The following is a 1,153,433-nucleotide window of genomic DNA, read 5'->3' on the forward strand; positions in this document are numbered from 1 at the left end:
AAACTACAACACCACGCCGGATCTAGCTAGACCGGAAACAAACAGGCACACTGCACACACTTGTTTGTGCGGATCTTTTTTATGCCAGCAGAGGGCGTCAAACACAAGCTTCATGGCGCCCCGGGCGGCTGCCCGGTCGGCCGTGCCTAAAACCGCCCCTGTGTTTACATTTTATAAGACAGCCAGGCTTTCATAATTTCTGTGTATGCAGGGTTCTAAGGCAGAGGCCTTTTTTTATTTGTTTGCTAAGTACAAACACATTCAGAAATAAGTACTGATGAATCCCAGTGTGTTAAATGTTCATACACGTTTGAAACATAGATTTGTGCATATGCACTGTTTGTGAATTATACTGTTTGTGAATGACTTTTCGAGTTTCAGTCAAGTTATTTCAGTCAAGACACTCGGTTATTGATTTAACCCTTTATTGCAATGAAAATGTATTTGGTTTATCTTTGGCGGTATGGTTCTATCCAACATGCTTCCAACATACTGAATTCTAACGGCCCCTCGGCCATGACCACAGTCCAGTATACCATAGATCAGTGCAAGCGTGGAAATGGATGTCATCCTTGCCTCTTTATTTAAAAAAACTATGCAGTATGAAAGTACCATCACTAAGAAACAATCCAACACTTTTACCAAATAGGCACTTCTAACTCTAGTAGGGTCTCGACTCTTGAGATGTGACAGGATGGAACATTCAGGATGGAACTACTTAACTAGCCATAAGAAGGAGATACATTTGTTTTTGTCCTTGAAAGTGCAGTGCTACTTTTGTATATTCTCAATAACAGCATTAGGATTTTGAGTTAAACTGTCTTGAGTTAATAACCAACTGTGTCACTCTGATAGGTGCCTGTAAGTTCTGCTAGCTTCTGCTAGGGAGTCACAAGCCAATAACAATTAATCAGTTATGGTGTTGAGAATCCAGGGATTATTAAATCTAAGATACCATTTTGGAAATATATAGATGCTTGAACTAAAGTATTTTTTTAATGATTGTGATAGATTTTTTTATATGACCTTAGTTACAGTTTTTCACAATTGCTAAAACACATTTCTTGAAACAGTCACCCATTTTCTCAAAACTGTAAACACAAAACCTCATCTTCAAGCACTATTTACAAAACTGCTGAATCCTCTTGCAAAATGAAACTTTCGCCTCAAAACAGATTTACTTGTGCTCAAAATCAAACACTGCTCTCAAATCATATACAAAGTGATCAAAATTATATACACTATCAAGCAGTCAGTAAACAATACACCAAAAAATTGAAAACACATTGTTCAAAACTTATAGTTCTCAGGGAGAAGTACATTTTTACGTAATATCAAAACAAATTTCATATGTATCCGTCATTGTCTTTTGATGAACAAAAACATGTTCTATCATAGTAGTTCAAAATTGATCAGAAATTACTACTCTGCTTTGCCTTTTGCAATTGTTTTGTTTTTTGTCCTCCTTGTACCCCTATACAGTACTGTACCCTGCATCTCACTACTCACAACTCACTCTTGTTCTTTGTTGATATGAACCTGCAACCAGTCAAAATCTATTGAGCAGTCAGTACTGTTACTGTAACAAATGGAAAGCACAATATTCAGGGCCATACAATGTGTTCATTGTACAGTATACAGCCTACAATGCACTGTACTACAGTATACAATACTGAAAGGGACAAAAATCAAAGGAGTAAATACGTGATCAATGTGCTTCTTCTTGTCTTTGGGCTGGGTTAGGCCAGAGCACTTTGTCAACATCACAAGCAATATTTCCCACCTTCAACAACCTGTTTGCTCTCTGAACTGGCTTATATTGGTTGTGTCACATCATTTGAAACAAGTGAAATCAATTTTGAGTGGTTGTGTTTAGTCAATGACATGTTTTCTCTATTTGTATTTGATTGTTGCCATTTGTGTTTACCAGTATGGATGATATGTGCATTAGAGTGCAGAATGGTTTTTAAAAATGAGAATGTGTTTAGAGTTTTGCTGAACAGTCTAAGTGAGATCTGTGAATTGTGTTTTACCATGTGAAATGGTTTAAGGTATTGACAACAGACAGGCACAATTAGCTAAATGAGTTCAGGCAACTGAGAACTTTGTTCAGCCAATGGGTGATAGTGTTTTAGCAATTGAGAAAAACTGTAACTGCACCACGCTTTGGCAATGGCCTTATAGGGCATTTTGAAGCATCTATTGACGATGGCACACAACAGTAGTATAGCTTAATTGGAAAGGTTGTTACGAATTTGAAAGGCTAAACCAACAGCAACATGTCATATGTTTAAAGGTTTTGTACTGAATTAAGATGATCATGCGTTAGAGTAACTAAGTTAAATTGGTTCAACTCACTCCTTAATGTAAATACCTTCCACCCACACCATTTTAAAGGTGGTCAGTCGTGTGCGCAAGTCAGAGGACCCGAGATTGAACCACGGAGTGGGGCAATTGAGGGAGGAATCACTACTGACTAGCGCCATGATGAAGGGATAGGATACTGTCCTATGTATCAGATTGATTAGCTACATGACCAAACTGCACCTTTATACTAAAAGCAGTAGGTTTTATTTAAGCTGAGTCTAGTCATATCGACAGTATAACCTTCATGCACCATTGCCATTTTTCTCATTCAAGATGGGAAAATGAGCCTACCAAATCGACCAAGATGAGTAAGGCAAGTGACTGATGATGGCTTGGTTTGAGCCTGTGAGATAGTCAGGGCAAGGAGAGGGCCTTGGCCAGTCGAACCCAGAACCAGGCCTGAGTGCAGGGCCGGGTGTAGTCACACACAGTCAAGAATCGCAAAATGCTGGGAAACGGTTTCTTCATAGACTTGTATACCACAGGGATAAGTCGTTTGCTCCGAGCACCTATGAAGACATTTATTGGAAGGGTATAAACTACAATTAGAGATGCAGAAGATGCATGTGTTTTTGTACTCAAGTGTGCATTCTGTAATCTGGGGTGCAAGTGACAGTGTGATAAAGTCCTTACCAGGACAGAGGCTGAGGGCAAACTTGGTCTGGAAGTCACAGGCATCACTGTCCAGGTAGTTATCTGAGATCACAACCACCATCCTCTTACACCTACATTTCTCCAAAGTGACAAAACAGAAATTTAACCAACCAAGCTCAACCTAATTAGAGACTCCTCCCACCATGGCCTTATCTCACATCCCACCTCTTCTCAATCAGTTCACTGGTGATGGTCCATACACAGCTTCCAGGGAGGACATCTCGGTCGAACACACACAGTTTCAGTTTGTGCTCAGTCTGCTCAAGCTGCTGAATCATCTCATTTACAAATGTGAAGTCGCTTTGACAGTAGCAGATGAAGGCATCAAATAACTCGGGCATTCCTCCTGCAGCAGGGAACAGTGAGCCAGTCAGAAAACTCAAAAAATGTTGGGGAAAAACCACACTAACTGGATGATTCTTCAGTTTAATAAACATTTTGTAATTCATTTTACCTACACATTACATTACAAATACTTTAAAATAGTTTATTATTGGTCCTGTTGTAGGAGGACAACAATATCGTCACTGTTTCTCATGATCTCTACCCTTTTGTCTATTGAATTAATTAAATGGCACACACTGACCGTCAGGGTCATCTTCCAGGGTGATTCTTGATCGCTCTGGGGTCCGTGGGACACAGCTATCCACCTCAGGCACTTGAAGTGGGGGCTCCTTCCGCCAGTTAAGGTATTTTCTGCAGTCCTCCTCTGCACACAACAGTAGCAGACACATTTAGTCATTTTATCTATACTGATGCATACGCGGGGAGAACATTTTATTTGCGTTTTCAAAGTAAAAAAAATAAAATAAATGTTATCAATAAATTTCACACTGCTTTCTGCCGTGGATATGGTTGGGGCAATGCTGGGGGAAAAGGCAAAAAAAAAAAACCTGTACAGACAATGCCTTCATCAAACAACACTGTTTCACAGCGTATCAGTGACATGGCAGAGGACGTTTCAAAACAGCTACTGTGGTGATTATTTCTGGCTGAACTCCGCTCCGGCCATGCCCCCCTTTTCAAATTCAACGCACACACTTCTGCACACTTTAGTTTATTTATGTCCTGATAGTTAAACATTGTTTGTGTTCTTCCGGCGTTTGACGCTGAGTATCTTGGTTTTCATCTGTTTTGCCTTGTTTGAGTTAAATAGTTATTCCCGTTAAACCCCTGAGTGAGTTAGTTCGACCTTCTTATTTGTTTCTCATGTCCCTTTACCTGGTTGTCTTGCTAATAAAACTCAGTTTGATCTAAACTTCCATCCGAGTCCTGAAATCCCTGACAATTTCACAGCTTCAAGTGTTATAGTCCGCAAGGGGGTTACAAACATAGAAAAAAACGGGGGGGGGGGGTACATAGATGGAGATTAAATGTCTGAAGGGGTACGGGACTGCACAAAGTTTGGGAACCACTGCTATAATGCAAGGAATCTGTGTGTGTGTGCAAGTTTTATAATGGCTTTTTAGAGGAATGATTAGCTCGAGAACCAACCACTGTGCAAAGTTGTAATTTTGCAATTATCCATCTCAGGGCCCAAGGACATGCAGTGCCGTGGTTGACATTGTTTGGATGAGCGCTTCAAGATGGCTAAAGAATTATTCACTGCCATGTTTCGCGATGGATCCCTTTCAGCGATGTTATGGATCTCACAAGAAATAACTAGAGAAGGAAAAATTTGTGGGGTGTGCTTGCATCGGTTGCAGCTTGGGCAGTTTTTTCTTTTTTCACTATATCAGCTCCAAACCTATTGTTTAAACTAATATCAAACATACAAACATTTTGAGAATTTAATGGGTGTAGCAATTTTTGTTAACTTTTTAAACTTTAAATAAGTATACATACTATTTAATACTATTGCATATATTTAAAAGCATACAACATACATTTGTTGCTGCACATTTACTCTTCAAAGTACTAAGAGTGAAAGTGTAGAATGAAACTCTATCTTCCCATTTCCATATGCCATATTCCATACTACAGACCGGTATCACTGTTACCCTTCCTTTCAAAAACAATTGAATTGTGCTGTATCTAACCAACTGTCTAACTTTCTCTCTCAGAACAACCTGCTTGACCCCAACCAATCGGGCTTCAAGACTGGCCACTCCACAGAGACTGCCCTCCTTTCAGTCACCACTGCCCTCCAGTCTGCCAGAGCGGCTTCCAGGTCATCCGTCATCATTCTGCTGGACCTTTCTGCAGCGTTTGATACGGTTAACCACCAGATCCTGCTCGCCAGACTTTCTGAGATGGGCATCACTGGCACTGCACTCCAGTGGATCTCATCCTACCTGTCGGGAAGATCCTACCAGGTTTCCTGGGAAGGCAAACTGTCAGGCCCTCGCCAGCTCTCCACTGGTGTTCCACAGGGCTCCGTCCTTGGACCCCTCCTCTTCTCTCTGTACACCACCTCACTTGGACCAATCATCACCTCCCATGGCTTCTCCTACCACTGCTACGCTGACGACACGCAGCTGTACCTGTCGTTCCCCCCGACCGATCCGGGGATCTCAGCTAGGATTGAGGCCTGCCTCACAGACATCTCCGCCTGGATGACCGAGCACCACCTCCAGCTGAACCTCGCCAAAACAGAACTTCTCATCATCCCGGCTAAACCCTCCATCTCCCACGATCTCTCAATCACCCTGGGATCTGCGACGGTGACCCCTTCATCCTCTGCCAGGAACCTTGGGGTTACCATGGACGACGAGCTCTCCCTCATGGCCCACATTGCTGCGGTCTCCCGGTCGTGTAGATTCACCCTCTACAACATCCGGAAGATCAGGAGATACCTGTCTGAGCAGTCCACCCAGCTGCTAGTCCAAGCACTTGTCCTCTCCAAGTTGGACAAGTTGGCAACTCGCTGGTCTCCCAGCATGTGCAACCCGCCCTCTTCAGAGGATTCAGAACGCAGCGGCCCGCCTGGTCTACAATCTACCCAGACGCTCCCATGTTACCCCGCTCCTCATCTCTCTCCACTGGCTACCTATCATGGCCCGTATCAGATTCAAGACCCTGGTATTGACCTTCCGAGCAGTGAACGGGACTGCACCCGTCTACATCAAGTCTCTCCTGTAGCCTTACACCCCCACCCGTCACCTACGGTCTTCTTCAGACAACCGCCTGGTGGTCCCACCGCTCAAGACCGCCCGGTCCCAACACAAGCTCTTCTCCTGTCTGGCCCCCCAGTGGTGGAATCAACTCCCCACCTCCATCAGAGACACTGACTGTCTCTCCACCTTCAAGAAAAGGCTCAAGACGCACTTGTTCCGGGAGTACAACGGTACTTAGGAATGGTTTGCTTGACCCGATGTTAGTTTCCTCAAGGATCACAATGACTCTTGCTTAGAGACTTGTTGCTCTTGTGGTTAGTGGTAACTGACTTAAATTTTTGTACTCGCTGTGATATATTGTTTTTATTATTGTTGCTTGCTTTTTCCACAGGTACACTTATAGCAGTTCATGTTGTTTAATTGTAACTTGTTTAACTACATGCTCTTATGGTTCTTCCCTTTGGCACTTACTTTGGTTGTTCACAATGTGTGCTTCATGTTTTGGCTACTCACAATGTTTTGTGGCTATCTCGTTGTTATGATCAGTGACCTATGCACTTTGTAAAGCTCTCTCTTGGAAGTCGCTTTGGATAAAAGCGTCTGCTAAATGAATACATGTAAATGTATATGCGCAAGAGGTATGCCTAATGATTATATGTGGCAGACACCGACACCTTGTTACGAACGCGCGTGTGACATCATAACGTTTCAGACTGTGGCTAGCTAGTTAGCTACAGTTAGCTGCACTTTTCGCCACAAAAACTTAGATTCTGACTAAACAGTGCAACAGAAACTTTGCAGAGATACAAGCAACGCAATCGGGATCAAGACGAATATTTTGACACAGACACCGTCTATGTAGTGCAAAAATTGAGGGAAAATAATCCACAATATTTCAATTATTGCTTTTCATTTTCCAATGCGGTACAGCGCCTTCAACAATGAGTAAGAGCTATTCCATATGTCCAGTAGGCCATCAAACATTTGTGGCCAGGGGTCTGTAACTTGATGATTTAGGCCTGCTCCTCTGTCGGTTGTCGGTGTCAAAACAAGCCGCAACGGGTATAGGTCAAGAAAACAATTCCTACCACTTTAGCCTCTTTGGTCGGTTTCTTGAGGCATGGATATAGAGCCGCAAACCTTGTCGTTTGTCAGTGTCTAATGTATAGAAATGTGGGTAACACTTTAGAATAATGGTCCGTTGTTAACGAGTAGTTATGCAGGAAGTAATAGGTAGTACTACATTAACACCGAATTTAATACTATTAACTAATATGGAACCAAGGTTAACTAAGCAGTAAGTAATAGCTAATTTACTACAAAGGTAGTTCCTTGGTAGGTATTTGGTTATTACTAAATACATATATCCTCATTGAGAACTGCGTGTGAACTATGACCAATTAAGAAAGAATAACCAATTAATTACTAATCACAAAAGTAACTTGTCTAAAAAGTGAACAATTCGTTTTTTTTTACTCTGAACATGGTCATAACTTTTCAGAAGCTTGTGCCTCAAATGGGTTCTTTGTGGAAACCAGTTCATGAATATTATATCCCCCCAAACACGTTAGCTACAGGTTGAGATTGTGACTACTCTTACCAAAGGATGGACGTATGTTCTCTGTTTATTTCAAACTTAAACATGGTATAATACAAATAATGATAATTTGTTTAACATTTTTAATAATTATGAAGTGATGCTGACACGCTCATGATTGGATTAGTTCACTATTATGAGCTCTTGAGTGTCAGTTCAATATGTCTCAGACTCCAAAGACCTACCTTTATGTTACAGTAACCGCCTGAAGAGGACTTCTCTTTAGGATATGAATATAAACATTGATGTTCTCTTGTCAAAAACAATTTGCATCCTTTATTTATGTTGCGATAAGCGCAAAACCACATCTTCCAGATTACAATGCTTGTTAGAATATCACTAGTGCCTCACAGAAATGTATGCCTGTACCGTATGTGTATAAATATAAAATTAGACTTATATTACTTATGAAAACCAGTATAACTCCTCACTAATTACTCAAGTATTACCTTGTCATCCTGCAGGAACTACTTGTGATGTGGACCATTATTTTAAAGTGAAAAACATGTTAACTCCTCACTAATTACTCAAGCATTACGTTGTCATCCTGCAGGAACTACTTGTGATGTGGACCATTATTTTAAAGTGAAAAACATGTTAACTCATCATTAATTACTCAAGCGTTACCTTGTCATCCTGCAGGAACTACTTGTGATGTGGACCATTATTTTAAAGTGAAAAACATGTTAACTCCTCACTAATTACTCATGCATTACCTTGTCATCCTGCAGGAACTACTTGTGATGTGGACCATTATTTTAAAGTGACAAACATGTTAACTCATCACTAATTACTCAAGTATTACCTTGTCATCCTGCAGGAACTACTTGTGATGTGGACCATTATTTTAAAGTGAAAAACATGTTAACTCCTCACTAATTACTCAAGCATTACCTTGTCATCCTGCAGGAACTACTTGTGATGTGGACCATTATTTTAAAGTGACAAACATGTTAACTCCTCACTAATTACTCAAGCGTTACCTTGTCATCCCGCAGTAACTGTAATCTGGACCATTATTTCAAAGTGAAAAACATGTTACCTCGCAAGATCTACAACATAAAACAACTGCAGATTGGGTAACATTTTTTTTAAATTATATGCACTGGAAGATTTCCATGAAATCGTAAAAGAAAATCCTACATAATGCAAAAATGCACATGGGCATGCAAGATTAAAGCACTTTGTAAAATATGTCTGAAAGAAACATTCTTTGTTTGGCACAATGATGAAACCTAGAATTTAAACAAAAATTCTGTATTTTGGAATGAAACATTCAACACATTCAACAAACTGATGAAAAACTGAGTCAAACATAATGCCTAAGTAAGTATTAAGTAAGTAACGCTACATGGCTAACCGTAACCCAAACCAACGTATAGGCCACTACTCACTCTATGAGTCTAGCATTGGCCACTACTACGAAATAGAACAGCAACGCAATTCCAAAGGGATGAAAATGATGAAGGAAGAAATAACAAATGGCCCAATTCAGAGAACAGGAACATGGCCCAAAAAGCTAGCTACAGTTGTTGCTAGCTGTAAAGCCAGGCTAGCTGTCGACTAGCTTGTAAAAAGTCCCATTCATACAAACTGTATATTATTGCAATAGAAATTTGCACTAATTCCACAATTCGAAATTCGCACTAATTGGGTGTGCTTTGCCTTCGGCAAGGGCACAACCTTTGTTCTCTCACATATATATTATTGGGTGTGCTTTGCCTTCGTCAAGGGCACAACCTTTGTTCTCTCACACATATATATTATTGGGTGTGCTTTGCCTTCGGCAAGGGCACAACCTTTGTTCTCTCACATATATATTATTTATTATTGTTTATTTTCGCCCCCCTAAGGATCAGTCAATATTTGGACTACATACACAACGGCGGTGTCAAAAGGTTCGTCTTGTTAGCGATTGCGTTGGTTGGCTTCCATCGCGATTCCATCTTCTACTGCCGGTAACGTCGTAGAATAATCTTCAAAGGGGGTTCTTTATTAATGAATGAATGCAATATGAGTAGGCTAAATGCCTGAAAATATCACGAGAAGGGAAAACTTAAAAGGACGTTTAAGTCATAGAGATTAGGTCAATTTTTACACCGGTCTGCCAAATTTATTCGTTGATTCAGCTATGAGGCTGCCTCTTGTAGGGGAAACGAAAAGACATCATATTTCATTCTACACTTCACTCGTATTTTGAGTTGTAAATAAGCAGCAAAAAAAAGATGCTTTTAAATCTATAATCTTTATAAATAATAAGTAGGCCCTACGCATTTTTATATAAAATATACAGAAATATTAGTTGTAAAAATGTCATTAAAAAAACGGACCCCTGTGCAACCGACGCAAGCAAGCATACCCTACAATTTCCCCAGAAATTGTACCCTCTCTAGTTGGGTGTGCTTTGCCTTCGGCAAGGGCACAACCTTTGTTCTCTCACATATATATTTATTTATTATTGCTTATTTTCGCCCCCCTAAGGATCAGTCAATATTTGGACTACATACACAACAGCGGTGTCAAAAGGTTCGTCTTGTTAGCGATTGCATTGGTTGTATTTTTATTTACGTTCCGTTGCATGGTTTAAGTAGAAATTGCGTTTTTGTGGTGAAAAGTGAAGCTAACGGTGGCTAATTTGCTAGCCACAGTCACTGACGTTACTAACGTCACTACGTCACTAACGTCACGAAAACACGCGTGACTACCTGTAGCAGAACATTCGTTTCGCATCTGTTAACTTGGGGGACAGCTAGGCTAACTATAGCTTTACTGCACGGCAGCTGCAGAAACGCCACAAGCAAAGAGGCCAGGGTGATAACTATTTACTCATTTTACTTTGTGATGTGAAACACAATTATGAAATGTAATGTACAATATTAGCTGATATTATTAAGGAAGTAGGCCCACATCTACTTTTGGAAACGGTAGTCTACTATTTCACTGAAGCATTAGCATCATGACATTAGCCTCTGTTGCCCGGGCAACACATACTACAGTGGTCTATGATGCATCTGTTTTCAATCTTTAAAATAAACATTCCTCACAAATGCATTTTCGTTGTAGGATTTGTTATGACATTACATTACAAGTAAACGATTTGTGGGTGAAATTATCATTACCTGTGGTTTCAAACCAGTGTTGCTCACTGCAACGCTGTAGCTTACGCGAGACACACTACAAAAAAATATACAGTACACATCTGTTTAGGAAGTCAAACGGCGACAGAACATGTTCGGCACTCCCCTTACTTAAATCAAAAGTCTATCTAACTACTAATCTGAACTTCATTGCCACAGCCTAAACGTTATCAATCTGTTCATGAAAATAATTAATTTCAGCCTAAACCGTACAACGGAACGTTAAATCCAATTCAACCAACGCAATTGCTACCAAGACGAACACAGCAGTAGTCTACTGTACTGTACTGTAGTAGTACAATTTACCGGGGCAGCTTCTCCACACAGGGCTATATCGCATTTTGCGTTGTTACTGACAATGATCGCTACCAGTGAGCTTTTTATGAATGAGCGATTTTCCACTAAATAAATGTCAAGCTTATTTACTTTTTGGGGGGCATATTTTCAGTTAGCAGATGGTACTGTTTGAATCGCGATTCCATCTTCTACTGCAGGGTAACGTCGTAGAATAATCTTCAAAGGGGGTTCTTTATTAATGAATGAATGAATGCAATGAGTAGGCTAAATGCCTGAAAATATCATGAGAACGGAAAAACTTAAAATGACGTTTAAATCATAGAGATTAGGTCAATTTTTACACCTGTCTGCCAAATTTATTCGTTTTGATTCAACGATGAGTCAGGTGGCTGAGCGGTGAGGGAATAGGGCTAGTAATCCGAAGGTTGCCAGTTCTATTCCCGGTCATGCCAACTGACGTTGTGTCCTTGGGCAAGGCACTTCACCCTACTTGCTTCGGGGAATGTCCCTGTACTTACTGTAAGTCGCTCTGGATAAGAGCGTCTGCTAAATGACTAAATGTAAATGTAATAATACATATATTAGTGATGCTTTGAAATCTAAATATTTTTTTGATAACAGAGGATTGTGTAGGTTCCGAATATGGTTGCATTGTCCATAAAAAAAAACTAACATTTTAAATTCATTAAATGGCCCATTTCCCCAAAAGTCAAAGAGACTCACTTTAAAATAATTTATAAAATATATCCGGTCGCTGACTTTCTTAGAAAAATATTCAAATTTGGTGGAGAACCTTCTTTATTTTGTGAGGTGGTTGATGAGACTCTGGAACCATGCTTCAGTCCGATGTAATCCAATTTTGCATTGAGGCTCGATTGCTCTGCGAGCAATTTTATCGTTCATCTGCTCTGCTATGCGCCCTCTGCTGACATCCTGAATGTGACTGTCAAGCTCGTGGGAGCAACTTTGGGGTCACAATACAAAAATCTACGCAAAATTGAGAAAGAAGATTTCCACAATATTTTAATTCCCGATTTCCATGTTTAAGCACATCAAAGAAAATCAGATAACGGGTCATTTTTTGTTTTCCGTTTTCTATTATCAAAACTGAAAATGGAAAATGGGTCGTTTTCCGTTTTCCTATTTCCATTTCCTTGGCGAGACGCAAACACAACATTTCAGGAGAGTGTGGGGTCCGTGTACTTTGCGGCCAATGGATTTTCGTTTTGAACTTTTTTCTAAATGGTAGTCGGGAAACAAGCTGTTTCCCGACTACCATTTAGAAAAATTTTTGGTTTTCTTATTTCAAAACGAAAATCCATTGGCCGCAAAGCTGTTTCCCGACTACCATTTAGAAAAAATTTTGGTTTTCTTATTTCAAAACGAAAATCCATTGGCCGCAAAGTACACGGACCCCACACTCTCCTGAAATGTTGTGTTTGCGTCTCGCCAAGCTTGCGCGTGTGTCACGGGAAAGGCTGAGTGTGTGAGAATGTGGAGCGCGCTCGCTAAGGAGCAAAGGGAGACTTTTCATTGGAAATATCCCTAGCAATTAGCCAAGCATGCATGTTTCAAATATTCACAATAAATCTATTTTTCATCTTACAGTCAACTTTTTCTGAGATTGGTGTACTAAACATTCTCAAGAGTCTTCATGAACTTGTGATTGTATCAGAGTATCAGTTTTGCACCGGCGAATGTGTAAAGCATTATTTTAGCGTTTTTGAAGATATTAATTTGCCTTCTCACATGGGAACATGATGTAGTGTCTTCCACGTGACACACCAGTTCAATAACAGGAACCAGTTTGGTGTTGATATTTCAAAGATGTGCTCCAACTTCCTGTTTGGTTGCTTTGTTGACGATTTTGATTGGCTGTACCGGACAAACGGTTTTGAAATTCAAAAATCTGTTGAAGAATTCAGTGAGGGTTGCTCTGACGATGATACCTGCTAATTCTGGGGAAGATTGGACAAAAATTGTAGGACAAGTAGCAAAAAAACATGTTTCGTAAATATTTATTGTACAAAAAATCCAATATGGCGGCTGTTATAGGTTTTTGAGGCTTTTTTGTTCCTCATGAGAAATAAGGCATATCAAATGAATTTTAGAATTTTGGGACAAATGGGATGCAAATGGAATCACTTTGTAAATGGACAATTGGGGCGTGGCCGTAGCGCCACCTATGGATAATGGTGCCTCATTTGTGGTGTGGTAGTTACTCCTGGCCTATACTATCAATGTTTCAGGATTTTGATAACTTTTACTAAAATGCATTACCATCAAGATCCACAAGGGCCTTCACTTCAAGCCAAGGAATGAGTGGGGTCTTGGTCAGCCCACAATTGCCTGAAATGTTGTGTATGCGTCTCGCCAAGCTTGCGCGTGTGTCAAGGGAAAGGCTGAGTGTGTGAGAATGTGGAGCGCGCGCGCTGAGGAGCAGAGGGAGACATTACATTGGAAATTTCCTTAGCATATAGCCAAGCATGCATGTTTCAAATATTCACCAAAAATCTACTTTTCATCTCACAGTCAACTTTTTCTCAGATTTGTGTACTAAACATTCTCAAGAGTCTTCATATGAACTTGTGATTGAATCAGAGTATCAGTTTTTGACTGGCGGATGTGTAAAGCATTATTTTAGCGTTAGCGATAAATTCGATTTGCTTTATATCAATCATTTTTGGAGATATGAAGTTGCCTTTTCACATGGTAACATGTTGTAGTGTCTAACACCGATATACCAAGTTTAGTATTGATATCTCAAAGATTTGCTGAGATTTGACCCAAATTCCTGTTGGGTTGCTTTGTTGCCAATTTTGATTGGTTGTACCGGACAAACGGTTTTGAAAATCAAAAACCTTTTGATAACTTCTGTGAGGGTTGCTCTGACGATGATGGTTGCCAATTCTAAAAGATTGGGGGGGAAGATTGGGAAAAGATTGTCGGCGGAGTAGGCTTTCCGTCATAGGGTGCATTGAACTCGTCTTGATCCAGGGAATCCAATGGTACCTCATTTTTGAAAATCAGTCATACGGTTCAAAAGTCCAACTTTGACCCATTGGTGGCGCTAGAGTGGTCTAATGGGATACATGAAACTTGGTGTAGGTATAGAAGGAACTGTCCTTAACGAGTGTGCCAAATTTCACAAAAGGTTATCGAAGGGTTCTAGGGGCTGCCATTGACTCCCATGGAACTATAATAATAATAAAACTAACAATAACAATAGGTTTCCTCCTTACGGAGGAATCCTAATAAGTAACGCGTTAAGTTACTTTTTATGTAACAAAAGTAGTATGACTACTGTAACGCGTGTGTTCACACTGATCATAGATGTAATCTATGTTCTTGGTACTTATATTTTATGTTATGACAGGTTGCTTGCATTGTCTTGTCCCAAGAATTTCAGTGCCCAGTCTGACCTTGTATTGTTCTGTGCACCTGACAATAAAAACCTTGAACTTGAATCTTGCCGAATGTGCTCGTATGTTTATCTAGTATTTTGTGGAGGGGGGTGGGAAACATGGTCCATATTTGACAGAAGTTTTGCCTGCATTCTGTCTGTAACCACCTCTTCCACAGAGGAAAGCTTAGCACCGACAGACTCAGCATTTTTTATACGTTTGTTTAGTCTCTTATCGTCCTTTGCTTTGATGCCGGTGTTGTGTCCCTACTGGTTCCCGAACTAACTGGTTTCCCAGCTGTGCGTGCACCTATCAGTCTGCCTCTATCACCAGTGCTCACTACATTTGTTCAGAATATAAAATTATGAAATGAATTGATTTCAAAAGATATAGCGAAGAAAAACTCAGCCATAGGCTACACGAAATCGCATAGGAAACAAATGTTTCCATGTTGTGTTACGCGTATTTTGATCGTACTGTCTGGGTTAGCAACGACGTTCTTAGTATGAATTTTTAATATGTGATGTCAGAAGGAGCTGTGATGTCATGGAAAATACGGCTATTGCCTCGAAACAACCCCAAATACGTGATTAGTAGACTCAATTCGGGTAGTGTCTATGGGAACCAGTTGATTCAGAAGAAGCCAAATCAAGATGTTACCTGAAGGCCAACGTAGTTAATAAATACGTAGGTAACTTTTCAGAGCTGGTATAGCTCGCAGTGTAAATCAATGGGCAAATGTTTTATTTTGTCTCCATTTATTTTGTCGTGAATGGTAATGTAGCGCGGACGTAGCTTGTACTTTCATATTCGCCGCAGCAAATATGACATCCGACTTGAAAATAGCCAGTAATATGTTTGTGAATTTGTGACGATTCTGGTGATAGAGGCAGACTGATAGGTACACGCACAGCTGGGAAACCAGTTAATTCTGGAACCAGTAGGGACACAACACCGGCACCCAGTGTGCGAATTATACAATGACAATCGGGGGTCAGTACACCCCCCCCCCAACCCCCCCGGGACGAAGTTCACCCCTGCCGCCGCCCCAACCAAGTAAACGGCACGACAACGCACTACTAAAACTACAAACACTATTGTTTGTAGTCATTTCTTTCTGAAATAATCTTGATCTTTACAAAATTAGCAGAGTAACATATCTGACTGTTCATCACAAAATAAGGTTGTTGGAAATCTCTCCAGATTCTGACAAGCAATGAGACAGACAAATGAAGCTATCTTGCTTGATATAGATAGCGATAGCTATCTTTTAAGTTGGTGTTTAACCATGTTTTATCATTAACATTCTTGTGAATATTCTACAGCTAATTGCCATTACAAATACATTCGTGACAGATTGTTGTGGTATTAGATAGCAAACTTGCCTTTCTTTCACTTTATCACGACGCAGAACGCACCGCTACACTGAGGTGATTCAACAAGCTTCTGTATTGCACACTGCCTGGTCACTCGCGCGCGGTGTTTCTTGAGTTTTATTGGGCACTGGTCACTCGTGTTTATTGAGTGACTTTTGACTATGGCAGTCAGTGTAATAGTGTGTGATATTCCCTGCCATAAAGTCAACATTTCTGTGTATCGCCAACCTGTTATTGAATGAATATGGTAACTATATTGTGATATTTACGATTACAGGTAAGAACGATATATAAATGTATCGACCCCCTCGACCTGTGGTTTTTACCTCTTTTGGGGGGGTCCGAGCCTTAATCGGGGGGGTCAGACCCCCCCAAACCCCCCCGTAATTCGCACACTGCCGACACCCCAACACCATCCATCCCCATCTTCCGGGGGTCGGGTCGCGGGGGCAGCAACCTAAGCAGGGAGGCCCAGAATTCCCTCTCCCCGGCCACTTCCACCAGCTCTTCCTGGGGGACCCCGAGGCGTTCCCAGGCCAGCCGAGAGACATAGTCCCTCCAGCGTGTCCTGGGTCTTCCCCGGGGCCTCTTCCCAGTGGGACGTGCCCAGAACACCTCACCAGGGAGGCGTCCAGGAGGCATCCTTATCAGATTCCGAGCCACCTCAACTGGCCCCTCTCGACGCGGAGGAGCAGCGGTTCTACTCTGAGCCCCTCCCGGATGACCGAGCTTCTCACCCTATCTCTAAGGGAAAGCCCGGACACCCTGCGAAGAAAACTCATTTCGACGGCTTGTATTCGCGATTTCGTTCTTTTGGTCACTACCCACAGTTCGTGACCATAGGTGAGGGTAGGAACGTAGATCGACTGGTAAATAGAGAGCTTCGCCTTTCGACTCAGCTCCTTCTTCACCACGACGGAACGATGAAGAGCCCACATCACTGCGGACGCCGCACTGATCCGCCTGTTGATCTCACGCTGCATCCTTCCCTCACTCGTGAACAAGACACCGAGATACTTGAACTCCTCCGCTTGGGACAAGATCTCCTCCCCGACCCGGAGATTGCACTCCACCCTTTTCCGGTCGATAACCATGGCCTCAGATTTGGAGGTGCTGATTCCCATCCCAGCCGCTTCGCATTCGGTTGCGAACCGCTCCAGTGAGAGCTGAAGGTCACGGCTCGATGAAGCCAACAGGACCACATCATCCGCAAAAAGCAGCGACCCGATCCTGAGGTCACCAAACCGGACCCCCTCAACGCCCTGGCTGTGCCTAGAAATTCTGTCCATATACAGTTAGGTCCATAAATATTTGGACATTGACACAATTTTCATCATTTTGGCTCTGTATACCACCACAATGGATTTGAAATGAAACAATCAAGATGTGCTTTAAGTGCAGACTTTCAGCTTTAATTTCAGGGTATTTACATCCAAATCAGGTGAACGGTGTAGGAATTACAAGACATTTTATATGTGGCCCCCCCCTTTTTAAGGGACCAAAAGTAATTGGACAATTGGCTGCTCAGCTGTTCCATGGCCAGGTGTATGTTATTCCCTCATGGGAGTTCGTTATTTCATTGACAAGGAGCAGATAAAAGGTCTAGAGTTCATTTCAAGTATGGTATTTGTGTTTGGAATCTGTTGCTGTCAACTCTCAATATGAAGTCCAAAGAGCTGTCACCATCAGTGAAGCAAGCCATCGTTAGGCTGAAAAATCAAAACAAACCTATCAGAGAGATAGCAAAAACATTAGGTGTGGCCAAATCAACTGTTTGGTACATTCTTAAAAAGAAAGAACGCACTGGTGAGCTCAGCAACACCAAAAGACCCGGAAGACCACGGAAAACAACTGTGGTGGATGACTGAAGAATTCTTTCCCTGGTGAAGAAAAACCCCTTCACAACAGTTGGCCAGATCAAGAACACTCTCCAGGAGGTAGGCGTATCTGTGTCAAAGTCAAAAATTAAGAGAAGACTTCACCAGAGTAAATACAGAGGGTTCACCACAAGATGTAAACCATTGGTGAGTCTCAAAAACAGGAAGACCAGATTAGAGTTTGCCAAAAAACATCTAAAAGACCCTGTACAGTTCTGGAACAACATCCTATGGACAGATGAGACCAAGATCAACTTGTACCAGAATGATGGGAAGAGAAGAGTATGGAGAAGGGAAGGAACTGCTCATGATCCAAAGCATACCACCTCATCAGTGAAGCATGGTGGAGGTAGTGTTATGGCGTGGGCATGTATGGCTGCCAATGGAACTGGTTCCCTTGTATTTATCGATGATGTGACTGCTGACAAAAGCAGTAGGATGAATTCTGAAGTGTTTCTGGCAATATTATCTGCTCAGATTAAGCCAAATGCTTCAGAACTCATAGGACGGCGCTTCACAGTGCAGATGGACAATGACCCGAAGCATACTGCGAAAGCAACCAAAGAGTTTTTTTAAGGCAAAGAAGTGGAATGTTCTGCAATGGCCAAGTCAATCACCTGACCTAAATCCAATTGAGCATGCATTTCACTTGCTAAAGACAGAACTGAAGGGAAAATGCCCCAAGAACAAGCAGGAACTGAAGACAGTTGCAGTAGAGGCCTGGCAGAGCATCACCAGGGACGAAACCCAGCGTCTGGTGATGTCTATGGGTTCCAGACTTCAGGCTGTCATTGACTGCAAAGGATTTGCAACCAAGTATTAAAAGTGACAATTAGATTTATGATTATGTTAGTTTGTCCAATTATTTTTGGTCCCTTAAAAAGGGGGGGGCCACATATAAAATGTGTTGTAATTCCTACACCGTTCACCTGATTTGGATGTAAATACCCTGAAATTAAAGCTGAAAGTCTGCACTTAAAGCACATCTTGATTGTTTCATTTCAAATCCATTGTGGTGGTATACAGAGCCAAAATGATGAAAATTGTGTCAATGTCCAAATATTTATGGACCTAACTGTAAGTTATGAACAGAATCGGTGACAAAGGGCAGCCCTGGCGGAGTCCAACCCTCACCGGGAATAAGTTTGACTTACTACCGGCAATGAGGACCAAACTCTGGCACCGGTCATACAGGGACCGAACGGCCCCGATCAGGGAGTCCGGTACCCCGTACTCCCGGAGCACCCCCCACATGAGCCCCTGAGGGACACGGTCGAACTCCTTTTCCAAATCCACGAAACATGTGTAGACTGGTTGGGCGAACGCCCATGCACCCTCCAGAACCCTGCCGAGGGTATAGAGCTGGTTCCACGGCCAGGACGAAAACCACATTGCTCCGCTTGAATCCGAAGTTCGACAATCCGATGGACCCTCCTCTCCAGAACCCCTGAATAGACTTTCCCAGGGAGGCTGAGGAGTGTGATCCCCCTAAAGTTGGAGCACACCCTCCGGTCCCCCTTTTTAAAAAGGGGAACCACCACCCCGGTCTTCCAGTCCAGAGGTACTGTCCCCGATGTCCACGCGGTGTTGCAGAGTCGTGTCAACCAAGACAGCCCTACAACATCCAGAGCCTTAAGGAACTCCGGGCGGACCTCATCCACCCCAGGGGCCCTGCCACCTCAGAGCTTTTCAACCACCTCGGCGACCTCAGCCCCAGAGATAGAAGGGCCCCCCCCAATGTCCCCAGACTCTGCCTCCACGTCGGAACGCGTGTTGGTGGGATTAAGGAGGTCTTCAAAGTATTCCTTCCACCGATCCAGGACGTCCCCCATCGAGGTCAGCAGCGCACCATCCCCACCATATACAGCGTTGACAGTGCACTGCTTCCCCCTCCTGAGTCGCCGGATGGTGGTCCAGAACCTTTTCGAAGCCGTTCGGAAGTCATTCTCCATGGCCTCGCCGAACTCCTCCCACTCCCGTGTTTTTGCCTCCGCGACCGCCAAAGCCGCATTCCGCTTGGCCTGCCGGTACACATCAGCTGCCTCTGGAGTCCTACCAGCCAACAAAGTCCGATAGGCCTCCTTCTTCAGCTTGACGGCTTCCCTCACCTCCGGCATCCACCACCGGGTCCGAGGGTTATGATACGCAGATTTTCGATACATGTGTGAAGTTGTCTCTTGCTGTGGTCAAGAGGTCACGGAGCAGGCCTTGGACAATACACATATAGATCAAGGAATGTGCTCTGGTCAACTTAGGTTAAGTGCAAGATGCAGAGAATAGTACAAGCAATGATTTATGACCGCATCACCTGTGTGTTGTTTCTTCTGTGCATCAAGTTGTGGGATGTGTACCGTTTAAGGAGATGTTGTGGGGGTAACTATATTTGTACAGTCCAGCCATATATAAAGGACTTCTGAGAGACATGTTTTCTCACTCATGCTAGCCACTCTGTTGTGGATTGGTGGCATGATCCGACGTCAAGCTAATAAAACCGAGTCGACCCTTTTTATAATTGTCGTGACTCTTTCCGGCCGGCCTGCTGAGAGATCTCATCCTTACAGGTTACCACCGCGACATGCACCGACCGCCTTGCGTCCGCAGCTCCGGTCAGCCGCCTCAACAATGGAGGCCCCGAACATGGCCCATTCGGACTCAATGTCCCTGGCCTCCCCCGAGACATGATCGAAGCTCTCCCGGAGGTGGGAGTTGAAGCTCCTTCTGACAGGGGATTCTGCCAGCCGTTCCCAGCAAACCCTCTCATTACGTTTGGGCCTGCCAGGCCTGACCGGCGTCTTCCCCCACCATCGTAGCCAACTCACCACCAGGTGGTGATCAGTTGACAGCTCCGCCCCTCTCCTCACCCGAGTGTCCAAGACATTCGGCCTCAGATCCGACGACATGACTGCACCCCAACACACCACAGCAAAAAAGACGGTGCTCACAGACTAATAAAACATCTGGAGCATCTTGTTGCAAACATTGAGGGTCTCCTCAAGAAGTAAAGCCGGCTCAGGCCCTTCTTGTAGACAGCAATGTTTGTGGACCACACTTTTTGTGTAGTTGTATGCTAAAATACTATGGTGATCGGTTTAGCTTTTCCTTTTGTAAACCCAACCTGCATACTAAAATAGGGACACTGGCTATATGAAAGAAAGATTGCCTGACACATACAAATTCAAATTGACCATCAACGGTAGGCTACTCTGTGGCTGCAGTCGGCCAAATGTGAGGCCTTTGCAAGACAAGAATATTTTGGGCCTCTGCACGAACAAACTCTAGGCTTTAAAACCTGTAAATATACATTTGACAACACTGAAAATATAACTAGAATGTGATACATAAGAAATAAATACATATCAAACGGCATGATAAGTTGCTTAAAACTATAGAACTATAAACACAGTTTTTAATGGTAATCAAGGCCGTAATCATAATATCCCCTCCATATTCAAATTGGTCAAAATGTCCCCCTCCCAATATATTGATATAAAAATATAAATGTGCTACGCTACGACAGGCAACCACGCACGCTGTCCGAAATTTTCATAACAAATTTAATTCGTCCCCCCCAATGTTGACTCCATGGCTACGGCCTTGATGGTAATTATTGAGTCTTCCTCACCTTCCGGTGTCACTGTCATTTACATTACAGTCCTTTTGGTGCAAATGAACGACTGTCTCAGACTACTGTCTGGGTGAAAATTCAGTGACAGAACGTTCAGGTCTCTGCCAATACAGCCCAACACTACCCAGCTGAAATAGCCAATCTGATGATGTCCTTTCATTATTTCCCCCATTGATAACTAGCCAGCCACTTGCAGTTTCCGACTTGAGACCGGTTATAGCTAACATACCACAAGAAGACGTAGCGACGTAGCGGTGGCAGTGATTGTCTGCTTTGCAGCCATAGCGACATACCGGTGGCATTGATTGTCTGCTTTGCAGGGTAGCAACGTAGCAGTGGCAGTGATTGTTTGCTTTACAGGCATAGTAACGTAGCGGTTGCAGTGATTGTCTACTTTGCAGACGGTTTACACGTCACACAAGCTAATGCAATGTTTACCAAGGTAACGTCGCCGCTACCTCGCCGCTATCAAAGTGACCACATGTGCAAAGTCGCCGTCGTCACCCCCATTGCGAACCAATGATAAAAAGGCAGCGAAGACACAGACATTGTGTGCAAAGCTTGTCTACATTGTGTGCTTTTCGGACGTGCAAGGGCACCCCCCATGGGCATAGGCTAATACTTCTCAATCAAGTATTGCCAGGCAATACAACTTTTTCTCACACCGAATGGCATTTATTTCATTTCAAAGACCAAAGTAAACTGTAATGAAAACCAAATTTTATGTCGCCGATAAATTAAACTCGACATTTGAATGCGCTAGATGGCAGCGGCACATATAAGTCCAGGTGTCGGCAAGCAAGTCAGAATTGAGGTAGGCTAAGAAAACATTAAACTAAAGAAAGTTTCAAAGTAATAGGCTTACCGAAAATATTTAGACTCAAACATAATAACAACATGAGTCCAAAATATTATATCAGGCCTACAAAGAATGAAGCTCAAAAAACAGTATTTGGCTGAATCATTGAAAAAACATTTGTCTCGCATGCTGCCGCGCACTCGCATTAACTATGGATGTACATGCCAAGGTAGCCAAATTTGGGTCCATTAACTGCATGTATAGTGGATTAAGCAAGGGTACTTTTGTATAGGGCATTGTGTTGTACACTTCTTCTCTGCAAGCAAGCTTGGCAGAAAAAAAGTGATGAGTAATGAGTGGCCAGCTGTGCCCCATTAGAGCTTTATGTTTAGCAACGCCCCTGTTACATTGCATGAATATGATCCAGAATTACAGACAGCATACAATAAACAGTAGTAGTAGTATCCACCACATTGTCTGACGATAAAGTTTGGCAATACTTTTAGAGTGGTGATGGCACCTCTGTGTGTGTGTGTTTCTGTGTGTGTGTGTTTGAAATGGATCACGTCCCAATTTAGCCTGTTACTTATTACTTCCTGATTTCCTTATAACACAATTTCTTTCTAAACCGTGATTTTCTAAATTATGACAAATAACAAATGACAATAAGTAGGCCAAATTTAACCTACCGATTAAATCTCGAAGATCTTCAACCACATCTTTTCTGTCGGCTTCCTCAAGAATCGAAAGTAATTTTCCGACTTTTGCATCTGGACACCTTGCTTGCCAATCTTCCAATATTTTTCTTGTCGGGTTCTGGGAGTCCTCATAATTTTTTATCTCTAAATAAGAAAAACCCATGATCTCCGCGATCGACATCCAATCCGCTGCGACAGTGTTTCTCGGATTTAAAAACAACCCTAATTTCTTTCTCACGTTGACATTCAGTGCTATCAACGGAATATTCGACAGGTCGAAACTTAACTCCGTAACAGATGACATATTTGGAGAATTATGTTTATAATAAAACAAAAAGTAACCACCAAGTGTTCTATCTTCGGTCAAATCAATTAAAAGTAGGCTATAGGCCTATCACGTATTAAGAATAATGCAACTGGCTGATTTCACTCATAAAATAAGGTCTACGCAGTCAAACCTTGGCAATCAGGAAATAGGAGTTTTCCACCAAATTGCGTCACATTGGCTACGTCTCATTTGATGAAATACCTCTCCTTTTCTCGACAACTACAACTCGATGCCTGCATAAAAATGTAGGCTATATGCATGAAGGCCTTTCTGCATTTAATAGTGATTGCGGTCAGAATACCGCAAAACGTGAGTGAAAGAACCTTCAAACCGTTAACAAATATCACAACAAAGAGAGCGAATAGAACGCGAAAGAGAGGAAGTATTTTATTTTCAAAAGCCGCACCCTCAAGCATAACTCAAGATCCAGTTAAAAATAATAATGCGAATATATTTCTCAAGGGAGTAATTAAATGTAGTCTATTGATGCACCCATGTGTATCCTTATGAATATCTTTAAAATGTATATAATTCCAAATTAGTCAAATTAAATTAGGCCAGCCTATATTTCTTTTTTGAACATACAGTTAGGTCCATAAATATTTGGACATTGACACAATTTTCATCATTTTGGCTCTGTATACCACCACAATGGATTTGAAATGAAACAATCAAGATGTGCTTTAAGTGCAGACTTTCAGCTTTAATTTCAGGGTATTTACATCCAAATCAGGTGAACGGTGTAGGAATTACAACACATTTTATATGTGGCCCCCCCCCCCTTTTTAAGGGACCAAAAATAATTGGACAAACTAACATAATCATAAATCTAATTGTCACTTTTAATACTTGGTTGCAAATCCTTTGCAGTCAATGACAGCCTGAAGTCTGGAACCCATAGACATCACCAGACGCTGGGTTTCGTCCCTGGTGATGCTCTGCCAGGCCTCTACTGCAACTGTCTTCAGTTCCTGCTTGTTCTTGCGGCATTTTCCCTTCAGTTCTGTCTTTAGCAAGTGAAATGCATGCTCAATTGGATTTAGGTCAGGTGATTGACTTGGCCATTGCAGAACATTCCACTTCTTTGCCTTAAAAAACTCTTTGGTTGTTTTCGCAGTATGCTTCGGGTCATTGTCCATCTGCACTGTGAAGCGCCGTCCTATGAGTTCTGAAGCATTTGGCTTAATCTGAGCAGATAATATTGCCAGAAACACTTCAGAATTCATCCTACTGCTTTTGTCAGCAGTCACATCATCGATAAATACAAGGGAACCAGTTCCATTGGCAGCCATACATGCCCACGCCATAACACTACCTCCACCATGCTTCACTGATGAGGTGGTATGCTTTGGATCATGAGCAGTTCCTTCCCTTCTCCATACTCTTCTCTTCCCATCATTCTGGTACAAGTTGATCTCGGTCTCATCTGTCCATAGGATGTTGTTCCAGAACTGTACAGGGTCTTTTAGATGTTTTTTGGCAAACTCTAATCTGGTCTTCCTGTTTTTGAGACTCACCAATGGTTTACATCTTGTGGTGAACCCTCTGTATTTACTCTGGTGAAGTCTTCTCTTAATTTTTGACTTTGACACAGATACGCCTACCTCCTGGAGAGTGTTCTTGATCTGGCCAACTGTTGTGAAGGGGTTTTTCTTCACCAGGGAAAGAATTCTTCTGTCATCCACCACAGTTGTTTTCCGTGGTCTTCCGGGTCTTTTGGTGTTGCTGAGCTCACCAGTGCGTTCTTTCTTTTTAAGAATGTACCAAACAGTTGATTTGACCACACCTAATGTTTTTGCTATCTCTCTGATAGGTTTGTTTTGATTTTTCAGCCTAACGATGGCTTGCTTCACTGATGGTGACAGCTCTTTGGACTTCCTATTGAGAGTTGACAGCAACAGATTCCAAACACAAATACCATACTTGAAATGAACTCTAGACCTTTTATCTGCTCCTTGTCAATGAAATAACGAACTCCCATGAGGGAATAACATACACCTGGCCATGGAACAGCTGAGCAGCCAATTGTCCAATTACTTTTGGTCCCTTAAAAAGGGGGGGGGCCACATATAAAATGTATTGAAATTCCTACACCGTTCACCTGATTTGGATGTAAATACCCTGAAATTAAAGCTGAAAGTCTGCACTTAAAGCACATCTTGATTGTTTCATTTCAAATCCATTGTGGTGGTATACAGAGCCAAAATGATGAAAATTGTGTCAATGTCCAAATATTTATGGACCTAACTGTACATCTCAGTCTTTGGTGTCAAGTGTTGCTTCTCTTCTACCAGGGACGTTGTTAGACATAAAGCTCTACTGGGGCACAGTCCTTGCTTAACCCACTATACAACAGTTGAGGGACGCAAGTTTCAGCTTTGGCAGGGACATCAATAGTTAATGCAAGCGCACACATTTTCTTCGCATTAATTTGAGTGCAAATAGTTTTTTTGATCTTCATGTAATATTGTTTTTATGTGTTAGTCAAAATAAGATGATCGGTAGGCCTATCATTTTGAAACTTTATTTAGTTTTGTAAGGTTTTCTTAGCCTACCTCAATTCTGACTTGTGTGCCGAGTCCAACACCTGGACTTCTGTGTGCGTGCTGCAGTGGCTATTTGGCAAGCTCAGAAAAGCGCACTAACATGGAATTCTGCGTGCATCGGTTTTTGTTTTCGGTTAAACTGCTTAGATTTTACAAGCGTTGATTTGGATACTGCGTTTATTTTTTCCGTGATTATCAATCTAAATGAATACACTGACTAATAAAGTAAATTGTTAAAACTCAAACTTTAGATATTACTGGGGCACAGCAGATTTTTTCTGGGCCAGTAAAAAGGGTCTAACAACGCCCCTGTCTTCTACCATGCCAAAGTTGAGAACATCCTGCTGTGTGGAATTTCACCTGGTTTGGTAATCCTCAGACAGGCCCAAAAATTGTTTTGGAGCCCAGCCATGCCCTTCCTTGAGGACCAGCTTCTTACCTCATGCTTTTGAGTCCCCCTGTCCACCAAAGCCCTAAATGGCAAGTCAGCCAGATGCTAATCCCAGTAACGTGGTTGTGTTTACCCCATAACTGTACACATACAGTTTTTGATGATTTTATGTTGATGCTGAATTACTCCTGCCGCACATATTATGTACACCAATATGATGAATACAGGTGTGTCATGGGCAGTGTGCAATTGATTGGTTGATGGCAGTCTGTGCATATATTGTAGGTATTTACTTCTCACAGGCAGGTAATGGGTGGGAATATCTAGTTAACTGCAGCAAGGAGAGCCACTCTACTGCGCAAGACCGGACAAACTGGTAGTTTAATGGCGCTGACCATAACTCGGTTTTGTGAGCGTGTTGCCTCTGAGCGCTTACAATAAAAATGGGAAGCCATCTTTAACAATCTTTAATGCTTGGTCTAGGCTACTTAATAATAGGTATATGATACAAACTAACATGTCATAACAAGTCTACTTTACAAATTATGAGTATTAAGTCATCCTAAAAATTTTGTTTATTATATTGAGTAACTTCTTCAACACCGGGTCATCAGGTCACCAGATCCAGCAATGCAGTCACACTGCTCATCTGGCCGTATCAGCAATGTAATAGCGATATGAAAATTAGTTTCAAAGTGACAGAAAATTGTTTTTGATTGCAAATTGAAATGTTGTCCAGCAAGTAAGTCCTCAATTGATGTCTTGTAAAGCAATGGGAATCAAATCCCTGTGGTATAGGACTAAACTGAAGGCTACTAAACAAAGGGAGCATGAGTGGTTGTCCCCCTTCATAATATGTCCCCCTTCATAATACTGTGAAGTGATTTGCCAAATGAAAAACTAATTGACAACAGGTTCAGGTGTCATATTGGTAAAAAAAAAAAAGGGTTTTCGGAGGATAATCGAGCCACAGACTCATACAGATGCCTCAAATTCTAGATAGATTGAACACATTTTGTTCTTGCCAGAAAAGTAAAATACTTGATGCATGGATATGTTGCGATTATCATCAAATTTGGAGACACACATATTATATTCCTAAAGTTAATACATTATTATTAAGGATCTGGATATAAGGAAAGAAATTACATTCAACAAATTTAGGCACTGAGTAGTCACCAAGCCCCAAAAATACAGAAAATGCACTATATGCGATCCTCTTGTTTCAAACATAGGCATAATAAATACCACTAAGCTACCAGTCTGCAGTGGCAAACTGTGAACTATTGGATGTGTCTAACAAAAAAATAAAATAGGCTAATAATAACCTGAATTTGCCCACCCAGATGATACCCTGGTTGAATTTCGGGGTCTTGGCTCATGGACTAATTGTGGTATGGGGGTGACAGCCTGTATACACTGTTTGTATGCTCTGTTATTTGATACTATAGATACTATATGTTCCAAATTTCCTTCAGGATAGAAAAGTCTGGTCTCTTACAACTGGTAGTTCCAACCTCAAAATGTGATTGGCTGACATCCATAGTAAAATGAATGTATCGTAAGTAAAACCTCTTCACACTTCTATTAGGTGTAGGGGGTTAAATATTGGCCAAACAACCAAAACGAATTCCCCCATGGTTTAAAGGAAGATGGGAAACTGAACAGTGTATTAGCATGAACCAAATAATTCCAATACAAATAGAATTAAGCTTATTTGACTATGGGTTAAATCAGAGCAAGAATGGTCAAAGTACGGTTAAAAGAAATACGCATTTAATGACATTGCAAATGAATGAAATCAATTACAAGGCAAACATGTTACAATATGAAAGCTTTAAATCTTACCTACTCTACCATGATCATTGTAAATCAGAGAGAAAGCAAGAGGTGAGCAAGGAGTAGGACAGTAGGACAAGGGAGAACTGAGGAGAAAGTCTCAGGAGATGAAGAATCCACAGAACAATGCATTACAATTCCCTTTATACACAAGACCAACCAATCAGACCAAATCTTGAATGGGGTGTGAGGGCCATCAAGTTGAGACCGTCCAGAAACTCCAGACTTTAGCATATGAGAGGTGGGGGCAGGTTTGACACCCAGCCTTACATAGGTTATCCCTCTGAAAGGTTGGCAGTTTTGCAGGTTGGCAGGCAAAAGGTTTGAGAAGCACTTTTTGTCATATTTGCTAAATAAACTAGTAGTTTTGTAGGAGTGTTGTAGGATGTAATATTGTAGGATATTTTGTTTTGAATCGTGTCAAACAAAAGCTAAATTAGCTAGCTTCGCAAAACTTGCCTAACCCAGCTTTAATCATGAGTGCACTAGATCCGCCTTCCTTACCTGTGGGACGGCCCCGTAGCTTCCGTCTTTTTTGTTACACCTCCCCATGTGTTTTATGTAAGAGTGAATGTTAGTGGCCACTGTCTGAGCTTCACTCAGGTGGTTTTAAATACCAAAGGTATTCAATAAAAGTGATTGTTATTGTATGATACCATATATTTTGTTCACTTTGTGTTGCAGTATAATGGCAAAGACAAGCTTCTGATCAGTATAAGACTTGTTTATTTACTTTTATTTAACAATGCACTTTCAACCAACATAGTCAGAAGTGTCACTCATGAACCTAAAGGTCTTCTATAATTGTACGTGCCTCAAACAAAACAAAAGTAAGCTGTATTGTTTCAGTGGAACCTTAACTTATTTTCAACCAGTACTATTTGCATTGAGCTCTGTCACAAGGGCTTATTCTTGGGGAAATAGAAATCCATGCCCCTGTTCCGATGTTGTTTAGGAGCTTGAGATGGCCCTCTTTTGCCTCTGGACGAAGGTCCTGCTTCAGTCTAAAAAATACAATATTAAGAAATCAAACAAAAAACAGCCTGAAACCAAAATAAAACCTACATGAAGATAAAAATTTGATTAGGCTGAAAATCAATTAATATTAATTAATTAATTATATTAACTTAATTAACTGGTACCATTACACAGTATAAACGGCATGCTTATCACTTTCTCTTTCTAGAAAAACTTTTAACACCTAGCATTTAATCTCTAAAAAAAGTTTAACACCTACCATTTTTTTGCTGATATGCCTGCACCACTCTGGTGCAATGACAATGGGGTGTGGGTAAGTCTCGTTGAGGGACACATGTGCAGATAACAGGGTGTCACTGCTGAGGACCCAGAGTGTGTGGACGTCTCCATTCTTGATACCTTGAAGCTCTGGAACCCACAGTCTTACATAATCTCCCTAAGGATACAGACACATTATTGGGTGTGCTTTGCCTTCGGCAAGGGCACAACCTTTGTTCTCTCACATATATATTATTGGGTGTGCTTTGCCTTCGGCAAAGGCAGAACCTTTGTTCTCTCACATATATATTATTATTATTTCTTTTTGCCCCCCTAAAACTCAGTCAATATTTGGCCTACATAGACAACGTAGGTGTCAAAAGTTTCGTCTTGGTAGCGATTGAGTTGCATGTATTGGAATTTACGTTCCGTTGCATGGTTTAGGCTGAAGTTAAGTTTTTGTGGCGAAAAGTGAAGATAACGGTGGCTAATTTGCTAGCCACAGTCACTGACGTTACTAACGTCACTAACGTCACGAAAACACGCGTGACTACCTTTGGCAGAACATTCGTTTCGCATCTGTTAATTTGGGGGATAGCTAGGCTAACTATAGCTTTACTGCAAGGCAGCTGCAGAAACGCCACAAGCAAAGAGGCCAGGGTGATAACTATTTACTCATTTTACTTTGTGATATGACACACAATTGTGATGTGTAATGTACAATATAAGCTGATATTATTAAGGAAGTACATCTACTTTCGGAAACAGTAGTCTACTATTTCACTGAAGTATTAGCATCATGACGTTAGCCTGTGTTGCCCGGGCAACACATACTACAGTGGTCTATGATGTATCTGTTTTCAATCGTTAAAATAAACATTCCTCACATATAAATTTTCGTTGTAGGATTTATTATGACATTAGATTACAAGTAAACGATTTGTGGGAGAAATTATCATTACCTGTGGTTTCAATCCAGTGTATCACTGCAACGCTGTAGCCTACGCGAGACACTACAAAAACATCTACACAGCTGTAGGAAGTCAAACGGCGACAGAACATGTTCGGCACTCCCCTTACTTAAATCAAAAGTCTATCTAACTACTAACCTGAACTTCATTGCCACAGCCTAAACTTTGTCAATCTGTTCATGAAAATAATTAATTTCAGCCTAAACCGTACAACGGAACGTTAAATCCAATTCAACCAACACAATCGCTACCGAGACGAACACAGCAGTAGTCTAGTACTGTACCGTAGTAGTACAATTTACCGGGGCAGCTTCTCCACACAGGGCTATATCGCATTTTGCGTTGTTACTGACATTGATCGCTACCAGTGAGCTTTTTATGAATGAGCGATTTTCCACTAAATAAATGTCAAGCTTCCATTCCATTTCATTCTACACTTCACTCGTATTTTCAGTTGTAAATGAGCAGCAAAAAAAATTGCTTTTAAATCTATGTAATCTTTATAAATAATAAGTATGCATTTTTATATAAAATACAGAAATATCAGTTGTAAAAATGTCATTAAAAAACGGACCCCTGTGCAACCGACGCAAGCAAGCATACCCTACAATTTCCCCAGAAATTGTACCCTCTCTAGTTTTAGCTATTATTTGATGAAAGTATAATTATAAGAAATATATAATAATTTAGTGCTGTACTGTCAATTTAGGACTGTCTATTTAGGATGGAAAAAGGCCAGAATTAAACATAAATTTGTAATATGTTGGTCTGGAGCTATGATGACATTTACAGTTTTTTTTTCCACTTTAGCTGTGTATCAGATGATTGGGAGGAAGGACTGTTTTCCTCAAGAAGGCCTGCTCTACATTTCCCTTTTATCCTATACCCAGTCCGAGCTGATAAGAAACACCCCCTTGTCATCCCACCACCATACTCTGGAATAGGAATGGTGTTCTTCTTGTCAGTTATACCTTACTGATACTTGCAGTATGACATGCTTAATTTATGTGTCGTATAATATGTGTATTGTATTGGTAGATACATTGCAGAGTAATGTCTGGACACCACCAAACGTACATAAGGGTCATAATCAAGCCCTTGTTTAATCATGTTGAATTTCCTGTTCTCTCGTGGATCATTTCCTATCCCAGCACTGTACAGCCAGTTGCCATAGTTGCTACACACGTCATGGTCCACCTGAAAAACACAATTCAAAAAGTATGTCAGAGAACCTCATCTTGACCACTACATTAAGTCTCTCCACTGTGGTGGTTGTACAATACACCATACACAGACAAATAATATTTACTACATCTGGATAAAATACACCCCAAGATTCCTTTGAATTGAGGTATTTGACCCTAGTCTGACACTTACCAAGAGGTATTCAAACCACTCAGCCCCCATCCTCCAGTCCAGACCCAGGTCTTTAGTGAGGAAGCTGGCTACATTCTGACGTCCTCTATTGGACATAAACCCCGTCATGGCAAGCTCCCTCATGTTGGCATCCACAAAAGGCACACCCGTGCAGCCCTCTGTGGTGTCAAAGAACACAATTTCTCATTCATACAGAAACACTATAGTGGTAACACTACTTTACCATCTATCCACAATAAATGTAAAATGTTTTAACATACTTGGTCATAAAAACATTATTTTCAGTTATTTGTCTTGAGTCTAAATTTTGACATCATAATGAGCAAATATTTGCGTGAAAGCTACAACCTTTCCATGCATTGAACAACTTCATATCCTTCTTCCAAGGGACAGACTTCTCTTGAAGGCCTGGACATATAAATTATGAAGTTATAAATTACACATTCATATTCATTTGAAGAAAAGAAAGAAAGATTTCTTGCCTTTAACATCAAACAGTCTGCATCCATATTTGGCTCCAACAAACTTGAAATAGTCTCTCCAGAGCAGTTCAAAGATCACCCTGTGTTAAAAAACTGGTAATTTAGATAACATTCCATATAACCATGTGAAAGGTGGCTTGAATGATTTAATTCATTATTGAAAAACACCATTCATTCATCATTCACAATTCAGAAACACCATTATGGAACCATGTCTGTCATTGATGTCTGTACTGTGCATGCTGTGTTATTTATTATTTAATGTATGGTGATGTATGTTTTAACCATCCTGTGAATTTCCACATTTATGGACAATAAGTTTAATTGAGAAGTGTTGAAATATACTTAATACAATTTAATTAAATTTGTTTGTCTTAAAAAGTTATAATATTATCAAAAGGAGGGTTGATTTTTAGAATGGGCAGCAAGTTTCCAACGATTATCTCGAGAACCAGGCAAAGTTTATATTTTGCAGGTGTCGTTTTTATAATCCAACGGAATGCAGTTCCGCGATTGACGTTGTTTGGATAAGCATTTCGACATTTCCTAAAAATAATTCCCTGACAGTTTATCTTGCTTTGCTCTAAACTCTAGGCCATGTTGAGTTCACTGAGTTTTCGCAAGCCAAAACAATATGGATATAGCGAGCCAAAAACAGGCATAGGAATAATATTATTTGTCAGTGCGATACAGAAAATCCAAGACTATAATACAGATGAAATACTGGCTAGCTAACTAAGAAAAACACAATATTTAAAGTGGATGGGTTATTTCAGTAGTTATAGCTGGAAGGTTATAAGCCACAATTAGTTTGCCGTGCTGACTGCCAGCATAACATTGAATCAGCTGCTTTAAAAGGGTTTATTTATGGTTGAAATGCTGGCTAGCTAACAGAATGACAATATAAAGTGGAATATAAAGCCTCCTTGGTCAGTTTCTTAAGGCATGGATATAGCAATCCACAAACAAGCATACTACAAGAACAATGTTTGTACGAATTTAGTCTCCTTGGTAGGGCTGGGCGCTATATTTTTTAATCGATTTATCGAAGTAATGACTTCCCTCAATAAAAATATCGTAACATTAATTAATTTTCAATAATAGCGATAATGTCGATAGAGAATAATTAGGAACAACAGTCCATTTAATTTCTGTGATGCAGCAGGAAGTTGCAGAGAAATGGTAGCCTACGCTCACTAAAATATACTGAGCACCTCAAGTGGAGTAGCTAATGTTAATCGCGGAAAATTAGTCTTATTGCCGAAAACCGTGACAGCGATAGCCATGGCGAGGAAGCAACTCTCAATGAAGAAATTATTGATAAAAAGGGTTCGTCTTCTGCAGTTATTGGATGTGCTACCGTACAACGGAACATTGAATCCAATTCAACCAACGCAATCGCTACCAAGACGAACACAGCAGTAGTCTACTGTACTGAAGTAGTACAATTTACCGGGGCAGCTTCTCCACACAGGGCTATATCGCACGTTGCATTGTTACTGACGCTAATGATCGCTACCAGTGAGCTTTTTATGAAAGCGATTTTCCACTAAATAAATGTCAAGCTTATTTAAGTTTTTGGGGGCATATTTTCAGTTAGCAGATGGTACTGTTTGAATCGCGATTCCATCTTCTACTGTCGGTAACGTCGTAGAATAATCTTCAAAGGGGGTTCTTTATTAATGAATGAATACAATATGAGTAGGCTAAATGCCTGAAAATATCACGAGAAGGGAAAAACTTAAAAGGACGTTTAAGTCATAGAGATTAGGTCAATTTTTACACCGGTCTGCCAACTTGATTTGTTTTGATTCAACTATGAGGCTGCCTCTTGCAGGGGAAATGAGAAGACATCTATTTAATTCTACACTTCACTCGTATTTTGAGTTGTAAATGAGCATAAAAAAAAAAAATGCTTTTAAATCTATGTAATCTTTATAAATAATAAGTATGCATTTTTATATAAAATATACAGAAATATCAGTTGTAAAAATGTCATTAAAAACGGACCCCCCTGTGCAACCGACGCAAGCAAGCACACCCTACAATTTCCCCAGAAATTGTACCCTCTCTAGTTTGGAAGTGGTTTGGCTTTTTGAAATCCGACAAAGAGTAGAGCAATGTTCGGTGCCATGTTGTAAACAAACAGGTGGCTACCAAGTCTGGTAATACAACAAACCTTTTTTACCACCTGAAGCAAAATCACTCGTTGGAACATGCATAAAGTGTGAGTTTGCACCAAGGTGATAAAAGCAAGGTTTTAAAAAGCTTAAGTTACTTGACCCCAGGTACGTGCTCCCTGGCCGCAAACATTTCTCTCACACCACACTGCCTAAACTTTATGCCGAGTGTAGGGAAAAAGTTGAGGAAGAGACTTATTTTGCTACTACTACAGATCTGTGGTCTATCGACTTAATTATCGTTATCGAATGGAAATATCTATATCTATATATTTTTTACCCATATCGCCCAGCCCTACTCCTCGGTCAGTTGTCGTGTCTTATTTATGAGAATGTGATACAGAAAATACAAAATACAAGACTAATTTACAGCATTGCATAGCAGAAAGGATAAAATACAGATGTTAATTTAAACACAGCAAATACCCCTTAGGCTACATAATCATTTGCATGAATGTACCAGAGCATTGGTAATTTGTTTAAAATAATGAGAAATTGCTTTTATGATGTGCATAAAATAGATGATGTGGAGGTTGAACAACTACTTTAGAGATGACAGAGAATTTCAATTGTGATCTGAGAAATATAGGTACCAAAGCCCCTGAGAAGAACTGTAATCACCAGCTCCATCACAGCCACTGCACTATCTATAATTAAAGAAATTATTTTTTACCTCAGACGAGCCCATGGGTCTCCCAAAGTACACCCACCAGTGTTCTGAAATCCTCAAATTCTACTATGCTAGTTTGGAATTTGGGTGAACTCACCAGTAAGTACTCTGATTGTTGGTCCGCTCAATCTCATATTTTTTTATTTGTTCGTAAATGTATCTGGAGGAAATGCAGCCAAGAGCCAGCCTGTAGAAAGAAGCAACACTGTTAGAAACCTATCTGTTCATAGGTAATTCACACAGTTACCAAATTGACTCTTGTCAAATGGTTACTCTGCCTTGTTTTGCAAATGAGTTCTAAATTCACATTTCAATAAATGAAGGTTAAGTATGAATGGAATGCTTAGGTTAATTAATGCTGTCTGTGTCCTATGGCTTTTCTGATAGTATAGGCCCATTTAGGCAGGTAAGGTGTAAGGCAGAGTTTCTGAGTACATGTACAGCTTGTGTCTCTGTAAGGTCAAGAGGTCATACAGCGAGGCCCCTGAGCAGAATATAGCATGGAGTCCAGACAGTGGGGAGACAGTGAGGAAAATCATGTACAAATAGGGCTTATGTGATTAACGACCACTTCACCTGCTGAACGTTCTAGTGTATCAGTGTACTGACCACTGAAGACCCGTTAAGGAAGCGATTCTGTGCATTCTATGTATGTCCAGATACTGTATTTAAGCACTCTTGTAAGAGAGAGTCTTCACTCATACTAGCCACTCTGTTGTGGATTGGTGGCATGATCCGACGTCGAGATAATAAAACCGAGTCAACCCTCTTTATAATTGCCGTGACTCCTTCCGGCCTGCCTTCTCCAGAATTTACATCTTATCATAAGGTATATAAGGGCTATTGGTAATCCAATATTTTCCAATAACTTTTCATGTGTTTTGTAATGTATATCTCTCTAATAATTACAGGAATATCTGTGTGCAGTAGGCTACTGTGATTGAACTAATGCGATGAATAAAGGCATTCGCAATGAAATGAAAGCGTAGTAAATAAAATACGTTATTTAGAAGTGAATTTGCTTTTACAACCGATAATAATCCGCTTTCAATGGGGCTGGCAATGAACAGAAAGACAATATAAAGTGGATATAATTTTTGTATAGATCAGTGGATTTTGTTACATAAATTAATGTGTTTACTGATGTAAAAACTTCCAGTACATTGCAAATGTACAAGAGCTGTATGGTGAATTATGCATACAATTATGACAACTGGCTCAACCATTGTGCATGTAATGACTTCTGTTATAAATTAAATGTTTAGATATGTGTGGTGGTAAGACAATTTAACAGAGAACCATATAGTACATTTTATCAACATAACATAAGCAATTTATAACGTAGGAAACAGCAGACAAATGAAGGCTACATAATCATTTGCATGAAGGTAGGCTACCACTGCATTGGCAATTTGACAAAAATAGATGTGGAGGTTGGACTTCAGAGATGACAGAGAATTTCAATTGTGATCTGAGAAATATAGGTACCAAAACCAATGAGATCATCAACAGCTGCATCACGGGTACTGCACTATCTATAATTCCAGAAATCTGTGTGTGTCACTGACATCATCACGGGCACTGTGCCCTATCTATAATTCTAGGAATCTGGGCAGGGGCGGAGCTAGACTCTCAGTACAGTGGGGGCGGAGCTTCATCACGGGGCCCTCTGCTACCAAGTCATTTTAAAATTAAAACCGAAAAAAAAAAAAACGGTTAAATATCTGATGAATGCACATGTTATAACTTGTCACTTGTTGAGCCAAGTAAGCCTGTATGTCAAATAAAACACGAAGAAAAGCCACATTTTGACAAATTTGTATTTACGAACACAGAAAACAGTTTGCCAGTCAAGGAAAAATGTTTCAACACCACAGACAATGACAGATGATTGACAGCGATGGTGCTGAACAGGCCAAGTGCGCTCAATCAGATCTTACTATTCTCTTAAGTGCCATATCTATGGCGCTGCCACTGTCTAACTGTACTCCCTGGATAAATATTGTCTAATTTCTGGAAAAAAAACGAAAAAGCTATTTGAGAAAGAAGCAGACAGAAGGGTTGCATTATGCATTTGAAGGTTAAACTGTCAAAATGTAAGTAAGTGATGCAAGATCAGTGGTGTTTGAGGGGCCCCTTATTGGCACGGGGCCCTGGGGCGGCCGCACCCAAGCACCCACGCTATCTCCGCTACTGAATCTGGGTGTGTGTGCCACCAATTTTATCACGGGCACTATGCACTATCTATAGTTCAGGGAATCTGTATTTGTGTTTTTCACTGACATCTTAATCACCGACTGCATCACGGGCACAGTGCACTAGTAATCTTAATGCACATATATTCGCCTACCATTCAGGGTGAAATGTTTTATTTATTCATTTTTTGTGTAACTTATCATGTTTCTTATGATGTGGTATTCAGTTGTGCTTTGTAATATGTTGGCACTTCACATTCTGCAGGAGAGTGTTCAATTGTCTCATTTCAGAGAGGTCAGTAAATCATTTTTAAAGTTCTCCTATATTGGCCCAAATGAGTAAAGTGATATTTTGCTTCACGCTGGAAGATTAGTGTCAAACGTGTTTGTATCCCCCCCTTCTTCCCATCTGTGAAGTGAATAGTTTTGCCTCCTGGTATGAAATGCGCTGTATAAATAAAGATGGATTGATTAGTTGGTTACACTCACCAAGGACTAAACTTAGTGGAATAGTCCACACCAATCAATCCATTTCGAGTCTCCTTGTAGGTGGCTACAGCATCCTAAAACAAGAGATCAACATTTATTACCAAAAACTATGCAGACCACCGTGAAGCCAACTACATTTCTCCAAGGAGTATTATGGAATAATCTGGAACTGCTTCTTTGCAGAGAGCATATTACCGTATCCCAGAAATAATGCTTTAGTCGGGCTAAGGCCTTTGTCTCCCCCCCCATACAGGGAAAGGCAGAACGGGGGTCAGCTACAGGCTCTGAAAACAATAGAAATAGGAAATGTGCAAGCTTCATATACACAGATAAAAATATTTTATTAAACTTTCCTTGAGACATAAATAATACCAAATGATCACTGTTTCATTGTGTGGGGGAGTGTATTTAAAATGATCTGTATAAACAAGTAACATCCTGATACACAATGTGTTAAGCTCTCACCTGTTTGCTCCAGATCCTCAGGACTAGGGATAGGTCCTTCCTCTAGGCCAGATGGGACAGGGTGCAGCTGGTCTGGGGTTGAAAGCACTGGTCTCACCCTGACCTGGGTCTCTACTGCCTTCCTGAACTGTGTGTACACATCGGGCAGCCTAAAAGAAAGAGAAGGAAAGATAGCATACAGAATCAAAATTGTAGGGCTGAATTGGAAGAGACCTAGGGCCTCATTTATAAAGCGTGCGTAAGCACAAAAACCATGCATACGCAGATATTTTACATACAAGCAGGGTTCTAAATGAACACCCGCCAACCCGCCAAATGCGGGTTAAAATTCATTTTGGCGGGTGTTAATAAAAATTCACTAGCCAGTTTGGCCGGTGATACATGAGGCATTAGATGAATGATACATAAGGCTCTGTTCTCGACATGGTTCTCGGTCATTTATCCCCCTGGCAGTACTTCCTAAGTTTCCCATGAACACTGTGCCGTAATGCTACGTGATTACGTTTTATACGCCCATTGGCTGCGCACAAGGAAGAAGTAAAACGAAGCATAGCGGATCATAGGAGGTAATAAGAGCTAGCTAGAGTAGTAAAGAGTTAACTTAATGCGGCGGTGGTTAGGACAAACTTCTGGGGGCGAGAAGAGGAACGTGGCAGGGGATGAGGATATTGATAGCACTAGAGAAACGAAGAAAATAAAATGTAATGCCAAATGGCTGACGGGTCAGGAATGGCTTGTGTTTGACAATGAAAATGTTGTCATGTTTTGTAAGGATTGCCGCATGTAGTCTACGCATAAGAAAAGTTATGTTGCTTACTGACACAGTCTATTGTAATGTAAATACACTGTTCTTAATAAAGAGTATATTAGGTCAGTTTAATTAATGCCTGCTTAGGACAAAACGTTACTGTAAATGCATGGGCAGGAGTCAATCTCATGACGCAAATGGACGTTTTAGCCATTTACAATAAATCGTGTCCTTACTTGTTGTTGATTTCACATACCCTTGCATCATACTTCTGTGCTTCATTTTACTTCATTTTCTGTGTTTTTCATGCCAACAATGTTAATAAAATGATCAAATGCATTCAGTGAAACTCATAATTGTTCTTATTTTCACCGGAAAGAATTTGGCTAGTGGAAATTCTGATTGGCTGGTAATGGCTGGTGATCAAAAAAGTTAATTTAGAACCCTGCATACAAGTAATTATTTATGAAAACAGAACATGGTGAGACCAGGCACCACTCTAGACCATGCCTATGCACATTCTGATGATGTTTGTGAATGAATGGAACCATCTGGCCAGATAAAAAAAAAAACGAATATATTTCTTCAGAGCACACATGCACCTTGTATTACTGCATACATTTTTCTTCAAATTCTGACCACACAATTTAATTAATTTGAAGTTCTCTAAACACTATTATAGCACATCCACCATTAATTAAACTTAGATGTATGTTAGTACTGTGAAAGAACAAGGTATAATACGCATTGCTTTAGTGTATTTGCACTACACGTATCAATACCTGTTGTGAAGTAGGTACCGTATTTCTTAAAATAAACGCTGCACCAAAAATGAACGTTGTGTAATAAACGCTGCACTTGAATAAACGCAGCACCAAAAAAATCTGAAAACGTTTATTTAATTGATTAAATTCAACCCCAGTATTTATTACACATGTAGGCTTATATAACTTTCTGCACAGCTTTCTGTTTGAAAGTTAACGTGTATTAACGTTTCGGCATGCTGCTTCAGATTTCTACACAATGTAGAACACTTGTATTTGAGACAGTTGTACTACCAACGCACACCTAATTGATAGCCAATGAGAAAGGGAGTTGCCGCACTCATAGACAAACAAAGAATAGACAAGGAGGTCAGCGGTAGTAAATGAAACCTGCGTTTTTAGCTGCATGATTCATTTGTCACAATTCCAGCAACGAAGCAGGGTTTTTCCTGCATAGAGAAAATGTAGGCGGGCGCCCAAGGCGGTTTCCCGAGTGCCTATGACAAATCCCGAGCCCTAAAGGCCGATTTATACTTCTGCGTTTTTACGGAGACGGAGACAGGGAACGCCCTCTCCGTCAAGGAACACCCTCTCCGTGCCCTCTCCGAGCCCCTCGCAGAGCTCTACGTGCACCTCCTGATTTTCCTGACTATCCGTCCGTCCGTCATTTTACGGATACCCCTTGGCTGTGATTGGTCCGTATTAAGAACCGCTTGCGTCAGGGGCGGGGGCGGGGTTGCAGTGACCAACAAGAGAACAAAATCCTTTGACCGCCATTGTTGTAAGTTTTTACAATTCATATTTCAGGCAACAGTACATGTAAATCAGCATCTGAATTAAAATGTGACGAGAAAAGGGCAGTGTAGTTGCTGAAAATGTGCTTATTTTATTGATGAAACGGCTAATTTGTAAATTTGCTATAACTTTTCGATAACCTAGTTAGCATCGCAGTGCAGCGCCAACTGCTCTTCTGGCAGTGAATTGTTTTCAGCACCCACAGCCTAACGGAGTCGGAGAAGTATAATTCGGCCTTAAGGCTTATATATGCTTCTGCGTTTTTCGAAAAACGGACACATGGGAACGCCCTCTTCTCCGAGGAACGCCCTCTACGAGCTCTCCGTCAGCCCTCGGAGAGCCCCGGAGAGCTCGACGTGCACCTCCTGAATTTTCTAACTATCCGTCGTGAGCGACGGAGAGCTACGGAGACCCCCTTGGCTGTGATTGGTCAGTATTAAGAATCGCTTGCGTCAGGGGCGGGGTTGCCGGGATAAACAGGATGAACAGAATCCTTTGACCACCATTGCTGTAAGTTTTCACAATTCATATTTCAGCTAAACAGTACATGTAAATCAGCATCTGAATTAAAATGTGACGAGAAATGGGCAGTGTAGTTGCTGAAAATTTGCGTATTTTATTGATGAAACGGCTAGTTTGTAAATTTGCTCCGACTTCTCGATAACCTAGGTAAATAAACACTCCACGACGATTTACAAAAAAACGTTGCGCCACTTCTGGCGGTGAATTGTTTTCAGCACCCACAGCCTTAGAAGAACCATAAACGCAGTCTATCCGTCCGTATCCGTGCGCCCGCCCATCCGTAAACGGAGACGCAGAAGCATATTGCGGCCTTAAGGCAAAAAAAAAAGCGGGAAATGCATGTCAGCGAATATGTTCTCAATAGTAGGCCTATGTTTCAAGTAGGTTACAGCCGAACCCTCGTTCTGTTTTGATCAATCGAGTTGATAAGCCTGTCTTGTCTGATCAATATGCAACTGTGAGGTGCGCGAATGGACAGAGTGGCCAGTAAACTGTCGTTCCGCTGAGAGGGCCAGCCCGACGTGCATGAATACAACTGTACTTATGCTGTATTTTTATATTGTAATTTACGGCAACTTATATTTTATTTTATATTTAATTCTATTCTAATCCCACTTAGTACTGCTAGTTTATGTACCCTTAGTATAGATAGTCCACATATTTAAATTTTAGGTCCCTATATGTTTATTGTATGCACCTTCCTGCCAAAGCAAATTCCTTGTCTGTGCAAACTTTCATGGCGAATAAATCCCATTCTGATTCTGATTCAGAGGGTACAATTTCTGGGGAAATTGTAGGGTGTGCTTGCTTGCAGATGGGTCCGTTTATTAACTGCTATTTTTACAACTGATATTTCTGTATATTTTATATAAAAATGCCTACTTATTATGTATGAAGATCGCATAGATTTAAAAGCATAGCCTATATTTGTTGCTGCTCAAGTACAATTCAAAATACAAAAAGTGAAGTGAAGCATGTCCCTGTACTTACTGTAAGTCACTCTGGATACGGGTGTCTGCTAAAATGACTAAATGTACTGTAACAGTGCGTTCACAATGCAGCGACGCGATGCGAGCGACAACATGTTTTCCATTTATTTTCAATGGAGCCAGGCGAATCGCCTGCGTGGTGCAGGCGATTCGCCTGGCTCCATTGAAATTGTGGGTAGCGACGCGACCGAGTTGAGATTCTCAACTTTATGCAAATGAGGAGCGATTTTCGCTAGCGATGTGTCGGAGTGTTTTCTTGTTTGTCGTAGTAATGTAGCAACCATGGTGAACATTTCTAGCTTTCTAGGTTTCAAGGTGGAGGAGAAACTAATCGTTTGTGTGGCTGCTTACCCAGTCCTGTACGATACATAGCTGTATTCGTACAGAGATGTTAATTTAAAAAAACGATGCATGGCGCAAGGTTGCCGAAGTTGTTGGTGCTTGTACTTTCAAATTCAGTCTAGTCACATTACGTAACTTCGTTCTGTGGTAACTAGCTAGCTAGCCCGGCTGGAACTCCCTATCTTATCGACAGATTAGCAGAGACTTTGAGTAATATAATAAAACGTTTTTTACACATGTCAACGTGTATGTCTATTAAACAGTTTTGTATTTTGTATACAAGTTCTATTTTGATCGATGTTGCGAGTACGTAAACCCAAGTCTGCACACTTGGCCATGACAACTACAACAGTGACTTTAGAGAACTATATTCTACATTAATCTGTTTGAAACTCCCCCGAGCTTCGTGAACTGTGGGAAGGCGAGCGATGGCAAGCGATTCGCGTCGCTGCAGTGTGAACGCACTGTAAATGTAGAATGTACTTAACCTATATGACTAAAACGTCACCTTAAGTTTTTCCCTTCTACAGTAGTGATATTTCAAGCATTTAACCCACTCATATTGCATTCATTCATGAAGAACCACCTTTGAAAGCTGAACCCCCTTGAAACAAGCTTTTCTAAGTAACAACGTTCTCACCGGCAGTATTATTAGCTAAATGGAATAGCAATTGAAACAGTACCATCTGCTAACTGAAAATATGCCTCAAAAAAACGTAAATAAGCTTGACATTTATTTAGGCGCAAATGGATAATTCAAAATAAGTTTGCTGGAAGCGATCACTGTCAGTAACAATGCCAAATACGACCATTTGATCTTAGACTAGAGCCCTGCACGGTGAAGCTGACCTCAGTAAATTGTGTTATGAGCAAGGTAGCCTAGCTGCTGTTACTAGCCAAACTTAAAGGGGTGATTGACTGTTTTTTGGGGGTATTTCACACTGTTCCTAAGGTCTCCGAATAGGGTATGTAACATTGGTTGGGCTGAAAATGGCCCGGGTGCTGTTCTATGCCCCATGATACGTCCTCTGAAATTTTCCCGGGAAAAAACGCTAGGTTTTCTCCTTTTATGGTATGCTCATGAATATATAGATCAGCTGCGTGCTGATTGGTTGGTTTACAACGAGTGAAGCTGTGGAGCAAAGACGCAACACGGCCAACACACTCACTGAAACAACGAAGGTAGAGACTTGAAATAAAAACGTACAAATAAATCTATTGTGTCTACACAACACTGTTTTCAACAGATTGACTGGATATAATTTGAAATGATTACGTTAGTTGTTTCCACTGTTGTCGAAGCAAACTGGATCAACTTAGGTGGGTAGAACGTTACAGCTTAGCAACTAAAGTATATCGTGAATCAACTCAGCTTCAGTTAGCTAGATAAAAAATAACCTGCCAAAGATCTGGACAAACATGCATCGTGAATTGTAGATTTACATGTACAGGTTATTTATTCGAATGAAACACAGGAACATGAAATAACGCGTTAGCCCCATTGCCAATTAACTAAATCATCACACGTTACCTATGTTCTTGCGTTAGCAAGCTAAACTAGTTTACATGCCTACTCTAGGTGCTTTCGCTATCTAGCTGTTCTTGTATTCCTTGCAAATCAGCGTTAATAAAAAGCAGATGAGCTAGAGTAGCTAACATTGACTCGACGGGCATGGCTGATGTTTGTCTATACCGTAGCTCTAGCGTAGAAGATCCCTGTGCAAGCAAACAAGATCGACTTAGGTGGCTAACGTTAGCACTAGCTACAGCTTAGCAAACAAACTATCGTGATTCAACTCAGCTTTAGTTAGCTCTAGCTATCTTGCTGAAATATAGATCTGGACAAACATGCATCTTGAATTGTAGATTTACATGACAACATGGGTTATTTATTTGAATGAAACACAGTCAGGAACAAGAAATAACGTTAGCCCCATTGCCAATAAACTAAATTATCACACATTCTACCGATGCTATATACAGGCAGGATACATTAGCATTCCTAATAACTAGCGACAACATCATACAGCTTGCGGTTGTGATGAACATAAGGTCGGAACAGCACCTCTTTTCAGCAACAGCTTCATAGCAAATCCTGCTTTACATTGTCCCAGGTTTTCAAAACTCTCCTGGGTGAAATGGTTCGAGCAAATTAATACTTAAGCGTCGTAGCCTACTTAATAGGGATATTCCCATAGATAAACATCAGCCATGCCTGTCTAGTGTCTTGTTCTTGGGGAAGATAGTGAAAAGTGTCAGGATTCCCGGTACAGCCTGGAACACTACATTTACGGCGCTCCATTTTCAATATCTTGAAAACTTATGAACTTTCTTATTTGTAATTCCTGTGGAAGTACCGAGCAGCGCACAGTTAGCTAAAAAAGTGTCTACGCGACCTCCGTTTATGTTCCTGCACCAGAAAACCAGAGGGCAGGTAAATGTAAATTTTGGGGTGGGACAATGCTGCAAGTTGTGACGTCACAACTTGCACTGTTTCAAAAGCTAGCGTTTGCAAGTTGCAGTTTCAAAAAGTGAAATTTTGATAGGAAAGAGGTTTCAATGGACTTTGAGGTTCACTGTATGTCTATTTTACACACCAACTGTCATTTTTAAACTATGACAAGGTAAAATCGGTTTTGCGATCAATCGCCCCTTTAAGGGGATTGTTTGACTGCGTCGGAAATGAAAAACGTTTCTTTTGACATCAAGTTTAGGCTGTGGAATTGAAGACAGCGACGCACCACACAAGCTTGAGTTTAAATACATTATTTAATGTGACATTACTTACTGTACATGCATGTCTTGATTTGCTTAAATGTAACCAGAGAATGTCTAATATAAACCAACATACCAAAATAAACACAAGTTTAACAATAGAAACTTAAACAATGCTTCCGTCAACAAAATTAACCCCCCAACTGAGTCCCCTTCTGTCCTACCACAAGCCATGCTGAAAACCAAGAGCGCAGTTGTGACCCTACATGAACATCGGTGCGAATACAACATAAAAACTCAATTTCGCATTAATGAGTAGTTTGAACCCATCCTCCACAGAGGACCTCATTTGGATCAGTACAGAGGCACCCTCCCTGGAAATGTTTGATGCCTCTAAATGTGCTGAAAACTGTCAATATCAAGACTCCCATGCTACAAAGCTTGGCCAAGCCAGTCAGTTTGAAACAATGTTACAATGAATACAAAAAAGTAATGAATTAATATATAATGAATAAATAAGTAACCAATCCTGTTTCTGGTCAATTTTGTGTAATTCATTCAATAGTCTAATAATGATGCAATGTTTAAAGTTTTTTAAAGATTCCACCCAGCTGCTAGTCCAAGCACTTGTCCTCTCAAAGTTGGACTACTGCAACTCGCTGCTCGCCGGTCTCCCAGCATGCGCAACCCGCCCTCTCCAGAGGATTCAGAACGCAGCGGCTCGTCTGGTCTTCAATCTACCCAGACGCTCCCATGTTACCCCGCTCCTCATCTCCCTCCACTGGCTTCCTATCACGGCCCGTATCAGATTCAAGACTCTGGTACTGACCTTCCGAGCGGTGAACGGGACTGCACCCGACTACATCAAGTCTCTCCTCCAGCCTTACACCCCCCCCCCCCCCCCGCCACCTACGGTCTTCTTCTGACAACCGTCTGGTGGTCCCACTGCTCAAGAGCGCCCGGTCCCAACACAAGCTCTTCTCCTGTCTGGCCCCCCAATGGTGGAATCAACTCCCCACCTCCATCAGGGACACTGACTGTCTCCCCACCTTCAAGAAAAGGCTCAAGACGCACTTGTTCCGGGAGTACAACGGCACTTAGGAATGCTTGGCTGGACCTGATGTTAGTTTCCTCCAGGATCACAATGACTCGTATTGAGAGACTTGTTGCTCTTGTTGGTTAGTTGTAACAGTTTAAAATTCTTGTACTCGATGTGAAATATTTTACTGTTGATAGTTTTTTCTACAGGTACACTCTTGCACTCTTGTGGGGAGTTTCATGTTGTTCAATTGTAACTTGTTTAAACTGCATGCTCTTATGGTTCTTCCCTTTGGCACTTATTTGGTTTTCCACAATGTATGCTTCATGTTTTGGCTGCTCGCAATGTTTGGGGCTATCTCGTTGTTATGATCAGTGACCTATGCTCTTTTGTAAAGCTCTCTCTTGGAAGTCGCTTTGGATAAAAGCGTCTGCTAAATGCATAAATGTAAAACAGAAACTGACTGTGCCCCTACATTTTTGTCTGTGCCCCTAAAGTTTTTCACTTGGGGGCACATGTGCTCCAGCAAAAAAAAGTTAGCGTAGAGCCCTGTCCAGTATTTTTGATAACCTTCAGGGTTTAAACTTTAAATATTCAACGTGCACTTAAACACTTTGTTGTTTATAAATTTGCTGCATATATTTGATGGGAAGTATTATTCTGTAGTTCCCAGTGTTAATTGGTTTAATTCAGTGTTTTACATGATGATAACGAGCTCTGGGAAAATGTGATTAATCACAGAATATTGTGCAATTAATGAGTAATTTTTTTTTAATCGATTCCCAACCCTATAATAATTCAGTACTCGACTAGTAGTTTGATCTCCATATTACCTATTATAAGGGTTTGCAATAACGTTATTTGATCAGTGCGGCATTGTAACGCTAGACTGTAACGCTATCCTCCCGTGTGCAATCCATTAGAAGACGAAACAACATGGTACTTAGAGAGAATGTCGGGCGCAAACACAGTCAAACTAGCAGAGCTTTGCTATGCATACATGCAGGGCGGAACATGTCTTTCATGGGAGCACAACGTGCATGTTGGAGCATTTAAAGGGGCAACATCCCGGCACGAGAGGACACATACAACTAGCACAAGTACTTGTTCAACCTCGTAAATAGTTACTTTCACATCATAAAAGCAATTTCTCATTATTTTAAACAAATTGCCAGTGCTCTGGTACATTCATGCAAATTGTTATTATAATAGCATACAATATTAAATTGTATGCTATTTCCTACATTATCAGTTGTTTATGTCACGTTGATCAAAAAGCATTATATTGGTTCTCTGTTTAATTGTCTTCCCACCACAAACATCTGAACAATTAGTTCATAACAGAAGTCATTATATGCACAATGGTTGAGCCAATTTTCATAATTGTAGGCATAATTCACCATACAGCGCTGCCTGTACAGTTAAAGGGTGTTTCCTGTGTTTACATTAACATTTGCATTTTTATCTTTTGTGCTATGCAGTGCTGTAAAATAGTCTTGTATTATCCAGTTTCCCCTACCATTATATTAGCTACTAACTAGCGCGTTTAACTAGCTATTAATTAGCGTGTTTTTATCAACTGGTGTCGCTATGTGTCCTCTCGTATTTCACGCATAATATGTCACATATAGGTTTACTAACACCGTAGCAACATGTCCACAGACAGCGGTTAGACAAGAGTGCACAACCATTTTAATTACACTAGGAAATTCCGACTTCCGAGTAGGCGTACAACTTGAACGCATCTCGTGTTAAATCTTATTTGTGAATGCAAATACGAAAAAATAAGAAAATACATTCATGCAGTGATGTGATAGTTTGGTTTGCATTCACTAAAATTATCTGTTTCTTGGCAATTAGTCAATTAATCTTTTGAATAATCGTTATATTAGTTGACTATCAAAATAATCGTTTGTTGCTGCCCTACTCTAGAACATGTATAAATCTAAACCACATGAACAAGTAGTAACCCGTGGCACTTTAATATACAGTATATGTACTATGAAAATATACCTTATGGATATAAAGAAGGATACTGATAGACAATGTCCAGCTAGAGGCAGCCTGACAATTTCCAGGGAAGCGTCACCTCTCTCACATTGATATGTGGTGGAAGGGAAGGTCCTCTCTGTGGTATAGCGTGGAGCCCCAGCATGTGTACACTTTGACATTCCTTTGGGCACAGACATCTCTCACTCCCTTCTCCACTGTCTGGTCTTCGGGTGCTACCTGTAGTACAAGATAGATCATAAGAGTATGAGGCTGAGATGAGTGAGGTTTGGAATAACGTAATAAGAATGGTTAAAAACTAAGAAAGATGCAACTTGACCAACCTCCTCATGAAACGCCACAGCGCTGACGGAACCCAATTGTCTGATTAGGTCTCCAACCACTTCTTCTGGCTTTCCACATCTCACAAAGAGGGTACTGTCAGGGACACACAGTTGTAAAGAAAAAACCTTTTCTCAACTACACTAAATGGTTGGAATACTGTATGTGGCTCCTTTTCATACGTCAGTCTTTTCAACATAGCTCACCTGCCTTTCTTGATCAAGGAGGCTCTAAGGTCCTTAACACTATCTAATATGAATCGCAGGCGGAAGGGCCCTGTTTTAGGAAGGTTGTAGTGGACAGTTTCTCCATAATGTCGAGGGTCAAAGCAATAGAGTGGGACAATATATTCAGCATTCTTCTGGGCCCAGTGGAAGACCTGGGTGTATGGGAGAAAGAACATTAAGATAATACAATATTAAATTAATTTAAATTCGATTACTGCTGCTATAGACCCTTTTAATCCCAACGTCACAATTACGTCACAGCATTAGCTAGAGGCAAAACTGGAGGCGGCATGATTCTTTTTTATTAATCGTTGTATGCTCCACGGACAAAACTTGCATCATCATCCTTCTGCAACAAAGTGTCGCCGTGTCTTCCTGTATCGGCTCTACTGCTGTATGTTTCATTCCATCAACACATTGAATCCTACTAAGAAAGCCGAGTAAACGCACTCAATGGTAGGCTACATCTGCTACTGCTATTACTATCCCAACTATAATTTCAGCTGTTAAAACGATAATATTCTTGTTCCGACTAGCTAGCCTACTTCTTCTGTTTAACAGTTCAGCTTTCAGCTTCTCCCGCATTGTAGGCTATTTTAGCTCTTAGCTTTGTTAAGATGATGCAGATGATGCAGTTCAGCTTCCACACTGCCTCTTTTGTGTGACTCACACATTTTTGAAATTCATTTCAGCTTGCGGGTATTTTCTAATTTCTCACTTTTATACTTTTTAACCCTCGTGCTGCCTTCGGGTCACATGACCCAAAGGTTCATAACGAACCATCGTTGTGTTTACCCGATTTTACCCAATACAAAAACAAATTAAAATTATTTTCTTTTAACCTTTGCAATGTGGGGGGTCTGAGACAGCCCAACGGTTAAAAGAATATGCTTCACTTTGTCTTTGTATGCGGTAAATCTGTCGCAATACGAAGGTGGGTCACAATGACTGATGGGTCAGAATGACCCGAAGATAACACAAGGGTTAAAATATAAAGGTTTTTGTGCAAATTATTCTCCCTTTAAAAGTAATGGTAAATCCTTTCAAATCATTGTTGGAATGCTGCTCCAGCCCCTTTCAAAAATACCTTTCGGTTGCTTTGAAGCTTCAGCTTATAACTTTCTACTAAATTTTCACTATTTTCAGCTTTTTTAGCATGGTCAGCTATCCCCATTCAGGTTTTCAGCATTCTCACTGCTGTTTCGCAGGAACAGCCTTTTCTAGTTGTGAGAATGCTGTTAAGCATTCTCACTATTGTTTTCCTGTTTCTCTTTATTATTATATCAACTTCTTAGTTCTTCCGCCGTTTTTTGGCCTTTAACTCGTTCTGCATACTTTCACCGATTCCTACAATTTAGGTATCAAAACGTTCAGCTCCTTCAGGAGATGATGGCTATGACTTTTGGTATTTCTCACTTTTATACTTTTTAAGACATTAAGGTTTTTGTGCAAATTATTCTCCCATTAAAAGTAATGGTAAATCCTTTCAAATCATTAAAAAGCTTCCTCCTCTTTCAAACGTAACTACTTCAGCTTACTTTCAGCTAGAGACACCATTCAACCTTTAAAATGTTCACAAGACATTCAGCTATTCCCAAATGATTCAGCTTTTTCAAATGTTCAGCCAATTTTGAATTATGACAGTTTGAAATACATTAAAATGTTTGCTCCTTCTTGATTTTTATGAATGAGCAGCAAGCAGAGTGACACACTCTGCTTGCTGCTCTTTTTCTGATATTCAACTAATTTTGTCAAACAAATTCCTCTAACGTTCATACACAGCAAATTAAGCAGAGTTAAAAGTCTGGTGTTGATTAAGATATAGTCAATCAAACTCTATTTGGAATTGATCTAAATCTTTATGTTGTTAAATCTGTTGGATTTCACACTGCACCACAAAAGAGTTGGGGTCAAAATGGAGTGTTATAATTGTTATTGTGAAACCAACTCTCGGAGTTGTCAGTCTCACAGCTAGGGTGTAACCAGAACATTCTCTGGTGTAACTACCCTCTAGCCTGATGGGAACAATAATCTCGCGAGAGCAACCATATGGCGGGAGTCAAGTAATTTACCTCAGTCGCTGCACAACGCAACTGGAACGCACATCAGTTTTTTTTTGTTCGAAGTCAGTTGAAGAAATCTTGTTGCATTGTGTCGGTAAGTAACAGTTAATTAGATTACCTAATGAGTGATATACAGATGGAAATATGTATTTAGACATTGGTAGAGCTATGATATTTATAGCTAGCTAACTGTTAGGCTGCCGTTTTTACTCCAGCCAGGGCTAATGTCAGTTACTAGTAGCTAGCAACCGTAACGTTAGCCCAGAGCGGACAAACTAAGTCTTCGCCTACTATACAGTAACTGGCAAGCTAACGTTAGCAAGCGTTTGTTTCTTCTACTGTCACACGTTTTCTGATTACTGGTCTATTAAGTCTAACTGTGAGCTAAATGGAATTACTGTTGAGTTTCTAAAGTTTGGCAATGTAAGTTGTGACGTTACTTCAGTTATGCCAACATTCTTTTGAATAAAAAAAATGTCTAGTTAGCAAACCTAGGTAGTCTAGCTAAGAGCTCCCACGTGTAAGCCGCGTGGAAGCAAATATTCTGATATGAGGACTGTGTATATGTATATCTAAATAACATTTTGATTATCAGACGTGTAGATAGTTAATTTGAAGTTACAATAGTACAGTTAATTTGAAGGATTCCTTTCTAAAAGAAGCTTTTTTTTTTGCATATCGTTCACTCAGCGCCACGAGTTACATCGCGTAACGCTCTTCACAATCGAATGGAATTATTTCATGCAACATATGCGCAAACTTTGAAGTGCATAACAACTCCAGTTTGACTACCTTTAGGCAGAATGCCATGTTAAAGCTCTGCTTAGGGCTGAGGTTAGCTAAGCTCTTCGACTTTTCTGCTGGTATCTAATGATGATGCTTAAAACAGGTGCACGTGGGTATTTATTTCCTACCGACTGACTCAGCCTGGCTAGAAATGGCTGCTGGACAAGTGGAAATTCAATAGGCTTTGATAAAAGACTATTAGCACTGTGCTAATTCATGTTGTTTTCATGTGCTAATAACTCTTGTTTTAGATAGGCATGACTCTGGCTCCTATTTGGACCTTATTAGTCTGGCTTGAATAACATGTTTATTCTATATAATTTTACAGGAAATGTTGGCGAAAGTGGAGATTGGAGGAGTCCTAAAATATGTGAAAATTCCAGAGACTGATGAAGTATTTCAATTTGATAAGTTCCTTCAAGAAGGTTTGTAGTTTATGGCTATATGTTTTGCATTTAATACTGTTCTCACTGTAGTTGAACATTCAATGTTAACCATTCTCTTAATAAAGAGGTCAAAAGTACGAGTGTTATTAGAATCTTAATGACAGTTGTCTCCAAACATGAAAAAATAATCTCCATGACTAATTTATATTGTTATTGCTGTGTACTATACTTTTTATTCTTCTAGTGAAAGATAAGTTTAGTCTGCAGCCAGACAGCTTCAGTGAGGGCCAGATCACCATCACAGATATGTCAGGAACAGGGGTGGATGGAGATATCTTTGATGAGCTTGTCAAGTCAGGTGTCTTGACCTTCAAGATTCCTTTACCAGTAATGGGTAAGGATGTGGAGGCAGGGATTTGATGAGGTATCACAGGCAGCGCCAAGTAGAAGGCACAGTTTTTTGTCGAAATATATTTTTGAGGGACCTCAAACTATGCAATAATTTGATATACTATTGATCATTATCTTAAATACATATGATATATACATGGGTAGTAATTAAAGAAGAATATATTATGCTTAGAACTTTTTACATTTGTATTAAGATCGTTTTGTTACTGATGGGTACATTTAAATTGTCTTTGTTCTGCCATTTTGTAGATCTGGATGTTGAGCTGGTCGCAGATCAAGCATCCTCCTCTGTACTTACTTCACTGTCCCCAACTTCATCCCATTCATCCTTGGTAGTGACAGAGACTGCACTATCCCCAGCTTTATCCCATTCTTCAGATTCTACACTTATTCTTGAATCCACAAGAAAGAGGAGGAACCCAACAGGGTTAATGGATCAGAATGAAGCAAGACAAGTAAGCTTTGAATACATCCATTTCAAATCCTCAATTAATTAGTTTTTTTTGTACAAGTGTTTTGTAAATATATTCTCAGTAAAGTAATTCCATTAGAATAATGTAATTATTCTAATGGCATTACTTTTTAATTATTAGAAAGTTGATGGTGTTCTAAGGGCGAATCCAAAGGGTGAAGAAGTCTTCAACGAGTATGATAAGACTAAAACACTAACAGATGCAACACGTAAACAAATGGTGAACATCCTGGTTGCAGACATGATGGAGCTACATGGGTAAGAATTGCATGTCACTTTGTTATTGGAACAGTCATGTGTCGTAGCTAAATAATGCTGTTCTGTGTTAGTGGTAAAGGTGTATTTATTCTTACAAAACATACATGCTTAAAAGTAAACTATGACTTATTTTGAAAGGAGGATTCCACCGTCAAGCGTGAGAACAAATTATGCACTGGGAATTGTGACTCTTTTTCCATACCTCCAAGATCCATTCTCCAAACATGGATATGTAAGTTCTTGGTTTCTATCTGAAAACCAAATCAGTGTGATTTCAATATTTTATTCAGTTTTCTAGTTTGTACTCTTGTTTCAGATGAGTTTTTATAGGTTGCTCACCCTTGCATTTTCCACCTGTTTTTGTAATATGTTTTGCAGTATATTCACTGTCTACAATTATTGTGTTGAGTAACTTATTCTTAAAGTAAAGCACGAGATGCCTCTGTTTGGGTCTTTCTTTAAAAAGGAACACTACTATGATCCTGAGGGTAATACTGGCTTCATTTCATGGAGGATCAAGATGGTTCAACACAACACCTTTGCTGGTTCACGGGCTCGTTCCAAGACTGTTCTTCAGGATGGTCCGAAAACCAGACGAGAATCACTGTTAACCTGTCAACAGCTATTTGGTGAGGATTGCAGGGAGGCGATATCTACAATAAGACATTCCAGCGATGAATCTGTGGTTAAAGAGAAGATGAGAGCGACTTTCCAGTATCGACAGAAGATGGTTGGTGATGATGCATCATCTTCAGTCCTGGATGTGTTCCCTCGTTTCCTTGATGTACCTGGATTGGTAAGAAAAATCTTTTGCTTTGGTAGTAGTAGTCCTGTCCAGTATAGAACAGTAATATAGTACAGTGCAGGACAATAAAATAGTCTACTGCACTATACTATAATGTCTTTAATTTTCTTTCAATCTTCCATTTCAGTATTTGACCTTTTATCAATTTTGTCAGGTATGCTTAAACCTTTATATTACAATATTGTTTTCTTTGTTTGTAGATCGACCAGGATTTCTCGATGATGTTTGGTGACGAAGTTTCTCAGAAGTTCCTGTCAAAGTGGTCAACTTTCTTCAAGCCAAATATCATCGCAGACTGCAAGTCTTTAAAGAATATAGATGAGTTGCTGTCAGCAACTGAACCCGAACCTGAAGACAACAACGGTCAGTATAAAAAGTTTTGCTAAAATATATATTTCAATGTTAAACTAATTATACTAAATAAATACATATATTTTTAATGCCTTTAGGATGGGACAGCGATATGTCCTCAATCCTTTTGCTGCTGCATCTGCTCCCTCCAACTTCAAGGGGCCAGAAAAAAACTGCCAAGATCAGTTCAGCTCAAGCAACCAGCCATCTTGTTAGATATCTTAAGGTATGCAAAAGTTCCTTTTTAAACATTATAGATCTGAATCTACACCAAGAATCTCGGAATGGATCATGGTATTCTGAGACAATTGTCATTTTGCTCTATATCTGCAGAAAGAGATGTGATAGTAATTTATGTCCCTTTACTTACCTACAGGAAGGAGCCAGTATGACTACCTTCCTTCAGAGTGCCGATGCAAGACAACCGTTCCTCCTTTGCATGGGTGAGGAAAAGAAAGATATCCAAAGGTTCTACCTTATTATCGATGGAAAACCAATCCCATGCAAGGCACACACATCAGTGGCAGCTTTTGATGAACTGTTCAAAGCTCACTACGTCTTCAGTCTCTCATATGACGAAGCTCTCTGTAATTTCTACACATTTATCCAAACTACTATTTATAACATCGATGTCGGAAGAGCAAAGGAAAGCCCCCGTGTTAAAGAAGTTCGAGCACGACTGCTGCAGCGTGATGCTGTAACCGATAAACAGCCTTGAAGATGTTGACATGTTTTGTATGTAAAACTAACCACAAAACCTGTGTGGTTCTTTGTCAACATTTAAAATTCCAACATGGTTTATATCCTGGTAAAAAGTTGCGTTTAAAATGTGGAGAGCTACGTTGCCCATTATCATTTTGTACTTATAGTGGCTTCCGAAAGCACCTCAACAAGGTGCATAGTCAGATTGATCAAGAGATTGACATTGTTCATGATGTTTCTACTTCTTCTACTTGTGAGGTGGAATGTTCAAATGATCGCCCAGCTTTTGTTGCCACTTTGCAAAACTCACAAAGCTCTGTTGATACAAGTCAACTATTGTCAATGTGTGGATCAATTGTTGCGCATTTGCAAGCATCGGGTATCTCTGAAAGTGCTGTACAAACAATTGTTTGTTCAATGGAAGAAGTTGTCAATGATGTTAAGAGTCAGGCACAAAATGCAGTTCTTAAGACATTGTTTTCAGAAAGTACAGACACTACAGGATCCAGAATAGATGATTGTTTTGATCAATTAGGTAATCCTTTTTCAGAATTAAACACAGAGTCAAAAAGGCGTAAATATTATGAGGAAAAATGGGAAATAAATGAACCTAAAGAATGTGTCCTCGAGGTGAGACTGGATTTGCGCAGAGATAGAATAACAAGGGTATACAGTCAGGTTCCTCTAACAGACAAGTGCATGTATGTACCCATTCTGGGTACACTTAAATCCATATTCAAAAATGATCAAGTAAGAGAAAGCTTTCTACAGGACAAACACAGTGAAAATGGCATTTACAAAGACATCAATGATGGGTCATATTGCCAAAACCATGCCCTATTCTCACAGCAAAAGCATGCTTTACAGATTCTACTATATTATGATGACTTTGAAACGGCTAACCCTCTTGGTTCCAAAAAGGGGATCCACAAACTAGGTTGTGTCTACTTTACTTTAAAAAATCTTCCACCCAAGTGTAACTCAGTTCTGATGAATGTACATCTTGCAGTTCTGTTTCACTCTGAAGATCTGAAAAAATACAGTTTTGATGTGATACTAAAGCCTCTTATTGATGACCTGAAGCTTTTAGAAACTGAAGGCCTAAAGCTTCCTTGTTTTGAACAACCATTGTTTGGCTCAGTCATTCAAGTAACGGGAGATAATTTGGCTTTAAATGGCTTGTTGGGCTTTGTAGAATCATTCAGCGCAACCCATTTCTGTAGATTTTGTTTAATCAGTAAGCAAGACATTCAATCTATATTTACTGAAGATCATCCTGGGTTAATTTTCCGTTCCAAAGAGCTTTATACTGAACATTGTAAGGCACTAAATGAAAATCCTGAACTGCGGTCAATATATGGTGTTAAAAAGTCATGTGTACTCAACTCCTTACAGTATTTCCATAGCACTGACAACTATGCTGTTGACATCATGCACGATCTGCTGGAGGGTGTGGTACAGTACGAACTTAAGCTGGTTTTTGAATACCTTGTTAAACAGGACTATATCTCTTTGAAAACATTGTCAGACAGGATACAGAGCTTTAATTATGGTTACACAGAGCGTAAAAACAAACCAAGTGGGGTCAAAATGGATGATAAGAGCAAACACCTGGGTTTGAATGCCATCCAGTCATGGTGTCTCCTGCGTAACACTCCACTAATATTTGGTGATGTCATTGAAAAGAATAACAGTCACTGGAACTTTCTGCTGCTTCTGATTCAGATTGTCAATATAGTGTTCTCCTACACCATAACTGATGGAATGATATGTTACTTGAAACATCTGATCTGTGATCACCACACTCTGTTTAAAGCTTTGTTTCCTGACAAGAAGTTGATTCCCAAGCACCACTTGATGGTACACTATCCCAGATGCATTAAAAAAATTGGCCCTCTTATCCACATCTGGTGCATGCGATTTGAAGCTAAACACAATTTTTTTTTTAAGATGTGGCAAAAATTTTAAGAATCTCACCAAATCATTAGTAAAACAACATCAGCGTCAATTGGCATTTAACTGAAAATTATTGCTTTAGAAGGTTTGAATTTGGTCCTACATCATCCAAAGAAATCTGCAACTTGCAAGGTGGGGAAGAAATTAGTGAGACATTACATTTAGAAGCCTGTTCAAATGTTACAAGTACAAGGTGGGTCAGATATTACGGTACTGAGTACCAGGATGGGTTGTACATATGCACTGGATGTACCGATGATCTCCCTGTGTTCAAAAAGATCTGTGATATTATAATACATGAACAGCGTGCTTTCATAATATCCTGTAATGTAGAAACAATGTACTATGATGACCACTTAAATGCATACTGTATTGAAGACCAAATGAATGAGTTTTCTGTCATCTCTGTGAAAGAACTGACTTATTTTAGACCATTTGACAAGCAGTGCTCTAATGAGAATAGTCGAAGAGCGTACATAGTGCCTTATTGTTACATTTAGATAAATTGACAGTAATGAAAAAATATTAAGTAATGTTGATGCATTTGAAAAAATAAAACTGTTAAAGTAATCAACTTGTCATTCATATTTTTTATTGACCAAGATTTTTCATTATTGACATTTATATTAAATATTTTTTTTTGGGGGGGGAGTAACAGCAATAACACTTTATAGTGTTAATGAGGCAACTCCTTTATAGTATACAAATCACACTTTAAGAGTTAATTAATTACTCCTGTGAGTGTTAATTTCTAACACTACCCACTGGTGTTGAGAAACTAACGCTTGAGTAGTGTTAAATTTCAACTATAAAAGAGTTAAAATTAACTATATAACAGTGTTAAAATGGCAACACTTTAAAAAGTGTTACATTGACACTGTGGAGTGTGGACCCCATGGGACACTTTAAAAGTGTTAAAATTAACTCCAATAGTGTTAATTTGAGTCTGTCGATTTTGCTGTGTATAGTTTAACTTACAGAAACAAGTTATACCTTAAAATGTAGGAAAAATTGTCCTCTTTCAGCCAATGTAACTACTAAAGAGCTCACATTTACAGATTTTCAGCTATGAGCCTTGAAGCGAGAGCAGCCTTTCAAATTCTCTCACTAACTTCAATGGAGAGGTGAGTAAAATCAGTCAGAGAAAGCAAGAAGGAACAAGATTTTGAAACTGCCGATAGAGTCGTATTTCTGACCGCACAGACATATAAAGGACATCTCTGGTTTCGGCAGAGTCTTGGGTCTCGGAAAATATCCTTATATTTTGGATTGGACGTATAGTTTTGCGTCTAGGTCAACTTGTTTGAGGTGTGGATGCTAGGTAAATGTTCGTTTTTCTCTCTGCCTAGCTCGTTAGCTATCACAGCTGCGCCATCACCGTGGCAACCAAACAAACAAGCACCAGGAAAGCAAAAGGAACACGTTTTTGAAACTGCAGGTAGAGTCGTATTTCTGACTGCACAGACATATAAAGAATATCTCTGGTTTCGGCAGAGTCTTGGGACTCGGAAGATATCCTTATATTTTGGATTGGACGTACAGTTTTGCGTCTAGGTTATCTTGTTTGAGGTGTGGATTCTAGCTACATTTCTCTTATTCTCTGCCCTCAGCGCGTTAGCAATCATAGCTGCACCATCACCGTAACGACAGACACGCACCACTCAGTCTCTCACACAGGTGATTGGTACGTTTACTTGACCATGAGAAACACGATTACTAGCAATTGTCGGTTAATGCCAATAATACGATTACTCCGTTTACATGTGTAATTAGTTATGCGATTACTCAATAAACGCGTCTACATGATTCTTTTTTATTAATCGTTGTATGCTCCACGGACAAAACTTGCACCATCATCCTTCTGCAACAAAGTGTCGCCGTGTCTTCCTGTATCGGCTCTACTGCTGTATGTTTCATTCCATCAACACATTGAATCCTACTAAGAAAGCCGAGTAAACGCACTCAATGGTAGGCTACATCTGCTACTGCTATTACTATCCCAACTATAATTTCAGCTGTTAAAACGATAATATTCTTGTTCCAACTAGCTAGCCTACTTCTGTTTAACAGTTCAGCTTTCAGCTTCTCCCGCATTGTAGGCTATTTTAGCTCTTAGCTTTGTTAAGATGATGCAGATGATGCAGTTCAGCTTCCACACTGCCTCTTTTGTGTCACTCACACATTTTTGAAATTCATTTCAGCTTGCGGGTATTTTCTCATTTCTCACTTTTATACTTTTTAAAATATAAAGGTTTTTGTGCAAATTATTCTCCCTTTAAAAGTAATGGTAAATCCTTTCAAATCATTGTTGGAATGCTGCTCCAGCCCCTTTCAAAAATACCTTTCGGTTGCTTTGAAGCTTCAGCTTATAACTTTCTACTAAATTTTCACTATTTTCAGCTTTTTTAGCATGGTCAGCTATCCCCATTCAGGTTTTCAGCATTCTCACTGCTGTTTCGCAGGAACAGCCGTTTCTAGTTATATCAACTTCTTAGTTCTTCCGCCGTTTTTTGGCCTTTAACTCGTTCTGCATACTTTAACCGATTCCTACAACTTTTGTATCAAAACGTTCAGCTCCTTCAGGAGATGATGGCTATGACTTTTGGTATTTCTCACTTTTATACTTTTTAAGACATTAAGGTTTTTGTGCAAATTATTCTCCCATTAAAAGTAATGGTAAATCCTTTCAAATCATTAAAAAGCTTCCTCCTCTTTCAAACGTAACTACTTCAGCTTGCTTTCAGCTAGAGACACCATTCAACCTTTAAAATGTTCACAAGACATTCAGCTATTCCCAAATGATTCAGCTTTTTCAAATGTTCAGCCAATTTTGAATTATGACAGTTTGAAATACATTAAAATGTTTGCTCCTTCTTGATTTTTATGAATGAGCAGCAAGCAGAGTGGCACACTGCTGGCTGCTCTTTTTCTGATATTCAACTAATTTGTCAAACAAATTCCTCTAACGTTCATATAGTTTAACTTACAGAAACAAGTTATACCTTAAAATGTAGGAAAAATTGTCCTCTTTCAGCCAATGTAACTACTAAAGAGCTCACATTTACAGATTTTCAGCTATGAGCCTTGAAGCGAGAGCAGCCTTTCAAATTCTCTCACTAACTTCAATGGAGAGGTGAGTAAAATCAGTCAGAGAAAGCAAGAAGGAACAAGATTTTGAAACTGCCGATAGAGTCGTATTTCTGACCGCACAGACATATAAAGGACATCTCTGGTTTCGGCAGAGTCTTGGGTCTCGGAAAATATCCTTATATTTTGGATTGGACGTATAGTTTTGCGTCTAGGTCAACTTGTTTGAGGTGTGGATGCTAGGTAAATGTTCGTTTTTCTCTCTGCCTAGCTCGTTAGCTATCACAGCTGCGCCATCACCGTGGCAACCAAACAAACAAGCACCAGGAAAGCAAAAGGAACACGTTTTTGAAACTGCAGGTAGAGTCGTATTTCTGACTGCACAGACATATAAAGAATATCTCTGGTTTCGGCAGAGTCTTGGGTCTCGGAAAATATCCTTATATTTTGGATTGGACGTACAGTTTTGCGTCTAGGTTATCTTGTTTGAGGTGTGGATTCTAGCTACATTTCTCTTATTCTCTGCCCTCAGCGCATTAGCAATCATAGCTGCACCATCACCGTAACGACAGACACGCACCACTCAGTCTCTCACACAGGTGATTGGTACGTTTACTTGACCATGAGAAACACGATTACTAGCAATTGTCGGTTTATGCCAATAATACGATTACTCCGTTTACATGTGTAATTAGTTATGCGATTACTCAATAAACGCGTCTACATGATTCTTTTTTATTAATCGTTGTATGCTCCACGGACAAAACTTGCACCATCATCCTTCTGCAACATAGTGTCGCCTTGTCTTCCTGTATCGGCTCTACTGCTGTATGTTTCATTCCATCAACACATTGAATCCTACTAAGAAAGCCGAGTAAACGCCCTTAATGGTAGGCTACATCTGCTACTGCTATTACTATCCCAACTATAATTTAATCTGTTAAAACGATAATATTCTTGTTACGACTAGCTAGCCTACTTCTTCTGTTTAACAGTTCAGCTTTCAGCTTCTCCCACATTGTAGGCTATTTTAGCTCTTAGCTTTAAGATGATGCAGTTCAGCTTCCACACTGCCTCTTTTGTGTGACTCACACATTTTTGAAATTCATTTCAGCTTGCGGGTATTTTCTCATTTCTCACTTTCATACTTTTTAAAATATTAAGGTTTTTGTGCAAATTATTCTCCCTTTAAAAGTAATGGTAAATCCTTTCAAATCATTGTTGGAATGCTGCTCCAGTCCCTTTCAAAAATACCTTTCGGTTGCTTTGAAGCTTCAGCTTATAACTTTCTACTAAATTTTCACTATTTTCAGCTTTTTTAGCATGGTCAGCTATCCCCATTCAGGTTTTCAGCATTCTCACTGCTGTTTCGCAGGAACAGCCGTTTCTAGTTATTATTATTCTTTTTGCCCCCCTAAAACTCAGTCAATATTTGGCCTACATAGACAAAGTAGGTGTCAAAAGTTTCGTCTTGGTAGCGATTGAGTTGCTTCTATTGGAATTTACGTTCCGTTGCATGGTTTAGGCTGAAGTTAAGTTTTTGTGGCAAAAAGTGAAGCTAACTGTGGCTAATTTGCTAGCCACAGTCACTGACGTTACTAACGTCACTACGTCACTAACGTCACAAAAACACGCGTGACTACCTTTGGCAGAACATTCGTTTCGCATCTGTTAACTTGGGGGATAGCTAGGCTAACTATAGCTTTACTGCAAGGCAGCTGCAGAAACGCCACAAGCAAAGAGGCCAGGGTGATAACTATTTACTCATTTTACTTTGTGATATGACACACAATTGTCATGTGTAATGTACAGTATAAGCTGATATTATTAAGGAAGTACATCTACTTTCGGAAACAGTAGTCTACTATTTCACTGAAGTATTAGCATCATGACATTAGCCTGTGTTGCCCGGGCAACACATACTACAGTGGTCTATGATGTAGCGTTATCTGTTTTCAATCGTTAAAATAAACATTCCTCACATATACATTTTCGTTGTAGGGTTTATTCTGACATTAGTAAACGATTTGTTGGTGAAATTACCATTACCTGTGGTTTCAAACCAGTGAAGCTCACTGCAACGCTGTAGCTTACGTGAGACACACTACAAAAACATCTACACTACACAGCTGTTTAGGAAGTCAAACGGCGACAGAACATGTTCGGCACTCCCCTTACTTAAATCAAAAGTCTATCTAACTACTAACCTGAACTTCATTGCCACAGCCTAAACGTTGTCAATCTGTTCATGAAAATAATTAATTTCATCTTAAACCGTACAACGGAACGTTAAATCCAATTCAACCAACGCAATCGCTACCAAGACGAACACAGCAGTAGTCTAGTACTGTACCGTAGTAGTACAATTTACCGGGGCAGCTTCTCCACACAGGGCTATATCGCATTTTGCGTTGTTACTGACAATGAGCGCTACCAGTGAGCTTTTTATGAATGAGCGATTTTCCACTAAATAAATGTCAAGCTTATTTACGTTTTGGGGGGCATATTTTCAGTTAGCAGATGGTACTGTTTGAATCCTGATTCTACTGCCGGGTAACGTCGTAGAATAATCTTCAAAGGGGGTTCTTTATTAATGAATGAATGCAATGAGTAGGCTAAATGCCTGAAAATATCATGAGAAGGGAAAAACTTAAAATGACGTTTAAATCATAGAGATTAGGTCAATTTTTACACCGGTCTGCCCAATTTATTCGTTTTGTTTCAACGATGAGGCTGCCTCTTGCAGGGGAAATGAGAAGACATCTATTTCATTCTACACTTCACTCGTATTTTCAGTTGTAAATGAGCAGCAAAAAAAAAATGCTTTTAAATCTATGTCATCTTTATAAATAATAAGTATGCATTTTTATATAAAATATACAGAAATATCAATATTGTAAAAATGTCATTCAAAAACGGACCCCTGTGCAACCGACGCAAGCAAGCACACCCTACAATTTCCCCAGAAATTGTACCCTCTCTAGTTATGAAATGTTATGTTCTACTAGCCATTTGCCTACTTTAGCAAGTCACTGTATTACCAAGCCCTGATAGTGTAACTGAGACAACACAGTAGTAATAATTCCTCTTTCAAGTAATAAGCCCCAGTTCAAGTGTTGAGCATTAAATTAGCTGCACGGTCAGTAGACATCTTGAGACAAAGTCACTTTTTTGTTCTAAAACCAGTTTATAAACTGCTTCGAAATATAAACCGCACAAGCACAAGAAAACTGTAAAATCGGAGTACAAGCCTACTGACTGTCTCAGTTTGTCTGTTATTGGAGTCGAAGTTCTAACATTAACTTACACAGCTACTGTAGGCTAATCAATAGTGATGGTCCGCTCGGTACTGCGGTGTCGATACTGTACCGACACATTCAATACTCACTGCATCGGAACAACGTTTCGAGACGGGTTTTGAACACACTTACGGTCACGTGTCAACGTGTTTCGAAACGTTTTGTGACGTGATCTTGAACGAAACCTGTCTCATACTTTCCAAAAGACTCTGACGTGTCGGGATATAAAATGAGGCGACAAAGCCAAGGTTTTGAATGCGTGAGACCTTGGTTGAGAGATTTTAGAGAGTTTGAGACAGTTAGAGACAGTTAGAGAACGTCAGAGACAGTTAGAGAAAGTTAGTTACTTGTGTGCCATTACCGAAATCTTGTTTGTTTATTTGTCTGTTTGTGTGCTGTTGTGTGTATATAAAAAATAAATATAAATATATATATATATATGAATATGTAACAACTTTATACTGAGTTTATTGGCTCATACAGTTCGAAAATCATACTTGGACTTAATTGTATTGTTAGATGATAGCCATCGCCCCCGAATTCGATACCATGCCATGTGCATTGCAGGACGGCAGGCCCGTAAAGATTACCCCCGCAGCCCCCGCACCGCGGGGGGGCCTCGCAGGGATGGGGGGCCTCGCATGGCAGGCCCCTCGTTTTATTTTTATTTTTATTTTTTATCCAATTTGAATTACATGGGATGTCTTATTGTCTTGTCTGTGTTTCCAGAGTTGATATAAAAATAAAGAAAAGTATATTTAATTGTGCTTTCTTTGTTAGCGAGGTAAGTGACATGACGAAGTAGGTCAGATGGTCAAACAGACCGGCGAGCCCGCTGCAAATAGGTAGCGTAGTAGGAAAAATAAACGCACATTAAAAACCGGTGCCCAAAAGCGGCATTCAAAACAGAACATTTCTAAATTAAATGCCAAACTTCCCAAAATTACAAGTCTTTTTCAACCAGCCGGTGAAGGATGCACTCATCTGCAAGAGACAGGTATTGTACTGTTTGCTATAGCTAACATTACTCTACCAGTAGCTAACGTTATACTTTGACAGCTGTACTGCTCTGTGTTGTGCTTCCTAACGTTAACAGCGAGCCTCCTTTCCAAGAGCCAGGAAAATTAGCCTTGCTCCTTTATTGACTTCCTATCAAGCTGACAACATTGAAATGGAGTGAAACTACAAAAAAAGAGAAAGTAGAAAAAGTGCTTAATTATAAAATATATTACATAACTGACATTGGCCGGGTTTCCCAGATTCGTTAACAAGCTCTTAACGCTAAGAGCTTCTTAACGAATCTGGGAAACCCGGCCATTATTAGCAAACATGATAACGTATGCGTATTTAAACATACAAAAAACATCAAAGTTACAATAAGTCATTGTATTTCAGTTATATATTATGATCGTGTAAAACGTACAGTCATTGCTTTCTACAAGATTCACACCATCATCAAATTATTTCTGACAATACCCGTGACTGTCGCAAGCGCTCAAAGGTCATTTTCCAAGCTGAAAATGATCAAAACATATCTCAGATGCTCCATGTCACAAGAGAGGCCAGAGGTCAGGTCTGGCCATCCTTAGCATAGAAAATGAACGTGCGCGCAGTTTAGATGTAAAGAGTGTGGTAAAAGACTTTGCACACAGATTTGCTAAAAGACGCGCACATGTGTCGGCTCACCTGCAAACCTGTAGAAAGTATCAACTATATGTAGGCGGCCTATTTGTTATGTTGTTGTAACATATGCTCTGTTTGAGTGTTTTTTTCTTATTGAATACATTTCCCTCACAAGACAAGCTTGAGTTTTGATATCTTGCATTTATTACATGGCTCTTCAGAATGTTCCAAAAAGTTCAGTTGATCGCATCGGGGTCCTGTTCGTCCCGTCGGTATTTGTATTACATTATCCGTTACATATATGGTGGGGGGGGGGGGGGGGGGGGCCTCTCAGGCTTATTCTGCGGGGGAGCCTCATGTGTTTCCGTTACGGGCCTGCAGGACGGCAATAATTCCGTTCAACCATAAGGATCCTTAAAGATCCTGTAAAGTAAATTCCATGTTTTACTTCTAAGTACATTATATACGTGTGAAATGAGTTCCTGAAAGCATGTGCAAAGCGCTAAAACTTTGTCACTGAAATGTGGAGTTAGACCGAAGAACAGTTTCAAGCCCGTCAGATCAGGTTTTAATGGGCGGAGCCAAAAAATGCCATATCTACGTCATTTCGCCCCATCTACGTCAGATCACTGAATGGCTGCTCCTGCTGTACTGTTATTGTAGCTTACATCGGCTAGCTAGCTTCAGGATGTCTCCCACCACCCGCAACTGCATCTTCCCTGGATGCAAGAACTCCAGCTGCGCTGCAACACCATAAGTTCCCTGTTGATAATGAAAGGAAAAATAGGTGGATAGATTTTGTGAAGAGCCACGCTCATGGAAAGCTTAGGTTAAACTCCAACAGCCGCCTCTGCGCCACTGACCATTTCACGGCGGACAGTTTTAATATGGACCAGAGACAGACGGGGTTCAGGGACACACAGCTTCTCTTGCAGCACGGAGCTGTACCGAGCATCGCCCCCCCGGCCGTTCATCCTCCGGTCGCACCTGGACCATCCACCACCGCCAGCAGTTCATCACTCAGTTCTGTGTGCTTGTTATAATTACAGTTAGGTCCATAAATATTTGGACATTGACACAATTTTCATCATTTTGGCTCTGTATACCACCACAATGGATTTGAAATGAAACAATCAAGATGTGCTTTAAGTGCAGACTTTCAGCTTTAATTTCAGGGTATTTACATCCAAATCAGGTGAACGGTGTAGGAATTACAATACATTTTATATGTGGCCCCCCCCTTTTTAAGGGACCAAAAGTAATTGGACAATTGGCTGCTCAGCTGTTCCATGGCCAGGTGTATGTTATTCCCTCATGGGAGTTCGTTATTTCATTGACAAGGAGCAGATAAAAGGTCTAGAGTTCATTTCAAGTATGGTATTTGTGTTTGGAATCTGTTGCTGTCAACTCTCAATATGAAGTCCAAAGAGCTGTCACCATCAGTGAAGCAAGCCATCGTTAGGCTGAAAAATCAAAACAAACCTATCAGAGAGATAGCAAAAACATTAGGTGTGGCCAAATCAACTGTTTGGTACATTCTTAAAAAGAAAGAACGCACTGGTGAGCTCAGCAACACCAAAAGACCCGGAAGACCACGGAAAACAACTGTGGTGGATGACAGAAGAATTCTTTCCCTGGTGAAGAAAAACCCCTTCACAACAGTTGGCCAGATCAAGAACACTCTCCAGGAGGTAGGCGTATGTGTCAAAGTCAAAAATTAAGAGAAGACTTCACCAGAGTAAATACAGAGGGTTCACCACAAGATGTAAACCATTGGTGAGTCTCAAAAACAGGAAGACCAGATTAGAGTTTGCCAAAAAACATCTAAAAGACCCTGTACAGTTCTGGAACAACATCCTATGGACAGATGAGACCAAGATCAACTTGTACCTGAATGATGGGAAGAGAAGAGTATGGAGAAGGGAAAGAACTGCTCATGATCCAAAGCATGCCACCTCATCAGTGAAGCATGGTGGAGGTAGTGTTATGGCGTGGGCATGTATGGCTGCCAATGGAACTGGTTCCCTTGTATTTATCGATGATGTGACTGCTGACAAAAGCAGTAGGATGAATTCTGAAGTGTTTCGGGCAATATTATCTGCTCAGATTCAGCCAAATGCTTCAGAACTCATAGGACGGCGCTTCACAGTGCAGATGGACAATGACCCGAAGCATACTGCGAAAGAAACCAAAGAGTTTTTTAAGGCAAAGAAGTGGAATGTTCTGCAATGGCCAAGTCAATCACCTGACCTAAATCCAATTGAGCATGCATTTCACTTGCTAAAGACAAAACTGAAGGGAAAATGCCCCAAGAACAAGCAGGAACTGAAGACAGTTGCAGTAGAGGCCTGGCAGAGCATCACCAGGGACGAAACCCAGCGTCTGGTGATGTCTATGGGTTCCAGACTTCAGGCTGTCATTGACTGCAAAGGATTTGCAACCAAGTATTAAAAGTGACAATTAGATTTATGTTTATGTTAGTTTGTCCAATTATTTTTGGTCCCTTAAAAAGGGGGGGGCCACATATAAAATGTGTTGTAATTCCTACACCGTTCACCTGATTTGGATGTAAATACCCTGAAATTAAAGCTGAAAGTCTGCACTTAAAGCACATCTTGATTGTTTCATTTCAAATCCATTGTGGTGGTATACAGAGCCAAAATGATGAAAATTGTGTCAATGTCCAAATATTTATGGACCTAACTGTATACTAGATAACTTTTCCAGAGGTATCTCTGCTATGAGTTAGTGCAAACCGCTAAATTGATATTAGGCTACTCGGTGTAGAATGATGGTATTTTGGTGAAATGGTAGCTAATGTGTGAGAAGTAGCCTAGTTTGAGAGCTCACTGTCTGCTGTCTCTGGTGTCCATTTTTACTGTTACAGCTCAGGGGAACATTTCATTTATATGCATCTGTATGTTTCACTCATTGAACAAAAATTCAAATTCTATACGGTTTTGTTCGGCTTGACATAGCGTCCATTATATGGGTCGGAGGTAGGCACTAGGCAGCGAGGGGCGGAGCTTCAACTCCTTCAGGCGACATGCCCCCCCAGTCTCAAGAAGAGAAGACTGCTGATTTTTTCACGATTTCAAAGCCTAATTTAACATACTTGTCGTGTTATTTTTTCATTCGAATTTGGATGGGTAGTTAATAACACATTATTCTGTGGTGTGGCGAACTTAACTCGTTTCCAGGTCCACTTTACAGGATCTTTAAGATTTCAATGTGGAATAAGACTGTTAGTTTTGATATACTCGTAGCTGCCAGCAGATGTCGCTGCTGACTAAAGGTTTCGAGCGTTTCAAAGGCCCCGACTCTAATGTTTCAATTGTATCGGTGTTTCGAAAAGCCTCGATTTGCCCATCACTACTAATCAACATTCGTAAAAAATGTTCAGGAAACCTAAACCCAACCCATGCAAACCTTAAAACGTACTTCAAATATTATGCCTTTTTCAATCACGAAAAGAGCTTGTGGAGCTGTGGAAATATTCTCTATTCTGCTGTCTGTTCTTCTTATTCTTCTGTATCTTGCAACAAACGTCTCTCTTCGATTTGAATAATGCAACGCAGCAAAATAATTGCTTCAACAAGAGGTCAAATGAGATGTCAATCATCATCAAATTTCCAGTAGCGAATTAAATTCTGGTGTGGCACCTGGGGTGGCCAATCAGATGTCAGGGGTGTCCAGTGCCACCCCGGACACCGCTCTGGCTCCGCTACTGGGTGGCACATGATCACCGTTAAAACCTCTCTGTGCTGGCTGTGCTTGTTTTCCTATGGAAAGAGCAGTGGCGCACAACTATGCGGACTATCCTTGGTGTGGCACAAATTTTGCCATTGAGTAATGAAGCATAGCGCAAGTTCAGTCAGGCAAGACCTCTCCCTGCGCTCAGGCAACTTCAACAATGTTTCACTACTAACTCCCCCCACTAAGAACGCTCTTCTTCCCTCTTTCCTATATCGGGCTGTCATATGGTTCGGTTTGTTCATCGATCTCGTCTATCAACGCTGTCAAAGAATCACATGATAGTGCCTTTAAATAAGATTCTCTCCCCGTGTAGTTCCTCCAGGCTATCAAGTGCGCGACCCTCCACCTCCCCGTCGCCACCCAGTTCCTGTCTCCGTCTTCGACTCGTTGGTCGTCGGCCGCCGCCACCAGTGTCTGGACTCCGTGGGGGATTCTTCTCGGGTTGTCGGGCAGGCGCCCTCTGAGCTATGATTCCCCTCGGGGTCTAAGCTCCAAAACATTGTTGTACATTCACCATTCTGTAATAAACATCACTCTCCTCGTACCTGGTCTCTCCTGATTGAACTGTGCTCAGATCTTATCCAAACTTTGACCTTAGTTGCAGATGACCTTTCAAATGTAACCAATGAGTTACAGCTGTGACCTATGTGATGTAACCAAAAGCGACTCATGCAATGGAGGAAAAACTAATAGTATGCTTTAACTACTCAGTATTTCAGAGTTCTGCAAACTGTATAGCTCTACACTAAAAGTAGCAGTTAAAAAGTAGCAAATCATGTTACTTACAGGCAACTTTGTCACAGGGCTCGCAAGTCGCACGCATTCGCCGTGAGACTCATGCATTTCAACCATTTCTCACGGTGAGAAGTAAGGGATAACTTGTCCCGCTATTTACAATTAATGTGTAGAAAAAACAATGGCATTCATCTCATATTTATGTTCCAAGTTATAAAAAAATATGCTTTAACATGATGTAAATGTACATGTGATACAGATAATACAGTGTTTCCCCTAGGTTTACAGCTTGGGGGGGGGGGAATGCCTCGGGGGGAATGTCCCTGTACTTACTCTAAGTCGCTCTGGATAAGAGCGTCTGCTAAATGACTAAATGTAAATGACACGCCGTCGTGTAAATAAGATAAATAACATAAGGCCATTTAGTTTGTTTAATAAAAGAGCAAGCTATAGACCTGTTTTATAGGAAAGGTAACCTTAAATTACTTATTTTGTGATCGGGCGATATATATATTAATAAATAAATAAAAACTATTAAAAAAAACAAAACAAAAAATGATTTTCTTATTTTTATTAATAACTTGACCTTCCAGGGGGGGGGGGGCGCCCCCCTAATATAATGTTAGGGGAAACACTGGATAATACAAGACTATTTTACAGCACTGCATAGCACAAAGTATAAAAATGCAAATGTTAATGTAAACACAGCAAACACCCCTTAACTGTACAGGCAGCGCTGTATGGTGAATTATGCCTACAATTATGAAAATTGGCTCAACCATTATGCATATAATGACTTCTGTTATGAACTAATTGTTCAGATGTTTGTGGTGGGAAGACCATTTAACAGAGAAACAATATAATGCTTTTTGATCAACATGACATAAGCAACTGATAATGTAGGAAATATGCTATTATAATAATAATTTGCACGAATGTACCAGAGCACTGGCAATTTGTTTAAAATAATGAGAAATTGCTTTTATGATGTGAAAGTAACTATTTACGTGGTTGAACAAGTACTTGTGACCTTTTCATTTCTGTTTTGAGAAATGTAGGTAGGCTACCAAAGCCATGGAGAACTGGCATCACCGACTGCATCACAGGCACTGTGCTACAATTCCAGGAATCTGTGTCGCCTACTTCATCATGGGCACTGTGCACTATCTATAATTCCAGGAGTTTGTGTGTCTCACCGATATCTTAATCCCCGACTGCATCACGAGCACTGTGCACTAGTTAATTGAGTACAAAGACAAGAGCGTTTGCATATTTCTTGACTCTTGCTCGAACAGGGATGAACAGCGAATAGAATATTGCCTACAATCCAGATCTCCAACAGTATTTATATATAAAACTCTAGTTTCTATGTGTTCTTATACAATATCAGACCAGGTATAGCTGACTGACCTGTCCAAATCATGTGAACATGAATGTCTAAACCTATACCGCATATGCTGACCACAGGATTTACATTACTTTTTAACCCTTGTGCTGCCTTCGGGTCACATGACCCAAAGGTTCATAACGAACCATCGTTGTGTTTACCCAATTTTACCCAATACAAAAACAAATAAAAATTATTTTGTTTTAACCTTCGCAATGTGGGGGGTCTGAGACAGCCCAACGGTTAAAAGAAAATGCTTCACTTTGTTTTTGTATGCGGTAAAGTTGTCGCAATACGACGGTGGGTCACAATGACTGATGGGTCAGAATGACCCGAAAATAACACAAGGGTTAAATCACTCATTATTGAGGTTTCTCTAGCAATGCTTTCAAACCGCTGTTAGTCTACTTTACAAAAAAACTGGAACTTATGTTCTTTGAGACCAGAGGGGTGTTGCATCAACGTCGCAAACGCAAGTCGCACTTACACAAATAAGTCTCACTTGGGTAAACGTCAACTTAGACTTAAGTCTCAAGCCATTCCACTAACCATTTAGCTCACTGTTGTGATGCCACGAGAGGCTACACAGCCCTCAGCGGGACAGCTCAAAATAGTGCGAGGACACCAGGGTCGAACAAAACAAGGGGTTTATTAAAGATCCTCAGAATTAACAAAAAAACTTCAAAATCTTACATAGGATTCCAAAAACCATAAACGGCGCCTCTTCTAGGCGCAGGACTCCTTCTCTTCACCAAACCCCACTCTGCCCACCTAACTGTGGCTCTCCCTCTTTAACCCAACCCTTTAGGTCATCAGGGTCTGATCAGTTTCAGGTGTGCGGGAATTCCCCGTTTTTAGGGAGGGATGGAGCTCCCGGCTCCCCCAGCAGAGGGAGCCACAGCTGCTCAGGGCTGCAGCCACCTCCGGGGAATGTAGCACCCCTCCAGGACCCAGCCTCTCGTGACGTCACACTGTCATTTAGGGGCAGCATAAGGGCACTTCATAACAGCACCCTTTTCCATTGGAAGTAAGGGCATGGGAACAGTCAAATTTAGACCATTGTAAGGGCACCTTATAGGGTACTGCATCACATTTTCTCTACTATAAAGGAACTCATTAAGACATGTTTTTAAATTTATAGAGGGCACACTATCATTTATTGCGTTAAGGGGCACCTGGGCACTCAAGCATATTTCACAATGTGAATGGCAGACAGTAGGGCACTTGGTCTCATTTTTGTCACTCTAGAGAGCATTTTAGAAACGCTTTTTCAACCCTGTGGGCATCAGGCAGTCACCCCCTGAGTCTTCCAATGGGCCTGGATACACCCACAGGGACAGTATATTGCAACTATACCATTGGGGAAGCCAGAAGGAGAGGATGAAGTAATATAGAAGCTTGTCAACATATAGGCTACTTTAAACAAAAAAAGTCAAGATGATCTGGAAAACTGATAATATTCAGGTACTCCTTTGGAGCAAGGTAGGCTATACCATTCATATTTCCTGGCATAGTTGCCTTTGCTAAACCTTTTTAAGTCACCAACCCTGTTCAAGAATGTCCCACATGCAAAGACACACAGAGATGCACAGACTGAACAGTGGTCAAGGCTTGGATACAGTGAGTTTGCTTCCTTGTGTGTGATTCCAGCAGACTACATAGTCTAGGCCTACCTACATAGACTGCAGTCTACTACCCTCATTTCTACTATTATAGTGTACTACTCCCCTTTCTACTACTTTCTACAAAGGATGGTAGGCTGCTTTTATGTGTTCATTGCCACCCTTAAGAGTTGCATAAGTAAAAAGAACTCTTCCTCCCATTCACTGTGAAAATTATAGTTTCTTTTTTATTTTTTCTGACATGTTTTTGTGGTAAGAAACTGCATTCAGCTCCTCATCTTCGCTGCGCCCGCCGGCTCTCTCCAAGAAAGCTGAAGTTTTGTCATGCGCACAATAGGCCTACTGGTTTTTACTATTATAATTTTTTTTCAGATATTGTCATTTTCAAATCTATAAATGCAAGTCTGTTTACAGTTTTTCTCAATTGCTAAAACACTACAACCCATTGGCTGAACAGAGTTCTCAGTTGCCTGAACTCATGTAGCTAATTGTGCCTGTCTGCTGTCAATACCTTAAACCATTTCACATGGTAAAACACAATTTGCAGATGTCACTTAGAATTTTCAGCAAAACTCTAAACACAATCTCATTTTTAAAACGCATTCTGCACTCTAATGCACATGTCATCCATACTGGTAAACACAAATGGCAACAATCAAATACAAATAGAGAAAACATGTCATTGACTAAACACAACCACTCAAAATTGATTTCACTTGTTTCAAATGATGTGACACAACCAATGCCAGTTCAGAGAGTAAACAGGTTGTTGAAGGTGGGTATACTGTACAATGAACAAATTGTATGGCCCTGAATATTGTGCTTTCCATTTGTTACAGTAACAGTACTGACTGCTCAATAGATTTTGACTGGTTGCAGGTTCATATCAACAAAGAACAAGAGTGAGTTGTGAGTAGTGAGATGCAGGGTACAGTACTGTATAAAAGGTACAAGGAGGAGAAAGAACAAAAAAATTGCAAAGAGCAAAGCAGAGTAGTAATTTCTGATAAAGTTTGAGCTACTATGATAAAACATGTTTTTGTTCATCAAATGACAATGACGGATAAATATTAAATTTGTTTTGAGATTACGTAAATATGTACTTCTCCCTGAGAACTATATGTTTTTAACAATGTGTTTTCTATTTTTTGGTGTATTGTTTACTGACTGTTTGATAGTGTATATAATTTAGATCACTTTGTTTATGATTTGAGAGCAGTGTTTGATTTTGAGCACAGGTAAATCTGTTTTGAGGCGAAAGTTTAATTTTGCAAGAGGATTCAGAGGTTTTCACTTGTTACCGGGGTAGATCGCCATGGTAACACATGCTGAACGCCTAACCTGGTCGGGAGCAGGTTAAGTTGGAGATCAGAGATCAACCGGTATAAAAGCCCCGCCCACTAACTCATTCTTGAGGATAATGCCGTCACCGTTCATAGAAGATCCTGTGGAGCTTGGTGCGCGGATAGTGAGAGGTGCGCTCAGAAGAGCCAGAACATTTAGAGACCGACAAAACCCTTTCGCATTCCCTCATGAGTATCTTTATGAAAGATATCGATTCTCAACATAGGGAATTACGTATCTTTGCCATCTTCTTGAGCCGTATGTTGCTAATGCGACACATCGAAGCCGTGCGCTCACAGTCCCACAGACTATATACCGTTTTGTTATTTTGCTACCTACTTTTATAGTGTGGGTAATGCAGAGAACCTGAGCAAGAACACGGTCTGCCGACAAAGTACCGACAAACAGGGCCGGGGTGAGGAATCTGGAGAGTTCCCGGTGGGCCGCTTCACTTTTGGGCCGGTCGAGGATTTAGTTGTTGTTGACATTTGTCACGTTAGTCTATCTTCTCTTAAAGTAGGCTACACACGTTCCGCATTCTGACACCTCAGCCTCAGCATGGGTTGCAAAACCCACATGTGAAAGCCACTCACTGCTTTTTACATAGGGAGGCACTGGTAGCAAAGACGCTCCCGAAGGAACTCTGATGTACTGGACAGAGCAGTAGATATAGGCCTAGTTAATTTCATCAAGGCACGCCCACTGAAGAGCCGTCTATTTTCGATTTTATGCAAGGAAATGGGAGCGGAACATTGTTAACATTATGTAATAACATTGTTATTACATACGGCCGTTCGGTGGCTATCACGCAGCAAGGTTTTGGCACGACTCTACGAACTGAGGGAAGAGTTAAAAACGTTCCTCAATCAGGAGAATTCAGATACAGGGCCGGAGTGGGGCCACTTTTCAGCCCGGGAGTTTCAGGCCCAAGACCGGCCCTTTTTTTGTATACCAAACAGTGCCGGATGCAGCCTGGGGGTTCAGTGAACATTTCTGGGGGGTATCATGATTACAGAAAGGGATCGTATAATTTTTTATATTGATACCATTTTTGAGACTGCTTAACGATCCAAGTGTTAATCAGGCACGGAGCCAGACGTTGTAAACATTAGGAGCTTTACCCCAACCTAGGGCGTATGGGTTTGATGTGATGCAAGATAGGGACTTCTACAGTTAATGCGAGCGCGCACAGCGCGCAAGCGAAATCTTTTGTCCATTATTTGACCGCAAAAGTTTTTTGAGCTTTATGTAAAATAAACTGACGTTTTTCAATTGGTAAAACCTTGTCTAGCGATGCCATCACTCCGGCCCTGCTCCCATCCATCCTCCCTGACGCGTATCGTTACGGTAGGGCCGCCCGTCCTAGCTATTGGTAGCCGATATGGGAAAACTTTTTGGAAAAGACGGGCTATGGACCCAACCAACTCTATTTGGGAGGGGAGAACTCCCTCACATGGTACAACCCATGCTGAGGCTGAGGTGTCAGAATGCGGAATGTGTGTAGCCTACTTTAAGAGAAGATAGACTAACGTGACAAATGTCAACAACAACAAAATCCTCAACCAGCCCAAAAGTGAAGCGGCCCAACGGGAACTCTCCCGATTACCCACCCCGGCCCTGTTCGGATATGTAGAGTGAAGTCCTTTTCATTCTTTTTTTTTGGGGAGGGGGGGGGGGGTGCCATGACTGAAAAAAGGTTGGGAAACACTGGTGCTCGCCTACTGTCACAACGGTTTCAGACAGCTCATCAAATTACGCTAATTATCAGTAGGCCTAAATGCAAATATATATATATGTTAAGTAGATTTGGTAGGTCTACAATTGACGCATTTTAACAGTCGTAATGGTTTGACAAGTTGTCTCCCTTGCCATGTTAATTGCGGCAACATTGCCTTTTTTGGGGACAACTCCAAAAAAAATCAATTTACGCTGCTGAAACAACAACACTGCTGGTTTGCGCTTTGCTTTTTGCAACATAACTCCTCTTTTCTACGATTGCCTGATCTGGGCTGCACAGTCTAAGCTTATTAGCCTGGCTCTGCCCACCTACGTACTTCCGCTCAATTTAGATTTTGCTTCTGTACTAGGTCTGGCCGTGAGGTACGTAAGTCAGATGTCTCCGGTTAATTTTCTACAGGCCAATCAGCGAACAGAGGGAGTGGCTGAGAACGATGACGTTGATGTTGTGCACTAGTTTGTGTTGTAGTTCCGTAATGGCGGCGGACAAAGATGCGAGCGAAGCCATTCGGCCCGTTGTAGCAACACTGCCGAATATCCATAAGCTAAAGCCGGAGCAAGAACAAGTTTTGCTGAGTTTTGTTGGTGGCCATGATGTTGTGGCCCTCCTCCCCACGGGGTTCTGGAACAGTTTGATTTTCCAGCTACAGCAGCTAGCTTTGTTACAGTAGTGGTGAAGGAATTGGATAAGGCGAACGCTAGCGATTGGTTATGGTAGATCAGAGTGGCTCTGGGCAGATCCAATAGTTTTAAACTTCAACAGAGTACCCGCCTACAAGGAAGTCAACGCTTGTCATATGGAGCGAGGCCAGACTCTCTGTACAAATGAAATGTACGAGAGTCTGGTTAGGACCAGGCTGTAAGGTTATTGAGGTCTAGCTTGAATTAGCGTTGCCTGTTAGTGGAACTAACGGAACGTTAGTGGAACGGCTTGAGGCTTAAGTCTGAGGAAGAACGTATGCTAGTAACTTTAGATGCGACTGGCGCAGCATCACTGGCAGGGTGTCCTAGCGCGAAGGAGGACTCAAGATTAGCCCCACCGGTTTCACCTTTGCAGCATGGTGGGAGTGGGACTCCTCAGACGTTAGTGATCGGTGACTCCATCACTCGTAACATTATATTGGAGCAATCAGCGACAGTTTACTGTGTACCTGGGGCCAGAGCTACCAACATAGAAGCTAATCTTAGGGTGCTGTCTAGCACTAGGGCTAAGGCAAAGGCCCAAGCTAAGGCACATGGGGCACGCACTGATGATAGGTATGAGAATATTGTCATTCATGTCGGCACCAATGATCTTAGGCTGAGGCAGTCAGAGGTCACTAAGGTTAATATAGCTCGGGCATGTGACCTTGCTCAAAAGATGTGTCGGCATCGAGTAATAGTCTCTGGCCCACTACCTGTTAGGGGGACTGACGAGATCTACAGCAGACTTGTCTCTCTTAACTGTTGGTTGGCTCGCTTCTGCTCAGAACAAGGTTTAGGATTTGTAGATAATTGGTCTCGTTTCTGGGCCAAACCTGGCTTGTTGAAAAGTGACGGGCTCCATCCGAGCTGGAGGTGCTTTTCTATTGTCTAGGAATATTGAAGCTATTTTAGAGCACTGGATAAGAGCGTCTGCTAAATGACTAAATGTCAAAGAGCAGGCCTGACACTCACTAGAACAAGCCGGGCCACAGTCTCTTAGAGAGTCTGATAGGTTTGTTGATGGGTATGTTGTGAGCTGTTGGGGGCCCAATAGCCTAGCTTGTAGTGTAGCCAGTGTGATTGCTGATGTCGTTTTTCCCATTGAGACGGTGTCGGTCCCCCGCCCTTTTTCTAAATTTCGGCCTTCAATTATTAGGAATTATACCAATTTAATATGTATTCAGCCTTGCTCCCCCGTTGCTCTTCCTACTAAGTTTTCTGATGACAGTGCCGCCTTTTCAGAAGAATTATCTACGTATAAAGCTGCCAAAAACCCATACTGGAATGTTGGGCTCCTAAACATCAGATCTCTATCCACAAAGGCCGTTTTGATTAATGATCTGATGTCCGAATGCAGCCTGGACTTGATTAGACTCACCGAAACCTGGTTAAAACCTGACGAATATTCCCCCCTGAATGAAGCATCGCCTCCGGATTTTGCGTACTCACACATCCCTCGTGTTTCAAAGAAAGGTGGTGGTGTTGCTATGATATATGAAGCTAGCTTCAACCTCAGCCTAAAATCTGTAAACACCTTTAAATCATTTGAAATAATTTGCATGAAACCACCAACTACTTTAAAAAGGAATAATGCTACTACTCCTGCCCCCCCCTCCCTCATTTTGTATAGTTACTCTATACCTGCCCCCCGGCCCGTATTCCCTCTTCCTGGAGGAATTTGCTGATCTTGTGACATATACTGATAACATCTTAATAATGGATGATTTTAACATTCATGTGGATGACCCAAAGGATCCTTTAAGTAAGGCATTTACTGCTCTAATGTATTCCACAGGTCTCACTCAGGTGGTTTCCAAACCTACCCATCTTCACTCGCATACATTGGATCTAGTTCTCACGATTAGTGACGTGATTGTCCACCCCCACAATCCTATATTATCAGACCACTGCCTGGTTACCTTCAAAATGGACCTCTGCCAGAGCCTTTGGAGGCACTCAGAATATTTATACTAGACGCGCTGCATAACCCCAAACACAGCTCTGGAACTGGCTAATATTCTACCCGCTCCACTAGAAGCACTTGACGACCCAAATAAATCATTAAATGCTAAAACGAGGGATCTGAATTTGGTTCTTCAGCTATCCCTAGACTCTGTTGCCCCACTCAAACCAAGAAAAAGACAAGAAATTGGCTCCATGGTATTCAGAGGAAACCCACACTCTCATGAGGTCCACTAGAAAACTAGAACATATGTGGCATACCACTAAATTGGAGGTTTTCCGCCTGGCCTGGAAGGACAGCCAAATGGAGTACAAGAAAGTCCTCATCAGGTCCAGATCAGAATATTTCTCTAAGTTGATTAGTAAGAACAAGCACAACACTAAGTTCCTATTTGATACTGTTGCGAAACTCACTAAGAAAACTACACTCTGTGTTAGTTCAGATCTCTCTCCCAATGATTTCTTAGACTTCTTTTGACCCAAAAAAAAATGAAAAATGAATTTTTTTTGACACAACAGCTCACTGAGCACCTCTCCTCAAATCATCTTTATGAACCTCTCCAGCCTGGATTTCGTCTCCACCACAGCACTGAAACTGCATTAGCCAAGGTAGTCAATGATCTATTATTAGCCTCTGACGCGGGCTCTATCTCTGTCCTGGTTCTTCTAGACCTAAGTGCAGCTTTTGACACTGAGGATCATGAGATTCTCCTGGAACGTATGGAGAACTATGTTGGGATTTCTGGTACGTCACTTAAGTGGTTTAGATCGTATCTATCTGACAGATCACAATATGTCCACTATGATGGCTGCTCATCCAGGAGCTCCACTGTAAAATACGGAGTACCGCAGGGTTCAGTTCTAGGCCCTCTGTTATTTTCACTCTATATGTTGCCTTTAGGAAACATAATTAGAAGCTCTGGGGTACATTTTCACTGTTACGCAGATGATCCTCAGCTATATATGTCTATAAAGTCTGGAGAATTTCCACATGCTATGGAAAAATGTGTTTCTGGGTTAAGAACTTGGATGACTGCAAATTTCCTTCTTCTTAATTCGGATAAAACCGAGGTTCAAATTTTCGGTCCTAAAAAATACAGAAATAATTTATCCAATCTGACCTTAGACCTAGACGGCGTCAAAGTCTCTCAAAGCCAGCTGGTAAAAAATTTAGGAGTCACAATATGGACTCAGACCTTTCGTTTGAGTACCATATTAAGCAAACTACCAGAACTGCATTTTTCCATCTACGTAATATTGCCAAAATACGAAAATTCCTCTCAAAGGATCAGACCCTCCAGGAATTTGCGATGTTGCGATCGCACCAATTCACGCGAATTCAGCGCGACATTGCAATTTTAACCAATCACCGCAATTTTCCCGCAACTTTGACCAATCTTCGTTGTCTCCCACAACTCTCTCCAGTAGGGGTTACATCCAGTGTTGCGCCTGAACGCGTTCATTGAACGAAAGTTCAACTCTCATAATTTTGGTGAACGTAAACTGAACGTAGGCTATTGTATTACTGCCTGATGAACGATACTGTGAACGCGTTCATTCTGGTGTCTGAACTCTTTCACTCTTTTTAATTTCCTTCAATAAGGTGCCAGATTTCTAGAGACTTCCAGGCGAAAAACACTCCGTTAACAGTCCTGTATCCAGGGTTGCCCAACCAGTCAATCGCTGCGTGTGCTTTCTTCTTCCATCTTTGCCTGGCAAGCGTGAGAGCGCCAAGTTGCGTAGAGGCCGAGAGCGGTATTGCAGACAGATAGAGATCTTTTTTGTTAAAAAAAGGGAGATTCCTCCCTTCAATGCGAATGTAAATCCTGATTGGATAAGGATTAAAAATTGGATATGATGAAAATTGGCATTTTGGTAAGGTTATTTAGGGGACCATTTTGTTAATGGTTTTATTCTTTGATGAATGTTTGTTAATTACTTAATTTTCAACCAATAACTCAATTAAAATTACAAAGAGGGAAATTTGCATCTTTTTATCGCAACTTTCACTTGTTCCCGCAATTTCATCGCAACAAACACCTAAAAAACACTGCAACTTTCATCGCAACTTTTGGGAAAAGCTCCCGCGAAATCAGGAATTTTAGCCCGCAACTATCACAAAAAAGGCCCGCGAAATCCTGGGGGGACTGAAGGATGATGCGGAAAAACGAATACATGCATTTGTTACGTCCCGATTGGACTACTGCAATGTGTTGTTCTCTGGCCTCCCAATTACCTACCTAAAAAATGTACAGCGGGTGCAAAATGCTGCTGCTAGACTATTGACTAGAACTACTCTTGTCTCTTTACACTGGCTCCCTATTCAAAGTTCTACTACTAACCTACAAATCTCTGCATGGATTGGCTCCACTGTACCTCTCCGGTCACCTTGCACCCTATTGCCCCGCAATGTGTGTATTGTGTGTATTTATGTGTGTATTTACTTTTATGTAAATCTGGGGTGTGTGTTTGTGTATCACGTAACTTTTAAATTGTAATAATAGCTTATATGTTCACATTGCCCCATCTGAATGTTACATCTAGATGTTACAAATAAAGTAAATCTGTTACTGTATATTGTCACTGTTATAGTTTCGGTTGCTGTATATTGTTACTGTTATTGTTTCTGTTACTAGTTGGAGGCAACGGGGGACGGGTTGTTTTCATCCTTATTCTATAAGTGTAACTTATTTTAGAGTTATTTCCCCTGGAACAGATTTCATGTTCCAACCGAGGGGGGCTGTCGCTGTCTTGATGTGTGGGGCAGCATCAAATACCCCTTTTTTGCTCTGTTAAATTGCTGCACCAGTCCACACTTGACCGGTGGGGATCTCATTCTATTATGACTGTAACTGTTAGCTGCTCCTGGCATTCTCTAATCCCTGCTCTCCTCTCTCTGTGTCCCCCCCCCCACACACATCCCTTGTGGTGTGGGAGGTTTGAGCTGTCAGCACCTGCCTGGTCGTCGGTCGGCCAACGCTGGACCTGGTCGAGAGTCTCCCGGTCCTGTCCTACATCTTTAAAGTTAAACAATGGATTTTGGTGTTTCTAGAGATGCTCCGATCAGGTTTTTTGGTGCCGATCACTGAAATCAGTATCTGCCGATCCGATAATACCGATCACGGTGTCGATTGAAGCATTCTATTTATTGTGTAGCATTATTTATTAAATTAATTATTCTTAACTATATTGTATTGTATTTTAAGTATTTATATTACAAGACGAGAGAGTATCATGAATTGACAACCATCCGTTCTATTGCAGGGAACGTGCAACATTCCAGTGTAGAAGCTCTCTCGCTTACTATAAAATGTGTAAATAATATTAAAATAATAATACAAATATAAATCTTTAAATAAAAATCACAACAATAGAATCACATGTGCAACATTCCTCTCTCTATAGGCTGTCAAGAGAACTTGGAGCTTATACAGTACCTTTCCTGTGGAAAAATAATACAAACTTAACTGCAACATAAACAGGCTATAGCCAAATATCCAATATGTTTCAAGTCAATTTGTCTGCATTTAGGAGGAGATAACAGACAGAATAAAGATAAAAGGTGCACAGGAAGTCAGCAATTAAACAAAAAAACAAAACATGTATATCTATCTGTATAGTGTCTCACTCACTCACTCTCACATCCTTTACTCACTCTCTCACTTCACGCACGCACTCACTCACTCACTCACTCAGAGAGGGGGCATACTAGAGTATTCAAACCTTACTTCTGATTAAGCAGCATCACTGGAAGATTTGCCTTGATAAATATAAGCATATCAGCATTTTTAGGAGTCAACCTGTTCCTTTTCTCATCTAAAATATGTCCTGCTGTGCTGAAAAGTCGCTCGCTATCTACACTTGTACAAGGTGCGGAAAGGAAGACTTGTGCTGCTTGTGCGAGAGCAGGAAAGAGGTCTTTATTGGCCTTCCAAAAAGCAGTGGCTGTCCGTGACTGTTTTCGTTCGAATGCGGGTCTCAGAGTAACATCGCACATGTGCGATTCTGAAAATTCCAACCGATTATTTTCTGATAGGCAAAAACGATGACAAACGCTATAGTATGGCTTAAAAATGTACAATTAGAGGCTAACAAGTAACACTAGCAGGTAGTAGCATTGCTACGAGTATTATGCTAGGTTGCTAGGTAACGGAAGCTAACTAAAGCTAGCTAGCTTCGCCTTTTGGAAAACAAACTCTGGTGGAAGCGTCGGAAATATTTAGAACTCACGCATCTAAAGGTTAAAGAATTGCCATTGGCGGCCTGAAATGCCTATCTAACGTTTTATTGAAACGTCTCTGATAGTAGTTCTCGCAGATTTTATGTCATCTGATCGGCCATGTTTGATCGGCTGTTTTGAGAACGCCGATCAAAACCGATAATGGGAATATCGGCCAATATGGATCGGCGCCGATCAGATCGGAGCATCCCTAGGTGTTTCAAAACCCATTGCCACTGTATGACTATGTTTAGCCTGTGTTCTGCTCCTCTCTCTCACCAACCGTCTCTGGAGGAGGGGATCCCAAGGTTTCTTCCATTTTTTCTCCTGTTGGAAGTTTTTCTGGGAGTTTTTCCTTGTCTTCCTTGAGGGTTTAGGTTGGTTGAGGGGCAGTTCTGTGGGCGTATGTGAAGCCCTCTGTGACATGCTTGCGTGTAAAAGGGGCTATACAAATACATTTGATTTGAAGTCTAAGTTGACGTTTACCCAAGTGAAACTTATTCGTGTTAGCGCGACTTGCGTTAGCGACGTTGATGGAACACCCCCCAGGGTATTGCGCAATAGCCAAGAAAACACGCATCTCAACCTCGCGTTCTTCGGATTGATAAACAGCCTTTAGAAGGGCTCTGCTTTGTGTTTGGCGCTGCCGCTCTAGCGTTGCTGGGAAAGATGAGACGTATACAGTAACGTAGTGACGTGGCTCTGTGGTGGCTCTCTAGCCCGTGGAAAAGCAAACCGGTTCTTAGAAGGCTCCGTTCTTGAACCAGCACCGAACTGGCTCTAGCACCAGCTCCGCTTTTTTTTATCACGGCCATTGTGCACTAGTTGTGAATAATTTCCACAAATGTTTTGCATTAGCCTACACTACGACTCACAACACCAAGTATGTATCTTATGATGTCAATACATTTGGACGTATTATTGTACAATCTGTGGGCTAAAATAAAACAATACAATGCTTTAGTGGAAAATACGTTCCATCGCAACGTTTTGCGATGGAAACGTTAGGCGTTGACGAAACGTAGTTTTTTACCTGCTTCAACTGCTTGATCAAAGCAAATGCGTCAAGTAGCACTTACCTCATTGTCGTGAAGACGCAAATCATTTCTTATTAAACATATCGCTATACGTGCCATACTGTCTAGGTTACCAGTAAATTCTGACAAAAGTTATTGAGAATTCCCACGGCTCGAACGAATTGTGTATGGGCTGGTTTTCTTGTAGCATAGCTCATGGCTTACGTATGTGCTATGGAACGCCGAAAGGGTCACAATGCAAACTTTTTAAAGGGGTCATTCAATGCAAAACCGAGTTTACCTTGTCAATAGGGCATTCCGGCTCTTTTTCGTGAGCCGGCTCGTTTGGCTCAGCTCACTGAAAAGAGACGGCTCTTTTGGCTCCAGAACGGCTCTTTAAAAAATTAATGTTTTAGCTATGAATTTGACTATGATAGTTCTGAAAATAATTTGAACTAGAGGGTACAATTTCTGGGGAAATTGTAGGGGGTGCTTGCTTGCGTCGGTTGCAGAGCGGTCCGTTTTTTGATGACATTTTTACAACTGATATGTCTGTATATTTTATATAAAAATGCATACTTATTATTTATAAAGATTACATAGATTTAAAAGCGTAATTTTTCTGCTGCTCATTTACAACTCAAAATACTAAGAGGGAAGTGTAAAGAATATATTGTGCTTATTAAAGTTCTGTCTTATGATCTGAGAAGTGTGCTCAGGCTTAAACATGGTGTCTCACACAGGGTGTGGGAAGCAGGCTGTTCTTTGTGTCTCTATCTCTTCATTTTCAGAAACAACCTTGAAACCGGGTGGAGACGGCACCCGAGCAGGTGGGACGCGTAGGCAAGAACAACTCCCTGATGCACGAGAGAACAAGCTCAACCCTCTCAACTTTCTGTTTTAATTGCACTGTATAAATATATGCTGGGGAGGGACAGATAGCCAGTTGGACTTCGTGAACCATCCAAACTCTGTTGCGGGTAGGGAAACATAGACAACCCCAGAGCTCTGTACTTGTTGATTTCCAACTGCTGCATTAAAGCTGATATTATGGGACCTCTGTGACTCCAGACCACTCTTTCTATAACACAGATTTGTGTCATTGAATACCATCATTACATATTGGAATAAACACAAAATATTTCAGTCCTTCAAATGGTGACCCCGACGCTGAAAAGAGGGAGTCCAGAGGGTTCCGGCCCGACCGACAGATCGGGAGAGAGACCCATACACCGGTACGAGGAGGCAGACGTAATCGTCGGGCGCGCCTCAATATAAAAAAGGTAAGCAGAGACCTGTTAAAAAAGTACTGCTATTCGGAACTGAGAACCAAATTTAGACGATTACTATGTTTTATCGTACCTAGTCAGACCGAGGTGGTGGAAACAGTGGTGGGAAATCAACTATTTTATGTAACTAAGGGTTTTGAGTCCTTGAGGTGAAAGTCCTCAAAAAGGGTTAGAGTCCCACTGTTTTATGTGTCTCAAGGGTTAGAGTCCCTGAACGTGTTTTGTCTTTGTCAAGGGGAGTTTAGAGTCCTCTCCAAGGGTTAGAGTCCCTGAACACTTTGTCTTTGTCAAGGGGAGGTTAGAGTCCTTTCCGAGGGTTAGAGTCCCTGAACGTGTAATATTTTTGTGGAGTCAGATTGAGTTGAATAAAAATAGAGAGGAGTGTGGTGTGTTTTTTCCTTTGACCAAGAAGTGAAAGAAATCCTGAGGAGAGATGGAGTAAGGTGGGGGCTAAAAGAGCCCTGTTACGTTGAGATCTTACAAAGGTGATCCCAGAGGGTATACCCCTGGTTTAAGAGGAATCTATGAATATACTTTGAAGGTTAATGGGATAACATTTAAGTCAAAATAGTCAAATCTAGGGTTTTTAAGAGTTTTGATAAAGGTATTAGATGTAATTTGGTTGAATAATGAGAAAGAGAAAATAAAAAAATGTATTTTTAATTGTAATTTGGTTTTAAGTTTTATTTGAGAGTTTTATCAGAGCCTGGCATACTGTTTGGGATAAACAGTTAGGCTGTTGTATTAATAAATGGTATTAGTGCATGAAGAGGGTTATTATAACATTCAGTTCTGAAATAATTTGGGAAGACTCATCAAGTCTGATAAATTGTGGTTATGATGGTTTGAGCTAATTGGGTCGTTTTGAACTGCAGCAAAACGAGTTATGAAGTTCTACCTATCTGACCTTTATAGAAAATATAGTTGGGAAAAATGTTTGGTTAATAGCTACATTAAGATAATATAATACATACATCATTTTAACATAATATTATTTGGTCTATATTTCATTTTAGAAGCATACGGATTCTGGTTTGACATAATGAAAATTGCTTTTATCATGTCTTTGATAAAAAGAGGTGATTTGGTAAAATTGAGAATCTAAAACAATATAGGTCTTAAACTTAATTGTTTTAAAAGACAGAAAAGGTTTTTTGGAGTGAAAGAAATTAGACTAACAGTTGATTTTCTAAAGAAGGGAACAAAGAAACAGATTGTCATTTCTAGGCATGACTAATAGGAGTTGAATATCAAATGATGACGTATTGTCTTATTAAATGCTATTAAATGTGTTTGCTCAACAATAAGAAAACTGAAGGGAAAATACTGCCTGGTAATTATAGATACAGTATGTTTACTATGTGAATTGAAGTCTTTCCCAGTCCTATACCAGATGCATAACACTATTTGAATTTATTTATTGGAGATCATATGTAATACCACAACTTAAACCTTTCACACGAAGAGGCGAGTCAAATGGTTAACGGATTTTATAAAAAATGCTAACTGGAAAAGAGATGTCTTGTGCTAAATTCTGTTCCAGGTGAAGCAGTAAACCAAAGAGTGGAGGAGTCAAACGAGGAGATTGGGTATTGATTAAAGTTATCAATGAAAGGAGGGATCTTATGAAAACTTTAAAATATCCTGTCTAATTTCTGGTTTTTCTATTTGTTTCGAATTTAGTTTATTTTATTACAATTCTAAAAAGCTTGGCTAAGGTTGTATGTATGTGGTGAAGGGGGCCTGTGAGTATTTCCAGGTCTGCCGTGGATACATGGATGTCGAATGTCCACTCTGCGGAGGGACGGTGGGTTTTCCCCTATAACAGCATTAGGGTTTTCCCACTGTGTCCAGTGTGTCCACACCACTTGGCCATAACGCTGCATAGTCTCATCATTATTGTTGATTTGTATATCAACATTGTGTAATCAGTAATGGGATATTTTTGAATTTGTGTTTGTTGTCGCACCCTAAAAGGGTGTGAAATTAGGGTTTTATTTGAACTTTAAAAATATTCACTTTAAATCCTCAAATGGGTTCTTGATTTCAATATCTGTGTTTAATCATTGGTGTTTGACTGTTCGCATCTCATTTGACTCAGTTACTGCTTGATCATGGGAGATAAGGTGATGCTGGGACTGTAACTCTTTTCTGCTTCAGGACGAGTCAGACTACGGGTCTGACTACCTTTGGATATACAACCCCTGTTCTAAGGCCCCATTCCCTTGGAATGGGGCCCTGTTCCCCCCTTTTCTCACTGGATGATCTACCCCTTCCCCTTGGAGACCCTGCCCCACCTGCCCCAATACATCATCAGATGTTCGGGGAAGCCTGTTGTACATTTATGGATAGGACCATTCAAGGTAATCAAGAGAACCTCGCACGCCCTAAGGGTGCTGGGGAAAGGAAGTATGTGGTACAACTGGAGCATGTGTTGTGTTGCTCCAGAATCCAGTCATACGTTGCAGGAGATGGTGGAAAAGGGCAAGGAGGGCCAGTGAACCGTTTGCTATTGCTATGAATGTGAGAGTCCGGAAAAGAGGGTCACGACTAGGTCAAGCAGTCTTGACCTAGTCGTAACCCTCTTTTCCGGACTCACATTCGCAAACAGCAAAACAAGTCTGTGTTCTAGAAAGAGTGGTCTGGAGTTGCAGAGGTCCCATAATATCAGCTTTAATGCAGCAGTTGGAAACAAGTACAGAGCTCTGGGGTTGTCTACGTTTTCCTACCTGCAACAGAGTTTGGGTTGGTTCACGAAGTCCAACTGGCTATCTGTCCCTGCCCCAGCATATATTATACAGTGCAGTAAAACAAAAACACAAGAAGAGGGTTGAGCTTGTTCTCCTGTGCAGCAGGGAGTTGTTCTTGCCTACGCGTCCCACCTGCTCGGGTGCCGTCTCCACCCGGTTTCAAGGTTGTTTCTGAAAATGAAGAGATAGAGACACAAAACACAGCCTTTTTCCCACACTCTGTGGTAAAAACTCGTCTGGATTGTTCCTCTTTCTCCGCCCGCACCCATGACTCCCCCCGCCCTGTGTGAGACACAATGTTTAAGCCTGAGCACACTTCTAAGTTCATAAGACAGAACTTTAATAAGCACAATGCATAACTTTAATAAACACAATACATTCTTTACTAGCTCTATATCTCCCAGAGGTTAACGAGCTGCTAAACTAATGTTCCGCTACAGGTAGTCACGCGTGTTTAGGTAGTCACGCGTGTTTTCGTGACGTTAGTGACTGTGGCTAGCCACCGTTAGCTTCACTTTAGCCACAAAAACTGAACTGAAACCTAAACCGTGCAACGGAACGTAAATCCCAATAGAAGCAACGCAGTCGTGACTAATTTTGACACCAACGTTGTCTATGTAGTCCAAATATTCAGGGATCCTTAGGGGTGGGAAAATAATAATAATAACATATGTGAGAGAACAAAGGTTGTGCCCTTGCCGAACGCAAAGCACACCCAATTAAGTTATTAAATGAAATCATACTCTACCTTAACCACAATGTCTTTAAAAATGCATTGATTTGTTATGGCTCTCCTCCGAGTTTCGACTACTCGTCTACTGAGTGTATGAGTTGGCTTGGCCCTCCCTCATGCAGTATAGTTGGTTGACACCACGTGTATGGCGTGAAATTAGTGCCAGGAGAGCGAGCTCTGTAAAAACGATTTGTAACTTGCAAAAAAGATTTGTGTCTCTGTAGAAAATGATTTGTGTACTTGCAAAAAAAAGTTTTGTGTCTCCGTAGAAGAAGGCAAGATTTGTGTACTTGCATAAAAGATTTGTAACTTGTAACTTGCAAAAAAGATTTGTGTACTTGTAAAAAAAAGTTTTGTGTCTCCGTAGAAGAAAAAGATTTGTGTACTTGTAAAAAAAAGTTTTGTGTCTCCGTAGAAGAAAAAGATTTGTGTATTTGTAAAAAAAAGTTTTGTGTCTCCGTAGAAGAAGGCGGGAACAATGCTCCCAAAACCATCTAAGCCAATCAAATATAGCCATTTCTGTGTCTAGTATCATTGGACATTTTCGTCTGTCTATCACACAAAGAACGTCAGCGAATAAGAACAAAACTAGAATGCTGATGATTTCAATGACGAGTCATTTGGTAAGTAGTTCAAAATATCCATGGGCATGTACCTTTAATGCAACATTTAAAGATTATTCGGTTAGCACAGAAATGGCTATATTTGATTGGCTTAGATGGTTTTGGGAGCATTGTTCCCGCCTTCTTCTACGGAGACCCCAAACTTTTTTTTACAAGTACACAAATCTTTTTCTTCTACGGAGACACAACACTTTTTTTTACAAGTAGGCTACACAAATCTTTTTCTTTTACGGAGACACAAAACTTTTTTTTACAAGTACACAAATCTTTTTCTTCTACGGAGACACCAAACTTTTTTTTACAAGTACACAAATCTTGCCTTCTTCTACGGAGACACAACTTTTTTTGCAAGCACACGAATCATTTTCTACAGAGACACAAATCTTTTTTGCAAGTTACAAATCGTTTTTACAGAGCTTGCTCTCCTGGCACTAATTTCACGCCATACACGTGTATGATTGACAGGAACAGATATGAGCCGGCTCATTCGCGAACGACCCATCACTACTTGTCATAGTTGAATAACGACAGTTCGGTGGTTAAAATGGACATACAGTGAATCTCAAAGTCCATTGACACTTCTTTCTTATGCAAATCTCACAATTTGAAACTGCTGCTGTAAAACGGTCGGTTAAAAAAAAAAAAACATCCACCTTTTTTGTCTCTGGTCTGTACCTTTGTCACACCCGAAAATTTGCTTCGCGCTGCTCTGTGTACTTCCACGGAATTACAAAGAAGAACGTTTTTCAAGGATATTGAAAATGGACTACGGTCGTAAATGCAGTATTCCAGGCTGTACAGTATGCTTTTGTCGCTAACAGTTATTAGCAATGCAAACATATCCCGCCTGTATCAAGCATAGGTAGATATGTGATTTAGTTTATTGGCAATGGGGCGTTATTTCATTTAAGGTTAAACATTATTTCATGTTCCTAACTGTGTTTCATTCGAATAAATAACCTGTGTTGTCATGTAAATCTACAATTCACGATGCATGTTTGTCCAGATCTTTGTCAGGTTATTTTCTATTCTATTTTTCAGCAAGATAGCTAGAGCTAACTGAAGCTGAGTTGAATCATGATAGTTTGGTTGCTAAGCTGTAACGTTACCCACCTAAGTCAAAGCAACCCATCTGTTGCTTTGACAACAGAATTTGAAACAGCTAATGTTATTATTGGGTGTGCTCAAGCCTTCGGCGAGAGCACAACCTTTGTTCTCTCACATATATATTATTATTCTTTTTGCCCCCCTAAAACTCGATTAAGTAGCGATTGAGTTGCTTCTATTGGGATTTACGTTCCGTTGCATGGTTTAGGCTCAAGTTACGTTTTTGTGGCGAAAAGTGAAGCTAACGGTGGCTAATTTGCTAGCCACAGTCACTGACGTTACTAACGTCACTACGTCACTAACGTCACGAAAACACGCGTGACTACCTGTAGCAGAACATTCGTTTCGCATCTGTTAACTTGGGGGATAGCTAGGCTAACTATAGCTTTACTGCAAGGCAGCTGCAGAAACGCCACAAGCAAAGAGGCCAGGGTGTAAAATAAACATTCCTCAGAAATACATTTTCGTTGTAGGATTTATTATGACATTACATTACAAGTAAACGATTTGTTGGTGAAATTATCATTACCAGTGGTTTCAAACCAGTGTTGCTCACTGCAACGCTGTAGCCTACGCGAGACACACTACAAAACATCTAGCTACACAGCTGTTTAGGAAGTCAAACGGCGACAGAACATGTTCGGCACTCCCCTTAATTAAATCAAATGTCTTTGAATAGGTGAAACTATCTGACTACTAACCTGAACTTCATTGCCACAGCCTAAACTTTGTCAATCTGTTCATGAAAATAATTAATTTCAGCCTAAACCATACAACGGAACGTTAAATCCAATTCAACCAACGCAATCGCTAAGACGAACACAGCAGTAGTCTAATATTGTACTGTATGTAGTAGTAGAATTTACCGGGGCAGCTTCTCCCCACAGGGCTATATCGCATTTTGCGTTGTTACCGACAATGATCGCTACCAGTGAGCTTTTTATGAATGAGCGATTTTCCACTAAATAAATGTCAAGCTTATTTACGTTTTTGGGGGCATATTTTCAGTTAGCAGATGGTACTGTTTGAATCTATCTTCTATAGAATCTATCTTCTACTGCCGGTAACGTCGTACAATAATCTTCAAAGGGGGTTCTTTATTAATGAATGAATGCAATATGAGTAGGCTAAATGCCTGAAAATATCACGAGAAGGGAACACTTGAAAGGACGTTTAAGTCATAGAGATTAGGTCAATTTTTACACCGGTCTGCCAAATGTATTCGTTTTGATTCCTTGCCATTGCCTCTTGCAGGGGAAATGAGAAGACATCATATTTCATTCTACACTTCACTCGTATTTTGAGTTGTAAATGAGCAGCAAAAAAAAGATGCTTTTAAATCTATGTAATATTTATACATAATACGTAGGCCCTATGCATTTTATATAAAATATACAGGAATATCAGTTGTAAAAATGGCATTAAAATCCCTGTACAACCGACGCAAGCAAGCACACCCTACAATTTCCCCAGAAATTGTACCCTCTCTAGTTTTCTTTTAGTGATCGCATTTCTATATCCATTGCATCCTTCCATTTTCTTGATTTGGTTGATGTTATAGCATCCTGGTAGGTGTGCGGTATATCACATACTGCTTTACAACAAAAGTCCACCTTCGATTGCAGTTTGTCCTCCATATTTCCAAATCCTGAAGATGAACTGGCTTCCTCTTGGTTCTTCATGGGTTTCTTCTGTTTGCATTCTCAGTAGCTTTTTCTGACTCAGTGGATCCAGTTTCTTCAGGCAAAGTATCGGAAACACCACTTTAGTACCATGGTGTTGTACATCTTTCACATTGTCATTAACATTTCTTTCCCTGCTAATGATCTCAGGATTTGTATCCCCGTATTCTGTGTGTGACTCAGATGTTTGTGTTTCTCTTTCTTTGGTTGTCCTAGTTGTAAACTTCACTAACCTATGTTTTTGGACCTTTTCTGTTTCAGGATAGTACACTAGATAAGCTGGACTACTTTTGTCATAACCAATGAAAACACCCTGTTCGCATCTAGAGTCCAATTTGCCTTTCTCTTGTTTGTAAGCAAAACATATGGATCCAAATGTCTGCATTTTGGACACATCTGGCTTTCTGCCAACTCGTATGGTGTTTTCTTTGTACGTCTACTGTAGCACCTGTTTCTCACGTACGCTGATGTTTGCATAGCGTAGTTCCACAACTCATCTGGTAATTTACTTTCTATCAGTAAGCATCTGCTCATGTCATAGTGTTCTCCAACCTCTCTCTGCTGTGCCGTTTTGGTTAGGTGAATAAGGTGCAGATGTTTCATGTCTAAGCTTATTCTTTGTTAACAGTGCCTGAAAGATTTTACTCGTAAATTCAGTGCCGTTATATGAACTTGACTTCCTCATAAGATGCTATGTCTGCTCTTCCTCATAAGATGCTATGTCTGCTAAGAACTTTTCTGTGGCTTGTACTGTGTCGCCCTTTGTCTTCAGCAAATACACTAACATAGTACCCGAGTAGTCATCCGTAAAAGACTGTGCATACTTGTATCCTTCTTTGCTTTGTGTTGACATTGGACCTGCCAAATCAGTGTATTAGTTCTAAGGGTTTCTTTGCCTTTCTGTCTGGCTCCCTGTTTCTTGTCTCAGTGAACTTTCCCTGTGTACACACTTCACATAACTGATGTTGTCTAACTGAGCTTCCTTTTATCTGCATGCCTCTAACTACATCTTGTAACTTCTGTACATCTTCAAAGTTACAATGTCCCGAAATCTTGTGCCAAGTTTGTAGATCATGGCACACTTTGCACTTGTCAACATTCTCTCCAATAGTTGGCAAATAATACAAATTTCCACTTTCATGGATGTCAATCCTGCTACCGTCTTTGGTAACCATGTGACTGTTTCCTCTCTTGAAGGTGATTGTTGCCCCTCCAATTGTTGCCCTTGCTACTGAGAAAATGTCATGTGGGTACGAAGGCATGTATAGTGCGTCCCGTAACTGTGCTCTGTGCTGTCTTCCAGTGCCATCTAAGAAATACATCACTGCTGTTCCTCTTTGTTGTGCCATTCCGCTGCACTTTGTCCCATCGGCTAATTCCACTGAATGAGTCTCAGGTTGAAAAGAGCTGTCAAAACTTTGGAACTTCTTAATGTCACTCACAATGTGTGATGTCGCTCCAGCGTCGACCATAATGCCTTTGATCTTTACATTGTTTGGCGGTCTTTTACCTTATGAATGTTCCGTTTTGAAGAGATGGTCTTGGTCACTGTCTTGTTCATCTGCAACCTTTCTAGCGCCATCTTGTTCTCCCTTCTTCTTGCACAGGAATTCTGCATGTGTATTATTTTTACAAATACTGCACCACACCTTTTTGTAGCATTTTCTTGCTATTTGTCCTTTTATTCCACATTTGTAACATGTCACTTCTTCATCTTTTCTGTCTTTAGTGTGTGATTTGGAAGGGCCACGTCCTTGTCTTGTGTGTGCTTTCATTACATTATCTGCGGTTTCTGTTCCTTTCATTTTCTCCGCCTCCTCGTAAATCCGTAGTCGCCTTTTAAAGTCTGTGAACGTGACGTTGTCTTCATTTTGCGTTATGTGGACTGCTAGCAGTTTGAAAAAGTTTGGTAGTCTGCGGAGAATCATTGCTATTGTCAGCCCATCACTCATGGTTTTTCCTGCATCTCTCAGGGCTGTAATTGTTCTGTCGTGGTAATCGTAATAAGACCAGGTAGAGTCAGAGTTGGATTCATTGTCTCTTTACTTCACTCGCTTGCATACAACACAGTATACATACATCTCCATGGGAGTGGGTTGCCTTTCCAATAATGGAGTAACAGAGTACCCCTGTGACCCTCCCTTAATGGTCAGTATGTGAACTCTCCGATCATCTGAGCTGCTACTATCTCCAGATGAGTCATTCTGGTAACCCACATTATACACCCCTTTCTTCTCCCAAACCCGTTTTGGTGGCTGAGGCTCTCTTTTACTGTTGGTGACCCTTCTACTCTGGCAAGCACGTTCGATGTGACCCTTCTTCCCGCACTTCCTACAATCTAGGTCCTTGCTCCAGCATTCAGATACTACATGTCCCATCTTATCACACCTGTAGCATTTGATGTGCTTTTCATAAGTGTCACTTGCAATCTTATGCAGTGTGGTACTTGAACTCAGCTGATGGGCCTCTTTAGCTGCCATCTCCATGGACACGCTTATTTCCACGGCTCTGTCTAGTGTCAATGCCTTTTCCGTAAGCAATCTCTTCTGTATGGCTTCACTCCTGAGACCACACACCAGTCTGTCTCTTATTACTTCGCTTAGTGACTCTTTAAATTCACAATGCTCAGCTAACCTTTTCATGGTAGCAACAAACATATTCACGGACTCCCCCTCCTCCTGATTCCTCTTATGGAAACGGAAACATTCCGCTATGGTCAATGGTTGTGGCGAGAAGTGCCTTGCCAATGTTTGCACAATCACATCATACGTCTTGACACCGGGTTTATCCGGCTGTATCAAAGAGCGCAACAGATTAAACGTCTTAGCTCCCATCACGCTAAGAAACGTGGGTACTGTCTTCTCCTCGCCAATGCTATTTGCAGCTACAAAGTATCCAAAATGTTCAGTGTACGCGGCCCATGGTTCAACCAGTTCATCAAAAGCACCAATGCTCCCGATTATCCCCGCCATGTCTTCAAACTTTCACTTTCTCCAATACCGGTTTACGCAGAATGCACTGGTCTCTTTTACAGTCACGTATCCCCGCAGTCGCTGCACTCACAATTCCTTCCCTTACCGCTCCTCTTGTAGACTCGGTTCGGTAGCTTGCCAGCAACGGTATCCACGAAAAGTTAGTATCCCGGTCGATTCCAGTTGTCCAAGCGCTAAACACGTCTTCCTAGCCCCACAAACACGCATGCATCCGCCATCCTCGTCGCCAGTTGTTCTGTCGTGGTAATCGTAATAAGACCAGGTAGAGTCAGAGTTGGATTCATTGTCTCTTTACTTCACTCGCTTGCATACAACACAGTATACATACATTTCCCCTGATGCAATGCGGGGGTTGTCCTACGGATGTCAGCGAGGAACATAATACATAACAGTAATGATCCGGACTACCCATATCAGGTAGTCGGTAACACTCTCGTTGTCCGCCATGTGTGGCTGGGTTAACGACGTGTACATATTTATTATCCGTGGCTTGCTTTTTCCTGAATAATACTCTTTCAGTATTCTCAGGGCTTTCCTGTCATCATCAGCAGCTTCATGTCTAATCAGTGATAATCTTTTATCATCTTCCATTCTCCCTATTTCAGCATAGCAGTCAGCATTCTTCCGTCTGTCTTCGGCTAGCTGTTCTGCGGTAGCACCCGTGGGTTCATGCAAAATAGTCTAATAGGTCATATAGGTTCAATCCACAATAATAACTTACATCTTACATTTATGCATTTTTTAGCAGACGCTTTTATCCAAAGCGACTTCCAAGAGAGAGCTTTACAAAAGAGCATAGGTCACTGATCATAACAACGAGATAGCCCAAAACATTGCGAGCAGCCAAAACATGAAGCATACATTGTGGAAAAACAAATAAGTACCAAAGGGAAGAACCATAAGAGCATGCAGTTAAACAAGTTACAATTGAACAACATGAAACTCCCCACAAGAGTGCAAGAGTGTACCTGTAGAAAAAACAATCAACAGTAAAAATATTTCACAGCGAGTACAAGAATTTGAAACCGTTACAACTAACCAACAAGAGCAACAAGTCTCTCAATACGAGTCATTGTGATCCTTGAGGAAACTAACATCTTGTTTCCCATAGATCATACTTATCTTCGGATCCGTCAAACAAAATCTGCGGTGCCAGGGTTCCTGTCGATCTGTTCACCATGCTTCCAAGATGGACGACTTCTTCTGTTTTTCTTGTTTAGCTATATCATTAGCTTTTCGGGATATCGCGTAATACGTCGCGTATAACTTACAAACAATTCTTGCTTGTTTCCGTCTCTGGGCCCATAACCTGTTGAAGTCAGGGATGCAGTTCACCGTCACTCACGTAGTTGGAAACAAGCAGAAACGTTGCTCAGAGTTTATTCTTTTCTCTTTTATATATTTATTCAACTGAATGATTTCCAACAAGCACCTACATGAACTTACTACCACGTGGAGAGACAGTTACATCACAGCGTAAAGTCATTACCCCAGAACAGTATTACCTCGGTCTGGTGCAGTGTGAGACGGGCGGCGGCCGAAGGCGGGGGCCTTGGCGGTCCGATCCTCGGCTGCAGAAGTTAGCTCTAGGGACGTGGAACGTCACCTCGCTGGCGGGAAAGGAGCCTGAGCTGGTGCGCGAGGTAGAGAGGTTCCGGCTAGATATAGTTGGCCTCGCCTCAACGCACAGCATTGGCTCCGGAACCAGTCTCCTTGAGAGGGGCTGGACTCTCTTCCACTCTGGAGTTGCCCTCGGTGAGAGGCATCGAGCTGGGGTGGGAATACTTGTTTCCCTTCGGTTCGGCACCTGTACATTGGGGTTCACCCCGGTGGACGAGAGGGTAGCCTCCCTCCGCCTTCGGGTGAGGGGACGGGTCCTCACTGTTGTTTGTGCTTACGCACCAAATGGCAGCGCAGAGTACCAACCCTTTTTGGAGTCTCTGGGGGGGGTGCTGGAAAGTGCTCCTCCCGGAGATGCCCTCGTCCTCCTGGGGGACTTCAATGCTCATGTGGGCAATGACAGTGAGACCTGGAGGGGTGTGATTGGGAGGAACGGCCCCCCCGATCTGAACCCGAGCGGTGTTTTGTTGTTGGACTTCTGTGCTAGACACGGCTTGTCCATAACAAACACCATGTTCAAGCATAAGGGTGTCCATATGTGCACTTGGCACCAGGACACCCGAGGTCTCAGTTCGATGATAGACTTTGTAGTTGTGTCGTCGGATCTGAGGCAGAATGTCTTGGACACTCGGGTGAGGAGAGGGGCGGAGCTGTCAACTGATCACCACCTGGTGGTGAGTTGGCTTCGATGGTGGGGGAAGACGCCGGTCAGGCCTGGCAGGCCCAAACGTAATGTGAGGGTCTGCTGGGAGCGGCTGGCAGAATCCCCTGTCAGAAAGAGCTTCAACTCCCACCTCCGGGAGAACTTCGATCATGTCTCGGGGGGTACAAGCTGTTCCAATTAGCGCTCCCCTTAGAGGCCTGGATCACTTCCATTGTGTAATCTGGATGCAGCGTTTTTCTGTTTGCATTTGTTTTCGGGGTTTGCATGCTTTCCTTGCTTGTGTTTTGTTAATTTGGATGTGTTTTCTTAAAGGAGACATGACATGCTGTTTTTCGATGCTTTTATATAGGCCTTAGTGGTCCCCTAATACTGTATCAGAAGTCTCTTTCCCGAAATTCAGCCGTGGTACAGAATTACAGCCACCACTAGCAGTCCCACAAGGAGCTTTCCTCAGAACGCGCTGTTTTGGTGTCTGTAGCTTTAAATGCTAATGAGGAGCGGAGGGCGCGCCATAACACCAACAGCAGAACTGTTATCCAAATAACAAAGAAGTGTACAACACTCACGTTACAGCATGTGTATTCACACACATACTTGATGCTATCTACCTTTCCATTACCGACAGTAACTCAGCTGTTAGCTGCAGGGCTAATGTTACAGCCACATTGTAAGGGTAGCAAGCTAGGTAACCATATGCAGTAAAGCTACAAAATGATGTAGCGTTAGTTAACTACTTGTCCGAGGTTAGTAGCTGGACGAAGGAGAGTTAGTACTGATCCAGAATTTAATTTCAGCAAGGCCAGTTCTGTATTAGCTCAAGTTGAGGAAACAGTCGTGGCTGAAGTATTTGGCGCAGACATACAAAACAAATGCGCCTACAACCGAAGTTGTGTAGGCGCATTTCCAGAGAAAATAAAATTAAGATACTGGGTCTTCAGAGGCTCGGATGAAGGAACTGTAAGAAGATTTTTGTTTTCCTTTGTACATCCAAACTGAGCAAATGTAATGCTTTGTTCGTTTGCAAGCCATGATGTCTCTCGAGGATAAAAACACTTGCACGGTCTTAGCTCAGTTTCTTATGGGCGGGCCAGATTCTCTGGGCGGGCAAAGCAGAGAGAGGGGAGGTAACCTTCCTCCTTGTGACGTAACAAAGAGGAGATTTTCAAACAGAGCAATTGAGCTTTCAATTTCTGAAAGGCGGAGAAGAACACCCAGGGCTTGGTTTACACCGATCGACAATTCTAGCCACTGGGGGACCAAAGGCAGGCTAGGGGAACTCATATTAATGTTAAATAACCTCCTATAGTGAAGTTTTCATGTCATGTCACCTTTAAGTTGCAGGGCGTTTGCACATGTCGGCCACCGTATATTTGGTATTGTGACGTACTCTGTGTTTGTTTTAGGCAAAGCAGACAGGAAACATTGTAAGTTCCGGCCAGACCCCGGTATCCCAGAATCCTTCACTGCTCATAATGATGACTACTTGGGCAGCGGATGGTCCAGAGGTCACATGGCTCCAGCTGGAGACAACAAGGCCTCCTTGGTAGGAGCAACCACACACAGAACCACACACACACACACACACAGAATCACGCACACACAGAACCACACATACAGAACCCCACACACAGAGCAATGCACACAGCCCCACGTAGTATCCAATTAACATGATTGCAGGGCTGGACTGGACAGACAGTCCTTAAAATATGGGTGCATTCTATAATATGAGTTGCCTAGTGTTCTGCGTTCATGTGATTGTTTTTGAACCTTCAAGGAGGGTCTCAAGACTTATCTGTCGATCTTACACTTAAATAATTAATTAATTCTTAGAGTTATGATTTGTATATGGTATAAAAATATACATATTTATATTTGATATTGTATTGTGATTATTACTATTTTGCTTAATATTGGCTTAGCCACTTTTAAAACTGTTTACTGTTAATTTAAATTAATGTAAGATTCATATTTTGTGGCTTTGGACAAAAGTGTCCAATACAGTGTCCAGTACAATACAGAAACACACACACAGCCTCCCTTCATGAGTCCCTGTTAATTTGCCTACTCCTTACCACGTTGTCAACTACTCTTTCTTCCATCTTTTCCTCACTCACTCCCATGGCCCTGTCATGGTCACTCTCCTCCTCCTGGGCTTCTTCCCTGACTGTCAATCGCCTGTGTTGGCCTCTCTGAGACAGCCACCTCTCCTCCTTCCTCTACAGGTAATGCTGATGTTGAAGCAGCTAAAGCAAGGTCGTAGGTTTGGTCTCAGCTTTGGTAGGGACACTGCCTGCCCCCCCCCCCCCCCCCCCCCCCGCCGCCATGTAAAAACAAAAACTACCTGAAGCCCTGATGGTCCAGCTGCTGCTTCCTCAGCCTGCACTATACTGGATTTCTGAGTTTCCTGAATGCATTTTAAAATAATTCCTTTTTTTATGTAGGTAATTGGTTCAGGTTTTATGGAGCTGTACTAGGCCTACATTATCTGTACTGGACTTCTGAGCAATGAAATAATAACCTACAAGTATATGTGTGAATGATAACATTCATGGATAACATTGTCTAAACATCCCTTAAAAAACAGCAATTTAATGCAATCTTTACCAAAATGGACAATTCATCTTCTCACCTGAACCCCTGATGTTGATTCATCACCAACATGCTCTACATCTTTAGCTTCAGGGTGCTGTTTTTCCTGCACAGTAATTCATCAATTAAATACAGACACTAGCCATGCTTAGTTGACTGCTGACATTGGTCGAGATTACAGGGATAGCCATATTACTATCCAAGGGATCATATAAGCCTACTTATTACCAGTTAATATCACTTCTGAATTGCTAGCCTGCTGGTACTAGGCTAAACTAGCACAGTCCCATTATGTGGGTATGTTAGCAGCTTTATCCTTCTGGCTTCAACAAGGCCAGCTGCTGCTAACACACTGGTCGAAAGTTGCAGACGCTAGGGAAAGATTTAATACAAGCAAAAGTTACATGCTCTACTACACAAACAACTTTCAAAACATGTTTCCATTGTAGAATGGGTGGCGATGTAAGGCTAGCAGTTAACAACGACCTTCTTGATAGTTAGATAACTTACTTACTCTCTGGGTGGGGAAAAAACTTCTTATATCCCTCTTTTTTTTGGGTGGCATTTTGATTTTCCTTTCTACAAAGCACAAAAGGGTCAAACATATCAATGCTGAGACCAAACGAAATACTAATATGATGCTTTATTATTTCCCGGCGTATTTAATAGCTTACCGTGTCAGACTACTGCCCTCTTTCTGCAAGTCACGATTCACGAAGTTTCAGCCAATTAAATTACATAATCTTGTCTTGCAGGCTCGAGGCGCATTGGTTAACTTGGAAATGTATTTTTCACTTTTCTGGGCAACGAACTTAGTATAGATAATAATACGAATGAGTTTTGCAAATATATTGTGCAAAATATTTTTGTCGAAAATTAACAAAATATTGGTACAATTGTGTCTTTCCCAAACTTGAGCGTGACTAGTCCCTATCGACCCTATGCAAACCTAAAGCCCCCCAAAACATGTTCGAATTTGTGCACATTTTGTGGCATTCACCTGTAGATTTTTAATCTTTTTCTCCCTTAACTTTTCTGCGCCTCCCTTGCGCTTTGGTGGTCGTTTCTCCATTTTAGCGATGCTAAACTTTAACGATGCTAAACCAGCATACGCATTAGCCAACAGCTCGTGTGGCCTGCGGGAGGCGATATTATGATTCAGGGGAAGGGGGTTCCTGGATTTGATTGGGTCAGGCCAGTGTCAATAAAGAAAATGAACCAATGGGCCGCTGTCAGTTCTTTATGGACCGGCCCGAAAAAAAGCCTATAAATTATATTGGCGATTCGGCCCAAAAATGCGTCGGCCCACCGGGAAAATGACTGGTATGCCAGATGACCAGTCGAGCCCTGTGTATACCCCTTCGTCTTAGCCCTACCCGTAGCTCAAAAAGAGTATTGGGACACCACTATCTCTCACGTGAACGCGCAAAGTAAGGGCTAGGGGTAAGGGGAAGGGGTAAGGGGGAGTGTTGGGATTGGCCCTAAGTCTATGGCTCATTCAGCTCCAGGTAAATCGGCAATCGGCCAATGTGAACTTTTGTGCTTGTGCACTGTTCGTATCCGCGAGCACATTTGCAGGCAACTTTTATTGACGTAAGCAAATAAATGGGGTGCTAGTTTACCCATTTCGGATTGGTTTCAAACTTAGCAAAAATCAGGAAAAATTATTCGATGAAAAAGCTAGTGGTATGAGCCAGGTTCGAGAATCCCCCCAAAATATTGGGGGAGATAGTTTAGTAAATGTTGACTGGAGTTAATAGAATAAAAACAACCGGAAGAGCCGGAAGAAATGCAATACCACCTACATCCACCGGGGCCGTTGCTTCAAGCCGAGGGGCGAGGGCTTGAATACCACCTACATCCACCAGGGCCGTTGCTCGAGCTGAATGAGCCATATTGAATGAGCACAGGGAGAAATGGCTTGAGTTGCCTGCCCTATTGTAGCAAGTTTAGCAAATGGTTGTCACACATACATGAAATGTTGTTAATATAGTTTATTCCCGTTATTTTAAAACAGATTTGACATTCGGGTTCAAATATGTTTTCGTTAGATCGTTCATTCATTCATGCATTCATACAGTAGGCTAGGCTAGTGTCGTAAGGGGTGAACTAGCCAGTGAACTGAAAATGTATATGATGTAGGCCGAAAATGAGCTTCCCCTGTTTGAAAGACCAGCAGCCGCCACTGGATGGCAAATATTACATTATGTTAAGCGTGAGCATAGATTGTTGACATGTCTATCTGGAGCAAAGACGAAGATTAATACTTGAACTGATAACCACAATAAGAAATGATAGAAATATGATTAGTCTTGCCTTCAGAGGCTTTTGTTAAACACACCCATTATTCTCTTTTTTAATCGTGTCATCAAGCCAGACTGCTTTTGTGGGACAATGAAGGTCCTTAGTGACTGTTTCACCCCCACTTATATATGATGGAAACGTATTGTATATAGGCTTAGTTCTGTTAATATGCCCCTTTCAAAGGCAAATGTTAAATGAAGTATATTTTAGACACACTTCTCAAGCTTTTATTTATTACATTATTTCCAAGTCTTGTTAGATCACGTTATATCCATTAATAGGCGTTTGGTTTTGTAGAACATATAAAACACAGGCCACAGTTCTACACTGATATGTAAATTGAAGGCAGTGTGAATTTCGTGGCATTTCGTTTGAAAATACAGTTGACAGTAAGCTATGGTAAGTCTGCATTATGGAAGATTTCTGTTACCAAAATAACTATTGAGCTTTCTTTGCCTGGCGAGAACAACGACGGAGCTAGGTGTTCATGTTAACAGTTTATTTAATCCAATACAATGCGTTGGAAATCATACTCAAATCACAAGAAAAAAAGCAACATATGGGATGAGTTCCGTCTAGAATAGCCCTATATTTAGCCCTATAGCCTATTTCTAACAACCAAGTGAAAGGAATACTATACAATGACAGCATACATTTACGTAAAGTTTGCATCATATCTCTGATTCTTATCGGACTTGTACCCCATTCTGCCACTGCAATGCCTTTGCTCACACGCTCGCAACCATATAAATCTATGCTCGCCACTGGCTGTTGCAAAGTATGACGTGTACACTGTACAGCTAGTTGCAAGCGTGCACGACGTCTCGGAGCTAGGGAAAAAAAGAGCCACTGTTTAAAGCTAGACTGGAAGAGTCGGAAGTGGAAAGATGGCGCGGTCCAGTTTCGCACTCTCGCTTGCCTCACTGCGCCATCTTGGAAGACAAAAGTTGCTTCCTCTAGTTATATTAACTACTTTGCGACAGCCAGTGGCGAGCATAGATTTATATGGTTGCGAGCGTGTGAGCTAAGGCATAACAGAAATCTTCCATAATGCAGACTTACCATAGCTTACTGTCAACTGTATTTTCAAACGAAATGCCACGAAATTCACACTGCCTTCAATTTACATATCAGTGTAGAACTGTGGCCTGTGTTTTATATGTTCTACAAAACCAAACGCGTATTAATGGATATAACGTGATCTAACAAGACTTGGAAATAATGTAATAAATAAAAGCTTGAGAAGTGTGTCTAAAATATACTTTATTTAACATTTTATTAACAGAACTAGGCCTATATACAAGACATTTCCATCAGATATAAGTGGGGGTGAAACAGTCACTAAGGACCTTCATTGTCCCACAAAAGCAGTCTGGCTTGATGACACGATTAAAAAAGAGAATAATGGGTGTGTTTAACAAAAGCTTCTGAAGGCAAGACTAATCATATTTCTATCATTTCTTATTGTGGTTATCAGTTCAAGTATTAATCTTCGTCGTTGCTCCAGATAGACATGTCAACAATCTATGCTCACGCTTAACATAATGTAATATTTGCCATCCAGTGGCGGCTGCTGGTCTTTCAAACAGGGGAAGCTCATTTTCGGCCTACATCATATACATTTTCAGTTCACTGGCTACCCAGGTAGCCAGCCGAATCGGGCCGATTGCGGGTAATTGTCGGCGCACTCGGCTGTGGTCTGGCATCGGATCGCCTAAATTGAGCCGGCTCTGGCCCAGAATAGGTTGCCAGATTTGGCTAGGTTTTGGATGTGCGGACATGGGCCGATTGCGGCCGAGAACTGGCATATTTCGACCAAATTATGGAGTTATCTGGACCAGTTTATTTGAGTGTTGGGAGTTGTGGGTTGGGCTTGTTCTGTTCTGTAGGGCCTATTTCAATAATAAAAAATAAGGATAATTTTTGTGTGTATCGTATTCTTGATATACTTATGTATCATATGTTGCACAAAATTTGAAAAACAACACAATTTGAATTGGCCGCGGGAATATAGGCTACTCGCGCACCCATCCAGCGCCTGTGTGTGAGAGGCGCTCACATTTTTCAACTGTCATTCTGTTAACGGTCATTAGAGGGAGCAGTTCGTTGTCAGGTAAGGCCATTTAAATAGAAAAATACACTATATGATACTTTTCGGGATATTTAATATTACAATAATAATGTGTTGCTAAGTCTATCTTACGTTTGATAATGTTTATGATATTTAGCTTACTAGTAATAGTAACTTAGCTAGCCTAGTCTAATGATGTGTTGCAGCTAGCTAGCTACAATGTGTCAGGTTTGGATGGACTTGTTACAGTAGCCTACCACCATCCTCTAATAGAGAGACATCAATAATTGTATTCATTATACAGTTTGAAACGTTCTTACTTTGCTTCATTTTGAGATGCAGCTTTTTAGTCGATCTATGTCTAACATGTTACAGAAGCGGGTGAAAACTCGATAGCCACTTGTACACTTTAACACAAGAAACGTTCAATACTCATTCAAGTAAGCGGATCGTCCGCTTATTTGACTGAGTATTGAAGAAAGCAGCTGAAAACGATCTGTATTCGTTGTATAATGTGTTGGTAGCCATAATCGCCTCTGACTTGATGCTGGTTACAAAACTGCTCGAGAACGTCCTCTCGAGCAGGAGATTCGCGCTCAAGTCAGAGGCGCCCACTTTAAAAGGTAATGTATGTTCACATCAGAAGGAGTAGCCTATGGAAGATTATTCCTGTCAAAATTCAAACAATAAATGACATTCTCAAATGATAAATGAAATGCTTAAACGTGTTACTAATTGTCTATGTGTTTAACTTCTAGGCCCAACACAATTGACCACAGAAACAGCCTCAGGAATCGAAGGGAGCAGTCGTTTTTGTTGTAAGTCAACTGAATTAGAAAAATATCAGCTCATTTAGCAATATTTAATTCTAAAGGGTATTTTGGTCAATTAATTTCTTCATGTTACTAATTGTGTATGTGTTTAACTCCTAGGACCAACACAATTGACCACAGAACCAGCCTCAGGAATCAGAGGGAGCAGTCGTTTTTGTTGTAAGTCAACAGAAGTAGAAAAATATCAGCTCATTTAGCAATATTTAATTCTAAAGTGTATTTTGGTCAATCCATTTCTTCATGTTACTAATTGTGTATGTGTTTAACTCCTAGGACCAACACAATTGACCACAGAACCAGCCTCAGGAATCAGAGGGAGCAGTCGTTTTTGTTGTAAGTCAACAAAAGTAGAAAAATATCAGATCATTTAGCAATATTTAATTCTAAAGTGTATTTTGGTCAATCCATTTCTTCATGTTACTAATTATGTATGTTTAACTCCTAGGACCAACACAATTGACCACAGAACCAACCTCAGGAATCAGAGGGAGCAGTCGTTCTTGTTGTAAGTAAACAGAAGTAGAAAAATATCAGCTCATTTAGCAATATTTAATTCTAAAGTGTATTTTGGTCAATCCATTTATTTTCTTAATGTGTTTAACCCCTAGGCCCAACGCAATCGGCAAAGGAACCTTGTAGGCTACTGTAAGTTAATAATTTTTATGTTTTTTTAATGTTTTGCCCAAGACTGGTGCTCTGAAATTCATCTGCACATCTGGACTTCTTAGTTGTCACAAATTTAATCTCCTTTACCATCTGTAGTCTACCCTTTGGCCATAATGACTGAGCGTTATTCTGAATACGTTAAGTCATCAAATCTGCGAAGAAAGTCAACAGCCACAGTCAAGACACGTTTAGAATCATACTTTACCGATAGTCTTACATCTGTAGATGAAGTTAATGATCCTGTTGAAAGTGCTTATCCTGATTGTGTTGAACAAGTTGCTGAGTGTGATGAAGTGGAAAATGATGATCATAGTGGTCAGAATTTGGAGGAGATGGTCACTGAGTGCACAGCAGAGGCCTATCCTGAGACAGTGGGTGACTTTGAAAATGTGGTTGAGAGCGATGATGAAATTCAACAGCCAACTCTAATTTCTAGCTTGATGAACTGGGCTGTGGAGTACAGTATCACTTTAGTTGCATTGACTGCCTTGTTGTCAGTGTTAAGGCATCACCACCCATCACTACCTAAGGATGCAAAAACACTCCTCCATACTAATAGAAATTACTTAATCAAACAAGTTGCAGGTGGTGCATACTTTTACTTTGGGATTGTGAATGCTCTGTCACGTTTCTTGAATAATACTTTTTTGAAAATTCCAGATCGGCACACAATCAAACTACAATTAAATTTTGATGGGCTGCCTCTTTACAAGAGTTCATGTATCCAGTTGTGGCCAATTTTGGGGTTAGTGCAAGGATTAAAAAAACCTTGCTTGATTGCTTTGTTTGGTGGCAAATCAAAACCTCTTCCTCTGGGAGAATACTTGAGAGATCTAGTGACAGAGATACAAATCTTAGCAGCTGGCTTTACGTTTAAAGGAAAAACACTGTTTATAAAAATAACATCAGTGATGTGTGATGCTCCTGCACGAGCATACATAAAAGCCATAAAATATCACACTGGATATGCAGGCTGTGATAAGTGCACATTACATGGGGTTCATGTAGATGGTAGAATGACTTTTCCAGACAGCACAAGCCCTGTTAGAACTGATGAAAGTTTCAGACTTCAAATGGATGAGGAACATCACAGAGACATCTCCCCTCTTACTGAAACTGGAATTGGAATGGTTTCTATGTTTCCCCATGATTACATGCACCTTGTCTGCCTTGGAGTCACAAGGAAGCTCCTAGAGCTGTGGGCAGGAAGCAACGGCCGTCTTAAGTGCCGCTTGCCATCAAAAAAAGTGAGTCAGTTGTCAGAAACACTTTTGTCATTCAAATGTCACATGCCTACAGAATTTGCCAGAAAGCCCAGATCTGTTGAAGAGAGACATAGATGGAAGGCAACTGAATATAGACAATTTTTATTGTATACTGGGCCGGTTGCACTAGTTGATGTTGTTAGCGCACCAGTTTACAACAACTTCATGCTGCTCTATGTTGTCATATCCATATTGGCATGTCCAAAACTGTGTGTGGAGTTCTGCGATTTTGCAAAAACTTTGCTTGTATCTTTTGTACAACACTTTGGACAGCTTTATGGCAGGGAGAATCTTGTGTACAATGTGCACGGCCTTATTCATCTCAGTGATGACGTTAAAGAACATGGCCAGTGTTTGGACAACATTTCTGGGTTTCCCTTTGAGAACTACCTTGGTCAAATAAAGAAAATGATTCGCAGCCCTCAGTTTCCAGTTGCGCAAGTTGTAAGGTGCATGTCAGAGTTTGAAAATGCAGATTGTAGTGCAGATACACCAAATGAAACCAAACTCAGAAAGCCACACAGTGAGGGTCCTCTGCCATTACACATCACATATCCAGTCCTGCAGTACAAAGAAATACATCTTTCGCACCTTTGTGTCAAGGTGTTCACAGGAGATAACTGTATATGTTATAATGGTATGGTAGGCATTGTCCAGAATATCATTGTGGTTGATGGGGATCCATATTTGGTGTATAATGAGTTTAATAATTGTTCAAGTTTCTTTGACTACCCGATAAATTCATGCCAGTTGGGAGTGTTCCTTCTCAAAGACTTAGTCCCAGGAACTAAAATGCATTAGGATGGATGAGACTGTGACCAAGTATGTACTACTTCCATTCAGGAACACATTTGTAGGCATGCCATTGCTCCATTTGTCATGAATGGGAGCTGAGTGTTGTGTTGTGTTGGGGCTGAGTATAAAACCTGAATTATTTTTGTGCTGAACAAAATGTCTAGCATAGAGTATCAAAAGATGTTGTACATAAAGTTAGCATAGGTAAAAGTTTATACTTTTTCTGAAACTTTTCTACAATCATATATGTTAGTTGTTTTTTAATCATTTGGCATGTAAAACAAAATTTGTGTTAACTGTTTAATGTTATTTGCACCTGCATTTAACCAATGAAAATAAATTGTTATACCATGGTCTAGGTCAGGGGTGGGCAATTAATCTTTACAAGGGGCCACATGAGAAACCTGAAATGTGTTGGAGGGCTGCATCAACGATAACTTGAACTTAATTCTGCTTTTCATTCATTTTCTCAGTGAAGTATATATTTTCATTAGCTGCTACTGGTTATCAGAAGAATAAGGATATTCTGTAAATATTTAAATAAATATATGAAATTGTGGTGTAGGTCAAATAGGAAAAGACTATAGATGTAATACACAGTAAAAACAAAAACAATCATTACATCAGTGTTTAATTTGATTTCTAACAAGTTAATCTACACAAACACTGAAAAGTTGTTTTGCAGTAGGCTATGTTAAAGATATGCAATTGATAAACTTTATACAAAAAGCAATACATGCTTTTTTCAGTTAATTTTGTTCAGTGAAAGAAATTCAGTGGGCTTGAACAAGTGCATCGAAATCTGGCTGAATGTCTGAGGTGGATATGCGAAGGACAGCTGACAGGTGATCATAAGGGTCTGCAGCTTAACTAGCAAACCATCAGTGGCCCGCACCCACTGAATCAGTCAAGTTCTTGTATTTGTCTGCGTGTTTAGTCCCTTAGTGCCGATTCAAATTGTAATCCTACAACACAGCGACCTGTTCTCCACAAACTAAGAACACAGCTTTGCCTTTGACTTCAGTAAACAGATACTTTGAAGTAATTAACACTTACTTGATCCACAAATACGTTTAGCTGTAGTAGGACCTTATTCTGTAGACTAATTCCTTTTCTGTTCATAGACAATGTACCATATTGTTGACTTTTTGGACACGGGAGACACAGAAGTTGTTCCAGCCTCTTGGGTGGAAAATGGAAGAAGCTACTGGCCTCCCTACAAAGCCAGGGAGCGATGCAACAGGGCCATAATGGGAGCAGACCCACCTGAAGAATCGTGGGCAAATCATAACATCAGGATCCGGGCAACTAAAAGTATAATTTAATTCATTATGATTAAAGTGTTAGCAACCACAATTGACATTAGATTTATTTAAGCATTTAATTGCATTAATTTAATTTAATTAATTGTTTCCATTTTAATGCAGATACATTTAGTGAGGCACGGCTGCTGCTACCAAGGGCACTGCTGACATCAGATCTTCAAACTGAAGATGAGGAGGACCAACGTCCAGCTTATAGGAGAAGGAAGAGAAGGTAAGACAGAGTTTTCTCTCTTCATAATTATAAATGAGGTAGTAACCAATGCAGATCATCCCTAAAACACAACTTATTTTGTTCAATAGAGGCACAAACAGAATTTGGGACTCAGAGAGCGAAGATGACAGCACACATCTTCAACCCAGAGGGGTAAACACCAGGGCACCTTTAGGTTTACCCCCAGCACCAGTTATTGCTCCTCCAACTCCCACCAGACCAGCCATTGCTACAAGTGTCCCCAGACAAAACTTGAGCATGGCAACCCCTGACCGGCCCAGGGTAAACAACCAGCCCACCAGACCAGCCATTGCCACAAGTGTCCCCAGACAAAACTTTAGCATGGCAACCCCTGACCGGCCCAGGGTAAACAACCAGGCCATGTGTGATCGTAAGTGTTAAACAGCAATTATTACAAAAAAACGTATTCATTTCTCAAAAAGGTTGTATGGGGCTTAATTTGTAATGGGCTTAATTTGTATTTGAATATACTTTTAAAAACATGTCTGACTGCTTGTGTCTTAACCTGTTGCCCTTAGTATATGCCCAGGTATTAACTTGGTGGGTGTTTTTGTTGTATTTGTCAGCAATTCTCCGTGACATTTTGACAACAATGGAGACTATCAAGCATCAACAGCAAATGATTTTGCTACATTTGCAAACAACTCGTCAACCAATGGAGGTGCCAGATGTTTCTGGCATTCCATTAACATCGCTGGATGAACTGATCAAGCTTGAGGACAGCATTGCTTCACAGGTGGAATACAAACGAAAATTGGTATGTGAATGTTCATGTATTTGTTGAATTGATATTTGCTGAGACTTTTGACCTATGGTTCTTTTTAAAGAAAAAAATTAAGATATGTGATATTATAGATTCAGTGCCTATAAAAATTATTATAAGCTAATGGGGGCAATTCTTTTCCTCTTTCAGGTCACCTTTTTTGGGCTGGCCTGGGGGTTGACAATAAAGGAGACAGTGTGGAGAATAATGGCCAAACTAATGACAAATAAACTAGCAAAGCAAATCAACTGGCGAGGGTTAAATGGCAAGTATGGCTTTGAGCCACTTGCCATTAAAGATGTTGTCCTCAGTAAGTTTTATTTTAGTATTATAAGGCAGAAATAAGAAACACCATAAAGTAACAAACATTTTGCCTAGTATGCTTATTCACTTTCCTGTCTTGTGAATGGCCTTAACCTGCCTGTTCCATTACGTTTTTTTGTTTGTTTCTTAAGAATCTGTGCGATGCAATGCAAGTACTGCATCTGCATCCGATGGAGATGTAGAAAAGTTTATTAAAAGGTGGCTGCAGCTTGCATCGGACCGAGATGGAGGAAGACGAGAGCGGGCAATGAGACAAGCTAATTCTTAGTAAGATGTGTTCCAAATGTTGTTTCAAATCTGTCTATATATACCGTGTATGTGTGTGTATATTATTGGTATATATCCTTCTAGCATCTGGCTGTCTATATATCTATCTGACTGTGTAAGTAACCATGTTTATCTGCCCCTTCCCTCCTCTCCTTTTCTCTCTCTATATTCATCTTATAGAGTACATCTCAAGCTTCAAAGGGGCATGCTTGAGGAGGCTGCGGTCATTACACACACATACACAAACTGTATTTATTCAAATAAATTCTTAAAAATGCATATGCATGGTGTAATATTTGGGGTAATGCAGGAGGGATTGCCACAATATTATCATAATTTGTGTTAACTCTAAATATCAAAAGATAATCATTACAACTAGAGTTTCAGTGTTACAATGAACACATTTCTTTTTTTATTTTGTGCTCTGTGTAGGCCCTAAGTGTCAATTTCTTTTTTTTAAAGCTAATATTGCATTGGTAAAAGGAAGAGCCCGTTTTTATTCATGCAGTCTCCAGGACCTGCTTCAAGCAAGTTGGCAACGTAATATATGTGGTTTTGAAATATTCTGGCATTGATCCGTCATGACTTTTTACAGGCTGTCAACTGGCTAACATATGGGCTAGTTCTGGCAGTTTTGTCGGGGTGATTCCGGCCCAATGTTGGAAATACTGGTTCAGTTTCGGCTGCCGGACCCGGGCCAGTGTACTTGGGCCGCTTCTGGGGCGTCATTCAAACCAGATAATTTATTCTGGCCTGCCGTATCTGGGCCACGATCGGGCCAAACCATTTTGGCTACCTGGGTAGTTCACCCCTACGACACTAGCCTAGCCTACTGTATGAATGAATGAATGAATGAACGATCTAACGAAAACATATTTAAACCCGAAGGAAATGTGGGAATTAGGTTAAACTGAAACAAGGAATGTGATGTATAATTGTATGAAATGTATGATGAAAACTGGCTCACTGGCTAGCAATTTCGCCAAGCAAATACCAAGAAATAGGTTGCAGCAGTTTGTCTTTCAACTACAGTTGCAAAATCCGCGATGGGACTCAGCTTGAATAGCTTTGGCGACTTTTTATAGTACAAAATCGCTGTCAATCAAAAGGAGATGCAGTCTTTCGACAGACCCTCCAATCATCACGCGGAAGCCCAGCGTCCAGGCCAGCCCACTCCTCCATTCAACCCCAGAGACGCTGAGCGTCCAGGGCGGGACATAATCGCAGCATTTATCCAATGACCGTATAGTTTCGAAGCACTGAAAACTGTTCAACGCAGCCCCATTGAAGTCCATGGAAGCTGAGCTTCAACAGGGAAATGCACTGTGGCGCTACGGGATGTATGAGAAGGAAATCAGCCAGTCGACCTGCTAATATATGTAGCTGATTCTGAACAAACTAGTCTTCGATATGAACGTGTTCTAGCGCATTTAAAATGTTAACACAATAGTAAATATTTGACCATTAATGTTTTGAAATGTTAGGGGAAGCTGAGCTTCCCTTGCAGTCTTAAAGAAATCGCCACTGTTGCCATCATGTCATGAACGTAAACGTTCTTGACAGATAAATCAAATCTGTTTTAAAATAACGGGAATAAACTATATTAACAGCATTTCATGTATGTGTGACAACCATTTGCTAAACTTGCTACAACAGGGCAGGCAACTCAAGCCATTTCTCCCTGTGCTCATTCAACATAGCTCATTCAGCTCCAGGTAAATCGGCTATCGGCCAATGTGAACTTTGGTGCTCGTGCCCTGTTAGTATCCGCAAGCACATTTGCAGGCAACTTTTATTGACGTAAGCAAATACATGGGGTGCTAGTTTACCCATTTCGGATTGGTTTCAAATTTAGCAAAAATCAGGAAAAATTATTTTATTAAAAAGCTAGTAGTATGATCCAGGTTCAAGAATCGAACAAAAATTATTGGGGGAGATAGTTTTGTAAATGTTGACTGGAGTTAATAGAATAAAAACGACCGGAAGACTAAGTCTAACAAGAAATGCAATACCACCTACATCCACCGGGGCCGTTGCTTCAAGCCGAGGGGCGAGAGGTGGGGGCTTGGTGGGGGCTTGGGTCTGGGCCATCATCAAAAACAAACCTGTTCCTAACTGATTTGCCCGAGGAAGAAAAAATGTAATGAGGTGAACGGGCTTTGAAAAAAACAGAGCGTATCCATGGTTACAACAAATACACAACTATGGCTGACTAAAGCGTTTTTCCATCTGGAAGGCTTGCCTGAACAGTGGTGCTTTATTTTCACGCTAGTACGACATTAGGTAGCGAGCTGTATTTGTGAATTTACAAACTCTATTTAGAGTTATTCAAATGCAGACTCAAGTAACGTTCTAGACGTCGACATTTTGGGCATACAAAGACCCGTCTGCAACCGTCATACTGGAGTCCCTAGAAGCACTTGGGTTTGATCCGTCTATGAACCGCCATAGACCTGCATCAGAAAAAACACAGGTCAGAAAGTAAAACTTATCGACATTGTCATCTTCCTGTTAGATCAAAGACAGTCATTTCACTTGCTACATCTCACCAATGTAGCATGCTCTACTGTACGCAAGTGTTATTTTTTATTTTATTTTTTATAAAGAAACTAGACTAGCCTACTAGTTATTAGTACAGTAGCTCTACTTTATACGAGCAAACTGTCCAAGGTTGATTTGAAAAGTGACACAAGGGAAGTGGATTCTGTCAAATTGCTTACTAGTAGCTAAAACCTTTCCTTCTGTGTTGTCCCAAAAGGACATTTCTCATCTATTAGCAAGCATATTTGAGGATGTTTACATTACGGAGATTATTGGGAAAGACACAGTTGCCAATCTCACCAAGACAAGAAGGGGAGGCAACACACACCATGACAAATATGTGGAAGATCTTCAACAGGTACAGTACGGATATTCAAATGATCAACTTTTGCTAAATTACCTTTAACCTTGTACAGTATATGGGCACCTTTGTCAAATCATAAACGTAACTGAAAAGGGTGTTTAAACCATAGACATAATATTTTGGTTGCACAGCCTTTGGCCTACACTAGTGCCTGTCTCTCCCATTCCGGGAGAGGGTTACTAACTGGCGGACCGCTGTCCGGGTCCGGACCCAGGCGGTTCCCTATCCGCACCCGGACCTATAACCGATATATTAATATGGAATTAATTCATTTTGATGGAACGTTTCCATTTTAACCGGCACATCTTTTTGTTCCTACTAGATTTGTGGTTTCTATCAGAGCCTGTATTAGACATATTCTCTGTTTCTATCTTCCGCGTCCAGTCCAAAGGTCCAATCAGGAGCTGTAATACTGTAATCTCCATGACAACTCACTCAACGTTGGCCGTAACCTGTGGGTCACGCAGGTTGAGTGTGTCCTTCGCAACAACGCAGGCTAATCGATTTGCTAACGGTACCTGTTTCTTCCTTATCGAAAGATATGGCATGCTTGTAACCTGACAAAAAGCGAAAAGTTGATTTCAAAAATCACTAATTTCAGACAAGTATGCATTTGTGCTGCCGGTGGGGAGCACAAAACCGATGTGTTTAATCTGCGGTTGCCCGCCTTGTCAATAGTGGTAATGTGAAACGTCACCATGAGTGCACATGAACATGAGAAACCTGCTTACTAGTAATTGTCGGTTTGCCAAAAATACGATTAATCCGTTTACATGTGTAATTAGTTATGCGATTACTCAATAAACGCGTCTACATGATTCTTTTTATTAAATACCCTGTAAAGTGGAATTGAACGAGTTTTAAGTTCACCACACCACAGAAAAATGCGTTATTTACCCATCCAAATTCTAATGATTAAAAAAACACCGACAAGTATGTTAAATTAGGCTTTGAAATCGTGAGAAAATCAGCAGTCTTCTCTGCTTGAGACTGGGGGGCGTGTCGCCTGAAGGAGCTGAAGCTCGGCCCCTCGCTGAATAGCGCAGCCTCTCTCAAGTACCTACGACCCAGATAATGGACGCTACGTCAAGCCGAACAGAAGCCGAAGCTAGCTTTAGGATGTCTCCCTCCACCCGCAACTGCATTTTACCTGGTTGCAAGAACTTCAGCTGCGCTGCAATGCTATTTTATTTCCATAGTGATGAGGAAAGGAAAAATAGGTGGATTGATTTTGTAAAGAGCCACGCTGATGGAAAGCTTCGCATTAACTCCAACAGCCGCCTCTGCAGTGACCGTTTCACGGCGGATAGTTTTAACATGGACCAGAGACGGACGGGGTTCATCACCAGCAGTTTATCACTGTATCAATCATCAGTTCTGTGTGCTTGATATAATTATACTAGATAACCTTTCCAGAGTGAAGGATTCATGAATCTATGTGTCTATTCTAATATGTAATGATAGTATTCAATGACACAAATCTGTGTTCTAGAAAGAGTGGTCTGGAGTCGCAGAGGTCCCATAATATCAGCTTTAATGCAGCAGTTGGAAATCAACAAGTACAGAGCTCTGGGGTTGTCTACGTTTCCCTACCCGCAACAGAGTTTGGGCTGGTTCACGAAGTCCAACTGGCTATCTTTCCCTGCCCCAGCATATTATATACAATGCAATTGAAAACACAAGTATCAAAAAAGGGTTGAGCTTGTTCTCTCGTGCGTCAGGGAGTTGTTCTTGCCTACGCGCGTCCCACCTGCTCGGGTGCCATCTCCACCCAGTTTCAAGGTTGTTTCTGAAAATGAAGAGATAGAGACACAAAGAACAGCCTGCTTCCCACACTCAGTGTGAGACCCAATGTTTAACCCTTGTGTTATCTTCGGGTCATTCTGACCCATCAGTCATTGTGACCCACCGTCGTATTGCGACAACTTTACCGCATACAAAAACAAAGTGAAGCATTTTCTTTTAACCGTTGGGCTGTCTCAGACCACCCACATTGCGAAGGTTAAAAGAAAATTATTTTTATTTGTTTTTGTATTGGGTAAAATTGGGTAAACACAACGATGGTTCGTTATGAACCTTTGGGTCATGTGACCCGAAGGCAGCACGAGGGTTAAGCCTGAGCGCACTTCTAAGTTCATAACTTTAATAAGCACAATGCATAACTTTAATAAGCACAATATATTCTTTAAGAGGCATCTCTGCTATGAGTTAGTGCAAACCGCTAACTTGATATTACTCGGTGTAGAATGATGGTATTTTGGTGAAATGGTAGCTATGTGCTAGAAGTAGCCTAGTTGGAGAGCTCACTGTCTGCTGTCTCTGGTGTCCATTTTTACTTCTGTGTTACAGCTCAGGGGAACAAGCTTCATTTATATGCATCTGCAGGGCTCAACATAAAAAAAAAAATTGGCACTGGCCCCATTGGGCCAGTGGGTTTGAAACTTACTGGCCCCAAGACACTTTTTACTGGCCCCCCCTCCAAAAGTTGTAATTTATCATTGTTACAACAAAACCAAAGACTTTTAAGTTGTGTTATTCTGTTAACATGTTTAACCATTTATTAAACACATCCTGGATATAAAAAGAACAAAAATGAGTGATAAAAATAGTGATAAAAAATTTAAAGGTAATAGTCAGCAAAACAATTGACTTTTAACCTCAAACATGACGTGCTCTCTTCCCTGCTGACAGCCATCTCTGCACAACTCTGTCTGGCTGAAACTGAAACCTCTGGTCCCTCAATGCTAATATATAAAAGCTTCCATAGCATTTCATCAGTATGATACTAAGTACCCAAGTCGACACCATTCTTCTGCTGCAGTTCAATAGCCTGGGGGAACGAGACGAACGGCTGGCCCGTCTTAATTAAGTGCTATGCCGTTGTTCTAAGTCGTGCAATAACACGATGGGCATCTACATTTAAATTCCTGACCAGCATGGTCAACGGCCTCGAAGATGGATTGTCAACCATCCGCTTAAATGTCACGCAAACCATGTGCTGTCTGCTAGCATGGCTGGTCAGGTATTGTTTTCGAAAATTGTCGGTGCCTCTGTAAAAATATCCACTTTTGTCTGCTTTAGACGGGAACATACGACCGACGACACAGTGCATCTTCGTTCCATAAAAAAAGTTGCTTCTGTTTGAGCTCGTAGCTCTACTTTGCTGCCATCTTCACTTTATTGTCTCACGCCAGTTGTTAAAAAATGTATCGAGATTAGAGAATTACAATTTGACAACCAGTCGTCACTCCCTACTCAAGTCTTGATTTTCCAACTGTGCGCCCCACGAGCTGCAAAGTTATTTATTCATTTAGCAGATAGCAAAACATATGAAGGATGTTAACTTTTACAATGCACATTTTTTTTTCAATCAATAATTTGCAGCGGCCCGATCGGGCCAGTGAGTTGCTAGTTTAACTGTCCCGACGTTACTTTTTACTGGCATCGGGCCATCGTTATTGTCGAGCCCTGCTGGATATAAAAATAACAAAAATGAAATCACATTTCTAGTGATAAAAAATGTAAAGGTAATAGTCAGCAAAACAATTGACTTTTAACCTCAAACATGACGTGCTCTCTTCCTGGCATCTCTTCCTGCCATCTTCACTTTATTGTCTCGCGCCAGTCTCGCGCCAGTTGTTAAAAAATGTTTTGAGATTAGAGAATTACAATTTGACAACCAGTCGTCACTCACTACTCAACTCTTGATTTGCCAACTGTGCGCCCCACGAGCTGCAAAGTTATTTATGGATTTAGCAGATAGCAAAACATATGAAGGATGTTAACTTTTACAATGCACATTTTTTTTTCAATCAATAATTTGCAGTGGCCCGATCGGGCCAGTGAGTTGCTAGTTTAACTGTCCCGACGTTACTTTTTACTGGCATCGGGCCATCGTTATTGTCGAGCCCTGCTGGATATAAAAATAACAAAAATGAAATCACATTTCTAGTGATAAAAAATGTAAAGGTAATAGTCAGCAAAACAATTGACTTTTAACCTCAAACATGACGTGCTCTCTTCCTGGCATCTCTTCCTGCCATCTTCACTTTATTGTCTCGCGCCAGTCTCGCGCCAGTTGTTAAAAAATGTATTGAGATTAGAGAATTACAATTTGACAACCAGTCGTCACTCACTACTCAACTCTTGATTTGCCAACTGTGCGCCCCACGAGCTGCAAAGTTATTTATGGATTTAGCAGATAGCAAAACATATGAAGGATGCAGGGCTGGACTGGGACAAAAAATCGGCCCTGGCATTTTTGGCCCAGGCGGCCCACACCCACCGTGACTGGTCAGACACATTCCCTGCAGACAGTCCTTAAAATATGGGTGCATTCTATAATATGAGTTGCCTAGTGTTCTGCGTTCATGTGATAGTTTTTGAACCTTCAAGGAGGGTCTCAAGACTTATCTGTCAATCTTACACTTAAATAATTAATTAATTCTTAGAGTTATGATTTGTATATGGTATAAAAAAAATATATACATATTGATATTTGATATTGTATTGTGATTATTACTATTTTGCTTAAAGTTGACATGACATGCTGTTTTTGGATGCTTTTATATAGGCCTTTGTGGTCCCCTAATACTGTATCAGACATCTCTTTCCCAAAATTCAGCCTTGGTGCAGAATTACAGCCACTACTAGCAGTCCCACAAGGAGCTTTCCTCAGAACGCGCTGTTTTGGTGTCTGTAGCTTTAAATGCTAATGAGGAGCGGAGGGGCGGCACCATGCGCTAATGTTTACAATGGATGTATCGCAATGGCTGTAACCCCGTTGCTGTAAGATGCCTCGAATTTGCCCATTCTCATCTGATAACCCTGGTTTGCAGAGGTACACACTCAGTCATTTCAATGAGGAGAAAGGTGGATATCGCACGCGCCATAACACCAACAGCAGAACGGTTATCCAAATAACAAAGAAGTTTACAACACTCATGTTACAGCATGTGTATTCACATACATACTTGATGCTATCTACCTTTCCATTAGCGATAGTAACTCAGCTGTTTTTGTGATAGTTGTGGGCTAAAATTCCTGATTTCGCGGGAGCTTTTTCAAAAAGTTGCGATGAAAGTTGCGGTGTTTTTTAGGTATTTGTTGTGATGAAATTGCGGGAGCAAGTAAAAGTTGCGATAAAAAGTTGCGAATTTCCCTCTTTGTAATTTTAATTGAGTTATTGGTTGAAAATTAAGTAATTAACAAACATTCATCAAAGAATAAAACCATTGAGAAATGGTCCCCTAAATAACCTTACCAACATGCCAATTTTCATCATATCCCATTTTTAATCCTTATCCAACCAGGATTTACATTCGCATTGAAGGGAGGAATCTCCCTTTTTTTTAACAAAAAAGATTGAAATCTCTATCTGTCTGCAATACCGCTCTCGGCCTCTACGCAACTCGGCGCTCTCACGCTGGCCAGGCATAGACAGTAGAAGAAAGCACACGCAGCAATTGACTGGTTGGGCAACCCTGGATACAGGACTCTTAACGGTGTGTTTTTCGCCTGGCAGTCTCTAGAAATCTGGCACCTTATTGAACGAAATTAAAAAGAGTGAACGAGTTCACAGACACCAGAATGAACACGTTCACAGTATCGTTCATCAGGCAGTAATACAGTACGTTCACGTTCACCAAAATTATCAACGAGTTCATGAACTTTCGTTCAATGAACGCGTTCAGGCGCAACACTGGATTTAAGCCCTACTGGAGAGAGTTGTGGGAGACGACAATGATTGGTCAAAGTTGCGGTAAAATTGCGGTGAGTGGTTAAAATTGCAACGTCGCGCTGAATTCGCGGGGAATCGTTGAATTTGTGTGAATTGGTGCGATCGCAACATCGCAAATTTCTGGAGGGTCTGGTTAGCTGCAGAGCTAATGTTACAGCCACATTCTAAGGGTAGCAAGCTAGGTAACCATATACAGTAAATCTACAAAATGATATAGCGTTAGTTAACTTACTTGTCCGAGGTTAGTAGCTGGACGAAGGAGAGTTAGTACTGATCCAGAATTTAATTTCAGCAAGGCCAGTTTTGTATTAGCTCAAGTTGAGGAAACAGTCGTGGCTGAAGTGTTTGGCGCAGACATACAAAACAAATACAACAAAACAACATGCGCCTACAACAGAAGTTGCGTAGGCGCATTTCCAGAGAAAATAAAATTAAGACACTGGGTCTTCAGAGGCTCGGATGAAGGAACTGTAAAATGATTTTTGTTTTCCTTTGAACATCCAAACTGAGCAAATGTAATGCTTCGTTCGTTTGCAAGCCATGATGTCTCTCGAGGATAAAAACACTTGCATGGTTGTAGCTCAGTTTCTTATGGGCAGGCCAGATTCTCTGGGCGGGCAAAGCAGAGAGAGGGGAGGTAACCTTTTGCTCTGTTTGAAAATCTCCGGAGATTTTCAAACAGAGCAATTGAGCCTTCATTTTCTCAAAGGCGGAGAAGAACACCCAGGCCTTGGTTTACACTTATCGAAAATTCTAGCCACTGGGGGACCAAAGGCAGGCTAGGGGAACTAACCTCCTAAAGTGAAGTTTTCATGTCATGTCACCTTTAATATTGGCTTAGCAACTTTTAAAACAGTTTACTGTTAATTTAAATTAATGTAAGATTCATATTTTGTGGCTTTGGACAAAAGTGTCTGCTAAATACAATACAGAAACACACACACAGCCTCCCTCCCTTCATGAGTCCCTGTTAATTTGCCTACTCCTTACCACGTTGTCAACTACTCTTTCTTCCATCTTTTCCTCACTCGCTCCCATGGCCCTGTCATGGTCACTCTCCTCCTCCTGGGCTTCTTCCCTGACTGTCAATCGCCTATGTTTCGGCCTCTCTGAGACAGCCACCTCTCCTCCTTCCTCTACAGGTAATGCTGATGTTGAAGCAGCTAAAGCAAGGGTGTAGGTTTGGTCTCAGCTTTGGTAGGGACACTGCCTGCCCCCCCCCCCCTCTCCCCGCCACCATATAAAAACAAAAACTACCTGAAGCCCTGATGGTCCAGCTGCTGCTTCCTCAGCCTGCACTATACTGGATTTCTGAGTTTCCTGAATGCATTTTAAAATAATTCCTTTTTTTAATGTAGGTAATTGGTTCAGGTTTTATGGAGCTGTACTAGGCCTACATTATCTGTACTGGACTTCTGAGCAATTAAATAATGTATTAATGAATTATATGATGCATACATTTGGGCATCCCAATTTATAGCACCTTTTTACTACCAACAAGTATATGTGTGAATGATAACATTCATGGATAACATTGTCTAAAAATCCCTTAAAAAACAGCAATTTAATGCAATCTTTACCAAAATGGACAATTCATCTTCTCACCTGAACCCCTGATGTTGATTCATCACCAACCTGCTCTACATCTTTAACTTCAGGGTGCTGTTTTTCCTGCACAGTAATTCGTCAATTTAATACAGACACTAACCATGCTTAGTTGACTGCTGACATTGGTCGAGATTACAGGGATAGCCATATTACTATCCAAGGGATCATATAGGCCTACTTATTACCAGTTAATATCACTTTTGAGTTGCTAGCCTGCTGGTACTAGGCTAAACTAGCACGGTCCCATTATGTGGGTAGGTTAGCAGCTTTATCCTTCTGGCTTCAACAAGGCCAGCTGCTGCTAACACACTGGTCGAAAGATTGCAGACGCTAGGGAAAGCAAATTTAATACAAGCAAAAGTTACATGCTCTACTACACTAACAACTTTCAAAATATGTTTCCATTGTAGAATGGGTGGCGATGTAAGGCTAGCAGTTAACAACGACCTTCTTGATAGTTAGCTAACTTACTTACTCTCTGGGTGAGGAAAAAACTTGCTCCCCCCAAAACTTTTTTGGGTGGCATTTTGATTTTACTTTCTACAAAGCACAAAAGGGTCAAAAATATCAATGCTGAGACCAAACGAAATACTAATATGAGGCTTTTTTATATCCTGGCGTATTTAATAGCTTACCGTGTCAGACTACTGCCCTCTTTCTGCAAGTCACGATTCACGAAGTTTCAGCCAATTAAATGACATCATCTTGTCTTGCAGGCTCGGGGCGCATTGGTTGGCGACGAACATAGTATAGATAATAATATATTTTGCACAAATATATTGTGCAAAATATTTTTGTCGAAAATGAACAAAATATTGGTGGGGACAATTGTGTCTTTCCCAAACTTGATCGTGACTAGTCCCTATCGACCCTATGCAAACCTAAAGCCCCCCCAAACATGTTCGAATTTGTGCACATTTTGTGGCATTCAACTGTAGATTTTTAATCTTTTTCTCCCTTAACTTTTCTGCGCCTCCCTTGCGCTTTGGTGGTCGTTTCTCCATTTTAGCGATGCTAAACTTTAACAATGCTAAACCAGCATACGCATTAGCCAACAGCTCGTGTGGCCTGCGGGAGGCGATATTATGATTCAGGGGAAGGGGGTTCCTGGATTTGATTGGGTCAGGCCAGTGTCAATAAAGAAAATTAACCAATGGGCCGCTGTCAGTTTTCTATGGGCCGGCCCGACCAAAACAATTTTTACCAATGGCCCGCTGTCAGTTCATTATGGACCGGCCTGAAAAAAAAGCCTATAAGTTATATTGAAGATTCGGCCCAAAAATGCGGCGGCCCACCGGGCAAATGCCCGGTATGCCGGATGACCAGTCCAGCCCTGGAAGGATGTTAAGCTTTACAATGCGAAAAAAAAATTCAATCAATAATTTGCAGTGGCCCGATCAGGCCAGTGAGTTGCTAGTTTAACTGTCCCAACGTTATTTTTTACTGGCCCCGGGCCATCGGGCCATCGTTATTGTTGAGCCCTGCCTCTCTCTCTTAACCTTTTAAGGAGTGAGTTCTAAATATTACCGACGCTTCCACCACAGTGAGTTATTTTTCCAAAACGGAAGCTAGCTAGTTTTAGTTAGCTTCCGTTACCTAGCAACCTAGCATAATACTCGTAGCAATGCCACTACCTGCTAGTGTTACTTGTTAGCCTCCTAATTGTAAATTTTGAATACTATAGCGTTTGTCATATAGTTTTTGTCTATCGGAAAATAGTCGATTGGAATCTTCAGAATCACACGTGACGGTACTCTGTGGGGCCCGCTTTCGAACGATCACATATGTGTGACGCTACTCCTTAACGGGTTAAACAACAGCTAACTATTCAAACGGAAAGTCAACTTTTCCTTTAATCTTTACCTATTACAACCTCAATTCCAAAAAAGTTGGGATGCTGTGAAAAACTTAAATAAAAACGAAGGATCAAACGAGTGAAAAACAGTCTTAACACAAGCCTCACACTTTGTCTTTGTTTTACATTCAGTTGAATATCGGTGTAAAGGGATTTCCAAATCATTTAATTCCAAATGCATTTTGAGTTTAGTTGCGTCTAACACAACAACCCAACTATTTAGCTGATGTCGTTGAATTAATAATCTAAGTCTTTAACCAATATTAAAGTTTTAAAACAGCACATAAGCAGCAGCAAAGTATGATGCAAAGTGTTTATTCGAATCTAACACAAAGGATTGATTCCAACAAACATGAGTAGACCCCAGAGTCTGACTGGAATTTTTCTCCGGACATTCACTTATATATTTATTCTCCATTATTTTGTGATATTTTGTCATTGGTGCATTGTAGTTGGTCACAGATGCATTTATGTATTCACACCCAGACACAGAATTTGAATTGCCAATACTTTTCCTATGTTCTCCCCCTTCCAGGGCCTTCTTGAGGCCTGAAACACAGCTGCACAGGGCTACTGAGTTTAAGGTCATAAATCTGTCCCGTGATATCTGGGCCTTGTAGTTCTTGATATCTGGGCCTTGTAGTTTTTCATGGGAGAAGCCTACACACATACCTTTCTCTCGCACTCAAACCCTATTTATTCAGACTTCCACATTTTGGCCTTTATATCGTCTACGTTTTAGTGGTAATACTAATCAGTCAACTGCTTTGCATCTGGTTTTCAGTAATATAGCATATAAAAGTAATAAAGGTGATTAAGAGGTTCATTTTCAATCATATAATCCATAATCATTTCTCCATCTTCATAATTACAGCAGTGTGATGTTTTTTCCACAACACTAACTAGCTAACTTTAACTTACTACGACCACTGCAGTTGGTCGCCTAGATACACAACAAACTATGTCAAACCGATTACATAAAGATGTGTTTTATGGCAAAAAATACCATAATTAATAAACCGGTATATTCTTGTGTTTAACTTTACTTGAGCTTGATGAAGTGTTATCTGCAAATACGTGTATATTTGGACGGCTGGCATTGTTTGCCCTCCCCGGAGACAGGTATCGTGAGGTTTAATGGCACAAATCCACAATCTCCTGGGGGGTATTCGTCGTAGCTCGCTAAGCGGTTTAGCGAGCTAATTTTCAGGCTAAGATAAAAAACGCCCCTCTTTTTGGTTCGTGGAAGCAACTTTCGATAAATCACCATAGTAACATATCAATTAGCACTAACCTGCTCCAGAGCAGGCTAACGTTAGTGTAGCTGGATAAGCTTGCCACACCCCCGTAAAATAACATGGCAGCTCCCTTTTTGAGAGACCCAGACCAAGGAGCTATATTTTAGTTCGATTACCTTTCCATACCAATAGAGTTCTTCGCGATTGCCAAGATCCTTTGTTTCACACGGATGAGTTCTTGTTTGAGCGATATCGATTCAGCCGACAAGGACTCATTTATTTGCAAGACCTTCTCGGGCCGTACATTGCAAATATCACACGCCGCAGCAAGCTTTATGCTTTATTATGAGCTTATGCTGCTGTATGTGAATATGTAACGCTATGTTTTAGGAAATGTCTTATCTGTTTTGCCTGTGCTTTTTATGTTTCACTGTGGGAGAGTGGGAAACGTCATATCGATTCCTTTTTATGTCTTGACATGTGAAGAAATTGACAATAAAGCTACTTGAAACTTTAACTGTGCTTCAGACTCTGCATAGCCTTGAGTTTTTTTGCGTCAGGTGTAGGCTACATTTTTATACAGTATAGGCGATGCAGAAAACATTGGCAAAGCCGCAGCATGCGTTGCTGTAAGAAAAGTGTACTTGGCGCTTAACCAGCTGATGAATCAATTCATCATATTCCCATGTCCCAGTCAATAAAATCAGAGGGATTTACACATAGGCCTACATGCATATACACATATATAGTACATGATATAAGCTCAGTAGCCTACATATATCCTCGTAAGTGTCTATGAATTCGTATCAATTAGATACTCTTTGGCCTTGTTTTTATCTAGCCTACTTATTCTGAAAGAGTTGAGATCATTATTTTCGCTTGCAAGATCTCATTCGATTATTAATTTCCATTAAGCCTACTGCCAGCAGGCACATTTAAAGAAATGTGATCTGATTGATTGGGGTAATGAGGCACTTAAGATGAGCTTATACATTTCCCCAAAACTTTCGCATTTAGCTTATCGGCAATTTTTTGCCAAGCTGCTTGTCTTGCTCTGGCAGCGGTGGCGGTGTTTGACTTAGCCATGATAATATGCTTATTGTCTTCGTAGAGACTCATTATAATAGTTTGCTCGGATGGCGAGATAGCCTATCACCGCTCTCTCTTTCGTCTTTTCCGCCATCATACCGTTAGAAAATCACGGTTTTGGTTATCGACCTTTCCTGCCTTTTGAAGTAGGACGTGCACGTGCAATTTCCCTGATAAATTTAGCCTGATTGAAATTAACCACATGATTTGGATGCGGATCAGCCGTTGACGAACGATATTTGCTGTTCTCACTCATCTCGCTAATGTTAACGGGCTAAAGGGACAATTGATTAACTTAGCTTGAACCCTTACGACGAACGGGGCCCTGCTCTCTGGGTTTTCTTTATCGGACGAAATTCTAAAGAAACACAGCCCAGGCTTGTTTCCTCTTCGATTACTGCATCCGATAGAACTATCCGGCATTTTGGCAACACAAAAGCAACAGACTCAAAGCATCAAAGCAAATGTATGACTTTATAATGGGTGGCGGGCAGCGGAAAGTCTTTTTTGCCCTCCAAGGGAGCGTGCCCCTTGGAACGTGATGTCACGTGAAAACTATGAATAGGCCTATTGGTTAAGTGAAAATACGAAGCGAGTTGAGTGATACCAAACATAAACAGTAGCCTACAACTCACCTGAGTAGGGTGGGGGCGTTGTAGCTGTCCCCTGCTCGTCCTGTGCTGGGTTCAGCTCATCAAGACCGATGTCTACTCCCGTTGCAACTATATTTGCCATTGGACGGCTAGCCAACAAATCGCTCAACTCATCATAAAAACAACATGTCGCATGATCACTTCCACTAGTGTTATTGTTGTATTTGTTTTAGTATGCCTGCATTAAACTCTTCCACCGGCATCGAATTTGCTCAATCGAACAAATAAAGCCAGCATCCTTCATTTTTTGTCCACCAGTTTGTACAATTCTGCATTACGATTTTTCCGTCCGTCTATGAATTTGAGTATATATAACTCTTTTAGCTGAACTAACATATGGCTCATTCTTATGAAGTCCTGGTTTCATAGATTTCAAATATGAACATTTTCAAAAGCCATAAATAAGGTAATTTTCTTTTGAAACATAAAAAACAAGGTTTTAGGTAATTGAGACTATTAATCTCAAAACATATATTGACAATATATCACATTTATATCACATTTTACCAAACAGGTCCTAAGAAAATCTCATTACCGCAACTATCCATAATACCAAAAACATTCGAAAAACACATTATTATTTGTATTTTTGGAATTGAATTATTTACAGGCCGGTACTGAGTTACATGAAACTTTGGTAAAAATATTTTTTTACATAAATGTATTTATTTCATTTGACTGATTTTTCTCATTACTGCAACACTTCCTATGATCTACAATCTGTTTTTTGTAATATTTCAGGGAAACCTGACATATTTCAAGTTCTGCTGCAAAATTGACATAACAAAACGGATATATAGTTAAAACTCAATTGAAAAGCTAAATATGATTTGTTAATTAATTAATTAACCTCTCAATTATCAATTGTTTCGGTAATGATATACATGTTTCGGAAATGAGGTTGATGATTGCGGCAATGAGAATTAGTCAAATTGATTTTTTAAATTCCAGCATTAATAAGATAATTGAACTATTTCAATAGCAAGGAGCTCTGCAAAGAAACACCTTAACTCACAAACATTTGAAATTGAAAAAAACAACATTTGAGCTCAGCTCATGACTTTATTCTGGTTGAAAACAGGTTGGTTGCAATATACAGCACAATAACAAAATACAAAAATGTTTAGTAAAACATTTTACAAACATAGTATTTTCACCAGAATTGAACTTAATACATTATTTAAATATTAATTTTGCTTAAAAGAAATTGTGAAAGTGAAAGAAAATACAATTTAAGAAATGAATTAATAAAAAACTCTATTACAAATGTTATTAAATAGGCCTGATGAAGCAAATATTAAACTGTGTGCTTAGATCTACTGCCCCTGCATTTCAATTGCAAATCATTTCAATTCATATAGTTATTCTGGTCAAAAACAGGTAGGCCTATACACAATTCATCATACATAATAACATACATACATAATAACAGAACACAAACAATCATGACGAAATGTGAAACAAGGATAGACTTATAGAACCCCCACCTCCACACATACGTTTTAGACATGTTTCTTTGTGTGTTTATCCCAGATCTCAGCCGCAACACTGAAATGATGTGCAGAGGATGTGGCAGGTAGTGGCTCCGGGATGATACATTTGATGTCATCAAAGTAGTACCACACTTTCTCTCCATCGTATCTCATAGACGGAATGTAGAACTTATTCTCTCCAGCACAATTCATAGTGTCCACCTCGTACTGATCACCCACAATCTGTAGAGGAAATAGGTCAAATAAAAAGGTACAGAATAGTACTCGGGATTTATCATTAACATGGAGTGTCCATGCCTCCAACTATAGCTCTACCTTTGTGATGGTGCCAGGGAAAAGTTCTGCATCATATTCTACAAGGACCCACTTTCCCACTTCTAAAACTGGTTCTGGCTCTACATTCTCCTTCTCTGTCTCCACATTTTCTCCTTCTCTGAAAGTGAACTCTTTTGGGAAAAAGCAGCCACATGCACAGCCACAAAAGCAGGACACTTCTCGGGTCTGGATAACCCCTGGTTTTGTCGATGTCAGCTAATGATAAGCAGAAAAGAAAGTGTTTTGGGGTGAGATTCACCTCAGAGATTGAACTTAGTGACACATCATCAATAATTAGATTTGATAACATATCTTCAATGTACATGCAGAGTAGTTAAGCAAACTAATGACAATTAAACTTGCTTACGTTTTTATCATGTGAACCTACCTGATGTATCTTCATGATCCCGGGCACCGTTTTCAGTGATGGAGGAATCAGTTCAAGGCCTGAGTTAATCTCATCTGCCGTCACCATGAACAGCCTCACTGATGAATGCACTGCAAGCTGTGTATACAGAGTGTTTGCATCTGGGATGTTAGTTCCATATGCAACAATCCTGTCTGTCAGGTTCTTGAGGGCCCCTCCCACCCCATCAGTGGCTCCCTTGCCATGCGACGCCTCTGTGAAATTCCAGCTGACATATTGAAACCCCCTCATGAAAGGCACTGTTGAGGCCAGGTAGAACGCCGTTTTGTTGCGGTACTGGGAGGTGGGTCCATCTGAAATGAAATGAATATTCCTGACTGCTGGATGCTCCTCTCGGATGGCCTTTAGCACAGGATCAAGATGAGCCCATGTTGCAACGGCATGATGCTTCAGGCACGCTGACAGGGAGGCAAAAGACTCCACGCATCCATCCTCAGGTATTTGACCCCAGTATGAAGCGTAACCTGCTGGTTTCCCCCACCAAAGTGGGTGTCTTTCACTTCCCTACTGTACTTGCAACTGTAGTTTTCACTGTAGTCAATGTGCACAACCACATCCTTCTCGGTCAGGCTCTCCCGGAGTGACTTAAGTCTCTGAAATTGGTGCTGGATGTTAAACAGATGGATGGTGAATTTGTTAACATGCTCTTGAGCAAGGTCAGCAAGTTTTTCTTGCTGACCTTGTGTACTTCTTTTCGAGTATGGCATTTTTGACTTCAATCTCTTCCAGTGCACCATTGCTGCCTTTGTTTGTCACTGGAACGGTACGGGTGACCCACTCATCCCAGGAAATGATGTTTCCTTTGATAGACTGATCGATGGCTGTAGGGAAGGTCTGTTCTTTACATTGCATGCACCTTCTGTACATGCATTCCATGTTTTTTGTACTGCAGACACACGACTCAATGATCTGCTGTACATTAGGGGTTGCAATGATGCCCAGTTGGTGAAGTTTCCTGATCTTAAAATTGATGTTCTCATGGCTTTTACACACACGTTTCTCTTTGTGAGATATTTGGCTTGATAATCCAGAAGGGCTTTAGTCTGCAGAATTGAGCCCTGGACAGTTTATTTTGTGGATACTGACATATGAACTTTGAATGGAGTCTCTCCAATGTATTATTTAAGGCCCTCTTCCGGTATACTTGACCTTTCTTGCGGGCCTCACCAGTTTTGCCATTAATTATGGTAGAGTTGTCATCCTGGTGCAAGAAACGACTGACAAGATGTCCCATCAGCCGTCTCTGGCTGTTGTTGGGCAGGGTCTTGAGGTCTCTCCGGTGGGTAGCTTTTTTGTGACTAGTGGTTTGGGCTGGACCTCTTTTTTTTCTTGGAGCCTTCTAAGCTGTTTCTTTAAATTACTAATTGTTCTGGCCTTGATTTCCAGCTTATCTTTGCTCTCCCTCAACTTCGACCTCAGTGAGGTTATGGTCGCCTTCCTTTTTCTTCCCGCTTTGGGGGTGGAGGTCTGCACTGGAGTCGAGCAGTTGAACAGCATTTGGGGGGACTTGGTGCTACCTGTACATCATGTACCTGTACAGCATCTGGCTCATTGATGGAGGGAGGGGTCAAATTCAACATTGCATTCAGGGATTTCTTTTTAGCATAATACTTTGCCGAATTCTTTCTCCATTGTTTGTTTTTTTCATGTTGTTTGTTGGTAAGATGTTCCGTTTTTTTAATTATTCCATTTTGTTTTCTTCTCTGATACCTGAAAGTGCAATATTTGTTATCTGATTTGTTAAGTTTCCCTCTACAGTAGAGCTATTGTAGTTCTACAATAAAATGCCATTTGACTAATTGCTTTATATAATACCACAACAAATGTTGAGTGAGTGAGGGAATGAGTGAATGAATGGGTGAATGAGTGAGTGATCAGTGTATAACAACCAATGGGACTCACTACAACTAAATAAACATGCAATAACAGCTACACATGACAAGCCCTGCTTAATGACATTTCTGACTCTTGACCTTTCTCTTTCCTTCCTCCTGTACTCCTCCAGGAGTTCTGGGTTGCTGTATATCTTCTCTCTATGCTTTTTTAATCTAGCACTTGCTGCAGCTTTATTTTTTACACTAGCTTTAACCCTGCAATAAAAATCAGCAAAAATCTCATGTTAATATGCTAATCAATTCAAAGATAGACTTGTAGTTGGCGCTACAGGCACTACAATGCCCAACTAAAATGGCACTATCAGATTTAATTTAATTTATTTATATATATTTATATTATAATGTATACATTGGGGGCCTACTATATTTCAGATGTAATCATAGACCTGTAGGTGGCACTATATGCTTTTACAATACCTATATAAAATAAATATTTACATAACTCACTTAAACAACAAAAATTAATAAAAAAATTGATGAATTATCACTACCGCAACAACAATTCTCATTACCGCAACAGGCATCACAGTGTTGCGGTAAATGAGATGTGTGTTGCGGAGGATGAGAGGAGCTAGCATATTTCGCTAACAATGGAGAAGCCATTATGACTAAGCAAAAAACAAAATCATGGTTCATTTTAGGAACTTATCTACCTTGATATTGATCAAATATATTCCACTTTCTAACAAGTAATATTTCATGTTGCGGTAATGAGAATCAATTATGTCGTGTACAGGGGTTAAAGAGGGAAGTTTTCATTTTAAAGTATGAAAAATTGAAGAGACTTATATTACCTGGTATCCATCTCTCTTCTTTGTGATGCATCTTGGGAAATTAAAACTTTATTTAAAAAATACTTGTAGTCTTTACAGGAACAAGAACAATGTTGCGGAGGATGAGAACTGCACCCACGGACACCGTGTTTTTCCATGCAATTTTTTGGGGGGAAAGTAAAACTGTATTACGCAGCCTATTTTATATTACTACAATACATAATAAAGAATATACATATTTTTTATACGTAATTTACAATATAAAATACAAATATAAAAAAAAATACAAATGGTACAGATACAATTTTGTAATGTAGTGCAAAATGCAGACATGAAGCCATTAAAGTGAGTGTGAACCCTTGGCCTTGTTGAAGAGGCCAACAGCGGAAGGAAACGATTAAGGAAACCTTAACTCTGACTTTAAGGAAAATCTTAACTTAAGGTGTTTTGTGCAACTGGCCCCTGTTCTTGTGGCGTGAGGTTTTGGTCCTGATGGACCGCAGCCTTCTGCCGGAGGGGAGTGACTGAAACAGAGACTTGTATTCCCAGCTCAACGCACTGCTTCCTGTCAGACAGGAAGTCTGTGATCCACCTGCAGGTGGAATCAGGCACGTTCAGCTGGGAGAGCTTGTCCTGAAGCAGGGCGGGGATGATGGTATTGAAGGCAGAGCTGAAGTCCACAAACAGGATCCTGGCGTAGGTTGCTGGGGAGTCCAGGAGCTGTAGGGTGAAGTGGAGGGCCATGTTAACTGCATCGTCCACAGACCTGTTGGCTCTGTAGGCAAACTGCAGAGGGTCCGTAGAGGGTCTGTGGATTTAAGGTGTGCCAGCACCAGGCGCTCGAAAGACTTCATTACCACAGAGGTCAGGGCGACGGGTCTGTAGTCATTAAGTCCTGTTGGCCTTGGCTTTTTGGGCACAGGGATGAAGGTGGAGGACTTGAGACAGGCTGGCACATGGCATGTCTCAAAGGTGTTAAAGATGTAGGTAAACACCGGAGACAGCTGGTCAGCGCAGTTCTTGAGGGTGGCTGGAGAGACAGAGTCCGGCCCAGCTGCTTTGCGGGGGTTCTGTCTCTTGAACAGTTTGTTCACTTCTCTCTCCTGAATGGAGAGAGTCGTCACTGTAGAGGGGGGGAGGGGGGAGGCCTCATGGGTGGAAAGGGGTAGTTCAGAACTGTCCAGTTGTCTTTCAAATCTGCAGTAGAACTCATTCAGGTCGTTGGCCAGGCGGGAGTCGTTAGTGGAGTGGGGGGCTCTGGGCTTGTAGTTGGTAATCTGCCTGAGCCCTCTCCAGACAGAAGCAGAGTCGTTTGCAGAGAATTGGTGTTCTAGTCTCTCTGAGTACAGTCATTTAGCCTCCCTGACCGCCTTGCTAAACCTGTTCTTCGACTCCTTGAATCTGTCCCTGTCCCCACTCCTACACGCGGACTCTTTCTCTGACCTCAACCTTCTGAGTTTAGCTTTGGTTTGTCCAGATCTATTTTTCAGCAAGATAGCTAGAGCTAACTGAAGCTGAGTTGAATCACGATAGTTTGTTTGCTAAGCTGTAGTGCTAACGTTACTCACCTAAGTCGATCCTGTTTGCTTTGACAACAGAAGTGGATACAACTAACGTAATCATTTCAAATGATATCTTGTCAATCTGTGAAAACAGTGTTGCGTCTTTGTTCCGCAGCTTTACTCGTTGTAAACCAATCTATTCATGAGCATACCATAAAAGGAGACAACCTAGTGTTTTTTCCCGGGAAAAATTCACAAGAAGCATCAGCATTTAGTGCAGGGGGTAATAAACATTTAAACTGTTATCCATTGTATTTGATGTTGTTGGGTGTCACAAAACGGAATATAATATGAAAAAGTAGCTACTTTTTGCAATGATTCTTCTTTCCCCCACAATGCATTGCATGACGTCACGTTGGGGAGACGACAGACCAAAGCCCGCTTTGAGACCATTGAAATCGATTATAAATAAACACTAGGCTAGTACCAGAGAATGTCTAATATGGGCTCTGCTAGTACCATCAAAACGTGGGACATCTAATCGGAAATGTGTTTACAATGTCGGGGGAAATATTTAATTAGGGATGATCTTGGGGGGATTTTACAGGTGGGACTGGCAAGTTTGCCCATAGCTAGCCCGTAGCTAGCATGATGTCTTCTATTTCTAGATCTAGATAAGTTTACCGGTAATACTAGTCTACTTATCTGAACTACAGCTAACGACATGATTGTCCGGGACAAGTGGATTTTCTTGTATGGCAAGTGGAAGAGAAATGTTTAAGTTTAAACTCAAACAAAAATATAGCTGCAAGCAGCGATGCGGGTTCCGCAAAATGGCAAAATATTATAAAAATGTACATTGTAGAAGGTCAAGAGTTGGACAACAAGAGAGCAAAACTACTTCATGTTTGGCCAACAACAATAGGTTGAATGGGGATTTGAACTCATGAGCATAAGGTTACAAGTCAGTCTCTCTATTCTCTCTGCTACACAACAACTGTTGATATTTTATGAATAGAAAGGACAGAGTGTTAGCTTTGGGACAAAGGTCAGGGCTCAACACTAACATTTTTTGGCACTGGGCCAGTGGGTTTGAAACTTACTGACCCCAAGACAATTTTTACTGGCCCCCCATCCAAAAGTTGTAATTTATCATTGTTACAACAAAACCAAAGACTTATAAGTTGTGTTATTCTGTTAACATGTTTAACCATTTATTAAACACATCCTGGATATAAAAAGAACAAAAATGAAATCACATTTCTAGTGATAAAAAATATAAAGGTAATAGTCAGCAAAACAATTGACTTTTAACCTCAAACATGACGTGCTCTCTTCCCTGCTGACAGCCATCTCTTCACAACTCTGTCTAGCTGAAACCGAAACCTCTGGTCCCTCAATGCTAATATATAAAAGCTTCCATAGCACTTCATCAGTATGATACTAAGTACCAGGGCTCTACGCTAATGTTTTCACCAAGGAGTACATGTGCTCCTAAATGAAAACATTTAGGAGCACACAAAGAAATTTAGGAGCACAGTGTTTTTTTATTGTATTTGTTTATTAAACATAACTTAACACAGGGGCGTCGTTAGACCCTTTTTACAGGGGCACGTGCCCAGTATAAATCTGCTGCGCCCCAGTAAATCTTGAAGTTTGAGTAAAAAAATTTTTTTACGCAATATCTCAATCAGCGCTTGTAAAATCAAAGCAGTTTAACCGTAAACACAAACCAATGCATGTCAGCGCGCTCTTCTGAGCTTGCCAAATAGCCACTGCAGCACGCACACAGAAGTCCAGGTGTCGGACTCGGCACGCAAGTCAGATTTGAGGTAGGCTAAGAAAACTACAGAAAACAAAACTAAAGAAAGTTTCTAAATGATATTCCTACCGAACATCTTATTTTTACTAAAACATAAAAACAATAATACATGAAGCTAAAAACAATTGTAGCTTGCATTAACTATAGGTGTCCCTGCCAAAGCTGATATCAAACTTGTGTCCCTGAACTGTTACATAGTGGGTTAAGCAAGGGGAGTTTCTATAGCCTAGTAGTGCATTGTGCGCAACACGCTTGGAAGAAGGGATATGAATAGGGGCCTGTGCCCCAGTACAGTTTTACGTCTAACAACGTCACTGACTTAACAGTTAATGCTGTTAGACAACTATAGACTTTCACTCTGATAGAACTAGAACAAATACTTTATGAAACATGAATATAGTTTATAATATTTTCTTAAAACACTGGGACATTATAGACTATGTAAGCACGCCACGGATTAAAAGGCTTGGTAGTCAAAGCTAGGTAGACCCAGAGCCATATAAAAAGAGAGTTGCGACACTTCCATAGACATCCATTGTAATCGAAGAAGGCGACAGTAAAGCGTGTCATTTGCGACCTATAGTCCCAAACATTGTATTTTCCAACGTTCAACCCCATTCATGTTCAGTGTTCCGAAGCAAGTTAGCTGGTAAATTGATCAAATTACTGCATTATTGATAATATTTTCAAAACTTGTAAGGGCGTAATAGTTTGTGAAAGACCCAGAGAAACACAAATATCCGACGAGGCAAAATCCCGGACAATTTTGGAATCCCTGCTGGACGTATTGTTTAGGTCTCGAAAAGAGGACATGTCCGGGTAAAAGAGGACGTCTGGTCACCCACATTTTATATAGCCAGCTTTACTTGAAGTGTATTGTAAGATATAGCTTGTTAGATTATAAATGCAGTTAGAGCTAGACTGTAGGTCTAGTATCTAACGTAAGCAACACTTTTACTGTAGCTAGCTAGAGAGCACGAGTATCATAACCAGAAGGTCGTTGGTTTATAGTCTGTCAAATTAGTTCTAGTTATTGCTGTTCATTGGCATACAAAGTTAGTCTTCTCTTATTAGCATAGTTAGTAGATCTAATTAGAGCTAGCAAGTGATCACGTGTCGGCGAGATCAGAGTGTCGTAACTCTCTTTTTATATGGCTCTGGCCCATTGGTTGCGAATCGTCGCTCACGCGTCATCATGCCATGTTCACATCGTGCAGTTGCGACTCAGTCACTTGCTTTCCATGTGAAATCGATGGTATACTTGAATACTTCACTTCATCGTGCTGTTGTTCCGTGTATTGACAACAGCCCATCACTCGCGCACTGTGCTCGTAAATTATTTTTCAAGTTCGCACATACCTATTTTTAGGCACAAATGCGAGTGAAATACTCGCACTGTAGAGCCCTGAGTACCCAAGTCGACACCATTCTTCTGCTGCAGTTCAATAGCCTGGGGGAACGAGTCGAACGCCTGGCCCGTCTTAATTACGTGATATACCGTTGTTATAAGTCGTGCAATAACACGATGGGCATCTACATTTAAATTCCTGACCAGCATGGTCAACGGCCTGGAAGATGGATTGTCAACCATCCGCTTAGCTGTCACGCAAACCAGGTGGCTGGTCAGGTATTGTTTTCGAAAATTGTCGGTGCCTCTGTAAAAATATCCACTTTTGTCTGCTTTTGACGGGAACATACGACAGAGTAACACTGTTATCAAACTTTTTCATCGATAGCTTGAAAACCGTGGATATTGACTATTCTTGAGTAGATATCTTTCCAGAATCTCAGTCAATCCACAATCTAGAATAGCCTAGTAGGCAACTGGGCTAGGGCACAGCCCACGTCCAGCTCCTTGCAAGTATAGTCTGTGAGGGTAATGTGGCCGACTCTCTGTTCCCATTAAACTACACAACATGCACACTCAGGGTGACCAACAAGATTATATTAACTAAAAAACAATAACAATACAAACATCTAACTGAACAAACACAACAACTGAAATCCCTCGCATGGCTGTTGTAACCAAACTATTACCCGGGTCTCTTCCCAGTGGGACGTGCCCAGAACACCTCACCAGGGATGCATCCAGGAGGCATCCTTATCAGATGCCCGAGCCACCTCAACTGGCTCCTCTCGACGCGGAGGAGAAGCGGTTCTACTCTGAGCCCCTCCCTGATGACCGAGCTTCTCACCCTATCTCTAAGGGAAAGCCCGGACACCCTGCGGAGAAAACTCATTTTGGCCGCTTGTATTCGCAATCTCGTTCTTTCGGTCACTACCCACAGTTCGTGACCATAGGTGAGGGTAGGAACGTAGATCGACTGGTAAATAGAGAGCTTCGCCTTTCCACGGACCGATGCAGAGCCCGCATCACTGCGGACGCCGCACCGATCCGTCTATCGATCTTGCGTTCCATTCTTCCCTCACTCGTGAACAAGACCCCAAGATACTTGAACTCCTCCGCTTGCGTCAAGATCTCCAAACCCCACCCGGAGATTGCACTCCACCCTTTTCCGGTCAATAACCATGGCCTCAGATTTGGAGGTGCTGATTCCCATCCCAGCCGCTTCGCATTCGGTTGCGAACCGCTCCAGTGAGAGCTGAAGGTCACGGCCCGATGAAGCCAACAGGACCACATCATCTGCAAAAAGCAGCGACCTGATCCTAAGGTCACCAAACAGAACGCCCTGGCTGTGCCTAGAAATTCTGTCCATATAAGTTATGAACAGGAACTCCTTTCGAACCTTGGATTAGCAAGATAATGTTTTGTTAGCGATTGAATGGTAATGCAAGCTAGCTAAAAACAATTGAGTTAACCCTTGTGCTGCCTTCGGGTCACATAACCAAAAGGTTCATAACGAACCTCTGTTGTGTTTACCCAATACAAAAACAAATAATTTTCTTTTAACCTTTGCAATGTGGGGGGTCTGAGACAGCCCAACAGAAAATGCTTCACTTTGTTTTTGTATGCGGTAAAGTTGTCGCAATACGACGGTGGGTCACAATGACTGATGGGTCAGAACGACCTGAAGATAACACAAAGGTTAAACAACTTGCTAAATGAATTAAATGTCTGTTAAATGTCAAATCCAACTATAAATGTATAAAAGAGAGTTCCAATCAAATCTGATTTTTTTTTTTTTTACCTAGATGTTTAAAAGGCTACCTTTGCCTAAACTGACATGCACCAACTCAGAGCACTGAGTTTCAACATCCATTTACACATTTAGTCTCTATTTGTTACTCTACTCTTAAGGCATGTTTAACTTAATGTCTGCACCTCTCTGTCACCAACTGTCTCTGGAGTGGGGGGTGGGGGCTTCACAGGGTGTCTACAGGTATAAACAAGTTAAATGTAAGACTTTTTAAGACCATTTAATACCACTTCCAAATGAAATTAAAGACCAAACTTACGATGGAAATACAAATCAAAAGTGGAAATATACAGTAATCTTACCAAGTAAACACTGATGTCTGTTCAATATAAACTGTTTGGTAAAATGACAATAATCGGTTGAGTTTAAGAACATTGACTAAATGTGTGTAATGCGAAAGGATAACACACATTTAATAATTGCAGTCCTAAACTAGAGAGGGTACAATTTCTGGGGAAATTGTAGGGTGTGCTTGCTTGCGTCGGTTGCACAGGGGTCCGTTTTTGAATGACATTTTTACAACTGATATTTCTGTATATTTTATATAAAAATGCATACTTATTATTTATAAAGATAACATAGATTTAAAAGAATTTTTTTTGCTGCTCATTTACAACTGAAAATACGAGTGAAGTGTAGAATGAAATAGATGTCTTCTCATTTCCCCTGCAAGAGGCAGCCTCATCGTTGAAACAAAACGAATAAATTGGGCAGACCGGTGTAAAAATTGACCTAATCTCTATGACTTAAACGTCATTTTAAGTTTTTCCCTTCTCATGATATTTTCAGGCATTTAGCCTACTCATTGCATTCATTCATTAATAAAGAACCCCCTTTGAAGATTATTCTACGACGTTGCCCGGCAGTAGAAGATGGAATCGCGATTCAAACAGTACCATCTGCTAACGGAAAATATGCCCCCCAAAACGTAAATAAGCTTGACATTTATTTAGTGGAAAATCGCTCATTCATAAAAAGCTCACTGGTAGCGATCATTGTCAGTAACAACGCAAAATGCGATATAGCCCTGTGTGGAGAAGCTGCCCCGGTAAATTGTACTACTACGGCACAGTACTAGACTACTGCTGTGTTCGTCTTGGTAGCGATTGCGTTGGTTGAATTGGATTTAACGTTCCGTTGTACGGTTTAGGCTGAAATTAATTATTTTCATGAACAGATTGACAACGTTTAGACTGTGGCAATGAAGTTCAGGTTAGTAGTTAGATAGACTTTTGATTTAAGTAAGGGGAGTGCCGAACATGTTCTGTCGCCGTTTGATTTCCTAAACAGCTGTGTAGTGTAGATGTTTTTGTAGTGCGTCTCACGTAAGCTACAGCGTTGCAGTGAGCTACACTGGTTTGAAACCACAGGTAATGGTAATTTCACCAACAAATCGTTTACTAATGTCAGAATAAACCCTACAACGAAAATGTATATGTGAGGAATGTTTATTTTAACGATTGAAAACAGATAACGCTACATCATAGACCACTGTAGTATGTGTTGCCCGGGCAACACAGGCTAATGTCATGATGCTAATATTTCAGTGAAATAGTAGACTACTGTTTCCGAAAGTAGATGTACTTCCTTAATAATATCAGCTTATATTGTACATTACACATCACAATTGTGTGTCATATCACAAAGTAAAATGAGTAAATAGTTATCACCCTGGCCTCTTTGCTTGTGGCGTTTCTGCAGCTGCCTTGCAGTAAAGCTATAGTTAGCCTAGCTATCCCCCAAGTTAACAGATGCGAAACGAATGTTCTGCCAAAGGTAGTCACGCGTGTTTTCATGACGTAGTGACGTTAGTAACGTCAGTGACTGTGGCTAGCAAATTAGCCACCGTTAGCTTCACTTTTCGCCACAAAAACTTAACTTAAGCCCAAACCATGCAACGGAACGTAAATTCCAATACAAGCAACTCAATCGCTACCAAGACAAAACTTTTGACACCTACGTTGTCTATGTAGGCCAAATATTGACTGAGTTTTAGGGGGGCAAAAAGAATAATAATAATAATAATAATATATATGTGAGAGAACAAAGGTTGTGCCCTTGCCGAAGGCAAAGCACACCCAATTATATTATTTTATAGATAGAACAGAATACAGTTAGGTCCATAAATATTTGGACATTGACACAATTTTCATCATTTTGGCTCTGTATACCACCACAATGGATTTGAAATGAAACAATCAAGATGTGCTTTAAGTGCAGACTTTCAGCTTTAATTTCAGGGTATTTACATCCAAATCAGGTGAACGGTGTAGGAATTACAATACATTTTATATGTGGCCCCCCCCTTTTTAAGGGACCAAAAGTAATTGGACAATTGGCTGCTCAGCTGTTCCATGGCCAGGTGTATGTTATTCCCTCATGGGAGTTCGTTATTTCATTGACAAGGAGCAGATAAAAGGTCTAGAGTTCATTTCAAGTATGGTATTTGTGTTTGGAATCTGTTGCTGTCAACTCTCAATATGAAGTCCAAAGAGCTGTCACCATCAGTGAAGCAAGCCATCGTTAGGCTGAAAAATCAAAACAAACCTATCAGAGAGATAGCAAAAACATTAGGTGTGGCTCAATCAACTGTTTGGTACATTCTTAAAAAGAAAGAACGCACTGGTGAGCTCAGCAACACCAAAAGACCCGGAAGACCACGGAAAACAACTGTGGTGGATGACAGAAGAATTCTTTCCCTGGTGAAGAAAAACCCCTTCACAACAGTTGGCCAGATCAAGAACACTCTCCAGGAGGTAGGCGTATCTGTGTCAAAGTAAAAAATTAAGAGAAGACTTCACCAGAGTAAATACAGAGGGTTCACCACAAGATGTAAACCATTGGTGAGTCTCAAAAACAGGAAGACCAGATTAGAGTTTGCCAAAAAACATCTAAAAGAGCCTGTACAGTTCTGGAACAACATCCTATGGACAGATGAGACCAAGATCAACTTGTACCAGAATGATGGGAAGAGAAGAGTATGGAGAAGGGAAGGAACTGCTCATGATCCAAAGCATACCACCTCATCAGTGAAGCATGGTGGAGGTAGTGTTATGGCGTGGGCATGTATGGCTGCCAATGGAACTGGTTCCCTTGTATTTATCGATGATGTGACTGCTGACAAAAGCAGTAGGATGAATTCTGAAGTGTTTCTGGCAATATTATCTGCTCAGTTTCAGCCAAATGCTTCAGAACTCATAGGACGGCGCTTCACAGTGCAGATGGACAATGACCCGAAGCATACTGCGAAAGCAACCAAAGAGTTTTTTAAGGCAAAGAAGTGGAATGTTCTGCAATGGCCAAGTCAATCACCCGACCTAAATCCAATTGAGCATGCATTTCACTTGCTAAAGACAAAACTGAAGGGAAAATGCCCCAAGAACAAGCAGGAACTGAAGACAGTTGCAGTAGAGGCCTGGCAGAGCATCACCAGGGACGAAACCCAGCGTCTGGTGATGTCTATGGGTTCCAGACTTCAGGCTGTCATTGACTGCAAAGGATTTGCAACCAAGTATTAAAAGTGACAATTAGATTTATGATTATGTTAGTTTGTCCAATTATTTTTGGTCCCTTAAAAAGGGGGGGGGCACATATAAAATGTGTTGTAATTCCTACACCGTTCACCTGATTTGGATGTAAATACCCTGAAATTAAAGCTGAAAGTCTGCACTTAAAGCACATCTTGATTGTTTCATTTCAAATCCATTGTGGTGGTATACAGAGCCAAAATGATGAAAATTGTGTCAATGTCCAAATATTTATGGACCTAACTGTATATATTATTACACTATGGTGTAAATAGTGGAGCAGAAACTAGCAATCCCATGGAAACAAAGGCACATGTGTGAGATGTACTGATGTGGAGCACAAATCATCCAAGAAGCAGTACTTCTCTTGAGTGGTTTTTATTCATATGAATAATCATTGGATTCAGGTCAAAAGTCTATCACTTGAACTGGTTTCATCACTTAAAACACTCAAAGTCTGCCTGGCATACTGGGACATGGAAAGGATTACACATTTAGACTTTCATCAAAGTAAAAAATGCTGGTTTGTCCTTTTTCATCAATGTCCTCAAAAAAGCAGTCTGCAGAGCTACTGTGTCTGTGGGGTGACTGTCTCTGGAGGGCTGGCAGGCAGGGGCAAGCAGGGCCTGCAGGCAGGCAGGCAGGCAGGCAGGGCAAGCCAGCTGGATGAAGCTGTCCTGGGGTCAGGACTGAAGAGAAGCTGTCCAGCTAGAGAGGGGTAGTCCAGCAAGGGGTCTATGTTGCTCTCAGCCATCCTCTGTTGCATCCTCTGTTACGCTCAGCATCCTCTGTTGTTGCTCTCAGCATCCTCTGTTGAACTCTGTTGAGCAGGCCTCTGCATGACCCTCCAGACCTGTAAAAGTGAAGAGTCCATGTCAGTTGTGAAAAATGAAGCTTTTTCAATCTACACTTGATATAAACTACAGTTGACTGTGAAATGCAGTGGCATTACTTGAACTTGAATCCAAATGTGTTGACCTGATGGAGACTCATGCAAAGTCACTCAAAACACAGGTTCGATTCCAGGCTCTGGCAAGAGTATTTAGCTCTAAACTGGTCAATATATACACATCTGACCAAAGACCAGCTCGACCTTTGCCTGTAAACAGTGATTCTGACTGTCACAGACCTTTAAATAGCCTGACTTACTGAAATTGGCAAAACTAGCCTGGCTAACTTAGGTCGCTTTCTCAGGGCATATGACGAATTAAACAGGCTCGCCTTGAAAAATCAGATATACTGGCTATCTTAAGCAGGCTCTTGTCTACAAAAAGCAGTTCTCCCTGACGTTTTTGGAGTAGAAATACAAAATTGTTTACACACTGCCAGTGGCCGAGCCGAGTCTGACTCTGAGGCTAACGTCACAAAACAATGTACCCCCGGGACGCAGTCTCACTCCAATTGCAAGTCCACAAAACACAAAAATAATCGGAGCATCTGGCTAAAAGCACAATTCCCACATCCCTTGAAGGCTGCCCTGCTCGACTTGGTGGTTGGTGTAGAATTGACCGAACTGTAAAATTGTGAACTTATGAACTATGCGGTCTCCCTGGCGCATAGGCTTATTACAAAGACTTTCACGACACAAATCAAATTTCTGAGCCGACAGGTCTGTGGGGAATCGCTTTTTCCCCTAAAGGCTGCCCTCCACTAGCCTGGCTCTGCCCTCCTATGTACTTCCGCTGAATTTTGATTTTGCTTCTGTACTAGGTCTGGCCATGAGGTAAGTAAGTCAGATGTCTCCGGTAAATTTTCTACCGGCCAATCAGCGAACAGAGGGAGTGGCTGTCGTGCGCTAGTTTTTGTTGTAGTTCCGTAATGGCGGCGGAGAAAGATGCGAGCGAAGCCATTCGGTCCGTTGTGGCAACGCTGCCGAATATCCATAAGCTAAAGCCAGAGCAAGAACAAGTTTTGCTGAGTTTTGTTGGTGGCCTTGATGTTGTGGCCCTCTTCCCCACTGGGTTCGGGAACAGTTTGATTGTCCAGCTACGGCAGCTAGCTCTGTTACAGTAGTGGTGAAGGAATTGGCTAAGGCGAACGCTAGCGACTGGTTATGGCAGATCAGAGTGGCTCTGGGCAGATCCAATAGTTTTAAACTTCAACAGAGTACCCGCCTACAAGGAAGTCAACGCTTGTCAATGGAGCGAGGCCAGACTCTCTGTACAAATGAAATGTACGAGAGTCTGGTTAGGACCAGGCTAGCCCTCCACAACCTTTTTGAAGAATTTGCCGAGATGCAAAAGGATTCACTAATTATAAACACAGAGGAAAAAAGCTAGCAACTTTTCGATTTCGGTTTTCCATCACTTCAGACGGAAGTGACGGAAGTAAAGGTCTAAAAGTGCTCAAACCTTGAGTTAAACAACTTGCTAAACCACCATAATTCAAGAGTAGTGTACTTTCACGAAGCCAATCATTGATTCTAGCTTAAAATGTGTAAAAATTGGTGACATGACTTACCGAACGTGGCTGCCTCCAACACCGCTATCATTCGATTCCAGGTCAAAACAATAATGGCCGCTGAAAAAGAATTTAGATCGCGAGCTACGATTGGAAGAGAAATGGAACAGGAGCTAAAAACCGAGGGTGCATGTGTGTGTGTCTCGCCAAGCTTGCGCTTGTGTCAAGTAGGGTGACCATCTGTCCCGTTTTGCACTGTATCGCACAGCATTTTCAATATGTGACGTGCGGGACAAGGGGTGAAAATGCTGTGCGACACAACGCAAAGCCGGACAGGTGGTCACCTTAGTGTCATGGGGCAGGATGAGTCTGAGAATTTGGAGCGCGCGCGCGTCAATATATGATTGAATTCAATTGAATTCAATCATATATTGACATACCAAGGTGAAATTGTTTATGGTACTTCAGAGTAACGTCATCTTGAACCCTGCTATGTTTGCAAAACCATCAGTCAAAATTATATTTGATTTATTGACACAAGATATTGAGGCAATGTGGACATTTCTTATTCCATGGCACCCTATTGATTTGATTCACATGACGTCACTGTAGCTTTGCGCCGCCATCTTACCTACCTACTCGGCCTTAGAAATGCCTGCAATATGCCTGCTTTTTCCCTCTGTTTCGGTGAAGTTCATCTCGGTGAATTCTGCTCAGGTCGAGGAGGACAGCCTTTAAGAGAGAACGCGATTCCCCATTGATCTGTCGCATCAGAATTTTGATTTGGGTCACGAAAGTCTTGCAATTTGAGTGAGAATGCGTCGCCCGCATAGAAGTAGGCGGCAGCCATGCCTTGGTCCCCCGGTTTTGACGTTAGCCTCAGAGTCAGACTGAGGTGCTCAATGGCAGTGTTCACAATGTTGTATTTCACTCCATTCTACACCACAAACGTCAGGGAGGACTGCTTTTGGTAGATACGAGCCTACCGAAGATAGCCAGAATATTGGATTTTTTTAACCGAGCCTGTTTCATTCGTCATTTGCCTGAGAAAGCGACCTCCGTTAGCCAGGCTAGTTTTGACCGTTTCACTAGGTCAGGCTATTTAAAGGTTTCGGACAAATTACTTTTGTGCATAGAACGTAAGTGCCTCAAAATTTCAAGCCCTGCATCTGACATTAAAGAACATTGTCAAGATTAATGACAGCTAGCCGTGGCACTAAGATGAGTGCTAGCTAGCTCTTAGCCACTTAGCTAACAACTCGCTACCTAGTCAGAGTAAACTACGACCAAAAACATACATTTGATTTATTTCAAATAATAAATAACTTTCCCATGATTAAATAGAAGTCCTTGGTGGCCATGTGCCGCACTTTCACGTCATTCACCCATCCAGCCACAGCATACTGATAGACATCCGTACTCTTGAAAGCCTTCAAGCAATCCCCACTGTATGGGGAGGGTTATGTACAAGGTAAGTGTTTATAGCTAGCTCTGTCATGGAAAGCCAATTGGGACAAGCCTGGGGCAGATAATAAGGAACCAAAGAAAACTGCGGGTAACAAATAGGCTAAGGATCGGAGCTTCAAATTGATTTTTTTCCGACATATCTCTGTCTCACTTTCTCATTGAAATCGGCAGTGTGGGCGGCCATACTGGGCGAGATCGGTAGTGCATATGGCGGCGGTCTGTTTGGAAGTGACGTAAGTGGCATATATGAATATAAAGACATGCATTCTACACATCTATTACAAATTTCGATTGGATCTATGGTTCATGAGGAGAAGGGTTTTGAAGGTTGTACCAAATTTGGACAGTACAGCAAAAACTATCATGGCGGACCTTATGGGTTCTTGAGGCTTTTTTGTTCCCCATTGTTTTATAGCGCCGTCTGGTAGTAATGAGTGACATGGATCATTGGGCCAAATTGGAAAAAATCGGGTCTAGGACTTTTTGAGTTATTGGGCCATTTAGCAGAGAAAAATAATAAGAATACTAACAAAAACAATAGGTTTCCTCCTACCGGAGGAACCCTAATAAAATGTCATGTTACTTGCACTGGCCAGCTTGTAAATAATGAGGATAGCCTACGGAAGTTGAGTTTGCCAATATAGTTAGCGATGCTAGCTAACGTTAGTTTGCTAGCTGTATGCAAGACCCAGTGAAGTGTTATACATAACACTTCACGTCAGTCTTGCAGCCGTTTGATTGACTGAAATTATTATGAAATGTTATGTTCTACTAGCCATTTGCCTACTTAAGCAGGTCACAGTATTTCAAAGCCCTGATAGTGTAACTGAGACGACACAGTAATTAATTCCTCTTTCAACTAATAAGACTCCCTGTTCAAGTGTTGAGCATTAAATTAGCTGCACAGTCTGTAGATATCTTGGGACGAAGCTGCAATACAGTACATAACAGAAAGTGTTTCATTCTGCAGAAATCATTTGTATAATATTACAGCTCATCTTCGTTGGTCAAAGGCACAATCTTTACCCGGACGTGACTTTAGTGCATGGAAAAGTGAAACGTAAATGTAGGCTACTTGTCCAAAGGACAAGTGCCTCAAAAAGTTAATGTCAGGCCCTGAATGATCACTGTTACTAGTGTTACGGTCGTGGTTGTCTAGGGGGAATATTAGTCGACTGTCCCCAATGCTAGGGCTAACAGCGGCGGGCCCCGACAGGTGAAAACTGGGAACGAGAAACTGTAACACTCACCCCAGCCAGGTAGACTCCCACCCCGGTCTCTGGGACAGCCCAAGCCGCCGTTCAGTTCGGCGAACAGCTCGTTCACGGTTGTTAGTTGATCGGTTGGTATATAGATATCGGTACATTAAGCACGACGCTTACACAAAGAAAGAGGGATAGGCAGCAGATGGGAAACAGAAAACCCTGAAGACAACCGGTCGACATCGATGGTTACATCTGTGCTCAAACCGACTCTGAAGCTCTCCCATCCTTCCGCTATCCGGGAGTTCAAAAGGCTAAACCCCTCCCCTTGATGACCTGGGCCCCAATCAGGACACCACCACCACCGGCCTTGCACCACCATGTGCAAGGCCGCCGGGCCACTAAAGTGTCATATTTAAAAGTTACTCCCGAGAAAGGAATATGAACCTCCCTCTAACACCCTGCCACTAGGCGTGCACGTAACACTAGATATAAAGAAAACGTTGACTTTCACTCGGTGCTATTCACTGACAGTAAAAAAATATGGGCCGTTCTTGTATGCACTGCTATTCGTAGACTAGTTACAGCACTCGTTGCTGCATTGCTAAATGATAGCAACTCACCAGGACACTTCACAAACTCTCAACTCATTCTTCTTGGACCATGCATTTAATTGGCTTTGACGGCCATCAGGTCTCGGCAACTCCTCATTCGCCCTCTCACGTCTAACAGGTTTGAAATTATACGGCTGCAGGCCATCATACATATTGTAGTTCTTGCCACCTCTTCATCATCCCAGTCAGTCGCCATAGTTCTAGTACTAGGCTGAGGCTACTCTCCTCCACGACTCCCCAACGTGATGTCATCATGGAATTGTGCTAATATGCTAATGGTAACAACAAAAACTTCAAAAACTGGTCTTTAAAACCATTAGGAGACACCATTTGGAGATATGTTAAATGATATACATATCTTAAGTGCTTCATGTACCCATTAATCAACAGTGGTGTTTAACCTGCCATATGGCCTTTAAACAGCGGTGGAATAGTTGTTCTTACCAGTGTCTCGCATACAGCGTTGCAATGTCATAATAAATCCTAAAACAAACATTTATTTGTGAGGAATGTTTATTTTAACGATTGAAAACGGATGTATCACAGACCGCTGTCGTATGTGTCGGGCAGCAACTCGATGACTATTGATCAAAACAGAACGAGCGTTCGGCTGTAGCCTACTTGAAACATACTATTGAGAACATATTCGCTGACATGCATTGCACGCGTGATGAACACAGTTTTTTTTTTTTTTCATCACAGACTTTTTCTTGCCTTTGGCGCTCGGGAAAACGGCTTTGGCGCACGCCAACATTTTCTCTATGCAGGAAAAACCCTGCTATGGGAATAAGAGTGAATGCAATTAGGAAGATGTTGAAACTCAATGCTCTGAGTTGGTGCATGTCAGTTTAGGCAGAGGTAGCCTTTTAAACATCTAGGTAAAAAAAAAAATCTGATTTGATTGGAACACTCTCTTTTATACATTTATAGTTGGATTTTACATTTAACAGACATTCATTTAGCAAGTTGTTTAACTCAAACAACCATAACACAGTACATATGGTATACAAAACTGAGACTCAGATTTGAATAAATTGCTAGCTTGGGTGTTATCTTTACATATAGATGGGGTCTTGTTTTTACAAACAATGAGGATGCACCATAGAGTTAATATAACCAGAGGAAGCAACTTTTGTCTTCCAAGATGGCGTCCCCATTCATTTCTATGAAAAGTGCTCAGTGGCGCAGTGAGGCAAGCGAGAGCGCGAAACTGGACCGCGCCATCTTTCCACTTCCGACTCTTCCGGTCTAGCTTTAAACAGTGGCTCTTTTTTTCCCAAGCTCCGAGACGTCGTGCACGCTTGCAACTAGCTGTACACGTCATACTTTGCGACAGCCAGTGGTGAGCATAGATTTATATGGTTGCGAGCGTGTAAACTAAGGCATTGCAGTGGCAGAATGGGGTACAAGTCAGATAAGAATCAGAGACATGATGCAAACTTAAATGTATGCTGTCATTGTATAGTATTCCTTTCACTTGGTTGTTAGAAATAGGCTATAGGGCTAAATATAGGGCTATTCTAGACGGAACTCATCACATATGTTGCTTTTTTTCTTGTGATTTGAGTATGATTTCCAACGCATTGTATCGGATTAAATAAACTGTTAACATAAACACCTAGCTCCGTCGTTGTTCTCGCCAGGCAAAGAAAGCTCAATAGTTATTTTGGTAACAGAAATCTTCCATAATGCAGACTTACCATAGCTTACTGTCAACTGTATTTTCAAACGAAATGCCACGAAATTCACACTGCCTTCAATTTACATATCAGTGTAGAAATGTGGCCTATGTTTTATATGTTCTACAAAACAAAACGCCTATTAATGGATATAACGTGATCTAACAAGACTTGGAAATAATGTAATAAATAAAAGCTTGAGAAGTGTGTCTAAAATATACTTTATTTAACATTTGACTTTGAAAGGGGCATATTAACAGAACTAGGCCTATATACAAGACATTTCCATCAGATATAAGTGGGGGTGAAACAGTCACTGAGGACCTTCATTGTCCCACAAAAGCAGTCTGGCTTGATGACACGATTAAAACAAATAATAATGGGTGTGTTTAACAAAAGCTTCTGAAGGCAAGACTAATCATATTTCTATCATTTCTTATTGTGGTTATCAGTTCAAGTATTAATCTTCGTCTTTGTTTCAGATAGACATGTCAACAATCTATGCTCACGCTTAACATAATGTAATATTTGCCATCATGTCATGAACGTAAAAACCCAGCATGCAGTGTGGCATGCCAAAAAACGAAAAGAGTTGTGGAAAATAGTTTGGTTACATAAGCCGTGGAAGGGATTTCAGTTGTTGTGTTCGTTCAGTTAAATAATGTTATTGTTTGTTAGTTAAGATAATCCTGTTGGTCACCCTGATTGTGCACGTTGTGTAGTTTAATTGGACCAGAGTCTCACCTTGACAATGTATAGTAAGCCTGCTGTACCTGCACAAGTCACTCTCACAAGCAGCTGTTCATGGGCTCTGCCCTAGCCCAGTTGCCCACATGACTCTTTGTCAACAGTGCACTGACTGATATTCTAGAAAGAGATCCACTCAGGAAGAGTTCCTATATTCCTGGTTTTCAAACCAGTTTCGGGGAACTTTAAAAACAGGTTCAAATGTATTGATCACGTGTGGCATGTTTTTGGGCTACTTCTAAACCTCATGCGGCCGCCGCATTTCTGCCTTGGTGTGACCTGTGCTGGGAGAGAGGGAAACAGCATGGATGGGGAAAGTGTGTGGCTAGAGTAGTGGTTCATAACCTACACACTTCCTTTAGTAAAGTGTATCCTCACTTTCATAAAGTTAATGTTGCTCCGTGTCTCTGTTTGGTGGTGATAGGATGCTGCATTAAATAATTTGTTGTTTACCAATGAAACGTGAGGATAGCAGAAAACAAGGAAAATATAAATCCACCAGTCATTTTTACATTTTAACTATGGAGGCATCTATTGGATAAATGTGGTAACTCCTCCGTTGTACACCCAAAAAATATTGGGCTAGTTGTCAGCCATTTTGTGCTGGTTTTGAGCACTCGTTGGGCTGGAAATTTTTGCCGAACTTGGCAACCCTGAACTCAGGTGTGATGTCATTCCCAGTCCTGAGTCAAAGCTTTTAAAGAATGGATCTCTGCATGATGGGCCTGACCAAAGCACATGTGGCCTTACAGAACACGCTTCAAAGTTGTCACTTTCAAAAGGGTGCCATTGTCACCCAGTCAGGCCAAGATGTCTGAAAGTTGGTACGCATGCCTTATTGCTCATGGGGAACAAAAAAGTCTCAAGAACCCATAATGTCGGCAGCATGGATTTTTCTCTACAGTGACAATTTGTGAAGAATTTCCAAAAATGACTTAAATCATCCATTGCTCCAATTGTCTTGAAATGTTGTGTACATGTATGAAATACATGTCTGTATCATGTCAATTTTGAAATAGTTTGCAATGTTGAGGAGGAACCCGCCATTGCTGCCTGCTATATTTATTATTATTATTTGTATTTTTTACATTGTGTTTCACTGCAATCAACCTAACCAATATTTTCATTAGGGGTGCACGATATATCGACTCAATATCGTTTTTGCAATATCACGTTGTGCAATATCAATATCGAAAATGTCCCGAAAAGTATGCAATATTCTGTTTATTTTGTGGAGAGATGCGCCGGGGGCTGCATTTTGTGATCAATTCAGGGCACGCGTATTTCATTGGTCAGTTGCCCTGTCACAAATGCACACGTCGACAGCGTGAGTGAAGAGGGACATAGACAGCGAAATAAGCGAGAAGCGAAAGGACAGAAAGAGAGAGTGCGAACTGCAAATCGAAGAAACTGAAAAGTAAGAAGATGAGTGTGGCTCAGGGAGACGACGAAATTGTAGCGATTGAAGAGGAAACATTAGTTTCCAAAAATAATGCCTCCTCGCCAGCGTGGAAGTTCTTTGGCTTTAAGCCAACAGATGTGGCTCAGGCTAATGCACTATGTAGAACATGCCGTGTGGTGGTACAGCGCATAAGAGGCAATACAACAAACCTGTTTTCTCACATCAAAAACCACCACAAGATACTGTACGATAAGTGCACAGTAATATCACATAAAAAATCGGCCACAGTTAATAAGCCAGATGTAGCAAAGCAAACATCGCTAGCGAGTGCTTTTGCTAGTGGTACGAAGTACGACACAAACTCCAATAGACATAACACAATCACAAATGCAGTAACATTCTATTTGGCCAAAGACATGATGCCTATTTATACAATAGAAACTTTGTGAGACTCTCTTGTAGTCTCTTCCCTTCCCCCCTCCCACAGACACCTGTGGATTGCGGCCTCTGTCTGGGTCACGACCAAGGATGTCTCCATGGCAATACAATCTGCGAACTGTGAATCTGACTGATTATGGCCTAGGCGAAGGCGTCAGCCCAGGCCTACTCATACACTAACTTTCACCTACTACAGATATGCATGTCATGAGTTCTGTAATGTTGTACAATGTATGTGCCTATGTGCTGAGGTGTTTTTTCCTGTTCCCACACTGTACTCCTCTAGGAGCATAGTCTGGGGGTTGACTTTTTCTCTCCTCTCCTCATGTTTCTGCTGAAATTTCAAGGGGGCGCCGATAATGGCTGCCTCAGTCGGTATCTTTCGGCCAAAGTAAATTCCTTGTCTGTGCAAACTTTCATGGCAAATAAAAACCCATTCTGATTCTGAAAAAGGATTCAAGAAGCTTTTGAATGAACTGGACAAAAGATACAAAATCCTATCCCGCACTTATTTCACACAGGTAGCTATCCCGCAGCTATACGAACAGTGCAGAAAGGCGGCGCAGGCACAGTTTCAAACCGGACAAATTGAATATTTTTCCTCAACGACGGACCTGTGGTCCAGCCGTACAACAGAGCCCTACATAAGTCTCACTGCATTATATAACGCCCGAATATGAACTTGTCAGCAAATGCCTGCAGACTTCCTACTTCCCAGAGGACCGCACGGGACAAAACATCTCCGACCTAATCGATGCCCTGGATTCATGGGGGTTGCATCCGCAGCATCAGGTGGCTATAACGACTGACAACGGGAGCAATGTGAAGAAGGCTACGGAACTCAAGAAATGGCAGAGGTTACAATGCTTCGGGTACCTGTTGCACAATGCTGTTGAAAATGCAATGAAAGATGATAAGCACATTGACAAGGCTACAAAGTTATGCAAAAAGTTAGTGGGCCACTTTTCTCACAGCTGGAAGAAGAGGAGAGCTTTGACAGAAGCACAGAAGGAGCTCAACCTTCCAGAGCATGCACTTGTCACAGAATGCCAAACCAGATGGGGGTCTAAGCAGCACATGATTGAAAGGGTGCTGGAGCAGCAGAAGGCGGTGGCTCATATTCTCTCCACCGACAAGAACAACAGGCACTTGGTGCCGACATGGCATGACATTGACGTCCTTGAATCCATCAACAAGGCCCTATCTCCACTGAAGGACTTCACCGATGCCCTTTCGGGAGAGAGCTACGTCAGTGTATCTTCTGTAAAGCCAGTCCTTCATCTTCTGAACACTCAAATTCTGATTCGAGATGAAGAGGACACCAAGCTTACCCAATCCATCAAATCGAAGGTTCTCCAGTACCTGAATGCCAAATGGGATCAGTTCACAGAAGACCTGCTGGACATGGCATCGTTCGTGGATCCAAGGTTCAAAACCAGATACTCCAGTGAGGAGAGCATCCCCCATCTCACGGCCAGGATACAGACAGAGATGAATAAAATGTCAAGAAAGAACAGTGCCACAGAGCCCCAGGATCAGACAGTCCCAGCCCCACCTCCAAAAAGGCCAAGAGGTCATTGGGGAGTTTGCTGAAGAGCAGCAGCACCACCACACCAGCTGTACACCCCCTCCATTGACAGCGAGGATGATCCCCTGGCCTGGTGGAAGTGTCACCAAGTGAGCTACCCCACTCTGAGCAAGCTAGCAAGAAAATATCTTTGTACCCCTGCAACCAGTTCACCCTCAGAAAGAATATTTAGTACAGGGGGAAACATAGTGAACGGCTCACCGTTCACGGCTCAAACCAGCTATGGTTGACATGCTAGTTTTTCTTAAATCATAATCTGTAGCCTCTACCAGTGAGTGCCCCTTGCCTTCTAAAGGCTAGATTTGTGTTGGGCTCTGTTTCTGATACATTTTTCACGTTTGTTATACTGTATCACCAGCAAAACATGTCCTGTTTTGTATACATGGCGTTTATTTATTTATTCAAGTTGTAATGTCAGTTTAAATAAACCCTTGTGTTGTACGAAAACTTGTTGTTTTGATATTCTATTTATCTATTTTGATGTGTTTTCCCATAACTTTTGTGTTTTTATATATGTTTAGGAATATCTAAATGAATATCGATATCGCAATATTCATGCTCAATATCGCAATATCACATTTTGTCAATATCGTGCAACCCTAATTTTCATCCACATCTATGTCATCCTCAAACACTTACTGGTTTAACTATTTCACCCTGAACCTAATGATGCGATTCTGTTTTTTACCTAAGGTGCACTCAGAACATAGGAAGCGTATGAGAGATGCTGATATGCTAGAGAACCACATCATCCAGGCAAGGGTCCAGGCCACAGCCACAGAGAGCCAGGTGCATGATACGGTGGTGGAGGAAATGGGAGTGGCTTACCACCATCTTGGCCTCCCTGCAGGTAAGCTAGAGGCCCCCATCATAGAGCAGTATAAGACTAAATTACTTCCATATGGATAAACCCTATATCAAGAGCATTCAGATAATGACATTTGCAGGGCACTACACTGCGACCAAAATTGTTGCATTTGTGACCTTTTGAAATGCCATTGCGATTGAAATTTTTTATGGGTCGCAAATGTATCACTGATTATTTTTGTGCTTAACTTAGGTTTTAGGCAATATGCTATGATTTATTATGAGCATTTGTTAAAACAGTAATGTGCAGTGTTTCCCCTACCATTATATTAGGGGGCACCCCCCGCCCCCCCTGGAAGGTCAAGTAAATTTTAGCGCCAGATCACAAAATAAGTCATTTAAGGTTAACTTTCCTATTAAACAGCTATAGCTTGCTCTTTTATTAAACAAACTAAATGCCCTTATGTTATTTCTTATTTACACAACGGCATTTACAACAAAAACAACAGTATCATTTAGCCATTTGAAATCTATTGTAATGACCTGACTACAGAATATTTCCTGCATAGAGAATATTTTGGCGTGCGCCAAAGCCGTTTTCCCGAGCGCCAATGACAAATCCCGGGTGCCAAAGGCAAAAAAAAAGTCTGCGATAATAATAATAAAAAAAAAGCTGTGTACAACACGCGTGCAATGCATGTCAGCGAATATGTTCTCATTAGTATGTTTCAAATAGGTGTAAGGCAGAGTTTCTGGGTACATGTCCAGCGTGTGTCTCTGTAAGGTCAAGAGGTCATGTAGCAAGGCTCCCTCTGAGCAGAATATAGCATGCAGTCCAGACAGTGGGGAGACAGTGAGGAAAATCATGTACAAATAAGGCTTATGTGATTAACGACCACTTCACCTGTTGAACGTTCTAGTGTATCAGTGTACTGACCACTGAAGACCCGTTAAGGAAGCGATTCTGTGCATTCTATGTTTGAACATGTCCAGATACTGTATTTAAGCACTCTTGTAAGAGAGAGTCTTCACTCATGCTAGCCACTCTGTTGTGGATTGGTGGCATGATCCGACGTCAAGCTAATAAAACCGAGTCAACCCTCTTTATAATTGTCGTGACTCCTTCCGGCCTGCCTTCTCCAGAATTGACATCTTATCAGTAGGCTACAGCCGAACCCTCGTTCTGTTTTGATCAATAGTAATCGAGTTGATAAGCGTGTCTTCTTGTCTGATCAATACGCAACTTTGAGGTGCGCGAATGGACAGAGCGGCCAGTAAACTGTCGTTCCGCTGCGAGGGCCTGACGTGCACGAATACACCTGTACAAATGCAAATGAAATTTCCACTGAAAATGCTGACAAAAGTTTTATTTATGATTTCCAACGCAGCCTCCATTGGTATTCTTAACCTGGAATGATAATATATAGTGCAGTGTTTCCTCTATGGCTACATTTCTGCTGCCATGGTATTAGAAATCAGGCTGTACAACATTTTAGGCCGTCTATCAGCAGTGATTGTTAGAGTGCATGTCGGAGAATTGCACGGATACGCGCTTCACACCGCAGTTGAGATTGCGTGTGTGCGTCCTTGAGAACTGTAAGTCGTATAACTTATGTTGTCAGTTCATTTAAGCCTGTTATTGTATAAGTCTATAGTTCTTGCAAATTTAAATCAAGTTAACTGGTGATTTTCGTTATTTGTATTCTTCCCCTGCTAGCTATATATATTGTCTGTTGATTCGATAGCGATTGCTGCCCTTCCTCAGGTTTGTATTTTAGGTGCATTATTATGCTGAAGTAGTTTTAATTAATAAAAAGTGGGTTTATTGTTATTATTTGCTACAAAATGCTTAGCCTATTAAGATCAAATGAAGCAGGCAGTGTACATGCTTCAGAGTGGCTTACCTTAATCGATAGGCTAGGCTACTGACCATTTACAATAAGTTGTTACGTCAATTATTAATTGGCAGCATTTATGCCATTTAGAGCATACTTTGAGTGTAAGGTGTCTTTAAGTAGCGTAACTTTATTGCTTTAGGGGAAATAGTATGAAAATATGTGCAATATTACATTAGCTATTAGACTATTACAGGGAGGGGGGGAGATGCAAAACACCTGGGAATAAATACATTGATTAGAAAAAAGAAGAAAAAAAAGAATACGTAAATTATTTTTTTTGGAGCACCGAAGACCCATTTTGACCCAGGAAAAACCCTGGCATGTAATGACTTCTGTTATGAACTAAATGTCTTGATGTTTGTGGTGGTAAGACAATTGAACAGAGAACCAATATAATACATTTCGATCAACATAACATAAGCGAATGATAACGTACGTACGTACATTGAATAGAAAAAGAAAAAAAAGAATACATATATGTATTTTTTTTGGAGCACTGAAGACCCATTTTGACCCAGGAAAAACCCTGGACTAGGTCAGGAAGGAATAATCGTCCAGGCATAAGATGAAGTTCCCGAATTGACGTTTATTAACCACACGATACACAGGCTACTAGTAAGCCAAACAGCTGTTTGGCCCTATCCCACGCTAAATATAAGAAAGGTAGCCCACAAAATAATAGTGACCGTCTCTTGTAAAACCCAGATGTAACAGAAAGAACAGACGCTAAACCTGAAACTAAAGCTAAAACTTTGAATGCTCCACCCCCCCCTGCCCAACCCCCCTCCATGCCCCTTCGCCAACCACCAGGCTGCTCGGCATCCGAACATTCCCGTGATTGGCAGACAGCAGGTTGATTGGCATGTCGGACCCTGCGAACAATATTGGTAAACAACCAACTAACAGCCTAACATATAGCTGAACACACGTCTTTCTGTGTGGGTCGCTACACAACATTTACATTTAGTCATTTAGCAAACGCTCTTATCCAGAGCGACTTACAGTAAGTACAGGAACATTCCCCCGAGGCAAGTAGGGTGAAGTTCCTTGCCCAAGGACACAACGTCATTTGGCACGGCCGGAAATCTAACTGGCAACCTTCAGATCACTAGCCCGATTCCCTAACCGCTCAGCCACCTGACTCCCTGACACTATTATTGTACTTTAACTGCTAAGATTCCTTGATGAGATGCCTTATCAATCATCCCTGTGCCCAAAAAGCCAAGGCCAACAGGACTCAATGACTACAGACCCGTCGCCCTGACCTCTGTGGTAATGAAGTCTTTTGAGCGCCTTGTGCTGGCACACCTCAAAGCCATCACAGACCCTTTCCTGGACCCACTGCAGTTTGCCTACAGAGCCAACAGATCTGTGGATGACGCCGTTAACATGGCCCTCCACTTCACCCTACAGCACCTGGACTCCCCAGCATCCTATGCCAGGATCCTGTTTGTGGACTTCAGCTCTGCCTTCAACACCATCATCCCTGCCCTGCTTCAGGACAAGCTCTCCCAGCTGAACGTGCCTGACACCACCTGCAGATGGATCACAGACTTCCTGTCTGACAGGAAGCAGTGCGTTAAGCTGGGAACACAAGTCTCTGACTCCCGGTCCATCAGCACCGGATCTCCTCAGGGCTGCGTCTTTTCCCCTCTGCTCTTCTCCCTGTACACCAACAGCTGCACCTCCAGTCATCCGTCTGTCAAACTTCTGAAGTTTGCGGACGACACCACCCTCATTGGACTCATCTCTGACGGGGATGAGTTTGACTATAGGTGGGAAGCTGACAACCTGGTGACCTGGTGTAGCCAGAACAACTTAGAGCTCAATGGTCTTAAGACAGTGGAGATGGTTGTGGACTTCAGGAAGAATACAGCCCCACTCACCCCCATCACCCTGTGCGACTCCTCAGTCAACACTGTGGAGTCCTTCCGCTTCCTGGGCACCATCCTCTCCCAGGACCTCAAGTGGGAACTGAACATCAGCTCCCTCACCAAAAAAGCACAACAGAGGATGTACTTCCTACGGCAGCTGAAGAAATTCAACCTGCCAAAGACAATGATGGTGCACTTCTACACAGCCATCATTGAGTCCATCCTCACCTCTTCCATCACCATCTGGTACGCTGCTGCCACTGTCAAGGACAAGAGCAGACCGCAGCTTATCATCCGCACTGCTGAGAAGGTGATCCGCTGCAATCTGCCTACCCTCGAAGACCTGCACACCTCGAGGACCCTGAGGCGTGCGAGGAAGATTGTGGCCGACCCCTCCCACCCTGGTCACTCCCTGTTCCAGCTACTCCCCTCTGGCAGAAGGCTGCGGTCCATCAGGACCAAAACCTCACGCCATAAGAACAGTTTCTTTCCATCTGCTACTGGCCTCTTCAACAAGCCCAAGGACTCCCATTGACATTCATTCACTTATTAGTATATACTTATAAGTATTATAAGTCCATCTAATGGCAATTCAGTATGCATAAGCCACTTTATCTCAGTATCCGATTGCACTATGTTGACCATTCACGCTGCTCATTCTATTCTTATTTTTATATATATTTTATTTTATATTTAAATTGTTGTATTCTTAGATTGTTTAGTTCTTAGAAATAGTTAAACTTTTGTACTTTTACTTAATTTAAGATCTGTATATTTTTAGTGTTTTGCACCTCCCTGCCACAGTAAATTCCGTGTTTGTATAACATACATGGCAAATAAACCGAATTCTGATTCTGATTAACATTACAAAAGATGAACACTGCAGTCAGATAGCTACCCTGTTTGCTATTGTATAATGCCTGTTTGAAATACGTATTTCAGAGTAGGGCTAGCCATGATCTAGTAACTTAAAGGCTGGTAGTTGATTAAAGATAATAATGGGGATATGTTTAAGGTTGAGATTGGACTCAAATGTGGGTAATTGGATGTGTAGGCCTACATGTTATTTTTGCTTAGGGTTCACTTCAAACATTAAAAGAAGGGGTGACATAGCAGACTTCTTCAAAAAGCTGAGCAAACAGGATCAGGTGGAAATAGACCCCAGTCCTTGCACCACCCCAAGACCTCAGAGCAGCTCCCTCCCCAAGGCTACAGGCACCAGTTCAGAGCATACTAGGCAGTCAGTCACATGCCAAGTTTAGCTTGTGTTTGTAGGCCACACATGTAAGCCTACACAAAAGTTTTTTTCCGATTAAGCCTCACTTTAAAATGTTGGTTGTTGATTCATGAGTGTTCTTGTTTTGATGTCTGCGGCATGTTTTGTGTGAGTATACACTAATAGTTATGTTTTAATGTAAAAGATTCATCAAAGGATCTAACCTGGTTATACCCAGATTATGTATTCATGAAAACAGAGTGAACAAAGTCTCTCCAGTTTGTGAGTATAGTACAGTGTGTGTAAGAAAGAAATGAGTTGCAATTCAGATGTAGAGACACAGTCTATTCATAGTAAATGTAGAATTTGATTAAAGTAAGTGGACCATACTAGGCCACACTGAAGAACTCAGGCTTAAGTGAATTGGAATTTCTATTTCGCATCAGCAATCATATGAATAACTTGCACTGCTTATAGCCAGGCTAAGGTTATACACACATTTTCAGTCTTGGTCTGTGGACCCCCTGAAGTAGCCCTGGCCACCCCATATATAAAAGTCTGGTTCTGCCACTGATAAGTAGTATTGACAAACTTTTTCACCAGCGCAAGGCGCAACGTATAGCCTATTGAAAAGTCAAATGTTTTCTTATTGCTTCAGATTCCTCACTACATAAAATGTGGTTGTCATTACAGTTTACTTAAGTTTTCTAAATTAAATAAACCTCATAAGGTCTGCGAAAAAATAGTATTTCCAGGCAAATGAGGCAATACTTTTTTCAAAAATAGTATTGCCATGGCAATACTGGCAACACTGGTGGCGGCAATGGTTAGAGCTAAAGGTACTTGTCCACTAGAGCGTTTTTTAACGCTCCGCACCGCTTGTCTTCCCACAGTACCCCACGCTCGGGGGCGTGTTAGACAGGTTAATACAGAGTTGTAGTTCTCTAAGGTCACTGTTATAGTCATGGCCAAGCGTGCAGACTTGGGTTCATGTACTCACAATATAGATCAAAATACCACTTTTACACAACATTTGTGTAAAAATACAGAATTTTCACTCAACCAGTCATTTGTAAGCTGGGCTAGCCAGCTAGCAGTGGCACAGAACAGTCACGTAATGTGACGAGACTGAATTTAAAAGTATAAAAATACACTAGGGACACTGACAACATTGGCAACCCTGCACCATGCATTATTAGTTTAATGTAATCTTTAAATGTTGATCATGACCAACGGTTGCTACGTTACAAGAAACAAGAAACCAATCCGATTGGCCAACACTAGCGTTTAACACTTTTCATTTACATAAAGTTGAGAAAATCCAACTTGCAACGCTCCGCTACGCTCGCCTTCTCACAATGCCCTACGCGAGCGTCAACGCCCGGTTTAATTGAAAATGAATCGGAAGCCGATGCCACGTGCCGCCCGCTCCGCTGTAGTGGACACGTACCGTAAGGTACCAAGACGGATCAATGCACTGTGTGTTCTGTAAATTCTGTGGGCTTTCAATTGCAAGACTGTCCACATTTGTAACAGCAAAACAATTCAAACACGAAACATTGAAGCTTCACAATGACGGTATGAAGCACGCGATGTGTAGAGACAGGTTGGGCCTACATATCCCGTAACGCAGCAGCACCCTCGACTGCATTTCGGCGTTATTTTTACTTAAGAGTTCAGGAGTCTGCCCATCTGTGCCCCAACCGTAACATGTTGAAATCTAAAATAAATTCATTTGGCACTTCATAATGTAGGCCTACTGTATTTTCTATTGCAGTAAATCTATTCCAATTAATGTTAAAGAAAACAAAAAGGCATTTGGTTTAAAATATTGCAAGTAATTAAAGGTCCCATGGCATGCTGTTTTTGGATGCTTTTTTATAGGCCTTAGTGGTTCCATAATACTGTATCTGAAGTCTCATTCCCAAAATTCAGCCTTGGTGCAGAATTAAAGCCACTACGAGCAGTCCCACAATGAGCTTTCCTTAGGACGACGATGAAGAGGAGAGAGACGGGGCTAACTTCCATTGCAAGCCATGATGTCTCTCGAGGAAAAAACGATATCGCGCACGCACGGTCGTAGCTCATTTTCTCATTGGGGGGCCAAATTCTCTGTGCAGGGAAAGCAGAGAAAGGGGAGGTAACCTTTCCCCTTATGACAACATACGGGGAAGATTTTCAGATCAAAGCATTTAAGCTTACATTTTCTCAAGGCGAAGAAAAATACCCAGGGCTTGGTTTACACCTATCAAAATGTATAGCCACTGGGGGACCAAAGGCAGGCTAGGGGAACTCTAGTATTTTATTAATGTTAAATAACCTCAAAGTGACATTTTCATGCCATGGGACCTTTAAAGTGCACATCTGTATGCAATACAGGTTCATTATTGTTCATTATTATCCAGAGCGGTTTACTATAAATAAATTGTGCGCAAGTGCCACCAGTGGAAAAGGTTAGTGTACAGCCCTGCTAATCTTGAAAAAGATTAGCTGGAACACCAGTTACAGGATGGTACATGGTCACAGGTGAATCATGTTAATTGTAGGAACAATAGCCGATAAAAATACTCATTGTTGGATTTCTATTTGGAGGCAATGAAGAAGACCAAATACAATTTCAATTATTTGTCTTTATTTCAGTGCCAAAAAGCATTTGGTCGGTTCTGAGTGCATGTCCACGGTGTGTAACATTTGCGAGTGTGACGGGAAACGGTAACGTTAACTTAGGTATTCATCAGGGAATTAAAGCACATCGAATCGCAGTCTTAAAATCCTCTCGAATTAATTTTTGGGGGAGATCAGTCGGCTCAACCAGGAAAGGACATCACATGTCTGCCAACTGTATCAGGCTCAGAAAGTGGGAGGGGACAAACGCAGAGTTTGTAATGGAAAACCTGCTAGTGAGCGGGTTGGATCACAGAGTAAGTTACCATGGACACTGACCAAAAGTTTCCATTACCTCTCTTTCTGGAACGGAAGTATGCCTCTTTTCTGGGTTAACCAACTAAAAGTTTTCACTAAACCCGCTTTCTGGAATTGCCCCCAGGACTCTTCCTAGAGTTGGCCGCCAGGCCAAACTGAGAAGGGCCTTAGTCAGGCAGGTGACCAAGAACACAATGGTCACTCTGACAGAGCTCCAGCGTTTTTCTGTGAAGAGAGGAAACCTTCCAGAAGGACAACCATCTCTGCAGCACTTCACCAATCAGGCCTGTATGGAAGAGTGGCCAGACGGAAGCCACTTCTCAGTAAAGTGCACATGCCAGCCCGTCTGGAGTTTGCCAAAAAGCACCTGAAGGACTCTCAGACCATGGGAAACTAAATTCTCTGGTCTTATGAAACAAAGATTGAACTCTTTGGCCTGATTGCCAAGCCTCATGTCTGGAGCAAAGGTTCATCCTCCAACAGGACAAAGACCCAAAGCACACAGCCAAGATAACAAAGGAGTGGCTTCGGGAATGTGAATTATCTGTGAATGTCCTTGAGTGGGCCAGCCAGAACCTAGACTTGAACCCGCTCCCCATCCAACCTGATGGACCTTGAGAGGTCCTGCAGAGAAGAATGGAAGAAACTGTCCAAAAATAGAATAGGAAAAACTTCCCCAAAAAAGACTTGAGGTTGTAATTGCTGCCAAAGGTGCTTCAACAAAGTATTGAGCAAAGGCTGTGAATACTTATGTACATGTTATGTTTTTGTACTAAATTTCTGCAAATCTATAAAAAATATGAAACAAACTTTTGTCACTTTGTCATTATGGGGTATTGTGTGTTGAATTTAGAGGGAAAATGCATTTATTTTGCACATTTATTTTCACATTTTAATTTATTTTCACATTGACAAAATGTGGAAAAAGTAAAGCGCTGTGAATGCTCGCGGGCACTGTGCCCTATCTATAATTCCGGGAGTCTGTGTATGTGTGTGTTTGTGTGCAACCGACTGCATCACGGGCACTGTGCACTACTTTTTTCTCAATAGAACGTGAAGATTTCTATGCGTTCTTATGGGATTTTCAACAACATTTCTTCAACTAGTAAAACTACTAAAGATACCTTGTTTTGAAGAAAACATACCATTTTCATTTACAATATGTCTCCTTGTTGGGCTGACCTTTTATGCAAGGTAGCAAAAGCCGCAAAACTAGGTTATTAACAGTATATTCATAAACTTTCTCAATGTATTGCAGACATCATTTGATAGAATTAAGGGGTAAGTGTCTACATGCAAACAGTTATTTTTCTAATTATTTTTTTATTTTACACTAATAGTCGCTAGTTTTTAAGCAAAGAAAAGGAGGTGGACCTGAAAATTCCGATGCTAGTAAGGCGGCATTCTATATTCATGTTAACTTAGGCTTGCTGAATGTTCAAATCAGTACGTTTGCTACCGGCGTTCCACAAAGTCTGGAATTATTTGGCAGTTGGTTAGCCTTGGCCAAAATCTTTGCTTTCTATCCACCCTACATCCAGTGCACATTTGAGAATGGTGTTCTGCTTCTGCTTGTTCTGCTCCGTTTGCAAGCTGACATTTTAGCTCTTGCGCTACAGCGATCTGTCGACAACAGAAATATTTATTGACAATTTTTTTATTGTCGACGTTGTCGATAATGTCAACTAATCGTTGCAGCCCTAAACTTAATGTCACCTCTGGCCCGTTTGTCATTGCCTGAGGCAAGGAGAAAATACTTTGTAATATTCACGCTGTTTATTTGGCTATCATAACTTCATGAGGGATCGACATCCTGTCAATTTCATCTTCCAAGTGTAGAGAGAAGACCATTTATTCGGAAGACCATTCATTCAGACAACTCTGCACAGTCTGTATTTGTGGGCTGACACATTTCTGATGTCCTGTTAATGTCATAATCTATTTCTAAGTATGTCTTGAGGAAAAGAGTGTTCATTTCTTTTTACAGTCAAATCCACATTCATGTGGTGTGTGAACAATGGAGTCCTTGCAAGCAACAACCTGATCTGTCCACAGGACTACATAGTAGAACAAGCCCCACTGGGAAAAGCACCAAGAGGTGATTTTCAACACCAAAACATATCATTCATATATAATGAAAACTGGATCCATGGCTAATATGGTACAGACAGAACAATAAATTATTTATATTTAATTGCACCCTAACTTTTAATAAATACTAAACCCAACTCTCTCCCACCCTAGCCAAGTCCACACGTGGTTTTACTAACCCAACCACGGTCTACAACAAGCATGTATGCAACCGGCCCAAGAATGATGACTTCACAGTGATCCTGTCTACAGATAGAACTGTCCGGGGTCTGCTGGAAGAGTCAGAGACTACCCTGACCCGAACTTCCAGCCCTGTCAGCTTCTTTGCCAAGTGCAAAACAAAGGAGGTGAGAAACAGAAAAGGAAGTCTTATTGAATTATGATAATATAATTTTGTTCAATTTTTTGTGCCTTAGGCATACCAGATACTCAAAGCATTAGATAATTTAATGACTGAATGGGTTTATCACTTGTTGCAGATGTGGCTAAATAGCAGAATAACTTTTATACCATGGCCTTGGTGAATACTTGATTCTGATTGGCTGGAGTGCATTGAAATAATTGTCTCTTACACAGATTCATTAAGGGTACTTGATGTGTGTAGTGTGGTCACCTGTTCCAAACAATCATAGATTCTTTGGAAACAACCCTCCAGGGGGTGTTCCATCAACGTCGCTAACGCAAGTCGGGCTAACACGAATAAGTCTCACTTGGATAAATGTCAACTTAGACTTAAGCCTCAAGCCGTTCCACGAATGTTCCGTTCCACTAACAGGCAACGCTAATTCAAGCTAGACCTCAATAAGTTTAGACTGTGCAGCCCAGATCAGGCGATCGTCGAAAAGAGGAGTTATGTTGCAAAAAGCAAAGCGTAAACCAGCAGAGTGGTGTTGTTTCAGCAGCGTCAATTGAGGTTTTTTGGAGTTGTCCCCGAAAAGGACAATGTTGCTGCAATTAACATGGCAAGGGAGACAACTTGTCAAACCATTACGACTGTTAAAATGCGTCAATTGTAGACCTACCAAATCTACTTAACATAAATATATGCATTTAGGCCTACTGATAATTAGCGTAATTTGATGAGCTGTCTGAAACCGTTCTGACAGTAGGCTAGCCTATGGCCGATATTCTCAACAGGAGATTGAGAATAATAGCCCAAAAAAGAATGTGGCAGCAATTGAAAATTGTAGGATAAAATTCAAAACACTGAAGAAGGCCATGGTTAATTGCACTTGATGTGGGCTAATAATGTTTTTGTCTTCACATCTTGAACAAAATTAATAAATTACTTCAAAATAACTTTGCCACACGCATTTATTAACTGATAAACTCTGCCTCCACAGATCCAGAGGGGGGTTGAACAGTGACAGACTGTGACTGTGCCAAGGGTTGTCACAGCCTCAAAGCATGCCCTAGTGGGAACATTAGGGGAGATTGTTGGGCACAGCATCTAATCGTCTTCTTTGGAAAGGGCAACATTTGGGACACTGTCATGTAGGGGCAGCATAAAGGGCACTTCATAACAGCACCCTTTTCCATTGGAAGTAAGGGCATGGGAACAGTCCAATTTAGACCATTGTAAGGGCACCTTATAGGGTACTGCGTCACATTTTCTCTACTATAAAGGAACTCATGAAGACATGTTTTTACATTTATAGAAGGCACACTGTCATTTATTGCATGGGGCATCCTGTGCACTCAAGCATATTTTACAATGTGAATGGCAGACAGTAGGGCACTTGGTCTAATTGGCACTTGGTCTAACCTCACGCCAGGTCTAATTGGCGTGAGGTTTTGGTCCTGATGGACCGCAGCCTTCTGCCAGAGGAGAGTAGCTGGAACAGGGAGTGACCAGGGTGGGAGGGGTCGGCCACAATCTTCCTCGCACGCCTCAGGGTCCTCGAGGTGTGCAGGTCTTCGAGGGTAGGCAGATTGCAGCCAATCACCTTCTCAGCAGTGTGGATGATACGCTGCAGCCTGCTCTTGTCCTTGGCAGTGGCAGCAGCGTACCAGACGGTGATGGAGGAGGTGAGGATGGACTCAATGATGGCTGAGTAGAAGTGCACCATCATTGTCTTTGGCAGGTTGAACTTCTTCAGCTGCCGAAGGAAGTACATCCTCTGTTGTGCTTTCTTGATGAGGGAGCTGATGTTCAGTTCCCACTTGAGGTCCTGGGAGAGGATAGTGCCCAGGAAGCGGAAGGACTCCACAGTGTTGACTGGGGAGTCGCACAGTGTGATGGGGGTGAGTGGGGCTGTGTTCTTCCTGAAGTCCACAACCATCTCCACTGTCTTAAGAGCATTGAGCTCTAAGTTGTTCTGGCTGCACCAGGTCACCAGGTTGGCCGCTTCCCACCTATAATCAGACTCGTCTCCACCAGAGATGAGCCCAATAAGGATGGTGTCGTCCGCAAACTTCAGGAGTTTGACGGACGGATGACTGGAGGTGCAGCTGTTGGTGTACAGGGAGAAGAGCAGAGGAGAAAGGACGCAACCCTGAGGTGATCCGGTGCTGATGGACCGGGAGTCAGAGACTTGTGTTCCCAGCTTAACACACTGCTTCCTGTCAGACAGGAAGTCTTGTGATCCACCTGCAGGTGGAATCAGGCACGTTCAGCTGGGAGAGCTTGTCCTGAAGCAGGGCGGGGATGATGGTATTGAAGGCAGAGCTGAAGTCCACAAACAGGATCCTGGCATAGGATGCTGGGGAGTCCAGGTGCTGTAGGGTGAAGTGGAGGGCCATGTTAACTGCATCGTCCACAGACCTGTTGGCTCTGTAGGCAAACTGCAGGGGGTCCAGTAGAGGGTCAGTGATGGATTTAAGGTGTGCCAGCACCAGGCGCTCGAAAGACTTCATTACCACAGAGGTCAGGGCGACGGGTCTGTAGTCATTGAGTCCTGTTGGCCTTGGCTTTTTGGGCATTTGGGATTTTCATGCTCCACACTCAGTATCTGGCTGGCGAGCACACGTTGAGCCTCGTTGACGCTAGCCTGCGGAGGCATGTAGACGCCAACCAGAATGAATGATGCAAATGCTCGTGGCGAGTAAAAAGATCTACAGTTAATAAAAAAATATTCCAGATCAGGAGAACAGTGCTGCAGAATCACTGTCACATCTTCACACCAGCCACTGTTAATGTAAAAACAAATACCACCGCCTTTCGTTTTGCCAGAGAGCACAGGGTCACGATCCGCTCTCAGCAGTTTGAAACCTGCTAGCTGTAGCGCAGAGTCTGGGATCAGTTCACTCAGCCATGTCTCCGTAAAGCACAAAACGGAAGATGAATGAAAGCCACCAGTAGCTGAAGTTCATCCAGTTTGTTGCTCAGTGAACGCACGTTGGAGAGAAATATCCCCGGTAACACTGTGCGTGCCCCACACCGACGGAGTCGCACCAGAGCACCGGCTCGTTTGCCTCTCCTACGACGCTTCGCTGCTAGGACAAAGCCGAGGGTGGCTTTGACTATAATTCCTACTAATTCTGCCGCTGGAAGCAGAAAAGTAGGAAATAAATCCACAGGAGTTGTAGTCCTGATGTTTAGAAGTACTTCTCTTGTTAGAGAACCCCGGAAATCTTGGCAGAACACTGAATTAACAGACAAAACAAGACAGAAAAGAGCGCACCTAACGACCGAGGCAGCCTTCATCGGCGCCATCTTGGATTATTGGGTGTGCTTTGCCTTCGGCAAGGGCACAACCTTTGTTATCTCACATATATATTATTATTATTCTTTTTATTATTTTTGCCCCCCTAAAACTCAGTCAATATTTGGACTACATAGACAACGTATGTGTCAAAAGTTTCGTCTTGGTAGCGATTGAGTTGCTTCTATTGGGATTTACGTTCCGTTGTATGGTTTAAGTGGAAATTACGTTTTTGTGGCGAAAAGTGAAGCTAACGGTGGCTAACTTGCTAGCCACAGTCAATGACGCTACTTACGTCACTAACGTCACGAAAACTCGCGTGACTATCTCTAGCAGAACATTAGTTTAGCAGCTCGTTAACTTCTGGGAGATAGCTAAGCTAACTGCTTTACTGCAAGGCAGCTGCAGAAACGCCACAAGCAAAGAGGCCAGGGTGATAACTATTTACTAATTTTACTTTGTGATATGACACACAATTGTGACATGTAATTTACAATATAAGCTGATTTTATTAAGGAAGTACATCTACTTTCGGAAGTATTAGCATCATGACATTAGCCTCTGTTGCCCGGGCAACACATACTACAGTGGTCTATGATGCATCTGTTTTCAATCGTTAAAATAAACATTCCTCACAAATACATTTTCGTTGTAGGATTTATTATGACATTACATTACAAGTAAACGATTTGTGGGTGAAATTATCATTACCTGTGGTTTCAAACCAGTGTTGCTCACTGCAACGCTGTAGCCTACGCGAGACACTACAAAAACATCTACACAGCTGTAGGAAGTCAAACGGCGACAGAACATGTTCGGCACTCCCCTTACTTAAACCAAAAGTCTATGTAACTACTAACCTTAACTTCATTGCCACAGCCTAAACTTGATCTGTTCATGAAAATAATTAATTTCAGCCTAAACCGTACAACGGAACGTTGAATCCAATTCAACCAACGCAATCGCTACCAAGACGAACGAACACAGCAGTAGCTGTAGTCTAGTACTGTACCGTAGTAGTACAATTTACCGGGGAAGCTTCTCCACACAGGGCTATATCGCACTTGGCGTTGTTACTGGCAATGATCGCTACCAGTGAGCTTTTTATGAAAGCGATTTTCCACTAAATAAATGTCAAGCTTATTTACGTTTTTGGGGGCATATTTTCAGTTAGCAGATGGTACTGTTTGAATCACGATTCCATCTTCTACTGCCGGTAACGTCGTAGAATAATCTTCAAAGGGGGTTCTTTATTCATGAATGAATGCAATATGAATAGGCTAAATGCCTGAAAATATCACGAGAAGGGAAAAACTTAAAAGGACGTTTAAATCATAGAGATTAGGTCAATTTTTTTACACCGGTCTACCAAATGTATTCGTTTTGATTCAGCTATGAGGCTGCCTCTTGCAGGGGAAATGAGAAGACATCTATTTCATTCTACACTTCACTCGTATTTTGAGTTGTAAATGAGCAGCAAAAAAAAAATGCTTTTAAATCTATTTAATCTTTATAATTAATAAGTATGTATTTTTATATAAAATATACAGAAATATCAGATCAATTTCATCCAAAAACGGACCCCTGTGCAACCGACGCAAGCAAGCACACCCTACAATTTTCCCAGAAATTGTACCCTCTCTAGTTAATATTGGGGAAGCCAGAAGGAGAGGTAATATAGAGGCTTGTCAACATATAGGCTACTTTAAACAATGAAAATACTTTATACAATTGAATAAAAAGTCTCCATTCTTTGTGTTTCAAGATGACCTGGAAAATTGATGATAATATTCAGGTACTGCTTTGGAGAAAGGTATTTCCTTTCCATGTCCCACATGCAAAGACACACAGAGATGCAGACAGACTGAACAGTGTCAAGGCTTGGCTACAGTGATTTTTCTTCCTTGTGTGTGATTCCAGCAGACTACATAGTCTAGGCCTACCTACATAGACTGCAGTCTACTACCCTCCTTTCTACTATTATAGTTTACTACTCTCCTTTCTATTTCTTTCTACAAAGGATGGTAGGCTGCTCGTATGTGTTCATTGCAATCCTTAAGAGTTGCTAAAGTGTTATTTCATATATATATATATATTTATGTTTTTTTTTTTAAAGAATGACAATTAAATCTATCTAGATAAACTATGCTGGGCCTGCTGAACCTATACTTCTTCCACAGATACTGGTCAGGGAAGCATTACTTCTGTCTCTGAAGACCCTTAAGGGCTGGTGGGATAAACGCTCTTTGTATAATCTGAGCACCGTCATCCACCACAGGGTTGTCAAAGAACGGATACGCCACAATTGATTGTAACTTGTCTAGACGCTCTGCTTAGTTTCTAAGGCTTTATTTTATGTCAATTAACCAATGGCTTTTGAAAACAGTTAAAGTGACATTATTTCTTGTTTGTTTAAATTAATATATATTTTTTAGAGATGAAGTAAAGACGTAAATCATTCATGTCTGCACTTTGTCTGAATTTACTTTTCCGAACACAGACTAAAGTGCTTTGCACGCAGGAATTTACTAGACGGAACTGTCTTTTGAGATTCTGTTTCCGCCTGTTTGAAATTATTTGCAACTAGTGATGGGAAGTTCGGATCATTTTACTGATTCTGTTCTTTGAATCTCGTTCAGTCAAATGATCATTTTTTTTGACTCATCCGTTCATTTCAACGGGGGGGAGGGGGGGGGTGCTATCCGTCCACTGCAAACACGTATGCATGATATGTGCACCAGCAGATGCTATTTTAAAAGAAATTCCTGCATTAAAATAATGTATCATGACAGTTTGTATGATTTGGTCATTTATTATCACACTAGCATTTAATTATCACGGCAAACAATTACACTGCACTAAACAGTAAGTGTAAATGTAAAGTGAAAATAACAAAACCAGTCAGTATGATGACTGGAGCGAATATCATTCACGTCTTACTAAAACAGCGGCCACGCCAAAGGGAATGAGGAAACGGTTTCCTACTAAAAAATACAATGCGGGTCACGTGAAAAAAGGATCCAAAGACTCGTAGAAAGACCGAGTCGGGAAATGAACGAATCGTTCGTTTCCTCCAGTACAGAGCCTATGCAGGTCACGTGAAAAATGATCCAAAGACTCGTAGAAAGACCGAGTCGGGAAATGAACGAATCGTTCGTTTCCTCTAGCTACCACTACAGAGCCTATGCAGGTCACGTGAAAAATGATCCAAAGACTCGTAGAAAGACCGAGTCGGGAAATGAACGAATCGTTCGTTTCCTCTAGCTACCACTACAGAGCCTATGCAGGTCACGTGAAAAATGATCCAAATACTCGTACCCGAAGGCCGAGTCGGGAAATTAACGAATTATTTGGACGAGCCTATGCAACAGTCCCGATGCGCGGCCACGAGAAAATGAATGAATCACTCTTTGAGAGGACTCATTACTCCCGAGTCCTTGTAAGGATTCGTTCAAAATGAACGAATCGTTCACGAACGACACATCACTATTTGCAACACATTTTAGTTTAGCTTGACTTTTAGCCTGATACGGATCAGGCTAGTTCCGAAGTACAAGTTACCTTGGTTACGTAGCTATAACTAAAATAAGCCACCTTAATGGAATGGAACTCTCGCTAAAGTAAGTGAGACTTGGCGAAATAAGTTTTTCTTTTCCTTAATCGACACCCCCCAGGGCCTTGTGCTCTGCATCAACTTGACGTGCAATAGCCATAAGCAGTGTTTTTCCTGAGCAAAACCACATAAAACATGTTGACATGTCTTACTCTTAGCATGTCAGGCTTAACTAGAAAGGCATTTCCTGCAGAAAATGCGTTGGAATGCTGAAAGATGAAATTATTATTTTTTTAATTGCAGAAAATACAGAAATGAGAAAATACCCGCAAGCTGAAATTAATTTCAAAAATGTGTGAGTCACACAAAAGAGGCAGTGTGGAAACTGAACTGCATCATCTAACAATGCTAAGAGCTGAAATACAATGCGGGAGAAGCTGAAAGCTGAAATGTTAAACAGAAGAAGTAGGCCTAGGCTAGCTAGTCATAAAAATAATATTATAGTCTTAACGGCTGAAATTATAGTTGGGATAGTAATAGCAGTAGCAGATGTAGCCTATCATTGAGTGCGTTTACTCGGCTTTCTTAGTAGGATTCCATGTGTTGATTGAATGAAACATACAGCAGTAGGGCCGATACAGGAAGACACGGCGACATTTTGTTGCAGAAGGATGATGGTGCAAGTTTTGTCCGTGGAGCATACAACGATTAATACAAATAATCATGTAGATGCGTTTATTGAGTAATCGCATAACTAATTACACATGTAAACGGAGTAATCGTATTATTCGCATAAACCGACAATTGCTAGTAATCGGGTTTCTCATGGTCAAGTAAACGCACTCAGTGGCGTAAATAATAGAATAAAACAGTTCCATTAGCAATAGTAGTAAAAGAGATATTAGCAGCACTTTGCAGAGTCACCTCTTGTAAATTGTATTAGTTTGAAATACTATCAAACTCTGAGTGGTGCGTGTCTGTCGTTGCCACGGTGACGGTGCAGCTATGATTGCTAACAGTGCGTTTACACTGCAGCGACGCGAATCGCTTGCCATCGCTCGCCTTCCCACAGGGGGCGTATCAAACAGATTAATGTAGAATTGTAGTTCTCTAAAGTCACTGTTGTAGTTGTCATGGCCAAGTGTGCAGACTTGGGTTTACATACTCGCAACATCGATCAAAATACAACTTGTATACAAAATACAAAACTGTTTAATAGACATACACGTTGACATGTGTAAAAACGTTTTATTATAGTACTCAAAGTCTCTGCTAATCTGTCGATACGACCAGGGAGTAACTTTGTTCGAGAGTACAAAGTACAAAAAAACCACCAGGAGCACCGACAACGTCGGCAAACCTGTGCCTGGCCTCATTCTTTTTATTAATGTCTTTGTACAAATACAGAGACGTATCGTACAGGACTGGATATGCAGCCACACAGGCGATTAGTTTCTCCTCCATCTTAAAAACTGAAAGCTAGAAATGTTTACCATGGTTGCTACGTTACAAGAAACAAGAAAACACTGCCATTGGCCATCGCTAGCGAAAATCGCTCCTCATTTGCATAAAGTTGAGAAAATCTCAACGCGATCGCGTCGCGTCGCTACCCACAATGCACCACGCAAGCGATTCGCCTGGCTCCATTGAAAATGAATGGAAAACATGTTGTCGCTCGCATCGCGTCGCTGCAGTGTAAACGCACCGTAACGCGCTGAGGGCAGAGAATAACAGAAATGTAGCTAGAATCCACACCTCAAACAAGTTAACCTAGACGCAAAACTATACGTCCAATCCAAAAAATAAGGATATTTTCCGAGACCCAAGACTCTGCCGAAACCAGAGATGTGCTTTATATGTGCTTTATATGTCTGTGCGGTCAGAAATACGACTCTACCGGCAGTTTCAAAATCTTGTTCTTTTTGCTTTCTCTGACGATTTTGTCACCAGATTTGCATTGGTCTCTATGGGGCGAGAGTTGGACTTTGTCTCGCTTTCGTGGGGCTCTGAACAAATGTGTACGTCTGTTGGATTCAACAGACAACTGTCTATGACCAGCACAAAATTAGATCTATTGATCCAAAAACGAAGCATGAAGAGCGAAAATTGTGGCAAGCGTTTCAGTCTGCACTCTAGGCTTTCACGTACACACCCATGTAAATCTCAGAAACGGTTTGAAAAAGTCATGAAACATGATCAGGGATATTGAAAAAAGTTGAATAGGTATCAAAAAGCTGAATTATTTAAAAATAGTTTAGGGTTTTGTCAACATTTTAAAGTTTAAATGGTGGCTCTAGCTGAAAGATTGAGGAAGAAGAAAGATTTGGAAGTTGAAGAAGTTTAAAGAAGTTTGAGAGGATTTGAAAGAGAACTCCATTGGAAACCCATGTTAAAAATATTATGAATATTGATTTATATTAATTCAAGCATAACAGGTACAAAGCTGAAAAGTCATAGCACCCATGGCCTGAAACTGCTGAATATTTTGATAGCTGAACGGTTTTAATAGCTGAAGATTTGAAGGCGCTGAAAGGTGCCACGGAAGAAATAGAAGAAAAATAATAAGTTGATTAAATATTCAAAGAACAATACTTGGAATGCTGCTTCAGCATTCCAACAATAACTAGAGAGGGTACCATTTCTGGGGAAACTGTAGGGTGTGCTTGTTTGCGTCGGCTGCACAGGGGGGTCCTTTTTTTAATGACATTTTTACAACTGATATTTCTGTATATTTTATATAAAATTGCATACTTAATATTTATAAAGATTACATAGATTTAAAAGCATATTTTTTTGCTGCTCATTTACAACTCAAAATACGAGTGAAGTGCAAGAGGCAGCCTTTTATACCCCCTTTCCACCAAAGTGAACCGGGAGCTAGTTCGGAGCTGGTGCTAGAGCCAGTTCGGAGCTGGTTCAAGAATGGAGCCTACTAAGAACCGGTTTGCTTTTCCATGGGCTAAAGACCCACCACAGAGCCACGTCATTACGTCACTGTATACGTCTCATCGTTCCTAGCAACGCTAGCGCGGCAGCGCCAAACACAAAGCAGAGCCCGTCTAAAGGCTGTTTATTAATCCGAAGAACGTGTTTTCTTGGCTATTGCGCAATACCCTGGACTCGCAGCAGTATGACAACACTGGCATTATCAGCGCAACATTTTATTAACTTTTGCTGTATAGTGCTTGTGTATTACATTTGTGTTAAATATAGGCTCAATAGCTCATAACATTTGTGTTTGTCATTTCACTCATTTGATAGGATTATGATAAAACGCAGCAACTAGTGTCTGCACTGCACTGCGATGCTAGCTAGGTTATCGAAAAGTCGGAGCAAATTTACAAATGAGCAGTTTCATCAATAAAATAAGCACATTTTCAGCAACTACACTGCCCACTTCTCGTTACATTTCAATTCAGATGCTGATTTACAAGTACCGTTTAGCTGAAATATGAATTGTAAAAACTTAGAGCAATGGCGGTCAAAGGATTCTGTTTGTCTTGTTGGTCACGGTAACCCCGCCCCTGACGCAAGCGGTTCTTTTTTGGTTCACAATCTAGCCCAGCTCCGAAGTGGTGCTTTTTGCGAACCACGTACGAACCATTTACAAACCACATTTCCGGTTCTCAGTCTGTCGAAGAACTGGTTCGCAATTAAGCACCGGCTCCTAACCGGCCCCCATAATACGTTGGTGGAAAAGGGGTAATAGTTGAATCAAAACGAATAAATTTGGCAGACCGGTGTAAAAATTGACCTAATCTCTATGACTTAAACGTCCTTTTAAGTTTTTCCCTTCTCATGATATTTTCAGGCATTTAGCCTACTCATATTGCATTCATTCATTAATAAAGAACCCCCTTTGAAGATTATTCTACAACATTACCGGCAGTAGAAGATGGAATCACGATTCAAACAGTACCATCTGCTAACTGAAAATATGCCCCCAAAAACATAAATAAGCTTGACATTTATTTAGTGGAAAATCGCTCATTCATAAAAAGCTCACTGGTAGCGATAGTCATTAACAACGCAAAATGCGATATAGCCCTGTGTGGAGAAGCTGCCCTGGTAAATTCTACTACTACAGACAGTACAGTACTAGACTACTGCTCGTCTTGGTAGCGATTGCGTTGGTTGAATTTGATTTAACGTTCCGTTGTACGGTTTAGGCTGAAATTTATTAATTGCATGAACAGATTGACAAAGTTTAGGCTGTGGCAATGAAGTTCAGGTTAGTAGTCAGATAGTTTCACCTATTCAAAGACTTTTGATTTAAGTAAGGGGAGTGCCGAACATGTTCTGTCGCCGTTTGACTTCCTAAACAGCTGTGTAGATGTTTTTTGTAGTGTGTCTCGCGTAGGCTACAGCGTTGCAGTGAGCAACACTGGTTTGAAACCACAGGTAATGATAATTTCACCAACAAATCGTTTACTTGTAATGTCATAATAAATCCTACAACGAAAATGTATTTGTGAGGAATGTTTATTTTAACGATTGAAAACAGATGCATCATAGACCACTGTTGTATGTGTTGCCCGGGCAACAGAGGCTAACGTCATGCTAATGCTTCAGTGAAATAGAAGACTACCGTTTCCAAAAGTAGATGTGGGCCTACTTCCTTAATAATATCAGCTAATATTTTACATTACATTTCACAATTGTGTTTCACATCACAATGTAAAATGAGTAAATAGTTATCACCCTGGCCTCTTTGCTTGTGGCGTTTCTGCAGCTGCCTTGCAGTAAAGCTATAGTTAGCCTAGCTATCCCCCAAGTTAACAGATGCGAAACGAATGTTCTGCTACAGGTAGTCACGCGTGTGTTCGTGACGTAGTGACGTTAGTAACGTCAGTAACTGTGGCTAGCAAATTAGCCACCGTTAGCTTCACTTTTAGCCACAAAAACTTAACTTGAGCCTAAACCATGCAACGGAACGTAAATAAAAATACAAGCAACTCAATCGCTACCAAGACGAAACTTTTGACACCTAGGTTGTCTATGTCCATCCATCCATCATCTTCCGCTTGTCCGGGGGTCGGGTCGCGGGGGCAGCAACCTAAGCAGGGAGGCCCAGACTTTCCTCTCCCCGGCCACTTCCACCAGCTCTTCCTGGGGGACCCCGAGGCGTTCCCAGGCCAGCCGAGAGACATAGTCCCTCCAGCGTGTCCTGGGTCTTCCCCGGGGCCTCTTCCCAGTGGGACGTGCCCAGAACACCTCACCAGGGAGGCGTCCAGGAGGCATCCTTATCAGATGCCCGAGCCACCTCAACTGGCCCCTCTCGACGCGGAGGAGCAGCGGTTTTCTACTCTGAGTCCCTCCCGGATGACCGAGCTTCTCACCCTATCTCTAAGGGAGAGCCCGGACACCCTGCGGAGAAAACTCATTTCGGCCGCTTGTATTCGCGATCTCGTTCTTTCGGTCACTACCCACAGTTCGTGACCATAGGTGAGGGTAGGAACGTAGATCGACTGGTAAATAGAGAGCTTCGCCTTTCGACTCAGCTCCTTCTTCACCACAACGGACCGATGCAGAGCCCGCATCACTGCGGACGCCGCACCGATCCGCCTGTCGATCTCGCGCTCCATCCTTCCCTCACTCGTGAACAAGACCCCGAGATACTTGAACTCCTCCGCTTGGGACAAGATCTCCTCCCCGACCCGGAGATTGCACTCCACCTTTTTCCGGTCGATAACCATGGCCTCAGATTTGGAGGTGCTGATTCCCATCCCAGCCGCTTCGCATTCGGTTGCGAACCGCTCCAGTGAGAGCTGGCGGTCACGGCCCGATGAAGCCAACAGGACCACATCATCCGCAAAAAGCAGCGACCCGATCCTGAGGTCCCCAAACCGGACCCCCTCAACGCCCTGGCTGCGCCTAGAAATTCTGTCCATATAAGTTATGAACAGAATCGGTGACAAAGGGCAGCCCTGGCGGAGTGCAACCCTCACCGGGAACAAGTTCGACTTACTACCGGCAATGCGGACCAAACTCTGGCACCGGTCGTACAGGGACCGAACAGCCCCGATCAGGGAGTCCGGTACCCCGTACTCCCGGAGCACCCCCCACATGAGCCCCCGAGGGACACGGTCGAACACGGTCGCCTTTTCCAAATCCACAAAACATGTGTAGACTGGTTGGGCGAACTCCCATGCACCCTCCAGAACCCTGCCGAGGGTATAGAGCTGGTCCACAGTTCCACGGCCAGGACGAAAACCACATTGCTCCTCCTGAATCCAAGGTTCGACAATCCGACGGACCCTCCTCTCCAGCACCCCTGAATAGGCTTTCCCAGGGAGGCTGAGGAGTGTGATCCCCCTAAAGTTGGAGCACACCCTCCGGTCCCCCTTTTTAAAGAGGGGAACCACCACCCCGGTCTGCCAGTCCAGAGGCACTGTCCCTGATGTCCACGCGATGTTGCAGAGTCGTGCCAACCAAGACAGCCCTACAACATCCAGAGCCTTAAGGAACTCCGGGCGGACCTCATCCACCCCAGGGGCCTTGCCACCGCGGAGCTTTTCAACCACCTCAGCGACCTCAGCCCCAGAGATAGAAGGGCCCCCCCCAATGTCCCCAGACTCTGCCTCCACGTCGGAACGCGTGTTGGTGGGATTAAGGAGGTCTTCAAAGTATTCCTTCCACCGATCCAGGACGTCCCCCATCGAGGTCAGCAGCGCACCATCCCCACCATATACAGCGTTGACAGTGCACTGCTTCCCCCTCCTGAGTCGCCAGATGGTGGTCCAGAACCTTTTCGAAGCCGTTCGGACGTCATTCTCCATGGCCTCGCCGAACTCCTCCCACGCCCGGGTTTTTGCCTCCGCGACCGCCAAAGCCGCATTCCGCTTGGCCTGCCGGTACACATCAGCTGCCTCTGGAGTCCTACCAGCCAACAAAGTCCGATAGGCCTCCTTCTTCAGCTTGACGGCTTCCCTCACCTCCGGCGTCCACCACCGAGTCCGAGGGTTACCGCCGCGACATGCACCGACCGCCTTGCGTCCGCAGCTCCGGTCAGCCGCCTCAACAATGGAGGCCCGGAACATGGCCCATTCGGACTCAATGTCCCCGGCCTCCCCTGAGACATGGTCGAAGCTCTCCCGGAGGTGGGAGTTGAAGCTCCTTCTGACAGGGGATTCTGCCAGCCGTTCCCAGCAGACCCTCACATTACGTTTGGGCCTGCCAGGCCTGACCGGCGTCTTCCCCCACCATCGTAGCCAACTCACCACCAGGTGGTGATCAGTTGACAGCTCCGCCCCTCTCCTCACCCGAGTGTCCAAGACATTCGGCCTCAGATCCGACGACACGACTACAAAGTCTATCATCGAACTGAGACCTCGGGTGTCCTGGTGCCAAGTGCACATATGAACACCCTTATGCTTGAACATGGTGTTCGTTATGGACAAGCCGTGTCTAGCACAGAAGTCCAACAACAAAACACCGCTCGGGTTCAGATTGGGGGGGCCGTTCCTCCCAATCACGCCCCTCCAGGTCTCACTGTCATTGCCCACATGAGCATTGAAGTCCCCCAGGAGGACAAGGGAATCTCCGGGAGGAGCGCTTTCCAGCACCCCTCCCAGAGACTCCAAAAAGGGTGGGTACTCTGCACTGCCATTTGGTGCATAAGCACAAACAACTGTGAGGACCCGTCCCCCCACCCGAAGGCGGAGGGAGGCTACCCTCTCGTCCACCGGGGTGAACCCCAACGTACAGCCGCCGAACCGAGGGGAAACAAGTATTCCCACCCCAGCTCGACGCCTCTCACCGAGGGCAACTCCAGAGTGGAAGAGAGTCCAGCCCCTCTCAAGGAGACTGGTTCCGGAGCCGATGCTGTGCGTCGAGGCGAGGCCGACTATATCTAGCCGGAACTTCTCTACCTCGCGCACCAGCTCCGGCTCCTTTCCCGCCAGCGAGGTGACGTTCCACGTCCCTAGAGCTAGCTTCTGCAGCCGAGGATCGGACCGCCAAGGCCCCCGCCTTCGGCCGCCGCCCGTCTCGCACTGCACCCGACCCCCATGACCCCTCCTGCGGATGGTGAGCCCACTGGAAGGGGGTCCCACGTTGTCTCTTCGGGCTGTGCCCGACCGGGCCCCATGGGAAAAGGCCCGGCCACCAGGCGCTCGCCATCGAGCCCCACCCCCGGGCCTGGCTCCAGGGGGGGGCCCCGGTGACCCGCTTCCGGGCAGGGGCAACTGAGAACCATTGTTCGTTTTCTTCATGGTTGTTTTTGAGCCACGCTTTGTCTGATCCTTCGCCTGGAACCTGTTTGCCTTGGGTGACCCTACCAGGGGCATAAAGCCCCCGACAACATAGCTTCCAGGATCATTAGGACACGCAAACCCCTCCACCGCGGTAAGGTGGTGACTCAGGGAGTGGTTGTCTATGTAGTCCAAATATTGACGAAGACTTAGGGGTGTGAAGAGAAACAATAATAATAATATATATGTGAGAGAACAAAGGTTGTGCCCTTGCCGAAAGGCAAAGCACACCCAATAATAAAACTAACAATAACAATAGGTTTCCTCCTTACTGAGGAATCCTAATAAAACTAACAATAACAATAGGTTTCCTCCTTACGGAAGAATCCTAATAATAATACTAACAAATACAATAGGTTCCTCGCAGCTTCGCTGCTTGGCCCCTAAAAAGGTAGAAACACTTAAGTGGCTTCGCTGCTTCGCGTTTTGGCCACCAATAAAACTAACAATAACAATAGGTTTCCTCCTCACGGAGGAATCCTAATAATACTACCAACTAGAGAGGATACAATTTCTTGGGAAATTGTAGGGTGTGCTTGCTTGCGTCGGTTGCAGATGGGTCCATTTAATAAACAAGCTGAACCCCCTTTGAAACAAGCTATTCTAACCACGTTGTCACCGGCAGTATTTTTCAGATGGAATCGCGATTCAAACAGTACTAGTACAATCTGATGACTGAAAATATGCCCCCAAACACGTAAATAAGCTTGATATTTATTTAGGGGCAATGCTAATTCAAAAAAAGTTTGCTGGAATCGATCATTGTCAGTAACAAAGCCAAAAGCGACTTTTTGGTCTCAGTCTAGAGCCCTGCCTGGAGAAGCTGAATTGTGCTACGAGCAAGCTACTGTAGCCTAGTGCTAGCTGCTGTTGCTAGCCAAACTACACTGAGGGGATTGTTTGAATGCGACAGAAATTAAAAACTTTCTTTTGACATAAAGTTTAGGCTGTGGCATTGAAGACAGCGACGCACCACACAAGCTTGAGTTTAAATACATTCTTTAATGTGACATTACTTACTGTACATGCAAGTCTTGAATTGCTTAATCGCTACCAAGACGAAACTTTTGACACCTACGCTGTCTATGTAGTCCAAATATTGACTGAGGCTTTAAGAAAGAATAAGAATATATATGTGAGAGAACAAAGGTTGTGCCCTTGCCGAAGGCAAAGCACACCCAATAATAAGAAAAGGTAGAAACACTTAAGTGGCTTTGCCGCTTCGCGGCTTGGCCACCAATAAAATATAAGGATAAAAATGTCTAACTTTACCTAGACTATGTATTTTTATTTGTTACAAGGCTCTACGCTTTTTTCCCTCCAAGGAGTATCTAGTGTGTGTGGGATGTAAATTAAAACATTTAGGACCACACAAAGAAATTTAGGAGTACAGTTCAAATTTCAAGTGACACGTCAACCCGTTAAGGAGTTGCGTCACATATGTGAGTGTTCGAAAGTGGGCGCTACAGCGAAACGTCGCAAATATTGATCCGGGGATCAATCAGCTAGGATCGAGGCCTGCCTCACAGACATCTCTGCCTGGATGACCGAGCACCACCTCCAGTTGAACCTCGCCAAAACAGAACTCCTCATCATCCCGGCCTCCCACGATCTCTCAATCACCCTGGGATCTGCGAAGGTGACCCCTTCATCCTCTGCCAGGAACCTCGGGGTGACCATGGATGACGAGCTCTCCCTCACAGCCCACATTGCTGCGGTCTCCCGGTCGTGAAGATTCACCCTCTACAACATCTGGAAGATCAGGAGATACCTGTCTGAGCATTCCACCCAGCTGCTAGTCCAAGCACTTGTCCTCTCAAAGTTGGACTACTGCAACTCGCTGCTCACCGGTCTCCCAGCATGCGCAACCTGCCCTCTCCAGAGGATTCAGAACGCGGCAGCCCGTCTGGTCTTCAATCTACCCAGACGCTCCCATGTTACCCCGCTCCTCATCTCCCTCCACTGGCTTCCCATCACGGCCCCTATCAGATTCAAGACCCTGGTACTGACCTTCCGAGTGGTGAACGGTACTGCACCCGACTACATCAAGTCTCTCTTCCAGCCTTACACCCCCACCCGCCACCTACGGTCTTCTTCTGACAACCGTCTGGGGGTCCCACCGCTCAAGAGCGCCCGGTCCCAACACAACCTGTCTGGCCCCCCGATGGTGGAATCAACTCCCCACCTCCATCAGAGACACTGACTGTCTCCCCAACTTCAAGAATAGGCTCAAGACGCACTTGTTCCGGGAGTACAACGGCACTTAGGAATGATTGGCTGGACCTGATGTTTCAGGATCACAATGACTCTTATTGAGAGTCTTGTTGCTCTTGTTGGTTAGTTGTAACTGACTTAAAATTATTGTACTTGCTTTGTAATATATTTTTTTTGCTTTTTGAGGTTCATGTTTTAAATTGTTTAATTGTAACTTGTTCAACTACATGCTGTTATGGTTCTTCCCTTTGGGACTTATTTCGTTTTCACAATGTATGCTTCATGTTTTGGCTACCCGCAATGTTTGGGGCTATCTCGTTGTTATGATCAGTGACCTATGCACTTTTGTAAAACTCTCTTGGAAGTCGCTTTGGATAAAAGCATCTGCTAAATGCATAAATGTAAATGTAAATATGTTATTCGAACATTTCCAATTAAATATTTTGTGAATAGTGACAAACGCTTTCGTTTGGCTTCAGAATGTATGAGAAGGCTAGCAAGTAACATAAGCATCAAGAACAATCACATATTTATACAATCTTATGGTGGCTAATTGATTCATTTAGTATTATTGTTGTTGTGGCTGTTTGCAGCTTACTGAATGGCATTGATCAACGCATCTTTCTCTCTGGCTCTGAAAGGTAGCGTTACCATTAGGTTGGTCTTCATCTTTCACGGCTATAATATAGCGCCGCAGACTGGTGGGATGCACGAATTGCAGCAATATATTTATGGATTTTTTTGGGTTGTGCAATTTTTCTTAGAAGGCTTTGTGAGAACTGCCTAAGGCGCGGACAAAGAGTTGAGGTCTAGTCAACATTCTATACAGCAAATTAGCACAGTGTGAAGCCATGCAAACACCAATAAACAACCAGGATGTGGGTGTGACCATAATGTTAACACCTTCTGCTTCATTACCACTTGCTTTTAGTACTGAGTGCAATGGAAAAGTCATGCACCTGAAAACATACAGACTTCACCTCCAAAATCCTGAAACTAGCCATCAGACATTTAATTTGATGGTAATACTGTAGTTAAGTTTAGCTTATGATGTGGGATAATCAATAGGCCTACACGTCTGTGTTTTTAAACTCTTTTAAAAACACAGATGTGATCTTTTTTTTCTTTTAAACTTTTATTGTCGTAATGTACTGGCTAGCTTATTTAGGTGAATTAGCATCGCCAATGTAATGTCAATGTATGTACATAATGTAATGTAAAATGTGAATATTTCAATCTGGGTGAGACCAAATTGATTTCCAAATGAATGTGCCCACAAGCAAATTATTTGTCTAGGCAACATCATCCAGATGCATCATGTGTAGTTAGAAGTCACCGTAGCACCTTGTATCTATGGATCGTCTTTTCAAGAGAAGGAAATGTTGCGAATCCTTTCTATTAGAAATTCCATCACAAATACATGTTAACTATCTATCTATTTGATCATGTCTAGCAACCTGATAACAATTAAAGGGAGTAGTTGCCCAACAAGCAAAATTTGTAAAAAAAAAAAAAAAAAATAGGTGGAGTTGAATAAAATAATGCACTTAATGGCTAGGGGTGCATAGTGCTTCGCCTCATGGGGGTACATACAGTTCTGGAAAAAAAAATTGAGAAAAGGTGCAGAAAAGGTGCAGTGGTCTCAATTTTTTTTTACAAAGCTGTATATATTTTAAGATAGGCCGATACGACAGATGTTCTTAAAAACATTTTTTTTTAATGATTGTCTTAGGCGTTGTTCACACTTGAAGTATTGTTTTTTAGAGTAAAGCGCTGCGAACACGGCCTTAAGTTTTCAAAAGCCACTTAAAATGTTTACCCTTCATTTTACAGGAGGCCAGCACTAAGAGCCAGACAGAGGAGAGGATCACACTGCAAAAACTGAAGGATCGCTGCAATTTGTGCGACCCTAGATACCTTTCTCCCCATGCGCAGAAAGGCAGCAAATCCCTTGTCCTGCCAAGGAAGGTGGACAAGATGTTACAGGGGGAAAAACATGTGGCGGCAGAAAGGTATGTTGGTGTTTTTTGGTATTGTCTCATATATTCTGTAAACCACATATCTCAGTAAAAATAAATAATTCTAGAACTATGGAGACTCAATTAGTTTTTTTAACTGGGCCTTTACGACAAGCAATAACCAACAAAACAATACAAAGACATGCTACTTACACCGTGTCCTAACTGAATACGAGCGTCCGACTATCGCTTCGCATTGGACGTTCTCTGTCAACAATGAATCTGTCATATTCACTTCTGTTAAGTCTATCCACGTTACTATGACAGCATGTGCTACATAGCTTTCAAAGTGAGCGACTAAAATTAAATAGAAACAGGGCGTCCAACAAAAAGTTTGACAAAAACTTTGCACTGCGTCGCGCTACTCGCATCCAGTTAGGACACGGTGTTAGTGTAAATTATGTGAGTAAGTTGTTATTGTAGCAGTACTGCTACAGTGTCTTCATATTGTCATTGTTTAAACACTAGAGGTGCCGAGACAGTGTTCCCTACTTATAGCCAGGGTGGCCGCGGGTCCTTAAAAAGTCTTAAATCACTTTTCCTAAAAATAAGGCCTTAAAAAGTATTAAATTGTCTTAAATTCAGATTGGATGGGTCTTAATTTTTTTTTTTGTCATGTCACTGTGAAAATGCAGGCAATCTCTTCTGCCATGTCGAATGTTTTTTTCCGGTAGGCTATGCGCTGCGTTGTCTATGGTTAGGTCAGAGCGTAGCCGACTGCGCAGCTTTTGATGACGTAAATCATCGGCAATACAGGTAATACAGGTTGATAGCCACTCAACTTAGAAACATGGGGAAATGCAAGTTCAATTACAAATGGTTTGAAAATAACAAGTATTCTTGGTTAAAGATCCTGTAAAGTGGAATTAAAAATGAGTTTCAAGTTAACCACACCACAGAATAATGTGTTATTAACTACCCATCCAAATTTGAATGAAAAAAAACACAGACAAGTATATTAAATTAGGCTTTGAAATCGTAAGAAAATCAGCAGTCTTCTCTGTTTGAGACTGGGGGGGCGTGTCGCCTGAAGGAGCTGAAGCTCGGCCCCCTCGCTGGAAGGCGCCGCCTCTCTCAAGTAAGGTACCTATGACCCATATAATGGACGCTACGTCAAGCCGAACAAAACAGTATAGAATTAGAATGTATTTGTTCAATGAGTGAAACATACAGATGCATATAAATGAAATATTCCCCTGAGCTGTAACACAGGAGTAAACATTTACAGCAGAGACAGCAGACAGTGAGCTCTCCAACTACTAAGCACATTAGCTACCATTTCACCAAAATACCATCATTCTACACAGAGTAGCCTAATATCAAGTTAGCGGTTTGCACTAATTATAGCAGAGATACCTCTGGAAAAGTTATCTAGTATAATTATAACAAGCACACAGAACTGAGTGATGAACTGCTGGCGGCGGTGGATGGTCCAGGTGCGACCGGAGGATGAACGGCCGGGGGGGGCGATGCTCGGTACGGCTCCGCGCTGAAAGAGAAGCCGTGTGTTGGTGAACCCCGTCTGTCTCTGGTCCATGTTAAAACTGTCCGTCATGAAATGGTCAGTGGCCCAGAGGCGGCTTTTGGAGTTTATCCGAAGCTTTCCATGAGCGTGGCTCTTCACAAGATCGATCCACCTATTTTTCCTTACATTATCAACAGGGAACTTAAATGGCGTTGCAGCGCAGCTGGAGTTCTTGCACCCAGGGAAGATGCAGTTGCGGGTGGTGGGAGACATCCTGAAGCTAGCTAGCTAGCTGATGTAAGCTACAAGCTTCGGTCTAACTCCACATTTCAGTGTGACAACGTTTTAGCGCTTTGCACATGCTTTCAGGAACTCATTTCACACGTATATAATGTACTTAGAAGCAAAACATGGAATTTACTTTACGATCTTTAAGGTTGGTGCCAGGAAATGCTTATGAAGCAAACTGCACTATGTGTCGGACGAATTTCAAACTTTGGACAATGGGGATCAGAGCGGTGGAATCGCACGTGCAGAGCAAAAAACACAGAGACTAGCCTACGTAAAGGCACGCCAGCAGCCTGCAATTGCTAGTTTCTGCTCCACCATTTCCACCGCTAGCAAGGATGTTAACGCTAAAATTATCTACAGTTAACTATCTATATTATTGTCATTTTACCATACTGTTAATTTTGAACAGACATCAGTGTGTTTACTTGGAAAGATTAAAGTATATTTCCACTCTTGATTTGTATTTCCATCGTAAGTTTGGTCTTAAATTTAATTTAAAAGTGGTATTAAAAGGTCTTAAAGTCTTAAATTGAACTTGTTTATACCTGCAGACACCCTGATAGCCAGGGGCGTCTTAATAGCACTTGAGGCCCCTGGGCTATGGACTTTTTTTTTTCATTTTTTGAGGCCCCCAGCCCACTAATCGCACGAGTTGCTTGTATTTTTATTTACATCCCCTTGTACGGTTTAGGCTGAGATTCAGTTTTTGAGGCAAAAAGTGCCTTGTGTCAACGAAGGGAACTCAGTGCTAGCCTACGTCACAACGTTAGCAACGACGCATGGATACAACGTGCATTGCTGTTGCACAACAAGTATCGTATCTTGCCATGGTGTACTAGCAGCATCGTAATGTATTTAAACTCAAGCTTATGTGGTGTGTTGCTGTCTTCACTGCCTAAACTTTATGTCAAAAGAAACGTTTTTAATTTCCGGCGCATTCAAACAATCCCCTCAGTGTAGTTTGGCTAGCAACAGCAGCTAGGCTAGCTTGCTCGTAGCACAATTCAGCTTCTCCACGCAGGGCTCTAGACTGAGACCAAAAAGTCGCGTTTGGGGGCATATTTTCAGTTAGCAGATGGTACCGTTTGAATCGCTATTCCATCTGAAAAATACTGCCGGTGACAACGTTAGAATAGCTTGTCTCAAGGGGGTTCAGCTTGTTTCATATTAAATGGACCCATCTGCAACCGACGCAAGCAAGCACACCCTACAAATGTGCCCTCTCTTTTTTTTGTTACAGTTTGTTACATTTTGTTTAGATAAGGGGGAGGGGGGGGCCTCCCTCCACATACACCACCAGATGCCACTGTAGAGCAGAGTAATGACACCGCGAATACAGATGTTTATCATCATTATTATTTTGTATTATTATTAAGAGGCCCCTGATTGGTCGAGGCCCCGGGCTTAAGCCCAGTTATAATACGGGTGGTTGAAATCAAGCATTCTGATTGGTTGAGAGTGAGTCACGGGGTGTGCTTTATTGAGCATAAAGTACTGTACGGTGTACAGGTGTTTACAGTACGCCTGTTTACATTTGCCTTAAAATGGAGCGTTCCATATTAGTGCGCACTCAAAATAACGGTTACATTTTTGCTTGTCATTGGTAATTTTCGTTGTCACTTGGTTGTCACTCATTTTGTTGTAATTTCAAGATTAACAGTAAGCAAACATGTTTCATGTTCACTTTGATCTTTTTGGGGGAAGAACTTTTGATGAGTGGTTAGCCGAAGATGATTATTCAGGTGGGCGTCATGCTATTATCGATAATAAAGAAATTGAGGTCTTTGAAATGTTGCGGAACGAAAAAAACACTGTCAGCCAAACTGAGTGGGCAATTAACTGCTTCACCAACTGGTGCCAAGAGATAGGGAAAACCGTAGACCTGAAGACCATAAGCAGGGAAGAAATGAATGAAATACTGCGGGATTTCTACGGCACTGTGCGCAATGGAAAGGGTGACCACTATGGGATCAGCAGTTACGTCTGCCTGCGTTCGGGCCTGAACCGACACATTAATGATCCACCATTGAGTCGGTGCTGGTGTTTAATGAAAGAAAGCGCTTTCAAGTCCGCAAACAATGTTTTTCTTGGCGTTGTGAAAACCCGTAGACGACAGGGGCACGACCAAACGAAACATCATGGATCCATACCAGCCTGTGATCTAACATCAATAAAGGCCTCACTGGATCCAACCACACCAGAGGGCCTAGTTAGAAAGGTCTGGTTCGACATACAACTGCACTTTGGACGCAGAGGGAAGGAGGGTAACCGCCAGCTAACCAAAGGGTCGTTCGCAGTTTTTGCTGATGAGAATGGACAAAAGTATGCCAGCATGACATTTAATGAGGAGACCAAGAACCATAAAGATCCTCAGGAGCGCAAGAAGGACAGTCGCCGTGGATACATGTATGCTCTTCCAGGAAACCTCTGCTGTCCTGTCGCCTCCTTGGAGAAGTACCTCTCACTCCTACCCCCCAACGCACCTGCTTTCTACATGCACCCAAACTCTTCAGATGACATTTGGTAGGTATTGGCTTTAGTAGGCTACTCTTTAGCGCTTTAGCCAACCCTAACATGCATTAATAATAATGATTACAAAAATGATCTGCCGCAGGTACAGAATGGAGCCAATGGGCGTCAATTATCTTGCAACAATGTTGCCCAGTATATGCAAGGCAGCTGGCACAACAGTCTACACCAATCACTGCCTGCGCAGCACCTTGGTGCAAACGCTCTCTAATGCTGGGTTGGAAGCAAGAGAAATCATGTCAGTGAGTGGACATAAATCCGAAAGCTCCCTTCAAAGCTACTGGGCACCAAATTTCAATGAAAGACAGCGTTGGAGTAATATCCTTGCTGGAGAAGGCACTTCCAACACCGAGCCACCGGCAAAGAGAGCAAGAGTGGTCGAAAGCGATGTCATCAGAGACGAAGGGGACATGAGAAACGTTTTCCATGGATGCACAATTAGTGGAAATATCCAAATCAATATAAGCAAACCGTAACATGTTTAGACCTAATGTTTAAAATAAATATTATTTTATTGAAAGTGTCCCATTGTCATTGTTGTTATTTTAAAGGCAGCTTTTATGAAATGAGCAAAGTCAATTGCGAGATCTAGCTAGCTAGCTAGGCTAACAAACGTGAAGTTCACAATGCTGTTTGTCCGTTGCATAGCAACAGCCACTGTTTACACTATTTTCTCTCGGCTACTGAAATGCGATACACAATGTTTGTTGTCTATAACTATTTTGTGCTGAAAGGCAGCTTACTATTTATTTACTATTTATAATTTCGCTGGCAACCGTATTATAAAAGCAATAAGGTACTCGAGGCAGTACTTTATCGCCAATAAAGTACGTGTTCCAGGGTTTGCCTAACAACACCCTTGAACACGTACTTTATTGGCGATAAAGTACTGCCTCTCGTACCTTATTGCTTAAGTAAGCCCGTGCATTAAGGCGCCACTGCTAATAGCGCTGCTGGGGGTCAGAAGCTAATTTAGGGTGATTCTCATGAAACAGTGTTCCTGTTAGAAAACACACAGTTAAAGAAACAAAAACAAAATCTTAACATCAAATATCATCTAAAGTTACTATTGACGTTAATGTTCATAATTTAGAACAACAATTTAATATATTTATTTGACAATTTCTGACACCCTTTTCATCTTTTCATTACCGTAACAAATAGAAAAGCAGCTCCAGCAAGGGGCCCCAAACTTCCCTATCCCAAGCCACATTAACCAGCTCCAACTGGGGGACCCCGAGGTGTTCCCAGGCCAGTGTGGAGACATAATCTCTCCACCTAGTCCTCAGTCTTCCCTGAGGCCTCCTCCCAGCTGGATGTGCTCTTTTCGTGACAACGGTCCGATAGAGCGAATGCAATACTGCCCCCGTTGCCCCGATTCTCCGGCCAACCTCCCACTCTATTCTCCCCTCACACCCACGAACAAGATTCCAAGGTACTTGAACTCCTTCACTTGGGGGACAAAATATTTGGGTGTGCTCAAGCTTTCGGCGAATACAACCATTTTTCTCTCTCATATATACCATATTTTTCGGACTATAAGTCGCTCCGGAGTATAAGTCGCATCAGTCAACCCTGGTATCTGTGAGGTCCCTCTTCCGATAGATTCCACATTTTCTTGCTTCCCCCATCTTTTCCATTGATTATGGTTGTAATGTCATCCCTGTGAAGGTATGCTTCAACAAGGTCTCCCATTCTCTTCCTTTTGTTGGTCACGGTCAGGACCACATTCTTCCTCCTCTTTTGGGCCTGGTTTCCTCTGCTTCGGTTTTCCTCCAGTCTTTATATTCTCTTTCTCATACATTTAAGTATCCTGTCTTTTCCCTTGAGTTTCTTGATAGTGTTTTATGTGTTCTTTAGTTTTCATTACCAATATTATAACCGTATTTTCCGTTCATTTGTGAGCCTACCTCTCTCTTTCTTGCCTCTCATCTCTTCAAGAAGCTCAGGATTGCTGTAAAGCCATTCTCTATGTCTCTGCACGCTAGCTCTTCTCGCAGCCGCCTTCTCTTCCAAAATGGTATCTTAATAACAAAAGTGATTGTAGATTACTGGTCTAAAATAATAATAATGTCTAAAACAATAGTAAATTATTCTTAAATTGATCACTATAATGGCATAAGTAATCGTCGTAACAGATCAACCATATGACACGGTAATGAAAGATGAGAGTTACGGTAATGAATGCTCTTGAGCTCAACTGGCATAAAAAGGCAAGAAACACAATGACTTCTTACTCCATCACAATGTTTCCACAACACTCTATTGTGATGTTTATCGGTAATATTTGCTTAAAATATTTTAAATACTACATTGTAACGGTAATGTTCACCCATGGTGGGGTAGGAGGGAAAAACTTAAGCTTTCTATAGATAACGGATATTCTCCTTGTAGCCATCTTGAATGCCCTCTTCTCTGTGAAATGTTTTGGGTCAATAAACCTTTATTGACAAATGTACAGTAGTTTTGACAGGCGGGTTAACAAATGTTACGGTGATGAAATCTGTGTACACGGACACACAGTTTTAGCCTGTGAGGCTTGATATGAAGATAATCTCTGCCAAATTTGGTGAAGATTGGACAACAATTGTAGGAGAAGTAGAGAAAAAAAATGAATTTTCAGTAATTCGAAATGGCAGCCGCATCAATTCGGCTGTTATCACAAGTTATCATGTGTCACATACGGGATGTCCCAAGATATCATGAGACAAAGGAATCACTTAATAAAGGCAAACAAATCAACAGTTATTGGCCAAAACGCATGAACATCCTCAGAGGAGGGTTCCGAGTCTATATACCTAGTTTGGTGTTGATATCTCAAAGATTTGCTGAGATATGAGCCAACTTCCTGTTTGGTTGCTTTGTTGCCGATTTAGATTGTCTGTACCTGATAAACGGTTTTGAAAATCAAAAATCCTTTCGAAATTTTGAGTGAGGGTTGCTCTGACAATGATCTGTGCCAATTCTGGGGAAGATTAGACAACAATTTAAAGAGGAGAAGCGAAAAAACATGTTTTCTTAAAATTCAAAATGGCGGGAAATCTATATAACCGGAAATGTACGTCATAGGGTGTGAACTTGTCGTGATCCAGGGAATCCAACAGTACCTCATTTTTGAAAATCTGTTATACGGTTCAAAAGTTACGTGTGTAAACACAAGTCCAGCTTTGACCCGTTGGTGGCGCTAGAGTGCTCCAATGGGAGACATGAAACTTGGTATAAATAAAGAAGGGACTGTCCTTAATGTGTGCCAAATTTCACAACTTTTTACCATATGGTTCTAGGGGCTGCCATAGACTCCAATGACGGAAGAATGTGTAATAATGATAATAGTAATAGTAAGAAAAGGTAGAAACACTTAAAGATCCTGTAAAGTGGAATTGAAAACGAGTTTTAAGTTCATCACACCACAGAAGAATGTGTTGTTAACTACCCATCCAAATTCGAATGAAAAAAAACACAGACAAGTATGTTAAATTAGGCTTTGAAATCGTGAGAAAATCAGCAGTCTTCTCTGCTTGAGACTGGGGGGGCGTGTCACCTGAAGGAGCAGAAGCTCCGCCCCCTCCCTGGAAGTGAAACATGTGAAACATACAGATGCATATAAATGAAGCTTGTTACCCTGAGCTGTAACACAGGAGTAAAAATGGACATCAGAGACAGCAGACAGTGAGCTCTCCAACTAGGCTACTTCTAGCATATAGCTACTAGTGTTTCCCACAGATCCAACCTCAATGTGTGGGGGCTGACCCACACCCTATACTATTTTTTGTTACAGCCTACTTGCGCAAAGTCTGCAAGTTTTGTCAGAGCAATGGATTTTGCGGGGCTTGCTAAAAAAAGATTCTAATGCCCTATTATAAGGGAAGGCCTCAGGAGATGGTCCATTGATGGAGATCATCAGGCAAGCTGCCAGATGTTCTCCTTGAAGTTGGTTCCTGAGGTCTGTTTTCACCTGAAGATAAAGCAAAATGCTAATTATTATCAACACAAAATGCACCAATATAAAGACATTGGGAATTTCAATGTATTGCTATTACCCTGTTCATTGTTGAGAAATCCCGTTCGCAGTTTACAGAGGAAACAGGGATAACCAGAGCAATGCTTGCAAGAAGGCTCCGGCAGGGGTAGAGGTTGGCCCACTCATCAAACTCACTTGCCAGTAAACTCAAGAGCTCCTCCTGGTTCTTGTTCTTAAAAGATAAGGGTTTGTCATTGCATTAGTGTGTGTGTGTGTTGTGAACAGTCAGGTCAATTCACTCACCTTGAATATCCCAGTAAGGACATGGTTCTTGAACGAGAGCCACTCCTGAATGACTTCCTTCTAATGTTGAGGGCAACATTTCCTGGAAAGAGTCTGCAGATGAGAGATGTTAATTGTGTCGTCTGTTAGAGCAGCTGATTGTGGCCCCAAGACATGGAAGGCTCCAAGGATGTCCAGATTATGGAATCTCTTCTCCAGATTTGTTTCCAGGCCAGTTATGTAAGGGTGAATGACCTACAATGACAAGATCGGCATCTTTTTAGGAAGAGCCTACACTCAGTTTTGATAATAGGCATCAATGGCCAAACCAGAGAGTATGTTCAGGACTACTACTTATCTTTTAAAAAGTTTTCAAATGTGCCATTTAGGCCTGCACTAATCATTTTTTAATCTTGTCACGTGAAGACAGTGAAGCTCACCTAACAAGAGTGCTGTACTTCTCATGCACTAAGCAAATTATCATTTACCTCTCGCTGGAATCTGTCCCATTGCCCCACCCTTGACTCATCTTGGACCTCTCGCCCTCTCCTATCCCTCTCCTCCTCGTGCTGTATGTTGTAGGCTCCAAGTCCTTGGGGATCATCAAGGTCCTGATGGAGGCGAGACAAGAAGGATCCAGGGAGTGGAGTTTGTCCAGCCTCTTTGATATTTCTAAGAGTCTGGATTGTCACAGGAACCTAAATTTAAAAAAACATTTCCTGCCATTTAGTACATGCAAACAATAATTTCAATGCATCACATCAAGGAGATTTGAATTAGATTGTGCACATTTATCATACCTGCTCTTTGATATGTAATTTTTTTTACATGTGCTTTTTGGAGGACTTTAGACAGGCAGGCGAGGTGAGGCAAAACATCGGCCTAGAGGTACACGGCAGCCACAAATCTGTATGTAGCACAGAATGTATAGAGTCCCTTTGCCCCAGGACATTTGCGCACCTCTGCCTCCTCTGCCAAGGCTCCAAGGACGGCACTCAGGTTCCTCTGTAGGGTCTCAATGGCCTTGTGCTGTGAGAGCCAGCGTGTGTCCTTCACTTCCTGTAGATGTCATATGCAATAATGATTAGTTATGAATAGACAGAAGATAACTATTAGTATCAGAATAATATTACCTTTAGCTTTAAGTCACTGACACCCAGGGTGATAGATGCAGCCTTGAGAGTGGCAGATTGACGATTTGCACTATTTCTGAAATACAAGTAGAGGTCCTGCAGGTGGTTCCTGAAGGTGGCCATGTATTTCACATTATTTGATGAGTCTTTGCAGGCAAGGGCCAGTCTGTGGGCAGCACAGGGCACAGGCACAAGTTTAGGGAAGCTGTCTGTTAGCTGCTTTGCAACCCCATTTCCACACCCTAGATTTAAAAAACAACATTTAGTCACAATATTTAAGGATTCAACCGCCAAGATACTCTCACATGGTTTTAAATAATTACCTGTCATTACGGCTGCCCCATAAGTCCCGAGCCCATACAGCCTCTCTGTTGGGATACCTTTGTCTAATAGCGCTTTTTTAACAGCTGACACAATGGTGTCACTTTTCCATCCGGAACAGTGACAAGATCCAGAAATTTATTAAATACCTTTCCCTGTGTATCCATGTATCTGTGAGAAAAGCATTTAGTATCGACAGTTCTTCAACAGTGACCAACATGTAAATCTGACAAATAAAATAAATGCATACCTGACATGCAGATCAAGCTGCCTGGACACAGACACATCTGTGCTTTCGTCTATTTCCAGGCTAATTGCTTGTGATGCTCTTATGGCCATCAGAATAGGCTCCTCAATTTCATGAGATAAAATCTCAAGCATCTCATCAATTATTCGATGAGATCTGTAATTATTCCTCTGGTCAATCTAGAAATTGGGAAAGGGAAAAAATGTACTTTATAACTTGTTAAAAATGTACAGTCAATAAAGTAAAGATTAAATAATAGGTGACATTTAGCTTAAGGTGTGTTACCTTTAACTTCTTAAAATAATCACACCCCAAAAGCTCTGCCAGGCTCAGAAGCTTTGAGCAGTTGGTGTGGTGGGCCTTTTCATTTTTTACAAGCCAGTAGAGGCACTTGAAGCCACCAATGATGGCCTCATGCTCTAGCACAATAGTAGGCTCAAAAGAGTCCATTACAGAGACACCTGTAAATGCCAAAATTGTTAGAAAATAATTTGGGCGTATACTAAATTAAGTTATATTATTATTATATATAATCTGCTATTGTACTCAGAAATTACCACATGCAAGAGATGCCTGGCATCTGATGCTCTCCTGGTGGTGCTCTGTGGTGATGTGCCGCTCCAAATAGTCTTTTCTGTAGGTAATGGCCCGACCTCAACAAAAGCCCTCTTTGTGGCACCTTTCTTAGGCACAGGCTTGTGCTGCCTTCACAGTCTACAAAACATCCCTTTAAAAGTACATTGATAATTAATCAAATTAGCTAAATAGCCAGACATTCCACAGTCACGCTTTGTGTTTGTTTTTTTTTCATATAAAAAGAAGAATCAATAAAAAAATATTTCAGATTATTTGTAAAGGATAGCATATTATGCAGCCATTAAGTTTACCATGATTTGTGTCGTACAACCATGGCTTGAACTGAAGCATGTTCAACCACTCAGGGTTGAATTCACTGCCCCTGTGTTTGGTGCTTTTGGATGTTGCCAAAGTCCTGTCTGCCAGAAACAGAAGAATATAAATTAGTTCCCTTGTCCTGAAACCTACTTTCTTACCTGCCTGTTTCTACATCTTGTTTGTCCACCTCACCTGTTTCTTCAGCTGGCTCTCTCACAGCAGCATGGATGCTGTCATCCTCTCCTACTCTTTCTTCAAGGCCTAAAAAATCTATTTCTTTATCTCCTTGACCCTGTCTTTTTGCTTGAGCAGCACTGCTTGAAGCCTGAAAGTATTGTAAAGAAATTAATAACTACACTGGTCGGACTGTTCAGCTGTTTCAGACTGATACCTCCGGTTCTGGCTGGTCCTCATCCTCAATACGTGCCTTTTTCGGAAAGTACTTTTCTATAATCATCTGGATTGAAGCAGCAAACATTCAGTGTTAGAGTAAAAAAATTATATAACATTATTTATAATAAGTTTATTGGATTCACAGCTGCTACATATAGCCTAATGTTCTTACCTCGACAACCCAACTGAATTTTACCGAAAACATGCGACTAGCTAATTTTCTAAAGAAGGCGCAATCGCTTGTTTGCTAAGGGTCGGGTCGGGACTCCAACGTTAACACACTGACAACATTGTATTGAAAATATCATATTTTTTATTGTGTAAAGGTGTTCACGAGATACCAACCTTTCGTGAACTTCCAGGCATGATCTCGTTTTCATGACACACGAGGCAGACTCGTGTGCACGAAGGGGAGGGGCTGTGTGTGTGTGTATGTGAGACGTGTGAGTGACAGAGACGGAGGCAGAGCTGGGAAAGGAAATGCAGCTGAACAAATACGCTGTGCCTTTTCATTAGCGTAAAAAATAATAATAATAAATACGAAACTCAATGTGTGACGGCCGGTGTTGAATCTGTGGCAATACCACCATTCTACACCGAGTAATATCAACTTTGCGGTTTGTACTAACTCATAGCAGAGATACCTCTGGAAAAGTTATCTAGTATAATTATAACAAGCACACAGAACTGAGTGATGAACTGCTGGCTGCGGTGGATGGTCGAGGTGCGACTGGAGGAGGATCGGCCGGGAGGGCGATGCTCGGTATGGCTCCTCGCTGCAAGAGAAGCCGTGTGTCCGTGAACCCCGTCCGTCTCTGGTCCATGTTAAAACTATCCGCCGTGAAATGGTCACTGCAGAGGCGGCTGTTGGAGTTGATGCGAAGCTTTCCATCAGCGTGGCTTTTCACAAAATCAATCTACCTATTTTTCCTTTCCTCATCACTATGGAAATTAAATATCGTTGCAGCACAGCTGCAGGTAAGATGCAGTTGCGAGTGGAGGGAGACATTGTGAAGCTAGCTAGCTATCTGATGTAGGCTACAATAACAATACAGCAGGAGTCGTAACTGAAGTGGAGTTGGAAGACCTCTACCCTTTCATCGGGTGAGAGGAGGAGCCATGCAGTGGTCTGGCGTAGATCGGTCAAAGTGACGTAGATCGGTCATTTTATGGCTCCGCCTTACAAAACCTGAGCTGAAAACGGAAGAGAAACTGTTCTACGGTCTAACTCCACATTACAGTGCGACAAAGTTTTTGCGCTTTGCACATGCTTTCAGGAACTCATTTCACACGTATATAATGTACTGAGAAGCAAATCATGGAATTTACTTTACAGGATCTTTAAGTGGCTCTGCAGCTTCGCTGCTTGGCCACCAATTATCTGTCAGGCTAGTTGTAGTATAGAGGCCACCTATTTGATTCATCAAATGCAACTTTCGTTTTACACAAAGTGATACTGCTCTTGCTTAACCCACCATCCACACTTGGATCCCAATGAGTCCCAATGTTACAGTAGGCTTATAGCTTACATAAAACCACAATAGACATTCTCAACCACATGATATTATCCACTGTTCATACAAGTAAAAGTAAATGTGAAAAAATGTGTTTGATAATAAATGTTTGGGAGGAATGTGAATAGCTTTGAAACACGCTTTACCAGCTGGCAAATAATGCTTTTACTAAACTGGCAATAATGTTCACACTGTAGAGTCATTACCAAGCCTTCCCTCAGGTCAGATGTGTTTTTTGGTTAGCTAGGTGTGGAGTGCAGTGCACTTTAAGATGATTATCCCATTAGACTAATGTCTTTGCCCTTTGGTATTACAGTCACTATGCATAGCCTACAAAATGTAAACTTCTACCAAATAAAACCTCTCTGTGGTGTTTACACAATCAGGGAGATTATGTAGCTAGCACTACTGTCGACATCAAATCTATTTGCATTATTTTATTATGCAGTTGTTTTTTGCAGTTTAAAGTTACAAGCAACAATGTACATTATTGTGAGACTGCACACCATAATCTCACAATAAACCTACCACTACATCCAAGATCTCCAGAGAGCCATTTTGGAAATAAGGTTTACAGCTGTTAAGGGAATGCCAAAGAGTGGAACCGTGAGGCCTGATACTCCTAACCTTAGGATCTTGGCTTGTTTTGCTGCCGGATGTCCCACCCCACAGTCATTTTCATATTTGTTATGGAAGTGACGACCAAACTATACCTGCTTCAATAATTGATCTGTTGCTGTCCATATTTCTGTTTGTCAGTATTTCTAAATATGCTTTCTGCAGTTCAAATCTTACATTTGTATTTTCCAGAACTTTACTCTATAACTTTACTTACGGTGAACAATTACAAACAATGGCTCTTTTACCTGTTGTCATGCCCATAGCTCCACAGATCAGCCTGTCCCAGTTTTCCTTGCCAGTCCACCTCTTGTGTTCTTCACAGACTACAGAGTGGGACATGTGTATGAGGTACACTCACACCACACCGAGGTCAAACATAACGACATTCAGCTATTTAAACCATTTGCATCAGTTGATATAGGTACAGCACTTGTCATAACTTGACTTACATATCCCTTCCATAGACGACAGTGGAGCTGAGAAACCTGACCACTACTAGCCGCTACGTCAGAGTGCTTCCACCTACCACTACCCACTTCTCCATTAGCCTGGGTGAGTCTTTTGAATATTAATGGATTAGTAAACATAATTGTACTAACTGAATGAGGAAAATATAAAATATATATAAAAATAAGAATATGAATGGGCAATAGTGAAAATAAGGTGGCTTGGGCGTAGTGCAGTAGGTGTCGGATGGACTTATAATATATAATAGCGAAATGTCAGGGGGAGTCCTTGGCCTTGTTGAAGAGGCCAGTAGCAGATGGAAAGAAACAGGAGCCGGTTGCACAAAACACCTTAATTTTTTTCCTTAATTATGACACTTAAGGGTAAATTTCTAGCCTGGCTGCCAGCCCAACTTCGTCCCGCCCACAAAAAAAATTGGTCGGGAAGTTGGGTCTGGAGGGTCTCGTATTGGGGACAACTACAGAAAACCAGAATCTGGGCGGACCAATTAAATTGCCAGGGCGGGCTTTATACGATGATGGACAGATGATCAACAGTAACGTAATCACCCACGTCACAAAAGAGCGCTTAAGTTGAATTCGTTTTGAACAAACATGGCTACCGCTGGAGATCTGGGATGTTATGATTCTGCCATCTAGTCTGTTTTAGAAGACATCGACAGCGCATTAATTTTGAAAGAGGAACAGAGAAACGCAATCAAGGCATTTGTCGATGGAAAATATGTTCTTGCCGTCCTTCCTACGGGATTCGGTCAAAGTTAACATACTACGTTGCTCTGATTGGTTGTAGATCTATCCAATTGAGCGAAGAGGCATTTGTTTTCCAGGTTCGTTTGAAACACGCCCCATAGTCACAGCCCAACGGAGAGTTCTCAGACTCATATTCTGACTAGAATTATGAGTATGACAACGTCAGGCTAGTAAATTTCTCCTTAGCTAAGGGATTTACTTAAGGGGGTTGCACAGAATCCCTTAAATGGTTTCCTTAGCTAAGGTGAAATGTTAAGGGATTTAATACATTTAACGTGATTTCACAGCAGTAAAATTTGACCGTTTCCACGGACACCGCGTTTGTTCAGTTATATCGCTAGTGCATCACCTTAGTAGCTTGAGCTAGTTGGCTCTAGCTTAGATCTAGCTAGCTTACAAATGTATGAAAAACAGGCAAGAAAACCAAATTGTCAGAGTAGGAAAATATTGTCCTTTTACAGGGATACAAAAAAAGAAAGCACGTACAAAAACGTAAATTTGATCCACAAATAACTGTAAACAAAAAACAACGAATGTAGGACGAAATTGCATAAAAAATAAACTCAAGAAGTTTGGTGAAGCGGTCAATTCAAGAAATAAAAAATATATCAATATGATAACTTGACTGTTATTTCCAAAAAAGAGAACCAATTTCAAGTCCAATAAAACTGGTGATATCACATTTACATTTAGTCATTTAGCAGATCTTATCCAGAGCGACTTATAGTAAGTACAGGGACATTCCCCCCAAGGCCAGTAGAGTGAAGTGCCTTGCCCAAGGACACAACGTCATTTGGCACGGCCTGGAATTGAACTGGCAACCTTCAGATTACTAGCCCGATTCCCTAACCGCTCATCCACCTGACTCCCATATCAACTTTGCTTGTAGGTCTTGTTGGTACATAGTAACGTCAAAGTGAGAGCTAGCTTACTTCTTAGGTAGATCAAAATGTTAATTTATCTCCATAAACTCAGTCATGATGCGGTAAAGAATAAGTCAGAGGTACCTTAAGTTAGTAAGTCTTTCATGCAACGCTTTAACGAACTTTAAGGGAAACCTTAAGTATACGACCAAGATAAGGAGAAAACCTTAAATACTTAAGGGAACAATTAAGGAAACCTTAAGGAGAAGACTTAAGGGTGCTTTGTGCAACCAATTATATTTTAAGGAAACCTTAACTCTGACTTTATGGAAAATCTTAACTTAAGGTGTTTTGTGCAACCGGCCCCTGTTCTTGTGACGTGAGGTTTTGGTCCTGATGGACCGCAGCCTTCTGCCGGAGGGGAGTAGCTGGAACAGAAAGTGTCCTGGGTGGGAGGAGTTGGCCACAATCTTCCTCGCTCGCCTTAGGGTCCTCGAGGTGTGCAAGGTCCTCGAGGGTAGGCAGATTGCAGCCAATTTCTTAAGCTCCCGTAGGAAGTACATCCTCTGTTGTGCTTTCTTGGTGAGGGAGCTGATGTTCAGTTCCCACTTGAGGTCCTGGGAGAGGATAGTGCCCAGGAAGCGGAAGGACTCCACAGTGTTGACTGGGGAGTCGTACAGGGTGATGGGGGTGAGTGGGGCTGTATTCTTCCTGAAGTTCACAACCATCTCCACTGGCTTAAGAGCAATGGGCCTCATTCACCAAATGTTCTTAAGAACAAATCTGTTCTTGAATCCCACTTACGCAGTTTTCACGAAGATTCTGGCATTCACCAATGTTTTCTTATTTGGGATTTGTTCTTAGGTAAGAACAGAATTTACACACACCCACGCACCCACGCACTCTTACACACAATTGAGAGCTGCTTTCGCAAAATAAGTAGTTTTCGCCTGTTATAATTTAAAATTGAATATTTGGTGGCCAAGCCGCCAAGCCGCGAAGCCAACTAAAGTGTTTCTACGTATTATTATTATTAGGGGCACCTATTGTTTTTGTTAGTTTTATTAGGATTCCTCCGTAAGGAGGAAACCTATTGTTATTGTTAGTTTTATTATTATTATTATTCTAGTTCCATGGGAGTCAATGGCAGCCCCTAGAACCCTTTGATAACTTTTTGTGACATTTGGCACACTCATTAAGGACAGTTCCTTCTATACCTACACCAAGTTTCATGTATCCCATTAGACCACTCTAGCGCCACCAATGGGTCAAAGTTTGACTTGTGTTTACACACGCAACTTTTGAAACGTATGACTGATTTTCAAAAATGAGGTACCATTGGATTCCCTGGATCAAGACGAGTTCAACGCACCGCACCCTATGACGTCAATTTCCGGTTATATAGATTTTCTGCCATTTCCGGTTTTATCAAAAACCTTTGAAAGCCTACTCCTCCTTCAATTTCTTTCCAATCTACCCTAGCATTGGCACACATCATCGTCAGAGCAACCCTCACTCAAAAATGATTTATATGTTTGATTTTCAAAACCGTTACACAAATCTGACAAAAAGTTGACTGTAAGATGAAAAGTAGATTTTTTGTGAATATTTGAAACATGCGTGCTTGGCTAATTGCTAGGGGAATTTCCAATGAAATGTCTCCCCTGCTCCTCAGCGCGCGCGCTCCACATTCTCACACACTCAGCCTTTTCCCTTGACACACGCACAAGCTTGGCGAGACGCATACACAACATTTCAGGCAATTGTAGGCTGACCAAGCCCCCACTCATTCCTTGGCTTGAAGTGAAGGCCCTTGTGGATCTTGATGCTAATGCATTTTAGAAAAAGTTATCAAAATCCTGAAATATTGATAGTATAGGCCAGGAGTAACTACCACACCACAAATGACACACCATTATCCATAGGTGGCGCTACGGCCATGCCCCAATTGTCCATTTACAAAGTGATTCCATTTGCATCCCATTTTCCCAAAATTCTGAAAATCATTAGATATACCTTATTTCTCATGAGGAACAAAAAAGCATCAAGAACCTATAACAGCTGCCATATTGGATTTTTTTGTACAATAAAGATTTAGGAAACACGTTTTTTCGCTACTTCTCCTACAATTTCTGTCAAAATCGTCAACAAAGCAACCAAACAGGAAGTTTGATCAAATCTCAGCAAATCTTTGAAATATCAACACCAAACTTGGTGTGTCACGTGGAAGACACTACATCATGTTCCCATGTGAGAAGGCAAATTAATATCTTCAAAAATGATTGAAATAAAGGAAATCTAATTTATTTCTAACGCTAAAATAATGCTTTACACATTTGCCGGTGCAAAACTGATACTAAGTTCATGAAGACTCTTGAGAATTTTTAGTACACAAATCTCAGAAAAAGTTGACTGTAAGATGAAAAATAGATTTATTGTGAATATTTGAAACATGCATACTTGGCTAATTGCTAGGGATATTTCCAATGAAAAGTCTCCCTTTGCTCCTCAGCACGCGCGCTCCACATTCTCACACACTCAGCCTTTCCCTTGACACACGCGCAAGCTTGGCGAGACGCAAACACAACATTTCAGGAGAGTGTGGGCTGACCAAGCCCCCACTCATTGCTTGGTCTTTAGCAAAGGCCCATGTGGATCTTGATGGTATTGCATTTCCGATTTTGTGTGCAATGGTAAAAAGTTCTCAAAATCCTGAAACATTGATAGTATAGGCCAAGAGGCCCAATATCACCCATAGGTGACGCTACAGGCCACGCCCTGATACACAAATATCCAAGGCTTTCTGGAATGGGTAGGCTCACCAAGCCCTCTCCCTTCACTCCTTGGCTTGAAATAAAAGCCCTTGTGGATCTTGATGGTATTGCATTTCAGATTTGGTATCCCATTGGTAAATCTACAGCATGGATTTTTCTATACAGTGACAATTTGTGAAGAATATACATTTTTCAATGGTTCGCAATGTTAGGAGGAATCCGCCATTGCTGCTTGCAGCAATGGCGGATTGGCGGACCCTTGTCTCCTGACTATTTATCACCAAGTTTCATGTCGATCCATGAAGCACTATAGCGCCACCAAAGTGTCAAAGTTGGAGGTGCGTTTACGCCCATAACTTTTGAACCATGAGACCGTTTTTCTTAACTGAGGGTTCATCGGATTCCTTAGACGCAGACGATTCGACTGAATCATTGTCGTCCCGAAGGTTTTTCCGTCATTTGTATTTTAAGAAATGCCAACTTTTTCAAACTCCTCCTAGGCCGTTGCTCCGATTTTCATAAAAATTGTAAGAGATCATCTTCAGACCATGCAGACAAAAAGTTATCAAAATGGTAGCGATAAGTCAAACGCAAGTTTGAGTTACACGCAAACAATTTTGACAAAGAGCACGCCATAGTGGAAGTGAGGCCTCGTCTCTGCGACGGTTTACTGTATGGAGACAAAACTTTGGAAATGTCATCGCGAGCATGTCATCTAATCATCTTCCTCCCACAATCACCTTGATATGTCAAAATATGACTGAATTACAGCTGTTTATACTTGGGTCAAATCTGACAACGCTCGCCACGGGAGAAACGGCTTCCTTTTTTTTATAAAGTAACCGAACACAGCATTTTCCAGCAGCGAGAATAGCTCACTGGGACAAGACGGGCTCCTTTGTAACGCAAGGTCGTAGGATCGAATCCAGTCACATGCATCAAGCAAGTCTTGATACCGGATTATCTGTTTAGCGAAGCAAGGTACACCACAGTAGCTGTCTAGCAGTTTAATCATAATGGTAACGATAACGTTTCATTGTCAGGGGATTTATGGTCAAGAAGAAGCAGATTTATTGTGCTTTGTAGATATAACGCTGCTACATCTTGCCAGCGCATTTGGTCTCAAAATGACATATTTACCAAATGCATCGGCTTATCGTTACAGAACTCGGTATACGTCTTTTGCGTATACCGCTAAATATACAGCTATATTTAGGATTCCTCCGTAAGGAGGAAACCTATTGGTATTGTTAGTTTTATTATTGGGTGTGCTTTGCCTTCGGCAAGGGCACAACCTTTGTTCTCTCACATATATATTATTATTATTTATATTTGCCCCCCTAAATCTTCGTCAATATTTGGCCTACATAGACAACCTAGGTGTCAAAAGTTTTGTCTTGGTAGCGATTGAGTTGCTTGTATTTTTATTTACGTTCCGTTGTATGGTTTAGGCTCAAGTTAAGTTTTTGTGGCGAAAAGTGAAGCTAACAGTGGCTAATTTGCTAGCCACAGTCACTGACATTACTAACGTCACTACGCCACTAACGTCACGCAAACCCCCGTGACTACCTGTAGCAGAACATTCGTTTTGCATCTGTTAACTTGGGGGATAGCTAGGCTAACTAGAGACCAGGGTGATAACTATTGACTCATTTTATTGTGATGTGAAACACAATTGTGAAATGTAATGTACAATATTAGCTGATATTATTAAGGAAGTAGGCCCACATCTACTTTCGTAAACGGTAGTCTACTATTACTATTATTATAATCTACTATAGTCACTGAAGCATTAGCATCATGACATTAGCCTCTGTTGCCCGGGCAACACATACTACAGTTGTCTATGGTGCATCTGTTTTCAATCGTTAAAATAAACATTCCTCACAAATACATTTTCGTTGTAGGATCTATTATGACATTACATTACAAGTAAACGATTTGTGGGTGAAATGATCATTACTTGTGGTTTCAAACCAGTGTTGCTCACTGCAACGCTGTAGCCTACGTGAACCACTGCAAAAACATCTACACAGCTGTAGGAAGTCAAACGGCGACAGAACATGTTTGGCACTCCCCTTACTTAAATCAAAAGTCTATCTAACTACTAACCTTAACTTCATTGCCACAGCCTAAACTTTGTAAATCTGTTCAAGAAAATAATTAATTTCAGCCTAAACCGTACAACGGAACGTTAAATCCAATTCAACCAACGCAATTGCTACCAAGACGAACACAGCAGTAGTCTACTGTACTGTAGTAGTACAATTTACCGGGGCAGCTTCTCCACACAGGGCTATATCGCACTTTGCGTTGTTACTGACAATGATCGCTACCAGTGAGTTTTTTATGAAAGCAATTTTCCACTAAATAAATGTCAAGCTTATGTACTTTTTTGGGGGCATATTTTCAGTTAGCAGATGGTACTGTTTGAATCGCGATTCCATCTTCTACTGCCGGTAACGTCGTAGAATAATCTTCAAAGGCGGTTCTTTATTAATGAATGAATGCAATATGAGTGGGCTAAATGCCAGAAAATATCACGAGAAGAGAAAAACTTAAAAGGACGTTTAAGTCATAGAGATTAGGTCAATTTTTACACCGGTCTGCCAAATGTATTCGTTTTGATTCAACTATGAGGCTGCCTCTTGCAGGGGAAATGAGAAGACATCTATTTCATTCTACACTTCACTCGTATTTTGAGTTGTAAATGATCAGCAAAAAAAACATGCTTTTAAATCTATGTAATCTTTATAAATAATAAGTATGCATTTTTATATAAAATATACAGAAATATCAGTTGTAAAAATGTAATAAAAAAATTTACCCCCCTGTGCAACCGATGCAAGTAAGCACACCCTAAAATTTCCCCAGAAATTGTACCCTCTCTAGTTATTATTATTGGGTGTGTTCAAGTCTTCGGCGAGAGCACAACCGTTGTTCTCTCACATATATATTTATTATTATTTATTTTTGCCCCCCTAAGCCTCAGTCAATATTTGGACTACATAGACAACCTAGGTGTCAAAAGTTTCATCTTGGTAGCGATTGAGTTGCTTGTATTTTTATTTACATTCCGTTGCACAATTTAGGAGGTTACAACGTTTTTGTGGCAAAAAGTGTCTTCTGTCAACGAAGGGTATCAGTGCTAGCCTACGTCACTACGTCAGCACACGTTAGCAACGACGCATGGATACAACGTGATAGAGACGTTCTAGCACGCAAATTGGAGCTTGGATTATGAGTGAAAAATGCCAACTACCAAAATTACCAACCATTGGGTTTTGTTGAGAAAGCAATTTCGAGTGGAACTGCCATCTCGGATTTTTTATTTAGGTCGTGAAAGTCTTTGTAATTTGAGCGAGTGCGCGTCGCCCATGAGACTGCCTAGGCGGCAGCCATGCAAGCGTCATAGTAGTTTAGTATTTTCGTAATTTTATAGTTCGGTCAATTCTACACCAAAAAACAGAAGGAGGGCAATGTTATGACGATATGACTATTGTGAAGACAGCCAGGTGGTGAGATTTTAATGTAGGTTGCTGTAAAAACTTTGGTTTGCTACGTGAGAGCCCCGTCAGCCTCCGTTGACGATTGCGTCAGCTGTTGTCGATCTCTGATGAGTATTTTCTTAATTTCGTACCAGGGTCAATTCTACATCAAAAATCAGAAGGAGGGCAGTGTTTTAAAGATATGGCGATTGTGATTTGTGTAAAACTTGGAATTTGAGTGACACCGCGGCTTGTTTTGACATTAGCCTCAGTCAGACTTGGCTTGCCCACTGGCAGTGTGTCGTACTGTCTTCAAAGCCATAACTAAACTTTATGTCCAAAAAAACGTTCTCATTTCCAGTGCTTTCAAACAATCAGTGAAATATGGAGCAACAGCAGCTAGCTTGCCTCTAGCAAACTTATTTTGAATTAGCCATTTCCCCCTACATTAATGTCAAACTTATTTATGTTTTGGGGGGCATATTTTCAGTTAGCAGACGGTACTGTTTGAATCGCGATTCCACACTGCTAGAGTGACAACGTTGTTACAGTAGCTTGTTTCAAAGGGGGTTCGCAGCTGTTTCAAAGGGTGTTCTTAATGAAATATGCAATACGCAATATGAGTAGGCTAAATGCTTGAAAATATTACTAGAAAGGAAAAACTTAGAGGACGGACCCACCTGCAACCGACGCAAGCATGCACACCCTACAATTTCCCCAGAAATTGTACCCTCTCTAGTTATACATCTTCTTCTGCCATGGGAGTCTATGGTAGCCCCTAGAACCGTATTGTCAGAAGTTGTGAAATTTGGCACACTCTTTGGGGCCAGTCCCCTCATCAATTTCACCAAGTTCCATTTCAAACCCTCTAGCGCCACCAATGGGTCAAAGTTGAAGGTGTGTTTACACACTTTACTTTTGAACCACGTCTCATTTTTGAAAATGAGGTATCGTTGTATTCCCTGGATCAAGACGAGTCCAACACACTCTATGACGTCATACCCAGTTATATAGATTCTATAGATTCCATTTTGAATGTTTGAATGTTGGAAAAGCGTTTTTTCGTAACTCCTCCTACAATTTTTGTCGAATCTTCTTCAAAATTGCCACAGATGATCTTCAGACCAAGCCTCACAAAAGTTATCAGATGGATTTTTAATTTTCGAAATCGTTTGTACGTTACAGCCAATCAAATTGATGTGGCCGAATTTATGTGGCCACCATTTTGAATATAACGTTTTTTCGCTAACTCTCCTATAAAGTTTGTCCAATCTTCACCAAATTTGGCACAGATCATCTTCAGACCAAGCCTCACAAAAGACATCAAATGTTTTTTTGATTTTCTAAACCTTTTGACTGGAACAGCCAATCAAAGTCGTCAACCAAGCCACCATAAAATAAGTGAGGTCATATCAGCACCTCTTTACTAGCCTGGCTGCCAGCCCAACTTCTCCCCGCCCACAAAACAATTTGGTCGGGAAGTTGGGTCTGGAGGGTCTCGTATTGGGAACAACTACATAAAACCAGGATCTGGGCGGACCAATGAAATTGCCAGGGCGGGCTTTATACGATGATGGACAGATGATCAACAGTAACGTAATCAACAAAGTCACGAAAGAGCACTTGGGTTGAATTCGTTTTCAACAAACAACATATTACGTTGCTCTGATTGGTTGTAGGTCTATCCAATTGAGCAAAGAGGCATTTGTTTTACGAGTTCGGTTGAAACACGCCCCGTAGTCACAGCCCAACGGAGAGTTTTCAGACTCATATTCTGACTAGAATTATGAGTATGACAACGTCAGGCTACCTCTTTACTGCATTGACACGAAACTTGGTATAAGGACTAGGGACCCTGTTCTAAAGAGGTCCAATATGTCGTGCCATTTAACCTCGAGGTGGCGCTGCAATAAGCAAAAAATTGGCACCAATTATCTTCAGATCGAGCTTCACAAACGTTTTCACATGGTTTTTGATTTTCAAAACAGTTTTTCCGGTAAAGCTGATCAAAGTCGGCGATGAAGCCGCCAAAACAGGAAGTGAGATCATATCTCAGGAAATATTTGCTGAATTGACATCAAACTTGGTACAGGTGCTCGGGATCCTGTTCCAAAGAGGTCCACAAAAGGTTGTGTCATATAACCGCTAGGGGGCGATCCCGTGGCTGACACATGTTAACCCTTTCCTGCCAGACCATTCAAATATGGGAAATAAAATGTCCATGGTTCCCGCCTTAATATCTTTTCCGTCCAATCACCGACTTTACTTCTGTGTTAGATTTACAGCTTCCAATTGAAATCTGAGATGATATTATGAGTAAAGACAAGTTCCTTAATGTGTTGTCAATATTGTCAATTAAAAGTCTAAACTTTTTACTTACGAAGAATTTGTTTGTGGGAGTGACGCAAGTTTTTCAGGAAAGAATTACGTGTCCGGCTTGACCGTTCGGCACAGGCAGCTATGACGGTAGTAGCACTGTTTAGCCTCGATTTGAGTAGATTTCTAAAAAACTTGGAAAAACAACATTAACTAGCTGGATTATGTACACTGTAAGATAAATGTACATGCCTTGTTTTGCCAATTCGGTCGATTGTGGAAGAAACTCGAACGTTTTTTCGTTATCGAGAGGAGTATCCAGCCATAGCGCTAGCTACTTTTGGGGGAGGAGAATTCCGGTTTCCCCTATGTCTCCACTAGTCACTAGAATGGTCATAACTTTTAATCAAAATATGATATTTCTAATCTGTCTTCTGTTCTATATTGCCCATAGATTTGTGGATATTCCATCTACTCAAAGTATTTCTCCATCTTGTAATTAAAGTGGTTAAAAATTAAGTTGTCTGATTAGGTATGGTGGATGGATAAGTTTTTGTAAAAAATGGCTTCCTGAAATCACCTTGATAAAATATGATTTGCCTTAAGTAATCATATATTTATTCACATCATAAAAATCCCCTAGTTCTCCTCTTCAATATGGTATGAACAGTTAAGGTGTATGATTTAATATGAAAATTTATAAAATATGAATATTAATATGAATATAATATTTCAACAGCATATGGAATGTTCAAAATTTTGGCTTAGGCAGTAAAGGGGCTTGAAATACCAGATGAATTGATGCAGCCGCCATTTTGAATGAATGCATAAAACGTTTTTGGTGAATATCAAATATTTACCAAATTTGACACAGATTATCTTCAAACCACAATCACCTTGACATATCAAAATATGACTGAATTACAGCTGTTTAAATTTGGGCCAAATCTGACAACCGCTTGTCACAGGAAAAACTGCTTATATTTTCACACAGTAACTGAACACAGTAATTTCCAGCACTGAGAATAATTCAATAGCATAAATTGGTGTCCTGGCAAGGGCAACGTAGCCAAAGAAACTGCCATGTCACAGGTGTTCTGTCTAGCACACAAACTTATCAAAATTATTTTAGATTTTCGAAACGGTTTGATCGGTACAGCCAATCAAAATCTGCGGCAAAGCCGGCAAACAGGAAGTTGGGTCGTATCTCAGCAAATCTTTGATGGATTCAAAGCTGCATTTACTCAGAACCCTGTTCTGAGGATGTCTAAAATGTTTTTCGTTCATTTTACCTGCTTTACCGGCTTGGCCACCTCATTGCTGCTTGCAGCTATATTTCCTTTATAATTTTGCAACTATACAATACGAAACACACACACAGCCTCCCTTCATGAGTCCCTGTTAATTTGCCTACTCCTTACCACGTTGTCAACTACTCTTTCTTCCATCTTTTCCTCACTCGCTCCCATGGCCCTGTCATGGTCACTCTCCTCCTCCTGGGCTTCTTCCCTGACTGTCAATCGCCTATGTTTCGGCCTCTCTGAGACAGCCACCTCTCCTCCTTCCTCTACAGGTAATGCTGATGTTGAAGCAGCTAAAGCAAGGGCGTAGGTTTGGTCTCAGCTTTGGTAGGGACACTGCCTGCCGCCACCATATAAAAACAAAAACTACCTGAAGCCCTGATGGTCCAGCTGCTGCTTCCTCAGCCTGCACTATTCTGGATTTCTGAGTTTCCTGAATGCATTTTAAAATAATTCCTTTTTTAATGTAGGTAATTGGTTCAGGTTTTATGGAGCTGTACCAGGCCTACATTATCTGTACTGGACTTCTGAGCAATGCAATAATGTATTAATGAATCATATGATGCATACATTTGGGCATCCCAATTTATAGCACCTTTTTACTACCGACAAGTATATGTGTGAAAGATAACATTCATGGATAACATTGTCTAAACATCCCTTAAAAAACAGCAATTTAATGCAATCTTTACCAAAATGGACAATTCATCTTCTCACCTGAACCCCTGATGTTGATTCATCACCAACCTGCTCTACATCTTTAGCTTCAGGGTGCTGTTTTTCCTGCACAGTAATTCATCAATTTAATACAGACACTAACCATGCTCAATTGGTCGAGATTACAGGGATAGCCATATTACTATCCAAGGGATCATATAGGCCTACTTATTACCAGTTATTATCACTTTTGAGTTGCTAGCCTGCTGGTACTAGGCTAAACTAGCACAGTCCCATTATGTGGGTAGGTTAGCAGCTTTATCCTTCTGGCTTCAACAAGGCCAGCTGCTGCTAACACACTGGTCGAAAGATTGCAGACGCGAGGGAAAGACTTAATACAAGCAAAAGTTACATGCTCTACTACACTAACAACTTTCAAAACATGTTTCCATTGTAGAATGGGTGGCGATGTAAGGATAGCAGTTAACAACGACCTTCTTGATAGTTAGCTAACTTACTTACTCTCTGGGTGGGGAAAAAACATCTTATATCCCTCTTTTTTTTGGGTGGCATTTTGATTTTCCTTTCTACAAAGCACAAAATGGTCAAAAATATCAATGCTGAGACCAAACGAAATACTAATATGAGGCTTTATTATTTCCTGGCGTATTTAATAGCTTACCGTGTCAGACTACTGCCTTCTTTCTGCAAGTCATGATTCACGAAGTTTCAGCCAATTAAATGACATCATCTTACATTTACATTTAGTCATTTAGCAGACGCTCTTATCCAGAGTGACTTACAGTAAGTACAGGGACATTCCCCCGAGGCAAGTAGGGTGAAGTGCCTTGCCCAAGGACACAACGTCAGTTGGCATGACCGGGAACCGAACTGGCAACCTTCGGATTACTAGCCCGATTCCCTCACCGCTCAGCCACCTGACTTCCTTCCATCTTGTCTTGCTGGCTCGAGGCGCATTGGTTAACTTGGAAATGTATTTTTCACTTTTCTGGGCGACGAACATAGTATAGATAATAATACGAATGAGTTTTGCAAATATATTGTGCAAAATATTTTTGTGGAAAATTAACAAAATATTGGTGGGGACCATTGTGTCTTTCCCAAACTTGATCGTGACTAGTCCCTATCGACCTTATGCAAACCTACGCCCTTGAGCTAAAGCCCCCCCAAACATGTTCGAATTTTTGCACATTTTGTGGCTTTCACCTGTAGATTTTTTATCTTTTTCTCCCTTAACTTTTCTGCGCCTCCCTTGCGCTTTGGTGGTCGTTTCTCCATTTTAGCGATGCTAAACTTTAACGATGCTAAACCAGCATACGCATTAGCCAACAGATCGTGTGGCCTGCGGGAGGCAATATTATGATTCAGGGGAAGGGGGTTCCTGGATTTGATTGGGTCAGGCCAGTGTCAATAAAGAAAATTAACCAATGGGCCGCTGTCAGTTCTCTATGGGCCGGCCCGACCAAAACAATTTTTACCAATGGGCCGTCAGTTCTTTATGGACCATCCCGAAAAAAAAGCCTATAAATTATATCGGCGATTTGGCCCAAAAATGCGTCGGTCCACTGGGAAAATGCCCGGTATGCCAGATGACCAGTCCAGCCTTGTTGTCAGCTTCCCACCTGTAATCAGGGGGAGGGGTGGGGTTTGGACAGACCTTCCCTCACTTTTTTTTTTTTATCCCAGAGGAAACACTGATGGCTGGAAAGACCGGCCCAGCTGCTTTGTGGGGGTTCTGCCTCTTGAATAGTCTGTTAACATCTCTCTTCTGAATGGAGAGAGTCATCTATGTGGTGGGGGGGAGGCGTCTTGGGTGGGGAGGTCCAGTTCAGGACAAAGGCCCTCGTCAGAATAGTCTTGACAGAAATCAGACAGAGAGTTCTGCCCAGTCCAATTCTACCTGACCTGTGCAGGGCACACAGGTCTTGTACCCCTCCTGAGAGGGAGGTGTTTGTCAGGTGATTGGTCAAGAGGCAATGGGGAGGGGATGTCCTCATCCTATTAGGTCTCAAAAGGAGTTTGTGGGCAGTCAAGGTGGGCAGTCAAAGGTCTGATGATGTCCATATGCAAAAGGATACATTCTCCATGGTCTAATGAATCTCCTTCTTGTCTCCTGGTGTTGACTCTAAACTCTCAAGAGTTGTGAGGCCCATTGTACCCTCTTATTGTCCTATGGTGTGGCCATCTCGCCTCCCCTATCCGGTATCTCTCACCGGCCTTGACGTCCACATTCTCTGCAGCAAGTCATATCACTCCGTGCACCCCTCTCTGCCAGTAGGCTGACTTATTGCATTCCTCTTTTCACTAAAGTATACATTCTCCTGAGCATGGCCCTCTTCTCACTTTCACAGACACAGTCATATTCTGGTGCATAATCATACATTTAGAATGTAAGTTCATCATTATTGAAAGCATTGATTATATTTGGATTGTATGTTCAGCATTGTCATTACACATTTTGTATATCTGAGTTATTGATTGTCTTTTATTCAACAGAGACATAGAATATATGAAAAAGCAGCATTGAATTAGCAGCATAGATTTCATTCCTCCACATGAGCCACACCTGAGCTTGTTGTCTCCCTTGGGAGTGGCACCCCATACATGCCTCAAATCACCTGACCCCGGGCGTGCCTGTGACGTGGTCTATGGTGCTGCACTCTTGGGTTGCAAAATACAAACACTGCCTAAATTTGAAACATTACAGCTATTAGGATATAGGCTTCTATGGGAACTGTGCTAGAAAGATAGCTGAATGGAGTTGGGAAATAGGGGTATAGTTTGCTTCTGTTATAACATAATGTTCACTGTATTAATTTGTATTATTTTCCCACCCCCATATTTAAAAATATTTTTTAAATATTTGCACTACATAGACAACGTCATTGTCAAAATGTTCGTCTTGGTCCAGATTGAGTTTCTTGTATTCACGCGAACGTTCCGTTTGATGATTTAAGCTTGAATTACGTTTTTGTGGCAAAAAGTGCCTTGTGTCGCACAAGGGAACTCAGTGCTAGCCTAACGTCACAACGTCAGAACATGTTAGCAACGACGCATACATACGACATTCTAGTACAGGGGTACTCAATTAGAAACCCAAAAGGTCCACTAACCAAATTTCCATTCAGTCCAGGGTCCAGAACAATTATGGTTTATTTTTCTGGCCCTTAATGTTGCGGGGCGGTAGGGATGGACTGGGAGTAAAATAGGTCATGCACATTCTGTTTGATGTGATGCTAGTTTGTGAGAACGCTAGGATACTTAATGCGAGCGCGCGTAGCACAGAAGACCACCACTTTTTTTGCCTTTATTTGAGCACAAAATAGTTTTGGAAGCTTTATGTAAAATGAACATAGGTATTGGTAAAACCTTGTCTAGTGAAGGTGATGTCTTTTTGTCTCTTAATGTTTCAGCCCCACCCTTACGTTTCTTAGCCTGGTTTTCCATTGTTATTCTTCTCCCGGTGCTCCCGATGGCCAGTCCGCTACTGCGGGGCTGGGCTGTGCCGCGGTGGTGAATTTTCAAGTCATATCATTGGAAATTCTCGTGCTGTCAGGGGATGCTACAGCACTCCTAGTTCCCACGGCCATGATAGTGACGTTTCACATTAGCTACCACTATTGACAAGGGAAACCGTCTCATTAAACACATTGGTTTTGTGCGCCCCACCGGCAGCACAAATGAATACTTGTCTGAAATTAGGTATTTTTGGATTTGGATTTTCGCCGGGTTTAGAGCATGCCATGTTTTTCGCTAAGGAAGAAACAGGTACTGTTAGCAAATCGATTAGCCTGCGTTGTTGCAAATGACACACACAACCTGACCCACAGAGGTTGCAACCAACTTTCATTGAGTTGTCATGGTGATTACAGTTATTAAAGCTCCTGATTGGACCTTTGTATTGGACAAGTAAGATAGAAACCACATTTAGTTGGAACAAAAAGATGTGCCGGTTAAAATGGAAACGTTCCGTCAAAATGAATTAATTCCATAATAATATATCGGTTATAGGTCCGGGTCCGGATAGGGAACCGCCTGGGTCCGGATCCGGACCGCCGTCCGCCAATTAGTGACCCCTGTTCTAGTAAGACAGACAGCGATATCAGCGAGCCCTCAGCATTAGTACCATAGCTAAAAGTCGAGGACAGTTGAGGCTACTTTTCGCTAGGTACCTACAAACATGTTTTAATCTGCTAGACAAGTGGGTTCCCCTTCGTTCTTTTGGTGAGCAGTCTCACAAGCCCTACTTACCCGGCGTCATAGATCTGACCAGCTAAATACTTATTTAGCACCAGCGTTGCTACCTGCATATATCTACAGCTGGCAGCTGTCCTCCGTTTTGCTCCTAGATTCAGACCTAGCCCCGGTAAATTGTAGAGCTAGCTAACTACTACACTTCTGCTGTGTGGGAATCGCAGGAGCTAACCAGTCGAAGGGCGTACAAAAATACAGGAGCACACCCCACAATTTCCCCAGAAATTGTACCCTCTCTAGTTTCTCATTATCTCGCACCAATTATCTATCAATTTCACAATTCAAAAAAACAACTGCTACTTGAATCAACTATTTAACGATGCAGCAAATCAGTATTTCTTTTGTACAGTAGGTCGCTTACTGTATAAGGGGAGTAGGATTTCAGCAACCCCCCCATATCTTGGCACTGTAAGATCTGACACTCCAAAATGATTTTGGTGGCTCCTCATTCTCTCTTAAGTGTGCTGTAAAAGGCTTTTGATAATAGTCACTAAAATGTGATGTACATTTAAGCAAGCTCATATGTCATAATTAATAAGGAATTATTAACTTATTTCTAGTGCTGTCAGTTAAACGCGTTATTAACGGCGTTAACGCAAACCCATTTTAAAATTAGTTTTTTTCACATGCTGTTGCAACAACTACTGATGTTAGAAAAACTACAATACCACACTGGATTTAGCTAGACCGGAAACAAAACAACAGGCACGCCGCACACACTTTTTTGGGCTTGCGAGCCAGCTAAAGAGTAGTAGGCTAACGTCACGAGTGGATGGTGAGCGCGAGACGCCGAAATGGATGCCAATAAGATTCTGAATGGAAAGTTTACTTTTACAAAGTTGACCAAAGTGATCTGTGTGTTTTGTCATTGTGAACTGAGCTATCATCGCAGCACGTCCAGTCTGAAATACCACTTGATGGCCAAGCACCCACCTAATGCGAATTCTCCGCCCCCTCGTCAAAGCCAGGCGATTGCAATGTTGTTTTCAATTAAAAAAAAACATTTGCACTAAGCAAACCGATCCACTTTTCCATGTTGACAAGAGCATTAAAATTAGAAAAAAATATGGGACAAAAAGAAATCAAGGGACATTTAGAATAGATACATGTGCGATTAATTGCGATTAATCGCGAGTTAACTATGACATTAATGCGATTAATCGCGATTAAATATTTTAATCGTTTGACAGCACTACTTATTTCTAATCAATTAGGTTTTCTTGACTCTCAGCAGGGGGGTCCTAATGGGATAAATTATTTTAGAATAGCAGATCATAACATTAATTGAGTTGCCGATAAATGGTGCAATTAAATTTTTCTTTTCCTGTGGAGCTTGGTGCGCGGATAGTGACGGGTGCGCTCAGAAGAGCCAGAACATTTAGAGACTCACAAAACCCTTTCGCATTCCCTCATGAGTATCTTTATGAAAGATATAGATTCTCAGCAGAGGGAATTACGTATCTTTGCCAGCTTCTTGAGCCGTATGTTGCCAATGCGACACATCGAAGCCGTGCGCTCACAGTCCCACAGACTATATATACCGTTTTGTTATTTCGCTACCTACTTTTATAGTGTGGGTGATGCGGAGAACCTGAGCAAGAACACGGTCTGCCGCGCAATTTGCAAATGATTTTCTTCAATGGCTGTTGCCACCATATTCTGATTAATGGAGTGATGAAAACGAGATATCCAAAGTGCCCTTTGTAAAAACTTTGGACTCTAATATGTTGACAAAATGAAACAAGGATTTTCATTCTGTCTTCATGCAATATTCTGATTTCCGTTCTGGAAATGTATGCACATTATATCATATTTTACAACTTAATGCATCATTTGCTCATTTAAACATACATTTACAGGAAACTAGTAATGAAAACAATATTTGACCTAATATTAGTTATCAACTGGGGAGGTTTCATGTTGATATGTTATTCACTGGGGTGTCTCCCCTTAACCCATTCTGTTGTCCTTGGGTTGCTTTGTGCCTTTTTCTAATCATTTCCATATCAGAAATGTGTGTTTCTTTCAACCAAAACATTTCAAACCAAAAAGAACAATGTGTATGCTACCATACAATGCTCTTCACAAGTTAAATAAATGATCATTTCACTACTTTCATTGAATTTGGATGTTTCATTCACTTTTATAGCATTTTTCAAAAAGAATAAATAGGACATTGAAAGAAAGAAATGGTGAAAACCCCCACAAAAAAATCAAAATGCACAACAAAAAAGCCACAAAAAGGTATAAAAAGACGAAAAATGTTTAACAAATACATCCGTATGTGTTCTCCCTTCCCTAGGAACACAGAAAAGCCAGCCTTGTTTTTTTTAATTAAAAGCCTCTTATACTCTATATCGAGCTCCAGGGTTCTTTTATACAGGGCCCTCACATTGTCTGCTCCAACCTGAAACAAATAAAGAACATTGTCCCTTTGCAAGTCACACTTGGAGAAAGTTGAAGGTGTCCATTTGACTACTGTGTTTCAAGGTTCATTACTTATAATTAGTGTCTTTGTCTTGGCCTTGAAGTAGAGGCCCTAGGCTCAGGGGTAGGAATACGTTCCTCTTCCTGCTGAGTTTAACACCATAGCAATTTAATCAATTGAGTCATATTTGAAATGAGCACTGTAAGGACTTGTGTCTCTTGTTCAGACCACCACCATTAGCAAGTCATTACAGACACTTCAATCACAGCCACACGTTCACACACTCTCACCATCTGTGTTGCAAGTGGTAAATAAAACTCAAAAGTGTACCCCCAAAATGCTCTCTGAGCTGGCAGACACAGTTTCCTGATCATCTGGACCTCCACTTGAGAAAGTAAATGGCATATTTGATCAATAGTCAGCAACCACATATGGCATACTGGCGTATGACTATTAGTTTCACTGTTACCTCTGTATGGCACAGTGGGACAACAGTGGGTGGTGGCAGCAACACCACTGTTGGCTGTCACTGCAGAGAACAGTAATACATTTCACTCCTACAATATCCATAAATAATTGTTGAATGAACATGGTCAGATAGATTACTTGAAACATACATATGCTTGGGTTTCCGAGCTGCTGCCACCAGGGTCTGAAGAAATGCCCCCTTCCACTGCTTCCATCATGGGGCGACCCTGATAGCTGGAGAGGGCCAGCTCCTCAGCAGGAGTGAAGTCCTGTGGAGAAGGGCCCCCCCAGTTTTCTTTGCCTTATTTTTCTTCCTGTTGGCTGCAAGCAATTTCATTGTTCTATAGGCCCTTTGTAGCTATACCAATATCCTACAAAAGGGACTGACTCAGGCAATTCAGCCTTGTACTTGTTGGCCTAAAATATGTGTAATATAAGTATTGCCTACTGCTACTTACCGTTTTGAATTATCGTTTTATATTGATTTTTTATTTGCTCTCGCAGCCCTGGCAGTGGCTTTCGTTTGCCACTGCCAGGGTTGCAACTAAAATAATACAGCAACAAAAGTTTAACGTTATGGAATGCACACGTGTAATTATGGTCACATCTTGTGCCTGGGGCACAAGATATCAATAAGTCATGTAGCTTACGCATTTACAGCGTCTGCTATTTTCTGCCAGCTTGGCAGCAGCGACTTTGTTGATTTTTGTCTGTATTATATGTCTGTATTCCTGATATGTTTGTATTACAATATTTCACGCAGGAGGAGTAGACAAAGTTTGGAAGATTATTGTCGGCTACTCCTGCGTGAAATATGCGGCTCTTGTTTTGTCCATGTTTGAGATTGGACATACGGTGCAAACACCGCCCCTTTATATGAACGCGTACGTCTCTAGATTGGAAAGATCTGGGTTGAGTTAGAGTTGATAACCGCCGTCGTGATACCACTTATCGTGATTGCGATCGTTACGCTTCGCGTAGCCGGGTAACTGAAAGTGATCCGGAGCATGTTGATCTTGATTCGTAGTACAGGCCCCTGGTTTTACCTTCTAGCCACTTCCAGGGAGTTTGGCTACAATGCCATAGGTCTGAAACTTACTAGTAACTATTATGTTTGTCATATAATATAATGATACACTAGTGATTAACTTAGTGACACAAGAACGCAGGTAGAGACATGGGTAGCTTCTATCCTAGTGCAATAAGGCTTCTCAACAGCTTACCCAAAACCACCCACCTCCCACCCGGCCCGCCCCACCCCCATGGACTGCACTCTTAACACTCTATCCTGCAACTATTGATGCAACTCAATGTATATTTATTTATCTATTTATTAATTGTTATTTATTATTATTTAGCTGTGGCAGTTAATGTCCACAGCAACTTAAGTTTTTAGCTGTCGCTGCCTCTACTGTCTCGTTGTTTTGTGTGACAATGACAAATAAAGTACTTACTGGGTAGCCATTTTAACTCTGCTTTTTACTAGCCAGTAGAACAACAGTAACAATGCCATGGACCGGTGCAGTAGAGCGCCACCTAATACATTGGAATCACAAAGCATGCAATTGACACTATCAATTGCATACAAAACAGTAACAATGAAACATGTATTGAAAACAGGAAAATTGTGCATGCTTGGCTGCATTCTTGTGTCCGTCTCACCTCAGATGATGATTCATGTTTCCTACTGTAGCTTTTAACTCACACTCACAGTGACACAAAACAGGAGAATGACTTATTTTCTATATTTAGACTGATTGAATGTGTTTTTATATCCCAGGCACCTGTAGCTCATTAGCTGTGCAAATATTACAATATTGACTGGGTCATTAAAAACATTCTGGGCCTCATGTACGTACATTTGCAAACGTAGCGTTATTAACGCCATGGCCAACTCGCAGATTGCGCACGCTGTGATACTTAAGTTTACGTCGTATTTACGAAACCTGCAGTTCATCGGGTAATCAGCGCCTTTCTCCGCCCACTATACCGTAAATTGCGAGCATTTAAACGCGCAATTTAATGGCCTCGATCTCTCTCTATCATGGATCAGCCACCAAAGTCAAAACAGCGAAAACAAAGATTTAGTGATAACGAAAGTGATGTGCTTGTTCATGAGGTAACACCGAATTTAAATATTATACAAGGCCGGAATTCCACACCAAAAAAAAAAATGCAATCTGGCCCGAAATGACAAATTCCAGTAACTGCAATATTGCATGGCTGCTTAATCTGTAACGCATAATGATTTCGTGTTCAGGGAAATCCTCCTAGCGGTTAGGGAGTCGGGCTAGTAATCTGAAGGTTACTGGTTCGATTCCCGGCTGTGCCAAATGACGTGTCATTGGGCAAGGCACTTCACCCTACTTGCCTCGGGGGGAATGTCCCTGTACTTACTGTAAGTCGCTCTGGATAAGAGCGTCTGCTAAATGACTAAATGTAAATGTGTTCATTCAACTGAAAAAGTGTGATCCTTGAGGCAAAAATCCTTTAAGATCGTCTCCTTGGTCTATGTCTTCGTCTTGCTCGGATTACTGCTGTCATTTCACCGGGAGGCATATGCGAGGGAACCCGCGTGCATCCAGGTTTACACCTGCTTTTAAGAGGTGCAGAATTTTCACCGCAAAATAGAGGCGCACTTTCGCGGGCGGTTTTTGTACATACCGCGGAATACATAATTAGGCGCACTTTAAGCATCCCCTCCCATCTCTTTATGGGAAACTCCCACTTTCCCCTTGACCCTAAAGCGCAATTTGCCATTTTCAGTTCCCGTGACAGGCAGTCTGCGCTTTTACCTCAGTGCGGCATGTTTGTACATACCTCGCCTTTTACGTGCAAATTGTGAAACAAATATGCCTGAAGTGGGCGCAAAAGCGTTAGTACATGAGGCCCTCTGTCTGGAATGAAATTTGAATGAGATTCATTACAGTTGTATTGTTCTTTCTGCATTAAAAAAATCCAATACTATAGGACACTAAACATTATTTTTTTGTTTTTTATGTTTAGTAAGTTATGCATATTTGAGTAATCTATGAAAATATGTTTTATTATTAATGATCTGCCCTCAGGAAGGTTTCCTGGTGAGGGGGGTATTGTTGCCCCTGGCATGAGCTGCCAGTACACAGTGCGCTTTGCTCCAGACTCATTGGCAGACTTTGAAGACTTCCTGGTGGTGGAGACTCAAGCGCAGTACCCACTCCTGGTGCCTATAGTGGCTCGCAGGCCTCCACCTGTACTCACATGTGAGTGTCACTACACACACCTGATCTATAATGTTTCTGTAATATAACTAAATGTAAGTGTACTCAATATCCATTGCATTTAAGGCACATAATCATGACAGAGCATAATGGGAAAATATTTTATATTGGTCTGTAATTTGCTGAATCAGGCACATTTTTTGTGTAAAGGAAATACAAGAAGTAACCATATTAATGCAGCATTTTCAGTACTATAGTGGATTTGCCAGTTAAAGGAAAGAGTGAGGGCTTGTGTCCACATTGTGCTTTTTTCTGGCCGAAAATATTTGGTGGGACACTGGGGAGCTCTTCATCCTTGTGTTTTATCAAAAAAGCACTCCCAGCGCATGACAACAATATCTTAACAACGTATTCCACTCACGAGTGAGACACTTAAAAGAGTTGAGCGTGCATTCTCAACGTTTTGAGTAAATATCTTCTGTATGGTTGGAGGCACTTCTAGCATTGCTCCTTCAGTGTGTCCTTCCATGTGGCCATATTTCACAGAGGATGGATAGAAAACTACCTATTGCTATGTAAATATGTTTGCTACCTTGGTTTGCCAGCTAGCTCTGTCCAACATGATTGGTTAACTGAAAAAAAAAGTCCACCAGTGCCTTTCTGAAAAGTTCAGTTTTCGACTCAAAGCACACACAAAAAAATACTGGCATGCTATATAGACACATGCCTTGGAGTATTATCAGTGGCAGAAGTACCATTTATACCATGGTGTGGGTGAATACTCGATTCTGATTGGCTGCAGGGGTGTCTGTTATCATGTGATAATGTACACCTACTAAGTAGTTCTATATCGACTAGACTACCAAAAACTCTAGCCTATGATTTCCATTGGTGCCAATCTGTGGAGTGCAATTAATTCACATGTTTCTTTGCAATAAAAACATGCCATATTAAAAAGATCCTGTTAATCAGCTACATTGTTGCAATACTACATCTAGTCTGGGCTACAAGCATTGGCATCAGCTGGCTGCGGACACCACATTAGAATGAAAAAGCTGCAAGAAGTAGGCTACACTGCCCCTCTAAACTTACTTATACTTTGTGTCACAGCGATCATCTCACATCCCATTTGCAATAAATCACTACTTCAGGCTGCGGCCGACAGTTGGCTATGGACGATAATTTGTTAGTGAAAATCTTGATATTGATTTGGGGACAGTGACATGACATGGTTGATTAGGTAGCTAGTCTTCTTGTCAAACATAGTATCAAATTATATTTACTAATTGTCAATCGTACACAATGGTATTTCCTTCTAATCTTGCTAGCATAACGGACTACAAATATCAGAGTTGGCTAATGTTGAAAAACGCATGAAAACATAAATTAATGTTTGTAAAAAAGAAAAAATGTCCATGGTGTAAGTGGGATAATGCCCTTTGAGGTGTACAATATCATACAATAATGTACTCCGTGGACACCTCCTCCATTTTTGTATGATATTGTACACCTCGTCGGGCATTATCCCTTACATAAATGTACTTTCTTATGCATATTGATAACTCCTGCTGGTTTGTGTGTGTGACTAGTGCCCAGTGTCCTGGAATGTGGCTATTGTCTGGTGGGAGGTGTGAAGTTTGTTGAGTTTCTGTGCTGCAACGAGGGCCTCAGTGCTGGAACCTTCTGCATAATGCCCAAGAGCCAATGGCCAACCTCTAACCTCCGGGTAAATGTTTTGCCATAATATGTTCTTACCGTTGTATAATAATGTATCAAATCTACTTAGTCATGGCATACTGTACATTGAAAAGTATGCTTTCATTCTGTATTATACCGTATAAGTATACAGTAAGACCAAAATTATACTGTACAAATGTAATTAAGGGCACAACAGGAGCTATACATATGTTGTCAATGTATTACATATGAAATTATACACTATAGAATTTCTTTGTGTTTCTTACACTTTTCTTAATTCAGTCGGTAGTAAAAACCAGCTTTGCTGAGCAGCCCCCTTTTGGAGTGACCCCCTCTCTCTTTGAACTGCAGCCTGGTCAAACTGCAGTGGTGGAGGTGAGGCTGGACTGTTTATCACGGTGGTGACCACCAGTTAGAGATGGTTGTTGTATTTTTGTGTGCCGAGACTAGTGTCTGATCACTCAAATACTGGTTTGTCATGTCACAGGTGGTTTTCTTTCCCACCACTGCGGAGAGCTGCTCCCAAGTGTTCACCATTGTGTGTGACAACTGTCAGGTCAAAGACATCACCATCCAAGGTGAACTGCATCTTTTCTATTGCTTTTAACTCTTGTTGTGTGCATTGTCAATCATTATTGTATTCCATGTGTCAGTGCTGGTTATTGACTCTGTGTGTGTCCCAGGTGAGGGTCAGCTGGTTCTCCTGGAGCTGGTGTCTGTGCTGGGTGAGGAGGAGTGTCCTGCTCAAGGGGAGCTGTGTGATCTCACTGCTGAGCACCATGTTCGCTTCGGTCCCGTCAACCCTCACTCTGTCCAGCAGAAGAAGCTTGTCATTAAGAACAACACGTAAACGAGATGCACTGTAGTAGAGTTCTGTATAAATAGGATGCTTGCCTTTTATTTACTGGTATGCTCATTTAAATACAGAGTCAGGTTTAAATAAAGCGTTGTTCTCTTGTTTGGCTCTCTCCCCTCCCTCTCGGTCTCTGTCTTCTAGTTGTCTAGAGCTGCCGTTTTACTGGCAGATAATGAAGCCTAATCTGCAGTCTTTGCTTCCTGGGGAGAACCCTGACACATCCCACATCCACTACCACCTGGCCATAGATCTGGGGTTTTATGTCAGCCCCACAACAGGTATTCTGGCCCCTCTCCAAGAGCATGAGTTCCTGCTAACCTACAACCCTCAAGAGGTAGACAACACCAAATAAATAAACGCCATATAAATATTTGATAAAACAGATCCATACGAATATTGACTCTAAAGTCAAATCATATGTACTTTCCTTGTTAATTCTCAAACAAGCAGCGATTTTATCTTAATGTGTGAGGTTTCCAACTCTGTCACGACTGTCACGACCACTGTACTTTTCCCAGTTGAAGGACTACAATAGTGTGTGCCACCTGGTCTTGAAAGACATCCCAGATCCGCCCAAGGAGCCCAGTAATGATTGGTAAAGACCAAAACACAGGACTCTCTTTAATGCAAACAATTATAATCATTTTTAGCTGTAGAAATATTGTGCCAGCGTTTGCTTGTCTTATATACACATGTATTTTGAGGAAATCTTGTTTTATAGGGCCCCACACACTCTAAATACAGCAGCTGAAACGAAAGATGTCATTGTGATGGCGATAGATGTCAAAGGGACAACAGAACCATATCAAATCCTTTTGGAGCCATATTCAATTCACATCCCAGGAGAGCTCTTCATTGGTACTACCATCAACAGAAAGTTTAAGGTAGCCAAACGCTGTCTGTACCAAAGTCCATTTTGGGGTTAATTTGCATGCACGTGTGTGTGCTGGATTAAATCATTAAGAGAAAAATTGCCTTTAGAAATGAGAAATGTATCCTTATAAAAAAAGAAATGACAGTGAGGACATGACAATTTGACTTTGTTGTCTAATATATTTTATCCTGCTATTACTTTTATGTGTTAGATGTGGAACAACAGCAAATCTTTGATCAGCTTTAAATGGGAGAGGAAGAATGATTATCACATTATGGAAGTAATGCCTCCTAGTGGAGAAATTGGTATGATGCATAATATCAGGAACAATTGTGTCTCTTTCCATCACATAATATTATTAGGTTGTAATACTTTTTTATTTCGTCATGGGGTGAGATTTTTAACATCTTAACGTCTTAATAGGTTTTACCATCTCATCTCTTGTAATGTCTCTTTTTGTGGTCCAGAGGCATATGAGTGTTTTGACCTGGAACTGGTTCTTACTGGAGGGAGAGCAGGTAAAGTTGCGGCCAGCTTGCAGTGTCAAATTAAGAACCACAACAAGTCTGTCACTCTCAACATAACAGCCACTTTCAAGGTAACAAATGTGACATTCTTCAAAACATACACGATAGCACACGTTGTCAAAGACTAATACACTGGTCTTGTTTTTATTTATACATCAAGCAACTGTGGTGTTACTGTTGTGTTGATGTACACCAGGGCCCTCACCTGTCTCTAAGTGTTCCCAGTGTGGATCTGGGCCTGTTGAGGCTGGGGGATCAGGCCCAGTCCAAGGTGACCATACTCAACCCCAGCCAGCTGGAGGCCTGCTGGACCTTAAGAGAACTGGCCAACAACCTTTCAGACAAAGATACACAGGTACTTTAAATTCTTACGTTTTCTGTTATTTAAAAGACTGTGTACTGTTTTCCATACATTTGCCTTTATAAATAACTATTTTACCTTACATGGTTGTTGAAATGCCCATAATTACGCTGGTTCACAAATGTACGTCCTGATACCCCCAGTTATTCATTGTCAGTCAGTCAATTTGATTTATAAAGCACATTTAAAAATAACAGCTGTCAGCCAAAGTGCTGTACAATAGTGGATAATTAAAAACACACAATAAGACACAAAACACAATCACAGACAATGCACAAACATTTTACCACTGCACCTTCCTATGGCCATATGCAACAATAAATAAATGAGTTTTAAGAAGAGATTTAAAACCATCATAATGCAGTTTTTATAATGAGTGGCAAATTATTCCAGAGTTGTGGAGCAGCCAATGAGAAGGCTGTGTCCTTGGAACAGTCAACCATAGACTACTGGTTGATCACTGTTTGTTTAGCACTAGAGCTAACTTTAGCTAGCTAGATAAAGCTAACAGCTACAGGAACGTCTTTAGCTAACGAGTCAACGTGGGAGTGAGAGATGCTTTGCAAGGGCGCAAAACACAACAGAGATATTTTATGTTATTATAAGTTGTGTAAAAAACTAAACATGTACGCTAAATTACAAAACTGGGGCAGGCTGCCACTATGTCCTAATGAGAAACATTGGGTTGAGGTCGATTAAGAGGTTTCCTTACATTGGTTGATAAGGTCTTTTGTGTAACAGTTTTAAGAGATTCCTTAAGACCAAGATAAGGAGAAAATTTTACCTAAAACCTTTATGAGAAGACTTAAGGATGTTTTGTGCCACCAATTTATTTAAAGAAAACCATAACTCAGATTCTCAGTAAAATATAAACTTAAAGGTGTCATTAACTGATTTAATAGGATATTTGACACTTTTCCTTAAGGTCTCCGAATAGGGTATGTAACATTGGTTGGTCTGAAAATGGCCCGGGTGCTGTTCTATGTGCCCTAATGCACCCTGTGAAATAGCCCTGGAATAAAACGAGAGGTTTTCTCCCCCATTTATGGTATGCTCATCAGAATCAGGTTTATTCGCCATATATGTTATACAAACACGGAATTTACTGTGGCAGGGAGGTGCAAAACATATACGAATCTAAAATTAACTAAGTACAAAAGTTTGAAAAAAACTATTTCTAAGAAAGAATACAACAATTTAAATATAAAATAAAATATATATAAAAATAAGAATAGAATGAGCAGCGTGAGTGATCAACATAGTGCAATCAGATACTGAGATAAGGTGGCTTATGCATACTGAATTGCCATGAGATGGACTTATAATAGTTAAATAAGTGAATATATAGATGAGCTGCGCGCTGATTGGTTGGTTTACAATGAGTGAAGTGACAGAGCAAAGACGCAACACGGCCAACAGCACTCAGTGAAACATCGAAGGTGGAGACTTGAAATAAAAACGTACAAATAAATTTATTGTGTCTACACAACACTGTTTTCAACAGATAGATATCATTTGAATAACGTTAGTTGTTTCCACTTCTGTTGTCGAAGCAAACGGGATCGACTTAGGTGGGTAACGTTACAGCTTGGCAACCAAACTATCGTGATTCAACTCAGCTTCAGTTAGCTATCTTGCTAACTAATAAAAAATAACTTGACAAAGATCTGGACAAACATGCATCATGAATTGTAGATTTACATGACAACACAGGTTATTTATTCGAATGAAACACAGTCAGGAACATGAAATAACGTTAGCCCCATTGCCAATAAACAAAATCATCACACCTTCTACCTATGCTAGATGCATGTTAGCGACAAAATCATACTACAGCACCTCTTTTCAGCATCAGCTTCATAGCAAATCCTGCTTTACATTGTCCCAGGTTCTCAAAACTGTCCTCGGTGAAATGGTTCGAGCAAATGTGTAATTGAGGGTTGAACTGCACAGGGATCTTCTCATTGACAAACATCACAGCCCGTCGAGTGTTTGGTTCCTTGGGAAGACTCTGAAAAGTGTCAGCATTCCCTGTACAGCATGGAACACTGCATTTACGACCGTAGTCCATTTTCAATATCTTTGAAAAACGTTCTTCTTTGTAATTCTGGGGAAGTACACAGAGCAGCGCGCAGCAAATTTTCAGGCGTGACAAAGGTACAGACCACAGCCAAAAAGGTGGAGCCACATCGTTTTACAGCAGCAGTTAAAAATTGTGAGATTTAGATAGGCAAGAGGTGTCAATGGACTTTGAGATTCACTGTATGTCTATTTTACCCACTGAACTGTCGTTATTCAACTATGACAAGGCAAACTTGGTTTTGCAGTCAATGACCCCTTTAAGGTGTTTTGTGCAACCAGCCCCAGGATATTTTTTGTATAACCATCCTTCTTTTTATGCCAAACCCACCCTTGGAGAAAAAAAGCCTTTCCCATCATCTCACCACAAACGAAAGCACCTGCTGTTTGCTAGACACTTTGACCTGAACAGTGTTCTATGGTCAGATGAAAAAAAATCGTGGATTTTGGCAACAAACAAAATGGCTGAAATGGGTTTCCTCTGGAGGGTGGCTGGCTTCTCCCTTAGAGATAGGGTGAGGAGATCAGTCATCCGTGAGGAGCTCAGAGTAGAGCCGCTGCTCCTTTGCATCAAAATGAGCCAGTTGAGGTGGTTTGGGCACCTGGTAAGGGAAGCACCCTGGGCGCCTCCCTAGGGAGGTGTCCCAGGCACGTCCAGCTGGGAGGAGGCCTCGGGGAAGACCCAGGACTAGGTGGAGAGATTATATCTCCACACTGGCAAAAGGTTATGTCTGATTACTAGCCCGATTCCCCAACCACTCAGCCACCTGACTCCTCACTCTTATACATTTGAAACTGGGATTTGTGTAGAAACTGCCGTACAAATGTTTGGAGGTCATTTAAGGCATACATGCCCTTATATATTTGACCCTTGTACTCTGTGTGTGTGGGTGTGTGTAGATCACAGTGGAGCCATACAGGGGTGTGCTGCCTCCCCTAGCATCCCACAGTATTCATGTGCTCTTCAGACCAAAGGCCTGTCAACACTTTGAGACAATACTGGAACTGGTTGTGGAACATGGTACTGGATGGTAAGGTGAATGTTTTTTTAAATTATTGATCACGCTGTAATAAAACTACAAAATGAAACCAACATGGAACCAATAACCAATTTTGCAAACTCCAGCCTGGTCAGAATTTATCGTAGCAGTGTGCGATATTGTGCCACAATGTGGTGTGTGGGCGAACATGGCGCCTCCTATTATATTTCATGTAATATGAGTACATTTACATCTAGTCATTTAGCAGACGCTCTTATCCAGAGAGACTTACAGTAAGTACAGGGATATTCCCCCGAGGCAAGTAGGGTTAAGTGCCTTGTCCAAGGACACAACGTCATTTTTCTCAGCCAGGGAATCGAACCGGCAACCTTCAGTAAGTGCAAGTTCAACAAGATCTGGCTCGAGAACAGTGCATTTGTACTTGGTTGAAACCTGTTGAAAATAACGATTTTGAAGCACACTGCACCGTGTGGAAGAAAACGCTCAAATTAGGAACTTTTGTTTGTAAAGGAGTCTCATGGGAAGTCCAAAAAACATAAAGCCACTGTATCTGATGCCTGTCATCACCCAATTTTGTTCTGTATTCAGATCGGAAGCATGACCAAAGTCCGGTAAAGACCAGAGCCAAAAAAGATGGAGCCACCGTCACAACGGTGGCTTTTTGGAAACCAACCATTTTACAGCAGCAGTTTCAAATTGTGAGATTTGCACAGGAAAGAGGTGTGAATGGACTTTGAGGTTCACTGTATGTCCATTTTACCCACCGAACTGTCGATATTCAACTATGACAAGGTAAACTCGGTTTTTAAGTCAATGACCCCTTTAATTTATTTAGTTTTTCATTTGGTGAAACAATCTGACTCCTAACCTGAACTTCAGTGCCACAGCCTAAATTATATGTCAATCTGTTCACGAAGGTCTCCTCTACAGGGCTGTGAAAACAGCTAACATTTTTCCAGTTTGGACTTGGACTAAAGATATTTGAGCTTATGTAAGACGAGTGTCCCTTTTTAAGAGCTACATTTAGAGCGTTGACAAACTGCCCTTTGCTCTATCTAGCTAGTTAGCTTGCCACAAGCATTTCTCTCCCGGCTGCACAAAAACAAAATATGGACAGATGAGGGAAATTTAAGCCTCGTTTTCGTTCATTTGATCCGATCGACCTCATTATCCGTTTCCATAGAGTGGAAATGCGGCGCATTCAAACAATCCCCTCAGTGAAGGTTGGCTAGCAAGTGACAGCAGCAGTGACTGCTCCGGTAAGCGACCTCCAGACTGCGTTTGGAACTATAACAACATTAAAAGCGGAGGTGCTCTTAACACACGGTAGAAAAACATCAGGCATCAAGCAATGACTAGGTGAGCTCTTTCAAACCATGCATCCTGATTCTCGCATTGCTCAAACAAATTTGGGGGTTTAAAATAATTCTGGGCAGGGGCCTAGACAGACATTGTTAACATTTGGAGTTCAGCCCAAACCTAACATTGGACCTTGAGTATGTTTAATTACACCTCAGCTTGAGGCCTAATTATAAAATCAAAAATGTTTTTCAGACTTATGTAATATTAACATTACTTTAGACGCATTGTTATCATGACTGTGCCAAATCCGATTATATCATAAATCAACAGGGAATTTCAAAAGTTTCTTTATAAGATAGATTCTTATCTTCACTCCTCTTTTGGAAAAATCTAAAAATATTTGCCATTTCTCCTGTCACTGACTGTCTATAGACGTTCACTGACATGCTAGAGACACTACATTTATTCTGACAGACTGTTACAGCATGTTACGAAAACTCACACATCACACACATTGTTTGTTTTTTGGCCAAGATATAAAAAATTACATTTGGGACTACAATCAAAAGAATCAGGTCTGCAGCCCCGGAAAAAATGGCTGGCGACGCCCCTGATTCGCCCTGACAGTGCCTGTGATGCAGTCAGTGATAAGATGTCGGTGAGACACACACACACAGATTTTTGGAAGTATACTGTAAGTACACAGTGCACAGTGCCTGTGATGAAGTTGGTGACACACACACACAGGTTCCTGGAATTATGAATAGGGCAGTGCCCATAAATCAGTCAGTGAGTAAGATGTTTGTGACACACATTTTTAGAATTATAGTTTTTTTTTGTGGCTTCCCTAACCATTTCTCAAATTACAATTGAAGTTCTCTGGATTATTTCTCTGGATAAGAGCATCTGCTAAATGACTAAATGTTCTCAAAAGTACTTGTTCAACCTCCACATCGTCTTTTCACTTATACACATCGTGTGAAAGCAATTTACCATTCTTTTCAGCGAATTGGTAATGCTCTGGTACATTTATACAAATGATTGTAGCCTACAATTGTTTGCTGTTTCATACATTATCATTTGCGTATGTCATGTTGATCAAAATGTTTTATATTGGTTCTCTGTTAAATAGTCTTACTCCCATTAACATCTAGACATTTAGTTAATTACAGGAGTCATTACATGCACAATGGTTGAGCCAGTTGTCATAATTGTAGGCCTAATTCACCATACAGTGCTGCATCTACAGTTCTGCCTAACGGGACATTTGCTATGTTTATGTTAACATATTTTTTCCTTTGTGCTATGCAGTGCTGAAAAATACAGTAGTCTTGTTTTTTATATACATAAATAAGACACTGAAAACCGACTGAGGAGGAAAAATGCGTGAGAACATTGTTCCTGTCATATGCCCTTTTGTGGCTCGCATGCATGCTTCAAAAAAAGGAATAAGGAGGCTGTGCACATTTGCAATGTCCAGGCAGAGTTTTTGCATCAGTTAACTATTTAATTGATGTAACAAAATTCTCTGATGTATACTGAAATAAAATATCCACTTTATAGTCCATTAGCAACAATGCATGATATCCCCCCTAAATTAAATTACATTAGTCCTTGATGCAAATCTCTAAACTAGATGGCATTGATGGCTCAAGGCTGCATGCACCTGGGATTAATAGACTTAAGTTTTCTGTGCTGCATTATCTGAGACTCCTTCGAGTCATTTGTCTTTGTCATTTGTCATTGTGTCATTTGTCAATGTGTGAACATGACATTGTTTGATCTTTCCAGAAATATGAACAACAGATGTTTAAATAATTAATCTAACCCTAATAAATGTTAAGAAATGTATTGGGTAACAGAATATCTATGTTATATCTTTTAGATGCAAATGAAAATATCTAGTTGTCACTTGTTGTCTTGCCTCCACGCAGCCACCTCTTGGTGCAGGCTGATGTCCAATCCCCCCAAGTGTGTCTGCTGAGCTGTGAGCTGATCTTCTTAGAGCTCTATGTGGAGGTCCCTGCCAAGACAACTGTGACCATGTTTAACCAAACCTTGCTTCCTGCACAGTTCACCTGGATAGAGGTCAGTTACTATCAATATCATCATGCAGAGCATTTTGCTCTGAACAGTAAACTCTCATGTACGCAATGTACATCAGAAACGTAGTGGCTACAATTCAATAGCATTGTCTCTGGTCACCTCTCCGGGAACCATCCCCATACCGTGGTGGAGAGGTTTGTGTGTCCTCATGAATCTGAGGGCTGTGTTGTCTGGAGCCTGGTGCTCCTGGTAGAGTCTCCCTGGCAAAGTGGTCTCAGGTGAAGAGCCAGACTAAGAATTGTTCAAGAAGACTTACATGGAAATAAATCTTAGAGGAGTTACCCTGCCCGGAGGAATCCCAACGTTCCCATCTGGAGCCAGGCCCAGCAGGAGGGCTCACCGGCGAGCGCCTGGTGGCCGGGTTGGCCACGGAGCCCACCACCCATGGGAGAAACCGTGGGAGTCGGGTGTGCTGCTACATGGGTGGCAGTGAAGGCCAGGGGCCTCGACGGATCAGACCGGGGCGGCAGAGGCTGGCTCTGGGGATGTGGAACGTCACCTTGCTGGGGGGGAAGGAGCCAGAACTGGTGCAGGAGGTGGAACGCTACCAGTTGGATCTGGTGGGGCTTACCTATACGCACAGTCTTGGCTCAGGCTCCATACGCCTGGATAGGGAATGGACTCTATTCTTCTCTGGAGTTGACCAGGGTGTGAGGCGACGGGCGGGTGTGGGGATACTCACAAGCCCCCGGCTGAGTGCCGCTATGTTGGAGTTTACACCGGTGGACGAGAGGGTCGCCTCCCGACGCCTACGGGTTGTTTTCTGTCTCAATGTGTTTGTTACATCTGAGTCATTGTGATGTTTAAAAAATATATATTTGAATGCTAGATTTATGTATTGTTTTTAGGTATATTTTAGGTTCACTTATAGTAAAGTCACATAGAAGTCTGGTATATCTTTCTTTTTAGAACCCTTGTTCTATTTTATATATCTACTTAATAAAGGTATCAGAACATGTAGCATAAGAAGGTGCTTGTTTATGTTTCAGTTGGTTTGTCCACCTTTTTGTAATTGTTTTTATTGACATAATTATTTCAGATGTTTTCAGTCTTGATGAGAATTTTTATATTTTTCACACTGTGCCTTTTGTACATATTTTTTCAACATAAGAAAAGCTACTGTTTTTCTATTGTTTCATGTTTGTTTCCTAGTCTCCACTCCATGGTAGACAGGCATCTCTATGCTCTGCCACTTTCAACCCCTCAACTGGCACTCTGGGCCCAAATGCCAAGATGGAGATTACAGTGACCTTCACAGCTCACACAGAAGTACGTACAGTTTTATCTGTGCATGACATAGTGATACTCATAGTGATAAGTATGTACAATGACATGCTAGAATTTAAAGTTAAAGCGTTAAATGACAAGTTAAGTGACATTAAATCACAAGAGGGTAAATACACAATTAATGATGTTGTGGTAACAGTTTTTTTTTTTTTTATAAAGAATATTTCAGTAGAATTTTTGGGGGTTGACTTAACTCAACTTTACCCAAAAATTGCAAATCACTTTGCAATTGTAAAGTTCACATGGTAGCCAGCATATTGTTGCCAAAAACCGTTGAACTCAGTGAGTGAGTGTTTGTTTTTTTTGCAGTCGTCCTAGTTTTAAGAACAAGTCAAAGATATAGATGGTCATAGTCCCTCATTTAGTTCTGCAGTTTGTTTTGTTTATTGCGCGCACACACAGTAAGAAAAGCCAGAGATGCATCATGCACTTTGCTTATGTTCAGAATGTTATTGGTTGAAACATTGGTTGCTAGGAATGGGCTGACACATATTTTGTGGGCTGCTGCTGGCTGATTGAAAGTTTAGATTCCGTATTGGTGATCACATGGACGGAAAGCTATGGTACCTTATGTGAAGCAAAGTACTTATTCAAATATAACTGTTTAGAGGATTATCAAATCCCATTGTCAGGTATGAATTAGCTGTTGAATGAATGCAAATAAACCTTACCCAAAACCTATATACACTAACATATTCCACAAAACCATTAATAAAACTGTACATTGCAATTGGTTTTGTATTTATACTATATATTTCATAGTTCCATTCTTTATGTTGATGTGTGTTTGCAGTTGGAGCTGACTGAGGTAGCAGCAGTCTGTGAGGTTAAGGGGATGAAAGAGCTTTTGATTCTGGGCTTCTTATCTAAAGCCAAGAAACTCTACGTGTCGCACTCTCTACCCGGAGATTGGTGAATCCTCTTTTTATCCTGTTCTCTTATTTCTGTGGGGTTTTAAAAAGAATAACATTGTTCAGTTACCTTTTTACTACTTGAACATTAACTACTGTAAATGTTAAATATCCTGTAAAGTGGACCTGGAAACGAGTTTTAAGTTCGCCAAACCACAGAATAATCTGTTATTAACTACCCATCCAAATTCGAATGAAAAAATAACACCGACAAGTATGTTAAATTAGGCTTTGAAATCGTGAAAAAATCATCAGTCTTCTCTGCTTGAGACTGGGGGGGCGTGTCACCTGAAGGAGTTGAAGCTCCGCCCCTCGCTGCCTAGTGCCTACCTCCGACCCAGATAATGGACGCTATGTCAAGCCGAACAAAACCGTATAGAATTAGAATTTATTTGTTCAATGAGTGAAACATACAGATGCATATAAATGAAATGTTTCCCTGAGCTGTAACAGTAAAAATGGACACCAGAGACAGCAGACAGTGAGCTCTCCAACTAGGCTACTTCTAACACATTAGCTACCATTTCACCAAAATACCATCATTCTACACCGAGTAGCCTAATATCAAGTTAGTGGTTTGCACTAACTCATAGCAGAGATACCTCTGGAAAAGTTATCTAGTATAATTATAACAATCACACAGAACTGAGTGATGAACTGCTGGCGGCGGTGGATGGTCCAGGTGCGACCGGAGGATGAACGGCCGGAGGGGCGATGCTCGGTACGGCTCCGCGCTGCAAGAGAAGCCTTGTGTTGTTGAACCCCGTCTGTCTCTGGTCCATGTTAAAACTATCCCCCGTGAAATGGTCAGTGCAGAGGCGGCTGTTGGAGTTTATCCGAAGCTTTCCATGAGCGTGGCTCTTCACAAAATCTATCCACCTATTTTTCCTTTCATTATCAATAGGGAACTTAAATGGCGTTGCAGCGCAGCTGGAGTTCTTGCATCCAGGGAAGATGCAGTTGCGGGTGGGGTGGGAGACATCCTGAAGCTAGCTAGCTAGCTGATGTAGGCTACAATAACAGTACAGCAGGAGGAGCCATTCAGTGATCTGATGTAGATAGGGTAAAATGACGTAGATAGGGCATTTTTTGGCTCCGCCCATTAAAACCTGATCTGAAAACGGAAGAGAAACTGTTCTTCGGTTTAACACACATTTCAGTGTGACAACGTTTTAGCGCTTTGCACATGCTTTCAGGAACTCATTTCACACGTATATAATGTACTTAGAAGCAAAACATGGAATTTACTTTACAGGATCTTTAACAAAAATAGTGTTGAAAATTACTTGAAAAATGTAAAAGTAATTCCTCTTCAGATGTATTTATTGGATGTTATTGAACTTTTCAGCTCGATGTCTGATGATATGGTCACTTCTCCCTTGGTGCTTGACTTTGGAGATGTTATCTTGAGAAGAGCAGTCACCAAGCAATTGATCATAACCAATCACACGGCTATACCTGCTCCATTCAATGTGGAGGTTGAATACTTTACAGGATACAACCCCTCAAAATTAGCTGGTCAATCACATAAGAGGTAATGTCTCTCTGAGACTTGAATATTTCTGTAATTTTACGAATCGTATACATTTTTGTCCTGCATGTTGACTAAATTGTGAATTTATTTGCATCCATTTCGTACTTCAGAGCTTCACACATGAGGAGACCACTACACTCCATTGTAAAAACCATGAAGGTTGAGGAGAAAGAACATGAGAGTAAGTCAAACTATTTCATTTCACTTAACACTTAACATAATTTGTACATTGTTGAACCAGGTTTTGTATTGCCTTAGAGTCCGTTATTCAGTGCTAATTTTAGTATTTTAATTGTGTTGCAGAATTTGTGAGCAGGCTCCTTGCTGATGGGAAAGGTTTGGCATTTTTTGTCCAGCCTGACTCTGGGATGCTGGGGTCCTTTGAGACCAAGACAATAGACATCACTGCCTTTACCAACATGTGGGGGGAATATCAAGATCAGCTCATTAGCAAAGTAAGGTTTTTGTAGCCTTGAAATTCATAGGTATCCCAGCCTTGAGGTACAGCTCCATATACGAGATTCAAGAGTGGGTTTTCTTCCTGTTTTCTCTCCTCTATCCTAGGTTGGTGACCTCCCTGCTAAGCCTATTTCTATGCAGATAACAGTGAGGGGGTGTCCTCTCTATTTCCAGATGATAGGGCCACAGCCAGAAAACCAAAATAAAGGGCCAATCATACGGTGAGTTTGACTTGGCACAATATTGGAACTAGAGTTCATGCTCTCTGTATTTGTCAAACAAGGACTATGATTAGGGTGAAATAATATGTTGTATTGGTCTTGTTCCTTTCTGCCTGTTAATCAATAGGTTTGGCAACCATGTATCTGGAGGAGACACAGTGTCTCGCTCCCTTCGGCTCATCAACACCAGTCCATTTGGTAAGCCCCTTTGCACCTGAATGTGTTAACACAAAATTAGTAAAGAGACACAGCCCTTGTTTAATAACTCTGAAGCACCTGGCACTGGGCACCAGGCAATTACTTATATTGGTTAAATATTCAATCAATCAATCAAACTTTATTTATATAGTGCACTTCATACCAGAAGGCAACACAATGTGCTTCACAGAGGAGAAAAAGGGGAGGGGGGGAATACAAACAGCAAATGTTTACTCCTCGACAAGGTCTGCCTTTGTAAACCGAGATTTGTTAAAACGTTTGTTAACCGAGAGCGTAGGTCTGCACAATTAATACATTCAACAGCTAATTTGTGGGAATATATGTGCATTATTCTACCTCAATGCCTTTAAATTTGAACAACAACAAATGCTCAATCACCTTTGGTAAGGTGTGTAGAATGGTTTGTATTAGGTAGTTTGTTTAGTTGGATGTTATTCTCAGAAACCATTATATTACATTTTACATGTTAATATTTTAGAAGATGCTTTTTTCGTGCGTATAGAACATACGGCAGATAATCAAGGATCAAAAAAATTATTGTCTCAAAGTGGAACAGTAAAATAATAGACTATTGGTCAATAAACTTTCTTTGTGACTGGAGAGAACATAAAATATGGCCAACACCTGCTTGTTTAAATTCTTACGAACCGCTCAAACAAACAATGTTGCACACAACACTGGACGTCCGTGGGTCCTGAGCAATAGACCTGGGGCCAGTTGCATAAACTTAGTTTAAAGGAGTCATTGATTGCAGAACCGAATTTACCTTGTCACAGTTGAATAATGACAGTTCAGTGGGTAAAATGGTTAATGATGTGTCGTTCGTGAACGATTCGTTCATTTTGAATGAATCATTAGTATGACTCGGGAGTAACGAGTAGTCTCAGTGAGCGATTCGTTCATTTTCTCGTGGTCGAGAAAAAAAAAAGTTAAAATAACAAAAACTATAATTATCACTTGTGAAAAAATATAATTACCGTCTTGCTAAACCTAGTCACGCGAAAGTGAATGAAGTAAACAAATACTTTCTGTTTCCTCTTCTGAGCCTATGCAAATCACGTGAAAAATTATCCAGACTCATACCTGGCAGATTTTCACGTGACCTGTATAGGCTCAGGAGAGGAAACAGAAAGGATTTGTTTACCTCGTACTAGTGGTGTTTTGCTATCGGACTTCTGTGCTAGACACGGCTTGTCCATAACGAACACCATGTTCAAGCATAAGGGTGTCCATATGTGCACCTGGCACCAGGACACCCGAGGTCTCAGTTCGATGATCGACTTTGTAGTCGTGTCGTCGGGCTTGGGGCCGAATGTCTTGGACACTCGGGTGAGGAGAGGGGCGGAGCTGTCAACTGATCACCACCTGGTGGTGAGTTGGCTACGATGGTGGGGGAGGACGCCGGTCAGGCCTGGCAGGCCCAAACGTAATGTGAGGGTCTGCTGGGAACGGCTGGCAGAACCCCCTGTCAGAAGGAGCTTCAACTCCCACCTCCGGGAGAGCTTTGATCATGTCTCGGGGGGGGCCGGGGACATTGAGTCCGAATGGGCCATGTTCCGGGCCTCCATTGTTGAAGCGGCAGACCGGAGCTGCGGCCGCAAGGCGGTCGGTGCATGTCGCGGCGGTAACCCTCGCACCCGGTGGTGGACTCCAGAGGTGAGGCATGCCGTCAAGCTGAAGAAGGAGGCCTATCGGACTTTATTGGCTGGTAGGACTCCAGAGGCAGCTGATGTGTACCGGCAGGCCAAGCGGAACGCGGCTTTGGCGGTCACGGAGGCAAAAACCCGGGCATGGGAGGAGTTCGGCGAGGCCATGGAGAATGACTTCCGAATGATTTCGAATAGGTTCTGGACCACCATCCGGCGACTCAGGAGGGGGAAGCAGTGCACTGTCAACACTGTATATGGTGGGGATGGTGCGCTGCTGACCTCGATGGGGAACGTCCTGGATCGGTGGAAGGAATACTTTGAAGACCTCCTTAATTCCACCAACACTCTTTCCGACGTGCAGGCAGAGTCTGGGGACATCGGGGGGGCCCTTCTATCTCTGGGGCTGAGGTTGCAGAGGTGGTTGAAAAGCTCCGCGGTGGCAGGGCCCCTGGGATGGATGAGGTCCGCCCGGAGTTCCTTAAGGCTCTGGATGTTGTAGGGCTGTCTTGGTTGACACGACTCTGCAACATCGCGTGGACATCGGGGACAGTGCCTCTGGACTGGCAGACCGGGGTGGTGGTTCCCCTCTTTAAAAAGGGGGACCAGAGGGTGTGCTCCAACTTTAGGGGGATCACACTCCTCAGCCTCCCTGGGAAAGTCTATTCAGGGGTCCTGGAGAGGAGGGTCCATCGGATTGTCGAACCTCAGATTCAGGAGGAGCAATGTTGTTTTCGTCCTGGCCGTGGACCAGCTCTATACCCTCGGCAGAGTCCTGGAGGGTACATGGGAGTTCGCCCAACCAGTATACACATGTTTTGTGGATTTGGAAAAGGCGTTCGAACGTGTCCCTCGGGGGCTCATGTGGGGGGTGCTCTGAGAGTACGGGGTACCGATTTCCCTGATCGGGGATGTCCGGTCCCTGTACGACCGGTGCCAGAGTTTGGACCGCATTGCCGGTAGTAAGTCGAACTTGTTCCCGGTGAGGGTTGGACTCCGCCAGGGCTGCCCTTTGTCACCGATTCTGTTCATAACTTATATGGACAGAATTTCTATGCGCAGCCAGGGCGTTGAGGGGTCCGGTTTGGTGACCTCAGGATTGGGTCGCTGCTTTTTGCAGATGATGTGGTCCTGTTGGCTTCATCGGGCCACAACCTTCAGCTCTCACTGGAGCTGTTCGCAACCGAATGCGAAGCGGCTGGGATGCGAATCAGCACCTCAAAATCTGAGGCCATGGTTGTCGACCGGAAAAGGGTGGAGTGCAATCTCCGGGTCGGGGAGCAGATCTTGACCCAAGCGGAGGAGTTCAAGTATCTCGGGGTCTTGTTCACGAGTGAGGGAAGAATGTAGCGCGAGATCGACATCGACAGGCTCGCGAATACAAGCGGCCGAAATGAGCTTTCTCCGCAGGGTGTCCGGGCTCTCCCTTAGAGATAGGTTGAGAAGCTCGGTCATCCGGGAGGGGCTCAGAGTAGAACCGCTGCTCCTCCGCGTTGAGAGGAGCCAGCTGAGGTGGCTCGGGCATCTGATCAGGATGCCTCCTGGACGCCCCCTGGTGAGGTGTTCTGGGCACGTCCCACTGGGAAGAGGCCCCGGGGAAGACCCAGGACACACTGGAGGGACTATGTCTCTCGGCTGGCCTGGGAACGCCTCGGGGTCCCCGAGGAAGAGCTGGTGGAAGTGGCCGGGGAGAGGGAAGTCTGGGCCTCCCTGCTTAGGTTGCTGCCCCCGCGACCCGACCCCCGGACAAGCGACAGATAACGAACAAACGAACGTCCTAGTGATGGGAAGTTCGGATAATTTTACTGATTCGGTTCTTTGAATCTCGTTCAGTAAAATGAACAAATCTTTTTTCGAGTCATTCGTCCATTTCAACGGGGGGGGGGGGGCTATCCGTCCACTGCAAACACGTATCATATTCTCATGTAGTTTAGTGCATGACATGTGCACCAGCAGATACTATTTTAAAAGAAATTCCTGCATCAAAATAATGTATCATGACAGTTTGTATGATTTGTTCATTTATTATCACACTAGCATTTAATTATCACGGCAAACAATTACACTGCACTAAACTGTGTGTAAATGTAAAGTGAAAATAACAAAACCAGTCAGTATGATGACTTGGGCGAATATCATTCACGTCTTACTAAAACAGCAGCCACGCGAAAGGGAATAAGAGTCAGGTGGCTGAGCGGTTAGGGAGTCGGGCTAGTAATCTGAAGGTTACCGATTCGATTCCCGGCTGTGCCAAATGACGTTGTGTCCTTGGGCAAGGCACTTCACCCTACTTGCCTCGGGGGGAATGTCCCTGTACGCGCTGGATAAGAGCATCTGCTAAATGACTAAATGTAAATGTAACTTGTTGTTGTTTTTTGACATGCAGGATACCTGAATAGGCTTCAAGAAACCTGCTCAGGCATGTAGAACAGTCCTGCAACAATCTTGTGTCTAATAGGAACACAGTGTTATACTGTAACTACAGTGGGGACCATATTTGTCAGCAGAGTGATATGAATTAACATTCTGTAAGCAGGATGTTTAAGACAGATCCCCCTGTGCAACCGACGCAAGCATGCACACCCTACAATTTCACCAGAAATTGTACCCTCTCTAGTTGGGTGTGCTTTGCCTTCGGCAAGGGCGCAACCTTTGTTCTCTCACATATATATTTATTATTGTGAGAATGCTGTTAAGCATTCTCACTATTGTTTTCCTGTTTTTTTTTATTGTTGGAATGCTGCTTCAGCATTCCAAGTATTGTTCTTTGAATCTTTATTCAATTTCTTCATATTTTTCCTGTTTCTCTTTATTATTGGTGGCCAAGCCTCGAAGCGGCCAAGCCACTTAAGTGTACCTTTTCTTATTATTATTACACTTCTCCCATTGGAGTCTATGGCAGCCCCTAGAACCATATGATAAAAAGTCGTGAAATTTGGCACACTCATTAAGCACAGTCCCCTCTTTATTTTCATGTCTCCCATTCGAGCACTATAGCGCCACCAACGGGTCAAAGTTGGACTTGTGTTTACACACGTAACTTTTGAAACGTATTACCGATTTTCAAAAATTAGGTACCGTTGGATTCCCTGGATCAAGACGAGTTCAACACACCCTATGACGTCAATTTCCGGTTATATAGATTTTCCGCCATTTTGAATTTTAAGGAAAAAGTTTTTTTCACTTCTCCTCCTTCAATTTTTATCAAATCTTCCCCAGAATTGGCACACATCATCGTCACAGCAACTCTCACAAAAAAAAATCGAAAGGATTTTTTATTTTCAAAACCGTTTGTCCGGTACAGCCAATCAAAATCGGCAGCAAAGACATCAAACAGGAAGTTGGGTCATATCTCAACCAATCCTTGAGAAATCAACACCAAACTTGGTATGATGACTCGGAACCCTCATCTGAGGATGTCCAAACTATTTGGTGTCATGTGATCACTGGGCGTGGCCGCAGGATGCAAAAATGTGTTTTGGCCAATAACTGTTGATTTGTTTGCCTTTATGAAGTGATTCCGTTGTCTCATGATATCTTGGGACATCCCGTGTGTGACACATGATAACTTGTGATAACAGCCGAATTGATGTGGCCGCCATTTTGAATTACTGAAAAAACGTTTTTTCTGTACTCCTCCTACAAATGTTTTCCAATCTTCACCAAATTTGGCAGAGATCATCTTCAGACCAAGCCTCACAAAAGCCATCATATGTTTTTTGGATTTTCAAAACCGTTTGCCAATCAAAATGTGCTGTTAAGCCAGCAAACAGGAAGTTGGGTCGTATCTCAGCAAATCTTTGATGGATTCACACCAAACTTGTTGCGTGTACTCGTAACCCTCTTCTGAGGATGTCTAACATGTTTTATGGGTCATTCGACTGCTTGGCCACCTCATTGCTGCTTGCAGCTATATTTATTATTGTTGGAATGCTGCTTCAGCATTCCAAGTATTGTTCTTTGAATCTTTATTCAACTTATTTTTATTATTATTATGTATCTTCTATTTCTTCTGTGGCATCTTTCAGCGCCTTCAAATCTTCAGCTATTAAAACCGTTCAGCTATCAAAAAATTCAGCAGTTTCAGGCCATGGGTGCTATGACTTTCAGCTTTGTACCTCTTATGCTTGAATTAATATAAATCAATATTCATAATATTTTTAACATGGGTTTCCAATGGAGTTTTCTTTCAAATCCTCTCAAACTTCTTTAAACTTCTTCAACTTCCAAATCCTTCTTCTTCCTCAATCTTTCAGCTAGAGCCACCATTTAAACTTTAAAATGTTGACAAAACCCTAAACTATTTTTAAATAATTCAGCTTTTTGATATCTATTCAACTTTTTAAAATATCACTGATTATGTTTCATGACTTTTTCAAGACGTTTCTGAGATTTACATGGGTGTGTACGTGAAACCCTAGAGTGCAGACTGAAACGCTTAGAGTGGAGGGCAGCTTCGGATGTCGTTGAAAAAATATTTCTAGTTTGCCAGCATTGCCACAATGTTTGCTCTTCATGCTTCATTTTTGGATCAATAGATAGCTAATTTTGTGCTGGTCGTAGACAGTTGTCTGTTGAATCCAACAGACGTACACATTTGTTCAGAGCCCCACGAAAGCTAGACAAAGTCCAACTCTTGCCCCATAGAGACCAATGCAAATCTGGTGACAAAATCGTCAGAGAAAGCAAAAAGAACTAGAGAGGGTACAATTTCTGGGGAAATTGTAGGGTGTGCTTGCTTGGGTCGGTTGCACAGGGGTCCGTTTTTGAATGACATTTTTACAACTGATTTCTGTATATTTTATATGAAAATGCATAGTTATTATTTATAAAGATTAAATAGATTTAAAAGCATTTTTTTTGCTGCTCATTTACAACTGAAAATACGAGTGAAGTGTAGAATGAAATAGATGTCTTCTCATTTCCCCTGCAAGAGGTAGCCTCATCGTTGAATCAAAACAAATAAATTTGGCAGACCGGTGTAAAAATTGACCTAATCAATATGACTTAAACGTCATTTTAAGTTTTTCCCTTCTCGTGATATTTTCAGGCATGTAGCCTACTCATTGCATTCATTCATTAATAAAGAACCCCCTTTGAAGATTATTCTACGACGTTACCCGGCAGTAGAAGATGGAATCGCGATTCAAACAGTACCATCTGCTAACTGAAAATATGCCCCCAAAAACGTAAATAAGCTTGACATTTATTTAGTGGAAAATCGCTCATTCATAAAAAGCTCACTGGTAGCGATCATTGTCAGTAACAACGCAAAATGCGATATAGCCCTGTGTGGAGAAGCTGCCCCGGTAAATTGTACTACTACGGTACAGTACTAGTAGACTACTGCTGTGTTCGTCTTGGTAGCGATTGCGTTGGTTGAATTGGATTCAACGTTCCGTTGTACGGTTTAGGCTGAAATTAATTATTTTCATGAACAGATTGACAACGTTTAGGCTGTGGCAATGAAGTTCAGGTTAGTAGTTAGATAGACTTTTGATTTAAGTAAGGGGAGTGCCGAACATTTTCTGTCGCCGTTTGACTTCCTAAACAGCTGTGTACTGTAGATGTTTTTGTAGTGTGTCTCGCGTAAGCTACAGCGTTGCAGTGAGCTACACTGGTTTGAAACCACAGGTAATGGTAATTCCACCAACAAATCGTTTACTAATGTCAGAATAAATCCTACAACAAAAATGTATATGTGAGGAATGTGTATTTTAACGATTGAAAACAGATACATCATAGACCACTGTAGTATGTGTTGCCCGGGCAACACAGGCTATAATGTCATGATGCTAATACTTCAGTGACATAGTAGACTACTGTTTCCGAAAGTAGATGTACTTCCTTAATAATATCATCTTATATTGTACATTACACATCACAATTGTGTGTCCTATCACAAAGTAAAATGAGTAAATAGTTATCACCCTGGCCTCTTTGCTTGTGGCGTTTCTGCAGCTGCCTTGCAGTAAAGCTATAGTTAGCCTAGCTATCCCCCAAGTTAACAGATGCGAAACAAATGTTCTGCCAAAGGTAGTCACGCGTGTTTTTGTGACGTTAGTGACGTAGTGACGTTAGTAACGTCAGTGACTGTGGCTAGCAAATTAGCCACCGTTAGCTTCACTTTTCGCCACAAAAACTTAACTTGAGCCTAAACCATGCAACGGAACGTAAATTCCAATAGAAGCAACTCAATCGCTACCAAGACGAAACTTTTGACACCTACGTTGTCTATGTAGGCTAAATATTGACTGAGTTTTAGGGGGGCAAAAGGAAATAAAAAAAATAATAATAATATATATGTGAGAGAACAAAGGTTGTGCCCTTGCCGAATGCAAAGCACACCCAATAATATATATGTGAGAGAACAAAGGTTGTGCCCTTGTGCCACACCCAACAAGATTTTGAAACTGCCGGTAGAGTCGTATTTCTGGCACAGAAATATAAAGGACATCTCTGGTTTCGGCAGAGTCTTGGGTCTCGGAAAATATCCTTATTTTTTGGATTGGACGTATAGTTTTGCGTCTAGGTTAACTTGTTTGAGGTGTGGATTCTAGCTACATTTCTGTTATTCTCTGCCCTCAGCGCGTTAGCAATCATAGCTGCACCATCACCGTGGCAACGACAGACACGCACCACTCAGTCTCACGCAGGTGAATGGTATTAGCTGATTAGTGGAGTCACAAGACAGAGTTTGATAGTATTTCAACCTAATACAATTTACAAGAGGTGACTCTGCAGGTGCTGCTAATATATCTTTTACTACTATTGCTAATGGAACTGTTTTTATTCTACTACGCCACTGAGTGTGTTTACTTGACCATGAGAAACCCGATTACTAGCAATTGTCGGTTTATGCCATACAATTACTCAGTTTACATGTGTAATTAGTTATGCGATTACTCAATAAGCGCGTCTACATGATTCTTTTTATTAATCGTTGTATGCTCCACGGACAAAACTTGCACCATCATCCTTCAGCAACAAAGTGTCACCGTGTCTTCCTGTATCGGCCCCAGTGGCGCCTTAATGCACGGGCTTACCTGGGCGTAAGCCCGGGGCCTCGACCAATCAGGGGCCTCTTAACCCTTGTGCTGCCTTCGGGTCACATGACCCAAAGGTTCATAACGAACCATCGTTGTGTTTACCCAATTTTACCCAATACAAAAACAAATAAAAATAATTTTATTTTAACCTTTGCAATGTGGGGGGTCTGAGAAAGACCAACGGTTAAAAGATAATGCTTCACTTTGTTTTTGTATGCGGTAAAGTTGTCGCAATATGACGGTGGGTCACAATGACTGATGGGTCTGAATGACCCGAAGATAACACAAGGGTTAATAATAATACAAAATAATAATGATGATAAACATCTGTATTCGCGGTGTAATTACTCTGCTCTACAGTGGCATCTGGTGTCTGGTGTATGTGGAGGGAGGCCCCCCCCTCCCCCTTATCTAAACAAAATGTAACAAACTGTAACAGAAAATAGAGAAGGCACAATTTGTAGGGTGTGCTTGCTTGCGTCGGTTGCAGATGGGTCCATTTAATATGAAACAAGCTGAACCCCCTTGAGACAAGCTATTCTTACGTTGTCACCGGCAGTATTTTTCAGATGGAATAGCGATTCAAACGGTACCATCTGCTAACTGAAAATATGCCCCCAAACGCGACTTTTTGGTCTCAGTCTAGAGCCCTGCGTGGAGAAGCTGAATTGTGCTACGAGCAAGCTAGCCTGTTGCTAGCCAAACTACACTGAGGGGATTGTTTGAATGCGCCGGAAATTAAAAACGTTTCTTTTGACATAAAGTTTAGGCAGTGAAGACAGCAACACACCACACAAGCTTGAGTTTAAATACATTACAATGCTGCTAGTACACCATGGCAAGATATGATACTTGCTGTGCAACAGCAATGCACGTTGTATCAATGCGTCATTGCTAACGTTGTGACGTAGGCTAGTACTGAGTTCCCTTCGTTGACACAAGGCACTTTTTGCCTCAAAAACTGAATTTCAGCCTAAACCGCGCAAGGGAATGTAAATAAAAATACAAGCAACTCGTGCGATTGTGCGATTAGCGGGCTGGGGGCCTCAAACAAAGAAAAGAAAAAAGTCCATAGCCCAGGGGCTTCAAGTGCTATTAAGACGCCCCTGATCGGCCCTACTGCTGTATGTTTCATTCAATCAACACATTGAATCCTACTAAGAAAGCCGAGTAAACGCACTCAATGCACACATCTGCTACTGCTATTACTATCCCAACTATAATCTCAGCTGTTAAGACTATAATATTCTTTTTATGACTAGCTAGCCTAGGCCTACTTCTTGTGTTTAACAGTTCAGCTTTCAGCTTTTCCCACATTGTATTTCAGCTCTTAGCGTTGTTAGATGATGCAGTTCAGTTTCCACACTGTCTCTTTTGTGTGACGCACACATTTTTAACATTCATTTCAGCTTGCGGGTATTTTCTCATTTCTGTATTTTCTGCAATTTAAGAAAAATAATTTCATCTTTCAGCATTCCAACGCATTTTCAGCAGGAAATGCCTTTCGAGTTATTCTTTTTGCCCCCCTAAAACTCAGTCAATATTTGGCCTACATAGACAACCTAGGTGTCAAAAGTTTCGTCTTGGTAGCGATTGAGTTGTTTCTATTGGGATTTACGTTCCATTGCACGGTTCAAGTAGAAATTAAGTTTTTGTGGCGGAAAGTGAAGCTAACGGTGGCTAACTTGCTAGCCACAGTCAATGACGCCACTTACGTCACTAACATCACGAAAACTCGTGTGACTACCTCTAACAGAACATTAGTTTAGCAGCTCGTTAAAGATCCTGTAAAGTGGACCTGGAAACGAGTTTTAAGTTCGCCACACCACAGAATAATGTGTTATTAACTACCCATCCAAATTCGAATGAAAAAATAACACCGACAAGTATGTTAAATTAGGCTTTGAAATCGTGAAAAAATCAGCAGTCTTCTCTGCTTGAGACTGGGGGGGGCGTGTCGCCTGAAGGAGCTGAAGCTCCGCCCCTCGCTGCCTAGTGCCTACCTCCGACCCAGATAATGGACGCTATGTCAAGCCGAACAAAACCGTATAGAATTAGAATGTATTTGTTCAATGAGTGAAACATACAGATGCATATAAATGAAATGTTTCCCTGAGCTGTAACAGTAAAAATGGACACCAGAGACAGCAGACAGTGAGCTCTCCAACTAGGCTACTTCTAACACATTAGCTACCATTTCACCAAAATACCTTTATTCTACACCGAGTAGCCTAATATCAATTTAGCAGTTTGCACTAACTCATAGCAGAGATACCTCTGGAAAAGTTATCTAGTATAATTATAACAAGCACACAGAACTGAGTGATGAACTGCTGGCGGTGGTGGATGGTCCAGGTGCGACCGGAGGATGAACGGCCGGAGGGGCGATGCTCGGTACGGCTCCGCGCTGCAAGAGAAGCCGTGTGTTGGTGAACCCCGTCTGTCTCTGGTCCATGTTAAAACTGTTCGCCGTGAAATGGTCAGTGCAGAGGCTGTTGGAGTTTATCCGAAGCTTTCCATGAGCGTGGCTCTTCACAAAATCTATCCACCTATTTTTCCTTTCATTATCAATAGGGAACTTAAATGGCGTTGCAGCGCAGCTGGATTTCTTGCATCCAGGGAAGATGCAGTTGTGGGTGGTGGGAGACATCCTGAAGCTAGCTAGCTAGCTGATGTAGGCTACAATAACAGTACAGCAGGAGGAGCCATTCAGTGATCTGGCGTAGATAGGGCGAAATGACGTAGATAAGGCATTTTTTGGCTCCGCCCATTAAAACCTGATCTGAAAACGAAGAGAAACTGTTCTTCGGTTTAACTCCACATTTCAGTGTGAAGTTTTAGCGCTTTGCACATGCTTTCAGGAACTCATTTCACACGTATATAATGTACTTAGAAGCAAAACATGGAATTTACTTTACATAATCTTTAACTTCTGGGAGATAGCTAAGCTAACTGCTTTACTGCAGGGCAGCTGCAGAAACGCCACAAGCGAAGAGTCCAGGGTGATAACTATTTACAAATTTTACTTTGTGATATGACACACAATTGTGATGTGTAATGTACAATATAAGCTGATATTATTAAGGAAGTACATCTACTTTCAGAAACAGTAGTCTACTATTTCACTGAAGTATTAGCATCACGACATTAGCCTCTGTTGCCATCATAGACCACATACTACAGTGGTCTATGATGCATCTGTTTTCAATCGTTAAAATAAACATTCCTCACAAATACATATTCGTTGTAGGATTTATTATGACATTAGATTAAAAGTAAACAATTTGTGGGTGAAATTATCATTACCTGTGGTTTCAAACCAATGTAGCTGACTGCAACGCTGTAGCCTACGCGAGACACTACAAAAACATCTACACAGCTGTAGGAAGTCAAACGGCGACAGAACATGTTCGGCACTCCCCTTACTTAAATCAAAAGTCTATCTAACTACTAACCTGAACTTCATTGCCACAGCCTAAACTTTGTCAATCTGTTCATGAAAATAATTAATTTAATCCTAAACCGTACAACGAAACGTTAAATCGAATTCAACCAACGCAATCGCTACCAAGACGAACACAGCAGTAGTCTAGTACTGTACTGTAGTAGTACAATTTACCGGGGAAGCTTCTCCACACAGGGCTATATCGCATTTTGCGTTGTTACTGACAATGATCGCTACCAGTGAGCTTTAATGAATGAGCGATTTTCCACTAAATAAATGTCAAGCTTATTTACGTTTTTGGGGGCATATTTTCAGTTAGCAGATGGTTCTGTTTGAATCGCGATTCCATCTTCTACACTCTTAAAACAGATGTGTTAATATCAACACAAGTTGTGTCAATTCCCAACACACTAATGTGTCTATATAGGGACCACACATGTTGTGTTACTTTTAACACACCTACTGTGTTAAAAACACTCACACATGATATGTGTTAAGATTTTCACACAGTAATTGTGTCAAATCTAACACAATATGTGTGGTCCCTATATAGACACATTAGTGTGTTAATAAATGTGTTAATAAATGTTCATAATAATGATACACCCAATACACCAAATGTAGCAACATGTTAATTTATTTTACAATTATGGTAATAAATAAATTTCCATATAATCAATCAATACTTTTTATGAATATAAGAATATATTCATTTAAACTTACACAATCTTATACCTGGACTTTAAGTAAACCATATCTCCCCTGAAAATTGACATCAATGGTCTGACATCTGCGAGGTCATTAATGCTAACCACTTCAAACACATCTGTGAGTGTGTTTGGAGATTTTGTTTGAATTAGTAATTTGAGTGCCTCCAATCCACTGTCATCCAGCCTGTCATGGGCAGGTAGAGATTGGGCAGGTAGAGATTGTGTCTGTCTTGGCAGGGGAGCAGGCTGGAGTAAAACACAAGCAAAAGCAAAAATGTATGAGCCATCGGTGCAGTTTAAAATCCCCAAACAAACTTTTAAAACACAATATTATCAACAGGACTGCACAATTACTTGAAAAATTAGGAACAACTACTTGCATTAATTCTCACAGCCTTACCGGACATATCAGTTAAATTTCTGCATCCGCTAGCTCAGAACCCGACCGGAAAATTAACAGGAATTTATCCAGTTCTTTGATGTCTGTGTTGCGATCTGTATCAATAAACTCATTGAAGTCTGCATTATACTTGAGAAATCGATCTAAATCTACTGCAGAAGGTAAGCCATCTTGAGATTTGCTTTCATCGATTAATTCCCTAGCATTGTTTAGGTGGTAAACTTTCTTGCAGATCTCTCTGCCATCTAGGTAGATCGATGCCAGTATTTTTTTTAAGTTAGCCTCCATTTGCTGATAAAGAAAAGATAAAAAGGTTTTAGTCATTATTCACTACAGTAAAATAACACAAAACCACTCCTACCACTTACCATTTGTTTTGCTAACTAATCAAACCATATAGCACGGGTCAAAATGTAAGATTATATTTATAGATAGTGCCGTATTTGAGTAATGAAACTTACCTTTCAAGGCCCATCACTCTCTTGTAGCACTGAACAGAAAAATAAAATTATACAGGTGAGGAACAGACAATACAATGACCAATTACAGTATTCCTATGCATTCAAGTTCACATGCGATTGCTCTGTCCCGATTCCATTGTGCCTTATCTGTGGGGGAAAAAACTCTCTAAAATAGCTCAACTTAAAAGGCACTACACAACAAAACAACTCAATACACAGAAATAAAATGTCATGCTGGTTTGCTGTGAGATTTTTTCCTATAATACATAGCCTATATTGTGCTGCAAGAGAAAAAGGATGGGGGAAAAACTGATTTACACCACTAGCGTTGCACTTGCTCTATGGTAATACGAAAGGGCGCAAACTAGCCAACACCACATGCAAAATTAAGCTATGACAAAAGAGTAAGTGCTTAAAATAGACTTCATCGTTAGAAAACGCAAGCTGTTACTATCCAGGTCTTCACTTTCTCTCACTCTCCATGTTTCAATAGCGAATACAAAATGCTAACCAATTTTACATATTAAATTATCCAGGTTGACTAGCTAGCTAACTTGAATCGTTAACATTAGCTACCTTAGCTAGCTAGTTACTAGCAAGTAGCTTACATTAGCTAACGACGTTAGCTACCAACTGAAGGTTGTCAGTGCAAGCTAGTAAATATTAGCCAGAGCCTCATTATGGCTCTGATGTTAGCTACACTCACATAACGGTTCCCATTCAGCACACCAGCATGACAGTCACAACCTATAGACAACGAGCCTCTCATCGTCAAGTAAAAATCCCAGGGTATTTACTTTTTTATATTTGCGAACTCAAGTACAGGGTTTTTCCTGCATAGAGAACATTTTGGCGCGCGCCAAAGCCGTTTTCCCGAGCGCCAATGACAAATCCCGAGCGCCAAAGGCAAAAAAAAAGTCTGCGATGAAAAACAAAAAACAAAGCTGTGTTCATCACGCGTGCAATGCATGTCAGCGAATATGTTCTCAATAGTATGTTTCCAGTACATTACATTTACATTTAGTCATTTAGCAGACGCTCTTATCCAGAGCGACTTACAGTAAGTACAGGGACATTCCCCCCAAGGCAAGTAGGGTGAAGTGCCTTGCCCAAGGACACAACGTCAGTTGGCATGACCGGGAATCGAACTGGCAACCTAGGCTACAGCCGAACCCTCGTTCTGTTTTGATAAATAGTAATTGAGTTGATAAGCATGTCTTCTTGTCTGATCAATACGCAACTGTGAGGTGCTCAAATGGACAGAGCGGCCAGTAAACTGTCATTCCGCTGCGAGGGCAGCCCGACGTGCACGAATACACCTGTAAAAATGCAAATGAAATTTCCACTCAAAATGCTGACAAAAGATTGATTTACGATTTCCAACGCAGCCTCCATTGGTATTCTTAACCTGGAATGATAATATATAGTGCAGTGTTTCCTCTATGGCTACATTTCTTCCGCCACGGTATCAGAAATCAGGCTGTACAAAATTTTAGGAAGTCTATCAGCAGTGATTGTTAGAGTGCATGTCGGAGAATTGCACGGACACGCGCTTCACACCGCAGTTGAGATTGTGTGTGCGTCCTTGAGAACTGTAAGTCGTATAACTTATGTTGTCAGTTCATTTAAGCCTGTTATTGTATAAGTCTATAGTTCTTGCAAATGTAAATCAAGTTAACTGGTGATTTTCGTTGTTTGTATTCTTCCCCTGCTAGCTAAATTGTCTGTTGATTCGATAGCGATTGATGCCCTTGCTCAGGTTTATATTTTAGGTGCATTATTATGCTGAAATAGTTTTAATTAATAAAAAGTGGGTTTATTGTTATTATTTGCTACAGAATACTTATCTATATCAAATGAAGCAGGCAGTGTACATGCTTCAGAGTGGCCTACCTTAATCGATAGGCTAGGCTACTGACCATTTACAAGAAGTTGTTACGTCAATTATTAATTGGCAGCATTTATGCCATTTAGAGCATACTTTGAGTGTAATGTGTCTTTAAGTAGCCAAACTTTATTGCTTTAGGGGAAATAGGACGAAAATATGTGCAATATTACATTAGACTATTACATTAAATGCAAAACACCTGGGAATAAATACATTGATTAGAAAGAAGAAAAAAAAGAATATATATATACCCTTTTTTTTCTTTTGGAGCACTGAAGACCCATTTTGACCCAGGAAAAACCCTGAAGTAAAGTAAAAAAGACATTTACCTTTAGTCTTCTGCTGTCGTGTCAACTCCGTGGTTACCAGTGCTTCTTTCAAAAAGGAATTTTCTTTTTGTTATTGTTAGTTTTATTAGGATTCCTCCGTAAGGAGGAAACCTATTGTTATTGTTAGTTTTATTAATAGGATTCCTCCGTAAGGAGGAATCCTATTTGTTAGTTTTATTGGGATGTGCTCAACCTTTGTTCTCTCACATATATATTAATTATTATTATTTATTTTTGCCCCCCTGAATCTTTGTCAATATTTGGCCTACATAGACAAACTAGGTGTCAAAAGTTTCGTCTTGGTAGCGATTGAGTTGCTTGTATTTTTATTTACGTTCCGTTGCATGGTTTAGGCTCAAGTTAAGTTTTTGTGGCGAAAAGTGAAGCTAACGGTGGCTAATTTGCTAGCCACAGTCACTGACGTTACTAACGTCACTATGTCACTAACGTCACGAAAACACGCGTGACTACCTGTAGCAGAACATTTGTTTCGCATCTGTTAACTTGGGGGATAGCTAGGCTAACTATAGCTTTACTGCAAGGCAGCTGCAGAAACGCCACAAGCAAAGAGGCCAGGGTGATAACTATTCACTCATTTTACTTTGTGATGTGAAACACAATTGTGAAATGTAATGTACAATATTAGCTGATATTATTAAGGAAGTAGGCCCACATCTACTTTCGGAAACGGTAGTCTACTATTTCACTGAAGCATTAGCATGACATTAGCCTCTGTTGCCCGGGCAACACATACTACAGTGGTCTATGATGCATCTGTTTTCAATCTTAAAATAAACATTCCTCACAAATACATTTTCGTTGTAGGATTTATTATGACATTACAAGTAAACGATTTGTTGGTGAAATTATCATTACCTGTGGTTTCAAACCAGTGTTGCTCACTGCAACGCTGTAGCTTATGTGAGACACACTACAAAAACATCTACAGTACACAGCTGTTTAGGAAGTCAAACGGCGACAGAACATGTTCGGCACTCCCCTTACTTAAATCAAAAGTCTTTCAATAGGTGAAACTATCTGACTACTAACCTGAATCTGTTCATGAAAATAATTAATGTCAGCCTAAACCGTACAACGGAACGTTCAATCGAATTCAACCAACGCAATCACTACCAAGACGAACACAGCAGTAGTCTAGTACTGTACTGTAGTAGAATTTACCGGGGCAGCTTCTCCACACAGGGCTATATCGCATTTGGCGTTGTTACTGACAATGATCGCTACCAGTGAGCTTTTTATGAATGAGCGATTTTCCACTAAATAAATGTCAAGCTTATTTACGTTTTTGGGGGCATTTTTTCAGTTAGCAGATGGTAATGTTTGAATCGCGATTCCATCTTCTACTGCCGGTAACGTCGTAGAATAATCTTCAAAGGGGGTTCTTTATTCATGAATGAATGCAATATGAGTAGGCTAAATGCCTGAAAATATCACGAGAAGGGAAAACTTAAAAGGACGTTTAAGTCATAGAGATTAGGTCAATTTTTACACCGGTCTGCCAAATGTATTCGTTGATTCAGCTATGAGGCTGCCTCTTGCATGGGGAAATGAGAAGACATCATATTTCATTCTACACTTAACTCGTATTTTGAGTTGTAAATGAGCAGCAAAAAAAAGATGCTTTTAAATCTCTGTAATCTTTATAAATAATGAGTAGGCCCTATGCATGTAAAAATGTAATTAAAAAACGGACCCCTGTGCAACCGACGCAAGCAAGCACACCCTACAATTTCCCCAGAAATTGTACCCTCTCTAGTTATTATAATTCTAGTTCCATGGGAGTCAATTTCCAGTTGTATCAAAAACCTTTGAAAGCCTACTCCTCCTACAATTTTTGTCATATCTTCTTCAAAATGACCAGAGATGATCTTCAGACCAGGCCTCACAAAATTTATCCCATGGCGCTTTGATTTTCTAAACCGTTTGTCCGGCACAGCCAATCAAAATCAGCAAAAAAGCAACCAAACAGGAAGTTGGGTCAAATCTCAGCAAATCTTTGAGATATCAACACGTAACTTGGTATGTCACAAGGAAAATACTACAACATGTTACCATGTGCAAAGGCTATTTCATATCTCCAAAAATGGTTGATATAAAGCAAATCGAATTTATTGCTAACGCTAAAATAATGCTTTACACATCCGCCGGTCAAAAACTGATACTTTGATTCAATCACAAGTTCATATGAAGACTCTTGAGAATGTTTAGTACACAAATCTGAGGAAAAGTTGACTGTAACATGAAAAGTCGATTTGTGGTGAATATTTGAAACATGCATGCTTGGCTAATTGCTAACGAAATTTCCAATGAAATGTCTCCCCTGCTCTTCAGCGCGCGCGTGCTCCACATTCTCACACACTCAGCCTTTCCCTTGACACACGCGCGGGCTTGGCGAGACACATACACAACATTTCAGGCAATTGTGGGCTGACCAAGCCCCCACTCATTCCTTGGTTTGAAGTGAAGGCCCTTGTGGATCTTGATGCTAATGCATTTTAAATGACGCACCATTATCCATAGGTGGCGCTACGGCCAAGCCCCAATTGTCCATTTACAAAGTGATGCCATTTGCATCCCATTTGTCCCAAAATTCTGAAATTCATTAGATATGCCTTATTTCTCATGAGGAACAAAAAAGCCTCAACAACCTATAACGGCCGCCATATTGGATTTTTTTGTACAATAAAGATTTAGGAAACACGTTTTTTCGCTACTTCTCCTACAATTTTTGTCCAATCTTCCCCAGAATTGACAGGTATCATCGTCAGAGCAACCCTCACTGAATTCTTCAACAGATTTTTGAATTTCAAAACCGTTTGTCCGGTACAGCCAATCAAAATCGTCAACAAAGCAACCAAACAGGAAGTTGGATCAAATCTCAGCACATCTTTGAAATATCAACACCAAACTTGGTGTGTCACGTGAAAGACACTACATCATGTTCCCATGTGAGAAGGCAAATTAATATCTTAAAAAATGATTGAAATAAAGGAAATCTAATTTATTTCTAATGCTAAAATAATGCTTTACACAAAGTTGACTGTAAGATGAAAAGTTGAATTTTGGTGAATATTTGAAAAATGCATGCTTGCCTAATTGTTAAGGAAATTTCCAATGAAATGTCTCCCCTGCTCCTCAGCGCGCGCGCTCCACATTCTCACACACTCAGCCTGTCCCTTGACACACACGCAAGCTTGGCGAGACGCATACACAACATTTCAGCCAATTGTGGGCTGACCAAGCCCCCACTCATTGCTTGGTCTTTAGAAAAGGCCCATGTGGATCTTGATGGTATTGCATTTCCGATTTTGTATGCAATGGTAAAAAGTTCTCAAAATCCTGAAACATTGATAGTATAGGCCAAGAGTAACTACCACACCACAAATGGCCCAATATCACCCATAAGTGATGCTACAGGCCACGCCCTGATACACAAAGATACAGGCTTTCTGGAATGGGTAGGCTCACCAAGCCCCCTCCCTTCACTCCTTGGCTTGAAATAAAAGCCCTTGTGGATCTTGATGGTATTGCATTTCAGATTTGGTATCCCATTGGTAAGTCTACAGCATGGATGTTTCTATACAGTGACAATTTGTGAAGAATATACATTTTTCAATGGTTCGCAATGTAAGGAGGAATCCGCCATTGCTGCTTGCAGCTATATTTATTATTATTATTACACATCTTCTTCTGCCATGGGAGTCTGAGGCAACCCCTAGAACCGTATTGTCAGAAGTTGTGAAACTTGGCACACTCTTTGGGACCAGTCCCCTCATCAATTTCAGTAAGTTTCATGTCTCCCATTCGAACCATCTAGCGCCACCAATGGGTCAAAGTTGAAGGTGTGTTTACACACGTTACTTTTGAACCATTTGCCGCATTTTCCAAAATGAGGTATCATTGGATTCCCTGGATCAAGACAAGTTCAATTCACTCTATGACGTCATACCCAGTCATATAGATTCTCCAACATTTTGAATGTTCAGGAGAAACGTTTTTTTGCTACTCCTCCTACAATTCTTGTATAATTTTCTTCAAAATTGCCACAGATGATCTTCAGACCAAGCTTCACAAAAGTTATCCCCTGGAGCTTTGATTTTCGCAACCGTTTGTTAGTTACAGCCAATCAAATTCAGCAACTGATCTGGAAAAAGGGAATGGAGGTCATATCTTAGTGAATCTTTGATGCATTGACTCCAAACTTGGTGTATGGATTCATGACCCTGTTATTAAGAGGTCCGAAAAAGGTAGGGTCATTTGAGTTCTAGGGGGCGCTACAATAGGCAATTGTGTTTTGACCAATAACTGTTGATTTGTTTGTCGTATTTAAGTGATTCCTATGTCTCGTGATATCTTAGGAGATCCCGTGTCTGACGCATGTTAACGCATGATACCAGACGAATTGATGAGGCCGCCATTTTGAATGAATGAATTAAACCTTTTTCCCTACTCCTACACAATGTATCCAATATTCACCAGATTTGGCACAGATTATCTTCAGACCACAATCACCTTGACATGTCAAAATAGGACTGAATTACAGCTGTTTAAACTTGGGCCAAATCTGACCACGCGTGCCACAGGAGAAACGGCGTACTTTTTGTATACAGTAACTGTACACAGCAATTCCCAGCGCTGAAAATGGCTCACTGGGATAAGATGCTCCTTTGAAGTGCAAGGTCGTAGGTTTGAATCCAGCCAAAGTCTCAAGCATGTCATGATACTGGTTTATCTGTTTAGTGAAGCCAGGTATGCGACAGTAGCTGTCGAGCAGTATAATCATAATGGTCACGATAATGTTTCATTCCCAGGGGATTTATACTCATGAAGAGTCAGATTTATTGTGCTTTGTAGATATAGTGATGCTACATCTAGCCAGCGCATCGGATTTCTTGCATCATAACTTCTGAACAGATTTCAATCAGGAGAGACCAGGTACGAGGAGAGTGATGTTTATTACAGAATGGTGAATGTACAACAATGTTTTGGAGCTTAGACCCCGAGGGGAATCATAGCTCAGAGGGCGCCTGCCCGACAACCCGAGAAGAATCCCCCACGGAGTCCAGACACTGGTGGCGGCGGCCGACGACCAACGAGTCGAAGACGGAGACAGGAACTGGGTGGCGACGGGGAGGTGGAGGGTCGCGCACTTGATAGCCTGGAGGAACTACACGGGGAGAGAATCTTATTTAAAGGCACGATCATGTGATTCTTTGACAGCGTTGATTGATAGACGAGAGCGATGATCAAACCGATATAGGAAAGAGGGAAGAAGAGCGTTCTTAGTGGGGGGAGGTTGGTAGTGAAACATTGTTGAAGTTGCCCGAGCGCAGGGAGAGGTCTTGCCTGACTGAACTTGCGCTATGCTTCATTTGTCATAAATCACAAGTTTGGTCTCTTCTGATTCTACGTGGCATACTAAGTCAAAATATATTACACTGTCCCGTGTCCGCCATTTTGGGCGTCGGCCATTTGGAATTTTCATAAAAACAAACTCCTCGTTCGCCGTTGCTCCTATTTTCATGGACATGTAATCAAATCATTTTCAGACCACAATCACCTTGACATGTCAAAATAGGACGGAATTACAGCTTTTTATACTTGGGTCAAATCTGACAACGCTTCCCACAGGAGAAACTGCTTACTTTTTTTATACAGTATTTTTTTATACAGTATACCAGTAGCTAACAGTATAATGGTAATGATAATGTTTCATTCTCAGGGGATCTATACTCAAGAAGAGTCAGATTTATTGTGCTTTGTAGATATGTGTCCTCTAACCTCTAGGGGGGCGATCCCGTGTCTGACACATGTTAACTTGTGATACCAGCCGAATTGATGCCACCATTTTGAATGAATTAATAAAACGTTTTTGTCCTAATCCTCCTACAAAATGTATCAAATATTCACCAAATTTGGGACAGATTATCTTCAGACCACAATAACCTTGACATGTCAAAATAGGACTGAATTACAGCTGTTTAAATTTGGGCCAAATCGGACAACCGCTTGCCACAGGAAAAACTGCTTATATTTTTACCCAGTAACTGAACTGTGATTTGCAGCACTGAGAATCGCTAACTAGGATAAGTTGGTGTCCTGGCAACGGCAACGTCAGAGGTTCGAATCCAGCCAAAGCCGACGAGCTTGTCATGTCTCTGGTTCTCTGTTTAGCGAGACCAGGTACACCGCAGTCGCTAGCTACCTGTAGTCAAGCTACAAGCTATAGTCAATGCAATCCTCAGACAAACTATCAAAATTATTTCAGATTTTCGAAACCGTTTGTCCGGTACAGCCAATTGAAATCGGCAGCAGAGCCGCCAAACAGAAAGTTGTGTTGTATCTCAGCAAATCTTTGATGGATTCACGCCAAACTTGCTGCGTGTACTCGGAACACTCCTCTGAGGATGTCGAAAGTTTCTTCTGGGTCATCTGACCTGCTTGGCCACCCCATTGCTGCTTGCAGCTATATTTCCAAATGCATTTTGAGTTTAGTTGTGTCTAACACAACAACCCAACTTTTTAGCTAACTAGCTAACCTTAACTCACTACGACCACTGCAGTTGGTCGCCTCAATACACAACAGGGTTAGCTTTTGTAGTTGTAACCCTAACTATGTCAAACCGATTACATAAAGATGTGTTTTATGGCAAAAAATACCATAATTAATATACCTGTATATTCTTGTGTTTAACTTTACTTGAGCTTGACAAAGTGTTAGCTGCAAATATGTGTATATTTGGATGGCTGGCATTGTTTGGCCTCCCCGGAGACAGAGGTAACATTAGGTTTAATGGTACAAATCCACAATATCCTCCTCTCTGGGTTTTCTTTATCGGACAAAATTCTAAAGAAACACAGGCCAGGCTTGTTTCCTCTTCGATTACTGCATCCAATAGAACAACAACTATCCGGCATTTTGTCAACACAAAAGCAACAGACTCAAAGAAAATGTATGACTTTATAATGGGTGGCGGGCAGCGGAAAGTCTTTTTTGCCCTCCAAGGGGGCGTGCCATTTGGAACGTGACTTCATGTGAAAACTATGAATAACAAAGCCCACCCATTTAGAGGGAAGATATGATTGGTCAATTTGACTGTCATGTAAATTCATAGCTGGACCACCATCACAGAGTAAAGGGGATTTTTTCATTTAACTCTTCACATTCCAACACAAACAGAATAGGCAGGATTGAAGGGTTTATTTCAGAAACATTGTCTTTAGATTGTCAAATTATGAATTGATAAAATAAAATTAGAACAGATTACTTTTAAAATATATATTTTATATAATATATTTTAAAAATATATATAGGGCCAACACAATTTACGTCTGTCTTTTTGATGACTGCACTTTAGTCACTGTTCCTATTGAAACATTACTAAGTTGAGCAAAATCAAGGTCAACTGGACCTGTTCAGCATTTCTATACATTCCATGCGACATGATGTTAATTGCTTCATGTAGCTAATCATGTAGCTAATACTCCTCTTGAATCATCTATATGGAATCATCTGCATTTGTTATGTTTCTCCACTAATTTATTCAGGTTGTTTCTTTAATTTGTCACCTATGTGTGCTTGTTAGATATCCTCATGGACTGGGAGAGCTACAATCTGATGCAGGGGGACATGAAGCTGCTTGACGTGGTGGTGGCTTGTGGGGATGCATTTCCTCTGAAGGATGCTGATGGTAATGAAGTGGTGGACAGGACTGATTCCCCACCCACTTGGAATTGCAGCCACACTCCCAGCTCTGATGGAAAAAGCTCATCTCTTAGCAGCCAGTTTGTAAGTGCTTGAAAAAGGAACACATACACATGGTACAAAGTTTTATTACCAATAAGATGCATGATCATGTGTTCGTTTAACATGCAATCACTAATTCATATAATTTATGGGACCTACAGAGAGAGGAAATAATTACAAGTGATGAAGATGAGACTGTCGATGTGAAAGGGACACTTTATCCAACGGCTGAAAACAAAAAACTGTTCTCTGTCTTCATTATACCACATGAGGGCAACGCTGCAGACTATCCATACTGCATCACACCACAGCAAATAGTAAGAACCTTCATCTCCAACTAGAGGGATGCAAGTCAATGGGGATCCCACTAGTATCACATGTCCAACGTATTTTATTCAGAGCTAATTTCAAAGTATTAATTTAACACCAAGAATGTTCCTTTTACTCGTTGAGTATTTATGTAGGACTATTGTCATGGGACGTTTTCTGAATATTTTTTCATTTATTATCACACTGATATGTCATAATCACAACAAACAATTGCAATGTATTGAACTGTAAGAAGTAGTGAAAAATTGCCTGACAAAAGACCAGTAATTATAATTTGGCGCTGTTTCAGTGGCTGCCTGTTGCAGCAGCTCACGGTGTTCGTTTTAGTTTTTAAGATTTTATCACTTTTCTTTCTTCTGAAGTTGTTTTTGTTTCGTTTTTTTGTTAAGAGACGGCCAAGCAATGGACCGTTACCTTTTTTCCTCTTTTTTTTGTGTCTTTTCTGTTATTTTTTTCCCTTCTTGTAACGGAGAGCCAAGCACAGTGGACTGGCGCCTTTATTTACTTGCGCGATCAGCTGATTGCGCTGAGTAAACCTTTACTACTGCCCAGAGCGAGGCCTGAAATCCCCCAAGAAATTCGGAGAAGACGTCGGGTTGCAGAGCTGGAGCTAAGCTGAAGGCGAAGAGGAGGAAACACAAACCATCGGTACCGGCGATTTTAATGGGGAACGTGAGGTCTTTGGCCAATAAGACGGATGAGCTTGTCGCGCTGGTAAAGACTCAGAGGGAGTACCGGGAGAGCAGTGTTATGTGTTTCACTGCTTTAGGATTTTTCGGCAGACAGGGACGTCATACAGAGCGGTAAGAAGAAAGGTGGAGGCCACACTGTCTATGTGAACGAGAGGTGGTGCAATTCCGACCATGTGTGTGTGAAGGAACGTTTCTGTAGCCCGGACATTTAACTTCTTGCCGTGGGGATGCGTCCGTATTACTTGCTGAGGGAATTCTCGTCCGCCATTGTGATCGCTGTGTACGTTCCTCCATCAGCTGACGCTGAGGCAGCAGTGGACACCATCCACTCCATTGTGTCCAAACTGCAGACTCAGCATCCCGGTGCATTTTTGGCAGTTACTGGAGACTTTAACCACACCACTCTGGATGAAGTACTGCCAACTCTACACCAGTATGTGAACTGCCCCACACGGAACAATAAAACCCTGGATCTCCTGTATGCCAATGTCACGGATGTATACAGTGCTACTGCCCTTCCCCTCCTTAGTAGGTGGGATCACAACCTGCTCCTGCTGACTCCCAAGTATGTTCCTCTGGTGCAGAGGCAGCCTGTGATCACCAGGACGGTGAGGAGGTGGACCCAGGATGATAATGATGCACTGCAGGACTGCTTTAAATCCATGGACTGGTATGCGCTGTGTGGACCATATGAGGAGGACATCAACAGCATGATGGACTGTATCACAGAATACATTAAATTCTATAATGTAATAACAGTTATTAGCAATGCTAACGTATCCTGTATCTAGCACCTGCCTTTCTCCAGTTCTTTCAAATAGATAATCTAGACAGGCGTTAGCAATAGGCTAGACTGCTATTCATTTTCTGGCTATTTTTTCGGAAGCTTCCCTTCTAATGCCGACTACAGCTAGTCTAGCTAGAGTCATTTGCTAAGTAAGGTATGTTGATGTGTTTAGAAACGTATTTAGCATTCTACCTATGCTAGATACAGGAGATGTTAGCATTGCTAATAGGCTAACTGTTAGCGACAAAATTATACTTACAGCTTGCGTTGTGATGAGCATACGGTCAGAACAGCACGTCTTTTCAGCAACAGTGGCTTAGCAAATCCTTCTTTAAATTGTCCAAGATTATCATTCAAAACTGTCTTTGGTGAAATGGTTCGAGCAAATGAATAGTTGAGTGTCGAACTTCACAGGGATCTTCTCATAGAAAAACATCAGCCATGTCCGTCGAGTGTCTGGTTCCTTGGTAAGATTATGAAAATTGTCAGCATTGCCAGTACAGCCTGGAACACTGCATTTACGAGGGTCCATTTTCAATATACTTTAAAAACTTTCAAACTTTCTCCTTTGATGTTCGCGTGGAAGTACACAGAGCAGCGCGTAGCTAAACTAGTGTCTGAGATCCAGGGCCAGAACTCCAGAGAGCTGGGGTCTAATTTATAAAGCTTGCGTTCGCACAAAACAGGGCTGAAAATGTGCGTACGCCACTTTCCACGCAAAGGTTGTGATTTATAAAAAACAAACTTGACGGGAGAATGATCGGTCCTCCACGCAAACTCTGACCCTCCCGTAGGCCTACGCACATTTTGGAAGCAGTTGGAATTGGCGATGCAGATGACCGTACTGTAGTCAGACTGCAGAAAGTGAATGTGGGAAGAACATTACTCGTAATATTTATATATTTTGTTTTCCTTACACACGTTTTTTTCACTCTATTTCATAATTATCATGAAGATTAAATCCAGCACTGTTATTTGCGCTTGTACTGACTGATAATTGTTCCATAAACACCTTCTACAATCCAACTCAAATTTTAAATCAAAACTCAGCGCTGTATATCTCACCATCAGATTGTCCACTACGGGATGTAGGAGGGGGAGATGCCCGAGCCCGACTGCATGGAATACAGGATAACATCACATATCCTACCTTTAGATAACTGCAGAACACATTGTATAACTAAATATATTTCTTTAATACTGTGCATATATCATCATATGTCAAAAACTGGAAATACAGTCGTTAAGATCCCGCGCAATCGCTACACTCTACGTCCTCGTTATCAGTCCAGACTTCAATAGACTACTTGTTCATAACAAAACACTTTTGTTTTCAAATTGTATCTCGATTTGCGGTATCACTGGCACAGTTGACGCCACTCGCACTGTTTTTTTTTTTATTGGTGATCCAACGGCCACCAAATAATGTGGTTTTCGGGCCTCCACCAATAGGTTAACAGTGTCTGAGAAGTTGTCATGCGCCATGATTCACGTGAAGAACAATCGCATGCCAGGGTCATTAATATACTGGATTAGCATTCATGAGGTGCTTTGCATTGACCATTTATAGTAAAAAATGGGCGTGTTCAGGGCAGGGTAAAATGCAGATTCACGTACGCACACTTGTGGGTAGTCTGTGATTTATAAAGGGAACATTGCTTACAGGTGTGCGTACGCACGGTTTTATAAATCTGAATTTTTTTTGGCGTACGCCATTTTAGGCTTTTGGGCATACGTACACTTTTAGTAAGAATCCTACGCAGTTTTATAAATGAGACCCCAGGTCTGTATAAATGTTGGGGCGTGACAAAGGTGATGCTATATTTGTGACGTCACAAATACAGCTTTTTCAAAACCGATCGTTTTACAGCTGCAGTTTCAAGTTGTGACATTTAGATAGGAAAGAGGTGTCAATGGACTTTGAGGTTCACTGTATGTCCATTTTACCCACCGAACTGTAGTTATTCAACTATGACAAGGTAAAATCGGTTTTGCAATCAATGACCCCTTTAACCACAAGGATTTTCTAGTCACTCGCACTTGTTTCGAGCCATGCACAAATGTCAATATTTCAGATATTTTCAATCACTTACCTAAAGATTTTTAGAATTCTATATATGCCCCACAACTCGGGACCCAAGAAAATAATTAAACATTGGTGTGGTATATCTTACAATCCACTAGGGGCGCTACGCTAGGTTAATGAGATACCTGAGGAAATGTATGGAGTATGATTGATGAAGAAGTGAAGTAAAGTTGAGTTCTACACTACGTCTGCTCCGTTGCTTGCTTTCACCTTAATATACAACATATTGGCGACGAGGATATGGCACTACTCAGCCTGACATAACCTCTACCGTTCCTACTACCGTTCCTACAATCGCCAGGTGAACCTACAATTACTATTGATACCTGGCTGAGAACTTTGGAGACGTACTTGACTGCACTGTCCGAGTAGGAATTAGCGGACAAAAGAAAGCGCGCACTCTTGACTCACTGCATTGGTGTGGAATGCCCAAAGTTAACGTTGTGGTTGAAAGGAACAAGTTCCGTATACACAGCCAAAACGTTTGGGAGTCTGTTGTTCACTATATTGCTGCCCTGCGCAAGCTCGCCTCTACCTGCGAGTTTGGGGAGGTGACAGATGACATGATTAGAGACCAACTAGTCGAGAAAACCAACAGTTCCAAGAATACGAGAACGTTTGCTATTAAAATCTGCACTGACTTTACAAAAATCTGTCACGCTTGCTAGCCAGATAGAAACTGTGCTTGCCGAGGCAAATGCGATGGCTGAGAAAGATGATGGAGTTGTTGGGGCCGTCCAGGGAACTACTTTTCGTGGCGGAGGAAAACGAATGACCCCGCAGCATCATCGCAACGATTCCCGTTTCGCGCCCAAGCAAAATGAAACTGCAAATCCCTCAACGGGAAAGAAGTGCTACCGTTGTGGATCAGCCAGTCACTTGGCAAACAGTTCCTCATGCCCTGCCAAGTCAGTTACCTGTAACAAGTGCCACAAGACAGGACATTACGGTAAAGTTTGCAAAAGCATGCCTGCATCCGCCGTAAAAGAAGTTTCAGATGTCACTGTGTTAAGTATTGAGAATAAAAACGATTTCCAGACAAATAAACTGTGGTGCAATGTGTCACTTCAAGCATCAGGTGACACTAGTATAAATACAAAATTACTAATTGACACAGGATCTGCTGTTTCCATTATACCTCAGTGCTTTTATGAATAAAACTTCAAAGACTTTTCGCTAACAAGCCCTACTCTGCGTCTGATGACATACACAAAGACCCCAATACCTGTGCTTGGCTGTCTAGCTCTGAATGTGACTTGCAATATCAAATCTGCCAATGCAAATCTTTACGTTGTTCCAGGGGGAACACCAATTTTAGGCATGGATCTTTTTACTGCTTTGAGATTGGACATTTCAAGTGACTGTATGCATAGTAGTGCAGTGCAGCACACTACTGCTGTTGCAGAGTTGGGAGAGGTCGTCAACTTTGTACAAGGTAAAGGTGCGTCCAGAGATCACTCCTGTCCAACAAAAGCTACGCCGCTTACCATTCTCCATCCGTGAGGGAGAATGGTATCCTTTAATCCTTTAAGTCCTCAAAAGGTATTTGACTACCACCAAACTCAGATATATTTCAAATATCTCAGTTCTGGTCGGTCAGGCCGTAACTAGTTCTGCTTCCCGGATCTCCCGGCGCCATTTCTTAGCAAAACATACTATACATACAAAATACGTCTATTTACTTCACCGATCTTTCTGCTCCCGCATAGGTTTTCAACACTGATACGTCACTGATCACGGGTCTCAGTAAATATGACGCCCTATATTCGCTGCACTGGGTTCTCACCAGGTCTTAGCTGATAGGGACCAGAGTGCATCTTTAACAACCCCACTGTGGATTTTTTCTCAATTTGGAACACAAAAGTCGAGTATATATATATATATATATATATATATACACAATTTTATTCTTACCTTGTCCACCGAAAGCTGTGCCTCATAGCTAGTCCAGAATTCCGTCACCTTTCCACCATCCCCCAGAAGAAGAAAAAACTGGCCTCTTTTTAAACAGCCATATTTTCTGTGAGGTTCTCCATCGTCGTGCACGTCTGCACGATTTCAGTTCTTGGTTCTGGATGATGGAAAGGATGTTGAAATACGGCGCGAAGGACCATTATGTCAGAAATATTAATCTGTATTATTATTATTATAATATTAATAATAAGCATTGCACAGTCAGTCGGTGAACAAGTTAAGAAAGCTTTATTGCTTGCGGCTGCAAGGAGAGAAAACATCACATGCCATTGTGCTACAAAGTTTGTCCGCTAGCATGTTGTGCTAGCAACCTATTTAAACAGACCCGCTCTTGACAGTGATTAGTTAAAACAAAGGCATGCAAATGTCCCATGGCTCTTCCTTCATTGGCTCCCTTGCATAGACCTGGCGCGTGTGTGTGCGTGCGTGTTTGCATGTGAGTGTGTATTCAGGACATCAACCCTGATTAAAACAAAACAGAATCCCCGGTCCTGATTTTGTAAAAGCTCCTTCACATAGGTGTCAAGCAAATGGTCACCAGACCTCGCGTCACCATCTAGCCCTTGTCAAACAGTATCGCTTTAAAACAAACAAACCCCCTTCTTCCTAGTCCTCAGCCCCAAGATAAGGGTCTTGTATGTTTACCTAGAGTTCAGATTTGGGGGTAGGCCTCTCTGCACACAATGCTAAACACAGTACCATTTTATACAGAATAAAAGTGTTACATCTTCAATTTTTCCAACACCTCTCCACCACCTACTGCAGGGACAGCGGAGCACGTTCTCCAATAGACTCCTTCAGCTCCGCTGTCACAAGGACAGATACAGTAGATCATTTCTGCTCACTGCAATAAGACTTTACAATAAATCACCTCTGGCCAAATAACTCATAACAATAACACCCCTGTACTGCTGTTTGTATGTATGTTGTTTTTGTCCCAATTCATTGCGCTGTTGTTTAGGTTTAGCTTAGTTTTTGTTTAGTTTAGTTTATTTAATTAATCTTATCTAATGTATAGAATGTGCATCTTTTAAATTATATTTAATACTTTGTATCCATGTATGCTGCTGTGACATAACAATTACCCTCTGAGGGATCAATAAAGTATATCTAATCTAATTTGTGAAAGGACCATTAACGTCTTAAATTGCTAAAGCTTAGCAGTCACGTAAAAAATTAACAAAAGACTCATACCCGAAGACGCAGTCGAGTGGTGAACTAGTAATTTCTCTTTCCTATAGTTTAAGTCAATTTTTGAACGTCGACTTTAACCTGTAGGAGGGGAAGTAAAAAAAAAGTGAAATCACCAGCTCTAATCCTCAACATTCCATCCGTACATTTCTATGGGCCATATTTCACCACAATAACTTGAATATTTCATAAATCTTGCCCCCTACCGTCTGGCCCCAGACAGACTTTAAATTGTACACTGGGCTAAAATTATAAACAATAAACAGTAATTGCTGTCATGGAGTAACAATCATCATCAACATTCATTTCAACAATTCAACTATATTATATATTTTCTAAATATCTCACTGACATTGGTGACGCGTCTGTGACGGAACAAGATGTGTCACCGATGTCAGTGAGATTTTTAGAATGTTAAATATCTGGACCAGTCTGCAATCCCAAATCGCACTCACGCGTATGGTTCGGTATCGTTTGGATTTTTACGATTCCGATGCCGAACTGGTACTTTTAAAACAATTCCGATTCCTAAACCGATTCTTGAAAAACTGAAAAATGACTTAAAAGAAAGGCTCTTTATATAGGTTTTTTTTAAATTGAAAATTATTGAAATTTAACAATATATTAACGTTTTATAGTACTTAAATATACAGTATTGTAGGGGCCAGGAATTATTTCTTTGTATTAATGTTTACTGTTGTGTGGTTGCGGTGTGATGGAGTCACGTGGGTATGGGCGGTGTCACTCAATTATCAATTAGTGTTAAAGCTCCTGTATACCTGTGCACTTGCGGGCTTGTATGGAGGAAGAGGGGGTGAATGGGTCGCCTTACTTTTTGTTGACCGCAAACTTTTTTGATCACAATTTTTCCAGATTGCTGTAATTACTTTTGATTATGATTTCTGAACATTCAACTACTTCAATAGTTTTCAGCAATAAAAGTCACGTCAACGCATTTCTTGGATCTCTGGGAATATTTTCTTTTTACTAGCGCATCAGCCTATGAAGCAACCCAACCTCAGCCTCTCAGCGACTTTTAGTTTGTCCCATGTAGTCGCTTCATTTTGTCAACAAAAAAAACGGCATTCGGAAGAAACATCACCAGAAGGTGCACGGGATCACGGATGAAGGAATAAGCGACGATCGGAGGTGAATCACAAAGGTAGGAGCTGTTTGTTGCTGGAAGGAATGCGGCTTGCATGTGCACTGCTGTTCACCCATTGGGGACGATTGCCTGATGGATTGAGAGTTGAAACGCTCCTTCCCGACGCTGATCTACCTCCGTGCTGTCAGATCGAAATTCTCCGCTTCGCCTCAGGGTAATGGTCGTCACTATGTGTCGAATGAGTTGGACTGAATAAACTAAGTTCGAAAAGAAAACAACGGAGGAATCATGGAGGAACGGAGGAAAAGAGAAACTAAACTCACCGCCGAGGCCATGGTGAATAGAATTGAGAAGATTCAGCAGGAACGCAAACTCTTTGTGAATAAAATCAAAGGGCTCATACCAGAGATGAAATCGCTTATGAACAGAAAGAAAAACATCTCACAAGTGCAAACCCATTTGGAGACTTTATTTCAGCTTTGCGACAATGCCTACATGACACATAACATGTTGATTCCTTTACTCCCAGAGGATGAACTACGTACACAAAATGAATGGTTTGCCAGCATTGTGGCATACAGCAACACATTTAAGGACGTTGTTGAACAATGGCTGAGTGAACCTGAGGAATTGCTCCATAAGGCTCCGTTTGCAAACACTGAAGGGGGGCTTTACATTCCATTAGTGGATGATCCTCAACCACCAACGCAGGCTGTGTCCATTACAGAGCAGAAAGTGGCATCTGCATATATGGAAAGGGCTGTTTCATGGCCTCCCATCAAAACGGAAGATGTTAAAGCCCTTCAAGACTACGTGTCTTCCTCAGAGGCTGTTCTATCACATGGAAGAGGTGGATATTAGCATGAGCTAAACATGCCAGAAAATCTGCAGACCATCATAAAGAAGTTGCCTTACAAAATAAGGGACAAATGGAGAACCATAGCCTGTGAGCTGCAGGAGAGGAGCAGTCAGAAGGCTACATTCATTGACATTTACAACTTCATTGAGACAAGTGAAAATCTTAACTGATCCAGTGTTTGGAAATATACAGGATGCTCCCTCAGTGACAGTGCCAACGAATTCAAATCACAGACTCACCCTGGAATAAAACTAGCTTTGCTACCACGGTAGCCCCTGTGAAAAGCAAAACTCAACTTGGAGCCAAAGTAAAGGAACATATTCCAACCACAAGAAGGACGTGTATTTGTTGTGGAGGAGGACACACATTGGATTTGTGTCCCCAGTTAGAGAAGATAACTCACAAAGAGAAGATGGGCTTCTTGAGAGGAAAAGGTGTCTGTTTTGGCTGTTTGTAAGTAAGTAAGACTTTATTTATATAGCACATTTCATACAAGAATTGTAGCTCAAGGTACTTTACATAAAATCAATAAAAACAATAATACAAGTGATAAAAGTAATAATTAAAATAGCAAATTATAAAAACAATAATATAACTAATAAAAGTAGTAAAACCCTTCTGAGATAAAATTACTTAAATGCTTCTGTAAAAAGGTAGGTTTTAAGCTCTCTCTTAAAACTGTCTAGCGTATTTGCTTCCCTAATATTTATGGGTAATTTGTTCCATAGTTTTGGGGCGTAATTGACAAAGGCTGAATCACCAATCTTCTTATGACTGCTTCTGGTGACCTCTAATAGGCCTGCATTTGATGATCGCAGTGTATAGCTGGTGTGTAGTTTATAAGGGAGTTAGCAATGTAGCTAGGTCCTTGTCCGTGTAGAGCTTTATATGTGAGGAAAAGGACCTTAAAGTCAATTCTGAAGGTAACGGGGAGCCAGTGTAAAGTAGCTAGGACAGGACTAATGTGTTCTCTCCTTTTAGTTTTGGTTAATAATCTAGCTGCAGAATTTTGAATGAGCTGTAGTCTTTCAGTGGTTTTCTTGGGAAGACCAGTGAAAAGTGCGCTACAGTAGTCCAGCCGGCTGGATATAAAAGCATGAATTAACTTCTCTGCATCATTTTGGTTTATGAATAGTCGTACCTTTGCTATATTGCTCAGGTGAAAGAAAGCTGTTTGTCACTTTATTAATGTGAGAGTTGAAATTCAAATCTGGATTGAGCTGGAGTCCAGGATTACACCGAGACTCGTATTGTGTATTGGACACGTCAGCAAGGATTGCAGAAAAAGGATTTCCTGTGAAAAATGTGGTCTCAAACATCCACGCATACTCCACATTCATCCAAAAGAATGGGGAATAGACTCTGAACAAGCAATGAGGAAATCAGAGGTAGCAGTGGACAGCGCTATGGTGTCAGGTAGTCTTACCGGGGCTGGAGATCATGCTTGTAAACTTCACATAGTCCCTGTGCAAATTAAATCAAAGAAGGGCAGCAAGAAAATCATCACCTATGCTTTCTTGGACCAAGGAAGTACAGCGGTGTTCTGTACAGATGGTTTGATGCACAAGCTTGGCCTCACAGGAAAAAAGTCACACATTCTCTTGCGGACCATGGGTCAAGAGAAAGTGGTGAGAAGCCATATCATGTCAGGACTGGAGGTGGCTGGTTTAGAACAGGACAACTTCTGCGAATTACCCAAAACTTACACACAGGAAAGCTTGCCTGTCCACATGGGAAACATTCCAAAACAAAGTGATTTTCAGGGATGGCCTCATTTGAAACAGGTCCATTTGCCTGAGATTGATGCAGGGATTGAGCTGCTAATAGGAACAAATGTCCCTAATGCTTTGGAACTATTGCAAGTGATTAGCAGTGTTAATGGTGGACCCTACGCAATCAGGACAATGTTGGGCTGGACTGTGAATGGACCACAAAAGGAGACAGTGGGAACGAAAGGACTTACGAGCAGCCAGAGTTTTCAGTAAACAGTGTCAATTGTGAACTTGGAGGAACTCTGGCAGCAGCAGTTTAAGACAGATTTCCCTGAATGCCGTGTGGATGAGCAACCTGGAATGTCAAGAGAAGATCACAAGTTCATGGAGTTAGTCACAAACTCAGCAAGACACGTGAATGGTCACTACCAGATCAGTTTGCCATTGAGGAAAAAAGAGCTTAGCATGCCAATTAACAAGAGAAGTATTGGGCAGCGTGCTTTGCAACTGAAAAGGAGGCTTCAGAAGGATTCAGCATTTCATGCAGAATATATTGCCTTCATGAATGATCTTGTTGCTAAAGGTTATGCAGAAAGAGTGCCTGAAGGTGAAGTGGAACGCAGGGATGGAAAGGTGTGGTACATCCCGCACCACGGGGTTTACCATCCTACAAAAGGAACCCTCAGAGTCGTCTTTGACTGTGGGGCGAGTTTCCAGGGAACATCTCTCAACGCACAGCTCCTACAGGGACCGGACCTTACAAGTTCATTGATTGGAGTGGTGACCAGATTCAGGAAAGAACCAGTGGTGATCATGGCAGATGTTGAAGCCATGTTTCACCAGGTGAGGGTACCAGCTGACGATGCTGATCTGTTGAGGTTTCTCTTGTGGCCCGATGGGGATTTAAAACAAGACCTCTTTGACTTCAGGATGATGGTGCATCTCTTTGGGGCAACATCGTCTCCCAGCTGTGCCAATTTTGCCCTCAGAAAATGCTCAGAGGACAATAAAGAACAGTTCAGCCGGGAAGCAGTGGATAAAGTTCTACATTGCTTTTACGTTGATGATTGCCTGGTGTCAGTGGCTTCAGAAGATGAAGCGGTATATCTTCATCATAACCTTGTCTCCATCTGTGCTAAAGGTGGATTTCAGCTTACAAAATGGGTAAGCAACAGACGGGGCGTTCTGGCTGCCATACCTGAACGACAGAGAGCTAAGGACATGAAAAGGTTGGACTTGGACCAGGATGTGCTGCCTGTGGAGAGGGTGCTTGGTGTGCAATGGTGCATTCAGTCAGATACCTTGAGGTTCAAGATCGTGATCAAGAACAGACCACTTACCAGAAGAGGAATTCTCTCAACAGTTAGCTCCATATATGATCCTCTTGGTATCCTGAGTCCTGTTGTGTTGTCTATCTCCTGCACAAATCTTAAGGGATCTGTGCAGGAGATCACTCAGCTGGGATGAAACCATACCTGAGTCAGTTGCTAAGAAATGGATGAGTTGGCTGCAGGAACTTTGCTTTTTAACCCTTGTGTTATCTTCGGGTCATTCTGACCCATCAGTCATTGTGACCCACCGTCGTATTGCGACAACTTTACCGCATACCAAAACAAAGTGAATCATTTTCTTTTAACCGTTGGGCTGTCTCAGACCCCCCACATTGCGATGGTTAAAAGAAAATTATTTGTATTTGTTTTTGTATTGGGTAAAATTGGGTAAACACAACGATGGTTCGTTATGAACCTTTGGGTCATGTGACCCGAAGGCAGCACGAGGGTTAAGGGACCAAAAATAATTGGACAAACTAACATAATCATAAATCTAATTGTCACTTTTAATACTTGGTTGCAAATCCTTTGCAGTCAATGACAGCCTGAAGTCTGGAACCCATAGACATCACCAGACGCTGGGTTTCGTCCCTGGTGATGCTCTGCCAGGCCTCTACTGCAACTGTCTTCAGTTCCTGCTTGTTCTTGGGGCATTTTCCCTTCAGTTTTGTCTTTAGCAAGTGAAATGCATGCTCAATTGGATTTAGGTCAGGTGATTGACTTGGCCATTGCAGAACATTCCACTTCTTTGCCTTAAAAAACTCTTTGGTTGCTTTCGCAGTATGCTTCGGGTCATTGTCGATCTGCACTGTGAAGCGCCGTCCTATGAGTTCTGAAGCATTTGTCTGAATCTGAGCAGATAATATTGCCCGAAACACTTCAGAATTCATCCTACTGCTTTTGTCAGCAGTCACATCATCGATAAATACAAGGGAACCAGTTCCATTGGCAGCCATACATGCCCACGCCATAACACTACCTCCACCATGCTTCACTGATGAGGTGGTATGCTTTGGATCATGAGCAGTTCCTTCCCTTCTCCATACTCTTCTCTTCCCATCATTCTGGTACAAGTTGATCTTGGTCTCATCTGTCCATAGGATGTTGTTCCAGAACTGTACAGGCTCTTTTAGATGTTTTTTGGCAAACTCTATCTGGTCTTCCTGTTTTTGAGACTCACCTATGGTTTACATCTTGTGGTGAACCCTCTGTATTTACTCTGGTGAAGTCTTCTCTTAATTGTTGACTTTGACACAGATACGCCTACCTCCTGGAGAGTGTTCTTGATCTGGCCAACTGTTGTGAAGGGGTTTTTCTTCACCAGGGAAAGAATTCTTCTGTCATCCACCACAGTTGTTTTCCGTGGTCTTCCGGGTCTTTTGGTGTTGCTGAGCTCACCAGTGCGTTCTTTCTTTTTAAGAATGTACCAAACAGTTGATTTGGCCACACCTAATGTTTTTGCTATCTCTCTGATAGGTTTGTTTTGATTTTTCAGCCTAACGATGGCTTGCTTCACTGATGGTGACAGCTCTTTGGACTTTAATTGAGAGTTGACAGCAACAGATTCCAAACACAAATACCATACTTGAAATGAACTGTAGACCTTTTATCTGCTCCTTGTCAATGAAATAACGAACTCCCTTTATGAGGGAATAACATACACCTGGCCATGGAACAGCTGAGCAGCCAATTGTCCAATTACTTTTGGTCCCTTAAAAAGGGGGGGCACATATCAAATGTGTTGTAATTCCTACACCGTTAACCTGATTTGGATGTAAATACCCTGAAATTAAAGCTGAAAGTCTGCACTTAAAGCACATATTGATTGTTTCATTTCAAATCCATTGTGGTGGTATACAGAGCCAAAATGATGAAAATTGTGTCAATGTCCAAATATTTATGGACCTAACTGTATATCTGATGAAAACGTATTGTATATAGTTCTGTTAATATGCTCCTTTCAAAGACAAATGTTCAATAAAATATATTTTAGACACACTTCTGTAGCTTTTATTTATTACATTATTACCAAGTCTTGTTAGATCACGTTATATCCATTAATTGGTGTTTGGTTTTGTAGGTTGAACATATAAAACACAGGCCACATTTGTACACTGATTTTAAATTGAAGGCAGTGTGAATTTCGTGGCCTTTCGTTTGAATATAAAGTTGACAGTAAGCTATGGTAAGTCTGCATTATGGAAGATTTCTGTTACCAAAATAACTATTAAGCTTTCTTTGCCTGGCGAGAACAACGACGGAGCTAGGTGTTCAGGTTAACAGTTTATTTAATCCGATACAATGCGTTGGAAATCATACTCAAATCACAAAGAAAAAAAACAACGTGATGAGTTCCATCTAGAATAGCCCTATATTTAGCCCTATAGCCGATTTCTTAAAACCAAGTGAAAGGAATACTATACAGTGACAGCATACATTTCCATAAAGTTTGCATCATGTCTCTGATTCTTATCGGACTTGTACCCCATTCTGCCACTGCAATGCCTTAGCTCACACGCTCGCGACCATATAAGCAGAGCCTGTTTAAGGAGAGCCTGCCCACTCCCTATTGAGCCCCATTGTACCGAATTTTGTTGCAGTTCTACCAGAGTTCCACTGGATGTGATCGCGGTCAAGTGCAAAATGAATGGGAGCCTATGGAGCTAAACGGCTAAATGTCTCTTTCACCTGATGTTTGTTGAGAAATCTCAGATTTGATTGTAGTTTTTGCATGTTCAACATGAATTATAGGTCAAAATTTGAATGAATGAGTACTTATGCCCTTTCGATTTCTTACAGGGTGAGTCGTTGTTGCCCATAACACGCTAGCATTCTGCTAATGAAAGTTGATTGGTTAGTGAAGGACTGACTACAACCAGAGATCCCGCTTGATGGCATCCGAAGTGAGATCAGAATGTCAGAGCATTAGCAACATTAACAACAACATTAGCAAGCCAAAACTCTTTCTAGCATGTGTATTGACAGGGAGAGCCTAACCTGTCAGCTGTGTTGTCGATGCCTCGAGAGAAAAAAGGAAGTGACCAGAGCTTGCCGTAATGCGGTATCTCTGGCCGTACAATGTGTATGACGTCATTGACATTTTAAAAGGCTTTGTAGAACAATAGGCAACTTTTAAAAAATCTAAAACCCAGCAGTGTGTATTTTTTTTACCTCCCCTTTTGAATTCAACATTCAAATTACTAGACAAAGAATTATATCCTGAGAAAAGTGGATTTTGAGGGGTATAGCTCCATTTATTCTGTACTCGACCGTTAGCGCCCTCATATGGAACTAGAGTGGAGCTGCAGAACCCGGAAGTTTCCCGAGAGTGGGAGTTCTCCCCATATGAGACATTCTCTGATATAAGTCTATGCTCGCGACTGGTTGTCGCAAAGTATGACGTGTACAGCTAGTTGCAATGGCGCACAAGTCTCGGAGCTAGGAAAAAAGCGAGCCACTGTTTAACGCTGGACCGGAAGAGCCGGAACTGGAAAGATGGAGCGGTCCATTTTGCGCTCTGGCTTGCCTCACTGCGCCACTGAGCACTTTTCATAGAAATGAATGGGGATGCCATCTTGGAAGACAGAAGTAGCTGTGTCTATTAATATATAAGTCTATGATCTTTACACACGGTAAACGCTCAAGTGGATGTAAGTGTTTGGTTGTTGGAGCTTAATTGGACACATTTACATTTAGTCATTTAGCCGACGCTCTTATCCAGAGCGACTTACAGTAAGTACAGGGACATTCCCCCAAGGCAAGTAGGGTGAAGTGCCTTGCCCAAGGACACAACGTCATTTTGCACGGGCAGGAATCGAACTGTTAATTTCAGATTACTAGCCCGATTACCTAACCGCTCAGCCAGTGTGAGTGAGAAGAGAGCGCGTCAGCTATTTTACTAGCAATAGACTGTTTGTTTTTAAGTCCAGATAGCAGCCCCTCAGTGGCTTTAAAGTTATAGACTTAGCCATTATACAAAAAATAGACCAAAATTTGCTAAAACACAACAAAAGTCACAGAGAGTAAACCATTAGACAGCATGAGGGCAACTGCAACCTTTAAAGTTGTTTATGTTTTTGTATGAAATATAATTATTTGTAATTGGTATGCATATTGTTTTAATCTTGATAATTGTTATATTTTATTGCAACTTTTTTTCTTTCTTTTTTTGCGTCAAAACTTTTTACCCGTGTTGGTCTCTGAATAATACATTTATTTTTAAATGCAAAACGTTATGTTTAAATGTATATATTTTGCATTTTAAACTTTAAAAGCATCTTCTGTTTGAAATTGAGCAAATCTTTTCTGTTTCTGTTTGCAAAGAAAATAGTTGTCTGACAAAAAAACTATCTTGCTGCAAACAAACTGACACTGTTCTAATTGTTGTTCTAGGTGGTTCCAGCAGGGGGTTCCAGCACTATTCATGTGTCCTTCACTCCTCTGACTATTACAGGAATGCATAGCAACCCAGATTGTGTGGGCTTTGCTCTGGGATTTATGAGTCTGGACTTCAAGGTACCTTTAAAGGCCTGCTTGTCTTTTAGGTTGATACTTGGATTAATACCAATTCTATGAATGAAAACCTTACATATGGCCAAAATGTATTTAACATGTTAAAAAGTTCACACAATGCCAACATTCCCTAAGTCATAAGTCAGTGTCTCACACAATGTAATCATTTCTTTAGATAACGTTTTGATATTGTATCATGTTTTTGTGGTAGACTATTTGAGGCCCTATGACTAGAAAAATACAAAATGTCAACCAATAAGCTTACTTTTGCTATATTCTGACATACCTCAGGTGGCTTCCTGTGTCTCAGGAAAAGTTCAGCGAGCACAGGGCCGGGATCTGAAACCTCTGAGACTGAATCTTCAAGCCTCTGTCAGACCTGCAGTGTAAGTCAATGCATTCAGTCATACTATCAACTGATCGTGTTGAAAAGCTGCAACATGATTCATTCTTTCAACACTGAGCTAACCAACTCAGCTAACAGCTGTTGCCTATCACCTGAGGCTAATAGTTTGTTCATCTGTCATTTTCAAGTCTTGCCAAACAATATAGATAGGCACAGTTCAAGAGGCATTACACAAGTGGTTCCATTCAGTCATGCAGTGTATGATGGCTTTCTCATCATAGGCTGTCAGTGCAGATGGAAAAGGGTGAGGAGACAATGGAATTCTATGCTGTAGCCAGTGATTTACTGCTGGAGGACACAGGCACTGAGGTGGGTAGGTTATTTCTGCCTTGTAGGATTATAATCATATAGTTAACAGAACTATATTTTTATGAACTATATATTTATGTTTGTCTTGGAGTATTAACTATTTTGGGACTACCTAATGGACTTGCTACACTTTCAAGCTCACATTCTGTTTTACTTTGTAGTGAGGTGTGTGTAAATCACCCTTTTTTTACTATTGCATATTGTAGTGACAAATTTTCCTTTTTCTAAGCAATTGTTTTTTCCAAAGCTCTGACATTGCTGAATGGTTAGAACTTTTGATGTTTTGACATGTTTTACTTATCATGGGTTTGCACAATTCTGAATTGCCATCCTTGAACAAACAGCTAGCAGGCTACTCTCAGAAGCCCGCTGTTAACTCCTAAAATCGTGTTCAATACAAGTAGCAGTTCAAACAAAATGGTCAAAGTAATCCTTTTCTTTTTTGAAGACAAGTATACTCCAGTAGAATAGCTGTTTCACTAACAATACACAGAATTACAACCAAACGATTGTCAAAATGCTTCCACACTATATAGCATCCTTCAACTCTTAACTGTTCATCACTCATGTGTCGTAATAATAATGCACATGCTCACTAACCAATTGAATATACTTCTAGAAAACTAAAACATATGTAGGATAAGCCTTTACCTTAACCCTTGTGCTGCCTTCGGGTCACATTACCCAAAGGTTCATAACGAACCATCGTTGTGTTTACCCAATTTTACCCAATACAAAAACAAATAAAAATAATTCTCTTTTAACCTTTGCAATGTGGGGGGTCTGAGACAACCCGACGGTTAAAAGAAAATGCTTCACTTTGTTTTTGTATGCGGTAAAGTTGTCGCAATACGACGGTGGGTCACAATGACTGATGGGTCAGAATGACCCGAAGATAACACAAGGGTTAAATACTAAATGATTACTGAACTAGAGGGTACAATTTCTGGGGACATTTTTAAGTGGGCTTGCGGTTGCCCCGGCTGGGGTAGTTTGTTTAACTATATCATATCCAAATATTTGGAGAAAGACTCGTTTTCATGGGTATACATTTTACAACTGTTATTCCTGTATCTTTTAAATAAATATGTATACTTATTTAAGAAAATTGCATAAATTAAAAAGCATACAACATACATTTGTGGCTTCTTGTTTACACTTCAAAGTACTGAGAGTGAAAGTATAGAATTAAACCGGGTTCTCTTTTAATCTTCCTGAGTGCAAGAGGTTGAGGCAATTTGTGGTTCACATAGTTGATAGTTGCATCAAATTTAAAATTGGGCATAATAAATTATGACTCAAACTTGCCCAGAAAATGTTCCTCTTCTACTGATGTTTGAAAGCATTCAGTCATATTGCATTTAATTAGAGTTCAGTCAAGACACTCACGTGATTGATTTCACCATTTATTCATACACATGACAAATGGTTTAACATTGGCGGAATGGATGTACATGGGGAAGCACTCCCTGCCTTCACTGCAGCATGCATGACACGAGGCAGGAAGCAACAAGTTAAATCCCCCACGAGACAGACAACACAGGGGAGAAGGGGATGGTGGTGGGTGGCAGCAGCGCAGAACACAAGGTAATCGAGGACGCGTGTGCGTGCGGCTTTATAGCGCACGCACACGCGTGTTATGGGCAACAACGACTCACCCTGTAAGAAATCGAAAGGACATAAGTACTCGTTCATTCAAATTTTGACCTATAATCCATGTTGAACATGCAAAAACTACAATCAAATCTGAGATTTCTCAACAAACATCAGGTGAAGGAGACAAATTTAGCCGTTTAGCTCCATAGACTCCCATTCATTTTGCACTTGACCGCGATCACATCCAGTGGAACTCTGGTAGAACTGCAACAAAATTCGGTAGCATGCATGAAATGAGGCAGGGAGCAACAAGTTAAATCCCCAAAACACAGACACTCCGCCAGTCTATACTATGTGTAGAGCGGGGCGTCGCTCCTCCTGAGCCTCAGGAGGACCACATGACATCCCACTGTTACTAGCGACAAAACAAGGCGTTTCCAGATACCCAGGTCATGCCATTATTACAATGACTACGGCTATGTGTGAGACAAATGTGTCAGCGGTGCATCCGCTGTTCCCAGGGCATCTAAACGGACGTCTCCATGTAGACACTGGATTCTGATAGCGACGTAGTGCATCAGAGGACGTCTGCGGATCACCACGGCTGCATGGAGATCCGAAGAGACATACTAACATTGCATTGTATAAAGCCACCCAACCACAGGACACATGCGGACCACATTGGTCACCGGAGGTCTCAGACCCGCTCGGCTTCCTGAGCGCCCGCTCGGCTTCTTTTAAAAGGGGGAGTGTTAGGAAGACGTTTGTCTGCTTTCAGCCCACTGCTTCCGTGCACCGCTCATTGCAAGATGGATAGACGGGCTCCCCAGAAGGCTGCATGATGAAGGATCCACAGAGCGAACGTACTGGACACCTGCCACCAATGCTTTGATGGACACGGTTGCAGCTTGCGGGACTCGAAACGGTGCACCCTGCAAAGGGCACAGCACAGACATGTTTACAGGCAGAGGGCTCACAGAGAACGCATCATGGTATGTATAAGAATATTGAAGCTAGGCAGGGGTTGACGGTATTCACTTGCCCTTTGACAAGGTCACAGATCGGGGAAGCGTCCCTGCAGGCTACCTGCAGCATGCAGATACCTATTGCAATCAGTATAGCTGGATTCATGCAGACCGTCTCACAAGCTTCTCGGTTCATCATTATCGTTACTCATTTTCTGACGCATTGATTACATCAGACACGTGTTCAGCATTGTCAGTACACATTGGTATATCTAAAGGTGTAACCGGGCCAGGGTATTCTTCTCTGCCTTGAGAAAATGAAGCTCAATGCGCCAATTGAAAATGTTCCTCTTATGATGTCATAAGACAACATGCGTGCAAATGACCGTAGACCAGATAGGCTACAATATTAGGTGACCACTAAGGCCTGTATAAGCATCCAAAACAGGTCATGGGACCTTAAGCTGCGTCTCTAATAAGTAAGAGACATAACTAGTAGTATATGAAATAGCAGCAGGATTAGCATCATAGATTAATTCCTTTACAGGACACATCCTATTAAACTATTACTGCTATTAACCAACAACGTTTGCAGTCTCCATTGTTAGGCTACTTAAAATGTCACTAGGACGATGTACTCCAGTGCTTCCGCTGTAGTCATCATACCGCTGCTCGGAATTGAATGAACGTCATCAAACACGAGCGAGTAGATTGGATCTGCTCCACAATTCTAACAACCAATTTAAACGGCGCGAATACAGCTAGCACTTCCGCTGGGCTCGGTCAAGCAGTGCCAAACAGGGCAGCTTAGTAACAGTAACACTACTAATGGCTAGTAGCTACCTAGCGAACTCTGGCTGCTTCTTCGAATGCGGGCTTGTGCAGCAAAGCATTAATGCTCCCATTATTGTAGACTGAAAAGCGTGCACATTGCATTGTCCTTGCACCTTGATATATCCAACCCTACACCCCGCAATCGATCTGACACCTGTCCAACAGGTCAGTGCACCTGAGAAAACCTGAACGTGATTCACTACAGTACCTGCAAATGTCGCTCCTCGGATATGCCAGACATGCCGCGAGTGCTCGTGGTCGGCTCCTGAACGCGAGCCCCCTTTGGACAGCACAACAGCAAAACGGGAATCGGAGCCGCCCTTCGCCGGAGCCTTCCCCGGGCAGCATGCAGGGGAGCGGATGGAACGGCCTCGACGCACTCGAGGAACAAACAGCTCCTAGTGGCCGAACCCCATGTTGTACAACGGACAGTCCTTTTTGTTGTCCGACAAGGCCAAACGGGAACTGCGCCTGACTCGGCGCCCCGAGTTTCCACCGACCCCATCGGTGCAGGGCTCCTCGGATGGAGAATCATCGAAACCTTCGTTCAGATCCCCAAAACACGCACACACCGTCCAGGACCGAAGAGACGGACAGGGAAACACGAACGACAGACAGGCTAACACAACACAGAGAATGGGGAGCGACCAGCAATGGCAGCAGCGCAGAACACAAGGTAATCGAGGACGCGTGTGCGTGCGGCTTTATAGCGCCGCCTATCAAGCTAAGCCTATGGGCTGAGAACACGGCTATGGGTGATATGGCGCGTGCTGCACGAGTGCCATGCCTGAACTAGCTTCGCTCATGAAGAGCAGGTCATGTTGTTGAGAAGCATTTTTTTTACATATTCGCAAAAATAAATTTCACATTATTATAGCAGCCAATAAATCTAAAGGTTTGACAGTAAAATATAATAAGTTCGATATGAAGGCGTCACAGGAATAATAAAAACGAGCAATCATTAAGGTCGGACCAGCACTAATGATTGTACGGCATTCAGACTGCATGAAATGATTAAACAGGTTACTTGTTTGTCTGCTTCCCGTCAGTAGTCAGGCAGCATGTTTATGTGTTTTGGAAGAGTGACTTTAAAGGGAGGGGGTGGGACATTTTGGTTTGAATCCTTTCAATCTCGATATATAATTGCTATGTTTGCAAAACTTGCCTTTAATAAAGAAACCCCTTCGAAACAAGATGATTTAAACAACTACGCAAACGTTGTCACTCTATGGCCTTATCTTAGCTGGAATTGAGATATCTCTACAAACATTAGCATCTCCTTACCCTCTTATGCCCTCAAAAAAATTACATAAGCTTGTAATGTATTTTAGGAAAACAGGCTGATATGACAAGTTTGCTGTAAAAACTGTTTGAAACACAAACATACTAAAGGAGGTTTTTGGATATATATATATATATAGCTGAAAAGAAACAGAGAATATTTTTGTTGTACCTTTATGCATAATAAATGCACTTTTGGACCTCTATCCCTGGATCTCCGCGACTGCTTTATCTTGGATTATGACTCATTAATCCCACTACTGTTTAGGCAGTGGCTATTTGAATGGAATACTTTTGTTACTTTGTTATCATCTTGAGAAAGTCTAAGATTATAATGACCTGGAGGCCTCTGGTTCCCAGAGCTAATAGTATTGGTGAAGGAGAGGCCATAGAAATCCGGTATCCAGACAGACACACAGACAAACCGTCGCCCAATTAAAGTAGAAAGATTATAGTAGAACGATTAGAGTCACTTCACAACAGTTCCAACCAAGCATGTCAGACTATAAGTGCCATTTAGTCATTTAGAGTAGCAAGAATGAGTTGTTTGTTAATTTGATCATTTTTTGGTGTCAAACAACACATAAAACGCCTAAAATGTCCTGCAGCGTGTAGCACCAAACATTGCAGGCCAGCTACTTTGTATCATGTACATTTATCTGTTTTGTTTCCATTTATTGTGTAGTCAGTTAAATGTGTTTTCAATCTAAAATAGATAATGATTGTTAATTTAATTAAGGGTTATTATAATACTGCAAAGCGAAGGGATACATGTATAGTTAAAAGTCCCAGTGCTATTATACTCTGTATTAGTACTCATGTTTTAGTACTCATACTCTTGCAACTTCTTGTGGAGCTGTCCAGGCTCTTCTGTACGGAGCCCCTGAAGGGACCTGTGAAAAGAAAAAAAAGGAAACGTTCTCGTCCGGACGCGTTACAGTTTCTGGTGTGTGGATAGCATAAGCTATTGCCTAGATATTGTTATTGCCTTCATTCAAGACACTTGTATCGTTTACATGTCGGCTACTGTTTTATTATTGACTTGTAGCCTATTTATACAAATATTATAAGCCTAACACTAGGCGATAATATAGGCCATAGTAAAACAGGCCTATATATATAGTAATATAGGCCCTAGTAAAGCAGAGAGTCTATCGTTTCACTTAAATGTAGGGTACATTTAGACCTAACTGTTTTGGTAAACGGGACTTGTTAAACATGCTGGCATTCTTTTATTTATACACAAACATCATAATTTGCAACGTTGACAACACATATTTAATAAAGGGTTATGTAGAGGAGCAGTAGCCATATATGTAAATATAAATGGAAAGTAAACTTGAAACTATCTAATATATTTTGTGCAAATAACTTGTTATTTTCAAATTATTTTCTCGTCTGAACGAGAAAGTGGTTTAGTTTTTTTCCACAGGTCCCTTCAGGGGCTTCGTACTTCTGAAGTGTCTATCCTTCAGTCTTGATTATTTTTTTCATAAGTTCAGATTCAGTAAAATTGCTTAGTTGGAACTAACTGTTTTGACTGTAATCCGTCTACAATGATTGAGAGACGGTTTGTCTATGTCTCTGTCTGGATTCCGGATTTGCAACTCGGCAAATTGCGTTGCCAAGCGCAAGAGGAAGGGCGGTCACGGTGAAGCTGGAGGAGCTGAAATGCATGAAAGACCCTTTGTTACGGTTTTTCAAATCAAAAGAAGAAAACAACAGATTTTAAGGGATTTTGGAGAAAGAAGACAAGAAATAAAGAATACATCAAATGTGGCCAAGAAAGGATTCATGTCAGGAGGATCAAATAAAAGAAACAATCAGACTGAATAAAATACATTATTACTATAATACAAAATAAATGCAGTAAATTATCTGGGTGCTAAGGTGTGCACTGTTAAAGAAATGGTGCAACTTTGGCTGAAGGCCAAAAAGGACATTGCAGCACATCAGGCCAGTGTTATGACCAGAATCAGAATTGTGTTTCTTATATACTAGTGTAATAATTGGACCAATACGCTGTTCCTATTGGTCCAGAAGATGTTCTCAAAAGTTAATAAATCAGTTTATATACCTCCTGAAAGCTCGCAGAGGTAAATAAACGTTTTTACGGACCTAGCAACAAGCGGTTGCCTTGGAGATGTAGCCATTGACCTTAACAACGTGGCATCTGCTCGGCAACAAAGTAGCCTAAATTGCCAAAAAAACAAACTAAAACAACCAAATATGTTTTTTGCACAGGTCCGCAAACACCCCACAATCGCTTCCCGTTTTAAAGAAGTGTCTGAAGCAGACAGAAGACGAATTGATGTTGTTGATATGTTGCCTTGGAGATATAGTTACGTCACCAGTGCAAGTGCAGCTGATTGCTCTGACAACATGGCGTCTGCTCCAGATTCGACGTGTTTGATTTGGGATCTTCCCACGTATTGTTGTAGTATATAAGAAACCAAATGTTTACTCCTCGACAGGTCAGCAAACGCTTTGTCGCCTCGATTTGTTAAAACGATTTGTTCGACCTACGGTCTCGGTTAACAAACGTTTTAACAAATCTCGGTTTACAAAGGCGTTTGCAGACATGTTGAGGAGTAAACATTTGCTGTTTATTTGCCAAGTAAGTGTTCACAAACAAGGAATTTGCTGTGTTGGGCAGGTGCATATATATATTTTTTATTGTATATACAAATGCTGACAGAACTATACAATATTAAATACAACTAACAATTTGAGAGTGAAGTATGTGATAAGTGACAGAGTGTCAGTGTCAGTTGGGGGCCTTGTTTATAAGGCTAGTAGCGGAAGGGAAGGAACTGTTCTTATGGCATAAGGTTTTGGTTCTGTAGGACCGCAGCCTCCTGCGGTCCGCCTGTGACTGAAACAGAGTGTCCAGGGTGGGAGTAGTTGGCCACAATCTTCTTCACTGGCCTCATTGTCCTTGAGATGTACAGGTCCTCAAGGGAACTCAGATTTCAGCCGATCACCTTCTCAGCAGTGCGGATGATGCGCTGTAGTCTGTTCTTGTCCTTGGCAGTGGCAGCAGCGTACCAGATAGTGATGAATGAGGTGAGGATGGACTCAATGATGGCTGAGTTGAAGTGCACCATCATTGTCTTTGGCAGGTTGAACTTATTCAGCTGCCTGCAGGAAGTAAATCCTCTGTTGTGCTTTCTTGGTGAGGGAGCTGATGTTCAGTTCCCCACTTGAGGTCCTGGGAGAGGATGGTGCCCAGAAAGCGGAAGGACTTCACGGTGATAACGGGAGTTGCACAGGGTGATGGGGGTGAGTGGGGCTGTTTTCTTCCTAAAGTCCACAACCATCTCCACTGTCTCCAGAGCAATGAGATCCAAGTTGTTCTGGCTGCACCAGGTTGTCAGCTTCCCACCTATAGTCAGACTCATCCCAACCAGAGATGAGCCCAATTAGGGTGGTGTCGTCTGCAAACTTCAGGAGTTTGACGGGCTCATGACTGGAGGTGCAGCTGTTGGTGTACAGGGAGAAGAGTAGAGGAGAAAGGACGCAGCCCTGAGGAGATCCGGTGCTGATTGACCGGGGAGTCAGAGACGTGTGTTCCCAGCTTAACACACTGCTTCCTGTCAGACAGGAAGTCTGTAATCCACCTGCAGGTGGAGTCAGGCACGTTCAGCTGGGAGAGCTTGTCCTGAAGCAGAGCCAGGATGATGGTATTGAAGGCAGAGCTGAAGTCCACAAACAGGATCCTGGCGTAGGATGGGGGGTCCAGGAGCCGAGTGCACCAGCTGGGCGTACGCCTGGGCATAACGCTACGTCCGACGTAGAACTGAAAGTTACGACCAACTTCAACTTACGACTAGTGCACCAGTTAGAGAGAGTCGTCCGTGATTGCACAAATCCACTGTTAATTTTTTTGGTGATCGATTTCCAAGCTGATTGTTTCTGTTTGTTTGTGTTGATATTTTTAAATTTTCCCGTGAGCACGCTTCTATTGTGAGTATACAACTCTATAAGTTTTCTAATTTTTCTATCAGCAGGGCTGGACTGGGACAAAAAATCGGCCCTGGCATTTTTGGCCCAGGCGGCCCACACCTACCGTGACTAGTCAGACACATTCCCTGCAGACAGTCCTTAAAATATGGATGCATTCTATAATATGAGTTGCCTAGTGTTCTGCGTTCATGTGTTTTTGAACCTTCAAGGAGGGTCTCAAGACTTATCTGTCGATCTTACACTTAAATAATTAATTCATTCTTAGAGTATGATTTGTATATGGTATAAAAAAATATATACATATTGATATTTGATATTGTATTGTGATTATTACTATTTTGCTTAATATTGGCTTAACAACTTTTAAAACTGTTTACTGTTAATTTAAATTAATGTAAGATTCATATTTTGTGGCTTTGGACAAAAGTGTCTGCTAAATACAATACAGAAACACACACACAGCCTCCCTCCCTTCATCAGTCCCTGTTAATTTGCCTACTCTTTACCACGTCGTCAACTACTCTTTCTTCCATCTTTTCCTCACTTGCTCCCATGGCCCTGTCATGGTCACTCTCCTCCTCCTGGGCTTCTTCCCTGACTGTCAATGTTTCGGCCTCTCTGAGACAGCCACCTCTCCTCCTTCCTCTACAGGTAATGCTGATGTGGAAGCAGCTAAAGCAAGGGCGTAGGTTTGGTCCCAGCTTTGGTAGGGACACTGCCTGCCTGCCTGCCAGTGACAGTGGGGATGGTGTGTTCAGGGTGATGAGCTGTGTTGCTTTTACGCCAAACATAACGTTTTGCATTGTTGCCAAAAAGTTCGATTTTGGATTCATCTGACCAGAGCACCTTCTTCCACATGTTTGGTGTGTCTCCCAGGTGGCTTGTGGCAAACTTTAAACGACACTTTTTATGGATATCTTTAAGAAATGTCTTTCTTCTTGCCACTCTTCCATAAAGGCCAGATTTGTGCAGTATACGACTGATTGTTGTCCTATGGACAGAGTCTCCCACCTCTGCTGTAGATCTCTGCAGTTCATCCAGAGTGATCATGGGCCTCTTGGCTGCATCTCTGATCAGTCTTTTCCTTGTATGAGCTGAAAGTTTAGAGGGACGGCCGGGTCTTGGTAGATTTGCAGTGGTCTGATACTCCTTCCATTTCAATATTATCGCTTGCACAGTGCTCCTTGGGATGTTTAAAGCTTGGGAAATCTTTTTGTATCCAAATCCGGCTTTAAACTTCTCCACAACAGTATCTCGGACCTGCCTGGTGTGTTCCTTGTTCTTCATGATGCTCTCTGCGCTTTAAACGGACCTCTGACACTATCACAGAGCAGGTGCATTTATACAGAGACTTGATTACACACAGGTGGATTATATTTATCATCATTAGTCATTTAGGTCAACATTGGATCATTCAGAGATCCTCACTGAACTTCTGGAGAGTGTTTGCTGCACTGAAAGTAAAGGGGCTGAATACTTTTGCACGCCACATTTTTCAGTTTTTGATTTGTTAAAAAAGTTTGAAATATCCAATAAATTTCGTTCCACTTCATGATTGTGTCCCACTTGTTGTTGATTTTTCATAAAAAAAATACATTTTTATATCTTTATGTTTGAAGCCTGAAATGAGGCAAAAGGTCGAAAAATTCAAGGGGGCCGAATACTTTTGCAAGGCACTGTATGTGTGAATGGTAACATTCATGGATAACATTGCCTAAACATCCCTTAAAAAACAGCAATTTAATGCAATCTTTACCAAAATGGACAATTCATCTTCTCACCTGAACCCCTGATGTTGATTCATCACCAACCTGCTTTACATCTTTAGCTTCAGGGTGCTGTTTTTCCTGCACAGTAAGTCATCAATTTAATACAGACACTAAGTTGACTGCTGACATTGGTTGAGATTACAGGGATAGCCATATTACAATCCAAGGGATCATATAGGCCTACTTATTACCAGTTAATATCACTTTTGAGTTGCTAGCCTGCTAGTACTAGGCTAAACTAGCACAGTCCCATTATGTGGGTAGGTTAGCAGCTTTATCCTTCTGGTTCAACAAGGCCAGCTGCTGCTAACACACTGGTCGAAAGATTGCAGACGCGAGGGAAAGATTTAATACAAGCAAAAGTTACATGATCTACTACACTAACAATTTTCAAAACATGTTTCCATTGTAGAATGGGTGGCGATGTAAGGCTAGCAGTTAACAACGACCTTCTTGATAGTTAGCTAACTTAGTTACTCTCTGGGTGGGGAAAAAACTTCTTATATCCCTCTTTTTTTGGGTGGCATTTTGAGTTTACTTTCTACATAGCACAAAAGGGTCAAAAATATCAATGCTGAGACCAAACGAAATACTAATATGAGGCTTTATTATTTCCTGGTGTATTTAATAGCTTACCATGTCAAACTACTGCCCTCTTTCTGCAAGTCACGATTCACGAAGTTTCAGCCAATTAAATGACATCATCTTGTCTTGCAGGCTCGAGGCGCATTGGTTAACTTGGAAATGTATTTTTCACTTTTCTGGGCGACGAACATAGTATAGATAATAATACGAATGAGTTTTGCAAATATATTGTGCAAAATATTTTTGTCAAAAATTAACAAAATATTGGTGGGGACAATTGTGTCTTTCCCAAACTTGATCGTGACTAGTCCCTATCGACCCTATGTAAACCTACGCCCTTGAGCTAAAGACCCCCCAAACATGTTTGAATTTTTGCACATTTTGTGGCATTCACCTGTAGATTTTTTATCTTTTTCTCCCTTAACTTTTCTGCGCTTCCCTTGCGCTTTGGTGGTGCTTTCTCCATTTTAGCGATGCTAAACTTTAACAATGCTAAACCAGCATACGCATTAGCCAACAGCTTGTGTGGCCTGCGGGAGGCGATATTATGATTCAGGGGAAGGGGGTTCCTGGATTTGATTGGGTCAGGCCAGTGTCAATACAGAAAATTAACCAATGGGCCGGTGTCAGTTCTCTATGGGCCGGCCCGACCAAAACAATTTTTACCAATGGGCCGTCAGTTCTTTATGGACCGTCCCGAAAAAAAGCCTATAAATTATATCGGCGATTCGGCCCAAAAGTGCGTCGGCCCACCGGGCAAATGCCCGGTATGCCAGATGACCAGTCCAGCCCTGTCTATCAGTAAAATGTATTTTCCTTTTCTTTTGGTTTTCTTTATCCATGGCTTGTTTTGAAGGGAGCTAGGCTAGAGTGTGCTCTTAAATGTGTTGCTTGGCAACCATCGACGCTTTCGCATTTTCACAAGGACGCGAATCTTAATTTTGAGCAGACATCAGTGTGTTTACTTGGAAAGATTACTGTATATTTACACTTTTGATTTGTATTTCCATCGTAAGTTTGGTCTTAAATTTCATTTAGAAGTGGCATTAAAAGGTCTTAAAAAGTCTTACATTGAACTTCTTTATACCTGTAGACACCCTGAGTCACTAAGTCCTGTTGGTCTTGGCTTTTTGGGTACAGGGATGATGGTGGAGGACTTGAGACAGGCTGGCACATGCGCTGCACGTCAGACGGTTCACGCCTCCGCATTACTCCGTTATTGTATGATATTGTACACCTTGTTGGGCATTATCCCTTACATAATGGACACCCCTGCAGCCAATCAGAATTGAGTAGTCACCCAGACCATGGTAGACCACTTATTGTCCAAATTAGCACAGCCTTTTTCAAACTCCAGAAATAAATAGGCCTAAGCTATTAGCGTGTATCATTTGCTTCATTCATACATGAAACAAGTACCATTATAGAAGGTCTGTGTACTTTTGCATACATTCCTTTTTCTTTTTTCAACCCATAAATTAAAAACGACAAATTCCTTTTTCAACCATGACCAAAAGATAATAATACGAACGGTTGTTGTATTTTATTTTTTTTGCAGATCAAGTTACAGTCTCAACTTGGTGTCGGGCGAGGTTGTTGAGAATCCAAAAACAAAATCGAGTTTGAGACAGTACTGCAACACATGAAGAAGTCAATAACTTCCAAGTCACAAAAACATTTCCAAATCAAGTTAGTTTCTGGATATCGTTTTTCATTTTCCAATTTTGATTTCTCAATTGAATAATGAAAGAACGAATGATACACTGATTCAAGTAAACTGTCATTAAAAATACATGCACTCTCTATCTTTGTTGTTTGGCCACAGTGTCACCATCACAGCGACCAAAAACATTGCATCTCAACTTTGCAGAGCTATTGTAAGCTGATTCTGGGGGAAAGTATTTTTTTTATACATCTGAAAAACAGTTCAGTGCGTGTTTCAGAGTACTTTCATTTTATAATCTGGAGGCTATCCATTTGGAAGTCAAGATATAATTTGCAAAATCTTTGTGGAAGCTTCGCATTCCTGCAGGCATTGTTAAATATGTTGTCTTAAAACAAGCAGAACAATACCGAATATGCCATTAATCTGTAAAACTTGTTTGGGGTGGCTTTACCCCCTGGGATCTTATTTCTGATGGTATGCAAATGAAACAAGGACACTAGATCACAGACAACAGGTAAATTGTTAGCCTGACGTTGTCATACTCATAATTCTAGTCAGAATATGAGTCTGAAAACTTTCCATTGGGCTGTGACTACGGGGTGTGTTTCAACCGAACTCGTAAAACAAATGCCTCTTCGCTCAATTGGATAGACCTACAAACAATCAGAGCAACGTAATATGTTGTTTGTTGAAAACGAATTCAACCCAAGGGCTCTTTCGTGACGTTGTTGATTACGTTACTGTTGATCATCTGTCCATCATCGTATAAAGCCCGCCCTGGCAATTTCATTGGTCCGCCCAGATCCTGGTTTTATGTAGTTGTTCCCAATACGAGACCCTCCAGACCCAACTTCCCGACCAAATTGTTTTGTGGGCGGGGAGAAGTTGGGCTGGCAGCCAGGCTAGTAAATTGTGTGAAAGTGTTGAGTTTCTAGATCTAGATGTGAAGAACCAATATCCAGTACATCTTCCTGTTTCACAGATGGCTGTGCAAAAGGACTGTGCCATTGCAAAATATTTCACAATCAAGAACACAACAGAGATGCCCCTGGGTTTCAGGCTGAGTACCCAGGCTCCTTTCACCGTGCTCCTGGTCAAGTCCCATGCTCAGACAGAGTCCCACTCCAGCACCCAGGACAGGACAGCTAGCATCCCAACAGGGGACGACCAGTTCCTGGTGCTCCAGCCTCAACACAACATGCAGGTCTGATAAATGGAGATAAAATAGTCATTTAATTGGACTTGTAAATGACACATTGAAGTATGTCATACAGTATACTTGGCCAAAACTGTATTTTATCTATGTACTTGGAGGGTGTAAATGTTTGACACATTGTGGCTCAAATTTTGTGAAGTAATCAGGTTAAATTGATAACTTCATTGAGTGGTGGATGTTGATGATCATGATGATTGATGATGGGCCACCTAATTGAAAGAGATTGTCTTGTGGCACAAGGCGTACAGTATGGTTTTCAGAGGTGTTAGTTAAAATCTTAAAAAAAAAATATGTATATGACTAATTAAAATACTTTCAGTACACAGTATTATTAATAATATGTATTATTATTTGAGTACACAACCCTAAACTAAAGCTTAACTTTGGGTCCTATTTTTCAATGTCATTTTGCATAGTTTTCAAATTGTGTACCGACAAATAATTTACAATGATTCGAAACCAAAACCAAAAAGATAAGCAGGGTAGCACTATCATTGCAAAATCATATGATCTTGCATTGGATTAGCAAGATCATAGCCACGTAAAAATGTATCTAGGAGCAGGGTAGTACATGACCATTATGAACATTGTTTGATTGAAGATTTGGTATTCTTCATTTTGGTATTATTTTTCAAATTTGCATCATACGCTCCATGTATCCACTTGAGATTACCATCTTCTACCATCTATGTTTTTTGGAGTCATATGTTGAGATACAGCAAACATGGATTGCTTTTTAGAGAACCACTTGTAAATACAGTACAGTAAATTGGGTGGAGATCTACTATTTTCAGCATTGGGGAGTATGGCAGACATGTTCTCATAGTTTCAATGGCCTTGCTTACTTTAGTGCCATTAAAAGGTATTTTGGCTCAATATTTCTTCAGATGTTGCTTGGTGATCGTCTGGACATGCATACCAAAGGTGCCTGTACTGCTCAGGGGCTGGTCAGAAGGAGATGTATTACAATTCTAAGATGAACGAAAACACTTTTCTGCTAGGACCCCTTATAAATAGCTTAAAATGATATATCAATCAGGCAAGCATCTCATGCATCTTGTGATTCCCATCCGAGTCCTCATAATCTCTGTCCTCCTCCCATGATTGGCAGGTGAAGGTGGCCTTCCACTGCTCCCTGTCTTTGCTGGCCTATCTGAGACAACCTACAGAGGAAGCCCCTTCTTCTGTGACACTAATGCGCAGTGACAACGGGGAAAGGAAGTTAAGATTCCATCAGAACCTCAAAGTGCATTACCGCAACAATAGCCTGCAGGTGAAAGACCTCTCATTCAATGATACACAGACTACTAAATAAGTAAATCTTGGTAAAACTACAAAGTATACTCTTTATTTTTTGAGTTGTTTATAGTAGTAATATATTTTAGATCTATAGTTTTAAAACATCAACAAATTATGAAATAGCACTAGCCATTATTGTAACATAGAAATAGACAGATTTGTTTCCAGTTTTTTCACACAATATTTCCCAGTATAAACAATTGAATGCCCTGTCCTCGTCCAGAATGTGCCTCTCTGTGCCACCCTGGTTCTGCCCACGGTTCATCTGTCCTGCCCCAGCATTGACTTCGGCACCTGCTACGTGGGGCAGGCCAAACTCAAGGAGGTGTACCTGCATAATCATGGGATTTCCTACAGCTACTGGAGAGCAACAATAGGTTAGAATAAAAGGCAAACTATGTATTCAGACACCCAACAATGTTTTTGTATTGCTGAATTGCAAATGAGACATTGAAATGTTGTTCTGTTTGACATTTTATTTTTAAACACTGCAACTCAAAATACATTTTTGAAAGGTGACATTGGTTTTATGTTGGAAAAAATGTATATCTGGGCTGCATAAGTATTCAACTCCCACACGTTAATACTTTGTTGAGCCACCATTTGCTGTAATAATAGGTGCGTTCGACATGGACTGACTTCATGCAGCGCTGCAGCCGGCTGCAGGCGGCTAACTTGAAACAGTGAATTCTGGTTAGAATTTTTGTCCGACTTGAGACGGCGCCGAGGCTATAGGTGTGTTCGACCTGGACTGCGGCTGCATGAAACGACCGGCGAGAGTAGCCTCTTGCAGTCGGGGATGGGTTAAAAACGCCTACTTAAAGTCGGACATTCCTGCTTCTCGTGGTTTGCTGCGTTGACGTCAGTCATGGCCGATCAAGCCCTGTTTGCTTACTTTACTTTATTTATAATTAAACTTAGTCTTTCCGTTAGTGAAGAGGCGGACTAAAACCCTTTCTTCAACTATTTTTTAATTCAATTAAACTGTTTGGTCAGGATTTGAGCGTTGGCGAAACTGAAGGTGTCAGAATAATTACAAAACACGCGTAAAAGTTGTCGTGTGTGAGTCTGATCAATCATGAAATAGCTGTGTCGTCATTAGAACCCGTGCAGTTGCTCTTGAGAAAATGCGCTCGGCTACACAGCCGGCAGTTCTCGAATTGATCTCACGGTACTTTGATGGCTACGTCACAGTGACCTAGCCTTGGCGCCGTCTCAAGTCGGACAAAAAGTCTAACCAGAATTAATTGTTTCAAGTCAGCCGCCTGCAGCCGGCTGCAGCGCTGCATGAAGTCATTCCATGTCGAACGCACCTTATGTCACTAGGTGCGTTCGACATGGACTGCGGCTGCATGAAACGTCCGGCAAGAGTAGCCGCTTGCAGTCGGGGAGGAGTTGAAAACGGCTCTGTGAAGTCGGACATTCCAGCATCTCGTGGTTTGCTGCGTTGACGTCAGTCATGGCCGATCAAGCGCTGTTTGCTTACTTTACTTTATTTATAATTAAACTTAGTCTTTCCGTTAGTGAAGAGGCGGACTAAAACCCTTTCTTCCACACATTTTTAATTCAATTAAACTGTTTGGTCAGGATTTGAGCGTTGGCGAAACTGAAGGTGTCAGAATAATTACAAAACACGCGTCAAAGTTGTTGTGTGTGAGTCTGACCAATCATGAAATAGCTGTGTCGTCATTAGAACCCGTGCAGTTGCTCTTGAGAAAATGCGCTCGGCTACACAGCTGGCAGTTCTCGAATCGATCTCACGGTACTTTCATGGCTCTGAGCATTCAACACATCAAGTTGGCTTTAGCCCCGCAACCTCCCGGAAATTGCATAGTCAGCAGATGTCACAAGGGTTCCCTTGCACAAGTCTGTCATTCAGATAAAGGTTATACAGCGTAAATAAGATATGTCTAGCAAAATATGTATCACTTATATATAGTCTATAATTATGTGCAAAATTATGAATTAAGTGCATTAGCTTCACATCGGCGTTGTGTGTTGTGTTGGCTGGTAAGTGCATTTTTTATGTCATGACATAGCGGGACAATAAATGTATAATTATAATAAGGTAGGCCTAATAAAAGGAGATGACGGCATGGGAGGGGGCTGTTATGATCATTGGATTCACAATAGTGTAACCGATCGTTCTTGAAGACTTATACTTTATAATAACAGGGCTCCTTGACTGATTCTGCCGGCCACACTTTGTCTCCACTCGCGACTTCCTCCTTCACAATCAAAGTCCCCCTTTTCTAATTCCTGCCTAACATTATAACAGCCCACTCAATAAAATAGCTTACAATAGCATTTCGGAAATATCAACAGGTACAAATTAGTAAATGAGCATTTTACAACTTCTTACATCTGGCTGCAATGAATGTCCATACTTTGTACAAAGATTATTATTATAATGAGCTCAATATTTGTGGTGGCACGCACCAAAAGAAAATAGACCGCAACAAATGTATATATTTTTTGTTTTGTTTTTACTGTTTAACATCGCAAAAAATAATACTAATTCACAAACTTCTTGCCCCGTTCGCTTTCTCTCTCTCACTACAACTGACCCGTCTGTGAACAGCTCCCTCTCTCCGTGCACGCTCTGAATTAATGCGCAGGACAGACGGCTTTTTCCTTCAGAAAAGACGGACGGAGAATCAATCCAGAGTTTACGAATGGTTTAGCCCAATCCCAATGTCCAATGCCCAATCTCACAGACTCTTGGACTTTGAGGTTCGTTCTCACCAAGTCTGTGAGGGTTTAGGGCTGTTCCACAGTCAAATCGTCAAGTGCGCGAGGGCTCGTTCACAGACATTTTGAGCCCTTTGTGTTAATCCGCATTTTTGCAGATTAACAAAAAGGACTTTAGCTAAGGGAATTGCCTACAATTGCCACAGCGTTGTGATGTGAAAGATGAGGGTACCAGGGGAAGCCCGGAAGCAAGAAAAAAATCACTTACTAAGTGACATCAAGTAAGTTTATCAGGGTTTAACCCTTGTGTTATCTTTGGGTCTTTCTGACCCATCAGTCATTGTGACCCACCGTCGTATTGCGACAAATTTACCGCATACAAAGACAAAGTGAAGCATTTTCTTTTAACAGCTAGGCTGTCTCAGACCCCCCACATTGCGATGGTTAAAAGAACATTATTTTAATTTGTTTTTGTATTGGGTAAAATTGGGTAAACACAACGATGGTTCGTTATGAACCTTTGGGTCATGTGACCCGAAGGCAGCACGAGGGTTAAGGGGGACATTGGGATTGTGCCTTAGTATCATAATTCTCTTCACAAATTTATCCAAACTGATACATGACATACATGTTCAGTAATCAGAAGGTTGCCGGTTCGATTCCTCGCCTTACACAATGACGTTGTGTCCTTGGGAAAGGCACTTCACCCTACTTGCCTCGGGGGAATGTCCCTGTACTTACTGTAAGTTGCTCTGGATAAGAGCGTCTGCTAAATGACTAAATGTAAATGTAAATACATACATATAATAATACTCATAGTTAAATACATTTGGCAAATATAAGAACACGAGTCCAACGTAACGTTGAATTACATAAAGCTCAAAAACCTTTTGAGCAAATTAGCTCAATTATCTCAAAAGTTAATTTGAGCAAAAAAATCTCAAATTAATGCTAAACCTTTTTTGTCCGTACGTTCTGCGTGCTCGCATTACTTGTTGGGTGTGCTTTGCCTTCGGCAAGGGCACAACCTTTGTTCTCTCACATATATATTTATTTATTGTTGTTTATTTTCGCCGCCCTAAGGATTAGTCAATATTTGGACTACATACACAACGGCGGTGTCAAAAGGTTCGTCTTGGTAGCAATTGCGTTGGTTGTATTTTTATTTACGTTCCGTTGTATGGTTTAAGTAGAAATTGCGTTTTTGTGGTGAAAAGTGAAGCTAACGGTGGCTAATTTGCTAGCCACAGTCACTGACGTTACTAACGTCACTACGTCACTAACGTCACGAAAACACGCGTGACTACCTTTGGCAGAACATTCGTTTCGCATCTGTTAACTTGGGGGATAGCTAGGCTAACTATAGCTTTACTGCAAGGCAGCTGCAGAAACGCCACAAGCAAAGAGGCCAGGGTGATAACTAACCCCTGTGCAACCGACGGAAGCAAGCACACCCTACAATTTCCCCAGAAATTGTACCCTCTCTAGTTGAGTTCTGTATTTACACTCACATCAAAACGATACTAGGACCTAGGTTTGGACTAGGCCCCTAATGTTTACAATGTCTTGCTCCGCCCCTGCCTACCACCACAAATGTAATCAAATTATGTGGGAAACACTGAAGCTAATTTAAATGTATTCTTGAGCTGTAAGTAGACTTATGAGAAAGGAATGCTTGGAATGTTGGGTAACTGGATTTGAGTAAGCTAGACAACTTTGGAAGGAACTTCAGAACTTCAGTGACATCTTCAACCTCTCCCTCAGCATGTCTGTACTCCCCACCTGCTTCAAGAGGACCACCATTGTCCCTGTGCCCAAGAACACCAGGTCACCTGCATGAACAACTATCGCCCGATAGCACTGACCTCTGTCATCATGAAGTGGTTCAAGCGTCAAGTCAAATAATTAATTTGCTCCTCACTGCCTCCCACCCGGGACCCTATGCAGTTTGCACACCGGTCCAACAGGTCTACAGACCATGCCATCGCTCTGACAATGCACACCGCTCTCTCCCACCTGGACAAAGGGAATACGTATGTGAGGATGCTGTTCATTGACTACAGCTCATCATTCAATACCATCATGCCCTCCAGACTTGTCTCCAACCTTGTGGACCTGGGACTAAGCACCTCCCTAAGCAAGTGGATCTTCAACTTCCTGACGGGGAGGCCACAGGTGGTGAGAATTGGTGACCGCACCTCATCCACAGTGATCATCAACACAGGCGATTTTACAGTTTTCTTGTGGTTGTACGGCTTATATTTCGAAGGGGCATATAGCCCGGTTTTAGAACAAAAAACTGGCATTGCTAACGACATTGGCTAATTCAACTTCGGTAGGCTATCCTCAGGATTTGCAAGCTAGCTTATACTATATCTAAAATAATTTTGTAGACATAACAATGGATTTTGCCACTATAGCCTACTCGTGCATTGCTTAGTATCATTGTTCCCGTATCAAGTGCGGCATATATTCCAGTGCAGGTTATAATCCGATTTACAAACACTAAACTCCCATTCTGGTGGGGTGCGGGTTATAGAAAATGCGGCTTGTTTTCCGAAAAATACGGTATGTATACGGAGAGGATCATAACGCCCCTCTACCACACGTCCTCTGATGATGCCACAGTACTTATATGTCATGTTATGCCAGGTTGCTTTGCGTTGTTGTGTCTTGTGTGAATTTCATTCCCCAGTCTGACTCTGTGTTGTTCTGTGCATTTGACAATAAGAGACTTGAACTTGAGGAACTGTTAAGACCAAATCAAATGTTTTCACTATGCGATCGATCATTAGAAAGGGGGATGGGATATCGCACCTTTCAAACAGACTGGAAGATGTAGGGTGAGTTTAGGTAACGTGGGCCATCAGGTAAAGTGGGACAGTTATGCATTTTGATGATTTAATATGTGCAAAACCGACATCCAATCACCAGAGCTGATCTTGACTCGTAAATACAACTCTTCTAGTCACTATGCAGTGGTTTTTATTTGTCTGACATCATCTGAGTATGCGTGATCTGGCTTGAAAGTGGGTTTGTACAGAAAAAACGCATCGGAAGTTCAGCGGCATATGACATTCTATTTCTCAATGATAAGACTGGCAAAGGAATTGGTGGCCAAGCCGTGAAGCGGCGAAGCCACCTTAAGGGTTTCTACGTATTCTTATTAGGGGCCAAGCTGCTGTGGCACCTATTGTTTTTGTTCGTTTTATTAGGGGCCAAGCAGCAGCGAAGCTGCTGTGGCACCTATTGTTTTTGTTAGTTTATCATTATTAGGTTCCTCCGGTAGGAGGGAACCTATTGTTATTGTTGGTATTCTTATTATTATTTTTCTTCTCCTTGCGCCCCAATATCTCAAAAAGTCCCTTGTCATAAATTTTCTAATTTGGCACATTGATACTACATCCAAGTGGGTACCCCCACACCAAATATGGGCCACATCGGACCATAGGGGGCGCCACAGGCCACGCCCAAAAGTCCGATTTTCAAAGTGATGGCATTTCCACCCCATTGCTCCAATTCTTCTGAAACTTGGTGTGCATGCCTCATTTTTCATGAGGAACAAAAAAGCCTCAAGGACCCATAAGGTCCGCCATGATGGATTTTCCTGTACTTTGATAATTTGGGAAAACCTTCAAAATTCCTCTTCTCTTGAACCAAAGGTGACATTGACTTGACATTTGGTACAGATATGTATCATTGACGTATTTAAAAACGTTACTTAAGGCAATTGAATCAAGTACAAAATGGCTGAAATGGGTGTATTTATGTAAATGTCCACATTGCCTCAATATGTTTGTGTCACTAAATCAAATGTATTTTTGAAGGATGGTTCAAACTTAATAGGCTTTAAGGTGACATGCCCCTGAAGTACCATGCAAAGTTTCACCTTGATATGTCGAAATATGACTGAATTACAGCTGTTTGAACTTCGACCAAATCTGACAATGCTCGCCATTGGAGAAACAGCTTTTTTTATTATCCAGTTTTGTGTAATCCATGTCTGGGAATGGCTCAATTGGCTGAGATGTGCTGGTAAGCAAAGGGTTGTAGGTTCAAAACCAGTCAGAGGCATTGTTTTCAATCGATCAATCCTCCGGTTGTAAATTGATTTAAAATTCCCTTCCATGACAAGTTATGGCACTCCAAACAACCTTTTTTTAAAAACGATGAGAAAGTTATTCTATACAGCAGCAACCCAGTTTGATTTCTTGTTTAGTTAAACAGGCAGACATCATTCTGAAATACCATGCACAATTTCATGCAATTTCACCTTGAAATGTCAACCATTTCTTAACCTTTGTCCCAAAGCTGACCAAAAACTAATACTCATATCACGCAGTCGGAGCACAGCTAGATAATCAGCGTCAGCACCCTTGGGTACCCAGCATGCAGTGCGGCGTGTCAAAAAACACAAAGACTTGTGGAAAATAGTTTGGTTACAACAGCCGTGCGAGGGATTTCAGTTGTTGTGTTCGTTCAGTTAGATGTTTGTAGTGTTATTGTTGGTTAGTTAATATAATGTTGTTGGTCACCCTGATTGTCAAGAAGAGTATGAATATAAGGGAGTCAGGTGGCTGAGCGGTTAGGGAGTTGGGCTAGTAATCTGAAGGTTACCGGTTCGATTCCCGGCTGTGCAAAATTATGTTGTGTCCTTGGGCAAGGCACTTCACCCTACTTGCCTCCGGGGGAATGTCCCTGTACTTACCGTAAGTCGCTCTGGATAAGAGCGTCTGCTAAATGACTAAATGTAAATATCCTATACAAAGTTAATACTCAGCCCTTACTAATCATTAAATCTCAGCAGTTGGTGTCTAGCAGAGAGGCTAGAGAGACTGACTTGTAACCTTATGCTCATGAGTTCAAATCCCCATTCAGCCTATTGTTGTTGGCCAAACATGAAGTAGGTTTGCTCTCTTGTTGTCCAAGTCTTGATCTTCTACAGTGTACATGTTTATAATATTTTTCCATTTTGCGGAGGAACCCGCATCGCTGCTTGCAGCTATATTTATTTTTCTTCTCCTTGCGCCCCAATATCTCAAAAAGTCCCTGGTCATAAATTTTCTAATTTGGCACATTGATACTACATCCAAGTGGGTACCACCACACCAAATATGGGCCACATCGGACCATAGGGGGCGCCACAGGCCACGCCCAAAAGTCCGATTTTCAAAGTGATGGCATTTCCACCCCATTGCTCCAATTCTTCTGAAACTTGGTGTGCATGCCTCATTTTTCATGAGGAACAAAAAAGCCTCAAGGACCCATAAGGTTCGCCATGATGGATTTTCCTGTACTGTGATAATTTGGGAAAACCTTCAAAATTCCTCTTCTCTTGAACCAAAGGTGAAATTGACTTGAAATTTGGTACAGATATGTATCATTGACGTATTTAAAAACGTTACTTAAGGCAATTGAATCAAGTACAAAATGGCTGAAATGGGTGTATTAATGCAAACGTACACATTGCCTCAATATGTTTGTGTCACTAAATCAAATGTATTTTTGAAGGATGGTTCAAACTTAATAGGCTTTATTGTGAGATGCCCCTGAAGTACCATGCAAAGTTTCACTTTGATATGTCGAAATATGATTGAATTAGAGCTGTTTCAACCTTGGCTGAATCTAACAACGCTTACCACAGGAGAAACAGCTTACTTTTTCATACAGTAACTGAACATGACAATATTTAACACTGTGAATAGCTCAATGGGCTGGGACGGTGACCTGCAAAGTATAAGGTCGTAGGTTTGAATCCAGCCACAGTGTTTGATCCTGTCTTAAATTTAAATATCTGTTTAGTTAAACAGGATGACATCGTTCTGAAGTACCATGCGCAATTTCACCTTGATATGTCAAAAGATCATTGAATTACAGCTGTTTAAACTTTGGCCAAATCGAACAATCCGTGCTTCAGGAGAAACGGATTCCTTTTTTTGTACAGTAACTGACCACGTATACTCAGCCTTGAGGGTAGCTCAATGGGTTGAAACGGTGTCCTACAAAGTGCAAGGTCACAGGTTCGTATCCAGGCACAGTCTATTGGCCTGTCATAATTTTGATTACTTGTTTAGTTAAACAGGCAGACATCATTCTGAAATACCATGCGCAATTTCACCTTGAAATGTCAACCGTTTCTTAACCTTTGTCCCAAAGATGACCAAAAACTAATACTCATATCACGCAGTCGGAGCACAGCTAGATAATCAGCGTCAGCACCCTTGGGTACCCAGCATGCAGTGCGGCATATCAAAAAATGCAAAGACTTGTGGAAAATAGTTGGTTACAACAGCCGTGCAAGGGATTTCAGTTGTTGTGTTTGTTCAGTTAGATATTTGTAATGTTATTGTTTGTTAGTTAATATAATCTTGTTGGTCACCCTGATTGTGCATGTTGTGTAGTTTAATGGGACCAGAGAGTCGGCTGCTGTACTGTCCCAGGCTATTCTTCCAAGGAGCTGAATATGAGCGCTGCCCTAGCCCAGTTGCCCACATGACTATTGTTTGTTGTGCATTGACTAAGAGTCTGGAAAGAGATCAACTCAAGAAGAGTTTCAGTATCCTATAAAAAGTTAATACTCAGCCCTTACTAATCATAAAATCTCAGCAGTTGGTGTGTAGCAGAGAGGCTAGAGAGACTGACTAGTAACCTTATGCTCATGAGTTCAAATCCCCGTTCAGCCATGTTTTGTTGGCCAAACATGAAGTAGTTTTGCTCTCTTGTTGTCCAAGTCTTGATCTTCTACAGTGTACATGTTTATAATATTTTGCCATTTTGCGGAGGAACCCGCATCGCTGCTTGCAGCTATATTTATAATTATTATTACACATCTGTCATGGGAGTCTATGGCAGCCCCAACCACATGGTCAGAAGTTGTGAAATTTGGCACACTCTTTGGGACCAGTACTCTCATCAATTTCACCAAGTCTTCATGTCTCCATTTCAAACCCTCTAGCGCCACCAATGGGTCAAAGTTGAAGGTGTGTTTACACACGTTACTTTTGAACCAAATGCCGCATTTTCCAAAATGAGATATCATTGGATTCCCTGGATCAAGACAAGTTCAATGCACTCTATGAAGTCATACCCAGTCATATAGATTCTCCGCCATTTTGAATGTTAAGGAGAAACGTTTTTTCGCTACTCCTACAATTCTTGTCGAATCTTCTTCAAAATTGCCACAGATGATCTTCAGACCAAGCCTCACAAAAGTAGTTGGGGAATTGTAAGACAGGTTGTCTGATAGGGAACACTCTGTTAAACCATCTGATGTACGCAGACGATTTGGCTATTATTTCCCCCAGTACTGTTGGGTTCCAGCAGCTGTTGGATATATGCTCCGAGTATGGGGTCGAGTTTGACGTACAGTACAATGCAAAAAAGAGTATTGTATTGATATGTAGGACCAAGGAAGATCAGAAGCTACACTTTACAATGTTTTACCTGTCAGGGCAATCCCTCTGTGTATCCAACTGTACGAAATATCTTGGGCACATCATCACTGACAAGATGGAAGATGATACTGACATGTACAGGCAGAGACGAATGTTGTATGTCCAGGCAAACATGTTGGTCAGGAAGTTCCACTATTGTTCTGATGATGTGAAAGTGAGCTTGTTTCGTGCTTATTGCACCCCCATGTATGCAGCCCCATTATGGGGCAGCTACAAAAAGGAAACCCTGCGCAAACTTCAGGTAGCATACAATGACTGTCTGAGGATACTGCTGAAAAAGCCCAGGTGTAGCAGTGCTAGTAAGCTCTTTGTTGACTCAGGGCTAAGCACTTTACAGGCTCTATTGAGGAACCTGATGTTTAAGTTTATGTCTCGACTTGATGAGTCACAAAACTGTATTATAATGATGCTCACGAGTCCCAGGTGCAGCTCGGTCAGATATCAATCATATCTGTGGAAACATTGGTATGGGTGCCTTTTAAGACTCTCATGAATAAGAGTATGTTTGTATGTGTTTATGTATCTGTTTTTTTTCTTTATGGTGTATGTCTTGCTATTGGGTCTAGAGCCTGTAATAAAGTTTAATAATAAATTACCTGATCATGTCAGGTAATGTGGGACAGCATTCTTCAGGTAAAGTGGGACATCTAGTAATGCTTTGTTTATGCTATAAAAGTAATTTAATTCGACAGTTCTCACATTTTTAATACCAATGCATCACACTGCAATTAAGTTCCCAGCTAAATAACAACTTTCACTGTCATCGAACCAGCGCTTTCAGACTTGTAAGCGTGAGCCACTAACGCTAGTCCAACAGAATGCTATTCCATCGTGACTAGCTAGCTAGCACATAGACTGCAGATCACTAAGGTTTACATCAGTTAGACGTTATGCCTATTGTATAAGTCAAACCCCACAACTACATGAATCTTGCCACACCCTTGCACTGTTGCATTGTTGTATATAAACTAATTATTATTAATATTAGCGATAGGCTGACAGACGATGACTGTCCCACTTTACCACACAAGTTGTCCCACATTACCTGAAAATGCTGAGTGAGAGAGGGGATCATGTTATGATTGAAAGTGTGTAGCTCCTAAAATACTGTGTATTCCCAATTCATTCCAACATTAAAATGTTCCTAACAGTTTTTTTGTAAGTCTACTGGAGCCTCTACCAAAAAGTGTCCCATGCACATTACTTGAAATCACCCTATTCACGGTTTACCAGCTCAAAAAAAAGAAGAAATACTGTCCACAATGCAATATCCAAGATTAGCCTATTTATTCTAATTAGACCATAGATGTAAAGGGAAAAAAATTATATTCTAAATTAGGTCAGGCTAGTTGTAGTAGATACACATGTGGACAATATTGTTGGTACCCTTCGGTCAATGAAAGAAAAATTCACAATGGTCACAGAAAAAACTTTAATCTGACAAAAGTAATAATAAATAAAAATTCTATGAATGTTAACCAATGAAAGTCAGACATTGCTTTTCAGCCATGCTTCAACTGAATTATTTTTAAAAATAAACTCATGGAACAGGCCTAGACAAAAATGATGGTACCCCTAGAAAAGACTGAAAATAATGTGACCAAAGGGACATGTTAATTCAAGGTGTGTCCACTAATTAGCATCACAGGTGTCTACAATCTTGTAATCAGTCAGTGGGCCTATATATAGGGCTCCAGGTAGTCACTGTGCTGTCTGGTGACATGGTGTGTACCACACTCAACATGGACCAGAGGAAGCGAAGGAAAGAGTTGTCTCAGGAGATTACAAAGAAAATTATAGACAAGCATGATAAAGGTAAAGGCTATAAGACCATCTCCAAGCAGATAGATGTTCCTGTGACTACAGTTCCACATATTATTCAGAAATGTAAGATCCATGGGACTGTAGCCAACCTCCCTGGACGTGGCCGCAGGTGGAAAATTGATGACAAATCAAAGATACGTATAATCCGAATGGTAACAAAAGAGCCCAGTAAGACTTCTAAATAGATCCAAGGTGAACTTCATGCTCAAGGAACATCAGTCAGATCGCACCATCCGTCGTTGTTTGAGCCAAAGTGGACTACATGAGAGACGACCAAGGAGGACACCATTGTTGAAAACAAATCATTAAAAAGCTAGACTGGAATATGCCAAACTACATGTTGACAAGCCACAAAGCTTCTGGGAGAATGTCCTATGGACAGATGAGACAAAAATTGAACTTTTTGCCAAGGCACATCAGCTCTATGTTCACAGACGGAAAAATTAAGCATCTCAAGAAAAGAACACTGTCCCTGCTGTGAAACATGGAGGAGGATCTGTTATGTTCTGGGGCTGCTTTGCTGCATCTGGCACAGGGTGTCTTGAATCTGTGCAGGGTACAATGAAATCTGAAGACTATCAAGGGATTCTAGAGAGAAATGTGCTGGCCAGTGTCAGAAAGCTTGGTCTCAGTCGCAGGTCATGGGTCTTGCAACAGGACAATGACCCAAAACACACAGCTAAAAACACCCAAGAATGGCTAAGAGGAAAACATTGGACTATTGTAAAGTGGCCTTCTATGAGCCCTGACCTCAATCCTATTGAGCATCTTTGGAAGGAGCTGAAACATGCCGTCTGTAAAAGACACCCTTCAAACCGGAAACAACTGGAGCAGTTTGCTCATGAGGAGTGGGCCAAAATACCTGCTGAGAGGTGCAGAAGTCTCATTGACAGTTATAGGAATCGTCTGATTGCAGTGATTGCCTCAAAAGGTTGTGCAACAAAATATTAACCCTTGTGCTGCCTTTGGGTCACATGACCCAAAGGTTCATAACGAACCATTGTTGTGTTTACCCAATTTTACCCAATACAAAAACAAATAAAAATAATTTTCTTTTAACCTTCGCAATGTAGGGGGTCTGAGACAGCCCAACGGTTAAAAGAAAATGCTTCACTTTGTTTTTGTATGCGGTAAAGTTGTCGCAATACGATGGTGGGTCACAATGACTGGTGGGTCAGAATGACCCGAAGATAACACATGGATTAAGTTAGGGGTACCATCATTTTTGTCTAGGCCTGTTCCATTAGTTTATTTTTTTTATATAATTCCGTTGAAGCATGGTTGAAAAGCAATTTCTGACTTTCATTGGTTAACATTCATAGAATCTTTTATTTAGTATTACTTTTGTAAGATTAAAGTTTTTTCTGTGACCATTGTGAGTTTTTCTTTCATTGACCGAGGGGTACCAACAATTTTGTCCACGTGTGTAGCTAGGCCGCCTATACTTGATTGATCAAATGCAACTTTCGTATTAGATGCTACTGTCCTTGCGTATCCCGCCATCCACACTCAAACTGGAGTCCCGATGTTACAGTAATAGCCTACATAAAACCTTAATACCATATTTTTAGGAAAATAAGCAGCATTTTCTATAAACTGCACCCCACCAGAATGGGAGCTTTGCGTGTAAATCGGAGTATAAACCGCACTGCAATATATGCCGCACTTGATACCAAGTTGCCAAGCAATGCACGAGTAGCCTATAGGCGATCTTAACCCTTGTGTTATCTTCGGGTCATTCTGACCCATCAGTCATTGTGACCCACCGTCGTATTGCGACAAATTTACCTCATACAAAAACAAAGTGAAGCATTTTCTTTTAACCGTCGGGCTGTCTCAGACCCCCCACATTGGAATGGTTAAAAGAAAATTATTTTTATTTGTTTTTGTATTGGGTAAAATTGGGTAAACACAACAATGGTTCGTTATGAACCTTTGGGTCATGTGACCCGAAGGCAGCACGAGGGTTAAAGCATTGTGTAACTCACTTTGGTTGTGGATAGTATGTCCAGAAATAAAGCCAAGTCACTCATTTAGTGTCAAAATCCATTGTTATGGCTACAAAATTACTTTAGATATAGTATACGTTCAGCAAGCTTGCAAATCCTGAGGATAGCCTACCGAAGTTTAATTAGCCAATGTCGTTAGCTTGCTAGCTGTATATAACATTTCACTGGGTCTTGCAGCTGTTTGATTTACTAAAATTATTATGAAATGTTATGTTCTACTAGCCATTTGCCTACTCAGCAAGTCACTGTATTTACAAACCCTGATAGTGTAACTGAGACGACACAGTAAATAATTCCTCTTTCAAGTAATAAGCCCCCATTCAAGTGTTCAGCATTAAATTATCTGCACAGTCTGTAGAGATCTTGGGACAAAGCCACTTTTTTTGTTCTAAAACCGGGCTATTATGGAATGCTGAGTTAGTAACAATTAAACAAACAAATAGATCGGTAAATAAATAGATAAATACATAAATAAATAAATATGGCTATGAAATAAACCCTGAAATTAAAAAAGATGGCAATAAATATAGCATCATATAATTATATAGCTGAATCCATCCATCCATCCATCATCTTCCGCTTGTCCGGGGGTCGGGTCGCGGGGGCAGCAACCTAAGCAGGGAGGCCCAGACTTTCCTCTCCCCGGCCACTTCCACCAGCTCTTCCTGGGGGACCCCGAGGCGTTCCCAGGCCAGCCGAGAGACATAGTCCCTCCAGCGTGTCCTGGGTCTTCCCCGGGGCCTCTTCCCAGTGGGACGTGCCCAGAACACCTCACCAGGGAGGCGTCCAGGAGGCATCCTTATCAGATGCCCGAGCCACCTCAACTGGCCCCTCTCGACGCGGAGGAGCAGCGGTTCTACTCTGAGCCCCTCCCGGATGACCGAGCTTCTCACCCTATCTCTAAGGGAGAGCCCGGACACCCTGCGGAGAAAACTCATTTCGTCCGCTTGTATTCGCGATCTCGTTCTTTCGGTCACTACCCACAGTTCGTGACCATAGGTGAGCTGAATCAATTTACAAAATTACGTTTTTGAAAAAACTATTTATTTCATGAGACTTTTATTTCCTAATGCCACATTTATTTATTTATTGAGACTTTTACATATATACGCCACATACATTTCCGAGCACCACATTTATTTCTGTACTGTATTTATTTCCAGTCTCACATGCAAAAGAGAGGGGCGTGGTTATCTTCAGACCAACGCAGCTGCACAAGATCGAAGGCAGATAGGGGCACCTAGATTCGGTAGATGATGGAAGACATTAGTTGTGTCAGAGATTGCGTGCTGGCCTTATAGATCAAATCGATCAGCATGGCTTGTCAGGATATATTATTTTGGCACACATTGTAGATGTTGTAGAGGTTGGGTGGATAAGTGCTCTACAGAACATAGACATTGACCACGAAGTCTTAAAGGTGACATGACATGAAAACTTCACTTTAGGAGGTTATTTAACATTAATATGAGTTCCCCTAGCCTGCCTTTGGTCCCCCAGTGGCTAGAATTTTGATAGGTGTAAACCAAGCCCTGGGTGTTCTTCTCTGCCTTTGCGAAAATGAAGGCTCAATTGCTCTGTTTGAAAATCTCCTTGTGACGTCACAAGGAGGAAGGTTACCTCCCCTTTTCCCTGCTTTGCCCGCCCAGAATATCTGGCCCCCCCATAAGAAACTGAGCTACGACCGTGCAAGTGTTTTTATCCTCGAGAGACATCATGGCTTGCAAACGAAGTATTACATTTTCTCAGTTTGGATGTACAAAGGAAAACAAAAATCTTTTTACAGTTCCTTCATCCGAGCCTCTGAAGACCCAGTGTCTTAATTTTATTTTCTCTGGAAATGCGCCTACATAACTTCTGTTGTAGGTGCATTTGTTTTGTATGTCTGCGCCAAACACTTCAGCCACGACTGTTTCTTCAATTTGAGCTAATACAAAACTGGCCTTGCTGAAATTAAATTCTGGATCAGTACTAACTCTCCTTCGTGCAAGTGTTTTTATCCTCGAGAGACATCATGGCTTGCAAACGAAGTATTACATTTTCTCAGTTTGGATGTACAAAGGAAAACAAAAATCTTTTTACAGTTCCTTCATCCGAGCCTCTGAAGACCCAGTGTCTTAATTTTATTTTCTCTGGAAATGCGCCTACATAACTTCTGTTGTAGGTGCATTTGTTTTGTATGTCTGCGCCAAACACTTCAGCCACGACTGTTTCTTCAATTTGAGCTAATACAAAACTGGCCTTGCTGAAATTAAATTCTGGATCAGTACTAACTCTCCTTCGTCCAGATATTAACCTCGGACAAGTAAGTTAACTAACGCTATATCATTTTGTAGCTTTACTGTATATGGTTATCTAGCTTGCTACCCTTAGAATGTGGCTGTAACATTAGCTCTGCAGCTAACAGCTGAGTTACTGTCGCTAATGGAAAGGTAGATAGCATCAAGTATGTGTGTGAATACACATGCTGTAACGTGAGTGTTGTACACTTCTTTGTTATTTGGATAGCCGTTCTGCTGTTGGTGTTATGACGCGCGCGATATCCGCCTTTCCCCTCATTGAAATGACTGAGTGTGTACCTCTGCAAACCAGGGTTATCAGATGAGAATGGGCAAATTCGAGTCATCTTACAGCAACGGGGCTACAGCTATTGCGATACATCCATTGTAAACATTTGCGCATGGTGCCGCCCCTCCGCTCCTCATTAGCATTTAAAGCTACAGACACCAAAACAGCGCGTTCTGAGGAAATCTCCTTGTGGGACAGCTAGTAGTGGCTGTAATTCTGCACCAAGGCTGAATTTCGGGAAAGAGACTTCTGATACAGTATTACGGGACCACTAAGGCCTATATGAAAGCATCCAAAAACAGCATGTCATGTCACCTTTAAATAGTTTGAGACTTATTGAGCACCGTGTTCGTTGGCAAGACGGCAAGTGTAGAAAGCTAACAAGAATCTTCCTTTAGGGTTAAGGGTTAAGCGTATTTTGATCGTAACCTATTGTCTGGGTTCACAGTGACGATTTAAGTAATCCATAAGGTGTAGTTTCATAAGGGGCTGTGGTATCGTTGGAAATGTGGCTATTCCCTCAAGACAACCCCAAATACGCGATTAGCCTACACATTCGGGTATTTTCTCGTGTGCCCACGATAATCTGTTGTTTTCGATGAACCCAGGCCATACTAAATGTTGCCTAAATGGCAGTAAATTCATGACTAAAAGCTCCTTTCATCCATGAGCCTGAATAGCTCGCATTGAATAGCAATGGACCAACAATCACGTGTGTTTGCTCTAGTGCGATCAAATGCCACTTCATGCCAGCTTGAAACTGTTTTATTTTCTCAGCCTACGGCAGCAAATATGAGATGCGACTTGAAAATCACCAATAATGTTGAATGTTGAGTGAATTTCTGACGAATCTGGTGATAGAGGCCAACGGCAGCTGCTGCTGTTGAACGCACAGCTCGCATGCTTACGGAAACCAGGGCGCCTGGAAACCAGGGCGTCTGGAAACCAGGGCGTCTGGAAACCAGGGCGATAACACCGGGTGTCCAGAACCTGTGCTAAGGGGATAGCTGTAGAGCTAGAGCTACCTGTATGGGGGCTGACAAGTGCCATCGCACTGCCGAAAAGCATACAACCCTTACAAAAAAGAAGTTTATTAAAGTATACTATAAGTATACTAAAATATGGATAGTACACTTTTAGTTCACTTGATATACTTTTAAGAAGTATGCTTAGAAAATAGTTCACTAGAGATATACTTTTAAGTATGCTTTGAAAATAGTTCACTTTTGATATACTTTTAAGAAGTATGCTTAGAAACAGAAAATGGTATACATTTCTTCTGGAGTAGGATGTTTTCTATTATTATACAGCGAAAACTGTCAAAATACTTTTAAAGTACGTTACAGGTTAATTTTTTTAGATCCATCTTATATATTCTAATTATTCATGTCCAGGAAAATCTATAATGCATTGCACATTGAATCTTTTTTTGGTACTGAAGCTGTAACCTTAATTACTGCCAAAACATTTTGAAGCCCTTATATTAATAATTATAAATTGGAGTATTAATGGAAAAAACAACAAAGTTACTTGAGAAAGAAGCCGACAGAAGGTTGCATTATGCATTTGAAGGTTATACTGTCAAACTGACTGAAGAACGAAATAACTACGTGAAAAAATGAAGATAGCGTGGCTCATTGGCTGGTCAATTCCCAGGATGCAAGGTGGTAAATAGTGTTAAAAGTTGCTGATAAGTTTGCTGTTTGTTCGAAATACAAATGTAACTTCATGAATTTCGTTTTTAAATGTGTCTGCTTAGAATGTAGTGTTTTGGTGCGTGGTAATTGTCATTGTTGTGCTGGTTTACCATTGTAACCATGAGTTAAATGACTGTTACATTTGATAAGAAGAGCTGGATTCTTACAACGTTAATGCATACGCAGTAAATAGCTTCTTTTAGTTAAGAATCTGCAGTGTCACTTGGCGAGGGGCCCCATTCTCGTCAAGTGACGCAAGATCAGCGGTGTTTGAGGGGCCCCTAAACAATTAAATATTAGTAAATCATAGTAAATGGACATTTACTATAAGTTTACTTCTTGAAGTACTTACATTAATTGAAAGTGCACTTGAAAGTATTGAAAAGTATACTTTGAGGTACTTTAGGAAGTATACTTCATGAAATAAAAGTGCACTACACAGGTTACTTAAGAGTATTCCAAGGTATACTTTGAAGTACTTTAGGAAGTATACTTCATGAACTGAAAGTGCACTACACAGGTTACTTTGGAATATTCCAAAGTATACTTTGAAGTACTTTAGGAAGTATACTTCATAAACTAAAAGTGCACTACACAGGCTACTTTACAGAATTCAGTTTACTTACATTAACATTTTACATTTTAGTCATTTAACAGACGCTCTTATCCAGAGCGACTTACAGTAAGTACAGGGACTTTCTCCCCGAAGCAAGTAGGGTGAAGTGCCTTGCCCAAGGACACAACGTCATTTGGCACGGCTGGGAATCGAACTGGCAACCTTCAGATTACTAGCCCGACTCCCTCACCGCTCAGCCACCTGACTACTTAGTACAAAAATAGTATATAAATAAGTACACTGCTAGTATACTTTAAGTACCATGATAATAGTATTCTTTTTTATACTAAGTATACTTACAAAATAAACTTGAAGTATACCTATTTTTTGTAAGGGAATGTAGACAAGCTTTGCCCACAATGTCTGTGTCGTCTCTGCCTATTTATCATTGGTTCCCAATGGGAGTGATAGCAGTGACCTAGTACGTGTGGGGACTTGGTCTTTGATAGCTGCGACGTAGCGCTGAAGTTACCTTTGTGAACATTGCTTTAGCTCGTGTGACGTGTAACTCATCTGCAAAGCTAACAATCACTAAAACCACTACGTCTTCCTAGGTGGTATGTTGGCTATCACCGGTCTCAAGTCGGCAACTGTAGGCTAAGTGGCCGGCTAGCTAGCTGGAAAAATTATAAAAGGACGACATCAGTGTGGCCATTTCAGCTAGATAGTGTTGTGCTGTATCGGCACAGACGTGAACAGCCAAACCCGTTTTGTCACTGACTGGTCATTAAAACGAGTCTAGTGGTAGTGGTTTGATTTAATATTGAATAATTACATACATTATAATATCTGGGTTTGGGTATTGTGTACCGTGTTGAATGGGTCTTGGTCTGGACACGTCTTGGTTAGTTGCAACTTGTCATTGCCAATATTGACAACGCGTTGACTTCAATATGAAGCAGTAGCCTACTGTAAATCCAAAGTTATGGGTAACCCTCACAAAAAAATAAGTATACTTCAAGTTTATTTTGTAAGTATACATAGTATAAAAAGTATACTATTATCATGTTACTTAAAGTATACTAGCAGTGTACTTATTTATATACTATTTTTGTACTAAGTAAACTGAATTGGCCCACTTTTTAGGTCACTTAGTACACTTTAAAGTACACTTATAGTGTATTTCAAGGTTTACTTTTGAATACTGTAATGTAGCATGTGTAGTGCACTTTCAGTTAATCAAGTATACTTCCTAAAGTACTTCAAAGTATACTTTGGAATACTCTAAAGTAGCCTGTGTAGTGCACTTTCAGTTCATAAAGTATACTTCCCAAAGTACTTAAAAGTACACATTGGAATACTCTAAAGTAGCCTGTGTAGTGCACTTTCAGTTCATAAAGTATACTTCCCAAAGTACTTAAAAGTACACATTGGAATACTCTAAAGTAACCTGTGTAGTGCACTTTCAGTTCATGAAGTATACTTCCTAAAGAGCCTAAAAGTATACTTTGCAATACTTTTAAGTGCACTTTCAATTAATGTAAGTACTTGAAGAAGTAAACTTAATAAATTTAATTTTACTATTCCTTACTAATATATTATAATGTTTAGGATCCCCTCAAACGCCTCAGATTATAAGTCACTTAGCGAAAACGGGGGCCCTTGAAGATACTATTTACTGCGCAAGCATTGACGTTTGAAGAATCCAGCTCTTCTTATGAAACGTAACAGTAATTTAACTCATGGTTACAATGGTAAACCACCACAACAATGGCCATGCAACAAAACACTACATTCTAAGCAGACACATTTAAAAAACTAAATTCATGAAGTTAAATTTTTATTTCGAACAAACGGCAAACTTATCAACAAATGTTAACACTATTTACCGCCTTGCATCATGGGAATTGACCAGCCAATGAGCCACGCTATCTTCATTTTTTCACGTCGTTATTTCGTTCTTTCCATTAATACTCCAATTGATAATTATTAGTATAAGATTATAGGGCTTCAGAATGTTTGGCTGTAATTAAGGTTACAGCTTCAGTACCAAAAAAGATTCAATGTGCAATGCATAATAGATTTTCATAGACATGAATAATTAGAATGAGTTGGATCTAAAAAATTTAACCTGTAATGTACTTTAAAATTATTTTGACTGTTTTTGCTGTATAATAATAGAAAATGTACATCCTACTCCAGAAGAAATGTATACCATTTTCTGTTTCTAAGCATACTTCTTAAAATTATATCAAAAGTGAACTATTTTCAAAGCATACTTAAAAGTATATAAAAAGTGAACTATTTTCTAAGTATACTTCTTACAAAAGTGAACTATTTTCAAAGCATACTTAAAAGTATATCAAAAGTGAACTATTTGGTGGCCAAGCCGCGAAGCGACGAAGCCACCTTAAGTGTTTCTACGTATTCTTCTTATTATTATTACACTCTTTGGGGCCAGTCCCCTCATCAATTTTACCAAGTTTCATGTTTCCATTTTAAACCCTCTAGCGCCACCAATGGGTCAAAGTGTTTACACACTTTACTTTTGAACCACGTCTCATTTTTGAAAATGAGGTATCGTTGTATTCCCAGGATCAAGACGAGTCCAACGCACTATGACGTTATCGTATGGATTTTTTATTTTCGAAATCGTTTGTTAGTTACATCAAATTGATGTGGCCGCCATTTTGAATATAACGTTTTTTCGCTAACTCTCCTATAAAGTTTGTCCAATCTTCACCAAGTTTGGCACAGATCATCTTCAGACCAAGCCTCACAAAAGACATCACATGTTTTTTTGATTTTCTAAACCTTGTGACTGGAACAGCCAATCAAAGTCGTCAACCAAGCCACCATAAAAGAAGTGAGGTCATATCAGCACCTCTTTACTGCATTGACACCAAACTTGGTATAAGGACTAGGGACCCTGTTCTAAATAGGTCCAATAGGTCATGCCATTTCACCTCTAGGTGGCACTGCAATAAGAACAAATTTGGCACCAATTATCTTCAGATCAAGCTTCACAAACGTTTTCACATGGTTTTTGATTTTCAAAATAGTTTTTCCGGAAAACAATCAAAGTCGGCGATGAAGCCGCCAAAACAGGAAGTGAGATCATATCTCAGGAAATATTTGCTGAATTGACATCAAACTTGGTACAGGTGCTCGGAACCCTGTTCCAAAGAGGTCAACAAAAAGTTGTGTCATCTAACCGCTAGGGGGCGATCCTGTGTCTGACACATGTTAACTTGTGATACCAGCTGAATTGATGCGGCCGCCAATTGTACGTTTTATAAAAAGTTTTTTCCCTATTCCTCCAACAAAATGTGTCCAATATTCACCAAATTTGGCACAGATTATCTTCAGAACACAATCACCTTGACATGTCAAAATAGGACTGAATTACAGCTTTTTAAACTTGGTACAAACCGCTTGCCAGTTGAAAAACTGCTTATATTTTTACACAGTAACTGAACACAGTAATTTCCAGCACTGAGAATAATTCACTAGGATAAATTGGTGTCCTGGCAAGGGCAACATAGCCAAAGCCAACGAGCCTGCCATGTCACTGGTTTTCTGTCTAGCACACAAACCATCAAAATTATTTTAGATTTTCAAAACGGTTTGATTGGTACAGCCAATCAAAATCTGCGGCAAAGCCGGCAAACAGGAAGTTGGGTCGTATCTCAGCAAATCTTTGATGGATTCAAAGCTGCATTTACTCAGAACCCTGTTCTGAGAATGTCTAAAATGTTTTTCGTTCATTTTACCTGCTTTACCGGCTTGGCCACCTCATTGCTGCTTGAAGCTATATTTTCTAAGTATACTTCTTACAAAAGTGAACTATTTTCAAAGCATACTTAAAAGTATATCAAAAGTGAAATATTTTCTAAGTATACTCCGTAAAAGTATATCAAAAGTGAACTATTTTCTAAGTATACTTAAAAGTATATCAAAAGTGAACTATTTTTAAGCATACTTCTTAAAAGTAGATCAAAAGTGTACAATCCATATTTTAGTATACTTATAGTATACTGTAATATACTTCTTTTTTGTAAGGGAATGTCTTGAATGGTGTGTCTTCACTTCAGGTATAGATAATGGTGAGGCTAACGTTAGATAGTTATAGGTGCCTTATCGACCTAGCTATTCACATAATGGCAGAGCGACGTAGTGGTCGTAGTGATTGTCTTCTTTGTTAGGCGTAGTGACGGTTGCTAGCTTTGTTAGCTAACATTACCTGGCACTAATCACCCCCCCACTACCTGTACATCTTGCACATGAACACAGTGCTCGATAAGTCTGAAACTATTTAAGACTTCAATGTCTATGTTCTGTAGAGCACTTATCTGCCCAAGATCTACAATGTGTGCCAAATTAATATATCCTGAAAAGCCATGCTGATCATTTTACATTACATTTACATTTAGTCATTTAGCAGACGCTCTTATCCAGAGCGACTTACAGTAAGTACAGGGACATTCCCCCGAGGCAAGTAGGGTGAAGTGCCTTGCCCAAGGACACAACGTCAGTTGGCATGACCAGGAATCGAACTGGCAATCTTCGGATTACTAGCCCGATTCCCTCACCGCTCAGCCACCTGACTCCTGATCAATGTGATCTATAAGGCCAGCATGCAATCTCTGGACACGACTGATGTCTTCCATCATCTACCGAATCTAGGTGTCCCGGTGTCCCTATCTGCCTTCGATCTTGTGCAGCTGCTTTGGTCTGAAGATAACCACGCCCCTCTCGTTTGCATGTGAGACTGGAAACAAATACAGCACAGAAATAAATGTGGTGCTAGGAAATATGTGGCGTATATATGTAAAAGTCTAAAAAAATAAATAAATGTGGCATTAGGAAATAAAAGTCCCATGAAATAAATAAATGTATTTATTTATTGATGTAGGTAAATTGATTCAGCTATATGATGCTGTATTTATATATTTATTGCCATCTTTTTTAATTTCAGGGTTTATTTCATAGCCATATTTATTGATGTATTTATCTATTTATTTACCGATTTATTTATTTGTGACTGACTCTGCATTCCATAGGCTATAAGCCGCTTCTAAATATAAGCCGTAGGCAGAACCACAAGAAAACTGTAAAATCAGGGTACAAGCCGCGGTTTTATTTCCGAAAAATATGGTATACAATACAGTATACTAGACCTCTAATACACATAATAACCTATACTAACCTTATAACTAGGGCTGAACGATTTTGGAAAATAAGATAATCGGGATTAATTTGCAATTGCGATTTAATATGCGATTATTATGATGTATATTAGATATTGATGTATTAATATAGATATATACTAGCCTACTGATCTCCAGTCAGCAACATAACACACAAAGTTCAGAAAAACTAAGGAGAACATACCGCCTGTAGCCTACCTCATCGAAAATATATTGGTAAATCAAAGCTAAACTAGAAACATAAGCTTTAGTTGCACTTTCTTAACCCTCGTGCTGCCTTCGGGTCACATGACCCAAAGGTTCATAACGAACCATCGTTGTGTTTACCCAATTTTACCCAATACAAAAACAAATAAAAATAATTTTCTTTTAACCTTCGCATTGTGGGGGGTCTGAGACAGCCCAACGGTTAAAAGAAAATGCTTCACTTTGTTTTTGTATGCGGTAAAGTTGTTGCAATACGACGGTGGGTCACAATGACTGATGGGTCAGAACGACCCGAAGATAACACAAGGGTTAACTAAAGCTAGCTAGCTAGCTACCGTTTCTGAAAAATAACTTGCGCTGTGGAGACAGTCGGAAATATTTAGAACTCACACATCTAAAGGTTAAATCTTAAAAGAAAAAGAGACACTGTCTGAACATTTATGATCCAGTCAACAGAAACAGTATGGCACCGTCAGCCATAGTGATCCTACTGTATGTGTATCACCGAGGGGTATCATATATTTCATGATGAACGCTTACTGCTTGAGTAATTTTGTAGTAGGCTACACTGAGTTAGGCTTTGAAACATTTCGATCAGTGATCCTGTCGGGTGTTATTTGGCTTATTTGACACATTGGTGTTCAGAATTTTAGCTATGCATCGTACATGGCTTGTGGTGTTTTTTTAGGGCCGAATTAGGTTGATACCCCGTGAGGTATCAACGTTAGCCAGGCAGGTTTTGCACAATACTTGACACTGCGCAGCATCTTTTTTTTAAAGGCAAAATTGGCAAAGTGATTGTAGTCTCAGGTTCTGTTGAGCCTGAGGCCATGATCGTACAGGTCAAGGTACAGTGTAGCGTGCAAGTTGATCCTTTGTCTGTAAACTGCGTTACTCACGCGTGTCACGTGACCAAAGTAAAATCGCAGCCTTTGCGATTACAAAATTGCGTTCTGTCTCATTGCGATATTAATCGCAAACGCAATTAATCGTTCAGCCCTACTTATAACCTATACTAACCTAAAGACAAGTAGGGTACAATTAGTGCAATGTCCATATCTATGTCTATTCAAAAATCTTGGAAAGAAACTGTAGTACGGTGTTCATTTTAGGACATCCTCAGATCTCAGACTCAATTCTCATTCTCAAACGAAAAGGCGTCAGGTCTCAGACCAAAAGTCGTCAGACTCAGGCGAAACGGCTTCAGTCTCAGAAAAACCTTTGTCATTCTCAGACAAAACCCCGTCAACCAAACGGCGTCAGAAAAACCCTTGTCATTCTCAGACAAAACGGCGTCAAACCAAACAGCGTCAAAAAAACCTTTGTCATTCTCAGACAAACGCTGTCAAACCAATCAAGCACATAATGTGACAACAAGAAAAATTAATTATGACCTGCAAACTCACTTTATTAGAAGGCCGCACACTCAGTAGAAAGTTTGGTAGGCAGTATGTGTCGCATCATGATGACGTAGCCTACATTCGTCACACAATTTTTGATGCTGTTTGGTTTGACGCCGTTTGGTTTGACGTCGTTTTGTCTGAGTTTGAGATCTGAGGATGTCCTAAAATAAACACCGTACTGTAGTCCAGTCTTCGTGTGAGAGACCGGATGCTTCAGTATCGCCTGCCAGAAGGTAACAGAGTAAAAAGACTGAAGGATCAGCAGCAGACCATATTATATTATCCACTGCCTATTAAAGGATACAGTCCCTGTCTTGTCGTTCCGAAAGTTGTTAAATTGAATAGGCTGAGCATCAACAGGCTAACATCTAGTAAACCTAAAGCCTAGAATTTCCAAACAAATTACGGCGCATTTTTTGCAATACTTGGACCATGTTCTGACAATAAATGAAGAACATTACATGTTTTGCCAGTATAACTGGATCTAATTAGACCATTGAATGTTTATGATGGCCTTGTACTTTTGACTGGGGACAACAAAGCGATCTTGTCAGCCGACTCTAAACGGTTGATAATGTCGGGCTACTATTGACCAACTGCAGTCTTACCCGCAACGTGTTTGACATCCTTTAGCCAGTAAATTTAGCTGAATGATTGAAGAGCTAGACAACAAACGCTCTTATTAATTAATCACCGACTAATTACACGGAAATAAATGACAGATTGACTAAGGCACGTTCATTTTCCGACCGTGCCTTTGCTCCATGCAAGAAGCGCCATTTAGCACCATTACGTGTCAGTAACAATGTCCCTGTCTGAAGACTCAGGTCATTTCAACACCACCTGATAGCTGATAGTGGACTATAGGAGGAAAAAACTGACATCCAGCCCCTGTGCGTTGGCGGGGACTGTGTGGAGAGGGGGGCTGCCTTCGAATTTCTGGGCATCACCATCAAAGAGGACCTGACCTGGAGCGCTAACACCACTGCTCTGGTAAAGAAAGCCCAGCACAGAATGTATTTCCTGAGACTCCTCAAAAAAGAATAACCTGAGCCTTTTACCGCTGCTCCACAGAGAGCATACTGTGCCTGTGCTTGGTTTGCCAGCTGTACAGTGCAGGACAGAAAAGGTCACCACGTCAGTCCAGAAGATCGCCACCTTCTCCCATCTCTTGAAGAACTGTACAGTTCCCGCTGCCTCAAAAAAGCAAAAAAACATTTACAGGACTCATCACACCCGGGACATATTCTGTTTGAACTGCTGCCTTCGGACTACGATACAGAACAATAAAAACACGGACCAACAGATTAAAAAACTGTTTTTATCCCAGAGCCGTGGTCACCCTAAATGCTGCTTGTACATACAAGCTGTGCAATATTCTAACTATCTATGTGCAATTTTAGGGAGCTGTGCAATAGTGGAATGTGATGGATGTGTGTGTGTTTTAACTAATAGTCTTAATCTTTGTAAATTTGTATCTTATTTATAAACTTGTGTATTTATTCAGTGCACCTGAGGAGGATTGCCTCCAATTTCGTTGTACAGTGTACAATGACAAAGATATTCTATTCGATTCTATTTGACCCCTTAGTAGTTTCTAGGTGGGTGCCATCATTTTGGGTTTGGATACAGTGTGGTATCTTATCATGACTACCTCTTTGGTTTTTGTAGACCCAAGTGACGAAAAGTCCGATGTGTTCAGAGTGACACCAGACTGCGGGGTCCTAAAGCCCCAGGAATTCCCCGTCTCCACCTGCAGACAGGTCCTACAAGTCAGCTTTACAGCCAGGTACCATACCTTGTCCTGTGTTCAATTATTATTATTATTATCATCATCATCATGTACTGTATTTCTTATTCAGTTAAAAAGACAAGTGTCATAATCAAAACACCATATTCAACAATATTGTGTTGAAAACAAACAATATACAACATTTTATAATACAAAACATTGCATTGGCGAAAAGTATGTCTGAAATGCATCCTTGGGGAGGGGATTTAGAGGGGCTGCAAGCCGTTCTGTATATCACAACTCCAAAATTGATAACATTGTAATTCAAACTATGTTGAGTGCATGAAATAGGTTTGAAAATATTTCACATGAGCAAAATGGCACCCTATGTTGGCACAACTGAGTGATCTATGTGTGTGCTGTAGTGACAAGATGCAGTTCCAAGCCACAGTCACAATCCAGGGGGTCCTTGGAGAGCCCAACCTTACTCTGCAGCTGCAAGGAATGGGCTCCTACGACGAGAGACACACGTCTCCTCCATCTCACTCTTAGCACCTCTTCCTTTTTTTGTCTTTACACATTTTAAGATGCATCATCCGTTTCCTCTCCTTGGAGTTATATTGGTATATGTATCAATAGAAGTCTTACACGTGGTTTAAAATATAACCTTCATTTGTTTTCAATATGAAAGACCTTTCCAATTCCTCAAAATTCTAACAGTGAGAATATTTTTGTTCTATACTATTCCATCAAAAATGTAATATGTCGGAAATGAGAACTTGATTTATGAAAAGTACAGCTAGTGTGTTTATTTCTGAAATTCAATTGCTACTCAATAAAAAAAAAATACTGTCAAATGTTACACCATATTTCTGATGCTACTATGTTATTTGTTCAAAAACACTATGTAAAGTGATAACTCTTCCAGTAAACAATCACCAATGGACTTGTACAACAATCAACTGTTTGTACTGAAATCTGAAGCATTGAGACCCATTTTTCACACAAGAATGCAATTTCTGATGATTTATTCATCCAAGTATATTGGCATATCCAGCTTTTGAAACAAAATAAATTGCTCTGTTTCCATAAGCAAGTTATTTCATTTACGGCCCAGGGTACTCGAATACTGCAGCAGTTCCCATTCCTGTTCCAATGCACATGGATACCACACCGTAGGCTCTGGGAAAATACAAGATGTTGCATTCACAGCATGACATGCTCAAAATCTATAATTTTTTCCTTCTGTAAAATATGTGTAATCATTAAGTTTATTTATCCATAATTACATACATAATAAGCATATACTATAATGCAAGGAATCTGTGTGTGTGTCTGTGTGTTTTAAAGTTTTGGTAAAACGGTCAGCTTGAGAACTGGGCACAGTGCAAAGTTGTACTTTTGCTGGTGTCCATCTCAGGACCCAATGTCGGAAGGAATTTTGTAATTATTTTTTCACATTTGAAAAAAATACATAGGTTTATAAATGTGACTGCATAGCACCAAGGGATATAGCCATGGAGCTTGCGAACTGCTCACCCAGTCAGACTCCTCTTTGGTGTCAGTTCCCAAATTACATTAGAAAAGGCTGCTGTGAACACGGAAATAGCTCATCTTTGCGCAAACCAGTCATCCAGACATTCACATGCTGTGTGAAGTTGAAATGCTGTGGATGTATTGCTCTGATGAGTGTTTTATGAAAATTATATAGTCCTATATAGTCCAGAGCTTTCTAAGACAAACTCATTAAAGACAAGCAGACTGCGAAAGATTGCGAAAACTACAACAGGCCAGCGGTGTCCACACCGCCCGAATCAAATTAGCAACAGTGAGTTCAAATCAACAATTATTTGTATAGCCCTTTTTACACGCAAGCATGTTACAGAGGGCTTCACATACACCCATAGAACTGCCCCTCAACCAACCTAAACCCTCAGGGAAGACAAGGAAAAACTCGGGACCGGAAACTCGCTGTTGCCCGTCATGGAGACTGGTTTCCGGTTGGCGACCAGGTCCAGTGTTGGCAGACCGACGACCAGGCAGGTGCTGACAGCTCAAACCCCCCACACCACAGGGGATGTGTGGAGGGGGGACAGAGAGGGGAGAGCAGGGATTAGAGAATGCGATCTTTAGAATGAGATCCCCACCGGTCACGTGTGGACTAGTGCAGCAATTTAGCACAGCAAAAAAGGGTATTTGATGCAGCCCTAGACACTAAGACAGCGCCAGCCCCCCTCGGTTGGAACATCAACTCTGTTCCAGGGGAGATAACTCTAAAATAAGTTATATTTATATAATAAGGGTGAGAAAGCCCCGTCCCCCGTTGTCACCAACTAGTAACGGAAACTATAACAATAGCAATATACAGTAACAGGTTTACTTTTTGTAAAATCTAGATGTTACATGTAAAAGTTACATGTGATACACACAGACAAACACACACCCCAGGTTTACATAGAAAGTACATACACACACTTACATTTAACAGAACCAAAACGTTTTTAACCTAATTTTGAATGTCGAAACAGTATCAGCCTCCTTAATTGAGACAGGTAATTTGTTCCAGAGAAAAGGTGCTCTTTATGAGAACACCCTGCCTCCAGCAGTTTTTTTCTTAATTTTGGGAACCACCAGATAGCCGGCATCTAAGTGTCCTTGCGGGGCGATAGGGTGCAAGGAGACCAGAGAGGTAAGGTGGTGCCAATCCATGCAGAGATTTGTAGGTTAGTAATAGAACTTTGAAATCAGCTCTGGCTTGGATAGGGAGCCAGTGTAGAGAGACGGGAGTTATGTTATGTTATGTGATCGAACTTTATGGTTCTAGTCAATAGTCTAGCAGCAGCATTTTGCACCCGCTGTAAAAAAAATTAAGTAGGTAATCGGGAGGCCAGAGAACAACACATTGCAGTAGTCCAGTCGGGATGTAACAAATGCATGTATTTGTTTTTCAGCATCATCCTTTGAGAGGAATTTTTGTATTTTGGCTATGTTACGTAGATGGAAAAATGCAGTTCTGGTAATTTGCTTAATATGGTACTCAAACGAAAGGTCTGGGTCCATTGTACCTCCTAGATTTTTTACCAGCTGGCTTTGAGAGACTTTGACGCCATCTAAGTCTAAGGTCAGATTGGATAAATTATTTCTGTATTTTTTTGTACCGAAAATTTGAATCTCTGTTTTATCCGAATTGAGAAGAAGGAAATTTGCTGTCATCCAAGTTCTTAACCCAGAAACACATTTTCCCATAGCGTGTGGTAATTCTCCAGGCTTTATAGACATATATAGCTGAGTATCATCTGCATAACAGTGAAAATGTACCCCAGAGCTTCTAATTATGTTTCCTAAAGGCAGCATATAAAGCGAGAATAACAGAGGGCCTAGAACTGAACCCTGTGGTACTCCGTATTTTACAGTGGAACTCCTGGATGAGCAGCATTCATAGTGGACAAATTGTGATCTGTCAGATAGATACAATCTTAACCACTGAAGTGAAGCACCAGAAATCCCAACATAGTTCTCCATACGTTCCAGGAGAATCTCATGATCCACAGTGTCAAAAGCTGCACTTAGGTCTAGGAGAACCAGGACAGAGATAGAGCCCACGTCAGATGCTAATAGTAGATCATTGACTACGTTGGCTAATGCAGTTTCAGTACTGTGGTGAAGACGAAATCCAGACTGGAGAAGTTCATAAAGATGATTTAAGGAGAGGTGCTCAGTGAGCTGTTGTACCACAGCTTTTTCAAAAACTTTTGAAAAACATGAAAAACTTTTGAAAAACTCAACATGCAGCATGCTTGGTATAGAGGAAAATTCAGTGTCAATGGCTATTCCTCCAGGGCTAGCCTGTAGTTTGTCCCTTATTGCATAGATTTTTTGGTCAAAAAATTCTAGGAAGTCATTGGGAGAGAGATCTGTACTAACACCATGTGTACTTTTCTTAGTGAGTTTTGCAACGGTATCAAATAGGAACTTAGTGTTGTGCTGGTTCTTACTAATCAACTTAGAGAAGTAGTCTAATATGGACCTGGTGAGGACTTGCTTATACTCCATTAGGCTATCCTTCCAGGCCAGGCGGAAAACCTCCAATTTAGTGGTACGCCACTTACGTTCTAATTTTCTAGTGGACTTTTTGAGAGTACGGGTTTCCTCTGAATACCACGGAGCCAATTTCTTATCTTTTCTTTTCCTTGGTTTGAGTGGGGCAACATAGTCTAGTGATAGCTAAAGAACCAAATTCAGATCCCTAGTTTTATCATTTCATGATTTATTTGGAACGTTAAGTGCTTTTAGTGCAGCGGGTAGAATACTAGTACTTTTGGTCCCTTAAAAAGGGGGGGGGCACATATTAAATGTGTTGTAATTCCTACACCGTTCACCTGATTTGGATGTAAATACCCTGAAATTAAAGGTGAAAGTCTGCACTTAAAGCACATCTTCATTGTTTCATTTCAAATCCATTGTGGTGGTATACAGAGCCAAAATGATGAAAATTGTGTCAATGTCCAAATATTTATGGACCTAACTGTACTTCTCTCCAAACCTGCAGTTCTCCAGTAGTTTCCCCATTTGTCATTGTTTTCCATTCCCCACAGTTAAATGTTATTAATTTGAATCCAGCCTCACCATTGGGCTAAGCCAATGGAGAATTCAGATGTTACGTTTTATGCTGGACAAACCTAATGCTGACGTACATATTTTTTTTTAATCATTTCATTGTGTTTTTAGTGTATTTTTTATATATAGAGCTTTTTCTATTTATTGGAGTTAACCTGTTGAGTACTCACAAAACAAATCACACAATAAAACAAACCTCATAAAATAAATGCAACATGTTTTCTGTTTTGTCCTAATCAAATAGTTAAAACATTTCTTTTTACTGATTACAACCCTCTCTGTGTCTCTCTCTCTACACACGCATAACAACTAAATAACCAGCCCTCTACAGTTATTGAAATATTACGAGGCCACAGACCCAGCTTTCTTCCCTAGAAATGTATTTAGGGCTTGAGATAGACTTTGAAATAGAAATAAGGAAGTGTTTTCCAAAAATTATCAGTGGTTTCCTTCATTCAGTGTCAGTGAGACTAGAACAGTAAAGGAATTATTTCTACATCATTCTTCTTGATCCTAGTTTAAACAAATCCCTACCATTATTATTACTATCTACTATCACATATTTTAAAGTAAATAAAACGCAAACAATAATAACATGTAGTGAAGAATTATTCTCTTACTAAGTAGAACTGATAAAATGTTTCCTTACAGGAACTGTTTCTTATCAACTGAGTGAAATATGTAGAAAAAAAAAGACAAATGCATACATTGCTGCGCGTGTCATAAAAATATATCATGTATCCGTCACATTTTTACTTTATCCATACTGATAAAATCCATAGTCACGGTGCAACACGTTTAATTGATCTGTGACGTCTGTCAGTTGTTGATAGTATGGATAGACTATGTACTCAAACATATCCCAATGTGAATCAATAGATGATAATAGCTGCCTTGTCATCACCTTAATTAGAGCCTAGTCAGCCAAGAGAACATCCTGTAGCTCAGAAGCTGTTGCCCTTTTCTTGAAAATGTGTGCAGGATGTACCCACAGCAATGTGGAAGTGCCACCAATGGTTATAAGGAAATGCCCTGACTTGTGCAAACATCATTTGCAGACACTTTCACATGATCCTCAAATGCTTAAACTGGCAGTATTATTGAAATATTGAAATTGGGTGTACATTTGTGTACACTGTATAAACTGTATAAATTTTAGTGTACTACTGCAATTGTTTTGTGTACTCTCGCTAACCATACATTGACAAGTTCAAGACGAGTCTGAACAGCAGTGTTAATATCTATGTACTTAGCTTTTTGTACTAACCTATGATGATTTTTAAAGAATGTAATATTGATTTGATGACGTTTCTAAAAAGAGGACCAATTGTAGTCTCCTTGGTGGTTATAAGGCATTGCCCTGTCATTTGAAGATGAAAGTGATGTGGGGGTGGGTGTGTAGTGTGCCAGGGAGCAAAGCGATTGGATGGCCAGTATCTTCCAGGGAATGGCTCACCCCCCTTTCTTTTAATCTCCCTTGTCACTCATCATTAACCCCTTCAGCTTCTGATTAATGACCTTCTACTCACTTTCCATCATATCATGAGGGGATGTCGTGCACACTACCTCCAAATGGTGGAAGTTGAAATAGCTACAGAGAAGGGCCTTATTGTGGTCAATCCTTTCTCAAGATCACCTAGAGTCATCATTGATCAATGTTTGTCTTCACTGAGAGACCTGCTCTTTAATTTGTGCATCACCCATTGTTGCTGAAATATTCAAGTCAGTCTTTTAAATTTTGTCATCTGCTGCACCAAATCAACATGTCGGATGTGGTGAAATGCCTGTTTCTGTGGACGGTGTCCATTTATATATGGTCCTTTCCCACAACAGATTTATGATGTCCAACAAATTGTCTCAGATCATTTTTATGGGTCATTGGTAAGCAAGCAATACTATTATGACAGTCGATATCAAATTGTAGAAATAATTGACAAACAGTCTCTGGGAGACTGGTTTCCAAGAAAACCAAATTAGCTAATTACCTAATTTGTCTTATGTCCTACCTAGAGTCCTACCTTAAGTCCTAGCGAAAAACAGGAACATCTGCCTGTCTCACAGTCACTTTTGCAGCCACAGTGTATCACATGCAAAACACTGTCAGGGGGCGAATTTCTGGTCATCCAGGTGACGTGCAAGGTCCCATCCTCTATTTGCCAACCATATCCATCCATGTGGACAAAAAGCAGCTACCTTATTGGTGTAGAACGATCATGTGTCGAACCGTGCCACCAAAATCCTATTACGCTCTGAGGAAACTAGTTCTGCATAAAACATAGACGATCCATAAACATCGACAATCGACTGGAATATTAGCGACAAACTTTTTTTTGGTAGCTAAGCACGACTCGTTCTTTTTTATGAGCTAAATATTGTGTAGATGCCAGACTGTGGAGCAGGATGAAACGATAATAGGGTTCACCTTACGGCCTATTAATATCTTTTCCGTCCAATCACCGATTTTATTTCTGAAAACTGCCAGATACAGATCTCCGGTGTTTACCTACATCTTTAACACCTCCCTTGAGACATGCCATGTGCCAGCCTGTCTCAAGTCCTCCACCATCATCCCTGTGCCCAAAAAGCCAAGGCCAACAGGACATAATGACTACAGACCCGTCGCCCTGACCTGTGGTAATGAAGTCTTTCGAGCGCCTGATGCTGGCACAACTTAAATCCATCACAGACCCTCTACTGGACCCCCTCAAGTTTGCCTACAGAGCCAACAGGTCTGTGGACGATGCAGTTAACATGGCCCTCCACTTCACCCTACAGCACCTGGACTCCCCAGCATCCTATGCCAGGATCCTGTTTGTGGACTTCAGCTCTGCCTTCAATACCATCATCCCCGCCCTGCTTCAGGACAAGCTCTCCCAGCCGAACGTACCTGATTCCACCTGCAGGTGGATCACAGACTTCCTGTCTGACAGGAAGTCAGCGTTAAGCTGGGAACACAAGTCTCTGACTCCCGGTCCATCAGCACTGGATCACCCCAGGGCTGCGTCCTTTCTCCTCTGCTCTTCTCCCTGTATACCAACAGCTGCACCTCTAGTCATCCGTCCGTCAAACTCCTGAAGTTTGCGGACGACACCACCCTCATTGGGCTCATCTCTGGTGGAGACGAGTCTGATTATAGGTGGGAAGCGGCCAACCTGGTGACCTGGTGCAGCCAGAACAACCTAGAGCTCAATGCTCTTAAGACAGTGGAGATGGTTGTGGACTTCAGGAAGAATACAGCCCCACTCAGTCATTTCAGTCATTCCCCTCCGGCAGAAGGCTTCAGTCCATCAGAACCAATACCACACGCCACAAAAACAGTTTCTTCCCTTCCGCTGTTGGCCTCTTCAACAAGGCCAAAGGTTCACACTGACTTCATGACTCAATGCCCTTAACCCTCGTGCTGCCTTCGGGTCACATGACCCAAAGGTTCATAACGAACCATCGTTGTGTTTACCCAATTTTACCCAATACAAAAACAAATAAAAATAATTTTCTTTTAACCTTCGCAATGTGGGGGGTCTGAGACAGCCCAACGGTTAAAAGAAAATGCTTCACTTTGTTTTTGTATGCGGTAAGTTGTCGCAATACGACGGTGGGTCACAATGACTGATGGGTCAGAATGACCCGAAGATAACACAAGGGTTAAAACACATTGCTTTTTGCACTGCACAATACAATCTTGTACCATTTGTATTTTTTGTAATATTTGTATTTTTTGTATTTTTATATTGTAAATTACTGCAACTTATATTTTATTGTATAGTTTATTTTAATCTAATTCCACTTAGTATTGCTAGTTATGTACCCTTAGTATAGTTAGTCCTCATTTAAATTTTAGATTCCTATATGTTTAATGTTTGCACCTTCCTGCCAAAGCAAATTCCTTGTCTGTGCAAACTTTCATGGCAAATAAAACCCATTCTGATTCTGATGATACTTGTGACAACATAAGATAAAGGCACATCTAATTGGTTAAGGGGTTACTAGGCGTGAATAATAAATGTATAATCCTAATTGTCATCCATCTTTTGCCGAAGCGGAGCCAGAGAGGATACCATGGGAGATTTTCTACAGTGTTCCGCTTCAAATTTAAAACTGAGGCGATATTTCAAGTATTTCAAGAGACAAGTTTCTTAACGTGTTTTCAATATTGTCGATTAAAAGTCAAAACCTTTTATTTATGAAGCATTTGTTTATTGGAGTAACGTACAACAGCGTATTAGGGCCATTGTCGGTTGAAAAACAATTGGCCAAAGGCAAGCACACTCAAATATATTTGAGTATCGGTTGTGCCTTGCGAGGGGAAAGCACCCCCAATTAGCTAGCTCATTGCTAAAACTGCATACAACTAGCTGCAGTCAGAACAAACACCACAGCCACAGACTAGGATGAAAATGTTGCATATGTTATACGTTATGGAAATGTGATATTAATTTAAACAATTGGTTTCAAGGTGATATATTGTGAAACAAACTGCCCCAGCTGGAACACCTTTTGTTGATATCTGACCATTTTTATACTTTGATTTTGATTAATACACACATGGTAGAGGGACTGCAGAGTCACTGTCTGATCCCCCTCCCCCTGTCTCAGTAACCAAGTCGCATAAATCTGCTCTTGTTGTGTTTGGGTGGCTGGAGTAAGAACTCTGAGCAGCCATTGTATTGTCCCACTGGCTTCACCTGGAAAACACAATGCTCTCGTTTCTTCTGAGTGCCAGAGCAAGCTACTTCGGGGGCTACAGGTGACCAGCTGTTGGTTTGTGTTCTTCTCTTCCGGGACAGCTGGAGCCGTTGATCTGCCCCCCAGCCACTGCACTCTCAGATTTCTGTGTGCATCAGACAGACTATTCATGACCACAACACAGTCTGTCCATCTGAACCTTCTCGATTCAGCTCTGCATGACCAGTTTTACACATGTTAGTGTTGTCTTTGAACTGTGAGCTGTACAGTTGCTTTTCGTAACAAAAGACAACACGTGTTTATTATCTGAGTCCCATTTATAATATTTTCTGTGATATTTCTTTAATTTCATATCAGTGTTATATCAGTTAATAGTGCCCAGTCTTCACAGTAGGACAGGTTTTATGAGGCCTGGAAGACCATAAATTGATACACTGTCAATCCACTCCACACAGCATGTGCAATGCCCCCACTTGTCTGCAATCTGGGGCCAGTTGCACAAAACACCTTAGGTTTTTTCCTTAATTATGACACTTTAGTGTACATTTCTCCTTAGCTAAGGGATTTACTTGAGGGTGTTGCACATAGGGGCGCCATATAGGGGGGAAAAGTTAGGACGATTCTAAGGGCCCCTGCCTGACAGGGGCCCCAAAAAATAGGCAAAAAGTAATATAAAATTATATTATATAAACCATTATAGAGTATATAATACATTTAAAATATAATAATACAATGAATGATCTCTTTGTTTTTACTTGTGTTTGGCAATAAAGGTTAAATATCCCTATTGACCAAAAAGTAAACATCCATATTGACCAACCATCCCCCTCTATCTGCATGAAATGGTTTGATCCTGCCTTAGCGCACTTATCGGTGACGGTGTTTAGTTGCAGTCAGTAGATGCGCTAGTCGCTAGAATGTCGGGCCGTAAACACAAAACACACCAAAAAAAACACAAAGCCGTAAAAACACAACAAAAAAAAACACACAAAGTAACCCGTTGTTTTACCAAGAAAGGTGGGTAGCCAATCTGTGAGTGGTATTAACCTGTTGGTTTAATGTCCATATAAGCTATCTAGCTACCCAGCTAACAAGGGACGTCCTGGGGACGTCATTTTGTTAGCTGGGTACAGTGTTAGCCTACATTTCATTAACATTTAATCAGTGCAGGGAAACATTTAGCAAGATATTAAGATTAAATCATTGTCCCGACTCCCTGCCCCTTTTAACAGACTTAACAACAGATGAGTCAGCAGCACCCCAGTCTCCCCATTACTATCGAACTCCAAGAAGCAATCCATTAGTTAACCCTCCCGCACTACCAGCAGAGGGCGCCAACCGCGACACGTCATATGTCCGATTTGCGCAGCGGGGGTGGGGGGGGGCCACTTTGAATTTTTGCCATGGGGCCCGAAATTCCTGGTGGCGCCCCTGGTTGCACAGAATCCCTTAAATGGTTTCCTTAGCTAAGGTGAAACGTTAAGAGATTTACTACATTGAACGTGATTTCACAGCAGTAAAATTCGACCGTTTCCATGGAGACCACGTTTGTTACGTTGTATCGCTAGTGCATCACCTTACAAGAGCTAGTTAGCTCTAGCTTAGCTCTAGTTAGCTCTATCTAAAAAGGCAAGAAAACCAAATTGGTCAGAGGAGAAAAATATTGTGCTTCTACAGGAATACAGCAATATAAAGCACATACTAAAAAGTAAATTTGATCTACAAATAACTGCAAACAAAAAACAACGAATGTTGGACGAAATTGCAACAAAAAGAATCTTAAGAAGTTTGGTGAAGCGGTCAATTCAAGAAATAAAAAAAATATATGATAACTTGACTTATGTCCAAAAAATAGATAACCAATTAAAGGAGGGAGTCGAATAAAACTGGTGATATCAACTTTACTTGTAGGTCTTGTTGCTACACAGTAACATTTAAAAGTGAGAGCTACTTCTTCTAACTGTGTAGATCAAAAAGTGATCAACAGTTACTCTGCATTTCTAGCTACTTACAGCGGTAGCCGACGCATAAATAGCCTTCATGTTTAGACGTGAGGTGTGGGATGGGTTCATTTATCTCCATAAACTCGGCCATGTTGCGGTAAAGAATAAGTCAGAGGTACCTTAAGTTTTCTTCCTTACTTTGTTTTCTAAGGGCTTACGTGCAACGCTTTAACGAACTTTAAGGGAATCCTTAAGTAGGTATAAGACCAAGATAAGGAGAAAACCTTAAATACTTAAGGGAACATTTAAGTAAACCTTAAGGAAAAGACTTAAGGGTGCTTTGTGCAACCGATTATATTTTAAGGAAACGTTAACTCTGACTTTAAGGAAAATCTTAACTTAAGGTGTTTTGTGCAACTGGCCCCTGGCATTTACTTTAGCAACACCCATACTTAACACAAGACGCAATGATTTATCTTTTTTACTTAGAGCTTTCCTTTCAATAATAATGTGTATACTGTTAATTGGTAAAATCATAGATGTCCAACTACATTACTAGGTACAGGTATTTGGATTGTGCATATTGTATATTGTATATCAAGGCCGTAGCCATGGAGTCAACATTGGGGGGGACGGATTACATTTATTGATAATTTCGGACAGTGTACGTGGTTGCCTGTCGTAGCGTAGCACATTTATATTAATATATTGGGGGGGGACGGGACATTTTGACCAGATTTGAATATTGGGGGGGATGTGTCCTAGCCTGGCTCTGCCCTCCTATGTACTTCCGCTCAATTTTGCTTTTGCTTCTGTACTAGGTCTGGGTCTCCGGTTAATTTTCTACCTGTCCAATTAGCGAACAGAGGGAGTGGCTGAGAACGATGACGTTGATGTCGTGCGCTAGTTCCTGTTGTAGTTCGGTAATGGCGGCGGAGAAAGATGCGAGCGAAGCCATTCGGTCCGTTTGATTTTCCAGCTAGCTCCGTTAGTCGTGAAGGAGTTGGCTAAGGCGAACGCTAGCGATTGGTTATGGCAGATCCAGACTGGCTCTGGGCAGATTCAATAGTTTTAAACTTCAACAGAGTTTCAAGGAAGTTAACGCTTGTCAATGGAGCAAGCCAAGACTCTCTGTACAAATGAAATGTAAGAGAGTCTGGTTAGGACCAGGCTAGATGTGTCCCCCCCAATATGTATTATGATTACGGCCTTGTTGTATATGTATTTGATTGTGTGCATTGTATATTGTATACTTAGTTTGTATATAGTCTATGATGGGTATTTTATACTGCTAATCTTGCACAGATATTCCATGTGTGTGCATGTGTTTGTTAGTGTACGTACAGTGTGTACCTCTGTGTTCTAAACAAACCCTCATTTGCAATAACAACTATTTAACCCTTGTGTTATCTTCGGGTCATTCTGACCCATCAGTCATTGTGACCCACCGTCGTATTGCGACAAATGTACCTCCTACAAAAACAAAGTGAAGCATTGTATTTTAACTGTCGGGCTGTCTCAGACCCCCCACATTGCAATGGTTAAAAGAAAATATTTTTTATTTATTTTTGTATTGGGTAAAATTGGGTAAACACAACGGTGGTTCGTTATGAACCTTTGGGTCATGTGACCCGAAGGCAGCACAAGGGTTAAAGAACACTTTCTTTTTCAGTTGTTTTTGTGTGTTGGTGGTTGATTGAGTTAACTTTCTGTGTTAACCCTCGTGCTGCCTTCGGGTCACATGACCCAAAGGTTCATAACGAACCATCGTTGTGTTTACCCAATTTTACCCAATACAAAAACAAATAAAAATAATTTTATTTTAACCTTCGCAATGTGGGGGGTCTGAGACAGCCCAACGGTTAAAAGAAAATGCTTCACTTTGTTTTTGTATGCGGTAAAGTTGTCGCAATACGACGGTGGGTCACACGGCTGATGGGTCAGAACGACCCGAAGATAACACAAGGGTTAAGTGTGTGTGGCATCAGAGTAGCTAATCAAGTGGTCAGACTGACCTTATACATGCTCACAAAACAAACAGAACGTAAATTCACTTACATACACATCCCAACACAAACACACTCTCACTCTCATATACTTCTACCTGCACAATCACTCCATTACAACACTCACTGTCTCATTAGACACACTCCACAAACTAGATTCCAATCTTAAAATGAAGGAAATTGTGGAAGTACTATTACTCCATGACAATAATCACGATGAGGGTGTGTATGTGTGTTTGTACTGTGTGTTTGATGAGCCCCTTCTTTTTTAACCCCACCTTACACACTTTCTCACTTCACGCTCATATCTGCAGACATACTACACAGTTTTATTTCATAACAAACCTATTGGCAGTCAAAAAAAACTGTACACTCAGAGGCTCCAATACAATCATATGGGTGTGCTTGGATAGCTCTCAAGGGAATGCTCCAAATTGGGCACTAAGGACCAACCAACCAGCGAGAAAATGGCCCTCAATTACCAAAGGCCAATCATCATAGGCCTATGTACACAGCTTTATAACCCCCTTCTCCACTGCCACCTGTCCCAAGTGGGACAACTGTATTGACATTGGCAAGACACTTGACATGGATTCAGTCCCAACTGAAATATGAAAGCAAAGCATCTTAGGACATGTCCTTGCTGTGTGCTGTAAATATCGCCAGGAGTCTGGCGTGGGAGGAAGGGTGAGTCACTTATTGTTTCCTATACAATCCAGGTCCGAGGCCAAAAAGCCTCCAAAACAAAAGAGGTATGTTTTGTTGGTTAGTATTTGTTGGTCACGCCTGAGATGCCTCGGAAAACATGGAGGTGCTAAAGGCTTTCACTACTGCATCAAATGAACAAAAATACAACGGAAAAAATACCGGACACACATTACATTTACTTGCAATGTAGGACTTATTAAGAGGTAAATGTTTTACACTCACAGACAAAAGTGCGCAAATAAACTAATAATAACACATTAAATAGCATTGGACTATAACAAGATGGATACAGGAAAGCATACGATAGTTTTTGTATTCATACAAACAATAGGATGCTACATAGAATAAAAAAGGTTCGGCATACAAAGCTAAAGTAGCCTACTTAGCAAAATAATTTTTAATCCCTGTCTGGTTCTTAATAAAGTGAAAGGGATTCTTAAAAAAAAAATACATTCATGCATTTAGCAGACATTTACATTTATGCATTTAGCAGACGCTTTTATCCAAAGCGACTTCCAAGAGAGAGCTTTACAAAACAGCATAGGTCACTGATCATAACAACGAGATACGAGAACCAAATAAGTGCCAAAGGGAAGAACCATAAGAGCATGCAGTTAAACAAGTTACAATTGAACAACATGAAACTCCCCACAAGAGTGCAATAGTGTACCTGTAGAAAAAACAATCAACAGTAAAAATATTTCACAGCGAGTACAAGAATTTGAAACCGTTACAACTAACCAATAAGAGCAACAAGTCTCTCAATACGAGTCATTGTGAGCCTGGAGGAAACTAGTAAACAAGTAAAGTAAGTAAAGTTAAACAAGGAAAAAAAATTCAGATGTGTAAATTTGTTACAAATGTATACCAAGTTTTCAATGTAGCCAACTTGAGACACATGAATATTGCACAATATGAATTGACTCATCAATTCACAATAAACTGAGTCAGACTTTTGTCTTTACTGGAAGTTAAGACACCCTTAACATCTTTACACCCTTTCTTTCGAAAACAACTCACAATTCATAAGAAAACACAAACTTAAAGTAGCTTATGTGTATTGTAAATTCCCATTTTTTACAAAAATATTTTTTAGCAATATTGATGATAATAGGCCAACCATTTATTTCAATCCATGAACACGGAGTACTTACTCGTAAATGAGTAACATCTTAAACCCTAAAAATAAGTATTTATATTATCTTTACTGCGTAAACTATCCATCTCCGTAAGCTAAAAATACAGTAGCCTAAATTGTATTCAGGATGCTGGCTTGCCGGGGTTGGCGCTAGCTCGGAAGGCAGGATGCAGCGTTGGCAGTCTCCCCTTGTGTCACCGTCTGCGTCAGACGCCGGGAGGGAGTTTTCCACTGACAAATAAGGCTGAGCTACTGAGCATTCTGCAACAGACAAGGGAAACGCTTTGGCTTGTACGGTGCTCGTGGGCTACAAGAGCCAAACAAAAGCGAGCGGGTCTGTAGCCTACAGAACAATTGAATCGTTTGAATTAGAGTTGATCTGCTGATATCACTAATGCTGATCGGATACGTAAATTCTTGGTGAGTAGCCTAGTGTGTTATCGGTGATTGGGAACCTGTTACAAATTTGTGTTCTTAGACCTCAGGAGGGGGAAGAGAAGCCAAATAGTTTGAATGTTCTTGTCTTTATGTCACTACAATGTTTTTTTTTTTGTTAACGGGCTGCAATGATTTGTTATCTTTGGCTACGTTGTCTTGGTGTGTCGAGTAAAATACGTAGCGCTTCTATCGTTGTCCATTTTATTTGAATAACTGTTAATTCCAATTTTTGATGATGATCATTTTAACTTGCCTTTTTTAGCCTAGTTCAATTCATTTGTTACGAGTACAGGCTATCTTGACCCACACTGTTTGTGGTTTGTGTTGCGTTGACTGAGGTCAGATTAGTTTAAAACAATGCATTTATTTATCTAAGAATAATGGTGTATCAAGTCTATTTGTCGGGTTATAGATTTATGATACAGGGTTTTATTGTCGATAGGCTATTTACGTGCGCGTAATAGCTTCCACAGTGCAGCGTCTTAGTTGGGCAACTCCTGAAGGCACAGCTGATAGTGTTGTCATTGTTATTAGTAGTAGGGTGATCAAGAGGAATGATCTGGTCAACACGAGGAAGACTATATTATACGTTATGCGCGATTGAATGACTGGCTAAATTATTGATATGCTTGTTAATGTAAAATGTAGCAATATTTGCAAATGCATAATTTATATTTTATTTATAATTAAGAATGACCACAATAGCCTAATCGCAAATAAATAGGCCTCTGATAGATTTTGTGATTCAAGGAATGTGAAGGATTGCTTACCTCTATATTTTAGGCTACCAATCTATATTACATTTACATTTTTAGTCATTTAGCAGACGCTCTTATCCAGAGCGACTTACAGTAAGTACAGGGACATTCCCCCGAGGCAAGTAGGGTGAAGTGCCTTGCCCAAGGACACAACGTCATTTGGCACGGCCGGGAATCGAACCAGCGACCTTCTGATTACTAGCCCGATTCCCTAACCGCTCAGCCACCTGACTCCCAACTCCACTTTTACTGGATGTACACCAGTCTTACACTATAAATGTTGTCTTGGTATGTTTTTGGTGACGTGATAGATGGGCTGTGGTTTATGCTAGTGATTTGTCAGTGGTTTGATATTTCACTGTTTACTGCTCCTTTTACAACACTAGAGAATGGCCTCATATTTGCCTCTACAGTATTTGTTCTCGAGTTCCCAGTGCACCAGTTTCAGCTCATGCAGTTCTTTTATTTGTGTATGTTTAACTTGTGCTTGAAAAAGTTAACTTGATTGGAGCAGATGAGATGCCTGTCAGGACCCAAGCTATCTGTGAGGGCTATGTCCTTCTTTTCTCTCATGGCAAGGTTCATTATCCTTTCTGTCTTGCCTACAGGCCTTAGGTAGATTATTCTGAAAACTTGTCTTTAAGTATGCAAGATCCACGTGTGTACAAGTTAAGCTCCCTCCTAGTCAGGTGTGTGCATGCATGTCTCTCCCTGCACCATGGGAGTTGTAGTTCCGAGGCCGAGAAGCGGGGAAACGCATCTGGATTAGATAGTAGCTGTGTTTTCTGCACTTTACAAATATGAGTATTTCCTGCCGGAAGGGAATTCCTGTGGGTATGAGTAAAAAAACATAGACATTATTTGTCTGGCTGCCTCCCACTAGCTCGTTTCCTTCTAGGAGTAATTGTGTGTGTGTGTGCTTGTGGTATGGGCCGAGGCACAGGAACAGAATGTTTCCCTAACATGGTCGGTCCCACAACTGCCCTCCAAAGGTCGGTCAGTAGTTAATTATTCTGGGCCAGCAGGTGGCATTGTTCTCTGTTGGGCCTGCCCCCAGGAAATAAACTTCCCTCTATTGTGCTACATCTGAAATGATCCCAGCTCTTTGTGGGCAGGGATTTCTGCTGTAGTTATAGCTGACAGTATGTGTGAGGTGCATTTTGTGTCACCCTTTGGCGGGCAGACTGCATATCCAGACGTGCAACCGCATGGACCAGTACAATCCCAAATTTCTCATGATCACATTTAGAGCAGGTTCTTTAGAGCAGGTTCTTTATCAGGACAGCTAGGGAGGGAGAGCACAGAGGGGGCAAAGTCAACTGTGACATGCCCTGCTGTCTAAGTGGCTTCAGCATGCAGACTAGGGCAGTTTGGTCAGGTTGAGTGGAAGGTCAGAGTTGTATGTGTACGCTCCGTGTATGAGTCAGTTTTGAACTTGTCAAAATCAGAACTGGAAGCTGGTCCACCTTGAAACCTTACCCATATGCTCTTTAGGAATACTAACCCTAAAAGGTGAGTTAGAGAGTGAGATGCCCTTTTTTACAACTGGTGTTTCTTTGTTTCAATCCCTGATGTGTAGCACTACTGTAGGTATTACCACGTAGCCATTGTGAAAGGTAGATTTTTGTCTCTGTTAGTTTTTTTTTTGTTATTTGCCAGGTAAATGTTTTCACTGCCAAGTAGGGTTTGGTATAGTTCCAATTTATCGATTCCAATTCTGGTTTTAGAATCCGGTTCTTTTCGAACCTTGGTTTCGATTCCAATAATTTCTTAGATATAAAAAAAAATACGAATATAATGATCTGTTCTAGCTCTAATTCTGATGTGCAAATAGACAAAGGAGAATACCAAGGATAACCTTCTGTAGGCTATTTATTCAACAACATTTGTAGGCCTATTATTTTATCCTCTACTATAGGCTAACTACAAAAACCATCCAAAGTTGATGTCAAATTATGAGATGGAAATAAATACGAATGAGGGGTAGCCTAACCTACAATTTCTATTTCTGTAAAAATTATTAATGTTTGCGGGAAGTCACGTGGGACCACTGATGGAGATGGTTGCCTAGAACTTGCCTTCCGATTGAATATATTTTAAGTTACAACGACGTGTAAAGTGTAGTATTACAAGTGTCCGCGCCTTCTCCCTCCCCTCATGGTGAATACGTTGAAGAGTAGAACAGCTAAACAAGAAATAAACTATGCTAGCATGGCTAGTGGCGCTACATCCAAGACAGGGTCCGATGCCGCCAGTGTTCCCAGTCTTGCAACAGATGCTATAGCCGGACTTCGGGCTACTTTGGAGAAAACAAGGCATGAGATGGCTCAGGTTAGTGTATACTTAAAAAGCTACAAGAGGACGTTTCCCAAGTTAAGAGAGTACAGGCTAAAACTAGCATGGACATTACGACCATATATGAAAGACTGGATGAGGCAGACGGTCGAATTATGGACTGGGAAACTGAAAATACCAGGCTAGCCACTGAATTACAGAAAGGAGCAAAGCACTGTGAGGAGCTGGAGAGAGCCATGCAAAATGCAGAAAAAAGGATAGACAATTGAATTTGCGGCTGGTTGGATTGAGGGAACATGAGGGGGAACATTTCAGGGAGCTAACTCGTCAGCTCATTGATGTCGTGCTGGGAGTGAAGCTAGCTGACATTGAGCTACAGCGGGTGTATCGACCAGGGCCATTTCGGACGGATGAGGAGTCCCCTCCGCGACCGGTCATTATGAGATTTCATTTTCTACTAGAGAGGGATCGAGTGATGGCCGCCGCTAAGGGGAAATACAAGAGCAAGACTATGCTAAAATGGGAGGAGGCCAAGATCTCAATCTTTCCGGACGCGACAAAAGCTGTGGCTGAGAAGAGGAGGAAATTCACTAACTTTCGGAAGAAACTTTACGCGATGGACATTCGATTTACACTCGCCTACCCAGCTACACTCTTCTTTACTTGGTAGGGGAAGAAAATTTATTTTGCAGACCACAAGAAAGCACTATTCCTTCACAAGGAGACAGAAGGCCCGGAGTGACTGCGGATAGGCTTGTTTTCTTAATGCAAACGGGCAGGGATGGAAATTAGCACCCGCCACCAGCCAAATGCGGGTGATTTTGTGTTGTGGCGGGTAAACTCGTTTCACCTACCGGCCACCGTGGCGGGTAAATAAAATTATTACACGGCTGTTCTTAATGCTGTAGAATGCCCCATTCACTTGAATGGGGCGTCCCAATGTTCTGCAGTCAATTATTTTTCGATAACAGACCGTTGCTATGTATAACTGACCGCTGTCAAGAGAAGTGGCCTTTTTGCCTCGGATTCACGTCTTTCGTAGCACTCCGTAAGTAGTCCGGTAACTTTTCAACTCCAGCGTACTCCGTTGCTTAGCGACGTCAGCTGATTTGAAGCCTAAAGAATGTTCAACGTCTATGAAGTTCAACTAGCCTGGCTGCCAGCCCAACTTCGTCCCGCCCACAAAAAAATTTGGTCGGGAAGTTGGGTCTGGAGGGTCTCGTATTGGGGACAACTACAGAACCAGAATCTGGGCGGACCAATGAAATTGCCAGGGCGGGCTTTATACGATGATGGACAGATGATCAACAGTAACGTAAATCACCCACGTCACAAAAGAGCGCTTAAGTTTAATTCGTTTTGAACAAACATGGCTACCGCTGGAGATCTGGGATGTTATGATTCTGCCATCGAGTCTGTTTTAGAAGACATCGACAGCGCATTAATTTTGAAAGACGAACAGAGAAACGCAATCAAGGCATTTTTCGATGGAAAATATGTTCTTGCCGTCCTTCCTATGGGATTCGGTCAAAGTTAACATACTACGTTGCTCTGATTGGTTGTAGATCTATCCAATTGAGCGAAGAGGCATTTGTTTTCCAGGTTCGTTTGAAACACTCCCCATAGTCACAGCCCAACGGAGAGTTCTCAGACTCATATTCTGACTAGAATTATGAGTATGACAACGTCAGGCTAAAGTTCAACGTCTTTGGCGAACTATTTCTCTGCTGATCAACACTACGAATGGTAACATATAAATTGTAATAAGACACTGTGTTAAGTTTTTTTTTTTTTGGCAAGTAGCCGTGTAATAAGCAGATAATGTATAGAACGCCGCTTCAGAGCGAAGCTACACCCCTCCGCTTCGCGTCGGGGTGCTGTTCGCCCTGTTGTGGAAGAAGAACGCTCAGGAAAGCACCTCTGAAACTTCAGAATCTGATTCTGATGAGCAAGAGTAAACTGTACTGGGATTGGGGAGGATGGGTGGAGGAATGTTAGTTTGTTGTTTAATCTGCCCTACTCATTTAATGAAATGTATATCAGTTCGTGGTTTGTGTATGTATAAAAGAGAAAGTGTCAGTGTTTCATTGAGACTGAGATTAAATAAACTGCTTAAGTATTGTAGATCTTGTAGTATTAATGTTCACATGCAGTTACACATTGTCGGTTAAAAACAAGAAAGTGGCTGGTAAAAACATTGAGTGGCTGGTAGATTTTGAAATCCACCAGCCACAGTGGCCGGTGGACAAAAAATTTAATTTCCATCCCTGCAAACGGGCAGTCGCTGGATGACAGGTGTCGCAATAGTCTAGAGCTATCATGATTGCATAAGTGCTAGTTGGTCAGTGCTATTGGCTTGGAATTAACCCCTTTTTTCTGTTTTTCGTTTTTATCGAATGCAAGCCACTTTCAAAATACTTTTCATAGATCTGCTGCTATTATCATTGGTAATTACTTAGTAGCTAACAAGAATATGACCGCAGATTGATTTTGGAAGTGACTCTGGTTTTGCTTTACATGTGTGGACCATTTCTGTTGATATAGGCTAGGGCTTACACATTTGGGTTTGGAGGCTTGAAAGGTAGCAATTGGATAAGCACCTCATGGACCAGATCAAGGGAGGGGTTTCCCCCATGGAGCTGGATGGACAGATTCCAAGGGGGACTATGGGCAAAGATAGGGTAGTAGTGTTATTTACCCTAGGTTCAAGTGCATGTTCATGTTGGAGTGTGTTGTTGTTTGACTTTGACAGTTTATCGGCTTTTGTTTTTGAAGATCGCACAGGGTGATGAGGGTGAGTGGGGCTGTATTCTTCCTGAAGTCTACAACCAGCTCCACTGTCTTAAGAGCATTGAGCTCTAAGTTGTTCTGGCTGCACCAGGTCACCAGGTTGTCAGCTTCCCACCTATAGTCAGACTCATCCCCGCCAGAGATGAGCCAAATGAGGGTGGTGTCGTCCGCAAACTTCAGAAGTTTGATAGACGGATGACTGGAGGTGCAGCTGTTGGTGTACAGGGAGAAGAGCAGAGGGGAAAGGACGCAGCCCTGAGGAGTTCCGGTGCTGATGGACCGGGAGTCAGAGAGTTGTGTTCCCATCTTAACGCACTGCTTCCTGTCAGACAGGAAGTCTGTGATCCACCTGCAGGTGGAGTCGGGCACGTTCAGCTGGGAGAGCTTGTCCTGAAGCAGGGCGGGGATGATGGTGTTGAAGGCAGAGCTGAAGTCCACAAACAGGATCCTGGCGTAGGATGCTGGGGAGTCCAGGTGCTGTAGGGTGAAGTGGAGGGCCATGTTAACTGCGTCGTCTACAGACCTGTTGGCTCTGTAGGCAAACTGCAGGGGGTCCAGGAAAGGGTCTGTGATGGCTTTGAGGTAGCACCAGGCGCTCAAAATACTTCATTACCACAGAGGTCAGGGCGACAGGTCTGTAGTCATTAAGTCCCGTTGGCCTTGGCTTTTTGGGCACAGGGATGATGGTGGAGGACTTGAGACAGGCTGGCACATGGCATGTCTCCAGGGAGGTGTTGAAGATGTTGGTTAACACCGGAGACTGCTGGTCAGCGCAGTGCTTGAGGGTGGCTGGAGAGACGGAGTCCAGAAGTGTGTTAACTTCACCCTAATGAATGGAGAGAGTTGTCACTGTATGCAGTGTCTTGGGATTCGTCTTACTCCAACTATCGATGACATGGTACAGGCTAATTTTTTCCATTGCTTCAGCTTATAAAGGATAACCTGGACAAGTGGAAACTGACCAAACTTAGTTTATGAGGAAAAGTAAACACTATTAAAATGATAGTTGCTCCACAGGTGAATTACATATCCATGATGGTGCCATTGACTGTCCCAGAATCCATTTCTAAGCAGTACGATAAAATGATTAGAGACTTCCTGTGGAACGGCAAGAAGTCCTGTATAAAGCTTGAAAAGTTATAGACAACCAGAAACAAGGGAGGGTTGGCTTTGCCTAGTGTGGAGCTATACAGAACAGCTTTCGAAGTATTCAAAATGGATAAGCACTGGGGTGGTGAGAGTTCAGCTCGGAGTTGGTTGGATATAGAGAGGGAACTGGTGTCTCCATTTGGGACTATTGAGGCTTTGTCACAAGTTGTTAAGAAGAAGAAGCATCCAAACCCAATCCTGCAGTATTCTAGGGAGACTTGGGCAAAAGTTCATAAGCAACTGCATATATCCCAATATAAGCAAATGTATTCATCCATATGGAATAACCCCCTCAAAGTAGGAAATGAACCTTTTGTATTGGCCATCTGGCTGAATAAACGCATTAGTAGGATTAGTGACTTGTATGTTGATGGCCTGTTCCTGACGTTTGAAGAACTCAAACAAAAGTTCTATTTGACGGATAAAGCAGACTTCTGGAAATATTTACAGCTCAGGAGCAGTGTACTAGTCTTAACATCTCACTTGATAATGACACAAACAAGCTTCTCTGCTATTTGAAGTTGCCTGAGCTTGTCCGTAATGCAGATAGTTTCTATGGTCATTCTAACCACTTGAGGATAATTTGGGAGAGGGACTTGAACTTAAACATTGAGGAACAGGCATGGGAAAAGGTGGTTTCCAATGCAGGGTGGCCGGTGAGGGATGCAATTTCACACATTATAAGGTTATTCACGGGTATTATTATACACCGGTCAAAACTTCATAAAATTGGATTAATAAAGGACAATCTGTGTTGGAAGTGTATGAACGTCACAGGCTCCTACCTCCATCTTTTGTGGGATTGCCCCCTGGTCTTTACTTTTTGGAAACAAATCATTAAAACTATTGCAGATTGGTTAGCCACACCACTGCCAGAGTCTCCCCAGCTGTGTCTAAAGCGGAGTCCGCTCTGACACTAGCTGGGTTTATCACTGCAGTACGAATCATTCTTAGACACTGGAAAAGCCAGGTAAGGCCTAGTTTTGCAGAATGGCTGAAGTCAGACACAGCCTCATTTGAAGATCTTATTGCAAGACTGAATGATGGTAGGGGTAAATTCAATACAAAGTCTGGTCTCATTTCCTGCATTTTATTCAATTTGAACTGACTAGTGCCCCATAATTAATATTATTATCAAGCCTAAATCGAAATCAGCCAACACCCCCCCTTCCTATTTTACTTATTATTAATGGTGTTACGGTTGTCGTTGTCTAAGGGGATATTAGTTGGCTGAAACCGATGCTAGGGCTAACAGCGGCGGGCCCCGACAGGTGAAACTGAGGAGAAGCAGGAAAACTCAGCCCAGCCAGGTAGACTCCCACCCCGGTCTCCGGGACAGCTCAAGCCGCCGTTCTGTTCGGCGAACAGCGCGTTCGCGGTTGGTAGTTGATCAGTTTGTATATAGATATCGGTACATTAAGCACGGCACTTACACAAAGAAAGGGTGGATAGGCAGCAGTTGGGAAACAACGCAGAGGGGAAACAGAAACCTAGGAGACAACCGGTCGGCACTGATGATTACTTCCACTCACGACAATCTTTCCGCCATCCGGGAGTTCAAAAAGGCTAAACCCCTTCCCTTGATTACCTGGGCCCCAATCAGGACACAGGGCGTAGTCCCACTCCCCTCTCCATCACCACCATGTGCAAGGCTGCCGCGCCACTAAAGTGTTATATTTAAAAGACACTCCCGAGAAAGGAATATGAACATTTCTCTAACACCCTGCCACTAGGTGTGCATGTAACAATGGGTATGTGTTTTAATTGTGAGTTTTTGTTGTTGTTTTTCTATCTTTCTTGCCCAGATTGTGTTTGTTGCTGATACATGTTGTTAAATGGTGTGTGTTTCTCACATGGAAAACAATAAAAACGTTGATTATATATATTATATACAAGTTATACTTGTGGGCCGACGTGTCCGTGCTGCTATCAACTACCAAATTAACGTGAACACTGCTGATACAGTTCTGCAGCTACCTAAATAACCTTCTATCGGAACACACACAGCTAGATAACTTCTACGTTCATCAAGACTCAATAGTTTTCTGGCATCTCAGAAGTTGAAAGCTGGTTTCGCCAGATGATTGTCTGTGGCGACAGCTACGCTCTAATCCTTAAAATCCATCCAATCATTTATATTGGCCATATTGCGCCAAAGAATATTAGGAACTGACGAATTAGTTTAAGCAATTTTAGAAGCTGAATTTTAGAATTTGTAGAAGCTGAGTGGGGAACGGTGCAACAGAGAAAGATTTTGTTGTTTTGGCCAGAGAAGATAATGTCATTCGATTTGGATGTGATTCTTATAATAGGCATATTCAATTTTCAACCCAGCGCGTTACCATGAGCGAAGTAGGGCTAGGCCAACTTACGTTTTTCAGGTGGTAGGCTACATCATATTCAAAGTCGAACTATGAAAAATAAACCGTTGATGGCAGAGTTTGCGTTCAACGTTTTTCGAGTCACCCGGTACTTTGTAAATGTAAATGGACTTTAATGAAATGCTGCCATACCACAGATTTCTTTGCCATTTTGACTAATAACACCGACAAGGAAGGCTATGGCACAGTTTGTAGTTCGGCAGCCAATTGTGCTCGTGCCGTGTGCAAAATACCAAACCAAAACAAAGCGCAGATTAACGAAAGGGAAAACAGTAACACCTTTTCTTTTAAATTATATATTTTTAGAGTTGCTTTATTTGTCTTAAATAATATAATCTACAATTTCTGTAGAACATTTCTTTAATTCAGCAATGATGACACAAGCGGGAATCAGATTTCACAGTGCCATACGGCAGCTCGACTAAAAAAATATTAGTCGACTAAGAGCATATCGACCAGAAAATCGACTAGTCGACTGAGTGGGGACAGCCCTATTTGTCACCCACTTTGCCTGTTGCATTTTGTTAAGCGATCATTTAAAGGCAGGGTAGGCAATGTTGTTGAGAATCACTTTTTGTCATATTTGCATCTTGATGGCAACCAATACATATAAAGATTTGACAGTAATATGAAATTAATCCTACATCTGTGGGCGTTGCAAGACTGTAATAAACACAACCAATCATTAATCCGTACCCTGACTAATGTTTGGACGGGCTGTCTGTCTGTCTACCTACCTACCTGCGCACACTCTTCCCCTTCACTCAATGAGCGTTACAACATTTTGTGGGAGTGGCTTTGAAGGGAGGGGGTGAGATATTTTGGTTTGAATGTGTCAAACCGAAGATAAAATAGCTAGCTTTGCATAACTTGCCTACACAATCTTTAATGGAGATGCAGTAGGTTAGAAACGTTTTGGCTTCATATTTGAGCTGTAAAGTCAACCAATCAGCCTGTGAAAGCAGGGTTCCCGCGGGGTCTTAAAAAGTAAAAAATTCTGAACTTTTTAAATTTAAAGCCTTAAAACGTCTTAAAAAGACACAGATTTTCATCCGAGGTCTTAAATTTAATTTAGTAAGGTCTAACAAAAGGTTTTACCCTCGTTCATTTCCAGAATGCTGGCCGCAGGAAGTTATTACAAAATAGCAAAAAAAGCAGCCATTCCTGCCGTCATCCTCCTCAATGCCTGGTCCATCTGGTCTCCAGCGCAATATCATCGCAGGTCCGTCGAACGACCTTCGTGGTACTTTTGTATCAACTGACACGTCGAAAGCCAAAGTGCTTTGGATACTACACACGATGACTAAACATCACTCATTTAAAAAATGTATTGAAAAGGTCTTAAATTTTACTTACTGAAACCTGCGAGAACCCTGTGAAAGTCCAAAGGCTCAAAGAGTATTAGAAGACAAGAGGCGAGGCTCTGGTGTGTTTTTGACAATCGCTATTAGATGGCGCAAAGGTAGCGATGCCGCCATGTTGGACTGAGGTACAGTCAAAGAGTATAGAAGCACTTGCTGCTTCTATAAGAATGTAAGATGTTTAAGATGATGATTAAGAATGTAAGATCAACTTACCGGGCTCGGATAGCTTTCTTTTACCAGACATTTCCTCAGAAATGTATTTCTGCAATCTCTATCTGTAAAAAGTATGTAGTTTATCCAAGGCTCATAGGATTTGCTGTGTATTTAATGTATTCTCTTATTAGTCTAATAATTAGTATGTTATAAATCTTTTGGGGAGGGAGGGAGAGAGCACTCACAGAAATATTTAAGACTTGTTTTTAGATTTATGTAATTTAATTGCATATAGAATTTCCATTCATTTACATTACAGAATTAGAATTAAACAAAACATATAAACTTAATATGATTTGTATATGTCAATATAATAAAACGTATTAGTTTGAAATGCATAAAAGCAGGTTCATGTTAATAAAGACTGTTTGAAATGCATTATAGGCAGGTTAACCTAATACATTTTATTTATTCAAAATAGATAATATGTATGTACTTTTTATTAATACCCAAAGGATTTTAAACATATGTTTAAATGTTTCTATCCACCCACAATAACTATAGAAAAATAAATCAGACACTTGTTGACTTGATCAATTTATTGCCATCAATGAGTAACAGATTACCAGATATGTGCATCTTTAGTTCGAATTACACAATTTTCCAAAATTATATAGACATTATGTCGATAAATCCTGTCTGGACATGGTGTCCACAAATGAAAACATATCAAAAACAAATATCGTTAAGTATTTCACTTCCCAGTTATTTAGTCTACGGAGCCCTTAAAGGGACATGGGTGAAAGAATTAGAGGTGGGAAGATTTCTCATTTTTCAAAAACCTTTTCTTTGACTGCTACAAATAGTTCTAATTAAACAATTTTCCAAAATTATATTGATATGTCAATAAATCCTCTCTGGTCATACAGTGTACACTAATGAAAACATCATATCAAAAACAGATATCGTAAAGTATTTCACTTCCCAGTTATTTAGTCTATGGAGCCCCTTAAGGGACATGGGTGAAAAAAATTCGAGGTGGCAAGATTTCTCATTTATTTAGCAACTGGTGTGCTGTTTAAACCAACAAAAATAAATCAGCCACAAAAGAGAAAAAAAAGTTGTATTTTGTTATGAACTGTTTTTATCACTTAAGCAACTTAACTTTAAGTCCTTGGACTTTTGGTGACAGCTTTGTTGGGTCCAGTTCCATAATGATTTTCTGATAAAATTCAAATGTGGACTTCAGGAGCCGAGTGCACCAGCTGGGCGTAAAAAAGTTGTTCTTAACTCTTACGTCTGTCTTAGCTACGTCCGACTTTGTGATTTGAATTTACACCAAGTGCACCAAGCTTGACAGACCACTGTCGTAGCTACGCCTGGTCTTAAGATGCGCGTCCTTGTGAAAATGCGAAAGCGTCGAAAACCAAAAGAAAAATACATTTTACTGATAGAGAAATTAGGAAACTTATAGAGTTGTATACTCATAATAGAAGCATGCTCACAGGAACATTTTATAATATCAACACAAACAAACAGAAACATTCAGCTTGGAAATCGATCACACAAAAAATTAACAGTGGATTTGTGCGATTAATGCCCTTATGTTGCCTATAAACAAGACGCGCTGCATGTGCGATAAAACTGTTGTACATTATAATTACCATGGATATTAGTCCGATTTTCCAATTTACGCCTGCTCCACACTAGGCGTAAAATGTACACCCAGGTGCAACAGATAAAGGGCTTAAGTCTAACTGGTGCACTAGTCGTAAATTGAAGTTGGTCGTAACTTTCAGTTCTACGTTGGACGTAGCGTTATGCCCAGGCGTACACCCAGCTGGTGCACTCGGCCCCAGGTCCTTGGGGTAGCTCAAGTTAAAGCTGTAGATAAGTCCAAAAAGCATGACACATCCCATGGTGACACTTCGGAGGTTAGGAATAACTGTCACACCTTCAAGAACCACACCAGCAAAACACCCATTTCCTGGACTGGCACTCTGAACAGTGTAGATGCCCATGGTCATCTGCGCCAACTCTGCCTCACTGGAATCGATGTCCTGCAGGACAAACAGAAAAGAGCTGTCAGTCACCTTGACCTTTGACCTCAAATCTAATCAGCTCATTTTTCAGGCGAGCGTTCATTTGAATAAATTCCCATAAGGTGTTCCAGAGATATTACATTCACAAGAATGGAATGGACATGGTCATAGTGACTTCAAACTTTATCCTTTGACCAACTCCAAAAAGCCTGAAAAAAAAACTAAAAAAGTTACCATCTCTGCACAACTGGAAGTAGAAAATTGACAACTGAAGGTAGAAGGCTAACTCCTACCTCAGACCAGAGCTCAGGCTGCCAATAACTAAGTTTAGTGAGATTTTTTTACATGTGTGCATCAAACTTAAGCCAGGCAGTGCAGTCAGTCAATTACATGATCATAGTTCCCCACTCCTTGGAGTTCAGGGGGAAGCGTGAGGGTCTCTCCATGGAGACGCAAGGACTTGCGAGGAGGCAGCACATCTCTCACAGCAGCCTTTGACCTGCTAAAATGACAGTGTTTTTTCAGTATATATTTATCTATAAAACTTTTTGCACACTAATGTGGGACCCAACATTGTTGTTCCCCATGACTGTTAATACATTAACTTATTAAAACTACATATTTTATTCAATAAATCCATTTATCATGTACATTTTATCATAATAAATATAATCATGTACAATTGTGTACTTTTACCATATCAATGTACTTTTTACATACTAATGAGCCAAATATTTATCTCCCATATAAACTGCATTTAAGCTTCTACAAACATACCTACCTCATGAGACCCCGCTGAGATAGCTTGGGTCGTACTGACTGTTTCAGATCCTCAGCAGCCTAACGACAGAAAAGCAATAATTACCCCCCATTGTATCTATTTATGAACAGCAATGCTTAAGACACAGGCACCATGGAGGACTAAGAGGTGGATGGCATCGTCTTTGTTAATACTTGGAGGAAAGTGAGGATTAAGCCTAAACTATTTACCCTGAATTGCACAAACCAGATTTCCCTGGATTTGTGGAAAAATAAATCCCATGCTTAATGTCTACCTACTTGCAATAACTTTAGGGAAGACAGGAAGTCGTCTTTCTGTCTAATGTTCTCCATGCGCTTCAGTTAATAGGCAGACAGTCCTCCATATCCATTTTAGTAAAAGCCAAAACAAGATTCATAACTTGAAACTTAATTGACATGTACACTATATTTTCCAATGCCTATGCTTTGACAGACAGGTTTCTACAAAATTCTGAAATGTAATTTTCAGAATTTTGGCTCAGGCTGGAAAGGTTTAAATGGCAATGACAAACTATGCAAGGTTGTAAAGCTTACGGATGTATGCTCCACATCACTTTTCATCAGAGGAGACCTCCTGGTGTCCCAGTATCTAAACAAATATTAAAAACAAATGTAAATTTCGTAATACCTACTGCTTTGATGTGAACTACAGTTAGTTTTTTTCCTCCTCACCTTACTGTTCATGGAAGACTTTTCATCATAGGTGAGGCATTTAAGTGCCACTACCCGGCAGACCCTCCTTATCCCAGGTTCCTCAGGCCCAGGGGGGTTTACTTCCTACAAGGTACAACACTTGCACTTGTCTTGAAGGAATTTCTTATTTGGGTCAAACGGCCACTTGGACTTTGGAATTTGGTAGTCAAAGGTAAAGGTCACTGTGACCTCATGTCCATCCCACTCAGGAACGCAATCCCAGGAACGCCTGAAGGGAATTTCATCACACCTGGCACAAAGGAGGAGTAAAGGAATGTACACTTAACATGTATTCTTTGACGAGCTTCTCCATGTCTTCATAGAGGTAGACGCTAAGGCTCCTCAGAACACAGTCACGCTTGATGTTTGTCTTCATTCTGAAGTGAGCATATCAAGATAGTTATCTATATTAATATTTTTTTAGTCGAGCTGCCGTATGGCAGTGTGAGATCTGATTCCCGCTTGTGTCATCATTGCTGAATTAACTAAATGTTCTACAGAAATTGTAGATTATATTATTTAAGACAAATAAAGCAACTCTAAAAATATATAATTTAAAAGAAAAGGTGTTACTGTTTTCCCTTTCGTTAATCTGCGTTTTGGTTTGGTATTTTGCAGACGGCACGAGCACAATTGGCTGCCGAACTACAAACTCTGCCATAGCCTTCCTTGTCGGTGTTATTAGTCAAAATGGCAAAGAAATCTGTGGTATGGCAGCATTTCATTAAAGTCCATTTACATTTACAAAGTACCGGGTGACTCGAAAAACATTGAACGCAAACTCTGCCAACAACGGTTGATTTTTCATAGTTCGACGTTGAATATGATGTAGCCTACCGCCCGAAAAACGTAAGTTGGCCTAGCCCTGCTTCGCTCATGCTAAAGCGCTGGGTTGAAAAATGAATATGCCTATTATAAGAATCACATCTAAATCGAATGACATTATCTTCTCCGGCCAAGACAACAAAAGCTTTCTCTGTTGCACCGTTCCCCACTCAGCTTCTACGTAAGTTCGCATGGTGCAAGTTTTCAGGCAGTGATAAGCGCGCTCTGATGATTTGCATGTTAAACAAACAATATTTAGGTAAAGGAATACGGTAATGTAGGTAACGTAACAGATTTTCATGGCAAAAACGGCTTTTGCGTATCTTACGTGCACTACTACGCCATTACGCCTCTTGTCTTGAGCGCGCAAATTTCAAAAATGCTTATAATTACGTTTTGCTAGATATCGGACGAGACATCAAATAAGAAAAGAATGAGTAAAAGAAAACATGCAAGCGGTGCTCTGAAGCGCAGCAGTAAACTGTTGTCAGAAAAAGCTCGAGATAAACACCCGAAAATCACACAATTATTTAGACCAGCCAAAGAGGAAGCTATTGGCATCTCCACAGACGAAACACTTCAGCAGCAGGTAGCTAGTAGCAGCACCAGCACGTCTTCACCAGTAACCAGCCTTTCCAACGCAACGTCATCACTGGCACTGCCTGAGAACAGCAGTCATAGCCTTTCTTCTAATCTTTCTTCTCCCGAGCACAGAGACGTACATAGTTCATTTAGCACCAGTTCTCTTCCACCCTGTCCAGCCCATACAGAAGATGACAACCAGAGCAGCCGAGACTACCCCTCTTCCAAGTGATAGCTCCAGCGCCGAGTTCCCTACTGACAGGGCTCTTTTCCCTGTAGACATTGATGATGACAGCATCAAGAGATATGTAATAAATAAAGGGTTGTGTCAGCCAAAGGGACCATATCCTAGAGACAGTAAGGACAGGTGCTTTTCAGACGAACAGTACATCAAAAAAACTAAACATGGAAACAAGATTCCGCATAGATGGATATGTTATTCACCAAAGATAGACCGTGTTTACTGCAAGCCTTGTTGGCTTTTCGTCAACAGACAGTGCAGATCACACCAGGTGGCATGGGCTGTGGAAATTAATGACTGGCAGGGTCTCTCAAGGAAAATCAAAGACCACGAATACAGTCGTTCTCATTTGGCTGCATGTGTCGCTTATGATACATGGAAAACGGACCACACCATTGATAAAGAGTTAGACTCCAATCTAAAAAAACAAGAAAACTTTTGGTCAGAGGTACTGACGAGAATAACAGACGTAACATTGACTCTGGCACTCTTGTAATTTGGCATTCAGGGGGCATCGGGAGAAAATAGGTGAAATAAATAATGGTAATTTCTTGTCTGTTATTGAGCTTCTTGCGCGATATGACCCTGTACTGAAAGATTTACTTGAGAGGAAAATTAAATTGAACTAGAGAGGGTACAATTTCTGGGGAAATTGTAGGGTGTGCTTGCTTGCGTCGGTTGCACAGGGGTCCGTGTTAAAAATTGACCTAATCTCTATGACTTAAACGTCCTTTTAAGTTTTTCCCTTCTCGTGATATTTTCAGGCATTTAGCCTACTCATATTGCATTCATTCATGAATAAAGAACCCCCTTTGAAGATTATTCTACGACGTTACCGGCAGTAGAAGATGGAATCGCGATTCAAACAGTACCATCTGCTAACTGAAAATATGCCCCCAAAAACGTAAATAAACTTGACATTTATTTAGTGCAAAATCGCTCATTCATAAAAAGCTCACTGGTAGCAATCATTGTCAGTAACAACGCAAAATGCGATATAGCCCTGTGTGGAGAAGCTTCCCCGGTAATTTGTACTACTACAGCACAGTACTGTAGACTACGGCTGTGTTCGTCTTGGTAGCGATTGCGTTGGTTGAATTGGATTTAACGTTCCGTTGTGCTGAAATTAATTATTTTCATGAACAGATTGACAAAGTTTAGGCTGTGGCAATGAAGTTCAGGTTAGTAGTCAGATAGTTTCAACTATTGAAAGACTTTTGATTTAAGTAAGGGGAGTGCCGAACATGTTCTGTCGCCGTTTGACTTCCTAAACAGCTGTGTAGATGTTTTTGTAGTGTGTCTCGCGTAGGCTACAGCGTTGCAATGAGCAACACTGGTTTGAAACCACAGGTAATGATAATTTCACCAACAAATCGTTTACTTGTAATGTAATGTCATAATAAATCCTACAACAAAAATGTATTTGTGAGGAATGTTTATTTTAACGATTGAAAACAGATGCATCATAGACCACTGTAGTATGTGTTGCCCGGGCAACAGAGGCTAATGTCATGATGCTAATGATTCAGTGAAATAGTAGACTACTGTTTCCGAAAGTAGATGTACTTCCTTAATAATATCATCTTATATTGTACATTACACATCACAATTGTGTTTCATATCACAAAGTAAAATGAGCAAATAGTTATCACCCAGGCCTCTTTGCTTGTGGCGTTTCTGCAGCTGCCTTGCAGTAAAGCAGTTAGCCTAGCTATCTCCCAGAAGTTAACGAGCTGCTAAACTAATGTTTTGCTAGAGATAGTCACGGGAGTTTTTGTGACGTTAGTGACGTAGTAGCGTTAGTGACTGTGGCTAGCAAGTTAGCCACCGTTAGCTTCACTTTCGACACAAAAACGTAATTTCTATTTAAACCATGCAACGGAACGTAAATACAAATACAAGCAACTCAATCGCTACCAAGATGCAACTTTTGACACCTATGTTGTCTATGTAGTCCACATATTGACTGAGGCTTAGGTGGGAAAAAATAAATAATAACTAGAAAAGGCTGTTCCTGCGAAACAGCAGTGAGAATGCTTTAAACCTGAATGGGGATAGCTGACAATGCTAAAAAAGTAAAACATTTCAAAATTTCAAAAAAGTGAAAATTTAGTAGAAAGTTATAAGCTGAAGCTTCAAAGCAACCGAAAGGTATTTTTGAAAGGGGCTGGAGCAGCATTCCAACAATGATTTGAAAGGATTTACCATTACTTTTAAAGGGAGAATAATTTGCACAATAACCTTAATATTTTAAAAAGTATAAAAATGAGAAAATACCCGCAAGCTGAAAGCTGAAATGAATTACAAAAATGTGTGAGTCACACAAAAGAGGCAGTGTGGAAGCTGAACTGCATCATCTAACAAAGCTAAGAGCTAAAATAGCCTACAATGCGGGAGAAGCTGAAAGCTGAACTGTTAAACAGAAGAAGAAGTAGGCTAGCTAGTCGTAACAAGAATATTATCGTTTTAACAGCTGAAATTATAGTTGGGATAGTAATAGCAGTAGCAGATGTAGCCTACCATTGAGTGCGTTTACTCGGCTTTCTAAGTAGGATTCAATGTTTTGATGGAATGAAACATACAGCAGTAGGGCCGATACAGGAAGACACTGCGACACTTTGTTGCAGAAGGATGATGTTGCAAGTTTTGTCCGTGGCAACGATTAATAAAAAAGAATCATGTAGACTCGTTTATTGAGTAATCGCATAACTAATTCCACATGTAAACGGAGTAATCGTATAATTGGCATAAATCGACAATTGCTAGTAATCGGGTTTCTCATGGTCAAGTAAACGCACCAATCACCTGTGTGAGAGACTGAGTGGTGCGTGTCTGTCGTTGCCACAGTGATGGTGCAGCTATGATTGCTAACGCGCTGAGGGCAGAGAATAACAGAAATGTAGCTAGAATCCACACCTCAAACAAGTTAACCTAGACGCAAAACTGTACGTCCAATCCAAAAAATAAGGATATTTTCCGAGACCCAAGACTCTGCCGAAACCAGACATATTCTTTATATGTCTGTGCAGTCAGAAATACGACTCTACCTGCAGTTTCAAAAACGTGTTCCTTCTGCGTGTTTGTTTGGTTGCCACGGCGATGGAGCAGCTGTGATCGCTAACGAGCTGGGCAGAGAGAATAACTAATGTAGCTAGAATCCACACCTCAAACAAGTTAACCTAGACGCAAAACTATACGTCCAATCCAAAAAATAAGGATATTTTCCGAGACCCAAGACTCCAGACTGTGTCCAATCCCGACCGGTTTTTAGCTAACATTCTGATAAAATGCCACTTCAAATATTGATAAAAATAATCGTATCACGTTTTCAGCTGATTTACTGATTTCACGTTAAGCTTTAACTTCTTACCTTTCAAGCTAAATATTGTTTAAAAATTTAGAGTTAGCTTAGCCTTCACTAGAGCCGATCAAAAGACGCTGGTGCCGGTAAATTAGCTGTGCGCTACCCTTGTCCAAACCCAACCGCACTTCTAAACACTGGCCGCTGCTGTTTTTCTGGGGATATTAACTTGATCCAGGGTCACCAAACTGACCATCAATGCTGTCAACATATCCGGGGACGTAGTTATGTCCTCCACAATAAGATGTCACGCTTCAACATCTCCAAACTATGCAATAAAATCTCAATTTGACTGTATACCACCACCTGCTGGATGTTTTGTTGAACTCTTCTCAAAGTTTGCTAGCCCCCATCCCTTCCTCCCCTCGACTACAGATCACGTCACACATGATCGTGTATTTTCATTGGCAAGACAAAGTAGTGTTAAGCTAGCATTGAAATACACTCATATGCTAACCCATAGTAGCAGTACGATGACAACACAGACACACTTGTCAGAGTAAAGATCGTCGCCCGAGTGTCGCCGAGTGGTCTTTCGGCCAAAGTAACTTTCCTATATTATTTAGACATGTAAACGTCCATATATGTTCATGAAATTTGACACGTAGATTGTTTGGTATGCCTAAAATAATACTACTTACACTTTGCTGGCAATCGCAAAAGAAAATGCTGGCAAAAAGACCGGAAACTGAGTGTCCAAACCCCGTTCGGGTTTGGACAATAGGAGTTTACGGCGGTCGGGATTGGACACAGTGTACTTGACTATCCATTCCTGCACAAAAACAGCATTTGCATGCACGCTGACCCACAGCAGAGTTAATGGTTAATCCTAAATTTGGAACAGGGAAAAACCTGCAAATTTGTATATATAATTTATGTATATAATTGTATATAACAGCACTCGCTAGAAATATTTTACTGTTGGCAATATACTCTATATGTTCCTATTTCACTGACACCAGCCGCAAATTAGCCACCCTAGCTGATGGTTCTAGCATCAACCATGTGATGCTAGACGGATTTACTGGATTTGATTGCTAATATATTTATATCAGTGTGATAGGCATTAACTGCACTAGTAAAAACATAAGTATGCAGACAGATTACTAGCAGAAAAGTTGGATGGCTTCAGATAGCTTACCGTTACGAAACAAAAGTCACGATCCTCCTGGCAGACAGCGCTGAGGTGAAATGGTGGAAAGGAGAAACGGTCGGGAAAGAGCGAAATCTGAGGTCATTTCCACCTCAAAACGATTTAACTTCCTGAAAATTGCATGTAAACCAATCTCATACGTTTTAACCAATTGAATCTTGCTTGTTTCACAGCTAGCCCTATTTAAAACATGTTAGTATGTTTTAATTGATTAAGAGTAATATATTTCAGAATAGATTTATGCTCATTCTAAGACATTTTTATAAATACATTTTGAGAAAATAACTATTTAAATAAATAGACTGCCATAAGAGACAATGACCCACTTATGACTCCATGGACCTCACTCCCTCCTCACTCTCTCTCTACCCCCTGCCTTTCCGAAACCCCATCAAGCTGTAGCTTTTAATTAAAAATACTTTGCTTAGCTGGTGCTCTACATTGCCCTTGGGGATGTTATAAAGCTTTGTTTTCATTTTTGTGAAAAGGGCTGGGCCATGGGGAAATGTAATGTGAGCCCATGTGTCCCCTCTTCTGTGTGTGGACAGACTTGCGTGTGTGTGTAGCTTTCGCGACAACGGCCCCATCAGGTGAGCAGACCAGATGATCAACATATGCTGATCCCAGGTGTTTTGTGATGCAGCACAATGCAAATGGGACCAATTGGTGATGTGAGGAGGCGTCGTGAGAAGAGAGACATGACACACAATTCCCAGTCAAATTATTCCATGAATTGCATCACTATTACTTTATTCCTTCTATTAGAAGATGTTCTGGGAACTGGACTGGAGAGGTCAACCAAGCCTTTCAAGTCATCCCCCTTAGTGGTCCGGGCCAATAGTGTTTTCTCACTAACAGCAAGGTGATCCATTCATCCTGACCCCATCTACCTCCTACAAACCCTACTGCTACACTACACTGCATGCCAGCACAGAGGGACCTAACCTCTTGACCAAGACCTTTTCAGCAAGCAAGTCAAACAGAGTCTTTGTGCTGCATAAAGAGGAGGCCACTGTTTGCAGTGCTGATGACTGTATAAACTTGTCTAATAATGCAAGTTGCAAGTGAACTGAAGTTCCCTTTAAGACATTGGATAATGAGAAAGGTAAGCTGGGTTAGAGAATCCTGGTGTTTGCCACTTTTTCCCGGCCGCCAAGGGAAGTATTAGGCTATGGTTTAGTTTGTTGGCACACCACTGTGTGTGTGTATGTATCACTGCCTGCGTGTGTTTTGTCACCTGTTCGTTTGTCCTTGTCTTATCTTTGCCACTTTCTGTCTGTGCTTGTCTTTGAGTATCTGACACATTTACAATCAGGAACAAATGTTTACAAGATGGATGCTGTATGGGGGACAGGATGGATCCTACTTTTCCAAGGGAGAATGTATACTGTACCTCCTACCAGTAAAGTTTGCCAGTGTTCTGCTAAACTGTAGAAGGTTTAAAGTGTTATTTTAGGTAAAACCCAAAATACTCAGAGTACCAGTTTGTGTACCAAGCCTGCTTGAGGCCTCGCAGAAAAGGTTTCACTGGAAAGCACACAGCATCTGGTGGTATTAGCTAGACGTGGTGACAAATCCAGTCTCAACAGGTAGATGTAGACTTACTTGTTTCTGAGTGAACCTTACTTCCTGTACATCTGTCTGCTGGAGTCCAGCCCAGCCCTTTTTCTGGCTACTCCCTTCTTCAAGTCCTCCTTCCTCTCTCCTGTCCTGCTCTGGCGTTCGTGATGTAGCTACAGCCAGGACACAAATTTATGATGACTTGACTCTTCTGGTAATCATGATAGCAACTCACTTCCCAGAAGTAATGAAGATGGTGTATGATTGTGTGCATACATGAGAAGTCCTAGCCACAAAACCTGAAAAAGCTTTAGAAGGATGTTTTACCTCAATTAGTGGAAAGAACTTCATACAAATAACTTAATCGTATTAAGGTCACACATGTTCCCAAGCATATACTTCTTACCTTTAGATCGAAGATAGGTTTACTTGGTCAGTCTTCAGAGAAGGGATATTCTGGCAGTTTCACACCTCTGTTTTTGATGGGTTGTGTATTCAACAGTTTCTGAACTTCATTTAACACAATTATTACTGCAAGAACACAAGGAAACAGGGGTGTTGTCTCGATGACAAAGGGGGATAGACAGGCAGCCACAACTCAGCAGTGTGTTTAAAGAGGGAATGAGGCAGCAGCATTTCTCAAGTTTTGAGAGGCTAACAGAGTGGTGATTGGTGTCTGGCCAGCGTTTCCCTTTCTGCAAGTCTCTGTCTCCCCCTCTCTGTCTGTCTCTCTCTCTTACACCCCACTGTCCTCTCAAAGGATTGATTGTTTTTATTGCTGAATCAGTAGCCTCTCTACAGGACCACCTAAAAAAATGTGTGTTGGAGTTGCAAGTGAGCTGTACACGTGTTTACTATGAGGGCTTTGTAAACTTAAATGGGCAAGTTTATGATAGTATTTTGATATCTCAACTACTTAAGATCTTACAATCCACCACAAGGTGGCAGACCTACTGCTCCCCCTTCTGTCTCTCTTTCTCTCGTTAGTCCTGTGTTCTCTTCATTCTCTGCTTTTTCTCTTCAGCGATCAATGTATTTGCTGACCTGATGGGATTTGGAAGTGGGTGAAGGATCCAGTAATTGTTGAGTTGTGGGGGAAGGGATTGATTAAATACTTCCTGTGTGTCTCTCTTTCCTCCTCTCTCTTCTTTCTCCCTCTCCCTCGGCTCTCAGGAGTGCATAAACTTGTTACCTTGTGCATAGACCTAAATATGTTGCAAGCAGCCCTCGGGTCCCAGGAATCCAATGCCACAGCTTACTCACAAGAACAGCAATAGAAAATCTAATCATTTATAGAAATTGTTTATAATTTACCTATGGATTAGATTACAGGTAATTGTCTGTATATATTTGACTTGGACCGAGACACACTGCTAACATACCTCCTGCCTTTTGTGTCCCCACAGATCGTTCCCCAATGCTAGCGGCCATGAGTGGGCTCATTCTCAAGAGGAAGTACGAGGAGGTGGAGGAGGACCCATGCTACTCCTCGTCATCCTCACTCTCCTCTTCGGCCTACTCCGGCTCGGACTCGGAGAGCGAGAGCTGCTACTCTGACACACTGGACTCCACCCCCAGCAACCCCAGCTCCCCAGCCACACATTTCCACAGTGAGTGTTGGAACACGCAGAGGCCTGTCTGAGTAGTGGGCATGCACCCAGCACAGGTGTGGAGAGAGACTGAGAGAAAGTGATAAAGGGAGAGGTAGAGAGGAAGGCATGTAGGAACATGGGAGGGAAAGGATCATTAGACTTCAGATTTTTTTAAACAGACAGATTTGTTGCATAAGACAGTGTGGGTGCTGAGAGAAGAGCAGTGTTTGGCTGTCAGATTAAGCGGCAGTGGTGAGGCAGTCATTTATCTCCACAGATGTCACAAGCATGAATGTCAAACTGCTGCAGGCTGTATAGATTTCTTGCAATGACACACATACACACACTCCATGGTGTAAATATCAAGCTGTGTGTGTGTGTGTGTGTGTGTGTGTATGTGTATCCAGTAACTCCCAAAGTTTTATGTTTTTATGGTGGATAATTTGGTGTGTGTAACTACAATTTCTCAGAATAATGTTGATCATACAACTGCAGCCACTCACATGCTGTACAGTGACTGAAGTGTTTGCAGGTCCAGTTTCCTACATTGTGGGAAGTGCGTAAAGCAGCTGTGATTCAGCAATATTTCTGTGCATCCAAGATAAGCTTATAAATAATGAAATACAAATAATGCATGTGGAATGTATTATAAAATTCAGGATAATCCGTCAGTCTCATCCCTTCCCCAAGTATGGCTCCACTTTGATTCACATGTGGTTTTCTTTGAGGGGGGTGGGGGGATTCTGTCCACTTGTGTTGGCTAGCTCTCACTGAAAGCATTGATTTGCTAAAGTTCGTGATCCTAATGTAGTTTACAAAAGAGGAGTTGTTGTTTGGGATATAAAATAAACGGTTTAGGAGTAGGGAGATTTCTTAAGTACTTTATTGAAGGTACAATAGGTAATGGCACAAAGACTTGTGTGCAAGGATGTGTCTCTAAAGTTTGTTCAGCAGACCTTATACAGAAGTTAAGATAATTCATGTTCCACCTAGTGGTATTAAAGGAGAAAGCAACTACTGAGAAGTTGAGGAAGCTTTAATAATTGCAGAGGGGAAATAGGCGGTGTTTATATTCCCCAAAACGGATGTGAGTGTTTTCCTATATTTGTTCTTAGTTGTCCGTATCTTAACCCTGGTTCTCCCCTCTATCTGTCCATCAGCCACATCCATCTTGAAGAAGGCAAAGCGGGTGCGGCGGGAGCGCGGGACCAACGTGACCTTTGACCAGGTGACTGTGTTCTTCTTCCAGCACTGCCAGGGCTTCATCAGCGTGCCCAGCCGGGGGGGCTGCTCACTGGGCATGGTGCAGCGTCACAGCGCCCTGCGCACCTACACGCTGGCAGAGTTTGCTGCAGAGCAGATTGTACTACGCCGCAAGAAGCTCCTGGACCGCCTAAGGGAGGAGAAGCTGGAGGCGCTGAAGCTGAAGGTGAGCTTGGTTGTGCAGATCTCTGGCCAGTTACACTGTCTGATTGTTTGGATGGAGAAGAATAGATCTCAAAGCCTTGTCAATAATCCCTCATCCCTTTACAGCTGACCAAGAACGGCACGCAGGAGAGTGAGGAGGCAGAGCACCTGACCGTAGACGACATCCCAGAGGAGGAGCTGGACCTGGGCACCGCCGGCACCTGCCTGGACGATGGCTCCTTCCTGCACCCGTACTCGTCCAAGCGACGCCATATGCTCCTCAAAGCTGCCGGCGTCAAGAAGATTGACAAGGAAGAGAAGAGGCAGTTGCACGAGCTGCGTGTGTCACGTGAAGACTGCGGCTGCAACTGTCAGGGCTTTTGCGAGCCCGAGACCTGCGGTTGCAGCCTGGCTGGTATCAAATGTCAGGTGAGAAACGCCGTTCATTCACCTTTTTTTGAGTAGGCTTAAATTCTATGAATCAAATGGTTGAGGGGAAAGAGTTTAAACCTACAGTATTGACTCAATAAAAATGCTATGATTAAACATGCCTTTCGGTTGCAGTGTTCCAAACTTAAAACAGCTTCAGTAGTTGAAAGTGCCTTTGGACTCTCTCTCTCTCTCTCTCTCTCTCTCTCTCTCTCTCTCTCTCTCTCTCTCTCTCTCTCTCTCTCTCTCTCTCTCTCTCTCTCTCTCTCTCTCTCTCTCTCTCTCTCTCTCTCTCTCTCTCTCTCGCGCTCGCTCTCTCTCTCTCAGATGGACCACTCGTCTTTCCCTTGTGGCTGCACTAAGGATGGCTGCGGAAACACGGAAGGCCGCATACAGTTTAACTCCAGCCGCGTGCAGACCCACTACATCCACACCATCATGAAACTGGAACTGGAGAAACGTCTGGAGGAGCACTCTGGACCAGAGGAAGAGGAGGTGGAAGGGAAGCTTGAGGTCAATGGCTTCCAGTTAGACTGCTCTAACCACGGTTACGGCCACAGCTGCAAGCCCCTGGGGCTCCCACCTCAAGCGGATCATTCCTGCCAAACAGTTTCTCTCCCCACCGGAACCTCTTTCCACTTCTGCACAGAGCTGGCGGCGGGTGGGGAGAACAGCTGCAGCAGCGACATGACGGACTCGTCCTCGGGCTCCTCTGCCCACGAGGACTCTGAGGCAGGGGAGCGTAGCCCAGGTGAGGAATGCTTCCCGCTGGGTGTGGATGAGAGCAGCCTAAGCCGCATCCTGAGGTTCAGCAACGCTGACAATGAAGACTGTACCATCAACTGCAGGGGTGTGACAAACTGCCTCAACAACAACTGCCATGAGAAGCAGCAAGCTCTGCAGCAGTCGACCACATCCTTGTTCGGAGGCTTCAGCTCGGCAGAGTTCCCTGATGAGAATGAAAACATTGATGCCGCCCTGTTAGACTCTATAGATGATCACATGAGCAGTCGGGCAGCAACAATATCGGAACTGTTGGACGAGAACGCCAACCAGGGCAATGGTCTCTTCCACAGTGGCAGTGTTCAACGCACTCCCTCACCGTCCTTTGACCAGTCAGTCAGCTATGGCATGGACCTGAGCTTGTCCTCCGAGTCAGACCTGGAGTTTTTTGATGGCTTTCCCTGTCTGGGGACGAGCTCGCTCTACAACTCCCTTAAAAAATACGAACACAACAATTTCTTTCAGTTCCAGATGCCTAGTTACCCCAGCCTCCTTCAGGCCAGTGATCCGGGGACCTGCCTTCTGGAGTCTCTGATTGGCCTGTCAGAATCTGTCCCAGAATCCCCTGCTACTTTTACAGACAATCAGTTGTTAGAGGAAGCCTTCAAGCTTTCTGTTATGGAATCTGTGAAAGGGTAACACAACATAATGTTCATAGGATTTGAAAATAGGAAATGAAAAGGGGGGTGGGGGCTGTCAGTGCACAAACTTGTCACTTGATGTCAAGTAATGTCAAACTTGTCATAAACTTGTTTTTGATGTTCACGGTTCAAAGCTGTGATCTCCCTCTAGCTTATAATTTTCACGATTCCATACTTGTCTTCCAAATGTGAGCAAAGCAGTGTTGGGACTAATGAGATACAAAATGACATTTCAGTTAAGAGTCTGTGTAAGAAATACAAGCTCAATTTGGTTGTTTTGAAATTATCTTAAGAGTGATACTGCCTGTCAAATCCTTTTTCAACCAAACTTAAAACTCCATCCAAAAGGTGTTGTGCATAAGCCTTGTTGGTGTCATGAAAGGGAATCTTTGTTGAATGTGCACCTCAGGGACTTTTTGTAGCTTTTATAGTATGTATTGTGACTGATGCTGTGTTTAGGAGTGGGCCTACCTTGAAACTGACACGGTCATGATGTTGACCCCTACATGGGTGTATGGCTCTGTCACAGTTGACTTGAGTAGATGGGGGTCAACTCTGTTATTGATTCTAAAGGGGAGTCATTATCCTCAAAATTTCTTTTGATTCTCTCGGATGGATTCAACAGTTGAGAGGATGGGGTTATTATTTATGAGATTGTTAAACTACAAAATGATTTCAGTTGAAAGTGATGTTCAAAACAGAAGCTGAAATATCTCATGTTTATTTTTTATTTATTTAATTCATAATGTTATTGTATTTATTTCATATGATGACCTATATCATTCATATTGAAGGGGCACTTTGGTTTGACATTTTTACCCGGAAGTACTATCTCCTTATCAATTCCCCTCCCCCCCTTTTCTTTAGGCCTACAGAGAAGCATCAGGGAAACAGGACAAGTCTTTAATATATGTTATATATGTTATTAATTTAAATATAATGCATTGGTGAATTATTTTGTTTATTATTTCACTAGTTCTTATAATATGAGACATTTTATTTGAAGGCAATAAAATGGGTGGTTTACCGCTTGCCTGTTGGTCATTAAGCTGACATTTACTCATTGTGCCTGGCTACCGTGTTTGCCAGTGTGAGCAAGCAGTGCTTACATTTCAGTCGTGGGACTGAAAACTGTGGACCTATTTAATTACTGAATCATGAGAAGTATGGGTCTATTGTTGTTGCTGTCTTTGAAACTATAGAAAATAACACTAATTTTGTAACTAATTCAATGAATGAAATCTAATCTGTATCTCTGACAAATTATTTTATTTAGAAAATTGTTGCATAATGCATACTTCTCAATTGTGGAAACCTTTGTAAAATATGAATCATAGAGAAATGTATACTTATGAAGACTATTGCTGTCCAGCTTTTTGAAATATTTTTCATAGGCTCATCCGTTACAGATTTTTTATAAGAATGCCATTAAAACTAAATTGGTGATTGTACCCATCTTGGTGTGGATGTGGTCAATGTTGTTATATTGTTAATGATCAATGTAAAGATTTTTGTATACATAAACTGCATATATTATGCAATTTCTATCACAATATGCAAAAAGCCTCAACATTGTATGTCTGTATGTGTTGCCTCAATGGGTCCTTGTTTAAGATATTTTCAATATGGAGATTCTTTTAACCCTTGTTTTATCTTCGGGTCATTCTGACCCATCAGTCGTTGTGACCCACCGTCGTATTGCGACAACTTTACCGCATACAAAAACAAAGTGAAGCATTTTCTTTTAACCGTTGGGCTGTCTCAGACCCCCCACATTGCAAAGGTTAAAATAAAATTATTTTTATTTGTTTTTGTATTGGGTAAAATTGGGTAAACACAACAATGGTTAATTATTAACCTTTGGGTCATGTGACCCGAAGGCAGCACATAGGTTAAAAAGAGTATGCGTTTGGACAGATGAGGGACACTGGAACCAATGGGCCTCATTCACCAAATGTTCTTAAGAACTCATTTGTTCTTAAATCCCACTTACGCAGTTTTCACGAAGATTCTGGCATTCATCAATGTTTTCGTATTTGGGATTTGTTCTTAGGTAAGAACAGAATTTACGCACACCCAAGAGCACTCTTGCACACAATTGAGAGCTGACATGTTTGCGCAAAATAAGTGGGTATACAATTTTCGTCTGTTCTAATTTAAAATTGAATATTTCTCTCCTTTATAATTTTGCAACAAATAATTATTTTACACATAATTATATGTTTGTTTGTTTTAATAAATACGCACTACACTTACACTTCGGCTCATTTGTAAAGCACTTTGAATTGCCATTGTGTATGAATTGTGCTAGGCCTATATAAATAAACTAGCTTTGCTTTGCCTTCAATTCACATCTATTATGTTAACGGGGAACCTTGCCATCCAATAATAAGTGACTTATCACGGTATTTACATTTATGCATTTAGCAGTAAGTAAGACTTTATTTATATAGTAAGACTTTATTTATATAGCACATTTCATAAAAGAATTGTAGCTCAAGGTGCTTTACATAAAATCAATAAAAACAATAATACAAGTGATAAACAATTCAAACAAAAATAAAAATCCCAATAAGATCTCTGTTCAAGAGAGAAAACAACTTTAAACATGCATCTTAAAAGTAACATATACATTTGGTTCACCCCTGGTCTGTATATATAAAACCATACACTCTGTTAACAGATCCTTTCCCCAGGTCAAGAGTATGGGCCGTATTCTCTGTTAACAGATCCTTTGCCTCAGATCAAGAATACAGATTGTTTTACATATTTGTTTAAATACTTCACGCGACCAGAGTTCTTGTACGCTATCAGAGTCAAATAATGACCCAAATTTACTAGCAGACGATTTTATCCAAAGCGACTTCCAAGAGAGAGCTTTACAAAAGAGCATAGGTCACTGATCATAACAACGAGATAGCCCCAAACATTGCGAGCAGCCAAAACATGAAGCATACATTGTGGAAAACCAAATAAGTGCAAAAGGGAAGAACCATAAGAGCATGCAGTTAAACAAGTTACAATTGAACAACATGAAACTCCCACCCAAGATTGCAAGAGTGTACCTGTAGAAAAAATAATCAACAGTAAAATATTTCACAGCGAGTACAAGAATTTGAAACCGTTACAACTAACCAACAAGAGCAACAAGTCTCTCAATACGAGTCATTGTGATCCTGGAGGAAACTAACATCAGGTCCAGCCAAGCATTCCTAAGTGCCGTTGTACTCCCGGAACAAGTGCGTCTTGAGCCTTTTCTTGAAGGAATTTATTAGCCTGACGTTGTCATACTCATAATTCTAGTCAGAATATGAGTCTGAAACTGCTCCGTTGGGCTGTGAGTATGGGGCGTGTTTCAACCGAACCCTGAAAAAAAATGCCTCTTCGCTCAATTGGATAGACTTACAACCAATCAGAGCAACGTAGTATGTTAACTTTGACCGAATCCCATAGGAAGGACGGAAAAAACATATTTTCCATCGACAAATGCCTTGATCGCGTTTCTGTGTCCCTCTTTCAAAATTAATGCGCTGTCGATGTCTTCTAAAACAGACTCGAAGGCAGAAAACAAATTCAACCCAAGCGCTCTTTGGTGACGTGGTTGATTACGTTACTATTGATCATCTGTCCATCATCGTATAAAGCCCACCCTGACAATTTGATTGGTCCGAACAGCTCCAGTTTGGACATACTTTTTCCCCAACCGAGCGATCCCAGACCCAACTTCCCGACCAAATTGTTTTGTGGGCGGGGCTAAGTTGGGCTGGCAGCCAGGCTAGGTATTTATAGGCCCAAAGTAGGCTTATTCCGCACACTAGAACAACATCACACAATAGCGTATTTATTGCTGCTGCAAAATTTTGCAGATCGTGCTCTGAGGAGAGAACGCATCTTCCGTGACCATACCGATTTATTTGCAGAGAGTGATGAGTAGGCTACTTGATGGGATGCTTTAGGCTACCAAGAGCAGTCCTCATGGATATTTGTAACAGTCAACTGTCTTCTAGGCTATGTTTTGAAAAAAAAATTTGCTTCAGAATTAAGATTAAAGTTAAACCATTTCTTTTTCACTTCATCAGTTTTGCGCCCTTCTCCAGATACAGCGTTCACTGCATGAGTAATTGCATTCCATGCATCTGTTTTATTTACTGCTTGGTATCCAACGCTGACGCTATTAAATATGATGTGTCGTTTGTCGCTAACTTCTTGCAGCTATACCTCCACCTCAGAATTACAAAAGTTTTTCTTTCTTTTGTCGAGGCCTCCACCGTCTTTACCACGTCTTTTTTACATTTCTCTGAGTGTGCACACGGCCTTTAGCCTGGCTGTGCCCTCCTACGTACTTCCGCTCAATTTTGATTTTGCTTCTGTACTAGGTCTGGCCATGAGGTACGCAAGTCAGATGTCTCCGGTTAATTTTCTACCGGCCAATCAGCGAACAGAGGGAGTGGCTGAGAACGATGACGTTGATGTTGTGCGCTAGTTTGTGTTGTAGTTCCGTAATGGCGGCGGAGAAAGATGCGAGCAAAGCTATTCGGTCCGTTGTGGCAACGCTGCCGAATATCCATAAGCTAAAGCCAGAGCAAGAACAAGTTTTGCTGAGTTTTGTTGGTGGCCATGATGTTGTGGCCCTCCTCCCCACGGGGTTCGGGAACAGTTTGATTTTCCAGCTACGGCAGCTAGCTCTGTTACAGTAGTGGTGAAAGAATTGGCTAAGGCGAACGCTAGTGATTGGTTATGGCAGATCAGAGTGGCTCTGGGCAGATCCAATAGTTTTAAACTTCAACGGAGTACCCGCCTACAAGGAAGTCAACGCTTGTCAATGGAGCGAGGCCAGACTCTCTGTACAAATGAAATGTACAAGAGTCTGGTTAGGACCAGGCTAGTGCAAAACACTAAACATATACGAATCTTAAATTAAGTAAAAGTACAAAAGTTTACTATTTCTAAGAACTAAAAAATCTAAGAATAAAACAATTTAAATGTACAATAAAATATATATAAGAATAAGAATGAGCAGCATGAGTGGTCAACATAGTGCAACCAGATACTGATATAAGGGGGCTTATGCATAGTGTAATTGCCATTAGATGGACTTATAATAGTTAAATAAATGAATGAATGTCAGTGGGAGTCCTTGGCCTTGTTGAAGAGGCCAGTAGCAGATGGAAAGAAACTGTTCTTATGGTGTGAGGTTTTGGTCCTCATGAACCGCAACCTTCTGAGAGAGAAGAACAATATACAGTAACAGGTTTACTTTATTTGCAAATTCAAGTCGGGCCTCCAGGGACATATAGAAGCTTTATTTGTAATTTAAAAGTTATATATGATACATATACAGACAAGCACACACTTCGGGTTTACATTAAAAGTACACACACTTCAGCAGTCGTAGAACTGACCAAACAACAACAAAAATGAACCTAACTTTGAATGTCAAATTAAAGCCCTGTAGAGAGTGAGAATTGCACACCAAATGTGTGCCTGACTGGGAAGACTCATATTGCCATGCTGCTGGCCAGTTTCTTAATGAGAATCCCATGCTTGCTGTAATGTTCATGATTTATAACATGTGATGTTAGAATTGTTAGAATATCTCCACATGTGATGTGTCTCAGTTTGTAAGGAGACATTGTTTTATTTCGTCCACAAGAGGGCGTTTAAGTTTGGTTTGTGGTGTTGAGACTGCAGAAGCAGCGGGAGAGAAAAAGAATAGATATGGCGGTATTAGCATGAGACGCAAACTATTGTAACCGAGACATATACATTTACTAAAGTATATAAAAGCAATGTTACCGTGCCTGAGATTTATTGAAACATTACACTGGCGACGAGGATCAACTTTTCAACCATGGCTACTGCACTACCGTCGTTCCCTGCTTTTGATGTCAACTAGGATCAAACCTCATCCATCCGCTGGAAGAAGTGGTTACAGCGATTTGAAAACTTCATAGTTGCTCTAGATATAAAAGATTATACGAGGAAACGTGCGATGCTTTTGCATTATGCTGGAGATGGTGTACAAGACATTTTTGACACACTTCCGGACACCGGAGAAGCAAAAGACTATAAATGCGCAAGAGACAAGCTAAGTGAATACTTTTCCCCTAAAATCAAGACTTACAAATTCAGGCAAGCTCAACAACTGGCAGGGGAAACACTCGATTCTTACCACGTAAGACTACGGCACTTGTCAGTAACTTGTGATTTTCCAGATGTCGAAAGAGAGATCAAAACGATGATCATCCAAACGTGCACGTGCAACAAATTGCGGCGTCAGGCTCTACAGAAACCAGAGATGACGTTGACGGAGCTCCTGTCACTCGGCAGAACCATGACGCTTGCCGAGACTCAAGCATCAGGTATGGAACAAACACGACAGGGTGCAGCACAAGGAAATTCACGGGAGGACGTTATGGCTGTTGAAATGGACAGAGGGGCGAGAAAGAAAAGATGCTACAACTGCTCCGGTACTTTCCCCCACCGTGAGGGAATGGTGTGTCCGGCACGGGGGAAAACATGCAATGCTTGTGGAAGACAAGGACATTTTGCCAAATGTTGTCTCTCTAAACGGCCACAAAACAGCATCAGAGACAGACATGAAGTGCGTTACGTACACACCAGTGGAAGCAGCAGCAATACACCCCAGGCAGCAGGTACAGTTGACACAGAGTCTTCTGAAGAATATGTGTACACAGTTAATCGACAAAAAACGAATCTCCCACATGCAAAGATAAAGGTCAGTGACTGTAACATACAAGTGATGCTTGATTCTGGGGCAACTGTAAACATAATTGATGAAGCAACGTATCTGAGACTGAGACATAAGCCCTCACTCACTAAATGCACAGTTCCCATCTTTCCTTATGGTTCAAGCACCCCACTGCCTACCGTAGGAAAATTCACCTCCCTGGTGGAATCCAAATCAAGACTCGCAAACTCAACTTTCCAAGTACTTCAAGGCAGCAACGGCAGCTTACTTGGTTATGACACTGCTAGTCAATTGGGATTAATCAAAGTGGCTAACACGCTTCACACATCTCCAGAGCGACCGGTGCAGCCTATGACTACCTCAAACCAAACGGAGATGAATGCAACGGGTGATCTCCTCACTGAATATGCTGACCTCAAGCTGCACATAAAGAAAGACGTTCCTCCAGTCATGCAACCTCACAGAAGAGTACCGTTTCATGTAAGGAAGCGAATTGAAGCTGAACTACAACGTTTAGAGGAACTTGACATCATAGAGAAGGTGGACGGGCCCACTCCATGGGTCTCTCCAATTGTTCCTGTTCCAAAGCCAAAAGACCCAGAAGCAGTGCGTATCTGTGTGGATATGAGGATACCAAATCAAGCCATTGAGCGAGAAAGACATCTCACACCAACAGTAGATGATATAATACAGGCGCTCAATGGAGCCAGATTCTTCTCGAAACTAGATTTAAACTGTGGATATCATCAGCTGGAACTGGAGCCATCATCACGATATATCACAACATTCTCCACTCATGTAGGACTGCGACGCTACAAAAGACTGAGTTTTGGAGTTTCCTCGGCAGCAGAGGTATTTCAAAATACCATTCAGCAAGCCCTGGATGGTATCCCAGGAGTCATCAACCTGAGTGATGACATTCTGGTGTTTGGCAGAACGAAGGTTAGCCATGATCATACTTTAAGGGCCACATTTCAGCGACTTAAGGAGAAGAACCTGACTCTTAACAAGGCCAAATGCTCCTACGCACAAACCACTCTGGACTTCTTCGGTTATACATTCTCAGATGGTGGTTTCTCTCCTGATTCCAAGAAGGTTCAAGCGCTGCATGAGGCTGCTGCCCCAACTAATGCCAGCGAGGTCCGCAGTCTTCTCGGCATGGCAAATTACAGCGCTCGCTTCATCAAAGATTTTGCCACTATGACTCAACCTTTGAGGGAACTTACAAAAAAAAATGTTCACTGGACTTGGACAGAGGAACACCAGACGTCCCTTGACAAAATGAAACGAAGTCTGACAAGTGATGCTGTCATGACCTACTTTGACCCATACAAACTCACTGAACTGGTGGTTGATGCAAGTCCTGTGGGTCTTGGGGCCGTGTTGGCACAGAGAAGTGGCCCACATGAACCAGCCAGAGTGATAAGCTATGCAAGCAGAGCCTTGTCTCCCATCGAACAAAAATACTCGCAAATGGAACGTGAGGCTCTCGCCATTGTGTGGGGCTGCGAAAATTTTCACATGTATCTTTATGGGGCACCATTTACCCTTATCAGTGACCACAAACCCTTGGAATGGATTTTCAATAACCCCAAATCCAAGCCGCCTGCTCGCATAGAACGCTGGAGTCTACGCCTTCAGCCTTACAACTACAGAGTCCGTTACAAGGCTGGCAAGGACAACCCAGCGGACTACATGTCACGGCACCCCGCACATGTTTCACATATCTTTCAGGAGATTTCAAACGTCGAACAACAAGCGGAAGACTATGTGAACTTTGTTACTGCAAACGCCGTCCCTAAGGCTATGACACTAACAGACATTCAGAATGCAACCACCGCGGACCCCGCTCTCTGCAAAGTCATTCAACTCATCAAAGGAGGCACATGGGGGTCGCTGTCTGAGAAACAGGACTTTGCTGATGGAGTTGATGTTGCTGCGCTAAAATCATTCCATAGAATCGAAAATGAACTGACGATAACCGCCACTGATGACACTGTACTACGAGGCACGAAGATTGTTGTCCCCCATTCTTTGCAAGTCAGAGCAATATCACTTGCACACGAAGGCCACCAGGGGCTGGTCAAAACAAAGAAACTGATTAAGGAAAAAGTCTGGTTCCCTGGCATTGACCGACAGGTGGAGACCATGATAGCTGGCTGTATCCCATGTCAGGCTGTTGTGCCTGATCACAAGCAAGAACCTCTCTGCATGTCTGAGCTACTATCATCACCATGGGAAAAAGTCGGTGTAGACTTCTGTGGTCCATTCCCCTCTGGTGATTACCTCTTGGTAGTCGTTGATGAATACTCCAGATATCCAGAGGTGGAGATTCTACAGTCCACGTCAGCCAGAGCCACAATTCCCAAACTTGATAAAATATTCTCGACACTGGGGATTCCGCTGGAGGTCAAAACAGATAATGGCCCACCCTTTCAAAGCTCAGAATTTTCAGATTTCGCAACATATCTGGGTTTCAGACATAGGAAGATTACTCCACTCTGGCCTCAGGCCAATGCTGAGGCTGAACGTTTTATGCGCACCCTGGGGAAAGCTATACGTGCTGCACATGTTGAAGGACACCCATGGAAACAGACTCTGTACGCCTTCCTCCGCAACTACCGTGCCACGCCTCACTGCTCAACTGGAATGGCTCCTGCTGATGTGCTGTTTGGGAGGCCCCTTCGGATCAAGCTGCCTGGATCTCCTCTTTCCTTCCAGTCTCTGACTGATGCGCCGCTACGACAGGCAGATGCCCTGGCAAAGAACAGGATGAAACAAAATGCTGACCGGATGCATCGAGTTGCTCCTTCGGCTCTGAAAGTGAGCGACATAGTCCTGTGTCGTCAAAAGAAGGAAGGCAAGCTATGCTCTGCCTACAACCCCCACCCATACAAGGTTGTTGCTGTCAAAGGTTCCATGGTGACAGCCAAACGCAACAACCATGTCATCACCAGAAACTCATCTCACTTCAAGACCATACCATCATATAAACATCACCCATCTCAGTCATGTGAGTTGAAAGGCATGCGTGGTGGACAAGATGTCATGAACTGGACTGAAATTCTTCCCGAACAAACCCCAGAACACCTAGCCCCCGACCCCCCCTGGGTCACAGTCGCCTGTTCGCAGATACCCAGTCAGGATCAACAGAGGACCCCCATCATACCTCACTGACTTTGAATAATGTGGACAGTAAAAAAATAAAATAAAAAAAAGAGTAAAAATAAGGAGGGTTGTAATGTTCATGATTTATAACATGTGATGTTAGAATTGTTAGAATATCTCCACATGTGATGTGTCTCAGTTTGTAAGGAGACATTGTTTTATTTCGTCCACAAGAGGGCGTTTAAGTTTGGTTTGTGGTGTTGAGACTGCAGAAGCAGCGGGAGAGAAAAAGAATAGATATGGCGGTATTAGCATGAGACGCAAACTATTGTAACCGAGACATATACATTTACTAAAGTATATAAAAGCAATTTTACCGTGCCTGAGATTTATTGAAACATTACACTTGCCAAGCACAGGCTTGAGGTTTACGATTTTCTCCTTGGCAACCAAAAAAACAACAACTAAATTGTTGTTTATAGAGGGGATTATTATTATTATGTCTTCCGCTTAAAATATGTCATACTTCTCTTCATCTTACAGTAACTGTTTGAAAAGATGTAAATTCTGGAGAAGGCAGGCCGGAAGGAGTCACGACAAAGGAAAGGAGTTGACTTTGGTTTATTAGTCGAGCGGCCCGGATCAAACAATCAGTTCAAGACGAGCTGATGGCATAAGTGAAGACTCTGTCTCTCAATCGTGCTTAAATACATGAGTTGGACTGTACAGATATAGATTGCACAGAATTGCTTCCTTAACGGGTCTTCAGTGGTCAGTGTATTGACACACTAGAACGTTCAACAGGTGAAGTAGTCGTTAATCACATAAGCCTTATTTGTACATGATTTTCCTCACTGTCTCCCCACTGTCTGGACTGCATGCTATATTCTGCTCAGAGGGGGCCTCGCTTCATGACCTCTTGACCTTACCGAGACACAAGCTGTACATGTACCCAGAAACTCTGCCTTACACTGTTAAATTGAGGTTTTTATATACTGTTCTAGATGATTAGTAATGGTGAGTCTTCTAGAATATATCTGTTGGCTCTTAACTTTTGTTGGGTGCTTTGGATTTAAGTGTGCTGCATTTAAGATTGCAAAATGTATGAAATATTCAGACGTGGACACTTTCCATCAGGAATTAACATTTCTTAAATAGGAATTTTAACATACTGTAATGTATTTTCCATGTCACATGCAGACATAGCCTAAATAATTTGTAGTGGTTTGATTAAATAGATTTGACATTTTAGTATATAACTAGAAAGATACAAACTAGATGTGTAGGCTTTTTTATCATTTTAGTGTTTGCTAGTTATTGCTTACTAAACGTAGAACCCTATACATTTTCACCAATAAAATTATCATTGCTATAATATTATGTAACAGAACACATTGTTGTCATAGACCACAAACCAAAGTGTGTTGGTTTGATAGTCGACTCTTCACTTTCTGTGAAGGTGGCAAATTCTTCCGTTGGCCTTTCATTTACACGAAAACTGAGGTTTTATCACGGAAAACGATCATTTCTAAAAAATAAGTGGAGATTTCTGAAAACTCTGTTTTTGTGTTTGCGTGTGCACTTGGTTAAACAGAGTTTTAGGTTCTCAAACGTCACAGTATGCGACAAAAAATGCATCACGTCATGTGAGCGTCCTATGTTTACAGTTAGTTTGCTTACTTATCATGGATGCTGTTACGGTAGTGCTCATTTATGCGTTAATGCAAACCCTTTTGGCCTGTTTGTATTTACAAACACAACTGATTTTTATATTGACGAGCAGAGGCGAATATTTTGAGAATTCTGATTGGTTTGCATGGCTTTATCCTTCTCGTTACACTGCCGCCTACAGGTTTGGCATAGTTATGATGGCGCTCGGGGGCGTATTTATGCGGGTTCATGTAAACAGAAACATTTTTGAAAACGATCTTGTGTGTATGATGTTATTTTTGAAAACGGAGGGTCAGAAATATTAATTTCTGTAAATACCCGGCTATGTGTAAACGTGGCCTTAAGGCCGATTTATACTACTCCGTATTCACGGACACAGGTAACGCCCTCTCCGACGTGAAACGCCCTCTCCGAGCCCGTCGGAGAGCTCTACGTGCACCTCCTGATTTTCCTGATTATCCATCTGTCCGTCATTTTACGGATACCTCTTGGCTGTGATTGGTCCATATTAACCCTTGTGCTGCCTTCGGGTCACATCACCCAAAGGTTCATAACGAACCATCGTTGTGTTTACCCAATTTTACCCAATACAAAAACAAATTAAAATAATTTTCTTTTAACCTTTGCAATGTGGGGGGTCTGAGACAGCCTAGCTGTTAAAAGAAAATGCTTCACTTTGTCTTTGTATGCGGTAAATTTGTCGCAATACGACGGTGGGTCACAATGACTGATGGGTCAGAATGACCCGAAGATAACACAAGGGTTAAGAAACGCTTGCGTCGGGGGCGGGGGCGGGGTTGCCGTGACCAACAAGACGAACAGAATCCTTTGACCGCCATTGCTGTAAGTTTACAATTCATATTTCAGCTAAACAGTACATGTAAATCAGCATCTGAATTAAAATGTGACGAGAAATGGGCAGTGTAGTTGCTGAAAATGTGCTTATTTTATTGATGAAACGGCTAATTTGTAAATTTGCTCCGACTTTTCGATAACCTAGCTAGCATCGCAGTGCAGCGCCACCTACTCTTCTGGCAGCGAAGGCTGTGGGTGCTGAAAACAATTCAAACAATCCGTCCGACTCCGTCTGTCCGTAACGGAGTCGGAGAAGTATAATTCGGCCTTTACGTCTGTTGTAGCATCGTAGGTATGTATTAATGGTTTGACAATACTTACTGTTACTTACTGAGCTTTATTTGTAATGATGTTACGTTGTTACGTTTGTTGTTATAAGTCTGTCACTTACTATCTGCTTTTACGATCTACGTTGCTAGTGATGGTGTTATGTGCTAACGCATGTTTGGTTCTAGACGCGGGATCAGTGCTAATTGTGCATCCTTGTATGTTTCAGTTTCACTCTTTCCTTGCAACTTCAATAAACCTGTGGACAAGGAGTTAACTGTCTTCAGAGTCTTGATGTTAGGAAGAGTTTATCTGGCTGTCAAGCTATATACTGGACATGTACCGAGGACAGCTCAGAAAGAGAAAATGAAAGAGCAAATAACAAATACATGAGCTACTCACCAGAGTATTTGAATTGTCATAAAAATGAAGTTGATGAGCTAGTACCAACCAATGGATCAATAACTCACCACTTGTGTTTTTCTTGAGGAAAGAGTGTGTTGCTCAAAAAGTGTTGAGCCAGAGCCAGAATGTGATGAGCTAATGGTCATAGCCAGTGCTCGAAGTGGGCCGGTACTCACCGGTACGCAGTACCGGCACCTCTACAGTTTACTCTTAAGCGTACCGGCACCTTTTCTTGCGTACCGGCACCTTTTCTTGCGTGCCGGTACGCTAGATTCGAAAAAGTTATCTAGACAGCATCAGCTGATGCCTGAGTAAAACAGATTTTTCACTGCTGCTTTCAAACCTAGAAACTAAACGACTTTCGTTTGTAAGTAATTATGTTAGCCTGTCTTCAGAAAGGCACTAAAAGAACGTGTGTGCCAGAGCCAGACACGTCAACAGAGGTCCAAGTCCAACCAGAAACATCGGGTAGGCCACGAATCATGAGCTTCAAACTTGTTTAAATAAATACATACATTTATGTATGGCTGCGGGAACTAGGGGTGCTGCAGCACCCCCTGATAGCACGAGAATTTAAAATAATATTACTTTAAAATCCACCACCGCAGAATAGCCCCGCAGTAGCGGACTGGCCATCGGGAACACCGGGAGAAGAATAACGATGGAAAACCAGGATAAGAAACGTAAGGGTGGGGGTGAAAAATAAAGAGAAAAAAAGACATAACTTTCACTAGACAAGTTTTTACCAATTCAAAAAAATGCTATTTTTATGTTACACAAAGCTCAAAAAACTATTTTGCGCTCAAATAAAGGCCAAAAAAGTTGGCCTTTAAGTATCGAACTCCCGAACTAGCATCACATCAAACAGACTATGCATGCATTACAGGCAGCTGTGGTGGCGTATACGGGGGCCGGTTCTGGTGGGCTGGTCTGGATAAAAGTCCAGGGCCTATTTTTACTCCCAGTCCGTCCCTGCCGCCCCAGAACATTAAGCCACCCCCCTAATAAAATATGTTCCCGAGGCTATGCATTTATGTTGTTAATAAATAGGCTAACAATAATTTGTTGTTGTACCAGCAATATCTCCAAGTTTTGTTTTTCACTGTAGAAATCTCAAATTTCATAATAATTTGCCAATGCAAGAGAGTACCGAGTACCGGCACCTTTTTTTCTCCACTTCAACAACATCATGACCACCAACAAAACTCAGCAAGGATTGTTCTTGCTCCGGCTTTAACTTATGGATATTCGGCTGCGTTGCCACAACCGCAGAATAGCTTCGCTTGCATCTTTCTCCACCACCATTACTGAACTACAACTCAAACTAATGCACGACATCAACGTCATCGTTCTCAGCCACTCCCTCTGTTCGCTGATTGGACCTACAAAAAAATTGTTTCTGAAAACCGACTGATGCATTGAAATCCCAGACCTAGTACAGAAGCAAAATCCGAATATACCCGGTCAGGGTATATTGTGGCCAATTGTTTTTCCATCACATTTCGCTATTGGCAAGCTATATATTTGAGCCCTGCCCTACCAATTGACGCTTGGTAATTTGCGAGACACACCTACAAGTGTTTTCGTTCCCCAATTCCCATCACAAAATTGGCAAAGGGGAGACAGATTATACGTGAGGGGGGGTGAAAGGAGGGGCCACTATTAAACATATTTCAAAGTAAGAGCTGTAGCCTAAAGATTGGCTTAGTGCGCTACACGTTTGCGCCAGACTGTAAAACACTGGACGGTAGCTCTGAAAAGTGAGGCCAAAAAATATTGATCGCCCCGTAATGGCTGGCTGCAGTATAGGTCATAAGTCCCGCCCCCTCCATGTTAGCGGATGGGACATGAGCCAAACAAAAGGTAGTTCTTATCCCGCTGATGTGTGTTCAACTGCTCATTTTTCTCATCATTTTGTTTTCAATTCGTTATTTGACGATATAAAAATGGGTTATTGTGTGCTTGCAATTTGGGCGAGTGTATGGGTGGGACCTCGATACAGCGGCTCCAACACCCGATCACTACTGCGCAGATGGATCTTTGGACCTCACTTTGTGCATAAGAGCACAATCAAGCCAAAACAGGAAAGGGCCATCCCCAAAATGTTCCTACAAAGTTAGAAGCACAGAATTGTCTATATAGTAACATTTTATACTCAAGCTAAATTAATTCATCAGTAGAACTAAGGTTCCAGCCTAAAACAAGGAAAACGCCTCCATTCAATTTGGCTTGATTTTAACCCAATGAACAAAGCGGAAATCCATACAGATTGCGAGCCAGGCCCTCTCATCTAACATCAATGTCTGACATCACAAATGCTCATACTTTTGGCTAGGTATACTTGAGGAGTGAGTTTAGCCATTTCACACATCGGCTGCACGTTGTATACAACACAATAGACCCCTGGTAGAGAATGTTGTATTCCAACTTTGTCTCATATAAGGACTGTCAACTTTCAGTCTTTGCAACACTTACTAGCCCAAGATGAGCCCTGTCTGCCGCCTTTAACTCTGGGGACCCTGATCAGTAGAGGAAGGCCAGATACAACCTTTGAAGGCCATCAAAGAAGCGTAAAGGGGTTACAGAACCAAGGTGGAGTCCAGCTACCATGGCTCTGACCCCAGGCACATGTGGAGTGGACTTAGAGCCATCACAGACTACAAAGGGAGAGGCTACAGTGAGACCCAGTCCTCTGTCCTGCTACCAGACGAGCTGAATGCCTTCTACGCTCGCTTTGAGAGGGACAGTGACCAGGGTTCTAAATTAACACCCGCCAACCCACCAAATGCGGGTTAAAATTCATTTTGGCGGGTGTTAATAAAAACTCACTAGCCAGTTTGGCCGGTGATACATGAGGCATTACATGAATGATACATAAGGCTCTGTTCTCGGCATGGTTCTCGGTAATTTATCCCCCTGGCCTGGCAGTACTTCCTAAGTTTCCCATGAACACTGTGCCGTAATGCTACGTGATAATGTTTTATACGCCCATTGGCTGCGTGTAGTTGAAGTGAAACCGGCGCGAGAAACCGTGGAAACGAACTGAGCGTCCACCAGAAAACACAAGGAAGAAGTAAAACGAAGTATAGCGGATCATAGAAGGTAATAAGAGCTAGCTAGAGTAGTAAAGTAAAGTAAAAAGCTAACTTAATGCGGCGGTGGTTAGGACAAACTTCTGGGGGCGAGAAGAGGAACGAGGCAGGGGATGAGGATATTGATAGCACTAGAGAAACGAAGAAAAGAAAATGTAATGCCAAATGGCTGATGAGTCGGGAATGGCTTGTGTTTGACAATGAAAATGTTGTCATGTTTTGTAAGGATTGCTGCATGTAGTCTACGCCGTCTTCTGTAATGTAAATACACTGTTCTTAATAAAGAGTATATTAGGTCAGTTTAATTAATGCCTGCTTAGGACAAAACGTTACTGTAAATGCATGGGCAGGAGTCAATCTCATGACGCGAATGGACGTTTTAGCCATTTACAATAAATCGTGTCCTTACTTAGTCACGTGTTGGTGATTTCACATACCCTTGCATCATACTTCTGTGCTTCATTTTACTTAATTTTCTGTGTTTTTCATGCCAACAATGTTAATAAAATGATCAAATGCATTCAGTGAAACTCATAATTGTTCTTATTTTCACCGGAAAGAATTTGGCTAGTGGAAATTCTGATTGGCTGGTAACTTTCTAAAGTTACCAGCCACATTGGCTGGTGATCAAAAAAGTTAATTTAGAACCCTGACAGTGACCCCCCTGCAGTGGAGTTACCTTAAGGCCAAGCCAGTGGTGTGCCTACATTAAGTGTAGCTGAGGTGAGGCTTTGCTTCCAAAAGAACAACCCTCGCAAGGCACCTGGCCCAGATGGTATATCAGGGCCCTACCTGATATACCCTATGATGCCCTAGGGGCACCTCACAACAAGAGGTGTTCTTGGGCACAGGTCCCTGTGCCCAAGAACACCAAGTTGGACTACTGCAACTCGCTGCTCGCCGGTCTCCCAGCATGCGCAACCCACCCTCTCCAGAGGATTCAGAACGCGGCGGCCCGCCTGGTCTACAATCTACCCAGACGCTGCCATGTTACCCCGCTCCTCATCTCCCTCCACTGGCTACCCATCACGGCCCGCATCATATTCAAGACCCTGGTACTGACCTTCCGAGCGGTGAACGGGACTGCACCCGACTACATCAAGTCCTGCAGCCTTACACCCCCACCCGCCACCTACGGTCTTCTTCAGACAACCGCCTGGTGGTCCCACCGCTCAAGAGCGCCCGGTCCCAACACAAGCTCTTCTCCTGTCTGGCCCCTCAGTGGTGGAACCAACTCCCCACATCCATCAGAGACACTGACTGTCTCCCCACCTTCAAGAAAAGGCTCAAGACACACTTGTTCCGGGAGTACAACGGTACTTAGGAATGGTTTGCTGGACCCCATGTTAGTTTCCTCAAGGATCACAATGACTCTTGCTTAGAGCCTTGCTGCTCTTGTTGGTTAGTGGTAACTGATTTAAATTGTTGAAATATGTTTTACTGTTGCTTGCTTTTCTACAGGTACACTTGCACTTTCATTCATGTTGTTTAACCCTCGTGCTGCCTTCGGGTCACATGACCCAAAGGTTCATAACGAACCATCGTTGTGTTTACCCAATTTTACCCAATACAAAAACAAATTAAAATAATTTTCTTTTAACCTTTGCAATGTGGGGGGTCTGAGACAGCCTAGCTGTTAAAAGAAAATGCTTCACTTTGTCTTTGTATGCGGTAAATCTATCGCAATACGACGGTGGGTCACAATGACTGATGGGTCAGAATGACCCGAAGATAACACAAGGGTTAATTGTAACATGTTTAACTACATGCTCTTGTGGTTCTTCCCTTTGGCACTTATTTTGGTTGTTCACAATATGTGCTTCATATTTTGGCTACCCGCAATGTTTTTGGGGCTATCTTGTTGTTATCAGTGACCTATGCACTTTTTAAAGCTCTCTCTTGGAAGTCTCTTTGGATAAAAGCGTCTGCTAAATGAATAAATGTAAATGTAAATGCAAGGTCACCTACATGAATGACTATCGCCCGATAACACTGACTTCTGTCATCATGAAGTGCTTCGAGCGGCTAGTCAAATCATTCATTTGCTCCTTACTGCCTCCCACCCTGGACCCTATGCAGTTTGCATACCGGTCCAACAGGTCTACAGACGATGCCATCGCCCTGACTATGCACATTAGGCGACCTTATAGTGGGCCTAGCCTATTCAGAACCAACTCAAGTAAGTAAGTAAGACTTACTTACTTACTTTCATACAAGAATTGTAGCTCAAGGTGCTTTACATAAAATCAATAAAAACAATAATACAAGTGATAAAAGTAATCATTAAAATAGCAAATTATAAAAACAATAATATAACTAATAAAAATAGTAAAACCCTTCTGAGATAAAATTACTTAAATGCTTCGGTAAAAAGGTAGGTTTTAAGCTGTCTTTTAAAAATGTCTAGCGTATTTGCTTCCCTAATATTTATGGGTAATTTGTTCCATAGTTTTGGGGCGTAATTGACAAAGGCCGAATCACCAATCTTCTTATGACTGCTTCTGGTGACCTCTAATAGGCCTGCATTTGATGATCGCAGTGTTCTAGCTGGTGTGTAGTTTATAAGGGAGTTAGCAATGTAGCTAGGTCCTTGTCCGTGTAGAGCTTTGTATGTGAGGAAAAGGACCTTAAAGTCAATTCTGAAGGTAATGGGGAGCCAGTGTAAAGTAGCTAGGACAGGACTAATGTGTTCTCTCCTTTTAGTTTTGGTTAATAATCTAGCTGCAGAATTTTGAATGAGTTGTAGTCTTTCAGTGTTTTCTTGGGAAGACCAGTGAAAAGTGCATTACAGTAGTCCAGCCGGCTGGATATAAAAGCATGAATTAACTTCTCTGCATCATTTTGGTTTATGAATGGTCGTACCTTTGCTATATTCCTCAGGTGAAAGAACTAACCAGCAAACCAGATTCCACATCAATATCCCATACTAGGCAGTGATGTGGACCACGACTTGCCTAGCATCGCGCACGCCTACTGCCAAGCCCCCGGCTCCTCCAATGGGTGACAAGAGTTCCGGAATTGCTTCTCCAATGGACAATTGACGCCAATGAAGGACAAGCCCCTTAAAAGGGGCACGTGGGCATTTGTACTGGGAAGAGCTGGGCGAACAGCGTGACGAATAATGTGGACTGGTGAAGTTGCGATCCTTGTTCTTATTTGTATCTTTTAACTTTTGTATTGTTGGTTTTAACCGTGGATGTACGATCGGTGTCCTAAGCAGTGTTGTACCTAAAGCTAGCTATACGTAGACCTCTTAATTGCCGTGAAACCTCTCACTGCCGTTTGAAGTGCGTGTGCCTGTGTTGTGTGCGCTTGCTCACCTAGTGTATCGTGTTAACACTGATGTGTGTAATTGCAGTGCTTATTTCACCGTGGTGTATGTGAACTGGTTTATGGAGCGTATGCTGTATTGGGGTACCAGACCTACGATCTGCTGTTGTTTTAGATGTACATAATAAATTCATGGTACTTAATATTGTAGAGTCTACCGGTTGTCACTGAAGCCCCATTCCAGATCCCTAGTTTTAGAGCTTAAGAAGCGAACCATTAAGGCCATTGCACACTGAGTCCGAAATTCGTATCCGAAATGTTCGCACGTTAAAAAATAAATACAAACTCACGTTATGTCAATCGCGCTTACACACTGCCTCCGACTTTCGTCCGTCAAAAAAAAGTTTGGTTGCCAAAAGTTTTTGGCAATTCAGAGCCACAATGTTGAGGCTGACGATTGCGAAAAAACGCATACGAAAATTTCGCACTCAGTGTGGAAGGGCCTTTACACCTAATATTTTGCAACAGCCTACATAGAGTTAAACAAATGCGTTCTGTTACAGTAAGCATATCTACAGGGGAGCATGTTGTTGGTTATCATGATTACAAAACCTTGTCACCATGCATGTGTGTGTGTAATGTACACAAAAATGGCATTTAAAAGATTTCACCAATCCATCTTCTAATAGGCTAAAGGATATAAATATATGATATCATAGTGTTATTGTTGTTTAGTGTATATACATGTAGCCCAGGGTCAGACTGGTCGTCGGGAGATTTCCTGAACGGCCGGTCAAACGGCCGCGGCATAATGCAAAAAATATATAATAATAAACGGTCGTAGGCCAGTCTGCGTTTCAAAGTCCCGGGCCGTTTTTCAGTCCCAGTCCACCCCTGTAAGCTTATGTATTTTTGTAAAAATATTTGTGTTTTGCTCTGATAACTTAAAAGCTATATTTAAAACCTATATTTTTTTTTACGATCTGGTAACTGAAAATATATATATATATATATTCCGGCTAGATATAGTCGGCCTCGCCTCGACGCACAGCATCGGCTCCGGAACCAGTCTCCTTGAGAGGGGCTGGACTCTCTTCCACTCTGGAGTTGCCCTCGGTGAGAGGCGTCGAGCTGGGGTGGGAATACTTGTTTCCCCTCGGTTCGGCGCCTGTACGTTGGGGTTCACCCCGGTGGACGAGAGGGTAGCCTCCCTCCGCCTTCGTGTGGGGGGACGGGTCCTCACTGTTGTTTGTGCTTATGCTCCAAATGGCAGTGCAGAGTACCCACCCTTTTTGGAGTCTCTGGGAGGGGTGCTGGAAAGCGCTCCTCCCGGAGATTCCCTCGTCCTCCTGGGGGACTTCAATGCTCATGTGGGCAATGACAGTGAGACCTGGAGGGGCGTGATTGGGAGGAACGGCCCCCCCAATCTGAACCCGAGCGGTGTTTTGTTGTTGGACTTCTGTGCTAGACACGGCTTGTCCATAACGAACACCATGTTCAAGCATAAGGGTGTTCATATGTGCACTTGACACCAGGACACCCGAGGTCTCAGTTCGATGATAGACTTTGTAGTTGTGTCGTCGGATCTGAGGCCGAATGTCTTGGACACTCGGGTGAGGAGAGGGGCGGAGCTGTCAACTGATCACCACCTGGTGGTGAGTTGGCTACGATGGTGGGGGAAGACGCCGGTCAGGCCTGGCAGGCCCAAACGTAATGTGAGGGTCTGCTGGGAACGGCTGGCAGAATCCCCTGTCAGAAGGAGCTTCAACTCCCACCTCCGGGAGAGCTTCGACCATGTCTCGGGGGAGGCCGGGGACATTGAGTCCGAATGGGCCATGTTCCGGGCCTCCATTGTTGAGGCGGCTGACCGGAGCTGCGGACACAAGGCGGTCGGTGCATGTCGCGGCGGTAACCCTCGGACTCGGTGGTGGACGCCGGAGGTGAGGGAAGCCGTCAAGCTGAAGAAGGAGGCCTATCGGACTTTGTTGGCTGGTAGGACTCCAGAGGCAGCTGATGTGTACCGGCAGGCCAAGCGGAATGCGGCTTTGGCGGTCGCGGAGGCAAAAACCCGGGCGTGGGAGGAGTTCGGCGAGGCCATGGAGAATGACTTCCGAACGGCTTCGAAAAGGTTCTGGACCACCATCCGGCGACTCAGGAGGGGGAAGCAGTGCACTGTCAACGCTGTATATGGTGGGGATGGTGCGCTGCTGACCTCGATGGGGGACGTCCTGGATCGGTGGAAGGAGTACTTTGAAGACCTCCTTAATCCCACCAACACGCGTTCCGACGTGGAGGCAGAGTCTGGGGACATTGGGGGGGGCCCTTCTATCTCTGGGGCTGAGGTCGCCGAGGTGGTTGAAAAGCTCCGCGGTGGCAAGGCCCCTGGGGTGGATGAGGTCCGCCCGGAGTTCCTTAAGGCTCTGGATGTTGTAGGGCTGTCTTGGTTGGCACGACTCTGCAACATCGCGTGGACATCAGGGACAGTGCCTCTGGACTGGCAGACCGGGGTGGTGGTTCCCCTCTTTAAAAAGGGGGACCGGAGGGTGTGCTCCAACTTTAGGGGGATCACACTCCTCAGCCTCCCTGGGAAAGTCTATTCAGGGGTGCTGGAGAGGAGGGTCCGTCGGATTGTCGAACCTTGGATTCAGGAGGAGCAATGTGGTTTTCGTCCTGGCCGTGGAACTGTGGACCAGCTCTATACCCTCGGCAGGGTTCTGGAGGGTGCATGGGAGTTCGCCCAACCAGTCTACACATGTTTTGTGGATTTGGAAAAGGCGTTCGACCGTGTCCCTCGGGGGCTCATGTGGGGGGTGCTCCGGGAGTACGGGGTACCGGACTCCCTGATCGGGGCTGTTCGGTCCCTGTACGACCGGTGCCAGAGTTTGGTCCGCATTGCCGGTAGTAAGTCGAACTTGTTCCCGGTGAGGGTTGGACTCCGCCAGGGCTGCCCTTTGTCACCGATTCTGTTCATAACTTATATGGACAGAATTTCTAGGCGCAGCCAGGGCGTTGAGGGGGTCCGGTTTGGGGACCTCAGGATCGGGTCGCTGCTTTTTGCGGATGATGTGGTCCTGTTGGCTTCATCGGGCCGTGACCTCCAGCTCTCACTGGAGCGGTTCGCAACCGAATGCGAAGCGGCTGGGATGGGAATCAGCACCTCCAAATCTGAGGCCATGGTTATCGACCGGAAAAAGGTGGAGTGCAATCTCCGGGTCGGGGAGGAGATCTTGTCCCAAGCGGAGGAGTTCAAGTATCTCGGGGTCTTGTTCACGAGTGAGGGAAGGATGGAGCGCGAGATCGACAGGCGGATCGGTGCGGCGTCCGCAGTGATGCGGGCTCTGCATCGGTCCGTTGTGGTGAAGAAGGAGCTGAGTCGAAAGGCGAAGCTCTCTATTTACCAGTCGATCTACGTTCCTACCCTCACCTATGGTCACGAACTGTGGGTAGTGACCGAAAGAACGAGATCGCGAATACAAGCGGCCGAAATGAGTTTTCTCCGCAGGGTGTCCGGGCTCTCCCTTAGAGATAGGGTGAGAAGCTCGGTCATCCGGGAGGGGCTCAGAGTAGAACCGCTGCTCCTCCGCGTCGAGAGGGGCCAGTTGAGGTGGCTCGGGCATCTGATAAGGATGCCTCCTGGATGCCTCCCTGGTGAGGTGTTCTGGGCACGTCCCACTGGGAAGAGGCCCCGGGGAAGACCCAGGACACGCTGGAGGGACTATGTCTCTCGGCTGGCCTGGGAACGCCTCGGGGTCCCCCAGGAAGAGCTGGTGGAAGTGGCCGGGGAGAGGAAAGTCTGGGCCTCCCTGCTTAGGTTGCTGCCCCCGCGACCCGACCCCCGGACAAGCGGAAGATGATGGATGGATGGTAACTGAAAATTAAAAATATATCTGACACCTAGGCTACAGCTCTTACTTTGAAATATGTTTAATGGTGGCCACTCCTTTCACCCCCCTCACGTATCATCTGTCTCTCCTTTGCCAATTTTGTGATGGGAATTGGGGAACGAAAACACTTGTAGGTGTGTCTTGCGAATTGCCAAGCGTCCATTGGTAGCGCAGGGCTCAAATATTTGCTTTGCCGATTGTAAAATGTGATGGAAAAACGATTGGCCACAATATACCCTGACCGATGACGTTGATGTTGTGCGCTAGTTTCTGTTGTAGTTCCTTAATGGCGGCGGAGAAAGATGCGAGCGAAGCCATTCGGTCCGTTGTGGCAACACTGCCGAATATCTATAAACTAGTGATGGGGGGAAACAAAGCTTTCTGAAGCAACAAGCTATTTGACACAATTGTGTCGAAAAAGTATCGCTTTTTCGAAGCGTTAGATACACCTTCTCCATAGGGACATCTGCTGGTCGAATTATGGTATGGCGACTGTATCGAGCGATGGAAGGAATCAAGTGACGTCAAGTCCTCGAGACGTCAGTCTCACAATCGTCATTAGGTGAGTTTGACTTCATGCAGCGCGGGCGTCGCCTGCAGCCCCGCTGACTTGAAGCAACCAATGGCATTCTCAGCTTCAAGGCAGCCGGCTGCAGCCGGCTGTCGGCGCCGCCGGTGCTGCATGAAGTCGAACACACCTAATGACAACTTGATAAATAAAGGTTATATGACAAATGTGTCGATTTGTTAGTGTCAAAAATATGTTAGCATATATCTTGCTGTATTATAAACAACGTAATGTCTTTGCTATTTTACATTCATAATATTTTTGTTCCGGTTCTTATAGCAATATTCTCTAGTATAGTTATGTTCCGTATGGCCTCGTGGTAAGAGCTCTGCCTTATAGACTGATCTTGCGAGTTTGAGTCTCGGGGACCTCGTTTTAGAGGAAGTATATGCTAAATGAATAACTTATTGTTTGATAATGTAGACTATCGGCTCAGGTTTTGGAACATGCTTTTGCAACTGGGAAAGGCCACATTTGAAGGTAAAACTAGAGAAAGATGTATGTGCTTGTGTACACCTACTCTCTCACATCTTTATCTATCTCTGTGTCTATCTAGCTCTGGCAATCTATCTGTATCTCTGGCTCTGTCAATGAATATATCCTATAGCGTCCGTAAATAGGCCTATGTCTCCTCTCTATAACCAGGTGCGCAACTACCCAGTGTCGGAGGGGTATGCAGCAACAATTTTGGCGCCCCCCCCCCCAAATAAATAAATACATAAGTGTGCCGGAAATCATCATGTATGGGCTTTAAATAATAAAGGTTTATTTTCAAGTGTATCAGCCACTGTAGGCCTACCATAATGATACATAATTGTATGGTATTATTAACAATGTTAACAAATAATAAACAGTTGCAAATTGACAAACATTAACATTATCATTATAACCTATATAACATATAACCAATGCAACATAATGCCTTAAAATGCAAAAGTAAGCCTACAAACAAAGATCCTTTAGAACCCTCCTATAATGTAGCTTATGTAACAGTGTTGCTACCAAAGATTCTAGAGCGCTCTTTAGTTCCTACTAAATTGTAACATGGCGTGCCTTTGCACTTGCCCATTTATCTAGTATTGCATCAAATGAAATACTTCGTGCCACACTGTTTTCTATTGAAATGACTGCTAATTGGGTTAAGCGATCATTACTCATGTTGGAACGAAGGTATGTCTTTATCAGGTTTAGCTTGCTGAACGATCTCTCCGCAGAGGCAACTGTCATAGGCATTGTTAGGAAAACTCTCAGGGCTACCGTTAGATTTGGAAAAAACAAATCAAGGTTCTCCTGTAGGAGGACATTTAATTTATCCAGAGCCTTTTCATGACCCCTAAGTAGACGGCTTGCTGGGTAAATTTCCTGAATGATATCCCTTGAAACATCATTGGTAGCCAGGGCATATCTTGTCACTGATTCCTCCAACTCAGCTTTTGTCATGTGTTCCATTTTAAAGATGAACTTAAACTTTTCGGACATTAGCTGAAGATTGCTAAATCTGTCAGACAACTCCTGAATTACTGTGTCAACAATTACATTGAAAACCATGCACCTAAAATGGGTCTCAGGTTCCTGCTCATAATGGCCAGTGCTGGAATCATCACCATGAAATCTCTTTTGCTTTCTGAAATGTCTCTCTCTAAACTCAGGGGAAGCATCCATCTCAATGGCTATTTGGCGTGCAATGTCAAGGGATTTTTGAAAGCCCTCCACTCTATACTTAAGCAAGAATTCTTTAAGAGAATCTATCATTCTAATGGCAGTGTCCATTGAGATGTTCACTGCTTGCATTGCCTTGCTGACATAGGTGATCTCTGACAATAGATCATACCAAACCAAGAGGCACATGAGAAACTCCATGCTGACAATCTCGCCAGACAGTGACTTTGCTTCTGAGACAGTTTTGCCATCTTTTTCCACTTCCTCAAGCTTTTCCAAAGCATCAAGAATCCCCCCTAACTGGAAACGTACAGCTTTGACAGAGTCTAGTTTTGCCTCCCACCTGGTATCACTCAGAGGCTTCAGTGTAATGTCCACAAATTCTTTTAAAATATCCCACCTCTTCACTGAAGCCGAAAACATGGTGTACAGTCTTTGGAGAGTGCCAAAAAAGGTTAGACACACTCTGTTTGATGACGCAGCATCGCATAACAGGAGGTTCAGACTGTGGCTACAGCAGGGGATGAATAGTGCCTCTGGACACTTCTGCTGCACCAATGCTTGCACACCCTTGTGTATACCCCTCATATTTGAGCCATTGTCATAGCTCTGCCCCCTACAGTTAGCCAACTCCAAACCCAGATTATCCAGCACCCCAGTCAGTGTTTCTGTGAGGCCTTTACCAGTTGTGTCCGACTGTGAAGCCAACAAAAGACTCATTGATGGTGGCATTCTTGTTGTCGTCTGTATGAACATACCGGATTATTACTGAGGCCTGCTCCTGCTTTGAAATGTCAGGTGTGCAATCCAACTCCACTGCAAAGTACTTGGAGGCTTTGACCTGGGCACAAATTTTAACAAGTACACACGCTGAAATTGAATCTAAAAATTCATTTGGAATGCACCAGGAAAGATATCCTGTGGTTTCTTCAGAGGCTACCTTTCTGAGATGCTCTGCTAGTGTGACATCATATTGTGCTATGACCTCAAGGACACCCATTTTTAGGATCTCCTAACTTAGCATTCTTCCCCCTCAGTGGCAAGTTCCTTTCTGCAAGGAAGAGTATGCAGTCGATCACTCTCATTAACACACTTCTCCAGTGTGCCTTTTCAGCATCTATGGCTCTTTGCAATGTTCTGTCAATGGTTTTACCAAGGCGTAAGCGGGATGCTAATTCGTTCCACAACAGATAAGCATTTATGTGATAACCACTGGTTTCATGGTGCTGCAGCGTTTTTGAAAGACACTGCCAGTTATTGTACCCCACCACAAAGCGTGTGTCAACAACTCTAGCTCCACCAAAAAGCTTACATACAAAACAATAAACTTTATTCGTACTTTTGGAGTACAGTAACCAATCCCGCTGCACTTTTTCTCCATTGGACATTGAACGAAAACAGTATGCTTTGGAAAAACACCTTCTGCTCTTGTCTGATCTTGGATACGGCCCATCAGGACATTTCTGTGGGCCATTCTCAACCATACACTGCCTAAACGAGTCCTCAATCTGGTGTGGTGGTGGCCAGTCAGATGGATCTTCTGAGTAAGGCCTTGTCTCAGCCCTCTCCTCTTCACCTCTCTGTTCCACATTCTCTTCCACCTCATCTTCACCTATCTGTTCCACATTCACTTCCACCTCATCTTCACCTCTCTGTTCCACATTCTCTTACACCTCATCTTCACCTATCTGTTCCACATTCTCCCCCAATTCCTCCTCAGTGGTGAGTGGCTTTCCATCTCTGTCTGCACAATTTTACCCCCAAAAGGGACACAGTGAATAGGTTGGTCAACAGAACTTCAAACCATACTGGACATTTAGAACTCCTACCTGATGTCATCACTGGCCTCATCTCTACTTGCCATCGCCGACATCATGTCTGTCTCATTCACTTGCCTGTGTTCTTCTCCACTAACACACATTGTCAAAAAAACATTATGTAATAGATTTTCCATATGAGTTTTTCCATATTAATAATATTAAGAAATTAATCTGTTGGTATCAAGTGGCTCCCCCTACACTTCCACCTAATGTTAGACCTACCTGTTGTCCTCCCCTGTCTTTCCTGATCCACCATCCTCACACCTGAATGAAATGAACTCACTGTTAAATATAGCAGCCTACATTCATTTCTTAAATCAGCCTAGTGATAGCATCAGATAAGACAACTATTATGCAGTAAGGTTGTGCTGCTGTTTTAAAAAGTACAAATATGGAGAGCAACTTAGCACAGACAGAAAGAGATATGTGACCCTGTAATTACAGCTTCCATGTCACCCAACAGATGTAACTAACGCTATAGCCTGTATGTCTGACAGCACAGATAATATGAACAGCTAATGGTAAAACTGAATATATTATTGATTCCATGGTAAACCAGAGTTTTTGCACAAGTTATGTTTTCCAGCTTCTTGTCATTTATTGTGCAGGCTACCTTATATTTACCAGTTGTTATTTTATCTTAATAAAATTGAGATATGTTATGCATGGGATTGGTACCATAGGGTTTAACCAAAATCTAAATCTTGCTATCATAAACATTGGTTTGCATTAAGATAGCCGTAAACCCCACTTCAGCTGCTAGTGTTAGAAAACACTAGCGTTAGCTAATCTGAGAACAGTCTGTTAACATGAATATTTGCAAGCCTCCATGCATCAAGCTAGATACCAATTGGTATCTAGCTTGATGCATGATGGTAAACCAGAGTTATTGCATTAGTTATGTTTTCCAGATTCTTGTCATTTATTGTACACGATGCTACTTTTTATTTTCCAGTTTTCAGCTCAGCAACCTCGTTTTTGCATATTCTAAACTAGCCTTAAACCCCAATTTGGCTGCTACATTCCCAGTGTTAGCAAACGCTAGCTGTTAACATGAATATTTGCAAGCCTTCAAGCACAGACGTGACACTTAAAATCCTACCTTTTGGCTTTCACCATCCACGTATTCAATTGCTGTTGCATCCCTCAACATGTCATCTCCCTTTCCCTCTTTCTTTTTCTATTTTTCTCCCCCAACAGCTTTTTTGCTTTATCCATCTTCGCTCAGCGCTCACGGCGCCCCCTCTCCCTCTTCTATTTCAAAATTCTATGACGGAGTCTTATGAGATAGGGCGCCTACTCTAGCCTGTTAGTACTCTAAAATGTTATATAACATTGAGGAAATGCAGAAACGCACAACAGAAGCTAAATATTGAAACATTTTTTTTTATTTTTTTTTTACATTTATTATTTTTCACCATCGCTTTGGCGCCCCCATGGAGCTGCGCCCCTATGCGCCGCATATAGCGCATACCCACTTTTTGCGCCCCTGTCTATTTACATTTAGTCATTTAGCAGACGATCTTATCCAGAGCGACTTACAGTAAGTACAGGGACATTCCCCCGAGGCAAGTAGGGTGAAGTGCCTTGCCCAAGGACACATCGTCATCTGGCACGGCCGGGAATCGAACTGGCAACCTTCTGATTACAAGCCCGCTTCCCTAACCGCTCAGCCACCTGACTCCCACGTCTATAACCTACGAATATTAGTGATTTCTGATGTATTTTTAAGCGTTTGAATAAAACGCCGTTTGTCTCAGCTGCTCGTGTGACTTCGACCTTCGACAGGTGATCACTTGGTTTTTGCCCATTTGAAGCCACGCTCGACACGTTTGTGTCGGTACAAATTGTTTTGAAAGATTGAGCACATTCTGAGATTGAAAACACCTTTATTGTTTGTACTCCTTCTGAAATTCATAGTTAGTTACAAATATTTGGCACATTGTAACCGTTGATATCATGTCAGGTGCAGGGGCAGAGAGTGAGGGTAGAGAGAAGGTGAGGGGGACTACACCCCCTCTTTAGTAAAGGTTCTTCTGCACGTAGGAAGTGATGTACTTGACAGCCAGCATGGTCTCCTCACAGGTGGGAGTAATCTGAGACACAGGTAGCAGGAAGCCGTAACGGCCAGTGTCACGCAGCTCAAAGGTAAAGGAATACTTCACTCCCAGGTCATAGGCCCAGTCATCTGAACCTCCAGCAGCAGGATCTTCGAACAGAGACAGTAGGGCATGGCATTTCAGAAAATACTGTCAGACTCAGACTTATTCAAATGATTGTGCCAGAACAGGTCTGCAGGACTACACAGACTCTTTATGGAAATGTTTTGCTCTTACTATAATGTTTATAGGAATGTTTAGTTCACATTGGATTGAAAGTTATTTATTTGCGCTACGAAAGGAACAGGACCAAGAATATATTGTAGCCTACCCATTCTTGTACTTGTTACAAACTTGACACTTGAACATATTTCATATCATGAACTTCACGTAACATTGCATACTATATACTGTATAATGACTCAAAAATAGTGTTGCTGCTTACAGCATACAGTACTATCTACTCTGTTAAAGGATTCATGATGTGCTTGTAAACTGTCTGAATCCAGGGTAGAAAACGTTGACACTCACAGATGGTGGCAGCACCAGGGCCACTGGTGTAGCGGGTACCATGTAAACTACGCAGGGCCTCGGAGGCTCCCTCAGCCACGCTCATCTGGAGGGGGAGAGAGAGAGAGAGAGAGAGGTTTGGAAATGACTCATAAGTGAAAGAGATTTTTGACTAAGGAGTAACCACATAATTTAAAAAGAGTTTTCATTCTGTTTAGAAAAAGTGAAACATATATTATAATCGACAGATGGGGACCATTTGCACCAATAAAATAAGCATATTGTGTCCAAGAGCACAAAGGGTATGCTGAATGGGTGTTACGATCATGGTGGGGTCCTTGGAAAATGTTCACCTCTGTAAGGGGTCCCTGGCCCCAAAAAGTTTAAGAACCCCTGCTCTAGGGTTTCTTAGATTTCTTCAAAATATGTCACAGTTCTTTTAAATACCATTAGCATTAGCAACAATAGACAGTGTACGAGGTGCCTTTAAATGTCAACAAACATTTACAGTATAGTCACATTGTTAGTTTGACTACAGGAAGTCAGATGTTACATTTGTCTACGGGCAAGAGGGAAATTGTAACTGTATGTGGGGGCTACTGAGTACCTATACTATCTACTATTACTACCTAAACTATAGCTGTACTCATTGTTTCATCAGCCAGTTTGTTGTTTTGTATTCTGATGGTCATGCATGATAAGCATATGCCAGAATTTATATGTGTGCCTTTACATCAATTATATTTAATTGTTTATTAAGAAAAAATAAATCTACATGACGCTCTTATCCAGAGCGACTTACAGTAAGTACAGGGACATTCCCCCTGAGTCAAGTAGGGTGAAGTGCCTTGCCCAAGGACACAACGTCATTTGACACAGCCAGGAATCAAACCAGAGACCTTCTGATTACTAGCCCGATTCTCTAACCGCTCAGCCACCTGACTCCCTGAATCTAGAAATAAAAGGCCTTCGTCTTTCGAACCTGCATTCATAAATATGTCTCAGAATGTAGATCATTAAAAGGAATGCACATATCCTTATCAAGGTAGAGGGAGCACTTCAATTAGAATATGTTGAGGATCGGTGAACTTTCTTTCCTGTGTGTTTTATGATTGTATGTATGGTTACGTTTGCCCTCTGTTACTTTGCCTCCCCAGTTTCCCTCAAAGTTCATGACGCGAGGTTACTGACCAGCTCGCTGTGGTGCTCGGCCAGCTGGAAGGTGTAGGAGTATGGGAAGAGCAGCAGTTGAGAGTAGGAGTGGATGGTGAGATAGGCCTTGATGATGGACTTGTTTTTGCGGATGAAATCAGCTACGTTCTTGACCTCAATCTCAGACTCGGGCTTGGAGCCGCAGAAGGTATCGCTGCAGGGGTTGCTGGACGCTCCAGTAGCTAATTTGACATTTTATGTGAGACCTTAAATTAAAGATCTTGGGTAATCTAAAAAGGTGATCTGAGCATAATCCATAAAATATGGAAAAACAAAATTATTGGACTGATTTAAAGAAAAACATAATTTTTGTTGTCAGGAGTCATTGGTTCATGTTACATGCTTTGACAGTTATTTGTAAAGTACCTACTTTTGTGTCTTAGACATAGAGTTTTGACGAATGAGTTTTTTCTCTCTACTTACTACACCAGCCAGCGTTCCAGTTCCTGTTGGGGTCAGCGCCATAACAGCTGGATCCAGATGACCTGGAGCGGGTCTTCCTCCACATCCTGTCCTGTTGGTTCAAACACACACATCTTCTCAATAAAAACTAACAACAAAGATGAGTCATTTTGCCGTTTTAGTATGAGTCATTTCCCCACGTAATTAGTAAAAAATTTGGACTCCAGGTTTTCAGCTATTCTATAAAATCAAACATTGGGACAGTTTCTGTTCAGAAACTACCACTTTCTGAACAGACAGACTGCAGTCTGTCTCTACCTTCTCAACACTCCACTTACAGGAAAATGTAGATAATGTAATAGAAACATACTCTCTTGTGAGTGTAGTCATATCCATCAATGTTGAATACGGGAAGAACAAAGACATCCATCTGGTTGAGCAGGCTCGTCATTTGAGTGTCACTGCCATAGGTGGACAAAGCCTGCAAATCACAGGAAAATTTGAATACTTACCTGCCACTTTGTTCAACTGTTAAAATCATTTAATCTATAGTTTGTATTATACTCGTACAAATCTCACCTCCTTAACAAACCATTGGCAGAAAGCAGGGGAAATCCACTCCCTCGCGTGGATACCACAGTCAAGGAAGATAGAGGGCTTGCTGGAGCTGGACTTTTTACCAATCTGGTTTGGGGGAGATTCATTGTTTGTTGATTGTTGTTGGTGCATCCAATATTATATATTCTTTTATTTTATCTCACTAGATAAAAGATTCATTGAACTCCACACAATATAGTTTTTGTTTCCTTTGTGAGCATGTTTTTTTGCAGTCTCAAAAATTCAATCAATTTGAATAAATGCAGAATGCTGAAACCTGAGCAACTTGTAATGGTTACCTTAAGGAGGGTCATGGGACGTCCCTCGTAGCTGTTTCCGATCACCTGCTTACTAACCAGGTCAGGATTGGAAGAGGAGATGGAGGAAATCCAAGCCTCAACCTGAATAACCAAGCAAGGAGAATTACATATCAAAAAGGGACAGTGGATGTTAGAGAGAAAGCAATGAGAAATAGCATGGCATGTGGTTGTGTTTCTTACATCGTCCAAGGTATTATATTTGGTGTAACTATGGCTCCTGGGAGAAATGTCCTTATTATCCATCTGGGCATCAATGGTGGCCTGCAGATCCTCAATCATGACCCTGAGAGCACGCATGGGGCATCCCGATCACTTTAGTGTGACTGAACTATTATAACATCATTATTTGTTATTTCCTTGAGAATTACAATACTAATGTAGTTGATGAATAGTTAAAAGAAGAGATCATTGTATAAAATGTTCACATGACAAAGTCATGTGAGTTCTTCATTAAATGGGAAGTATGTTTATATTATTATCAAGATATATGTAAGTAAATGAATAAGCCATACTCGTGCTCCATGCCACTCTGCTGCAGCATGGTGAACACCATGTCAGTGTGAGCAGCAGGGACATGGATGTCCACATTGATGTCAATGGTCACCAACTCAACACTTTCGGGCCTCCAGAAATCAACCTGCAGATGGCGCCACACACAAAGACTTAAACAGCAAAACTGTTTTCAAACATTAATTATCAGCTACTGGTAGTGAAATACATATCTGAGGGAAACTTCAAATTAGTGTACGTTTTTGACAGTAAAAAAAGTAAAAAAATTAGCGGATGAAGCTTTTCAGTCAGAGACCCTTATTACATTTTTGTGAATCGGGTAACACATGGCTTGGGAAGAGGTGCCACCTGATGGCACACTTACACAGACACGGGTGAATATGGAACAAATTACTATAATGACCAGGGAAAGCCAGTCCAATTCCATCACCTTTAATGAACAATTTGAAGTCCTGTAGAGGTTGAGAATTGCACCTCTGAGCTAAGCGCAGACTGAATAGACAAGGTCTCATACCTCTATACTGCTGGCCAGCTCCTTAATGAGAATCACATGTTCGTCAAGCACAGGCTTCAGACGGAAGACTTTTTCCCTGGTGAGGGAAAAACAAAGACAAAATCTCCCTAATTTCGTATTGCTGTATTATCAGTATTAGAATATGTAGAATATTTTAGATAAGACAAAATCACCAATTTAACATTAACCAACCATTTAACATGATTTTTCATTATATATGTTTTGGATATAATGTGTCAAGTTGAAGCTACTTATTAAGTAAGGACTAATTGAAGCAAAGATTATTTTCTTACCCATAGAAGCGAGTCACGTCAGCCAAGGCAACGGCCACCAAGCCTAAAAGCAGAAGGACGTTCATGGTGTCTGTGTGACAGACCTTACCAATGGACTGCTCTTATAATCCTTTGACTCTCTCCTTCTCCACCAATCCAATGATTGTGGTCTACATGTTACGTTTAGCAGTGTTATCAGTGTCCCAAGTGATATCTACACCTGCTAAATTTAGGTGTTTCACAACTTTTGTTGTTTTTTATTTGTGTAGCTTTTAATAATAATTTACATTAATATAGTGCTTGGGTGTATCTTCAGTCTTAGTCACAGGTCTCTGGGTCTAATCTTACACTCACTACCTCTGACAATAAGTTAGTCAGATTCTCTGTGACCCAATGATGCAGGAAATGGATGATAAGCAAACACATGATACACAGTAATGACATTACTAAACTAAGCATATGTATTTTGGTATTTTATATTTTTATTTATTTATGCTCATATTTTATTTCAAACATTAACTGTACATGTAATAGGAATAGGTTTTAAAACACCATATTGACAAACGGACACAGAAAATTGTGTTTGCGTTATATGCTGTCTAGGCCTTGAACCTATCTTTATGCCGGTTCAAATATTTACAGTGTTCCATATATCAAACTAGGGAAAAGTATGTGCACCCTCATATAATTAGCAGTATTTTCAATCACACTTTGTTACCATTTGTTTAATTACTATGGAACAAAAATCAATACCTGCAACAATGTATGAATTACATAGTTATGTAACTCTGTTGCTATAAAGCTGAGCTCCACAAGTTATGTGGGGGTATGTGTAAGCAAAAAGTCAAAAAGTAAGTTGCCCTTTTGCCACATTTCCACCCATACCTTGTAACACCTTTCAAATCAACTTTTTACTCATAATAACCTTTACAGCTGTAATTAGATACATTTTATCATAATTAAATGTCATGAAATTCACTGCCCTTCAGTTCATTAGTAAATACGATTTATTTAAGGTCAACTCTGACCATTTTTTCTAATTAATTACAAAGACATTTTCCACAATGCAATAATGATATCACAAGCAGCAAAACATATAGACAGTTGGTGTTGGGACAATCAAACTTCATTTGTCATTGGGATTATGCGGAGTGCATTATTTTCACAGACACAACACAGAAAAATGTGCCTTTACATACATCACACTTATACAGAAGACAAGTCAAACAAGGTATCCTCTAACAAGTTGGTTTGGTAGGTAAAATAAGCCATAATAATCATCTAAATATTTGAGTATCCTTAAAATAACTCAAATATTGAATATTTCTCCCAGGCAGTATGTTCCAGGTTGTTTACATGCAAGTTCCAGGTTGTTTATAAATACAGACAGAAATGACATTGAACTGTATTGAGTCAAGTACTATAATGTCATGTAGGACGTCTGGACTGAGACTGCCAAAGTTATGTATTTCCGTCAATTACTTTCTGTTAAAACATAAACTCAAGAAATGTACAGCTAGTTTCTTCCAGTGCTTGGTCATACATTTGGGGCTTTAAAAACGACAGTGTCTCCTCTCTATGATTCTCTGAAAACAAACGTAGATGAGCAGAATGAAAAAGGACAGCTGACACTCTCCCTGAACTTTCTTATTTCACATTTGCCATATTGGTCTTGGCTGTGAGGTTTAGTGTCTCAGAAGCATGGTAAGAGAGGACACTCATCTTGGACGTGATGCTAGGGTGGGCTCCGGTGGTGGGTGCGGTGCAGCGCAGCAAACGTAACAAACTCTTCCGGAAGTTGTTCCCCACAAAGCTGTAGAGGATGGGGTTGACGCAGCTGTTCAAGTAGGCTACACAGATGGTGAAGGGCATGGCTGTGTCGATGATGTCTAGTGTGGTGCAGTTCTCCAGCACCTTCAGCTGGGCCAGGACATCCATAAAGTGGAACACTTGATGGGGAGCCCAGCACAGGAAGAAAGCTAGCACCGCCGCCGCTAGCATCCGCAACACTTCGTCATCTCGTGAGCGCTTGCTCCTCTGGATGCTCCTTGCCCCACGCAGTGCTCGTCCAATCAGGCAGTAGCAGGTAATGATGATCATGAAGGGGATAAGGAAGCCCAGCAGGCTCTTCATCAGGCTGATGGCCAATAGGAGGTGGCTGAGTCCTTGTGAGGCAGTGGGGCCGTTTGGGAGACGCCGGCCACACGCCGTAGTGTTGGAGATCTGAATGATGTCACGGGTCAAAGCCGTGGGAACACTGAGCAGGAAGGCAAAGAGCCAGATCAGCACACAGGTAATACGGGCATAGACTACTGTACGGTGTTGACGAGAGCCCACTGGGTGTACGATGGCGAGGTAGCGGTCAATACTGAGGGCAGTGAGGAAGAAAATACTAGTGTAGAGATTAAATATGACCAAGCCAGCACTAGCCTGACACAGGAAGCCTCCGAAGGGCCAGTGGTAGCCTGTGGCAGTAAAGGTGGCCCACATAGGCAGTGTCATGAGGAAAGTGAGGTCAGATATTGCCAGGTTGAGTACAAAAACATTAGCAACAGTCTTCAACTTCATGTAGCGGTAGATAACTGCCACCACCATGCTGTTTCCCACAACGCCAATGACGAAGTTACAGCCGTAGACAACAGGGATGAGGGTGAAGATAAAATTATGCCTCCCGGACATGCTGCAGTTCAACTGAATGTCTTCCATCGCTCCCCATGTTATGTTCTCCATTTTCCCTTTTTGTTTTTTACTGGTCTTGGGATGCTCAAATGGGTTGGTGGGCCCCGTCAAAAGGATGCGTCTAGGTGTCTATTACTGGGCCTTGGAGCGAGGGGGCCTCTGTGGCAACTCCTATAAAAGATACACACAAAAAAGTGTCACAGACAGTCTAGTGGAAGGGCAGTCATTACCACAGACATGGCCCATAAACGCTAATCTACATGAGCGGCCATGAAAGCGCTCTACCCTACACCAGCTCATTAAAGACCTGCACATTAAGCTCGTCCCAAAGCTTTATGTTTTTTCAATAAAACAAGAAGCCATCAAAAAACAGATGTTGTATGTTATTCAATATTCCATAAACGCTCCTTTTGAAACATCATTACACAGACAGTCTGGATTTTAAGATGTCTCTTGGCTAATGAAAGGCAACAGTTAAAGTGTACAATGTTCATCGAATGGCCCGTCCATCTGGAAGGACAATCGGTACCCGGAAGGAGTGTATTTATGTTGTGTGTTACAACCTGTGTTAATGAAGACTGCATGCCAAAGTGTGTGCTCTGGATAACAACTCCATTAAACACCGAGATACCATGGTCGGGGATGTAATGTAGAGAGAAGGAGGGAGGGTAGAAAAAAAGATAGAGAGAGCTAGAGTTGCTTGAGTTACTGTGAAGACATGTCACGTTTCAAAGCACACTCTGTGCCGAAATACCCAGCATGGGAATATCTAATCAGCACACACCTAAACAAACAGGACAGCAGGTTACCAGCTCTGTGGAAACTTCTCTGTGACAAAGTCAAACCTGTGCTCTGTGGAAAATTTGCCAGAGGCTTTGTTATTAAGTTCAGAACGTAAAATGGAGATAAAAATGAATTCAATCCCTTCCTTGAAAGTGTTTATTTTTAATGGCAGAGCTTGAAATGTGCATCATTAGCGTGTGATGATGTAGTAATGAGTAAAAGCTTGAGGAATGCTATAACTCTGCTACTAAAAGGTCTAAACCACTTATATTTGAATGAAAGTATCTTACTTAACTGAGAAGAAATAGAAAATGCTGACTTTTTTTATGATAGGGCGTGATTTAATATTTGAAAACAACATTAAAACAAATCCTCAAATGCCTTAGATTTCTAAACATTGTATGCAATACAGCTGTATTGTGTGAACTATTGAGACACCATTGAGATGATGTCTACAGTACATGCCACAAAATCACATTGTAAACTTATTTTTATAATTCTATTTTCTTTCTCTGAAATACATACATATTGACAACTAAGTTGAAGGTTAATAAGTTATAACTTCATATAGAAAGTAAAATTCACAAGTAGTGACATACATTTGGGGTTTTCAACTTTTCTTTTTGCCATTTTATTTGTATATGTAATTAAAGCTCCTTTAAATATATTATCTATACATCAAGCTTCTTACATTTTCTCTTGCTTTACGGTGGTTGCAATCTTTAGAAAACAGTCCTGCATAAAAGCAAGAAACAATATCAGTTACAGATGTGGGTTTTGTTGTGAACAGAGGATGTCAGAGTGCCAAGGGCAACAGAATAATAAAATATCTGTGAGAGCCCTATACAGACCCAGCGTGATAAAGCACAGACACAGATGTCACCACTTTTCAGAACGTTTTCATTCGTTAATGATTAATTAATGGTTAATGAACAGTAAATGACTGTAGGTGCATGACAGTGCATTCATGCATTTCAGTTTCATATTAAGTATGATAACTGTTAAAATAATACAATATTAAAAAATGATATTCAAAATCTTTAAATTCTGCACTCATTCTAGAGTAAAGTACTTAGAAATTCACAGGTTGTAAAACATTCAGAAAAGTCAACACAGGAACTGGCTGTGGTCACATCCACTGTATTTCCATGAGCAACAAATGACAAAACATTTGATGCAGGACTGATCTTATGTTCCCTAAAGTAGTTGGTTTTTATACTGTATAGATACAAGAAACAGTGGCTATCCTACTATATGCTAGGGAAAGCTGGTAATAAACGCAGCTGACCAAAGACAGGAAGCCACTCAAAAGCAGCAGATGACTTTGTGTCACCCTTGCCCAATGAGCCGAGGTTGGGAAGGCACATTACAGAACGGTGGTCGTAAAGCCTAGGTGACCGCAGACAGGAAGGCAAACAACCACTTGACAGTGCTTGTCAGCCCTCCCACACAGCCTTACCATAAGGGAGTATTAGGAGCAAGAGAGAAACAAGGATAGAAAGAGTAAATTATACAAAAAGGACATAAGTCCCTAACTCCCCAAAAGCCTCAACAAGACTATCAACTTGTCTTCTGAAATCCCATTCTCAAAATATATTGAAGGTCTTTACTAAGCTAAACTAACAGGTTCCCATCAGCAAAACTAGTCTTCCCAGAGCTTCTGAAGTGTCTGCCATTAGCACCACCCTCTGGTAGACTGTAGAGTAGAGCAGCTAAATTGTGCACCTAATGAAGTGAATGATTCATATCCCATTGTATACATTTCATCTTGCTTAAACACTGACAAAGTACATCAGCAGTGTCCCTCTGTAAACCTACAACCATTATGCTTTCCCTTTTTCTCAAATGTTCCCCTACTTTTGAACATCGACAATATTGATGACTTATAGCTCAATTGGATAGCTCATTTGTCTGAGAGAAACTCTGCCAGAATTATATTGGTATGACAATATGTATTTCTGTTTAGAGAACAAAGCTTATGTAACTTGTGACAAAAATGTTTTCGCCTAGAAAGTGCACTGTTATTTCCGGCTCGGTAAAACCAGACAGGCATTATCATTATGATGACATGGATCAATTTCACATTTTCCAATAGTACAATGTCTGTTATGAAGGTAATTTCATCACACTTTACCCTATGCATGTCCCATACCACACCCCAACATGTTAGATACACAGAAAAAAATCTGTGGGCTAAGAAAAAGTCCTTTTTTAATTCACATAAGTTTTTTTTTAAGTTTGTAAAATAACATAAAAAAAATAGTTTTTAGACTTACTTTCTCAATGTGAGAATGTACAATGAAATGAATGGGTGTTAAATTGGTAAATAAATAATGGTGACTGAAAAGTGAGCATAAAAATCCTGACTGTGGAATGCAAAAGCATCCCACACTCTGAAGACTGTGACCAATCACTGTCAGCAACCTCTAATTGTCTCAATATACCTCCCCGAACCCTCCACCTCCCACATCCCTCCACCTATTATTCCCTTTTTCCTATCCCCCATGGCTTCTGTGTCTTTACATCTACATACTTGTATCTACATCACTTAGAGAGTTGAAGGACAGACCACCTTACATTAATCTATCAGCATTAGCAGCATGTTGGCTATTTGTCTTTATATTTATATGAAATTATCTGTATCACCATTACCAAACCGTAATCTTCATACTCCCCCCCACTGTCCCTTAACCCTTGTGTTATCTTCGGGTCATTCTGACCCATCAGTCATTGTGACCCACTGTCGTATTGTGACAAATTTACCGCATACAAAAACAAAGTGAAGCATTTTCTTTTAACCGTTGGGCTGTCTCAGACCCCCCACATTGCAAAGGTTAAAAGAAAAGTATTTTTATTTGTTTTTGTATTGGGTAAAATTGGGTAAACACAACGATGGTTCGTTATGAACCTTTGGGTCGTGTGACCCGAAGGCAGCACAAGGGTTAAGGGGATTAATTTATTCATGAGGGAAGATTGTCAAGAAATGCATGAGTTCACCAAGAAGTGAACCCTTGTCATTTTGGAGATCTGGGATTCTGCCATGTCTTCTTCCATGTATGTAACTGTATACAATTCTTTCCCCCTGGTAATATAGTTCACATACTGCAGGATGTTCCCATTCACAGACACACAGCAGGATTATTTCTCCAGGAAACACCCTCCCTGACCATGCAAGACATTCACATGACCTCCATACCAACAGGTGGCGTAAAAGAAACAAAACAAAGAAAACAAATATGCTAGTTTTTTTTACATGAAACATATGCAGGAAATTCTGCCATGAATTTATTTAACTTAAGATGATCTGACCTGTTATTACTTGAGTACAAGTGACAGCTTAGAATTTTTGTTTAAAGCTAAACACAGTACATCTAAACTTCAAGAACAAAAAAGCATGTACATAAAAATTATTTCATTCATGAAGCCAAATACAATATCAACAATATCATATAGTAGCGCATAGAATACTTCAACAAAAGTCAGTTCTTACCTGGGGTTATGATTCAGAAGGCAGAAACTATGTTGGAATAGGAGGGAGTGAGAGGACAGAGACCACCTCAGTGTGCCAGTGATGACTGCCCCTGATACGGCTGTGCTGGGAGAGTAAGATGAGCAGTGATACTTGCTGACACACAAACCCAGCACTCACCCACAAAAACAAACAAACACACACACACACACACACAATAGAAACAGTTGTAAACAGACGCATACACAGGAAATGCGTCTGACCGCCCCCCTGCCAACCCCCATCCCATACTGGTCAAACAACCAGCCCTCCCCTCTATCATTCTCTATTCCTCAACCCCCCCCCCCCTTCTCTCTCTGGTAGTGGACTGGGGTGTGGTAACTTCCTTGTCCTAAACCTTCCTCTTGACTGTGAGAAAAATAACCAGGCTCATATTCAAACAAGCTGAAACACTTTTTATAGCTATGCCTTTGTCATGTTCTTGGCTTGGATGGGGCTGACAGTGGAAGCTGAAGGGGATTTATTACATATGTGCGCTTGCCACCTCTTCCCAACACTAAACTTCTCACAGTGTTCAATTTTACCAACTAGTACTTACTGATAATAAGTTTTAATATTATTTAAACAGAAGTGTTAACACAGGAAACACAACATTTTCATTAAAATGCACACGAGGGAGGCTAGTGTCAGATAATTTTCAGTGGAAATATTATTCTTCCATGAGCCACAATTAAGTCAAGAAGAATTCAGTCAATGCTGTAATTCAATCAGACCAGTATGATTAAAGTTATTGGATCTAAAAAAGAAAGGAACCAAAATCAATTCAATCTGACCGTGCTTGATAAAAAATGTAATTGTCCTCATTGCTAACGCTAAACTATCTATTTAATCTTGATAGGGACAGATTACAACAGAAAATCTTCAGACTAACACTGCTTATCTGATCCACCTTTGAGTTAGATGATGACAGATGAGACTGACAGACTGTCGTCCCTTGAACTCCGTTCGCTTTCAGTGTCCACAATGTCCACAGCCAAGAGAGATCCGTCACCTGACACCCAAAGCAAGTGAGAAAAGAAAAAGAAAAAATAACCAGAGCACTAAGTGGACAGCCAAGTTTGTTAGGTTTTGCCCCAGTTGGGTGTGATGTTTCATTGAAGGACTGTCACTTTTTACAAAGCCCTGGTCACATCCACCTAGCTTGGAGACTGCAGAGGTCAACCCAGGTTGTATATCACTGGTGCTGAGTCACTATCTTGGTTCCAACATGTACATTCCTTTCCATGTCCTCCCTAACGCATACCCCCTTTTGATCATCACCAAAAGGAGAGTGCAGAGAAAGGAGGGCATCAGATACAAAAAGGGATTGTAACAAGGATGCCATTCACACCTCTGGACAGAGTTCTTGACATGGTTTACTAAATACTTCAGTTACCTTAAAAAGATTGTTTGGACCAGCCTACTAAGGTGCTTGCCCCTCTCAATGTTCAAAGAAAATTTTACCCATCAATAACTGAGACAATCTTTTTAACTTCACCAACAATACATACCGACAAATACCAAAATATAAAATACCAATGGAGGCAAAAAAAACTCAATCTGCATCAGATCTAACCGTTTCCTTAAAAACAAACCTCATAATGGATACAGGATGTTATTTCCATACCCAATACAAAGACGTTGATTTATTCTGGAGCTTTCCACAAACATGGAACCAAAACAAATGTCCTGGTTTCCAATCGAGTGCTGTGAGAAAGAAATGTTTTGGGATAAAATGTTGTCCTGTGATAATCACATTTTGATGACCCTCTAAGCCAGGGCCAGCACATTGCATTAATGCACTAGCTTACTTGTCACTAAAACGTCATCCGTTGCCGGTTGCACATTGCATTAATGCACTAGCTTACTAGTCACTAAAACATCATCCGTTGCCGGTTTGATTCCCGGCCGTGCCAAATGACGTTGTGTCCTTGGGCAAGGCACTTCACCCTACTTGCCTCGGGGAGAATATCCCTGTACTTACTTTAAGTCGCTCTGGATAAGAGCGTCTGCTAAATGACTAAATGTAAATCCATCCAGGAAGAAATGAATCACAGATGGTTGATCCTATCTCAGCTAATGATGCTACCATTTGTAGCATTAGACTTGGTAAATGATTACTGTGTAAGCTTTTCATTAAATGGGCTTGATAGCTTTATGGCATAAACGTTAGTGTTGGTTCCATGCTATCCAACATGGTGACTACTAGGTTTAGACAGGTGTGGTTCACTCTCAAGTTGTTAGAGATTCACCCTAAACAACAGTACAACACTTGCATTCTGTTTTCATATGTATTCAGGTGACATCTCTTTTGTAATTCTGCATTTTAACTTAACCCTCGTGCTGCCTTCGGGTCACATGACCCAAAGGTTCATAACAAACCATCGTTGTGTTTACCCAATTTTACCCAATACAAAAACAAATTAAAATAATTTTCTTTTAACCTTTGCAATGTGGGGGGTCTGAGACAGCCTAGCTGTTAAAAGAAAATGCTTCACTTTGTCTTTGTATGCGGTAAATTTGTCGCAATACGACGGTGGGTCACAATGACTGATGGGTCAGAATGACCCGAAGATAACACAAGGGTTAAAGGCAGGGCGGGTAATGTTGTTGAGAAGCCTTTTTGTCATATTTTCTGAAATAGACTCACATCCTGATAGCAACCACTACATCTAAAGGTTAGACAGTAAAATTAAATCAATCCGGTATCTGTGGGCATTGCAGGATTGTAATAAACATGACCAATCATCAAGGTCGGACCGGCATTAATGATTGGATGGCATTTGGACCAAATGCAATGATTGGACAGGCTACTTGTCTGTCTGTCTACCTTCCTACCGGCAATAGTCAGGCAACGCGTTCATGTGTTTTGGAGGAGTGGCTTTTAAGGGAGGGGGTGGGATATTTTGTATGAATCCTTCCAAATGTTAGCTAAATTTGCTAGGTTCGCAAAACTTACCTATCCTGCCTTTAATTATGCTTTTTTTATCAGGACTTTCTCACCCCTTGAAAATGGTGAGCAGAGCCACCACAAACAAACTCACTCTTATACATAGTCCTGTATTAGCACTAGCACAACAAGATGATCATACTTAATAATGTCCATCACAATAGAGCACTTCGTAGAAAAGCTGAGAGGTACTGTAGAGCTAATAGCACTAACTTTACATACAGACTTAAAATGTTAGCAAAACCATCCACCTGGGCCCCGTTCGTCGTAAGGGTTGAAGCTAAGTTAATCAATTGTCCCTTTAGCCCGTTAACATTAGCGAGATGAGTGAGAACAGCAAATATCGGTTTGTCAACGGCTGATCCGCATCCAAATCATGTGGTTAATTTCAATCAGGCTAAACTTATCAGGGAAATTGCACGTGCACGTCCTACTTCAAAAGGCAGTAAAGGTCGATCACCAAAACCATTTTCTAACGGTATGATGGCGGAAAAGACGAAAGAGAGAGCGGTGATAGGCTATTCTCGCCATCCGAGCAAACTATTATAATGAGTCTCTACGAAGACAATAAGCATATTATCATGGCTAAGTCAAACACCGCCACCGCTGCCAGAGCAAGACAAGCAGCTTGGCAAAAGAATTGCCAATAAGCTAAATGCGAAAGTTTTGGGGAAATGTATAAGTGCCTCATTACCCCAATCAATCAGATCACATTTCTTTAAATGTGCCTGCTGGTATAGGCTTAATGGAAATTAATAATCGAATGAGATCTTGCTAGCGAAAATAATGATCTCAACTCTTTCAGAATAAGTAGGCTAGATAAAAACAAGGCCAAAGAGTATCTAATTAATATGAATTCATAGACAATTATGAGGATATATGTAGGCTACTGCGCTTATATCATGTAGTATATATGTGTATATGAATGTAGGCCTATGTGTAAATCCCTCTTTGATTTCATTGACTGGGACATGGCCAGGGAATATGATGAATTGAGTCATCAGCTGGTTAGCGCCAAGTACACTTTTCTTACAGCAACGCATGCTGCGGCTTTGACAATGTTTTCTGCATCGCCTACTGTATAAAAATGTAGCCTATAGCCTACCTGACGCAAAAAAACGCAAGGCTATGCAGTCTGAAGCACAGTTAAAGTTTCAAGTATTAGTGTGCTTTATTGTCAATTTCTTCACATGTCAAGACATAAAAAGGAATCGATATGACGTTTCCCACAGTGAAACATATAAAAAGCACAGGCACAACAGATAAGACAAGACATTTCGTAAAACATAGCGTTACATATTCACATACAGCAGCATAAGCTCATAATAAATCATAAAGCTTGCTGCAGCGTGTGATATTTGCAATGTACAGCCCGAGAAGGTCTTGCAAATAAATGAGTCCTTGTCGGCTGAATCGATATCGCTCAAACAAGAACTCATCCGTGTGAAATAAAGGATCTTGGCAATCGCGAAGAACTCTATTGGTATGGAAAGGTAATCGAACTAAAATATAGCTCCTTGGACAACTTGGTTTCTCAAAAATGGAGCTGCCATGTTATTTTCCGGGGGTGTGGCAAGCTTATCCAGCTACACTTACGTTAGCCTGCTCTGGAGCAGGTTAGTGCTAATTGATATGTTACTATGGTGATTTTTCGAAAGTTGCTTCCACGAACCAAAAAGAGGGGCGTTTTTTATCTTAGCCTGAAAATTAGCTCGCTAAACCGCTTAGCGAGCTACGACGAATACCCCCCTGGTTGGTAAAGATGATACTGTTAGGCTTGGGGAGGGATTAGCAGTGCTGGGTTTATTCGTAAGTAGAGAAAAGGGAAAGAGGGGTATGTTGAACACCTATCTTGTAATATTTGATAGCACATTTATAAATCCAAGCCTGTTTCAGTGTTTGAATCTGTCATGATCAAAACAAATGATCATTAACAAAGGACAGTTTTGCTGTAACCCAATTACCCAGACATATAGTTAATTCTATAATACACCAGAAGGACCTTTAACTTCTGAACTAGAGGCATATCTGAATCTAGAATATTCATGCTTTATTATTAATTAAATGAACATCAATAATCAACTATCTTACGCGAAGTCATAGAAGAAAGCTTTTCACTCTCCTCTCATTTGTATCAACATATCTACCTACACAGTTCCCTCACCAATTGTAAAAGTCTTAACCTTATAGAACATCATATATCAGCCTGATAATGGTCCATGGGGGAGTCCTGTACTATGACTTTGACTGGGCTTTTATTTTCTCTGTGTGCTGGTAAGTGTCAAGGACATCAGGACATCATCCCTCTGGCGTAATCAAGGCTCTGAAAATATTTCTTGCATCCCTCACACACAGAATGAGAGACAATGTTTGTTGCATAACTGTTGTTGCATTAGGGACTCAAGTTTTGCAAGGCTTTTGTAAAAAAAACTATTTTTTTGAAGGGAACATGTTGATCCATTGGTAGATAACATTCTAATAATCATGGATCAAATGGTTTTCATCCCATTTCACAGGCTTTACCATGCTAAGAGTTTTCAAAGATTCTCTATTCTTTGATCATGGTGTATATTAGAACTGCAATAACTTACAGTAAAGTGAGGCTATGGGGCAATATGTTGGCAGAGCAAAGTAGGAAGTGAGCAGGAAGAGGCGGGGGAGAGGAAAGGGGTTTGACCTTTCCTAATGGACCATACTCTTGAACGTCAAGGAAACCGTTGACCTCAAGGGCATAGAACTTTGCAACCACCACACTCCCGTTAATCAGGGTGAATGAACTGATATGTCTAAGTCAACAAATCTTTTACACAAAGAGGAAATGCTGCCCGGTTTTAGAGATAAGCGCTGGGAAGGACACAAGCAACCTCTGAGTGTCACATTGTTTAGGTTTGGGCTCCCCCAAGGTTGGACCTAAGATTCACATAAAAGGAGGGATGGAAACAAATTTGAATGGCTGTGAGGGATGTAGGTTATATGTTCCCTAGTGTAATCTGAGGTCTCAGTGTTGGATTTGTGTAACGTATCAGGTTTTTAACATTAACAGTATTTGATACTGAAATAATGAAATGAGACTGCTTCATAAAATATTGAAATATTTAATAAACTAGATCACTTCTAGATTAGAGTAGTTTTCTGAAACATAAAAAGTCTGCAAACACATTTTCTGGGCTTCTCTACTCTTTCATTATGCCCAGGGAACAACTTAAAGAACAGATAAAATTTGATGATGGGTTAAAGTTAATGTTGCCCGCAAGGCACAGGCCATGATGTTTTTTTTTCAAGGGTGTCTGTTGTTTTTAAGTGTGCTTAATAACATTTTTCCGTTATTGGTAAACAAACCTTTAAAGAGGTAAATCTGATCAAAGCTTTCAGAACCAGAGTAATTTGTTTTTGCTTTATGTATTGAATATTATATTGTTATTAGTTATTGTGAAATCCATCACACTCTGTGAGTGTGTGTTTGTGTTGGATTATCAGACAGGCCTGGAACCTGTTCTTCTCTTGGTCCCTGCCAGACTCTACCTGTGTAAACAGCATATGGAAAGCATTGAGCTTTCTCTCTGACCCATTACCATCTCACTTTTAAAGACAATCCAATCACCTCCCAAACATTCTTAACAGCAGCAGATATTAGTACATTGTTTTTAAGGGAATTTAATAACTATTTAATAAAGAAAGAAAAACAGGTCGACAGACTGACAGACACACGCACACACAAACATGCGTGAATACACGCATAACCCTTGTCTCAACCCCTTTGTATTGGTTCCTTAGGGAATTCTGACTCAACAGCCCAGGGCCTCCTTCTCCAGAACCATCTAAACACACTGCGCCATATTCTCGAAGGAAAAAAGTTGAGTCGTGCCATGCTTCCGTTGTTTTGTAATTTCCTCTGTGATAACAAACAAATCGGTGTCTCTTTCACAGATATTTTTAAGTGTCGATGGGGCTGGCTACCTGCTGGGTCTCTCTGGTCGCAAATAAACAAGAGTTCATGCTGCTATGAGTTTTGAAAATGAACTGTTGAGCCAATAAATGCATCAAAAATAGCGACATTATTTGCTCTGGTTTCACATACGATCAGACAACAGAGATCAACAGTGTTGAATGCTCCCTACACGTGTTATCACCGCTTGATAAATAAACATTTCTTCTTCAAATAAACTTTAACAAGAGCATTGATTTGGCATAAGGGGATCAAGTATCTTCACACTTCTCAGAAAGAAGTCACAACTATGAAAATACATTGAATATAATGTCTGGGTAGACACTAAGAATGATTGTCTTAGTCAGATAAAGATAGTTCAATGCACACTATAGTTTAGTGTAGGCCTATATGGGAACACTGAAACAATATGAACAGCGTCTATTTGGTCCCTTTGGATACATTTCCTTCAAACAACAACACAATACTGTCAATTTTCAACATATTTTTTTCTGGGTTGTTCGAGTCTACTTAACCCTTGTGCTGCCTTCGGGTCACATGACCCAAAGGTTCATAACGAACCATCGTTGTGTTTATCCAATTTTACCCAATACAAAAACAAATGAAAACTAGAGAGGGTACAATTTCTGGGGAAATTGTAGGGTGTGCTTGCTTGCGTCCGTTGCACAGGGGTCCGTTTTTTAATGAAATTTTTACAACTGATACTTCAGTTTATTTTATATAAAAATGCATACTTATTATTTATAAAGATTACATAGATTTTTGCTGCTCATTTACAATTGAAAATACGAGTGAAGTGTAGAATGAAATAGATTTCTTCTCATTTCCCCTGCAAGAGGCAGCCTCATCGTTGAATCAAAACAAATAAATTTGGCAGACCGGTGTTAAAATTGACCTAATCTCTATGACTTAAACGTCCTTTTAAGTTTTTCCCTTCTCGTGATATTTTCAGGCATTTAGCCTACTCATTGCATTCATTCATTAATAAAGAACCCCCTTTGAAGATTATTCTACGACGTTACCCGGCAGTAGAAGATGGAATCGCGATTCAAACAGTACCATCTGCTAACTGAAAATATGCCCCCCAAAACGTAAATAAATTTGACATTTATTTAGTGGAAAATCGCTCATTCATAAAAAGCTCACTGGTAGCGATCATTGTCAGTAACAACGCAAAATGCGATATAGCCCTGTGTGGAGAAGCTGCCCCGGTAAATTGTACTACTACGGTACAGTACTAGACTACTGTTCGTCTTGGTAGCGATTGCGTTGGTTGAATTGGATTTAACGTTCCGTTGTACGGTTTAAGATGAAATTAATTATTTTCATGAACAGATTGACAACGTTTAGGCTGTGGCAATGAAGTTCAGGTTAGTAGTTAGATAGACTTTTGATTTAAGTAAGGGAGTGCCGAACATGTTCTGTCGCCGTTTGACTTCCTAAACAGCTGTGTACTGTAGATGTTTTTGTAGTGTGTCTCGCGTAAGCTACAGCGTTGCAGTAAGCTAGTACACTGGTTTGAAACCACAGGTAATGGTAATTTCACCAACAAATCGTTTACTAATGTCAGAATAAATCCTACAACGAAAATGTATATGTGAGGAATGTTTATGGTAACGATTGAAAACAGATAACGCTAGTTACATCATAGACCACTGTAGTATGTGTTGCCCGGGCAACACATACTTTTGAAACCTAGGTTGTCTATGTAGGCCAAATATTGACAAAGATTTAGGGGGGCAAAAATAAATAATAATAATAAATATATATGTGAGAGAACAAAGGTTGTGCTCTCGCCGAAGGCTTGAGCACACCCAACTAGAGAAGGTACAATTTCTGGGGAAATTGTAGGGTGTGCTTGCTTGCGTCGGTTGCACAGGGGTCTGTATATTTTATATAAAAATGCATAGGGACTACTTATTATTTATAAAGATTACATAGATTTAAAGAGTTTCACCTATTGAAAGACTTTTGATTTAAGTAAGGGGAGTGCCGAACATGTTCTGTCGCCGTTTGACTTCCTAAACAGCTGTGTACTGTAGATGTTTTTGTAGTGTCTCGCGTAAGCTACAGCGTTGCAGTGAGCAACACTGGTTTGAAACCACAGGTAATGATAATTTCACCAACAAATCGTTTACTTGTAATGTAATGTCATAATAAATCCTACAACGAAAATGTATTTGTGAGGAATGTTTATTTTAACGATTGAAAACAGATGCATCATAGACCACTGTAGTATGTGTTGCCCGGGCAACACAGGCTAATGTCATGATGCTAATACTTCAGTGAAATAGTAGACTACTGTTTCCGAAAGTAGATGTACTTCCTTAATAATACCAGCTTATACTGTACATTACACATCACAATTGTGTGTCATATCACAAAGTAAAATGAGTAAATAGTTATCACCCTGGCCTCTTTGCTTGTGGCGTTTCTGCAGCTGCCTTGCAGTAAAGCTATAGTTAGCCTAGCTATCCCCCAAGTTAACAGATGCGAAACGAATGTTCTGCTACAGGTAGTCACGCGTGTTTTCGTGACGTTAGTAACGTCAGTGACTGTGGTTAGCAAATTAGCCACCGTTAGCTTCACTTTTCGCCACAAAAACTTAACTTCAGCCTAAACCATGCAACGGAACGTAAATAAAAATACAAGTAACTCAATCGCTACCAAGACGAAACTTTTGACACCTACGTTGTCTATGTAGGCCAAATATTGACTGAGTTTTAGGGGGGCAAAAATAAATAAAAAATAAAAATAACTAGAGAGGGTACAATTTCTGGGGAAATTGTAGGGTGTGCTTGCTTGCGTCGGTTGCACAGGGGTCCGTTTTTGAATGACATTTTTACAACTGATATTTCTGTATATTTTATATAAAAATGCATAGGGCCTACTTATTATTTATAGAGATTACATAGATTTTGCTGCTCAGTTACAACTCAAAACACGAGTAAAGTGTAGAATGAAATATGATGTCTTGTCATTTCCCCTGCAAGAGGCAGCCTCATAGCTGAATCAAAACGAATAAATTTGGCAGACCGGTCTAAAAATTGACATAATCTCTATGCCTTAAAACGTCCTTTTAAGTTTTCCCTTCTCGTGATATTTTCAGGCATTTAGCCTACCGCATTCATTCATAATAAAGAACCCCCTTTGAAGATTATTCTACGACGTTACCGGCAGTAGAAGATGGAATCGCGATTCAAACAGTACTATCTTCTAACTGAAAATATGCCCCCAAAAACGTAAATAAGCTTGACATTTATTTAGTGGAAAATCGCTCATTCATAAAAAGCTCACTGGTAGCGATCATTGTCAGTAACAACGCAAAATGCGATATAGCCCTGTGTGGAGAAGCTGCCCCGGTAAATTATACTACAGTACACTAGACTACTGCTGTGTTCGTCTTGGTAGCGATTGCGCTGGTTGAATCGATTGAACGTTCCGTTGTACGGTTTAGGCTGAAATTAATTATTTTCATGAACAGATTGACAAAGTTTAGGCTGTGGCAATGAAGTTCAGGTTAGTAGTCAGATAGTTTTACCTATTGAAAGACTTTTGATTTAAGTAAGGGGAGTGCCGAACATGTTCTGTCGCCGTTTGACTTCCTAAACAGCTGTGTACTGTAGATTTTTTTGTAGTGTCTCGCGTAAGCTACAGCGTTGCAGTGAGCAACACTGGTTTGAAACCACAGGTAATGATAATTTCACCAACAAATCGTTTACTTGTAATGTAATGTCAAAATAAATCCTACAACGAAAATGTATTTGTGAGGAATGTTTATTTTAACGATTGAAAACAGATGCATCATAGACCACTGTAGTATGTGTTGCCCGGGCAACAGAGGCTAATGTCATGCTAATGCTTCAGTGAAATAGTAGACTACCGTTTCCGAAAGTAGATGTGGGCCTACTTCCTTAATAATATCAGCTAATATTGTACATTACATTTCACAATTGTGTTTCACATCACAAAGTAAAATGAGTAAATAGTTATCACCCTGGCCTCTTTGCTTGTGGCGTTTCTGCAGCTGCCTTGCAGTAAAGCTATAGTTAGCCTAGCTATCCCCCAAGTTAACAGATGCGAAACGAATGTTCTGCTACAGGTAGTCACGCGTGTTTTCGTGACGTTAGTGACGTTAGTAACGTCAGTGACTGTGGTTAGAAAATTAGCCACTGTTAGCTTCACTTTTCGCCACAAAAACTTAACTTCAGCCTAAACCATGCAACGGAACGTAAATAAAAATACAAGCAACTCAATCGCTACCCAGACGAAACTTTTGACACCTACGTTGTCTATGTAGGCCAAATATTGACTGAGTTTTAGGGGGGCAAAAATAAATAAAAACTAGAAACGGCTGTTCCTGCGAAACAGCAGTGAGAATGCTGAAAACCTGAATGGGGATAGCTGACCATGCTAAAAAAGCTGAAAATAGTGAAAATTTAGTAGAAAGTTATAAGCTGAAGCTTCAAAGCAACCGAAAGGTATTTTTGAAAGGGACTGGAGCAGCATTCCAACAATGATTTGAAAGGATTTACCATTACTTTTAAAGGGAGAATAATTTGCACAAAAACCTTCATATTTTAAAAAGTATAAAAGTGAGAAATGAGAAAATACCCGCAAGCTGAAATGAATTTAAAAAATGTGTGAGTCACACAAAAGAGGCAGTGTGGAAGCTGAACTGCATCATCTTAACAAAGCTAAGAGCTAAAATAGCCTACAATGTGGGAGAAGCTGAAAGCTGAACTGTTAAACAGAAGAAGTAGGCTAGCTAGTCGTAACAAGAATATTATCGTTTTAACAGATTAAATTATAGTTGGGATAGTATTAGCAGTAGCAGATGTAGCCTATGCGTTTACTCGGCTTTCTTAGTTGGATTCAATGTGTTGATGGAATGAAACATACAGCAGTAGGGCCGATACAGGAAGACACGGCGACACTTTGTTGCAGAAGGATGATGGTGCAAGTTTTGTCCGTGGAGCATACAACGATTAATAAAAAAGAATCATGTAGACGTGTTTATTGAGTAATCGCATAACTAATTACACATGTAAACGGAGTAATCGTATTATTGGCATAAACCGACAATTGCTAGTAATCGTGTTTCTCATGGTCAAGTAAACGTACCAATCACCTGTGTGAGAGACTGAGTGGTGCGTGTCTGTCGTTACGGTGATGGTGCAGCTATGATTGCTAATGCGCTGAGGGCAGAGAATAAGAGAAATGTAGCTAGAATCCACACCTCAAACAAGATAACCTAGACACAAAACTGTACGTCCAATCCAAAATATAAGGATATTTTCCGAGACCCAAGACTCTGCCGAAACCAGAGATATTCTTTATATATCTGTGCAGTCAGAAATACGACTCTACCTGCAGTTTCAAAAACGTGTTCCTTTTGCTTTCCTGGTGCTTGTTTGTTTGGTTGCCACGGTGATGGCGCAGCTGTGATAGCTAACGAGCTAGGCAGAGAGAAAAACGAACATTTACCTAGCATCCACACCTCAAACAAGTTGACCTAGACGCAAAACTATACGTCCAATCCAAAATATAAGGATATTTTCCGAGACCCAAGACTCTGCCGAAACCAGAGATGTCCTTTATATGTCTGTGCGGTCAGAAATACGACTCTATCGGCAGTTTCAAAATCTTGTTCCTTCTTGCTTTCTCTGACTGATTTTACTCACCTCTCCATTGAAGTTAGTGAGAGAATTTGAAAGGCTGCTCTCGCTTCAAGGCTCATAGCTGAAAATCTGTAAATGTGAGCTCTTTAGTAGTTACATTGGCTGAAAGAGGACAATTTTTCCTACATTTTAAGGTATAACTTGTTTCTGTAAGTTAAACTATATGAACGTTAGAGGAATTTGTTTGACAAATTAGTTGAATATCAGAATCAAGAAGGAGCAAACATTTTAATGTATTTCAAACTGTCATAATTCAAAATTGGCTGAACATTTGAAAAAGCTGAATCATTTGGGAATAGCTGAATGTCTTGTGAACATTTTAAAGGTTGAATGGTGTCTCAAGCTGAAAGTATGCTGAAGTAGTTACGTTTGAAAGAGGAGGAAGCTTTTTAATGATTTGAAAGGATTTACCATTACTTTTAATGGGAGAATAATTTGCACAAAAACCTTAATGTCTTAAAAAGTATAAAAGTGAGAAATACCAAAAGTCATAGCCATCATCTCCTGAAGGAGCTGAACGTTTTGATACAAAAGTTGTAGGAATCGGTTAAAGTATGCAGAACGAGTTAAAGGCCAAAAAACGGCGGAAGAACTAAGAAGTTGAAAAACAATAGTGAGAATGCTGAACAGCATTCTCACAACTAGAAAAGGCATTTCCTGCTGAAAATGCGTTGGAATGCTGAAATCTGAAATTATTTTTTTTAACCCTCGTGCTGCCTTCGGGTCACATGACCCAAAGGTTCATAACGAACCATTGTTGTGTTTACCCAATTTTACCCAATACAAAAACAAATAAAAATAATTTTCTTTTAACCATTCCAATGTGGGGGGTCTGAGACAGCCCGACAGTTAAAAGAAAATGCTTCACTTTGTTTTTGTATGAGGTAAATTTGTCGCAATACGACGGTGGGTCACAATGACTGATGGGTCAGAATGACCCGAAGATAACACAAGGGTTAAATGGCTGAAAATACAGAAATGAGAAAATACCCGCAAGCTGAAATGAATGTCAAGAAATGTGTGAGTCACACAAAAGAGGCAGTGTGGAAACTGAACTGCATCATCTAACAACGCTAAGAGCTTAAATACAATGCGGGAGAAGCTGAAAGATGAACTGTTAAACAGAAGAAGAAGTAGGCCTAGGCTAGCTAGTCATAAAAAGAATATTATTGTCTTATCAGCTGAAATTATAGTTGGGATAGTAATAGCAGTAGCAGATGTGTGCATAGAGTGCGTTTACTCGGCTTTCTTAGTAGGATTCAATGTGTTGATGGAATGAAACATACAGCAGTAGGGCCGATACAGGAAGACACGGCGACACTTTGTTGCAGAAGGATGATGGTGCAAGTTTTGTCCGTGGAGCATACAACGATTAATAAAAAAGAATCATGTAGACGTGTTTATTGAGTAATTGCATAACTAATTACACATGTAAACGGAGTAATCGTATTATTGGCATTGCTAGTAATCGTGTTTCTCATGGTCAAGTAAACGTACCAATCACCTGTGTGAGAGACTGAGTGGTGCGTGTCTGTCGTTACGGTGATGGTGCAGCTATGATTGCTAACGCGCTGAGGGCAGAGAATAAGAGAAATGTAGCTAGAATCCACACCTCAAACAAGATAACCTAGACGCAAAACTGTACGTCCAATCCAAAATATAAGGATATTTTCCGAGACCCAAGACTCTGCCGAAACCAGAGATATTCTTTATATGTCTGTGCAGTCAGAAATACGACTCTACCTGCAGTTTCAAAAACGTGTTCCTTTTGCTTTCCTGGTGCTTGTTTGTTTGGTTGCCACGGTGATGGCGCAGCTGTGATAGCTAACGAGCTAGGCAGAGAGAAAAACGAACATTTACCTAGCATCCACACCTCAAACAAGTTGACCTAGACGCAAAACTATACGTGTAATCCAAAATATAAGGATATTTTCCGAGACCCAAGACTCTGCCGAAACCAGAGATGTCCTTTATATGTCTGTGCGGTCAGAAATACGACTCTATCGGCAGTTTCAAAATCTTGTTCCTTCTTGCTTTCTCTGACTGATTTTACTCACCTCTCCATTGAAGTTAGTGAGAGAATTTGAAAGGCTGCTCTCGCTTCAAGGCTCATAGCTGAAAATCTGTAAATGTGAGCTCTTTAGTAGTTACATTGGCTGAAAGAGGACAATTTTTCCTACATTTTAAGGTATAACTTGTTTCTGTAAGTTAAACTATATGAACGTTAGAGGAATTTGTTTGACAAATTAGTTGAATATCAGAAAAAGAGCAGCAAGCACTCTGCTTGCTGCTCATTCATAAAAATCAAGAAGGAGCAAACATTTTAATGTATTTCAAACTGTCATAATTCAAAATTGGCTGAACATTTGAAAAAGCTGAATCATTTGGGAATAGCTGAATTTCTTGTGAACAATTTAAAGGTTGAATGGTGTCTCTAGCTGAAAGTAAGCTGAAGTAGTTACGTTTGAAAGAGGAGGAATTATTCTCACAATAATAATAATAAAGAGAAACAGGAAAACAATAGTGAGAATGCTTAACAGCATTCTCACAATAATAATAATAAAGAGAAACAGGAAAACAATTGTGAGAATGCTGTTAAGCATTCTCACAAATAAAATAAAAATAACTAGAGAGGGTACAATTTCTGGGGAAATTGTAGGGTGTGCTTGCTTGCGTCGGTTGCACAGGGGTCCGTTTTTGAATGACATTTTTGTGAGAATGCTGTTAAGCATTCTCACTATTGTTTTCCTGTTTCTCTTTATTATTGTGAGAATGCTGTTAAGCATTCTCACTATTGTTTTCCTGTTTCTCTTTATTGTGAGAATGCTGTTCAGCATTCTCACTATTGTTTTTCAACTTCTTAGTTCTTCCGCCGTTTTTTGGCCTTTAACTCGTTCTGCATACTTTAACTGATTCCTACAACTTTTGTATCAAAACGTTCAGCTCCTTCAGGAGATGATGGCTATGACTTTTGGTATTTCTCACTTTTATACTTTTTAAGACATTAAGGTTTTTGTGCAAATTATTCTCCCATTAAAAGTAATGGTAAATCCTTTCAAATCATTAAAAAGCTTCCTCCTCTTTCAAACGTAACTACTTCAGCTTACTTTCAGCTAGAGACACCATTCAACCTTTAAAATGTTCACAAGACATTCAGCTATTCCCAAATGATTCAGCTTTTTCAAATGTTCAGCCAATTTTGAATTATGACAGTTTGAAATACATTAAAATGTTTGCTCCTTCTTGATTTTTATGAATGAGCAGCCAGCAGAGTGGCACACTCTGCTGGCTGCTCTTTTTCTGATATTCAACTAATTTGTCAAACAAATTCCTCTAACGTTCATATAGTTTAACTTACAGAGACAAGTTATACCTTAAAATGTAGGAAAAATTGTCCTCTTTCAGCCAATGTAACTACTAAAGAGCTCACATTTACAGACTTTCAGCTATGAGCCTTGAAGCGAGAGCAGCCTTTCAAATTCTCTCACTAACTTCAATGGAGAGGTGAGTAAAATCAGTCAGAGAAAGCAAGAAGGAACAAGATTTCGAAACTGCCGGTAGAGACGTATTTCTGACCGCACAGACATATAAAGGACATCTCTGGTTTCGGCAGAGTCTTGGGTCTCGGAAAATATCCTTATATTTTGTATTGGACGTATAGTTTTGCGTCTAGGTCAACTTGTTTGAGGTGTGGATTCTAGGTAAATGTTCGTTTATCTCTCTGCCTAGCTCGTTAGCTATCACAGCTGCGCCATCACCGTGGCAACCAAACAAACAAGCACCAGGAAAGCAAAAGGAACACGTTTTTGAAACTGCAGGTAGAGTCGTATTTCTGACTGCACATACATATAAAGAATATCTCTGGTTTCGGCAGAGTCTTGGGTCTCGGAAAATATCATTAGATTTTGGATTGGACGTACAGTTTTGCGTCTAGGTTAACTTGTTTGAGGTGTGGATTCTAGCTACATTAGTTATTCTCTCTGCCCAGCTCGTTAGCGATCACAGCTGCTCCATCGCCGTGGCAACCAAACAAACACGCACCAGGAAAGCAGAAGGAACACGTTTTTGAAACTGCAGGTAGAGTCGTATTTCTGAGTACACATACATATAAAGAATATCTCTGGTTTCGGCAGAGTCTTGGGTCTCGGAAAATATCCTTATATTTTGGATTGGACGTACAGTTTTGCGTCTAGGTTATCTTGTTTGAGGTGTGGATTCTAGCTACATTTCTCTTATTCTGTGCCCTCACCGCGTTAGCAATCATAGCTGCACCACCACCGTAACCACAGACACGCACCACTCAGTCTCTCACACAGGTGATTGGTACGTTTACTTGACCATGAGAAACACGATTACTAGCAATTGTCGGTTTATGCCAATAATACGATTACTACGTTTACATGTGTAATTAGTTATGCGATTACTCAATAAACGCGTCTTCTTTTTTATTAATCATTGTATGCTCCACGGCCAAAACTTGCACCATCATCCTTCTGCAACAAAGTGTCGCCGTGTCTTCCTGTATCGGCTCTACTGCTGTATGTTCCATTCCATCAACACATTGAATCCTACTAAGAAAGCCGAGTAAACACACTCAATGGTCATCCTTTAAAAACTGCATAGAACACAGTAGCTTCAGTAGAACAGCAGACTTGGGACAAAAGTTGTTCAGTAAAAGCTTGCAGTCTTTTTTTGAGAGTAAACAAACACTTGACGAAAACGTTAGTCAACATTTTGTTTGCTTGCACTACATTAACCCTCGTGCTGCCTTCGGGTCACATGACCCAAAGGTTCATAACGAACCATCGTTGTGTTTACCCAATTTTACCCAATACAAAAACAAATTAAAATAATTTTCTTTTAACCTTTGCAATGTGGGGGGTCTGAGACAGCCCAACGGTTAAAAGAAAATGCTTCACTTTGTCTTTGTATGCGGTAAATCTGTCGCAATACGACGGTGGGTCACAATGACTGATGGGTCAGAATGACCCGAAGATAACACAAGGGTTAAAAAAGACTGCAAGTTTTCAGTTTGTTACAGCGCCTACTTTTGCCCTTACATTTACACATTTAACTTTACCTTCTACTGTGTCAATTGGAAAGCATATAGATGGAGCCAAGTCAAGACGGTGACAGCTAGCTCTAAGCCATCAGCTATCCCAGATAGCACACATACGTCTTGCCGATGTCGGCCCGATGTTTAGAACATACGTCGGCAAGATGTCATGGATTTTTTATTTTTTTTATTTGGCAAGACGTCGCTGAGACGTCGGCATTTGATCGAATTCTATGTTCTAATTCTAATTCTATTCTAATTCTATATCTACATGATTCTTTTTTATTAATCGTTGTATGCTCCACGGACAAAACTTGCACCATCATCCTTCTGCAACAAAGTGTCGCCGTGTCTTCCTGTATCGGCTCTACTGCTGTATGTTTCATTCCATCAACACATTGAATCCTACTAAGAAAGCCGAGTAAACGCACTCAATGGTAGGCTACATCTGCTACTGCTATTACTATCCCAACTATAATTTCAGCTGTTAAAACGATAATATTCTTGTTCCGACTAGCTAGCCTACTTCTTCTGTTTAACAGTTCAGCTTTCAGCTTCTCCCGCATTGTAGGCTATTTTAGCTCTTAGCTTTGTTAAGATGATGCAGATGATGCAGTTCAGCTTCCACACTGCCTCTTTTGTGTGACTCACACATTTTTGAAATTCATTTCAGCTTGCGGGTATTTTCTCATTTCTCACTTTTATACTTTTTAAAATATAAAGGTTTTTGTGCAAATTATTCTCCCTTTAAAAGTAATGGTAAATCCTTTCAAATCATTGTTGGAATGCTGCTCCAGCCCCTTTCAAAAATACCTTTCGGTTGCTTTGAAGCTTCAGCTTATAACTTTCTACTAAATTTTCACTATTTTCAGCTTTTTTAGCATGGTCAGCTATCCCCATTCAGGTTTTCAGCATTCTCACTGCTGTTTCGCAGGAACAGCCGTTTCTAGTTATTGTGAGAATGCTGTTAAGCATTCTCACTATTGTTTTCCTGTTTCTCTTTATTGTGAGAATGCTGTTAAGCATTCTCACTATTGCTTTTCAACTTCTCAGTTCTTCCGCCGTTTTTTGGCCTTTAACTCGTTCTGCATACTTTAACCGATTCCTACAACTTTTGTATCAAAACGTTCAGCTCCTTCAGGAGATGATGGCTATGACTTTTGGTATTTCTCACTTTTATACTTTTTAAGACGTTAAGGTTTTTGTGCAAATTATTCTCCCATTAAAAGTAATGGTAAATCCTTTCAAATCATTAAAAAGCTTCCTCCTCTTTCAAACGTAACTACTTCAGCTTACTTTCAGCTAGAGACACCATTCAACCTTTAAAATGTTCACAAGACATTCAGCTATTCCCAAATGGTTCAGCTTTTTCAAATGTTCAGCCAATTTTGAATTATGACAGTTTGAAATACATTAAAATGTTTGCTCCTTCTTCATTTTTATGAATGAGCAGCAAGCAGAGTGTGCCACTCTGCTTGCCGCTCTTTTTCTGATATTCAACTAATTTGTCAAACAAATTCCTCTAACGTTCATATAGTTTAACTTACAGAAACAAGTTATACCTTAAAATGTAGGAAAAATTGTCCTCTTTCAGTCAATGTAACTACTAAAGAGCTCACATTTACAGATTTTCAGCTATGAGCCTTGAAGCGAGAGCAGCCTTTCAAATTCTCTCACTAACTTCAATGGAGAGGTGAGTAAAATCAGTCAGAGAAAGCAAGAAGGAACAAGATTTTGAAACTGCCGATAGCGTCGTATTTCTGACCGCACAGACATATAAAGGACATCTCTGGTTTCGGCAGAGTCTTGGGTCTCGGAAAATATCCTTATATTTTGGATTGGACGTATAGTTTTGCGTCTAGGTCAACTTGTTTGAGGTGTGGATTCTAGGTAAATGTTCGTTTTTCTCTCTGCCTAGCTCGTTAGCTATCACAGCTGCGCCATCACCGTGGCAACCAAACAAACAAGCACCAGGAAAGCAAAAGGAACACGTTTTTGAAACTGCAGGTAGAGTCGTATTTCTGACTGCACAGACATATAAAGAATATCTCTGGTTTCGGCAGAGTCTTGGGTCTCGGAAAATATCCTTATATTTTGGATTGGACGTACAGTTTTGCGTCTAGGTTATCTTGTTTGAGGTGTGGATTCTAGCTAAATTTCTCTTATTCTCTGCCCTCAGCGCGTTAGCAATCATAGCTGCACCATCACCGTAACGACAGACACGCACCACTCAGTCTCTCACACAGGTGATTGGTACGTTTACTTGACCATGAGAAACACGATTACTAGCAATTGTCGGTTTATGCCAATAATACGATTACTCCGTTTACATGTGTAATTAGTTATGCGATTACTCAATAAACACGTCTACATGATTCTTTTTTATTAATCGTTGTATGGTCCACTGACAAAACTTGCACCATCATCCTTCTGCAACAAAGTGTCGCCGTGTCTTCCTGTATCGGCCCTACTGCTGTATGTTTCATTCCATCAACACATTGAATCCAACTAAGAAAGCCGAGTAAACGCACTCAATGGTAGGCTACATCTGCTACTGCTATTACTATCCCAACTATAATTTAATCTGTTAAAACGATAATATTCTTGTTACGACTAGCTAGCCTACTTCTTCTTCTGTTTAACAGTTCAGCTTTCAGCTTCTCCCACATTGTAGGCTATTTTAGCTCTTAGCTTTGTTAAGATGATGCAGTTCAGCTTCCACACTGCCTCTTTTGTGTGACTCACACATTTTTGAAATTCATTTCAGCTTGCGGGTATTTTCTCATTTCTCACTTTTATACTTTTTAAAATATTAAGGTTTTTGTGCAAATTATTCTCCCTTTAAAAGTAATGGTAAATCCTTTCAAATCATTGTTGGAATGCTGCTCCAGTCCCTTTCAAAAATACCTTTCGGTTGCTTTGAAGCTTCAGCTTATAACTTTCTACTAAATTTTCACTATTTTCAGCTTTTTTAGCATGGTCAGCAATCCCCATTCAGGTTTTCAGCATTCTCACTGCTGTTTCGCAGGAACAGCCGTTTCTAGTTATTATTATTATTATATCAACTTCTTAGTTCTTCCGCCGTTTTTTGGCCTTTAACTCGTTCTGCATACTTTAACCGATTCCTACAACTTTTGTATCAAAACGTTCAGCTCCTTCAGGAGATGATGGCTATGACTTTTGGTATTTCTCACTTTTATACTTTTTAAGACATTAAGGTTTTTGTGCAAATTATTCTCCCATTAAAAGTAATGGTAAATCCTTTCAAATCATTAAAAAGCTTCCTCCTCTTTCAAACGTAACTACTTCAGCATACTTTCAGCTAGAGACACCATTCAACCTTTAAAATGTTCACAAGACATTCAGCTATTCCCAAATGATTCAGCTTTTTCAAATGTTCAGCCAATTTTGAATTATGACAGTTTGAAATACATTAAAATGTTTGCTCCTTCTTGATTTTTATGAATGAGCAGCAAGCAGAGTGCTTGCTGCTCTTTTTCTGATATTCAACTAATTTGTCAAACAAATTCCTCTAACGTTCATATAGTTTAACTTACAGAAACAAGTTATACCTTAAAATGTAGGAAAAAATGTCCTCTTTCAGCCAATGTAGCTACTAAAGAGCTCACATTTACAGATTTTCAGCTATGAGCCTTGAAGCGAGAGCAGCCTTTCAAATTCTCTCACTAACTTCAATGGAGAGGTGAGTAAAATCAGTCAGAGAAAGCAAGAAGGAACAAGATTTTGAAACTGCCGATAGAGTCGTATTTCTGACCGCACAGACATATAAAGGACATCTCTGGTTTCGGCAGAGTCTTGGCTCTCGGAAAATATCCTTATATTTTGTATTGGACGTATAGTTTTGCGTCTAGGTCAACTTGTTTGAGGTGTGGATGCTAGGTAAATGTTCGTTTTTCTCTCTGCCTAGCTCGTTAGCTATCACAGCTGCGCCATCACCGTGGCAACCAAACAAACAAGCACCAGGAAAGCAAAAGGAACACGTTTTTGAAACTGCAGGTAGAGTCGTATTTCTGACTGCACAGACATATAAAGAATATCTCTGGTTTCGGCAGAGTCTTGGGTCTCGGAAAATATCCTTATATTTTGGATTGGACGTACAGTTTTGCGTCTAGGTTATCTTGTTTGAGGTGTGGATTCTAGCTACATTTCTCTTATTCTCTGCCCTCAGCGCGTTAGCAATCATAGCTGCTCCATCGCCGTGGCAACCAAACAAACACGCACCAGGAAAGCAGAAGGAACACGTTTTTGAAACTGCAGGTAGAGTCGTATTTCTGACTACACATACATATAAAGAATATCTCTGGTTTCGGCAGAGTCTTGGGTCTCGGAAAATATCATTAGATTTTGGATTGGACGTACAGTTTTGCGTCTAGGTTATCTTGTTTGAGGTGTGGATTCTAGCTACATTTCTCTTATTCTGTGCCCTCACCGCGTTAGCAATCATAGCTGCACCATCACCCTAACGACAGACACGCACCACTCAGTCTCTCACACAGGTGATTGGTACATTTACTTGACCATGAGAAACACGATTACTAGCAATTGTCGGTTTATACCAATAATACGATTACTCCGTTTACATGTGTAATTAGTTATGCGATTACTCAATAAACGCGTCTACATGATTCTTTTTTATTAATCGTTGTATGCTCCACGGACAAAACTTGCACCATCATCCTTCTGCAACAAAGTGTCGCCGTGTCTTCCTGTATCGGCTCTACTGCTGTATGTTTCATTCCATCAACACATTGAATCCTACTAAGAAAGCCGAGTAAACGCACTCAATGGTAGGCCACATCTGCTACTGCTATTACTATCCCAACTATAATTTAATCTGTTAAAACGATAATATTCTTGTTACGACTAGCTAGCCTACTTCTTCTTCTGTTTAACAGTTCAGCTTCTCCCACATTGTAGGCTATATTAGCTCTTAGCTTTGTTAAGATGATGCAGTTCAGCTTCCACACTGCCTCTTTTGTGTGACTCACACATTTTTGAAATTCATTTCAGCTTGCGGGTATTTTCTCATTTCTCACTTTTATACTTTTTAAAATATTAAGGTTTTTGTGCAAATTATTCTCCCTTTAAAAGTAATGGTAAATCCTTTCAAATCATTGTTGGAATGCTGCTCCAGTCCCTTTCAAAAATACCTTTCGGTTGCTTTGAAGCTTCAGCTTATAACTTTCTACTAAATTTTCACTATTTTCAGCTTTTTTAGCATGGTCAGCTATCCCCATTCAGGTTTTCAGCATTCTCACTGCTGTTTCGCAGGAACAGCCGTTTCTAGTTGTGAAAAACTATTGTTTTTCAACTTCTTAGTTCTTCCGCCGTTTTTTGGCCTTTAACTCGTTCTGCATACTTTAACCGATTCCTACAACTTTTGTATCAAAACGTTCAGCTCCTTCAGGAGATGATGGCTATGACTTTTGGTATTTCTCACTTTTATACTTTTTAAGACATTAAGGTTTTTGTGCAAATTATTCTCCCATTAAAAGTAATGGTAAATCCTTTCAAATCATTAAAAAGCTTCCTCCTCTTTCAAACGTAACTACTTCAGCTTACTTTCAGCTAGAGACACCATTCAACCTTTAAAATGTTCACAAGACATTCAGCTATTCCCAAATGATTCAGCTTTTTCAAATGTTCAGCCAATTTTGAATTATGACAGTTTGAAATACATTAAAATGTTTGCTCCTTCTTGATTTTTATGAATGAGCAGCAAGCAGAGTGCTTGCTGCTCTTTTTCTGATATTCAACTAATTTGTCAAACAAATTCCTCTAACGTTCATATAGTTTAACTTACAGAAACAAGTTATACCTTAAAATGTAGGAAAAATTGTCCTCTTTCAGCCAATGTAACTACTAAAGAGCTCACATTTACAGATGTTCAGCTATGAGCCTTGAAGCGAGAGCAGCCTTTCAAATTCTCTCACTAACTTCAATGGAGAGGTGAGTAAAATCAGTCAGAGAAAGCAAGAAGGAACAAGATTTTGAAACTGCCGATAGTCGTATTTCTGACCGCACAGACATATAAAGGACATCTCTGGTTTCGGCAGTCTTGGGTCTCGGAAAATATCCTTATATTTTGGATTGGACGTATAGTTTTGCGTCTAGGTCAACTTGTTTGAGGTGTGGATGCTAGGTAAATGTTCGTTTTTCTCTCTGCCTAGCTCGTTAGCTATCACAGCTGCGCCATCACCGTGGCAACCAAACAAACAAGCACCAGGAAAGCAAAAGGAACACGTTTTTGAAACTGCAGGTAGAGTCGTATTTCTGACTGCACAGACATATAAAGAATATCTCTGGTTTCGGCAGAGTCTTGGGTCTCGGAAAATATCCTTATATTTTGGATTGGACGTACAGTTTTGCGTCTAGGTTATCTTGTTTGAGGTGTGGATTCTAGCTACATTTCTCTTATTCTCTGCCCTCAGCGCGTTAGCAATCATAGCTGCTCCATCGCCGTGGCAACCAAACAAACACGCACCAGGAAAGCAGAAGGAACACGTTTTTGAAACTGCAGGTAGAGTCGTATTTCTGACTACACATACATATAAAGAATATCTCTGGTTTCGGCAGAGTCTTGGGTCTCGGAAAATATCCTTATATTTTGGATTGGACGTACAGTTTTGCGTCTAGGTTATCTTGTTTGAGGTGTGGATTCTAGCTACATTTCTTTTATTCTCTGCCCTCAGCGCATTAGCAATCATAGCTGCACCATCACCGTAACGACAGACACGCACCACTCAGTCTCTCACACAGGTGATTGGTACGTTTACTTGACCATGAGAAACACGATTACTAGCAATTGTCGGTTTATGCCAATAATACGATTACTCCGTTTACATGTGTAATTAGTTATGCGATTACTCAATAAACACGTCTACATGATTCTTTTTTATTAATCGTTGTATGCTCCACGGACAAAACTTGCACCATCATCCTTCTGCAACAAAGTGTCGCCGTGTCTTCCTGTATCGGCCCTACTGCTGTATGTTTCATTCCATCAACACATTGAATCCAACTAAGAAAGCCGAGTAAACGCATAGGCTACATCTGCTACTGCTAATACTATCCCAACTATAATTTAATCTGTTAAAACGATAATATTCTTGTTACGGCTAGGTAGCCTACTTCTTCTTCTGTTTAACAGTTCAGCTTTCAGCTTCTCCCACATTGTAGGCTATTTTAGCTCTTAGCTTTGTTAAGATGATGCAGTTCAGCTTCCACACTGCCTCTTTTGTGTGACTCACACATTTTTGAAATTCATTTCAGCTTGCGGGTATGTTCTCATTTCTCACTGTTATACTTTTTAAAATATGAAGGTTTTTGTGCAAATTATTCTCCCTTTAAAAGTAATGGTAAATCCTGTCAAATAATTGTTGGAATGCTGCTCCAGCCCCTTTCAAAAATACCTTTCGGTTGCTTTGAAGCTTCAGCTTATAACTTTCTACAAAATTTTCACTATTTTCAGCTTTTTTAGCATGGTCAGCTATCCCCATTCAGGTTTTCAGCATTCTCACTGCTGTTTCGCAGGAACAGCCTTTTCTAGTTATTGTTTATTTTCGCCCCCCTAAGGATCAGTCAATATTTGGACTACATACACAACGGCGGTGTCAAAAGGTTCGTCTTGGTAGCGATTGCGTTGGTTGTATTTTTATTTACGTTCCGTTGCATGGTTTAAGTAGAAATTGCGTTTTTGTGGTAAAAAGTGAAGCTAATTTGCTAGCCACAGTCACTGACGTTACTACGTCACGAAAACACGCGTGACACAGTCACTGACGTTACTACGTCACGAAAACACGCGTGACTACCTGTAGCAGAACATTCGTGTCACATCTGTTAACTTGGGGGATAGCTAGGCTAACTATAGCTTTACTGCAAGGCAGCTGCAGAAACGCCACAAGCAAAGAGGCCAGGGTGATAACTATTTACTCATTTTACTTTGTGATGTGAAACACAATTATGAAATGTAATGTACAATATTAGCTGATATTATTAAGGAAGTAGGCCCACATCTACTTTTGGAAACGGTAGTCTACTATTTCACTGAAGCATTAGCATCATGACATTAGCCTCTGTTGCCCGGGCAACACACACTACAGTGGTCGATGATGCATCTGTTTTCAATCTTTAAAATAAACATTCCTCACAAATACATTTTCGTTGTAGGATTTATTATGACATTACATTACAAGTAAACGATTTGTGGGTGAAATTATCATTACCTGTGGTTTCAAAACCAGTGTTGCTCACTGCAACGCTGTAGCCTACGCGAGACACTACAAAAACATCTAGTACACAGCTGTTTAGGAAGTCAAACGGCGACAGAAAATGTTCGGCACTCCCCTTACTTAAATCAAAAGTCTATCTAACTGCTAACCTTAACTTCATTGCCACAGCCTAAACTTTGTCAATCTGTTCATGAAAATAATTAATTTCAGCCTAAACCGTACAACGGAACGTTAAATCCAATTCAACCAACGCAATCGCTACCAAGACGAACAGCAGTAGTCTAGTACTGTACCGTAGTAGTACAATTTACCGGAGCAGCTTCTCCACACAGGGCTATATCGCACTTTGCGTTGTTACTGACAATGATCGCTACCAGTGAGCTTTTTATGAAAGCGATTTTCCACTTAATAAATGTCAAGCTTATTTACGTTTTTGGGGGCATATTTTCAGTTAGAAGATGGTACTGTTTGAATCGCGATTCCATCTTCTAATGCCGGGTAACGTCGTAGAATAATCTTCAAAGGGGGTTCTTTATTAATGAATGAATGCAATGAGTAGGCTAAATGCCTGAAAATATCATGAGAAGGGAAAAACTTAAAATGACGTTGAAGTCATAGAGATTAGGTCAATTTTTACACCGGTCTGCCAAATTTATTCGTTTTGATTCAGCTATGAGGCTGCCTCTTGCAGGGGAAATGACAAGACATCATATTTCATTCTACACTTTACTCGTGTTTTGAGTTGTAACTGAGCAGCAAAATCTATGTAATCTCTATAAATAATAAGTAGGCCCTATGCATTTTTATATAAAATATACAGAAATATCAGTTGTAAAAATGTCATTCAAAAATGGACCCCTGTGCAACCGACGCAAGCAAGCACACCCTACAATTTCCCCAGAAATTGTACCCTCTCTAGTTATTTTTATTTTATTTTTTATTTATTTTTGCCCCCCTAAAACTCAGTCAATATTTGGCCTACATAGACAACGTAGGTGTCAAAAGTTTCGTCTTGGTAGCGATTGAGTTACTTGTATTTTTATTTACGTTCCGTTGCATGGTTTAGGCTGAAGTTAAGTTTTTGTGGCGAAAAGTGAAGCTAACGGTGGCTAATTTGCTAACCACAGTCACTGACGTTACTAACGTCACGAAAACACGCGTGACTACCTGTAGCAGAACATTCGTTTCGCATCTGTTAACTTGGGGGATAGCTAGGCTAACTATAGCTTTACTGCAAGGCAGCTGCAGAAACGCCACAAGCAAAGAGGCCAGGGTGATAACTATTTACTAATTTTACTTTGTGATGTGAAACACAATTGTGAAATGTACAATATTAGGTGATATTATTAAGGAAGTAGGCCCACATCTACTTTCGGAAACGGTAGTCTACTATTTCACTGAAGCATTAGCATGACATTAGCCTCTGTTGCCCGGGCAACACACACTACAGTGGTCTATGATGCATCTGTTTTCAATCGTTAAAATAAACATTTCTCACAAATACATTTTCGTTGTAGTATTTATTATGACATTACATTACAAGTAAACGATTTGTTGGTGAAATGATCATTACCTGTGGTTTCAAACCAGTGTTGCTCACTGCAACGCTGTAGCCTACGCGAGACACTACAAAAACATCTACACAGCTGTAGGAAGTCAAACGGCGACAGAACATGTTCGGCACTCCCCTTACTTAAATCAAAAGTCTTTCAATAGGTAAAACTATCTGACTACTAACTTGAACTTCATTGCCACAGCCTAAACTTTGTCAATCTGTTCATGAAAATAATTAATTTCAGCCTAAACCGTACAACGGAACGTTAAATCGAATTCAACCAACGCAATCGCTACCAAGACGAACACAGCAGTAGTCTAGTACTGTACTGTACAGTAGTAGTAGAATTTACCGGGGCAGCTTCTCCACACAGGGCTATATCGCATTTTTCGTTGTTACTGACAATGATCGCTACCAGTGAGCTTTTTATGAATGAGCGATTTTCCACTAAATAAATGTCAAGCTTATTTACGTTTTTGGGGGCATATTTTCAGTTAGAAGATGGTACTGTTTGAATCGCGATTCCATCTTCTACTGCCGGTAACGTCGTAGAATAATCTTCAAAGGGGGTTCTTTATTATGAATGAATGCGGTAGGCTAAATGCCTGAAAATATCACGAGAAGGGAAAACTTAAAAGGACGTTTTAAGGCATAGAGATTATGTCAATTTTTAGACCGGTCTGCCAAATTTATTCGTTTTGATTCAGCTATGAGGCTGCCTCTTGCAGGGGAAATGACAAGACATCATATTTCATTCTACACTTTACTCGTGTTTTGAGTTGTAACTGAGCAGCAAAATCTATGTAATCTCTATAAATAATAAGTAGGCCCTATGCATTTTTATATAAAATATACAGAAATATCAGTTGTAACTAGAAACGGCTGTTCCTGCGAAACAGCAGTGAGAATGCTGAAAACCTGAATGGGGATAGTTGACCATGCTAAAAAAGCTGAAAATAGTGAAAATTTAGTAGAAAGTTATAAGCTGAAGCTTCAAAGCAACCGAAAGGTATTTTTGAAAGGGGCTGGAGCAGCATTCCAACAATGATTTGAAAGGATTTACCATTACTTTTAAAGGGAGAATAATTTGAGCAAAAACCTTAATATTTTAAAAAGTATAAAAGTGAGAAATGAGAAAATACCCGCAAGCTGAAATGAATTTCAAAAATGTGTGAGTCACACAAAAGAGGCAGTGTGGAAGCTGAACTGCATCATCTTAACAAAGCTATGAGCTAAAATAGCCTACAATGTGGGAGAAGCTGAAAGCTGAACTGTTAAACAGAAGAAGAAGTAGGCTAGCTAGTCGTAACAAGAATATTATCGTTTTAACAGATGAAATTATAGTTGGGATAGTAATAGCAGTAGCAGATGTAGCCTACCATTGAGTGTGTTTACTCGGCTTTCTTAGTAGGATTCAATGTGTTGATGGAATGGAACATACAGCAGTAGAGCCGATACAGGAAGAGACGGCGACACTTTGTTGCAGAAGGATGATGGTGCAAGTTTTGGCCGTGGAGCATACAACGATTAATAAAAAAGAAGACGCGTTTATTGAGTAATCGCATAACTAATTACACATGTAAACGGAGTAATCGTATTATTGGCATAAACCGACAATTGCTAGTAATCGTGTTTCTCATGGTCAAGTAAACGTACCAATCACCTGTGTGAGAGACTGAGTGGTGCGTGTCTGTCGTTACGGTGATGGTGCAGCTATGATTGCTAACGCGCTGAGGGCAGAGAATAAGAGAAATGTAGCTAGAATCCACACCTCAAACAAGATAACCTAGACGCAAAACTGTACGTCCAATCCAAAATATAAGGATATTTTCCGAGACCCAAGACTCTGCCGAAACCAGAGATGTCCTTTATATGTCTGTGCGGTCAGAAATACGACTCTATCGGCAGTTTCAAAATCTTGTTCCTTCTTGCTTTCTCTGACTGATTTTACTCACCTCTCCATTGAAGTTAGTGAGAGAATTTGAAAGGCTGCTCTCGCTTCAGGCTCATAGCTGAAAATCTGTAAATGTGAGCTCTTTAGTAGTTACATTGGCTGAAAGAGGACAATTTTTCCTACATTTTAAGGTATAACTTGTTTCTGTAAGTTAAACTATATGAACGTTAGAGGAATTTGTTTGACAAATTAGTTGAATATCAGAAAAAGAGCAGCCAGCAGAGTGTGCCACTCTGCTGGCTGCTCATTCATAAAAATCAAGAAGGAGCAAACATTTTAATGTATTTCAAACTGTCATAATTCAAAATTGGCTGAACATTTGAAAAAGCTGAATCATTTGGGAATAGCTGAATGTCTTGTGAACATTTTAAAGGTTGAATGGTGTCTCTAGCTGAAAGTAAGCTGAAGTAGTTACGTTTGAAAGAGGAGGAAGCTTTTGAATGATTTGAAAGGATTTACCATTACTTTTAATGGGAGAATAATTTGCACAAAAACCTTAATGTCTTAAAAAGTATAAAAGTGAGAAATACCAAAAGTCATAGCCATCATCTCCTGAAGGAGCTGAACGTTTTGATACAAAAGTTGTAGGAATCGGTTAAAGTATGCAGAACGAGTTAAAGGCCAAAAAACGGCGGAAGAACTAAGAAGTTGAAAAACAATAGTGAGAATGCTGAACAGCATTCTCACAACTAGAAACGGCTGTTCCTGCGAAACAGCAGTGAGAATGCTGAAAACCTGAATGGGGATAGCTGACCATGCTAAAAAAGCGGAAAATTGTGAAAATTTAGTAGAAAGTTAGCTTCCTCCTCTTTCAAACGTAACTACTCATCAAAGCAACCGAAAGGTATTTTTGAAAGGGGCTGGAGCAGCATTCCAACAATGATTTGAAAGGATTTACCATTACTTTTAAAGGGAGAATAATTTGCACAAAAACCTTAATATTTTAAAAAGTATAAAAGTGAGAAATTAGAAAATACCCGCAAGCTGAAAGCTGAAATTAATTTCAAAAATGTGTGAGTCACACAAAAGAGGCAGTGTGGAAGCTGAACTGCATCATCTTAACAAAGCTAAGAGCTTAAATAGCCTACAATGCGGGAGAAGCTGAAAGCTGAACTGTTAAACAGAAGAAGTAGGCTAGCTAGTCGTAACAAGAATATTATTGTTTTAACAGATTAAATTATAGTTGGGATAGTATTAGCAGTAGCAGATGTAGCCTATGCGTTTACTCGGCTTTCTTAGTTGGATTCAATGTGTTGATGGAATGAAACATACAGCAGTAGGGCCGATACAGGAAGACACGGCGACACTTTGTTGCAGAAGGATGATGGTGCAAGTTTTGTCCGTGGAGCATACAACGATTAATAAAAAAGAATCATGTAGACGTGTTTATTGAGTAATCGCATAACTAATTACACATGTAAACGGAGTAATCGTATTATTGGCATAAACCGACAATTGCTAGTAATCGTGTTTCTCATGGTCAAGTAAACGTACCAATCACCTGTGTGAGAGACTGAGTGGTGCGTGTCTGTCGTTACGGTGATGGTGCAGCTATGATTGCTAACGCGCTGAGGGCAGAGAATAAGAGAAATGTAGCTAGAATCCACACCTCAAACAAGATAACCTAGACGCAAAACTGTACGTCCAATCCAAAATATAAGGATATTTTCCGAGACCCAAGACTCTGCCGAAACCAGAGATATTCTTTATATGTCTGTGCAGTCAGAAATACGACTCTACCTGCAGTTTCAAAAACGTGTTCCTTTTGCTTTCCTGGTGCTTGTTTGTTTGGTTGCCACGGTGATGGCGCAGCTGTGATAGCTAACGAGCTAGGCAGAGAGAAAAACGAACATTTACCTAGGATCCACACCTCAAACAAGTTGACCTAGACGCAAAACTATACGTCCAATACAAAATATAAGGATATTTTCCGAGACCCAAGACTCTGCCGAAACCAGAGATGTCCTTTATATGTCTGTGCGGTCAGAAATACGACTCTATCGGCAGTTTCAAAATCTTGTTCCTTCTTGCTTTCTCTGACTGATTTTACTCACCTCTCCATTGAAGTTAGTGAGAGAATTTGAAAGGCTGCTCTCGCTTCAAGGCTCATAGCTGAAAATCTGTAAATGTGAGCTCTTTAGTAGTTACATTGGCTGAAAGAGGACAGTTTTTCCTACATTTTAAGGTATAACTTGTTTCTGTAAGTTAAACTATATGAACGTTAGAGGAATTTGTTTGACAAATTAGTTGAATATCAGAAAAAGAGCAGCCAGCAGAGTGTTGCTGCTCATTCATAAAAATCAAGAAGGAGCAAACATTTTAATGTATTTCAAACTGTCATAATTCAAAATTGGCTGAACATTTGAAAAAGCTGAATCATTTGGGAATAGCTGAATGTCTTGTGAACATTTTAAAGGTTGAATGGTGTCTCTAGCTGAAAGTAAGCTGAAGTAGTTACGTTTGAAAGAGGAGGAAGCTTTTTAATGATTTGAAAGGATTTACCATTACTTTTAATGGGAGAATAATTTGCACAAAAACCTTAATGTCTTAAAAAGTATAAAAGTGAGAAATACCAAAAGTCATAGCCAACATCTCCTGAAGGAGCTGAACGTTTTGATACATACATTGTAGGAATCGGTGATTGTGAGAATGCTGTTAAGCATTCTCACAAAACAGGAAAATCAGTCAGAGAAACAGGAAAACAATAGTGAGAATGCTTAACCCTTGTGTTATCTTCGGGTCATTCTGACCCATCAGTCATTGTGACCCACCGTCGTATTGCGACAAATTTACCTCCTACAAAAACAAAGTGAAGCATTTTCTTTTAACTGTCGGGCTGTCTCAGACCCCCCACATTGCAATGGTTAAAAGAAAATAATTGTTATTTGTTTTTGTATTGGGTAAAATTGGGTAAACACAACGGTGGTTCGTTATGAACCTTTGGGTCATGTGACCCGAAGGCAGCATAAGGGTTAACAGCATTCTCACAATAAATAATAAATATATATGTGAGAGAACAAAGGTTGTTCCCTTGCCGAAGGCAAAGCACACCCAACTAGAGAGGGTACAATTTCTGGGGAAATTGTAGGGTGTGCTTGCTTGCGTCGGTTGCACAGGGGTCCGTTTTTGGATGACATTTTTACAACTGATATTTCTGTATATTTTATATAAAAATGCATACTTATTATTTATAAAGATTACATAGATTTAAAATATTTTTTTTTGCTGCTCATTTACAACTGAAAATACGAGTGAAGTGTAGAATGAAATAGATGTCTTCTCGTTTCCCCTGCAAGAGGCAGCCTCATCGTTGAATCAAAACGAATAAATTTGGCAGACCGGTGTAAAAATTGACCTAATCTCTATGACTTAAACGTCCTTTTAAGTTTTTCCCTTCTCGTGATATTTTAAGGCATTTAGCCTACTCATATTACATCCATTCATTAATAAAGAACACCCTTTGAAGATTATTCTAAGACGTTACCGGCAGTAGAAGATGGAATCGCGATTCAAACAGTACCATCTGCTAACTGAAAATATGCCCCCAAAAACGTAAATAAGCTTGACATTTATTTAGTGGAAAATCGCTTTCATAAAAAGCTCACTGGTAGCGATCATTGTCAGTAACAATGCCAAGTGCGATATAGCCCTGTGTGGAGAAGCTGCCCCGGTAAATTGAACAGTACAGTAGACTACTGCTGTGTTCTTCTTGGTAGCGATTGTGTTGGTTGAATTTGATTTAACGTTCCGTTGTACGGTTTAGCCTGAAATTAATTATTTTCATGAACAGATTGACAAAGTTTAGGCTGTGGCAATGAAGTTAAGGTTAGTAGTTAGATAGACTTTTGATTTAAGTAAGGGGAGTGCCGAACATGTTCTGTCGCCGTTTGACTTCCTAAACAGCTGTGTAGATGTTTTTGTAGTGTCTCGCGTAAGCTACAGCCTTGCAGTGAGCAACACTGGTTTGAAACCACAGGTAATGATAATTTCACCCACAAATCGTTTACTTGCAATGTAATGTCATAATAAATCCTACAACGAAAATGTATTTGTGAGGAATGTTTATTTTAACGATTGAAAACAGATGCATCATAGACCACTGTAGTATGTGTTGCCCGGGCAACAGAGGCTAATGTCATGATGCTAATACTTCAGTTACATAGTAGACTGTTTCCGAAAGTAGATGTACTTCCTTAATAAAATCAGCTTATATTGTACATTACACGTCACAATTGTGTGTCATATCACAAAGTAAAATTAGTAAATAGTTATCACCCTGGCCTCTTTGCTTGTGGCGTTTCTGCAGCTGCCTTGCAGTAAAGCAGTTAGCTTAGCTATCTCCCAGAAGTTAACGAGCTGCTAAACTAATGTTCTGCTAGAGGTAGTCACGCGAGTTTTCGTGACGTTAGTGACAGTCAATGACGTTAGCGTCATTGACTGTGGCTAGCAAGTTAGCCACCGTTAGCTTCACATTTCCACTTAAACCATGCAACGGAACGTAAATCCCAATAGAAGCAACTCAATCGCTACCAAGACGAAACTTTTGACACCTAGGTTGTCTATGTAGGCCAAATATTGACTGAGTTTTAGGGGGGCAAAAAGAATAATAAAAACAATAATATATATGTGAGAGAACAAAGGTTGTGCCCTTGCCGAAGGCAAAGCACACCCAATAATATATATGTGAGAGAACAAAGGTTGTGCCCTTGCCGAAGGCAAAGCACACCCAATAATATATATGTGAGAGAACAAAGGTTGTGCCCTTGCCGAAGGCAAAGCACACCCAATAATATATATGTGAGAGAACAAAGGTTGTGCCCTTGCCGAAGGCAAAGCACACCCAATAATTTTCTTTTAACCTTCCCAATGTGGAGGGTCTGAGACAGCCCGTCGGTTAAAAGAAAATGCTTCACTTTGTTTTTGTATGCAGTAAAGTTGTCGCAATACGACGGTGGGTAACAATGACTGATGGGTCAGAATGACCCGAAGAGAACACATGGGTTAACTTAGTACTGAAGTGTTCATGGGAACGTTGGCGCTTATGCCTTTTGTTATTGTTTAGCAATGTTTTCCTTTGAAATCTAATCTCCTGTGGATTATTGAGAACACAACTCAATGTATTTGAAAACTATGAGGTCTGGGAGGAGAATGGTGCGCTTGTCTAAACCTTGGGCCTCTCAAAGACTTAGTGCAAACAGTAAGTTTCCATAAACCTGAAAACCAAAGCCACTTTATCTTCCCTCACTTTTGTTACTGACATCCGTTGCCTCGTCATGATGTTCCCTAGTTCTTTCCTCCTGTTCAAGGGCTATGAGTTCATCTCATCCCTGCAGGCCGTCAGGCTACTTTCCAAATCTCTTAAAAAGCATAGTTTCCTTCTTCTTTTTTTTCAACATTTCCAAATAAGTTATATTCAGACAGTATAAACATACTTTATACTGCAACAGTCCGCAATCAGTGCTAAGTTAAATTTGAATTGACAGGACTAAACAACTCGACATTACACTAGCATAGAATAGGTACTACAAACTACACTATTGTACAATACAGAACTGCACTGAACTCAACACTGCATATAATTTGCATTATTAATTCATATAATTATTTATTTATTAAATAGGATAGTGTTGTGTAGTGAAATCCTTTCAATCCTTTCCAGTTGATACTGAGCTTAGGGGATAGTGGAAAGTTAACATTCGAAGAGGGAAGTTAACCGTCATAAATTGGTCCAGGGTGTGTGGCGGGCATGACCTATGGAAGATTTGATCGAAACTCTGAGTGGATTTCATTGTCTAGGAGGCCTTGCCTGTCTGGTTCGAGTTAAATAAAAAGCTTTCGCAAACGGCATGGCAGTCATCAATTTGTCAAAAAGTTATTTTGAGTGTAATGCAGGATTCTAACTCATAGTTTATTAAAATGTTGTCTATATGAAAATATAATAGCCTAAGTATCAGTTTAAATTAATAATTAGCCAATGATTTGTGAATGTATCATTATGTTATTACTTTACCTGGTGAGAAAAATGACTATTAACAAATGATTAAGTACCGTCTCTGAGGTTATGGTTATTGGGTATAGAGAATGCGAAGTTGACGTCATGCTGGAGGTCAACGGACATACAACATACATCAGTGGCGTCTTGATCAGCACATTTAGAGGCATCAAACATTTCCAGGGAGGGCCCCTCTGTACTGATCCGAATGAGGTCATCGGTGGTGGATTGGTTCAAACCTTGTTTTTACAGTCAATGGTTCAAACTAATCGTTAATGGAAAATTTAGTTTTTATGTTGTATTCGCAACGGTCGGCGCTCTTGGTTTTCAGCATGCCCTGCGGCAGACAGAAGGGGACTTAGTTGGGGGTTTAATTTTGTTCACAGAAGCAATGTTTAAGTTTCTATTGTTGAACTCTTGTGTTTATTTTGATATGTGTAGTGTTGGATGTTAGTTTGCTTAGTTCGATTGTTCACACTGAGGGTGAAGGTTAGCTAGCTAGATCGCTAGTCAATGTATTGTTAATGAATTAATAAATGTATCGTTATCCATCTTTTGCATAAGCAAAAGATGGCTCAGAATCAGAATGGGTTTTATTCGCCATGAAAGTTTGCACAGACATGGAATTTGCTTTGGCAGGAAGGTGCATACATTAAACATATAGGAATCTTAAATTTAAATATGAGGACTAACTATACTAAGGGTGCATAACTAGCAATACTAAGTGGAATTAGAATTAAAGTAAAATATACAATAGAATATCAAATAAAATATCAGTTGCCATAATTTACAATATTAAAAAAAATATATATACAAAAAATACAAATATTTACAAAAAATACAAATGGTACAAGATACATTTATTAATTCACGCCCATTAACCCCTTAACCAAATTAGATGTGCTTAAAGCTTATGTTGTCATGAGTATCTGGCAGTTTTCAGCAGTGGCGGTCCTAGCACATTTGGCGCCCCGGGCAAGTTTTTTCCTTCCTTCCCGCCCGCCGCCCCTACCAAGTACACGGAACGAATGGCACGAACACAATCACAATACCTTTCTTATGCCAGCAGAGGGCGCCAAACACAAGAATTGCGGAAAAGGCCGCCCCTCTCTTCATGGCGCCCTGGGCGGCTGCCCGGTCTGCCCGTGCCTAAAACCGCCCCAGGTTTTCAGATATAAAATTGGTGATTGGATGGGGGAGATATTAAGGCAAGAGCCATGGGAATTTAAGTTCCCATATTTGGAATGGCCGGCTGGAAAAGGCGTGTACCTGCAAAGATGTCGGCGACTTCCAAACATGCAACACGGCGTGATGTATCGTTAACCTACAGTGACGTAACTTCGCATTCTCTATTGATTCTTGACAGGCCACACACAATCCACACTTTAGTTCTGTGGAACAGTTCCAAAGTGACTACTAAGTCAGAGAGCAGATAAAAGAGGGGTAAATTGTGCTGCACGCAAACATCAGAGAACAAAAATCGGAATGACAGGCAGCCGAAATAGCGTTATCTGTCCGCTTGTTCTCAGTGTTCCCTTTCAACGCTGTAGTTCCCAGACAGTTCATCTGGCAGTCCTACAGTGTATTGTGGTAATTGGGTGATTCTCATGAAACCAACTGAAGACAATCACAGCAAATGTAAACAAATACATTTTAATATTTAAGCAACTGTCAAACTTTCTCTCTCAGAACAACCTGCTTGACCCCAACCAATCGGGCTTCAAGACTGGCCACTCCACAGAAACTGCCCTCCTCTCAGTCACCACTGCCCTCCAGTCTTACAGTCTACACCCTCTACAACATCCGGAAGATCAGGAGATGCCTGTCTGAGCATTCCACCCAGCTGCTAGTCCAAGAACTTATCCTCTCAAAGTTGGACTACTGCAACTCGCTGCTCGCCGGTCTCCCAGCATGCGCAACCAGAGGATTCAAAACGCAGCGGCCCGCCTGGTCTTCAACCTACCCAGACGCTCCCATGTTACCCCGCTCCTCATCTCCCTTCACTGGCTACCCATCACGGCCCGTATCAGAATCAAGACACTGGTACTGACCTTCCGAGCGGTGAACAGGACTGCACCCGACTACATCAAGTCTCTCCTCCAGCCTTACACCCCCACCCTCCACCTACGGTCTTCTTCTGACAACCGTCTGGTGGTCCCACCGCTCAAGAGCGCCTGGTCTCAAAAAGTGCAAGAGTGTACCTGTAGAAAAAACTATCAACAGTAAAATATTTCACAGTGAGTACAAGAATTTGAAACTGTTACAACTAACCAACAAGAGCAACAAGTCTCTCAATCCGAGTCATTGTGATCCTGGAGGAAACTAACATCAGGTCCAGCCAAGCATTCCTAAGTGCCGTTGTACTCCCGGAACAAGTGCGTCTTGAGCCTTTTCTTGAAGGTGGGGAGACAGTCAGTGTCCCTGATGGAGGTGGGGAGTTGATTCCACCATTGGGGGGCCAGACAGGAGAAGAGCTTGTGTTGGGACCGGGCGCTCTTGAGCGGTGGGACCACCAGGCGGTTGACAGAAGAAGACCGTAGGTGGCGGGGGGTGGTGTAAGGCTGGAGGAGAACTTGTTCAACTACATGCTCTTATGGTTCTTCCCTTTGGCACTTGTTTGTTTTTTTCACAATGTATGCTCATGTTTTGGCTACCCGCAATGATAGGGGCTATCTCGTTGTTATGATCAGTGACCTATGAACTTTTGTAAAGCTCTCTCTTGGAAGTTGCTTTGGATAAAAGCGTCTGCTAAATGAATAAATGTAAATCCACAGTTTTTACTACACGACTCACTTAGTCATAATTTAAAAAAATATTATTTTAAATATTTATTTGAACACGTCAGGACAAACAAATTGCATTTCGCTTTCTTAAACAAAATAAATATTCTATAAATACGTATAAAAACATTTACAGTCTATAGTAGAATATATATAGAATCAGATATTAGCATCCAATAATAATTTATATGAATTATATAGTTATATTATTTATATTACAGGCCAAAACTGTGTGTCCGTGTACACAGATTTCATCACCGTAACGTTTGTCAATAAAGTTTTGATTACCCCAAAAGTAGGGATGCACCAATACAATTTTTTAAGGACTGAGTACGAGTACCGATATCTTTGGTATCGGGGGTATTTTTACGAATACAAGTATTTGAGCTTGGTATCCATCGGTGCATCCCTACCCAAAGGTTCCACAGGGAGGACATTCAAGACGGCTACAAGGTAAGAATATGCATCATCTATATTTACATTTACATTTAGTAGACGCTCTTATCCAAAGCGAAGTACAGGGACATTCCCCCAGAGGGAAGTAGGGTGAAGTGCCTTGCCCAAGGACACAACGTCATTTGGCACAGCCGGGAATTGAACTGGCAGCCTTCAGATTACTAGCCCGATTCCCTAGCCCTTCCCGCTCAGCCGGGAAGTGTACAATACAATGGAAGTGTAACAGCAGGCAGAGTTCTAGCCCACATTAGTAGGGGGGGCAATTAAACTTTTTGGAGGGGGGGGGGGATACATGTTAGTAGGGGGGTCTGAGGGAGGATGCCCCCAAACCCCCCTCCTAACATTTATGTTTTTAAAATTTAAGCATTTTAAAAATTTAAATTTAGTGAAGTAAAGTACAAACAGAAATATACGTTAATACACAACCCTGTGGTAACATTTAAATGAGTGTAGAACTCATTTACTTGTAACTGGGAATACATGAGATTGCATTACATTTCACAGTTCCACATGCAGAATTCACCTAACATTAAATGAACATCTCACTGTATTGACTACTGCATCCATGCTCTGTTCAACAGGAAATCGTTTTTTTATATTCATTATTCTCATAATGTCAGTGTAACTGACAATTCCACACAAGCCTGTAAATAAAAGTACATGGGGAGAGAACTACCAGTAGCTACAATACATAATTCTCTGCATCCATTTCTGCGGCAGCAGTCAATGTCGCTTCGCAGGGGCGCAAAAAGTGGGTATGCGCTATATGCGGCGCATAGGGGCGCAGCTCCATGGGGGCGCCAAAGCGATGGTGAAAAATAATAAATGTAAACAAAAAAAAATTAAAAAATGTTTCAATATTTAGCTTCTGTTGTGCGTTTCTGCATTTCCTCAATGTTATATAACATTTTAGAGTACTAACAGGCTAGAGTAGGCGCCCTATCTCATAAGACTCCGTCATAGAATTTTGAAATAGAAGAGGGAGAGGGGGCGCCGTGAGCGCTGAGCGAAGATGGATAAAGCAAAAAAGCTGTCGGGGGCGAAAAATAGAAAAAGAAAGAGGGAAAGGGAGATGACATGTCGAGGGATGCAACATCAATTGAATACGTGGATGGTGAAAGCCAAAAGGTAGGATTTTAAGTGTCACGTCTGTGCTTGAAGGCTTGCAAATATTCATGTTAACAGCTAGCGTTTGCTAACACTGGGAATGTAGCAGCCAAATTGGGGTTTAAGGCTAGTTTAGAATGTGCAAAAACGAGGTTGCCGAGCTGAAAACTGGAAAATAAAAAGTAGCATCGTGTACAATAAATGACAAGAATCTGGAAAACATAACTAATGCAATAACTCTGGTTTACCATCATGCATCAAGCTAGATACCAAACTTGGAGGCTTGCAAATATTCATGTTAACAGACTGTTCTCAGATTAGCTAACGCTAGTGTTTTCTAACACTAGCAGCTGAAGTGGGGTTTACGGCTATCTTAATGCAAACCAATGTTTATGATAGCAAGTGAAGGATTCAAAGTCTTTGTGTCTATTCCAATATGTAATGATGGTAGCCAATGACACAAATCTGTGTTCTAGAAAGAGTGGTCTGGAGTCGCAGAGGTCCGATAATATCAGCTTTAATGCAGCAGTTGGAAATCAACAAGTACAGAGCTCTGGGGTTGTCTACGTTTCCCTACCCGCAACAGAGTTTGGGCTGGTTCACGAAGTCCAACTGGCTATCTGTCCCTCCCCAGCATATATTTATACAGTGCAATTGAAACACACAAGTATTAAAAAAGGGTTGAGCTTGTTCTCTCGTGCATCAGGGAGTTGTTCTTGCCTACGCGTCCCACCTGCTCGGGTGCCGTCTCCACCCGGTTTCAAGGTTGTTTCTGAAAATGAACAGATAGAGACACAAAGAACAGCCTGCTTCCCACACCCAGTGTGAGACCCAATGTTTAAGCCTGAGCACACTTCTAAGTTCATAACTTTAATAAGCACGATGCATAACTTTAATAAGCACAACATATTCTTTAATCCCTCTTTTGATCTCTGAAAACACCAGAGATCAATCAACATAGCCCGGACCAACCACCGCCTCCTCGTCCTGGTCAGCCAGCCCCAGCAAAAGCATTTGGAACCCCTTCGTCGGGTTCTCCTCAGCCGAGACAATGATCCTGTTACACAGGGACCTGATACATGGGATACAGCAACAATCATGTTGATATAGCACACTCTTAAGTAAAATAGCGGAAACCTTCTTAGTCCAGTACAATTCTAGTGTGGTCAAGCAGTATCACTCTTGGCCTAGTCGTAACCCTCTTTTCTGGACTCTCACATTCGTAGCAATAGCAAAAGGTTCACTGGCCCTTCTCCACCAACTCCTGCAACGTACGACTGGATTCTGGAGCAGCACAACACATGCTCCAGTGGTACTGTGATGGCATTTTTTGATATAGTTACTAAGAATGTATTTTTAATAGACTGAGGTTGTGTTTAAACAAATGGATGTTGCAGTTGGTCTTAAGGTATTTATGGTGTTGGGTTATGATGCCTGATTGAGAAGCTAGGGGCACGGAGGTTGGGGGATGTTTGAGTTCTGTGGCCTAAAGGGAGATGGGTCAGTTGATCTAGCAGCCCTGACCTTTTGGCCGAGGAGATTGTGTCCTGTGTCCTGTTTGTGTTTCATTAAGGGTATCTTTACTGTCCTCATTTAGAGAAAGAGCCGTGACATCAAAAGACTTTGGTCACTTGACCTGGGGGGTTATATTGTCTTAACTGTCACTGAGCAGTGCTGACCAATCACAGAGTTCAGAAAAACTATTTGATCTAAAGTTTATATAAGGCAGGGTTTTAGGGTTGTTCTGGATCACTCTGGCGAACGACCTGTGGCTAGCACCTCCTTCGTTATGACTGATCACAAAGTACTTTGTTAAATCATGATCTGTATAAGCAAAATAAATTGTAATAAACCCACATCTCTTGACTGCTCAGATCTACACAGTGCCGCTTGAATTTCCACCATTACACTTGGTGGCCAGTAGGACACACACAGAGGTAGTGTTGTTGACGAACAAACACATAGAGGGAGATAAATTCACATGTTATATCGTGTTATGTGTCTTTTTGAGACCCTAAGGATTAGAATATGTTGGGTTAGTGATAGTTTGAGAAATTGTATTGGCATTGGTGCAGTTCTTATTTATTAACGGCCTAAACGTGATTCTAAGTTCCGAGAGAAAAGTATACTTGTGAGGAAATCAGCTGTGTGAGTGAGTGTTTACAAAGGGTTTGAGTCCCTGAAGGTGGAGAACAAAAAAGATAGGATGTATCCTGAGGGATTTTCAAAACAAAGGTTTGAGTTTTTTACACACGTGTTCATTTTTGTTTTATATGTTTTTTGAGGTTAAAAGAAGTATGAGTAACTAATGGTGTCTATTATTCAAGCTATATACAAATTACAAAAATCAAAATTTTAATTACTTTTCGAAATTTTAATTATTTTTTCGGTTTGAATATTTGTAATTTAAGATTGTGCAGTTATTTTCATTGAAAGTTGGGAAGTCGGAATTTAATTGTTTTTAGAAACGAAAAGGAGTAATTGTGTCTTTATTTTCCGTCGTTGGTTATCGTTTATGGATTGTAATTCTGCAAATGAATGGTCTGGAGGCAGAATTGACCTGTCCAAACATCGATTACATGAAGCAAAAGTATGGTAACGATAGTTTATTGCAAATGCAAATATGGATTGATAAATGTGGATTTTCGAGTGTGGAGTCGTTTTGTTTTAAGGACCTTATTGTATTGCGAAATGGGTTCGTGGAGAGAAATAGATACACGATTTTTTTTGAAGTGGAGAAAAGAATAGATTTTAGCCTGATTGGAGAGCTTTTTTTCTGATTGGATGGAGATAGGTAGAGGGATAAAGAAATATTAGGACAGAATAGTGTGGGGAATTTTTCATCTATTTCCCCACAGATTCACGATTGAGATTTTCTGGCTGTTCCGCAAACAAATTTCGCCTCATCCGCAGCCAGGGGTGTTGCGGCAGGATGCGCGGGCGCATGAGGGTTTGCGGGAATGCGAGAACAGAATACGAAGAGGTCAGACATTTGCCATTTCTTCTGACAGCCGGTTATATCTAGGAAAAGTCAAGAAAGTAGGATCCTGGAATGTTTTTTATAGATTTGCTTTGGATTCCCGCAAAGATTGAAGCTTGTGCCTTGACTTGCAATTGCCATTGTGTTTCCAAGAAGGAAAGGTTAAAGTCCTCTCCGGAACAAAGGGTTTGAGTCCCTGTTGTGTTGGGAATAAGCGTGTTGTGGGCTATGGTCAAAGCTGATGCAGAGCGTGTTGACATGCTGTTGAAAACATGTAGGCCAACACGAATTGCTAGGTATGGTCAATCCAAAATGCGTGCTTTAACTGTGGGAATTTGAGCAAAATGTACGTGAATGTCCGGAGATGTGTCATCACTGTTGAAAGTTTTTTTTGGAAATTGTGAGCGAACTCTCAAATCAGAGGGGTTCGTGACCGGAAGTTGAGTTCCGAACTGGTGACGTACAATGTTTATCGGTTATGACACTGTTGGTAGAGGAGAGACGATTGACTTGTTATATTGTTTTACAACTCTGTGTTAACCGTTATATATTTGATGTTAGACTTTACATCGGTCTGATTACCGCCAGAAGGCATTTGTTTTTGAAGACGGAGACATTCTGTTTTGAAAATGCTAATGTTAATTCTTTGACTGAATTCTCCACTTGAAAAGAGGCGCATGCGCTTGAGCCTAGCGGAAGTTGATTCTTTCAGTGAAGCTCATTCTGCGTGCAGTGCCCACACATGAGTGAAAAAAAAAAAAAAAAAAAAAAAAAAAAAAAAAACACTCATTTTATTGAGCATTTGACGTTGAATTGAGAAGTATATTGGTTGGGAAAACAGATGTGTGTTTTTGTTTCTTTGTCGAACTTAAGAAAATATTGTGAGTTGCCATACTCTTGATTTGGAAATTATGTACAGACCGATTTTCTATATTATGAGCTTGATTCGTTATTGAATAACGCGCTGGAAATTTAGTGTTTGGGTAGGATAATTGGTAAAAGGCCAGTTTTGGCAATAAAAGCGGTATTCATTTTAAGAATTACAATCCCGGGGTTATTGAAACTTTTATAGAAAGTTATGTGTTCAAACGGAAATGTTATGTTGTTTAAGGAATATTTTTGTTTATGTCTGGAAATGTTCAATGGTTTTATTTTTAATTTTGTGGGAGTTCACAGATGTTACTGTTGTTTAAAGAAATATGTAAAGGGTTATGAAGAAGTGATTAGAAAGATTGAGCCAGTCCGAGGGACTGAAGTGTATACAAGGGGAACTAGTTCGAGAGACCGAATTGCGTTTGTTGTTAAGGGCAAAGGTGCTACATATGTGTGTTTATTGCTGCTGAGATGATTTGTTGAAATGTGTTGGGTTTGGTGGTATTCATATTTACCTATTTAAATGGACTTGAAGTTGAAGCTTTGTCCAACCAGAATGCTAATACATGGGTAAACTGTCGTCCTCTGACGAGTGATATTAGGTGCATATGTAGATTTCGGAGCCTAATATTTATGTTGAAATTAAAATAGTACTAATGGTTGATAGACTTGAAAAGAAAATCCAGGCTGTGACTGTTGGTTAATGGCTAATGGTGAAAACGTGGAGGAAGTGCATTTTGTTCTGTCCCGAGACAAAGGAGAGTCCAGGAAGTTGAATTTGCAACTATGGCAACGACATTGGCTAACAAACTAACAGACCGACAGGCGGGTACAGGCTAGTAAAGGAATTGCAGCTTGATATTTGAGATCCAGGATGAGTAACCGCATGACGCATGCGCAGATGGAAGTTGAGAAATTTACAAAGACGCAAATTTAGAGAAATAGATACATTTGGAGCGAATTTTACATATTAATTTGGTTACTTTTGAAATATGTTACGTGATGAGTATTTTGAAACATTTGCTAACAAGGTTTTTGTTTGTTTGAGGACATTTTAAATGAGTTTCAGAAATTCCGAGGAAAGGTGGGGGCTAAAAAAAAAAGTACCGTTACGTTGAGTTTTACTGAGGTGATCCCAGAGGGTGTAATTCTGCATAATTATGTGAGTATTAATGGTGAAAGATGTGTCCGTTTAGATGAATTCGAAGTTTGGTGGTTTACGAATGTATGATTTAACATTTGTTCTAAATCCTAGCCAAACAGGGAGGTAGAAGCCTTTCAGACCAGGACTTGTATTTACGAGCGGAGCATCTGTGGTGTGTGATGGTATCCATAAAAATGCCAAAAAAAAATTGACCCTGGTTCATAAATTAGTTCTAATTGGATTGGAAAAGTTATACTTTAGCAAAATTAAGTGAATAGCTGGTAAACGCCAACCATCTGTGTTGTTTAAAAGAAATGATAAAAGGTTGAGAGTTTTTGCTTTGTTCCAGAGCGCGCTGTTTGATGCGAGTTTGAAATGCGCGATTGTTTATTTGAGTTGATTCACTAACAAAGAGTAATTGAGATAGCTGGTAAATATAGGAATATTCAAAGGTGTCTACATTACATGCTTTGATAAAACTTTTGAGGAGTTAAAGAATAAGGTTTTGTTTTACGGGTTTATGTTAAATTGTGAATTTAAAGGTTTAAAAGAAAAAGGGAGAGTTTATATTTTCTTTTGTCTTAAGGGCATGGTACAATGTTTTGGGATAAACAGTTAGGCTGTGATGAGGTTGTATCATTATGGTATTGGTTCATAAAGAGGGTTATGATAACTTGGTTTTGAAATAATTTGGGAAGACTCATTAAGTCTGATAAATTGTGGTGTGATGGTTGTGCTAAGTAGCTTGTTCTGGACTGCAGCCAAAGCAAGTTATGAAGTTCTACCTATCTAACCTATATAGAAATATAGATGGGGTATATGTTTGGCTAATGGTTACATTAAGAACATTTTATGGTCTGTTTTATTTTGGAATCATACAGATTAAATTCTGGTTTAGGGTAGTGATGCTGGTTTTCTACATGTCTTGGAAAAAGAGAGATTTGATTTGGTGAATTTAAATACAGAAAAAAATTAAAAGAGAATCTGAAATTTAAAGGTATTCATTTGAACTGTTCCTAAAGGTTTTTGAAGAAAAGATAATAAGAGACTAAAAGTTGAGGTTATTCGTAATTTGGCTGTTTTCTAAAAATAGTTTTATTTTATACAAATTGGTTCAAAGGTTGGTTGCTTCAGTGTAAGCTTGTTAATTCATGAAAGGGAAAAGAGTTAAAATATGTACTGATAGTTAAATACATCATTGGTGTTACATATGATTTTGGGAAAGGTATGGAAACAGGAAGTTTCTTAGTTTGATCTGGGACACAACTTGCTGTATGCAAATGTGGAATTCACTCTAACAATTATGATTATTCCACAGGGAAAATGCTAGTGCTGATACTAGCTGGAGCAGTTTCTAGATTGCCTGAATGCATTGATGAACTAACTAGAATATGTTTTTGATGTTGATATGTTTACAGGAAGTGATGAGATGATGTTGCTATGTCCGGATGAGCCTAACTTGACAAATTTGGGCTTACAGGACTCTTTTGAGGAAAATTGTTGTGTGACCTTGATACAACATTTGTTACAGGTTCTTTAAGGGAAGCGCAGGCTTCTTAGAGAGGAAGAGATGACGTTTAGGAATTTATGACTGACTGATGACTGACTGATCCAAACAGAGAGTGACTATGGGGGTTTTATGGTTTTATGAATTTAGCTTCAGTAGTTTGGATTTGTGATAGGATTGTGAGGGTTTGATATGATATTGCTGAGTTGAAAATATTGGACTGTATTTAACCCAGAGTGAGAATTTTGTTTTTGAGTATATTTGATAAGAATTACAGAATACAGCGGACAGATGGAGAAAGGAATGGTGGAATGGAGATTCGAACTTGGACAAATCCACAAGAAAATGTGTTTTGGAAAAAGGAAGGATATGATAATAAAAAATGGAGGTTGTATGGTCTGCATAAAACATTTATCTTGAGATTTTGCTAAGTTAACACATGGAAAGATCATGCCTCTACAGTTTGTGTGATATCAAGAAGAATGCATTATTTTAGCATACAAGAGGATTTGTAATGGATGCATAGTCATTTTGTTAATACTTCATATGTGGGACAAGTATTATGAGAAAAGGAATTTAAACACGATAAGCTTCACAGTTAAGGTTAGAGAAACCATTTGGGTATTGATAGATGGATTTTGTAGAGTTCAATTTTTGGAGAAGTGATACTGTTTAATGATTGTTGATGGGGAGAAGTTTTAGACTTCTCAGGGGCTCAGTGATCAAGCTTTTGTTAATTTAGATTATTCTTCGATGGGATTTTTCTTTGAGGTTATGTAATGATAATGGGTCACACTTGTTTATGGAAGTTATTTTGGTGTTGATAGGATTCAACATTGTGTTAATCACTTCAGTTGAATGAGAGAACAGAACTTTGAAGACTAAGTCAGACGACAAGAAGTCAGTTACCTTTAATTGACCTCTGTGAGAATGTGCTTTTTTATCACTGTGCAACCTTTTTGGAGTCTATTTTGTGTGAGATTCACAGGCAGGTGAAGGAGGCTATTCCTATGACTGGACCGCTGCATGATTTGATACCAGATGACTGGATCGTGGTAAAGGACCTGAAACGCCTGGAGGAACCCAAGGTGGACGGGGCCATACCAGATTCTCCTGACGACCAATTCGGCGGTTAAGATCGAGGGGAGAGCAACGTGGATACACGCTAACCATTGCAAGCGTGCACCTTGTCTGGAGACGGAAGCATTGGATACGCGTTCTGCGTAGTACCAAGGAAATTGCAGTGTCGTTGAAAGTTGCCCTGAGCAATTTGATCGTCGTTTGCAATCGATTCGACTAGACTACACCGCCTGACAGAAGTTTGCCTACATTCAACTGAAGATGGCCACTACGGATGCACGACCATGGCATCAGTTCCGACAACCTGGACTTTGTGGTATATGGGGTGCAGTGGGTTTTGTCTTGGGAATGGCATTTCTTATTGCTCTTATTGTATTTTCGCTTTTGTATTTTAATAAAAGTATGCATAATTCTGATGATACTATGACAATAGATCCAATGACTTCAACTGTTTCACCTGCAACGTTCCAGATGTTGAAAAGTGATGAGAGAGAGGTTGTAGATGAAATGGAATCGGAGATGGAGTTTAATTCTTGGTATAAGTTAGCAACATATTCAGTAAAACAAGTTTTAGGCGAAGAACACCCACCATGTGTGTATTGCCAGCCACTTAAGGATGTTTCACTGATTATGCCAGCACCATTTAATTCAACTAGTTGTTATGATTTTAATTACCATCGAATTATTTCAGGTGACATAGATAAAACGAGATGTGTGGACAGTAGTCATCTGGTTTTGTTCAGGAATTGTCCAGTCTGTCCCACTAACTGCTATCATTACCAGAGTTCTAGTGCTTGGTATTTAAATTCCAATCTAGGATGTGCAGCAGTACGTCCTATGCTTACTGGACCAATTGAGAACGAGGGAACTGATAAGGAAAAATTCTAGTGGCACTGTGTAGATTTGAATAGTCAAGAGATGGCGGTTACAATAAATTTATTTTGCTTGTACAAATCAAGATTGAACAAAGTACTTTGTGATCAGTCTAACGAAGGAGGTGCTAGCCACAGGTCGTTCGCCAGAGTGATAAAGAACAATCATAAAGCTTGTGCTTTTATACACTTAAAACAGATCCCCTAATAAATGTTCAATTCATCAATGTAGTGGTCTCTGTGATTGGTTAACACTGGTCAGTGACAGTTAAGACAATATAACCCCCCAGGTCAAGTGACCAAAGTCTTTTGATGTCACGGCTCTTTCTCTAAATGAGGACAGTAAAGATACCCTTAATGAAACACAAACAGGACACAGGACACAATCTCCTTGGCCAAAAGGTCAGGGCTGCTAGATCAACTGAATCCATCTATCCATCTCCCTTTAGGCCACAGAACTCAAACATCCCCCAACCTCTGTGCCCCTAGCTTCTCAATCAGGCATCATAAACCAATACCATAAATACCTTAAGACCAACTGCAACATCCATTTGTTTAAACACAACCTCAGTCTATTAAAAATACATTCTTAGTAACTATATAAAAAAATGCCATTACATTCCTTACTTTTTTTTTTTAAACAACAAAGGCATACAAAAGCATAAGCATACAAAAATATAAAACATCCATACAGATATGGAGGCAAGTAAATAAAGTAACCCCCTTTAATCAAAACATAACCCCAAAAATAACAAGAGAATTACATATCACTCACAGTAGCCTCTTCATCCTTAAATGGTGGAACCCAGTCAGAATCCTCTAAGGGACTATAGTTCATCATTTGAACAGCAAATGATTTAGCCATTGTCTTTTCCACAATCTTCCTTACACAGGGAAACAGACAACAAGCCAAAAACAATAGTATCAACAAAATGACACCTATTCCACACAAAACAGACAGAAGAACTGCCTTCCATTTACCAAACATTTCCCAAGAACCGTCAATCCATGACCAAACTCCTTTTGAATCATCAAATCCAGAATGTTCAGACAATTCTAATCTCAAAGTACGCATGCTTGATAATGCTTTAGTGACTGACCCATCACTCGCTGTATTATTGGGAATGTACGTACAACATGTATTATTGAAAAGTACACAAACACCCCCTTTTTCAGCCAACAACATGTCTAGAGCAATCCTGTTTTGCCATGCCATCTCTGAAGTCTTAGCCAATTGTTCTGATAATCCAGAAATCGCATCAACAGTGTAATTAATAAAACGTTGCTGATTATAATATATATAATTAATCCAATCCACATTTTTGTTAACCGTACAATGTACGCAAAAGAATGATTCTAGTCCTGCAGCTACCTGATTTCTAGCTTTAAACTCAGTAGGCACCCCTCTTGGTACTCCAATATCATCTATGTAAATTCCACTATCAAAAGAACCAACAGGAGCAGCTCGTCTCTGTCTGCCTGAATCAACCGTCACATTTCCTAAAGGCTTAATCAACGTCTTACTAACTAACATCACCTTAGCACACACTCCCACCCATCCTTTTGGTAAACGTGATCTAATTCTACCCCCACAATACCAAAATATATCAGCTATATCGCGTCCTGGATATACCAATGGGCCAGAAGGTGGTGGAGTATGATGTTTTCCCTCACTATCCACACGAACAGAGCTTCTATACTTGTAACAAGGGTGTAAAGTCCCATTAACATCTCTAAACTGCATCGCCTCACAGTATGGATTCAAGACCCAAGTATGTCCACAAGTTCCAATCTTTACTTTCCCTTCACTAAAGTTCCCCACGAATACTGTTTTAACAATATCGGAACTTTTCTCGAAACACTCAAACTTTTGCCCTGGAACTATAACAAAATCAATCAGAACATCTTCCGTTCCCTCGTTCTCAATTGGTCCAGTAAGCATAGGACGTACTGCTGCACATCCTAGATTGGAATTTAAATACCAAGCACTAGAACTCTGGTAATGATAGCAGTTAGTGGGACAGACTGGACAATTCCTGAACAAAACCAGATGACTACTGTCCACACATCTCGTTTTATCAATGTCACCTGAAATAATTCGATGGTAATTAAAATCATAACAACTAGTTGAATTAAATGGTGCTGGCATAATCAGTGGAACATCCTTAAGTGGCTGGCAATACACACATGGTGGGTGTTCTTCGCCTAAAACTTGTTTTACTGAATATGTTGCTAACTTATACCAAGAATTAAACTCCATCTCCGATTCCATTTCATCTACAACCTCTCTCTCATCACTTTTCAACATCTGGAACGTTGCAGGTGAAACAGTTGAAGTCATTGGACCTATTGTCATAGTATCATCAGAATTATACATACTTTTATTAAAATACAAAAGCGAAAATACAATAAGAGCAATAAGTAATGCCATTCCCAAGACAAAACCCACTGCACCCCGTATACCACAAAGTCCAGTTTGTCGGAACTGATGCCATGGTCGTGCATCCGTAGTGGCCATCTTCAGTTGAATGTAGGCAAACTTCTGTCAGGCGGTGTAGTCTAGTCGAATCGATTGCAAACGACGATCAAATTGCTCAGGGCAACTTTCAACGACACTGCACTTTGCGCACAGCTCGGAAATTTCCTTGGTACTACGCAGAACGCGTATCCAATGCTTCCGTCTCCAGACAAGGTGCACGCTTACAATGGCTAGCGTGTATCCACGTTGCTCTCCCCTCGATCTTAACCGCCGAATTGGTCGTCAGGAGAATCTGGTATGGCCCCGTCCACCTTGGGTTTCTCCAGGACTTGCGTTTCAGGTCCTTCACCACGATCCAGTCTCCCGGTATTAAATCATGCAGCGGTCCAACCACCGGATGAGGAATAGCCTCCTTCACCTGTCTGTGGATATCACATAAAGCAGACGACAAGGTTGCACAGTAATTAAGAATTACATCCTCACATTGGTCAGTCGTAGGCAACTGACCTCTTGTTGGCCCAATCCCTGTATTCGGCGGCCTGCCGAACAGGATTTCAAATGGACTCAATCCATATTTGGGTCTAACTCTAGCCCTCATCTGCAATAACACGATTGGGAGGGCCTTTGTCCATGCCAATCCAGTGTCCTTACAACATTTCATCAACTTATTTTTCAAAGTCCCGTTTTCTCGCTCAACTGCACCCCCGCTCTCTGGATGATAAGCACAGTGTTGTCTCAAATCAATACCAAAATAACTGCCTAGCTTACGAATAGCATCATTAACAAAGTGTGAACCATTATCACTACTTATTCTCGAAGGAATACCCCATCTTGGTATTATCTCAGTTATCAAAGCTTTCACAACTGCACCTGAATCAGCCTTTGAGCTTGGAAAAACTTAAACCCACTTAGAAAACATATCAACAATCACTAAGCAATATTTCTTTCCCTCGCTAGGATTCAATTCAATAAAATCCATCTGCAAATACTCAAATGGCTTCTCTGGTCTTGGCTGTGAAGACTGTCGTGTTTGAATTCCTCTGCCTATGTTACTTGTAACACAAATGAGACACTTCTGACAAAATGACTGTGCATACATAGCAAATCCTCTTGTATGCCAAAATTGACGCATGCTTGATATCATACCACCTTTAGAGGCATGATCTTTCCCATGTGTCAACTGAGCAAAATATCGAAACAGATGTTTAGGTAAACATGGTTTAAGCACGCGACCCTCATCTGGACCATACCAAACTCCATCTCTATTCACACATCCGTCCTTTTTCCAAAGGGCTTTTTCTGGTGGTTTGGCCCAAGTCTGAATGTCCTGTAAACTTAAAGCTGTTAAATTAGGGTTATCTGGACCTGGCAATGCCATCTCCCCATCTCTCACGTCCTGTAAACACAGACCAACATCAAAACGAATACAAGTCATCACATCATCACATACAGGTAATCTAGAAGCTGCTTTAGCCGCAGCGTCTGCTCTGGCGTTTCCCTGTGAAATGTAATCCGTATTGTTAGTGTGAGCCTCACATTTGCATACAGCAATCTGTTCTGGTAATTGCAAAGCATCCAACAGCTCCGACACATATCGGTAATGTGCCACTGGCTTTCCCGAGGAAGTAAGAAACTTCCTATGCTTCCATATCATGCCAAAGTCATGTGTAACACCAAATGCATATCGACTGTCAGTAAATATGTTAACAACCTTTCCCTTAGCTAACTTGCAAGCCTCAATCAGCGCAATTAATTCCGCAACCTGGGCAGATAAATTCGCTGGTAATGAGTTTGATTTCACAGTGGCATGCAAAGTGACCACTGCATACCCAACTTGATTCCTCCCTGTATCTGGATTTCTAGACGCCGAACCATCAACAAAATATTCATATTCAGCGTTAGGAATAGGTGTATCCCTTAAATCCACTCTTGGTGAACAAACTTCATTAACTGTAGCCACACAGTCATGTTGTTCCCCATCTCCTTCAATCGGCAAGAGAGTAGCTGGATTAAGCACATTACAACGTTTAACCGTAATGTTTGGCATATCCAACAAACACGTATTATACCTCAGCCATCTCGCAGCCGACAAGTGGCAGGTCTTTTGTTCCAACAACAACATAGCCACAGCATGTGGGACCATCAAAGTCAAATCAGAATATCCAACATACTCGCGTGAAGCGTGCACAGCTTTTTCCGCTGCTGCCACGGCTCTCAAACAAATAGGCAATCCTGCTGCTACAGGATCCAACTTTGCTGAAAAGTATGCAACTGGTCTCAGCTTTCCACCATGGCTCTGTAACAAAACTGAAACCATAAAGCCATTTTTCACATCAACCATCTGTGTGAAAGGTTTTTCTTGATCAGGTAACCCCAAAGTAGGGCTTGTTTGCAATGCTAATTTCAACTCCCTGAAGGCATTCTCCGCCTCAGGAGTCCACGTGATTTTATCATGCGCCCCCAGCCCAATACCATGAGCCAAAGCACTCAGTGGGGACTCGAGCACAGAATAGTTTACTATAAACGTCCTACAATAAGACGTCATCCCCAGAAAACTTTTCATCTGCTTAACAGTAATAGGTTTCGGAATCGATTGCACAGCAGCAATCCTCTTTTGAGAGAGAGTCTTTCCCTCTTTCGTCAATTCGTGACCCAAGAAAATCACCTTTTCTCGTACAAACTGTAATTTTGAAGCGCTAACTTTGTGGCCACATTTTTCCAAATGACACAACAGTTGTACCGTGTCCTTTTCGCATTGCTCTTTAGTAGGACTTGTCAATAATATATCATCAACATATTGTAATATCACTGTGCCCTCTGTAAGTTTCAACAAATCAAGATCATTTTTCAACGCCTCGTGAAAATACGTAGGACTGTCCACAAAGCCTTGTGGCATTCGAGTCCATGTATAAGTTTTACCGTTGAATGAAAAGGCAAACCAAAATTGGCTATCGGTATGAACAGGCACACTGAAAAATGCATTGCTTAAATCTACAACAGTAAACCAACCACAATTATCTGGAACTTGATTTAAAATTGTATAAGGGTTTGCAACATTTGAAGCTCTTGGAAACACTGCATTATTTACTGCTTTTAAATCTTGAACAAATCTCCATTCAGTAGGCTGCCCCTCATCTCTAATTTTCTTTACAGGAAATATTGGTGTTTGAACTGTAGAACCCCTGCAAGGTACAATCACCCCTGCTTTCAAAAGTGACTCGAAAACTAGCGTTATGCCATCAATTGCTTCCTGTTTCAAAGGATATTGGTGCACGCGAGGCCTAAAATCTGATTTAGGCATAATCGCAATAGGTTCCATGCTTTTAATTAAACCTACATCATATTTACCCTGAGCCCAGAGCGTTTTTGGTATATCCCGTAATGCAGGTATCAAAGTAACATCACATTGTGGGTCAACATGCGCAAACTGAAGTGTTTGCTCTTCTAACAAAACAGACCTCACTGTCTGTACCACTGAACATAAAACCTTTTTGTAAACATTTAACACTGGGTTGTAGGTCACGCAAGAATCCTGTGTTTGTTGCCAAAATTGCTGTCCCTCACATTGCTTAACCCATAAACCCAAATCTGACCATGCATCATGTCTGTCTTTGACAAGAGCGACATGAGGAAACGAATCAACCTCGCAATATGGGAAATTTGTCTGGATATCTTTTCCAAAACGAGAGTATGACAACTTACAATTTGTTCTAATATTTGACAAAGAAACAGAAACAGCGCATCTGTTCTCTGACCAAAACATATTTTTCAACGTCAATTTTTCATTCAAATGATCTTGTCTAAACCATTTTTCTTCAAAAACCTCATCTCTGCCCTCACTGGTACGAGCTACCACGTGCAGTTCCTTCACATCATAACAATCGACATCCATTGAACTGACACGCATGCGCGCTTCGTCAACAAGTTGAGAATTCAGTGAACACACAGCCAACAGACTCAATTTCCAATTGTAAACATATTCTGGTGTACCCATGCCATATTTCACAAAAGAATGGTTTAACATATTCAATTCAACCTCATTTTTCCTCAACAAAGTAATCCCTTCCGGCGTAGAAATCAAACAAATACCGAGTTTGCACATCAAATCTCGTCCTAACAAATTCATCGGACAACAAGTGGAAAACAAAAAAGAATGTTTCACAATCCCTTCTACAGAATCTTTACAAGTCAACGGCACTGTATACCATTCTTTAGTCAAAGTACCTGAAGCCGCTATCGACTCAGTACTCCTCCCACTCAATTTAGGAGGAACAGAAAAACTATCTTCTGTTAACACAGATACAGTGGCTCCCGAATCAACTAAAAATTCAATCCTTTGTCCTTGTACCCACAATGTTATAACCGGCAAACATCTAAAAGGTTCTGAAGAATATTTAACATAAGTTCCCTCTAACGGAACCTCACTTTCTTCAATTCGTCTAATAGTGTTTACAATTTGTGTGTGTAAATCGGGATCTGTTACGTCACCAGTTTGAAGTTCTCCGTCTGTCTCAGTCCGCAACTCACTCTCCTCTCGGCGGCCCACACCTAGTCAATTCCCAGCCTCCCGACCGTTGTCAGCCTCCGGGCAATTTGGACTCCAGTGTCCCTTCTGACCACAGATAAAGCAGGCATCCCAACTCGCCATTGTCGAGGTGCTTGACCTCTCTGGTCCCCTCTCTGGTTCCCTCTGCCACGGCCTCCTCGACCACCACGACCACGTCCTCTTATTTGGTTCTGGTTCTGGCTCTGGCTCTGATTCTGGAACATGGTGATAGTAGCCATTTGCAAGTCCTGTTCTCGTTTATCCATTTTTGCCTTTCTCGCCTCTTTCAAGCGTTTTTCTGCGTGATTAACATGAGCCACAATCACGTTCAGCTTCGCACTGTCCCATGTGACACAAATGTCCTTAACTTTTTCGGAGATTTCTGCATCCATTCCATTCAGGAAACAGTTTCTCAAATGGGCCTCCCACACAGTAACCTCTGGTAGATTAATATCAGCTGGTACCTCTATTCCTGAGTGAGCATTGTGCAGCTCTGTTAAACGTATCAGATACTCATGACAAAGTTCTCCATCTTTCTGTCTACATCCGTTGATTTTTGTCATGTCCAATCTCAAAGGAAAAGCAACACGAACTCGATCGCACACACCAGTTATTGCTAACCGGTATGCGTCATTGTCATTATGGTCCCAATTTGGATTCGAAAGTTTCAAGTCATCAACCGGCCATCCAGCATTAATCCGAGAAAACTGTGGCCCAATCTTTGTCATTAAAAGACGTCTCAACTCGTGAGTAGTTGGTTTAAAGTCTCTGCAGAAGGTTACCAATTCAGCCCCCATTCTATTGCCGCCCACTTCTCCGGGCAGCGGCAAATGAACCATTGCTTCTTTGATCTCAGATAAAGTCCATGGCCTTTGAACGAGCACAGTTCCTCCGTTCGCTCCGGGCGCTTCTACCATAGCTAACAGGAAATCCGGAGATTCAACATTCCCCACAAAAGCACGCTGGTACTTTTTCCCAGATCTCGTGTGATAGGGAGACTGTCTACCATCTTCTTCCGGTCCCTCTAAGTAACGTTCCGGTAGGGAAGGATAAAGTGGTTGATATTCTGGTGGTGGGCTAACCGTAGGTGTGCTACCTGCAGCCGCATCTCGCATCTCTGGAATCAGCGCTGGCGTTGCTAGCGGTTGTGGTTGGTATCGCTGCTGCAGTTGTTGCAGGGCCTGTAGATAATCGATCTGCTGCTGCAGATCGGGCTGTCCGCCCTGGACAACGGTGGCAGGATCACCCAATAAATCCTGGTCAGCTGGCTGTTGAGGCGGTGGCGGTGCTGGTACCGGGACTGGTCCTAGAGCTTGTGCTGTTTGTGCTGGAGGTGCTGGAAGTGCCGGAGGTGCTCGCAGTGGGCCAACCAGAAGATCTGAGTCGCGAACTTTGAAACATTGAGAAATAGGTGAATTTGTCCCTATCCTACTCTGTTCTCGTAATAAACCTTCCTGGTTCCATTCACCGAAAGCTTTCCAATCTGCCTGAAATCTATTTCGTATTAAAAAACAATCTTTAGTTTCTTCCTCTTTCCGGGTAAGATTGAATTTCAATGTTCTAAGTTGTTTAAGAGAAAAAGACCCTTCCTCTGTGAACCCACAATCATTTATCCAAACAGAAATTTGTGATAAACTACTGTTGCCATAATTTCGTTTCATGTAATTGATATTTGGACAGGATAAATCTATCCCCAGACCATCATTCTTGCTTGAACCACAACCCATGTTTTACCTCTTGAAAGAAACAAACAAAGTAAAATCAAATAATTATCCCCTTCTCTCTTTTTTTTTTCCAACAGTTATATTTACCAATAACACAACTTTTCAATGAAAATATACCCCTACTAATCGCAAATTACAAATAATCAAACAAAAGAAAAATAATTAAAATTTTATGTTTGTAATTTGTATGTAGCGTTTAGTCTAACACATTAGTTACTCTCACTCCTTTTAACCTAAAAAAAACCATATAAAACAAAAATGAACACGCGCGCGTTACTAACTTTGAGATTTCATAATTCAGGCCTTTCTTCACTTTTTCCCTTTTCTTTTCTTTACTTTTTTTTTTTTTTTTTAAACACTCAGCTGATTACCAATTTACTCTTTACCAATTTAATCTTTACCAATCCTCTGAAGTATACCTTTCTCTCGGGACTTAGAATCACGTTTAGGTCGGAAATAAATAAGAACTGTTATGACCACCAAAGCCAATACAATTTCTCAAACTATCACTAACCCAACATATTCTAATCCTAGGGTCTCAACAGACACATAACACGATATAACATGTGAATTTATCACCCTTTTGTGCGCTCGTCAGCACACTTTCCCTGCATGCTTTTTTTACGACTTTCACGTAAAGGATAAGTTCTCCGGCCTTATCCGATTAATTTGTACGACTTGCACGTACAGGACGAAAGATCTTCTCCGATCACCGCCCTATTAATTTCGTACGACTTGCACGTACAGGACAAAGCTCTTCTCCAGTCTCCGCCCTATAACTAACTAAACCGAATTATTGACCATAGTCTAAACAACACACATTTAGACAACTCAAATTACACAGAAGCCACAAAAGAATATTTACCGGTTCTTTCAGGATCCCGCGTCAGTCAAAGTGCAACCAGTCAAGCACCCCCTCGAATCGGCCCCGCTTTCTCTGAAAATTTTGGATAGAGGTAAAGGCGGCTATGCCGGATTGATCAGATCACCTTTTCTAAGGGAGTCCTTGTCCGTGATACGCCGAGCAGGCGAGGATCCCCTTACGGGCCACCAAGTGATAAGGAAAAATTCTAGTGGCACTGTGTAGATTTGAATAGTCAAGAGATGGCGGTTACAATAAATTTATTTTGCTTGTACAAATCAAGATTGAACAAAGTACTTTGTGATCAGTCTAACGAAGGAGGTGCTAGCCACAGGTCGTTCGCCAGAGTGATAAAGAACAATCATAAAGCTTGTGCTTTTATACACTTAAAACAGATCCCCTAATAAATGTTCAATTCATCAATGTAGTGGTCTCTGTGATTGGTTAACACTGGTCAGTGACAGTTAAGACAATATAACCCCCCAGGTCAAGTGACCAAAGTCTTTTGATGTCACGGCTCTTTCTCTAAATGAGGACAGTAAAGATACCCTTAATGAAACACAAACAGGACACAGGACACAATCTCCTTGGCCAAAAGTTCAGGGCTGCTAGATCAACTGAATCCATCTATCCATCTCCCTTTAGGCCACAGAACTCAAACATCCCCCAACCTCTGTGCCCCTAGCTTCTCAATCAGGCATCATAAACCAATACCATAAATACCTTAAGACCAACTGCAACATCCATTTGTTTAAACACAACCTCAGTCTATTAAAAATACATTCTTAGTAACTATATCAAAAAATGCCATTACAGAACGGAAGATGTTCTGATTGATTTTGTTATAGTTCCAGGGCAAAAGTTTGAGTGTTTCGAGAAAAGTTCCGATATTGTTAAAACAGTATTCGTGGGGAACTTTAGTGAAGGGAAAGTAAAGATTGGAACTTGTGGACATACTTGGGTGGTAAATCCATACTGTGAGGCGATGCAGTTTAGAGATGTTAATGGGACTTTACACCCTTGTTACAAGTATAGAAGCTCTGTTCGTGTGGATAGTGAGGGAAAACATCATACTCCACCACCTTCTGGCCCATTGGTATATCCAGGACGCGATATAGCTGATACATTTTGGTATTGTGGGGGTAGAATTAGATCACGTTTACCAAAGGGATGGGTGGGAGTGTGTGCTAAGGTGATGTTAGTTAGTAAGACGTTGATTAAGCCTTTAGGAAATGTGACGGTTGATTCAGGCAGACAGAGACGAGCTGCTCCTGTTGGATCTTTTGATAGTGGAATTTACATAGATGATATTGGAGTACCAAGAGGGGTGCCTACTGAGTTTAAAGCTAGAAATCAGGTAGCTGCAGGATTAGAATCATTCTTTTGCGTACATTGTACGGTTAACAAAAATGTGGATTGGATTAATTATATATATTATAATCAGCAACGTTTTATTAATTACACTGTTGATGCGATTTCTGGATTATCAGAACAATTGGCTAAGACTTCAGAGATGGCATGGCAAAACAGGATTGCTCTAGACATGTTGTTGGCTGAAAAAGGGGGTGTTTGTGTACTTTTCAATAATACATGTTGTACGTACATTCCCAATAATACAGCGAGTGATGGGTCAGTCACTAAAGCATTATCAAGCATGCGTACTTTGAGATTAGAATTGTCTGAACATTCTGGATTTGATGATTCAAAAGGAGTTTGGTCATGGATTGACGGTTCTTGGGAAATGTTTGGTAAATGGAAGGCAGTTCTTCTGTCTGTTTTGTGTGGAATAGGTGTCATTTTGTTGATACTATTGTTTTTGGCTTGTTGTCTGTTTCCCTGTGTAAGGAAGATTGTGGAAAAGACAATGGCTAAATCATTTGCTGTTCAAATGATGAACTATAGTCCCTTAGAGGATTCTGACTGGGTTCCACCATTTAAGGATGAAGAGGCTACTGTGAGTGATATGTAATTCTCTTGTTATTTTTGGGGTTATGTTTTGATTAAAGGGGGTTACTTTATTTTCTTGCCTCCATATCTGTATGGATGTTTTATATTTTTGTATGTTTATGCTTTTGTATGCCTTTGTTTAAAAAGAAAAAGTAAGGAATGTGATGGAATTTTTTGATATAGTTACTAAGAATGTATTTTTAATAGACTGAGGTTGTGTTTAAACAAATGGATGTTGCAGTTGGTCTTAAGGTATTTATGGTGTTGGGTTATGATGCCTGATTGAGAAGCTAGGGGCACGGAGGTTGGGGGATGTTTGAGTTCTGTGGCCTAAAGGGAGATGGGTCAGTTGATCTAGCAGCCCTGACCTTTTGGCCGAGGAGATTGTGTCCTGTGTCCTGTTTGTGTTTCATTAAGGGTATCTTTACTGTCCTCATTTAGTATAGTTTAGGGACTCTAACCCCTGGAGAGGACTCAAACCTCCCCTTGGACAAGGACAACGAGTTTAGGGACTCTAACCCCTGGAGAGGACTCTAACCTCCCCTTGGACAAGGACAACGAGTTTAGGGACTCTAACCCCTGGAGAGGACTCTAACCTCCCCTTGGACAAGGACAACGAGTTTAGGGACTCTAACCCCTGGAGAGGACTCTAACCTCCCCTTGGACAAAGACAACGAGTTTAGGGACTCTAACCCCTGGAGAGGACTCTAACCTCCCCTTGGACAAAGACAACGAGTTTAGGGACTCTAACCCCTGGAGAGGACTCTAACCTCCCCTTGGACAAAGACAACGAGTTTAGGGACTATAACCGCTGGAGAGGACTCTAACCTCCCCTTGGACAAAGACAACGAGTTTAGGGACTATAACCCCTGGAGAGGACTCTAACCTACCCTTGGACAAAGACAACGAGTTTAGGGACTCTAACCCCTGGAGAGGACTCTAACCTCCCCTTGGACAAGGACAACGAGTTTAGGGACTCTAACCCCTGGAGAGGACTCTAACCTCCCCTTGGACAAGGACAACGAGTTTAGGGACTCTAACCCCTGGAGAGGACTCTAACCTCCCCTTGGACAAGGACAACGAGTTTAGGGACTCTAACCCCTGGAGAGGACTCTAACCTCCCCTTGGACAAAGACAACGAGTTTAGGGACTCTAACCCCTGGAGAGGACTCTAACCTCCCCTTGGACAAGGACAACGAGTTTAGGGACTCTAACCCCAGGAGAGGACTCTAACCTCCCCTTGGACAAGGACAATACACAAAAACGGTTGATTTCCCACCACTGTTGGTTTGACTAGGTACGATGAAACATAGTAATCGTCTAAATTTGGTTCTCAGTTCCGAATAGCAGTACTTTGAATTAACAGGTGTCTGCTTACCTTTTTTTTTAATGTTGAGGCGCCTCTGACGATTACGTCTGCCTCCTCGTACCGGTGTATGGGTCTCTCTCCCGATCTGTCGGTCGGCCTCTGGACTCCCTCTTTTCAGCGTCGGGGTCACCATTTGAAGGATTCAAAGTCTTTGTGTCTATTCCAATATGTAATGATGGTATCCAATGACACAAATCTGTGTTCTAGAAAGAGTGGTCTGGAGTCGCAGAGGTCCGATAATATCAGCTTTAATGCAGCAGTTGGAAATCAACAAGTACAGAGCTCTGGGGTTGTCTAAGTTTCCCTACCCGCAACAGAGTTTGGGCTGGTTCACGAAGTCCAACTGGCTATCTGTCCCTCCCCAGCATATATTTATACAATGCAATTGAAACACACAAGTATTAAAAAAGGGTTGAGCTTGTTCTCTCGTGCATCAGGGAGTTGTTCTTGCCTACGCGTCCCACCTGCTCGGGTGCCGTCTCCACCCGGTTTCAAGGTTGTTTCTGAAAATGAAGAGATAGAAACACAAAGAACAGCCTGCTTCCCACAGCAAAGTCACTGTCTGGCGAGATTGTCAGCATGGAGTTTCTCATGTGCCTCTTGGTTTGGTATGATCTATTGTCAGAGATCACCTTTGTCAGCAAGGCAATGCAAGCAGTGAACATCTCAATGGACACTGCCATTAGAATGATAGATTCTCTTAAAGAATTCTTGCTTAAGTATAGAGTGGAGGGCTTTCAAAAATCCCTTGACATTGCACGCCAAATAGCCATTGAGATGGATGCTTCCCCTGAGTTTAGAGAGAGACATTTCAGAAAGCAAAAGAGATTTCATGGTGATGATTCCAGCACTGGCCATTATGAGCAGGAACCTGAGACCCATTTTAGGTGCATGGTTTTCAATGTAATTGTTGACACAGTAATTCAGGAGTTGTCTGACAGATTTAGCAATCTTCAGCTAATGTCCGAAAAGTTTAAGTTCATCTTTAAAATGGAACACATGACAAAAGCTGAGTTGGAGGAATCAGTGACAAGATATGCCCTGGCTACCAATGATGTTTCAAGGGATATCATTCAGGAAATTTACCCAGCAAGCCGTCTACTTAGGGGTCATGAAAAGGCTCTGGATAAATTAAATGTCCTCCTACAGGAGAACCTTGATTTGTTTTTTCCAAATCTAACGGTAGCCCTGAGAGTTTTCCTAACAATGCCTATGACAGTTGCCTCTGCGGAGAGATCGTTCAGCAAGCTAAACCTGATAAAGACATACCTTCGTTCCAACATGAGTAATGATCGCTTAACCCAATTAGCAGTCATTTCAATAGAAAACAGTGTGGCACGAAGTATTTCATTTGATGCAATACTAGATAAATGGGCAAGTGCAAAGGCATGCCATGTTACAATTTAGTAGGAACTAAAGAGCGCTCTAGAATCTTTGGTAGCAACACTGTTACATAAGCTACATTATAGGAGGGTTCTAAAGGATCTTTGTTTGTAGGCTTACTTTTGCATTTTAAGGCATTATGTTGCATTGGTTATATGTTATATAGGTTATAATGATAATGTTAATGTTTGTCAATTTGCAACTGTTTATTATTTGTTAACATTGTTAATAATACCATACAATTATGTATCATTATGGTAGGCCTACAGTGGCTGATACACTTGAAAATAAACCTTTATTATTTACTTCTCAGATCATAAGACAGAACTTTAAAGATAAAAATAAGCACAATGCATAACTTTACTAAGCACAATATATTCTTTAACTGCGTGGGTGCAATATGTAAAAAAAAAAAAAAACACTGCAACCATAATTTTTACAAGCAGCAATTATCCAGCTAGGCTAGCTACACACAAAAGAGTGGGTATAGTGGCTAGCGCTAACATGGCTACGATGTTGCAGCTAACATACAATGGACACGATATTCAGCAATGTTGGTAAATAATAAGCAAAGATAACCGTTTTGGCCTTATGTTCACATTAGTTGTGTTGTGTTAGTTGTGTTGTTTAAAAGAACCTACTGTACCAGCTAACGGTAGTTATTAGGGCTGTCCCTGAGTAAGATTTTCTTTGGTCGACCAAGACTCGACTAAAACGTCTGAAAATCGACTAATCGAAATTTGAAACGCTTTTTTTTTCCCCAAAAAAAAACGTACAAACATTTTCCCGATCTGACTCAATGGCTGCTGGACATGGCAGATTCAGCCCCTAATAGCCTACTAATAATAAGACTCGTATCACCAGTCCTGTTGTAACCGAATGCCAATGGTATTTAGGATCTCTTACAATGTACTACAAATTAAAAATATGCTTTGTTTAACATGCAAATCATCAGAGCGTGCTTATCACTGCCTGAACTTGCAGCATGCGAACTTACGTAGAAGCTGAGTGGGGAACGGTGCAACAGAGATAGATTTTGTTGTCTTGGCCGGAGAAGATAATGTCATTCGATTTGGATGTGATTCTTATAATAGGCATTTTCATTTTTCAACCCAGCGCGTTAACATGAGCAAAGTAGGGCTAGGCCAACTTACGTTTTTCAGGTGTAGGCTGCAAGGTGAACCACGAAAAGTCTTTTAGAAAATGATTCCCGCTCCACAGTCTGGCATCTACACAATCTTTAGCTCATAAAAAAGAACGATTCGTGCTAAACTACCAAAAAAAGTTTGTAGCTGAAATTCCAGTCGATTATCGTTGCGTCTATGTTTTATGCAGAACTAGTTTCTTCAGAGCGTAATAGGATTTTGGTGGCACGGTTCGACACGTGATCGTTCTACACCAATAAGGTAGCTGCTTTTTGTCAACATGGATGGATATGTTTGGGAAATAGAGGATGGGACCTTGCACGTAACAGAAATTCGGCCCCTGACAGTGTTTTCCATGTGATACACTGCGGCTGCAAAAGTGCGTGTGAGACAGGCAGATGTTCATGTTTTTCTGCAGGACTGTGTTGCACAGACTTATGTCGTTGTTGTAATTGTGCCAACACAAAAGAAACTGAGGAACTGGAAGATAACTGTCCTGACCGTGAGGACTGAGTGTCCTTAATCTGTTATTCCTTATTCTGTTTTGTACAGTTTTATATAATCATATTTCATATTTTTCATTACGATTGTTTTTATGGTTGATCAGTGTTTTCATTTGTGGAAGAATGAATGAATGTTACAACAACGACATAAGTCTGTCTACCCCCCCCCAGGTTAATGTAATAGCCTAGTTTAATAACTACTGTAATATTGCACATATTTTCGTACTATTTCCCCTAAAGCAATAAGGTTAGGCTACTTAGAGACCTTCCACTCATAAAGTATGTTCTAAATGGCATAAATGCTGCCAATTATTAATTGACGTATTAATTGACGTTGGTCAGTAGCCTAGCCTATCGATTAAGGTACTCGAAAGCATGTACACTGTCTGCTTCATTTTAGCTTGATAGGCTAAGCATTCTGTAGCAAATAATAACAATAAACCCACTATTTATTAATTAAAACTACTTCTGCATAGTAATGCACCGAAAATACAAACGTAAGCAAAGGCAGCAATCGCTATCGAATCAACAGACATGTGCAATTTAGCTAGCAGGGGAATAATACAGAGCACCAGTTAACTTAATTTAAATTAGCAAGAATATAGACTAATACAATAACAGGCTTAAATTAACTGACAAGTTAGCTATACGACTTCTCAAAGACGCACAATCTCAACTGCGGTGTGAAGCGCGTATCCATGCTATTCTCCGACATGCACTCTAACAATCACATAGACGTACAAAAATTTTGTACAGCCCTATTTCTGATACAGCAGCAGAAATTTAGTCGTGGCGGTCCGCCACTGCAAAATAAACATAGGAAACACTGTAACGTGCAAGGTCCCATCCTCTACTTGACAACCATATCCATCCATGTTGACAAAAAGCAGCTACCTTATTGGTGTAGAAGGATCACGTGTTGAACCGTGCCACCAAAATCCTATTACGCCTTGAAGACACTAGTTCTGCATAAAACATAGACGCATCGACAATCGACTGGAATTTCAGCGACAAACTTTTTTTGGTAGCTTAACAGGACTCATTCTTTTTTATGATCTAAATATTGTGTAGATGCCAGACTGTGGAGCGGATTGAAACGATAACAGGGTTCACCTTACGGCCTAGTACTTTGTAAATGTACTTTAATGAAATGCTGCCATACCACAGATTTCTTTGCCATTTTGACTAATAACACCGACAAAGTAGGCTACGGCAGAGTTTGTAGTTCGGCAGCCAATTGTGCTCGTCCCGTGTGCAAAATACCACACCAAAACAAAGTGTAGATTAACGAAAGGGAAAACAGTAACACCTTTTCTTTGAAATTATATATTTTTAGAGTTGCTTTATTTGTCTTAAATAATATAATCTACAATTTTTGTAGAACATTTAGTTAATTCAGCAATGATGACACAAGCGGGAATCAGATCTCACACTGCCATACGGCAGCTCGACCGAAAAAATCTTAGTCGACCAAGAGCATATTGACAAGAAAATCGACTAGTCGACTGCGTGGGGACAGCCCTAGTAGCTATGCTACTAGCTTGTCTAGCACGTACGTCTGAGGTTGTCAGAATAATGTGGTGTAAACTAAGTTTGTAAACTTTTATGTTTAATATAAATATTTAACAGACTAACATGACATCAACACCAGTTTACTTTTACATTTTTACTTAGGCCTACTAATAATGCACTTACCAACAATCACAACAATCACAAAGACGGTGCAGCCTGCGGTCTTCCACTCTACAGTCAGATAGAGTGGCAGTGCCGGATCAGCGCCGCAACCGCCGGACGGAATGTCACAGCCAGAATTGCTATAGAGGTCTGGCACAAATTTGGTGCAGATCTGCATAGTGAGTGCGACTGCTGCGCGAATCTGCTGATTCGAAAACGGATCTGGCACAGATGTAAATGCTGTCTGGGCCGATACCTTTAAATAGCCTGACCAAGTGATCGAGCAAAACTAGCCTGGCTAACGGAGGTCACTTTCTCAGGAAAATGACGAATGAAACAGGCTCGGTTAAAGATATACGAGATGCTTGCTATCTTCGGCAGGCTCGTATCTACAAAAGGCAGTCCTCCCTGACGTTTTTGGTGTAGAATGGAGTGAACGGGCAAAACTAGGCTGGCTCGGGCAAAACTAGCCTGGCTAAAGGAGGTTGCTTTCTCGGGCAAATGATGAATGAAACAGGCTCGGTTAAAAATATCCAAGATGCTGGCTATCTTCAGCATGCTTGTATCTACAAAAGGCAGTCCTCCCTGACGTTTCTGGTGTAGAATGGAGTGAAATACAACATTGTGCACACTGCAAGTGAGCGACCCGAGTCTGACTGAGGCTAACTTCAAAACAGTGTAATGGGGACGCAGTCTCACTCAGATTGCCAGTTTACACAAATCACAAAAATAATCGGACCAGCTGGCTAAAAGAAGAATTCTCATATCTCTTGAAAGCTGCCCTGCTCGACTTTTTAGGTGTAGAATTGACTGTAAAACTGTAAAATTATGAACTTTGTGACATGACGTGAAGACATGGCTGCCGCCTAAGACCTAAGACTATGCGGTCTACCGGGCGACATTCTCACAAATTTCAAGACTTTCGTGACCCAAATCAAAATTCTGATGTGACAGATGAATGGGGAATCGCTTTCTCTCTCAATGGCTGTCCTCTTCGACCTTTTTGGTCTTTTTAAATCGAACTATTTGTATAATCCGTGTACTTCTCTAGCCATTATAAAGGCTATCCCTTCCCGGTTTTCTGCCACCACATTGCGCGCACATCCCGAATGTTTACAAACAAAAAATTGGTCTATTAAATCAACCAAAAAAAACACTGGATGAGACAAACACTCCATCATGTGACCCATGCCATGTAAACAGCAACAGGCTACTTGTGGGACGATTTTTGCTTGTTCCCAGATAGCACACATACGTCTTGCCGAAGTCGGCCCGACGTATACAACCAGTGTTGGGTAAGTTTCTTCAAAAAATTACTCTGTCTGAAAAGTAATTTAATTACTTCTTACAATCCCTATAAACCTTGACCGGATAGACAACAGAAAGGAAATAATTAAATACAAGTCAAACTTGGAATAGTTTAGCCTTTTAGCTTTTTAAAACATCTTCTTAAACACCTTCTTTACACTTTAGTTACCAAACAATATGTGCATAACACAAAAGCTTAACTTTAAGTTAAACATGACATCAAGCTGTAAACATGAAACTTACTTTCAAAGCAATGAGTACCATATATCATACATTATGTAGATATTTGTAATTCACTGTAACCTTTAGTTAATGAACACATTCCTCTGAAAAATATCTGAATAACAAAAAAATGACTCTGCAAAATTCATGAATAAATGTAAGTACTCTGCAAAATATACGAATAACAAAAAATATAATTACTCTGTAAAATATCAAGCTGTAAATTTTACATTTTTCAAAGCAATGAGCACCATATTTTATACATTTACATTGTTTTTTGATACATCATACTGTAGTCATTTTAGACTTTTTTTAAAATCATACATACTGTATGATAACATGTTTTTCAGCCAAATAAACTATTTCCACTTTTTCTACTAAATTCATTTCTACTGCTCAGCTGACTGCCCTGCCTCATTTTTGAAAAAGTGGTTGTATCTCATTAATGTAAGACTCTCAAAACGTTTGCTTGACAGTCTGTTCCTTCTGGGGGTGAGCACAAGATTGCCCAGACTGAAAAGCCTTTCCACTGGTGCGCTTGATGGTGTGGCTGTGTTGTACCTCAGTGAAATGACCTTAATCCTGGGAAACTGTCTAAGAACACCCAGCTCAGACCCTGCAGATTTCAAATATTCCATGACCTCTGTTTCAGCAGAGTAGGCACAATCCTACTCCTCAAATGAAAAAAAGTAATCAGTGGAGTCAACAGGCTTATTGTCATGTTGAGCATTATGCTGTTGGTCTTCAAGGGGCAACCCACGGCACTCTGTTGTAAGCATTGCCCTAACAGTGTCTTTTTTCTCTTCTTCTCTGATCCAGCGTAACTTAAATTTGGGTAAAGTGACTGCAGCCAGGAGAGCTTCTTTATTGTCCATCATAGAGGAAAAGCGTACCTTGATTGCCTATGAGGGGAAAAAAATACATCAGACACTTCACATTATACAGGAGTATGAAAGATAATATAGGAATATATTTAAGCCATGGGTAAACCAAGAATTTAGCAATCTATATAAATCTCAGATTACCTGAACAATGACATCAGGGAGAGATCCTGTCATCCTAACCTCGTCCCGCAATGCCAGCGTCCTGGACATTAGAATCTCCAGAGTTGGAAGAAGGGTTCCAAAATAGCAGTTATCTTCTCCTTGCAGTATGTCTAGGGCTACAGTGAGTGGCTTCAACACAATACAATATTCCTTTAGGAACAGATACTCCCTATCAGAGAAGCTGTCATGTCCCCGGCCTAGGCCAGACCGGGTGTTAGTCCGTTTCTTCCAGGTCCAGTCATCCATTCCGCTTCTTCACTCCCTCCCGGTACTCACCTCACCTGCGGCTCATTCCCTCATCACCACCACAGCTCTTAAACCCCGGATTGTCACCCACTACTCGCCAGTTTGTTGAATCACCGACCCCCACGTCTGTATTCCTGGCTTTCCGTGTTTTGGACCAGTCTATGCCTGTTTTTGTGCTGACCTTGATTATGTGATCATTCCCTTCATTGATCACAAGTTCAACCTGTAGTGCTCTTGAGTTGACTGGGAGGGTGTGTTTCCTCTATGCTGTTGTCTCACTGTCACCCTCTTCTTCACGGGGACAACTTCAATGGAGTTAGCTAGTTCTTTTGATTGTTCATATATTGAACTGAAGCTCTTCTCATTTCGTAGGCTGGCGATGCACTGAGTCACCTCTTTTGCCTCTTGGTGGGCATTCATTAAGTCCATTTTGGGAGACTGGAGTTGCTTTGTCAATTGCTGTAAGTATCCAAGGACTTTGTTTGTCATCACTGAGGTGACAATTGTGTCAAATGACTCGATGCTGTGCCGCAGCCTGCTGGCTTTTTCAGAACTCTGTGATGTTCCTGACTCTATTTCTTTCAATGCAGAGTGGACAACACCAAGATTCTCAACAAATGCACCAACTGTCTTGCCTCTTGACCCCCATCTAGTGTCTGACATTTGTGGGATGCTTCTTGTTTTTTCCTCCATGTTGTCTCCGTCAGACACCTTACTTCCTTCTGCAGACACAGCTTGGATTTGCAGCATGTTTTTCCTGATCGCCGACGTTGAAAAGAAAACGGCAACCTTCTCAATAGTGCCCATTGTATTCCTCACCAAAGGGATATCTGAGCACCCATGGACAACTACAAGATTCAGGGCGTGGCTCCTGCAATGTGTGAACAGTGCCTTTGGATAAAGCTCTGTTATTCTCTGTTGGACTCCACTTACATGCCCGCTCATTGTGGCTGCTCCATCAAAGCCTTGGCCACGAAGAAATGTAGCTTGGAGACCCCACTTCTCCAACTCCAACCCCGCTTCTTAACCCTTGTGCTGCCTTCAGGTCACATGACCCAAAGGTTCATAACGAACCATCGTTGTGTTTACCCAATTTTACCCAATACAAAAACAAATAATAATTTTTTTCTAACCTTCGCAATGTGGGGGGTCTGAAACAGCCCAATGGTTAAAAGAAAATGCTTCACTTTGTTTTTGTATGCGGTAAAGTTGTTGAAATACGACGGCGGGTCACAATGACTGATGGGTCAGAATGACCCGAAGATAAGGGTTTCATATGGAAAGACCGCACACACTATGTAAGAAAATGTGTCATTATGAATATATATGACTGTGGTGGCCTAAACTTCTTAGGTTTCTCCACTTTGAACAATGTTTTTAAAATGAATTGGGCCAAACATGTCTTAAAAAATCCAACTTCAATATGGAACTTTATACCTCATTTTATATTTTCCCGTTTTGGAGGCTTCAACTTTGTACTACTCTATAACTCAACTATAATGTTGATAAGATCCCTTCAAAATTGTCTGCTTTCCATAGTCAAGTTCTGTTAAACTTTTCACCACATAAATACTTTATTTCGAACAATAAGAATATACTATATAGAAACAAATCTTTATTTATTGAAAAATTGTTCACACTGACTTCATGACACAAAGCCCTTAAAACCCACTGCTTTTTGCACTGCACAATGCAATCTTGTACCATTTGTATTTTTTTTTTAAGTTGTATTTTTTTGTATTTTTATACTGTAAATTACTGCAACTTATATTTTATTGTATAGTTTATTTTAATCTAATTCCACTTAGTATTGCTAGTTATGTACCCCTAGTATAGTTAGTCCTCATATTTAAATTCCTATATGTTTAACCCTTGTGTTATCTTCGGGTCATTCTGACCCATCAGTCATTGTGACCCACCTTCGTATTGCGACAGATTTACCGCATACAAAGACAAAGTGAAGCATATTCTTTTAACCGTTGGGCTGTCTCAGACCCCCCACATTGCAAAGGTTAAAAGAAAATTATTTTAATTTGTTTTTGTATTGGGTAAAATCGGGTAAACACAACGATGGTTCGTTATGAACCTTTGGGTCATGTGACCCGAAGGCAGCAAGAGGGTTAATGTTTGCACCTTCCTGCCAAAGCAAATTCCTTGTCTGTGCAAACTTTCATGGCGAATAAAACCCATTCTGATTCTAATGTTGTTTAAAGGTATACCTAGGCCTCTTCTTCATGAGTTGCCCTCTCTCAATCCTATTAATTCACCTGTTGGTAAGATTTCTCTTTACTCCCCAAAAATAATAATTTACATTTAGTCATTTAGCAGACGCTCTTATCCAGAGCGACTTACAGTAAGTACAGGGACATTCCCCCGAGGCAAGTAGGGTGAAGTGCCTTGCCCAAGGACACAACGTCAGTTGGCATGACCGGGAATCGAACTGGCAACCTTCGGATTACTAGCCCGATTCCCTCACCGCTCAGCCAACTGACTCCACGTCTATACGTGCCCTATTTTAAAAGAATGTTGTTTCTATACCATATGTTCATACCTACTGGAATATGTTTGTTTATAACGTGTGTTGGCGGAAGGTTTGGGTCTTACCTCATAAATACCTATTAGTTAACAAGATCAGAGAGGTGTCCTACAAACTGATCCACACATTTTACCCTGCAAGTCATTATTTGAAGAAATATAAAAAGGACATTGATTCCAACTGTAGCTTCTGTGGTGAGCATCCAGAAACTGTCTCACATTTGTTTTGGTACTGCTCAAGTGTAAAGAAATGTTGGCAAGATACTTGCAGATTTGTAGTAGACCATATTCTTGCTGATTTTGTATTGTTATGGGAGAATGTACTGTTTGGTTTTCATGGTTGTGATAGAAATAAGGAAAAACAATTTTATCTTATTAATTTTGTGTTATTGATAACCAAATATCACATTCATCGATGCAAATTTACTAATAGAAAACCTCTCTTTTTGATCTTTTACAAAGAATTAGAATTATACATTCAAACTATATTGTATTCCTTTAATGAGAAAGCTGTCAAAACAATTGATGTCTGTACTTTCTGTGGCGGGGTGCTTCTGACTACGCCACTCTCACAAATGGGGTGAGAGACCCTCAGTCGAGAATACTGTGACTTACGGCTAGGTTCCCTACACACGTCCTGTCCAATCAAATGAACCGTAACAGAGGTGGTGGTATCAAAAATATACAAAGTTTTATTTTACACACAATAGTAAAATAAAACGGTATTCATGACAGACATTGTAAAAATAATTCACGGCAAGCCAACACGACCAAAGCACACGAGGTAAGCACATCAAACCACTCCTCAAACAAAACAACTTGAAAACAAAACATAAACCAAAATGTAGGAAAAACAGTGGCAGGCACTAAACACCTGTAGTAGAAGATACAGGTATTAGTAATACAATAGCAGCAGTATTTAGAAATTAATAATTTACGATCAAAACATACCGACTGCTGTTGCGTTTAGACCCCGCAACTCACTTGATCACCGTCAATATCCCGCTGAATCCTTGGAACTGATGCCTAAAGCATTAGGTTACCCAAACAGTTAACAATTGCCTCCAGTACTACTCCTACTTAAACTATCGCGGGCCTCATTAAGGAATGAGCGCCAGCTGTGAGTTACCTAGCTCCTGGGTCCTAGAGCTACCCGGTTACATTTCTATAAGGTCTTCGTATGATTTTTGCTGTGTTGTACCCCCTTGCATTCTTGTATGTGTTTGCATACTCTGTAATTGATTGTATTTATGCATTTATGCAAAAACAATTTTATGTAAAAAAAAGTTTCGGACCTAGGAACAAGCTTCTGCGCAAGACTGGACGAGCCGGTCTGGAAAGATGGCGCGGTCCATTTCGCGCTCTCGCTTGCTTCACTTCGCCACTGAGCACTTTTCATAGAAATGAATGGGGACGCCATCTTGAAAGAATAATCTAGCTGTGTCTATTAATATACAAGTCTATGGTTCCGACCGTACGTTCTTCACAACCGCAATCTGTAGTATGATTTTGTCGGTAACAGTTATTAGCAATGCTAACGTATCCTGTATCTAGCACCTGCCTTTCTCCAGTTCTTTCAAATAGGTAATCTAGACAGGCGTTAGCAATAGGCTAGACTGCTATTCGTTTTCTGGCTATTTTTTCGAAAGCTTCCCTTCTAATGCCGACTACATCTAGTCTAGCTAGTCATTTGCTAAGTAAGGTAGAGCTATGTTGATCATGTGTTTAGAAACTTATTTCACATTCTACCTATGCTAGATACAGGAGACCGATCGTTTTACAGCCGACCGATCATTTTACAGCTGCAGTTTCAAGTTGTGAGATTTCAATAGGAAAGAGGTGTCAATGGACTTTGAGGTTCACTGTATGTCCATTTTACCCACCGAACTGTCTTATTCAACTATGACAAGGTACAATCGGTTTCCCAATCAATGACCCCTTTAAAGAAATCGCCACTGATAGGTTATGCATCTAAGGATCAAAGCAGTTTTGATCAATTTCTGCCTAACCTTGTGCACATGTCAAAGCTAAAGCAAAAACTTCAGCAATTCATTTGGCTGAGCAAAGGACTTTCAAACATTCTATAGATTGTATAGGGAAATGCATAGTTCATGTAACAATGTACAGTTAGGGAAGACAATACTTTCCTCATGTTTGGTTGTCATGACTAAGAGTGTGTTGTTCGAGACATTATTTGGTCATGGTGCCCAACCTGTTCCCCAACCTGTTCACATCTTTCTCAGCTGTTAAAACCTCACTAAAGGTGTTTTATTTGGCTCCTGGTCAACAGAGTCAATAATGAGGTTGCAAGGTGATAGAAAAGAACAGATAGACAGCACTTTCCAAATCTTACATATAGTTGCACTGAGCATTGTAAATTCTATGACAATCAACTTCAAATGAACATATGCTTTCTAGAACAATCAACTCAAAATTTCCCAAATCCTTAAAACATTTGTACTGGATGTGTTATTCTAATACTGCACACACGTGAACTTTGTTATTATTATATGGCAGACATTCTCCAATCCTTCAGTATTGCATTAGAAAATGAATGCATGCACAAAAGGTAATCTTGCATTTGATTGAGGCACACAATGTTAACAATTGTTCCATGGCTCCATTGGAGCTCATGTGAAGTATTTATGATGTGAAGGGAGCTGTGTTAATCCCTGCAGAGACTGATGGGAGAAAGAAGAGGAAAAGATGGAGAGTGTGGAAGGGATGGAGGAGGTGTGGTAAGAGAGAAGAGGTGGAGGTAACTGGGGGGGGGAAAAAGAAGGAGGTGGAATAATGAGGTGCCAATGGATAATGAATAATGAATAATAGGTCCCCTGCCAATCAACAACGCAGTGAAGTGTGAGATAATAACCAAAACAGCCGTGCTTGCTGACTGACTCTCCAGGTCTGTGTGTATGCCTGTGATGTCCCTTTAACCTTGGGGAGAAGAAACCATAGACTGTAAAAAGGATGGACGGTACAACAGCTCTGAAAAGTGAAGCCCCCTGGTCGCTGGCTGCAGTATAGGTCATAAGTCCCGCCCTCTCCATGTTAGCGGATGGGACATGAGCCAAACTAACAAGTGCACGTCAAATAATTTATTTCCAAAGATGGTTTCTGTCATTTTAGGTAGTTCCAATCATGCTGATGTGTGTTCAATTGCTCATTCTTCTGATCAGTTTGTTTTTAACTCGTTATTTGATTATATAAAAAGGGGTTTATTAATATGTGCTTGCGATTGGGTCGGGCGAGTGTATGGGTGGGACCTTGATACTGATACTGGGGCTCCATCACACATCACTACTGTGCAGACTCTGTCTTCAAATGACATCACCAGGTGGCAGCACCAAATATTTTGGCTTCATTTTGTACAGTGGGAGGAAGCGGAGACCATTCGTCCATCTTTTTACAGTCTATTGAAGAAACAGTATGGCTAGTGTGATCTTTTAAATATTTGATAAGAAAAAGGGTTTTGATTTTGCTACAGGGTATTCATTTTGTCTTTTTTTTTTTTTTTTTTGCAGACGCTCTTTTTTTAGCAGACGCTCTTATCCAGAGAGTATTCCTATCCACACATTACAGTATATTGTTTCTCACAGTTTGAAGTTACCTTTACAACAAGGTTCTGCTTTAACCCTTGTGTTATCTTCGGGTCATTCTGACCCATCAGTTATTGTGACCCACCGTCGTATTGCGTCAACTTTACCGCATACAAAAACAAAGTGAAGCATTTTCTTTTAACCGTTGGGCTGTCTCAGACCCCCCACATTGCGAAGGTTAAAAGAAAATTATTTTTATTTGTTTTTGTATTGGGTAAAATTGGGTAAACACAACGATGGTTCGTTATGAACCTTTGGGTCATGTGACCCGAAGGCAGCACGAGGGTTAAGAAGAGTAGTCTACTAAGGTCATGTGGTTTCATTTCTTAACCCTTGTGTTATCTTCGGGTCATTCTGACCCATCAGTCATTGTGACCCACCGTCGTATTGTGCCAACTTTACCGCATACAAAAACAAAGTGAAGCATTTTCTTTTAACCGTTGGGCTGTCTCAGACCCCCCACATTGCAAAGGTTAAAAGAAAATTATTTTTATTTGTTTTTGTATTGGGTAAAATTGGGTAAACACAACGATGGTTCGTTATGAACCTTTGGGTCATGTGACCCGAAGGCAGCACAAGGGTTAAATATGTATTCATATGCTGGTTAAGTAGGCTATTGAACAAAAGAACATCAAGTGTAGGCTATTTATATCGTAGCATGTAATAGTATGGAATGTTTCATCATGTTTATAATGACCTTGTATGACTGTTGATTTTACATGTTCGTCATTACAGTCAATACATGTCTGGATAGAAGTGGTCAAGTGTGAGACCCCTCCCATGCTGTGTTGCCATGGCATTGGAGTAGTGAAGCATGGTTTATGCTTCTGCGGATCTGCGTTCTTAATTTCATGTGCGGGTGTGCGGAGACGTGCTCAGCATTTACAGTTTTGCGGCCTTGTTGTGTAGATAGACATTGCATTTGTTTTGCACTAAGCGGCACAATCGCGTAAAATTGTGGTTTGTTCGCTTGTAGCGCAGGAAAACCTCACAGAATAAGTTGCTGTGGATTGATAAACAAAACAATATTTTTTGCGTCTTCCCCAATATAGTTAGGTAGCTATCTATCTACTATATCGGGGAAGACTCAAAAAACTTTCTGGAATGACGCGTTTGAGAGAACCAGTGAAACTGTATGAGGAGGAGATGGACGATGAGTTGGAAGAACGTATTTGCTTAGAAACAGAGACAGAAGACGCAACAAGGCTTTTGAATATGTCTCAAGCAGGTAAGGGAGAATACAGTGTGCTTGTTAGGCAGATGAGAACATGGACGAAGAGATGCGTTTCAAATTTTGCCGGCTACCCCGACTCTGTAATTACTCCTTCCGCCATCCAACCAATCATTGTTTGTGCGGCTCTACGGTCTGCCCACGTGTAGCTACACGCTTCGAGATTTTTGAGTTGGTGCACGTAGCATGTGTGGCCTTGCTGTGCGGCTCTCTGCGGCGTCCGTGGACCATTCTTCTCACCCTACGCAAACGCGTTTGACATTGAAGCATAAACCAGGCTTGACCTCATGAGTTCGACTCACAATGATATCCTTTCCTTGGAACTCTGTAAAAATGTTCATCCTCTCCCTGACTCTCTCTTCCTTTTTTCCTCTCTCCCATCCCCTTCCTTTCACTCCCTCCTTCTTATTGACCGACTTTCTCAAATGAATAATTGTTGGAATGCATGCTGCTTCAGCATTCCAAGTATTGTTCTTTGAATCTTTATTCAACTTCTTCATATTCTTGTTCTATTTCTTCCGTGACACCTTTCAGCGCCTTCAAATCTTCAGCTATTAAAACCGTTCAGCTATCAAAAAATTCAGCAGTTTCAGGCCATGACAGCTAAGACTTTTCAGCTTTCTACCTCTTATATTTGAATTAATATAAATCAATATTCATAATATTTTTAACACGGTTTTCCAATTGAGTTTTTTTTTCAAATCCTCTCAAACTTCTTAAAACTTCTTCAACTTCCAAATCCTTCTTCTTCCTCAATATTTCAGCTAGAGCCACCATTTAAACTTTAAAATGTTGACAAAACCCTAAACTATTTTTTTAAAATAATCAGCTTTTTAATATCTATTCAACTTTTTTCAATATCACTGATTATGTTTCATTACTTTTTCAAGCCGTTTCTGAGATTTACATGGGTTTGTATGTGAGAGCCTAGAGTGCTGACTGAAACGCTTATAGTGGAGGGGAGCTTCGAAATCTGTTTCAAAAAGTATTTCTAGTTTGCCAGCATTTTCACTCTTCATGCTTCATTTTTGGATCAATAGATAGCTAATTTTGTGCTGGTCATAGACAGTTGTCTGTGGAATCTAACAGACTTACACATTTGTTCAGAGCCCCACGAAAGCGAGAAAGTCCAACTCTCGCCCCATAGAGACCAATGCAGATCTAGTCACACATCTCTCAGAGAAAGCAGAAGGAACACATTTTTGAAACTGCCGGTAGAGTCGTATTTCTGACCGCACAGACATATTAAGGACATTTATGGTTTCGGCAGAGTCTTGGGTCTCTGAAAATATCCTTGTTTTTCGGACTGGACGTATAGTTTTGCGTCTAGGTTAACTTGTTTGAGCTGTGGATGCTAGGTTAATGTATGTTATTCTCTCTGCCTAGCTCGTTAGCAATCACAGCTGCGCCATCACCGTAGCAACCAAACAGACACGCGCCACTCAGTCTTTTACACAGGTGATTGGTATTAGCTGATTAGTGAGTCCCAAGACAGAGCTATTCAGTCAACTCGTCTCATTAAAAGACTCGGTGCGTTTACAGTGCGTTTACAGTGCGTTCACACTGCAGCGACGCGAATCGCTTGCCATCGCTCACCTTCCCACAGTTCACCACGCCCGGGGGCGTTTCAAACAAATTAATGTAGAATGTAGTTCTCTAAATAGGCCGCAAGGTGAAGCACGAAAAGTCTTTTAGAAAATGATTCCTGCTCCACAGTCTGGCATCTACACAATCTTTAGCTCATAAAAAAGAACGAGTCGTGCTAAGCTACCCAAAAAAACATCTGCCTGTCTCACAGGCACTTTTGCAGCCGCAGTGTATCACATGCAAAACACTGTCAGGGGCCGAATTTCTGTTACGCGCAACCATATCCATCCATGTTGACAAAAAGCAGCTACCTTATTGGTGTAGAACGATCACGTGTCGAACCGTGCCACCAAAATCCTATTACGCTCTGAAGAAACTAGTTCTGCATAAAACATAGACGCATCGACAATCGACTGGAATTTCAGCGACAAACTTTTTTTGGGTAGCTTAGCACGACTCGTTCTTTTTTATGAGCTAAAGATTGTGTAGATGCCAGACTGTGGAGCGGGTTGAAACGATAACAGGGTTCACCTTACGGCCTAAAAGTCTCTGTTTTAGTTGTCATATATGTCTATGGTTGTCATGGCCAAGTGTGCAGACTTGGGTTTACGTACTCGCAACATCGATCAAAATACAACTTGTATACAAAATACAAAACTGTTTAATAGACATACACAAAACGTTTTATTATATTATTCAAAATCTCTGCTAATCTGTCGATACGATAGGGAGTTCCAGCCGGGATAGCTAGCTAGTTACCACAGAACGAAGTTACGTAATGTGACTACACTGAATTTGAAAGTACAAGCACCAACAACTTCGGCAACCTTGCGCCATGAATCATTTTTTTTTTAATTAACATCTCTGTACGAATACAGCTATGTATCGTACAGGGTAAGCAGCCACACAAACGATTAGTTTCTCCTCCACCTTGAAACCTAGAAAGCTAGAAATGTTCACCATGGTTGCTACGTTACGAGAAACAAGAAAACACTCCGATTGGCCATCGCTAGCGAAAATCGCTCCTCATTTGCATAAAGTTGAGAAAATCTCAACTCGGTTGCGTCGGGTCGCTACCCACAATGCACCACGCAAGCGATTCCATGACTTGCCATCGCTCGCCTTCCCACAGTTCACCACTCGCGGGGGCGTATCAAACAGATTAATGTAGAATTGTAGTTCTCTAAAGTCACTGTTGTAGTTGTCATGGCCAAGTGTGCTGACTTGGGTTTACGTACTTGCAACATCGATCAAAATACATCTTGTATACAAAATACAAAACAGTTTAATCAGGGGCGCAACTACCCAGTGTCGGAGGGGTATGCAGCAACAATTTTGGCGCCCCCCCCCCCCAAATAAATAAATAAGTGTGCCGGAAATCATCATGTATGGGCTTTAAATAATAAAGGTTTATTTTCAAGTGTATCAGCCACTGTAGGCCTACCATAATGATACATAATTGTATGGTATTATTAACAATGTTAACAAATAATAAACAGTTGCAAATTGACAAACATTAACATTATCATTATAACCTATATAACATATAACCAATGCAACATAATGCCTTAAAATGCAAAAGTAAGCCTACAAACAAAGATCCTTTAGAACCCTCCTATAATGTAGCTTATGTAACAGTGTTGCTACCAAAGATTCTAGAGCGCTCTTTAGTTCCTACTAAATTGTAACATGGCATGCCTTTGCACTTGCCCATTTATCTAGTATTGCATCAAATGAAATACTTCGTGCCACACTGTTTTCTATTGAAATGACTGCTAATTGGGTTAAGCGATCATTACTCATGTTGGAACGAAGGTATGTCTTTATCAGGTTTAGCTTGCTGAACGATCTCTCCGCAGAGGCAACTGTCATAGGCATTGTTAGGAATACTCTCAGGGCTACCGTTAGATTTGGAAAAAACAAATCAAGGTTCTCCTGTAGGAGGACATTTAATTTATCCAGAGCCTTTTCATGACCCCTAAGTAGACGGCTTGCTGGGTAAATTTCCTGAATGATATCCCTTGAAACATCATTGGTAGCCAGGGCATATCTTGTCACTGATTCCTCCAACTCAGCTTTTGTCATGTGTTCCATTTTAAAGATGAACTTAAACTTTTCGGACATTAGCTGAAGATTGCTAAATCTGTCAGACAACTCCTGAATTACTGTGTCAACAATTACATTGAAAACCATGCACCTAAAATGGGTCTCAGGTTCCTGCTCATAATGGCCAGTGCTGGAATCATCACCATGAAATCTCTTTTGCTTTCTGAAATGTCTCTCTCTAAACTCAGGGGAAGCATCCATCTCAATGGCTATTTGGCGTGCAATGTCAAGGGATTTTTGAAAGCCCTCCACTCTATACTTAAGCAAGAATTCTTTAAGAGAATCTATCATTCTAATGGCAGTGTCCATTGAGATGTTCACTGCTTGCATTGCCTTGCTGACATAGGTGATCTCTGACAATAGATCATACCAAACCAAGAGGCACATGAGAAACTCCATGCTGACAATCTCGCCAGACAGTGACTTTGCTTCTGAGACAGTTTTGCCATCTTTTTCCACTTCCTCAAGCTTTTCCAAAGCATCAAGAATCCCCCCTAACTGGAAACGTACAGCTTTGACAGAGTCTAGTTTTGCCTCCCACCTGGTATCACTCAGAGGCTTCAGTGTAATGTCCACAAATTCTTTTAAAATATCCCACCTCTTCACTGAAGCCGAAAACATGGTGTACAGTCTTTGGAGAGTGCCAAAAAAGGTTAGACACACTCTGTTTGATGACGCAGCATCGCATAACAGGAGGTTCAGACTGTGGCTACAGCAGGGGATGAATAGTGCCTCTGGACACTTCTGCTGCACCAATGCTTGCACACCCTTGTGTATACCCCTCATATTTGAGCCATTGTCATAGCTCTGCCCCCTACAGTTAGCCAACTCCAAACCCAGATTATCCAGCACCCCAGTCAGTGTTTCTGTGAGGCCTTTACCAGTTGTGTCCGACTGTGAAGCCAACAAAAGACTCATTGATGGTGGCATTCTTGTTGTCGTCTGTATGAACATACCGGATTATTACTGAGGCCTGCTCCTGCTTTGAAATGTCAGGTGTGCAATCCAACTCCACTGCAAAGTACTTGGAGGCTTTGACCTGGGCACACATTTTAACAAGTACACACGCTGAAATTGAATCTAAAAATTCATTTGGAATGCACCAGGAAAGATATCCTGTGGTTTCTTCAGAGGCTACCTTTCTGAGATGCTCTGCTAGTGTGACATCATATTGTGCTATGACCTCAAGGACACCCAGGAAATTTCCATTTTTAGGATCTCCTAACTTAGCATTCTTCCCCCTCAGTGGCAAGTTCCTTTCTGCAAGGAAGAGTATGCAGTCGATCACTCTCATTAACACACTTCTCCAGTGTGCCTTTTCAGCATCTATGGCTCTTTGCAATGTTCTGTCAATGGTTTTACCAAGGCGTAAGCGGGATGCTAATTCGTTCCACAACAGATAAGCATTTATGTGATAACCACTGGTTTCATGGTGCTGCAGCGTTTTTGAAAGACACTGCCAATTATTGTACCCCACCACAAAGCGTGTGTCAACAACTCTAGCTCCACCAAAAAGCTTACATACAAAACAATAAACTTTATTCGTACTTTTGGAGTACAGTAACCAATCCCGCTGCACTTTTTCTCCATTGGACATTGAACGAAAACAGTATGCTTTGGAAAAACACCTTCTGCTCTTGTCTGATCTTGGATACGGCCCATCAGGACATTTCTGTGGGCCATTCTCAACCATACACTGCCTAAACGAGTCCTCAATCTGGTGTGGTGGTGGCCAGTCAGATGGATCTTCTGAGTAAGGCCTCGTCTCAGCCCTCTCCTCTTCACCTCTCTGTTCCACATTCTCTTCCACCTCATCTTCACCTATCTGTTCCACATTCTCTTCCACCTCATCTTCACCTCTCTGTTCCACATTCTCTTCCACCTCATCTTCACCTATCTGTTCCACATTCTCCCCCAATTCCTCCTCAGTGGTGAGTGGCTTTCCATCTCTGTCTGCACTATTTTACCCCCAAAAGGGACACAGTGAATAGGTTGGTCAACAGAACTTCAAACCATACTGGACATTTAGTTTTGTGTGGTCTAACTAACAGAACTCCTACCTGATGTCATCACTGGCCTCATCTCTACTTGCCATCGCCGACATCATGTCTGTCTCATTCACTTGCCTGTGTTCTTCTCCACTAACACACATTGTCAAAAAAACATTATGTAATAGATTTTCCATATGAGTTTTTCCATATTAATAATATTAAGAAATTAATCTGTTGGTATCAACTGGCTCCCCCTACACTTCCACCTAATGTTAGACCTACCTGTTGCCCTCCCCTGTCTTTCCTGATCCACCATCCTCACACCTGAATGAAATGAACTCACTGTTAAATATAGCAGCCTACATTCATTTCTTAAATCAGCCTAGTGATAGCATCAGATAAGACAACTATTATGCAGTAAGGTTGTGCTGCTGTTTTAAAAAGTACAAATATGGAGAGCCACTTAGCACAGACAGAAAGAGATATGTGACCCTGTAATTACAGCTTCCATGTCACCCAACAGATGTAACTAACGCTATAGCCTGTATGTCTGACAGCACAGCTAATATGAACAGCTAATGGTAAAACTGAATATATTATTGATTCCATGGTAAACCAGAGTTTTTGCACAAGTTATGTTTTCCAGCTTCTTGTCATTTATTGTGCAGGCTACCTTATATTTACCAGTTGTTATTTTATCTTAATAAAATTGAGATATGTCATGCATGGGATTGGTACCATAGGGTTTAACCAAAATCTAAATCTTGCTATCATAAACATTGGTTTGCATTAAGATAGCCGTAAACCCCACTTCAGCTGCTAGTGTTAGAAAACACTAGCGTTAGCTAATCTGAGAACAGTCTGTTAAGATGAATATTTGCAAGCCTCCAAGTTTTGTATCTACCTTGTTGCATGATGGTAAACCAGAGTTATTGCATTAGTTATGTTTTCCAGATTCTTGTCATTTATTGTACACAATGCTACTTTTTATTTTCCAGTTTTCAGCTCAGCAACCTCGTTTTTTCATATTCTAAACTAGCCTTAAACCCCAATTTGGCTGCTACATTCCCAGTGTTAGCAAACGCTAGCTGTTAACATGAATATTTGCAAGCCTTCAAGCACAGACGTGACACTTAAAATCCTACCTTTTGGCTTTCACCATCCACGTATTCAATTGCTGTTGCATCCCTCGACATGTCATCTCCCTTTCCCTCTTTCTTTTTCTATTTTTCGCCCCCGACAGCTTTTTTTGCTTTATCCATCTTCGCTCAGCGCTCACGGCGCCCCCTCTCCCTCTTCTATTTCAAAATTCTATGACGGAGTCTTATGAGATAGGGCGCCTACTCTAGCCTGTTAGTACTCTAAAATGTTATATAACATTGAGGAAATGCAGAAACGCACAACAGAAGCTAAATATTGAAAATATTTTTTATTTTTGCTATTTTTTTTGTTTACATTTATTATTTTTCACCATCGCTTTGGCGCCCCCATGGAGCTGCGCCCCTATGCGCCGCATATAGCGCATACCCACTTTTTGCGCCCCTGAGTTTAATAGACATACACGTTGACGTGTAAAAACCTTTTATTATATTACTCAAAGTCTCTGCTAATCTGTCGATACGACCGGGGAGTTCCAGCCGGGCTACTACTGTAACTAGCTAGTTACCAGAACAAAGTTACGTAACTAATGTGACGAGAGACTGAATTTGAAAGTACAAAAAACCCACCAGGAGCACAGACAACGTCGGCAAACCTGCGCCTGGCCTCATTCTTTTTATTAATGTCTTTGTACAAATACAGAGACGTATCGTACAGGACTGGATCGGTCATCGCTAGCGAAAATCGCTCCTCATTTGCATAAAGTTGAGAAAATCTCAACTCGATCGCGTCGCGTCACTACCCACAATGCACCACGCAAGCGATTCGCCTGGCTCCATTGAAAATGAATGGAAAACATGTTGTCGCTCAGCGACGCAAGATTTTCTCAACTTTATGCAAATGAGGAGCGATTTTCGCTAGCGATGGCCAATCGCAGTGTTTTCTTGTTTCTCGTAACGTAGCAACCATGGTAAACATTTCTAGCTTTCAGTTTTTAAGATGGAGGAGAAACTAATCGCCTGTGTGGCTGCATATCCAGTCCTGTATGATACGTCTCTGTATTTGTACAAAGACATTAATAAAAAGAATGAGGCCAGGCGCAGGTTTGCCGATGTTGTCGTTGCTCCTGGTGGGTTTTTTGTACTTTCAAATTCAGTCTCTCATCACATTAGTTACATTTACATTTAGTAATTTAGCAGACGCTCTTATCCAGAGCGACTTACAGTAAGTACAGGGACATTCCCCCCGAGGCAAGTAGGGTGAAGTGCCTTGCCCAAGGACACAACGTCATTTGGCACGGCTGGGAATCGAACTGACAACCTTCAGATTACTAGCTCGACTCCCTCACCGCTCAGCCATCTGACTCCCTAGTTGCATAACTTTGTTCTGGTAACTACCTAGGTACAGTAGTAGCCCGGCTGGAACTCCCTGGTCGTATCGACAGATTAGCAGAGACTTTGAGTAATATAATAAAAGTTTTTACACATGTCAACGTGTATGTCTATTAAACGGTTTTGTATTTTGTATACAAGTTGTATTTTGATCGATGTTGCGAGTACGTAAACCCAAGTCTGCACAATTGGCCATGACAACTACAACAGTGACTTTAGAGAACTACAATTCTACATTAATCTGTTTGATACGCCCCCGCGCGTGGTGAACTGTGGGAAGGCGAGCGATGGCAAGCGATTCGCGTCGCTGCAGTGTAAACGCACTGTAGAGCACTACTACACAACTACTACCACTACTAGTGCTGCTATTACTACTGCACCTGCTACTAATAATAATAATAATACATTTTATTTAAAGGCGCCTTTCTCAACACTCAAGGACACCGTACAAATTACATTTAAAAACAGCAAAAATAAAGAATGCAACAACATTAAAAACAGCAGAAATAGGCAGAGTAATTGACATTTAAGTGGAATATGCAGTTTTAAACAGATGGGTTTTGAGTTCCGATTTGAAATGGGGGAATGTGTCAATATTTCTGAGTTGGGGTGGTAGTGCATTCCAGAGACGGTGAGCAGAGCGGCTGAATGCTCTACTCCCCATGGTAGTGAGGCGGGCAGAGGGGACAGACAGATGTATGGAAGAAGAGGATCTGAGGGAGCGGGAGGTAGTGGGACCCTGGAGGAGATTAGACAAGTACAGGGGGGCGAGGTTGTGGATGGCCTTGAATGTGAACAGGAGGATTTTGAATTGTATACGGAACTGAACCGGGAGCCAGTGGAGCTGTAGCAAGACAGGAGTGATGTGGTGGATAGAGGGGGTGCGAGTTATAATGCGGGCAGCTGAATTCTGGACCAGTTGTCCAGCTATATCTTATGACTAGCCTGGGTGCCAGCCGAACTTAACCCGCCAATAATTTTTCAACAAACATGGCTGCTGCTGGAGAGCTGTGATGTGTAGAGTCTGTCATCGAGTCTGTTTTAGAAGACATCGACAGCGCATTCATTTTGAAAGAGGAACAGAGAAACGCGATCAAGGCATTTGTCGATCGAAAATATGTTTTTGCCGTCCTTCCTATGGGATTCGTCACATACTACGTTGCTCTGATTGGTTGTAGGTCTATCCAATTGAGCGAAGAGGCATTTTTTGTCCGGGTTCGGTTGAAACACGCCCCATACTCACAGACCAACGGAGCGGTATCAGACTCATATTCTGACTAGAATTATGAGTATGACAACGTCAGGCTATCTTATGCCACTACTACAACTACTAATTCTGCAGATGCTGCTAATATCTCTTTTACTACTATTGCTAATGGGACTGTTTTATTCTAGTATGCCACTGATACTGTATCTGCTACTGCTATTACTATCCCAGCTATAATTTCAGCTACTAAAACATAATTATATGACGTAATATAATATGTTTACTGCTTCTTCAAGTACTTCTACAGTTTAACAGTGCAGCTTTTGGCTTCTTTTGCATTGTATTTCAGCTCTTAGCTTTGTAAAATGCTGCAGTTCATCTTCCACACTGCCAGTTTCATGTTTTCCTGCTGTGCTGGTCTTGACTTTTTGGCATTAACACTTTTTCAGCACAGCCATTGGAATATTCAATATTTTCAGCAATTTAACTTAATTTCATCTTTGCGCTTGCTGGTACATTTTCGGATTTCTGTATTTTCAGCAATTTTTGAAATTATTTTCGTCTTTTCTCATTTCTGTATTTTTAGCATTTAAAAAAATATATTTTCAGCTAATTATTTCTGTATTTTCAGAAATTTTCAGCTTTCAGGTTTTAGCTTTCCAACGCATTTTCAGCAGGAAATGCATTTTCTAGTTTAGAAATGGACACAGGAGTATGTGCTGTTGGGAAACATCAATATCAACACCTGCAATGACTTAGGCTGCTGACAGTACAAACCACCAGTTGTCCGAAAAACACACTAGAGACTATTTACTTTAGCTTGGCAAGGCTACATTCGGTTGTTATGAAGTAAAGAGGAAATTAAAGGCAGGGTAGGCAATGTTGTTGGGAAGCACTGTTTTGTCATATTAGCCTTAATTAACTTGGCACTCAATGCGTGTTACTGTAGTTTTGTGGGAGGGGGTGGGATATTTTAGTTTGAATCGTGTCCCCAGCTTTAATTGGTTAAGACTAGAAAAACCGTCTCTGGAGGAGTTGATCCCTCACTGAATTGCTCCTCCCAAGATCTCTTCCATTTTTTCACCTCTTGTGAGTTTTTCCTTGTCTTTTTAGAGGGTTTAGGTTGGTTGAGGGGCAGTTCTATGGGTTTATGTGAAGCCCTCAGTGACATTGCTTGTCAAAAGGGCTATACAAATACATTTTGATTTGATTTAGAAGGTCTGACTGGAAAAATGAGGCTTGTTACGTTATATCCAGCTTTGTTACTGAAGGTCAAGTACATAAAGTAATCATAAAGATCCCATGACATGCTGTTTTTGGATGCTTTTATATGGTCCCCTAATACTGTATCTGAAGTTTCTTTCCCGAAATTCAGCCTTGGTGCAGAATTACAGCCACTACGAGCAGTCCCACAATGAGCTTTCCTCAGGATGTGCCGTTTCTGTGTCTGTAGCTTTAAATGCTATGAGAAAGAAAGAGGCAGGGCTAACTGCCATTGCAAGCCATGATGTCTCGAGGAAAAAACAATATCACGCTCGCACGGTCGTAGCTCATTTTCTCATTGGTGGGCCAAATTAACCTTCCCTATTGTGACATCACAATAGGAACATTTTCAAAACCGAGCATTTCAGCTTTCATTTTTGTCAAAGGCGGAAAAGAATACCCAGGGCTTGGTTTACACCTATCAAAAATTCTAGTCACTGGGGGACCAAAGGCAGGCTAGGGGAACTCATATTAATGTTAAATAACCTCCTAAAGTGAACATTTCATGTCATGGGACCTTTAAGATAATACAGAATATTAATCCAACCCAGTCTCATCCCAACTCGTCAAATATTGACGCTTGGGCAGAGCCCTTTGGCGTCACTATACCGACGCCGGGGGACGCCTTTTTCGTCGTTTTTTGACGCCTAGGGACGCACATTGACTTCCACGTTAATATGTTCGGCTTTTCCCGTAGAAAATTGTGAAATATGGCGTCGTATTTTGACGCATTAGGTCTCCCATAGATTTTGATGAGTGGCTTTCGGATTTTTACGAAACGTCACCAAAATAAGTCGGGTGATTTCGTAAAAATCCGGCCGATGTGCTTTCAACATGATTTTTTGTTATATCCAAGACATAAACGTTATAAATGACATAAACCTTATTTAAGGACATAAAGGTTATTTATAAAATGTACTGATACAAAATAAACCGATCTAAAAACATAGGCTATATGCATAAAAAAAAAAAGAAATAAAAATACGGCTGGGGAGGAATATCCTTTTATTTTAATCATAATTTTAAGCCCATGGAAGCAAGCATGTCAAATGCACTGACAGCAAAACCTATAAATTATCCAACATTATTGTAATTTTATTATTACACACAAGTCGCTGAAAAGTTTGACGCTCAAGATCTGGCTGGAACTACTTCTTGTCAACTAAACCTCCGCTCTCTCGTTCTGAAAAGGTAAGCTATTATCGATGAGGTAAACGTATATTTAAGATACTATCCTATACAGTTTTTTAAAATTGTTTTTTAGGTTGGTTTAATGTTATTATGTTTGACGTACATTGCCCGGTGCTTTGCATCACCAATATAAATTAATAAACTGCAAAAATAGGCTAATACACTGTGCTAGCTAGCTAGCTAGTCTAACGTTATGTCACGCAAGGTCATGAACCGGTGCATTCATTGGACTCAGACCAATGTTTATCTTTGCTGGCGTGGTCCTTTTTACATCTCATAGCTTGCTAGGTATGACATTTATTGTATTGTATTTTTTATCTTTTCTTACTTGCAGCTCAAGTCACGCATTTTCTGGAATATCCTTATTACCTCACCATATCCTTGCCTTACAGTAGCCTATTTCATAATTTATCAGGACGTACCTGTGTATACCTGTGTCCACCTATCTCTGTCACCTGTATTACGCCCTCCACAGGCTCTGCCTGTCTTTCTGTTTCTGTCTTTCTGTTTGTCTGTGTTTGTGTGCATCTCCAGGCTCCAGTGATCCAGTCCATCCTACCTGCACAAGATCCACACCTGCGGTCCAGTTTCCCAATAACTTGCGGTGACATACCCTGGTTTGCCCTCCACTCACCGCCAGATCGTTGTTTTTACAACCTGGTTGCTACGTTCAAGGCCGCCTTGTACTTCCAAGTCTATTATCTACTATTTGTATTCAAAGTGTTCTAATATTGCACTTTCTTGTGTCCCAAAGAAACATCCCACTCGCCATCTGCCCATTTGTCTGTCTGCTCTTTCAACTCAATGATGAGTGATTTGCAGTTGATGGAATTGGAGGATGAGCTCAGGAGTGCAGATACATTTATTGAACATCTCAAGACAGAAGAGGTAAAGTAGCTTCTGTTTTGTCTATAGTTAACAGTATTCCTTCTTACCAGTCCATATAAGATACATGGAGGCGTATTTAAAAGACATGAATCAGAAGGGTTACACTACTTTAACTGCTTTTTCTGTCAGTAGTCCGAAGGCATTTCCCATATTGGTAAACCTTTCTTAAACCATGTTGTAATTCTAGACAGAGAAGAACAGACAGAAAACTAGGACTGCATCACCAAAACCTGTTCATTGGAAGAAGAGGGACCACAATGGGGACATTGTTCACCAGCGCCCACGAGCCCTTAGAAAGCAGTCAACATCAAGACCAGACGAAGGAGGACATGTTTCTTCTTCACAGCCATTAGACCATGGCCAACACCTAGACCATGGTGATTAATCTTTTGTTCCAAATGCTGTATTTCAACAGTGTGTTGTGGCAATGTTGAAGTTATGATATTATTCTTTTTTCTCCTCCCTTTTGAAGATTTTAATATGCAGCAGCTTGAGGACCTTCTACAGGACTCAGAGAACATTGAATCGCAAGATTTTGTTCAGCAGCCACCATTGTCCAGTTGGAGTCAAAGGCAAAAAGAGGTCCAACAATGTTGGCAACAGGCGAGGCCACAGAACCTTGACAATTTACTTTCTGCTGAGAACATCGTCCAGATGACATGCAATCACTGTCACGTGAAAGAAGCTGTCATCCGTTGTGGGGAATGTATGCCCTCAGAGTGGTTTTGTGCTGAGTGTGATGGCTTGGTACATAAACACCACACTCTACACAACAGGCAAACCATCATGGATGGATTTTTCAAATACATCCCGCCAACAGAGTCTGTGACACTCCATGATGGAAAATACATCATTTGTGAACAAGGTTGGCGTTTCTTTTTAAATTGATTGACAATTTTCTTAACAGATCATTCTTATCTGAAATTGAAATGTGTTATTTAAGTCATTACTCACAACCCAAACATTCTTAATTGTATACCTTATGGTTCTTTGCCTTGCAGATTGTGTTCTGCCAACAGCTCTACCTCAAAGGATATGCTCCTGTGACACCGCTGATGCAGCAGTCTCTGTTGGTAGATCCATCATACTGGTTTGCATAAATGGTAGGATCTTGTTAAACTGTTGAATTTTTTTATATAACACATTACTTTGGTTTCATGTTATTGATTTGCCTTTCATGTGCTCTCAGGCCGTTATGATCTTCACGTTCCGGTGCTAACATGCAAACATTGCAACCAGAAATGGGCTCCAGAAGTCAGTGACTTTGTAAAGAGTGGTTACTGGCCCGCTACCATGCAGGCACAGACACTGTTCCACCAAGATCTCTTCCATTCCTTTGAGGCTATGAAGACAGCAGCTCCAGGAATGTCCAGACAAGCCTTTACAGCAATGTTGGACCAGAGAACAAAGCAATATGGAAGAGTAAGTAAAAAGCAGTTCAGGGTCCACAAGTGGCTGTAGTAGGTAGAACATATTTCAGATAATAGACTGAAGACCTTACCACACAAAAGTCATTTGCATCCTTATGGATTTGAAAAGTTGCATACAAAACATACAAAGGCAAAGATGTAGTTTATCGTTCTTGAAAGCTGTATTATATTCTTTCCTTTAGACTGGCAAAGTGAATGCAGATGCATTTCAGAGAAGTTTTCTGCAATTTGTGTACTGCAACTATGAAGAGAACCAACTTCTTGGAAAGGAGCCATTGGTCTGTCCAGCCTGTAGCCCTGAAATGGTGGCTGTTTCTGTGGATGGCAACAGAAAGTTGTACAGGTTCCAGAAAACAAACCAGTGAGTTCTGTGCACACATTATAAACAGCCAATGTAGTTAATATACAGTATGTCCAGCTGTTAATGTCACTGTTAATGTCAATGTTTTTGCTACATATATAAAAGGTCCTATTACAAAGGTAGTCCATAATACATTGTCTTAAAGGAGTGAAGAGCCAGGGTTCTTCAATGGAGTGTTTTTAGCCCGAGACTCTGAAGTGTCCAGTTTTGTTGAGGAGGTCCGGGGAACTGTCAAGAGTGTAAGTTTTACATTATTCTGAACAACATTTATTGGGAATATTTTGTAACTAATTAAAGTTAAAGTAGAAAACACGATTGCCTTTGGAGAAGGGAGTCTATGATCAGGTGGGGATACAGCACTAGATTCTTATCCAGGGGGCACAGTACATTCATACTGCATATTGCTTTATCCTTCAAATGTAAGATAGGTCAGGCCAAGTGTGGAAGAAATTGTGATTTCCTGTGTGCTTACATTATTCACTAATCAATAGAACTAGTCATTGGATACTAGTTAGTATGTTCTCATGTAAGCTTGCTATTAATAAGAGTAGATTGTGTCTGTGTGTCAGGGTTAATAGATGTTCGGGATCAGGAGAAAGTACTGGGTAAACGTCCGTTGTCATGACTACAAGGAGAGCGCCAACTATGATCTCTCTAGTCTGAGTGGTCATGTGTTGGGAGCTGTGAATCTCTTTCTCTGAGACTGTTGTAACGTCATTACTGCCTGACTGTCACTATCTATGTTTACATTCCTGTGCCCTATAAAAGATGGTCCTCCGGCCTTCAGAGCCGGGAGAGACATGATTGAGACCTAAGCCTGGTGTTGTGTTGTCATTTAGTGTCAAAACACTTTCTTCATCAAAAGACAGAATCTTGACAGTTAATGTTTGCGTGAACAGTCCTGCAATCTAGTGTACTTTAATTAACTATTGTCATGTTCAAATGATTTACTTTGGTAGACTGCAGGGAAAGCGATGTGTGGTGACTCCCAATGGAATGCAGCAAGAGAGACTTCAAAGCGGGCCAACAAGTTGGATGAAGAAGGTGTGGAAATTGCTGTGTGTAGTAGACATGGATTTCTTCTCAAAGGTTGGTATGGGTCTGATTAAGTAGTAGTAAAAAGATAAATAATATATATTTATATTATGATATAATGCCTCTTTCATGTGCATTGTGCTTTTTTGTAAAGGTCTGAATATGTATAGAGGAGAAATCTTTGCATATCCAATGTTTCTCCAAAAAGAGTTCCAGAGTGCTAAATTTTTGGCCATGGATGTGACCTGCCGATATGTGCCATACTTGACAAAAGTGTCAGAGGCCCTGACTCATCTTCAACCCCTTCAGGAAATGAGGCATTGCTTGTCTGTGATGCATGCCAAAGCCCACAATACAAAATGCGAGGTGATGCTTTTAGCTACTTGACCTTTACATTTTAGAGTATGATGTGGCAAACTGAGTGTAAAATGCCATAATAAATGACAATAGCCATACCACAGTGGTCTGGACTGACCCATACAATAACCTAGGAGTGCGTTTAAAGTTTTTCTGTAGCCCCTAAGTGCTGCCCTCTAAAGTTGGTAATCTCAGGATATGCTTTAATATCGTGTGTCCACACCGCTTTACACATTATCTTCTTCCTGTAGATTCTGTGGACTGCAAGGAACCAGGAGGGTGCCGGCACCACTCTCAGTGAAGAAGTTGAGCAAGTGAATAGTTTTCTCTCCAGATGTGCCCTTACCACCAAGTATATGGCCAAGTCAGGTTTGTAAGCTTATTTCCCCCTGCCAGCCTGCAAATGTACATGTTTTACAAAATTGTATTTTGATTTTGTTTTGTTTTTCACAGTAAGAACTGACATGCTGACTGTCCATGCTATGGGGTGGAATGAACGGAAAGAGAATGGCCTCCATATAGCCTTGTCTTCCAGATTCAAGAAGGTATGTTCACGTACTGAAGATGATTAACTATTTAAAGCAGTTACATTTAAACGTAACTTTTACTTATTATACCCAAAATGCATCACGTTGTTATAGTACCCCCTAGTAGACATTGTAGTGGTACAGGACCTCTGGTATTTTAAAAGACTGCCTTCTGTATTGCTGTTTTCAGACAGTAGAGAAGACTGTGGATGTAGCTGAGAGCCTGAAGACAATGCAGGAGCAGTTGCATTGCTGTGATGACATGCTGAAACAATGGGTTGTTGATGTCAAGCAGTGGGCCAGTAGCAGTAAGAAAAATACTTAATATATAAACACTCTCAGTCACTTGGTTGTAATGCATATCTGTAGCTTAAATGTTAAAAGTTTATTTATGTTATCTTTAATCAAGGAAGTGCAGCACCTGGTCCTGTTGATGCTCAAAGTTTGCAGATCACAATCAAAGCACTCTTTGTGAGCATTTGTCAGAAAAAGCACTACCTTTACAGACAGAATGGTATGTATAGTGTAAACATAACTAATGCAGATAAATCTTAGGCTATACTGATATCTTCATTACCATGGCAGCTCTTTTTACGTACTATTGTTTTTACTGTATTTGCAGATCGCAACAAAAGGCGACAGAAAATAACTAAAAAGATAGCCCAGGAAAAGAAACGGTTGCTGGAAGACATCCAGAGATACAACCAACAGCCTGATGGTGACCTTGTGGACACAGACTTAGTTGTGCAGAAACTCTCTAACAAAGCTGCAGAGAGCATGATCTGGCCTTGGCAGGAACAGAACACAGGTGTTGCATCAAGATTTAACTTTAAGTATGCATATAAACTGTCAATTAATAGTAATTTGTTTATTAATGTCAAATGTTTTTATTCCTTTACAGACGGTGTGGACATCCTCACAAAGAAGAAGCTCTTTGACCACGTAATGCTTGCCTCACGACTAAAAGAGGAAAAGCAGATCCTTGTGAAGGAGATGCTGCAGCACTGCCAGTACCTCAAGGACTCAGTGGCAAAGGTCCAGACACTGATGGGCACTGTTTTAGTGAGCACACAGACAGGAAGTAAGTGTAAATCAAATTATCTGGCTACATGCACTTTCAAATTTATAGGTCAAATTATTTAAGTGGAAACCAATCCTGCTAGTATAGTCTTCGGTAAATTAATTTCAACATCAATTAACAACATTTCCAGGCTTGCCAAATGGATTAACCGAGGAGGGGTCCAAGGGCCTCATCAGTGCACTAAAGAGAAGACTGCAAGACCTGAGACTCCAACAGCAGACCATAGCAGGCACCTACAGATGCACTCTCAAACCAAGTAACAGACTGGTGGAAGAGGAGGACAGGGAAATGGAGGAAGACATGGACTGGCAACGTGGCAACAGCTCGGATGATGATGATAGTGATGAGGAGGAGGATGCAGAGAATTGAACTCAAGTCACTTGGATTTGAATCACTCAGTCACAGCTGTAATCGCCTGAGACCTAACTTGATATACTGTGATGTATACTATGTGTTCTCTCCCTTTGATCTCTACCTGTAATGGCCCAGGCGAGTCAATTGCAACAGAGGCTGCCTACAGAGCATGACTGCAGCAGAGCACAGAGCATTATTTGTAAATGAGTGGTAGAACATAACACTTAACTTATAACTTATAAAAAGTAGTCAAAAGGTATACCGCGGTTGAAACGGTATAGCCAAATCTCTCCCGATAGACACATTTCTTCCGTCGCACGGTATATACCGTCATACCGCCCGGCCCTAATAGACAGATACAATCTGTCTATTAAGTACTTAACTTATAACATGGGTGAGTTGGTGACCTAGCTAACGTTTTCGGGTTTTTGTTTTAGATTCACTGTTAGGTAAGGGAGTGCGCTGGCTCCGCCTTCCCATTGCGGGGAGGGCCAGCGGCTACCAGGTTTTGGTTTTATTTTCACTAACTCAGTCTTGTTTTTCTGTTCAATAAACTTTGGTATTATTTTTTACATACATTGACATGCGTGGTTGGACTCACCTTATGTTGGCTGGCAGATTGGGCAATTGGGAAATTATGGGGATAAATTATTCATTTATTCATCATATATTTATTCATCATATATTTAAATTATCCAGATTGTTTTTGAAAAATTCAGATTTAACTCAGAGACAACTATCATCTCAATATTTAGGCTACCACACACGTTAATATTGATTAGTGACCATTAGTGAAAATCCGAGTCTGGATGAGGATCAAGTTCTGTGTGTAATATATGGTGCGTTCGACTTCAGGCAGCGCCGGCGTCGCCTGCAGCCCGGCTGACTTGAAGCAGCCAATGGTATTCTCAGATTCAAGGCAGCCGGCTGTCGGCGCTGCCGGCGCTGCATGAAGTCGAAAACACCTAAAGTCTCATGGGTAGGCTAATCCCTCGATGCGTCATTTCATTTAGAATACTACTCCATTGCCAACTAGGGCATTTAATGCTAATATTGATTACCTCTTCAACACCTCCATTATATTATAATCTATTCATACATACTTTGTATGTGATATATTTACATTTAGTTATTTAGCAGACGCTCTTACGTTTTTATTTCAAGTCTCCACCTTCGATGTTTCAGTGAGTGCTGTTGGCCGTGTTGCGTCTTTACATTTACATTTACCTTTAGTAGACGCTCTTATCCAGAGCGACTTACAGTAAGTACAGGGACATTCCCCCCGAGGCAAGTAGGGTGAAGTGCCTTGCCCAAGGACACAACGACAGTTGTCATGACCGGGAATCGAACTGGCAACCTTCGGATTACTAGCCCGATTCCCTCACCGCTCAGCCACCTGACTCCCCCACCTGACACCTGACTCTATATAAATCGTTAAGATGTTTTCAAACCCTAAACTTGTAAACTTTGAAACATGTAGTTGAACTACAAATATTGCATCGTTCAACATCTCGATTTAGTGTTTAATGGAATACGTTTGTAGTTCTTTTAGTAATTTGTGTTTTACACCAATATCATCTCAAATTTTATATCAGATTGATCAGAAATTTACATTTAAAATGTACATGTATTATAGATCAATAAGCATTATATATAATCAGCACTACAAAAGTAAACTTTGGCATGTATTTTTTTCATACTTTTTATTTTATATTATATTCAAGTTTTGAATGTTTTTGTCACACTCTGCATGGAATGTCTCAATGGAGCAACATGCACATTTTCAGCCCGGTAGCAGCATACATTGGAGTACAAGACACATTTTAGATTTGGAAAATGAACATTTCAAGGTGGCGCTGATGAGCCTCTATCTGGCTTAGAGGTAAGGCCATATGAAAAAAAGTATTTACTAGTCCAAAATATTCGTCAAGGCAAGCCACGAACATGTACCACCAAGGACAACAAACCCCTAACCCTAGCGCGGTCTGTTTAGACCATGTCTTACGCAGAGCAACTAATCATCTTTTAAGTTTGGGGATAAACAAATGCACAAGTGGGTCTGTACCCTGATATTGTTTGTGCTAAACCAGGACTATGTGCCACCGAAACATAATTTGACTTTGACCACTGATGGTAGTCTATTTAGATTATGAATGGTCTTGGAATCTATACTTGGAAAGATACCTCACTGCAATGGCAGATTTGGATTTTAAAAAGACTTTGTCGTATAACAAAATCAAACCCATTTTTGGAAAGGTCTTAGCTTGCAGGTTCATTTATGTAAGTTTGACACATTCCTGTAAACCCTTATCTGATATATTGACCTTTGAACCCTTGCCAGGGGTCACCTTAAAGCCCTATATTTAGTAACCCTAATTAGGGTAATTAGGGTTAGGGTTCCTTTCATGGCACACAGTTCTGGCTAGGTACAGTGAATAACTGGGGTTAGATAAATTGTGTCTTTCAGTTTCATAACCCTAGCCCCTACAGGGGATCAACAGCGCCACCTAGAAAAGGTAATTTCCTAAAATTCAATTTATTTTTTCAGCTGAGGCTAGGATCAGCCTGGGATTTTGTATTTAGACCAATATTGACCCTCTTCAAATCATACTGGAACCATGTTTGAAGATTATGATGTAAAATAATGTTAAGTAAAGGTTACATATAAAGACATTTAAATGTTGACTTTTCGAGTACTGATACATTTTGTCTTTCATAAAAGACCAATGAATGTATATTTGTCATATTAAGTGATTTAAATGTAACTGAGGACAAAGATCTTCTCAAAAAATTAGTTTTTAAATTGAAAGTAAAAAGAACTACATTTCCCAGAACCCCGCCAATGTTTTAACGCTAATATGCGCCATATTTGTAGTCCATGTAAGTTCACTATGGTTATAATTTTTGTTAAGTGTATCGCACATTATATATAGACCTATTCAATTACTTTAAAAACTTGTATAAGTCTTACCACGTGTTCATCACGCTAAAAATGAGAATATATAATTTATAATTCATATAGCCTACCTTCATGCCATAACCTTTGTAAAGGCATGGATTATTCTGAATGCGACGTCATCGCGCCACACTCCCAGTACAGATTATTCATATTCAGCCACAAGGAATCCATCATTTAACATTGTATGCAATGTGGTGTTAATAGGGTAACACATTTACATCTGCTTGTAATGGCCTAACTTTTAATCGAAGTCTTCTCTTCATATGTAGTCTACTCTTACCTCCACCAAGCAAAGGATCAGACGGTTGCTTGTAGGCTTACATAAGTGAGTCCAACCATGCAAGTCAATGTTTATAAAAATAATACCAAAGTTTATTGAACAGAAAAACAAGACTGAGTTAGTGAAAATAAAACCAAAACCTGGTAGCCGCTGGCCCTCCCCGCAATGGGAAGGCGGAGCCAGCGCACTCCCTTACCTAACAGTGAATCTAAAACAAAAACCCGAAAACGTTAGCTAGGTCACCAACTCACCCATGTTATAAGTTAAGTACTTAATAGACAGATTGTATCTGTCTATTAGGGCCGGGCGGTATGACGGTATATACCGTGCGACGGAAGAAATGTGTCTATCGGGAGAGATTTGGCTATACCGTTTCAACCGCGGTATACCTTTTGACTACTTTTTAATTTTTTTTAGGTTGGGCAAAAAGGGCTTGCATCCAAAGTCTTTACAAATTTGTGATATTTTTGTATTTCACATGAGGTCATGCCGGGAAATATCAAACTGAGGCTTTAACTTATCGACCAAGCTTTAACGAGGTTGATACGCCGACACCGAAGTTAGATATGGATAGTAAAACTCAAGACTGATTGCTTTCGCTCATTTTGAAATTTTCGTCGGAGGGCATTACGGATCCTTATTGAGCTGTGAGTACGTCACCATGCGGATGGCATGACTGCGCATTAGCCAATCGGAACGCTCGTACTGTCGTTGCCTTTAAATAATAAAATAATAATAAAAGCCAGTAACGTCTTGTAGTACATACAATACCGTTTTTTCCACCACACGAGTGGTACCATTTCTTAATTGAATTTACAGAATAATTACTATACCGTGATATATACCGTAACCGTGATATAAAATTACTCATACCGTGATAGAAGATTTTGGCCATATCGCCCAACCCTACTGTCTATCACTCTCTGTCTAAGGCCTGTAGCTGCCAGGAGTTCCTCTGTAGGATGATAATTCGTTTGGCAGCAAGTGCATAACTTCAGACGGCCTAAGGTCAGGTGGCTGAACGGTTAGGGAATCGGGCTATTAATCAGAAGGTTGTCGGTTCGACTCCCGGCTGTGCTAAATTATGTTGTGTCCTTGGGCAAGACACCTCACCCTACTTGCCTCGGAGGGAATGTCCCTGTACTTGCTGTAAGTCGCTCTGGATAAGAGCGTCTGCTAAATGACTAAATGTAATGTAAATGTAACTTGAAGCCTGGCAAGATGGATTCATGCACAAGCTAACTCAAATTAAGCCCCCACTAAAAATAATTTAAATAAAACACAATTGCATGCATCTGAGCTTACCTGCTTTGAACGTCCCTCTTTTTAAACAGGAAATTGCAGCCTGAAAATATATAAACAGAGGAATAACAAATAAGATGATTTGCCTGATTTTTTGGGGTCATTACAACAAATGATTGTTCATGATGCATAAGCCTATGACCCTTACATAAGACAATCTTTACGTTAATTTCTTTTTCCCGGGTACTGAATTTTGGGAAGACCTTTTTGAGGAGAAGAGATGAGGGAAGGAGTAGAAAGTGGGTAACATAGAGAGAGGGTTGGTGAAGGAGGTAAAGAGAGCGAGGGACTGGGGAAAGGAGGTGCGGAGAAAGAATGGGAGGGAAGAGCAGGAGAAGAAAAAGAGTGGGAGGGAAGAGGAGGTGAAGAGAGAGAGGGAGTCATAGGATGTGAAGAGAGAGAGGGAGTAGGAAGAGTAGATGAAGAGAGAGAGGGAGTCATAGGAGGTGTGTGGGGGACCGGCACAAGGTTAAGGGTGAAGGTTTGATCCTGAGTGGAGGCAGGGGATGTTGCTTCTGGTGTTTCTTCTGGTGTTTCTTCACCAGCTGTGGCAAGAAGGCTATTGTGGTCTGAGAGATAAAGACAAATAAGTAAATGTAGACGTAACATTATTTGAATCTAAGTATAACAGCCCCACAAATGAGGTTAATTTAAACAGAAATAGGGTCTAATCTGTGAATATTTACTCATCAACAATATTCTATTAGTATATTCTATGTTACAAAAAGTATTTAGAAACTAAATGTAAATGCAAAGTTATAAAAAAGCATGTCCCAATGCAAAATATGTGTTCTTACATTTAAGATAGTATTCATAAAGGGTGGTCATTTTTTTAATGATCTCCCTCACAGGCCCCTCTGGTATGAAGCCTATGCCTGCAATGACCTCTGCTGTAACCCCCCCCCCCCTCTCTTCTCTTTCCCCATGAAGAGCAGGGGCTTTAAGTCCAGTTCATGCAGCTTATTGACCTAAAAACCAGACATTAACAAGTTATCAGGCTTTGTCCTCTGTATCAGCTCTCTTGCCATCTGATCAACTACTTTTGAAATGGTATCATACTTCCTCCTTCTTTTCTTCGTATCTACTATACTTCTTTTCAAATTAACAAAGCTAGGGGTCCTGACAGGAAGACTATAAGATGTGATGCTATTGATGCTATTTATTGATTAAATGATATGGCCTGATGCCAATGAAAACTGGCATTTATATCAAGTTCTGACCAGTATAGTATGGATCTGAATGGAACAGTAACCTAAGACCTCTACATTCTCACTCACAGATATGCGGGCTGAATCTATCACTCTGCCTGCGTTGCGGTGCTTCTTTACATTCTCCCCCCAGTCCCCAACATGCAAACTCTCCTCCTTGGACTTAATCCTCTCTTTTGTTGAGAGGCTTGCAAAACATGAAAGGCATGTTTTGCGGTTGGCAGTATTCATGACCTGGCAGTAAGGGCAAGGCCTGCTTTTGGGTTTGGTCATTTTCTGCAAACATAAACACATTGACATGTTATAAGCATTACAAGTAGGAATATGAGTAACACACATTAAATAATTCTTAATCTTACATTTCATTCCTATGGCTTATGGGTATTGTAGTAAAGCATAAACTTCGGCACAATGGAAAGAAGTAATATATATATTTGTCTCACAAACACCGAGAGGCAGGTAGCAAGCAGAGCGGGTAGGCAGGCAGATGGAGAGTTGGGGTGAGTGGGATGTTTCTTTGGGACACAAGAAAGTGCAATATTAGAACACTTTGAATACAAATAGTAGATAATAGACTTGGAAGTACAAGGCGGCCTTGAACGTAGCTACCAGGTTGTAAAAACAACGATCTGGCGGTGAGTGGAGGGCAAACCAGGGTATGTCACCGCAAGTTATTGGGAAACTGGACCGCAGGTGTGGATCTTGTGCAGGTAGGATGGACTGGATCACTGGAGCCTGGAGATGCACACAAACACAGACAAACAGAAAGACAGAAACAGAAAGACAGGCAGAGCCTGTGGAGGGCGTAATACAGGTGACAGAGATAGGTGGACACAGGTATACACAGGTACGTCCTGATAAATTATGAAATAGGCTACTGTAAGGCAAGGATATGGTGAGGTAATAAGGATATTCCAGAAAATGCGTGACTTGAGCTGCAAGTAAGAAAAGATAAAAAATACAATACAATAAATGTCATACCTAGCAAGCTATGAGATGTAAAAAGGACCACGCCAGCAAAGATAAACATTGGTCTGAGTCCAATGAATGTGCACCGGTTCATGACCTTGCATGACATAACGTTAGACTAGCTAGCTAGCTAGCACAGTGTATTAGCCTATTTTTGCAGTTTATTAATTTATATTGGTGATGCAAAGCACCGGGCAATGTACGTCAAACATAATAACATTAAACCAACCTAAAAAACAATTTTAAAAAACTGTATAGGATAGTATGTTAAATATACGTTTACCTCATCGATAATAGCTTACCTTTTCAGAACGAGAGAGCGGAGGTTTGGTTGACAAGAAGTAGTTCCAGCCAGATCTTGAGCGTCAAACTTTTCAGCGACTTGTGTGTAATAATAAAATTACAATAATGTTGGATAATTTATAGGTTTTGCTGTCAGTGCATTTGACATGCTTGCTTCCATGGGCTTAAAATTATGATTAAAATATTAGATATTCCTCCCCCGCCGGATTTTTATTTCTTTTTTTTTTATGCATATAGCCTATGTTTTTAGATCGGTTTATTTTGTATCAGTACATTTTATAAATAACCTTTATGTCCTTAAATAAGGTTTATGTCATTTATAACGTTTATGTCTTGGATATAACAAAAAAAAATCATGTTGAAAGCACATCGGCCGGATTTTTACGAAATCACCCGACTTATTTTGGTGACGTTTCGTAAAAATCTGAAAGCCACTCATCAAAATCTATGGGAGACCTAATGCGTCAAAATACGACGCCATATTTCACAATTTTCTACGGGAAAAGCCGAACATATTAACGTGGAAGTCAATGTGCGTCCCTAGGCGTCAAAAAACGACGAAAATGGCGTCCCCCGGCGTCGGTATAGTGACGCCAAAGGGCTCTGCCCAAGCGTCAATATTTGACGAGTTGGGATGAGACTGGGTTGATTAATCATGTGAGCCAGTGGGAAAGAGGAGGTCAAGAAACACTCATCACTATTTGTCCACTCTAACATTTGCTCTCTGTCTATCTAGACTGGTATATGATCTGGGAAAATGACTAGAAGTAGTTTCTCTGAAATTATCTCACTTTTGACATAAAACTTTACAAATAAAATAACTTTATACTGAGTTTCTGCAACAATAGATTTCGGCATATAGATTTGGACATGATGCACAGTGGTTCATTAAAACGAACTACATCTGCCTCAGTGTTGGGTGATGCAGGACAGAGATTTCTGGTGTCTGCCCAGATGAGGTCTTGTCTGACATTTTGTGCCTCGTTGTCTTAGCGCACGTACCAATCATTAGGCTAATGTTCCAGTCCTTTCTTAATCACATCATCAAAAGAAGAAAGACGGTTCTAATGTTAACCTTTTATATGACTCTGTCCCATTTAAAAGGCAAATGAAACCAGTCCAAGTCCTCGATTACTGTGTAAATCTTGACATTTTGTTGCTGTACACTCTCTTCTTTATTGCCTAAATCCACAATGTATTTACCTGTTCAATTCTAAGCAACAAGTCTAAAAAATACATATATCAAGTGATAACAATGTGAGTTAGACCCAGGTACTTCCATCATTAGGAGTAAGAAAACCTTTCTTTTGCCTGGAGGTGGGTGGGTGGGTGGGGATGGGGGGAGGAGACATTATGAAATTAAATGTAATCTAACCTTGGAAAAAGATGATGATTACAGCACATCCTCTGATAATAAGTTATCTTTTCATCATTGATCTGGACAATTATTTCTACACCATACATGCAAAACATAATTGTATTTGCAATGGAACAATATCACTATGGTACCAACACACACAAACATGTCTGGAAACTGGACTGAACCTCACAGTTAAAAGTTCTCTAATGCTATACACATTATAGGTTTGCACTGTTTTAATAGCAGCATGTCCATTAGTCTGTTTTTGTGTATTCGTTGGTCAAACTGTAATGAAGTCATCCGTAAGCAGATTGTCATCTTGGTCTATATTAATGTGTGCGCGTGTAAGTGCCAATGTATATGTACATGTAAATGTGCTGGAGCATATATGGAAGACATGCTGAGAACTCTTTGGTTGTTGACTTCCGTGTGACAAAGAGTTTTTAGACCAACCAATGACGTACTGACCAAATACAGTGATTGTAAAATGTTATTATGCATACAACGATTGCGTAAAGCACTGGTACTCTTCCACAGTGTTTTGTCCCCTCTTTGTGACATCAATATAAACCAGTAACTTCTGTTTCACTATTTATTACTATTAAGCCTGCCCTCCTCAAATCCAACGAAAGATTATTATATTTATCGTATAAAAAATGTGGCCTAGTTTTCAGTTGTGCCCTGCTGTTTCAACTCTGCCACCTAGTGTACAATTGATGAGGTGGACCAACCAAAACAGCAACAGCGCTTCAGCAATGTTGTTTATTCATAGTTTCTGAATCTGTCTTCTATTTTCTCAGTATTTCCATCTCAGCTCTAATGGTTCTTATCTTGGAGGATCTCCGACAGTAAGCCTGGAAAGAAGACAACCACATCATAATCATCACCATTATCATTATCTTCTTTGTTATCATAAAGTGCACGTTTGTGACAAACAAATAATTACTAGTCACAGTAATTTTGTTTCAATGTGTGAGTTATATGGAAGAATTGTTATTCAGGTTGAAACTTTGTTCTGCAAAAGAGGGACTTTATTTAATCATACGTAAAAATAGGTAAGGACAATGCCTATGGAAGTAGTTAGTGCCATCTTATGGATTCAAAAGGAAATTGCATGTAGATACACTCAACTTTGCACAGGGGGCGTAAAAGTGGGTGTGACTGCCCAGGGCCCCAATGGTCGGTGGATGAAACAAATGAAAATGTGTTGAATAAAAAGCTTATAAAAAAACTGACATAACCAAAATGGGGAGGGAGGGGGGCAACATTTCTTGTGGTGTCCCTGCCTCTGTAGTCAGCTGCAAATATGGATTGACCCCCAAAAAATGTTAACAAAAGGTTTCTCAGTGGTTTAGTATCAGATGTACTTAAAAACATCCTAAAAGTTTACGAAAGTTTGACTCCAAGAAAGGCCCCATTTTCTAAATGGCGGCCGCCAGGTCCTTAAAATGACCATTACTCCTTTGTATTCCTCCTAAACCAGGAATACTGGTGCCTGATACATGTTTTGTCCATGTTATATTCTAATGAGCATATTTGCATGAAAGATAAGTGATTACAAGTACAATTATATATTAAAGCAATTGGTTACAAGCATATTTATGCGAAAGTACAATTTCCCTTAAGTAATTGCATATTTACATTTAGTCATTTAGCAGACGCTCTTTCTCAGACGATATTTCTCCTTTCTCATATCGTTTTGCCTAGTGTTGGTGGTTTCTGTGGTTCATAACCATTCTTTTGATTCCAATAAAGAATAAATTCATTAGAACTGTGTGGTACTGTAAAATTAGTCAAAACAGGGGTGCCACCTTTCCAATCCACACCATGATCTGCAAGTAAACTCTTTGGCAGTGGTATTTGGTTGAGGACTCAGTTGGAGGCAGATGTTCTGGGGTAACAAATTATTTGGCGGTAACGATTTTCTTGCTAAAAAGGTTGTAGCGCAAAGAGGCAAGTGAATCGGTACTCTTTCCGCCAAACAACACTGCCATTGCCTTGGTCCCATGGTCGTCTATGACATTCCTTGCTTGATGTGTGAGCAGAAATACATTTGCACGCACAGGTTGATTCACCATTCACAAGTTTCTGGAATGCTGTCTGTTTGCCAACACAGAATATGCGTGAAGTTGTATCAGGCGTGAATAAACAGCAACTGGGAACACAAGTCACTACCCAGGACATGTTTCATCTCACTGATGTTGTACACTGCAGTAGCTTTGTAGAGGTAGTAGAGGAGGGGAGAGGAGAAGAATAAGTCTGTATCCTCCCCTCTCAAGGTTGTGGGCTGATGTTCTGAGGCCTTGACTGCAGCTTTGACAATGTCCACGTCAGCATCACCTGATGCATTGATAACAGTGCAGCCCTTCTTCTCCAGCTCCTCAGTCATAAGATTGATAAGTCCTTGTTTTTTGCAAGATCTGGAAAGGAAATCATCCTTTCTTCCCACAAACTCAGTCTCTGCATTGAAGTTAACGATGGAGTGAGTGTTTTCACTACGTCTCTGATGCGTATTGTCTTTGATGGAAGGACCTTTGCTATAACTTCAAAAACAACTGTTGCTTTACTATAATAGTGTATGGTAAAGTCTATATGACTGTGCAATGGCACCGTAACTGTCACCCTTTTTCCATGCCAAGCGATGAACCAGGGAGCCACCGTCAAGGACATTGGACTCAGTTGGTGGGATGGAATCCAGGACAGTCTTGTTAGATTTCTTGCTTGAGAACTCAGTGACTGCCTGCGCTAGTTGGGGCTTGTTGGCTATACGGAAGATTCCCTTTCCTTCGAACAGGGCTGCAGGAAATGAGCTCATAGCTCATTACATCTTCCAGTGAAAACTGTTTTCGACATGATCAGGAACCGTTGGAACAGCAAAGCAGGTTCAATGATTCGGTCTTGGGCAACTTTGATGGTGGAGCCCCTCCTGTTGCAAGACTGCGGGAAAATGACTGTTCCCAGGGAGGAGGGGTGGGTGGTTTACGTAGTCAAGGATGCATTTTGTTTGAGCAAAATGGTGTACACTGTGCTGCCAACAACATTTCAATGAGGCAAGCAATATCAAATGTCAGTATACTCTTCCACCATCTTCTGAATTGCTGAAATTGTGAATTTAGTTTTGTTGGGTTTAGTATAATGTCACCTATATACTCAAAAACATCTAGGATGCATTACATATGTATTACCTTATTCAAATTGAAATTAGTGACCATTTTAGAGGGTTCACACACAGGCCTCTGTTCGGGCTAATTCAGAATGAACTTTTACATTGAATGTCAAGTCTATGTTTTAGCAAAAAAAAGGGTATGTGTCCAAAAACACGTACTGAGTAGGAGTTACAGGACATAGGCTACAGTATATATATTTAAACAAAGATAAAGCCTTACCGTAATCTCACAAAATCCTGTATTCCATAAGTATGTAATAATGTCAGTGCAATTTAGAAAACATGGGGTTAGACACCAAAATTACTCGGCTAGGTCAAATAATTAAGGAGTTAGGATATTTTAAGGGCTTTCAGCCCATCTTGGACGCTATCTTGAAAATTACACCTTTGTAGTGTTCAAACTTTTGTAAACTTTTAGTATGTTATTAAGGACACCTAATACTACAAAAAACAGCTGAGAAACCTTTTGTTAGAATTTCTTTAGGGTTAGGTGTTGTTCGAGGCATCTTACAGCAACGGGGCTACAGCCATTACGATACATCCATTGTAAACTTTAGCGCATGGTGCCGCCCCTCCGCTCCTCATTAGCATTTAAAGCTACAGACACCAAAACAGCGCGTTCTGAGGAAAGCTCCTTGTGGGACTGCTAGTAGTGGCTGTAATTCTGCACCAAGGCTGATTTCGGGAAAGAGACTTCTGATACAGTATTAGGGGACCACTAAGGCCTATATAAAAGCATCCAAAAACAGCATGTCATGTCTCCTTTAAGCAAACCTTGTGTTTTCTTTGTCTAACTTTGTTGTGCTTGAAATTATAAAGCAGCACATAGCTAGTGTGTGTAATGACACATACAAACTTAAAATGTAGTACTGAAGCTCTTTATTGTTAGCCTACTTTTTGGACCAACCAAATTGTCAAGGCCAAGTGTAAAGTTAATCAACATTTGCATAGATTTTTGCATTGTGCTTGTAAAAGACCCAGTCAGTGTTTAGTAACACATCTGACGACACCACTGGAGTTCAGTGTTACATGCTGTATTTTGCCACACGCTAGCTGCTGAGTGTTTGTAAGTGCCTGGGCGGGAGGTTGTGGTGCTAACACCGACTGCATGCTAAGCTCATCATCACCCTGCTTGCCTTGGGCTAAGGAAGCAAGTACTTGAGTACATGAGTCAGTTTGCATTTATAATGTCAGAGCAAAATAGTTGCCCGGCGGTAACACTCAACGCTTTATTTTTTGCCCCCATTCTAATCTCCTGTTCCTGAATTAATTACTCAATTAGCATAGTGAATTAGGCAAACGATTATGATGCATGGAAAACTTCCAGCGACATCCTCGCAAACACACACACATACACGGCTTGGGAGTGAACTGAGTGAAATAGGAGGACAGGAAAAAGAACATACAGAGAAGCTGGGAGGCTGAAAACCAGTGAATTAGAAAGCTTGCAATGAAATAAAGCATATTACAAACAATGTTGCCAGAGCAAGAGGGATACAGTTTCCTCAGTGTGAGATGTAATCAAATCTGCAGTGGTAATTTATTAGCTTTGTTTAATTGTAGCAGTAAATTCATTCCTATTTTTTATAATGTTGCATGGAGTACAGAGAGAGTTGAAAAGGTAATACAAACTTGCTAATACAAACTTGCACACACAAACATACAAAACACAAACAATACTGTCCCCCTTTCTTGCATGCATGAAAGGGCACTTTGGCCTTTTTGAGGGGTGGGAGATAGTTTGAGATATTTAGATTTGGACATTCTACTTCCTTGAAAAGTAGTCCTGGGAACTCAAAGTTCCAAGAACGTGAACTTGGAAACTGTTTTATACTGATTGCATTTGTATATTGCTTATTTTTTATTGCTAACACGTTTTTTATTTCCTAATCCTAATTCCTCTTCTTACCTGCTGCAATGCCACAATTTCCCATTGGGGATCAATAAAGTACGTACCACTACCATTGCTACTACCATCAGCATTTTTGAAGATGATTTGTAGTACACTACAACTTTATTATTTGACTCCTAATTTTAATTCTAAATGGACTGGCCGAATTAGAATTTGGACTGTGGATACATACTATATGATGTATTTTGCATTTGAAGTATGTATTGATGGCTTTGCAGCATTTCCTCCCTTCATCTTAGTTTCCCTTTTTGTTTTTCAAGGTCAACTGAAATATGTTCTGCCTCTTCATGAAGATAACAGCTGCCACAAGAATGAAGTAAATTAAAATGAAGGCATCCCACTGACAGTCTGGCAGTAGAGTGGCTAGAATGTTTTTGATACACCAACATTACTATTTGCTCTCTATAACTTTGAAATGGGCAACTTGGGATCCCAGCCCATGGCGGATGTGACTGAGGGAAAAATATAAAACTACAACATTTGACATTAGTGAGGCTGAAAGACAAATCCTTGCTGGTGTTGGTGAATTGAATTCTAAGGTTATTTTGAAATAATGTTATTAGAGGGTGTTGTGGATTCTCCTTGTGTCACCATAAGTGGATGTCGAATCAGTCAAAGATAACTTGAGTGAGAATGAAGTGTTAGATTATAGTGTTTCTGCCAAGTTATATAATGAAATAACAGTAATGGAATATTATTCCAAATGACTATGACAACGTAATATATTAAATAGCTAAAATGGAGAGAGAAAAAAAAACACTATCAAGAGCAGTAAAAGCAATCTTCTTGCTGTCATGCCGTGCCGAAAATGGACAGTCTGTTTTGTTTTAATTTAAAAACCCATCTATCTTGGTAAACGGTGTTTTCCACTCCTAATTGCAAATGTATTGCTTATCTTTTTTTTCTGGGAGGGGGGTGTAGAGAAAAAGTTAGATGTAGGAGCGTTGACATTCTTTGCCTGTCAAGGCTGTCACAGCTTGACTCCATTTCTGAGTTGATTAAAATAGAAGAGTCCATATCTAATTAAAATGCTTCTCTCTTTTAATATCAGAGCGTTAAGTAAAGGAGAGACAGGGGATATAAACAGCCTCCTGACAGATCGCTCATTTACTGCAACTACAGACTCCCTGTTGACTCGATGGAGAGCGTGTAAGGAGAGTGTTGATTTGGAATGGGTGCGCAAGGTCAAGGGTCACAATCCGAGAGTCCCCTAATTATTCATTAAAAGAGTGCCCATTCCCGGTATGAATGGTTCAGGCAGGAGGACTCAGTAGTAGTGATTACTTGATACTTTATTCAGACTGTCACGCCTACGTCCTCAGGTGTCGTCAATTATGTTTTTTTGTTTTTAAGGTGTGGGTTTGTCATTTGTTGGGTATTGTCACGTTTTTATGTTCATACTATGTCAGAACATGTCGGGCATCAGTATTGTCTCTTTTGAGCTCCGCTGGATTCCAGCGTGATTTTTTGTTTCTGTTTATTGTTTTGTTACTAAGAACACCTAAGTTTGTTTGCTGTTCTTGTTTTGCCGATGGACATCCATTAAAAACTACAACCTCCTGCATTCATAGAAGCCATCGTCCTCTGGTCTTCCAGAACATCAGTAAAATTCAGTCTAATGCCAACTGAGGCACTGACTCGACATCCCAACTGAGGCACTGACTCGACATCCCCAACTGAGGCACGGCCTCGACATCCCCAACTGAGGCACGGCCTCGACATCCCCAACTGAGGCACGACCTCGACACCCCCGACTGAGGCACGGCCTTGACACCCCCAACTTAGGCACAGCCTCGACATCCCAACTGAGGCACAGCCTCGACATCCCGACTGAGGCACGGCCTTGACATCCCACGCTGACGGTGACTGCGTCACCTGACGCTCCACGTGCTGCTGTAATCCGCGCCCAGCCAGCCACCTGACGAAACATGAATTAGTGAATATCAAGCATGCAATACATGAAACATGAAAGAGTGAATGTTAGGTTATTAGGAGGTAGGGAAGGTAGAAGCCATCCTCCTCTGGCCTTCCAGAACATCACTGGCCTTCGGTCAGATGACCAACGTCCCAACATTTTCAGCGTTGTTTAGGGTCCAGACGACAGCGCCGGCACAGGATTCCGAGCCTCCCGATGAACCAGTATCTAGTCATGGCTTTCCCGGAATCGGTGACAACAGGGGCTCACTCATTGCAGTCGATGAAGGGCATGCAGCGGAGGTTTTGCACCATGGAAGAGAGTGGACAGAAAGCTGAGTTAATCTGCCATGTAATGTTTAAGTACCCCCAGGTACGTGTGTCTATGGTTAAGTCGCCCAGGGTGAGATTGTGCAAAGGTTGGAATGTGCTTGACCGACACGTGTATTTGTCGCACAGCAGAAACCCATAAAAGCCATCAGACACACAGCTTTTACCATTACCACCGTGTGTGTATTAGCGCATCCTGCCCGCAAAACCGACACCAAGAGTTTAATATAGGAAGGGTAATAGGGAGTTGCCTGTCATTGCCTTGTGGTCACTCATCCCGCAGGCCGTTGAATAGCATGCAAACTGACGGATTCCCCACTAGGGTCTTCACATACGGGTCCAGACACCGAAGATGAACTGATCCTGCTATAGCTTCCTTGATTGTCGATGGCTGGAGCTCCGGGAAGTGAATGATGTTTGCGCACGACAGGCACGTTCACTGATGATGGGCGTACGGAGCCGTGCGGCAGACAGAACAATAATACACCTAAGCACAATCATAGGATTTTAATGTAGCTCTGCCCATGCCTGCTCACTTGTATTGAGCGACGACCTTAATGTAGCCCTCAAGCGTCCCGTTTAATCTAACAGTCTCCTGAAGGGCTGGGCAAACCAAGCTGTCCGGCCGCACTTCCGGACACAAGGCTCGGAGTCCTGGAATTTGAACGGGATAAAGCATCAGCTATGTTGTTAAACTACCAGGGAATAAATGCGACCCGCAAACGGTTGCCCGTGATGCACGTCCAGGTCAGACGTCTCACTACTTGTTAATCAATGCCACAGAGGATCTACCATTGTTGATTATATTCACTGTGGCCTCATTATGACAAGACACAACAATCCTCTTCCTGCACCAATATTTACCCCAAGACAAACAGGCTACAATGATAGGATACAGTTCGAACATTTGCGTCGCACTACCCCTTCATTTGCGTTTACGTAAACCCCCAAACCCAATGTACAAAGCCAGGGAGCAAAAGTTTCCACCTCGTCATTATAGAACACGACAAACCGTTCCAACACTCATAGAGCACGGCTCAGAAACCATGAACGAGATTGTGCAGCGCTGGAACCGATTTAGCCACGTCCAACAGATGGGAACGAGGACCGACTGTGAGGAATAAAGCGCATGCAAAATTAAATGCCCGAGCAACGACAAAAGATCACGTTTCGTCAACGCAGCGCCCGACACAGCCGCCGAAGAGAGGACAGCACCCAAATGCCAAAACGTCGCCTTCAACTGAAATGCACCGAGCCGGTGGCTAGGACGGGAAATTGATCATTGATACAAATCGTCCAGCAGGTGCAGCACAAATGGCAACCTGCACCTTTTCAGCAGAACCCAACATAGAGACTCGGACAGAGTGTCTAAAATGCGCAGACTGATACGACAGCTGAAGCCAGACGAGCATAGATATACATCCGCGATCACCATTTAATTCTGAACAGGTGCCACTGCGACTGGTGAAGGGGCATCACTTTGATGCGTCAGTGAGAACAGCCTTCCCGAGCCAGGCGCCCATGCCTACCCGTCGATTGACTGAATAGCGTGATCGATATTGCATAAAACTGAGAATAAGGTTCGGGCGGAATCAGGCTATTACAGTTTTTCAAATGCTTACACACATTTTTTTTTACTTGTCCTCTTTTTTTTCAAAACTTCACAAATCCAACAACTGCACACACAAAATGCAAAATGCCTTGCTTCTCTTGCAAAATGAAGCACTGCATTCAAAATATCACAGACACGTCTCAAAAGCACACATTTGTCTCATGTTGCAAACACTTTTGCCATTATATTACATTTTTGTATATATCATATACACACAGTTATTCAAAACCTAAAGCTCTTCTTTCATGAGCTCCTTTGTACATTTCTGTACAAGATTGAAAGTAAATGGCAGAGATGATGAAAAATTCATGGTAAACACGAAAACAAGATTGAAACCAAAATGTTTACTAAGCATTTGTGGTTGTGAATACAGTATTACACAGTACAAAAGAAAGAGTGTAGTAGGACAGAAACCAAACCTAATTTTGAAAAAGGTGATTACGGTATGGTGTGTCTGTGTGTGCCATGAACTGTAGCATACAGTAATATATACTATTTTCGACAATATTGTCAGAATGTCTTCTTACAGTCACTGTACTATTGCACGGTATGATACAGTAATCCACCAGACTGTGACCAATCATGCAGTGCACTGCAGTCAATGGATGCATGGGTGCTAAAATATATGTTTGTGTGTAGTATACCGTGTGTTGTGCTGAAACAGCCATTATGTGTACATTAGAACATGTGTATATTACAGTATATTGTTACATACCTGTTATCTTTTCTACAGTAAAGGTTCAAATTATACCCATCACTGTAAAGCAACTCAAATTAGGCTATTTATAGGCCTATTCTAAAGCCATGATTGGTTGGTGTTGAGTAAAGCAATGAGTGTTTGCACATGTGAGGAGTTAGTGTAAGGCACTGATGAATTAGTGTATCATTTTGATTGGTTGTGTTTTAAAAAGGAAATCAAGATGCTTCCTGTTAGAAATGTTTGTGTTACGTGGAGAATTGTGTGTTGTGTTTTGCAAAAAGTGTTTTATGAAATTGAAAACGGCCCCAAAGGCCCAAAATGTGCGTATGGTTTTGCAGATTTGAGGTGTGGTTATGGTGTTTGAGTGTCAGGTTTCAGAAATTGTGTGAAAAGTAAGGAATTTGTGTGTAAGCATTTGAAAAAAACTGTAATGCTAGGGACCCGAGGGCGACAGGTCCACGATCAATCGTTCTCCCCAGAATGTTTACGGGTAGCCACGCCAACGAGACTAACAGGAAACACGGGAAATGGCGACTAATCAAACGGCCCCAACAGATACCCCTTGCCGGATTCCTTGGCGAGTACTCGTCAACACGTTGGGCTCCTGAGAGCAGATTGCAAGTTAGACACACATAAGTGACAGTGGGCAGACAATTCTCCTAGCCATAAATTATGGCCAGATACGTGTCCAGTTCGACACGCCTCTCGGGGAAACATTCGTAACGGCGCCACGAAAACCCCCAAATGCCACCACAAATTCAGCCACGTCAGAGTGTCGGTCAGCCTGGGATCGATGTCCCGTAAAATCATGGCCACATCCCCACAATGACCAAGCGGTTCTCAAAAGATTCAGGCACACACAGAACAATTTTTACTTTTTGCTCACTGCCACCTCGGAACCAAATCGATCGGACACAATGATTGACACAGCAGATTAATGAGAGAGCATCCTGTGTCGCACTAGCAATGCAGAGTGCAGCGATATCCTGTTTAAATAGCCCGCCCTGTTAAGATGTGCACTGACTGTGTGATATGACGAGTTGCTAGTGACGCGCTAGGTCTCTGAGTCTCCTGCATGAACCAGCTCCGCCTGATTATTTAGCTATTTTACTTTGTTTTACATTCTACTCTTTGAATGCTTTGTTCCATGCAAAGAAAATATGTCAGAATAGTTTTTTCTCTTCTCCGCATGCTTTCTCATCAAGTCTTCAGCTTGATATCTGTGTTTATTTTATGAGCAGCGCAGAACCCTCCCCCACCTCACGTCCTGCTGATCTCACCCTGGGGGTAGGGATGGTGGGGGGGAGCGGTTGAAAAAGGGAGTTGTTCTTGGACCTTGGCCCTCTAGAGTTTGAGGAAACACATAGCTGCAACTGCTGTATGTTACAGTTCATCTGGACTCAAATGTAAAATGGTCCATAGACCTTTCTCTATGTCTGTATGTTGTCTGTCTTTCTCTATTTAAAATAGAGATGCTATCAAAAGTGGCCAAAGATGGGAAGTTCCAACACAAGGCTTGCCAACTTTCAAAACCACTAACTTTTACAGTTTTTTCCAATTGCTTAAGCACAACTTTGAAAACAGGGCTCACTTTGTCAAAACACAACACACGATTCACACAAATGAAGCTTGCGCAAGTTCAGTCAGGCAAGACCGATCTTTGCACTCGGGCTTAATCGTAGTGTGCACTACTCACTCCCCCCGCTAAGAACGCCCTACCTTCCCCCGTTCCCTGGTCGGGCGGTCACTAGGGTTCAGGTCGATTAGCGCTCCCGCTATCAATTAATGGTGTCACATGATCCGTGCCTTTAAATATGATTCTCTCCCTGTGTAGTTTGTCCATGCTATCAAGTGCGCGACCCTCCACCACCCCGTCGCCGCCCGGTTCCTGTCTCAGTTCTTCGGCTCGATTGGTCGTCGGCTGCCGCCACCGCCACCAGTGTCTGGACTCCGTGGGGGATTCTTATTCGGGCGTTGGGCAGGCGCCCGTTGATCTATATAATTCCCCGTGGGGTTCAAGCTCCAAACACCATAGTACATTTATTAGTCTGTAATAAACATCTTTCACTCATCCCAGGTCTCTCCTGATTGAACTAGACACACAAGTAGCAGAACACCTCCAATCTTTTTAAAATGAAACACTTCGTTCAAAACTATACAATCATGTATAAAAACCCATTTCTGTCACCGTATGCCACACACATGGTTCATAAAATTGGACTCTGTTTGAATCAGTTACACACTAGTGAAAAATGTAAAACACTTTTACACAAACTATTCTTTTCTAATGATATAACCTGCTTGATTTTTTCAGAGATATTGTTCCAGTAGAGTACGTACAAGTACATGAATATGTTGACCAAACACAACCAACAAGACCAGTACGGCACACTGCTGAAAATATTTACAGTATTTTTCCACATTGTCTACTTAAAGGTTGCATTTTGTGCAGAAAATCTGAACATATTTCAAATCAAATACTGTAGTAGGCTACATAGTAGTCTGTAAACACACCAAATACATTTGTGGAGACAAAAGAAAGAATACAGCAAATGAAATACAGTACATTATTTCAATCATGGACTGCAGTGAATATGTACAAAAAAAGTACTGATGTAGTGCATATAGCTGTAGCTACATGTAGCTACATTTTACTGTACTGTACTGTAGACAGTACAGAATAGTAGTTTTCACCTGTGCTCTTGTCGAAATGTCCAAATTACTGTTGCAACAGTATATCTGCTGAGGTTGGGCTGAACTCTCTGTCCAGCCTCTCTCAATGTTGCCCCATGGTTCACAACATGGTCAACCAATGTTCAATGTTGTTTGAATTTCATTAGATACTGTAAATTTGTCCCTATTCTTCCACGGCTTCCAGGTCTACCTCTCCCTCTCCCTACCTTCCTCCACGGGCCCCCCCTCTCATCCTACCTCTACCTGCAACATTGCCTTCCATTTTTGATGAGGACAGGTACACTGACCTGTTGCCTTTTTATAGTGCTTACACCTGATTGGTATGTTTACAGTTTAGCACTTTAGTGCTTGTACACCTGACGCCCGTGTTTGATCCATCTGTTCACATGTGTGGCATTTTAAAAGGCAGTGTCTAAAAAAGGCAATGAAGTGACGTCATCTTACAGTTTTTCTCAATTGTTTACACACAAATACTGGTACTTGAGACACAATGACCACAACATGTAACTCATGCACCAACCCCATGAACCAATTCTGCTAAACTACAAGCACAATTCCTGCTTTACACTCAAATTGCAGTTCTAAAACACACTCTTTTCAAAACACTACACACAATTCTCTGCATTTGGCACAATTTTCATGAAGAAAATCTTTTGTTTTCACAAGGAACACACTGCCATTCAAATACGCACACTGACTCGCATGGACAAACACCTGTCACACAGTTTTACAATTAGCAATCAGAGCTTTAGCATAACAGGTGACCTCTTCTGTTTTTGAGCAATGGATGCCAACATTGGAAACAGGCAGATGAGTGAGAGTAAGAGGAGGAGGACGGGGAGGACGAGGATGAGGAAGGCCAAGGACCGTAATCTCTGATGAGATCCGAGCCGCTTTGGTTGACCATGCAGTCAACCATGGTCTAACAATGAGGGAGGCTGGGCAAAGAGTACAGCCAAATTTGAGCAGCTACACTGTAGCGTCCATCATCCGGACTTTCCGAAATGAGAATAGGTAAGAAATCTACTCTCACTACAAAATTGCAGTAGGCCTACTGCATATCAATACAGTACTCAATGAGTACAGTAGTACAGTATTGCCTGTGGACTGTTCTGTAGGACTGTAAAAATAAAGTATGTTTCAAGTATTTGGGAAATGTATTCCTACTTTGTATTCCTACACAGTATTTACAGTATTTTACTATTTGTTTGGCAGAACTGAAAGATTACCAACACAAGGTGGTCGGGAACATCTTCTGTCTCCTGAACAGGAAACTGAAATCATGAACATGGTCCTGGAAAATAACGCCATAACATAACGGCAAATACAAAGAAAAATAATAATAATGTAACTGTGTACACTATACAGTAAATTATTCTGTTGTTTTGTATGTAGACCACTGTATGTGCAACTTTGTGTTGGTTGGGATGTACATTGTGTACATGGTTTTTCTGGGAAAAATACGTAAAATATATTTGTTACCGTGTATTTCTGTGTTCTGAGTATAAAAACAATATTCTCAAATATTTTACAACACACTTATGTACTGTCTGTAGTAAGTGTAACACTGAACAAAAAAAGGCCTAACTCACTATGATGAATGAAGAAGACGTGTTTTCCATTCATCATAGTGTTTTTCATTGAGCACATCAGTGTTCAAATGGTTCTTATAAATGTCTATTCATATGGTGGTTTCCCTGAGTCACCACCTTACCGCGGTGGAGGGGTTTGCGTGATCCTGGAAGCTATGTTGTCGGGGGCTTTATGCCCCTGGTAGGGTCACCCAAGGCAAACAGGTTCCAGGCGAAGGATCAGACAAAGCGTGGCTCAAAAACTACCATGAAGAAAAATAACAATGGTTCTCAGTTGCCCCTCCCCGGAAGCGGGTCACCGGGGCCCCCCCCTGGAGCCAGGCCCGGGGGTGGGGCTCGATGGCGAGCGCCTGGTGGCCGGGCCTTTTCCCATGGGGCCCGGTCGGGCACAGTCCGAAGAGACAACGTGGGACCCCCTTCCAGTGGGCTCACCATCCGCAGGAGGGGTCATGGGGGTCGGGTGCAGTGCGAGACGGGCGGCGGCCGAAGGCGGGGGCCTTGGCGGTCCGATCCTCGGCTGCAGAAGCTAGCTCTAGGGACGTGGAACGTCACTTCGCTGGCGGGAAAGGAGCCGGAGCTGGTGCGCGAGGTAGAGAAGTTCCGGCTAGATATAGTCGGCCTCGCCTCGACGCACAGCATCGGCTCCGGAACCAGTCTCCTTGAGAGGGGCTGGACTCTCTTCCACTCTGGAGTTGCCCTCGGTGAGAGGCGTCGAGCTGGGGTGGGAATACTTGTTTCCTCTCGGTTCGGCGCCTGTACGTTGGGGTTCACCCCGGTGGACGAGAGGGTAGCCTCCCTCCGCCTTCGGGTGGGGGGACGGGTCCTCACTGTTGTTTGTGCTTATGCACCAAATGGCAGTGCAGAGTACCCACCCTTTTTGGAGTCTCTGGGAGGGGTGCTGGAAAGCGCTCCTCCCGGAGATTCCCTCGTCCTCCTGGGGGACTTCAATGCTCATGTGGGCAATGACAGTGAGACCTGGAGGGGCGTGATTGGGAGGAACGGCCCCCCCAATCTGAACCCGAGCGGTGTTTTGTTGTTGGACTTCTGTGCTAGACACGGCTTGTCCATAACGAACACCATGTTCAAGCATAAGGGTGTTCATATGTGCACTTGGCACCAGGACACCCGAGGTCTCAATTCGATGATAGACTTTGTAGTTGTGTCGTTGGATCTGAGGCCGAATGTCTTGGACACTCGGGTGAGGAGAGGGGCGGAGCTGTCAACTGATCACCACCTGGTGGTGAGTTGGCTACGATGGTGGGGGAAGACGCCGGTCAGGACTGGCAGGCCCAAACGTAATGTGAGGGTCTGCTGGGAACGGCTGGCAGAATCCCCTGTCAGAAGGAGCTTCAACTCCCACCTCCGGGAGAGCTTCGACCATGTCTCGGGGGAGGCCGGGGACATTGAGTCCGAATGGGCCATGTTCCGGGCCTCCATTGTTGAGGCGGCTGACCGGAGCTGCGGACGCAAGGCGGTCGGTGAATGTCGCGGCGGTAACCCTCGGACTCGGTGGTGGACGCCGGAGGTGAGGGAAGCCGTCAAGCTGAAGAAGGAGGCCTATCGGACTTTGTTGGCTGGTAGGACTCCAGAGGCAGCTGATGTGTACCGGCAGGCCAAGCGGAATGCGGCTTTGGCGGTCGCGGAGGCAAAAACCCGGGCGTGGGAGGAGTTCGGCGAGGCCATGGAGAATGACTTCCGAACGGCTTCGAAAAGGTTCTGGACCACCATCCGGCGACTCAGGAGGGGGAAGCAGTGCACTGTCAACGCTGTATATGGTGGGGATGGTGCGCTGCTGACCTCGATGGGGGACGTCCTGGATCGGTGGAAGGAATACTTTGAAGACCTCCTTAATCCCACCAACACGCGTTCCGACGTGGAGGCAGAGTCTGGGGACATTGGGGGGGGCCCTTCTATCTCTGGGGCTGAGGTCGCCGAGGTGGTTGAAAAGCTCCGCGGTGGCAAGGCCCCTGGGGTGGATGAGGTCCGCCCGGAGTTCCTTAAGGCTCTGGATGTTGTAGGGCTGTCTTGGTTGGCACGACTCTGCAACATCGCGTGGACATCAGGGACAGTGCCTCTGGACTGGCAGACCGGGGTGGTGGTTCCCCTCTTTAAAAAGGGGGACCGGAGGGTGTGCTCCAACTTTAGGGGGATCACACTCCTCAGCCTCCCTGGGAAAGTCTATTCAGGGGTGCTGGAGAGGAGGGTCCGTCGGATTGTCGAACCTTGGATTCAGGAGGAGCCATGTGATGTGTGCACGGGATAAATGACTTCGCGCCTGGCGCAAATCTAAAATGGGTTGGTCTGAAGTAGCTACATTTCTAATGGGTGTGGTTTGGACGTAACGTGCAATAAACCTATCAGAGCGTCATCTCACATTCCCTTTAAGAGCAGGCGCGCTTGTTCCATGGCGGATTGCTATTATAACGGCGGATTTGCCAGGCGCACGCCAGGAGCGGTTCATCGACGTTCTCGTCAGGGCCGTAAAAGATAGAGAAGTGACATTTTATGGGAAAGGCAGAGCAGTTTTCTCATTGCACTAAGTTGCCCACTCATGCTGCTCATTCAAATTCTTAGTCTTATTTTATATATATTTTATTTTTTAAATTGTTATATTTTTAAATGGTTTACTTCTTAGAATTAGTTTAACCATTGTACTTTTTTACTTAATTAAGACCCGTATATGTTTATTGTTTACACCTTCCTGCCACAGTAAATTCCGTGTTTGTGTAACATAGCTACATGGCGAATAAACCGAATTCTGATTCTGATTGGGATGGGAGAAGAAACCCACCCAAATTAGCTTCGGTTAAACAGGCGTGGGAGGAAATTGTCACAATTCTTACAAATCAAGTTCACATACATAGAGATTTCTCATAAAAATCTTTTTAATCATTGACATGAAAGAAATGTAACACAGCCATACAATAAATCACAACAATGTAACGTAGCTTCGCAGGAAGAAGACCCTGGCCTCGCCAGCAGTGCGAAAGGGCCAAGCATGTGCCCTTAAAATAGCATCGGAATAACGCGCCATTGACTTTAGACTACGTTTTTCCTGGTCTGTGGCGGAATTGTTTTTCTGAAACTGCAAAATAGCACCAGGGAACGTTTGCGGCAGAACACGCCTCCTTTTTTCACTGAACCGCCCCCGGGAGCGCAAGGTCATTCCCTAATTTACCGACGTGCGTCTGTGGAGGGAAAAGTCCGCTTTGCGTCTAGTGCAAACTAGGAATGATACCTGCATCATTGACGAAGTCAATTGCGCTGGGTGCAAGATAGGGCCCACTGTCTTTCCTGAAAACAGTGAACGTGGTCTATGACTTAATGGCTATTTGCCATGTAACCTCTCTGTCATCAATGACTGGTGGAACTGGTCATTACTTGCTATGGGGTGAATGTTGTTGAGGCACTCATTTTCTCCATGAGATACTCTTACTCAAGACCTCATCTTTGCACAGTATCCATCTCCTAATGATGGACCAGGATATGAAAATAACCATTAATTTTAGTTCTGCCATGTACTTGACAGTGACATAAAGGAAAATAAACCTTTGGAATCAACCTCCATAATAAAAAAATACTGGTCACTTTATTATTCTCTTGTTCATTTGATATTAGTTTGAAAAAGAATACCATTAATTTGTAGGATTATGTATTTAGAGTATTATGACTGAAAAACCAAACAACAACGTGTTACAAACAAACAACACAGGGATATCATATGACTTACTTGATGATGTCTTAACCAATAGCAGGGAGTCATGGAATTAGACTGGAATTCTACCAGTGGTCCCAAAAAAAGAAAGAAAACACTGCACAAAAAAATATCCAAAACATGCTCATGTAACATTACTCATTCACTCTCAAAACAGAGAGAATATTTTGAGGACGATATCCCTTAAATCCATGGTGCATAAACAAAGCTGGCCTTACAAAACAGTGGCCCCTTGGAGTTAATGAGAGCTTTGTGTGGTCATCGAGTTTTATGATCTTAATTCTTTCGCATATATTGCCAACATAAATATGGCTCTTCACTGCGGGGCGCTCCATGGAGTGTCGTTAAGGCAGGCCTGAGCGGCAACAGGTTCGGATACACACATTTTTACTGCAATTCATATGAATTTTCTCAGGCTGTGTTTTGTGTGTTTGTGGGGTTGGAGGTGGGGGGATGGTGGTGGTGCTGGGGGGGCGACAAGCAAGGAGAGGATGCTTACTGTGAATGTGTTTAGAAACATAGAGTCCTGTGGTCACTCCACCATGATTTACATTCTCAAAAGTGGACTTTGTCTGAATGCACCGCCCTACAATCTGACCATACCCAAAGACCAGTGACACTCCTGTCTGTAGGGGCCTATGTCTGTCTATAAGCCTATGGTTCTACTGATAAAGGTTTTCATAGACCTAGCTGTGTAACTCACACCATCAGAGCAGATGTTTACAACAACCTTGGACTGGCCCATTTTCTCTATTGTCCAGAACCCTAGAACCAGACTCCTAAGCATGGAATTCAGGGCGCATACTACTATCAGAAAATCGATTAATTTAGATTTTGATAGGTGATCTGGACTTCCCTGAAATGTTCGAAATAGCCACAAATGCTAAGATATAAGAGTCGCAATTACAGATGTCTGATGACTGATGGTCTAAGATTCATCGTCATGCACGAGCATTCTCGCTAACAACAGCACATTGCAGTCATTGTGGGATCCAGGGAGTGTCCGTCAGTCAATAAGTTACCAGCTGAACCATTTGAGTGAGATCATATCTTATGTTCTTCAAATAAAAATAGGCATTCTGGCTGTAACTTAGTTACGACTACTCCGGTAATGCTGTTGATACTATCAAAATAGAATAATACAATTACCATATCATGGAAATTGTAAATATGCAAAATGTTGAAAACTTTTGTGGGTGTCAACGTAACCTTTTTCACGGTTTCAACCGAACAGTTGATAAGACAAAATTCCACAGTTGACACTGGCTAGAGTACAAGAGACATGTAGTCCAATCACTTGTCTATGTAATCATAAACCCTGGCAACAACAGCAGTGTGGAGGGAATCTATAACCCCCCACCACCACCCCACGTCATGCCAAGGGCCAAGTTTTGGAGACTTAAACACCCCACCAAGGCTTGATAGATCTGGCTTGAAAAATCTAATTTGTGGTTGAATTAGGCATCTGCAACAATATTTATCTTCTTTTCCTGTCCAAGGGTAATGGCTTAGAGAGGATGGATGAGGAGGCAGCCATTTTTGCCTTCAGGTGCTGAGTTCTCACCAAGGAAGATCAGTTGACTGTTTATGGCAAAGCAAAAGGAAACACTTCGACTCCCAAAGTCAACATATCACTGCAGTTGATATGCATTGAGCATTAGCATGATTAGTCTGTATTATCTTAGCCTTTATTTGTGTGTGCCTACATGTGCCTACATCAGTTGCCAGTTCGATTCCCGGTCATGCCAACTGACGTTGTGTCCTTGGGTACTTCACCCTACTTGCCTCGGGGGAATGTCCCTGTACTTACTGTAAGTCGCTCTGGATAAGAGCGTCTGCTAAATGACTAAATGTAAATGTAAATGTGTTGGGGGTTGTTTTGTTGTTGTTCTGCAGCAATTAAACCTATCAAATTTCAGGAAGAACAAACAGATTTGGGTGGCTGGGGAAAGCTTGGGGGGAGAAACCGTGAGGAAAAAAGTCCTCAGTTGCACCAACTTTTGCCTGATGATGTTTGCTAAATAGGCCGCCAAGTGTTTCCTGGGAAAACATACAAGAAACACAAAAGTAATAGGCAAGAGCCTCTGCCTGAAGCTTATCAAGAAACAGGCAGGCGAAACCCTATCTAGAGATGGCCTTTTTACATATTTTACCTCATAGAGAAAGAGAGAGAGAGGGAAAACTGGATAGAAAAAGAAAGAGACAATAAAGATTCAGACGTCCAATCTCCAATGAGGAACCCTGTCTCAGATGTAATTAACCTTTTGATACGGAATGCTCTGTCTCATCAATAAGCTGGCAATTAGTTTATTTGGCTATCATGTGATTGTAATGACTCTCCTTAAGACGGCATGACCCTCTCTAATCAGTGAGTTCCCAGACACTTGATTCACCCTCTCGTCTGGCCTAGCAGACCGCTCTTTCAGACCCACCCACCTCTGATATGTTTTCTCTGATAGCACTCACAACACTGAAGGCTTACACAAGGGTCTCCCATGGATGTTGCTTCTGTGTAGTTAGCCCAGCTTCTCCTTCCTGTCCCTCTCTCAATTGCACATTCTCTCCCTCTTTGTCTGGGATTGACTTTGTCGGGGATTGGTCTTATCTGAGGAGAGAGGGGTGTCAAGATTTGACTAAATCTTTCACAGGCAATCTTAAAAGCCAAGGAAAATGAGGGCTGCGTGTGCATTATCAAATGCTCTGCAATGGCTTTGTAAATCCTTTCAGAGATATCAGTCATTCTATTAAACAACTGGATTGTGGATAAGTGAACAGCAAATCTCTTGTTCTTGCCAAGGATGCAAGTACACAATCTCCTCCTGTAACAGTTACACACATTTCCCCCCACTTTTGTGAGTGTGTGTGTGTTGAGGGGGGGAAGTTATAAAGTATATTTGGGAAAAAGTTGGACGGATAACAGTCAAAAACTGTAGAGAGATGTCTTTTCACACAGTTAGGTCTGAATGAGAGTTAACGAGGCAGCATACACGAAATGTGAGGAACATGGGCCCTAAGACTGCCAGGAAACCACAGGGTAGTAAGATGTGCAAAATGGTCATCTCTGGGCTACCTCCGCTCAGTGAGGGCCACAGATGTAAAAATATGGTCTGATTTTACACCACACTGACTTCAAGGGGGAATTTCTGACAAAAAAAAAATCAGACTTGGACAAAAGCATTCAACAAAACCCTGTCATCGTCATACAATCTGTTATTTCTGTGAGGAAAACAATACCAACATTTTCATACCATACATTTAGTGAATTTCTTTAAAACCACTCTATATTACAGACTGTGTATTTTTCGGGAATAAGTTAAACTACAACTCTGCTAACCTAATAAAATTTGCAATAGATGAATAGGCTGGTTGCTAAGTAAATGATTATGTAGTTTTATAATACAGGCAGTAGTAACATTGTATACCCATTTGACAACAATGCGGCCTGTGTAACTGCAATATATAAAAGTCATGCAGTGGAAAAATCTATTGCTGTCTACGATATATCATTGAATGCTTTGGGGTGACAAGCTGCAATTAACCGTGGCGAGACTCTACATTTATAAGAATTTCATATCTCATTAAATACATTTATTTATTTTCCAAAAAAGGTTGTTCTCTGAAAATGCCTTTTAAAACAGAGTGAAATCCCAAAGCTTAATGATGAAGTCAAATGTAACATAGGTTTCAAAGGTCAGGTTCAACGCTTTTGAAAAAGAAAAACAGAAACACACAAGAAAGTCACCTTTTAGATTCATATGAATGATTATCTAAATTATGCAGTTCAGTGTGTGAGTTTGTTCTGGTAAGGTGACAGAAGTGTGGAAAAATTAATCTTTGCAGAATTCCTTGCAGACATGCAGAGAACTTTGACAGTATTCCTTTGAGACTCTGGAGTCTCAAATGACCTACGAAATGGTTCTTCAGATACAGTGAAACGATATGTCCCAGAATTCCTTAGAGGTGCCAAACACAAACAATAAAATAAGTAAATTCCTGGGAGACACTCAGGCAGCGAAATAAACCGTAAAAGGCTCCAAGGTGCCAGCTAACACTCTGGGGAACCAGCTAAGGCACTGGTGCATATTCTAATGCTAGCAAAATTTAAATAATTTGGTATCTTGCTCACGTAATTACTCCAGAAGTTGGTGAGTTCGGCTCCAACATGTGGGTGGAATAATTGCATGATTGAGTGGATGGCTGGTGCCTATAAACAATTAAGTGCCTGATTGTACAACATGTGGTTGTGCTGAAAGAAGTGAGTGACTTGGATTTTTAGACAACCTAACTTCACGAGGCTGAGATGGAAGTTCACCTACGTAGAGATTAAAAAAAAGTTTATGAAGAATCTTATGGAACATCCTCCACAAATGTTACATCTTGAACCGCATGCAAGGATTTAACAGTGGCTGTCAGTACAATTTAGTCTTGGGTCTCAAGCACACCTGAGCAATGCAAAGCCAGGTTCAATTACCTCAGAAGGAGTTTAGAGGGATAGTCAGGAACGTCTAGTACTGTGCGCACAACATATATCCCACATTATACTTCTGTCAAAGTGAAACCTTCAGTCATATGGAAACATTTTATATATCTTCAACTGATCAGATGTATAATGTATGTATCTGCCTAAAAAATGTATACAATTCAAGTCTAACTAAAATGACTTATTACTCAATGTCACGTTTTGTAGGCTTTATGATCTCATAATTCTGTCAGCAGAGACAGTGCTGCACTGGTGAGCCTCCATCACATGGTACCGAAATCTCATCTGAGGCATTCATAAGGGCTGACAAATTTAATTTTAAGATTATGTTATTGTGTTAATAATATCATTATTCACCTACTTGGTAAGTGAATGCCCATTGAAATTGTCAGTAATAACTTTAATGCTTTTCTGATGATGACTTCAATGAGCATTCACTTACCAAGTGGAAACAACATTTCAACCAAATGGTCCCAACCTGTGCTGTGGATGCAGTTCCCTTGTTTTGCTCATTTAGCTCTCAATGACATTGCCTACTGCCCTGCATTGACTCATTTCAATGTGACATTAATTACGCATGGCAATACTGTGACAAAAAACATTCCACAATTGATGATCGTATATTAGTGCTCGGGAATTGGAAAGGCATTTTCAGGCTCCCAAATATTGTAGTCAAACTCGAGACATCGACAGCATTGGTTACATATTATCTTAAAGGGGGACTATGTACAGTATGGCGTGATGAGCCAGGTCTTTAATAGATAATTAGTGTCTCCTTACAATTACCTGTCCAGCGCTTCACGCTGGTTAGTTACACATTTTGTAAAATAATAATATGCTGAGCCATGGTAATTGTGTACAGTAAGCATGAGTGACTCAACCTCTAACGCCCAAGAAGAACATCTTTGCATTAAAACCATTGCGATTTAAACAACATTTAGATAGCATTTTTCTCAATAAATTAATGTGCCCTGTTGATTTACATTCTATTGGAATTGTGGTTTTTGCATAGAAATGTTCTGATGAATAGGCCATTTGGGAGGAGGAGCAGCATGGCTCTAATGCGCCTCCTCAACACATCCTCTCGACACACCCATAGCTTGCTACTCCTGTGGGGGTCAGATGGCTGAGTGGTTAGGGAATCGGGCTATCAATCAGAAGGTAGCCGGATCGATTCCGGGCTGTGCCAAATGAAGTTGTGTCCTTGGGCAAGGCACTTCACCCTACTTGCCTCAGGGAGAATGTCCCTGTACTTACTGTAAGTCGCTCTGGATAAGAGCGTCTGCTAAATGTCTGCTAAAATGACTAAATGTACTCCTCCTACAAATTTTGCATCTCCGGCTTGCATGATATTCAATTGAATGATGTGACAATGTAGGTTGCAAAGTGGTTTGACCCCGTGACCCGGAAGTGGTGGGTGGATCCCTTATTTACCAATGGAGATTCTTGGTTGGGGGGCATACCTTTGAACAGATAAACCTTGTGGCACAATCAATGAAAATGGCTGGAAAACATTTGTGAACTTTTAGAGAACTTGAACGAACTAAGTTGGACACAGCGAATGCCAGCTAGCAACTGCTTCCAGGACTAAGATAAGCTGGGCCCTGAAGCTTACTGCAGATGCGTTAGGGTAATGTCACTCATACATTTCTTTGTACAATTAAGCAAGCCATGAGTGTTCTGAGATGCTTGCCACACTGTGTGGTTATATCAGAGAGATCTTAATGCCCCTCTTGATGACAAAGCCTTCCCAATGTACTTTGCTTGCTATCTCTCTGCCCAGTGTATCAAGACAGTATGCGTACACTCAGGGCCTCATGTACTAACGCTTTTGCGCCCACTTCAGGCGTATTTGTTTCGTAATGTGCGCATAAAAGCATGGCGAGGTATGTACAAACATGCCGCACTGAGGTAAAAGCGCAGACTGCCTGTCGTGGGAACTGAAAATGGCAAATTGCGCTTTGCAAATGTACGTACATGAGGGCCTCAATGCCTAAGGAGATGTGCACAAATAATACACCAAACGAACACAGGATAGGTGTGGCAGTCATCCTGCAAATGCGTACATACCTACCTACTTATCGTGAAGTATATAGCCTTTAGCTGGCATGGAAGATATTGAATGCCTGTTTGATAGCTGCCTTAGACAAGAGAGGGAGAATTGTTGTGCCATCTGACAGCAATGTTTTTTTTTAGATATACCTGTTTTTGATCTCAGCTTGAAAACTCCTACGTGTAATGTTCCAAAAATGTTTCAACATTACCCAAAAAGAGTAGCTAAATGTGAGGAGAGCGGTCATATCTGGGCAAGTTTAACTTTTTTGACTCCTGTTGTCCCTCCTCTGTGAGGACAGGTTTCACACAGACAGGAAAAATATAGCCTTTGCTTATACCTAAGGTAGCCAATTCTTTTCTGTGGTTTCCCAAGACAAATACGATACCATGCCAGAATTATTGGATGCATTTACATTTTTGGTGTAACCAGATCTTAAGCAATTGTATTGAATCATGTCCTTAACATACAATTCAGACAAAAAGTGGTATTGAAATATGGCAGAAGTTGTTGTTTGCACTATGGACTAACTCTAAGCAACACAACACAATTTTTCCTGAAACATAAACACTCAGCTAAGGTGCTTAGGAGCATCTTGTACCCGTTAACAGTGTCAGAACTCAGTCCATCTAATAAAACAACTAAAGAAGCAGCTGATGGAATCGTTTGGTCCAAAGACGAAACGGTGCAGTGTTACTTGAAATTATCCTTGTCCGAGGAATGTTTTTGTTGGCTTCCAAACTTGGTGTCCATTAAGCGAGACCATCTCTGAACATCAAAGACCAAAAGGCCTTTATACTACCACTCTCTGAGATGTTTATCTGGGCCCCAAATCTGGAATCTATACAACAAGGTGGAACAATACAGCCTTCTCTTCATCCCACTGTCCTCTCATACATGCTCACTTCCTGCTCACACGGTCAATATCCAAGAGGTCATTACCACTGCAGCCATTAAACCGGCTCTGAGAAAGTGAGAATGGCAGCTTAGTAGCAGGGACAAAACTTTAAAGCTTCACTTCCATAAACGCTTTGAAAGAAGAGAAAATAAAATGTCCTTGTGTTTTGGCTCCAACTATGTTTCCAGATGTGCCCGGTGTCATAGGTCAAAGATAAAAGTACCAGGATGTGGTGCACCCCTAACTAGTAACCAGTTTCCAGTGTGTGCATTCCTCTCCAGAGGGGGCCGGCGAGCCCAAGTGCCTGGCTTTTTCTTCTCCTCTGCCTCTCCCAGCAAGCAGCCTCATTTTGTGGTGGTGAATTATGACAGCACAACTTCATACATTGGTCCTTCGACAATGTTTACCAATGGCTCACTGGTGAAATGTCAAGACTGTTAACCATAGCGTGTGGAAAAAAACAAGTGTGTGAGGGGGGTGGTGTTTTGGAGGTTGGGGTTCTTACTGTGGGGTCTTGAGGTTTGCACGATGACCCTCCTCACAGGGAGCCAAAAGCGGCCTTAAAATCTTCCACATCTCTTCAGAGCCCTATACCCTCTGCTTTCATTAACTCTATTAGCTAGCCCAGTCTTTGATTAGTAAGTAAAAAAGGAAAGTGGGACGCTGGCCTGTAGGACTGGAGAATAAGTGGCAAGTGGTTTTATGATTGACTGCTAACTCTGACTGAGGACAGGGCTGTCCACCCCCTGCCTGGCGCAGAGCAGCAACAGAGACATCTCAAGTTCTGTGTGAGGAGAGGAGTCTATTACTTATATTACGTTGATTCGAAGGTCTCTTCCTCAAAATCTGGCCTAACTTAACCCCCCAAAAATGGCTAATACGATTATTTGAAGTGTGTCAGAAGGCTTAATAAGTGTGGAAATTGGCTTGTCATTTAAGACCTTTGAGTGGTGGTAAATTGTGTGATTACGGGCACAAAGCCTTGGCCTCACTCATTGTTTCTTTACATCCTGTAATCTGCTAAATGAAAAAAGGCTCGGGCGTGTTCATTAGAATTCTAAAAAGTAGAGAAAATTATGTCAGAGACAACTTTATTGCGGTATTATGATCGTAATGAGCTTTAAAGGATGTGCAAAGATTACATGTCCCAGGAGATAGCCCTCTTTCATTTTCTATATGTCAGGGTTTCCCTCCAAAAAATGTTCCCTCCTTTCCTCCCTCGACCGGGAACTAGCTGACAGTAAGGAAATGCTGGTTCAACCAAACAAATGTAATTGTAAGATATAAATAGTGGAGAAGAACAATGTATGCGTAGTTATCTTTGACCATTGTTTTTAAAACTGAATGCATGAGTTGCACGTGTAACTGTGTGAAGTGAGTAGGCCGGTATTGACTGGTTAGTGTGCGTGCTGAAAGGAGCCAGAGAGACCACTAGATGGAGGTAGATCCCACAGAAGAGAATTCTAGAATATTTTATAGAGCCTGACAACAACACTGGTGGATCACCACAGGACCTGTACAACATGACCCACAGAGCACCATGGTCACACCGAACATATTGTACTAAATGCGTAGATTATTAGTCAGCAACTAATATACTGTAATATACACATATAGTTAAACAATATCTTCAGGAACGATTTTTAAATACTTAAAATACATATTTAATTGTTTTGTAAATCAAACTAGATATTCTTAGTTGACATATGACAGCATACAAAACATATCTCCTTATTATTAAATAAATACATTCATACCACATTCATGTTGAGGTTGGATCAGAGGCGTAGCCACGGTTAAACAAATTGGGTAGGCCTGTGCCTACACAGGCCTACCCAATTTGTTTTAAGGCCTACCCAAAAACGAAAATATCCCCGAAGAATTATGCACCGGGTGAACATCGCAAAGTAAATAAGTAAAAAAACTGAAAAGATGCCTATCCATATTTTTCTAAGCCTACCCAAAAAGATTATTCTGGCTACGCCCCTTGGTTGGATGAACTAATGTTTGAGTTCTACTGCATGATACGTCTGTATGTGAATTATAGCCAGTAGTAATGAAGAACAGATTAACAAAATTCATGAAGAAAATAACATTTTGAACACCAAAAAGTGTATAACTACAAATGTTAAGAACAAATGTGATAAACAAAGAAAAGTAATCAAATAATTTATGAAATGGCTTGACTTGCCTTAATGTGGAATATGATAATACTGTAGGCCACCATGTACCACTCTAATGGTGAGAAAATTATACAGCTGATTCACGGATTGTGGAAAAGTGACATGCCATTCTTTTCTTCTCTGCCTTGACTCAAAATGCTACGCTTTGGTGTTAATGGTGGCTAAAAGCACACATTTTAGAAAGATTATTGTAGTTGGAGAATATTACATGTGCAGTTTAACATTCATTCAAACCCTTTCTTCCATTACACCCACTCACCCACCCCCACACATCCTCCCCTCCCTCCCTACCACATAGACAATGAGAAATACTGCACAAGCTTTAAATCTCTATACATTGTAATTTCTTATCAGTACACAATTTTACGAACTGAAGGAGAATCAATTTTACCAGGGATCCCATTTGACAAAGCTTTCCCATTGACAGTAGTTTTCCTTTTTAACATGATACAGTATAATGCAGAAGTTTAACAAGGGAAAATGGAAATGATGATCTCCAATGGACTGAAAATGAAATGTATGTCAACAGATGTTTAGTGTTATGAAAGAAAGCTAAGTCTCAAGCATTTCTCTTGATAGAGATCTCTCAAGCGAATTGAATCATTTAGCATCTATTCATAGTGACAGGTAATTTACTTCAGCATCAGACTAGGCAGAATATTGGTGTCATATAAAATAATGCTTTGTTTCAGTGGCTTCCATTTCCCCGTTATGAATATTCATAATGTTCATAGTTAACTACGTTTTTTAAAGACACTAAACAAGACCTAAACATGTCAGGTTGTTTCTCTTCCCCTAACAAGATCAATCCTAGTCGTGGGTGTCAGAACGACTTTTTAAACAGAGTGAGAACAAATGTAATCCCTAATCCTCTGTTCCCCACAAAACAGGTCCAGCATGTTGTGGTGTTTTTTTCAGTTCCTTTCAGATGTCTGTACGAGACAAACCAAGTCGCCAGATGTTGATGACACATCAACACACTTTATTAATTAATCTTTGTTGTTGGAAAATCTCATTTGCTTCCACACTCCAATTCTCTTTAAATACTGAAATATTGATGCTCGAATATGTCTCCTGTCCGAGAGTTTGTCAAGTGAAAGCAAAAGAGCATCCTATGGGATCGTAGAGATTGGGAACCTCTTTGGGTTTGAGAGGTTGTGTTTTAGTTTTTGTGATATGCATGTCATTACATTGTGTCCCTAACTTGATTTTTGTAAGCAGCTGCCTATCTGGATCTTTAGTTTTGTCCTTCATGGGCTTCATTTAACAAATTACCCAACATCCCTGTGTCTGTCTGAGCTTAGACAGCTGAGCTGATTAAGAAGTTGGCTTTTGAACAATAATTTATTCTGCTCCACCATTTCGTCACATGCAATTGTTTCATTTAAAGTTTTTTCAACCCTCTATTTCCCTCATGGAAGTCACGCTAATTCCAATTCCCTTTTTAGAGAAGCTTTTTAGTCTCGCAAAATATGATGAATCTGATTAGTCATTCAGACTGGCCGCTTCTTTTATGGTTACATTAACTAACACAAAGAGCCCCCCTACAGGTTAAAGTTTAAATGTGGATTAGCAGATAAAGCCCATCCTGATTAGGTTACTGTGGAGCCCTGAAGAAGAAGAGAGCGTGAAAAAAAGAGATTTGCTCTACACATTATTTCACAAACATCTTTACTCTTTCTTTATTCCTTCCTTTATTTCAATCTTCATTTTCTTGTTTCATCCTCTCATACACCCTGGGTGGATATCAATTTTAAAGGAAAAATCTTTGTACAATTATGCAAATAGGGGCTATACACAATACAATATGGAAATGGCTGGAAGATGGAAAAAAGGACTCATTAAGGACAGATGGTGGAAGTACTAAAAAACATTTGTTATGGACAGAGGAAGACATTTAAGACAATGTCAAAACTGATGAGACATCTGATATGTTTTTCACACAAAAACATTGTTGTGGTGGTGTAGTTCTTGATTATTTCAGTGTGGGTGTTGTTTCACAAAATGAGGTACTTTAGGCAGACTGAGAAGTAAGGACACTACATGCTTGCTTTGAAGATTTTTTTTTCGAGGTTCAAGGTACATTCTTGTCTTGATTGTTATGTTGATATGGGTTAATGCATCATTTGCTATTACAACCATTACAACAGTCAAAACAACAAGGCCTTGAAGAGCTCTAACAGAGCTGCATACAAATACGTAGGATTTGTTCTCCGTTATTATCCAACATCAGTGAGACCAATATGAATAGAATTTTAAGGCCAGACATTATCAGAGCTAGTGCATGAGTTCTCTGGTGATATGGCTTACATGTCAATTTGTCTCTGTTCATCATACAACACGCACTGATGTACATTTCTAGTGGAGTTCAAAGGATGTGTCTATAGAGGTCAGACTTTCCATAAGTTCAAACACCCTTTGAGATGGCATTGCTTGGAGACACATACAAAGTGAGCAGTGGGGCTCTCACAATTAATAACTGAAGCTTTTCCTGTGCATGGTATCCTTCCCTCGTGTGTCCTATGTGGATAAGATGGTGGTTTATCACCAAGGCCAGTGCTAACCAAGGGAGGGGAAGAAAAGTATTTGCTCAACGGATTACATTTGAAAATCGTACCATTCGGAATACAGACAGTATGTAAACTCAACCTTGCAATAGTTCTGTGGGGGTGTGGGTGATGTAGACTTTCCTTGGCCAGCGTTTGTTTAGTCTTGGTTGCCCACTGTGGATGGTTAGTTCAACAACACTGTCTGGGTCCCTTTGATGTCCCCTAGGTTTTTGTCAACTATTCCTTGTCATCCATCTCGACGCTCATCTGAGCATCACATGATGACCTCTGTCACGGACATAAAGTGAGGGAAGGAGGGAGAGAAATAATCTAAATGTGATGAATGTTGCCTAAAAAAGTCCAAAGGTATCTAACCTTGTCAGCGGTCTAAGTGGAAAAGTATACGGTTTTACGCTATTTTGTTAAACTTCCATCACAAATGTATAAAAACCATCACATGCAAAACATTGGTATAAATATATGGAGTGCCATTATCTCTTTATAGTGCACAATGTTCATTAGCACTGACTCCTAGATTAAAAGTTGTTAAGAATAGTCAACTGAATTTCAGCAAAGGACATAAAGTTTTATAAACTAAATGGCCATTATAACTTTACCGCAACGTGTTTTTGTGTTTGATAATAAATAAATAAAATTCACCTGGTAGAAGGTGTCAAGAAAGATATTTCAAGTAATCCCCAATTTTTTTTCATTTTTCAAAATGTCTATTACCATATTCATGACAGATTTGTAATTGTCCCACTACCAAAGTAACCAAGCTAGAAATCCAAACATTTTGAACACAAAGTGTGTCAAAAACACAAAACAGTGCAGAGCAAACAAATGAAGAGGGTGCAAGACTTTCATCTTCAAGGCCTCCTCTTTGTTGTATTCAAGTCACTTTTTGTCAGTTCTCCAGCCATTGTGGCAGGACACGGAGGCTTCTAAAGGGTCTGGATTCTTATTAAATTATTTCTGGGTGAAATAGACACAGGCTGAATGGAATCATTAAACTTCACCAGTTATAGGAATGCACTCAAGACACTGCCGTCTGCTACCGAGGTGAAAAGTGATGCATTTTCATGCTCCTCCAAAACCTTTAATATGCCATGAAAAGATATGACATCAATCCCGGCAAAAACACAAGGGAGAAATGAATGATACCATTGTAGACTCTAAGACATCAATCATGCTCAATACTTTCAAAAAACAATGCAGTTTTGTTTGCGTTTCAGCAGTGACAAACAACACTTGTGACTGGCTTAACATTGTCCATTTCCATTACTCAAGACATGAAGCAAATCAGAATTAAACTATGGCCCCGTTGCTAGGCAGCTGAGTTCTCTTGACATGGTGGTTAGTTTTTCTTTCATCGCTTGACAAGAGCGAATTGAAAGGAGTCTTGAAAAAGTTGCTTAAGGCGCTCAGGGGAGGGGGATAATTGAAGCTTCTGAATTGTGTGGCGAGCCCTTGTGTGGGGAAACTTTGGGAGCGCGTAGAGAGAGTCCATCACTACAACATTTTTACTCTTGTACACAAACTTGACCCCAGGACTTTCAGGGCGCAGGGTATTCACAGTTGATTTGCGTATGAGCACACTACTTGGTGTGACTTTGGGTGCCAACACAACAGAGGATATAGAGACAGGTGAGTGTGTAGTGATGAAGAGGACGCCACGTGTACAAGAGTAGAAGTCCTTCACCTCACTATAGGCACAATGGCTGTTTAAAGAGATCCAAGAGGAAACAGAAAAATCTATGACTGAAGTTAAATTGATTAAATCATGCTTGATGGTGCATGCTGCCTGCCATTTAGATTTTATTCTCAGACAAGTAACAGCTAATACAAGGTCACCCATTGTTGATTTTTTTGTTAATCTTTCCCTAAATATAGAGGGACCTTGTTAAGTAAACAGTGGAAAAGGAAAGGCTATCCCTTTAATGACCTGCCGAGGAGGCAGTCCTGTGAAAGTACACACCCAGTTTAAGAGGGAACCAATTACTGCAGGATTAACATTCATGGTTATTTACAGTTGCTTTTGTGCTTGCTCCTACGCTCTGACTTCCACCGTGGAAAAAAGAGAGCGAAATAGAGAGTACAAGAAAGAGTACGAGAGAGAGTGCGAGAACAAGACAGACAGAATAAGGAGTGGGGACGCAGGAGGGGTTGTGTGTGTTGGGGGGGGGGGGGGGTGCTAGATTCACAACCGAGGAAGCTGGGGTGGGAGAATTGGGGTGGTAGGGCACAGGGGTGGGGGGCGGGGTAAGGGGGGGTTGTTTGGACGCGAGAGGTACAGCGAGGTGGCTGGGTCCATTGTGAAGACACCACCTCTCTCATTATGCCCTCTCAATCAACACTCCTGCTCACAGGAAGCCCCTGTAAAGCCCATCTGCCATAGCTAATCTACAGGCAGCCCCGCGCCTGCGTCTGGGCCCGCTACCCTCAGCCGCATTATTCCCAGATCCAAGGCTTTGCTAGGGATCAGCCAAAGCCCATTAAAGTAAATAATAGCCAGAAATGACAGGCTTAGCGCGGATTGGGGAGGAAGTTGAAGACCAGTTTGAGCCATGAGCTCTGATTAATAGAGGAAAGCATTTGGGAGGAGAGAGAGAGAGAGAGAGAGAGAGAGAGAGAGAGAGAGAGAGAGAGAGAGAGAGAGAGAGAGAGAGAGAGAGAGAGAGAGAGAGAGAGAGAGAGAGAGAGAGAGAGAGAGAGAGAGAGAGAGAGAGAGAGAGAGAGAGAGAGAGAGAGAGAGAGAGAGAGAGAGAGAGAGAGAGAGAGAGAGAGAGAGAGAGAGAGAGAGAGAGAGAGAGAGAGAGAGAGAGAGAGAGAGAGAAATGCGGGACATTGGAGAGTAAAAAAACCTGAACCTGCTACCAAGAATTCCTCAACCTCTGGGTTGTTAGGGCTAGCTCTACCGTCTGAGGCATTATCAAACGTTGAGCTACTTAAAACATTATGGGGGTGTGGGTCGGGGGGTAGGAATGATTCACTGAAGTGGGATGAGGGTCCAGTTGAATAGTGAGAGGTGCCTCAAGACTTCAGCTGGAATATCGTCAAGAGTCAACCTCGATGGGAGAAACCGTTGTTTTGTGGATGAAGGAGTGTGTGTGGAGGGGGGAGGGTTGGATTAATTGTGAAACATTAAGCATACATGCCTCAATTAAAATAGGAAATTACTCTCACCCAATCAATGCTGTGAAAGGCATGATGCACAAAAAGCCTGTGAGATTACAAGATAAAGTTGTGGACATTTTACAAAAAAAATGTGAGTCAACCCAAGATTCAATAGTAATATCCTCTCAAAAAGATAGTCAACAACAACACCATCTTAGTCCTCTCAGTCCATGATGACTCAACAATTACAGACAGAAAGCCATAGTGTCTTTAATCTTGTGATGACAGACCATTCTCAGCTCTGGTCCCTGGGGACTGGCCTCACACCATAACACCCAGCTCTATGTTACTAATGGATTCAAGCATAAGAGCACAAACCTCTCCGTCAACATATCTAGTCTATCCTGTCAGGACTTCAGTAAATGGGAAAGCAGTGATAAAGTAATATTAAGTTTTATATAAGATAGAAAATGTGAATAAATATAATAGGTAAAGCATTGTTAAAGTTACAGTAGTGCTGGTTTTCACCATGCATGTTTAACATCAAAAAGAGATTCCTCCAGTGTATGCTTGATTTAACATGACCTGTCATTGGGCTGAGAGTCTGCTTGAGATTATGTCCAGCACTTCCACCTCTGCCTAGCTACTGTTAAAATTGCTTTTAATATGTTTGTGAAGGAATTAGAATGCGCACAAGAAAGCACTAATCATGCAAGCTTGCAGTTAGTGGTCATTGGTTAACCTGGAAGTATCTGATTGGCTACTTGCCCTTGCCCTGGCTACTTACCCTGCCTTATGTGTAGACGTGCCAGTTTCAGGTCTGCATGGAAATGTGCATGTGTTCCTTTTACAGTGTGCGCTATTGATCTATCGGTTACAAGACATTTTCAAAATGCTTTTCAGTGGTCTATGGCAAAAATACATGCTTGTGGTACCTTGGATTCAAAGATGTAATGAAGTATTAAAGATCTTCTGGATGTTTTACTGACAACTCTGTGAAATATATAAAACAAAAGATTTTGGCCAGGCCCCAGGAGAACTACTTGTGCTCGTTTTTTTCCCCAGGAGTGTTTAATGGTATCGATTTTTATTGTTAAGTTAACTGTGTGAAGCCTTTGACAGATATATTGAATGGATACTATTCTCTGAAACCTGTTGTGAAAACCAACTGATTTAGACGCATGCTCTTAAAAACACAATTTTTTTATGCCTGAAAGAGGATTGTCAAAAGGATTTTAATGAGCTTCCTAACCTCTCTGTTGAAATTTGCTGTTGGATTTCCCATGTTGCGTTTATTCTTATTTTCCTGTCTCCTTTCTTCCAAATCCCCTTCTGCAGCCTTCACACCAGAAGCCAAGCTGGCTGCAGGGGCTCTGATGGAGTTTAGAGGCACCTTATTCCCCACTGATGCGACAGATGTGAGTACTTTGTTGGCCAGTAGAGGCCTCCCATGTCTTGTATAACTTCCAGAACAGTCTCTTGATACATGTTGCAGACATGCATGAGCACAGGCCAAAGACATTTATTGGGAGAAGGGATGGGTGGCTTTTAATATATAATGTGTTTTAACACGGTTTTTATGCATGAAATGTCATTTAAAGCTCTCCATCTTGTCCCAAAACAGCACAGGCAATCTAACTTAAGCCAAAATAGAGACATGAAAGATAAATCTGAAAATGAGCTAGACATGCACATGCAGAAGACCTTTCCATTTTTGACAGACTTGTTGACTCCCCTGGGAACAAACAAGTCAGTCACCTGTTCCTCCCTACCTCCTCTCTCTAGTGGATTCTATGGTGTGAGCCACATCATTGCTTTTTGACCATGGACTCTTTCTCTTCTCTCCTCTCCTCTGTGTCCTGGCTGATCCGTCCTCTTCAGTAAACTGAATACACATCCTTGACCAGGCTCGCCTAAATGAAGCCCATCGCCCTTCATGCGCCACAAAAGTGCTACTGTGTGTCACCCAGGGCTTTCTTCCCAGGAGTCAGCGGGATTTCTATATCCGTCGTCATGGCAACGCAGCGACAAGGGAGGAAAAATTGAACGCTAACCTCTGGCTTCTGCCGGCTCCCAGGCCACATTGAGAGGACTGCTGAGTTCATTAGAGAACACCAAAAAAATACCCCCTTTTGTTTAACTTTGTCGTTTAATTATGAAAGCCCTCTCTGAAAAGTCCTGACCACAACCTTGCAATGTCATCTGTCAAGTACAGTAATAATTGTTGGGATAACAGAACATACAATAAAGAACACTCCCCTACTCATAATTTACATTTTAGGCAAATTGTGTGCAATGAGAATGTAGAGGTCAACTTGTATCAACACAAAGTCTGCATCATTGAAAAATGGGCATTACTGAAGTTTCTACTTCAGTCAGTTTCAAAATTCTGATTTCAGAGTGTTTAGCTCGTTGGTACAATATAAACGAGAAAAGCATTTCTCTGGACCTGCAGAGTACAAATAGATTTTGGCATTTTTTAGTAGATTATATTGCTGAAAGCTAAATTTGTTCAAGGCATACAACAAACACAATACCATCTTCTACATTTCAATAACAAGAATATTCCTCTGCACACTTCTGCCATGCACACCTGATCCCCCTTGAGCAGTGCATGAAGAGAAAATGGAGAGGTGTTTTCTGATGATCCCTCAATGGTAAAGGCCTAGCTACATTAACTTCCCAGATGTCATGGAAGGAAGTAGGCCGCCCCGAGGAACGGAGTGGAGGAGTATTGAAGACTTTGGCGTTATTAAAATCAAATCTGGACGGGCTCACATGCCCCCCTCCCTTTAAATGACGATGGCAGTCAGAGACATTCGTGGCTATCGGAGGGAAAGGGAACACCATTTTCTATTCATTTGGCACCATGCCCAGATCTCATTCAAAAAAAAAGAAAAAAAAAACTCTTCCTGTGGCAAACTTTGTCCCAGCCAATTAAAAGATGACGCTGGCCCTCCTCCTTCCTCGTTCTTTAAAATGTGAATAGCTCGCAACTGCTTGATTACCAAGCAAGAATGGGTTTGTTTTTCACATGAGAGCGTATTGGTGTGCTCATACGAATACTGTGTGATTTCTCCACTCCAACAATATCAAACAATAAGAATACATAACAGCCTAGCATATGGAACCATATTCACTTTCTGGTCTGTTTACCAATCATGTGCTTCAATGCAATACCAAACATTAAATGAAATTGATCAGTGGTAGAATGAATATTTGTTGATATAAATGGCGTGTTCTGTATTGTTTCCTTTGCTCCCAGAGAGAATGTGTAAAATGTAATAAAGGGATTCCCGAAGGGTCGACTTTGATCAGAGATTCTCAACACAAGCTGATGACCCTATGGGAAAAGAAGATCTATACACTTCAACATGCGCTCCAACCCAGTCTTTACATCTCAATTTTTCTGTTTTGCCAAGAGAGTATGGCATTGGAAACAGCTGCACTATTTTCTATTTCACCCCAAGGCAACATTCTCTTCTTAAAGGAGTGTTGAGCTGTGCCTTATGTGGAAATATCTTCCTGCGTTCTTTTCATACAAAAATCTCCCTCTGAAATACACAATCCCGAGAAAAACAGAAACAGACAGCTAAGTTTGTTATTTCTGGTAACAGTAATGTACCTGTATCTTCCTGATGATTATAACATATGTTCAAGAATCCTATTAGCAGATCAAACAAATAAATAATACTAAGTGTAAATGCTGTTCATATTTGCAAAGTGCTATCCAGTAACTTATTGCCCCCTCTAACTTTATTTTTGCAGATAACATTGTTTTAAATAAACCTAAGTTAAATATGCAGCTCAATGATTTCGCAAATATGCAGGTAAATGAATACAACGCGACGCTTGAACTTGCCACTGTGTAGGGCTGTATTGGCAGAGACCTGAATGATACAGCCCCTTTGTCACTGGTCACTCAGACACTCGTCTGGGACAGTCGTTGATTTGCAAAAAAGGGACTGTAATGGTAAAATGACCATCACACCTCTGGAGAGGTGGTCTCAACAGTTGAAGAGGAAGGTGAACCGAGGACTGAAATTATCATTAAAAGTTGTGTTCATGTAAATATAGTTCTTAACAGCTTTTAATGTCATGTTTGATATGATTTTGTTTCTTATTTTATGTATTACATTAGTAACATCTAGTAATACTTTTAATGTTGTAACATGTATATTTACAGGGTTTACAGAGTTTGTGCATACAGTAGTCCAACATGTGTTTACATATTCCCTTGTCTTGCAAAGGCATCACACTTGGTCTACTGCAGCCTTGAGTTGATGGTCCAATTTGAATTTGTATGTGTTAGACAACTTTTCTTTCATATGGCCGGTGTCCCTATTTTAGTATTCAGGGTTGGGTGTATATCTGAGATAGAAGATTTACCAATCACTTTGAGTTTTGTTTACTATACGAGCTCCGGTGCGTTAGGCGCCTAGTTTCATTGTGATTACCTTCGTTAATGATTGCTCCAAAGGTATGTTTTGTATTTGATTATGTTTCATTATTATTGTATTGATTATCTTACTATTTAGATAATAAACTATCATTTTCCATTTTAAGTTACTGGTTCTCCTTGTATGTATCTATTACACTAAGGCGGTGAAAACCTTGATCTAGTTGGGTTGATATGGCTAACACTGGTTATTGACATACACTTTTGAAGTAGGTTTTAACTTTAGGCCTCTGAGTCACTTACAGTAGGCTTTCCATGCTAAGAAAGCTAATACCGTAGTCTCTGGGGGTCAGTTTGCATGCTGTGTTGGTGGTTAAATCCATATCCATAGTCGAGACAAACGGCTGATTTGTGAGTATGCATACTTTAAGGTCAGTGCCCTGATAAAGCAGACGATTTTTACCTACGTCCGAGTTTCATGTCATTAACTGTTTAGCGCTTGAGGTTACAGGTAACGTACTTGAGCATTTCTAAATTGGAGTCAGATATTACAAAACAATCTCTCTGCCATCTAACCAAATCGTTTCACAGCTGGGGACAAACACAAGCGTCTCTGGCCTTACAATTGCCTACATGTCCTAGGATACTGTGACATTCACTGCCTTATCATGTTCTAGGTGGCAGGGTGGTCAAATCTGATATATTTTCCCTTTGCCCATGCCATGAGTCAGCATTGGTTATATCTGTACAATAATGGTGGCCTACGTCTAGATCAGGGGTGGGGAACCTTTTTTCTGCCAAGGGCCATTTGGATATTTATAAAATCATTCGGGGGCCGTACAGAATTATCAACTTAAAAATGTGCCTGCTATATTTGGTCAAACATTTAATAAACTCACCCCTAACATGATGGCTGGAACTGCTTCTCTTTGGTGAGGTTTGTGATGTTAGCTGGCACGGATGCAGCCTGCTTTGACTAGGAGTGCATCGAACATTTCTTGGGGGGTATCATGATTACGGAAAGGGATCGTATTATTTTATATATTGCTATTTTTGAGACTGCTTATCGACCTGAGTGTTAATCAGGCGCGTAGCCATACGTTGTAAACATTCGGGGCTTAGCCCAAACCAACAACGTATTCTGGGTTTGATTTGCTAGAAAGGGATTCCACACTTATTGCAGAGCGCGCGAACGAAATTTTTGGTACATTGGTACGCAACGCTGCGCGCCTCCACGGTCCTCTTCCACATAGTGCTGCTGCCAACAAATAATGCACCTAATAATATGGTTCCTGCAGTGCCATGGCTGGCCGGACCAAATGATTTCGGCCGGACGTTCCCCACCCCTGGTCTAGATGGTCATCTGCCCTGGAGAGATGCCGACTCAGGAGCAAGACTGGGGGGAATGGTGGTGGCAAACGACTGTGAAAAACAAGGACAAAGAAACTGAAAACAATAAAGCTATGCCACAGAAAGAGTTAGTGGTGAGAAAGGGGTATAAGGACAGGATGATACAGCAGAGGTGTGATATGATGGTATGGTGATATGGTGGATCAGTGTGAAGGCCGCAATATGCTTCTGCGTCTCCGTTTACGGATGGGCGGGCGCACGGATACGCACGGATACGGACGGATAGACTGCGTTTATGGTTCTCCGTAGGCTGTGGGTGCTGAAAACAATTCACCGCCAGAAGAGTAGGTGGCGCAACGGTTTTTTGTAAATCGTCGTGGAGTGTTTATTTACCTAGGTTATCGAGAAGTCGGAGCAAATTTACAAATTAGCCGTTTCATCAATAAAATACGCACATTTTCAGCAACTACACTGCCCATTTCTCGTCACATTTTAATTCAGATGCTGATTTACATGTACTGTTTAGCTGAAATATGAATTGTGAAAACTTACAGCTATGGCGGTCAAAGGATTCGTTCGTCCTGTTTATCCCGGCAACCCCGCCCCTGACGCAAGCGATTCTTAATACTGACCAATCACAGCCAAGGGTGTCTCCGTAGCTCTCCGTCGCTCACGACGGATAGTTAGCAGGAGATGCACGTCGAGCTCTCCGGGGCTCTCCGAGGGCTGACGGAGAGCTCGTAGAGGGCGTTCCTCGGAGAAGAGGGCGTTCCCATGTGTCAGTTTTTCGAAAAACGCAGAAGCATATATAATCCTTTAGCTACGACTTTCTTCATATTCCTGAGGGTCATTCCGAAAGTGGAAGGCGAGCCACACTGAGCCACAAACCATAACAGCCCCCACCATCACCACCACAGACACACGCACATGCGTACCCGTCATCTAGTCCACAAACCTTCCCCAGCTTTCCTCCCAAATCAACTGTATTTTGTTATTAGTTTTTTGTAATAACCAGCAATGGCAGGAATAGCAAAGGAACCAAAAGAGACCTTGTCACCAAAGATACAATTTCTGTTCAATACCTGTGTAGCCTTTCTCGACTTTGACAAGGTGAACACACTTAACTAACAACTTCCTTCACATTGGATGCACTTTGACAAACGGCCTCCCCTTCTCAGAGCTAACAACATGTGTCTGAGCAAGACAAGACCCTACGGAATGGTTGGCTGGACAGCTGCTTGACGGATGGATCTATTTGAAACTTGCTTCGTGGTACCTACTTCTGTCCTGGGCATGGGTTCTACCCTGTACTGAATGCTGACAGAGCACTGTTGGGCTGAAGGAAGGCCGAGGAGGAAGGCGACAGCACTTAACATGAATAACATTAAGTGAGTAACAAGGTAACATGTCCATGAACGCAAGCAAATGCATGCAACAGAACAAAGCCCATTCATAAATACTCATGCACATACGCAAACACGCACACACACACACACACATACACACACACACACACACACACACACACACACACACACACACACACACACACACACACACACAGGAGGAAGCCCCAGAAAGGAGTCAGCCAAGCATCACCTTTTGTACTTGCTAGGAACAATGGCTTGACTACACAAGTACAACACCCAGCTGATCTGCTTTTCCTTCAAATCCGTCTCTCTTTGGTTGCTTGTTCCTGAGACCACCATGAAACACGAAGGCCGCTGAAAGGCTGGCTCTCGATAATCAGCTCTGAAGGGGGTGTAAAACACAATTCATATCTCCCCTCTACTTGGAAAAGCGACCACTGGAGCAGGAAATGACACTGGATGTTTTAATCTTCAAACGATGGGCACCATAGTCCCTCAGGCTAAATGGCAGTTTGCTCAGATGTGACTGAGCAGTCTGCTTGCTCTGAGAGCGTGCACACTAGTTTAAGCTTTCAAAAAACTATAATTTATTTTGGGGGGGAAAAGTGTACATTGACATTCATATTTTACACTGTCATATTTGTTTGGCTTCAAATACACTATTCCATGTCTGCCTCGGCTTAATTTTTTGTATTTTTGGCATTAAAGGTCTCAGGCAGTGTTTGAATTGAAATGCTATGACTTGCAGGTCTCAGGGTTGAACCGGGGCACTTTGGGAAGACAGGCAGACGGCAGAGTCTCTGAAGGCCCAAGCTGTAGCCTCCTGCCTTGGCCACACTATAAACACCTACCCCCCTGGCACTTGTCATCCACGGATGCCTGCTTCCCTCCAACAGGACTCACAGGGATTTAGCGAAGGGAGAAATGACATGAGAAACAATTATACCCCCACCACCCCTATTTATATCCATGCCCTTTCAGATTATTTGTTCCTATCAAGACTGACACATCGCCCTAGTCCTGGAGACGATTTGGACAGCAGGGATTTCATGTTTACAGGCAAGCATGTCTTCCGGAAAGAGAGGAAAAAAAGAAAAGTCAGAGAAAAAAAGTGATTATTAGCTTGTGAGTATTAGCTCAATTTATCAACGTCAATAACAGTGGCGAAAGCAAGGCAAAGAGACATCCATATTCATAGAAAATAATCAGATTAAGTCACTGCAGTTTGACACTTTGTGAGATCGGCACTTTATCATTGGAGACAGACATGTAAGATTGCTTATGTACACTGCAGACCGTCTAATCTGAGAACACTGCTTAATTGCGTGTTATCACCCTCTGATTGCCATGGCATTATATTAAATGGTATGGTAATTACTCCACAGATTGTGGTGTAAATAGCCTTGGGCTACTGCTCCCATAAGAAAGGAGGTGGAGTGAGGGCAGAAAGCTGAGCATCTGGGTAGAGTTGCATAACACTCCACAGTCTTGATGCAAGTTATTAGGTATGTCATATAGACGCCATCTCAGCTGCATTTCCGGAAGTGCATTTCATACTTAACTTTGAGGCCTTTTTCGAAAGAAGTAAGCCCAATTTTCCAGAAAAGTAGTTATCATAGCAAAATCTTTTGCCAAATTTACTTGATGTCGGTTTCAATGTTATTTGAAGTTAAACATGAAAAGAAAGAGGGATTTGAGAGCCCTCATGGTGTCACTCTCACCCAGCTCGCTTAACAGATGCATTGTGGGCCAGCTGGCGGCCTCCTCCTTCATCATCGACCCCCCCAGCCTCAGAGGAAGCGAGACTTTGAGAGCTGCCATCAAATGTTTTCCACGTTTGTACAACATCAGATAAATGTAATGTACTGTATGAGGGGCTTTGTGTGTGGGGGGTGAACGGGGGTCTTCTGTGATTGCTGGTAATAACTGACTAATAGAATAAAGCAATAATGCACAGCCCCGGGCAAGAGTTCTGTACCGACAATTTCATACTGCAGATTTATCATGGTGGGAAAATTAGCATTTCAGTCTGTTCACTTTCCCATTTGAAGTAGGTCTATCATGAGCTAGTGAGAGAAAAGCGTGTCATACTCAGGTCTATAACGGCAAGATAACTCCATAACTCCAATCCAAAGCCCCACTGAGACAGAGAATACAATCTTATACTGACAGGGGACAATAATGATGCTGATTTGCAGCAATGTTTTCATATGCAGTTCATAAACAACAGTGCTATTAAAATACAATTTCAGAAGCTTTAATTTTGGCAAGTATTGCTATAATGCTGTTTGTCAAAGTGAAACTGCTATTATAATTAGTTCTGACGGCTGTCATGTAAGTTAAGCAAAGAATGTATACGCTGTTAAAGTAATCTAATCAAATTCCTGCTTTTTTACTTTTGATGTGCTTTTTTGTTGAAGATTGAGAGCAGGAGAGAGAGAGAGACAATCTGCTGACTAAAAGACATAGAAAAATGTAACAAATGTTTGTCTACAAGTCAGTCTATGCTTCTCTTTACTTATTTTCTACTGAGTTCCTATTTCTTTCTTACTGAGTCAATGAGAGGACTGAATCTAAGCAAATGGTACTCAGAGGATAATTTTGCTTACAATGTTCCCGCGGTGTATGATTGGAATATTAATTAGGCCCATCTATGACCGTCAGATAATAACAATGTCAATGGGCTGAATGGAATCTGTGACCTGTAAAAAGCCTATTCACAATCTCCAGTCTGCCATAGTTCATTCTTTTGGTAGCAGACAGAAGACTTTTTCACACTCTTCCTAAATGTCCACATTGTCCTTTTGCGAGGAATTGTGGTGTGAGTCTGTAAAGAAAAAACACATACGTTTTTATGGGCAGTGAAAGTTAACATTCACAGCTCATTTGGGACATTTTTCTTGAATGAGCCAATTTAGATACCTCACTTGTGAAGGTTTCAATTGGGGGGTCACAATAAACGTATATCTTCCCGGGTCTTGGAAAGTACTTCCTGTGTTTGGGTTTTAATGACATGCCACGGATCAGAACACCAAAGCAGGGGAGACATTTTACCCCACCCATTGGCTCTGTTCACTTTGGCCTCTGTCCCTCAGCATTTGCAAAACTAACACTTCATTTTAAACCTCTTTTCTTCTTTTTGTGTCAATATTTTTTTTTTACAAATATAGGATTTAATTCATTCTTATACCATCCACCAATCCACCTACATTCCCATTTGAATGGCATATCTTTCACCTCTCAAATTGATCGTGAGGCACGCGAATTGTAGGACAAATGATTAAGTGACTATCACATTGGCCTGTATTAGCAGCAGAGAACATTCTCTTTAGAAATTAAACCCATTACAGCACACAGTTGAACCAGAACACGGTTGGATCTTGAATTAATAGTCTCGGCTTGGGTTTGCCCTATTAATGGGAGAACATTACTCACTGTATGTCTCATGGGACATTCTGACGAAGACTGGATGCTTCCCTTCACAAGGCAGCGCAATGAACTGGCTGTTTCATTTACCAAAATCCAAACACTTAAGAAACACAGTAAATAAGTCACTACAAGCAACATACTGACTAGGAATCCTAAAAGGTTTTGATGGTCATAAGGTTCATCGTGGACACATTTCCCAAGTAAATAATGGATACATTTTTGATCTGTTCTCTTCAGGTAGTTATATTTCTGCTCTACAGAGGGTTCTTCTTTTTGATAAGACTATTTTATAAAAATTATGTATTGCTTTGTTCTTGAACAGGCAAAATAGTTGGAGACTCACAGAACAGCATGTTTTGAGGATTTGTAGAAAACATGCTTGAGTGGGAGGCTTGGAATTAGAATCAGGACCAATAAAAAAAAAAGAAATAATTTTCATTTTTTAGCTGAGGCTTGCTGGGGTTGCAATACCGTCACGTTACCCAAAAACCAATGGCACCCCTGCCGTTTTAGGAGGCTTCTACATTTGCCTTACAATTATGTTCAGGATCAACATGGCTGTTCCCTCTGAGCTAGCTTACAGCTATAAAGTTGTTCCAGACATTTGAATTAAGCATGCTGATTCCTCGGCTGAATCTCAGCATCTAAACACCTCCCACACCTCTTACTGATGCATTACTCCCTAAATAGATCCGCCAAGGTAGATCCAAACACCACTTGAGGTATACTAAAGAAAACCAGCCCTCGCTTTACAAACACAACATGCATACTTATGAATTAATATACAATTTAAAAAAATCTTCAAAAATGCTTTGAGCAAAATTTCATCGGGATTAACTCCCCGGGAAGCACAGGGCGTAAAATTCATCCCATCATCCCAAGAAATTTAATTTCTGTGAATCCAGTAAAAGAGGCATGCTGTCATCTCATTTCATGAGCACTCAGCATTGCTGCAGAGTTATCGAGTTGACAGGCTGGTTGAGTAGTGGCAGTGGACTGTGGTGAATGAGTTAAATCAAGCCCTTAAGAACTCAACCCGATGTCGTCACAAGAGGAACAAGGCCAACAACTCACGCAACGAAGGGTAATCCAACAGTGAGCCAGTATGGCAGTGGAGATTCCTGCTGTTCACAGAAAGGCTCGAATAACTCCTAGGAGCACCCAAGGAGAGCAGAGGACAGACAGTGTCATACATCAGTACAGAGAGAGAGAGGGAAGTGGAGGTTAAGAAAGAGATATTTATCCAGGGATATGTTAGAAAGATGTTCCATATTGCAAATTCCAGACCGTTAGTTTTGAAGCCATCAATTCTGTCAATGGTTGGATTTATAGACTGTTGTTCTGATGGTTCTGTATCTGGCTAGCTGTCATGAAGATGGGTTGAGTCTCCGGGTTGTCAGCTGTGTACCCATCTGTATCCACTTGCTACATCAAAGAGTCTGGCTTCACAGAGCTAGGGTCTTGTTCCAATAAATGTGGTAGATGTTTCAAAGCCACAATGCAAACTTTGAACATCTTCACATAGTTTTGTGTAGCTGAGAGGTAAATAAACAACCATGAAAAAATTTGTATTTATAGTTCACATTTGGAAGTTCCCCACCCACCACCCCCACCCACTTCAGGACCTGGGTGGAGGGGGTGACAGCTCTGACCACCACCTGTTTTGCTTGTTCACGCTGTCACTGGTGCCTTGTTTTGGGCGTGCAGAGTCTTTAAGAGTTTATATATGTCTTTGAAACTCTGTTCGATTTTAAGAATATGCATAGGATCAATGAGGAGCAAAGACTTCAAAGCTCTGGAGGGCTTTCACCTGCTGTTGGTCACTCTTTCAGAAGTCTTTCCAATCCCTCACAGAGACTAAACACTGTAAGGAGAGGCAGGCGTCAGACTGCCTTTATGATCAATGGGGCCTAATTCTACACATAGTCCCACATAAAAAAATTACCTGGCTAAAGGCCTGCAAGGATATTAATTACAAAAAAGCCAATTACCTGGCAGAGTAAGTGTTGCAATATCACAACAATGATATCAGTAAGGGCAATATGGAAACTAATTAGCTTTATAAAAAAAATACTCTGGCTTTTTATGACATTTCTTCCTTTAATTTAATAACCCTTAAAGGAAATAAGGAACCATTTCAGTTTGGTCAGGTTAAAGTCTATCACATTATATTATGAGGGCCATATGGACCATCTAATTCCATTGCCCTAAAAAATATATACATAAATATCAAGGCTTCCATTTTCAACTCCTTCATAAGCACTTCAAAAAGCCAGAGATTAATGCATAATATACTTCATGAAATGTAACATTGTTAATAACTCAGATGTCTTTAATAAGTCACTCATTCTCAACTCTAACATTTATAATGTTACCTTTTTCCACAAAGCAAGCAACCTAAGAGGAAGAAAAGTTCAAAGAAGCAGATAGTAATGCATGTTAAGGAAATAAACCAAAGGACGATTATCCTTTAAATCTCACGCTACCCTAACACCCTCCTCAAATTGGCTGTCACAATGAAATGACTATCCTTTATTACATTTTCTCATAATCCTCCACAATTTATTAGAGGGGTGGGCCTCAGTACAACAATGACAAAACTCATTTCTATGTGAGCCCCCTCTGCATGGTGTCTGTGATGGGAGAATAACAAATGATTTCCTATGCAGAAGGCTTTTTAGAAAGAGGATGGGGGACAACTGATGCCATTATTGTTAATGACTTCAGTGTTTTGTTTTGGAGGGGGGAGGGAGGGAGCTAAGGGCCAGCATGACTTCTGCTTTCTCACCTTAATCAGTCAATGCAGGTGCATGTGTAACTGCAGGTTTGTCACTGGCTAGCCTACTCTCTCGACACACACTCACACGCTCACTAACTCACACACTCACACACACAAGTACACATTTGGAATCTGTATAGACGTTCGCTAGGTATAGAGAGAATATACCAGCAAGTGCCTAATTTGCATATGTCTTTTCAAACCTTTTGTAAGACAATAGAGAAATACTGAAGGGGGCTTTCAGACATACTATCCCGTGCAGGTGACAATGATGTGGGGATGGTAACAAAAAGCTGCCAGAGCCCACCACACAAAGGAACATTTAGTCAGTTACTGTTTTCTGCAGGAACTAAAGATTGAAGGGTGTAAGAATTGTATGTGTATTACAGTACAGGATTAGACCTTGTAAAACATGTTCTGTATGAGCTTAACTAAGTGAACAATGACAATGCAGCTCATTATTTATGTTGTTGTTCTGATGTTATTTATGGACAATTACCCGGAAATTACATTTTATCCTTTAAAAGCACAAACTGTGCCCACTCTATATTTCCCCAGATTTTACAATGCATGATTTAGCACTAAACAAGCCTTTTTCTCCTTCAGCCCTCCATAGTTCAATTATGCTCTTAACAAATTCTTATGTGACAGACCATCGAAAAGACGTATAAAAAAAGCTCACTCCAGATCCTAAATGAGAGTAAATTACTCATCAAGTGATTATGAAACTGTTAGTATTTTAGAAATCAGAGGGACAGAATAGAATAAGGAGGAGGTGGGGGAGATTTGGGGGCAATTTGCAACCAAGGGACAAGAAGAGGTGGCAAGTTGAAATCCCCAATGTGAAGGGGGCTTCTTGCAAAAGCTAATTCCAGTTAATGGAGCGGTGAACAAGCCTCCTTGCTTCTGCCACCATGGCTAACATCTTGACTCATAGGTAATCAGACTGACATTAGCGATGGGTCCAAAAGTGACATCTCGTCATCAAGAATTTCCCTCATTGGCACAGAAAATGCCAGGCTCCTCACCTCTGACTGCGTGGCCCCCACATCTATTAACCTTATTGATTTGGAGTCCTGCTGGGCCCCTCCAGAGCTCCCGCCCCCCTGCTGCTGGAATGAAGTGGATCAATCCTATGCCGGGGGCCACAACTCGATAACAACCCGCTGTACCGAGACCACTGTTTACAACCTGAAATTAATACTCACATTCTGTAGGTTCTTTTCACGCTCAACTAATGCTATTTAACCCTTTTTTGTCATAAAGCTAGCCAAAGTTCATCTTATCTTCTCTTTGTTGATGTGTTTACAGTATGTTACCGTATGTTGTATGTTTCATTGGTGTCATGCAGATTCTGGAAGAATATGAGTATTCTGATGCAATACACACTAGCTTGCGTTAATGAAAAATTATCCAATTGTTTAGTTTTAATTATATGCAACATTGAGTTAATTTATACGTACCTGTTTGTGTGTTGTACATAAAGTATCTAGAGTATCACATCATTTATGTGAAGAAACTCTTCAGATCATACATTTATCAAAACAGTGAATTTGCACTAACAAAGTACACTTCACACAAAGTATGCACTCTTCTCGTAATCAACATATCCTGCCTTCCAATTTTAAATTCAAAGTTTAATCAATGCAAATGCAATGCAACAAAGTCTACTGTTTCTACAATATAGACTATATTGGCATTATAACATCTTATAATCTCCTTCAAGCACTGGATTCTGTTGATTGTAATCAATTATTTACATAATGAAAGAACTAATCAGATGCGTGATTATGTTTAGTTTTGTAAAAACAATAGATTGCATGGTCATCGTGTTAATGCAAGCCACAGTGGAGTAAATCATCAATAATGGATCAGACAGCACATGCACTGTGGGATACATACGTGTGTAAGTTCACACAATCAGCGTGGACATCGAGGAACTGCTCTTGAAAAAAACTGGGAGGGTTTCCACATAAAAACATGAGTGTACCTATTTATGTCAATTTATCTAGTCATTAATGTTTAAATTAAAATAATCTGTTGTGAAAATAATGTTCAATGACTTATTCATGTCTGATAGAATCCTATACTATGCTATATGTTGTTTATTTCTTAGCAATTGTTTAGGGGTTTGGTTAATTTATGTCAATATGTCATGACAGTCCTTCATGAACAGGTACAGAACAATAAGGGGATCATATAGCTAAAGGTTTAACAGTCTCAACCTCTTACGTAATCCCAGAACAGTCCAATTACTAACATATTTACTTCCTGTTCTATTCCTTGAACAGAACAAATATAGCATCAATCACACCATTAATGATATGTTTGAGAGGAAAATATATTTTCAGCTGATTTTCATTGAATCACATACACAGCCAAAGCTGCGGTCTGCAACGAGTGAAATTCCATTTCTTTTTGAAGTGGACCCTTTAGCAAAAGGCATCTGTGAAAACAATCCACTGTGTCTTTAAACTTTCAAACACATTCTTTGAACAGACCAGCTGTAACAACTAATTCTTAATAACAACACTTACATGGGTTCACTGATATGTACTGTAACAGTCATATGGGTTTAATGACGTCTTTGGACTGTCAACATCAAACTACATAAACAAATACTTTTAAAAAGATGTGTTAGGTAATGATAATGTCTTGTTTATCTCATGATTTACAACCTCTGATCACTAGTGCTTTTGAAAGTACACAGAATGGCTTAACCACTGAAAATACAACTGTGTTGAATAAAAAAATAACAAACGATATTTTATGTTATATGAATAATATATTGCGATGTTTTTAGGGTGGCAGTTCTACTCAAAGCAGTTCTAGTCAACAGTGCTGTTGCCTTAGCAGCATTTCTGCTGGACTTACTCTGTTTCATATGTAGCGTACAGTACCATGCTACTGGGTACTAAGAAGAGCCCATACTGTAAACTCAATTTGATAGAAGCATAAGCATCAGTGTCTGCAGTAGCTGGCCTCGTCTGGGACTCATCATCAACCCGTGTCACCGAGGCCCAGCAGGGGTAAAAACGTACACCCAGGGCAAATCTGTAAACACCAATTTAATCTGCATGGAGAAAGTTACTGTCATCAGCGATGACAGCAAAAGCCTCTGGGCCATGCTGACATGCAAAGAGTCACTTCGCAACCCCCCCCCCCCCCCCAATATTGCTGTCAAATCCCGACATTAAGCCATTATGGACGTCAGAAATCTGCCATTGAGAAGTTATTTTCTCCCTGCAAGTCAAGACGGCAGAATGGATTTCCACAGTGCATGGTGGGATGCTTGTGATAAAAAGGCAGACATTTTCATCTTTACATTAATTGCGAACAATTTGCCGTTGACCTTTGGTGAGAATAACTGTGAGGCTTTGCAATTCTTCCTCACATAATTATTGATATTTTTTTACATTTGAGAACTCTTGTAAGAGCAATTATGAAGCAGCTTGTATTTTGTGAGGGGAATCATGGAAAATCTGCACATCTACTTCAATTTGGCTTATTTTATGAATCCTCTCAAAGATGAAAAAATAGTCACTTTGTAGCAAAAACATTTAAATGAATGATGCACATTGGTGTGCACCTTTTGCTGTCTTTTTGGCTCGGCTCTTGACAAACCGAGGAAAGTCAACACCAGGGACGAACATTTAACAATAATGACAATTACTAGCGGCCCCTCCCCTGTTTTTCAAACCCTAACATCCTGATTTCATGGGTGACACTTAGGGACCCCCCTGGCTCTCTAATGGGCGCCTTGGGGGCTAGGCTATAGTCATAGCCAAGGCTTTTCATCACTGGTAACTGCTGCAGTACAAGAGCACTGCAGGGAGAAGCTGATACAACTATATGGTCCTCTGTATAAGGCATAAGTACATATCCAGCACGAAAATGTATTTTTCAAACTTTAAAATGTTTCAAGGTTTAATTTAAACTAATGAACTATTGAGGTGGGTCTTTCTTCAAGTTATTTTAGCCAACCCTTGTTATAATGTCTTATTCTCTGTTGCAGCATCTCTGATTTGGGCATGGCTCCATTCATGCCAGAAGTGTCACCACCAGTAAGAAACTGATGTTGGTAGACTGGTAGCCTCTGTGTCCATGGTTTGCGATCTGTCAATCCTTGTTTGGGGTCATCCAGCCCTGCAATGGCAGGGACTTACACGGTTCAGCTGGCTTGGCCCAGAGAGGGGGTCTGTAGCGGGCGGGTTTGGAGGGGTGGGGGGTGGGATCAGGCAGAGCGGGGTTGGGGGGGATCAGGCAGAGCGGGGTTCCCCGTTGCACCCCTGGGGCTCTCAGTGACAGACTAGGGGCTTCAGGACAGATTTGGGAAAGTGATATCAACGGGGGAGCATGGGGTTGTGTCCAGCACTGGAGAGAGCAGCCTAGCAGCAGGGGTCTTCCCAGAATGCATTACTAACAGCTAATTTACAAACCAGGAAAGCCTTGGCGACTGGAAAGGATTGGACTCCTCTGAAACCAACGATTAGCTTGCTATGCTATGTCTCTATAAAGCACCTCTCAATCTTAGTTTTCTTTGGCTGGCTCAAGATAAAGAAAAGCATTTGATACTTCCTTGTGGGACGTGGGGCAAATACAGGGATCACCTACTTCTTCACCGCAGGTCTGTGTGCTTTGGCTGCTTCTCAAGAACACTGGTGGAGCACATAGAGAAAAACGACTACACAGTTATGCACTGTCTGACCTTTCAAGGTTCTGTCTGCCTAAAATTACAGCAGTGATTTGATTTATTTCACATAGCCTATCTTTGCAAGCAAATCTAAAGGTGACCCCATGGATCCATGATTTACTTGGTGGAGTCACCTCTCCGGGAGAGCAAAATATTGCACCACCCCTGCTGTTTAACCCATTTACCTTATATCACAAGAGAGTCCATCGCGGGAGCCAGTTTTGCTTGACGCCGGCTAAAATAATTAGATGACGCCTCCAATTGTCTTGTCATCCCCTTTAACCGAGTCATTCACAGTCTCTAATTGAATGAGCTGAAAGGGGAAGGAAAACCTCGACAATTCCATCATGTCGTAAATCTTCCATAAATGTTATTTGTTTTAAAAGTGCGGTGAATCTCATGCTGTTAAATTCCAAGGGCCTGCTGTTGTCGATTAAAAGGACAGTCAGCTGGACACCCCCTTCCTACTGTGTAATGGTCAGTGGCCAGCCCAGCTACCCCTGCTGCTTTAGGCAAATTAACACTGGGCAGGACCCCCTTTACTGTTGTTTGTAAATCACTATACAAATACATGGACAACAGCTCAGGAGGCCTATGTCAACATGTAGAAAGGACCTGATCAGGAATTTCAATTTTGCAAACCTTCCCTCTGTACTGCAATGTATACTGTAAAGTGAGGCATAGAAGCAAATAAGTCAAAGATTTCATGCCTTTATTATTTACATTTACATTTAGTCATTTAGCAGACGCTCTTATCCAGAGCGACTTACAGTAAGTACAGGGACATTCTCCCCGAGGCAAGTAGGGTGAAGTGCCTTGCCCAAGGACACAAGGTCATTTGGGACGGCCGGGAATCGAACTGGCAACCTTCTGATTACTAGCCCGCTTCCCTAACCGCTCAGCCACCTGACTCCCCATTATTGAGTACAGTGTTGTTGTACTAAATGACCACTGCAAGCCACACCTTTTATTCAATGCTCTATCATTAAAAGGAACACACAAACAAAAGATGATCTTAAACATGTAAATAGACCAAGCTAGCTTCCATGCTAGAAGGCTACATGAAAATTGAATTACACGGGGATAAAGTATAATTAGATACCATTTAAAAGTGGATATAGTCTAATTATCGGTGAAGAAGCTTAAGTTGCTTTGGTCCTTAATTGAAGTTCATCATGAATAGAATGTGAATCTGTCCTGGCATGTTCCAACCAAATCTAAATCTTAATTAAATGTTGTACTAAGAAAGTGAATAGACGAGCTCTAATACATTTAAGGGAGGATGGTGAAGGGTTATTAGGGACGCTAATTCGTTAATCAGAACTTTGTACGGGTTTCCTCGATTATTTCTCAAGTGAACTATATTTGAACCATCCCACAGGGGGTGTATACAAACAGCCAACAACTATTGAAGATGCACATTTAGACCAGGAAATTGGAAAAGGGATTGACAGGACTAAAATAAGATGCTCATATTCTCTTTTCATCAATTTTTTTCTTATTTACCATCTTTTTGTCCCACTCCTCTACTGATGTTTCTCATTGGGAAAATCTTGTGTGGGATGATTAGGATCATCCCACACAAGTACCTCAAACAGGTAAGCCAAGAGTGGTCATCTCCACAAAGACTCCCCAGGGGTCAAGTTCCTCAGTATAGCCTTGCTAATGACATCGTCATGGACAAAAGGCCAATGGCCTGACTACAACCTAAACTTCAAAGTAGGAAAGAACTAAGAAACAGAGAAAGAGAGATAGAAAAGAAGCTTATAAGATGAGAAGGCCACTATTAGGACAGGTTTCCTAATAGGAAGGCCATCAACACTGATGACACAGCAAGCCTCTTGGATTTCAATCAGCCAGAAGGCAACACAAATATATGCACAGAAATGCACAACAAAGCACATTGCTTTTAAGCCAGCAATTGAGTTTCCTAATACAGCTCCTGAAGGCAAAATGTGCTATTCACGATGCTTACCGGCAGAAAAAGAAAAGTTGAGGACACATCCTTGACTAAATCCTCTTTTCAGGCATAATCCACCTAGCAATCTTTATTGCAGGACTCGAGTGAGTAACATCTGATCTGATCCCAGAGGATTATTCACTAGTGTGTACCTCTGACTTGATTATTTTCCTGTTCCAGAGGACCTTTTCATCCCTTAGTGCTTTTTCATCACACCTGGGATAATAAAAGGGATTTAACCAGGTCTGAATAGGTTAACCAGGTGTTGAAACAAATAATGGTTTAACATTGTAATTAAAATGGCTTGAATAGAGCATAACTCTCTGGGTAAAGGTCTCTCCTGTTGAATGACTTTTGGTATGCAAAGGAACAAAAAGCTGAAAGGGTTCTCTCTTTGTTGTGGAAGAGAATACGGAACTAATGGGGAATTAAGATCTTTAGAGACCGTGCTTATATGGCTTTTCCCTTTTTTAAGTAATGCCACATCTTATAATGTAAACCAGCAAATAAGCTGTACACCCCTGACATTCAAATACTTCAGCCATGGAGTATGAGCAAAAGTGAAAGATTCATGTCTTCGGGACAGGTGACAAGTCTCATCCAAGATGGATCTGAAAATCAGTTATTTTAGGTTTGATACTATGAAAGAATAAATGTACTAAAGCAAGTGTGTCCGTGACATTTGATACTGAGGTGCTTGTACTAAGATAACTCATAACCATTGCACAACAATAGAAGGACTGCTTGGCCATTCAAATATTAATTCCTATCTGTTAATATTACATTCTCTTGTATCTGATTGTACTGTTTGCTTGATTGCATAGATACAGCTCAATCCACTATGTCACATTAGCCATTGGCAATGAGCACTGGGTGTGAGGTGTTCTAAATTAAACAGAGAGAACTTTAAGAACCACACACCTTCACAATTAAAGAGATTCTCACCACCAATAGCTCCAGCTGTAAGATAGAGTATGTCGATCTGTGAAAGCTTTGGTTTGAACTTTGACAATCCAGGGAAAGATAGAGAGCACTTTACAATGGCAGGGTGAGAGGAAGATGTTTTAAATGGCGCTCAGCTGTGAGCAAGTCAAAGCCAAAGGGGTCACGCTCTGTAAAGTTTCCAAACAGCAGACGTAAGAACTTCCACACGGGTCTTCATTTCCTCTGAGTGTTTTGAAGCCCCCCGTGGTGATGGTCCTAATCTTGACACGTCAAGCAATGAGCAAAGAGAAAAAAGGCTGATTGCCTGTGATTGACAGTCCATGCAGTTACCACAGTAACCCATTTTTGGCTTTCTTAAGAAATCCAATTCATCATCAAAATGAGACGGTTCTAGAAAGGCCCATTATGACAAGGGTTGAAATGTGAGGGGCGCAATCGACAACCTGTGGATCAATGAGCATGTCTGAGTCAGAAGCTTGATACGTGTGTTAAAATTGATGCCTAAGCAGAAAGAATGCTGCATATTGAGGTTACAGTACTATTGCAACTGTAGGGCTTCTTACATTTATTGATGTATGTCTCAACATTGAGGGGAAATTGTGGGAAACTATTTCAAGTTGAATTTTTATTCTTAAATCACAGAAACAAATACTGCATAAGGTTTAAACTAAGATTGAGGTATTAAGTGTCAATGCGAGGGATGATTGTAGGAGTCACTGACTTCTTCACACTTCACATGCCAGTTTTTGTACCAACCAGCATACAGGGGTATTTATTATGTGAAAGAAGCAAAATTATGCTTATGATGTCACATAAAGCAAACTGTCTCCCTGTTGCTAGAGAACAATGAGTAAAGACACACAAATACAGTATGCTGCCTACTGTACAGACATACAAACACACACAGCTAGTGCACCATCCCTTTTGCAATGATGCAAGGTTTGAATAAAAAGGTCATCCTCACTATGATGAAAGAAGGTTATCTTTATCTGTTTGAGCATGATGAAAGGATCCCTCTCCACCTCAGCTTATTAACCTTTGGTGACTGCTTCCAATTGTCTTTATGATGCTCTTCAAACATATACAGTACAAACACAATCATGAGCAAATACACAATGCACACTAATCCACATTTGCACGTTTACAAACCTAAATGAAAATACCCTCATTCCATGTTTGCATGTGTGAGTAATTCCGTGCTCCTGGACCCAGTGTCAGCATGCTTGTATGTGTGTGCATCTGCATGGTCCAAAAGCAGGGCAGGCGTCCTTTCCCGGCGTCAGGCCAACGTAGCATCAGTGTGTCAGAGAGGCAGCGGGGGCTGTGGCACACATGCAGGCTTCCCATCAGCACAAGCAGAGCGCTGAGTCAGGCAGACAGCACCAGGGCACACTCCAAACTTACTTAACGTAATTAAAGTTGAGAAAGGTTAAAGTTTGACACTGAGATGAGGTGAAGGGCTGTTCTCCCGGGCTAGGGGAAAGACTAGGGCACCTCGTCAAAGCAGCTAACCGGTGGGGACCCTCGACCCTCCCGATAAGTATGGGAGACATGGTGGAAAGCACAGACGCGCAACCAGCGCCATGATTAGGTGTAAGGAGTTGAAACGAGGGGACAATGGCATGCACATGCAATTAGATTGCTCAACCTTATGTGACATTCGCCTTTTTCACTGATCTGGGCACATCTATATGGAAAGAAAAATTAATAAACTCTGAGACATGTCTGGAAAGCTGCCTTGTACACGTCAGAGTAAAATCTACAGAGTAAACAAAAGAAATATGATGTCAACTTCCGTGAAGCTTGTGAGGTAGGAATGGGAATTCATAAATAAATACAGCTGATACCTCGTCAGCCCCTTAGAGGCTGTTCGGATTGCTGTGAGGAAAGCTACCATAGGTTTTAGTCAGGTCAGTGGAAATCTTAATGGTTATTCAAATTAATTTAGTTAATTTTAAATTAATTACAAGGCTGTGTGTATGTATACTGTATATATGTATCATATCATAATTTTCTTTTTCATGGTGATATGACACAGACTTTCATGTGGAAAGCTGAGTGAGTGCAGACTCATGCAGACTCACACTCAACACTCACACACTTACCTTCCACACACATTCTCTCTCACACGCACAAACAAATACACACACACATGCACACATACAAAGAAAGAGTGAGAACAGAGAAGTACTTAGAACAATCCCCTCTACAAAGGCCAGGGGCAGAGGCTTTTCAGGTTGAAGAGATGGAACACATGTCTGGGGCCTTGTGGATGTCAGTAATTGATACAGTCCCATACAGGAAGACCACCGGGTTTTGTTGACGTGTCAGTTGCACCCTCTCTCTTTTGGCCCTGGTGAAACACCACACTCTGGAGATGATAGTTCCTCTTTGTCCACCTTCACAAGGACTCCTTTTACCCTCAATTGCGTTCACGAACAAGCGTGGCCAGCTGTCATGCAAAAATTACTGAATTTCATTACAAATTAATTTATAGGATCTGTATGCAATTACTTTTTTTTCAGTCCCTGCCCCCTCTCTGCCACCAACCCCAGTCATAATTATTTAAGGCTCCAGGCAACAATTTACATCAAACAGACAAAAATACAAAAAACAATTGGTTCCTGCAGATAATTTGTATAAGTGAGTTAAGATACCATACTTTATCATTAATATCTTGCATTTTATGCAAACTTTTTATGTAGATAGTTATACCTGTCCAAATGTGAGATATGCAAAAGGACTCTCTTGATTACCTGTCATTATGTGATGTATTGCATTTTGATTACTGTAGGGATTAGATATCTACCAGCCTTAGGTGGACCGCATATTGATACTTGAGGTTTTTGTTATTTGCTTTACCATGCTGTGAATCTTTACCATGAGCTCTGGAGCGTTTCTATGGAACCCATGATGACACTGATAGCACTAGTCAACTATGCTTAAACTGGCAAATACGTTATATATTAATACGTTAATATGCGAAAAGTTACATTCCTGGTCTCAGTACAAAACATTATATTGATTGTCAAGTTACATGTCCATTGGAAAAATTATGAAGAAGTGTATGGGTTAATTGCTTAGCATTTCCTATCAGGTACTGTACATGCTAGGCTGATTTGTCGCCTCATTCCTTTAAAACGAAGTGGGTGTGGAAAGCATTTTTGTATGTATTTTACTTTCAACCTTGTCTTGGTAACTAATCCGGTCCAGATTAAAAAACACTCCTGTTTTGATGAGGGAATAGTGCAGCAATGTAAAGCTGCTAAATCTCTGGTTCACAACCGCACCAAATCCTATTAAGATCACCTTCCGTTTAACACGTGCATTGTTCTGAAATGCAAAACACGCAGATTCACTGGTAGACATTTAATTGAGGGTAAGGTGCTCCCTGTAAGACGGATACAGCGCTTTATGCATAACACAGGCAAGTCATTTTGAGGACGTCTGTCACGAAGAACCTTAGAACCAACGAGTCTCAAACGGGGAGGTGTGTGTGTGTATGGGGGGGGTCGCTCCCTTAGGGTTGAACTGGGCTAGTATTGGTGGAGTTGTCATAGGGCTCCTTCACAAGAGGTGTCACCTTGGGATAACTTGACTGATTAGGAAATATTCCTGCATGTTCTCGTGTAAGCAACATTCACAAGGACCATTTCCATGCGTCGATCCCCCTGCAGTTCTCCTCCTCCACGTCACTCTTTTTCTCTCCACCACCAACTTCCATCTCTTAACGCGGCGATTTGATGCTAAAAGAGCCTCCTGCAACAACAACCTTGATGGCTGTGGCAGGCATCAGCTTTCCAGCGCAAAGCCACTTACCCAAAAGGGCGCCCCCCTGGTGAATACGGTGACGCTTAAATTGCCCTCAACTCCACCATAGCAACCACAAGGAGGCAATGGGGAATAGTTTTGTCTTCTAAAGAGGTGCGCTGTCATTCATCGTCATAACACCCTGTCCCACAAAAGTGACCTCAGAAAAGTGTCCTCTTGTCCTGTAATAAGAGGTTGCTAAGCTGTTGATGTTGAATGGTAGGTTGATGTTGGCGAGTTTAAAAGAAAAAGGTCATTTCCGAAGAAACCAGCGATTATAATGAAAATGTGTAGTAGTAAATAAGAGTGCTCCGATGTACTGCACCATAATGATTAGGACTGTGAAATGGATATGAATGAATGGAATGGAGATTCAATTATATCAAGTTCATCACACAATGGTTTTATGAGGCTTTTATGCTAATGTTGTCTACTTGGGCAACTGGATATTGATTGGGTACAACTAATTTGTCTTTCTTGACCAATTATATAGCAAGACAATCTGAAATGACACCAGTCAGAAGAGGTTGACTGTGTAAAAAGGTAATGAAATTTTAAAACATAAATGACCACTTCAGAGAACATAAAAGAGCATGCCAATTCACTCACGTGGCTTTGATGACTTCTGACATCCTTTTGATGTAGCTTTCTAGCAAAGCCTTCTCGTCTCCTCATACAAATATGGATTGAAAGATTAAACATACCCATTCATTTTAAAATCCCCCCGGCCCATTTCACTCCCAAGACACAGTTTTATTTCTGTAAAATTACACACTTCATCACATATGCAATGCAAAAACCAAGCCAACTAATGTCAAAATGATATAATATCTGGTACTGTTAAACATAAATGGAAAATCTCAGGGGATTTGAAAACCAATGAGCTTGTGTAATTGAACAATAATCACATTAGTAGATTATCTGCACTGTATTTTGGTGAGGTGTGGAAAATTCTGAGGAAAAGGGGATGGTAAAAAGAGAAACGTAGACATGGATATTATGATGAAAAGCCTAGGGTGCAGTCTGTGAGACATAAAAGCTCTGTAAGCATACATAAGGATCAGCTCTTTCTTTGTACAATTTGTGATTCATGGGTTTCAAGAGATGCTAAAAGCTGATCCTGGATCACCCTTTTTAAAACGAGCATGTGTTGACACAAACAGCACAGTGGTCAGCCATCTGTTTTAAAGATAACGTGATCAAAGGGCATAGCCAAACGTATAAGGGCCTTTTTTCTCTCGACCTCTTCTTCTCTCTCTCTCTTTTTTTTGAAGGAAAGAGTGTAAAGAATGCGGAGCGGTTTCCAGGGGATACGAATGAAAAGCTTTCGGAAATGCAGGGAGGAATTGAGCTGAAGGGGGCAGGTTCTGAGAGAAATTCCCCTGTAGCTTTGGGACCCATGCAAGGAATCACCAGGGTTCGTCTTATCACACAAAAGAAGGAAGAGACATGGCAATATTCAGCCAAAGGGTACTCCCAGCCTTCCCTTAATGAGTGTTGTTTATTAATAAAAACCGACAGACACACACTGGCGCCTTTGGAAGACCTTTGAGCCCCACATGGTCTCTCCAAAAATGCCACAGAGATGATTGTGCTGTTTCACACCTAAAAGGTTTTAACACAGGTTTTATTAGCACCCCTTACAAATGAAATATGAAAAATAAACTTTGAAAAATGGCTTATTGATTTCCAACCCCCTTTGAAGCTAGCAACTTGCCATTGTTGTGCAACCCATTTCTGGGTACAAGTTCAAAAATGTCTGGTCTTTTAGACAGAGAAAGGGAAATCTACTAATAGAAGGCTGTGGAATACTACTGAAATGCCCACTTTAATGTTACTTGTAACGGCCGAAAATAAGTTAGGATGTAAGAAGCGTAATAAGAACAATATTTTAAAGAAATCCATGAAGCTGCGAATCTTTGTGAGTTTACTGTGTGTTTCTCTGTAAACAGAAAAAGGTGTGTTGTTATATTTTAGACACGAACAAACATATTTTTGCGATTTTTGTTTCATTTCCATTTGAAATGTTCCTGTACAAAAAAGGTTTGACAACATGTTTTGATTATGCTATTGATGAACTATATATATATATATATTAGTGCTGTCAAACGATTAAATATTTAATCGCGATTAATCGCATTAATGTCATAGTTAACTCGCGATTAATCGCACATTTTTATCTATTCTAAATGTCCCTTGATTTCTTTTTGTCCCGTTATTTTTTCTCATTTTTATGCTCTTATCAATATGGGAAAGTGGATCGGATTGCTTTGTGCAAAAAAATTTTTAATTGAAAACAACATTGCAATCGCCTGGCTTTGACGAGGGGGCGGAGAATTCGCATCAGCTGTGTGCTTGGCCATCAAGTGATATTTCAGACTGGACGTGCTGCGATGATAGCTCAGTTCACAACGACAAAACACACAGATCACTTTGGTCTTGTCAATGGAACCATTTGGCAACTTTTTAAAAGTAAATTTTCCATTCAGAATCTTATTGGCATCCATTTCGGCGTCTCGCGCTCGCCATCCACTCAAAACGTAAAGTTAGCCTACTACTCTTTAGCCGGCTCGCAAGCCCAAACAAGTGTGTGTGGCGTGCCTGTTGTTTTGTTTCCGGTCTAGCTAGATCCGGTGTGGTGTTGTAGTTTTTCTAATGTCAGTAGTTATTGCAACAGCATGTGAAAAAAACTACAAAGTTTGCTAGGCCAAAAAGAACGTTAATCGTGCGATAAAAAAATTTACGCCGTTAATTTGGGTTTGCGTTAACGCCGTTAATAACGCGTTTAACTGACAGCACTAATATATATATATATTGCAGCAAGGGCATAGCAAAGGCCAGTGCCTGCTGGTTTCAATGAGTAGAACATACGACTGGACAGAGGCTGGTTCCCTAGCAGATAGTCTGTGGCAGGCTCTCCTCTCCTCTTCTCACTCCACCCAGCCACGACAGCAGGAGTCTGCCTGCCTCTTGACCTTCTCATACACAAAGGATTAGAGAATAGAGAGCCGTCTCACAGAATACACTCCAGCCTGAAGGCCAACCTCTTTTCCACACACCTTTTCTTGCTTTAAATCATCCCCTCCCCCACAACCTCATTCTTTCTCTCTCTATCTCACACTCACACACTTATTCATTCTAACCTCAATCATTTTAACATCAATTAGTACAGAATTCTGATGATTGGTTGCTTGGATTTTGTAGGTGTTGGATGTTAGGGTTGAAGTTGGGCAGACAGGTAAGGCATACAAAAGCCAATTATTTTCATGTATCATCCTGCCCAAGGTATCTCACATCTTACTTGCAGGCTTTAATGCATCTCACTGGTGGACACATGACTGGAGTCAGCCCTTGAAAGGTTGGCTTTCTTAACTAGTGTTATAGTTATGTTGTTTTTTTATTTCTTTTTTTTCCCACTTGACCTCGCTTTGGTGAAATGGCAAGCCCATTATAGATTGAGTAGCCAGTAAGGTTGAGATTGTTCTATAGCGCTGTGATTGCGTGAGATGACCTGAGAGAGAGCTCATGGTAACCTTAGCGACCGCTCTAACCTTGTTCCGACTCATTTCACTTAGGCAGCAAGGCTGATACTAGGGGTGAAAGCATAAATGTTTACAACATATCTCAAGCCCCCCCCTTCCCCCCCATCCCAAAATAAAAAAATCCCGGAACCATATAATTAAACACAGGAAGTAATTGGCAGCTTGTGACACCCTCATTATTGGTATGTTGATCAATCTTCCCTGGTTTCCCATATTTAATCCGACAAGTCACGCAGCGATTAAAAATCGGAATGCTGCAACAACAGTGTAAGCATTAGGATCAGTGACTGCCTTAACTCCCAGTGACAAGGAAAGCCTGGCCAACGACTCCTCTCTAGTCAGTGGGGAATCTTCAGCCTGGTTGCTTTCTGCCGATTCAAAGCGACAGCTCCTGAAAGTGTAAGAGAGAGGGAGAGAGAGGCCGCAGGTCCGGCAAGAGCCTGCCAAGGCGAGGTGTTTTTTTTCCACTTCTTGCGTCTATTATTATCCAGAATTAATCAGTTAAAGCCAAGAAATAAAGAAGAGAAGGTTCTTTGGCAACCTAACCTCACAGAAAACCTACTGCTCAATTCTGTCCACCAATCTTGAGATGGAAACAAGGATGCTAACGCCATTTGCTGTTTTCTCAATCTGTGCATTAACAAATATTTACGTTGACAATCGGAAACATTCAGAGCCAGGTTTAGTGCACAGCCTTATAGCTGCAAGTCTACATATGTGGCTATGAGAAGACTGAAAGTAATTTGGCTTATCAATTGCCAAGGAGAAGGATTCAAATCAATCATCTCTGAACATAACTTTGCAGTCAAGGATGGACTTCAGTTTGAATGCCTTTGATCCCTGCTAAATTCTAATCAACACCAGGTGATAAAACGATTCACAGCATCTACTAACCCCAATATATTTGAGATACATATAAACAGAACCTTCTCACAATCAAAGTTGACCATGTTAGCCCATTTATTGACAAAGGCAAAAATAGTATAGATTTAAGTCAGTGTGGGTTCACTGAGATCTTGATGGGTGGTTCTGATTCTGATTCTTCGGCCCGGGCTACGGGTCTTAGAGGAAAAGCTAATGGTTGAGATCCCATATGGACTGGTGGAGATGGCAGGAGGCAACAGGGTGATGGCACAACCCGAGCCAGTCATGCTTTGGCCTCTCAACAGGCTCTATCACCACCCTTGCCTGCTGGGCACTGGGAACTACTGAGGAGCCACAGCCAAGAATAGAAACTCAGAGACAGACCTTTGTTAGCAGTTGTTAGCAATTTTCAAAGCTAGTCATAGATCATGTGCTAAGTCATTTTTTTATTGCGAGCTTAACATTATAAGGTTTAATTTTAAATACTTCAAATATCAACCGAAATATTGATCCACTTTTCAACCAAGAAACAGGTTAGCAAGGATTCATTGTATAAGTATAGTTTTGAAAGACATGCTTGTAAATCACCCATTTGACCTCTCCAAACCACTCAAATTGAAAAAAAGTAAATCATTTAGGCAAAATATAGACCTAATGCTAGTTTAAGACATGCACACATGCCATTTTAAAAACATATCTTTTTGTACAACAAATTCACACTTGGATTATTTTAAATCATTTAAATGTGGTCTGAACTGCAATTTTAGTTTATTTACAATTCTTTATTGTCTGCTGAGCGAGACAGTAGGGACAACCTTTTTACTGTGCATGGAGATTTCATTCCATAACTGGAAGATTTTTGAATGTATCTATAAAATATACATCGAATAAAGAAACCAATGACCATGGATGAGGCACATTAGAATACTCATATTTCATAATCCGAAGCGTCAGTCATTCTGGGCTGAATGCCTTCATCCAATCAGACTAAATCATGGTTTAGTGGTCCAGTAATAAAGACCTTCTTGACACTGAAAGGAAGCGACCACAAAAAATGGCACTCAGACATGTAGAGGCAATGTGAGTTGAATGAAAGATGTGGACTTTCAACTGCATGACGAGATCAGGCATAGATCAGAAATATACATGTAATTGAAGGCTGACATAAGAGATCTTCATACAAACCAAATACTTCATAGATTCATCAATCATAGTCTGTCCAAACAGGTCCTGCCAACAGCTATATACCAATAACTTCACAGTAAGTATTTAACCAACAAATATTTTGAGTGGCATGAGTTTGACTGGATCATCTTAACGTTTAAGAGTGACACTTTGCATTCTTACCATTCTCCATGTCAAAGTTCTTAATTATATTTTGGCAGGGCTTATGATATCATTAAATTTATGAGTTTTATTTGGGTGCTTGAAAGACAGCTCAGTGTCACTCATTCGTCTTTTGATGGATATAATACATTTTATGCCTTCTAATCCCCGTGATTTTATATTCATTTTCTGCCCCAACACTCAAATCACACATATCCCTCAGAAATGTGAAATAGGGAATGTGACTGCAAAGGGGCAAGTTGGGCTACCCCATTTTAACAAACAAATATATATATATTTGTTATATTTCAAGTTATTTAATATTAGTAGAATTTTCATGAAAGAAAAGGACCAATCATGTTGATGGACTTAGTTTAAAGTTATAGACACAGTTGACTATTATTTAATCCAGTTATGTAGGCCATTCTAGGGAAAGTAAACAAAGGAAATACTTGTAGATTGCAATTAAAAGAATAAACCTGATCCCCCAACATCTGTCTGATCATATTAGAGCATTTTCAGAGGTTTTAAAGTGGGGGACTGGATGAGATTAAAGGATTGAAACCACTGGGCCAAACTGAGTTATATGAATGAGCACATTCAACAGTAAATTAGGCCACCTGATATTGACACTGACCATTGATTTTATACTCACTAGTCTGACTTTAAACTGTATGATTTCTTTTATTTTGCTTTGAATCCTTAGAAGTCAATGTTTTAACAGCTACTACAAGAGAGATCTGTATATGCTTTGTTGGCATATAAACCTGTAATGCAGGGACAAGGGTTAGTCAAACTAGAATGCATTGCACTTGGCTGGTTTAGAACCTGGAACATAAGGATTATAATGTGATTTCTGGTCTAAGGTACAGTCAGTGTATGTGTCCCTAGAACTCTGAAATTAATTGTTTCATTTTCAGTGAATGAATTTCCCTGTTGTGCAAAAACGTGACATGTGGGTTCATTTGGCTGTGTGGATCTTGTTCTCAACATGGAAACGACTGCTAGGCATTGTACACAACTGTCCATACTCTATCTGTTCACAAATATTACATGTTCACGGGAATATACTTTTTCCAAACCTACTTTCTTTTTTTCCTGGGGAAATGTACAAAAGTACCACATGCAGTATAAGCCTGCTGAGTGCATCTATGATATTCAGCTTCAATATAATCCCTCGTTTGAAGAAGATTCCTGTGCCTATTTAACAATTCTAGTATGGGCCTAGTATCCAGTATGGAAAACAGTTGCCTGCTGTTTTGGAGTTATGGACGAATCCCATTTCTACAAGAGCATCCCTCTTGCCTGGTACTAAAGACAACCTTTATAATCCTATAAACAGAACAGAAAGCACACAAAGAGGGACCGAGGAACACGTAAATGGTTTTTTTCTTCCATCCACCCACATTAATGAAATTCATTCGTAACAGTTAGCTTTAATCCACCCAAATTGAAATATGGAATCTGCATAAGCAGCTGAATATAAGTAAAATGACAACTTCATTAGCATAAGCATAACTGCATCATAAAAATCATATTAAAAATTGCTCCACAAATTGCCATATTAGTTTCTTTATGAAGTAGTTTCTGCATGCAGTAATAGAATATTTTATTTACCCTCCAGTGCATATTAAACTCACTTATCTTCTTGTGTAAAGTCTCTTGCAGTCACTTTCAGTTCATGGAGAAAATGGCAAAATGCCATTTTGTCCTATGTGAGATATGTCTATAACCTCCACATTCTACTTCTTTGGCTGAGTTAACATATCTCAAACTCAAATACATGCAGCGTAGAATTGGATACTTGACCTAAACCATCAACAGATTATGACAAGCCATCATGTTTATTTGGAGTATCCAACTTAGAATGTCATTCTCTGATACATTGCAACCAGGGTTCTAAATTAACACCCGCCAACCCGCCAAATGCGGGTTAAAATTCATTTTGGCGGGTGTTAATAAAAACTCACTAGCCAGTTTGGCCGGTGATACATGAGGCATTACATGAATGATACATAAGGCTCTGTTCTCGGAATGGTTCTCGGTCATTTATCCCCCTGGCCTGGCAGTACTTCCTAAGTTTCCCATGAACACTGTGCCGTAATACTACGTGATAACGTTTTATACGCCCATTGGCTGCGCGCAGTTGAAGTGAAACCGGCGCGAGAAACCGTGGAAACGAACTGAGCGTCCACCAGAAAACACAAGGAAGAAGTAAAACGAAGTATAGCGGATCATAGGAGGTAATAAGAGCTAGCTAGAGTAGTAAAGTAAAGTAAAAAGTTAACTTAATGCGGCGGTGTTTAGGACAAACTTCTGATATTGATAGCACTAGAGAAACGAAGAAAAGAAAATGTAATGCCAAATGGCTGATGAGTCGGGAATGGCTTGTGTTTGACAATGAAAATTTTGTCATGTTTTGTAAGGATTGCCGCATGTAGTCTACGCCGTCTTCTGTAATGTAAATACACTGTTCTTAATAAAGAGTATATTAGGTCAGTTTAATTAATGCCTGCTTAGGACAAAACGTTACTGTAAATGCATGGGCAGGAGTCAATCTCATGACGCGAATGGACGTTTTAGCCATTTACAATAAATCGTGTCCTTACTTAGTCACGTGTTGGTGATTTCACATACCCTTGCATCATACTTCTGTGCTTCATTTTACGTAATTTTCTGTGTTTTTCATGCCAACAATGTTAATAAAATGATCAAATGCATTCAGTGAAACTCATAATTGTTCTTATTTTCACCAGAAAGAATTTGGCTAGTGGAAATTCTGATTGGCTGGTAAAGTTACCAGCCACATTGGCTGGTGATCAAAAAAGTTAATTTAGAACCCTGATTGCAACAAATCACACACTGAAGACATGTTAAGCATAATTGCATCTAACTCTATCTGAATCTTTAAATGTAATCTGAAACAGTTCTTAGTGTGCAAAGCCAAAACCTGTGAAATACAACATTACCACTGGTTTAAGAAGTAACTTGTCCATGCACAAAGAATGTGAGGGATAGAGGTTAAAGAGGGCGTATTACACAACATTCTGGCTTAACGGGTAGGTCAGGCTTGGATGGATGGACTGGGGCACCTTCAGAACGCCAATAAGTGAGTGATAAATGTTTTAACCCTGATTAGAAATATTGCTATTTTTCACTCCTGTCAGTGGAATAAAGGAATCAGCAACACTGGACTAGTTACTGCCTTTTTCATAATTGAGAGTAGAGCTCCTAGCTGTGCCCCACAGCTTATCATTAATCAAGCTGAATGAAGCAGAGGCAATGTGACAGCCTCGGACAGCATAGGATGAGAAAAGTGCTTTTCAGGTAGCCAGGCAAAGCTTTTAAGTCATTTATCCACAACTCAAGTACTTAATTGTTTTTTTTTCTTCCTATCATTATTTAATTATTTCTAACCTTTTTTCCCCTTTGTGTAGTGTATGACAGTATAGAGTACTGTTGCCTGTGTCTCTCTCGAAACTACACCCATTTTGGTGTTTGTGTCATGTGAAGGTAGTGGAATACTGAGCGTCTACTGAAGTATAATTTATTTGTCCCTGTGAGGAAATTTGTTTGCAGCACAATCACATGGCATTTTGACACAACTTCGCAACATAACCAATAGACATACCCATACCTCATACCATGCAATAGATTTGGCTGGCCCGATCAGATGGACATCCTGCTTATTATTTTATGCATCACCTGTTTAAAAACGTAATGGTCTTTAAAACAAATGCCAATTTAAATCTACTGTTTACATATATCTAATCGACTTTATTCGAACTATTCACAGATCTCCATAATAGCTCCAGTACCACTACTGTTGGACAGGTTTATGGTGTTTCAAACTACCACCTTCTGTGTTTCTCTGTGGTACCATCTGCATCACCCATCAAATCCCTGTGACTACACCAACAAGACAGTTAAGCTCTTGCAACATTTTCCTTCATTCTTCAAAACACGTCATTTACTTTTTTTCTACAATGACTGCCCTTTTAAAATAAGAACCCAATCAACCAATTAAAATGTACAATGTGTTCACAATTTGATTACCAAAGCTAACTTGCAGACATGTATAAAGAAACAAACTATCAATGAAAACTCTTTCTCTTGTCAGAAGATGTATCTCAAATGGCTTGTCATTAAAAATGAATGGGACCATGGAATGGCAGAATGGCAAAGCCCATTATTAGTGAGCGAAAAGTTCATCAATTATGTCTCCTAATTGGATTTAGGCAGGTTCAGGCTGAACATCTAAGTCACAGTGGTCACTAGGATAGAAAGGCTTGAGTACATACTCTTTCCTTTTCTATTATGAACCAGCATGTCCCCTGTCACCTGGAATTACAATGCTCTTTATTGATTAATGGCCCTAATTTGTTAGAGACAAGAGAGCTGTACGTGAAGTTGAATGTTCAATTAATCAACTTTGCCATCAAATTAGGAAGATCTGCAAGTGTGCTGCCACAGGAAACGTGTGGAGACAGAGTGTGTTTTTCCATAGCTCTATGACAGGGAAGTCTATAGGGTGCTGCCCTTAACAGGAGTTAAGAGTCTTTCATTGCCTCTAATACTTCCTGTCCCGTCTGACAAATGCCTTCCCAAGAAATTGAATATAATTCCAATTGATGGAGTGACCACCATGTTCCTGCCATAGTTCTCAGTCAAGTCAGCTAGAATAATGAAACACCAGTTCACACCCTTGAAAACCATCTATTCATCTCAAAATAAGAGAAGAGTGCCTAGAGCTCCTAATACATCATGGTTAAATCAACAATATTATATTAAGCTGAAAACAGATGATGGGTTAAAGAACTCGAGGCAAGGCGACGATGAATTTCGAGTCTCTGAAGACCTGTTCAAGACTATTATTTCCCACATGAACCAAGACATCTATGACACTTTAAATCCAGCTTTAGAAAAGCTGTAATTGATCATAAAGGCTGAATACAGTAGCCTACATCTTACAACTAGATCTTTCGACAAATGGATTCGAACATGCCAAAAGAAAGTCGCAAACCTTTTATTATACTCTTTCCTTTACTTTGTTAAGTAGGCTACTTTGTTCTGAGTTTTGAGAGTAATGGTAGCATTGAAGAGAGTGGCACAACTTTTCTTATTTCACTTTACTCCACTAAATGTTCAGTTATTGAATTTTCTTGAATGAGCCTCACCTAAAGGATATCATTTACAATAATCTGCTGAAAATATAATTTCTCACTTACAAGGCATTCAGATCACATGTGAATTACAACCTTTTAGTTCTTCACATTTTTATAGAATCATTATGTGGGAGTCAGGTGGCTGAGCGGTTAACGTTGCCGGTTCGATTCCTGGCCGTGCAAAATGACATTGTGTCCTTGGGCACGGCACTTTACCATACTTGCCTCGTGGAGATGTCCCTGTACTTACTGTAAGTCGCTCTGGATAAGAGTGTCTGCTAAATGTAAATGTAAATTATGCAAAGCCTCGTGGACAGTATTTCGGACTGACCTGACACTGAAATTGGACTGCATAAGGCAACATCAACACAAAAGTCAACTGAGACCCCATAGCCTCTGACTGTCTCACTGGAAACAATTACATCCTAGAGTTGGGGTTAGAGGTGAATCTAAACATGCTGTTATCCTTAGTGGAGTTCCAAGGGGACTCGTCCCCCAGGACAATCCCTGTTAATAAACACTGAACTGGGAACAGACGCACTGAAGCACCAAGGACCACCAGTGGAAATCTGGTCTAAATCTGTCCCAATAATGGTTCACTGTATCATGGGACATTTATGTGGCCCTTCTTTTGTTGATCATGATCTGTATGTTGACAATCTAATTTCTCACAACCTCATTTGTCATGTTTACAATGCTTCCTTGCATGGCGCTTTATAGGTATGAGGATTTTCCATGTTAAATATTTTGAGGACACAAATCCTGCTTCAAACTGAACCTTTAAAAAAGGTCAGTTATGATTTTCACACACGGTCATGTTCACATTCAAAATGGCAGCAGGTGTGTTTGGCCTCAGGGACAGTTTTATGCATGGCTGGGCTACGAAGAAGAGAAGGGAAAAAAGAAGCATTGTCCCGTGATGATCAGGGACAATCGTCCGGTTTGTCAGAACCTGGCAGAATCTCCCGACTCCAGCAATAGCACCTTGTTAGATGGAGGTGCTCAATCAGGGGAGTGCTGGAGTGCCAGGGCCGGAGTAGAGAGTGGTGATTACTGGGGCATGGGCGTCCAGAGCGGGTGAAACGCTCTACCTCACCACAGGAGGCCCTCTGACATTCAAGCCTGCATTTTCTGAATCAGTCTTGAGTGATTAGGGCAGCGACAGGCAAAAGGACAGATCAAACAATTATTTCTTCTCTCTTCCCTCTTCTCTCCCTCACTCTCCCACCTTTTTGACATGGCACAAGGCACAAATAGGAACAGGTTTTAGGATACGTTTTTCTCTGTGTGTTTGTTTCACCAATGTTGCTTTTTTTCGCATTTTCAATTCAAATCAATGACAGGTTTTTATTTAATTAGGAAGCCACCCACACCTGTTTTCTTAGTGAAAAGTCACTACTTTCAGTGAAAAATGAATAAGACAGTGGAAAAAAGATCATTCAGAGAGTAACTGACGTGGGAACAAGGCAGTTGTTTTTAATGTTACACTATCCATCATTAATTTTAATGTGAAACTAAACACTTTGTACAACTTGTCTAAATAAGATGGTTATCATTGGCATTTCATCTTTAGCAAAGGATACAGTCAAACGGTAGCGTAAGCCTCAACCAATGTCGACCTGTTACAAGAACAGCAGCAATGTTGAGTCATTAAACGTTTTTATATTATATTCAGAAATGTAACATTGGAAAGACATGACACAAATATATAATTATATATTGCTTAATATTGAAATACAAACACTGACAAATGTACTACATTGCCCACATCTCTAACATAAAGGTACTGGATCTAGGGAAGCAAATAAGAATGAAAGCTTACAAAACCAAAGCACAAGAGCTAAAGACACGGTAGAGAGCGGTAGACTTCTATAATGTACAGTATATATCAGAGCACAAGAGGGCAGTGTAAAATCCCTTTGACAGTTCTCCCTTCAAACTGGCTTCCCACCTGAAATAATAGCCATAAAAACCTGATGCCAATCTCTGACAGCCATCTCTCGTCTTCTTCCATACAGAGCCTAGAAACCTGGATGTTCTCCTCTCTCTCTCTCTCTCTCTCTCTCTCTCTCTCTCTCTCTCTCTCTCTCTCTCTCTCTAATGCACATACACTCTTTCTGTTCGGGTCTCATCCCTTGCTTTAAAACAAGGGTTCCGGTTTCAGAGTGGGCCAAAGTCAGCCAAATGAGAGGAAGGCGTGTCACTCTTGTATAACAGTGCAGCCTGGACTCTCTTTTGATACAGGGTGAAAGACAACTTTCCATCTCTGTGTATGTATTGGACAGGGTAAGACTCTTTTTTGAATAATTACACATCGTGCTTCTCCAATAATCAAAAAAGGTTAGAATACTCATGTGTCATATTGACTTTGTCAATATATCCATGAAGAGATGATTGTGTAATCAAGTCAGTCAGCACTGCGTTTTTATCTAAAAAAACGAAATGGCTCCCCAATTCCAATTTTTCAATGGGGCATACAACTGTTTGGTAAATGTGTACAGTGTCAATAAGATATACCATTACCATGTATCTTAATGTAATAAAATAGCTATTGATACTTTGAATATCTTAATTCAAAGCTTGGAAATATGCAGAGAGCCAAATGCTAATGATGTGCAAAGCAAAAGTATCTTGGGGCACTAATCCTGGGATAAAATTATATATGGGTTTAATCACCTCGGAAAAGAAGCATCTTTTGAGACAGTAATCCATAGAGTTTCAGCTAAGCAGCCAAACATGTCATACAGTGATCATCATCACCAATGCAAACACACTAAATCACAGTCCTAAAAGCCCAAGATGGGGGAGGTGAAGGAAAATGAAAAAGAAGAGGGGTGGTATCTTTCTTTATCTTTCAGTGAAAGTCAAAGTGTGCGTTTGTGGGGGTGGGGGGCATGTGTGTGCCCATGTTTTTATCCGTGTACGTGTGCGTGTGTTCGTGTGTGTGTTTGGGTTGTGTACTGTTAATAAAAGTGTAGCCTTGATAACTGGCCTAGTGCTTCAAAGGAAGAGGGATTAGAGTTTCTATCCCATAATTAATATGGCTGAGGAGAGAGTGACAGCACCTGAGGACTGGACTGAGTGGCCAGGATCCTGCTGGGGGCACAGAGAGCTCTACTACCCACAATGCAACACAGGCCAAGCCCATCAAACATATAATGCCACGCTCTCGGTATGTCTCCATTGACTGGTCTTTGGCTGTATCTCTTTATTTTTCTTTCCTTTTGAGCTTTATAAAAATGTAAATATCTGATCAAAAAGGGGCAAAAATAAAACGGCGTATTTCTTTCACTGACTCACCCACGCTTGAAATGTATCCTGGGAAATTCTTGACATGTTTTTTGCCCTTTAACCTTTCCAGGTCATTTTCATTTCCCACCAACTGTTAGGCAAACTAGACGGCTCCTCTGAAGGCCGCTTGTATACCTCATCTCCATCTGAGAGTTTAGGCTCCTTACTGGATCCTTCTCTGGGGTCTGAGTCACATTATAAAGATATTGTTGGTGTCATTGTTACATAACATTCAGTATCAGAGATTTCAAAACATACAGGATTGAAATCAAATGCCTTTAAATCCTCAGACAATCACAAGAGCTAGGCAATTTTTATTTATGTTTTACCTCTGGCTACACTGATTTAAATAAAGTAAATTGTATGGTAAGTTTCTTCTACCCAAACAAATATTTTAAAGTAGCAGTTCCAATAAAAGGGAAGGCTCATGAAATTGTTGGCAGTTGTTAAGCAGAATTCCCTGGTTGCTTTGAAGTTTGCACCCCACTGAGTGTCCCAACTCTGACAGAGGGGCACGGACGGGCTATTTATACCTTTTGTGGGAGAATGAGTGTTCCCCCTTTCTTTTCTTGTAAAGCAACATTTCTCCTAACTTAGTAGGGATTTCCCTGCAATTTTATCAAAATAATTATGGAGCGCACTGCACTGCAGGCAGTGTGGTTAGCAATGTCCACAATTCGTTCAATTGGGGCACATTAAACTATTTCTATATTCAAAGAATGTGCCTTTCTTCATTTGGATTATATGAAAATGAAACATGACATTTTTGGGGACTTCTGATTAATCTGTTTTACTAGAGACGCCGTCTGTATTATGTTTATGTGTAATTGTACAGTTTCTATCATTCCCTAGAGATTTTATATATACAGTTACTGGTAATTGTCCTTCCTTCTCATGATGGCAGAACACAGGTCACAGAGTCAGAGAGTCCAAACCAATACATCTCTTACGACTCTCACAGTCTATTTATTGATTCTCACTCCAAAATTTATGTTCTTTTTCAGCAGGACCCCCTACTGAGGTCCTCACGGTTTCTCTCACAGGAGGATCACCACCACACAAGAGTGTTGGGCCAGATGCCCGAGTGATTATTGCCGACACACCTCTCTGCCTCCAAAGCCACATCCATTGCTCTCAGGACAATTGAACAGACCTCATTCAAACGACACACAACCAGACCTGAGTCGTCATCGCTGTCCCCTTTGCTGTTTTCTCAGGTTTTCAATACCAACAAGGCCAAGTGTAAATCTTTCATTCTGGTCCCATGCTTAGGGGTAGAACAGTGTGGTGTGGGGATTGACTGAGAGGGGAGGATGAGAAGAAAAGCACAAAAAGCGAACAAAACAGCCCAGCTGGTCCACCTTTGCTTCTTGATGCCAGTTGAAGTCACTCAGTGTTTTTGTGAGGCTTCACATGAACAAAACACTCTTTGATGTTGGTTTACAGTACATAGTGTTGCATCACTACGGCCACTACTGAGCCCTCGCAAAAATGTGCTGAGGGATTATAGAAAATACTGTAGAATTCAGTCATAAATCAACTAAATTTTAATGCAAACAGATTTTTCCAGTGGAGCATTTAAGTAGCGAGTGAATAGCAACATCAATGAAAGACACATCGGAACTTGAAAGAGACATCGTTGACATTACACAGTCCAAAAGCATATAGAATCTTGAAGGTCATACACTGAAAAATAACAAAACACACAGAGACATAGACATACATACGCGTACAATTGAAAGACGGAGCAAGACTGGGGAGTCATTAAGGCTTTTATCTCCTGGCTGAAGGAGAAAGATCCACCCGACATCCCAGAGGGCACTGATCAATCACAGGCTGACTGACTCAAACTGTTTGTGCTGGATTCCACATCTATCACTATCCCAATGGTGCAGCGTGTCCAACTACAATGCTGGAAAAAAGAGATCACTTTCAATTAGGGTCTGGTAAAATAGACTCACACAGCTTGATTTATAGTGCACAACTAATTACTCTAGCCATTTGCCTAATGAAATCGAAGCCGAGACTTATTTTCTGACTTAAGGAGTCTATTGTCTTGTCTTAAATGGTGGTGAAACATACGAGGCCAGAGAGGATTATATGTATTTTAGAGGGCTTTTGATGATGACAAGAGGGAGACAAACTGAGGTTCCCTGGTTTGTTAAAATATTTTGGAAATGTCATCCCTCTATGAATAATATTAATAATAAAGCATTCATTTAGCAGATGTTTTCATCCAAAGCAACGTACAGGGGGGATTATTCTAGGTAGATAGGTGAACCAAGTTAGGGACAACACTCAATGGGTTTGTAAAATTCCCTCTCCTCTGGCGCGGGTGGGGACAAGCTAATACAGGTATGTGTCTAACCCAGGTCTTGATAAACTGGACTGCACAAGTCTATGGTCTGGAAGACCCACACACATCATTATACAGTACTGTGAAGGTCCTGTCTTGGACCACTTAAACTTATAATAACCTGTTGTCATTCCTATCCTTTCTTGTTGCATGCTTTGGCACTTCTTTGCATACATTTCCCAATGGGGGGTTTCCGATGTATAAAAGCACCCGGCAATAGGAAAGCATTCATCTATGTGTTGCAATAGGTCATATGATTATTAACTTAATGCTTAGTGGTTGTGGTTAGAGTTCAAGAATCGAGAATCATTGCATCTGACTGGATTCAAACTTGGAACCTATTGTTTACAAGTTTATGACTTCCAACATATTCTATGTACTATTGTCACATGCATTGTTTTGTAATGCACAACAATGTTTTGTAAGCATGTGACACATTAACTTGTTTTGAAACATGTTGACAAATTATGGTAAACCTAATTTTATGTAAGACTATTTCAATTCAGTCAATAGCATCATGGTATAGCAAACTGGAAGACCTAACTGTAGCTACTGAATTTGTGGTCATTGGGGGTAGCAATCGGTTTTCATTATGTTCAGGTTTACTAAACCTGTATCCATGAATGCTTTCATGTTTAATGATGGCTCTGATAAACTGTACTCAAGGGTAGATTAATCAATTTCCTTAGCTGTTGCCCCAGATCACAGAAGGAGATAGGAAGCTTAACAATAGCCACAACACACTGTCTTGGCTTTGGGGGACATTGAACCTCATGAATATCATTAACTGTAAGATGAATTTGTATTACTTTGGGATTACACATACCCCTCCCTGTAATACAGTATGATTGTGATTGCCAATGGGAAAAATGTAATAAAATAATCATATGTAAAGTAAATGTAAAAATACAAATCACATTGTAGCATGACATCTGTCCCAGTTTGAGGTTTCCCAGAGAAAAGGTAAGGAATAGAGAGAAGAGCGTGCAAGGTTTTCGTTCAATAAAGCAAAAACAGTATATACTCTTTCATTCAAATGTAAAGAAAAGTGGCCATTGAAAGTCTAAATTGAAATTGTAAGTACATTACATTTACATTTAGTCATTTAGCAGACGCTCTTATCCAGAGCGACTTACAGTAAGTACAGGGACATTCACCCCCGAGGCAAGTAGGGTGAAGTGCCTTGCCCAAGGACACAACGTCATTTGGCACTGCCGGGAATCGAACTGGTAATCTTCAGATTACTAGCCCGCTTCCCTAACCACTCAGCCATCTGACTCCCATTAGCAGGTCTCATTTTTTATTTACCAAAGTGCTGAAACACAAAGCTTCAAACTAAAAAGCCAGACTTTACCGTAAATGCTAGATCCACCGGACACATATTTCCTCACACAACATGTATTGCCTTCAGACAATCTCAGCCCACCAACTTACAGCATTTAATTCTCTTGCTCAGTCCTCCATTCAGTCCTCCTCTGTTCTCAGAATATTACAAGCCAGATGGTATTTACTATTTTATTTATCTATTAGGCACAGACAACTACCAAACTCCACCTACAACATTTACACACTTGTTTTTAACACACAATCAACATATTAGAGGCCGAGTTGATTCAAGTATTTTTGTCCAAGTTCCAAACCTGAAAACAACAACTTAATTAGGATGGTGTTTGTTTTATTCTAGAGTAGTTACTAGGAGGCTAGTTTGTTAATTTGTGACATCCCTTTCACACAAAGAGATGGGATCTTGGTATTGCAGAGGTGGTGAAGGAAAGTGAGTTGGGAGGGAAATATTATTGTCGTTTAAACCTATAGGGAGTTTACCCTCTCACATTTTCCACCTTCCAATCTAGGTGCTATATCTAAAGTGTGATAAACTAAGTGAGGGTGTAGCAGATTGTCAGTTTAAAACCTACCCAATAACAAATTCCTCAGCTAGTTTACATAATTTCTTCTTAACCTTTTGGCAACACTTACACTAACACTAAATTTACATTGAAAACGATGTAACTAAGAAGTAATATACACCACTAATATACACTCAGTTCAAGGGCAGCAGGCACATAGTTGTCACTTCAGAGCTTAACCAGTAGTTAAAAAAAACAGGAAGCACTGGTGTCGTGGTATATATGATCGACCAATCCCCCCAAAACCTGGGCTGACAACAGAGGATCTACTCAGGTAAGCGGCATCTTTGGTTTTCAAAGTGTGTCGCATCGGGTATCATCTTAAAAGGGTTGATTTCAAAGTCACTTCCTGTCTAGAGCTCGACAGATTTCCTGCCCACGTGGGTGTGCATGGACGTCTCCAAGCATATTTCCTATTAGGGCCTTAATCACCACGCTGGTTCTGCTTGTCCCTCTCAATGTCACATATCCGGATGAATGTGGTAAATATCAGTTCACGGTTGTGAAAGAATGCAGTTTTATCTGGTTTTGTCAGACCAAGGTCTTGGTCATGTGAATTGGGTGAAAGATGAAAGGTGTGTAGCTATCATGTCTGCATGTTCAAAGTCAGTGTATAATCACTAGGTTAATACTATTTGGATGGTGCAAGTTTGAAACTGTTGGATTAAAAAATAAAGCTGAAATGAAAAAGGAATATTTTTGCATGCAAGATGTTGACGTAAGGTTGTGTTTGGGGACAAAAACGCTATGAGGCTAATTATCATGCGTCACACCTGCCGATGAGCTGAGCAGACAGGTGCAGATGCAATCAGTGGACGCGGAGGGGCTGTCCACAATACAGACTGATATTGTGTTCTCTGATACAGGCCACCAGAAGTGCAGAGTGGCAAGCAATGTTATATACCCAAAAATGTTAACAGTGAAAAAAAATTGTATAATTTCCTGTTAATTTTCTCTTGCTCTTTCTTCTGAAAAATGTTATGAAAGGGAAATCAATGACCAGAATCTATAACCCCCCCCTCTACGTGCACACACACACACTCAAATCAATGCTATGTAAAAAGGACTTGGCAGGAATCCCCTCTTCCTAACACCCCCATATGCCCACTCTGCCATGGCCAGCTAGCCATCACTGTGTCACCATTTCACCCTGCCTCTTGATGCCATCCCATGTCATGTATCAAATGCAAAATGTCTACGTATTATGCTCACGTAACAGACGTGGACGTTCCCATGTCGGAGGTACACTATGTCGACGTTCGCCCGCAACCGGGGTCGAACCCGTCACCTCCGACATCTAAAGCGCGACCACTACCAGTTACGCCAACAAAAAGATAGTGATTTGCTGGCGCGGGTGGCCTGTATAATACCTGAGGAGGGAGTTACAGTTTTTTTCAAATGCTTACACACATTTTTTTTACTTGTCCTCTTTTTTTCAAAACTTATGGTAACACACAAAGCCAACAACTGCACACACAAAATGCAAAATGCCTCGCTTCTCTTGCAAAATGAAGCACTGCAATCAAAATATCACAAACACGTCTCAAAAGCACACATTTGTCTCATGTTGCAAACACTTTTGGCATTATATTACATTTTTGGGTGTATCATATACACACAGTTATTCAAAACCTAAAGCTCTTCTTTCATGAGCTCCTATGTACATTTCTGTACAAGATTGAAATGGCAGAGATGCTGAAAAATTGGTAAACACAAAAACAAGATTGAAACCAAACTAGTTTTTTTACTGTAAGCATTTGTGGTTGTGAATACAGTATTACACAGTACGAAAGAAAGAGTGTAGTAGGACAGAAACCAAACCTAATTTTGAAAAAGGTGATTACGGAATGGTGTGTGTGTGTGTGCCATGAACTGTAGCTTACAGTACTATTTTCGACAATATTGTCAGAATGTCTTCTTACAGTCACTGTACTGTTGCACAGTATGATACAGTAATCCACCAGACTGACCAATCATGCAGTGCACTGCAGTCAATGGATGCATGGGTGCTAAAATATATGTTTGTGTATAGTATACCGTGTGTTGTGCTGAAACAGCTGTTATGTGTACATTAGAACATGTGTACATTACAGTAGATTGTTACATACCTGCTATTTCTAAGGTTCAAAATTATACCCACCACTCAACCAATCGACTCATATTAGGCTATTTATAGGCCTATTCTAAAGCCATGATTGGTTGGTGTTGAGTAAAGCAATGAGTGTTTGCACATGTGAGGAGTTAGTGTAAGGCACTGATGAATTAGTGTGGCATTTTGATTGGTTGTGTTTTAAAAAGGAAATCAAGATGCTTCCCGTTAGAATTTTGTTTGTTACCTGGAGAATTGTGTGTTGTGTTTTGCAAAAAGTGTTTTATGAAATTGAAAACTGAGTCAAAGGCCCAAAATGTGCGTTTGGTTTTGCAGATTTGAGGTGTGGTTCTGGTGTTTGAGTGTCAGGTTTCAGAAATTGTGTGAAAGGTAAGGAATTTGTGTGTAAGCATTTGAAAAAAACTGTAATACAGTGATGCTCGGCTGCAGTCTAATCTTACGTAAGATGAACAAACTCTAAAGGCCATTGGCAGACACTGAGACGTATGTTGTTCAAGGCATCCCCCCCCCCCCATCACCACCACCCAACCATTACTCCACAACCCTCCACCCCACACACACACACACTGTTTTTTATCCCACCCCCACCCCACACACACACACAAACACAGCCCATCCCCCCTTCTCATGGCTTCCCATGCAAACCTGAAGCATGAGGAGGAGACAGGTTCCACCGAGGATGGGTCAGGAACGTGTGCAGCATGAAAGAGAGCACAACAAGCAATGTTTCTGAAGTGCTTCTGATGAATTTATAGACCTTGGGCCCGGTTTCCCAATAAAGATGGGCATACAATGCACTTATAGCTACATTGTGACTTTCTAATGATGGAGTTACATGTGCTTCTTGGGAAGAACGTGCATCAATCGTTGGAAACTGCATCGTAACTCTGTCAGAGGATGGCTGTCCAAGGTGTTGAATGGAATCTTCTTTAACCATCCATAGCCAAATACCGCATTTGCACATGTACCTTCAAATACACAGTTTGTCTGCCAGAGTAAGCTTGCTAATGTGGTAAAATCAAATGTATGTATCAAGTCCAGTTGTTTTCAAATGCTTACACACAAATTCCTTACTTTTCACACAATTTCTGAAACCTGACACCCAAATACCAGAACCACACCTCAAATCTGCAAAACCATATGCACATTTTGGGCCTTTGACTCAATTTTCTATTTCATAAAACACTTTTTGCAAAACACAACACACAATTCTCCACCTAACACACAAAATTCTAACAGGAAGCATCTTGATTTCCTTTTTCAAACACAACCAATCAAATGCCACACTAATTCATCAGTGCCTTACACTAACTCCTTACATGTGCAAACACTCATTGCTTTACTCAACACCAACCAATCATGGCTTTAGAATAGGCCTATACAGTTTTTTTCAAATGCTTACACACAAATTCCTTATCTTTCACACAATTTCTGAAACCTGACACTCAAACACCAGAACCACACCTCAAATCTGCAAAACCAAACGCACATTTTGGGCCTTTGACTCAGTTTTCAATTTCATAAAACACTTTTTGCAAAACACAACACACAATTCTCCAGGTAACAAACACAATTCTAACGGGAAGCATCTTGATTTCCTTTTTAAAACACAACCAATCAAAATGCCACACTAATTCATCAGTGCCTTACACTAACTCCTCACATGTGCAAACACTCATTGCTTTACTCAACACCAACCAATCATGGCTTTAGAATAGGCCTATAAATAGCCTAATTTGAGTCAATTTACAGTGGTGGGTATAATTTGAACCTTTACTGTAGAAAAGATAACAGGTATGTAACAATCTACTGTAATATACACATGTTCTAATGTACACACAATAGCTGTTTCAGCACAACACACGGTATACTATACACAAACATATATTTTAGCACCCATGCATCCTTTGACTGCAGTGCACTGCATGATTGGTCACAGTCTGGTGGATTACTGTATCATACCGTGCAACAGTACAGTGACTGTAAGAAGACATTCTGACAATATTGTCGAAAATAGTATATATTACTGTATGCTACAGTTCATAGCACACACAGACACACCATTCCGTAATCACCTTTTTCAAAATTAGGTTTGGTTTCTGTCCTCCTACACTCTTTATTTTATACTGTGTAATACTGTATTCACAACCACAAATGCTTATAGTAAAAAAATAAGTTTGGTTTCAATCTTTTTTTTGTGTTTACCATGAATTTTTCATCATCTCTGCCATTTACTTTCAATCTTGTACAGAAATGTACAAAGGAGCTCATGAAAGAAGAGCTTTAGGTTTTGAATAACTGTGTGTACATGATATATCCAAAAATATAATATAATGGCAAAAGTGTTTGCAACATGAGACGAATGTGTGCTTTTGAGACGTGTTTGTGTTATTTTGAATGCAGTGCTTCTTTTGCAAGAGAAGCAAGGCATTTGCATTTTGTGTGTGCAGTTGTTGGATTTGTGTGTTAAGTTTTGAAAAAAAGAGGACAAGTAAAAAATATATATACATACATACTGCTAATGAGGTTAAAGGCACAGTCACACGATCTTCAAAATATCTTCAAGGTGAAAGTTGAACCACCTTATCCACGTCACATCCAGAAAAGCGCTGTGTAGGATCCATGTAATCAAACCCTGAATTGCTATCACGAAAAATTTGACACCTCACTTCATCTGATGTAATTACAGTAATATTTGCTGAAAATTACAACCAAAATTAAACTAAAAGATTCAGGGCTTTTGAGAAAACATTCAGGGCTCAAGCCCCAGAAGCCACCCCCTCTCCTCTTCTCCCTTCCCCCCTCAGAACTTGGAACTAACGATGATCTGTTTCGGAAAACCGTGCCTAGAAGACAGTCAGAGAGAAAGAGACGGAGCAGCGAGGAACAGAGACAATAGGAACACGGTGACACTGAGTAGCCTAACAGAAAGAATGGGAACAAGTTGACAAATGTTTACAGTAATGTTGCCTTCCGTTGAAATTGCCTTCCGTTAGATTTACTTTGTATTTATTGTAGAGACAAACTGATACATGATCCTGTTAGTTTTTAAAGTTTTCCATTCAGTATTACAGTAATAAACCAGCTTAGAAATCAATAGATCACTAACAATAAAATAGGCATGTAGATATTTACATAAAACAAGCACAATCAGCAATTAATTCTCAATTGGAGTAGTTAATAAATGTCAGTCAATCTCCATTTTAAGTATCACATTTTTTCACTGAATGCAAAGAGAGGTAGAAGTACAGGAAAATACATATTTTATAAAACTTGATGAATAAGTCTTAAAGCATCCATCCATCTTTTTTAATGTATAAGTGCTTCTTCATTGTCCTACTCTCGCATTCTGAATTATCTTATAATTCACACTACTCATATAAAGTAGTATAATCCAGTGACAACTAGCGATAGTAAATAAATGTGGAATCCTATGGAGGATGTCTTTGAGGGACAAACATTAAAACAAATACTATCTTTTAAACAATGTGCCATCCTCTATTCATGACCTACCTCTTGTTTTGAGATGGCCTTTCACACAGTCACAAAGACAAGCAGATTCTGCTGTTTTTGTCAATCTTAACAAATAACAATCATACAAAGCAGTACTTCCACTGAATTTAAAATGGAATGTTAAAACGCCAATGAAGCCCCTACAATAGTTCACTACGCATCACAACAGGCATTGCAATGCAGGACAGGCTCAATATTTACATTTGCTTTTTGACATTTGGCAAAAGGTTTTCTTTAACCCGCTGAGGGACGAATAATAATTGGTGGATAAGAGATGTAAAGGTTAAGGGGACACTGAGGAAACAGAGAGAGAAAGGCAAATCCCAGCCCCGGGCCCTGATGTTAAAACACAATGGCAGTCAAGGCAGTAAAGCAGTCAACTTGTTCCCTCCCTCTCCTTTTGCCACCTGCATCACAATTAACCTCATGGCAACCTTGAGGTCCCTGATTAGTGATGGCCTATTGTCTTGTCCCATTAGCGCTCAGCCTCCACTCTGCCCATAACACACATTACATCAACAAATCAAACCCCAGTCTTCGGCAGCACCCTGTACTCCAAAGAACTGCCCATCAAAACAGAGGCAATGGCTGCACAAGCATTGGAGCCTGTTTTGATAGATCCACAGAAGCTTAGTTTAGGAACCTGGCTTACACAGTAGCCTAACAAGCAACAGAAGTCCTTCTATGGCTCCATGAACTGTCAAACATATATCAGCACACAGAGATGTATGGGGGAGGGGTCATACTTTAAAGCATTTGGTGGTCATTGTTTTGAGTTTGAGCACCTCTGAGATAAATAGCTTTCTATTGGACTCCAAACTCTGTCAAAACAAAACATGAACACCAAAAATAGTAATGGTAAATGTTATGTTGACTGCCATCAAGGTTTTGAATGAGAAACTAAGTGCAAAGAGTTTGGTTTACCTGATCCATCTGATTAACGGTGATAGAAGAATGTTGATGAGTGTTCGATGTCTTCCCTAAATAATCTGTCATATCGTAATCTATCTTTAAAGTGAGGCCCTCGAGAAAATAAGAGACAGGAGAATTGAAACAGACACCAGATGTGGGAAAGCCCTTGAGGGATAAACTCACACATTAGACATAAAATCACCTCCTACACTGGAGTGCAACCACTGCAGCTCCCTAGGGAGCTGTTACTGGTGTTGTACAATTTAAGCTCCAGAAATAGGAAATGAACACAGAAGAGGATACAACACTCTAATAAGGAAAACCAGAAAGACCTGTACTGTCAGAAAAACTGTCACTGATTGCCTTTACCTTAACATAATTCCCAGAAGAACACAGAATTTTTCAATAATGATCTTGCTAATGGAGTGAAATATTTAATTCAATAACATTTGAGGGTGCAACTCTAAGCTCACACTTCTGCCTGTTATCAATGTTTGAAAAGTCTGGGTTCATGGACAGCAGTAAATTTACTGCTGCAACTTGCTCATTTGTAGTAAAGGCCCATTAAGCATTTAATCCTACTAGGCCCAGGTGCATCTCCCTGCCCACCTAAGCATTACTGCACAGTTACGCAGTTTATGGACTGTCCAGGGTGCAGGTGGATGAGATGCTTCTAGTACACACCTGCCAGCTTGGGGGTGGGGGCTTGGGGGTGGGGGTCTACATAGTGCAAATTAGAGTAAGAGTGACCATTGTAACAGTCCCCAGTGGAAGCACGTTCACCACGCAGGTGGACAGATCGGAAACACATGGTCCACGGATGATGGACTGCTATGGATTTGTTAGTTGCTGGTGCCCCCCCCCCCACACACACACAAATAAATAAACACTCTCTGCATCTCTGAATGATAAATTAGCTTTACGTTTCCAGTTTCCTACCAGGTTTCCTTATTTCTACAGATGATAGCAGCCAACTTTGACATATTTCTAACTATATAGCTAAGATTTTAAACAATCCTTTGCATTTTCAACAAACCTCGCTGTTTACGAAATCCATAGTATGTCAACAAAAACAAGAAGTTATCATAGTCTTATGTCACATGGATATCATATGTCCAAAAATGCATGGGGAGGACTGTGCAAATTACAACGGTATACATAATCAATTAGCACATATTATAATTTAATATAGAGAATTAAAGTAATGACACAGACATGAAACAAATGCTACCTACACAGACATGAAACAAATGCTACCTAAACCTGTTGATAAGCCTTAAATAGCTTGCAGGGGAATTAATCAGTGGATGGGAATTTTCTTGTCCATTCTCTTTTATTCAACATAGCCGTAAGCACAGAAAGTGAATTTACTTGTATCACTATAGACTCACCCTTGTCAAAAGGATTTAAATCCCTAAGATTATGGATGATAAATAAAATGTTAATGTGTTAAGTTGCACATTTACTGTTTCTTGGGTATATCCATTACAAGTTGTAATGTTTTTTTATACCATCACATACAGTGTTTTACTATTCATTACACAGTTGTTTACAATACCTTGTTTAATAATATAATCACTGGGTGAAAGATTATCATATGGGAAAAGAAAAGGAGTACACAATCAACTTATTCTAATCACTTACAACATGGTATATTTGAAAGAACCTCGCCATCTTCACACATTCCACATGAAAATGTCATCTTTAATTCACTCTTAAAAACCACGGGGGCTGCAGAAAACATATCAACTCCCTGCACCATACAATGCTATTCAATATGAAATGTTTAATTCATTGTATTGTCATACATTCATACATTCATGATGGCAGATCTAACATAATACAATTATGGTTAAATTCCCTGTTAATTTCCCCCTACCTCTTTACATAATAGATGATAGATGAACTGGTTAGGAGATCATACAGTACAGAGGTACAGGATCTATGTTGGTTTGAGGAGCATACCTTCGATAAAGGGAGTAAACTGTTGGGAGAAGTTGAATATGTACCAGGGAACACATGCCTTTGTAAACTGAAGGCTAATACCACCCGTGCTGTTGGCCTTCCCCACAGTTCTAATGCAGAGCCAAAGCTCCCTGTGAAACAAAACCCCCATCCATCCTGCAGCCATGTAGCTAGCCGGTTAATGCAAAAAGCTGGCCACATCCACCCACCAAGCTGCACACACCCAGCCACATTCAGACCGCATTGCTGCAGTCCGGGTACAGATCTTGAAACCAAACACAACCCTCCTTAACCTTCCCATGGCAACGAAACACAAGCTGAAACTTGAAACTTAAAGGGAAATTGAACTATTAAGTAAACTATATCATGTTCACATCTCTGGGTTTTTTGTTACAGATGCATGTACAATCTATTATAACTTTTTCACCTAGCACCTTTTAATTATGCTATCTAATACTTTACAATCTTGACCTTCAGTATTTTACTCGAATCTTGCGCATCTACTTTTTATATGTTGATATATAAGCATTTGTTTTAAAATATTACTTCAAAATAGTAGAAATTGTAGAATGGTACATTTCTTATTTAATTGTTGTGAAGGTCTATCATTTCATGTTATTATTGCATAAAAAACAACAAGATGAAAAGTGGAGACTGTAATATCTTGCTGCATAACCATACTCATTCATCATGCCTATAAATTAATTCAACATGCTTTATATGCACATACAATTTTTAGAGAAGTTCCATTGGAAGAAGTTTGCACTGAATGCTTAGGGAAGCATTGTATTTTGCATAATATTCATCAATGTTGGCGAATATTGCCCAGACCCCCCCTTGTTTCAATTCCTTATCGTTGTCATTTTGGTAAACTGTGTTATTTAGTTAAGAAGGCATAATTCTATTTCCCCCATGCAACTTGTGAACCAGCAGGGCAAGCACAAGCAGGACACACACATACACACTCTATCAAAGTGATTTTGTGCATATGGCAGCTCAGTGTGTTTAACTTATAGATTAATAAAACGCCAATGAAATGTCCCGCTTGATCTTACACAAGAGAAGATTAATGTTGGGGTTCACTGGGAATATAATTCAGACTACTGATGTTCTATCTCTGGATGTATGCTTTAGAAGATTGGGTATTCCCCATATGGTTTACCATTCTCCTAATATGTGCATTGTTATAATAGCAATGAGTAGTTGATTTACGGTTGGTGAGATTACAGTAGGCCTACATTCATTTATCGTCTTTCCTTAAAGTATGATCCTTTTTAATCCTTCAAAATAGCATTGTGTTTAAAACAACATCAGGCAGTTGATTCAAAGACGTTACCCTGTTGAATTTGGTGGGAAAATACAAAGGAACTGATAAATGGAAACGGCAATTTCCAAAAATATTTTCTCTAATGCTTCATCACAGCTGTATGTCCAGCTGTATTATTGGGTATTGTGCATTTTGACCTCATAGCAGTTCTGAATTGAATATTTATCCAAGAGTTGGCAGATAAAACATGATTATCATTATCCTACATTGCAAGGAAAGCACTTTTCTTGGGGTAAAATGTAATAGCAGGTGAGGCTGTGTCCTGACTGGTCTCCATTTTCTGGTGCACTAATTTGCTAAAGAAAGTCCCAGCACAGCAGCAGGACAATTATATCCAGGTGCAAGAATTTGATTCAACAAATTCTACGTGGATCCTTCCAGCTTGCTCCGCAGCAGGCCCCTCCTTCTACCGTCTCTCTTCTGGGCAGACATGAAGCAGATGCCCTTGAAAAATCGAAGGCCCCACATGTGACTGAGGACCTTGACAAAAAGCTGAAGCTCTTCCAGAAACTTGAAAGTCATCAACCACGTTGTCTTTTACAATAATTGGAATGGCAGCAACTGGAAAGATTCCCTGAATATTCCAGAGGATAATAGGACATGCTAATGAGTGTGGACTCAAGCCAATCAAAAGATGAGGGAACATAGGAGAAGTGTTGGCTGGAAGCAGTCAAAAAATATGTGGTAGTGTGGAGGGGAGGCCGTGTGTGACGTCTGCAATGTCTACATGGAGCAGCATTATCTGTTGAGTTTAGAGTAGTACACTCCCTCTCCTGTCACTGCTGTTGAGTCAGGAGAGGACAGGGGGTATGATTTGAGACCTAGCGTCTGGCAGACTGGGGTATTTCATGCTAGACGGTAGTGCCAAAGCACTCCAGCTATGCCATGCTGAACTGAGAGCCTGTAGCTCTGCTGGCCCCACAGAAAATATGACAGATGTGGACATAAATACCCCCCCCCCCCCCCCCCCTTTGCTGACCTGATAGTACAGGGTCCTCCACCGTCAAATGTTTCTTATCAAATCTGAAACAGTTGGCTGACACGTCACATTGTGAAGGGTTTTACTGCCTGAGTTATAACCAATAATCACAGACCAATGGAAGTTATTTGAAATCAAATTCAAGGAAATCAAATGTTGAAAAATGGGAAATGTGAAATCAAAGAAGTGGAGGAGTAAAGAGAATCTCCCAATTTCAGAATGAGTGAACAAAGGGCAAGACGGCTAAGGGTGCTTCTTTTTCCACTACAAAGGGGCTGTCACTGCTGTGTGCAGAATCAGGTTGGCTCTTGCGTGAGCAAATGAAATATGTAAAATGTAAAAGCATGCTGGTAAACATGACAGAGTTATCCATAATTGCTTGACTGTTTACAGATGCACAAATTACTCAGGCATAATTAGCTTTTTCAAGATAATTATTACTTTGGCAAGACCTTAAAGGGAGATGTATTATTGAAATATACTGGAATTCATTTTAGCTGTGGAGCAAGCTGTCATCTATGACACCCTATATCTCCATCTTTTGGACAACTGATTGGATTTGTTCTCAAGAAAGAGTCCCATGCTGTAAGCATACATTTACTTCAGCCTTTGTTTGGAGATTTAAAAAATGGGTGTCCACTTTCACTATACTAGTTCTCTCTGCTGGCCCGAATACTATCCATGTGTTTTTAAGTTGGTCTAAGTGTTTGAGCATTGTGAACATGTTATATACAAAGCTTGGGCCAAGGGAGAGTCTATAGATCCACATGGAGCAAACATGCTGCCAACTTGTTTTATGGCTTTGGATGTCTTTTTATTTCACAGACTTTGATGCAAATAAAAGTAACTATTCTCATGAATGATCACCATGCAGTTTGCCATTATTCTATTCTAGGAAATTCTAGGAACTCTGATCAACATATTCCAAAGAAGCGTCAACTATAAATAAAATTCAACTAGGTTGTTCTGAGGGTTTTACATGAGTTACTGCCAGATGCAGACAAAACAAAAGGGTTCCTGCAAAGTTTGATACACCATGCTCTGAAAAGAAGTTTGTTCATACACTTGTTAACACGTGAGCTGTATATCAACTAACAAATATATCATCACACCCTCAAGTTACATTCCATAGTTAAGAAACTGCTATCCATGATACCTCTAGGATTTTCACCCATGCAAACCTGGCTACACAAATTAGATTGTTCTTTTATACACATAATAATTGTATAAATGTATAAAAATGCAGATAGTGTGACTGGAAAGCATGACATGCACTACTGGCGTGGGATCTCCAAGTCTATCAGTATAGGCACGTCAGTGATCCAAAATGTTCCTCAAGTGACATTCACACCCTTCCTATTCCTTGACATTGATGTCTTTATTTTGCAACTGTATGTCGAACACTGGTGGTTAATAAGAAATAGGCCCATTTCAAATAAAAATACTTTCTCGATGCGTTACTTTAACTTGAGTTTTTTTTTTACAACATTGTTATTGACTCTTTAAATCAACATTCAAAGGCAACCCTTTTCACTGCATCAAATCTAACATACATATCTGAGCTACCTCTGAAAATTTGTCTCTCGTGTACTTAGAATACCTAAGTTAAAGCTGTCAAGGCACTAAGTAAGTGATGCACATGAATGGCCCCTACCCTTTAAACTTATATATGAAAAAACATGTTCACAATCAAACTCTGTGTTCCAACTTTGTTTAACAAGGGAAAGGATCAAACTACAAATCCCTCCATTCCCTTGTGGTTATATTTAACAGTGCTTGACGCTCGTGCTATTTTTAAAGACTTGTTTCTATGGATCAAATAGTGGCTCTTGTTCCTTGTTTTGACTTGCAGAAAGTGATGTAATTGCCACAAAATCCCTTTGATAAAGACATTGGGACTGGATTTACATAAGCTAATATTTGGGCATCATGTGCTGACCAACGTTACAATGAAGTCAAAGCACCCTGCACGGTGGAATTATAAGGGCATGTTAAAGTGAATAGTCTTGTTACCCCTAGTTGACACTCACAGTTTGGTCAGAAGCAAAACAAGAGTAATTGGAGGAGCTTCATGAAGTCTAGTTAACATTTAGTGCGTAGTAACTGGGGGAGGAGGGGGCAGTGTTTTGGGCCCGCGGGTGGGCCTGGACGAAAAACAGGTTAATCATCTGGTAGCATTCAAAGAGATTAATATGGAATTCTAGAAGATATCCATTTTGTATTGTTAATCCAATGGCAAACTGAAGCAGAGACACATAAATTTGTATTCACTGTTATTTGCTGTTACAAATGAGTTTGCTGTTTTAAGTGAGCATTGCACAACTAGGAAAACAGCTGTGTCAGCATTATGTATTGCTTGACATGTTGTCATACGATTGCATAGTAATTAATTGACAAATGACTTACCTTGTGAGAAGGTTAATTGTTTCAAGTAAAATTGGACTCTGTTCCATTTACCTCAATACTAACACTTTTTCACATTGAAGTTTTGACAAAAGGTGGGTTGAGTGAGTCTTTAAAGTGGTGATCAGTAAATAAGTCAATAGATTTTAAAGAACAATTATTTGGTACAGCAAAGATTTCAGTTGAGCCAAGACTTTAGTGAGGACCAACACTATGATTAGACGTAAATAATTTTGCTCCAGGCTTTATATCAAAATATAGTTAAGTGTGGATAGAGTGTATGAGTGGAGGAATATACACAGTCCCCCCCAAAAATTGTTGAATTGTTGAATTGGCAAACAGAAGTCAAGAGTGTAGTCATGTGACCACAGTGTCCTTTACAGCTGCAGGGGGGACCACTTGCTGACTCAAACCCTTGCCTATTGAGAGTGTGCTCCCAAAAGAAAAATAGTCTTTAAATGTTCATATAGCTGCCATAGTAGTATGTTCACAAGAATGTGCAATGTGCAGAATTTAGAGCTGTCTGGGAGTTGACTTTATAATCTGGTTGGGGAAATACAGATACAAATTCAAGGTGTCAGTACAGCTGGTTTTAACATGTTTAAAAAGAAATGTTTTCAACATATTTTGAATGTCATACAAAGATTCAAAATATTTCCTAAGCATCAAGTTCAGATAATCAATAACAGTATATTGTAAAGTATATCCTGAATATACGCATTGTGTAAACTAATCATTGAGTTTGCATAATATGTTCATCTATCTCACTCTAGCTCATGTTTATTTTCATTGCATGCTCTATGTTCCATTTTAAAACTGGTCTAAATTGCCATTGCAGGTGGAAACACAAATTAGTGATTAATTAAGAGGAGTAAGGGACACTAATAAATGGTAACCACCTGGACCGGGAAATACATTTGGGAAGATTATTATCAATCAAACGGAGGTATTGTGAATAACAGTGTTACAGGCTTACTGATTAAAAGAATCAAATGCAAGCTGACTGGGACATGATGGGAAAGGCATCATAGGCAAACATGAGTTATGTAAAAATTATGGATGGATTTTGTTCACAATGTGTCAAGGTATATTTGCTATACCTTGTTTTTCCCTGTAACCTTGTTTTTCCCTGTCTTCTCCTTTGTAGCAATGCTGTTGAACACAAAAAGGTTTAAAGGCTAATATAGTTTAAAACCTTCCTAATGCTAGAAACAAATTCTTTTCAGTCTAAAGTCATTTTAATCTGTTTAGATATGTGTACAGTACAGCTTTCAAAACTGTTTACCCCATTCTCAACAGGCTTTCTGTCATTAGGGTATCACTGAGGTCACTGGGGATTTCTGATCACTGGTGTACTGAAATGTGCAATACTGCTTCAAAGGCATGTTCAAACATTCACATTAAAATCCATACTGAAGTAGTGATGAGTTTCAATCAGTAAACTGGAACAAGAAGCATAATTGTGAATTAGGATTCTTAAAGAGCTTCAGTTCACATTATTTGCATACATGGAATGACCTTCCTTTGGTAGTTTGGAACACAGAAGAGAAATGAACAGTAATTTCGTATTACTGGTAAAATAATAGATCTATGACTGCTTGCAAAATAGTATTGTGGTTTCTGTCCACACCCACACCCTGTCATGTTAAAAAATTACGTCATTCTTAACTCTTCCTCTGCGTACACAAAAGGGAGAAACCAGATTAGTCTTAACATTTTAATTTGGGGATTCAGATACGTTGAACGCAAGACAATCATTTTGAGTTGTTTTAGTTAGGGTTAAGGTAGTTAGTACAAAACCTCAGCCCCCTTGTGTCAAGGAAAATAGTTAGAGAATGGATTCCTTACACTACAAGACAACTAGTCTATCTGTGCTTTACCTGTATAACCCCTTGTGCAGACTTTCTCTTTAAGAAGCACCACACTGGATGTGCTCACTCCTCTCTACACATCGGACCTCAATTGAATTAATTTCTTACCATCCTGTTTTTTGGTGAGATAAGATGGGTGCAAGGTTAGGGTTAGTGGAAGAAAATGCATCAGGCATTAGGTAGAAGGTTAGGGTAGAACAAAATGTTTTCACTTTGCTAGTTTCGGAACTGGGAGGCAAGGGGAACACAAGCCAAATCCTCAACCCTTCTATTGTGTTAAGAAATACTAACACCTTTTACCTTTGGGTGACCTGGGGTTCAGTTTATCTTATAACTCAACTAACCCTTTAATTCAAATTTGACATTTGGCACAATGGTATGGTTATAAGTTCAGAATACAACCAAGTAGTCTTAAACAACAGCTGTTTTTTGTTGTTGTTTTGTAACTATCTGGCATCTATGTAAAGTTATAAATGTATAACTACTGATGAGACAGACTACAGACATATTCCAACTAAATCAAGAGAATGTTGTGGTTTTGTAATATTACTAAGAACACATAAACTGCCCTTGTAATTATTTAATTGTTTACTTCAGCCAGGAGAAGTTAATTTCAAGAATAATGAGAACATCCATTTATTTAAAAAAATCCCAATTCAAATGAATGATGAACAAAAAAGAGCTGGTCTTAGTCTAATCTCTCACCTTTGACCTTCCTGATATGGTTGGACCTCTCAGGGACTGGTACAGCCTTATCAGTTTTATCTAACCTGACTTGCCAGATGGTTTGTTAAACATATACATCTGGGAAGTTGTCCTTGGAAACTGTTTGGAATAGGGCAGGCACTTAAAAAACTCGACAAGTGATTGGATGAACCATCTATCTATCACCGTCTATCAAGGGGTTATGTTCAACCACGTCTGTAGCTGGCAATAGCTCCACATAGGACGCTGGTTGTCTGAACCACTGGGGTTCAGTCACAAACTGTTGAAGTTTGGCAAGATGGACTTTCAGATGGTCGAGACAATCGGTGGTACTTTTTTGTGGCAGTTACGTTGAAAATATATGTATTTAAACCTCTAAATGTTTATTTTTTTTTTTACATTTTAGGAAGCTACATTGGAGGAAATGTACTTAGATTAATATTTTATATCATTTTACACACAATATGCATATGGTTAGGGATTGATATTGCACTAGGGATTGGTTAGGGTTAGGTATTAAATATAGGGATGTTAACATGTTAGGCAAAGCTTTCTGCTATCGGAAAACAACAATAGTTTGAGAAAATAGCTTCACATTGGTGAAGTAAATGTAATGAAGTAAACTTTCCTTTTTTGGTTCAAAGCACAATATTAATGAGGTCAGTTGTTTTCTTCTTCTTTATTTTGATTGTTGGAATTGAACAGAAAACTCCCCTAGGGATGAATTTACAGTCAGTCAAGATCTCCTCAGTGTAGATAAACTCTAATAATGTTTAGTAGGTTAATAATTTGCCAATCTTCTTTGTGTGGATCTGAGAAGTATCCTAACTTCAATCCAAAATGATAATAAATCACACAGGCCATCTATCACTTTCCATGAATCGTAATATATGCACATTTCTGCCATAGTTGTTTATGAGTAATTCTGGGCAAAAACACATTCGATAGTTAGCATAATGAATCAACCATGGGGCAGTATTTTAATTGCAATTTAACTTTGACATGAAATAATGCATCTTCAATGTATATTTCCTCTAAATTGTTTTTCTAATGGATCTTCAACCTTTGGTTGTGCGTATGCTCACGTGTCATTATCTTAGTGTTCCAAGCTGCTGCTTCACCTCCAGATATGATCATGATTATTCTGATGAGATGCAATTAAATAAGCAGATGTCCACAAGCTGCTTTCAAGACATGTTGATAAAGTATGTCCCAATCCAACCACTAGTGCATTTAGATATTGTAAAACCTTGATTGCCTGCCCTTGATTACATAACATACAAATGCTTTTCATTAAATAAATTATTAATACTGGAAGTTATATAAATTAAAAATTATAGCTAATATCACCAGTAGCCTAATTCACATAGCAGAAAAAAATAGCGCATATGAAATACGATTTGTGATTTTATTATGTGCAATTATAAATTATTATTTAACTCATACATATAATTACTGTATGAGGTCAAATTGAAACACAATCCTCCATGTAAGGATATAGGAAGGTGATACCCTTCCTTTTGTCATGAAGAAATGTTGCCAGGCTCTGTTGAATAGGTGTGAATCCTGTCTACATTTACTTAATTAAAATTATCAAATAAAAGTAATTACAAACAGTTTACAGTTTCTTGTTGAAAGTGCAAAGAGCAGTTGTGAAGCAATTGTTTGTAAATGAGTAACATTTATTAAAAGTGTCCAAGATAATAATAAATGCCTGCCATTTGATAACGTGGTTAACGTCAAAAATGTCCTGCAGGAGATGGATTATCTCTCTTCTTGTACAATTTTTTTCAACATCCCAGGAAGAAGTCAGGCCTTGTCACAAATTTGTCAAAAACTAATTGAAAGGACCTCATTTAGCAACACGTCAGGGAAGGGCAAAATCATAGGTCTAGACAATGTCAGCACCTCTGCAAATCTTCTGAGGCCGTCTTCTGACTCGCACTATATAAAGATTATTTTTCTGTGTAGGACAGCCTGTTAGCCTGTTAGCCAAAAATTATGGCAATGTAACATCAGGCGCCAAACGACAGGACCAACGCGCCCACGCGTGCGTGTCTGGTGTGTGTATGTGTGTGTGTGTTTGTGTGTGTGTGTGTGTGGGGGGGGTACAATAGTAAATGAGCACACATCAACAAAAAATATAGGCAATGGCATGCATTGGGCTTTGTGCCCTCAGTGACACTTGAACACAGACCAACGTTTGAGAAAGGCTGCTACAAAGGAAAGATTTACAAATTCTACACTTTTACAATTTCATATAGTGTAGGTTACCTATAATGCTACCCATTGAGAGAAGCGGCACAGTGTATCGTTGACGTTCCTCTTTAGACATCAGCTGAACAGCAACTTGATAATCTGATTATGGTGTGGATCTTCTTCACTGTCCAATGTAATGCTATGTAGCCCTTGCTTGTAACCCTTGTTAAAAGGCCAGAAATCTTTATCCCTGCAAACAGACCTAGGTCTCCAAATGGGCAAAACCTATTGTGCCTGTGTGTAAACAGGTTTATGCTTATACCAGATTCTCTTTACATGTTATTGCCTTCAGACAGAAAAGTGAAATCCTTGAATTAATGTTCAGAGATCCGAAGTGTTTTTTGCATTTGCTAATAATTCATGTAGGCTATGCAATAGGCTAAGTCTTTATTTGTATGGTCTTGATTGATAGTATGGAAAGTTAAAGTGAAACAACACACGTAGCCCCGGCCTAGCCTCATATATTTGCCAACTTTAATTTTCAATGGATATCACAAGAACGTTTTTAAATTCACGAAATATTTATATTGCGAAAAATATTTCGATTAGTTTAATCTGTGTGTACAATGGAAATGTATAGCCGACATTGTGTAGGCATTTCATGTAGTCCACTGTCATTACATTGGCCTCTGATCTGATCGTTCTGACTTAACACTCAAGGCGAAGGTCAACTCCAAGAGTAAATGTTTCACTTATTAATTTAGTTAACACTGTGCACAACAGATGGACATAGGGATCATGGGTCTGGGAGACATGGGCACCCCATTCATCAAGTGGCACATTAAAGCTTCCCCCTATACTCTCGAGTTACACGCGTCAGTCACCTCCATATTTTGGGGTCGATGCTTGAATGAACTACTGGGCTGACCCCATTTTTAAGGTCTTGATTTAAATAATTTAGACAGTTGCAACAACAACAAGAACTCCTCTTTAACAAGTACAGTTAGATTACGCTATCAAGTCCTTTAGAATAGAAAGAGAAATAATCATTAGGCTTCCTGTTCGGTTTACAATTGTAGCGTTAATGACTTTAAGATCATTAAAGTAATTTTTCCACCTAGAGTATCAAAATAAACCTGGATTTTCTTCATAGTAATCAACACAAACAAATTGGGACCGGTTTACTGGCTGCAAGTGCACGTATAAATATTCATAGATAAGTGTTGGCGCCTGCGCCCTTAGCTTTATTTGCAGCTTGTTTTCTCTCACATGTAGTGTATCAAAGTAGGCAACTATAATGCAGTGCATCAAATATTCTTAGTATTTTTTGTATTGTTAAATTTCTCAAAATAAAAAACTACTATCAAAATGCATTTGTTTAATGTGAGATTTCGAGCTTTGATGTATAGGCTAACTTAAGACTGTCCTCCAAGAAGTGAACAAAAACGGGTGTCGATTGTTTTTTTCTGTATTTCTGTAGGATGTTTCTAGTTGATTAATCTGCTGGCTAAGATTTGACTTGACACTGCCAATGTACTTGATCGCACACACCGTAATTCTTTGCAAATTGTTTGAAATATTAAGTGCTTGTCTATATTGTCATTCAAAGCTCTAAGCCCTATTTAACAAATCCAATATGTGAGCACGATGGTGAAAAACCCAACATACCCCTGCAGCAGGCGTATTTGTTAACAGCAAGTTAAACTTGCATATGCCTTTTGATGTTGTTCCACACGTTCCATTGGAGTCGGATTCCATTTCAGAAATGGGTACATGAGGTTGTCCTGACGCCCTAAACAAGTTTCTATAAAGAATACTTTTCATTGCATGGATCGATACCTAACACTTTCTATTGCTGATCTAGTGGTGCATGCATTGAGATGTATCAGCACTATAACCTAAATAGAGTGTTAAATAGAGTCGAAAAGTCATTTTATTACAATCCTTAATTTATCTCAAAAGTTAATAGCCCATGAAAAGAAAACATGAATACATTTCAATACATTTCATCGAATCACCCCAGATATCGTGCATTGTTGGGAACTTTCTCTCGCAAACACACACACACGCATGCAGACGCACGCACACAAACATACACACAGGTACACGGGTTGTCATGAAACAAAAACATTACGGCTACAGTTGAACTACTGGACGTGTAGAGTTGGGGTAATTTTTGTGATTTTATTTAGGCCTATGTTTTAACCTCAAAACAACTGAACTATCGTGGTTTAATAGTTGTGCTTGAAATTATTCGACTACACACTTTCACAAACACACACCTACAGCCTACACTACGAATATTCAGCAAAAATGTCCAAATGGCAATTTAGTAGTGAACTGAGAGATTGTGAATTAGATTATTGGGTTTTGCGCACTGGCATTGTTAACCACGCTCATGATCATTGGAGTCTGTTGATGTGATTTCTGCCTAATGGGGCGGTCAAGGAAGCTGATACAAGGAACAAAAGACCAACAGTGACTCCACAACACTTCCTAAAACTATGAAATCCGACACAGGGAAAATAAATTAGATTCGAGAATAATTAAGCAACATAAACTATCCAGTTTACACTGATGAGTATCCGTCACGATTAATCGTTTTAATTCGCACATTACTTTAGGGCAACGTCTGGCATGTTAATTTTGGATAAACAGAAGACACGAGACAGAGCCAAAATCAAATTACTTCACATAAATGACCTATTATACGATTAGACTAGTTGTTCACTGATGTAAGGGTGACCATGATGTGATTTAAAACCTGTGTATCAATAAGCGTATCTAAATTGTTACACTTGTCCATCACATTTCAAATAGCCTGTATATGTTACCATTTTGTTACATTGAAATGGGTGGACGTATCGACGTTCAGCGATCTAGTGGCACAGCCATGAACATTTTCTTATTTGGTGAAAACATACATATAGGCCTAGTTCTCATATTCTATTCAAAGTTATATCCTTTCTAGGGCTGTTGGGTTGTATACAACAAGCAGTATTCACTCTGCTATCCAGTCATGCCTAAAAATGCTACGGGAACAAAGATTTTGAAGGCAATCGGTGATTGTATTTTTAATCCTTTAATATAGTACGAAATGTAACCAAACATTATTGTAAACTAAATTTTACATACGAGCGTATTTCTCCATAAATACCGATCATTTCTAACATGTGTTACCGGTCCTTTACATGCGGATAAATATGGAAAATTGATCTATTTACAGGTAATAATTCCTTGCAATTGTCAAGGCATGGACAGAGAGTTTTATATTTATCACGTACATAAACAGATTGACACGGAGTTTCAGGCTTTCACTACACGATTTATCGACATGACATTAAATAACAACAATGATACTGTGCTACTCAAACTGGACCTTGGACGAAATGTTGCACTGAATACAAAAGCACATTAATACTAATAGTCGGTTAGGTTGACGTGTAGACTGTAGTAATACTGAGTAATTCACATTTGGTACACATAACTATAACATTCTGTTCAATCAAGTCTACTCATCGCAATATTCTTAAACCATCTCATTTCCATATATCTAGGGACCACATTTTCACAAATTCCCTTAAACTGTGATATAACTATTTACAAAATAAAATATTACATTTTGAACTAAGTGAATCTTTATGTACAAAAATCAGGGCACTACCCGCAGATAGCATGCATTTCGAGATTTCCCACTTCAGTCTTTTGATATAAAGAAAATGTAAAACTTGGTAGCTGGCCTTGCACCTTGTCCATGCATTGTTCTCTTTCTTTGCTAAAAAGCCGTTAACCAACCATTTTGGCCTCCTTGTTTTATTTTTCTCTCGGTCCACGCGTTAATGGCTGACTTGTTAGTCTTTGATTCCAAAGCAGTCTTAATTCTGCAGTCTTTTCAGAAATATTTACACGTACCATTCATTGAAATTTGATGACAGCGTGCTGTGACTTGTGTGATGAACTGTCGATACTGCTGGTGATATGGAACTGCTGCTCTGGTTCTCTGTAGACGGTGACACAATAGTTGGTGGCGTGGATGACTCGTACCCTGAACTTGCCGCTGGCGATGGTTGGGATCCTTGAGTGGTCGACTCGTGAACCTGCAAAATAAACATGTAGAAAAGTGTATTAAATTTCAATGAACACTGCTGAACTCAAAACAGCATGAAATGCATAATTAAATGTAAAGTATGACATTTCATTGTCACTTTTAATCTATTAATTTACTTGAGAAAGGTAGGTTATAGGCTATGTGTTCACTGTTCAGATAATGTAATTCCCACAGCACGCATGATAGGCTACTATAAATTAGTTCACATATTCTCTTCAAGCCTACATTGAATTCAAAGGTAGGCTTTCTGAATGTGCAATGAATGTATGTATCTGTTTCCTGGTATTAGCAAATTACTCACATTAATTTACGGGAATGTAATAATGTATCAATAAGAAAACCATAATCAATAAAAACATGTAGGCTTATCGTATTTTATCTATAACGTAAGAATGTATTCACGTTTAACACAGTACTATACCTTCATGTGTTTCCGGAGAGAGCTGGGGTGTGTGTATGACTTGTCGCACATTTTGCAAAGATAGGGCTTGTCGGACGTGTGGACATGCATGTGTTTCTTGCGATCGCTGCTGTTTGCAAACCGTCTGTCGCAGCCCTCAAACTCACACTTGAAAGGTTTTTCGCCTAAAAAGTACAAATATAAACATTTTATCTCTCATAACTGTTATAAATATTGAAAAGCATAATGAAAGGAACATCTGCATAGTCAATAAGAAATATACAATGTTAAATTAATTAAATTATGCCTAATAAATTGCAACAAATGTTACTTATTTTATATATAGTCTGTGCATTGAACCCGTTTATACACTAAATAGTACTTCTATGTCCTACAACCACAAAACCAATTAATTTTACCTCATATCCTTAAGTCTGCCACACTAAATGTATTGCATTTTTCCTTCTTTTTATTAATTTATAGGCTCAATACAATCTGTTATATATCGACGTATTATAAAGCATTCATGTTAGTCAATTGAATAACGCTGTATAATTGTAGCCTACTAGTATTGACAGACTAGACTATTTGCCATTCTATATTTTTACGTCTTAAAAATGTCTGATATCAAATCTTACCAGTGTGAGTCCTTTTGTGAATCTTTAGATTTTCCGATCGAGCAAATACTTTGCCACAACCGGGAAATGGACATGGAAATGGTTTCTCTCCGGTGTGCACTCTGATGTGGTTCACAAGTTTGTATTTGGCTTTGAATGGTTTTCCTTCTCGGGCACACTCTTCCCAGAAGCAAATGTGGTTCGACTGCTCCGGTCCTCCCACATGCTCCACCGTCAGATGGGTGACGAGCTCGTGCATTGTGCTAAAAGTTTTGTTGCACGACTTTTTCGGGTTCGTTAGTTGCTCCGGTTCGATCCACTTGCAGATCAGCTCTTGTTTTATCGGCTGCCTCATGTAACGGAAGAAGGCCCCTGCTCCATGATGCGCGGCCATATTCATGTTCATAGGGCCATAGCCATGCAACTGGGTCGAAGCATAGTGGTCGGACCGCGGGCTTGTAACATGGCCATACTGGTCGGCCCTGCCGTACATGTCCCCCGAAAAGCCCAATCGCATCTGACTATTAACAACATTTGAGGAAGCATGGCTCGCGGCTTGTTCGTGAAGTCCTGGGAAGAGCAGGTGTCCCGCTGCATCTGAGTGTCCATGTGGGGCTGCAAAACTTCCCGCTGCGGAGGCGAAGAGACTATGCTGAGCGGTGGTAGCGTCTCCGAAGCCTCGATTTCTGAAGAGAAAATCCCGGGTGGAATTGAAAGCCGCCGTAGAGTAAGAACTGACATGAGTCGGGTGGTGGTGATGTCCCAGTGCAGCGGCTGCGTAGCCGGGCGCTTGGGAGGAAAATGCAGTTTGCCCGGAGCCAAGATCATGCGAACTGTGGTTGATTTTGAAAGCACCCATCCCGTCTGCGAACGGATTTATCCCCAAAGCCACTTCTCTTTCTGTGACTTCGCCTGTTGAGTGATGCCGCGAGGAGCCGAAAGTAGTCACTCCTATGGTAGGATACTGTGGTCCTGCGTCCAAGAGCATCTTCAGTCTGGACTCGCTGAGACGACTGAGTGCAGAAATCAAAAATCACGCACAAATATTCTCAGTCCCTACCTCTGCCTGCAAAAATGATCAGACCTCGCTGAACTGAGCAAACTCCAATCCACCGATTTTCTATTTACTTTCAGAGGACAGGAATTTTCCCCACTACCTCTCTTCCGATGAACACGCAAATCATGTACGATATTGTCTTTTGCGGTTTATCTTCCTGTGGCGAAACTTTCACCTCCTCAGTCAGGCAGTGAGCTCTAGACTGATAGTCGCAATCATTCCTGCAGATAAATGAATTGAAAAGACAACACAGTCCACCCCTGATGAATGGAAAAGGAGGGGGATGGTCATGTGACAATATTCTTGGTCTCTCATTGGAGCATCCTTTCTCCCCCCCGAGTAACATCCACTCACCAAATAACAATCCGTGGTGCTGTGCCCACACTCCCATTGGTCCGTTTACATCATCAATCCTAAGTATTGTGAGATTGCTGACTGAGGATTTGGTTAAAAGGCTGAATAACAACACAAAAAAGTTTTCAAATGTAAAGAAACAAAGGGCTATGTGAGAAAATGTATTCACATTTGCTTGTAGGTGTTTATTTATTTATTTACTGCTGAAGCAAAATATATACATATTTTGTTTATCTAAATGTGTTTTATCCACAATATATAAAATGCATATGAAATAAGCATTTGCCTATTACAGTCCACACTTGGCCGCAGGGAAGTCAACAAAAATGCGCACACCTCGACAACCTCCCTTCCTCACGAAAAAACATTTTGGCAGAAAATGCAATGCATTCACCACATCTTATTGATTTGATATTCCAGAGCACATGGGGCCTGACCCCATGCAGATTTCAAGGTAAAAGTTCACATTTATTGCAGGAGTACTGGTCAACCTTCACTAGCAAGCTATATCTAACCTCGACATTGGTCAATCAACATATTGTGACTAAAAAGATGTACCTGTGAGAGTCTACATACCCAAGCTATGTTGCATATAAAGCCTAAACAACTGCGTCATGTAACCAGCACCGTTTATGATGCTGCTGTCAGCTTGTCACACTTCAATGGACACCATTTTCATAAACTATATTATTGCAGACGTTTAAGATAGAGCTGCACGTGAGCTACGTTTGCAGCGCTCTATCTTGCCCTTTTTCTGAATAACCTGTCCCCCCATGTAGCCCACCTGCCAAAGAGATAACATCAGCAGTTTGGGTCCTCGCATCACATTCCTGAACCATGTTTTTACGTAAAGGTTTCCCCAAACTGTTTTTCGAAGTCATTATCTTCCAGTTGATGTGTTATACAGAAACATGCACATTGACAATGTGAGATCTTTTTTTTGTCTGTATTGTCATGCTTAACCATTGCATGTGTAGAACGTTGTGGGTTGCCGAAGTTATGAAGTGGGATTTGCGGCGCTCTCTGCAGGAACCTCTGCTGCTAGAGTTCAAAGCTGCGCGCACAGACGTGCCATGCAAACCATTAAAATATCATCTTGACTGCTAGTTTTTGTTCGTCAGTGCCAAACACATACTAGCGAGACGGAGGGAAGAGACGGCTTTAAGGTTAAGAGTTAAGGTTTAAAAGTTCTTATACCCAACAATACATTTCGAAGGAACCTTCAACAGGTGGAAAACGGTAAGAATGGCACGTGTACGGAAGTGACTTTGAAAATAGAAAAGACAGAACATGGCCCTGTTTCTGCGGGCGTCAGAAGGTGTCAGGTTTTGAAGAGTTTTTACTTACAGCCCTACTTGGTTGAGCTGTAACTTTGGGCGTGCATTTTTCTATATTCCGTATTGCATGTATAGACTGTGGTTATATGATATAAATGCTTACAAACTATCTTGCCTGACCTATGGATAATTGTCCCAAAAGGTCGGACAGGTCTACTGGACATTTTTGATTGAGATGTAATAATTGATGGTCTTATTGACACAGATATTTCCAGAGCATGTAAACATATAAACAATAGATATAAATAGAAATATAGTGAGGGTAATTTGACTATAGCTGACATAATTAAAGAAACTATATGTTTTGTTCTGTCACCGACCCTTCATTGGTGTCTATTTGTGAGCGAAGCACTTCAAAGTAAGCTATGTGTTACAGAGATTCCTCAGAAGACAAGGCTACAGCTGCGACCCTTAGCCTATACCAGTCTGTGAGCAAAGGCCATTACATAAGTTACTTTAGGATCAATCATAGTTTTCATAATATTTGCTTCATTATGACTTGCTGGACATGGCGTTGTCATCAAAGGCTTTTTACATTTACATTCTTAAGAGATGTCCAGATTCTTAAGTTTCTTAAGATGTCCGTTTAATTTGACTGTATTTTTTTTTTTAATTACTGAAAAGTCACATATCAAAGTTTGACTAGGTTAAAAACAGATTATTGCCTCTGAGGTAAAAAGAAGAAGAAAAAAGCGATGGTAATTAACTTTTCGTCTGACATTTGCGGTTTTTGTTGAAAATATTTAACTTACCTACTTCGCTACCAAGTTGACTTAAAATGAACTGTCCTCACTTGACTACAAAAGCTCCATAGTCATCTTTTGGAAACTGAAATGAATTAATTTACCATTTTTCGCAGGCCTACATTTTAGAAGTTGGACTCCAAATATCGCGTTAACTTATGAACTTGTTTCATCATGTGTGGAATTCCGTTTCTTAAACTACTGAAACATAGGCTACTTCAATTACAAGCAATGGGCAAATATTGGCTTGACACACTGTCAAAATAAATTAAGATTTTACTGCCTTTGAATCACCCATCGTTCTTAATATCTGTGATTGATTTTAAAATGTGATAGCCTACTTGACATGAATTTAATCGTAACTAACCTTTTAGGGTGGTCAGCTCACATTACAATACATTTTTGTTATGATTATTAAGAAAAAGACTCCAAGCTTTGTCTAAAGTAAGACTCCTGTGATCAATAACTTTTATTGTTAGATAATCTTCTTTTATACAGGCTTTATACATTATTGAAAAAATGCCACGCAGATGACAATTCCATATGCACCTATCGATATTACCCAATGAAAACATGATCTTAAAATGTTAAATAGAGACAATGTATAATTTATTTCGGCCCGTCTTAAAATAGCAGACCAGTGGCTGGTAGTAGGAACTTAAAATGTTCAGGTGTCATAATGCAATGGTCATCTGAAGCTATTTTTTTACCAGTCTGTTGGGGTGGCTATAGTCTATCTGGCGGTCACTCACTTCTAAGCACTAGTTTAGAAACTTTAATACAATAGGCTACTGGTCCATTCGCCTACGAAAGAGGCCTACGTGGGAAAATAATGTTTTTTGGTCTCACACCCTGTATTTAATTCTTAACATGGTTTTATACTTTAGACTATCGTACATTTCACGTGTGGACCTGTTATGATACCATGGGCAAAGAGTAGCCTAGGCCTAAATTAGTTAGGTTATGGCTTATTTTAGCGAGTTCTTTTTTGTCCCTAACACTTTGCCTTGCTGCGTGTTCTTGCTGTACCACCTCCTGCGCCCCTGATCCACTCCAGTTCTGGGTCTCAATCAGACAGAGCTAGAGAGCGAAATCACACCGGTTCACGACAACAGGTCCGCTCTATAACTTCTTTTTTCGGGACAATAGACGTCGCTCACTCTATTCACAAATAAAGAGAAACCGATCCCGACGTGCTGGAAGCAACAAATGCGCGAGGAGGGGTTGTAACTTGCGGGTGGGAGGACATGTAAATATGTTTCTTTACCTTCTTTTTTTACAATGTGTGTTAAAACGCCCACTGTGAAACATTTCTTTTGTCAGAATACGTCTTTGATGCAAGCATTTCAGAACGCGACGATATTTTTCATCGTTGCGTTTGTCGAATGACATCGTTGATCGTTTATATAACGGAAATAAGATATTTCTGAATTATTTATGATCCGTATAACCTTAATAGTAAAGAAACCACTCTTGCATACTCAAGCACGTTTCCTTAGTCAAAATCTTGTAAATCAGTATTAGGTCTATAAAGTTCCGTGTTGCATGTGGATTCAACACGGAAAACTCGCGTTTACAGTTCTGAAGCAAAGATTTAACTTTTAGGAAGGAGTTTTAAGTACAACAACCTTTGCATAACAACTACTTTTTCCCATGTGTAGCCTGAGGCACGGCGCAGGCGCTCTTGTTCCTTGCTGTCACTAAAACATTTTTCTTCGCATTGGAAACTGTCACAAGTGACGTCAATCACTGAGCTCTGACCAATTAGAACGCGGGGTGATTGTTTAGCTCCACGGGCTGCAGCGCCTACCATGAATCTCTATTCAGTATATCAAAGCTTCCTGCTGCTGCCTCTCAAGCGAATGGGATTCCATGTAGGCACTGAGATAGAATCTCAACTTTAAAAACTTTTTTTCTTCTATTTTTCATTGCGATTAAAATATATTTGTCATCATCATTATTATTTTGCCTGCTGTCAAGTCATTCTAAAATTAGGAGTAATGAGCGTGGATGCTTTGGGAAGCTCTGTGATGGACCCTACGTTTTCCAAACGGAACACGGCGCTGAGATTAGTTGACTTGGCAGGGGCTCACCACCATCACCATCATCACCACCATACCCCTCAGAGCGTGACAGGCTTCCCGGGGTTCAGCAGCCATCCACACTCAATGGCTCACGCGCACCCTGGGGAGATTACTGCGGAACCCCGCCTGGGGCCGAGTCCATTCGGGCCAGAACACATGGGGCACTCCGCGGCCCTCAAAATCAGCCCAGCCCATCATTATCCCCACCACCATCACCACCACAATCATCATATGGCAGGCCACAGTGAAGTGGTCTCCAGTCAAACGGGAGCTTTTGGCCCGGTGCAGGCAACGACGGTACCCTATTCTATGTCTCACACGGCCCAGGCGTTATCCGCAGGTAGGGATTTCCTCATTCGAAGAGATCTGACAGCTCAAGCCATGCCAGTGCTGACCGACCAGGCTCCTGGTTCAACCTCTCACCACGGAATGTTTGTCTCAACAACAGGTAGCTATCCAGGACACTATGGTCATCACCCCGACGCAGGAAACCATACCCTCTTCTCTGGACTCCACGATCAGCCATCTAACGGAGCACCAGGTGGCCAAGCCTTGAATGGTCAAATAAGGTTAGGAATACCTGGAGAAATGTACGTTAGGTCTGATCACTTGAGTCAAGTGGCAAGCTCAAGGGCTGATCCGTTCTCCGCCTCGCCTTTACATGGCTACGGTGGTCTGAATCTGAACATGAATCTCAGCGCTCATCACCACGGAGCCGGTGCCTTTTTCCGTTACATGAGGCAGCCGATAAAGCAAGAACTCATTTGCAAGTGGCTGGAACCGGAGCACTCGCCGAAGAAACTTTGCTCCAAAACTTACAGCACTATGCACGAGCTGGTAACGCATGTGACAGTGGAGCATGTCGGAGGACCCGAACAGGCAAACCATATATGCTTTTGGGAAGAGTGTCCAAGGGAAGGAAAACCATTTAAAGCCAAGTACAAACTTGTAAATCATATCCGCGTGCACACCGGAGAGAAACCGTTTCCTTGTCCATTCCCTGGATGTGGAAAAGTATTCGCAAGATCTGAAAACCTTAAGATTCACAAAAGAACACATACAGGTCAGTGACTTAATTTATATTTAGCTTCGCCTTTCAAAAAACATATAGTACAAGTATTACATTGAATTTATGATCGACTATCATCAATAGGCTACAATCTCTATGCAATATTGCTTCACAGTGATTTAGCTTAAATATTACGCAATTGAATTCTTAACACTAGCCACTAGTGGGCTATATCTTCAGTAAACAAACCTATACTGGTTTTATTAAAGCCATACCTCAAAGAGAGAATTAAAAACAGAGTAGTGTTTGGTCAATTGCATTTTACGTGCTATTTGAACAAATCAACGTCTATATAAGCATATTAACTTTCTGTGGATGCAGCAGCACAGCGTGTTTGAGGCTGAACCTAATTTCCAAGTGTTTGTTGTTAGTTGCATCAGTGGTCAAAAGTTGTAGAAGGATTTTGCTTGGGGATTCTGGTACAGCTCACTCAAGCGTTTGACGTGTGAACTGACATGTTTATGCCAAAATAGATCGAAGATTCAGGCCTACCACAAGTCTATCCGAGCACTGCCACATATGGAAAAGTAGCACACAACTGGTCAAAAGATACGTATTGTACTTAGAATAATAAAATGAAAGTTGGCTGTTGGAGGATGGAGGAAATTATGGTTCGTTGGATTGTCAATGCTTTTCAGTCTTGTTTTTAAAAGACTTGTTGCTGAATCCCTATGTGCATAGTCTGTCTCTGTAGTCTATAGGTAAGGCATCATCTGACTTGTATCCATTTTAAGGTAATCTTGCATTAATGCCAAAACATGTTGAACAGGATACAGGATAGTTTAGATATATTATGTCAAAATATATTATTCTCAGTTTACTTCTAACATCAGTATGAATGATAATCTAAAACTTTTAATTCTAAGACTTTATTTGACTATAATATATACAGCACTAGTATAATATGACTAGTATTTACATTATTGTTTATATTAGGACTTACTTAATTATAAATATTATTAGTTGTATTTGTTAAGATTATTAGTGGTAGGATTTTACTGGTTAAATATGTTATGTTGAAGGATGTATTCAACAGAAGCATCAGCACAAACTCCAATGCTAAAAGACCAAATGCAATAAACCTATACAAGGAATATTGTAGTTGCTTACAAAGCAGGGAAATTCTTTGGGTAATACTCATCCTTACAAAAGCAACAAGTCGATAGAAAGAAGCGCCTAGAAAAAGGAGGGGCCACAGCAATGTAACAGGTAGTCTATACCAACCATGTTTTACATGCTGCCCTCTGGGTTACATTATTTGGTGGGACTGGTAATGTATTGTAAAAACATTCTGTCTTTGTGATACATTTGAGAAGAATTATCAACGAACACATATGCTTCCTGAAAACATAATATCTGGGACACGCAGTTACATTCAGATACATAGTTTCGAAAGAGAAGAACATACACTTTTGGGCCCAATCCCATCATACTCTGCATGGAGTGTGTGTAATACAATAATGATAACAAATTTGCCTCCCCAGCCGTATTCAGCACAGTAAATGCATAATTCAAACCATTTGCTAACAGTACAAATCTGTTAAATTATTTCAGTGTGTGTTGACTCCCAAGGGCCCTGGTCCTTGGTATAATGTTTAAAACTGAAACTGTGGTTATGGCTCAAACTTCCCTTGGGGTCTGCTCCTCAATGCTTCCTTGTAAAACACTAATATCCTTGATTGGCTCTCTCAGCTCAACAGCTGAAGGTCAAATTGATATTCAACACGCAAGTATAATTAGACAGTAGCAATTACACATGAGTAGCTTGGCGCATAAGAGAAATCAGCGTTTGATGATTCTAGTGTAATTTATTCAGATTGTCTTTTTGCCTGGTCATGTTGTTGGCCTTTATGAACTGTCATGGTTGCAGGTGAACAGCAACAACCAAATGTTGCTCCTGTGCTAAGTAAGGCCTTCGACTTCATGAATATTCAGTTTGGTTGACAACATTGTGCCACTTTAGGTGAGCGTTGTTTCTCCACCAGCATTGCTTATATATCGGGACCTTCACTTATAGGTAAAAGTTCCCGATTGCTTTTGCAAGTCGAGTATCGCCTAAACTATGTTATTTCATTGCAGGTGAAAAGCCCTTTAAATGTGAGTTTGACGGATGTGACAGACGTTTCGCCAATAGCAGTGACCGGAAAAAGCACTCCCACGTGCACACCAGCGATAAGCCTTACAACTGCAAAGTAAGAGGTTGTGACAAATCTTACACACACCCGAGCTCACTAAGAAAACACATGAAGGTGCACTGTAAGTCTCCACCACCAAGTTCAGGCTACGAATCTTCAACTCCATCATTAGTGTCCCCCTCATCGGACATAGGCCGCGAGCCAGGGGCTTCATCGCTCTCAGAACCCGTCGCGTCGTCACAGCCCGCCAATCTTAGTGAGTGGTACGTTTGTCACAGTTCTGGAGCCAGTGGCACTCATACACCACCCAGCGGTTCCTCCACACCTGACCCCTCAGATGAACCACTTTACAGGAACCCTCAGTCAAGGGACGCCTTCTAACAGATTCCGTTTTGAAAATGCAGCAAACATAAATATATTTTCTATTGGACTTCAATCCAGAAGGTATATTTTCAAATGTTTTGATTCAATACACTGGCGTATGGCATATTCCTATGAAAACGGTATTTTCTCCGCATAAAGAAAATATGAAATTCTGTTTGTACATTTCTGATATATGGTACTGATTTAATGTAGCCTACGCATGTTGCATTATTTTGTAAATTCAGTTTAGACTTCAATATCTTTTTAATTTATTTTTTAATCTGAGATTAACCTTTTTGTATTATCGAACCAAAGTGTTTCAATATGAAATGTACATTTGTAAATTGCTCATTTTTGATGTGTTAATGTTAACAGTAGCCACATTTTTTGTAAGCTTCTGTCTTTAAGCAATTTTGTTTGCTAAAATTGTTTGTATACATGTTTTATGTTTCATACAGAAATATTTTCATTTGTAATGAAAGTCAACTATTGAAATGTTTTCATATGGTCTATTTGATATTACCTACAAAGTCATAAATGTTTATTCAACGTGGGCATTTGGTGGGTATTTTGTATTGTCACAATTTGTCAGCAATGCCTTTTTATTATGTGTTCTCATCCGGTGTACACTTGAAATGTGTACCATATTGCCCTGTAATTTTGTCAGTATTTGGAATAAATGGTGTACGATAAAACGTTTTCTGGCTTTTGTGACATATTCATGTCACACATTTCTGTTCATTGTTCCCGTTCAGGAAAAATCCACTGACATAGGCTAAGGATAAAACCAGGATGAAACAAAGATGAAACAACATTTTTGGATCAAGAAAATTTGTTGTGGTCTGAATTGTGAGACAATACTTGAGGCAAAACATTTGCCTTGCAGTCGAATTAATGAACAGGTGTCAAGCACGTTGGGCACCTATTTTCTACACGTGCTTCATAACTTAAGATACGATTTGCGGCAGTTTTGATTGGGCAACGATAATGTGTCCTCAGGCCATCATTTCTAATTTCGAATGCCTTCCTTGAACGCATACTTTTCTTGTCAGTGTAACTTCAAGCAGAGCCTACGATAATCTCTATTTTTGAATACATTAAATAACAACTAAAGCTCGAGCAATTGTTAAAATGCAATTTTCAACACCATATTTAATGTCTAGAGACATAACTTTCGTTGCATGTCTTTCTGGTGTGAGCACCATATCTCCATACATATACGATGGTTTTGGACTAGGGTTAAGGCCCGCGTTTGATGAAAACCTATATTCTAATCTAGACTTCAAAGAACTTCTGGTACAAAGAGCCATTTCTTCACAACGATGAATCCTCATGCTGAATTAAGATTTCTATACCAATAGCCGAGTCAAACTCGAATGATATGGGGCCAAGTCCGTGGACTTCAAAGCCTGTTCAAAGAATGTCATATTTACTTCCCATGGGGTATGAAACGGTAATCTATTTCCTTCATACCATGTTAAAAGCAAATATAATTTTGCTTTTTTCAAAAGAAGAGCCGATATAATAAGTTGTTTCTCACAATGCTGGGCTGCTTCATGACGTAAACAATTAAGCCAGTTATCTTATTCTTTTTAGTCTTCTCCTTATTATTTTTGAGGACAAGGACTGTTTACAAAATCGGTCAAGGGCAATCAACTTTAAAACAACATAGTTAAGGTTCGGTAAGAAAAGTAGGCTAGCAACTAGGCCTACTCATATTTTGATTCCCTAAGCGTAACACAATTTACCACCGGCCTATGGTTAGTTCAGTAAAACAAATTAGTTCGCACGCCCAAGACAAATGCACTGAGCCAAAATAGTTTTGATTAAGAAACTGCTTTCAAAAATTATAATAAAGAGCATGGAATTGGCATTCAATGGCACGAGTTAGGCTTGAGCTAGCAAGTGGTTACACCATTCTAGCATCTGATATGTTAAGAGTTAGTCCTTTGGTGCTTGTATTGCCGTTTACTCTGTCAAAGTACCACACTGAAAAGAGAAGGAGAATAAACACCAAACAAGATGATACTTCCATGCACCAGCTCTTGTGGATAAATGGGGGAAAGGATAGTCCGTTCTCAATTGAAACGAGATCGCTTTGAAGTGGGAGTTAATATCAGAAGGATTCCTCCATGTTGTCTAAACGACGTTGATGACACGGAAAGCTTCTTTTGTCACCGATTTGGTCGCCTCTTCTCTGTTGAGCCGTCCAAAGCTTTTAGTTCCAGTCGTCAAAAGGAACAAGGGGTGTGTAAAACTATTTCTATTTAAAACGAAAACCCATAGATGCAACAGTTATAAAGGTACACACACTTACGCGCACACACACACACACACACACACACACACACACACACTCCTTTTCTCTCTTTTAACCACATACACACAAACACATATTCAGAAACATTGCAGGCACAGAGAATCATACAGGAAAAATGTATACATGCAAATACGTTTTACTACATATAAAAAGAGAGAGAACACTATGTTAATTTAATTTAAAAAGTAATCTATAGATATCCCATCATTACCTTCCCTAACTTGATGATGATGTAATAGACTGTAGTTAAGACAATACAAAAAGAGGAAGTTTCCTTGGGCCGCCTGTTGAGTGTTGGTGTAGACTACATTACTGTAAAATACCTTCATATTGACTAGCCTCTCCTTCTCAACTTGGACAAAGATGTTGGTTTGGAGTCATCCCCTGTTGATTGCTGTCATCAACCACATCACCAATACTTCAGGGCATTAATTAAAGTCCAGCCTCTAATGAACCCCTGACAATAGAGTAAAGAACAAACACCCTGAAACTACATGTATGCTTACCTGTGTCTATTCATGCATATACATACATGTGTGTATGTTTATGTTGAAGATTAATTTAATCTTTTACCTGCATAAGGTAGTTCTGATTTGTAAACAAACTTGTAATCTCAAGTATCAGATGGCAATAATTGAAATCTGATGATATATGATCATGTAAGGTAGAAGATAAAGTGTTTGATGCTGTTATACTGTCCTTTCATGAAAACCAATGTAGCTTGTAGCAGAGCTGATTCAGAGCCACTATTTAGTGATGTTGCATGACTGAATTCTGTCCTTAGATTCCCTTGTGGTCTACTGGTAGACATTGTTATTGGTGTGCAGAAGCAGGCTTCATCCCTGTGTGTGTGTGTGTGGTGAGAGAGAGAGGTGGTGTGTGTGTGAAGGGGGGGGGTCCAATTCTTTCCGCTTGTTCTTTTATAAGGCTTAACAGCATGAACAGACAGTACAGCAATAGAGCACCTGTCCTTAAATTGAGAATTCAGACAGCAAGTCCAACACCTAAAATGTTTAAAACATTCACAACTGAGACTTAGTAAAAATATATTCACTTAATAATCCTTGCTACTTTGTATGTACTGCTGACATTTGATCAAATAAAAATAATTTGGGCCTAATACAGATATGATTTCTCATAAAGAAAACACAAGATTTGTTCATATGGAAACATGCAGGCCATGAAGGATTTGTGTATCAATTGTACTAGGCAGGACACAGAAGCTCTGTAATCCAATGACAGCACGGTTGTTTCACTTAAAATGCATATTCATCACATTAATTACCGATTATGTCAAGAAAAGATTATTGGACTTGTGCTACAAATGAAACTGAATCCATTTAATTTCTTGTCCTTGGTCCTCTCAGCACTTCTATGGCGTCCTAAGACTCGTTTGAGTGTGAAATATCATTTCTTTGCAAAATAATGGAGGCGGTAATCCTACTTCCGGAAACTGTCCTGCGTTATTGAACAAAGCCCTTTTAATAGGGGATTAGCAGTCTGCGAGTAAAAAGCATTTCTGCCCCCTATTCAATGTTCCATTTCATGTCATAATTACAAGACATGAAGTGGCCGGAATTCGCAGGCAAAATCACCAGACAGGTGCAATACCAAACAAGTAAATACACCCAGGAAACGTCATTCTAAAAACGGAGAGAAGTGAAGATTTAAACTAACCTATCCATTCACAAATCGTTTCCAATATTTTAAATGATACAAATGCAATGCATGTGATACAGAAACATTAAGCGTTAAGATATCGATTCCAATCTTATTTTCACGTGATTTTATTTTTAATATGATCTTTTTCTTTATTTTTATCTCCGCCACATATCTGAGGCAGTTCTGGCATGACTTGCTTTAAGGGGGCAATTGAAGGGTGAGAAGTAGCTTGCCTTACAAAACCTATTTGAAGCCTATCTGAAGACATACTATGGGTAAAATGCATTGTTTTTGTTGTTGTTGCTATTTCGATTATCTTTCTTAGCATGCTACCTTTGCCGGCTTTTCTTTGTATGTGAAAGTAGGCCTAAACAACTATTGCTTGACTCATTGAAAATGACCCTTGTGAGTTTGAAAAGTCGGAGACAAGTTTGTCGATTTCATAACGTGGCTTGTTTGAATCTCCACCAAAATGTTGGGATTTCCACAGTCCGAGGATTTCGGCGCAACGTTGAGAGTGGACTCCCTTGAACGCAAATCAGCCCCATAGTTAGTGCGTCGAACATGGATCTCTAACAACTTTGACAATGTGCCAGAGTGTGCAACAGTTCCTCGCACCTGCATTTTGAATAGAAACTCCCATTCAATGTAAGATACGCTTGTTGGCCTTGAGTCTCAATGCAGCTGTGTGAATGAGTCGAACGACCCGTGCTTATTCCGTTCTCTTTGATCTTCGATTTCTCTTTTCAATTGGCCCTGTCTTCCACAAGGAATATCTTTTCATCATAAGGTTATAGCATGCAAATATATATGAAATTAGTTTGCACGTGTGCTTAAATTGAGGAAGCACCTTCCTTCGCAAACAGTGCTCTATTTAGATTTTAATACACATTTTGTCGTACAAACCACCCTAACTCTGTGTTTGTGTGAGACAGAGATAGAGCTTCGTGTTCGTGCAGTAGTGTAAATTAATGTACAACTGTTAAAAACAGAGAGATGGCTCCCACACCACCCCAAAACACAAATGTATTCTGCCTACAGTACAACCAATAGTTACGATGGAATACACCAATTTTAAACTGATATCCACATTTCAATTAGATACATCATCAACGAGGGAAGGCCGATTAAAGACTGATTGGCTGCCAAGGCGCTCAACTTCAACACCACAAGCAAGTGGCGATTGTAATTAATTATCAGCATCAATGGTAGTCTAGGGACATCTTTTTGATATCGTAATTTTTTTTTCTCACACAAACTTTTTAGTAGGCCACATATTGAAGCTAGGCTTTCAGTGTCACGTGGTTTCGTCCATCTCACGCACTCATGGTTTGTGCAACAAAATATAGTTATGGCAGTAATGAGCACAATGGAATGATAATGTACTCATACTAAACTGATCAAATTCCTAACAGTGGCGCATACATCATCTAGAACACATAATTATACATTTGAGAACGTGCCCTTTGGCGATTAGGAGCATATCAACGACATAATTCATCTTCACTTGTGTCATCCTCTACTGTTGTTACAGTTGGCTTGGAAGGTTTGTGTGCGTGGATGTCTGTGTGTGTTTGTGTTTGAGCGAACGTGATAAAGAAGAGCAAAACGCAGAATAACGTCATGGTTTTGTAATTCAACACCTCACCCCCCCCCCCCCCCCCCACACAGAAAACGCCTATATATTTTTTTCAATAAAATTGTAAACTGTAACAGTGTACTAAGAGTCTGAGTGATTGTTTAACCATTTCCCTTTCAAAGTATAATCCAAAGAATCCACTTCAAGGTCCGAGGGCGAACTTCAGTCGTATACATTTTTAGATCATAGTTTCATTCATTTATTTTGCAAAACGAGGGTTTGTATTGTCTTATGTTTTCCTTGGTTGCCTATACCCATAAACATAGATGGGTGCCGGGTATAACATCATTATCAGTGTTAGAAATAGGATATGCTCAACACTTAAGGACCGTGGGCACTGATTGATGCAGGCTGCCTTGCTTGGCTTTTTTCAAGCATGCTTCAAGCTTGTAAAACTGATCTCAGGTAGGCTACACACATATGCAAGCTATGTCGTTAACAGCCTTTTTTCGTTTTAGATTTGTACATACAGAGCCGCACCGAAATCATAGAATAAACTAATTTAAATAGTTATTTACAAATATATAAATAAGTATTTGTTGTTGTTATTGGTACCGTGATAATAATACAAGCCTAATAATATATGTATTATGATTGACTGGTTGTTTCTAAACCACTAGGGGAAAAAAAATCTGAACCATCCAGAAATGTACCCTTTTAGTTCTAGGGACCCTCCCACTGGTGCAATTTACAGTGATGCAAAAGTGAGGTTACACAATTCAGAAAGGAGACAGTAGGCCTATCATCATGAATCAAAGTAATGTGTAGAATATTGTGTATGTGCAAATGCAAATGCGAAACATTATGAATCAATGGTTTATCTGCACTATTTCACACGTCAGCCGAGAAATATGTCGCAAATAGTGGGAGCACAGTTTGAGAAAAGATATGATTCTCGTGATCACTGTACCAGCATCAAAGACTTTGGGTCATTTCTCCATCTCCCGCCGAAAAGACATTACGCCTCTGATATTTACATATTCGGATATTTGTCGAACGTTTATAAATTACAAATTAATGAAATGTTTGGCGGTCCTTGGAGATCATGCTAATGAAGACATAGCCATGCTCTTTCTTTCTGACATTTCTTTGTTAAGTTTGTTACCCTTCCTCTATCACGCACAATTAACCATTATTGCATTTATGTCACTTCACTGTCATAATGATACAATCACGTAGTAAAGGTGGACTCCCAATGCGAAATAAATTACCCAAAGGTTGTATGTTTGAAGGTTTTTGGCATTATGCGGAGCCATAGCTTAATGGTGTATGTTTGACGTCAATTGCTTAAATTCAAGTGGAGGATGTAGCCTACAAGTGCAGCACACACTTTAAATAACCAAACAGAACATCAGACTCGTGTTGGATTGTTGGAGATAAGGCCTCGACGATGTCAACAGCCACTTGTTCGACATTAATGCCAGATTTAAGGGAAATGGAGGAAAGAAAAAGTTGGACGATTATGGGCGGGGGTAAGGGGAGGGGTCAGTCTTAATCATCATTGAGTAAAGTGTCCTTGAACTACAGTTCATTCCGCTCACGCGTTCTTCCCTTTCTTCTGGACAGACGTGTCGTGCCTACACACGTCTTTAACTATAAAGTTCCCCATCAGCACTAATACTTGGAAAGTCTCAAATACCTTTTTTTTGTTTTGATTAGAAATGTGTGTATATGTATCTATGTGTATCTAAATAATATGTAGGCTATTTGGACCACAGACGCAGTAAATTGTTATTTGAGTAAATTCCTAACATCTTCTTTGGATGTTCAGAAACGTCACCAACGCAATCGATCCTTGGAGACTCTTTATTTGACAGTTCAAATCCCAAATGTGCCATGGTTGTCATATTCTCCTCGATGGCACAATGAAAATACTCCATAATCAGATAGAGCAGCATGTAGCGTTTATTACTTTGTCAATCATTTTGATTTGACTGTAGTGAAACAAAGCAGTTCATAAATTCAACATCTGTTAATAGATTCCAAGTTACCTTTTCAACTGTCTCAATCATTGTATTCATAACCCATTTGCTACTGATGTTTGAGCACTCGGGACATTTCTAACCTTATTTATTTGCCTTAGACACCTTGATAAGACATGTTTTAAAGACACAGTTCTTAATTTTTCTTAAAAACGTAATTGAAAATATATAGAAACAAAGTATTAGTATCAGCCTACTCACAATCATAAAATGTATGGAAACATTAAGCGTCAATTTGCACTCAATATTGATTCCCATAAGCTATTATTAAACTGCTATGGACTGAAGTACTCTATTTCACTGTAATATAACAATTAAAACAAAACCTCAAATATAGATAACAATTTTGTACTGATGCAACGTAAAGATGTCTCAATAATTATAGTTATTGAAAAATAAAATGTTTTTATTTTCAGGCTTATCCTTTATGTTCAGGAGTTAATTCAGCAAAAGAAACGTCATTTTTTTTCTAAGTATAAAGAAAGATTTCAGTAAGAAACCGACCACTGTGACATTCTTTGGGCTGAGGCTATTTTCATAATACTCTTTGTGTAGCCAAGAAAACTACTCAGACAAGAATGAAGGAATAATCAGGGATTTTGTCCTTTATTTCCCTCGGAATAGTGTTAAGGCAGGATAAAATGCGAAGATAGTTTCCGATGAATCTTGAAGCCTATAGCGTAGAAAAAAACGTTTGAAATGTGTCAGAAACTTTGAAGACACGAGGCAAGGTAAGTAATGTTTTACCTTCACTTATTTGACAACACATGAGCATAAACCGTATTAAAACATTCATGCAGTCTTGACATGTGAGAGCATGAGACCTGTCAGGAAATCATGCTGCGATAACCTCCAAGTCCTTATCTAGCGTGAGCCTGTCTAATTTCTAGGCATAATTAACTTTATGCTTAAAATCAATTGTTTCCCGTGCCCAGCTAGGGTCCAGGACTGCAAGCAGTGAAAGGCCTATTTTTTGCACGTGTGAAAGCAGGAAGCAGCCCTACCTGCCACTCATTAGGCCCACAAAAACTCAATAGAAAGAGGGGGAAGCAAGATTAGACCTGCTCGTTATACCTGGCGCGCAATTAACACTACTTGTTCGTCTAATCCTTATGTGTTCTTGACATAATTGACTTTATAGGAATAAAGGACAAACGTAGCTATAGCCTAAAGTTAAAATGACATAGGCCTAGATAGTGATAGTTATAGTTTTATGACACTGCAAGTTTCATTTAATGTATGGGGTTGATGTTGCTGTGGAAGGGAATGCCTGTAAGCGCCCTATGTAAAAAAAAAAAAAAGTCTAATGTTAATTTGTCGAACATTTCTATTGAAGGGGATTCCACGGGAAGCACAATGCCGTGGTGGCTGTCTTGTATTTGTAAGAACCTTTCACGTAAAGTATGTGTCTATACTGCATATTTTAGTACAGCAGGACCATGTGGAAATGAAGCCCATGCTACATAAACACTAAAGATGCTTCTTGTCTCCCCAATACGCCCGTACTCCTCAAAATAGGGAGGCGTAACGAGCTGCCCCATTGACTTGTAGGTAAATCAGCGCACACTTGAACTGAAAGAGGACTTGACCTTTGCCTTTATGTTTTCCCCAATGTTTGTCTAAATCACAATCGTCTTTTGTAAGGGACGTGCGCTGCCGTGAAACTTCTCATTCAGCAGATGGATGTTCGCAGTGAGACAAGAGTGCCGATGATTTGAATAGCTCATAGGTGTTTGTAAATGTGTCTTGACTTGTCACAGTTTTCTATAAACAGAGAAGAAAGGGTGCCTTGAAATTACTTTGTGACTTGAAAAACTACATTTGGATGATTCAAATGAGATAATGTTACCGCCATACATTTGTCCCCCATGTATGTATATGTAGTTCCAACAGTTTTTGCATTATAAGAGTGACCAAAGATGATTCAGTTTCCTTAGAGAAAATACAACTTACATTATTGTGTTGTATATGTTATCAATTTATCGATAAAACTAAACGTGAATTTAGTTGGCTTCATGATAGTGTGTAATGTATTGAATTACAATTGCAATATCTTACACATATGTAGACTTCAGGAATACACCAAATATAAACTGTAGGCTGAACTGTATCAAACTTCCAGTTATACAGAGGGATTTTCAATGGCATAAACCCAAAAGATTGAGTACTTGCTTTCGGTATCTAAAGAAGGCCATGTCAACATGTGCGAAACAATGACGCCAATATCCTGCAAATCAATTAAAATAAAACAGACAGAAATAAGAATCCTGTTGTGATAAAACAGCACCTGGTATTGAGAATAATTTAAGGTTGTTAATTTGATCTTTATGTGGAAAATCTGAAGAGATATACGACAGAGAGGATGGGGTAGAAGCAAGTAGGGGGAGAGAAACCTGATGATTGCGCCAGTATTTCAAACAGAGAGTCATGAAAGTTGACACCAGGCACTTGTGAGCAGGATCTTAGAATTAATGTTTAGGTCAGAGTACTATATAATCCAGGTCATGAGGGGATTAAAGAATGTGTGGAATTTCATATTCATTTGGGCAGTTGTGAATGTAATGTCATTCATATTTAAGAAATTGCAATGTTTGCAATGGATTACTATCTTGTGTATAATCCAAAATGCTATTTAATGCTCAAGTCTATATTCAAAAACCAATTCAGCAGGCAATAAACGCTTCAAGCAAACCTTACGCATGGGAATATCAGAGACATTCCCCAGATGATATGATTCATCAATTATCTGGTGTTCCACAATGTTGACTGATAAAGAAAAAGAAAATAAAGTTCTACACAATAGCTGACTTCTCTACATAACTTTGTTCTTTTCAGTCAGCAGATCAAAGGCCTCCCAAATTGGTGTCCCAAAGATGTACATTGTTGAGATGACAAGATGACAATGCAGAGAGAAAGTCTGGTCTATCAGACATGTCAGCGTGGCAAAGAGGAGGGGATGCTGAAAACAGTCTTGGTGTCGATTTAATACCCTGTCTATATGAATTTCCCCAAATGTTTCGTGGGGTAAATGTTGGAAAATGCCCAGAGTGAAATAAGTCGCACATCTGAATAAAATGAAGACTTGACAGGTGCATTAAAATATAATATAGGCATATCTAAACAAACACACACCCAGAGAAAATGAGAGAGAGAGATAAAGAGAGAAAGAGAAAGAGAGAGCGTTAGTGAGAGGGAGTGAGAGACAGACACAGAATGAATGAGAGAGACAGAACAAAGTGTATGTGTGTGCTTGTGTGTGTGTGTGTGTGTGTGTGAGAGATACTCTTTACAGCCCTCACTATAGTCTCTGGTCGAGCACACTACAGTAAAACGCCATGGTGGTGCAACCTGCTGCTTCAACAAAGAGTTTAATCGTTGAAAAGCTACTGAAATGACTGGAGCGCGGACATCAACAGAATAAACAATATTTGCATTCATTTGAGAAATGGAGAGCTTGAAGATCAAGACAAAACCAAACAAAGACGAAAAAACAACCATGAATACAGGCATTGTGCATGGCTTTTAAATTCTGATTCACCATATCATCACCCCTGGGAGGAAGAAAACATCAATATCCCAACGGAAAGGACACGTTTCTATGGAAAAGCAAAGAATTTTAGTGCATAACAGATCCTGCGTTGAAAAAGAAAATAATTCAAAGAGATCAAAGACCGGCTCTTGGGAGCTATATGTGAAATAAAGATAGACGATGTTGACTTTTAAGTAGGCCTACTTGGAAAGACTTTGCACTCTGTAGGAAATGGCATGCACAAAGCAAAGCTAAAGGTCTAGAAAGCGCAATCTAAGAATAAAATAATGAAATAGTTTTTTATGAATGCTGAGTTGTTGCACGTTCACGTTTCCAAAGAATATATCTGAAATGATTTTTTCTTTCAAATAATGTGACAATCATTTTTTTTTAAATTTAGGTTGCCTTTTATTCAAAATATATAATGATATACATGATATATTTAAAATATATGGAAATCTTACAAGCTACATGCCCCAAACCCAAAATAAGCCTGTTTGAGTATATCAACCCTCAACTACAAAACTTTAGACATCCTTAATATAATATTAAACGCAATACAATCTGATGGTTGAAATAACTCAATTATATGTGCATTTAACCTTACGTCCATTGAGTTAGATTGACAAGCATGTGCATAAGACATACGTTTCCTCAGAAACAAAACTAAGCAAACAGGACAAATAGAAGACTACGCCTTTTGTTGGCCCAAAGGCAGCTGCCCAACCCTCTATTATATTTGAGTAGACTGACCACATCCTCCCCGCTGCCACCTTGTCAACCCACTGCACAAAAAGAGAGGGATGTTCTGCTTGCATGGGTAACACTGTCGTTCCAGCCCTTACCCCTCTTCTTACCTCCCATTGAAAGGAGTGGGAGTAGTGGACACAGTTAGGTCTGGCAAACACAAAGCCTCTGCACCCGGTTCAATGCAGTGAAAGGATTGGAAATGCTGAAAGAATGTGACTAGGTCTTAAGATTTAGAGAGGGAGCGGAAGTTTTCTTCTTGTGGTTCAATTTCGCTGCCAAATGAAGTGACTGGAAGGCTTTAAAACATTTCACAATGTTATTTGTTGTATGTTATTATTAATGCAACACATTGCTGCTCGGCTTCTTTGCCCGCATACTAACATATTTTCAGACAATTAATTTACCCTATTTGTCTGAACATGGTTGGCTAGATGTACTGTTACTTACATTTTTTGAATTAAGAAGAATCAAATGTTACTTCAGTTGCGTTAAAAACACAAATTATTTCTAAATTTACTAGTTGATAACATTTAAGAGGTTCTTTTCTCATTCTCATCTCTCATCTTATTCTCATCTCAATTTTCTGTGCACACAAATTAGGTCATTGATATTCTGTTGAATGCATATTGATCTCATCCCAACAGAAAGCCACATCCCCTCATTTTCCTCATGCTTCTGTTTGAAGTTTGGATTGTCCTCTTTTCTTTATCAATGCCAGATCAATAGAAGAAATTTGGATAAGATCTCACTGCACACAGTGTCAAAACTACAAAGATGTGTAATGTAATCCCATTCTGTATTTATTGAAATGAAAATGGATGTGCCCTCAGTGTGGGTATCCAGTAATGCCCAAGGGTAGCCCCATGCCGGGTGTATGTGGGTAGGCACTCAAGAGGGGCAGAATTTGACCCTGTTGTTTCAGAACAACCTCTTGATTTATGCCCATCAGGCTTTTAAAGGGCTTGTCAAACCAGCTGACATGTAGGTGTTGACAGCCATACTTGACTACTTCTCGCCCATACTGTTCTGGTATTGTGTCAGTGTTTGTGTTATGACACATCCCTGGTGCTGGTGTTGACCAGGTCTGATCCTTTGGGGGTCTAACAAGAGCATCCTTTATAGGTTACCTACATAAAATGGTGGTGTACCTTTACGGTTATCCATTTGGGACATGTCTAGGGCATCAGCACTGTGAAAGTTGTCACAAGATTGACATTTTGTGAGACCTTGTCCCCATTGCTCTGGTGAAAGGGGATATTGGACTTATTTATAAAATGATTTGTGTGACCATGTAATGAGAACCTCAAATCAACATTGACTGAATTAAATCAAAATAACAATCAGTAAAATCCTTTTTTAAGGCTGAACACTCTCCTCAATGCAGAACACTGAAGGGTGTAGGATTTGATTTAAAAAAAGACTGAAAACAGCATAGTGGGTAGGGGACTGGAGTCCTCTGAGAAATGTACTCGTCCCAAGAATTCTCTTTGACGGTACATTCCATAGGTCACAGTGCTGACACTAGACAGTGAGACTGTTTCATCCCTGTCAACATTTGTCTGAGCCATGCAGTCACCCAAAGGCCACTACTAGCAATACATGCTTGGTTTCTCAATCTATACTTAGCAAAGGCCAATCTGTCTGCAGTCAAGAAACTGTGCAGCATAAAGACACAGATTATGCTGTTTGATTTGGTTCTAATGTAGGTCAAAAAACAACTGTCAAGAAGATTGTTTGTACTTGCATAGACTTTTAATCATACCTGATTTTTTTCATGATAGAATTGTGTGTTGTTTGTTCTCAACACTTTGGAGCTATTGAACTGCTGTTTGTATTAAAACAATTGACTGCACTCCCTTCTGAATGTAACTCAGACAACAACATTGTCAAACCTATATCTGGCTTTATATCAGTTTACTTTGCTTGACATTTACACAACCATGACAAGTACTGTACATGTGGAATAGATTGTTCCTGTGTTACTTTGAGCTGCTGTTCTGTCAAATAAATAGTTTCACATGAAAACATTAGTTTTGTAGCGTACAGTAAATACTGGGAGAAAAGGATTAGTGAATGACGTGTGCCAAGAAAATGCAATGCTTTGGTGATAGCTAATTCAATTAAATTGAGTTACTATACTCATTGTTGGAGGGCAGCATGGAATACCAGTATCCAAAATGCCATAAAGCAATATCTGGTCAATTAAATACATACAACTGAATCTTTGGAAAGTTGGAAGAAACAAAAAAAATAAAGGTTTGAGTGAGTGGAGGGATGCACACATGGTAGGTCAGTGGGAGCTGTCAGTTTGAAAAGCAATACCCAGTTCTTGCCCCTGTCTCTTTCCCACCATAGGGGCCTTAACCATTGGGAATGGTCAGGCTCCATGCATGGTCGCTATCCACCGGGTCTTACACATGTAGGTAAACAATCCAGTCTTGTCTGCCGAAAAAAGGGGCTTGCGTTTATACATGGGCGAGAACATGTGTTGTGTCCAGAGTTGCATCAAAGGTCACTCAGCTATGCTTTGAACACTTCAAAGACCCAGGGGGATGAGACTGTAGCTTTTAAGTTTTATGGCAGGTGTAAGCAGGGGTTGCTGACCAGCCCAGGGTGGTCTTGCTCCCTGGTCTCAGGGTTGAGGTTGTGAAGTGGTGGTGGTGGACGGCGATGGTTGTCTTGTTGGGGGTGTAGGTGGGGGGAGGACCGCCCAGGCCTGACCAGGCTGTGTCCGAAATGTTTGTGTCTGACAGGGGCCACATTTGGTGTTCCTCATAGCTGAAAGCAGTTTCCAGGGGAGGGATGGAGGGTGGTGGTGGTGGAGGCTGACACAAGCAGACGTCCACTTCAAGGGGCTCTGATTTCAGAGGTCCCCAGCAGGGTATGACTAAGGCCTGTGGTCAGACTCCCTTTGGAAACAGATACATTGGTTGAGCAGAGCAAGGTCTGCTGACCATACCTCAGACTGACCACAACACTCAACTCTTCTCTCATGAGCAGAAACATAGCTGTCAAAAATTCAAAAAGTCCAAAGGGTGCTTGCAAAAATGAATCCAAAAGAGGTAATTCTTTATTTAGAATTGAGTTTATTCCTGTTTCATTCAAACAGTTGTTTTAAGTTTGTATCTAAATTGAGATTAGTCAAACAGTCAATTAATATATAGTGTATGGTGCAACTATATTGGTACGGTTATGTTGTGATGGGAAAGTTAAATATTCATATATTGTTTTTCTCAGTATGAGCAGTGAGCAGTAAAGCCTTCAAACAAAGCTACTGAATCTGCCTGTCCTCTCTACCAAATTACCGGCATTAAACTCAACACATAAAAGTGATTTCATAACCCTTCTGGTGTCTCTTCCAAGACAGTAAACTGATCGTTTTTGAACGTTTTACCATATCCATAATTATGCGAACAGAGTAGAAAGAAGGTACTTTGCGTCTGTTAGATGATGTTAGAATGACAGTTCTGTAACAGCCCTGATCTCCTGGAGCTATGACAGACCCCCATGCACATAGAGAAAAGCCATTACAAGCTCAGGGTGAAGCAGGTGTGTTTGGAGTAGTTCACAGATGGCGCTGTATTGGCGATACTTAATGAGACAGAGGTAAACACGAGAAAACTTTTTTACTTTGAAGGGGGAAGGAGCTTCAACAAGAGCACATATCCAACTTGCGCAAGTAATGATTATTGTGAATATCAAAGCAAATCAAATTGTGTTGGGTCTATAAAGAAAAGTGTATCTAGAGCCTGTACTTCTGAATGCTCTTTTACCATGTAATGTTTTTTTTTCTTTGACAATTTATGATTAGCAGAGGTTGTTTGAAACTAAATCAAAATTAAGTAGAGATGACCTCTGATAATGTCCAAAGCCATACTCATACTGTATTTGGATGATTTTACCAATGCAAAATGTTCTTTACATGCATCTGTGTACTGTATGTCATTAGAGCACAGTATCATGCCATTAATTGTGCCCTATTAAAACTAAAGAATGTTTGCAACACCCAGAGAAACATTACCCTCCCAGACTGAGATGCCTCTTCTTTATTTTGCTGTTATGTTATGAGACGGCTAATGCTACAGCAAGATGATTAAAAGTGCATTACCTGGGCCAAGCGATTCCCTGAATGAGCTTTGCTAAATTGGTTGTTTTCTGTGTTGTGATTAATTGAACTTCCTGGGCCACATTTCAACATGCTTTGTTTTTCTGTCCCCAGTCATCTCCTATTATTGAAGATAAATTCTCAATATCTCTCTTGGAGTCCAATTAAGGATTTGCATTGTGACTGTATTTTTCACTTTAATTACCGTACATAAGGCAAGGTTTGACGTATTTCCTTATTTATCAAACAACAGAAAGGAAGAAGAATTCATCAAGGAAACAGATAGCTGTAGCCATAATTGTAGCTTCCTTTTATCTATAAAATGGATATAGGAACAATACAATTCCTTTACAGATATGAAAGTATTGTGTAATTTTGCCATTCAAGAAAAGCTGACACATCCAGTAAAACATTAGGAGGAAAATGTACAAATATTTTTGTATGTACCTGGCTTCCTAGCTTGAAATTGTTAAGTTCAGTGAGAGCAACTGCATTGCAGGCACATTTTCACAGATATTGAAGATGGATCGAGCAAAAATATCAAATCTGGGACCTGAAATTAATTAATTTCTCCCAGATAGTAACTCATCTTTGCACATTACCATATACTACTGCACAGAGCAATAAAAAATGCAAAGGCCCATGGGAATTTCCAGCAAATGCACAGTCAATGTTATTAATTCCATTATCCGCCACATTGGGAAAACAGTTGGAATCACTTAATACCAATAGCAAACTTGTAAAATAGGTATGTGTAGGTGGTTGCCAAAGTGAAGAGTCAAAATGTGGTTTACAAAACCTTGTGCTGTGTGGTGCATGGACTAGGACACACAGACACGGAGACTAAGCAGTTAGTAACTCTGGGGCCTTAAAGTTCTTAGACTATAGAAACAGTGCAATGTTGTTACATTTGAGTTCTCCTTCTTTAGAGCCACTGCAAGTTCCCTAAAATGTATATTTCACCAATTTCCTTGGGCTGCAGGGCAAGGCAAATAGTACAACTCCTCAGTTGCAAATGTAGATTGTCTGTGAATAATCATCTCATTGTTGTAAGAAAGTCATTGCTGTCTTATTCCAGTGACTGTTCCCTGGAAGCATGGCCTGAAGTATTTAGTGGCTTCAAAATGGTATCCTGCTGAATGCTCAATTTTCACTCAACATCCCACACCACCTCCTTAGTGTGACCCTACAAATATCCTCTGGGCTTTTCATTAGTCTGTGGGGCCTGTGTGGATAGCTAGACTCTACAGCTAATTTGGCCCTGCAGGATTTTACTCTCAGCCAGAGCAATGGCTGGAGAAAAGAAATAAGACAATGGCTTGCCTCTGTTGCTTGTCAGAAATAAACCTTCATATGATCAAATATTTAATGACTTACTCTTGTAAACCTTTCTCTTCTTCCATTTTAAATAATGCATAGGGCAAATATGCTTTACAGGGCAAAGGTTTGTTTATGACAGACATTGTGCCAGGATGATGTCATGAGCTGTTGATGCTGGGGTGACGGCGGATCGCAGTTGCAACAGATTTTTTTTTGTGTCGTTTGGCCCGGCCACTTGCTGGTGAAATTGACCCGAGTGTGGTGCTGATGGCCAATATGGCTAATCCTTGGAGAGCCAGTGTCAAGGGGACCCATGCGAGAGAGTGAGAGAGAGAGAGAATGTGTGTGTGTGTGAGAGAAAGAGAGAGGGATAGGTGGTCTTGGTCCATGATTTCCTTTTTTCTTTTTTTCCCCCATCTCCCTTGCTCTTTTCTCTCTTTCTTTTCCATGCCCCTTTGTTTCTTAATTCCTGTACTTCTCTTTTAGTCTTTACGCCCCCTTTGTCTGTTTCTCTTCCCCTCTCATTTCTGGCAAGCAAAGCTGAGTATATTTAGCAGAGGTGGAGTGTTGGTGGTGAGGGTGGTAAACAGGTAGGTATGGGGGGGCCAGATTTATGTTATTTTTGGTTGGCCTGGGTCTCTTAGCAAGGGTTTGGCATGACGTGCCTGGCTGTGACATGTGCTGCCATCCTGACAGTGCAGCTATGGCACCGCCAGATGAGAGGTGTCTGCTTGTACTATTGAAGATCCAGGCCCTTGCTGAGAGCATGATCTCGACTTGGCATTGGTCGTGGCACCGATCAGTGGGTTGACTTGACATGTCACTCTCAGTGGAAATCGAAGAAGATTATTATTAGGTTATTCAAAACAAAACCTAATCGGTGGGAATCCTATGACCCAGAACCAAACCCAGATCCAGTCCTACACCCAGATCAGACCCAACCCAGAACTAGAACCAGAACTTAATTTAACAATGTACTGTTAAAATATATTTCTAAGACAAGGGGTGTCTGTGTTATTCACTATTAAAGATGTATTGGTTGCTTTGTTACCCGGCTGTGCAATATAGATTAAGAGAGAGAGGAACTGGTTTCAATAACAGACAAACTTTCACCATGGGGCATTTGGAAACATGTCTTCCTTTGCTACAGGGTTACGGGGTGGCATATGGAAGACATTAAGTTTTCCTAACATAGAATAAGGATGGGACAATAAATGTCTGGAATTTCAATGGCTGGACCAAATCAAATACAATGAGACTGCATAGTGTACCTCTGCATCCAGTGTCAAATCTGTTGAGGGGAACATTAATTTCCCACCACACCTGCCTTGTATTTAGTAGAGACCATCAATAATTTCTGTGATGGCAGTGGCAAACAAAACAAAACATTTAAGGAAAGAAAAAGAGATACATAAAAAGTGGAAATCACTAAAGTGCAACACATACCAGGTAAAAGTGTTAGAAACATCTGTAAAACAGTAATGAAACACATTCCACATTGCATATTAACCCTTTACGCTCAAACTGGAGATTGGATGATTGGGTTTCAGTGTTGGTGTGACTGTTTAAAATAACTGTTTGGAAAAACAAGATGGATGGCAAGATACGTTTTGAAGCATTGTAAAAGTATCAGGTGACTTTGTCACACATACATAAAAAGTAAGCTGATGGGATTTGATGTGTCAGCTCTAATTTGAGGGCTTTTGGTTTGACTTGGCTGGGACTTGGGCTGCAGACGGTACACTCTATTTTTACTGGATGACTTCCAAGTCTGTTCTTTCCCTGGAAAGCTTACAAGGATGTGGGAGTGTGCCCAGACACCCTTGGGAAGGCGATCTATGCCACAGCACTTTGAGAGCTGTGCCACTTGGATTGGTTGATCAGGGGGAATGCTCTGGCTTTGGTTGATTTAGTCAGTATTTGATGGTACAGGAATAAATATCTGGATGGAAGTGTTAGTTTTGTATTTTGCATTAGTCTTCAGTAACAGATTAAAGATGAGTGCTTTGGAAACAATATGAAGGATTAAATATATAAAGATAAAGCTATGATTTTTTTATATACCGTATATAGATAGATAAATATATACTTTTTCAAAGTCCTATGCTATACTGTATCATCCAGGATGCGCAAAATGCATGCACATACGTAAATGCACATGGTGTTTTGTAACTTGTGCAGTTGCTTGAATCGCTTGATCAGCTCTGTGTAGCCTCTGCCTTAGAAAACACAGGTAATAACGAGGGTGTTTTCCATCTCCATAGGTTTAGCCTAGGCTTCATTAAGCATTCAGGCACTTAGACATAATGACCCTTGCAGGCCCCAGGTTGGGCTTACAGTACATCATCATGCTTCTTTTTTATGTTGTGACCTTTCTGTTGTGTCTCGAAAACAAGTATTCTACGAGTCTACCTAAAACTACAAAAATAAATTAACAAAATCTTTGTACTAGTAAAGTCAATTTTGGACTAACTATTTGGATAAAAAAGTAATTCAGTACTTTTAGAGTGACCATTTTTCTCTCCATCCCCTTCATTCAGAAACATATGGGGGGTATCATCGTCAGAGTGAAATCATAGGTCTACAGATGTTTTCAAGATGTTTTTCTGTCAGTAGCAGATTATCCCCTGTAGCAAAATCTCATTAAAGTGCAATTTACAGAGCTGCACTGATGTTGCCATCAACCAAAATTAAAGGCATTAATTTTTCAAAGAAGTTCACTAAAGTCCTTACAATAAATGATGTAGCACTTTGGAAGAATGATTTGCCAAAGCATTATTTGTGGGTGAAATTAACTGGCATTAACAGAGCTAGGGGATTGGACGAAAGTGGCGAAGGAGATGTGCAAATGTGGCCATTTAGTGTGAGCGTGGCGGTGATGTGCATATTAAGGCTCCCATGCTGGGACAGATGAGGGAAGAGGAAATATGACACCCTGATGGAGGTTATAACACAGACACACTGAGACATACACACACACCAAAGAAGTAGCGCGCCCTCCCTCTAGTATTGACTGGACTGACTTGGTGTATATAACATATAAGAGTAACATGTTATATATATATTGCTTTAATTTCGAAAAAATATGTTTGTGTTTATTTAACACAAAGTGCTGTGAACAAGATTAGGATGTTGCTTTGTATGTTGCTCTGGCTTTCTGACAGATCAACTATACATTGACATTATACCTTAGCTTTGGGCCTTCCGTTGACTGACCATATAAACCATTATTTCGAGACAGTTTCATACAAACATTTCAGATACAGAAATGAGAATAGCATACCTTTCCCATACACATGTTTTTTTCCTATCAGACATTTTAGGGACTTAGAGATACACCCAGGACATAAGTTCTGAGTTACAATTTAGAACTGCATTGCGCAATCATTACAATATTTGTTTCTTATAAAGCTAGACAAAGTCAAGACAATAACTAATGGCTAAATAAAGTTAGCAAATGTCTTACAGCCCCTTACTGTACGTACTTTTAGATTTCCATACCCCCCTGCTGTATGACAAATCTTTTAATAGCATTTATTATTATAAAATGCCATACACATTCCCATCATATTTTAAAGAAGGGAGACACAGAAAAACTAAAGCTAAAAAAACTATTTATATATATTTGCCTGAAGCCAGAGCTGGAAGGACAACCCAACACTGGACTAGTCGTCCCTAGTGTGAATCAACTTTGTCCATCACCATTAATACATTTGACAAACTGACAGCAAGACATAGGCCATTAGTTCATTTTTGCAAATGATCTTTTAGTTATCAAATTAAATGGTAAAGCTTCCAAGCACCATTTTGATTTTCTGAGTGTATAGTTCTAGAATTTAGCTTGATACCTTTTCTAAATGCTGTTGTGGACTTCTTATAATGATAATTTGGGAATACATTTTAAGTCCTTGACTGACTGGTGAAAGTCATGTAATTTAGTTGGACATTATGTTGATACTTGTCAAAGTGATTATTGACACCTTGCTTCACTTACATTCATCAAAGTTCACACGCTGTTCAACATGTTCGTTCAATATTTTGACTGCTTGTCAAATCATGCTTGTAACTCTATGACAGTTAATGTTAATAACGTAACTCCTAATGATAATCTAATTTCAACTGAAAGCAATTACAGCATCAACAACAATACGACGAAAAAAAACTAATAATAAGATAGGCTATACGATTTCCCCCCTATGACTATTGTTATTATTATGATGTTTAAAACATGTGCAGTCTGGTAAATACAAATACATTGACACAATCTTCTCGAACTACACCTATAAAAATATAATGACATGAAAAAAGTTGCCAAAATAGGCCTGTGTAATAAATCCAAAGCAAATTTTGATTAACATACAAAAATGTGAGTTTACTCTGAAAGTTTTAATCTTTTATATACGTTAAAAGTAATACCATTAAACGGTCGCTAAAAAGAAGCAGGGATGACTGTGGAAAATCCACGGGTACCCAATCTTCGCAACAGTGCAGGAAGCTCAAGGGAAGTATGCAGATGATTTATAGTGATGGGGAGCTACTGCAGACCACGTAGGGGGACATAAAAGTACAGGCATAATATTGTTGTATAGAGTAGTGATTTATGTTAGTATTTATGTTTCGGAAATAGTGCAATTAACATTCATAGACTCATGGAATAAATGCACTCTTGCACTTTGGCAGACATACATTCCCTCCGTTATATGATAGCTTATCTTTGTAAATTATAGCCTATCTAAAATAGACTATCTTATCTAATTAAGAAAATGGCTAGCGGAACAAGTGAGTTTGACTAAAATTAACAAGGCTAGTCTCAGCCCTATATAGCGCCTGAACAGAAAAAGCGAAATTATTTATTTTGTTAATATCAGTAAGAATACAATGATTCTTGTTGTTGTTCTTTTAATAATAATATGATTGTTATTATCATTATAATTGTTGTTGATATTGTAGGGATCGACAAAAGCTACACATCTTTATTTACTTTAAAGGCCCATTGATATATGTTTCTTCGAGACTGCAATGGGGTGGAGTATACTGACAGTGATGAACAAACCTTCCATCTGTATGATGAAAGTCAAATTGGCCGAGTAGAGTCCCTCTACGAAAACAGTCCTCGGCGGAGTGCCTATATGTTTAATTAAGTTAACTCTTGAAAAAGATGGCACAGCATGTCGCAGCCAGCTTGCCCGCTGCACATAATGTAGGCTAAAGAGCAAATGCAAGCTTCTCAAACCGAGTGTTCACTATGGTACTCTGTCCTCCATCCGCACCGTTGGGGCAAAGTGCCAGACTCAATCAACTAAATATCAAAGATGCGGAGTGTAGATTCTTTCCACTCTGCATTTTTACCTTATTTCATTTCTCCCACCTGCTGGCGCGGGTTAAGTTATTTAAATGCAGCTTCTGTTGGGAGGTTGCACACACGCACACTCCCGCGCTCACGCTGGAAATGGTATTGTCTTGTTTTGTTTCATGTTAAAAACGGAAATCATTTGCAAGGAAATTACAGGCCTCGCGAGGGCAGGTTCTTTGCATACTAATTTTGTTAGACTTACCTCCCGTGGACCGTTCATGTGACCATTAGAAAGAACACTAGAATTTATTCGTTTGATAAAACATGTGACAAAATAAGTGACAGAGGCGTCTTATCATGACAGTATTTTCTATATGGAAACTATTTAAAGAACTTTGCACAGTAGCTAGTGCCAACAGCTTGAGAGTTTAAAACTGCTGTTTTAGTTTAGCTACTTAAGCAGTTTGTTGGAGGCCAGTACAGTCAAACTACAATGCACTGTAGAGATGGCGAGAACCAAACCGAAGTTTAAAGCCTATTTAGAGGCTCCTCTTTTACGATTAATTATTTCGATACTATTTAAAAGAAAACACTTGAGCTTTGTCTAGGCTGAGGGCCCCCTGCGTGGTTTTATCAGTCAGGGTAGCCTACCGATGCCACATCAACCAGTGAGTCACTGACTGTCTGCTCCTCAGCAACATGGGGTTCCGGCAGATGTTTAGGCTACTGGTGAAAGTCTCTTGGAGATATTAAATTACATTGTTATTTGAAAGCGGAGGTTGTCCTCATTTCGATAATTTACATATGTCATTTCCAATAGGCATATATATTTTTCTTTTAATGTAGCTATTCATCGCACAATTGAGGAAAAACAATAGGCCTACTGACCCGAATTCCATTCAGTCATTCAATTAATGTATTCATTGCAAAATAAGTATAGGCTACTGTTGTTTATGAAAAAAGGCTATGCAGAGAGGACACATTTTGTCTGCTTCTTGCGATGGGGGCTGGTGAGTTGAACAGCAGAAAAGAGGAGGGACGAAGCTTCAAAAGAAGCTAACCAGCAGGTGGCGGCAACATAACGTTTGAGCAGCCCCACCCCTTCAGTCTTCGACAGGGGTTGAAGATACCCAATGTGATGGGTATTTCATCCTCGGTCATAGAAACGAATTGGATGTCAAGCGAATTGGATGCTCATACAATATATCAGTGTGTTTATGTTGAGAAGATCTTTTATGTGATTTTCATTTATCTTTATTGAACTCATCAATGAATTGATGACATTATAGAGCTATTGTCTTTTTGTCTATTTTACATGTAGTCAGTCATGGCATACTTCTCTTTAGGGTTTTTGTCAGAACAGTACAGTACAGTACAGCTCATATATAAAAAAAACCCAGCATGTTGCAATTATAAGGAGTTATTATACAATACATCTAACTTGATGCTTCTCCTAATCATACTCCTCGATCTGAATTACATGACATCAGTACAACATTTTCGAATGCGATGGCACATTGCATTGCCTCCACAATAAGTTGCAATGTAAAGGAAGAATGTTTACCTTGGCTTATAGTGTATCATGAACTGGGTGATATGCCCTCAAACTGTCTGCTGTCATAGTCATCAAGGTCCTTAGTGATGACCTATCCCCAGTGACCGTCCCTATGTAGTGACACTTATCATGCAGAAGATGAATCACACCATGCAGTTTTAATTTCCACAGCGTGGGCTCCTGTCCAGGACTCAGGTCAGGTGGAAATGGATGCTGGACAGGCCAAAAACAGGATGAGACTGAGAATGAGGCACTGCAGCACTTAAGACATGATATACGACGGTCATTACCGAAGCCAGGTCAGGAGGGAGTCCAGGTCACTCCACCCTACTAAAGAGGAACAGGCACATGAGACAAAAATGGCTACCTGGTTGATATAGAACCATATCTCTGTCAAAGCTGTCTCACATAAACCCACAAAGCAACATGTTGGTGTGGGGTGGGGTTCTATAGACATACAGATATCATTTTCAGTCCTCACCTTTGCTCTTTGTTCTTGTACAGTGTTGAGGCCAGCCCAGTATTTCTCTCTCCAGCTTGTCTCTTTGCATCACAAATAATGAATTGACATATGTGCCACTTATCAACACGTCTGTCGACAAGTTGCTGAATCGCACCATCTATTTTAGTCTGAGGTCGGCTGATTAGTACCTCTGATATGGGATTGAGCATATGTGTCATTTGCACTCGTCTTGCATCGGCATGGTGTAACTCCTTCGTGGAAAGCTCACGGTAATTATCGGGAGTGCCATAACGAGTTCTGGAGACTTCTGAAGGCCTCTTGTTTTTTGCACCTTCCATCAGAAGGTCAACCATGGCCTTTTGTTTTGGTGTGTTTTAGCACCCCTGCTCTGCCCAACTTTGTAGAGTGGCTGCTGCTGGCGTCTCAGAGGGAAGTAATGTGAGGACTCACTATAGCGCTTTATGTCACAATATTTGGGGTATCGGAGGAAGCAAGTTTATGAGAGTAAAAAAAGGTGTGAGTGTAAATGGCTAGCTCCCCATGTATTCTGGTTGTGGGATTTTATACCATTGTTATTATGAGAAAAGGGTTATTCAAAATTAAACAAAGGCACCCGACAAGTGGAAAGTTAATTGCATTCAAAGCCAGTTCAATCCCAGCATCCCTGATGCAAAGAGAGGACAGCGTGTCAAGAAGATTAAAAAGCAAATCAAGCGAGGAGAGAAAAAAAGGAGTGAAAAAATAAAAAAAGGAAATAACCAAAATGTAATAATGTGCCGGACCACCTCTTGAGCAAGTACAAGGATGGCATCTGTGTCAGATGTTGTTAATTAACGTCAGTATGTTCCTTGCTGGCACTTGGCTTCCTGTCCTCCATGCAGGGCAGATCCCACAGTCCACACACTCAAGGGGAAGTATGTGTGTGTGTTTCTGTGTGCATGTGTGTGTGTGTGTGTGTGGTGTATGTGTGTTATAGTGTGAATATGAATTTCTGAGTGTGTGTGTCTGCATGTGTATGTACATGTGTGTGTGTGTGTGTACATGTGTGTTTTAGTGTGAATAAGGATTTCTATGTGTGTGCGTGTGTATGCATGTGTGTGTGTCTGTGGTAGAAGCAGTGGTTGGGGGGTGTTAAATCCCACTCATTATAATTCCAGCCTGTGACTCGTCTTGGGAGAGGGACTGTGGGGGCCCACCACAGCATCTTATCAATATGTATTTCCCCCTTTTCACCTCTCTGAGTGGGGCTACTGACTGGCTGTCAGCCTCTCTGTGTCTGCCTGACTGTGTGTGTACATGTGTGTATGGCTCTGAATCCTGACTGCTAAAGATAATAACATGGGCATAGTAGGTTCACTGTCGCTAGGCAAATTCAACTATGATCAATTTAAAAAATATCCCCTGCAGATGATGGTGGTTCAACCTCACAAATGTAAATTATGAAGGCCTAGTCCATAAATGAGGAAATACACTACATATTACATTCTGTATTATTGTTTTGTGCATAACATGCAAATGCTGTGAACTGTAGCTGCATTATCCTTATTTGCTTCTTGCTTTCATGTTTCTTTATATCTCTAAAATATGTTCATATTTGTCCTTTAAGAGTTGTTTTTAAGAGGTATATGGTTCAATCCATAGATTGATGTTGTCCAGGTGATTGCCATTTTCAATCCATGTGTGAATGTGATCCTACACAAATTGTACACAATGTTTTAACAATGCCGTTTTCTTTTTCACATTTTTACATTACAGGTTCTACATGAAGCAAATTCAACACAGGAAGCCAGAAACAAAATGTTACAATTGGTTACATGCACAATTGTGTATCTTTGGGGAGTTCAAAGATGGTAAATTATTGTCAATGCTCACAAAAATAATAGGTCATTTTCTAAACGATGTACCATGCTGGTGCCCGTGATCATAAGGATGCCAGTCATGCCTCCCTGTTGATCGGCTAATTTGAGACCCCAGCGCACCTGGTGTGTCTTATTGCTTGCACAAGCGCAGAGAAACAACATTCCTTTTAGCCCTGGTTATGTTAGAGCGCATGGCAGAAAAAGGAGGTATTGACGATGTTAGCATTAACAGGCTATTATGAAGGAAAAAGGATGAAGTCATCGCCAACAGGGGGTCCTGCCACAAAAATGAGAGACACGAGGCGACATGATTTGAATACTCTGCATTTGCAGCTCTCCTCTTTCCGTTGAGGAATCCCAGATCTAAAACATCTAGATCATTTTTTATAGAGGACTAGACTGTCACCTACACGACCAATATGTAGATAAGGGAAAAGAGACAACTGAAATTTAGAAAGAGAGATTTATTCAAACAGAGACTAAAAAGTATGGTACAAGGTGAAACAGGGGACTGAGAGATAGAATAAAGGAAAGCAAGAAAACAAGAAAGAAAGAAAGCAAGCAAGAAAATAAGAAAGAAAGAAAGAAAAGAGAGATTTAGAGGAAGTGGCGTATAACATGGCCACAATGCTCCTGTAATGACCAGCCCATAGGGCCTTTATAAGAAGGGCCACAGATTAATGTGGACGAGACCGTGACGGCACCACTCTGAATGGACTACCGCAGGGAATCCACTGGGGCCCGTTCCACGTCTGATGATAAAACTGAAATGGCTGAGGCCGGCAGATGGTAGAAGTATCTGCAAGTGATCCGAACCAGGAGAAAAATCCCCAAAGCCTATAAAAGGACAGTGGTTGAGCGACAGCTTTCTCTCAATTTCTCTTTCTCTTTATCGCTTTCACCTGCTCGTCTCGGAGCACCGGCAAGTCTCACCCAGCCACCGCTTCCAGGGGTGTGGCAGGGGCTTATCTTTTCAACAGGTTATTTTTTTTGGTGGTCGGAAATGGCTTTGCTTCGGACATCCAATCAGCTGACTATTGGAGATGTGGTGAAGTAGAGATGAGGAGGGGAAGAAAACGGTGCCCAGTTTGGGGTGGCTCCACACCTCAGCACTAATTTCAGGGTAGCCGTGTAGAGGCCACAGTGTGAGCTGGGGGCGTTGCCATGGCAACAGTCTGTCGCTAAAGGCTGTGTCCACAAGAACAGCCTAGTCTAGTCTACTAGTAACTCTAAAATGAGATACAAGCATTTAACGCCAGCTATTCTATATCTAAAATGATTGTAGGGGAATAAAACTGTCCGTTTCTGTCAGTCTGAGTCAGTGTTGCTAATGTTACCGATATCAGTAAGACCTGGCTGATTTGTGATATTCACACCCTATTTTCTTTTAAAAATCATCTGATTCTGGAAACTGCAAGTCTTCCAAATGTACCTGTATTGTCCCTTTGAGTGACCTCTTGACGTCTTCCGATCTGTTAAAAAGCTTTTTATTTAGCATTCACACAGTTTGTGTGGTAATAACGCAGGGAAGATAGCTTCGCCCATTTGTCTTTTCTCACCCATTTGACTCTGCTCTGTCTATTATAAAAACACCATTAGACGCAAAGCATTCCCAACCAGGCGAGCATATTCCCTCATCTCCATCTCTGTATTTGATGTTAGAATAAATATGATTTCTTGAGTAAAAAACGAAACAAGATATGAGTAGGAATAAAAAAGAATGAAGTAAGCGAGAGTAGATGGTGAGGGGAATGTAGAGAGGATAGGAAAGGGGGATTGATACTCAGAGGCAAAAGCGACCAACATATTTTCCATCAGGGAACAAAGTCAATTTGTCAACGGAGAGATGGGGTGAGAGGGAGATGATATAAGATTCCAGACTGAGGAAAGCTTGCTAGCTCGTCACGTCTCCTCTTTACGTGGGAGAACAATGGCCTCAATATAAAAATTTTAAATGATGCTTGAAATACCAGTCACTTGACTTTGATGTCACAGGCAATTAAATCCGACCTTGCCCCCCCCCTCCACACACACACACACACACACACACACACACACACACACACACACACACACACACACACACACACACACACACACACACACACACACAACCACCTACCCACCCCCTTTCCGACTGCTAATAACAGCAATCTCGCTGAGTCCTAGTACCTAATTAATAGGCCTATGTGCTATTTGTCACTTTGACTTGACACATGTATATCAAAGCGGGGGTTGGAGTGGAGTTGGAGAGGGAAGGTGGGGGAAAGCAGTGGTGTTAGAGGGGCAAGGCCTGTCATTAGGTGTGCAAGGTGCTGCTTCTCCTTCCTCTCTCCTTCTCCCCCTCCGTCCTTATCTCCTGTCTGTCTTGGACTGACAGAGCTGGATTTGATTCTATATAGGGATGTGATGTAGCTAGCAATTCACCTCAGGAGGAAATCTGTTTTAAGGCTTTCTTAAAAGTAATTACACACCAGGACAACAACTACTATGCTTTGCACATAACTTCCTCAGAAAAATTACTAAAAGCCGGAATAGGCTACCTCTATCATCCATTCAGTGAAGAATGAAAACAATGAAAAGGAACCACAAACCGTTTGGAAAGGATTGTATTTGGTGCATGTAACTTGTCCTACACAAGCTGATTAAACAATCCTTGATTAACTGAATTATTTAACGAGATGAGGGATGAATTATGATTTGTAAATTGTATTTATCTACTCATGGTTTGTTTGTCTACTGATGGCAGTAACAGACAAACCATGGATGGTTTCATTCAACCATTTGATCTGTGTACACAATTCTGAAAGTAGTTATCCTGTTGACAAACTGACCAACATTAATTTAAAAGAACAAGGCACTACTTAAAAATACTCACTTTATGAGCCTTTTCTGTAATGGAAGGATAATTTGGTCCTACAGTCATGTCTTTATATCATTGTAACTTAAGGCATAAGTCACCTCTCATCATACTCCAAATCCATGATGACAAAGCTGAGTGCCACTATAATTAGGGCTTACTGTGAGTTTTTGTGTATGAGTGTGTGTCTTTTGCCCACTCAGTGGGAGGCTCGGGTTTGTTGTAGACAAATCAACCTTTTGATGTGACCAATGAGTTAATTCAGACCTTTATCTGAAACTGAAGACATTACATGTGGGCAACCAGCGAAGGTATATTAGGAAGTGCCACTGTGGCATGACATTTAGCATCATACTTCGTATGCCAATCTCATACAGGCACACACAAACACACACGCCACCAACCCTACACAATTCACATCTCAAACTTTCTGCCAAATGTACTCACAGCCCTCACATAAGTGCTGAAAATGAATCGTCTACCAGAACCCTGAGAGACAAAGATTCACTTGTAAAGAATGCAGTTTTATTGGATGAACAGACTAATGTACCATGCCGTGTAGTTGCACTAGCCTTTTATGCCACATTGAAAGTGCCAAATTAATTTGCATAATTCAGACAAGCACTCGCCACGACTTAAAAGGGATAGGCGCCTCGCCTAGTCGTGTCTGCTCTGCCATTTCTGATAGATTAATCATTTTTGCTGTTCAATTAATTACTTTTATGACAAACTCAACCTTCGTCCCACCCATGGGCCCAGCAATTTTACCGTGCTGCTTTTGATATCAGTGTTCCCGCCCCTTCCAGTCGCCCCCCCCACTTCCCCTTACCCCTACCCTCTTCCCAGCTAAACCCTTGTGATTTAGCAAACACCTTAACAGAGCACCCATGCCTAAGGCAGAATAAAATTCATATTTTGTTTCCCATCTGGTATCAGTAAAATTAATGAGGGAAGGAGGCCCGTAGCAACGCACAATCTCAGGATCAATCTGCCTCTCTCTCTCTCTCTCTCTCTCTCTCTCTCTCTCTCCCTCTCTCTCTCTCTCTCTCTCTCTCTCTCTCTCTCTCTCTCTCTCTCTCTCTCTCTCTCTCTGACAATTGCTGCTTTTTGCTGCAAATTTGATAGGGAGAGAGAGAGCGAGCGAGGGAGGGAGGGGATGACACAGTGGCGTGGGCGTCCGTCACCCTGAATCCGCCACTGTGATCACTACTGTAAATGAGTGATTACGGCGTGCCAGTCACTCGGCGCGGGCCTGACAGGCAGCACTGTTGTTCCCCACACTCACCCCACTGATTAATATTCAATTGTGGCTGCCTGTCTGTCTGTCGTCGCCTTTGTCTCTTGTTTACAGGCACTAATTGAAAAGCAAATGTCATGGAGTTAGAGAGTAACCCTGCCAGTAACTAAATGGGACAGTGGTGAAGAAAGATTTTATATAGCACGTAGACAGATACTGTGCATGTAAAGACTATAAACTTCATTTTTGAAGACTTGTGACTTGTTAACAGCTGAATGTTTCCTGTCAATACAAAAGTTGGGAGTTTAGGTTTTGCTTAAAAAAAACAAAAAAAATTGATGTCCTCATTTCAAATAGATACCACATTATCATAAATTGCATTAAAATAACTTTTCTCATAAATCACACCAATAAAATTATGATAAATACAAATAAAATAGTAGCATCATAACTCAAGCATTTAGTAGTGTTTGTTAACCTTTTACTCATCCATTCTTCCTAGTGTATATTTCCTTAAAGAAATTAGTCCCGCCTTGCATATTGGGATTTCTGAAAACAATGGGGAGCATTTTGAATCATGAGATAGTTAAACGCCCTTAGAGGAGCAAATGATGTATTGATGCATTACACTGACCTTGGAAACCTCTCTTGTCAGAAGTAATAATTATCCCTGAATGGTGATAAATGGTTTTGAAAGCATCAAATGAATACAAAATTGCACTCCTTATTTAGAATGGGAGCTCCTATTTTGCATCAATAAAATACTGTCTATCATTTTCCATCACGTTCAGGTCTAACTGAGGTTTTTAAGGTTTCAGAGGTGAATTTAACACCTCTGAGCACAGTTTGGCGAATCAAAGGGATCCCGCGGCCCTGCACATTCGCCATCTACATGACTCGACATCTTCAATGATAGTTTTGATGAGTTCTGACGGCAAGAAAACTTGGAAAATAGGCGTCATTACACATACGTTCGCCATTATCCAACGTCGCTGCCTCCCACTCTGAGGCGAAGTGGCTTTGACTGCACACGTCCCGTGATGCACACGCCTCTGACAGAGGAGAAAGGGAGAAAATGCATCACATTAGTAGATCATTCTGTTTATTCATTTGTGGCTCGGATGCACCCTAATGTGGCATTTGAGTCACCCATTTACCAGAAAGAGAGAGGGTAAAAAAGAGAGGGAAAGACAGATAGAGAGAGAGAGCAGCTGGAAGAGAGAATAAGCATCCAATCTGGGTGTCCCATTACCCTCTTCTTCTGCCCTGTGTCGAGTGTATGTGTGTCCTGACCATCCCACCCCCCACCCTCTCTCTCTCCTCTCTCTCTCTCTCTCTTGCTCCATGCGGTGATGGGCTGCCCAGAGAAGGTGGTGGTCGTCTCTTTGAAGTATCACTTCAATTACCGGCTTTAACCCCACAGGTCAGCCCTTGATTATTTACACAAAGCTGGTGTAATTTTGTTGGAAAGCCCTGCCTTTGCCATGAATACAAAGATGGGCTCTTCTCTAGTGGAGTGAATTTCACATCAGCGCTCGTCCGTTTTTGACCTGCGTCTGATAGGGTTAGACTGTATTTGAAAAGGGCCCCTCAATCCACCTGCCTGCCTGCCTCCCTCTCTCTCTTTCTCTATCTCTCTCTCTCAAACACACACACAATCTTATATTCAGTTGGCAGATGAAGATGTTTAATGCTTTAATGTGTTGGGTATCAAAGGACTTCATTAATCCCCTTGAGTAAGCCCTTACAAAAGGTAAAGGCATAAAAGTGTCTACTTGTGGCCCCTTTTGTTGAAGATGTTTAAAATGTGTCCCCTTGATCATCAGGATTCAGTTTTGTTTAAGCATTTGTTTGCAGTCGGGTAGATGATAGCAATAAAAAAAAGACAGATTAAATTTAATACTAAGTAAACTGCACAATTGAAAAAGAGAACAACACCAATGTTTATTTTTTTACTACACTCTCCAATGCAGTATTTGTGTTCTCTCTTGCTTGATAAATTGGGGTCCACTTTAAAATTGATCTAGCGAACAAAATGGCATTGAATAATAGATTGTTCTGTTGACCAGGTTGATGTTTACTTACCCTTTAAAATCCTGCTTCCGTCTCTTCTCAGCTGGTGGCCACCTATCAGCTTGTTTTTATTTTTTCATGATGTGAGGTGGGAACAACAAGCGCTATCGCTCCCTCTTAAATAATGTAAACAAGAAAGAAAACGACAAACCTAGAATCATCTCCCCTGTTACTTCATTTCAGGCTGGAGGACCTCTCGTTCACCAGAGCATGATGCGTGAGATAAGAAATATGAAGGGTTTCTCTCCTCTCCTCGCCTTTTCCTTGGCCCTGTTTGTGTGTGTGTGTGGGGGGGTCTGCGCAAGAGAATGTGTGCATTTCGTGTCCATAAAAGTTGCAGCTGCCAGCTCAGGTGGAAAAATGTTTTCAGAGTAAAAAGATGTATTCAATAAATAGTAAGGGCCAGCATGGGGTCTTGGGAAAGTGTGTTTGAGACTGAGGGTTGGGAGTGTCGAATAATGGAACTGAAGGTAGATGGGGCATGAGTTTACGTTTAACAGCCGTACTAGATGCAGGCAAGAGAAAGCATACCGTGGGGAATATAACCCTTAACTAGCGTCATATTCTTTCAATTGAGGGAACGACCACCGCTGTCATCAGCATGGCTCTTCTATTTAACTTTGTTTAGATGTTGGGCTGTGAATATCTCAGGTTATGGAGATGGAGTGATGATGTGTGTGTCAGTTACTATGGGTTTAAATGACAGGATTTCTCTAATCGGGGCCGTGATGACACTCAGTCTTCATCGGCCAGGTCTGTAACGTCTTGAAGGGTGTCATCTCTAATTGCGTTGCAACATAATTTTAGCAATGCAGATCGGTCATGCATACTGATTGCCTGAATGACTGCTGATACATTGACTGTCAGTTCATACTTTGTGACCTTTTAGTTGGGCCATTTGAATCCTCAAAGGAAAATGTACTTGAAAGGCAACCAATTCTGTCTGCATCAAGACCCCAGGATGAGTGCTCTTGACAATGACTATCCTATGTCTTTCATTTTAAAATTGGATACAGGGTTTTTTTCATGAAAATTCTAAATAGTGAGAAATTCTGAGGAAACAGCAGTATTGCATATTGTACTGGGTTAAATCACATAAGCAGGAGGTTGGATCTCTGTTTGGTCTTGTCCACTTCCTTTGTCCTCCACCGTGTTTGTTAATGTGTCCAACCTGCTTCGAATTTGAATAACACAAAAAGCCAGTACCCCCAGACACAAAAGCCATCCAGTCAGAAGCACAGATTCAGAGATCCCAGCATCTTTGAGGAGCCTCTCTCTTTGTCACTCAAGTGCATTTACTACACCTCCTTCGGCTCAATTCAGCAAGGGCGTCAATTTGAGGACATAAGTGAGGTATCACTGTGCAGAAAATGTTACCTTTTTCCCTGTCAACGTTTCCAACGTTCCTATTTACAAGGCCCAGATGAAAGAAGTGGTCTCGGCACGCATCCCTGGCATCTTGCCATTCCCCATGGAGACATTTGAGTGTGAGATGAGCCTCCTTCCATGCTGCGTATCTAGGGAGAAAAAGGAATAGGGTACCCTTGCACACATACTTATGACAAATAGCAAGTTTTTCGACCCAGTGGAAGCGAGTGAAACTATTCAATTTACAGCATCTGCTTCCTTTAAATAATTCATAGCATTGTCCGGCTTTTAATGTTTTATAAGTACATTGTGTATTCTTTTGGAGCATGGGAGTGACATTCTATTTTGCGTTTGTTGTCAGGCCTACTACACTTTTGTCTATAGGTGGAGTGATGGTGTTTAGGCTATCTACCCTTTGTGCTTTAGTTGTTTGTCTGTACTTTTGAATATTGGGTGATATTAGGAAACAAGCTTTTCTGCTCATTTTGCCCTTAATTTGATGGTAGAAGCAAAGTGTTCTGCTTTGCCTCGATGCAACAACTGTTTCATTTACAATGACGAGCTAACGACAAACTATTTTAGCTATTATCGTTGATAGACGGCAATGGTTTGTCTGATCAGATCAACAAGACAACAGCGATTTAGGCCGCCTTCTAGCTTTGCCAACACCCTCCTATCTCCGATATCATCAAAAAACAATCACCAACTAAAAAAGTGAGCAGCATCGCCAACTTCGAGCCCCTCGATCTTTAGAAACGCGGCCATCATCCGCCGCTTTTTCCTTCCTTTCGCTCGTCCCTGTGACTGATTATCATTACCTTTTCTTGCAAATACCACGCTCATTATGTTAGTGTACAGCCAAAACATTAGCGGAGGGAGCACATCCCTCTCCCTCACATGAAGGGAGAAGCGGATAGAGAAGAGATATGGAAGCAGATTTTTTCCTTGCCTCAGCAGCTAAGCCCGGGCGAGCTTGGCTATTAACCACAATGAACATAGGCTTTGTTATTAACATCTGTTCATCAGGGATCGTGGCCCGGCCTAATCACCGAGCACACCTTCTGTTTCTCCAGGAGAAGAGAGGCAATCAAGGGCATCATTTGGCAGCTGGCTGAGACTACTAATGCCTTTCTCCTTCTCTGTACCCCGTCTCTCCTCTTTTTTTTCATCTTTTCGTCATAATTTTTTTTTTCTAATTCTCTCCCGTCACCCACAAAATCTGTATTTTATTTTACTCTCACTTTGCAGAAACAGACCTATGCATGTTCTTGATGGTACAAATGAGATTATTTTACCGCAATGAGCAACGTAAATTTCCTGAGTAATAGTTATATTCTATGACAACACATACACACATGCTCACACACCCGCAAACAGTTGGTATGTAATTGAGTCTTTTTGACAGTAGTAAGCTGATAGAATTACTGATAGCCATAGCAGTCCTGCGCCATGGGTGGTTCACAGGAACTCATCCTCTCTATGTTCTTCTCTGCCTGGTTAGGCAGTATCATGGTTATCTACACTGTATCAGAGGCAGTATCATAGTTTTCTGTCCTGTATTGGAGGCAGTATCAGATCATGGTTATCTACACTGTATCAGAGGTAGTATCATAGTTTTCTGTCCTGTATTGGAGGCAGTATCATGGTTTTCTGCACTATCAGAGGCAGATGCTCTCCCAGACAGATTCCCAACAAAACCACAGACAGAGAGAGAGAGAGAGAGAGAGAGAGAGAGAGAGAGAGAGAGAGAGAGAGAGGGAGTAAATGTGTGTGAAAGAGTTAGAGACAGACAGAGACAGGAAGACAGATGGTCAGAGACAGAGAGACAGAGCGAAGGGAAGAGCAAAGAAGGAAAGAGGGGATGAAAGAAAATAAATTAAAAGAAGATTGAAGATAGAGAGATTAGAGGTTCCAAGTGAGGCAGACATATCAATAAAAGATGACAAGCATGTTGATTCACTGTCTTCTTTCATCGCCACACCAAATAGAGTGGTTGAAGAGTGTCAGTCTTTAAAAAAAAAAGTATTTCCCCTTGTAGGCTGAGGCCTTATCGCAGCGGCCTAGGATCAAATCCGGTCATGGCACTTTGCTGCATGTCTTCATCACTTAAAATCGATCTATTAAAGCATTAAATATGCCAAACAATACAGATCTGAAAAAAAGTTGTTTTCAATTGGTGATAAGGTTGGGCTTGAGATGTCTTGGAGGAGAGGACACATGTACACTTTTTTGTTATGTTATACTGTTGAGTTGTTGTTTTCATGTGGTATAAACTCCTGAGTATATGACTCTGTGTGTTTGTGTGTGTGCCTTGCTGTGATTCTTGCGGACCATATGATATGTGTTTTCTGCTTGAGATCCTGCCAGCGATGGCAGCATTTGTTGTCGTCGGATTTCTTCCTTTGTCAGCTCCGGCCTCTTGAACACGTTGTGTCTCCTTCTGTTCCTCACAGGAAGAGAGGACTGGGGCATCTGTGTTTGGGTTGGTTATGTCTAAATCAGCACTCCTCGTCTTGACAGAGCAAAGGAAACACATACACACGACCACACACACCCAAACACACAAACAAGACACACATATACAGTATAAACACACATACTGACACACGGACACAAACAGACACACACAGATAAAGACAGATAGATAGAGAGACAGACCGACACACATACACACACACAAACAGGGCCAAGGAAAAGGCGAGGAGAGGAGCGAAACCCTTCATATTTCTTATCTCAAGTACTTACTGTATGTGCACCAGGGGCTGTAGGTTTGTTTTAAGAAGGTTTTAAGGTCTGTTTTCAAAGTGGGTATAATGAAACCTACTCCCCTGATGTGTACACACACTCATGCTCTTTTTATGTGGATAGAGGAAAATGTTGTCTTCTGTCTGATTGTTTTGGTGGAAGATCTCCTCATACACACAGTCTCAGCACAATTGTTTTCCATGTGGAGATGGGATGCAAGGACAGCTCTTGAAGCCTAGACAAACTCAGTCAGTTTTACTTGATGTCACGAATAGATGGCATGTTACAGTAACATGTATATTTTTGTTTGTGTTCTAGCATGTAGTATTTCAGATGGGCCGTCTGTGCTAGAATTACGTGGTTGATGCTCTTTTGCGGTTGTTGTTGTCAACAATTGGGCGATTGAGTGCATGGAGATTGAAGAAACACATTTCTATTCATAAAATGTAAGTGTTTTGAGTGCAAATAAGAGCACAACTTGATAGCATAACCAGGTGTGTGTGTGTGTGTGTGTGACATATGCCCCCATGATATTCAATGCCCCTTTCTGTTGCACACCTTATTGACCTCAAACAGCAGCAATGGAAATATTTTCCTGGTGTAAAAAAGCTTTCTCACTGCAATTAACCCCACACAAACGTGATGAAATCTCTTCTGTACCCCATACCATGCATACTAACCCAATGTGTGAGTTCTAATTAAAGTCGTTTGCTGGATCGGTTGGGGCATTACTTTTAATGAGAAATCAGATCTTCAAGGTCGTTTCCATTCTACACAGCTTGTGTTTGTGTGTGTGTGAGTGTGTGTGTGTACATGTGTATCTACATGCAAGCATATGTGTTTTCTTCCCCACGCTTTGTTTGTGTTCCCAGTTTTTTTCCTATTTAATTGAAAAATGTCAACTCAGGTTGTCTCCATCTGTGAATCTGTGAATTGAAGAGAGGGATTACCGCAAATAATTGTGACCTTTGCAGTCTGCCACCAGACTATGCTGCCATGTGGACAGCTTCCAAATATAACCAACCATGGTTTTACTGTACACTTCCTTTGTAAAATCTAAAATGTCACTCTTTGAAAGAATTCTTTCAAATTCTATGAAACACATATGGGTAAAGTCAGGAGTTTAAATACTATCATTAAAATGTCTGCAGTATGTGAAAAACTCTTGAGTTCATTTGACTTTCCTTGACTTGGAAGTCATATCTGTATCGATAATTCGGTTTCTCAGAGTGGTTTCCTTTTTCTTTTTTTCTCATGCCACCATGGGTCAATGATAAAGAGTACATTTTCTACATTAGCCAACATGATCTTTTTGGTCATGGCTCGCAAGCCCTGTGTATTACCTCCGCTGGTAAAGGGTAGTCAATTTTATTGTTTAAAAGTAATTCTGCCTAAACTTGATTGACTCCATTTTCGTTCATTTCTTGACCTAACTGCCCGTTCATCGCTCCATCTCCCTTTCCATCTCTCCATTGCGTCCGTGGATGTATTCACAACGCATGGCCTGTGAGAGAATGCTTTTCTCATTTCCAACATTTGCTTCCACTGTCATCTCGCTCTGAATGGGCAGTTCTATGTCTTTAATGGCCCACAGTCAACCCTCATTGCTCTATCATATAGTATGTGTCTGCCTCAAACATATACAAATACGCACACTGCGCTATTCACCTCAGTGTCACCTAAAATTTAAAATGTTGTCTGGTTTGTGTAAGACGAAAACACCCCCTGAAATCAATCGTACACACACAAACACACACACAGAAAACCAACCATACATATACTTTTTATGAACTCCTACCTCTCCCAAACCAAACACAACACAACCAATACATATAAAAACCCCACACACAGCTGCTACATCTGTGTCATTCAGAGCCCTGCAGAAAAATTCCAAAACAAGGGTCCAGGGCACAGCAGCTGATGGTGGTCTTTGGCTCACCTAAGGCTCGGAACCAGTCCTACACACAGCCGAGGAAATGTGAAAGTCTCTTTTCCCTCTCTCCTCTGTCAGACTAGAAACAGTGAGGTGCTAAACACCCTCCATACCAGCACTCACAGGGGGCTTGGAGAGTCATTAGACAGATGGACAGAGTGTGGCCAGAGACATTACGGATTGACGAGGACTCAGACCTTGTGGGGATACTCTGAGCCAAGTCATGCCTAGGGGAAAACACAAGCCACAGTACACTGCACTGACAGGACAGAGGAGGGAATGGGAGGAGGAAAGGTGGAGGGTAAGTGGCAGGAGGAGAGAAAGAGATTGACAGATGGAGGGAAACAGGAAGATAAAAAGCGAAGTGAGGAGAAGCATGGTGAATGTAGGAGAAAGGGAGTAGCAGGGAGGAGAATAATAATAAATATGGAGGGATAAAAGACAAAAATAGCCAGTTAGGCACAAGTCTGTGTGTCTGTATGGATGTGTGGGCTTTCTAACCCAATCCTAATACCAAGGGTAATCCTCTACATTTTAATGTACAGCTAGCAGGATAAACCTCAGTGGACTTTGAAAGGAAAGACTACATTTAAGCACTAAACGCACATCACACCCTGCACTTGCAACACAACTACTTGCACAGTAAATTTGTTGATTCATGGAACTGTACATAAACTAACAAACAACTAGTTGCAATACATGCTGATTTGCTGATTGTAGAAGCCACATCCACATATTTCATATAGGCTAAAAGCCTGGATTAACAATATAAATATTGTTAATAATAAATGCTGCAATAGCATTACGACTTGAGGAGTTGACATATACATACTTGTTCTTGTGATATAACAAAAACAGTCTGCCTAGGACAGAAACGCATAGTGTAACATAATGACTCGTAATTTACGTAAAGAAGAGGTAGAGTTCAAATACATAGCTAAAGTATTTGAAAGTATTCAAAGTTTTCACTTTTGACTTAGTTACCATGGTTAAAGATCTCGTAAGTAATGGATAGTAGTTTGAAATAATAGTTGGCTAGGGTAGTAGTAGGGTTTTTACTAATACATCAGTAAGATTCTGTTATCTCTATCCTTGTACAAGACCTGTCTAGAATCTCCCCAAGCACTGCTGTCTTCAAAGGCGTCCATCTAAAACAAGTAGGGCAAACACTCCATCCATGGTCTTGACCACATGGGCTGCTGGGATGGAGGCTCCTCTCTTCATGGTCTTGGCTTGGAGGTCACCCTCAAAGCCCAGTACAAAGAGAAGTCTGATCCCGCCGTGTTGACTTTAACATACTGCCACGGCTCCCTCTCAAGTGTTCCATGAGGCCTGAACAATGTATCTAAGTGAAGTCCTCCCAGCAGGTGGAGGTTGGAGCTGGCCCCTACCCCAGCTCAGAGGCACCCAGGGAGGGCTAGCCAGGGATCGGATAGCTGGCCTCAGGCCTGGCCCCTGGTTGACCTGTACTAAAAAGCCAGGCCTGTTCCACACCATTGCTGCCCCCCACTAAAACAACACCAGGGTGTGAGAGTGTGTGAGTGTGTAGGTGTGTGTTCGTTGGAGTGTTAGGTTTGTGTTAAGTTGTGTGTGTGTGAATGTGTTTGAAATTATGTGTGGAAATCTGTGGGCTGTGTCTGTGTGAAAGAATGAATGTGTTTGTACTGTAGGTGTGTGTGTGCTTGGATTTGTGTGTGATACATGTTAGTCCATGAGACAACAAAGGTGTGTGTCTGTGTGCACTTCTCAAACTCCTCCAAGTTCTGGCAAACTCACAAAAACTCATTTAACAAGTTGCCCTCTGAACATCTTGACATGCAGCTGGATGTGTCAGAACCCACATATGGTCAGTGTGTATGTTTGAGATGATGAAGTGACAAATGTGTGTTTATTTACATGGGCCTATATGGGAGAATGATGGATATGTTGCTCCACCTTTTCTATTCTTGAACCAGAGCAAGTCATTTCGAAGTTAAAGTATATGCAAAACATTGACTCTGAAGATTTTAATTGAGATTATGTAATAAAAATATGAAGCCCAAAACCATTATTTACGTAAATTGTTTTAGTAAAATGTCTACACATCAAATCAAATCAAATGTATTTGTATAGCCCTTTTTACACGCAAGCATGTCACAGAGGGCTTCACATATGCCCATAGAACTGCCCCTCAACCAACCTAAACCCTCAAGGAAGACAAGGAAAAACTCCCAAAAAACTCTCAACAGGAGAAAAAAAATGGAAGAAACCTTGGGAGGAGCAATTCAGAGAGGGATCCCCTCCTCCAGAGACGGTTGGTGGGAGAGAGGAGCAGAACACAGGCTAAACATAGTCATACAGTGTCGATGGGTTTTTAAAACACCAAAATCCATTATTCAACTTTATAGATGTAGGACAGGACCGGGAGACTCGCGACCAGGTCCAGCGTTGGCTGACCGACGACCAGGCAGGTGCTGACAACTCAAACCCCCCACACCACAAGGGATGTGTGTGGGGGGGGGACAGAGAGAAGAGAGCAGGGATTAGAGAATGCCAGGAGCAGCTAACAGTTACAGTCATAATAGAATGAGATCCCAACCGGTCAAGTGTGGACTGGTGCAGCAATTTAACAGAGCAAAAAAGGGGAATTTGATGCAACCCCACACACCAAGACAGCGACAGCCCCCCTCATTTGGAACATGAAATCTGTTCCAGGGGAAGAGAACTCTAAAATAAGTTATACTTAAAGAATAAGGATGGAAACAACCCGTCCCCCGTTGCCTCCAACTAGTAACATACTTACCTTTAACAGTCGTAAAATTGACTAAACAATAACGTTTTTAACCTAATTTTAAACGTCGAAACAGTATCAGACTCCCTAATTGAGACGGGTAGTTTATTCCAGAGAAGAGGCGCTCTATATGAGATCGCCCTACCTCCAGCTGTTTTTTTCTTAATTTTGGGAACCACCAGATAGCCGGCATCTTGAGATCTAAGTGTCCTTGCGGGGCAATAGGGTGCAAGGAGACCGGAGAGGTACAGTGGTGCCAATCCATGCAGAGATTTGTAGGTTAGTAGTAGAACTTTGAAGTCAGCTCTGGCTTGGATAGGGAGCCAGTGTAGAGAGACAAGAGTAGATGCTACACATTCATTGCTCGACTCTGTAAAAGCATCCCTAAAAGCATCCTAACTACAATTCAAAGAAAATTTGAAATGTATTAGGTTTAATTACATAGAAAATAATTTGTTTAATTTAGATAAAAAGTAATTAGTCTTAAAATAGGTTTACACACAAGAAGAGATGTGTTAGACACATTCTGCAGAGCAGGAAAGCCAAACTGGCCTGGTTGGCCTCCTGGAAATTGATGAGAAAATGTGTGTGTGTGTGGATGTGTGTGCATGTGAAGTGGAAATTAAAAAAAGGGAGGGGTGATGGGGTTATCCGGACTGGAGACTTGCATGAGAGGGAATGTGACACAGCCTTGTCTGCCTAGTTTTGGTCACGCTCCACCAGTATCAAAGGAGACTTTAGGAATGTCTGACAAGCCTTTCCCATGTTTCTAGCAGAGATCAGAGAGAAGAGCAGACACATCCCTTCTGCTGACCAGCTGACCGACTGACCAGCCAGCAGGTGTCCTGCCACTCCTGTCTCAGCACACTAACTGAGTCACTAACTCATGAACTGTACAGCACAATAAAGTCACAATATCACTTTACTATTTGCTAATTCTGTGAAACAGATGGGTAAATTCAAGAGTTTAAAGAAAAAAAGAACTTATTCCGCTTAGTTTAAATGAACGAATGAATAAGCGCAAATAATTGGGGTCTGAGCCAATATTCCTGGAGCTCAGAAGATCCCAAGAAGTTGCCTGGATTAGGACAAACAGGCGTGTGAGCAGGGAGGAGGAAGTGGGGAAGGGGTGGAACCCAATACTAGAAACACACCAGTGACAGGATGATTGTGTTGTTATAGGTGTATTTTAGAAGATGGGAATCAGGTGTATGATATGATTGCGTTGGTGGGCATTAGGTGCAGGTGGGCATTAGGTGTGATTGGGTAAGATGTGAGTTGAGGGGGAGTCTTCTCTTGAAACTAATGCTGGGTACACACCACAAGATAATCAGGCTGATTTTGAGCCGATTTCCCCCTTCTGACAATCCTAGGTAATGTCCCGACGATCCTAGGTAATTTCCCGATTATCTACAGATTATTTTATCAGACTTTCCCTTGGTGTGAGGTGTGACTTGGTGTGACTTGCTCAGAAGAACGTCGGAGCCACCCCGATCGCGAATCTTAAATATTGTGAATATCATCAGAAATCCTGATGTGTGGGGGGAACCCCGAGGACAAACACCACACACTATAGGAGCAAAACGGTTAAATCTAGGATTTTTTTGTCCTCATGTTTGTGGTGTCTCACATTTTGAAAATCTTAAAAGATAAAAAAAATATCCAGCATAAGTTAGATTGTATTTTGTTTACCTGGCACACTGGAACCAATGGAAAGTACACTCTTGTTAAAAATCTAAACTACTTTCAAGTCCAGAAGTTATATACTAGTAGACATTATGTTGGAGTAGGATTTAGGAATGTAAGTGCCTTAATTTTTTTGTATACAAGGTCACAATGTCGCCAAAGGTACCAAGGGGCAGTTTTTTTGAGAGTGTTGTGTGTGTGCCTGTAAGGACTTCTGTTTTTAGGTTGAGGCCATCAAAAGGAGTTCATCAAGAGTTCAGCTAGTAACACAAGTCTGGCTTGTTAACAGACAAGCTAGTCAGCACAAACCTATTACTGCAACATGACCGCAGTGGCGAAAATCTGCTATCAACTTTGGGGGGGACAATGATATTACATTTTCTCAAGAGCAATTCCTGAGGGGGACACCAAAATTACTGCTGTAACACATAGCACATTAAAAACGCGCCATTGTGTCCATAATCAGCAAAGCGCTTTCATTGCGTATTATTAATATGATTGAAATTACATATTTATGTTTACCGTGATTTATGTCCCGGGAGGGACAAATCATATTTTTCCCAGGATGGGGGGGTTGTCCCCCCCCCGGGATTTCCGCCTGTGTATGACTGACCTCTGTCACTGTAATTTAAAGGATTGATGTGTAAGTATGACAGGTAAGCTCTCTAATAAACAAAGTCATTGATCAAATGTATGTTAAGTGTACATGTTTCTGTCTACTATTGCGGACATGCCATTTCCCTTTAAGAAATCACTACGTAACTCCTGAATAAGCAGATTGGAAGTGATTAGTTATTTCATTAAGATCCCAGTTTTTGAGAACTAAATACCACTTTTAGATATAGTGGGTTCATAAATGCATGATATGCAATGAAAAATGATACTGACACTGTAAGACAAAATTTGTTTTTGCCATGTGACCTGGAAGTAGTGGGGGAATCCCTTATCAACACCTCGGGATTCTCAAGGGGGGGATACATCACATGGTAGACATACCACGCAACAACTTAGGAAGGCCAAAGAACATCTGTGAACATTGTAGAAGGAGAACTTGAAAGAACTCTTTTTTGGGGGGATTTTTGAAAGGCCGCTATCTTTTCCCTCAGCGAGCAAAGATGGCGTGGCTTAAAGTGTCCTGCCACTGGGTTGGGGTGATGTCCCTCATCTCTTTACTGTACAATCAAGCAATCTGTGAGTATTCATTGTTGCACGCCACACTGAGTAAGTAGATCACAGAGATCCTCATGTCCCCATTGGACAACAAAGCCTGACCAAGAGACCGTGGCTTGCTAACTCTTTGCCCGGTGTGCCCTGAACAGATCTAAGGCTCTAAGTTTCTGGACGGCATACAAGGTTGGTGGTAGCACCAACGCGATTTGTCACATGGTAAGAAGCACATGTGGCCTACCCACAAGCAATCTGACTGTTGGGCGCAGTCTAGATTGGTGTCAAATAAAACCAAATATTATGATAATGTCTCTTCCTTGGTCAGACCATGTCTCAGGGCAGATGCAGTTGTTGTGTGGTACTTTCCGGGCTTTGGGCAAAGCTGCACTGAGCACAGACTTAAACAAAAAAACACACCTCTTTTGTGTATGTTGTATTAGACTATTTCATGAATATTGAACCAATGACTACTGTCCTTGACAAAAAAGTACTGGCCACCAGCCAGAGACCGATTTGCCACGTGAACTTATGCTCTATGCTTCCGCTTGCGTCTTTACCTGGAAACGAGAGTCGTTTGTGTTGTGCATGTACCCAGTACCCACCAAAATATGACAGTGCTTATGTAATTGATTATGTCCTTCACTTTGCCTTAATTGAACTAAATAAAAGGCAAACACACTGTCCTCAAACCACCTACCTCCAGGGCACCACAAATCTGAATCCCCACAAAGCCTGCAAACACTTTGTGTGTTTTGTCTGTGTGACACTCCTCTACAGTTTGAGACTCCAAAAACACATTCTTATGTTATCACACATAAAGACACCTATCAGAGCCAGTTGTTACTGATCCCATTATCACAAAAATGTCTTGAAGACTGAAACATGAGCATTAAAAATTATTTTCTCCCTAATTCAGTAAGGCTGAAAAACACTTGCCTATTCTGCAGGAAGCACTGACTGTCTTTCTCCCCTGAAAGACTGAGAAGGAGAGATCCATTTGTAAGTGTACTGTGTATCAAAGAAAGTGAGCTGATTCTTTCATCAAAGAAACAGGACAAAGGAGATCACAGGATAGAGCTCTGGCTGTGATTCTCTGTTTCATCAACACAGCGCTTACTGTGAAGGAAGGACACACACACACACAGGCACAAATGCACAGTATGCATACAAATGCATACAGCACATACACACCACATACGCACACACACCCAAACATACACTTCATATCTCTTCTGAAGACTCATACATAAATTCCTTTATGGGGGGAATTGCACAAAAGAGAAAGATGGGGTGAGGGAGGAGGTAGGGCAAGATGTCTGCAAAAAAGACGTTGATTGTAATTGACAAGAAACCCATTAAAGAGGCTGGGAGGGTGGAGGGGGGAACTCTGATTTGCCGTTGATTAACCAGTGATTTCAATGGGGGGGTGCAATATGAACTTAAAACGGTTTCTATGAGGGTGTCGGTGATTTCTTCCTTTTAGAGAGAAGATTGGGAAGCAGAGAAGAGGAGGCTTTCCATTCAGTTCACTCACTAATGCCAAAAATAAAAAGGTCTTAAAAAATATCTCTCAACCTGCCTCACCGAATGTCTTCAGGTCCGTAGTGAACCAGCACGTTTGAAGGACATACAGGATGGTGGAGCTCAAACGATCTGACTGGTGATTACAGGCTGATCCGCGGTCGGTTGATCCGCGGTCTAATCCGGCTCTAACAGAGTCACTGGGCCGTCTTAGGAAGTCATTCCGGCTCCTGATGTCCCCCCCCCCAGTTTCCTGCCGCTGATGGGAAGCTCAATTGATCAAATTGCAGCTCTGTCTGACGGTGACCTGCTTGCAAGCTGACATAAGGAAGTTTCCTGAGGCTTAGAGGTCACTGTGCCGCAACAAATTTCTCTTTCTTTCTATCTCTCTCTTTCTTTCTATTTCTCTCTCTCTGACATGCTTGTTCTCTATCAAGGTCTGGCAGAGGGGAAAATGGCAGAGAAAATAATGTGACCCTGATGAATGTTACAGGCAGTATCAAGGGGGGATTGCAGCAAGTTAGACCCGTGTCGAAGTGGACGGGTCTCTGGGTTGTCATGCTTGAGAAACAAGATGAGGAAATGATGGTGCGCGCAGGTGGTCAAATATCTCTTTTTGTTGCTCAGTGGAAGACTGGTGGTTCTTTTGTTGCGTTCCGTCGCTTGTGAAGGAGGACACATGGTGGGTGTTTATGGTTCCATGCTTCCATGGTTCTGCGGTTCCGTCATCCAAGTGGCAAGAAGCTGAGCTGAAGGTTTTGATGATGGCAGAGGAAGTGGTGACATGGAACAACCGATGATGCATGGAATATCTCACTAATGTTCTATACCTTGATAGTGGACAAAACTCCTCCTTGCTACTGTATAGTGGGACAACCTTGGTCCGACCCTAGAGCAAATACAAATTGATTTAGTTTACCCATTATAATGAAATCCACGTAACATAAATTTGACACTGCATCTACATTTTATTAGAGTAGACGCTTTCATACAGTGCATGTAGAAAGTACAGTGTTCAAAGTGCATGGTTCTACAGTGTTTTAGTGGTCCGAGTCGAGGAACAGTCTATATTTACTAGCCGCAGTTTTCACTGATGTTGACTGTGATATTTGTTGCAGGTGTTCTCCACAATAAGAGTTTGAAGGGCGCATTTTATACACTACATCACAAATAATGAAAGGGAAATCCACTCATTGTGGTATGCCATCATATACAGTGTTACCCTGCCAAGGAAGTCATATTGTGCATACATAGCTGAACATATTGTCTGAAGTCAGTACACCACAATTAATACTTACATAAATAGATGTAAAAATCAACAGAACGACATAACCCTCGCTGGCACCCATAAATTGCAGAGATATACTATCTCAAGATAGAAGGCATATGGTCATGGTAGGACACTGCTCTCTCTAATTGAACAGCAGAGCAAGCAGTCCATAAAGATGCCAAGACATAGTTAAATATTTATGTAGATGAATGGAGTAATAAATAAAGGGTTAAATGAGTAATGGGTCGGCTAACGCGATCTCAACGGATGAGTCATGATTAATTCAGGCAATCCAATACGGTGCACTTCAAATAGTCCAGGCCAAGAATGAATTTAACCTCTATTTATTTGGGTTAGCCTCATTGAGATTAGATGCCTTTTACAAGAATGGATGGTTTATCAGTCTACACATGAGTATTCATGTATATGTATCAGGCGTCAACATTCCTCCTTCTTTACCCTTTCCATAAAAAACCTGTTTATCCACTATACATACATACCTAGTGTCTCTCTAATGTCATGTTTGACCGTGGTGTTAATATTGTGCTCAAAATTTGTTTTTTCTTTCGGTGAGAGATGCTGTGTTTCCATGTGGTTGTCTCCAGCGAAGATAAAGCAGGCCTGAAAGCTTCCTGCTGGGCTTGACCACATTGCTGTTCTAGCGCGCTCTCTATTGGTCAATGCTGGAACTGAACACCACCGGCACAATCGCAAAGCCAGGGACTCTGCAATTAGTTACATGTAAACACCAGAGAATGAAGGGTTAAAATATTGATAGAATACACAGAAATGTGATTGATGACTGATGTATGTAGAGTATGATATATCAAATTGTAATGCAAATTCGAAACTCTCAAAGTACTACCTACACATCCAGATGATTGAATCCGACGTCATTTTCTAAATTTCAACATTGTTGTCATTAGACCCAGTTGGCGCCTCCTCTCAGCCTCCCGCTACAATATGTATGGTGACAGTGGCCCAACCGTTACCAGCGCTGCCTTTCACTGTTGACATACAGGCACGAAGCAGCATGACAAAACACAGAGACAAGCAGAGAGAATAACTGTAGCGGGCATGGCCCCATTGAGTCCAACTGTGAAGTCCGAGACCACATTAGGCATGAAGCTGTCTACAGCATGCCAGGAGGAACTCGGTCATTGTCCTTCAGATGCTCCTCTCGTCACTGAGGACTGGTATGTGTCAGGGCTCCAACTTGCACACATATGACATCCACTGCAATAAAGGGGAACGGTGCGACAATGACATTACGTCTTTTCAGATTTGTTGTTCAAACCTAGATTCACTGCACACATTCACATGTTTCCAGCTAAAAAGTGTATTTATTTATGTACTTCCAACAAAGTTCCCATTGCTATGCAGGATGAAGATAATTGAACAATTGAAAATGCAAATAAAAATGCATATTTTGGACATGAGTTAGTGAGTCTGTGAGTGAGCAAGACTGCAGCTTGTGTGTGTGTGTGTGTGTGTGTGTGTGTCTGTGTGCGAATTTGTATCTGTGTGTGCATCTCTGTATGTCTGTGTGCATGCATGTGTGAGTGTGTAACCGTGTGCATTTGGTCTTTGATGTTCTGTGTCAGGGCTGCTTTGGCCCCCATTCTTCCCGGGCCCTCGCCTTCCTTCCCCTCTGTGTCTTTATTCGGAGGACAGCTGAGACACTGTCTGTCTGTCTGGGACGCTCGGTCCAGTTCTGCCACACAGACACCAGCTGCATCAAACGTCACACAACCCTCCCTCCAACCTTTGATGTTCCTCCTGCACCCCTACCACTGATCGCATCCAGACACACACACAGACTGACACACGCAGACACCAAAAAAAAGGCTAGAGAGAAGGAAAGACAACCGAGTCATATTTACATGTTTTTTTATTATGTACATGGGAAGAGAGAGTTGTTTGATATCCATGGCAGAGAACAAGCTGGTGGAGCTGGAGCTCTCTGGGGTGTCTGACTGATTGACTACATGGGCAAAGTTCCCAGGGTCGCTTCTTTGTGTCCAACTGCTTTTGAAACAGCTCCAGGCTGGAAAGAGTTGTGCCTTAGGCCCCGAAAAATGATAAATTAGAATTAACCCCCCCACAAACCCCCAGCCCATTTAAAATCAGTGTTAATACACAACCTTGGTTTGACTAGTAAAGCTGTGGAATGAAATAGAATACAATTTTCTTGTCTGGTATCAAAGTACAATGATATTGGCATTAATATGTTGCTCTTTTGAAGGGCAATCATGGGAACCTGAGAAATGACACATTGAGTCTCTTGCTGCCTCTGATTAAGTCTTTGACAAGCTGTTTATGTTATGTCTCCAGTCTCTTGTTATTATGAGCAAACATTTCCCCTGTCTTCCATTTTTTCAATTATAGCTCACAGATAGTGCACACTGCATTGGTAAACACAGTTATCTTCATTAAAATGTTATACCGATATCTACCCTCAACCCAGTCCTGAACCCAATGTATTATCTATAATTCCACCGGAGAAAGGCTTTAAAACACAGTTTAAAGCACAGTTAAAACAGTAAAAATATTACTTTTAAAGTAACAACAGTGTGAATTTGTTTCTCAAACTAATTGTATTTCTTATAGATTAAAAATAAGTAATTTGTCATTTGTGGCCTTACAGCCTTTGCAAATAGCATTTGAGGCATGTTGCATGTTGAGTGTTGACATGTGTATGTGCAAGTGAAACAACAGGTCCTGAAAGGCCCAGTCACCTTGTCCTGTGCAGTTAGTTACTTTTAGAAAGTCCTCCAGTGGCACAGCAAGGTGAGTCCTGGGCTGTTTGGAATCTTTGGAACTACACCTACCGTCATTCAGCTCTCTCAAAAGAACAGAAAAGTGCAATGCAGCAAGCCATCTACTATGTGTGTGAGATGAGAGAGTAAGAGAAAGAGAGAGCGAGACAGAGACCGAGTTAGAGAAAAAGAGAGAGAAGAATCCATCATGTCACCAATTTTGTATCCATTTATATGATGATTCTTGTTGAGATGCAGCTTCATCATCACTTCAACACCCAACAGGACACGAGCCACCACTGGTTCCTGTGTCGCAGAATTATGACACAGACAACCAGGTAAAATATTGAATCATGACTCAGCTTTGTTATTACCCTCCAACCCCTTGTGCAAGCAGCTCACAAGCAATCCTAATGGACTTTGTCATAAATATCAGCCTGGGAAAGGTTACGGTGAGATGGATGTGTCCTTGTGTCCTATTTAGTCTTGGACATGTATGTTGTTGTCTTCTCTACAGAAACACTTTGATAGAGGAGGCTTAAGAGTATACAGTATAGACTGTAGCAAGCAGGTTACTCTAAGGGTAATCTTAAAGCACATGAAATATTGCCTCCAACGTAAAGGTTATAACAATATAACTTGGTCCTCTACAACGATTGTCTTGTGAATGTGTCTTCCCAGCCTAGCTAGATTAAGCATGAGCATTGAACTTTACAAAGCACATTTAACCTATCTATCTGTGTTCTCCATTGGTGTTACAGTTTTGAACCTCCTCCAGCCAAAACTTGTTCTGAAGATTCTTTTTAGGTTTAAAATGATGACTTGTGATATTCATCTATTTGCAATGATTACATAAAAAATGATATGTTGTATTAAGTATAATTTCCTACATAGTTTGCATCCGTTAAAACAAAATAAATCTGCAGGCAACAAGAACTTCATTAAAGATACCTGTCCCTGGCTAATAACAACTTAATCTCTTTAAAATGACAATAGACCAACATAACCCAGTGGCCGTAGTTGGCCATCAGAGTCAAGTGATGAGAAATCTCATCAGAAATCATCATTGTCCTTAGCACACAGAAAACCACCACCAGGTTAGCTCCTATCTCCACCCTCCGTTTGGGGTCCCCAGGTCCTTATTAGCGAGATCTCAAGAGGACGCGGTATATCTCACAAAGTGACCTTTATTTTTCAAGGAGCAAATGGGTAATTTGATGTGACACTCATGAATAAGGCTGATTAAGACCCTGCCAGTGACCGTTGGTCTCCGGGTGTCCCACAGCGTGACACCGGACTCCCTGAAAGGTCTGTCCGAATTAGGAGTGAATGACGAAAGCAACCAAGTGACCTTTTTAGACGGCACAGAAAATGACTTTACAAGCCGTGCGGTCACAGGAAAGGCCTGATGCTAAGGCATGCTGAGTTGCGCTATTTTCCTTCTGACACGATGAGGAATGTCTGTTTTCATAGCCTGAACTTGAGTTTCGACAAACAGGATCCCCCCTCAAGGTTTAACTAGCTTGGTACGATTCTTGAAATTGCTGTTATGCACATTGTGAAGATGTTGAGAGGTTAGCTTTTTTACCTCACATTGTTGCATGTAATCCATCCTGTTTTGCAAAACAATGGGCCATTTGTACATTTGTGTTTTTGTGTTTATTTCTGTATGAAAGTTTGTGCTTGTTGTACAAACCTTTGTGTATTTATGCCTGTACAGTATGAATGTATGTATATGTATAAATACAGAATGTGGGTGTGTTTGTGGGTGTGTGTGAATGTGTCTGTGTGTGTAGGCCTGTCGGTCAGGAGAATACACTAAGACAGGTGATGTGGGTGAGTAATCCATTAGATACAGAATCCCTTCCTCAGCGGCTCACAGTTGGAGCGTGCTCAGTAAGACCTTGACGGGCCCCAGAGCCAAGGCCTGTCAAGCCAGGAGCTGGAGTGATGGAGAGCCCTCACCATGGTGCACCGGACCCTGGCTCTCACCCACGAACTGCCACTGGGGCCGCACACTCAGGGGGCTGTTGGTCACCTCAACACAATCCAGATGTACATTGTGTGTGTGTTTGTGTGTACGTACATACTTGCGTGCTCTAAGGGCATGGGAGTGTGCCAGTTTTCACCACAGGGTCGGCACAGGGGCCGAAAGCAGATTATGATATTTCCCACAGTCCCCTGTCTGTTTGTCTCTAGGGCCTGTGATATTTCCATTATGGCACCGAAACTCGCTTAAATCCTTTAACCTTGTCAGGCAGCAACATGCTTCAGCCCCTTACTAGGGAAAGCGATCCCGGTGGAGTTGTGCTTCGGCCACGGAGCTCTGAGGAACATTAAGGAACAAGCAGCCAAGTCCCAGCAGAAATACCACCATTAATGTAGTAGACAATGGCTCTGGGAGTCTCGTACCCAGTAAATAAACAAAGTTGGACAAACCATTAAGTTTGAGTTGCTGAGTTGCTAGTCTTGTCTTGTCTTATATGGACATCTTGGCTGAGGGAGTCAGTCGTACTTTTTTATGGAGGGTTCGTACCAGAGGATCAGCACTTCAGAACAGAAACATCCTCTTAATCCTCTAACCTCCTGAACTGGCGATAAACAAGGCTGAAGCAAAGCACTGCTAGCCAGCATCTCCTATTTTGTTTTTACGTTGACCAGCAGTCCTGACAGTAAACCAGTGCTCTTCAACCTGTCAGCATTATAGCCTTGAAATTTAGCTTTAATGATTTCATATTGACGGCTATTGTTTGTTTGCGTGTGTCTTGTGGGGGGGGGGGGGGGGGTCTTCTGACTGTTCAGAAGTGATTTCAAATCAGCCCTAAGCCACACCACTGTGAGGCAACAACTCTTCACTTCCAAAGGAAAGTGGTCTCTTGGGACTTGTAGTTGACGAAAACAAAACAAAAAAACTTTGGCAACTGACACAAAATTATTACACTTCTTTAATGATTTCATAAACAAGCCAGTAAGAGACAATTTCATCTGATTTGGATGAATAAAGACACTTTGGAGTCATTTAAAACATAATTGAAGCCAATTAATAATGCACTGCTGTGTTTTTATTAGAGGACTCTAGGGGAGACTGATGTGTTTCTAAATGGTGGTTGCTTAAAGTGTGCATATTTCCACAAGGAAACTCTATCATTATAACCTTTGAAATACTATCCATACATTCTATAGTATTAATTAGGCGGTGCAATAACATCAAACAACGTTATACTTCTACCATTGTTGGTAAACACGATTTTAATTATAGCAATTACTTTCAAACACCAGGGTTAAACTGTTCTGATGTTTAAGATATGAAACTCCCCTCGTGGCAGAGTGATTAAGGCCTGGGCCTCACCAATTCTGCATGTGTTACGTGTCAATTTATGCCACAAAGCGTTTTGGAGAGTAGTCAGGTCTGGGACATGAAAGCACTTTCCCATTTCCTCTCTGTGATCCCAGGAAGAGGGATTATATGATTTGCCCGCTGATGGTAGATATAAGATATCATTATCACAGTCACACACTTGCGATCCATGTACACACACACTTAAACTCAAACACCCACACATTTACTATATGTCATTTGTGTGATATATGTGAACCCGCAACAGACAAACATACACTGTTTGTATGTCTGAGCTGGTTGATGTGTAGTAATTTCTGATGTGATGTAACATGTGTGACTTTGACGTATGGTAAACAAACGTTGTTGGATTTAACCAATTGAAAGAACCCTTCCAGTCTGCAAATCAGTTTGGACTGTGAAATCACTGTCAGCGCCCTGGGCTTCTCCAGATCTGATGGGAAAGTAACAAAAGCCTATAACATGGAACGGTCACATTCCTTTACCGTACATTAATGTTCCCAGAAATATTTGTTTTCTCTGGTTTCAGACTGGAGCCGAATACCAACCCCCACCCCCTCCCAAAGAATCCCTGTGCTGATTTATTTACTTTCATAGTGGTGTGAGGGTGTTTGTTTTTCTCTTGTCATTATGTCAGTTATTCATTACATTACATTTACATTTAGTCATTTAGCAGACGCTCTTATCCAGAGCGACTTACAGTAAGTACGGGGACATTCCCCGAGGCAAGTAGGGTGAAGTGCCTTGCCCAAGGACACAACGTCAGTTGGCATGACCGGGAATCGAACTGGCAACCTTCGGATTACTAGCCCGATTCCCTCACCGCTCAGCCACCTGACTCCCGTTCATTTAGGGTTCATCTTAGCAAATGGAACACTGCGGATGTCTCTGTGTGTGTTTCGGCCCCTTGGCGTCAGGGCATTGGAGTCAGTTATGTAAAGGAGGGCATGGGTTTGTGTCTTTAGTTTAGGGCAGATTTTTTCCAAGTGCTTGTGTGTTTAAGATAGAAAGATGGAAAAAGAGAAACTGTGTCCGTCCAAGCACCGTTGAGTGTATCTTTGTGTCCTGTGTGTGTTTTTGGATGGTTCGCTACCCAGCGGGCATGTTGGCGATCCGGCTGGGTGGGTAATGATATCAGATGCCACGCTCCACAACAACAGGTGCCTTGGCATGGCTGCCCTCCACCTCCACGCTGCGTCAATGACATCAGCACACACCCCCGGTTAATTATAGACCAGCAGTCCCCAGTGCTATACACTCTGCTCCTCCGTCATGTTAACCTGAGACCAGAACGGAACAAGTATTTACAGCTTTCTGTAAATACATTTGAACACACTCCACCATAGATTTTGTTGGATTGCAAATGGTGCATGTGGCTTTATTTTAGAATGATTCTGTCTATGGAGATTTACAGTATGTAACCCTCAGGAATTATGTGCACAATGCAGTCATTTAGATATAGCGTATTTGTATTTAATAAGTGATCTATAGGACTTTATATGCACTATACTTTTTATATGCACTTGTACTTTCTATATGCACTATTCATCTGTCGCTTTGGATAAAAGTGTCTGTCAAATTAATAAAATGTAGAATGGAATGCAATGTAAAGAGTACCCTTGGTCAGTCATCCATGGCTGAGACATGGTGATTATGTGTGTGTGTGTGTGTGTGTGTGTGGGGGGGTGCACATATGTGTGCCTACATCAGTGTATTGTGTGTGTGGATGTTTTTGTATACATCTGCATGTGTGTACGTGTGTACCCTCCAATATGCCATGGAGTTCTAGACAGAGCTCAGGGCTGTAGCAAGGCCGATAATTATCTCTGCACTCTCCATTATCGGTCCCGTGCAGAATGGGAGCCCTGCCAGCAGTTACAGTGTCTAGTCCACCTTAACATGCAAGCCCCCACAGAATGGGATGGAGAACACAACTCAGTCCTCAGAGCAAAATGTACACCCTTTATAAAACAATAATACAAATAACTATTGATGAAAGGGGTCCTACAACTGTAGCATAAAACTGTAATATAATAAACATAACACATTTTGAATCTAGAGTGTTTGAAAATATCAATAATGCAATCCACCCATTTCATTCAGGCTTTTAGTGATCACATTTCCGACTGGCTCAACACGATTCTAGCACCGATCCTCCATCAGTAGGTGTGAAAAGCGTGCGGCTAATTCCCTGGAAGTGGATCTCCGGGGTGGAGATTGGGTAGCAGATTTAGGTGGAGCATTTGGGATGACCATATGGAACTCTTTGTGGCGCCAAGAGACCACGCAGCTCGGAAACCCGATCACCATCTCCCTGGTGACAGCTGGAGCCTTCGCACCATCAGAACATTTGTAGACTTCTAATTTGTCATAACCACCTCCTGTGGCAGAGAAATATGCCGTAGAAATGAGGTAAAACGGACTCAAAAATTCTGAGCGGAAAGAGAGTGAGGATGATACAATGAGAGCAAGAAAGAGAGTGGAAGAAAGAAAGATAGAAAGAAAGAAAGAAAGAAAGAGGGAAAGAGACAATAAGGGGGGAGATGGTGTGAAATTATAGTCTCTCCCCTGCAGTTCCCAGTATTATTTTATATGGCAGCTCAGGGAAAATAATAACATGACCCATATGACATGGTATTAATTGCTGGGCTGTTTTTCACAAGTGGTAGAGCCAGTATGGATAAATATTAAGGCATTAAATTCGCACAGACCCATCTTTGAGATTTACTCATGTGACGTGATTGGATTACTCAAAGAAAAGCCTTCCTTGTATTGTCTTTTGGTGATATCAGCTTCAGTAATGGTTTGGGTTGTCCTCTTCATAGACTATGCAGAAATCCACTTGTGTGGCTGTGCATGTGTGCGTTCATGTGTATGTGTGTACATGTGTGGGTGTATGTTTGTGCAGCTACTGCCTGTCTGTCAAGCGCATGCTCTATCTAATCTCCCATAAGAGTGTTAGTACACAGTTGCTTGTCAGTAAATATCCCATTAATATTTCATACAATGGTTCTTTGTCAGGCTTTCTCTTCCTGTAACATCTTGTTTTCCCTCCATTTGTCTGAATGGGCCTTGTACCTCAAGTTCATCAACCAGAAACTATCCTCTAACCAAACATTTTTTACCCATAAAAGATTTTCTACCTGAGAGCACAATCCTTTTTTCATAGTTTGGAACAAGAACCCTTACACAATACACAATTGTGTTTGTCCTACCTCAATTTGTATAAATAATTTGGACAATATAATTAGGAAAAATTATTTTTCTCCCTGTACTTTGTTACTTATATGAAATGTTTGGTCTAGACCCATTTGTTTATTTATTTAATCTATTATGCCTTGTTTAAATCAGCAAAGTCAGATTTCCATACACAAATTAACAAATCTACAACTCAATAACATCTCTATTTCTACTCAGCAGAAGGCTTAATTTGTGCCCTCAGTACTTTACCAAAACATTAATGACAAACCAACAGAACCTCACAGAAACAAAACAGTAATTGCTTCAGCATGTCTTGCTTACCAAGGTGGTTATATTGCTGTTGAGGGCCTTTAATGTTACACATTTACACAGTTAACCAAGTCCCAGTCTCTATTGTGCACTTAAGAGAGCATCAGGAAAGGGCCTTGTAGAATCTGTGTTTTCTGCAGGGAAATAGCTTGAGTGTTTTCTATCTTTTGCAGCGTTGTAATGCTCTCTAATGCTGATGGCTGACTCTCCACAGGCAGTCCCACAATTCCCAGGAAGGTCCCTCTCTAAGGTACGAGATGAATTAAGTGGCTGCGTCCTCTGAGGTTTTCAAAGTGCGTCACTGCGACTAGGCTCCCAGTGTAGCATGACAATACTTGCTTATAAGTGTTCTTTAGCCGATTGCAACGTGCTTCTGCGAGTGTTTCTGACAAAGGAGAAATGGGCCATCTAAACCAGCGCGCATCAGTGGTTTTTTGGCACCCAAAGTAGGACGGATTGTGCTGTCGGTGCTCTGAAGAAAGCCAGCGGCTGGGAGAAGTACAGAGGGACATGTTCAACTAGGGTTCTGGGAGGGTTTAAAAAGCAATTGAGGGGTGACGCAACATCAGCGCTTAGTTTAGATTGGAAGATATATATAAAGATTCTCCCCTTTTTCTTTAGAAGTCTGTGGAAGTAATCCCATTTTGTTTGACCTAAAGCCTCCAGTTCCCCCAAAAAATCTAAGTGCATTCACAGCACCCTCTATTTATCACTTTAAAAAGTAATTTCGATGTACAGGAGGGCTCACGTGGACCACATAGATAGGACAGAACTGTTTGTTACGTTTAACAGTTTGTTATTGGATGCATAAGACAACAAGTTTGTGAATCTGCTACCCACCTTGCAATGATTTTACGCTCCAGTCTTGCGCTTAAAGTTCACATCAATTTAATTGGCAACACTTTACATTAATATTACCTACCTTGGAGATACATATCAATACCTATAGTAACAACATTGTAGTTACACAGGAATTGCTATGTTGTTACACTTCATTACAGTCAAGTGGTACTTAGTTAAATGTTTTAGTAATGCGTTTGGACGCTTTATTATCTCGTTCAGACAACTTATCCAGTTCGAACAAGATAATAAATCCTTCTAACGACTTAGTCAATTAATTGAAAATGACCAAAGAAATTCACCTGTGGATCTAGTATTCAAACGTTCGTGTCAAATGATCAAACAGAGCTCTTCAATACTTTTCAAATTTGCCTCACTCGCTCCAGTTCATTTGTTTCAGCACGGGGGTTGACAGCCCATGTGTGAGCAGAACAAAGAAGTCATAGCACATTTTAGGATATGAAAGCAACACCAACTGCTCCAGTTCAGTTTGCACCTATGCAACTGATGAAGAAAGTGCTTTGTCCGTCTCTTCATAAACGGAGTGACTAAGTTCAGTTGAGTTTGGGATTTTATTAGGTATTTATCAATCTGCAGATTGAGAGAGAAAACCAGACCTCTGACAACAAATGACAACACAACACCAGGCTTAGGTCTCAATCATGTCTGTCTCAGCTGTGGAGGCCGGAGGACCATCTTTTATAGGGCACAGGAATGTAAACATAGATAGTGACAGTCAGGCAGTAATGACGTCACAACAGTTTCAGAGAAAGAGATTCACAGCTCCCAACACATGACCACTCAGACTAGAGAGATCATAGTTGGCGCTCTCCTTGTAGTCATGACAAAGGACGTTTACCCAGTACTTTCTCCTGATCCCAAACATCTATTAACCCTGACACAGACACAATCTACTCTTATTAATAGCAAGCTTACATGAGAACATACTAACTAGTATCCAATTCTATTGATTAGTGAATAATGTAAGCACACAGGAAATCGCAATTTCTTCAACACACCCAGTCTCTCCTGTGTAGACTGATGTAACCTTGAAATCATTTCAGTGTTAACTACGTGATCAATTGGCATGGTCAAATCCATGTCTTGCAGTCTAATCTTTTTAAGAAGACAGGCAGAGTAGGGAGGAGCTGTTCCAGCATCAGTCCAGATAGAGAGGGACTGATGGTTTAGGCATGCCCCCCTTGGACTACTCCCCAGCCCCTGTGAGAAGTGGGTTCGGCAGGCCTCAGTGCTCTCTCTGCCTGGCCCTGCACATTTTTAAACGTTGAATTAGATTAACCATATGGCAAAACATTATTATTTTGTTGTATTATTGTTGCATTGCTAACCCAAACCAAAACATTTATTTGAGGCATTAGTTGCTTACATTTGAAAACCATCTTGCAGAGGTGAAAATTGATTATTTATTAGAACGACTTATTATTTGGTTCAAACATGATAGTAAGTCACTTTATTTTGCTCTTACTTTTATTCTGCTTTTCCTTCAGGGCTTTCTAATACTATTAAATTAAAGGATTTCCAATGTCTACGTCATTTCTTATGTACCTTTAGTTATCGCCATGTAGTTACATGGTAATCAATGTAAACTGAATGTAAAGTGTCACCATTTAACGGCATCTGTTAATATGTATGGCCTTCCTTCCTGGACAAAAAACTAACTCACACTAAATGCTCCACATTAACTGCATGCTATGGAAAAAGAAGGCGAGAAAGAGAAGAAAAGAATAAATAAAAATAAATGGGTGTAAAATGGTTGGCACCAGGGCAAGTGGGACTTGACTGTAACTTAGATATGTCGCTTGGGGGAGAGAAAAACAAGGATGTAGACAGAGAGGAGAGACAGAGAGAGAGACAGAGAGAGAGAGAGAGAGAGAGAGAGAGAGAGAGAGAGAGAGAGAGAGAGAGAGAGCGAGAGCGAGTGATAGACAGAGAGGCTATGGATTTTAATCCATCAGTCAATAAAGGTCAGTGCTCCGAAAAGGCTTTATTCCACATGGCCAGAAAAAAAGTGTAAATCCTCTGATTGCCGGCCCTGAATGAAGAGGCAACAAGGCTCCATTTGTGGTCTGTTTCTATGACTCAGTGTGTGTAAGACCCCGCGTGCGAAAAGTCACAATACCAGGAGAAGGGGTGGGGGGAGGGTTCTAACAAGGGCTCCCTAGATCAATGGGCCGGCTGACCTTTGCATTGTGCAGCCGACTCGGCCCGTGATGTCATGCCATCTATCTGGTGCTCTACTAAAAGGGGGCGAGAGGGAAGGTGACATCGAGTCTCACACCATCTCCCGACTGAGCCTGCAGAAAGGACGGTGTGTAGAAAAATCGGCGTCTGCCAAAGCACCTACCTGGAACAAGGGATTTAATCCCGTCTGTTTCCACCCTTTTGCAAAATGTCTATATCCTCACTGTGTAAATGAGTAGGTGTGTGTGTGATATGATGGGAGACACAACCTCCGATAAACACATTTGTTGACCAGTGTTGCTTGGTGTAACAAAACTCTTGTTCCCCCCGATTTCAAATGGCTCATCTCTTCTGAAGTGAAGTGTTGATCCACGGCTATTGAAACTGAATATGGTGGAGCAAGGCTCTTAAGGAAAAGAAAGAAGCCCTCTCATTGTTCCCCAGTGAAAGGTCCTCTTTATAGCGAAGAGCGACGATGGCAGCTGGTAGGTTCTTCTCTCTATAGAAGATAGAGCACTTTCACCAGAGTTTGCAGAGTGTATCTGAATGGAAATCTAAAGAGGTAGGCGTGAACCATTTGTTTTGCCATGTTTGTGTTTGCTGTCAACATGTCTGTCTGTGTCACAGGGGCGTCCCCCCTCTTTTAACTGCCATGCCCCCCTTTTCCCCCCTTTTCTTTGAACCCCAACTCCACCCCATCTTCCTCCAGGACCTCCGGACCTCCAGGGCGGGGGGGGGGGGGGTGATGCACGGCGGGCAGAAGAAGAGCAGCGCCTGAAGTGGAGGAGGAGCGCGCCTCAGCCATCTTTGTTTGGGCCAGGCTTTTGTCATGGGGACAGATGTTGTAATTGGCCACTGATGGATCCCTTGTCAAGCAGGTCATTAGGACCGTAGTTACAGCAGTCTTTCGTCGGAGAAGGAGTATAGGGATAGAACAGAGCAGAGCAAGTAGAAAAACCTTGGCCAGGATTGATAGCCTATTCTCTCACTCGGTGATGAGGGTGACTGTCAAAGAGGGAATAACACAGTCAGTACAAACTTCTCTTTTGCTCAGACATTCCCTGAGAATAGGCAAATACTCTAATCCCAACACTAAACCTGACCCTAATCCAACCGTATTATTAATAGGTTTTGTTTTATTTTTGCAATTAATTTGATAACTACAATTTTAAAACTAATTTAAATCTCAATTTCCTTCAATGCAATGTTGTGTAGTTTGTTTCTGCATCCTTCTAGGCTGAATATAAGACTGAACAGGTGCAGGGTCAAGTAGGGGATGAGAGGGCCATTGGGAAGCCGGCGTAACAAGAAGATAGACTACTCTCTCATAATCACCCCACGTTGTAAAGGATGAATAGATTTCTGTTCTCCAGACCGCCCCCCTCCTCTTCCCCAAACAAAAAAACACAAAAGGGTATGGTCCGTCACATCTCAGCTTTAGGAACACTTCCCCCCTTCAGAAAGATTGAGAAAAAAGAGAGAGAGACTGTGGCTATTCTCTGGTGAGATATTGAAGGTCATGTATAGCTTCAGAGCTTGTGTCTACCCCAATCGTCCACCGATTGTGGCAGTCTACACACTCCCAAAATTAGCTGTCCGTTTGTTTACTGGCTCAGTGCTTGTAGTATTAATTTCAGACTGTGACTGGTTGCAGTCACAGTCTGAGTTGCTGGTTCTTCAATCTAAACAGATATAATGTGCTTTCTCTTGAACATTTCCCTATTTCCAATCAAATAACATTTAGCTGAATAACCTTGTCAGTTAGCCATTACTACAGTTAGCTGTCTAAACAACTCAGTAGTCATGTGGTTAGCAAGCTAGCTAGCTAACGTGAGCTTCTGAAAGCCAGACTATAATGTAGCTATGTAGCTAACACTATGTGGTAATAGATATACAGTTGCACATCCTTGAATCCTGAGCAAGAAACCTGGCAACATATAACTTCATAGAATTCCCAACTCAATTGGAGGATGTGCCGGCATGAAAGGGGCGCGTTTTTGGTGCTGTAATGCAACACATGTACATTTTAAGTTCTATTTACTTTTCGCAAACACAAGGAGCTCTTCCAAGCAATGTCACACGTGGCTCTGCACATCCTTGGGTCCTGAGCAAGACACCAGACGACTTGTAACTTCGTACAATGCTCTTCATACAGTGCTCCCGAGATAACTGCGACACGCAGGACACAAAGACACACAGGTGCCTGAAATTATAGTTAAATATTAGAGATTTTGGAGCATCATGCAAGGCTGCCTCCCACCCAGCTGAACACACACTTTACACACTTAGACACATAAACACTATCACACACACACACACATACCAGAAGCTTTCCCCTGAGGTCAATTAGGAAAAGATGAAACAGTCACCAACGAAACAGAACAGTCACAGGCTCACCCGTAGCTGAGGGTGCCATGTAATTAACTGTTAAAATGTACTTTCACCTCTGTTAATTGAATTAGGTAATCCTATTGTCAGCAATCGTTGGTTGTAGAGGTCATTACTCGGGCTCCTCTCTTGAACTGTCACACCTTTTTAGTCTCTTCTTTCTGTCTTTGTGGCATGTGTGTGTTGGGGGGGCTTATGATATTAATTGCTGGATTTTTGAAGAGTTGAAGACAGGAGAAATGAAAAGGTGTTAGAATTTCCTGACCTACTATCCATATATATATTTTTTTGGGGTTTGTTTACCAGAAAGGCTACAGCACAGTTTTTATAGTGATTCTTTTTGGTTTTGTTTTCAAGCATGTACATTGCTGTTGAATTTGGGTAAAATTAGAAACAAGGAGGCTTTACAGAGAGATGCTGGGTTTGCAAGCATAACACCAACCATTGCACTTGCATTGTACGTAAAATGATGTCAAACAAATATAGCCAAGGCCTTTGCCATAATCCTTGGTCCCTCTTCTCAACTGCATCCTCCTTCTTTCCTTTATCTATTCCTCTTTTTTTGGTTCTTTTGGTCCCATATTGCTTCTCACCCCTAGAAAGAAATTATTTAAATAAGCTAAGATCACCGACACTTCCATTTTAGAGCTCCACTTCACGCGTCAAGGAGTAACGAGTGCATGAAATTCTGTGTGATGTTCCACGCAGACGATTCTTCCTCTTCCTTTTCAGGTGGAGAACCTCAGAACATCAAATGTGTGTTTTTTAATTCTTTGATAATCAGCGTCCCCCCTCGACGGCCACCCATGAAGAACACACACACACATACACACACACACACCAGGTACAGAGGGGAGCCACCAGACAGATGGCCTCCGGGGCCTTCCTCGTCTGACAGCCCTCACACGTGCATTTAACTCGCACCCGAGGATGGAAGAACAGGGGTGTTTCAACTTCAGATTTAGACCCCAAATATGCATAGAAAATGGCACGGACAGGCTTGGTGGGCTCCCTCCACTATCTCCCATTCCCAAATTAAAGAGGTACATAGCACCCTGCTGCTAGCTACAAGTCTGAGCGTCACAGATTCTTACACCATTACAGATGTGTGCGCTGGGTCTCGGCTAAGGTTGATAGCTATGTAAATATTTTGGCACACAATTTCTGACACATTTGCTTTCACCATAGCACATTTTGTTGTCAACGAAACACAACATAAGCAGTGAATTAGCAAGTGTTTGATGAACAGTAAAGCGCATACATTACAATTTCCCATGTCTGACAATACAAGTTGAAACTATGTTGTAGCTACAAGAAGCATACACATTAGTAATTTCAATGATATTCAACACATGGATAAAGATAGATATGCTGTCACACTCAATGCAGGTTGGGTACGTCCTTTTTTTTGGTCCAGTTGTGAAAATCTTGAATCCAGCCTAACAGTTATTCTGTATACAGACTTATGTCTGTGCATACAGACATGCACTAAATCTACACAGAGATTTTTTTTAAATGGTTGTAAAATTATTGTAAGAGTTTGCAATCAAACAAAGACAACCTTGCTCCTCATCTGACCAGATGGCTGATTGTTTATTTGTTAGAGAGAGTGAAGAGAAAGGGAGAGTGAGAGAGCGGTAAAGAGAGAGGGAGAGAGAGTGTATTTCTGATTACATCGCAATCACTCTCGTCCCGAATGGGTTCATTAAACACTGATGTAAATCACGACGATGCCAAGCAGACACCTGTTACTATGTTTACCGCGTTCATCTAAACCACATACCATATGCGTCTTTCCAGCACATCAAAACGAGTCTGTGCCCCTTGCGTCGTCCTACTGCTCTCGAATTAGACCATGCTTAATTAAATGCACCTGCAGTTGAACCCACTCTCTCACGTATGTCCTTGATTTAACAAAAAATAGTTTCCTGTCTGTTTGACTCCTACCGTCTTTAAACCCTCCACATGTTTACGTATATCCCCTTCAAAGTTACATATTTTAGTTGAAATGGAAGGCATCAAGAAGTGATGTTGCCATGCTCCATATTCTCCATAAGTTACTAAATATTGAACCAAAGATAACACTGTGGGCCTACAGCTCTTTGAATCCAAGGAAATATGCATGCAAAAAGGATTCACGCAGGCCATGTAACTTTAGGCCATGCCTTCACCACAATAAGTTTGCAAACCCCCTCATCTGTGGAAATAGATTGCTCCCTCACAGTTTTTGGCCCTCTTTGATGGGGATTTGTGCCCAAATGAAAATGCATCCGAAATGAGCAGCCCTCCGTGGCCCCCACAGCGTGCAAAGATGGCATACAGCAAGAGTCTTAAAAAATGTAATTAAACACAGATAAGATTAATACAATCGGGGAGGGATGATTGAAAGATGCTGTTGTTGCGGAAGAGGGTGGTGGGGGCCCCTAGGCCCCAGGACGGGGAGATGAGCAGTGGGGAAGGAGGGGCCCCTCGCGCTGGGATTAGCTTAGCCAGGTGGGGGAGCCTCGTGGTTGGAGGGTTTAAATTAGCGGTGAGATGACAACCCCCATTAGGAGGGATTAGGGGCCCGCTGGCAGGCAGAACTGCACTGGCACTGGCAGGGGCATCCGTCACACAGGACCCAAGGCGATGTGGCACAAGTCAGTCACTCTGTTGCCTCTTTTGTCTTCCTGCTCATCACAGTCACTCAACTAAGGTGTCACTTTTACTATGATGTCATCTATTTATCTATCCTGTTCTACAAAATCTACATACTCTCCAAATTTACAGACAATGGTTGGAGAAAATATAAAATCCTGCGGTCTTTACATATCCTTTTGTAGAGGTTACAGTCAACATTCAAGATTCTTTTTCATCTCAGTGCCAGCACTGACACTGAACGAGAGGTGGGGGTCTGTGACACACTGATTGGCTTTAGAAAAGTCCCTCCTTTGGGCTCATTCAAAAACACAGGGTCCCGGTTTGGGGGCCTCCACTGCACGGAGGGGCCAGTCGCCACGGAGGTCCCTGCAGCGCCTCTGTCTGCCTGCAGGATTGTGCGAACGTCAAAAAGCCGTGCGAGGAATTACTGGCTTATTGCCGCCTGACAACAGTACTTTTTGTTTGCCGACGCATTCCCGAGTTCTAAAGGCAAAGGAAAACAGAAACCAGCAATCCGATTAAAACAATCTCCTTGTGTCCTGATTAACATACATTAACATAAGAATAGCCCAGGGTGTATAAACAGCGGTAGGTGAGTCCAGCTCTCTATGTGGTGCTCTGGGCCCTCAGAGGGAGGCCCCCACCAAGCCCTGAGCCGGTGTGCCACAAGCTCTGTCGACTCTTTCTTGCCTGGCCTGTCTGGATCCAGCCTGCTTGGCCGGCACTGATCATCGTAAATGTGTCATCTCTCCCACGGTAGCTTACAAACAAGAAGTTTTAAAGCCCCACCACCTGCTGAAGTGAGGTCTAGGATCAGTGTGGGATGAGAGGGTCATATCTCCACACAAACCACCAGCCGATGACAGGCTCCATATAGGCACCAGAATAGTACAGGGTATAAACTAGAACCCCGACCAGGGCCGGTTCCCCTGTCTGTACAAACCTGCAGTGTATGACGTCAGGATTTATGACTTAGTGTTCCACGGCCTCTACCCAACAATTGGAGTCATGACTTACTCTTATTTGTGCATTATCAGTACATAAGGTCATCGTTGGCTAAGTGATCACCACCACTGACTAAACACTGGTAGTCACAGCAACTGTGTGTTTTTCAATTATTGGAGTAAAACATATTGTGAAAAAAAGAAAGAAAGAAAAAAAGAAAGAGAATGATGCAGCTTTAGTGAGATAACACTTTGGTATTTTTCACAAAGCTCCAGAGAGGAGCTAGCCTCGAGCTATAGTGACGTTTGAGACAAATGAAGGGGAGGCAAGCGCACTAGCTCCTCTGCCAACCTGGGCCTTCTTTTGGGCTTCTCTCTCTCGCTCCCCCCATGCCTGGCTCTCCAGTGGCAACAGGAAATCAAACAATTAGCAGGAGGGATATAAAAGGTCTTGTTTCGCCCTCTGGCACTTGTAAACATGGCAACAGTTTGGAAAATGCTGCCGTTGTCATGCCCAAGTTCCGTTTCCTGCTGTATCTGGCACTGTTAACAACAGCAGTATTCTCACTAAACAAACAAAGGCAAAACAAAGACACACTATTAAAACAATAAAGAACAACAAAACAGCAACAGATACAAAGCAATGAAGCACCTCAGGGGAATAGTCCCATACCGTACAACTTCTATAGAGATATTGTTGGAATATGTTGACCAATACAAAATGCATTTAGGAAGTGTTGGATGTTCTAGCAAACATTCTATTTGATTATTTTACTATGTTTACCATTAGACAGTAGTGGTAGTGGTCTGTTATACTTTTACATTACACTGGTCCTTTCATGAATCTGGGACTGTGCATTTTAAGGTAACATACCAACATAAATCAACAACTGAGTAGTGCATTGATTATTCAAGCACACGTGCAGGGATATTAGACAGAATGTGTTTCTGTAAGACAAATAAGAACTTCTTCAACTTAAAATACACTCATAAATGAATAGCAGAGTACACAACAAACATCGTCTTGACAAGGGCAACAAATATGTATGCAGCATATGCCTTGCCAACAGGGTATTGAGGCAACATGGAGTAGCTCTAAAGTGCAGAGTACATCAGTCTCCCATGTTCTGGTGTACTGTAGCTCAGCTACGTGCACTTTAAGTGGAATTCTTAACTATGGGACCCCTTCACAGCAAGGCGTTTCTGTGTACATAAAAGAGCAGGCCTTGGTCTGGGACTTTGCACCCGGGACCAGGGCATCCCAGTTCACTGTTGAAATGGCGAGTCAAAAAAACATAGACGCACGCTAATGCAAAAGCAAAGATATACAGGAACATGCATTGCTCTCTGGCATGAAAGTTTGCACGCTGGTTTGTAATAGGGAGGAGCAGAGATGTCTGACAGTAGTTTGCGAGGGTGGAGGTGTGTTGGGTTTGTAACAGGGAGGAGCAGAGACATCTGACAGTAGTTTGAGAGGGTGGAGATGTGTTGGGTCTAGTATCTTTAAAGGTCTAGTTTTTGCCCTCTCTTATTGCATGCTCGTCTGTTTTATTCCCTGTTGCTTTGATTGTACATGTTTCACATATTCTCACACAGTTTTAAGATGTGAAGAGAGGGTATACATTTCTTATTTTGTAATGCAATATATTTTTACGTAAAATAATGTATCCACGTGCACAAATATATACACAAATATAATGTACGTACAAAAAAACATGCATACATACATACCTGTATTATCTTGCAAAGCAATATATGCAGTTGAACTGATAGTCGTAACAAATCAACAATATTTACATTTATGTAGATACATTCCCAAATTTTAACAAATGTATTTTGTTAAATTAATATCGATTTTTGGTTCATTGATCGATATATCAATATGCCTAATTTATGGCATCTAGTATTGCAATTATTTGGGTATCAATATTTGGACACAGATAGAATTGTCTTTCCAAACTTTAACATATAACAAAACCATAACAGACAAAACTAATCAATGTCACTTCAGTCTTTCACTTTCCCAGTAACCTTCACAAAGCCAGTGTGCAATTGAAAAGAATGATCAGACGTCAAATTACACTTTGAAGAAGAGTCAAAGTTCTCATTCCATCTCTGTGCTCCATTCTTAGAACTTGATTTGCCTAGAAGATTATATTCAACCTGGGAGAAAAAATAAGATGGGCAGCAGTACGTCTCAGCCATGATATATTCGACTGGGGATAAAATGGGGTTTAAGGCTTGTTTAAAATTATGATAGATTATTGTCCCAATGTACATGAAGGGATCTATAGAATCAGTAAAAAATGGGTCTGGTGAAAATTGGAACTATATTCTTCTATTGTATTAAACCATTATTTAGGGCCAGTATGTCCAAACGGAAAAGTGTGTATTAATAGTGCTTTTAATGTTTTTCATTAACACGTCTCATTTAATTGCTAAGCTCAACTTGATTAAGATATTTTATTATTTTACTTAAATGCTATGGCACAAAGAAGTACAAAGAATGCAAAAACCTTATACAGATTTTATATTCCTGCAATAACACAAAGAACATGTCTTTCATTGTGATTTATGTTAAACTGCTAGAGATCAATGTTTGATATAAGACTTTTCCAGATAGAGAAGGATAATGCAGTTCACTGAAACATAATTAATCCATTCCATGAATATGGAACTCTCTTTTTATCTACAGAAAATCATATTCAAATTTTTGATTATCAGAATGTAATCCAATTTAAGTTTATTACATTTCTGCAAAATTTCAACTTAATTTGGCCATAATGTAGTTACCCATTCCTCAGTGTATGAAAATGATGCATTAGGGCTGAAGCATTACATCATATTTTCTGTACATGTATTAAAATCATACTCATGTTCAATCAATTTACTCAGAGCACTGTATTTTCCAAAAAACATCTCCTTTGGATTGTATGTTTGTTTGTCAAGCATATTTATCCTATACTGTATAAATGCCTCTTGATTTTCACTATTGAAACAGTCCATGTGTCCCTAATCATGTCAGCTAACTATCCATGTTTTACACTTATCAAACATACCACAGCTTACCCACTCACAACCATCAATGGAGTCCAGTCTTGGCCAAAACCTCAGGGCCAGACCCCGTAGCCTGACCTGTCCACAGCTTCCCCAGTACTCGGAACATCCCTCTAAGTAGTGCTCTACTCTGGGGGAGCCTGGAAGGGTTGGTAGGGTTGGAGCTGAAGGGAGTCAGCTGGAGATGAATGTTCTGTGTTCTACTGCCCTCCGATGGCGACTGCCACGAACGCAGCGCCGTTCCACTCCCTGTCAGTGCAGAGCTGTTGAGCACACAGCACCGAGTCAACTGGAGGGTGGAGAGTGGACTGACCAGAGCAGGGCCAAAAGGAGAAAAGGTCTCCACACGGGAGCACTCATTAGACCAGATGATGCCATGCAGGAGATGCATGTGGCGGAGGTCTGGAACAGATGTAGAGATGTGCACCAGCATGCTAAACTCTCCCAACACATCGCTCACACTCCAACACCCCTCCGTGGACAACTAGATCTGGACAGACACACACAGGTAGGGAACATTTTAAACACTGTGTGTGTCACTTGCAGTTTGAAACGCGCACACACAAGGTCACCTTTGATGACAACAAGGTCACCAGCTGACTTTATAAACACATTTTACAGTCACACATAAACCGTCAAAACACAAAAGGGCACACAAACACACGACAAAAACACATACACACACACACTCATATAGAACATAGAGATAAATGTAGACAGTGTGCTGAGGCCCAGATGGCCCAGTCACAATGGCAGTGCAGGGCAGCCTTTGATGGGTGTGAGTGATTGATTTCAGGCTTGACTGCCTCTGATAGAGTCACCTCAGGAGGTGCCTGGCAACCACGGGCCCACGCCAGAGCTTTTCGGAGAGGAACAAGATGGGGGCTGAAATTCAGTGGATGCCCAGCAGCTTCATTGGCGTCCCCATAGAAGTCCAAAACACTCTGGGTACTTACAACCACTGGAATTGGATAGATTTTGCCATTGGCTTCAGTTTTCAATGGCAAAAAGGGTTTACTGTAGAGTAATTGGTCATTCAATAAGGCACAGCATGTCACTCTCAACACAAAACATCTCAACACAAGATGTCTATTTTCAATAGATTTTTCTTTCACACTTGAACTTGTCTTTGCAAAGACCAAGATGTTGCCTCATATATAACATTAATAACAAGCCATATGAATTAAGGAAGACATTCGCTTTCCGGAGTAAACATGCTTTCAGAGCAACATTTTATATTCTAGAGGCAATATTTGCCTTAGTGTTCTACGACCGACTGAAACGTACAGTAATTTGCACGGCATGACAATATCGAGTGCTTTCTGAAATGAAATACGTTTGTCAACTCGGGGTGGCATTTTCTGCGCCACCACTATGCCACTGCCGACGTCGCCAGGCTTGTCGGACGAGAGGGCGCCGTGTTCCTTGAGTCACATTTGCCCTGGAGTCATCCTTGCAAACACACCGCGCAGCTGACATTATCTGACAGCCCTACACGATTCGACAATCAATTAACCCTCTTTCACCAAACAAGACCTCCTGATCCCAAAGTCCCTACGCGACCCAAGTCAGCTCTAAAACGTCATAACCCGAGGTTAAACTGTTACCGACACCCCTGTAACATGTCACTTTAAAATATGATCAGTCCGTGACTTATTGTTGCGGTTATTACAAGTCTACAGGTCTTAGAACTGCAATTATGTTTAGCATTTCTAATCACACGATTAAGTAGCAGGCCGCATTCACCATGGCGATCACATTACAATGGTAGCTAGCCTACTACAATATTTATCACGGTAAGGACATCAAGAATCGGGCAAGTACAGCTTGCAAATTCAAAGAAAAATAAGCTCAATTGAATAATCAACATTTTAAATATCACTGCTGTTTCTTCTCCTCCTGTTCCCTTTCTTCTATCTTCCGTTACCGCATTTAATTGCGAGTTTATTTATGAAGCATAGTCGAGGCCATGCATAATTGACCGGTTCGTTCTACGAGCGTTTATGAAATTGTCTAATCAGATAACAAATGTTATTTATTTAGGTGTAAATTTGAATGCGTCTTGCCAGTGCTCCGAGACTGTTTGAGGAAATTGATTTGCCTAACTGTGTTCCCCCAGATATTGAGCGGGAATGGAATTCAGTGAGGGCAGAGGACACTGAGTTGTAGCTGCCACTCTTACGTTCACACCGACGCCGATGTTAACACAGTACTAGAGAAGTCTCAGTAATGAGCTTGCCGAACAACAATGATTGACCCCAGCCTGCAGTTCATGCTGGTTAAATAAGAGAAATAAACCAATCAAGGAAATATAAAGAACTCGGTTCTGGATGTGGAAATGGTATGTATTTTGCATGGTTTGTATTGGATCAATCAAATAGAATAGAATAGTTGTCTCTTTCACGAAATAATTTCATTGTTGCCAAGATACTGTTGAATAGTAAAATAAATTTGAAGTATGTTTTGGATCATAGGTCAGCAGTCATGACCCAGATAATGAGAGAGTGACAGAGGGCAGCGACAGAGACAGAAAGAGTATCATCAGAGCAGAAGCAGGACAGACCCAAACCCTCATATATCTCAGTGGAGACAGTGGGGCGGGTAGCGAGGTGAGCGAGAGGGCAGGGCAGTTCTGCCCGCCTGGGGAGTTTGGCATGTGCCCTCCCTGGGCCTCCTGTGGACCTGGGGTCAAAGTAAATAAAGGGGCGAAGTCGACCGCTCCCCCACCCCGCTCCATAGACTCTAAAGCCCAGTCACGGGGCTCATCCTGTCTGTAGCCAAGTGGCCACGCCCTCACGCCCCATCCACTTTACGCCATTCCTAGTTTGTCCTGGCCCATGTCCAGACATGAGGTGTCAGTTCCCTCCCTCACAACTTTATAACTGAAAATGAACACAAAATGAGTGATGTACTGTGTGACGTCCATACAGGAGATGCAGTTTGTTCGCTAGTTAGGGGAGTAGATCTCCAAATGCACAAATACGTTTGTGCAGGCTTGAGCCCACACAAATAATTTGGAGGAAAAAAACACACATTCACAAACACACACAGTGGTAATGAAAGCCAGAGCTGTATTTCACTGAAGACATGGGCAGGGCAGAAATGTATAAGCTGTTATGAAATAACGAGTTGTCCTGGACAAAGGTGCTCAAATTTCCCCTCTGGTTTGGAAGGTGGCAAAAATGTTACGGACAATAAAAACACAATGGGTAGCAATGGACCTTGCTGGGCTCAGAACAAGAACCACATGATTTGCAAGGTGATGAGAGAGACAAGCAACATAATAAAAAAAATGTTTAACTCTCCCCTCCAGACTAAGCTCGTTTCAGGGCTTACAATGTGTTCCACCAACAATCTCCGAATGGTTCCAGTTCGTCAGTGGTCTGCCACGTTGACCAAATAGCAACTGGGGTGTACTCTACACCTCCAATGATCCTCCCACCCCCTGCTTTTTTGTTGTTGCCCAAATTCATTTTCACCAGTTTACAGCAAATATCAATTAACCCATTGCGGTCAACCAACACAACGGTGTTGTCTGGAAAATGAACAGCATGTTGGCGCAGGGCTACTCTGCACTAATGGCAGACCGCGTGGACACATGGAGCCCCTCTCCCCCCTCTCCCTCCTCCTCCATCTCTCCATCGCTCCATCCCTCCCGCTGTAGGAATTCCCAACCCTCTCTGCAGGTAGTCGGCCAGCCCAGACCAGCAGAACATGTGTTTTTCCTCCCCTGGTTGGGTCAGAGTGGGGTCGTTCATTCATTCCCAGTGATATAGTGGCTCAGCTTGGCTGCAGCCTGCTTATCGGGAGGCTGCCCCCTCGCAACAGATGATGAATTCCACCCAGCCGATAGATAGGGGAAGTTTGCGTGTGTGTTTCTGTGTCTGTTTGTGTGTGTTAGAGATAAAGAGAGAGTGGGAACGAGAGAGACGTTGACAGAGAGGGATACCGAGACCCCCTCCAATGCTTCCAGACGCATCTCATCTCAAGTCGCTTTGCAACTCAATCGGTGACATGTGTGATTTTAAGAGAGGTTCTAGTGTTTTTTTCTTTCTTTCCCATCCAAAGATATTCTCAGGGATGGCTTTGAACTTTGTCCACAAAGTTATGAATTTCCTTCGAAACACAGAGGAACTCGGGATGGGGTTAGGGTTAGTGTCTGTCGGTACACACCGCATATCCTGGTCTCAAGGTGTTTTTTTTGTATTGAGGAGAGATACTTTTAACCCCGCTGTTTCCAGTAGTTGTTTTCTTTGTTACAGAGAACACATCAAGATAATATTGGCACAATGTATTAACAGAGAACTTTCCTAAACATGAAGTAGTATTGGTGTAACTTACATGAACATAGCGCTACCGTTCATTTCTACTTCAGTTTAAAATTATTGCAGAATTTAAAAAAAACACAGTACTGATTAACATTATACCAGAGTTAAAATAACTTTAAAAAGTCATGTTGACATGGAGTTAACAGTGGTTCATGGAAGTCAAAGATAGTTGAATGGAATAATTTGACTATGAGACTGAGAAGGTTGCACACATATTCTTGCCTAATATCTAACTTGATTTTAAACTTCAAGTACCATTCAAATACGAGAGATTAATTTCCCTAAAAGCTCCGTGAGTAGAATAGAGAATAAAAGAGAGAATAAAATGGTAAATGGACTACAATTTAAATTGCGCTTTTTTGTTCCTTAGCGGCACCCAAAGCATTTTACATATTTGCCTCTTATTCACCCATTCACACACACTGATGGCGACAAAGCTGGCCTGCCCATCAACTTGGGGTTCAGTGTCTTGCTAAGGGGCACTTCGACACATGGACAGTAGGAGTTGCGGATTGAACCACCAACCTTGCGATTATTGGATGACCCTCTCTACCCACTACCCTTTCTTAATTAAAAAAGAGCATCAAACTGATTTTTCCGTATGTCCTTTTTCCTATTCCTTAAATCCTCTTACATTCCCTGACCATACAGTATCATAAAAAGGTATCTCGAGGTATCTGTTTGTCTCTGAGGAGAGCAGCATTAGAAAATTAGAAACCTCCATAAGCTCTCTCATTGATCTGATAAGGTGGGCTGTGCATAGTAGACTCCCACCCCATCCTTGCAAAAGCGATAAGGCTAAGCAGCAATGGGAGATGCCTACCTTGCTCAATATGTTCAGTATGATAAACAGCAGTAGGCATGTGTCGGGACCGTGTTCAGTGTGTTGACTGTGGGCAGAGATGCAAGGGAACCTAGACACCTAGGGGCCCAAAGGGGTTTGCAGCTGAAACCTCAACACATAAATATCTCCACTCTTCACTCCACCTTAACAGCTCTAGTGCTGAGGAGACTTTGTGTAGACACAGTACAAGGCCAACCACTGGCCCAAGTCTCCATTATCAGTTGTCCAACAATGGCATTTTACACCGAGACAGAGTCTGAAGCACTTTAAGCTGAGATGGGTGTATGAGAAAGAGAGGGAGAGAAAAAAACCTGCCTTTCCTGTGACAGTCTCTACTTAGTGTTTATCAGGCGCTACGGTGGCCATGACACCGGCGCTGAGTAAGAATCCCCGCGGGGGGTATCCTCTTGGCCCCTACTGCCAGCGTGTGGGCACTGGCGGGAGCTGAAAAGGCGAGACGAGAGATTAAGGAGGCAAGAAGCCCCCGCGCGTCTGCATGCCCCCTTCCCACAGCCCCCCCCCATCTTCCCACCCCACCCCCATCCCTCCACCCCACCAACCCCCACCACCCCAATTTTTCCTTATTACTACGAGTGAGCATGGAAAAGAGACATACAAAATAAAAAAATAACATAGTGGTACATACTAATGGACTGAACCAACCACCCCTCTTCCCCTCCTCATCTTCCTTTCCATCCTCATCACAAAGCCCAGTAAAAAAAAGAAAGCACTCACCAAAAATCTGCTCCCTGGCGCACTACTCAGGGGCAATAGTGTACGGTCAATGATATGGTGTCCTTTATGATAGGGACGAGGGCTTTTTGGGGGGAGTTTGGGGGACATCTTCCCAGACATGGTTGAAATGTGAGATAATAGTCGCAAGGGCAGGTTTTTGTGCATTGGTAAAGGCTGGTGGAGAGGGTTTGATAAAGAGCAGCGCAGTGCCTTATGGGGACTCAGTGTATCCGGCACCACACTGGGAAAAGTGTATTTATCTACTTAATAGCAGGTGTCTGATTGAACATGACTATGATTACAGTAAGATTACAGTAAGTTGTTCCTTCTCTTTCCTCCCCTCCTCTTCCTCCTCCTCCTCTCTTTGTCCTCCTCTTCCTCCTCACCATCCCCATCAACCCTACTGCTATTTGCGAGTCTTTTATTAGAACTTAGGAGCCATTTTTTTGTATTCTGATTTAGCAGACGTCTGATAATGGTAGATGAATATGTCAGATAAATGCCTGTAAATGCTATCTATGTAATCTATGCAAATCATTGCAATTATGTCATACTGCAGGACAGATTTGTGACTGTGTTGAGGGTGGGAGAGGTGTTAATGTATTATACATGCTTTCCAATTGACTAACTTTACCAATGTAGGGTTGGTGCAACTCTAACTCTAACAACTTCCTGACATAAAAATATTATAACTCTTAGCTGACCATAAACATCTTTTGAATTTACAATTAAATTGTAGGAAATGCAAGGAAAGAAGAAGGGACTGCAGATAAGGCAGCAAGGCCCTTCAGGTGTCTCCTGCTCCACTGCTGTGTAAATGAGCTCCAATTAAACAGGCGGCCCCTGGCTCCGGGTCTCCCCCCAGCCCCCCCTCAGCCTCCCCCCTTCCTCCCCAAGCCCCGCAGCGTCCGTCCCCAGCCCCCTCATCCCCCTCAACCCCTCGCTGCTCACCGTAAGGCCCGCCCCATGGCTCCTGCAGCTGCTCGCTCAGGCTCCCACTCTCCGTTTTTCACTCACACTGCGTGACCTGCAGGCCTGCTTAACACTGCTGTGTGTGACTGTGTGTTTGCGTGTGTGTATGTGTGTGTGTGCATCCCTGCAGCAGCTCAGCTTACTGTCAACTCAGTAGATAAGTGACAGCGTGGTGGAAATGCTGCAACCTAGAGTCTGGTTGATTTGTGTATATTGGAATAATTGCTCTCAAGTTGAGATTTCATTTCACAGTGAAATTCTTGATTTCTTCACAGTTGAGGGCTGGTACTTTAGGGCTATATCATACAGGTCGGATTTAAATGTCCATTCCCAAGATGCTAGTGTGTTTTCCGTTTATATTGTAACGCTCAATGTCAGAACCATTTGAAAACATTGAGGAAACACAACATTGGCAGTTTGCAAACATCGTCTGAATGCTGCAAGGCTTTTGCCCATGCATCAGCTGGGGTCCGTAACCAGCGGGTGATTCAGCCAATTAGACGAGACGATGATTTAGGTGTCCAGATTGGGAGAGCCACCATTGGCTGCAGGCCAGGACACTGGGGTTACCACCCCTGAACCTCTGCAAGCCTTGCCATGGGATCGTTAATGACCACAGAGAGAGAGAGACAGAGAGGAGAGAGGGGTTCTTCACAGTATCTCTTGCCCATTTTGATAAGTCAGCTTGCACACAGCGTGGATATGAAATGTGTGTATTCACTGTGGATTTTCTTTGATTTCCAATAGTTGTACAGTTGGAACAAAACTTTCAGTTCCATTCAGTGTTATGTAGTGCTATAGTTTATGTTTCAGTCATGCCACTTGAGTCATTAACATGAATCATGTGGCACGAACTGTCAGTCCAGTTTGTGCCACACTCGACTTGGGCCAAGACTACCTATTTTTCGGAAAATAAGCCGCGGTTTCTATAAGCCGTACCCCACCAGAATGGGAGCTTTGTGTTTGTAAATCTGAGTATAAACCGCACTGGAATATATGCCGCACTTGATGCGGGAACAATGATACCAAGCAATGGACGAGTAAAGGCGATTTTACAGCATGTCATTGTGTAACACACTTCAAAAACGAAAGTAAGTGCGTAATGTATGTTTTCTATTGCCCGGGAATTGACTAATATTTAAATAGCATTCACGAAAAAAGTGTTTCTACTGTTGTTTTGTTATAAAAACGTGTTATAAGCTGCATCGAAATATAAGCTGCACCACCACAAGAACTATTTTAAATTGGGGTATAAACCACGGCTTTATTTCCCAAAAATACGGTAGGCTTGCCTGTCAAGCATTAAAAGTGGAAAATTTAGCTTTTTTTTTTTCCTCTTTTGTAAAAGGAACCACAAAGTAGTTGGCGCCATTGTTTAGAAGGAAGTCAGTCTACGTGGATCTCTGCTTGGTGTCAGAAATCTTGCTCGGAGAGCCACCAATTGTTTCGACCCTCCAATGAGGAAAGCACAATTACCTTTTCTTGTCGAAGCACTCTAGTTCCTGTCAGCAACCTCTCATGCATAATACATACCTGACATTCTGTTACCGTTACCTGACGCTTGTAACCAGTCACACTGTAAAAGGTGTTTGTCTGCACCCCTGCCACTCTAAATGTTAGATATTAAAAATTAATGGCCATGATTAAGATACTTTAAAAACGGCAAATGGTATATTTAAATATTAAGTCACATGTAATTAAGCAGGGAGAAATATTCATCCCTGTAGTTAGGGGCAATTATAACAATTTCCATCAAGGGATTTCTCAGCTTGACTTTTGTTCCGAGCTATAGTGATTAACATTATAGTTAATTGAAGTCATTTCCCTGAGTCTTGGGGTAGATCTCTTTGGTCATAGGCTAAGTCTTGAGTGAGTCTTGAATCCTAATGGCTGTTTTTCTCCTTTGGATTCTCCCAGTGACTGTATTTAATTGTCTGTGCTGGTGTTTCCCCCAGGTGTCTGAGGACTGGGTCTCAGTGCCTTGCTAGAGTCAGGGGGCCAGTGGACAGTCAGGAGACAGCAACATGGTGGGGGGTATGGGTAGGGTGCAGAACATAGGTTAGCATCCACTTCCTCGAGTCACACAGAGAAAGAGAGAATGTCCAGACACTGGCTTCAGGGTTGGCTGATTTCCAGTTGTTATCTCGTTTAATCTCCACATGCCTTCTTTTTTTCTTCCTCCGTATTCATCAGTAACCAACTGTCCCTTGTAGGTAGGCTATTAAAAAGCCAGTGTTGACCAAGCCATAATATGTAAAGATACGACAATTATCCTGTGCCAGTGATTGTAATATAATTGCAGTTTTTGGCTTTAATGCTTCTTAGTGTGCTTCATTTTAAAGAAAGGAATTGTTAAACAAAACAAAATTTCAGGTCTTTAGGCAAGAACATGACAAGCGCACAGGGCAGCATATTGAAATCAATTTCACAGGAACTTTGGTATGTGACTCTCATCAGATTGTAATTGTGAACTGCCAGTATTTCAGTCGAATTTGGTTAGAAATTAGATTCTGAGAGAGTGGAAAACGTGTTTACTGTAGGTAACTGCAGTGACAGAGTTTTTTTGTTTAAATGACAAAATGTTGGTGCATTTCTGAGTCTTTTTGGACCTTAACCCTGCTTACCTTAACCATGCTGAGCCTCTAGTCTATCTCGAGTTGCATGTTCTCAGGTCACCCCCCCTCAATACTGCACTACAGTGTCAGACTGACAGAGAGTGTATTACCAGGACATAACCACCCCTCCCCCGCATAAGACTTCGAGCCCTGTAACATTCCTTAAGCGTTGAGATGCTTGGGCTACAGACTAGCACTAAAACAGTGAATGTTTTGGGATGACAACATGTTGCAACTTCAAAACAAATTAAGATTGCGCAACACTTTCAAAGTGTTATGCTAAATTGTATGGGCACTGTATAATCCTTTCTCATGTCAACCAGCAATGAAAGAACGTCAACGTATGCTGTCAATTTGTTACACTAATACGTGCATTACTGTACACAGCAACAGGGACCCTCATGGACTGTGGCCCTACATGTACACAAGTCTTACTAAATTGGTTTAGTCAGACCCAAATCTGTCTCAGTGTAACTAATATGCCTGCATTCTGTTACGAGTGACATGGGTTCTTATGGAGAGCGCCATGACCCGTTTGAAAGATGGACGCCAAGCCGCAAGTCTGAACCCAGCAGTTGTCCTCTCGCTGAATGTTATTACAGAGGGAGGCAAGGTCAGATTGCAAAGACGATGATACATGGGAGGCGATTTTTGAAAATAAGTAAGTTCTCTTTTTTTCGGTGCCGCGTCGCATATTGACCTTGGCATTTCTGACAATGGCATCCATCACGCACATGAAACGTTTCCAACGGGCTGGAGCGGTCCAACACCGCAGCCAAGCGAATCAGATTAAGGAATAACAGCGGTTAGATGGATGTCTGACGTCAAGCGGCAGAGGGATCAACCTCCTCTCCTCCGTCGTTCTTCCTGCGTTCTGCTTCCTCCTCCCTCCCTCCACTGCTTGATGAGTTCATGTTTCGCCTCTCCGAATGGCTCCTGGATTATTCGTGTTTTGGGGTCGATAGCACAGCGTTAACGTAGCTAATGCACCGGAGCATTGAGAGTGTGTCGATTGAATCAAACTTCACTCTTACTAATGGACTGTCCATCAAAGTTTGGCCGGGGTCCAAAATAGAGTTGTGTTTGTATAGACAACTTTTGTTTCTCTGACTGGTACATCATATAGCCTAGTTTTCCAATCAACTTTTAAAAAAGGGATTCGATTTGTTGAACTCATTTCAAATGTCTTTGTTGTATTTTTACAGCCATTCCTGGTTTGTCATCCTAATCCAATGTGAACAACAACTTATTGCACCATAAAGATAATAAAGGGGAATCTGCCAGATCAGCTTGAGAGCTCCACTAAAGGCTTTGTACCAGGCGCCAGAGTGGAAAAAGACATTAACACTACACCCTCTGTGTGTAGTGTGTGGTGTGTGTGTGTGTGTGTGTGTTTAGGAGAAGAAGTGCTCTGAAGTACTCAGTTGGGAGCATCCAGTCAGTGACCCCTGTCTTTCCAACTGTGTGGAGAGGAGTCTTCAGTGTGTGTGAGAGGGAAGCACAACACACAGCGAACAGAGGAGCATTGTGCCAGACCCAGCTTTCTCTCTCTGTCTGTCAGTGCCCCAGGTCCACACTCGGAGCACAGTGGAGACATGCTCTTGCTCACGTAGCATGCCCTGAGGGGAAGCCCCAAACCGCACCGGCCTTTGCTCCGACACAGAAACACACAGGGCAAGGTTGTAGCCTCACTGTGGCTGTCCTACCACTCAGAGTTCAACATATCTACCACAGAGCTATGGGCCAGTGGAGAGCACAAGCATGAGATTTGGCCTGTAGTTAAAGTTACCTTGCTAATTCCTCATCAAAGATAAACAATAATTCATTTTAAGAGTAAGTATTTTTTTTCTACAATTCTTTGTAGTTTTTTTCCCTCAAATATTTAATGTTCTATGTCTATTTTGTGTTGACAAAACAACACAAAGAAACAACACAAATAAATAATGAAAACACTAAATTAGAGGACCAATCAATTTTGTTTGAAATAAAATGTATATAAAATGTAAACATATATAAAATCCATGTTTTGACCAAGCAAGCTAAGGATATTTTTTGAATAATAAAATGATTTAGAAACACATTTATTTTGCTTAATTTTGTATACAAACTGTACTCAATGGTAAAATAATTAGAAACAAAAAGTATTGTGTTTTTCTCTGTCTAATTTTGTAAACTTTTCTATTCCTTTTCCAATTGTTAAATTGTTCCCATTTTTTCATTTTACAATAAAACATTTCTTCAATGTTTTTAAATCTATAATAATAAACCCACATAACTGCATAATGTCATTGCACACAAACAAAAACCTATCCATGAATTATCTGAATTTATGTTGCAAACTTTTACATATTTCTGTGAAATCTCAAAAAACTAAATCGTCATTACACATTTCAGAATTCCAATCTATTTTCTTTAGCCTGGAGAAGACACCAACACACAAAAAACACAATTCAGCAAAATTAGAATTTTATTCAAAATAAATGAATACAGTACATTCTGTACAGCTAGAGAAATTGTGGAAGGAAATAACAAAACCACTCAAATTCTAGTAAATGTGTGTTCATGTGTTATTTAGATAAACTATAATGCAATCAGTAAATAATGTATGTGCACAGTACAGTTTCGAAATATGAACGCAAATCCAAAATGCACATTAATTTCTAAAGTAAAATTATGAAGCTTTTTTATTGTTGCTGAAATACTCTTTTTATTTTTCAACCAATTCCCCCATAATCACTCTATAATCATGTAAAACCACATTGTGAAAAGTCATATTTTATCTTCTTTTGTCTTTTCTTTTATCAGTCTCAGCATGTTAGTGTTTTCCACAATCAAGTTTTATGGTGGAGCGACGGGACACCGAGTCCAGCGGGACGCTCTGGAGAGAGGTGAGCCCCAGGTGCTGTAGACCCCTCATGCTATTATCGCCCCGCCGTTGAGGTTTTAAAGTTCTATTTTACCCCTTGCACACACATGCTCATCTTAAAGACCCGCCGTCGAGTGGCACGGTAACAGCTTCATCTTACGATGTGCATGTGCCGCAGATTGTTTCACACAAACGTGTTTCCCAGGCTTCATCCTTACTATCAATGTGGAGACTGCCTCCTCCTCGTGCACCACAAAACATGGAGGAGTCATTTTGTGTTGCGGCAGCTATAGCCAAGCCCTCTCTCTGGCGCAGAGGCCTCAAACTAAAATGGAGAAGGGATTTCATTTTTGGGCAGAAGGAGGAGGGGAAGGGTAAGGAGTAGGGCTGTGAGCAGAATTGACTTTCTCCTCAAACATGAGCTTGCAGCACCCTCTACCTGCCAGAGGGTGAACTGTATGTCGGCCTCCCTACCCCCCACCCCTCCTCTTCTCTGTGATCATCTGGGAGCCAGGCCTTGCCCAAGCCCTCCAGAATGTTTTACAGAAGCCATGAAAGGGAAGGCTTCTTTAAAGGCTTCATCAACTGTGACCAACCACCGTCAGCAGTAACCCATGTTATACAGGCCACAGTTATGACACCCTCAAAGGGTTGCCCCACGAGGAGGCAGGCGACTGGGAGGGGGTGGGGGCTGGGGGGTAAGGGGGTAAGAGGGGATGGGGGTGGACTCAGGCCTTCAGAAGTTCCCACCTTCCCTTGAACCACGTCCGTGCACCCTCGGCGGGAGGTGGACAGGGCCAGCTTTGAAAAATAACACCTTTGTGATTCCCCCAGTGTTTGGGGATGGAGTGTGGTCTGCAGATGGCTCATCCGGACACTCTCTCTTTCTCTCTCTTTAGATGGCAAGGAGGCAGTCCCTTGCTAAAAACACATGGAGAGAGAAAAGTCTAGGACGAGTGAGAGCGAGAGAAAAGGGACTTAATAATGCTTTGGATCATCCTCCATCATTGTCCTGTAGGTTCAAACTTGCTGCTGTTTTATGTCAAGTGATATATAAAAAATTCTGATTGTGTTTGATTAGGCTACAGTTCAGCAAAGGTGTACATAGCCTGCTTGTACAGGGGTGGTACATTTTTACCATTCAACATTCACAAAAACATGTGTTTTCATCACAAGATACAAACATCCATATCGGAGATAATGGCCCAACAGTATTGCAGAATTCCTCTTAAACCAATGGACCCAGCAAAAAAGTAAGATTTATCTTACCTAATTTATTTCTTGCTAATGCAATATCTCAAGTCAGACACAGAATGTCAAACAAGTACAATATGCAGAGTTCCTTACAAACCAGACAGACTACATTATCCAATTATCCACCTCACTGTACATTAAAACCAACACTCAATCAGTTTGAATCGACTATTTTACATAAGAGGCAGAGTTATATTCAAAACCACCACCCTTTATAACGATCACATGTGCCTTGCATGTAGCCTAACTAATGGTCATGAGGGAAAACCAAGATGCAGACTAAGAAATGAATAGCCAGAGAGCCTACATTGGGTTTGTACAAGGGAGAGAATAAATCATTACTGGCCCAGCGATGGTGACAGAGTTTTTCCTCTTCGTCTGGAAGAAGAAAACAGTGCTGAACTTCTAACCCCGGATTCTGAAAATCATTTTTAGCTGCAGTTGACAGTTGGTAACCGGCGCTTGACAGCAAACTCCTGATGCCTGGTGACACCTTCCTGTGGCACTGCGGGGTATCCCCCCACCCCCCACCCCCAATAATTCAGCCCACTCTGCGAAGGTGATCGGCTGTTGTCCTCTTTCTTTACCCCTCTCTTCCCTTTTTATCTTCATACTACCCCCCACAAACTATTTGGCAGTTGCTGAGAAGTTTGAAGGGAATTTTGATATTTTCCACCTCATTTACTGCTGCCCCCTCCTTTTTTTCGGGTTGTCTGCATGCTATCAAGCTGAACCGGTCTGGCTTCTGCCATATGGTACTGGTAATGTATGGTCCTAGTCTTCATGAGTTTATTGACGTACCCGCTAATCTGGTAAATGGTTGCGGTAGTGAAGGAGAATCAAGATTATAAAAAATTTACCACCTAACATAATTTTACCTTATTTACAATTCTGATGGTCATTCTCCAAATGAACAACTTAAGATCACAAACTACACTCAATTAAAAAATTATTTAAAAAAATACCTGGTTAGCAGTTTTTGCAATGACTACTGCTGTACTCAGAAACAGCTGAAACATTTTCAGCTTGGCTCCGGGAGAACAAAATATGGTGACTCGTGGAAGGCTTGTCTCGCTTCCCAAAACAGCTGTGGTAGACCTTTTGTGTTTTTCCAAGGGCCTGTTGGCCCCTGGTCTATTCAGGGCTTTCTCATCACATCTCACTCACTTCTCACTCCCAGTGTTCCTTCTCACAGGCCATAAATTAACCGGAGGTGATTAGGGGGGGGGGGGGTATTAAAGGGGGTGGGGGTTGGCGAGAGAAAAACATCACTCAGGACCTAATTTTCAGCCTGCATTAACACATATTTCGCTATGACAATGCTAGGAGAGGAGACTGGGGCGCGTTGCAGGCGGGCGGAGCGAAGGAACCAAACTAGAGTTGTACCAAGGTGACGTTTTACAATGAAGCGTTCACAGGCTTATTCACTGGGGGGCTCGAGGTGGCTGTTGATACTATATATGTTATTTTAATGAGTGTCACTGCCAACAGTGGTTAATGTGGCACTGCTCCGGGCTTAAGGTGTGTGCGTGTGTGTGTGGAGGGGTGTGTGTGGGGGGGTGGCTGTGTGTGTGTGTGTGTGTGGGGGGGGGTGGGCGTGGAGTAGGTGATGACAATATAGCTGTTCCAGCTGCACTTGGACGTCTCATCCGCACCCTTGGTACTGTAAACTTGTCAAAAGCAAAGACTGCTCCACTTAATGGAAACAAGTACAGGAGTACCCTGTATATGATGGGTTTCCATGTGATTAGATAACCAGGAACATTCTCATGTCATGCACCATCAATTTCTTTTCCCCCTGTGTTTAGATATCAGCCAGACTGATATCTCATTCGTATTCTCCTATTCAGTCATCAAAAATCATATTGTGATGGACACAAGGCAATTCAGTAGGGCTCCCATCCCGGACACAGCAGCACGTACTGTGACAATGACTTAATGACATGAATAGAGAAGAATAATGTGCAGTTCAAAGGCTTGCAAAGAGTGTATTCCACATCGTTATCCCTTTGTGATATATAGAAAGATCAAATAAATGAAATATTACCCATCACATACGGTATCTATTCAGCGATATTACAAAACTTGCATTGAAAATGGTTAAATGGACTCTTTGCATGCGCCTGTGTATGGAACCATATGGATGTATCTCAGTCTCCTCATTGCATACATGTTTCTCTTGACATCAATAATGCCTCGGTATCCAGTGGCGTTTGGACGACATCCAAAACAATTATAAAGTTGCCGTGGAAACGGAAATCTGAGGCCCGGTGCCAGGGTGAGGCATACTGTCTCCGCTCAGATAACCGCATGGAAAGTCACACCAAACAAAGCGCATGACAGGGGAGCCAAATTACAGAAAGAGAGCAAGAAAAAAATTGAGACAGAGAAAAATTGCGGAAAGAAGAAAGAGAGAAAAGAAAGAGATGAAACCAGAGAGAAAGAAAGAGATCACAACTTCACACTGCATATGTGTTTAAAAAGCAAGGCCTGTAATATTTTCTCAGGCAAACAACATCTACACTATAAATACACTACTGTAGGGATGTCTATTTCTGGCTACAGTAAGTGTGAGTTAGGGTCAGTGTGTGAGGAAGCTTTTGTGTGTGTGTGTATGTGCACGCTCATCTCATGAACATTAGATTGGATAGGTAACACCCAAGCCCTCAGAGAAGGGCAAGAGCAATGTTGGACGGAGTAATGTATTGTAAGCCTATGCTAAGCTAATGAACAGGAAGGTGAAAGCAGGGTAATGGAGGCATTTTTACATTTATCTTTGAGCTCCTCATTATGTGCCGGGCATGACAACCTCGTTAGGAGTGCACAAAAGATTACCCATGCGGGTAAAGAGCAGTACCTTCATGTAAAACACACATACACAGACAAACTCATGTACAAGTACAGTAGTATAGTCATACCGTGCATACAAAAACACAAAAATGCTCACAAAAATGTTACAGTACAGTGTCTGTGTAAGTGCATATTACAAACACTGTGCATACACACACACACACATAAGACAAGACAAGAAAGACAATCTGAAGGGGTTTATTAGCCATTTGTAACAAGTACAATCACAGTACATTGGCGTTTTTGGTCCTCAGTAATTTTTACAAGCGCCTTTACATGGTTCTAAATCTTAATCTAAAGCTATATAATTGCTTCAAACATTTTCTTAACAAATATTATTATTAACAATATATCATAAATAAATAACATTACATGATCCTCTAAAACCTATATGAAATCTGACATATGCCTGAAAATGTCCTTACTTGAGGAGTAAGTAGATCTGTGTCGATTAGTGTTTTATTTCAATACATCAAGTTTCTTTTCACACACACACTGACAGTGATATGGCTATACTTATATATGAAGGTTAAGGAATATTAAAGTAAGATATTGAAGAGAAAGAGAAGTAGTGAGAAAGTATGTGTGATTGTCTGCTCATATCTCTGTCTATTTATACATTCATGTGCCCAATTCTGTGTCTTAGTCAAGGACTTATTAAGAAATTGTTTGCTGAAATATTGAACTATTGAGTCCTGAATTGGTCCTTTACTAAAATATAGCTCAACACTGCACCCTTGTTGTAAAACTGTTGAACTGCATGGTAAAAAATACTTGGAAAATAGGTGCCCTTTCCTCGAACAGTTACATCCATCCAAGTCAATTATATAGATTTTAAAGGATTTGGCCTCTGTATTGCACTGATCAGTGTAAACCTGTTACCTGCTATTGAATGCTAAAGAAAGCCAAATCTATTAGAGTCAGACTGTTATACACAACTTAGTACAAAACAATGTCTAGTATTTGTCTAAATGACAATGTGCTCCTAATAGTGTACAGTATCATGCAGTGTATGCAAAATAACATGTTAAGATCTACTTACATTTATTCATTTAGCAGACGCTTTTATCCAAAGCGACTTACAAGAAAGTATTTGGAAATAGAACACACTATATATAGCCTACATATGCAATAACAACACAAACACTTAATTCACTACCACTTAAGGGATTGCACTGTTTAAAACATGTGCATTCTATACAGTCTGCACTCTGTGGCTTTTACACACTGTCTTCTGCTTCCTGCAATTATCTGGTGATGGTCTCGGACCTGAAGCTCAACAATAAACTGTAGGCTTTAAAATGAAATATGTTTCTATATTGGCCTTTCTAATTGCGTTGAGTTTGGGTTATATTTGGGTACTGGACAATAAAATTGCAATTAGAATGCAATCGATGTCTACCAGATCACTCATTTAGCTGTTCACATTCTCATTAGTTTTCACTTCTGTGTTGTCCCACCTCAGCTATTTAAGGCAAGCGGATCTGGATTCAGGGAATGGAGATACTATAAAGTAGGACGTTCCCCAAGTTTTACCAAACAATGGGCAAAGGAACAAAGTGTATTCTTTGAATGGGATTTATGGGATTCCAGCAAAACATTTCGCAGTCAAGAGGGTGGAGAGCACGGTCACACGACTCAAATATAGTCACCTTCTACGGTAGTACAGAGCATGCGCTGTAATGTAAAGACAAGTACTTCCTGATATTCATAGCCTAGCTTAGCCACTGGCTGAGAGAGGTGGGAAACACAACGTCGACCAATGAAATTGAAGATTCATTACAGAGCTCTCGAGGTGGACCGCTATATTTTACACGCGGATACAGTATATTGGTGAGTTATCGACTCGATCAATATTAGCTGCGTATTAGGCCTAAATTAAGTATTTCTGTGATGCACTGGTTCATGAAGTTAAAATGTTATTCATGTTATAAACAACTCCTATTGCAGACGCATCAGTCATTGCTTGAGACTAAGACAAACTGAGAACTCCAGAATTAATTGAGTCATAATAAAAATGACAGAAGCAGTGGTACTTCATGATTGTGTAACGCTCCAATAGTGCCATCCTAAAACGTGGAAAACTATCTTGTGCTATATAGTTCCTTGACATAAGCCATACCATGGGCCTTTGTGGTTGGGAAATAATGCTGGCGCCCTAAGAGGATTGCGATTTGTTGTTTGCTTCCATTTGAAGCTCAGTACCTCCGTTCTAACAAAGTAGGACTTAGCTACATGAAGTGAGATAGAATTTGTATTTGCTATAGCTAACGCTGCATAGCTTTCCTTTCAAATGTAGCCTGAATAGCCTATTGAACGTAGTTAAATTATATTTAGAAATATACATGGAAAATAACCACCGAGTGACCTTCATAAGAGAGCAGATATAGGCTACTCTTTAGCTCGTTCATATTGATTTATTTATTTCTTTTTGAGAGTAATTGGGTCAAGTTAGCAGAAGATGGCGCTGAATCACTCTTTACGATTTTTTGGGTCAATTATAATGATGCTGTAATGAATCATTGACCTAAGGTAACGTCACACTCTCAGAGGAATAATGAATATGTACGAAGTGTCCAACCACAGCATGCCAAACTGTCCGCCAGGATTGGAATATCTCACACAAGTATGTACAGTTTTATCATTTGATCATATTCTTACTATCAATTACAAGACAAAAACTCTTTTTATTTTGTAATGTTCTCTGTTCTCTTTTCATGTATTATCTAGGTCGACCAGCTACTCATAAAACAGAAAGTGGAAATTATTGAAGGTGAGTTCTTCATTTAGTTGTTAAAAAATCCACCAGCCCTGGTGGATTTGCTGGTGCTTCTGATTGGCTGGTAGGTGTCATTTAACGAGACAGCTCTCAACTCTGCAGAAAACTTCCCTCCACATGCCTGCACATCGTCCATAAATGGTATATAGCGGGACAAATGATCCCTTACTTCTCACTGTATGAAATTCAAGGTGTGACATGTGAGCGTGTGAACTGGTTGAAATGCGTGTCTCACGGTGAATGCGTGAGACTTGAGAGCCCTGTGTATATGTGTGTACTTGCACTGCCCACCTGCTTATCCATGTATGGCTGATGTGTTCAACGTGTGTTTATCTACACAGCCCTAGTCGGCTTCGAGAGCAACAACAAGTACGAGGTCCGTAACGCCATGGGCCAGAACGTGTTCTACGCCGTTGAGGAAAACGACTGTCTGAGTCGCCAGTGCTGCGGACCCCTGCGCTCCTTTACCATCCGTGTCCTCGACAACTTTGGAGAAGAAATCATCACGGTCAGCAGGCCCCTCAAGTGCATGTCTTGCTTTTTCCCCTGCTGTCTACAAGAGGTGAGCTGGGAATACAAAAATGGAGTACTGAGATCACACCAAGGTTTTCTTGCCATCTTTTCTCCTCTTGATATGATACTTACAGTGCTTCAAATATTTTTCCCAGTTTATATTGTTTCCATTTATGGAAGACACCCTAAACACAAGTCCAGACCTAAGAAGCACTATAATGGAGATTTAAATCTTCATTAGACCAAGGCTATGCATCATGGGTTTACAGAAAACCGACCCACATTTATTTACAAGACTTCACACTATACAATAGCTCAGTCATTGGGCTGATATTACCCTATAACCCAAGTTTTGTCTATATTCTATCCTGTCTTTGTTTATTTCTAATAGTTTATTTTACAACTTTTTTCCTCACTTATTTATTTCTACACCCAAACCCCACTAACGCCACTGTCACCATAAACCAACCCCCCAATCCCACTCTCAGTTGGAGGTGCAGGCTCCACCAGGAAACACAGTGGGCTACATCCTCCAACAGTGGCATCCCTTCTCTCCCAAGTTCATTGTGGAGAATGAACACAGAGAGCCCGTACTGAAGATCCATGGGCCTTTCTGTGGCTGGAGCTGCCTCCCAGATGTTGACTTTGAGGTAAACTCTATCCAAACATGGCAAACCCCTAATGATATTTGTGAAAACAAAGTATGTTAGGTTTCTACGATCCGGCCCTCTGGATATTTTTACAAGGTAGGACCCTCCCAGTTCTCATTTTGGAAAAGGAAATATGCTCCACATTTAAGGGGATGGTGGCTATACTGTTTGAAAGGTCATCCTTTGGGGTATGTGTCTGTGTGGTACACTGTGCATCGTTCATCAGTTTTTATTGAGTTCGCTATGAAGGTTGGTTGGGTCAGGGATACAGGGCCCCACTAACTGAGGTAGGTGGACAGCTGAAACAGTATATGACAGTAGTAAACTCCTCCCAAGTAGCTTTGACAGGTGAAGCTTTGATTTGCATTTATTGTTACTACATTTACATTACATTTATGCATTTAGCAGACACTTTTATCCAAAGCGACTTCCAAGAGAGAGCTTTACAAAAGTGCATAGGTCACTGAACATAACAACGAGATAGCCCCTATCATTGTGGGTAACCAAACATGAAGCATACATTGTGAAAACCAAATAAGTCCCAAAGGGAAGACAATTAAACAGCATAAACCTCGAAAGCGCAAGAGTGTACCTGTGGAAAAAGCAAGCAACACTAATATATTTCACAGCGAGTACAATCATTTAAAGTCCCGTACTGTACTCCCGGAACAAGTGCGTCTTGAGCCTTTTCTTGAAGGTGGGGAGACAGTCAGTGTCTCTGATGGAGGTGGGGAGTTGATTCCACCATTGGGGGGCCAGACAGGAGAAGAGCTTGTTTTGGGACCGGGCGCTCTTGAGCGGCGGGACCACCAGACGGTTGTCAGAAGAAGACCGTAGGTGGCGGGTGGGGGTGTAAGACATAAGAAGTCAGAACATACTCACCTGTTATCATATATCCAATCAAGATTGTGATTTTGTGGATCATGAAAGAAAAAAATTGTAGTTATATCTCCAATTTAATATATTTTAAATTGTAGTTGTACCTTTTGCCTTATTCTACTATTTTCTATGAAGTTTGGTTTATTTCTTGCAGATTTTGACCATGGATGAGGTCAGTAAGATTGGGAAGATCAGTAAACAGTGGACAGGTCTTCTCCGTGAGATGTTTACTGACACTGATAACTTTGGAATCCAGTTTCCCATGGACCTGGACGTGAAGATGAAGGCTGTGATGATCGGAGCCTGTTTCCTTATCGTAAGTATTTTACATTCAATCAAATTAGTGCAACCCTTTTTACATGCAATGTCACAAAGAGGTTTACAGATGACCATAAATAAGACTACCCTATACTAACGAAGACAAACACAACTTTACTTCGCATTTCATTAATTTCACTCATTGTCATCCATTGACATTTCTTAGCTCATGAAAATCTGTGTTTGTGAATCATCATAATCCAGGCCTTTGTCTTTTTTGTGGTAAATTTCACAAGCTTGGATTGCAAAATAGCTGTTGGGCTACAATATATTTTTTTTTCAATAATGATTTTTTGTTCACAACTTGTCTCTAGGATTTCATGTTCTTTGAAAGCTCTAACAACAACTAGGGGCATTTGAAGATCCACAGCCACCGTATCAACACTACCAGAAGTCACACCATCCGATTGATCAGCACCAGGACATAGGATTCTCTGTGACGTGACATGAACATTTTTAATTATACGTACCTCAGACGGAGTATGTATTGTAACTTTAAGAGAGCACAGCTGAATGTAACTTCTAGTTAACTAATAATAGTGATAGCATCTCAGGTTGGATCACACAATATGAGTTCAAGAGTGGGGGTACACAATGAGGGGATCTAGATGCGGAATGTGTGGTTATCTTTGCGTGAGTGTGTGTTGGGGGGGGTGGGGGGGTATGCCCACGTTTGTATGTGTTTATATGTGCGTGTATATTGTGGTTGTGTTGCCTCTTAGAACCAAGAGCCCTCAGTCCTATAAAAGGTTCAATTGTACCAACCCTATACCGCATAATGTGTCAAAACTGCCTCCCATAAACAAAACTGGAAAGGTAAACAGAAATGGGTGTGGTGAGGATTTTTACTACCAAAATTATATGTAAAGTTAAGAAACAAACATGATATATTTTTTGTTGAGAAAATAGATGTTTACAGTAACTTTATTTTTTGTTGGTATTAAAAATCATTTGTATGGTGTTTCGTTGAACAATTTGGTTTCTAGGCTTGATGTTGTTTATTTTTTTTATTTTTTTTTTCATATTTAATAAACTGACCAAACTGTTTTAATATTAAGGTTAATATGGGATGATTTTTTTTCTTTTACCTGAAAAGTCTTTATGTTATTTATATTCAAATAGGAGCATGTTTTATAACAGTGTGTAATTTTGTCAATGTTTCTTTTACCTTACACAAGAGGGCATGAGCTAGCCATCTTGTATCGTGCTATCTATATTTCTATCCCATTTGCTAAATTGTAGGCTAAATGAACACACAGTACATATGATGACATCTCAATATCAGTGTCTCTGTTGTGTATTTGGTCATAGACTCAGGTTTCCCTGTAAATGCTTTAGAAACATGCCATTTCAACCTCAAAACACTGTAGTCCAAGCCTGTTGCAATTGATGATACACTAATTGTAGGGATGCACTGTTTGATAATGATTTGTTATGTATTAAAACACATTTTCATCAGAATATTTAATGCAATGTGCTGACACGTCATGTCAGCTTGAGGAAAAATGACTCACAAGTTTTACAAATTCAATAAATTATCCTTTAGCTGGCTTGCGCTCTGAGAACATAATTGGGAATATCACTTTTTTTCCATGGCAACAGGATATGGATTCCTGTAACAACAACATTCTCTTATCAAAGCCAACTTGAGTGTTTATCACATTACTATTTCAAGAATGGGAAAAGGAAGTAGGCTTGTTCTCTCGGAAATAACATTGACTTCAAGATATATACAGGTCTGAGGGAAGATGTCTGCCGAGATTGTAGTTGATGATAGTTGTTTTGAGTTGTACAGAGTTACAGTAATGCTAATCAAAATCATCAGTAGGTGTATACCCCCTCCGTCGACTGGTATGGTAATCTCACGCCAAACTTTTGATAAAACTTGAGAGCCCTGTTTATAGGAAACTAAAATTACGCAAACGGTCTCCCTGTGTTTGTTCTAGTGCATTAGTTCATCACACTGTAATTTTGACTTTGTGCCGCTAGAAGGCAATCTGGCTATCACTGGTGAGGGACAGCATGAATTTGAAGTGTAATAATTATTCAGGCAAATCCAATACATCTAATCAGTTAAGACTTTATACACAATTATTGGTGGTTTTGCATATAAGTTTCACATCAACAGATGTTTTGAAATATAGGAAATTAATAGTGCATATAGTACACAGCTGAGGAACTAGATGTTCCTGCCTCTATCCCTCCAAGGTCATTGGAGGTCATTGACCTGGCTTTGCATTGCACTGGTGTTCTTGAGACTCCAGACCAACATACACTGACAGCAGCCGTTGCTAAATTCTCGCACGCTGTTCTAGACGTAGTGATTTCTGGGAGAGGTTGAGTTTCTCCATGAATCTTTTATTTGTTCTGCCTATATCACATTTACATTTATGCATTTAGCAGACGCTTTTATCCAAAGCGACTTCCAAAAGAGAGTTTTACAAAAGTGCATAGGTCACTGATCATAACAACGAGATACCCCCAACATCGCGGGTCGCCAAAACATGAAGCATACATTGTGAAAACGAAATAAGTTCCAAAGGGAAGAACCATAAGAGCATGTAGTTGAACAAGTTACAATTAAACAATTTAACAACATGAACCTCAAACATGCAAGGGTGTACCTGTGAAAAAAAAAAAAAGCAAGCAGCAAAAATATGACACAGCAAAGTACAATAGTTTTAAGTCAGTTACAACTAACCAACAAGAGCAACAAGACTCTCAATAAGAGTCATTGTGATCCTGAAACATCAGGTCCAGCCAATCATTCCTAAGTGCCGTTGTACTCCCGGAACAAGTGCGTCTTGAGCCTATTCTTGAAGGTGGGGAGACAGTCAGTGTCTCTGACGGAGGTGAGGAGTTGATTCCACCATTGGGGGGCCAGACAGGAGAAGAACTTCTCAATGAACTTCTATCTCAGCCTCATGAAGTTAATGAGCCTCATGTCTTAATCTCTGCAACATTAACCACTTATTTTCAACTGGCATCTGAGTGGTTGTAGGCAAGATGGTTACGACTTACTTGTAATCATCCCATATTTCAGTGTCTGTTGCACACAAACTGTTTAAATGATTGACTAATTTGCTATGTTCGAGTTATGAATGTGTTTATTTGTTTACTCAAATAAAGTGGTCTAACTTAGTTACAATGGAGTTGACCTTTAAGATCAGTTAAGGGTTAATGTTTCATTGGCCAAGGCTTTTGACCTTTAATGCTCTTTGACCCTGGATGTGCTCTCTTGATTTTTGTGTGCTCAAGTCCTTTCAGACGGTTTCTTGTATCCGATTTCAAATTTTCATTAGAATGTTCCAAAGAGTATGGTTGGGAAATTGGGAGACATAACTGCAGTTTGGGTAGAGCGATTGGAGCAATACTACCACACCAACATTTCTAGCACAACCCTCGGCACAGAGATAAACAAAGCAGACCTAGCACAGACACAGTGCACATTTTGTCTTTAAAATCTTATGAATGTGGGGTTTGTGTAAAACAACCACATCTATAGACTTTCCTTGTAATCAAGCATTCTCAAAAGCTGAACAACTCGTAAACAGCCTAAGATCTTTTTGTTTGCCACCTAAGACAGCAGGGTCTCCATAGAAATGCGTGTGACTGAAGGGTCAAGGGGTGACAAGTGACAAGCTAAAGTTTTTATGTGCTTTGCCTCACAAACTTTCTGAAGCAGCCGTGTAAGTGCAGAAACCCAACAACGCCTGTTATGCGATGTGTTTACATTACAGATGTAATGCATGCTGGAGCTTCCGAACTGCACATTACATGGGAATTAAAGCAGCATTGCTGCATTGAACCTATTGGAGTATTTCAGGAGCCAGTGGGTTTGGAAAACATACCTCACTATTGAATCTGATAAAGGTAACGTTATAGCTGTTTCCTCAAGACTACATTAAAGATCCTGTAAAGTAAATTCCATGTTTTGCTTCTAAGTACATTATATACGTGTGAAATTAGTTCCTGAAAGCATGTGCAAAGCGCTAAAACTTTGTCACACTGAAATGTGGAGTTAAACCGAAGAACAGTTTCTCTTCCGTTTTCAGATCAGGTTTTAATGGGCGGAGCCAAAAAATGCCCTATCTACGTCATTTCGCCCTATCTACGTCAGATCACTGAATGGCTCCTCCTGTTGTACTGTTACTGTAGCCTACATCAGCTAGCTAGCTAGCTTCAGGATGTCTCCCACCACCCGCAACTGCATCTTCCCTGGATGCAAGAACTCCAGCTGCGCTGCAACGCCATTTAAGTTCCCTATTGATAATGAAAGGAAAAATAGGTGGATAGATTTTGTGAAGAGCCACGCTCATGGAAAGCTTCGGATAAACTCCAACAGCCGCCTCTGCACTGACCATTTCACGGCGGACAGTTTTAACATGGACCAGAGACAGACGGGGTTCACCAACACACGGCTTCTCTTGCAGCGCGGAGCCGTACCGAGCATCGTCCCTCTGGCCGTTCATCCTCCGGTCGCACCTGGACCATCCACCACCGCCGGCAGTTCATCACTCAGTTCTGTGTGCTTGTTATAATTATACTAGATAACTTTTCCAGAGGTATCTATGCTATGAGTTAATGCAAACCGCTAAATTGATATTAGGCTACTCGGTGTAGAATGATGGTATTTTGGTGAAATGTTAGCTAATGTGTTAGAAGTAACCTTATTTTTTCATTCGAATTTGGATGGGTAGTTAATAACACATTATTCTGTGGTGTGGCGAACTTAAAACTTGTTTCCATGTCCACTTTACAGGATCTTTAACTAATAAAGCAGAAACAAGGGTTACACTATTTACATCTGATGTTGAATTACTGCAAGATCCAACTTTCAACTTCACAAGCTGTGCCAAAATTAGAACATGCAATGTGATTTGTTAGAGGGGGGATTGCAATGGTTCCAACCAGGACATCTGGAATTTCCTGTGTCTGTGTTAAGTCCACATCTTTAAACAAAAGGCCTAACCGACATCTGTACAAACGCAGCCTAAGAAAACACTGTGGGTCCACAATGAAAGTGGAAAGGGCAGTTTCAGGCTCTAAAGGGGGCTGCACATTTGACAATCGCACTTCGTGTTACTTCAATGTATATCCAACATTATCAACTTTCAGATTTGAAAGCTGCTGCATGAAAAAAGGCAATTTTGTCTGTTGTTTATTCCTCCCATTCTGGCACATCTTTGGAATGCAAAACCCACTGAATATTAGTATCCTGCTTACAATGCACATTCCCCCTGGGTGGATGATGGGCAGTACAAAAGGGGGACGTAGGTATAAATAGATTTGTTTTTCTCAAGTCTCTGGTTTTAGCACAATCTACCTAATGATAACTTTTGGCATTACGCAAATGAAAGGACATTCTAAAAGCTCATCCTGTGTAATTTAGGGCTGAGGGATACTCCCATGTCCCTCTTAGACTGTCCAGTAAACTCTCAACCCCAAATCACTGGGTCCAGCATGGCGATCAATCTTAATATCTTTAATTTGCTCAGAAGTTGGATTTTTACCAGGCTGTGACAAATGGAACCTCCCATTAAAGTGACCTACACATCTTTCAATACAATATTACGACACAACTCTTGATTACTCTTGATAACAGAATAAAAAAGACACCTGGTCAAAGTTGCAAATGTTGATCTTTTAATATTCAAGGACAAACTGCAGGGTGACATGAAAAGGGTACTTCTTCTTTAAGTGCGCTATGATCAACTCTGCTCGATCATACGAGGCCTATATTTCTCCGGATCCCGGTATTCCCAACCAAAACACCCCAGGCTACACCCTTAACTAATGGCTGGCCTGTGGCCTCATAAGAGGGGACCCACGTTGACAAAGCTTGGTCAGATGATGGCAAGATGAACTGACAGGATTCTGGAAGGCAGGCTGACTGCAGGAAAGGAGTGATTTGCTTTCCATTGACCTGAACTAGTAATTAAACTCATAGTAGGCTGATCAAAGTAACAAAATCAAATCCTTCTTATGGAGCCATAAGGTAATTATGGTTAAGTCTCAGTTAGGGTTTGGGGATTCCAGTGTCTAGGTTAGATTACTCACCATTGTAATTGAGAAATCAACTACTTATATCTTTGAGAGGCACCAATCCAGATATAGAGAGTAGCCAGAGTACAGGGGAGACATTGGTGTGCCAATACGGCTCAACATCTTATTTTGTCATTTGACTTGTAACCATAGGAGTTCACAGTCTGGTTGTAGCAAGTAAATGAGTGGGTCATGGTTTTTCCTTTGACCAAAATCTTACCAAGTGATAAATGCTTAAATGGAATACATATGGTCTTTCAAATCTATTTAATTTTGTTCTGTTCCCAAAGTATTCTCATCAAATCACAATTTTGAATATATATATATTTTGTATTCTATTACTGTCATTTATGTTTTATTATCTATTATTTTGTAGCTTGGAGGGACTCAGGATTCAGATCAACTTTGGTCTATTGTATTCAACTCAGCTCAGAATTTTTCCCAGTGAGGCCATCATTACTGTGTCTGATCTTTAAACAATCTCGAGCCTCATGTCTGATAATGATGTTTTATTTCAGGGCATGTGCTTATTCTAAAGTTTAATACATGACTAATTAACTCTTTGTCATGAAGGATTTACGTAGATTCATCACGACAACCAAGCCCTCAGCTTCATTAAACTTCAATCGGGAGCTTTAAAAGTCTTCATAAAACCAATGTCGCCACAACAGTCCTGGAAATAGAGTCTGTTTCTTACATTACAGGAGCTAACTGGACACATTTTGGATCTCAGTCTCCATAAGGCTTGCTTGCATAAAAGTGGCATAAAGAGGACTATTTTTCACCCACACACAATGAACTTGGCTAATGTGTGAACTTGATTCAGAAATACTGAAAATCAAAAACAGGGCACGTAATGTGCTTACCCTATATGCAGTAGAGTTATTTAACTCACTGTTTAATGTTGCATTAAAGTGTTGCTTAAGTGTTTCACTTACATTTGAGGTGTTTTTTGTTGCACTGTACTATATAATAGAGCAGTATGGCTGGTAAATATAGACCATTCCTTGACTGACCACCTACATTTTTTGGGAACTTTGCCGTTCTACTGTACTGTACCCTTCTGGGGCACAAATGTTGTTAAACACTTTCACATAATCCCATTGCAGGCCATTTGCAGCACATTTTTTTAATTATGTTTGATTTCAGTTCACTCAGATACCAAAAACGTACTGGCATATGAGTTCTATTAGAGTCTTTATTCTCTTATTTTTGTTGTTACATACCTTGTCAAAACGTTAATAGTTCTCCAGGGTACGATACACTCCAATAATGAGTTCTGAACACACTAAATACATGACTCATACATGTGAAAGTGTGTGTGTGTGAGTCTGCCTATCTGAAACACAACGTTTACTTTAGCTTATCCAGCCATGACAAGTTATTTATATCTTTGACTTTTGATTGGGAAAGCACAATGCCTGCTCGTAATAGACTTACAAGACATTCAAATGTTTACAATAAAGCGCATAAAATGTTGGTCACAGTCCAAGTCAAACATATGGATTTCATGGTATTACACTGTTCTCCGGTTTTAACAGATACCTCTGCAACTAAATCATTTCACTCTAAAATGTAACAAAATGAGAGGCACAAATGAGAGAAAGCACAAATGGGAAAGTTTGACTTAGAGAGCCATGGAGATAAATAGGGAAGAATGATGTTGCCTTTTCTCCCAAAACTAACTCTGCTGGTCTTTTTCCCAAAATGCACTGTCTGTATTTTCACCAAGCTCATCACCCCCTGACACTCTCCAGAACCCCCATGTGTCTGGGAAGTCAGGGTGCTGAGGTGAAGGTTATGACTGATATTGACATATTTTCCTACACTTAAGACGGCTGAAGACTCCCTTTAGGGCAGATAAAAAACTGGTCAAGAAAAAAAAGAAAAAGGTAATTAAAAAATAAAATTATGTCTTAGTCTTAATAGGATGTACCAAAATCACCAGTATGTGATTTATTGTGCAGTAAACATATACACATACAACTTTTATTGTAAGATGACGAGAACTCAATAAATGTGATAGCTCAAAAATGGTGCCATGTATAAAGAAACAGATCACTACCACTGAAGTGGTAGACAATCTTTTCTTTCAACGGAAAACGTACACCCATTGAGTCCATTGAAACGAATTTCGAAAAGTGATGTTTACCACACATGCACACTTCGCATATGGGGAGGGGACCAGGGTGGGGTACCTTGCGGACGGTAGGGGGTTTGTCAAACACAGCTGTACTTGTTCAATCACACTTTCGAGCCAGGCGTCGAAACCAAGTGTGCACAGCGATTGCATCGCCATCTCACTCCCTGTGCTGGAAGCAGCAAGTGACTACAGTTGCAATTAAGGAACCACGCCTTTCGCTCTCGGTTCCTTCTGAATTACAGTATTTATACCATGCCCCAGGGCAAATAAGCGGCTGAAAAACTTACTCTCACAGGGACTGTGACGGTATTTGTCTCTATTCATTATTTCATTATCGCGAGAGCCGCCGACCTCCAGGGTAGGGGTCTTGACCACTAGAGCGGACAGAAGCAAATGGTCCAGTGGTCCTCAGCTGAGAGAAGGAACACGGGACTGTCCTCTCCAAAACCATAAGGCTACAGAAATGGAGTATAGCGAGTTCATGGTCTCATTTTTATGCTGGATACAGTTAGGTACTTATGTCGAGTCCTCTGAAACAAAACAGGAGCCTATTTCATCAGGTAAGCAGTTTATTGTAAAACTTTTGGTCGAATATCCGCGTGAAGCACATGCATTGTTTTGTGTACGTATGGAATTACCTGTGATATTTAACGAAAGTTAATTAATTTCACATAGGCTACTGTGCACCAAATAACTGAACTTTCAACAAATTATGTCTTTGGTTATTCGGCTGCTACATGATGTTTCAGGGGGAGCACAGGTTCATCCTCCCTGCGGTACACACAGTGTGGGAAAATGTTGTCCTCTGAGTTGTCGGACGGACATAGTGATGGCAAATGTACAAAACTGCGCTAAACTAAGGCTCAGAGTAGGGGGAATACGAATGTTTAAGAATACAATCTGCAGTTCATTTGACGACGCACATTTGCTTAGCTACACAGATGTATCCCCTAAAACAAGAACCAAATCTAAGATTTAAGGTTTACTTCTGACTGACTACAGCAAACTTTTAAGGTACACTATGTTTAACTTGCTTACATGTAACGTACGTTACAAAAGATAATAATAATAATAAAAGATAATAATAATAATAAAAGATAATAATAATAATAATAAAAGATAATAATCCGAGGACTGCAGCCGATGCACTCCATGTATTTTAATTAGGGCATGTCCAATACAACATCAACGGCATATTAATAGGTAGAAATACTGTAGCTATTGGTCAAATAAAAACTATCAGGTTATAACCTCCTATTACCTATAGGCTCTAACATGAAAAAATGTTAGAGCAATAGCGTCCCCCCCCCCCCCCCCCCCCCCCGGGACGTGCACAGACATTTGGAGGGGCTATTGCTCTAACGTGACTTTCTTTCTCATACAAGCTCAAAAAAACGATCGACATTATATCCATTACTTCAAAAAGTCAAGTGAATGTGGAAGGGTTTTCCCTCTCCTTCACTAGCACTGCACCGGCGTGAGAATACAAACAATGTCATGTGATTGGGGGCAGAGGGCAACGCTGACGTTATGGTGGCAAAATAAATTAACACAGTACTGGATTATATCGCAATTTAATTTAATTTAACTTTACTAATGATGGGCTTATCGTATTGATGCAGCAAAAAAAAAAAGAAAGAAAAAAAAGGTTATTTTGTCTCTTTCTCCAGAGGGGCAGATCAGCCAATCAGGGCAAGCGGGCTGTTGCCCAGCCAACAATAGCCCGCACCTGTGCACGTCCCTGGATAGGCCTATGTTTCAGCTTAGAACAAAGGGTCTGTGTCAAACCTGTAGCCCTATGTTTATCCATATACATTGTTTAAGTATCTTGACCGTGATGTTGTCAAAACTTGTGGCTGGGACTGGGAAACATGGGCGTGGGCGGCACAGGGCGACCACACACACACAAAAAAAATCTGATTGCTCGATCAGTCTCTATCGCTCATTTGCAGGTCACGTAAATGATAGCCTATATAATGTCACCATGCGGGACTATTCACCTTGACAGAGTGGGCGTCCTGATTCTAGTTTGTGAGCTGGGCAGACTACTGCCTGGGCTGGTCTCCCACTCAGAAGCACGAGATGGGGAGGGGGACGGGGTGAAAATTGAATCAGGTCTCCCCACTGGAAGCCCGAGGAGGGAGCGGGAGAATCTATCAAATAGAATGGGTATCATTTTCCGCATATATAACAATATGAGTCTGACGTAATGTTTATAGTAGCCTACATTAAGCTCAAAAAACTATTCTTATGCTCTAAAAAGTTGCTAATCAAAAAAGATTTTTGATTAGATCCAGTTCTTCGATCCTTTATTTCTCTGCAAGACGTACACATTAAACAACCCATGCTTTTTACAGACAAATATGCCTGTTCTTTGATCTCAAAGAAACACTACAGCAGTCTAATTCAAACTTTATAAAGTCTTCACACTATTAGAAGTACAGCATTGGTCACACTCTTCTGATTCATATCATTGTGACAGATTGATTTTCTCATGAATTAAAACTTTATAGACATTGTCAGCTAAATTGGTCATCATTACTCATCATTTGACTTTTCATCCAAAATGTTGTGCATATTATTGGATAAATCGAAATCCAGCTGTTCTCAATGTTCTTTGGCATAATATTTAGTAGGTTATTTCACGGCAAGTAAAATGTCCCACTAAACTAGTGAACCATAGACATTGAACCAGTGCCTACCCTCCAACCTTTCATCTGTCCTTGAAGATTACATTATTGGATTGGGTGTAGAAAGTGAAGAGAGTAAGTACAGCCTTTTTGTGTACTTACTTCAGTCATCCTCTTTTGCGGGTCTTTTGAAATACAATTATGATCGTGTTTTTTTCTATCCTAAATACATCTATTAGCTCTGCAGATTATGGTGAGCTGTATACAGTTAAATGAATGAATTATACAAATGAATGCAAATGAATGAGTGGTACAAAACATACCCAAGACTGTAAAATCTACAATGGAGCTGTAAAATGAAAAGAATAACAAAAGAATTATGTACTGCATTACATCAACAGGATGTGAAGTGGATTGTTAGAAAGCAGTTCTAGCATTCCAGGCAACGGTTGGAACTGTTGAACATGTAGATGCCGTTGGGAAGTTGGGATGGAAACTATCCTCCTATAATCTGGGTATCCTCACCAGTCACACCGACAGGCTGTGTTATTGTTAGGTCAAGCACAGTTTCTCAGGGTCACATTATAGTTGCTCGCAGGAAAAATTCACACTCTGAAAAGGAAACTCCACCTAAAATTCCTCATGCACTCTATACTCTATAATGACTGGACTCTGTAATCCTGTCTTCAGTGCAAACAAACCTAGCTGGCAGGCCCAACCTACCATTGGCCTTTTGGAACATTGTCACATATCACCGCAACTTCGATTCAATGTCTTCTTTTCAGTAAACATGTGTGTTGGCCTTCTGCTTTTGTTTGGTGTTTGTTGTGCTTGTGGCATTTGCTGTCAGCCATCACAAAGATAGCAATTGGCACAGTAACAACAGAGCCGTTCCCATACTAATGCCAAGAGTTGCAAACAACACGTTTCAGTGATGCTGTCATAGCTTGGTGCTTTAAAATACTTCTTGTCCATCCCTTCATCCTCAGTTTCAGTCCTTTCATAAAAAAGGAAACGGTTGAACAGTTGTTCAGTTTTTTGGCAGTAGAGATGATCATGGTTTATTTGACTTGTTCTGCATGTGTGTTCCTTTCTTTTCAGACTTATGGCTTGGCCCACCTGAGTGTCTCTGATAGCCAAATTAATATATCAGCAATTAATGACAACTATTACTCTGATTTTGAGTGGTTTCTCTGTGATTTGCTGTGACATCTCAATGGACAGCCAATAAAATTCACGAGCCAATCACTCTCATGGATGTGTAAATGTGTTGCTAGGAAGGTTTGGGGCTGGAAGCCTCAATAGAGAAATTCCTTATCAAATCACTACGAAAAATTACATAAAATGTACTATCTTAACATCGTAGATTTACTCGGATCATAGCAAGTTTAAACGTTGTTCTGGTTGCTGGAGGGTCAATCGTCTGATTTATGTTGAGAAATGAACACAATGTGTGCGTCTTAGGTATTTCAGTGAACTGTTAATGACCATCACTATGGCAATACAAGTCTTTGACTGACACAGGAAATGAGCATAATTGAACTCATCATTACCCTCAAGACCTCATGATATATATACCAGTTGGATGTTAGCTGGTCTTTTCCACCTCGTAATTGTTTTTCCGTTTGGGGAATAATAAAATAAATAAGAGCAAACTATTTTTTTCCGTTGTTGGTTGTTTTACATGGGAGGAGTTATAGCCCGGGCAGATGCTGATGATGTCATTCGGCATTCTAGGGTTTGAGGTCTCTATGGGCACAGTTTAGGGATGTGTAATCGAGAACACAGCCTCTTAGTCAGATTCACAACATGCTGCTGGATTATGTGCGCTGGTGTGTTTTACAGATCCTAGACCACTCCAAGGCCCACAAGAAAAGTTCTATTTTTGTTGGGGACAGCTGAAATAATGTCTGACTAATGATCACCCGGCAACCCTGCTTCCCCTGTCTATTCACTACCTGGCTCACAAATTAAGTTACCAGGGCTTAGTAAAAACATATAAGCAGTCGCTTCAGCAGAGACTAGAGGGTTTGTTAGGGGAAAAGGAATGTCTGCATGTCTCCCGGTTCTTGGCTTCAAGGTACCATAACTGTTGCTTGTGTGTTGAAAGCTGCCTGTGGCTGCATTACAATTTTGTAATGTAATTGGAAAGCTGTGAGACTTTCTGAATGTAATGCTAGGGTGGGCAGCGGTCTGGTGTGAGTCTGTATGTGTGTGTCCGTGCTTACCATGCCTGTGTGAGGGGTAGATCTAGAGGTTGACTGGGACTGTGTGCATGTAAGTGTGTGTGTCTGTGTACTGTGTGTGAGATAGAGTAGGAGAAAGAGCAAGTCTGGGTATGTGTGGCTGTGGTGTACACTAAGGAGTAGTGCAGACATGTAGGCGGACAGATCTCAAATTTGGCTGGATTTGCTAGTCTACAAAAAGGAAAAAATAAAATACATTAAAAACAAAGAGTTTCCCCACACTTCACGTCACACAAATCAGCTTGGAGTGGACATTTCTCTTCCACTGTAAGGCTGTATCACCTCATGCCATGCCCCACAGACTGATTTCTATTGGACCTAGCCTATGTTATCTCAGTCCAGCAGATGGAAGACCTGAGAACTGTCAGATAGACGTTGAAGGAGCTGCCGCTTACTGTTTCCCTTGGCCAATTTGAGAGGGGTTTGGAGGTTCGATAGATTATCGTGTTTACATGATAGATGCTAGAAAACCAGGAGTACAAGAGTTTGCCTAGAATACTTAATCAAATAGTAAATAATACTGTTATCTTTACTCCTTGTCTGGTGAGGATTGCATTCCCTGAGAAAGAGACAAGGTCACTACATTTTCCCCCCGGTATGCTTACATTAGGAAGAGACTTAGCCAGTGAGCTACAGCACTTGCTCATTGAAGTGTGAAAGTTTACCTAGACAGCCCTTGGCCCACGGTGTTCTGGGAGAAGAAAAAAAGCTGTCCAAGCTTTTCTTTGTGGTGGGGGGTGAGAAGGCCAGGGATTCGGGGGCAGTGGAGTTATAGCAGTATATGTCTGAGCTACATTCCTGTCCTTCTGTGGACTGCTTGTTCTGTAGAAGAGCGTGAACTGTATCCTTCGATTTTGGCTCCGACTAGACAGTCATCTTCCAAAATTGCAGCTGTCTGAAAAAAACACCTCTTTCTTCCTTTCGTGTGTTGCCATTTGTCTCCTAGCTACGGCTTGTCACTGGCATGATTATGACCTTCATACACATGAAAAGGAAAACACTGTTAAAGTAGCTATAAAATTAGAAACAAAAAATGCATGCTGGGAAAATGGTTGTGGCGTACCGTGTACGAGTTTGTGGAATTGCCCATAGTGCTTCATATTACCGTTTTGGAAATGTTCTTGCCATTCTAACTAGTCTACTTGTCTAAAACATTCGCATTCCACCTGTCTGAATAAGGTCCAAGGAATGAACTGAAATACATACAACACATAACATACTCACAGTGTTTATGAAATAAGGAGATAAGCATAAGGATAACGCAATCTTCCATCTGTGTAGTAGGTAGACAGATGCACAAATTCATTCATGTCTGGCCATTGGGGAAGCTCTTCACCATAGTCTGTATTGTGGGTTTTTGATCCTACAACTGCGAGTTACATGTCTGGAATTCACCCTGCTGTGCCACTTTAGTCCAAAAAACGATCTTTGTTACCCACTTCCTCCATACTGCCCTTCCCCCATCCTCCCAGATCCCCACCTCCTTACTCCTTGACACACACAGTTGTCCTCAGAGGTGGCAGATGACATAGCCTGAGGTTCCTGTTGTGGTAATTCAGAGACACTGCTGTGCTGAATGTTTACAAGTCCGGCAAAACATGGCACCAAGATGAGGTAAAACAATTTAGCAGATGTAAATCACACTTGTGTGGTGCAGGCAACAAAATGGTGTGTCTGCTCTCTTGAAGCAAGGTGGTTTTGTGTGGGGGTTATATTTATCTGGCAACTTTGAATGTCAGGGATGCACTCTGCGGCTTCCTTGTTTGTAGTTTATGGTGAGGGAAAAATGCAGGATTATGGGGAGGTCAGACTAAGGTCGAAAGTGAAAAAGATGTATTTGACTCTCGAACACAGAGAAGTGTCTGACTGCACCTCTGTGACCCATTTCCACCCCATACTGTCCTTAACTGCCCACTGCTCCCCCCCCTCTCAGCCCCACCCCAATACTTCTCAACACACACATTCACAAACACACACACTCCACTCAGTCCCTCCAGGCCATTGTGTTAAGAGTGCAGGAATGTCCTAATCTGACCAAGGATTCCTCCGGCACAGGGACACAATGTAATTTTACTGCCAAGCACCCTTGATCAGTCTTCCTTTTGTACAGTACTGCTTATGAGAGCTGGCAATGTACAAACATAACACATTCCCATGACTAAGGCACGAATAGACTACCACATTTTTGGGGGTATGATTTATGACTTCACGTGTGGAAGGGGTCGTAGGTCATTAAAACCATGCTGGCTGGAGAGTAAATAACAGACAGCATGGTTGTGATGCAGACACCCCATTATAGACCTGCGTGTGCCAAAGCGAAGCTGGAATAGCCATCTGAACAATGACACGCCCGCTAGGCTAGACTAGTATGAGAGAATGGCTACAGTAAAGCAGACAGACAGGATATGCTGGGAATCATGGCAAATGATGATAGCTGGAAACGTGCGTGATTGTGTGAGCGCGTGCATGTGTGTAATACTGTAAGTGTTGGGTCTTCAAAACATATGCTTTAAGCTTGATAAAATGCGCAAAAAAGGATATGTGGTATGCTTTTTGAGATTTCGTAGAGCCCAAATATGGGAAAATACTAAATCAAGTTGAAAATGGAAGATCAGAGGCTCTTACTCAATTTTGTTTTTGAGTTTACTTTCTGCAAGCCTAATGAGAGAATACTTGTTTGGGAAGTGGGAAGGGTATGTTGTTTCCTCTGAGCTAATGGCCACACAAAAAAGCCTGTTTGAGGTAAACTTTTGTAAATAACCTTTTTTAGAGGTTCAAAAGGTTATTTTTATTATTGCGTGGCACAAGATCTGTTAGAGATTATGAATCAAAGTTAAATTATTAAATCTATGAAAGTTTTTCTCACTTACAGAATCATCTTGACCTTTTAAAAAAAAATTCCTTAAGTAAAACTTTATTAATATCGTCATTGGTATTTTATGATGATGAATGACCGCTCCCTCCACCCAGGTTGTGTTTTCCCAAGATTTCTCAGGGGTCGTTTCTACAAAACCCCAAAGATGATGAATGACCACCGCCTGCTACAGCCTTTCTTCCCCCAGTTCTCAGATTTGTTTTCTTTTGAGGCCGTAGCGTTGATTTCTCTTTGGTCTCTGCCTTTCCTCTGCCTCAGCTCTCATCACTAGCGGAAATGTAGACGAGGTCTGAGAACTTCAGTTCCTTTACCCTCAAGATGAAACCCCAACTGTTTATCTTTAGAATAACCAACTAGATATACTTTTATATGCTAATTGTAGTGGGGTGTGGGTGTGAGATAATTAATTTTAAATTAAGTATCAAATTAATGGGACCCACCTTAATATTACCTTCTGGCAAATAAAGCAAACACAAACATACATACATATGTATAAATACAATGTAAGGAATTTTCTTCTAAGAGAAGAGCAGATCGTAACAATGGTGAACAGAACACCCGTCATTTAAATATTTACAAAGATTTTATTTAAATAAAGTCAATGTGAAATAAAATGAATTTGGATTATGAATTTGATATGAGAAATGGTTTGGTTTCAAAGAAAGGAATGAAAGAGTCTTAATATACAGAAAGACAGAAAATAGGCTTGGGTGAAGATATCGGAGTTTAGTAATATATCTAAATTCAGATTATGTGCAGTCAATGATGAACTTCCTTTACAAATCATGAACATAGCTCACACCAATGCTACAGGGAAGAGAGAGCATGATACTATAGTTACGTTTGATCAGGGTTGATAAATGTGAGGTCTCAGCCTCTGTTGAGTGTCCAACGGCTCATATGAAGAATATTTTACCAAAGGATGATTTCTAACAGTCCTACGTTGCAGGAATCATGAGACTGAGTCTGCCTGATTTCAGTCAGAGTTTGCAATGAGAATTGTGTTTTGGAATGTCTTAGTAAATTGTTATGATGATGCTTGCAGTCGCCTATCCTTCCTGTTGTTTGAGAAACTCAGGTTAGAAGTGTATCTTGGTGAGATCCTTCTTAATGTTAATCCTGATGTCGCTTACTGCGCCGTCATCATGGCATAGGTGGACTCAAAGATGGATTGTCATCTATAGTTTTTATAGTTCAGAGTGCAGGAGGTGTCCTATGTCTCAGGTCAGAAGGTGATTGGTCAAAGAGGAAAGGGCAATCTCATCTCACTCTTTTCCATTCACAAGTACTGTAGGTGTGAACTAGTCTTAGGCTGATTCACAACAATGTTCATATTATTGTTCTGGACATCTTTCTACAGTTAAAAAATATAGTTGAATGATTGTTTTATAACTTTAGGTTCATGGAGATGCCAAAGATGATTGGTTATCTTGCAGGATGTAAAAGTAGTTACTAAAATCAAGAGTAAAGTAAACAAAACAGAAAGTAGCAATCATCACACAAATATTCCTCTCATAATTCTACACTATATACACCTTGTGGTAAAGGTGAAGTGTTGAAGGAATTGCCTTACAACTCTGTTCACTTCATTTCAATCAATGGAATAGTCTGTTCCTTTCTTTAAAAGTCCCGCCAAAGGTCAGGTCATCTAGGAAAACCCTTTGAAGCTCTGTGGGAGAGACAAGAAGGCCATATAATGCAGAGTGGACGATCCCCCCTGTATCCTTTCCTTTGTATAGCTATGTGGTGATTTGATCAGAACATACTGGATGGTGGGGAGAAGGTTGATTGTTTATTTCTGATGTGGTCTGACAAGAGTCTGCTATGTCATGTATACCTATATACAGGTCTGGACTGGGACTGAAAAACGTCCCGGAGACCGGCCCACGACCGTGTATTGTTATTATATATATATATTTGTTTTCATTATGACGCGCCCGTTTGACCGGTTGTTTGGAAATCTCCCGACGGCCAGTCCGACCCTGCCTATATATATAGATGTTCCTTACATGGAGACACTGCGTGTAAAGAGACATCTTTACGTTGGTCTGAGGTTTGGTTGAGATTTTGGTTGGAGAAATTGGATACCTACTACTTCGTAGGCATACATCAACAAACATATTTTGGTGGAGCTGTTCTTTAAACGGATGCCAGAATTTGGGTAGTAAAATTCCTCCATATTTGACATTTTAAACATCTCTACGGCGAGGTTGAAAACCTTCCTTGCAATTTAGTACACTGTCCACATGTTAACTACTGAAATACTTAAACCTATGATAATTTGATATGTCTCTTGAAATAGTTTATAGTATTGATTTTGTTGTGTTTTTATTTTCAGAAAAACTGCTGGTCCTAACAGTTGCCACACATGAGACAGATGGCTTTCGTCGTTTTATGCAGTCAGCAAACTATTTCAACTACACTGTTAAGGTAAATAAATCAATCTTTCCATTCCTTTATATGGAAACTTATTGTGTTTGCGGGCAGTCAGCTTGTTAGCTATGTTTATCTGGAGAACACTGACATTGCATTATTGGTACCTAGACAAAGCTACCAACCTTATACCTGCTATGTTCTGAATCTGTGAGATAACTACACCCCACCCATTTTAATAAGAGGAAAAAAATAAAGTGGCATTATGGCATAAAAGTCCCTTCAAATACATGCAAGTAGTGCTTTGTAAAACATCATTTTGAAATAAAATCCTATTTATTTTCTTATTTAACTAAATCGACTCATTTATATGTGTATTTACATTATTTATGTATTGATATGTTTATTTCTTCTTTTATTTATTTCAGGATTTCTTTCATAGCGATATGTATTCATAGCCGTATTTATGCATGTATGTATTTATTTAATATTGACTGAAATGGCATTCCATACCTTTGTGGCTAGACGTCAGTGACAAAGCAATACGATGTGTTCAGCTCTGGATAACATTTGTAAGGTTAATAAGTACAATTGACTGTTTTTCTGTAAAGGGATAATCACACAGCACCAACTGCAAAAGTGGTACGATCCTACAGATTGGTTTCTGATTGGCTGTCCATCATGTGACTCTTATCACAGGTGCTTGGGATGGGAGAGCCATGGAAGGGCGGGGACGTGGGTCGTTCCATTGGTGGGGGACAGAAAGTGAGACTACTGAAGAAAGCCATGGAGGCCTTGGCTGACCAGGAGAATCTGGTGGTGTTGTCTGTGGACAGGTAAGATGAAAATGAGTGAAAAGCTCTCTCATTGATTACATTTGATAGTTGCATGTTAATTATTAAGTTACCAAAAGGTATGATAATCACTTACAATCAAATAGATAGAAAATGCTTGAGGGGAGGATATCACAAAAAGGCAACTTATATATTGTAGTCCATGAGCTGGTTCTCTTTTCATCAAATGCTGTGTTATGTTTTATAAATATGTTCTGGAAGAAAAAGGTCCATATAGTAATGAGGAAAAAACTATACAATAATATTAAGATAAACCTATATTAATATTGCATTAATAGTGGATATTATAATGTAAGTTGTTAATTAAAGTAATATAAAGTAAGACTTCTTCTATCGATTAGAACTATTATGACTTTGATTAATCCTTAAATTTCTCATACAATGTCTGCCTTCAATGAATAGTGCACTTACATAACGTACCCCTACAAAGTAGTAAATGTATTCAGTTCAATGACTGTTATTCTCTAGGGATGTATGCACTTAGCTAAAAGGGTAAGAACTCTAATTTATCCATATTGCACCCAGATGTCCGCCAAATGAACTCCATTCATCCAAAACACTGCCGATTCAGTTACCAGGAAATTGGTAATCTACAGTATGCCTCACTAGACGTCTGTGCTGAAAGGTGAATTGCCGGTCAACTAATTAAATGGGCACACAATCATCCTCTCTAAGTTCTCAAAGAACAATAACAAACTGTGACATATTAGTAAAGTATGTCATTTACAGAAGCATCACATTTTCTCAGAGAAAAGGTCCTAACTCAAAATAATTTTGGACCACAGGTGTCTTTTGGTTCACCTTACTTTTTGAAACCATTCCAACAATAAAATGTTTTACCACAAACATTTTGTAGCGAGGTCGCTAAAACTGAAGAACCTACACTATAGCAGTTGGTTATTTTTTGATACGTGCCAAAACTAGATAATGTGTTAGAAAATGTTCACAGATTTTCATACGATTTGAAAAGTTTGCAGCTATCCAAATATCTTTGGGTCATTTTGTAAATTAAACATTAGATTTGGTATCTGATTGTAGGGCTGTGAAATTGAAGTAAGTGCTTTTATAATGGGTGTGTATGTTTGTGTGTGTGGCAAAACACTTCTAAGCCCTGTGTACATGTGTGAAAGATAGAAATAATTACACAACCTAATAAGTGTTTTAGAGATAAGCGTCATGCTGCAGAATGAAAGGTGTTACTGTTTATATCATGAAGTTACCCTCCCTTCATTTTCATGAAAAGTCCTTATTATAGAACTCTCTGAAGTGACAAGACTGCTTATTTGAAATGCAGGTATAGCTGAATTATGAGTTCTCGAGGCCTATGGAAAGGGTTGGTGAGTTTATTGAGTTAAGCATAATAACAACCTTAGTAATATAGTGAATGAGTTTTAAGACATGCAGGGAACCACATGTAGCCAACACTTGAATGGATACAGTATTCACAGTTTAGAGTACATTCTTCTTGCCATGTCTTGTGAATAGTGAATGATCATGGGTCAGACCTCAGAGCAAAATTATTTACCGTATTTTCCGGACTATAAGTCGCACTTTTTTTCATAGTTTTGCTGGTCCTGCGACTTGTAGTCAGGTGCGACTTATATATCAATATATATATAATTTAACATGTTTTTAAATGTTAATTCATACTGACTGACATGAACCAACGAGTTCAACAGATTCAGTGATGTGGAATGAGATCGCGAGTTTGGTGACCCTTACGAAAAAGAAGTATACTTCAAGTTTAATTTGTAAGTATACTTACAAAAAAAGTATACTATTATCATGGTACTTAAAGTATACTAGCAGTGTACTTATTTATATACCATTTTTGTAATAAGTAAACTGAATTGGCCCACTTTTTAGGTCATTTAGTACACTTTAAAGTACACTGATAGTGTATTTGAGGTTTAATTTTGAATACTGTTATGTAGCCTGTGTAGTGCACTTTTAGTTTATGAAGTATACTACCTAAAGTACTTCAAAGTATACCTTTGAATACTCTGAAGTAACCTGTGTAGTGCACTTTCAGTTCATGAAGTATACTTCCTAAAGTACCTCAAAGTATACTTAAGAATACTTTCAAGTGCACTTTCATATAATGTAAGTACTTAAAGAAGTAAACTTAATAAATGTCCATTTACTATGAATTACTAATATATTCAAATGTTTAGGGGTCCCTCAAAGGCCGCCGATTTTGCGTCACTTGACGAGAACGGGGGTCTTCGCCAAGTAACACTGCAGATTATTAGCTGAAAGAAGCTAATTACTGTGTATGCACTCATGTCAAAGAAATCGAGTAGCATGTACCTGCAGAGCCGGAGAGCTGCAGTTTCAGGACCGCCGGTCGAGGACCCTCGTTTTATCTGACAGTTATATCCTGAAACTGCAGCTCTCTGGGTCTCCGGCTCTGCAGGTTCATACCATGGAAGAAATCCAGCTCTTCTGATCAAACTTAACAGTCATTTAACTTATGGTTACAATGGTAAACCAGCACACCAATGACAATTATCACGCAACAAAACACTACATTCTAAGCAGACACATTTAAAAAACGAAATTCATGAAGTTACATTTGTATTTCGAACAAACGGCATGAACTTATCAGCAAATTTTAACATTATTTACCACCTTGCATCATTGGAATTGACCAGCCAATGAGCCATGCTATCTTCATTTTTCGTTATTTCGTTCTTCAGTCATTTTGACAACCTTCAAGTGCATAATGCAACCCTTCTGTCTGCTTCTTTTTCAAGTAGCTTTTTCGTTTTTTTCCATTAATACTCCAATTGATAATTATTAGTATAAAAGTATAGGGCTTCAAAATGTTTTGGCAGTAATTAAAGTTCCTGTAAAGTGGAATTGAAAACGAGTTTTGAGTTCACCACACCACAGAAGAATGTGTTATTAACTACCCATCCAAATTCGAATGAAAAAAACCCCACCGGCAAGCTTTGAAATCGTGAAAAAATCTCTGCTTGAGACTGGGGGGGCGTGTCGCATGAAGGAGCTGAACCTCCGCCCCTCGCTGGAAGGCGCCACCTCTTTCAAGTAGGCTACCTACGGACCCAGATAATGGACGCTACATCAAGCCTAACAAAACAGTATAGAATTTGAATTTATTTGTTCAATGAGTGAAACATACAGATGCATATAAATAAAATGTTCCCCTGAGCTGTAACACAGGAGTAAAAATTGACACCAGACAACAGCAGACAGTGAGCTCTCCAACTACTTCTAGCACATTAACCATTTCAAGCCCTCTGTGACATGCTTGCGTGTAAAAAGGGCTATACAAATAAATGTTGATTTCACCAAAATACCATCATTCTACACCGAGTAGACTAATATCAAGTTAGCGGTTTGAACTAAGTTATCTAGTATAATTATAACAAGCACACAGAAATGAGTGATGAACTGCTGGCGGCGGTGGATGGTCCAGGTGCGACCCGAGGATGAACGGCCGGGAGGGCGATGCTCGGTACAGCTCCGCGCTGCAAGAGAAGCCGTGTGTCCCTGAACCCCGTCTGTCTCTGGTCCATGTTAAAACTATCCGCCGTGAAATGGTCAGTGCAGAGGCGACTGTTGGAGTTTATCCGAAGCTTTCCATGAGCGTGGCGCTTCACAAAATCTATCCACCTATTTTTCCTTTCAACGCAGTTGGAGAACGGAGTTACTGAGAAGAACACCCAGGGCTTGGTTTACACTGATCGAAAATTCTAGCCACTGGGGGACCAAAGGCAGGCTAGGGGAACTCATATTAATGTTAAATAACCTCCTAAAGTGAAGTTTTCATGTCATGTCACCTTTAATATTGAATCAACGTTGAAATCACAACGCAAAATCAACGCAATATTAATGGTATTTCCACCAATATTACTATTGAAACAACGTTGTAGTCATAACCTAACTACAGATCAACATGACTTCAATGTTATTTAAATCGATATTAAACCACAGAAAAAGTTACTTAATAATAGGTAAAAATGTCCTGCTTACAGCCAGGATGTTATGATGGCTATCCTACACATTAGGCTTATGTGATATGTAAATGAAAAAAGACAATGTATATTAGTACAAATATTAATTTGTTTAAAAACAAACAAAAAAAATATTTACTCCTGCTCTGTTTGGCATCCAGCCCCACCCATCCTGTCTGGGGCATAGCGAAGCCATTTTTGTGCAGCCTGGGCAAATGCAAATTCTGATATCCCTGTCCCCATTTGCTGAGTCAGGGCATCTAAAACAGAAAACATACAAACAAAAACAAAGTTATACCTTTCAGTTGTGAATTTTTATGCTGATGAATATGTTCTCTGTGTAATCAACTCTGCAGTAACTTTCTGTCTACTAAACTATCAAATCTTAAATATGCAGTGGATTAAATCTGTTGGAAATGTACCCATTGTTGCCAGGTCCACGGTTTTCCCGCGGAATTGGGCTACTTTTAAAGTGTTGCCGGGTTGAATTTTTGGTCCGCTGGTTCGAGTAGACCTATTTTGCATGCAAATTAAATGAATATCTTTAAATAGAAATCCATATTTTAATAATGTATTTATACCCAAATCCTACCAAAATGACTCCAGATCAGCACGTACACACATTTTATTGGCCTTTGGGGTGGTTTTGTCACACAGAATTCCAGAATTCTTCTCATTCATTCCCTGAAACGTTTGGCATGTGCTTTGGCATGTGCTTTGGCATGAAGAAGAATGTCCACTGTTTGCATTTAGGTTTCTATCTACCTTGCCTTTCAGGGCAGTAAGGGCCTAGTTCCTAAGTGTGGCTGTCATATGTTAGATAGATTACATGAGCTAGAAGTGGATGAGGAGAGGAAGGATATACCTGTTGAAAAATATATACTGTATTTTCGGAAATAAAACCGCGGTTTATCACCCGATTTTACATTTTTCTTGTGGTGGTGGTGCGCTCTATATTTCGAAGCGGCTTATAGAACTTTTTTATAACAAAACAACAGTAGAAACAGTTTTTCGTGAATGCTATTTAACCCGTTAAGGAGTAGCCTAGCGTTGCACATATATGATCGTTCGAATGCGGGTCTCACAGCGTAATGTCGCATATATGCGCAGCCGGTGAAGCCACCTCCCTGAAATTAGTTTTTGCAGGTTGGGATGTCTGCTATATGGAAGCCCATTTTCGCCAGTAAAAAAAAAAAAAGATGACAAATTAAGCCATAATTATGAGATACTGAGTCGAAATTATGAGATACGTAAGTCATAATTATGAGATACTATGTCAATGAGATACTAAGTCATAATTATGAGATACAGTGCGTGTCCACTACAGCGGAGTGGGCGGCGCGGAGCCCAATCAAGCACATAACGTGACAACAAGAAAAATTAATTATGACCTGCAAACTCACCTTATTAGAAAGCCGCACACTCAGTATAAAGTTTGGTAGGCAGTATGTGTCGCATTATGATGACGTAGCCTATATTCGTCACACACTTTTTGATGCCGTTTGGTTTGAAGGCGTTTTGTCTGAGAATGACAAAGGTTTTTCTGAGACTGAAGCCGTTTCACCTTAGCCTGGCTCTGCCCTCCTACGTACTTCCGCTCAATTTTATTTTTGCTTCTGTACATAGGTCTGGCCATGAGGTACGTAATTCAGATTTTTCAGGTTGATTTTCTACCGGCGAATCAGCGAACAGAGGGAGTGGCTGAGAACGATGACGTTGATGTCGTGCGCTAGTTTGTGTTGTAGTTCCGTAATGGCGGCGGAGAAAGATGCGAGCAAAGCCATTCGGTCCGTTGTGGCAATGCTGCCATATCCAACAGCTAAAGCCGGAGAAAGAACAAGTTTTTCTGAGTTTTGTTGGTGGCCTTAATGTTGTGGCCCTCCTCCCCACGGGGTTCTGGAACAGTTTGATTTTCCAGCTATGGCAGCTAGCTCTGTTACAGTAGTGGTGAACGAATTGGCTAAGGCGAATGCTAGCGATTGGTTATGGCAGATCAGAGTGGCTCTGGGCAGATCCAATAGTTTTAAACTTCAACAGAGTACCCGCCTACAAGGAAGTCAACGCTTGTCAATGGAGCGAGGCCAGACTCTCTGTGCAAATGCAATGTACGAGAGTCTGGTTAGGACCAGGCTAGTTTCACCTGAGTCTGACGCCTTTTTGTTTGAGAATGGGAACTGAGTCTGAGATCTGAGGATGTCCTAAAATGAACAACGTACCCTGGTGTGTTTTTATACTTTAAATTCAGTCTCGTCACATTACGACGTTAAAAAACGCTGTAGTTAGTACCTCATAATTATGACTTACGTATCTCATAATTATGACTTACCCTACGTATCTCATAATTATGACTTACGTATCTCATAATTTCGACTTAGTATCTCATAATTATGACTTAATTTGTCATCTTTTTTTTTTTACTGGCGGAAATGGGCTTCCATAGGCCTACTGGTAGCATGTTAGTTGCATTGCTACCAGTATTATGCTAGCTAACTTAGCCCGGAAGCTAACTAAAGCTAGCTAGCTACCGTTTCGGAAAAATAATTTACGCTTTGGGGACCGTCGGAAATATGTAGAACTCACGTGTCTAACGGTAAATATTAGTTCATTCACGGGCAATAGAAAACATACATTACGCACTTAGGTTAGCTAGCTACTTACTTTCGTTTTTGAAGTGTTACACAACGGCATGCTGTAGGCTACTGCCTATACTCGTGCATTGCTTGGTATCATTGTTCCCGTATCAAGTGCGGCATATATTCCAGTGCGGTTTATACTCAGATTTACAAACACAAAGCTCCCATTCTGGTGGGGTGCAGTTTATAGAAAATGCGGCGTATTTTCCAAAAAATACGGTAGTAAAAACTGATGTATTTCTCTCTCATTCCCTATCTATCTGTGTGGCTCTCTTTGTGTTTAGCTATGATCTTATCTTCGCCGGGGGACCTGATGAGATCCTCAGAAAGTTCCAGCAGGCCAATCACAAAGTTCTGTTTGCTGCCGAGGGGCTGGTCTGGCCCGATAAGCGTCTGGTGGACAAGTACCCCTCGGTCCGCAGTGGGAAACGTTTCCTCAATTCAGGAGGTAGGTTACTGATGTACTATACAGTAGTCACATCTAGATTGGGGGAAACTGTGTTTATTTGGTTCGTTTTGACCAGCTGTCACACAAAACATTTTTATTTTATTTTATGAAGGTTCACAAGGTAGTTTGTGACTGCTCAAGCCACAGCATTATAACATTTAAGCCTCAAAGGAAGTACGTTTAGTTTCTTTGTAACCATTCTCCATAGAGAACTTGCATTGCCAAAATTCACTAAATAACTTAACGTGGCCCTTGAATCTATTGCCTTTAAATGCAGCTGTCTATAAAACATGCCTTCTCATATGAGGTGTGACAATATCAGTATTTATGTTGATGAGGAACAGAAGATGTGTAGCTCTTTTGCTTATAACACGAAAACTATAGTGTTAAGTAAACAGATTGGCCGTGTGAACAGTCACCTTGGCATTTCCTTAAGAAAAGTAGCTGAATGGTGTATTTACACGCAGCAGTCCACTCAAGTTGGTTGCATTGTTTAACTGGTGTAAGAACAGTACAGTCGTTATTCCACCAGCTATTCTGGAATGGGTGAATTACTGCCTTCCCTGAGTTGCTCTGTGGTGCTCTCCCAAGGCGTACCTAAAGTCAGCTCTGCTCTTGTCAAGCGACCGACTGAGCAACGGTCCCTCTGTTTATTTGTCTTGGTTCTCTAGTGTTCCACAGTTTGCAAAAATACTAGGGCTTTGTTTATGTCACTGCGAGACTCCCACCAAAATTACCTAGTGGACCATTGCTGTATGTTTTATTTGGACATGGGCTAAAGAGGACATTGAGAGGACAGTTGACCCCATCATTTAGGGATTGGAGTGTGTCTGAGTGTGTGTGTGTGTGTCCATTACTCAGTGGGCTGACAGGGTAAGGGGTCAAGAAGAAAGCCATGCAGAAATCTTGTGAATGAGAACCATATGGACTAATGTGCTTCCATCTTTGAAAAGTCAAGCCATTCTCAAATCACAATGTTCAAGCTACTCTCAGTGTTTCAACTCACAGTATGCATGAATGACTGCTGAAACAGGTTCCTTCCGCCTATTGTTCTCCATTTGCTGTCTACTTTAAAAAGCTTACTGATTTCCCTCTTCTTTTTGTATGTGAACTTGTATACAGTAGTTTGCTTTGGAATAGTAACTAAACAATATACTGCTTGATTTAAATCTTTTTTTTTTGTATGATGACAAATTCTGAATCCAGATTAAAAGTCATAATGAACTCAGATACTGTCCCATTCACTCCCCTGTATGATGATGACACACTGGTTTTCAACATAATCATTATATAAGTGGGAAGGTGAAAGGCAAAAGTAGGAAGGTGAAGGTACTTCCAGAAGGTACTTCCAGACCTTTTTTCTGTAATGCCATTTGGTCTTTCATATCTGTTCAGCTTGTGTTTACAGTGTCTGAGGCTTGCTTAATGATGGGACCCAAAACGGTATAGTCCAGCAACATATCCAAAGCCTGCAATTTTCAACTGTGGTCAATACGCTTGAGCAAGAGAAAGAAAAACGTTTGGAAAAAGATGGGTTTGCCATGGCTACAAGTAAAGCTAGGGGAGCACAGTACTAGCGCCATATTTTTTACCTCTTCAGACAGGAAATCCGAAAGAGAGATTGAGGAGCGTGAAAGTTGACAAGACAACAATTCCATCACCAGATGCTGTACTCTAAGAACATGTCATACAGTACATATGTCTTTGACAGCTGAAAACCCTTTAGCCACAGTGACAGTAAGCCCCCATCTTTAGAGGCTACTAGCTCTCCTTTGTTCCTCTCTCCATGCTACCTGTGGTTTGTGGCCATGAGAGCTCTATAGCCTGTGCTTGTTTATAGAGATTTCTGCCAGAATTCTCACTTTGTGGACAGTCCTTGGACCATTGCTATACTGACATTTTAAGTTGGTGGGTACTTACATTTTTTTTCCCTTGCAAACGTAATTGATACTAAGGGTCTATCACAGTTGTAGCCAAGTACCCCAGCAAAATGGCCCTATGCTACACCCTATACTTTCTTTTATAGAGTTGAATGTGTTAACCCCGTCTGGTTTGACTCTGCAGGCATTATGGGCTATGCCCCCTATGTGAACAAAGTTGTCAAGCAGTGGGACCTTCATGACAACGATGACGACCAGCTGTTCTACACCAAAATATACCTGGACCTCTCACAAAGGGTTAGTGTGGATGAAATTGCATAGAGGCATAATTACATTTGGTTTAAAACGTGCCTGATGGGCACCATCCGGTGTGACAGCCTAGTTAAACTCATAACCCCAACCACAAGTCCTCATAAAATGGTTGAAAACACATCACACCCTCGAAAACAAACAAACAGCAAAAAATATCCTGAAAGGCAGAGTCTGCGAGACAATTCCATCTCTCTGCTTTCTTCTGTGTGTTTCAGAATAGCTTGAATATGACTTTGGACCACAAGTGTCAGATTTTCCAGAACCTAAATGGAGCAATCGGTGAGCCTTTTTTTTAAATCTTAACACATGAACTGATCTTTAATTCAAATACTGTAATATACATCTCCCATGACTTGATACTTGAAGCCAATTGAGTCAGTGACAAATACTTCATTTAAAGAAATGTCAAACTACAAATACATCAGCATTCGCCTAAGTCTACATGTCTAGAAGAAGATTTTGTAGAATGACGGGTACAAAGTTGATTATAGGTTTCTAAATTTACTCTCCTAAGTCTTATGAACTCTGTGAACTTAGGACTGCATGGTTATAATGCAGTGCGTTGCCCTGACATGAACTCTCTTCTTTTTTTCTGGCAGATGAGGTTCTTCTCAAGTTTGGAACTGAGAGAGTGCGTGTGAGGAACTCAGTGTACGACACTCTACCAGTTGTTGTCCATGGCAACGGGAACACTAAAGTGAGTAGAAAATTGTCCTCTTTATGCATACCTTTTAGCATTGCTGATCAGTAGACCTTCTAACTCAGTAGACTCTCTAACTCTCTAACTCGGCTGTATCCTGACTTTGGAAAATAGAAATTAGACTGTAGGTTCTTAACATAGAAGATGTTTAAATCTGAGGGATTAGACCAATCATGCCTTCATCATTTGCAATGAATGGTTTTAATTTCAATTTCCATTTCAGTCCATTTTCTCAAAACTTTCTCTTCAGGATTTCTGAAAAACATTACTCAACATTCACTTGTTCATTATGTTTCACTGTTGCTTGGTTATTAAATCAGGAAGAGCACTCACATACTTAAGAAGAAATACATGTTTCTGCAGGTAGCAAGAGCCTTCATTTTAAAATAGTTGAAGTGTATGAAGAGGCATGCTATTCTATGGAATATGACTGTTCCAGAATTCCTTAGAAGTTAGTTGATTTTAGATTTTGGGAAGCAGTTCGGGAGGGCTCTGAAGTAATTTTACTAGAATCCATTATGGGCTGTCTCTGGGTGCCGGGAAAGAATGCAGTGGAGAGGCTGGGCTGTATCACTTTCACTCCCACACTCCCTGCCTCCCTCTACACCCCCCCTGAACCATCCAGCAAGGCCAAGTAGGATGCTTTTGAGATAGAGTCATACTTCTAAAAAAAAAAGTTTTTCTTTCCCCCCTCCTTCTTTCCAACCTCACTGGTGCCCGTCTCTGCTTTACTCTTTCCATGCCCAACACACTTATGTTCTCACACATTTGCATGCAGATGAACCCCCTTGGCAAGGAGGCCATTAATCAGACAGGCAACAAAGAGACAAAAGATAACCCTGAAGGATCTGCAAAACTCCACAGCGGAGATTAAGGTGTCTGTCCATAAAACCACATTAAGCCGAACACTCCACAGAGCTGGGCTAAGGTTGAGTGGTCAGAAAAAAGCCATTGCTTAAAGAAAAAAACGATGCAAACATGTTTCGTGTTTGCCAAAAGGCTTGTGGGTGACTCCCCAAACATATGGAAGTTACTCTTGTCGGATGAGAAATACAGTTTTTTTGCCATCAAGAAAAATCCTATGTATGGCGCAAACTCAACACCTCACATCACCCAGAGAACACCATCCACACAGTATAGCATGTGGTGGCAGTATAATGCTGTGGATATGTTTTTCATCAGCAGGGACTGGCAAACTGGTCATATTTAAAGGAATGATGGATGGCACTAGATACAGGGAAATTCTTGAGGGAACCTGTTTCGGTCTTCCAGAGATTGGTACAGAGGTTCACCTTCCAGCAGGACAATGACCTTAAGCATACTGCTAAAGCAACACTTGAGTGGTTTAAGGGGAAATCAGAATTCGGTTTATTCGCCATGTATGTTATACAAACACGGAATTTACTGTGGCAGGGAGGTGCAAAACACTAAACATATACAGATCTTAAATTAAGTAAAAGTACAACATTTTAACTATTTCTAAGAACTAAACAATCTAAGAATACAACAATTTAAATATAAAATAAAATCTATATAAAAATAAGATTAATGAACAGCGTGAATGGTCAACATTTAAATGTAATCGAATGGCCTAGTCAAAGCCCAGACCAACATCAATCTTATTGAGAATCTGTGGTATGACCTAAATATTGTTGTACCCCAGTGGAACCCATACAATTTGAAGGAGCTACAGCAGTTTTGCCTTGAAAAATTTACAGAAATCCAAGTGTCTAGATGTGCAAAGCTTATAGATACATACCCCAATAGACTTTCAGCTGTAATTGCTGCAAGTCTCTACAACGTATTGACATTGTGGGGTTGAATGGTTATGCATACTCACGTCTTCTTTTTTTTCCCATCTTCAAAGTGGTAGGCATGTTGTGTAAATCAAATGATACAAACCCCCCAGAAATTCATTTAAATTCCCTGTTGTAAGGCAACAACATAGGAAAAATGACAATGACAAAATGACTCAATACTTTTGCAATACACTATCCATTTTCACACATCGCATTGTAATGTACTATTGTCCATAAACGGAGAAGAAACAGTGTATTATGATCGGAAGGAAGACAGTTTGGCTTTGGTTCCTTCTTTTCAATAGGAAGGATTGCGAGTGTAGGGAATGCTAATTCTCTGTAGTCATGTCACACCCCATCACCACTCCTTCACACACCTTTGGAGGATTACCATCCTAGACAAGGGTCCCCTAATCTGGGATAACAATAACAGTCTCACAGCCTGAATTTGGAATACATTTAAGGGTATAGCAAGCATTTAAGGTTTGTTGAATATGGAAGCCATGTGTAATGTGGCTTTATGTCATCAGACTGTGCTGGACTGAGGACCCCCCAGCCCCCGCTCTCCCCTAGTTTTGGATTCCAGTAATCACGTAACCACAAACAGTGAGAGGTGCGGTGTGTGCCGAAATTGAAAAAAGAGCGTTCAAGAGTGTCTGTTGTGTATTAGCTGCCAGAGGGCTTGGTGTTCTTCCAAGACAAGTCTTAAAAGTAGCGCTGTAGTTGAATAGTTCCATCATGTCGCTTTGGCTCCCTCCTATGTGTGAGTGCTCAGGATTTTCAGCATTTTATGAGCATTGACAAATAAATACAAAATTGAATCACCTAAACACAGATAGATCAGATAATATTGCGTGGAAATTTAACATAGGTCATTAAAGGTGACATGACATGACATGAAAACTTCACTTTAGGAGGTTATTTAACATTAATATGAGTTCCCCTAGCCTGCCTTTGCTCCCCCAGTGGCTAGAATTTTCGATAGGTGTAAACCAAGCCCTGGGTGTTCTTCTCCGCCTTTGAGAAAATGAAGGCTCAATTGCTCTGTTTGAAAATCTCCTCTTTGTGACGTCACAAGGAGAAAGGTTACCTCCCCTCTCTGCTTTGCCCGCCCAGAGAATCTGGCCCGCCCATAAGAAACTGAGCTACGACTGTGCAAGTGTTTTTATCCTCGAGAGACATCATGGCTTGCAAACGAACGAAGCATTACATTTGCTCAGTTTGGATGTACAAAGGAAAACAAAAATCTTTTTACAGTTCCTTCATCCATTCATTACTTTTCCTCTACCCAGAACCAATGCACTTAAGAAAACAGTAATGTACAGAGCCATTGCATACTGGAATGTGCTCCCCTCATATGTGACTCTAACACAAAATAAATGTGATTTCAAAAGGAAACTTAAGGCAGCTATAATTAGAAAGGAAATTATAGTAGATTAGATTATTATTTTAGGTATTTAAGGGATTTCAGGTATTATTTTACTTTTAATGTAAATGTTGTTTTCTAAGTCTGTGTTTTTGTGATAATTGATCATGCTGTACTGCATTTTATGTATTTATATTGTATTGTAATATGTTTTGCCTGGACCCCAGGAAGAATAGTCTCCACCATGGTGTAGACTAATGGGGATCCTTAATAAATAAATAAATCCGAGCCTCTGAAGTCTTAATGTGTCTTAATTTTATTTTCTCTGGAAATGCGCCTACACAACTTCTGTTGTAGGCGCATTTGTTTTGTATGTCTGCGCCAAACACTTCAGCCACGACTGTTTCTTCAATTTGAGCTAATACAAAACTGGCCTTGCTGAAATTAAATTCTGGATCAGTACTAACTCTCCTTCTTCCAGCTACTAACCTCGGACAAGTAAGTTAACTAACGCTATATCATTTTGTAGCTTTACTGTATATGGTTACCTAGCTTGCTACCCTTAGAATGTGGCTGTAACATTAGCTCTGCAGCTAACAGCTGAGTTACTGTCACTAATGGAAAGGTAGATAGCATCAAGTATGTGTGTGAATACACATGCTGTAACGTGAGTGTTGTACACTTCTTTGTTATTTGGATAACCGTTCTGCTGTTGGTGTTATGGCGCGCGCGATATCCGCCTTTCCCCTCATTGAAATGACTGAATGTGTACCTCTGCAAACCAAGGTTATCAGATGAGAATGGGCAAATTCGAGGCATCTTACAGCAACGGGGCTACAGCCATTGCGATACATCCATTGTAAACATTAGCGCATGGTGCCGCCCCTCCGCTCCTCATTAGCATTTAAAGCTACAGACACCAAAACAGCGCGTTCTGAGGAAAGCTCCTTGTGGGACTGCTAGTAGTGGCTGTAATTCTGCACCAAGGCTGAATTTCGGGAAAGAGACTTCTGATACAGTATTAGGGGACCACTAAGGCCTATATAAAAGCATCCAAAAACAGCATGTCACCTTTAAATCCTGTCAGATTACACCTAATCCAAGATCAGAAGAAATTCAAAATTCTTGACTAGATCCCAGATTGGTGAACTCTTAACCGGGTTTAAAAATCTTGCTTGCTAAATAATGCCCAGTTATGGACACGCTGATTCTTCACAGTATGTGGAAATAGATGGCCAGACTTGAGAGAGAGAGAGAGAGAGAGAGAGAGAGAGAGAGAGAGAGAGAGAGAGAGAGAGAATAATTACAGTCCAGTTATTCATCTTAGATTTAAAAGAGGGGGATGTTTATGGTTTTCTGCTCTTTAGTTTGAACTGTGAGTGTCCTCCTGACTAGCCTCCCCACATCCTTATGGTAAATCAAAACTAGATGACGTAGGACAAGCGCTATAACTGAACTTTCCCTGTACACTGCAGTCATCTAATGCTAAACTTTAGTACAGTGAACTCAAATCACAACTAAAAGTAATTACTGGGTGTAACATGATTGAATAAGAATAATAATTATTAATCAACTTTTTAGTGTTTTTTCTTTGACATATCCTTTCCTATTTTTTCTCTTTTGCAGATGTATTTGAACTATTTAGCCAACTATATCCCCAATGCCTGGAACTATGAAAAGGGCTGTGGTATCTGTGACCACAACATGGTGGACATGTCTCAACTCAAAGTGAGTCCCCTACATGTTTCCTCCCCTTTGAAATGTGTTATTTGCTTGGAAAAGTCTGTCACTCACTCATCATACATTTCCAAACAAACACCGGGGTAGCCCATCCATCTCTCCATGGCACAGCAGTGCCAGACTGAGCTAGACGAGCTCCGCCTGTGCTGTTTCAACAAATGAGATAAGCCAGAACCCCATGTGCTTGTGCACTCCCTATCCAACAATAACAGGCCAAGGGCTCTCTTGGTCCCTACAGACCCTTATTAAAACAACATAAGTGCCCGGGGAGCCTTTCTATGGAAGAGGAAACAGTGCTATGCTGTGGTGCAGGATATGGCTTTTAGGGTTTTTGGTAAGGTTCACTTAAAGGGGTGTCACTGTCAACCAGCCTGCTTTTTAGTGGGCTTCTCAATGTGGGCTGTATCTACCATGGGTTACGATACAGTGGTTGCCCCTGAATTTGTCATTGAGTTCAGCCAAGTCTGGTGACGGTTGCTCAGAGGCCTAACAGCATGCAGCATTTGTGCCTCTGGGGTTGCCTGTCAGAAGTTGTGTGTGTTCTGTTGTTCTCCCTCTCCTCTTTATGGCTTTGATACTTTGTGCTTTGCAAACGTCTGAACATGTATGAAGTTGCATGGTAGAGCAGAACAATATACTTATTAGTTCTGATCTAATTCAAGTCCAAAATACCTACCAGCTTTGACCCATCTCTCTCTCGCTCTCTCTCTCTCTCTTTCCCCTTAGATAGGACATGGAAATTGAACACTGTACTGTAGAAAGAGGAACATCTGACTTCACAGTCAAGGGGATGACTAATCGTTTTCATCTTTCAGAAAGCACACCAAAAACTCAGGAGGTGTTCCTTTTTGCCTCTTTTTGCCCTCTGCGTCTTATGAATGGAAGTGATTCAGTAGTCTATCTGGAACACATTCAATACAAACTGCACAAAATAAATGGCATCTGTGTGAAATGTCCATGAGCTGTCCTCAATGACCCTCTTCTATGGACGGAGTGAATACCAGAAGAGCCTGCATCTCAGCTGCTTGATAATAGCGGGGGTATTAAAAACCGGGGATGGAATATTTCGCACTGCTATGTCATTGAGAAGTAGCTTTTCTGAATTCGGGAAAGGGTTGCAGTTTGGGTGTTTGTGTGTGCGCAATTGAAGGCTTCCAACAGGGTGGGTAGAACCAGAACACTGTGCTTGCTGTATCCAGGGCCTGAAATGGTGAAAAAAGGGAGAAAAAGGATAAGGTAGGGTCACAGTCTGTCTTGCCTGTTGCTCTCTGTGGTTTTGGGCCTGAGTACAACCTACAGTATGCCATCCCTTTACGATTCAGACTCCATTCTAAACCTCTCTTTCTTCCTCTTTCCTTTGTCATAAACGTCTGTCTTTGGGATCATGCACGTTGGCGTCATCCTTCCTCTCTTTCATTCCCTCTCTCCTTTCTTTTCTTTCCACCCTCCTTCTCTCCTTTGCGGGAAAAGTTGAGAGGCCCCGCTGGCTTGATCCCCCCTTCATTCTCAGGAACATGGAGTCATTGCGGAACTCGCAAATGAGATGGTTGGACCCTCTTTCATCTCTGCTCCAGACCGTGGCTTCAGACTGGTCAAAGGGAGGAGGAGCCAGCCCAAACTGAGCCGTATGGGCTAGGGTTGATTGTCATGGGAAAAATGCTTTCTCTGTCTCCTCTCTCCACTCTCTCCAGTCTCCTCCTTAGAAAAAGGCCCATCTTTCAGTTTTTGTTTCCAGCGGTTCCCTTTTCTCTTATTCAGTGTTTGGCTTTCAGACATGTATATACTAGGCATGGTGATGATGTATGATGTTAAGACTTACTTGGTTAAGATAAACAGTGTTATTAAGGGAATGCTTTGAGATGATTTTGTTTAAACCTTCCTGTGTCTTGTTTAAACAGGAATATCCCAGTGTGCTGATTGGTGTGTTCATTGAGCAGCCCAGTCCATTCCTCTCTGAATTCTTCCAGCGGCTTCTGACCCTTGACTATCCCAAACACAAGCTCAGCGTTTTTGTGCACAACAACGTGAGTCGACACAGCTGCTCAATGACATTGCTAATGCTCTCCTCTCTAGACGTGATATTTCTTTCACCCCACTCTGTCTTCCTCTGGTCTCTCTCTCTCATCTTCTAGTTCTTTAATTCTCTCTCTCTCTCTCTCTCTCTCTCTCTCTCTCTCTCTCTCTCTCTCTCTCTCTCTCGCGCTATAATGATTCCACTTGCCACCATAAGCCTTTCTCATCTCATGTATGAACCTCTCTTCCCTTGTTTTAGGAAGTTTACCATGAACGTCACATCCAGAGGTTTTGGGAGGAGCACAGGAATGTGTTCAACGGCTTCAAGGTGGTCGGGCCCGAGGAAAACTTGAGCCAGGGAGAGGCCAGGAACATGGGCATGTATGTGTGTGGGGGGGTACTTTGTTTGTCTTTCAGTCTGTCAGTTTGTGTCCTACTGCTCTTTTGTGGGTTTTTTTTGTCTGTCTGTTTTATTAAACTAACCCAACAAGGTTTTTACAATGATAAAAAAACGTTAAAAAGCAATAAACCCCAATTGATCATCCGCAAAACTGTAAAACAGCAAGGCGATTATTTGATGGCGAAAAACACTGTATTGTCTATATTTAGGATGTATTCCAGTGCTGTTTTAATTGCTACGTTGCTCAGAACTCTCATAGTTCGTGCCAGAACAAGGAAAACAACACTCATTATAGGTTTGTTTTAAAGACAAGATCGTTGGGTTGCTGCGTTGGGTTGCTGTGTCTTAGATCTGAGGTTTTCTTCTGACCAAGGAGTAGTGTTGTAACCTGTCTTTGGTCTGTCAGGTTGAACAGAACAGTGCCTCTGGTATACACAGTGGCCAGGGTAAATTGCACAAAAGTCCACATACCTGCAGGTGCAGACCCACTTGAATGCTCATGACACACACACACACAGCAGGAAGGTCAACTGTGCAAGTCCACATGCCTGCAGGTGCAGACCCAAACACACTGCCCAAAACACACACACACACATCCACTCCTCAGGGAGGAGGCCGCCGACGAGAGAGAGAGGGAGAGAAGTTATGTTAAAGATCGCTGTAGAAGTTAGACTGCATAATCATGCACTAAGGTTTATTTAGCCCTCTGGAAACATTTAGTGTCTGGAAACATTGGTTTTGTTTTCAGACAATCACACACAAACATACACACATACAGATCTAGAAATAATATTTTTCTCTCTGTGTGTGTCTTCTTTCGATCCTGTGGCTCAGGGATCTGTGTCGTAAGGATGCCGGCTGCGACTTCTACCTCAGCATCGACACAGATGTGATGCTCACCAACCGACAGACCTTGAAGATCCTTATAGAGCAGAACAGGTACGATCATTGTAATACCTCCACGGCCCATTTGAGTGCACTTTCTAGAACCTTCCACACTGGTTGTTTTGTCCATAGACAGACCATAGACTCGTATTCCTCAAGTAGCCATACCACAGAAACTTTACAGTCAAGCCGAACTCAACCATTTAAAAATAAGCATGGCATGGCTTCCTGTTTTTTTTCCCCGGGCACATGGAAACAGCACTGGGCTCTATCGGTTGAGCTTAAAACGCCACTTTGCATTATCCAGAAAACAAACATGCACAGCTTTTCTTTTTTCTTTTCCCCACCTCACCATCTTTAAAATGCGCTTATACCAGATGTCTTTGTGGTGCAAGCCATGTGACTAACACCCGAGGACAGAAAAGAGAACCCCTTCTGGGTATATTTAAAGAATCCATGGGAATTCTCTCCTGGCCTAGAGGTTGCATGGAGAAATCTTAAACTCTGAACTCTGCTTTTTTTAAATTATTATTCTGCACCAGTCCTTCTGTATTGTGAATGAAGACAGTAATTTCTGGTGATGTGTTTTCAAGTATTTGTTTTCCTCATAATTGCAAACATTTTGATATATGTGGTTTAGGAAATTATCAATTAGAATGGATAGACAGACTGCCTCAGTCACATGCAGATTTACACATATTTGACAAAGTTTGAATGCAGTTAACATTAAGGTTACTTTAACTACCATGCAAATATGTAGAAATGTACCAATGCTTCTAGCAAAACACACTACATAGGATTTGTTGTGTAAATAAATGTGATGAAGTAATAGTGGTGTAGGTTATTACGAAAGTGTGACAATACACAATATTAGGGAGAGGTGTACAGGTTGAGGAGAAGTTGAAGCTTGTATTACCAAAACAAGATCAATGTTAACATCAATTTACTGTGAGATTATGGTCTGACATCACCAACTTGGTTACATCCCAGTTCAGCTGTGGGGTTCTGAGTTTTGAGATGTGGAATGTTTATTTTCACTGCAAAGAAAGCCACTATATTGGCTGACAGGCCTGCTCTGAAATGTCACTTTGTTTTATCCACGTTGACAGTGTCATACTCGGCTTGCTCTTTTCTCTCTTTTCCTTACAGAAAAATAATTGCTCCCCTTGTCACTCGTCATGGTAAACTGTGGTCCAACTTCTGGGGAGCCTTAAGTCTGGATGGTTATTATGCCCGCTCCGAAGACTACATTGACATTGTCCAGGGGAAGCGTGTGTAAGTTCCAAGCCCTCAACCAGTGAGGTCTGGATTGTATGTAACAAATAATGTACTCTAATTCCTCTTCAATTTTTTTTTTATGTGTCTCTGTCTTTTTTCCATCACAAGGACTATTAGAAAATATATTAGTATTGCTGATTTACCAAACAATGTTACGTGGAACTAGTGTCGGAATAAGAAATCCGTAAAAGCCTCTATTTGGAGGCTTATTGGGCTGTGAATGCTTTGAGTGAAAAAACAAGCCAGGAAGACGCAAATTGGTGATGATCTCATCGGATTTCACCAGAGACCAAAGTGTTCGGAATGGGCAACATGTGTGCCCAGCATTGGATCCTCTGCCAAGGATTCACACCAATACCTTGTCAATCTAGTCCTGTAGTGGTCACAAATGACATTTTGCATATAATGAATAATCGATGAGCAGTCCAACAATATGAATTATGGTGAGCATTATAAGGAAGGACTGTTTTCTCTTTCCCTTTTTCTCATCTCTCCCAGTGGTGTATGGAACATTCCTTACATGGCCCATGTATACCTTGTAAAGGGCGAGGTCTTGAGGAATGAAATGAAGGAGAGGAACTATTTTGTTTTGGAGAAACTGGACCCTGATATGGCCCTGTGTAGAAATGCCAGAGAACTGGTAAGTACATAAACCAGAACACAATGTACAAAAACTTGTTTATGTGTATTAACCAGACTTATCCTTCTGTAGTAGAGTAGTCCACTGTATAGTAAAGCTTGTATTGTAATCCAGTCATCATGAGAACAATTAAAGACATTTTAGGAGCTTTCTACCTTTCTCTCTTCTTGTGTAGACTAAAGAAAGATAACTCAGACTGTTGGTATGTCAGTGCCATTTTGTATTTGATTGTTTAAAAAAAGCTTACAGCCCCGCAGAGTCCAAAACAGGATGGACTGGCAAGTATAATAGCAGTCTGTCGTATATCTGCTGTCTGTCCTCAAGGCATGAAATCTCCCCTTTTGTTTACGACAGCCTCTATAGTGTGTTACGGTCTTCCTGCTCCACCTGTCCCCATCATCCCCACCCTTCCTTTTCTATACTTCCTCTATTTTTACTCATAGGATTTGTGTGCTGTCCATCAACTAAAGCAATGTTAGACTGGCTGCCATTTTGTTGTTCTGTTGTTGTTACACCATTAAAACCTGTGACTTCTGTATATTCAGCTTGTGCTCAATGGCCATTCATGTGTCACTCTCCCATGTTACCTCATACTAACAACGGCTCTGTGAATGTTTGAATTAACATGCATTTCCCCTCATCTCAGCATGCCCTTCTTCCAGGATAACCACCCAAAACATCAGCTTTAGAGGGAATCTTACTCTTTACTCTTGTGCAGGCACATTTTCCACTCCTCCCGAGTTGCTCGGACTGTATGTGACATTACACACATCTGTTGCGTTCTCTCTCTTTCTTCTGGGTAAAAAGGCAGTAATGCAACACTATTTACATGGTGCTTTTCTTTATTTTAGACAAATCAGAGAGAAAAAGACTCCCCTTCTCCGGAATCATTCCATATGCTCAGACCCCCAAAGGTTTTTTTGGTTTTATTACTCTAACCTGTATAAGTATTTATTTACAGTGGGTTGGCTATGTAGAAATTAACATTATTTACCTTTGTTTGGTTTATGACAATGTTGAGATTAAGAGAACTCTTCCATATTTATTTTTATCATGCCATAGTCGTGTATCTTTTTTTGTTTTCTGACATGCTGTCTTAAAATGGACAAACATCCACTTTTCAGGAGCTCTAGTGTGAACAATTCTCCAAAAAGCCCATCCTTACATTAGCAGATATTAGTTGATAAACATGGACATGAATGTCATTGTAAAAGGATGTACGTAATAAACGTTTATAGAATCAGTAGGAACAAACAGTGGTCTCTTTTGAGGCAACCAGAGAGCCTCCTAAACCCATTGGAAATCGATGTTGACCCTCTGTCTGATGATTAAAAGTTTGAGGTATAGATTTTTTTTTAAATCTCGAGGAAACACCGGTTTTGATTCCACGTTCATCATCAATCTGAAAAGCCCTTTTGGGAATGCTCCCCTGAAGGAAACATACAAGAAGGGAGGATAACGGATATGTCCACCTGCAAGTTCCCTGTTCTGATGCTTTCACCCCCTAGAGCCCCCCTCCCAGCACAACAGCACAAGCTTCTTCCTCAAAAAACACCTTGACTGATCTCAGACTAGGCTCAGATAACACATCCACCACTATCTGGTCCCAGATTCTTCCCAAAACAACACAACTGAAGTCATTATTGTACATCAAAATGTGGAGATATTTCACTAATTGGACACAAGAAAACAGTAGGGCCAAACAACAACAAAAATCCTATATCTGGAAAAGCCTAGTCTGAAAGTGAGTCCGACCTCCCCCACACCACCCCTAAATGCCAGTTGCCCCGTCCTTTGCTTCATCATAGAGGGAGTGTAATTCCTGGAGTTGCTCTATATTCCAAACCTACCTCCCCTGTTCTCCTGTGCCTCTGTCTTACCTACAACCCCCCCCCCCCCCCCCAGCACTCACCACCCTATCCTCAACATTCCTCAGTCTCTCCCCTCGCCATAAATAATCTCAGATTATTTATTTATTATTAACCTATTTAAAATGATCCACTGGTGCCTCTTTTTTAATGTACCAGTTCCAGACAGCAACATTTGAATGGTTGAACGTTCAAATGTAAATCCCTTGATGTCAGATATGAAGTGTAGTATCTGTGCTATGTTATATGCATGTCTTCAAAAGAGTTGTAAAATAATAAGTTTGTCAAACAGTGAAAGATATGGTTTATAATGTAAACTGTAATGTGTTATAGTGTGTTGTTTGGGACCTCATTTAACTTTCCTTGTCTGTTTCAGGGAATCTTCATGTACATCACAAATCGTCAGGAGTTTGGGAGACTAATTTCCACCGCTAACTATAACACGTCACATTATAACAGTGATTTGTGGCAAATATTTGAAAACCCTGTGGTAAGTCATCAGTTTACCTTTCCATTCCTAGTGCAAAAAAATGTAAATTAATCTTTTTGCAGCAGTTCGAGACAGTGAATATCTGTTTGTGTTAGTACTCTGGAGAAGGTTGTTGTGGAATGATTCTTCTGAGAGGTTTGTTAGACTCGAAAGCACAGTTTGCTGAGGATTGTGTTAGGGCCTGTGAAAGCCAATACAGAATATAAGCTGGTTAGGTATGCAGGTCAGGGAATGGTCCCTCTGGTTAATCTCTGGATTCCAATGTTCTCTCTTTTTCTTCCCAGGACTGGAAAGAAAAGTACATCCACCCTAACTATACACGCATCTTTACAGAGAACTTCCTCGAACAGGTGTGTGTGGGTGTTTACGTATGTAGCTGAGATGGTATTACATAGTCTGTATGGACATCTGGTTTGAGTCTCAATGTCTGGAGATGACATCAGAATCATTCCAAGACTGTTCTAGAAACACTGTATCCCTAGTGTGAAATTGTGTAATTGGAGATTTATAACGTTCAGTTCATATTGCTGTATATTAATGGAATAATCAGTCTTTCACTGAGATTGATTGATTGACTGTGTGTATGCGTGTGTGCATGTGTGTGTGTGTGTGTGCATGTGTGTATTTGTTCCATTGGGTGTGTTGCAGCCTTGTCCAGATGTATTCTGGTTCCCTGTAATGACGGAACGGGCGTGTGATGAGATTGTGGAGGAGATGGAGCACTATGGGTCTTGGTCTGGAGGGAAGCACGAGGTAGACTTCCTGATGCCACACACACACACACACACACACAAAAACACACGCACACAAACACACCAACACTAAAATGTTTACATCATGACTCCAATCTCATATTTCTTACAAATTAAAGGCCTTTCGAAAATGTTACATCATTGCCTGTAATTCATGTGACTAGAAGTAGGCACCTGGTAGAGCAAAAGAGCAACTCATTCTTATAAAAGTGTGTAACCTAAAGACCATTGTTTCATACACAGACGCTGTGTAACAATGTTGGCTTTGCCAAAAGGGTCATTAATTCAAACATTAAAATACTGTGGTTTTGGCAGAGACAACACACCACACGTCATCCACCACCCCCTTGAAGAAACAGAACTCTCAGACAAACACGTACTGTAGGATATTATGACATTTCTACCATTGCTCATCCCTGTTTTCTCATCCCCTCAGGATAAGCGCATCACCGGTGGCTATGAGACTGTGCCCACAGACGACATCCACATGAAACAGATAGGCTACGATAAGGAGTGGCTACACTTCATACGCGAGTTCATATCGCCCGTAACTTTGAAAGTCTTCTCTGGCTACTACACCAAGGTTAGCATCCTAAAAAGATGACAAAGTAAAAGATAGTAGCGTTGGTAGTAAGACAACTGGCTCAAACGCTCATGTTGAAGCAGATGTTCAAATCCAGATAGACACAGTATCTATGCTGGTATTTCTCCTCTCCTGCTGGTAATTCCTCTCTCCTGCTGGTATTTCCTTTCTCCTGCTAAAAAGAAGGTACAGCTTAAACAAGAAAACAAATCTACCTTTTTAGCTCAAAAACTCACAATCTTGTCTCATAATCCTTACACCAAACAGCATGGTACTTGCAGTTACTTGTAACCGGCATTCCATGAGTGTTTTTGAAACGGTTGACTGAAGGTACATTGAGAAGTTACTCTATCCTGTCAGTTGACATGTGGTCTTGGTTTTAACATAGGGCTATGCTATCATGAACTTTGTGGTGAAATACACGCCTGGGAGACAGGCCTACCTGAGACCGCATCACGACTCCTCCACCTTCACTATCAACATTGCACTCAATAACAAAGGCACAGACTTCCAGGTAAATTGCAATTTGTATTCAACATGTAACTGAAGTAACAGTAAGTTGTTCATGATATGCAGAATTGTGTAACACAGGTCTTTTCATTTGCCAAACTTTGTCTTACTGTTTATCCTTTTTCCATCTCTTTACCTCCTCCTCCCTCTATTTATCACTGTCAGGGTGGAGGTTGTCGTTTCCACAGGTATAACTGCTCTATAGATTCTCCCAGAAAGGGGTGGAGCTTCATGCATCCAGGCAGACTGACGCATCTCCACGAAGGCCTGCCAACAACCAACGGCACTCGCTACATTGCAATATCCTTCATCGACCCTTAAAACCTGGAATAGATTAGGCGTTTATCAGGTTTTTTGTCTGTTTTTAATTTGTTGTATTATTTTATCTGATTGCAGTCAGTTATGTTGTAATGCTGTGCTTTGTCCCGTCCCCCCCGTTTTTTGTGCTTTAATTTACTTTATTTATCCACAAAGGAATGTCACAGATCATCTCTGTCAAACAGAGTGTGGTGCCTTTAGGGAAAGCTTTTTTCTACCATTCACTGAAAGAGCTTATCAGGGAAAACCTGAAAACATGTTATTTTTCCCCGCAGAAACTCATCAGAAATCATTACTGTACTCAACTATGGCTCTCGGACACTCTCAAACCCCCCATGTTACTTTATTCACATGACATTTGCCTACTTTAAACTAATGGTATCAATGATGTTTGTTGATGGTATTGGGGATTTTATATCTAAATATATATATTTTCCATCAGAGAAAAAACATTGAATTGCAATGAATTACTTTATACAACTAGAGTCACTATGTGTCCAAAAAGAGATGTCTATTTTTGTAACTTAATAACAATAAACACATTTTGTAGCACCAGAAAGGAAAATGACAACATAATCTGTAATGAGTTCTGCTTAAAAGAAGTTTGATAATGTCAATGCTTTACTTGAAATTCATAACAAGGTGCTGCTTTTAGTACACATTTTGGGAGCTGAAAACATTTCTGAGATGTTTACTTTCTCTGAAAGTTGTGATTTGTGATTGAACGTTGAACCTCTCTGCCTGTTCAAATGCTTAACTTATTGTGAAATGTATGGACATTAAAAATAATACTGAAAAAATGACATTAATATACATGTGTTTGAAATTGTCAGTTAGAACCACCAACTTATTTTCTTAACATTGCCTTAAAAGACTACAATCTTGGAAATTGATAGTTTCAGTCACTTGTCAAAAATGCCTCAAAACAGTTCTGTTCTAAAAACCATATGACCCATGTCGGGCACTTGTTCCTGCACGTACATACTGAATCAATCACCAATGAAGAAATTACCTTATGTGTGCTGAGAAATGGTGCTTAGCTTCAGAGAACGTGTGTGTGGAGGATGTGTGGTGTCATGTGAATGTACAGCCGTGTGACTGGAGTTGATGTTATTAGTGTGCATACAAGCAGAGTAGCTACAGCTACAAGCTCAACGAGTAGCTACAAGCCAACGAGCATTCTGGAATGAGACTTGAAAGAGAGAGCAGAGAAAGTTTGCATGGAACTAGGAGAGGGTTAGAATGGGTCACAGTTTGGGAGGTGTGCGTCCATGTTTATCTTAACTCCCCAAGCCGCCATTTTATGGTGAGGGAGGATGAGATCATCCTCATGAATCAAACTGCCCTCTAATTGACCTCCCAAAAGAATGAAGCACTACAAGCCATATAATTTCAAATTAGCACTCCACTCCTTAATCTAAGGAACACTTTAACAGATGTACAATCAGTTTATCCTATTCCCATTGAAACTACAACCAGTCAAAAGTCAATAACAATCATGATTTATACATTTACATTTATGCATTTAGCAGACGCTTTTATCCAAAGCGACTTCCAAGAGAGAGTTTTACAAAAGTGCATAGGTCACTGATCATAACAACGAGATAGCCCCAAACATGAAGCATACATTGTGAAAACCAAATAAGTCCCCAAGGGAAGAACAATAAGAGCATGTAATTAGACAAGTTACAATTAAACAGCAAGATCCTCAAAAGTGCAAGAGTGTACCTGTGGAAAAAAGCAAGCAACAATAATATATTTCACGGCGAGTACAATAATTTTAAGACAGTTACAACAAACCAACAAAAGCAACAAGTCTCTCAATAAGAGACATTGTGATCCTGGAGGAAACTAATATCAGGTCCAGCCAATCATTCCTAAGTGCCGTTGTACAATTTATGATCAGATGTTTCACCAATCTTACTCTATTAACTATTTTCTCTAGTTGCCTTGCCTCCTTAGCCTCGGGATATTTCAGCTGAGCTCCTCTCTTCAGGCCTGCATTTTCCCTCAAGAAGAATTACATGGACTTCCTGACTGGACTCACCTCATCCAGGCCCTACTTCCTGTATAAAGTCTGGATGATTTGAGGAGGCCTTGTGAAGTCCTCAGTGGAGGGAAGGAGGAGGGAAAGAGGGGGTAGTATTTAAGTCAGAACCTGGGTTCAAGCCCTCCCATCTCTGGTGAAAGAGGCCTTTGTGGGGTGTCTGTTCCCCCCCAAGAGTCAGCTGCTGAAAGGTGACATTGATCAGGGCCAGGCGGCGCAGGAAACCTGCATGCTTAATAAGCTTGCCTGGTTCTCACACAGGACGACTTATCAAAGACCGGAGCGAAAGAAAAATATTTCCAAGTCTGCTGCTGGCTGAGGGAAGTTCAAGTGGACGGGATGTTTAATATCTCTTTTATACCCCCCCATGTGAATTAAATGAAGATGGTTGTGTTCAAATACCACAAGCAAACCTTAAGCCTCTCTCAGCAGGAGCCCACACAAAACTCCATACTCGTAGGATTTTAAAGCGAAAAGAACCGGCATTCTCTGTCAAATGACCGAGAAGCTTTGCTGTCGATGAAGAGAGGTGAAATGCAATCCCATGGTTAAGTAAACCTAAGAGTACCTCTAAATGCAGGGTGCCCCATGACAGATAGTGATTACACCGAGTGTGGCATACACTCTGGTCCGTGACCGCACAATGGATTCAGGCTGTGCAAGTGTTTACAACGACGCATAGGCCCTTAGGCCTGATGCCGCGGGCTGCGTGTGGGCACGCGTGGGGTCTAGAGGTGGAGTGTAGGAAGAGACTGTACATACCACAGGGCACCCACTATTGGGCGGTGTCTACCCTGTTTATGGTGCCAATGATGCCAGGCTGTCTGCTAGCCCTGAGGGGGAGGATGAAAGGAAGCGCACAGTATGTATCTGCTGTTGCCAGCCTTCAGACTTGGAATTCACCACAGGCTTGGAACACATGGGGAAACACAGTCTCCAGTGCTCATCCCAAAGCTTGAAATAGATGTGGATAGGCCTAGTTTGTAAAACCAGCATCCACCCATCATGTCATTCACAAAATGTTCTTGTCTGTTTCTGTTACCTTGTTCATTCATCTTCTCAACTATTTAAGACGTACTGTACTGCATATTTCGCCTCCAGTTTGTCTTGAATCGCTGGAAGGGAAGGTAATCCATCTTGGAACACGGAATTGCTTCCGGCAGAGCAAAGGGTGGCCTGCTCTCTCTCTGTCCTCCTCCACTGGTGAAACACAGTGCAGCTGTTGATATATGGGGTAATGACTATTACAAGATGATGGAATGCTGAAATATGAAAATATTTCTGCGGAAATGGGGGTTATAGTGAGCTGAAAAGCGTAAATGTTAATAATGCTCTGATGTTTAGAAAGTTCTTCAGAAGAGATTTTTGTCTAGGCAGAGGGACTTAATATTCGTCTGTCTGCGGAAAAGTACTGGAGTGGGTGACTGAAAGAAGACACGTACTAAAGGGAAACTTTCAATCGTCTGGGTGGTTTAGGTTGGTGTGTGTGTGTATTGGTGTGTGCATGTTAGTGTCTGATGCATACCTTGGAGGGTGTGTGTGTGTGTGGTGTGTGCGTGTGTGTGTAAAGTAAACAGTTCCCAGTGTGATTTATATGTGTATTCTCCAGGGAGCTCTATGAGCCTTTTGTCTTTGCTCCCGAGTGCCCACATTCTCTAAATGAGTAGGATGCTATGATCCAAGTTGTTCCTGGTGACTAGGCACAAGCTTGTGTAAGTTAAAGCTAACAATGTATGCTGCTGGGTACAAGTTTTACTCTTGTTAAGAGTTTTAATAGCTTGTGACACCTGGGTTTCAGTAGCCAAGCTAACACCTCATAAAAGATTTTCATTTTACGGTGTGCCCTAGAGAAGACTGCTGAATGTGTTGAGTACAGACACATTTCTTTGTGACATTGAAATGGTGTTTCACCGTTCACCCTTGTTTATTTAGCTTTGCCATTTAGGGACTTGTAATGTAAATATTATATGGGGGAATCAAAGGTTGCGAAAACAATATTTAGGACAGTATATAAAGTAAACCACAGAATACTGAAGACATGGCCCTTATCTTTTAGACAAAATAATGAGTATAATCACCAGCTCTCAGCCATGAAGACTATTTCTCAGGTATGGGTTTGTCTCCACATCACCAAACACCAATTAAAATTGATTGTATGCTTTGAGGGCCAATCAGCATGTTCCTTTTTCCACCAGACAGCCAGTGAAGCATTCTGTTTAACCATCTCACTGTAAACTATGTGCAATCACCATTTAGCCAAATTACACAGCAACATTGTGAAAACAATCAGTGGCCCCTACACGCCAGACAGACATTTATTGATTCATGGAAAAGACAAAAGTGGAAGTGGAGAGAAATGGAGAGAAAGAGGGAGGGGGTTAGGAGGATGACTGGGGAGGGGGGGGCATTCTCTTTGAACCCACAATGGCCTAGTTTACAGCCCCAGTGAAAGAAGAAAGTAGGAAATATGGAAATATGTCTGAGGGCTATTTCTGGTGCTGTTTAAACTTTAGTGAGGTTATGCTGTCTGGTGCCTCATTCAGTCCAACCTTGTCAGACCAAGGGAGGAAGAAAAGAAGAAAAAGCATTGCGGTTTTTACAATGTTACTGATGGGTTCAGCAGGGTGTGATGAGGTATGGGTACAACATGAGACACAGAGAGTTGTGTGTGTAGTTTGTGTGTGTGTGTGTGGGGGGGGGGGGGGGGGGGGGCACTGATAGGTGTATGGCCTTGTTGGTCCAGACATACCATGTTTGTATGTCAACCAGTCCTCCCAATTGATGCATAGAGACCGGCACTGGGCCCACTGCCATTAGAGGGGGAATTCTCACTGGCTCAATCACACATAACTGGCTCAATTACACATAACCTCTATGTGGTTTCATGCAACTAATATAAACATTACAATTCTAAAGACTGTATTTTAAATAGTTCTGTTAAGCTGTGGAATTTCTGCAACCATGGAACAGTGTGTCTGACTGTGACACAGTTTGACATATCTATTGATATAGCCTGCATCAATGCTAGTTCAGTAAGACAATGTTACTAGATTTGGTTCTAAGACAATTTGCCAAAAATGACAACGTGACAGGAAGGGGAAAAAAACTGGACAGCACTCCTTGGCCCATATTCAAATTACCCATGATCCCATCTGTTCTCATTTGAATCTATGCCAAATGTTGGCTAATGAGCTTGCTAATCGAGTCCTCCACACAGAGAGGCTGAAGATGGGTCAGATGGGTCTGCCTCTAACAACGCTGCAGATACAGACGAGAGAGAGATGCTGTCTATTAGCAAACAGATGGACCTGATATGTCTGTTTTTGATATCACTTCCAGATAATTCCAAAGTTAACTGTCAACAACAGGGGGGCAACCGCACGTCCTCATGTTTATGTACCCTGCCTGTCCAACGTGACTTTGATCTGCGGACGTTTGTGTTGATTGGTACTGATCTGGATCATTCTCTGGTAGTCTCCGTGTGTGTGTGGTCACAAGCTGGGCTGACCACCCATACTGTTTTGGTTTTGGCTGTGAATCATGAGAAAATGGTGCTGGAGGTCGGAATGTTACTGTCCAGATAAACAAATCACTGTCAAAATTACACAAACATGGTGCTACTGTGTACAGATGACAAATGTTGACAAAAATTGAAATGTATTGTAAGCACTTCTGTAAGCACTAGTTTTTGGGAACCAATTACAGTTTTTTCTCAATAGCTAAAACACTCAAACCCATTGTCTGAACAAAGTTCTCAGTTGCCTGAACTCATTTTGTTACTTGTGCAGTCTGTTGTCAATACCTTAAACCATTTCACATGGTAAAACACAATTTGCAGATCTCACTTAGACTTTTCAGCAAAACTCTAAACACATTCTCATTCTCAAAACACATTCTGCACTCTAATGCAAATGTCATCCATACTGGTAAACACAAGTGGCAACATCAAATACAAATAGAGAAAACATGTCATTGATTAAACACAACCACTCAAAATTGATTTCACTTGTTTCAAATGATGTGACAAAACCAATATAAGCCAGTTGAGAGAACAAACTGGTTGTTGTAAGTGGGAGAATATTGCTTGTGATGTCGACGAAGTGCTCTGACCTGACCCAGTCCAAAGACAATAAGAAGCATATAGATCATCCTTTGCTTTTTGTCCCTTTTCCAAATTTTTTCCAATTGCTTAGACACAAAAATGTCAAATAACACAGTTAGTGAAACCTGACACCCAGGGAGCAAAACAGCAGCCCAGATCTGCACAACTATAATAACATTCTCAGCCTCACACTATTTGCAAAATACTACACACAGTGTTTTGCAAATCACTAAACACACCTTTCTATATTAGACACAAAAATTTAAGATTATGTCACTTAACTGCCTTTTTTAGACACTGTAAAATGCCAAATGTGAACGAATGGATCAAACATGGGCGTCAGGTGTACAAGCACTAAAGTGCTTACAGTTTTTTCCAATTGCTTAAGCACAATTTTGAAAACAGGGCTCACTTTGTCAAAACACAACACACGATTCACACAACTAGACACACAAGTAGCAGAACACCTCCAATCTTTTGCAAAATGAAACACTTCGTTCAAAACTATACAATCATGTATAAAAAAACATTTCTGTCACGGTATGCCACACACATGGTTCATAAAATTGGACTCTGTTTGAACCAGTTACACACTGTTGTGCAAAATTTTAAACACTTTAACACTAACTATAATTTTTTTAATGATATAACCTGGTTGATGTTGTCAGAGATATTGTTACAGTAGAGTACGTAAAAGTACATGTTGACCTAACACAACACACGTCCGTTGGCACAACCTCCATCTGTGTTGGCTATACAATTACAGTTTTTCACAATTGTTAATACACAAAAAGCAAAGATTTGGCAAAAATCATGTTGACCAAACACAACACACAACACCAGGGGGGTGTTCCATCAACGTCGATTAAGGAAAAGCTAGACTTATCTCACTTACTTTAGCGAGAGTTACGTTCCATTAAGGTGGCTTATTTTAGTTCTAGCTACGTAACCAAGGTAACTTATACTTCGGAACTAGCCTGATCCGTGTCAGGCTAAAAGTCAAGCTAAACTAAAATGTGTTGCAAATAATTTCAAACAGGCGGAAACAGAATCTCAAAAGACAGTTCCGTCGAGTAAATTCCTGCGCGCAAACCACTTTAGTCCGTGTTCGGAAACGTAAATTCAGACTTTTTGAAGTGCAGACATTAATGATTTAGCTACATGTTTACTTCATCTCCAAAAAAATACATTAATTTAAATAAACAAGTTAAGAAATAATGTTACTTTTGTTTTCAAAAGCCATTGGTTAATTGACATAAAATAAGGATTTAGAAACTAAGCAGAGCGTCTAGACAAGTTACAATCAATTATGGCGTATCCGTTCTTTGACAACCCTGTGGTGGATGAAGGTGCTCAGATTATACAAAGAGCGTTTATCCCACCAGCCCCAAGGGTCTTCAGAGACAGAAGTAATGGTTCCCTGACCAGTATCTGTGGAAGAAGTATAGGTTCAGCAGGCCCAACATAGTTTATCTAGATAAATGTAATTGTCATTCTTAAAAAAAAAATACATAAATATATATATATGAAATAACACTTTAGCAACTCTTAAGGATGGCAATGAACACATAAGAGCAGCCTACCATCCTTTGTAAAAAGTAATAGAAAGGAGAGTAGACTATGATAGTAGAAAGGAGGGTAGTAGACTGCAGTCTATGTAGGTAGGCCTAGACTATGTAGTCTGCTGGAATCACACACAAGGAAGCAAACCCACTGTAGCCAAGCCTTGACACTGTTCAGTCTGTCTGCATCTGTTTATGTCTTTGCATGTGGGACATTCTTGAACGGGCAACTATGCCAGGAAATATGAAGGGTATACCTTGCTCCAAAGCAGTACCTGAATATTATCATCAGTTTTTCAGGTAATCTTGAAACACAAAGAATCAAGGAGGACTTTTTATTCAATTGTATAAAGTATTTTCATTGTTTAAAGTAGCCTATATGTTGACAAGCCTCTATATTACCTCCCCTCTGGCTTCCCCAATATTATAGGTGCAATATACTGTCCCCATGGGTGTATCCAGGCCCATTGGAAGACTCAGGGGGTGACTGCCTGGTGCCCCCATGGTTGAAAGTGTTTCTAAAATGCCCAGTGGCAAAAATTAGACCAAGTGCCCTACTGTCTGCCATTCACATTGTGAAATATGCTTGAGTGCACAGGATGCCCCATGCAATAAATGACAGTGTGCCCTCTATAAATGTAAAAACATGTCTTTATGAGTTCCTTTATAGTATAGAAAATGTGATGCAGTACCCTATAGGGTGCCCTTACAATGGCCTAAATTGGACTGTTCCCATGCCCTTACTTCCAATGGAAAAAGGTGCTGTTATGAAGTGCCCTTTATGCTGCCCCTACATGACAGTGTCCCAAATGTTGCCCTTTCCAAAGAAGACAATTAGATTCTGTGCCCAACAATCTCCCCTAATGTTCCCAGTAGGGCATGCTTTCCCAAAGTGAGGCTGTGACAACACTTGGCACAGCCACAGTCTGTCACTGTCCAAGCCCCCTCTGGATCTGTGGAGGCAGACTATGTTAATTGGAAATACTCGTCATATAATAATGATAGTCATGCTGAGCAATTTTAAATGACTGTTCTGCCAAACAAACTGTGCAGTTTGGGTCACCTTCTGATCTAAAAAGTCAGTGCTGGATCTGTGCAATACTAGTCATTTTAGTGAATCCCCATTATAGTCATGGTTATCTTTCCCTTTTATCTTAAAGCTCAGCATTTAGCCTATCAGTTAATAAATGTGTGTGGCAAAGTTATTTTGAAGTTATTTTTGATTTTGTTCAAGATGTGAAGACAAAAACATTATTAGCCCACATCAAGTGCAATTAACCATGGCCTTCTTCAGTGTTTTGAATTTTATCCTACAATTTTCAATTGCTGCCACGTTCTTTTTTGGGCTATTATTCTCAGTCTCCTGTTGAGAATATCGACCATAGGCTAGCCTGTCAGAACGGTTTCAGACAGCTCATCAAATTACGCTAATTATCAGTAGGCCAAAATGCATATATATATATATATATATATATATGTTAAGTAGATTTGGTAAGTCTACAATTTACGCATTTTAACGGTCGTAATGGTTTGACAAGTTGTCTCCCTTGCCATGTTAATTGCGGCAACATTGCCCTTTTTGGGGACAAAAAAACTCAAAAAATCAATTTACACTGCTGAAACAACACACCTCTGCTGCTTTACGCTATACTTTTTGCGACATAACTCCTCTTTTCGACGATCGCCTGATCTGGGCTGCACAGTCTAAGCTTATTGAGGTCTAGCTTGAATTAGCGTTGCCTGTTAGTGGAACGGAACGTTAGTGGAACGGCTTGAGGCTTAAGTCTAAGTTGACGTTTACCCAAGTGAGACTTATTCGTGTTAGCGCGACTTGCGTTAGCGACGTTGATGGAACCCCCCCACTGCTGAAAATATTTACTGTATTTCTCCACATCTGTGTCTATGTAAAGGTTGCATTTTGTGTAGAAAATTAGAACATATTTCAAATTGAATACTGTATAGTAGGCTACATACTGTCACGCCCACCCAGCGTTAGTCCGGTGTGGGTGTGATCTGGTTTTGTTTTTCTGTTTGTCACCCTCACTTTCCTCAGTTGTGGACACACCCTCCTGTTCTCTCCCCGCACCAAACACCAGTCACTCATCAGCGCACCTGTCAACAATCAGCTCATCAACCACCTACAAAACCCAGCCCGACCTTCCTCTCTCTGCCGGATTGTTGTTTTTCTCATATGCCAGCCGGTCTGTTTTTTTGTTTATTAAAAAACCTCATTCTGCAAAAGTTCCAGTTTCTGCGCCTGAGTCCTGTCCCCAACCCTGACACATACTGTAAACACAGCAAATACATTTGATGAGACAAATTGTTTTTTTCAATTTTAACAACCTTCACTTATGTACCAATTGCTCGACCCAATTTGGCACTACTTCACACTCCCTTATCTGCATTAGACTCACACTTCTCAAGTAAAATCTGAAAGCATCAACCTACAACACACAACTATTCAAATCTCTAAACACTCAGGTCTGGTGAGCAATTTGCAATCAGGACTGCAGCGTAAAAAGGGCCTTGGGCCTCTGTTTTGTTTGGTGAACAATGGAGAACTTAGAACATATTGACAACCAGAGAAGGAGAGGGGTAAGAGAGAGAGGAGGAAGAGGTGGACAAGAAGGAGGGGTACAAGGGGGAGGAGGAGTAATAGGTAGAGGAGTAGAAGGACAGAGAGAATAAGGAGAACGGTCATCTCTAATGAAATTGGGCCACTGTGGTAGACTGTGTGCTCAACCATGGTTTGAGCATGAGGGAGGCTGGCCAGAGGGTCCAACCAAATCTCAGCCGCTTCACAGTTGCTGCCATCATTAGAACCTTCAGGATGGAGAACAGGTACAAAATCAATTTATTGTGTACTGTAATACTGCATATCAATAGAATAGTGTGCTCACAGTATTTGTATTTTGCAGGACTGAAAGGGAACCACACCGTGGAGGAAGAACACACACTTTCACAGCCGAACAGGAGAAATTACAAATATGGTTCGTGAGAACGCTATCACACTCCGACAAATACAAACTAGGATCCTGGCTGACCATGCTACATTCAGGAACGTCCAGACCGTCAGCCTGTTGCTTGGTAGTGTGCAGCAAATGCTTAGTTGTGTGTACTGTTATGAATGGTATGTGTGTGTCATTTGAAAATATGGCTGTGTGTACCAAATGAGAACACGAGTTCCATTTTGTGAACAGGTAAGATATTTGATGGCAAAGAGTCATCTTGCAAAGGTAGTGTCAGGTTTAGCATTTTGTGTGTGAGGTTTTCAGTTGTGTGTGTGCAGTTTTGAGAAAGCCGTTTTTGTTTTGAGAAAAGTGTGATAACAATTGTGAGAAGAGGACAAGGGAGAGGAGGATGACAAGAAGGAGGAGAAGAAGGAGGAGGTGGAGAAAGAAGGAGAACGGTGATCTCTAATGAGATTCGGGGCACCGTGGTTGACCATGTGCTCAACCATGGTTTGAGCATGAGGGAGGCTGACCAGAGGGTCCAACCAAATCTCAGCCGCTTCACAGTTGCTGCCATCATTAGAACCTTTAACCTCTAATGGAGAACAGGTATGAATTATATTTGCCTTGTGTACTGAAATACTGCATATCAATAGAATACAGTGTGCTCACTGTATTTGTATTTTGCAGGACTGAAAGAGAACCACACCGTGGAGGAAGAACATGCACTTTCACAGCTGAACAGGAGACTGACATTGTGAAAATGGTTCGTGAAAACAATACTATCACACTCCGACAGATACAAACCAGGATTCTGGCTGACCATGCCACATTCAGAAACATCCAGACCGTCAACCTCTCTGTTCCAGCGGATCCAGGAGCATGACACAGCTAAAGAGCTATGTACAAAAGGCTATAGAGCTACTGTGTTTGTGTGTTGTAGGTTACCTGTTAAACAGTAGCTCCGCCCGTTAGTGACGCGAGTGCAGTGCGACTCGTTAGTAGCGTGACTAGCATCGAGAGGAGAGTTACGTTGCTAGTTAGAGTTTAATGTTGTGCATGAGCCAAGCGGTGTGCGTCAATGAACGAATTGTAAGCATCTGTATGTGTGTTCATAGATGTATGCTGCCTATTGTTCGTAGGATTGTTATTACCAAGTTTCGTTATAAATCGTGAAGAGCGCCAGTGTTAAATGTTATAACGGACGCGCTGGTTCAGAAGCTATTGATGCTACGTTGTTTACTGAGGTGCGCGAGTCGACAGTTTAGACGCGGAGCTCTGAAGGCAGTAGGCTCTGATGTTTAATTGGTCTCTTTAACAAGATGATTTGTGTATTATTCCTTTGTGTATGATATACATTAGTAACTGTATTTCTCTTATTTCTTGTAGACCACACCTTACTTTCACTACTCATTAAAACTCCATAAGTCTGATCGTTTCTGGATCCATTTGTGTTCTAACCGACACCCAAGGGCGAACACACTCCGACAACACCCCTAAGGTTTACAGTCCCCTTAGCTCTCCCCAACAAGCTATATGAATACATATTCATTGATGAGGTTGGATTCAACCTGGTGAAGAGGAGGCGCCGAGGCAGAAATGTCATTGGCCAGCGCGCCACTGTTGAGGTCCCCAGCCAACGTGATGGGAACATCACTTTGTGTGCTGCAATGGGTTGACCAGGCCGTTGACAGTACTGTTCTGTTCAGAAATAAAACTTTTTTTGCCGCATATGTGTGCTGTTTTGTTTGACTATGAAAAAATTAGGCCTACACTGAGACATTTTACAAAAGTTTAAATGGCTCATTCTCCAGAGTCATTCATATGGTGTGTTCCATTTCTAGAATTGTGTTTTCAATTTTGCACGACGGTGTGCTGTGAATGCTTGGTAGTGTGCAGCAAATGCTTATTGTGTGTACTGTTATGAATGGTATGTGTGTGTAATTTGTGTGTGTCAATGGTCAATTGTTACTTCTTCAATCAGGAAGTAAGCACTATGAAAAGACCACAGAGACCTGTTCCATAAAGCTAGTTTACCGAATAAGCCAGACTTATGTCAGTTAGTCGGACTAATTTCGAGTTCATTCGGTTCCATAAAGCTAGCTCAACGTAGTTCGAACTCAGTTACTATGGTAACTAGTCTGGTCCGGGTCAGGCTAATTGTCAGGCTTAGACCGTGTTCTTGCTTAACCAGACATTCCTGTAACACTGACCCAACGGGAAAACGATTATTTACCACGGACATTCTCATTTTCTTATTCTCATCAGTTCAATATGTAGGCTACATTTATAGAAATTCAACTTAAATAATAAATAGCCTACAACATTTAGCCTAATGCATTAAACAATGATGATGATTTGATACACACCATAGCCGTTAAATGTATGGCTATGGTAGTTTGTGATTTCAAATGTTTAGGCATCAGGCATAGGCCTATATCTCAATCTAAATTAGTATAATTATCATAGCTATATAATTGTTAACAGTAGCCTGTTACAAAACAAACCTAAAATCCATAGGACATCTATCCTCCATTTTCCCGACACAAAAACCATGTTAAAAAGTTAGGCTACTGGATAATGTATTGATTAATAGTAGGCTATTTATATTAAACAATGTCAAAAAAGTCAATTTAGATGTGTTTAGAGGGTGTCTGTTTTTTAGTCAACGAAGTAAAGGTCTAAAAAAGGACCTCGACCTACGTAGCTATAGTTCACGTCAATCATGGCGTGTCATTTTATTTTGATGAAGCGGTGGATAAGAGCTGTCATAGTACACGGCTTAAAGGGAATGTTCTTTCTGGAAGAAGTCACGTGGCCGTGTGCATTGCTTTTGCCGTGGTGGATTGTATGATCCATGTTTTACCTTTCGGGCTGTTTAAGAATAGGGTGCACGCGCAATTAGCTTGACTACTTAAATCTGACTTGAATTAGTAGGAGTGCGTGAGCTGAAATTGGCCTTTATGGAACCTCTTTAGCCCCGCTTGACTAATTAAACTAATTCAAGTCAGGTTTGGGACTTTAAGTCCAACTTTTTTGAGCTGCCTTTATGGAACAGGCCTCAGGTGAGCACCTTTTTTTTTACAACAACAATGGAAGACGTTGCAGGAAGAGGAAGAGGGAGGGGAAGAATGAGAGGGGGAGGAAGAATGAGAGGCCAAAGAAGACAACCACTTTCAAATGAAATCAGATCAACCTTAGTTGATCATGTCATCAACCATGGGCTTACAATGCGTAGGTTCTCCGATGGAGCACGGAAGGGAGTAGACGTGTCTCCTTACAGCTCTGAGATAATGTGACTTAAATACACCTTGTATTGTACTTTTTTGTTTTTCACAGAATCAGTCTGAAACAATTTTAGACAAACTTGGGAAACTTTCTAGGTCTCTTTTTTCGTTTTTTTGACCGTACGCTATGCCTAAGCCAAAGCAAGACTCCACGAGGGCAGGCCACAAAACACCGCACTCTGATACACTGGACGAAGCTACGTTGGTAACCCCCTTGATGCTTCACTACTACAAGCCATGATGGATTCCCTGAAAAGTGACATATTCGGAAAAATTGACGCTCTGTCAACAAGCCTGCGACAAGCCCCTGCTTGGCCGCGCACACCGGTCAGGACGAGAGAAGCCAGGCGAAGGGAAACCACCTCAAGCAATTATTGCAAGAGTACACTTCTTTCATGTGCGGAGTCTGATCTTTAACCCTTGTGCTGCCTTCGGGTCACATGACCCAAAGGTTCATAACGAACCATCGTTGTGTTTACCCAATTTTACCCAATACAAAAACAAATAAAAATCATTTTCTTTTAACCTTCGCAATGTGGAGGGTCTGAGACAGCCCGACGGTTAAAAGAAAATGCTTCACTTTGTTTTTGTATGCGGTAAAGTTGTCACAATACGACGGTGGGTAACAATGACTGATGGGTCAGAATGACCCGAAGAGAACACAAGGGTTAAGCGAGCTGGGGAAACCTCTCTACCAGTGGCGAAACCACAGGGGTGGCAGCTGCCACCCTAAAAAAATGCTTGCCACCCAGGTTGTCAGAAGTGTCTCCTATAATATACTATACATTTATTGAATTTATATTTTTCTATTTAAGCTGTTGATCTCTTTGGTAACTTGTTCTAAAATCTTTAAGTTCCCCCTCCCCTGTAAAATGGTTGAGTCCATGAGTCCGCTTTGCTCTCTTGTCACCGTGGTTGCCTATCTCCCGCTCCATTCCAGTGAAGAAAGAAACGGTTTGAAAGCATTTGAGAAGCCAAAAACTGGAAACAAGCCTACTGTAGGCTTGCAGTGGTGAAAGAAGGTACAGTATTGCTGAATCGTGAATCAAGAAAATGTGAAGGGTGGGCATATGTGATAGACAGTTCAGTTGTAATTTCAATCGTTTATTTAATTGCTAGCTTGCAAAAGTCGGTAGCATACAGTAGCTAGCTCGCTATACAGCTTGCTTGTGCTACAGTACCTACTGTAGCCTTGAAGTCTACCACTGTTAGCTTAGCTAACCAACGTCTTACTAACATCTTTAGTACAGTAAGGTGGACTGACAGAAAATGTTATAGCAGTTTTTTCTCAGTTTTTATTTTCATTACGTATGTAACCTAACTGTTAAGTTATTCAGAAATCAGATTTTAGATACCACTAACCGTTATCTCACAAAAAGCCTTTTTCTGGCTGTTTTTAAGGTACTCCGTCATGTAGCCTACAGTAAACTCAGTAACAGTAAAAAGTGTGCGTTCTTTTGTTCTTATCTTTCGCTAGCTAGTTAGTCTAGCTTTGGTATAAATTATTTTGTATGTGATAACCTAATACATACAGAACAAGCCATTAGAAATTCAATTGGCCATTTCGAAAAGTATTTGTCATTATGAAGGGAAATATGTCATGAACATTTTGTGTTGTGTTTTCTGAATGCAGTTTTCTTTTCTTTTTTAGAGAAATCAAAGTTGGACTTGGAAAAAACTACATGTAAGTGTTTACACACACATCTAATGGGCTCCATTAGACCCTAGCCTATTTAACTTACCATCCAAATGCCAGTAAGCACTAAATCAGTTGTAAATCAAACTGATGGCACTGTTCAGATATCAGATCCTCTTTAAAACTAAACCACTAGTAATATTGCAGTTTCAGGGCCCAAAAATGAAGAGAAAAGGTCAGGACATCAGGACTTTTTTAAAGAAAAGGTCAGTCAACCCGAGGGAGACAGAAGTGGTAGAGCCACAGAAAGACAGTCAGAGTGTGGAGGTGGAACCACAGAAAGACAGCCAGAGAGTGGATGTGGAGCCACAGAAAGACAGTCAGAGTGGAGGTGGAGCCACAGAAAGACAGCCAGAGAGTGGAGGTGGAGCCACAGAAAGACAGCCCAGAACCCCCAGAGGACACAACCAGTCCAACAGGTCCACATGGTATGTCTCAGATTAGATAAAACAGTAATTTATATGGTTGCATTTACTATTTTTTAACAAAACAAAACATTTAGGTATTTACTCTGACCATAGTATACCTAAACAAAGTGATCAGTATGATTTCTGTAGAGGAACCACGTCAAATTATTTTCACTGTAAAATTGTTCTAACCTGTTTTCTCTTGTTCCAGATATATCTAAGCATCGACGAGACAGCCCAAGTCAACCAAAACTGAATTGTTTTGCTGCTGAATATGTAAATATATGTAATACCTGACAGTGTTTTAAGTCAAAAAAAGACAAAATTTGTTTGGGCAACAATATTTAGACTCTTGGCAAGACATTGCTGTTGTCTGTTTTCACAATCTGGATTTGTATAAATACATATAGACACCAGGCATGTGTGCGTGATATGCCACCCTTGAATTTCAACTTGCTACCCTTCTGCCACCCCATGTAAAATTTTCTAGAATCGCCACTGAATCCAGATATATCTACCCTGTAAACCCAAATAAGTTAGCAGAACTAAAAAAAACTAAGGCAATTGATTGCCTTACATTTTTTAAGTTAATAAACAGCAAATGTTTACTCCTCGACAGGTCTGCAAACACCTTTGTAAAGCGAGATTTGTTAAAACGTTTGTTAACCGAGACCGTAGGTCGAGGTTTATAAACAAATCGTTTTAACAAATCGAGGCGACAAAGCGTTTGCTGACCTGTCGAGGAGTAAACATTTGGTTTCTTATATACTACAACAATACGTGGGAAGATCACAAATCAAACAGGTCGAATCTGGAGCAGACGCCATGTTGTCAGAGCAATCAGCTGCACTTGCACTGGTGACGTCACTACACCTCCAAGGCAACATATCAACAACATCAATTCGTCTTCTGTCTGCTTCAGATACTTTTTTTAAATGCGAAGCGATTGCGGGGCGTTTGCGGACCTGTGCAGAAACCATATTTGGTTGTTTTAGGGTTTTTTTAGGCTACTTTGTTGCCGAGCAGATGCTACATTGTTAAGGTCAATGGCTACATCTCCAAGGCAACCGCTTGTTGCTAGGTCCATAAAACCATTTATTTACCTCTGCGAACATTCGGGAGGTATATAAACGGTATTATTAACTTTTGAGAACGTCTTCTGGACCAATAGGAATAGCGTATTGGTCCAATTATTACACTAGTATATAACAAACTTAAATGTTATGTTTTCAGAGTTTAAATATTTGGATTCGATGCTACATGTACCTTTTAATTACAGTTAAATTCAAGTGTTTATTTAGTCAACTCAAATATATCTGTTCTTGTGACACAAAGTTTTCATTCACCTCTCCAAAGGGATTAATTAACAGAACTTAGAAAAAATAAGTACACAAATTCACTCTGTTATGTAAACTTGACTCAATTTTTATTAGTCTCCATTGCATTTTTTTTTTGTACACAAAAGTCAAACACTTTGACTTAGTAAACTCAAAAAGATGAAACTCAAACTTAAAAGCTTTGTGGCAACTTATTGCCTCACTTAAATTGAGTACAACCAACTCAAATGTCTATTATTTTCTTGCCCTTGCAATTTTGCAATTTCCTCATCGCTAATATTTAAAAGACAGAAGAGAAATAATCACTAAAATGTACAAAAAAATGCAAAAGGAATGGGAATGTACTTTTGGCTCAAATGCACCGCAAATCTAAACAAAATCTTGTTAAACACTTATCAAACGAGCTTACACTGCAGAGGCATTACTTTTCACAAAGGAAATCCCTTTGAACTACTCTCTCCCCTCACCCAACTTTCTCCATTTCTAATCCTTCCCTCAATCTCCCCTCACTTTCTCCTCACTCCTCTTCTCCCTTCCCCCCCTTCTCACCCTCTCCCAAAGTTTTGTGGCAACTTAATACCTCACTTAAATTGAGTACAATAACTCACTTTGGTAATTGTCTTTTTCTTGCCCATGCCCATTTTCCTACATTGCTAAAAGTCATAATAAAGAGATAATCACAAAAATGTACATGGAATGCAAAAGGAATGTATACTATTTGGCTCAAATGCACCGCAACTCTAAACAAAATCTTGGGTAATTGATTAACAAACCAGCTGAAAACCTGCAGAGGCATTACTTTTCACAAAAGAAAGCCCTTTGAACTTGACTCTCTCCCTTCCCCTCACTCTCCCCAACCCTCACTCTTCCTCTCCCTACGCTCTCTCCCTCTCCCCTCGCTCTCTTCCTCTCCCCTCACTCTCTTCCTCTCCCCTCACTCTCTCCCCCCTCTCTCACTTTCTCTTCCCTCCCTTAACTCTCTCCCAAAGTTTTTGTGGTCAAGCTACTTTTCTACATCAACAAGTCATTCTTGAGAGTCTGCAGCTTGGGCGACAGTTTACCATCTTTCAGACCAAGTAAAATCTTCTGAATGAAGTCAAAAGTGTTGGTCAATCCCATGGAATAGCTGAGGTGTAGTGCATATATCAGTCCAAACATTACCAGGAAGGCATCAGCAAGTCTGGGGAGGCTGACCACAATGTCATTTTCAATGACGACAGATATTTTCAGTCTGGTAGTGAACTGGGCTTGTGTCATTGTCACTGATGACTGTAAGGAGGGCCAACGCAACACCTCCAAACTCTGGCTCAACGGACTCTTCCTGTATGAATGAGAGATACATTATAAACTAATCCATTCTTTTTTTTGGTTGACAAATTATCTCCTGCACTAAGGTATGCTAGTCATGAACTAGATTCAATGTTCTACAAAGCCAATATTATACTGTTATGTAGTCATATTAACAGAAAGTGCAAAAACATTTGTATTTTGATGAATGTTCACCATATAAGTGCTACTGTTAATTATTCAGAGACTCACTGTGCAGGTTCTGAAAAATCCAAATCTTCCTCACGCAGATACAGGGAGGGCATGGAGAACAGTGGTACGCATGGTGTGGATGTCATGCAATTCCTTTAACAATAAAAATAGAAGTTGAAGACGTTGACCTGCTTTTAAACCGTCCAATCAGAACATGTCCACAATATTCACATCACATGTTCACATCTTTAATGCAATCACACAAATAGCTAAAACAATGTGAATTGTGAGTGCTAATTGACTGTAGATCAATTGTAGAACTGAAAAGCTAATTTGAATAATTTAAAATGTACAACATTAGAGCTTCAATCTATGAAATGCAATATCTCTTCACCTGGGCACCATGGACTTTGAACATTTCAGCCAAAGCATATGCCGTCTTCCCAGTCTTGGATGCCTTCTGTCTGAATAAGGTCATCAGTCGAGGAAGATGGTGCCCCCCCCCCCAAAACAAAACAAATAGGCTACACACTCAACTTCCCAAGCTCGCTGTGGGTGCCCTTCCCTCAGTGGGCTGACGAACTTTGACAGTAGGCTAGGTCAACTTTTCTAAGATGGGCTTAAGCCTTGTTGCCCAGGGCACAGAAAATTGTTAATCCGGCCCTGCTCAGACTCCATTTTGAGAGCAGGCCAAAGGTCCATGAGCTCATTTACTGGTGGGCCTGTATTCACTATGTTCTGTCGCCGCAGGGCAAACGTGGTCTGCATCATCTTTCTAATGAGGGGTAGGTTCTTCTCAGTCTTCTTTACTTCGTCATCTTGGTCCTGTAGTTAGTCCTGTAGTTGCCCATTTTAAACTTGATGCTGTTCTTCCATCCATTGCATCCAGTTTCCGATCCTACTTCCTGAAGGCAAGGATGCTTGGCCACAAGAGCTTCAGCTGCCATTGTGATGTCTCTATCACTTGGATAAGCCTTGAAGCCATACATGGAAGCAGAAAGCTTTTCTAATATATCATGCTTTAAGTCTCTAGTCAACTTCAGGTGTTTGTTGTTTTTCTCAAATTCGTTATTTCCTTCTCTAAGTTTAAGCTCAACGTCAAAATGAAAATAGGGGAATTGGAAAAGGACCTGAAGGCCATCTGCTAAGACGTTCTGGAGATGACAGACTTGAAAGTATTTCAGTGGATGCAAGAGAGCTGGTATCTTCATCAACAGAGATATGCACAACAGCCTTTAGTGGCAACTCTTTGATATCGGAGGGATGTAAGTTTTCCATCAAAGTCTGGATCTTCATATTGTAAACTAAAATCTAAGTCTATTTGCAACTGTTCTTTTATAATCCTTATCAATGCATCAACAGAGGCTGGTCGTGTACTCAGTTTAATCTTTCTTGCTTGATCTGGCTGGACAACCCGAAGGACCATGGGTTGTGGGGGCGCATCTGCCATTGTGCTATCAAAACAAGACAATTAAGATGTTATGATAATGAACTGCTCGATTAGAGTAATAAATAAAGATACAATGATTTATTAATAAATAACTACTCACCATTGGCTAGTCTGAGTTCTCTTTCACTTGTATGAAGCGCTTGGGAGTCAACAGCAGCAAGCCATCTATCTTATATCCTGAGAGTGGAAAAGTATCATTGAGATCAGATTGAAGATGGATTGACAGTCTTGGCTGACAGCTCATAGGACCTAAGATGTTCTACATACCAGGACTCATAATCAGAACAAAAAAAAGAAACATTGTGATTCACAAGGTAGATCTGTTCTATTTTGCTAAATTTGGATAGTCCACTACTGACTCCAACAGACAGAAACATTCCACAGACATAGTCTGTGCCATCAACGGTCACCTTTGATGTTTGGTAGATTGTGTCACTAGTTGTTTGTGTTTTAATGTGTGCCATAGCTACTTCTGGTAGAGCTGAAACCAGAACAGAGTCAACTCTGGATGCTTGTGTTCTTGGCTTGAAAAATGATGGTGCAGAAAGATGATATGCCATCATGTGTTGGTGTCTAACTGCCATTGTCTTTAAAATATTTGAGTTTTGAGTGTCATGCACTACTCTTTTGAAAAAGCGGCAGGGCTCGACAATAACGATGGCCCGGGGCCAGTAAAAAGTAACGTCGGGACAGTTAAACTAGCAACTCACTGTCCCGATCGGGCCACTACAAATTATTGATTGAAAAAAAAATTCGCATTGTAAAAGTTAACATCCTTCATATGTTTTGCTAAATGCATAAATAACTTCAGCTTGTGGGGCGCACAGTTGGCAAATCAAGAGTTGAGTAGTGAGTGACGAGTGGTTGTCAAATTGTAATTCTCTAATCTCCATACATTTTTAACAACTGGCGCGAGACAATAAAGTGACGATGGCAGCAAAGTAGAGCTACGAGCTCAAACGGAAGCATTTTTATTTATGGAACAAAGATGCACTGTGTCGTCTGTCGTATGTTCCCGTCTAAAGCAGACAAAAGTGGATCTTTTTACACAGGCACCGACAATTTTCGAAAACAATCCCTGACCAGCCATGCTAGCAGACAGCACCTGGTTTGCGTGACAGCTAAGCGGATGGTTGACAATCCATCTTCCAGGCCGTTGACCATGCTGGTCAGGAATTAAAATGTAGATGCCCATCGTGTTATTGCACGACTTATAACAACGGCATATCACGTAATTAAGACGGGCCAGCCGTTCACCTCGTTCCCCCAGGCTATTGAACTGCAGCAGAAGAATGGTGTCGACTTGGGTATTTAGTATCATACTGATGAAATGCTATGGAAGCTTTTATATATTAGCATTGAGAGACCAGAGGTTTCAGTTTCAGCCTGACAGAGTTGTGGAGAGATGGCTGTCAGCGGGGAAGAGAGCACGTCATGTTTGAGGTTAAAAGTCAATTGTTTTGCTGACTATTACCTTTTTATTTTTTATCACTAGAAATGTGATTTCATTTTTGTTATTTTTATATCCAGGATGTGTTTAATAAATGATTAAACATGTTAACAGAATAACACAATTTAGAAGTCTTTTGTTTTGTTGTAACAATGATAAATTACAACTTTTGGAGGGGGGGCCAGTAAAAATTGTCTTGGGGCCAGTAAGTTTCAAACCCACTGGCCCGGTGGGGCCAGTGCCAAAAAATGTTAATGTTGAGCCCTGAGCGGTTTTTGGCCTCAAACCGCATGGTCCAAACATGCAGCAGGGGCCCAAAGCACTTGACTAGGGTGGGATAATGATCAACATAATGATGTTTAGGACGAAGCTTAACCTCAGGGAAGACCTCTAGTAGTACCCGCCTATGATCACTGATTTTGCACTTAAAATAGTCTAAGGTTGCATTCGTATACGATGGACGCAGAGCAAACTCCACCAACTCTTTCAATTCCATCAAAACTGCCCATGCACCTTCACCCTCTGGTACTACACCACCTACAAGCAATGGAAGCACACAGAGCAGTGTGGCATTTTCATGCCCATTGCCACCTATTGTTCCTCGAGACGTAAATGTCTTTGGAATTGGGTGAGGTTTATCCACTTTATCAGTGTGCTGATATGGGAATGATACAATCTTTTGGTTCAAAGACTCCAGAGTGAAGTACTTGAGCCGGATCAGCTCCTTAATGCAAAGAGAAAGCTCCACAGGAACGATGCCTTCCAGATGATCATGCAAGATATCTGGAGGAAATCCTGTGATTGGATGGAAGTAATTCAGGGACTCTTGTGCAAGACACATCCACGCTTAACACCAAAGTGACTGCTCAAAGTTTCACTTTCTTGAACATGATGTACATGAAGGTCATGGTTGGCTTTGGTTCTTTGAGAAAAAATTCTCTCTGACTTCAGTTGCTTGAAACTGTTCTCTTGTGGCCATACAGAATCTGCAAACATAGCCAGCTCTAAATGATAGTGATGTGTCGTTCGTGAACGATTCGTTCATTTGAATTTCTCGTGGCCGTGCATCGGGACTGTTGCATAGGCTCGTCCAAGTAAACAGAAATGATTCGTTCATTTCCCGACTCGGTCTTCGGGTACGAGTCTTTGGATAATTTTTCACGTGACCTGCATAGGCTCTGTAGTGGTAGCTAGAGGAAACGCTAGAGGGAACGATTCGTTCATTTCCCGACTCGGTCTTTCTACGAGTCTTTGAATCATTTTTCACGTGACCTGCATAGGCTCTGTTGTGGTAGCTAGAGTATCCGCAGAAACACAAAAGAAGGTGCCTTTGACATTCTGACCAACCTTTTCAATGAACACACCATCCTGTTCAAGAGTACGAACATCACGCAACAATGGCGCGAATACAGCTGCATATCCATACTTATGGAGGTCTGTCACTTTTACTAGCATTGCTAGCTGTATAGTGTGTAATGCTGATCTGTATTTTGGTGGCACATTGGCAAGGACCCAGTAAACAGCACAGAGTTTGTGAATTTTACGTGATGTGCCAAGCGGGTTGGCAATTTCAAGGTCATCAATGTATATTTGGAGTGGTAGAATGAGATCCCCAGCTGACAGTAACTCATTTTCTAGAAAATGAGAGCCATTAGAGCATGACACATATTGGCCAGGCTCAGTATTCTGTTCAGTTATCTTGTTGAGAATGTCTGTGTTCTTAAACAACTCCTGAATCATTTGAAGAATAGGAACATACATGATGGTATGTCCAGGTTGCTCCAACAGATACTCTACTGGCATTACACATGGATAGTTGCGCTCAATAAAGGTTTTTCTGCGCTTGGATGAAGACAACTCTGCACCTTTAGAGGTAGCAGTAAACAGAACATTGGAGTCTATGACAGCACTAACAATTTCATCCAGTGTAGGTTCTTCTATATTGTGTCCATTTCTCTGCAATATCTCACTAATTGCCTCCTTGATCAGTGGCTGAGATAAGGAGAATATCTGACTCAAGTGGTCTACTATTTCCTGTGTAGCTGTGTTTGAGACATGGAGGATAGCCTGCATCTTTAGGAATAAGGAAGATACATTCATTTTGAGTTGATTTTTTAGATTGTCAGTGTCACACTGATCATCATCCCCCACCTCTGTACTCTGGCCTTGACATTCTTCATGCAAATCATTAGAGACCTCAGAAATACTGTCTTGGAGATTCTGTGGATCACCAATGATGATTTCACTTAGAAGGTTTGATGCAAGACTTAATTGGTGTGCTCTACTTTTATGGGAATTGAATGAAGAGTACACATTTGTGCTATAGTCACAATCCTTATATGGGCACACCACTTTTTCATGACTTTTTAAATGCTTTCTGAGATGACACAAAACAACAGATTCTGAAAAAGGTTGCTGAAATGTGCATATAGGACATTTCAATAACACAGGGTCCTGACTGCTCTGCAATACTGCTAAGTTGTGCAGTATGATACCGTGACAAATGAGTTCTCAGTGCATTAAGCGTTTTAAATCTACACATGCAATCATTATGTAGACATGGAAGGGGGCTAACGCTTGAAAAGTGGCTGTGCTGTAGTCTATAATGTTTCAATAATTGTATTCTGTAATTAAAAGAAGCTGAGCACAACTTACACTGCCAGATCATAATGGAGCCAGCAACCTGGAAGTCAAGAAAAAAAAAGTCCGAAACTTAAAGCATGTCGGGCCTCCATCAAAAATATTCAAAGTTTATTTAGGCGAGGAAACGTGCTAATTGTTAGCAAACAGTCCAATTCAGTAGTGTTTGCTTAGTACATAAGTTTTAAATTCAGCACGTGGGCTAACTACAGCTTGGCAGTGCAAGACTACAACCTAGCTATTTTGAATCAAATGGCCTGTTACAGCCGCGAACAATACATTTTTCTTAATGCTTTTCAATAAAAGTTGACAGCCCTACTTTGGTATCAAGAGTTTTTGCAAAAATAGCCAACTATAAATGTATACATTTTACCAATCAACATTATACAGGGCTCCAGACTAACTTTTTCCCTTGGTTGCACTGGTGCGCCTAACTTTTATTTAGGTGCACCAGCACAAAATTTAGGTGCACCCAAATTTTTCCTTGCGTCGCCACAATTTCAAGGTCACCTTTTTATCACGCTCCATATACATTCATATATATTATGTAAATGACCTTAAACAAGAATAAGGTGTAGGTAAATATTGGTTTTATTTGACGCACAATTAAACTGTATATAAAAATATTTTAAGTGCTTCACTGAGCTGCCAAACTAAAACATTGCAAGCAAAATAAAACATTTTAAAATAGAAAGTGCTACTGTTTAAAAGTGCTTCCCTGAACTGAGACCTAACATTTCATGGCTCAGTCTTATAGCGGGTCCCCCCTTGCTGTGGCATGCCCTTCAGATGGCCAACACCTGTAATTTGGCTTTCTTGCCCTTTGGCCTTGGCTAAACCAGCTTGCCACACTCACCCTAGCATCAACATCCTAGCTCCATGGGTTAGCTCCATGGCCCAGCTCCGTAACTCAGGGGTGGGCAATTAATTTTGACAAGGTGCCACATGAGAAACCTGAAACGTGTTGGAGGGCCGCATCAACGATAACTTGAACTTAATTCTGCTCACTATTCATTTTCCCCCATTGTAAAAAGCAGTAAAGTACAGTTAGGTCCATAAATATTTGGACATTGACACAATTTTCATCATTTTGGCTCTGTATACCACCACAATGGATTTGAAATGAAACAATCAAGATGTGCTTTAAGCGCAGACTTTCAGCTTTAATTTCAGGGTATTTACATCCAAATCAGGTGAACGGTGTAGGAATTACAATACATTTTATGTGGCCCCCAGCTTTTTAAGGGACCAAAAGTAATTGGACAATTGGCTGCTCAGCTGTTCCATGGCCAGGTGTATGTTATTCCCTCATGGGAGTTCGTTATTTCATTGACAAGGAGCAGATAAAAGGTCTAGAGTTCATTTCAAGTATGGTATTTGTGTTTGGAATCTGTTGCTGTCAACTCTCAATATGAAGTCCAAAGAGCTGTCACCATCAGTGAAGCAAGCCATCGTTGGCTGAAAAATCAAAACAAACCTATCAGAGAGATAGCAAAAACATTAGGTGTGGCCAAATCAACTGTTTGGTACATTCTTAAAAAGAAAGAACGCACTGGTGAGCTCAGCAACACCAAAAGACCCGGAAGACCACGGAAAACAACTGTGGTGGATGACAGAAGAATTCTTTCCCTGGTGAAGAAAAACCCCTTCACAAAAGTTGGCCAGATCAAGAACACTCTGCAGGAGGTAGGCGTATCTGTGTCAAAGTCAAAAATTAAGAGAAGACTTCACCAGAGTAAATACAGAGGGTTCACCACAAGATGTAAACCATTGGTGAGTCTCAAAAACAGGAAGACCAGATTAGAGTTTGCCAAAAAACATCTAAAAGACCCTGTACAGTTCTGGAACAACATCCTATGGACAGATGAGACCAAGATCAACTTGTACCTGAATGATGGGAAGAGAAGAGTATGGAGAAGGGAAGGAACTGCTCATGATCCAAAGCATACCACCTCATCAGTGAAGCATGGTGGAGGTAGTGTTATGGCGTGGGCATGTATGGCTGCCAATGGAACTGGTTCCCTTGTATTTATCGATGATGTGACTGCTGACAAAAGCAGTAGGATGAATTCTGAAGTGTTTCTGGCAATATTATCTGCTCAGATTCAGCCAAATGCTTCAGAACTCATAGGACGGCGCTTCACAGTGCAGATGGACAATGACCCGAAGCATACTGCGAAAGCAACCAAAGAGTTTTTTAAGGCAAAGAAGTGGAATGTTCTGCAATGGCCAAGTCAATCACCTGACCTAAATCCAATTGAGCATGCATTTCACTTGCTAAAGACAAAACTGAAGGGAAAATGCCCCAAGAACAAGCAGGAACTGAAGACAGTTGCAGTAGAGGCCTGGCAGAGCATCACCAGGGACGAAACCCAGCGTCTGGTGATGTCTATGGGTTCCAGACTTCAGGCTGTCATTGACTGCAAAGGATTTGCAACCAAGTATTAAAAGTGACAATTAGATTTATGATTATGTTAGTTTGTCCAATAATTTTTGGTCCCTTAAAAAGGGGGGGGCCACATATAAAATGTGTTGTAATTCCTACACCGTTCACCTGATTTGGATGTAAATACCCTGAAATTAAAGCTGAAAGTCTGCACTTAAAGCACATCTTGATTGTTTCATTTCAAATCCATTGTGGTGGTATACAGAGCCAAAATGATGAAAATTGTGTCAATGTCCAAATATTTATGGACCTAACTGTATATATTTTTATTAGCTGCTACTGGTTATCAGAAGAATAAGGATATTCTGTGAATATTTATATAAATATTTTACATGTTGGTCAACTAGGAAAAGACTATCGAAGTAACAGTAAAAACTAAAATAATCATTACATCAGTGTTTCATTTTCTAGTTAATCTTCACCAACACTGAAAAGTTGTTTTGCAGTATGTTAAAGATATGCAATTGATCAACTTTATACAAAAAGCAATACTTTTTTGCAGTTCATTTTGTTATGTGAGAGGAATCCAGTGGGCTTGAACAAGTGCATCGAAATATGGCTGAATGTCTGAGGTGGATATGCGAAGGACAGCTGACAGGTGATGATCCGAGTGTGCAATTTAACCCTTGTGTTATCTTCGGGTCATTCTGACCCATCAGTCATTGTGACCCACCGTCGTATTGCGACAAATTTACCGCATACAAAGACAAAGTGAAGCATTTTCTTTTAACAGCTAGGCTGTCTCAGACCCCCCACATTGCGATGGTTAAAAGAAAATTATTTAAATTTGTTTTTGTATTGGGTAAAATTGGGTAAACACAACGATGGTTCGTTATGAACCTTTGGGTCATGTGACCCGAAAGCAGCACGAGGGTTAACTAGCAAACCATCAGCCCGCGCCCACTGAATCAGTCAAGTTCTTATTATGTCCGCGTTCGTTTTTTTCTTGAGTCCCTTAGTGCCGATTCAATTTGTAATCCTTCAACACAGCGACCTGTTCTCCAAAACTAAGAACACAGCTTTGACTTTGACCTCAGTAAACAGATACTTAGAAGTCCATGTCTTGTTAAAAACTCTACATTCTGTATCAACCTTTCGTTTTTCATTTTCGAGGGCTAACCACCTAACTCTCCTGTCGGTGAAGTTGCGCAAGCGCACATATGTAAATTGCCTGATCACAAGTGTTTCAGGACTACATATTTACAACCGCTCAACACATTTATTTATTTTTAATTTTTGATTTACCTCACGCGGGCCGGATTGGAACAGCCTGTGGGCCGGTTGTGGCCCGCGGGCCGTACAATGCCCAGGTCTGCCATAACTGATTCTCTGGTGCTCAGGTCGTAATTTCAATCACACAGCACGGAGCAGTGTAGGCCTACAGGAATATCTGGACCACAGCCAATCAGAGGCAAAGACCCGCCCCATCTCTGTCTCTGATTAGTTTAGACCACGATATGATCCAACCATGAGTGCGAGTTCCGTCAAAGAAGAAACAAACGCTTTGTTCCTGGAGAGGCAGCGGATGCGAGGAGGTTAGGTGCACCGGTGCGACCTAGTAAAAATTTTAGTCGCACCCGTACAAATTTTGGTCGCATATGCTACCAAATTGGTCGCACTCTAGAGCCCTGTTATACAGTAATTGCGCAGATATTTCAAGCATGTCGGTAAATCTCCTGACTCAACTCCTGGGGCCCGTTCTCCGTACGTCGCTAATTCAGTTAGCTGGATTTGATTGTTGACAATTTGTCATTTTCTTGGATTGTTCGGAAGCTCATCCTGGACTTGCTGTCATAGCAACAGGTCCGTAAGCTTATTGTAAACTTGTTAAGCGTGTTATGTAAACACGATTAGATTGAGGCTTTACAAGCAGAGGTGATACAGGAAGTCTGTCACAGACATGTCTTGTCCGTTTTTACTACAGGAACCTGTTGCAGAAGGTGCAAGAATAATTAGCAGAATTTAACATGAAACCGAATTAATTGCTCATTGCGTGAGGCTCCGTAAGCACAGCGCGAAATGCTAGCCTATACTTTTTGAGAGGATAGCCTATCGTTTTTTTGTGAGGGTGTCATTTACATAATACATTTGTTGAAACCACATCATATGACATTAAAGATGATAAATGAAACTAGAGAGGGTACAATTTCTGGGGAAATTGTAGGGTGTGCTTGCTTGCGTCGGTTGCACAGGGGTCCGTTTTTTAATGACATTTTTACAACTGTTATTTCTGTATATTTTATATAAAAATGCATACTTATTATTTATAAAGATTACATAGATTTAAAAGCATTTTTTTTTGCTGCTCATTTACAACTGAAAATACGAGTTAAGTGTAGAATGAAATAGATGTATTCTCATTTCCCCTGCAAGAGGCAGCCTCATCGTTGAATCAAAACGAATAAATTTGGCAGACCGGTGTAAAAATTGACCTAATCTCTATGACTTAAACGTCCTTTTAAGTTTTTCCCTTCTCGTGATATTTTCATGCATTTAGCATACTCATTGCATTCATTCATTAATTAAGAACACCCTTTGAAGATTATTCTACGACGTTACCCGGCAGTAGAAGATGGAATCGCGATTCAAACAGTACCATCTGCTAACTGAAAATATGCCCCCCAAAACGTAAATAAGCTTGACATTTATTTAGTGGACAATCGCTCATTCATAAAAAGCTCGCTGGTAGCGAACATTGTCAGTAACAACGCAAAATGCGATATAGCCCTGTGTGGAGAAGCTGCCCCGGTAAATTCTACTACTACAGTACAGTACTAGACTACTGCTGTGTTCGTCTCGGTAGCGATTTGTAATCCTTCGAGCGATTGTGTTGGTTGAATTGGATTTAACGTTCCGTTGTACGGTTTAGGCTGAAATTAATTATTTTCATGAACAGATTGACAACGTTTAGGCTGTGGCAATGAAGTTCAGGTTAGTAGTTAGATAGACTTTTGATTTAAGTAAGGGGAGTGCCGAACATGTTCTGTCGCCGTTTGACGTCCTAAACAGCTGTGTAGTGTAGATGTTTTTGTAGTGTGTCTCGCGTAAGCTACAGCGTTGCAGTGAGCTACACTGGTTTGAAACCACAGGTAATGGTAATTTCACCAACAAATCGTTTACTAATTTCAGAATAAATCCTACAACGAAAATGTATATGTGAGGAATGTTTATTTTAACGATTGAAAACAGATAACGCTACATCATAGACCACTGTAGTATGTGTTGCCCGGGCAACACAGGCTAATGTCATGATGCCAATACTTCAGTGAAATAGTAGACTACTGTTTCCGAAAGTAGATGTACTTCCTTAATAATATCAGCTTATACTGTACATTACACATCACAATTGTGTGTCATATCACAAAGTAAAATGAGTAAATAGTTATCACCCTGGCCTCTTTGCTTGTGGCGTTTCTGCAGCTGCCTTGCAGTAAAGCTATAGTTAGCCTAGCTATCCCCCAAGTTAACAGATGCGAAACGAATGTTCTGCCAAAGGTAGTCACGCGTGTTTTCGTGACGTTAGTGACGTAGTGACGTTAGTAACGTCAGTGACTGTGGCTAGCAAATTAGCCACCGTTAGCTTCACTTTTCGCCACAAAAACTTAACTTGAACCTAAACCATGCAACGGAACGTAAATTCCAATAGAAGCAACTCAATCGCTACCAAGACGAAACTTTTGACACCTACGTTGTCTATGTAGGCCAAATATTGACTGAGTTTTAGGGGGGCAAAAAAAAAATATATATATATATAATAATAATAATATATATGTGAGAGAACAAAGGTTGTGCCCTTGCCGAAGGCAAAGCACACCCAAATATGAAAGTATGAAAATAAAAAAAAACATAGGCCTAGCTTACTGTAATAAGCGATAAAATGCGTCACTCCTCTACATTTAATTTGGTCTGCTACTTTTTGCAGACTTTGAGGTGTTCCCTGGCGTTCTGATAAAATCTTCAAATTCGGAGTAACCTTCGAACAAGCTGTTGCTCTGTTGCGGAAAAAACAGGGCGCTCATTTTGGCCACGGTGAGCAGCCATAGACTTATGTGAGCAGCCAATAGCAGCGTTGCTGATCAAGGTTTCTACTATCGATACATACCCCCTTTTAGACCAACGTATAACTCAATCCAGCTATACTAATCATAAACAACAAGTGTGTTCGAAGAACCGAATTAGCCAGATCATGATAAGTAAGATGATGTCATCTTGGATGTGTCATTTGATCTCGGATGTAATAAGCGACGTACGGAGAACGGGCCCCAGCAGTAAGCTCAGAGAGAAACAACAACAAATGGCCACACCTGAGGACAGCCTTGTTCAAGACATAAGCACAAGGTGGAATAGCACATTCTATATGATAAGCCGACTGCTTGAGCAAAGGTGGCCTGTAACAGCAACACTGTCCGACAGCTCTGTCACACAGAGAGGCAAAAGGTACCTGGACCTGAAACCAGACCAGTGGAGCCTGCTGGAAGAGCTTTCAACAGTCCTCAAGCCTTGTGTCAGAATGTGTCACTGTGTTCATGAGTGGACAGAAATATGCAACAATATCTGCAATACCTCCACTTGTGAAGGGGCTGTTGAAGTCCACCGAGAGTGCTGCCTTTGAGTCAGCCCCGCTGCGGGCTTTCCAACTCACTGCTGTGCAGCAGTTGCAGGAGAGATGGAAAAGGGACACTGCTTTCTCAGATGGAGCACCAAACACAGTGATTCTTGCAATGGTCCTTGACCCAAGGTTTTGAAAACTGAAGTTTCTTTCACCTGACGAAGTCCTACATGTTCAAACTAAAGTGCAAACAATGGCACTTGAAGAGAGAAGGAAGATGGATGTGCGGCAGCATGGCAGTTGCAGTGTTACCTCCACTGATACTACAGCTACTGAATCAACACCTCAAGCCACTCTACTTGACTCGCTCCTTGGTTCTGATGGTGAAGAGGATAGAGTAGGTGAAGCTGAGGATGTCCACACCCAAGGGAGGAACGAAGTCTTCACATACTTTGGAGAAAAGAGCCTTGCCAAGGAAGAAAACCCATTACTGTGGTGGAAGGCTAACAATGACAGATATCCCACGTTGGCCAGGCTAGCCAAGTCTTACCTATGTATCCCTGCCACCTCAACACCATCTGAGCGGCTGTTTTCTGCAGCAGGAAACATAGCCTCCAAGAAACGAGCGAGCCTGAGCCAGGAGCATGTGGACATGCTCACATTTTTGCATTGCAATGCAAAGTGTCTGAACAAAGGGAGAGAGTGAGTGTGTGTGTGTCTGTGACTGAGTGTAAGAGTTTGTGAGTGTGAGAGTTTGAGTGTGTGCGTCTGTGAGTGTGAGAGTTTGAGTGTGTGCATCTGGGAGTGAGAGTTTGTGAGTGTGTGCGTCTGGGAGTGTAGTGTAGAGACGTTCTGAAGTTCTGACGTTCAAACAAATCCTGTCTGATTTGTATTTTTCTTTATTTTTTTATAAATTATTGTTCTGACAGCTCAGGTCCCTTGTGGTGACAGAATTCTAGTGGCACTGTGTAGATTTGAATAGTCAAGAGATGGCGGTTTCAATACAATTTATTTAGCTTGTACAAATTAAGAATTAACAAAGTACTTTGTGATCAGTCTAACGAAGGAGGTGCTAGCCACAGGTCGTTCGCAAGAGTGATAAAGAACAACCCTAAAACCCTGCCTTATATAAACTTTAGATCAAATGGTTCCTCTGATGGTCAATCCATCTATGTATCAAACTCTGTGATTGGTCAGCACTGCTCAGTGACAGTTTGACTCCATACCAAGTGTCCCACAGTTCTTTGATGTGGCATCTCTCCCCAAACCAGTAGATAGTAAAACCACAGGAGTTCACCAGTCAAATGGTCAACTGTCCTTTGTGTGGACATCTTCAAACAAGTATTTAATTAACCCCACCCATGCTACAGGAAGGGTCAGAGCAGCTTGATCAGTTAAACTGCTCCCTCAGATCACAATAACAATACAGTTGAATCCACATTTTCTCCAGACCAGCTGTCTCATCCTCCCCAGGTGTCATAAACTGCAAATGGCATCTCTACCAAATGGAGTTGATTCTTCTTAACCAACTTTAGACTTCCATTAAAACACATTCCTCATATATGAAACACACACATTATAACTGTATTCCAAATTTCCACGACATCCCTTTAAACACAAAAAAGCCTACATTGGTTTTTTTGATTTTTAATAATTACTTTAACAGCTCAGGTATGTTCAAGGAGCAACCCGTTTGTGCACTTTTCTTTTTTGCACTGTGAATTGCACTGTCAGTTCTGTTTCTGAATAAAGGGTTGGACAGTAATGCTTTTTTATTTCATCCGATTCATCGATTAATCGAAAAAATAATCGACAGATTAATTGATTATTAAAATAATCGTTAGTTGCAGCCTTATAATCTACCTTCAAGAAACTCACTTTAAACCATCTTCTCACTCAAGAATAAAGAGCAAATGGATTGGACTTGCCTATTATTCATCGTTTCATAGTAAGTCTAGAGGGGTTGCAATTTTATTGCATAAATCTGTTCCGTTTATATGCTCTACTGTAATCTCTGACCCGAATGGAAGGTATCTTATTGTTATTGGCAAAATGTATGATTCCCCAGTCTTATTAGTGAGTGTCTATGCCCCTAATTGGGATAATGCTGATTTCTTTAGGCAGCTTTTTTCTAGCCTTCCTGATATGTTCTCCCACTTTCTCATACTGGGTGGTGATCTTAATGGTTGGCTTAGCCCAGAATTAGACCGTTCCTCCGCGAAGGTTGCTCCTCCTTCCAGGTCTGCAAAGACAGTCAGAACTTTTATGAATGAGTTCGCAATCTCGGATCCCTGGCGCTTTTTTAATCCTACTGGCAAAGTGTACTCCTTTTTCTCTCCCGTACACCACACATTTACTCATATAGACTATTTTTTGATGGATAACAGAATTCTCCCCTCAGTGAGCTTGTGTTTATATGAGTCGATTGTCATCTCTGACCACGCCCCTGTTGCTGTGTGTATTAAGTTTGGAGGCTACGTTCGTTCACGTACCCCCTGGCGTTTCAACACGTGTTTGCTTTCAGATGAAAACTGTGTGGGAATGATTTCTGACCAAATTGATATGTTTTTCAGTATAAATAAGACCCCTGGCATCTCAGCATCATTATTGTGGGAGACATTAAAAGCATACATTCGAGGGCAGATAATCTCGTACGGAAATCATGAGAATAAACAAAAGAGGGAAATATTGACTGGTTTAACAGGCGTATTGCTCAGTTGGATGACCTCTATTCCACCTCACCAACTCCGGATGTGTATAGGGAGCACCTCTCTTTACAATCAGAGTTTAACACACTGACTACAGACCATGCCGCTGAATTACTGCTTGAATCCAGAAGTAATTATGAACAAGGAGACAAAGCAGGCAAGTTATTGGCACATCAATTACGACAAACTGTATCCTCCCACCAAAACCCCAAATTCTGACACTCAGGTACTACAGTTGACCATCAAAAGATCAATGACGAATTCAAGGATTATTACACTTCTCTATATACATCTGAATCTGACACGCATGACTTCATCAACTTTTTTGAGTCGCTTCAAGTTCCTTTACTCCATCCGGATATGGCCCAACAGCTGGAAGGCCCGATAAGTAATACTGAGCTCGCTGCTGCTATCACAGCTATGCAGGGTGGCAAATGCCCAGGGGTCTCATTTATAAAACTGTGCGTTGGATTCTTACTAAAAGTGTACGTACACCCAAAAGCCTAAAATCGCGTACGCACACAAAAACTCTGATTTATAAAACCGTGCGTACGCACACCTGTACGCAATGTTCCCTTTATAAATCACAGATTACCCACAAGTGTGCGTAAGTGAATCAGCATTGTACCCCGCCCTGAACACGCCCATTTCTAACCATAAAAGGTCAATGCAAAGCACCTCATGAATGCTAATGTATCTCATGACCCTGGCATGCGATTGTTTTTCACGGTGAATCATGGCGACCAAAAAGGCGAAAGTTCTCGGACACAGAAATTGAAGTTCTTGTAGGCGAGGTGGAGGCCCGAAAACCCACATTATTTGGTGGACACAGCAGCGGGATCACAAAAAAAAACAATGCGAATGGCAGCATATTGCGGCTGCCGTCAACTGTGCCAGTGGGACAGAGCGCACAGTGGCAGAACTAAAGAAGAAGTGGTCCGATCTGAAGGTAAAATATACTACATCTTTTTACTCCTTAACTGACATTTTATTTAATTTGTTGTGTGTGTATTTGAAGAGGTTTTAGTTTAATGTGCTCATTTGTGCGAAATAAATTATCTCATCCATTCATTCATTCAAGGTGGAGGCAAAGAGGAAACTGTCCTCCCACTGCCAGAGTGTGGCTGCAACCGGTGGGGGCCCAAGCAAACCTGAGCTATCACCAATTGATGGCAAAATCGCTGCCATAATTGGTGAGGCCAGCGTGTGTGGGATTGTGTTGGAAAAGGAGGGAGACAACGACGCGACCACCGAGGAACAAGGTAAAACAGTTTTATTGTAAAGCGTGAAACCAGCTAATCAAATGTTTTCCCCCAGCATTTCCAGAGTCTGGAGTGATGGGTGGGCAGGAGGTTTCCGTCGAGGACAGTGAGGGGTCCCCGACAGATGCACAGCATTCAGCTCCAGTCAACGGTGCACCTCGTGCACATGGAAGTGGTCGGGTGCTCACTGACGCGTCCTTCAGCTACAGCAAGACACAATAAACGCCATCAACAACGTTTCAAATGAGCTACAGCAGATGAGACAAGTACTGCAAGAAATTGCTCAATTATTAAAAGATGTTGTTGCAAAATGAAACTTGATAGTTGTCTTTCTTACAAACGCCGCATGACCTCCTCACGTATCCTTGCCCCATGCTGATGTGCCTGTTGTCGGGCAGGGGGCTGTGGTTCGGGGTCACAATGCTGGGGGGGAGGGAGGTCAGGAGGGAGAGGGATAACAGTCCTCAGTGCCACATTGTGAAGAACGCCACACGCCCTGATGATAGCGGTACAGCAGTCTGCCACCTGAGGCATCCAGAGCACACCATCGGCATTTCAGGAGGCCGATGGCACGCTCAAGGATCATTTTGGAGTCACATATGACTTGAACGTTTATTGAATGGACATGCTTTCTGTTAACAAAAGCATATTCGTTAACATATGGAGCCCTTATGGCAGGGGTCGGCAACCCAAAATGTTGAAAGAGCCATATTGGACCAAAGAACAAATCTGTCTGGAGCTGCAAAAACTTAAAAGCCTTATATAAGCCTTATAATGAAGGCAACACATGCTGTAAGTGTCTATAGACTAATTATTTGTTTGTAAACATTCGGGATGCGCGCGCAATGTGGCTGCAGAAAACCGGGAAAGGATAGCCTTTATAATGGCTAGAGAAGTACACGGATTATACAAATAGTTCGATTTAAAAAGACCAAAAAGGTCGAGAAGGACAGCCTTTAAGAGAAAAGTTGATTCCCCATTGATCTGTCACATCAGAATTTTGATTTGGGTTACGAAAGTCTTGAAATTTGAGTGAGAATGTCGCCCGGTAGACCGCATCTCATGCGTCATGTCACAAAGTTCAGAATTTTACAGTTTTACAGTCAATTATACACCTTAAAAGTCAAGCAGGGCAGCTTTAAAGAGATATGGGAATTCTGCTTTTAGCCAGCTGGTCCGATTATTTTTGTGATTTGTGTAAAACTGGCAATCTGAGTGAGACTGCGTCCCCGTTACACTGTTTTGACGTTGTTAGCCTCAGACTCGGATCGCTCACTGGCAGTGTGCACAAAGTTGTATTTCACTCCATTCTACACTATAAACGTCAGGGAGGACTGCCTTTAGTAGATACAAGCCTGCTGAAGACAGCCAGAATCTCGGATTTCTTTAACCAAGCCTGTTTCATTCATCATTTGCCTGAGAAAGCGACCTTCGTTAGCCAGGCTAGTTTTGCCCGAGCCAGTCTAGTTTTGCCCGTTCACTCCATTCTACAGTAAAAACGTCAGGGAGGACTGCCTTTTGTAGATACGAGCCTGCTGAAGATAGCCAACATCTCGGATTTCTTTAACCGACCCTGTTTCATTCGTCATTTGCCTGAGAAAGTGACCTCCGTTAGCCAGGCTAGTTTTGCCCTATCACATCGTCAGGCTATTTATAGGAATCGGGGGTCAAGTGACTTTTGTGCATGGACAAATGAAACGTAAATGTATTTGTCCAAAGGACAAGTGCCTCAAAAAGTTAATGTCAAGTTCTGAAATCCAGTGGCCAGAGATATATGATGACCTGATCGACACTCCAAGTGTATTCATAGATGCCACCTACGTCACTTCCAAACAGACCGCCGCCATATGCACTACCGATCTCGCCCAGTATGGCCGCCCACACTGCCGATTTCAATGAGAAAGTGAGACAGAGATATGTCGGGAAAAAATCAATTTAAAGCTCCGATCCTTAGCCTATTTGTTACCCCCAGTTTTCTTTAGGACGGACTTCTCCTGGGAGAAGTCTGTCCTTTGCAGCCGACATGCGCAGTTGAGCATGCTTGACAGTGGTGTGACGTAGGGTGATAATTGGTCTATATTAGCTATATTACTATCAAAATGATAAGTAGGCTACAAATACATAATGAGCATTCATGCAATGGCACTTTTTCTCTCACTCCCAACTGGGTACTCGGCTGCAAATGTAGCATGCCTTCCCTGGAAATGTCTTTCCACGTTACTCTTTTTGTTATTTGACAACTTCTCATTACAAAGCAAACATGCAGGCAATCCTTCCGCATTGGCAATGAAAGCAAATGATTCGGTCCAAAAACTGTTGAATCCTCTGTTCTCCTCAGCTATCTTTCTCTTTTTCCCTTTGGGATCCATGGCCCATGACACACCCGCCGGTTTGTTTGCAACAGCCACCTGTCTGGCACTACGCCGAGCTGAAAGAAACGTGTGTCGCAGGCTATGACGTAAATCTTTGTTGACAGAAATGTTGAAATAAAATATTTATTATACACATACACATTTTGCTGTAAAAATTTGTATAATAAATACTTTTTCAACATTTCTGTTTTAATAATTAAAACAAAAAATATGTTCACACCATCTTTTTCCATTTTCATATTTTAAAAAAAGCTCCAGGGAGCCACTAGGGCGGCGCTAAAGAGCCGCCTGCGGCTCTAGAGCCGCTGGTTGCCGACCCCTGCCTTATGGCAATATGAGTGCAGTCAATTGCGCCGATTACATTCGGGAAATCGGACATTAGGCAAATTGCATTTTAATTTCGGCCTGTTCTCGCACAGTGTAGGGAAACTTGATGTATCGACTACCCATAACAATAATGCCTTCCAAAACGGCATGCATTATGGCACTCAGGGACGGCTGCGATATACCAGACCTATAGGATGATATTTAACAATTAGATGATATCCAAACAAGCCTTAGTGATAGAGTTGAAGATGATATAAAACACTTACCTGTCTGCCAATTCCCGCTGGAAACAGCCGGTTGCCAGGAACCCCAGAGTGGTGAGGACCTGCGTTTGGACTGGGATGGCATGGTTTCGGCGTGTTGCCCTCTCTAGTACTGGACCCAATTCAGTACATAGATCCAAGAGCAAAGCTCTAGGGAATCTAAATCAGCTTATTAGCCAGTCATCATCATGGGCCAGTAAATCATTATGGTCCCTGAATACTCTTTCTCTCCTGATTCTGCCATTGGCATAGTCCTCCAGCAGTGCCAACAGTGCCATCTTGCAGCATTACGCACGGGGGTCCCCGCAGTATTTATGACGACAATTCTAGTGATTGTTAACACCTTGCCGAAGTCACAGCATCAATTAGGCCTACTGGTTCCCCCACCCGAGATGGAATTTGGAGTAAAAAGGGTAAAAGGGATTTGGAAAAAAGGGAAGGCATTTTTGGCCCAGGCGGCCCACACCCACCGTGATTGGTCAGACACATTCCTTGCAGACAGTCCTCTTAAAAATAATGTGCATTCTATGATATGAGTTGCATAGTGTTCTGCGTTCATGTGATAGTTTTGGATCCTTCAAGAGGGGTCTCAAGACTTATCTGTTGATCTTACACTTAAATAATTTATTAATTCTTAGAGTTATGATTTGTATATTTATGGTATTTTATAGTATTATTGATATTTGATATTGCCATTATTGTTATTATTACCATTTTGCTTAATATTGGCTTAGCAACTTTTAAAAACAGTTTACTGTTAATTTAAACTGTTGTAAGATTCATATTTTGTCGCTTTGGACAAAAATATCTCAAATACAATAACCACAACCCTTCCCAAAAGCTACAATAAATCTGAGAGTAGTATATGCCCTGGAAAAGAGCATCAATACAAGAGAAGCAGTGTACTCACTCACTTGTATTGACGATTTGGAGGCCATATAGTACACAATGTCCATACTCAAGTGCAAGTAACAGTGGAAAGCTGCATTGCCCTCTGAACAGCACTGGATTATTACCATCCAGATACCTTTTGATACCATTTTACCTATGCTTGGTGGCCGCAGTGGTTAAAATAGGGTAACCTAGTAGTTCTGTGTCCTCCAATTTAGCTAGATAGATCATTTATTTTGCGTGGTATATTCCCATAATCTTCCCCTTCAGTACTTCATTCAGTATTATTCATGTTATTGGATTTTAGCAGTTACGACGTAAGGCACACATAACACACACACACAGCCTCCCTCCCTTCCTGAGAGTCCCCTGTTAATTTGCCTAATTCTTACCACGTCGTCAACTACTCTTTCTTCCATCTTTTCCTCACTCGCTCCCATGGCCCTGTCATGGTCACTCTCCTCCTCCTCGGCTTCTTCCCTGACCCTGTCAGTATGTTTCTGCCTCTCTGAGCCAGCCACCTCTTCTCCTTCCTCTACAGGTAATGCTGATGTTGAAGCAGCTAAAGCCCCCCCAAACATGTTAGAAATTTTTGCACATTTTGTGGCATTCGCCTGTAGATTTTTAAAATCTTTTTCTCCCTCAACATTTCTGCGCCTTCCTTGCGCTTGGATGGTCGTTTCTCCATTTTAGCGATGTTAAACTTTAACGATGCTAAACCAGCACAAGCATTAGCCAACAGCTCGTGCCTGCGGGCAAATGCCCGGTATGCCAGATGGCCAGTCCAGCCCTGAGGTAGGCCTAAACACACGTTTGTTCATGTCGGTTTTGTTATGAACAGTATTAAAGTTTGGACTGATAACGAGGACGTATAGTGTAGCGATTGCGCTAGAGCTTAACGACCGTATTTACAGTTTTTGACATGATATATTCAGCTGAATTTTGATTTAAAATTTGAGTTGGATTGTACAAGGTGTTTATGGAACAATTATCACTCAGTACAAGCTCAAATAATACTGCTGGATTAAATCTTCATGATAATGATGACATTTTGTGAAAAAAAACTTGTGTGAGGAAAACAAAATATATAAATATTACGAGTAATCGTTCTTCCCACTTTTTACTTTCTGCAGTCTGACTACAGTACGGTCATATGCGTCGCCAATTCCAATTGTTTCCAAAATGTGCGTAGGCCTACGGGAGGGTCAGAGTTTGCGTGGAGGACCGCACATTCTCCCGTCAAGTTTGTTTTTTATAAATCACAACCTTTGCGTGGAAAGTGGCGTAAGCACATTTTCAGCCCCATTTTGTGCGTATGCAAGCTTTATAAATGAGACCCCAGGCCCGGACGGGTACCCGATAGTTTTATAGAAAATTCCAACATAAATTAGCCCCTGTTTTGATGGATATGTATAATGAATCATTTCAATCTCTTAGTTTGCCCCCAACCCTTAATAAAGCTTATATTTCCCTTATTCTAAAAAAGGATAAAGATCCCCTTACTTGTTCCTCTTATCGGCCAATTAGCTTGCTAAATGTGGACTTTAAATTGTTAACTAAAATGCTTGCCCTACGCTTGGATGCTGTGTTACTGACCGTTATCTCCCCTGACCAGACCGGATTTATTAGAAATAGACACTCTTTTTTAACCTGAGGCGACTTTTTAACACAATCTATCACTCCCCCATGACCTCTGTACCGGAAGCTGTGATCTCTTTGGATGTGGAAAAGGCCTTTGATCGCTTGGAGTGGGGATATCTTTTCTATACATTGGAGAAATTTGGCTTTGGTGGTGGCTTCATCTCATGGGTGAAGCTATTATATTCATCCCCCCTAGCTTCAGTGATGACGAACAACACCCATTCCAAATACTTTCCCCTCCATCACTCCACCCGTCAGGGGTGTCCGCTGAGCCCTCTACTCTTTGCCTTAGCTATCGAGCCCCTCTCCATTGCGCTTCGAAGTGACCCCCGCATTTCGGGTATCGTCAGAAACGGAGTGGAACAAAGAGCCTCTTTATGCCGACGACCTTCTTCTTTATGTCTCCAACCTCTTGGTCTCTGTCCCTGTGACTCTCTCTGTTCTTGACTCATTCAGTGTCATTTCTGGTTATTAATTGATTCTAAACAAAAGCGAGTTACTTCCCTTGAATAAGGCTGCACATGAATACCCACTACATGCCTTGCCATTTAAAACTGCAAAACATAGCTTTACCTACCTGGGAATTCAGGTGACTGCTAAATTCAAGGACCTTTTATACAGCTAACTTTGACCCAATTCTAACCTGTGTACGAAAGGATTTTGACAGATGGTCGGTGTTGATCTATCTTTGGCTGCCCAAATTAACTGTCAAGATGAACATCCTCCCTAAATTCTTATATTTCTTTCAGTGCATACCCATTTTTGTTCCATTTACCTTCTTTCGTAAAATTGATGCCATGATTTTGGATTTCATTTGGGGTGTGAAAACACCAAGGATACTTAAGCAGTTCTTACAGAGGCTGAGGGCGTTGGGGGGGAATGGCGCTACCAAATTTGGGATTTTATTACTGGGCAGCCAATATCAGAATAATACATTTCTGGATACATTTTGACTCGCCCAGCTCCCCACCTGTCTGGCTTAAAATGGAAGCTGCTTCCTGTGGGCCGGTATTGTTTTCAGCATTAGCTCACTCTCCTATTAAGAGTTCTACTGGTCCCTAAACTAAGAATGCAATTGTTAAATCATCCTTGAGAATATGGAATCAGTTCAGAAAGTATTTTGGTCTGCAAACCTTTTCTACAGCTGCCCCAATAATTGCGAACCATACTTTCCCCCATCCCTAGTACATGGTGCATTTGATATTTGGTCTAACCTATGTATTAAGACATTTAAAGACCTACAGTGAGGAAAATAAGTATTTGAACACCCTGCTATTTTGCAAGTTCTCCCACTTAGAAATCATGGAGGGGTCTGAAATTGTCATCGTAGGTGCATGTCCACTGTGAGAGACATAATCCCCCAAAAAAATCCAGAAATCACAATGTATGATTTTTTTTACTATTTATTTGTATGATACAGCTGCAAATAAGTATTTGAACGCCTGAGAAAGTCAATGTTAATATTTGGTACAGTAGCCTTTGTTTGCAATTACAGAGGTCAAACGTTTCCTGTAGTTTTTTACCAGGTTTGCACACACTGCAGGAGGCCCACTCCTCCACACAGATCTTCTCTAGATCAGTCAGGTTTCCGGCCTGTCGCTGAGAAACACGGAGTTTGAGCTCCCTCCAAAGATTCTCTATTAGGTTTAGGTCTGGAGACTGGCTAGGCCACGCCAGAACCTTGATATGCTTCTTACGGAGCCACTCCTTGGTTATCCTGGCTGTGTGCTTCGGGTCATTGTCATGTTGGAAGACCCAGCCTCGACCCATCTTTAATGCTCTAACTGATTATGACCCCAAAGTTCTATTTTGGTCTCATCTGACCACATGACTTTCTCCCATGACTCCTCTGGATCATCCAAATGGTCATTGGCAAACTTAAGACGTGCCTGGACATGTGCTGGTTTAAGCAGGGGAACCTTCCGTGCCATGCATGATTTCAAACCATGACGTCTCAGTGTATTACCAACAGTAACCTTGGAAACTGTGGTCCCAGCTCTTTTCAGGTCATTGACCAGCTCCTCCCGTGTAGTTCTGGGCTGATTTCTCACCTTCCTTAGGATCATTGAAACCCCACGAGGTGAGATCTTGCATGGAGCCCCAGTCCGAGGGAGATTGACAGTCATGTTTAGCTTCTTCCATTTTTTAATGATTGCTCCAACAGTGGACCTTTTCTCACCAAGCTGCTTGGCAATTTCCCCGTAGCCCTTTCCAGCCTTGTGGAGGTGTACAATTTTGTCTCTAGTGTCTTTGGACAGCTCTTTGGTCTTGGCTATGTTAGTAGTTGTGTTGTACTGATTGTATGGGGTGGACAGGTGGCTTTATGCAGCTAAAGACCTCAAACAGGTGCATCTAATTTAGGATAATAAATGTAGTGGAGGTGGACATTTTAAAGGCAGACTAACAGGTCTTTGAGGGTCAGAATTCTAGCTGATAGACAGGTGTTCAAATACTTATTTGCAGCTGTATCATACAAATAAATAGTGAAAAAATCATACATTGTGATTTCTGGATTTTTTTTTTAGATTATGTCTCTCACAGTGGACATGCACCTACGATGACAATTTCAGACCCCTCCATGATTTCTAAGTGGAAGAACTTGCAAAATAGCAGGGTGTTCAAATACTTATTTTCCTCACTGTATATATTGACAACACTTTTGCATCATTTCAACAGTTAATTTAAAAGTTTTCCCTCCCTAAACAATTTTTTTTAGGTAATAAGCGCAGCTAGTTCAGGCAGGCGTCTGAACTACGGAGGAGTTCAGACGCCTGCCTGGAGTAAGACGTAAGGCGTCTTACTCCACCTTCCTTTCCTCCGCCCACTACCACACCCAGGTTAGCAGCGCATATCCATTGGGCCACGTCCGATAAGGCGTCTTTAAAAGACGCACGGATACGCACACACTCACCCCGGCTGTTGTATGATCAGTGCTGCTGCCAATGCTGTTTCTGGTCCCGCGTCTATTGGCTGTCTTGTTTTTCGGCTTTGCCATGGGCGACTCCTCTGATTCGGAGCCGACCCGTTTGTTGGGGGTGTTTGGTGGAGGTTCCGATCGATCACCTGGAGGTGCACCCTCCGTGGACCTCAGCGACGATGGAAATGGCCAATTTCGACGCAGCTCGCGTCTGGCCCAGAGATCGGCTACCATCACTGATTGGCCAGTCCATCGCATCCTCGACTCCCTGTACGACCGGGGTGTGTCTCCTCCCAGGGGATGCAACCACGAGGAACTGTTCGATTTTTTCGTGGAGTGCGGCGGTATCGCTCCTCCCGCTCCCCCGAGCGCTCCGGCAGGGAAAGGCAAGGGGAAACGGGGCACCTCTTCCCAACTGGCATCCGGGAAAAGGGCTTGAGTCCAGGGGAGGAGCCCGGCCCCGGCAGCGTCCACCTCCCGTTCGGACCCGGTGCTGGCGGCCCTGTTGGATATCAAAGTGTCTCTGGCTGACAAGGGAGCTCGTGTCGTCGCGTTGGAGGGCAGGTCGGCGACGGCGTTGGCTCCGCAGATCCCCGGGTCCGGGTCCGGAAGCACTCCGGCGGCCTTGAACTTTGCAGCAAATCCTAGGTGGACTCTGGCCTCCGCCTTACCAGCGGCCGCTTCTGGGGCGCCGTTCCTGTCTCCCGCTGCCGGCATTTCCGCCCATCTGAGGAGCCAAATCCTAGCAGGTACCGATGTCAATCTAGTTAAGATACTGCTATGCTCTGCGGATCCGGTGGACAGGCGGGTGGTCGAGTGCGGGGAGATGTCCGTGCTCCTCAAGGGGTGTGATCCCAGAATGTCCAAAAACCTGACTCTGCCCGAGTTCTATGTGGCTTTCGGCGTATACCGCGACACGCTCTGCAAGGCTTACCCTGAGCGCCGCGTGGAGTTCGATACCTACCTGGCATTGATTTACGATCTAGCAATGCGCTATGGCGGAACCCTCTTCTACGAGTATCACAAATGCTTTTCTGCCAAGGCGGCATTGTACATTCAAAAGTTCAACGTCCGTGTGGATTGGTCGGTGCTCGACCTCGATCTGGTCAGCAGGGTGTTCACCGGGCATGTGCCGATGTGTTGTTCCGTGTGCGGTTCGTTGGCCCACACGGTGAATCTGTGCCCGAGGACTGCATTTGCACCGCCGATCAAGGCAGAGGGGTCGGCCTACGGTGCCTCTGCCTCGGGCGGTCAAGCCGGTCGAAGGAAGGTACGGCCCTACTCCGCTGCAAGCACCTCGCTGTGCATCACGTACAACGAAAGTGTTTGTCGGTATACTAATTGTAGGTTTCTGCATGCTTGCAGTTATTGCGGGGACGCTCATCCCCGATCTGTGTGCCCTCGTCGGGCCCGCCTGGCTCCGAAGGGGAAATGATTAAACATCCGTCAACCCCAGTCAACGTATCGAGACTTTCTGCCGCGTTGGGGAGTCATCCCAATCGCTGTTTTGTGTCTTATTTACTCGATGGTTTGGTGCACGGGTTTCTTGCTGGTCTTTGTTATCTGCCTGACGTGAGTCATGAGTGCCCCAATTTGCAAACGGCGATCAAAGAGCCGGCGGTCGTCGAAGCGCTCCTCGAGAAGGAAGTGGCTAAAGGGTTTATGATCGGACCTTTCCTCGCGCCCCCTTTCGCCCCGTACCGAGTAAGCCCCATAGGCGTCGCAACGCGCAAGTATTCTGGCAAGAAACGCCTCATAATTGACCTGCCCCTCACGATGGCGTCGTGCCCAGCATTAATAGTTTGATTCCCCGGGAGCCGTTTTCACTGTACTACGCTAGTGTCGATAATGCAATCAGCATGATAAAAACCGCAGGCAGGGGCGCGTGGCTGGGGAAAGCCGACATCACCGACGCGTTTAAGGTCATGCCTCTTCACCCCTCTCAGTGGCATTTATTCGGCGTTAGGTGGGGCAGCAAGCTGTACTTCTCTGTCAGGTTGGCGTTCGGCTGCCGCAGCAGCCCGCGTGTTTTTGACTCGCTGTCGGAGGCGCTGTGCTGGATCCTGGTGAATGTCCACAGGCTGCCGTTCGTTTTGCACCTGCTGGACGATTTTTTGGTGGTGGATTTTCCGTCGTCTCCACCCGCCCGCTGTATCTCGGTGTTGAGGGACACGTTTGGGCACCTGGGCGTTCCGCTGTCCGCGGAGAAAACCGTAGGCCCGTTTACCTCCTTGGAATTCCTCGGTATCAACCTAGATAGCGTTTCCATGCAGGCGTCGTTACCCGCGGAAAAACCGGAGCGCGTTCGAAGCGTCCTGAAGGCCGCTTCGGGCGCCGCTTCGATGGCTAAACGTGAACTGCTTTCGTTGCTGGGACATCTGAATTTTGCAATGCGCATCATACCCCAGGGCCGCGCGTTCGTGTCCCGTCTCTTGGACTTGGCTAAAAGCGTGCCTCATCTCCAAGACTGCGTGGTGTTGGACGACGGGTGCCGATCGGATTCGCGTTTTTGGAGCGTGCTGTGCGAGCATTGGAAGGGTATCAGTTTTTTCTATCACGATTCCGTGGAGTCGTCCGTCGTTCTCGATTTTTACACCGACGCGGCTCCCTCAGTTAGCACATCTATCCAGGTTGAAGAGTGATGCCACTTTGGACGTTAGACAATCCACATTTATATTTTCCCCAAATGGAAAACAGAGATAACTGACAACAGGCTCAATGGATGCAAAGTCAGTAAAGCGCCTGTCAAATTCTGACAAGATGCTCTGCACTTGATCATCATAACGTGCACTCTCAAGCTCTGCACAGTCTTTGCCCTGACGCTTAAGTTCTGTGTCCATGTGTGGAAAGTTCCGCAGATCACACTGTTGCAGCCGACTTGATACCAGGTGTAACTTGCTTTTAAACGTGTTCACGGAACTGATCATGTTCATGATGTGTTTCTCCTTACCCTGCAGCTCTAGATTCAAGTTATTGAGATTCTCGGTCAGATCGGTAAGAAAGGCTAAATCCAAGAGCCACTGACTGTCTTCTAGCTGTGCATATTCAGCATGGTTTGAACATTTCAGAAATTCTTTAATTTCGGACAACAATTCAGAAAACCGTTCCAGAAATTTACCTCTGCTGAGCCACCTAACGTCTGTGTGCAGCAGCAGATCTGAGTGTTCTGCACCTGTCTCCTCCAGCTGCGCACGGAATAATCGCCTCTGCAGACTCCTGGCCCGAACAGAACACACAATCTTGTTAGCCACATCCATCACGTCTTTCATGTTTAAAATCTTTCCGCGCAACCCTTGGTCAGCAGCTCTTCTTTTACACTCAGGTCGTCAAAAAACATTCTAACGAAAACACATAGTTGAGCCATGTCCACAGCATCAGTGGATTCATAGAACTGGAGAGAGAAACCCTCACATGTGCTAAGATCATTCTTCAATTGCTGTTCAACATCCTCCGCCATTCCCTCGCATCGCCGTGTAACAGAATTTCTTGATAACTGCAAGTCCTGAATAGCAGACACAATCTCCTCCAATCTCTTTAAAATCGGCAAAGAGCACATCTGCGGCTTCCATGAACGCTTCTTTCACAATCTCACCATCCTTGAAAGATTTCTTTCCTTTTGCAAGAACGCGACTGACACGATACGATGCTATGGTTGCAGCCTTACTTTTGGTGTTGGGCCTGGTAAAAACTGACTGTTGTGCTGCTAGCTGACTTCAATTCCTGGACTTTTCGGGCGTGCAGAGGTGATTTAGCTGGGAAGTTTGTATCGTAGCTCTTGTGGATCGTCTTGATATGCCGCTCCAAATTCCCTTTCTTTGGTAAAGCCACGTTTGCATTGCAGATAAGACAGATGGACTTTGCATTCGAATACACAAAAAAATAATCCTCCCACTCTGAATGAAAAGTTTTTTTTTTTTTATTTTTTAGCTTCTGCCATGGTAGTAGCGCCTATCCACTTGCTCTAGTCTAGTTTCTCGCGCCCTTTCGAGTCCTTAGTTACAACCTAGTAACCATACCCAGCATGCACAGATGAAGCGCTTGAGATTTTATTTTCATTATGCCTGATATAGCCTACTATTGTAGGCTACAAATCTACACACTGCTGCTTCACGCGATCGGCAATTCATTGTGCCTATTTAAGATGTTTAAGTTGGAAGTTTTAATGTGTTTTACACAACAGTAGAAATAGGCTACACACAACGAGTGACACAACATTTCTCGCGATCGACTGCAACTCAGCCCGCGATCGACTGGTAGACCGCGATCGACTGGTTGGGCACCCCTGCTCTAGAGATACCCTGGACTCCAGGGAACGGCGGGTGCTCTGCCGACACATTTGTTTATTCATTCTCACATAGGGACACTGATGATGGTACATGCACGCCTCGCGTACATCTTTGGGGTTGCCGACGGGCGCTAGAGGAATGGGTCTCTAGAGACAGCTGTAACTCTGCCCTGTATGGATGAGAGGTTACCGGATCACAATCATGGTAGAATGTCTCCGTAGATCTTGGCTCGGCACTGGTGATCCGCAGACGTGCTCTGACTCGGTAGCAATCGATCAGAATCCAGCGTCCGAGTCAAGATGTCTGCGGAGACACCCTGGACACCGGCCAGGGAACAGCAGGTGCTCTGCTGACACTAGTCATTCTCACTAGATAAACATATCTTCGTGTTCCAGCGTACGTGCTGCCTTTGTGTACATCCTGATGGGTTCGCCGACGGGCTCAAAGAGGGGCAGCTCTCTAGAGGCAGCTATCTGCCCGATGTTGGATGAGAAGGGTACCGGGGAGATGGTCGGTGTATTTGGCTTGTCGCAGGTTCACCTTCCGTCCAGCACCGGGTTGTGCGCGTGGGACGGCTCGGTAAACCGCACATCAGATGGTATGTAACACGACGGATATGCACACATAGTCTTAGTCATCGCTAATGCTAGCATGACCCCCGCATCCAGAAAACGCTTGTTTTCGCCACTAGTACGTACGTTGTGGGATGTCAGGTGGTCCTCCTGCGGCTCAGGAGCAGCGGCGCTCCGCTCTACACAGTCTGCATGGCGGAGTGGTGGTGTGTGTTTGGGGGATTATATCTCTATATAATAGCGCTTCCCTTAGATCATCCACTCCGCCAAAGTTAAATCTACATGTCCATGTCATGTAACAATAAATGCTCAGATCTAATACGTGATTGTCTTGACTGAAATAAGCACAGCTAGTTCAGGCAGGGCAATCGGGCAGCGCGCGTCAGTCATCGGGGACGTAAGGCGTCTTACTCCACCTTCCTTTCCTCCGCCCACTACCACACCCAGGTTAGCAGCGCATATCCATTGGGCCACGTTCGATAAGGCGTCTTTAAAAGACGCACGGATATGCACACACTCACCCCGGTTGTTGTATGATCAGTGCTGCTGCCACCCTCCACCATCCCCTTCTCCCCCATGCTGTCTGTGTGTTATTTCCACCTGGGGGATTATATCTCTATTGCTCCCTGCCTCATATGACAAGTATGGATGTGTTGCATCGAGGAGGCAGGGAGCGCTTCCCTTAGATCATCCACTCCGCCAAAGTTAAATCTACATGTCCATGTCATGTAACAATAAATGCTCAAATCTAATACGTGATTGTCTTAAATGAATTTACAGATCCGCAGATTTGTCAGAAAAGGATTCCCTCAATTTCCTAATCTACCAATTGACTACCCAGTGGACCCTTTCCTCAAACCAATAGCCGTACTTAGGGGAATGATGTCACATATTTATGCTCTAGAACATTCCATGCGTTTAGGCTCCTTAAACTTAATTAAGACACTTTGGGAGGAGGACCTGGGGGAGGGGATCACTGAGGAACTCTGGGACAATGTTCTTGTTAATGTACACAAGTCATCTATCTGCGCAAAACATGGACTGATTCAGTGCAAAATCATACACCGTGCTCACTTTACCAAAGTTAGGCTCTCTAAAATATATAAAGATATTGACCCAGCTTGTGACAGATGTCAACAAGCTCCTGCGAGCCATGTTCATATGTTTTGGTCTTGCCCCACTCTAAAATCTTTCTGGGTAGAAATCTTTAGTTCATTGTCTAAGGTCATTGGGAAAGCAATTGATCCAAATGACATTGTGCTTGGGCGTTGTTGTTGTTGTTTGGCGTAATTCCGCCCATGCTTTCACTCTCTTCCTCAGAAAAAGGCTTTGTAGCTTTTGTCACTCTACTCGCCAGACTCTTGATCTTACTGCAGTGGAAATCTCCGGCGCCACCTTTGCATACCCTTTGGATAAGGGAAGTTCTTGGGTCTGTCAAATTGGAAAGAATTAGATGTATACTAATGGGCTCACTGAGAGCATTAAATAAAATATGGGACCCCTTCTTTCGATACGTTCAAGACATGCATTTTCCCAATATATAGACTGATGCGTTTACTGATGTGTTATGATGGGCCAGCCTAGTTTTTTTTCTCTTGTTTGTAGTGTTTGTATTGTCCTGACCAGGGATGTACTGGAGGCTAAACGCACGTAAACGCCGTTTACGCACCTCCCGAAATTCGGAAATAGCGTTTATCCACCTCCTAAATAGCGTTTATGCGCATTTACGCACATCTAAGTTCCCTGTGTGACGGTATGTAACAGACGTAGCCACGCTCCGTCACAACAAGGTGTCGTTCGCCACTTGCTGGGCTCAAACGCACGACCTCTGATTTGCCAAGCGCGACCACTACCAGCTACGCCAAAGAAAAGTTAGCTATTCGTTGACGCGGGTAGCCTGTTACATACCTTAGGAGTGAGTTTCACAGGTTCACAGCCGTTGCACCTGAGCATCGTACTCTGCCGATGGAATAATCCAAAATACATTTGGTGTAATTTTAAAACACCGAAGACTAAATTTCATATTGTTGAACATATAAACGCTGTAGTCTGAATAATTTCATCTGCGCTGTATATGGTCTGTGACCCTCCAATCAATGCGTTGCGGCGGCGACACCAATCAGGATTCACAAAGTAGGCTATGTAAACACATACACGTTGTGGATTAGCCTACCTGTAAATGATTCTAATCTACAAACTAAACCATTTATTAATGTTGTATTGTTATATTTTGAAGTATAAGCAATACATGGACATTTGAAATAGCTGAACTCTGAAAAGTTATCAACCACTTCACACCCATACGTCAATCTCAGGATGGACGCCCAGGGAGTAACTGACCAATCAAAGAGTTCACCTCCAAAAGGATACCCCCTTTTGCAAGGATTATAAAACCTCGACGCACAAGCAATCCTGGCTTTTTCGCAAGGATTCACCGGAAGTGTTCGCGACACATCTGACCTATCCTTCTCAATCAGCAACTCACTGGACCACTAGGAACTTGAAAGAAAGATTCCTTTGCTCTAACCGTTTGACAACGACGAATGGAACTTTGACTCTTCTTCTTCAAACTGACAACAGTAACTGCGATATTGCTACATTTCTTACTTGTGAACATTGGCATATTGTGATTTAAATTGTTACGTTTGATTTTAGTTTGCAAATGATTTAACCTAACTTTCGTTAGGATTAGTTAACATACTCTCCCATTGTTCTCCAGAAGCCTATCTCTCTCTCTCCCTTCCCCCTCCCCACGCGCTCTCAACCTACCATCTTGTACCAACCCTCATCATAGTTTAGGACCTACTGTATACAGTTCAACTCAACTCACTTTCAACTAACCTATAACTTCTCTGGTATTTGTTCATTATAATTACATTTCCTTAAATAAATCATTGTTTATAATACTCGCGTTATCCCTCACGTTATCTGATCTGCTCTACTTTCATAGAATTCACTACTTAAGATTAGACTGATTATTACGAAGGCTATTATTCAATATTATTCAATAAGGTTTCCTCTGTCCCTTTAACAAATAAGAGGTGGTGCCCCCAAGAACTACATACTTTATTATAAATTAAGTATTTCTAATCTTAAACGAGCAAACCCCGCTAAATAATGGAGCCCCATGTGAGGCTTTGAAACAGATTGAAATGAGCGATCTATAACAGAGATACATTTTCCGTCTGAAACCCACCCTCCCACCCTTTTGGTTAAATTAACGCTCCGTTGTATTTAACTATTCCCCCAGATAGCTACGGTTTTAAACACTGTTTGAATACTGTGCTGTGTACTGTAACAAGTACAAGTAGAAGGACCAGGTCTCTAGGTTCCTGAGAGAACAGATTTAATACGGTGGATGATTACAAAGATTTATTTTCTGTAGCAAACCAACTACTCTGAAATCTACTACAACTTAGTACTTTACAGAATGTATGAAAAATAATAAATCCAATGAATTTTGTTTGAAATAAATGTGGTTATTCTTTTATATCCTGCTATATATCTGTTTAGTTATGAATGTAAATTGACTTGGAATTTCTTAATTTGATATCTATTTATTTACCATGGTTTTCCTAATTTAGAATGATATTTAACTGTATACTTTTAGTTTACTTATCATTCATTCATTAAAGAAATTAATTTTAAATGTAGATTTCCTAATTATCTTTTAAACCTTACTTCAGTTAAGATTGTTTGGTTTAGCTTGGTTATTCAGTAAACCCTTCAATATGTTTAAACCACACTACGGTATTTAGTTTCCCTTAAAAGGTACACAGTAGAATATACAATATCAAAAACAAGAAAAATAAACAACATTACATCAACTAACGGGTCCTCAAAACCATCAAAGTGCATTCAATTACAAAAGATTCGAATTGTAAACAAAATAAATGATCAATCACTTATTTTCTGTATGATTGGTTCTGGCATAAAGTTCACTTATCGTCGTCTAGAGTTTGCACTCTCGCTCCAGAAGGTTTCACTCGCGTGGGTGGCTCGCCATCTCGGGTTCAAAGAAACCGTTGGTTTCCAGCAAGGTCTTCATTGGACGTTTTCAGAAGGCTTTTCTTCTCTTTCGATCCCAGATCAAAAACCTGGCCTGTTATTTATTTAAACAACAGGACCATAAAATTGTATTAAACTTTCCAATCGAAATAATAAGTTTCTGGTTTCAGACATTCAGCCGCTAGCTTAGAACACATTGAATTAGCTGTGTAGCTAAACTCCACATGTTCACAGGTTTACATTTCACTAAACAATTGAAATGTTATTTCTAACACCAATTACAATATTTTCAACCAAAACAAAGTACATTAATTTGAAAAATAAAATACATATGTATGTTGACTCACCAAGTTGGATAATTTAGGCTACAACACTAAAGTCCGCATGGCAACAATTTCTGTAATCCGCTTCCACCCACATCAATAAAAGTAACCAACATGGATTGTTACTCTACGATTGATATTCATTTAAAACTGCATAGTTTTTTAATGTTCTTAAACAATTTAATAAGTATTTTTGTTAAGTTTCCAAATGTTTCAGAGATCACCGTCTTGCGTGCCTCTCTTGGTTCTCTCAATCAATCTCTGACAGGTGTCCGCACGTCAATTCCGACACGCCACAGATCAGTCACATGACTTCCGGTGAAACTGTCCGTTTTCTGTATTTTATTCAAATTTAATATTATTATTAATTTATCAGTTTTGGACAAATTTATAATATTTTTTCCCATTATATACATATTTACTTTTATATAGTTTTGCTTTTAATTGGTCCATTATTTTACATGGGTTACACCACTCATTGAATTGGCTTTGTCGTGACAACTGGAGGATTGTATGGTAGCTATCTAGCTTCTGAAGCTACATTTGAGCGGAGGTACGCGCGTGCGCAGTGACACTGCGACCCGTCTCATTTCATCTTGTGAAACTACAATGGCAGCGCTTCTAAATGAAGGCATAAGAACCTTTTTAAAGAGTCATAACCACTACTTATATTGGTACCATACACGCTTCGAAAAGGTGTATTATAGTAGTGTTGGCCATTTGGGTTGAGTAAATCAACCAAGCAACTGATAAGTTGCCATTGTCTAGTTAGAGGAAGATAACAGACATTGATCAGTCCAAAAGGACTTTGATTTTGAAGGAGACTACGCAGTTCTCTACATTAAGCTATATGCTTCTACCTTGTTAAACAATTCCTAAATTGATAAACTAGCTTTTCGAAAAGAAGCTTCACTGTTTTGCATTCAATTCGAGGTGAATGTAAAACCCTTGCCCAATTTAAAGCTACATTATAGATGCAGCAACAATTTGGTTCATTATCTGTTTGATTCTACAAGCTAAACCGGCTAACTTAATGTGCTATAGTATTTAAATACATTGTACTTTCTCAGTCCAGTTTAGGCTAACACAAATCAACAGCTACTCAATCTAAATTCTCTAATCGTTTATAGATAATATAACAAGATTACTGAAATTAAGATTTAATATAGGCCTATAAAAATGATTTTATTTGGATCTTTGATCCTGGACGGTGACTTTAATATTAAATTTAATTTTTGAATATTAATCTCAGTTTTTGATTGTTAATCTTTGAATATTGACTTCTGATTTTAATTTTGATATTAATTGGTAAACATATAAAAAATATATTTTTACCAAAAAGAAAACCACTACAAAACTAAAGTGCCTATCAACATTATCACAATAGCATTGTGTTAATAACTTCCAGTAGCCGAACCAAACATGTCTCACCTCACGGAAGCTGAGAAACTGATTGTCCACCTATCCAAGGAAGAAAACCCAAGATATGTGGAAACGCTGACCGATCTAAATTTCGATATGATCACCAGGAAAACTCAAGAAGTGGTCATAGAAAATGTAGGCCAAATATTGAGCAAATCCCAAATTGTCAAATGCCTATCCAGCCTCGGTCTCAACTATGCTGCACTACTCAGGTTATCAATAACAAAAGTCAACACACAATGGACACAGGCTCTCCAGGATCGAGAGGATGCTCTCAAGGCGGCACAAAGAGAACAAGAGCACAGGAAACGATTGGAACAGGAAACCAGCGACCTGGCTGTTGAACTGGATAGAGCTAAAGCACAGCTAACGGAACAGGAAACACAGCTAATACAACAGGAAATAACCCTCAAAGATGCCCTTGAAGCGAAAGAAAGAGAACGGGAACGACTGGAACAGGAAGCCAGCAGCCTAGCGGAAGAACTGGAAAGAGCTAAGACACAGCTAACGCAACAAGAAAGTACCCTCAGGGATGCCCTCATGGCTAAAGAAAAGGAACAAGAATTACGGGAGACACTGCAACAGGAAGCCAGCGGCCTAGCTGAGGAACTGGAAGAACTGAAAGAAGAAATGCAGGGGGTTCAGAAAAGCAACAAGGACAACACAAACACAGAGAAGGTATTGGATGAAACTAATGGAAAAATAGCAGACTACGACCACTTAAAAGAAGAATGCCACGCTCTCCACACAAAAATCCAACTCCTGTACCAAGATCTCGCGCACGCCACAGCTGATCGGGGGACGATGAGGGACGAGTTACTTGAAGCAAGAACTGAACAACTATCTACCCTTCAAAAGCTGTACAAAGCGACCTCCACAATCCAGCCCATAGATGATCCAAACACTGACGGAAGAAGGAGACCAGAAGATGCGGAACAGCTGAGCAGGAAACGGGACCAGAAAATGGAACTACAATCCCAACCTGAACGACACGCTCAGACCACAGCCCCAAACAAATGGGATAACGATGATGAACCCTCACGTTCAGCCTATCCACAAAATGCATGGGAAATGCATGACCTGCCACCAGCAGTGTCACTAAATCTGCTATTGAAAATGAGCAGGAACATAGAAAAGTTTGATCCAGACAATCCCACTCAAAGCATTGAGATGTATCTGGAACAACTGAACTTTAATCTCGATCGCCTACCTAGAGCTACAGACGCAGACAAACTGTACCTGTTGAAGAGCACCTCTTCCAGCTCAATCAGAGCCCTGCTTGACAGGCAACCAGCTGGAGAACGCCACAGCTATGACATGGCTTGCCGGACCCTCAAGGCTTGGCACTCAGAAAGTAAAAGCTCCTGCTGCACTACCGCCCTGCACACAAAACAAAAGGCCAACGAAAATCCAAAGACATTCTATGAGCGGTTCCAGAAAGCCTATTTTGCAACAGAAAACCAACCCGGAGGAGAAGAAACTCCCATGTTCAAGTCAGTGTTCATCGACAACCTCTCCCAATCCATAAAACCCTTCATGACGACCTTCGCGAACCAGGAAACCATGACAGCTCTGCAGCTGAGAGACATGGCATATAAATCATGGGCGAACAACAATCAATCTCAAGACTCAAATGTCCATGTGGTGGAATCAGACTCACACCTACAACTAGAAGGAAGAGAACTCCAGAGACCCTACGAACCCAGACCCGCCTACAAGCAACCCTCCTATAATGCACGAGACCACTCAACAAGACCCGAACAATATCAAAACAATTACAACAGACAACCCGACAACAACTATGGATACAAACAACACTCCTATCACGCAAGAAACCACTCAACAAGACCCACACCGTACCAAAACGAACACAACAACCCTGGACGACACCAGGACAACTATAACAAAACAAACAAACCCCAAGAGTATCAACAAAAAGAAAAACGTGAAGAGAACATAGAAATCATGAAGAAAAACATTAGTGACATACTAAGAAAATTGGATGAAGCAAACAAAAAGGATCCGTCAGACCCAGCATGACTAGAAGGCCCCAACACGGAAAACACACCTCAAATGCCCCCCATTGGATGGAAGAAAGGGAAGAGGACCCAAAAACACCACAAACCCACAAGAAGACAACCTCCAGAAACAACAACACACAAACAAGCCCCACAGTTACACACATTTCTGGGTGAGCTTTCCAGAAAAGGAAGAGCTAACCGAAGCTATGTCCCCATCACACTTGAAGATGAAGTGCCCTGCGAAGGATTGCTGGACACGGGTGCAGAAATCTGCCTTATTGCACCCACCTTGGCCGCTCAGCTAAAAGAAATAGCCAGATCAAACAAAAGATGGATTAAAAGTGAAGATAGTGAATTCAACATCACAAGCTTCACCCAAAACAAAGCTCCAGTCACAGAGACGCTGTACTTGAAGCTAACGTTTGGGGAAATGTCCCTAATCCACCCCATCCATGTCTCACCGCTTGAGACCGAAAAACTGCTGATTGGACACGATCTACTCAACAGACTGGAACCCCTCATTGACTTCAAACGAAACCAGATGTGGACCCACGTCAAGAAGCCCTATCCACTGCCTCACCCTGAAGTCCAGAACACAGTCTTCACAGTGGAAGGGGGGGGACATCCCACGTCTGATCCACATCTCTCAGAAGAGGACCCGATCCATGGGTTAGATGGCCGCTCCAGACCGCCCCAGAGCTACGCCACTCACCCATCGAGACACAAGGTTCAAAAAGAATCAGCACAACGCCATGACCGTCGGGTGCCATCAGAAACCCACCTGCGACGAGAAGCATCACAGGTCCAAAAGAAGTCACATGATGCCAACTGGATGAGAGTGCAGAAAGTAGGAAAACCTACCATGGCCGACAAGCATCTCAGAAGAAGCACCCCAACTGTGACAAGGTGGCACAACCCCCGGAAGAAAACACCGCTACTCGCGGACAACAGGCCATGCAGAGGCCTGGCCTTATACCAGCAACCTGACCCTGTCAAACTGCTGATGAAACAGGTGCACAACAGGTGCCTTGACCAAAGTGTCTCAAAGTCACAAAAAAACAAACCCTCCTTTAAACCAAAATAATAGGCAAACACCGTCACAAGACGAATATGGCTCCACCAATCTACCAATATTTTTATTTCTTAAATCTGTTACCAGAAACCCAACATGATTTACTTTGAGGTACTGTCAAAAGGAATGCCTTAGAGTTACCGCCGCATAAGCCACCTTCCCTGGCCCCTGACAAATAAGACCATGACTCCAGGAAGTCAAGGCACCCACTTCCACTTCTCTCTCTTTTCTTTCCTTTCATTCTAAGAAACTTAGTAATAGGACCCAAGTTAGCGCCCATTGATTCCTACATTGTTTAGTGTCCACTCATGCCAATGTTTACAGTAGAAATGCTGTTGTAGTGTCGTGTTTGTCTTTTCTCTGCTCTTCTTACGTGCCAACAGCCCAATGACGTTGAGTCATCGGACGTTGCCAGCAGGGGGATATGTAGCAGAGCCAACAGACAAACCACGTACCATCACACCTTTCCCCTACCCCCGACAAGGAGAAAGGGGGTTTTCCCCCTTGTCCTTATCTCCAGAGCAGGAGCTTCAAAGCTTCTGGCCCAGCATGGGGTCAGAAGGTAGACCAAAATGGCCTTACAGTATGGAGACAAAGGATTTTAAGGAAGAACTAACTTTTCTGGATTTACAAACATATTCTCAAGGACTACATGGCTCATGGACACTATTTCAATGACAGTAGTTGATGTGTTATAATGTATGCTTTCCCTTTAATGCTGTGTTGATATAATTTGATGTTTTAATGTAACTTCCTTTCCTGTTATGATAAATCAGTCAATCTTGATATCTAAATGATTCTAATCTACAAACTAAACCATTTATTAATGTTGTATTGTTATATTTTGAAGTATAAGCAATACATGGACATTTGAAATAGCTGAACTCTGAAAAGTTATCAACCACTTCACACCCATACGTCAATCTCAGGATGGACGCCCAGGGAGTAACTGACCAATCAAGTGTGTTCACCTCCAAAAGGATACCCCCTTTTGCAAGGATTATAAAACCTCGACGCACAAGCAATCCTGGCTTTTTCGCAAGGATTCACCGGAAGTGTTCGCGACACATCTGACCTATCCTTCTCAATCAGCAACTCACTGGACCACTAGGAACTTGAACGAAAGATTCCTTTGCTCTAACCGTTTGACAACGACGAACGGAACTTTGACTCTTCTTCTTCAAACTGACAACAGTAACTGCGATATTGCTACATTTCTTACTTGTGAACATTGGCATATTGTGATTTAAATTGTTACGTTTGATTTTAGTTTGCAAATGATTTAACCTAACTTTCGTTAGGATTAGTTAACATACTCTCCCATTGTTCTCCAGAAGCCTATCTCTCTCTCTCCCTTCCCCCTCCCCACGCGCTCTCAACCTACCATCTTGTACCAACCCTCATCATAGTTTAGGACCTACTGTATACAGTTCAACTCAACTCACTTTCAACTAACCTATAACTTCTCTGGTATTTGTTCATTATAATTACATTTCCTTAAATAAATCATTGTTTATAATACTCGCGTTATCCCTCACGTTATCTGATCTGCTCTACTTTCATAGAATTCACTACTTAAGATTAGACTGATTATTACGAAGGCTATTATTCAATATTATTCAATAAGGTTTCCTCTGTCCCTTTAACAAATAAGAGGTGGTGCCCCCAAGAACTACATACTTTATTATAAAGTATATATATTAATATATTGTATATATTATAAGTATTGCTAATCTTAAACGAGCAAACCCCGCTACACCGCAAAAGGCCTCAAGTACAGAGTAAGATCAATTCAGTTTGTAAACATTGTTTTGGTTCGCACAACATCGCATTAATACAGGGACAAACGCTACCGGCTAGCCTACTATTAAATTATATATAATATTATGTATTATATAATATTAAATAAATAATTAAATTCATAGTTTACCCAACTCTAATTTTACCACTACACCACTGGTCCTGACGGTGCTCTGCTTTTACTTTAACATTTGCATGTTACCCTGTTTTGATCTCCTGTGCACTGTTCATTGTTTTGTGTACGTCACTGTTGGAAAATTTAATAAAAAGATAAAAAAACAAAACATGGGCTGACAATGCGAGAGGCTGGACAGAGTGCAGCCCAACTTGAGCCGTTTTATTGTCGCCTGTATCATTTAGACTGGAGTACAGGTATGTAACCAAAATGTCTTTCACACTATGTAGTACACCCCATGTCATAGTGTATCAGTTGGGTGACACCTGTTTAATTCATTAATGGCTGATGTCATACACTAACTGTACAGGTTTCCTGTACAATTTACTCTACAGTGGGGGAAATATCTTAAGGCTGCCTTGTCCATGCCCTATATTTTTGTTTTTCTAAAGGACTGAGAGACACAACCATAGTAGAGGAAGGGGCCAAATGTTCACCGGATTACAGGAAGATGCCATTGTAAACTTGGTTGTGGAAAATAATGAAATCAGATTACGAGAAATTCAAAGCCACATCATCCAAGACAACACCATATTCAACAACATTCAACGAGTCAGTCTGTCCACATTGGCTCGCATTCTCAAGCGAAACCAAATCAGAAGGAAACAACTTTATAAGGTGCCGTTTGAGAGAAACTCTCAAAGAAACAAAGAGGTCAGACGAGCATGTGGATGTAAGTTCAATATTATCTGCAGTATACTACACACAACATTGTTTCCCAGTGTACTGGATAACCCCATATTGACTGATTTTTGTTCTTTGTTTTCAGGGAGTACTGGAAATGGATGCTCATGCAATCCCACATGAGTTCATCTTTATAGATGAGGCTGGATTCAACCTAGCAAAGACCAGAAGGGGAGAAACGTCATTGGCCACAGAGCCATTCTATATGTTCCTGGCCAACGTGGTGGGAACATCACAATGTGTGCTCCCATCTCCAATACGCATGGTGTACCATCATGCCAACCTTGGACCATACAACACAGCCCATATTCTCACATTTCTGGACAAACTCCACAACATTCTCATACCACCATCAATCATGCAGACCATCAAAGTAACCGGTACGTTGTAGTATGGGACAACGTGAGCTTTCATCGTGCAGCCCCAGTCCAAAACTGGTTTGCTGACCACCCACCATTTCTCGTGCAATACCTCCCACCATACTCACCATTTCTGAACCCCATAAAAGCAGGTGCGTCGTTAGGCCTAGGCCTAACGACTGAAGCCCCCCTAAAATGTTGTTCAGCCCCCCCAAATAATTTGGCATTATTGGCTTTAAAAAAAAAAAAACATTAAATTAAACTATTGTTTCTCACATGGACAAGTTATTTATAACTCTAACATGCTACATATGTGCGTACGTTATGGTTTGTATGTTTCCTCCCCCTTCAAATTATAATCCAATAGCCTATCATCATACTTTACGATATAAACCCCGGGCACTATTCAGTCCCCCCAGGATTTCGCAGGCCTTTTTTGTGATAGTTGCGGACTAAAATTCCTGATTTCGCGGGAGCTTTTCCAAAAAGCTGCGATTAAAGTTGCAGTGTTTTTTAGGTGTTTGTTGCGATGAAATTGCGGGAGCAAGTGAAAGTTGCGATAAAAAGTTAACAAACATTCATCAAAGAATAAAACCATTGAGAAATGGTCCCCTAAATAACCTTACCAACATGCCAATTTTCATCATATCCCATTTTTAATCCTTATCCAACCAGGATTTACATTCGCATGCATTGAAGGGACGAATCTCCCTTTTTTTTACAAAAAAGATTGAAATCTCTGTCTGCAATACCGCTCTCGGCCTCTACGCAACTCGGCTCTCTCACGCTTGCCAGGCATAGACAGTAGAAGAAAGCACACGCAGCAATTGACTGGTTGGGCACAAGCCCCCACCCCTCGCCCCTCGGCTTGAAGCAACGGCCCCGGTGGATGTAGGTGGTATTGCATTTCTTGTTAGACTTCCGGCTCTTCCGGTCGTTTTTATTCTATTAACTCCAGTCAACATTTACAAAACTATCTCCCCCAATAATTTTTGTTTGATTCTCGAACCTGGCTCATACTACTATCTTTTTCATAAAATAATTTTTCCTGATTTTTGCTAAATTTGAAACCAATCCGAAATGGGTAAACTAGCACCCCATTTATTTGCTTACGTCAATAAAAGTTGCCTGCAAATGTGCTCGCGGATACTAACAGGGCACAAGCACAAAAGTTCACATTGGCCGATAGCCGATTTACCTGGCGCTGAATGAGCCATATTGAATGAGCACAGAGAGAAATGGCTTGAGTTGCCAGCCCTGTTGTAGCAAGTTTAGCAAATGGTTGTCACACATAAATGAAATGTTGTTAATATAGTTTATTCCCGTTATTTTAAAACAGATTTGATTTTTCTGTCAAGAACGTTTTTACGTTCATGACATGATGGCAAATATTACATTATGTTAAGCGTGAGCATAGATTGTTGACGTGTCTATCTAGAGCAAAGACGAAGATTAATACTTTAACTGATAACCACAATAAGAAATGATATAAATATGATTAGTCTTGCCTTCAGAAGCTTTTGTTAAACACACCCATTATTCTTTTTTTTAATCGTGTCATCAAGCCAGACTGCTTTTGTGGGACAATGAAGGTCCTCAGTGACTGTTTCACCCCCACATATATCTGATGGAAACGTCTTGTATATAGGCCTAGTTCTGTTAATATGCCCCTTTCAAAGGCAAATGTTAAATAAAGTATATTTTAGACACACTTCTCAAGCTTTTATTTATTACATTATTTCCAAGTCTTGTTAGATCACGTTATATCCATTAATAGGCGTTTGGTTTTGTAGAACATATAAAACACAGGCCACATTTCTACACTGATATGTAAATTGAAGGCAGTGTGAATTTCGTGGCATTTCGTTTGAAAATACAGTTGACAGTAAGCTATGGTAAGTCTGCATTATGTAAGATTTCTGTTAATAACTATTGAGCTTTCTTTGCCTGGCGAGAACAACGACGGAGCTAGGTGTTCATGTTAACAGTTTATTTAATTCGATACAATGCGTTGGAAATCATACTCAAATCACAAGAAAAAAAGCAACATATGTGATGAGTTCCATCTAGGATATCCCTATATTTAGCCCTTTAGCCTATTTCTAACAACCAAGTGAAAGGAATACTATACAATGACAGCATACATTTACGTAAAGTTTGCATCATGTCTCTGATTCTTATCGGACTTGTACCCCATTCTGCCACTGCAATGCCTTAGCTCACACGCTCGCAACCATATAAATCTATGCTCGCCACTGGCTGTCGCAAAGTATGACGTGTACAGCTAGTTGCAAGCGTGCACAAGGTCTCTGAGCTAGGGAAAAAAAGAGCCACTGTTTAAAGCTAGACCGGAAGAGTCGGATGTGGAAAGATGGCGCGGTCAAGTTTCGCGCTCTCGCTTGCCTCACTGCGCCACTGAGCACTTTTCATAGAAATGAATGGGGACGCCATCTTGGAAGACAAAAGTTGCTTCCTCTAGTTATATTAACTCTATGGTTGGGCAACCCTGGATACAGTATTGTTAACGGTGTGTTTTTTGCCTGGAAGTCTCTAGAAATCTGGCACCTTATTGAACGAAATTAAAAAGAGTGAAAGAGTTCACAGACACCAGAATGAACGCGTTAAAAGTATCGTTCATCAGGCAGTAATACAGTACGTTCAGTTCACGTTTATCAACGAGTTCATGAACTTTCGTTCAATGAACGCGTTCAGGCGCAACACTGGATTTAACCCCTACTGGAGAGAGTTGTGGGAGACGACGATGATTGGTCAAAGTTGTAGGAAAATTGTGGTGATTGGTTAAAATTGCAACGTTGTGCTGAATTCGCGGGGAATCGTTGAATTCGCGTGAATTGGTGCGATTGCAACATCGCAAATTCCTGGAGGGTCTGACTATTAACGTCTCTCGTCAACAACAGCTAGTATTATAGCCAGGAGTTCAAAGTAAACTAGAGAGGGTACAATTTCTGGGGAAATTGTAGGGTGTGCTTGCTTGCGTCGGTTGCACAGGGGTCCGTTTTTGAATGACATTTTTACAACTGATTTCTGTATATTTTATATGAAAATGCATACTTATTATTTATAAAGATTAAATAGATTTAAGTATATATATAAAAATGCATACTTATTATTTATAAAGATTACATAGATTTAAAAGCATTTTTTTTTGCTGCTCATTTACAACTGAAAATACGAGTGAAGTGTAGAATGAAATAGATGTCTTCTCATTTCCCCTGCAAGAGGCAGCCTCATCGTTGAATCAAAACGAATACATTTGGCAGACCGGTGTAAAAATCTCTAATCTCTATGACTTAAACGTCATTTTAAGTTATTCCCTTCTCGTGATATTTTCAGGCATGTAGCCTACTCATTGCATTCATTCATTAATAAAGAACCCCCTTTGAAGATTATTCTACGACGTTACCCGGCAGTAGAAGATGGAATCGCGATTCAAACAGTACCATCTGCTAACTGAAAATATGCCCCCCAAAACGTAAATAAGCTTGACATTTATTTAGTGGAAAATCGCTCATTCATAAAAAGCTCACTGGTAGCGACCATTGTCAGTAACAACGCAAAATGCGATATACAGTAGCCCTGTGTGGAGAAGCTGCCCCGGTAAATTGTACTACTACGGTACAGTACTAGTAGACTACTGCTGTGTTCGTCTTGGTAGCGATTGCGTTGGTTGAATTAGATTTAACGTTCCGTTGTATGGTTTAGGCTGAAATGAAGGAATGTTTATTTTAATGATTGAAAACAGATGCATCATAGACCACTGTAGTAGCTATGTGTTGCCTGGGCAACAGAGGCTAATGTCATGCTAATGCTTCAGTGAAATAGTAGACTACCGTTTCCGAAAGTAGATGTGGGCCTACTTCCTTAATAATATCAGCTAATATTGTACATTACATTTCACAATTGTGTTTCACATCACAAAGTAAAATGAGTAAATAGTTATCACCCTGGCCTCTTTGCTTGTGGCGTTTCTGCAGCTGCCTTGCAGTAAAGCTATAGTTAGCCTAGCTATCCCCCAAGTTAACAGATGCGAAACGAATGTTCTGCTACAGGTAGTCACGCGTGTTTTCGTGACGTCAGTAACGTCAGTGACTGTGGCTAGCAAATTAGCCACCGTTAGCTTCACTTTTCGCCACAAAAACTTTACTTCAGCCTAAACCATGCAACGGAACGTAAATAAAAATACAAGCAACTCAATCGCTACCAAGACGAAACTTTTGACTCCTAGGTTGTCTATGTAGGCCAAATATTGACAAAGATTTAGGGGGGCAAAAATAAATAACAACTAGAAAAGGCTGTTCCTGCGAAACAGCAGTGAGAATGCTGAAAACCTGAATGGGGATAGCTGACCATGCTAAAAAAGCTGAAAATAGTGAAAATTTAGTAGAAAGTTATAAGCTGAAGCTTCAAAGCAACCGAAAGGTATTTTTGAAAGGGGCTGGAGCAGCATTCCAACAATGATTTGAAAGGATTTACCATTACTTTTAAAGGGAGAATAATTTGCACAAAAACCTTTATATTTTAAAAAGTATAAAAGTGAGAAATGAGAAAATACCCGCAAGCTGAAATGAATTTCAAAAATGTGTGAGTGACACAAAAGAGGCAGTGTGGAAGCTGAACTGCATCATCTGCATCATCTTAACAAAGCTAAGAGCTAAAATAGCCTACAATGCGGGAGAAGCTGAAAGCTGAACTGTTAAACAGAAGAAGTAGGCTAGCTAGTCGGAACAAGAATATTATCGTTTTAACAGCTGAAATTATAGTTGGGATAGTAATAGCAGTAGCAGATGTAGCCTACCATTGAGTGCGTTTACTCGGCTTTCTTAGTAGGATTCAATGTGTTGATGGAATGAAACATACAGCAGTAGAGCCGATACAGGAAGACACGGCGACACTTTGTTGCAGAAGGATGATGGTGCAAGTTTTGTCCGTGGAGCATACAACGATTAATAAAAAAGAATCATGTAGACGCGTTTATTGAGTAATCGCATAACTAATTACACATGTAAACGGAGTAATCGTATTATTGGCATAAACCGACAATTGCTAGTAATCGTGTTTCTCATGGTCAAGTAAACGTACCAATCACCTGTGTGAGAGACTGAGTGGTGCGTGTCTGTCGTTACGGTGATGGTGCAGCTATGATTGCTAACGCGCTGGGGGCAGAGAATAAGAGAAATGTAGCTAGAATCCACACCTCAAACAAGATAACCTAGACGCAAAACTGTACGTCCAATCCAAAATATAAGGATATTTTCCGAGACCCAAGACTCTGCCGAAACCAGAGATGTCCTTTATATGTCTGTGCGGTCAGAAATACGACTCTATTGGCAGTTTCAAAATCTTGTTCCTTCTTGCTTTCTCTGACTGATTTTACTCACCTCTCCATTGAAGTTAGTGAGAGAATTTGAAAGGCTGCTCTCGCTTCAAGGCTCATAGCTGAAAATCTGTAAATGTGAGCTCTTTAGTAGCTACATTGGCTGAAAGAGGACAATTTTTCCTACATTTTAAGGTATAACTTGTTTCTGTAAGTTAAACTATATGAACGTTAGAGGAATTTGTTTGACAAATTAGTTGAATATCAGAAAAAGAGCAGCAAGCAGAGTCTGCTTGCTGCTCATTCATAAAAATCAAGAAGGAGCAAACATTTTAATGTATTTCAAACGGTCATAATTCAAAATTGGCTGAAAATTTGAAAAAGCTGAATCATTTGGGAATAGCTGAATGTCTTGTGAACATTTTAAAGGTTGAATGGTGTCTCTAGCTGAAAGTAAGCTGAAGTAGTTACGTTTGAAAGAGGAGGAAGCTTTTTAATGATTTGAAAGGATTTACCATTACTTTTAATGGGAGAATAATTTGCACAAAAACCTTAATGTCTTAAAAAGTATAAAAGTGAGAAATACCAAAAGTCATAGCCATCATCTCCTGAAGGAGCTGAACGTTTTGATACAAAAGTTGTAGGAATCGGTTAAAGTATGCAGAACGAGTTAAAGGCCAAAAAACGGCGGAAGAACTGAGAAGTTGAAAAGCAATAGTGAGAATGCTTAACAGCATTCTCACAATAATAAATATATATGTGAGAGAACAAAGGTTGTGCTCTCGCCGAAGGCTTGAGCACACCCAATGATGCACAGAGTGAAATTGTAAGTACAGGAAGTTACAGAATGTAGTTGTAGTTGTTAACGAGTTGTTAACGAGATCTGTAGTTGTTAACGAGTGTTACCTGCTTAAATTTAGGGTAGGGTGATATTAGGCAAATGAAAGCGAATATTGTAGTGGGCTATGTTAAAACTAAGCTAGCTAGCTATTTTGTTAGAAACTGTCCCCAGTTAGCAAGAGTGTGAAGGAGCGAATTCGAAATACAAGAAATAACTATCGACATCTCTCTATTCTTTGCATTAATATATATCTCTAGAATTTCGAAACAATATTATCAGTCCCTATAGAATGTTATTTATAATCAGTTAATGCTAGTGAAAACTAAATGTCATAGTGTCCCTCATAACGCTATTGTACCGGTATATCATCCAATTCATTGACCAGATGGATAAAAGAACATTCTTTAGGAGAGGTGGCAGCTCCGCCCAGTCAGATGAGAGAGAGAAGCAGGAGATTGACAGGGCTGAAGGAGCCGGTGTGATGGAGGTTAGTGGTCTACAGGTCTAGAAGGACATGGGCAGGGCGGGTTTACCGTACGGGCAACCGTGGCAGTTGCCCAGGGGCCGCCGGCCACCAGGGGGCCCCCTACGACATGTTGTGTAACGTGCACTGAATGTTTACACACTCACTGTTTTAGCGCGACAAATTGACCAATTAAATCGTATGAATATTTTCCACCAGAAGACATACCCTGTAGGATTGGTGAAATGGTAAGGGTGGGTGGGTTTAATGTAAAGGCTGACAAAATTAAGAAAATAATGTAGCCTAGACAGGCAGCGAAGAAAAGAATGGATCTACGCACTCCTAGCACTGGGTACGTTAAGAAAAAACAGGAGAAAGAAGCGAGAGGAGCAGCTCTTTTACAAAGTGTGGCTTCTATCGACAGTTTTTTTTAAAAAGGAGGTTGCTAGTTAATCGTCAGAGGAGGCACCTGTTGCTAGTGCTAGCTCGTCTGCTAATGTTAGCAATCAGGCTGACTTCTTGACTCTACCTGTAACTAGCCTACCGTATGTCTTCGATTAAACGCCGCCCTCAAATAAACCCAGGTAAAAAAAAAGTATACTTTAGTGTATTTCAAACATATTCACATTTGCAATAATACATTTTAAATATACTTTAAAAAGTGTATTATCTGTGAATATATAAAAAGTATACTACCATCATGCTTTTTCCAATTTTAAAGTTAATACTTTGAACACACTTAAAAAAAATTGTACTACAGTACACTTTTAGTAAATATATTATATAAAAATGTACTTTAAATAAAATGTATATGTAATTTCTAAAGTTTACTACTGGAACTTTTTTAGAAAACATATTATTTGTATATTTTAAAATGCATGCTAAAAATAATCTTTGTAACAATGCACTTAAAGCTTACTTTAAAAATAAACATTTTAATATGCTGACATTTTAAGATATTTTAAGTTACTTTCGAGTGTAATTATTAAGTTAACTTATTCATGCTTGTATTTCAGTACATTATTTGTACATTTCGTTTGGTAAGTGTTAACATGTTTTAATGCAGAAATGAACTGAAAGCCCATTCATTAAATTTTTCAAAAAAGTAAAGTACACAAATAGCTACTCTTACAATGTAATGTTTAATAAGTTGATATGGCAAATAAGTATCATGTCACAATACATCTTACACACTAACGCCATGTCAAACAAAACACTCAAAGCACACATCAAAAGTACGGGTGCACACAATAAATTCTGAGTGTTCTGCTGAACAGTAAGTTGTTCAAAGTTGGTGCAGCCACTACAAAGTGATTTTTCAGGTGGCATCCCTCACACTACATTAGAAAACTAAATGGTGGATTCTCAATGGATCCTCTCTTCTCCTGCTCTCTGTTCTTGTCCACTTCCATCCTCTTCCACTCTTCCTTCTTGTTGTACATTTCCATCCCCTTCCTCTCTGTTCTCTTGTCTACCTCCATCCTCTTCCATTCCTTCTTCTTCTTGTCCACCTCCATCCTCTTCCTCTCTGTCCTCTTGTCCACTTCCATCTTCTTCCTCTCCTTCTTCTTGTCCACATCCATCCTCTTCCTCTCCTTCTTGTCCACATCCATCCTCTTCCTCTCTGTCCTCTTGTCTACTTCCATCTTCTTCCTCTCCTTCTTCTTGTCCACATCCATCCTCTTCCTCTCTGTACTCTTGTCCACTTTCATCCTCTTCCTCTCCTCTTTCTTCTTGTCTACCTCCATCAGCTTCCGCTCTGTCCTCTTGTCCATTTCCATAATCTGCTTCACTTTCATGTTGTCTCTCCTCAAAACTTCTCTCTTTTCCTGATGTCACATCTTGTCTCCATGTCACCATCTCTCGCTGTTCATTTTTATCACTATCTTGCTCCACTTCTGGGTAAGTATCTGCATTACTATGATCTGAGAGACCAATCTGAGAAAAATGTAAAGCCATTAAGTGCATTCAGTCTTACAAAACAAGCAGTCTTTAGATATAGGTCAAATGTAATGTAATCCTAAGGTCATTGGATAAACAGGCCGTCAACCCAGTCTGGTGCACAGAACTGTGTGAGGCTATAATTGTAAGGCTGGCTATTTGGCACATCAAGTCTCTAACATTTGGTTGAACATTGGAATATAAAATAAATACATTTACTCTTCTACATGAGCAATATTTTTTTCTTGAACATACCTTTTTAAAAACGTTTCTTCTGTAAGCAGATGTTCTAGGAATGGCTGATGTAAAGAGATATTTCTTGTAGATGTTTTTATTCTGTCTCTGCAGATACAGTACAAACAAATATAAATAAGAAAGTTGAAAATAGACAGTGCTAGCTAAACTCTAGCAAAGTCCATATATATGGATATATAAGGATATATAATGGATATATATATATATAATATATATATAATATATATAAATAAAGTCTCTGGCACCAGTGATAATGTTTCATTATTAACCTTTTTAACTTACAGAGGGCTTGAGCCAAGGTTTTAGGAATCCTATGTAAATAGGGTTCTGTCTGGCCAAGAAGTTATATGATATTATCAAATCAAATGGAGATTGATAATATTGAGTGAAATTATCTCTTACAAAATCATATCCATCAAAGGCCTATATCTGTGGCCTTATAATAACCTAAAAAAAGAGGTGAGTTTTTATGTAGAGGGAATATAACTTGATATATATATTTTTTTTGTGTAACTTTATGGAGTCTGTAAGTATGAAAGTAGCTACTGCTGCCATGTTATTATAAGAAGTTAATCGTTATAAACTACATATATTCAGATGTTTATGTTTACAACATTCAAACTGATTACCTAATAAAAAGTAACACGTTAATAATGTAATATTTATCTAAATGTGAAACATTTCACGTTATAACCATTGACTGTATAACTAACGTGATACTGATGCCTTTTATATTTTTCTGGCGAATGGTAAAACTATTCATATTATATTAGCCCACAGCATTTCACCAGTTATGTTTTGGTTTACCTTTTTTTCTTGAAGTTTTCTGTACTTTGTTGTTCTTGGCGTCTCAGGTTGAGTCTCATCGGAATTCAAATGTCCTTTAAGTTTTCGTTTTGATGTCATGATTATTTTGAATCACAGACTGTAGCTATAAAACTCTTTTTACAGTACAAAACAGTCTGTTCTATGTTTTGAATATCGGCGCCCAGTCTCTGACCAATCAAGCGTAGCAGTTTTGGCGCTCACTTCCAGCCAATCTGAGATGCAGACGGTACTCGTTCATTGCCAGCGTTGCCAGGTCCGCGGTTTTCCCGCGGAATTGGGCTACTTTCGAAGTGATGCCGGGTTGAATTTTTTGTCCGCTGGTTCAGGTAGACCTATTTTGCATGCAAATTACATGAATATCTTTAAATAAAAATCTATATTTTAACTGAAATAATTTACTTATGCCCAAATCCTACCAAATTGACTCCATATCAGCACATACACACATGGACATGGGGCACGCACACATACACACACGCACTGTGCGTGTGCACATGTGCCTATAACGCTGCCCTCGATTAAACGCTGCACCAAAAAATCAGAAAACGGTTATTTAATTGGTTAAATTAAAACACAGTATTTATTACACAAGTAAATCACAAGTAAAGGCTACTATAATTCCCTCTAAGCACTGTCTGGCACACAAAAGTGGCTTTCTTGCTACAGGTTTAATTGAAGCTTCTCCAAATCCACCGTGAAAACTAAACCCACAGTATAACGAGAAAATAAAGACCACATTAGCTTCATATGAACATACAATGACATGCGCAGCATGTAAATGACGTTCACCAAAGTAAAATACAGACACAAAACCACCTAGTTGGCTGCATGCTGTACACAAGGGAATAGAGGTTTCCTTAGATCGCTAACATCCGTTATAACAACCTTAAACTTTTATCGGAGCATTAAATTGTCCGTGCTTGGCTTGCTGTTAATTGTCGACTCTAACTCATGAGCGTTCCAAAAGGTCTTCAAAATAAAGGCACTGTAGGCTGCTCTTCCCAAATAAAGTCACTTAGTAATACTGAATGCAATTATATAATTATAAATGATGACATTGGTTGAAAACAAACTATACATTTTTATAATCTAGGCCTAATTGCGACAATTAGTGTGTCCTACAATATAGTATAGCTGACTTAACCACTTGCGAATTCGCCTTTCATCAACCCGAAGTTTGCGTGCTACAGATCGGTTGCTGCTGGTGAGTGCTTTCTGCACAACTTTCTGTTTGAAAGCTAAACAGTAAGAACGTTTCGGCATGCTGCTTCAGATTTGTACACAATGTAGACACACGCGCGGCTTCAATTTTACACTAGGCTTTTTGTTTGATCTACTTGTCTATTCTTTGATTGTCTATGGCCGCACTGCAGCTACAATTCACTAAATCTCTCTTACTAATTAAACGCCGCCCTTGAATAAATGCCGCCCTCGAATAAACGCTGCACCAAAAATGATCATTGTGTAATAAACGCTGAGGCGTTTAATCAAAGAAATACGGTAATTGTGAGGGTCAACGATCGTTTTCGCAAATGGCAAGAATAAAAAACGAACTCAGAACAAGTTTGTGTCAGAAACGCGTTAGTAGCCTATGCTTTCATTGATGGCTATTGAGTCCAAACTTGTCAGAGAGCTGAACTTTGATGACGTGGTGACTGAATTCTCAAGGAAGACATGCTATTATGCTCGCTGCTGGTATGTATGATTTAATTACATTTATAGATTGTGTTCTGTTCATTTTTCATTGGCTGCTGTAGCCTACTTAACAATCAATTGAATTTGTAACCGACATAGTTTTACATCTAGCTGTGGTTGAGTTGATAGGAGGAGGGATTGGAGAGGCCCATGATGCCTTTGTGCCCAGGGGCCCAGAATTTGTTAATCCGGCCCTGGACATGGGTGGAGGTTTTTGTGTAGGCATTTGTTGTCAGGCCTAGGCTACTCCAAGGCATAGCCTAAACTAGATTATTACATGATATTTGTATGTCAAGTCATACAATTTGGCTTCTGGATTTCGATCAGTTAATGTTTCAATGTTTGAACTTATCTTAAAGGGTCATGCAGAAGGAGAGGCTGAGGCAGAAAAGGGAAGCTGTTCAAGTTAGAGAGAGGAAGAGACAGACCAAGTAGCTGCAGCAACTAATGATTTAGGTGAAAAAGACACAGGGCCCAGACAGGTTAAGCTGAAGAACTACCCACAGGACAGCTTTGGTGCTCAGAACAGGTCATTTCACCACAGCTGGTTTGAGAAGCACAGTTGGTTGGAATATTCAGTCAACCATAATGCAGCTTTCTGCTTTCCATGTAGATTGTTTGGCAAAAACATCAAACATGATGCTTTGGTCAGTAGTGGTTGTAAAACTGAAAGAAAGCATTGTTTATCTTTGGCAAGCACGAGATGGCACAGACACATAGGGACAGTGTTGTTGCATGGCAAAGCTACTAGGCAACTAGCCGACAGGGAAACGTTGCACAGATGATAGTATCTGCACATTCAAGTGAGATAGTAGACAGAAAGGGAGTATCTTAGGCAAATTGTTGCAGTCACCTCCATGTTAGGGCGACAGGGACTCCCTTTTGGTGGCAGTGATGAAGGCCAAGACAGCACAAACAGAGGCAACTTTCTTGCTTGCATGGAACTTTTGAAGGAGTTTGATCCTTTCCTTCAAAAATATAACCCTCCCTCAAATGCTACCTATATCTCGCCAACATTTCAGAATGAGATGATTGAGTGTTGTGCTCAAGAAGTAACCAGTGTCATTGTATCTGAGATGACAAAGTCCAAAATGTATGCCATTATGGCAGATGTGGCAAGGGATGCACGGTCAGAGCAGCTGGTTGTTTGTGTTAGGTACGTGTCAGAGGGAGCAGTGAAGGAACGTTTTCTAGCACTTACAGAGATAATGTCATTTGATGCCCAGTCCATTGCAAACCAGCTGCAGCAGCAGATCCAGAACAATGGTCTTGCAGAGCTTAAGTGTGTAGCACAGACATATGATGGTGCAGCTGTTATGAGTGGGTCCACTGGAGGTGTGCAAGTACATTTTAGAAGGCTCCATCCTGAGGCTATATATGTGCATTGTTATGCTCATGAGCTAAACCTAGTGTTGTGCCATACTTGCAGGGCTGTTTCAGAGGCTGTGGAGCTTTTCAACTTGTTGGAGTGTGTGTATTCTTTTTTCAGCACCTCCCTAGTCAATCATCACAAGTTCCAAGAGGCTCAGTCCAAGCTTGGCTTGACAGCAGTTGAGCTCGTACAACTTTCAAACACTCGCTGGGCATGCCAGCTGCGATCAATCAATGCAATTCTTGAGAACATTACCTGCCATTTTTGAGTGTCTCTCTGCCATTGGATCCCCCATAACTGTTGGTCTCAGAGCGAAGCGCTACAAGTTCTCAACAGTCTATTCACTACTGATGTTTCAGACACTTCTCACTTTAGACCTGGCAGAAGCTTTTATCAGCAAACAAGCTGTATGTGACACACTGAGGGGCAAACACAGATGTATTTGCCACAGAGCTGTATGAGAGAACCAAGGCCCTGTGTCACACCCACAGTATCCCACAGAACCAGATGCTATGAAAAGGCATAAACAGAGAAATGGAGGATTTTGTGTTGGAGACAACCTTGGGTTCAGGCACAGAGTTGATCAGCTCACAAACCTTGAAAACAAAGTTGCTTTTCCCCTGTGTGGACAGGGTGGATAGTGAGCTTGAACTAAGATTGTGTAGTGTAGATGCAGGCCTACTAAAAGGTATCCAGGCATGCAGGCCTACATCTCAGAACTTCTTGAGTGAATCACACTTGGATGAGCTTGCCAAGCACTACAGCATTGATCTGAAAACAGAGGAGGTTCTGGTGGCCAGAAACGTCCTTTCCCGTAAAACAGGCTGGATGTCCACCCCGAGATATGCTAGCTGTGCACAACCTCCTAGATTCAGACATGTTTCCCTCTCTGAAGGCAATCGTTCAAGTTGCCTTAAGTGCCTGTGTGCAGCTGCTCTTGTGAGAGGTCCTTTAGTGCACTGCGTCGGCTGCTCTCCTGGCTGCTTAAAACAATGGGGCAGAAAAAGCTTCACAGTCTTGCAGCCATGTCAATTGAAAGTGACATACTAGGGGGACTGAGTCACAACACACTGATAGACTGATTTGCCACCCTTAAAAACAGAAGGCATTCTTTGATGCTTCCACCCACTAAATAATCATTAACCTGTGATTCCATACCACCCCCGTCCCAATTGTCTGAAATCTCCTGTGCATTGGATTCTTTTTATTAAATAATTTGAATGTATTTTTGTGTCTTTTTTTATCTGCCTCTAATGCTATCCTGGATCTAGTCATATAGTGCTTTTCTCTGTACATTGCAATCCTTTAAAATAAAATCTGAGAAAATTATTTCTCTCTTTATTTGACAAAAGTTCGTATTTGTGTTGTCAAATTTCACTATGACCCTGACATTCTGTCTCTTGTGTTATCATATACTGAACTATGAACTGTCTGAAACAATGGATATCCGCAGCCCCAAATGGGCCTTAAAAAAAGAATTGCCGCGCGCAAACATGCCACTGCCCTTGGGGCTAAGCCCCCCCTTTCTTTGAATCCTAGAAACGCCCCTGCATAGAAGAGTTATTTTCGGCATGGCGATGGAAGGTATATGACCGGCAGCCCTTTGTGCGCATGCCTCTTGTGCAGGCTATGGAAGAGGCATGTGATGAGATGGATGTGGGTGCGATTCAGGGATGGATAAGGCACTCAAGGCACTTTTTCCCTCGATGTCTGGCAAGGGAAGATATTGCCTGTGATGTGGACAAGGCGTTGTGGCCAGACCCATCAGTGCGGCAAGATGCTGCCTAATTATTTTTATTTCCTTTTTTTTCTACACAATTTTTTCTGCACAATTTTTCTGCAATTTTCTTTTTCAGTTTACTGTTTTTTTGTGAGCATATTTTTGTTCAGTCCAATGTAAATAGTATATCTACTGTGCATATGTTGCACTGACTTGACGTGAAAAAAATAAAAATGTATGTTTCAACAGCATGTGTGTGTATCTGCAAATATTTATGTGCATGTGAACAATCTGAAGAATGTTCTACAATTTTAACTATTTTTGTAATATGGCAAAGCATACTAAAGATGAGAGTGATTTTCATTATGCCCAACAGTGTGTAGTTGGTGAGACAAAAATCTGGTAATATGAATACATTTGCAGTGTTTCATTTCAGAATATGTGAGGTATTTTGCATTTTGGGTGTGTGGTTTTGTGAATTGTGTTAAGTATTTTGATAAAAAACCAGCCTAGTTTGCAAAATTGTGTTTTAGCAATTGGAAAAAACTGTAAGCAAATGGAAAAAACTGTAGTATTGTATACTGTAGTACAGTGCATTTTAGACTGTATACTGTACAATTAACAAATTGTATGGCCCTGAACATTGTGCTTTCCATTTGTTACAGTAACAGTACTGACTGCTCAATAGATTTTGACTGGTTGCAGGTTGCAAGAATTACAGTATCACAGAGACAAAGGACAAGTTTGAGATGCGGGGTACAGTACTGTAAAAATAGGGGTACAACGAGGAGGAAGAACAAAAAAAAATGCAAGAAGCAAAGCAGAGTAGTAATTTCTGATCAATTTTTAGCTACTATGATAGAACATGTTTTCGTTCATCAAAAGACAATGATGGATAAATATGAAATTTGTTTTGAGATTAAAAATGTACTTCTCCCTGAGAACTATATGTTTTGAACAATGTGTTTTCTGTTTTTTGGTGTATTGTTTACTGACTGCTTGATAGTGTATATCATTTTGATCACTTTGTTTATGATTTGAGAGCAGTGTTTGATTTTGAGCAAAGGTAAATCTGTTTTGAGGCAAAAGTTTAATTTTGCAAGAGGAGTCAGAGGTTTTGTAAATAGTGCTTGAAGATTAGGTTTTGTGTTTAATGTTTTCAGAAAATGGAGCAAGGTTTCATAAATTGTGTTGTAACAATTGAGAAAAACTGTAATGTTTTAGCATCAAGGGAGGTGCTTTGTCTGTAGTTCTGTTTGTTTCAATCACATGGGGGCCTGCATACACACCTGAGCTTTTGAATTTCGAACATTTCTTATTAGTATGTATACTAATATTCTTCTGCAATTGAAGTCTATGGCAGCCCCTAGAACTATGTAATACAAAGTTTAGAATTTTTTTATAATGATTGAGGACAATCCTTTGATTCTTTTCACCAAGTGTTATGCACCTCGAGCACTCCAGTGCCACTAGTAGGGAGGTGCGTTTATCCACGTAACTTTTGAACCGTATGCCCAATTTTCAACTATTATTTGATACCATTGATTTCCTTGGATCTACCTGAGTTTACCGCATGCCATGCCATTAGCCATATTGGATTTACAGCCATATTGGATTTTATTAAAGAATTTCAGGACATATGGTACAATCTTCCCCAAAATTGGCACAGAAGATTGTCAGACCAAGCCTCACAAAATCTAAGAGATGGATTTTAGATTTTCAAACCTTTGCACTGTTACAGCCAATCAAAATTGGTGGCAAAGCTGCCCAACAGGAAATGAGGTCATATCTCAGCATTGCTGAACAATGTCAATGTACAGTATCAATATGAACTTTGGTACCTGGAATCAGTTCCCCTTCCTGAGGATTTGCAAAAATTGACCTCTGGGAGGCGGTGCAATAAAATAAACACATTTTCCCTAAAAACTGTTCATTTGTTTGCCTTATAAAAGTGATTCATATGTGTACTGAAACCTTGGTAAATCCCAAAGCTGACACATGGCAACCTGTTACCTCAACTTAATTGATGTGTCTACAAAATAGGACTTCAAAATGTTTAAAACCATTTCATTTGGTTTGGTTTTGTTGAGTTGTGATGGACATTAGCAGGAACATTCTTAATCATCTTTTAAAATCAGTTTCATAAGCAATAAGTAATTTTAAATGTTGTGGACAAGTTTACATTTACATTTATTCATTTAGCAGACGCTTTTATCCAAAGCGACTTCCAAGAGAGAGCTTTACAAAGTGCATAGGTCACTGATCATAACAACAAGATAGCCACAAAACATCGCGAGTAGCCAAAACATGAAGCACACATTGTGAACAACCAAAGTAAGTGCCAAAGGGAAGAACCATAAGAGCATGTAGTTAAACAAGTTACAATTAAACAACATGAACCGCTATAAGTGCAAGTGTACCTGTGGAAAAAGCAAGCAACAATAATAAAAACAATATATCACAGCGAGTACAAAAATTTAAATCAGTTACCACTAACCACAAGAGCAACAAGTCTCTAAGCAAGAGTCATTGTGATCCTTGAGGAAACTAACATCGGGTCAAGCGAACCATTCCTAAGTACCGTTGTACTCCCGGAACAAGTGCATCTTGAGCCTTTTCTTGAAGGTGGAGAGACAGTCAGTGTCTCTGATGGAGGTGGGGAGTTGATTCCACCACTGGGGGGCCAGACAGGAGAAGAGCTTGTGTTGGGACCGGGCGGTCTTGAGCGGTGGGACCACCAGGCGGTTGTCTGAAGAAGATCGTAGGTGACGGGTGGGGGTGTAAGGCTGCAGGAGAGACTTGATGTAGACGGGTGCAGTCCCGTTCACTGCTCGGAAGGTCAATACCAGGGTCTTGAATCTGATACGGGCCATGATAGGTAGCCAGTGGAGAGAGATGAGGAGCGGGGTAACATGGGAGCGTCTGGGTAAATTGTAGACCAGGCGGGCCGCTGCGTTCTGAATCCTCTGAAGAGGGCGGGTTGCACATGCTGGGAGACCAGCGAGCAGCGAGTTGCAATAGTCCAACTTGGAGAGGACAAGTGCTTGGACTAGCAGCTGGGTGGAGTGCTCAGACAGGTATCTCCTGATCTTCCGGATGTTGTAGAGGGTGAATCTACACGACCGGGAGACCGCAGCAATGTGGGCCGTGAGGGAGAGCTCGTCGTCCATGGTAACCCCAAGGTTCCTGGCAGAGGATGAAGGGGTCACCGTCGCAGATCCCAGGGTGATTGAGAGATCGTGGGAGATGGAGGGTTTAGCCGGGATGATGAGAAGTTCTGTTTTGGCGAGGTTCAGCTGGAGGTGGTGCTCGGTCATCCAGGCAGAGATGTCTGTGAGGCAGGCCTCAATCCTAGCTGAGATCCCCGGATCGGTCGGGGGGAACGACAGGTACAGCTGCGTGTCGTCAGCGTAGCAGTGGTAGGAGAAGCCATGGGAGGTGATGATTGGTCCAAGTGAGGTGGTGTACAGAGAGAAGAGGAGGGGTCCAAGGACGGAGCCCTGTGGGACACCAGTGGAGAGCTGGCGAGGTCCTGACAGTTTGCCTCCCCAGGAAACCTGGTAGGATCTTCCCGACAGGTAGGATGAGATCCACTGGAGTGCAGTGCCAGTGATGCCCATCTCAGAAAGTCTGGCGAGCAGGATCTGGTGGTTAACCGTATCAAACGCTGCAGAAAGGTCCAGCAGAATGATGACGGATGACCTGGAAGCCGCTCTGGCAGACTGGAGGGCAGTGGTGACTGAAAGGAGGGCAGTCTCTGTGGAGTGGCCAGTCTTGAAGCCCGATTGGTTGGGGTCAAGCAGGTTGTTCTGAGAGAGAAAGTTAGACAGTTGGTTAGATACAGCACGTTCAATTGTTTTTGAAAGGAAGGGTAACAGTGATACCGGTCTGTAGTTCTGGAGGACGGCAGGGTTAAGGGAGGGTTTTTTGAGTAGAGGGGTAACTCTAGCCTGTTTGAAGGCAGAGGGGAAGGTGCCAGAGGTAAGAGAGGAGTTTAGGACATGGAGAAGAAAAGTTATGATGGAGGGGGAGATGGTTTGAAAGAGAAGGGAGGGGATAGGATCAAGGGGACAGGAGGTGGGGCGATGAGAGAGAATGAGGTCAGAGATCTGTGCCTCAGACAGGGGAGAAAAAGAGTTTAGACATTTAGTTGGGTCAGTCATGGAGGGTGAGAGGGTAGGAAAGGTGGGTTTAGGGAACCGACTGCTAATGTCGGCGACTTTTTTCTCAAAGAAGGAGGAGAAGTCATCTGCTGTCAGGGTTGGGGAGGGGGTGGGGGAGGTGGGTTAAGAAGGGTGGAGAAGGTAGAAAAAAGTTTGTGGGGGTTTGAAGCGGAGTTAGAAAGTAGAGGGTTTTAGCACCAGTTATGTGAGAAGAGAAGGATTTGAGGAGGGAGTGATACTTATCAAGGTCCGGACCGCCTTTGGACTTGCGCCATCTCCTCTCAGCTGCCCGAAGGGTGGACCGTTCTTCACGAATAACATCCGTAAGCCACGGGCAGGAGGGAGAAGATCGCGCAGGCCTGGTTGACAGGGGACAGAGAGAGTCAAGTGATGCAGTTAAAGTGGTTAACAAGGTGTCGGTGGCAGTGTTAGTGGGGTGGGACGAGAACTCGTCAATGGGGGGGAGGGAGGATGTTACAATAGAGGAGAAATGGGAGGGGGATAGGGAGCGGAGGTTGCGCCGGAAAGTTACAAGGGGAGGGGAGGTAGAAGGAGTTGGAGGGAGAGAGATAGAGAATTGGATAAAGTAGTGATCAGAAATATGCAGTGGGGTTACAGAGGTTAAGTCAGTGATACAGTTACGTGTCAGGATGAGGTCTAGCTGTTTGCCTGCCTTGTGGGTCGCCGGTGTGCTCAGCAGCATCAAGTCGAAGGAGGTCAGGAGAGACAAGAAGTCGACGGCCTGCGTTCCTTGGAGGTGGATGTTGAAGTCCCCAAGGACTATCAGGGGGGTTCCATCATCCGGGAGGACGCTGAGAAGTTTGTTTGTTAGAATTGAATAAACGTAATTCAATGTTGCAAACACTCAGTAGATCATGTGTCAGTAGCTTTGGCATTGGCACTTATTTGAAAACCACAATACTGTAATCCTACGCAGAAGGGAATTGACTTTTCTTGTCTTTTTGGCATGCTAATGCACAAATATATTGTTTATATACTCAAAATATAAATAATAATAATATTATTATTCAGTATTTTTGTTTTTGTTGTCACTCTTTTTCTGAAATCCACATACTGTAATGCTCCAGGATGATCAATCACAGAAATGAAGGTCCACATAAACATAATTTTTACCATATGTAAAATACAGTATGTATACAGTACATTAATGAGATACATTCCTGACACATCCTTCCAAACTCTGTGGTGATTGAACTTGGCTTTGGATTGCTCAGGGTTTCTTGAGAGTACAGGTTAAGATGTACTGACAACCACTGCTACGTCCTCGCATATGGATCTAAACATAACAATCCATTGCGCATGTTGAGCATCTATAAATATATTTTATATATATACATGTGTATGTTCAAACAGATAAAAAATATATTTTATATATTTATATATAAATCTATGTTGGTGAACTACCAGCTCAGCCTCTGTAAATTTAGGTTGTTTTAAATTTTTGTATCAGTCCAATTTTGTATCATGGCACACCGTTATAAACAACTAAATCATTGCATCCATATGGTGGAGCCAGTCTCACCGACTTCTGGATAAATTGCACAACCATAATCATCATTTTGCCTGGAGAGTTACAAAATACCCCAGTTTGTCAATGGTTCCTGATGATCAACTGATCGTGAAGTGTTTCAGATCCGACAGGCATCATCAATCAGGCAAATCACACATGGAAATGCACGTGCATGCTAACACAGATAAAAACACATGCCCAGTATTTGCTGGTGAAGTAATACGCAAATTTGTGCAGACAGACACACCCCCACACTGCTAAGGCAATAATTAGCTCACCAATTACAATTATCTATGAAGAGAAACTAGGGCAGAAGAGTAATTATATGGATGCATTTCTTTCAGAGAGGGCAAACAATTCCAAGTGGAAAAGGAGCTCCAATCCTGGGAGTATCCAGTTTATGGTCAGTTCTAGAGTCCGTGGCATGGGAATATTCTGTTCACCCCCATCCACCGCGGACCAACCTGGACCTCATGCCATGGAAAATCTTCTCTGTGTGCGTGTCCTCCCATTGGGATGAGATAATTGCACGCTTTCAGTAGCGTGGCTCTTGTAGGATTTGTACTTAGCACTTCTTCGATTTCTATTGCATGCACAAAGCAGGAGGCCCTAGGCGGACAGTGGCGTGTATATTCGGGGCTGTTGCGTGTCAACCTGCTACCCTCTTTTAGCCTGTGAGAGAAACCAGCATGGATCAAATGGCGGCCCGCAGCAACCCAAGACAAAGCCTGTTGTGGCATTTTCAGTGGTCACCTCCTAATCCCTTATACAACATACACTCTGGCTGAAGATTACAGACTTGCCCACAGGGGAGTGTTGTTTTTGTCTCCTTGAGGCCTCTGTTTGTCTGTCTGTCGAGAATATTGCCACTGTCGAAGCTGGACCCACTAACTGAGGTCATGTGTTGTTGCACTCTTTCTTTAACATCTGGGTGCGTCCTCAGTAAACATAACAATCTGGGCAACATGTAAATTGTCATGCCATGTTAACATTATATTTAATGATGATGACAATAACCGCACATACTGTATTAGGAAAAACATTTATCCAATGACTGTTGCCATATTTTCCTCCTGGTCATCTCTCATTGCCTGTTCAAGACGGATATTTTTTTAACCCAGCCATTGGAGACAGGGTAACACACATGCCACATCAGATAGCAAATTTACAAAAAATGGAAAGCTGACTAATGTTGCTTGTCAGACCAAGTTTTCATTGCACAGATGTCTGTCAAGGCCAGGGATACAGACAGCACACTGAAACAGAAACATTTTCTAAAATATTTTCAAACAAAACCTCCCCTCTGACAAATCCAGCCAGTACAAATGTTAAGTGTTGGTGTCTGCCAAGATACTGGCTAACCATGACCTAGTGTTAATTTAGCAGACAGGACTTATTTACGAGTCATACTGTAGACATAAAGAGCAAAGCATTCCTGGCAGCCATTTCCATGCATTACTTTATCAGTAGGCAAATGTTTTACATTCATTTACACACACAATTGCTACACAGCTTAGCTAATAAGTCAATCAGCTATTGCTTCAGTAAAATTGTTTCATAAAAGCTTTTTTGTATATTTAGCTATATATTTATATGTCAGTTAACTTGAAATAGCATATAATTTGTTGCCAGGAGATTCATTTTCATGAAGTTATTGCTGGCAGGTAGTATGGTGGACTGGTTTCTGACAGGAACCACTGTGTTCAAAGCAGATTGTTTGCAGAAGAAGACATGAGGCAGAAGTTAGTCATTGCTAGTCTACTATTCACAGGGTAAAATTAGACATTGAAGGTCTGAATTTGGTTTAAAAGAACACAGGGTAAAGCTATAAAGTAAAATGGTGGTCATCCTGGAGGCCAGAACACACACACACACACTCAGTGAATAAGAAGGGGAATAGAAAAGTTAAATATCTAAAAAAGGCAGGGCTCTCTTGGGAATGACCAGCCCCGCGGGAATGTAAAGCCACAGTCTGGTTCACAAGGTCAACAGCGTACACACACGTACACACGGGCTGCAAGAGTTAGGCTCAAGATAAATCACAAGATTCTGTTAAGTATAATCCTGAATTTAACACTGTGGTTCATACAATCGTTGACTCTGCAGATAATCCACTTACCGTAACCTGCTGTTGATGTTTCAAGTCAAAACATTTAAAAAAAGACGGGAAATGTTCCCATTCTTACGTTTCATAGAGATAATTATATTAGCTTCCCTAAAGCTCATTGTCCTTTGCCCAATGCGCAATGTCATGGAAATGTTATTTGAAGTGCACAGATATGCCTTTCAAATAGACCCTTCTTCACTGTGGGTTTAATGGGTCTAAGTGGCATCTCTCAGTGAACCACAGTTCTATACAGTACCATGCATCTTTCTCTTTACTGAATATTATGAACATACAACCGTGCCATAGAATGTGCTGACAATTGTAAAAGATAGAAACCCCAAAGTATAGCCATAGGTTCTTTACAAGACCATTTATATGTTTGGCTTTCTTAATGTAATGTAAGAGATAGAGTAAGGACACTAGCTCGTTTGCACTCTCTGCTTTGGTCAGCAGTGGCCCTATCCAAAAATCACAGACATTTTTGTTGCATGAAATAGAAATGGGTGTGAGAACAAAATCTTCTTCCCATAGAACCACTTTAGTAGTGCCAAAGAAATGTCAACTGCCAACGTTTCAGAAGAAGGGCAGAGCCTTCATAGGGAACAAAACCGCAGGCTGATGGGAAGACCTGAATGAAAGTTCTTAAAACGTTTGAGTCATGGCGCCTGGATGGTGACATAATTTCCTCTTTGCCTCAGTCGGTCTGGAATACCCCCCTACAGTCGAGACTACTTGGTTTGGCTCGATGAAAAATAAACCGATGATAAAAAGAAGCTGAGAAACAATGGAGTCATTGTTACAGTGTATTTGTCATTCAGGCAGATCAATTACATAAATATTGCTATTGGTATTGCCCACAACTACAATCTCCAATTGCAAATCATGCCATTTTAAATAGGAATTGTTTATTGGCAGATTAATTCAGTGACTTACACCCTAAATTAATGATTGCCACTTGGCCAGATCCACCAATGTCCAGTAAGTTGGTATGATGCAAAGCAACCATTACTGAAACTGTAATGACGTCCTACACATTTTGATATTTTATATTGTTTCAACTTGTATTGATAGGTTACATCTGGCCAGGACCATCAGAGTCCACAGGAAGCCTGTGAGGTGAATTACAGTATTTCTAACGTGATGTGAAACAATGTTACATAAAAATACAAGAGATCTTGTCTGATGAAAAGCCTTTCTTTACATAGAGGAGCATTGAAGGTAGCTTTAGGTCTGGGTATGGATCTAAAATGTCAGCCAACATAAATTATTCTGGCCAGGTTAAATCCAGGTTTTAAAAGGAAGGTTGTTTGTTTAATTCGAGAGGCCATGCCTGTGATAGATGTTGGCTGTGTTTTCGAATTCGGATATTGCTGATGGAGGATTTATCAAGGTGAAAGTGAGAAAAGATCAGGATATACCCTCTTTATGTGGTATCTATTACTAGAGGAACAAAGTGTCAATATCTATGTAGCTTATAGTCTCTTACCTGGAATACTTGTTATTTGCAGTGTGAGAATTACACCCATCATCAAAAAGGAGTGAAGACATAACAGAGAGGAGGATAATCTCTCCCTCCTGTCACTGGATGATCAGACTTGCTGGTATTACATTTACATTTATGCATTTAGCAGACGCTTTTATCCAAAGCGACTTCCAAGAGAGAGCTTTACAAAAGAGCATAGGTCACTGATCATAACAACGAGATAGCCCCAAACATTGCGAGCAGCCAAAACATGAAGCATACATTGTGAAAAAACAAATAAGTGCCAAAGAGAAGAACCATAAGAGCATGCAGTTAAACAAGGTACAATTAAACAACATGAAACTCAAAAAGTGCAAGAGTGTACCTGTAGAAAAACAATCAACAGTAAAAATATTTCACAGCAAGTACAAGAATTTAAAAACCGTTACAACTAACCAACAAGAGCAACAAGTCTCTCAATACGAGTCATTGTGATCCTGGAGGAAACTAACATCAGGTCCAGCCAAGCATTCCTAAGTGCCGTTGTACTCCCGGAACAAGTGCGTCTTGAGCCTTTTCTTGAAGGTGGGGAGACAGTCAGTGTCCCTAATGGAGGTGGGGAGTTGATTCCACCATTGGGGGGCCAGACAGGAGAAGAGCTTGTGCTGGGACCGGGCGCTCTTGAGCGGTGGGACCACCAGACGGTTGTCAGATGAAGACCGTAGGTGGCGGGGGAGGGGGGGGGGGGGGTGTAAGGCTGGAGGAGAGACTTGATGTAGTCGGGTGCAGTCCCGTTCACTGCTCGGAAGGTCAGTACCAGTGTTGAATCTGATACGGGCCGTGTTAGCCTTGTTCCTTTCTCAAAGTGTTCACCTGTGATTAACGGATCTATCTCTACAACATGAACCTCAAATTACATATTTCATATTTTTTTACCCACAGGATAATGAGTGTTACTATAAAGGACACTACATCTCCAGAGCCTGCGAAGAAACCTGAGGAAACTAAATAAAGATTTTTTTTTAGAGGACATTGAATGTGACCCAGGCCCTTCATCCCCTTTCTCTGCCTCCCCACATTCCCTGTCCTCTAAAAAAAGACACTGTCTCTGTCATAAATAATATTAGGGTAAAAATGCCACCAAAAAGATATATTGGAAAAAAAGGAACCAGTGCATAAGAAAGCAAAATCGAATAGAACAAAACTTAACTTCAATAATGTTACATCCCTGACGTCCACAACACCGTTGGAGCCTGGTCCTTCAACTCTAGAACCAGCGCAGTCAGAATAACCCTAAAACAGCAGCTCTGTGCCCGCTGACACTGTCAATAAAGTGGATGTGAGACACTGTGGCTTATAGGCCTCTCTAGGTCTCAGTCTAATCATTATCCCTCTGCCAGTAAAGCCAGAATTTAACTCACTCTAACTTTTCTTTTAAACTCATTTGGCATGGTCCTCAGTTATTTTTTTATTCCAGATACTTTTGAAGGACTACTAGCACTGGTTTGGCTATCCAGCTGGTCCTATTGTAAGAATAAAGTGATGACCACAGCAGTCATTTTTATGCTTTTGATTCGGTTCAGGTTATAACCTCATCAGTACTTCATGATAAAATGAGGTGTGCCTGTTTCGGAATTCCACAGACATTAGAATTGAATGGATGCCATACATGTAGAGATGCTGATTTAAGAAAAATTGGAGTGGTCTCCAATATTTTCCAGAGCTATCAGGGCAAGTTTGTCAGTGTCTTTCATATACTGTATTCAAGAAGGAAATGACATTAAGGGATGAAAGTCACATGCCAAACTAAAGAAAGAAAAAGCAAGAAAAAGCAAAAGAAGTCTCATGTCAACAAGTTTGCATGTTTATACACCACACATTGTATTGTCATGCTGAGAATCCCAGAATAAGTAAAATAGCTTCTTTAAAAACATAAGTACTTCTAATCATTATTTACTCACTTGTGCTTGCTTGGTGCCTATCTCTGTTAGGATGTTGAACAAGATCATTACTGCACACACACACCATGAACGCTCACACGCAACATTCTAGTATATGTGCAATCAAAGTTGGAAAAATCACTGGAAGAACGGCGCAATATTCCCACCTTGAACAAGCTGTGTAAAAAGGGCTACTGTGAGCTGTATCCTGTCTGTGAACTGAAGGGGAAGGTCAAACGGTATCAGAAACCACCTCATTTTTAAACAGTCGATTTATGTTGGTGCTCTGTGTGCAGACAACTCCTGTGCCCATCCAGGTGTTACGGATATAAACAAACATATAAAAGGTTGTGAACAAACATGTAAAGGGACAAAGAACAGACACTCCAGTCACAATAGTTTTGTGTCCCAGCCTCTGTTAGTGGAATGACAACACCAGATGCTAAGGTACATATGATCCTCACAAAGGTATATAGACTGGGCTTTACTGGCTACACATTTAAAAAGTAAGACAACAAATTGAGCTGCCACCATTATGTTACCATATGCCACTATTATCGTATGTTTCAGTTTGGCTCTTTATGAAACCATTTCATCCATCACAATGATGAAGATGGCAGCTTTGAGCAACAATGTTTCAAGATGGAGGCCTCCTACCTCTGATATCAAGTCATCAAAATATGCCACAAACACGTACGACATGGAACATCATTTTTAAACAGAAACACACAGACACACAATGCTGCTGACCAAGGGGCTGATTTGAATAATTCCTTAACCCCATGCCCTATTAAAGGGGCAAACTAGTCTTTTATGTCAGGATCAGACTACATGAATTCCAATATTTTGTAGTTACACATTTCCAGCTTCGGGCCCGATAATGAATGTCTTTGCAACTTGTATTGTGACTTAATCAAAGACCAGCGATATTGCATCTGGGACACCCCATGACACCCTGAAGAAAAGTCTAGCATGTCAGAATTATGTTTTTCTAGTTTGACAACTTTCACACGTTTATTCAGCAAGAACAATCTAGCCTCCAGGAAGAGGTGGGACGGGATAGCACAATGGTCCAAAGTAGTTAGTCTCTCTCTCAACTACGCTTGTCTGTGTTCAGTTCCTGGAGAACTTGGAACAGCAGGCTGAGTACTTCTCTGCTCCCTGGAATATGTTCAGCCTCTGAGCTTTCATTCTCTCTAGTGTCCACATGGTGTCACTGTGAGTTGCAATGTCCAATGTGCATGGGTTTGATAATCTCACATGATTAAAAAGACAGAACAATAGTACTATATCACACAAAGATTTTTTAAGTCTTCCACTATATAGAATATGTCCATAATAATATGTAATAAAATAGTTACAACTCTGAATAGAATACCTAACAATGAATTCAATAAATGATTATTACATAATAATCATTAATAATAAATGATATATTTGACATGAGACTAACTCATTCTACACATGCATGAGAGATTGAGAATAAACAAAAAACATTGTTTTATGCGGCGAGTTATGGTTTGTGACTCCAAAAAAAAGAACTTCCACAATACCGAAACTACCAATAAACAAAGTGTTTGTCACAGTAGATGAACACATTGTCTGTTCTGAAACAAGGGTTATAGATGTGTAGTGCAATAAACCTTGTTTGTTCATTGGTAAAGATTTTCTACAGTTGAGTGTTTCTGCCTTTTTTCTATACTTTCATGTACTATACAGCACAGACAATGACTGGCATGTGATGAGCCTGGTCTTTGAATGCAGACAGAGTTTCAGCCAAGGCAGGCAGAGTTTGAGCCAAAAACTTTCAGAGGGGTTTGCTGATATACACAATTATCTGAGAATGCTAAAGGTACAGGTTCTTAATACATTGACTGAAAATCAGTATACTGAAATCTAGTTCAGTCAAGACAGTCACGTATTACATTTAACCATTAATTGATAACCATGACATGGACACAGGTTTGACTTTGGCAAAGTGGATGATCTGAGGGAAGCAATAGAGATATAATCCCCCTAAAAGATAGACATACAGACAGCAAGGGGGAGAAGGGGATGGTGGAGGGCGGCACAGCACTGATCATACAGCAACTGGGGGTGAGTGTGTGCGTATCCGCACAGCTTTTAATGCCGCCTTATCGGACATGGTCCAGTGGGTTTGTGCTAGCTAACACAGGTGTAGTAATGAGCGGATGACGCGTGCTGCCCGAGGGCCCTGCCTGAACTAGCGTCGCTCATTAGTTGGCATGTATTGCACCACATGCAGTATGTAAGGGAGTTAAGGGAGTCAGGTGGCTGAGCGGTTAGAGAATCGGGCTAGTAACCAGAAGGTCGCTGGTTTGATTCCATTGCATTATGTATTTTTGTCTGCATACTGTACATTTTATGTACTATTTCAACCCTTTTTAGAGTTTTTTCTCATTTTCACACTCTGAAGAAAATGAACATATTTTGATTAACTTCAATTCAATGTACTGTAAAAGAGAACTTACAGTACAAAGAGTGTTCAACTTCCAAGCATAATCACTGCTGTTTCTCTTCAAGCCACATGGTAGCATCAGTGACCAGCGAATACATTTCTTTCTAAAAAGCAACCAGCCTTGAACACCCCAGTTAAACAACTCCACAACTATGGGTTGCTCTACTTGTGACTGTAATTGACTGTTTGGATTTAGTATTCCTGCGCCACTCATTGGGCCCCAAACTAGGTCATAATTCACAAACATCATTTAATAATAATGGCAATTCATTAGTGCAAGACCCAAGCAATTCCTTTCATCAGCTGGGTGGAAGAATGCCACTGGGGCTTCAAAGCGGGTCGAGCATGGGGGAAGATAAACATCGGAGCCCTCCCGAGCTTAATATGGCAGCATGCTGGATTTCCTGTGAATTTGTAATCACAAATGGGCTTCATCTGCAAAGTCAAAGGTTCTTCTCATCAGACATGATAAGAGATGCTGTCGTGATTGAAATCAAGGCTATAATTTCATGGAACTTCAAATAAAGAAAGTCCACAGAAAATGATGATTAGTGTGGCCGCTCTTTTTCAAGGCAAATTGACTGACCCACATCTCAGCTTGTTCTGAATCCCAATTGTGAATTCTCTTTTTTCGCCAAACTTTCAACAGCTTTGTGTCAATATATCCAGCGACAGCAGAAATAATTGAAGTTGATCCACAAAGAGAATTTTTTGCAAGTTTCCTCTGCTTTACCCAAGACAACAAGTGTTCACTAAAAGAAATAGATCAATGGTTACAGTGGATGCCAGGTTTACCTTCTTGTTGTTCTTGGAAAATGCTGTTTGTGCCCTATGGTGTTTCAGGTAATGAAGGCCTCCTGTTAGTCCAATATTTTCCAGTAGCTTGCTTTTAAATGCTCATAAATGCTGTGTGTGTTTTGTAATGTATATCTTCCTAATAATGACATGAGTCTGTCTGTGTGTGTGTACAAATTAGAATGGGTTTAGTTTCCCATGATCAGAAAAAGAACAAGGCACTCTGCAAAGTTCATATCTTGCAGGTGTCCTCTTTATAAGACAATGGAGTGCAGTGCCGCGATAGACGTTGTTTGGATAAGCATTTCAACATCAAATAATGAACAATAATGAAAAATAATTCAAAAAATAGGTACCAAACCCATTGAGAAGATCTGTTATCACCAGCTGCATCACATATACTGCACTATAACTATAATTCCAGGGATCTGTGTGTGTGCCACCAATTTTATCACGGGCACTATCAAGGAATCTATATTTGTGTGTTTAACTCACATCTTAATCATAGACTATCACTGGCACTGTGCAATATATTCTTAATGCATATATTTGCCTACCATTCCTGGTAACATTTATTTTTTCATGTTTTGTATCACGTGTCATGTTTCTTATGATGTAGTATTCATTCATGCTATGTGTGTGCTTTGTAATATGTTGGCATTTCATATTCTCCAGGAGAGTGTTCGATCATCTCAATTCAGAGAGGTCAGGGAATACTTTTTACAGTTCTCCTATATTGTCCCAAATGGGTGATCTGTGTCAAACATGTGTGTTTGTATCCTCCCCTTCTTCCCCTTTCAAGCGCATTGTGTTGCCTCATAGTATGAAATGCCCAATATATCAATAAAGTTTGATTGACTAATTGATGATTGGATGTTTGTGTTCATATTATGGATGTCAATGGAGAAAACAGTACCAGGTGTCCCCTGGTACAAGTATAATAGAACATGAAAGATTTCTCAAGGTAGGGCCAGTGTCACCCAAGAATATGTGGACTAATCTCCCAATATAATAGCCCCCCAATATAATATCATTCGTCTGTAAAGGGGTAAGGAATTGGTTCTCATCTCTGTGTGATTAATGTCCCAATGGCAATCATATCATTCATAATGACTCAATGCTTGGAGACCTGGGGACCTTGTGTTGTCTGAGCTGTCCTTTATGCTGCCTGAGATCACTGATATGTGAATATTCCATGACAGCCTAGGCCTTGAAACTGGAACTCAATACTTCCAGATAGTGTGTTTTCAATGCATCACAATATGGTTTTCTCCTTCTATTCCAGGCACTTGGTAGTATAATCCTTTTACAGTAGCGTTATAATGATTGTAACACCAAGGTAAAGTGAGCATATCACTGGTATAACACTTCAAACATTCACATACACTTCAACAAAGATAAATGAGGGACAAGAACTGTTTCTATTTCTTGCAATATAGGTTGTCTCAATTTTGTATTATATTTTGTTTAGTTGCTTATTGGAATAGAGTGACTTTCCAAACAAAGCTAGACAACAACCATGTATGTATGACTGTAAAATTTGAATAAAATATATCTACAGTATTATTACACATTTTCAAGTAACTAGAAGTTACTTTATTATCAAGTTGGCCAAATAAAATATGCCACACTAGGTGCATCAAGGGCCAAGGGCATACAATGACTTCAGAACTGTATGTTGAAGCCATTGTGTTGAGAACATCTTTATTGGTGTTGATAAATATAATCAGGGTGTGCTGTTCCTATTACGGTAACATATGTGCACATACCCAACCAATAGTGTTTTTTCTTATAGCTCATATTTTGAGTAAAACTGTTTTATTTCATGGATTGTGTTCCTTTATGTTTTGACAATAGAAAGAGAGGCAGGCTTCTGGTGCATTGAAACATGCTGTCAAGTCCTCATGCTGTCAATAAGGCCACAGAGTCTTGGCTTGTCAATTTTCAAGTCACCTGTTGACATGTGGTTCAATACAAACACATTCAGTCAGCAGCTAACGCCAGTAGCTTGACATCAAAGCACATCACGTTGATTCCTCTGAGTCATTGGTTACTCTCCCACCTTTGTGTCTTTTGCTCATCCTGGGGGGTATTCCAGGTAGAGGGTTTAACAAACTCTGAGCCTAACCCTGAACTCTGAGTTGAGTTACTCTAAAATGGGAAATTCCAAAAACTCGGTTCCAGAAAAGCTGATTTGAATTTGTTAACTCAACTCGGAGTACGTCAACTCTGAGTTAAGCGCGGGCATGAGAACTATTAAAAACCAACATCAATGGAGCTCCGATACTAGGATATACGTTTTAAAACTTATAAAAGTTATATTTTATCACTTCAGATATAAGTTTTATTTAGTGTTTATGGTCAATCTGAGCACATATTCCGGAAAAAAAGCAACACGGCTGTAGCAGTTGTTGTTTGGCGTGCCAATGATTTGTCATGGAAGGGAATTTCAAATCATGCCTAGCATCAGTGGCGATGTGTCCTGGCTTAGGTAACTGAAATGAATTTGTGCAACAGGCAAGGGATCCACCTGAACAATCAATATACTTCATTAAAGCTAACTCGGTTGTGAATCTGACACTACCATGCGTAGACTACAAGTAGCTAGCTACTGTGGTGAACCTGGCTTGTTTTGCAGTGATTTACACAGTCTCGCTAAACAGATGATTGGAGTGTTGTAATGGGCTCAAATAAATACTTATTGCTATGTTTTACAACCGGAGGATTGACCGGAAGACTAGAAACCGTACTGTCAGAAGAAGAAAAAAGAAAAAAAACTATGCCTCTGACTGGTTTTGAACCTACAACCCTTTGTTTACCAGTACAACATCTCATCCAATTGAGCCATTCCCAGATCTGGAATTTGCCATGTTCAGTAACTGGATAATAAAACAAGATGTTTCTCCAATGGCAAGCATTGTCAGATTTGGTCTAAGCTCAAACAGCTGTAATTCAGTCATATTTTCACATATCAAGGTTAACTTTGCAGGGTACTTCAGGGGGGTGTCACCTTAAAGCCTATTAGGTTTGAAAAACCATCATTCAAAATGACATTTGATTTAGTGACACAAACATATTGAGGCAATGTGGACATTTACATAAATACACCCCTTTCAGCCATTTTGTATTTGATTCAACTGTCTTAAGTAACTTTTTTAAATACGTCAATTATACATATCTGTACAACATGTCAAGTCAATTTGATATTTTTTGTAAGAGGAGATCGATTTTGAAGGTTTTCCCAAATTATCACTGTACAGGAAAATCCATCATGGCAGACCTTGTGGGTCCTAGAGGCTTTTTTGTTCTTCATGAAAAATAAGGCATGCACACCAAGTTTCAGAAGAATTGGAGCAATCGGGTGGAAATGCCATCACTCTGAAAAGTGGACATTTGGGCGTGGCCTGTGGCGCCCCCTATGGTCTGATGTGGGCCAGTCTGTGTTTAGGGTTCCTCCTGACGGAGGAATCCTAATGATGCAGATTTACATGTAGGCTTCATAAGAGAAGAATATTCCCCCACACACCATTTATATGAATGTTTCTACTTTTAACAGGTACAATAGGTATAATTATTTTCTGTAATATATATATTGTTGTCCTCTTAACATATTGTGTAAGCTAATGAGACCTTCTGAGAGTAGTTTAGCATCACAGAGGGCTCAGTGCCATTAGACAAAAAATGTGGAATGCTGGAGGAAAGTGCAGAGGTTCAGACAAGATTTGAGGGTGCAGTTTTTCATGCATTTCATTCTTGTGAGACCCAGTTTTTTCTTTTTTTTTTGCAAACCACTCCAAACTAGAGAGGTACAATTTCTGGGGTAATTGTAGGGTGTGCTCATTGCACATGGGTCTGTTTATTAACTGTAACTTTTACAACTGATATTTCTGTATATTTTATATCAAATGCCTACTTATTATTTATGAACATTGCATAGATTTAAAAGCATACATTTGTTGCTGCTCATTTACAATTCAAAATACAAAAAGTGAAGGCTAGAATGAAACGGTTGTCTTCTCATTTCCCCTGCAAGAGGGAATAGTGATAAGCTATAGCAGCTTCAGTTGAAATATTGGATCAAAAGAAGCGATTGGGCAATCCCGTGTAAAAATGGTCCTAACCTCTATGACTTAAACAAATCGTGATTCAAACAGTACCATCTGCTAACTGAATATATGCCCACTAAAATGTAAATAAGCTGGACATTTACTTAGGGGGAATTGGCTGATTCTAAAGAAGTTTGCTGGAAGCGATCATTGTCAGTAACAATGCCAAATGTCTAGAGCCCTGCGTGGAGAAGCTGACCCCGGTAAATTGTGCCACGAGCAAGCTAGCCTAGCTAATGTTGTTAGCCAAACTTCACTGAGGGGATTGTTTGAATGCACCGGAAATGAAAAATGCTTCTTTTGACAGAAGTTTAGGCTGTCGCATTGAAGTCAGCGACGCACCACACAAGCTTGAGTTGAAATACATTATTTAATGTGACATTACTTACTGTACATGCAAGTCTTGAATTGCTTAAATGTATGGTGCTGCTAGTACACCACGGCACGATACGATACTTGCTGTGCAACAGTCTTACTAGCACATCTATGCTCGTCGTATCTATGCGTCGTTGCTAACGTTAGGTGACGTTAGGCTAGCACTGAGTTCCCTTTGTGTAGACAAGGCACTCTTTGCCACAAAAACGTTGTAAGCTCCTAAACCGTGCAACGGAACGTAAGTGAAAATACAAGCAACGCAATCGCTAACAAGACAAACCTTTTGACACCGATATTGTCTATGTAGTCCAAATATTGAGGGATCCTCAGGGGTGGGAAAATAAATAATAATAAACAAAAAAGAATAATTAATATATATGAGAGAGAACAATGGTTGTGTTTGCCGAAGGCTTGAGCACACCGAATAATAATATATATGAGCGAGAACAATGGTTGTGCTCACCGAAGGCTTGAGCACACCCAATAACTTCACACTTGGCACTGCACGTTTTTAGATCCTGAGCAATACAACTGTCAGACTTCAACTTCCTACAATGCCCACTTCACAAGATTATCAAGGCACAGACAGACACACAGACCCACACACAGGTTCCTGCCTTAACAGTTAATAGATACTGTATACAGGCTTATTTTGCTGGAGGTGAATTGGCCAAATTCTAATTACATCTACAGTATTAATCGAAATTTGAAGTTACCATATTGAGATAATAAAGGACCTGACATTCTAATTTAATTTTCTGTATTTCATGATGGGCGAGCAGGTGCAAATTATGTTCCTAGGGTATCTGGAAATCCATGGTTTTACCTCTTGCTGACTGTTGACCAGACTCAGGGGGAAAGGGCTGCATATTCTTTAGTTCAGACTTTGTCAACGCACCACTTCAGAATCCTGTATTTTGTTTTAGATGACAGATCTGGTATGTTTGAAAAGAAAGAAGAAATTGAATTTTCTGATGAGTGTAACACCTTTGTGTGTCATGTCAAAATTGCATACTGTATGTGTCAATTTTCTGTTAGGGATTGTATAAAGAAGTGTAAATACAGAACCAAACAGCCTGGTAGTAGATATTGGGTAACAGCCCACCAGTCTCTTATCTCAACACAACCTGATAGTGGTTCCATATCTAAATAAAACACCCCTGTTCCCAGTAAACCAAGTCCCCCCTCACTGGCAGACAGCAGTGAAAGGGAAAATAAGAGAGGGAACAGAATACCGGTTAAACCGGCATTTCACTTCCCTATAGCCCTCCCACTCATAAACGCTGTTGTCAGCGGCAGGCACAGAAGCAATTAATCTCAGCCAGAAGAGAGTGGAAAAAAGAGACGCGCGAGCACAAGAGCTATCAAGATGACACTATCAAGCAGTGCAATTTACCAGGTTTCCATAGCTCGTCAAGGATACAAAACGTTGTGATGAACTTGGTTGTTCAGCGAGAGCAGATTGCCAACTCGTATTTATTTAGCTGTAATTTTGCTTATCAATCAAGCATCATGAGTCATACACACATTATTCAGGAAATTGCTAGAATGTGCGTGAGTGCACATATAAACCATGATGCACTTTCATCATTAGTAGCCTTTATAAATTATTTAAAAAAGGATGCATCCTTTGAGAGCAGCTGAGAGCAGCTGAATAATACAAAAGATATACCAGCACATTATGATTAATCTGTTAAATAAGAAAGCACACAGTGTGTTCTGTGGGACAGAAAACCAAGTAAATACAGCATTAGTGAAGAGCAAAGTATTGTCCGGTAGACCAATAAATGCCTCAAGTCAACTCCCGTTGTGGGTTTCTTTCATAAATTCCTTGATGAATTTGTGCCGTTCTGTGATAAACTTTAATAATTGGTTTTAAGCTCTCATTGTGTTGTTGTGTTTTCAATGGGAGTCAGGTGGCTGAGCAGTTAGGGAATCAGGCTAGTAATCAGAAGGTTGCCTGTTCGATTCCCTGTGCCAAGTCTGTGCCAAATGACATTGTGTCCTTGGGCAAGGCACTTCCCTGTACTTACTGTAAGTCGCTCTGGATAAGAGCGTCTGCTAAATGACAATGTAAATGTAATGCGTGTGTGTTGTGTGTTCTGTGTTATGCATTCTTAATATGTTATTTGCTATGTCTATGCAATCTGTGAAGCCAAAGACAAAGTTGTATAGTTTGTATCGTAACGAGACTATTAATCTTGACACTCATCTGCACTCCATGGTTTCGCCATTTTCAAGAGCATCGCAAGATACTGACATGGCGTGGACATCCTTTGCCTTCCATATTTACTTGATCTTCGAAGACAGCTTTAGAATAGACATTAAACAGGAAGTCTGTTGGTCAGCGAGGAGTAGCCTGTGGTTTGGCTGAGCAGTAAAAACTGCCTATAATCAAAGCAGACAACTATAACTATTAACTATTACTTGGCACATAATCATGCGGTTTCGAGGAATCCTTATGTCAATAGGAGCATACTCTGCTGACTTGGATGTATTCACCATATAAGATGCAAATGTCGGTCTCTTCAATTAGCAGTCATAGTTGTTTCAATATTCATTAGAAAAAATGAAGTTGACAATGTCAATATTGAATCTAACTCTGTTCTACAGAACCCTACGGCAGCAATTCCAGTTGCATAAAAAATGCAAAAGCATTCAAAGTGAGGGCAGACTTCTGTGCTCTGGGCAAGACAATCCCATGCTTTCTTCGCTCTATAGTAAGCTGCCTTATGCTGAGAACTATTAATATTTTAGAGTCTGGATGAGAGCCAGCCAGGTGTAGGCCTCTATCCTCTATTTTGAAGTTGCAATATACATTTAAATTACCACCACCATTCGACAAGCCTGTGTTGAGACAATCTTAAAATTGTCCATAATCAGAGACATTCAAGGATGTGGTTCACTGTTCAAGCTACAAAGAGATTGAGGGAAGGGGAGAACAACGCAAATTATGATGGAGAAAAGGATGTTTACTGTACACTGTGGCTGTTTGGAGTCCTAAATTCCTCAAAGGTGCTCAACTACTTTACATTACAAAGGAATTAAATGGTGAAAAGGAAATCTACTTATTCACCTGGTATATGCCACACCGCTCAACAGCCTAATGTAGCTGTTTTTCATATTTCCTGAAACTTTATTTGATAAGAAATCAAGTTCGGAACAGATATTTAATAAGGTACGAAACCACAGCGCTTTTCAGCTCCCCAGGAAATCGAAATCTCACTGGAGAGAGGTGAAAAAATGCATACCTAATAGGAAACCATTATTTCTGTCCTTCACAACTCAGAAAAGAAGGTGCAGGAGGCTTACTTTGGTAGCCGTAGAGTAGGAAAACATTGCATTTTCATTTCATCTTTCTTTTTGTCTGACTTAGAGGTTCCGTACAGTATAAAGTTGTACAGTTGCATTGTGCGGAGAATAGGGACATGAGAGAATACCATCATGAGAGAAAGAGGGATAGAGAGATGGAAGAAGGATGGTGAGGGCGAGCAAGATATGCTGTGAGAGGAGAGATGTGGGGTGGTGAGGGAGAGAGGCCTGCAGGCAAAGTGACTGCAGTTGGAGGTCCTCTGATAATACCAGGGCTCACAAACAGATGGTCACTCTCTCAGACCTGGATTACAGGTCATCCCCATTTGCAAATCAAATCAGTCACTGAGCAAAATAATTCAGCACACACCTTTCTCCACATGGAAATCTTTGAGATACTGTATTGTGTGTGTTTGTGTGTGTGGATGTGCCATCTTGGAGAGGTTACACTATCATAGAATTAACAATGAACCAATTGTCTCTGGCATGGCATTTGTACAAGAACCAGTGGTCCAATTGGACTTTGCATAGGCATACAACCCCATAGACTACTGCACCCTGAAAACTGCATGTAAGACACAAATGATAAAGGGGCCCTGTCACATTACATCTATTCCCAAAGGATATGGAAATAAAACTTGAGTAATACATTTTGCTGAGAGCAAGAGCTTTTGGAACCATTTGTTATAGACTGGAAAATGCTTGTGGATGATTATAAATATTTCCACAGAAGTTAGCCCCTAAACCCCACCTTGCTTCTATCAGCGCTTTCCTACAAGTTATTTCAATTACAAAAAAAGGAAGAGGCCATAATTTATCATGACTGCTTTTAAGTATGATGAAGGATACTTTCTCACAGGGGCCAGAGAGGGCCATCTATTTTCAGCATTTAAGGCTAACGCTTCACTTCTGTCATGCTTGCAGACAATCAGGGTTGTTAGATACCCTTCCTGGTTATTATGAAGGATGCTATGCCAGCATCCTAGCTCTTCTCCCTCGCAGTTCACTCCTTGCTGGTTGCTTTCATGCATTCGGTATACCCATTGCTTGTTTGAATCTCACTCACCTCCATAAATTTAGTCGGTGGAAATGTGATTTATCTATTTTCTCTGGTGGTACCTTTCAGCTGACTCTTTGAAATAACAGCAAACATAAATAGAAGGCATAAAAAGGCTCAGAGGAAGTGGATTAGGCCATGAATCAGCGCATTAACGGCTGGACTGCCATGCAACCATGTCTTCGCAGGCCGAATTTATTCATTCATAAAAGAGTGTTTACAGTGTTTATCTGTACCAAGGAGCAGGCCCCTAAAATGTAACAAAGCACCATGAAGTAAAGATACGGCATCAGGGACCTCCGTGGGCCCCCATGTCAAGGCCAATGGCTGCCATTTGACTCTGACTAACGGCTGGCATCTCCTAGGTGCTGGCTGTGCTCTGGGTTCTCTGTGGCTCTCTGTGGTTCTGGGCTACGTCTGTATGTTTTTATAGTAAGCTACATACATACAGAATCATCTCTGGTGTAAAACATCACATGCTTGAGGGTTTACTGTTTTACTTGCACAGCTGCCATTGTTGTTGGTTCGCTAATTGGAATCATTAGCTACTGCTGCATACCAGATTCTACCATAGGGTGCCAGCCAATACAACAGACATCGGAGTGTATAAAGAACAAAGAGGGAGTACATAATGGCCTCAGGTGGGATTTAAGCTGCATACTGTACCTCTATCAAAACTCTTTATGAAATAGCATCCAGAGGTTGAAATTAAAGATGCCTTCATGTACAGTTTGACAAGGCAGTGATATACTGTGCAGTACAAGTTAGTGGTTGCTAAAACTGAGACAGTATCATACAGGTTTGAAGGAAAGATCCTGATAGACCTACACTAAGCACTCAGTGCACTCGTACTCCAAAGTGTGCAAGCTCATAGCTATGATCAGAGTTCTAGTCCATATTTTCCTACGGCTTCTAAAGGACCTGTGATGTACATGAAACGTCCTTTAACCACCATGACTGTTTGAACCAGACTTTGGTGGGCTACACCTTAATGAGAATGATACCCGAGGCTGTGGTCCATGGATAAACACAATCATTAACTTTGATTCTGGGCCCAAAACCTGCTGCGGCACAACATAAAAAGTGATGTCTGTGCTATCATGCCCCCTTCCCCACAACACACATCTCCACCTGATCTACAAAAGGAAATAGTTAGCAGTTGACAGATGCCTTCTGTTAAGATAGCTTGATCGTTTTCTCAGTTTGTGATGGCTTTAATGGCAGAAACTCACTAGGGGGCGGGGAAGGTCCCCCCCCCTTTATTTACCCCTTTGAAATTTCAAAGGGGTAAATATGGTTAATGATAATAACAATATATTTTATTTGTAACACACTTTACATTTGAAACAATTCTCAAAGTGCTACAGTTAAAGGTGTCATTGATTGCAGAACCGAATTTACCTTCACTCTAAAAAATGCTGGGTTATTTTTTCTACCCAAACGCTGGGTTGAGCCTATTGGGTCATTTTGTTGGGTTATTTCCATGGTGCTGGGTAGTTTTTGTGCAGCCCAGCCGCTGGGTTAGTGGCTGGGTCATTTTCGGCAACAGTTGAAACAATGCAGATTGTCCTCCTCCTCTCTTTTACCCTTACGTCACCTGGTACCTTACCCAGCGCCTGACTCACTTTAACCCAGCTGCTGGTTTATCTGCAGCATAAACGTAACTTTGTCAACGGTCTTCTCAACAGCTCTTAAGTTTTGTACAGTCAGCAGGGTCCACGCACAACGGCAGGGACATGTTCTGCTCATTTAGTAAAGGGTTATATCTGTTGTAGCCTACCTACCAAGACCGGCTGTGCCAAATGACGTTGTGTCCTTGGGCAAGGCACTTCACCCTACTTGCCTCGGGGAGAATGTCCCTATACTTACTGTAAGTCGCTCTGGATAAGAGCGTCTGCTAAATGACTAAATGGGTCATTCTACAGATTCGGTGACATTTCAGTATTGTCAGTGTCCCAAGATGTACTAGTGTTATAACTTGTCAGAACATTTATCAAACTACTCTTAAATTACAACATTTCAAAGTTTTACATGTTTTTAATATGGAGTAGAGAATATGATTTTAAACAGAGATGAATTTCAATACTTATATGTTTGCTTTTCTTAGGAGTATTAAGAATTTCGCCTGTCCCTATTGACCATCATGCAAATGGCGTGACTCATTTTGAGTACACAGTGTTAAATAATAATGTTTTTTTTTTGTTAAATTAATTGTATATGCCCCCTTATTATGCATAATCCATTTTCTCAGCATAAGACATTTTATTTTCTGAGAAATTCAGGCTTTTACCCCTGTCCTTGTATTTCTTTCAACCCCGTAACGCAACAATACCCCCACTCACAATTAAATAATGGTTTGATCTGTGGACATCATTTATGAGGAAGTGACATCATACAAGTCTTCAGAGAAGCCTGGTGTGACAAGTGGTAAGCTGCTCTCTCACTTTTTATAAATATTTCATGTTTTTTAAGCACATATGGGCTTTGTCAATCTCAGGTATTCAACTCTGTTGGGGGGGGGGGGGGGGATTCATAGTTAAGATTTTACCAAGAATTGTTTTTATAGCTATGAAGTATAACAATGTCTTTTGTTGAATAAGGCCATGTGGCACACTGCTAGCTGCTAGCATCCCTAATTAGCAACAGATTAGCACAAAATCTTCAACCCTGTCACATTCAACCCCATCACATTTTTCAATGTTACGGGGTTGAATGGCTGTTACAGGGTTGAATAGCTGTTAAATCTTAGCAATATTTAATGTATATTGCTTAATACCAATCATATTTTCTTGTTGAATGTTTGTTGTTTACGGTTTTACAGTATCAACTAAAAGTACGAGGAATATTTGAAAATAATAACTTAAAAAAAGTGACAATTAATTTGTTCTCTCTCCTATATACATTGACATATTTAGGAGTATTATCTGCAAGTTCACGTTCATTTTACAACATAGTGATTAAAAGGATACAGTAATTAGTTTTGGAGAGTAAACTGGTCATTGACTTGACCTTGACCTACAATTTCAGATTCAACAATGGCAAAAACAGCAGCAGAAAGGCAAAGAGAGTACAGGGCAAGAAGAAATGCTGATCCAGAACGAAGGGAAAAGTACCTCAGGAGTGAACGCATGAGATGGACAAAAGATGTTTTAGCAGGAAAGAAGAAAGGAATAGGAGATCTAGATAAGAGAGGCCAAAAGATGAGGAGAAAGGGATGGAGAAAAGCGAAGGAGCGGCAAAAGCAAAGGGAAATGGCTGTTAATACTATTGCCACCCCTCCACAAAGTCCTGATAGAGACGTGGTGATGTCACATGAGCCCACAAGGTTAGGAAAAAGATTGAGAGAGAGAGACTAGGAGTGCAAAGGAGTGCATACAAATATGATTTCTGGTAATATTGTACACTATTTCTTCAAAACTGCCTTAACATTTATTTATACTGCTTATGAACTTACCTTGTTATGATTTGATACAATAAATAAAATTTAATTGAATTGTCTATTTGTTTGTTTTAGACAATCTGTGAAGGGGAAGAAAAAATCAAGAAAGACAAAAGACAAATTGAGAAAGCAGGTAGCTGATTTACAGAAATGTCTTGATAAAGAAAGGAGGGCCAAAGAAAAGTACAAAAAAAGGCTCCAGCGTTTAGAAAAGAAGACTTCGTCAAAATCCACAGCTGTACCAAGTGATGTCAGAAGATCTGCACTGCATCACACAGCACTCGTTGCTCAAATAAAGGAGCATTATAAAAATGCAAAAACTGAACGAGAGAAGCAAATTATATACAGAGTAGTGGCAGGTAACATTATTAAGAAGTATAGACTGCAATCATTTTCAGAGTCTGCTTTGGGTTTTTCAAAGAAACGCTGGAAGCTCACAGGCAGTGTATCTACATTTCAAAGAAAGAAAATATCAAACTTTGTGGACATCAAAAAGAGGGTGAGGGATTTCTTCACACGTGATGATATCAGTAGAATGACCACTGGCAAAAAGCAAACTAAAACAAAGAACAAACAGAAGATGCAGAAGAGGTTCCTCCTTGACACGTTGAAAAATCTGCATAGGAAGTTTCTTGCAGAGAACACAGAAGAAATTTCATACTCCATGTTCAGCCGCCTCCGGCCTTTCTGGGTGGTTTACCCTTCCCTTGCTGATCGGGACACTTGTATGTGTAAGCTTCACGAAAACCTGACCTTTGTCGCAGAGAAGCTCAAACAAATTAAGCTTATTGAATCGTCAGTGCTTGAAGATTTAGTTGAAAGTGTGTGTTGTAGTTCCTTGAATAAGCAGTGCATGTACGGTGAATGTGAACAATGCAAGAACCAAACAGTTCTAATGTCAAGCTTGTATGCTGCTGATGAAAATGTCTTTCTCCAGTGGATGGTCAAAGAAAAGCAAAGAAAAAATGAGGAAGGTCAAACAGTAAAAGTCACTGTGAAGGATGAGGTAAACATGACGCAGGAACAACTAGTACAGTTGTTTCATACGCTCCTCTTCAGGTTTCGGAAACATATTTTCAACATTAAACAGCAGTATGCTTACTGTCGCGAACTCAAGAAAAACATGTCTGCAGATGAGTGCCTTATCCATATTGATTTTTCAGAAAACTTCACCTGCAGATATGGGACAGATACAGTCTGTTCACTTTGGTTCATCTCATGAACAGAATCAGCAACCAACTTGCTTCACCACCATTTCTCCATCAAGGAATAAGGCTCCTCCTGCTATCTGGGCACACCTCAGTCCTGTGCTTGATGACCTGCAACATACCCACCCCAACATATCAACAGTACACTTCTTCAGCGATGGCCCTTGTACCCAGTACAGGCAAAAAGGCAATTTCTTTCTGTTCAGCACAGAACTGGCCAAGAGGGGCTTGAGGGCAGGGTCTTGGAATTTCTTTGAAGCAGGGCATGGGAAGGGAGCACCAGATGGTGTTGGTGCAACCCTAAAAAGAACCGCAGACAGGCTGATAAGTCAAGGATGTGACATCCCAAATGCTCATACTCTGTACAGGGTCTTAGAGGAGAACAACACTGCCATCAAGCTTTACTTCATTGAAGACGAGGCCATCGAGAAAGCCGTCCAAGGTATGCCAGCCAATTTGCCAGTAGTTCCATCCACAATGCGGATCCACCAAGTTGTTTGTGTGGCTGCAAGGCAAATTGCCTACCGTGATGTAAGCTGTATGTGCACAGTCCACAGCAAGAAACTGGAATGCCAGTGTTTCAATACACAACATTTCACATTTACCCCTGAAGTTACATCAGTCGTGTCACAGAGGGAGGTTGATTGGGCAAATCCAGACATATGCGGGAAATGGTGCGTGGCCAAATATGATGACGATTTCTATCCCGGAATAATTCTAGCCACAGATGAATCCCATGTGCAGGTCAAATGCATGTGCTGTGCTGGACCAAATAGGTACTTCTGGCCACTTCTTGAAGATATCCTGTGGTATCCATTTGAGGACATCTTGGAACACATTGATCCCCCTAAACCGGTGACTTCTAGGCACATGGAAATACAGAAGGAAGTGTGGGCTAGGCTCTCTCAGTAAAAATGGTGAACAAACTGTAGGCTTACCTATAGGTCATTAATGTTAAGATGTTTGCTTAATGTTCAAACATTCAAACAACACAGACATTCCTGCCATTACTCTGGATATTTCTATGAAATCAATGAAATGTTGTAAATGTTGTTAGTTTATTAATGTGTTTTAATCTGTCTAGATTTCATCTTGATTGTTTAAACTTTAAAAGCTATGTTGACAGTAGTTTAAAATGTAAAAAAATGGCAACATGTGACATATAGGTTATCAATGTTAAGATGTTTGCTCAATGTTCAAACAGACTCCTGCCATTATCAGATGGATATTTTTATGAAATCAATGAAATGTTGTTACTGTTTTTAGTTCATTAATGTGTTTTACTCTGTCTAGCTTTCATCTAGATTCTTTAGATTTTAAAAGCTATGTTGACAGTATGTTTAAAAATGTTTAAAATGTTAAAAAAATGGCAACATGTTAGTGATCTCAAAAGATAAAACATATGACACGTGATGCTTTTCACTCAACCCTGTTACATGATTTTCAACCCTGTTGCGGTGCATTCATCCCTGTTACAAGATTATTTTTGTACATTTTTTTATTAAATACACAAAATATAACATAAATAGTGTTTTTATTGTGTGTATTAAATCAGGGTAAATAAGGCTATTTCAATTTTGTCAGGAATTACGCAGCATTCTTGCACATTTCTTGCGAAAATGTGGAGTTAGATTAGAAATGTCTTCATCGTAAACTGGAAAGGATGGTGCTGGTCAGTTTTTCTTGATTTTCTCAAATTACAATATGCCATTATTTACAAGGGACATCTAAACTGTGAGATTATGCCAGAAGCTGATCTCAAGTTTATTGGAAAAATGAATAGTTGAATAACAAAATGACTGTGACGGGGTTGAATTAAATTGGGACTTGTTTGAGAAAATAATACAGAATAATAACTTAATACTCTACATTGAGATGGGAAAAGGTATTTTCTATCAAGTACACACATTACTTTGTCACATCAAATAAAAAAAAGCTTAAGATTTTAATGTTCATTGTTTCATCCTCCTCAATCACAAAAGGCACCGAATCTGTAGAATGACCCAAATGTAAATGTAAGACTAGGGACAGCAAAAATACTAGTCCGGCGGTGTAGCCAAATTTCTTGCAGCAACTGAATGGTGAGATTCTCCGAGTCCTAGCTTAGGTGTTGTTGAGGATATTAGCCGTTACCTCAGTTTGCAACCGGCTAACTTAGTCTACATTTACTAGTCTAGCCAACGAGGCAAATTTTAACTATACAGAATAACCCCACCGAAATAAACGTACTGTACTGCAAACAATTTGTTTTAAGGAGTTTTTATTTGCACCTAGCTTTTTTACTGTTTACCGTAGCTCTAAGTACTAGCAAGTCTAGCTAACGACTGGCTGTTCGTTCGTGAAGGCGCCAAAAGTGGATGATGATACAAATAGAAAAGGTAGTCTACAGTACTTTACACAGTTTCTAACAACGTTATGTTTTCTCCGTGTTTATGATTCCATTTAAATAGTTGTATGTGCTTACTTCTTTTTGCTATACAGCTTGTACACGTAATGCTAGCTAGGCATTGAGGCGTTGAATGATCAACCCAACATTCTGGGTTAAATGGTCAACCCATCTTGCTGGGTTAGTTTAACCCAACGTGTGTTCTGTCCTATGCTGGGTTGCAAACAACCCAAACTGGGTAGTTTTAAACCCAGCATTTAACCCATTGATGAGGTGAAATTAACCCAGCCTTCTAGTCAATATGAACCATATTTGGGTTGAATGATCAACCCAACATGCTGGGTTAAATGGTCAACCCATCGTGCTGGGTTAGTTTAACCCAACGTGTGTTCTGTCCTATATTTAACCAGAATTTTTTTAGAGTGTTGTCACAGTTGAATAACGACAGATCAGTGGGTAAAATGGACATAGTGAACATCCAAGTCCATACACCTCTTTCCTATGTAAATCTCACAATTAAAAAATGTACCTGTAAAACAGTCGATTTTGCGCGCTGCTCTGTGTACTTCCACAGAATTACAAAGAAGAACGTTTTTCTAGCATATTTAAAATGGACTACGGTGGTAAATGCAGTGTTCCAGGCTGTACATACTGTAAAAATACTCGACGGGCTGTGATGTTTGTCTATGAGAAGATCCCTGTGCAGTTCGACCCTCATTTGCTCGAACCATTTCACCGAGGACAGTTTTGAATGAAAACCCTGGACAATTTAAAGAAGAATTTGTTAAGCCGCTGTTGCTGAAAAGAGGTGCCGTTCAAACCGTGTGCTCATCACAAACGCAAGCTGTAAGTATGATTTTGTCGCTAACAGTTAGCCTATTAGCAATGCTAACGTCTCGCCGAGTGCACCAGCTGGTAACTTAAAGTTACGACTAGTGCACCAGTTAGATTTAAGATGTGCTGCACCTGGGTGTACATTTTACGTCTAGTGGGGAGCAGGCGTAAGTTGGAAAATCGGACTAATATCCATGGTAATTATAATGTAGTTTGATCGCACATGCAGCGTGTCTTGTTTATAGGCAACATATGGAAAGGGCATTAAGGCGAGAAAAAGTCCTCCGTGAGCGCACAAATCCACTGTTAATTGTATTGGTTATCTATTTCCAAGCTGATTGTTTCTGTTTGTTTGTGTTGATATTATTGTTACGCCCCAACTTTAGTGGCCCTATGGGGCGAACAAACATTCCGCCACTGACCCAAAACAACTACTAAGAACACCTTTAAAAGTACCAAATCCATGGGATTTATTAATACAACATCATTTCACAACTATAAGACAAACATAACAGAGCAACAAACTCCCAGGCTAAGAGGCAGCAAGACCAGCAGTCCCCAAGCTAGAAGCCTCTCTTCTGCAGCAGGAAACTGGAGTCTTTATCTGCTGCTTGATCACCTGGCCAGGTGCATCTTATCTGGCAATCATGAGGAACACAACCTGGGCGGAGCTACAGAAAAGGGAAGGGAGGTGACAAACAAAGAACACAACACATGTGGCCGTAACAATTATTACATTTCCCCGTGAGCACGCTTCTATTCTGAGTAAACAACTCTAGAGGTTTTCTAATTTCTCTATCAGAAAAATGTATTTTCCTTTTCTTTTTTCTTCTTTTTTAATTCTACAGAGAAAAAGCATTTTCATTTAATTCAACCAATTGTAATTCAGCAGCAAACAATAACATTGGAAATACTATACCCTTGAACCTCCACAGTGGCACTGGCAGTTGGGTTGGTCACCTGCTGTGATCCCACTTCGCAGTCCAGCAGGGCCCAAAGGTTGTCCTCAGCTTCTTGAGCCGAGGTACCCGGTGTCGCTGCAGACTCCTGTGGAGCAGAACCTTCTGAGACATTGGTCTCAAAAAAGTGGGCACATTCCCTGGTCAGCCTCACAGTGGCACCCTGTGCACAAGTGGCACTGCAGAACCCCGCTGCTTTTAATCTGGGATCCAGCAGTGTTGCCACAGACAGTGTCGATATCTTCTCCAGGAGAGCGAACTTGTCCAGCAAAATGTGTTTCAAATTCATAGCAAGTTTGGCACCAACATTGTGCCTTATCTGGGCACACTGTCCCACTACAGTGTGCTTCAGCATTTTGATTAGTGGGATCACTTTGGATCCAGACACCCTTCTCTCTTCTGATAACTCCACAGTGGCTTGATGGAACGGTTTTAAAACGGCAAGGCACTGTCGGATTGTCTCATAGTCCTCAGCAGTGATGGGACTCAAGTCTGTGCTCAAAGTGGTGAGAGCTGCACCAAGTGGTTCTCTGACATTGTAGAGTCTGTCCAGCATCACATAAACACTGTTCCACCTGGTGTACACCTCCTGGATAATTTTCAGTTATTTTCTTCCCATATTGACCTGCATTTCCGACAGCTTCTCCTTGGCTTTGGTGCTGGATTTAAAATGACCCACAATTCGGCGTGCCCGAGTGCGGATCTCTTCCAGTTCTGGGGTTTGAGAAAGGGATTTTTTCACAACAAGATTTAGGATATGGGGAAAACAAGTCACATGCCGCACACTGAGCAGGTTTGCACAGGCAACCATGTTGGCTGCACAATCTGTGACCAGGCTTCTCACCTTTCCTCTGATTCCCCACTCCACCATCAAGGTGTGTTTTACCTCAGCAAGGTGAGCTGCTGTGTGGCTTTGGGGAAACTTTCCTACCCCTAAAAGAACTGTGGACAGCTTTGCCTGGTCTGTTATATAGTGACATGTCACAGACAGGTAAGCGTCCATGTTCATAGAGGTCCACATGTCAGCCGTCAGGCTAACGGCAGAGGCCTTCCTCACCTCAGCCATGGCCTCCTCTTTAGTGGCCTTGTACTTGGCCTCCACCATTTTCTTTAAGGCCTTTCTCCCAGGGATGTTGTAGGTGGGGTCCAAAAGGTGGACAAAGGCCTTGAACCCGTCGTCCTCTACCAGTGTAAAAGGCTGGGCATCCTTTACGATCATGTGGACCAATGCATCATCCAGCATTAGTTTTCTGGACACTGTAACAAAGATCATATTTATGATCATCATTTTCATGATTATCAATAGAATGGACAGATAATAATTAGATTACATTATTTATACAATTACAATACTGATTTAATAATAGTCTAATTACCGTTGGAAGGAACTCTAGCGCAGCCTGGATTGGTCACATAGGCTTGCGGTGTAGCTACATTCTCATGTTTGGCTCGAAAGTTCCTCAACATGGAAGAGGTGTTATTGCTGTATGCCAACTCTTGAGGGCACAGCAAACACCGAACCTTAAAATAATGAGAGTTGTTAAAGCATGACATTATATTGATTCGTTATGATTGGTATATGCAGTCACATAGCCTATTTACCTTATTGGGGGATAACATATCAAAATGTTCCCATACGCTTGATCGCTTTCTTCCTCCGGTAGCATCCATACTCTATCGTCTTCTACTTTCTGCTCTTCTGCTAATAATTCTCAACTTTTTTCTGTTAATATAACCTACTTCTCTTCTGCTGATGAACTATACTATTCTGCTAATTTAACCTACTTCTCGTCTGCTAATGAACTATACTATTCTGCTAATATAACCTAATTCTCGTCTGCTAATGATAATTCTCTAATCGTCTTCTAATAATAACTATGTACTCTATTAACCCTTGTGCTGTCTTCGGGTCACATGACCCAAAGGTTCATAACGAACCATCGTTGTGTTTACCCAATTTTACCCAATACAAAAACAAATTAAAATAATTTTCTTTTAACCTTCGCAATGTGGGGGGTCTGAGACAGCCCACCGGTTAAAAGAAAATGCTTCACTTTGTTTTTGTATGCGGTAAAGTTGTCGCAATACAACGGTGGGTCACAATGACTGATGGGTCAGAATGACCCGAAGATAACACAAGGGTTAATAACTGTTTGCGCTTCTGCCAATGTAGTGTTCGCCTCCTATTAAGACGACAAGCACTGGTTTCTTTCCCTCTTAACCCTCGTGCTGCCTTCGGGTCACATGACCCAAAGGTTCATAACGAACCATCATTGTGTTTACCCAATTTTACCCAATACAAAAACAAATAAAAATACTTTTCTTTTAACCTTCGCAATGTGGGGGGTCTGAGACAGCCCGACGGTTAAAAGAAAATGCTTCACTTTGTTTTTGTATGCGGTAAAGTTGTCGCAATACGACGGTGGGTCACAATGACTGATGGGTCAGAACGACCCGAGGAGAACACAAGGGTTAAGGTTTAGAAGTGCGCCACAACTTTGAACCAGTTTGTGACGTCTGAAGCATTGAACGTCATCAATCACGTGGCATCGTCATTTGACACAAGCTCCAAACCACTTTTTCGAAACTGTGCGTATTGGTTTTGCGACACAAGCATCGATGCGTCAGTGCCATACGTCCCATCCCTAGTAACGTTAGCACTAACGTTACAGCTTAGCAAACAAACTATTGTGATTCAACTCAGCTTCCATTAGCTCTAGCTATCTTGTTGAAAAATAGATCTGGACAAACATGCATCTTGAATTGTAGATTTACATGACAACACGGGTTATTTATTTGAACGAAACACAGTCAGGAACATGAAATAACGTTAGCCCCATTACCAATAAACTAGGCTAAATCAAAACACATTTGTAGTGAGGTCCACAAGACCACACGGAGCCAACATCTTGCCACACCTGAAGAGTGATTCAATCACATCAGACAAACCTAATCAGCCCTTGTGACACCCTCAGTATGCTGATTACCCACCAAACGCCGATGCAAAGGAACCATAGAATGGGGGGGGGGGGGGGGGGGGGGGGGGGGACCTCCCCAATCTACCTAATCAGCTCTCCTGCTAGCTTGCAAGCTTCAAAGGGCCTGATTTAGACAACACGTCTCCAGCGACCATTTGCTATCCGTTTCGGCGGCGATTTGAACAAAGAACATACCTTGATCAGAACTTTTGAGGAAAGTTCTTGAGACTTCACCTTTACCACAAGAGTACAAGGTGGAGAATTATGAGAGGGATATTTGTGTTATGTTTGTTACTTTGTTTTAATGTTGTGTTCACTGAAATCTTGATTCTAGTAACAACTCCTTCTTCCTGAAAGATAACCACGTCATTCTTGGTATCTACACGAAGCTATCATAATAAAACAATCATTCAACTATATTTTGTAACTGTACCAAGATGTCCAGAACAATATTTGAACCATCGAATGATCAGCCAGAGATCAGATCACACCTTTGGTAGGTGTGAAGGAAGGAGGGGGGAGTTGAGAACCCAGCTTCCCCCAATCCACATCTGACCCCAGACGATGTAGTGAGGTCCACAAGACCACACGGAGCCAACATCTTGCCACACCTGAAGAGTGATTCAATCACATCAGACAAACCTAATCAGCCCTTGTGACACCCTCAGTATGCTGATTACCCACCAAACGCCGATGCAAAGGAACCATAGAATGGGGGGGGGGTGTTGAGAACCCAGCTTCCCCCAATCCACATCTGACCCCAGACGGGTCCTCCCTCGAACTGTATAAAGCCCTAAGATGACCATCAATCTCGAACTCCAGCGAAACCGACCATGGCATGAACGCCATCAGGATTGGCGTTCCAAGGACGTCGCCAAGCTTCTCCTGAGATTCAACTTTATAGTGATCGCGACACTATCTGGACGTTTCAACAGAAGAACCAAAAACGCAATTCCAAATGCGACTTCACTGAGATCCCGCAGACTCAGTCACATGACCCAGCGCAGCCGCGCTGTGACTTCAGATTCTTCAAATGGACCTTTGGCGCAAACCGCCCTCAACATCATTGATCAACCCCTGATCAAACGTAACTATGGCTAACGCTCTTTCCCCCTCGACATGGCATTGGCGTTAGCTCTGTTTATGATTTGTAAGGATGTAATCACTGACTGTACAATTTCTGCCTTTCTTTAACCCTCGTGCTGCCTTCGGGTCACATGACCCAAAGGTTCATAACGAACCATCGTTGTGTTTACCCATTTTTACCCAATACAAAAACAAATACAAATAATTTTCTTTTAACCATTCCAATGTGGGGGGTCTGACACAGCCCGACAGTTAAAAGAAAATGCTTCACTTTGTTTTTGTATGAGGTAAATTTGTCGCAATACGACGGTGGGTCACAATGACTGATGGGTCAGAATGACCTGAAGATAACACAAGGGTTAAGTTAGACCATTTCATTCTGTTCATTGAAACCAATCTCTCATATCAAACCCATAATCCAACTTTTCATGAGATCTGTTTACCTTACTTGAATAAATTCATTGTAAAGATATTTTGACGTGCGTGTTCACTGATGTTACGATTGGCTCTACTCTTAGAACGAATTCATTCCTAAAGATGAGACTGATTATTACATATTAAACATAGGATTCCCTAATGTCCTAAACCAATATTAGGGTGGTGCCCCAAACTTTATGATAAATTAAGTATTTCTATCTTTAAACGAGCAAACCCCGCTACACATTCTACCTATGCTTTTGCGTTAGCAAGCTAAACTAGTTTACATGCCTACAGTCTAGGTGTTTTCGCTATCTAGCTGTTCTTGCATTCCTTGCAAATCAGAAAGCAGATAAGTCTAGCTAACATTGACTAGACGGGCATGATGTTTGTCTATAGCGTAGAACAGGGATCCCTGTGCAGTTCGACCCTCGACACATTTGCGCGAACCATTTCACCAAGGACGGTTTTGAAAACCTGGGACAATGTATAGCAGGATTTGCTATGAAGCTGTTGCTGAAAAGAGGTGCGTTCCGACCTTATGTTCATCACAACCGCAAGCTGTAGTATGATTTTGTCTGTAACAGTTATTAGCAATGCTAACGTATCCTGTATCTAGCACCTGCTTTTCTCCAGTTCTTTCAAATAGATAATCTAGACAGGCGTTAGTAATAGGCTAGACTGCTATTCGTTTTCTGGCTATTTTTTCGGAAGCTTCCATGCCGACTACAGTACAGCTAGCTAGAGTCATTTGCCAAGTAGGTATGTTGATGTGTTTAGAAAAGTATTTAGCATTCTACCTATGCTAGATACAGGAGCCGAGTGCACCAGCTGGGCGTAAAAAAGTTGGTCTTAACTCCTACGTCGGTCTTAGCTACGTCCGACTTTGTGATTTGAATTTACACCGAGTGCACCAAGCTTGACAGGCCACGGTCGTAGCTACGCCTGGTTTTAAGATGCGCGTCCTTGTGAAAATGTGAAAGCGTCGATCGTTGCCAAGAAACACATTTAAGAGCCACTTAGCTAGCCTATCTCCCTTCAAAACAAGCCATGATTTAATACAAGTACATTTCTTTCTATACAGTTATTTGAAAGAACCAAATGTGGCCAGGACGGAGGACCCTCTGGACTACTGGGTCACACGCAAGGCCCTTTACCCTCAGCTATTTAAAGTGACCATGCAGTTCCTGTGTACACCAGCATCCTCAGTGCCTTGTGGGAGGATCTTCTCCAAGGCTGGAGAAATTGTGAGCCAGAGGAGAAGCCGCCTGAAGCCCAGTACAGTCGAACAAATCCTGTTCCTGAATAAGAACTTATAAATGTTCTCAAATCAGACTGTTGCACAAACACATTCCCCCGAACCCTGTTATGGTACACTGCCTTTTTATATTGCACAAGCACATGCCCACTGTCCCCACAAGTATTCCCCTGATTCACAATACATATCACAAATGTAAGGAAAGAGACAGCTATATAAGCAGAGTGGTTGTGTAGGCTACTACTATGTATCAGCGGTCATTTAATACTTCCATACACTTAAGCATTCTACCGCCCTTATACTGTTTGCTGAACATTACTAAGTGTGGTGTAGACTAGTTGAACATCACAGTAAAACATATTTATTGTATGAAAATTACACAGTTCTCAAATACACATGTATGGTTTTAATGAATGAACACGAATATTAGACCATCACGTAGCCTTACAAAAATGAACGACATTGAATAATTAAAAGGGGAAGTAACGTCAGAAACTACTGGTACATCTCATTCCATTAGTTTAAACGGCTGATTTAATTTTAGCTGACCACTAGATGTCACTGTGCTCTCCAATTTCAATGCGCCAATAGTTCGGCTCTTTGGTTCGGCACAATCCGGAAGAAACCACCAAAGCTTCACAAGGCATCGTTTGCCCATCCCTAAACGTTACCCACCTAAGGCGATCCTGTTTGCTTCGACAACAGAAGTGGAAACAAATAACGTAATCATTTCAAATGATATCTAGTCAATCTGTTGAAAACAGTGTTGTGTAGACACAATAGATTTATTTGTACGTTTTTATTTAACCCTCGTGCTGCCTTCAGGTCACATGACCCAAAGGTTCATAATGAACCATCGTTGTGTTTACCCAATTTTACCCAATACAAAAACAAATTAAAATAATTTTCTTTTAACCTTTGCAATGTGGGGGGTCTGAGACAGCCTAGCTGTTAAAAGAAAATGCTTCACTTTGTCTTTGTATGCAGTAAATCTGTCGCAATACGACGGTGGGTCACAATGACTGATGGGTCAGAATGACCCGAAGATAACACAAGGGTTAAAGTCTCCACCTTTTTGTTTCAGTGAGTGCTGTTGGCTGTGTTGCGTCTTTGCTCCGCAGCTTCACTCGTTGTAAACCAACCAATCAGCGCACAGCTCATCTATATATTCATGAGCATACCATAAAAGGAGAAAACCTAGCGTTTTTTCCAGGGAAAATTTCACTGGATGTATCAGTGACCAACCAATGTTACATACCCTATTCGGAGACCTTAAGGAACAGTGTGAAATACCCCCAAAAAACAGTCAATCACCCCTTTAACCCTTGTGCTGCCTTCGGGTCACATGACCCAAAGGTTCATAACGAACCATCGTTGTGTTTACCCAATTTTATCCAATACAAAAACAAATACAAATAATTTTATTTTAACCTTTGCAATGTGGGGGGTCTGAGACAGCCCAACAGTTAAAAGAAAATGCTTCACTTTGTTTTTGTATGCGGTAAAGTTGACGCAATACGACGGTAGGTCACAATGACTGATGGGTCAGAATGACCCGAAGATAACACAAGGGTTAAGATTGTAATCTTATATAATGTCATGTGGCAAAACTAACAAAAAGAGAGACAAATCCAAATATTTCCAAATATGGGGAGTTCATGCTTGATAAGTGATTGATAAGTGCTTAAAGTCAGTTTACTCTTGGGGAAAATAAATGTTTACAACCGTATACAGTATGACCAATTTGGTGAAAACATTGATCATTAGAATAAACATATTTTTAAATAATTAGTGTGCATAAGAGTGCATAGCAGTGAACATAACATGTACACTATTGTCATTCTTACATATATACTAGTAGTCTATTTTTTCTTATTATTATTGTTACTAGTGCAGTGCCAGTGCCCAGGATATTTACATTTAGTCATTTAGCAGACGCTCTTATCCAGAGTGACTTACAGTAAGTACAGGGACATTCCCCCCGAAGCAAGTAGGGTGAAGTGCCTTGCCCAAGGACACAACGTCATTTGACACGGCCGGGAATCGAACCAGCGACTTTCTGATTACTAGCCCGATTCTCTAACCGCTCAGCCACCTGACCCCCTATATAAAAAAAAACCTTTGAAAGAAGCAGATTTAATATTGTGCATTGTTAGTCAGCATTGTTCATCTAGCCTTATAATGTCGACCTACAAATGTAGGTTGTCAATACAGTAGATGCAACTGATGAGCATAATATGCCATCTCAAGACTATCCAAATTAAGTGCTGGTTTCCAACAACCATTACCTCCTATCACAATACCTTGATGCCATAAAAAATTTAAAAATACATGAAAACCTTTGAGGTCCATATTTCAGCAGGCCAACTCTCATATCCCCTGGGGTGCGTTTTTCCCCAGAAAATCCCCCAGAAGTCTCTACTGATCTGTTAGAGACAGCCAGGTTACAGTGAATTGAAATACACCACAGATGGTACACAGTAGGTGGCACTGGCTATCTCTGATGGAGCTACCATGCTGGGTGAGACCCAGGCTAGGGATGATTGCTGTCTATCTGACCCACTGGTAGGTTGATTACTGACTCTCTGAAGGTGAGTCCACGTTTTTCTGAAGGTGGTGACGATTTTTCTGTATAGAAATTATAGTCACAAGCAGCAAAAGAAAATCAGTCAAAAAAAGAATATTGAAATACTGTACCACATCCAAGTTATTTATTTTTTTAATGTGCCATGTGTTCAGTATTTTACTGAAGTATAATTGAAAATACAAGGTCTTTGTTTGGAGTATTTCACATTTCAATGAGGGAATACCCCCAAAAAGCTATTTGATCGCAACCAATAAAATATGAAGTTGTAGCTGACAAACACTGACACTATAAAGAACATTTTTAACTTTTCAACACCAAAGCAAAACTCTACAGAGCTATAATTTAAAAAAAAGTATTTCATCCGTCAGACTGGCCCCCAAGCCCTGCCAATACTCCCCATGTCACATTACCAGATAGGCTAGTGGATATGATTGATTTCTATGGTCAAGAATGGAATTACATGTGAGAACAATCCCTGTGGATTTGATGACATTTTGATATGATTGTTCTCCTCTTGACAGTAATCACCCCTGGGTTAAATGATTCTGTTATATAAGCTTTCATCGATCACTGTTTCACGGTTCAGTGCCTGTTACAAGGATAACTATGCTTTGCTTTGCTCCACTCACCCCTATCCATGTTGATAAGACTAGCCTAGACATTTTGCAACTCAAACATTACAACTGACATTGAAACCTTTGGTGCAGGTTTATCCAAGACTTTCATTTTTGTTTTAGCCCACATCCCTGTTTCTGTAGCTTATTGGTACTGTATGTTGCAAGAGTTGATGACAGAATTATAAGGATGTCCTAAATAGCATCCTGATTGAAGAGTCCTTGATGTGGTCTGGGTGGACTGATGACAAATTTGCAGCCTATGTGTGTGATGCTCCTTGATGGAGTCGCAGTACCATTTTCTGTGTCAATCTTTTTATATTTGTTGAGATATCGAGGCGTTTAAGCCCAAACATTTAGCCCACCTCTCACATAGGTTTGTCAATGCTGCACAGAATAGCTTGAAGATAGACGTTATGGAGAAAGTATCCAGTAGGTTCTAAATCTCAGACTCTCTACCAATGTTTACCTCAGAACTGCAATACTGCTACCTTATTGATAAGATTGAGGAGTGACATTATCTGAACTATAAAAGGATCAGATGGGGTGTGAAGCAACATGCCACCAACATTCTACTACATCCCCTGTACCCAATATAGTATTTGCTCTCCTTTTTTAAATTGGGAACTCTCTAAGCAGCTCATTCTTCCCCTTGGCCGAGAGCACTGCTCATTTCTCTGCTTCATTACCAGAGCGAGGAATATTGATGGGTGTCAGCATCTATTGCAATTCGTCAATATGAGGCGGCCAAGTGAGAAAATGAAACAGGAGGCACGCAGGAAATATCTCCTGACACACCAATCTGGGGAAAAAGAGTGGTGAGCAGGAGAGAGAAACCACCAGTACACCGGCCAAACGCAAACAGTCAATTAATATCTCTTTGAGTAACGCACCTCGCCTTTCGGTTGGCGCAACATGGATAATAACAACGTAGATATTCCGCCGGCCGTGCGGGTTAAATTATATATTTTGCCTGTCTTGTATGCTTTATTATGAGCAGAGCCAGTTTAATCAAGAACTCAGTGGCAGGTGCTCTTTCCGTCTTCCACATCTGTCTGAACTGTTTCTGTAAAGAGGGCCGTGATAGGGCCTGTTGACTATGATGAAAGCAGGAGGCTTCCAGCGATTGCTAATAACTGCTAACCTTTTTGTTGGCTCTGAGGGCATTCATCAAAGGACCCAGCTGAGGCTGTCATTTAGATGAGGCTATAGAGAGGGAGCATCTGGAGAGAGAGAGCATATATTTTTGTGTGTGAGAGAGTGAGAGAGAGAGTACAAGACAGGCTATTTCACGCATGGGCATCTTTGTGCACCTATGTGCATGGATTTGTGTGGTGTGTATGGCTACTTCACATTTGCGTATACATGCCATATGTATAAATGTCTGTGTTCATGTTTATTAGTGTGTGCGTGTGCGTGTTTGTATGCATGCATTGGTGAACATCTGCACCTCTGTTTATGTACGTGTGCAAGTGTTTGTGCGCATGAAGCACAGTTTTTATGAGGCATCTGGGGCCAAGAAGAGGGGAAAGATAGCTGTTGCTGGGAGACACACAAGACAACTGCATACAGTAGGGAGAAAGGTAGGCAGGGGATGAAGGAGGGAAGGAGTGTGGGTGTGGGCTGGAGCAAAACGGTGCCCGTCGGTGCCAAGGGGATGGGTATCTGGCAGTGGAGGTTCGGGGGAGAGGCAGGAAGGAAAGGCAGAGGGTGAAGACAGGGGATCCACCATGGGGAAAGATGGCTTGCTTGTGTGCTGTGACATGTGCAGACTTGAATCACAGTCCTGGGTCTGGCTATGGATGGAGGCCCTTTTGTCCAGGGCCTTAAGAGTTCACAGCAATAGACACACAATGGCGTGCTTGAATACCTCCACGAAGACTGCCACAGAGAAATCCTCAGCAGTGTGTAATACATTTCCAAACAACCCTGACACACTGCCCACACAAAAGCAGAATTACGCTCACATTTTTCTATAAACCAACAACTGCATGCACAAAAACACACACAGACAGTATTTTTTCTACCTTATACATGTCAGTACAATACCCTGTTTTCTCTCTTTCTTTCATTCATTCTCTTTCTATCACTCACAAACATTCTCCTCCCACCCACTCGTTCCAACTCACACAGACACTTTCTCTCACATACAGTACACACACACTCCAACATACACAGTCACACACGTCTTAAAGACACAAAGTCCCAAAACAGCACATCTGTGCCAGCAGCACACCGGCACACCACTGTAGGCCCTACAGCGGACCTTATTAACGGCACAAGAAGTTATCCTATGCTCGGCCCCTATCCGCCAGGGAGCTGATTAGGCTAATAAAGCAGATCCGTGGTCTTGTACTGCACGTTCATTTGGCCAATTAGGAAGGTGACAAACCCGGAATGTGCCCTCGACGCAAACTCACACAAAGCCTGTGGTACAATAACGATGCACAAAGGAACAGAGAGGGTCAGAGAAAGGAGCTGGGTGAGGACTGTAGTGCTGCGTGGCTAACGACACAACATGGACAATTACCTCAGTGGCACCTCAGTGCAAAACGGAAGAATTTGGATTAATTCGATCTGAGGTTTAAGGGACGAGTGACTATTTGAAAAGCATAAGTAGGATGACAGCAGAGGGATGACAGCAGGGGGATGACAGCAGAGGGATGACAGCAGAGGGATGACAGCAGGGGAATGACAGCAGAGGGATGACAGCAGGGGGATGACAGCAGGGGGATGACAGCAGGGGGATGACAGCAGGGGGATGACAGCAGAGGGATGACAGCAGGGGGATGACAGCAGGGGGATGACAGCAGAGGGATGACAGCAGGGGGATGACAGCAGAGGGATGACAGCAGGGGGATGACAGCAGAGGGATGACAGCAGGGGGATGACAGCAGAGGGATGACAGCAGAGGGATGACAGCAGAGGGATGACAGCAGGGGGATGACAGCAGGGGGATGACAGCAGGGGGATGACAGCACCACTTCTAAAGGCATGGGAGATGCTGAAGGTCTGTAGAAGGAGTGCTGGACATTTTGGATGGAAGTCTACAAGTGCCCTTTCCTGCAGGATTTGCAGTGAAGCACCGTAGAGTGACTGATGTGGCCTGTTATCTGCCCCAGCATTCCTGGCTGGCGCTTACACCCATTCACACCGGTTTTCTGCTACTTCAAATCACCTTCCTCCCTCCCAACACACACATACTTTCGAACTTGAGTTCCCACTAAACCTACATTTGTAGACTTTCTATCCCAACAACCATCTGGCGGCACATTAAATTCCATTCGGTAAACATATACAAGTTTGATGTGGATGGTTACCAGTCAAAGCAACCTAGTTTGCTAGATTGCCTGCTGTAGGTGTACTGTGCTGAACTCTGACTATGTCACACAGGGCTGTTTGTATTTATCTTCATCCACTAGGGGGCATTACTCCTCAAATGACACAACAACAATCCTTCTCATTCTGATAAGGAAACTCGTGTTATTTGCCCTATGCTCATAAACACAACGAGACTCTCGTGTTTTGATTTCCCTCCTTTGCCACGCAGAGATGGTACGTGTTTTCGATTCATTGTACTGCAGCTGCATGTAAGGTAGACTGTCACTAAGCTAAACTTGTAGTTTAGAGTTAAATTCTTGAAAAAAAACGTAATAACATCATTGGCTGTAATATTTTTGAGTGACTACATTGGTTGTACTTTAAAATAATGAATATAAAAAATGGTCAGATACAATTAATGCAATTAGTGGACCCAAAACCACCTCTGCAACACCACCAGCCATTATAGACATCACAAGTGTCTTCCTGTAATGGGATATAGATGCACCCTTCCAGTCCAATACATACTTTTTGGAGCATTGAATATGTGACACAATATCTTTGTTGACACTTTGATCTATAGAATGAAACTTTATTGTCAAATCCTTGATCAATATTTTTCTTTGGCTTCACCTTCCATGAAAAAGAGCACAGGTGCAGTACATACTATACATTCACTGAAACCTGTTCTTCTGCACTAGATGGATTATTAATAATAAAAAAAGTAAATTTACTTAGTATTTAGTATTCAACACAAGGAACAACTTAATGTTTGAACGCATTGTTTTTGGTCAAATGCATTCTGAAGTGCTGGCTAGAGGGTGCTGGCCTTTCAAACTGATGATTCAGAGGGTGGGAGGGGTGTGTGAAATACAGTACAATACTATACAATTCAGCTGAATCCGAGTGCCTATTGATGAATCCAAGTGACTGATTATGGAGTCTTGCTCTATTGTTCAGCCTGATAAATTACAAAGATATACTATAGGACTGTAGATGTTTAGCTAAGCAGCAGCTAAGGAACAAATACACATCTGCCAGATTTTTTAAATTGTTATATCTATATATATACTGTAAGCAGCGACACGTTTGAAAACACCCTTCCTAAATTGTTAGAACCAGTTTTCAAGAATGTATGATCATGTCATCAACACTGTGGGTTCGTGACCTCAGCATGGTTCAAAAAGTTGACACGGGTCAAAGTGTCAGCATTAGTTGTGTGAAGACTGAAAGTTAATTTAGTCTTCAGTTAAACAGACATTTAGTTTACTCTCTGGTCCAAAGAAACTTATCTTCATCCAAACTCTGACAACCGTTAAAACAACTTGGAATAATATATCAGTCCTTTCGAAATTGTAATTGAAAAGATAGATCATGTTTGAAATGAGCAGTAGCATTTGGTGAATCGTGAAAGGTTTTCTCCCTGGGATGTAGGCTGGTGCAGTGGATGGAACACTGGATGCAATAAAAGTTTCATCAAAGCTCTTTAGGAAGGCTAGTCGGAAATTGATCAGTCGGGAAATGTTGTGGTCATACAACTGACAGCATTAAGATGCTAGCTTTGGAGACAAATTATAGACTCTTAAAAGGCTATATCGATGTGTGTGTGCATGCGTGTGAGAGGTGGGGGATTGGTTAGGCATGCGTGTGTGTGTGTGAGCATACTGTAGGTGCATTCACGTGCGTACCTGTGAGTGTGGTGTGTGCCATCTCTGAGCGTCCTAATAAATGTTTTTATTTAACCTCTGCTGAAGGTGACATAAATCATTTTCTTAGCAAGAACTCACATTCCACCTTGAGAGCACCTAGCCCCTTTTTTTTATCAATATTAATGGTTGTCCCCTTTACTTAGCCAAAGCTATTTCACACTTGGTTAGGTTTGGTATGAGAACGTCTCTAGGGCAGTATATTTAGCAGTGGCTTCCTAAATATTTCCAGGCTCCCTAATCACTAAGCAAAAGCTGCCATGTACGCTAACACACTATGAAATCACATAAAAGTCATTTCTTTTCTTTTCCCATATCGAGCATCACTCAACTAATGCGCCGCTAAGGCCTTTATGAGGAGCTGGGAGAATTCTAATTGGTAAATGTTCAATAATATCCTCCGGTAGTGCCTCTCTCTTTGAATCTCACGCACACAGCTGTCTCTGACAGATTTTTCAATTCATTCCCAGGGTAAAAATATTAACATTTTCCTTATGCTTTTGAAGAAAACTGGGAGAAATTGAACTGCAGTACACACTGAGTGATAAAGGAGTCAAATGTTCTCTGGTGCTAAATGGATTTCAAAAGACCATGTTTTCTATTGGGAAGATACATTGTTGACCTGACTACACATGGAACCTCTCAAAGCACTTTACATACATGAATTGGAACTACAATCATTCAGAGACAGGAAATGACATGGTTCAGAGCTGCCATTTTGTGGAGAGCATCACCCCCCCCACCCCATGTCCACAGTGCCTGTTTGATGTGAGTTAGCTAAAATGAAGATTTCACAGCAAAACCCTGAAAATGATACTTTTCATACCATAAGCTCGGCTGTACTGTTAGCGGCAGAGTTCCGCAAAGCCAGTCTTTATCCCTAAACCCATGTGGCCCTAGCAGAGGCACTATCACAGTCTTGCCCTTTCCCCTGTCTACCGCACACTTGGCGTGATGGGTCATTGTCCCCACACACACACCACACAAACAGGCCCTGAGCCAGGACATGTGCATTCTCTATTCCATCCCCATCTCTAAATTGGGTGTTCAGCCTTCCGTCTGGGTCTTAACCTTGAATGGGAAAGTCATATCAGTAAGAACATGGAAGTCATGGAATATACTTAGTAGACTCCTTCCTCAGATATAAAGACAGCAAAGCCACCAACCACTGATATGACTGAAAAAATACTGAGCTGTGGCAGTTTTCAAATTCCAGGGAAGTCTTACTGTTGAAGGTCATTTTTACTGCTCTGCAGTGCATCACAAAGTAACATCATATAGCCAGTGGACCAATGAGAGAGCCAGATAAGACCAGATAACTGCCATTATGAACCCCACTGTTTTGTGCAGCACAACCTGACCTCATTTACGTTCAAGATATATCATACAGGATTCCATGAATCCCCCTTTGGGTCCAACTGAGCATGAAATAGAGTTTGGTAGACTGCACACTGATACACGATTTGACCAAAAATTCAATTTGACTTCGACAATTTAAGGCAGTATGTATGCAGCATAATGCTTGTGATTGCAGTGCAGCTATGTGGGAGAGAATAGTCTGTAGAGGAGGAGAAAAAGGGAAAGGTGGCACATAATTACAAAGCCAAACCCACTTTGTGGCCATTTAAGCCTAAAGTATTTCTAATTTCACAGATGTGATCAACCTTGCCAAGCCTCTCTCTCTCTCTCTCTCTCTCTCTCTCTCTCATTTCAACCGTATTGCCAAAGCAAGACGCACAATAACAGACAACCATACATCAACAACAATATTCAAACACAACATAAGGAACAACAGTCTGTATCGTCCAGAACATGTGGTAACAACAAAGTGTCGAGAGCAGAAAACAACAAATCGAAACAAAAACAACCTAAGTAAATAGCTACATTGAGATGGACAACACATATTACAAATAGGATTTCAAGGCTGGTCACATTACATTCAGGTTTTCCCTGATTTCATGGCACTCTTTTAGAAATCGTCCAGATAGGGGGGCTGTGTGTCCCTCCCCTAAGAGCACTTTTAGCTTTTCATTATCAGACAGTGTGGTGAATGATGGTACAAGGGATTCAAATTTATCAAAGAAATGCTGTCTGGTATGTCTGTACCGTTGGCAGTGTAGTAAAAAGTGCATCTCTGTCTCTACCTCACCTGTAGTACAGTGGCCACACACTCTGGACTCTTCTGGTAACCAGGTTTTCTTATGTCTGCCTTTTTCAATGGCCAGACTGTGGTCACTGATCCTGTATTTGGTCAGGATCTGTCTCTGTTTTACGTCTTTTACAGTATAAAGATATTTAGCCAATTCATAGTTTCTGTTTAGGGCCCGATAGCAACTTAGTTTGTTTTGTTTTTTGGTTTGGTTGTTCCTATGTTCCAGATAGGCCTTTTTGGTTTGTTGGACAATTTGGTTTACTCTGATTGGTGATTGTGAAGCAGTGCTGGTCTGAGGTGGGGCAATGTTAGGTGTTGGTTGGTTAATTAGTCTCATGACCAGCTGACTGAAAGGACTCTTTTGGGGGTTCAATTCTTCGGTTTTCAGTGCTTCAAATTGCAGAGTATCTTGGGGACTTAATTTGAGATGTATCCAGAATTTTAGTGATCTTTTTTTGATGTTTATAATTAATGGATATCGGCCTAATTCTGCTCTGCATGCATTGGTGGGTGTTTTCCTTTGTATATTCAATATAATTCGACAGAATTCAGCATGCAGGGCCTCTATTGGATGTTTGTCCCATCTAGTGTAGTCATGCTGACTGAGTGGACCCCATACCTCACTGCCATATAGAGCTATTGGTGCTATTACGCTATCAAATATTTTAGTCCAGATTCTAATTGGTATGTCTATTTTATGGAATTTTTTTCTAATTGCAAAAAAGGCTCTAGAGGCTTTCTCCTTCAGCGCATTCACTGCCAGTCCAAAGTTTCCAGAGGCATTTTGATCCCCAGGTAGTTATAGGACAGGGTGTGCTCTAGTGTGGTGTTTCCTAGAGTGAATATATGTTTGTTTTCCTGAGATCTGGGCTTTTTCTGGAAGATCATTATTTGAGACTTTTTAAAGTTTACTGTCAGGGCCCAGTTCTGACAGTATTGCTCTAGCAGATCCAGATGTTGCTGTAAGCCCTGCTCTGTGGGTGACAACAGCACCAGGTCATCCGCATAGAGTAGGAATTTTACCTCCCTTTTATTCAGGTTGAGGCCAGGGGCTGTAGATTGTTCCAACAATACTGCTAGCTCATCAATGTAGATATTGAAGAGCGTTGGAGATAAGTTGCATCCCTGGCGAACACCTTGTCCTTGAGTGAAGAAGTCCGTTCTTTTATTGTTAATTTTTATCCCGCACTTATTTTTGACATAGATTGATTTGATTATGTCATAAACTTTACCTCCTATACCACTTTGGAGAATTTTATAGTATAATCCTTCTTGCCAGATTGAATCAAAAGCTTTCTTAAAGTCAATAAAGCATGCAAAAATCTTTTTTTGTTTGTTTTGGTATATGTGTTGATCTATTAGGGTGTGTAGGGTGTAAACATGATCAGTAGTGCGGTGATTTGGTAGGAAGCCAATTTGTGCTTTACTCAAGACATTGTGTTCCGTAAGGAAGGCCAGCATTCGGGCATTGATAATGCTGCAGAAGACCTTCCCCATGTTACTGCTCACACAGATGCCTCGGTAGTTATTTGGGTCTAATTTGTCTCCACTCTTGAATATTGGGGAAATAAACCCTTGACTCCATATTTCAGGGAAGCAGCCCGCTTCAAGGACCAGGTTGAACAGCTTAAGCAGGGCCTGCTGCAGCTCAGGAGTGCTGTTTTTAAGCATCTCTGTCCTGATACTGTCAGGACCGCTGGCTTTTCCTGATCTTAATTTTTTTATATTGTCTTCTAGTTCTTTTATTGTAATTTGGTAATCAAGTGGGTCCTGATTGTTCTTGATGGTTGTTTCAAGTATTCGTAATTTATCTTGTATCTGTTTCTGGTTAGAGTTTAGACTGTTAAGTGGCATTTCTTTATACAGGTTTTCAAAATGTGTTTTCCAAATGTGACCATTTTGAATGGTTAAGTGTTTGTTTTCATTTTTGTTTAAGTTCTTCCATTTTTTCCAGAATAGATTTTGGTCAATTGAGTCTTCAATTTCTTTTAGCTTTTGATTGTAATGTTTTCCTTTTTTTTGCTTTAGAGTTCGTTTGTATTCTCTCAGTGTTTCGGCATAATTCTGACGCAGGTCTGTGTTTTGAGGTTGATGGTGTTTTTGATTAGACAGATTTCTTAATTTTTTTCTGATGTTTTTACAGTCTTCATCAAACCACTCATCACCTTTGGGCTTCTGTTTTGTCTTATAACTCTTTTTAGTAAGACCTGCTTTATTGGCGGATTTGTGAAAGATTTTAATAATTTCTGTTACTGCCCTATTTATTTCAGATTGATTTGTTTGGAATTTTGCAGAGAGAAAATCATGAATTAGGTTGGTAATTTTAGGAGAAGTTAATATATTTTTAAAAGTGTCATCACTGTCAGGAGCCCATTTGTATGATGTTTGTAGTTCAAACATTTTGCAGGGCTCAGGTTGTTTGTTATTTTTTTGTCCATTTGTTTTCAGATAGACATTTATCTGACAGTGGTCTGTTAGTGGTGTCTGAGGTCTGACAGTGAATGCGCTGATGGAGGAGGGGTCCACGTCAGTGATAGCGTAGTCGACTACACTAGTTCCAAGAGTTGAACAGTATGTGAACCTTCCTAAAGAGTCCCCTCTGGTCCTACCATTGAGCATGTACAGGCCTAGGGAGCGACAGAGATGCACTAATTCTTTGCCCGTTTTGTTTACAATACGATCAGGGTTGTTTCTCTGGGAGATCGTGTAGGTATGGTACAGTGAGGGTTGTCTAAAGATGTGATTCTTACAAGCAGCATCAACCATGTCAGGCTCACATCCTGTTCTGGCATTCAGGTCTCCAATCAGCAAGATATTACCCTGGGCCTGGTAGTGGTTGATCTCTACTTGGAGATTGTCAAAAAAGTTTTCATTAAAATATGGTGATTCCTGAGGGGGAGTGTAGGCTGCACATATATATAAATCACTGTCACATTTGATGGTGATTTTGTTTAATTTAAGCCAGATATGTGTTGGTGCTTTTTTAATTTGTTTTAATTGGTTTGATAACTCGCTTTTGTACCATACAATAACCCCGCCAGAGTCTCTGCCACGTTTGGTACTTTTCTGTTTGAGGGATGGTAGTAGGATTTCTGTGTATCCTGGGGGACAGTGAGAGTCTGTGTCCTGCCGACACCATGTTTCTAAAAGTATGACAATGTCATGGCCATCTATACATGAGAGAAACTCTTGGTTTGAACTCTTTGCTCCATAGACAGAAGAGTATAAACCTTGGATGTTCCATGAGCTAATCGTGAGAGATTTACTTTCAATCATTTGTTATACAAAAAAAGAAATTATTATATTAGATACGTACAATGACAGGTAAACAATTCAATTAAATTGAGATCAGGCAGTGAGGAATACCCTTATTAAAATTAATATATATATATATACACACTCACTATATTTTCCTCTTTAATAATAACAATTATAAATATAACGTTTTTACACCCTTTTAATATCTTGTTTATACATATACTAATGGGGTGTGTGTGTGTGTGTGTGTGCGTATGTATGTTTGTGTGTGTGTGTGTGTGTGTGTGTGTACTAGTGTGTGTGAGTTTTAGTGTACAGGTGAGTATGTTGGTGCGTCAGTATATTATATATATATATGCATATTGTTTTGTTTTTTATTAACCAATTATTTTGCAGATAAGGTGTAGTAGCTGTCTCACTTCTCCAATGTCTGGGTGTCCTGACACTACCTGTGCGTAGGTTTGCTTCCTCTCAGGGGGAGGCAGGGCTTGTGCTGTGTTGTGTTGTGCTCCTGTGTAGGGTGCTGAGCCAGGCGTGCTGCAACGGGGCCTGACACCAGAGCGTGGCTGTTCTCCGCTGGGCTGGGTGCCTCTAGGTGGAGGTTTATATGGTTGGGATCCACCGGGTCGGGGTCTAGTTGGCTGGGAAATAGTGCGTGGAGGTCCAGAAGGCTGAGACCCGGAGTTTGGGTATCTGTCGTGCTGGGCTTTCCTCCCTCCTGGCTGGTGGGGTGCGCGATGTGTTGGCAGAGCTGGAACATCTCCTCCGCAGGGTGTGGCTCCTCTCAGGTCTTCCGCCAACCTCCAGACGTTGCTCCGATCTAGGTGCACTCTGTCATACAAGTGTTCAGTTGTTATAGTGGGGTGGTGGGCAATGGTTACATTGGTCAGGGTGCCGCAGGCTGTGGTGATCCTGTTGTTGATCCCATTGATGACGTCACGGGGGAAGTCTGTTCGTGGCAGAAGGGTGGAGATGGTGATCTTGGCTTTTGGAAATTCTTTGCAGGCTTTCTTAGCCACCTCCGTTAGGGCCTCTGAGACGCCCTCTCTCTTGTAGGGCAGGTCATTGGTGCCGGTGTGTATAATAATGTTGTCAGGCTGACCTAGGTGGGCGTGGCAGAGCATCTTCAGTGCGCTGTCAGTGTGAGGGCACCAGAACATACCAACTCTGTGTCTGGGGAACAATTTCCTATGATGAAGGAATTTGCCATTGGAGTCCATGAGGATGGCAGTCTTAGGTGGCTCTTGGCATGGTGGGGTGCTCTGCTCCTCTGAGGGCTGTGGGGGCAGAGGGAGGGGCTCAATTCTCTGCTCCTTTGCTGGCTGTGTGGGGGGCAGGGGGACGGGTGTGTGTGGAGGTAGAGGGGGGGGTCTGGGGTCTGTCCTGTTGTTCTGGGTCTCTGCCTGTTTGCTGGTCTCAGTCTGGGAGCCAGTGTTAGTGGTCTGGTTGAGGGGTGGGTTGTTCTGCTGTTCTCTGGTGTTGAGGTTTGTGTCACTCATTTTGCGCAACTCTTCTCTGAGGCTTTCATTGTCCTGTGTGAGCTTCCTCACGGTTTCTCCTAGTTGTGCAATAGCAGCACTGGTCTCCTCTTTCAATAGACCCATTTCAGCTCTCAGCTGGTGGACTGCATCCTTCTCTGACTGTCTTTTTTCTTTAGATTCTATGATTTCCATTTCTAGAAAGGATATACAGTCCTGGATGCGTTGAAGAGATACTGATGCTGATGCCCTGGGTGTGTGGGTCCTGCCAGGGGTACTGGGTGCTGGAGGAAGGGATTGGGTGCTGGGGGGAGATTCTGATTGCTGGGGGGGGGTAGTGGGTGCTGGAGGGGGGGTAGTGGATGCTGTAGTTGCTCTGGACGGGGCAGAAGTGTTACTTGGAACAGTGTCAGATTGGTTGGATATTATTTCAATCGGCATATTGGTCTTTATTTTTTCGGCAAGGGCTTTCAGTCTGGGAAATTCTCTTTCAAACTCTAGAAGTTTAGTCTGAGATCCTTGAATCATTATAGTGCCATTGTTGTAAAAGTTCATATTAAATTTGGGCTCAGTATTTGTATATAGCTGCCTGATCGATTTGTTCCCTCCCATCTTGAGGTTTGTGTACTCTGCATGGACAGTGGCATGCCAGGCCTCAGGTTGCTGTGTATAGAATAGTAGGTCTGCTTTGACCTCTCTGTCCTTCAGCTGTTGGTAGTCAGCTCTCAGGGTCTCTGGTGCCTCTCTCAATAGCCTGCTTCTGTACTTCTTTTTTCCAGTTTCACTTGTGATGTCATCAGGATATTTTATTGCTAGGTTACCCAAGCTCCGCCCACTGGGCTGCTGTAGAAATGTATCCATTTTTAACTGTCCGAATTTGAAAGATGCCTCAACTGTCAGGATTTGAGAAACTGCAAGGTTCTTCTGTTTGCTTGATAACTAGATTGCTACCTAACTTGCTAGCTTTGCTAGAGGTGTTTATTATTCGCTTACCCAAATCACTTTTATTTGATCTATAGGCCTTGGCAGTCTTGTCCTCTGTTCTTCTATCTGTATGATTTCTTTGTCCTTGGTTAATCCTATTTCTTTGATTGTTCCTTGTCCAGGTTATTCGGCAGTGGGTTACTGTATGTTCCTCAGCAATATTTAGTCCTCCTTTTTTAAATTGGATATTGTGGTTGACTGGTATATCCAATATTTCAGCCAAGTTGCTCACCTTTGCAGGATTTTGCTGAAGATTAACTTAATAGTAAACTTGTCATTGTACTAAATCCAAAAATAACAATTTTTGATGAATGTTCTAGGAGCTCATTTTGTATGCTGCAAATGCAAAAATGCTCTCTCTCAAATGCTCTCTCTCTCCCTATTCACTCTACATCTCTTGTCTCTCTCTCTCTCCCTATTCACTCTACATCTCTTGTCTCTCTGTCTTTCTTCTCTCAAGGCTCCATCTTTTCTCAGACAGAGATGATGAGGTGTTAAACAGGTATAAGCTCCACACTCCTCTCTATATAATAATGAAGGCACTGCAGAACAGACAATGGACTAGCCAACCATGAAACACAAGGATTTGGCCTCACAGCCCTGCATTTTCCACTATGTGACTTCATCCCATGTAATCCATGCAACTAAATTCATGTAAATACAACATGTAACATAATGATTTCAGGCTATCAGGTCTAAACAGATGCAGTCACCTCTCTCTCGACTGAATTTTTATCACTGCTGGCGCAAGGTTAAATATAACCCTGGTCCTGGATCATTAGCTATTCTTTTTTGCAATGGTTAAGTAGCTAGCGATGTTACCTTTAAATGTGGCTGAAGTTGTAATGTCAAACACGGGCCCCACATGGTGACTCGGGGGCAGTAAAAAAAAAAAAAGCCTGGACCCTTAAAAGGTCCATGATTAAATGGGACGCACGACATAACTCTTGTTTAATGATAGAAAAACAGCGGCCAGTGCTCTGGCATACAGCCTGCCTCATGGAACATAAATATTCTAACCCCCCACCCCTACAGATGCTGACTGTAAAAGGTCGCTGTGACTTTGAATAATTTTCACAACTGAAAATTAAAAAGGGAGGAATCCATTGTTTCTATTTGTTCACTTTCTCTCACATGGATAATTTATCTATCCTGCCCCTGGGTGGTCATAACATTGGAGTATTAAAAACAAAAAAAACACAATCAATGGCTTCAGATCTTCAGGGGAAGCCTCATTGTTTATCAATACGTTGCCTCACATATTCCAATTCATCATCACTTCACACATGCTAATCTGGTATAGAATGATCAATGGGATGCACAAGGGAAACACAATTTTCATAAATGTGATGCAGTCATAATATGAAACCAGCACTACTATTTGACAGTCTTAACCCTTGTGCTGCCTTCGGGTCACATGACCCAAAGGTTCATAACGAACCATCATTGCGTTTACCCAATTTTACCCAAAACAAATAAACATAATTTTCTTTTAACCTTTGCAATGTGGGGGGTCTGAGACAGCCCAACGGTTAAAAGAAAATGCTTCACTTTGTTTTTGTATGAGGTAAATTTGTTGCAATATGACGTTGGGTCACAATGACTGATGGGTCAGAATGACCTGAAGATAACACAAGGGTTAAATCACTGGTTTACTGTTGACGTGGAACAAAACATTGAATCACAATTGACTCATTCACAGTATGTGTCAAGGATGTGTTTTCTTTAAAGGGGTGTGGTATGGTAGCCTGGTCCTAACCAGACTCTCGTACATTTCATTTGTACAGCGAGTCTGGGATCGCTCCATCGACAAGCGTTAACTTCCTTGAAGGCTGGTACTCTGTTGAAGTTTAAAACTATTGGATCTGCCCAGAGCCACTCTGATCTGCCATAACCAATCTCTAGCGTTCGCCTTAGCCAACTCCTTCACCACTACTGTAACGGAGCTAGCCGCGGTAGCTGAAACTCAAACTTTTCCCGAACCCCGTGGGGAGGAGGGCCACAACATCATGGCCACAAACAAAACTCAGCAAGGATTGTTCTTGCTCTGGATATTCGGCAGTGTTGCCACAACGGACCGAATAGCTTCCCTCGCATTTTCTCCGCCTCCATTACTGAACTACAAGTCAAACTAGCGCACGACATCAACGTCATCGTTCTCAGCCACTCCCTCTGTTCGCTGATTGGACCTACAAAAATGTTGTTTCCAAAAACCGACTAATAGACCGAAATCCCAAACCTAGTACAGAAGCAAAATGAAAATTGAACGGAAGTACGTAGGAGGGCAGAGCCGGGCTAGTGGTATGAGCCAGGGCCTGTTTAACCCTTGTGTTATCTTCGGGTCATTCTGACCCATCAGTCATTGTGACCCACTGTCGTATTGCGACAAATTTACCTCATACAAAAACAAAGTGAAGCATTTTCTTTTAACTGTCGGGCTGTCTCAGACCCCCCACATTGCAATGGTTAAAAGAAAATTATTTTTATTTGTTTTTGTATTGGGTGAGATTGGGTAAACACAACGATGGTTCGTTGTGAACCTTTGGGTCATGTGACCCGAAGGCAGCACAAGGGTTAAGGAGAGTCTTTCCCATAGAGTTATATTACTAGCCTTTCCCATAGAGTTATATTACTAGAGGCAGCTACTTTTGTCTTCCAAGATGGCGTCCCCATTCATTTCTATGAAAAGTGCTCAGTGGCGCAGTGAGGCAAGCGAGAGCGCGAAACCGGACCGCGCCATCTTTCCAGTTCCGGCTCTTCCGGTCTAGCGTTAAACAGTGGCTCGCTTTTTTCCTAGCTCCGAGACCAAGCCCCCACCCCTCACCCCTCGGCTTGAAGCAACGGCCCCGGTGGATGTAGGTGGTATTGCATTTCTTGTTAGACTGCCGGCTCTTCCAGTCGTTTTTATTCTATTAACTCCAGTCAACATTTACAAAACTATCTCCCCCAATAATTTTTGTTCGATTCTCGAACCTGGCTCATACTACTAGCTTTTTCATAAAATAATTTTTCCTAATTTTTGCTAAATTTGAAACCAATCCGAAATGGGTAAACTAGCACCCCATTTATTTGCTTACGTCAATAAAAGTTGCCTGCAAATGTGCTCGTGGATACTAACAGGGCACGAGCACAAAAGTTCACATTGGCCGATAGCCGATTTACCTGGAGCTGAAAGACATGGCTTGAGTTGCCTGCCCTGTTGTAGCAAGTTTAGAAAATGGTTGTCACACATACATGAAATGTTGTTAATATAGTTTATTCACGTTATTTTATAATAGATTAGATTTTTCGTAAAAACGTTCATGACATGATGGCAAATATTATGTTATGTTAAGCATGAGCATAGATTGTTGACATGTCTATCTGGAGCAAAGACGAAGATTAATAGTACTTTAACTGATAACCACAATAGGAAATTATATATATTTAAATAATATTAGTCTTGCCTTCAGAAGCTTTTGTTAAACACACTCATTATTCTTTTTTTGATCGTGTCAAAGCCAGACTGCTTTTGTGGCACAATGAAGGTCCTCAGTGACTGTTTCACCCCCACTTATATCTGATGGAAACGTCTTGTATATAGTTCTGTTAATATGCCCCTTTCAAAGGCACGTTCAATAAAGTAGATTATATTTTAGACACACTTCTCAATTTATTACATTATTACCAAGTCTTGTTAGATCACGTTATATCCATTAACCCTCGTGCTGCCTTCGGGTCACATGACCCAAAGGTTCATAACGAACCATCGTTGTGTTTACCCAATTTTACCCAATACAAAAACAAATACAAATAATTTTCTTTTAACCATTCCAATGTGGGGGGTCTGAGACAGCCCGACAGTTAAAAGAAAATGCTTCACTTTGTTTTTGTATGAGGTAAATTTGTCGCAATACGACGGTGGGTCACAATGACTGATGGGTCAGAATGACCCGAAGATAACACAAGGGTTAATAGGAGTTTGGGTTAGGGTTAACCCTACAAAACCAATTGGTTTTGTAGGTTGAACATATAAAACACAAGCCACATTTCTACACTGATGTTAAATTGAAGGCAGTGTGATTTTCGTGGCATTTCGTTTGAATATAAAGTTGAGAGTAAGCTATGGCAAGTCTGCATTATGTAAGATTTCTGTTACAAAAATAACTATTAAGCTTTCTTTGCCTGACGAGAACAACGACGGAGCTAAGTGTTCATGTTAACAGTTTATTTAATCCGATACAATGCGTTGGAAATCATACTCAAATCACGAAGAAAAAAAAAAAACATGTGATGAGTTCCATCTAGAATAGCCCTATATTTAGCCCTATAGCCCATTTCTAAAAAAACAAGTGAAAGGAATACTATACAGTGACAGCATACATTTACGTAAAGTTTGCATCATGTCTGATTCTTATCGGACTTGTACCCCATTCTGCCACTGCAATGCCTTTAGCTCACACGCTCGCAACCATATAAATCTATGCTCGCGACTGGTTGTCGCAAAGTATGACGTGTACAGCTAGTTGCAAGCGTGCACGAGGTCTCGGAGCTAGGGAAAAAAAGAGCCACTGTTTAAAGCTAGACCGGAAGTCAGAAGTGGAAAGATGGCGCGGTCCAGTTTCGTGCTCTCGCTTGCCTCACTGCGCCACTGAGCACTTTTCATAGAAATGAATGGGGACGCCATCTTGGAAGACAAAAGTTGCTTCCTCTAGTTATATTAACTCTATGTGTCGAACGCACCTATTAACTATGTCCGAGACACATGCACGCTTGCAACTAGCTGTACACGTCATACCTTGCGACAACCAGTCGCGAGTTTGTGAGCTGGAGCTAAGGCATTGCAGAAAACTGTCAGAATGTGGTACAAGTCCGATCAAGAAGCACATGTGAACTTTACGAAAATCAATACTATTGGTACTGTAGTATTATACGTGTGTCGCGCAGAGAGGTAAGGCTTTGAGATGTAAATTACAAACAACCTTCTCTACCACAACACTGGGCCCTCGGTGTAATCCCCAACAACTCAGATGAACACACAGAAGTAGCAAAAATCACTATACTTTATTTGGTACAAAGATTCATAATACAAGGCTTTGGTATGGTAAACTCCAAGAGAGCATACAACGCTGGAATAGACACCAATGTTCCTTGTGTGGCATAAGAACCGGGGTTTAGGATGGAACCAGCCCAAAGAAGCCCTAGCCCAGGGGTCTCAAACTCAACTTACCTGGGGGCCGCTGGAGGTAGAGTCTGGGTGAGGCTGGGCCGCATCCAATATTTCACAAAAAAAGGGTTTCAAGTATTCAAAAAAAAGTACAACTGATCCAATCTTTAGTTTAATTACAGTTCAGAACATGAACGATTCTTCAGAACATGGCTTCTCTTGCCTACTCCTTGCTGCCAGAGACCTGGCAGCGCTTCCTCTCACACAGTTGTGCCACATTTGGCTTGAGGGAGGAAGCCGTTGAGACCCTCAGTATGGCTTGAAGATGCTCAAGTTTGGACCTGTACTTTGACTTATTAAAGTTCATGGTGGAGAAGAGCTTTTCACACAGATATGTGCTCCCAAAAAGGTACATGGTCCGCTTGAACATCCTGGAAAGCTCAGGGAAGGTGGGGGGCAATTCTCTAAAAAATTGTCCAAGCTTGTCTGCTTTTCCACTCACCTCCCTGAACTTGGCTTTGAGTTCAGAATTGCACTGCAGGTCAATGAGCTCCATTTGAAGCACAGGAGAAGCATCTTGCACATTGAAGGAGAAGGGGTCCGCAAAAATTTGAAAAGTGGCTCTGTGTGTCTTGAAGTCTGCAAACCTGTGATCAAATTCCTCCTGTAGCTTTACAATGGCATCAGCATACTTCTCACCACTGAATGGTGTGCCCACATCCATGAGTGCCTTGCATGCTGGGAAATGGCAGAGGTTTGTCTGAGAGAGCTGGGCTTTCCATAGCACAAGTTTTGTGGAGAATGCTCTGATGTTGTCGTAGGCAGCACTGACAAGCTGCCCCTGGCCTTGTAACTTCTTGTTCAGTACATTCAGCTCCTGTGTGATGTCAACAAGAAAAGCTAAGCCCATGAGCCATTTGGGATCACTTAGCACAGGAACACCCATCCCATTCTTCTCCATGAAGGCTTTCACTTCTGCTCTCAACTCAAAAAACCTCTTCAAGACGTTTCCCCTGCTGAGCCAACGTACCTCGGTGAAGTAGAGCACATCCTCATATGCTGACTATTTCCTCCAAAAAGGCGCGGAACTGCCGATGCTTTAAGCCCCTGGATCTGATATGGTTGATGCATTTCACAACAACAGACATCACATTGTCAAACGTCAGACGTCAAACGTTTTCCGGACAGACTATACTTGCAGCCTGTAACATGCACTTTTTGATGAACTCGCCTTCTTTGAATGGCTTTCCCGCCTTAGCAATCATCTCACTCACCACGTAGCTAGCTTCGACTGCCTCATCACTCTCTTTTCTTGCCTTCTTGAAAAAATCTTGTTGCTTCAGTAGACATTTTTTAAGATTGGCGACCCGGTCCTCTCTCTCATCTCCCTGGTATTTTGCATACTCCTCATGTCTAGTTGAGTAATGACGTCTAATGTTGTATTCCTTGTGCACCGCAACTTTTTCTGTGCATATAAGACACGTCGGGGTGCCCCTGTGCTCAACAAAAAAATATTCTGTCTCCCACTTTCCCTGAAATTGCTCGTCGCCAACTTTTCTCTTCACGGCAGGTTTTGAGAAAGACATGACTGGAAACGAAATTGAATGAAAACGCGCGGGCCACACTAACACTAAACTGTGATGTCAAGTAGCGGGCCACAAAATATCATCTCGTGGGCCTCAATTGGCCCGCAGGCCGCGAGTTTGAGACCCCTGCCCTAGCCCCTCCTTAGCCACCTGCTGCCCACGAAGTGTGCTGCCACAATTAGACTCTCCTATGCACTGCAAACTGTCACACCCACCCAATGACTAGACTAAGAAGCTCACTGCACTCAATTAGAAGGCTAGAATATTGCACTACACCGCTATCATGCGCACACGTTAAAACCAAGGTCTGCACTTCACACTCTCCACACAGGGTAGGCCACAGGCCAGGCGCCGGGGTCTGTCAGGCCACAGTTTGGATTTATTCCGACCCCAATCCATACCCCTCTCCAGTTAGTGGAACCCTCTCCTGGGTTTAAACCACCCAAATCCCACACAAGCAATTACAAATATTTATCTAAAATATAAATGGAATTAAGGTCCCCCCCCCCCCCCCCGGTAGTCAATGCCGCTGATAGTTCAGCTCCAACCTCAGAGTTCAGAAGCGGTGTCCTCGTCCCAGCACCGGCAGTTGGTCGCCAATAAAGCGTCTGTTATAATCCCGAACCAGGTCGGCAGTCCCACACCAGCTCGTGGATAAGTCCACTATAGCCCGAGACGACAGCTGGAACCTCCGATGCCGCCGCGGTCCAATGCGCGTCGCTCTCCGGAACCAGCAAGACACAATGATAGTTCGGTTAGTACAGGCCGCTTAAATAATAGGCTTTACACCAGCTTAAATTGTGGAACGTCCCTTCGTCCGGCGGTTCTCGTTGTCACAGGGGTTGTAGCGTCCTTCGTCTACCGGAATCTCTCCTCTTCGTCCTGCGTCCCTCTTTTTCTGGGCTCACGCCCCCCTCCGGAGTCGGCACCTGTTGACAATCATCCAACCCAACACTCCCTCAACCAATTATCCCATCAACACCTTATGACCCGCGACACGTGCAGGGCCTATACGTTGTTCTTTTTGCTTTGTGTTTTTAGTTTGACTGCTTACGTATTGTGTCTGATTTAAAGAAACTGTAAACTTGAATATCTGGCTTGTTGTTCTACCTCGGCAAAGCAAGCTTAATTAAGCCTATAGGCTACCTATGTTACTATTATAATGATGAGTGTTGCTTACTATTACTATCTTATTGTTAATGCCATCGTTGTGGTGTTCTAACAATATAACGACCAACAATATTGTGGTTATCAGACATGATTTATTAATCTTCGTTTCGCTTTGCTCCATAATAACATGTCAACAATCTATAATGACGCCGTAACATGCCAAGATATTATAACTAATTATATTAGACTATAATTACGTTTGTCATTTCATTAGCATAATATGCGTTCATTACAAAATGGTTAAATCTGCTTTAAAATAACGGAAATAAACTCTACAAACAACCGTCATGTATGTGTGCAACCATTTGTAAAACTAGCTACAATAAAGGCAGGCAACTGTACATTATCAAGTCCTTTCTCCTTGTTCTCATTCATCTCAGGTAAATCAGTGATTTGCTGATGTTCCCTTTTGTGCTCGTCCCCTGTTCGTATCCGCGAGCACGTTTCCAGGCAACTTTTCTTGACATAAGCAATTAAATGGGGTGCTAGTTAACCCATTTCGGATTAGTTTCAAACTGAGCAAAAACAGGAACAATTATTCTATGAAAAAGCTAGTAGTATGAGCCAGGTTCGAGAATCGAACAAGAATTATTGGGGGAGATAGTTTTGTAAATGTTGACTGGAGTTAATAGAATAAAAACGACCGGAAGAGCCGGGTGCCTAACCGTAAATGCAATACCACCTACATCCACCGGGGGCGTTGCTTCAAGCCCAGGGGCGAGGGGTGGGGGCAGAGCCTGTTTGAGAGCATTGCCACTATGGAGGACCAAACCTGCCAAAATTAAAAATAAATGAATAAATAAATGTATTTATACCTTAACCTTTTAAGTAGTGAGTTCTAAATATTACCGACGCTTCTACCAGAGTGAGTTATTTTTCCAAAACGGAAGCTAGCTAGTTTTAGTTAGCTTCCGTTACCTAGCAACCTAGCATAATACTCGTAGCAATGCTACTACCTGCTAGTGTTACTTGTTAGCCTCCTAATTGTAAATTTTGAAGCCATACTATAGCGTTTGTCATATAGTTTTTGTCTATCTGAAAATAGTCGGTTGGAATGTTCAGAATCACACATGTGTGACGGTACTCTGTGGGGCCCGCTTTCGAACGATCACATATGTGTGACGCTACTCCTTAACGGGTTAAAACATATAAATATATAAAAATAAATGTATGAACAAATATTAATTACGTATTTATTTATTTACATGGCCATTTATTATGGAACGCCGAGTTAGTCAAAATTAAATAAATAATTAGGTAAATAAATAGATAAATACATACATAAATAAATATTGCTTAAATATTAATTCTGAAATAAAAAAAAGATGGCAATAAATATATAAATATAGCAATATATAATTATATAGCTGAATCCATTTACCGACATCAATAAATAAATACATTTTTTTATTTCAAAATGACGTTTTTGTAAAGACAACATTTATTTATTTCATGGGACTTTTATTTCCTAATGCCACATTTATTTATTTTTTGAGACTTTTACACACCACATTTATTTCCACATATATTTCCACACCACATTTATTTCCACACCACATTTATTTCTGTGCTGTATTTATTTCCGATCTCACATGCAAACGAGAGGGGCGTGGTTATCTTCGGACCAACGCAGCTCCACACAAGATCGAAGGCTGATAGGGACACCTAGATTCGGTAGCTGATGGAAGACATTAGTCGTGTCAGAGATCGCATGCTTGCCTTGAATGGAGGCATCAAAATAGTTTTAGCATAATTCTTGGCCCATTTTCTGGCATATAGTACATTTAACGTTACAGTATCAGTACGGAGATCTTTGATGCTAGTAGGCTAATGTACTAAAGTAGAAGCTAGAACGTAGCAAAAACAGTGTGCTACAAAGTGAGGGATGAACTGTATTTAATGTTTAGTGTAGCTAATTTAGTGCACTATTTATATATTATCTATATTTGATCTATAAGGCAAGCATGCGATCTCTGACACGACTAATGTCTTCCATCATCTACCGAATCTAGGTATCCCTATCTGCCTTCGATCTTGTGTGGAGCTGTGTTGGTCCGAAGATAACCACGCCCCTCTCGTTTGCAAGTGAGATTGGAAATAAATACAGCACAGAAATAAATGTGGTGTGGAAATAAATGTGGTGTGGAAATATATGTGGAAATAAATGTGGTGTGTAAAAGTCTCAAAATCGGCGTTCCATGATGAATGGCCATGTAAATAAATAAATACGTAATTAATATTTGTTCATACATTTATTTTTATATATTTAAATTTAAGGTATAAATACATTTATTCATTTATTTTCAATTTTGGCAGGTTTGGTCCTCCATATGCCACTCCGTATTAAGCCCCATTGTACCGAATTTGGCTGCAGTTCCACCAGAGTTCCACTGGGGGTGATCGCGAGCGAGTGCATGTTGAATGGGAGTCTATGGAGCTAAACGGCTAAATTTGTCTCTTTCGCCTGATTGTCGTTGAGAAATCTCCGATTTGATTGTAGTTTTTACATGTTCAATATGGATTATAGGTCAAAAGTTGAATGAACGAGTACTTATGTCCTTTCGATTTCTAACAGGATGAGTCGTTGTTGCCCATAACACGCTAGCATTCTGCTAATGAATGCTGATTGGTTAGTGAAGGACTGACTACGACCAGAGATCCCGCTTGATGGCATCCGAAACAGAATCCGAATGTCAGAGCATTAGCAAGATTAGCACAACATTAGCAAGCCAAAACTCTTTCTAGCATGTGTATTGACAGGGAGAGCCTAACTTGTCAGCTGTGTTGTCGATGCCTCGAGAGAAAAAAGGAAGGGACCAGAGATTGCCGTAAAGCAGTATCTCTGGTCGTACGATGTGTATGACGTCATTGACATTTTAAAAGGCTTTTTAGAACAGAAAGGCAACCTTAAAACAATTTAACACCCAGCACTGTGTATTTTTTTTGCCTCCCCTTTCAAATTTAGAATTCAAATTACTAGACAAAAGATTATATCCTGAGAAAAGTGTATTTTGAGGGGTATAGCTCCATACACCTCCATTCATTCTGCACTTGCTCGTTAGTGCCCTCATATGGAACTAGAGTGGAACTGCAACCAGTTCAGAACCCGGAAGTTTCCCGAGAGTGGCAGTTCTCCCCATATTAAACATTCTCTGGTATAGGTCCTTGCGGATGACTTTGTTGGGTGGATAACTTGTCCCACTATATACAATTAATGGACAAGGTGCAGTTTTCTGCCGATAGTTGTCTCAAGTTATACAGAGTTAAACCCCAGCCAATCAGAAACATCACCAGCACCACTGTCGACCGAACATTTTGGACCCAAACGTTGACATGTATGGTTATCTCAGAACAAACTTTTGATCACACTTGAGAGAGTAGTAGTGGTTAAACAGATTACCTTCAGCATGTGACAGATCACACCCTATGGTCACAAGGAGGAACGCTATGGGAAGTCCATCCTGCCAACGGTTATTACACTCTATCACTTTGAGCCAGAACGCTGGCAGTTTTGGGGCACCACTCAGTCACCTCGATTCTGGACATTCTCAATCCCTATCTGTAAAAATTAGTACTAGGACCATTTCACAGTACTTGGTATGCCTCTACCTATATACAGTAAGGGCTTCAGTATTTACTTATATACCGACACTCATCTGTACAGTTTGCTGGTGCATGCTATTCTCTTGTACATGCTATTAACTGATTCCTGCTTTTCAACGCTATTTACTGTCAAGCAGTATTACCTGCATGACCTGTAAGTAAGTAAGTAAGACTTTATTTATATAGCACATTTCATACAAGAATTGCAGCTCAAGGTGCTTTACATAAAATCAATAAAAACAATAATACAAGTGATAAACAATTAAAACAAAAATAAAAATCCCAATAAGATCTCTGTTCAAGAGAGAAACCAGTGAGTCTCCATGTGTGTTATCTGCATTAAACAGTTTTGTAAAAAAACTGTGTGTAATGTGTGTACTACCCTGTGATTCAACCTTGTTTATTCCCCTTTGTGAAGCCGCGTGTATATTTCGGTATTAGGTATGTTGCATATTTGTATGTAGAATTATTCCTCTTGCATTTGTATATTGCATGTTTACTATTTTGTATTGTAAACAGTTTTTTTTATTTTATTTCTTATTTCTATTTTATCTTCTTGCCTGCTGCAACACCGTAATTTCCCCTTGGGAATCAATAAAGCACCTTCATTTACTACTACCACTATTTAGGAGTTACTATAAATCTAGTTTAAAGACAGAATCTGAAGGATGTCATTGTCCATTGATGTCCCATAGTCCCAACGTCTTCTCAGGCAATTGTTGGTTTTTCTTAGTACAGTGCTTACCCTATAGCAGGGCTCTTCAATTAGTTTGGAGCTGGGGCCGGTTCTTGAAACTGAGGCAAAGTCAGGGGCCGGAGGATATGAGTAATCACGGTAACAAATAAAGAAATTACATACAACATACTGAAGGAGTCAATATATTATATTTTGTAAGTGCATATAACAACATATGCCCAAAAGGCCGCATAGGCCCAACAATTCAAAAATCAAACCAGGTGAGCAATAACCAAGCCATATTAACAGACAATTGGAGAAAATGCAATTAACTAACAAAAATGGAAAACTAAGGGCGGTGGGGGCCCCTGGGCTTGGATCATTTTCGGGCCCTACCAACTATACATGACTTTAAATAGAACAAAATGATACATACACAAGCTACTATATGTATTTAGAGATCACGATTCTGAAGAAACAACTAAACAAAATAACATTATTTATGTGAATTGCTGAAGTCTATTTAAAATGTTTAATTAATCTGAATTATTAAAAAAAAACTTGGTTTGAATGCATGATTCAACTACTCAAATACTTCACTTGTTTCATGGATGAATCAGCATTTTTGAACGAATCTCCTGAATTAACGATTCAATGACTAAATGTTCCCCAATGACAAAACATTTTTTAAAGTTATTAGGCACGTTCGACATGGACTGACTTCATGCAGCACCGCAGCCGGCTGCAGGCGGCTGCCTTGAATCTGAGAATGCCATTGGCTGCTTCAAGTCAGCCGGGCTGCAGGCGGCTGCAGACGACGCCGGCGCTGCATGAAGTCGAACGTATCTAAACTACCATGGTCTGGGTGAATACTCGATTCTGATTGGCTGCAGCCAATCAGCCAAGTAGTTCCAGCAAAACTGTTCACCGTTCTAAATTATTGAGCTGGCTACGTTGTATGAGCAAAGAACATCTTTCCTTGGTATGAGCCTGTACAAAGTGTCTGAAATAAGTAACAATAACATCAGGGACGCAGTCAAAACCTCCGTTTACAATTTTGAGAAACTTTACCAAGCTAACATGTAATTACAACAATGAGTGACTTCAATATTTCTTTTAACCTATTTGGAAAATGTTATTTTTCTGAATTTACTGTGTCAGTCAGTGTCATGTAACCGCTCATCTCACATCCCATTCGATTCACCTCGCTAGTCAACCTAGCTCTACTTCAGACATGCTGAGGCCAACACATAAAAATCTTGATTTGGGGACAATGACATGGCTAGATTGCTGGCTAGTCTTGTTGTTAAACATACTGTAAAATTATAATTACTGTTTGGAGAATATGTCAACTTTGATGCGATCATCTCACATCCATTTGCTATTCAACCCGCTACACATGCTGCGGCCGTACTGTAGCCTAGTACTAGTATATGGCCGATACCTTGTTCGTGAAAACCTTGATATTGATTTGGGGACAATGACATGGCTTGTTAGCTAGCTAGTCTTCTTGTCAAACATATTGTCAAATTATATTTACGGTTTGTCAACCGTACACAATGTTCTTGTCTATGAATCTTGCTAGCATAACTTAGCTTTCTGGCTAATAGCTCAGTCCTCCGCTGCACGTAAACGGGCGGGGCCCCCTCCAGGACGGGGCCCATGGGCTGGAGCCCAGTCAAGCCCAATGGTAAGTCCGGTGTTACGTCCCAACTGGTTCCCAATTTAACTGGTTCCCCAGCTGTGCGTGCACCTATCAGTCTGCCTCTATCACCAGATTCGTTACAAATTCACAAACATATTACTGGTGATTTTCAAGTCGGATGTCATATTTGCTGCGGCAAATATGAAAGTAGGCCTATAGGCTACGTGCGCACTACATTAGGCTACCATTCGCGACAAAATAAATGGAGACAAAATAAAACATTTGCAGGCTCGCATGAAGTGGGATTCGATCGCACTAGAGCAAAATACATGCATTCTATAGTCCGCTGATTTACACCGCGAGCTATACCAGCTCACAAAACTTATCTAAATCGTTACGTATTTGTTAACTACGTTGGCCTTCAGGTAACATTTTGATTTGGCTTCTTCTGAATCAACTGGTTCCCATAGACACTAACCGAATGTAGGCTACTATACACGTATTTGGGGTTGTTTCGAGGCAATAGTCGTATTTTCCACGACATCACAGCTCCTTCTGACACCACATATTAAAAATTCATACTAAGAACGTCGCTGCTAACCCAGACAATACGATCAAAATACGCGCAACACAACATGGAAATATTCGTTTCCTATGCGATTTCGTGTAGCGTATGGCTGAGTGTTTCTTCGCTATAGAAATCAATTCATTTCATAATTGTATATTCTGAACATATGTAGTGAGCACTACATTACAGCCTGAAGGCCAACGTAGTTAACAAATTCATCACTGAATTCCTCAAACACTCATGTGCATCAGTAGCTCGCGGTGTAATGCAACGGATTATCCCAAGCAGAGGTGTAGTCCAGGGTATACGCTGGTATACGGCGTATACCTACTTATTTTTCAGTCAGCATTGCGTATACCCACTTCTAAATCCCCCCTGATGCGCATCATTCAGTAATATCTGTGAGTCAGATTGCCTATTTTCTTCCTCGGGGATAGTGAAGCCATGACCCACCCTCCTCTGCCTCTAATTGGCTGGTACTCGCTGCTTTCACTGATTAGATTGGTTAACTTTAGGCATGAGGACTGATGAGCCAATCAGAGGCAGAGTAGGGCGGGTCATGCCAAGGAAAATATCGCTAATACCTCAGGTGCCAGTGAAAAAAAAAAAAAAAAAAACTCAGGTGCCGGTGCCACTTGACTACGATAACGGCAGCAGACCAAACAACAGATGAAGAAATGACACAAGCGGCGGTGTGCCACCCCAGTTGATGGAAGACATCATTCTGAGGTAAGTTTTAAGGTGGTTTCCAAATGAATCATTATTTTAAACTACTGGCAAATTGCCAGTGACTGCACATTTAGAGGAGAAGAGATGTTGCCGCCAATAGTTAGTGCGAGTCGGCTAACGTTATGAAGCTAGCTACGTAGATTGGGATAATGTGGGGAAACCGGGGCATTGTTGGTTTTCAGTAAGTGTTTAATCAACCCAGTTCATAAGAATTTCATACCAGACTGATGAAACTGATTATCTCAATGTTTATGAAGCTTGTTTATTATTGTAAAGGTCTAAATTATAACGTTAGCCAAGTTACTAAGCCCTAAATTATAACATTAGCCAAGTTACTTAGCCCTAACTAACCTATATGATCTAGTTTAATTGCATAGTAGCTAAGCTGGTAGTTGATTTTTAAGTAAGTTAAAACACAAGAATGGGGACAAATAGTTTAAGATTCAGCCTAAAACAATATTGAGGTCTAATCAGGCTGTCTTATTTTGTATAGGGACAGGTAACCATGAAAAGGAAGGGAGATATTGCTGACTTTTTTGTAAAGAGGCACAAATCAGGCCCAGATCAGGCCCAGGCAGACCCCACCCCTAAAACCAGCAGCCCTGGCAGCTCTTAACCGGGAGCTAGCCAGGCAAGTCAGTGTGAGCATAGACAAGGATCCAGTCTACCACCAGACAGTGCAGTGTGAAAGCTCCTGCAGAAAGCAAATTTGTCTGGAATATACTGTAGTATGAGCAAAGGTCAGAAACCCAGTGCTGGGTTGAGAGAGTATATCACTGTTGATGTGTTGTTAATGCATATATTTTTGTTAATTGGTAACTAAATATTGTTGTAACATATTTTGTTGAATGATTTACCGGTAAATGAACATGTTCAAAACAAAGCATATAGCAATATGAACAATGTGCAAAAAATAATCGAAACACCATTTCCTGTTTGCCTCATGATAAATACATTTTACATTCATCCAGGCTGCTCTTGTGACCAGTAGTAACTACAAACTGCTCCTAATCAAGTCATGATCATTTTATAATAGTGTGCAAGTAGAAATTACATATTTTTGGGTAAACTAAATCATAGTCTTACATGTCACTGTTTCTAAAACAGGGCTTTTTCTGGACTACTTAAAAAAAAAAAAAGGTGAATACTGAGAGTATACCCACTTCTCCAGGGACCACTACACCACTGATCCCAAGGCATGTGTTTTGCTCGTGGGATCGAATCCCACTCGAATCTTTTATTTTCTTAGCTTCCATTTATTATGGCGTGAATGGCTGTAATGTAGTGCTCATTACCTTTGTTCAGAATATGCAATTATGAAATGAATTGATTTCAAAAGATATAGCGAAGAAACACTCAGTCATAGGCTACACGAAATCGCATAGGAATTGAATGTTTCCATGTTGTGTTACGCGTATTTTGATCGTATTGTCTGGGTTAGCAGCGACGTTCTTAGTATGAATTTTTAATATGTGGTGTCAGAAGGAGCTGTGATGTCGTGGAAAATACGGCTATTGCCTCGAAAACAACCCCAAATACGTGCATAGTAGCTTACATTCGGGTAGTGTCTATGGGAACCAGTTGATTCAGAAGAAGCCAAATCAAAGTGTTACCTGAAGGCCAACGTAGTTAAGAAATACGTAACGATTTAGCCAAAACTTATGAGCTTGTATAGCGCGCTGTGTAAATCAATGGACTATGGTGCGCACGTGTTTTTGCTCTAGTGCGATCGAATCCCACTTCATGCGAGCCTGCAAATGTTTTATTTTGTCTCCATTTATTTTGTCGCGAATGGTAGCCTAATGTAGTGCGCACGTAGCCTATAGGCCTACTTTCATATTTGCCGCAGCAAATATGAGATCCGACTTGAAAATCGCCAGTAATATGTTTGTGAATTTGTGACGAATCTGGTGATAGAGGCAGACTGATAGGTGCACGCACAGCTGGGGAACCAGTTAAATTGGGAACCAGTTGGGATGTAACACCGGCCCTGGTCACGAGTGAATTTTGTTGTTGTTGTCATAGTCACGAACTGAATGAGGTTACCGGACCACACTCCGGGGGCCAGTCCAAAGCTGCTCGGGGACCGGATTCGAGCCTATTGAAGAGCCCTGGTGAAAGGTCTGGTTGTTGTGCTTACCTAGTGTCTTCCTCTGCCTAGGATAACAAGAGAGACTGGGTGACTTATTGGAAACGATTGACTTTTCCCTCCAGGGATGTGATGAATAATTCTCCTTTCTCATGGAAAAAGTCCTCCCTCAGGGTATTGAACCAAATTTTCTTTTCTCTCTTCATTAGAAAAAGGAGTCTACAAAGGCTTATCAGCATTCAGCACCATTTGAGTTCAGATAATTGATTATGTTTAGGAGGTCTTTGGTATTGGACGCACATCTTACTAGCGGAAAGAGATATAACGCTAAATTAAGTTTACTTTTCCCAAGGCAAAGGCACATGCTGGAGGTTGACAAAGATTCAGTGACCTCTGAAAAGAACAAGAGTGAAATGGAGATTACGGTGGAGAGAAAGGTTTTATCCTTTTGTTCAATATAGCATGTTCTTATTTCCCTAAAATGGCAGGGGTTTTAAATAAGATGTCACAATACAGGCACTCGCTTCTTTCTGTCAGTACAATTGCTACTATCCATATTTTAGATTCAGTGGGCCTCAGCACATGAACCATTAAACAGCAAGTGCTTTTTCCATTTTCAATCACATTGATATTGTTGTATAAGATTAGGAGCTTTTTTAAGCATTGAGTCCTTTTACCTGTAAACAAGTTAGTCGTCTTACAAATTGCTCCCCCTACTGTGACCATGACAGAATGAGCAGACATTTAAATTAGCAGGTGCATTTTGTTCAGCTTCAATTGGTCAGCCAATTGCACCAATGAATGTATCTTCATTACAGAGATTGAACCGTTTACTTCTGAAAATGGGTCTCACTGTCACAGAATCGATACCTGAGAGTTCAAAAACAAATCCATGGTAGCTCCTGACTCATTTTAAAGAATTAAAACATAGGGTTATGGTTTAACACAACATTAGCTACCCTTTGTTTCTCTATTTACCACCACAGTTTCTGGTCCAAGGAAATCCTGTACATAGTTCCAATTGTGCTCTTTTTTGCCACTTACCAACAGGGAGCACACACAGGAAAGACTCAAACTAAACTAAGCTTGTGACAGGATATACTGACAGGATGCAGCCAGATTCATCTTGGTGGGTGAAATCGCTTCTTTGGAGTTGACCCAGCTTCCCCTTTCTTATATTTTCAGATCTAAAGCTTAATTTTCTTCTGTCGGTTTCTCTCTTGACTACACACAGTGGGGATCCTGATCTGCTGTACCCGGAAGCAGTGTAACCAACTCCTGATCCCTTTATCTCCCTGGAAGGAACAAAAACAAGCACACTGCATTACACATTAAACACACACATGCAAATAGTACATGAATACACAATGATGAAAGCACAAAACCAAATTGATCCACCCACACACATACGCCACCAAAACAGCAAGCAAAAGCAGGCACAGAAGGGGAGCATACAGATGACTTCATATGCTAGGAAATAAAGTGCATTGTGAAAGAGTACTACCTATGATTATTGTTCCCTGATACATCCGGGTGTCTGAGGCGTACTGGCATTGGGATCTTGCTCAGAGTATTACAGGATCATCACTTCTCTCCTCTTCCTCGTAAAGTCTCCCACCATCTTTGGTCAACTTTGGACTCTTAGTACTGTTATCAGTGCACAACCTAGGGACCTTCAGAGATGAAGGGGCTATTAAGGATATAAATACAGGGTCTGCAGACACTTAGCCTGATCAAGACCAAGAATTTAATAATTCACGACCAAAGATGGTGGGAGACTGCACAAGGAAGAGGAGAGAAGTGATTATCCTGTAGTACTGTTATCAGTGCACAACTAGGGACCTTGGGAGATGAAGGGGCTATTACGGATATAAATACAGGGTCTGCAGACACTTAGCCTGATCAAGACCAATAATTAAATAATTACAGTGATTTGCTTAAGTTTCTTTTAAGCTGTGTAACGATTTCTCTCTCTCTCTCTCTCTCTCTCTCTCTCTCTCTCTCTCTCTCTCTCTCTCTCTCTCTCTCTCTCTCTCTCTCTCTCTCTCTCCTTCCTGCAATTGATCCAAAAAAATGGACTAAACAAATGACCTCTAAATTAATTGCGATCCTCCCTGGCCTAAAGTGCTGCATCTATCTTTGTGAATGCAGGAAGATAATGTGGGATTGTAGAAAATGGGGGGGAAAACAGACACTGAAAGGAAATTTGTGCCTTTGCTTTGCTTTTACACAGCAGTCATGTTTTTAGAGAAAGGGCACCTTGACATGAAGCATGGCTTGGATAGGACACGGTTACTCTTACTCAATACTTATTACATGTATAGCGTGTGTGTGTAAGAGTACGGAGTCGGAGTCAAAAAGACCTTGAACAGAGTCACAAAGACCCCAAAGAAGCTCAGTCAACTTTAACATTGATTAGATACTTTCGGAAAATGTGAATGGACAAAAGAAAGAAAGAGAGAAGAGACTGGAGAAACTTCCAATGGATTGGACAGCACATGCCACAAAGTTAATCTATACAGTTAGGGGCCTAGCGAGTTCGTGGGGCCACCGATTCCTGAAGGAAACCGATCACATTATCTTTCCAAAGTGCCAGACAATGGCCATCCATCTTGTGGAGACGGCTTCTGAGGCAGGGGCGAAGCCGTGAAGTGAGGGGTAATCACAGTGTGACGCTCTCCGGCGCTCATATCCTCCCACTCCCGACGCCTGGATCAAAGAGCCGATGCTCTCTTTGAAGTTGGTGGAGGCCGTCCGCTTTGGGATAAAGGTACGTGTATTCCTACAGGCTAATGAATCAAGCCTCCTGCTCATTATCTCACCATGCCACGTCGAAATTGAAAGTCATCAACATGGCTTTTTACAGCACTGCCAGTGAGCACAGTGCCAGACAAGCTGATCTAACTGTAGGCATTTTTATTTATTTATTTTGAAACCCCTTAAGTATGTGCACACTGTCTAATGGGCGGACAGGGCACTATATACCCAGATGACAATAATCCTGGAGGATGAAACGATGGGACTGACAGCGCAACACCCCAGCGCATAATCATTATTATAGCTGGAATAAGACATTTACACATCTTGAAAATGAAACAAGATTTTCCAAACGATGCAGTCATTAATTAACCAGATAACTTTGCATAATGATAGGCCATTGTGTGGGCCACTGCTGATGTTGGTAATGGAGCAATTAAAGAGGTAATTGTAAGATGCGCCTTACTAATAAACAGTGTTATTGAAAGCAATTACATGATGGAAGGTGGAGGAATGTTGCTTTCCTTCTACACAGGACGGGAATCCCTTTGTGGACTGCAGACCTGAGTCAACACAAAGCCACCTGGTTAAATCTGCATAGCACCACAGAAATGTTTTTTGCAATACTGTTTCACGCTAAGGTAGCACTTGATTTCATCTTGCTATGGCTTATTTCAAACTCTGCCCCAGTCTAAATACACCTCAAATACTTGATTTGTACATTTGACCCAGGTTGGATTCTGGACGATTTCAGGATTTGCTGGGCTCATAACCAGCCAACCGTGTCACCAAGCCGATGTCCCCAAGCTGTGCCCTATCAGACCGTCAATCTACTTGATAAGATCATATTACTCTAATGACATCGCTGGCTCTAGAAAAGAGCCAACCCTCTCATACACAGCTGCCAGTGTAAATCTAGACTAGCTGTATGAATAAAGTTTGTCCTCTATAAAATGTGTATGTGACTGACTGTCTGGCTGGCTTGATTCATGACCATCCTTCCTAAGTCACAGGTGAGAGCAGTCACCTCTCTCTGGATCCCTACTAAGAACTTTATCATGACACCAGGGCTAGCCTGTTTTCTCCCTGTCGTCTTTTCCTTTAGCCTCCTCTATCCATTTCTTCATCCCCAGGCTAGTGTATTGTACTGGAGTCCTATTCAGTCGGAGAAAAGACTTCCATAAGAATTATTGTCTATCGTGACACCTGCTATGGAGTCATATTCCTCCTATTCCAAGATCTAACCCCAAAAGACCATAGCTGGGAACTGGAATGAGGTGATAAAGAAGAGAGGAAGAAAATCATTGTGGACAGAGACCTCCGTTGTTACGACTGCACTTGGGTACAGATATACATTGTTGCTGTGGAGATAGCGGACGTTCTTGGCAGCTTCTGTAAGGTCTCGTGCACGCAAGCATGCTCGATGATTTGTTTGAACAATAATATTTGTTGTCCTAGACAGGGCCTTTTGAGAGGCCGCAGCAGATAGCATTAATTTATAAACGTGCTCCCTTGTCTCAGCTGGGAGTGTGCCTCTTACTCATATCCCCAAAGAGAGGTCATGTTCTACTCTGTATGGAGGACAGCGCCAGTCAGCTGGGTTATCTATACCCTGGTTAAAAGAGTTTGATAGCATAGAGACCTTCTTGTTCCTCCATTGACTTAAGGCTATCCATGTTCTGTTCTTTGAAATCACTCTTTAATCAGTAACAGTCCTGTGATCGTTTCATACTTAATCTTTTTAATCTGGTTTAATGCTTGATGTGTATACAAAGGTACAAGAAAACAAGCATCTCCTTTTCCTGATTCTAGTTTGGAAAAATGTTGACAGAATTGTTTTACTGTTAAGCATGTCTCATTCTGTCACATGCTTTTAATTCACCATCATCTAAGGCCGACATCATATTGCATTGATTGATGACGCATTTAATACATACCAACCCGAGGAAAGGACAGGTTTTCTGACTGAGCACAGATGAAGGATGTCTCATCATCTCATGTTACTGCAATGCTACCACATGGCCGGCGTCATGGTAAGGTGAAAAATTTATATTTTCTGCCTAATTGGTTGTTTGATATGGGATTGAGCTCAATCTATCCTGCTTCCCTAATTTTTATAGGATTATTTACAGACCCCGGGGCTGTGCAGCAAATAGTTTATGCACAGAGCTACAGAGCTTTTATTGCACTTGATGTTCAGAGCACTATTCCCAACAGTGATGTATAATTAAGCAAAGCCATTTAAAATAGGGGACAAGATGAGGAAGATGATGAATAAATGGATTGACAACAAGTAGAACATGACTTAAGCCATAGCCACATCTTATATTATCCTTAACATATTACCAATACTAACCTCACATGCATAAGCACCAAGAAACAGCGTACAAGGTCCAACATAAACCTTTGCTGGATAAGGAAGTTAGGGGCAAAGGCATTATTTTTCCCTTTGCTACTCGCTAGAGTAAACAGTGTGAGCTTTAACAGATGGACTGTGAATGTCAGAGGGAATTAGCCTTCTGACTTGTGATTGACAGGCAACAGGGTTCAGTCTTCGCCAACATTGTCTCCATTTGCTTCCAGTGGCGAGCCAGACGAGTACTGAGGTTCAATATGGCCATGAGCGACGAAGACGGACCTTTCAGATGCACTTGGTTTGTTTATTTTTCGATCCTCTCCAATCTCCCGCCCCGATGGGGCCCTGATTTGAAGCGACATGCACTGCCATGTGCACTGCTGCTTGGTATTTTGTCACAGCAAAATAAGCTACTGGAATAAAGTGTGTTCCCTTTTCTGGACAAACACAAAAGGACTGTGCTTTGATTGGTTTTTCCAGTTATGTAGGATGCTTTCATCCTTGATCTGCTACTTGAGTTTACCGCTGATAAAACCAACAACAAAAAAATCCCAGGTTATGGCTATGAGAGACAGTGAGCCTTCAACAGGACCCAGATTGCTTTCCAATTTGTGGTTGTTCCTGGCCCAGTGTTGCTTGAAACCCGACTTTCCTGTCTGGAGAAGAGAGAGCGCGACGAGGCAAAAAAAGAAGCCACAGTCTCTTTCTCCGTCACTTCCAGCCCACTCCTCCCTCAAGTGGCCTCTTCTCCACAGGGGACATGGCTTTCCATGGATGGACAGCAGGCTTAATCAACAGGAATTGCACGAAAATGCTGAAGTGACTTCTTGGCATCAATTACCGCCAGAGCCCCAACCCAAACACATCATGGTGACAACCTCAGTTGTCAAGGAAACTGAAGCAACTGTGTGCACTGATGTAAGAGAATTGCCATACAGTTAATACCAGCATTCAGTTCAAGGTTTAGAAGGCTTTGGTGGGTTCTCAAAAGCAAGTTCCATAAGCCTGTATGGTCCAATGATATTAACTTTTTTTTGTGCATTGTTTCCAGACCATCAATTGTATATGTCTGCATAACCGTTCTACTGGGCTGCAGGTATTCTTGCAATTTGTGCATTCTCACAGCATTCTCTCACAAGTGGATGGTTAGGATGTCTGTCTATTACAGGCTTGCTTGCTTCCGTAATGTTAAGTGTGCTATTGGATGTTTTACTCTGAATGGCCTTGGGATATATTGCAGTCAACAAAAGAAGGGTCACACCTCCGACTTGCATGCTGACTTCATAGTGGACATGATTTCTTTCTCAGATGAAAGCATGGAAAATAACCAGCATCCTGCAAATACACTGGTTAATTCAGACGTGATCTAGTTCCATAAGCCTGTGTTTCCTTACTCTGAATTATGGTTCATTTCAAAGTAGATTTTAGAACTATTTTAACACAAAATTCAATCAATTCATTGAATCAATGAATACATCACAAATTGAAATAATAAATTAATTATCCACCCAGGCAGGAGACTAGATATGGTGACTGTTCAGCAGATCCCTGTCAGGAGCCTAAAATAATTGCCTAGCGGAAATAAGATAATTGGAAAAAGGAATACCGTAGGGATGGAGTGGGGCACAAAAACACAAACTACAGGTGGATTATGTGTGTAATTTTTACGGTAATCTACAGACTGATATCAGGTGTATGTTGTGATTGGCAGATGGGAGAAGTTGTGGCGAGATCTCTTCCTGAACTTCAAAAGAATCTAACTACATTAAGGTAATTTACTGAATGGTGTTTCACTTTGATTTTAATGCATTCAAAGGGATAATATAGAGTTTGTATTGTGCCTTCTTGGTAAGAATCTATGACATACCTTCAAAAAGCCATTGGAATGATCAACACCTACAGTATGTAGAGTCTCCTTGAAATGCCATAAGACATATTATATCCCACAGGAGAAAATATGTCATCTTGCAGACACTACTGTGGCATATTGCAATGAATCACTCCATCAATTTCCAACCTTCGCTCCCCCATATTTTCTGTTGCTGCACCTCTGCCAAGGTTTCAACCCACACATGCTGCATGTAGCTTCTTCCCCTGAGACATAAATTGTCAACAACTCCTGAATATTTCAGTTGCATGCTCACATACAAAAAACACCTTCCTTTCCGCCAAAATTAAACTCCTAATCCTGTTGGATGGTGTTATTTCCTCGGACCTCTGGCTGAGCAGAGAGAACTGTTTTGAGAGCTGTCTAAAAGCAGTATGCATGAGGACTATGAACATGTTACTCAATGGGGTACGATGGAAAATGAAGGTGGAAGTGCGAGGAGGCACACAAAGCATCTGGAGAACAAGGTAGGGGGTCTGGATTGTGGGCCAGAGCGCTTCCTTGAAATTACCTCTGGTTTGTCAAAACACTTGTATCACTCTCTGTCAAAATGCACTGGACAAATTGCTGTTGCGTATACATTTGTACACAGCAACAGTCCCAGATTAAGGGTAATTGAGCCCATCATGGAGTCCCTGTCACTTCAGAAATGAATGCAGATGGTGCACGCTGGGCAAATCAATGGTGTGTGAGCCCTCAAGAGTGTGTCCACATGCACGTTTATGGGCACAGAACACAATAGGCTCCCACTTAAAAAATATTAAGAAAACTTCTATGACTTTAGATTTTGTAATACTAGTGCAATGACCATGGTATGTTTCAGTATGTTACTGGTTGCTAGTTCCTTTTCGTTAAACAAACAATGTAATTTCTCTTGTACATCTCCCTTTTTCTAATTGAATAACTATTATCTGAATAACCTTGTCAGTTGTCAACCCATGCTTCCTCATACGTCAGGACTCTTTGCCTATGGTGATGTGAGAAATAAAATGTTCAATGACAATGTGCATGCTGATGGAAGATGTCTGTCAAGATAATAGTTGTCTCAAGTTATAGATAGTTAAATGTCAATCAGAAAACATCCCCCTAACCCTAACCCCCCCCAATGATGCAATGACAATTCCGAAAGACAATTTTTAGAAAGCAGACTTGATTGATAAATAGGTGAAAAGAAAGTGAATGAATACGACCAAATTGTTTTACAAACACTAAGCACTAAATGGCAAGAGTTACGATAATCTTGGAGAAGGGATGGAACAGAGTGTGGTAGCATTGAATTCAGTAACTGATGAAATATTGATACTTTTGAGGACACTTTCTTAGAATGTTATCAACCCTGATACAAAACAAGAAGATGGCATATTTTCATATTCCAGTGTTTGCACACCCCTGAGGGAAGAGCTCCACATATTGTAAGGACAGGACGAGTTGGCTGGTTCACAAACCCACATCGTGTAATCCGGCAGTCATACAACGAACGGCAGGTTTTGCCCACCCTAAAGAGACACCATCATAAAAATTCTAAGTGATGTCTCTTCCACTTAACCTGAAAAGTAATCCAGTAGACACACTTCACTGATTCCGATGAAGTGAGTGTTCCTCTGTGAGTGGAATGACCCCGATGCCCCTCAGCAACTCTGTCCCTTTGTTTAAAAACTGTGATTCCAATGAGATATGAAGCCTGCTTGAGATAACCTGGAGGCCCACTATTTTTAGACAACTCTATTTTCATTTGTTAGTCCTTTAGGCTTCCATGCTCATATGAGACAGACCTGCTGTATTTCAACCTGGGCTGCCTGAATGGTTTGTATGACCAGAGGGTGAGTGCTTCTTACCAGCAAAGAGCCCAGTAACAAATCAATGGAAGGAAATGGCCCAGACTGGGCCAAGACTGTGGCACTTCTAAACATTCATATCAAACACATGTACAGATGGATATGCACCTACCGTATTTTCTGGACTATAAGTCGCACTTTTTTTCATAGTTTGGCTGGTCTTGCGACTTATAGTCAGGTGCAACTTATATATCAAAATATATATAATTTAACATGTTTTTAAATGTTAATTCATACTGACTGACATGAATCAACGAGTTCAACTGATTCAGTGATGTGGAATGAGATCCGTAGCTTGGTGAACTAGCTTACCGGTAACTTGCTTGTTGGACTCGCTAGCTTGTTATGTTAAAGATCCTGTAAAGTGGAATTGAAAACGAGTTTTAATTTCACCACACCACAGAAGAATGTGCTATTAACTACCCATCCAAATTTGAATAAAAAAAAACACAGACAAGTATGTTAAATTAGGCTTTTAAATCGTGAGAAAATCAGCACTCTTCTCTGCTTGAGACTGGGAGGGCGTGTCGCTTGAAGGAGCTGAAGCTCCGCCCCTCGCTGCCTACCTGACCCAGATAATGGACGCTACGTCAAGCGTCCATTATTAGAATGTATTTGTTCAATGAGTGAAACATACAGATGCACATAAATGAAATGTTCCCCTGAGCTGTAACACAGGAGTAAAAATGGACACCAGAGACAGCAGACAGTGAGCTCTCCAACTACTTCTAGCACATTAGCTACCATTTCACCAAAATACCATCATTCTACACCGAGTAGCCTAATATCAAGTTAGCGGTTTGCACTAACTCATAGCAGAGATACCTCTGGAAAAGTTATCTAGTATAATTATAACAAGCACACAGAACTGAGTGATGAACTGCTGGCGGCGGTGGATGGTCCAGGTGCAACCGGAGGAGGAACGGCCGGTGTTGGACCGAATTCTCACTCCCCCGCAGAATCCCACTCCCCTACGCGTGAACGCGCACTGCCTTCCTAGCGTATTAGTTGTAGTTTGACGAACCGAGGCGATTTTTACAAGCCTAGGTTGGCGATTTTTACAAGCCTAGGTTGGCGATTTTTACAAGCCTAGGTTCCCTCGTCTTAGGCTTTGAGGAAACTGTCATTAGGCTATTTAATTCATGTTTCATCAAAATATAAGTTATGTTGTGCTGCACTTTAGAGCCTATACGATTAGTATGTCGTGCTACTCGTAAAATCCGAATGATTGTCTCAAGAAAATATATACGTACTTTGGAGCTGCACTTGAAAAACGATGTTGATGTCGATGTTGTGCTACACTGTCCTATTATCGGAATGAGGGTAATGTGTGAATTATGTTGTAGTTGCGACTGCTGTTGTCACTGTCTGGTAAAAGCGAGCATCGTTCTTTGTATTCATTTGTACGAATCACTTTTAGTAGGACCATTCACTTCTGATTCTTGATTACGTTGTACTTGCTGTTATAGGTATACTTACTAAATGCACTATATGCCAATTCATTGGCATATAATCTTCTGGTAAATGAGTATTTTACAAATGTAGGCTATATAAAAAGGCCCCTGCTCACAGGTCCCTCCTACCAGAATTCTACTTCTATTTCCCTCTCAGTAAACTACTTGCCACACAACTGTTTTGTGTTTACAATCATATCCATTTTATAGATCCTGCTTCCCACTGCCTAGTTTGTGTCTTCTAACTTGCAATGTACAGTGCTTGGTTTTAGTAGCCTTCCCTTTGTGAATGGCTAGTGAAAAACATCTAATAAATTATGACATTTTGATTGATTGATTAAGAGATTGATTAAGAGTTTTAACAAGTTTGAGGCTTGATCATGAAAACAGGTCAGGGATGTTTACGGCAGGCAGCATTTTTGGTAAACATTAAGATTAATTTGTGGAATGATAATAAGTGATCAAACATTAGGAATGGCAAAAACTGTCACTGTCACCTATAATAACATTACCACTTATACAAAGAAATACCAATGCTTCATTATAAATGTGTCTAGTAGTGAAAAAGGTATTGTATTCAATACCAGTTGACAAGCTATTACCCAGTTAGTGTCGCCATCCAGATTGTCCACATCCCCGCATAGTTGGGGTGTGTCAGATCTTATAGCCCCAAGATATTGGGGGGGGGGGGGGATTTCGGCAGGTATGAAAAACAGTGTTGCCAAAATCCTACTCCCCTTCTAACTTTTACATTTATGCAACTAGTATCAAAAACCTTTTATGGCACACTCTACAGGGCATGAGGATCCACCAAAATAATTTGGGGGGGTGTCAGATCTTGTAGTCCCAAGATATGGGGGGGGAGGATTTCGGCAGGCATGATGAACAGTGTTCATCAACAATCCTACTCCCCCAGTAAGTTAAAAAGAAATACTGAATTGCTGCCTCATTAAATAGTTGATTCAAATAGCAGTTGGTTTTTAGGATTGTTAAATTGGTGAGGTAGCGTGCGAGATAAAGAGAACTCATACACATTAGCCTACTGCAATGCATACAAGGTGAAAATAATGGGCCATTTAGTTGTATTAAACATGGATAAACACAGCTCTATTTGAACATTTCAGGGAATTCAGTTTTATTATACTGTTTCTACAATGCATTGTGAAATGCATTGTAGTGCAAATGCGACGTTTCACAACTGATTACGTAGGATAATGTCTGCGGATTGAAAAACATCTGATTGCTGTTCTGCTACAGGGCAAACTGTTAACTCCTTAATGGAGAAAGTGTTTGTCATTTCACTAACAGAGTTACAAAATTAATCTGAGTTAGGGTTTTATAAGAAGCCTATTATCAATCTGCAGATTAGAGAGAATGTTTAAATAACACAACGACTTAAAATGAAGTCTCTGAGGATAGGACGGTGTTGATAGTGAATAGAGAAAACAAATATTACATGATTTACAGCCAAATAGGGTTTGTCAGGAATAAGAGAGCAATCCTCTTTACAGAATCTCTCCAGATACGCCAGGGCCCTACTCTCTTGTGCACTCATCTTCAGCTCAGCCAACAGGTTTGCAATAGGGTTAAATAAATATTGCCTTTGTGTCACCGTATCTATATTTTTAACACATTGTTCACTTATATTTGCCAATGTGTTGCCAGTAATTCTGGAGTTGGCTGTATGAACAGGTGATAAGGAAATGGCTATTGTGATCAGCATAAGCACATAGGAAATGTATTTTCTTCCACCCCCTATATACCTGAAATGCTCAAATAGAGCTGTGTTCATGTATGTTTAATACAACTTAATGCCCCATTATTTTCACCTTGTATGCATTGCAGTAGGCTACTGTGTATGAGTTCTCTTTATCTCACACGCTACCTCACCAATTTAACAATCCTAAAAACCAACTGCTACTCTAATCAACTATTTAATGATGCAGCAATTCAGTATTTCTTTTCAACTTACTGGGGAGTAGGATTTTGGCAACACTGTTTTTCATCAGAATCAGAAAGGGTTTTAATTGCCATGAAAGTTTGCACAGACAAGGAATTTACTTTGGCAGGAAGGTGCATACATTAAACATATAGGAACCTTAAAACTTAATATGTGGTATAACTATACAAAAAAGGTACAAAGTCTACCTAATACTAAGGGGATTTAGAATAAAATATAAAGTAGCCATAATTTCCAATATGAAAATACAAATAGTACAAAAGATACAAATAGTGTAATATAGTGCAAATTGCAATGTGGCAAGGTGTCATTGTGCAGATTGTGATTAAATCATTTAAGTCAGTGTGAGCCCCTTGTTGAAGAGGCCAACAGCGGATGGGAAGAAACTGTTTTTGTGGCGTGTGGTATTGGTCCTGATGGACCGCAGCCTTCTGCCGGAGGTGAGTGGCTGAAACAGTGTTCACAATCTTCCTTGCTCGCCTCAGGGTCCTCTAGGTGTGCAGGTCTTTGAGGGTAGGCAGATTGCAGCCGATCACCTTCTCAGCAGTGCGGATGATACGCTGCAGTCTGCTCTTGTCCTTGGCAGCAGCGTACCAGATGGTGATGGAGGAGGTGAGGATGGACTCAATGATGGCTGTGTAGAAGTGCACCATCATTGTCTTTGGCAGGTTGAATTTCTTTCGCTGCTGTAGGAAGTACATCCTCTGTTGCGCTTTCTTGGTGAGGGAGCTGATGTTCAGTTCCCACTTGAGGTCCTGGGAGAGGATAGTGCCCAGGAAGCGGAAGGACTCCACAGTGTTGACTGGGGAGTCGCACAGGGTGATGGGGGTGAGTGGGGCTGTATTCTTCCTGAAGTCCACAACCATCTCCACTGTCTTAAGAGCATTGAGCTCTAAGTTGTTCTGGCTGCACCAGGTCACCAGGTTGTCAGCTTCCCAGCTGTAATCAGACTTGTCCCCGTCAGAGATGAGCCCAATGAGGGTGGTGTCGTCCGCCAACTTCGAGTTTGACGGATGGATGACTGGAAGTGCAGCTGTTGGTGTAAATTTACATTTAGTCATTTAGCAGACGCTCTTATCCAGAGCAACTTACAGTAAGTACAGGGTGGGGATGATGGTGTTGAAGGCAGAGCTGAAGTCCACAAACAGGATCCTGGCGTAGGATGCTGGGGAGTCCAGGTGCTGTAGGGTGAAGTGGAGGGCCATGTTAACTGCGTCGTCCACAGACCTGTTGGCTCTGTAGGCAAACTGCAGGGGGTCCAGGAGGGGGTCAGTGATGGATTTGAGGTGTGCCAGCACCAGGCGCTCAAAATACTTCATTACCACAAAGATCAGGGCGACGGGTCTGTAGTCATTATGTCCTGTTGGTCTTGGCTTTTTGGGCACAGGGATGATGGTGGATAACATCCTACCTGCCAAAATCCCCCCCCCCCATATCTTGGGATTATAACATTTGACACCCCCCCAAATTATTTTGGTGGCTCCTCATGCCCTGTAGAGTGTGCCATAAAAAGCTTTTGATACTAGTTGCATAAATGTAAAAGTTAGAAGGGGAGTAGGATTTTGGCAACACTGTTTTTCATACCTGCCGAAATCCCCCCCCCCCCCCCCCCCCCATCTATCTTGGGGCTATAAGATCTGACACACCCCAACTATGCAGGGATGTGGACAATCTGGATGGCGACACTAACTGGGTAATAGCTTGTCAACTGGTATTGAATACAATACTTTTTTCACTACTAGACACATTTATAATGAAGCATTGGTATTTCTTTGTATAAGTGGTAATGTTATTATAGGTGACAGTGACAGTTTTTGCCATTCCTAATGTTTTATCATTTATTATCATTCCACAAATTAATCTTAATGTTTACCCAAAATGCTGCCTGCCGTAAACATCCCTGACCTGTTTTCATGATCAAGCCTCAAACTTGTTAAAACTCTTATTTAAATGATCACTTTCTTTCTTTTTTTCTACCTTTTGTTAAATATATCATTATAGTTTTTTGTTTAAAATAATTGTGATGGAACCAATCAAAATTTCATAATTTATTAGATGTTTTTCACTAGCCATTCACAAAGGGAAGGCTACTAAAACCAAGCACTGTACATTGCAAGTTAGAAGACACAAACTAGGCAGTGGGAAGCAGGATCTATAAAATGGATATGATTGTAAACACAAAACAGTTGTGTGGCAAGTAGTTTACTGAGAGGGAAATAGAAGTAGAATTCTGGTAGGAGGGACCTGTGAGCAGGGGCCTTTTTATATAGCCTACATTTGTAAAATACTCATTTACCAGACGATTATATGCCAATGAATTGGCATATAGTGCATTTAGTAAGTATACCTATAACAGCAAGTACAACGTAATCAAGAATCAGAAGTGAATGGTCCTACTAAAAGTGATTCGTACAAATGAATACAAAGAACGATGCTCGCTTTTACCAGACAGTGACAACAGCAGTCGCAACTACAACATAATTCACATATTACCCTCATTCCGATAATAGGACAGTGTAGCACAACATCGACATCAACATCGTTTTTCAAGTGCAGCTCCAAAGTACGTATATATTTTCTTGAGACAATCATTCGGATTTTACGAGTAGCACGACATACTAATCGTATAGGCTCTAAAGTGCAGCACAACATAACTTATATTTTGATGAAACATGAATTAAATAGCCTAATGACAGTTTCCTCAAAGCCTAAGACGAGGGAACCTAGGCTTGTAAAAATCGACAACCTAGGCTTGTAAAAATCGCCTCGGTTCGTCAAACTACAACTAGCAATACGCTAGGAAGGCAGTGCGCGTTCACGCGTAGGGGAGTGGGATTCTGCGGGGGAGTGAGAATTCGGTCCAACACCAGGTTGGCGATGCTCGGTACGGCTCCGCGCTGCAATAGAAGCTGTGTGTCCCTGAACCCCGTCTGTCTCTGGTCCATGTGAAAACTATCCGCCGTGAAATGGTCACTGCAGAGGTGGCTGTTGGAGTTTATCCGAAGCTCTCCATCAGCGTGGCTCTTCACAAAATCATTCCACCTATTTTTCCTTTCCTCATCAATAGGGAAATTAAATAGCTTTGCAGCGCAGCTGCATTCAGGGAAGATGCAGTTGCGGGTGGAGGGAGAAATCCAGAAATGCATTTGCATTTTAAGAATGTGGCTGCATTATTTGACTCATAAATGAAATTAGTAATCAATCATCCTATTTGCATTTTAATAATGTAATGATGGTATTCAATGACACAAATCTGTGTTCCAGAAAGAGTGGTCTGGAGTCGCAGAGGTCCGATAATATCAGCTTTAATGCAGCAGTTAGAGACACAAAGAACAGCATTTCCAACTGCTGCATTAAAGCTGATATTATCGGACCTCTGCGACTCCAGACCACTCTTTCTGGAACACAGATTTGTGTCATTGAATACCATCATTACATATTGGAATAGACACAATTGAATCCTTCATTACCACTCAATGAAGCCTGTTTGAGACAACAACTCTATCGGTGTTTTGGATGAAGGCTATCCTGAGATCGCCACTAAAGCACTGAAAACCCTGCTTCCATTTCCAACATCAAGCGGGATTTTCTGCCGTGACAGCAATCAAACAAAATTATGGAATAGGCCTAAACTGGATATAAGGAACGCACTTCGGGTGTCACTGTCGTAGCTTATAGTCACACACAACAGTGGGACTGACACATCGAAAGTTAGCTAGTAACAATATAACGATGGAAAACCAGGCTAAGAAACTTAAAGATGGGGCTGAAAAATGAAGAGACAAAAATACATCACATTCACTAGACATGGTTTTGTCAATTGAAAAAACGGCTGTTTATTTTACATAAAACCTCAAATCAGCTAAACTATTTTTCTCGCGCGCTCCGCGCGCTCGCATTAGGTGTGGAAGTCACGAACTAGGATCACATCAAACCCAGAATGTGCATGCATTAGCACCGCAGCTGTCCAGGGCCTTTCCTCCCAGTCCGTCCCTGACGGTCCGTGAAAATATGTCTTACATGAAAGCGGTCCGTGGCGCAAAAAAGGTTGGGGACCGCTGCTTTAGAGGACGCATCACAGATCATGGCGCTCCCTCAAATTGTGCAAACACTGTTAGAATTAGCTGAGCAGGTACAATCTAATTATATATCTGAGTCTGATGCCCGTGACCGAGTAGAACAAGTCATAGAGAGCTTGGCTGCATTCTCTGCCGTCACAGATTTACACATTAATAGTAGCTCTGCCACTGTTTTAGTCATTGTTTGACATCAAGTTGCTCAGTCTGTGATGCGTCCTCTAAAGACCCGGCAATTCAATCAATTTCCCGGCACATTTGCAATGTAATGCACTGCAGATGTGCACACCGCCCCCTACCGAACAAGATGGGTAGCTCGGTCAGCAGGGAGCTGAAGAAGAGCGGCTACTGACGTCACTCTGCTGCGCCGCTCAGAATGCTTTTTCGTTCATTTTGCATTTCTGCAAATGCATTTGAATTTGAATTGTGGTCACGATTTTGCAGCCACGTTCTTAAAATGAAAATGCATTTCTGGAAATGCATTTGAATTTGAATTGTGGTCACGATTTTGCAGCCACGTTCTTAAAATGAAAATGCATTTCTGGAAATGCATTTGAATTTGAATTGTGGTCACGATTTTGCAGCCACGTTCTTAAAATGAAAATGCATTTCTGGAAATGCATTTTAATTTTCAAATTTTACATTTCAAATTGAATTTTGGCATCTATTTGCTGGGGCATGTTTTGAAAATTAAATCTCAAATGTCTATTTCTTTTTCATTTTAATTAAGTGAAAGATTGAGCACTCTTGAAGAAGAAAATTAAAATGCAAATAGGATGATTGATTACTAATTTCATTTATGAGTCAAATAATGCAGCCACATTCTTAAAACGCTCGGGGGCGTATTTATGCGGGTTCATGTAAACAGATTTTTTTTTGAAAACGATCTTGTGTGTACGTAGCCTGGTCCTAACCATACCCTTGTACATTTCATTTGTACAGAGGGTCTGGGATCGCTCCATTGACAAGCGTTAACTTCCTTGAAGGCGGGTACTCTGTTGAAGTTTAAAATGATTGGATCTGCCCAGAGCCACTCTGATCTGCCATAACCAATCGCTAGCGTTCACCTTAGCCAACTCCTTCACCACGGAGCTAGCTGCTGTTGCTGGAAAATCAAACTTTTCCCGAACCCCGTGGGGAGGAGGGCCACAACATCATGACCACCAACAAAACTCAGCAAGGATTGTTCTTGCTCCGGCTTTAATTTATGGATTTTCGGCAGCGTTGCCACAACCGCAGAATAGCTTCGTTCGCATCTTTCTCCGCCGCCATTACTGAACTACAACTCAAACTAGTGCACGACATCAACGTCATCGTTCTCAGCCACTCCCTCTGTTCGCTGATTGGACCTACAATTTTTTTTTTTCTGAAAACCGACTGATGCACTGAAATCCCAGACCTAGTACAGAAGCAAAATCCAAATTGAGCGGAAGTACGTAGGAGGGCAGAGCCAGGCTAGTGTGTACAACGTTATTTTTGAAAACAGAGGGTCAGAAATATTCGTTTATGGACAGATGCCCCAGATTTCCAGATTTCTAATTAACATAGTCTTTCTCCACAGATCCAGAGGGGGCTTGGACAGTGGCAAACTGTGGCTGTTTAAAGGCCAGGGCGGAAAAATGTAAAGGGCTGCTACTGCACGACATGGGCTCTCACCAGTGTAACAATGGGAATGGGACGACACCCCAAGTGTCGTCACAGCCTCACTTTGGGAAAGCATGCCCTAGTGGGCACATTTTAATGGAGACTGTTGGGCACAGAATCTAATCGTCTTCTATGGAAAGGCCACCATTTGGGACACTGTCATGTAGGGGCAGCATACAGGGCACTTCATATCAGCATCCTTTTCCATTGGAAGTAAGGCATGGGAACAGTCAAATTTAGACCATTGTAAGGGGATCTTATAGGGTACTGCATCACATTTTCTCTATTATAAAGAAACTCATTAAGACATGTTTTGAAATGTATCGAGGGCACACTATCATTTGTTGCGTTAAGGGGCACCCTGGGCACTCAAGCATATTTCACAATGTGAATGGAGACAGTAGGGCACTTGGTCAAATTTTTTCAACTCAGGAGAGCATTTTAGAAATCCTTTTTCAACCCTGGGGGCACCAGGCAGTCACCCCCTGAGTCTTCCAGTGGGCCTGGATACACCCATGGGGACAGTATATTGCACCTATAATATTGGGGAAGCCAGAAGGAGAGGATGAAGTAATATTGAGGCTCATAACGAACCATCGTTGTGTTTACCCAATTTTACCCAATACAAAAACAAATAAAAATAATTTTCTTTTAACCTTCGCAATGTGGGGGGTCTGAAACAGCCCAACGATTAAACGTATTGCCGACCGTATGCGGTCGGCAATACGACGGTGGGTCACAGTGAGTCAGAATGACCCGAAGATAACACAAGGTTTAAACAATGAAAATGCTTTATACAATGGAATAAAAAGTCTCCTTGATTCTTTGTGTTTCAAGATGACCTGGAAAACTGATGATAATATTCAGGTACTGCTTTGGAGCAAGGTATACCCTTCATATTTCCTGGCATAGTTGCCTTTGTTAAACCTTTGGAAGTCACCAACCCTGTTCAAGAATGTCCCACATGCAAAGACACACAGAGATGCAGACAGACTGAACAGTGGTCAAGGCTTGGCTACAGTGAGTTTGCTTCCTTGTGTGTGATTCCAGCAGACTACATAGTCTAGGCCTACCTACATAGACTGCAGTCTACTACCCTTATTTCTACTATTATAGTCTACTACTCTCCTTTCTACTACTTTCTACGAAGGATGGTAGGCTGCTCTTGTTCATTGTCATCCTTAAGAGTTGCTAAAGTGTTTTTCTATGTATACATTTTTTAAGAATGACAATAAAATCTATCAAGATAAACTATGCTGGGCCTGCTGAACCTATACCTCTTCCACATACTGGTCAGGGAAGCAGTTCTTTTGTTTCTGAAGACCCTTGGGGCTGGTGGGATAAATGCTCTTTGTATAATCTGAGCACCTTCACCTTCATCCACAGGGTTGACAAAGAATGGATACGCCATAATTGATTGTAACTTGTCAAGACGTTCTGCTTAGTTTCTAAGGCCTTATTTTATGTCAATTAACCAATGGCTTTTGAAAACAATTATAGTGACATTATTTCTTAACTTGTTTATTTATATTAATACATTCTTTGGAGATGAAGTAAACACGTTCATTCATGTCTGCACTTCAAAAACTTTTCAGACATTAGGTGTAATGTATTTGGTTGTGTTGTGTGTATTTGCAGCGCGTTTGCTGAATGCTGCGCATGAGTTGTCCAATTAAAAGATGTTTCTTAATTTGCTTGTGTTTTGTTAAGTTGCAGGGCGTTTGCACATGTCGGCCACCGTAGTAATGGTATTATGACACCTTCAGTTTCGCCAATGCTCAAATCCGGACCAAACAGTACAATTGAATTAAATATTTGCCTTTCAGTGGCGATTTTTTTAAGACTGCAAGGGAAGCTCGGCTTCCCCTAAAATGCAGCCGACAGCCGGCTGAGTTGAAGCTGAGAATGCCATTGGCTGCTTCAAGTCAGCCGGGCTGCAGGCGGCTGCAGGCGACGCCGGCGCTGCATGAATTCGAACTCACCTATTGTTATCGAGGAATGCGGAAGTAAAGCATGTCACATGCGACCTATAGTTCCAAACATTGTATTTTCCACCATTCAACCCCATTCATTGTCAGTGTCTCCGAAGCAAGTTAGCTGGTACATTTATGAAAATCCTGCATTTTTTCATATTTCTACCACCACATATCAATTGTTATTTGTAGTATTTCATATATCCAGCTTTAGATAAAGTTTATTTATAGCTTGTTAGATTCTAAATGCAGTTAGAGCTAGACTGTAGGTCTAGTATCTAACGTAAGCAACACTTTTACTGAAGTTAGCTAGAGAGCACATGTATCATAACCAGAAGTCAGTTGGTTTATAGTCTGTCAAATTAGTTCTAGTTATTGGTGTTCGTTGGCATACAAAGTTATATTAGCCTATAGTTAGTACATCTGATTAGCGCTAGCAACTATGAATCGAGAGGAGCCAGCTGAGGTGGCTCGGGCATCTGATCAGGATGCCTCCTGGACGCCTCCCTGGTGAGGTGTTCTGGGCACGTCCCACTAGGAAGAGGCCCCGAGGAAGACCCAGGACACGCTGGAGGGACTATGTCTCTCGGCTGGCCTGGGAACGCCTCGGGGTCCCCCAGGAAGAGCTGGTGGAAGTGGCCGGGGAGAGGGAAGTCTGGGCCTCCCTGCCCCCGCGACCCGACCCCCGGACAAGCGGCAGATAACGAACGAACGAACAATGAATTGCAGATTAAGGGGTCCCCTATCGTCCAGCTAGCTCTCAACGCTCGGCAGGAATTGCAGGTCCACTCACTAAAAACAAACTTGACCCTCTCACTGGACATATTGTATAATTAAATGTTTTATTGAATGCAATTGGTTGCCTTGTATATTCTGTTCTATTTACCAAACTCCTTGTCTTAAATTGAGCAGTTGCTGGTGTGATTGCTATCTAGATTAGATTCAACTTGCATCAAGTACTACAAATATAAATGTTGTTAACATAGTCAATTGTAAGTGGGCTGATGAAAAGAAAAAAACGTGTTTAACAAGTCCCATTTCAGGGCTCAACATTAAGGCTTGTCCAGGACAAGTGGATTTTTTTGTAGGGCAAGTGGAAGAGAAATGTACTTGCCCCACTGGACAAATTAAACCTCAAACTAAATAAAATGCCATGTTATGTGCCACTCGTCTATTCAACCGATTTTAAAGTAGCTAGCTAGCTTTTTTCCTCTGTGTTTCGGTGAAGTTGATAATTTCATCTCGGTGAATTCTGCATCAAAAAGGTCGAGGAGGACAGCCTTTAAGAGAGAAAGCAATTTCCCATTGATCTGTCGCATCAAAATTTGGATTTGGGTCACAAAAGTCTTGAAATTTGAGTAAGAATGCGTCGCCCGCACAGTCTTAAGCGGCAGCCATGTCTTGGTCCCCCGTTGCACTGTTTTGACATTAGCCTCAGTCAGACTCGGGTCACTCACTGGCAGTGAGTGTGTTCAGAATTGTTGTATTTCACTCCATTCTACACCGAAAACGTCAGGGAAGACTGATTTTTTAGATACGAGCCTGCTGAAGCCAGAATCTCGGATTTCTTTCACCAAGCCTGTTTCATTCGTCATTTGCCTGAAAAAGCGACTTCCGTTAGCCAGCCTATTCGAAAACCATTCAAACAGGTTGACAGCAGTGGTTGTTTTGGAACTACAGCGATCGAGCTACTTGAACCACGTGATCACGTGTCGGCGAGATCAAAGCGTGTCGCAACTCTCTTTTTCTATGGCTCTGATCTTCTCCGGGCTTCTACGTGATGATTGGAGGGTCTGTCGAAAGACAGCATTTCCTTTTGATTGACAGCGATTTTGTACTATAAAATTCGCCGAAGCTATTCGAGCTCAGTCCCATTGCGGATTTTGCAAGTGTAGTCGAAAGACAAACTGCTGCAACCTATTTCTTGGTATTTGCTTGGCAAAATTGCTTGCCAATTTTCATCATACATTTTATACAATTATACACCACATTTGTTGTTTCAGTTTAACCTAATTCCCACATAAATAAATGGAAAATATTTATGATGTAGACCGAAGAAAGGGTTTTAGTCCGCCTCTTCACTAACAGAAGTTTAATGAGTTCTGGTTGTATTATTACATTTACATTTATGCATTTAGCAGACGCTTTTATCCAAAGCGACTTCCAAGAGAGAGTTTTACAAAAGTGCATAGGTCACTGATCGTAACAACGAGATAGACCCAAACATTGCGGGTAGCCAAACATGAAGCATACATTGTGAAAACCAAATAAGTCCCAAGGGAAGAACAATAAGAGCACGTAGTTAGACAAGTTACAATTAAACAGCAATAACCTCATCCTATTATCAATCGGCAGCTTGTAAAAATAGTTTAACATAGGGTGACCAGACATCCTCTTTTACAGACATACTGACAATTCATCAAATGCCCTACCAGAGAAGGAAACACCTTGGATCACTGCTACTCTACAATCAGCAAAGCATACCATGCGGTCCCCCAAGCAGCACTGGGTCACTCTGACCACGCCATGGTCCACCTGATTCCTGCATACAGGCAAAAGCTAAATTGCTGTAAGCATGCTGTGAGGACATCGAAACAGTGGACCAGTGAAGCTATGGAGGATCTGCGGGCGTGCTTGGACTGCACTAACTGGGACATGTTCACAACTGATACCAATAGTCTGGATGACCTCACTGAGGCTGTGACATCATACATCAGCTTCTGTGAGGACTGCTGTATACCAACACGCACCAGGGTGAGCTACAACAACGACAAACCCTGGTTTACAGCTAAACTCAGACGGTTGAGGTCAGCGAAAGAGGCCGCGTTTAGGAGTGGGGACAGAGACAGTTTCAAGGAGTCGAAGAACAGGTTTAGCAAGGCGGTGAGGGAGGCTAAACGACTGTACTCGGAGAGACTAAAACACCAATTCTCTGCAAACGACTCAGGCAGATTACCAACTTCAAGCCCAGAGCCCCCCACTCCACTAACGACTCCCGCCTGGCCAACGACCTGAATGAGTTCTACTGCAGATTTGAAAGACAATTGGACAGTCCTGAACTACCCCTTCCCACCCAGGAGGCCTCCCACCTCCCTACAGTGACGACTCTCTCCATTCAGGAGGGTGAAGTTAACAGAATTTTCAAGAGGCAGAATCCCTGCAAAGCAGCTGGGCCGGACTCTGTCTCTCCAGCCACCCTCAAGCACTGCGCTGACCAGCGGTCTCCGGTGTTAACCTACATCTTCAACACCTCCCTTGAGGTGTTGAAGATGTAGGTGAGGTGTTAAAGAGGACCCTGAGGCGAGCAAGGAAGATTGTGGCCGACTCCTCCCACCCTGGTCACTCCCTGTTTCAGTCACTCCCCTCTGGCAGAAGGCTGCGGTCCATCAGGACCTATACCACACGCCACAAAAAAAGGTTTCTTCCCTTCCGCTGTTGGCCTCTTCAACAAGGCCAAGGGTTCACACTGATTTCATGACTCAATGCCCTTAAAACACACTGCTTTTTGCACTGCACAATACAATCTTGTACCATTTGTATTTTTCGTCATATTTGTATTATTTGTATTTTTATATTGTAAATTACTGCAACTTATATTTTATTTTATATTTTATTGTATAGTTTATTTTAATCTAATTCCACTTAGTATTGCTAGCAGAAATCCCAAGTCTACTGGAAGGTCCGGGAGTCTCCCGCATTTCAATAGCGGCTCCTGACGCCCGCAAATGCTCTACAATCTCCCGGAAATCGGGTATTTTGTATTTTGAGCGAGCGAGAGACTGTCCAATGGTCATTTCTGGTAGAGATAGGTGCATATCGCGCGTCCTGTTTTTAACTCCTCCCTGACTGCAAGCGGCAACTCTCGCCGGTCGTTTCATGCAGCTGCAGCCGCTGGGTAAAATTGCTCTCACTGCTAGCTAACTAGATGTTTCCTTTCAAAATAATTTCACACATCCACTGTCAGGACTGAGAGAGTGATTATCAAATTGCATTAAAATATGTATATATATTGATGTATTCAATTCCATTCATCTACCAAATCATTATTTTCCAGAAATCATTTTTTAAATTGTTATATATATATTTCCCAGCTTTTTTCACGCCTCCCCTGAAACTCTTTGGTGGCCCCCAGGGGAGGCGGGCCTCACACTATGAAAACCCCTGGTTTAGATCAATGGCTCTAATCAAGCTTTCACAGAATTGCTGGTGCTGAAAGTTGTTGCATCCAAGTTTTTTCTTTCTTCTGGGAAGTGATTGCTATGGGTTCACTCTTTCTCTCATTTTCTTTTCATCTACTGTCTCTCACACTCACATACATTTCCATCTCCCTCTTCTTTACCATTTTTGTTTCTCCATTCTTTCTCTACTTCTCTCTTCCTCTCTTTCATAGAAATCACGGCATATGGAAGTTGACTTGAGGAGCTTAGTGACTCTTTGAGGTTATTAAGTTCCCTGTCAAAGAGTAATTATGATGTCTTCTATGTGTGTCATTTTTCACCCTTAGTGTGGGTGCTAATCTCTCTAGAGCAAGAAACCACCATCACTCCTCCACGGCCCACAGCGGCCTTGGCACTTGGCTGTTCATCGGACTATACACAACCTTACAGTATGTGTCTACACAGTTCACCATGGCAACCTCAGTCACTCCAGATGAGCATAGTGGGGAGCTTTCATCAAGGTGTTATGATCATGTGGTGTCAGGAACGGAAGTTAGGGACTTTGGAGAGAATGTACTCAATGTTTTTTGGCACTCCACTTTTGTACAAATCATCAAGGCTAATCTGTTTTCTCATGTGAATTGCTCTTGTCAGTGCAGAGTGTATTGTCCATGGTAGAACCGCTTCAACCTGGCTCTGACCCATTTCCCTTAACCTTTCTCACTAGATTAATTGACTGAACAAATGGTTTAATTTAAAGCGATGACATGGGGAAAAGATGGCGAGGACCAGAGAGTATAAATGTGTAGCTGGGTGGTGGGATCTCTAATGCACAGTTGTGTGTAACCCACCAGAGCCACCTCAACACAAGCTAAGCTAAGTACAGGTGCTCTTGTGTCACAAGCTGTCCGAACATGGGTATCATGCATTTACCTGCAAGCTCCAGTTTTCTATTATTTCTCTCTGTTTGCCATCATGTTCTTTTATCTCACCAAAACTAACTGTTCCATCGGGGGCACTACTGCTTTCACTATTGCACCCCCCTCACCTTCCCCCACACACACAGACACACACTCCCAATGGGTGTGGTAACAATGCAAAACAGGGACCATCTGTAGCCCTGGTAATGATCATGGTACAGAGGGGCCTCTGCGAAGCTTTGAAAGGCTCAGCTCTTTGACTTTGGTGGGTCCAGATTAACAGCCTGGCTGCCCTCAGAGAATCACAGGAGCTTTGAAATCTCAAATGAGGAGTAAGATGCCGCTCTGTCTGTAATCCTCTTATCTGTAATACATCTGCCTCTTCTCGTCTTCCCCCTCTGATTGCACAATGACTTCATAGATGCTCTCTGTCCTGGGGGCATCTGACTGTTTTCCCTGTGTTGGTGTATTGTTGTGTGTGTGTGTGCTACAGTATGGTTGTGTATTTGACTGATCACCTTGAGCAGTGTAAGCAGAGTGCTTGAGCAGTTTCTGTTCATAACATGCATGTCTGTTTAAAGGGTAGGAAAGGTCAATGCAGATGGAGAAACAAGTTTGGGAAAAAAGGTAGCTCGTTTGAGATATAGAGTGTAAATTAAACTCTTACGGTGCGTGTCCACTAAAGCGACATGAATCGCTTGCCTTCCCAGAGTGCACCACGCTCGGGGGCGTTTCAGACAGATTAATGCAGAGTTGTAGTTCTCTAAAGTCACTGTTGTAGTTCGTATAACGTACTGGCAAAGTATGCAGATTTGGATTTGCGTACCAGCAATAGCGATCAAAATACATGTTTTACACACATTAAGCAAAAATCCGATATGCTGGCTAGATGTAGCATGATGTTATTTACTGTACACACTAGTTCTGGCTTTTTTTTTGCTGTATTTTAATCCGAGTGAAAGTCACTAATAGTGTGCAACGCAGTCTCACAATATCGATGAAACAACTTTTACACACATGATGCAAGAAATCCAATACGCTAGCTATTTGTAGCATGATATTTTTTTGTATTCGTATTCAGGGTGAAAAATATAATGTTACAATATTAAGGGTGACCAGATTTGAGGTTGCAGTTCCATATGAGGGCACTCACCAGTGAGTGCAGAATGAATGGTGGTCTATGGAGCTATATCCCTCAAAATCCACTTTTCTCAGGATATAATTTTTTGTCTAGTAATTTGAATGTTGCATTCGAAAGAGGAGGCAAAGAAAATACACACTGCTGGGTGTTATTTTTTTTTTGAAGTCGCTTTTTTGTTTTTAAAAAGCCTTTTAAAATGTCAATGACGTCATACAATCAGCATACATTAGCAGAATGCTAGCGTGTTATGGGCAACAACAACTCACCCTGTAAGAAATCGAAAGGACATAAGTACTCGTTTATTCAACTTTCGACCAATAACCCATGTTTTACTTGCAAACACTACAATAAAATCTGAGATTTCTCAACGACAATCAGGCGAAACAGACAAATGTAGCCGTCTAGTTCCATAGACTTTTATTCATTTTGCACTATTGCCTCATGCCGGCGATCACCCCCAGTGGAACTCTGGTGGAACTGCAACCAAATTCGGTACAATGGGGCTTACGGGAGTGGACAGGCTCTCCGTAGACGGGCTCTGGTAGTGTATTGCATGCCCCACCATGACCATGCTTACAAATGTCACAAATTAAATGACTAAAATGACACAAGCTATATGATCATTTATTTATTATAACCAAACAAAATTGCAATGTGCAAATGTAAAACAAATCTTTTTTGTGGCATTTACTCCAGTGCATGGGCAGATCTACGGGGGGGCAAGGGGGGGCAGCTGCCCCCCCAGCTGCCCCCCTAACTTTGGTGATCCAAAAACTGTACTTGTAAAAACAAACCGCCACTATGTCCACAAGCTTCTCAAAACATTGAACTGAACAATACATTTACCAAAAGTGAACAATTAAACATTTGATTTTAAACGTATTCTTAGCCCCCTGCCCCTCAAATAGCTACGTCCATGCATCAAACGTGCAGAGCGGCGTTCACACAGTCTGGCTCGCACACAGCGTCTGCTGCGGTGCGGTGGCACTGCAGCCCGGCAAAGACTGGAGCAATTGAGCTGTCCCCGAGCCTCAGTTTCCCCAGGTGAAGTTTAAACACACGTTTAACTTAAATTTACATTGGTAATGAATGTAATGTATGCTATAGTATAGACGATTCAGCAAAAACGGCGAGTCTATTACGTTAGCCAAAAGTCAAATCGCTTCATTTGTGTCACTCTGTGTCACACCCTGATCCGTTTCACCTGTTGGTTTGTGGTTTGTGTCCACCCTTCACCAGGTGTTCCCTATTGTCTTTTGTATTTAACCTCTGTTCTCTCTCTGTCTGTTGCCAGATCGTCTTGTGCTTCACAGTCGTTTCCAGCATTCCAGTTTGTTTCTCGTCATAGTGTTTTCTCGGTTTTGATCGCTACCTGTTTTGTCTCCCGACCACGGACCTGCCTGCCCCCAGTGTACCTCTGCCATTCGGCCCCGACCACCCACCGACCAACGAGCCTGCCTGCCCCAGTGTACCGCTGCATTGATACTTTGTTGCCGACCCTTGCTTGCCCTGGACTACGAGATTGCGTTGAATAAAACTCTTCTACCACCCCGCTTCCTGTCCGCATTTGGGTCCACCATCCTGCCTTGTGACAGAACGATCTGGCCATGACGGACCCAGCGGAGTTCGATCGCCTACAGCAAGCAGTAGCCCACCAAGGGGTTGCTGTGGGTCGTCACGAAGAGGGTCTACATGCCTTGATGGAGGAGCTTCAGGCACAGAGAGAGCACCAGAGGCAGGCTTCCGAGACTCTCGCTCACCACCTGGAGAGACTGACCCAATCGCTGCCTGGCCCGAGTCAGCCTCTCCCCCCTCCACCCTCCATACAAAACCAACGGGAGCCGGTCCTGTCGTTCTTTCTTGCTCCAGTGTTCCCTCATCTTTGACCTCCAGCCATCGTCCTTTCCCACTGAACAGTCTAGCCCTTTCATGCATGAATTATGACAACAGTGGTCAATATTTTCCCCCCAAGTGTTTTTAATACTCTTTAGGCATACAAAAATTAATTTGATTGTCATTTATTTTGAACACACATTTTTTTAAAAATATTTTTATAAGTCCACTCAGGTGGACAGCAAGCGTTTGGGTTATAATGAAAAACCAAACTGAAAATGTATGGATTTAGCAAACCAATTGACAAAATGATATATTAAATAGATATATTTAATATCATATTCATATATCATATATAATATTTATAAATATATAAATATTATGCTGTCAAAACCATTTTAACACATATTTGAATCTTCTTATGTTGTTCAATGCAATACAAACCTCACTTCTGACTCCTCAACATCGTCTTATCTGATTCCAGTCCTCTTTTCTGTCTCATCCAACCATCATTCTCTTTCTCTCTTTTCTCCTCTCCAACCCTCATTCTAATCATCTCTCCTTTCTCCTCTCCAAACCCCATTCTAATCATCTCTCCTTTCTCCTCTCTAGCACCTGCAATATATTCTATCTTTTGTGAAAATTGGCAAAGCACCCAGGGCACAAAGCCACAAGACACTGCATACAGATGTACTTTGTTTTTCGTGTGCAGGCAGCATCATGGCACCTGTTTGCATTGTTTGCTTCAGTGAGCTGGGGCCAGTGGTTTCCAGGGCTAAACCTGATCTCAGGGGGTGGCTTGGATACTGCTCTGCGCTTCAGAGGAGGTGGTGTGGCACTGGGTCTTCCTCTTGTGGGTGCCTGGGTGGAACCTGCACTGATAAGTGCACGAGCTACAGATGCCTTGAAGTGCAGAAGATCTCTCTTTTCCAAGCCGGACAGTCTGTGGAGTCTGGCCAGGCATTCACAATGGTCCATGAAGTGAAAGAACACTCGAATGTACCACCGTTTGTTTTTGCGTCTGTTGGGATACATTGCGACACATTGATCCATGAGATCCACTCCTCCCATATGCTGATTGTACAGCTTCACAGAAAATGGCCTTTCGATGTTCAGCATCTGCCTCTCTTTCTTGCTCCATCTCTGGGCCACATCCGGTGGGTACTGGCCAACACAGGAAGATGCCATGTTGATCACTGAACTATCAAGCCAACGTGTGACGGTGATGTTTTCAGCGTTGGTGACAACAGAGCAAGCTCCTCTTCCTTCTGTCTTGAGTTGTTTTTCACCCTTCAGTTTCATTTGGGCTCCCAGTAGCCTGTTGATTCTGCATGTGCCAGTGGCATAGATGCCCTGTTGTTGCAGTGCCTGAATGAGTGGAATGGTGAAGAAGTTGTCGAAGAACAATTTGTGATTTTTCTGCTGTATGTCATCACAGAGGTGCATGACAACATCTGCAGCCATCCCCAACTGACTGACCTGACCCCACCCAGCTACACCCTGATAGACTTCAAACCTGTACATGTACCCAGAGGATCCTGCTCTCACCCATACTTTCACACCCCAGGGTTTTTTTTTTTTGGGGATGTACCGTTTGAGACTCAGGCAGCCCTTGAAGGGAATGATCTGTTCGTCAATTGATTGATATTCTTCTGGATCGACTGCTGCATGGAAGATTTTTTGATTTTGAAGAGCTTGTCAGCATTTTCTGGCTCCAGTGAGTAATTATTTACAAAGTGAATGTACTTCAAAATCTGCTCAAACCTGTTCACTGGCATGGCATTTGCTATTATATTCAGACAAAGCCCTTCCTCTGATGACCAGTACATTCGTGATCTTGGGTATTTGAGGTATGACATTACCATATTGATTCCAAGAAATGTCTTCATTTCATTTTTTGTCACGGCAAGATTTTCTTTTCCTTTTTGGAGTGCATACAGGTTTGTATTGTGCACTATATTATTCAACAGATCTCCTGGAAAAAGATGCATGAAGAAATCAAAGGGTTCTGTACGCTCAACATTTACTTTCCACTCTCCTAAAAAAGAGGGTAAGTCTCCCTCAAACTGATTGTCTTTGGTTTTCCAGACATGTATGTTTGGTTTCTTTCCTTGAGCTCTCTTATCTTCCTCAGCTCCGCCCACATCCTCAGCTCCCCCCACATCCTCAGCTCCGCCCACATCCTCAGCTCCCCCTGCATCCTCAGATTCACTGTCAGTACTGCTGGCCTTTCCTGATCCTTTTTCTGGCAACCATTCCTCATCACTGCCACTAGCATCATCCTCACTAGAATCTGAAGGCAATTGCTCCACTATCTTGAATGCCTGTCTTTCGCGAACTGCACTTGAGATCTACAAAATACAAAAATAATATTATTCACCTAATGGAACTAATCTAATCTGAATAAATGTAGTTTTCTTGTCCCATAAAGTGCAAGTTATATTTTAAAAACATAAATTAATTGATTACAGCCCAAAACCTTACTGGAGATTAACTATTTTTATGAAAAACAAATTTGTGGTAATATAATGAAAAGTAGCTGACATATAGTTAATAATGCATAATGTCCAATTCAGTGGACAGATAACGAATTGTATTTTACTACTAAAATAAATGCAATATTTTAACCATGTTACAATAATATTACTTTTTAGTAGTTCATTGATGTTACACAATTTTATTTACCTGTGAGGGTCTCCTTTTATAGAAGGAATTGCATGATATTCCTGAGCTAGCCAGTGTTTTTGGCACTCGGTCGGCCATCTTGGATTCGAGATAATTCTTTTTTGCCTTACATTGGCTAGCCAATGGGTAACAAGGAATTAGATGATGCAATACCGTCCACTAAAGCGGCTGATGCGCAACTAGACTATCCAAACCCATGATTTGACAAAGAAAACAGGTTTTGAAAAGCTGTCCACTGTAGTGACCACTATGCATGAAAGGGCTAGAGTGGCGTATCTCATAACCCTGATGTCTGGGAGAGCTCTGGACTGGGCTACCGCTGTCAAGGAACAGGACTCACCCGTCTGTGATAGCCTGGAGGGTTTTACAACAGAGCTAAAGATGGTGTTTGACGTTCCACAATCTGGCAGAGAGGCAGCACGTCAACTGTTGCTGCTGAAACAAGGGTCCAGCAGTGTCGCCGATTATGCCATTACGATCCGAACCCGATCTCAACGCCCCGCTCCGACGCTGCCGACGCTTCGCGGAAGCACAGACCGAATGCCCCGGGAGATCTCGTCCTCTGCCGAGTCATTCCGGGGTTCCCCGAGAGTGGCTGGTCCAGACCTTTCGGAGCCCATGCAATTGGGAAGAGCCCATTTGACACCCGAGGAACGGCACTTCACCACCGCTCCCATTCTGATCTGGCCCGTCAGTTTGTCGTGGAAGTTGATGCCTCCAACAGTGGTGTGGGGGCAGTGCTGTCTCAGAGATCAGACAACAACCAGAAGCTGCATCCCTGTGCATTCCTCTCGCGTCGGCTCAACCCTGATGAAAGGAATTACGACGTTGGCAACAGGGAGCTGTTGGCAGTGAAGACTGCGCTGGAGGAATGGCGACATTGCTTAGAGGGGTCTGAGGTCCCGTTCCTGGTATGGACAGATCACAAGAACCTGGAATATCTGCGTTCGGCCAAACGCCTCAATTCCCGACAGGCCAGATGGGCTTTGCTCTTTACCCGTTTTAACTTCACCCTGTCCTACCGCCCAGGCTCGAAGAACACCAAACCAGACGCTCTCTCACGGGTTTTCGGGTCCTCTGCTAACCCCCAAGATCCCAAACCCATTCTCCCTGCTGCCTACCTAGCCACGTCTCTCGTTTGGGGTGTTGAGAAGGAGGTCGCAGCTGCTGCAAGCGCAGCTGCTGCAACCCGATCCCGGAGGCGGCCCACCTGATCGTCTGTTTGTACCTGACCCGGCAAGAGCCATGGTCCTGGAGTGGGGTCACTCCTCTAACCTCACCTGCCACCCCGGCGCAACTCGAACCCTGGACTTCATCCGTCTGCGTTTCTGGTGACCCACCATGGGGGTCGATGTTCCGGCGTTTGTCTCTGCGTGTGCAGTATGTGCCCAAAACAAGACTCCACGTCACGCCCCGTCAGGCCTTCTGCAACCACTTCCTGTCCCGAGGCGACCTTGGTCTCACATATCTCTGGACTTTGTTACCTGCCTCCCTACATCTGACGGCAACACAGTCATATTAACCATAGTGGATCGCTTTTCCAAGGCCGCTCATTTCATACCTCTACCCAAGTTACCTTCTGCCAAGGAGACGGCTCAACTGATGGTTCAGCACGTCTTCCGAATCCACGGGCTTCCCAGCGACATCGTCTCGGACTGGGGACCTCACTTTTCATCTCAGTTCTGGAAGGCGTTCTGCACCCTTATCGGTTCGTCAGTCAGCCTGTCCTCAGGTTACCATTCCCAATCCAACGGCCAGTCAGAGTGGGACAACCAGGACCTGGAGACGGTACTACGATGTCTGGTTTCGGACAACCCCACCACCTGGAGCAGGCGCCTGGTCTGGGTGGAGTATGCCCGCAACACTCTGCCCTCCTCCTCTACGGGTCTCTCCCCTTTTGAGTGTGCCTTCGGTTATCAGCCACCGTTGTTTCCAGAGCAGGAGGTGGAGGTCGGGGTTCCATCCGCCACGCTGTTTGTCCGGCGCTGTCGTCAGACATGGAAGCGAGCCCGGGCAGCTCTCCTGCGCACCTGCGCCAGGTATCGCCGGCAAGCCGACCGCCACAGGACTCCGGCTCCCCACTATCGTGTGGGCCAGCGGGTGTGGCTGTCCACCCGGGATCTGCCTCTTCGCGTTGAGAGACGCAAACTGTCCCCCCGCTACATCGAACCCTTTCGGATTGCCCGGGTCATTAGCCGCTCGGCTGTTAGGTTAATGTTGTCTTGCGTGTCCCGTCTTAAACCTGTCTCTACCTGTTCTTTGTCTCCCGTTCCTAGGCCTGCCCCTCTCCCCCGTCTTCTCGACGGCCATCAGATCTTTATGGTACGGTGTCTCCTGAAGGTCTGTCCCCGGGGCAGGGGTTTCCAGTACTTGGACGACTGGGAGGGCTATGAGCCGGAGGAGCGCTCCTGGATTCCGGCCCGGAACATCCTCGACTCTGGCCTTACTGCCGATTTCTATCGGCGGTATCTCGGTCAGCCAGGCATGCGCCCGGGTCGGCCGCCAGGTGGCATCCGTAGGGGGGGGGGGGGGTACTGTCACACCCTGATCCGTTTCACCTGTTGGTTTGTGTCCACGCCTCACCAGGTGTTCCCTATTGTCTTCTGTATTTAACCTCTGTTCTCTGTTCTGTCTGTTGCTAGATCGTCTTGTGCTTCACAGTCGTTTCCAGCATTCCAGTTTGTTTCTCGTCATAGTGTTTTCTCGGTTTTGATCGCTACCTGTTTTGTCTCCCGACCACGGACCTGCCTGCCCCCAGTGTACCTCTGCCATTCGGCCCCGATACGAGCTCCGACCGCCCAACGAGCCTGCCTGCCCCAGTGTACCTCTGCATTGATACTTTGTTGCCGAGCCTTGCTTGCCCTGGACTACGAGATTGCGTTGAATAAAACTCTTCTACCGCAAACCACCCCGCTTCCTGTCCGCATTTGGGTCCACCATCCTGCCTTGTGACACTCTGTCCTTTGATTAGTATTGATTTTAGTAAAGACAAGAACAGCTTAATAAATAATATAAACTCTTTTGTATCCATAACGTTTACTGATGGTCGCTGTTTTGCCGACCTTACGTTACAACACACAATAATATAGTGCCAGTTGGGAGATCGATCATTTATATGATTAAGCAGCCCTATAAAATCCACTTACTCTCACGTTTGTGAAATTTTAGCTGCAAAGCATAACAACTGTCGCCTTTAACTTTTCTAAAAAAGATGGGTGATCATGGATCATTTGTGGACTGTAATGATACGTTTTTAATTAGGCTATAATAAGTAGGCCTACTTGAGTATTGTCTGCTGTTTTATACTTGTAGTCCACTGCATCTTGGTGTTACGCACGCCTCCCGAAAGACAGAACGCAACACCCCACTGCGCACAAGAACCCTCGGACCGGATGACTGAGATATGGAGTCGTGGTGCAAAAACAAGGGAAGCTAGGCCAACTACCGTTTAACAGTATTTATTTGCTGTTAAATAAACATGCAGGGAAAAAGGGGCTGGGCACGACCAAAACAAAGAAAGCAAAATAATAGTTTCTAACCCTACCTTATCACAGTATTTCCCTAACTAGCACCGTAGTTCTGGCGCTGTACCCAAAATACAGGGGTTGGTCGACTCAGGTCTTACCTAGTGTATATAGACAATAAGGTTATTCTGCGGGTGGTGTAAGCCCCGGGGCCTCTTGCCTAAAGCACATGGCTTTCCCCTTTCCCCCTGGAAACAAAAGCAGAAGGGTATTATCCCAAACGATAATGAACAATGTTGCAATGAACAATGACACCAATACTACACAGATACTCAAGCAAAGTAGCACACAGACCAGAACAGACAGCAGTCAGCCAAGCTCCCTAGCTGGTCAACCACTGGGGCTTAAATGAGGCTGCAGCCACTGACGAGGGGGGGGCGGAGCGGAGTCCTGATGAGGGACTTCGACCAATCAGCCACTGCAACCGAAGCCATCCCGCCCAAGATGACAACTCTGAAGGAAAAGAGACCCCCCCCCCCACACACACACACACACATACAAACCACAAACAAACAGACATACAGACACAGAACCACATTGGAGCACTGGGGAAGTAACATTGGACACAAATATTGTACTTTCAATTTTCATTTTGCTTTTTATACTTTGACTTTTTAAAAGATGCACCGATTCTCCCTATGGCCACTCCCGATGGCCCGGAGTGGCCATAGGGAGAATCGGGAGCATTCCCGATGGGCCGCTCTGCCCGTTCATAAATTGGACCAGCAGTTCGCCTGCTTTCTCTTAACTACTATGTGACTGATAAGTCAGCTAATAAGCTAGACTAGGTTTTAATTTAAATAAATGCATGATCAGACCGTGCATTAAAAAGTTCAATTTTCAGTTGTCGCGCATGCTCTCTTTCTCAAACACAAGTGCGTGTACCAAGGTTTTTGCTATGGAGACAACCCTAAACCGTCATTTATTGTTGTGGAGGGAGTTAGCAAGATGAAGATGATGCGAAAATAATAAAATGGATGGGAAAAACATGCCAGGAGGAACTGAAAAAGCCAGGTAAAAAAACAAAGATCTGTCACTTCATAAATTCCTGCAAGGTTGGGAAAAATATGTCATATCACATCAAAACCTTGCCTAGGTCCTAGGTTCTGGTTAAGCCCCGAATGTTCAACGTATGGCTTGGCCCCTGGTGGGGATGGGCTGGTTTGACCAATTTTCCAAAATGGGTCCCACTCCGGCCCTGACTGGGCTTGTTGTGAATTAAAAACGCTTGTAGTGTGTAAGGGCATGAATAGTAACTACCGTTGTTTAAAAGTATTTTTGTGTTTGTTTTGTTAAAGCCATTCACATATAGGGATTCCCACGTACCGTTTACCCATGCCACCCTGCCAAGACGTCTTGCCACCCCTTTGCCACCCCATGTAAAATGTTCTAGATCCGCCACTGAACTTAATACCCTGTCCAAAACTTGTAAGGGCGTAGTAACGTAGTTTGTGAAAGACCCAGAGAAACACAAATATCCTACGAGGCAAAATCCCGGGTTATTTTGGAATCCCTGCCGGACACATTTTTTAGGTCTCGAAAAGAGGACATGTCCGGGTAAAAGAGGACGTCTTGTCACCCTACAGTATGCCACTAGGCACTCAGGGTAACCAGTCGTGTACCGCCAAAGGGGCTATCTAGCACAGTTACGTTTTGTTAGGACACAAAATTACAGTACAAAAACCCCAGCAGGAGCACCAACAACATCGGCTGCTCCATGCCTCAACACTGCTCCATGCCTAATCAACACGCAAGAGATTCGCCTGACTCCAAAACTTTTTCTAAGGATGCAAAACGATTTGTACGGATGCAAAATATTATTGACCTTAATTTGACTCCATAACTTCACTGCTTTTAGTCTTAGTTTTAATGAATGTGTGTTTTGTGGTGAGGTATTTAAAATAAGCTGATGTGCCAAAGGTCGCAGTAAATTGTAAAAGGCCAGCTATAGTTGGATATGGGAATTCTTTATGGAAGGGCTGAGCAGGTACTTGTCCTTTGTATAAAGTATGGAGTATTATGTTTGGGAACATAATGGTATCCTTCTAATGAAAAGTTTGAAATAAAGTTGTGTTTCAAGAAGATAACAGTTCTATTGAATCTTTGCAGTGTCTCCATTTCAAAGGCTAAGAGGATGAATTTGTCATTTGGGACAGTAATGTAATAAACCTAGAATGTAGCCAGATCATTTCGGCCAGGAGAATGCACACAAACAGAAGCTGCACCACGGCCTTGGAAAAGGTTCAGTCTTTATTCAGGGTTTACACAAGTAGTCAAATTCATGCGGCTACTACCAGTTATGCCGGATAGGGACAGACTACTAAAGGCCCCAGAAAGCTTCGATATGCCACCCAACTAACCGACTACCCCCAAGGCCCCGTTGAACTCAGGCAGGTCACACAACACTGCAAACCACCGCAACCAATAGGTTTCCACACACCACCCCCGTAGGGCACCGCACACACTCTCACGGCACTGCAATAGGCACACAAGACGCCAGCCGGGTTACACCTGAAGCCACCGCCCCTCGTTCACCCTCCCACCCCAGATCATAAACTGGTACTGCCGTTCGGTTAAAACCACACACACAAAAGTAAGGGTTAAAAACTTAACTCGCCCGAGTGACAAGACCCTCCCCCGGGGTCTGAGTTTGGGCACTGGCCGGTAAGGGGAGAGACCGCAGCCACCGATCCAGCGCTCGTAGGTCCCCGCGAGTGACGTCAGCGGGAAACCTCTATCTGAGAAGCAAATGCACTCCTATTTTCCCCGCCTTAGCTATCAGTCACCCCACTAGCCTATCTTCACCGCCGGCAGCTCTAAACAGCGTGCGAACGGCACCCACCCTGTCTCCTTGAGTGCAGCTCGACGTGAGCAATCTAGCGCCGCTTCCCAGACCGCTCACCTGTTGCTGTCCTGGTCCTTTATCCCTGTTCCCTCGCTGATTATCACTGACCAGGTGTCGCTCATTAATTAACACCCCCAGCTCTTCCCTTAGATCCCTCCCCCCTACAATAATCACGTCAAACCATTACCAACACAACATCATTTCATTACAGTAATTTGGCCACAACTTTTCTTTCATTTGTTTGGAAACTGAGTAAAGTATTAATGTCTCCCTCCAATATACTGAATCGCACAAACAGATATAAATCATCCCTGAAGCATTATTTCTTTCAAAAGAGAGAAATGTTTCAGAGATGCATTGTCCATTTGATAATATTGGGCCTTTTAATCAATTTGCATTTTTAAGCCCTGTAGCCTGCACTGTGTCTTGCCAAAACTTTTCCTCTTTCTATTTATCTGTGTGTTCACAACTCAGTAAACATCTTTCTCCTCTATAACACCTCTAATAGATATTCAACAACATTGAGAAACAACATTTCTCAGTAACATTGCAACTCTGTATTATTGCTTACAGTACACAATACATAATCTGCGACAAAACATAAATAAAAATAGAAAGTTTACGGTGCAATGTGCGGTTAACGGTGCCACAACGGGTTGTAGAAAGGGTGCACTTTCCAAGAGATGTCAGAGCCTGAATGGAGAGTTCAAGCAGCAGAGCTTGACACCAGCTGCAGAGGTCTGGGAGCCCCTGAAATCATCCCCTACCCACCCAACCACCCCACCCCTGTCCTCCAACGCACATACACTCGAGTCGAGGAGAGGGCAGCTGTGTGGAATCACATCTGATTTAGAGCTGAAGGGCAACGGACAATCTCTGTTTATTATTGAACAGACAGATGAGGGCAGAGGTGTACAGTGTTGGAGGAGGAGCACTAACAAGACAGCGTTAGCCAGACCCGGCCCTCACTGCCTCAAGGGTAAATGCAGCTTGAGAACTGGAGAACTCAGGAACAACACAAAGGCAGCATGTGTCCTCAGCGAATGCTCAACTTGGTCAAGGCTATGGATGATCCTGCAGAGGTAATTGAAAACTATGCCTTGAACAGCCACTGAGGAGACAAAAGCTACAGGAGTAGCGCCCATGTTCATGCAACATGAATTGAGGAGTGAAGGACATACACTCTAATATCCTATGAAGGCCACCCTAGGTAGCAAATCAGACAAGATTTAGAGTTGTGTGCCAATGTCCATTTCAGAAAGATTTTTGATAGAAATAAATAAGACAATGCTATGCTGTAATTTCGACCACAGTGACCACAGCAGTGCAATTAAAACAATAAAAACCTGCACAGTCCAACTCACCGCAGTCTTTACGCTACTGTGTTTCACGGAAAATAAGCCACATCGTTTAAAAGCCACACCCCCCAGAATGAGCACTTACTGGTTTGTAAATTTGAGTATAAGCTGCACCGGAATACAAGCGGCACTTTGTAAGCAAATAACGTTGCCGTCGCGCGGACTAATGTTCACAAATGAGTACTTGCACATTAATACTGTAGCTGCGGACAGTAGTGATGTCTCGTTCGTGAACGATTCGTTCATTTTAAACGAATCCTTACAAGGACTCGGGAGTAACGAGTCCTCTCAAAGAGTGATTCGTTCATTTTCTCGTGGCCGCGCATCGGGACTGTTGCATAGGCTCGTCCAAGTAAACATAAATGATTCGTTCATTTCCCGACTCGGTCATCGGGTACGAGTATTTGGATCATTTTTCACGTGACCTGCATAGGCTCTGTAGTGGTAGCTAGAGGAAATGCTAGAGGGAACGATTCGTTCATTTCCCGACTCGGTCTTTCTACAAGTCTTTGGATCATTTTTCACGTGACCTGCATAGGCTCTGTAGTGATGGAAACGAACGATTCGTTCATTTCCCGACTCGGTCTTTCTACGAGTCTTTGGATCATTTTTCACGTGACCTGCATAGGCTCTGTAGTGGTAGCTAGAGGAAACGAACGATTCGTTCATTTCCCGACTCGGTCTTTCTACGAGTCTTTGGATCCTTTTTATCCTTTTTTTTAGTGTGATAATAAATGACCAAATCATACAAACTGTCATGATACATTATTTTAATGCAGGAATTTCTTAATAGTATCTGCTTTTGCACATGTCATGCACTAACCTACATGAGAATATGATACGTGTTTGCAGTGGACGGATACAAAAATTGGAAGGGCCAAAAATTGGACCTACAAAAAATGTGTTTCTGAAAACCGACTGATGCACTGAAATCCCAGACCTAGTACAGCAGCAAAATCCAAATTGAGCGGAAGTACGTAGGGCAGAGCCAGGCTAGGTATCTGGAGCTGCCTCCGCCATTCTTTCAAATCGACTCGCCGCCAAGAGACCCGCCCTTCTCTGACTCTGATTGGCCGTGAACCTGAAAAAAAACGATCAAACCAACAATGGCAGCGAGTATTACCCAATCAGGGGCAGAATAGGACGAGTCTTCACAGAATTCTGGTGGGATGATTTGCATGGGATGCTGCATTGATGACAAAATCCCGAAAATACGGGACAAAACCCGTCCCGTATTGATTCAAAACGGGACGCACTATTTTATTCTCAAATACGGGACGATTCTGTATTTAAGAGACGGGTGGCAACCAGATATAGCCTACCGAGAGAGAACCACCAAGTCGATTTCTAAAATCAGCGAGAAATTCAAGGAGATGGAAGATATTAAATTAATTCTCGAAGTTGAGAAGCACAGGGCGTTGTATGACCCCCAGCACCAATTGGACAAGGACAACGTAGATAAGGATCAATGCTGGGATATATAGCCAATGCCATGTTTATGTACCATGTCAGCGTAAAAGAAAGCTCAGAGCTGAAAGGCTTGGTGACCGGCGTGGAAAAATGTGCGTCTGGTGTGAACAGATTTGAGCCAGTCATAGCCGAACATGGCGCTGGGCAGCGCTTCCAGGTGCTTCGCAGCCAGTGTGTCCCAGGCGTAAGACTTGAATGATATTCGTTCACAAGTAATTACAGATTGTTATTTTAACGTTATTGTACTTTACTTACAATTCAGTGCAGTGTAGGCCTAATTGTTTGCCGTGATAATGAAATGCTAGTGTGATAATAAATGACCATTTCAAATCATACAAACTGTCAGGATGCATTATTTTAATGCAGGAATTTTCTTTTAAAATAGTATCTGCTGGTTTACATGCACTAACATATACATGAGAATATGATAAATGTTTGCAGTGGACGTATTTAGGTCAGGGAATTGGCTATGTAGCCGGTGTGTATCGGTGAAACTCACTCCTCAGGTAAGTAAATGGCCACCCGCATCAACAAATTGCTAACTTTTCGTTGGCGTAGTTGGTAGTGGTGGCGTTTGGGAAGCCAGAGGTGGTATGTTCGAACCCAGTGCGGGACGATTTGCCCGATACCTCTGACGGAGCTTGCACGACCACGTCTGTTACAGCTATAAAATGTTGAGCACCATTCCCCACTCACTTTGTCTTTTCAGCAAAACTCTAAACATATTCTCAGTCTCAAAACACATTCTGCACTCGAATGCACATGTCATCCATACTGGTAAACACAAGTGGCTACAATCAAATACAAATAGAGAACACATGTCATTATATTTTATTTTATATTTAAATTGTTGTATTCTTAGATTGTTTAGTTCTTAGAAATAGTTAAACGTTTGTACTTTTACTTAATTTAAGATCTGTATATGTTTAGTGTTTTGCACCTCCCTGCCACAGTAAATTCCGTGTTTGTATAACATACATGGTGAATAAACCGAATTCTGATTCTGATTGATTAAACACAACCACTCAATTGATTTCACTTGTATCAAATGAGGTGACACAACCAATATAAGCCAGTTTAGAGAGCAAACAGGTTGTTGAAGGTGGGAAGGAGAAAGTCTGAGAATGGATAGAAGTAACAATGTGAGAGGACGAGTGCGTATGCGAGTTGGACGACGAGGAAGAGGGCAAGAAAGAGGAAGACAAAGAGGAAGTGATTCATGTTGTTTACAGTAATTGTAACTTGTTTAACTACATGCTCTTGCGGTTCTTCCCTTTGGCACTTATTTTGGTTGTTCACAATATATGCTTCATGTTTTGGCTACCCGCAATGTTTTTTGGGGCTACCTTGTTGTTATCAGTGACCTATGCACTTTGTAAAGCTCTCTCTTGGAAGTCGCTTTGGATAAAAGCGTCTGCTAAATGAATACATGTAAATGTAAGACAAAGAGTGGAAATATCTGATGAAATTCAAGCAACAGTCATAGACCATGTTATAGTCCATGGACTGACAATGAGGGAAGCAGGACTTAGAGTGCACCCCAATTTGAGCCGATTTTCTGTGTCCAACATAGTAATGACATTCAGAGAAGAGATCAGGTACAGTATACGACTGTATTTTTGTAATTGCAGATTTACTGTACTACACTATTGCAGCTGTTTCAATAGATATTGGTAAAGTTCATCACTGTATGTATTGTACTGCATGAATATTTTTTGTAACTGCACATCCACTTTTTGTAGAACTGCAAGGCTGCCACATGCAGGTGGAAGGACATCTATATTCACTCAGGAGCAAGAGACCATTATAGTGGGCATGGTCCTTTCAAGATAATTTAATACGACTCAGAGAAATCCAGGAATGAGTGATACAAGACAACACACACTTCCAGGGAATCGACAGTGTGAGCATTTCCACAATTGACTGTGTCCTAACAGCATGCAAATGAAACAGGTATACCGAGTACCTTTTGAGCGCAACTCACAAAGGGTGAAAGAACTGCGAGCTCAGTATGTGCAAGTGTACATTCAGACACATTTACTGTAATACAGATTGTCTACAGTACTGCCACATACTATGTGAATGAAATTACTCTTCAGTACATACAATGTATGTGAATCAGAAGTGCATACAGTAGGCCTAATTGAACTCTACAATATAGCACTGTCTCTGTACGACTTACAAAATTCTACATACAGTATATTGTATTCCTACACAGACAATATTTGACTTGGAATCCTTGGACAGACCCCATGAGTTAATCTTTGTCGATGAAGCAGGCTTCAATCTAACAAAGAGGAGAAGGAGAGGCCAAAACGTGATTGGACAGCGGGCCATTGTTGAAGTCCATGGTCAACGAGGTGGCAATGTCACAATCTGTGCTGCTATCAGCAACCATGGTGTTCTACATCACCATGTTACCCTCGGGCCATATAACACCCAGCATCTTCTAAGATTTCTTGCCAATCTAAGAGATATTTTATTTGAGCAGCCTGTAGTGATATAGGTGAGGAATCATGTCAGGGCTGGATACGGCACACAAGAGGCTTCTTGCCCCGTTGACTCAGGAGATAAAATATTGCTTGTGATGTCGACGAAGTGCTCTGGCCTGACCCAGCCCAAAGACAAGAAGAAACACATTGATGACATGTTGACTCCTTTGATTTTTGTCCCTTTTTCTGTAGTAGTGTATACTGTAGTAGGCCTACAGTGCATTGTAGGCTGTATAATGTACAATAAACAAATTGTATGGTCCTGAACATTGTGCTTTCTATTTGTTACAGTAACAGTACTTGACTGCTCAATAGATTTTTACTGGTTGCAGGTTCATATCAACAAAGAACAAGAGTGAGTTGTGAGTAGTGAGATGCAGGGTACTGTACTGTATAGGGGTACAAGGATGAGAAAGAACCAACCAAAATTAGAGCAAAGCAGAGTAGTAATTTCTGATAAATCTTTAGCTACTATGACAGAACATGTTTTCGTTCATCAAAAGACAATGACGGATACAAATGAAATTTGTTTTGAGATTAAAAATGTACTTGTCCCTGAGAACTATATGTTTTGAACAATGTGTTTTCTATTTTTTGGTGTATTGTTTACTGACTGCTTGAAAGTGTATATCATTTTTATCACTTTGTTTATGATTTGAGAGCAGTGTTTGATTTTGAGCACAGGTAAATCTGTTGTGAGGCAAAAGTTTCATTTTCAGGTTTTGTAAGTAGTGCTTGAAGATGAGGTTATGTGTTTACAGTTTTGAGAAAATGGGTGACTGTTTCAAGAAATGTGTTTCAGCAATTGTGAAAAACTGTAATTGTCAATTTTCCAGAAATACATTTCAAGATTATTTACGTTTTTGGGGGAATTCTTTCAGTTTGCAAAGGATAGGCTGTTTGAATCGCGATTCCAGCTAATACTGCCAGTGACATCGTTGTTAGATAGCCTATAGGTTAGGACCATTTTTACACAGGATTGCCCAATTTCTTTGTTTTGATGGCAACTTTTTCAACTATGTGAGGCTGCAACATAGCCTATCACTATTCCCTCTGGCACTAAAGGAAATGATAAGAGAACCCTGTTTCATTCTACACTTCAATCTTAGTATTTTGAAGTTTAAATGAGCAGCAACAAATGTATGCTTTTAAAACTATGCCAAATTCATAAAAAGTATGCATAAAATGTACAGAAATATCAGTTGTACAATTTCTGTAACCAAATGGACCCATCAGCAACTGACGCGAGCACACCTCACAATTTCCTCAAGAAATTGTACCCTCTCTAGTTTCTAATCAAGTATTATTGGTCGGGGCACAACCTTGCAATTTAGGGAGATCGAGGAAACCTAGTTATTATGAAGGAATGACTTCGAGCAGATCAGATACCATGAGGGAATAAATGATGCTAGTTCAAATTATGTACGATGATTTATTGAAGTAAATGGAAATATAATTAACATTACTGGATATATTTGTTATTGTTTTTTGTGAGAGTTTGATAGGCTAACGAATGAAAAAACAAAACAAACAATGGATCAGATGAAAAGAGCTGCAGAGGGGAGGAAAAGGCCTTGTCTAATAATAGGAATGGTCTAGTGGTAACTAACGGGAGTTAGTTTTCCGTGTAGTCTAATCAAACACACACAATATACATTACTTCATGCCACTGTCACAAGTAAGAAATAGCTAGTCGCTAGTCGTGTGTATCACAGTAAATAGCAAAAACGACAGGCCCTGCCTTCTCTACACACCTGACCTACCAAACAATTCAAAACAGGCAACATCTGCTCACTTCTAACCTCTTGTACATAGACACAGAGTTGAAGTGGAGACCATTGGCATGTTCCCTAGCTCTATTCCATCAAAGACAGGAAACAGAGGGGGAAACAACCCTCAACCCTGTCGTGGAAATTTTGGAATACAGTTATAATGTGTGTGTTTCATATATGAGGAATGGAAGTCTAAAGTTGATTAAGAAGAGTCAACTCCATTTGGTAGAGATGCCATTTGCAGTTTATGACACCTGGGGAGGATGAGACAGCTGGTCTGGAGACAATGTGGATTCAACTGTATTGTTATTGTGATCTGCTGCTCTGACCCTTCCTGTAGCATGGGTAGTGTTGATTAAAATACTTGTTTGAAGTGGCCCACACAAAGGACAGTTGACCATTTGACTGGTGAACTCCTGTGGTTTTACTATCTACTGGTTTGGGAGAGAGGCCACATTTAAGGACTGTGGGACAAATGGTACAGAGATGTATTGTTTCAAACTGTCACTGAGCAGTGCTGACCAATCACAGAGTTCAGAAAAACCATTTGATCTAAAGTTTATATAAGGCAGGGTTTTAGGGTTGTTCTGTATCACTCTGGCGAACGACCTGTGGCTAGCACCTCCTTCGTTATGACTGATCAGCAAAGCTTTGTTTAATATTACGTAATTGTATAGTCCAAATAAATTGTATTAAAACCACATCTCTTGACTGTTCGGATCTACACAGTGCCACTTGAATTTCCACCATTACACTTGGTGGCCGAGTACGGGGATCCTCATTGGTCTACTGCGTTCAGCAGGCGGCTCCCCTCGGCGAATTGATCTTCCGGCAAAAAGCCGCCTTTCCTTCCGCCATGCGTGAGACAGCAGGGCCAGGGGGGGCGCCCGTTGGACGTTTTGTGGCTGACGCGGGATCTTCAAAAGAACCGGTGAGATATTCCTTTGGTTACTGTGTGATATTGAATTGTCTAAATGTGTGTTTTTTTTTAGGCTATTGTCAATAATTCGGTTAAGTAAGTAATTGGGCAGAGGTAAAACTGTCCTGTACGTGTAAAGTCGTACGAATTAATAAGGTAAGGTTGTTGAACCTATCTTGTACGTGTAAAGTCGTACGAATTAATAAGGTAAGGTTGTTGAACCTATCTTTTACGTGACAGTCGTAAAAAATGTCTGCAGAAGTGTGTCGACGGACACACATAGAGTTAGTGTTGTTGACGAACAAACACATAGAGGGAGATAAATTCACATGTTATATCGTGTTATGTGTCTTTTTGAGACCCTAAGGATTAGAATATGTTGGGTTAGTGATAGTTTGAGAAATTGTATTGGCATTGGTGCAGTTCTTATTTATTAACGGCCTAAACGTGATTCTAAGTCCCGAGAGAAAAGTATACTTGTGAGGAAATCAGCTGTGTGAGTGAGTGTTTATAAAGGGTTTGAGTCCCTGAAGGTGGAGAACAAAAAAGAAAAGGATGTATCCTGAGGGATTTTCAAAACAAAGGTTTGAGTTTTTTACACACGTGTTCATTTTTGTTTTATATGTTTTTTGAGGTTAAAAGAAGTATGAGTAACTAATGGTGTCTACTATTCAAGCTATATACAAATTACAAAAATCAAAATTTTAATTAATTTTCGGTTTGAATATTTGTAATTTATGATTGAGCAGTTATTTTCATTGAAAGTTGTGAAGTCGGAATTTAACTGTTTTTAGAAAAGAAAAGGGGTAATTGTGTCTTTATTTTCCGTCGTTGGTTATCGTTTATGGATTGTAATTCTAAAAAATGAATGGTCTGGAGGCAGAATTGACCTGTCCAAACATTGATTACATGAAACAAAAGTATGGTAACGATAGTTTATTGCAAATGCAAATATGGATTGATAAATGTGGATTTTCGATTGTGGGGTCGTTTTGTTTTAAGGACCTTATTGTATTGCGAAATAGGTTCGTGGGGAGAAATAGATACACGATTTTTTTTGAAGTGGAGAAAAGAATAGATTTTAGCCTGATTGGAGAGCTTTTTCTGATTGGATGGAGATAGGTAGAGGGATAAAGAAATATTAGGACAGAATAGTGTGGGGAATTTTTCATCTATTTCCCCACAGATTCACGATTGAGATTTTCTGGCTGTTCCGCAAACAAATTTCTCCTCATCCGCAGCCAGGGGTGTTGCGGCAGGATGCGCAGGCGCATGAGGTTTTGCGGGAATGCGAGAACAGAATATGAACATGAGGTCAGACATTTGCCATTTCTCTATGACTCCGATGTCTTCTGACAGCCGGTTATATCTAGGAAAAGTCAAGAAAGCAGGATCCTGGAATTTGTTTATAGATTTGCTTTGGATTCCCGCAAAGATTGAGGCTTGTGCTTTGACTTGCGATTGCATATACTGTGTTTCAAAGAAGGAGAGGTTAAAGTCCTCTCAGGAACAAAGGGTTTGAGTCCCTGTTGTGTCTGGAATAAGTGGTGTTGTGGGCTATGGTCAAAGCTGATGCAGAGCGTGTTGACATGCTGTTGAAAAACATGTAGGCCAACACGAATTGCTAGGTATGGTCAATCCAAAATGCGTGCTTTAATTGTGGGAATTTAGGCAAAATGTACGTGAATGTCCGGAGACGTGTCATCACTGTTGAAAGTTTTCTAGAAATTGTGAGCGAACTCTCAAATCAGAGGGGTTCGTGACCGGAAGTTGAGTTCCGAACTGGTGACGTACAATGTTTATCGGTTATGACACTGTTGGTAGAGGAGAGACGATTGACTTGTTATATTGTTTTACAACTCTGTGTTAACCGTTATATATTTGATGTTAGACTTTACATCGGTCTGATTACCGCCAGAAGGCATTTGTTTTTGAAGACGGAGACATTCTGTTTTGAAAATGCTAATGTTAATTCTTTGACTGAATTCTCCACTTGAAAAGAGGCGCATGCGCTTGAGCCTAGCGGAAGTTGATTCTTTCAGTGAAGCTCATTCTGCGTGCAGTGGCCCACACATGAGTGCAAAAAAATCACTCATTTTATAGAGAATTTGACGTTGAATTGAGAAGTATATTGGTTTGAAAACAGATGTGTGTTTCTGTTTCTTTGTCAAACTTAAGAAAATATTGTGAGTTGCCATACTCTTGATTTGGAAATTATGTACAGACCGATTTTCTATATTATGAGCTTGATTCGTTATTGAATAATGCGCTGGAAATTTAGTTTTTGGGTAGGATAATTGGTAAAAGGCCAGTTTTGGCAACAAAAGCGATATTCATTTGAAGAATTACAATCCCGGGGTTATTGAAACTTTTATAGAAAGTTATGTGTTCAAACGGAAATGTTATGTTGTTTAAGGAATATTTTTGTTTATGTCTGGAAATGTTCGATGGTTTTATTTTTAATTTTGTGGGAGTTCACAGATGTTACTGTTGTTTAAAGAAATATGTAAAGGGTTATGAAGAAGTGATTAGAAAGATTGAGCCAGTCCGAGGGACTGAAGTGTATACAAGGGGAACTAGTTAGAGAGACTGAATTGCGATTGTTGTTAAGGGCAAAGGTGCTACATATGTGTGTTTATTGCTGCTGAGATGATTTGTTGAAATGTGTTGGGTTTGGTGGTATTCATATTTACCTATTTAAATGGACTTGAAGTTGAAGCTTTGTCCAACCAGAATGCTAATACATGGGTAAACTGTCGTTCTCTGACGAGTGATATTAGGTGCATATGTAGATTTCGGAGCCTAATTTTTATGTTGGAATTAAAATTGTACTAAAGGTTGTAATTGTAAAGAAAATCCAGGCAGTGGCTAATGGTAAAAACTTGGAGGAAGTGCATTCTGCTCTGTCCTGAAACAAAGGAGAGTCCAGGAAGTTGAATTTGCAACTATGGCAACGACATTGGCTAACAAACTAACAGACCGACAGGCGGGTACAGGCTAGTAAAGGAATTGCAGCTTGATATTTGAGATCCAGGATGAGTAACGCAGGATGCCGCATGCGCAGATGTAAATTGAGAAATTGACTAAGACAAAAAATTTTAGAAATAGATAAATTTGAAGCGAATTTACATATTAATTTGGTTATTTTTGAAATATGTTGGGTGATGAGTATTTTGAGACATTTGCTTACAAGGTTTTGTTTGTTTGAGGACATTTTAAATGAGTTTCAGAAATTCCGACGAAAGGTGGGGGCTACAAAAAAAAAAGTCCCGTTACGTTGAGTCTTACAAAGGTGATCCCAGAGGGTGTAATTCTGCATAATTATGTGAGTATTAATGGTGAAAGATGTGTCCGTTTAGATGAATTCGAAGTTTGGTGGTTTACAAATGTATGATTTAACATTTGTTCTAAATTCCTAGCCAAACAGGGAGGTAGAAGCCTTTCAGACCAGAACTTGTATTTACGAGCGGAAAATCTGTGGTGTGTTTTATCCATAAAAATGCAGAAATTAGACCCTGGTTCATAAATTAGTTCTAATTGGATTGGAAAAGTTATACTTTAGCAAAATTAAGTGAATAGATGGTAAACGCCAACCATCTGTGTTGTTTAAAAGAAATGAAAAAAGGTTGAGAGTTTTTGCTTTGTTCCAGAGGGCGCTGTTTGTTTGATTCGAGTTTTGAAATGCGCGATTGTTTATTTGAGTTGATTCACTAACAAAGAGTAATTGAGATAGCTGGTAAATATAGGAATATTCAAAGGTGTATACATTACATGCTTTGATAAAACTTTTGAGGAGTTAAAGAATAAGGTTTTGTTTTACGGGTTTATGTTAAATTGTGAATTTAAAGGTTTAAAAGAAAAAGGGAGAGTTTATATTTTCTTTTGTCTTAAGGGCATGGTACAATGTTTTGGGATAAACAGTTAGGCTGTGATGAGGTTGTTTTATTATGCTATTGGTTCATAAAGAGGGTTATTATAACTTTGGTTTTGAAATAATTTGGGAAGACTCATTAAGTCTGATAAATTGTGGTGTGATGGTTGGAGCGAAGTAGCTTGTTCTGGACTGCAGCCAAAGCAAGTTATGAAGTTCTACCTATCTAACCTATATAGAAATATAGATGGGGTATAAGTTTGGTTAATGGTTACATTAAGAACATTTTATGGTCTATGTTTTATTTTGGAATCATACAGATTAAATTCTGGTTTAGGGTAGTGATGCTGGTTTTCTACATGTCTTGGAAAAAGAGAGAGTTGATTTGGTGAATTTAAATACAGAAAAAAAAATTAAAAGGGAATCTGAAATGTAAAGGTATTCATTTGAACTGTTCCTAAAGGTTTTTATAAGAAAAGATAATATGAGACTAAAAGATGGGGTAATTTGGTTGTTTTCTAAAATAGTTTTATTTTATACAAATTGGTTCAAAAGTTGGTTGCTTCAGTGTAAGCTTGTTAATTCATAAAAGGGAAAAGAGTTAAAATATTTACTGATAGTTAAATACATCATTGGTGTTACATATGATTTGGGGAAAGGTATGGAAACAGGAAGTTTCTTATTTTCACTTATAGAACAACTTGCTGCATGCAAATGTGGAATTCACTCTAACAATTATGATTATTCCACAGGGAAAATGCTAGTGCTGATACTAGCTGGAGCAGTTTCTAGATTGCCTGAATGCATTGATGAACTAACTAAAATATATTTTTGATACGTATGTTTACAGGAAGTGATGAGATGATGTTGCTATGTCCGGATGAGCCTAACTTGACAAATTTGGGCTTACAGGACTCTTTTGAGGAAAATTGTTGTGTGACCTTGATACAACATTTGTTACAGGTTCTTTAAGGGAAGCGCAGGCTTCTTAGAGAGGAAGAGATGACGTTTAGGAATTTATGACTGACTGATGACTGACTGATCCAAACAGAGAGTGACTATGGGGGTTTTATGGTTTTATGAATTTAGTTTCAGTAGTTTGGATTTGTGATAGGATTGTGAGGGTTTGATGTGATATTGCTGAGTTGAAAATATTGGACTGTATTTAACCCAGAGTGAGAATTTTGTTTTGTTTGAGTATATTTGATAAGAATTACAGAATACAGCGGACAGATGGAGAAAGGAATGGTGGAATGGAGATTCGAACTTGGACTAATCCACAAGAAAATGCGTTTTGGAAAAAAGAAGGATATGAGAATAGAAAAAAGGAGGTTGTATGGTTTGCATAAAACATTTATCTTGAGATTTTGCTAAGTTAACACATGGAAAGATCATGCCTCTACAGTTTGTGTGATATCAAGAAGAATGCATTATTTTAGCATACAAGAGGATTTGTAATGGATGCATAGTCATTTTGTCAGTATTTCATATGTGGGACAAGTATTATGAGAAAAGGAATTTAAACACGATAAGCTTCACAGTTAAGGTTAGAGAAACTATTTGGGTATTGATAGATGGATTTTGTAGAGTTCAATTTTTGGAGAAGTGATACTGTTTAATGATTGTTGATGGGAAGAAGTTTTAGACTTCTCAGGGGCTCAGTGATCAAGCTTTTGTTAATTTAGATTATTTTCGATGGGATTTTTCTTTGAGGTTATGTAATGATAATGGGTCACACTTGTTTATGGAAGTTATTTTGGTGTTGATAGGATTCAACATTGTGTTAATCACTTCAGTTGAATGAGAGAACAGAACTTTGAAGACTAAGTCAGAAGACAAGAAGTCAGTTACCTTTAACTGACCTCTGTGAGAATGTGCTTGTTTATCACTGTGCAACCTTTTTTGGAGTCTACTTTGTGTGAGATTCACAGGCAGGTGAAGGAGGCTATTCTTCATCCGGTGGTTGGACCGCTGCATGATTTGATACCAGATGACTGGATCGTGGTGAAGGACCTGAAACGCCTGGTAAAACCCAAGGTGGACGGGGCCATACCAGATTCTCCTGACGACTAATCCGGCGGTTAAGATCGGAGGGGAGAGCAACGTGGATACACGCTAACCATTGCAAGCGTGCACCTTGTCTGGAGACGGAAGCAGAGGATACGCGTTCTGCGTAGTACCAAGGAAATTTCCGAGCTGTACGCGAAGTGCAGTGTCGTTGAAAGTTGCCCTGAGCAATTTGATCGTCGTTTGAAATTGGTTGGACTCGACTACACTGACTGAAAGAAGTTTGTCTACAAGCCAACTGAAGATGGCATCCGTTCCGACAACCTGGACTTTGTGGTGTACGGGGTACAATGGGTTTTGTCTTGAGACTAGCATTTCTTATGTTAATGTTTGAATTTAATTTTTCTTGATTAATTGTTTGGGTTTATGCTATTGTAAAAAAAAAAAAAAAAGAGTGGAATTGTTGTGGAAATTTTGGAATACAGTTATAATGTGTGTGTTTCATATATGAGGAACGGAAGTCTAAAGTTGATTAAGAAGAGTCAACTCCATTTGGTAGAGATGCCATTTGCAGTTTATGACACCTGGGGAGGATGAGACAGCTGGTCTGGAGACAATGTGGATTCAACTGTATTGTTATTGTGATCTGCTGCTCTGACCCTTCCTGTAGCATGGGTAGTGTTGATTAAAATACTTGTTTGAAGTGGCCCACACAAAGGACAGTTGACAATTTGACTGGTGAACTCCTGTGGTTTTACTATCTACTGGTTTGGGAGAGAGGCCACATTTAAGGACTGTGGGACAAATGGTACAGAGATGTATTGTTTCAAACTGTCACTGAGCAGTGCTGACCAATCACAGAGTTCAGAAAAACCATTTGATCTAAAGTTTATATAAGGCAGGGTTTTAGGGTTGTTCTGTATCACTCTGGCGAACGACCTGTGGCTAGCACCTCCTTCGTTATGACTGATCAGCAAAGCTTTGTTTAATATTACGTAATTGTATAGTCCAAATAAATTGTATTAAAACCACATCTCTTGACTGTTCGGATCTACACAGTGCCACTTGAATTTCCACCATTACAACCCTAACTCAAACACACATGTAGCACATGGATAGCGGCTTTAACAATGGCTTAGTTAGAGCTTGTCCCTCTTCTCTCGTTGAATGATGTATACAAACACGCCGTCCCTTCCATGATTGGAGGACAGTCGATTAACAAAACGGGACACAACTAGAAAAGGACTGGTGCCTGAGAGCCGGAGCGGTACAAGGACCAGAGGAAAACGCATACAGACACACATAAGAAACATTAAAGCATATCATGCATAGTCCTTGAAATACCTCGTCTTTCCAGGCCCTAAATAAAAAGCCTTCCACCAAACAGAAAGGTGAAGTAAGCCTAGACCAATTCTACCAGGGGAAGACAGAAGGCTCTGCACTTTCTAACCCAGAAAAGACTCTTCAAGAAAAAGAAAACCATTTCAGACCCTTCTTGTACATGTGAGCACCAGTGGCGGTTCTAGACAAATTTTACTGGGGGGGCCAGTGTTTAATCAGAGGGGCACATTAAAAAACGGAAACAAATGATATTTAAACATTAAATACTTTAATTTAGCTTTACATTAAAATCATACAAACGGCTCTGGCCCCCCTCTTCCAGCTCCTCAACTCTCTCAATACCTTGATATGTTTCTCTAACTTTTTTATTTACTGGGGCAAAAAAGGCTGCAATGTCCCTTCCTCGTTTCATGATGACTACTAGTCATCTACTACTACTACTTTTTTTTATTCAGTCAGCACAGGGGGGGCCAGGGACATTTTTACAGGGGCACTGGCCCCTGTAGGCCCCCGTGTAGAAACGCCCCTGGTGAGCACATGCCCCTTAGGATCAATCAACGATACGCAAGACTGTATCAAAACTACATTTTACATAGTGGTTCCTGTTGTGACTAAACAAGCAAAACATATATATAAATAATAATAAATTAATCAATTGAAGCATTTCCCAACACAATCTCAGCATCCCAGTTGGATATTAGAACATCATCAATGCTTTCACAGATGCCCATGGAAGGGCTTCTCCATCTCCCAGAATGGAACCTCAGATGGGCCGTGTTCTCATGCATCATAATTGCTATTTGTCTTTGGTGTTGTGTGTGTGAGTGCAGCATTTGTGTGTGTGTATATGTCTGTGTGGGTGTGTCTATATTGTGTTGGTGTGTTTGTGTGTGACAGAGAAAGACAGACACCATAAAAGAGAGCAAGATAGAGATGGAGGGCAAGAGATGAACAAAGAGAGAAAGAGAGCAAGATAAATGGAGAGAGATGGAGAAAGAGCAAGAGAGATGAAAGAGAGCAAGAGAGAAAGATGGAGGAAGAGAGCAAGAGAGAGAGAGCGAAAAAGCAGGCTCAGGCAGACTACTGTGACTAATCTGACATGCTATCTGTGGCACAGGTGCTGTGTCTCAGAGAATGAAGATAAACCCAGGGTTTCTGCCCAATGGCCACCTTAATTACCGATTTTTTTATCCAATCTGTCACACCTATCTTTCCCGCTTGAGTATTAGCTGCACATTTAAACCACATCAATTTGTTACAGATTCAACTTTCCCTACACTTCTGCTGTTATTGAAGACATTTTAATTATTTGTCTACATATGAAGAAGCAGATTCCCAGGGGATAAAACTGTTTCTGCGATAATTGGTGAATTTCATCGGAGATGAGGTGTAGGACAATTCCCTTTGGAGACTTCTCGTAGCGAAGCATAAAAGCAATCAGTGAAAAAATACTGCCGGCTCTCCCCTGATTTGGAAAGCACTTCAGAACAATTTGCCAAAGAGAGTAATAAATGAACTAAAAACTCCTCAATTGCTACAAATATGACTTGTCAATATGATGTCACTATAACTAAATATCTTAGTTACTGTTTTCTCAGTCTTCAGTGCTCTGTGGGGTGGAGTCCCCACCATAGTTGACCATCTAAAACACTTCAATTCAACGTGATCTGTTAGTTGCTAGAATCTTGAAGCGTTCTGAGTTCTGTTGGTCGACATAATGGGACCTGTTTGCAAGTGGCTATTTTCGGTGCTGTGGCCATGGTGCATTAAGCCTGTTAAATGGTCTGTGCACACTGGGTTCCAGTGTAAGCTTCCAGATTTTTCCCGCCCCAGGTGTTGTGGAGTAGTTGAATTGAGTTGTAGGAAGGCAGGCAGGCTCTTCAAAGATGGACTGGAGCCATTTTGTGCCTCAGTCTCTCTTCTACCAATGCTGGAAGCCGGAGCAATCTTAATGGATGCAGTTGGTCCACGTTTGCTGGTCAATGTTTATCATAATTTCAAAGCAGAGCGATCATCACAGATGTCGATGCAGAAGGAACCTGTATGAAAATAAATTGCTCGCTATCTGAAAACATGTAAATGTGTGCATCAATGTATCTCCTATGTATGTTCCTTTCCTTAATAAGAGCCGTCCCTTCATCTCTTACAGGGGCACTTTGGTCATTATTTTCCTCTCAGTAATGGGATGGATACTCATTGTCTCTATACAACATATTTACATGTCCAAGGGTTTGTAATTCTAAGCAAATCAGCATTTGGCTTATATCTCATGCTATCATTCTCACTCTCATCTATGTTGTTCCATTAAATGTTAATTTATGACCAGACTAGGCAATGTTCTATTTATTGTTATTTTACTTTTGTCTATGATTTTATATCCAATCTCATTCTCTTCTCCTTTTGTCTCCTTTACTATATTCTACTATATTGTACTCTGTCAATAGAGAACTAGTGCTCTGTGCCTAGGTGTCCAGCAGGTCTACACGGTTTTACATTTACATTTAGGTATTTAGCAGACGCTCTTATCCAGAGCGACTTACAGTAAGTACAGGGACATTCCCCCTGAGGCAAGTAGGGTGAAGTGCCTTGCCCAAGAACACAACATCATTTTGCACAACGGAAATTGAACCGGCAACCTCCTGATTAATAGCTCAATTCCCTAACCACTCAGCCAACTGACCCCAGAGCCATCTTAGACAGAGCCATCTCTACTCTACCATCTTATCTGTTGTTTTGCAGAGAACATTTTTCACAGACCTTTCAGCACAAGTCTCAAGTTCAAAACTATTTATTATACCAAGAACTAATGGTTCTTGGTATAATGTAAATAAAACTCAGTGTTGTGGTCTGAAATACTATTAAAGTAATGGTACATCATCAAAGGGACGTCACCTCATACAGGGCAAGCAATGTTTAGAAATATCTTGGGTAACACTTTATAACACATCAACCAGTATTAGTGTGTATCATGCATTTAACTTGGCGTAAATTAATTCAAGTCATAAGTAAAGAGATTTGCCAGAGATAGATAAAGCATGATGATGTGCTGCAAGACTATCTCTTTCTTTCTTCATTCATAAAAACTTTAAGGCTTAAGCACACTGAATGAAATGAAACTATGATGCTACTGTACACAGATTGGTGTAAAGCACATTTGTCTCAAGAGAATATGGCAATGGTGTCTTGAAAGCGTGTATTCTGATCATGTACTGATCTAATCTCTTCTATTAGTTGCAAGCGGAATTTAGAACCTTCCTTAACCTCACTCTTTAGTGCAATTTAAAGCAAAACATATCCAAAAGGTTTTGGGATATGTTGGATAGTCAACTTTACGATTTTGAGATACTTGCCAATTTTTCAAATCAGCAAATATTTTCCCTCTAGTGTATAAGGCCAACCTTGCCATGATATATAGTCAGATCCCAAAGACAGACAAAGATTACACAGATTATGAAGAAAGTGACCTGCACAACTCTATTTCAGAGCCCCAGCAGTAATTCTGTTTCAAAATATGGAGGGAGAGGTAGGGGAGTGGAGGCACCCTTGGGGGGCAGCAAGGATCTGGATGGTCGGCCATCTCTGGAAGATGGAGCATCTGCTACGGTATCAGTGTCGGCCAAACACTGTCTGACAAGAGAGGCAGCTCGGCATTCTGTGGAGTACCTCCCTCAAGATGTTCGTACAGTCAAAAAGCCCCAGACAAATCTCTGGGGTCTGATCTCTTCCTTTAGAACAAAATAACCGTCTTGTTGACTTGCAAAGCAGCAGCTATCTTGCATTCCAGTCTAAACATATTGACTATAGTGTTTTTAGACATGCTTTTTGATGTTTACAGGCACCTGCAGATTCGACTGGCATTATATCCAGCTTTATCTGCCTTATGGTGTCATGCAATCCTTTTGTGATGCATTATTCTGTTAGAACATGTTTTAGTATATGTTACATTCAGATGGAGTAATATCATATACTGTATTACAGCATGTGTGAACTGCACAACTAATGGTGGGAACTGGAATAGTTGCTAATCAAGTTCCAAACCCTTTTTTTTCTTTCTTCTTTGCAAACGGTGATTGTCATCAAAAAACATTGGATGTTCTACATTTGGTTAGCCTGGCTCTGCCCTCCTACGTACTTCCGCTCAATTTTGATTTTGCTTCTGTACTAGGTCTGGCCATTCGGTACGTAAGTCAGATTTTTCAGGTTGATTTTCAACCGGCCAATCAGCAAACAGAGGGAGTGGCTGAGAACGATGACGTTGATGTTGTGCGCTAGTTTGTGTTGTAGTTCCGTAATGGCGGCGGAGAAAGATGCGAGCGAAGCCATTCGGTCCGTTGTGGCAACACTGCCGAATATCCAACAGCTAAAGCCGGAGCAAGTTTTGCTGAGTTTTGTTGGTGGCCATGATGTTGTGGCCCTCCTCCCCACGGGGTTCGGGAACAGTTTGATTTTCCAGCTACGGCAGCTAGCTCTGTTACAGTAGTGGTGAAGGAATTGGCTAAGGCGAACGCTAGCGATTGGTTATGGCAGATCAGAGTGGCTCTGGGCAGATCCAATTGTTTTAAACTTCAACAGAGTACCCGCCTACAAGGAAGTCAACGCTTGTCAATGGAGCGAGGCCAGACTCTCTGTACAAATGAAATGTACGAGAGTCTGGTTAGGACCAGGCTACCATTTGGTAGCATCAGCTGTCAATATCTAGTAGCAGGACTATGATATGGTGCACCATCATTCTGTAACCCCAAATGACTGGGAGATGTGTCTTGGATTTTTTTTTTGTCTTTGATAGCTGTATCATAATCCGGAGCACATTATTAGGGCAGCCAACAACAGTTAAGTGAAGTGAGTTATCCTCTCTTTTTGGGTGCTGCCATCACCAAAGTGATGCTGAGAGAGAGAAGATTCGGCCTGGCAGTTTGATTGGGTAAGGATTTTTCTGTCAGCCAGGAGGAAAGGTAAGGTCTCCTGCTGACGTAAGCACATCCCTCCTCTTTGTTCCTCTCTACGCTGATTAATGGCAGAGTCCCACAGTCCTCTGACAGGGCGCTGAAGCCCAAGAAAACGTCCAGAGATGAGACCGCCTGCCAATTACCTTCCTCAATAGCATCTACTCAATGCCCGAGTGACAGGGATCCGCCCCCAGGGCTCCAAGAGGCCTACAGTTAAAGGCAAGAGTTCCATGCTAGGAGAGATTTACGGCCCTCCACAAAACCAAAGTGGCTGCAAATGTAAAGTAGGGTAAGCAAAGGGGAGGGGGGGAGAACATGCCCAAACTTTGACTTTGAAGAGGAAGGGCCTTCTCAAAAAACAAAAACAGCAAGAGCAAACTTTTACAGACATTACATGTTGGGGGAAACGGGTGCCAAACAAATTCCTGATCTGAAGGTCTCCCGACAGAAACTTTCATTGGTTACGTCCTTTAATTTGTGTCACATTCAGTGAGCTTCCCTTTTAGATATTGGAGATAAGTGAGACTGAAAGGGAAGCTTAGGAGACAGAAGTAGAGTCTGTCTCTCCCAACTGATTTGGACATCCATTTTAATGGGCTGCTTAACACTTCTATTCAGAAGCCGGAGCCCTCAGAATCCAAGAATTCTTTCTGACACAGTCACCATCCTGCTCTTGGAGCAAGGAAATGCTAGCCAACGACTGCATTAAAAATGCATTACTTATGCTTCACTGTCTGCTCAGCATTCCTACTATTGGCAAGGGTAACACCTGCTCTCAAAATACCCCTGTGTTGACAAGTAAGCAGGTAGAATGTGAGCTTCAAAATCTGTTTTAGAATGAAGGTTACCAAAATGTTACGAGACACACTAATCTATGAGTAAGCCAGTCAGGTGAGTCAGGTGGCTGAGCGGTTAGGGAATCGGGCTAGTAATCCGAAGGTTGCCAGTTCGATTCCCGGTCATGCCAACTGACGTTGTGTCCTTGGGCAAGGCACTTCACCCTACTTGCCTCGGGGGAATGTCCCTGTACTTACTGTAAGTCCCTCTGGATAAGGGCGTCTGCTAAATGACTAAATGTAAATGTAAGCCTACCTTTACTCAGTACTTGGCACATCATAAACAGTCTATTTTCATACTCAAAGAAAGACCTTCTAATTTTATTGTTTCATTTTTTTACTATAGGGGAAAATGTTTTTGATCTGTTCACACAGAACTAATTTAAGGTCACCTTGTGTCTTTAGTCTTTGCAAAAGTTATTCTTAGCTTCTTGTTTCTTACAGCTATACAATTTGCCTCGAGCTGACAGGAATAAGAAATCCAATCCTCCCAAAACCTTAGATGAACAGTCATCTCAGTGCCATTATATGCACACAAATATGCAGCCAATTAGAATGACTGAAGGGCCGCAAAAATTGCCTCTGTCAAATTATTTTTCCTATTTCCCTTTTTTCCCCTGCCGACAAACACAGATGTCAGCCCATTACGAGCACACCTCGCTGTGCACCCCATGAACGCTCATGTCAGGTGTCTCATCCTATAAGGCAACAACGGCGGGATAGGTCTGATTATTGTTACTGTGTTTTCTCTGACATGAGGCACGACTGACATGAACACAAACAATGAAGATGCAAACCTAAAAAAATACATAGGAACACAATAAAATAAGGATAAATAAAAGAGGAAAAAACTGAGAAATATTCTGACTGTAAGGAGTACGGGAGCTGATCTAAGGAAACACAATAATACTGAAGCACTTTCAATGTGGCCCCAGAACATTATGTGCAATTGCATTCTAGTCCTTCCTATTCACTATGACAACCAATCCTTCCCTTTGTATTTGTGCCCAGATGTATCAGGAGCATTTATTTTCAAATAACTGAGCCCTGGCTTTGGATAGGGAAATAATGATCCATGTAAGTAGGCTGTAGTACATTTTCATTAGCATACGTAGAAGGGCTGTACGGTTGAATACTAATGTCTGTGAGAGGCTATGTGACAAGCTCCCATATTGTCATCCGATGGGCTTAACTGCAGCACAAAAAGAATGGGAGAAAGAAAGTATTTAATGGTGTTTTGGCAGAGAGGGCTAGGAGGTGAAAAGAAAATTACTACATCTATTATGTTGTAACAAGAAAAAGAGGAGCACCCAAATGGTGTATTTCCAAGCTTGCAGAGCACAAAGTAAAACAACTCAAAGCAATGGTCGGACAAGTCTTTAACATTTAGAGAGGGGGCTGGTTCACCTTTAAACAGGCTTTACAGTTTAATCTCAGTACAGCTTTAATCTCTTTTTTTTGATAACGGATTACACTATGGATTTAGTCTGTTTAAGGATATTGCAAACATCTAAAACATCCTTGTAATAGACACATATAGTATATCAAGCTATCCATATAATTGCTTTTAAAATCCATGGAGCAATGTACATGTATATTCACCTGTAAAATAATAGCATGTACACTGGATCTGTAATTCCTCCTACTGGGATCGTCACTTATACCATCCCTATCGTTCATGTCCTTTTATGCCGCATGAAATCATAAAGTGAACATATGAAGTCGCCAAGAGTGCCAAAGGCAAAACGTACAATACAAACGAAAACCAAATCATATCTTTCTTTTCATCTCTCATAAAGTCAAGCCCTTTCATTCTTTCCCCCTGCCATTTCTCAATATACCCTGTGTCAGGCTGCTCTCCCTGCAATCTGTATTCCCTATGGCCCAGCACAGCACTATGATCATAATAAGAAGGAAGAGAGGATCAGTGTCTACGTTTACTTTCCTTGCCAATTGAATTGTCTGCTTCATCTCGACTCAATAGCAATCGACCTTCTGTCTCCTGTCTCCGGGAGACTGGCAAAGGTGGGGCCTGGATCCAACTGTCTCAGCCTGAACAGACGGTTCGGATAGATCAAGTCTGAGAACTGATCAATTGTTCCAAGGGCTCCACTTAATCAAAAGCGTTGACCGGTAGCATCTGGTAGCATCCTCTTTCTCTGCGGGTGCGGAACAGAAATGAGACACACTAAACATTTATGATGTTCTTTTTTTTAATAGCTCAATTAATTGTGATCATAAGCATTACCTGTGATAAATGTTGGTGGTGTATTGGAGCTTTCAAAGATCATTAAAAAACGACTATAAAAACACTGACATCAACGTGTGCGCTGGCGGTCTGTAAAAATACAATGCTGTAAATTCTTCAATTCCTACTAACACACCAGCCCTGACTTAGTGAACGCATTTGCTGCAGTCCCATCCATTTAAACGATGACTAAGTTTAGCATGAAGTTGAGGAGGATTAGGCTCTCCCCCCTCTTGGTTAAGGTTGGTTAAGTGAGCGGTGTCTACCTCCCCAATCACTGACCCATAGGTCATATGTACTGTAAATTTCTGTGATAGGGCCCTAATAGAAAATGGCGCAAATCGCATTAAAGTGACAAACATCATTGACTGCTCTGAGTAATAGGGGCCAGTGAGTGTTAAATAGTTCAGGGAGGCTAATAGGTTCTGAGTCATGTATTGATTGGCAGTCTGGTGGGATGGGTAAACAAAAGATTTCCCAACAGAGCTTTTTGTTCCTCAGCAAAGCTTGCCACAGCAGTTTCAGTGTGTGTTGTCGACTTGTTTTGCCCACTGTGGCAAAAATAAGTAAATGGAACTGGATCCAGATGGGATATACAGAACGCAGTGTTCATTTTGCATTTGTCCATTGGTGTACGGAAAAAACAAGCATTGGAATGTAATATTCCCAATACATCATCACCATCATTTCTTCTTCCCTTCCCCTGACTGATGTAGGACCTACTCAAATGTGCACTGGGATGAAAATAAAATGGGGTTATTTCACTGCACCTCATGTTCCCCCAAAACACTGTAGTCTTTTCAGGGGTTAAATAACCACAATCATTTGTCCTCAGTCCCTCTTCAAAGCAATATAAATACTGCCAATCCGGCTTCAGCTGGCTTCTCCTCAGCTCTAAGACAGAGGCCAGGAAGAAAAATTGTCTGCTCTCTCCCGGTAGGCTTCAGTCAATTGAGCAAGGCTGAGCTTTGCACACGTACCGGATATTGTAGATATTAAATTTTGCTTTCTCTCCAAATAGAATGCAATTTATCTTGCCCAACCATGCCACCTGATTGGTGGAGATGGCTCTCTTTGTGCAAATGTCAGGGGTGACATTCTAGACATGCCAGCTAGAATGGAATGTTTGGAGGCGGGCTGTGTGATATCTCCAGTGCCGACATCAGGGTATATGCCAGGGTGACGCACACATCCCTCAAGTGCAACAGTTTGGGAGATTGGATCCAATGCATGTCAGATGGTACAAGATTATGATGTACTGTCAGGGCTGACGGCAGCTGGCCTTACACCAGTCATCATCTCATGCTCAGAAACATCTGTACTTTTCATTTCAACAGTTTCATATGTAGGTATTTCTTTACATGATTGCCTGCATTTAACCATAGATAAACATACTGAACACAAAACAGCTCAGTGGAAGAGCTGCACCACACAGTAGGTGAATGCCTGGCCAAGCTTTGTGAACTATTTGTATAGTTCTCACAGACATACAGTTACTGCTACTGTAGTTCAAGTAAACAACAATCCAACACATCTTGTATAAATAGGCAAAGCTAATTCAGGCATGAGACCACAAGTGGCGCATGCGTCAGTTGGCATTACAACATCATATTACAAACATCCAATTAACCTCACTAACATTAACAGGCTGGTCTATTTAAGACCCAAAACTCGTCCAACATTGCCACTAAGTTTGTAACAAGTGATATTTGGTTGTTGCCTCCACCACCCCAGCCTCCAAAGTTGGCTCTGCTCAATCTGTCAGGGGGGATTTTCTGCCTTCTGAAGTTTTATGAGTACTATATGACCATGTTTTTAATTAAAGGAAAAAAGTGATATGTGAATGTTATGCACAAGGACATGATGGATTACAGGCATATGATTACATAGCCTGCCCAGTGGAGAGTGCATGTTACTTGAAGTACAAGTACCACCATAACAACCGTGTTGTAACACGCGCTGGAAAACCTTTTCTGTTCATCGGCTAAGATTGAGATAGGGTTGTGGTAGGCATTTTTAATTCCTTTTTCCATTTTCACAAACCCTCATTTGAAACTCACCCTCCCCAAAAAACAAGTGCTGTGTTCTAAACTCGAGTTTGCACAGTGCAAAGTCATAAAACCGTTTTAATGGTTTATTTCATTGTGATTGCACGGTATTCTGCCTGAATGTACTTTTCTGTGCCACACAGTAGCTTGTGGAGCAGGGGATTGTGGTGGGATCTCCTCTCTTATTGACAGCCTCACTCTTTCACTATTGTAATTAGCCCCTTGGAGACAACAACAACCCACCATGGAAGAAGATATCATTACTTTCTCATGCTCCTGACAGGAGTCATGCATCCCTGTAGTAATCACCAACTCAACCAGCCAGCATGCTTATCACTTTTAAATGTAAAACGCATGTTGTTAAAAAAAAAAACTCAATATCACTGAGGGGAAAAACAATCTCTTCCTGACTCTTTAGGAATAATGTTCTATCAAAAATTATCTTTATAGTGTCCATTAAAAAAACACTGCACAGCTGGAGATTGTTTGACTGCTATGTGTGAATGAGACATTGGCCTCCATTTTGAAATGATGAATGTGTCAGTGACAGATCATGACAGGCTGTGAGTGTACCAATCTGCCTATCCTGTTTGCATAATTATGGACACATTGGAAGTGGTCACACCATAGTTGATGTTAATTACTGATAATATCAGATGGAATTCATTATTTATTTTCCTCTCCATGTAGTTGGTGTTTGTAAAAAGGAATAAAGTCAAGCTTTTGGAGTGTGATTGACATGATTTTACACAAGAATACACTTTCTACCTCTTCGATGGCTAATATACTGGTTAACTCCACTAAATCAAATGTAACCTTATGACTTCCGGTATTTATGCATTTAAGGGCGAAGCTCAATAGTTTTCTGTTCTGATTCCTGTCCAATGAACCTGACTTTCCAGATGGTTTGTTACACATTTCCATCTGGCAAGTCTTCCTTGGAAACAGTTTTTAAAAGGTCAGGCACTTTCCCCCAAAATGTTGGCAGGTGATTGGAAGAACCATTTGTCTATCACTGTCTATCAGGGGCTAACTTCAACCACACCTGTAACTGACAGTTCATCTTCATGCAGCACCGGTGGCGCTTATAGGCGGCTGACTTGAATCAGTGCATGCCGGTTAGAATTTTAGTCCGACTAGAGGTGGCAGGCTGGTAGCCTGGTCCTAACCAGACCCTAGTACATTTCATTTGTACAGAGGGTCTGGGATCGCTCCATTAACAAGCGTTAACTTCCTTGAAGGCTGGTACTCTGTTGAAGTTTAAAACTATTGGATCTGCCCAGAGCCACTCTGATCTGCCATAACCAATCGCTAGCGTTCGCCTTAGCCAACTCCTTCACCACTACACCGTGGAGAGGAAGGAGGGCCACACATCATGGCCACCAACAAAACTTGTTGGGAAAAGATTGTTCTTGTTCTGGCTTTAACGTTTGGATATTCGTCAGCGTTGCCACAATGGACCGAATGAATGGCTTCGCTCGCATCTTTCTCCGCTGCCATTACTGAACTACAACTCAAACTAGCACACGACATCAACGTCATCGTTCTCAGCCACTCCCTCTGTTCGCTGTTGAGAAAACCCGACTTATGTGCCGAATTCCCAGACCTAGTACAGAATCAAAATCAAAATTGAGCGGAAGTACGTAGGAGGACAGGCTAGCAGGCTGGGTCAGCCAGCGCAAATTCTCCAGAGCAACTGCACAAGCTCTGATGACGATACAGCTATTTCATCATTGGCCAGACTCACACACAAAAACCATGACCATGTGTTTCGTGTTTATTCCATAGAGTTATATTACTAGAGGCATCTACTTTTGCCTTCCAAGATGGCGTCCCCATTCATTTCTATGAAAAGTGCTCAGTGGCGCAGTAAGGCAACCGGAACCGGACCGCGCCATCTTTCCAGTTCCGGCTCTTCCGGTCTAGCGTTAAACAGTGGCTCGCTTTTTTCCTAGCTCCGAGACTCGTGCACGCTTGCAACTAGCTGTACACGTCATACCTTGCGACAACCAGTCGCGAGCTTGTGAGCTGGAGCTAAGGCATTGCAGAAAACTGTCAGAATGTGGTACAAGTCCGATCAAGAAGCACATGGGAACTTTACGAAAATCAATACTATTGGTACTGTAGTATTATACGTGCAGGGCCTATATGTTGTTCTTTTTGCTTAGTGTTTTTAGTTTGACTGCTTAAGTAGACTATTGTGTCGGATTAAAGAAACTGTAAACTTGAATATCTGGCTCCGTTGTTGTTCTAGCTCGGCAAAGCAAGCTTAATTAAGCCTATAGGCTACCTATGTTACTATTATAATGATGATGAGTGTTGCTTACTATTACTAGCTTATTGTTAATGCCATTGTTGTGGTGTTAACTGGCAAAGTTCTAACAATATAACGACCATAACAATATTGTGGTTATCAGACATGATTTATTAATCTTTGCTCCATAATAACATGTCAACAATCTATAATGACGCCGTAACATGCCACAATATTATGTAAGGGATAATGCCCTTACATAATCGTCCATTATCAGGTGATATTGGACACCTCGAAGGGCATTATCCCGCTTATACCATGGTCACTTGCCAACGATTTTTTTTACAAACATTAATTTATGTTTTCATGCGTTTTGCAAAAGAAAATCTAACGTTTTTTAACGTTAGCCAACTCTGATATTTCTAGTCCGCTCAACTCATAGAACCAATACCGGCTTTCCTTTGGATGAGCTATTAGCCCGAAAGCTAACATTATGCTAGCAAGATTAAAAGGCAATAACATTGTGTACGGTTGACAAACATTAAATATCATTTTACAGTATATTTGACAAGACGATTTGCTAGCTAACCAGCCATGTCACTGTCCCAAAATCAATACCAAGATTTTCACGAACAAAGTATCGGCCATATACTAGTACTAGGCTACAGTACGGCCGCAGCCTGTGGAGCGAGTTGAATAGAAAATGGATGTGAGAAGGCCGCATCAAAGTTTACATATTCTCCAAACAGTAATTATAATTTGATGTTTAACAACAAGACTAGCCAGCTTATCTAGCCATGTCATTGTCCCCAAATAAAATCAAGATTTTTAAGAAGAAAATCTCCCATGTGTCGAGTTGCGGATACTGTCGTGTTGGCCGCAGCCTGTCTGAAGTAGATTGACTAGCGAGGTGAATAGCGAATGGGATGTGAGATGAGCGGTTACGTTACACTGACATAGTAGATTCAGAAAAGTAACATTTTTCAAATAGGTTAAAATAAATATTCAAGTCACTCATTGTTGTAAATACAAGTTAGCTTGTTAAAGTCTTTCAAAATTGTAAATGGAGGCTTTGACTGCGTCCCTGTTGTTATGGTTACTTATTTCAGACACTTTGTACAGGCTCATGATACTATGTAGCCAGCGCAATAATTTAGAACGGTGAAAAGACAGTTTTGCTGGAATTATGTGTCCGTCATCACCCGTTATACTATGGTCTGGGTGAATACTCGATTTTGATTGGCTGCAGGGGTGTCCATTACCGGGTCATAACGGACACCTACTACGTAATTGCAGCAAAACTGTATTTTCACCGTTCTAAATTATTCCGCTGGCTACATAGTATATGAGCCTGTACAAAGTGTCTGAAAAAAAGCAAAACTTTCTCTACGGATGCAAAACTTTCTCTACACGCAGAACTTCATCAAGTCTTATCATTTTACGTCATCATCCTCGGGATTTTACGGAGAAAGTTTTGCTTTTGTAAAAAGGTTTTGCATCCGTAGAAATAGATTAGCTCCCATAAAAAAGTGTGGTATTATGCGAAATGTTTTTGACCAACACTTTTTTTACGGATGCAAAACTATTTCTGTGAATGCAAATCTTTTTCTACGGATACAAAACTATTTCTACGGATGCAAAACTTTTTCTAAGGATGCAAAACGATTTCTATGGATGCAAAATATTATTGACCGTAATTTGACTCCATATCTATCCAGCCACAGCCGATGTCGAAGACACCTATTGATTGACCAAACTTGGGGTGGGACAATTCTGGAGCTAAGACCAAATCCTTCCACACGATCTTCATGGTTTGAACCCCACAATTAGCGCAATTAGCCTAATTGGCGAAGGTACTTAATGCCCTTGGCGAAAAAACTAAAAGAAAAATATAGCTGCAAGCAGCAATGAGGTGGCCAAACCGGTAAAGCAGGTAAAATGAACAACAAACATTTTTGACATTCTCAGAACAGGGTTCGGAGTAAATACAGATTTTAATCCATCAAAGATTTGCTGAGATGCGACCCAACTTCCTGTTTGCCGGCTTTGCCGCAGATTTGGATCTGTACCGATCAAACCGTTTCGAAAATCTAAAATAATTTTGATAGTTTGTGTGATGATTGCCATGACTATATACAGCTAGACTACAGGTAGCTAGCGATTGCGTTGTACCTAGGGATGAGTATTGATAAGATTTTAACAATTCTGATTCCATCAATTCCTGCTTATCGATTCTATTCTCTTATTGATTCTTATTGGGCAAGGGGGGGAAAAAAGAGCACAAACGGGTTAATTTACATAAATGTTCTTTTATATAATTTTCTATAATGCTACACACCATGCCCCTCCCTGGTCACCACCTTACCGCGGTGGAGGGGTTTGCGTGTTCTAATGATCCTGGAAGCTACGTTGTCAGGGGCTTTATGCCCCTTGTAGGGTCACCCAAGGCATACAGGTTCCAGGCGAAGGACCAGACAAAGCGTGGCTCAAAAACCTACCATGAAGAAAACAAACAGTGGTTCTCAGTTGCCCCTGCCCGGAAGCGGGTCACCGGGCCCCGCCGGGGGTGGGGCTCGATGGCGAGTGCCTGGTGGCCGGGCCTTTTCCCATGGGGCCCGGCCGGGCACAGCCCGAAGAGACAACGTGGGACCCCCTTCCAGTGGGCTCACCATCCGCAGGAGGGGTCATGGGTGTTGGGTGCAGTGTGAGACGGGCGGCGGCCTTGGCGGGGGCCTTGGCGGTCCAATCCTTGGCTGCAGAAGCTAGCTCTAGGGACGTGGAACGTCACCTCCCTGGCGGGAAAGGAGCCGGACCTGGTGCGCGAGGTAGAGAAGTTCCGGCTAGATATAGTCGGCCTTGCCTCAACGCACAGCATCGGCTCCGGAACCAGTCTCCTTGAGAGGGGCTGGACTCTCTTCCACTCTGGAGTTGCCCTTGGTGAGAGGCGTCGAGCTGGGGTGGGAATACTTGTTTCCCCTCGGTTCGGCGCCTGTACGTTGGGGTTCACCCCGGTGGACGAGAGGGTAGCCTCCCTCCGCCTTCGGGTGGGGGGACGGGTCCTCACTGTTGTTTGTGTTTACGCACCAAACGGCAGCGCAGAGTACCCACCCTTTTTGGAGTCTCTGGGGGGGGGTGCTGGAAAGCGCTCCTCCCGGAGATGCCCTCGTCCTCCCTGGGGGACTTCAATGCTCATGTGGGCAATGACAGTGAGACCTGGAGGGGTGTGATTGGGAGGAACGGCCCCCCGATCTGAACCCGAGCGGTGTTTTTGTTGTTGGACTTCTGTGCTAGACACGGCTTGTCCATAACGAACACCATGTTCAAGCATAAGGGTGTCCATATGTGCACTTGGCACCAGGACACCCGAGGTCTCAGTTCGATGATAGACTTTGTAGTCGTGTCGCGGTTCTGAGGCCGAATGTCTTGGACACTCTGGTGAGGAGAGGGGCGGAGCTGTCAACTGATCACCACCTGGTGGTGAGTTGGCTACGATGGTGGGGGAAGACGCCTGGCAGGCCCAAACGTAATGTGAGGGTCTGCTGGGAACGGCTGGCAGAATCCCCTGTCAGAAGGAGCTTCAACTCCCACCTCCGGGAGAGCTTCGATCATGTCTCGGGGGAGGCCGGGGACATTGAGTCCGAATGGGTAATGTACTGGGCCCCCATTGTTGAGGCGGCTGAGCGGAGCTGCGGACGCAAGGTGGTCGGTGCATGTCGCGGCGGTAACCCTTGGACCCGGTGGTGGACTGCGGAGGTGAGGGAAGCCGTCAAGCTGAAGAAGGAGGCCTATCGGACTTTATTGGCTGGTAGGACTCCAGAGGCAGCTGATGTGTACCGGCAGGCAAAGCGGAATGTGGCTTTGGCGGTCGCAGAGGCAAAAACCCGGGCGTGGGAGGAGTTCGGCGAGGCCATGGAGACTGAGTTCCGAACGGCTTCGAAAAGGTTCTGGACCACCATCCGGCGACTCAGGAGGGGAAAGCAGTGCACTGTCAACGCTGTATATGGTGGGGCTGGTGCGCTGCTGACCTCGATGGGGGACGTCCTGGATCGGTGGAAGGAATACTTTGAAGACCTCCTTAATCCCACCAACACGCTTTCCGACGTGGAGGCAGAGTCTGGGGACATTGGGGGGGGCCCTTCTATCTCTGGAGCCGAGGTCGCCGAGGTGGTTGAAAAGCTCTGAGGCGGCAGGGCCCCTGGGGTGGATGAGGTCCGCCCGGAGTTCCTTAAGGCTCTGGATGTTGTAGGGCTGTCTTGGTTGACACGACTCTGCAACATCGCGTGGACATCGGGGACAGTGCCTCTGGACTGGCAGACCGGGGTGGTGGTTCCCCTCTTTAAAAAGGAGGACCGGAGGGTGAGCTCCAACTTTAGGGGGATCACACTCCTCAGCCTCCCTGGGAAAGTCTATTCAGGTGTTCTGGAGAGGAGGGTCTGTCGGATTGTCGAACCTTGGATTCAGGAGGAGCAATGTGGTTTTCGTCCTGGCCGTGGAACTGTGGACCAGTTCTACACCCTCGGCAGGGTTCTGGAGGGTGCATGGGAGTTCGCCCAACCAGTCTACACATGTTTTGTGGATTTGGAAAAGGCGTTCGACCGTGTCCCTCGGGGGCTCATGTTGGGGGTGCTCCGGGAGTACGGGGTACCGGACTCTCTGATCGGGGCTGTCCGGTACCTGTACGACCGGTGCCAGAGCTTGGTCCGCATTGCCGGCAGTAAGTCGAACCTGTTCCCAGTGAGGGTTGGACTCCGCCAGGGCTGCCCTTTGTCACCGATTCTGATCATAACTTGATATGGACAGAATTTCTAGACGCAGCCAGGGCGTTGAGGGGGTCCGGTTTGGTGACCTCAGGATCGGGTCGCTGCTTTTTGCGGATGATGTGGTCCTGATGGCTTCATCGGGCCGTGACCTTCAGCTCTCACTGGAGAGGTTCGCAACCGAATGCGAAGTGGGGAGGAGATCTTGACCCAAGCAGAGGAGTTCAAGTATCTCGGGGTCTTGTTCACGAGTGAGGGAAGAATGGAGCGTGAGATCGACAGGCGGATCGGTGCGGCGTCCGCAGTGATGCGGGCTCTGCATCGGTCCGTCGTGGTGAAGAAGGAGCTGAGTCGAAAGGCGAAGCTCTCTATTTACCAGTCGATCTAAGTTCTTACCCTCACCTATGGTCACGAACTGTGGGTAGTGACCGAAGGAACGAGATCGCGAATACAAGCGGCCGAAATGAGTTTTCTCCGCAGGGTGTCCGGGTGAGAAGCTCGGTCATCCGGGAGGATGACCGAGCAGAGTAGAACCGCTGCTCCTCCGCGTCGAGAGGGGCCAGTTGAGGTGGCTCGGGAATCTGATAAGGATGCCTCCTGGACGCCTCCCTGGTGAGGTGTTCTGGGCACGTCCCACTGGGAAGAGGCCCCGGGGAAGACCCAGGACACGCAGGAGGGACTATGTCTCTCGGCTGGCCTGGGAACGCCTCAGGGTCCCCCAGGAAGAGCTGGTGGAAGTGGCCGGGGAGAGGGAAGTCTGGGCCTCCCTGCTCAGGTTGCTGCCCCCGCGACCCGACCCCCGGAAAAGCGGCAGATGATGATGATGCTACACACCATATACAGTATGTATACATACACATTTACATTTTGTAGTTGCTATTCTTCTACACTTCTATTTGACCTTGGCTGAAAATGGAAGATTCTGTAGCTAAGCTATGTCAGTTATAGCTACGCTAGCTTAGCTATAGAATCTTCCATTTTCAGCCAAGGTCAAATCATATAATATGACAGTGTCGCTCAGTTTAGCTAATATTGGGTTAACACGACAACGCGAACGTTTGCTGATAACACACGCCCTCCGATAATTAACGTGAAGTGATCAATAATGGGAGACGAATGTCGGAGCAAAAATGTATGCTTCAAACGACGGGACAGAAGATAACTTAGATTTTTTTTTTTTACCTTCCTGGACAGAAACGGTATAAAGCTGAAATAAATGCATTAGTATTTTTTTTATAAAGTCGTCTTATATTGGCATTTGTCACTTATGCTTTAAGCCCCATATTCGCAACATGTTGGGCCACACCCCCATCAACAGCGCAAGACACAAACCAACGTACCTCCATTCTGACAGCGCTTCAATGGAGACTAGCAGCTAACCACTGGATACCGTTAGAAAACTGCTGCTCTGAGTGATGCAGTGTGTGAGTTTTAAATTAGTCGTTTTTGACAATCAAGTGCCACCCCAAATAACAGACTGGCCAGAGCTGCCCCCCCCAGAAATAATGTCCTGGCTACGCCCCTGGCTGTAACTAACAAACGATTTCGAAAATCAAAAATCCATGCGATAACTTTTGTGAGGCTTGGTCTGAAGATCATCTGTGGCAAATTTGAAGAAGATTCGACAAAAATTGTAGGAGGAGATACGAAAAACGCTTTTCCTTAACATTCAAAATGGCAGAGAATCTATATAACTGGGTATATACGTCATAGAGTGCGTTGGACTCGTCATGATCCAGGGAATACAACGATACCTCATTTCCGAAAATGAGACATGTGGTTCAAAAGTAAAGTGTGTAAACACACCTTCAACTTTTACCCATTGGGGGCGCTAGAGGGTTTGAAATGGAGACATAAAACTTGGTGAAATTGATGAGGGGACTGGCCCCAAAGAGTGTGCCAAATTTCACAACTTCTGACAATACGGTTCTAGGGGCTGCCATAGACTCCCATGGCAGAAGAAGATGTATAACTAGAGGGTACAATTTCTGGGGAAATTGTAGGGTGTGCTTGCTTGCGTCGGTTGCACAGGGGTCCGTTTTTGAATGACATTTTTACAACTGATTTCTGTATATTTTATATGAAAATGCATAGTTATTATTTATAAAGATTAAATAGATTGAAAAGCATTTTTTTTTGCTGCTCATTTACAACTGAAAATACGAGTGAAGTGTAGAATTAAATAGATGTCTTCTCATTTCCCCTGCAAGAGGCAGCCTCATCGTTGAATCAAAACGAATAGATTTGGCAGACCGGTGTAAAAATTGACCTAATCTCTATGACTTAAACGTCATTTTAAGTTTTTCCCTTCTCGTGATATTTTCAGGCATGTAGCCTACTCATTGCATTCATTCATTAATAAAGAACCCCCTTTGAAGATTATTCTACGACGTTACCCGGCAGTAGAAGATGGAATCGCGATTCAAACAGTACCATCTGCTACCTGAAAATATGCCCCCCAAAACGTAAATAAGCTTGACATTTATTTAGTGGAAAATCGCTCAATTATAAAAAGCTCACTGGTAGCGACTATTGTCAGTAACAACGCAAAATGCGATATAGCCCTGTGTGGATAAGCTGCCCCGGTAAATTGTACTACTACGGTACAGTACTAGTAGACTACTGCTGTGTTCGTCTTGGTAGCGATTGCGTTGGTTGAATTGGATTTAACGTTCCGTTGTACGGTTTAGGCTGAAATTAATTATTTTCATGAACAGATTGACAACGTTTAGGCTGTGGCAATGAAGTTCAGGTTAGTAGTTAGATAGACTTTTTATTTAAGTAAGGAGAGTGCCGAACATGTTCTGTCGCCGTTTGACTTCCTAAACAGCTGTGAACTGTAGATGTTTTTGTAGTGTGTCTCGCGTAAGCTACAGCGTTGCAGTTAGCTACACTGGTTTGAAACCACAGGTAATGGTAATTTCACCAACAAATCGTTTACTAATGTCAGAATAAACCCTACAACGAAAATGTATATGTGAGGAATGTGTATTTTAACGATTGAAAACAGATACATCATAGACCACTGTAGTATGTGTTGCCCGGGCAACACAGGCTATAATGTCATGATGCTAATACTTCAGTGACATAGTAGACTACTGTTTCCGAAAGTAGATGTACTTCCTTAATAATATCAGCTTATATTGTACATTACACATCACAATTGTGTGTCATATCACAAAGTAAAATGAGTAAATAGTTATCACCCTGGCCTCTTTGCTTGTGGCGTTTCTGCAGCTGTCTTGCAGTAAAGCTATAGTTAGCCTAGCTATCCCTTAACAGATGCGAAACGAATGTTCTGCCAAAGGTAGTCACGCGTGTTTTCGTGACGTAGTGACGTTAGTAACGTCAGTGACTGTGGCTAGCAAATTAGCTGCCTTGCAGTAAAGCTATAGTTAGCCTAGCTATCCCCCAAGTTAACTGATACGAAACGAATGTTCTGCCAAAGGTAGTCACGCGTGTTTTCGTGACGTTAGTGACGTAGTGACGTTAGTAACGTCAGTGACTGTGGCTAGCAAATTAGCCACCGTTAGCTTCACTTTTCGCCACAAAAACTTAACTTCAGCCTAAACCATGCAACAGAACGTAAATCCCAATAGAAACAACTCAATCGCTACCAAGACGAAACTTTTGACACCTAGGTTGTCTATGTAGGCCAAATATTGACAAAGATTTAGGGGGGCAAAAATAAATTATAATAATAAATATATATGTGAGAGAACAAAGGTTGTGCTCTCGCCGAAGGCTTGAGCACACCCAATAATATATATGTGAGAGAACAAAGGTTGTGCCCTTGCCGAAGGCAAAGCACACCCAACTAGAGAGGGTACAATTTCAGGGGAAATTGTAGGGTGTGCTTACATTACATTTACATTTATTCATTTAGCAGACGCTTTTATCCAAAGCGACTTCCAAGAGAGAGCTTTACAAAGTGCATAGGTCACTGATCATAACAACAAGATAGCCACAAAACATCGCGAGTAGCCAAAACATGAAGCACACATTGTAAACAACCAAAGTAAGTGCCAAAGGGAAGAACCATAAGAGCATGTAGTTAAACAAGTTACAATTAAACAACATGAACCGCTATAAGTGCAAGTGTACCTGTGGAAAAAGCAAGCAACAATAATAAAAACAATATATCACAGCGAGTACAAAAATTTAAATCAGTTACCACTAACCACAAGAGCAACAAGTCTCTAAGCAAGAGTCATTGTGATCCTTGAGGAAACTAATATCGGGTCAAGCGAACCATTCCTAAGTACCGTTGTACTCCCGGAACAAGTGTGTCTTGAGCCTTTTCTTAAAGGTGGGGAGACAGTCAGTGTCTCTGATGGAGGTGGGGAGTTGATTCCACCACTGGGGGGCCAGACAGGAGAAGAGCTTGTGTTGGGACCGGGCGGTCTTGAGCGGTGGGACCACCAGGCGGTTGTCTGAAGAAGACCGTAGGTGACGGGTGGGGGTGTAAGGCTGCAGGAGAGACTTGATGTAGACGGGTGCAGTCCCGTTCACTGCTCGGAAGGTCAATACCAGGGTCTTGAATCTGATACGGGCCATGATAGGTAGCCAGTGGAGAGAGATGAGGAGCGGGGTAACATGGGAGCGTCTGGGTAGATTGTAGACCAGGCGGGCCGCTGCGTTCTGAATCCTCTGAAGAGGGCGGGTTGCACATGCTGGGAGACCAGTGATCAGCGAGTTGCAATAGTCCAACTTGGAGAGGACAAGTGCTTGGACTAGCAGCTGGGTGGAGTGCTCAGACAGGTATCTCCTGATCTTCCGGATGTTGTAGAGGGTGAATCTACACGACCGGGAGACCGCAGCAATGTGGGCCGTGAGGGAGAGCTCGTCGTCCATGGTAACCCCAAGGTTCCTGGCAGAGGATGAAGGGGTCATCGTCGCAGATCCCAGGGTGATTGAGAGATCATGGGAGATGGAGGGTTTAGCCGGGATGATGAGAAGTTCTGTTTTGGCGAGGTTCAGCTGGAGGTGGTGCTCGGTCATCCAGGCGGAGATGTCTGTGAGGCAGGCCTCAATCCTAGCTGAGATCCCCGGATCGGTCGGGTGGAACGACAGGTACAGCTGCGTGTCGTCAGCGTAGCAGTGGTAGGAGAAGCCATGGGAGGTGATGATTGGTCCAAGTGAGGTGGTGTACAGAGAGAAGAGGAGGGGTCCAAGGACGGAGCCCTGTGGGACACCAGTGGAGAGCTGGCGAGGTCCTGACAGTTTGCCTCCCCAGGAAACCTGGTAGGATCTTCCCGACAGGTAGGATGAGATCACTGCACTGCACTGGAGTGCAGTGCCAGTGATGCCCATCTCAGAAAGTCTGGCGAGCAGGATCTGGTGGTTAACCGTATCAAACGCTGCAGAAAGGTCCAGCAGAATGATGATGGATGACCTGGAAGCCGCTCTGGCAGACTGGAGGGCAGTGGTGACTGAAAGGAGGGCAGTCTCTGTGGAGTGGCCAGTCTTGAAGCCCGATTGGTTGGGGTCAAGCAGGTTGTTCTGAGAGAGAAAGTTAGACAGTTGGTTAGATACAGCACGTTCAATTGTTTTTGAAAGGAAGGGTAACAGTGATACCGGTCTGTAGTTCTGGAGGACGGCAGGGTTTTTTGAGTAGAGGGGTAACTCTAGCCTGATTGAAGGCAGAGGGGAAGGTGCCAGAGGTAAGAGAGGAGTTTAGGACATGGAGAAGAAAAGTTATGATGGAGGTGGAGATGGTTTGAAAGAGAGGGGAGGGGATAGGATCAAGGGGACAGGAGGTGGGGCGATGAGAGAGAATGAGGTCAGAGATCTCTGCCTCAGACAGGGGAGAAAAAGAGTTTAGACATTTAGTTGGGTCAGTCATGGAGGGTGAGAGGGTAGGAAAGGTGGGTTTAGGGAACCGACTGCTAATGTCAGCGACTTTTTTCTCAAAGAAGGAGGAGAAGTCGTCTGCTGTCAGGGTGGAGGGAGGGGGTGGGGGAGGTGGGTGGAGAAGGTAGAAAAAAGTTTGTGGGGGTTTGAAGCGGAGTTAATTTTGTTCAGAAAGTAGAGGGTTTTAGCACCAGTTATGTGAGAAGAGAAGGATTTGAGGAGGGAGTGATACTTATCAAGGTCCAGACCGCCTTTGGACTTGCGCCATCTCCTCTCAGCTGCCCGAAGGGTGGACCGTTCTTCACGAATAACATCCGTAAGCCACGGACAGGAGGGAGAAGATCGTGCAGGCCTGGTTGATAGGGGACAGAGAGAGTCAAGTGATGCAGTTAAAGTGGTTAACAAGGTGTCGGTGGCAGTGTTAGTGGGGTGGGACGAGAACTCGTCAATGGGGGGGAGGGAGGATGTTACAATAGAGGAGAAATGGGAGGGGGATAGGGAGCGGAGGTTGCGCCGGAAAGTTACAAGGGGAGGGGAGGTAGAAGGAGTTGGAGGGAGAGAGATAGAGAATTGGATAAAGTAGTGATCAGAAATATGCAGTGGGGTTACAGAGTCAGAGTCAGTGATACAGTTACGTGTCAGGATGAGGTCTAGCTGTTTGCCTGCCTTGTGGGTCGCCGGTGTGCTCAGCAGCGTCAGGTCGAAGGAGGTCAGGAGAGACAAGAAGTCGACGGCCTGCGTTCCTTGGAGGTGGATGTTGAAGTCCCCAAGGACTATCAGGGGGGTTCCATCATCCGGGAGGACGCTGAGGAGCATGTCCAGCTCCTCCACAAAGTCGGCTAGCGGGCCTGGTGGGCGATAAAGAACAATTAAGCATGCTTTGATAGGATCAGTTAGTATCACAATGGTGTTCAAATGATTTGGCAGTAACAGGGAGTGGTGTGGATGTGTATTTAATATGTGGGGAAAGAAGCAACCCTGTCCCACCACCCCGCCCGGTTGAGCGGGGTGAAGGAGTGGTTGACGTGAGTGAAGGAGTGCTTGCTTGCGTCGGTTGCAGGTGGGTCCGTCCTCTAAGTTTTTCCCTTCTAGTGATATTTTCAAGCATTTAGCCCATTGCATATTTCATTAAGAACACACTTTGAAACAGCTGCGAACCCCCTTTGAAACAAGCTACTGTAACAACGTTGTCACTGGCAGTATATTTCAGATGGAATCGCGATTCAAACAGTACCGTCTGCTACTGAAAATATGCCCCCCAAAACGTAAATAAGTTTGACATTAATGTAGGGGGAAATGGCTAATTCAAAATAAGTTTGCTAGAGGCAAGCTAGCTGCTGTTGCTCCACATTTCACTGATTGTTTGAAAGCGCCGGAAATGAGAACATTTCTTTTGACATAAAGTGTAGCTGTGGCATTGAAGACAGTACTACACACTGCCAGTGGGCGAGCCGAGTCTGACTGAGGCTAACTTCAAAACAAGCCGCGGTGTCACTCAAATTCCAAGTTTTACACAAATCACAAAAAAATGCTGACCCGCTGTCTGTCTTCGCAATCGCCATATCTTTAACCCTTGTGTTATCTTCGGGTCATTCTGACCCTCAGTCGTTGTGACCCACCGTCGTATTGCGACAACTTTACCGCATACAAAAACAAAGTAAAGCAATTTTGTATTTTTGTAAGCATGCGTCAGACCCCCCACATTGCGAAGGTTAAAAGAAAATTATTTTTATTTGTTTTTGTATTGGGTAAAATTGGGTAAACACAACGACGGTTCGTTATGAACCTTTGGGTCATGTGACCCGAAGGCAGCACAAGGGTTAAAACACTGCCCTCCTTCTGATTTTAGATGTAGAATTGACCCTGGTACGAAATTAAGAAAATACTCATCAGAGATCGACAACAGCTGACGCAATCGTCAACGGAGGCTGACGGGGCTCTCACGTAGCAAACCAATCAAAGTTTTTACAGCAACCTACATTAAAATCTCACCATCTGGGTGTCTTCACAATAGTCATATCGTCATAACATTGCCCTCCTTCTGGTGTAGAATTGACCGAACTATAAAATTATGAAAATACTAAACTACTATGACACTTGCATGGCTGCCGCCTAGGCAGTCTCACGGGTGACCCGCACTCGCTCAAATTACAAAGACTTTCACGGCCTAAATAAAAAATCTGATATGGCAGTTCCACTCGAAATTGCTTTCTCAACAAAACCCAATGGTTGGTAATTTTGGGGGTTGGCATTTTTCACTCTTAATCCAAGCTCCAATTTGCGTGCTAGAACGTCTCTATCACGTTGTATCCATGCGTCGTTGCTAACGTGTGCTGACGTAGTGACGAAGGCTAGCACTGGTACCCTTCGTTGACAGAAGACACTTTTTACCACAAAAACGTTGAAACCTCCTAAACTGTGCAACGGAGTGTAAATAAAAATACAAGCAACTCAATCGCTACCGAGACGAAACTTTTGACACCTAGGTTGTTTATGTAGTCCAAATATTGACTGAGGCATAGGTGGGCAAAAATAAATAATAACTAGAGAGGGTACAATTTCTGGGGAAATTGTAGGGTGTGCTTGCTTGCGTCGGTTGCAGGTGGGTCCGTTTTCCCTTCTGGTGATATTTTAAAGCATTTAGCCTACTCATATTCAGGGTTTTTCCTGCATAGAGAAAATGTTGGCACGCGCCAAAGCCGTTTTCCCGAGCGCCAATGACAAATCCCGAGCGCCAAAGGCAAAAAAAAGTCAGCGATGAAGAAAAGAAAAAAGCAGTGTTCATCACGCGTGCAATGCATGTCAGCGAATATGTTTTCAAAAGTATGTTTCAAGTAGGCTACAGCCGAACCCTCGTTCTGTTTTGATCATAGTAATCGAGTTGATAAGCCTGTCTTCTTGTCTGATAAATACGCAACTGTGAGGTGCGCGAATGGACAGAGTGGCCACTAAACTGTCAATAAATACATTGATTAGAAAAAATAAGAAAAAAAAAATATATATACATGTTTTTTTTTGGAGCACCGAAGACCCATTTTGACCCAGGAAAAACCCTGATATTGCATAATTCATTAAGAACCCCCTTTGAAACAAGCGAACCCCCTTTGAAACAAGCGAACCCCCTTTGAAACAATCTAATGTAACAACGTTGTCACTGGCAGTATTTCAGATGGAATTGCGATTCAGTACCGTCTGCTAACTGAAAATATGCCCCCCAAAACGTAGTCTACACACTGCCAGTGGGCGAGCCGAGTCTGACTGAGGCTACAGGGGCGGATCTACCGGGGTGGCCCCAGCTGCCACCCCAGTTGGCAGCTTTGAAAACAAAGAAAAGTTGTGGCTCATCGGACATTTGCAAGAGCGAATTTCTAATATCCGAATGCAAGTAAATGCAGCACGAAAACAACTCCATCCACCCTCCCCACACCGCCACCGAAGTTGCTTTCATTTGAACACAAGGAAGGCGCAAACTGACCATAGAAGGCTTTAACTCAAGGAAGAAATCGTTGGCACGGACAGCAGACCACACCGGAGGAATGAGGTGTTAAGCAATTATCTATTAATGACTAAGAATAATTACAAAAGTGCAGGAGTTGCAATGTTACTTTTCCTGTTGAATTGAGGTTAATAACATTAACTCGTGAATTCTTTGGGCAACAAAGCAACAACAAAGATGACTGTGGTAAAGTTAGTTTGAAGTTCGATATTCAACAGATATTCGGACGCCCAGTATTGTGTTATTTTAACCGGTGTTTAGCACTGCTACGACCGGCGCTTAGCCAATGCTTTTGGCTGCCTAAACAACGCGTACGTTTAGGGACCGTCAACAAATTACACATTTCAAAAGTCAATAGCTTTTCAATAACATGAACTAGGAGCGTCAAAATAATGTTAAACTGTTGAAGATGTATGCATTCATGCTGCAAAGCCTTTATTTTGTTCATTTTCATCTCAGGTTATTAAAAAATATTTTATTCAAAATAAATCTTCAAACTTCAATAGCTTTTAGGTCATGTGACCTATAATCCTCAAATTCATTTCAGTGTTCACTGACTATGCATACATGTTGCACAGCCTTTAGTTTTTTCATTTTGATCTCACACACATTTGCCACGGGATGCCACCCCTCAAAATCTCCTGCCACCCTCTTGCCACCCATGAATATTTTTCTAGATCCGCCCCTGTGAGGCTAACGTCAAAACAAGACGCGGTCTCACTCAAATTCCAAGTTTTACACAAATCACAAAAATATGCTGACCCGCTGGCCGTCTTCGCAATAGGCCATTATCACGCTGATACGTAGTACTTCCGCATTCAGTGATCTTTGTGCACTGCCACTTCCGGTGGATCACTCATCACTCTGGCGAACCTATGATGGACGATTATAAGTTAACTTATACTGCATCCCTGGTAAATTTACCCAAAATAACTTTTTCTGACGTACATCGACTAACTGAACAACACTCCATCACAGCCCGCTCCAAAGTGGACAAGGGATACAGTTTCTTTTTCGAGAACTTCATCTACGACTACGAAGGTGAGTGGCTACTAGCTAGCTAGCTAACATAACATTAGCTAGGTAGGTTAGCTTATGCTAACGTCAGTTTGGCGTCAGCTCAGATGTTCGTATGGTTATAATGTGTTTAACCTACGTTAAATCCAAGTAAAGTAAGATTATTCACCTTTAAATGAGGCTGAGTCAATTCACCCTTTTAATTTGTATTCTGATAGGAAGAACGTTAGCCTCTGTCAGTGTCAGCTAGCTAACGTCAGCATAGGAGTGTCCCTTTTGCTAGAATGAAAAATCCACAGTATATGCATTAATTATTTTGTCCACCAGTGTCCAACATCATTGACAGGGCGGTGGCTGTCAGGTCTAGGTGTTACAGGTCGATGAAGAAGCGAGAACAGCCCCATTATTTGAAGGTTATTTTAAGAAGCTAAGGCATAATGGCAAGAAATGTAACCCCTTCCACTGTTGCCTGTTTACATCAAGTCAGTCAACAGCCATGTGATTTGTGACATACGTACGGTATGCAAATATCAATATATATCATGATAATGTAACTTTGCATTTAAATTCTTTAATATCCTTTTTGTTGAATCCAGCAAGTTAATGGTGTAAGGGGTTAACTACTCTACTGCGGTTGCAGATTTCCTAGACTGCGGTTGCAGATTTCCTAGGATTTTTGGTTAATTGTAATGCTCTTTCTTACATTTCTGTATCATTTGCAACAAGATTTTCATTTTAGTTTAACTAAATAATGTTAGCAACTAACATTATTAGTGTTGTCTTTAATGTAGATTGTTTTCCAAGCTGATGCAGCCGAACTTCAAGAAACCTCATGCAGCTGTACAGCAGGCAAGGTTCTGTGCAACCATCTAGTGGCCTTGTTGTTCCAGAGTGCCCATTACAGCATGTTGCAGGTGAGGGCTGTGGTCTGGGATGTTAACATGGGCAGGTTGATTGGAGTGACACTGGTTCTAGAGGTCTACCTTTGATTGTTAACAAGCACATCCCGGTTTGCTTTTCTATCTCTTGTTCTGCAGGTGAGAGCTGTACCACCACCTGTGGCCTGCACAAGCTCTCTGCAAACATGGCATCGACCAAGGACAAAGGTAACATTGTAGCCGCGCGGAGCTGCACCGCATTGAATAGAATTCCAGTCTATTTTTCAGCCGTGGCGTGAGCTGCCCCAAGTGCCACCCTTAACTCCACGAGCAGTGTATCCCAAACGTTACGCCTGGGACACACTGTTCGCGGAGCGAAGCGTGGCACACGGGGCAGCTGAAAAATAGACTGGAAGTCTATTCAAAGCTGGCTACATTGGTTAACATGGGAGTGAATTGGAAGCGGTGCCACTCTGTGTGGCTACCGCGAGCATAGTGTTTACACCATTACAAGCAAGATACTATTACAATCATGGCTACTTGTTAATATCATTCCCAGGGGATCCATGCAGAGCCGGTTCAGGACTTGGTTGTTAGGAGACCAAAGCCATCTGCCAGGAGTGTATGCAAATCAACACTCTATCAAGCATACACAGGTAATGTTACTGTAACTAATATCATACTGTTGGCTGCCGTATAATACATAATTGTATCTTGCCACTTTTATACACATAATTATGTAGCAAATATAACACACAGTAGTGTAACAGCAGTGAGCAATTCTCCAGAAAGACAAGAGATGTGTGGATAATTTAACACTTACTGTTTTTAATTTTACATTTCAGGATCCCTCCCAGACCCGCAAGTCTTGTCTCTTGGGGAAGGACTGAAAAACCTCAGGCCGCAACCACCAATATCCTCAGTGCTGCATGGCTTGTCTCAACTCTCCATGGTCGACTCCAGGTTCGGACCTGTGCCGCGAGGTTCACCCCTGTCCTACCAGTGTCCTCCTGTGGTCAAACGCGGAAATTATGTCCAACACCCAGGTGCACCAACATTCCCTAAACTGCCTTTAGAGGGGTCAACATTTCCCACTACTTTTCCAAACGTTGACCCAAACTCATAACAGTTTCTCCATTTGGACAGCTTAACTGTGACACACGAGATGGCAGCTGAGAGAGAGGAGCAGACACGTGAGCAGTCTGAGTGCCCATTATGGCAAGCTTTACGCAAGCCTAGAGTGACAGCTAGTAGGTTCTATGAGGTTAGCCATGTGAAAGGGCCGTCTTCTGGTCAGACCCTGGCAGGGCGGATACTTAAGGGAGTACACCAGACTCTCGCCATGAAAAGGGGCCTTGAACGCGAGCCACAGGTGCTGGAACAATATTCAAAACATTTCAATGTAAATGTCTCACGCTGTGGATTTGTTATCCATCCCGATGCTCCTCACATCGGGGCTAGCCCCGATGCGAGGGTATATGACCCTAGTGCCATTCCGTGTTTTGGGCTTGCTGAAGTTAAGTGCCCAGACATCTCCAGCATTTCTGAGGCAGGACATGTAAAAATTGTGAATGGTCAGGCAAAACTGAAGCAGAATCATAAATACCACTGGCAGGTTCAAGGCCAACTGGCAGTAACTGGATTGAGTTGGTGCGATTTTATAACAGATACTGAGGGAGACTTAACAGTCGAAAGGGTCTGGAGGGATGATGAAATGATAAAAGAGATGAAAAAGAAGGTGGACCTGTACTTCTTTGGTACATATATGAATGTGTATCTTCAGCAGAAAGTGAAATGAACTGAATGAATAAAGGAAATGAATGAAAGATTTTATTAATTCCCTTTTTCTGAGTACATTATTTGAATACTTTCAGGATGGACTGACCTTTACAATTGATTATAGATGAATGACTTCTCATTCATTATATACATCTCATTCAATATATACAATGTATTCAGTATACAGTTGAATGCATGTGATCGGGGGAAACACTATTCAACAGGGATGTAGCCTTTTAAATCAAGTGGTCCCTGGAAGTTGGTCATCACACAGCAGACGGTCCACAGCTGGTTGACTGTCCCAGACAAGGTTAGAGGGAGAGTGTGTTCCCAGATGCGATATTCCTTGACTCTGCGTATTGCTCTTTCCACGAGGATTCGAAGTCGGGCGATTGCTTGTGTTTTTAGAGCATCCTCTTTGGTGAACTGCGCTGTGGTTAGAGATGAAATAAGTTCATTTCTATTATTTCAGTGAGTGCCTCAGTACTTTTTTAAACATTTGTCTGCACACCTTAATGATTATCATTTTGGTCACAGTTTTAATTTGAAATGTTCATTCCTTTCATGCCTACCTGTCATCTTGAAGGGTGGTATAATCAGCATTGCCCCACGGTCAGCTAGCAGCTTCTCGATGGTGAAACCCTTGTCTGCCATGCAGCCATCTCCTGGCTCCAGTAAGTCCAGCAGTCCACTTTGTTCAGTCAGCTCTCGGTCAGAGATGGAGCCGGTGAAGAGACTTGACACAAAAGTCACAGCACTACATGGGGCAATCCCAATTAATCCCTTCAAGGTTGTCGTGTTTTTGTACGATGAGAAAACCTCAGACTGGAGAGTGAGGGATGATGGATTCTGGCATCGCACCTCGGTGCAGTCGATGATTACCCGAACATCTGGACTGTACTGCACAAATTTGCTTGGCATGGTGTTCTTGACTTGCTGTTTACTCATCCAGATGGGAAGGGAGCCAAGGAGCAGGTAAAGGTAGTTGGCCCACGTTATAACAACACGGGAGACAGTGGACACACTGACCTGAAACATGTCAGCCAGCACCTTCTCTTGCAGGCCTGCAGCAACTCTGCAGCAGAAAAGAAAAAACTCATCAACCAGTTGCAGCCTACGCGTTGGACTGGGAGAAATGGGTTCAAATGTTTGTCCCTTTTTCTGAGCTTTCGACCAATAAACCACCATGGAGGCAGATGGTTGAATTGCCTCCCAGAAGTGACAAAAAACATATCTTGACGTGAATCTTGTGTAAAAAAGGATGTCCTTGTCTGAGACACAAAATCGGTGAAAATGCACTTCACCCACTTTCAGCTGTGACAGCTCTGTTGTCAGCTCCTTGATTTTGTCTTCCAGTTGCTGTATGTGTGCAGCAGCAGCATCCAGTGCACCTGTATGAGAGGAGAGAAAAAATTAAAACATCTGACCCAGATTTTGTCTGTGACTTGCATATTGGAAGTTTTTTGGACCTCTAAAGCTACATGAAATAGCTTTTTATAGCTCAATATTCACCTTTACGTTTAATCAAGTAAGATATAAAATGCAATGTTTGTACTTGTGATGAAGCTGGTAGGTCATCATGAGGAGGTAGTCCAACATTTCAGAACACCGGCAAACACTGACATACCTGGTTTAGGAGCAGAACCGTAATCATGTTCTGTCATCACCACCGAAGCTGCGACCTCCTCCATCGCCTCTTCCTCACATGGTAGGGGCTGCTCCAGAGGAAGGGCTGGACAAACGTCATGGCCTAAGCGAGTTGATGCTCTTTTATAAGCAGACTCCCTTCTTGGCAGTCCCCAGTTGTTCCACTGGAAACGGGAGGGCACAGAACCGATTTGCAGACGCTTGATGCGACCTCGGTTGGTAAAGTTAGCCACGTCAGCTAACGCTAGCCTGCTAGCACTACCTGTAGCGTTAGTGTAGTCTGATTCACTAAAGTGCCGGCTACAAACAAACGTGCTACCTTGTTTTATTTTAAAGTTTGGCCCCTCATCCCGGCGAACCGCTTTAATCCACTTCTTCCTTAGACTCAATTCAGTCGGGAATCCATGGAAACTTAAGTAGGGTTGGCGTTGTTTGTTCGATTTACAAAGTGGAACAGAGCAGTGACATCTAGCCTTCGTTTCAGCCATTGTTGAACTGCGCCGGAAGTGGACATGCACAAAGTTGACAAATCCCGCCCATGAAACCCGGAAGCGTGATAATCCCCTATTACCATATCTTTAAAACACTGCTCTCCCTTTTGATGTAGAATTGACCCTGGTACGAAATTAAGAAAATACGCATCAGACGCAGATCGACAACAGCTGCCGCAATCGTCAATTGAGGCTGACGGGGCTCTCACGTAGCAAACAAATCAAAGTTTTTACAGCAACCTACATTAAAATATCACCACCTGGCTGTCTTCACAATAGTCATATCGTCATAACATTTCCCTCTTTCTGTTTTTTCATGTAAAATTTAACTATAAAATTACGAAAATAATACTATGACGCTTTCTAGCATGGCTGCCGCCTAAAAGATTTGGCGGTCTTACGGGCGACCCGCACTCGCTCAAATTACAAAGACTTTCATGACCTAAATCAAAAATCCGAGATGGCAGTTCCACTCAAAATCGCTTTCTCAATAAATTCCAATGGTTGGGAATTTTTTGGGGTGGTATTTTTCATTCATAATCCAAGCTCCAACTTGCGTGCTAGAACGTCTCTATCACGTTGTATCCATGCGTCGTTGCTAAAGTGTGCTGACGTAGGGACGTAGGCTAGCACTGAGTACCCTTCGTTGACAGAAGGCACTTCTTGCCACAAAAACTTAATTTAAGTCTAACAGTGCGTTCACACTGCAGCGATGCAAATCGCTTGCCATCACTCGCCTTCCCACAGTTCAACACGCTCGGGGGCGTTTCAAACAGATTAATGTAGAATGTAGTTCTCTAAAGTCACTGTTGTAGTTGTAATGGCCAAGTATGCAGACTTGGGTTTACGTACTCGCAACATCGATCAAAATACAACTTGTATACAAAATACAAAACTGTTTAATAGACATACACGTTGACATGTGTAAAAAAACGTTTTATTATATTACTCAAAGTCTCTGCTAATCTGTCGATACGATAGGGAGTTCCAGCTGGGCTGCTAGCTAGTTACCACAGAACGAAGTTTCGTAATGTGACTAGACTGAATTTGAAAGTACAAGCACCAACAACTTCGGCAACCTTGCGCCAGGACTGGGTAAGCAGCCACGCAAACGATTAGTTTCTCCTCCGCTTTGAAACCTAGAAAGCTAGAAATGTTCACCATGGTTGCTACGTTACGAGAAACAAGAAAACACTCCGATTGGCCATCGCTAGAGAAAATCGCTCCTCATTTGCATAAAGTAGAGAAAATCTCAACTCGGTCGCATCGCGTCGCTACCCACAATGCACCACGCAAACGATTCGCCTGGCTCCATAGAAAATGAATGGAAAACATGTTGGCGCTCGCATCGCGTCGCTGCAGTGTGAACGCACTGTTAACCGTCAAACGGAACATTCGCGCGAATACAAGCAACTCAATCGGGACCACGACGAACATTTCGACACCGACATTGTCTATGCAGTGCAAAAAAAATACTTTTTTTAGGGGTGGGAAAATAATAATAATAAATGTGAGAGAACAATGGTTGTGCTCGCCGAAGGCGTGAGCACACCCAATAAATATATATGTGAGAGAACAAAGGTTGTGCTCTCGTCGAAGGCTTGAGCACACCCAATAAGAATACGTAGAAACACTTAAGGTTGCTTCGCGGCTTGGCCACCAACAACACAACTACAAATAGTAATTTTAAGTCTTCACGGTTCACAGCAGTGTCATAGGGATGTACAATAAATAGCTGGCCTTTATTAGACAGGCTATTTCAAGAAATTTGTGGGTTCAGAACCTTTGTGTTTGCGTAATTGATGATGCATGTTCAAGTGTTGCACTAGCTAAGTGTTTGTCCACATATTGAGAAAAATGGCAAACCAAGCATTTCCCAATGATAGCCAAACAAGGGTTTGCAGGCAGATGAAGGACTACTAGACCAATACCTTTAGTGCTACCACCTACCCACTAAAATAACAACATTGTGCCTTGGGATGTTTTTGGCAGTGATCTTTCGGTTGGGACATCGGTTTCAATCTCCCTCGTTAGACTTACACAGGTGGGACCACAACAAACATGGTTGCCCATACGCAGGCATCTTCCTTCTGTGTCACTTACCAAAATTTGGTTCTGAATCATGTTTTAACGTTTTTCAATGTTTTTCAGCAAGAAAAGATGGCACAAAACTTTAGTTAGACATTCATAATTTGCAGTAAGTTAAAATACATGCCTTGATAATGCTAAATTACATAACTGTAATGGTGTTTTATCTCTTACTCACCAAGGCATCGACTGTTGTACGGAATCGAGATAATGAGCACCAAATTGTGAATGTATCAAATTGTGATATTTGTAAATCGTCCCACCCTATAGTCCGAATGACTGTGACTCGGGCAAAAACTGGAGCTTTGCCAGATGGATTCATGCATAGTTGGGATTTTGCAAATCCAGCTGTCTTACAAAGTTTGTCAAATTTTTTATCTTTCCTTTCAACTTTGACAAAAAGGTTATTTGTCTTCTGAGTATCACATTGATTTACCATTGTGTTTCTTGCAATTCATGGCTGTTGACTGCTGTGTCAGCTACAGAAACCCTGACGTGAACATTTGAGGTTGGCTCACGGAAAAAGAAAATCCAGCAAACTTCCTAGGCAAAAACAGGTCAATAGCAAGACCCCAAGGCAGGTATCTTGCTTACTCTTACATAATATCATCAAAACAACACACACACACATTGTCAGTTTCTACAATTCTGTAAATGCTGGCCTTGATTTAAATTAAATAGTAGTTTAATGTAACTAAATTTACTTTGTTAGTCATATTTGCAGCAGAAGACACAGTATGAGACAGGTACATAATTATTGTAGTTTGTTCAACAATAAATTAAGGCAAAGTGTAGATATGATGTACAGTGTGTGAACATACAGTACTCAGCAATCAATCTAGATGCCACTATAGGAGACTGTTTTACCAACTGATAGGCAAGACAAATTCTTTACTTTTGGCTATTGATAGACAGTGTGTCATACAAAAACAACTCAAACTTGACTGAAAACACTGGAGACATTTAAGGGTTAGATGTTTAGAAATGTGTCTGCAGCCATGTGATAAAGTGAAGATAGGGATATACAGGCAAACTGTTGTACATTAAAGTGAAAAGCAATCACTCAATAGCATCAAAGGACACGTAAAAAAACACAAGGGAGCCACAGAAAAATCTGCCAACGTTCATTTTCCTCTGGGACAAAGCACCATGGGTATAAGTATTTTAAGAACTTTATTTAAAAGTAAACTGTTCATCTGGATTTTTTATGCAAGACGGTTGAAAAGTCAGTTACAAGAAGTGAGAAAATACTAAAGGATAATTAGGCTATTGTGTATTTTGCTACCAAAGCAGTGCAAAACGAGATATTTGATACATTGCTAGACCTGCGTTTCATTTGGTTCTCTAGCACAAACAAATGGATCTGGGCATGAAATATACATTGATTTTCAAATAATTATAAAACATTGCTTACATTATTAAGTGACTCTAAATAATTGAAGTGAGCATTGTCTTAGGAGACAGGAAACACATACAGTATGCCGGATTACAGTTGCACTGACCATCTTTGAAGGAGAAAATGTTAGAGAATACTCTAAACATTTTAGACAGTTGCATCAACCCCCGAGCAATATCTATCCTTTTGTCAGTCCAGTGACACATGACATGCAGTACTGAATGCATGTTGGGTAAAGACATGGCATAACAGAATTGATCAAACATGTAGGACATTTTGGAAAAGGAAGGAAAGGAAGATGACATAAAATCAACTATGTAAGAACATGCAACCTACTTGCATTAACTATTCTTTGTACACTTAAACCTATTACACCGCCACAAGGGAACGAGCTGATGAGATGGACATGAATATGTCATAGTTAAGGCAATGATGTAGCCTATATGTGATGTATACATCAAATGTACATGCCACTTTTTTTTGATAGACTTATAAGTTAAGTCGTAAGCTGTTCCAGAAAATACATGGTAACTAAATGAAAAGCAGTGAAAGAATTATTACAAAACGGTCCAATGTACTCATTTATCATAATTTGTGTTGCTAAACATAACTTCTCACACAGACTGTGCTCCCTCCAAACGTAGAAACTGGTGCATGAGCAGTTGCTGGAGACTAAGGTTCCTTTTTCTTAATGCAATACACTTATCCAAGCTTTCCTGGGGCGATTTTGGCTATCAGGGTTATAAATCATAGCGTTCGAAGCCGTGTAGTGCCCCATAGAGAAACGCAAGGCTTTGAATGGTTCAATCAAAAGGCTTGCATCAACCTGCGGAGCATCGTTTTTTTTTTTTTTTTTTGTGTGTGTGTTCATGTAGCAGGGTGTGCATTGAAAATTTCAGGCTTTGTTCATATTTTTACCACAGCCTGAATAAAAGCTGTAAACAAAAACAATTCTTATAAGAAGAGGATTCACGTTTGGGAAAATGTAGAGGGGAGGAAAATGACTGGAGTTTGTAGTTAATGATTGGTTCTTGCATTCTCCACTCATGAGGAAAAAATTGCATCATTAGGGATAGGCTATCTGTGATGTTTGATTTAAGTGATTACAATGTACAGCATTAAACAGGGCTGTAATATTTCCAAAAAGTGTTGTCAGAAGCATAATTCTCAGAGGATGGAGACTGACTTTATTGTGGATAAATAATCAGAAGAGCTCTCACTGTGGTATCTTTTAAAGGTGAGGATTTGGACAAGAATATTTAGTCATCAACAACAACTGACCAACAACTTACCACAGTTTAGTCAACAATCTACAGAACTCAACTCATAGCTCTTCTTTTTGTATTACAAAGTCTAAATCAATCTTAACCCTCGTGCTGCCTTCGGGTCACATGACCCAAAGGTTCATAACGAACCATCGTTGTGTTTACCCAATTTTACCCAATACAAAAACAAATACAAATTATTTTCTTTTAACCATTCCAATGTGGGGGGTCTGAGACAGCCCGACAGTTAAAAGAAAATGCTTCACTTTGTTTTTGTATGAGGTAAATTTGTCACAATACGACGGTGGGTCACAATGACTGATGGGTCAGAATGACCCGAAGATAACACAAGGGTTAAGAGTAAGTGAGCCTAAAAGAGCAACCACCCAATTAAATTGCTGACATCAACATAAAAAATATGTCATCAAACTCTGTTGTGATACAGTTGTCCTTTAAAGCAGAAGTTCGATGTTAGTTAGCAATACCTTGGTGTTTGCCACTGAAGGTCTTGGCTGTGAGTCATTCCCACAACAAGCAGTCAACAAGGTCGAGCAGAAGAGAACAATAATCATCTTTAGTCACCAATCTGCCCTTTAACAACACATTAGTTTACCCTTCTGGCCTTCTGAAATGAATCATTTTCTTATTCATTTGTGATACATGAAGCCCTGAAGCCTATATAAGAAGCTGAATTTATTCACCCTTTAGCCTGTTTTTGAATCTTAACATTTGTACTCCGAAATTGTGGTACTACCATGATTGCAATGTCAAGACCCTTCTGTGTTGCTATCTGAGCAACTTAATATCAAGACAAATATGAAGTTACTTATTAACTTGCCATTTCAGTCCCAAATGATTTGCAGGATATGACCTTCTATGTAAAAGTAGTATGCATTGCATGCCAAGTCTGAATGAAACGCCTACAGAATGCTGTTATGTCAAGAAATCGTCCTTCCTCTACCCTAGAATTACAGTGTGCCTCATCTAAATTATGTTTAGAACCCGGTGATAAATCAGATGTATAAATGTCGCATGGTGAACACTAATCACTTCATTGGAGGAGGAAGCGTGTAGAAGCAGACAAAAGCACAACAAGGCAGCACACTCCAAAACACTAACCGATTTAGCTGTGTTTCACGCTTCCCTCAGACTACGCCTCCGCTAAGCTACTAAAACCGAAACAGGAGGCACTCGTCCCCCAGACCACTCTTCTTTACCACTCGGCAATGTCAGAGCTAAAATGGCGCAATGGCCAACGAAGTACGACCTATTTTTCTCGGAACTGCCAGTTGTAATTTGAGGCACTTGGCTGTGATTGTCCATGGCTTGTCCACAAGCCTGGCTGACTGCTAGAGTGGGCTCTATTCTGCTCTTTATGACAAAACGAAATGATGCTCCTGGTTCACACTTCATTACCCCCAGAAAAGCCTCAGAAGAGTGATATATAGAACTATTCTGACTCCCAGACTTGCTCGTGTCAAGAGTGGTTCTAAAAAACTTATAGAGGATTGTAATGAAACTGTCTGCGTTGAAAACCTTAAACTTTTTGTACAATTATTATTTTGAAAGGGGTTTATCGAGAACAATGACTGAGTTCTGTATGGCTTTGTTTTAAGGTTCAGTCATTTATATCTGATATGCAGTAGATTATTACAAATGTAGATGGGCTATCATATAGTCCCTATTTATTGCCCTATTGTTCAGACTAAGCAGAAACAATAAATAAGTGAAAGCCATTGTCCAGTGATGCCAGCAAACACTGGCTGGGTCATCATGAAAACCTGTCATTTAATTTCAAACAAAGTGAAGAAAATGTGTTAATGTGTCTAATGTATTTTTTTAAATGTCACTCAATGGGTCGAATTGTTGAAATACACATTTCTAAAAAGAGTGTGTGCAGGGGTGTTACAAAAGAAAGTTTCTAAGTAATGGTTCATCGATACCGGAGACCGGAGACAGCTGGTCAAGCACTGCGCTGACCAGCTGTCTCTGGTGTTCACCTACATCTTTAATACCTCCCTGGAGACATGCCATGTGCCAGCCTGTCTCAAGTCCTCCACCATCATCCCTGTGCCCAAAAAGCCAAGGCCAACAGGACTCAATGACTACAGACCCGTTGCCCTGACCTCTGTGGTAATGAAGTCTTTTGAGCGCCTTGTGCTGGCACACCTCAAATCCATCACAGACCCTTTCCTGGACCCACTGCAGTTTGCCTACAGAGCCCACATATCTGTGGATGACGCCGTTAACATGGCCCTCCACTTCACCCTACAGCACCTGGACTCCCCAGCATCCTATGCCAGTATCCTGTTTGTGGACTTCAGCTCTGCCTTCAACACCATCATCCCCGCCCTGCTTCAGGACAAGCTCTCCCAGCTGAACGTGCCTGACTCCACCTGCAGGTGGATCACAGACTTCCTGTCTGAAAGGAAGCAGTGCGTTAAGCTGGGAACACAAGTCTCTGACTCCCGGTCCATCAGCACCGGATCTCCTCAGGGCTGCGTCCTTTCCCCTCTGCTCTTCTCCCTATACACCAACAGCTGCACCTCCAGTCATCCGTCTGTCAAACTTCTGAAGTTTGCGGACGACACCACCCTCATTGGGCTCATCTCTGACGGGACTGAGTTTGACTATAGGTGGGAAGCTGACAACATGGTAACCTGGTGTAGCCAGAACAACTTAGAGCTCAATGCTCTTAAGACAGTGGAGATGTTTGTGGACTTCAAGAAGAATAAAGCCCCACTCACCCCCATCACCCTGTGCGACTCCCCAGTCAACACTGTGGAGTCCTTCCGCTTCCTGGGCACCATCCTCTCCCAGGACCTCAAGTGGGAACTGAACATCAGCTCCCTCACCAAAAAAGCACAACAGAGGATGTACTTCCTACGGCAGCTGAAGAAATTCAACCTGCCAAAGACAATGATGGTGCACGTCTACACAGCCATCATTGAGTCCATCCTCACCTCTTCCATCACCATCTGGTACGCTGCTGCCACTGCCAAGGACAAGAGCAGACTGCAGCATATCATCCGCACTGCTGAGATGGTGATCGGCTGCAATCTGCCTACCTTCGAGGACCTGCACACCTCGAGGACCCTGAGGCGTGCGAGGAAGATTGTGGCTGACCCCTCCCACCCTGGTCACTCCCTGTTCCAGCTACTCCCCTCTGGCAGAAGGCTGCGGTCCATCAGGACCAAAACCTCACGCCATAAGAACAGTTTTTTTCCATCTGCTACTGGCCTCTTCAACAAGGCCAAGGACTCCCATTGACATTCATTCACTTATTTAACTATTATAAGTCCATCTAATGGCAATTCAGTATGCATAAGCCACCTTATCTCAGTATCCGATTACACTATGTTGACCACTCACGCTGCTCATTCTATTCTTATTTTTATATATATTTTATTTTATATTTAAATTTTTGTATTCTTAGATTGTTTAGTTCTTAGAAATAGTTAAACTTTTGTACTTTTACTTAATTTAAGATTCGTATATGTTTAGTGTTTTGCACCTCCCTGCCACAGTAAATTCCGTCTTTGTATAACATACATGGCGAATAAACCGAATTCTGATTCTGATAATCTTATTTTGACTCAAACATAATAACAACATGAGCACAAAAATATTCAGATTTATAAAACAGTGAGCTCACACATCCCATTACGGTATTCTTATATAAATCATAACCTACTGGAAATTAAGCGCACGTGTGCGAGCGTCTTGTCCCACCCAAGTAACACCCATAATTTCCTAAATGGTCACTGAAACGCCCAAATTAATATGAATCAATACTGACTCCACGACTGCAATCCCAAAAGACAACCTACAAAAAGGAATTTCACTGAGTGTGAAATTGAAAATCTTGTAGGGGAAGTACAAGACTAAAAATACATTGTTTGGTGGACACAGTGTGGGCATTATCACATTGTTATGTGCAACATATGATAGGCTAACATATGACACTGTGCATTCATATCTGCCCGACTGAGGAAACGGCATCAGATTAAACGTAATGAGTCCTGTCCACCTTATTTATGAGAATACATTTCATAACATGCGAGAAGTGTTGAATGATTACAGATCCAATCAAATATGATTTACCATTAAACAGTACAAATATTTGAGGGGTTACTTTGTTTAAACAGATATCTCCATTTGTATTGATCGGAAATCGTGTTTTTTGTGTGTGCACTCCAGGTAACTATTACAGGGATATTTAAATTTCTCCTTCACAATGTTGCAATTTGTAGGCATTTATTGAGTTTCATCTTTCTACCATCAGAGTCGCAGTTTCCCATTTCACCAAGCATTGTGTGTACGGATGGTGTCCGCAATGTGTGCATGACAGACCACATATTCTCATGTGGAGTGTGTTTTTTTATAAATCCCAAAGTTTGAATGGGAACGTTTAAAAATGTGTTTTTCAAGGATATTGAAAATGGACCACGATCGTAAATGCAGTGTTGGCGCCGAAAATGGCTGCCTAGGTACGCTCTCCTGCCAAAGTAAATTCCTTGTCTGTGCAAACTTTCATGGCGAATAAACACCAATTCTGATTCTGATTCCAGGCTGTACAGGGAATGCTGACACTTTTCATAGTTTTCCCAATTAACCAAACACTCGACGGGCATGGCTGATGTTTGACTATACCGTAGAAGATCCCTGTGCAGTTCAACCCTCAATTACACATTTGCTCGAACCATTTCACCAAGTACAGTTTTGAAAACCTGGGACAATGTAAAGCATGATTTGCTTTGAAGCTGTTGCTGAAAAGAGGCGCTGTTCCGACCTTACGTTAATCAAAACCGCAAGCTGTAGTATGATTTTGTTGCTAACAGTTATTAGCAATGCTAACTTATCCTGTATCTAGCATAAGTAGAATGTGTGATGATTTAGTTTATTGGCAATGGGGCTAACGCGGGGCTAATTTCATGTTCCTGACTGTGTTTTATTCGAATAAATAACCAGAGTTGTCATGTAAATCTACAATTCACGATGCATGTTTGTCAGGTTATTTTTTATTTTATCTTTCAGCAAGATAGCTAACTGAAGCTGAGTTGAATCATGATAGTTTGGTTGCTAAGCTGTAACGTTACCCACCTAAGTCGATCACGTTTGCTTCGACAACAGAAGTGGAAACAACTAACGTTATCATTTCAAATGATATCTAGTCAATCTGTTGAAAACAGTGTTGTGTAGACGCAATAGATTTAGTTGCACTTTTTTATTTCAAGTCTCCACCTTCAATGTTTCAGTGAGTGCTGTTGCCCGTGTTGCGTCTTTGCTCCGCAGCTTCACTCATTGTAAACCAACCAATCAGCACGCAGCTTGGCTAAATATTCATGAGCCCCATACCATAAACGGAGAAAACAGCTCGTTTTATTCTAGGGCTATTTCACAGGGTGCCATAGAACAGTACCCGGGCCATTTTGAGCCCAACCAATATTACGTACCCTATTTGGAGACCTTAAGTAACAGTGTGAAATACCCTATAAAATCAGTCAATGACCCCTTTAAAGGGTTATTACAGTGGAATGTCTATAGTTTAAATAATCTTAATAGTTGAAATTAAAGACTTCAACAAAACAAATCATGAGATCCTCTGCAGATATTCTGTCTTCAAAAGTGAACACAATTTACGAAACTTTTCAATACCCTCTAAATACTTTATATACTAATATTTAATTTACAAAACACTTCAAACTGGGCATATTTGAGCTTCATCTCTGGAATCTTCGACTCTCCATTCCAAGCTCCTGAGTACTGTCAAATGGGCCTTACACACAGAAAAGTCTGAATGGACTGGGTGAATTGATCTGCGTTGAGAGAATATCTTTCTCCAAAATAATTCATGCCTGAGGTAAATAGGAATGTGTATCAAAAAGCACCCATTTCAAACATTCCTCTTCAGTTATGATGTTGAAGCTGTTAGGGCCACAGCCATGTCCCGATGTTACCCTGTGAGTTCCCTGACAGTCTCTGTGCATCCCCAAATCCATACTACAATACCATTTAGTATCCCAGAAAAAGATTTAGCATGTCCCAATACATAGTATGTCAAACACTAACAGGATGTCCTAGGGCGTCTTGTCACATTTTGCACCAGCTGTGGTCAATTGTCATCACCCCCCATGTGTATATGTTTGCTCAACTGTGGTTGTCTTTGTATGATCGTTAGTCGATTGACCAAATCCCTAATGCCGGATCAGACCACACTTTCACAATGTCAGATACAATTTCATAAAAATGATTGCTGTGTCTTGACCAGGAGACTGGCAACACTACAAGTTTGACCCCAACCAATCATCGAATGCTGCCTACCACAAGCTTGCGCGAGTTCGTAGATCCTCTGGGGGGGGCAAGGAATTGTCAATCAAGAGAACTTATTCTCCATGTTTATCTATGGAGCTTCTGTGATGTGAGTAGCAGAGCGAGTGTACACAAATGCAGGAGACAGCAGGCAGATGGGATCAAAATAACAGATATTGACTAACAAAAGATACAAAAACTCAGCAACTAAAGTACTCTGGCAGGAACATGAAGGAAAAGACGGGATCAGACTACACAAATTCAGCCTTATTTTGCCTTTTCCGACAAATTTCCAGCGTCGGACCCGATTATGAACGTCCAGAACAACGAATGGACGTCTTTGCCCCTTGTAGTATGACATAATTGAAGACCAGCAATTTGGCATGAAAGACTCCTCCCGACGCCCCGATAAAAGTCTAGCATGACCACAATTGTTTGTGTTTTCCTGCCAAGTTTGACAACTCCTACGATGTGTTCCTTGACATTGACCAGCAGAACAACAGAGGCTGGCTCACATGTTGTTGGCATGGGTGGTGACACATAAGCACTCTTAACATGGCAAGCACAAGGACCCAGGATTGCAAGGACACGTCAGGCTTAGGCTGATGAGGCACACCTTACCCCAACCACCCTTGATCAGCCCTCCTATAAAAGGAGCCAGCCAGAGTTCCACAAGGAGAGCTGATAAGAGGACATCCCACACACTAAACGGAGATTGTGATCTAAGGCAGATTCTACAGAAGAGTCAGCCAATTGCCCATGTACCTCAGACCCTTTTCTTACAGCATCTGAGCTCTCCTGCACACTTCTAATAAACCTGCCTCTCTCAGGCCGATGTGTTCAGCCAGTGTTTTGTCCTTCAAAACAGTTATTATACAGGCTTATTGTGAGAAATTCAACCAGTTCAGTAAGCTACGGGTCACCTACACAGTTCACCAACTCTCATTCCACTATTATGTATCTTCACTAAAGAGCTTCACTATAGCTACATATTAGCTACTTTTTGTGTCATACCACTGTGGCTCATACCATATGGGATTATATGACACATCCATAGTCAAACAAAAAACATTACGTACATGGTAATGCTCGGACCAATGCGAAACTCTGTGTGTCACACAGAGGAGAGACAGGTATCACACCCAACCAAACAACCAACCAGCATGTATCCCCTGAAGCCTACCCCCATCCCTCCATGTATAAAATGTACATACTCATGACTTCCAGTCGGTATTTTACCTTTGTGGGGTTTTTGTCTATTTCAATAGACGAAAACGCTCTACACCCCACCCGACACACTCGCTCCAGAGTAAGAAAACAACCTAAATGTAACACAAGGTAACAAAGCACAAAACACCCGACATGCATACCATACATGCTGTACATAAATATACTTAGATGCTGCACATAATACTACACATAAATATACATACCAGACTTGTGTATGCCCAACAAATATTGCAATGATGTAAAGTCACGTTGCTATTCTATTACGATTTATTTGCGATCTATTACTTTCATCTTGCCTTCTCTAGGCTTTCTCAATCTTAAACAATCATATCATTCTGTCTTACTTCCTATTCATCTGTGATTACACTTTTTTGCATAAGCACTTAAACTAAAAAAAAAGTGTATAATATAGCATTTCACAATTTACCATAATCTAGAATTAAGGATGATTTAGTAATTTAAAAGATCATCAGACTTTTCAGTCCTTGTTTTAATGATTGTTATTTTATTAATTGGAAACAGTATGGATCTCAGAATCAGTTTTACTTGAAACTCCTGAGATGTTATTCTTTTTTGAAAGGGTTTCTACTCATTGATATGCAGTGCTTAATTACTTTTTAATATGAAGGTGCGTATGTAGTCCTTAGAGTAATTGCTGTAATTGCTTTACATTAGATCAGCCCATCCACTAATCATTCGTACAGTAGTACAATGAAAAAGGTACACCTTGGGTTCGTTCGCTGGAGGGTAGACATCTTTTGAGTCCCTGCAACAAGATAATATTGTTTTCCCATTTTCATTGTTTATGCGGGAGTGTCTGCCAAGTAATTGATTTTTTTTGTAGGGGTCTGAGGAGTAAGGGCTGGAACTCTCAGATGACTCAAGCAAGAGGGGAAGATGGATGAGGAGTGAAATGTGATCGAGGAGGGAAATATGAAGTATTATATCAAAAACGGATGCTTTTCAAGCACGCTATTCACTGTTCTCCACTAAAATTGTACAGTTTATACTCCCCGAGTTAACTTCATGGAGTCACAATGATTTGGACCTCTCATTTTGATACCATATTAAGAGCATTGCCAAAACGTTTTTTTGGGGGAAAATGTGTTTTTCCATCTTCATAACATTGCAAAAATAAGAAATTCTCACAGGATGATGCTGAACGTTTTTTCTACATCCCAACAGGACTGCTGCAGTGTACCATTTTCTGGCCTCCCGAATACCTACGTCCAAAAATTGCAATTGGTGCAAAATTCTGCAGCGTGATTACTGACTAGAACCAGAAATCAAGACCACATCACACCTATACTTACCTGTCTACACTGGCTTCCAATCTAAGCCAGAAATGACTTCAAAGTACACCTTCTAATGAACAAATTACTCCACAGAGTAGCACCCCCTTATCTCTCGGATTTCCTCGCACCCTATCACCTGATAAGGACACTATGATTCTTAAACGCTAAATATCTGGTGGTTCCAAACACCAAGAAGAAAACTGAGAGGGGCAGGTGCGTTGTGCAGGGCGCTCCTCTCCTCCACTTCCTGTTTCCTGCAAAGACGGCGGCGACGTCCAAACATGCAACACGGCGTGACGTATCGTTAACCTACAGTGACGTAACTTTGCATTCTCTATCAGGGAGGCTGACATCAACTTGACATTTAAGGCAACATCGTAAACCTTTCTTTCTAGTCAGACTTATGGCTGTTGAAATGTGTGACTGTAGGGTTGTGTAGCACCAAGTGCTTTTGACAACATTTGACTACACTGTATGTCTGTATTACAAGCAAACTTGAAATTGTGTGTGACGGTAGATTCTTTCACCCTTACTGTTAATGTAATTTGCTACTACACATTCTCTTTTCCTACTTCTGTCTTTCTCTCCCCCCCTTTTCCCTGGTTTGGGGGGTTAACCTGCTGGTCTGCCAACGTCGTTGGACCTAATCACCAACGAGCTTCTGGTCCTTTCCTGATAATCCTGTGGGCCTAAACGACAACTCAGACTTTGGTCTCTACTACCTGACCGTCCTGTGGTGTATGCTGATTCCTTTACTTTCTGGCCTTGTAGCTGACCACTGCCCAAACTAACTAACTCTGTAGAGCGTTGCAAATGCTCTACCTTTTCAGAACTCAGAAAAGGTTTTCACAATTCACTTTTTCATTTAAGTCTGTTCTACCACCATAATTGTATTCAGTTTATGGTCTGCACCTGTCTTTATCACCAACCGTCTATGGAGGTGGGGATCCCTTATTGAATTGCTCCTCCCAATGGTTCTTACATTTTTTCTCTCTTAGTTGTCCTGGAAGTTTTTCCTTGTCTTTGAGGATTTTAGGCTGTTTTAGGTGCAGTTCTATTGGCATTTGTGAAGCATTCTGTGTCAACAAAGGGCTATTCAAGTCAAATTTGATTTGACAGTAATTTTGCCACTAGGATTAAAGTTAAGGTGTTGAGAGTAACACAAAGACAGCTTTCAGTTTGTCAAAATAATCACATGTAGTTTTCCACAAGATATTAGGATAGCTATCTCATTTAACATAATGTAATGCATTTCAAAAACGAATACATTTGTTTGAGAGAATTTCTTAATCTGGGCTGGATTAAACAGACATTTAGACTTTTAATGAGCAATGATGTTAGAAAAACAACTTCAAGATGTCCTCAGGGGAGTGAAAAAGAGAGGAGAAAAAATTCCCTGAACAAGGGACAAAGTGCGTTCATGTCAATAGTGTTACATTGTATGTCAAGAAGTCAAATGAACATTTAACATATAGTTAAGTCTGTTCTACCACCATAATTGTATTCAGTTTATGGTCTGCACCTGTCTTTATCACCAACCGTCTATGGAGGTGGGGATCCCTTATTGAATTGCTCCTCCCAATGGTTCTTACATTTTTTCTCTCTTAGTTGTCCTGGAAGTTTTTCCTTGTCTTTGAGGATTTTAGGCTGTTTTAGGTGCAGTTCTATTGGCATTTGTGAAGCATTCTGTGTCAACAAAGGGCTATTCAAGTCAAATTTGATTTGACAGTAATTTTGCCACTAGGATTAAAGTTAAGGTGTTGAGAGTAACACAAAGACAGCTTTCAGTTTGTCAAAATAATCACATGTAGTTTTCCACAAGATATTAGGATAGCTATCTCATTTAACATAATGTAATGCATTTCAAAAACGAATACATTTGTTTGAGAGAATTTCTTAATCTGGGCTGGATTAAACAGACATTTAGACTTTTAATGAGCAATGATGTTAGAAAAACAACTTCAAGATGTCCTCAGGGGAGTGAAAAAGAGAGGAGAAAAAATTCCCTGAACAAGGGACAAAGTGCGTTCATGTCAATAGTGTTACATTGCTCTCGGTCAAAACTCATTCCTTACATACAGTCACTCCAATCTAATTTCAGCAATTTAACACTTAAATGGCATAATCATTAAATTGCTATATTGTATTAAATGATTAGCTACCTGGTAGTGTTAATTGGCTTGCTAGACTAACATTTGCTATTTCGCCCCTGCTCTTCCACTGATGTTACCCAACTAGTTATGTATGCTTCTAATGCAATATTGAAGTAAATTGACTTAATAGACCATTCAAGATTGATTATGAGCAAACACCGGCTATTACGAGTAAGACTTCCTGCTTGGCCTGTGAGACAAACAATTCCTCACTTAACAATGCAACACACTGTATGTCATGGGTCTGTCATGGGTTGTCAACTCATTTCATTAAGATTTTTAGGTAACTTACCCTGATGGCTATTTTTGTTTCAGGCCTTCTCTCATTATTGTGGTGCTCCCATGCCATGCAATATCAGTTTACATAGTTTGCAGTTTACAAACATTTACTTTAATTTAATGTGAAGGGCTCCAAAACTATAGATGATTTTGGTTGAGCTGCTTTTTCGGCCATTGGTTTACTGCTATAATGAATTTCCAGTGCATTATCAATAACCTGATGAGCAGTGGCGGCTGGTGAAAATTATTCTAGGTGGGGCTGTGAAATATTCAGTCAATTCAGTAACCATCCTAACACAATTGAACACAAACTGCATGATACAAGTTCTCTGTGAAATAGTAATTATTTAATTAAAGCACAGCTATAGGCAAATGTCCACATTTGTGGACTATATCATTAAACTCAGTTCAGAAGTATTGAAAACTACGGACATCTGGGCACTTGAGCCACTCTCCCTGGTATTATTAGGAAACACAACACAACTTTTACTGTAAAACTAAATATTATGTATTTATAGATTAATTTAACAAAATCGATTATCTTTGATAGAACGTGCCTGTTCTTATCCACTTCTTCGTTGTGTTTCCTCACCCCAGTGACCTTCGTCCAGTTGCATAACGATATTGTCTGTCCTAGCATGGCTAGCTTGATTGTATTCTCCATGTGTGCCTTTGTGCACTTGTTTTGTTTTCTCAGATAAATGTTTAATGTCCTTAACTCCTGTAACAGTCCATGCTGTATCTGTTCCGAATGTTATAAAAAGCAAGCACGGGAAGCAAAATAAGGCATTGACTGCATCCAGCTAGCCAGGCCTTTCTGTTGTAGCTTAACAATTGTGGGAGAACCTCTCATGTAAGATTTAGCGCTACCCTTTTCGCTCGCCTGTTGTGTAATTTTGATGTAAAGTTGATCTGGGCCAAACTCTTTTATTTGTCTGACAGAATTTGAGAACGGCTGAAGTCACGTCCGGAGTCATTCATTTTCAATAACGTAAAGTAGGCCCTACAGTTGCAAAATGACTTCTATACTGGAACTCTTTGCTTGGGGCGATTATTTCAGCGCCCTTTATATATCATTTTTGAGGACGCTGATTGGCTAAATATGTGTTTCTTGTTAGCAACAGTCAGCAATTCACCTATCGCTAGCAGGTTGTTTTTTTATTTTTATGAAATGTTTTCATTGATCGATTTGTTGTTACAGCCCTATTTCAATCACATCTCAAAAGTGGGTTCACAACAAACATTCAATAGGCTTTATTTATGCTTCAGTACAAGGGTTTATTTTGAACAATAGTAAGGACATTTTGTTTTTAATAAATACAATAAAAATAGTTGTGCTATATTACCTACAAACATTATTCGTCATCCTCGTGTGTTTTAGTCACATCACAAATAGTGAGCTCTGAACAGTGCCATTAAGCGGTTTATAGTCCGGTTTTAGAACAAAAAGTGGTTTCGTCTCAAGATCTCTACAGACCGTAAAGCTAATTTAATGCTCAACACTTGAACGGGGGCTTATTACTTGCAAGAGGAATTATTTACTGTGTCGTCTCAGTATCAGGGCTTGGAAATACAGTGACTTGCTAAAGTAGGCAAATGGCTAGTAGAACATTTCATAATCATTTCAGTTAATCAAACAGCTGCAAGACCCAGTGAAATGTTATAGGCTAGCTAGCAAAATAACGCTAGCATCGCTAACAACATTACTAATTCAACTTTGGTAGTGTAACCGAGCTCTTTGTAAGTTCATTTTAGATATAATTGTATATGATCGTGTGGACAATAAGGAGGGACGGGGACGGGGGGGTGCTGGTCGTCTATTGCATGCCGCATTATCTGATCAAAATGACAGTTCTCTCTTTTTCGGGGGGGTTGCGGCTTATACAAGATGCGGCTTATTTTCCAAAAAGTACGGTAACTAGATTCTGAGGGGAATTAAATTAATTACTTGCTGGATCACATTTCAGTAGGAAATGTGTTTAACCGTAGGCCTATTTCCGGCAAACTAGCTATGTTGGTATTTGTTCAGCATCTTTGAACAGTGGCAACTGCATGCCGCATGGATAAATTGATTTTGTATAGCAATGAACATAGTTTAAGATAATTATTTCTTGGCAGATGTACATAAAATGATCTAAAACACACAGAATTGTTTCTTTTTAATATCAAGAACTTCCCATTGATGTAACCGTTGTATGGCATGGAGTGAGATTTTGAATAATGTTGACCGCTGCGCAACCCATGTGTATTTGGCAGTATACCACACCCTCATGCATGGTTTACTGCTTTAAAGAATTTCCAGTGCATTATCAATAACCAGATGAGTAATGAGTCAGACTGTTTGTTTTCAAGGTAGAGAACTTCCATTTTGTATGGAACATTCGTTTTCATAGTTAATTTAATAATTTATTATTTAAAAAAATGACAACAACAAAAAAAATCAAACAACAAAGTTGTTGGTCCAAACTCGAGAAGTTTGGACCAACATTGAAGTAGAGGCGACATAAAAAGGTTAGTATTCATTTTTACATGTGGCTCTCCTTTTTTTGGTTTGCGTGCTTTCGTTTTTGCAACGCGTTTATGTATTTGCAGCGCGTTTATGTATTTGGTTGTGTTGTGTGTATTTGCAGCGCGTTTGCTGAATGCTGCTGCGCATGTGTTGTCAAATTAATGAAGACATTTTCTTAATTTGCTTGTGTTTTGTCTATTTGCATGTGTTTTCTTAATTTGCAGCGCGTTTGCACATGTCGGCCACCGTATATTTGGGATTTCAAAAACATCAACTCCAATATTTCCTCCTAATTACAGTACTTACAGCAATAGATTTCTACCATTTGTCCAGCAATAGATTTCTACCATTTGTCCATATGAGACAGTCCTCAACAAAGACACTCTGTTTGCTTAGCTGACACAGAGCTACAGTGGGCTCACTACAACTTTGTCTCTTCAGAGTCTCTCAGATCAGTTCCATGCTCAGCACTCATCCTTTATCCAGAAGAGTCCGGCACTATTGTTAGTGCTTGTCGCATTAGCATCCTACTGATTAACATACCCAAAGGTGGTGCTGCGGATCAAAGACAAGGATGTACTGTTTAATATTTCTGCCTCATTACAGGAGCAGGCCTTTTGATTACTGGCCTTTGTGTGCCTCTGTCAATTTGAAACAGTCATGTCCTTTGCTCGCGAGCAGGAAGTGCAATATTAATAGCCAGCTAGCTTCTCTCCTGTGTCCCATAAGCCTCAGAGGTGCCAGAGTGCGTTATGTGCAGACTCTGCCCTGTAATTGGTCTTCGTACTGTCACCTGGTCGGGTTCATGTCATGCCCGTCTCCGTACAGGAATATCTGTGGAAACATTAGACTAGTCTTCTGATCTGTATTCACGTAGTCTATCTGTATCCAATTTTTAGTGTATAGTAATCTTATCCACTCAATAGGCCAGGGAGTAGAATAAATCACTCCAAAACAAAGACATCTCTCCAACCAATGCAACTCCATTGAAAATCTCACTCCACGCTGCTTTTAAATTTCACCATCAAATTATTTCTATAAAAAAATATTCAATATATCTAATGACTACAGTTTGTAAGGATTTGTGCCTTGAGAAACAGCCAATATTTTGTCAAAATTGCTCATTATTTTTAAGTGGTGATCATAATTCATGTTTTTGCAACTGAAAGTGCAATGGAGAGTGTCCATCACCTTTGCCGTAGTACAGCCAACAAACTCTTGTAACTTAAACTTTTGACTGCTGGGCAAATTCACTGCAAACCAGTTGAATAGCCTTGTCTGAATTATCTTGTTCACTTGCAGTTGATCAAAATAAATTTGCAGCAACCGTGTCTTTGAGGTTTTAAAGTTTTTTTTTACTGTCACCCCAGAGAGCTTGGTAAACATCCATCAGTATATTTTTCAAAGCACATCATATTGACAAATTAATGTTTCTTGCTGCCCTTTGCCATTTGAGGAAGCATCCTTTGGTAATACGGCTAATGTGACATGAGTGACTTCTGACCTCTGGCACCTTTTTAATGGGTTTCACCATGCTACAGGTGAGTGGGACAAATTATTTTTTGACCCCTGGTCAGTATTATGCATATGAGCCTATTATCTCCCCCATTTCAAGCATTTGGAAGTTGCATTCACCTGCGCATCATTTCTCAGCCTGATGGTGCAGATGACAAAACATTTCCCCTCCGCTCAACTCCCACCCACATGTGTTGGAGTTTAAAAAAAATAGGTAGGGGGCTGAATTAACAGCTTGATGAGTTGGGTGAGATGGAAAGAATATGACCATCACACATCTCATCTATTAGCTACGAAGCTGAACCACTGCTGAACATACAGCTTGATCTTCAGCCCCTTCCCCTGTAATCAATCATTTTGATCTGGTAGATCAGCAGTGCAAAACATTTATACTATTTTTTGTTGCTTTCATCCTCCTGGTGGAATAATGGTATGTCGATGACACCAGTTAGGCAGAATAGACGTGTCCCTGCTGCCACCCACCATTACAGTATTGATTAAAGAACCATATAGAGGCCTCAGACCTTTCTTAAAGTAATTATCTTATCGAATACCTTGCAAAAAGTCAAGCTTTAAAAGGTAAAGGTCAAGGGGGGATGGAAGAAAAAATACTCTGGGTTATTTTCGAATAAAAAATGAATCCTACAGTCCCCCTTCACTTCTAAATCCAGCCTGTGTTTACGCAAGACAAACTAACACTTCGTTAACCTTTTCATGTTCCTGTTAAATTTGCCTGAAAACGCCTAAACAGCATACCCAAAGTAAATTGGAAGCTGTTCTTGAACCATTTGGAGTACATGCATGTAAATGATCTCTTTTGAAAGCTGACACTCTGAAGTTATGTCCCCTGTTGTCAGGACCCCTGTCAGTCCTTCTAGTGTTGAGTAATAGAAGCTTGAACACAAGGAAAGTGAAAATTTCTATTTCCGCCTAGATTTTGTTTTGAAAACAGAGGCCTGAAGAGGCCTAGAGGTGGTAGGTATTATCTGGAAGACTAAATTGGACCACAGGTTGAAGCCTTACCCAATTCAAATCAAAAGTCAAACATAATACCACAATATATTCATATTTGACACATGTTTTTATAAGAGTACATCCAGGAATTTTCTAAAAGGGTCTTTTGGAGACTCCAAAATGACCCTTTGTAACCAAGGTCAAGGTCAAATAAAAAGGTATTATTTTTCATAATTGTTATCTCTGGCCCATCTCTGGTACTTAGAAATATCATATATAATAGCTAAATCCCTAATTAGTAATACTGAAACACAAAAACTGAAGCATGAACACATTGGAGTGCTTTATCTGATTCCAAGGATTGGCGCACAAAGAACACTGATTCTGTCAACCATATTGCGCAATCGACTGTTATTTTGAAGGCTCCACAGACGCATACAAATGAGGTATTGGCATTTTCAGCTAGCTGTCAGCTACAAGGCTAACGAGCTAATTTCAGAGCCAGTCGAAGCCAGTTCGAGAAATTTGTTTAGAACGAGTGTGGGGGGGGGGGGCGGGGGGGGGCAGGACGCACAGACCTAGTTGGCTTTAGAGGGCTGTCAACGGGGCATGGAAGCTCCTATTGGGTCGAACAAGGTGTCAATCAAAAGGGGAGGGTTCAACGGACATTTTGAGACCTTCATTTTGTAAATACTCCGTTGATAAATCGGAGAAAATAACACTTTTATGTGAACAAGTTGTTTCTTCCTTCGGCTAACTTGCATAATGAAACAAAGGATAATGGCTATTCATGAACGTAAAACATTGTATTTGGACGAATTACTTTACATGGTTAGATACTTTGAACCCTTGGGACTTACGCAGATCAAGTTTTGATGGCATGATTTGCACACCTGGACCTATTTGAACAACTTAGGGTGAGTACAACTTTTTTCTTTGGCATTGTTGAAGGAATGTTCACCGGAAAAAGACGTTGACTTTGCTTGCTATTGCGACTTGATCTTGAATTGGTTTATTTCAATGGAAGCACAAGAATCGTAGCTTTCCAACGATGTATAACATGTGTAGCGTCTAAAAAATATATTTTTTAGAATTTAGTGCGTCGTAACTGAGGAAGGGGGAGGCAGCATTTTTGTCTCGCGGGCGAAACAGGAGCGTAAACAGGTTAATAGGGGTCAGTTAGAGACATGTTATTTGTTTTTAAGAAAGTTGTGCCAAAAGATGCATTTAATAATCTAATACTGCCATTTATACAACTATCAGCCATAACATTATGACCACTGCTAGGTGAAGTGAATAACACTGATTATCTCGTTGTAATGACATCTGTAAGTGGGTGTGATATATTAGGCATGAAACATTTGTCCTCAAAGTTGATGTATTAGACGCAGAAAAAATGGGCAAGCATAAGGATTTGAGTGCCTTTGACAAGGGCCAAATTGTGATGGCTAGACAATTGGGTCAGAGCATCTCCAAAACTGCAGCTCTTGTGGGTGTTCCCAGTCTGCAGTGGTCAGTACCTATCAAAAGTGGTCCAAGGAAGGAAAAGTGTTGAACCGGAGCCAGGGTCATGGACAGCCATGGCTCATTGATGCACGTGGGGAGCGAAGGCTGGCCCGTAGGGTCTGATCCAATTGACAAGCTACTGTAGCTTAAATTGCTGAAAAAATGCTGGGTGTGATAGAAAGGTGTCAGAACACACAGTGCATCGCAGTTTGTGTATGGGTCTAGGGATGGGCATCGATACATTTTATCGATATTGATACCATTTTCGAGATTGCTTAACGATCCGAGTCTTTATCGATACCACTATCGATACTTTTCTGGGCTGAGCTTGAACTAACCACCATCTAAATGAATGAATTTGGCAAATGTTAAACATATAGCAGCACCCACACAACCTACGCCACACTTTATGTAAACAAGACTACACAGACCCTCCCATGTTACCCCGCTCCTCATCTCCCTCCACTGGCCTCCCATCACGGCCCATATCAGATTCAAGACCCTGGTACTGACCTTCCGAGCGGTGAACGGGACTGCACCCGACTACATCAAGTCTCCTCCAGCCTTACACCCCCACCCGCCACCCACGGTCTTCTTCTGACAACCGTCTGGTGGTCCCACCGCTCAAGAGCGCCCGGTCCCAACACAAACTCTTCTCCTGTCTGGCCCCCCAATGGTGGAATCAACTCCCGACCTTCATCAGAGACACTGACTGTCTCCCCACCTTCAAGAATAGGCTCAAGACGCACTTGTTCCGGGAGTACAACGGCACTTAGGAATGATTGGCTGGACCTGATGTTTCAGGATCACAATGACTCTTATTGAGAGTCTTGTTGCTGTTGTTGGTTAGTTGTAACTGACTTAAAACTATTGTACTTGCTGTGTAATATATTTTTGTTGCTTGCTTTTTTCCCACAGGTACACGCCTTGCACTTTTGAGGTTCATGTTGTTAAATTGTTTAATTTTAACTTGTTCAACTACATGCTCTTATGGTTCTTCCCTTTGGGACTTATTTAGTTTTCACAATGTATGCTTCATGTTTTGGCTACCCGCAATATCTTGTTGTTATGATCAGTGACCTATGCACTTTTGTAAAACTCTCTTTTGGAAGTCGCTTTGGATAAAAACGTCGCTTGCGTGGTACATTGTGGGTAGCGACGTGATTCGAGTTGAGATTTTCTCAACTTTATGCAAATATGAACAATTTTCGCTAGCGATGGCCAATCGGAGTGTTTTCTCGTTTCTCGTAACGTAGCAACCATGGTAAACATTTCTAGCTTTCAGCTTCAAGATGGAGGAGAAACTAACTGTCTGTGTGGCTGCGTACCCAGTCCTGTTGATATGTCTATGTTTTCGTACACAGACATTAACAAAAAGAATGATGCATGGTGCAGGGTTGCCGACGTTGTCGGAGCTCCTGGTGGGTTTTTTGTACTTTCAAATTCAGTCTCGTCACATTACGTAACTTCGTTCTGTGGTAACTAGCTAGCTAGCCCGGCTGGGACTCCCTAGTCGTATCGACAGATTAGCAGAGACTTCGAGTAATATTTACATTTAGTCATTTAGCAGACGCTCTTATCCAGAGCGACTTACAGTAAGTACAGGGACATTCCCCCGAGGCAAGTAGGGTGAAGTGCCTTGCCCAAGGACACAACGTCAGTTGGCATGACCGGGAATCGAACTGGTAACCTTCGGATTACTAGTCCGATTCCCTCACCGCTCAGCCACCTGACTCCCAATATATAATATATATATATATTTTTTTACACATGTCAACGTGTATGTGTATTAAACTGTTTTGAGTTGTAGAGTTGTTTTTGATTGATATTGCGAGTATGTAAACCCAAGTCAGCACACTTTGCCATGACGTTATACGAACTACAACATCGACTTTAGAGAACCACAACTCTGCATTAATCTGTCTGACACGCCCCCGGGCATGGTGCTCTGTGGGAAGGCGAGCGATGGCAAGCGATCGTCGCTGCAGTGGACACGCAGAGTTACAAGAAATTGTCTTCGACATATTACACGTCGCTTCGTCCTTATCTTTGGCTTTATTAAAATGTAGCCGAGCCTTTGACCACTTAGTATGTTCAGCCATCGTAACTAGCAACAAAATGAGAAATGAAGCAAAGTAGGGCGTGAGCCAATTAAATTATTCTTCTTTTTGTTTAAAGGCAGTTGGTAGGCCATTCTATTGAATTTAGTAATTTTATTAGACAATCAATGTATGTTTGTGCACCAGTGATTTGATTTAAATGGCATGACTTATCTCTCGAGACATGTTACATTATATTAGCCTACCTAGTCTCGATAAGCTCGGACCTTATTGATTTTCGGGTTTTGAGAAATTTGGAACTGGGTCCTTACAGAACCGGGTATCGATCCCCATCCCTATATGGGTCTGCATAGCCCGAGACCAGTCAGGGTGTCCATGTTGACCCCTGTCCACTGCTGAAAGTGCGTGAAATGGGCACATGAGGATCAGTACTGGACCACTGAGCAGTGGAAAAATTTGGCATGATCTGATGAATCCCGTTTTCTTTTACATCACGTACATGGCCAGGTGTGTGTGCGTCGCTTACCTGGGGAACACATGGCACCAGGATGCACTAGGGCTGGGCGGTATGGCCTAAAATGTTTATCACGGTATAATTCGTAAGCACTGACGGTATCGGTATATATCACGATATATTCGTTATTCTTAAAATGTCATGACAATGCAATCCGCACTGCAGCGGCTAATCTACCGCACTCGGACGGATTTGGATTGGGTAACTTCAAATTTTGCAGTGTTTAATTGCCACGGAAGAGCGACTTCTCAGTAGCCTACGCGTTCAACCGTAGCCTTTATGGGATTTATGGGATCGCAAGAAAACTCGATTCTGTTGGCCTACAATAAACATTTCACAATTCTATCCAACCTGCCATTGGATTTGTCAAACGCATTCTGGTAGATTCATTTTCGTGCACATGCATGGTTTTCAGGTGGTGAAAAAGATTGCTAGTGTTTCTACCTTTGGCTGGCACAATTCGCCGACACAACTTACAGAGTAGGCTACTGTTTGTTGGTCGATGTCGGTAACTTGAAACCAAACCATTTCCAAACGACAGGCCCCATTTGACCAATTCTTCTTCGTCCGGCAAATCAACCCCACTGGCGTTATTTTCAGACATCATTAACGCATGCTTACACTTGCCAACAAAAGCAGTTTACTCATATGAATGTTTGCTTCCTCTGGAGTTGAACTAGCTTGTTTGTTTACTTTCATTGGCTGGCACAAAGTGGCTCCTAGCGGCCAAATTCTAAGAAAATTCTCAGAGGCATGACGTTTTCTTAGAATTTCCCCTAAAAGTGACACGAAAATCCCAGTTAATATAAAAGCTATTCCTCAAGAGTCCTAGCGCTTAAAAGGGCTCCTAAGGCGAGATCTGCTAAGAGCAGGGAAGAGGACTTTTAGTGGCTTAGGAGTTACCCTAGGCAGCTGCACAAAATGGCCAACAGAGGAGGCAGGAGAGATGTCCTGCAAACACTGGATGACAGGGAATTATTGAGACGCTACAGATTGGATCGTGCAGGAATCATGTTTGTGTTGGATCTCCTTAGAGATGCAATTACTTCACCAACTCGACGCCACAACGCTATTACACCGGAGAAGAAAGTAATCACAACCCTGAGGTATTTGGCAACAGGGAAAATGCAACAATGCAGCAGTGATGACTTGGGTCTGTCCCAATCCTCCGTCAGCAGAGTCATCACCCAAACACTGACAGCTTTGTCACAACCTAATATTGTGACACAATTTGTTTCATTCCCGCTGGATGCCCGCACTTTACACACACATAAAAGGGCATTTATGGACATTGCAGGATTCCCTGGCGTTGTGGGTGTAATTGATGGAACACGTGAGAATAATTGCGCCATCAGACGACGAGGCTGTCTTTGTTAACAGGAAGAATTTCCACAGCATCAATGTGCAAATAGTGTTCAATGCGGCCTGGAAGATTTTGGACATTGTGGCTAAATGGCCAGGCTCCACACATGATGCGAGAATGCTCTCCGAGAGTGGCATCAGACAGCTTTTTGAGAGACGCTATGTGCCAGCTAATTGCCACTTGTGAGGGGACATTGGCTACCCATGCAAACCATGGCTCCTTACACCTTACCTCCAGCCACGCCAAGGGCCCCAACTAAACTATAACAGGTAAGCCAAAAAATACAAAAATCATGGAAATTAAATGCAAGCAATATGTTAGAGCATCCAAGTAGTGCAATATTTCCATCAAATAATTAAAGGTCTGTATTCTATTGTAGGGCCCACAAGACAACAAGAGCGGTGGTGGAGCGTGGCATAGGCCAGCTTAAGAGGCGCTTTCATGTTCTCCACGGAGAGGTGCGGCTGAGGCCTGAAAAAGTCAGCAAAGTCATCATAGCCTGTGCAATATTACACAATATTTGCAAGGTTAGACAGATTGCAGAACCTCCTGGAGGATGGCGATGAGGATGAGGATGGAGACAACGATGAGGATGGTGGTGAAGAAGATATTCACATTCCACAGGGGAACCTAGCCCAGAGTGGACTGCCTTACAGGGCAAACTTCACAAATTTACATTTCAGGCAAGCTGTAGCCCCATGTCATTTGAGAACTTGTGATGGTATTAAGAACTACCACAGTTTTACTGCACATCACCTGCAATTGTTAAATGCAAGACACAGAACACAGTCTCTAAATGGTTTATTTTTTAGGTGTTCAATTTTAAGGCGGTAGTACTCCTCCTGAAGGGAAAGGACTTTCTTTTGTTGTTCAAACACATCAATTGTGAGTTGCAATCCTCTCTCCTGCAGGGATGCTGACGGAGCAGGTGCTGCGGATGGAAATGGTGTTTGATCCGCCGGGCTATTCTGAGTAGCAGCTGCAGATGGTTCAGGCGGCAAACTTGATGGGCCCGGTTCTTGTGATGGCTCCATGCTACAGAAATACATAGGCCTAGTTTAATTATTGTTTTGATTAAATTAATTTAATACAATGAGCATGGATAACACATGAAATGGCTTCTGCAATGAATAAACACTGTTGATATGAATAACCCTGTGTCCTAACTTTGCTGCATTTCAAGGGCCTGCATCATTGACGTGTCAATGCCTGTTGGCAGCCCGGTGACACTGACCTCAGAGTGTCCCAGGACTTGAAAGACAGTGTCGGCCACCTGGGACAGCCGCTTTGCAGGTGGTCCACCCCCTAGAAAGAAACAGTCAATGAACACAGTACTTAGGCATGTAAATTAACTTTGCCAGCAGGAGCAAGTTGCCAGATTATGTGGTAGGCCATAGTATTTTGCTCACCTGTGAGTGAGGATTCCCGCTTGTGTGCTGCAATCTCATCTTTTGCCTTGGACTGCAGCACATACCACCTTTTCTCACAATCGTCGCCTGTCCGCACCACCAGTGGAAAAGAGGCATTGATTGTTTGGGATATTGTGTCCCAGGCGCGCCTCTTGCCTTGGCTAGTGACAGTTGGGCCAAATTTTCCTCGTAACATACCTTTATGTTCGTTCACCAACTGGGCCAGCAACAAACCTTGCTCCTCAGTCCAGTTCGGCTTGCGATTCCTTTTTTTCTCCATTTTCTGTGTTTGTAGGATATTTGTTAACAAGCCTTCATAAATAGACCAGACAGCAATCACAGACATTGTTAAAAGCTGAGCTGTGTTACCCTCGTTAAGTTCACACTGAGTTGTAACGTTGCAATTTCTACTTCATTAAGGACAGCCCCTTGAGATAGGCCATCTTGTTTTCAATGGGGTCCATATGGAAGTGAAAGTACAAAATATGCCAGCTAGGATATTAATATGAGCAAATGAGACACAAATCATTATTTGAACAGGGTGTAATGAGTTTAAGTTTTCACATATTTTAGATTCTAATGTTAGGCTATAACCCCTACAGCTTACTATTCATTTTCCAGATATTTTCTTGAATGTGAAATATTATTTACAATTATAGTCTGCATAAGATTAGAGTGTATAATTATGTTTATTGATTTGAGGGTACATCCTTTGCTCATTATCACCAAAAGTTCATATTCATCAAACTTGTAGGATCAACCAATCACGGCTTTTGAAATGATGACTCATACCTAGCAACGGGGTCAACCACACCTCCTCACTAAGATAGGATTTTTCATCCATTCCTGGCTCAGAGTTCACTGAAAATGTTCTGGAATCACTTCTAAGCTAAAACTCCTGGCAAGGAATTTTTAGGTTCAGTTAGGAGCTCTCTGAGAGGATTCTCAGAATCTTTAAGGATACGGGCCCTGATGAGGATCAGCCTGGAGGGGCCTTCTGTCGAGGAGTTCGATCCCACTCCTGCTGTGAACCGCTGGCTGACCTCTAAGCGTTCCAGACGGCCAACATATAAAAGCAGCTGGACAACCGATATCCTTTGCATCGAGGCCAATGTGTGATTTTGCACGCGCAGTATATGCATGACATTTGTTAATTGTTTAATAAACAAATACAATAAAAAAACACTGTGCTCATATACTCCTTGGGGAAAACATCAGCGTAGAGCCCTGCCTGAAGGGACCTGTGAAATGAAAAAATAGGACACTTTCTTGTCCGGACGAGAAACAATCACGTCGAATGTGAAACGATCTCGTCCGGAAGAGAAACTATCTTGTGAAACTATCTTGTCCGGATGAGAAACAAATGGCTGTTTATCAATCCGAAGAACGCTAAGAACATACTAGCGTTCTTGAGAAGAACGTTATTGCCAAGCGTCCTAGTGAGAACGGTCTTGCAAGACCGCGAGGACGGAGAACAATTTGCGATGCGTGCATTCTTGGCTATTATCTTGCAATGACTTCTGGGAAATCATATGCATTCTCGCTGGCCAAGTAACCAACCGATGCATCCATCCATCATCTTCCGCTTGTCCGGGGGTCGGGTCGCGGGGGCAGCAACCTAAGCAGGGAGGCCCAGACTTTCCTCTCCCCGGCCACTTCCACCAGCTCTTCCTGGGGGACCCCGAGGCGTTCCCAGGCCAGCCGAGAGACATAGTCCCTCCAGCGTGTCCTGGGTCTTCCCCGGGGCCTCTTCCCAGTGGGACGTGCCCAGAACACCTCACCAGGGAGGCATCCAGGAGGCATCCTTATCAGATGCCCAAGCCACCTCAACTGGCCCCTCTCGACGCGGAGGAGCAGCGGTTCTACTCTGAGCCCCTCCCGGATGACCGAGCTTCTCACCCCATCTCTAAGGGAGAGCCCGGACACCCTGCGGAGAAAACTCATTTCGGCCGCTTGTATTCGCGATCTCGTTCTCTCGGTCACTACCCACAGTTCGTGACCATAGGTGAGGGTAGGAACGTAGATCGACTGGTAAATAGAGAGCTTCGCCTTTCGACTCAGCTCCTTCTTCACCACGACAGACCGATGCAGAGCCCAAATCACTGCGGACGCCGCACCGATCCGCCTGTCGATCTCGCGCTCCATCCTTCCCTCACTCGTGAACAAGACCCCGAGATACTTGAACTCCTCCGCTTGGGACAAGATCTCCTCCCCGACCCGGAGATTGCACTCCACCTTTTTCCGGTCGATAACCATGGCCTCAGATTTGGAGGTGCTGATTCCCATCCCAGCCGCTTCGCATTCGGTTGCGAACCGCTCCAGTGAGAGCTGAAGGTCACGGGCCGATGAAGCCAACAGGACCACTTCATCCGCAAAAAGCAGCGACCTGATCCTGAGGTCACCAAACCGGACCCCCTCAACGCCCTGGCTGCGCCTAGAAATTATGTCCATATAAGTTATGAACAGAATCGGTGACAAAGGGCAGCCCTGGCGGAGTCCAACCGTCACCGGGAACAAGTTCGACTTACTACCGGCAATGCGGACCAAACTCTGGCACCGGTCGTACAGGGACCGAACAGCCCCGATCAGGGAGTCCGGTACCCCGTACTCCCGGAGCACCCCCCACATGAGCCCCCGAGGGACACGGTCGAACGCCTTTTCCAAATCCACAAAACGTGTAGACTGGTTGGGCGAACTCCCATGCACCCTCCAGAACCCTGCCGAGGGTATAGAGCTCCAACCGATGCATCCTCGATAAAAGTGGCGATTGGAACCGTACTTGGGCAATGAATGATGACGTCAAACGAGTTCGCAAGGACGCAGGAACGGAGAAAAACGTGGATTGATAAACAGCCTATCACGTCCGAACTTGAAACTATCACGTCCGGACGGGAAAAGTTTCATGTGCTGACAAGAAAGTTTCACGCGCGGACGTGAAACTTTCTCATTAACGAGAAAATAATTTGAAAATAACTGGTTATTTGCACAAAATTAGATATTTTCAAGTTTACTTGCCATTTATATTTACAGGTATGGCTACATCTGAATTAGTCCAGACAAGAAATTTCTTCAGGGCTTCATAGGATAACTTGTCCTGCGATATACAATTAAGGACGAGGCGCAGGCATGAGATGATAGTTGACTTGAGTTATACAGAGTAAATAGCTTATCAGAAAACATCACCAGTAGGCCCCCAACCCTTCCGACCTAGTATTCATCAGTCTCTGCTAGAATCAGGAATGTGGGAAACCTGACTTCATAAAGGTGTCATTGGGAATGTGTAGTTGGGACGTGATGGACGTGACATGGAATGATTTCTGCTTACCACAAGCAATGACAACAGGATGATGCACCAATGAATGCACAGTAATAGCTGTCCTTACACAGCACATCATTCCACTCCTGATTGAAACCCAGTTGTCACAAAGAGATATATTTTTCAACACACATGCATTCTCTAGAACATCAATTGCACATGCACACATCCACACACACAACCCCCCATAAACTTCTTGTTTTACAGATGAAAAACCCATCTTTCATCACTCTGTAGCATTAAATGAGCTCAGTTCCCTGTGATGTTCTTATCACCTCATCCCGCTTCTCTCCCGAGCCTGTTAATGCCTTTCCCCCTTCGCCAGCGCTTGACAGAGCCTATGCCGTCTGGAACGAGATGAGCGCCTGGCCCAGATATGACAGAGAAATGTCTGAGGTCTTGTGCCCAGTAGGGATGTGAGTAATTACTGCCAATATTATCACCAGCTGCGTGCTGCTGCATTTCTGCTGTTTGACTACTTTGACTGAAGCATCTGTCTGTTTTCTATGTGTGTGTGTGTGTGTGTGGGGGGGGGGGGGGGGGGCTCCAGTTTACTAGGTTTTGGTCTCCATAGTATGTTTCTCTATTCTTTGAAACTTAATTTGTATTTTCTGGACAGCGGATATATTCACTCTCACTGGGATCTGCAGTCTTAAGACTGGGTGGACTTTGATAGCATTAAACAACACTTCCAAATACCACAAAAAAAATCATTGTTCCAATGTGAATATACTGTGTACCAGACCATGTTACAGTATAGAAAAATGATTTAGTATTTTCAGGGCTAGGGCTGTGGTTTTCACCTACAACAGGTGCTCATGGAGAGCTGTCAATCAAACAGATAAATATGGAGCTTTAATCAGCTCATTACGTTGAGCAAGTGCAAATGGCTTTGCGATACTGCCATGCCATCCTCCTCTCACTTTAATTTGTGCAGGTCTCCCGCAACGATCAAACGGTCTTTCCTCTTCCTGGCAGTCTTTCATACGCTTGAAAATAGATGTAAGGTTTTTATTGAAAAAGGGCACTACACCTATTTAGGCTTTTCTTTTAATCTAAGACTTAAGGGAGTGGTTTTGAGGTCAGCGCTGAAAGAGCATAGGACAGATTAGAGGTTGCGAGGTACAAAATGATGTAAATGGCTTATTGATTTTCTCCGCCCAAAGACTGTAAATATCAAGATGAGATCTTGAATTTCTTGTAATTGTAATGTAGGTCTGCATGGTGCAGAGGTCATGATCGCCTACATGCAATACTACACAACAAGGTAATCAATCTCATCCACATCGTATAACACTTAATTCAGGCTAGAAGACTCTGTAATAAGTTATAACACACTTTATTGACAATACAAACACGTTTGTCTCGGCAGATATGGTTCTGCTCTCACCGACTCTCTGCCGATAACCCACTGGGACATTGTCTCGACATCCATGGCAGAGAGCTACAATTCACATTACCCTTCAGATAGAGAGACAGGCCGGGGTGGTGGAGGCAACAAGGGAAGGTGATGCACTTCCTGCATCATACTGAAGCAATGTCGGGGTGTGGGAGAGAAACCAGCTCCACCCGACAATTGCTGTGATCCAAATTCCAAAGCGTATAATGTAATTCCATTGTACTTAATGTACTTAATGTAAGGTATTGTAAATGTATTCATTTCTCAGACACTTTTTATCCAAAGCGACATTCGACAGAGATTTGAACCTGCAACATCTTATTCTGCATTCATATACTCTGGCCACTGAGCTACAGTATATACCCATCCTCACAATAGTTACTATATCTGCTACTTTTACACGTTAACATAGTTTTCATGGGGCTTGCTAAGTATTATTAATGAGTTGCATCAGTGCAAATTGATCAGAGCCTTAGAGAAGATTATCAAAACTAAGTTGAGAGAGAAACTCTATTGATTCTCCTCGCTGGGCTTGACACTTAGCTTCTCCACTGGAATTTCATTAAGGACATTGGAGCCTTTCCTCAGTTGGCTTTGAGCAGTGTTTGCCATCTTCCACATAGAAGTTTTTAATTACGAGAGCTACCCAGCAGCCAGAATCAATGGGCGAGAATCTCACTAAGAGGCGTAGGGTGTAGAACACCGCAGAGCCAGTAAACAGATGGACTTGTAATTGTGGCCCAGGTTCACTGCAATGTCCTTTAACTGTAAACAGTACAAGGACTGACTGCCATCCACTTTTTAATGACTTTGGCCTAAAAAACAGAACTAAATAGGAAAGCAAGACTTTATTTTGTACATTTTGTCAAGTCAGCTGAGAGCCCTGATACTTGATTTGATTTGGCTTAGAATGGGGGCAGAGGAAGTGTAACCATGCCAAACTGTTTGTTTTAGCAATGTGTTTAAGCAATGATTGTCAGCAGTGATTGACAGCAAAAACAGTTTGCAACAATGAGTCAACAAACATTGTGGCATAATAAAAGTTCGGATTTTGTAAGTATGGCAGGTTAGACATTTTTTGTTTTTTATTAATAGATGTTCTAGTTCTTTCAGGGTTATTTTTTGTCAAAGAATATAAATTACTATTTGCAGTGTCTATTGAAGGACAGGAACATTCAAAGGCTGGGCATTTTCGAGGGTTCCATTAGCTTTTGTGATCATCAAGGTCACTCTCCTTGAGCTTGCCCATCGTCTCAGTCTCTCCACTATCGCAGCAGCTAAAGCCTGATCTAAGTAAACAAGCCATGATTTCCTTCCTGAAAGCCACCAAACAACATGATTAGAACCAGTCACTCTGCACAAATTTCCATCCAGCACTACCTACCCAAAGAAAACAGCAGCAGTCAAGATAGATTCTCTTCAAGTTGCACTGTGGCCAACTCTATTGTGCCTCACTGAAATCTGAAAGAGCTGTTTGCATATCACAATGTAAATTCTAAACAGAGAGGTTTATGGAAATACTGAGATACAATGGCGTCAGTTGAATCTATAAGCTACTGACTGGGGTCCTGAAGCTCTCAGCAAGTCAGCCCTGCATGAGTTTTAAACCGTCTAAATATCAAAATGTAATAATGTAATTTATTTGACAAGAATTTAGGTTTGGTAAGAGAAGTACAGTCCTCAAGTCACAATGCAACAACTCTACATCCATTTGAATGAGACACTCATAAGATAAAGAGGATGTTGTCATCCCCAGTGTATTGATTTATTTAATTATGAAAGAATGGTGTAAAGCAGGAGATGGCTGTCTCCACTGGATGTTAATTTCATCTCACTATAGGCTAACACAAATAATTAATTCAAGATTGAATTTAAATCTGATGAGTGGCTTCTCCCATGTGTCCAGTGGGCAACATCATCACCCATATAAAGTGGATATATTAGTAGAGGTTGATGAGTAAAGCCAAATAAAATGTTAGACATACACTGAAAGACTTTCATGAATTTTTCATTATTTTGCCTCCAGAGCTGTCTGTCTCAAATTTTTGCTCAGGGCAACATAGCAGTGAAACAATCTTAAAAAACAGTATTTGAAATAAAATGATTCACTGGCACTGTACAATATAGGCTGAATACAGTTTTTGTGTAGCCTAATTCGGCATACACCAGACTCATCAGGCCACAAAAAAAAATTATGTAAACATTGATTAGAACCAGCTTCATGAAGCGTTTCAGTTGGCCATTACATTTCTATTGATGAGTACTAAGTAGCTAATTCCAGTTTAACAATGAGACCATCCTCAACCGGTGCTATCAAAATAATGAACTTCCCATTTATTCCACAACACATCCATCACTCTCACAGAGGCGATAAATAATACATTTAGTAATTAACAAGTCTGGGAAGGTTATTCCTCTGAATATCACACCATGTTGATTTCACACAATCCTGTAATGAATATAAGATATCAATCAAATGCTGTATTTTTCTTCAGGATCAAATTCTGTGACATTTAGACTACTGAAATAACTTTTTTATGCACTTGCATACATTAGGCTCGTCTGTGTTTGAATATATTTCAAATTACTTTCTGTGTTTTAGCTGCTGGGCCTGTTAATGCCAAACACCACCATTGGGTTCATTGTCTACTCAGTGTGCTTTATGGATAATGAAACCAATCCGATATTGCTGAGCATGGTGTGTAGGAACGTGTGAGAGGCAGCTACATAAACACTATTGACATGCAGTGTACATACTTTTTTATGTTCTCGTCAAACTGTCTGGCTTAAAAGCCAGCTGCTCTAATTAGCTATGGATTCGGCTGTCGCCTTCCCTTATTATTTCACGTAATGTCGTTTGTTCACTCACCAAAACTAAACGTAATAACGGTAAGTGTTTAAACAGCTGCTACTTTCCTCCCCCAAAGTGATAGGGCTTGTTGAAAGGAAGCATACAAGGTGACATATCCCAGGAAAGGCTGGCAGTATCACAGTGTGTGTAGTCAAGGACTTTCCTAGCGTCAAACAGTCGAGTCAACTTCCGCTTTTTGTTAATCCGCTATTGACAGGATGTTGTCTGAAAGGACTAATGAAAGTGTTTTCATTCCGGGAATTGCTTTTCAAGCTGTTGTTCAAACTCTGTGTTAGCTGGTCTGAAAAACAAGATTATTGCAGCAAAGTTTAAGTTCCAACCAAACTGAAACAAGAAGAAGCTTTTCTTTACTCCTCCTTGTATGCCCTTAAAATGTCACATCCACAGTCAGAGGACGCCTTCCTGTGGTACAAGAGAGACACATGGAATTGTTTTGTTCTTTGCTCTGATACAGCTCATCTTACAGATTGCGATGGGAATGGTTTTCAATGGGACATTTTGGCAGCTTTCAACAGCTCATGAAGTGTCTTATAGAGCCTGTACACCTAACAGAAAAAAACACTAGTAGGCTGTCTTAATGTCTTCTTGTTTGAAATGCGGAGCACTGAGGCAAGGTGCAAACGCTGCCGGCACGACAAGACTTATGACACTCTGTTAAACTGTCTTTGAACCTTTCTCTGAAGCCTGCAGTATTAAGCTTTTTTCCCTCCCCCTTTCTTTGTCTCTCTCTTTCTCCCCCTTTCCTTTCATACCCTCTAAGTTTATTTTTATGCAAGTACCTGTTACCAACCACTGCCACTGCCCTCGTACACTTTTCTGTGGTCCCTCTAATCATGTTTGGCATTTTCCATATTTGCTTTCTTAAAGCTGGTAGTAATAAGGTGCCAATCTAAACAGATTGTGCTTTGGCATCTCCAGGAATACAATAAGTGGGGTACTTTTGAAAAAATTTGGTAGGTTGGTAAAAAAGACTGCTGGTGGTTCATGTTTCTGTGAGACCACAGTGTCCTACAAGGTTTGGAAGGAACAGTCTCCATAAATCACATCCCCCCCTGATTTAGAGGCACCTGCAGACACACCTGGGCTCCAAACCCCACCACACACGCCAGACAGAAAAATGCCTCATTCAACCCCACCAAGTCTTAATCAGCTTCACTTGTTTCGCACAATTTTATTTTCTACCTGGTGTGCATTTTCCGCTTTATCCTAGCAGGTGCCACCCCTCCATCTCTCACTCAAACAGCTTGCATCAGTGCAAGCAACTCATCGCTTTTCTAGACTGAAGAGCTTTAATCAATCAGGAAGACCTCTAGACATCTCCACATGCGCGTTCTCATTCCAAGCCAGCCAGAGAAACTGTATCCCAAGATCCCACTCCCTACTAGGAAAAGCTAGTGGAAAACATTAGCCCTGTGGTTAGAACAAGTGCCTGGAAGTCTAATTCAGACTGAGGGGAGCATGGGATCTTAAAGAGCAGAGAAACTCTCCCTTGCCAAATTGACTTATCAGCATGTTTGCAGGGATTCACACCAACAAGCCACAGAACTGGGAGCCTAGAGACTCTGTTGTTACATGCCTGATCCTAAAGAAACAAGATTCAACAACTGCAGATCAAATATGGTGCACAAAGAGATTCAATTTTGGACTAAGATGAAGAGAGAAAACGTAATATTTCATCTTTCTACTGTCAAAATTGTCCTTTGTGCTGGAGGACAAGCACAGTAGGCCATTGTAAAATCTACTTCATAAAATAAATAAATAAATAAATAGGCCATAAAAATAAAGTTCTGATTATTTTAATGTATTTAGCATGATGATTGTGCCTTGGCTTGAGGTAAAACTCAATATGTTATTTGTGAGTGTCAAGTTGTAGAGACTTACTCTTAACGTATGCTGTCCTTGCAGGAAGTTGATTATGGTTTAGAGCTCATCTGTTCTGGAGTGATATTTAATTCTTTGTTTTCTGCCTGGAGCAAAAACCTACTTTTCTCTCTACTGATTCTATGGCACAAGGAAAGGCATGGCAAATGTAAATACATACGTTTTGTGATATCTCAACAAGCAGATGCATGACTATATCAATTACATGCACATGCCGACTACCGCTACCTTTAAACTTGTGTGATTTAACTTTGGATTCAATTTCACTGCGTAGAATGAAAGGCAACTAAAATTGCTCAGCACGGCCTTGTGTCATTTCGGTTAATAAGGTGAGCATGTTATTTTGTAACTTTACACTAAGGACAGCTTGCATCTCCCCCACCTAATCTCTCTTTTTTTTCGCTCACTGGCCCCTTTGAGTGATCCATCCCTCAATCGCTGTGCATTATCTGGTTTCTATCTTGGTTTGTGAGAGGATCGAGACACACAGAAATCCCTGGAATTAGGGCCTAGATGCACAAACAGCTGAATCACACCCACTACCCCCCCCCCCCCCCCCCCCACACACACACACACACACACACAAAAGCATAATAGATGAGGTGAACCCCACCCCCCCAAAACTGCTTTCCTTTCCTTGCTTATAACATGTACTGTTAGTATACTTTGAAACTTCAAAATGTACTACACATAATGTACATGTCACCTGAATGACTAGACCTGCGCTTCAAACAGTGAGGTAGGGGAAGGTACATTTACACATCCATGAGACTTCCTCTCATCTAGCTAGCAAACAGTTCAGGAAAAAAGAGGAAACAGAGAATTTAAGAGTTAAGAGATGGTTAACTGTGGAGGGGGGGTGAAGTTAAGTGGATGAAATATTTGTGTTAGAGAGAAAGGAAGAGGATAGGAAACTGGAGAGTTTAGAGGGAAGACAGCCAGTGGTAGAGTAATTAAGGCAACCTGGCATCACTGCTTGTCCTCAACACAAGAGGAAGTGGCCCTGAGTGCCAGGTCTCCAATGTGCCCGCTGAGCGGATGGCAATGGAGAGTGCCAGTGGGCTTCGGAAAGCAGTGTGTGTACATTGATGTGTTACAACCGCACAAACACACACACATGCTCACATTTACTTTGGACTCACATTTGCTTTGTAAGACTACAGTTTATCTTATGTATGGAAAGAAAATTGTGTGATAATGACTCATTCCCTCCATTTCTGTTCTGTCCATGATGTTTGTAGCTAACATTTGTAGTAATAAGATTACTGGCCTATTTGTTAGCATGCTTATGTATACCAGTACATAGTATAGAACTGTAAACCGTTAAATAGCTAATCTTAGATATCACACATATTTATGAAATATGATGGCATGGTGCTTATGTACAGTAAACCTAACTACAGTACAGTACCATAAACAACAAATGTTTGAATCAGATGATTTGACATGATGATAATGCTAACTGCTACACTAATGACAGCAAAATTAATCTACCATCTTATGTGTAGGTTTCTGAGTTATTGAGTGGTGGATTCTTGGCATGCATGTGGAACTGCAATGTTTCAGGACAGTTTAACCCGGGCCTGCCATGTTAAAGATTGATGCCTTTTAATCTCCAAACATGAATCTTTCATTAAATACCATCCCTGCCCAAAGACCTCAGTTAAAAAATCATTTTAATGTATTACATCTCCAAAGTGATCATTCTTTGGCATGTTATGGTAACGTTGTGATGGAAGTCATTAATTTATGACTTATGAAGATCCAATTGTAAGATCATGTGCTGTATGCAGAGGCAAATAAATAATCAATTTATCATCTGGAAAGTATTTTGCTGTATCTAATGTACTGTAATGTTGCAAAATGTATTCTTAATTTGTATAATATATAATAACACAAGTCTCTGACTCCCGGTCCATCAGCACCGGATCACCTCAGGGCTGCGTCCTTTCTCCTCTGCTCTTCTCCCTGTACACCAACAGTTGCACCTCCAGTCACCCGTCCGTCAAACTCCTGAAGTTTGCGGACGACACCAACCTTTTTGGGCTCATCTCTGGTGGAGACGAGTCTGATTATAGGTGGGAAGCGGCCAACCTGGTGACCTGGTGCAGCCAGAACAACTTAGAACTCAATGCTCTTAAGACAGTGGAGATGGTTGTGGACTTCAGGAGGAACACAGCCCCACTCACCCCCATCACCCTGTGTGACTCCCCAGTCAACACTGTGGAGTCCTTCCGCTTCCTGGGCACTATCCTCTCCCAGGACCTCAAGTGGGAACTGAACATCAGCTCCCTCATCAAGAAAGCACAACAGAGGATGTACTTCCTTCGGCAGCTGAAGAAGTTCAACCTGCCAAAGACAATGATGGTGCACTTCTACTCAGCCATCATTGAGTCCATCCTCACCTCCTCCATCACCGTCTGGTACGCTGCTGCCACTGCCAAGGACAAGAGCAGACTGCAGCGTATCATCCGCACTGCTGAGAAGGTGATTGGCTGCAATCTGCCTACCCTCGAGGACCTGCACACCTCGAGGACCCTGAGGCGAGCGAGGAAGATTGTGGCCGACTCCTCCCACCCTGGACACTCCCTGTTTCAGTCACTCCCCTCCGGCAGAAGGCTGCGGTCCATCAGGACCAATACCTCACGCCACAAAAACAGTTTCTTCCCTTCCGCTGTTGGCCTCTTCAACAAGGCCAAGGGACCACACTGACTCTAATGACTTCTTGCTTAAAACACACTGCTTTTTGCACTGCATTACAAAATGGTATCTTGTACATTTGTATTTTTTGTAATATTTGTATTTTTGTATTTTTATATTGTAATTTACGGCAACTTATATTTTATTTTATTGTATTTTTAATTCTATTCTAATCCCACTTAGTACTGCTAGTTTATGTACCCTTAGTATAGATAGTCCACATATTTAAATTTTTGGTATATGTTTATTGTATGCACCTTCCTGCCAAAGCAAATTCCTTGTCTGTGCAAACTTTCATGGCGAATAAATCCCATTCTGATTCTGATTCTGAAAAACACTAATATGTATATATATATAACGTATATACACTGTTTATATAAAAATATATTTAACAAGGGACCAGTCAAATAACACATTTGTTAAATGTTTCCCACCCACATGGTCAAGCCAGTTGCATCAACTTCCGGGTAAGTTGTGTGACCAAGATACCAAATTCGTAAAACTCTGCCTGCTGCATTTATCATGTGACCATGGATAATTATAGTGGCTTTTGGGCTGTAGTGCAGTTATCGCTGGCGGTGCACATTAGTGCCTTGCTTTTTGGCAATGCCTGTTGGCGGCAAATGCTAGTGCAGTACCCATTCTCACAAGATACATGGCTCCATCTCTTAGGGCAACTCAATGAGTTATATAAGCAAAGCCTAGTCCAGGCATGGCATTAACTACACCTGTGTTAGACTGCTTCAAACCCTGGCCCACGTCCAATAAGGCGGAATTATAAGGCCGCACGGATACGCACACACGCCCTCCCGGTTGTTGTATTATTGTGCTGCTGCCGCCCTCCACCATCCCCATCTCCCCTGTGTTGTTTTTATGTACTATCCATCAGGGGGGATTATTTCTCTATTCGCTCCTGGCCTCATATTCTATGTATGTTGCTCGCTAATGCTAGAGGCAGGGAGTGCTTCCCCTAGATACATCCACTACGACAAAGTCAAACCTATTTCCATGTCTATGGTTATCAGTAAATGCTCAAATCTAATACGTGAGTGTCTTGACTGAATTGTATTAATTGCGAGATCCATGGCTCCATTGCTTAGTATAGCGGGAAACTCATATCTATATTTATTTGTCGCAAACTGCTCATCCAAACAATGTTCACATCATTGGGTCCTGAGCATTGCACCTGACCACTTTCAGCTTCATCCAGTGCCTGGTTTTCAAGATAAACAAGCCACAGACACACAGACATAGATAAATATACCACGGTGGGTTACAGTAGGTTGTTTATTACCTAGAGGTTAGATTGGTTTGGTCATCGGAGACATTATGGTACTAATAGGTTATGTTTCTTTTTGTCTTCATTTACTGTGCAATGTGCTTTTCTTAAAGGTCAGATGCAGTATAGTACTCATAATAATACCATTTTGCTTTATGTTTTTTAGTAACTGAAATCAAATTGAAGAGAACTTTCATTCAGCAGATTCATATCAGCTCTACAGATGGACAAAGTACTGTCCTCATGGGTGCTATAGAGACAGCACTGATGAAGAAAGTGTTTTGTCCGTCTCTTCATTAACGGAGTGAACTCAAGTTCAGTTGAGTTCTGGATTTTAACAAGTATTATCAATACTTACAATAAATGACAACACCAGGCTTAGGTCTCAATCATTTCTCTCCCCGCTCTGAAGGCCAGAGGACAATCTTTTATAGGACACAAGAATGTAAACATAGATAGTCACAGTCAGGTAGTATGATGTTACAACAGTCTAAAAAAAGAGATTCACAGCTCCCAGCCCATGACCACTCTCAGGGCAGAGAGAGATCATAGGTGGACCTCTCCCCATCGTCATCACAAGAGACATTTACACAGTACTTTCTCCTGACCCCGAACATCTATTCAACCTGACAATTAGACACAATTTACTCTTATCAATAGCAAACTCACATGAGAACATACTAACTTGCATCCAATGACTAGTTCTATTGATTAGTGAAAGTTCTATTGATTAGTGAATAATGTAAGTACACAGGAAATCCCAATTTCCTCCACAGCACCTACATTTGGATCATGGGCCCCCTAAAGCTCCTCATTATGAAGCTTGAAGCTGAGTTGGTTATAAAAAATGTAATTCTTCATAAAACCATGCAACCACTTCTCATTGATGCAGCTCTACTGGTAGAAATTTGACATGAAAACAATAGGCTGATATGTAAATATAATTATGCATGTTAAAGTAATGGTACAAAGGCTTATTATAGTTTCATGCAAAAAATATTTGCAGCCGATACAGTGAATATTGTCAACGAGACAAAGGTAATGCTTGTTTTTTTTTTCCAGGTATAACATTTCTAACATTTGGTCGAAACAAACACATAAATAACAAGACTTGATGGAAATTAATTGTCCAGCTGACCTTGTATATATTGTCCAGAAGAATAATCTGTGTAAACATCATGACAGTGCCACATTTTAAATGAAATGGTTTGCTTTGGAGATACTCTACATGAGGGGTGTCATATTTCTTTATTTTTTACAATTCTCCATCATTTATCATCGAAAGTTTCAGCCAGGGTGTTGCTGGATGTCTCCTAGGAAATAATAGGCTCTCTAGATAAATGGTACTTTACAGTTATTCACTGCAGTGAAATACAATTACTTAAAGTAGGGAACATGCATTACAGATTCATGGTTGGGCTATTTGTTACAAGCACACTTAGGGTTTTAATGGAGCATGATGGAATTGACATCATTGGGAAACACTAATCAAATATGTATGGTCTGCACTTAGAAACCTTGTACATAAAAGTGTATTGAAAATCTAACAGTGTCTTATACTGTGTAGGCTGTGCTGCTGTTAATCAGTGATTGGTTGTTACAGGCTCCTGCCTTCTATCTTTAACCCTTGGAGGACAAATGTATGGATTACTTATTTGGTAATCACACACACCAACATACACACAGACAGCAGCCACAAACTGGAACACACATTTTTCATTAAAAAAACACATTCACATGTACAAGCAAGAATGTACACATACTGTATGTACTATAGATGTATTTAATGTGCACATAAACACACACACACAAAAGGCATCAGAAAACCTACAAACAAAAGCGAAGTACTATTTACATGTAAGAATGCCTTTCTCGCGCTCTGAACAACACACTAGCAAGCCAGACATGTTTGTTGGCTTGCTAGTTTTTCATTTTATTGTGTGATCACAAAGTCAATATCTACGCTGAACCTGTTTTCACTAGAGGCCGAACTCATACATTTGAAGTTACAGTTACAGTTTGGCTCGGACAAAAGGGATATAGGGCCTTAAAACAGAGCGCTTTCGGTTCCATATCTCCATTCTTCGTGTATTTCCCTTCACTGGAAAGCTAGTGTGTTTCCCATGGAAAAAACAGTTTTGGGAAACATTACATTTAGCAGACGCTCTTATCCAGAGCGACTTACAGTAAGTACAGGGACATTCCCCCCGAGGCAAGTAGGGTGAAGTGCCTTGCCCAAGGACACAACGTCAGTTGGCATGACCGGGAATTGAACTGGCAACCTTCGGATTACTAGCCCGATTTCCTCACCGCTCAGCCACCTGACACCTGAAACAATGCAAATTAAAATTCTCCACCTCCACCCAGGCAGTTAAACAAAATGGATATAATGTTATTCTACACATAGCGATTGAAGTGACAGATGCCTGAATAGTGTGACCCTTGTGTAATTAGTTGCTCATTGTTATTCAGCATTCAAACCTCCTGGTACAATATGTGTTAATTGCATATTAAACAATGGATGGACTTATGGATGGCAATTAGGGGTTGAGGTGATGGGGCTCGTTCTCACCCTTCGACACACACATTATCGCACAAAGGCATTGTATTCATACACATGCACACACATGGTATAAACAACACATCAAGCAGATGCAACAACACACAAATGTATGCCTGAATGCTCAAACAAATAATACACTGATGCATTCACCAACACAAATCTTCTCTTGACATACTTACAGCAGGCCCTACATAGTCAATGCATATTTCGATAGGTTGCTCATTTGTGGTACATCGTTTTTTTCAGTTAATAATGCAACAGGTGAAGATGAGACAAGCTACATGTGAGTTCCATTGTAGATAAAAAATCAGGAAGAAAGCTTTGGCTTTGTGCTTCCGTGAGCACAATCTCATTCACTGCTTTTATAGACGAGCTCGCATAAAAAAGGTTTTACAGCTGTCATCAAACCCAATGCCTTCTAGGAATCACATGAGGAATCTCTGTGATTAGGAAGGTTGGAGAAACTCCTAGCTACACAAACTTTAGACCCAGTCTACAGTGCTCCTCTGCATCATTCAACGATGAACAACTTCATATTGTAATGTATAGTTCCCTTTATCCAAAATTAATGACCATTTGTAGAAAATGGTAAGGAGAAATAGAGAGGAATGTGGAGGGGGAAAGCCCATTATTCATCACCTGAAAATGTTTTTTTCTTCCGAAACTAGTTTCAGTTAATGCCTTAATAAAAGCCATCATATTGGTGAAACATATTTAGGATGGATGTTTCTGTAGTGCTGTTCAATGAATGGTGTATTTTCTCATTATCTGTCTGTCTTTTGTTCTTTCATGTGTCTGTGTTGATAGAAGGCCTCATTGGAAAGACGGAAGAATATTGTCTGTCATGTAATGCCACTCAGCTGGGGAAAGAGGAATGTGGCATTTTAGTGAATTACATATTTAACCATCTCCCAAGACAATGCCGGCTAATAATGAGCAATTCTGTATCTGTCAAGACAGCCTTGTATCCTGTGCTCTTTCGTGAGCTGTGTTCCAACCAAGCGTTATTGTTTGGTGATGAAAATAGCCTAGCGTAATTGTGTCTAATGGCGGTTTAATGGAGAGTGTCACAGAACAATCAATCTGTGTGGCGCAGATAGAGAGGCAATCCTATAATGGTTTCAGATTTTGCCGCAGATAGGAAGACAGCAGAGAACCTAAGTGACATATCGAACATTAGCATGTCGGGTTTCAACTGCATTATCTCATCATTATCATTATAGTTATCAACATGGTACATTACGAGAGATTAGAGAGAATGTTTTTCTTATCATCAGATTGAATCTGCATTGAATGGTTTGATCTGGAAAGTCAGGGACAAACACCCTGTGCTATTTCATTCAGGGCTACTACTTGTCCTTCCTCTGTCTGTCATCCTTAGAGACTGAGTACTTTTACCCAGCATGAGTTTCGCTGTCAAGTGGGAGGAAGGAGAGAGGTGAAGGAGAGAAAAGAGAGAGAGAATAACAGAGAGAGATTGGGAGAATTGTTTCAAGAGGTTGTCTGTGTGTGTGTGTGTGTGTGCATGCGTGTCTCCTCGTATTTGTGTGCGTTTGCGTGAATGTGCGTGTGTACGCATCCATTTGTGTATGTGTGTGTTTGTCACCTCCCACTCCCTCTGTTCCTGCGAGAGGTCTGAGTCACTCGTCCTGACCCAAATGTCAGCCCTCTTCGCACTGCTAGACGTCCACAAGGACCTTTGGGCCGGCAAAAGGGGGAGGGAGAGAGGCAGAGAGGAAAGGAGGAGTGGGAGGAAAAAGTAACTTCAAGGCCAGGGCACTGAGGGTTTTTTTTTTTTTACTTGATGTAAAAAGACATTTCCATTTACTTCTAAAAGCATTTGCACCATTGCAGACAAACACAAAGTGACGCGTGTGCCACACCGATGTTAACTCTGAGCGCTCCCTGTGTGGAAGCCCCTCCCCTTCCATCCAACCTCATCTTTTGTCAAAATCAGTTGATTTTTTCTGAAACTGATCCACCCACTGATCATTGCACTATATCAATACACTACCATATCAATAAAGCTAGAGAGAATGCTAACATTGTGTCTAAATATCTTCTCTAAGTCCCAATATTGACTTCCTTTCCCCCTTTTTCCATTTAGCCTTCACTCTAAAATGAATCGGTTTCCTTAAATACCCTCTCTTTTCCTCTCTACATATCAGATGACTTCATTATATTGAACTGCACCAAATACAACTCCTGGGGTTAGTATTGGCAGATAATAAGAAGACCATAGTTCCCAATTGATTTTAGTCCCCTGAAGGACCCCCCTGTAAGCAGTCATCATGAAGACAGCAAAATTGTTTAGAGTAGCTTAGATGGACCTCAAGAAGATTTTCCGTTCGTTGCAAGTTGAAGTCCCCTGAGCGTGGAGATCAATAGTGCCTTGTTGCAGTTGTTGGGAGGGAGAGACGGTTTGGCCAAGCTTTGCAGTAAGGCTGCACTTTAGTGTACATATCAGCCAGCAGCTGCAGGGGATTTTCTGTCTTTCTTTAAATGAAAAGAGGCAGTAGTGTTTGGATGAATGGTGAAGCTGGTAGTGTTTGTGTTGGTTTTGAGAACAATCTGCAGTTGATATTGTTGTTGTGCAAAACATGAGCTTTGTGGGGGTTTTTACGATTTGGAACTGCTCTTGAGTTGTTGCCAGTTCAGGATCTAATTTATTTCTCTTATACAAAACCTTTTTGATTTGTATTCACAAACAGCTGTTAAGTAAAAGATGCAATACCCCTGTGTATTGTGTGATGAAATATATGCATAGGAATGAGCTTGTTTGACATCTTCCTGCATATAATATGAATATGAAGTTGTGGCTTATGCCCAGTCAGTCACCATGTCAGTCAGCCAGCCAGCCAGCATCTTTTCCCCATGTAAGTCGTTATTTTCATCAGTCAGTCAAGGACGATGTGTCTATGTAAGGCTACAACTAATGTCACCTGAAGCATGATGACCTGGACTAGATTATACCCTTGTTGAGGTTATGATGACCTGGGTCATTTTTTTAAACCCTTACAAGCCAAGGTTTCTGCCAGGCATAGAGTGGCCCCAGACACAAGTGCCAACTCTCCAAACAATCAAGCCTGATTTGCAACAGGCTTTTAAATGCTTAATGAGTCTTTGGCATTTGATTTACATTACGCCTGGGAGTTGAGCAAGAATGATAATCATTCTGAAATATGCTCTCCCATAATTGAGCTTTGTTTCATGTTTGATTGTAATGTCTCTTGACCTTTACACGTTTAAGTTAAACTCATTGGTAAGGAGAGTATAAGGAATTGTTTTCGAAAATCCTCAATCACAGCAATGTGACTCAAGATCAAGTGACAAAGTAGCCACGATTGTTCAAGTGGGTATATAATTCAGGATGGGGTTTATTCAATTTAAAACTTACTGTGTACAATGATTTTACATTAATCTGATAAAATCACCTTCAATTCGTCTTCAAAATTCATTCATCAACATCCTATCTATTTCTAAGTGCTTTGGACAGATAGGCCTACATTAAGTAATTAGACAAAGTCCCTGTGTGAAAATAAGGGACTCTATGTCTATGAGCGGTGACAGCGGTCCTCGGGTACTTCTTAATTTTTGTGGTGGGAATTAAGCTCCTGTCGTGGTCAGGATACAGGAACTGACATCCCCCACCATGCTATTTTGTCCTTGTCATCCCTTGTAGTTTTTAGTTGTCCTAGTGGGCAGCCAGCCCCCCCTCCTTTATCGTGTAGCAGAGCTGTGTTTAGGGTAGGTCACCCTTGAGGGTGGAGTCTTTATTTAATTGCAGTGCCCCCTTCTATTTACCAGTGTGTTTCTTTTCTAGTTTCTTCTCTCCACTAGGAGATCACCGCAGTTGCAGTGCCTTTGTAGTGTCATTCCCCCCCACCAGTGTTGTAGCGTGTTTTTCTGTGGGGATACTTAAAAAACAGGCTCTGTCAGTCAGGGGGCCTCACTGACTCAGTCAGGGGGCTTCACTGACTCAGTCAGGGGGCCTCACTGACTGAGTCAGGGGGCCTCACTGACTCAGTCAGGGGGCTTCACTGACTCAGTCAGGGGGCCTCACTGACTCAGTCAGGGGGCCTCACTGACTCAGTCAGGGGGCCTCACTGACTCCACACTAGACTCTTGGGGTGATTGGTGAGGCCTGACCTATGGGAAGTAGGGCAGAAAAACTGAAGATACTTGTTAATTTAATCAATAAAGTATATTTTTGTATATTTTGTATATTTTTGTATACTCTCTGGGTCTTCTATGTTGGATCCAAACCCTGCATGGGTGGAGCACTTTGTTCCTGAGCAGAGCGCATATCATCGTCAGGTTTGCCAACTGATCGGGTCTAGGATAAATTTCTCTCCATCTTGTCCTGTCTGCATAAAATAAAATAACCTTGCCTTCCAGAGAAGTTGCATCTTAAACAGTGCTGATGCAACCCCCCCCCCTCTCCGCCACCCCCCAACCTTTCTCACCGCCTCTCTCTTTACCTGTGGGGTCTTACAATGCCAGGGATTTACATTAAATACAGTTAGGTGGTCAATGCTGATCCAGGACTGTTTTAAATGCTAAATAAGGGTCAGAGCCCAGCAAATGACCTACACTCTGAATACTGGCTGGTGTGTAATGATCCACCAGACCTGGGGCCAAATGTATGAAGACGCTTAGGAATGGGTGCAGAAACATGTGTACCTACGGTGTTTCTACACAATTTCAGATTTATGAAAACACACATGGCGTGAGAATGTGCGTACTTCTGCGCACTTTGGAACCAGGGAAATGCGTACACTATGTTTATAGATGTGATACGGAGACACAGAGTAACCGAAGGTGGAGAGAAATTGCATGCATTACAATTTGCTGTTTTTCTTGATCTACAATGGGAGGAAATTCCTATAGGCTATCTATAAATTATGCCAATGATCTCGCTTTAGCCTATTTAGTCAGAAAGAAAAGGCCTCAAATGAATGATGTCAAATGTGATATATATGTGTCTTATAGCCAACTATCGGTGTGCAATTGCTGGGCCCTGTGTTGGAATGCCCAACAAAAGTCAAGCAAATCGACTGTAAAAGTTCTCTGCAACTGGGACTTTTCAGAGGGAGGGGATAAACCAATCCACCCTCAGTCGTGTGATGCCCGAGGTGTGGGATCCGCTTGTCCCCAATGGACATCATTCCCTTACTCTTTCCCAAATAATCAGGGCTACTCACTGCACCCATGTTAGGATGAAGGCACCATGGGTCTAATTTTTATTTTCTTCATCAACGTTCAAATAACTGCTAGCCTAAGGCCACCAAACATTATCCTCCTATTTCAACAATTAAGATCTCCATTTCACATTCAGTAAAGTTGATCTTTTTCATAGTTTTTTTGTTGCCTTAACTAGGGTGACCAGACGACCCTCTTTTACCCGGACATGTCCTCTTTTCGAGACCTAAAAAATTGACATTCTAATGTAAACATATTTGAATGACAATGTGTTGCAGAAAATTAGAAAGACCGATACAGTAGGGAGGGAGGATGAGAGATAGGTGGGAGGATAAGCAGTAGAGAAAGTGAGTTAGAAAGGCAGATATTCAGGGACATAGAGCGATAGGAGGGGTAGAAAGAGAAAAAAGAGAGAGGATTGGTATGTTGTTTTTGCTAAGGTGTAGCATTTTTTAAGTTTAACATTTATGATATGTGCATATGAAATGTGTTGACCTTATGTTCCCTTATCAAAGGACAGTGAGTTGCATGTTCTTAACAGCAGTGGGTTTATTTGTCCCTCATTTTCACTGAAATACAGAGATGTAGCCACCTCCTCTTGTTTTGTTTTGCGCAGTCACTCCAATGATGGGAACATTTTATCTCTGTCTGAAAAGTCTTTAAAGGTTACATTAACTGTTCCTTGTGTCCCCAAACAACCTTTACTTTCTGTCTGTCTTGCAACCTTAGGCCAGACAAACTTCTTCTTCCTTAATTCTCTCCCCCACCCCTAAATCCCTGGGCCACCACAAGCCATCTATAGTAGTGAAAGAGAGGTAAAAATTGCAAGTCGAAAAGAAACAACAAACTTGCGGTAATTAACCATCAAGGCTGCGGAAAAGGGAACTGCTAATCCTCCCGACCCGGCCGATTCCACCATTCCAAAAGCATTTACACTTTCATTAAAGAGCTCAGTCAAGCAGAACAAAATCATTTAATGGGGGGGCCCTGTGTAAACACTGAGGGTGAACCTGAGGCTGCTCATGCCTTTCCTTGTTTAGCCTCAACGTAGCCAGCTAGGATAATTAGCACTGGCTGAAACCATTCATAGTTATGAAACCTGAGGCAGGAAATGCTATTTGATTAAATAATGTTTATTGAGGGTGTTTGTGTTATTTGTGGTAATGACATTTTGTGGAATACCATTAGTTAACATTAATGGTCATGGGAAAATACAAAGCTATGAAACTTAAAAGCAGCTGCATTTGCATTACATTTAGCAGACACTCTTATCCAGAGCGACTTACAGTAAGTACAGGGACATTCTCCCCAAGGCAAGTAGGGTGAAGTGCCTTGCCCAAGGACACAACGTCATTTTGCACGGCCGGGAATCGAACTGGCAACCTTCAGATTACTAGCCCGCTTCCATAACCGCTCAGCCACCTAACTCCCTGAAAGACGCATTGAAAGACGTCCTTCACCGGTTGAGTTACAGGCTCAATAAAATAATGATAAAGTAATGTATTCCTTTAGCAGACACCTTTATCCAAAGTTATGTATGGCAAAGAAGGATTTATACCTGTAACCTCTTGATCAGCAGCCACTGAGCTATAGCCTCCATAAAGATAATTAAAATAATTTAAAAAAAATGTTTTTATGTGGAGAAAGGCAAACAAAATCCATATTTATGAAAATCAATGCCATTATACATTGAGAATGAGCAACTGTGCGTCATTGCCTGCAACCAAGAGCAACATATGAAATTAACATAACAAATCGTTATGCATATATGCTTATAGCTATGTGAACAAACTGAGCTTTTAAATTATACATGGCACATGTTTGGAGTCTACTCATCATGTCAGCTGGTATTGCAAGGTTGTCGACGAGAGTGGAAGAAAATACATTTTCTTTATATTTTCTTTCAGTTATATATACATTTTTATAATGATGATATCTACGATTTAATCCATTTGGTTGACTGTAATGCAACTTGGTTGACTCTCTTAGTTTACCCAGCATCTTATTGTTTTATTTTATTGACATTTCTTGAGGTATTTTTTTTCTAACTATTCTGTTTTGAGGACAAGGCGTCTGGGAAGTGTGTGGGCAATTGATGTGCAGGAAGCTGAGGTAAAGAATGCTTTTACCCAATTCTCAGCTCTCAAAAGTAAAATAAGGGTTGTCTTGTATATTGTAAAATTGGCAGCACTGGTTCTCTGCTGCATTGGATATGTTATGTTAGTTTTACAGCAAAACAATGACACACACAACATATGTTATGCTTACTAACTGTTAGCTCTGTTTTCTTGCCAAAATCTAAAATCAACGCAGAGGTACAGACAATGATCCTTGCATAAATTACTCTTGCAATCCCTAATGTGTAGGAAGCCTACATTGGCACAGATTTAACTAGGGACAGGCAAGACTTGTTCCCCTTCATTCAATTTCAATTCAATTAAAATGGAATTCAACTCAATTCTACAACAGTAAGCGAGGACATTCCATTAAATCTTTTGGGGGAGATGAAGTCCCCTCTATGTTCCAGGGTACACCGCTAGAATGTACCACTTTTATCTTTTTTTCCCCATTCAGAACACTCCAGAAAACATAGGAGTGTTTAGCCTTGGCACATATTGGTAACAAAGGTGAGAAAATTGGCGGTACAAATGATCTGATTTGAACAAACTGTAATTGACACTGTTATTTTAGATTAAAACTTTGTATAAACTATGTGAGAATTAAAGATGGGGGAGGTTCCAGTGTAAGTGGATGTTCACATCTTGGTTTGGTAACACCAAAACAGTACAGAATGGTTGGTAACAGTACAGAATTCTGTACAAATTACCTTGTCTTGTGGAATTTTGCAGAGACACCATAAACATATGCTTTTGCCCATTATCAGCAAATAACAGGTGTACTTGTGTTGATCCATACAGCTCAAATGTATGGAATTACCAGAATAAGAACTGAAAACTCATGTCAATTAAAATCCTCCTCGTTCTGATGTGGCCTTTGGTTGCAGCTGCTAATTATCGGGCGTCCTTGCGGCAGAATGCCTGCATCCTTATCCCTCTCGCACAGGTACACAAACAATCAATACTTGCCAAGTGCCTGCTCACTTTTTAATTAGGCTGCTTTCAGACGCATCCCGTCTGAAATACACTGTTTCCTGCCCACGTCAAAGAACAAGTGACGAGCAAGATTGCACCACACACCTCAATGTGCAGAACATTCATCTGGAACACCAAGCAGGGGGCTTTGAAAATGATATAATCAGCTCCCTGTTCTCAACTTTTCGTCCTCGCCGATATCCCTTCACAGATAAATGGAAAGTAAATACTGCAAACAGTATGTCTTTGACCTCTTTCCCCTTGTTTCATTTCATAAGAACCATTTGGAGAGAGATATTTCTCCCTATAGTTCTGGTGCGTTCTGGTGCTATGGTAGTCCTACTTGTCACATCCCACCATCGCTTACTCACTGAGATACAGGCCATTGAATAGTAATGAAACGGTAGGTCATTTAGCAAGCTGCCAGTTATTTTCAAGTGAACATTGCTGGACATTGGATGGTAGGAATGGAAAAGCACTGGAATTTCACTCATGCAATCAATCAGTAGCCTGTTAACAAGAATAACAATATGAAACCAGTTTTTGTCATTGCGATGTTATTTTATTATCTCTGTGCTCTACTGAATCTGTTATGTAAACATTTAAGAGTAACTATATAGCCCAATTTCAGCCATTGTCTGACGATTTCATATTAAAATACATGAATCAAAACTTTCTGGTGAAATGTTGTGGGTGGGTATTTTGAATACATATTCGTTGTGGGGCTTCCTGAAACAATTGAAGTGATACATGACCAATTATCATACACAACCCATTCCTGTGATGCCAAAACAGTATCCCAAAAGGGAACCTCTTTGTTACAAATTTATTTGAAAACAAGTCACCATCAAATATTCAAAAATTAACCCTTTTGCAAAAAAAGTGGAAATCAAGACCAGAATTGATGTGTTAAGATGTGTGAGAATGTTTAACCCCCAAAAAAGGTTTGGGTGTGTAGTTTCTCTGTAACGGTAATTATACACAATTTCTGGGGAAATTATTTTATATTATTTATATATATATTTTAAATAAGTATGCATAGGGTCTATTATTATGTATGAAGATTGCATAGATTACAAATCATACAATTGTTGCTGCTCATTTACACTTCACAATAGTAAGAGTGAAATGTAGAATGAAACAGGGTTCTCTTCTCATGTCCCTTATTGCAAGAGGGAATGGTGTTTGGGTGTGTGTGTGTTTGTGTGGTGTTGTGTCGTGTCATTGTTTAAGGTGTGAGTATACTGCCTGTTTCCCGGTTTTGCAAAATAATACCCTTTGTCTTTTGAACCCTGTCTGCTGGCTCTCCTGCATTTGGGTCCTATCTCTGCACTCATCCTTAACAGATAGGCTATGTGGCAGCCTCACAAAGTTGAAACAATTGCATCAAAACGACAAGACTTATGATCATCAATTGATACCCCTCTCATGGTTAATTGCTTAAATAATCTATCAGTCTCACCACAATACTATCTCAACAGCGCAAATAGAGGAAAACAAAGAGCTACTAAACTGATGTTGTACGATAGGTAATAAGGTTTGTGACGATTGTGACTGTGGCTAGCTCGTTAGCCACCGTTAGCTTCACTTTTCTCAACAAAAACAAAAATTATGCCTAAACTGGGCAACGGAACTTTCCAGCAGATACAAGCAACACAATTATGACCAAGACAAACATTTTGACACCGTCATTTTCTATGTAGTGCAAAACTTGAAAATTATAAATAATAATATATATGAGAAAGAATATAAGTTGTGTCTTGGAAAGGCAGCACACCCAAATATATATGCGAGACAATATAGGTTGTGCCTTGCCAAAGGCACCGATTAAAAGCATACGATATTCCGATTTCAAGTTTACCAAACTACATGTTGAAACATGACCATGGTGCATGTTACATTGAAGGAGCTGGAAATGTTAGTGTTTAAGTACATTTACGGTTATCATGTACATATTTAGCACAAGTGAGCCAATATAATAATAATTATAATAATATAATAATAAAAACAAGCTAGACTGACCTTTTGTATGCTAATACAAATGTACTGAACTGCCCTGCAAAGATGGGTGTTATACTGTACATTCCATACATGTGTCTTCTATTTACAAATAATTTCTGAAAGCCTCTTCAACACAAATAACCAGTTAACACAGAATAATCATTTAGTTGGATGACAAAAAAGGTTGTGTGCGAAGGAAAGAGATAGAGAGGGAAAGGGCAGGAGAAAGAGAAAGCAAAAGGGCACAAGGCACAGAGAGGCTGTGTGTGGTATGAGGTCTCCGTGGTAGTGCTGATGTTCTGGGCTGTAAGAGAGAGGATGGAGCTGGTCCAGATGTCCACCAGCTGCAGCAGGTCAACCACTGTGTCTCCTGGGCTTCCACAGCCCATCTGGGGCCAAAAGCAGGGAGACCAGTGGAGAGACAGGGTACGAAGGAATGAGATGATCCAGAGGCCAAGGCTGAAAGGAGGATGCTTGCATGCCTCCACACACCCACATTCACACATTTAGATGCACTCCCTGTTGTCTACTCAAAAAATACACACTCACATGCAATCAATTTAAACATATACACAAACACCAACACATATACACCACACACCCACAGTTGTCCACAGTATGATATATTGAGTGTTATTAGCCTTGCCTCGTGCTAACCTTTCAAGTCCCCTATACTCAAAGTCAACAGCCGTCCCATACTCTATTTCAGCCTGCAGGTCAAGTTACTTTAATTAGCATGTTGCTTTAGACCTTCACCCTAACTGAATCTCCATAGTGACCTCAGGCTTCTACATGCATCTGGACTCAGCCCAGGTCAGATACCCATTCCCACGTCCCCATCTCCTCCACCCTCCAACCCCTGCCCACCTTGCTCCCTGACCCCAGCCCTGCTCCAGGCCGCTCCACCACCTCTCTGGGCACCTGTCCCAGCCACGCACCCTCTGTTCCACATGGAGGCTGGCTGGTTATCAGCTTCACCCCATTGGCAGAGACGATCAGTACCCAGGGAGATCATGCCACAACCGATTACCTGGAAGTAGTGTGGATGCCGTGTTGCGTCAGAGTAAGGGGAATCATCCATTTGAAAGCAATAAGAGAACAACTGCAAATACCATAGGCTGTTATTATCTTTTATGAGTCTGAATGACCTCGTTCCAGGTCACTGAGGGAGCTATATTTTGAATCTGGTCTTTTGTATTTGTCATACAGAGAATGGATATAGAATGGGTAGAGGTTAATGGGTGTATTTCCCACAGTGTAGTAGGCTAACAGTATTAAGAGTTTTTTTGTGTTTCAGAATTGTACCTGCAATTAGCAATTATGAAACTAAAGACTGACATGTGATTGCAAATTATTGTTTTCAGCCCCTGAGAATATTTCTGTATTTTGATTATATCATGTGACACCAACCGAATGAACCCCAACCCCTAATTAACAGTCAGTGTACTAAACTTCTGATCACCTTGACCCTACAAACTACAACCAAAGTCACGACTTCAGCACAGTGATTTGTCAGAACTCCTCAGTGCTCACCACTGGGTATCACACCTTCATTCACTATTTGTATCTACAAGAAAAAACAACACAGAAATTCACAACTCCACTGCCATCTTGGCCGCTCTCGGGGCGTCTCAGCCCTGTTTTTGACCACGTTCTGACACAGCTTCACACTTGTTTTAGTCAAGGTCCATTGACTTTATTTGCCCAGGGACCTTGTCCGTGGAAGGTAACCTTGCGCATATTATACAGGCTGACACACAGCTCACTGCATACCTTGGAGGAAGAGAAAAGAGTGTACTGAAGTGAATCAAAAGTAGGGAGATATCAAATCTTGTTAGGTGATAAAAACGGATTAAACTTAAATCATAATGTCACTGTTGTTCGTGTTCATCCCTGTCATGTAAGCCAGAATAGACAATGGGGAGAAATACAGAATAAGAATATGATTTAAACAAAGTGGGGCTGAACAAATGTCATTTAAGCTCCCTCACCCCTCTAGAACCAGCAATGAATCCTATTAAAAAGCTTGCAGTTTGCAGCGGAGTATGTATTTATTATAAAATAACATATCAAAGACAACTGATGTTTTGAACTACATTTGTTTGTGGTGTTACATATAAATACTTTTTCTAGACATCTTGGACAAGCTTCAGATTGTTGTCAGACATCCTTAAGTCAAGCCTCAAAGATTTCCCTTGGAGTTAGAACTACAAGAGATTAAATTTCTATGCATCTACAGCACTTCCATCAGATGAACCAAAAGGTCAGTTCTGGCTCCATGCAAATAATATCTGAGGCCCTGCTCAATAAAACAAATGTCAGAATTTTGAGTACACTGGCATTTTGGTATCATCAACTTTGTATGTTTGGTGAGTGGACAAGCAATCAGGTGGTGTCTGCTGTCAATTTAAAAGTGACAGTAGACCTCACACCAGGATTGAGAATTGGTTTGTGAAAACTATCCGACTGTACCCAAGCATGCATTTATTGTGGTTCAGACTTAAGTAAATGCTAGTCTTCTATGATTAATTTCACAGGAATAATGAGAAGCAAAAATAGGTTGCGTGAAGATCATTTAATTATAAATATCTGTTTGTAATTGTGCATCAGTGTCTCTGAGTGTGGGTGTGTCATTTTAATAACTATACAAACATATTTGTATTTTCAACTGGATGAAAATAACCCCCACTTACCAACCCAGTAAAAAATAAGCCTGTAAATTGTCACTGTGTGATACAAAAACCTACAGTGCAGTCTGTTGAACAGACAAGCCATTAGGCATTGTAAACCCAGTGTGTGTATGTGTGTCACCAATTCTCCTGGTTGTAGTATACATTATGAAACATGACCTCTGCAAGCATCTGAAGTCCAAGCCTGGTCACTATGGCCATTAAGCTGTTAACAAGCGCAATTCTTTCATTTGTTTCCTTCTCTCCCTGTGCTTGGTTATAAACATGCTATTAGAGGCTCTGTCTGCCTGTGTTTTGGCCTGACTATGGGTCACTACCCCTGAGCTGACAGCTCTCACATCTCAGATGCTAATGAAGGGGGAAATTAAAAAGCTTGGTTGGACAACAATATATTGTCTCCTCTCTAACAAGGTTTTCATTTTTTTTGCTCTTCTTTACCCTGCCGTTTTTCCTGTTCCGTACACTCAGACACATGCTCATGCACACATACATACATGTTTGCAGAAACAAACACACACACACACTGTAACAGACCTTCACCACAATAACATAATCTGTCGGTCACCCTTTGCTCCTTTCATTGACACATACTATATAGTCCTTACACACACATACAAGCACACCTCCCCCTTCTTTGGTCCCATCAATTGAATCTTAGACAGTACTGTTACGACCCTCCCTGACTGAACCGAATAAACTAAGGCTTTCGATGTCTAGGGGCAAAGGAGGGACTAACAACCAGCCAACCAGCAGCCAACATGAACTCCAAACGAAGGTATATGTAGACAACCGTGCGTTTTATTTTATGAACAGAAAAGGCGTCACAGGAGAACAAGGGGACCATGAACGGTGCCAAAGGAATGAAAACAATAAAAGTGCTAAACACCCTGCCTAACCCAAATAATGCCTCTCTAACAAAATTACAAGGGGCGGCACCGTTCCTTGCCTAGTGAGTTTAACAAGGGAGTAAGCTGCGTGATGGCAGTGTATGCCCATGGGCGGCTTACCTGTCCCCTCTCTCCTGTGAACAACCAACCGAACAACACTAAAGGCAACAAAACACGAGGACTTGCTACCGACAGAACATACATGTGCACACAAGACAGAATGCGGATGGCTGCCTCCCGTTCCAAAGACGGTTCCGGGGTTTTAGAGGCTGCGAGGAAGACGGACGGGATCGGGATTGGACGAGATCCGGAACAACACAGCCAATCGCGGACAGACACCTGCGGACAACGACAGGGAGAACAAAAAGGGGGAGGGGCAAACACGATAGGGCAGACGAACAGTACACAAAAGGCCCACAGGCCGTAACAAGTACTCTGACAAGTTGCCTCATAGTTATTGACTGAGCGGTGACTTGAATAAATAGCTCTGTGTGTGCAGTGTGTTTAATGTGACCACTCACTAGTTCTGCCAGGGGCCTTTTGCACAAAAGGGGAAAAAAACTAAATTTGCATCCTGTTGACCCCTCGTCATAAAATATTTACCAGGAGACTTTACAGTTCACATACTTGCACAACAAGCTCCCTCTCACTCAGCAGCCTTGAGAGGTGCCTGACACTTCAATATCGAGGTCCTCCAGGCCTCACCCAAGGTCAAACCCAGTGTGTCAGTTTTTAAATGTCACACTCTACATTTTTTTCACCAACCGCTACCAGAAACTTGTCCTAGTTTTCTCATGGGGCCACTTAGGAGACACAGGGCCGCTGAAAACATTCTCTTTTCATAAACTGTTATCGTTTTATTGGTGGCAAAACTAAGTGCAGATATTTTGTCTGTGTTTCCAGCATGTTGGGAAGTAGTAGCTATATAAATGGGACACACTTTCCATCAAGAAAGTGTGACAGTGCTGTCGATATCACCGACTCACCCTGACCATTAATGAGCCTTCTCACTGTTTTAAAAGATGTTGAGGGGCCTTTTCACCTCTTTGATTGGTAGCAGTGGGATGGCGAATTTGTCAAAGATACAAATAACATAGGTCTGAGAATACCTCTGTGACCTGCCACCGCTGGTGAAGTGGGTACGGGAAATAAAATGGGATGTGGGTCCCAACTTCAAGATTATGCTGTCTAACTAGCACACTGGAAAATACGATAAATCCCGATAATAGAATCCCAAATCTATGGGACACCTCTTCATCAGTTTTGGTTTCCTCTACAAAGAACCACATTATAAAAGCACTGTTGATGTGGCTGCCCACAGCTCCTGGCTGTGGGCAGCATGGTCAGCATGTGTATGGCGATTTGGAAACGTGTGTCTGGAAATTTGTCTGGGTGCCTTAGTAACTACACACAGAGAGGACAAATCTCTTTCAGCAATTTCCTGAAATTCAGGTTTAAAAGTTAAATTACATAACAGAATAATTACAAGAATAAAATACAGACATGTATATGTGTAAAATCAACAATATTTGCAGATTCATGCGTTTTTCTTAAAGGTTTTTATTTTCACCCCAAAACCGCTGGTGAAGTGGGTACGGGAAATAAAATGGGATGTGGGTCCCAACTTCAAGATTATGCTGTCTAACTAGCACACTGGAAAATACGATAAATCCCGATAATAGAATCCCAAATCTATGGGACACCTCTTCATCAGTTTTGGTTTCCTCTACAAAGAACCACATTATAAAAGCACTGTTGATGTGGCTGCCCACAGCTCCTGGCTGTGGGCAGCATGGTCAGCATGTGTATGGCGATTTGGAAACGTGTGTCTGGACATTTGTCTGGGTGCCTTAGTAACTACACACAGAGAGGACAAATCTCTTTCAGCAATTTCCTGAAATGCAGGTTTAAAAGTTAAATTACATAACAGAACAATTACAAGAATAAAATACAGACATGTATATGTGTAAAATCAACAATATTTGCAGATTCATGCGTTTTTCTTAAAGGTTTTTATTTTCACCCCAAAACTACTTCCTTTAATCAACTCTTTTGGTTGACGTCTACTGCCGATCAGTGAGTACAAGTTAAACACGTTACCACAATAATTTTTTGCACATTGGCATAGGCAGCGTAGGTCAGATGGTAGGCAACAAAAGAGTATTAGGGCACACACACACAAAAAAAACTCACATTTGCAATAGCTGCTATTACATATGTGCATGCAATTTCTGTAGACCAACTGATCAACCAACCAACAGACCGAGCGACAGCTGCCTGATAGTTTCAGCTAAAAAGTGCCTCTGAGTTTTGAAAATAAACTCAGAATTTTGTTTTGGATGGCCCTACTGAATTTATGCATTATGGCAAAAAGCAAGCAATGAACGAAGAGAAAAAAAAGTTTGAATGGGAAGTTCAGCTATAAAGCCCTGACAGATATTGTCCCAGAGGATGGTAGTAAGACGTTGAATCCCAAAAAATGTGTTTGTGTTAGTAACTGTCCACATTCACAAATGTCAGTAGGCATTTGCAGATTCTCTTACACATGTACACATCTGAAAACGCACACACAAATTGAGGTACAGTTACACAACTCTCCACTCACATTTGAAACTTCAATAATGGCCCCATGAGTCCAAGTATATTTGCTTGATCACTTGTAAGCTACATATTTGTATTTTCATTGGCCTTTGTTAAGCACCACTTAAGACGGCCCAGTGTCTCATAACATCAGAGAATAAGCGTCTCTGGCCTATGTTATTTGTCTATTTGTTTACAGTGTGTATGGAAACACATGTCTGGGTAGAGCAAGATGTGCTCTGAATTTATAGCATGTACGTCTTCATGGGGGAAAGAGAACATCAGCACATTAGGCTTTGTACGAGATGTTCTCTTGTGCTGCGATCTCCCTGCTGATGTTCTCCTTTTGATGTTCTCCACAACATTGTAGCATTTACATTTAGTCATTTATCAGACACTTTTATTCAGAGCGACTTACAGTAAGTACAGGGACATTCCCCCGAGGCAAGTAGGGTGAAGTGACTTGCCCAAGGACACAACGTCATTTTGCACGGCCAGGAATCGAACTGGCAACCTTCAGATCACTAGCCCGATTCCCTAACTTCTCAGCCACCTGACTCCCATGTAGCACTGTGATGCCATGTCACTTTGGTGTCCCATAACCACAAAGTGTCCTCATCCACCGCCCACATACCCAAGCTGGGATGTTGCTTGGTGCGAGAAGCTGTGGCACTGATTGGTGTGAAGCACAGGCATCCTTTTGCTTTCCACGGTACAGCAGCTGTTAGCTGAATATTATGAAGTGTCAACCATGGCAGCTTCCAAGGCGATGAAGATATCAAGAGACTTAGCTGATGGTTCACAAACAGAGTGATGTTTAACAACGTTGAACTTGTGAGAAAAAGATCAGTCTCAATAATATATATTTTTTTACCACTTCAAAGTCCAAAGACAGCGCTTTTAATTAGAACTTCTTGAACTGGTCTGAAACATTTTGAGGCATTCTTTGATTCTAAGCAGTGTGCCATTGAAGATTTTGAGAATCTTCTCTCTCTTCATTACTCTTGTTCTATTTCTCTCTTCTACACATCACAGCAATTAACACACTCAAACTACATGTTGACAACAAAGTTAAGAAGTTGAAATGTGGGTAGTATAGTGTTGTAATGCATGCCTTGTTTGGTGAGATTTTTGCGTCAACATCTTGTCAATGAGAACTTGTGAAAACTGTTTTAAGACGTGAATCCTTATGGGACTATGAATGTGAGCATCTTTATTTTAAGAAAAAACTGGAAACATGGCTGTTATTTCTGAAATAATGATGGTTTTAACGGTTTATTAACCTGTTTTGGGATATCCTGTATTTCAAATATAAAAGTGAGAAGTCCTGCAAAGGCAAGTGCAGTGTAAAACCTCTACAAAAAATGTGGTTGGCGTGTCTGGTCGATGTTTGCCTCGAACTTCACATGTGATGTTAGGAGAATGGAGGAATATGTCTTGCTGATTCATTGTTTCATTTACATTTAGTCATTTAGCAGACGCTCTTATCCAGAGCAACTTACAGTAAGTACAGGGACATTCCCCAACGTCATTTGCATGGCTGGAAATCGAACCAGCAACCTTCTGATTACTAGCCCAATTCCCTAACCGCTCAGCCACCTGACCCCTATTTACTAACTAACAGGTATGAAAAACCGAGGCTTTAGTCTCAGAAACCTACAATTTATGTTTCCAACCAATTGGACTGAACAGCTTTACAACAATTGTGCCACAATGTCTCTGACATTTAACCTCAAGAATAGCTAAATCAGGTCAAATTGTGCCATAAAATTACCCTTTCTACATGTACCGAGCTCAGTTCTAAAGGTGAATTTCCAACTGTTCCAATTGTTCAAGGAGAATGTGAGACTGAAGGACTACTATTTCAATACCCTAGCTGTGATTGGCACACAGCTGTTATTCTACATATTCTATCAGGGGTAATACAGTTGGTAATGCAACTTCATTGATTTTGGTTTCCTTCATCCGTTGACAGCAATTATTGTTATAAAGCGTCAACTGACTTTTGCTCTCTTGCTTAGATGTTTTAGATAAACCAGTGGCAGTGTTATGGAATCTTGCTTGTTTTTGGCCTCATCTGGTTAAAATGGAAACCAGACAATAGAGACAGGAATGTCGTGGGCCACAGAGACTTCCATCACTCATCTTCCATTCATACATGATTGAAAGGTCTCAGTCGGCCCGCAGCACTGCATCATTTATACAGAGCTCCTTCAAGATGCAAAGCACCACAATATGGTTAATGTTGACAAAGCACTGACTTGTGAGCAAGAAATTAAAGGAATGAAAAAAGGCTAAATAAAGCATGAGTTGATCCACTCTTGACTAAAGCTCACGCATTTGTCTTTATTCCTCTTGCTCTCTCTTTTTCTCTCTGTCTCTCTCTCTCTCCTTGGATAATCTTTTAGATGGATTCCACTAAATTGTTATATTCTCCCACCGAACATCAATGGAAGGCAACCAGGGATTTGCGGCTGCTATTACGGAGACAAAATGGTTCACCAAAGCAGCTGCACTGGGAGGAACCGGGAAATAAGGATGATGCACAATGAAAAGCTATTTTTATACAAGCTTGTGTGGTGGTGTTTTTTTCTCCTTCTCTCCTCTCTTTTCCTTCATGTTCCTCTCCCTCTCCCAATGTTGGCTACGACACAGTAGTGGGCTAATTCGCTCTGCTGCCCCATGTGTGCTCCATATACACTTGGCATTCATGAAACATTCTGCCTCTTGCATTCTGAACAGATGCAGAAATAGCATGGACCATCCAAGGCCACCATCCACTCCTTTTCCAACTGTTCATTGGTCTCAGGCCTCCGCCCCCTCTCTGGATCCACGTCTGGGCTGGTGAATTGTAGGATCACAGCCTCAGTCTCTACCCAACACTGCCAGGCCACACACACACCCCTCTTCTTTCCTTGCTTCTGGAGTCATCCTGCAACCACCTCCACCTGAAAGCCGGCAGACAGAGAGCAGAGTGAGTGCACAGTCACTACGACTTCTCACCTATCCGTGTTTCCCCATCATTAACTCCAACCGAGCAGTGTGGGGGGAATGGTTCCCCCCCCCCCCCCCCCCCCCCCAACAAAAAAAAAACATGCTCGGAGCTCAAACCTATATAAACAATTGTCGCTGATATCCACAACGACCTCCCTCCAGCAGGGGGGAAACAGAAATCAGTTTCACTCTTGTGCTTTTTTCCCTCTCTCCCTGACATGAAACGCTTGCACCTGTCAGTCATGACGCAGCTGGGGCGGAAGTCTGCAAACATGTGACATGGTAGCTACTCTGATGTGAGACAACATGAAAAGTAACCCCAGATCCTGTTTGAGGCTAGCTAGCTATTCCCTGTAGTGTTTCAAATGGAAAATGGATTTCACAGTGATATATGTTGCTGTTGTTGTTATTTTTGTGTCTGTGTTTTGTACCTTTTATTTTACTCCCCATTTTTGTATTTCCCATGACTGAGACCAGGGGTGAAAAGAAATCTGATCTCTGAGTGATTTACTTAATATCAGGCAATAGAGACATGCCAAGAAAGGTCTGAGAAACATTGTTAATTTGTAAATTTGTACATTTGTCTCAGCTAAACTTAAGATGTCTATAGAAACAATTTCCTGCCATAAAACAGATGGTTTCATGTTTCCAGGATAGTTGTTGAAAGCACACCAAAGAAACATACTGCCTTTTTTCTCTAATCCACAAACACAAGAACACATACACAGCCTGAACCCTCACAGCATGCTCAACTACACCCCACCCCTCTCAAATGGACACACAAAAAATCCGGCCCTGACTCCACCTCCGCCCCCCACTCACTCACACACACACACCCATGCCCAGCGTGAGCAGTCGGCCACAGCTGTCCTTGGCTACACTGGGGTCCTGTCCTTCAGCACTGCAGCTCTGTGATAAGACTGCTGATGTCGGGTGGCCATGAGGTCAGGGATTAAAGCAAAGAATCTGCCAGAAAAGTGAGTGCAGGAGGAAAAAAGAGAGACACCAAGAAAAAGAGGATCTGATAGGAATGCGAAAAGCTTAATTTCAGAGCTGCAATTGTTCACATCTTGGCCTTCATTTATTTCAATTAATTTCTCATTGACATAACAGCTTAAATTGTTAAGGCATTTTGATGGCGAAACACTCTTGCTCATCGTCGGTGAAGTGCAATGTCAAGTATAGGTTTGAAGCCTGTCAGAGCATGTCTCTATCATTTTATCCTGGACAGAGGAGAAAAGAGTCTCAGTGATGGTTTATTAAGGCTGAGATGAATCCCAAAATAAATACATCTGCATAAAGTAGGCTAAGTGTCACTTTATAATTAATGTCTCGTCGTCATAAATACAACGAGGGCCTTAATTACTCTGTCAAGCAATGGATAGGGCAGCTGCCAGCCAAGCTCAGACCGCCTGTGTGTGTGTGTGTGTTTGTTTATCTGTTCCAGAGATTCTGTACAGAGGCATTCAAACAAACACAAGATAAACCTCATCAAGCATGGAAAGTAGTTTCTGAGGAAAGTCGTTGTTTATTTCAATTTTTTTGAGGGGAAGGGAAAAAGGCAAAAAGTGGCTTATCATCCATGGCACACATTCGGATTGTCTGTGATTGATTGCTCCAGTCTGGATTTTCAAGGACTCTCTGGAAAGGTGTGGGGGACAGGGCTGGATTGCTGACCTCCCAAGCCATTGATTAATGCTGTCTGTCGGGTGATTTGTACCTGCTCTAGTGAAGAGCGTGGAGAGGTTGGAGAACACAGGGTTCTTTTCATTTTAATAAAACGAGTGTGGGCAGGGAGCACACTCTCCACCCTACCCCCCCCCCCCCCATTCCCCTCCATCCACTCAGGAAACAATTGTACACACGGCACTTGCTGACCAAGAGTGATTTAGGTGACAGGAACACTCAGTGCTATCCACCTCACTGCTCCGACATCCCAGACCACTGCTTCAGATGCCTTGGCTACCTCTAATAAGTTGCCTGGAGGCAGGGCCCTTCTTGCTTACCCACTTGATCCATAAAATGAGAGAGGAAAAAAAATTGTAAAGTCATTGGATAAACAGAACCCTATGTATGTCCTCTGGGGAGCTTATCTCCACTGAGCTTGGAAAATGATAAAGAGGGCCCTCTTCCTGAAAAAACGAGCAGACATGGTTCTGTAATACGCCTGTGAGTGAAAACAGCTTGGGACAATATAAACAGGGCAGTTAGGGGCAAGCCAGACGTTTCATTTCTTCTTACACCCAAGGCCAGGGAGGAGTCTGGCCTGTACCCGGTCTGTCAGCAAACTTTTTTTTGTTCTTTTTATTTTGTTTGCTCTCTGGATCGAGCTGTCTGGTTGAAAGCAGGCTGTTTGTACAGGTTGATGCTGTGTTGTTCTCTTGGCAGTATCAGGGGGAAAAGAATGGTGTAGAAAATGACCAGGGAGCTCAAGGTTTTGATTGATGGATTGGTCTGTTGCATTCATTACGACCCTCAGCTTCCCACCGACTTCCTGTCTGTGTGCCACATGATACTTGAGGAGGGTCAAAGGAAACAGAGAGGTACTACAGGAAGTACTATACTGGGATATGCTTGCTTTCCCTGTAAAGTTTGCTAATTGTGGAAGAAATGTGAACTTTTTTCGACAGTAATGGCACATTATGAAATATAAAAGATGGTAGGTTATTTTTTGTGATAGTTTTATTTTACATTTTAAAGCAATCAACACTAAAATGACAAAATAACTATATACGAGAGGAGAAAAAAAGAGTGTGGACAAGGCAACAGTGTTTATCCTTTAGTTGAATTAGCTGTCCTGTCGAGATATCAGTTCAGTGAGTTTCTCAATAAAATGTGATAATTGTTTTAGATTTACAGATGGTAGATTCTTAACTGATTTAAAACTCAATATTTCAAATGGGCAAAGTATCAATAGCTGTTGTGTCCATCAATTCAAATACCACAAGAAATATTTCTGAAAATAAACATTGTTGATTCATAAAGAATCATAAATATAGTGTGTATATCATAGTTGATTTCACATGGGGGCACTCATTGTGAGTGGGCCGTTCACTCCATAAGGCAAATGGATTCAGGAAATAATTTGTCCTAAGATACATGTAGGACACAATTGGCCCCCAGCACAGGGGTCACTGAACCCCGTGTGGGTGTATGCAAGCATGTACACACATAACACACGTAAGCACGAACACACAGACACTTGCTTGAGTAAGTACACTGCAGTCCCTCACCCAAAAACAAATGCCCCACAAAGATGAAAAATTAGCCATGGGAAGAGTATGAGTGTGCAGGGGACGAGGTTACCATCTATCCTGGTCCTGAAGTGATTCATCACAGGATGCAGGGGATTGTGAAAGGGTGTCCCAAAAAAACAGATGGAGATAAGATGTCCCATAAAGAATATATAACCTGTCAACATGTTTTGGTTTTCATTTGTGGTTTTGTTGGTTTGTTTATATGTATGTTTGCAACAGTGTATTATGTATGTTTGAAGATGGTTCAATGTGTCCGTGTGTGTGTGTTTCCCACACAGTACATGGTCAAGGTTATCTGCTGTTCTACAGAGCTGTGTGTTGTTGGGCTTCTGATATGCACATAATCAATATTATTATGCATATGCAATATTATAAAGCCTGTGCTTTATAAGAATCCCTAATCAAAGTGCCACACGGGTTAAAACAATATCCTTATTCTGATAAGTTGGACTGAATAGGAGAAAGATTGGCTCAGGCGATTATGGAGTCAGACACAGACAGTTTGACGCGTGATCGGATTCTTGATGGTTCACAACCACTTGGGTAAAATGACAGTTTCTTTTTCAGACTGAACACAGACAACCTTCACCCTCCGGGACGCAAGTGCACACACACACACACACACACACACTAATCCCCTGCCTGTTTGCCAGGCTCTACCTGTAAGGAAAGAGTGTGCAGAAAATCCCAATGTAACGTTAAAGGCATAGATATATCTCTGTCACTCTGGTCCCTGAAGCCGTGAAATCACGATCGACCAGCACCTTTCCTGAATCCTGGAACCTATAGCATAGCCCTGTTTGCCTAACATCCCCTGCACACACTCACTCACTCACACATACGTCTGTTTTGTGAAATGTGTGTAAGGTGTGAATACCGTTACAACCACACACACACATACTCTCACAGACACATGTGATGTACTTTGCCAGTCATACAGACAGTACATACACACAACCATAAGCATTATTCAGTCAGTCACACACACTCACACAAGCACACACACACACAGTGTTCTGGATGACTTTGAAACACACTGAAGACTGAGACCATTCTGAACGTAGAATCTAAATGCATGATCACAACCTGCCTGTGGGCATAAGCTGCAGCCTGGCCATGCAATATTTCTGAGTACATCCCCGCCACTAGCTATGCATCTCAAATGAGGCGTGTGCCTTTGTGTGCCTTTGTTTCACCTCAGATAGAAACAACGCTGATAAAACATGTACCTAAGGTGTCCAACTTCTTTGTTCACACACCAGAAGTCATCGGATAAGTCCAAAAAACATCCATGGTTCTGGCCTAGGGGTACCTACATCTCTACATATTAACAGCTAATCACACATTTTTATTTAAGCAATTAAGGTGTAATTTAGATTATACTCATTGGATGGTGCTAGAAACATGCACAGCTCGATACGTCAACGGTATAACAAACCTCCGATCTCATTAGCCTCACCTTGAGTCAGCCAGAAGTGATTAATTGATTAGGCCCATTAGTAGACGAGCACGGAAAGTGCCATTCATTTTGCGGGGGACCCCTGTTTGATTGCACGCAAGCATGCCGTCCGAGAGCAGATGGCGAGGAATGATTCATTTTTCTATAACTGTAAATATTGACAGGTGTGCCCCTCGCCTCCCCCAGCTCTTGACAGGGAGACAGAGAGAGTGCATGGTAATTGGCTAGCTGTAGTTGAGGCAGACACTGGTAGGCCAACCGCTGCTCAGCCTTTCCATCCCTCACCTGACTGAAGAATCGAGGGTGGCTCTGTGCTAATGTTCAGGTCAGGTGTGTGTAATAGAAAATTACTATTCTTTAAGATGTCTATAATATTCTTTGTCCTAGAACAATTATTGCTGAGGTTTTAACTTCTGTAAAGCTAGAATAACCTTTTGGCCTAAGACAGTATTGCTAAAGTTTCCGCTTGCTGACAAACGTCTAACAAATTTGACTGTTTAACCCTGGTTGTTTTGTCCATACTCCAGGGATTCTTCATCACAAGTTATTCTTTCTTGTCTCAAGCTATGTTTTTAATATTGAGCATCTGTATGAAGTTCTGCAACCTGTTTCCTTTTTTACTTTCTTGTTTATTGGAGAGTTCCTCCTTTGATAGACATGAAATATTGAACTAATTATGTAACTGACTGGAACTACTGTTTAAAAGAATGCTCAGATTATGACATTTTCAGTGAGCCTTTCTACTCCAGACATCATTTATGATACTGTTTTAGAACTGCTGCTCCTTGCTACAAGAATAAACAGATAAAGACAAATTCTTCTGACCCTCAGACTTTTAACGTTAGAAATTCCACCACGTATTAAAGCCATACACTTGTCTACTATAACGAAATGCCCCAACCTTAATGTGTCATAGCATTTTTTAGGAACTAGTGTTTTTTAAACACTGTTGTTTAAGTCAGTTTCATGTTTTGTCCTCTAATGATATCATGTGTTTTTTTACTGTAGGTTTATATTTTGGGGGAAATTGGATATTAGAAATAGAAAAGATAAAAAAATAGAAAAACTAACGAGCATAAAGTCCCAAATCCTAGAGAAAGAGAGTGAAAGAGTGAGGGAGAGAGACAGAGAGAAATAGTTGGGTGATGGTCTAGGAGCACATGAGTACATAATGGGCCTGGCCTGGTTCCACTCATACATCCAGTCACAATGACACCACATGTCATTTCAATCAGGAAAGCAAGAGGACTCATTTCTGAGCGGCCTTGACATCAATTGCACTCTCCGCCACAGTAGCAATTTCAAATCGATTGCTTCAAACAGATCCCCCATGCCCCTTTAAAATTGCTACGATTTCAGACACAACACAGACGCTGTAAAGTGACACAGAGCGGCTTCTGAAACGAACAATAAAGTTTGGTGTGCAGTGAGCTATGCATTGGGACTTTTACTGCCACACGTAAAACAGGGAGAACAAATAATTGGGTGTGCTCAAGCCTTCGGCGAGAGCACAACCTTTGTTCTCTCACATATATATTATTGGGTGTGCTTTGCCTTCGGCAAGGGCACAACCTTTGTTCTCTCACATATATATTATTATTTTTATTATTATTTTTGCCCCCCTAAAACTCAGTCAATATTTGGCCTACATAGACAACCTAGGTGTCAAAAGTTTCGTCTTGGTACCCATTGAGTTGCTTCTATTGGGATTTACGTTCCGTTGCATGGTTTAGGCTTAGGTTAAGTTTTTGTGGCGAAAAGTGAAGCTAACGGTGGCTAATTTGCTAGCCACAGTCACTGACGTTACTAACGTCACTACGTCACTAACGTCACGAAAACTCGCGTGACTACCTCTAGCAGAACATTAGTTTAGCAGCTCGTTAACTTCTGGGAGATAGCTAAGCTAACTGCTTTACTGCAAGGCAGCTGCAGAAACGCCACAAGCAAAGAGGCCAGGGTGATAAGTATTTACTAATTTTACATTGTGATATGACACACAATTGTGACGTGTAATGTACAATATAAGCTGATTTTATTAAGGAAGTACATCTACTTTCGGAAACAGTAGTCTACTATGTCACTGAAGTATTAGCATCATGACATTAGCCTCTGTTGCCCGGGCAACACATACTAGAGTGGTCTATGATGCATCTGTTTTCAATCGTTAAAATAAACATTCCTCACAAATACATTTTCGTTGTAGGATTTATTATGACATTACATTACAAGTAAACGATTTGTGGGTGAAATTATAATTACCTGTGGTTTCAAACCAGTGTTGCTCACTGCAATGCTGTAGCCTACCCGAGACACTACAAAAACATCTACACAGCTGTACAGTAGGAAGTCAAACGGCGACAGAACATGTTCGGCACTCCCCTTACTTAAACCAAAAGTCTATCTAACTACTAACCTTAACTTCATTGCCACAGCCTAAACTTTGTCAATCTGTTCATGAAAATAATTAATTTCAGCCTAAACCGTACAACGGAACGTTAAATCCAATTCAACCAACGCAATCGCTACCAAGACGAACGAACACAGGAGTAGTCTAGTACTGTACCGTAGTACCGGGGCAGCTTCTCCACACAGGGCTATATCGCACTTGGCGTTGTTACTGACAATGATCGCTACCACTGAGCTTTTTATGAAAGCGATTTTCCACTAAATAAATGTCAAGCTTATTTACGTTTTGGGGGGCATATTTTCAGTTAGAAGATGGTACTGTTTGAATCGCGATTCCATCTTCTACTGCCGGGTAACGTCGTAGAATAATCTTCAAAGGGGGTTCTTTATTAATGAATGAATGCAATGAATAGGCTAAATGCCTGAAAATATCATGAGAAGGGAAAAACTTAAAATGACGTTTAAGTCATAGAGATTAGGTCAATTTTTAGACCGGTCTGCCATATTTATTCGTTTTGATGAGGCTGCCTCTTGCAGGGGAAATGAGAAGACATCTATTTCATTCTACACTTCACTCGTATTTTCAGTTGTAAATGAGCAGCAAAAAAGAAGCTTTTAAATCTATGTAATCTTTATAAATAATAAGTATGCATTTTTATATAAAATATACAGAAATATCAGTTGTAAAAATGTCATTCAAAAACGGACCCCTGTGCAACCGACGAAAGCAAGCACACCCTACAATTTCCCCAGAAATTGTACCCTCTCTAGTTAAATCATGTAACTTGACTATGTAGCTTTCAGGGGCGTCCTTGACTTTGTATAATTAGTAGAACATATTGAATGCTACAGGACTGTACTGCATGACAAGACTTGGTTTTAACCCGTTAAGGAGTAGCGTCACACATGTGATCGTTCGAAAGCGGGCCCCACAGAGTACCGTCACACGTGTGATTCTGAACATTCCAACCGACTATTTTCCGATAGACAAAAACTATATGACAAACGCTATAGTATGGCTTCAAAATTTATAATTAGGAGGCTAACAAGTAACACTAGCAGGTAGTAGCAGTGCTACGAGTATTATGCTAGGTTGCTAGGTAACGGAAGCTAACTAAAGCTAGCTAGCTTCCGTTTTGGAAAAATAACTCACTCTTGTGGAAGCGTCGGTAATATTTAGAACTCACTCCTTAAAAGGTTAATGAATGTCAAACGCTCAGACAGAAAGTTGCAAATGCTATGTTTGTCAGTTGACAGGTTACATACTAGTAGCACAGCAAAGATGAACCTTGGGTGGAGAGAAGTCTTGTATTTTCTGTGAAAGGGGATTGTTTCGTCTGAAAACGTTGTTAGCTATACTTTCAAGTCATCTTTTAGTGCTGCCCTCCGGAGGAAACAACAGATGATGCTTGGATGAAGTGTCTTCAACGGAACAGTGAGAGTAATAGCCAATTTTTCTCTCTTTCTCTCTGTCCCTGTCTCTTTCCCTCTCTTTCCCACTTCTCTATCTCAGGGCCAGTGGGCCACCATACCTCCCATCCAAGTTCTTCATCCATGAAGACATGGGAAATGAAATCATCCCCTTGACGATCCTGTTCTCTTCTAGTGTGTGTGTGTGTCTGAGAGAGAGCGCCAGAGAGAGAGAGAGAGAAAGAGAGAGACAGTGATTGGGAGAGACCAAGTAAAATCCCAATGACAGCTTGACACAGATAGGCTCTGTCTGAGAACACTCATGGGCGCAGGGCCATAGTTGAGCCAGTTCTCCCCGACACCAGGAAGTCCCTGTGCACCTTATCCACCCAGCCCAGTCAAGAATCACACAAACACATTTGGTCATGCACACACACTCTCATTTATTCTCTCTCTCCCACACACAAAGTTGATGGCTTTATAGAAATCCTCACATGGTTGTTTGATCAAGTAGGCCACTAGTGAGCGGCCCATGCAGATTGGGATGCAGAGCACTTGTAAATCACTCTAGGGTAACCTTGTGTGGAGGAGGGGTGTAAACAAAGAAGGGGGACAAGGGGAGGAAAGAAAAAGATGTGAAACTGAGTTTGGGCTGGCTTCTTGGCTGAGTGGCTGGCTGCTCTATCTTAATGAGCACCTTTTAAATCAACTCCAAATGCAGTTTGGGCCTCCAACAGATCCACTTCATCATGGCTTTGCTTCCATTATTTAGAAACATCAAAACGATATGCTGCAGCAGATGTTTTTTTTTTAAAGATGAAGTAGAACATGGAGAGAAGGCAAATGTCCATATCTAACCATATTTGAAAGGAAAGTTAAAACACAGAGGGCCTCATTTACTAACGCTTTTGCGCCCACTTCTTGTTTCGCAACGTGCGCGTAAGAGCATGGCAAGGTATGTACAAACATGCCGCACTGAGGTAAAAGCGCAGACTGCCTGTCGCGGGAACTGAAAATGGCAAATTGCGCTTTTCCGTGTCATGCATATGCATTCACGGGAGGGTCAGGGGAAAGTGGGAGTTTCCCATAAAGAGATGGGAGGGGATTCGTAAAGTGCGCCTAATTTTGTATTCGGCGGTATGTACAAAAACCGCTTGTGAAAGCGCACCACTATTTTGCGGTGCAAATTCTCCGCCTGTTAAAAGCAGGCATAAACCAGGATGCGCATATGCCTCCTGGTAAAATACCACCAGTAACCCGAGCAAGACGAAGACATAGGCTAAAGGATTTTTGCCACAAGGATCACACTTGAGTTGAGTGAACACGAAATCATTACGCGTTACAGATTAAGCAGCCATGCAATATTACGTTATATTAAGTTACTGGAAGAAATCAAAGATTACATTGAATCTCCGACTCAGCGTTCACATTCCGTTCCAGCAGTTGTTAAACTCCTCGCTACATTATTGGCATCAGGATCACTTTAAACAGTCATCGCTCTTTTGACTTTGGTGGCTGATCCATGATAGAAAGAGACAAGGAGGCCCATTCAATTGCGCATTTAAATTCTTGTAATTTACGGTATAGTGGGCGGAGAAAGGCACTGATTACCGCATGAACTGCAAGTTTCGTAAATACAACGTTAGTCTGCGAGTTGGCCATATGGCGCTAATAACACTACGTTTGCAAATGTACGTAGGCTACATGAGGCCCAGAGTCAGGGGCCCAGAATGTGTTAATCCGATGATTTCAGGCTCTTCTTCTTTTATCTGAAAAAAATTGAACGTACAGGATAAAGTCTTTGTCAGCACTTGAAGCAGAGACATTCCCATCACACACACACCTCCCAAAGTCAGTAGATTACAGAATCTGCAGAGTTGCATTATGATTGCTAATGGGATCTTTATTTATACAATAATTGTCTTGACTAATACTTGCATTCTCAATGTCAAGTAACAACTGTGGGCTTCAGTATATGTATTATGAATCCTTCATGTAATGAATTGAAAGCACTTGTAGCGGGGTTTGCTCGTTTAAGAATAACTATACCTGATCTATCATTAGTTATTTAATTAGAGGGCTCACCACCTTCCTATTGAGTTAGGACATCAAGGAAACCTAGGTTTAATATGTAATAATCAGTTTTCTGAGGAAGTAATTTGTAGAGCAGATCAAACTAGAGAGGGTACAATTTCTGGGGAAATTGTAGGGTGTGCTTGCTTGCGTCGGTTGCACAGGGGTCCGTTTTTGAATGACATTTTTACAACTGATATTTCTGTATATTTTATCAAAAAATGCATAGGGCCTACTTATTATTTATAAAGATTACATAGATTTAAAAGCATCTTTTTTTGCTGCTCATTTACAACTGAAAATACAAGTGAAGTGTAGAATGAAATAGATGTCTTCTCATTTCCCCTGCAAGAGGCAGCCTCATCGTTGAATCAAAACGAATACATTTGGCAGACCGGTGTAAAAATTGACCTAATCTCTATGATTTAAACGTCATTTTAAGTTTTTCCCTTCTCGTGATATTTTCAGGCATGTAGCCTACTCATTGCATTCATTCATTAATAAAGAACCCCCTTTGAAGATTATTCTACGACGTTACCCGGCAGTAGAAGATGGAATCGCGATTCAAACAGTACCATCTGCTAACTGAAAATATGTCCCCCAAAACGTAAATAAGCTTGACATTTATTTAGTGGAAAATCGCTCATTCATAAAAAGCTCACTGGTAGCGACCATTGTCAGTAACAACGCAAAATGCGATATAGCCCTGTGTGGAGAAGCTGCCCCGGTAAATTCTACTACTACGGTACAGTACTAGACTACTGCTGTGTTCGTCTCGGTAGCGATTGAGTTGGTTGAATTCGATTAAACGTTCCGTTGTACGGTTTAGGCTGAAATTAATTATTTTCATGAACAGATTGACAAAGTTTAGGCTGTGGCAATGAAGTTCAGGTTAGTAGTTAGATAGATTTTTGATTTAAGTAAGGGGAGTGCCGAACATGTTCTGTCGCCGTTTGACTTCCTAAACAGCCGTGTAGATGTTTTTGTAGTGTCTCGCGTAGGCTACAGCGTTTCAGTGAGCAACACTGGTTTGAAACCACAGGTAATGATAATTTCACCAACAAATCGTTTACTTGTAATGTAATGTCATAATAAATCCTACAACGAAAATTTATTTGTGAGGAATGTTTATTTTAACGATTGAAAACATATGCATCATAGACCACTGTAGTAGCTATGTGTTGCCCGGGCAACAGAGGCTAATGTCATGCTAATGCTTCAGTGAAACAGTAGACTACCGTTTCCGAAAGCCTACTTCCTTAATAATATCAGCTAATATTGTACATTACATTTCACAATTGTGTTTCACATCACAAAGTAAAATGAGTAAATAGTTATCACCGTTGCCTCTTTGCTTGTGGCGTTTCTGCAGCTGCCTTGCAGTAAAGCTATAGTTAGCCTAGCTATCCCCCAAGGTAACAGATGTGAAACGAATGTTCTGCTACAGGTAGTCACGCGTGTTTTCGTGACGTAGTGACGTTAGTAACGTCAGTGACTGCGGCTAGCAAATTAGCCACCGTTAGCTTCACTTTTCGCCACAAAAACTTAACTTCAGCCTAAACCATGCAACGGAACGTAAATAAAAATACAAGCAACTCGATCGCTACCAAGACGAAACTTTTGACACCTAGTTTGTCTATGTAGGCCAAATATTGACAAAGATTTAGGGGGGCAAAAATAAATAATAATAAATATATATGTGAGAGAACAAAGGTTGTGCTCTCGCCGAAGGCTTGAGCACACCCAATAATAATATATATGTGAGAGAACAAAGGTTGTGCTCTCGCCGAAGGCTTGAGCACACCCAATAACGTGAGGGAATTGATTCCGCCAGTTAAAAAAATATACACAATGATTTATTTAAGTAAATGGAAATATAATGAACAGTACTGTATATATTTGTTATTGGTTTTAGTAAGAGTTTGATGGGCTAACAAATGAAACAAAATCAGACAAACAGTGGATCTTGTGACGGCCCTCCCCTTTCCTGCGAGCCCTGCTGATTGGGTTGATTGGACGCACCTGGACCCAGGCTTCAAGTACCTGCTCCAGGGATGGGGAGGGCGGCCTGAGCTGACCCCCAGTTTGATAACGTGTACTCTTTGTCTTCCACCATGGGAAAAACATTAAACTTGCTAGCCGTCCACTTTTGACTACGTCTCTCTTCCAATTGCATCCGTGAGCCAGATGTAACATGGGGACTCGTCCAGAATCATGATACGGTTTTGCAACAGACGTTTCCGTTGTTTCCGCGTGACGGGCTGTCACAAGGAGCGGTTCACAAGTTCAGTAATCACACCATAGATTGAATAAATAGCTTTTATTGAAGCAGAGCTGGTAGCAGAGCCAAGCCTGATGGTGGAGGAGGCTGGTTGCAGAGCCAAGCCTGGAGCGGTTGGTGGAGGCCGGTAGCAGAGCTGGGCCTGGTGTCCGGGCATGGACTCGGGGTGTGGCGGAGAGTCCTAATGGGTCACGGCTGAGCAGCAGCTCAAGCAGATCCCCTGGGAAGCCTGGATAGATGACAGGGAGAAGCAGAGAAGAAAGGGAAGGGTGGGAGGGTGACAACAACATGCTAGCACAGGGACCAGAGGAATGGAAGATACTTTATACAGAACTCTTAATTGACCAAGGGGAGTTTGGTCGCATTCTTCCGTGCTTTACTGGGCTGTTGCGTATTAGTTTGATTGGAGAAGGAGGAGTCTTGGTGTTCCACCTTCCTCCCGAACTTTAGTTAACCCTTTCAGGCCTAACTCCATTTGGTTGGAGCTGTAAATCCCAGAGTAGGTACAGTCAGCGGTTTCTCTGTAGGAGGATCCGCTGGTTTATTATTATTATTTTTCTTTCTTAGCTGGTTTATTTTTTTTGCGTAGTTCCGTGCGGTTAGAGCATTTGTCTCGGGGGCACATCCATGATTGGAGAGGGTCGCCAATTGCTGGTTGCCTAATTCGTTCAGTGGGCTATGCTGCCTAAGTACCCGCCGCCAGTAACATGTGCGAAGATTAGGGGGAGCCAGTTAGATAGATTAATGGGTAGTTAGTTAGGTGGGTAAGGGTGGTTGGTTGTGTGTTTGACTGTTGAGGTGACGCAGGCAGTATGACCGGTGTGGACGAGTTTGTGCGGGCTTCTTCCGAGGAGTTGCTGGAGGGCTGCACTAAGGATCAGCTGTTGGGGATTGCGCAGCACTATGAGATCGTTGTTAGTAGTGGTCGGTTGAAGGACCAGGTCAGGTCTGTTGTGGTAGCCGGACTGGTTGAGCTGGGAGTCCTCACCGACACCAGTTTTCCTGACAAGGAGGGTGTGGTACCACGGAAATCCCCAGGTTCTGCTCAGCTGGCGTCTGGGTTGACTTTCGAGCAACAGAAGGAGTTGTTGGAGTTGCAGTTGGAACAAGACAAGTGGGGAATGAAGCTTGAGCAGGAGCGGACGAGGGTCGAGTGTTATCGGCTAGATTTGATTAAGGAGGACAAGCTTGGTAGTGATGCCATGGGGTCCTCTTTTTTTTCTGGTGAGACTTTCGATGTGGGCCGTGGCCTACGGTTGGTTCCGAAATTCAATGAGGAAGATCCAGATCCTTTTTTTTTGTTGTTCGCACGTGTAGCCGTTGCCCGTAGGTAGACCGATTCAGATCGCACCTTATTGTTGCAGTGCGTTTTGACGGGCAGAGCTCAGGAGGCTCTGTCGGCGTTGACGGTCGCTCAGAGTGGCGTCTACCGGTCTGTAAGGGATGCAGTACTGAAGGCGTATGAGTTGGTCCCAGAGGGCGTAACGTCAACGTTTTCAAACTCTAAAACGGGGGGATAGTCAGACCTATGTGGAGTTTGCTAGGGGGTTAATCACGCAGTTTAATCGCTGGTATGCGGCGGTGGAGATAACCACTTTTGGAAAGTTACAGGAGCTGGTCATTTTGGAGCAGTTTAAAGAAACCCTGCCTGAACGTGTGGCCACCTACGTGTCGGAGCAGCGGGTGCGTACTGCGGGTGAAGCTGCCGTAGTGGCGGATGACTACGTTCTTACACACCGCAGTCGTTTAGATCGTACCCGAGGTGATTGGGGTTCCCAGGAGATACCTTGTGGTTATCGCCAGAGCAGGTCGCAGGCGAGTGACAGCCGGGCTGAGGCGGATCCAGGCCGGGTCAGCTCGGGGGCCGGGCATTGGAAAAACGAATGCCCTGTTCGTAGGGCGCGGGGAAAGTCATCGGGGCTTCGACAGGTTACGCTGTTGTCGATGGTAGGGCTGATGCCATTGCTGCTGTGCGGATTTTCACCACCCCGGCGGCACCGGCGTTTTTCTCTGATGGTGGGGTTGGCCGTGTTGCAGGGAGGGCACTGCCTGGGCGGTGTGACCCTGGTTTCATGCCTTTTGTTACAGAGGGGTATGTGTCTTTGGGGGGGGGGGGGTGACGCCCAGGTGCCGGTTAGGATCCTCCGTGATACAGGGGCTTTGGATTCCTTCATACTGGAGTCTGTGTTGCTATGTGTTGATTCGGGGGATTGGGTTGCAAGTTTTTTCAGTCCCTTTGCACCAGCTTGTGCTCTCCTCCGGTTTGGTGCACGGCATGGTGACTATGGGAGTCCGGCCTTGTTTGCCAGTTGATGTGGTGGAAGTGATCTTGGGGAACACCCTGGCTGGAAACCAGGTCTGGCCTGCTCTACCATCTTCCCTGGGGGTTACTTCTACGCCAAAAGGGGGGGGAGCCCATTGTGTGTGGGGACCCAGCGGTGTTTCCGGTCTGCGCGGTGACACGGGCCATGGGCCGTGCTAATGCTGGAGACGGTGAGGTTGATACATCAGAGTCAGTTTCTTTCCCTGTGCCTGCTTTCCCTTTATCTGTTTCTCGCAGTGAGCTGGGGAGAGACCAGAAGGACGATCTTACACTGAAGGAGTTGTTTGACCAGGTTCTTCCCGTGGAGGACATGGAGAGTTCTGGCCAGGGGTACTTTATTCGGGAGGGGTTGTTGGTGAGAAAATGGCTGCCTCAAAGTGATCATTTTGTGGGAGTGGCTGTATTTCAGATTGTGATGCCGGTAAAGTTCAGGGAGTTTGTGTTGCAGGTTGCACATGATGACATAGCGGGACATTTAGGGGTTAGGAAAACCTACGATCGAGTATTGAGGTACTTTTTCTGGCCCCGGTTGAAGACCACGATTTCGGCCTATATAAAGACCTGCCATGTCTGCCAACTGACTGGCAAGCCTAACCAGACAGTTAAACCTGCCCAGCTGTATCCAATCCCTGCAGTCGGTCAACCTTTTGAACGATTGATCATCGACTGTGTTGGTCCCATGCCCCGTTCCAAAACCGGTAGTACCTATTTGCTGACGGTGATGTGTCAGTCCACCAGGTACCCTGCTGCGTACCCTCTACGTGACATCACCACTAGGTCGGTGGTGAAGGCGTTGACCCAGTTCATTTCCATTTTTGGCATCCCCAAGGTAATACAAAGCGATCAGGGTTCTAACTTCACCTCTGGCATGTTTTCTGCCATCCTAAAGCTGCTCAGAGTTAAACACTCGTTGTCTAGCGCCTACCATCCACAGAGTCAGGGGGCCCTGGAGCGTTTCCATTCTACCCTGAAGTTGTTACTGCGAGCTAGGGAAGTGACGCAGGAGAGCACAGGTTTTAGTCCAAACGATTTGGTATTCAGCCATGCCGTTCGTGGTCCCCTGGCTGTGTTACAAGATGATTGGAAGGCCTCTGCGCCTCCAGTGAACCTGCTGGATTTTGTAAATGTTTTTTGGCGGAGGTTGTATGAAGCTGGGAAGATGGCCAAGGTGAATCTTGAAGCCTGTCAAACTAAGATGAAGCATCTGTTCGACCGCCGTGCTGAACGCCGGGAGTTTAGCCCCGGTGATCAGGTACTTGCATTGTTGCCGGTTGTAGGGTCTCCTTTCCAAGCCAGGTTTACTGGTCCGTACTCTGTGGTTCGCAAGGTTTCGGATCAGAACTACATGATCGCTACACCTTCTCGGAAAAGGTCAATCCAGTTGTGTCATGTCAACCTGTTAAAACCTTATTACGTCCGTTCCCCTCCTTTAGACTCCATACCCGTGGCTTTGGCTGTGGGGGTGGCCGACTCTCCTCCTTTCCTGGCAGGGGGGGTTGAGGAGGAGTTGTCCTCACCGTATGACTGTGTGCTCAGAGGGAGACTAAGGAACTCTGAGTCCCTGGTTACCTTGGAGACCGCTTTGGGTGTGAAAGAAATTTTGGGCCTATGTACAATGAATGTGTTTTAGGAGAAGTTTACAGTTGGTTAAGAAGCTTGATACAATGAATGTTGATTCAACTCCATTTGGTAGAGATGCCATTTGCAGTTTTATGACACCTAACTAGGAGACGTGAAGTCTAAGAGACGGGAAGTCTGGGTGACCTGAGAGAGTTCTTGTCACCTGGGGGGAAGAGACAGTTGGTCTGAAGACAATGTGGATTCAACTGTATTGTTCTAAGGATTTAACCAATGACAGAAGAGATTTGGTATAGCTGCATGTCTGTAGGATGGACCAATGACTTTTGAGAACTGTCGTATCTATAAAATGGTCTGTTGAAGAATGTTCTGGGGGGTTCAGGGCCATCAGCTGGGTAGTGCTGGTGGACTGGATTCTCCCGGTTCCATTCTAGAATGCTAGATGGAGCTGTATAGAATTGTCTTTGTGTTATTGTCTTATGTTTGTGTGTCGATGATGTTATGTTGATAACGTTGTTATGTTTAAATCTACGTCAAATAAACATTAACTCTGTACTTCACCCGACTTCAGCTTAAACGATTGATTCTCTCAAAAACTTCCACGACATGGGCCAATTGTCGGCAGTCCGGTGTAGGGAGTTGGCTGGGATGATACAGGGTTTCCCACAGCTGTTTGCGGATGCTCCATCTTGTACACACTTGATTCAACATGACATCGAGGTGGGGGATGCTGCGCCAATCCGGCAAAGGTTTTATCGCGACAAACGGGTGCAGTTGGATGCCGAGGTTCAATACATGCTTGACCACAACATAGCAGAGCCCTCTAGTTCCAGCTGGGCCTCTCCCTGTTTGTTGGTTACAAAGCCCGTTCACACCTTTCGCCCATGTACAGACTACCGTAAGGTTAACGCCATTACTAAGGCTGATTCCTACCCTCTGCCTCGCATGGAGGACTGTGTTGACCAGGGGGGTATTCCAGAAAGCAGGTTATGCAACATAACCGGGTAAGTTAACCCACCAGCTAATTCACAATGTTGCAGCAACTTACTGGCAATGTTGCTACAACGCTGGGTGTCAGCTGGGGAGTTAACTTACCTGGGTATGTCACATAACCTGCTTTCTGGAATACCCCCCCAGGTGGGCTCTGCAAGGTTTGTTAGTAAATTTGACCTCCTCAAAGGGCAGGTCCCTTTGACGGCTCGGGCACAGGACGTGGCTGCTTTTATCACTCCTTCAGGGTTGTACTCGTACACCGTTATGCCGTTTGGTCTGCGTAATGCCCCTGCAACCTTCCAGCGTCTGATGAACAGGGTCGTTTCCGGGCTGGTCGGTTGCGCGGTGTATTGGACGATGTTGTGATTTACAGTAACACCTGGGGGCTATTGCACAAAAGTAGAATAAAGATATCCAGGATAACTGAAAAAGCGCAGCTTGACTTAGTGTTATCCGCTCATCGCGGCTGAATCGGTTGCACGTTTGCCAAGCCAGGATGAGAAGGTGGCGCTATGTCAATCCAGGTGTACATAGTTGGGATAAGTGCACCTTCACGGATTTCTTAAATAGACCATGGTATCGATCACAAATTCACTGATGCAGAAATGGAGAAGACGAGTGCAGAATATTTTTCACCCGCTGAGCAGAAATTAATAATGGAGATGTATGAGGTGAAGCATATTATTTGCAAAAAGGGGAATACGGCAGCCGTTATTAAACAGCGAGAACAAGCCTGGCAGACAATCGCTGACCGACTGAATGCGTAAGTAGCCTATTTAAAAATATGTACTTACAAGGAAAGTTGTACACTCTGTTTTAATTGCTTTTAATATGCTTGTTTTATGTGTTGGTTTTATTGCTGTAGGCCGATCTGTGTTTATGTGCTGGTTTTACTGTAACGTCTCTTTGAGTAGCCTACCATGCAAAGCACTCTATAAATAAAATGTATTATTATTAAGCCTACTTTCCCTCAAAAGTGAGCAGGGAATTAAGGTCCCTAAAGACTAGGCCTAATTTCAAACCCTTACACCATGCGAGAATATGTTTCACAACCATATGCACAATAAGACACAAGACAATATAGACACTCTATAAGATGTGTCTAATTCTAAATATCTTTCTACAATTAATGTTCATACAGAACAAACATGACTGGACAGAAAAGATTGTGGCAACAAGTCAAAATTAAATATAAAAACATTTTGCAGTCTGGTAAGTGCCTTAACAGTTTGCAAATGGTATGTAGAAATTACTTGCACTATGCCTGCTCACATATTTTATCTAAACTGATTTTAGCATTTAAGAAGAAGGCTCATTTGTCTGGCACTGGGGGAGGGCCACCAGCTCCAGGCTTCACCCCAGCTGAGGAATTGGCCCTGGATTTAAATCAGGGAAGGCCAGTGATGGAAGGGATTGAGGGTGGGACAGCTACAGACTGTGTTCCACCTGCAGAAACTGCCCTCCTTATCCATGGTACATTTTCCAGTACTGCATATCAAACACAATTACCCATTTATACGGGCATATGTGGACTGTCTGACCTTGTTTTGCCTTGCAGTGTCCAGGGACACAGTTACACTCCTGCCACCAGGCGAAGATCCAGTGAGTATTATTCGTTAAAAGCACAAGGCTTGGCACATCCTGTCAATAAAAAGTATATTCAATATGGCAGGGGGAAGGAACTTCTGCCATATGGGATGACGAGGAGACTGTGTCACTGGATTCCAGAAGGCCTGAGGTATCATGTAAATCGTATGGAAATGCATATTTAGCCCCTAATGGATGAGAAGTCAGTTATATAGCACTCATAATATATATTTGTAACAGGATCCAGACGCAGTACAGCTTGACAGCCAGCCTGGCAACATAGTACGTATGGGCTAAAGGAAATCTAAATCATGCACAATTCCTGCTGTGCTAATCAATGAATGGTTTACAGACTTCACAAACTGTCAGATGTCTGTACACGCAGCATCTAAAAAAGCAAATCGAGCTGGCAGATGCAAAGATTGCTGTAAATAAGAGGCGTCTCCAGGATCTGGACCTTGATGTACAAATCAAGAACAAAAAACTGAGGAAACTGGATCTGGAGATAAAGAAACTAGAAAAAGAAGTAAATGACTTCAATCCACACTTTTGCGTATCGGTAAAACAATGTATTTATTTTGTCTCTCTCCCCAGCTTGCCTGAGAAGGACAAGAAAATAAAGTTTTTTATGTAAAATAATTAATATATTGGTCTCTGACTAGCCTGCCATTTATGTTATCTGGGAAGATTGCTGCATTGTCCCACTCAATCTCCGGTGCCAGTGCAGGACCCCTTTCTCTCCTCAGACAGGCAACATTATGTAGGACAGTGCAAGCTACAGTGATGTCACATGCCCTGTCTGGGGTGACCCTCAGGTGGTGGAGACACTGAAAACGTGACTTTAGAAGGCCAAATGCCATTTCAATTCGGCCCCTTGTTCTTGCATGGGCAAGATTGTACCCTTGCTGTGCTGCTGTCTGAGGGTCTGCTAGTGGAGTGAGAAGGTATGTCTCACAGGCATAACCCTTGTCTCCCAGAAGAACACCAGAGAATTCACCTGAGAATACAAAATGTAATCATTACAACTACACATAAGTTAAACCTTTGAGGCAATTGTGTTTATCAGTGAAATGTGTGTGGCATACCTTGTGACAGTCGCTGGGAAATGGTACTGGACCTGAAAACTCGGGAGTCATGGACAGACCCAGGCCACTTTGCCTCCACATTGGTGATCATGCAGGAAGCATCACAGATCATCTGAAACGATGCAATGTTGCCTATTCATTACACATTTAATGCACAGAATATTTGGCTAGTTGACAGTAATTACATAATTTTTACCTGAACATTGATACTGTGGAAGGATTTTCGATTGACATAATCTCCCTCATGGGCCCCTGAGGGGCGTTTAATTCGGATGTGTGTGCAGTCCAGCGCACCAATGACATTAGGGAAACCTGTAACACAAAATAGTCTGAGTATTTGGTGACTGTTCTAACGTAACACTTTTTGTAATCTAATTCAAGTTACCTGCAATCTTGTGGATCAATCCTCCTTGATGTAACACATTCTTCTGTGGCCAGGGAAGGTAATGAAGATGTGTGCCAAGGACTTCAGTGCCAAACACACACTTCTGACCGTACGGCAAATGGTACCTTTATTCAAGGTTTCGGCATCTCCCACGGCATATAAAAACATGCCGCTTGCGAAAAAGCGCAGTGCCACACAGACCATCTGTGGGATGGTGAGAGCATGGCTTCGCCCTGTGCGGTGCTGAATTTTGGGACCCAGCAGTCTACACAAATAACGGATCCCATCTCCAGAAAACCTATACCTCTCATGCAGGTACTCGTCCGAAAAAGCCAAAGGGTCAGATCTGTCACGAAACACCCTCTCACGTCTGAAAGCACGTCTCAGTATCAGTGCTTCGTCGTCCAACACGTCATTAAGAAATGGGCATGCCATGGTGCAAGAAGAAACACAGGTGAATAGGACTTTATATATCGCCTTCATCACTGACTTTATTGAAATCACCGTTGCAACTTCGTCAACCATTTCTAAACATCTAAAAACTGCAATAGTAGGCTAGGGTTTAAAATCAACTTGTGACAGCAATAGTGACAAGTAATGCATGTTAATAAAAATTAATCCGAACACATTCAGAAGACAACGGAATAACTGTTAAAAACTTTATTTCGGATCAGAGCGGCAGTTGATTTAACACATGAGACTCCAGAATTAATCTTAGCCTGGCTGTTAGCCTGCAAAGAATAAATCTCCATGGTTACTTGGCTGGGTTTAATTCAACCTGCTTTTGTGCAACCAAGTCAAAGCTAAATTCATCCAGGATAACTTGAATATCCCGACTTAATCCCTTATCCTGGTTTCGTGCAATAGCCCCCTGGAATGAACATTTGCAGCGGATTCAGGCTCTGTTTCTACGCTTAGCCTGGGCGAGGCTTACAGTGAACCTGGCCAAGTGTGAGTTTGCCCAGGCCACCGTGACTTACTTGGGGAAGGTGGTTGGCCAGGGCCAGGTGCGTCCCATACGAGCTAAGGTACTGGCCATTGACCAGTTTCCTTCTCCGGCCACCAAGAAGGAGCTGGCCAGGTTCCTAGGGATGGTGGGGTATTACCGAGGGTTTTGTGCTATCTTCTCCACCGTAGTGGAGCCCCTAACCCACCTGTTAAGCTAATTTGTGTGGTCCCCTGGTTGCCAGAGAGCTTTTGAGAAGGTTAAGTCTTTGCTATGTTCTGCTCCAGTGTTGTCTGCTCCCCAACTGGACCGGCCGTTTTCCTTGTATGTGGATGCTAGCAAGGTGGGGGCGGGGGCGGTGCTTTTGCAGGCTGGTTCCGGAGGTATCGAGCGTCCAGTCAGTTTTTACTCCAGAAAGTTTAATTCTTACCAGTTGAATTACTTAGTAATCAAGAAGGAGGCATTGGCGTTGATCTGGGCGTTGCAGCATTTCGAGGTTTATGTTGGGACGGGTCCTTTGGTTGTCTACACTGACCACAACCCACTTACCTTTTTACATTCCTTGCAGAACCCGAACCAGCGGTTGATGAGGTGGTGTCTGTTTTTGCAGCCTTATCATCTGGATGTCCGCCATGTGAGGGGCTGTTAGAATGTGTTGGCTGATGCGCTGTCCCGCGTGCCTTGTGCCTAGGTGACCATGCCGTTTCTGTCTGTTTTGTCCTTTCTGCTCCTGTGTTTTAGGACATGCAGTAGGGGTGCTGTGGTGAGAGCCATGCGGTTGGATTGGGCCTGGATGGACTAGGGGCTGTCCTTGGGACACCGGTGGGGCCTGGGGACCCTGGGGGGTCCCTCTTAAGGGGGGAGGGGTGTGACGGCCCTCTACTTTCCTGCGAGCCCTGCTGATTGGGTTGATTGGACGCACCTGGACCCAGGCTTCAAGTACCTGCTCCAGGGATGGGGGAGGGCAGATGCAACAATCTGATGAAAAGAGCGGGAGACGGAAGGAGAATCGGGCCATGTCTAATTACGGGAACGGTCTAATGGTAAACGAACAGGAGTTAGTTTTACGTGTAGTCTAATCAAACACACAATATCAATAACTTCATGCCAATGTTACAAGTAAGAAATATAGGTAGTTGCATTTAAGTTCGCCGGTGTGTTGAAGTGGTGGGTAAAAGGGGGGTCTGTTTAAGTCTTGGCTGTAGTAAAATAATCCTATCCAATCAAATGGTTCTTTTGTAAAAGTATTTATTTAATCCACGGTGAGACGGTGAGTTTGGTTATCTCTGTAATGTCGCAATTTGAGTTGGGTTACTCCTGCAGAATCATCCAGAAAGTGTTGCAATCACTAATCTTGTTGAACCTCAAGACCTTGGCGAGATCCTTTTGAATGCCTATAGATCCCTTTGTTTGATCCAGAGTTTTTCTGGAGTAAGGAGAGGCTGAGAAGGGTGGGCCATTTGGCTGGCTTTTTTCCCTCCCATGGGGAGAAGGAGACACCAGGTCTCGTATAAACCCTTTGAAGCTCATCCAGAAAGATAGTGGCATTGTATGAGGCGTCTTAATGCAAAGTCGGGGGTTGCTAATGTGGTCGGCAGTAACGTGTCTCACTGAGGTGATCAGTTTATGACCGTGTTGAGGGTTTGACTACACACTGATTAGTTATGATAGTACTCATTCCTCCACCACATTCCTTGATTGGGACAATCATGGAGATCTCCTGAGACCAAAATATTTACAGTTAGGTCCATAAATATTTGGACATTGACACAATTTATCATTTTGGCTCTGTATACCACCACAATGGATTTGAAATGAAACAATCAAGATGTGCTTTAAGTGCAGACTTTCAGCTTTAATTTCAGGGTATTTACATCCAAATCAGGTGAACGGTGTAGGAATTACAACACATTTTATATGTGGCCCCCCCCTTTTTAAGGGACCAAAAATTATTGGACAAACTAACAATCATAAATTTAATTGTCACTTTTAATATTTGGTTGCAAATCCTTTGCAGTCAATGACAGCCTGAAGTCTGGAACCCATAGACATCACCAGATGCTGGGTTTCGTCCCTGGTGATGCTCTGCCAGGCCTCTACTGCAACTGTCTTCAGTTCCTGCTTGTTCTTGGGGCATTTTCCCTTCAGTTTTGTCTTTAGCAAGTGAAACGCATGCTCAATTGGATTTAGGTCAGGTGATTGACTTGGCCATTGCAGAACATTCCACTTCTTTGCCTTAAAAAACTCTTTGGTTGCTTTCGCAGTATGCTTCGGGTCATTGTCCATCTGCACTGTGAAGCGCCGTCCTATGAGTTCTGAAGCATTTGGCTGAATCTGAGCAGATAATATTGCCAGAAACACTTAAGAATTCATCCTACTGCTTTTGTCAGCAGTCACATCATCGATAAATACAAGGGAACCAGTTCCATTGGCAGCCATACATGCCCACGCCATAACACTACCTCCACCATGCTTCACTGATGAGGTGGTATGCTTTGGATCATGAGCAGTTCCTTACCTTCTCCATACTCTTCTCTTCCCATCATTCAGGTACAAGTTGATCTTGGTCTCATCTGTCCATAGGATGTTGTTCCAGAACTGTACAGGGTCTTTTAGATGTTTTTTGGCAAACTCTAATCTGGTCTTCCTGTTTTTGAGACTCACCAATGGTTTACATCTTGTGGTGAACCCTCTGTATTTACTCTGGTGAAGTCTTCTCTTAATTTTTTACTTTGACACAGATACGCCTACCTCCTGCAGAGTGTTCTTGATCTGGCCAACTTTTGTGAAGGGGTTTTTCTTCACCAGGGAAAGAATTCTTCTGTCATCCACCACAGTTGTTTTCCGTGGTCTTCCGGGTCTTTTGGTGTTGCTGAGCTCACCAGTGCGTTCTTTCTTTTTAAGAATGTACCAAACAGTTGATTTGGCCACACCTAATGTTTTTGCTATCTCTCTGATAGGTTTGTTTTGATTTTTCAGCCTAACGATGGCTTGCTTCACTGATGGTGACAGCTCTTTGGACTTCATATTGAGAGTTGACAGCAACAGATTCCAAACACAAATACCATACTTGAAATGAACTCTAGACCTTTTATCTGCTCCTTGTCAATGAAATAACGAACTCCCATGAGGGAATAACATACACCTGGCCATGGAACAGCTGAGCAGCCAATTGTCCAATTACTTTTGGTCCCTTAAAAAGGGGGGGGGCACATATAAAATGTATTGTAATTCCTACACCGTTCACCTGATTTGGATGTAAATACCCTGAAATTAAAGCTGAAAGTCTGCACTTAAAGCACATCTTGATTGTTTCATTTCAAATCCATTGTGGTGGTATACAGAGCCAAAATGATGAAAATTGTGTCAATGTCCAAATATTTATGGACCTAACTGTATGTGATTTGCTAAAAGCCATACATAATAGACACCAGAGGTGGATGTGAACTCTCTTTGGTGTATGCTGAAGACTCCTGCAGCATTGTATCAGTAGCCATTCCACCTTGCAAGCTAATGAGGAGTACTGCAAGTGTGTGTATGTTTGCGGGCGGGCGGGCAGGCGTGCGTGCGTACATGTGAATCGAGTGCATGCACGTTTTCATTTGAGGCATGTGGCACCATAGCGTGGAGGCGATAAGGGATGAGCTTTGCTGCTTTTTAATTAGATGCCCAGTGGACTTAACCCCGCCTCATCAGTCGGCGCCAACAAGGGGCTGCGATTAATTGGCTCCTCCGTGCTGTCATGGATCTTCATTTTGCTCGGGACGCCTCGGGTTCGCCTCTGAGTTAAAAAACACATTTGGTTGCGCAAATATTGACCCTGTATTCTTCTCTTACGGCGCCCACTTAAATAGCCTTGCTGTTCCAAGTTTCCCGATCGTTGCTACACAGCAGTCACACTCATCCTCTCTGTAAAATGAATAACTGCTTCTAAAACGCTTGTCTCTCTCTTCCTCACTTTGTTGTACCAGTCTCTTTTTCTCTTATTTCTCTCTCGTATCTCTTTCTACGTCCTAGTTTGGGTCTTGTACTGAGGGTGAACTGTTATGTCCTCATGTGCCTCCCAGTGCTGCCACTGTGGAGTGTGGGATGTTGGAAGGGGCTGCAACTGAGGAGATATGTTTTTTTTATGTAAGGATCAGCCATGGAGAGATGGCTCATCTGCCTCAGACGTGTGGAGGGGAGGAATCAGTCATCCCGGTGAGAGGTCCATCTCATCTCCCCCACTGAGCTGTCTTCCAGAGATTAATGGTGGAAGGAACATGGTTGAGACTACGTGCATGACACATTTGTACAATAGTAGTGTGAAAAATGGTAATAGGCCCTCACTTACACATGTGTGTCTGCTGTTCTTCGCACAGCTAAATTGACAGTTTTAAATTATATCAACTCTGATGGTTAATTTTCACACTAGCTCCGGTAACATATGGTTTCACTTCATCTCTCGCTGTGGTGTTTGCATGCCAAAAATGTACACTGCACAAAGCTGGTTGCATTACCTATGGGTCTGTTAATATATTGTATTCATTAAAGTGCTAATTCATTTTGACACCCATGTGCAGTGTTAAACTGCAATTGTAGTTTTCTAATCAGCACTCTTGAGTGTTAACTGATGTTTACTCACTAATCAGTTGGACATCCACAAAATCATTCTAGAAAATAACAGTAAACCCATTGTGGCAACCACTGAGTGAGACCTGGGGGATCACCGTTATGATTTAAAAGACTTGCAGACAAATAAGCGGTTCAACAACGAGGCATGCATTTATTAAAAAAGGAGAACATAAACAAAACTAACTGAAGTTCTTCCTTCTTCGATGGGATTGTTGTGGGTCGCTCTCTCTTCATTGGGCGCACTCCTTCTAGCTGGAAGACAGAGCCTGGTTAACTCAATTGCAAGCCCCCATCCCTAGCTCCCTAGCTTGAAGCAAAGGCCCCGATGGATCTTGGTGGTGTTGCATTTCAGTTTTGGTCTACTTAATAATAGGTCTATGCTTGAATGTTTAGTCTTTGTCTGGGACTGGTGTGCTGACATCTTTTGCTACCTTCTCAAATATTGCTACCATAGGGCAAAATATATAATGTATATCCGAAACCTTACTGTGCACAAGCTCAGTAACTACTGGTAGCATAAATCACACAATTGTAATAAAAAAAATGCACATTTGAACTTTGACCCTCTTGCTCATTACATTCATGACAGATCATGGCATAAAATGTTAATATTTGTTGAGAAAATGGCTGCACAACAACATTTCTTACATTGGGAGACACAAAAACACTGGGGAGCTGACCAGAGACAGTGTCAGAGGGCAACCAGGAGAGATCTTCTGTCGTTCATTCGATGTGGTCTTCCGCTGTACAGAGTCAGAATAACCAGAAAAGCATGATGGCTTGCATACTGCAAAATGCAACCAAATGCAATAGGACAGCCTGGTATTCTTGGCATACTGCATTTGACATACCATGTGTTGGGACAAACTAAATATTTTCCTGGCATGCTAAAGGGTATGGAAGTATGGGTATTGGGACACACAGTGGCTGTCACCCACTCTGGACACCAAACTCTCCTTCCTTGTCAGCAGAATGATTGGACACAGGACTGTGTTTGGCCCAGCAGCTGTCTGGGGAAATGGAAAAGTCGCCACCCACAACCTGTCCACCATCACCGCAACCTCCAGACAAACGGAGCAGTCCCCTGCAGAGCAAGCCTAGCAGGACCACAGACGTTCTGTAATAGCCCACTGACCACACAGTATCAAGGCCAACTGGTTGGCTAGGTCCAGCCATGCACTGGCATGAACATCATCTCTTTGGAAAGCTACACTAATCTCCCATTACATTACATTCCAAAAGCACTAAGCAGAGTCATTTAACACTGTATGGCCTGTACACAGACTTGAATTGCTTAGACAATCTTCCATTGTATATTACCCTTCATTGACGTGAAGGGCAAAGAAGGTATTTCCAAGCCAATATTAACATCTAGCACTCTGTTGGGAACATTTAATGTATTACAGTATCTGTGTTTGGACCCCTCTGTATGGTAGCTACAGTATTTCTTGCAAATAGTATGTGAACTGTGAGTCAAATGATCTGTAAGCCATTAACCTCCCACATGTGACATCATGTACACCTATAACATCCTTCATTAGGCAAACAAAGTCCTTTGAGCAACTTGAGTACTCAATACTTTGAGTTTGATATTTCTTTTTCAAAGAACAGGCAACTCTTACTGCATAATCTGCTGTACACTCCTGTACTGGCAACATAGTATATAATCTTAACAACCCTTGGCATTTATCAGTAGACTCCTTCCAAAACAGGAAGTGATTGATTTTGAGCCAACATGCATATTTTTACCTTGGTGTTGTCTCTGAGTCTGCATGTTACCATCACAATCAAGAAAGGAAATTCACGGTGGATTTATATTGGACTTGTTTTTTAAACTCACCCTCTTGCCAATCACAATATTGTGATATCATCCTTAAATAATACTAAACAGTAATTAAGTAAATAAGTAGTCAAAGTTGTGAGGAGATGTTATTATGGGTAATTGGAGTATTATGATAGTAAACACACTAGTCCAAAAAAGAATCTAGTAATAATATCTCGGCTCATGATTGACTTTGACTCACGTACTGTAGCATGGTAAAGATGTGACTAATTCATGTAGTATGGTGAAGATGTGAGTAATTGATGTAGCATAGTGAAGATGTGACTAATGTAAGGTTGTATTTTTTCTGGGATTTAGTTTTTCCTTTTATTGTACACTTTTTCTTTACTGATCTAGGTTAGTGTTTTTCTGGGTTACATTCTGGGTTCTACATTTCTATGTTGGTTTTGGTCGATGGTTTTCACCTGCTCCTATTTTGCCAGTTCAGTTATCCATGGTTCTTTGTAAGGTTTTGTTTTCACACAATGTATAGCTGTTATGTGTTTGCCTCTCCTTTTTGTTAATGTACTTTGGAACTAAAATAAATACCAAGGAACCAACCTCCTGCCCGTGTTGTGTTCAACTAATACATGTAGCATGGTGAAGAAAAAGAAAAATATTGTGTTTTAACCATTTTCCTGGTCATCCCCACAGTGGTAGTCTAAAAGGGCTTTTAGTCTCATTCATTTGACCATTTCCATGACTATGCCGCTCAAGTTAATGGCTGCCTAAATGTCCATTAGCTCAGCGCATTTATCAGTGCTTTATTGTAGCATAGTCACAACCAAAGAAGACTTAGTCATATATATTTTTCGGCAATTTCAAGCATCAGGTGTGCTGTAAACCATAACCAATTTGACAGTATGTGCTTAAAAACTACATTATAAAGGACGCTAAGGGATTTGAATCTCATCTGAAAGATGATTATTTTTTATTATCATTCCACTTTTCTCCACAGGATTTCACCTTGCCAGACAGAGCAGAGGAGATGCCATGCTTACAACCGTAGAAGAAAGGCAAATAATAGATTAATTGTCAGAGCCACTGTTCTGAGACTCTGGTGCCTCATATATTTCCCTGAATCCTATTGTAGGGGCCACAGGTGCTGTGGTTCTCTCATGAAAAAAAATAACACAAAAATCAAAGATAACTCAAGATAGACACCCGCCTTCTCTCAGAAACCACACCTTTTCATTTGTTGTGAGAATATATGAGGATGTTTTGACATTATGGAAGGGTTTTCAGTTGGTGCTGGGTTTTCTCTTTTAGAATGGGAGAGAAAAGGTTTCATTAAAAAATATATAAGCAATTCAGCTGGGCAAACAGCGGGGTCAGAGACAGACCCCCCCAGGAGTACAGAAGCCAAGAGAGTTCCAGCTGGCTTCAGCAGCCCCCTCTTCAAAGCTTATTTTTGACAAAGCTCCACAGCCAGACACTCACTTCCACAAACCCCACATATGGACCCAGAATCCATCATTCACCGGACCTGGCTCTTTTTCTACTTGAATACAGTGAATACAGACACATCCTGAATGGGGTGCACTTGATATTACCTGGTACAATACAACCAATGGAAATGACCCAATATTGCAAACTCCAAACACTTCTGCAAGCGAGAAATTACAGCTAAAAGCTGTCAAGTTGCCCCTACGAGGCAGCTGGCAGAGAAGGAGGGGAACAGCGCTGAGCTGGCTGTCGCCGAGGACGACGTGTGCTCTGGTTCTCCCTTTGTCGAGCTGTCATGAGAGGATGTAGCCTATCTGCTCCCTCGTTTGTTTATGCCAGTGCCTAGCGATGAGAGCCCCAGCTCTGTGGTGATACAGCTGGCCCTGTATCTCTGACACACACACACATACACAACACACACACCCATGCATACTGTATGTGGACACACAACTACACAGCTGCTCACTGGTCACTTTAGCAACAACAAACACACACATATACATACACACACACACAAAGACAATCCTACATATGTGCAAATAGATAACAGCTACACAGCAACTCTGTGGCTTTGATATCACTAATACACAACACAAAAACACTGACACAAGAAAACAAAATATGTGCACACAGAGATTCTAATACAACATGCAAATACAAGGCTGCTACCAGATCGTGGACACACACACACACACATTCACACACAGACACACAAACAAACAAACACACTCACATGACAGTCAGAAAAGTCAGATAGACAAAATCAAGCCAGTGTGCTTCTTTGGTTTGGCCTATGTGCTTCCGTCTGGCTGCAGCAAGTGGGTCTGGAGGACAGACATTAGACACACAGTGCCAGCCTGGGAACAGGTACAGAGGAGCAGGCCAGACACCCAAAGGGGGGGCCAGTCTCCACTCTACAGACACACACACACGCGCACACTGACACACACACACACACACACTGACATATATACACACACACAGTTTCAGACCAGCACCATCCACACATATACAGGTTTCTTTCAGACACAGGCACACAGATTCAATTCACCCTTACATGCATGGACACCCACGCATACACACTGAGTCCCATTCAATAGCCAAGCTGCCAGGATCCAGGACAGGCATGAGAATAAAGTTGACCTAGATTAGAGCACAATGAATGTGATTAATTACAGCCAAAGGTAGACAGGCAGCAGTATGAGAGAATTGATCTGCTGAGCTCTTATACAGAAATAGAAATATACAGACACAGGGATATAGACGAGCCTCACTAGAGGAGAACCCATAAATAATCACCCCATGGTTGGTTGGAAACCATGCATAATTAGAGCCCAAGGACATACCTAGATATTTTCTCAAGGATACCTTAAAGATTATAAAACCCAATCCCAATCAATCACATTTTGCTCTGGCCTAATACCTTGATATGGATCTTCACCCACTGATGTTCTTGGCATAGTGTAAAAAAAAAATTCTGAGACGATGAGGCTTTTCTGAATAAAAGTTTGGATGCTGGACTCTTTACTGTAACTTAGCCTTTCGGAACTCACCCCTTTCGGTCCGAAGCCAAGTTTGATTGTCTGACCGTTTTTGTTTTGCGGCGTTAGCCGTTTTATGTGTAATTAGCTGTCGGGAAAAGTGAGAAGAGGCTAATTCCCTCTCTATTTTCCTCTCCTTGACTGGAGGCTATGCCCAAGTCTGACACTGACAATAATTAAAACTCTGCTTCACTGCCTCTAATGTGAGGAGGTGCGTTTGTTGTGCTATGTGTATGTGTGTGTGTGTCTTTGCATGTGTGTGTCTTTGTGTGTGTCGTTGTAAAGTGTGCTGTGGTTGGGACCATGGCCATGTAGTTCTCCATGAAGAATTTGATCAGACAGGACTTGACAAGGTTTATTTAACATGGTTAACATATTCTTTTGTTCCGAATTGTCAAACAAACAAACAACACTAAATCCAGTAAGGATTTGCAGTGTTATCTCCATTGGCAGAATATCTCATTAGATTCATCTTGATTGTACAAGCTACGGGGAAACAACTCCAAATAGTACCTATAGTTTTTTCGTAAAGCAGATTGGAAACTTCTTTCACACACCCACTGTATTGAATGTGTGGGTCCAAACCTTTTAGGCCAAATGGTTGTTTGTGTCACAAGACTAATTAACACTCGCCGGCCAACCTACTGTACTTCTTGCTCCCCTCTAGGTCACAGCACCAAGTCACAGCCAAATAAGTCCACATGCGAACCACCGGAGTGAACACTCAAATGAACACAAACGCATGTTGCTGTAATATGTTTATTGCAGCATGTTTCTCTGCCCTCAGGTCTTTCATCATACAGATTATATAACAACCCTATCATGTATCAGTCTCACTTCCTCTTTATCGACATTGGGCTTTTACATGATGTACCAGGCCCTAGCCACATGGAAGACAGAATGTGAAATGATTACATTCTCAATGTAAATGAGAACCATTTAATCCTATTAGCGCTCAACCGTAGTCATGGTTACCCTGGCACTTCAAAGTGCCAGTGTTTGATCAAGACTTCTGGTTTTCCATGAGGTGTGGGCACAGATGTTGCGCGAAAATAGCAGTGTTACTCGTACAACTTTACATATGATAACCATGGCTGTAAAGGCAGAGTTAGTAATGTTGTTGTGATGCACTTTTTGTCATATTTGCTGAAATAATCTTCACATCCTAATAGCAACCAGTAAATCTAAAGGTTTGACAGTAACATTTAATATATCCGATATCTGTGGCGTTGGAGGACTGTAATAAACACGACCAATCATTCAGTTCAGACCGACCTTAATGATTGGACGGCATTCGGGCCAAATGCAATGACTGGATGAGCTACTTGTCAGTCAAACTACCTAACTCCTGACAGAAGTCAGGTAGTGCATTCATGTGTTTCGGGGTGTAGTTTTGAAGGGAGGGAGTGGAATATTTCGGTTTAAATCCTTTCAAGCTCAAGCCAATACAGTTAGGTTCACAAAACTACCTTTAACCTAAGAACATTTAAGTAAAACATCAACACCTTTTCCAATGACATAATGGAATCTTCCTACAATACTAGAAAGCTGTCATTTGAATTACATTGCTTTATTACATATATCTGCTCCAACAAAATATATTGTTATTATATAACATATTATCATATCTCTTAGCCAGGGAAGAGCAGCACTCAACTGCACCTCAGTACTTGCAAGTCACATGTTAAGCATACAGAACTTGTAGTTTACAACTAGTTGGGAAAGTATAGAGACAGACACACACATACAAATTGTGTCAGGGGGCAAGTTCCAACTCACACTACCCAGCTAGCACAAGCCAATTCCCCAGGCAGAAATGATTGATCGTTCCAACTCATCTAGGTCTACAGCATGCAGACTCTTAAAACCTTATCATTTAAACTCTCATCTTGAATTAATTTGTGCAGATTAGGATACCTTGAGATGCGAAACATTTCCAGTAACTAAATCCTCATTCCAGGTGCTAAATCCTCAGGTTGATGAGGGACACGCCTATTGTGTAAAAAAAAGAAAAAAGAAAAAACGACACACAAAGTGTCAAGATTATTGCAGAACTCTGTCATTCGGTAACAGTCCTCATGTGTGGTTGGGACCAAGGACTCTTTTTAATTTGCTACATGTTCAGTATGCACCCACATGGACCACAAGGACTCTTATTTTTCTGCCCATTCCTATTAAGCAAAGTGAGGGAGGAGGGACCCTCTCGGGAGAGAATTTGATTGCAGTGTATCATTATCATCACACTCCTCTGAGGCTCCAGGTTCACTCCCAACCCGCCTCCTTTCCACAGCTTAGATTAGCTAAGGGACTCTTTATTTTAATTTTATGCATCACTTAGGCTGTGTACCGTAGGCCTGGTTGAGATTGTAATTGTTAAGTGATTAGAAGACGAAGTCTATGGCCGGTAGTGCAGAATTTAACAATTGGATCTTTTGTGTTTTCATGGTAGGAAGGAGTTTTTTTTGTCTTCATCTTGTAATAATGAAAATAGGGAAACTTTTGTTCACAGTGATATTCAGCTGGTATTTATTTAGACTTTAACATTCGTGAACTGGTCTAATGAATGTTGTTTCAAATCAGTGGTATCTTGCCACTTTTTCTGTCGCTTTAACTGTCATCTTTCCCCCTACATCTCTCTTTCTTTCTCTCTTCCTTCTCCCCCCACCTCAACAACTTCTAGATGCATTTCCAAAGCCTACACACCACATCTGTATTTATTTCCAAGTGAAAGGATCTCCCAATCGCTCTCATTTCTTGCCGAAGCGAATGAATATATTTTGTCTTCCATTTGCTTCCCTTGCCAACTTTTTCTCACTTGTGTGATATCTTCCTAGTCATACATTTGCATAAGTGCAGCGATGGCTCTGCAGCAGGTCTACGTTTTTTAATGGGCCGATATTTCCATTTCACAGAGGATGCATGTGGCAGTGGGGGGACAGGGACGAGAGAAAGAGAGAGACTTAAAGAGAGAGATGCAGTACAAAGAGAATGGCAGAGGAATTTGGTGCTGAGTCCTGTCATCCTTAATAATGCACATGAGGCCAGGGAACGGAAATCCTCCCCACCCCCAAAAACACTGTCAGGTTCTGGAGGCCCCCCTGATTTGCAACCTTACAGACAGCACAGGTGACACTTGGGGCTTGGTGCCTGGGGGGACATCAGTAGAAATACCCCTCCAGCAGAGACTTGTCACGGATGTCAAACGGACCTGACCCAGTTGCCACATTGAGTTTAGCCAGAGCCAGCTGTCTCATCACCATGGGGCCTGTCAGTCTTAACGTACACTCAGTTAGTTAGACAGAGCTGTGACAAAAACTGCCACAACAGGGAAAAGCTGTACAAATCTATCATTTTTATGATTCATCTCCCAGATGACATCGTGATGAATTATGTGTGTGTGTGTGTGTGCACGTGTGTGTGTGCACATGTGGTTATGTGGGTGTGTGCATGTGTGGTTATGTGTGTGTGCATGTGTGGTTATGTGTATGTGCATGTGTGGTTATGTGGGTGTGTGCATGTGTGGTTATGTGTGTGTGCATGCGTGTATCTGTGTGGGTGTGTTTCAGTGCCTGTCTTTATTTGAATACATTATACTTTGGTAAATGTAGTAATTTTATGGTGCTCACACTAATTTGTAAAAAAAAATACATTAATAAAAGCCTTTAAAGACAAATAACAGTGAGTTTTTAGTCTTGAGATAAGGTTTCACCCCCCTCTTCTATTGCAATAAATGGTGAAAGCAAAGAAATGATGTGCCATCTTCGGCCCTATTTGCAGAAATTACAAGGGTGTCATCTGTGGAAGATTTGAAGTCAAATAATACTTACTTACTTCTTCTACAAACCACCAACAGTCACCTCAGGTCTCTGTGTGTGTGTGTATGTTTTCGAGCATCTGAGTACTTGCGCACAGATTATATGTCTCCATCTCTAGGTTTACGAGGCTCCCTCTGTTCTGTAGAAATGTCAACTTCATAATTCATCCCACCTGCCTCAATAATTAAATCTACAGCTGATACTTGTTTTTCTTCAGTGAGGCTCCCCAGACAGACAGATGGTGAAATTAATCAGTAATAAACCAAAGCATTATTTTTCAAATTATTAATGAGAGCCCATATTTATGCATCTGCACTCTGTGATGAAATGCCTCTCATTACGTATTCCTCTTTGTGTCTGAACGATTAGCATTAAAACCCATCAAACTAGTTTTACTCTGTCATTACATTCAGTTACAACTAAAGTTGATAGTCAGGAAACCACACAGGAACCTCAAATGTATCTACAGGTCTAGGACATGTAACAAGTGACGTAGCTTTACAGTACTGTTGGAAGACACTGTTCCCCAATGGCAAAATTCTACATGTATTTGTACAACAAACTCCTTTATCCAAAGCGATACACAAATAGTGCATAGTAAGTTCAGCAGATATTCAAAGACTAGAAGTACACATTTCTAAGTGTGTTACAGTTGTTAAGGAATATGTATTTACAAGACGTAGTGCAACAATAATATTGTTACACAATGAGATGTCCCTTTAGATATCTGTTTTTTCCTTGAGTTGTTTGTTTCATTTTGATGGGAAAACAGATAATTTCCAAGTATTTGATTATATTTGCAAAAATTATTTGACTCAGGTATTATGACTTATGTAGATAATCACTCTGGTTAGCCTATAGTTAACATGGAATTTTCATGTTGACTGCGAAAGGCGGTGGTTAGGGTATTTGCGGTTTGCGGAATGCTTGCTGATTACTTTAGTTGCTATTTATGGACAACAAATTCCCTTTTGATTTAAGGGGATTAAGGATCCCCCTGGGGTTTTTGACGCCAATACACCAAGGTAGGGGCGTTTCTAGACCACCCCACTTCCGCCCCTCAAAAATGCACATGTTCAATCTATACAGTTAGGTCCATAAATATTTGGACATTGACACAATTTTCATCATTTTGGCTCTGTATACCACCACAATGGATTTGTGCAATCAAGATGTGCTTTAAGTGCAGACTTTCAGCTTTAATTTCAGGGTATTTACATCCAAATCAGGTGAACGGTGTAGGAATTACAACACATTTTATATGTGGCCCCCCCCTTTTTAAGGGACCAAAAATAATTGGACAAACTAACATAATCATAAATCTAATTGTCACTTTTAATACTTGGTTGCAAATCCTTTGCAGTCAATGACAGCCTGAAGTCTGGAACCCATAGACATCACCAGACGCTGGGTTTCGTCCCTGGTAATGCTCTGCCAGGCCTCTACTGCAACTGTCTTCAGTTCCTGCTTGTTCTTGGGGCATTTTCCCTTCAGTTTTGTCTTTAGCAAGTGAAATGCATGCTCAATTGGATTTAGGTCAGGTGATTGACTTGGCCATTGCAGAACATTCCACTTCTTTGCCTTAAAAAACTCTTTAGTTGCTTTCGCAGTATGCTTTGGGTCATTGTCCATCTGCACTGTGAAGCGCCGTCCTATGAGTTCTGAAGCATTTGGCTGAATCTGAGCAGATAATATTGCCAGAAACACTTCAGAATTCATCCTACTGCTTTTGTCAGCAGTCACATCATCGATAAATACAAGGGAACCAGTTCCATTGGCAGCCATACATGCCCACGCCATAACACTACCTCCACCATGCTTCACTGATGAGGTGGTATGCTTTGGATCATGAGCAGTTCCTTCCCTTCTCCATACTCTTCTCTTCCCATCATTCAGGTACAAGTTGATCTTGGTCTCATCTGTCCATAGGATGTTGTTCCAGAACTGTACAGGGTCTTTTAGATGTTTTTTGGCAAACTCTAATCTGGTCTTCCTGTTTTTGAGACTCACCAATGGTTTACATCTTGTGGTGAACCCTCTGTATTTACTCTGGTGAAGTCTTCTCTTAATTTTTTACTTTGACACAGATACGCCTACCTCCTGGAGAGTGTTCTTGATCTGGCCAACTGTTGTGAAGGGGTTTTTCTTCACCAGGGAAAGAATTCTTCTGTCATCCACCACAGTTGTTTTCCGTGGTCTTCCGGGTCTTTTGGTGTTGCTGAGCTCACCAGTGCGTTCTTTCTTTTTAAGAATGTACCAAACAGTTGATTTGGCCACACCTAATGTTTTTGCTATCTCTCTGATAGGTTTGTTTTGATTTTTCAGCCTAACGATGGCTTGCTTCACTGATGGTGACAGCTCTTTGGACTTCATATTGAGAGTTGACAGCAACAGATTCCAAACACAAATACCATACTTGAAATGAACTCTAGACCTTTTATCTGCTCCTTGTCAATGAAATAACGAACTCCCATGAGGGAATAACATACACCTGGCCATGGAACAGCTGAGCAGCCAATTGTCCAATTACTTTTGGTCCCTTAAAAAGGGGGGGGGCACATATAAAATGTATTGTAATTCCTACACCGTTCACCTGATTTGGATGTAAATACCCTGAAATTAAAGCTGAAAGTCTGCACTTAAAGCACATCTTGATTGTTTCATTTCAAATCCATTGTGGTGGTATACAGAGCCAAAATGATGAAAATTGTGTCAATGTCCAAATATTTATGGACCTAACTGTATGTATTTTGTATTATCATGAAAAGTGAAACTAATGACACAGACATTGCACACAATGTTTGTTGTTTGCCTTTTTTGCACAACGGTAATTTTTGTAGCCTATGTGTGTGTGTGTGTATGTATTTATAATAGTAAAATTAAGTGATATTTCCTTAGATGAATATGGCACTTTTGTTTTGAGGGGGGGTTGGAGAGCTTATAGGGTTCCAGAAGGGCCTGAAATGCCACTGCTCTGAGGAAAAAACCTAGCATTTTTCTGTGTCAGTGACACTAATGATATGTGCAAATTAACTTTTTGTGAGATAAATGTAAGACGGTTTATGACAGTGTTCAATACATGTGTTCTTTCAAGCTGTTACTGCCCTTTCATCTGAGAAGGAGGAAGTCATCAGTTTTCTAAAGATTTGACGGTGTTTCTAGCCACCCTTTATCTGATTTGTTGTACATAGACAATAATGTTTAAAACAATCAATCCCCCGAATGAATGAATACATTGTAAATGAAAGTAAATAATAATCAGGGGAGACATCCATTGTAATTTCATTTTATGGTGGGCTCTAATTTGCTTTCAGGTGCAACTGTTCAAAAAAGCAGAGGGCACCTTGGATACAACTGTTTAATCTCTCGTTCTGTTCTTCTTCAATACAGTCTGACCATTCCATCTCATCAGCAAAACATACTTACATACTCTATTAATGTGTCACAAATCATTGGGTGTAAGATCGATATAAAATCAGCGAGAAAATAGAAGAAAAAAAACAATGTTAACTCGGCCAAGGTATCGCCTTGTCATCATGAATTGGAATGCCCCAAAATAATCCCCAGAAGAATATAATAAAATATTCATCTTTCATTTGAAAAGTTCTCGTCTCTCATCTACATTTTTTTCTTCAGTCATTCTTGATATTAATATGAAATGATGCTGGAAGGTTGGAGAGATGTATCTGGTATAAACACCCGTCCTTCTCCGGGCTATGTGTCTATGTGTCTCGTCTCTCCTTCTCATTTCTTCCTAGACTCGACAGCTATTCCATACCAGCTGTACATCTGGGCAATAAAACACTTTTTTGGTTTGATGCTCCTCCTTATCGTGACCTCTCTGTGTTCGTTGTTGTCGGTCACATTTTATGAACCTCTGTTTCTTGTCCTCCTTGCCCTTGTCCATGTGCGTTTTGTCAGAGGCAAAAATGGAGACTGTGAACAAACTTGTTTCTATGATTGCGAGTTTGTTAGGAACATTGCTTCCCAAGAGAAGACAAGAGGTAAACAGTGGAAATGGTCCTTTTGACTCTTAATTAAAGTAGCCATATGTGTGTGTGTGTGTGTGTGGTTGTTGAAACAACAGCTCCTTCCTACAGTATTTAGAGGATTCTAGTGAATTGGACATGCTGTAATTAAAAGCTTATGGATTGAGTTGTCATTGTGGAAGTTCCAAATGGAAGTACTAGAAACACAATAAGGTACACACAGAAACTTTCAAACTGAAAAGTGCTGATAATAAAAGAAAAAATGCTCCTATTGTCAGCAGAAATCCTCAACCTCTGTTGTAGGACTTCATTACAAAGAAAAGAGTGCAGAAATATGGTGTCAGGCTTATATCTCAGTTGGTATGTGCTCACCTTGTATGACTTTCATTACCCATTTAGCCCCTCTTCGGGAACAAAATATGTATCTGGATCCCAAGGTAAAATCCAAACCGTCTCTTTTTTTAAATACCATTCAATACCAGCCTTGGCGATTTGAAGTACTGTAAAGCCTTTACTGAAAGAATGTTTGTTACATACTATACTGAAGAGATTCTGAACTCATCTCTCCTCACATAAAGGAATATAACCGACGTACAATATACAACAGGAGTGCAACTTCTATCTCAGGCCTGTGTACTGTAGCTACACTAAGGGGCAAGATTGAAAGAATTGATGTCGCAATAGACGATGGATCTCCCTTTGCTGTTCAAAGTGTAGACGTAGAGTAAGAATTGGCCAGTTTGTGTGGTCTTCCTATGCAGTCCTCATCTTAGATGGGTTCTGCACCATTGTTGTCTGTTTGGCAGTGACCATGGCTAGTTTCCATAAATTTCTCCTTTGACACATATCCAGCTCATCATTTCCATCTTTTTTCATCCTTATAAACAGGCTCTCTTATCTGTCTCACCCCTCCCTTCTCCTCGTCCCCATCTGCCTCTCCCTCTCTCTTTTTCTCTCTCACGCTCTCTCTCACCCACTCCTTTAATGCATCTTGTCAGATTGAGTGTCTCACAGTCACAACTGGCTGTTGGATTATAGAACCCTTGAGGGTTTTTTTCTGCCCCCTTCCTCCTCCTCCTCCTCCTCGTTCTTCCTCCCTTTCCTTTCGCCCTTTTCCTTTCCCCCCCCCCAGCATGCGTAAGCTCTACCGGTCCTGTAAGCTTCTTATCCAGCCTGACCCTATCTTCCCCTATGCCTTCCTGATTAAAGGAAAGGAAGTTTATCATATCTTAGAGTGGGCGTCCATCTGTCACTCTTCCAGACCTTGTCACTGGCTGGTCCTCGACACTCGGCAATGACTGCAGCTCATGGAGGCCTCATGTGAAGGGGGTGGGTTATCCCTTTGGGCTGTTCCTTCAACTGGTGGTGCATGATGTTCCCTGCCACACATACATACAAGCACTAACACAGTGGCCACACGTGATCTCTGATATTCAGCTGTGCCAAGTGAAAACACGCCTACCGGTATATCATAATTTTTCTTGTTCGGAAATGGCTACTGATGAGAGGGCCAGAGAATGAGGATAGCTACCACTACCTGTTTTCCATGAGGAGTTAGTTTCAGAGCTGTTTTCCATGAGGAGTTAGTTTCAGAGCTGATTTTCATGCAGTTAATTTCAGAGCTGTTTTCCATGAGGAGTTTGCTTCAGAGCTGTGCTCCATGGGGAGTTAGCTCTGAGTTTTGTTACGTGGGGAGTACGTTTTGTGCTGTTCTATGTGGGGAGTTAGCTTTGAGCTGTGTTACGTGGGGAGTAAGCTCTGAGATGTGTTACGTGGGGAGTTAGCTCTGAGGTGTGCTACGCGAGGAGTACGTTTTGAGCTGTTCTCCATGAGGAGTTAGCTTGGAGATGTGCTTCATGAGGAGTTAGCTTCAGACCTGTTTTTCATGAGGACCCTGCTCAGTGGTCGGTCTTACATGCCTCAACATCTCAGACCAAAATGTATTTTTATCCAGATTTCTTTGGAGTCAGAGCAAGGCCGGCTCAGCTGTGAGGAAGTGAACGGCCATGGTTAAAAGGAACCCTGAATTGTTTGTCAGTGCTCATTCATGGTTTGTGTGCTACGGGCGTTACCTCACTTGGAAACTTTTTACGGAAACTCTTTACCTGTGCTGGACCCTGCTTGCCCCGACTGTGGATTTTGGGATTACGTTTTGGACTGTTCACTTGGACTCTCTTTTGTTTCACGGTATTGAACCCCGCTTGTCTCTGACCTCTCCTTTGTCTTGCCCTACCTGGAAACTTCGATTGTGCTGGCTGCTCTGTGTACCTTGACCCTGGACTGTGCCTTGACCTTGATTGTGGATTACCCTTGAACCAACCGTCTTGATGGACTTTAAGTTTGCCTTTGCCTAAATTATTATTTGACCCAGTGTGTGGTCATGACTGACTACTTTACGTGATTGAAGTAAATCAGAACCATTAAAAACTCTAAACTGCATCTGCGACTGTGCTCTTCATTCCAACCTGACACTATGAAATACTATGAAATAACAAAATTATCTGAAATACTGTTTTGAATACCAATATATCAATACAATATATCAAACAGTAGTAAACAGAGTAAATTACGTTTTTGTTCTCTGTTTAACTATTAGGTTGAATTAAACAATTTGAGGGATTGCCATCTGATTATCTTCACTAAAGAATAAAATTGTAATTCTGTAAGTTAATTGCACTTCATCTAATCAGTGAGATGTGTTAACCTTCCTCTTGACGTTCCATGGAACCAGACAGATATGAACCAGTCTCTTATTAGAATTTCCATTTCTTAATTTATCTCTCCGTGGGCGGCTGTTGTTGTTGATAGGCTATCTCAGATCTCCGCACAGGATGGGGTGCACCGCTGGGATGAAAAGGGAATCCCTCTATCTCCGTCTGGTCCCTCTTCCCCCTTTTTTCTTAACTCTTTCTTCTTCAGGTTTCCCGGGACACACCGCAGGGCTGCAGAGGTAGGCAAGCACCCTCCCCAGACGTCTTTTATGGCTGATGTCAGCGGGAGAGGAGTGTGGGTTCTGTGTCTCTGACTCAGTGTGTCAACCCGCGATTATACCAAGATATTTCCAAATGTCGTGTGTCATGACCCGATTATATCACAGCTGGGGGACACATTATTGTATTCCGGGAGACTTGCAATTATTAAACTTAGAGTATGAGCTGGATAACCCACACTTTATATTCATATTCATGGCCATGTCTATTCAGTTCGAAAATATCAGATATCCATTCCGATTCAGTTTTGTCTGTGTCTTGTACCTTTCATTCTGAAAAAAAGAAACAAGCACTTTGTTTTCAACTTGTTTGGCTATTGATTTTAATTTCACTGCACATGTCAAATCAAATTGCTGAACATATCCTCCTATTCTCTGAAAACTCAAACCACCAACAAGGCTCTCAAATGTCCAATGACAATGGGGAGCACTTGTACTGACTCCAATTACACTCTCGCATATCAGTATGAGAATACATACTCCAGAGCAAATTAAAACCGCTTGCTTAACCAACTCTACCCCCACTAGCTATTCAATTCTGTGCAGAGCTGGAATCACTCTCCCAGATTGCATTGCCAATCTCCCCTCACAAGGAGAAGTGTCTGAAGTCTATTTCTGAAAGTCTAATAAGATGAACCCACACTCTACCCGCACTCCGATAAGAAGTCACTTGAGTCTATTGGAGTGTTTATGGAGCCACACACTTACCTGCCATATTCACAATATCCAGAAATGCATTAACCCCTGAAAACAATCCCATCCACGTTAAGAATTTCTTTAAATAGATTCTTAATTTTCCATAGATACTATTTTGCTGTATCTCAATTTGAAGTGCTAATGATAAATGAATTACCAATACTGTGATCTTCAATTAGTAGCAACAAATGGTTGCCGTGGTATGACTCAATGTTCTCCTACAGCACAGTATTAATCATGCGGACATACATATACAGACACAGATACAGTCACACACATACAGACAAATATGGGAAGAGCATACTTTGTTACTGTACTTAAGTAGATTTCTGATATCAGTACTTTTTTATGAATTTTTACTAAAAGCGGTAGTACTTTTTACTTAAGTATAGAGCCCATACTTATTTACTTTAACTTGGGTGAAAAAGTGTGGTCAGTACTTTTACCAGAGTATTTTTAACCCTTGTGTTATCTTCGGGTCATTCTGACCCATCAGTCATTGTGACCCACCGTTGTATTGCGACAACTTTACCGCATACAAAAACAAAGTGAAGCATTTTCTTTTAACCGTCGGGCTGTCTCAGACCCCCCACATCGCGAAGGTTAAAAGAAAATGCTGTTTATTTGTTTTTGTATTGGGTAAAGTTGTCGCATAACAACGATGGTTCGTTGTGAACCTTCGGGTCATTTGACCCGAAGGCAGCACAAGGGTTAAACATGAGTATCTGTACTTCTACTTGAGTGAAGGATGTGTGTACTTTTGCTGTATTTGCATACAGACATAGATACACAGTCACTCGCATACAGACACGGATACACAGTCACACATACATGCGTTGTACACATTAGGGACTCCATGGGGAAAAGGAAGACAGATTATAGAACAGGACCAGTGTTTTGTAATTTTTTTTATCTGTCTCCTCTATGTACCAAGCACACATCCGTACACACTCTCACACATGTACACACTTTTACATATCCACATGTGCACATAAACAGATCTGGAACGGGATTGATGAAGGCCTCAAAGTGCTAATTTCTTATTAACCTATACCTAATATAAAAATTAATTAATTAATTTAAAAAATCTACTGGGATGTATGTGTATGATTGAAGGTATGTAATGTTATGTTATGTATGTACTTGTGCGTCATCTGTGGTATTGTGTATCCTATAGTCTGTACCATGTTATGTATGTTATGCATGTACTTGTGCGTCATCTGTGGTATTGTGTATCCTATAGTCTGTACCATGTTATGTATGTTATGCATGTACTTGTGCGTCATCTGTGCTATTGTGTATCCTATAGTCTGTACCATGTTATGTATGTTATGCATGTACTTGTGCGTCATCTGTGGTATTGTGTATCCTATAGTCTGTACCATGTTATGTATGTTATGCATGTACTTGTGCGTCATCTGTGGTATTGTGTATCCTATAGTCTGTACCATGTTATGTTATGCATGTACTTGTGCGTCATCTGTGGTATTGTGTATCCTATAGTCTGTACCATGTTATGTATGTTATGCATGTACTTGTGCGTCATCTGTGGTATTGTGTATCCTATAGTCTGTACCATGTTATGTTATGCATGTACTTGTGCGTCATCTGTGGTATTGTGTATCCTATAGTCTGTACCATGTTATGTATGTTATGCATGTACTTGTGCGTCATCTGTGGTATTGTGTATCCTATAGTCTGTACCACTACCCTTACATGAATCATCGGCCCCCTCCTATAAGCTTTCCTAGCTTCTTTGGGGGACCCTTTCACTCTACCCAATTGGTCTTGTACCCCAACTGTATTATTATTGTAATATTTGAAGTGGTATTGTGAATAAATCAAATCAAATCACACACATATGCCCGTACTCTTTTAAGTGCCCGAGTGCATGATTAGGCTATAATTAAAGCTAAATCAAGGTTGGCTTTCTCGCTTTGCACACATCCTCATGCACGCACACACACTCACAAAACATGCTGGCAGGCATGTGTGTCACGCAGACCATAACACCCTACAACAGAATTGAAAAGACTATGTCAGATTTAACCTTGGCATATATTCGTATACTGTGCAGCTCAGCGACATTGAATGTCAGGATTGCAGAGATAGTTAGACAGTAATAAAATTATGCTTTTGGCAGTGTAATACAGGGGTTTTAGGTTAAACAGAAGTTCACTTTCTGTAAAAGGATGACAAAAATAGCCTTGTCCTAACCTACTGTAAGCATTAGGAAGTCAGACAGATATGTAAGGGAATCATAGCTATGCTGTATGTCATAGCAGTAGACACCAATGCACCTCTATCTCAGTCCTCTGTACGAAAAACTGTTATATGGCATCAGGCTACATGGGTAATGAAAGGGTGATTTGTTGTCACTAATTTAGGTGCCCCTATATGTAGTATTATGGGCAGAACTAACTCTAAACATTATTTGTTCAATTTGATCCAGCTATAATGGTCATTCAAAGCTAACGACAGATAACACAAAGATAGCAATGCATCTATTTATGATAAATATTTTTTTATATTTTTCTTTGCCGAATTGACGAGCAACAGAAACTGCAATTTCCTGGAACTGTATGTGCAACAACTGTATACTTTTAGTGGTTGGTGGAAGTAGAATGTTTGTTGTCGTTTTACAGGTCATCAATCAGTTGACCGTCCGAATAAACTTGAGCCGGGCCATCTAAAGTAGACGCCCTGAACCTGAGACGTTATCCCTGTGTACAGATGAACAGGTGACTACTGTACGCTAGGACGCTAGCAGTTTAATCTGCTTGACTTATACTACTAATCCTCTTTTATAAACTCTGACCTACGGGGGCTTAAAACACAAGATTGTGCACAGCGATTATATTCTGATGATACAATTATGATTGTAATCTCCTGCTTCCACTTCTCCTCCAGCCTCTCCTCGCGCCCGTATTTTGTAATCAACCCATTGATACAGATGGCAGATTAGAAATCCTTCTCTAAAAGCTTCTATGAATACATCTTGCGAGAGGAAGCGCGTTAGCATTGATGCAAAGGTACCATGAGATCAGAGAGGTGCATGCAACACTAAATGAGACCATCAAAGGAAGGAAATCGCTATTTATTCTCAGCCTTAAGTGGGAGCCAACGCACTCCTGAAGGAAATGTAGGTCAGTCCGTTTCCTGTTCCTCCTGATCCCATCATCCTATCAGCAGCCAGGGAGGCAGTTCTGGGAAGAAGTGGGAGGCTTCCTGCTGCAGGTCACTATCAAATGTGTTCCTCCCTTCTCTTTGACTTCCTGTATGTTGAAAATCAATAGAAATTTACGTTCTTGTGTTTTCCACAAGAGAGATCATGTCAGAGATAGCTCCTAGACATTGTTTAACTTCTCTGTCTGTATTTCTGTTCTCTGCAAAAAGTAGCTGTGCTACTTCTACTACTACTTCTGAAGTAGTAATAGAAGTTTTCCTGTTTATATTTAATAGCAGGAAGCTATCAATTCTACTCACCAATCAATGGAAATGAAAAGAGATATGAGAAATCGAGCAGTGTATCAGTATTGGGGCAATAGATGGGTCCAATTTTAGGGCCTCATTGTTGACATATTTCTATCGTGTTACATTGAATTTACCTCAAGGAGATTATGAGAGGGAGAAAGCAGTATTCAGACAAGATCAAAAATACCTATGTATTGTACATGTGTGTGTACGCTTTCTTGTATGCTGACAGAAATATAGACATCAAGCTCAATCACGGAAAGGAAAGCTGTCCTTGTGGAACTCATGACAGTGACGGTAGGATGATTGCTTTCTCTCTCTCTCTCTCTCTAGGTTACAAATAGACTCAATGATGTTATCCTGCTAGGCCTTTGACATGGTTAGACGACTGTCTGCTCTTTCACCTCGCCTCACCTCAGGCCATGAGAAAAGTGCACGGTGTTGAACACCTGCTCCATGGAACTGAAGGAACTTAAGTCGCACCCCACAGGCAAATCTCTGAAGGTGTAGTTTACAAGGGGTTGGAAAGAAAACAAAACATTTGGGGGAGGGAGGGATGGGGTCAGGTTCACATCCCCACGTGCAGATGGTCTCAGTAAAAAGCGCCCAGACCCCCATCGACCCTGGGTCTGACCCTGCCCTCCCTACCCCTCCCCTTCTCCAAAGCCCCGTGTTGGATTACGAGAAAGCTTCAGGGCAGGCCGACAGGCTGCTTTCACTCTCTGTCGGCTATGGCCCACGTCCTCGTTCTCCCCCAGTTAATCCTTTTGTTCCTGGGATCATTTAGGACCCTGCCCCATTTAATCCTAATTTTCCTAGCCTTACATCCCAACCAAGTCCTCCTCCCTCTTTTTACCTCCCTCCCTTAATCAGTCTATCCTTCTCTCAATCAGTCCCTCCCTCCATCTCTCCCTCCTTGCTATCACCCAAAACCATTGACAACACTGCCTCAGTGCACCGTGAATTTAACATCCTCCGGCTCTCTCTCTGACTTTCTTTGTGTCCCTCTCTCTACCTCTCCCTCCCTCAGCTCCTCACGATCATCCAAACCCATGGCCCCAATGCCTCGACATGCATTTAATTTAGCATCCTCTGCCTTGGAGAACACAGTGAGACCTCTAGCAGTATCGTGTCAATATAACTTGATCATTTTAGGTCAGGAAAAAGCGTAGCCCACTGAGATACCAAAGGGCTTTGATGTCAAGCTCTTTTGAGTTTACAACTTGGGAAAAACAAGAAGGCCCCGATTTCTCTCGAAAAGCAGCAGAGCCAGAACATCGATGCAGAGCTAAAGAGGGTGGAATTGAATGTCCACATGTTGTTTTATGGTTCACAGTCCACAAATTTGACCATTGATTCAGCACAGAGGGTGAGCTTGTGCAACTACAATGGAAATAATCTATCAATCCAATCAATATTTACTCACATTTGCCTGACTGAAATGCTCTAGATGGAAGGCAGATTCCATGATTAGAGCCCTACTTTGTTTCACTCCAGAGAGTTATACAATTTCAAATGAAGTTGTCAGAATCTTCCATTATGGGTGAATGACCAACATCAATTCATCGACCATTTTTAAAATGAGCCATGAAACACAGTCTAAATCAAATTGTAAAGCTGTATAACTCTCCTCTTAGGCAAACAGTTCTCCACCATTTTAATTAGACAATGATTACAAAACAAGGCTTACTTCAACAACCTCAATTAGACATCCAAATGACACACAATTTAGCTGGAAGGGACAGTATGTTGTTTAATTCCTTGTCAGCCCTATGAACTGTAACTCAGTGAGCATGTGAGTTTATTCACACTATACACAGTATACATACACACACACACACACTTTGTAACACACATCTTTGTCTCAAACCGCCCGCATGATTTGACAGACTTTAAACTGCTCAACACATCTCTTGCCTGTTTACTGTGCATTTCTGTCTCTACGCTGATTTAGTACGAGCGACAGCTTCGAAACATTTACACAGCTTCCCCCCCCCAGTGCACATGCACACCAGAAAATCCCCTTCATTGACGCAAAGCAGCTGACTGGGAAAACTGGGAAATAATTGTCTGCCGGTGCTCGTTGGCAGCCTTGGCTGCCGGCGAATCCTTTTGTGACGGGCGCTAACAGAACCGTTTGAAGTCTCCATCAGTGCGGCGGCAAACCGACACGCAGCTAGTGCGCGCTACACGCTGGCTTACATCTGCGTAGCGTTTGCACACGGGGGCTCACGAGAAGGAGAGATGGTGGGGGAGAAAGAAAGGGAGAGAAGGGATAGTGTTTGTGTGTGTGAATGAGAGCGAGAGAGAGGACCTGTCCCCGGGTGATGAACAACACAGGGTTTGTCAGAGCCAGAAGCTCTCAGGGTCTTATCATCTCAGACCCCAAACTCAGCCAGCAAGCAAAGCCCAGTAGCCCAGATGCTCATCCAAGCATCGACTCGCATTCACGCACCGGAAGAAAGTGCTAATGCCTGGAAAGTGTGTGTGTGCGCATCAGTGCATGTGTGGCATTTTTTGTCCTCTTGCAAATGCATTGTAATGTTTGGATAGTAACAAAGCTGAAATCTAGATACAGAAGTTTAGATACAGTCATTTGTTACTGAATGCACCCTGTGTCTGTGTATCCCAGGTCAGCTTACTGCAGCTCCTGGCACTATTAGTTTGTTTATCTTTCAATGCTGCCAGTATTCATAGAACAAATCCCTATCTCTCTGTAGAAAGGGGGGGGGGCAGAGCCAGAGAACACAGTGGCTTTTAATAGATGCTTGCACGATGAGGGAGAAAAAAACCCGACATAGGAGCAAATGTTCAATTTTGTCCAGTGAGGTGTCACTAAGTAATGGACGCCCCCGGAGCGAGCGTGGGACGGAACACGCTGGTGACTGAGTGGCCTGCGAGGCAGATGCTGAAGAACGCTGAGGATGTTAGCGTTGCTTTCACAGGCGAAGCATGGATGCCATTTAATGTCACGCGGGAGTAAATATAGCCCTTCGAAAGAGTGTTAAAGGGCTTTTCTCTGGGTCTAGACACATGTCACCATTGAAGTTTCCCTTCTTTTCATGCCCCAGGAGGCTGGAAAGCGAAGCCATTAGAGCGTCGACTTGGGGATCTGTGAAGGGCAAGCTACGCTTCCAAATGTTACTTCATATAGCTATGCGTTAGCATTTTCTCCCAAAGTGAAGGCTAACCATGAATAGCCCTTATCTGCAGTAAATGTAGCTGTTTGTACGCCTCCCGCCAATCATGAGGTACCCTGTCTGTTAAGTGGGGGTACGGGTCGTGATCGCAATCAATGCAAATGTCACCGAGCATCATCCCTCATACGCTAAACACTTTAACACAATCCCATTACACACACACACACACAAACTCCTTCAGTATCACAGAGGTAGTGAGATAGCTGAGAGAGTAAAAGAGAGAGACAGACAGAGAGCTAAGAGAGTAAGAGAGAGACAGAGAGCTAAAAGAGTAAGAGAGAGACAGAGAAACAGAGAGCTAAGAGAGACAGAGAGCTAAGAGAGTAAGAGAGAGAGAGAGAGAGAGAGAGACAGAGTAAGAGACAGAGTTCTAAAATAAAAATACCCTTGCTGAAGATCTCATCTTCCCCCTAGAGGGGAAAAATGCATGCTGAAACATTTTCCACTTTGTTCTGTTTCTCAATCACAGATCAGGATGAAACAGAGATTGATTCTCCAATAGCCAATCTCTGCATCACATTCATTTAGTATTATAGCTCGGCCATTTGTAGTTTGCCTGTATGCACTGTACAGCATTGTCTTTCATGGGGGGGATGGTGTGGAAAGATTTGGTGTATTCTCCCCTCCTTTCTGCGATAGTGGATTGTGCAGAATAAATATTTCTAATCACGGCCTTTAGTGTCAGCTTATCCTCCCAGGAATGTTGAGGAATGGAGAGACGATGAAGGGGGGGGGGGGGGGGGCTGTAATCATCCCGTCCGTGGATACACCCCTCCCCCCTTCACCCTCAAGGAAGCCCGTAATGTGGACTTAACTGGTGGCATGTGGGATAATGGGATTGCTAGCACGACACCCTGACTAGCAGTCCAGACCACCCAAACCTCTACGGAATCAGCTTGCCCTGGTAGCTTACCCAGCCGGCAACTCAGTTAGCTACAAGCTAAGTAGGGGGCACTGGAGGGGAGGCAAGCCGGAGAGAGGAGGGTGGGCTGGGGGTTGACGGGGAGAGAGTTGGAGTTGGGTGTACAAGGTGAGTGGGGATTAGTTAATGGAGTTTGGAGTCTTGAGTAACACTGTATGAGCGGAGGTAGTTCAGGCATGGCACTCGGGCAGCACGCGCCATATCACCCATAGCCGTGTTCTCAGCCCATAGGCTTAGCTTGATAGGCGGCGCTATAAAGTCGCACACATGCACGCACACGCGTCCTCGATTACCTTTGTGTTCTGCGCTGCTGCCTCCCACCACCATCCCCTTCTCCCCCATGTTATCTGTCTGTATTTCCTGTGGGGGATTTTACTTGTTGCTCCCTGCCTCATGTCATGCATGCTGCAGTGAAGGCAGGGAGCGCTTGTACATGGGGAAGCGTGTGACTGAAATGCAATTGAGAGAAGAATCTCTAGTGCTAAACCACATGGCTGAGGTCCCTGAAGGTTCCTTTTGCAGCCGGCCAATACAAACTTTCATGACACCATCACTTTCTCTTGGATATGTAGATTTCTGGCCCTAACCTTTTCCTCCTTCTCTGTCATGCCTAGGACTAACCTTCTCCTCCCTCTGTTTTTATTACTTCTCTCCATGAGTCAAACATGCTTCATCACCTGCAGTCATCCATAGTGACATATTACCACACATGTATGCAATATGGCACTTCACATACTGTACTGTAACATTCAGGAATGCAGTTAGCAGAATAGGAAAATTCTAGTAAGAAAGCTCAAAATGAAGACCCTGCGCGCTTGCGCGCACACACAATATTTATGAACCATTCCCAGTAGTTGCCGAATGTATTTCCCCTCCCTTGGAAAAAAATATAGGTTATTCTAATGCTAAAAATGGCCTCCTCTCTCTGGGGCTACCAGACCATGAAATAGACTTTACATCACGTAAGCAGAGCAACAGCAAACCAAGGAAACTTTCTGTTTGGTCCTGCCTCATTTTTCATCCTTTCCTCAGCTGTAATCGAACACGGTGTGGGTTCTAGGCTTCCTCTCTCTCTCTCTCTCTCTCTCTCTCTCTCTCTCTCTCTCTCTCTCTCTCTCTCTCTCTCTCTCTCTCTCTCTCTCTCTCTCTCTCTCTCTCTCTCTCTCTCTCTCTCTCTCTCTCTCTCTCTCTCTCTCTCTCTCTCTCTCTCTCTCTCTCTCTCTCTCTCTCTCTCTCTCTCTCTCTCTCTCTCTCTCTCTCTCTCTCTCTCTCTCTCTCTCTCTCTCTCTCTCTCTCTCTCTCTCTCTCTCTCTCTCTCTCTCTCTCTCTCTCTCTCTCTCTCATCTCTCTCTCTCTCTCTCTCTCTCTCTCTCTCTCTCTCTCTCTCTCTCTCTCTCTCTCTCTCTCTCTCATCTCTCTCCTCTCTCTCTCTCTAGATATCTTCAGCTTGCAGGGCCCGGAATATGACAGGCGAGGCTAAAGTCATGTAGAGATTTAGATAATACGGTTGCCGAACAGTTTACAATGCTTCCCACCTCAGTCCCTTCACACTTTACCTAGCGCTGATAAGCAGTTGCCATCCAGGGGGTGGAGATTTCAAAATGCCAAGGATTAAAATGGCCGGCTGATCCTAAAGGGGTAGTCACATGTCATACAGTACAATAACTTCCTGCCTGCTCAGTTTCGATGCCCAACACCCCCCTTCCCCCAACACACACATACCATTCTCCAGACTGATACTTTGCAACAATACAAACTCACTGTTGGTATGCTTAAAATACAGGGGCAAAAAAAAACGGTAAAAAGTAAGCCTTTCCACTATCTAGCCTTCATTGAAAATCCATAGCAATCTTTTAAGAGAAGAACTAAGTGGACTTCCATCAAAATCTTCTCCGTAATGGCCAAAGCCACAGGGAAGTTTTGTTCATTTGGTCAATCAAGTGTAAAATAAACATATATTTGCAGGTATTCTTTCCCTCAGAGAATAAGATTGAAAACAGCACTGTGTTCCACCCCAGACTGTCATGCCGTGTCAGTAGTGTGGGCTGACTCAGATGGACAGAGACAGGAGCTTGCCTGTTAGCAGGGAGCAAATACACATATATATACACACACACACACACAATTACAGACTCCAACAGCTCATACTCAAACACGTCAAATAACACACACAGAGACACCACATGCGCAATTTACCATTATCTGATTCTGGCTAGTAATCGGAAGGTTGCCAGTTCGATTCCCGGCCGTGCAAAAATGACGTTGTGTCCTTGGTCTGCTAAGAGACTAAATGTAATGTATCTGATGACCAGAGATTTCCTCTTCAAATACACAGGCTTTGTTCGGTCATTTTCCTGTAATGACTGGAATCAATCTCACTCACATAAGTGTCCTCATTTTTCACCAGCCATAGGCTCTCATTGTCAACACACCAATGCTAAGAGTAATGTAAGAGTCAGGAAATTAAAACCTAAACAAATGGAGGAACAACAGGAAAGTAGTTTGAATGAAGGAAACAGGCCGACAAGTCAATAATAAATTGATATCTTGATAGATATACTTGAAGATAAAAGGGGGATTAAGAGATGATGAATGGAATAGGATTGCAAGCCATAGAAATTCCCCAATGACTGACAGGTTAAACAAATCAATTGTAATATGCAATATAAGCTTCTGGTGCAGACACTCGGGTAGAGTAAGTTTAATGTAAATTGAAGTCACCAACACAGAAAAAAACTAAAAAACAAAGTGCACTGGGGAAGTATATATATATATATATATCTTCATATATTTTATTTAAACCCACTAAAAAGTTGTCAATACAACTTTTGAATGAAAGGCACAGTAAAATCAGACAATGCTGATATAATACTCAAATGAAAAAATTACAGTACAAAAGCGGACAGTTATTTACGCACATACAAATCTCTCCAACTAGTGAACCAGATGGGGAGTGGTGTACTTTGAGACTAGGGAATATAACAGAACACAACAGAAATACCTGATACAACAAAGGAGATTCAAAAAAATAAAATAATAATAACTGCCAGTAATACCCAATAACAAATCTTTATTGCTTTTCCCAACAAATAGGGTCTATTTTCAACTCCCCATGACTTTGCAAAATAGGCAACATCTGTATTTGCTTCCTTTCTCCTAAATCTTTATTGGGTAAGACGGTTTGTATCGATCTGAAATGATTATCTGTCTATGTTCCTTGAATGGGTTTAGTGCATAGCACTCCATTGTATACCTTCTGGTCTACAGCACAGCGATGGGTGAAATTGGCTAAACAAATATACGGCCATGTGGTAAAAGTTTGAGTTAGATTGCTCGCAATCCATTACCGAATGAGCGTATATTGTGATTATGCTTTAATTTATTGGTTCGCCAAGTGTAAAATCATTTGCTGCAGATTAAAAAACATAGCACACTTAAAGCTTGATTGCCCAAAGTGATGCTGAGCTGTGAGGACATCTTATTTTTTATTTAACTAAATATTCCAGATCTGTTCAAATGAAAATGCAAGGGCCGGATATCCCGTGCCAGAGAAAGGAAGGGGGGGAAAATAACCCATATTCATTCAGGATACACACATTCCCTTTTTAAACAGTTGTTAGCAGTAACTGGAAACCCCTATGGGAGAATGAGACAATGTGAGTCATTTATCAATTACAGACAATTAAGAGACTCTGGCACTGCGGAACACTGCAATGGCAATGCACAACCCAGGCCAGGTCTCAGACAAAGACTTCCTTTCAGTGTTTCCTCCACTCCAATCCACTGATGACTGGAAAATGCAATTTCTTCAATCTTATTCAGAGTAATAGTCTATTTGTCCATCCAATTATCTAATCCTCTTCAATTGTTTTACCTTATCATACAATGAATCAATTAGTGACAATCCGTGTTAGCGCAGGATAGCACACAGGCAAAGATGCTCCTTGAAAGTATTGAGACATGGCCCAGATTCATCTTGGCAAAACCTGGAATTAGTTTCCCCAAAATATTCACCGAATTAGAAAATACAATCAAAATAAATTGACAACCTGACAAAACATAGGATCAGTTCGATTTGGTTTACATTTTTTGCCAAAGCCAATCTGGATTAAGGAATATTTTGGGAAAGAAGCCTTGGGTTTTTGCTTAATACTTCCAAGGCTGGCCAGTATTTGAGGGCCCTACTGTACTGACATTCCTATTGATTTCCATTGCAGATTGTGTTCACACTGGGGCTCCTTTGGGCATCTCTAGTGTCGCATAACTGGAGGGATGAGTGTCTGCTTTTCAGCACAGGGAGAAGGAGGGGAAGGGGGATGGGAAGGTAGGGCAAAATAGGGTAAGGTTCCTTAGAGTAACATATAGCCTCTTTGGTATATGCGCATCTGCATTGTTGGACCACCACAGTCCAATCATCGTTCCTTTTCTGTTATCCTATGTACAACTCTCGCTTGCTCTGTCTCTGGTACTACACTTGTTATCCCTGTCTCTCTCTGTCTCCATCTTTCTTTCTCTAACCTCGTGTATAAAAACACTGATTGCCAGACTCCAGGGGAACTGGAAAATCGAGTGATTGATTAGAGTACCAGGAAGTAGGACTTTTATCGCAGTCAAGGGTTTTTCTCGTTACGGCGTGACACTGTTACCGTCTCTCTCTTTCTCTCCCCATTTCCCTCCTCCCTGCTGCGACCAGACGTTTACAGCTGGCCGACTGCAGCAGATTTCAGCTACCTTCCCTTGCAGCGCCCCCTCAGAAAACACCACTGCCGGATGCGAATGTGAGCCTTCGACGATCTGACCCCTCCAACAAAAAGCACAAGAAATATGGGACAAAAAAAAGAAACAATCATTTACAAGGTGTAAAGATTCCAATGTCTAAAACAAATGTGAATTCCAGAAAGAGACAGACTGGGCCGGCAGACTGATGACTGGTTGAGCAAGCAGAGGCATGAGGCAGTGAAACTGTCTGAGCTGACGTTTTGGACACCCACTGATACGTTAGCCTAGCCTCGCCTAGTGTCAAAGCTCTGTGAGGAGCTCCTCTGTAACTCTACGTACCCCCTCACTCCAAGGGCTACAAACCTGCCTCTGGAGCAGGGATAGTCCTCTTAGTCCTCTTATTCACGTGCAGCCATGAAATCAAAGTCTAGAGCATGTAAACCAGAGGTGAAACAACGAAAACTGTTCTCCTGGTGCAGTTCTCAAACATTGCGGCCGTGCAAATGGGTAGGAATTCCTCCTGATAGGACAGTGGGGGGAGGCAGGGTTCAAATCTCAGTCAAGGGGTCAGTGGATTGAAACTCCAGGCTAACGCTAACTCCGTTCATTACCTAGCGGTAGCCGACAAGCTAGCGGCTAGCTGGGTGAGGTACTCGCGCAGTTCCTTGGCCGCCTGGAAACGTCCATAGCGCTTTTTGGGGTTGGTGCACTCGTCCAACAGGGCCTCCAGCTGGCCATCTTTGGCTACGTGGGCAGGGGGGTCGTGGAGGAGGCCGCCGGTCGTGCCTCTCCAGGTAGCGTAGCGCGACAGAAGGTTCTGGCACACGGCGTAGTAGTTGTGGTCGACGGTGACGCGCGAGCACAGCGACTCCTTGGAGAAGGACAGGCATGCCTCCTTGTCGCAGTCCTCGAAGCGGCTCTCGTACCACACGTCATAGCTCTCCGGCTTGTCTGTTGAGGTAGAGGGAGGCAATAGACAATGGTTAGAACACAGCGAAGAAGAAATGACATTGTCCTGGTTAAAATCCATTCCTGAAAATACACTCCATATTTCAGATGTCATTGACGATCAAACAAACAATACATGATATGTCACCGTGAATGGCCTATGATACATTTCAATGGTATTTGGTGGGATAATACGAAAAGTGGCCAATTACATCTGGCTGTGTGCGTTTCCTCTCAGAAATGGGAGGTATAGAGGAGTAGAGGAGTAAAAAAAGAGAACAGAGAAAAATAAACTCAATAGATCAAGATGTGACAACTGTTCTAGCTCCTTGGTCTCACAGCCAATTACAGGAAATTCCTCTGGATTCGAAGAGCCGATCACGTAACACAATCTACCATTTCATGGAAGAAAGCAATTTAAACTTAGTTGAAGTTAAAGTGTAGTCACGTTGGGCACCTATTTAAAAAACAAACATTTTAACAGACACTCTCGCATGTTGGTTATAGGAAAACTCTTTTGGCAGAAGGGTTACAATTTTAAAAGGTGGGGTATTTTACAAGCAGGAAACAAGTTGAGTGTCATGGTAGGGCTCCACCTACCTTAGGGCGTCATTTTGTCAGTGTACGCAAATGTTTTTTTTAGGTGGCAAAGAAAATGTTAACTCACTACTGCGTATGACTTTGCCTGTCTGAGCGACAGTATCAGCATGTGTGTGTGGCCTAGGGAGGGTCGGTTAGAGGTGGCAAAAAAAAGTCGGAATGAGGAAAAAGCTGTTGGTGTTGCATTCAAAAAACAGATCGATAGAAACAATTGTGCGCCTGTAGTTGCCTCTGTGTGTGTGTGTGAGTGAGTGTATGAGGGGGGGGCCCTGAGGAAGCAAACACATAATCAGTGTATCAGCATTCCTCCGGCCCAGTCAGAACAACTCGATCTAACTTTCACAGCTGCTCCGTCAGCTCTGGGAGCCCCTCCTCCCTCCACTGGTCTCCAAGGTGAACAAGGCCCATCCTGCTCAATCAGTGTTTGAGATGAAGACAGATCTTTCCTCTGCACCCCCCACACATGCGCGCACACACACACAATGCTGCGCACACACACACACACACGCGCGCTGCACACCTAATTCTGCTCACACAGGCGCGCACACAGGCGCGCACGCACACGCGCGCCGCAGGGAAGGCAATTAAGGTTTCAGTCGTCGTCCATGCATCACATATCAACACTGACTGACAGGTGGCATCAGGAGAGTGCCCCATTTTCACAGCACAGTGACTGGCAAAGAAATGTGTGCGTGTCTGTCTAACGTCTACTGAGAAATATACTTATATATGTGTGTAGGGTAGGGGTCATTATCAAGGACAATGATGAGCATCGCAAGGAAGTGCTTTGAGTTGGAGAACAGACAGAAGCCGTGTATATATGCATCTGCTCCCATCACACTTCTCCCTAGTTTGTTTCCCTGACCTCTGAAAGAAAGAAAAAAACTAAGCCTGAACATTTCCAAAGCAAACCTTGTCATTTCCAATTCAAATATGTGCTGTAAATACTGGATGAGAAAGTCTGGATAGTCTCTGTTGAGAAACCAAGGACTGTCCGCATTCCCGCATTTCTATTGACCACCCAGAGTGGGACTACTGTGTGTGTGTGTTCCTACCCTCTGGCATATGGGATAGAGATATGCTTGATAACCATGCCATGAGCGTTCAAACACGACGCAAGTGTGTGCACGTGCTAGCATGTCTCTCCAAGAACAGACAGCGTTAAACCCTCGAGGAGCACCGAATTCATTTAAATGTCTGTATTAGTGGGCCGCTCTTAACTCCACTGTGTGCCCCACTATATTAATATGCAAGAATGGAAGCCGAGAGTGAGAGAGGGGCGAGAGAGAGAGAGGGGCGAGAGAGAGAGAGGGTGAGAGAGGGGCGAGAGAGGGGCGAGAGAGGGGCGAGAGAGAGAGAGGGGCGAGAGAGAGAGAGGGGCGAGAGAGAGGGGCAAGAGAGGGGCGAGAGAGAGAGAGAGAGAGAGAAGCCAGACAACGCAATCCCACATGTTTGATTTGCAAGTCAAATAAACCTCGGTTTAGACTGATGAGATTCACACTTGGGCCCTCCCGAACTTGGTTTCCGTCGCATTTTTCTGATTGTTGTTCAATGAAATCTGCTACACACATGATTAGCGCTTGTCCGCTCCCCGCTGCCTAGCGTCTGCCACGACGGTGCTGTGACCTCGTATATTTTACGAGGCTCATCTGCCCCCCTCTTCCTGCCTTACGCTGGCGCGGAGTCTCAACTTCCTGGCTTAAACTCTCAATGGCTGCCGCCGTTAAGCAGCTTGAGAAGGGCAACCGCCAATTTAGCGTCGCACAAAGAGAGTCCCTTTTGCCACCTTCCAGGCAGATGCTAAGCTATAGCTAGCGTAGCACACCGGGGCTTTCCGGCTATTGTGTGAAAATGGCCGATCGACCCACAAACGCGCATACACACAATGGAAATTGAATTCTGTGGGGAGAGTTGTGGGTTATGGAAACGTGTTCAGGAACACACAACCAAGGAAAACAAATAAGCTCAGACGCAAAAACCTGCCGAGCATCAATCTGCTGTTTGCGGGCGACAGACATTGTACTTTGGCCAGCACTTTATCTTTTTGTGTGTTTGTCACAATATTTCCCCCCTATCTGTCTCTGTCTCAGACACACGCAGAGAAGCTCATATCTGTCACAGCACAGTGGCACCTCTCCCCCACCGACACATATGGTTTATAATTTTAATAGGATTTCAACGGGGAGGGGGGACACATCTGTGGCCTTTCCCCTGCCACGGCAGAGCATTCAAAGAAGAGGGAGGCTAGGGTTGGGGAGAGCAGAACCTGGCAACCCGACACCTGTGTTTTAAAGATATGTTGTCCTCCCTTTATATAGAGCTAGCTCGGCTATCTTTGGATTATCAGTTATGTTTTGAAGTGGGGTGGGGGGGACTGGGGCAAAGTTACTGTAGCTATCTGGAGAAGGATCTGGGCTTTGCCTTGGCGTTGACATGCATCTTTGTCATACAAAAAAACAAAAGGTGATACAAAACTGTTTCCTTAGGACATATGAGGCCTGGGATTTCCAGCTTGCATAAAACCTAAACCACACACAATGTTAGGTGGCACGCAAAAAGTGAAGAAAAAATACAATGGCGACTGCAATAAGGGAGTCAGCTGGCTGAGCGGTTAGGGAATCGGGCTATTAATCAGAAGGTTGCTGGTTCGATTCCCAGCCGTGTAAAATGACGTGTCCTTGGGCAAGGCACTTCAGCCTACTTGCCTCGGGGGGAATGTCCCTGTACTTACTGTAAATCGCGTGTCTGCTAAATGGAAATGAACATGCTGATCTCTGTGTGAGATGTTCACTGTTTAAAGGAAGTGGTCGGCTAATGTAGCGTGGCCTGGCTGCGACTCAGCAGAAAAGTCCCTGCCGCTGGTCTGGCAATGGGTGAGAAACCCGTCAGGGGAGACAGAAGGTTGGGGTAATGACAAGGATGGAAAAAGAGCACAGCAAAACAACTGGGTACATGCACACACAAAGCGGTTGTCATAGAGACAGGACCGAGGACACAAAACAGGCAGGCAAGTAAGCAAGTGTGCGCACCCCCTCACACACACACACACACACACAAAACCACCTTATCACACCCGCCGCACCAACATTCCCGATTCCCAACACTCACCAACCGATACCGCAGTGTGCGTGTGAACAAAAACTCACTCTGTTTGATCAGCCTCTTGTCGGCCACCAGAACGTTCTCGGCGTCCACCACAATGACCTTGCCATCCCGGGGCCCCACCGCAAAGTTGTCAAAGCTGACGTCCAGCAGGTAGAGGGCGAACTCAAAGTCGTTGTTGGTCAGCTGCTCGGCGATGTCCATCAGCTGGCGTGCCAGGTCCACCCTCTTCTCCCAGGGGGCATTGTAGAAGCTCCACAGCTCCTCACCGACGTAGTTGACCGCCACCACGCGCCCGCACGCTCCCAGGTACTTGGCGAAAGGCCAGCCCTCGTCAGACGGAAAACTCTGGAAGGGGAACAAAGAGGAGTTTTTTCTGCTTGAAACTTGAGAAGAAAGGTGTGTTTGTGTATGTGTGTGTGTGGGGCAGAGCCTCCCTAAAGGGAAAGTTGCAGGCTGTGGGGAGATTAGAAGAGATGAGCAGAGCAAAGGAGAGTGGGAGACACTGTTTTGACTGTCGGATATCGTTTGTTTACATGTACATTTAGTCATTTATGTATAGGCGGCACTGGTTGAAAGAATAGGGAGATAGTAAGGTATGATAGGGAAAAAAAAGAAAGTCTAGAGCTGGAAATTGCTGGAATAAAAATAAACCTGGCTTTTCCCTTTTGCAACGCAACATACTTGTGAGAGTTGTGGCTAGCTATTGCTATAACGGATTGTGTTTCATAAAGAGTAAGCCATATCAGCACAATGTCAACAACCCAATAAGCCATTCTCACAGATGTATACTGGATTATAAGTGTTTGGAGTGGTATGAGTCGATTAGTTCTAAAATGAATTAGCATGGTAAGGTAATGTGTAGTCATGGTAGTCACTGGTAGGTAAATTAACTGCAGCAGAGTTGTTGCTGGTTTCAACCAACGGATTTCCATGCAATAAAAGTTCACGAGGGAAGACCTCAGGAAGCTGTACTACAACGTACTGTAGCAAGCAGAGCTGTTTTGCTATTGCTAATCTATCTTTGTTACACATCCCTGAAGGTATTTCAATTTCAACCATAGGTTGTAATGGTGTGACAGGCAAGCACATAGGCTATGACTGAGCGAGCGAGCACACGCTCTCTCTCTCACACACACACACACACACACACACACACACACACACACACACACACACACACACACACACACACACACACACACACACACACACACACACACACACACACACACACACACACACACACACACACACACACACACGACACACACACACACACACACACACACACACACACACACACGACACAAATGAGGCAAGTGTGAGGCAGCTGTAGTTGGTGAACTGTCCAGGCCTCTAAGGAACGAGCTATATCTCATTACTGCTCTGCCTCTCCCTCTCTTGCGCTCTCGCTCTCTCACTGCTCCTCCACCCCACAGTCTCTTCCTGTCTCACCAATTCTATCTTCAGACATCCCTCTGCAACTCTCCCTCCTTCCTTCAGCCTCTCTTCCCCTTTCTCCCACGCTCAGCCTGTTTCTTGGCCAAACAACTTCAAGCGAGAAAGAGGGTGAAGAAAAAGAAAAAAAACTGATGTTGAAATGAAGAAAAAGAGAACTCCCCTTTTACCCCAGACTTTTGCTGTAAACTAGGCAGTCTATTACAGTCATCTCTATGCCACATCTTCCCTTAATGGATGTTCATGTTCCAACATACATAACTGCGACAGCCTCCAGCCTCCCTCTACCTCCGTATCCCTCTCTCTCAGCCTTAAAAGTTAACAGGACTAAAGTAAAAGAGTCCCTCGCCTTCCTGAAACCGGATAACCCCCGCTGATAAGCGACAAAGACACACCTAGCCATGCAGGTGAAGTGTGAACAACAGCGAACGTTGCTTCTCGCCTTACCGCTGTGGAAATCTGATACCCCCTGGCGCTCGTCCTTTTCAATTTGCGTGGATAACATGTTCAAATATATATGGCTTACGCTGTTGAAATTTTCATATGATACAAATTATTTAAAAACATTACACTTCAAGTGAACCCCCTCCAGTGTCTCCAAGCAGAATGTCTGCAGCGTACGGAATAAAAAGATGGTTGAGCATGCCATGTTGGATTGTGGGTATCAGGTAATGGACGGAGAGAGCGCTTAACGTGTAATTGCTCAGCAAAACGGACGATTAGCGTATCTGGCGTTTCTCTGGTTCTCCTATACTCCTTTGTTGGAGGTTAAGTAGTTTTGCTTGCGAAACTCTAATCATTTAACCCGTTCCTAAACTCGGATGCATGCATGGCCTACGCCAACCATAACTGGTGCTGAAGAGTGACTCAGCAAAACAAGTTAGGCTATAGAGTTCTATTACACTGTGGAATGGGATGAAACAAGCCGAATAAAAAAAGAACATGCCTTTGAAAGTTCAGAATCAACTATGCAAACCCATAACATAAAACTGACAAGCTAACCTTTCTATTCAGTTTCCCCCTGTCAAATAGACTAGAATTTCCTGTCTTTTTCCCACACCGCCTGTCATTAAATCTCCATTTAAATCCAATTGTAAAAAACAGGGTGACCTCCCCGTCGGAGATAGGAAGCTAAACGGAACTGAATGAACAGCAGAGGACACAGGCAGGCTGAGTGTAGGCTAGCGATGTCAAGGCTGACTCCCTGAGGTGACTCAATCAATGAGGGGCCAGACAGAGTCTGCTTGCCTAAGTAGCACTCTTTAACTTCCAGAAACTACTCTCCCTACTTCTCAGTCCCTCGACTGTTTGTCCGGCCACCGCACTTTGGTGTGTCCCAAATATATGTAACCTCCCTCCTATTTCTGAGTTGAACTGTCTGGGTACTTTCCAAGTCCGATCTTGATCTTTGCGCGCGTGATCCCAAACTTTGCTTGGCGCGTCTTAAATGTCAGTGACCCAAGGCCGTAATCATAATATATATCCCCCCAATATTCAAATCTGGTCAAAATGTCCCCCCCCCAATATATTGATATAAAAATATAAATGTGCTACGCTAGGACAGGCAACCACTCTTCTCCACACTCCCGATGCAGTCATTTTTAACCCGTGACTCAACAGGAGAAAAGAGATGAAAAATGTGCTGTTGTGTTGTGAATTCGACAGGACACGAATCCTCTTAGGAGTATTTGGACCCAGCCCTAGGTTTTTGTTAAGCAGGATTACAGACTTTACAGGCTAAATATTTGAAATGGCTTCATACTTCCCTCGGTTCATTTAGGACGATTAATTTTAAACTCGAGATTATGTCGGACATCCCTATTAAGGACTGGTGCCTCAGACCTTATCTCTTATTACTGTCTGCAAATCTAAACAGGTTTTGGTGTGCTGACAAAGGTTTGCTTGCCAACCCAATGGCTCAACCTGCTTTGTCAAATACCCCACTCCCTGAAGAAATCGAAGGGGAGAGAAAGAGAGATACCGTAGACTTACCCCTTACACACAAACAGTGTGTTAGCAGGCCTCTTACATAATAACGTTGTCTAGCTGTCTGATTTAGGGTGCCTTTTTTCTCCTGTCATGTCTTCATCTTGGCTTTGGACTGCTTTGGCAACACTGTATAAAAAATGTCACGCCAAGAAAGCTGATGAGTAGCGAGAGAAGTGTACAAGATAATGAGCATTTGTATGCATGTGAGAGAGAAAGAGATCCATTCCCTTCCAGTCTCTCTCCGTCCACTCCAGCAAACACAAGGGGGGGGGGGGGGGGGGGAGAGAGGAGGGGAGAGAGAGTGCGGTTGAGAGAGGAGGGGAGAGAGAGAGAGTGTGGTTGAGAGAAGACGGGAGTGAGGTTGAGAGATGAGGAGAGGGTAAGAGACACCCTAAGGCTACTTTCTGACACTTTCATCATGAGGATGCCTCTGCCGTCACGTCCAACCGCCTGGCCCTATGTCTGTGCCTGTTACGTGGTCCTCAAAAACAGTTGTCAATCCCACTACCATTAACCTGGAGTGGAGTCAGGTGGCTGAGCGGTTAGAGAATCGGGCTAGTAATGAGAAGGTCGCTGGTTCGATTCCCGGCCGTGTCAAATGACGTTGTGTCCTTGGGCAAGGCACTTCACCCTACTTGCCTCGGGGGAATGTCCCTGTACTTACTGTAAGTCGCTCTGGATAAGAGTGTCTGCTAAATGACTAAATGTAAATGTAACCTGATCAAAACATTACAATATGCTCTTTTTGAACATGGCATAATTATTAAGTGGTGGATGTATTGTCGTATTCGCTGAAGTTGAATTTCTCTTTACTTGGGCACAAGTCTTTTCACAAGCCTTTCAAAACTGTCAAATTCCCTCAAGTCCCTCAACATATTTGAGAAAAAGAGACTTTACCTCCTTGACAACTACAATATTGTCAAGCAGATAATACTTATTTCAAATTTGGAAGTTCTTTTGAAAGGAAAATGTAGGCCTCCTGGCAAAACTGAGCTGTTACGAGCTATTGAACAGGATTTTGGGCACCAAACCACTTGAAAAGAACAACACATACAGTGGGGGTAGATAAATGCCCGGTGCGACCGACCAATCATTTTTCCCTTCGCTCTACTAAGCGGTAACTCTGGTGAAGTCATTAACGTCCGCAATGAGGCGTTGACAAGGTGAAATAAATTGGAAAGCCTTATATTACATCCATTGCACTTTGTCACGGAATAGACCTCGAAGAGAGACTGTGTGGCGACGGAGAGCTTCACAGCTTCACACGGTTTGCTCAGTTCTTGAAATCCTCTTCAGATACACATCAGTGTGTTCAAAGTACGTGTGTGTGTGTGTGTGTGTGTATACGCGTGTTTGAGCGTGTCTACAAGTGCGCATATTAGTCTCAGACAACAAGGGTAGTGATACCTATTCCCAATCTCCTTCAACCTCTGGGCTGTGGGGCATTCAGAAATGCTGGGGGAGCACAATTGGCAATGACACGTCCCAGAGACTATCACTGCTTTTATGGGTCTGGGAGAATTCCCTGCTCTTGTCACTTGATAAAGAGTGTTTCTCCCCTGCTTAGGAAATGTATAATGTATCAAACCCCACTGTCAGAGCCATCTGTTAAAATTGTTCACGCATTATGATTTCATGGCACAGAATTGAAATGACACAACCGAGTCATCTATCTATATCTAGAGAGGAAACATCAAATAAATGACTATCGCAAGTGATGGGGTTGTAATGACCACCTATTGCGGTAAATTAAAAGTCTAATCAATCAATCATACTCTTGATGTAAACAATGAAGACACACACACACACACCCGTGCACACACACACTTGTGCACGTGCACACACTAACACTTTTGCAAGGACACACACAAACAAACACACACTTGTGCAAGCCAGGACGCACACACTTACACACAACGCCCAGTCCCTCCAGAGGGAGGATTTGAGTGGTCTGAAATGAAACAGGGCCACAGACAAATGGGCAGCCTCCAGAGGAGGGGATGAAACGAGTGGAGCGAGAGGCACAGGAACACACACCTGCGTCCTGACATCTGTCGACAAAGGAATGCCCTTCTGCAGAACACACTCAGAGGAGAGTCTGTGTAGGCCTTTAAAGTGTCTCTGACTATATGCATCTGTGTGTATCCCTGTCGTGTGTGTGTTTATACGAGCACGTGTAGGACTAGTGTGTACATAATGTGAGTGTTTTCGTGTGGGGAAGATGAATACTTGAAATTGTAGCCATCCAAGGGCGGGGAAATCCATTTGTGAGGCCAATCAACACAATCAGGAACCACGACACAGCTTGGAAAGCAAGCCTTGAAAGAGACTGGTGGTTTCAGCGTCACACACACGTTGATGCACGTGTACATGTACATTAAAATGTTGAAAGAAGACCAAGGCCCCACATCCCGCAACCACAGCCACTTCCCTCTCATTACACACAATGGGAATTAGCAGCTAGCCGCCAGAACGTTTCATGTGCGCGGCTAGCATTTCCCCGTTAAAAGGTGCCGGCTGGGCGTGACTAAATTCCAGGCATTTTCCAGCCCTCATCAAAATACTTGGGCTCGACAACAGACGCGTCCAGGCAGGCATGCAGGCAGACAGGTAGGCCGTTCAACAGGAAGCAGCTTCTAAGATGGGAATGCAAAAAGCCGTGATGTGCGCACCCACACAAATACAAACACATCACCGTGCAGCCCAACAAACACTTCATCCGCTAACCTTTACCCATGCTACGTAGTCTGACGAACCTGCTCAGTTAACCACAAGGCTTGAATCGTCAGAAAGTGGGAGAGAGAAAGAGAGAGAGATTGGGAGACAGGCAGAGAGACAGGCAGAGATAGACAGAACGTGGAAGAGGGCGAGTACCCCCTGCTCGGCCTCTAAACGCCTGGCCTTTTCTCTCCTGCCTGTTTGTTGACCTTGTGTCTGGAGGGTTCATGACAAAGCCCGTCTGGCATTTTGCAGCCTATTTAAGTTTAAAGGCCCCAGCCAGCCCCCAGCAAGAACTGCAGCCCCCACAGGGGAGAACAGCTAACTCCACTTTTCTGGAAGATATCACCTCCCCTGTCTCCCTCTCCGTCTCTTTTTTCTTTTACCCTTGTGCCAACCCCCCACCATACCCCCCCAGCGAGACATGACGGAGGGAGTCTCTGTTCTAGACGTGTGACTCAGGAAGTGGCTAGTCTGAGTGCCGTGTTAGGAGAGTCAGAGAGAGAGAGAGGGAGAAGCAGAGAGAGAGAGAGGGAGAAGCAGAGAGAGAGAGAGGGAGAAGCAGAGAGAGAGAGAGAGAGAGAGAGAGAGAGAGAGAGAGAGAGAGAGAGAGAGAGAGAGAGAGAGAGAGAGAGAGAGAGAGAGAGAGAGAGAGAGAGAGAGAGAGAGAGAGAGAGGTAAATGCACGCATTCGGTGCCCTGGTATTTCCGTGCCCTTGCATTCACGGGCTTCCGAGTCCAGGTGCTTGCGGACACCCAAAGGTATCCGTTTGTTTGTGTGCGACGGAGAGGGAGGGAGGGATGAGGCGAGACATGAATTGAAAAGACGGACAAAGCATGTGGACGGTTGACAGAAAGTGATGGTGGGAGAATAAGCACGAGAAAGGGAGAGAAAGAAACACCACGAGAGAGAGATTCAGCTTCCACACAGTTCCCCTATTGACAGAAATGGGTTACAGAGGAGGAGAGCAGAAAGCAGATGCAGCGCGGTCTCAGAGGAGAGAATGAGAGCAGGATGAGAAATGAGAGATGCGGGATGCTGGAGCTCCTTCCCGAGTTGCACTGGCAGCTACTCGAGACCCTGGGCCAGGTGCCTTTTTAAGCCGTGGTGCACCGGGGCCACCTCATAAATCCCTGTTGATAGTAGACGGAAGCGGGATTAATTCATCCAAGAGGGTCTTTGGGTCGCAGTTGACTCTCTGCGTAGGTGGCATTGCTGGCCGCCGGGGTAGAGGAGTTTGGCCCTGAGACCTGAGAGGTTGTGGGTTTGAGTCCCGGAACCTCTTGATAGGCAGGGGGGGGGGGGGGGGTAAGCTAGCCTACACTTTGGCATAGGTGCAAGTCGCTAAAAATACGTTTCCCATCAGCCTTTGCACACTGGAACAGCAAAAATGTGACACCTTATGCCTGTTCCTTCCCCCTATTTTCTCTTCCGCAAACTAGGTAGAGGACATTGTAAGGCAGACGAGATTTACAGCAGGTCAACGCATGTGATGTGGCTTTGGTCCTCATTGTAGGCTCAGCTAGCCGATCCAGGGGACTACAAAGAGAGGGCTTTATAGTGCTCGGGAAACAGACGCTAACTGAAATACATTATTGGGTCCTCTTGGGATTGAAGTGCTGTTGAGAGGCTTTCTGGGATAGTTGGACACAATGGCGTAAAGGAAGGATGCAAGGGGTGAGGAAGAGAGAAAGAGGGAGGGAAATGGAGGAGGTCGGGGTGGGGGGGCTACTGAAACAGCAGAAAGAGCCACGGGCATTTACCTAACCAAACACAGCTGCCTGGTGTTCTGGCTTTTGGGTGTGTGTGTGCGTGTGTCCATGGTGTGTGTGTGCAGAGAGGATTAGGGTGGCGCGAGCAGTCTGGCTCATTCAAAATGGGAAGAAAACACACCACAAGGGCTCTGGCTGGTGCTACCAGCACACACACCCACCCACACACTCTCTCTTCTCCCACGTCCCCGTCCCCCCCTTCTGTTTCCACTAGGGCCTCTAACCAACCAGGGGAGGGCCGGCCAAAAAAGGAAAAAAAAGAAAAGGGGAGACGGGCACCAGATAACACCCTGTCTTATCCTAACAGGATTCAGTCTGAGCACAAAGGCCTCAAAGAATAATGAAAGGGGGTTTGGGAGCACTTGAGGCCGGTTAAGCGGCCGTACACAAGCCCTCTCTCTCGTGGGCCAAGCATGTCTGAAATCCCCCAGGCCACGAGAAACAAAAGATTTTAATCAGAGACCAGCAACTTAAATCAGTGTTTACCAATGGAGCTAGGCCACCGATTAGGCCCAGCCTGCTGCAGGCAGATGGGCGGGTAGGAGAGAGAGAGAGGGGGCGGGGGGGGACGTTGGCCTGGGTTTGGAGAGCGAGCGGTCATTTACATTTACATTTAGTCATTTAGCAGACGCTCTTATCCAGAGCGACTTACAGTAAATACAGGGACATTCCCCCGATGCAAGCAGGGTGAAGTGCCTTGCCCAAGGACACAACGTCAGTTGGCATGACCGGGAATCGAACTGGCAACCTTCGGATTACTAGCCCGATTCCCTCAGTGTCCCTCAGTGACACCGCTCAGCCACCTCGCTGAGCGGTGTCACTGAGAAAAGAAAACCAATCAACGGGCAATCTCCCATTTAGAGATGTGACCTAGAAATCTTGGCGTCTGAGATTTCCATCGATTTGCTATGGGACTGCTTTTTGTAAACGGGTGAAACATTATATTAAATTAAGCAGACGCTCATTAAGTCAGCAAGCTTTTAAGAACGCAAACAAGCGAGCCAGTGTGTTTGTTCAAATCTCGACAAGTGTTTATTTTCTAGTTCGCGTGAGAACAACACCAATGTTCAGGAGGGGGGGGGGGGGGGGGAGAGAAGAAATCTACGGAGGATAAGCCGGGGGTCGTGTCGAGGAGGCGATGCAAACAGCTTTCCCGGTTCCGTTTTTCTTTCCTCTTTTATTTCTCTCTTTCTCCTCTGCATCTTGATATCATTCATCTCATGTACAACAACAAGTTCCTGAAGTAGGAAAGTCAGCAAGGAAACGCTTCTGCGTAACACTATCTCGGGTGTCAGGTGAACCCCTTGCGGTTAGGGGGTTCGACCGGGGGAGGGGTGTGGTGAGGGAGGAGGGGCCGTGAGGGGGGCGTTTTGTCTCCAGAGTGCAGATTTTCCCTCGTCTGGAAGAGGATGAGTGCACCCTTGACTTGAGTCGACCCCACGGGCCTGTCACGTCCTATTCTTGGCTTGGCTGAGCACACGAAGAGAGAGGAGGCGCGGGTGGTGGGTGCAGTGGTAGTCACATGCTGCTGGCTAACTAGCCCCCAAAACCCGACGGTACGGAAGCAGAAGGGGATAAATCGGGCTAATTTAAGTCTGGGGCCTGACATGACCAGAGGCAGGATAGTCTATTAAACATGACCATCATCTGATGCATGAGTGACTCGGCAAGCCGGGGGATAACCAACAGACGAAAATGTAATTTCCAAGAAAGTTTCCCTTCAAATGGCGAGTAGGAGGGGAAAAGGGGATGCTTGATGAAACAGCTGTTGTGAGCCAATGAGGAGGAAAGGAGCCCAACAGATGGGGAACGTTATCGAATGTGACAGGGAGCGTTCTCGACACTGGTCTGTATCAATAATTTAAAACCACAAATAATGCGGCTCGTGTGGGAAGAGAAACTTCTGCGCAAACGGACACAACAGAACACAAGAGACACTGTCTTTCTGTACAGGTCAGCATTTGAAAACAACCCCGGCAGACAAGACATAAATGGACGTGTAGGCCCTCCCGATGCCTCACAAGGTTTTCCTTGTTCGGCTGCTTTCGTTTTGTCGTTCCAAAAAACGTTTGCTCCCAAAAGCTAAACAGTATTCTATGTGGGTGGGGGTGGTGGTGGTGAGGGGTAGGGAATAGAAGAGAGGGGGGAAGTGAGCTTCCATTCCACGGGTGAAGAGAAAACGCATCGTGGGCCAAGCCCAAAACAACACTGCGGACTGTTTCCACTGACAAAGAGAGTCTGGTTTCTTAGACAGACGAAGCAGGCCGATTTACTGCCTGCGGCTTCAAAGACAAAACAGAAGCTGTTTTCTGGTGCTGCTCACAGTGAGCAGTGTACAGGACTATTAGCCACATTGTTCCACTATGAGGCAAATGGAGGGAGAGAGGGGGAGGGAATGGCAGGAGAGAGAGAGATACAGAAAGAGAGAGAGAGAGATGAATCTAGGATGACACTGGGAAGTCTATTTCGAAGAAGGGACATCAGTGGAGTGTGCTTAAAGTGAGACAAATGGAAAAGAGAAAACATGCACCGTAGACCGCACATACCGTAGACCACTGGAACGGACAAAAAGGCCTACTTTCAACATAATAACTAAGACAAATGACTACATCCAGCAGAAGTAACGTGTTATCAGATTCAGCAGTCTAACACTATTTTTTACAACGCCATGAGCGTCAAGCTCGTCTTTGGTCTTCCTGCTGCTTGGAGCAAAATGGAAAGCCTCGCCCTTGCCTCTACTGTGGCTGGAAGACAGGTGGAAGCGTACAGTAGCACTGTTCATCTTGTGAGCAATCTCCAAAGACATCATTAATTCTGTATGGTCTAGTGCAGTTAGTTGCTAACCTTCTCTCACATCCGGTCTCCAGGTCTCTTTGCAAATTTTCTCCTGATCATTTTATTCATTTGATTCTGGCCAGGGGAATAGTGCAAGGCACTTAAATACCCTTTCGGTGCCTATAAAGCAGATCCTTGACACATTTACAGTAATTTCAGATTCCACTTTACCCACAATCCAATGCGGCTGTCTCTTCACCAGGTCCACTGTTCCTGGACCCAAATGTTCCTGCCTATAGTTCACAAGTTCAGGACCATTTCAATAATTCATGAGTCCCTGCAAACACACATTGTGGGTTCAGAAGGAGGGGGAAGGTGTGTGTATGTGCGCCTGTGTCGTTGTGTCATGCAGGTAGCAAGTGTGTCAGCAGAGCAAGGGAGATGATTCACCCGAACCTTTGAACACAGGCATAATGGCATTAGAACGCTGACAGAATTATCTGGTTTGTGGAGCGGACAAGAGAGGGGGAAGAGAAGAGAAGGACAGAGAGAGAAAGAGATACGAGAGTAATAGAGTGAAAGAAAGATGGATAGAAAGAGAGAATGAAAGAAAGAGGATGAGAAAGACCACACAAGGCTAATCAGATTGTATAGATTGGGTGGACTAAAGGTCTGATCTTGCCTTTTGTCCTCCCAAATGCCGGAGGTGTTGGGGGCTTTGTGAGGGATTGGAGGTCAGTGCAGATATTGAATGTCTGCATAGGCCCACCCCTTTGTTGAGCTGACCTCTCACGAGACATGGTCAATGCCAAATGAAATTGCAATTGATTGTCTGCTGGTAAATCCGACCCGGGAAAAGGAGGTGGAAAGTTGGGATATTATATAAATGACCTCCATCTTAGTTGACACAAAAGAGGAAGGAATGACAAGTGATGACATATTGACTCAAGGTCACTGGAAAACACGAAACAACATAAACATGGATTTATGTGTCAATTGATTCACTACTAAGTACAGTTTGTCTGTTGTGACCCTTCCAGTCTTTACATCTCAAAGTACTCCACTTCTCTTGCCTAAAATTATTCAAGGATGTCATGGGCAGGAGACAGTTATGAAAAAAACCAAAACACTACAGACTATTCACAGACAGTCCTAAATTATTCACCACTGCCCTAAATACACTGTCACATACGCAACACGGACAAATTCCTCAACTTTGGTGAAAGGCCACTACACTCAAAACCAGTTTTCTACCCGTATGGGTGTTTTCCGATTAAGATGGTACAGGCACTCGGGTAGGGCTTTTAAGATGGATGAGGGCCTTCTATCTGTAGCAGAGGGAGGAACAGACGGCTTCCCACCCTGTAATTTACTGAGGGCTCGGCCAGCCTACTCCCAGGCCTGATCCACTGACAACTCCCATTCTTCTGGAAGCCGTACCGAGGGCACAGGCTTCCACCAAATCATAAACCCTCACCAGCCTGCCTTCGATGCCTGAGGCAGAAGTTCAAGGTGCAGATAAGTCCATTCCGAGCAGTTGTTTCCAATCTCTAGCTAAATGGTGGCTGACGAATAAACAGTTTTTAGCTTCCGTGAGTGTCTGCTGAAAACTCTTATTCAGGGATATTGTGTCAGAGAAGACCAGAAATAAGCTAACCGTAGAAAGTATCAAAAGTGGAGAGATGATATGGTTAGAAACCTTGCATGCTGATTATAAGCTTCCCCCCCCAAAAAAGGGAGTTCAATTGTAGTCTCCTGAAAACCTCCAAACCACATCCTATCCACATCCTATCAGTTTGTTGTATCAAAAAACCCACTGAGAGAGAGGGTAGCTGTGAGTGTATCTACCTGTAGAACCAGCGGCTCCGGGTTGAAAGCCAGGGTCATGAGCAGCTGCATCCTCTCTGTGTCCTTGAGGTTCTTCAGCAAGAAGCTGCCCGAGTCTTTGGTCTCAGCGTAGCGCCTCACCACCCGGTCCAGCAGCCTCTGGGAGGGGCAGTGCACCAGGTCCGACCATCCCTCCACTACATCCGGAGTTAGGAGTCTCACGTCGCCGTTGAGCCGGGCAAACTCTGTCTTGTACATGGCCTGTATGAGGTCGCATCGCGGCCGGCCCGTGGCCCGTTTGCAGATCTTCTGGTCGATGTCAGCCAGCTCCTGGTTGGAGCCCAGGCGTTTGAGCACCACGCGGCGCGTTCCCTCGCGCGGCTCGCCGTACTGGGCAAAGTAAACGTTCTTGACGTTGAAGACGTCCAGGAATCGGAGGCGGCCCCAGGTCTCGAAGGACACCTGGCCGTTCATGAACTTGCGGCACCAGCTGGTGCCGAAGCACGCCGGGCACTTGTTGAGATTGATGAAGCGCCGGTCGGTGAGCTCGTTCTTCTGGAAGGAGGCAAACAGGCTGTGGGTGTTCATGAGCAGGACCACAAACAGCCCCACCACCAACAGGAGCTTCAGACAGCGGTAGAGGCGGCCCAGCTTGAGAGGCAGGAAACGCAGCATGTTTAGGGGAAAGGGTGGGGGGAGGGGAAGGTAATTTAGGGTGAGGGGGGTAGTAGTGTTGAGAGCAGTTGGTTGGGGAGGGGGGGGGCTACAGCCTCACTTCTTTTCCATCATGATGAACTGGGGGGGAGGGGGAAGGGGTGGCGTCTTAGAGGAGCGACTGGCAGGGCCTAGGTTGGCACAGGGGCCCTGTGCCAGGTTCTGGCAAAGGCCTGTGAGTCATGTTCCCCCCTTGGTCTGTCTCTGGAACCCTCGACAAGCAGGCTCCAAATCTGCTGAGAAAAAGGGAGAGAACATTACACCGGGATACAAGGAAAAATATACATTTCACAAGAGTTGAGACATGGAATATGGCCCTTTTGCTTCCCGAATAACCTTTGAGAAATACTCATTTTTCCATTGTTGGACCCAACTTAACTTCCAGTGGCTGCATACATCTCACATAAAACAAAGAGGTACTTTCTGTGGCACATTAAATTATTTCAAAAAGTATAATTGCTCGGATCGTTTGAGCGAATACATTACTTTGTGAGGAGGAACGATGCTATAAAAATTTGTTACCAGCTCCCTCTTTCTTTAGGAAATAACTTCTTACAGCCCTCCTGCTAAATATATATATATATATAAATAAAAGGATGAAAAAGTGAGACGTAAAGTGACAGAAATGTAACTACAGAGCTGATGACGACTTCCTTTCTTTGTTACCAATAAATTTGGCTGATGATCCACTGAAAGTTCTGTCCATTGGCTATCTCTGGCCCTGTCTGTCCAGTACGGTGTTCATTTTAGGACATCCTCAGATCTCAGACTGAAGTGTCAGACTCAAACGAAAAGGCATCAGGTCTTGGACCAAAAGTCGTCAGACTCAGGCGAAACGGCATCAGAGTAGCCTAAAACCTCTGTCATCTTCAGACAAAACAGCATTGTGTCTCGGAAAAAACGGCCTCGGACCAAAAGTCGTCAGTCTCAGACGAAACGGCATCAGCTGAAACGGCTTCAAACCAAATGGCCTCAGACAAAACTGTCAGAAAAAAAGTTGTCAGAGATATATAAGGGAGTTGTTGACTAGCTTTCCGAATTAGGTAAAGTAGATAGCAGTTTTTACAGTGAATACCGCTGTGGTGTTGTTTCTGTTAAATGGTACAGCAAGCAAACTTATTTGAGATATAATACAAAATAGTTGTTTTCTGCAAGCTAGTTGACTTGTGTAAAGTAAACCCATGTTTAGTCCTCCGGTTGGCATGGATACTACTACAAACAAACTGTGTTAGAAAGTGAAGTAATGCAATTTACATTTTTATGAACATTTAAAATGAATGCCTCCACTTGTCGCTAACCTAACTTCGCTAGCTAGTCAAACATAACAAACTAGCAGAAGGTCTGTGATAGTACACATATTTTTCATTTGAATCGTTTCCTTCATGGTATACGTTAATGGCGATTGCTTTACAGCCACAGAGTAAGCCTAGCAATTCTGAAATAGCTATTTTACATTGAAACTGTGCATAGCCCTAGGTAGGAATAAAATTTAACAGATTAATTATTTAAATTTACCCACAGAATTTATGGACTGAAGCATCTCGAGCTGTTATTGCAGCTGTACTCAGCCTGTTATTGTGCCATTGAGCCTCTCAAATTTTGGCTTCTGGACAATGCTGTCTGACAACTTTTTTTCTGACAAAGTTTTGTCTGAGGCTGACAGAGGTTTTTTCTGTGGCCGTTTGGTTTGAAGCCGTTTCAACTGATGCTGTTTCGCCTGAAACTGACGACTTTTGGTCTGAGACCTGATGCCTTTTCGTTTGAGTCTGACACTTGAGTCTGAGATCTGAGGATGCCCTAAAATGAACACCATAGTACGGTCCAGAAGTGTTTCGTTTGAATCATTCAATGGAAATGTGTTATAAAATATATATATATATATACTTTCCCACTGTAATGGTGCTAAAATTATGGATGCATAGCCCATCTCTGCATATTGGTTCCCTCTTCAATTGGAAGAACCCCAGCATTATACGGAGAATCATGCTGAGGAAGTTTAACCTTTGATCAGAGTTTCCTGGTTGGTTTTAATCTTGCTTTGAAGTTGTCTCTTTGAAAATGGCTGGTGTCACTAAAGGGTGGCAAAAAAGCTTTTTTTTTATTTGAGACAGACACAGAGGAAGAGATTCTCCAAAGGCATGGTGTGAATGCATCTGTTACTCTGGTTCACGTAGGGAGTCAGTCAGGCAGAGTCAGGGGAAATGAATGCAACACAGGGGAGTTAGAGAGGGTTTAGCAGAGCAATGCCAGGGCAACACAATTCCCTAACAAAGGCTTTCAACCACCTGGGTTGACTTTAGAGGCATGTTGCACCACCCTGATCTGCTAAGTAGCGCTGAGACTTTACACTTAGAAGTCTCTTTTGTGAGCCAGACAATGGCTTTGACCGTGCAAATTGGCAGTCCTCAATTAGCGCTAATTTCGACATGCCCATTATGGCTGACTGTTGAGGGCCCAGCTGAGGAGTAAAGCTAAACTCGAATCATCGCAAGTGTTGACTCTTGCCTTGCGCTCAAAGCGTCATGGCCGACATCTGAAGTGACATGGGGACCTCTTTGCAGAGCAGCGCTCTGTAAATGGTGGAGAACATGACTGAGAACAAGACGAGCAGATGTACACACACGTCAATGTTTCACACCTCACTCCTGATGCCAAGAAGAACACCACTGAAATCACTGCATATTAATGGGATGGGGGATGTGAAAGCTTCACCAAGCTCTGGGTTCTTCTCTGCAAATGCAGCAAACCGAAACTACTTTCGTAGGGTTACTGAAACCAAATTAACAATTGGAGAAGTGACACAAACGGAGCCTCTTTGCTTTCTGCATGGCCAGTAGATTTGCTTACATAACAAGTGGTACCTGCGGTATTTCTCATTTGCAACTTTCCCAATTTATATTTCATGGACCACATTACATCTCATTGCGCAAGCTAATTGGCAAAACTCAAGATTCAGGTGAAAGCACATGAAAACCTTGCCTAAAGCGAAAAGCTCATAAACCAATATTTTGATCATCCATTACACCCTCCCTGCCCCTCCAGAGTAAAATGAGAAAAGTAAAAAGTAAGCAGGACAGGCCAGACAAGTGCATTGCATTCACATTCAACAGGCAGTGGGGGAAAACAGGAAGAGTGCGTGGAGCCAGACTCAAAGGTGTGAGCAAGGGACAAAATGATGGCTCTGCGGTAAAAAAAAACGTATAGAAGATGCACATAGGACGTCTTTCTCACAACTATGGCAGGAGTGAACGGAGACGGATTTTGTTCATGGTCTCAGGAGAACACTTGAACATCCCTGGCACGATACGACCTCCATTCGATGAGCCGTTTAGCATCCGACACCGGCAGCACCACGTATCACAGGGTGACACTGGCCCCGATCAGGGGGCGAGGAGATGTGGGTCGAGCTGGGATCTCAGGCTGAGAGAGCAGAAGTGATCTTCTGCCTTGTCTGAGGAGATGCTACAAATCCACCCTGACCCTCTCTGGAACCGACCGCTGAGAGTCAGGGCAGGCTGGAACAAGCCCTGGAACTGCTCCGGCGTCCCAGCAGTAATGAGATGCATTGGCTGAGGCTCCTACAGATTAGCACCAGGCTTGGCTCTCGCTCTTTACCTGCCTGCTCTCAGGGGGACGTGTCAGGCATCAGTTACCTAAGGAGGACCACCTGTATGGCGGGCATGATCTTACTAATCACTGGGGCTTACATGGGGAAATTGCTCTACGGTTTTGGTGGAGAGCGGGAGGAAGAGGGGGATCAGATCCTTTGAATACCTCAAATGTAGAGCATGAAGCGCGTACGGTCGGTGTGCGCGACTCCTGCTGCTCCGTGACCTCTTTGACCTCGGGGCGGATTAGACCTGCTCAAGCTGTCGACGTGTGAATTCAACAGGCCGAGTCACGGTGAGCACCCACAGCGAGCTGCGGGGCCAAGCGACAAAGGAAAACTGAAGCAAAGCTTCTTTCTCGAGTTGCACTGCCATAACTTCAGCAAAAGAATAGAAGAAAAGAAAATAGAGAAAAAGTCCTGGTTCCTGTTGTTTCTGTTTGGAGTGTGCACACAATTACTTAGACAGGGTATCATGCAATAAACTAAGTGGGTGTCTCTGGTAAAGTAGCCTTCTAGCATTTCGGCATGGACAAGGTTCAGCGCTAGCCCTTGATTACATCCAGACGTAGCTCATTCCGATACAGATGTGCTGGGCCCTAATACAACTGCAGTGAAACTAAAACAAGTAATGTTTTTCCTTCGGGCCAACTTCATTCTGCCCACAGGAACGTGTGTTTGAAATTAGGCATCCCAAGGCCTCCGTGCATGTCAGTCCCCTTTAATGCAGGGAAGGGCGCAGGCAGGCATCCCAAACTGTGTGTGTGTGTGTGTGGGGGGGGGGTTATGAGCCCTCACATTAGTGTGCTCTACTCAGGGAAAGCCCTGTTTGGAGTGAGCGCCAAATTACCTCTCATCAGGAAGAGAGGCTGCCAAAAAGTGATGAATAAAAGTTTCTCCAAGGCACACTCGCACAGTCTGTAAAGTAGTCCGAAGACGAGGAGCCGTGATTCTAAGGGGGACAAGGGGGGGAGACAGGGGGGGGGGGGCTGTCTCCTCATGCATGGGAGCCGAGTGTCACATTCGGCGTGCTCAAAGTTTTGGCAGATGTTAAGAGCCGCAAATCGGCTCATTACTGAGACGTAAAAGACATGGGGCTGTGCGATGGGCCCCACGCTGCTTTGAAAACAAATTACAAAAGAGTGAGACGACAGAGCAGGTGCGAAATGACACCCTGAAGAAGAGAAAAAAACTTTAAAAAGTAACGTTTTTAACAAATGATGATGAAATGATGTGGATGGGGAAAGTGGGTGTAAAAAGATAACATTTGTATTTTTTTTCTTCAACAGCCCTCTGCACCACTCTGATCATTTAAGTCTGTTGGATCAGATAATACCCAAATCAGTTCTGGGCTACTCCCAAGCTCACTATCCCTATCAGCACCTGAGGCTAACCCTCATTATTATATAATAAGAGTCAAGCCAGAGGTGAACATGCTTAATTAATTTAATTGGTTGTGCACACAACCAATTAAATATGTGAAATAGGGAAATATAGTGTAATAGAAAATTACAACAAAAAGAGAGAAAGGGCAACAGACATACTGCCCAAGAGATAGTGAGACAAAGAACAAAAAATTGTGAGAGAAAAGGGGAGAGGGAACTAATGAGAGGTAGCATTGCGTCTATAAAATAAACACAAGGACAAGAAGGAAGAGAGAACAGGAATGGAGGGACGGAGGATGGAGAGATCCATCGATTCGCCGGAAGGTGCTGAAGCAAACTGTGTTGTCCACGTCTGAATGAGTAGCGTATTCACTGCTGCAGTCATTTTCTGACATCTCACAATGCACAGGGCCCCTCTCACGGTCTACCCTCCATTGCAGTGAGAGGTTAGAGCTGGAAAGAAGAACTACAGTTGCCAAGGTTATCGACTGGGGGAGTCAATAATGTTTGATCACAAAAACATTCATCCACAGCCAGGATGCCTCCGCAGGACGAAAGCGCAGACAATGATGGATGGACACAAACGACAGGAACACACACGCGACTAATGGAAAATTGAGTCCTCCAAATATGAACACCAATTAGCCGCAAACCCAAACGTTCTTCTATTTATCTCAGGCTAGAACGGAATGCTAACAGATTTAATGAGGATGTCAATGCAGCCGTATTTGTTCCAAACTGCGGCAAGTCACTTGAGAAGTCACTTTAAATGTGTGTGTGTGTGTGTTTGTGTGTGTGTGCGCGTCTGTGTGTTTTGGGAAGGTTACTTATACAATGTGATCGTTCATATTGGGTCCAACTTCAGACAATGACTACAATTGAGATAACAAATATTAGTAAATTAGATAGGAGTTCAGAGCTTATGTCTGCATCAAGACTACCACAAAAGACTGCCATACAATTGAATTGCAAATTTGTATGAAAACCCCCTCAGCCCAGACACAAGACAGCTTTGGTCTTGTAAATTAAGTGCATAGGAATATCTAAAAAAAAGAAAAATCCCACTTAATCAAGAACTATGTTCCATACCAAGTATACAATAAAATGTTAACCTGAAGTGAAATCCAAAAGTGAAATGTGAATGTCCAAACAGGAGGACTAACCTACACTCTTCCTATAGTTCCTTTTACAGGAACTTGGCTTTGTCCCATGCAGCAAGTTTTAACACTAGTTAATTCTAGAGTTGACTGAGCACATGAATGTATTTTCATAGTTCTGCAGACACTCAACCCTTTACAAGATGCTCCCCACTGTTGGTGTCCTGTAAAGCAGGTATTGTACGTTTGTGGTTCATTGAACTGTTAAGGCCAATATGAAAACACTTCTGAAAATACAATGCTGCGCTTCCAGCTACAAAGCAAAAATTGTAACCCATCTCTGTTTACTTTAAAGTCAACATTGCATGAACTCTCAAGTTGTTGTTACAGCAATTGCACACTGGCCTGAGGTATGCATACTAGTTGAACATTTTGTTTTTATAGTTGGTTTATGTTTGTCTGTTCTGATATCTGGTACTGTGTCATGACTGTCAACTGCCCAATGTTTGGTAATGATTATATCATCAATAACTTACAAATATATTCCAGTGACCTAGTGAACTTATGAGTATGTGATGTCAAAAATTAATATCCAACAAACATTAACCTATATAATGAATACATTCCTTTGACCACTCGAATGTGTGCTCAGTAGTATGTGTTTTGTAAACTTTGGTCTTCTGATTGATGGAAATTTGATCTGTCTGTAAGAGATTAATATTTTTGTGTGTGTGGTCCGTGTCAGTTTGTTAGTGAGTGCGTGTGCATGCCACGCACAAACACACACACTGAAAGATTAATGCAAAGATCATATTCATAATATGAGGTTAGCACTGTGGAATCCCATTACTTTGTTTCCAGGGTCTGAAAACTGTGACTAAATTTGAAACCAATACAAGATTGTTTTTGTACTGGTCTTTTCAAACAAGTTCAGTCCACATATTTCACCTTAGGCTAAAGTTGGCAACAATGGGTAAAAATATATCTTTCTACAAATATACCTGCAAAATATACCTATGCCAATGCAGTTGCCATCAAAAAGCTTCTTGAGTGTGAATGTGAATTAAGGTTGACTATTGCGAACCACAAAATGCCTTGCCGTGTTGAGTAGTTTACTAGTATAGTTGGGGCTTGTGCATAGTTGGTGTTCTCGCTGGTACAGGCAAGCTGCTTGGATGCCCATTTTCTCATATTGAGTTACATAGCCCTAGCCTACACACATTCACCAAGTAGCCAAGATACTATTAACAGAAAATAAAATGGCAAAGACAATAACCAAACAGATGGATCCCACATGCTTTGTTGCCAAATTGAAATAATCAATGTTAAAGTCAACGTAAGCTTCGAATACAAACACATAGTAAGAACTGTCAAACAAACCTGTGTGACTTTCTTCACTCCGTTTCCGTGCAATGCTTGGTGCTGACTTGTCTCATTCTTTAAAGTTGCGTCTACTTACGAGGCGAGGGATGGTTACTTTGTATCACAAGCGGCAAAATCAAAAGACAAAAGAAGCGTGTATCCCACAGCACGATTAATATCCCTTATCAAGAAAACTCAAACGAGCTCTCCGATTCAATTCCTAGCTCCTATTCAAACTAGCCAGTTAGCCTAGCTTGTGAAATAAACAGTTGTGATGTCGGCTCTTAACTCTTCATCTACCGGATATTTCCGATTGAATGCTGCGATTATTATCACAAATAAATATATCGATATTGTGCATTGGTATCCATGTACATCCGATAAGGTTCGGGCTCTCCTCGGTTAAAATAACGGAGCATTATTTTCTCTCGTCTATCTGTAGCTCACTCGTCTTCAACACCACAATGGATTTTCTATTCGGACTTTTTTCCAACATAGAGAGATTAGTGTTTGCGACATCGTCGTCGGTTTACGATAATGGTTGCTAGGCAGTTGCTATACGCTTGACTCGTCTACTCCGCCCCCTACAAATATTAGCCTACTATAGATTGAGCTACCTAGTGGCAGATGTTTTATTGTTTTAAATACACCTGTATTATATTCTCAAAAGAGCATTTACAACGTTTATCTGAACACTGAAAGGCAATTGTTATATTCTCGATGTGGGTGTACACGTGAAAGCTCCATTATTCTTACTCTAAAATCAAATTTACGTATTTCTCAATGAATCAAGTTAATGAATGTATTTTTCATGTCTGGTGCCTTAAACTTGCACGTGGCAAAATCGACATTTGCAAAAGTTTAAAGGCAGCCTTCCTTGACAGTTTACGGCTGTAGAGGCATGTGGTCATTCATTCCAGAAGGCTCAAACTGGGCCAGAATCAGGAGTGGGCACTGGAAGAATTGGACAGTATCCCAAATGATGAAGGGGGGCCATCTTGCAAAAATAGTAACATCTGTGGAACCAGGGGAATGCAAAGGGAGCTGGCCATGAATATTTAAATGGCTTCTGAGCCTCAAGCAAGTTTTATCCTAGTGCTTTGGAAGAAGATGGCATTAACTTTATAAAACTCATTAATTTGAGCTACGCCACATATGGCTGAACAGTCCCGCCTTCATTGTTGTCTCTTCTGTCTTTTCTCCTCTCTTTTCCCAATCCAATTAACAAGTGGGAATTAGATTGGCTTGATAATACTCATTATTTCACCCTATCTGAGCCTACGGGAATTCAGTAGGTTGTGCATACACCTAATGTCTGCATAGCACTCTTTTAGCAAAGGACATTTTGAGATAGTAAGAAATTGAAATTGTAAAGACCAAAATTAATTGCAGATTCTAATCGTGACCCATGGCTAAACCATTCGTCCAAATTATCATATGTCTAGTAGGCACCCATCACATGCAACAAATGCGTGCTGTACCATGAAAAACACTTAAAAACAAACCATTAACTATGGTTAATTAACTACCCCAAATTCATTGAAGTCCTGAAAATGCGCTAAACTTGCGCTGTTTATTCCTTTGTATTGACCGCCACCTAATGGTATCTGCGCGAGTTTACACCTGTCGAAGTGTAGGATGCGGATGTAACACAATTTGTGTCATATCGAACAGTTATCGTTTGGAGCTATAGTTGAAACTAAACTTATAAAATGTTGACGGGCATTATGAAACACAGAAAGGATAGTGTTATGTTACTGTCTTTAAATGCGTTATTAATTGTTTCAATTTTAAGTATGTGGGGGTTAAAACAACGTCAATTTCGATGTATGCATGTAAGTGGTGTGGCTATGTTGTATGGTGAGTACGGAAGTTTGAGCTCAAGCGTTAGTTCAACAAGTTGTAAACTTTCTTTTCGAAATGTTTATAATTGTGAAGTTTTGGGGGGATGAATTTCAAGGTGGTTTGAGGGAATCCATTTTACACTGAGCACTTAGCATCTCTCCCTTGCTGCAAGTGCACAGACTGTTGAAAGGACATGTCATTAAATTGAAGGCCTACACATACTTATAGACTGCATTCTACAGGTTCCCTGTGCTGGAGACCTATTCTACTTTTTCAAACCATATAATTACAATTAGTTGTTAACCATTGCATGATGCATATTGCACACAAATATATATATATATCATATACAGGATTCATGTTTCCTTAATCAATGCTACAGTACTTTTTTTCGCAAGGCCATGTCCAATATAAATATTCAAGTTTTATTACAAATAACTATTTTTACCCCTCTGAATGTAATTTGGCTAGTGCTGAAACTGCATTGACTTTTGTTGAGCGTGTCAATTTGTGTATTGCTTTTCAGGTATGGTTCTCGGTGCAATTATGAAATCTGTGGACTTTGTATACAGAGACGAGCCAATGAAAGTGTACGCCTGTGTGGGCCTCAACAACACTCCACTGACACTAACGGTCAATGTCACCTCACATGTTCACCATTACAAACATGTAGGGGAGGTCAACTTCCTTGAAGGCCAAGGATCATCTCTGACAACAGACTTATATCAGGTAGCAAAACTCCAATCTTACGTCCATTAGACATGTAAAGACAGAATTGTATGTCTTTAATCTAACCAGCCCACACCAAGGTTTCCCAGATATTACTGTGCATCAGTGTGGTTCATTCATGTACTCCTAATGGCCTTGGGGAGATACAGAGAGAGAGAGAGAGAGAGAGAGAGAGAGAGAGAGAGAGAGAGAGAGAGAGAGAGAGAGAGAGAGAGAGAGAGAGAGAGAGAGAGAGAGCAATAGGCAGAGTGGACAATGAACCTGGCACATTCTCTGGGACCAAGCATAACTTTATTTAATAGCTCTGCACTCTTTGGCCCCTCACAATGGAGGGCTCTCATTAAGAATCCAGCGGGGGTGATGGCACCATTAGGTGAGCCCAGACATTTGGTGTGGCCTTCAGGTCATTAGGCCTGATATGTATGAATCCCCAGCAGGAGAGATAAGGATTTCATTGCATTACAGAGTCCATTAGATATGTGCCGTAGGGGAGGCAGGGCACTAAAATGCGAGCTCTGATTAAATTTAGCACTGCTTGGTTGAAGAGGCAATTAGTGTATTCCGCATACCTCGACCCTTTGACTCAGATGTGCATGTGGCCCCCGTAACACAATTCCTGCAATATGCATAATTTTGCTATTACAGTGTCCTTATTAGTCACTGTTATTGAGGGTTTCGTTTGTCGTGCAGTGGCAGTAAGTAATTATGAAAAAATGTCCATGTGGATAGTTCCAAAAAGTAATTTGTATTGAGTTGGATAATCGAGGCACAATGTTACGAGCAATTATAGCGTTGGCAGCAGTTTCTGCTCTGAATTGTAGATAGAGCTCATTGCTCGTTGCACTTCAAGCTTTTGAGGGGAGGTGAGGATTAGCATAGGAAACGTACTAACAGCCTATTTACACACAATATGTTGCCATCCAAATTAAATGTTTCCCATCAAATATCAGAATACAGTAAGATTACCGCATTTCAAAATAACATCCCTTTTGAGTATTTGCATTGACCTTGTGTGTGCCTTTTCATAGAAATAATATTTGAAGAATATGTACACATAATACCCTTTGGGATTTAATAAAAAAACATCAGTGAAGTGTAGCTGAAACATTCAGAAATTATCTGTGATATTGGTCGAAAATTTATGGAGGAAAAATAAGAAGACTTGGAATATTTTGATCTTAATTAGATATCAGTTTTTGAACCTTGCAGTATTATGAATGTGCCACAGTTTAAATTAAGTAATCATAGCCTAGATATCTTATTTGACTGCAGTCTACAATCCCTTGCATACAGTGATGACCTTGGATGTGTTCCAGATTACAGAGTATTGGTTATTTTCACTGCCTTGAAGAAGACGAAAAAGCTGCAATTTTCAATTTACGGGTTTGGTTCTTTAATGTAGGACCATCTGTTTTCTGTGCATGTACTGCTACACCTTCAACATTATCTTGACCCACTAATTCCTCACATTTTAGCAAAACTGACACAAGAAGTTTGTTGTGCCACCTTGGTCTGGTTGGCTGGTTCCTTACAAGTCAAGACAGCAACTGTTGTGCTTGTGCTTTTTTCTTGAGCAGGCTTTAAAGCCAACAATGTAGGATATGAAGTGTAGATTTGAGGTCCTTAACTGAGTTGTAGACAGGTTGTGATAGACTAGTACTGTAGGTAGTTAGTCATTGTTTGAGAAGGTGAGGACTAGGATATCCTTGGGAATTAGCGTAGTTCCAACTAGACTAAAGCTTTGGGGTCACCCAGATGGGAGAGCATGACACAAGAAGACCATAAACATTATTTGAATGTAAGAACATGAATGATGAGTTTTTCAAGTGAATCAAGATATGCGTTTAACCAATCTGTCATGTCACAGCAAACCAGCGACTCCGTTTCTTTGAATGCACCTCAGACTGTGAACCGGGCTGATGCAAACTGCAACTCCCAAACCAACACACAGACACCTCGCCTTCTGCGGAAATATTGGGATACCAATCGGAATACCAATCACTCACACCACCCTTTAAAAGAGACTGCTCATTCATATAGACCTTGTGAAGTGTACGCTCAGTTGCTATTGTGTCTGTTGATACCAAGCCGTTTACTACCGTGGATTTCCTGGTTAGGATTCCAATTAAGAATTGTGCTTTGATCTTTGCCCATACCTTCGGATTGTTGTATTGCTCATTAAAAGCTGCCGGACCTGCATTTGCCTCCATCTCAGCCTCACTTACCTGACACAATCATGATAGTGCACTCCCATACAAGTAGTGCACTGAGTCTGTGCATAGACATCCTTTCTCAAATTCTTGAATATGACTTAAATCTTAGTCTTATAATTCCTTATACAAATGATTGATGAGGGCATTTAAAGTCATGAAGAAAATGATTTGAGACGTGTAGGTGTTGTGGAAGACTGGAGTTTGTGCTCTCTGAGCGTCTCCCATCGAACTGAGCAATGTGTCTGGTGATGGCTTGCTGTCCTTCACGTTGTCACATTCAGTAAAGCACTTGTCCTGCCCCCACAGCCCTGTCAGTCACAAGCAAAATGGCTCTGTCTGTTACAGATGACCTTTGATCCAGAAGTCCTGTTCAATCTGTTTCTGCCACCCATCATCTTCCATGGAGCGTACTGCCTCAATCAGGTGAGACTGCTGTCATGCTTGGTCCTGGCGGGGAAGGAATAAATGTCAAAGAAGGATTTGGGGGGTATTTTGAAGGATGCTTTTGGCATCAGAAAGCACATAGTGGCATTTTTATGAGGTACAATTGGGACTGTATATTGAATAAAAGGATTGTATTCACACACATCATTTGCCCTTAATTGAGTCTGCTGAAGGAATACATACAAATTGAGTTTTGTCTGTATAGTATACAATTTATTTGTTTGTGTCACTGACATGTTTGGGAATGCTGTCTGTTCCAGAGAAGATTCATTGACAATTTGGGCTCAGTGTTGACTTTTGCCTTCATGGGGACAATCATCACCTGCGTTGGTATTGGGTGAGTATGACATTTCTACTCTTGGTTCTAGGAACATGGAAAATATTCATAGTACATTTACATTTATGCATTTAGCAGACGCTTTTATCCAAAGCGACTTCCAAGAGAGAGCTTTACAAAAGAGCATAGGTCACTGATCATAACAACGAGATAGCCCCAAACATTGCGAGCAGCCAAAACATGAAGCATACATGGTGGAAAACCAAATAAGTGCCAAAGGGAAGAACCATAAGAGCATGCAGTTAAACAAGTTACAATAGTATAATACTATACTGACAAAAGCTTCATTGGGGAGAATATATTCTATGCTTATAAAAATATATTGTTCACAGATATCTAATACACATGTCTGTATGTCAGTTCTCAATGTATTTCAGTAAAACACTTAATTTTAATTAAGTGTAATTCATTTTAGCCTGTCAAAGCACTAGTCTTAATCATATTGTCTTGCTCAGTGATTGCTTCTATCTATATGTGTATTCATTGTAAGATGGAATTCTAATACTGTGTTCATTAAATTGTGCAGCTCATGAATATTTTACTGCAGCATGTAGTAGTGCTGAATTAGAGGAGTTTCAAGATGTAACCACTAGATGGTATATGTGTGCTTTGAAGGATTGCCTGGCCTACGTGCCAACAGATTGTAGGGTCACTATTGTTCTGCGACTGCACTGAATATCACTGTGTTACGATAAAGCATGCATGGATGCAACAATTGAACAAATGAAGGCATTTTAATTGAACATTTTAACAATGTTTATCAACTTATTTTAAAAAGTTCAGGGTTCATTCATGTAAAATGTTATGGCACCGTGGCCCCTGCTTAAACTTGTGGTTGTTTCTGGCTTGTGTAAAAGTTCATGTGTTCTCTGTGTGATCTCTCTGTTGAGAAAGTACAGTCTGGTGTAACGAAACCTTAAAGATCCGCTTTTCTGTCTCATTGTGTCTCTCTCTCTCTCTCTCGCCTTTGTTAGTCGGCCTGTCAAATTCTGAAGGGCTAGGAGGGCTTGTCGGAAGGGAAACACTATTTGCTATTATAACAGCAACAGCAGCCGAGGCCTCCCCTTTAAAAAACAAACATACATTCACATTGCAGATCTCTTCCCACATATTTATGATAGCGTTCTGATCATCGCTCAGCCCTAGAGCCCAGTTTTTTTCCAATCCATCCCAACTGCCCTCAGAGGACAGGGTGTACCATGTTGCCACGGTAACCGGGTTATGATAAAGGAAGGAAGTCCCCGGGGGACACGCAGACATGCCAGATCATTATGGGATATGCGTCAGTAACAGGATTAGGTGTTAGCCCACTTGCAAACCAGTGAGAGTGTGCCGTCCTTGACTTAAGTGAAATTTCTTTCAGGTTGTTTGAAGTTCAAATTCAAAGCATCCAGCAGTATGGATTCTGGCCTACAGTGCCTATTGAACAACAGTATGACACCTGATGTTACAGTTTTTCTCAATTGTTTACATACAAATACTGGTACTTGAGACACAATGACCACAACATGTAACTCATGCACCAACCCCATGAACCAATTCTGCTAAACTACAAGCACAATTCCTGCTTTACACTCAAATTGCAGTTCTAAAACACACTTTTTTCAAAACAATTCTCTGCATTTGGCACAATTTTCATGAAGAAAATATTTTGTTTTCACAAGGAACACACTGCCATTCAAATACGCACACTGACTCATCGCATGGACAAACACCTGTCACACAGTTTTACAATTAGCAATCAGAGCTTTAGCATAAAAGGGCAACAGGTGACCTCTTCTGTTTTTGAGCAATGGATGCCAACATTGGAAACAGAGGCAGAGGAGTGAGAGTAAGAGGAGGAGGACGGGGAGGACGAGGATGAGGAAGGCCAAGGACCATAATCTCTGATGAGATCCGAGCCGCTTTGGTTGACCATGTGGTCAACCATGGTCTAACAATGAGGAAGGCTGGGCAAAGAGTACAGCCAAATTTGAGCAGGTACACTGTAGCATCCATCATCCGGACTTTCCGAAATGAGAATAGGTAAGAAATCTACTCTCACTACAAAATTGAAGTAGGCCTACTGCATATCAATACAGTACTCAATGAGTACAGTAGTACAGTATTGCCTGTGGACTGTTCTGTAGGACTGTAAAAATAAAGTATGTTTCAAGTATTTGGAAAATGTATTCGTACTTTGTATTACTACACAGTATTTACAGTATTTTACTATTTGTTTGGCAGAACTGAAAGATTACCAACCCCTAGGTGGTCGGGAACATCTTCTGTCTCCTGAACAGGAAACTGAAATCATGAACATGGTCCTAGAAAATAACGCCATAACATTACGGCAAATACAAAGACAAATAATAATAATGTAACTGTATACACTATACAGTAAATTATTCTGTTGTTTTGTATGTAGACCACTGTATGTGCAACTTTGTGTTGGTTGGGATGTACACTGTGTACATTGTTTTTCTGGGAAAAATACGTAAAATATATTTGTTACTGTGTATTTCTGTGTTCTGAGTATAAAAACAATATTTTCAAATATTTTACAACACACTTATGTATGTACTGTCTGTAGTAAGTGTAACACTGAACGAAAAAAGGCCTAACTCACTATGATGAATGAAGAAGAAGTGTTTTCCATTCATCATAGTGAGCACATTAGTGTTCAAATGGTTCTTATAAATGTCTATTCATATGATGGTTTGTGTTTGTCATTTGAAAACAAAATACCATTTTGAGATTAAATAACATTGTTTTGAATGTTAAGTTTAATTTTGCAGGAGAAGTGAGGGGTTTTGCCCATTGTGTGTGTGTTTTTTTGATTTGTGTGTAGAGTTCTGAGAGTATGAGGTATGCATTTAGAAAATGTGTGTAACCAATCGAGAAAAACTGTAATAGTGAAAATAACACACAATCTAACCTCCAAACATGGTCAGTATGGACCGTATGCACTAAAGGCACCCAGTGTGACCCGGTTGATGTACATACCTCTGATGCTTAGTGTGCTGCCGGGTCAGTTCAGGTTGGAGTTGTATTTTTGGGACATTGTCAAGGACAATGTGGCCTATTCAAATGTTCCTTAGCTCCTCAACCTACCAGGACAGTCTCAGCCTCTCCAGTCTCAGCCCCCCAAAATAGGCTAGAATAATTAGGAACCATAGATTTTCACTTTTCTTCTCCTGTCCAGTTGAATAGCTACTAGTGCGTGGGGCTCCACAACCAGGAGCGGTAGCACGCTAGGCTAACTCTCCCCTATCTTCCTTGCTCCCCTATGCTACGTACATCAGATAAGCGGTGGCTAGCCAAGTCCTGAGTGTGTACACCTGTGCTGAGCAGCCAGCCCCAGAGTCCAGACAGGTCACCCACAGCCAGCGTCTGGCCCCGTTACCCACACTGCTCTGGGGGGAGAGGCCCAGCTGTGGTTGTGGCGATGACTAATGGGCTGGCTGTGGCGTGCGCTCCCTGTTGACCTCACCCATGTGGCCTCCTTCCTCTCTTCCAGGGCCTGCGTGTACGCCTTCACCAGGCTGATGGTTCTGGCCGGCCAGTCGGCAGAAGGGGACTTCCTCCTGACTGACTGTTTCCTGTTTGGGGCTGTGGTCTCTGCTACTGACCCAGGTAATTGGTCTAACCAAGGGTCTACACTGCAGAATTCTGTGTATCCGGACTGTGTGGCGTAAATCTGACAACTGACTGACTTCCTATGCATTACACAAAATGACACGTTGCCAAACATAAGCCAATAACACGCATAGTTCTGAAGTCTAAGGCAGAATTCCCTTGTGGACTGATATACAGTACTTACTGTTCTATAATACATAACAGTAAGTAATGTATATCAGTCCAGTACACAACAGCTCTTTTAACTCGATTATTTCTTCAAAGTTTTTTTTCTTCCCCAAGAGCTGTAATTGCTACAGAGATACTTTCAGCCTAACCATTTGTCCTGTAAGGGTTATTTAAACTCAGTATTGACCCAAGGTCACTATGATTAATTGTGGGTATCTGGTAGATTCACACTTACCGCTTCCTCACTACTCATGCTTTGTATGACTGTAATGTATACTGTAACCAGTGAATCAACCAGATGACAGTCGTGGACAAGTGGTAACTTGTGACAGCAGTTGTATTTTTTTAAACCATTCTTGCACTGATCATCGACTAAACATAGATGAATGGCCTATTCAGTCAGCCGGTATTGTGGTCTGTATGTACCCAACTCCATGTTCGTTCCAGACATTGTAGTTCATTCAGGTACATTCTGATCTATGACAGATATAACTTTGGTGCGCAACAGCATCGGAGCAGCATATGTACGCAGCATATGTTCTTATAATATGCCTCTTAGAAATATGCTATTGTCATGTGGATCATGTGACGCTTAATAATTTACTTTAGTACTGTAGGTGATCTTAGTGAGTGTCCATAAGGGTCTGTTAGTAAAAGATAGAGATAGAGAAAGGAGAGAGGGAGAAAGAGAGAGATATAGGATGACGGCCTCTCTACCTGACGTCACAGAGACACGCCGCCCTGTAGGGAACACTTCCCAGCATGCCTCAATGGCCTCGTCACTCTGATTAGGATCACGGGGCGTCGAATGTTGTGCCAAGGTCCCAAATGTCAGGACCCGTAGGCTGTCTACTCATCCTGTTGGTCCAAATACAGGTGGCCCGTGTTTTCGGGAGTGTCGTTAATATCTGCCTGTCTGTCTCGCGCCTTCCTGCACATTAGCATGCATGAGGCCGGAGCATCTAGCAAAGAGCTAACATACTGTGATTATTCCACCCTAAAGTTGGCCTCAGATAGAATATTTTAGCATAGCATATCTTTGAGCATACATAATGAGGTCTCTTGCACATTGTAATGCCGGCGCAAGAGACCTAGTTCTAGGTTGCTGACAAGTCTGAGAAGCCCAACCCTGTCTCTCGTTGACATCGTAAAGCCTTTGGAAGTTTTTAAGTACTTAAAAGGTATTCCCCTGTGTCCGTCGGTAAATGCAATGCTCTGACTCAAGATACCATAATACGCAACACTGTGAAACCATGTCATCCATTAGCCTTCACTGGTGTTGTTGTTCTAACTTGTTGTTGTACTTTTGTACTAACACCCCGAAATTAACAATTCAATCAACACCGATATCAGGGACTTTGCAGAAGAACACAACCCCATTTAAGAATAGTAAATGAGTTTGTGTTTTGTAGTAAACCTTTCTTCACAGACTCTCTCAACATAGACACAGACTTTTTTGCTTCCCAGTTTAACCATGCCCCCCCCTCCCACCCATCACACCCTCCGACACCCCGGATTTCATAGAGTCGCCTTTGATGGGGGTATTTGTTTGAGAGGAGCCACACTGACAGGACTATGGACAGGGTCCGAGGCCCGGGTCACTGTGAGGAGCTCCCACTGCGTGTCCAGGGACATTGAACCCAAAGGGAGTGTTGCACAAGCGCTTCATGACTTCATCTTCAATCCCATATGCTCATTTCAGAAAAGGGAGTATGATATTCTGTGATTATTTGAACTGGGTTCAGATAAGTGGTGTACAGTAAGTACGTGTGAAAACAAACAACAGGTTACAGGGAGCGTGGTCATACTGTAATAGGGTCTCTTCATATCAGTGATCACTGTAATGACCTGTGATTCAGTTCAGTTCAGTTAAATTTATGTATACCCATATGTAAATTTGAATCTGCGGTGGGTGAGTTTGTACTTTTCACATCTACTCGAAACAACACAAAACAGTGTATGACCTAAAAATCTAAAACGACATGATAAAACTGGTGCTCCACGTTCCAAAAGACAATATATAAAAAGTTTAAATAAAATAGACATATATTTTGCTAGGACTTGTTCTGCTGATTACAGTAATAGCTTCCGGAACAAAGCTGTATTCATCCCGCTTTGTTCTGCACGTTTCAACAGTAAACCTTCCTCCAGAAGGAAGAAGCTGAAATTCTTTGTACAAAGGATGGGAGTCATCATTAAGTATCGAGCCAGCCAGCCACTTTAACTGTCTAGTATACAGAGATGCTGGGTTAACCTGTGACTCCCCTATTTGCCCACCAGACCACTTACAGTTTTTATCGATTGCTAACACACATTTTTTGAAAGCCTACCCCGATTTCTCAAAACTCTAAACACAAACCCCAAAACCACTCACACAAAATTCAAAACACTTCATAACTCCTGCAAAATGCTACTTTGGTTTCAAAACAATGTTATGTCACCTCAAAATTGTATTTTGATTTCAAACAACAAACACAGACTATTATTTGAGTAGACTTTTCAAGCATCGATTGAACACTGATGTACTCAAGTGAAAACACTACGATGAATGGGAAAACACCATGTATGAAGGCCTTATCAGGAGCATTTTGCCTTTTCATGTTCAGTGATACCATAGGCTTACTTAGGCTTAGTACATATTGTTATACTGTAAAATGTAACTGTAAAATGTTTTTACTCCAATATGAAACAACACACAAATATACAGTAACAAAAATATTTATTTGTTTCAAAAGTGAAATAAAGAATAGGCCAGTACAGTCAACAACAAAGAAGAAAAGTCAAATAAAAATATATATACTGTAAAACACTGTAAAAAAGGAGGACTAAATAATTAGGCTGCATCCTGTCTTCGGATCCTGTCTGGCCAGAGGACCTCATCAACATCACAGGCTATGTTCTCTCTGGCCAGACAGCGGGGAAAGTAACGCCTGGTGTGGCGAATCCAGCCCTGAAAGGCCTCAGGGGCTATATTGCCACATGCCTCCTCCATGGCCTGTATCAGGGGCATCTGCACCTGCGGATTGCGTTCGTATACCTTCCATCTCCAGGCAGAAAAAAACTCCTCTATTGCGTTTAGAAATGGAGAGTATGGTGGGAGGGGAAGCACCAAAAACCGTGGGTGGTTGGTGAACCAATTGTGGATCAGAGCAGCCCGGTGGAAACTTACATTGTCCCAGATAACAACATACCTGGGCTGTTCTGCATGGACTATTTGGTCGGGTGGAATAAGTGTGTTGTGGAGTGTGTCCAGGAATATGAGGAGACGGGCAGTGTTGTAGGGGCCAATGATTGAGTGGTGATTGAGTGGTGATGGAGGATGCCGTTGTGGTTTATGGCAGCACACAGAGTGATATTCCCTCCCCGCTGGCCAGGGACATTGATAATGGCGCGTTGTCCAATGATGTTTCTGCCCCTACGCCTTGTTTTGGAGAGGTTGAAACCAGCCTTATCAATATAAATAAATGTATTCGACTCCTCAGCTGCCTCTAGCTCAAGAACTCTCTGAAACAAACATGACAATATTACAGTAGTTATCAGAAATAGGCCTACACATTGTTGTAAAACACTTGAAAATACTGTAACATTGAACTGGATTACAATATAGTCCACTAATGTGTCAGTGCTACAGTAATAGGACGCAATCAGCTGTAAGAATATATAGAGTAAGACTTACTTGCACATAGTCATGGCGCAAATCTTTGACTCTGTCAGAGTTTCTGTTGAACGGCACTCTGTATATCTGCTTCATTCTTAGTGCGTTCCGCCTCAGAACACGGTCCACTGTAGCCTGGCCAACTGTGAGAATGTTGGGGAATGTGACTTGGTCATTGATTATTGTATTCCTTATTTGTCTTATGGTTAATGCGTTATTTGCCATAACCATGTTGACTATTGCTGTTTCCTGTGCATCTGAGAAGGTACGCTGCCTCCCACCACGCCGGGGTAATCTTTCAGTTCTGCAAAATGTACAAATACTCTAAATACAAAAATACAACCGTTTTTCTGTCATAGTAGGCCTAGTATTTCTTACCTATTTTCTCTCCTGAACGTCCGTATGATGGATGCAACGGAGTAGCGGCTAATATTTGGTTGCACCCTCTGGCCTGCCTCCTGCATGGTCAAACCATGGTTCACGACATGGTCGACCACTGTGGCCCGAATTTCATCAGTGATTACTGCTCTCCTTCCACCTCTTCCTCCTCCTCGTCCGCCTCCTCGTCCTCCTCTTACCCTTACTCCTCTGCCTCTCTGAAATGCTTGTGCTTCCATGTCGTTCATTGCTCTCCAAACCAGGAGCTCACCTATGTCCCTTATATTGCTAAAACCTTGATTATAAATTGCACAACAGCCTTGGAAATTGAAGTTTTATTAATTGAATAACAATGTGTTCTGTCTGAAAACAAGGAGCTTTTGGCATGGATGAAGTGTTAAAAATAAAGAGGATTGTGTGTAGTGTTTTGGAGACTGTGTGGTTTACCAATTGAAATCTGTGTTTAAACCAGATAATTGTGTGTTGTGTTTTGAGGAAAGTGTGGCTCGCAATTGAAATTTGTGTCTAAAGCAGCAAAATGTGTTTATAGTTCAGCAGAATTGGTTAAAAGAGTTGGCACATGAGTTACAAGTTGTGGTGATTGTGTCATATGTTCCTATTTTTGTGTGTTAGCAATCGATAAAAACTGTAACAATTTGACTCAAACTATTCCTGTTCTTTAAGGATAAATTCCCGAACCAATACACTAAAAAAAAGGATCAAATAGATTTAATAAAAGCACAATGAAATAAAGTCATCATAGTTTTGTTAATGTGGAAAAAGGAGTTTCCTTAAGAAGAACAGACACTGGTGCTTTTTACACACGGCTTCACAATTTGCATCAAAGTTCAGTTTTGAGTCTATAATTGTCCCAAAATATTTGTAGGAGTGTGCACATTCCATTGTCTGAGCCTTAATGGATGTGACTTCATGTGTGTGACCATGTTTTCTAAAATCAATTATCATGTATTTTGTCTTTAAAAAGTTTAATTGAAGAAAGGATTCAATCCTCACACCACTTAACAAAGTCATTGATGACCGGACAATGACAGGTCTCCTTGTCCTAAGCTGACTGACAATAACGGTGTCATCTGCGTACTCTATTGATGGTCCTATATTCCCCCTACTCTGAAACATATTTGTGTAGAGAATAAATAATAGGAGTGAAAGCACACATCCTCAGACAGTATTCCATGACTCTTTGGGTCCTATTAGTTAAAAGAACCAAGCCTAGATTTTGACTTCTCATCCACAGTTCACAGTCCCTTGAAATAGTATCTATAGTCCCCATTCATAATCAAATCAAATCAAATTTATTTGTATAGCCCTTTTTACAAGCAAGCATGTCACAGAGGGCTTCACATATGCCCATAGAACTGCCCCTCAACCAACCTAAACCCTCAAGGAAGACAAGGAAAAACTCCCAAAAAACTCTCAACAGGAGAAAAAAATGGAAGAAACCTTGGGAGGAGCAATTCAGAGAGGGATCCCCTCCTCCAGAGACGGTTGGTGGGAGAGAGGAGCAGAACACAGGCTAAACATAGTCATACAGTGTCGATGGGTTTTTAAAACACCAAAATCTATTATTCAACTTTATAGATGGAGGACAGGACCGGGAGACTCGCGACCAGGTCCAGCGTTGGCTGACCGACGACCAGGCAGGTGCTGACAACTCAAACCCCCCACACCACAAGGGATGTGTGTGGGGGGGACAGAGAGAGGAGAGCAGGGATTAGAGAATGCCAGGAGCAGCTAACAGTTACAGTCATAATAGAATGAGATCCCCACCGGTCAAGTGTGGACTGGTGCAGCAATTTAACAGAGCAAAAAAGGGGAATTTGATGCAACCCCACACACCAAGACAGCGACAGCCCCCCTCATTTGGAACATGAAATCTGTTCCAGGGGAAGAGAACTCTAAAATACGTTATACTTAAAGAATAAGGATGGAAAAAACCCGTCCCCCGTTGCCTCCAACTAGTAACATACTTACCTTTAACAGTCGTAGGATTGACTAAACAATAACGTTTTTAACCTAATTTTAAACGTCGAAACAGTATCAGACTCCCTAATTGAGACGGGTAGTTTATTCCAGAGAAGAGGCGCTGTATATGAGAACGCCCTACCTCCAGCTGTTTTTTTCTTAATTTTGGGAACCACCAGATAGCCGGCATCTTGAGATCTAAGTGTCCTTGCGGGGCAATAGGGTGCAAGGAGACCGGAGAGGTACAGTGGTGCCAATCCATGCAGAGATTTGTAGGTTAGTAGTAGAACTTTGAAGTCAGCTCTGGCTTGGATAGGGAGCCAGTGTAGAGAGACAAGAGTAGATGTTATGTGATCAAACTTTCTTGTTCTGGTCAATAGTCTAGCAGCAGCATTTTGCACCCGCTGTAAATTTTTTAGGTGGGTAATTGGGAGGCCAGAGAACAACACATTGCAATAGTCCAATCGGGACGTAACAAATGCATGTATTAGTTTTTCGGCATCATCCTTTGAGAGACATTTTCGTATTTTGGCAATATTACGTAGATGGAAAAATGCAGTTCTAGTAATTTGCTTAATATGGTACTCAAACGAAAGGTCTGGGTCCATTGTGACTCCTAAATTTTTTACTAGCTGGTTTTGAGAGACTTTGACGCCGTCTAGGTCTAAGGTCAGATTGGAAAAATTATTTCTATATTTTTTAGGACCAAAAATTTGAACCTCGGTTTTATCCGAATTTAGAAGAAGGAAATTTGCAGTCATCCAAGCTCTCAACCTAGAAACACATTTTTCCATAGCATGTGGAAATTCTCCAGACTTTATAGACACATATAGCTGAGTATCATCTGCATAACAGTGAAAATTTACCCCAGAGCTTCTAATTATGTTTCCTAAAGGCAGCATATAGAGAGAAAATAACAGAGGGCCTAGAACTGAACCCTGTGGTACTCCGTATTTTACAGTGGAGCTCCTGGATGAGCAGCCATCATAGTGGACATATTGTGATCTATCGGATAGATACGATCTAAACCACTGAAGTGATGTACCAGAAATCCCAACATAGTTCTCCATACGTTCCAAGAGAATCTCATGATCCACCGTGTCAAAAGCTGCTCTGATGAGCAGCCTTGCCCATCTTTTGGGCAAGGTCACATGCCCGAGCTATATTAACCTTCGTGACCTCTGACTGCCTTAGCCTAAAATCATTGGTGCCGACATGAATGACAATATTCTCATACCTATCATCAGTGCGTGCGCCATGTGCCTTAGCTTGGGCCTTTGCCTTAGCCCTAGTGCTAGCCAGCACCCTGAGATTAGCTTCTATGTCAGTAGCTCTGGCCCCAGGTACACAGTAAACTGTCGCTGGTTGCTCCAATCTAATGTTACGAGTGATGGAGTCACCGATCACTAACGTCTGAGGAGTCCCACTCCCACCATATTGCAAAGGTGAAACCGGTGGGGCTAATCTTGAGTCCTCCCTAGCGCTAGGACTCCCTGCCAGTGATGTTGCGCCAGTCGCATCTAAAGTTACTAGCATACATTCTTCCTCAAGCGACTGAACGCGACTCTCTAACAGAGTCAACTTTTCGAGCAAAATGACACATGTAGGACAATGTGAGTGGGTGTGAGACATTATAGTTAACTTACGTTAATAGTTTATGCCAGCCAGGGAAATCCGTCAAGAGCATTGAGTTGGCTAGTTCAACAGGAACAGTAGTGTCGGGCTCCAAGGAATTCATACAATATATTAATAACCACTGTCGTTTAAGGAATTTACTGCAATGTCGGGGAATCATTGAACAAATCTCATGTCCCTGATCTTGTGATTAAATTGTTTTATATATAATTTTTTTCTGGAATCCTGGGTCACCTAGTAAAATGCCCTAATTAGTCATCCATCCAACCCCTTCAACTCAAGATATGTCTGTAATAATTGTCTAGTCCCCCCCACCTTACGGCGTTACTGTGGAAACTGATGAACACTTGACAGCTGGGGGATGGAGTTGCCATAGCGACACTGCCATCCCAACCCCTGCTGTCTGTGAAGGGAGAGAGGAATGGGGGTCTTGTATATTTTTTGAGGTGTAAGTGGAGAAAAAGACTGTATGTCATCCTCTAATGATGGGTAGATGTAACGAGATGGAGCACCCCATGCTGTGTTTGTGTGTACGTGTGTGTGAGTGTGTGTGCAGGTTGGGGGGGGGGGGAGACCACCAGCAGGCTACCTTAACATCCTCGCCTATCTAAGGTAATGATTGCCCAGGAAGACTTGTTTTTAGAGTGGGGGTCTGTTGAGGGTTGACCTGAGCCCAACTGAATAGTATAGTATATGTATTCTGCCGTTCTGCATTTCCATCGCAGTCTATCTGCTGTCTAGCACACAATCGGGTTGCAAGTGTTGAGATAGGGAACTGACAGTGGATGTCGCTCCCTTGTGTCAACCTGTCAGTCAGTTTTGGCATTGTTGCTACGCACAGTTTGTGTGCCAGGGTGAGAATGTGTGTAAGACAGTGTGTGTGTGTGTGACTCATCCCTGGCCTGGCTCGGTGTTTACTGCTGATGAACTCTCCTAGGCGTTCACCTCATTGTCTCCTCAGCCATCAGTGGGGTTCTCTGAGGCTCTGCAGAGTAAATAAATCAACATTTGTTCCTGTGCTTTCTTTCTAGCCGCAGGCATATGTATGTGTGTGTGTGTGTGTGGGTGCGTGCGTGCGTGTGCATGTGTGTGTGTGCATGCGTGCACAGACGTGTTGTGCAGGAGTGAACTGGCCAAAAAGCCAAACTGGGCTTCTTAGTTATCTGAGCTATGATGATAGTCAGCGTATAGTAGGTGCAGGTCCAGGTCCATTCCATCTATCATAGTATAATAGTGTCATATAGTGTTGTATAGTATGGTATGGTATGGTATGGTATGGTATAGTATAGTATAGTATTTGTTAAGGATAGTATAGTATTTAGGATAGTATAGTTTAGTAAAGTTTTTGCCAAGGATAGTATATTTTTGTAGAGTATAGTTTTTGTTTATCATAGTATAGTATAGTACAATACAGTACAGTACAGTATGGGATAGCATCATAGATCTTTGAACTTTTATGCCACTGGGCAAAGTACAGATTAGGAATGACATACTGTACAAACATCCAGAATAAGCCGCTGACAACCATCCACATTAGAATAGAAGAGTGCCGTTAGCATTGAATCCCATTAATAGTTTCGGATAGACTTCACTGACAAGGATTCATTTTCATAATTAGTCCTTTCATAAGCTACTGTGAATCTTGTCTGTTGACCATGTGGTTGTTGGCATTGGAAGATAATTCCCAAATGAACATCCTATAATTATACAGCCTGCTCTCACTCAGAAATGTTGGTCTTTCAAAGTACAGTATCTAATTGACTTGTCCGGGTGGGAAGACCGTAGACAGACATCTTACGCTAGCGTTGCTTGCCACCATAATGGCTTTCACAGTTAATGGGCCTTATCTCCGAGAGAGACAGAGAGAAAAACATTGCACCCCTTAATGTTCCCCTGGGTTATACCTGGGAAAGGATTGGGGTCTATTTTTAGAAGAAGAGTGCATCTGAAACATTTACAGAATCTTCAGTATACTGTCTCAGTAGACAGGACAAACTTGCATAACTTTCACACTACTGTCTACAATACTGAGTGTATATGTGTGTGTATGTGTGTGTGTGTGTGTACTATAGTGTGTGAGTGGGTGTGCTCCGGTGTGTGTGCGTGTGTGCGTGCATGTGTGTGAGAGACATTCTCTACTGTATGCTGTGGAGCATCTCATGAAGGACTCTGCATTATTCACTGCAGAGTTCTCTGCCTGTGGCTCTCTGCATTAGACTTAAGTAGACTCTGTTGGTAATTTTAATCAGCTGCAGTACTGCTGCCTAAATCTTCAGCTCTCTGTCTTCTTCTCTCTGTTTGGCTCTATACAAGGCAGTAATCAACACTGCAGGTTGGCCCATGCTGACCCCCCCCCCCCCCCCCCCCCCCCCCACAGACACACACACTTGAGTACACATTGTGATTGGACGCAAAGCTCTGACAACACAAGTGCAACACACACAGGATGACGCACGCAGTACTACGCACGCACGCTCTCTCTCTCTCTCTCTCTCTCTCTCTCTCTCTCTCTCTCTCTCTCTCTCTCTCTCTTTCTCTCTCTCTCTCTCTCTCTCTCTCTCTCTAACACACACACACAGCGGCGTTACATTGCCCAGTACACAGAGGTAATCCAATGCTCTGATGGTGCACCTCATACATCCCATAGCTCTCCCTTCAGGCACCTTAACCATACAGTAGGTCTACAGTAATCATCGTGATTATCGAGTTCTGAGACCTTGACCTGCTTGATTTCTGGTCAAATAATCTGACCAATTGGCTGGGCAAGACCTGTTTGCAGTAGTTTATGAGTCTTGTTTTGTTTCATACAACATTTTCTGAGCCTCATGATGTCCTGTGGACACTAGTGGTTTTGCAGGAAATTGTCTGTTCCTCATTTACAGTAATTGTTTTGATAATACTGAGCCTTGAATGTGTTTAGTTTGTTTAGTTTGACGTTCTGTCACTAAATGCATTTTTCACTTTGATTTTGATATGCAGATTTCTTTTTTCTTGTTCACATTGTTATCATTGTGTGGGTGTGAGTGTGATGTACTGGCATTTCAGTCCTACAATAACGGTATAGCTTCTCAGATTTTTTCAAACATCACATCTTGTAGTACATAATTTCACAGCTATGCTTTTGCGACAGTATTGTCTAAGGGCATAGGTTTGTGCCTGCGTCAGATGTGTTTCAGAACAGACTGGAATTAAGAAAGTGTGCAAAATGTTTATTCCCTAAAGAATTGTACTATGTACCTGAAAAAAAATGCTTATGTGAACCCTGCAGTGTTGGTCTAGCCTTGTTTCAGCTGCCAGTTCTAGATTGTTCCGAGGTGCCCTCCCTATTGTATACTGTCATATATTTTTATTTTGTGTTCAATGCTCATAAGACTAAATGGTACTTGCTTTATGTCCTTTACAATAATCATTCCTGGCATGTATGAGGTGGCATTGCTGTTTTGGTTCCATTTTCCCAGCCAAGTTCTGATGAGGTGATATTGTGTGTGTGTGTGTTGTGCAGTGGCAGTGCTGGCTCTGTTCTCGGAGCTTCGCGTGGAGCCCGACCTGTACACCCTGCTGTTCGGAGAGAGCGTCCTCAACGACGCCGTGGCCATCGTCCTCGCACGGTGAGTCCGTCGCTCCGCATCAGCCCTTGCACCCGTGACCGGGGCGTCAGCGAGGGACTTTGCGCTGCGTCGTCTCGGAAAAGCAGTCGGCGGAAATTTTCCGCAGAGGAGATTGGCGCGGTGGGTGGGTGGTTGGGGGTGTGTGGGCAACCCATGATCAAAGCCCTGATTGGCATCGGGCTTCGCACAGAGACCGGCCTGGCAGGAGAGGACGCTGAGGGCTGCGGGTACGGGCAACCCATCGTCTGGTGCCAACGTTCCTCATTAGCGACTCAGCAGTCAGCCAGACAGAACTCTAATCTCAGCACTGAACAACCCATGGCACAGCTACTCCCAATGACATTGCTGTGGTCTTACACACAGTGTACTCTCACAAGGAGCAGAGAGGGAACATTTTCGCATTCCAACACACAGTACTTTCATCAAATCCATTCTATTCTTATGTATGGAATGTGAGAGAAGGAGAGAAAGCCTGTTCGACTACCCCCTTACACTGGTCTGGGCTTTCTCTGTTCCTCTTTCTCTCCCTCTCTCACTTTCTCTACATCCATCTTTCTCTCTTTCTCTTTCTCTCCCACACACATCCCCTTCCTCTCTCTCTCTTACCTAGCCTTTCCTGCTCTCGCTCCCTCTTAACTTCCTCCTTCCCTCTGCATCTTTCTTTGTGCACGTGCTTGTGTGTGTTTGCCTTGTGCGTTCCCAGACGGCGGTCTTTGTTTGTCTGCTCCACTTACAATATGCCAGCGAACAACAAAAGCCATTCAAAGAGACGGACAAACAGATGGAGGGATGGGAGGATGGAGAGGAGATGGAGAAGCAGGAGGTTTCACACGGACACACTGTCACACATGCATGAACAGGCAAAGAGATGAACAGAATGCCGGGGGTCAAGGGGAGGTGAACGGGGTACGAGCAACGCACTCACGTGTACAAAGTTGCACGCACACTTACAGTGCGTCTCACATCAAATCAAACAGAAACATTGTACCACGCACACACAGCTTTTTCTTGGCCAATTTTCTTTCTTTCTCTCTCCCTGACTCTCCAGCACACCCGCAGTCATAAGAAAAAAAGGGAAAACAAATAAGGTCTGACAGGCCGGCAGATGACAGAAGAAAAGGCAAACATGACTGATTGAGAGAAAGAGGAGGGGGGAGGGGAGGGGGGGGGGGGTTGGGGAGGGTTTCAAGCACTGGCTCCCGTCTGCATCTCCACTGAAGAGCCCCCTGCACACTGTGCAGCACACAGATAGGGCTGTGTGTGTCTCTCCCTGCTCTGCCTTCCCATCCCGCATGCCATCCCCTGGCACTTGACAGGCTGGCAGGGCCCCGGCAGGCCTGTACCTCGGCCCCAGCACACAAAGCCGGCCCTTGTGAGCGAGCCACATGGGCCCCTGTGGCCCTGGAATTTTAACAAGCTCCTGTGGGCAGCTCAGCCTCACGCTAACACGGCTTGTCTCCCCGGCCCGGCCTGGCTGCAAGCAGCACTCACACAGCCTCCACACATGTCGCTCCCCGCGATTACATCTGGACATTCTCTGCTCCGAGTGAGCAGCGTGACATTGCTGTTTCTCAGAAATATTACATTGTGGATAGATGGTTGAAAAAAAAAACGAGTTTTTCCATCCATACCATTTACCATCTACCATCTAAGCTGCACAATTCTGATTAGGACTAAACTACTGTATTTAAGATTGTAAAGTTTTTACAAAAGGCGCCTTAAAAACACAGCACTCTGATTACAGTGAGATTGTATATGGAAATGGATTGTCATTTTGTAGATATTAAGCCACATCCTGATTTCATTTAGGAAAACCAAATATTTGGGAGGAATTTTCAGTGGGAGCAATTTCACCTCAGATCATCTGAACATGGGGCTGGCCGGGAACACTATTTATTCGTTGTGAAGTCTGTTGTAGAGAGTAAAGTTTGTTCCTGTCTGTGTTTCTCCTGTGTATCAGACGGCCTGTCACATCCAATGACAAAAGAGAGGGAGAGAAACGGAGTGAGAGAAAACACAGACGGCGCTTTTTTGCCGACTAAAGCATTTAACGCTCAGTTTAGGGGAGCTCAAAATCAAAGAGAGAAGGGAAGTGTTGTCGTTCCATGAAGACGACCAACTCCTCGCGTGGGTCCCCCCGTCTCTCACTCCCCCACCAACAGCTTTGTCTTCTGTCAACCCCTCTCACATGGGAGCCTCTCTCCGCCATGTAAATATTCATTCCGGCGTAAACAACGACGCTGTGTTCCTGTTTGTGTACGAAAACACATCTCCCAGCTCCCCAAGACAAAACGAGCAGAGACTGCCCGGCTGAGAGAAATGGTTCAAAATAGAAATAAGTATGATTGCAGAGGGGGGGAGGGCAGCTTTGAGAGGAAATGAAAGACTCAAATGGGCATGGGGTTTGTTAGATGCAGTGTGGTCCTACTACATCCCCCTCCCTCCCCTCCCTCCCTCCCTACCTCCCCCCCTTAGGATTGACTCTAATAAATTGTACTTAAGGGCTTAGCTCAGCACAACAGGCTTTTGGATTTATACCCGTTCTTCAACGGGACAGGCAGAAGAGCGGAGGGGTTTGGAATTTCTGATGACTGGGCTCGTTTGGAAGCAGTATAGCACTGCAGTATTGCTTCTAGTTAGACATGTTTTGTCAAACAACAAAGCACTGTGTGTGTTTTGGCTTGTCCAACCAAGTTGTGTAACATTTTGGTATACGGTGTTAATTATCTCTGTTTGTGTGTGTGCATGTCTGTATGTGTGTTTTTTGTTTTTCCAGGTCCGTAACCACTTACAGTCTGACGGGTGGAGTTCATGCTTTTGACACCCGTGCCTTCTTCGTCGCTGTCGGCCATTTTGTTGCAGTGTTCGCTGGCTCTTTCGCCGTAGGTTTTTTCTACACAGCAGTCACCGCTCTCATATCCTTTATACCCACGTACCCCTTTCCTATCCACACCTTGGCACACCAAGACACAAACACACACACACCCCAACTACATGCACACACACACCGCCCTACAACCCTTTTTCTCTACCCCCATCCCAATTATCACCTCAGCATCCACTGTTAACAACTTCCCCTTTGTGCTTTAATTGCTTCTCCAACCTAACCCCACCGACATACACACACCGATACCTTATCAACATCATCAACAAGGCTAAAGCCAGGAGCGCTAGCCACCGTCGCTAATGGTCGCCGCCTCGTCGAAGAGGTCATCAATCAAAAGAATGGCCTCTGATGAGGTTTCGACCAGCGTTGCTGTCCAGCATTTGTCTCTGATCTCACAGTAATTAGAGGGGGGAGAAGGATGGCGGAAATTAAAGGGGGGAGAAGGGGGGGGATGGTGGGGGGTGGGGGACTGTGGCTATGGGTTTGTGTCCCGTGAGCTGACACTGATCCATCTAATGGTGCCTAGCGAGCACGCAGCGCACAAGAGCTTTCTGTCACAGCCTACTGTAGCCAACTTAGCCAGCTGGCTTCTGTAGCTAGCTAGCTAGCTTTATACAGTAACCTGCTATTCCAAGCACCCCATGCTACTGGATGGATTTTGTGCTTCAATATTTTCCTCACTAATCCCCCCCATGGAATTCCTTCAACAATGTGTTTAGCGTAGCCAAACAGGACAGGGGACTTTGTTTGTGGTTGAATGCAAAAGAGGTGCACGGGAGGAGAATGAACGTCAAACCAAGTCAAAAAATGTCAGGGAATCCTGTGAAGGATGAGCAGAACAGTCACTGCCGTACATGTAGTGAACCGCTCTGGGCTCTCTCTCTCTGCCTCTCTTTCTCACTCTCTCTCTGCCTCTCCTGTTTGTCTCCGTCTATTTTTCAACACTGTTCTCCTAAGCGGTGATGCAGATCCAAAACTTGCAGGGCGGGGTCAGTCTGGCTGGAACTTTGTTTGACTTGAAAGAGGGCCACTGAGTCACTGGCAAGGAGTGTGTGGGACACAGAAGAGGAGGTCTGGACTTGATTAGGTGCAGGACCTAACTCCCAGGGATGAACTGATTAAGCGCTAGCGAGGAAACGCTACATTCTAAATACCCTGATCTATGATTAGGGCACAGGAGATACTCGGTGGAATAAACTGCTGACTCATACCTCTGTTCCAATATTCACATAGTTCGGCCAGAGCTATGCTATGTGGGGGTGTGTTTGCATGCATTTTTTATCACAAATCTAATCATGAACTGCGTGTGACAATGTTTAGGCATGTCTAGGCGTGCATGTGTATCCATGCACATCTTACCACGAGTTGCATGAGAATGCAATGAAGGAGCGCAACGGCACCTGAAAATGTATGTATGGTTTCGCATGACTCGCACCACTAAACACTAATCGCCCTGTCAGATCTGCTTCGCCCTTAACCTCAGCTCCACCTCACCAAATTCACCCGGCTGTGCGAGCACCCCCTGCTGGAGACAACCCTTCTATTCCTGCTCTCCTGGAGTGCCTTCCTGTGTGCCGAGGTCTGCGGTCTCTCAGGTGAGTGGATAGTGATGGGGTCCAGGCTGGTCTGGGCCTGCCCTCACTGGAACAGGCTGAGGGCAGGCCTGAGTCACCCAGAGTTAAGTCCTCCTCCACCTCATATCACCTGCGGAGTCTTCAGCGTCTCCCAGGTCGGCAGGCTCAGACTTGCACGCTAGCATATGCCAAACACAGCTGTTATAAAGGCAGGTGTGTGTTCTGTAGCCAGCTTCACTCAACGAGCCGGTGGGATCAGGGCAAAATATCCAAGATCATTGCCCTTTGTCGTGGAAGTTTTTTAGAGAATCAATCGTTTAAGCTGAAGTCGGGTGAAGTACAGAGTTAATGTTTATTTGACGTAGATTTAAACGTTATAACGTTATCAACATAACATCATCGACACACAAACATAAGACAATAACACAAAGACAATTCCATACAGCTCCATCTAGCATTCTAAAATGGAACCGGGAGAATCCAGCCCACCAGTACTACCCAGCTGATGGCCCTGAACCCCCCCAGAACATTCTTCAACAGACCATTTTATAGATACGACAGTTCTCAAAAGTCATTGGTCCATCCTACAGACATGCAGCTATACCAAATCTCTTCTGTCATTGGTTAAATCCTTAGAACAATACAGTTGAATCCACATTGTCTTCAGACCAACTGTCTCTTCCCCCCAGGTGACAAGAACTCTCTCAGGTCACCCAGACTTCCCGTCTCTTAGACTCTTAGACTAGCTTCTTAACCAACTGTAAACTTCTCCTAAAACACATTCATTGTACATAGGCCCAAAATTTCTTTCACACCTTCTATGCAAGATGTTCTCTCAAACAGTTTAAACTTTCCTTCTATTGGTTTTCTTACTTGACAGAGCATTCTCTGACTCTTCTATTTCTTGTTGTTTATCTCTCATTCCTTTCCTCCTTCTCCTCCTCACCAGAATGAACAGAATTGTCGGAATCAAAATAGCAGCCATTTCGGCCCGACAAAGTCTCGCTCTACCATGATGTGTCAAGTCTTTTTCTGGGAGACAGCAAAACACTGTTCGTCTTCACAGGAACAGGCCTCCTCTCTTCCTTCTCCTCCGCAGTGCACCCTAACCTGCTGCTAGCGAGTATAGCAAGAGATGGGCCGGCAGATAGCAGCCAGCCGTAAAAGCTAAACTAGCTCTTCAGCTCCTGCCTGGCTGAGCCCCGGCATCCTGCAGAGACACTCTCAGCTCAGGGGTCTCTGCTCTCATGTATAATAGATGCTACATGACACGTTTTCCATACTACCGCAATTCATTTCCAATTTTTTTCCTATTGCGGAAGGCCTACAAAAAAAATTTGAAGTAAAGAAAATACAAAAGAAAAACACATCTAGATAGATTGGCTTTTAAATGGATTTGTATGATCTCATTCCTCTGACATGCCAGTCTTGCTAGAGGCTGGGTGGTTTCGGGTTTCATAATAGCTTTGACTCGTCGTCGATTGCTTTCTAAAGCCTCCAATAGAATAGAGGCCGCCTGAGTGAAATTGTCTAATTATGTATTGTTCGGAAAACACTGACTGACTCAAATGATTATCCTCAGTTAATATCCGACCTATGTTCACCGGTGCAGCAATGTAGCCCTGTCATGAATATTGTGTACATATTTTGAGACATGTATGTGCTTAGTTTAACACCTAGGGTAATGCAGGATATTAAAAGTGTGTACTTGTGCGTTTGTGTGTGTGTGCGTGCGTGTGTTTTGGATGCCAGTCTAGGACTGTATCCTCGTTGGCAGAGCCCCAATAGGCATGTGGAGGAGGAGGACAAGTTTAATGAAAACGCTTGACCTTTGTCAGTGGCACTCTGCTGGTGTCAGTCTATAAAGTTCACCTTACTAATGCTGTCCAGTGTAGGAGGGAAAGAGAGAGGGGCATTCAGAACTCAACTGGCTCTCTGACTAGCGCTGACTCTCGAGGTCCTGTTATAGAGGCTGAGGGCATAGAGATACATGATTGTGCTCCCCTCTATGGCTGTCCATTTCTGGCATAGATTTGTAGGGTAGTTTTGATATTCTGTCATCACCCAAGGTTATTTTAGGATACATTCTATAACATGATTTGGCTAGAGTACATAGAATAGTACTTTATTGATGCACATTGCAATTTCACACTGATGATTAATGGTTTACTCTACTTCATTATACTACTGTATACAGTAAAAAGGTACCCAACCCCCAAACCATCTGCATTTTGCTCATTACCACTGCCTTATCATCTGAACAAGTGCCCATTGAGGATATAATCGTGTCCCATGTGTGCAAATGAGCGATTAAAGTTGAGAAATGTAAATTGAGAATTTTTGTTTAGTGAGGTGCAATGTTTCCAAGGAAGCCCTGAATAGTCTACCCGTAATGTCCACTGGCCGTTACGGGATGAAGCTGTAGCCAAGCCCTCAGGTGTCCGTCCTTCTGTCCAGTCTTTGGTAGAAGAGAGATTGGTCTGTTTCTTCTATTGTCCATCTCAAAACATGCCATAGATTTAGCCTGGTCCTAGTTTACATTTACATTTAGTCATTTAGCAGACGCTCTTATCCAGAGCGACTTACAGTAAGTACAGGGACATTCCCCCCGAGGCAAGTAGGGTGAAGTGCCTTGCCCAAGGACACAACGTCAGTTGGCATGACCGGGAATCGAACTGGCAACCTTCGGATTACTAGCCCGATTCCCTCACCGCTCAGCCACCTGACTCCCACATATAGAACATAGACTAACTTATTCTCCATTGACAGGGCTTCTTAGTTCTAGAAAAGGCTGTGTCTGACTCTCCTCAAGTAGGGTAACAGAATGCTCTGGCTGCAGCTAAGATGCTACAGTATCCATGTTCATGGATAGTCATTGATAGTCGTGTCACTGTTCTAACTATGAAGTCCAGAACTCTGACCCTTACTAAAGTAGGTAGATTGGAGACGTGAAGTTAAATTGCTCTCCCAGAGCAACACAGAGTAGTGTGACCTGCTGGGAACGCCCTCTCCCCAGGGGGTTGTTCGTTTCAGATGCAAACACTCCATCCAACCCTGACTCACCAGCAGGGTCACTGAACAGTGATCTCTCTTTTTGGCATTTTTTTCTGCTCTTTTTCTGATCCCCTTTCTGCATTTCTACTTCTTCCTTGCTTTCTCTTTCTCTCTACATATCAACTTCTTTCATTCTCTCTCTCTCTCTCTCTCTCTCTCTCTCTCTCTCTCTCTCTCTCTCTCTCTCTCTCTCTCTCTCTCTCTCTCTCTCTCTCTCTCTCTGTCTCACTTTTTTTCTTTATCTGTAGTAAGTGCCATGACGTTCTCTTCAGTCCATCTCCTTGTTGCTTTCTTGGCATGTTCTCAGATAATGATATCATTTCCAGCATTAAGCTCCCCATCTCTGGAGCTCTCTGCTTGAGGAAGGGGAGAGGCAGGGTTAAACTCTGGGACCCTACACACCCCGGGATCCTCCATGGTACATTCCAACAGTCGTTTATACAGCTGTTCTGGAACCTAGACACAGAGTGGGTTTGTTTTGGACTGGATTGGTATCTGTATACTGTATATTGGAGAGGCCTTGTACTGAACATGAGAAGACCTGGGATACTGGGTTGTGTGTCGTGACCACTACAGACTAGACACAGGGACACAGACAACAAAATTGCACACATGCACGTCCAATGTTTACTTGTGTTTGTAAAGACCTTTCTTCTTTGTTTTGTGTGTGTGTCTGTGTGTTCACGTTTATGTTTTCTCCCAGGTATTGTGGCAGTGTTGTTCTGTGGAATCGCCCAGGCCAGGTACACAATCCACAACCTGTCTTCTGAGGCCAAGATCAGGACCAAACAGGTTGGACTGAACATCACACACACACACACACACAGACACACACACGTACACACACATGCACACACACATGCACACACAAATACTGTAGGCCCAAACACCACCATAGTCTAGTCCTGAAACATCAGTAGCCTGAAAACATGTTTGTGCTTGTGCTGTTGTGCAGTTCCAAAAGTATTAATTCCCTTTTAACCTCCCTGTTCGGGTTCTCGTGGTACAGAGCAGGTTGCTGTGTGTGTTTGTGTAGGCGTGTAGGTCTAGTAATGAATGGTTAATTGCCATTATTGCTCTTGTGACTATGGGAGTCCAATCCCCAGGTATGACTACATGTAAATCTGTCTAAAAGGGCCAGCACAGATGGACTCCGGTGTCATGCGGCCTTGGCGAGCTGTAAAGAGCAGAAACAAATCATCAATCCATGCACAGACTCATCCACACATATTTACATTTAGTCATTTAGCAGACGCTCTTATCCAGAGCGACTTACAGTAAGTACAGGGACATTCTCCCCAAGGCAAGTAGGGTGAAGTGCCTTGCCCAAGGACACAACGTCATTTTGCACTGCCGGGAATCGAACTGGCAACCTTCAGATTACTAGCCCGCTTCCCTAACCGCTCAGCCACCTGACTTCCCTATATTATTCATTATACCATGGTCTGGGTGAATACTCGATTCTGATTGGCTGCAGGGGTGTCCATTTTCCGGTGATATACGGGCACTTAGTACGTAGTTGCAGCAAAACTGTCTGTTCACCATTCTAAATTATTGCGCTGGCTACATAGTATATGAGCCTGTACAAAGTGTCTGAAATAAGTAACCATAACAACAGGGACGGAGTCAAAGCCTCCATTTACAAGTTTGAAAGACTGTAACAAGCTAACTTTTATTTACAACAATGAGTGACTTCAATATTTATTTTAACCTATTTGAAAAATGTTACTTTTCTGAATGTACTGAGTCAGTGTCACGTAACCGCTCACCTCACATCCCATTCGCTATTCAATCTAGTGATGGGCATTCCGGCTCTTTTTCGTGAGCCGGCTCGTATGGCTCAGCTCACCAAAAAGAGCCGGCTCTTTTGGCTCCCGAACGGCTCTTTAAAAAATTTATATTTTAACTATGAATTTGACTATGATGGGTGTGAAAACAATTTGAATTAAATTATGAAATCATACTCGACCGTAACCACATATCTTTAAAAATGCATTGATTTGTCATGGCTCTCCTCCGAGTTTTGACTACTCTCTGACTGTGTGTGAGTTGGCTCGGCCCTCCCTCATGCAGGATTGACAGGAACAGAATGTGAGGATGATTGTGTGCGCCTTTAAGCCTACAAGTATTTTTTTGTTGTTCTTTGAATTAGTCAATTATTTTAAATACAATTAAAATTCATTATTTCATAATCATTTAGTTTTTATAGGCTGGATTAATCTATTAAAAATAGAGTCGGCTCTTCAGATATGCGAGCCAGCTCCCGACGTTCACCTTCAAGAGCCGGCTCTTAGAGCCGGATCGTTCGGGAACGATCCATCACTAATTCAATCTACTGCAAGCTGCGGCCAACACAACAGTAGCAGCAACTCTATACACATGGGCCATGGCCGATTATTTTCTTCTTAAAAATCTTGATATTATTTGGGGACAATGACATGGCTCGATAGCTGGCTAGTCTTGTTGTTAAACATACTGTCAAATTATAATTACTGTTTGGAGAAATATGTCAACTTTGATGCAGTCATCTCACATCCATTTGCTATTCAACTCGCTCCACAGGCTGCGGCCGTACTGTAGCCTAGTAGGTAGCCTATATGGCCGCGACTTTGTTCGTGAAAATCTTGATATTGATTTTGGGACAGTGACATGGATGGTTAGCTAGCAAATCTTCTTGTAAAACATACTGTAAAATTATATTTACTGTTTGTCAACCGTACACAATGTTATTGCTTTTTAATCTTGCTAGCATAACGTTAGCTTTCGAGCTCATAGCTCATCCAAAGGAAAGCCGGAGTTGGTTCTATGAGTTGAGCGGACTATAAATATCAGAGTTGGCTAACTCTGATATTTAACGTTAAAAAAACATTAGATTTTCTTTTGCAAAACGCATGAAAACATAAATTAATGTTTGTAAAAAAAAAATTTGCCAAGTGACCATGGTATAAGCAGGATAATGCCCTTCGAGGTGCGCGTCGGACTGTTCACGCCTCCGCATCGTCCATTATCAGGTGATATTGTACACCTCGTCGGGAATTATCCCTTACATAATGGACTCCGCGGAAGTGGAATCAATTCTGATTGGCTGTATCGTCTCCAATTACATAGTTAGAACAACTATCTAACTAGCTAGCATCTGGGAGCTTTATGAAAAAAGTTTCATCCTTTTCTAATTTTGCTAGCTAGCTTGTCGAAGAATGTCTTTGGAACAGCAGTTTTCCACATTAGATTCGGTCATGTCTGGCGGCTTGAAGTTTAAATCCCGCTGTCTTCATTCGGAAGCAGCCAATCAGAATTGACGGCAACTTTTATTGACTTAAGCAAATACATGGTGCTAGTTTACCCATTTCGGATTGGTTTCAAACTTAGCAAAAATCAGGAAAAATTATTCAATGAAAAAGCTAGTAGTATGAGCCAGGAGTTAATCGACTGACTGGAGTTAATCGAATAAAAACGACCGGAAGAGCCGGAAGTCTAACAAGAAATGCAATACCACCTACATCCACCAGGGCCGTTGCTTCAAGCTGAGGGGCGAGGGGTGGGGGCTTGGTTCTTCCTAATATCTTCCTTTGCTCCTCAGGAATGTGGCACACATATAACGCCATACCCACCAGCTAAAAGTCATATAATCTCTTTTATTTAAAATATCTTTGTTCTCTCAATATTTAAAACGCAGACAACAAACATTTCGGATATCAAACTGGGGCCCATACTTTTATTTTGTTTCAAGCATTTTACAATTGCATTACAATATTTATTCAAAAATGTCAAACTTTCTTTGAAACTAAAATGTAAGGAATCAGGAAGATACAGTTTAAGGTCATATAAGAGCAATTGATCATGCATGTCGGGAGTCAGGTGGCTGAGCGGTTAGGGAATCGGGCTAGTAGTCTGAAGGTTGCCGGTTTGATTCCTTGCTGTGCAAAATGAGGTTGTGTCCTTGGGCAAGGCACTTCACCCTACTTGCCTCGGGGGGAATGTCCCTGTATTTACTGTAAGTCGCTCTGGATAAGAGCGTCTGCTAAATGACTAAATGTAAATGTAATGTCTGAAAATCAAAGGAAAAATTCATTTGGAATTTTTTTTTAATGCAGTTTTTGTATTAACAACTTCCAACTTTCATCAGCCTCACAGTCCTCTACCTGGTTTTGGTTTCCACAGCTTTTAGAGTTCTTCTCCTTTCTGGGGGAGATGTTCATCTTCTTCTACATAGGGTTTGTCTTGTTGACGTTCCCACGCCATGTCTTCAGTGCCCTCTTCATATGCGGGGCCTTTGTATCCTTTCTCTGAGAGGCTCACTGGAGTGTCCTCACCACCCACTGGGTAACCTATAGATCGGACACATACTCATCTATGGAACTGTCATCTTTGTTCTGTAATGCTGGGCTGAGCTGTGCTGCATTGTGTTTGCATTGTGCTGCATTGTGTTTCTGCATTGAGTCTCTTTCTTCTTTCATTCTTGTCCTTTACTGATCCGCTTTGCCCTGTCCTCATCCATCATATCCATTTTGTCTCTCCATTTCATCTCTCGTGTTGTCTCACACCTGCTTTATCTTGTTTCCAATTCCGTTCTTATCTACCCCATTTCATCATTTAAACGCCATTTTGTCCATGAATTAGTTTCTCTAATTGCTATCAGAGGAATAATCAGCAACTTTTTGAGGACATATACAATACTGCACTGCCTGCCACATTGCACAGATTTCCCGTAGAAACATTCAAAAGCCTAAGCGTTGTGGTTCGATCTAAAACATTCTGCAAACGTGTTCGGCCCCTGATGATTCCCATCACAGAAGATTAAAATGCTGCAGTGCAAATGAGTTCTTCTGAGGACACCCACTGATTTTAATAGGCACTTAACTTGTGCTGTTCTAGCTTGTTCTCAGCAACCCTCTACTCATCAAAGCTCAGTTAATTTGAATCCTCTTCAAAATCAAATCACTGTCATAATGCAAACGATAGGGTCACATTGCTCCAACATCTTGAGGCGTCACGGTTGGCGCATTGTTTAGTAACAGAGTTTACACACCTGCTGTGTTTATCCTCTTAGTATTTCTCAACGAACACTATAAACCCCTCCGGTCTAAACTAGGTCCGGCAAGTCATTAAATCCGCAATCAAGCGCGTCACACTGTAAGCTTACAGTAAAGGGTGTCATAACTGATTTTCTTTCCCCTTCAGCTGTTGTCATATTGGTTAGCTATTGTCACGGCCACGTGGT

The 1,153,433-nt window shown here is 41.6% G+C and overlaps 17 protein-coding genes and 3 long non-coding RNA genes across 37 annotated transcripts in view; 10 read left to right on the forward strand and 10 right to left on the reverse strand.

Annotated features, from left to right (window-relative positions):
* Positions 1-408: 408 nt before the first annotated feature.
* myd88 (MYD88 innate immune signal transduction adaptor) lies at positions 409-23,567 on the reverse strand. The gene is made up of 5 exons (XM_062479049.1): positions 22,879-23,567; positions 3,608-3,730; positions 3,187-3,367; positions 3,001-3,092; positions 409-2,876 (listed from the first exon to the last, which is right to left on the reverse strand). The coding sequence occupies exons 1-5, from the start codon at positions 23,189-23,191 to the stop codon at positions 2,722-2,724; spliced, it is 864 nt and encodes a 287-aa protein (XP_062335033.1). The 5' UTR covers positions 23,192-23,567; the 3' UTR covers positions 409-2,721.
* A 4,339-nt stretch (positions 23,568-27,906) lies between these two features.
* On the reverse strand, positions 27,907-83,428 carry cry-dash (cryptochrome DASH). Of its 2 annotated transcripts, XM_062479039.1 has the most exons (14): positions 83,253-83,428; positions 48,508-48,680; positions 48,304-48,397; positions 48,069-48,199; positions 38,057-38,205; positions 37,787-37,875; positions 37,592-37,665; positions 35,005-35,094; positions 32,058-32,137; positions 31,924-31,983; positions 31,576-31,733; positions 31,276-31,395; positions 29,229-29,405; positions 27,907-28,995 (listed from the first exon to the last, which is right to left on the reverse strand). In XM_062479039.1, exons 1-14 carry the CDS (start codon positions 83,307-83,309, stop codon positions 28,888-28,890), a joined length of 1,560 nt encoding a protein of 519 aa, XP_062335023.1. In that variant the 5' UTR covers positions 83,310-83,428; the 3' UTR covers positions 27,907-28,887. The 2 variants fall into 2 exon arrangements, with proteins under 2 accessions (XP_062335023.1, XP_062335024.1); XM_062479040.1 differs by lacking the exon at positions 35,005-35,094.
* A 21,235-nt stretch (positions 83,429-104,663) lies between these two features.
* LOC134035330 (uncharacterized) lies at positions 104,664-108,118 on the forward strand. Its single transcript, XM_062480329.1, has 3 exons — positions 104,664-104,780; positions 105,056-106,901; positions 108,111-108,118. Exons 2-3 carry the CDS (start codon positions 105,227-105,229, stop codon positions 108,116-108,118), a joined length of 1,683 nt encoding a protein of 560 aa, XP_062336313.1. The 5' UTR covers positions 104,664-104,780; positions 105,056-105,226.
* Positions 108,119-108,171: 53 nt separating this feature from the next.
* On the forward strand, positions 108,172-110,361 carry LOC134035067 (uncharacterized). Of its 3 annotated transcripts, none has more exons than XR_009932298.1 (6): positions 108,172-108,487; positions 108,601-108,709; positions 108,799-109,100; positions 109,297-109,803; positions 109,949-110,084; positions 110,265-110,361. XR_009932298.1 is itself a non-coding variant. In XM_062479870.1 (4 exons), the coding sequence occupies exons 1-4, from the start codon at positions 108,301-108,303 to the stop codon at positions 109,512-109,514; spliced, it is 816 nt and encodes a 271-aa protein (XP_062335854.1). In that variant the 5' UTR covers positions 108,172-108,300; the 3' UTR covers positions 109,515-109,942. The 3 variants fall into 3 exon arrangements, 1 of the variants encoding a protein (XP_062335854.1); XR_009932299.1 differs by having other exon boundaries at positions 108,611-108,709; XM_062479870.1 differs by lacking the exons at positions 109,949-110,084; positions 110,265-110,361 and having other exon boundaries at positions 109,297-109,942.
* A 1,969-nt stretch (positions 110,362-112,330) lies between these two features.
* On the forward strand, positions 112,331-318,838 carry dlec1 (DLEC1 cilia and flagella associated protein). Of its 6 annotated transcripts, none has more exons than XM_062479022.1 (38): positions 112,331-112,557; positions 112,843-112,983; positions 152,315-152,471; positions 162,326-162,436; positions 162,583-162,776; positions 181,926-182,104; positions 196,025-196,130; positions 196,226-196,313; positions 218,617-218,790; positions 220,338-220,474; positions 220,729-220,821; positions 220,934-221,024; positions 221,130-221,292; positions 221,444-221,636; positions 221,821-221,897; positions 222,024-222,186; positions 222,388-222,481; positions 222,644-222,774; positions 222,900-223,058; positions 226,044-226,174; positions 229,381-229,534; positions 230,705-230,821; positions 231,633-231,751; positions 233,099-233,284; positions 233,395-233,465; positions 233,588-233,739; positions 233,849-233,964; positions 234,092-234,162; positions 257,719-257,921; positions 258,041-258,196; positions 274,339-274,461; positions 274,750-274,844; positions 275,086-275,173; positions 288,818-289,039; positions 290,163-290,324; positions 290,574-290,727; positions 317,641-317,758; positions 318,127-318,838. In XM_062479022.1, exons 1-38 carry the CDS (start codon positions 112,522-112,524, stop codon positions 318,251-318,253), a joined length of 5,052 nt encoding a protein of 1,683 aa, XP_062335006.1. In that variant the 5' UTR covers positions 112,331-112,521; the 3' UTR covers positions 318,254-318,838. The 6 variants fall into 6 exon arrangements, 5 of the variants coding, with proteins under 5 accessions (XP_062335006.1, XP_062335007.1, XP_062335008.1 ...); XM_062479023.1 differs by having other exon boundaries at positions 196,025-196,109; XR_009932247.1 differs by lacking the exons at positions 288,818-289,039; positions 290,163-290,324; positions 290,574-290,727 and having other exon boundaries at positions 318,127-318,263.
* Positions 318,839-333,073: 14,235 nt separating this feature from the next.
* csrnp1b (cysteine-serine-rich nuclear protein 1b) lies at positions 333,074-361,267 on the forward strand. The gene is made up of 5 exons (XM_062479035.1): positions 333,074-333,216; positions 356,789-356,992; positions 358,135-358,403; positions 358,508-358,810; positions 359,138-361,267. The coding sequence occupies exons 2-5, from the start codon at positions 356,800-356,802 to the stop codon at positions 360,230-360,232; spliced, it is 1,860 nt and encodes a 619-aa protein (XP_062335019.1). The 5' UTR covers positions 333,074-333,216; positions 356,789-356,799; the 3' UTR covers positions 360,233-361,267.
* LOC134034797 (uncharacterized) lies at positions 346,948-347,899 on the reverse strand. The gene is made up of 3 exons (XR_009932276.1): positions 347,640-347,899; positions 347,502-347,556; positions 346,948-347,006 (listed from the first exon to the last, which is right to left on the reverse strand). It is a non-coding gene; the product is annotated as an uncharacterized LOC134034797 (long non-coding RNA).
* Positions 361,268-387,571: 26,304 nt separating the features above from the next.
* Positions 387,572-388,816, reverse strand: LOC134035312 (uncharacterized). The gene is made up of 3 exons (XR_009932345.1): positions 388,648-388,816; positions 387,768-387,809; positions 387,572-387,627 (listed from the first exon to the last, which is right to left on the reverse strand). It is a non-coding gene; the product is annotated as an uncharacterized LOC134035312 (long non-coding RNA).
* Positions 388,817-389,414: 598 nt separating this feature from the next.
* cpb1 (carboxypeptidase B1 (tissue)) lies at positions 389,415-880,295 on the reverse strand. 2 transcript variants are annotated; one of them, XM_062479041.1, is made up of 11 exons: positions 394,003-394,149; positions 393,710-393,785; positions 393,198-393,322; positions 392,866-392,968; positions 392,665-392,766; positions 392,348-392,452; positions 392,139-392,249; positions 391,790-391,880; positions 391,346-391,548; positions 390,176-390,260; positions 389,415-389,754 (listed from the first exon to the last, which is right to left on the reverse strand). In XM_062479041.1, the coding sequence occupies exons 1-11, from the start codon at positions 394,065-394,067 to the stop codon at positions 389,567-389,569; spliced, it is 1,254 nt and encodes a 417-aa protein (XP_062335025.1). In that variant the 5' UTR covers positions 394,068-394,149; the 3' UTR covers positions 389,415-389,566. The 2 variants fall into 2 exon arrangements, with proteins under 2 accessions (XP_062335025.1, XP_062335026.1); XM_062479042.1 differs by lacking the exons at positions 392,866-392,968; positions 393,198-393,322; positions 393,710-393,785; positions 394,003-394,149 and adding an exon at positions 880,290-880,295.
* On the reverse strand, positions 394,483-401,044 carry agtr1b (angiotensin II receptor, type 1b). 2 transcript variants are annotated; one of them, XM_062480160.1, is made up of 3 exons: positions 400,934-401,044; positions 398,135-398,178; positions 394,483-396,831 (listed from the first exon to the last, which is right to left on the reverse strand). In XM_062480160.1, the coding sequence occupies exon 3, from the start codon at positions 396,709-396,711 to the stop codon at positions 395,629-395,631; it is 1,083 nt and encodes a 360-aa protein (XP_062336144.1). In that variant the 5' UTR covers positions 396,712-396,831; positions 398,135-398,178; positions 400,934-401,044; the 3' UTR covers positions 394,483-395,628. The 2 variants fall into 2 exon arrangements, with proteins under 2 accessions (XP_062336144.1, XP_062336143.1); XM_062480159.1 differs by lacking the exon at positions 398,135-398,178 and having other exon boundaries at positions 400,934-401,036.
* LOC134034602 (uncharacterized) lies at positions 489,127-495,398 on the forward strand. Of its 3 annotated transcripts, XM_062479029.1 has the most exons (18): positions 489,127-489,449; positions 489,544-489,677; positions 489,865-490,054; positions 490,150-490,542; positions 490,679-490,780; positions 490,867-491,099; positions 491,290-491,468; positions 491,614-491,707; positions 492,428-492,557; positions 492,658-492,869; positions 493,112-493,229; positions 493,314-493,405; positions 493,578-493,695; positions 493,797-493,901; positions 494,010-494,195; positions 494,289-494,468; positions 494,599-495,067; positions 495,222-495,398. In XM_062479029.1, exons 2-17 carry the CDS (start codon positions 489,594-489,596, stop codon positions 494,835-494,837), a joined length of 2,655 nt encoding a protein of 884 aa, XP_062335013.1. In that variant the 5' UTR covers positions 489,127-489,449; positions 489,544-489,593; the 3' UTR covers positions 494,838-495,067; positions 495,222-495,398. The 3 variants fall into 3 exon arrangements, with proteins under 3 accessions (XP_062335013.1, XP_062335015.1, XP_062335016.1); XM_062479031.1 differs by lacking the exon at positions 494,289-494,468 and having other exon boundaries at positions 489,129-489,449; positions 494,010-494,105; XM_062479032.1 differs by lacking the exons at positions 489,127-489,449; positions 489,544-489,677 and having other exon boundaries at positions 489,917-490,054; positions 490,164-490,542.
* Positions 600,355-603,689, reverse strand: zic1 (zic family member 1 (odd-paired homolog, Drosophila)). The gene is made up of 3 exons (XM_062480082.1): positions 602,435-603,689; positions 601,818-601,981; positions 600,355-601,385 (listed from the first exon to the last, which is right to left on the reverse strand). Exons 1-3 carry the CDS (start codon positions 603,399-603,401, stop codon positions 601,191-601,193), a joined length of 1,326 nt encoding a protein of 441 aa, XP_062336066.1. The 5' UTR covers positions 603,402-603,689; the 3' UTR covers positions 600,355-601,190.
* On the forward strand, positions 606,993-612,254 carry zic4 (zic family member 4). Of its 2 annotated transcripts, XM_062480164.1 has the most exons (3): positions 606,994-608,328; positions 608,437-609,051; positions 611,137-612,254. In XM_062480164.1, the coding sequence occupies exons 1-3, from the start codon at positions 607,905-607,907 to the stop codon at positions 611,571-611,573; spliced, it is 1,476 nt and encodes a 491-aa protein (XP_062336148.1). In that variant the 5' UTR covers positions 606,994-607,904; the 3' UTR covers positions 611,574-612,254. The 2 variants fall into 2 exon arrangements, with proteins under 2 accessions (XP_062336147.1, XP_062336148.1); XM_062480163.1 differs by having other exon boundaries at positions 606,993-609,051.
* si:ch73-206p6.1 (phospholipid scramblase 2) lies at positions 698,534-703,498 on the forward strand. Of its 2 annotated transcripts, XM_062480192.1 has the most exons (7): positions 698,534-698,657; positions 699,357-699,450; positions 699,555-699,597; positions 699,945-700,165; positions 700,605-700,766; positions 701,800-701,961; positions 702,278-703,498. In XM_062480192.1, exons 2-7 carry the CDS (start codon positions 699,382-699,384, stop codon positions 702,311-702,313), a joined length of 693 nt encoding a protein of 230 aa, XP_062336176.1. In that variant the 5' UTR covers positions 698,534-698,657; positions 699,357-699,381; the 3' UTR covers positions 702,314-703,498. The 2 variants fall into 2 exon arrangements, with proteins under 2 accessions (XP_062336176.1, XP_062336177.1); XM_062480193.1 differs by lacking the exon at positions 698,534-698,657 and having other exon boundaries at positions 698,684-699,450.
* Positions 710,341-746,529, forward strand: plod2 (procollagen-lysine, 2-oxoglutarate 5-dioxygenase 2). Of its 2 annotated transcripts, XM_062479033.1 has the most exons (20): positions 710,341-710,711; positions 720,241-720,332; positions 720,975-721,111; positions 728,027-728,190; positions 730,255-730,367; positions 730,598-730,661; positions 730,982-731,079; positions 735,874-735,975; positions 737,886-738,011; positions 738,260-738,381; positions 739,235-739,339; positions 740,435-740,560; positions 741,062-741,203; positions 742,055-742,117; positions 743,448-743,561; positions 743,846-743,911; positions 744,210-744,314; positions 744,750-744,896; positions 745,285-745,410; positions 745,572-746,529. In XM_062479033.1, the coding sequence occupies exons 1-20, from the start codon at positions 710,615-710,617 to the stop codon at positions 745,725-745,727; spliced, it is 2,265 nt and encodes a 754-aa protein (XP_062335017.1). In that variant the 5' UTR covers positions 710,341-710,614; the 3' UTR covers positions 745,728-746,529. The 2 variants fall into 2 exon arrangements, with proteins under 2 accessions (XP_062335017.1, XP_062335018.1); XM_062479034.1 differs by lacking the exon at positions 742,055-742,117 and having other exon boundaries at positions 710,342-710,711.
* A 91,094-nt stretch (positions 880,296-971,389) lies between the features above and the next one.
* Positions 971,390-973,408, forward strand: LOC134035164 (uncharacterized). The gene is made up of 5 exons (XR_009932322.1): positions 971,390-971,641; positions 972,409-972,531; positions 972,655-972,723; positions 973,055-973,151; positions 973,341-973,408. It is a non-coding gene; the product is annotated as an uncharacterized LOC134035164 (long non-coding RNA).
* A 970-nt stretch (positions 973,409-974,378) lies between these two features.
* On the reverse strand, positions 974,379-975,658 carry LOC134035259 (uncharacterized). Of its 2 annotated transcripts, XM_062480220.1 has the most exons (3): positions 975,583-975,658; positions 974,847-975,349; positions 974,379-974,705 (listed from the first exon to the last, which is right to left on the reverse strand). In XM_062480220.1, the coding sequence occupies exons 2-3, from the start codon at positions 975,310-975,312 to the stop codon at positions 974,488-974,490; spliced, it is 684 nt and encodes a 227-aa protein (XP_062336204.1). In that variant the 5' UTR covers positions 975,313-975,349; positions 975,583-975,658; the 3' UTR covers positions 974,379-974,487. The 2 variants fall into 2 exon arrangements, with proteins under 2 accessions (XP_062336204.1, XP_062336203.1); XM_062480219.1 differs by lacking the exon at positions 975,583-975,658 and having other exon boundaries at positions 974,847-975,546.
* Positions 975,659-1,059,645: 83,987 nt separating this feature from the next.
* Positions 1,059,646-1,060,721, reverse strand: LOC134035332 (putative nuclease HARBI1). The gene is made up of 4 exons (XM_062480330.1): positions 1,060,679-1,060,721; positions 1,060,365-1,060,480; positions 1,060,169-1,060,280; positions 1,059,646-1,060,080 (listed from the first exon to the last, which is right to left on the reverse strand). Exons 1-4 carry the CDS (start codon positions 1,060,719-1,060,721, stop codon positions 1,059,710-1,059,712), a joined length of 642 nt encoding a protein of 213 aa, XP_062336314.1. The 3' UTR covers positions 1,059,646-1,059,709.
* Positions 1,060,722-1,092,687: 31,966 nt separating this feature from the next.
* On the reverse strand, positions 1,092,688-1,120,553 carry dipk2ab (divergent protein kinase domain 2Ab). Of its 2 annotated transcripts, none has more exons than XM_062479444.1 (4): positions 1,120,103-1,120,553; positions 1,111,941-1,112,866; positions 1,099,421-1,099,724; positions 1,092,688-1,095,677 (listed from the first exon to the last, which is right to left on the reverse strand). In XM_062479444.1, exons 2-4 carry the CDS (start codon positions 1,112,592-1,112,594, stop codon positions 1,095,334-1,095,336), a joined length of 1,302 nt encoding a protein of 433 aa, XP_062335428.1. In that variant the 5' UTR covers positions 1,112,595-1,112,866; positions 1,120,103-1,120,553; the 3' UTR covers positions 1,092,688-1,095,333. The 2 variants fall into 2 exon arrangements, with proteins under 2 accessions (XP_062335428.1, XP_062335429.1); XM_062479445.1 differs by having other exon boundaries at positions 1,111,941-1,112,869.
* A 1,223-nt stretch (positions 1,120,554-1,121,776) lies between these two features.
* Positions 1,121,777-1,153,433, forward strand: part of LOC134034838 (sodium/hydrogen exchanger 9-like) — a 75,265-nt gene continuing 43,608 nt past the window's right edge. Inside the window, exons 1-10 of the mRNA XM_062479490.1 lie at positions 1,121,777-1,121,944; positions 1,122,456-1,122,658; positions 1,125,217-1,125,294; positions 1,125,576-1,125,652; positions 1,129,152-1,129,267; positions 1,140,592-1,140,697; positions 1,143,474-1,143,612; positions 1,145,074-1,145,179; positions 1,148,916-1,149,004; positions 1,152,374-1,152,487. Coding sequence (XP_062335474.1) covers positions 1,121,797-1,121,944; positions 1,122,456-1,122,658; positions 1,125,217-1,125,294; positions 1,125,576-1,125,652; positions 1,129,152-1,129,267; positions 1,140,592-1,140,697; positions 1,143,474-1,143,612; positions 1,145,074-1,145,179; positions 1,148,916-1,149,004; positions 1,152,374-1,152,487 — 1,176 coding nt within the window. The 5' untranslated portion in view covers positions 1,121,777-1,121,796. The remainder of the gene's footprint in view (positions 1,121,945-1,122,455; positions 1,122,659-1,125,216; positions 1,125,295-1,125,575; positions 1,125,653-1,129,151; positions 1,129,268-1,140,591; positions 1,140,698-1,143,473; positions 1,143,613-1,145,073; positions 1,145,180-1,148,915; positions 1,149,005-1,152,373; positions 1,152,488-1,153,433) is intronic.

Source organism: Osmerus eperlanus, chromosome 15, assembly GCF_963692335.1.
Source record: "Osmerus eperlanus chromosome 15, fOsmEpe2.1, whole genome shotgun sequence".
Taxonomy (NCBI): domain Eukaryota; kingdom Metazoa; phylum Chordata; class Actinopteri; order Osmeriformes; family Osmeridae; genus Osmerus; species Osmerus eperlanus.

Excerpts from the sequence above, each read along its gene's own strand:
- plod2 (XM_062479033.1), top strand. The coding sequence starts at position 710,615 with ATGGAGTATAGCGAGTTCATGGTCTCATTTTTATGCTGGATACAGTTA. Across the intron at positions 710,712-720,240 it reads ACAGGAGCCTATTTCATCAG|AAAAACTGCTGGTCCTAACA; the intron begins GTAAGCAGTTTA and ends TTTTATTTTCAG. Across the intron at positions 731,080-735,873 it reads ATGGCAACGGGAACACTAAA|ATGTATTTGAACTATTTAGC; the intron begins GTGAGTAGAAAA and ends TCTCTTTTGCAG.
- LOC134035067 (XM_062479870.1), top strand. The coding sequence starts at position 108,301 with ATGTACCATATTGTTGACTTTTTGGACACGGGAGACACAGAAGTTGTT. Across the intron at positions 108,488-108,600 it reads CAGGATCCGGGCAACTAAAA|ATACATTTAGTGAGGCACGG; the intron begins GTATAATTTAAT and ends ATTTTAATGCAG. Across the intron at positions 109,101-109,296 it reads CAACCAGGCCATGTGTGATC|CAATTCTCCGTGACATTTTG; the intron begins GTAAGTGTTAAA and ends TGTATTTGTCAG.
- LOC134034602 (XM_062479029.1), top strand. The coding sequence starts at position 489,594 with ATGATGAGTGATTTGCAGTTGATGGAATTGGAGGATGAGCTCAGGAGT. Across the intron at positions 490,543-490,678 it reads ATACATCATTTGTGAACAAG|ATTGTGTTCTGCCAACAGCT; the intron begins GTTGGCGTTTCT and ends TTTGCCTTGCAG. Across the intron at positions 493,902-494,009 it reads CTACCTTTACAGACAGAATG|ATCGCAACAAAAGGCGACAG; the intron begins GTATGTATAGTG and ends CTGTATTTGCAG.
- LOC134035259 (XM_062480219.1), bottom strand. The coding sequence starts at position 975,462 with ATGGTGGTTTATTGGTCGAAAGCTCAGAAAAAGGGACAAACATTTGAA. Across the intron at positions 974,706-974,846 it reads ACCACCCTTCAAGATGACAG|CGCAGTTCACCAAAGAGGAT; the intron begins GTAGGCATGAAA and ends CTCTAACCACAG.
- agtr1b (XM_062480160.1), bottom strand. The coding sequence starts at position 396,711 with ATGGAGAACATAACATGGGGAGCGATGGAAGACATTCAGTTGAACTGC.
- dipk2ab (XM_062479444.1), bottom strand. The coding sequence starts at position 1,112,594 with ATGCTGCGTTTCCTGCCTCTCAAGCTGGGCCGCCTCTACCGCTGTCTG. Across the intron at positions 1,099,725-1,111,940 it reads CGGAGCCGCTGGTTCTACAG|AGTTTTCCGTCTGACGAGGG; the intron begins GTAGATACACTC and ends TTCCCCTTCCAG. Across the intron at positions 1,095,678-1,099,420 it reads CAAGAGGCTGATCAAACAGA|ACAAGCCGGAGAGCTATGAC; the intron begins GTGAGTTTTTGT and ends CTACCTCAACAG.
- si:ch73-206p6.1 (XM_062480192.1), top strand. The coding sequence starts at position 699,382 with ATGAATATGTACGAAGTGTCCAACCACAGCATGCCAAACTGTCCGCCA. Across the intron at positions 699,451-699,554 it reads GATTGGAATATCTCACACAA|GTCGACCAGCTACTCATAAA; the intron begins GTATGTACAGTT and ends TGTATTATCTAG. Across the intron at positions 700,166-700,604 it reads TCCCCTGCTGTCTACAAGAG|TTGGAGGTGCAGGCTCCACC; the intron begins GTGAGCTGGGAA and ends TCCCACTCTCAG.
- zic1 (XM_062480082.1), bottom strand. The coding sequence starts at position 603,401 with ATGCTCTTGGACGCAGGACCACAGTATCCTACCATAGGAGTGACTACT. Across the intron at positions 601,982-602,434 it reads TCACAAAAGGACTCACACTG|GCGAAAAACCTTTCAAGTGT; the intron begins GTAAGATTTGAT and ends TGTACTTTTTAG. Across the intron at positions 601,386-601,817 it reads CTCTCCGGAAACACATGAAG|GTTCACGAGTCGACCACTCA; the intron begins GTATAGTACTGT and ends TTTATTTTGCAG.
- dlec1 (XM_062479022.1), top strand. The coding sequence starts at position 112,522 with ATGAACCGCCATAGACCTGCATCAGAAAAAACACAG. Across the intron at positions 112,558-112,842 it reads CTGCATCAGAAAAAACACAG|GACATTTCTCATCTATTAGC; the intron begins GTCAGAAAGTAA and ends TTGTCCCAAAAG. Across the intron at positions 220,822-220,933 it reads GTCAAACTGCAGTGGTGGAG|GTGGTTTTCTTTCCCACCAC; the intron begins GTGAGGCTGGAC and ends GTCATGTCACAG.
- myd88 (XM_062479049.1), bottom strand. The coding sequence starts at position 23,191 with ATGTCATCTGTTACGGAGTTAAGTTTCGACCTGTCGAATATTCCGTTG. Across the intron at positions 3,731-22,878 it reads AGATCTTCGAGATTTAATCG|AGGAGGACTGCAGAAAATAC; the intron begins GTAGGTTAAATT and ends TGTTGTGTGCAG. Across the intron at positions 2,877-3,000 it reads TGCCCTCAGCCTCTGTCCTG|GTGCTCGGAGCAAACGACTT; the intron begins GTAAGGACTTTA and ends ATGTCTTCATAG.
- csrnp1b (XM_062479035.1), top strand. The coding sequence starts at position 356,800 with ATGCTAGCGGCCATGAGTGGGCTCATTCTCAAGAGGAAGTACGAGGAG. Across the intron at positions 356,993-358,134 it reads CCCAGCCACACATTTCCACA|CCACATCCATCTTGAAGAAG; the intron begins GTGAGTGTTGGA and ends TCTGTCCATCAG. Across the intron at positions 358,404-358,507 it reads TGGAGGCGCTGAAGCTGAAG|CTGACCAAGAACGGCACGCA; the intron begins GTGAGCTTGGTT and ends ATCCCTTTACAG.
- cpb1 (XM_062479041.1), bottom strand. The coding sequence starts at position 394,067 with ATGAACGTCCTTCTGCTTTTAGGCTTGGTGGCCGTTGCCTTGGCTGAC. Across the intron at positions 392,767-392,865 it reads AATATAATACCTTGGACGAT|GTTGAGGCTTGGATTTCCTC; the intron begins GTAAGAAACACA and ends TTGGTTATTCAG. Across the intron at positions 390,261-391,345 it reads CCGAGCACCACAGCGAGCTG|ATGAGCGTGGCTGAGGGAGC; the intron begins GTCAGTAACCTC and ends CTCCCCCTCCAG.
- cry-dash (XM_062479039.1), bottom strand. The coding sequence starts at position 83,309 with ATGGCACGTATAGCGATATGTTTAATAAGAAATGATTTGCGTCTTCAC. Across the intron at positions 37,876-38,056 it reads TGAGGATCTGGAGCAAACAG|AGCCTGTAGCTGACCCCCGT; the intron begins GTGAGAGCTTAA and ends TATTGTTTTCAG. Across the intron at positions 31,734-31,923 it reads GTTGTTCAATGCATGGAAAG|AGGGCTGCACGGGTGTGCCT; the intron begins GTTGTAGCTTTC and ends TTGACACCACAG.
- zic4 (XM_062480163.1), top strand. The coding sequence starts at position 607,905 with ATGAGCGTGGATGCTTTGGGAAGCTCTGTGATGGACCCTACGTTTTCC. Across the intron at positions 609,052-611,136 it reads TCACAAAAGAACACATACAG|GTGAAAAGCCCTTTAAATGT; the intron begins GTCAGTGACTTA and ends ATTTCATTGCAG.
- LOC134035330 (XM_062480329.1), top strand. The coding sequence starts at position 105,227 with ATGACTGAGCGTTATTCTGAATACGTTAAGTCATCAAATCTGCGAAGA.
- LOC134035332 (XM_062480330.1), bottom strand. The coding sequence starts at position 1,060,721 with ATGTTTTTATATGCCGTGGGAGATGCCGAAACCTTGAATAAAG. Across the intron at positions 1,060,481-1,060,678 it reads TGCCGAAACCTTGAATAAAG|GTTTCCCTAATGTCATTGGT; the intron begins GTACCATTTGCC and ends TTTGTGTTACAG. Across the intron at positions 1,060,281-1,060,364 it reads TCCACAGTATCAATGTTCAG|ATGATCTGTGATGCTTCCTG; the intron begins GTAAAAATTATG and ends GCATCGTTTCAG.